At 37.8% G+C, this 1,153,433-nt stretch overlaps 1 protein-coding gene, 1 non-coding gene and 1 pseudogene across 2 annotated transcripts; all 3 read left to right on the top strand.

Moving 5' to 3' along the window:
* Positions 1-86,538: 86,538 nt before the first annotated feature.
* LOC117026394 (U6 spliceosomal RNA) lies at positions 86,539-86,641 on the top strand. Its single transcript, XR_004423747.1, has one exon. It is a non-coding gene; the product is annotated as a U6 spliceosomal RNA (small nuclear RNA).
* Positions 86,642-201,197: 114,556 nt separating this feature from the next.
* Positions 201,198-1,140,407, top strand: PARD3B (par-3 family cell polarity regulator beta). Its single transcript, XM_033112382.1, has 23 exons — positions 201,198-201,459; positions 338,175-338,276; positions 570,217-570,388; positions 638,436-638,545; positions 702,530-702,618; positions 710,774-710,860; positions 716,490-716,615; positions 718,922-719,280; positions 721,713-721,852; positions 722,955-723,083; positions 754,692-754,877; positions 768,132-768,302; positions 772,803-772,935; positions 780,065-780,164; positions 787,513-787,628; positions 818,492-818,536; positions 869,713-869,919; positions 870,661-870,898; positions 961,051-961,161; positions 993,696-993,998; positions 1,042,481-1,042,616; positions 1,087,000-1,087,079; positions 1,137,081-1,140,407. Exons 1-23 carry the CDS (start codon positions 201,340-201,342, stop codon positions 1,137,436-1,137,438), a joined length of 3,618 nt encoding a protein of 1,205 aa, XP_032968273.1. The 5' UTR covers positions 201,198-201,339; the 3' UTR covers positions 1,137,439-1,140,407.
* Positions 614,792-615,170, top strand: LOC117025902 (phosphatidylinositol N-acetylglucosaminyltransferase subunit Y-like; annotated as a pseudogene).
* Positions 1,140,408-1,153,433: the final 13,026 nt, after the last annotated feature.

The following is a 1,153,433-nucleotide window of genomic DNA, read 5'->3' as shown; positions in this document are numbered from 1 at the left end:
ATTGATGAAATGGTTAGACAGTGATTAATATGCACCATAACTCATTGCGATATCCCTGGTTCAGCATTCTCCTCTTCCCAGAGTGATGTCCAATTACTCACTATTGATCAGCAATTGCATTGCGCGGAGTAGAATGGCAACATCAATTCATTTCATCCTATTGAGTTTCAGCCAATAACAATTGATATTTGGCACATGTTTTCCAGAGACATTTGTCTGCCATCAGGGAGTTGATTAACAGGTTGGCAGTTTGTTTGTGAAAAAGGGAGGAAAAGTGTAAAATCTGCTTATGAATTTGTTCTCATCCACGACGCGGAGAAAAAGGCAGTGTTCTCTCCTCCTTCTCTAAATTTAGCCTCTGTGGTTGGCTGTTTGCCCCTGCCAACCTGTTCACATTCAACACTGTTCTGGCCTTATTTTTTATTGATAATCATGTGAATAATTAAAGTCCAAGTACATGAAACCCACACAAATTATCGTCAATGGGCACATAATAGACCTGGGCTCAGCCATTGCTCAGGACATAAATTAAGGCCAAAATATTCATGATGTAAACTAGGCATATCATTGTCTCCTGCAGAATTCATAGTAACCTGCTCATCACTCAAAACCTGCCATTTTCAAAGGAAACAGCAAGCAAAAGACCCTTCTCTCCCCAAGCATCATGGGGACCCCTGACTACTTTTTGCCTTCCATTGATGTTACATAAGCAGAAGACATTCTATTTGTTTTGAAAGTCCCACTTGCTTCATTCGGCCATTCCTGCTGAGACCTTAGCATTTGTTCCATGCTTACTTTTTAAAAAACACAGTCCAGAACTATTAACCTCTCGCTAATGTCGTCAATTATGCGCTTGGCACATGGGCTTTGCTAGACAAACCTGACAACATCTGTCACGCATTCTGCAACTTCCTTTTGATTCTTCACACTTTATTTTCACTTTCATCTCTGCTTGCTCGTGAGATTTGTGCCTGATCCCGCTCACATGCCAGGGAGCTGGGAGCATGCCATTCCTCCACAGGGCGGCATGTCTTGCGAGATATTGGGGGGACCACTAGTTCGCGGGTGGCAGGTGTTGCTGGTGTCAACATCCAATGGCCATGGCAGCACTTTACCAGAGAACCTGCTTGATTCCGAGGACACTGTGCCTGAGAAACCATTCATGTGTGGCACATATACGTAGGTGGCACATTATGGGCATCTTTGGAAAAAAAGAATTTTATTAGGAAAACAGGTTACACATGTCCTGCCCAGACCTAGGAAGCGTCCAAGAACAAGTGTTGGCTGAAGCCCTCCTGTTTGTTCTTCTGAACCCCCTCTTTTGCCACCCTTATACAGAAACCCCATTCTCTTTTTGTGTCATCATCATTCTCAAGACAAGCAGTTGCCCGGCATCGCAGGGCCATACCTGCAGCCCTGGGTGTGGCTTTCAAACACTTGAGACGACAGCAAGCCATTTGATCTGACTGAAATGTCCAGGAGCCCAAAGATCAATTGCTGTGGCTCCTGCTGGAGGTGTTAAGGACCCCGCATCTATTTCCTTCCGGGCAGACATATCCTCTGGCTAATGTCCTTAGGAGTTCTAGATCAACAATCTTAAGACAAAAATCCAAGGTCCTGAAATATCCATCAGGCCTATTATTTTATTAGTCACCTTGTGAAAACTTTTCCTCAGCCTTTTGTGATAGAAGATGAAAAGCGTGCAGGAGAGATAGATGGACTGTTAAATAAAAAATATCCACTTCATGAAAATGTCATTAGTTATGAATGCATTTGAAAGTTCTCTACAAGGCATCCAGGGCTATTTAAATGATTAAGGAAAATGAGCACTCATACCTCAAAGATTTCTGTCTTTTCTTTCTTTCTTTCTTTCTTTCTTTCTTTCTTTCTTTCTTTCTTTCTTTCTTTCTTTCTTTCTTTCTTTCTTTCTTTCTTTCTTTCTTTCTTTCTTTCTTTCTTTCTTCCTTCCTTCCTTCCTTCCTTCCTTCCTTCCTTCCTTCCTTCCTTCCTTCCTTCCTTTCTTTCTTTCTTTCTTTTTCTTTTCTTTTCTTTTTTTAACATTCAGTAACTTCACTCTTGGCTTACTAAGCCTAATATTTATCTTTTTCAATGAGTGTCATAAATTGTGAAATTTTTAAAGAAAAATACATGTTTATGTAGTTTACAAGCCCACTTATCTTCACTACATAAAATTTATTTTTTATGATAAGGCCATAAAGTAAGGGGTCATATTTTAAGGTCTTCCTCATCTTAAAGAATTTTTGAATTGCCAATGTTTGGGTGAAAGAGAAAAATGTGACAACTGATTCAGTCAACGTTGATACAATTGTATCCTAATTCTAAAGAACTCTCAAATATTTAATAAAAAAAGAATTCCATAATAGGCTTAAGTGAAGTGGGCAGCAAGACATGCATCACATGATGCTTGTGATAAAAAGACCTATAATTGAGGTGGTGTGAAAGAGCAAGCACTGCCCTCAAATACATTGATACTACATTTTTTCCACTTGGATGCCCTCCCACTCACACTAATCCATGTATCTGAGGGGGAATAATCCACTGACATCCAATTTTCTGGGAGAATTTTTTTTTTTTCCTTTCTGAATGAGGCAGTTTGTTCGTGAAGTAATGCAAGTATTAACTCTTTCTCAGCAAAGGGTCCTCACAAAAGAAAGATTAATTCTGGCATTGGAGATTAAAGTCACTAAATCAAAAAACCTAGTCAGATGCCCTCAATTTCTAGCCACATCCCCTCTTGTCTAAAAAAGTAACAAGATAAACTGATTTTTCTAGTAAAGCAGAAACAAGAAAAGTTCAATATTAGACCTGAAAAAATACACACACACACACACACACACACACACACACACACACACACTCCAGTTGGTGATTTGACAAATATTTATATGGTGCTCAGTTCAGGGAAAATAAAATATGAGCACAAGTTGTTCAGGGTGTAGGGGGAGACACATGTAAGCAAATTACAGAAAGCATGGTAAGCATTAAGAATAGGATTATGCAAAAGATGTTATGGGAATATCGAGAGCAAGCTTGACTTTGCCTAGCAGACATCAGGGGAGACTTTCTTACATGGAGGGGAGTAGAGGGTTTAGAAGGAGAACGTGGCTGTGGAAGGCAGGGCAAGAGAGAAACAGGCATGGTACCACCAGCAGCCTAGGCGAGTACATTCAAAACATGGTTTCACCTGCTATGATAGGTCATTTATGACAGTAACTTATTCTGCAAGATCTTGTCCCCAACTGCCAGTGCAGGACCTCAGGTCCCTCCATATTCCCCCGCCCCCATCCAATTTTTCATGGAGTCTCCTGGAGGTATCTCACATGTGCTCAGGAGAGAAGTCCAGTCCATTATCATATGGCATCCCCTGATTTTTCTCCTCTCACTTTGGCCCCTTCTGCCAGCTGGCCTTGGGTCTGCCGGGTACTGCTTTGTCTGTGTGCACCACTGCCAATTCTGTTGAGTTCTGCTGCACCAGCCAGACCCAACCTATCAACTGAGCACCTCCTGATTCCCCCAAAATAGTATTGTTTCCACAAGATCCCTTCTCCACTGCTGCTACTTTCTCTTTCTGCTTCAACTACTCTAGTGTTCTCAAACCTTGGAAGCAATAGGACTGGTCCCTATAACTGTGTCATACATAGGCTATAGAGGACACCAAGCATACTGTGGGTGGGGTCTCACAGAATTTGTAGTGAAGAATTCTTTCACATACAGTTCTCTTTCTCTGAAGACACCAACAGGGGGAACTAGGGCCAACTCCATGCTAATTCCAGAATCACCCCACAACCCCAAGCAGGCCAAGCTTGTATACCTGGCATCCTCATCCCTCAGGTGGACTTTTTTCCCACAGTGCAACTTGGCCCTGTGCAAATATACATATGGCAGTTCACTGGTGTGCCTGGATTATCTCAGTCCCTGTGATGAATGTGGCTTAAGTTTAAGCTGAGATACTCTCCACCCCAAGTATGATTACTGGGGACATATCAAGGAGAATCCTTAAAAAGCCCCATTAAGTCACTACAGCTGAGAAAGTTGAGAAACATATAATTTCACTGATATGTGGGATATAAAACGGAAAGCAACAAAGGAACAAGACAAACAAATAAAAAAAAAAAACTCATAGACACAGACAATAGTTTAAGTTACTAAAGGGTAAGCGGGTAAAAGGGTGGTAGATGAGGGTAAAGGGGATCAAATATATGGTGATGGCGAACTGACTCAGGGTGGTGAATACACAATGTGATATATAGATGATGTAATGCAGAATTGTACACTTGAAACCCATGTAATTTTACTAACCATTGTCACCCCAATAAATTTTAATTAAAAAAAAGTCACTAGAGCTGAGAAGTCTTATGTATTAGAACTTTTAGTTACAAGAGGTGGGGAAACTAATCTAAAATGGCTTTTTTTAAAAAGAGAAATTTGCTGGTTCATGCAATAAAGTAGTTGAAAGGATCCACTTGATCCAGCACTCAAGCAAGGGGATCAAGACCCAGATTCTCACCTTCCATTTCTTGACTCGACTTCTTTGGCTCTGTGATAAGGCTGGTTGGTACCAGGGTAGCTGACAGCATATCCCAATACTATATGATTCTCTGTGTACAACCAGCAGGAAAAATAGAAGGTAAAAATTTCTCTTTCCCAGAAGCCCTGGCAAAATATACTTTTATGTCTCATTGGCTGTGATGGGGGTACTTTTTTTTTTAAACTTTTATTTATTTTAAGTGTATTTTTCCAGAACCCATCAGCTCCAAGTCAAGTAGGTGTTTCAATCTAGTTGTGAAGGGTGCAGCTCACACTGTCCCATGCGGGGATCGGACAGGCAACCCTGGTGTTATAAGCATCGTGCTCTAACCAACTGAGCAAACCGGCCGTCCCTGGGGTACTTTCTTGAGCCATCATGATGGCTAGAGTAACACAAGGTACTAAATGGCTTAGGAAAGTGACCCTTGTTCCATCCCTTTATCTGGAAATGGGAGTCAACTCTTCTTGGAAGTGCATGACGGAGAGTGGCTAAAGGAGCTAGTTCTCAGAGGAAAATCGGAATACTGTTAAGAAAAAAAAAAATAGCAGAGAGAGATAGAAACTAAGTGGCCAAAATTCAAAAATCAATATTACACCACAATTTGTGTTCCTAAAATATTGTGTTCATGTTGGTACAAAGTGATCTAACAACCTGGAATAGAGTTATTTGAACTGTTGAGAGAGCTTGATGGATGTTAGCCTTTGGGTTTTATACTCAATGAAAGGTGTGTAGCCGTGGTCAAGAGGAAGGAGGACGCTCAAGCAGAGAGACTCACCTGGGGCTCTGCATACCTGGGAAGACATCTAACCCCTTTTCCCAGCAAATGGGGGAGGTCTAACACTTTTGGATCAATCAGCTCAATCAGATCAGACAGCAGAGAAGAATCACCTATGGGCCAAACTACAGAAGATAAAAATGGACTTTAATGTAAAAAATAAAACAAAAAATATTTCAAGAAAATATAGGATACTACATATACAATCTATGGGTTGAGAAGTTCCTAACCAAGACTAGGAGTTCAGAATCTAGATGAAAAAGGATAGGCATATTTAAATATATAAAAAAACAAGAGTATTTGTAATGTAGAAATTGAATAAATAAAATTATAGGCAAATATCAGAGCTGGAAAAAATGTTTCAGATTTAAAAGAGCTGGTATCTGTAATACACAAAATCCTCTTAAAATTGTCGAGAATCAGTCAAACAATCTCATAGAGAAGTAGGTAAAAGATACAAATAGACAAATAACTGAAGAATATGTCTAAATGACCAACTGTATTTTTTAAAATGCTCAAATTCACTGTAGTCAGGGAAATGTAAATTAAAGTAACAATGAGATGCCATTTTATAACCATAAGATGGACAAATTAGTAAGAATTATCACACCAAGAGATGATGGGCTAGGGGGGATGCAATGAAAAGGGTATTCTTATATATGATGGCAGAAATGTGATGTTTTATAGCTGTTTAGGAAAGCAATTTAGCAACGATTATATAAATTGAAATTACATTTACTATTTAACTCAGCAATTCCACTCTTGAAAATTTGTCTCGTAGAAATAAAAGCACCAATACATGAAGATGCGTGTGTGTGTGTGTGTGTGTGTGTGTGTGTGTGATCATTGTTCAAAGTGGAAAAAAAACACATAGGAAACAAAGTAAATGTCCATCAGTAAGTGAACAGCGAAAATATTATGGAATATTCACAACATAGATAAGTATTAAGGAGAATGAAGCAGAGCTACACCACTTGACTTGATTTGTTTTTAGAAAGTTTTGTTAGTGGGCAAGTCAGGATGATTAAAAGTGTATAATACGGTATAATAATATGTAATACAACAAAATATAGAATATAAACTCATTTTTTAAAACAATAGTGACAATTATAAGACCTGAATTATATTAACACAGAAAAACATGGAAGAACACACATGAGATTTTTTTAGTTGACTACTTAGGGAAGAAACACAGGAGTATGGAAAGGGAGGATAACTAACCACTCAGGTTTGCCGGAGAGTAAGGAATTTTCCAGGATGTAGGGCTTTCAGTGTCAAAATTGGGACAGTCTCAAGTAAACTGGGAAGGCTGGTCACCCCAGAGGTACCACTATATACAGTGGAAGGGAGAAGAGAAAGCAAGCAAAAAAAGGGAGGGGAAAATATGACTAAAATTATGTAATCATAATACACTCACATAAAATTATTTTTCTTGGTTGATATTGTAAAAGTAAGTTCTAAAAATACTTATTTTCACAAGTTTCTATAAGAGTTGAGGAAAGATTTAAGTCTTACTCACAGACTTCTGGGATTTAGAGAAAGGTACTCTAGAGATACAAGAGCTAAAGGCAGCTTAATTCAGCAAAGAAATATCATTTATTCATTCATTAAATAAATGTCCATTAAACATCTATTCTGTGTATTAATTTACCTACTACTGACACCACACATAGAAGGTAGTCCATAAATGTGTTGAATGAATAAGTAAATGTCTGACCATAATTATGATACATATAATTATAATAACCATGATATACTATATATATGTGTGTGTATACACACACACACACACACACACACACACACACACCGTGATATGTTATGATAACAAATGCTTTAATAGAGTAAAAACAGAGGCCTATGAGAACACAGAAGCGGGGACACTAATTTTGCCAAGTGGAATCATGGAACCATGAAAGAGGAACATTGAGGGTTTGAAAAAACAACTGAGAGTATGCAGAATGGAGAAAGGTAAAAAGGAAAACCTAGAAAGTAAGAACAGCTTGTGGAAGGCTAAGAGTCATGCAAAAGCAAAATGTATTTGGGAAAAAGTGGGAAGTGGCCTGGGACCTGTGCAGAGGGGCCCGGGGAAGTTGGTGGAGGGGATGTCAGCAGATACAGTTACACAGTTAGGGAGAGGTGAGACTGAAAGGCCCTGTGCATCCTGCCAAGGAGTTTGAATTCATTTTGAAGGCACTGGGGAGACAGAAGAAGTTTCACATCAGGGTAGAGACACAATTGGATTTAGTTTTTAGGAATGTCACACGAGCACCAAGATGGCCAATTGAGTTTATGTCAAATGCCAGTTCCAAGTAATTGGTCATGAAAGCTTGAAGGACGATGTTAAGAAAGACCGTGTGGTCCCCTATATCCTGGCTTAGCAGTTAAAGTGCCATGGCCAATTAGCAATGTCTACCATAGACAAGAGAGAAGGGGAATAGTGACAAAGCTGCTAGGTGTTTTCCAATGCTACGCTGATGAGAAATGTGGAGGAGGAAAAACATGGAAGCGACTGGTCAGGAAGAGCAGGTGATTTTATTGATCCATACAAGAGCTGAGAGACGTCACTGACATCACAGAAGTGGAGGGCAGGAACCAGATTCAGAAGAGATTTCAGAGGTGAAATTGGTAGGACCTGCCCAAGGAATTTAGGAGTGGACAAGATCCAGACACTAAGGGCATCTCTGGCTAACAAGCAAGTTTCAGATGAAGAACGCTTTATACTATTGGAACCAAACCCACTTGGCTTCCATATACACCTCAGAAAGGGCATGATGACTCAGCAGTTCCGGGAGCTGCCCGGGGCGCATCCAACAATTCTTGCCACCAAATCACTTTCCTGTATCTGTGGCCCTGGCTGCTTACCCCAGCAATCCTTGTAATTTATTCTCCAGAGCAGCTCTCAGAAGTTGAAAGTTCCTCCTAGAGCCGAAAACAGGAAGCCTCCCCCACTCACCTGGCCAAAAGGCCAGGAAGGAATATGTGTTCACTGACACATCAGCAGTGTAAGTTCCCATTATGTCAGCAGTGTTTACCATCACCAGGGACTTCCTGTGACATAGAGCACAGCTAAATCTCTTCACCAGCAGAGAGGAAATGACTAACTTCAGGAAATCATCCCTTCTCCCTCCAACCTATCCCTAAAATGGAGATGCTGTTGAACTTTCACTAAAAATATCAAAACCATCTAAAAATAACGTGCATCACCTTTGCCCTTGCCCAGGAAATCCTGACCAAAGCTCGTCTTACATCGTCTTACATCACCACTAGCCCTTGTCAAAGTAGCTTCTCAGAGCCACGCCCTATCTGTCCTCTTAGCTTAAGTTCATTTCAAAATCAATCCCCACCTGCCTTTCACACCAATGAAACAGTGAAGAATTGCTGGCCACAATTGTATCAAACAAACAAGTGTCTTCCCAAGGGACGAATGGGCTTCCAAAACTTCCACAAGCACACGCATCCAAGTGGGTTTATTTCCTGTCTAGTTGACTTCCTCCAGGCTTGTTACAGTTTCAGTGTCATTTTCCAGAACAGGAAAGAGTGCAGGAGTATAGCCTGTAATAGCCTCGAGTGGACATGCAGAGGCTGACCTGGAGGAGACAGTCAATGAAGCCATTTGTTAGGAAAACATCGACAGGCATTTGAAGTATTTGGTAGTGGTGCTGTTCCTGCTGCTGGTTCCTGGGGCACCCGTTTGCTGCAGAGTTTATATTCTGTCATGCTCTAAGAAGTAACTGACGAAAGCTGGCATTTGCCTTTTTGGGGAGGGGAGAGGAGGCTCCTGGAGGGCTGTACTGATCTAAAGGCAGACTTGGGAAGAAATGCCTGAACCCCAAGCCAAGAGGGAAGGAAGGGAGAAATGAGAAACAATTCTTGATTCAGCCCGTAACTCCTGCATTACTGAAAGATTCCCAAACAGGGAGGCAAGAGGGTCTCAAAGAGGGGCCCTCACTCAAAGAGGAAATAGCATAGCACGGTGGATAGAGACTTTGAAGTTAGACTCTTGGGCTTAAATTCTGTTGTCACTAAGTGCAGCTGTGTGACATTGAGCAAGTCACTTAGGTCCTGTAAGCCTCATGTTTCTCAGTTGTAAAACAGGAGTTGTTATGAAGATGAATTAAAATGAGAAATGAACAGTGCTCCATGCATGGTCAGTGTGCTATCCATGTACCCGTTCGTTTTCTTTACTGAGTGTCTTACCATGTGATGGGTACTCATCGATGGCTGGAGATTCCATAGAGAAGAGGACAAGCAAAGCCCGACACACAGCAGGATACGGTGTGCAATGAATGGATCAGGAGTTCTGGACTGATGGGAAGCGTGTGTACACTCAATATGTGAAACCAAACTGAGACCTGTGCCATGGGAGGTATTCTTTTACTGCAAGTACTTAGTCCTGGTGCCAGAGAGCCCTGGAGGAGGGAGAAGGAAACTGTGACATGCAGGAGCACCGGGGGGTGTGCACCAGTGAGGCCCAGGTGGGCTGGATGATGTCCCCTCAGACCACACTGTCTGCTTGAGCTCTATCTCTGGAAGGGCCCCGGGGAAGTGTTCGGTGGTCACAGCGAGCCTGGCCTCCAGCGACTTTGCGGGCAAAGGGACTCCAGCCATCCTTACGGCACACCAACAGCAAAGGGGGCTTGGCTAGTAGCAATGGGGAGGGAATTATGAATTATCAGAAGACAGCTTTGGAGGCCAGGAAGTGAGGACAGAATGAGAACATGATAATAATTTAAGAGGAAAAAACTCACTAAGCTTGTGAGCTCAAATGGAGCCTTTGAACTGAAGCCATTTTTGACTTTGGGGCGGGGGGGGGGGGTGGGTGGCTCATGTAACTGGAAGTCAGTGTGATATTCCTGGGGGTAAAAGCTTCCTTGCTCTATGGAACCTCACAGTTCTCTCTCACCCACTGCAGGTCAAAGACATGGATTAGATACCATGATGTGTTGCAGCACCTTCCTCAAAATCTTTCTCTCTCTCAAAATAAACAAACAACAACAAAACCTTGCAATGAACAAGAAGAAAACAAAAAAGGAAAGAAAGAAAGAAAAAAAAAAAACCCTAGAGGTCATATAAAAGAGACAGGATTGTCCATGAGCAGCCTTTGGAGGGACCAGGGCACGCTGAACCTGTCTTCCTTTCCGAGGAAAGTCGGTGCCTCCCTGGGACCAAGGAAAGCTCAGCAAAGCTGAAGGAGACAGCAGGGAGAGGAGAGTGGTTATTTGCCAATAGTAATTAGAATCTCAGCTCCATGAAAACAGATACCTTTGTCTGTTTTGTTTCGTGAGGACCATGAATGCCTGGAACACTGCCTGGTGTATGATAACTTCTCAGGAATTATTTGTTGAGTTCGTTTTATAACATGTTAACTTTACCCTATCATTCTCCCAACACCTTCTGTTTTGGGTACACTGTATGGGGTATAAATGCATCATTTTCATATCAGTAAGTACAGTGTTGTTAAGGTTTCATTTCAAATGTTGATCGTCATTCCAGACTCACATTGTAGTCAACAAATTTTATTCCTAACATTTGAGAGATTCAAATCCAGGCCATATGTATCCAATTCTGCTTTAAAAATTCTGGTGAGGCCCCACACTGGTGCAGATTATTATTACTTGACATTCAGAGTGGCCCAGGAGTAATTTCAAAGCTGTACAAACTGTCACAATCAAGCAAGCATTCAGCCCCTTTCCTGTGAGCTAACTACACACCTACCAAGGGATTTGGTTTTCTTGGCTGTGAGAGTCATGACGGAGTAGATCCCCTAGGGGGCAGTGTGTGCACATGTTTCAGCTAAGAAGGAGCGCATTTTATGGCCTCTGAGGTAATCGCCGCTGCAACAGATTTGGGGGTCTGAGAAACAAAATACACACTATAAAGTTGTTCTTTAGGTGGAGCAGAATAAAGACAGCTTCAAAGAATTGCGCAGTAGAGGAAAACCTGGTGAGAAAGCAGAAAATTGGGGGATGGTAATTTTAAAGGCTCCATCCACCAAATTGCTTAAGGTTCAGCAGGAATGATTTAACATTCTCCTTAACTTTTGCTAAAGGGTTGTTAAGATTTTTATTTATTATCTTTTACATTTCATGTTTCTGAAACCCATGCAGAAAGGTGTTTCATTTTCTTATCTCTTCTGGGTGGTAGTTCAAATTCAATTAAAGTTAACCAATTTTACTTGAGTGGTAATAATTCGTACTGTATTATTGAGGGCTTGTAATGTTCTGAGTGTTTCACTGACATGACTTTACTTAACTGTTTACATTACATTATTTAACGTTCTCACTTCTCTATGAGATGAAGACTGTTCTCATTTTATAGATGGGGAAACTATGGTGTAGGAAGTTTACATAACTCATCAAGATCTGAAGCCTAAAAGTTGAGTCCAAAATCTTAATGATTTTATATTTTCCCTTCTATAACAGTGCCTCTCAAACTTTCATGTGTATACATATTATCTGGGTTTCTAGATTGAATGCAGATCGAATGCGGATTCTAATTCAGTAGCTCTGGGTGGGACCTGAGAGTGTGCATTTTAAAGGAGCATCGGGTGATGCCAGTGGTACTGGTCTGTGGACCACATTCCGAGTAGCAAAAACTTAGAGGAGCGTGTGTGTTTGCGCATGTGTGTGTGTGCATGCGCGTGGGTGAATGGGGTCAGGGATATAATGATGCCCGTGGTACTTTCCCTCCTCTCAAGAAGGTTATACGTAGTAGGAAAGGTTAAGACAAGTACACAAATAATAATGTTGTGAGAGAATGTGTATGTCAAGGGCTGCAAAGGTACAAACGCAGAACAACTTAATAGAAACTAAGTGAGGGATTTCTAGGGTAGGATAGAGCACCCCAAAGCTTTGGAGGGGATAAGCAGGATGAACAAGATACACCTCCTACCCTCAAGGCACTTAGAAGCTGGTGAGGGAACGCCACCAGCCACACAGATAACCCTCGTGGGGCACAAGTTTACAAAAGAGGCTCCAGGACAGCTGTGGGAACAGGAAGGAGGGACAAGGTGAGATTGGTGAGCATCTCAATTGTGACTGGAATTAGAAAGCAGTCTATTTAAGATGTTTGAGAAATGATTACTTGCAGGTGGCCTGGGCCTAGAGGAAGGTTTCGTGAAAGAGACGGTATTCCAGATAAACCATGAAAGACAGGTGGAGTTTTGACAGTGGATATAAAAAGTTATTTCAGGGAGGAAAACCAACTCAAGCCAACGTTCTGAAATATAATAGTACAAAGCTAATTTGGGGATGAGCGCATAGTCTTATTCTCCTATCTGGACAATGTATGGAAAGTTATGCTGGAAGCCATGTTTTAGAGCAGAGATTCTTAATTCATATTAAAAATCACTTAAGGAGTTGAAAATTTTTCGATGCTGGGGCCCTATTCCCAGAGATTCTGATTTCCCTTGTCTGCGGGTAGGGCTGGGAATTGGTATGTTTTAACATCTTCATATTTTAATTAGATGATGTGTATGTGCCGTCAGGTTTGAGAACCACTACCCTAGAGCAGTGGTTCTCAAAGTGTGGCCCTTGGACCAGCAGCATCAACATCACCTGGGAACTGGTGAGAAATGGCAATTCTTAGCCCCGACTCCCCCAGACCTACTGAATCAGAAACTCGGGGGGTGGGGACCAGAATCTGTTTTAACAAACCCTTCTGGTGATTCTAATGCAAGTCAGTGTTTGAGAACCAATATTCTAGACTTGGAACTCCAAGGATAGTCTGTAGCCTACCTGCATGGATATTACCTGGAAGCTTATTATAAATGCCGAATCCCAGGTCTCACCCCATGGCTAATGAATTAATCAGGACTGCAGGTTAACAAGATCCTCAGGTGATGGGTGTGTAAAGTTTGGGAAGCACTGTGAATTTCAGGATGAGAAAACTAAACTTTTAAAAATTGTAATGGGGAGCAGCTGAAGGTTATCGAGTGGTGACATAACCCTTTAGGGTGCTAGGAAGAACCATTTGATAATTATACGTAAGATGGATTAGGGAAAACAGATCCTCCACAATGTGCCTTATTTGATCCTGCAAGATAATCATAGAAAATTCGCTTGTCACTTATACATGCCCAGACTTTCTTCCCCCTCTTCGTTTCTTCTTCTAGGCTCCAGCAGAGACCAGTGCAATGGGACCTGGGGTACATGCCTGCCTCGCTGCTCCGAGCTCCTTTAATGGTGGAATCCTGCCAGCCATTGATCCAACAGTGAGAGTTATCTCAGCAGTACTACTGCACTCAGGCCCAAATTCCAGCTTGTATAATATTTCTGATAATAAGAGAGCCTAAATGAAGCATCCTTTAAAAGGCCTTCACTGTTAATTTGGCACAGGGAAGAAAGCCAGCACATTATACTAGGTTTTCCAGTCATTCTGCTTGTGCTATATAGACTCTTTGAATAGATGTCCATAATGAGATTACTCAAAATGGAATTCATTACCTGACTTCAGATTTATTGCTTTTTAACTAGAAATATACGGCAATGCACACTCTGCTCCCAGAGTTGGCTGTGTGACCGCTTGGCTTCTCCGTTCCAGGGCAGGTACGGGAAACCAGAGCAAAGGAAATGCTAAGCGCGTGCAGGGTCGGGAACTAAGAGGAGTGAACAACGTGGCTTCATTAGGACAGGTGCACGGGAACCCCAGAACTCTGTTGCTAAGTTCTGCTTCCACAGTCTCACCATGGGCGCCGTGGATGGGCCAGTCACCTCCCCACTAGTATAATTGGAAAGACTCGAAGGGGCCCTGAAATGCTGAAGTGCTATAAATTAGCAGTGTTCAATTCTGATGAACATTAAAGGGAGTGTGTAGTTAATTCCTCCACACACGCTGATCGCAAAGCCTTCCCACTGCGGGCTTTTGGCTTGGAGCATTACAGGCCCATTTGTTCTGCCTGGCTTCTCCATCAGGGCACGGACCTCAAGGTGAGTTAATAGGCTTGGCTTCTCAGCACTGTATTTTAATCTGTATTTACCATCATCCTATATATTTTAACAAACCTCTGGTGCATGGCACATCAATGAACACTACATAAAACAGATAAGAGAGACAGGGCCCCGGCCTCCCTGGCAGAGGGCAGCGACTACGCTCAAGGGAATATTGAGGATGTCCTGCCTTATACACCGGTTTACGGTGCCCCTTGGTCCCCACATGCTCTACCATCTACCACATGTCTTCCTAGGTCTTCACTTCTTTACGCTGAGGCCACCTCCACTGGACTGGCAGGAACAAAGGGAGGTCATTTCTATGCAGTCTCCTCTTGCAACCACTGTAACCACTGCCACTCTATTCCTCCTGTCTACTCCCCCTTCCTTCCTCCAGCTCTCTCTCCCTCTGGCATGCAATGTAAAAATATTGCTGATGGTGGCTCTATACGAGATAATAATCTTAAATAGATGATACTTACATGGATAATAGGATAAAGTAAAACAGGATGGGAAAATTGATAATTGCAGATTAGGAGGAAATATAATTAGCAAACCAAACAAAAGCCAAATTTAGGGGGTAATAAGCATTATGTGTTAGAATTGTGAAGAGTGAGATGTTTTCGTATACAAGTCTTTATCCCTGAGGTAAAAGCCTAAGCAGCTTCATTATATGTTCTGGAAGTGTATCTGAAATGGCATGTTCTATTTGTTTGTTTAAAGATTTTACATTTTAAAAGCAAGAGGAACTATTATTACAGATATTTTTCTCACCATAGCTTTCAGAACTAACAAGAGGGAAAATGTCACCATAGGTTATACTATTGCCCTGGACAACTGCAGGACAAGCCACTAGCCTGAACTCTGGTTATTATTTTAATTTGTATATAAATTTTGTATAGAAACCTAAAATATGTCAGATAACCAGACATATTTTTAAAAATGCAAACTAATAGCCATTATCATCTGATGTCCCTGAGACAAACATGACAATGGCAATGTGCTGTGAAAGGCCATGTTTGCGCTATCAGAATAATGAGTCTGTGGCCTAGTCTGCCTGATAATTCCAGCTATCTTTTAGTCAATTTAGATTGTCACTTGAGCAACACTATAGACAGATCTGGGATCAGATGTTTATAGAGCTAGAAAACATTGAATTTTCCTCTGTTCAGTGAATGCAAAATGGTACCCGCTTCTTTGTGTCCCGTGCTCTTCCAATCTATTACCGAGTGCACCTCTAACACCAGCCCTCCGTGCTGACTGGGATGCTGGGACTAGACCGCATGGTACATTTACCCCGGCTTGAAGGCAGAAGTGTCAGGTAACTCTCTCCCAGCATCCCGGACGCCCATCAATATCAATTCCATGAGTGCCCAGGGCAGTGTATTCTAGGCCATGGTATTCCTTCTGGACAAGCCGTTCTGTCTTCTACCTCCTCTTTCAGTTTGAGGCTCTTCGAAGATCAGGTGGATACTTTTAGGACCTCTAGCGAATTTCCAGTACTTTCACACTGAAGTCTCAAAGCATAGATTAATGAGTCCCCACTTGCTCTTGGCTGGACCGGGGACAACTAGAGTCATCATTATGACGTTCCCAGTGGCACATTTAGTTTGTGGAATTATCGAACAGAGGACTTACACTTGCTGATTTTTATTGGTTTGTTGATGTTTTTATTCCTACATTGTAACTCGTCACAGAGCAAAATCAAGTCTCTTATCTGAAATAATAATGAATTATCCATTGTTGGAATATACTTAAATTGCAGAAATTGGGGGAGGGGTGGTTGAAAGGGTTTAACAAACAGAATCCTAAAAGAGAAAATATAATATACTAACATATCTTAAAAGTTTATGAAAACACAAACACATTTCTGCCAGATGCCTATATTGTTAAAATGTCCACGCTTTTTCTTTTTTATTACATACGTCAATAGTGAGTCCTTTCTCACTATAAAAGATTCAAACATTTATATAAATTTATAGAGCAAAAATTGAAAGTCGCTCCTCATTCTCCTTCCATTCTTATTCTTTCTAAACTTTCATATTCCTTTCAGAAAAGCAGATGCTTCCTTCCAGTTCTTTTCCTATGATTTTATCATATACATGTACATATGTACATGTCTTTTTTCTTAAAAAAAGGATCATACCATACATACTGTTCTGTAATACGGTTTTACCATTAAATATGACTGGGAGATTTTTTCTACATCAGTACACAGAGCGCTAACTGATACTCTTTAACAGCTACTTAATGATCCATATTAAAAATGAATCAGTTTCTATACAAATTATTCTATTAAATATATATTTAGTTATTTATTTTATTATTTTTTTTCTGATTTCAATCTCTGTTTGAACCTTTTGGAGCCCATGTATAAATATATCTTTAGGTTCCATTTCTAGAGTAGAATTGCCTTTACAGTTTTAAAAAATAGAGCCACTTGTCTTCCAAACAATCTCCCCAGTTATATTGGAATTTTTGCAGATTCGTAGAATACTCTCCAAATATATTCTCTTAGAGATAGTAGGCTTACTCCTTTGGAAATAAACAGACCTGAGTTTACATCTCAGTCAGTTCTGACACTTAGCTCCCTGGGCAAGTTACTTAAACCCACTAAGCTATGGTTTCCTTGCACATGAAATGAGGATAATATTACTGTCCTTGAGGGTTATTGGGAGGTTAAATGTGGTAGCATCTAAAAAGCACTTGGTACATTGTAGGTGCCTGATAAGCCATAGTTATTACTAATGAGTTCAGACATGACCTGAATTCCACTTGAGAGAAGTACAATAACCGGAGGTTTCCAGAAACAGAAACAATATCCTGAGAACAAAAAAATTCAGAAGAATATACACATAGAAGCTACATTTTGTTGGTTTTGAATTTTATCACTCTTTCTATCTCCTTCTTATGACAGCCACGGAAAGCTACTAATTGTGTTTGCTTCTTCCACCTTTGATCTGCATCTACAATTCAGTCTCAAGAAATGAGCTCAGCACAGACAGCATTCCTAGTTTACTTCTGAACCTTTTATATGACGTGGAGGTGTACGCAAGAAGGTATGTTTTGTTAAATATATGTTCCCAGGTTAATACGAAGATTAACTGGCATTCCATGAGCTCATACTTATGTACATGTCCAACCTAATTTATCATTCTGGCTTAACTAAGAAAGTTGTCTTTCCCTGTCCTGCTTCCCACTGCTTCCATGGCCAAGTTCATGTATACAGTTGTCTTGCTCAGCCTCATGGCTTTGAATTATGGTATGATTGCTGGCACCATCTCCCCTTCATATTTTGGGGAGAGCCTTCTAAAAGAACACTTATTTTTAAATTAATGTGCCTCATTTGATTCCTAGCTTTCAGCTGTTGTAGCAAACCTGTTCATGCACCTGATCACCCAGATTTAGATGGAAATATCTGCCATATCAACCTAAGTAATAGCTAAGGCAGGAACACTCATTTATTGCCAAGAAATCATTTGGGGATTATAAATGAGGAATGGTTTCCAAATCTCCATGTTCAGTAATATTCCCATTACCCTAAACCTTATCTCACCTATTTAATTCTTTCTCTTAGCTGCCAGCTGCCATCTAAAAGAAAAGCAGTGGCAAATATAAAGGGATATTTACGGGAAGACCCTTTATTTTTTACAAAAATGGCTTTTCATGGTTTTAAAAAGAAAAATATAATTCAAAACCGACTAAATGCAGCTCTAGCAGACCCTTGGCAGAGGTGTTTTGAAGCCTTGCTACATGCTTGAAATGGATGGTAGAGAGAGGAGAAGAGCATTGCAGTTAAAATACAGTCTCTGGCCCCACTCCGTCTTACCATTCACCAGAGGGGTGACCTTGGGCATGTTCCATGGCCTCTGGGTACTTCCTTCATTTCATCAATAAAAATGAGGTTAATTTTAGTACCTACCTGAGAAAGATTAAGTGACTCAAAAATGTGAAGTGCCCCACAAAAAGTTTTATATAAATGCTGGCTACTGGCATTTGTATTTATTGAGCCCAGGGTCTGGAAGAGGCTGCCTGAATTCAAATCCTGAATTCAAATCCTGCCACTTATTACCTGGGTGACATTGAGTAGGTTACTCACCCTTTCTGCTTGTGCTTCCTCATTTGTTAAATGGGAATGATAATGGTATCTTGGAATTCTTTTGAGAAACAATGGATAATATACAGTGTTTGGTATATAGAAAGTGCTCATAATATCATTTCAAATTATTTTTGGTGAACTATGTCACAAGATATTTGTACCAAGTTTGTAACAAATTGTTGCAGGATGAGTGACCATGGATTCCACAACTCTCTCTTTCAGTTTCATACAGAGTCTGGTTTTAAAATATACCTAGGTCCACAGAAAACTATCTGGAGACATGGAATGCCACTCCTTATTAATACATTGCAATTTTATAGACGAGGCAATATGCAACTGGTGGACCTTGGACCTCAGCCAAAGCAATCATTTCTGAAGTAATAAATGGACCTAACTATAAGGTAGTTTTACCTAACAGGTCAGTCTATGCCTTGTAACTGGAGGCTGGCATTGTAGGAAGCTTCTAGTGTATCATATTGCATGTCAATATTAACACATGTTTTATTACTGCTATGTGAGGACTTAGGTTTCTATTCTGTGTAGACAATCATGCATGCACATGCACACACACACAAACACACACACACTCACACACACATGATGTGGCTTTAGCTGGGACCACTAGTCATCGCAGGTCCCATGATTCTGAAAGCTAAGTTTGTTCCTTAGGGACTCCTATCTCTCAGGCTAGTTGCACTGCTGAAATGAGTCCTTGCTGCTTGTAAGTCTTGTTCCATAATTTCATTTGGCTGAGGCAGGAGACAAGTACCTCATTTTAATTAGAATTTCAAGCAAACTGTGTTATGTTATTGTGTGTTATTCCAAAAGGATATACCACATAAAGGACAGCTGTTGATGGAGTAAAGCATCCTGTTGATTCTGCCTAAGAAATAAAAATCCTTTCATTCACTTCACAAGCTCTCTCACCGTGCTGCTCCTAATACATCCCATGAAAGAAAAAGATGTGCCCCGAGGCTCTCCAAGACAGTAAATGTGTTAAACAAAATGCCAGGTAGTAACCATGGGGCCCATGAAAATGTGGCATTACCATATCATTAGAGGGCAAATCACAGGTCCTCTCCTGCTCTCTGTGTCTCTGCTGCAAATCACAGCACCCTCCGAGGTATCCACTTTCCACCTGTTGCCCTGAGAAAGGTCCTTGCTTGTGTGAAAGAAAACTGGGGCCTGTGCTGCGTTAGACCTGCAATTAAGTCCCTGCTGCTCACCAAACCAATGAGTCTTTCCAAGTAGAATCTAATTTATTTTTCCCATTTTCTAAGTAATGCCAGGGTAGGCGCATTCATCATTTTAGACTCACTGATTCTAATTCCTAATTCAGACTTGTTTGTTCAGTAGAAGGTAAACAACCCCCTAGCTATCACCTACCCCCATTTATTTGGAAAGAGAGTTTCAGTGGGAGAAGATAAATAGCATGTCAAACATGGTTTGGAGGGGCTGAAACTGAATAATTTCTAGTTTCCTATATCTGTCTCCAGCTGTTGTGGCCCAGTGTGACTCTGGCAGCTGTGTGCTGGCTTGGCTGAGCTATTTAGCCAAATTAGATCAATACTTCTCAGCATTTGTTTGATATAATAATCTCAGGCTAGTCCAGGAATTCACACATTGAACCACATGGATGGGGTAACTTGTTTCTAGTTGTCTGTCCATGAATGCAGGATCAGATGGTTGATACCTGTAATCCTGAACTCCTTCAGAAAATCAAAAGGCAGGTCACATTTAGAGGACTGGTGGGCTCAAATGGCCCTGGGGCTGCATCAATTAAATTCCACAAACATTTACTGGGTGCTACTATATACAAGGGAACATAGGAGATATAAAGATGTAGTCCCAATTCTCAAGTATAATTTAACACCAGGCTCTAAAAACATCAGTCGTTAATTAGTGATGATTATTTAGATTTGGCCTTGTTCCGAAAGGATCTAAGATGGGAGAAAACTTGCAAAAATGTACACATTAGGTCAATATGAAATAAAATGGGATTATGTAAGAAGGAATTGGGGAAAATTAAGGCTTGGGGAAGTAAAATAAGTTCAGAGAATATAGACCATGAGAAATAATGCTTACCAATAGTGAGCTATAAATTTGTCTTGGAGCTTCCTGGAAGCCAGCACAAACCCAGAAACAAAATTGGTTTGTTGTATCATTAGCAATGGCTATGTTGATCCTGCTCAGGAGAAGAACTATACCTGATATAGAAACTACAACTATTTTTCTCACATAAAGAGGACTTTGATTTGTGCTAGTCAGTATCCAAGATTTACTTATAGAGAATACAATTATTATTTTTAATGGCTGGGAGCAAGCACTGCTTATTGTTGTTTCCCAGCCATTCCTTGTCACCTTCTTTCTTGCTGTATCCCTCACCCTCAACTATCACACATACATACACCAAGGGATGAAAATGCTGGATGTCAGCTCTCTCAGACTCCCTTGAACATATGAGTATGACCCAATTGTGACCAATGTAACACAAAGAGTAGGATGCTGGGATGCTCCCTGTCTATTAATAAACACTAAGTCTGGATATTTTTGTCCTTGTTCTAGAATTGGTAAAGATATTATAAACACAATAGCATGAAACTCATGAAAAAATATTACCAGAGTAAAGAAATGGAAACATTTTGACTCAAAGAAGGAGCTCATCTCTGCAAATGATCTACTACAAAATTCAGAAGATAACATCAGGAAACCACTGGGAATCTTTGAAAGGCTACAAGAAGACAGGCCACTATAAATCAAGAGCTTATGGAATCAGAAAGCTGAGATTAAAGTGAGATTAAAGTTCAGATCAATGGAATTAACAAGGGTCCCAAAAGATCAAGAACATTCGTGAGATTTCTAGGTAAAGATGGAGCTTTGAACTAACACCTCATTTTGCTCCCTCCCAAAACCCTTATTAAAACTTATATATAGTAAAACATGGATAGAGAAACAGAAGAAAGGAAAATAATGGCAAAAGTTTGAAGCTGAAAAATAGACAGACGTATGGATAGTGACCTAAATCTGAGAGAGACAAATTCTAAACTGTAGGTGAAAAAAGCTAAGAACAAACTCAATTTATACCACAGACCCCCTCAGGAGACTCAGGAGACTCAGTACTTGTCGAAGACAGGATGAAGGAGGGAAAGACAAAAATTTAGGAGGATTGAGAAAGTTAAGGAAAAACGACGTGTCCAGTTTATCCTCCTCCCCTACATGCTGCTGCTGAGTTCTATCTCTTCTCTCTAGCAGAAGCCTGGGGTTTATGTGATAGACAGGATAAAATGGAGAATCTCTAGGCTTGGGGACACAAATGGAGACCCCTCAGATTCTGTATCAAAAACAGGAGGGTTAAATTCATGTTTGCATATTGAACACTGAGCTCTAGTTCCTCCTTCTATTAGCTTCCAGAATGCAGGACTTTATTTTTCGGGAAAGAGATGAATGAGTCTTCTCTAGGGATTGTGACCATCCCGTGGATCTGAAAAACAAAAAAAGAAGGGAAAAAAAAGAAAACCCAAATACTGACAATGGGAACACTAAATGCTCTTCAGTGATTCACAGAGGATAAGAAATGGGGAGAGATCCCTATCAGTCCATTAGCACCCCTAGTACTCTTAAATATGAAAAAACAATAAAAAGTTTTCATAAATCCAAAAAGCAAACACCTAGTATAAAAGACAAAGGAGAAGCAAGAGCAAAAAAGGAAACTAGAAGAAAAAGACTGTGCAGGGAGAAGAGAACATTAAAAATTATACTGTAATTAATGTCACCTGAAAGATGAAAGACTTGCATACATAAAATAAAAGCAGGATGCTTTAAAAATGAAACACAGAAACAGAAAACAAAAGATCCTTTGGATTAATGCAATGGAAAACTGGAATTCACATGAGTAGTAGTAAAAATATGAATCATGTTGTAAAACTTTGAATCAGTCTTATAAAAGATGAACTTGAAAAGTTTTCCTGGATTCCAGAAGCAAAATACGAGATAGTAAAACAATAGGTATAAGATACATATGGCAAGTATATAATGAAGAACAAATACATATCACTGGTGTTCTTAATGGGGAGATTAGTTTAAATAGAAGAAAAAAATAACCAAAGCTGAGAAGAAAAATGCCTTCCTGAGCTGAAAAAGTATCTGTACTTGCATGTGGAAAACACCCACTGCATTCAAGCAAAATAAAATTTAAAAGACCAAATCTAGGCATATTCTGGCCAATTTTGGAATTGAAAGAACAAAGGGAAAATTTTTCAAGGCCATTCACCAAAAAAAATAAAAAATAAAAAATAAAAAGATTAACTACAAAGGAATAAAAATAGAATCTGGCCTCAAGTCTTCCCTCAATCATCTTTTCTATATAATCTGACATACCAGAAGACAATAGATTAATGTCTACAGAATTTTAAAGAGAAACAATGCATCTACGAATTTTGTACCTAGCCAAATTTTGTGTGTGAAGGCAACAGAAGAAAGGATTCTCAACTATGCAATGTATCATTCATGTGCACGTCTTGAAAAAATTATCTGAAGATGTACTGAGAGAGGAAGCAAAATTTTAAGAGTTTCAAAATGTGAAGGTAATTGTATAAAAGGACAGGTTACAAATACTAAACCATTTAGAATTGAAAGATATCCAAAAGTCTGATTATGAAAGTGGATGCCAGTTTCAAAACATTTCAAATCAGAAGATAATGCAATGGTTGGAATGAAGAAAGAAAGGGAAACAGGAAAGGGAAGAAGAGAGGGAGAAGAGACAGAGAGTTTTAATTACATTAATAATGACCAAGAAATGGGAAGAGAAAAAAGGTGGCAAGAGAAAAAGGGTGTGCTGAAACTCAGTAGTTGTCAAATTTTTCTGTGCATTGAGTTCCACTGGGGATCTTTATAAAACATTGATGCCTGATTTCCATAGTCAGACATTTTCATTTTATTGGTAAGAGGTGCAGCAAAAAGCTCCTCAGCTACTTCCAATGTGCAACAATGTTTGGGAACTACTGACTTAACTTATTATATGGGAAAAAGCAAGGATGGGAAAAAGATTCAGCTTATGTTCCAACTCTTTTAATTGGCAATGGCCTCCTGAGGGCTTTGTTGAAGTCCTATCCAGGCTCAGTGGGAAACTGCTCCGATGCACTTATACTATTAATATCTTCACTGGAAGAGAAGAGAATGACATCACACATTTGTCATCCCTAGATTGAATTAGATTTCAAAACTAAAGTAACTATCCATAGCTTATAAAACAGCATAGATCTCTTCCAAAATATGAGAGATAATGAAAGCAAAGAAAAAAATAATATAGCAAAAGGCAGTAAGCAAAAACAAGGACAAGGGGAAGGAGCAAGAGGAAGAGAAAAGAGGAAAATGAATAAAGAGGAGAGGAGGGGAGGAGGAAAGGAAATGTAATAGCAGAAATTACAAAGATGGTAAAATATGATTAAATATCTTTATTAAGCCTATAAATGCAATAGGGAAAATGTCCTTCATTAGAAAAGTATATCTTTAGATTGTATAAGAAGAGAAGAGAAATTCATCTATGTGGCATTTTATAAAGACCCACTTGATACAAAATTACTAAATAAAAACATTAAATAATTAGAAAGTAGGCAAATATATTAGGCAAATATAGTTAAAAAAAGAATCACAATATCAATAACAAAAATGATAGAAACTAAAGGGGAAATAATAAATTGGATGAAAATGTCCAATAAGAAAGTGTATTTCACAATGAATAGAAAATTGTCATGGAATTTTATGTATCATATAACATTATATGAAAATACAAAAAAGTGAAATCTGCTATAAATTAGGAGACATGGACATAAGTACAATACTAATAGGAAGCTTTAATAATAACTTTCTCTTTTTTGATGGCCGATGAAAAACATAAATTTAACTATACCACACAAGCATAGAATATAGCTATATTGCCAATACTAATAAATCATCTATCAAAATAAATAAATAAATAAAAATATTATGCATCAACAAAATTACAAAAAGCCAAAAATATACAGTTCACATTTTGATTAGAAAGTAAGAAGCCATCATTGAGTCAATAAGAAAACTAATGATGCAGAAAATTTGAAATTAACAATAATAAGGGGAGAGTGATCCAAGATGGTGGCGTAGATAAACATTGTGCCTGCATCCTTCCATGAAGACATAAAATTACAACTAAATTATAGAACAATCAACCTGGAAAAACATCTGAAGTCTAGGTGAATAGAAGTGCTATAACTAAAAAATATAAAGAAGCCACATCAAGACTGGTGGAAGGGGTGGAGACACAGAATGGGCCCCAAACCTCCCTGTGGTGGTTGAGAATAGGAGGGATATCTAGGCTGCAGAGGTTCCCTTGAGAGGGCGAGGGTCCTCAGCCCAGGTCCCACAGCAGGCTCCCCAGCACAGAGTACTGGTGCAAGGAAGAAGAGGTCCTACAACATCTGGCTGTGAAAAACAGTGGAGATTCCAACCATTAGGGCAAGATGGAAAACTGCAGGACACCACACATCCTCTTAAACGGCCTGCACACAGACTCACTGGCTGGCAGGCACTCTCTTTGGGCTCCAGCGGAGAGATGGTGACTCAGGGGGCCTCTGAGATATATGTGGGGCAGACTGAGGTGTGTGACTGCATGGGAAGGACTGGAGGACAGTTGGCATTTTCCCAATGAGTGCTTCTTCTCCCGTGCAGCAGGCATGCTGGCACCATCTTTCTTATGTTGAGCCCGCCCCCACAGGCCAAATCTGAATCTGATTGGCCTGGTGAGCTCTGCTGTTCCATCCTGCTGACTTAGCTGGGACCCCAACCCACCCAACTCGAGCACCACTGGAGGCACTTTCTTTGCAAGCACACAGGCCCTCCTGCATTGCACTCTTTCTTAGAAAATTATCGGAGTCCATAGGCCTCAGATGAGGAGCAACTGGCCTCGGTGTGCTCTGAAACTTTTCCTGAGTCACTCCAGGCTCATCACTGGCACCAAACCAGAGTCTACATTAACCTGGTAAGCACAATTCTTCCTACTCTAGTGACTCCGAGACTCTGCCTTACCCAACTCGCATACCACACGAGGCTTTACCAGTGGCTGAACAGTAAGGGAGCCAGCAGGTGGCAGCAGGCCTCCAGGAGTCCTGGCTTTTTGTAGTGTTACCCCAGATCTCTTACTGATGGCGGCCAACCTCGGTTCCCAGCATGGCCTCTCCCACACGCCTCCAGGTTTAGTACAGGCAGTGAACAACTGAGGTTCACTTTGTAGCTCCTACCATGTAGACCCCAGTCAGTCACAGGCAGTGGCTGACCTACGCCTTCACCAAGCCCCTCCCAAGAGGCCCCAGAACCAATATACTCAGAGGTTAGCTTCAGACCACAGCAGAGCACCACACAATTAGCCCACACACAAAGGATGGTCTCAACAAGCACCAGAGCCCACTGGGGTGAACCCCACTCAGTGGGGTATGCCTTCTGCACAATAGCCCATAAGCTCTTGACGTGGCCAAACCCCACAACCACTCAGCCTGAAGGTCAATCCCACACACTAACGTACCAATAGCCATCAAGGCTCAACTATAACAGGAGAGAAAACTCCTGGAGCACCCAGTTCAGGTGGCAAAGAAGGCTGTGTCACAGGGCCCCACAGGAAACCTATTACATAAAGCCACCCGGCCAAGACTGGAAGACATAGAAGATCTACCTAATACATAGAAACAAACACAGAGAGGCAGCCAAAATGAGGAAACAAAGAAATACGTCCCAAATGAAAGAACAGGAGAAAACTCCAGAAAATGAACTATACAAAATGGAGGCAAACAACTGACCCGAGAAAGAGTTCAAAATAATGATTATTAGGACGCACATAGAACTTAGTGAGAACTTCAACAAAGAGACAGTAGGATATAAAGAACAGAGAAACCATAAAAAAGATCCAGCCAGAAGTAAAGAATACAAAAACTGAAAGGAAGTATGCACTAGAAGGAATCACCAGCAGAATAGATGAAGCAGAAATTCAAATCAGTGATTTGGAAGACAAAGTAGCAGAAAATACCCAATCAGAAGAGCAAAAAGAAAAAAGAACCCCCAAAATGAGGACAGTTTAAGAGACCTCTGGGACAACCTCAAGCATAACAACATTCTCATCATAGGGGTACAAGAAGAGAGAAAGCAAGGGATTGAGAACCTATCTGAAGAACGAAAACTTTCCTAACCTGGTGAAGGAAATAGACATACAAGTCCAGGAAGTTCAGAGAGTCCCAAACAAGATGAACCCAAACATGTCCACACCTCGACACATTGTAATTAAAATGGAAAAGGTTAAAGACAAAGAATCCTAAAAGCAGCAAGATAAATGCAACTAGTTATCTTACAAGGGAGCTCCCATGAGACTGTCAGATGATTTTCCAACAGAAACTTTGCAGACCAGAAGGGATTGGCACAAAATATTCAACATGATGAAAAGCAAGGACCTATGACAAAGACTACTCTATTCAGCAAGGCTATGATTTAAAATGAAAGGACAGATAAAAAGCTTCCCAGACGAAAAAGCTAAAAGAGTTCATCACCATCAAACCAGTATTACAAAGAATCTTAAAGGGACTTCTTTAAGATGGAAAAAAAGAGACCAAAATTTCAAAATTATGAATAATAAAATGGCAATAGCTACATATCTATCAACAATTACTTTCAATGTAAATGAGTTAAATGCTCCACTCAAAAGACACAGGAGGGCTGAATGGATAGGAAAACAAAACGCTTACATCTGCTACATGTAAGACACTCACTTAAGATTGAAAGACATACAGACAGAAAGTAAAGAGAGGGAAAATACATATTTCATGAAAATGGAAATGGAAAAAAAAAAAAGGCTGGGGAAGCAATATTTATACCAGAGAAAGTAGACTTTATAGCAAAAGCTATAAGAAGAGACAAAGAAAGACCCAGTAAACCCACTTCAGGGTATTTATCTGAAGAAACCCAAAATACTATTTCAAGAAAACATGTACATCCATATGTTCATTGCAGCATTGTTTACAATAGCTGAGATGTGGAAGCAGCTTGGGTGTCTGTCGATAGAAGAATGGATAAAGAGGAGGTGGTACATACATAGAATGAAATATTACTTGACCATGGAAGGGAATGGGTTCTTGCCATCTGTGGCCGCATGGATGGACCTGGAAGGTACTGTGCTGAGTGGAGTGTCAAACAGAGAAAGACAGATGCAATGTGATTTCACTTATATGTGGAATCTAAGACCAAAATTAACAAACAAAACAGAAACAAACTCATAGATACAGAGAATATTTTGATGGTTGCCAGGTGGTAGGGGGTGAAAGAAGGGGAAAGGATTAAGAAGTGCAAATTGGTTGTTACGAAGTAGTTATGGGGATGTAGGGTATAACATAAAGGATATAGTCAGTAATGTTGTAATAATTATGTATAGTGTCAAACAGGTACTAGATTTATTGGTTTGATAAATGGGAGGGGGTTGAGGGCAGTGTAAAAAAGGTGAAGGGATTAAGAAGTACAAATTGGTAGTTACAAAATAGTCATGAGGATGTAAAGTAAGGAGTATAGTCAATGATATGGTAATAACTATGTATAGTGCTAGGTAGCTACTAGACTAGTCAGAGAGATCGCTTCTTCAATTATATAAATGTCTAACCACTATGCTGTACACCTGAAATTAATATAAAATAATATGGAATGTCAACTGTAACTGATAAATTTGAAAAGGGGGGAAGGGTAAGAGAAACAAGAGGTCCACATTTCCAGGTATAAAACAAATAAGTCATGGGGATGTAATGTACAGCATGGGAAATATCGTCAATAATATTGTGATAGCATGGTACAGTGTCAGATGGTGGCTGGACTTACCATGGTGATCACTTCCTTAGGTATATAAATGTTGAATAATGATGGTGTACGCCTGAAACTAATGTAATATTGTATGTTAGCTGTATTTTTAATAAAAATCTTTAAAAAAATTAACCATAAAAATACTACATAACAAAATTTATGAGATGTTCCAAAGCAGTATTCAGAAGAAAATTCATAGATTTAAATGACTTTTTACAAAGGCGGAAAGAGGTAAATGAACACCCTCCAACTGATATGATGGTGACAGGAATGCCCTCATCAGAGTTAAGTTTAGGTTGATGTTGAGGGACATGATAATTTAATTATATGGAATCTGCCCCTGCCTCTTTTGATCCTTCTACCAAAGAAAATGTTTTCGGTTCAAATTCTAACCCTAGAGCTAGAATGATATTTCTCTCTATTCTTCTGTCAATCCTGGCATAGGTGAAAAGTTTAGAATTTATACATGGGCTTTTTATTTTTTAAATCAAGCTTACTTAGTATATAATACAAGAATTCGTGAGATGTTACTGTCACACCATTTCTAAATCCATAATAGAAAGAGCTTCTTTCTGAACTCATGTCTTCATATTGCACTAATCATTTCTTCTATGCGCTGCTCCATTTTTGGTGGGGAAAAAACAGTACAGAAAGAAAAAGTATGCTTTATCAAATAAATTACCATTTCCCACAAGCCCAACTACCTAAAAAAGTCATATCCTAACCTATTGAAACTTTAATAAGACTAAATAAAAATATAAAACTATACAACTTTTAGAAGAAAACAGGATAAAATGTACATGACCTTGGGTTTGGTGATAAGTTTTAAAAGATAATATCAAAACCGTGATCTGTGAAAAAGAACAAAAACAGCTGTGTACTATATTAAAATTGGACTTTTAAAAAATTTTGGATTTTATTAAATTTCAAAATTCTGATCTGTGAAAGACACTATTAACAGAATATTTAAAAAGCCACTGATTTGGAGAAAATGTTTGCAAAACACATATCTGATATAGACATGTATCCAAAATATACCCCCAAAGGACAAAAAACTTCTTAAAATTCAACAATAAGAAAACAATTCAATTAAAAAATTGACAAAAGATCTGAACAGACACCTCATCACAGAAGATACATTGATGACCAATAAGCATGTAAAAGGATGCCCAATATTATTTGCCATTAGGAAAATTTAAATTAAAACAAGAAAGTAATACCAGAACATTCCTATTGGCTAAATGGCAAAAATTGAAAAAAATTAATAATGTTAATTGCTGACAAAGATGTTTAGCAACAAGAACCCTCATCCATCGCTGATGGGAATGAAAAATGTACAACCACTTTGGAAGACAGTTAGCTGTTACCCCAAAGCTAAACATATTATGTTGGTGCAAAAATAATTACAGTTTAAAAGGTTAAAAATAAATGCAAAAAGCGCAATTACTTTTGCACCAACCTAATAGTATAATTATACAGTACAGCAATCATGCTCCTAGATATTTACCCAACTGATATGAAAACATGTCCACACAAAAATCTGCATGAAATGTTTATAGCAGCTTTATGCACAATCACCAAAAACTAGAAGCAACCAAGATATTTTTCAGTAGGTCAATTGATAAACAGATTGTGGTACATCCATACAATGAAATACTACTATTCAGGAATAAGCTATCAAATCATGCAAAGATATGGATGAACCTTAAATGCATGTTCTAAGTGAAAGAAGACAGTCTGAAAAAGCTATACACTTTTGTAAGATTTTATTTATATGACAGTCTGGAAAAGGCAAAACTATAGAAAGATAAACACATCAGTGGTTGTTAGAGTTGTTAGGCTGAGGGTGATAGGGGAAGGTTGAATAGGTAAAGCATAAGGGATTTTTTAACTTGGTGAGACTATTTTGTATGATACTGTAATGATAGTATATGACATGATGTCTTATCAAAACCAATAGAACTTTACAGTAGAAAGTGAAACTTAATGTATGAGATTTTTTTTAAAAGGTGGGGCAATCCAGGATGTAATAACAAATGAATCTAACTGTATGATAGAAGAATCTAACTATATTACAAATGTGTCAAACAATCTCACTCAAGAGGGTAGGGGAAGAAGATGCTGACCTAAATAATTCTGGAAATTAGTGAAATCTGTAAGACAAAATGGAACTGCACAAAAACACTGCATTCTAGTTGATAAAGTTGTTTCCCAAAGAAATGAGACAATACAACATGTATACTGGAACCCAACAATTAAGTAAATGGATGGCAGATGGTGAGAGCTGAGTTTCCCACTTTTTGAGTGGGAGGTTACAGATGAGTAAAGGGAGAAGGTTAGAATTATCCATGTAGAGATGGATTAAAGTTTGAGACATCAGTAGGAACTTATGCTTAACTTGTGGGGTGGGGGGGTGGGAGGCGAAGAGAGGGAAAAAATATTTATATATATATGTATATACAGGAGTTAGTAAACACACATATATTTCCTTGCTCTGTCAACTGAGAAGGCCTAGAAACAATGATACTCCAGTGGCAAGAAGCATACCCAGATTTGGTTCTAATACCATTCTCCAATAAAAAGAACCTGGACTCCTTTGAGAAATGGCTTATTCTAGGCCTGAGGGAGGAAATATACAAGATGGGCCTGGAGTGGATCCCCCTTATAATATCAGAAGGTAAGGAAGTGTTCAAAAACATAACGATGGTAGAATGTCAAAGAGATGCAGGAGCCAATTAAAGAAATTCTCAATGGCCAAAGCTGTACCAATTTTGGAGCAACAAAATAAATAAAGTAGTAGTGGATTATAATTAATTAAAGAAAAGACAATGCTCCCAAGAGAATTCCGAGCAATTTACATATATAACTGTCCCCAAGGAGGTAAAGCACAACTCCCACTCCTTACGTGTGGACTGTGCACAGTGACTTCCTGACAAAGAGTACATTAGGGAAAAGCCAGGGTGGAGTGGCAGTATCTTTAGAGTGCAGAAACCTGACAAATCTTACCTCAGCCAGATCATTAGGGTCAACAACAAATGCAACAAGTCATGTTCACAGGATATACTCTTCATATGATGTGATGAGACTGGCATTTGACCTCTGTGGTCTTCCTCCCTCTAACCCATAACCCCAGTGTTACCAGGAAAAAAACATCAGAAAATCCTACCTCAGGGATATTGTATGAAATACCTGACCAGCCATTCCTCAAAACTGTCAAAGTCATCAAAAACAAAGAAAGTCTGGGAAACTGTCACAGCCAAGAGGAGCCTAAGGAGACATGATAGACTAACTTGAATGTGATATCCCGAATCCTGAAACAAGAAAAAAAAACAAAAACATTTGGTAAAAACTATCAAAATTTAAATAAAGTTTAGGCTTTATTTAGTAATAAAGTATCAGTATTGGTTCATTAATCACGACAATACTAATGTAAAATGTTAATAACAGGGCAAACTTGGTGTGGGGTATATGGGAACTTATCTTCAAAACTTTTCTGTAAATCTATGTCTATTTAAAAATCTTTTCAAAAAGAAAAATATTATTTAAAAATTTTAATAAAAACAGCAATGTAAACCTCTGTAGTGCAAAATTCTCTAGATTCCATTACACGAATATTACGTTGCTAGTACCTGCCTTCTCTCCTAGCTACTGGCCAGAAAGAACCAATCCAAAGCCCAGGCCAACAAGTGCGAGGCTCTAAGCCTGAGTCAAGTGGACTGAGAGCTTTACTCCACATCTGTTTAATGTTTTCAATGTCCCTTGCATCATGTGTGCTAAATCTCCATAAACTCAAGCTAAAACTGAGAATGCCTGCTGTCCCGAAGTGCCTACAACTGTTCCCACCCCACTCCCTCCAATCAGACCCTTCAAACATAGACAACAGCATGAATCAGACTCAATGGGTCATGATAATCAGTTAATTTCCCTCATCTCTAACTCCCTCCTTCTTCCCTGCTGGGAGCTTGCAGCATGCTTTGTAGCCAGGGCCAGGCTACTTAGGATAGAGCTGATTAACTAAATTAACCAAGTGCTTTGCTTGTGCACATTTACCTCCCACTGTTTACTCTTTGGCCATTTTAGTGCTTGTAAACATATATTAAAGGCAGCAACAGCAACCAGACCTGAGCCTTTGATATGGTACCACACATACATCAAGGGACATAAATATATGTATATACTTGTATATGCGTCAAAAAAAGGCCTGCAAGAAATCACTTGAAATCACATGAAACTTTGGATAGTGGCTACTTTCTACCTCTGGGAGGAAAATGAAGAAGAGTGACAAGAGAAGTTTTGCTTTATACTTATTATTTGCTTTTTATTTCTATCTGTAAGGATTTCTTTTTATTTGTGATCTTTATTTTTTTATCTTTATTAAATTTGTTGGGGTGATGTTGATTAGTAAAATTTTATAGGTTTCAAGTGTACAATTCTGTAATACATCATCTATATATCGCATTGTGTGTTCACCACCCAGAGTCAGTTCTCCTTCCATCACCATATATTTGATCCTCTTTACCTTCTACCACCTCCTCCCCCCTTACCGTCTGGTACCCACTAAACTGTTGTCTGTGTCTATGAGTTTTTGTTTGCTTGTTTGTTTGTCTTGTTTGTTTGTTGCTTTCAGTTTTATATGTCACATATGAATGTAGTTATATGGTTCTCAATTTTTTCTGTCTGACTTATTTCACTTAGCATAATAATCTCAAGGTTCATCCATGTTGTCGCAAATCGCAGTATTTCATCTTTCCTTATGGCAGAGTAGTATTCCATTATGTATATATACTACATCTTCCTTATGCAATCATCTATTGAAGGACACTTTGGTTGTTTCCATGTCTTGGCCACTGTGAATAATGCTGCAATGAACATTGGAGTACATATATCTTTATGGATAAATGTTTTCAGATTTTTGGGATAAATACCCAGGAGAGGGATTACTGGGTCATATGGTAATTCCATTCTTAATTTTTTGAGGAACCTCCATACTGTTTCCCATAGTGGCTGTACCAATTTACATTCCCACCAGCAGTGTATGAGGGTTCTGTAAGGATTGTTTTGACACAGTTCTACAGTGTTTGAATTTTTTTCCAATAAGTAGGTATGTAGTAGTTTTGTAATTAAAAATAATATTTAACATACTGTTAGTTGAAATTATTGATACTGCATCTTAAGAAAAATGTTTCTAATATACAGTGAAGATGGAATTTGAGGATTTTTATTGGAGGTATTTTGTATTATCATGCTCAAGGGTAAAGGTCAATGGAAAACTACAGATAGGGTCTCTCAGGGCTCAGAAGTATGCCAAGGAAAGAAAATAGGCAGATAACATTTTGACTAAAGGTAAGAAAATGATGGAGCAGGTAGGAGAGAAGGGAGATCACTAATTGTATCAGTAGCATCAAGAACTATAGTTTCTGCTTCTATGTCCTTGTTGCTAGCGTCCAACAATTTAACTATTCTACCCACTTTCTTTTTTCTCTTTCCTCTTTTGATAGGAGTTACAATTGTTCTTTGTATGCTTTTTCTTCCTTCCTTCCATACTTTGTATATCAAGTATGTTTATATAATTATTGAATTCATTCACTGTTGAAGAAAATAGTGAAGGAATGACAAAAAATACATAGAAAAGCACATCTCAGGGAAATCATGGTTTTTGAAGGCAGTGGCAGGTTGACATGTCCTGTATAAATATTGCTCTCAGTAGGACCTTGGTTTACTTCTTGTTGCTGTGTTTATGACTGTCTGGAGGGGCATCTCTAGAATTGTGTGTGGTGACAGCAGCATGTATGCTCTGGGCAATCAGGGGTGAAATAGCAGAAAATGGGGCGTTTCTTTCCAGCTATGTATAAAATTTCTAAAAGTCATATCAAAAGTCAAAAGGAGTTGTAGATCTCCCTTAAGGGAACTCCTTCAATCTGTGGTGGTGGGATTCCTCAGTGGTCATAGTTCTACTTTGTGGACCTGTCCTTTGGCAACAACTGATTGAAAAGTCCTAAGTCAGGCTGATTAGATATAGTCAAGAGGGTAGAGTCGTGTGATACAAACATGGCTGCTGAGGGCTCACCCCTTTAAGGATAGGACAAAATATTGCTAACAGACTGGTAAGGCCTCTCCTACATGGTCTTATTACAGTTGTTCATCGGTACCCAGGGGGATTGGTTCCATGTCCCTGTTGATAATCCAAATCCGAGATTGCTCAAGTCCCTTAAATATAATGGTGTAGTATTTGCATATAACCTATATTTGCATAGGCTACGCTAGGGTATGCTATACATTATCTCATTGTTGTGGATTCAGCGAAGTGCTTGGAGCATGGGAAATTCAAGTTTTGTTTTTTGGCACTGTCTGGGATTTTAAAAAAATATATTTTCAATCCATGGTTAACTGAATCCATGGATGCAGAACTCACATATACCAAGGGCCATCTGAAATTTTAATAAAAGTTATTCAATTTGGCCACCGTAAATAAAGCTGCAATGAACATTGGAGCACACGTGTCTTTATGGATAAAAATTTTCAGATTTTTTGGGTAGATACCAGGAGAGGGATTGCTGGGTCATACGGTAATTCTATTTTTAATTTTTTGAGGAACCTCCACACTGCCTTCCATAGTGGCTGTACCAGTTTGCATTCCCACCAACAGGGTTCCTTTTTCTCTACAGTCTCTCCAACTATTTGTTACTATTTGTCTTGTTGATGATAACCATTCTAACTGGGGTGAGGTGATATCTCATTGTGGTTTTTATTTGCATTTCTCTGATGATTAGTGATGTTGAGCATTTTTTCATATGTCTATTTGCCATTTGTATGTCGTCTTTGGAGAAATGTCTCTTCAGGTCCTCTGTCCATTTTTCAATTGGGTTGTTTGTTTGTCTTTTGTTGAGTTGCATGAGTTCCTTGTATATTTTGGATATTAGCCCCTTATCGGAGGCACTGTTTGCAAAAATCTTCTCCCATTCAGTTGGTTGCCTCTTTATTTTGTCGATGGTTTCTTTTGCTGTGCAGAAGCTTGTAAGTTTGATATAGTCTCATTCATTTATTTTAGCTTTTACTTCCCTTGCCTTTGGAGTCAAATTCATAAAATGCTCTTTGAACCCAAGGTCCATAAGTTTAGTACTTATGTTTTCTTCCATGCAGTTTATTGTTTCAGGTCTTATGCTTAAGTCTTTGATCCATTTTGAATTAATTTTGGTACATGGTGACAGATAGTAGTCCAGTTTCATTCTTTTGCACGTGGCTTTCCAATTCTCCCAGCACCATTTATTGAAGAGGCTGTCTTTTCTCCATTGCATGTTTTTTGCTTCTTTGTCAAAAATTATCTGTCCATATTTATGTAGTTTTATTTCTGAGTTCTCAATTCTATTCCATTGGTCTACATGTCTGCTTTTCTGCCAAGACATGGAAACAACCAAAATGTCCTTTGATAGATAAATGGATAAAGAAGTTGTGGTATATATACACAATGGAATACTATTCGGCGGTAAGAAAAGATGATATAGGAACATTTGTGACAACATGGATGGATCTTGAGAGTATAATGCTCAGCGAAATAAGTCAGACAGAAAAAGCAGAGAACCATATGATTTCACTGATATGTGGTATATAAACCAAAAACAACAAAAGAACAAGACAAACAAATGAGAAAGAAAAACTCATAGACACAGACAATAGTTTAGAGGTTACCAGAGGGTAAGAGGGGTGGGGGGTGGGAGATGAGGGTAAAGGGGATCAAATACATGGTGATGGAAGGAGAACTGACTCTGGGTGGTGAACACACAATGGGATTTATAAATGATGTAATACAGAACTGTACACCTGAAATCTATGTAACTTTACTAACAATTGTCACCCCAATAAACTTTAATTAAAAAAAAGAAAGTCTTAAAAAAAAAAGTTATTCAATTTTATATGGCAAGACCAATACAGGATTTTCCTTTATAAAATGAAAGAAAATGCAACAGTACAGAAGATAATGACTTAAAGTTCTCCCAAAAGATATGTCTATAAATAATGTATAGGCATGTAAAATGTATATTATCTAATGTATATGACTTATATTAGGTTGATGCAAAAGTAATTGCAGTTTTTGCAATTATTTTTAACCTTTTAAACCGCAATTACTTTTGCACCAAACTAATATAATGTGTATATATATAATGCATATAACAATGTTCATAGCTCAAACAGATATATTAACTATATATGAAATAATTGATTTCATACAAAAATCAAAGCAGAAAAGAAATGAGTTTGGGCGGGTAACAGGACAAGAATATTTTCGTTTTTGTTAAATCAACTTTAGTGAGAAATAATTTACATACAACCAAATGTACCTATTTTAAATACATATTAACAAATACATACATCCATTTAACAACCAATACTATCAAGACAAAACATTTCCATCACTCCTAAAATGTATTTGTGTCCCACACTCCACCATGGCCCTAGGCCCACTGATTTGTTTTCTGTCTCTGTAAGTTAGTTTTGACTTTTCCAAAATTTCATTCAAATGCAATCATATGTTATATACTACCTTGTGTCTGGATTCTTTCTCTCAGTATAAAACTTACAAAATTTGACCAGGTTTTTGTATGTACCAGTCGTTAGTTTCTTTTTATTGTTGAGTACTATGCCACGGGACGGCCACACCTCAATTTGTTATCCTCTCTTCTTAATGTGCATTTGGCCTATTTCAGTAGTTTGTATACACACACATACACAGACACACACACACACACATATATTTACAAGTCTACATATGGACATATGTGTTTATTTATTGTAAATTCCTAGAAGTAGAATTTCTGGGCTGTATGGTAAATGCATAGAAACTGCCAAACTGTGCACCATTTTCCATTCGCACCAGATTGGTATGGGAGTTTCAGTTGCTCCACATCTTTGCCAACATTGTGTCAATCTTTTCAATTTTTGGCATTTTAGTGAGTTATAGTAGCACCTTATTGTGCTTTTAATTTACGTTTCCCTGATCACCAATGAAATAGAGATTTTTTTCATGTGCTTATTGTCCATTCATATGTGTTCTTTCATATGTACCCTTTTGTAAAATGTTGGTTCACATCTCTTCTCATTATTTATTGTATTATTTTCTAATTATTGAACTGTAAGTGTTCTTTAGCATATTGTGGTTACAAGTCCTTTGTCAGATATATGTGTTATGAAATATTATCTACCAGTGTATGGCTTGCCCTTTTATTTTGATGATGCTACCTTAAAAAAAAGCAGATTTTAGTATTGATAAATACAAATTTATTATTTTTTTAATGTTCAGTGCTTTTCTTGTTATATTTAAGAAATCTTTTCCAATACCAAGTAAACAAAATTTTTTGTCTTTATTTTCTTCTAAAGTTTATAAGTTTAAACTTTTGTGTTTAAAAATATGAGCCATTTAGAATCCAAATGTCAAGTTGTGAGAGAGGGAACAAAGATCATTTCTTTTATGAATACCCAGTTTCCAGTATTCAATTATTGGTTGAAAAGACTTTCCTTTTCCCACTGAATTACCTAGAGATCTTTGTTGGAAATCGTAGGTCTCCAATAAAGTGGGTCCATGTCTGTACTCTCTATTCTGTTTTATTGATCTAAATATAGGTATATTTATTCTTACAACAATACCACTGTGGCTTGATTACTGTACCTTTGTAGTAAGCCTTGAAATCAAGTAATATAAAGCCCTCCAAATTTGCTCTTCTTCAAAGTTGTTTTAGCTATTCTAGATCTTTGCATCTCAATATAAATTTAAGAATTAATTTGTCAATTCTATAAAAATCTTGCTGGGATTTTGACTACAATTGCATGAGGGGTGAAGATCAATTTGGGGATGAATTTTATTTGATCCAGGGTGTACTTTTCTACATTATTAATGTCTTCTTTAATTTTTTTTCAGAAATGTTTTGTAGTTTTTCTTGTATAGATCTTGCACATAACTTACTAAAATTATGTATAAGTATTTCATGTTCTTTGATATGTTTAATAGTGCATATAAAAAATTTTTCAGTTGTTTGTTGCTAGTATATAGAAATATGATTGTTTTAAAAAATATTTATCTTTATACTTGATAAATTGACCTTCTAATTCTAGTTGCTTTTTCCCCAGCTACTTTAGAAAATTTTCTATATACATGATCTGAAAATAGAGTGTTTTCTTCTTCCACTCTGTATGCCTTTTTATTTCTTTTTATTGTCTAATTGCATTGTCTAGGTCTTCTAGTACAATCTTAAATAGAAGTGATGATAACAGAAAACCTTGCCTTATAACTGATAGAAGGAACATTTTGTTTGTCATCACTAAGAATGATATTTGCTCTATTTGTTTTTGTTAGATGCCCTTTGTCAGACTGAACAAATTCTCCTCTATTCCCAATTTGCTGAGAAATTTTGTCATAAAGTAGTATTGAATTTATCAAAATATTTTTTTCTGCTTCTATTGAGAAGCTCATGTGAGTTTATTCTCCCTCCCTTTTATTCTGTTAATGGTGGATTGCATGAATAAATTTTGAAATGTTAAACCATACTTGCATCTTCGGGTAATCCCTTCTCGGTCATATTATAATTTGTATATATGATGCATATTGTAAATCTCAAAATAACCACAAAACAAACAAACAAGCAAGCAAGCAAACAAACATGGAGGCTTAGAGAATGAGACAGTAGTTAAAATGCAATTGATTTGGGGGGCTGTTTCTCTTCATATCTTTCTCTTTTCCAGTACTCTTTTTTTATAAATCCCATATGCCTTAGCTTGTTCAAACCCTGACCTCTATCTTTTTAACTTAGCAAGAACTCTTGCTTGGGTGCTTTGCTTGGGTTTCCTTTCCCTGAACCACAGTCCTGAAAGTGCTTTCAGATAGAAGGCCAGTGTGATGCCTTTTTAAGAAATAAGAAGGCAGTTTGCCTTCCATCATGGATTACAGTCCTGTGCTGCCTGTTATCCAATGTCTGAAAGTAACTGAAAACACGTCTTGCTTTCTAGTTGTTTACAGTGGGAGGGCAACTACAATATTGCCAAAAATGAAAATCACAAGATACTTTTAAAAACATAGTCATTCTACAGGTGTGAATACATAAGTAGTCAATCTTAATACATAAGCAGCCGATGTTACTGTTCCAGGAAGAACTATATAACATTAATACTTCAGGCTCCTTTATAACAAAAATAACAAAAACAGCATAAAAATTAACTACCTTTGCCTAGATATTTGAGGCCTCATTATTAAAGTAGTGTAGGTGAAATGATGGCTCGACGAGAAAAATTCAACTCAAGGTTGGGTAGCCAGCCTTTAAAAATCACTGAAAAGAAAAATGCAATTGAGAGAGGAAACATGAGTAAGCCAATTAAAAACATATATGCTAGAGGCAGACGGGTGGCTCAGTTGGTTAGAGCGTGAGCTCTGGGCAACGGGGCTACCAGTTCAATTCCCACGTGGGCCAATGAGCTGCGCCTTCCGCAACTAGAATGAAGTCAATGAGCTGCCGCTGAGCTCCGGGGTGGCCAGATGGCTCAATTGGTTGGAGTGCGGAATCTCAACCACAAGGTTGCCGGTTTGACTTCTCAACTCCCACAAGGGATGGTGGGCTGCGCCCCCTGCAACTAACAATGGCAACTGGACCTGGAGATGAGCTGCGCCCTCCACAACTAAGATTGAAGGGACAAGAACTTGTCTTGGATAAATCCTGGAAGTACACACTGTTCCCCAATAAAGTCCTGTTCCCCTTCCCCAATAAAATCTTAAAAAGCAAAAAACAAAACAAAACCAAAAAACCCCATATATGCTAATTATAGAGAAATAGTGTTAAATTGGGTGGTTTTTTTAAAGATAAAAGTAAAACAAAAATTGACTACTTTGAAGCAAGTCATGGAGGAGAAAAAGTGGTGATCATTAGTCTGAAAACATTTAAGTGCAGAGGGTGGAACCTCAGACCCACTGGAAATTTTTCTGGTTTAAGAATTCTATGATTAAAAACAAAAACTTTAAAAGCCATTACATTAATCAGCCTCATTTATAAACCATCAACTAAAGTATCATCTATAGACATCCTGTTTCTACTTTTTAAGAAAAGGCAGTCTTTCCTTCATATTGAGGTGCATTTATGTATTGGGACATGTACAAATCAAGGGATATAAATGCAGATTGGACTGGAGATACTGTATGCAAAATATTATACAAATCACATCATTATTACAAATACTACTTCACTTATTTCCCATCTTATTAATTCTTCTCTACTTTCCTGTATTTGAAGAAAAACAAGTAACTTTCTCCAGAATTTTCCATGCCTTTAACTCTTATTTATTTATTTACTTATTTATTCATTCATTCTTATTATATTAGTTTCAGGTGTACAAAACAACATAATGATTAGACATTTACACACCTCACAAAGTGATAACCCCCCCCAAGTCTACTACCCCTCTGATATCATATATAGCTGTTGATTATATGTCCTATGCTGTGCTTTACATCCTGTGACCATATATATATATTTAATTATATATATTATTCAATATTATTCTACTTCAGCTTCAGGTGTACAACACAGTGGTCAGGCATCTCACAATCTATGAAGTGACCCCCCTGATAAGTCCAGTATCCACCTGGAAGCCTACAATCTTACTTTGTCTTACTTCTAAAAATCCAACACAGCTATGAGCAGAAGGCTAAGGGAAATGTGCTTATCCTTAAAAGACTGAAGAGTGTAACTAAAGGTTGTTTTACATTTGTACATTAATTTATTCTTCCAACTAACTTTTTTTCCAGCTAGGTCAGATTTTATATTTAATGCCATCTTCTATTGACTAGCAGTAGCTGTTTGGAGCTCTCTATTGAGAAGGAAGATGCTTTTCTGGCTCAACCAGATTGATTTTCAATTAAATTCTGCCCTGGACAAAGAAGGAGGAAGCAGCACAAAGGTGCATTGCATTCTCTGCACAAGTCACCATACTTGGCTCAAGGAATGTTGTAGTGTAGAGACAAGATTCTGTTTCTAAGACTATTGGGGAATATTTCCAGCAATAAAGATATCTATAATAATAATAGTATATCAATCAGGGCTCAGACAAAAAAACAGAATCAATTCCAGGTATTTCATTAGGAAGGGATTTAATGCAGGAGACTGGGTAATCATAAAATTGTTGCAAAGAATGAAGAAAAGAAGAAAGCCACAGGGAAAGCCACTACCAGATTTCAGCTTTGCTACTACCTTTCAAAGTGAAGAATTTGCAAGAACTTTTGACAACTGTCGGTATTGAACATAGGTGGTTTGACAATTAAGTTTGCGAACTTGTTGCAACGATGTTGCTAAACTTTTTTGGTATCTGAGGGATTGATTACTCATTATGAATTATTCATTATGAATTATGAATAAACACTAGCTCATACGTCACTGTCTGTGAGGGAGCTTTTAGCCAGTCAACTAATAACTGTATTGGAACACCCTCCCTACTCACCTGATCTGGCCCCCAATGACTTCTTTCTTTAGCTGAAGAAAAAGGAAATATTTCAAGGAAGTTATTTTGATGACATTCAGGACATCAAGGGTAATATGATGACAGCTCTGATGGCCATTCCAGAAAAAGAGTTCCAAAATTGCTTTGAAGGGTGGACTAGGCACTGACGTTGGTGCATAGCTTCCCAAGGGGAGTACTTCGAAGGTAACCGTAGTGATATTCAGCAATGAGGTAGGTAGCACTTTGTCTAGGATGAGTTTGCGAACTTAATTGGCAGATCTCATAGCTGCCTATAGCACTGAAGCCTGTGAAACTGAGATTCAGGTAATCGAGCCAGGAATAGAACTCAGTCTTACTGTGTGGGTTTACCAATCTTTCAATACAACATACCCTTGTTTCTCCTTATTAAATGTGTGCTGTCATTGTTCTGATGTACATACTCATGTCTTTATCATTATTTTGCTAGTTGTTTCCTCTTTTTTTTTTTAAGTCCTAGGCATGCTTTTCACACAAAAAAGAAATGCTTATTCTATTAAAAACTTTATGGGCCCTTGGAACTCTTACTTCTGGAGCTTCCATTCTATACCATATCAATTACATTAACATACACTTACTTTTGTGGTTAAAAAATGTAATTTTGCTTATGAAATGATTTGGCTATAGATCATTAATTTAATTTGAGATTGGCTAGGATTTCTTGGCAATCACTTTGCATAGTTGGAAATTCTTGCAAAGTGAGAAAAATTTAACCTTAAAATTTTAAGTGCAATGAAATATTTAGGAGTAGTAAATACGCCAATTAGTTAAGTTGGCCCAATGTTGCATTTTGTACATGTTTAAACTCTTATTAAATTTTGCAGTTTTCTTTTTGAGCTAATACATTTTTTTCCCAAGTCGCAAACACTATGTTCTGTGCCTCTCTGGTGCTGGATGGCAAAAATGACCCAGAGTCCTGTATATTCTAGGCTTAGTTCCTGCTGCCTCTCTCGTGACATCACCAAACATAGTTATTGGAACAGATATGAGCCTTCATACATACTGCTCCCAATGAATGAAATGGCCTCCATTACCCTCAAACCTTCCTAGGCCTGATACACGGTCTTCAGAGTTTACCTCCTCATCAGCTCTTTGCTAAATTCACTCACACCATCCACTTTCCTTGGAGTTGACCTATCCCTCTACTCTCTTGGAAACTGAAGCTTGATTGAGAGCATTTGTTTCCATGTCTGCTTCACTTCTCAAGACGGGTAATTGGAATGTTGTAAGAGTTTATTTCGGCACCGGTCCTCATGCATGTAGAATCCACTACTAAAACATTGTGTATTAATATAAATTCATTAAGTAGATTTCAAGTACCTCCTATGTGCAAGATACTATAGGAGATATCGATGAAGCAGTTATTGCCGTCCTTATCTTCCAGACAACTCCAATTTTTCTTTGAGAGTTTTGACCATTTCTCATATGAATGATAAATGTCATTCCTTAATTTGTCACTGGACTCAAAATTCTGTATTCAGTGTTATAAGTGTAAGCATTTCTAGTTTATTTTCATACGGTTTCTTTTCTTAATTCAATATACAAAAAATGTGTGGACAAAAGAATATGGTTTAATAATGTATTTCATTATAGTAGGTTCTCAAATATCAAAACATGTTCGTGTACATAATTTCATTTGATCCATACAAGTACTGTGGCCAAAGCAGAGCTGGTAACGTTCCCACTTTACAGATAAAGAAACAAAGGTTTTAGGAGGCTAACAAAAGGCAGAGTTAGATCTTAGGTCGATATCCAAATCTAGATATTCACACTCACTACATACTTTGCCCTAGGTTCCGAATGTTAAATAGAAGGCAGAATGGTTATAAATTAGCAAGTTGGATTATTCAGCAGTGAATGTAAATGAGAGTTATAAGATAAATGACATTTAGTGACATTAATTAACTGATTAAATTAAACCTGATATTTTAATCAGAATTTGTTTGTGTAAAGTGCTAGATAAAATGAAGTGTAGTTTAACCTAGTTACTTTTAAAATTCCAGTTACCATAACAACTTCTTGTGATTTCAATTAAAGGTGGTCTTTCCTTTATATTATTTTTAGAACTTTGGTTACCATAACAACCAGATGCTGTGTATTTGATCAGTTAAATTATTCTCAAAGAGTTAAAATGTGGTGTTCTCTTGGAAATAATCAAAATATGATAAGTGGCATGTCAGGATTTAATGCCCAAATGGTGACGCAGACTCAATTTTTCAAGGAGCTCACATGTGAAATAAATGACCAATGAATCTTCCTTTGTATGTTGGGCTTATGATGTTTCTCAGTTACAGAAATCAAAAAGAGATTATTTATCAATTGGAGGAAAGTGGAGATGTCAGGTTCTGGGGTAATATGAATTGTCAGAGCTACAAAGAGAAATGATGTAAATGATAAATTCGTTTCCACCGGGTTTGGGGGCTTTGCAGGAAACAATATTACCAGGGCTTTGCCCAGGCAGGGGGTGGGGAGAGGACTTTGGCTTTACACAATAGCTTATATCTGAAAAGAGCCCTGCCCTGCTGTATTCATTTCCTCCCCCACCCCTCTCCCTATGTAGAATAATTTTTAAAGGCGTCTGTTCCTGTCTTAAGAAACTGATTTTTTTTTTATCTTAATGAGAAGAGCCACCACATACTAATAGGCTCTGAAATTAAAAATTGGGAGCAAAAGAGTTAAGAAACAGGAGACTGGCAAACCAAGAAGCCGGAGGAGAGAGCTGGGCAGGGGTCAGGTACAGGATGAGGTGGACCCAGTGAAGAGGGCAGACAGAATGAGGGGCAGGATAGGAAAAACAACTTCATCTGGAGCCATATGCCCCCAGTAAGACATAAATAGGTCTAAGTTAAAAATGCTGATAGCTATCCATTTCCAATTATGTGGAAATATTCCTGACATGTTGGGCCCAAATGCACAGCAAAGTAACGTCAGGAAAATTCCCTTGCTCTCAGAATCAAAGTCCTCACCTGTCTGAGGTAAATTGGCCCTTCCAGGCAGACGTCTTGCTTTATTTGATGGGCACCCATCCACAGTGGAGGTGGTTAAGGACAAAAGGCACATCTGGTTGCCCTCAAGGAAGGCCAAGTTGCCCATTAAGTGACAGATAAAGATGGCCTCTCTCTGCTATTCTCCCTCTGCCGATAAAAATGCAGAAGGGAGAGCTGTCTTTTTGCCCACAGCTAGTGCAGAAGCCATAGACTGATGGTAGGGGTGTCAACGGTGGATTCCGGGTTTAATTATAGTCCTCCTGCTTAATGAGGTTTCATGAGGAGGAGGAGGTGGGAGAGTGGTGTGTGCTTGTGTGGCTGGGGGTTATTTAATTAAAAAACAATAAAGCTGCCAACTGCCGCTGGTTAACAATCTGGAACCCTCCTTGTCCTCTACGCAGACAAGAGCACTCTCTAACCTGCCGCGTGCTGAGGTTCTGGTGACACCCCACATCCAACCATCCTCATTTTCTTCCCTAGATCTTTTTGGTTGCCAAAAACCGTGCTATCAGGTAGATCTGCAGAGGCCATACTACGGGAAAAAAAATCCTATCCACCCTCTTTCTTACGTATTTAGGGGAAGTAGATTTTGCCACCCCCAAATATGCCTTTTTGGGGATATTGATTACTTTAAGCTAGTTATTTTTAAGAAATAAAAGACTCAGGAGAAAAACCCTTGACCTTCCCCCAACTGCCTAAAAATATTTAGATAGAGGACCTGCTCCCTGATGGGAGCTATTATCATAGATAACTATAGTTTAATATGAACTAAGTGTGGTAGCGAGGAACCTAGCAAGGCCCATTTGTTCAAGGTCCTCTCTGTGTCCCATTGTTAAAGATGGCCCAGCAAAGTTTGTTTACCAAATACTATACCATAACTACACTGTGTGTTTCTAGCGGGTAAAACCTATGTACTGATTAGGTGTGGTATCTGACAACATTCTTATTTCCACCAGAAGTTAAAGGATTCCTGTGACAAATAATTGACTCACTAGTGTGACACTTAAACCAGGAGGCCCCATTTACTAATTAATCAGGCTCACGGCAGACTTCCGGTTTCACTCCCTAGTAGACGGCAGCCACCCCTTTTTGCCCAGGACTGTGTAGGTTTTTGTACTAAAAATCCCATTCTGGGCAACCCCTCAGTTCCAGGTAAACCAGGGCATTGGTTACTCTACCTGTAGTAATCTAGTAGCCGGCTCACACTCAGTGCCTCTCTTGGGTTTAGTCAGTTTGTTTCCTTGCTAGCCCAAGTGCACCAACAATCTCAGGCTGTCATCATTCTGGGAATACTCAGCCTCACAGGTGCTCTCTATGGACCCCACTTAGCACCCTGTACTTGGTTTTCTCTTCTTCACCACCTATCATTTGGCCAAAGAGCCAGTTTATTCTCTTAGCTTCTAATTATCCAATTCTTTTGTCCAGGAGTCTCACATGTCTGAAAGCCCTATATTCTACAAATCAAAATTCTCCTGTGACTTTTGAATGTTCTTTTAAGTCCACCAAGTAGGCTGGCCTGGGATTAAATCATTTCTGTAATTACATTTTATTTGCATTTCTAATGGACAATTTGCATGACGATTGCTTATGCCTCAGTCACATTAGCTCTGATCTAATCCATATTTATTTGGGGGATGGGGAATTATAATAGCAAAATACTGTGGGCTCCTGATCAGAAAACCTTACCCCAAATCCTTGCTTTGACATTTACATGCTCAGCTACCCCAAATCAATCAGTTTTGTAATGTGAAAAATGGATATTTTGTTATGAGTTGAATTGTGTCTCCTCCAAATTCATATGTTGAAGACCTAACCCCCAGGACTTTAGGATTTGACCTTCTTTGGAAACAGGGTCACTGCAGATAAAATTAGTTAAGATGAGGTCATACTGGAGAAGGGTGGGCCCCTAATCCAACTATGACAATGGGGATTGGGGGCCTATTTCACTGGTGTGATTACAAAAAGGGGAAATTTGGAGACAGACAGACACATAAGGAGAATGCCAAGTGAAGATTGGGGATTATGCTACCACAGTCGAGAAACTACCAGAATGTTGTACAAGTAGGTAGTAGGTGAGAAGCCTGGAACAGATCTTTCCTTAGTGCCTTCAGAGGAATCTGGATCTGCCAGCACCTTGATCTAGGATGTCTAGCTTTCAGAATCGTAAGACAATACATTTCCATTGTTTAAGCCACTCTGTTTGTGGTACTTTGTTATGATGGCTTCAGCAGAAGGTAAATTTTATTTTAGAGAAATTTTCTGAGGATTAAATATATACAATGATTATTTATGTGAAAGGGCTAGGTACAGGGGAGTCATTAATGAATAATAGGAAACATAATACAAAATGGTGAGGTACCAGAAAAGTACACACTTGGAGGTGCAGAGTCAGGTTTCTAACTCCATTTCCTGCTCTGTTACACTTACATGACCACTGAAAATCATTTCAGCCTCTAATCTCTTTGATCCTCATTTCCTGATCTGTAAAATGGATGTAAATGTAGAAACTACATAGGGTAGTGATGCTTAAATAAGAGAATGTTTGAAAATGCATTAACTGGTGTTATAACCAAGAGCCATACGGCTTTTGCCCTTGCAATGCAGAAGGCACAAAATTTTAAGTTTCTTCTCTCAGCAATTGTCCTCCACCTGTGTCCCCGTACCCTCTAGCCTGAGGCCAAGAGCTTGAGATCCTGCCAACCCTTTGTGTGTTGGGGAAGACAAAACCATAAAGACTGCCCTTTTCCTTTCTTCCTCCCTGCCCACCCTCCCATTTGAGGACAAGTTTTTTGCTTCTTTTCCTGAGGATCAAAAGAACTATGACTCTGAAAGTTAATGTTTTAAACCCCCTTTCTTTTCTTTTTTGGAAGAAACAATTTGATAGCTATAATTATTCCTACAGACCCAATTATTTTCACAGAAATGAAATACGTCTGTGATAGTACTTCAATAGATCGATGTGTTTGTTACACTTATCAAAACGATTTTTTTCTCTCTGCTATTTTGAAGAAATGAACAATTGAGTGCCAGATTGCAGAACTGAGGTTTTGTTTAATATTTACTACTAGCAGGCACATTTGCTCTTCAAAAAGCACAGAGTTGGAGTATTTACATCCAATAAAACTCATGATTGCAATTCACGTACAATCCCTCCCCCAGGATTAAACATATAGTATTTCTAACGACATATTAGCTCCAAAATGAGTACTAAGCCTTAAACTATGAATACTCTTTGACCCAGTAAGTCTACTTGTAGAAATTTATCTGAAGGAAATAAATGTTCAAGTGTTCAGTGATGCCAAGATTTGTATATCAAGAGTATTCAGTTGAGATTATTTATAATATATTTTTAAGAGAAACCCTAAATTTTAATTATAGAAAATTGGTCCAATAAAGCATGGCTCATCTTCTTAATTACATATTAATTAACCGTTAATAATGGAAAAAATAGATTTCTATCTATTGACATGGGAAAACTTTTACTATAAATGGTTAAATGAAATGTTATAAAACAGTTTGTAAAATATTATTACAGTTTTGGGCTAAAAGTTTAGACGTATAGGGAAAGAGAGTGAGAGAGAAGAGATGAGAACAGAGGAGAAAGGACATACACCAAAATATTAACAGTGGTTATTTCTGGCAGAAATATTATTACTGATTTCATATTGCTCTTCATGCTTTCTTTTTTTCCCTGCTGCTATTATTAACATTTATTTATTTATTTTTTAAAAATTTATTGGGGTGACATTGGTTAGTAAAATTATATAGGTTACAAGTGTACATTTCAATAATACATCATCTATATATTGCATTGTGTGTTCACCACCCAGAGTCATATTTTTAAGTGAGTATGCTTTATCATAATCAGAAGAGATTATTAAAGTATTATTAACCTAGAAACCTTAAAGGGAATTATATTAAATCAAAGGAAGCAACAGGGTGCAGCATTTCTCAAACCATGTTTTGAAATATGTAGTAGGAATTATTTGAAGCAAGGGTTACATGGAGAAATAAGTTTAGAAAACACCTTTTTTGTTCTATTTCTCTCTCAGGTTCACAATGGAAATTAGTATCAGCAGCAAATGATTACCTAAACTCAGTTCTATCATAAAACATTTTTTTACCCATTTCACCTCTTAATACTATTCCTTGAGAATTTACTGCCCTGAGAAACACAGTTCTACTGGGAAATACTGTTCAAAACAAGGTTCCTTTCCTGCCTCTGTACCAATTTGGAGGGACAGAGGAGACATTTATTGTTGCCCTACCCAGCATGCATTCTCCATTTTCCCCATTTCTTTTCCCCAGATTTGTCTTTGTGAAACCAATCCTCCCCACTGTCTAATGCTTGTGTCAATTGGGGTTGGGGAGCAAAAGTCAGTCAACATAGCATCGTTCCTCTAACCACTGAGGATTAGGAAAGAGTAGTAACCCCAGCCTAATCTAACTGGAATATAGCATTTCCCTAACTATAGTGAGTGGTACAGGTTAGTCCAACTGGATCTGAAATTAAGACATGCGTTGAATGATTATGATAAATGTTGTGCTCGCAATCCCAGGATATAAAAGAGAAAATATGTAGCACCAGTTGCTGATAACAGCCATCTTGTAATCATGGGGAAGGAAGCCAGTTTTAGGAAAAAAATCACCAAGAAGTAGAGTTGAAGCTTTGATCAAATTGTATCTGAAGTCTGTTTACCTATAGCCAATAAATCTTCTTTCAGTTTGGATTTATTTTTTATTACTTCTCAGTGAGTGTTCTAAAACAGTAGACTCAAGAAGAACCTCAAGCAGATAACTACAGGAATAAAAAGGAAGCTAATCCAAAGCCTTAAAAAATACAACTCAATGATCCAACAATTCCATTTCTGGGCATTTATCTGAAGAAAATGAAAACAGTAAACAGTAACTCAAAAAAATATACACACCCTAATGTTCATTGCAGCACTATTTACTGTAACCTAGTTATGGAAACAACCTAAGTGTCCATCAATGGATGAATGGATAAAGAAGATTATATAGATATAGATATAGGTATAGATATAGGTATATACCAGGGGTGCCAAAAAAATGTATACAAGTGGACACTTTGGTCAATGTTGCTCAAGCAGTAGTTCGCCATAATCAGAAGTGTCTGGACGCTGATGGTAACCACTTTGAGAACCTCTTGAAATTGCAGAAGTCCAACGTGACTTGTATTCATCTTTTGTTATCGGTATATATTGAGTATTACAATTTTAATACAGTTTTCCTTTCTTAAAATGTGTATACATTTTTTTTGGCAACACACACACACACCAGAATACTATTCAGCCACAAAAGAAGAATGAAATCTTGCCATTGACAACAACATGGATGGAACTTGAGGGCATTATGCTAAGTGAAATTAGTCAGTGAAAGACAAACAACATATGATCTCACTTACACGTGGAATTAAAAAGCAAGCAAGCAAACAAAAAACCAAGCTCATAGATACAGAGAACAGACTGGTGGTTGCCAGAGGCAGGGAGATAGTGGGAAAAATGGGTGAAGGGGTCAAAAAATGCAAACTTCTAGCCATAAAATAAGTAAATCATGGAGATGTAATGTATGTCATGGTGACTATAGTTAATAATGCTGTACTGCCTATTTCAAAGTTGTTAAGAGTCATACTTAAAAGTACTTATCACAAGAAAAAAATTTCTTTGTAAGTATGTATGGTGTCAGAGGTTAACTAGACTTATTGTGGTGATCATTTGCAACATATATAAATATCAGATCATTATGTTGTGTACCTAAAACGAATATAATGTTATGTCAATTATACCACAATAAAAAATATAACTCACATAGACACAGCAATCAATGTGTCACTCTCCTGTGCAAATCCACATGCATTCTTAATATTATGCATATATTTTTATATTTTCTTAGTTTTAGAATGTTCTAGAATGGATACCTGCATTTCACTTGGAGGTTGAGAAGGCAGGAGATATATCAAAGTTTTCTCAGTGGTTCTCTTCCTTACAGCCCCCAAAGGCTGGCCAGAACCCCAAATACTTAGGATGAAACCAGCAACAGTGGCAGTCCAGGGCCGGTAGTGATCATTTAGCTGATAATGTCCTGCTACATTATGAAAGTGCCAGTGAGTTACAGCATCAGATCTAAAGCAACTTGCCACCCATCAGTGTCTCTTCCCATTTTTTTCTAATTCTTCCTGGGCTGGTAGAAAATCCTTACCACAGAATTCCCTGGAACTATTCACAATCCAATAGAAAATGGAAGGTTTGAAGGGAAACACTACTTTCCTTGGTTTACATTTCTCTCCAACAACTTTTATCTCATCAGTCAAGTGACATCTGCCACAAATGCTGCCATTAAACCATCAGGAAGAGCTTTCCTGAAGTATTTAATTGGAAATAATCAATGCAGGTACACCAACCCCCTTACCAACATGAATAAAATTCCTCCTAAATAAAGCATCTATGTTGTACCTAAACCATGTCCCAACAGGCAAGAGAGCCCACTGCTAATGCAGAATATAATTTCTATCTACAAATACATCTTGTGTATATGAGTACATAAGTATAGTTGGATGTAAAGTGTTGGTTGAGCACAGATACTCTAGCAAAATCAGTCAAGAAACAACAGATATCAACCTGGATACAAGTCACTATAGGTGAGGGGGAGAGGTCTAACAGACAAAAGGAATGACCTGTATTCTTTATAGATTTGCAACCAAGTTGGAGATAAAGGCTTTGCTGCTCGTTTGCTGTTTTTTAAGTAAGGACCTTTTAAAAATAGCTACGTGTAACAGGTACGAAATATCTTGGGCATGCGCTATATTCTCAAATGTGGGCACATGCACCACTAAATAAGTTTAAGCAGTGGCTTCTCCCTGCTCTGATCTTGAAATAGACACAGAATTTGAACATGACTTGTTTACAATTGGTGGTCACCCCAGATCTGGGGTTTTCAACCTTGGCACTACTGACATTTTGCACCAGATAATTCTTGGTTGTGATGAGGCTGCCCTGTGCATTGTAGGATATTTACCCGTATCTCTGGTTTCTACCCACTAGATGCCAGTAGCTTCCTCCCAGTTGTGGTGACCAAAATATGCCTCCAGACAATGCCAAATGGGAGGCAAAATTACCCCTTGGAGGCAAAATAACCCCTGATCGAGAATCATTGCAGTCGATTATTGTGTTTGCTTTGTGCTATCAGGCTGGAGTTATCTCCCTCCAGAACTTCCTCCTTTGTATGGTTCCAGCTTAGTGACTACAAGAGACATTTTGCATGAGATTTGGAAGGTAGAGTGAAGTGTCAGCTGTTTGGTAATGCTCTGAAGCTTGGTGCAGAACACCAGGCAGCGTGGCAGCCCATGCACATTGTCACTGGTCTGCTGGCTCATCTTGTTGGCACAGGTGGCGCCCAGACCTGCAGTTCCTCCAGCAGCTGCCAGATCTCCTTTAGCTTCCCTGAGTCCTATATCGAAGCTTCTCTTCCCAATTGCTAGTCTAGTTAACCTATAATGACTTCAGGCTCAACACTAGACACAGAGGCAGCAGCCTGCCCAGACTGTTCACTAGCTCCCACAATTGAATAAGATCTAATCTCTATAATAATTCCTTATTCTGTGCCATTCGGAGCAGTTTGCTTCTCTGATTGAACTCTGACTGATACGTTTATAAGTGGGGATTTCAGGTTATAGTGACATTTTGGAGAAGAACTGGAAGACTTCCTGACATTCATTCTACCCCAGATAATTAGTCTGAGCCAAACCAGGTGGTCCCATCCCTCTTGCCAGGGCTGGTTGAGAGATGGGCAGAACTAAGTCAATTGAAGCCAACGAGATGCTAGAAGATTGCTTAAGGTTTTTGGAAATGAAAAGCCAGTCTATCTCATCCAACTAGAAATAAATACTAAAGCATGCTGCACCAGTTGCTGCTGGCAGCCACCATGCAACCATGTGGGGAACCAGCTTTAGGATAAAGCTGATACCACGGATAGCAAAGAGAAAAGGCAAAAGAATCTAGGTCTGAAAATATCTTTGAGCTGTGGAATCAATAAACCCTGAAGCTTTCCCTACTTCTGAAATTCCTTTTGCACGAGAACAATTTTCCCTATTGTTTAAGCCAGTCTGCCTGGAATTGGTATATTCTTAAAATAGCTTTGGAGTCTGGTTTCGACCTTGGATACAAATTATTTTCACTTCTTAAAGATGATTTAACTTTGTCATCCTGGGGTGAAGACTCTGCTTCTTTTTCAAATGTACTATACTGCTGCTGTTCCACTCAGAACTGCAAGTCTGAATTGTCTTTGATGCTTCTCCCAATTTCAGCTGAGTCCTCACTGCCTACTTTTCTCAGCCCCAAACTTCACCTAACAATTTTGAGTTAAAAGGAAAGGACAAACAGAATTCTGCAAAAACATTCTCCAGGAAAGTCAGCCATGTGTGATCTTGCTTCCATCAGGACCAGGATTTCCCTGCAAGATTTGGGCCTTCTCCAACTATGGTCACCCACTAGCAGTCTGGGTCACCCACATCTAGCAGGAGACAAGCAATAATACAGGGAGCTAGTTAAAACCCTCCCAGGAGTATCAGTGTATTTTCTTATTTATCTGGGCCTACCCTTGCCGACTGGAAACGTTTGGATCATGGTTCCCCATTCTGGATACTCAGCCCACAGGGATAGTGAGATGAAATGGAAGTCATGTAGGGATTTCTGCTGGCAAAATGTGTCCTTGTCTCCAGAAGGATACTGTAATAAGGAGGGTTCTGGCTGGATTTCATCTCCTGTTCTCTTCCTCTGCACTAGGACCCAACTGGCATAGACCTAAGCGATGCCCTGGTCAAAAACATTGGAATTAGACAAACTGAGGTTCAGAGCCTTTGTTGCTTTAACCAGAAAGTGGGCCTGCCACGCAAGCTCCCAAATCCTCCCCGTCTCATTAGTAAAATGAGAGTAAAAACCTCTATCATTATGCACGGCACGTAGTAGAACCTCAGCAAACACTGTTTTCTTCATCTTCTCCTCCTCTACCTCCCCACTGCTTTGGTGACCTTCCTGACCACTGCCTCCTCCTCCTGGGTCTTCATCAGCTCCCACAGCTCAGCTGCGTGGCCTGTCCTACTTGTAGTTGCCCATACTCTGGCAGCTGGAGGGACTCATATTAGGAAAAGCCTGCTAGCCAGGTTCAAGGCAAGCCATGAATACTTTTTGGCTCTGTGAATAGAGGGAATCATATAGCCCACAGGGCCTGAGTGTCACACTTCTACAGGAAGAATTGGAGTAGGCAGGAGAGCTCACTGCCGTGTACTAATGGTACCTTCGCCATACACTGTCATGCCTGATTCAAGGCACCTAAGCCTAATGTTTCAACTCTGGTCACACCAATGATTGTCAAGTTTACTCACGCACTGATGGCTGGAAAGAAGTATCATATGCATATGGCTGTGATCCAGCAACCCTGAGCTTAATCCTGTTCTACTGTTGATTAACTGTGTGACTCCAGATAAGCCATTTCAGCTCAGTTTCCTCTGAAACCTAATTGGGGGATTATCTCACACCATCCCAGATCCTGTACCATTTGGGGGTGGGGGTGGAATAAATACATTATGAAAAGTGCCCTCCTTTGACCCGTTTTAAGGATTCAAAGTCTTTTAGACTGGCTAATCCCAAGAAAGTGCTGGTTTCCTCAAGAGTCACACAGTGTTTGTACTAACACACACCACTGACGTGCTGCCCATATTTGGTTAATTGGATATCATTATGATTTGAAACTGACCTTGCATTTCAAAAAGTCTGTTTCTTATTAAGAAGCATATACCGTGTTTCCTCGAAAATAAGACCTAGCTGGACAACCAGCTATAATGCGTCTTTTGGAGCAAAAATTAACATAAGACCTGGCCTTATATTATATTATGCCATATAAGACCCAGTCTTATTTACTATAATTTTTGTTCCAAAAGACGCATTAGAGCTGATTGTCCAGCTAGGTCTTATTTGTGGGGTAATACGATATATATATTATGTGCATGTGTATATGTGTATGTATATAAACAGAGGGTGCCAAAAAATGTATGCACATTTTAAGAAAGGAAAAATCTGTATTAAAATTCTAATACTCAATATATACCCATAACAAAAGGTGAATACAAGTCACGTTTGACTTCTGCAATTACAAGAGGTGTTCAAAGTGGTTAGCATCAGCGTAATTTTAATACAGTTTTTTCTATTCTTAAAATGTGTATACATTTTTATGGCACCCTCTGTATATATACCTGTATACACACACACAAAATCATTCAAAAATGTGTTATAAGAAAGCAGCTGCCTTAAAAATATTTCTGGGGAAAAGCCAGTTGTTTGGGAATTCGGATGCATTCTGCCACTTTTAAAAAGCAAAAAAAAAAAATTTTTAAAAATGAGAAAAAGGGGAAAGAGAGAGATGAGAGGCAGAAATATATTGACACATGAGAAGAATAAATGTTTTTGTTGCGTGCATCGTGCAGAGGTGTCGCACACACCAAATTATGACATAACGGCTGGAGTAATGGCTGCAGCTGTTGCCTTTGTAAAGTGATCCACAATCCCTCACTCTAATAAACACAGCAATGTGTCCAAAGTCACTTCACACAATGAGGACAGCCTAATCCCATGCCACGTGAGCTCGGCACCAAGCGTGGCCATATCACAGCAGCAGGATCAGGCCAGGAATAATCGCATCCTTAAGGAAAAAATCCCCTGTGTTACACACTGAATTCCTTCTTAAACAAAGCAAGCATGTGAATGTGCTAGTGAACAGAAAAATTCCTTGATGAATTAGCAAGTAAAAGTACACGGTAAAAATTCCATATGCTGCCCCCATTTCCATGGGGGTAATAACTTCTAGAGAGAGAAAAAAAAAGGCTTTGGTGAAGATAAGAAGATGCTGCTGGGCTATAGTCCTTCCCTCATTTATTTGCTCATTTGTTCAACAAATATGTCTTGAGCATGTGTGCCAGGGACCAGGCTGTGTACCAGAAATGCAGTGAGCTCAGAGAGGTCAGGTAAACATTGAACAACAGATAGCAACAACCAAATACTAATTCACTGCAATTGTGATAACTGCTTTAAGGAAGAAGAGCTGGGTGCTGTGAGTATGAATGACAGACTGTGTTTTTCTCTTTGAGAGCAGGCTAAAATGTACAAGCTTGCGATCACTATCAACCTACTTTGAATAACAAGAGACTTGGGAGTCAGTACCCAGAGAACTAGACGTTCTGTTGAGGATTTTTAAAAATCATCTTTTGACATTTTATTTGATGACATGTTCCTGTCATTGAGTATTCAAAATTTGGCAGTGAATGTGTCAGAACCGTCTTCGCAACTCAGCAAGTCATAAGCACTAAAGGTAATTGTAGATATGGGGGGAAACCCCTTGATGAAAAATACACTTCCATAGATCTTAGTTGTTTCATGTGACATCCCAGATCATGGGCTCTGGAACCAGCCTGCCTGGGTTCAAGTCTGTCTCCACTGCTCGCTAGCTACAGAAGTCAATTTACTTAAACTCTCTGGGCCACAGTTGCCTCATCTGTAAAATGGAAATAACTCTATTACTTCCCTCATAGGATCATTGTTAGGATTAGGGAATTAAATACACTTAAAGCACTTCAAATAGCACCTGGGTCATGCTAAATGCTATGCTAGTGTGCTATTATTACTGTTACTTGACCCTAAATCTAGGACACCACACTGCAACAAAATGGTTATGGCCTCTCTAATTATTTTATTTATTTTTATCCAGAATCACTTAGATTTGCGTGGTTCCTTAAACTCAACCCTGGATCTTTGCTTCTTCCAGATGTGAAAATCTCTTGACCCTTGTACCACCCTCAATTGTTTTCATTCTACCTGTCAAAATATGCAGCCAGATGTATAATCCATTTCCATTCATAGGTAATCATTTTGCCATTTCTCAGATTTTGTCAGGAATGATTTTTCTAGACGTACTGTCTTCTGCACGGGCCAGAAGTCACACAGCAGAGGTGCCACAGGATACCTCCATAACTGCCATTTCATTGTTTAAGAATTAAGTGGAAGACTATCACACCTGACTCCACGAAACCACCCATTCCCTAACCACACAGCCACCTTCAAGGAATATAAACAATTAGGAAGAACCATGGAGAGGTCAAGTATGAAAATATATATCCTTTGTCCTTGACGATCACAGCAAGATACATTAAGTCTGAAATGAAAGGAAATGTCTTAGTAAGTCAGATGGATAATCAGTGATTTGGCCTTTGACTTTCATTGTTCCAGGAGGGGCAAGGACAGCTTTGACAGCTTGGAAGCAGATTGGATTTCTTGAGTAGATGATAGAGCAATTCTTACTGAGTCTTGATCATTTGTGTATTCCCAAGTTCCTCCACACAAGCAGACTGTGAATGAAAACAACTCTAAGGACGTGTAAGCACGATGGTTAATTGTGTATACAGTAAATACAATTTGCTCCTGAAGAAACAGTTTGCTGTTTATTCATTGGGGGAAAAAACCCAGCTTGATAACACTGAAAAAACAGGAATATTGTGGGGTAGGTTGATGGAAACTCCTATTGAAAACGTTTTTGAAAAGACAAATAAAAGCAACCTGGTTTTTCCTTCCTTTTGTAAATCTTCACCCTATTTCCTCATCTGTTCTTTCCTTTAGCTTATCCATCTGTAGTGTTGCAGGAGACTCCCAAAGAGAGCTTTCTGAGGCATGTCAGCTAATTAATTATTTTTCAACATTGTTTCCATACCTGACCTCTGATCTCCTGACAGTCCTACAAGATATCTTGTTGCATTCTTCATTCACCCAAGAAAGATTCTGGGAAGAGGCGATTAATTGAAAAACGGGGGGAAACTATATAGTCTTGAGAGACACAGAGCATATCAAAATCATTCAGACCCAAGTTCTTGATCCCACTGCTGTTTCCCTTCCATGTACAAAAGCTCCGTGGGAACGTGGTACATTCTGGCTCATCAGGACGCCTCATGTGGGCAAAGGCAGCAAGCAAAGACTGCATGTTGAAATCCACCTCTTTCTCATTACTTTTACTCTTGGGTTTCCCAAAACAAGGCTTGGTCCTGCCTGAGAGCCATCACATCTCTTTGGGCAGCAAATGACTGTACCCATTGCTGACGATATAAATAAGCTGTAGCTGGTGTTCTGAGGATGCTGTTGTGCCCTTGTTGCCTTCATTTGGGGATCAGGGACTTGTCTTCCCAAAGATGCTGCCTTCCCTCTTATCCTTCATCTGCCTGAGAAACACACATTCCTTTGATTTCTGAGGGTCTCTCTGATGCAGTGTGTTGTTGGGTATTTTGCTATCCTGGTTTTCCATTTGATCATATAATTGAAGTGACATAGATACTAACTAGGCATGAGGGAGGGTGAGTGATTTCCTGACAGGGGTGAAAAGTACACCCTCTAACTCACTGCAAGTCATAGGAAGTGATGTCTTTTTCACTGAAGTGCAGTTCTGCCCACAGTGGGCATAATTTTCAGAATTCAGTAAATAAGGAAGCTAGGGCCAACTTTATGTGCACCTTCTAAGGCGCCACGCTATAATAATAACAGGTTCCCTTTCTGTGATGGGCCTGAGAGCATGGCCAAAACTCATCACATGGAGAAGAAACTGGGCTTTTGCTTGGTGTGGACTAAATTCCACCATGACTATGTCTCTGGCACCTTCAATGCGTACTGACTCTCTACACGTGCCCAATTAGCCCAAATTACTTTGCCCATACATAATATTTGGTGTTGCAACAAACTGAGCCCATCGGTTGAAGCCATAAGGGGTCCAGCCATCCAAAATTTTGCTTTTCTTGTCTACCCAGATCAGGATTTTTCTCGTTACGGAGTTATGAAATGGGAATCTTTTCTTTCTTATGAATAATAAATAGAAGCATGAAAACTGAAAAGGAATATGATGAGCTCCTGCAATTGGCGCTGCCATTTAGTCAGCAGAAGAAAAAAATTTTCAAAAATAAATCAATATGCTTTGTGAAATTTCCCATATTTTTAATTCACTTGCAACAGATAATTAACTCACATATTTAAATTAGCCTGCTGAATTTTATTCAGCAATTTTTAAAGGAGATCCTAGGCTATTTTATTCTTACAGTAGTTCAACCATCAATACAGTACACAGAGATAGTTCACCCGGCCCCCCTTAAATGGCTGTTCAGGGCTCCATTCCAGGCAAATGATCTGGATAGCTTTCTCTCAATGCCATGTATCACTTTGCCAGTGAATCTTTAACCTATGCAAGGGAGGGAACAGAAGATGGGAGAAGGAGGAGGCAGAAAGACAAGAGACCAAGACGAGAAACATTCATTTGGCTGCACGATGATTGACTGCCGGTGACTTCTGGTGAGTATGCATGGGCTTGTTTCTTACTTGTCAAATGGGACTACCACCTATGATGGGAAAGCTTTGCCAGGAAAGAATTCTTTCAGGAACAGAGGCATTAGCAGGGTGGGGGTTTAGGGGACACAGCATGTTCCCCTTAAGAACTAAGTTTAAGCCCAATGTATCATTTAAATAAAAATATACTACCTTTTGGGGGGAGAAGGAGGGCAGGGTAAATTTTCTTTTTCTCGTTTAATTTCTTTTTTTCTCAGATCGTCCCAAGTAGGAAAGGGTCCTTCTTACTGAGGCGTTGGCCTTGCCTTCCAGTCTTGCATTTGGTTGTAAGTTGCAGAGACACTAATTATGGGTAGTTATAAATATTATGAAACATGTAATTCACACTTAAAGGGGTCTTCTTTCTTTTCAGTGTTTTTCTTTTTCTTTTATCACTAATGAATTTCAGATCCTTCTCTCTTCTTACCACCATTCTTGCCTTCGTTTCCATTGTTTGCCTGTTCCCCAGCAGAGTTTGCTTTCTTTCCTTTTCTGGGTCTGGTCAGTCTTTCAGGAATCATCCCCCAACCACAGCCCATCTCACACAAAAAACGATCTTGCCAGTCACATTTTCAGCAGGCAGGGCACATCATGACCGTGTCTATATTAAGGGGGGAGGACAAGATTGTTTACTCTCTCAGAAGGCTAAACATCTCGGCTGGGAGTCCTTGGCTACGTGCTTAAGGACACAGACAGACAGGACAAAGGGCAGCAGAAAGTGCCCTGCCACTGCAATTTGCATCTGAGTTCAATTCAGCTCTGCTTTAAAGAGTCTCATTTGAATACACAGTACATTAGCTCCACTCCTGCTTCAGATCCAATATGGGAAATACATTCATAGCTCAGTAACCTCTCCCGACATAGTCCAGACAGTTAGGGGAGAGGGTGGGGAGGGGGGCCCAACAACTGCAGAGAAATTGTATTAGAAACGAATGTCTTTTCATCAACTGCCTATGTATCCCTCAGCTGCCCTCCCACAGGAGATTTGCATATTTTTTCTTACTAATGGAAATAAATATGGGATAAAGATTTTGTTTTGTCCATTTAAAAACAGTGCTTTGCCCCACATGCTTGAGGGTTTCTAAATAAGCAATGGGAAAAATGGATTGTTAGACTACTAGAAATCAGAAGCATTTTAGATGCCATGTCTACCATTCTCATCTATGTGAAGAACTCGGGCTAGAAATCGCCTCCAGAATACTTTCTGACAAAAAATTAATAAGTAGATTTATAATATAAAAATACGTGAATGTAGTCATGTAAAGGACCACGGATCTAAACTAAATCAGCCTGCAGAGAGCCCTAAATTATGCACAAGGTTGAAATGGCATTAATGCACATTGTCTATTCCCTTTCTTTTCCATTTTCATGGGAATTCATATGTACACTTGGGTCTTTGTATGTTTTCTTAACCCTTTGTCTTCTTTTAGTCTGGGAAAGCAAGAAAGTAACTAAAGAATGAGAATGTAAGTGTAAGAAGGGTGCATTGATGAATGTTTGAACCCTGGAACAGCTCTTTATCTACATGTATCTGGTTAATTCCTATATGTTTAAAGTGTAATAATAATAAGGTAATGATATTGACTTTTTATAAAACAAATATGCCAATAGTTGTATATAGTCGAGGCTTTTACACATCAATGTCTTAAAAGCAGTCACCTTCGGAGGCTGAGTTTTGGAGGCTGAGTTTTCGTCATTTTAGCCTTTAGTTTTTAATAGTGGTTTTTGTTTTGTTTTAACACCACAGTGGGAATTGCTACCATGGTAATTTTTACTAAAGACCACAGCATTTTCTACTAATTATTGCCAATGGAGAAAACTCTTTGTCATTTCACAGTGGGTTTGATTTTTTTTTGCATACATTCAAATATGATCTGCATCAGGGTAACTAATGAATGAGGAGGAAAGGGTTAGTTTAAGTAAGATCTTCCATAAGGGTAGCTGTGGCAATGCAAAATGTCTTTGGAGTTTAGTTAAGTGCCTGCTAGAAAATGCAAGACATGTGGAAATTCACACTCACTGTGCATGATGGTCCCCCATGCCTTTAATCAAAGAATGTAGCATCAGAAGAAATGTTAAAGGTTACAAAAGTCAAGTCCTTAGTTTATGGAAATAAAAAGGCCATAATGGTCAAATTTTACTTAAAACAATGTTTTTTTTTTCTTAACTGTAGAAGTTTATGTAATTACAATTTTGTTTAACTAGTTCTTCAGTACTGCAAACATTTGGATGCTCTGTGTGTGTGTGTGTGTCTGTGTGTGTGTGTGTGTGTGTGTGTGTGTAGGGGGAGGTCAGTGTGATTGTGTTTGTATTTGTAGGACATACTTTTGGGATGTCTGCCCAGTTCTCGAGTAATTCCCTTCCTTTGGGACCGTCCTCCTCTACTCCACATCTAATTCTTGAAACCGCAGTTATGGGGCCATGTGAGTCATGTTGGGAGGGTGATCCCTGCCCTAGGAGGTGGGTGGTTGGACCAGTGATAAGACCTGACTCAAGGCAGGCCAATCAAATCTTCTCTTCTGGGAATTTGGAATTGGCACTTAGGCACTTTTTCAATATGGCTGAATCTAGAAAATATACAGTCGGGAACTAAAGTTATTCATATGGACTGGAGAGCCAAGAAAGCTGGTCTATAGAGAAAGAAAAACTAATACAGAAGACAAAAAAAAAAAGACATAAAAATGGGATTAAGGGAGAGAGCACTGCCCAGAGCCTTCTTTGAAGGCTGATTGTATCGTATCACTGCCCTCACTTCTTGAGCTACCACTGCATTTTTAAATGATGTCTTTTAAATGTTTCTTTTTATTTAAGTTACATTGTTACTTGCAACCTCCGCAGGTCATACCTAACAGATTATGGGTGTTTATCAACCCCCAAGAGGAAACTGAATCAGCCAACCTCTCTTAGGAACCAAAGTATTTTTCATGAGGGCCTGATGGGTTCTTTCATGAGAGAAATGGGAATAAGACAAAAAAAATCAGGTCTTGAACATGAGACTTGAGTCATCTGCCAACTGCAGCTTTCCAGAGAATACCAGGGGTGAGAAGGACAACTTCTAAGGTACAGGAGAGTTGAGGCATCAGGACCATGGCACGATGATTGATGATTATGAGAAAGTGACAATTTTTAGTGTGGCTTCAAGGTCCTGTGAAAGGTTCTAATCCAACACAGTCCCAAGGAATCCAGGAGAAGCAAGTATAACATTGTTATTCTGCATTCAGCTCATCCAACAGCCTCTTCCTCATTGTCTAAAAGCTCTTGTAACGCCCAAGGACCAGCCCCTTACTTCCATCTTCACCACCATTGTCTGGCTCATCTATCCTCATGCTGTAAGACCCAGAAACACAGATCTACGAATGGGGGAGGGGGACACTCAGGTATGTGTTTTCTTCCCACCTAAGCTGTGAGTAATGTGAAGGTAGGAACCATGTCTCATTCACTTTTGAATGCCCAGCCACTAACAGTTTATAGGTGCTCAACTAATAATCGATAGCAGATGCTGTGGTAGCTAACATCTTTTCTATGTGTTCAATAAATGCGGAAAGAAATAAACTAAAATTGTGTAAAGTCATCTTCTGAGGAGGCTATAAAGTATTTGTTTTAGAGTCAACTCTTACCTTAGTGAAAGTGACTTTTGAAACTTGCATTTTTAACCATGTTGCCTGCTGCTTCCCCAGGAGGTTAAGCAGAAATTCCATACATAAGAGCTATAAGGGGCTATGTTGCTTAACAGAGATACTTCTGTCTAAGGAATTCCTGCCAGTCCTGGGAACCGTGATAGTGAATGCAAATGTCAATTATTTCCCCCTGGTTCATATAACCCTCCCTAATATGACTGAAAGAGGACTTACACTGGTACAAAAGCCCAAAAATTCTGTGAAGCAGGAATGACATCTGCTTTTTGTTTGACATTGCATGCAAAGCATCTGAATACAAACAAGATAACCAATAAATGTGTATTAAGAAATAAAGGATGTGAGGCAGGGAGGGGGAGATGGAAGGAAGAGGAAGAGTAGAAGAAAGGAAGGACTTGATACGGAAAAATTACTTGAGAAAAACTAAATTTAAGTATAAATGTATATTGTAAATGATAAACATTGGAAAGGATGATTCCATTGTTTAGTATGCACTGTCCCTTATTAAGGTGTTGGAAAGGTCGTAGTTTAAATGGTGGTGTAAGGCTGTGATCAAGATCGTTGTGTGCTTCTCTATCTCAAAACCAACTTTCTTCCTTGAAGATTCCACCCTGGCACCTGTGCTTTCGTGTTTATTTCCCAAACCTCTCAGTTACTCTGAATAACTGAACAGTCTGTCCAGAAGCTTCAGCTCTCCTCCTCACAGGTACAGAGTTCAGGGTTTTACTGAGGTTAACTCATGCAATGGCTGATTTGTTCATAGCTGTTCTTACCCCAAACCACATCACACTGAAGCAGTGGGAGTTCAACCAAGCTCTATATTTATGAGGCACGCTCTTCTCTGAAAATATCTCCTATAACAGGAGTGGTATAGACCTCCTTAGCTTGTGGAGCACACGTGCCTATAAAGAATATCTTTGAGGCTGAGTGTTTCTCCTTCACTGAAATTCTCTTTCTTCTGTAATTATTTCCTGGCTCACTTTTAAATCTTGCCTTGGCTTTAGAGCGATGGTTTAAAGCAGTAACTTTTCAATAAAATGTGGCTATAAGTCTTTTCCAATTAAGTGTTTTGTGTCAGCTACAGATGCATTAGGTCATGAAATGGAATCATGGACGTTTCGAGCTAAACAGGTGATATGAAATAAAATCTCATATATAAACTTTATTTTGTAATTGACTTAACTCAGCCTTCAAGAAACAAAGGACTTGCCTAAAATTATAAATGAAGCCAGTGGCACAGCAAAGAGAAGAATTTCAATTACGTATATTCCAGGCCAGAAATCCTTTCTATCATATTATGTAGGAAGGAGGCAAGTAAGATTACACGGTACAGGGCATGACAGTGAATGAGGTAAAGGTGAAGTTCTTCTGATACCTTAGACGGAAGAGCCCTGAAGGCAAAGGTTGACAATGGTGTAGAGTGGTGAAAAGAAAGATCTTTGAATTCCTATTTGGATTCTTAGTTCTAAGGTTCAATAGTTATGTGACTTTGGGAAAAGTGTACCTTTCTGATCCTCAGTGTTCTTACCTATAAAAGGAGCGTATCAAGGGTGCCTACATCAGACAGCTGTTGTGAAAATGAAATAATACTAGTACAATGTCTGCACATAATAAAGAGTTGAGGTAACAGAATCGTTATCTTACATTTAACTTGGACTGATTTACCTTGGTGTATGTTCTCAACAGATCAAGAAAAAGAGAAAATATCTATTTAATTTGTGTGGCCACTAAATGAGTGAGTGATCTGGAGCGAGCGTGAGAAGGGAGGTATGCGTCTATGGGTCCCGCAGTCATTCTCAGCTCCTGCATGTCTCTCATCCCATAAGCCTCCGCCTGCCCCTCACGAGATCTGTAAGTATGTATTTGTTATACACCATGTCCTTTAAATGTACACCAGCTACTTCATCTGGTGCACATATGGAGGAACACCAATCTGCTCTGATATTGGAAGAACAACTAGATGGGTTATTCAGGGTTGTAGTGTACTTGGTCTCCAGCATCACTCTCTAGATAGCAAGGAACATTTTGATGGAATGTCATTTTTGCATTAAATTTGATGTGATGTTCTCTTTCCTTCATTAGATACACTGGCACTTTAAATATCATCATGGTAGTCGTCGTCATCATTACAAATCCCTAGTGTCAGGCTGGAAATACCCTTTGTCAACATTGGGCTCAGAGTTCCCCTCAAAAGATTACACTTAGAATTTCTCTGTTCTTCAAACACCGTATGATCAGAACCATCCTAGAACATCATGGGGAGGGAGGCAAAGGGTCTCCCAGGCCCTCTCGGTCAGTCGACCAGCACATGGTACTTAGTGATTAATTCCAGGGTCCTGTGTACCCCATTCAGGTCCAGGACTGGTGGGAGGCCAGTGAATCACTTGCCTCGGGAGCAAAATTGAAGGGCAGGGGGCAAGAAAAACTCAGTGGTCAGATAAATAATATCTTAATACAATATTTAAAAAAATTAAAATTATGCACACAAAAAAAACTATGGTGAACAAAATTTCAAAATGTTAAATAAAGACAGGATTGGTATCACTGATTTTTCCTTTTGCCTGAGACCCAAAATGGCTTGGCCTGGCACTGCCCTGGCCTTCCTGGATCCCTCACTCCTTAGCATACACACTAGAGATGTATGCTAAGGCCCCTTGTGTGATTGTAGAATAACAAACTCAGCTCGGTTCAGTCACTTATTCCACAAATTGTTTTATTATATGCCAGGTACTAGTCTAGGTGCGGGAGATATCACAGTGAATAATCAGACAAAACACTTGCCTCCATGGGCTTTACATCTAAGTGGGGGAAACACAAACTAAAGAAAGAAATGAAAAAAATACATAGTATGTCACATGCATCAGAGAAGAGGATCAGGGATTCTATTGGTAGAGTTAGGAAAGAAAATTTTAAAGAGGTTGATTAGGGAAGGCTTCACTGACAAATTGACAAATTGAGCAAAAACCTGAAAGAGTAAGGAAGCAAGCAAATCATCTCATGCAAGTGCAAGAGGCTTGAAGATAGTTATTACTGGGTGGGGCTATAAAAATCAGCAGCTTCCCTGCCAGAGCAGAGGACTTCCTGTAGGTGAAGGGTAAAAATCCATGCCTGGCAGCATTGGCAATAAAGACAGCAAGCTTGATAACAAAAGGGAAAACCCTGTTTTGGATGGATGGGTGGTTACCTGAAAAAAATGAACATTCTGAAAGGAAGAAGGGAGGTTTGGGGGGCAGCCAATGTGTCTGCATTAGGAACTCATTTCTTAGGCAGAATGTGATATGTGGTAGATTCCTAGAAGAGGAGGTTCACATGAGGTGATAGTACTGACAGAAGAAGCAGGAAGGAATATAAAACAAGCACCTGAATTTAAGGAACATAAGCACCTCTTCTCACTTTTTTGTTTCTCCTGGTGATTAGAAAGATGGCGTCAAGCCAATAGCTGGAACTGCAGCAAATAATTTCTGATCTGCACTTCAATCTCACAACAAGAAAGCCAATAATTATTCAATGGCTAACAGACTTCTTCCTTATCCATGCAACGTGGTCTATAAAATCGTAGAATGGAGAAATGGGCATGGAGTCCAATTTGAATATCTCAAGGCTTGTATCAGCAAACTGCTTAACACAGACAAAGCTATGACTTTCATTCAAGCTTGATTTAGCTGGCAAATGCCAAATTCCAAACATGTGGGTGATATGGATTGCAACAATGGGTATGACAATCATTGTTCCAGCTATCTTCGTAGGGCAAGGACAGTAGTCCCCTTATGATGGCTAGTCTTTCTTCTAGTTTTCAATTAAGACATGCCCAAAAGGTTGATAAAGAAACTAATATCTAAAATAGTACTGTTGTGTCCAGATGCTTGGTTTTGGATTTTGCCATGGTATAGTGGCTTTCCATCATTGAATAATGAAATGTCCAGGATTCCAGGTAGGAGTGTCAATCTACAGCACTGTCAAAGCTTTTGAAAATGTTTACAGTTTACAGAACTCGACATTTGTTCATTCTGTTCAGAACAATGTTGTAATGCCTCTTGAGGCACTGACCCAGAAAATGAAAAAACACAGCTAAGGTTTTTGTGTTGGGCAAACTCATGGATTTGTGCTCAGAAGAAGGAAGACTCTAAGCACGAAGACAAACCTTATATTGAGGAGACAAGAGCGATCTAATAGCGTTGCTGAACCAATACCTTTAGCAACGGCAGAGTGCAACCTTTTTCAAAACTGATTTTCTCCAAAAATTGTTTGGAAATACTTAGATATTTGAATTTAACTTTCAGGTTATATAAAATGTCATCTCATGAAATCCTGAAATCTTATTTCATCTCATACATAATTTCTACTATATATAAAAAAAGAACTCTGCCTGCCTTCATTCCAAATTTGCTTAGAGCAACGTTTCAAAGCTATCCTTTCCATAGACTGAAGAGCTACCTCCAAATTCCTCATATTAATAATATTCTTTGATAAAATAGGAAAGGATATTAGTCAGGATACACTAAGTTATAATATAGTTACAAATCCAGCCTAAAATCTCAGTGGCTTATTTCTGTACATGTTTATTTTTAGCTCACACAAAATCCAGTGTGTGTGAAGCAGTTCTCCTTCATCTTGTCAACACACCATCAGGAAGACAAGGCCCCTATGGTCACCATGGCAGAGGAAGAGAGAGCTGGAAAATCACATGGAGTGATTCTACCTACATCCATTGGCTAGAACCCAGTCACGTGACCCAACTGCTAGGGAAGCTGGAAAGGAAACACACAGGAGCTTATGCATGGCATAGGGAGTACCTACAGCTCTGCTTCAATCTGCTTTAGGGTTCCGAATATCCCTCTGCTCCTTTCTTTCACACATAGAAACCAGTCATCCCCCCCACCAAAAGTCAACCCCAAATCTACTGCATGTAGCTTCGAGTCCAAGAGCTCTGGGTGATATACAATGGTCTCTATTGTCTGGATGTGGTGGTCCCTGGGCCAGAGACCAGTGAACTTAAAAAATATTAACCATCTGTCCTGTTCAACGTGAAATAGTGGAATGTGGAATGAGGACGGAATCACCACAATAAATGCTCCTATTCAGAAAGGGGGAGAAAGAGAAGCGTGAAGCAAGTACACATCGGGAGTTCTGAAATCCTGCTGGGTACATTTTAGAGATCACTATCCCAGGAGAGGGAGTTTCCTTGTTCAGCCCTGATTCTGTCCTCTGGGAGGGACTTTTCTTGTTTATCACCTTCTCTAACCACACCTGAAATGGGTGTGAGGAACCATCGCCTTCTCCAGGCTATAGCCTTCAATATTGGCTTCTGCTCATGGAAGGTTGGGGACCAAAGGTTGCTGTACAGCTCAAAGCCTTTTTATATTCCAGGCTCATGGTATTTTTGGGGGGAATACCATTCCTTCAAAAAGTCAGTAGACTTTTGATCTATTTGATTCTAATCAGCTCCATGTGGTAATAAATACATCCAAAGTTATCTTTTAGACATAAGTCTACTCTGTTTCTGTGTTCTTACCACTGTTCTTATCTCTTTCAACTTAATGGGGGCTACTTTTCAAGTCATTTTACATTTTATTGGTGGTTTGCTGCTCAAAACCTTTTTAAAACTCTACCTATCAGAATCTATAAGCAGTAGCTATCCTAATCCCACAATGCCTAAGATTCAGGGACTTGATTTCTGTTTATAAACTGACCGGTTCTCCTCTGGACACATCTCTTTTTTATGATATCTTCCCAAACATAGCCAATAGTAGCCAACACATAATAGCAACATACTGTTTTCCAACCTTTTTCCTTACATGGTCTGTCTCCCATATTATCACAGGTGGAAATTTTCCCAATGTTTTGCTTCAGCCCTGACATGAATCACGATTTTTCCAGCCTCCAACATTAGTTTCTTCGCCACTAGTGGCCATCCGCTTATCCAATACCACATACAGATACCTTGAGTTCCAGGGGTATAATTGAAAACAAAAGCTAACTTTCAGTGACTTAACAAAATAAACATTATTTCCAGCATATATAATGTTTAATACATGACATGTGCCCCTCCCCCATCGTATAGCTGTATCATCTTGAATATCCGGTCTCCAAGGTTGCTAAATTTGGGGGATAAAAGGGCTGGATAACCACACTGGAAACCTTTAAGGGACGGTCCAGAAGTGGCTTATATTATTTCAACTCATCATTCATTGGCCACAATCCCATTAAAAAGCTCCAACCTAACTGCAGGGTAAGTTAGGAAACATCCTTGAGCATATGGACTTGGGGATGGAACATTCTGTCTTTTGTCACATATCTTCCCAAAATACCTAATCCAAAAATACCCACTAAAAAAAAAAAAAAAAACTAAAGTTTGGGCAAGTAACTTTACCATTAATTCTTTGTTTTCATTATAAAACAAGCTTAATTTTATTTAATCATAATATAATGATTGTGAGGATTTGATACCATGACATATAAAGTCCTAGCATACTACCTGATGTAGCATTGCCTCTCCTAAAAAGATCTGTAAAAACTCAGTAAGAGTATATCTTGTTTGTTCTAGGTTTTACACATAGGGATGTCATGTTCTAATGTAGGATTTAGTATTATTTGTAAAAGAAGCACAGGAAGCAATTTTGACCATTGACAGCCATGCAAGTTCCCTTTCAGAAGTCTGTTGATTGCATCTTTAAAATTAAGATTTTATATTTTGTACTGGGGTCTTGGCATTCCTTATGGTGTTGCTTTCATCAGCCCTAGTTCAAGTGCAGGTTGGATAACTGCTGAAGGATATGATAGGAGGGACACATGTGTGAGCTAGAGGAGATGATATTGTTTTCCCCCTAAAGAAGTACTTGGGGCAAGCATAGCTTATTTGGGAGGTGAACCCAGGAAGCACGGCAAAAGAGAGGGGAACAGAGACAGGAAGGAATAAAGGTAATACGGGGTATGATAATGACAGGGTTACCACAGTGGGCAGCTGGAAGTTTTCTGGGGCCTTCCAGGATATTCTGTAGACTACCCTTTGTAATTGCCCCTTGAAGGCTTGAAGAACATGATTTACTCATTGGCTCCTATCTCTCAGTGTTTGAGGTTTGTTCCTGTGATGTTTCTCTCCAGTATTTCTTGCACAAATGAACATGCTCCCCCAGCCAGAGAATTCCCACAGGCAGAAAGAGGCAAGATACCCTTGGCATATTTGAAAACTATCTGCAGGTAACCTCTGGAGTTGGCCTGGGGATATAGGTAGGACACCAACAGCATGGAGCCCATCTTTAAAATCATTCTCCTTGGAATTTCTGAATTGCTGAGCCATGTATTAGGTTGGTGCAAAAGTAATTGCGGTTTAAAAGGTTAAAAATACTGCAAAAACCACAATTACTTTTGCACCAACCTAATAGCTACAATTCCTTACTAGAATCTCTTTGTTTGAATTGTTGCTAATTTTTGAATGTATCTTAAAATTTGCAAAGTGTGATTTCTGACAAGGCGTGCAAGGTCACACATTGGAAAATCTGCTGATTTCCCAGGCCATTGCTGTCCTATCTCCCTGCACTAGATTTTGTCGCTCTTCTCCTCCTTCTTCTATCTTTTATAGTTGCCAACTTCCCTTTTTTTTGGCAGGAGGGTGGTGAAGTGTTCAAGCCAGACCCGCTGGTAGGATTCTTAAGTGGAGGGGCTATTTTACTGAAGCTAAAGAGGGGGCTAGTATCAAGGTAGCAAGCCAAGCTGAAAGCAGAGTCCTAACAAAGCCCAATAAACAGAAAGGGGGATGGGGATCAATGAGTCATAAAGCTAGAGTGGGCCGAAGCAAGCATCACTATGAGGCTGAGTCCAGATTTCTAAACATCAGGTGAGCAAGCGTTGGCTGAGTATAAAAGGGAAGATACAATTGCATGGAAATGCTTGCTGTCTTCAGTTTCATTGTAGGAGTCCATATAATCACTGTGCATGGTAAGCCCCCAAAGTCGTAGGTCAGCAAAAGGCAGATAGTAAGAACCTCTAGACTTTTATACATTTCCTAGACTTTGGTGCCTTAATCCCCCAATTTCAATCACTTCCTTTTATCATTTTTGTTATATTTGGAACTCATTTTTGTTCTGTGCATTGTTTTTCAGCTTAAAATGCATTTCTGGGTTAGAGATTCCGCTTTATTCTGGATTAAAGAGTTATACTCTTCATGTCTCAAACATTTTGGCAGGAAGTTAGCAGAAACATATGGGCCTCAGCATTTTGATGCCCAGACTGGCTTCTGCCAAAACATTTCTTTGCTGTCATATAGATAGCAACAATGTTTGGAACTGTTGGGGAATCATCCCACACAGCTTCAGCTAGGGAAAGCTACTGCCTAACAGCCTTTGTGCATAGCTGAGGGACTTCCCATCCCTAAGTCTGAGAATTTTCAGAAGTGGGAGGGAGGTGGAGTCAGCCAGACTTCACTTCTTAAAGCTGCAAGACCTCCAGACAGTGATCGGATAACTGAGATGGGAACACGGAGGATATTAGTCAGAATCCAAACCAGAAACCATTCTTATTTGTAAAAAGAGGGAATTGAATAGAAGTGATTGGTTGCACAGGTAGTGGATGAACTAAATATCAAACAAGAAATGGTAGGGTGACCCAGAGATGAGTTAGAATAGGAAGCCACTAGCACCTTAAAGTGGAGGGCAGCAGGGAAGACAGTTACCGGAGCTCAGTGGAAATAGGAACTATGATAGGCTTGTCCAGTGGGATCTGGAGCCAGAAATGAAACTCAGCAACTGCCAGTGACACCCCCTAAGGCTGACAGGGAGCTGGGAAACACCCTGGCTTCCCTTCCTTCCAACCTTCAATCTTCTTCTAGTGCCTTCTACTAAATGAAACAGACGTGGGACCCTACCTAGCAGAAGTGGGACCCTGGGACACCAGGCTCAAGCATTGGGCTCCTTGCACTATAGACGGATCCGAGAGCAAATAGGCCAGGGCTGACTTGCACAGGGAGGGAGGAATTAGTAGCTGAGATGGAATAAATCAACCTACTGTGTGATCTGAAGTAGGTACATCAGAATCCCCATTAATTTTCCTTGAGCCAACTCAGTGCTTGGAATGTTGGCACGAGAAGGAAAATGATCCTCAACCCTTGGTATAATGATCTTGGAGTTGTTTTATTTCTAAGCACCTGGGACTCAAAGGGTTCTTTGCTGTTAAGGTGGCGAGAAGCTGCCTAATATTTTCAGTTTTCAGCTAAGGGAATTCCAAGCTGAAAAACAAAACAAGCAAACACACCTGGAGATTACAGGAGATGGAATGCTGTCTATGAACAGGTACAGTCTACAGGCCAATGCTGAGGTCTTCAAGGACAAGAGGTCTGACGTCAGGGAATGGAGCGATGGTAGACTATTATGCAGGAACCATAGCAAGAATGTTTATACGATGAAACTAGGCCACTGAGGATTGGGAAGGAGCTGGAGCACCATGCTGAAGCATAAAAATTCCCAAACAAAACCAGAATAGGTAGTCACAATCATCAGGGCACAGACTTCAGCTGTGAAGGGGGGATTTCATTCACTTACCCATTAATTAAGTGCCAACCAAACTATTTAAGGATGAAGATGCTAAAGCCAACCGATTCGAAGATGTCTACAGTGTAACAGGAAAGGACAGAAGTAAACACATATAATCAAAGTAAAATACAATAAATAACATAAAGGAGAAGCATCCTAATTCCCAGGAAGGAAAGATAGCACACTAGAAATTTCTTAGGTAAGAGAGAGTTTGGCTTGCTAAGGAAAATGTAAATGGGAGTCATGAGAAGTGATTGAAGAGAGAAGAATTGGGGACTATCTAACCGAATAGGTTTAGAAATCATGTACAAACACTTCTTCCGAAAGTAAGTGAGGTGCTGTTGAAGGTTTTTAAGCAGGGGAGGCTCATGAACAAATGTAGTTTTAGAAAGATCCTGATGACAATATAACAGATGATGGATGGGAGAGGAATCAGGCTAGAGGCAAAAGAGAAGTTCAGGGACTTTTTTCAATAAATAGGCAAGAAGTGAGAAGAATATGGAATAAGATATTAACAGTGAGAATGGATAGAAGCGGGGGATATAAGAGATTACTTAAGAATGTGGATATAACAGATTAAGATTATTAGTGACTATTTGAAAGCAGGAGTGGGAGAGATAAGGATTATGTTCAACTTTCAGGCTTGGCAACTTTTCAGGTAGTTGCATTCTCGAAAAGAGACAACATAAAAGATGGCATCAGTTTTGGACAGGATGGGTTTGAAGTGCTGTGGGATAATTCAGGTAGAGATCCTGCTAGGCAATTAGGAGAAACCTCTGAATTGCTAGCAAATATTTGGGGAACCATTACCATTGGTTTGGGCCAGTGGAGTAGAGAAATGTCATCACCTAACAAAGATATTGGTGAGAAAATTGTTGTGGATGGACTTCTGGAGAATACCAACAACTAAGGAGATGGAAAAAGAGAACTGAGAAGAAAGGGCCAGAGTGAAAGAAGGAAACATTTCATGTCACAGGCATCAATGGGGTGAATTTCAAGATTATAGTCAACGTTGCCAAAATACGGCCAGTGAGATAAGGGCTAAAGTGTTTCTATTGGTTTTGGCAAATAGGTCACTGGTGATTTTTAAATTTTCTCTGGACTAGTAGGAATTGAGCTGTGTGACCTTGAGCAAGTAGTTTAATAGTAATCCCTACTCACAGAATTGTAAAAAAAAAAAAAGAAAGAAAGAAATTTGTACACACCTAGGAAAGGTTATGTGTCTCTCTGGAATTTACTTCTTTTAGATTTATTTGCATTCACAGTGCTCCAATGTTTTAAAAATATATGACCTTGAAGAAAAGACAGTCTTTTCAACAAATAATACTAATGCTAGAAGAACTGGAAATTCCAATGCAAAAAAAAAAAAAAATGAATCTAGACACAGACCTTGCACCCTTCGCAAAAATGAACCCCAAGTAAATCACGGGTCGAAATGTAAAACTAGAAATGACGAAACTCCTAGAGGATAGCATAGGAGAAAATCTAGATGACCTTGGGTATGGAAATAACGTTTTAGATACAACACCAAAGGCATGATCCATGAAAGAAATAATTGATAAGCTGGACTTCATTAAAATTTAAAACATCTGCTCTGCAAAAGACACTGTCAAGAGGATGAGAAGACAAGCCACAGACCGGGAGAAAATATTTGTAAAAGACACATCTGAAAAAGGACTGTTATACAAAATATACAAAGAACACTTAAAACTCAACAATAAGAAAACAAAAACCCGATTTAAAAAATGGGTCAAAGACCTTGACACCTCACCAAAGAAGACAGTCAGACGGGAAATAAGCATATGAAAAGATACTCAACATCATATATCATCAGGAAAATGCAAATTAAAACAACGAGATCCACTATACACCTATTACAATGGTCAAAATCTAAAACACTAACAACAGAAGTCCTGTCAGAATGTTAAATCCTGCCAGCACTAGAGGAATACACTCCTTCATATTGAACGTTATATTCATCTCTGAGCTACTTCAAGTGAGATTTCCAGGCGTGTTGTCCCGAAACACGTTGGTATACATAAGCTCTTTTTCAGTGGGAATAATTCTCCTTCTATCCATAGCATGGACCCTGCTTCCTCCTTGCACCACGCTGAGACCAGACCCTAGTGTTGTAGACAAGGGTTAGCAAACCAGGACCCACGGGCTGGACCCTTACAATGGTTGTAAAATTATGGAACACAGCCACACCCGTTTATTTATGTGTTGTTTATGGCTGCTTTCATACTATAGAGGCAGAGTTGAGTAGTAGAAACAGGAATCACATGACCTGCAAAGCCTGGAATATTTATTTACTAACTGACCCTTTAAAAGGAGCTTGTCAAACCCTGCTGTAAATCAGCTCTGTCCAACAGACCTTTCTGCGATGATGGAAATGTATAAATAACATGCACTGTACAACATGGCAGCCACTAGCCACGTGATTATTGAGTACTTGAAATATCGCTAGTGTGACTGAGAAAGAGAAATCTGGATTTAATTTCATTTTAATTTGTTTATAGTTTCGTGTGGCTATTGTGTTGGACAACACAGGTGTAGAAACAATGAAGGGAGTTGGGAAGGGGTAGTGGTTTTTGGAAGAAAAAACACAGCTTGAAGTCATTCATCTCAGTAAGGATTTTACATAATCTGCAGAAAATGGAAGGTTGCTTCTTCTAGCCAAGGGGAGAAGCCCACCCCAGCTGGTCCAGGGATCAGAGGAATTGGGGGGTTGGCTTTGCACAAGCACGTCCACCCAGAAGTCCTCATTCTAGCTGTCAGCGTCCTGAATTTAGTGTAGGAGACACTGGAGCAGTGAATTCAGCCTCTTTGAAGTACCACGACTCTCACATTTGTTTTTTATTCTTTTAAGGAGGGCGCAGTTCACAGTGGCCCATGCAGGGATCGAACTGGCAACCCCGGTGCCACCAGCACCACACTCCAACCAACTGAGCTAACCAGCCACTCCCACCACTCTCACATTTAAATCTTGGGTCTGATTATTAGCATAGCCTTCTGAATACAGGAGATGAGGATCTCTTTAAACACTGCCACTGAGGCATCCTGGTTTTCATACCATGCCCTAAGTTGGTGGATTTTTATCTTGAGTCTTTTTTCTTCCTTCCTGTGGATGCTAACAAGAGCCAACTAATTCTCCATCCCTCATAACTCCCTGTGCCCCATGTCTTTCAAGCACTGGACTGTTGCATAAGCCAATGCATTCCCTTCCACATGTCCCCACTCTCAGTCCACCACAGGTGAAACCTAAGGAACTGTGATGCTGGGCCATGTCAGAGGTGATCACTGCCTCACTTACCAGTAATGAGGGCTATCCCATCTATCCCACTGGTATCCCAACCTGAGTATCTGCTTTCTGTAACTATTCTTGCTGTCAACTTTCTTAGTCTGGGTTCCCCCAGAAGCAGACCCTGAGGCAAGAATTTGAATGCCTGTGGTTTATGGGGAATGATTCCAGGGGAGAGAGTTCAGGGAGTAGGAAAGAAAGACAGGAAAGAGTAGAAAGACAATATAAGATATATTACTAGGCAGGTTGTGTGGATGCCAACTGGGGCTAAATCCTGCTGGGACCCCTGGGAAAGTGTGGAACACAGCTTGGACTTGTCCTCCTACAGCATTCACTGGTTATTACTCCCAACATGTCAATTTCCTGGTACTTCTCGCCTGCCCTGTGCCTAAACTGAGAAAAACTCTCAGGTAGTGAGAGAGTTGCAGGCGCTTACCATCTTCATGTTCAGGAATGGTGGGTATTGGGGTGGTGTGGGCAGGGTACCCACAACGTCTTCAACAACACTGAATACAGTTAAAAAGCCATGAGTCCATAATGATACTCAAACAAAGAGGTCTGGCCAAACCAATAAAAGCAAAATCAACACACACACACACACACACACACACACACACACACACAAGCACACACACACCCTCCTTGGTCACCATTGGAGGTAACCAGTATACAATACTTCACTCTGACAATTGGCAATTGAAGGGGAAAATAAGCCTCAAACCAAACTTTCCTATATAAACTGTATGTCAGAGTAATCAGCTAGCCCTGGTCATTGAGGGAAAAGTCTTCTTTAAGGAAAAATGATCATTTTTCATCATTGTTTTGTAGGGCTGAAATAACACAAAATCACTAATTTGCTTTAGTATATTTCAGACTAAAAACGGGGACAGATGACACGAGTGATGGAAAATCTTGATAAATGTTGACTCTATGTTGAATCAGCTACATGGAGATTCACTATACTATTCTTTTTTTTTTTTTAATTAAAAGAGAAAGTCTTTTCTTACCTCCTCCAGCACTATCATTAGCCTTGTGTTGCATACATTCTTATAATCCTGATTTCCCATTATTAAAATAAACAAAGCACTAAATAAGGCAGTTGAACTGCAAACGACAGCTTTTTTTCCTAAGATGCAATTCCAAACGACAAAGCTCGTTTCCGCTTTGACCTCATTATAACAGTAACATTTTCCTAATCAGTAGATCCACTTATAGATAGCCAATGCTTGCTATGAAATCTTGTGGACACACCTCATACGCTTGTTGTGTGGATTTTAAAAACATCGTATATGGAGCTACCATCTGAGTCTGGCACATTGGTAAGTCATTCTTTTTTTCACCCTCTCCTCCCCTTCCCAAACCTAAGTAGGAAAAGTGTCTTTTAGTTCCTTTCAATGCAAATATATTACCTGAGAAGGGTACTAAGTTAACTCATTCTCACCTCCTAACACAAGAGCAGAGTTTACTTTGTCAGCGGTAACTACAGAAAACAAGGCCCTGATGCAATGGGATGTCAATTGCATAAATGTTGACACAAACTAGTATGGAAAGTAAATAACAATGTTCCATCTTATATTTGTTTGTGGATGAGCACTTTCTGGGGTTTTTTTGTTATCAAGCTTAGTTAATCCTCAGAGACCTCAAGTTAAAAGAGGAGGCTCAATACGCTTTAAAGCACGGACCCAGCTTCAAGCAGCTCGTAAACAGCAGAGCTAGAATTGCAACTCCAATCTTCTGACTTGGAAGTCCAAAGGAGGCCTGAATGTCTGGAGGCCAGAATGAGAACACTGAAGAAGGGAACAGCAGGGTGAGGACCTCTTAAAGAGTGGGTGAGAGATGGGGTGCTTGCCCCCCTTCACAAAGAGGTCCCCTTCGTGCCCCCACCTGTGTGTCTAGGATTTCTGTTTCTGCATTTTTCCCTATCTTATTTACACTAAATCATGCATCGGAATAGCCTAATGTTCAATTCTCAAGCAAGGATCCCAGAATATTCATAATTGTGCTGTATTTACACTCAGCTAAAAGGAAAATAAGATCTCATTTCAAATTTTCTAAAAAATTAATCTTCAAATGATACCTACAGAATATGTTACAATTCTGAAAAACTGAGTTTTGTTTTTCTTATTCTTTACCACATGTACAATATTCAGTTTTTTTCTTGAAAAGCTATTGATAATAACCACTGGTGTAGTCGGTTGAAATCCAGAGTACAGTGTTTTAATGGAAAAAAAAATTGCCTATCTTTACGTCCTTTCCTATGGCAAACACTTAAAAAAAGAGTCTTATACAATTTTGCTGATTTTATAAGTCACACATATTTGTAGCTTTAAAAATTCAAACGTTAGAGAAGTGTATAAACGATACAGTGAAGTTTCCGCCACAATCCCATTCTTTAGCCTGAACCATAGTTAATAGCTTTGCAGCTCTTCTTAAGACTTTTTATTTTACAGAGTTTACGAAGCACTTCCGCATACTTCATCTCATAGGAGCGGTATTCAATTATAAACGTGAGATTGGGAAAATTGTTTTCCAGTGAACTTTAATAACCTTCTCACAAAAGGGAGCTACCATGACTGACTACCTTCTCTTCACATTTTTGCAAACCCAGGACCAGACTGATTCGCTGTGACCTTTGGTGCTCAATTCATATAGCAAAGAGCATACTGGGCTGTGGAGCAGAATCAATTCAGAATCTGCTAAGCATTTTGGTTCTATCAGCTACAGCCTTAGCTAAATGCAAAACATTTGCATGGTTAATAGAGAAAGATGGAGCAGTCTTCCAAAATATTCTAAAGGATGCATCTTCAAGATCACTAACACAGAAAAATATAGGACTAGCCCGTCTAAATTATGGTATAAAATTGAGTTCAAATTAGAGTAAATTGTGGTATCTCCTCCCATATAAGAGGATAGAGATATACTTCACACACCAATTAGCACTGGAGATAAAGTAACAGCTCTCAAATTAATGGAATAAAACAAGTCCCCCCAGGCTAACAGCACAGTCTCGGGGTTAGCTGCTTAATTAGTGGGGTCTTTGTTCTAATAGATCTTTCAGATAAGATCTTGAAATCAAGTCTGGGTAGGGGGAGGAGGAAGTTGGAGAGAGCTTGGAGGCTTAGATGAGTCCAGTTACCATATTTTTAAACTACACTAATGGAAACATAAGGACCTTGATTCCAAAAAGCCAAATCAACTTCATCTCTTAGATTAGTTTGTGTATAATGAACTGTTTATTTTGGCCTCAGAAGTTGCTTCAATGAACCCATTATGATGGCCAAGGCCGAACCTTGATTAAATTTCCCCCCAAGGACAAACTGAAGGATAGTGCATACTTTTTAGTCTTCATCCATTTTGTACATTATGAGCAAAAATGTTTACTAGGTAAATTGGTCATATTTACTATTGTGGTTTTAACGTTTTGATACTTTGATTCTTAAATTTTTTGGTCTTTATCTGAAGCAGGTAACTGAAGTAGGTTTGATTTCCACTGAAACAAAAAGGCAGTAACAAGCCTCTGAGCTCCCTGGACTCTGAGCAAAATGCAGAGCGACTTGGAGTACTGTGACCTAGCTTGAAATGTTGTAATGACTGTGATAGTGATTCATGTCCTCACAAAACAAAGGGCTATCTCTCTAACCCTTCACAGCTTAGGCAATGCCTCCTCCACTGAGCTGCCTTTGATGATGAGACTCTGGCAGCCAGTCTAAGACAGAAAAGAACATTCAGGGAATTTTAAGTGGTTTGGATCAGCAGTTGTCATATGCAATTGATGTTCATTTATATTTCACTAGCCAAAATCTAATGCTGCCGAAAATTGGGGAAAAAATATTTCAAACACTAATCAGGCCCAATCCTGCTTTAATGTAAAAAATGAGCTGTCTTACCTTTTTTCAGTCCTAGCCTCAGAGGGAGATTTAATATTTCCTGACAGTGCTTTAAATACTTTGCTGTTCAGACTTCAATGAATCCACAATAATTATATCAGTTAAACCAGCTTGGTTTTTCCAAAGCTGTTTTGAGCTTAGGGTACTTTTGAACTTCTGATCATGGCATTCATCCTTTGACAATCAGGTTTAATTGAAAAAGGGCCAATCCTTAGGTGGATTGCCACTTAATTGTTTAACCCATTTTACCTATTAGTTGTTTATGTATTAATCTATTGACTCAGTGGTCTACAATTTCCCAGCCTCCTCCTTTCCAGGAAGTTTAATTGCACAGAATCTAGGAGCCATATACTATTCCCAGTGGAGAGGTTCAAGGAAGACCCAGTGATTTTTAATTCCCAGAAGATCAAGCAATAAAGACTTCAATAGAATATCATTAAGAACTGACTTAACATTTAATGTGTAACTAAGCCTTTTATAGGAGCTTTTAGTTTGTCATTTCTATGAAGAAGGCTAAAAATTACTTTTGTTTCACAGGTGGAGAAAGTATGAGGTATCAATACAGCATCATTTTGAGGGGGAAAAAGTACCATTTCTTTAGGTGGAAATGAATTCTACACATCCCTCATTACTCCCTCAAGAAATCCAACAATTTCATCCTAGTTTTAGCTTCAGTCAGTGTGCTCATTCTTCCTGAACCACATTCTCCAGTAAAATGCGATCTTCTCAATATGCTGTATGGACAATCACAGCCTTCACCTCTACAACAATTGAACAAAAAAGCACATATTTTCCCTCAGAAGAATAACTAAAGAGTACGAAACACATTTATATAAAGCCATAAAGCAAGTGGAAGAATCATAAGGCCTCACTCACCCTCTGTGTGAGTAGGTGGCGCGCTTCGCCTTCCTAAGAAACACAGGGATGGGAGGTGTAGACCCTTTGTATTTCTTCAGTTGAGCACTGAATCCCCACAGCAGGATCTGTGTTAGCTTCTTTGAAAGTATAAACAATATCACTACAAACTAGTGACCATATATAGGAACTCTTTTGTTTTCCCATAATTTATTGTGTAAAAACAAATTAGAAGTCATAGAGTAGATGCTTATTAATAAAAAAAGAAATTATCACAGAGATGAACATAAATGGTTATGAAATCAGAGCAGGCCTCCAAAATACAGGCATTGCAGAGTCCAAATAGAGAAGAGATGATAACAAAACAAAGTTTGCTTTGCACTTCTCAGTCAATATTTATCATGTTTTCTCTTCATGGCACAGGTACTCTGGGTTGGGGAGCCTGGTGTGAGGCTGGGGTTCCTTGTTCCTCCATGTGGTGGTTGAGAATCAGGAAGGATATCTTGGCCATGGATTTTTCCCCCCAGAAAAGTGAGGGATCCCAGCCTCCCACATCAGGCTCCCCAGCCCCGAGTACTGGTACCAGGGTAGATGAGCCCCCAACATATGGCTGTGAAAATCAGACTCCGACCATTCAGGTGTGACGGAAGGCTTCAGGAAACCCAGACATCCTCGTAAAAGGTCCGTGTACAGACTCACTTGCTCACAGGCACTCACCTTGGGCTCCAGCAGAGGGATGGTGACTCTGGAGGCATCAGAGACATACGGAGTGGGGGAAGACTGAGGTGTGTCTCTTCTGGGGGAGGACTGGAGGACAGTCGGCATTTTCCCCATGTGAGGTCTTCCTCTTGTGCAACTGGCAGGCAGGCGCCATCTTTCCTGTGTTGAGCCCACCCCCACCATTGCCAAATCTGAATCTGATTGGCCTGGGAAGCTCTGCTGCTCTACCCTGCTGACTCACTGGGACCCCGCCCCACCCACTTCCCCAATGCTGGGGGCACTTTCTCCAAGAGCAGCCAGCCCTGCCTGCATTTCACTCTTTCTTAGAAAACTATCAGAACCTGGCAGGCCCCTGGCAGGCAGTGACTGGCTTTGGTGTGCTCTGAGACTTTTGCTGAAGAGCTTCAGGCTCAGCACTGGCACCAAACCAGAATTTACATTAACCTGGTGAGCACAGCTGTTCCCACTCTAGTGACTCCCTGAGACACTGCCTCATACAACTTATATACCGCATGAGGCTCTATCAGCTGCTGAACCTGAAGGGAGCCAGCAGGTGGCAGCAGGCCTCCAAGTGCCCTGTCCTTTTGTGGCATTACCCCAGGCCCGGTACTGGTGGTAGACATCCTCGATTTATAATTTGGCCTATGCCACATGCCTCCAGATTTAGCATAGGCAGCAAACAACTGTGGATCACTTTGTAGCTCCTATCAGCTAGTCCCTAAACAGTCATAGGCAGTGGATGACCTGTGCCTGCACCAGAGCCCCTCCTGAGAGGTCCCAGAACCAACATACTGGGAGGTTGGATTCAGACCACAGCAAGCACTGCCGAATTAGCCCCACAAGTGGCACACACAAAGGGTGGTCTCAACAGGCACCAGAGCCAACTGGGGTGAATCCTACTCAGTCGGGTAAGCTCCCCTTCCCCCACAGCAGCCTGTAAGCTGTGGACATGGCCAACCACACAGCTAGTCAGCCTAATGGTCAATTCCACCAACTGATGTGCCTATAGCAACCAAGGTTTAACTATAACAGGAGGACACAAACAACTCATACAAGGGACACTCCTGGAGCACCCAGCTCGGGTGACAAGGGAGACTGTGCCACTGGACCCCACAGGACTAGATGAAGCAGAGGATTGAATCAGCCATTTGGAACACAAGGTAGCAGAAAACACCCAATTGCAACAGCAAAAGGAAAAAATAATTTAAAAAATGAGGATAATGTAAGAGACCTCTGGGACAACTTCAAGCATAACAACATTTGCATCCAAAGGGTACAAGAAGGACAAGAGAGAAAGAAAGAGATTGAGAACCTATTTGAAGAAATAATGACTGAAAACTTTTCTAACCTGATGAAGGAAATAGACATATAAGTCCAGGAAGTGCAGAGTCCCAAACAGGATGAACCCAAGCAGGACCACACCTAGACACATTATAATTAAAAGGGCAAAGGTTAAAGACAAAGAGAGAATCCTAAAAGCAGGAAAAGAAAGGCAACTAGTAACTTATAAGGAAGATCCAAAAAAACTGTCAACTGATTTCTCAATAGAAACTTTGCAGACCAGAAGGGATTGGCAGGAAATATTCACAGTAATGGAAAGCAAGGACTTACAACCAAGACTACTCTACCCAGCAAGGCTATGATTTAAAATGAAAGGACAGATAAAAAACTTCCCAGACAAGAAAAAGCTAAAGGAGTTCATCACCACCAAACCAGTATCATAAGGAATGTTAGAGGGACTTCTTTAAAATGAAAAAAAAGAATTATGAATAATAAAATGGCAATAGCTACATATCTATCAACAATTACTTTCAATGTAAATGAATTAAATGTTCCACTCAAAAGATATAGGAGGGCTGAATGGATAAGAAAACAAACCCTTATGTATGCTGCCTACCAGAGACTCACTTCAGATTGAAAGACACACACAGATGGAAAATAAAGGGATGGAAAAAGATAGTTCGTGAAAATGGAAATGAGAAAAACAAAAAAGAGTTGGAGTAGCTATACTTATACCAGACAAAATAGACTTTAAAAGAAAGGCTATAAGAAGAGACAATGAAGGACCCCAGTAATCCCACTTCAGCATATTCATCTGAAGATACCCAAAATGCTACTTCTAGGAGACCTGTGCATCCATATGTTCATTGCAGCATTGTTTACAACGGCTAAGATATGGAGGCAGCCTGGGTGCCCATCAATGGATGAATGGATAAAGAGGAGGTGGTACATATATACAATGAAATGTTGCTTGGCTATGAAAGGGAATGGGTTTTTGCCATCTACAGCAGCATGGATGGACCTTTAGGGTGTTGTACTGAGAGAAGTATATCAAACAGAGAAAGACAGATGGAATGTGATTTATATGTGGAATCTAAGAACAAAATTAACAAACAAATCAGAGACAAACTCATAGGTACAGAGAACATTTCGATGATTGCCAGATGGGAAGGGTGTATGGCTGAAAAAAGGAGACGGGATTAAGAAGTACAAATTGGTTGTTACAAAGTAGTTATAGGGATGTAGGGTATAGCATAAGGGATATAGTCAACAATATTGTAATAACTGTGTATGGTGTCAAATGGGTACTAGATTTGTGAGGGTTACAGATGGGAGGGGATTGGAGGGCAGGGTGAAAAAGATGAAGGGATTAAAAAGTACAAATTGGTAGTTACAAAATAGTCATGGGAAGGTAAAGTAAAGCATAGAAAATATAGTCAATGATATGGTAATAACTATGTATAGTGCTAGGTGAGAACTAGACTAGTCAGGGGTATCAGTTCTTAAGTTATATAAATGTCTAATCACTATGCTGTACACCTGAAATTAATATAAAATAATATCGAATGTCAACTATAATTGAAAAATTATAAAGGGAGGGAAGGTGAAGGAGAATAAGAGGTTTAAATTTCCAGGTATAAAATAAATAAATCATGGGGATGTAATGCATCGCATGAGGAATAGTGTCAATAATATTCTGATAGCATAGTACGATGTCAGATGGTTGCTGGACTTATGGTGATCTCTTCTTTAGGCATGTAAATGTTGAATAACTATGGTGTACCCCTGAAATTAACATAATATTGTGTGTTAGCTATATTTTTAATAAAAATCTTAGAAGAAAAAAAAGGAAAAAAGACACGGATTAGATGAAATATTCTAGGGATTACCTGTCTTCTTGCATAAAAACAATAGGAATCTAGAAAACCTTGTGTCCTATACCCTTAGGGATATTGTTTTCTAGATTGTCTGTTGTCTGGCTATTTACTCAGTCCTTAGTCCTCTGGTGGCCTGATATCTACTATCAGATTAATTGAGCCCTGTCTCTAGAATATGGTCATATCTCCTTCAAGTGAACATTGCACACACTGGTGTAGTTAGAATACCTAAAAGCTAAAATGGAATTTCATCAAACATATAGAATAGGTTACTTGAGCTGTTTTGTGTTTGCTTGCTAACAAATGTTTAATATACATATTTATGCGTAGTTAAATTTGGTCAGATATTGCCTTTCAATATAAACTTGTTACTAGGTGGTGGGGAAGACAGTTATTCCTCATCCATTGCTAATTATTGGTAGTTAGCATTATCCACAACATAATCTTTGCAACATTACCTTCAACTCAGCGTTGATCTCTCTTTAGTCCCATCCCAGGTAGTCTTAATGTCACCTGTAGGCAATTAGGTGCCTGTAGGCAATTAGGGGGCAATAAACTTGTAGATCTCCAGACTACAGATTCAGAGGAATGCAGTAGGATTAGAATTCAATGCACGCACAGGGCTCTCCTGGGTTGGTCGTCTCCTCAGGCCTCTGTGGTTTGGTCTGACTATTGCCTGGTCTTTGCTGCCCAGTTCCAGAGGCAGTTAGGATTTCTCCTGGTCCATCCAGGAAACTGAAGACCCTAGGAGAGTCCCAATCAATACTTCCTACAGAGTAAGTTTCTTCCATAGGGCTATAGTCAAACCCTGTGGTAACTGCCCATAAGAACAGAATATGGACAGATATGGACATCCTGGGAGCCATGTCACAGATAGAGATGATGATGGTGATGATGATGGTGATGATGATGGTGATGATGATGATGGTGATGACATAAAATATAACTCAAGGAATATTGGCTGAAACCTCTAAGAGTTTTTTTCTCTCTCATATATCTAGAGCTGGGCAACCTAAAGTTGGTGCAGGGTCTCAATTATGCTATCAGGGACCCAAAGTCTCTTTCGTCTCTGTCATTATTAGTCTGTGGATCTTGTCAAAATGGCTGCAGCACCTGTAGGCATATAACAGGGAAGGAAAGAGTGCAAAGGGATTTCAAAAATATAAGATTTTGTTTTTTTATACAGGAAAGAAAGCTCTCTCCAGGGAATTTCACTTACGTTACATTGATCAGAACTTCCCCAACCCCTAGCTGCAAGGGGTTGGGGAAGAGTAATTTTCGCAACCATCCTAAACAAAATGAAATCCTGATAGTAAGGAAGAAAAGGAATGGATATTAACAAGCAGCTACTAATGGTTACCACTCCTACTATTTACCAATCACTTTATCAGGTACTTTACATACCTACCAGGTCTAACATTGCATTAGAGTAATCATTTTCCACATGGTGACACTGAGGATCAAAGTCTTAGTAACTTACTTGCCCAAGAAAATGGCAGAGCCATGATTTGAATTCAGGCGAACTTGATTAATAACAATAATAATAGTTAACATTGATCAAATGCTTGTCATGTGTCAGATATTCCCCTAGGTGCTTTTTGGGCATCGACTCATATCTTCCTCATAGAAACCCTTTGAAGAAGGTGTTTTTATTGTCATCATTTACCAGATGAGAAAAACAAGGCTTAGAGAACTTAGAATCACACAGGTTATAAGAAGTGATGCTAAACGCTGAACCCCGTTCTGTGTGACTCTTTAGCTCTTGACTACTCTATCACACAACTTCTGCAAATACCGCTTGCTCAAACTCTATACACAGCCCCCAACTTACAAGGGTTGTGGAGACAACAAGCTAACAAGCCAATGGTTAAATACCAATAAGGCAGATTTGGGATTAAATAGAAGAGGAGCCTGAGAATGAAAACTGAAGATACAAGAAATAGCAAGAAAATGAGTAAGGTCTAAGTTGGTGTTGAACCATGTGCTAGAATGTGCCCTTAATATTTTTCCTTGATGCAAACAGCATCTTTCTCTACACTGATGTGTATTCTTGATGAAGTCACAAGGAAATATCTACCACGAAATATGTCAATTTCTCATTGCCTACCCAATAATGGCTTCCCATTCTTTTCTAACAGAACCCCCATTTTACTAGGGGAAACATTAGGCCCAGTTAAAATCGGTTCCACAGACTTACTTGCCTCTATAGGGTGCCATATGACACAACACGTGCCATATGACACTAGACTGACCAATGACATTTAAGTAAGCAGTCTCTTGGTGAGGGCTTCCTGAAAAGTGATTGTTTATCACTGAAAAGAGACAAGCTCACGCTCGCTTCAGCAGCACATATACTAAAATTGGAACAATACAGAGAAGATTAGCACGGCCCTTGCACAAGGGTGACACACATGCTTGTGAAACGTTCTGTATTTTGCAGCTCCCAGAGGTCATATGACACTTTGCTTGTTAATACCAAGGAAACGATATGCATCAAGGCACAATGTATGTGACATTTAATATTTACTGAGTTGTTATTGTTGTTACATGAAGCTGAAAATAATACCTATTGATAATAGTGGCTATGCTATTCTCCCCTTCCACCAGTTTTATTTTTAGTTTACTACCAAAGTCATCTCCAGCGTAAGGCGTATCACAGTCATTGCCCCAGCTTTAGTCTGGAAGGAGTGGGCTTATGGCTCTGGTACCTTGTACTGAAGAAGGCTTTCAGGGGAGTAAGGTGACTTTGTACTAAGCCATAGGCTTCGGCAAATTGAACCTTCATGACAGTTTTTCCTCACCTATCCTGAGCCTCAGCTTCCTTATATCTAAAATGAAGATCATAATGTTTACTTAAATATTTACTGAGAGGTGTGTGAAATGCCTAACTCTGGTGGTACAGATTGTATGTGTTTTTCTTCATTATGAATTCCCCTCTCACTAACACAAATGGAACAAATTATCTCACCATTTACCACTTCTTTCTCAGTGCAATACTTCAGTCTTCTTGCTATAATGTCCTTTGGAAAAACATCTCCCCCTGGAGTTGGGCCTGGATTTTCCTTTTATGTAGGTTTTGTGTGATTAAAAAAGTTGGTAGGGAAGCGAGTAGGAAGAAGGAAAAGTTCCATAGAGCACGACCCTAGGCATGGATGGCTCTGCTCTCAGGCAGAAGAGAACTCACAAGAAGCGAGAAGGCAAACATCTCTCTCTTCCTCAGAGCTTCCATGTTTTCCCCCCATGTGAAAAAGGGAACCATGTTTGTGACCATATCTTTTGGCTCACAAAGTATATCTGCACTTTTAATTAAGGTTTCCTTGAAAGCTAAGTCTTCTGAGATGTGCTGTTGGAATGAAGTCATAATCACCTATGGTACATATTTATAATACATACATATATACATACCACATACATATTTATATATAACATTAGAGTCTGTTACCATGGAAACTATTACAGTACTAACAAATTAAGCATTGTGACACCACTGTAATAAGAAAAAGGAAATTCAAATGAAAAACCAAGCATTTGTTTAAGCACAAATAGCTTTAGTAATTAAATACACAGAAACAATACAGAAAACCACAAATTAATATTTAGAAGCCTTTTCCAGTATGAAAATCAGATTTGATGTTGTTTTTTGTTTTCCACTGCATTGCATTATACATCTTTATAAATTAAGTTTGGCATTGGGTTAACAAGAATAGATCTGCAGAATTGGAGCCCTCACACACCTAAAAGCCCAGCTCTCATTCTAAATAGTTACACCTGCCATAGTCAGTGAGAAAGAATTTATGGCTCTTTTTATTCATCAAAAAGAGGTCTTTTAAAAAGAAGGCTCAAATGTGAAGTTGGTCCTACATTCCTTGTTTCATTCAGACAACATGTAGCACTACCCCTGGGGTTTTGAATATATTAACATCCTTTCACAATTAACCCTAATGGGACAAGTGTAGGATTCTTCCAAGCAGATATATTCAAAGCTGAAAAATACATATGTTTAAATAGATCTCATTATATCAGCTACACCAAATCTCTCCTCTTTATATACAGAGGATTGTACCTTCTCACTGTCATGCAACATTAAAATAGAAAGGCATACACAAGGATGACATGGATTTGACAAAAAATTAATGATTTGTACATCACTTTAATGCTTCAAATCTGCAATTCATGTATGCTAATTAGTTCATAATGGGCTGTTGAAGAACAGAACTGTCATCCTGCTGCTTCGCAGGTTTCTGGAAGCTCCGATTCAGCACAGACTTGCTGGTTGGCTGCTGGATTCTGGGCTGTAACACGGCAGATCTATGATAGCATTTTTCTCTCCACACAATTGTTTCCTGGATGTGGTGCTTTAATCTATCAGAGTTACGATGGCATATCTCAAATAAGTGGTTCCTGGGTGCCGCAATACATACCAGGAGCAATAAGCATAGCATCACTATATCTAAATGATTGATTTCTGGATTTTAGGCTGTCAGGCTATACCTCAGAGGGCAGCTGTCAGCTTTCTAAATGTATGAAGTTGTATTATGCAGCACATTTTGAAAATGTATGTACAACTTTTTTTATTTACAGATAAAAAGGGCTGTAAAACTTGGAGAGAGAAAACAAAGGGGGCTAAAAAGATCAGATATTTTTTCTTACTGTGAAATCACATATATCTCCCCAGTACAAGAAAAGCCGCTACCAGTCCTTTTTTGGGGGGTCTTTGTGCTGCCAGGGCACAGACAAAGATTGTCATAACAGCTGAGAGTATAAGGCTGAGCTGCTTCACAAACCAAATGAAAACACCAGGGCTTGCTGGAAGCTGAGAGATTTTAAAACAACTTGCTCTGTTTTTACTGGAGAGAAAAACTGATTTTCCCTATCTCATGATAGAGACTTGACCCAATGTGTTTCTCATATTACATCAGCTGATCTGTAAACCCAGCTGCCACGCATGTCCAAAGAGAAGATGACACAAAGAAAGAAGCATCAAATTTGTCTTCAGGTTTGAAATATCAATTGGGTTCCCGATTGCTGAAATTTTATCTTTAAGACTCCAAAATGATGATGTATTTAATTAAAACATTTTTTTCCACTGGAAAATATGAACTAGAGACCACAATGGAGGAACTGAGCCACGCCAGGGGAAAAATACCTCAAATGTACTTGAGCCTTAAGGGGTTTTAGATAATTAGAAATAGACACTTTATAACATGCGAAGTAGTGGTACATTAAATGGGAGTTTAAAAGTGATCAAGTTAATAAGAATTATTTTGTCTGTTAGAGATTTACTTAAGGCCTTTATGCAAGCATGGAGGGGGAAAATATACTAATAAGAATAGGTGTTTAATAAATGTTGAATGAATGAAGGATGTTCTTCAAATAATGTTGTGAAAGACATAAAATTATATTCCCACCTAGAGGCTGCACACGGTTCTCCAGTCAGCAACAGGAAAACTCATGTCAACAGTAACAATGACATTTTATTTTCATTAGACATCTGAAAAACACTTTCTTATGAAGGAAACCAAACCACAAATTTGAAGCTCCCTCTGATGGTTGGGTTATGCAAATTTGCAGTTTTATTTTTATGTATTTATTTATGTTTAATTTATTAAATTTATTGGGGTGATATTGGTTAGTAAAATTATGTAGTTTTCAAGTGTACATCTCTATGATATATCATCTACATATTGCATTGCGTGTTCACCACCCAGACAGCTTTCCTTCCATTACCATACAAATATGTCATTTTAAAGCTGTGTTGTAAATATTTAGGAGAGGGATGGCTGGGTCATTTAGGAGATATATGCTTAGCTTTTTGAGTAACTGTGAAACCATTTTCCAAAGTGGTTGTACCATTTACATTCTTACCAGCTGTTTAGAGGGTCCCTGTTCTTCCACATCCTCACCAACACTTGATGTAGCCAAGCTTTTTAACTTTATGCATAGTAGTAGTTACGTAATTATATCTTGCTGTGGTCTCAATTTGCATTTCCCTCATGACGACTGATGTTCAGTATCTTTTCATGTTCTTATCTGCCATCTGTATACCTTCTTTGATCAAGTGACTATTCAAATCTTCAGCTCGTGTTTCAATTGGGTTGTTTTGTTTTTTTACTATCAAGTTTTGAGAATTTTTTGTATACTCTGGATACAGTTGTTTTTAATCAGATATATAATTTGCAAATATTCTCTCGTGGTCTGAGTCTTCTCTTTTTATTCTCTCAGCACTATTTTTTAAAGAGCAGATGTTCTTCATTTTGATGAAAGCATATATATATATATATATATATATATATATGTATATGTGTGTGTGTGTGTATATATATATATATATATATATAGTCTTTTTGTGTCTTCCTGATCAGTCTGCTAGAAATTTATTTGTTTTATTATCTTCTTGAAAAATGGATTTTGTTTTCATTAATTTTTACACATTGTTTTTCTGTTTCATTAATGTCTGCCTGGACTTTATTATCTCTTTTTGTCTACTTATACATTTCACTTGAGCTTTTTTTCTACCTCTCAAGGTTGAATCTTGAGTTTATTGATTTCAAATCAAAGAGAAATGAAACCATATGTGCATGCAAAGATTGTTACACAAATATTCATAGAAGCTTTATTTTTAATAGTCAAAACCTGGAAACTACTCAAATGCTCATCAACAGGTGAATAAATACATAAATCGTGCTACATGTATATATTGGGCTACTATTCAGCAATAAAAAGAGAAGTATTGTTACACAGACTATGTGGCTATATCTGAAAATAATTATGGTAATGAAAGAAGCCATAAAAAGACAGGAAACACTATATGATTTCATGTATGTAAAATTTTTTAAAATGTAAAGCAATCTATAGTGACATAAGCAGATTGATGGTTGCCTGAGGATGGGCATGGAAGAGTAGTAAAGAGGTATTCAAAAGGGGCACCAGGAAACTTTTGACAGTGATGGAAATGCTCATTAACTTGATTGTAATGTGTTCCATGGGTGTACACATACATTAAAGCTGATCAAACTATATACAGCAAGTCCTCACTTAACATCATCGATAGGTTCTTTGAACTTCAGTGAAACAACATGTAACAACAAAACCAATTTTATCAGAGGCTAATTGATATAAACAAGAGTTAAGTACCCACAGTATCTCATCAATGTTATCATGAAATGACATTGAACAAAATGGCGCTATTTGAGTACCTCTTATATTTCAAATATGTGTAGTTTATTGTATTTCAACAAAGCTCTTAAAAAATACCATTATTCACACCTGTCAGAACGGCTATCATCAATAAATCAACAGATAACAAGTGCTGGTGGAGATTTGGAGAAAAAGGGAAGCCTTGTACACTGTTGGTGGGATTGTAAATTAGTGAAGCCGCTATGGAAAGCAGTATAGAGATTCCTCAACAAATTTAAAATACAGCTGCCATACTATTCAGCAATTCCACTTCTGGGTATTTATCTGAAGAAACGAAAACACAAATTGAAAAGGTATATGCATCCCTATGTTTACTACTGCATTACTAGCAATAGCCAAGATATAGAAGTAGCCGAGATGTCCATCAATATATGAATGGATAAAGAAGATGTGAGATATATATGTATCTCAATACATATATATATGAATGTTATTCACATATATATATATATATAAATATATATACATATATATGAATGTTATTCAGCAATTTAAAAAAATGAAATCTTGCCATTTGCAACAACATGGATAGACCTGGAGGTTATTATGCTATATGAGATAAGTAAGAGAAGAGAAAGTCAAATACCATATGGTTTTAATTACTTGTGGAATCTAAAAAACAAAATAAATGGATAAACAAAACAAAACAGAAGCAGACTCATAAATATAGAGAACAAACTGTTGGTTGCCAAAGGGGAGAAGATGGAGGATGGGAATAAAAAAAATAAATAAATTTGGTAAATGTAAATGAAAAGAGAGTTATAGCTGCTGAAATGAGATGACATCCAAAATCTGGAATAAAATTATGAATTTTGAAAAAGAAACAATACTGTTATGAAAATGGTAAAGGCCACAAAAGAGGAGAAAATATTTATTTGCAATAATTGTATTTGACTTGTATCCAGAATATATACAGAACTCTTACAACTTGATAACAAGGAGAGAAATAACCCAATAAAACAATGGACAAAAGACTTCAACTGACATTTCATAAAGAAATATATATGAATGGCCAATAAGCCTATGAAAAGATGTTCAACAATATTGTCACCAGGGAAATACAATTTAAAACCACAATGAGATATAACGATTCCCCCATTTGGATGATTAAAATCAAAAAGAGTGATAAGGTAAAACACTGGCAATATACATATTCAATGCAATTCCTATCAAACTGCCAACGTCGTTTTTCACAGAAATAGAACATATAATCCTAAAATTTATATGGGACCATAAAAGACCCCGAATAGCAAAGGCAATCTTGAGAAATAAGAACAAAGTGGGAGGTATAACAATACCTGACTTCAAATTATACTACAAGGCTACAGTAATCAAAACAGCATGGTACTGGCATAAAAACAGACACATAGATCAATGGAACAGAATAGAGAGTCCAGAAATAAATCCACGCCTATATGGCCATTTAATCTACGACAATGGAAGCAAGAATGTACGATGGAATAATGACAGTCTATTCAATAAATGGTGCTGGGAAACCTGGACAGACACATGCAAAAAAATGAAGCTGGACCACCTCCTTATACCATATACAAAAATAAATTCAAAATGGCTTAAAGACTTAAATGTAAGATCTGAAACCATAAAATACCTAGAAGAAAATATAGGAAGAAACTTCTCAGACATTACCCGGAGTAAGATTTTTACTGATATATACCCTCGCTCGAGAGAAGTAAGAGAAAAAATAAACATGTGGGATTATATCAAACTAAAAAGTTTTTTCACAGCAAAGGAAACCATCAATAAAACAAGAAGGGATCCTACTGAATGGGAAAAGATATTTGCCAATGATATATATGATAAGGGATTAATATCACAAATCTATGAAAAACTCACTCAACTCAACTCCAAAAAAACAAACGATCCAATTAAAAAATGGGCAGAGGACTTGAAGAGACATTTTTCTAAAAAGGATATACAGATGGCAAACAGACATATGAAGAAATGCTCAACCTCACTAACCATCAGAGAAATGCAAATAAAAACCACAATGAGATACCACCTCACCCCAGTCAAAATGGCTATCATCAATAAATCAACAAACAAGTGCTGGCGCGGATGTGGAGAAAAGGGAACGCTTGTGCGCTGTTGGTGGGATTGCAGATTGGTGCAGCCACTATGGAAAACAGTATGGAGGTATCTCAAAAATCTGAAAATGGAACTACCCTATGATCCAGTAATTCCACTCCTAGGTATCTATCCGGAGAAACCCAAAACTTCAATTCAAAAATCTTTATGCACTCCTATGTTTATTGCAGCACTATACACAATAGCTAAGACATGGAAACAACCAAAATGCCCATCGGTAGATGACTGGATTAAGAAACTGTGGTACATTTATACAATGGAGCCATAAACGCAGCCATAAAGAAGAAAGAAATCTTACCATTTGCAACAACATGGATGGACCTAGAGAACATTATGTTAAGCGAAATAAGTCAGACAGAGAAAGATAAGTACCATATGATCTCACTTATTTGCGGATTCTAAAGAAAAGAATAAGTGAATGAACTAATCAGAAACAGTTTTGGAGACAAAGAGGAAAAACTGAGGGTTGCTAGATGGGCGGGAAAGGTGGGGGGTGGGGGGGAGGATGAGGGGATTGGAGGGCAGTTGGTGACCACAGGATGGACACGGGTTTGAAAATTAATCTGGGGAACGTAATTTGGTGGTTACCAGAGGGTAAGGGGGGTTGGGGGGTGGGGGATGAGGATGAGGGGGATTAAATGTATGGTGATGGAAGGGGAGCTGACTCCGGGTGGTGAACACACAGTGTGATTTATGGATGATGTGATACAGAATTGCACACCTGAAATCTATGTAATTTTACTAACAATTGTCACCCCAATAAATTAAAAAGAAAAATAAAATTAAAAGAAAAAAACAAACAAAAAAAAACAACAAAAAAAAACCACTGGCCAAAATGTGAAGGAGCTAGATTATTATTATTATTATTTTTTTTTTTTTATGGGGTGGGACAGGACTTCGGGAAGAGAAGAGGAGTCTTCATGGTGCTTTTGATTCTAGAATTATAAAACAAACTATATGCTCTTTAATATAATGCATCTTTTTGGTTTCCTTTTTTTTTTAATTTATTTTTAATTTATTGGGGTGACAATTGTTAGTATAATTACATAGATTTCAGGTGTGCAATTCTGTATCACATCATCCATAAGTCACACTGTGTGTTCACCACCCAGAGTCATGAAGGAGCTAGATTTTTAATACCTTCCTGGAGTAAGTATAAACTTATAAAACCAGTTTCTTTAAAAGTTGAACGTAGATGGTACCTCTGAGGTACCAGACACATAAATAAAGAATCCAACCCCAGCTGACTTCATGTGAATCGGAGACAAACTATCCAGACAATTCCTTTCTGAATGCCTGACCCACAAAATTGTGAGCAAAATGACATGGTTATTTTAAGCCATCTAAAATAATGCATATATACATATATATATACATACATACATGAATTTAATTTAATTAAAATACAGTTAAACATATGTGACCCCTATGACCCAGTAGTTTCTCTCCTGGGTAAGTCTCCAAGAGAATGGAAAGCTTACATCCACATAATATAAGAATATTCATAGCAGCTTTATTCAAAATAGATCAGAACTAGGAACAATCCCTACCCTGCTTTTGGGACTCCAATTTACATGTATATTTGGTCTTTAAAATTGTCCCCCAGCTTACTGATGTTCTGCTCATTTCAGTTTTCAATTTAAAAAATTTGTTTCTGGGTTTTATTTTGTATAGCTTCTATTGCTATGTCTTCTAGCTCACTAATCTTTTTTTTTTCTCCAACGTTTAATCTGCTGTAGCTTCCATCTCAGATATTGTAATTTTCAATCTTTAGAAGGTCAATTTGAGTCTTTGTATGTATTCTATGTCTGTAGTCTTCATGTGCAATCTTTCCTCTAGCCTCTTGAATTTATGGTATACTGTTATAATAATTCTTTAAATGCCTTGTCTACTAATTCTATTATCTGTATAATTCTTATATCAGTTTCAGCTGATTGATTTTTGACCTCATTATGGGTCATACTTTCCTGCTTCCAATGTTAATTGGAAATGTTAACTCTGTTAACTTCTCAATGGATGTCAGACATTGTGAATTTTATCTTTTTGGATACTGGATATTTTTGTATTCCTGTAAATATTCTTGAGCTTTTTTCTGTGATGCAGTACATCTACTTACAGTCTGATACTTCAGAACTTGCTGTTGAGCTTTGTAATGTGGTACTAGGGCAGACTTTATTTTAGGGTATCTTTGTCTCAATATTGAATCTAAAATTCCTGAGAACTCTACTCAATGCCCCATGAATTATGAGGTTTTTCACTCTTCCTAGTAGGAACAGAAACTATTTCTGGCTTTGTGTGAGTTCCTGTTACTGTCCCTCTAATGTTTTCAAAGATATCTTTCCCCAGACCTGGACACTGCCCTCACATACCTGCACTGATCAGCTGAAGATGCAAGCAGGACTCTCTATAGATTTCCGTTCTCTCCTCTGATTTCTACACTGCAAACTCTAGCCATACAGACTCCCATCTCTCTCCAACACCAGGAGACCACTGTAGCACACCTGGGTTTCCTCTCTTTGTGTCTCCGCCAGAAGTTCTCTCTAGGCTGCAAATTAGGGCAAGTGTAGGGCAACTTCTGGAAAATAGAAAAGGTGAGGGAACTGATTTTCCCCTAGATTCTCCAGAAAGAACATAAGTAAACTAATTTTAACCTTTTTTTTTTTTTTTTTTTTTTTAAAGAGGGCGCAGCTCACAGTGGTCAATGCAGGGATCAAACCGGCAACCTTTGTACTACCAGCACCGTGCTCTAACCAACTGAGCTAACCGGCCACCTTGCAAAACTTTAATTTTAGTCCAGTGAGACCCATTTCGGACTTCCGAAATCCAGAACTGTAAGATGATATGTTTGTGTTGTTTTAAAACCACTAAATTTGTGGTAATTTGTCACAGAGGTAATAGAAAAGTAATACAGATTTTGAATAGAAAGGCTGCTTTTTGCTCCAGTCCCAACAGTGAGGTTGCTAGGGAGCTAAACTTCCCATATGGAGGCCTCCTCTCTGAGCAGTGATTATCGATTACCTGCTGGTGCATGAAGAACTAAATTCAAAGTACCCAAGACTTTCTGTCAGCTTCTTTTGTGGAATAAGTATTTGGACACACAATGACGGGTAATTCTTAAGCAGGTGCTTATAACAACACTGGTTTCCTGTAAATCGGGAGCTCCCCATCCTCTGCCCCCCCTTCCACAGGGGACCCACATTACACAAGGGCTGAAGGCAAGAAATGGTTTTATAAGCCATGAATCGCAGAATTTTATAATATTTTTATCACTCTAAATGGAATACTCTCCTCCGTTTTATAAAATACTCACGCCTGTGTTTCTACTTATGACCAGAAATACAGGCTTGAGTATCCTGAAAAAGAGGACTGCTTCTATATGACGCACTTGGCCATATTTCTCTTCAGTTTGAGTTCCCTTTTCTTGAAGGAATTTTCTAGTATTTATCCAGTGAAGTTCTTATCATGATACCTGGATCCTTTTGTGTCCACCTGAGGTTAAATCAAAATGCTTTTTTTATTGATGAAAATTCCTTAATAAACAGCATAAGTTATCTCTATAAAGACTCCAAGCAAATTCAAGTCCTTTGCCCAGATAATTTTATTAAAAAGTCAGAAGCCAAGGCAATAAAATGCCTTTCCTGTCCCTGGTAGGAATAGAGCCACAGGACACATGGTTGTCACTTTGGGCTATAAAAGTCCTCTCTGCATGTGGGGATGTACACAGACAAGCAATGAATCGAACATACACAGCCTTGTGTTGGATGAGAACCTTGTCCCTGGATGAATAGCAAGCAGCAGGGTGCACTGGGGAGGCTAAGCCCTACTCACTTGGCCTCTCCATGGGAAACGAATAGTGTTCCACAGCCTCAGAAGTCCAGGCATCATGCTGACAGTCCAGGCAAGGCTAGGGGGAGACAGTGGCTTTAATGGTCAGACTGCTCCCCTTCTTTTGGGGGGGAGAGGAAGGGCTTTGTAAGGTCCCTTTGAAGCAAGCCAAGACAAGATCTCAAGGCAGACCAGGTGAGACAAGAAGATGTTCATGAGTGGATTAGGTTTACGGTGTCGGTGTCCTAAATCTGTTTGGTTAATCATTTCATTTACCACCTGAGTAATGCTTTTACATTTAGACTATGTCTATGGAGGATCAAGACAATTGTAAAAATAAAGAAAAAAATTCAGATGACCAGCTTTTTGTTTTTTCACCACATGATATCAAGGAATTGGTTTGACTGACCTAATTTTCTTTATTTTTTATTTTGGTTGATTGAGAGAATTCACTTGTCACTTACCTAAGAAAGTTTCCATTTTAAAATGGGTTCACTGTGTAGTTGTAGTGAGTCCCCGATTTTAACACACACACAAACACACCCTTCTTTCATCTCTTTTTTCCATCTCTTTTCCTAGGAAATTCTCAAAATGGTAGAGGCTAGAACAATATTAGTATAATTGAGTTGTGATTCGAACTTTTTGTTTAATCACCTGGCTCTCAGAATACTGATATCAGGTTCTTCATTTGTGAAGTTGCCAATGAAATGGTGAGTACAGATTAGGAATAGTGATTGAAGAGATCTGGCTTGGAGAAATGGTGCAGGGGCATAAGTTTCTTAGAAGCCTGTCGGACTGGAGGATGAATGCTGATACATGTGAATTATGGCATTCATAAGGTAGGTGAGAATACTTTTAAAATAGAAGGAATTCAAGGAAGTTTAGTCCTAAGTATTAGATGATTAAAAGAAAATTTAATGCAGGAAATTTAATGCAGCAAAGAAAACTTAATGCAGGAAAACTCTATGAACAAAATTAATGAATAACTGAGTCATGGTTCAGGAAGTTGTTGTTTTTTTTGTTTTTTTTCAGGACAATTTTGACCTGAGACTAGGAGGTCCAGGGAGAATGGGACATCTTTCCTTAATGGCTACAGAGCTACCGTATTTCCCCCAAAATAAGACCAGGTCTTATATTAATTTTTGCTCCAAAAGACACATTAGGGTGTATTTAGGGGATGTCTTATTTTTTTCATGTACAACAATCTACATTTATTCAAATGCAGTCGTGTCTTCTTCTTCTGGAACATCATCATAATGTACTAAATGCGTCTGTCTGGCTGACGATCTTAACTGGGGCTTATTTTCGGGGTAGGCCTTATTTTTTGGGAAACATGGTACAAAAGATGTTCCAGTTAGAAATGGAACTGAAATATGAAATTATAAAATCTAAGCCATTTGCATACAAGTGGCCTCACTGCTATTATTTTATGCAGCAAATGAATTATTTAACACCTATTATGCGCAAGGCACTTGTTAGGCAGTCAGAGTTCAGCAGTGGACAAGACAGACACGGTTTTTAATCTTTCATGGAGGTTAAAACTTTGGGAGAAGACAAATATGGTAGGCTGAAGAATGTCACCCCACCAAAAAAAACAACAACAACGTCCATGTCCTAAGTACTGGAACTTGTAAATATGTTACCTTGCACAGTAAAAGGGACTTTACAAATATGGTTACATTAAAGTTCTTACAATGAAGAGATTACCCTGGATTATCCAGGTGGGTCCAATGTAATCATAAAGCTCTTTATGAGGGAGGCATCAGAGTCAAAGGGAGGTGTGAGAACAAAGCGGAAAAGAGAGACCATGCTATGCTGCTAGCTGTGAAGGTGGAGAAAGGGGCCATGAACCAAGAAAGTGACCTTCAGCAGCAGAAAAAGGCAAGATAACTGGTTTTCCCCAAAAGCCTTCAGAGGGAGCTCAGCCCTGCTAACACCTTGATTTCACCCCACTGAAATCCATTTCAGATTCCTGACCTCCAGAACTCTAAGATAATACATTTATTTTCAGCTGTGCAATTTGTGGTCATTTGTTACAGCAGCAATAGGAAAATAATACCAAAAATGAGCAAGTAATCATGCTAAACCTTGTTTCACGATCATTGTGAGGGTGCCATGAAGGGAATACACAGAACGCCACTAGAAAGCATAACAGAGCCCTAATCTAAAATGGGGTCAGAACTGACCTCCCTCAACTTCTCCTCTTCTGGAGGAGACAGAGGAGTAAGTTGTCCAGGAGAAGATGGGGAGTGATGTGCTGCAGGTGGAATGACGTTGGCAAGGCCCCAGTGCTTGAAGGAGTTTGACCCACTGGAAGCAGGAGGAGAAAGGGTGGTGGCTACATTACAGAGAGCAAGGGGACCTGAGCAGCAGTAGCAACAGGAAGGGAGCCAATTCTGTCCAGGCCTGGTAGATAGACTACAGCAATTTTCAGCTTTGTCCAGAAGAAAGAGGGCAGCCCCTGAAGGGTCACAGTAAGTGAATGCCAAGATCAGAGTCATGTTTTCAGAGGATTATTTTGGCTGCTGCATGGGGAATGGGTGTGAGGAAGGAAGAGCAGAAGGGGAGATGCCACGTGAAGACTTGCGTTTGTCAGAGGGACGGATGATTAATGAACTTAGTCCGGCATATGATGATAATGACAGGAGGGTAGCAGATATATTTTGGAAGTAGAATCCACAGGATTTGGTGAGTGGTTGATTTAATCAATATATTTTTTAAATTGCTAATTAGTATTCCATTAGATAATTATATCACAGTATGTTTATCAATTCTCCTGTAGATGAACACTTGGGCTTTTTCCAGTTTCTATTCTGAATAACACTGCTATCACTATTCCTGTATACCTCTTGTTATGATTTTATATAATTTTATTTCTCTTGGGTAAATGCCTAAGAGTGAAACTGCTGGGTCTTAAGGAAGGTACATATGTAACTTTTTAAGAAACTGCCACATTGTTTTTGAGTGTGATTACACCATGTCATACTCCCTTTGGTGATTTATTGGATTATGAGAACGGTGCAAAAAAGTCAAGTGTGTTTCCTCAAACTAAAGAACAATATGCTGAGTTCTTTAAACAGCTCCCTGTGTTGTGAGTGTTGAAAGAGACAAAAAGGTGAAGATAAGACCATTGTCCTGTGAGCACATTCCCTGAGAGACAGTCCCTTGGTTCCTTGGGTAGAGGAGGAAAAAAAAAAAAAAAGACAAAAAAGTTGCTTAAATTATCACCAAATCATTCTGGGGAGTGTTCTGCTTGTAAACTTCCAGAGACCATATTTCAGAAAACCAAATAATAAGATTGGATCAGAGACTCAAACTTCAGAATCTAATTTCTCTTGCACCATTTCCGATAGGGAAACTGAGGCCCCAAACTGTTCGGCGATGCTCATTTTCCCCTTCATCCGTGGAACAGGCATCTGGTTTTAATCTACACTCTTCCCTTTTCTTATGCCAATTCTCTTCTTCAGATCTCCCCCACCGCCATTTTAGCCTCCAAATTTGCAAGTTCAGATAAAAACCTCACCCTCCTCATCACTCATCACTCACTAAACAGAATCCTTTCTGTCAGTTGTCCCTCAAGATCTCCCTCCAGAAAGGGAAATGTTCTTGGCGAGGGATATCACCAAAATCAGGATTTGAGAGTTAAAAGTGTGCCAGCCAGAAAGGACACTAAGGTGAACAGGCTTAAACCAGGTAAACCAGAATGTACAGTCTCCGGTTTGGAAAGCTAAACTGCTCTACATAGCAGAGTAATGAAAGAAGGATTATCTATGGAAGGTATACCTACTAGAATGAGAGCTGAACGAATATACAGAGTCCTAAGACCAAGTAGACTATGAGTTTCAAGTGAGAGTTGACAAGAGAATGATGATCTTAAATAGCTTTGGTTTATAAGAAAATTTGAGAAGGAAAGCATATGTTTAAAAATGCCTTGGTGGATTATTATAAATGGATTATTTTTTGATTGATTAGTCTCTTACCTTGGGAGTAATAAATCCTTCGATTTAGGAAAAGGGTTCAATGGTGGCTCTCCTCCAAAGGATATATCCACCCAAAACCTCTGGTTGTGACTTTATTTTGAAAGTGGGGGGAGGTTTGCAGGTGTAATTAAATCGAGGATCTTGAGATGAGATCATCCTGGATTATCTGGGTGGGTCCTAAATCCTACAACAAGTGTTCTTATAAGACAAAGGCAGAGGGAGAAAAGAAGGGCAGGTGAAAACAGAGGCAGAGAATGGGGTTCTGCAGCCACATATCAAGGAACACCCGAAGCCAGGAGGCACCTGTAGCCAGAGAGGCAAAGAAGGAAGTGTCCATGAGACACTTCAGAAGGAGTTCGGTCCTACCAACACCTCGGTGTCAGACTTCTGGCTTTCAGAACAGTGGGAGAAGATTTTTCTTTTGCTTTTCAGCCACCTGATCTGGGGTAATTGGTTACACAGACACAGGAGATTAATACAGGGTGGAAGGGAGATTCTTGTTAAGCAGGCCTGAGGGTGGGGTAGAGAGAGGCAATGAATACACAGTGCGGAAGATGGAACTGGGATGAATGGGTGTGAAATTCCAGATAAGTTCAGGCAGAGTGGCATCGAAGGGCAGCGGAAATAAAAAAGCAGACATTGTCTCTGTGGCCAGCTCCGCTTATTGGGCCCCCAGCACAGCTTTCTCATGATGCTTTTTCATTAGCCACAGAGTCTGATAACGAAATCCAGTTAAAGTTTGGAAGAAAACTACTCCGCCCCATCTCTCGTGCAGGTTCCATAAATACACGCAACTTCTTCATTTAGTTCAGGCTCATTACCAGTAGAGCAAGTCACACAATTCAGTTCTTTTAATCATTTTTCTCATTACTTTTTGTTCTCTGTTTTAGTTGTCTCATATTTCTTCACTTCTGTCAACCAGTCCCTTGGTTATACATTTTTCTTGTCATTCGCCTTGGAAAAACAAAACTAAACAGCATAATTAGTGTTGCTTCTATGAAAGATGTGACTTTTTAGGAGAAGAATAGTTGCTGCTAATTGCTGATTCATATTGTAAACATCTTCGACTCTGAGTGTACTGCACTTCTAGTCTCCACAGGGCCCTTCAAGAGGTCCACAGAGCTCTGGCAGTCAGAAACCGTGACTCAGGCATGACTGTAGCAGAGCAATCTCGACTCAGGGTGCATGGCTAAGACTAGACTCCCATCGCATCAGAATTGCTGTTGGGGAGAGAAGCCCATCCTCCACCAAATCAGCGAATACTCCACCAAACTGGGTGTTTAGATTTAAAATTGTAAACCCAGCACGGGCGGTGGAGTATAGCATAAGGAAGATAGTCAATGGTATTGTAACAGGCATATACCATGTCAGAGGGGTAGTAGCTTGGGGGGAAGGGAGTTATCACTTTGTGAGGGGTGTAAATGTCTAACTAGCATGTGGCTTTGTGCACGTGAAACTAACTTAAAAAATAAAATTTTAAACCCAGGATTTTAAAAAGCAGGGCAATTTAATCCTGAAAAAAATAACAACTCTACTTGAAATGTAATCTCTTTCATCCAGCAGCACTTAATGTTTGCAGATGATTTTCCTCTGCAGAGCCTGAGGAGAAAAACCTTCCGAAATCTGGTTCTTCACCTCCCAGCATAGGGGATTACATTGCTACATTTGATTCAAATTTAAAATTGGGTTCAGAATTGGGAGAGGTGAAGTCATGGAGTGACGAAGGGCCTGAGCTTCAGGTTGAGAGAGACCCGTGGTTTTGGGTTTTTTTCCCCTCATTTAATTTTATTTTATTATTATTTTTTACTTAGTTTCAGGTGCACAAAACAATGTAATAGTTAGACATTTACACCCCTCACAAAGTGATAGCCCCCTCCCCTAATGTACTACCCCTCTGATATCGTATATAGTTGTCACAGTTCCATGGACGCTATTCCCTATGCCGTACTCCACATCCTGTGACTATATATATATTAAATTATAGTTGACATTCATTGTTTTCAGCTTCAGCTTCAGGTGTACACTGCTGTGGTCAGGTACCTACACCATCTCTGAAGTGGTCTCCCTAATAAGACAAGTGTCCATCGGATACCCTACAAAATCTTTACATTATTGATTATATTCCCCAAACTGTCTTTCGTATGAATTTGTGGCTATGAATTTGTGGTTACCAATTTGTGCTTTCTAATCCCCTCACCTTCTGCCGCCTCCCCATTCCCCTCCCATCTAGCAACCCTCAGTTTTTCTGTGTTTTGAAGTGCAGACATGTTCAGCTCTATGACCTGGCTTATGTGATAAGAGGGCTACTGTGAGTGTCAAATATAAAACATGTGCAAATGCCAGGCACACAGTAACTGCTCATTAAATATATTAATTTTAACAATACTGGGATGGCTTTACCCCACCTCACAATGTGAAATGGAGATCTACTTCTTTTCTCCTTTTGAAGTTATTCATGAATTCTATAGTTTAAGCAGTTTAGAAAAATTGGGTGAGGGGTGGATGCCAACAGCCCTTCCTGGGCTCTCCACTGCAGCCCTCACCATCCACTGGGAGGCGCGTACCATGTTTCCCCCAAAATAAGACCTAGTAGGACAATCAGCTCTAAAGGGTCTTTTGGAGCAAAAAAAAAAATTAATATAAGACCTGGTATAATATGATATGATATGATATGATATGATATGATATGATATAATATAATGTAATACCGGGTATAATATAATATAATAATATAATGTAATATAACATAATACCAGGGATAATATAATAATATAATATAAAATAAAATAAAATAAAATACCGAGTCTTATATTAATTTTTGCTCCAAAAGACGCATGAGAGCTGAGTGTACGGCTAGGTCTTATATTCTGGGAAACATGGTACTCTCTTTCCTTCGTGTCAGCAGCTGGGCTGTCTGTCTCTTGGCCGAGATTCCAAGTGTGGCATGCAATGTCACAGCCCTGTTGGAGTCCCTCCTACTCTGGTGCAGGTCCTTGACACTCTCTGGACCTGAAACAGCGCAGCCTCCCACCTTTGCATGCCTTTGGCTTAAACCCCCTCATTCCTGAGAAACACATTGAGCCAATCCAGCCCCATGGCCTCCGGGGCCTGGACTTTGGAAATGAAAGCTTCTCAATTCTCTCCCCTATCCAGGAGGTGGAAGCCACTATGTGCAAACCCTGGGCCATCCGTCCAAGAGGGAGGAAGAGAAAATGCCTCAAATTCTTTCTCAGATGGTCAACAACAGAGAAAACACAGCTTGATTAGTGTTTTGTCTTGCTACATTAGCAGTCAGTCTTCAGTGGAGATTCACTATTGCCAGGTACTTACAAGCCTGGACTAGAGTGCCACACAGTCTGGGTTCAAATACTACTCTACCATTTATTGGAAGTATGTTCTTAGAGCTCAGTTGCTAGATAAAATACTGGATGCCCAGTCAATCTGAATGTCCAATAAACAACAGATAATTTTTTTAGTGTAAGTCCCAAATACCACATGCAATATTTGGTTTGTTAGTAAAAATTTGTGAGCATGTGTTGTATGGGACATACTTTTACTAAAAGATTATCATTCATTATTTTGAAATTCAAGTTTATGTGGGCATCTTATATTTTTATTTGCTAAATGTGGCAACTCTAACTTGGACAAGGCCCTTAATCCTTTTGAGCCTCAGTTTCCTGATCTGCAAAATGGGGATAAAATAATATTATCTTCTGAGTATCTCACCAAGTCATTATGAGGATTCAATGAATTAATATTTATAAAGTGCTTAGGATTTGGCAGACAATAAGCACAAATAAACAATTGCTCAGTAAATAAACAATCTAACCAACATTTTCCCAAGACATCTATATATGTTTTACATACACAACTATACCTTGTTCTACAAAAACACAATATTCACAGTTTCTGAGCAAAGCTAGAGAATAGGGGTCTGGATTCTCTCTCCGGTACAGTAATTTCAATTATCTTCCCAGAGTCCTTTTTCCTTTCCCACAGTAGCCCCCACAACTGATTCAGACAATTGCTTACACCATCCCCATTCCTATTCCTCCCAGTCCCCCAATGTCAGTCCAGACTAGAGTTTATAATGATAGGTGGTAGAGGAAAGTAGAAGAGTGAGGTAGAGCCCTGCTGCATTCTCCCTCTCCCTTGTCACCACTGCCACTCCTCTCACTTGTCCCTCTCACTAATCTCAGGTCCTATCCTGCCCCTCTCTTATCGCACCTCCTCCCCAAACCAACACATTAGTACAAGAAGCTCATGCTGGACAAATGCCCATAGGATCAATGCCTTTGTTTTCTCGCACAAGGTCTTAGAAAGGGGTGAAAAAGAAGAGCTGTGAAATGGGAAGAGTGCCTTTTCCATTCTGAAGACCTTCGCAAGCCACATTGCTTCCAGCGCCACGATTACATTTAGTCTCTCTCTTATGTCTAGCACGCAAGCCTGTGGTGAATCCTGTGGTGAATCTTCTGCAAATTCTCCAAGCTGAGATACAGATACCTTAAAAGAATGTATTTTTAGGCAATGGAGGTCACTTGACTTCAGGGTTGGAATTCATTTTACTCTGTATTTCTTGTTTTTCTCTCACAGTGAAGAACTAGAACCTGAAAAGTGGCTTGGATCAAGGGCCAGAAGTCAACACAGAAGCCAAAAGACTGCGAAACAAGAAAAAGAAAAAACAAGCCAGAAGGACAAGGTGAAACCACTGGAAAAGGGGAAAGGAAAGCATGAGTTAGTCACAAAGTTCTCAAAGGCAGAAACCAAGAGGACATCCAGATTCAAGGTATAAGGAATTCAAGCCAGCATGAGGTTCCTCCAGCAAGGCCTTCATCAACCATTGAATGAAGACCACATTCAGCCTTTTCTTCTTGCAGCCTTGCAGTCTCCGACCTACAAGGAGACTCTGCTCCAAGCTGTAGCAGCCTCCTTTAATGACCTGAAGGTAGAGTCTCAGAATCTCTGCTTCCTTGACGCAGAATCTATGATCCCATCAATAGTTCTTCAATAGGAAGAAGACAGAGTATGGTGTCCCTGTGCTCGAGAAATAAGGCTGTCCTGGTATTTTCATGATCCTTTGCTGCATAACAAACCACATCAAAATGCTGAGGCTCAAAAACAGCAATTTGTTCACCTACAAATCTACAGGTTGTCTGGGCAATTTCCTGTGGTGCTGGCTGGAGCACAGTGATGGCTGCTGTCATCTGGAGACTATATTGGAACTCAGTCAGGGTTGTCAGTAGGAAATTTAGTCTCCTTCCATTTGGGCCTCTCCACATGGCTGCTTGGCTATCTCAAAGCATGGTGGTTGGGTTCCAAAAGGAACATTCCAAAAGGGAGAGTTCTAAGAGGGAGGAAATGGAAACTTCCAGGCCAACCAAGGGCTGGTTCCAGAAGAGACACAGCATCATTTTCATCATATTTAACTAGTTAAAGTAGCTATAGACTCAGCCCAGAATCAGATGAGAGGAAACTACACGAGCCATGAATATTAGAAGGCATGGTTCATTGAGGGTCATCAAAGTAACACTTACCACATCCATTTTGTAGGTTCTTCATTACTTCCAAAACAATACCCCGCCTCATGTATACTATTCAACTGGACCCATATTTATTGAATACTTTCAGCATTCAAGTCACTTATATTAAGTGGGTTGTTTTTTGTTGGTTTGTTTTGTTTTGTTTTGTTTTGTGGAGGTGCTTGTTTATACCTTTACTTAAAGTTCTCACAGTTGAACAGATAGAACAAATACACAGGTACACAACTTCCAATGAAAGACATACTTGCTATTTAAATAAATAAAACAAAGAGGATTTAGTGAAGGGAAAATTATTCTGAGCTACAGGATTATGGGACAGTTTCATGGAAAATTGCTAAAAATGTGCTTTACAAATTGAAAACAACAATAAAGAAATATGGGATACTACCATGGTTGTTATAAAATTATTGCCTCTTCAAAACCTACATTTAGGAGCTCCTGTTTCCTCTAAGTCTAGTGGGCCAACCTGTTCACTTCTCAAGAGCATACTGGTGAAGAGTTTGGGCTCTGGAGTCAGCCAACTTGGTTTGAAATCCTAGCTGTGTGACCTTGGGCAAGTTACCTAACCTCTCTGCGCCTCAGTGGAATGATCTCGAAGTGGAGAGAATGATAATATCCTCCTCATAATATTCTTACGTCTTAATGTATTTGAGGTGCATTGAATGGTGTTTGGCACATAAAATAAATTCAATAAATGTTAACTGTCATTGATGAGTATGATGGGCTGAATAATGCCCCTCCTTCAAAGATGTCTGCCTCCACAGAAACCTGTGAATATGTTACGTTACGTGGCAAAAGGGATATGGCTAGGTGATTACGGATCTTGAGATGGGGATAAAATATCCCGGATTATCCAGATACGTAGGTCAATCATAAGGATCCTTGTGAGAGGAAGGCAGGAGGGTCAAAGTCATAGGAGGTGATGTGATAATGGAAGCAGAGGTCAGAGAGATGTAGGGTCACGGACCAAGGAAGGCTGGCAACCCCTAGAAGCTAGAAAAGGCAAGGAACAGATTCTCCCCTACAGCATCTGCAAGGAACACATTGCTGCTGATCTTAGATTTCTGATCTGTACAACTATCAAATAATAAATGTGCTTGTTGTTTTCATCCACCAAGTTTTTGGTAACTTGTCATGGTAGCAATGGGAAATTAATGCAGTGATGATGATGATAAACTGGAAGGCAGCACCTCCGACACACAATAAGAAACAATCTAACCAATCAGAGAAGTGTATACTCTCCAACCCTAGGGAAAGATACCAGGTAGGGGGCTTGATAAAAAATGAAGTCATTCTGTACCTTTGATTTAATCAAGATGTCACACTTGTGGTTTGGTGTTTTTTTTGTTTTTGTTTTTTAGATTTCTAAGCCACTGATTCAAACATCACAACAATGCTACCAACTTTGCATTTATATTTTATGACTGGTTTTTGAGCTTTTTCATCAATATTTTCTTGTGAAGTCATAAGTTTAACTTTAATTATATATTTTGTAAAGGTTTTCAGCATGCTTAAATATGATTTTCTCCTATATTGGGGTTGTTTGGTTTTGTTTTTTTTTTTACCACTCTTTGGGTTATATATCCCCAAGCATATAATATAGCAAGCAAAGAGGAAACATGTTCAACATTCCAATATTACTAACAATTCACATTTTGCAGAGCGCTTTACAGTTTACATAATTCTTTTGTCAACGTCATCGCACTTTATCCTGACAACATTCCTGTGAGAGGCAAACTAAGACTTAGGGAGGTTGAGAACGGGTTATGGAAGTGGCAGAGACAGGAAGTAGGAGAGCCGGGTTGTAAAACAGGCCTCTCGACTCTAAGATCACTGCCCCTCAGAGATATTTTCAAATATTTGCAGGTAAATTTTCATAGACCTATCTATTTGGAAAATGAGGCTTCCCGTCTCTCTCTAATTCTCCTCCACTGCTCATTTACGTTGGAAGGGCCTAAAATGTTCCAGATGTGAGGATACCTGCTTGACACGCAACACAGCTGTCACAGTAAGTCCAAGTTTGAACACTGGTCCGTTAACGTAGGCGTATTCCCATGATCAAAAACAAGACATTGGGGTTGAGTGCTAAATATATTTTTAACATTATCTATAGCAGACACATTTCTTAGGGAATTGGAGATATAAGTGAGGGTTGCGGAGTGAGAGAAGATAATATGACTTCTTGGCGAGAAGTCTTTCTTTCAGAACCATTCTAAGTCCAATTGCAATCTAGTAAGCCAAAACTCTAAAATGTTTAATAAAAAACTTGGCTGTGGCCTTTCAATATATTTCCTAGTAAAGGGAATCTGAATTTAGGTCTTAGGTCTTTAATTTGAGGAAGAAAGGAGATTTTGATTACCAGTAAGGCTACTATGAGCAATGCTGGAGATGTTTGGGAATTTTCTGCTGCAATTTTCACCTGACCTACCATGTTATATCACCTTTGAAAGTAATTGTGCAGGTAGGGATTCAACAATAATAAAATGCAGAAGAGCCTGAAGGAGCCTTAAGTAGCTTGTCACTAAAAATAAACGTTCCCACCAGAAGAATGAGACAGCCTTAAACAATGGTGTCAATGAAATCTCACCCCTTCCACAAAGCTTTTCCTTTGACCTGGACCAAGTATAACTTCTTCCAATTATAAAGTTCTACAACACCCAAGTGCTAGCACTTTTGGAGCTGAAATGGGATCCTAGAAATCATCTAAGTGACATAATCTAGCCAACTGCCTGAATACAAAATCAAGATTAATAAAAAAAAAATACTTTTACTATAAATGAGCAAAAATCCATTTGAAAATACAGTGGGAAAATAATCCCATTTACAATAGGAACCAAATATACAATACCTAGCAATAAATCTAAAAAGAATGTGCAAGACCTAGGTAAGTAAAACTAAAAATCTATTGACGGATACAAGTAGGATCTGAATAAATGGAGAGTTATGCTATGTTCCTGATGGAAGTACTGAAAATTTTAAAGATTTCAATTCTTCCTGAATGCATCCATAAATTCAATGTAATCTCAATCAAAAATCCACTGAATTTTCACAGAACTTGACGAGCTCGCTTTAAAATTCATATGGAAGTGAATACGGACAAAATTAAATAAGACCTTTAAAAAAGAAAGAACAAAGAAGCATTCCTCTAACAGATTGCAAAAGATACTATAAATCTATAGTTGTTAAAAGAGTGTGATTTTAGCATAGAAATGTATTTTAATATTCCGTGGGACTATTTAGTAGTACAGAAAGAACATCATATATCTATGGGAATTTAGTACAAGATAAAGGTGGTATTTAAAATTAATGGGTAGAAGTTAGGATTGCATTCTGCAGCAAGTAGCAGACACCTGAAAAATAGTGGCTTAATCAAACAGGGATTTATTTACCTCACATAAGAAGTAGAGCCTTGGGAGATCCATGTTTCCTTCAGCATTCTGGCCCAGCCTCCTAACCAGATGTTCCTACCTTCATGCTCATTGCCTCAAGAGCGACTGGCTGCCCATCCCCCACTCTCATACCCCACTTTAAGCAGGAATAAAAGGAAGAAACAAGGAATAATGAATGTGTCTTCAAATCAGTACTTTTCCAGAGGTCCCAGTAGGCTTGTGCGTCTATCTCATTGTTCAGAATTCTGTCACCATCACTCTAGTTTCAAGGAAGTCCAGGATATATAGATGCTTAGCTGAGCATATTGACAGCATGAACAAAAGTAATCTATTTTCCTTTTCCATTAAGAAGAAACAGAGACTGACTAGGTAGGAATTTAGATGTGTCTGCCCCTCTAAAGGGTCAGCCTCATTTTGCATACAGTATTCATGGTGTCCCATAAGCAAAATTTCTGATGGACCCATGATACATGGAAGCTCAGTGAGACACAAAGCAAGTACAAAGTAAGCACACATGTGCTGCTAGGAGCGATTGTGCCAAGGCTCTGTGGAGCTGTGAAACAATGGTTATTATTCTCCGTGATCTCTGAGTGTCAGGCTGCTACAAAATATAGCTCTGGGAAGACCCTGCACATTTGCTTTCAGAGGTCACTCTGTCTCTTGATGCTTGATGGATCTCTTTCCTGAGCAAAAAGAAAAGCTCTGTTACTGACAAGCTCAGTTACAAAGGATAAAAGCTGGAAAAGCTGGAGAAGAGTTCCTAGGTGACAAGTGGTATCAGAAAAAGGATCCAGAATCACTGAGTCATGGAGACATTAAGTCATAAAGAAGCATTTTCATTACTTTTAAATTGAGAATGGCCTTAGTTAATAAATTCAGACTTTTAAAAATCTTAACTTAGAACTTGTTAATGGATATTTTGCAACTGTGTTAGTCAGGATATGATAGGTTTTGCAGCAAAAAAATAACCCCAAATGTCTTACTGCGTTATAATAACAGCTTTATTTCTTGTTCGTGTAACACGTCTATCACGTTGGAGGTTGGAGGAAGCCTCTGCCCATTGTAGTCATTCAGAGCTCCAGGGTAAGGAAGCTTCCACCATCTTGTCATCATCTCAGAGGAAAGATGGCTCTAGATGATCTTGTTCTGGCAATTACTTGATCTGGACCAAAGTGACACATACCACCTCTATTCACAGTTCATTGGGCAGAACTAGTCACATGATCCCACCCAATCTCAGGGGGCAGGAAGTGCAGTCCTACCATGTGCCTGAAGTGTGAAAGCCAGAAACTTTTGGTGAATAGCATCAGTGACCTTCACAGTGATGACCGTGATCATCAAGGCAGACCAGAAATTCCAGAAGCTTTAGTAAACCTCTGCCTATATGCCATCAAACTTTCATCAGTAAACATCCTGTTTCCCTGAAAATAAGACCTAGCTGGACCATCAGCTATAATGCATCTTTTGGAGCAAAAGTTAATATAAGAGCCGGTCTTATATTATATAATAGGACCGGGTCTTATATTATAGTAAAATAAGACCGGATCTTATATTAATTTTTGCTCCAAAAGACACATTAGAGCTGCTTGTCTGGCTAGGTCTTATTTTCTGGGACACACGATATTTAAGCTCCTACTATGTGCCAGACTGCATTACTATACTCCAGACATTTATCCAATTATTTTATGATCTGCCCTGTCCTGTCATTTTTGGCTCATCATTTATCTACCATCAGGCAATTTGGAGTCATAACTTCTATGTCTCCATTGATTGCAAAACCTACCATGTGATAAGCTGTGACTAACTACTCAGTTCAATTGAAAATTGCAGGTGGAATAATTTCAGAACATGTTCTGCTACAATGGATATGGGACTTAACATGATTTGGAGTTTAATATCTGTAAAGATAGGGTTGCAAACTCAAATGCCCACAGGGGATAAACAGGTAACATAAATGCACGATGGGGCTAGGGGCAGGAAGCCAGGCGTGGTGAGGGCTGAACTGACCTGGAGAGAACATGGCCTATCTAAAAAGAAGCAAAGGTTCTCATCTGGATTCTTATGTGAAATTTTGGTTTTGGATTTTGGCCCAAAAAACATCTGTTTTTTTAAATTACACTCTATGAACAAAATAAAGCATATCATAAGCAAGATTTCACCTGCAGGCTACCAATTTGCACCCTCTGCTGAAAAGGTTTAGGTTGTTAAGCACGTCCTGTGAGGCTGATTATTCCGTTAGGTGCCACTTCCTGATAGGGATGTAGGTCCGTGCTTTAGGTGCCTGCCCCAGGGTTAATGATGGAAGGGACATCAGAACTCACAGGCTGTGAGGATGCAGTGTTAGGTCCGGGTTACTGAAAGAAAGGCTGAAAGGCATGAGGCTTACTTTGATGAATTAACTAGCAATCCTTCGATAGAAATATCACTCTAACACATTTAAGGGACAATTTTTAGTAATAGCTAATATTTCCTTTTAAACACAGGAAGTATTGAAGTAAATGATAGCATCCAGTTACAGGTTATATGTGGCTTATCATTAAATTTCAGTATTATCAAATTGTATTGTGATGAATTTTTTTTTTTCTCATCTAATGAACTTCTTCAAATGTTAGCGTCAGCTCCAAGCTCTTCCTCAGAATACAGGTATAATATTTCTTAGTGGTTTCAGAACATAGAATATAGAGTCAAATCCACCTTCATCAGCTGTGCAACCTTACATAAGTGGCTTAACCTCTCTGTGCCTCGATCTTCTTATCAAAAAATGGGAATAATAATAATAGTATCTTCCTCCAGTGAGGATCAGATGAGTCAATAATACACGTAAATTGCTTAGACTGTTGACTGGCACAAAGTAATCCTTCAGTAAAATTATTTTAGCTTAGTTTCTTAATATTTTCATATTAACTCTGAGAAACTCCTGTATTGTCATTCTTTGCTAGAGAAAAACACGATTTCCCCCCCCCCCACAAACTCTGTTCTTGAGAGCTATTCTTTGAGTATTATGCAAAGACTTTCAAAATAGAAGAATGTCTATACAGCTACAGTAAAATCTCATCATGATGGTCTTTCTTTAGTTGGGGCTCTCATTAACAATTCACAACATGGTTCTTGTCGGTACTTCTGAGAGAGCCCAAAACTTGCTCCCTTGTCTCAGCTGGAGACTCCCATCCTACACCTTGCTTCTCAGCAACACTTTAAAATGCACTTGAACGCCATAGACCAATCGTTGCACAAAGTAAACAATAATTTCTTCACAGGGGACTGCTAAGGGATCTGTGGTGTTTTGATGATCTGCAGCCATGGAAACAGCAAATGAAGTGTTTGGGTCATTGGAATGCTTTTAACTCATGCTTCTTGTGGCAGAGACTACTAATTGCGTCTCAGTAGCTTTTCTCCTCTTCTTTCTTAGAAATTTTTAGCTGAGCACATTGCTGCCCTACTAAAACATTTCTCTTGCAGCTTAATGTTGCCATGTGAATGTTTTGGTAAAAGAAATGTAAGCAGGGATGCTGTGAATCTTCCAAGAATTCTTAAAGGGAGACTACCAATCCTTCCTTCAACCTTTCTCTGTCGTGATACCTTGAATGTGGATATAATGGCTGGAGCTCCAGCAGCTATTTTAGACTATGAGGTTTAGGACAGCAATTCCCAAAGTGTAGAGTGAGGACACATAGGGTCTCCAAAATCCCTGTTCAGGAGGTCCACAGGTTTCAGTTCCCTTTTCTAATCACATATCTATGTGGAACCTAGAATTTTCTTCATAGACTTCAACCAAAACAATAGATTGAGACAGATTGCATGTAGTAGCAGATATTTGATTCAAGTTGTCTTCTATTAAGCCAGATAGGGATTTATAAATATATAAAACGATGTTACTCTTCATGCTAATTTGTTTTGTTTTAGAAAATATAACTATTTTTCAAAAATCTGTGTTATTAATATTAATGTTTACATGCAGTGGGTTCATTATTATTATTTTTAGATGAATTAAAAGTACAAAATTTTTTTTAGTTTTAGTTTCTAATATGGTAACCCACACAAAGAAAAGGTCTTTGGGGGCTTTAATAATTTTTAAGTGTGTACAGGGGTCCTGAAATCAAAAGCTTGAAAACTGGTCTAATCCCACACTCTATGCATGGCAGGGAAATGAGCTACAAAAGAGCCTGAGTTAATGTCAACTTCCTTTTATGTGAGCAAAAATTAAACTTCTGTTATGTGTAAGCCACTGTCATTGAAGGTATATCTGTTATATATATAGCCAAACTAATGATACAGTCATACCTTCTGTTATTTCATATGAGACCGTAGCCAAGAACAAGACAAGGCAATTAAAAGCTGAAGCTGTTTTGTGAAACTGCCTTGGTTGAGAACACGAGAACGAGACAGTGTAAAGCAGGCAATCCTGACCCCTTTTTACACCTGCAATGTCACAAATGTCTAATTGTAGATTTTGCAGAAGCTCTGCATCCAGTGAGTCCTTCCTGACTCCACACCTAGTTTTAAGGGAACAGAACAGTAGCGTAGTGCTGGTGTAGCCAGGATGGAGCAGGGAGATCCTTGTGTAGCTGAGGACCAGGTCCAGCAACACAGCTGCCCCAGTGCCCTTGGTAGAGGGCCAGGTGGGGTGGAACAGAGGTTGTGCCACTGGGAAAGCTGCCCTCAGTCTCCAAGGCACCTCCTCCGCGTTTCCTGTCTTCACAAAAGAGGCACAGAAAACCCAGCAGCTAGTCACTGCCAGGAAGTAAAGGACACAGATTCTAGGGCCGTGGGAAAGGGGGACAGGGAGGATGGGGAGAGCTTTTATTCTGATCACATGCCTAAGGAGAATTGGGAGGAAAGAATAGCAAAATATTCCTGTAATGTGAAACCCACCTTCCACACCAAAGGAAGAGGTGCTGGTCTGCTATAAAAAATACATAACAGTTTCCCTTGATAACAGAAGACACAACAAACGGGTTGGACTTCCTGCAATTAATGGGGCTAAAACCCATCATTTCTAAAATTCAATTTGCCACTTGAATTTAAACCTGGTTTATGTTGAACACTCAGTAGAGGTGAAGCAGAATTTTTGTCCATATATTTGCAAGCCTGTTTTAAGCAATAAATATTAGATTATAACTCTCTTGAAAATAATACGTCAAATTTGCTTTCTTTGAAGGCCTATCTTAACTTAAAAAACTTAAAATCACTGCATTTTTCTCCAGTCTAGATTTTCTTCTCTTTCTTTAAGTCTCTGTGAATTCTTATCTGTTCTGTTCACCACTGTACCTCCAACACCTATAATAATATTTAAGCAGGGACAATGCTGGTTGGTTTGCCATCAGCAAAAGGAGTCATCATACTTCTGCAAGAGGCATTATGTGACACCTTGCAGTAAGTCTAATGGCCATAAGCAACTTGTTTGGAAAAGATTATTTAAATTGTACATTGGCAGGAATCAAATATTCAAATGTAGTAAGTTTATTGATTAAGAGATTTTTTTTCAGATGATGTGGTAACTAAAAAAGCCTATCAGTGAGAGTGTACTTTAAAAAATACGTTTAAGTGGTTGATTTCCTCTATAGCTCCCCCCCATAAAGAAGCTGCTTCTTTCCACCTGCAATGGAGCCATTACTTAAGGGATGCGAAACGCATCATGGAAGTACCTGTGAAGAACTCAGCCAGAGAGATTTGTCCTTGTCTATGTTGGATGCGATCTCAGTAGAGTTTGCAGAGCCAAAGCTAGGGGGCCCACCCCCTCATTGTTCTCCAGCTCGTGGGCTGACTATCAGATGGTGATGGGTTGCTTACCATGCATCCTCCCCAATAAGTTCCTGGTTTGTCTAGGACTTAGAAATGGTGGGTAGCAGTGACAAAATGTGTGTGTGTGTGTGTGTGTGTGTGTGTGTGCGTGTGTGCCTGTGTGCACGTGTATGTGTCTATATTGCACTGTGTTGTGCAATGAATTGGAGAAGTGAGACTACTGGGTTAAATAGGGGTGAGTTATGCCTCAGTCATGCTCTTTGGAAAGAACTTTAAAATAAGTGCCAATGGGCTCTCAGAATTGTTAAATGAGGGATTGAAAAGGTCATAGTAAGAATGTTTGCAATCCGAAAAAAAATTCAGATGTTACCTCTTATAAATGAGAAAATGAGGGCCTAGAGAAATTCAAGGACTTGCCCAATGCCACACAACTAGTAAGTGGTGACAGAGCCAGCCTAGAGTCTAATTCTCATGGGTTTTAGCTATCGCTCATTTCCCTATGCCACACCACCAAAGTTAGCCAGTAAACAAGAAAAAAAAACAGTGAAGGCATTTTGAATGTACTTTTTGTGTCCTCATAGCATTTATCATCATTTGTTAAAAGTATCTGTTGGTCTATTTCCTCCACTAATGTGTGAGCTTCTTAACGTAGGAACTTTGTTTTCTTTCCCTGTGCCTAGTCCCAGTGTCTTCCACATAGTGGGCACTTAATAACCTAGAAAGAAAATTCATATTTAGTTTGAAATTGTCCTGACCATTCTTATATCAAGCTATGAACTGGCTATACTGTAGAGATGTATTAGTCAGGGTCCGCTCAGCCAAGGAAACAGAAACTCCCCTACATGTTTACAGGAGACATATAATATAGGAAATTAGCTACATGGTATGGAAGAGCTGTGAAGGTGCTCAGAGGATGGTGAGGTTATCATTAGAGATGATGAATGGCAAAAAGCTGGAAGAACATTGGGAGGGGGTGATGTTATCAGAAATGTTTGATGAGAACTAGTACCCTGGAGGGAATGGTTGTCCTGTAGGAGCTGGGGTCTTTGTGGAGCTAGACCCAAAGTTGGAGGCCACAAGAAGCAGAGAGAGGGGAAGAAATACTCTAGCTTTTCACCTTTGGCCACTATACTGTTATCAGTAAAGAGAAGAGAAGAGGAGATGGCCTCTGGAAGACTTGCCCACTCCGAAAATGAGTTCTTGGCTTATCATTTGCCCCTTACGTAAGGAAATTCTTTTAAGACCATCCACTTTCTTTTGTGCTAATTCAACATTCACAAATTAGCCCTCAAACCTCAAACCTAATTCCATTTGTCATGTTGTTGTTTCAACCAAAAGGTGAAGAAGTTTTTATTTAAAAAATAGCTGTTAATTGATACACAAGAGGGGGAAAAATCAATCAAAATGACTGCATTTTGTTAGTGCAGGGGCTTTGCTTGCTTTTTTGTAAATTAAGAATGAGAGACCTAAAATGTTTTGATGGATAAAAACAAATAAAGCATATATTTCAGCATGACCATGTAGAATGTAGGTGTCAGTGAGAGGGTAGACGAGGACGGCATCCCACTAGGGGATGCTTGGATTATTTTGCAAGTTCCACATGAGGATCTTCTTTTACCATGTTTCCCCAAAAATAAGACCTAGCTGGACAATCAGCTCTAATGCATCTTTTGGAGCAAAAAGTAATGTAAGATCCGGTCTTATTTTACTAAATAAGTAAATATAATATAATATAATGTAACATAATATAATATATAATACAATATAATACTGGGTCTTATTTTACTATAAGACCGGGTCTTATATTATAATACAATATAATATAATACCGGGTCTTATATTAATTTTTGCTCCAAAAGATGCAGTAGAGCTGATTGTCTGGCTAGGTGTTATTTTCGGGGAAACACAGTATATGAATGTGTTTCTCTGCCCTTTCTCTTAGAAAAAGTTAGAGATAAATTCAGCCCAGAGAAAGAAAGTAAAATATCCCAGACTAAGATTAGGGAAAAGATAGAAAAATAAAAAGAAAGTTCTAAAACCCCTTTTTGCTATATTACAGAAGAGGAGATCCAAGATGCTAGAGTAGTTAAAACACTGCTTGCTTCCTTCCATAAACACATTAAAATTACAAGAAAATTAAGGAACAGTCAACCTGGAGAACCATCTGAAGTCTAGCTGAAAGTTTTATAACTAAGAATATAAAGGAAAAAGCATGTTGAGACAGGTAGGAATGGCAGAGACATGGAACAGACCGGCCCCAAATCTCCATGTGGCAGTTGAGAATACGGAAGGATATCTGGACCACGGAGGTCTCCCCCAGAGGAGCAAGGGACCCTAGCTTCACACCGTCTTCCCCATCCTGGAGTACCTGTGCCATGAAGAGGAGCCCCAACAATATCTGCTGTGAAAAACAGTGGGAATTCTGACCATCTGGGTGGAACAGAAGGCTACAGGAAACCAGATGACCTCTTAAAGGCCTGCACACACATTGACTCACTCTCAGGCACTCACCTTGGGCTCCAGCAGAGGGACATTGACTCAGGGGGCATTGGAGATTTACAGGAAGAAACTGTGTGTCTTCCAAGTGAGGACTGGAGAGATAGTCATCATTTTCCCTGTGTGTGGTCCTCCTCTCATGCACCTGGCAGGAGGGTGCCATCTTTCCTGTGTTAAACGTGCCCCCCGCTCTACTCCAGGGTCAAAAATAAACCTGATTGGTCTGGTAGGATCCACTGGCTCCACCCTGCTGACGCTTTGGGACCCTGTCCTACCCAACTCCCCCAGCACCAGATGTACTTTCTCAGAGAAGAGCCAGCCCTGCCTGTATTGCTCTCTTTCTTGGAAAACTCTTGCATCCATGGGCCCCAGGCCTCAGCATGCTCTGAGACTTTTTCTGAGTAGCTCCAGGCTCAGCAGTGGCACAAAACCAGAATCTACATCAGCCTGGTGAATACAACTATTCCCATTCTAGTGACTCCCTGAGGCCCTGCCTCACCAAACTCACGAACAGAATAAGCCTTTATCACTGGCTTAGTCTTACAAGAACCAGCAGGTGGCACCAAGCCTCAGGGTGTCCTGGGTTTTTGCAAAGCTATCCCAGGCCTGGTACTGGGGGAAACTGTCCTTGGTTCGCAGTGTGGCCTCTCTTGATGCACTTCCAGGTTTAGCACAGGCAGAGAATAACGGAAGATCACTTTGTAGCTCCTACCAGGTAGTCCTTGGCAGCGGATGGCCTGAGCCTGAACTGGAGCCCCATCCAAGAGGCTCCAGAATCAACATACTTGGAAGTTGTCTTCAGACCACAGCAGAGCACGGCCCCATTAGTGTCACAATTGGCACACCTAAAGGCAAGGTAATTCCTGCCCCATGGGGTATGCTTCCCCCTACCCCACCGTAGCCTGTAAGCTGTGGACATGGCCAAACCCCACAGCCAGTCAGCCTTAGGGTCAATCCCACCCACTGACATACCAATAGCAATCAAGGCTCAAATATAACAGGAAGGCACACACAACCTACACAAGGGACACTCTTGGAGCACCCGACTCAGGTGACCAGAGAGACTGTGCCAGGGCCTACTACATAAGACCACGTGGCCAAGACTGGGAGACATATAGCAGATCTACCTAATACACAGTAACAAACACAAAGAGGCAGTCAAAATGAGGAAACAAAGAAATATTCTCAAATGAAAGAACAGGAGAAATCTTCAGAAAAGAACTAAAAAAAATGGAAACAAACAACATACCAGATGTAGAGTTCAAAACAGTGGTTATAAGGATGCTCAAGGAACTTGGTGAGAACTTCAACAAAGAGATAACAAGCATTAAAAAAAGACATAGAAACCCTAAAAAAGAACCAATCAGAAGTGAAGAATCCTGTAACTGAAATGAAGAATGTACTAGAAGGAATCACCAGCAGACTAGATGAAGCAGAGGATCTAATCAGAGATTTGGACGACAAGGTAGCAGAAAACACCCAGTCAGAACAGCAAAAAAAATTTTTTTTAAATGAGGATAATTTAAGAGACCTCAGGATAACATCAAGTGTAATAACATTCACATCATAGGGGTACCAGAAGGAGAAGAGAGAAAGCAAGGGATTGAGAACTTTTTTGAAGAAATAACGACTGAAATCTTTCCTAACCTGGTGAAGTAAACAGATATACAAGTCCAGGAAGCACAGAGAATCCCAAACAAGATGACTCTAAACAGGCCCACACCTAGACACATTATAATTAAAATGGAAAAGGTTAATGACAAAGAGAATACGAAAGGCAGCAAGACAAAGGCAACTAGTAACTTCTAAGGGAGCTCCCATAAGACTGTCAGCTGATTTCCCAACAGATTTGCAGGCCAGAAGGGATTGGCACAAAATATTCAATATAATGAAAAACAAGGACCTACAACAAAGAGGACCCTATCCAGCAAGGCTAGAATTTAAAATTGAAAGACAGATAAAGAGCTTCCAAGACAGAAAACGCTAAAGGAACTTATCACCACCAAACCAATATTACAAGGAATATTAGAGGGACTTCTTTAAGATTAAAAAAAAATAAAAAATATATGAATAATAAAGTGGCAACAGCTAGATGTCTATCAACAATTTCTTTCAATGTAAATGGATAAATGCTCTAATCAAAAGACATAGTGTGGCTGAATGATTAAGAAAACAAGACCTTTACATATGCTGTCAACAAGAGACTAACTTCAGATCAAAAGACACACACAGACTGAAAATAAAGGGATGGAAAAAGATATTTCATGAAAATGGAAATGTGAAAAAAAAGAAAAAGCTGATGCAGCATATTTATACCAGACAAAATAGACTTTAAAACAAAAGCTGTAACAAGAAACAACGAAGGACCCAGTAATCCCAATTCTGGGTATTTATTCAAAGAAACCAAAAATGGTACTTTGAGGGGATGTGTATATCCATATATTCATTGCAGTATTGTTTACCATGGCCAAGATGTAGAGGCAGCCTGGGTGTCTGTCGATGGGTGAATGGATAAAGAGTAGGTGGTACATATATATAATAGAATATTACTTGGCCATGGAAAGGAATGGGTTCTCGCCATCTGCAGCAGCATGGATGGACCTGGAAGGTATTTTGCTCAGTGGAGTATGTCAGACAGAGAAAGACAGATGCAATGTGATTTTGCTTATATGTTGAATCTAAGAATAAAACAAACAAAACAGAAACAAATCCATAGATACAGAGAACATTTTGATAGTTGCCAGAGAGGAGGGAGGTTGGGGAGTGGGTGAAAAAGGGTAAGGGATTAAGAAGTACAAATTGGTAGTTACAGAATAGTCATGGGGATGTAAATAAAGCATAGGAAATATAGTCAATAATATTGTAATAACTATGTAGGTGGGTACTAGACTAGTCACGGTGATTAGTTCTTAAATTATATAAATGTCTAACCACTATACTGTACACCTGAAATTAATATAAATTAATATTGAATGTGAACAGTAATTGATAAATTTCAAAAGGGGGGAAAGTGGAAGGGGAATAAGAAGTTTAAATTTTCAGGTATAAAACAAACAAGTCATGGGGATATAATGTACAGCATGGGGAATACAGTCAATAATATTGTGATATCACGTTATAGTGTCAGATGGTTGCTGGACTTACCATGGTGATCACTTCTTTAGGTATATAAATGTTGAGTAACTATGGTGTATACCTGAAACTAATATAATATTGTTTGTTAGCTATATTTTAATATAAATCTTGAAAGGAAGGAAGGAAGGAAGGAAGGAAGCAAGGAAGGAAGGAAGGAAGGAAGGAAGGAAGGAAGGAAGGAAGGAAGGAAGAAAGAAAGAAAGAAAGAAAGAAAGAAAGAAAGAAAGAAAGAAAGAAAGAAAGAAAGAAAGAAAGAAAGAAAGAAAGAAAGAAAGAAAGAAAAAGAGAGAAAGAAAGCTCCTTCTTGCTACTAATCTCCCTTCTTCTGTCTCAGGCAGTCCTGGCCTCTTTCCTAAGAACGAGCTTCCAGAGAAGCCCAGAAAGAACTCCTCTTACTGCTTGGCTGTCAGATAGGCACACAGTTAAATTTGTTGATCTCAATGGCTGCAGCAGAAGCTGACAGATATCGACATCTTGAAAAAAATGCTGCAGGCCAGATAAAATTGAGATTAAAACAGAGCAACTCCCAGGGCCAAAGGTGCTCCTGTTCGCTGAGTCTGGATGGCAAACACACCGCATTGATGTGTAGTAGAGGCTACCAAGGAATTACTGCTAGTGTTCTTAGGTATGAAATTGGCAGCTTGGTTAGAAGGCAGTTAGGCATAGTTTTAGGAGACACCCGCAGAAGTACGTAGGGGTAAACTGTTAATGACGTTTGCAATTTATTTTCAATTGATTCAGCAAAAATACATTTTAGATGAATATATGTATATACACATACAGACATAGATAGTTAAATGATACAACTATGGAAAATCTTAACAGTTATTAAATCTAGGTGGTGGATATAAGGATGTTCTGTTTTGTCAAAGTTTTTATGTTGAAAATTTTAATAACAAAACTCACAAAAATTACTACTGTCCATTTAGCAATTATAGTTTTTATCATCAACTATTAACATGAAATTATTTTACTATAAAAATCTTTATCTCAGGCCAGCCCGGTGGATCAGGCAGTTGGAGCTCCGTGCTCTTAACTCCAAAGGCTGCCAGTTCGATTCTGACATGGGCCAGTGGGCTCTCAGCCACAATGTTGCCGGCTCAACAACTCGAGTCCCGCAAGGGATGGTGGGCTCCACCCCCTGCAACTAAGATTGAACACGGCACCTTGAGCTGAGCTGCCTCCTAGATGGCCCAGTTGGTTGGAGTGCATCCTCTCAACCACAAGGTTGCCAGTTCGACTCCCGCAAGGGATGGTGGGCTGTGCTCCCTGCAACCAGCAACGGCAACTGGACCTGGAGCTGAGCTGCGCCCTCCACAACTAAGACTGAAAGGACAACAACTTGACTTGGAAAAAAAAGTCCTGGAAGTACACACTGTTTCCCCAATAAAGTCCGGTCCCCTTTCCCCAATAAAATCTTTAAAAAAAAAAAAAAGTCTTTATCTCTAGAGTTTGGCAAATATAAACCAATTAACTAGAATCTAAGTGAAATAAAGAAGTAAGTTTCTAAACTTGGCAAGCTTGAGTGATCAAACTGTTGACTAGAGTTCACAGCTATGAAGCAAGTATTAAGAACCTCCAAAATACTGTGACTTTCCCACTACTCTAATATGAATGCCTGTTATAGTGACTTTCATATAGATTGGGAGTCTCAGCTGTGTATTCATTCAACCAGTCTTTTAGCACATGGTATGGGCTCTAGGATTGGGAAAGAGGCACAGTCTACTCTTCAGGAACTTCCCGACCACAGAGGGGATGAACAAATGTGGGCAGTCAAGTATGACTAGTGCACCAATTCAAGGACAAGAGGGGAAACAACAAATGCCGTGGTCACTTCATTGGGGGTCAGTGAAAGACCAGCAAGACAGGATTCAAAACGAGAGCGTGTCATCCAAGAGGTTACGGAAGTGATGATTTATAAAAGTACGGCAGGGTTAGGGGAAATCAACAATGGATGGGTAAGCTACCAACTGTGGGGATCCATTACCACTCCTCGACCTAAAAGGGGCAAGAGGAAGGGGCCTATCCAAACTCAGAGAAAATACTTGTGGCTTTTCATTGAAGTGAATAACATTACAACCACTCAAAATAAACTTCCACGTCTACAGTTATCTGTTGATATTCGCTGAGCACAAGAAGCTGTTTTCTGCCTTGGCTCAGCGAGTCCCTCTGCCGAGCACATCTTTTGCATTCCCACAGTGGACATCTCTCTTCCTGAGTTCTCCTACTCCAATTTCATTACGCATTGTGCTTAATAATATCGTTGGCCCTAACCTTCTTTACCCTGCCTCTACCTCTGGAGGCTGAACTTTAAGGGACTGCATCTACCAACGTTCTGATCCCCTGGCTTCCTTCTGGGCTCAGCCAGTGGTGGCACCTGTGGGAGATGCGAGGTGGGTGAGAAGCAGGGACCAGGTCTTTTCTCCACTGGCTCGCTCCCTTTTGGGTCACTCATTGCATCCTTCAACCAAAACCCACAACCACTTTTTGCAATTCTCAATCTGTTATAATATAAAATATTGAGAAATATTATTTTTAGCCTTGAATAATTATATTGTACCTTTATCACAGTAATGAGAAGGGTTGTTTCTCACAAATATGAGTTACGTATTTTGTTCGTAAGTATGAGTTGCAGTATTTGAATTTTAATGTCTTAATAAATTGTTTTGAACTTGTAGGAAAGACGAGACTCTGTTGACCTTTTCAATATGCTGCTTTCTCATTGGCTACCTATCCTAAACTTTTCTTCCTTATTAGTAGGAATTGTTACAGGAAGAGGAGTGGCAATGTGAGCCAGTCAGAAACCAGAATATTAAAAAGGTCAATATTGTGTAGTTTTCTGCTGCTATCATTCATAAAAACATTAAACATCCAATATTTCACCTCAGGACCAAGATTGTAATAAGAACAGAAAATGGCACAACATTAATTTATCTTTGTGCCAAATACTGTAATGGGCAAGGAAGTATACAAGCTATAAACATTTGGTTACCATTTAAAAAATGTCTTATATTCTTTATAATGTAATGAGAGTAAATTTATACTTTCTAAAATTGAGTCCTCTCACTAAACACCTACTGTCTTTTAAATTAATAGGATTCCTTTGGGGCAATACTAAAATTAGGCTTACTTCCCAAGCTACTGGTATCACTAGGTTACAATAAATAAATATAAAAGACATTCATAAAAATGTAAATGAGCAGACATTTTATTTTGGTTAGTATTTCACTTTCACTGGCATTAAAGTATTTGAATGTGACTAATTATAATTTTCTCACCATTTTAAATGGTTACTCTGTTACAACCTTTATATCAACATAATCCCCAAATAAAGTAGTATTCCTTCATGATTAATTCTACCATATGACAGAAGTTGCAGTGTATGACTAATAATAACAGAAATAAGGGTTTGTATATTCAGTCTGAGAGAACTCCGGCAGTAAATCAATTCAAATCAGGTAATGAGCCCCATATGCATTCAACAAAGTTTTATATCTTTATTTTTGTTTCCATTTTTGTGTATCTGAGGTGAGAGGGAGGAGGACCGGAGTCCTTGCAGGATTCAAAATCCAGCTCAAAATGTTTTACTGAAAGGACTGATTGCTGAGTTGTGAGTAGGAGTAAGGGAATCAGCCAGGTGATGGCAGCCAGAGACTCTCAACAGCAGAAATTCATTATTGCCTCTAGAAAGAAGGGCAAGGAGAGGAAATATTATTACCCAAATCCTGTAAGTACTGGAGCTCTGGATAAGGAGCTGGGAATAGGAGTTGTAGTCATGGAGGGACAAGGCCACTGCCAAAATAATGACCCAATAGGGAAAAATGTGGGAAGAAATACCGCTACCTCTCTCTTCCCATATCTCATGGACCAAACCCAACCTAACTTCAGCTATCAAAGAAGCCTGGGTAAGGGAGGCACCAAGGCCAGGGTTTCTGGTTCAGAACAGGAAAAAGGATGAGCAGAGCATAAATGGACAATAAGCAACAGAAATGTTAGGGGGTGAGGGGCATTCTCAGGAAGCTTTACTGAAGGCAGTGTCTAAATGAATGAGTGAATGAATCAATGAATGACTATATAAATAAATAAATAAATACATAAATAAATAAAATAAATGGAGTCACTTTTAAATGGAGCCAGAGCTGCCATGCCAGAGAAACTGCCTTGTACATGTAATGCCTCAAATTTTTGAAATGTTCAAATAGGACACAATAACCTTTGGACTGGGTCTAAAGCAACCTGTGCCCCAAAGAACTATTTACAAAAATAACAAGAAAACAATTATGACTACTGGACACAATATTTAAAATATTATTTAGAATTAACGTTACTATGTTATGTTATTTGCACTAATAAAAATACCTTCCTCCATTGATGTAATTGTTCCCCTTTCCTGTCTCATAAATACCCATTGCCTGTGTTTCCTAATTGCGATACTATCTGGACATCTGCCTGAATTGGTGTGTCCCGAATAGCTATTCTTTAATCTCAAATAAATCCTTGTTGACTCTCACTTTGAAAGGTCTTTTCATTTTTAGATTAATAGCAATATTTGAAGACTCTTAACATTGTGAAAAGGAGCACAGTAGAAGGAGGTGAGAATGGCTGGAAGAGAAAATGGAGATGGAAATGAAGTGAAGGAAGGAAAACAGAATCAAATATAGCTCTCTGGGTCTGAAGTAAACGTTGGTGAAGTTGTTTCTTTTAGAATATTATTTGGAAAGCTGCCTTAAATAAAGTTAAAAATAAATAAATCTGCCAAACAACTGTATAGAATATCTCCCGGCACATTAATTTTGAAATGGGAGATGATGCTGACAGATTATGAACTTCCACCTTTGGTATTTTTTTTTTCTCTTATCAGGTCTTTGGACATGGAAAAAAAAGAAAAATCCCCTATGTAATCTGCCACTCTAAATTCTTTGATGTTCAACCAGCTCTTGGTAGAGTAGTGAATGTTGAATGACTTGTGAACAAGGTACTACAATCATTGCCTGCTTTTTTCCCATAGCTTATTTACTACTAACAAATATCACCTTGTGATGCTAAAGTGTGTCTTTGCCCACTGGATCCTGGAGTGCTTTATGGACTAGGAATGCAGGAGTAGCTAAGATAGAGCTCTCTCTGGGGTGGAAAAAACAGCTGTTAGCCTTGCAGAAATGAAGCACAACAGCCTGAGTGGAAACCAGGGAAGTGTTCTCAATCTAAGAAACTGCAAGAAGAATTTAAGTTGATGGACTAATCGCTGAGGCTGGCATTTATTCAAAATTCAGAGCTTAGTCTTCTCTGATAGTGAGAGGCAGAGCCATTTCATTCCATTTAGTTGGTCCTGTTGCTTCCATTTAATAGATGAGAAAACTGAAGTTCATAGCACAGACTCTGCTTGAGAGAATTGGATTGAAATGCATGCACTTTGAGTTTCTGGTTGCTAGTTATCTTTTCAGTCACATGACAAACAGAACCATCACCTGCGAAGTAATGACTTAGTACCAACCCGAGAGAAAGAGTACACACCACTCTGTACACATTTTTGCAGAAATTGGGCTATTCTGGGAAGGTCACCATGTGATTCTGACTCAACTTGACCTCACATAGTTTAAGAACTCAGTCAAGTTCCAAAAGCCGGAGGTCTTATAAGTGCAAAACACTCATGTACCTTTAAGAAACAGCAGATTGTGAGTCAATGAAACTTTACCCTGATTAGTTTGCAGCGGATTCCTCTTGCCTGGCACTTCTTTTATGCTAGAATGTCACATTAATTGGTTCTTAATTGAACAATGTGGTTCCAATTTTCAAAACCCAGTAGAGTATAAAACGGAAAAAGTCAGACTCTTGCTGTTTGGAATAGAAAGTTATACAGGGAAAGATACAGTTCATGAGGATTAAACTCTCACAGAGGTTGGAAGCTGTCACACAAAGACTTCCCTACTCAACACTGTAAGGTACAGCTCTTCAAGTTGTCAATATTTACATGAAAAGCAGTTTAGTGCTACTCATTTGGAGGAGAACATGATTCTGAATGATAAGATGAGAATTGAAACTTGGGGCCGGCCCGGTGGCTCAGGCGGTTAGAGCTCCATGCTCCTAACTCCCGAAGGCTGCCGGTTCGATTCCCACATGGGCCGGTGGGCTCTCAACCGCAAAGGTGCCAGTTCGATTCCTCTACTCCCACAAGGGATGGTGGGCTGTGTCCCCTGAAACTAAGATTGAACACAGCACCTTGAGCTGAGCTGCCGCTGAGCTCCCGGATGGCTCAGTTGGTTAGAGCGCATCCTCTCAACCACAAGGTTGCCGGTTCCACTACTGCAAGGGATGGTGGCCTGTGCCCCCTGCAACTAGCAACGGGCAACTGGACCTGGAGCTGAGCTGTGCCCTCCACAACTAAGACTGAAAGGACAACAACTTGACTTGGAAAAAGTCCTGGAAGTACAGTACACACTGTTCCCCAGTAAAGTTCCCCTTCCCCAATAAAAAAAAAAAGAAAAACTTACTTACTTGATTTCTGGAAAACTGAGACCTCTAACTGTAGCTGTGTGTTGCGTATGGTTAATTATCCATTTCCTCTATAAAGAAATAACTTGTTTTCAATGTGCATATTTAAAGTAAGCCATCGTTGGGGATAGCTAGTTAAATACCAGACGTGTGAGTTTCTTATCTGCCAATAACATTGGACCAAAAGGTGTACTTTCCACCTGAAATTAAAAACCTGTTTGTTCATGTTCTCTCTTTGGAAATGTTCCATGTATCGGCAAGTTTATTTTTCTATTCTGAAGGAATATTATTTTTAAACAGGGGCTGTGTTCTGAATTCATATGGTGTGAGAGTCAGAGATAGAAAGAAAGTTGGTTTCTTCCAATAAATAAACCTTTTAAAAAAACTTGTCAAGTTTCTGAGTTATTTATTTATTTATTTTTCCCAGTACTGCTGTGCCTGGGGGTAGAAAATCAAGCAGAGTTTCTTAGATCAGAATACTGAAGAGTTAGGTATTCATTTTCTTTCAGTCACATCTGTATCCCACTTGTTCATTTTAGGGAGAGAAGGGTTTTTCTAATTCCATGCTCAAACATGGATCATTCATCAAAATTGGGTTATTTCTGCTTCTTGCATCAGAAGTAGAAATTACATTCTTTCTCCCCCTTGCATCATAAAATATAGTCTCATGCAGCACTTAGTTAACCATTGGTAATACACTTGGTAGAGACTTTGCTTCTTCTTTTAGAGATGCCCTGGTCCCATGGTTATTGTAAAAGTAGATAGAAAAGGGAAGAAACAATCTGTGGGACAATGCCATTTTAACCACAATCTCTGATTATATTGTGTGTGTTATGATGGTATGAATATATTTTGATTTAAAATGCAGTGAGATTGTGATTTAAAAAAACCACAACAAACTCTGAGTATCACCAATAAATCAAATACAGCTATTGCTTGTCATTGATAAAGAATCCTTGAGGAATTGTCTCCTTGAAACACAGAGTCTAGAATAAAGATCAACCAGGGGCGTGTCTAAGAAACACTAGTGAACTCGAGTGAGCTTATTCTGAGTATCTCCAGCTGTGGAAGGCATCTGACTCTCCTATCTTGTGGCAATTTACTCTGCTGACACCCTGATCACACATCTTCAAGCTAATGACTCTAGTTCACTCAATACCCATCCCTTCTGCTCTAACAAGACCTCTTTCAACTTTACGGGGACTGAATCTGGTATCAGAGATGCAAGCATGGCAGGAATGCTGCCACAAGAGATAAATGTTTCCCTGGGTACAAACTCAATAATAAGTGCAACATTTGACAAAGAAGAACGCCTTTGGCAGCCCTGCACAATCTCTCTAAGAAATTGACACTGTAGAGTACAGGAGAAAAGCCCAGATAATGACAGCTACAAAAAGCTTTTGTAAGCAAAGTAATCAGGCCCATGTCAGCCACTCTCTCCTTTCATGATCTCTTGCCTGCACAGTTGGTAAAACCTGATCAATGAGATATTTTTCAACATCTATGACAAATCATCAGTCAGTGCACGGGGATGCTCAACAGCAATGACCTAAACAACAACGACCAAAAAAGTTAGAAAATGGGCCCTGGACAGAGTTGCATTTGGTAGATTACAACTTTTAGGATCCTTTTGTCACCAAATGCTCATCCAGCAGAATCTAGCCACTATTTTATGCCAGCAGTTGAACTTACCTAATTTCTGTGTGATGTAGGTGCTTCTGGAATCTGTATCTTGAGGCTGCTTCTGGGTGTGCGGAGAGTCCTAAGAGTCTTCTTTGGGTGACTTCTCCCTACTCCAATTGCTTCACCTGTAAAACAGAAGTAAATGGTTACAGGTAGAAATTATTGTTATTTAATCCAATGATCCCCTCAATCCATCCACTCATTTAGAAACCTTTCGTTTTTAGCACAAATAATGACCAGGCCCTATGTTGGCCATAGTGAAGGACTACCATTATGAGGGTCCCTGAAGAACATAAGGAGTTTGCTGCTCCTTATGTTAGGGGGGATACATCACACACGTGTCCCTGGTATAGAGGGCGATGAGTTCCATAAAATTAGTATGAAGTTTGAAGGTGTTCCAAGGAGGGATAAAACATATGTGGCAGAAATTAAGAGGAATTAAAAGGGAGGACTCCTTGGAGGTGGTGGTATTTGAGCTAGGCCTCAAAGAATGTGTAGAATTTCAACCTATAGGGATGGAAAATGAATAATGCAAATGGAAAATATCTCGACAGAGAGGCTCCCTGCTAAGATGCTTAAGGTGTTTTAGCCCAAGGGAGAATGGTCTGGGCATTCACAGGAAGGTTATTAACAATAGATTTCTTGCTTTAACATTTACACAGTGCTATGTACACTCACTCTTAGGGGGACTGCATGATGTGGAGGTAGAGAGAACGATTCAAAAACCACAGTGCCTGGGTTCTGTCAATATTCCACCTCTGCCACTTACCAGCTGTATGACCTTAGGCAAAATACCTCAGTTCCCTTCACTGTAAAATGGGGTGATTGTAGTACCTACCCCATAGATGGTTATGAAAATTAAATGAATTGATTCATTTAAAGCACCTAGAAAGCGGCCTAGAACATAATAAATGCTCAATAAATATTATTTCTCTATTCTAATTCTCACACCACCGTGTGGGGGTAAGTGCTACCTGACAGATGAGGAAATAGTCTTGTTCAGAAACCATACAAGGGTATAGTTAGCAGTCACATCAAGCCCTCTGCTTCTCAAACATGTCTGAATACACCCCAACGAGCCTGAAGTAAGAGAACACTTAAACATATCTTACGACAACTCCATATTTCATACATAGTACTGTTGTTCTCACTCAGGAGTGGTTTTGCACGCAAACCCTCAGAGGACATTTGGCAATGTCTGCAGACACTTTTGGTTGTCACAATTGGGGGGCTGCTACTGGCATCTAGTGTGTAGAGGCCAATTATGCTGCTGAACATCTTGCAGTGTGCAGGAAAGCCCCGCAACAAAGAATTATCCAGCCTCAAATTTCCACAGTGCTGAGGTTGAGAAACCTTGACATACAGTTATTTCTTGAAGAGCGGTTCATATTTAAATATTTAAACAAGAGTCCCTTTTGCATAAAATACTTTATCGAAAACCACTAAAACAAAGGGCATGTTGTGAAGCCAGTGGAAAAATCTAAGTGTTGATGGAATTGTTAGCGGTTTGCCTTGTGCATGGAATGCCTATGTTCAGAAAAAAATAAGAGGTTACGTAGCAGTATGGGGGACGAAGAGAGAATCGCCTGATACCATGATTTACTCAAGAAAATTCTAGAATCAGTTCAGCTGCTGTCAGAAGTAAACAGTACAGACATACCTCAGAAATATTGCGGGTTTTGTTCCAGACCACTGCAGTAAAGTGAATGTGCCAATAAAATGAGTCACATAGATGTTTTGGATTTCCCAGTGCATATAAAAGTTACGCTTACACTGTACTATATAGTCTATTGAGTATGTTATAGCATTATATCTAAAATAAATCAATGTATATACCTTATTAAAAATACTTCATTCCTAAAAAATGCTCACCATCATCTGAGCCTTCAGCACTTCATAATCTTTTTGCCGTTGGAGGGCCTTGCCTCAGTGTTGATGGCCAGTGACTGATCAGCGTTGCGGTTGCTGAACGTTGGGTTGGCTGTGGCAATTTCTTAAAATAAGACAATGAAGTTTGCCATGTGGATTGACTCTTCCTTTCACAAATGAATTCTCTGTAGCGTGTGATGCTGTTTGATAGCATTTTACCGACAGCAGAACTTTCAAAATCGGACAATCCTCTCAAATGCTGTGAGTGCTTTATCAGCTAAGTTCATATAATATTCTAAATCTTTTGTTGTCTTTTCAACAATCATCATGGCATCTTCACAAGGAAAAGTTTCCATCTCAAGAAACCACTTCCTTTGCTCATCCATAAGAAGCCACTCCTCATCTGTTAAAGTTTTATCATGAGATTGTAGCAATTCAGTCCCATCTTCAGGCTCCATTTCTAATTCTAGTTCTCTTGCTATTTCTACCACAATCTGCAGTTACTTCTTCCACTGAAGTCTTGAACCCCTCAAAGTCATTGATGAGACTGACTTGGAATCAACTTCTTCCAATCTCCTGTTAATATTGATATTTTGACCTCTTTCCATGAATCACGAATCTTGTTGATGGCATCTAGAATGGTGGATCCTTTCCAGAAGGTTTGCAATTTACCCTGCCTAGATCCACCAGAGGAATCACTATCTATGGAACTGATAGTCTTACAAAATATATTTCTTAAATAATAAAACTTTAAAGTCAAAATTATTCCTTGATCCAAGGGCTGCAGAATGGATGTTGTGTTAGCAGGCATGAAAACAACATTCATCTCATTGTACGTCTCCATCAGAGCTCTTGGATAACTAGGTACGTTGTAAGTGAAAGGAATCTTTTCTTTCTGAGCAGTAGGTCTCAATAGTAAGCTTAAAATATTCAGTACACCATGTTGTAAACAGATGTGCTGTCATCTAGGCTTTGCTGTGCCATTTATAGATCACAGGTAGCATAGATTTAACATCATTCTTAAGTGCCCAGGAACATTTGGAATGATAAATGAGTGTTGGCTTCAACTTAAAGTCACCAGTTGCATTAGCCCCTAACAAGAGAGTCAGCCTATCATTTGAGGCTTTGAAGCCAGCCATTGAAGTCTCCTCTCTAGCTATGAAAGTCCTAGATGGCATCTTCATCCAATATAAGGCTGTTTTGTCTACATTTAAAATCTGTTGTTTAGTGCAGCCACTCTCGTGAACTATCTTAGCTAGATCTTCTGGATAATTTGCTGCAGCTTCTACATCAGCACTTGCAGCTTCACCTTGCACTTTTAGGTTATAGAGACGCTTTTTTTCCTTAAAGCTCATGAACCAATTTTTGCTAGCTTCAAACTTTTCTTCTACCATTTCGTCACCTCACTCAGCCTTCATAAAATTGAAGTGTTAGGGCTTTGCTCTAGATTAGACTTTGGCTTAAGGGAATGTTGTGGCTGGTTTGATCTTCTATCCAGACCTCTAAACCTTTCTCCATGTCAGTAATAAGGCCGGTTTGCTTTCTTATCTTTGGTGTGTTCTTTGGAGTAACATTTTTAATTTCCTTCAAGAACTTTTCCTTCGCATTCACAACTTGGTGCAAGAGGCCTAGGTTTTGGTCTATCTGGGCTTTCTACATGCCTTCCTCACTCAGCTTAATCATTTCTAGCTTTTGACTTAACGTGAGAGATGCGTGACTCTTCATTTGAACATTTAGAGGCTATTGCAGGGTTATTAATTGGTCTACCTGCAAAATTGTTGTGTCTCAGGAAATAAGGAGGCTGGAAAATAGGAAGAAAGTTGAGAGAAGGACTGGTCAATGGAACAAGAACATGACAACATTTATGATTACATTTACCATCTTATATGGGGATGGTTCATGGTGTCGCCAAATCATTACAATAGTAACATCAAAGATGTGAACAATGATCACAGATCACCACCACAAATACAGTTATAATGAAAAAGTTTGAAATATTACGAGCGTTACCAAAATGTGACACCGAGTCACAAAGTGAGGAAATGTTATTGGAAAAATGACACCAATTGACTTGCTTGATTCAGGGTTGCCACAAACTTTCAATTTGTAAAAGACGCAATATCTGCAAAGTACAATAAAGTGAAACAATACAATGAGGTATGACTACATACCTCTGCTGCCTGCAGTGTTTAAAGCATCCAGCTTTACACACACACACACACACACACACACACACACACAAATAAATAAATAATAATAATAATAAGCTATTTATTTTCAACCATAGCTCAAGTGTACCTCATCTGTCAAAAGTCTAGAGAAAAATTGGTCTCCTTCTTCCTATAGTTAATCATCATTCAACCTGTAAATATCACTCATTTAGTTGATTGTGCTGTGATTATACTTTTCCTCTTTAAAAGGCCATTAAATCAGGTATAAAAGACCCATTAATTTTCTACTATAAATAGTCTCACATAAACTAAATACTTTATTGTTTGAATTAGTCACTGTAGTTTATGCAGATGAAATTCTCTGTAAAGCTGTGGTTTTATGCCTTCTGTCGACCACTTTCATCTTCCCCCAGTCCTGGGAACAATAACTCAGTTTCCAAACCCATTAAATGTGTTGTAAATAGCACAGACCTCCACAGCGCCACCTCGATGGACTGATCAACCTTTTTGCGGTCATAAATTTGAAGGCATCTGATAAAATCTGCCACATGCAGCCAGACATGTTTGTCCTGAGACTTACCAGACAGATTAGCAAAGAACCATGTCTTGCTCATGCATCCTCCACCATTTTGTTCCTGGAGGACCATTTTGTTCACACCAGTATTGAATCTTAAAAATCAGAAGAGCTACAAAAACAGCATTTGTGTAACACTTTCCAATGAAGCAGATTTATGAACATTACCTTATTTGATCATCATAATAATACTTTGGGCTTGGAGTAGCAGCTCTTATAATATGTTCCCAATGTTGTAGATAAGAGAACATGGTACTACTTATTCAGTTATATAAATATCTCCTCCAAAGTCTGAGGTCAGCTAAAACAAGCAACACTAAGAAACGTTTTCATGGTAGTGCAGTGTCTTAGATTGGGTTCCCCTAGAAGCTGTTTAAATGGTACTGGGGAAGGAGCTGGGAAATAAGACAGGAAGACAGTAAAGGGTGCTTTATCAAGAAGGTTACCACTGTGGACATTTGAGGCTCAGTCCTAAGGGGGAACTCTGTAGACGGTGGGGAAACAGGAGTATTAGTGCTCCAACTTTCATCCATTACTGCCTGAAGGCTGTTCTTTGAGAGGCACACTGGATTAACTCTCTGGCACTCTGTCCAGGCCGAGAGGAAACCCTCAGAGTTTCAGGTGCTTGCTGTAGGACACCAAGACAAGCCAATGGAAGCCTGAGTGCACTGTGTAATGCAACTCGCTTCGAAATCACTGATGTCATTGGTGCCACTACAGTGCCAAACCTACTGAATAAGAAAATAAAGATGGACCTTAGCTCTCTTTTTTATGCAGTTGAGTCCCCAACATCCCTGTGGCTGCGTCTTTTAATTGTAATAGGCCCTTTCCTCTGACCTCTGAGACTTAGTACTTTCAGACACACTCTTCCCCCACTTACTGGTAGGACACCTTCTCCCTCTTCAGATTCTTCTCAGATTTTGGATTTATTCCAAGACATATCCAATTGATAACATAAAACATCTCTCTTGGGAGGTGAAGCCGGTCAAAGTCTTAACAATGGTCCTCAAAGGTGGCTCTTGACATATATATGGTTTGGTTTGGCCCACTCATGGCTTTTAAAATTTTAATTAGCTGCTCCATTTTTTAAAAAATATGAAAAGATGTCACCTAAATCTTTGAATTTTCTGGAATGCTTCTCCAGAAGTATCAGATGATCTGGCAGCCCCGATCCTTGTGAAGGTAAGATGAGGGTCTGCTGGAATAGGGTGGAGACTACCCGTCTAGACAGGGCATGCATTCTCCAGTTAACAGCACCCCTTCCACCTCTACACCCAGCCATCCTCACCTATTCCAGTCACCTGACTGCTTCTCCAGGCTTTTGAATTTACGACGCCTGACCTACAGCCCACTTGAGAAGAGAGAGATGGTTCTTAGAGGTTGTGGCTTTTATTTGTCATCCTCTGCCAGTGCCCTTGAAATTGCACTAGTTAGTGTGTAATTATCCTTAGCACTTCCCTAACATCCTAGCTCTATAAGAAAGTAAGGGTTTTTTGAGATCTTTGTATGAGGAATCACATAGACCATTATATAAATCTACATTTAATTTTCATTGGAGTTGTACTTGAACTTTAAATTCTATAAAGTAGAAGCAAATCTGTGTTTGAAATAGAAATTGCCAGGAGAGAGAACAAGGAAGACATTTAGATAATTTCATCTGGACGTGTGAAGTCATAGTGAGATCCATCTTTTCATTATCTGTTAGTTGGGAGCCACCTGTTTGTTCTTCATGACTGTCTGACGGTCGGAACAAGAAGCTCTGAGTTTAATTAAGTTACACGTGTGGGAGGAACATGCTTTGCAGCAGCAGCAGCAGCAGTTAGATTATTAATGGACTCCTATATGGAAGTGTTCACATTTTTGAAAGGCTAATTACAATATAATTTTAGTTTAAAAATATTGCTTTGCCAAGAGTGGGAGTTGTGTCATGTATTAATAAGTGGTACCTTTTTTTTTTTCAATCTTGGGGGAAATATTGGTTTGGTTATGGTAATCCTTAATATCCAGTTATTTCCCTTGTTTCCGTACTTGATGCATGTAACTCTTGGAATAGAAAAATATGCTCTATGGCTGTTAAATACCAAAATGCTACACTGGAATTTCTTTGGATTTTTCTGGTTTTTCTTATGAAGAAAGTCAAATTGCTTATAGCATAAACTAAATTCCATGTTTTTCTTTGCTACCTGAGACCCATAATCTTATCAGCTGTACAATTTCAATCTTTCCAGTATTGGGAAAGGGGGGATTGAAGTAGCTGTCTAATGAGCTAATTCTGAAATCCATGCTACCATTACCTGGTTATAGATGCACAAGTAGGGCTCCAGCTGATTGCAGTGGGAATCACGTGATTTTTAGATTCAAAGACCTAATTTAGCGTCCTTGTGTTGGAAGCTCTGTTTACTGCATATTCCAAACTGAACACAACACACATACCTTCTACCCACATATCCTCCCAGTGAAAATCATGGTCACTCAATGACATTTCAAGTTTACCAAATCAGAGAGAATGAACCTACAGAAAACATGAACAGTGAGTAAGTAGGATTTTTATGTGCACTGAGAAGAGGCTCAGGGAGAAGAGGTGTTTTTCAAGCAGTACCTATCCAAGAGCAGTCTTCCACTAGGCCAGGGCTAATCTGGCAGCTGTGATCAGCAAGAGTTGTCATGGCTGTTAAAGCTGCCGAGCAGCCCAGACTCTCCAAGAGCCCGCCCAGACAAGCCTTGCAGTAGCTGGCTGAGTACTTGCAATGATATAAAGCTAAATTTCTTCCCAATAAATTTTGTTGTACTTTATTTTTAAAACAACATTCTGCTTAAAGAAAGTGTTGGAACTGAGGAGAAAAACCTCATGTGTCCTGGAAAATGACTGATTAGGGCAGTCACATCACTATCTTGCATAGAATTATACTTTCGCTTGCTCCATGGGTGGGAAAATGAACATGACCAAACCCTAGCAATGAGCTGGGATTCTGCCATCCAATCCTTGGTTTAGGCAGTTGTACCAAGTCCTATTATTGTGGAACTAGAGTGGTCCCCATGGAAACCAAAACAACATGAAGTATCCCCTTGTCTGAGTATCCCAAGGCCAAGGGTGTTCCTGCATTTTTTTGTTGTTGTTTGTTTTGAACCTGTGGCAGAAATCCAGTCCTGCATTGTCTCTTCTCACCTCATCCCCAGTGTGTTTGGACTGATATTAGCTGACTTTTTCCTACATCATCAGGAGCTAGTGTGATACCAATTCGTGGCAAATCTACTCTACAGCCTTACTCCAACCAAAGCATCCTTTAGTAATTGCTTACATACATTTTCAGTTCTAACTTGTGGCTATGAGTCAGCACCTCACCCCTGATTTGATCTTACATTTTATATTTAATTGTTATAGTAAATCCAATTCGCTGACTCATCCAGCTTCAGCTATTTAATTGCTGGGAGACGAAGGGAAGAAAATGTCTACCACTTCTGCATATCCTGTTAGCAATACTAAGAAGGTCAAAAAAGAATAGGAAATTCAATATGTTGATATTAGTTTCAGGTGTACAGCATAATGGTTAGACATTTATATGATTTAGGAAGTGATCCTCCAATAAGTCAACTACCTATGTGACACTACACATAGCTTTGAAAATGCTATTGACTATGTTCCCTATGCTGTACTTTTCATCCCTGTGGCTCTCCTGTAACTGTAAATTTGCGCTTATTAATCCTTTCACCTTTCTCACCTAGCCCCCCGACCCCCCTCCCATCTAGTACTATTAGTTTGTTCTCTGTATCTATGAGTCTATTTCTGTTGTTCATGTATTTTGTTTCTTTAGATTCCACATATAAGTGAGATCCTATGGTATTTGTCTTTCTCAGTCTGACTTATTTCACTTAGCATAATACCCTCCAGGTCCATTCATGTTGTCACAAATGGTAATATTTAATTCTTTTTGATGGCAGACTAATATTCCATTGTATATATATGTACCACAATTTCTTTATCCAATTGTCTATTGATGGGCATTTTGGTTGTTTCCGTATCTTGTCTGTACACCTGAAACTAATATAAAATAATATTGAACGTCAACTATAATTTAAAACAAAAAATAGTCACAAGGATGTGTAGTCCAGCATGGGAAATATTGTCAATAATGTTCTGATAACTGTACAGTGTCGAGTGTTGGGGTTATTACTTTGTGAGTTATGTAAATGTCTGATCATTATGTTATTCTGTATGCCTAAAATTAATTAAAAAATGAAAAAGAAAGAAAGAAAGAAAAAAAGAAAGGAAGAAAGAAAGAAAATGGCAAGACTATGTGCTCATAAGAATGCCCCAAGACTGGTAAGCGTATGATAATGGAAGAAGGTAAACAGCCCTTGTTGATCACCATGATCTAAACTCTCTGCCCTGGTCCTACTTGGGCTTAAAGTTGTCTAGAGTTGACCACAGTTAAAGATGAATCTGTAACCTTGAAAGAGAATTTCTTCCAGATGATCTAGAAAGAAATTGAACTCAGGAACTTGTATACTAGAAGTTATAGCTTGTACTATCGCTAGAAATTCTGGGGGGATGAACAAAGTCGTTTGATTTATTCAGGTTGAAGATATATGCAAGTAAGTGATGGAGTGATAAAGTAAGTAATGGCTTGGTATTAATATCTCTTTCAGATGTATTAGAGTTGTAGAATTTTGGGGTGCAGGAAGAAGAGAGAGAGGTTTAAGTTTTTAAATGGTTCCCTAATTCTCACTTCCCCAAGCAGAAAGTGTTAGCTATCAGGACTGCCAAGTTTGTGAGGAATTGAGCCCTCACCATTTCTAAAATACAATTTTCCAATGGGAGGAAACCTGAGGCTTGTCAGATAACTTTCTTCAGTGCTTCTGGCTCTTAGGATATGTGTACAAAAGACCCTGGGCATTCCATAATAACCTCCTCAGGCCCTGGAAGCCTTACAAAATATGGATCCACCACTACAGGAAATGAAGGATGGGATCTTCTTGTTTCCTCTTCCTGGTTTTAGAATTGGAGAACAATTGTTTAACATAATTTCTTTTTTCTCATCATCATTTCTAATTCCATTTGCATCCTAGTTGCAGTCTACACCACCAGTGACAACTCAACCTAAGGTACGAAATGCATTATATGTCTGAGCAAGGGCAGCAGCCTCGATTTCCATTGTGCAAAAGTCTAGGTGCACAGAGGAAGCTTTCTGTACCTGTTTGCATGTGGGAACAATGATATGTTCAACTCTGGGCTACGATTTGTCAATATAATCCTTGCCTTATGTGGCTAGCAAGGAATCTCTTTTCCCTCGGGCTGTACTCTGTCACCACCCAGAAAACTCTGAGTTGCTAGGTGATGTCCTCCAACCCACAGAAACCAAGAGGGAGCCATGGCTGGCCTCCACCTGGCACCCCTGTGAATTTGTAGTGAGCCAGGGGATCCAGGTCAAAAGATAAGAGCCTTAGCTCCAGGTGTAAAGGTGTGGATGTTTGGCTGGGTGAGAAAGAAATGAGGTCAAAGGAGGTAAGAGATACATATCAATTGCACATCACTGTGCCCTCTGGAACACCCGCCTGCTCAGGAGATGCTAGGTATTCTCCAAGTCTTCTCTCAGTGCTCCAGTGACTGCTTTGTCCCCTGAGGACAGTGCAGCCCCTACAGTCTTCTCAGGGGAGGCTCATTCCGTCTTTCCTCTATTCCTGCTTCCCTACCATTGTGGCTTCCAAAGTATTTCTCTTTCCTCCTTTAAAAACCCCAGATCAGATGAAACTCATGACTTTCATTACATCTCTTCAACTGTTCGGCAGTCACCAGCCCTCTCCCCCACCTTCATTAAGTCCATCAGCGCTCAGCTCAGTCCTTTTCTCCAACTCCTTCCATGCCATTGTTTCATCCCAAGGTCTCATTCAACAACTCAATCTATTTGTGCTTATGCCTCTTTGTCTCCACCTTTGTCTTCTGTCTGCCTCAGTCATTTCTTCTTCCTCCTCCCCAAGCCTGTTTCTCCAACAGACTTCTCACCCCAGTACATAGTACCATTATCCACCATTACTATGTCCAAAAACGTAGGAGTCATTCTTGATTCTTTTAGTTGTTCAGTCCACATGTCAGTCCTGTTAGTTTTACCTGCAAACATGCCCAAACATATCTACTTCTCTCCATCTTCGTATCACCCACTAAATCAAACTACCATCCCCTCTCCCTTGAACTGCCCCCAATAACTTCCGGGAGTTTCTCTTTTCCAGATTTGTCCCCTCCAGACCATTTTTCTCAAGGAGCCAAAGTAATCTCTTAAAAATGTAAATGCGATCTTGAAGATCAGATCAGATCACCTTCTTGGTCAAACCTTCCAATAGCTTTTTTTTTTTTTTTTTTTGCACTTAGAACAAAATCCAAATTCCTTGTGATGGCCAAAAAGATCCCAAAAGAGCAGGCCAGGGTCTCCCGAAGTGCCCCTATTCCTCTAATTCCAGTCTCAAGCACAATGGCCTCTTTCCACTACCTGATTTACTGTTCCCTCTGCCTGTAGTGTTACTGGCATTATTGGCTTATTTGTATCTTTTAAATTATGGCCCCAATGTCACTTCCAAAGAGAGGTCCTCCCTGACCACCTCCTCTGTCTACCCCTGAGCTCTCTTGAAACACCCTGTTTATTGCCTTCATATGAAGTTTTACACTCTATCACTACCTTATGTATTTGTTTACTTTTTATTTCTGTATCCCCCGGTAAGACATAAGCTCAAGGAGGCCAGGACCTATTGGTCTTCTTTAATGTCTAGCCCCTGGCACAGTACCAGGAATTTCCTGGAATGTCAATAATTCTTTGAAGACAAATTTGTTTTCTAAACTGTGAAGTTACTAAAAGAATTCTGTCAAGTATTCTGATTTTACAAAAAGTCTCATAAATATTATAGATTTCCATCCTACTTAATTTTTTTTTTTTTGTCTTTTTTAAGGTACCACAGTATTTAAATTTAGGAAAAAAATATATTTGGTAGGTTTTCAAAATCTATGGATTTTGCTTTATTTAAAGGCCTTTTTTTTTTTTTGGAAATCCTAAGTTTTACTTATGCTACAATTTCATACAGAAATTGTAATTTTTAAAGTTCTTCATTTTTTTTTAGTTTAATTCATTTGGCATGCTTTGATGAAAGAAGCGTTAAAATTCAATTACATCATAGGCACACTGTTTCTCTGAAAAAGCTCAGAATTTACAGGAAAAAGATCCCTTTGGGGGGGTTGTACAGCTGACAGTGTCAAAAGTAAAATTGGTAGAAGTGACACATATGTAGCTGCATTTTTGTCTTCAAATATGTATCTATTGTGTTCATGCATAAATATCTTTAACTTTATTTTAAGGAATCTATTGCTCTTCTGTGATAACAATTGGCCAAATCACCACTTCGAACATTTTCTTCTTCACCCTTTGTCTGTTCTCAGAAAATGTGGTGCACTTTCCCCAGAGCTTTCTCAATGCAAAGTCATGCATACATGTTAGAGTTCAAATAAATAAATCCTTGCCGATTCACTGTTTATATCACAAAGCTCCCGCTGACCAGCTGGCACACATGTAGCCTTTAAGGGTTCTGGGCCTTGATTTATTTGACAGTCTCTTAATTCATATATATGATGCCACTGTTGTATATTATAAGGGCAGGGCCATCTCTCCTATAAATCAGGAAATCAGTTGGAAAGCCTGATTGCCTGTTAGTGAATGTGTGCTCTCTGAACATCAATCTATACACAGGGCTGCACTCAACCATGTTCTGGCGTCAGGCCAACCCACCAGCACTGGAGCGCTTTGGATTGCAAGTCAGGTTACCAAGCTGGACAAGTGTGGAAGATGGATCCCAGAGCAACCCACACGGCTCTGGGAGGATGCAAAGGGCGGTAGGGACTTTAGACTGAAGAAACTCGAGAGAGACTCAGCAGAATATCTTCAGGTAAACCATGACAACTGAGAGGCAGCAAAGGCCAGATCTTTCTGGCATAGAGGAATCAGAGATAAGAGTGGCAGAGACATCATGCAAGGGGGTGCAAGAGGCAAAACAGCTCCAGGCCCACAAAGAGTAAGGCTCTGGGAGACAGAATCTAGTTGATTAAGAACATGTATGCCGTGCACATCAGACCTAGACGTGTGTGTGTGTGTGTGTGTGTGTGTGTGTGTGTGTGCACGGACCATGAATGAGGCCCTCATCCTTCCACAGTTACTCCATTTATCAGTGGTGTCATTATTTTTAAAGTCTTTCATAAATCTTAGGATTACATTTTTAAATTTTCAATAAAAATAAAACATGGTCTTTGCAAAAGAGCATCACACACACACACACACACACACACACACACACACACACACATTTGTCTTGACGTGTATAAAAAAACGCAATATTAAATGTCAAGTTCCCCATTACCACTTTCTTCCCAGCCCTAGTTCCCCTATTTCCTAGGTGTAGCCACCAGGAAGACCTTCCATCAAGTTCTCTCTTACCTTCTTTGACTCTTTTCTCAAACTTCTCCTTTATTCATTTTTCCAAGAAAAAAGCCTGCGTCGAAGTCACAGCCACATGAATGAGGAGAGCAGCTCTCTGGCCTCCATGTCTGCACTCACCCATCCCCCAGCCACTGCTAGACAATTCTTCCTAGAGCAGCACCGTTTCCTCTTAGGAAAGCTCCAGTGTCTCTCCCCAGTGCCTATGACACGGCCTCCAGACCTCTGTCATCCGTCCTCAGCCCTGCTTACGCGCATGTAACCACATTCCCTACCCAGCATTCACCTTGTTCATTCTTTCCTTGGGTTTCTGCCCAGGCTGTTCCTCCGCGTGGTACACCATCACTGCACACACCTTCCTCTCATGCCTTGCTTGCTCATCTCTTCCCTTTTTATTCTTCAGTGCCCGACTTTCACTCTACTTTCTCTATAAAACATAACCTGCTTCTCCAGCCCAGGGGTTCTCTGCTTTCCCTAAATGCCTAGTGTGTCAACTGGTTTAGCATTTATTGTTTTCTAATTATTTCAGGGATATTAATTCTATCTCTCTCAATTAAAAAAAGGTATCTCTTGAGGTTAAGAAACTTGCCTTAATCCTGTTGACGCCACAAAATCTGGCATCATGTTGGATGATTTGGAAAACAGTGTCCAACAGATGCATAGAAAATGGCCAGATGATTGACAAAGTTTACTTTTCACTTAATACTTATCTCCTCATTATTTTGTATAGAGGGCTCATTTATGGCCCTATAATCGTTCCCTTTTATTTGGTCATTAAAATAGAAGTGGAATTACCTTCAGGGCAAGGTAACTAGTAGGCCTGGTAGGTTATCTGAACCTTTTCTTTCAGGGATAAGAATTTTTCTTGTGTGTGTCCTAGAAATTTGGATACTCTTGCTTTTAAAAAACCACCCCTTAGAGGTACAGCAGGTAGTTAAGCCCTACCTAAGGTTTGAGACCTCCTTGATTTTAACCTTAAACGTTTAGTCCATATGCCCTTTTAACAAATCATGAAATGCTTTCTACCCCCCTTCTTCCATTTTAGTGTAGAAGAAAATTTTAAAGAAAAGGTTAAATTTACTGGTGTATGACATATGGAGGTCAAGATCTTACATAGATTTTCAGCATTAAGGCAGAACAAATGAACTGCAAGATTACCAAGAAAACAAATTCAGAGCAGTAACCTTTTGAGAACTGCCAAATCGTTGGCAAGATGAAAATGGGGTTGCATTTGAAAAATTATGCAGTGTTGTGCTTCTTGGAGAAATGTACAATACAGAGGAGTATATGTGTTTTCGTTTGAAACTTTATTTTTAATATTCATAATGACATCAAGGGAAGCAAATCTGACTATATGTAAAATATCCAGTAAATGATAAATGGTGTTAACGGTAGGGAGGTGAGGGTAAGGAGGGGGTTCTGGGGGAGTTAAATGGAAATGGAGTCTCTGGTGAGCCAAGTATATTTTAGAAATATCAAACAGACACATTCAGCCTAGATGCTGAAGATCACTATGCAGGGTGAGAAAGAAGTTGAAAATTGGCCCAGAGAAAAGTTTGAAAGCACAGCAAACAGAGGGCTGGATTCTCAGCAGTGCGAAGGAAGGGAATATGTGAGAGAAAATGTCTCTCTGAATATCATAAAAACAGCAACATTTCCGGCATATGCTGCTATTTTACTTTTTTTATTTTAACAGGCTACTTGTGACTAGTTATGGGTGGGGTTGTTCTCGCATGCATGTTTCAGCCAAGTATGATAAATGCTCAGACTATTTTTCCTGACCTTACAGGCATTTACTTCTTGTTTTTTCTTCCTCGTGTGCCTTCTCCTACTGTTTCCTATCAGATGGGGTTCCCAGGCTGCTCCGTATGGGATTACAGCAGAGAAGTATGGAGTAATTCCATTTAGATATAAAGTTGACCCATTTCTGAAATGTGTTCCCTTATTTCCTTCATTTGTTTTGACATACACAAGAGAGAAAGCCAATGAAAATACAAGTAGCGTAAGATTAACAAAGAAGTGAACACATACTAATAAAGATTTATCTCCTACATTTATCATTTTTTTTCCAGGCGTAAAACAAATTGCACTTATAGGTTTTTTTCCCTAGTTCAATCAGTGTATCATATCTTTGGGTCTATTTTATTTTCAGATTCATTTTTCCACTCACATATTTCTACATACTATAAAGCTCACACATTTCTTATTTCTAATACGTATTTGATGTTGTGTGTTCTTAACATACCATAGCTTGTTTAGCTGTTTCTTTTCTGTAGTGCATTTGAGTTATTATCAAATTTTTACCATTATATACATCAATGATGCAAATATCTGTGTAAAATATCACTTATTTATTTCTTCTTTAGGTTATTTTTAGGGCATTTCTCCAAAACTGGAATTCCTGCATGAAAAACAAACAAGCTGTGGTTTAGAAACTCCCATAAACTAACAAATTGTCCTCCAGAAAGCATCAGTCCATTTGTCGTGCCCACAGCCATTGAAAGTGTGTCTGCTCTCTCATATCCCTTATAAAATTGAACTTTCTCTCATTTACTCACTTTGCTAATTTGAGAAATTTACTGAATGGTTTTTCATTAATACTTCTCTAATTTCAAAAAAGGCTGTGATTCTTAGTGTAATTATTTATAGAATTTATTTCTTCATACACTAACTCTCTATTCATCTCTTTTGAACATTTATTAACATACATGTTTATATGAGTTTATACATATTTTTGTAATAGAAACAGTAGAGAATAGGGGTTGAATGCATGATTCTAGAGCTAAATTCCTGGATTTGAATTCAATCTCTGCCACTTAATATGTAGTAAATTTGAGCAAGTTATTCAATCCCTCTGTTCGTCAATTTTCTCCTGTGTAGAATGGTGATAATAATAGTACCTACCTCACAGAGTTGCTGTGAAGATTAAATGGGTTATTATATGTAAAGTGCTTGAAACAGTGGCTGGCACATAGTAAATCTACGTAAATGCTTGTTTACTATTATCAATAAGCTTTTCATTTTAAGTTTGAAACGTATTTTTTTCATTCTGTTACTTTCTTTTTGGTATTTATTCTATGACACTTAAATAAATAAATATATCTAAGTATGCCCTTTTGTTGCTAAGAAAAGTGTTGTTTTATAACAAGTTTCTGAGAATTTGGATTTTGTTGACTATATGTTATTAGAGTATGGCTTCAAGTGGAGGTAATAAGCAAAATATTTAACAGTTGCTTCAGAAGCCAATCAAAATATTTAACAATTGATAGGAATCAATCAACCTGAACAAATCAGAACAGAGCCCAACAAATCAGAAGCTGGCATCAACCAATAAGAATATACTTGCTAAATATCACTCTTGTACACCAGTTAACTCTTGTCTGTAGTTTTAGCCAATTGTTCTATTGACATGTATTTAATAGCAAATTATTCCCAAAGCATATTACTTCTGAATTGCCATAGAGTCATTTCTCCTCCCAATAGGGATATTTAGGTGGTTTAAATGTGTTCCAAATAGCTGTCTTTTACCTTTTACTTCTAGTTACTTAGAATGTCTAGCTATAGCTACTCTTATTAGTACCATACTAATTGCAAAATAATGCCAGGAATTAGCAAAGTTCAGCCTGTTATGGAGTCCTCAAATGGAATATTTAATGTATTCCATTTAATGTAAAAGCCATTTAAGCTACACAATATAGATTCAGAGATTATTGTCACAATGCTAAAACTTTCTGATAAAATGTGAGAAAGACACTAAAAAATCCTTATTTTTCACACATTATGATAAACATTGAGATGTATGGAAGCCCCTGGCTATTTGAAATGAGCTTTTTATTTACCAATGTACAGGCACAGCTATCGCCTCTGGGTATCAAAAAAGTGCATTGACAAGCAAATGGAATCCACTCCACCAATTAGTATTGACAGAATTCTGTCAGTGCAAGTGCCTGCCTACTCCACTGATATTTGCTATTTTTTTCCTCTGAGAAATGAAAGAATAAGTACAAGCTTTCTCTTTGGCTTATATATGGCTTTTTCTTTTTCCACCTCTTAGATAGTTCTCAAATTTCAATAACTGCTTCTTACTAGCTGTTGTGCTGCTGGGATTGATGCTCTGAAAAAGTTCAATAAAAAGAGAGCTGCATTTACCAATCTATCAGCAAAGATTCCAGGACTACATATTATGAGGAATATAATGACTTTGTTCATCACATTTTTTTCAATTGTCTCTTCCCTTTTGAACTTTAATTCATGTGTTTCATTGTATGCCCATTTTCCTAATACTTTTGAATATATCCATAGGCAATATCCAGTGGGCCCCAGTTTTAGAGGGACAGCCTCAGCACTCTGAAAAGCAGACAAAGTCAGCACATGATGGGTGAGATCAGATACATGCAAAAGTCACCTTAAAAAGTACGGTCCAGGCTGGAAGCAGCACTATCAGACCTTAATGATGGCTAATCAATTGAGTTAATATATTCTAAGAAAACGTGTCAACATTGTGGAGTCAGAAACTTGCAAATCCTGAAGATGAGCGTAAGGGGTAACTTTTCAGAGTCCATGTTGTCATCTGGAAGGAGGGGCCCACGGAGCAGAGGCTACAGGTGTATTAGATGCATCCAAGGAGCAGAAGAGTGTATTGTGTAAAAATAGGGCGGAACCTGTGTTCCAATCCTAATTCTGCCTCTTAGTAGTGACTTTAAGCAAGTTATTTAACCCCTTCTGGGCTCATTTTTCTCATCTGTAAAAAGGAGATGATGATAATACTTACCTTATGGGTAGTGAAATAAGTTAATATGTGAAAGCATTTAGAATGCTGTCTAACACATAAGGACTACAGAAGCTGATCATAAGTAAAGCCTTCAGAATGTGCCTAATATGTAGTAAGCGCTTTGTAAATGTTAAGCTATTATAGTTTGATGCTATTAATCGCAAATTATCATTGTGCTTTGATGACATAGTCACAAAAGTGACTCTCTGATTATCAGGTGCCTTCCCATGTAGATATGCCTAGTGGGACAGGATTTGCTGACCTAAGAAAGTGGCTATCCAGTCCAAAGAGGTGGTTTGAGCTTTCATGGAAATTAATCTTCTGATGCATACATGATTTTGTTATGAGTTTGATTAATATTACTCTTTCTGAGGAAATAACAGGATCTGCTTTTTGGACCTGCAGCTCTGAAAGCCAGACTTTAAATAGAGATGAATCCATTATGTTACTCTCCCTTTGCAAGTTTCTGCCTGAGTGACAAGGAGACTACAGCAAGTCACAATCATATCTTCCAGGAAACTACCCATAAAATGAAGCCTGTTGAGCTTGCATGAGAAACTTCTAATATAGACACAAGGTTAGATGATTTGAGGGCATACACACCCCTCAAGCCAACACTTGCAGACCGTGAAAGTATCAGGCTGCACAATAACGTTGACCCTGAGAATCAGATAAACATACAAGATGAGGTGCAGCCAAAGTGCTTTTCTGTTAGCATCAGTTGTTACTCAAGGAAATGCTTATTCCAGCAAAGATGTGGCATCTACAAAAATGTACAGTGCTTTTTGTTCTATTAATAGTATTTAAATAATATATTTTGTGGCCTCATTTGTTACATTTACTGAGTGGAAATAATTTGACAAGTCTGGCAGTACAAATATCTACCAAGCACCCCACAGGTTGCAAGGAGTCCTACAAAAGGTCACCAAATCTGCTGGAGACTTGCTGGAACAGCGAGGCAGGCCTTTACTGAAACTTTTGCTGGAAAACCCCATGGGGCAGATATGTTTTCCATGGTCTTATTAGTTTAAAATTTAATAATTTTTCAGCATTTATTGCTTTGACAACAAGCTCCCATTAGAAAAGAAGTAAAAATGTTTCCTCTTGCTTTAGCTATAATACTTCCACAGAATGCTATTGTTTGAAACCAAATGCCTAGACAATGATGCTGAAGCTGTGTGAAAGCTGCTGGCTGAACTCCAGGGAAAGGGCTGAATGGCAAACTTGCTCCTCAGTCCCGTAGACCAGGCCCATTTATTAGTAATTAAAATTAGCTCCTGATGCTGACAATGCTATTATGATCCACAGACCCAGGGTGCTGTCCTCATCATATGTACAGTAAGCCCTGGCATTCTTCCTAACCCTGGAAGATAAATAATAGGTCCCCCACTGAACCTCTTTTCTCTCTAGTTAAATATCCATAATTCATTCATCATTCCTATTAAGAGATGGTTTGGGTTCCATCATCATCTTGATAAGATTCACCTAGAAGATCTTAGAAGAGGGCTAGATCCTCTGTAGGTTTTAATCCTAAAATATGACTAGATAACCTACCGTTACATCTCAATTTTTAAGCTATCTTGGGCCTAGCCAGGAGCAAGTAAAATGCTGTTATGGATTCTCACACCAAGACCAAACCCCCAGACCTAAAATATATGGTATCTTGATTCAGGATCCAAAGAGAGAGAACCATATCACTTACATTCACCCATCACAGTTGTCAGGTAACTACCTTTCTATTTCAGCTCCAGGAGGTCCTCAGAAAGGAAGCCATGTGCTGTGTGACCCAGCTATGACAAAACAGTCAAAATTCGCCATAAACTTGTCATTCTTGGGACAGAGCAGTCTTGAGAGCATGTTTTGGAAACTTTGGAAAATACAGTTGTTAAATTTAGATGATAATAAAAATAAGAAAGGAGTAATAAAACTGCCAACTTCTCTTTTGTCTCCAAGCTGTATTTTGGCAAAATTCTATTTGTTCTTTTACAGAAAGAGAAGACTGTCAGATTTAAGGGCCCAAGCAAACAAGAAACAGTCCATGTTAATTGGAAGAATTATTGTAATCAAAGTTTGAGTGCAAAATTACATCCTTCATAATTTTACACTTAAGTGAAGTGCATGTCTGTCCATGCTTATGAAGACTGAATTTTTCTCATGTTTGACAAGTCAAATACCAATAACCTTGCCATGCAGTAACCATGGTAGAAAGTTGGATGAGTTTGAAAGCTTTTTTATTATAGCGAACATGAAGATGTGAAAAATGCATTGTCACTCCATTATGTAGGCATCTAGGTGTGGAATAATTGATCAACACCCCTGAAAGTGTGACTGAAGACAACAAAGCATATAAAAAGAAATGTTTTAGCTCTAAAAAAGTTATATATATATATATATATATATATATATATATATATATATATATATATAATTGCAGTGTTTGCAATTATTTTTAACCTTTGAACCACAATTACTTTTGTACCAACCTAATATATATATAAGAATTAAAGTACTACGATCTAAAATATTACCTTATAAAATAAACATCAGCTAAATGAATCCAGGGAAAACTTGAAAGTCACTATACTATATGCATTTGAGACACAAACACAAAATGGGGATAAAAAATATGACATTAATGTTTAATCATATTTAACACCTTTTATTTTTTTTAAAGTCACTAGTTAATGCAATCTAACTACAAAATCCTTCAACTATCAGGACTGATTAATACAGCAAGGGACAGAACTCACAAATGAGCCAAGTGGGAGAGGAGTGTCAGGATCCTTAACTCAGCTCTGTTCTACTGACGGGTGCATTACTTTTACATCAGGCATGGTATAGCTGATGTTCTGATTGGTTCTGAATTACTTCTCTGTAACAGTGAATAGCCTTTTCTGAGCCTTTGCTATGCTTCCCCTCAGTTTCTCTTATGACGTGTGACTTCTTGCAATTAAAGATGCATAGATGGTATGGTACTCAGACTGTAACAAGAATGCAGTTTCTCTAGGTCAAGCTAAATAGTCTTGAAGTCAGTATGCCTCAAAATGGGGTTCCAGACCACCTAAGTTAGAATCCCCTGAAGAGTATCTTGTTTACAAGTAGGATTCCTAAATCCTATGCAAGACCTAACGAATCAGACTCCCCTGGACTGTGGTCTGAAATTAAGTCTTTTCAACAAGCCCTCCAGGTGATGCTCCTACACACTGAGTCGTACACACTAAATCTTGAGAAACAACTCTTAAAGGAACTACACCCAGGACTTAATCTTATATACAGCCATACCTCAGGGATATTGAAGGTTTGGTTCTAGACCACTGCAATAAAGGAAATACCACAATAAAGCGAGTCATAATCTTTTTGCTGGTGGAGGCTCTTGCCTTCAATTTGTGAGAAAAAGGAGACAACAAAGATGGCGCAGTAGGTAAACGCTCTGTTTACCTTCTCTCATAACCACATCAAAATTACAACTAATCCACAAAACAACCATTATTGAGAATCGCCTAAAATCAAGCTGCACTGAAGCCTTTCAACTAAGGACTTGCAGAAGAAGCCACCTCCAGACTGGTAGGAAGGTCAGAGAAGTGGAACGGGCTGGAGTGTGACCATTAAAGACCAGAAGGGGTATTTCAGCTGTGGGGGTCCCTCCCCACCCTCTAGAAGGGCGAGAGATCCCAGACCCACTCCAGCCCAGGGTTCCAGTGCAGGGGAGAGAAGTCCCCATAATTTTTGGTTGCGAAAATCAGTGGGGATTGTGACTAAGACAGTGCAGCTGCACTCATAGGCACTTCTCTTAAAGTGACTAGGCGTGGACTTACCCACCAATGGAATCACTTGCTCTGAACTTCAGTGTTGGGGCAGCAGCTGAAAAGTCAGCAGGGAAAAATGGTGGGGAATTGAGTTATCTGGCTCGGGACGGGAGCTGGAGAAGCGGCTTTCTCCTGGACAGAAGTGGTGTGAGGTCACTGTTTCTTTGTTGAGACCTCCCCCTTCCCAGTGCAGGAAGACAGGTGGCTGCCATTAGTTCGCCATGCCCTAGGGATTAATGACCTGGCCCCGCCCAACTTTCGGGCACACTCAGGTTGCTTTCAGTGGCTTCTTCGTGCAGATGTCCTGCCTTGGCTCAAGCTGCAGACTTTCCTAGACTCTCAAAGGTTCACAGAACCCAGACAAGCAGCATCTGGCTTGAGTGTGTCCTATGTCTGGGCCGAGCAACCCTAAGCTGGCACTAGCAGCAGCTGGCCTTGGTTCGAGGCGTGGCCTCTCAAGGTGCTTCCAAGCACAGGGCAGGTGGCAACCATCTGCGGATTTCTTTCTGGCTCCCACTGGGTGCTCCCATGTAGGGCACAGTCTGTGGCTGAACTTGACTTGTAGCAGATGTTCTCCAAGGTAGTCCTGGGGCTGGCACCCCCAGTGGCCAGTTTCAAAACAAACTGGAGCATCATCTAGCTGCCTCAAAGTACCACACACCTAAGAGGCAGATTGGGCAGGTGCCAGAGCACTGGTGAGGCAGATCCTGCTCTGTAGGGTCAGCTCCTGTACCACAACTCCACTATAGTCACAGCCAGTCCTCAGAATGAGTGAGTCCAAGAGTCAGTCCCTCACATTGATGTGCAATTATCAACCAAGGTTCAACTACAAAAGGAGAGCACACAGAACCCACACAAGGGACACACCTGGAACGTGTGGCTCAGGTGACCATAAAGACTATGCCACTGAACCCCAGAGCACACCTACTACATAAGGCCACTTTATTAAGACTGAAAGACATGAAAGCTCTATCTAATACATAGAAACAAACACAGGGAGGCAGCCAAAATGGGAAGACAAAGAAACATGTCCCAAATAAAAGAACAGAACAAAGCTCCAGAAAAAGAACTAAGTGAAACAGAGATAAGAAATCTATCAGATGCAGAGTCCCAAACACTTGTTATAAGAATTCTCAATGATCTCAGGGAGAACTTCAACAGAGAGATAGGAAGCATAAAAAATGGCGATGAAAACCATAAAAAAGAACCAGTCGGAAATAAAGGATACAATAACGGAAGTGAAGAATACATTACAAGGAATCACCAGTAGATTAGATGAAACAGAGGATCCAACCAGCAATGTAGAAGATAAGGTAGTAGAAAACATCCAATCAGAACAGCAAAAAGAAAAAAGAATCCAAAAAATTGAGGAGGGTTTAAGGGGCCTCTGGAACAATATCAAGCATACCAACATTTTCATTAAAGGGGTACCAGAAGGAGAAGAGAGAAAGCAAAGAATTCAAAATCTATTTGAAGAAATAATGACAGAAAACTTCCCTAGCCTAGTGAAGGAAATAGACATTTAAGCCCAGGAAGCATATAGGGTCCCAAACAAGATGAACCCAAAGAGGCCCACACCGAGACACATCATAATTAAAATGCCAAAGATTAAATACAAAGAGAGAATCTTAAAAAACAGCAAGAGAAAAGCAGTTAGTTACCTACAAGGGAGCCTCCCCCCGCATATGACTGTCAGCTGATTTTTCAACAGGCAAGAAGGGAGTGGCAGGAAATATTCCAAGTGATGAAAAGCAATAACATACAACCAAGATTGCTCTACCCAGCAAGTCTGTCATTTAGAATTTAAGGACAGATAAGGAGCTTCCCAGACAAGAAAAAGCTGAAGGAGTTCCTCACCACCAAACAAGTATTACAAGGAATCTTAGAGGGACTTCTTTAAGATAGGAGGAGTGTTAAGCATGGGTGAAAGGGGAAGGAATTCAAAGTGCAAATTGGTTGTTATACAGTAGTTATGGGGATGTAGGGTATAGCATGAGAAATATACTCAATAATATTGCAATAACTAGGTATGGTGCCAGATAGGTACTAGATCTATCAGGGTAATAGATAGGAAATGGGGTCAGGGTCAGGGTGAAAAAGGTGAAGGCACTAAGAAATACAAATTTATAGTTAATATAGTATGGGGAATATAATCAACAATGTTGTAAAGATCATGTAAGGTGCCAGATGAGCACTGGACTTATCAGAGGGCTTATCAAAGGACTTATCATAAACAGTATAGATTGTACTATGTACTATACACCTGAAGCTGAAGTCGAATAATACTGAATGTCAACTATAACTAAATATATAAGTATATATAGTTACGGGATGTGGTGTACAACATAGAGAAGATAGTCGATGGTATTGTAACAGCTATATAAGATGTCTGAAGGGTGGTAGCTTGAGGGATGGCTTATCATTTTATGAGGGGTTTAAATGTCTATAATGTTGCTTTGTACACCTAAAACTAATAAAAAAAATTTGTGAGAAACAAAATATCAATGAAGCACAATAAAGTGGAGTGCAATAAAATGAGGTATGCCTATAAATCAGTGGTTCACAGCCCTGGCTATGCAATAGCATTACTTGGAGAGATAAAAAGACACATAACCATGACTACACCTCATTTCCAGGATGTCTAATTTCATTGGCTTGAGGTGAGACCCGAGCAACAGTATTTTTTTTAATTATATGTGTTATTTTGATATATAGCTAGGATTGAATGTTTGTAGTAGTATTATTCACAATAGTCAAAAGTAGATAATATGGTTATCAACTTTTTCTGTCTGACTTATTTCGCTTAGCGTAATAATCTCAAGATCCACTCATGTTGTTGCAAATGGTACTATTGGATCTTTTCTTATGGCAGAGTGGTATTTCATTGTGTCCATATACCACATCTTCTTTATGATTTCACTGATATGTGGTATATAAAACTGAAAACAGCAAAGGAACAAGACAAACAAAGAAAGAAACAAAAACTCATAGACACAGACAATAGTTTAATGGTTACCAGAGGGTGGGGGTGGAGAGGGGGATTGTAGATGAGGGTAAAAGGGAAAAAATACATGGTGATGAAAGGAGAACTGACTCTGGGTGGTGAACACACAATGTGATATATAGATGATGTATTACAGAATTGTATACCTGAAGCATATATAACTTTACTAACAATTGTCACCCCAATAAACTTTAATTTAAAAAAAACGTAGACAATAGCTCAAGTGTCTATCGACAGGTGAATGGTAAACCAAATGTGGTATAGACATACAATGGAATACTATTCAGCCATAAAAAGGAAGGAAATTCTGATACATGGTGCAATATGGATGAACCTTGAAAGCATTATGCTAAGTAAAATAAACCAGAAGGAAAATATTGTATGATTCCACATATTAGAATAGAATATTTACATAGAATAGGTAAATACATAGAGACAGAAAATAGAATAGAGGTTCCCAGGGGCTGGGAGACAAGGGAATGGGAAGGTAGTGCTTACTGGTTACAGAATTTCTGCTTGAGTGATAGAAAAGTTTCAGAAATATATAATAGTGATGGCTATACAGAATATTGATTTGTGAATATCTTTCATGCCATTGAGTTGTATACTTACAAATGATAACCATTATAAACTTCTGGTTATATGTATTTTACCACAATAAAAAAGTTTTAAAAGGAAAAAACATGTATATGATATAACTAGGACTGAGAACCTTTGCAAATAACAGATACAAGTGAAGCAAACCTCCTGTGAAAGGAAAAATTGAGTTTGTCTATTAGCTAAGGCGGTCGACCAACTCCTCATTGGAGAAATCCTTAGTAAAATCCTTAGGAGAAATCCTTAGTAAAGCCTAAAAGGCCTTCCCTGATTTGGTTCTGGCCTACCCACCAATCTCATTTCTCATCACCACTCTCCCTCCTTTGTTCCAACCATAACTTCAAACTGAATGACACGTAATTGCATGAATGCACCATTTGGATCCACACACTTATATTTTTCCCATACATTGTTCTTTCTTTCTACAAAGCAATCTCCTTGCCAAAGACTCTGGGTCCACCTCATCATTCAAGGCCCTGGCGTCAACTGCAGCTGCACATCAGAATCACGTAGGGAGCCTTTTAAAACTAAGCATGACTGGGCCACTCCCTAGACCAATGAAATCCGTCTGTTTCCGAAGTGGGAACTGGGCATCAGAAAAATGTTTAAATGCTCCCCAGGTGATTTGAATGTGCTGGTGTGACTGAGAGGCTGGTGTTACTTAACGTGTGGTCTGCTGACCTGCCACCTTGACGTCATCTTGGAGCTTGTTAGACATACAGAATCTCAGAACTCATCTTAGACGTACTGATTCAAAACTCACATTGTAAAAAGATCCGTAGGTGATTTGTGTGCCTATTACAACTGAGAAGCACTCTTAAAACTCATCTCAGGGCTTTAAGAAGCCTTCCCCAAACCTTGTTGACCACTTGTCCCTGAAACATACTTCTATTTGTGCACTTCTCTCATTGTACTAGGATTTTAAGACGTTGAGGTTAGGGAGAACACTTTTACTTTATTTCTCTAGTACCTAGCAGGATATCTAGCATCCATAAATAACTACTTGAATTAAATTCAATTTTAAAAGTAATAGTCAATTTTATAATATCACTTCAAAGATAATAACAACACTCGAAAAGGAAAGAATAAAGCATGACAGTAATAAAAACAATTCACTTATTGAACGACTATCATGTCCGAAGACCTTGAAACATGGCATAACCAACCTTCACAACAGCCCCACAGGGTAAGCTCTACCATCTCCATTTTACAGATGGAGAAATTGAAGCTCAGAGAAGAGAAGAAAGTTGGTCACAGAGCTGATGCATGGGACCGGGATTAGAATCTAGCTCTTTCTTGTTTCACAGCCAGTTTTGCTGAGCTTTCAGCAATTTGAAAAGCCAACTCTCATTTTAGAACATCCTGAGTGTATGTATCTTTATCCTCTTTTCTGTTCCTCTCTTCACCCGCCCCTTATCAGCTCTTCCTTTCTACAAGTGAGTATAACCTCACTTTGTCCAAAATACCCTTTCTCCTGTATCCTTTCTCTCAGTTTCTATTTTCCTCCTCTTCAATCACTTACTTTGTCCCTCAGCAACTGAAGTACTTATTAGACTCTTATTTTAATTATCAAATGTATTTCCTCTTTCTAAAATTCAATATCTGGTCTATTACATTTCTCGGTAGATATTTTAGATTTCTGATAAGTTCTCTTCTAAACAAACTTGAAGTGGGTTATAGATTAAAATACAATATGAAGGTAATTTTAATTAAAAGTAAGAAAATTCTATTGTTACTTCTCTTTGGTTTGATTTTATGCAAAAGGTAGACATTATAAACCTAACTTAGGCTGTTTTTTGTTTTTTGTTGAACTAAATGTTTCATTGTTTATTTTTTACTAAATTCTTTAGTTTTTACCTTGTTTTCACATTACCTAGATCTCATGTATGAATATCCATCTTCACTGAAAACGATATCAAGTTATGCAATCCAGTTCACAAATATAGAGGGTGCCAAAAAAAGTATATACATTTTAAGAAAAGAAAAAAACTGTATTAAAATTGTAATACTCACTATATACCTATAACAAAAGATGAATACATATCACGTGTATACATTTTTTGGCAACCCCGGTATTTTTCTTTGAAATAATTTTTAGAAGAGAACATTTCAAAAACTTCGTAAGAAAAAATAATGGTAACATTAACTTAAGCAAAATGTCAAGACTGAAAAAACCCAAATTTAATATAGAACAATAATTCCTTTGCTGGAATAGAATTTGAACAGAAAAGAAATAGCACTGTGATATATAGTCTGGTATATCCAAATAAAGATTGCCACGATATTTTATGATAGAATTGTAAGACCAAATGGAATAAAATTACTGCTGGCTTGAGCCACCAAATGTCAGAATAAAAAACTAGCTATGGTAATTCAACTCCAAGTAGTAATGCATATAATGTACAATGTACCCTCTTTGGATGACGTCTCCCCTACACTTCTTGGTGAGAACTGAACCCACTGTGAAGAGTTAGTCCTCATGGTATGGTGACCACCTTGTCCTGGTTTGTCTAGAACTTCCCCAGTGTTAGCTCTTCTCCCTGTCCTGAAAACTCCTCAGGCCCAGGCAAACAGTAACGGTTGGTCACCCTACCTGGCAGCCATGTTTGTACCTGGCACACCCCCCACTCTCTATTTTCAGGGATAGAGTGATAGTCTGACTCAGACTGAGTCAATCACATGCTGTCTCCTGGTTAATCTTCCTTTTCTGCTGCCAGTTTGAACAGAGGAGATGTAAGCCAGGTTTAGGGCAACCAGGGCACTGCGCTGTAGAGCTGGTTGTGCACTCTACCAGGGCATCACATCTCAGGTGGCACTGTGCACATTATAGATGTCAGAATTCTATGTGTTCATTTGACATTTGTTTCAGCAGTAAAGAGTCTTGTTACTACAAAAATCAACATATTATGACAATTTTCTGACTGACGGAATTAAAAGTGTATTGAGGGAAGAAGCCTAATTTCTAATTGACCCTCAAGTGCCATGTGGGCTGGTGGCAGCCCTGGAGGCAGCCACGTTTGGTGATATGCATTGGGGGAATCGGAGAAAGCTCCTCTGCAGATAGAAGGGAGGAGGAAGAAGCCATGCAGCCTGAGCAAAGAGCTGAGCATGTGTATAAATGCCTCAGTTCCTCATTCCAGTCTTCCACTCCTAAGCCTGACTGTTTTCTTAGGAAGTTACTCAGAGACCTTACAACAAAATCCTCCTTCTTGTTTAAATCAAATGAGTGGATTCTATAACTCAGACTCAATAGAGCTCATTCTGTAATTTGCATGCAAAAAAGTTGAAGAGATAAAATATAACAAACATATTATCTGACAAAATTTTTCATTTTATATATTTCCTGAAATGACTAGAAATTTCAATAAAAATAGTCAATTCTTAGCACATTACTCCATGTAGACATAACTTCTGCAAAAAAAAAAAGTTTAAAGAAATCATGACTGGGAAGAACATTTTGAGTGTACATTGCCAACCACATTTAGCAAATTATAATAAAGACATCTGGGAGTGCAGTATTAATAGTAAAGTACCCTTTGGATCTCTGTAAATAGATATTATTAAATCTTCGTAATCTAACAAATTCCATATAAGAACTTAGCTTGATGAGTAAGGATGTTGTTACCAGCAAAGAGATTAAAAATGAGCATCAAATTTGTTTATCTCTCTTCTTTTAGTGCTAGGCATATAATACCATCCTTGGGATAGCGAAATGAAGGAAGTCTTCAATTAAACCCTTGATAAGAAACTACAATATATCCATGCCACTTCAAATTATTTTTATAATTACAAGTCTTGATATTTTCCAAAGCATATTGTTAGTGTTCAATCACATGTAATATCTTGAGTCTGTCATGTGAGATTTAATTTAGTTGCGGGATTGCAAGGTTTCTGTTCTATAGTATCACAGTATCACCAAGAATGGTGATACTGTGTATTTCTAGAGGGCTTTTCTTTAAAAGTAGTTTAGAGAATTGTCTCGTTGATATGCGCCTGTGAGATACATGCAGCACCAATGTTGGGTATAGGAAAAAGAAATATTTCTAATGTGTTCTGAAGAAAGCCACTTTCTTCAAACCTTTACTTACTAATATTACACACTCTGTGGTAAAACAAAATGAGTTCGTAGTATCACCAATAATGGTGAAATTGTGTGTTTCTGGCATAACTGAAAAGCTTATTTTTAAATGCTGTATGTTGCTATGATTCATGCTGTGTTTTTAATGATTATTGCACATGCAAGCAAAATGCTGTATTAGTTTTATATTCATGTAACTCCTGATTATCACAAATACACATAATGAAAGACAGAAACAATATTAGGATGCCAGAGATACAAAGAATCTCAAAAAGTTCTCTAATCTAGCATCTCATCTTTATAGATCATTGAAATTAAGTCAGCCAAGACAAATGGTAACATTTCCTTTTCAATTTAATAAGTGTTTTATGGAAATACACCATGTTATACTATGGAGAATAAAAGTTGAAGAGCTCTATTTTGTCCCATTGTTAAGGAATATACAATATTTTTTCAAAGATATGTAAAATAATTAGAAAATAAGTAATAGTATATTAATGTTGTATATATCTTAGAGTGGCATACAGTAAAAGTTATCAAATTTTACCATGCCTCAGAATCCCAGTTTGTTAAAATAAAGCTTGCTGGGCCCCCACATCCCATTTCTGATTCAGTAGGTCTGGAGTGGGATCCAAGAACTTGCTTTTTCAACAAGCTCCCAAGTTATGCTGATGTTGCTGGTCTCAGACCACACCCTGGGAACCCCTGCAGTAAAATAGAGGGATTGAAAAGGTAGGCTACGGAGTTCAAATGCAGAGTTTGAATCCTGGCTGCATGATCTTGAATAAACTACTTATTCTCATATTTTATTCACCTATAAAATGGAAACAGTAACAGTGCTTACCTCAAGTGTTGTGGGAATTAAATGAGGTAATGCTTGTAAAGCAATAGCACAGTGCCTGGCATATAATAAATGTTGATTATTGATGTTATTTCATATTAGTACTTCCTAAATACCAGTTCTCAGATCAGTACTGGTGTGTGAAAAAAATATATACAGAGGATGTCAAAAAAGGGTATACACATTTTAAGAAAGGAAAAAAACTATTAAAATTGTAATTCTCAATATATACCCATAACAAAAGATGAATACAAGTCACGTTTGACTCCTGCAATGACAAGAGGTGCTCAAAGTGGTTACCATCAGCATCCAGACACTTCTGATTATGGTGAACTGTGGCTTGAGCAACGCTGACCAAAATGTCTACTTGTACATATTTTTTTTGGTACCACCGGTGTACATAAATGATAGCATAAAGTTACAAAATGTCTTTTCTTGAGAACAATTTTCTTTTACCCTAAGATAACATTCTTCCCAATTTTTAGTGTTGAAATATGTTTTTGTCTATGGAAATAATGGTAATTGGCATTTATTTATTTAAATAATACAACAATAAGACCTTGGCAATATCATAAGTGTTACCCTCCCTATTTCAAACCCATATTACTTGGGGTTGAAATAGAAAAAATAGAGGTGAGTTAGGATTGGAGTCTTCCCAAGAGGACCATGATGGTGTCATACAGATTAGAATACCACAAATCTCAAAAAGGGGATGGAGAGCTCCTATAGGAATGATATTCAATTGTGGTAAGAGTAGCTGTCGTGGGAAGGGGGCAGGAGGGCAGTGCACAAGAATGCAGTGCACAAAATTTGGTGCTGGCTCTGTTTGATTCAGGCTATGTAACAGAAATAACAAGGAGCTGAGATATATCTGGGTGCTTTCCTGTGGCCTCCCCTAGTAGGTCAGTGTACAGTGCAGCACACTTATCCATGTTGCCATAGCAACTTTAAGGCAAACCTGTCTCAGGACCTAACCTGAGAAGTCAGGGACTAGAGCCCTTTCCTAACCACTTGACTGATTATTTTTCCAATAGAGGATTCAGTAAGGCAGGACTCAAACTCAAAATCCATTTTATTCTGCCAGAGTGGAAATGCAGGTTATCCTCTGGGTTTAGGGGATAGGCCTGGTGTGAGAGTCAAATAATTCTTTCCTTGCTACCCTGGTCCACATTCAATCATCAGGCAAAACACACTGAAGCCATATGAAGCTCTCAAAGTTAAAATACAGTATTTCTGTATACAGTTTGGCTTAATTGCTTTGACCCTAATTAACCACATGCTCGTGCTATTAGATTAGAAAGAACAATTCTAAGCAAAGATTTTGAAGAAACATTTTGTGACAGTCCATCCAAATCTCTTTAGGTGGAGGTCAGGAATTGGAATCAGCGAGATGTCAGGATTCAGGAGAGGGGTAAGAGTTAGTGATATCTTTAAGGCCCACTAATAGGAAATAACTACCTGTTTTGATGATTCAAGGATTTCATTTTCAGTATAAAAATGGCTACCCAAATCAGCCATATCAAAAGGACCTATTTCAAAGGAGACAGAGTCTCAGTAACTAAAGGTCATTGAGAAACACTGTCTTAGGGGATGAGAGAAAATATCTGCAAATCATATTTCTGATATATTCAAAATATATGTCTTACAATTCAATAGCAATAAAAACAAATAACCCAATTAAATAATGGGCAAAAGTCTTGAAAAGACATTTCTCCAATATGTAATGGCCAACATGTATATGAAAAGGTACTCAACATCGCTAACCATCAGGAAAATGCAACTCAAAACCGCAATGAAATATAACCTCATACTTGTCACGATCGCTATTACTAAAAAATGAAAGATGACAAGTGTTGGAGGGGATGTGGAGAAAAGGGAACCCTGTTGGTGGAAATGTAAATTGATACAGATATTATTGAAAACAGTGTGGAGGTTCCTAAAGCTGTTAAAAATAAAACTACCATATGATCCAGCAATCCTACTTTTGTGTATTTATTCCAAGGAATTGAAACTAGAATCTGGAAGAGACACTTGCACTCCATGTTCATTGCAGCACGATTGAAAATAGCAGAGATACAGAAACAACCTAAATGCCCATTTACAGACGAATGGGTAAGGAAAATGTGGTACATATACAATGAAATATTATTCAGCTTTGAAAAATAAGGAGATGCTGCCATTTGTGACAACGTGGATGAACCTGGAGGACATTATGCTGAGAGAAACAAACCAGTCACAGAAGGACAAATACTAAATGATCTCACACGTAAAATCTAAAACAGTCACACTCATAGAAGCAGAGAGTAGAATGAAGGTTGTCGGAGGCTTAGGGGAGAGAAAAATGAGTAGGTGACAATCAAAGGGTACAAGGTTTCAATTTTACAAGATAAATAAGTTCTGGAGGTCTACTATATAGCATAGCGCCTATAGCTAGCAATACCATGTTGTATACTCAATATTTGCTAAGAGGGCAGCTCTTACGGTAAGTGTTCTTACCACAGAAAAGGAAATAGTAATATTAAAGGGAGGGAAGGGAGTAAACTTTGAGAAGTAATGGGCATGACTACGGCCTTGATGGTAATAACGGTTTCATGAGTGTATGCTTATTCCCAAATTCAGGAGTTGTATAGATTAAATACGTACAACTGTTTACATGTCAGTCATACCTCAATCAAGTTTTTTGTTTATTTGTTTTTGTTTTAAAAGAATGAATGAAAAACATTGTCTTAGTTTGGGCTTCTCCAAAAGCCAACCCTGAGACAAAGATCTGAGTGCAAGTAGTTTATTTGGGACGTGACCCCAGGAAGCACGGTGAGAGAGTGGAGAAGTGACACAAGGAAGAGAGGAGAACCAATAACAGTGGGTTACTGCAAAGGGCAAATGGGGCTCAGTCCTGCTGCACACTCACTGAGGAACTAACTGTGGGAAACACACCTCAGAACCGCCCCCTCACAGAGCTGATGTTTTAGCCATTGGGGCAGCCAGGAGAATGCACCTGACAGATCAGCTACTCAGGGAACTCACTGGCTGAGGTCGCTCCTCTCCCAGGCTGCTGCCTCCAAAGACCTGGTATGGCAGGGATATTAAGGCAGACAATTTCCTGAGAGATGTGGGTCTCCTATGTTGGCAAATTCAGCTCAAGGACTTCCTTGCTCCAGCCACGTAGGATGCATTAACCCAACTTTCTGGTCATCACTTCCCCCAGGGTCAGACTTGCATCCTGGTCTTGCAGTTCTCCCTGCCTTTCCTGACCCCCTCCCTGTTTTCTTTTCTACAGCATTTCCCTTTTTAATCCCCTTTTTGCATCTGTTTCTCCAATGACCCAACATAATATATCCCCACAGCCCATCGCGCTTTGGTTGAGAGTCGCTCCTGGGGGCATTAACTGTCCAACATTTCCAGTCTCCCGTGCTCTGGCTCTACCACTTCCAAGAGCAGCAGATACCCTCTTGCTGGAAGGGAGGGAATCTGCTGGGAGATGCAGGAAGCCTCCCTTGAGGGAACTGTCAGTTAGTGGCCCCTGGGTGGGCATATGGGCAAGGCATTCACAGTGACAATGTTTGCTACAAGCATTATGGTTTGGTTATCAGCGGAGCATACAAATAGATTATTGTGCTCTATGAATAGGATCAAGAGAAAAAGAGGGCTTTAAGCAAGAACATCCCAGGCATCTGTTAGGAAAAACAAATATTCTCCACAATTAGGGTTACTTTGGTTTTCACTTTTCCCAACATGTCTGGAGTTTTATTTCATTTTCTTCCTGCTACTTTTCTCATGACTTCCCAATTTGATTGGTGGTTATTGATTAAAATGGGAAATGCTTCATGTCCAAAGCATTTACATCTTCTGGTAACAAAAAGATGTAAAAAGACTCTGAAGAGGTGCTCTTAACAATGAGTCTTATAGGAGACATTTAATAGTGTTGGTTTTCTTCTACTTAGCCCCCTGGGGATAAAGGGCCACATGTATAATACAAGGTACCGAGAGTCATATTCCTTGTGCTCCTATAAATAGGATCAAAATAATATAATTATATGAAAGCACTATTGTAAAGTACAAAGGGCAAAGATAAGTTAATTTGAGATCTTTGCAACTCATTATTACACTGGTTCAAGTGGGTCAAGGAAACCCTCAGAAGCAGGACACCTGCAAAGAGGACAATTTTCCCAGAACACAGTTAGTATATAATATAATATGTCCTTTCCAATGTGTTCCACTCTACTGGCTTACTTTAAACACAACTTAAAGCTCCTTTATGATATTCAGACAATAAAAGCAATTTTTAGCTATTGAGAAAACATTCTGTTCCATATGTTAGACAACATACCATTTGTTGTAATTCCAGCATCCCTGAATGTTCTACATTTATTTGTAATTTCATAGAATCACTCTTCTGCCTTTGGGATATTATAGTGCAATTTCATGTGTACTGTTAAAAATTTAGTTGATATAGTCTATAGCCTGACTTAGCTGCAAATGTGGAGAAATTATGGACACTGCATAATAAAAATGAAGAAACATGAAACCTTAAGGAAAACGAAGAATCTAATTTAAAAGAATGGAAAAGGCAGAGATAAAATCAGGACAGTGACTGATCCAGCACCATGCACTAATATATCTTTTATACTTTTTCTTCTTAAACTGAATAATAGAGGTAGGTCAGAATTTGCATTGGTGTGAATCACTCAGATCAAGAGATAGGGAGAAGGAGATACATATATTATGTGGTCAGTTTTACCAGGTACAGTTCAATTGCTCAATGGTTCATCTGTCTTTTCTGAGCCATATTTGAACAAAGGTGACCCTCAGAACTCATTACAAGATCTTGTTATTTGAAAAACATTTTATTTTTGTATTTTCTTGAGACAGTCTCAAAGATTAATGTCTAAAATAAACTCAGCTGTTGAAAAAAAATTAAAGATACAATCAGAAAAGTAATTCAACACGTCCCCAATGCTTTTAACTCCAGTGATGAAATTGTAATCTATAAAAAACTTGGAAAAACAATACTCTCGAGTTTTTATACCTCCTTATGTATGTCTTGCAGCTAACAAATTTAGCTTAAATTTCATCTAAGGTGAATTAAATTAAACTTCACTAGAATTCTGTAGGCATCCTCTTTTTCCCCTAATCATCCCAAGGGATATAGTTACCCATATTAAAATATTGAAGATGTCTCAGACTTATCAGAGCAATACACTACTATTTAAGCAAAAAACAAAAAAGTGGGTGAGGGATGTTTAACTAAGAGTTAGTTCTATTCCTGGCTCTATTATTCATTTTTATCAGTGACTTTGACCTTTCCTAGCCTTAACTTACTCAGTTGTAAAACAAGAGGGTTTAACTGCCCTTGAATTCTAAATAACATGTTCACATACATTCACCCTTTCTTACAACTGCTTATTTGTAAGAGTCCCATCACTGGACTCTTGTTCTTACATCAGCACATAGTAGGGACTCAATAAATATTTGTTGAGTGAATGAATAATCACATGTAAATAAATCTCTCTCTCTGTTTCTCTCTGTGTGTGTGTCTCTCTCTCTTAGTTTCTCTCTTCATACGGATACGTTCATGAAGGATATATGTTCACTGGCAAAAGGTGATAACTTGTCTAACTGATGATGCTAACAGATGCCCAGCATGCCTGGGACCTCAGGAAACATCAGGACAATATGAAATAAAAAGCATGTCTGCATGTTTAGGTATTAGATCCATTCCTGGCAGAAGCAAATTTAAGGGACAGATGGTGAAATAACATAAGAATTGCATGCTTCCATTTTTCTGGGGCAGAAACTCTTCCTACTGAGTGTAAATCCACAATTCTTTAACACTTGAAGAACGAAATCACTCCATTGAATTCATTACATATTTAGAAGAGTACAATGCTCTGTAGGAAAGGACTGTTTAGGTGTTTTGTCTTGAATATTTAATCTGACATCTTGTAACATCAGAGTGTTGCGCTAAGCCATGTGCTCTTTTGGAGTAATAAATTGATAATGGGATTGAGCACTCTAGACAAATTTGCAACTTTTATTAATGTCTATGGAAAATGACAATGAAGTCCCACAAAAATATGTAGTCTAAGCTAGAAAGTATCAGTTATATGCTAAATTAAAATATTTGGCCATATTTTGAAGCCACTAGTGCATTGTATAATTTTTGGCTTTGAACATGAATGAGGTAGCCTCACATAAGGTATGAAAAAGTGATAAATATACTATTGGAGTTATCCCACCTAAGGCCAGGGCAGTGAAACTCTTCTGTGTGATACTGTCATGGTACATACATGACATTACGTGTTGAGCAAAACCCATAGGTCGAACCCTAATGTAAACACAAAAGGTGAACCATAGTGTAAAATATGGACGTTAGTTAATAATAACCAATAGTGGATCATCAATTGTAACAAATGTACCAACACAATATGTTAATAAAGGAAACTGAGTGAGGGATAGAGGAAGTATATGGGAACTTTGTACTATCTGCTCAATTTTATGTACACGTAAAATTGCTCTAAAAATAAAATCTAATAATTAAAAAAAAAAAACTATTGAAGCGATTCCACTTCAAGCCATCAACTCAGCAAATTGCTATATCAACAATGAGCAAGATGGTTCATATATAACACGAGTGGTGACTATGCCCACAGATAATGATGATTAAAGATATAGTGTTTTGATATGAAAAGTTCTTTACTGGCTCCAGGCCCTGGATATAGAATACAAAAAGTCTTTACGAAGACCTACATTAATCTTTAAGGACAGTTCTTCTCATTTTGTACATTACACTTAGCTCTGCCATCCGCTACATAACTAAGTAATAGGATCAGAAGAATAGGTCCACAGTTCATGCCTGATCAGATGCTATAAAACAAACAAAACAGTTATCATAATAATGAAGCAAAATGTCAGAGCACAAAAAAGCTAGAAGGAACCAAGGAAATGAGCCAGGTCAGCCCCTTCTTCTTAGGTAAGAAAAAATGAGCCACAAATACATGTCCATTATGACATGAAAAGCCCTATGGGGGGAGAAAAAAGCTCTGGTCAAATTATAGGGATACTTGAGCTATTTCCTGAGCAACAGATTAATGTTTAACTTGTGATCACTGTGAAGTTTATAGGCAATTGCATTTCCATTTTCATTTGGCTGTAAGAAAGCTCAGCACCAGATTTGTGGCCTGTTTCCAGCAAGTTTATAGCTTAAAACTTACTCCTGCCTAATCTTACTTTCTGACTCATCCATGTAGTTTTTTGACTTATTGCTACCTTGCTGTGGTGAATGTGAGGCAGATGACCTTAAACAGTCCCTCTTCCAGCTCACCCTCTCATTCCCTTCACTTCAATCAGGGAAAAATATGTAGATTAGGAGAAAACATTTCAAAATATGGTGATAAAAGAGAAATTATTTTAGAATGGTGCTACTCATCTTACCTGACCCAGATGGACACCCACGTGGTCCTCCATCAAGGAGTTAGATCTTGCAAGGAGTGTTATTATCTTGCAAGGATTAAGATCAGAGTGATGCTAATTGTGGAATATTCATTCCTCTTGAAATTAAACAAGTGTGCACATACGCCCCCAGGTAGTTCACAGATGATTTATTGGCATATAGAACAAAAACACTATAATTTTTATCGAGCTTTACTGTACCAAAAGGAAAAATCAAAATGTACGTACCCTATTACTTGTTTTTTCACTTCCATACAGTGATTTGCATTTTTCAAAGTTCTTTTTGAACCTAAACTAACCCTTACCACACCCCAGGACACAGAAACTATTATCTCCATTTTACGTACAGAGAAGCTGAGACACCCAAGATCAAACACATCTCATTTCCTCATGAAATTAGAATTGGGACCCCGTCAGAAATTTGGCTCTTGTACTGCCATGTTGTCTGGGAAGTTTTATAATACCAAGCATTCTAAAATAATTTTGTGTTTTCCCAGGCACTTGACAAATGGAAATTAAAGTAATAGCTCCTGCATCCTTTGCAATATCCAAACTTAGCAGGCCATTAACTAGCAGTTAAAAAAAAAAAAAAAAAAAAAGGTTTACGAAAGCCTTCTTGAATCTATGACAAAATAGTTTGTACTCCAACCCAGGTGAAAGTGCTATTGACTTTCTTCTATGCAAGACCAATTTTAAGGAGGTCCACGGTTAGGTGTTTGACAGAGCCTACCAGCCCTCCTGGTTTTCATACATTGTCTCATTCATTTATGGCTCAGCATTTATGTGGTAACAGATCATCAGGCACTCATGACACTATTTGGCAGTTCACAGTTCACAGAGGCAATGTGCTCTGAGTGATGGGGTTTACAATATATACATGGCTATGATTATAAAATTGTGTATGGGCCAGGGAAAGAAAATAACCCAGCAGATTATATTTCAATGAACCCGTTAGAGGATCAGCATGAGACACCATCAGTAGTGGAGGAATTCATCAACTTCATAGGCATCCAAGCAGTGTTAAAAGCTTTAACTTTACAAGAAATATAACAAGTAATAAAAACAGACAAGACCTGAAATGGTCTAATGGACCTAGCACAAATGTTGCAGAAGATTAACAGCACTAAATTCTCAGGCATGGAAACTTTCCCCAACATTCCGTAAGCAGTTTCTTGAAATTCAAGACCTTTAGAACAAATCTTTGTGTCAGCAGAAATGGGTTCCTAGATGGACAAACCATCTTTGCGCTACATAGTTACACTGAGTTCATATTTTGAAAAACTATGTGCAAGTTCTTACGCTAATGCATGTTACCTTAATGCACTGCTGTAAATTCTTTTCAATCTATTTGTCACTGTTCTATCTACTATTGATGAAAATATTTTCTTTCATACACATCACACTTGGATCTAGGGGCATTTACCAGGTCCTTTCAGAGCATTTATTTTTCTATTTTATTACAACATATTTGAGACATATAGAAAGCTATAAAAACAATATGATAAATTTCCATCTGACTCACCATCCAACTAAAGAATTATATTGTCGGTATATTTGAAGCCCTCTATAAACTCTTCCCAAATACACCTACCGTTTACCCTCAGCAATAACCCCTCTGCTGAATTAGGGTTTTATCATTTCTAATGCCCAGTTAATGTATAGATAGTAAACAGCTAGTGTATAGATAGACTATATCTCTATATTATATGTGTATCTCTAAGCAATATTTACAATTTTGCATGTTTTTAAGCTTTATAGAAATGGAATCCTGTAAATGTACTATAGGTATACTTTTGCAACTTGCTTTTTGTTCAACATCATCTGTGTTCCTACCTGTGAATCGAGTTCATTCATTTTAATTACTACATAGTGTTGCCTTGTATGGCGATATCACAATTTGTTCATCCGTTTCCCTAAATCTCTCAAACAGCTTGTGATTATTATATAAACTACATGCAAATGTTTGTAATTTTCAGCGTACACTGAAGTTACGGAAGAAAGCAAGCACATGACTATTGGTGGGATGTGTTCTATGGTGGCAGACCCTGAAACACTATGCACTGCCTGCCTTTGGATGTTTGTGGCTACACCATTTTTTTGGCCAATCATGATTCCTGCAGTGACCAGATTTATTTATTTTTGTTATTATTCCTTTTCAGAAACAGCTAGCCCATGTGTCTAAGTTCAGTGGCATTGCCTTGTTCTTCTACATATCCTTAACACCTATTTCAGTGCCTTCTTATACCCACAAACATTCATGAGTGGTCTGCATTTGAGAATAGCACGAATGCTTTGTGGACACATTTCTATTGACCAAAGAGAACTATGGAGAAGGAAGTTTCATCTCCAAAGTATGAACCTTAAGAAGTAAAACAGCATGAAATTTAAGAGTAGATCAAAGACTGAGAGTCACATATGTAGTCTGAGTCTAGTTTTCTTCTAAATTGTCAAGCATTCATAATTATATTATTTTTTAATACTATTGTGTTACAAAAACTCACAATGCTACGGCAATCTGGCTTCTCTTAGGTATTTCAAAGTTAAAACATAGGTTTTTGCAAGTAGTAAGGGAATACAAATATAAAACACGTTAGGCAGACACCGAGGATGGCCATAATTATAATTCACAATAAACAACTTAAACAAGAATGGTACAAGTGGCTATGCATAGCTACATAGCCATAAATGATTCCTGTTCAACAAGTTACTCATTTGAAATAAAATGCACTTTCAATCAATAGGTGAAGTGCACATTATCTTACAATGCCTCCGGGAGGAAAAATAAAAATATTGAAAGCAAGAATCAGCAATCCATGGCATATGTGATTGCTGCTACCATCCTTCTTTCTTACATTTTTAAAAAGATAATTTACCTTATTCTATTTTACGTAAAACAATTTTCTATTACAAAAGTAAGACATGGTCATTTTGGAAAATTTAAACTATCCAAAAAAAATACAAGTAAAATAAAAATTCAATAATAATCTTATCTTTAAAATATAACCACTGTTAATGTATTAACATATGTGTATTGTCTTGTCTATGCATACATATATTTTTTTAAGAAAACATGAATATATTATAGAAACTATTTCATAAACTTTTTCACTAAGCAATATGTCATTCATATTTTTTGTCAGCATTATTCTTCTTTAGCCTCAGTTTTAATGGCTCCATATTATGTCTTCTTGTGTGGATGAGCTATAATTTACTTAACGTGCCTCCATTTTTGAACCTTTGTTTGTAGGTTTTTTTACCCTTATCAGCAATGTTGTAGTAAGCATTCTTATTGGTAAATCTTTGTATATATCCATGATTCAACTAGGATAAATGTTTAGAAATGTGATAGCTGAATCAAAAGCCATATACCTGCATAATATTTTTCTTATGCATTGCCAAATAGTGGTCCAAAGAAGTTGTAGCAATTTTTACTCTCGCCATCGCAAGTTGGGAATACTCATTTCTTCAAACAATAAGAACATTGTCTTAGTGACCTCAAGTCTTCGCCAGTCCCTGTAGCTGCACCTTTTGCCATGTGACTTTGCAGTCACCTCCTGCTATGCTTGGGGCATAATTCTGTGCTCGGGACCTTGACCATGTGAGCTTTCTCTGACCAATGGGACATTCGCAGCAATCATGCATGGAGAAAGCTCAGAATTGCACATCTGAGTGGGCTTGCTCTCTTGCACCTCTGCCATCACCATGAGAAGACATGAGGATGAGACACAAGCACAGCAAATCTCCCCTCCCATCAGCCACAAAGCACGTGACTGAATCCAGTAGAGACCAGAAAATCCATTCAGTTGAGCCCAGTCAAGAATAGCCAATACCTACCTGACTTAAACACTTGTGAAAAGTAAAATTACTGTTATGTTTAGCCACTGAGTTTTTGGGATAGCTTGTTATGCCTCAATAGCTAATGTAGTTGCCAATGCTTCATGCCCCCCGAACAGCTAAAATTTAGATAAAAGTTTACAGTATGAAGCATTTTTATTATATGCCCTCATTCACTATTAACATAGTTTTATAGGTCAGGAAACCAGAGTTCAGAAAGATTATGATTTGTCTACGTACTCCCAGTTATTAACAGCCAGAGTCAGGGTTAAGCAGAGGTCTTATAACCATGCCCAGTTCTCTCTTTCAAACTTTTTATGTAAAGGACCAGATAGTTATTTTAGGTTCTGCAGAACATGTGATCTCTTATCGCAACTACTCAGCTCTGCCATTGTAGCGCAAAAGCAGCCAATACATAAATGACAATATATAAATGAATGGGTGTGGCTGAGTTCCAATAAAAGTTTATTTATAAAAATCATCTTGGCCACACCACAGGGAATGTCTGGGGCTGGCACTTCCATCCCTCAAGTAAATGGCTACAACTTCCCCCATCAGTGCTAATGGAGGTGTTGAAAGTTTGGCGCCTTGTCATCCAAATTGTACAGACCACCTATCTAGATAGAGATAGAGATAGAGATAGAAATAGAGATAGAGATAGAGACAGAGATAGAGATAGAGATAGATAGGGATAGAGATAGAGATATACATGCAGCTATGTATATGCCTAAATCCTAGTATATATCTAAATCCTATATCTATATTTATATTTATAGCTATACATATATATCTCAAGATTTCATAGATTCAGGAGTGACACAGATTCATCTTGTTCAATTTCATTTGAAAACTGAAGCTACCAGTCAAAAAAAACAACAACTACTGGTAATATACCTCCTTGAAAGCAATCATGGGTCGAAGGCCCACTGCTGCAAAGGAGATGATGGTTGGAAAAATGTATAAACGGGTGCTGGTCAATCATGAAAATAGAAAATAACCGAGCAGAATCCATCAAAATAGGTGATGTGTGAAAATGAGAATTTCCCAACTTGGTTCACAAAGGAGCAATTTGAAATGAAAACCCATGAATGCATGAATGAATGAATGAGTGATTGAAGAGGTGCTTAGGGAGCTAATGTCAACCCAACTCGATCTCAGTAAAGGTTAATTGAGACAAGGCAGCTGTCTCATCTGCTGGGGGGTGGCAGCTCATATTGAGAGGCTTGGCAGCGGCGATATTTTGCACAGTTTTAAAGTGATCAGAACCATTTTCAGTGATCTCTGAGTTTAGAAGAGCAAAGCTATAGGGTCACGCAGGGTAGAAAGGAACAAGAGGTCATGCTGAATTTTAGGATTGAATCCCATCTCTTTCATTTACTAGCTGTGGATCTTCGGGGAGTTGTTTAGTGCCCTCCACCTGAGCCTCTTTTAACGAATATGTAAAATGAACACGAGAATAGATGTTGCCTCATAGACTTGTTTTGCAGATTAAATGAGGCAATGCACTCAATATGCTTAGCACAGTCCCTGGCCATATGGAAGAAATTGATAAATTATTAGCTATTTGCTAGACCAGTACTGGGTGCTGAGGATAGATAAAATGGGATCCCTGCCCTTGAAAATCTCAGAGTCTAGTAGGGCCATAGATCCATCAACAGACAACTACAATAAAGTGGAAAATGTCACATAACAAGAGCATTTATGAGGAATCTTGGGGGAAAAGAGAAGGAAATGACAAATTCTCTGTATTGACAGAGGTTGTGTGTATGTGTGTGAGAGAACGTGAGAGAGAAAGAGAGAGAGAGAGAGAGAGAGAGAAGATAGAAAGAGAATTATTACGAACGTTGTTGAGTTAATACAATAATAAATTGTAATCACTGTACTGTAATTTCCTTGAGGGTAGGAATTAACTACTCCCCTACCCAGCACAGCTCTTGAACCTCAATCATAGTTTGATGAACATTTGTTGAATTATAGATTATAATAAGGAAAATCTCTACTTTAGTAAAAATTAAAAATTATAATTCAGCGTTTGAAGGAAGTAATCCAGACTCTGCTGTCCGTATGGTCAAGTTCCACATTTTTGAGGCTCCACTGAGTGTTATTATCAAGAATGTAGCAATGAGTGTTATTATCATGGTGTTATTATCAAGAATGTAGCAATGAGTCAAACGTGAGTTTGCATTTCCACTTCAGCCCTAACTTACTGACTGTGAGACTGTAAGTAAGTGATTTCACCCCTCTAGGGAAGTTTCTTTGTGTGTAAATTGATGTTTGGTTTAGGCACTGAAAGCATCAGCTCTGCAGGGGCTGCCTCCATCCAAATCCTCCTTTGTCACCAGTTAGCTGCATGATGGTGGACAATTTGGTTTGAGTTCCCCACAAAGCAGACCCTTAAACAAAGACTTGGTGCAGGTCATTTATTTGAGAGGTTGTCTCAAGAAGTACAAGTGAGTGAGTGGGAGGTGAGGGACAGGAAAGGGGGAAAAGTCCCCCAAAGTGTGCTAATGAGCAGGTGACGGCTGGGGGAACTCAGCAGGCCTTAAGGTGCTCAGTTTCCAGAAGGCAGCATGAGGAACAGGCCTGACAGTTGTTCCACCACAAGAAGCGGGGTGAAATTTTTTAATTTACTTTTTTAAAACTGAACTATATTTGACATATAGCATTGTGTAAATTTAAGGTGACAACACGTTGGTTTGATGCATTTATACATTGTCATATGATTGTCCGTGTAGTGGTAATTAGTACTTCTATCACATAATTAACATTTCCTTTTTGCTATGGGAATCATTAAGATCTAGTCTCTTAGCAAGTTTGATAATGATAAGGCTGCAATAAATGTAGGGCTACACATATCTTTTTATTTATTATTTTTTTATTTTTTATTTATTTATTTTTTTTTTTAAAGATTTTACTGGGGAAGGGGAACAGGACTTTATTGGGGAACAGTGTGTACTTCCAGGCCTGTTTTCCAAGTCAAGTTGTTGTCCTTTCAATCTTAGTTGTGTAGGGTGCCGTTCAGCTTCAAGTTGTTGTCCTTTCAGTCTTAGTTGTGTCGGGCGCAGCTCAGCTCCAGGTCCAGTTGCCGTTGCTAGTTGCAGGGGGCACAGCCCACCATCCCTTGCGGGAGTTGAACCGGCAACCTTGTGGTTGAGAGGAAGCACTCCAACCAACTGAGCCATCCGGGAGCTCAGCGGCAGCTCAGTTCAAGGTGCCGTGTTCAATCTTAGTTGCAGGGGGTGGAGCCCACCATTCCTTGAGGGAGTCGAGGAATCAAACTGGCAACCTTGTGGTTGAGAGCCCACTGGCCCATGTGGGAATCGAACCGGCAGCGTTCGGAGTTAGGAGCATGGAGCTCTAACCGGCTGAGCCACCGGGCCGGTCCCTACACATATCTTTTTAAAAGAGTGTTTTGGATTTCTTTAAAGAAATACCCAGAAGTGGGATTGCTATGTCATAAGGTCATTCTATTTTTAATTTTTTGAGGAATCTCCATATGGTTTTCCATCCTGGCTGTACCAATTTACAATCCCACCAACAGTGCATGAGGGTTCCCTTTTCTCCACATCTTGTACAACCCTTGTTGTTTGTTGATTTATTGATGGTAGACTTTCTGACAGGTGTGAGATGATGTATCATTTTGGTTTTAATTTGCATTTCTCTGATGATTAGTGATGTTGAGCATCTTTTCGTATGCCTATTGGTCATCTGTATGTCCTTTTTTGGAGAAATGTCTACTCAGGTCTTCACTTATATGTGGAATCTAAAAAACAAAATAAATGAACAAACAAAAGAGAAAACAGAGTCATAGATACAGAGAACAAACTGATGGTTGCCAGATGGAAGGCATTTGGGAGTTGGATGAAAAAGAGGAAGGGATTAAGAAGTACAAATTGGTAGTTACAAAATAGTCATAGAGATGTAAAAGACAGCATAGGGAATATAGTCAATAATATTGTAATAATTATGTATGGTGCCAGGTGAGTACTAGACTTACTGGGGGGTCACCTCAGAAGTTATATAAATGTCTACCACTGTGCTGTACACCAGAAACTAATATAATATTGAGTATCAACTGTAATTCAAAAATAGAGAAAAGCATTTTTTTACATGAAACATCAATTCCCAATCTCTAACCCTGTAGAGACGGAGTGGTTAAGAGCACAGACTCCAGAATCAGAGCTGGTTTCACTCTGCAACGTGATAATGGACAAAAAAACTCAACCCCTATACGTTTCGATTTCTTCACCTGTTACATGGGCAAAATAAATCATACTTATATGTTAGGGATTTTTGTCAAAATTAAAAGAGGTAAAGCATCAACAAACTGCCTATGACAGAGAAGGACAATTTATAATACTTAGAATTAGATTCAGCTGCAAATAACTTCAATACCCCCAAATAGCAGTAACTTACAAGACAGAAGGTTATTTCTCTCCAATGTTCAAGAAGTCCACAATGTGTCAGGCTAGGGGTTGTATGTCATTCCACTGTGTTGGGGACTCAGGGACTTTCCATCTTGTTCCTCTTTGCTTTGTGGTTGCCTTTCCCAAGGTTACCCAAAGGTCCTAGATGGATGCTGGGATTCCTTATCTTCATTCTGGGCAACCATCAGTTGAAAACCAGGAGATTTATTACTATGGAAAGAAAAGAGAAATAGATCTTGAGGACAAATAGCAGTCTCTGTCACAAACCTCAATAAGTGTTAACTGCTATTTGCAGCATTACTATAGTATTGTTTGCACTGTACTATAGTATTTTGTATTATGTTTATTAGTGTCCCGATAATTCTACATACAAGAATTAAATGTCTCCAGAAGCTCAAAAGGAAGGGATTAAAGAAAACTATCAAGGAGATTTTGATAAGAACGGATTTTCATTAAAGGTTTTCTTTCGTTCCAAACACTGGGGAGTTTCAGGACAGAGAAATAAATGTCACTCTGGCATCTGATTTCATATTCATAACAATGTGCAAAAAATGGATTATGTCCTAAAATGATTGAGAAACTATGGTTTGGTTGATGAACTAAAGATGATATAAAAGAGAAATCAAGCAACCATAAGGCCCTTAAATGTCTGGGAATAGTGCATTTATTTTAATAGCACAAAATGGAAATCAATTCCAATTCCAAATAAAGAATATATATGTACTGGAATTAAATGCTCTTAAAATGTTTACACTACATTTTGGATCTAAAAGGAAGAAAAACATCAAGAAGAAAATGTGCTGTAAGAATAGCTATATTAAAAAATAGGAATCCGTCCTTCAATGTGGATTTTTTAAATTGGCGTCATACAAATCAGTAAGACATGCACCATAATAAACTAGACGTAAGAAAACTGAGAATTAAACAACAAAAATACACCACTCTAAAGATAAATGTTTTAAAAAGTGGCAAAATATGGAAAGTACAAAATCAGATTCCCTTCTCTCAAGCTATGTTTAATGTTATTTGAAAATTTTCACTTGCTAACACGTACATGGAAACCTAAACACAAGATTAAAACGCTGATAGCAACAGTCTCCAGAGATACAGCAGATGGCTCAACTTTTTACCTTTTTAATTCATAATCTTTAATCATCCTCACGTAATTTTTAGTGTGTTTAATAATTTCTCGTCAATCGTCTGTTCGGCCTGGTCTGACTGAATACAATAAGAATGTTTGCAAGAAACCACACCCTTCTGTAGGGTCACCATCCCTCCTACACATCCACCTGGCAGGGTATTAGCACGCCAGTCAGGGAACACCAGGAACATGGGGAAAGTTCAGCATAATTAAGTAGTGCCATCAGCCTCTGAAGTGTACTCCCAACTGTGCTGCTCCACAGGAAGGCACTTTTAAATATTGATCACCTAGGGGTCTCATGTGCAAATCTAACTTTTCTTCCTTGCACCCCATCAGAAACGCTAAAATAGGATGCAGTATTTGGGAGGTAGAAACGCCAGCTGCTTCCTCTATTTCAATCATTTTAAGCTCATTTCACAACAAATAGTCAGCTACCATTTATGTCTCCATGATGTTAATATCTGTTTGGGAAGCGGAAAATTCATATAAATTAAGTTGAGTAGTGAGTCGAACCACTTCCTAGGAATCAAATGTTTACTGTCTGCCTTGAGTGAATAGAGTGCATTTTCTTGCCTAACCCCACGCTCCTATAATGGCCCAATTCAACCCAATCTTTCCTTGCCCAGCTTCCTTTATTTGTCAGTTCAACACTCTGCACCTGCACTTCCAGCAAACTAGTATCTCAGCTGCTTTTTGTAGGGATCTACCTTTTAATCTCAGATTTCCTTTGGTTTTTTTTTTTAATGGCTTATATTTTAAGGTCAATGGATGGCCTTGCTGCCTTCTCCACTGATTTCTTTTCCTTTTACTGATATTTTCCTCCTTCTTTTTCACCCTTTGGTTATGTCCTCACTTCTCTCTCTCTGCACTTAGCCCTCTCTTATGTTGTCCACTTCCTTGGTGGTGACACAAATTACTACAGTATTGTTTGCACTGTGCTATTCTCGCTTGCACTGTTTTCCTAATTTGGGGGTAAGCTGCTGAAGCTTGTGCCTGGTGACCTGACTCTTCTCAGCTGGGGAAAGTACATGAGGTTTACAGCCAGATCAGTTATGAGACCTGGATCTGCCAGACTAACTCTTGGATGTCAAACAAGTCCTTTGTTTTTTCTGAGCCTCCATTTCTCCACATATATAATTGGAGTAGTAATTTTAAAAGAGCAAGATTGTTACATAGATTAGATGAGATAATGTGTATATAACTTTTTGTTCAAAGTATAGACTTACTCAAACCTTAGTTATCATAAGACTTGGCTGGTGAGTTCACTGGAACTTTCAAGTAGTTGGCTGTCAAACATTTGGATATTGAGGAAGATTCACTTAATTTCATTTTTCACCTAGATGTTTGGAATCAAGCAGGCATAACCACAAGTACTTCTATAAAATTTCTGTGCACAAATATTTCCCTGCAAATGAAGTGAATTCTGTATATAAAAGGATTATTTCTCAGTAACTTTGTCTGAACGGAATTACTTTATCAATTCAGCTACAATTTCAGCCACAGGCTTCCCCTGTCTGAACTGTGCCCCTTTTTTACTGTTAGCTCAGAGGATTTTGGCATGTGCCTATCCTATCAACCTGCTTTCCTACAGAATCTTCCAGAGGCTGTGGTATCAGACTAATCTAAGTGTGAATGTGTGAATCCTGGCCCCACCACTTTCTACATAACTATGTGAACTTGGGAAGGTACTTAACCTCTTTGAGCCTCAATTTCCTCATCTGTAAAATGGAGGAGAGTGTTGGTTATTCTCTATTTGGCCTTCACCCACAAACAAAGCCCATAATCCTTTCTTCTTGGGCCTGGGAGTCCAACCTCCTACGGATAGCATCCGTGAGACTCACTTGGGTCCAGCCAAGGGCATATCACTATGCTGAGGGGAGGGAGGGTGGAAGTTTTGTTTCGTTTTCTTTCTTTCTTTTTTTTAAATTAAAGTTTATTGGGGTGACAATGGTTAGTAAAGTTACATAGGTTTCAGGTGTACAATTCTGTAATACGTCATCTATATATCACATTGTGTATTCACCACCCAGAGTCAGTCTCCTTCCATCACCATATGTTTGACCCCATTTACCCTCATCTTGCCTCTCAGCACTGCAGATATGACAGGGTCCATAAGACTCCAAGACCAGCTGTGGCAGTGGCTCCTCCTCCTTGGTGCAAGCAATAATGGCTCCTGTAACACTCTTCCTTCCCTTTCCCCTGCAGTCCTAGAGTAGTCCATCCTTTCACTAGTCGCTGCTACATGGCCATCCCTATTGGTTTCTGTAACTCTGCCCACACCTGTAAATAGTCTTTTTACTAAACTCTCTTCATGATCATATCTTCCCATGATTTCTGTATCCTGCTGAGACGCTGACTGATATAGGGGCTTAGTAACAATGGGTACTTCCTAGGTTTGTGGATTGAGGATTAAGCAAAAAATTTTATAAAAATTTAGAACAGGGGCTGAGATGTGAAAGCACAATAAGCATCAGCTGTTATCACCTTGCTCTCCACCCATCCACCCATCTGACTTGCTTTCCACCTTAGTCTAAAAATCAGCCTTCAGCTCCCTTTCCTTTCATCCCATGCCTACCCCACCTCCAAACCCCTCCCTGGCCCAGCTTCTCAGATCTCAGTTTTCTAGATTGTCCAGTAGGGAGATTGGACAAGATCAAACATTCCCAAAAGTAATTTACTCACACTGTTAAACAAAATCAATTGAAATATTACCCACACAATTAGAAAATACATTGAGTGACCACATCATTAACTCTCATTCATGAGTTATAGCATGTTTACGCAGCAGAGTAATTTGTGGAGAAATAGATGAAAAACTAATTGTTAACCTCTTAATAGGAGATCCATCCTCAGTAAATCATAAAGGGAGGAACAGGCTGGATAATAACACAGACTAGTAGTGGTAATAGTCGTAAATTTCAGTTTGTCATATTAATTGAAGAGGCTCATAAAATACCAATAAAGTCCAGTTTTAAAAATAGTTATTAGATGTTTGAGGTTTTTCAGAAATGGATAAACAAATATAAAACTCTCATATTGACAAGGTATAAAATCTGCCTTTAAAAATTCGTAAAGAAGTTTGGAACATTCTAGAAATATAGAACAAAAATAACTCTTTTTAAAAAAGCAAAGAGTGAATGTTTCAGTGAGAGTATTTCCAAACATAAATTGTATAAGTTTAGGGATTACTTTCATAGAGACATTTTGGTACTATACCAGGCTAGGATGGGTCAATAAAACAGAATTACCTCAAGCTGTGAGGAAAAAGGGAGCCGGAAGCCTACAACTGAAGGACTCAAGAGATAGTCACAAACAACTTTTCTGAAGCACTAGCATGGGTGTCATAATCAGAACTCTAAGAACAGTCTAGAAGTCATAGCATTCGAGCAAAGTGAAACCATGAACTGCAATGTAGATCTTAAAGGAGTCTGCAAAAGGGCACACAGAAGACATTGTCATGTCTAATTCTCAATGACAAACTGTATGCAAGAACCACACTGGGGTGGGAGTCCTGGGAAATGTAGTTCCCAGACTTTGAAGAGAGGGGTGATGGTGGTGATGAGTCAACAGTAGGCAATCCACCTTCAGAAGTACCACCAGGCACTATCCTAGGTACTGTGTTTCCCCGAAAATAAGAGGGGGTCTTATATTAATTTTTGCTCTGAAAGATGCATGAGGGCTTATGTTCGGGGGATGTCATACTGAAAAATCAGGTTAGGGCTTATATTCAGGTTAGGTCTTATTATCGGGAAACACTGTACCTTGGAATACATGTTCATCCTAACAAGAATCACATGCAGTAGGTAGACGTATCCCCATTTTACAGATAAGTAAACAGAAATTCAGAGAGATGTAGTAACTTTTACATGGTCACACAAAGAAACAAGATTTATATACTTACACTTGTCTAACTCTCCATAACATCTTCCTTCCCTTATAAATTATGAAAACTCATACTTCTTTTATTTTAAGAATCCTCCAAATTGCCATCAATATAGGCACTAACATTTTCTATCATACAGAATAAAGTATATGAGAATGATAAATTGGGTTAGGTTGAGTGACTTTTGCTAATCAATATCAGTTTACCAAGTTCCCTTTTCTTCAGATCACCACTGTGATCTGTTACCCTGTAGTGCTTCAGAGTGCAAAATAAATCACACTCCCTTGAGTTGACTTAGTACTGAGTCCCAGTGAAATAACACCTTGCTGTCGTGCGGGGCGGCCTGCGAGGTCTCTGCTCCGCTCCCCACACAAGAACACAGGATATGGCTAGGCCTAAAAGGAACACCCATGGAGCCATAGGTAGGGAAGTCATACCACTGTGGTCTCACTGGAGGCTGGGTTCACACGACGTGCGACCTGCTGTCCGCTTTGCTGCCAACCGACCGACTCTCCTCCACTGTCCTCCACTGTCCTCCACTGTCCTCCACTCTTCTCCACTCTCCTCCATGCTCCTCCGTAGCCGCGACAGTTATATTAGTGCCCAATGGCTCAATGGTTACAGCTGACAGCTAACCAGCCACAGCTGACGGCCATCTACTACCTGAGCCAGCACCTTTCCACATGAGGCCGAGAGCCTGGAAACTGCTCTCTGGGGCTCTGTCCCCACACTTGCTTTTCAGCTGCTAGAAGGTGATTTGGTTTTCCCAGTGGAAAAGAGTAATGAATAAAAATTGAATAAGCAGAAGCCAACCTTCAGGAAGCCTAAGGCTGGGCATGGGAAGGGCGTGTGCTCTTAATCAGAACCCGCATTTTATTTCCACCTGCTCACCCCAAGGCCCAAGATGGGGGACAGATTCAAACTTTGGGAATTGCCTCAAAATTCAACTTGTCTTCCAGGATCAGAATTATTTCAAATAGTATGAACCTCCCCAAATAGCTGCAATGAAGACACTCTTTTCCAAACTGTGTGTTTTCTGTATAAAGGAGATGTGGGGAAGAAAAACGATCCCAATTTCTCCTTAGTACTCATAGAAATATGAGAGTAGAAATATAAAAAGGCTGAATATAAAGTATTAGCTGGCCAGGAAAGTATATTAATCCAAAGACAAGAAGGGAGGTTGAGAGACTGATGGTCAAGGCAAAAGCAAAAAGGAAATTGAATGGAAAGGAGTAAGAGAGGTGAAAAGTGTATGAATCATGGTTAGAAGGGAATCTCAGAAACAAAGAGCTTTGAGCAGGAGCAGTTTACAATGACGTGAAGGTCTAGTTTAGGGATGAGTAGATAGGTGTCTGAGGTCTAGTTAAGTTGAGGCTACTAACAATTAGGAAATTCAGTAATGGTGTGAGTGGCCAATGAACGTCGCGGGTGAAGTAACTAGATCTTATTGTTAATCATGTTAACCATTGTGGGGACAGAGCCCCAAAAAGCAGTTTCCAGGCTCTCGGCCTCACATAGAAAGGTGCTGGCTCAGGTAGTAAATGGCCGTCGACTGTGATCAAATGGCCAGCAGCTGTGGCTAGTTGGCCGTCAGCTGTAACCAGTGAGCCATTGGGCACTAATATAACTGCCGTGGCTATGCTAGCAAAAAAAAGGGGGAGCTAGCAAGAAGATGGTGGCTGAGCCTGCAAGCGGCGCAGTGAGGGTTGAGAATTGTGTGGCTCCTGGTTCCTGTGTCTCCAACCCAGCCGCCAGCGAGAGTATAGTGGTGTGACTCCCCTACCTATGGCTCCGTGGGTGTTCCTTTTTGGCTTAGCCATACCCTGCGTTCTTGTGTGGGGAGTGGGAGCAGAGACCCCACAGACCCCGCGGGACACCCTGCATGACACTTGGCGTAGTCCGCAGGATCCCCTGCACGACAACCATATTCTTACCAAGATCCTTTATTTTCTAGTCCCCCTAACTCCCTCTGCCACCCACCTTGTTAATCCTCATATTGCTGTTAGGAGAGAACTGTACACCATGCTGATGGACGCCATTGGAAACGTATGGTTTTTGAACTCCATTGAGTCCCTAGTCATGCTTAGCAATCTCCAGGTAATCCTAGTTAGTTCACGTTTTTATTCATAATAGTAGCTCTTTCAAACTCAAAGCCATCTACCTTTCCTACTGGCACCCTCATTCTTAATTGACAAACGTACCTCCAATCTCACAGAAAAAAATAGAAGCAATCAGGCAAGAACTTTCTTAAAATCCTCCCCTTTTATATTCAGACTTTTCCATCACTTTATCTATCCTTACCTGCCCACTGTTTGCTTAATCTAACCTTCACCCAACTCCTCTTAAGAATTTGCTCCATGGATTATCACCCCAAAGCTTGTATCAACAATACCTGCTTTCCTGTTGGCTCCTTTACCAGGGCCTATAAATACAGGTAAGTCTTCTTTACCTTAAAACAAATATTTCCTTGCCCAGGACTCCGTAAGCTGCCACCACATCTTTTTACTTTCATTAACTGGCACGTTTTATGAAGCCTCACTCTCTCTATTCCTCACCATCCAGCAATTCACTGAAACATGAAACAAATATATGTGACAACCAAAATTTGGTTTATGTATTTACCACTCAACTAAAACTCTGCCTCTTAGAAAGACTACTACTAACTTGCCAAGTTCAGTTCTCATCTTTCCAGTCCCTGTTAAGATTTGTTATCACAAGTTTCCTCTTGGAATCCTATCCTACGTTGGCCTTAGAGGCACTCCCCTCTTGAACTTCATGTACCTCTCTATCCATTTGTTCACAGTTTCCTTGGAGACTCCTCTTCCTCTTCCTTCTCTTTAAATATTGATTCTCCCCAGAATCCATCTTCAATTTTTCTCTCTTCTTTTTCATATACTGTCTCTCATCTGTTACATCAAATTCTGTAAATTCAACTATACCTATGATTCAGAAATCTATATCCAGCCCCAATATCTCCCCTGGGCCAATATTCCCAGTTGTCTGCTGAATATTTCCATATTTGCCCTGCAAGCATTTCAAACTCAACACACTCGAAACAGAACTCATTAATTCCCCCATACCACACTCTTCTCTTTTGTTTGTAAAATTCTTCCCCAGAAAGGAGGAGAAGGAAGAAGTTTGGTTAAAGTGAACAAATTAAGAGAGTCTGTGGCATGAGAAATAGGAAGGGAGAAGGAGAAGAAGGTTAAAAATTATAGCCAAGATTTATTGCCTGTCTCTTATATGTCTGGCGTTGTGTTAGGCGATTTCCATAGATAACATTTATTTATCCTCTTTTGTGATTTCACAGCAACCTTATGAGGTGGTTAGATAGGCAAAATAATGGCTCCCTAAAGATACCCGTGCCCAAATCCCCAGAACCTGTGTATATTACTTTCCAATGCAAAATGGACTTTACAAATACGATTAAGTTAAGGATCTTGAGATGGGAGGATCACCCTGGACTATTCAAGTGGGCCCAATGTATTCAGAATGTCCTTAGAAGAGGGAAGTAGAAGACTCAAAGTCCTAAAAAGGGATACAAAGATGGAAGCAGAGGTTGGAGTGATGCAGCAATGAGCCAGGGAATATGGCCAGCCTCTAGACGATGTGAAAGTCTATAAAGGGATTTTCCCCTATTATCTCCAGAAGGAATGCAGCCCTGCCAAACACCGTGATTTGGGCCCTGTAAGAACCATTTCAGACTTCTGACTTCCAGACTGTAAAATATCAAATTTGTGTTGCGTTAAGCCATTACATTTGCAACAATTTATTATGGCATAATGGGTACTTTGATTAACTCATCTATACATGAAGAAATTGAAGCCCAAGGCATTTAAATAGCTGGTCTAAGGTCACACTAGTAAGTGATAGAGGTAGGATTCAAACTCCAGTAGTTTTGGCGAACCCATGCTCTTAACTGCAAGAGTTGGGGCCGGATATAGAATTTGGGGTTTATCCAAAGGGATGGTCTAAACTGATGACCCAAACATGGTGGACGTCTAAATGCAGACGCCAAGAGCTAAAGAATGAGAGATTGGGGAGCAAGGGAAATAAAAGCAGGGTGCAGTGGTTCAAGAGGGTCCCTGAGCAAATATCCATAACCAGCAAGGTGGCCCAGGAGTGGCTGATGTCTACTCAATGCTTGCAGTTCTAGGGAGGGCTGGCTTTGTTTATAAGATAGGGCCAGGCTGGATTTTTGTTTGTCTCTCAACTTAGAGCACTTTCCACCAGTCAGCATGCAAGCTAGAAACTGGTTTCCTTTGTTCATAATCTCAGTGGGCACTTTTCTTTGTGCTACACAGTGTACCAGGTCCTAGACATAGGAAATGAAATTTTATATGCTCTCGCCTCCTTCTTTACTCCTTCCTCTGTAATCAACATTTCTTCTTCTGGCTTGCTGCCACCTTATTTATATCTCTACCATTGTACAGTTTATTACCATTATTCTACATGACTAGAGCAAGCAAAGTTAAGTGTTAGACTCACTCTTTTCAGGAGCCACGAGCTTGAGGAGAGGGACATTCCTGTATACTGTTAGCAAGAGTAGAATGTGGCAATATGCATAAAAAGCTCTGAAATGTTCATGAAATTTATACTCAATAATTCCACTCCTAAGACTTTCTTCTATGAAAATAATCAGATTGACATATGAGGGTAGTCATTTCAGTATTAAGTATGATAGTAAAAAGTTAAAAATAATCTAAATGTTAACATTAATGGAATGGGTAAATAAATCTTAGTGAATTCCAAAGATGGAAATCTATGCAGCCACTAAAAAAAATAATATTTTCAAATAATATTTAGTGACATAGGGAAATGTTCATGATATCTGGTTAAACATAAAAAGTAGAACTCACAACTATACAGATAGTATGTAAACAGTAGTTAGCTGTGGGTTACTCTTATTTTTGTACATATACTTCTCCGTATTTTTAAATTTTTCTACATGAACATATATTACTTTTATAATCAAGGTAAAGACAACCAATAAATGTTATTTTAAAAGAACAGTAGTTGAGTATGTTTATGCTGATTATTTTCTGCTTGCCTTGCTGGGTCCTTTGCCAGCCCTACGCTCTGCCTCAGGAGAAGCTAACTTTTATGGACTGCATCACTAAGTCTTCCTTACACATGGTTGCAACTTGGGTTTGACCAATAAGAGGCTCTGACACGAAAAACAAAATGGAGAATAGGAGAAAAGAGAAGTTGGGCTGACTGGTCTCCTGGCTGCCTGGCATATTTTGTTTCTTTAGATCCAGGCACATTGGGCAGTGGCTCTGCTTATTTACCTGTGGCCACAGATCCTACCAGGCAGCTTCTTCCCTCAGCTTTGTTTCTCTCTAATATCTGGTAGCCACCCTGTCCTCTTGCATCTTTAGGCTTCTTGCTTGGTAATCTCACAACACTGTCCCTTATGGGTTGCCATCACCCTGCCCATATCTACAAATTGTCCCTACATTAAATTCTTTTCAATTAACCTTATGTGTGCACCGTCTGTCTCCTGCCAGGCCCCTGACTGGTGGGATGTCTAAGAGAAGTATACAACAGTTGCAGGAATGTAAAGAGGGTGGAATAAGCAGATGGCCAGTGTTCAAAGAGCAGAAGTAGTTGCACAATGATGGGATCATTGTCTGAGAAAAGCAGTGGAGAGCTGAGTCTGGGTAAAGAATGAGTTGGTTGGAGACGTTTTCAAGAAAAGTGATGATGTTACCCAAAAGTCAGGTTCAGGTGGGATAAATAAAGCATGGTGGCAGGAGTTGAGCTTATAGCATCCCGAGTATAAACTTTGTTGGTAGTTTTGCAACTTCTCGCGGGAAATTTGGAGAGAGTGGGCTGATGGCTTCAGTTCACAGGACTTCATTCATAAGACTTATAGATGGGGAGATGCATTCATGCATGCAGTGCCTTTTTAAAGTCCTTGCATGAATTTGTTTGGACTCCACAACACTGCAAAGAGTGTCTTGTCACCTCTAGTGCTAGGTGACTTTGCTTTAGGAGTAGCTCAGCCTCTGCGGCTTGCTCCTGCTCCAATTGGGTACCTCCTGTGGTATTGACCGGATAGGTAACCCTTGTTTTTAGCCAATATCACTTTTACTTTCTGACCCAGACTTTGATGTCCTGCCCTGCTTTTTGGCTGCCCTCCTCCCCCCCTCAGATTGGCAGCCTATATAGACTCCTTCCTGCCTCTAGGCAGATAAGGCCAGAGGGCAGACACACCTCTTCATGTGGACTTCCTCAAACCCTGGGCTTTGGCCTTGGAACCCAAGCCGGAAGGCAAAGTGATTTGAGCAATAAAACCTTACCTATGCACAATGCACTTTTTCCAAGGACTTTCAGCGCTGTCTCATTTCAATGTGGATTTTTCCTACCAGGATGAAGGTCAGGGAGAAAAGGTAAGTAAAGAGATTGAGAAACTGCCCCACAGCCAGATTCAATTCCCTTGCACCAGACTTGCCATCATAAAGTTGTAGGAATGTGCGTTAGGTAAGCAACTACCTTTCTGTCTGTCCCTTTCTTCCCCCACAGACAACAGAAAGGTAATATTGCCCAGCAGTGACTTTCAGGGATTCTATCATTTAGGTAGTCACAGAGGCTGGTTCTTAGCCTGTGTCTAGATATAAAGCCTCTTCAGTGCCCCCAAATAATACAGTCTTGAGGAACTAATTTAAACCAATTGAATTCACAAAAATTGAAGTATATATCAAAAAGCACAGCTCGGTATTGTTTTATATCATGTCACTTATCATAACAATCCTAAAAGGTTCTACTATGAATTTCCTTTAAAAAGGACAAAGAAACTAGAACACAGAAAAGTTGAGGAACTTGCCCAAGATCCCATAGGTTGGGACCCAGGCATCCAGCATCCCTTAAGGGATGCGTTGAGCTTCAAGGTGGCAGTTAGACTAGACATTCATAAAGTGGTGTTTAGATCTCACATTTTTCTCCCTGAGGCAAACAGATGGAAATGTAACCTACAGTCAAGATTGCTTGGTGAATATTAAGTACAAACAAATGGGAATTAGATTTTCTTAATGAAGAGTTCTTCAGCTAAGAGTGCTTGAAATATATTCTTCCCCCACTGAGGGAAGCACCAGCCAAAGAAATGACTGGATTATCTGGTGAGGGCTTGTCTTTACTGGTCAGTGTTAGGGACTGACTGGCCAAGTTCTTGGTCCCCTTCAATTTTTCCTCATTCTATCACTGAGAGAGTTTTCCCTTAACACATTTTTCTCTTAGATATGTTAATGTCGTTGTCCCACATCTTTAAACATGCTAATTGCCAGGCTTTGACTGCAGCCACTCTCTAATCTCTTAACTTAATCTGGATGCTCATTAGTCAGCCCTTCATGTGTCCTGATCCTGGGTTTGTTTTACTGACTCTGGCCTCATCCTTTTTGAGTTGATTTGCTTAGTTTGACTGAGTTCTGAGGTGCTTTGAGTCATTCTTTTGTATCTTCAAAATTCCTTCCTTTCTAAAGCTGATTTTTTAAAAATCTTTTTTCTAATGTTGGAGGACATTTTCTAAGTCAAAAGTCAGCACAAATGTCCCCCATGTGGAAACGGAGGAAACATCTAGACTTTTGATGCATTATTTCATTCTGATGTTTTCTTCAAAGCTCCCTGATACCAACTGCATGGAGAAGAAAGAAGTTTTCTAAGGTATGCTAGGGAGATGATATTGAAAACTCTGGGCACTTCTGTACTGGATAAAAACATAGGAAGAAGCAGCATGATTTGTCCTCCTGAGTAATTTTTAAAAGAGGCACATTTAAAAATGGTAAATATGTTTATGCGACTACTAAAACTGTTGAAAAGATCTTAGGAAAAGAAATCTGACAGCAAGACTTGATTTTCCATATATTTTCTCCAACGTTACCCACCACCAGTTTGGACCTGAGAACACAAACTTGGGAGACCAACTCTCCATATACCTGCTTCGTAAACATATATGAGTTAGTAAGTCTATAAGTTTTACAACTACCTCATAAACTATGTCATTCATAAGTTGTTCGTAAGTCTGAGACTGTATATTCTATTCTGTGACATGAGTCTAGCACCTGACTTTAGTCCAAGCTTTTGAGTATCTATATAATATATATAAAAAAATACGTATGACAGCAATACTTAGGAAAAACAACTAAAGAAATGCCACCTGGAATAAAAATAGTCCTTTCAAGTCAGTGTTCTTATTCTAATAATGATACCCAGAGATGTTTTACATGAAAGCTTGGTTACTCTGCACAACAGAAACTGACATCAAGAGAATCGGTAAAACATTGCAAACTTCCCTAGCAATTCTTAATAGTCTAGTAAAAGTCTATTTGCTTCCTCGGTAATAAAGGGCTTTCTTATCTAGTGAAAGCTAGGTGTTTTGAGAGATCAAGTCACAGCAAAAAGACTTTGGAAATCTTTGTGCCTCAAGCAAGCTTAGTGGATAGGGCCAAATCTAGAATGGGTAAAACGTCAAGAGGGGGAAGTTCACTTCCCACACCATTGCACGCCTTGAAAGTGCATTATTCACTCTCCACTCTTTTTCACCCTACTCAGCTCCACGGCCTTCCACTGGACTTGACCTTTGAAATGCTCCTATGGGCGAATGTATGTTTGGTGAATTTATTTCCCCAAGCTCCCTTTCTGTTACATCCCTACATAGGCTAATATGCAGTCAGGTGGCCCTTTCTCTATCCCTCTGCATAGGGGTGATAACATATCCCCATTTTGTTAACTCTGAAGCACAGTACTTTCTACTATTGGTTTGCCAAAAGCTGCCCACACATGTGGGCGGTTCCTTTATGAAAGTCTCATCACTTAACCCAGTTCAAATGGGCTGTCTGGTTCTTTCTAGAACCCTGCCTGATATAAACATTAAAACTGAAAATACCCAAATCAAGCGGTTTTAGGTGAGGTCATTTGTAATAAAATGAAAAGTAATTTTGAAGACTTTGCCAACTACCAGATGCACATTGATTAGCTAGGGAAAGGTACAGGACAGACTTCCTCAAGACTGAATTTCTGTTTTACTTTAGAAAATAGATAGATTGTAGATAGATGATAGATAGATTGATAGATAGATACATTAGATAGAGAATAATATTGGGATTAGAGGTAAAAATCTTGGAAGAGGAGAATGAATTCATTGTTCACCTTAACTATAAGTTAGGGATGGCTAAAAATTTTGGTTAGGTGAGAAGATTTTTTTTTTTTTTGAGAGTTCTTACAATTAGTACTTTCAAGGCAAAACTGTGAGAACTCTCATTGCACATGACAAAATGGTTCTAACAAAAACAAAGTTTGAGAGTGGGTGATTTTGTGGATCACCACTCTTAGTTCTTACATTTGATGAAAATTATAGATTTAGAAATAAATAACTCTCTTATCAGCCATATTTTATCACTTAAAATGTCCTTTGAGTATTTCTTTAAGGCACACATAAAACTGATGAGTGGATGGAAAACACTTATCAGCTACCATATGTCAAAAGTGACACAACCTCACAGAAGAAAGATTTATTGACATTTTCACCAACAGTAGTATGAATATTTGCACTAATTCCCCTCTTGGCCCCATTATGCTATTTTCAGTCTTCTTTCAATAAAATGTAACCTCCAGAAGAAGAGAGTTATTATATTTCTTGTTTACCACTGTATCTTTGTTTAGGTTGTTAAAACAGACTACCATTGACTAGGTGGCTTATAAATAACAGAAATTTATTTTTTATAGGTCTGGAGGCTGGGAAGTCCAAAATCAAGATGCCAGCACATTTGCTTTCTGGTGAGAGTAGAGGGCTATCTTCTCTCTGTGTCCTCACATGGCAGGGGGCTGACGGAGCTCTCTGGGATTTCTTTTATAAGGGCACTAATGCCATTCATGAGGACTCTACCCTTGTGACTTAATCACCTCCCAAGGCCCCACTTCCAAATACCATCACGTTTGCGATTACAATTTCATCACAGGGAGGACCCAAACATTCAGTCTATATAGTGTATTGTACATCCTAAAACAGAATGGAACCTAGTCCTTTGATAAATATTTGCTAAACAAATGAGTTAGTGCTTCTTTAGTGATTACTCTGGTCTAGCTCCTAAAGTTATAAAGAATCTATTGTCATTTTTATACACATATTTAGATTATTGACTTGACAAAATATTGTAAACCTAGAGCAGAGATAAGAAATTACCTAGATGAAGTTGAAAGACTAATTGGATTAGCATCTTATCCTTTAGCCAAAGAGATGGGGAGAAAACATGTTTTCCTGATAGAAAGTAACCTAAAACATTTTTTAATTAAAATTATGTGGATGTACTATGAGGTCTAATGCAAAATTCAAATGACATCTTTAGTTAGAATAGGAGACATTAGAGGTGTGTTGTTCTTGAAACGACTACCTTCGCAAGATACTGGAAGTTCAGGCTGACTCTTTTATGCCTTGAGCAGCCCTGCTCAAATGCACTCAGGTAATAGAAGATTTTGCCATTATATCTAGGCCAATGTAAGCCACCATTACTGCATTATTATCAACTAAGTCTCTTTGGCTCCATTTTCTGCTAGTCTGCCCTTTGAGGTACTTTTTCTTTTCTTTCTTTTTTTTTTCTTTTCTTTTTTTTTTTTTAACCACTGGAGGCACTTACAATAGTATTTCACTTATTTATCCATTCATTTTTTTTATCTTTAAGTTGGCTGAGCAGTTATTTACATGCAAAGTATTGTATCTGTGAATTTGTAACGGAGCTCTTTTATTACTTCATGTCTTAGGTGGGTTATCTGGAGAACAGACTATGAAATGGAGATTCATATGTAGAAATTTATTGGAAAATATGCTCAAAATCAATTCTTCTGTGGAAGTGAAGAAAGGAGGATGGCACAGAGAAAGGAATTGCAGGAGGATGCCATTTCAGCAAAGGTCTCCTGTAATTGGGATGACCGTTCAGATTTGACCAATCTTAAGACAAGGGATCTGGGCCTTTACTTCCTGTCTCCCTGTGCACCCATCACCACCACCACACACACAACATAGATCACTCAGTGGATGTGAGCGTGTGGATGTGAGCACTGCCCTGTGAATGAGGCACGATTTCAGGCAGGGCGCTCTATTCCATTGAGGGCAATTCCTGGACAGGAGTTCAGCTGTGAGCCTCAGCTGCCAACAATCCCAGCACCAAAAGAAAGAGTGCTCAGCCCTAAAGGGAAGCTATCTGTGATGCATCACAGCATATACTATTCCTACAGTAGTGTTCAGAAGCTCTTCCAAGGAGTTCCTCCTAAAGCATTGTTTCTCAAGAATGCAGTTTGATTGCCTCTGGGTGTGTTGGCCACATTTGCAGCCTTCAAATGCAGTTATCTGGGACTTCAAAGGGAAACATACATCTCTCTATTTCTGCAGAAAATTCACAAAGTTTGACTGTTCTTAGACTGGGTTTTCCCACTCATACGCTTACCAACTCCTGAAAACCAGTGTTCAACTTTCTTTCCTCAAGAAAATGTATTCAAGTATCCATGGACTGCCAAGTTATTCCAATTATCATTCAGTTCATTGCTAGTAGGCCCTGGATTCATACTGGCAATAATATATTTAAAAACCCTTGGGTCTACGACTTATTGTTCATGAACTTATTTTGTGTGAACTTTTTTCTTCTTGTTTTTATTAAAATTTGTGTTCTTTGCTAGAGATAGTTGTTTTAGGTTTAAGGACTGGCCTCATTCAGGATAATAGAATGAAAAATAATTGGGTAAAGAGTGGTTGTTATTATGACGGTGCCTGTAGATTGGTACTAGGAGGTCAATGAAGAGCTGAGGCAGCTCCAAGGGCTTTCTTCTTTCTCATGGACCACTGGAGTCTCAAAACTTGAATTGGTCTTTCAATTCTCTCACCAACAAGTAGCCAATCTTCTCTATTCTCCAGCTTATGTACTAGAAGGAGCCAGTTTGATTGGCTTAGCTAATCACCAGTTTATCAGGTATTGTTCTTAATATCAGGTCATGCCCTGAGTCATCAGCCAGTATGGATAGCTGTCCTTGAATCAGGGGCCACTGCTGGTTTATTCAGTAGCTATTCTAGTCCTTCAAAGAGCCTGGCACTGTTGTTTTGAGTAGGGAGGCTCTACAGTAAGGGAACGTGCAGCCACAAAACGGTCATGGGCTTTGGTAGAGGTCATCAGCAACATACGAGAGTCATCCTTCAGATGGCCATTTGGGGGTATCAAGTATCAAAAGTTTATTGTGCACTCAGCAAATTGATAGCTCTTTTTATTTGCTTTGAAGTTACTCTCCTTCAAGTCTTGTGGGATATATTGAAGTCCACATGTTGTTTATTTATATTCTTTATCATATTTATATTCTCATCATCTAAAAAGGAGTTTGAAGATAATTACAAAAAGTTGTAAGAAACATGTACTAACACGAGTGCACACTCTTGAAGGAGAAATACTAATTAAATCAAGTTTTCCTGATAGTATTGAAATAAAAATTGCACTTATTATTATTCATGTACATATATGGTAAAGTACTAATGGGTTTCTGAAGTAATTTTATACAAAGGAATCACAACTTTAAACTTAAATAGTCTTCAAAGCTTCCATCATGAATCCATGGATTAGTGTCTAAAATGATAGCATACAAAATAAAAGAAACTTTATTAGATCGCATTGTAGTTAGACATCTTCAGCATTCAATATTAATAGGATTTTTGGATTTGCTGCTTATAGTCTTGTGTAATCATAGCTAAACAAAACTATTAATATGAGTTTGATGACTAAGCAAGAGTAGGAATTTTTTTATTTCTTAAATGATGGAAATTAATAGTTATTTAGGCAATCAGGGCAAAGCTTATATTTCACTGTTAAAGTGTAGAAGTAGGTTCTCTTGAGAAAAGCATGAATTTAGTCTAGGCTGGGAAAAAAATTATTTTTATAAATATACCAAATTGCATTGGAAATATTTTTGGTGCTTTTTCTAAATCCACAATGTTAGTGAGAATTAAAATATCTGTTTATGAATTACTGTAGAATCCCATCAGGGATGACCTGGGCCAGTCATTACGTTTGCTCCCCAATACTACCCTGCCCTTCTCCTTGCTAACTGGTTTCTAGCTACTTCAGTTAGTGTGAATGCTGGTGGAAGCATGGAGGGTGGGAGAAAGGAATACAGGGGTCTCTCTCTCTTTCTCCCCACTCTGGTTGTGTTTTCATGACTGCAACTCTTTACAGTCCCAGGTCTCCCCTGGACAGCCCCTCTCTCTGTGCTCCCATCTTCTGCCAGGCAGTCCTTAGGATGGTTTTAGCTGATACCAGGCTGCCCAGCTTCTAGGTTATGCTAACACTATTTCCTTCCTGCATCCAGACAACCCTAGAGAAAGAAGCAGCTTCCTGCTGTGGCTAATCTCCGAGTTGCCTTGCCATTTCCTGTTTGGCTTTTCAGCTCCTCCATCACAGTGTAATTCATTTCTTGTATTTCATTCCTTCTGTTTGAGATAAAGTGAGTTTCCAGTTTGCTTGACTGGACCCTGAGTGATATGGCACTCCCCATGCCCCATGAGTGGAATAGAATAGTAGGACTGGACATCACACAATCATATAGTCCACTAGTTTGGGTAAACTCATGAACAACTATATGCATATATGAGGTTTCACTTAAATTTAGTTTTATGTTATTTACTCCATATCTTTCTTTTGGATCCTCCCCAACTTTGAGTCACTTCCTACTCTAATTCTTTTTACATGAAGATGTCAGAATAATGACTATCAAATGCTATTTCATGCACATTACTCCTTTGTTCAAGCACCTACAGGATATTTCTTTGGTGAAACACATCCATACACCTTAATCTGGTTCTTACAGCTCTCTCAATAATTTCCCTCCATCATTTCCTTCTTCCCATATCTTTATAACCTTATATCCTATGCTATGCTCCAATGAAGCCTATCTATTCCAGTCAAACTATCTTGCTTTCCATTCTTAGTATTCAATTTCCTGTTCTCTACCATTGTGTCTTCACTAAAGCAGCAGCACCCTTTCTTATCATATCTTTGACATTCATAATACCTTATACAGAATAAGAGAAATAACTTCTAATTAATAATGCATCATCACACACGTGTGACTTCTCTGGATCTCTCTCTTCTTAAATGTTGACATTCTCCAGGATTCTAGTCTAAGATTTCTCATTCTACGTTCCTTTTTTGGGGGGGCAGGAGGGATGATCTCCATTCTGATGAGTTTTGGCTCTAAATCTGTGATCCCTAAATTATATATTTCCTCTATGGACTGTCTCCTGAGGTTCAAATCACCTCACTAAACACTTGTATTTACAGCTAACTAAACCCTTCTACCTGGTTGCTTGCAGGCATATCAAACTTAAAATGTTCCAAATTGAACTTATTCGTCTTCCCTCACCATCCTCAGCCCTGCCCCCTTTCTAAGATTCTTTAGTTTTAATTAATGTCACCTCTTAACTAGAAAACTGAGCCTTGCTTGACACCTCCTAAAAGCTTGCCATCTTCGATCTGTCACAAATTCTGAAAGATCTCTTGCTTCTGCCCTTCGTCATGATCTACATTGCCTGTGTCATTTAGGAGGCTACTGTTAGAGACAATCTTTTCACCTTTATCCCTGGTCTCCTGGCTCATTAGTACTCCAACCAAACTCACTTTCTCTTAATTCCTAAGACACACCAGGCTTACTCTTGTCTCAGAAATATTTGCATTTACTGTTCCTTTTCTCTGGGTTCTTCACAAAGTAATTTCCCTCCTTTTGTTTATTCAATCTAAACAGGTTCTTTCTTACCCCAATATTCCCTATCATACAGCCTGTTGTTTATACCCTTCATTATACCTTATCACAATTGGTTAATATTTTGTTCATTTGGTGGGTCATTTATCATCTGTCTTCATTACCTGAGTTTAAGCTTTGTGATCATTTTGCACTCAGCAGATTATAGGTATTGAGTAAATACTGTTGCATAAAGAAATGAATGATGGAATGAGTGAATGGAGCAGGGACTTTTGTCTCTCTTCCAGGTCCTCAGCATTCCACCATGCACAAATCTGATGATGTCACTGTCCTGCTAAAAATCCTTTGATGGTTTTGTTTTCTGTAATAGTCATTTTAATAGTTAGCAAATCTTCTTGAGATTTATAATTGTGGCAAGAACAAGAGTTGAGAATCTTAAGTTTAAATTGAAACTGCAGAAACAGGCAGATAGAGGAATGAGCTCCTTACCATCACTTCCTGGCCCAATGAAAGATCAACGCTTTGAGTCAATGTTGGTCAAGTGCCTATTGTTTTAAATTTCATTACTAGGCAGACAAGGAAGTGAAGAAAGCACTGGGCTATAAACCGGAGGATCTGGGTCCTAATTTTTGCCAGTCACCTGACCTTTCCAGTTCTTAGTTTCTTCAGATATGAAATGAGGAGATTGTACAAGTAATCTCCAAGACATCTTTCAGCTCAGTAATTCTATGATTCCCAGGTACTAGATGTACTAGACTATTATGTCCCAGAATTATGTTTTGAGCATTAAATCATATACATATATATGTAGATATATATATATCTATATATCTACATATATAGATATATACATACACACACACACACACAAACACACACAAATTGTATTATTTTTGCTATGAGTGTGGCACCTTCGTTACAGAGCAAGTTGTACTTGGGCTTCAGAAATTGTTGATGGCCATGATGCTGCGTAGCTTCCAAGTATCATTTGTTTCTTTTTGCAAGTAGTTTCAGGCCCAGTGAAAATAAGTGGCATTTCGAATGATAGTAAATGGAATAAAAAGTGAAGGAGGACAATACATTTTGTCTACCATGTTAGGTGCTTCATGTGTGTTGTACTTCAAAATAGGCTTATCATCCCATTTCATAAAGGAATACTTGTCCAACACTCTGCAGCTGTAAGTGGTACAGTACTTTGGAACATACCAGTCTGTCCAGCTCCCATCTACTAATTTTGCCTGCAATCCTTTCATACACTGAAGCATCTGGTGCCAAATCTCAGCTCTCTCTTTACCTCTTGTGTGTGACCTGAACACTAACTCACTTCTCAAGTAAAGGGATATACATGAGCAGCAGAAGGCGGCCTTAGAAAAAGTGAGTAGGATTGAAAAGAGAATCCTGACTGCAACCTCACCTCAGTTCAGGAGCTCTCCGTGGATAACTGAAACTGCTTGAGAGTATCCCTGATCGTTGCCGCTGGCCTCCTTCTTAACAGTCTGTCAGTGAAGCCGGGGGATAAGAGGACCTGTTGCTACTCTGAGTAGGACTTACTCTTAGTGGTCAGTTCTCATGGGCCCTAATCTGCTTCAGGAAAGGAGATCACACAGTGAGGATAAAGCACCTGACTCTTAATGCAACATCATTGGAACAGTTTCTATGCTTTGGGTTGGATTATTTATTTTAATTTGTGTTTCTTTTTAAAAAGAGGCACGAATTTCATGACTCAGGTTCTTTTCAAGAAAACATAAATCAAGGTAGGACATTAGAATTCATGGAGTAGAATTCAGTATAGGAGGGGTGGTCTAGTTGAATCACTGTGCAGACTTCTGAGTCTTACTTACAGAGCAGGTATAAATAAGGACATTTCAAAAGGCTGAGAGACCTCAGTACTCTCTTCAGGGTGTAAAACATTGTTACTTGTGCCATAGGAAAGTTACAGGAACAGTCAACCAACGAAAACCATCAGGCAAATATCTCTCAAGAAAAATACATTCTTGCCATGTTAAACAATGAACCAATCCCTTTGTTTTTAAATATGAAAGGGAAGAATGAAAAATCATACCCATTTTTTTTTCTTCTCTTATGATATCACTCTGGCACCTACTTTCATAAGGAAGCTAAGAACGTAATCTATTGCATTACTTGCTCCAAGGGTCTTAGAAAGATTATCTCCAATTCAATTAATTTTTTGTGATAAATAATGCTTGTTATAAATCATTCATTGAAGGGTAAAAATATTTTCTGTTTTAATAGTGCAAAACATCAGAATGAATGACTGCTCAACAATATATTAAAAATTATCATACCTTATTCAGTATACACCTAATGGCACCTGACATTTTTGTTACACATTTTTAAGGCAGAGCAGTTTAATAATATTGGTCGGGATTATTGTTCTCTGTATAACATGTTTTCACTGGCTACTCCCAAGCTTGCTAAGCTGTTTGGATAACAAATGCGAAAATATCACACCACAGGCAATATTTACCCATACAACAGGCAAAACAAGAAAATGGAATACAGGCCTAGAATCCTCTAGTGTTACTCAATCAAGGCAAATTATTTATTGTCTTCTGCCCAGTAGATCCCCTGAGGCATGAAATATTGATTTAGGAATTTGCTGGGCATGAATGTCAGTGTGTTGCAACTATGTTCTTTTTCATAACTTCGTAATATATGATAAATTGTTTCAATCTATGCCTTGATAAGGCTAAGAAATTAAATGATTATTTAATAAACATAAAAGACAAATCCTAAACTTTTTCTAATTACTAATTTGAGGTCATTAAAATTCACTCCATGATTGCAAGCTTGCACGATGCAGTGTTTATACTCATGCCTAGCTTCATCTCTTCCTTCATCTCACAACCGTACAACCTCTGCTGCATCTCACAGGACCTGATTCCAATCTCCCTGGGAATGGAATTTGGAGTGACTGGTTATTCTTCATGGTTCACCTAGGGCTTCTGAAAGCCAGGATATTCTCAAAGTCAGGGCTGTTGGTATGGAGGAGGAGCTAAAGCTGGGCCAAGAGGAAGTTTACAGTGTGAAGAAGAGCAGGAGCTATTCATAATCTGAGCAGAAGAAGAAGACTCTGAAACAATTGGGAAAAAAAATTGGGAAAAAAAAAAGCAAGCTGTGAAGCATAAGGAATGGCTACTTGCAAAGTTATTTTATGAGCTAAAATTTTGCTCTGTACAATTCTACATAGCCACATAATATTTAATATTAAAAGTAAGGTCACATGTTAATGCACAGCATGAGTATGCATTTATTTGTTTGTTTGCTCTATTCACTTGGTACTTTTCATGGAAGATCAGCATAGCAGTTGCTGAAGGAAAACTCTGGAGTCAGACTGCCTGGGTACTAACCCAGCCTCTGCTACTTTCTGAGCATGTGGTCTTAATCACCCTTGCTCTCGGTTTCCTCATCTCTCAAACGAGGATTACAAAATTACCTCTATTGTAAAATTATTGTAAAGGAAAAAATATAGATATATAGGATGCATTTGTTTATATATATGTACATATGTAATACGCATGTCATATATTTGTATATATATATTTTATATGCACCTGAAACAGTGCCGGGCATATGTGTAAATCAATAATGTTCAGTGGAATTATCAACTTCACTGTTGTTTTATAGTTTCTATCTAACTTCTACATCTGTAGGCCTTGTTTTCCCTACTCTCTATAAGCTCCATGAGGGTTGGGAAGCAATCTTATATTTTGTGGTGGCTACATTTTTTTTTCTTATCCCATCTGCTGAGGATTCACCTCTCCCCTGCTCTCAGTGCATATGATTTAGTGGCAGGTGAACCAGGTCTGGCCAAATACTGTTGCATTCATCTTACCAGAGGGAGGATGTATGACTCAAGCTTGGATATGCAAGTCCTCACCAGAAAAAGGTTTGCTGATGCCTGAGATGGCTGGCATTAGCCTGTGTAAACCCGGAACACTGGGAGTGGCCATCTTTGTCTCCTTTGGAGAGATCCTGCCTGAAAATCAAGACAACATCGAGGAACATAGAGCCAATAGGTAGAGAGAGGTGGTCCCTGAAGACACTGTTTGAGTTTCAGGATTATCTTGCCTCAAAAGAGTGCTCTTTGGATCATCTGATTTTATGAGAAAATAGATTTTGTCTTTATTTAAATTTGTATTACATCTGCTACCAAATTATACTAATATAGTTTTTCAAATCAACTTGGTCTGCATGATCCTCTTTGATGCCACTGACCTTAAATAAGGCCCTGTACATAGAAGACAACCAATATGTATTTATTGCATGTATGGATGAGTTAAAAATTTTAAAACTCGCAAAGTCCATGAGCCCATTAATTTAATCTCCTGTGCATTATCATAGTGTTCTATGCAATTCAAATTCAATGTAAGTGTCTCGACATAGGAACAAATTCTTTTGTAGAGAAACACATGATGTAGCCCTGAGGATCACGTTGGATGAAGGAGACAGCGGAGAAAACTGCTTGAGGAGGCCAGACATTTAGCCTGGGAAGAACGGATTTCCTTTCGGCAAAACTAATTCCATGGTCAGTTCAGTCCCCAACCTCGCTGAGCACCTTCTTCATTCACAAAATGGGAGAGTAACATTTCATTTTCAGGGTTGATGTTAAGCTCAAAGGAGCTCCTTGATGTGTGAGCTAAGAACGATACAGGTGTTACTTGTTGATTTTCTTTTCTCCCCAGATATGCCCATTGCAACTGGTTATACACACCTGCCAAATCATGAACCTAAATGTGTTTAAAATTGTTTTTCCTGTCAAATGCACAACATTTCAGAAGAATGTACGTAAACATACGCGATCCTATCTGGGTCTGGGATGTGACTTTTGGGGGCATACTCAGTGTCCCGCCTCTGTAACAGGAATGGTTCCACTGCCAGGCTATCACCTAGAATCCCTTCCGATTTGCGATTTCAGGGCTCCAGAGGGCAGATGTGATGCTGTGCGTAAGGTAAGTTCCTAACAGGCCCTCTAGCCATCCCTGCAGTTCAGTACCTGTGAGCAGCCACTCCTTGGGGTGTTTTGGGTGGGCGTGGCGAGAAGCACCTGCTCCGGGGCTCTCCTTGAATCTTGCTCCAATCCCTTCATTTTAAGGGTGTAACTCTGCAGTCTCCTAGCTATTCCCTCAAGTGTGCTTTATGAGATCCGGTTTCAATCCCCCGGTGGGTAGCTCTCAGGTCCCGTTACAATTCCCCAGAGCTTCGCGTGTGTGCAGCAGGGACACAGCTAGGGAGAGACCAAGTGAGGGGACTAGGCTCCCGGGATCCAGTTACCGCCCGGCGCGGCCCCCGCCCCGCGCCGCCGAGTGAGCGGCCGGACCGGGGAGCGCCGCGGCCCCTTTAAGAGCCGGGCCCAGGCCGGCCCGGGGCCGCGGGAGCCCAGAGCGCGGCGCGCAGCGGAGGAGTTGGGACCAGCGCAAAAGTTTCCTCCCAACTCTGGCCCCGCGCGCCGCCGCAGCCGCCCACTCCAGCCCGGGGCCTGGGGCCGACCCCGCCGCCGCCAGGGCCAGGGCCAGGGCCAAGACCAGGACAGGGCCAGGCCGGCAGTTTCGCTTTGGCGCGCTCTGATCAGCCACCTCAACCGGGCCCTGGCAGAAGCTGGAGCAGGAGCTGGAGGAGGAGCCCGCCTTGCCGCCGCGTCCTGGCCCCCCTGCCACCTGGGAGGTAGATTAGATCTTCCCCCTGCCTCTCTCTCCCCGATTCCCGCCCCCTGGAGACCGCCTGCCCGGGGCGAAGGGGCGCTGCAGCGAGCCCCGGGTCCAGAGGGGGTGCCGGGAGAGGCGCCCCAGGTTTCCGGGCCCGCCTGTGCTGGGAGTCCCCCGAGAGTGGAGGCTGCACCCGCGGGGCCAGACACCTGTTCGGCCAGGCCTGGCGTGATCGCCAGGGGCCAGGATGAAAGTGACCGTATGCTTCGGCAGGACCTGCATAGTGGTGCCTTGCAAGGAGGGCCAGCTGTGCGTCCGGGAGCTCACGCAGCAGGCGTTGCAGCGGTACCTGAAGACGCGAGAGAAGGTGAGCGCGGCGCGGCGGGGGGCGCACGCGCGGGGCGGGAGGAGGAGGGCGCAGCTGTGGCGTGGGATACCCGCGAGCACACGGAGGCCAAGGCACCTGCCAGGTGTCCCGATGACTGGGTGGCGACACTCAGGGTACGTAGAGCACCCAGGCGACTTGATTTGTCACACTACCTGGGCCACAACTTTTGAATGTTGCTAATATAAGTGACCTGGGAGTCTTTGGCCATTGGTGGGCCTTGCTTCTCAAAGGGCGTTGGGAGCAACCACAGCATGGGAATCCCTTGGGGGTCGTTAGAAACGCACAATCTGGTGCCCTGATCCAAGCCCTCTGCCTCAGAATTTGTTTTTAAACAAGTTCCCAGGTGATTGCAATGACCACTGGAGTTTGAGGGGCATTCCTTTAGAAGGGGTTTGAGAGAACTGCTCGTAAAGGCCTCGAAGGTGCTGCTAATCTCAGGTGTGATTTTTGACCCGCTAAGGCCCACTCCACTTTGGCTCCTTGGACTTAGACAGTTAATTGGTGCAAGTGATAGATACTAGGCAGTTGTAACTGACCGTGCCTTTGGAATTTCAACCTCATGAGCTGTCCTCCTTAAGTGACTTTGGACAGGAACTTGGGTGGAAGGATGCTGTTTGCTTACACCAACCAGTCTACATTTCTCGTGTTTATAGTTTAATGTCACACATTCTATGAGCATTTAGTACGTGTGTGGGCTGTGGCAGGTCCTGGATAACTACTGAAATGACTACCAAGACTATCCGCAGCTCTGTCCCTGAAGTCAGAAACAAGTACAAATTAAGTGAAGTTCAGGAGGAGTGTTTTTAATTGTCGAATGCAGGTTCAGAAGACTTAGCTGGATGCTAGAACTCATCAGGTGTTTGGGTAACTACCTGGACTCTATATCTTCTTCAGTGAAACTGTTAAATGAAGGCATTAAAGAGCCCTTTTTTTTTTTTAAATCCTCAAATGGATCATTTTGTGTGCCTAAACCCTCCTGAAACAGGACAAGTCATAAACTCTTGCTTTAGAGGCCAGTGGTTCTTTTACTATTTGTTCTCATGCTGTGAGAACTGTAGAAATAGTGTGTTGGCCAATTTAGTGATGGGAAGATGTAATCTTTTTAAATGTCTTATAGGTTATCCAAGGCATAAAAATGATTTTGTTTCTTCCACATATATAGTTTAGGCATTTAAGAAAAAAATCTCCGCAACTTCTGTGCCTCCACTGAGAATTATTACACAGAAACATAAAAATTCTGCTCTGGATAAATACGTGTTTATGTTGCCTTCAATCAAGGGTTTGAGAATTGTATAGTGAAAGGTCTGTAAATATATTAAATATAATACCCAAAGCGGAAATCTTTACTAATGGAATTGAGCTAGAGGAGGGAAAACTGAAGTGGGCTATATTCTATATGAGTACCTGCCCTGTTTCATTTTTTTGCTTACGATAGTATGTGCTGTGTATATTGTGTAATTCAGTTAAACTGAGATTTACACAAGTAACCAATTGTCTTTGAAGTCATATTTCACTAACTTCTGAAAGTAAGCTAAGGTTAATGGTAACAACATTATTCTAGACTAATTATTAAAGTAGATCTTGTCGAAGGATTGTCTGAGTGATAAATTATTTTTATTTTTAGCTCATTAAAAATAATTTATGCCCTAAAATCTTGTATATTTAGAAGTTTAGTACCCATGTAACAGAAGTAACAGAAGTAAGCTGTACATGTATAAATAACATACAGGGAACTAACTAGACAATATTTAATGCATTGTAATTTGATCTTAAAAGGTGTTAAAAAGCTGTTGATATTCTGGACTGAAAACATAATTTATACAATCACAGAACCCATAATGTAATTGTATTGATCCAGTTTACTATTATTACCAGACATTACATTTTTCTGTTTACATTTATATATTAGTGAATGTGACATTTAAAGGTCACCTGCAGCTTATAAATCCTCCCTCCCTTCTTTGGCTTTTAAAATTTCAACTTAATAAGTGGCAAATGATATTTTTCCCCTCCCAAAATATTCCTCTCCCATAGTTTCAGTTTAAATAATATTGTAATCATCACAAGGCTTAACTAATATTAAATGGTATTTCCTAATGGAACTAAAATGTCAAGAAGTACTCTGACAAATTCTGTGCTTTTATCCATTGAATTTAGAAAATAACGGGAAAAGACCAGAAATGTCAAAATTCAATTTGAAAAACAATCTGTCACAAATTCACTTTCTTTAAATCAGTGAAAACAATTTAAGAGGCTCGTTTCCCTGGACAACAAGGTTTTCAACACTGCATGCAATAATGACAACTGACGTGAGTCATGCTTACTCTGTGCAGGCACTGTTCTAGGAGCTTTACTTGTATTAAGTGACTTACTCCATGAGGACAGGCACTATTATTCCCATTTTACAGATGGGGTGAAAAGAGACACAGTAACATGACTAGGATGTGCTGGAATTGGGATTTGAACCAAAGAACTGTGTCTTCAGGTCATTACTACATAACCTGGTAGGTTATTATGCATTGGCATTACCCACCTTGTTCATTTTTAACAGTTTGTTAAAGACCATTCCATCTACAAACTGCTACAAGAATATAACCTAAAGATAGAGTTTTGTTTCTTGCAGAGAGGTGGGACATCCACAAGTTCCTCTTGATTATCTTTGATAGTACAGATGTACATGTTATAAGGGAGAAGCCGAATTTCTGAGGCAAATATTACAAGATTCGTAAACCAAGCATGAAAAATATTCCTGTCCAATTACAAATGGAAAAATGGGCAATAGCTCTTAGATATGCAGGTTGAGACTACTGTACAGACAAATTTGGCGGGAACATGAATGTAAATTAAGTCGGTTTCTTCCAGAGCCCTGAATAATTTAGATGGGAGAAAGGCAGATTTCAAGATTGAGGATAGACTTGAGGCTTCTAAAGTTTGGAGGTTAAGTGAAGGCCAAGGAAGCCATTCTGGATTTTGTGGGCAGCATCAGAGAAGTATCCACTTCCTGCTGAGAAGAAACAAAGAAAATGGGAATGTGGGGAACTAGAAGTAGGTAGGATGCTGAAGAAACTGAAGGAAGGCTTTATTATGTTCTGAAATCTGGGACTCTGAGGTTTCTGCCCTCTCCCCACGCCCTCCCATTTGATGAACTTTATTGGGGAGGTGAATTGACTAATAGGCAAGAATTATAGGATCACTTGTCTGTGGATTCTGGTACTTTATCAGTGTCCTGGGCTCTAAATCCAATTTAGTTAAGTAGTTAGTGGAAAGGAGATTGTCTTCTTAAGTAGTCAAGATGGAGATCCTGAGTAATTAGTTAAATTTATCATCAAAATTACGTGTCACAGGTGAGGAGTAATCGAGCCATATCCTGCGGGGGCTCTCAACCCTGGCTGATTATTAGTCACCTCTAATTTTAACATTTAATATTTTAAACAATACAAATGCCTGAGTTTCTTTCTCCAAGATTCTCATTCACGGGGTTTGGAGTGGAGCCTGCATATAGCTATTTTACAAAGTACTCTAGGTGGTTCTAATACCCAGCCAGGTTGAGAACCACCTATCTATGACCACTAATCTTGGTATCACCGAACTCATTTGATTTGAAACTCTTTTTATGGCACATAACTATGTTTTAGGCATCTATAGACCAATCTGTCATTAGGAACTGTCCCTTTTCTCCTATCTTGAATGAATTCTCTCAGCAGGTGCTCAAATAATTTATTAAATTGAATATATATATATATATATATGTTGAAGTGGATAAGGAATGACTTGTTTGGTAATGAGTGTTAGTGTATGCAGAAGTTGAAATGAATGAGATAGTATGAACATTGAGTTCATGGGATGATATGTGCTGGAATTTTTCAGAAGGTTCTTTGTGGATCTGACTGCATGAGAAACCTTTCTTTCTCGTAAGGAAACATTTGATAGACTTTTCAAAATGAATCTCTTCTGTGTTCAGATATTTTGAATTATTCGCTTTACAAGTGGAGACCAGCTTTCAAGGTCTAAACAAGAGTAACAACTCTATTCCTTGATTAATTGTGGCATCAGAACCTAAGAGAATTTGCGCAGTAATACGAATCTGGTACGATATTGTATTGGGCTAGCCTGGAAGAACAGGTTAGCACTCTTGAATTCCTGAACTGTTCCGCTTTGATGTCTTGTTTCTACATTTTAAGGTTTCTGTATACATAAACTAGGACCTGCCTGGATTCTCAAAAAGCTTCTCAATTTATTGGGCCCTGACTTACTTGAGTGCTTTATTTCCTAATCAGTTCTCTCCTCTCCTAATGTGTGTACTCGATGTTCTTCCCAGCACATGGACAGGACTGATTCACCATCAGCGTGGCTCTTGTTTCTAACTTTGCTTTGGTTCTGCTACTTGACATGCACGTAGCAGCCTCTAAGTTTACAAACACAGGCTCGTGGGGCCTGCTATGACCCACAGATTTTAATTTTAATTTTATTTTTTTTAAGTTCTGCTCAGTGTTATATTTTGACTTAGTTTACATGTTTCAATATTTTGAGATTTCATGCAAAACTCCCGATTTCTGCCTTCTTTTGGGGAAAAAGTAAAAGCCAAAGTAAGTGGCTTTTACTTTCCTACTTAGCAACCAGCATTGGAGCTGAGATACTTCTTTTGTCCTTAGACGGAATTATGAATGCTCCAGTCTCTTATTGCCGCCCCAAAGTGAATAAGTTATTCTTCTCATACTTTTTACTCGGTTCTTATTTTCTTACTTATGACCCACATAATCCACTGCTGCTATCTGACTGGCCTGCTAATAGGCATTTGAGTCTGTGGTCCCTGGACCGTCCCCTCCAGTGTCTAATCCAGTGACCTACATGTAGGGTTTGCTGAGCTGGGTTTGGGCTGCAGTTTAGTTCATCTGAGCTAAGTTATTGCCCGATGTGGGGTTGGGAGTCACAGCCCTGAAAGGTATTTGGAGTGCTGTGCTCAGATGGCTTAGTTAACCAGGTATTCATTTCCAGGACATTTGTGCCATCGAGCCTCTTTGAGGAAGTTGGGCAAATGATAATGGCAGATTTTTATGAGACTATATTTTCTGAGGCAACTGATTATTAAAATCACCTGAGGAGTATATTTAAATAAATGCAGAGCTTTGGGCCTCGCCTGGAAAGTCTAAAGCATGCAGCCCAGTAGAACTTTCTGTGATGATGGAAATGTTTTATATCTGTGTTTTCCAGTAGCATAGCCTCTAGCCATGCATGGCTGTTAAATACTTGAAATGCGGCTTGTGCAACTAAGGAACCAAACTTTAAATTTTAATTTAGTCACAAGTGGCTTACCTTAGTGGACAGTTCAGGTCCAAAGCTCCTCCGATGATTTCTCTCAGCTGCTTTTGGAATGGTGTAAAAAGCTCAGGGCCCAGGCACTCCTTAACCTGACATTCTTACGGTCATTGCTGTCTGTTCTGTTGAGAACTTTGCCATCCTAAAGGGATCTTCATTTACTCTGGTATCCACAGGCAGTAGAGAAAGCCTTCAAAATCTTAAGTCTTCCACCTAGATCCGAGCCAAAACCAGGTGAATTACAGAACAAGTTGAGGTCTGCACCTCTGGTGCAACAACCTGAGGTATACACCCTCCATTTTTGGTATTGGTGGATGGTGGACCAACGAAGAGCGGTGAATGAAAATCTAGACGTTGTCAGTGAGATGTAGATGCTTGGGATGAGCTCATTCAGCATGATGGCTCCAAGTATTAACTCTTTAGCGCCAGTGCAGATCTCTCCCCTGAACTCCAAACTCCACATGTAGCGGACTTCTTGACACCTTTGCTTGGATGTCAGGGAGGTAGGTGTCTTATAGTTAGTGTGCCTGAAACTGAACTCCGGATCCCCTACTCCAAATCCACTCCTCCTAGGGTCTTCCCATATCATTAATTGACAGTGCCATCCTATTAGTTGCTCAGGCCAGAAACCCTTGTAATAACCCTTGACTGCCCTTTTCTTCTTAGGATCTACATGCGATTAATCTGCACATCAGATTGACTGTGCTCTCACAGTAGATCCAGAATCTGACCACTTCTCTCTAGCTTTTCTGTTAGCATTCTGGGGCTTTTTTTGGCAGTGGACTTTAGTTTTCCTGTTTCTGCCCCTGCTATAGTCTCTTCTCAACACCAAAGCTAGAGTGATCATTTAAAATTCTAGTTAGTCGTTATGCTATTCGTTATTCTATTTAAGATCGTCTGATGGCTTCTGTCTCTTTCAGATGGCCTATAAGGTGCTCCCTGATCTGACTGTCTGTGCAGGAAAACACTAATGTAGCTGGGCTGAAACTGCTATCCTTAGGTCTACTTGCAAGACTGGCCCTTGACTGGCATCCGGGGACTTAGATTTGCCGAGGCTTTCCACTCTTTCCTGAAGAGAATGGCTCACTGTGCCACAACGGTTTATGCAAACAATATGGTTTATGCTGAATACCTGCTCTTCTATTGGAGGTCGTAAACAGAGAGTTATATGTCACCAACCAGCCTCCAGTGAAAACCTTGGATGCTGAGTCTCTAATGAGCTTTCCTGGTAGACAGCATTTCATGTGTTGTCAGTACGCATTGTTGGGGGCTCCAATGGGAGAGGCCCCTTGGAAGCTTGTACCTCGTTTCCTCCAGACTTCACCAGTGTGCCTTTCCCTGATTTTGTGTTGTATCCTTTTGCTGTAATAAATCGGAACTGTAAGAATGACTGTATGCTGAGTCCTGTGCAGCCTCCTTGTGAATCACTGAGCCTGGGTGGTCGTGGGGACGACGAGACACTGCCTCTTAACCATTCAGACCTCACTCCCACCCCTCTCTCACTCTTCCCCCAGCCACATTGATGTGTTAGCTGTTACTCAGACGTGCCAGACAGGCTTTCCTTCATGTGGTCTTTGCTCTTTTTGAAATATTCTCCCACAGTTATGCACCTGTCTGGTTCCCTTATCTTTTCCATCTAAAAAGATGATTTTCTTCTCCACGAAACCATCCTAACCACACTATTTATAATTATAACCCCTCCAGCCACCCTCTAGATTACTCTTTCCTGCTTTATTTTTCTTCACAAAACTCATCCCTCCCCACCATGCTGCTTATTTTAACTGTATTTATTGTCTCTCTCCCCCACTAGAAAGCTGGTTTAATACAGGTAGAGATCTTTGTCCAGTTTGTTCATTGTTCCGAGCTCCTACAAGAATGTCTGGTACACAGTAGGCTATTGATAAATTCCTTGTTGAATAAAGAATTCTTTACCATGTATCTGTCATCTGTTGCAGTTATCTCTTGCTCCATTAAAAACTACCCCAACATGTAGTAGCTTACAATAATACTCAACAATACATGGAAAAGGCTTAGTGTGATGTTTTCTAGGTCTGGAATATTCAAGATTGGCATCTTCATTCACCTGTCTGGTGCCTCAGGTAGGGGCTGGCTGTAATGGCCTGCCTGGGGGGCATATATCTGGAGCCTTGGTGTTGATGTCAGCTAGGTTCCTGGGTTCTCTTGCATGTCGTCTCAGCATGTGATCATCTTCATATGGCCTCTTCCCGTGGCCTCTACAGCAGGGTATTAGCGTTTCTTACATGGCAGCTCAGGCCTCCAAAGAGTGCAAGAGTGGAAGCTGCCAGGGTCCCGTAAGGCTTAGACTTGCAAGTGGCATGCAGTGGTGTCATGTTTTATTAGTTAAAGCAAGCAACAGGTTCAGCCCAGATTCAAGGAAAGGGATTACACAAGGAGCTGCATAACAGTAGGTATAGTTAGGGTGGCCACCAATATAACTGGTCACATCGCCCTCCTAGGTGACAGGAATGTGAAGATAAAAACCAGTCACTGGCTCTGGTTTTGATGTTGCACAGCCTTCTGGGGGATGAGGCACCCATGTGAATGAGCCAGCGGTACGTTTGCTGAGATACCATGCAGAGAAGAAATGCTCTTAGAAGACATTGAAGCTGTGGTGAAGCATGAGGAGGAATTTGCCAGGTAGAAAAGTGGGGTGAGGCATTCTGGGTGGAGGGAATAAAGTGATCAGGCATCAGCTGGTTGAGGGAGTTGTGAAAAGTTAAGCATAGCCCAGGGAGGAGTGGTGGTACACAGACTACCTTGGGCCAGATTGTGAAAGCCCTTGGGTGTTTTCATGCTTTCTTAATGTAGTTTTGGTTTTACAAGTATTACAAATGCATTCACGTTTTACTCAATTTACATGAGTGTCATGCAGGGTGTCAGGCGGGGTCTCCTGTCCCGCTCCCCACATTAAGAATGCAGGATGTGATGAGGCCAAAAAGGAACACTCATGGAGCCATAGATAGGGGAGTCATACCGCTATATTCTCCCTGGCAGCTGGGTTGGAGACACAGGAAGCAGGAGCCACACTATCCGCAGTCTGCCATCTGCTTTTCTGCCAACTAACCAACCCCACTTGCTAACTGCAATCCGCTCTTGCTAGCTCAGCCACCGTCTCCTTGCTAGCCCCCATTTTCTGCTAACGTAGCCACAGCAGTTATATTAGTGGCCAATGGCTCACTGCTTACAGCTGACGGCCAACTAGCCACAGCTGATGGCCATCCAGTCACAGTTGATGGCCATTTAATACCTGAGCCAGCACCTTTCCACGTGAGGCCGAGAGCCTGGAAACTGCACTCCTGGCTCTGTCCCCACAATGAGTCTAAAGGTATTTGTATGAACTTACAAAATGGAGAGGATTCTGGAAAATTGGATTTTAAGGCCTCATCGCCCCCTTGGTTACCCTGATTCTCACACCTTCTCCAGCTAAAATGCTCTTGTGGGGACAGAGCCCCAGAGAGCAGTTTCCAGGCTCTCGGCCTCACGTAGGGGGATGCTGACTCGGGTAGTAGTTGGCCATCAGTTGTGGCTAGTTGGCCGTCCGCTGTAGCCAGTTAGACAATTGGCCCCTGATATAGCTGCCGCGGCTGTGCTGGTTGGTGAGTCGAGGGGAGTCGAGGAGAGAATCGGGTCTGTTGGCAGCAAAGCGGACAGCAGGTTGCACGTCGTGTGAATCCAGCCTCCAGTGAGACCATAGTGGTATGACTCCCCTACCTATGGCTCCATGGGTGTTCCTTTTTGGCCTAGCCATATCCTGTGTTCTTATATGGGGAGCGGGAGCAGAGACCCCGCAGGCCACCCTGCATGACAAATGGCGTAGCGAGCAGGGTCTCCCACACGACAACTCTCAACACATTTATCAAGATGTAGTAGCTAAAACTCATGATGACTTTTCAGCCCTAATTTTTAAAATAATCTTTTAAAATTATCTCTACCCATGAACTTGCCAGGATTTTTAAACATGTCTCAGTCTTTGCAGGTTCACCCTACATTATTTCCTCGTGTGCTGGTGCATCAGGGTTCTTTCTGGCCTTGCTCTCAGTGGGATCTCATCTATTCTATGGGTTCAGCTGCCCTCAAGTACACACTTACTGTAGACCCCAGTATCCATCTGCCACTGGACTCCACCACCTTGATGTTCCACATTCAGTTCAAGCCCGGTGTGTTCTCTGTAAATCTGTTTGTCCCCATTCTCCATTTCTGGTGTCGTCATTCACCTGGTTGTCACATCCAGAAACCTGGAAGTCCTTTATTCCTCGATGGCCTCTCCTCCCTTATATTCCACCATCTGTCTAGTTGGTCAGCAGTTCCTTTGGCTTCAAGGGATATCTCTTGGATCTGCTTCCAACCCCAAGCCAAGCCATTTCTCATTTCTATCGTGTGGAATTGCAGTAGACCCTTCACAGGCCTCTCCGCCTCTACTAGCTCCCAACTCTTCCAAACCATTTTCCATTGAGGATCTTACAGCTGCACATCTGATCACGTCTGGAGTACTGCTGGGAAAATTTAAGTGGTTCCTCATTGCTTTCAAGTGAAAAATCTAAACATTGCTTACCTGTCCAGTATCTTCTCTATCCTTTTCACACCTTCAAATTCCTATGTGCAATTCATTGTTCTTTTATGCTTTCCCCCGCCCCAGGTAAATCCTGCCCGTCTTGCAGGATGAGGCTCCGGCTTTCTCTTCCTTAAGAATCTCCTCTTTCCCCCTCATTCATGTGTTTCCAGAGCTCTCCATGCTTGTGCTTCCATTTTGGAAACTACATCTTCCACTATATTTATTAGTCAGGCTCTACTAACTTAACAGACAACCCCAATGACAGTGGCTTATCATAGCAAAGGGTTCTCTTTCTGGGCAGGAGGTAGGGCTCTGACCCACACAATCCCCGACCCGCTGTTCCCTTTGTCCTTGGGGTTTACTGTAAATCTCCTGCACTGTACTGACTGGTGAATAAAGACAGTGAGAAGGATGCCTCAGGAGATTTGGGGCCTGGTCTGGACGTGGCACATATCTCTTCTACTACATTCCAGTGGTGAGGCTAGCCACGTCCCCCATCCCATCTAGAGGCAGTTAGCTTGGAAAAGTAGTCTACTTAGATACAGGTGAGCAAGTAGCCAGTCTCTGCCACATACTGTAATCATTCTGTCTTCCCTGCTATTCTGCAAACTATGCAATAACAAAACAGGGGTCTCTTTTATTTTCCTATCATGTTTTTAGCACAGTACCTAATATAGAGTACGTATACCATAAATGCTTGTTAAATTATATTAAATTTCACATTGTTTTCCTTCATAAATATGAGAATGACTTTGCATTTAACACAAGTTTGGAATCTTTGTCTGTGGTTTTCCTTTTTTAACAAAAGTCCAATGCCACTTTTCTCTTGATTGCCTTCAAATACCTCATCATGTTCACATGTGCAGCAGGCAGTAGTTTAGCGGTCCATTGTATCTGCCACGCTGATTGTCTTCAATTACAGCTTCGAATTCTCATGGGTTGACTCACTTCTCAGAGTTTTGGGACTGAGTGCTCTGTGGTTCTTCACTTTCAGGGAAGGAGCATCATGTTTCTGCTTCAGGAAGATTTGCGCCATGCCGTCTCTTACATTTGAACCGTGTTTGATTTTTCAGTATTCTATTCATGCATTTCATGTTGATTTTAAAAATGATTCTGGATTTTCTCAATGTGGATGAATTCATTTTTTTTTTTTTTTAAAGACACCGTATCTGTGTCTGAGGGGTTGCCAAATTAGGTTTGCTCCTGTCTCTAGGCTCAACCATCCTTCCGATTGCTCGCTTTTTGGATTGCAATGAGATGGAATTGTGGATACCAAGGGATGGCTGGTTAGAAAGGTTTCACTGAATTTAGTCTCTCTCAGATGCAGGGCCAAGGATCATCCAGATGAATACACCCTATACTGCTCCTGTCCTCTACCTTAAACTCACTGTGTGGTCCTGAGCCCTGGAGGAGGAGCCGGTGGGGTCCATTTGGTGATGGAAGCAGATAACAGAAGAGATGCCACTGGCTAAGCCATGGCCGGCAAGACCAGAGAACCACATGGCAAATCATCAGATTCATTTTGTTGGTTCATGTGAGGCAGAAATTAAGGGTTTATGGGGAGTTCTATTCATACACTTCTCATATATTTTTAGGGGGGTTTAGGGTAAGTTTTGCCACTATTGTTTCTTAGAGACATGAACCCTAGAAAGAGTGACCTCTAAGCAAAACAGGGTTTTGACAAGGGATATATATATATATAGATATAATTTGTACTCCTTCCTCTTTATAGATAGGTGGCCTGTTTTAGGGAAGGGATGCAGAGATAATGGGGTACCTGATTTAAGAACTACAGTCCCTTACCCCTATCTGCAGCACATTAAAAAGTGTGTCGTGTATTCAGTCCGGCCTTAGTCACACCTCCAAGGAGTGGCCGCTTTGCTATGGTTGTCTATAAGGATCTAACAATTAACAACGGAAATGTCACTTCAGTCACTTGAGAAGATTCAGAAAGTGACTTTGGGTCAAGCATTGTGTTTCGTGCTGGGGATATAGAATCAAATAAGGCATAGTTTCTGCCTCCATCAGATTTATAGACTAAAAGGGCAGAGAGAACAATGTAAATAAACAACACAGTGTGGTAGAGGGACCCTAGAGTGGAGGACAAGGGCAGTGATTGACTTTGCTCTGAGCGGGGAAGAGACAGGGAAGTTGTGCAGATTTCGCTGAGAGAGGTCTACTTAGGCAGGATGAGTGGACATTTGCCAATTCCATAAGGGTGGAGAAGAACATTAGGTTTGGGGATGGGAAGAAAGAGGGAGAGGGAGAGAGAGAGAAAGGAGAGAGAGAGAGAGAAGCAGCCTGCCTTCAACTGAGGTAAACAAGTGGTTATTTTGGGTGAAGGAAGAGGAGAATATTATGGAACATTTCCCAAGGCTGGTTGTGGGAGGGAGTGGTAGGGAATGAGGCTGGTGAGGGGAAGTTAGGGTCAAAGCCAGGAGGCCTCTGTGATGACCAGCTAACGAGCTTGAGGAGTCTGGGCAGGGTGCTGATAGTGTGTGATTTACTTTTTTGTATCACTTGCTTTGGAAGATGGAGATAGAGGGAGCTGAAACTGGAGGTGGAGAAACTGGTCACCGTCCCTGCTGTGGTTTGCCATATTGAAGCAGAAGAAGAAATGGGCCTGGAGATTTTGGGGCAAAGTAATCAGACTTGGGAGTTCACTTTCCATGTGTGGAAATGGGAAGAGGGAGCTGTAGTCACTAGGCAAGAGCCATTTCAATGAGTATACCTGGGTTCTAGTGTCCGAGGCCTGGGGATACAGAGACAAGTAAGACATGGTCTGTGCCCTCAAGGAGACCTCTAGATAAGGATAGAAGAGGTGAGACACTAAGGACAGATGAAAGGGTTGTGGGAAGTGTTGAGCTCCTGGCTAAGGTCATAAATCATGAGTTCATTAAGATGTTAATCTTTTGCATCATTTGTTTGGCATTGGATTAGAGCCTTGATTCAAGATTGAGATTTGAAGGCAGATGTGGAAAAATGTGGTATCCAGAAATAAAAATGTTCAGGCTAAGTTGATAAATTCATGAACTATATCGGTGGCTTTTTTCAGACTTTTGTCGTAGAGCTTCACAGTGTCTGGAAGTACTCTGATGTGCTCTTGACCTTTTCTCCAGCCCCCCTCTGTGGCCCAAAAGGCTGAGAAGTATGGGCTTTCTCGCTGTCTGGCTTCTAGTTGGGATCAGCCATGAGGGGAGGCTCCAGCAGGAAAACGGAGGGTGGGCAGCTCCCTCCCTGCCAGGTCACGGTGGGTTGGCTGCCCATCTTTACTAAAGGCCGTAGCTCCCATCAGGTCCCCTCCCCATACTCCTCTGTCCACTGTGTGGGCATCTGCTCCTTTCCCTGACCCCTTGGGTCCTAGATGATGGCAAGGACTCTGCACTGTTAGGAGCACTGTCTCTTAATGTTTTCCCTTAACCCTGTGTAAACCTTTATAAGTACAAGAGTACTTTCTTTATTACTCTGTTTCCCAGTAAATAAGACCTAGCCGGACAGTCAGCTCTAATGCGTCTTTTGGACCAAAAATTAATATAAGACCCCATCTTATATAACATGGGGTCTTATAGTAAAATAAATAAACTCTTAAGTAAACTCCTAAGTGCCTGATTTGAGTGAACCATCTGTTTCCTGCCAGGGTTTGGACTGATAAATACAGTAATAATAGGTTTTCTTTCATGACCCAGTACCCGCAATACGTATACGCAGCTGAAATGAAAGATGCATGAGAGTTCTTACCGTCACTGTGAATGATGCCCTCTGATATTTTTATTAATTACAAAAAAGTAGTTGGGATGTACTAAGTTGATTCCACTAATGGGTTAGGGTCACAGTTAGAAAACCAGTGGGGCTACCTGATGTTTAGGGGACATTGGATGGGTCATGAAAAGTTCCCCTAGTGTTAAGATCCCATTGTTTAATGGACTGAGGTAAAGTGCGAGACTGAAAGTAAATTCCTAAAATCAGGGATGCGTTATATGTTTAAATTTTTCTATGGATTATAATGCCAAGTACTTATATATATGTAGTAAGACTTGGACCTTGAGACTTATGAATGCCCGGCACATGAACTACTGTGCTTCCCCGAAAATAAGACCTAACCGGAAAATAAGCCCTAGCATGATTTTTCGGGATGACATCCTCTGAACGTAAGCCCTAATGCATGTTTTGGAGCAAAAATTAATATAAGACTTGATCTTATTTTCGGGGAGGCATGGTAAGAGTCATCTTGGCCTAGAAGTTTGGGTGGCTTGATAAAATTTTGGAGAACTTGAAAAGAGTTTTACTTGTCATCCCATATTTCTTTTGTCATGGCATAATAATAGTACTGGTAACGTTAAATATTAGGTTTTGGATTACTTCCTTTTGTAGCAAAGAGTTGAGGAAATGAAACATGGGTAAATAATCCTTGTCTCTGTATTTAAAGGCACATTTATAGAGATTCAGTGGGCTTGAGTTTTGACAGCAGTGTTTGATCAAACACATTTTCCCAGAACCTTGTAAAAATCTAACTGCACTTCAGAAATTTCTAGTTAAAGGAATTTTTTTGTTTTTTTTTTTTGTTGCTGCAACTAGATTTGCATTTCTGATCTTTCTTTGTTCCACTTTTGTCTGTGGGTGAGGAAGGGCTAGTTGGAAAAGTGACTATGGATAGCGAGAGAGTCCCTCACTTTATTGCTTTATTAGTTTCCTAGGGTTGCCATGACAAAGTACCGGAAACTGGGTGGCTTAAAACAACAGAAATTTATTCTCTCACAGTTCTGAAAACTAGAGGTTCAAAATCCAGGGTCATATTGACAGGTTCATGCTCCTTTTGCAGCCTCTGGGTGAGGAGCCTTCCTTGCCTCTTCTAGGGAAGGTCCAGACATTCCCTTGCTTGTGGCAGCATAACTCTAATCTCTACCTCCATCATTACAGGGCCATCTTCCCTCTGTCTCTCTACATCGGTACCTCTGATAAGGGCACTAATCGTATCAGATTTGGGCCTATCCTAATGACCTTACTTAACTTGGTTACACCTGTAAAGACCCTATTTCTAAATAAGGTCCCATTCACAAGTACCAGGGGTTAGGACTTCAACCTTGCTTTTGTGTGCGTGGATGGGGGAAGACAATTCAACTCATAACCAGTTCCTATTCAGTTTAACGCATTTTTCCTGCTTTTACAATAAGAGACATTAGGGGAATTCTATACATTCCCCACAACATTACTCTTTATTCCTCATTTTTTTTGGGGGGGGGGTGGGGTAGGGCTTCCAAAATGGTCCAGGGATAATTTGCTTTCTGTTTTGTTGAGAAATAAATGGCTTATGGTCTGATACTACTCACTACTACCTTTTCCACTTAACTGTTTTGGTATCCGTACCCTTGTTCTTATCTGCCTATTCAGGTGAGTTTTGTGAGACTCATGTTTGCCCTAAATTCCATCTCAGCCCACGACCTTTATGGTCTGGCTTCATCAAGCATTGATTGAAGCCCAGTGGCTTGTCTGAATTGCATTCCTATTCAGTCTATAATTAAGTTAGTCTGGAGAAGGCAGGGTGGTGTTTTTGAGCACCTGTCCTGTGCTATACAGCACAGTCTCTTTCCTTCAGGGCTTTGTAATCCAGGAAAGACACATATACCTATTGAAAATGAAAAAAGCGACATCCAGGTGTCAGGTGAGTTATCTGGGCATCTAGAAGGGAGAGAGCTCACAGTAGACTGGCATGGCCAAGTGTAAAAAATGGATAGAATTTAGGTAAACGGAGGAAAGATGGAGGAGTGTGTCATGGGGTAGAGACAAAGGAAATACAATGGTTGCAATAGTTCTCAAACTTATTGGTCCCAAAACGCCTTTCTGACTAAATTTTAGAGGACTTGAGAGAGCTTTTTATGTAGATTATACCTGTTTCTATTTAGGTATAGAAATTAAAATTGAGAAATTAAAAAATGTATATTTAATTGATTTAATGTAGCAATGAGCCCACAACTGTTAAGATCACTTATTGTCATGTAAAAATAACTATATTTTTCAGAACAAAAGAAAAATTGAGTGGGAAGAGTGGCACAGTGTAATGTTCTTTTGTAAATCTCTTTGATGTTTGCTTATTAGATAGCTGGATTCTTAAATCTACTTTCTCATTAAATCTGTTGTAATATGTTTTTTTGGTTGAAATTTATGAAGAAAATCCTGCCTCACACAGATACGTAGTTGGAAGAGGGGAAAGCATTCTAATAGGTTTTCCAGATAATTGTAGATACGCTCTCTGTATACTACATGCAAATACAATAAGCAATAGTTTGTTTCTATCTTTCTTTCTATCTCATACATTTATTATATGACAGTTTCTGTGGGTCAGGAAACTGGGTACAGCTTAGCTGAATCCTGGTCTTAGGCTATCACCAGCTACGATCAAGATGGCAACGAGGCTGCATTCTCAGGTGGCTTGACTGGAAAGAATCTGCTTCTAAGCTCACTCAGGCTTCTTGACAGAATTTATTTCTCGCAGCTGTAGGACTGAGGGTCCTGGCTTTTATTGACTACTAAGTGGAGTCCATTCTCAGCTCCTAGAGGTCATTTACCTTTCCTAGAGGTCACAGGCAGTGCCGTATCATGTGGACTTTCCCCGCCTGACTGATGTACTTCATCGAGAAAAGAGAACTTCTAAAGCACATTGGCTAGCAAGACAGAATCTTGTGTAACATCATATAATCATGGGACTGACATTACAGTAAATGATGGTTTCTTAAAGGTTAGTTGCAGTGTGGAATCTGAAATCATACCAATGAAATTTTCAAACTCTGTTACATTACAATGCATTGGTTTGTGTTGATATTAAGATCAATTAATATCAATTGATATTACCATCAATTTCATCAGAAAGGTGTAAGTATTGGGAAGTATTGGGAAGCTATCAAGCTCACAGTGGTGGATACAAGTTTTCTAAAATTTTAATTTTTGCTTTATCATTGGCAACAAATACTATCATTTGTTTTCCGTGAAATGCCCATGTTCCCATCATTTATTTTTGAGAAATATCTGCCAAAAGCTCAAGTGTCTGTCACTATAGTTTGCCAGTTAGTCTTTCAAGTGAAAATGGTGCTCCAGGAAAATGCTAGTTAGTTCAGCTCAACTCAATCCATCATATGAGTGCTTTCACTGAGGTGAACATGTCAGTACGTGGACATGGTTTTTTGTGTATTTTGTAATTCTTCACATACAGTGTCAAAAAGATGTGAAATTAAGGGTTAAAGTTGATAAAATCATTGTTGCTTCACCAAGGGCAGTCTTAAGTTAAATTACTGCTCCCCGTTTTTCAAGTGCAAATGAGTGGCAGTGAAAAATACAGTGACTGCTAGTACAGTTTACTGCCTTGATTCAAGGGAAGGCACCAGCAGTTTTATCTAACATTGCCTTTGCAGGCAGTGCAAGTGTCAATATGCTGTAGGTATTCCAAGGATAAACCATGAGATTCCCAAAAGTTATTCAATATGTTGGCTATTTCAGCACCAGTGTTTGTTGTCAGGCATTCACATAGAAAGGAAAAAAAAGTTCTTCCATCAGTATCCGTACCAAGTTCAGTGATACATATCTATAGATTAATCCATTTGTAAGACAACGGTTTAATTCTGTAGATGGGATATTAACTCAGTCTTCACATTTGCAGCCAGATCTTTCATTTGAGGAGTTACTGTATCATTGGGAAGTGGCACTGTCATACCTTTTTAAAACGAACTTATCGTGTACGAGGCATTCAGCAGTGTCCATTGTACAAAGCTTTCTTAGTGTCTCAGTTATTGTCTGCACTTCTCAAGCTAATGCAATACAATAGCTTACCCTGTAAGGTGCTTCAGTGGCTTTTTCATTTCAAGTTTTGAAAAGATGAAATGATTTTTGGCTTTTGAAGTGCTCATCATGTCTGCATTCAAAAACATTCACTTTCTTTACTTTTAAATTTTTAGTGATTAATTTCACAGCGATACTACAACTTAACTATTCAAAAATGTTCTGCTGCATAAGACACAATAATGTAAATTATTAATATCAATTAAGGTCAAGGAAAAAAAATAACTTTCCTATCTTTGCCTACTTTTAGTTTTACCCAGTTTTTTTTTTTTTTTATTGAGTTGATTCTTCCCTTGATGAGTCAGAGATCAGAGATCTCTGGTGTGTTAATTTCATCTTTTTTTTTTCAGTATCTTTAGATGTAGATAGTAGAGATGTGTGGTGGAAAAAGCAGGTTTTCTAATCCCCCTTTTTTATATGTTGGACTTTTTTATTATGGTAAAATATATGTAAAAAAATTTACCATTTTTACTGTTCTTAAATTTACAGTTCCATGGCATTAGGTATGTTCGTTGTATAACCATCACCACCATCATCTCCGGAACTTTTTCATCCCCCCCGATTGAAACTCTATATCCATTAAATAATAACTTCCCATTTTCCCCTTCCCAGCCCCTGGTAATCACTATTCTACTTTCTGTCTCTATGAATTTGACTATTGTAGGTACTTCATGTAAATGAAATAATACAATATTTGTGACTGGCTTATTTCACTTAGCATAATGCCTTCAAGTTTCATCCATGTTATAGCATGTATCAGAATTTCTTTCCTTTTTAGGTTTGAGTGACATTCCATTATATGTATATACCACATTTTATTTATCTATTTATCCATGATGGACATGTGGATTCCCCACCCCCCCTTTTGGCTATTGTGACTAATGCTCTAATAAACATAAGTGTACAAATATCTGTTCAGAACCCTGATTTCACTTCCTTTGAGTGTGTACTCAGACATGGAATTGCTCGATTACGTAATTCAATGTTTATTATTTTTTTAAGGAACTGCCATACTATTTTTCACACTGGCTGTACCATTTTACATTTCCACCAGCAATGCATAACTGTTCCAGTTTATCCACTTCCCTGCCAACATTTTTAAATATTCTTTCTTTTTTAAAAAAATATTATCTCTCCTAATGGGTGTAACATAACTAATCTCCCCTTTTAAGCCAACAATCCATCCTTAAATATAAAAAAGTTATAAATTTCTTTTATTTTTGAACAAAATCTTAAATTCTAAATTATAGTTTCGTATATTTGAACACTTAAAAGTATTTTTGAAAAGATAAAACCTATCGTAAATTTGTGAAGGGGCAAATAAAATGTGTAAATAACCTTTTATATTCCTTGGGGAAACGTTTTGGCCTTGTGGACCTCCTTGAAAAGTCTTGAGATCCCCAGAGGCTCACAGACCTCACTATGAGAACAGTTTGCTGAATGTAGTGTTGGAAACATGTTCACTGTGAGTTCAGGCACTGTTTCCTTAGGTGCTTAAAAGCTATTTCTCTTGGTCTGTAAATCTATTTATGATGAACTTCAAAAAATTTTATTTTATTTTATTTTAAACTTATTGGGGTGACAATGGTTAATAAAGTTATATAGGTTTCAAGTGTACATTTCTGTAATACGTCATCTCTATATCACATTGTGTGCTCATCACCCAGAGTCTGGAAGGAGAGCTGACTCTGGGTATTTTATTTTTTAAAAAAGAAATAACAGATTAGTTACCACAGAATTAAGGTTGGGACAAAAGAATGTTTTGTCATTGACTGGGAACCTACTTAGGATCTGGCAACAACAGGTAGGAACAAATTATACTTTTCTGACAACAAATATTTTAAGTCTGTTCCTAGTCTTTAATATTTTTTGAAGATAATTTAAGGAGGATATACATATAAGTCTTGAAGTTAAAAGATTTCTCTGAAGCAGCAGTGACGAAACTTATTTAAAACATTTAAGATATATTGTTAGAACACCAGCTCACATTTGGGGGCACTCTGCTATTAGCATGATGAGAGCAGGAAAACAGCAAAACAATCTCCATTGGAGGAGATGATCACAAGAAATGATTAAAATTTGATTAACATAAAAAAAGTACAATAAAAGTTAGAGACCTCATTTTGTATTTTACAACGCAAATATATCACTATTTAAAAATGACATATCCAGACTACCAACATTTAAATGAGAGTGTTTATTTTTTTATTTTTTTTTCCATCAGCCATCCACTGAGCCTTGGAAATGGTGATGCTGAATCAGTGTTTTACTTAAGGTCAGGGCAGCCTGCCCTGTTTTGCTTTTTTTGCTTTCATTTCACAGTTTCATATTTTAAGTTCTCTTGAAAAGAGCTTCTCTAAATGTCACAAATTGTCTCCATTTGTATAGTTCATATCTTTTATTTTTAAAAAATCCAAGGGTGGTGATCACTCATCTTTATAGTAGGACATCTTTTTTCTACGATTTAGATACTATTTAAAATCACAATTCCTCTCTTTAAATTCTGATTCATGGAGAGTACATTTGTATAGTATAAATGCTTAAATAATATTGTATATAAATTAGCAGCATATAGGTTGAAATTACAAGACAAGATGTGTAATAGAGCAGTAATTATCAAATGACAGAGATCCATGTGACTTTATTGGAGAATGTGGACTGTGTACCATTGTGCAAATTGAACGTCCTATTATACATTCCCGTAGCGGACAATCCCAGGTGGCGTGCCTGGAATTCTTGGCTATGGCCATGCTGTTTAGGTTGATACTTGCATAATAAGATATTTAGGATATACTTTTGTAACTAAAATTTGTTTCAGAGAAATTTTAGTTTTTTCCCCTTTTGGCTTTAACATTATGAGACACACAATTTTGAACATCAAATTGCCCCATGTACTGATGATGAAAACTAATTGGGAAGGATGGGTGAGGACACTATAAGAAAAGTACATGGTTGATCAAAAGTAGGGAGATGCTGGTTAACGTGGAAATGCTTCTGTACCTCGTGGGCCACTTGCTGCTGCAGCCTCAAAGATGAGGATATTAAGCATTGCCAAGGTGGAGTAAAAACAAAACCTTTTTCCTGCATGTTTGTCATACTTTTCTATGTTTAGGCTTTTCTATGTTTAGGCTTGGAATTTTACAGTATGTTCTCAAGTTTACAGGTAGTGGTTCGGGTGATCATTGGGCTGGAGGCACTTGTGTGGTCATTGGTGCTGATGGAGTCAAACTTTTGGGGCACTTCTGAGAAGGGAAACTGATGAGATTTTTATAGATGAAGACTATAGAGGCGCAAAGCATGTACCATACAACAAAGAGCTCAAATCCCAGTGGGAAGGAAAGCTTTCTGTACTCTGAATATGGCAAACCTTGCCTCCAAAGAGTTGTGTGGTGAACATAATGAATTCATTACTTTCAAGAGGTGGCATGAGTGGGAAGTATGAAGGATTTGGCTGTGTTTGAGGTATGGCCAGACCAGACCTCACTGTTACAGCTGATGTTGGGAAGACAATGCACTGCTTTGTGCCTCCTTCTGTGATTAGCCTGGCAAAGAACAGTGGGTAGTATGGAGCCTGACAACTTCTTTGTCATCCTGAACAGGATTACATCCATCTGGCTGGGATAGAGGGCTCAATTTCTGAGGACAGGTAGTTGAGAGGTTGTGGTTTTGGAACCTCTCTCAAGATTATCAGGAGTCTTGATTACCTGAATAGGAGCTTTATTCCAAAGGCAAGGGAAAGCAGTAATAATGACATATTAAAAGCGTTTTTTTTTTAGGTAGGTTGTCCAGGGCACCGTGTATAGGATGAACTGGAAGTGGGAAAAACCGAAGATCAAACAGGAAGCTGTTATAACTGAGACGTGTAAATCCTGTTGGTATTAGCTCTGATTTCCGTATACTTTATTTCTAGTACTTTAGGGCAATATTTAGAGTAGAAAACCTACTGTCTTTGACTGGTTGGCACAGAAAGTCAAATGGATCCATGGGGTGTTGGGAAAAGCACTGGACTTGACGTCTGGGGCCTGGGCACAGCGGTTCTGTGAAGACGATGAATTAGCTCTGAAACCACGGGCAAGGCCCTTGAACTCTCAAGACCTCAGACAGAGTAGCTTACTTCTAAGGCTCTTCACTAGCTATAAAAATGTTTTCCAGTGTTTGATTTATTACTTTCAAATACTCATTTCTAAGATCTAACTTCTGCATGCTGCCAAGGAGTGGTCTTTTAGGGGCCTATTATGATGACGTATGATGAAGAGATGACTCATTTACAATTAACAGGGTATACTTCCATACAAACAGTTTCTGCGCTCTGAGTCCCCATAACAGACGCCCCACCCCCTCCGTAAGTAGGGTTAAGCCCTTGGAATTCTGTTTGCATCTTTCATTTATTTGGGAAATGAATTTGTCTGAGATATGCGTCACTCATCTTCCTAATTAGATTGTAACCTCCTTGAAAGCAGAATGCTTCATTTTGGTCTGTTCGCTTATTTGTTTTAATCCATCAGGATGCCTTAAATAGCACTATGTATACATAAAGCACTTAATAAAGCATATCAGTGAATGAGTAGCTGGAACATAAACTTTCCTTCAGATCAAATTATTTTGATCTCTGAAATACTTAAACATGAATTAATGAAAGTTTAGGCCTAAGATATGTTATTACTGTCCCGAATGAAATAATGTGTTTGCAGTTAGTATTGCTGTGGCTACATGTATGTATGGCTGAAAGACCAGGGAAAGTCTTCAGTACACTGCTGTAGGAAACACTGGTAGGAGTTGGTTCGTAATCATGTAACTTTTATTCTTTACACCGAAAGGAATTATCCATTTCCAGAGATCAGTCTTTGAGTGACCTCACGCATCCCCCCTACAACTGAGAAGGGAGGAAACCAAAATGGAAGTGAGGAGTTCAGAAGCAACAGTGGTTGGTTACGTAGAGATCAAAGCACTTTGTCAGTTTTCTGGCCAGAAGGAAAAGAACACTTTTCTTGAGTAGAAATGATTTTTGAAATGAAAGTTTTTCCAAAAGATGGGTGCATGGCTTATGCATTTCGTTTCTTTAGGAACCAGAGACAAGAGAAGATAAAAAGAGAAGCTTGAAGGAGGGTGAGGAGGCAGGTGCATGCCCTGGTGATGAAGGGAGAGTAGCAGACATTGTAGGTAAAAGGTGGGGAGGAAAGAACCCAGTTAGAAGGCATCTCATTGTGGGAAGAAGCTGACTTTTCTCCACAGCAATAGCTCCCTAGATGTTCCTTATATTTTAACCTGGAACATTCACTGATATTCATTCTGGTACGTCTGACCTCTGGTGAAAGTGAATGAGGATGTTTGACCTATGATTTCAGACATTGCAGCAGAAGCCAGTTAAAGCAGACATTTAATTTCTTTATCAGAGACATTTCTATAAGTACAGTAAGTATTTTTTTCTTCATGTCTCAGAGGTGACCACTCTGCTTGGGCAGTTGGAATTGTAGATGCCCTCCTAGAAGGGATGAAACTTGAGATTTCTCTGCTGCCTTAAATTGTTGACTCAAAAATGATCTTTGGGTGAAGCCACAGAGACCGTGTGTTGGTCTAGATGACATAGAGGGCAGCCCAATTGGCTGGTTGCTGTACCATTCCATCCTGTCTGCTTTTCCATCCCCAGACTTGGGTCAGTTTTTACTTCATATATGATGCTGGAGTGAGATGTAGGAGACCCTCTAAAATTGGCCCACGTCTCCACACTCTGCAGTAGCTATACTTTCCTTATCTACACTGATTTTCACTCTTGATGTCTTTCCCACTGGATTGTACGCTCTTTCGTGGTCATGATAACAATAGTGATGTTGTTATAGGCCGTAGTGATGTGTGTACCTAACATCCTTTGAGCATTACTCAACCCCAGACAGTGCGTATGCATTATCTCATCGGATGCTTACAGCCTCTGAGATGCGGGCTGTCATTCTTCCCTATCTTAACCAAAGATGCCACTGAGACTTGGAAAGGTTAGGTGACTCTCCCATATCAGTATCTGTCATCAGCATAGTAGAATAGGTGGTCACTTGTCTGTTCTTGTCTGTGTGTGTCTCCGTATCAATTATATCCTTCCTCCCCGTCCCATGCTCAGCCAGTATAGGTTTTTGTTTGTGGTAAGTACTTTATAAGTGACAGATTCTGCTCTGGAAAGGGATTATGCTACCTGGTTTCTTGTTGTTCTGGTTGGTATGCCTTCAGAGGTCTCCAGATGCCGTCAGGTGCTAAGGCTCTGAGACCCTGGTCCCTGTTTGTCCTTCAGCCTTGATCCTTTGCCTCTCATTTTGCCATCACTGGCTCTTCTCACTCATCAGCCTGTAGCTCAGCACTGTCACTTGGCTTCTGCTCTTGGACGTGACTGCTTGCGTGCCTGTTCTGTCACTGTTGCTCAGCCCCTGCTGCTTTCTGCCACTGCTGACCCCCGCTGAGACCAGGACTGACCATTGTCTCTACTCCTCTTTCCACTCTCTTTCTTTTCCTGTAGAGTCTCCGGTGTGTCTCAGCATCAGTGCCAAGAGACTGGCCAACGGGGCGCTCGCTGTGCTTACGAAATGTCAGTCCTTTTGTGTCAGAACATTCTCGACCTTTCTTCTGACCTTTATCCCTGGGTGGTTGTGTGGGCCTAGGGCTGGCACTGGGTCCGCACGGGTTGTTGCTTGTGTGGTTGTTGTGTACAGCTTCCAAGTTGGTGCTGTTTAAGGATCATTGTCCCAGACATGGTGCTGTACTGAATTAATAACTGTCCATTAGGAACAAGCTATCGGTCTCCTAAAGCTTTATTTCCACTTCTGTGCTGTCTCTTTTTAAAAGGAATTATGACGGACTTCTTTATGAAACTCACCTAACAGCCACCTCATGTTTTTTCATAATAAATTTTGCTTGAATACGTGTATTTTGTATTTTAACTCCTGACTTTGAATTATTTGTCCCTCCAATGGGCACTTTGAGTGTACCTTTATTACACGGGTACTTAACACTCATAAAAGGTTAAGATTCCTGGTTTTTACACAGTGGTCTAAGGTTCAACCCCTGGTTTGGAGACACCTCAATTTGGAGAGAAAACCTGACAGAATTGTCATTTGTGTAGACTCTTGATATGAGATTACCTAGATTCAAATAGAAGCCGTACTATTCATTAGTTGTATGACGTTGGGCAACTCACTGTGCCTCAGTTTCCTCATCTGTGAGATGGGGTCATAGCACTGCTATGGAGGACTAAGTGAGTTCACATTTCTAAAGTGCTTACAGACTTCTGGACACACACTAACAGTCTCAGTGTGTCTTCAATGTGATCTCCATCTTTCTCAAGTAGACTTTAAGCAGGTTCAGTTGTGGGAACTATTTCCCGTAACCAGCGTAGAGCTGGACACGTAGTCTTCACTCAGAGGTGTGTTGCCTAAATACACGAATGTATAAATAAATGGCAAACTCTTTCCCAAATCTCATTAGTCCTTTAAAGTATATTTCTAATTGATTACACTGTTTTGAGTTTAAGTACTCTTTGAGCGACTGCTTTAGTTACTGGATATTTATTGATTTCATTATGATTTGTTTGTTGATGTTCCTTCTGGCTGTCGTAGGAACTATCATTAGCTACATGAAGACTAACTTAACATTTTTACAAGAACTGGCTTTTGGTTCTGAGTTGTCCACCAAATATGACCTATCTAGAATAATAAGGTGTGTAGCTTCATTATAATCAGTATGTTGTTAAACATGCATAGTTTCTGAAATTGTGAAAATGGTCATTCATTACTATATGTCTCCTAATGTTGTATTTCCAACAAATTGGTTCTTGGTTAACAGTCAACAGTTGTGGTGAGCCCTTAAAATATTTATTGCATTTTGCTTTTTTGAAAGTTTAGACATTTAAAACCTAACTTGTATCATAAAGGACTTAAAACTATTTAAATAGCCTGCAATATGTGATGTAGAGGTTTCTTTTTTTGTTCTAGGGAAAATGTAGATTATTGACCCTCTAAACCCACGGATGTTGAGAAAGCAGGTCCAGTTTTAATCTTCCACTTGACACTTTATATAGATGAATAGGCATTTCCCCCTCCCTTTTGTGTGGGATGGACTTAAGCTGGAAATGCTCCTGAATGATGTGGTACTTCAGTCTGGTGTCATCTCTGTAGGGAAGGCAGGGCCCTGCCTGCTCTCCTCCCTGTTCTCTTTGACCATGACATTCATCAGGGCTTCTGAGAGCCACTTCAGTGCAATGTCAGAGACAGAGCGTAGGTATGCGTATTGAACACCTTACTCATCTGGTTAAGTCCGCTGTGGTCGTGGACAGTTCCTGTTGTTTCTTTAGTAGAATCAGTCTTTGCTGGCCCCTTAGCTAACTGGAGATCAGAGTCTGTCATTTCTATGCTGTGATTTCTCAGGCAGTCCCTCCTTTGTACTGGGAAGCCTTCCGACGTGGCTCTTAGCCCTCTGCTATTCAAATATAGTGTCCCCCATTTTATCCAGTTCCCAGGTTATAGCCTCTTTTCTTCTCCTTCGGGGCACTCCTTTACCCCTAACCTCTCTTAGGGTCCTGCAGTAGCGACTAGAATGTTGCAGTTAATAGCTCTGCCCTGACACCCTCTAGGCTTTGGTCTGATTTTGAATATTTGACCTGAAGATTTGATTCTTTTTAAAGTTACATAGTAGCTTGAGGCACCCTAAAAACAATGATTAGTAGGGACTTGCCTCCTTCTAGCAGCTGGGATCTGCTAGCTTTAAAGACAGGCCTACCTAAATCCGCACAGGCCTACCTAAATCCGTGCTACACCAAAAGTTCCACGCAGGTCCCCTGGGGCTTGACGTCCTGTTGAATGTGTCTCTGTGTGATTTCAGTAACAGAGGAGAGGTGAGGGGAATGGGGATCAGAATCTGAATGTATTTTTCATGTAGCAATAGCTGTTTTGTAAAATAAGGATACCTGTGCATTGTTACAGCCCACTTCTTTTTAAATTAAAAATAAAGTGTTAGTTCTGCATGCCTGAAGCTGATGCTGTTGGCCAGTGTTTGGAACATGGCAGCAGCACGTGTGTTCACCAGCGATGCTTTCCCACAGTCTACATGGTGAGTTTCTTCCCCCACTCACCCATTAAGTTGCCCAGAGGTTGTGGCGGTGTTTATGACTCGTCTGCAAACTCTATCTGCTTTCCATCATGGGTGGGTCTCAGTCATTGGTCATGGACCATAATAACAAGAAGTCATGTAACTAATATATACTGAGCAGTTATTCTGTGCCAGGAACTTTTTCTTAATGGATATTTTTCTCTTGTGCTGAATTAAGGCAACTGCTTAAGAATTATAAAGTAGTAACATTAGAATTGAAGTAAAAGTTGACTACATTTGTACATATTCATATATATCCATGTTGCCCCGAAAATAAGACCTAGCCAGACCATCAGCTATAATGCGTCTTTTGGAGCAAAAATTAATATAAGACCCGGTCTTATTTTACTATAATATGTGACCGGGTCTTATATAAGACTGGGTCTTATATTAATTTTTGCTCCAAAAGACGCATTAGAGCTGATGGTCTGGCTAGGTCTTATTTTCGGGGAAACACGGTGTGTGTGTGTGTGTGTGTGTGTGTGTGTGTGTGTATTCAGGTCATGAATCATCCTTTTTTGTGGGGTGTGGTGGGGTAAGTGGGCTTTGTAAGTTAATGCTTATGATGTGCCAGACGCCATGCCACGTGCTTTCATGGTATCATTTCATTTAATTCTTGCAAAAGCAAAGTACTTCTGATTTTACCTTTCTAATCTACAGATGAGGAAACTGAGCCATAGAGGATTTAGGGATGTGATGATAGTAAACGCTAGCATTTAATGAGTGCTGACTACCTGCCAGACAAGTGCTAACCACTTCCCATTGTTAACCTATTTAATCCTCACCGCAATTTCATGAAGCATTTACTGGGATCATCATCTCGATTTTATAGGTGTGGGGACCGAAACCTAGAGGTTAGGTGCCTGCTCCGTGGTCCCCTGGTGGCAAAGTGGCAGAGCCAGCTTCAAGCCCAGGCTGCCTGACTCATAGTTCTGGAGATTTGGACCTTGGTCTTCGGCCCCAACATCCCTGTACTCAGAACTACATTGCCTGCAGTGCTTACAGGGAATTGACAATGTGGGTAGCAACGAGTGGCAGTTGGTTTAGATCAGTGGCTCTCAACGGGGATGATTTTTCCCTCAGGGGCATTGTGCAATATCTGGAGACATTTTTGGTTGTGATAACTCGTGAGAGGATGCTATTGGCGTCTTCTAGATGGAGGCGAGGGATGCTGCAGCCTGTCTGACGGCACAGAGGATAGCGCCTCCTCAGCAGAGCTGTCAGCCTCAAACATCAGTGGTGCTGAGACTGAGAAATCCTAGTTCATAGTGTGTGAGTAGTGCCCCTTCTCTCTCAGAGGAGTCAATACGCTTACTTTACAATTATGCAGAAGGTGGTTTTTGTTTGTTTGTTTCTTTAGGCTAGGGAGTTAAAAAAAAGGGGTGGTGGTGGAGCTGATACTAAACTTACAGTAGGGAGAGGCTTGGCTTAGAGGGCCGCATCTATGGGCTACTTTCGTTCTCATTTTAAAAGCTGGCTTGAGTGGACTCAGGATTACGCATTCCAGGTTAAAGGACCTTTTACCTGCTGGGATGTAGGAGGATGGCATTTTTAGGACCATCCATATAGCTGAGTGTTGTCTGGAGTGTGTGTCTCTGGGTGTCTGTTTGGTGAACACTTCTTTGTTCATAATTTATGTGTGTGTGTGTGGGGGGGGTATAGTGTATAAGAGTGACTTCATAAAAGATGGCTTCTGCCAGAATTCAGAACACAGCAGGTAATGTACTTACTTAGGAGGTAAGAGCATGAGTAATTCTTGTCTCATGAGAAAGATGTAAACTAGTTTATTATAATGATGTAATATTTGGGTGCTTGATTTATCATCCCCATTTCCAACGATGCAAAACCTTAAGGACTAAACAGGTTATAAAAATTCAAAGTGTATCTTTGAAGTCTGGCATTTTTTTCCCCTAAGCAATTAAAGTGTCACGTTTGTCCTGATAGTTTGCTATTTGTGGATATTTCCACAGATCATGGTAAAGAACTCAACATCTGCAGCCACGTAGGGGAAGTTTTTGATGTTGATTTCCTGAGCGAGGTCATAATCCATGAAGATGGGATTCAGTCCCATAACAAGGCAGAAAGCATCCTAGGAATGCTGCGGACTCAGCACTTAGCAGCGCTGAGAAGATGCTGACTCATCTGTGTGCTGAGAAGTGGGGACCCAGGCAGGAAGGCTTTTGAGGGAGGAGGTGGCCTTTCCACCAGTTCTTGTTTTAAGAGAAACTTAGAAGTCCAGGTTGAATACCATCTAGGTGCAAGTGTGGCGATTTTTGGGCATACTGGGGCAGGAGAGAGAGAAGGAAGTCATCATCATTATCGTCGTCATGACCACAACGAGTCCTGGCTACCATATATTGAATCCTTACTATCTTAAGGCACGAGTCTAGAGGTTGCATGATGAACTCAGTTACTCCTCAGAGTAATCTCATGGGATTGGTATTATTATAACTTGTACAGATAGGACAATCGGTACCTAGCCAGGCCCAGTGCCCTGCCCATGGTTATAGGGCTTTGGTTGGCCCCACACAGTCCCTGGGCAGCAACCCAGGGGCATTTTCCAGTGTGACCAGGGGGTGATGGCAGCAGAGCAGCACTGTAGCAAGCTGCACATGATTCTGGAGGAAATGCCCTTGACACAGCTTTCTATGCTGTTGAAGAAGAGTAACTTTGGACTTCATTTAAGGAAATTGGCTCTGTTACATTTAGTCTCACAGGGATTCTTGGAAATGTTGTAACTTGAAAAATTGGAGAAATATGATTTGAGTTGAACTGGCCAAAGTGATTAATTTGGGCAATTAAGTATGAAAGTGTAACTACAGACTAAACAAATGGAAATTATTACCACAAAGCTTTCCTCCAACAGAGTCAGGGTCAAGCCAATCTGGAATCTGTGGCTCTTTAGATTAGCTGTGAGAATGTAACAACAGCTCATTCTTCTTCTCTACCCACAGCAGGCCCCAGTATGGGGGGTGAGGGAGTAGAGAGAGAAGAGGTATTTTTCCTTGCTTGACTGTAATAGCTAAGATTACTGTACACTCATCTCTTTCTTAGATTTTATACTTTCTCCTCCCCCCCGACTCCATCCTCATGACAGATGAATTGAAAGCTAGGGTTTGGTTATAAAAGTAACAAGTTCCTAGTGTATCAAACAGTTCTTGATATTTATTTGTGTTTCCTTGAGTGACTCTTCTCTGATGTTACTTTGTTATAAGCGATGGATCTAATTTGACCTACAGACGCAAAGAAAATTCAATTCCATTCCTTCCTTGTTCATTCATTCATCAAGCGTTTATAGAAAGCCAGTCCTTGACCTGGAGAAGCTCATAGTCTAGACTCTGGAGGAAAAAAACAGACGTGGGAACCAATAAGTACAGTCGTGGGTGTGAAAAGTGAAGACAGAAGGAAGAGCAAAATGTGTATAAGCATCCAGAAGGCGGGGCTCCTGCTGCAGGGAGAGAGACAGAGATAGGAGGCAACCCTTAATTCTGGGGAGCGTTTTCTCTGTTTTGTTTCATCCTCTGTCCTGGACTGACACCCTCCCTGCCTTTCAGATGCCCTGTTTTTTCTTTCATCTGAAGTGAGTCTCCTGGGTAACTCAGCAAGATGGCTGCCACCCCTTTGTATCCTCCGTGAGGGCTGTTCTCTGTTCTTCCTTGTAACTCACACCCAGAGCCATACCCAAGGCTCTACTACCTTCTTCTTCTGATACTGGTGAGCAGCTGCAGCTTTGCATCCTTCATTTTTTTTCTGTCGTCTGCTCCTAGCCAACCTGTCACTTGTCACAGAGGTGGCCAGAAGCATATGGGTTATTAAAAGTTCTGTATTGGAAAACACATAACAAACATATCCAAGTAACTCCACTCAGGTGAGGAAGCATTTTATCATGTTAGGAACCACCTCAGGTTTGAAGAGCAGGTAAATACATACATTTCTGGTTTTGAAGTACCTGTTTTCTTAAAAATATACTCTAAGTATTGTTCACACCTGACCCTATTAATTTACAGAATATGGCAGGATTATGGCCCCGAGGGGAGTGAATGGGGCTCTGTAAGAGAAGCGGTGATCTTGTCAAACCCTGTAATAACAATTTGTGTGGCACAGAACGAATCCCTTCCATGAGAAGGAGTTGGGGAATAGAAATAATAAATTTGCAAGCAAAAATGTCTTTTGTTAAAGTGTGTTTTTTTTTTTTAACGTTGCAGTACTCTTATGGAAAACAGATGACATTTCTATCAGAAGAATTTCAAATTTAAGCAGGCTAGTTATTCTGCTTTGAAAAGCCTTTTTTCCTTTGCTGAATATCAGATTGCATGTTATAGTCATGAATCCCTAATTCTAACAAAATGCAAGCCATTGGATGTCCTAGTACATTTTGTCAAACCATGGACCATTAAGGACTCCAGACACAAGAAGTCTGACCTATTTTAAACCAATTAGTTTAATTAGGAAACAGGTTTGGAGGGAGTGAAAATTGCCTCCTGTTAGTTCTCTAAGCTCTGTGGTTGTAGGATTAGTGCTGTGCTCTAATACCTCCTTGTTTTTTCTGAAGTCATCGAATCTCCTAGAAGGGATTTTTGGATATTGAGTTGCATTTATAGGTAAATCATGACCTGTTCTTCTGCCTTCTTTACTTTGTGGTCCACAGTCATAAAGCTTTGCTATGTTTGTTATGTCTTGATAAATGCTTTGTAATTACTGTACGAGTAAAATGTTGAACTTGAATGGTTACATGGATTTTTTAAAATCTAAAAATCCCACCTTTCTCACTAGAGAAAGGCAAAGTGGTAGGGCAATATGAACTCTGGCAGAGAAGTGTAGAAAACAGGAACTAGGTATGGTGGCGGGAGGATGGTAGGAGGGGCTCTAGGTCCAACAGCCCATGTCTTGAGTGCTTACTATCTGCCAGGTACGGTGTAAGGGCTTTATATGGATTCGTCCACTCACTCACCATAAGAACTCTGTGAGTTTTGTACCATTACTGTTCCCATTTTAAGGATGCAAAAACTGAGGTACCAAAAGGTTGGTCACCTTGCTGCCCAAGGTTACCCAGCTAGTAACTTGGAGACTGAGTTTAAATCTGGAGGGTCTGGTTGCAGCCTACAAAGGTCTAGATGGGAGAACTAACTAGGAATTGCATCTTCCCAAGTTCCCAGCCTACTTGCTGCTTCCCTACTCTGTGATGGTGAGTAAAGTTCTATAACCCACGTGAGTCTGTTTCCCCACTTGTAAGTGGGTGTAATAATACATGCAGTATAGAGTTGTTGAGAGTTTTAAATAAGGTGATACGTGTAAATGGTTTGGCATGTAGAAGTTGCTGAGTAAACATTGCCTTTTTTTCCTTTTGGTTTTCTGTCCTGGGGAAGTGGTGGTGGTAGCTTGCAGACTCACCCCAATGTCCTAGAGATAGGAGGCACCTCCCAGCAGGCTTAGAGCTCTGCGCAGGTTGTGTAAACACATGCTGGCCCAACTAGAACCTTTCTACTCTTGATGATTCCAAAGAGAAGTTTTATCGTTACATTTTCTAAGTGTAGGGCTGCTCTTGCAGTGGTCTGCCAGCTGGAACACAGCTGGACAAGCACACTTTCCTGGGGGAGTGAGGGAATTTTCCCTAGTCCCCTTGACTTCTTTTTCCTAAGGGAAGGTAAATATTTACTTTTTTTATCCTTGACTTTTTTCTTTGGATTCCTTTTTTCCTTAACTATTAAGAAAGTGGGGAAAACAAGTATAGGGGACAAAATTTTTTTTCTCTACCTTCTCAGGATCTTTGGCTGGGCCTAAGAATTAAACTGACATAAGTCAGATGAATGGGAGAAAAGCATACATGTTTTTATTAAATTTTTGCATGTACATGGGAGCCCTCACTAGAGAGGGAAGACCCAAAGAGGTGAACCAGAGCAGAAAGTTTTTATATATTTTAGATGAAGAAACAATACATTTGTAAAGAACAGATAAGACAAAGGGGTTTGGACTAGGGGCAGTAATTGTGGGGAAGTGATCAGGAAGATAAGGGTTGGTTGAATAAGGTTTGTGGCACTGGCACTCCCTTGGTCCTGCTTCCTCATCTCTGGTGACAGTCTTCCTTTACCCTGGTCTAGGGAGGGCACCTTTCACATGGGAGTATTATCTCCTGCTTTCAGAAATAAGAATGAGGGTCAGAGTTCCCTTCATGCACCTGCGGTTTCTCAAGTGTCTTTAACTCAAAATAATATGCCAAGGCGGTATATGTTGGGATGACATACTCAGAATGCTTCACAAGTTTGACTGAATATAATATGTGGTGCCTTTTTTTGATTTTTCACTTATTATTCTTGGATCCCTCAGGGGTCCTAAGAGTAACAGCTGATACCTAACCTCAAGGTATCCCTTCTACGGGGTGGGATGCAGATTAGTTTATGGACTTGATAGCTTGAAGCAAGCTTGGATTAGGGGGAAGCTCCTCCCCACCCCCGTACCCCACGCCCCCTGCTCTCCAATCCCTTGGCCAGCCCTGCAGGTACTTAGTTGTGAAAGGAAGGGTTTTACACAGCTGGAAAGAAGCATTTGACAGGAATATGTGTGTCCACATAGATGCCATTTGCTTCCTTTAAGGCAACAGAATGTATCCCTATGACATGATGCCTGCGGCATGGTCCAGGGACCACCTGCATGAGGATCCCTTGGTATTTATTAAGTAAAGAGATGCCTGGCCCACCCCACATCCACTGACTCAGAATCACAGTGTCATCATTTGTGGTTTTCAAATGTTCTTTTTCACGGGTTGATGAAATTTCTCTTTGATGAAAAGTAGCATTGCAGACTTATTACATCTTTCAACCTTGCTCAGAACTTGGCACACACATTTTCAGGGCAAATTTTCTCTCTCTGTGTCTTGTCACTACCCGTGAGGGCCTGTTTGTTAGAGTTCCCTGGGAGCTCGTTGGTGAGCAGTGCTGGGAGTGGTTGGTGAGGGTGCCAGGGAGACCAGAAGTTTGGGGAGGGGAGGCCTGTGGAGCGAGGCGAGGCAGGAGCCAGGAATATACAGTTCATGGAATTAGATTCAGTGCAGAGGTGGTCTGTGCCAGGGGAGTTGAATTCAAGTATCTTATGGAGCAGAGGAGGGAAATGAGATTCAAATAAGTAGAAGATGGAAGCAGCAGGTGGCTCCAACAGGAACAGGGTGGAGGTGGGGCTGTAGGGCTGACCTTGGCCAAGGGACCTTTGGAATTAATTAATCTCAGGCCTTTTCCTCAAGGTGTTTATGATATGGCTTGCCAGTCTAGCTACTGGGAATTTGTTTGGTAATTGAATATTTAGGTATTGACTGTAATGCATGACATGGACTGAGCATACATATTGCTTACAAGTAAAGGGCAAAAATCAAAGCTAGCTGGTTAGGAGCTCAGTGGACGTACTAAGAACAAGCCAAGTTAATTTCTGAAAATGTGCTATTCTTACTCTAAATCCATTATCTTAAATATTCTAGAATACATAAACACACATTCTGTCTTTCTAGTGCACTTGTTCCTAAATTTCTCTGTACATTGGAACCACCTGGGGAATGTTTTAAAAAAATGTTGTCTGGTTCCCTCTCAGACATTCTGATTGAACTGTATGGGATTTTAAAAGCTTTCCAATGTCTCGTTTTTATTTTATTTCCTTTTTTTTGCCTTAAAATATCTATCTTTTTTAAAATTAAAAATTAAAATTTCTTTTTCAATTACACTTGACATGCAATATTATATTAGTTTCAAGTGCACAGCATAATGGTTAGACATTTGTATAACTTACGAAGTGATCCCCCCAATTAGTCTGGTACCCGCCTGGCACCATACATAGTTATTACAATATTATTGACTTTATTCCCTATGCTGTACTTTGCACCCCATTCTCTATTTTGTAACTGCTAATTTGTACTTCTTAATCTCTTCACCTTTTTTCCCCAGCCCCGCCCACCCCAAGCACCCTCCCATCTGGCAACCATCAGTTTCAATCCCTCATTTTCAGATGAGGAAATTCAGGTCTAGAAAGATTGTGAATTTTTCCCAGGTCACATGGTTTTAAGAACAGAGACAGGATTAAATAAACAAAAGTCTTCTGACACATGCATGTCCAGAAACCACTTCTGGCCTTACAAACAAAGGGAATTTAAAACAGGGCACTGTCGACATAATGATGCAAGATTTAAGGAGGCAATCTGGAGATGGTGAGGCAAGTCAGAGAACAGCAACAGCAGGAAGCAGCTACATCACCCTCGGGCTGGAGAGAAGATGGGAGCAGACGGTGTTTCTGGATCCCAGATGCCAGAGCAATCTTGGAGGAAGCTAGAACCACAGTGGGGGTGTGGGAACCACCTGTCAGGAGCAGAGACTAATACAGGCAGCTGGAGATGTCACCTGAAGCAGAGAGGGAGAAGGAGAAATATCCTCCCCTTTCTCCTCTTTGTCCATGCTCTCTAGTCCTGCACTGCCACTTCCTATTAGCCAAGCCAGTTGGGAAATGTGGTTCCCTACAGAACAAAAGAGGGAATGGACCTGAGAGAAAATCAGCTGGTCATCAGCACTGTGGTCTTTCTGAGGTGCTGAGGTTCTGTATTTAGAGCAGATCTGTGTGTGGATGCTCGTCTCTTAAAGGGGAGTTTCTCAATAAATTGTAGGTGGAGGAGGGAACCAATGTTTTTGGGGGGAGGAATAACCATATCAAAGCAGATAATTTCTTATCTCCATTTACATAAGTGGGGTGATCAAACGGCTTACTATACGTGTGCACCTTTTCATTAATACCGTCTTTCGGTTTCAGTTCAGGTCCATATCTCTTTCCCATTCAACATGTTTACGTTTTTACAGCCTTTGTATTTCAAATACATATATAGGTTGAGAAAGACCCATTGGTAATCTTAACTGTGCTAAATAGCACTTGTTACTCTGAGGATTAGTTAAGTACTTTCTAGATATATCACTTAAGCCTGATGATTCCATGTACGTAGACGAGATGATAGACTTTGCTCTACAGTATCACTTAAAGGCATTTTTAAAGAAAAATGGAATTATAATACATTGCATTTTATTTGTTCTGCCTGATGGGCCTCGTACTTTGCACCCAGCAGAGCTAAGTCATGCTGTCCTGCTGTTGTAACTGTAGCTCCCCTGTAGAGCACAGCATTCTTTAGACTTGGGTAATGAGTCTGATGTCATAAAGCGAGCTTTATTAAAATAAATGCAATACCATATTTCCTTTCTAATGACATTCTGATTAATTCCATCATAAATCTATACCTGACACTCTTTTAATCAGTAGAGGCTGACCAGGTGTCAGGGGTGTTTACAACAGCGTATCCCTGACGTCAATATCAACGTTTGGTATTTCTGTAGGTCTTGATCTGAAGACCTGCGTCTATTTGAACCTATCTCACTGAACTGCTGTGAGAGTAATTAGATACTAAGGCTTGCCCCTGTTTTGAGCATACTGCTTAAATACTAAGATAGTACATGCTTCCCAGAGGCTACCAGCAGAGGCAGGGCTTAGAATTGGTTCCTAATTTCTAGCCTTTTGCTTGAATTGCCAACTACAGATCCCAGTAATGTGTTCTGACTTTATTTTCCCTCAGAATTAATCGGTGGTTAATGATAGCTTTCACAATCAAAAAGAACATGCAGGACTGGACTTTATGACTTCCATTAAGCTACTTTTTCCCGACATATTCACAAGCAAGGTTTACCAGGGAGGCAGCTCTTGGTTTGTCTCTTATCCTTTAGTTAATTGAACTGTTTTTAGTGTTTGGGGAATGTCCTATTTTAATATAGCACATGAATTATTAATAGTAAATATTAAATATAATCTCAAAATTTAAACATTGTGTACCATTACCTAATTTTAAAAATACCTGTGACAAAACTGATGTGTATGGGATGGTCTTCTAATTCTTTTTATTTCTCGTGTCTACTCCTAACAGAGAAATGGGGTCTGGAATGTGTAACAGTTTCTTCCTGAGGTATACAGGGGTGCTGGATAATGGCACAAGACCAAATCCTCCAGACTGTATTATATAAGTGCAATATATAGTAAAAGTGGAATGGAAACAGTTAATTTAGGAAGCTGCGGACTCTTCATGTCCTATTAAATTGTGTGTGTGTGTGTGTGTGTGTGTGTGTGTATGTAATTTTTTGAACGCTGGGATGTATGCCAATGGTACAGTAGAGGATATGCCAGTAGATAGAGAAGATATAACTTACATGAAAAAAAGCCAGAAAGCTTATTAGAAGAGAGATGCTTATAGAATAAATCTTATCTTTTACTGGACATAAAGAAGATAAAAAGCTCTTTTATGATGGTTAATTCTGCTCAGATTACTGCATTATTTAAAACTGAGAGAATCTTTAAAAAAATTGAATTTTCTATTTTCCATCTACCTTAATTACTATTACAGGGCTTTTATCCATTGTAGGCAGTGAATTGTCCACAGATAAATGGAATCGTGATAGATACTTTCACTTTGGAGCTCTTCTATAATCAAAATGTGAAGATATTTGGGCTACTTTATGAGGACATTTAAATCCAAGAAGTAGCCTTTTGTGTTTTGGATTGAAAGGGAAAAAAAGCCACTTCATTGATTCTAAATTCAGTTTTTAAAGCCCCGAATTACTAAAAAATAAGTTCATTCAGCTCCAACACAATCATTTTCTGTTTTGCTCTGAAGGAGAAGAGCAGGCCCTGGGTCATCTTGTTGTTTTTTTTGTTTTGTTTTGTTTTGTTTTCTCATATACCTTTCATAATACTCTGAGTGAAGGTGTACATTAGAATTATTGTGGTATTGATTGAAGTAGAAAACACACACTGTAACAAGACATGGTATCTGACTTTAGAACCCCAAACCTATTTTCTCACGTTGCTGTGTAGACTTTAGTGAATTGGACCTAGGTAGGCTCTCTTGGTCATGTCAGATTTAGAATTCTTTCATGCAGAACAAGCTAAACAATATGTGGGAGTTACAGGAACTCATTTATCATACACATGAGATAAAGCTGGCCTATAATAACACCATTTTTTTTTTTTTTTAATATTGAGGATGCTGCAACTTCTGGAGTAAGTAGGTGCCCTGTGTGTTTAATTCAAGGACTGAATCATAAGAAGTAATCTCAATGAAGGCCCTTGCCATTATTTAGTGTTAGATTTTTCACTTTGGTTCTTGCAGAAACTTTCATCCCCCAGTTATTTGAAATGCAAATATTTCCACTGGGCTTTTGGTTTCTTTTATGGTTTTCAAAGGCACTGCATCACTGTAATTTCATTTACTTTGTATAATAGTTCTTAATATTTATTTTCAAATTAAATCTTATTCTGGAATACTTTAGTGAAAAGTGCTTTTCTTTTTATATTTGGAATATATCACTTAAAATGGATTCCCAAGTTTACTTTAAAAATAAATAAATTTAAAGAAAAATTCTATTCCCCCTGCCCCCGAATGAAGAAAAGGTCTTTGGAGAAAGCTTTTCTGTTTTTTAATTTTTTTACTAGAAGCATAACATTTAAAATTGGAAATTATATCAGTTCCCCTTCATTGCAGAAGTCTTTAAGCTCTGGTTTCCAGAGGCCTCAGAAAAGGCTGGGACATCTCTACTACAATCTAAAAATCCCCCGTTCTGTCAACATCTCCCCTAAAATGTAGTATACAGATGGCTCGTGGCCTTGGATTTCTCTCTCTCTCAAGGTCTTTTGGATGCCACATTAAAAACACACACACACGCACAAAACGTAGAAGATATGGTTAAAATTTTACTAGAAGACCAGCTAAGGATTTACGAAGTCTCACTAGAGTGCTTAGGGAAGACCCATGCCCATGGGAGCAGTGGAGACTTCGGACAGACCGACTCTGCCTTCCAGGCATGTAGCTGGGATGACAGCACATGTTCTTATGATATAATTAGGACAGAATATAAGAAATTAAGTGGCAAAACACATGTTAAACTATACGTGCTAGAATCAGAGTGATTGGGAAACGTTCATAGGAAAGGCGGGGGCGGAGCTGAACCTTGACAGACAGATGGGGAGCCGAGGCATCGATGCGGGAATAGATATTGGAGCAGATTTGCAAGGAAACTGATCTGATTGAACAGTATGCATGTTGGAGGCTAGTAGTAATAAGATGGGATAAATAGAATAGGACTAAGTACCAAGCGGCCTCAGAGGCTACGGTGCTGACTTTGAACTTGGCATTGATGTCACTGGGAGCCAGTGTAAGCTTTCTAACCCTGGTGTGACTAAATGAAGGCTGTGCTTTTCTCAGTATTGACATATCTGGGTTATTTAGAATGCCCTGCAATGGGAAGAGAATAGAATCTAAAAGACCTGAGATTTTTGGTAGGAGTATGAGACGGCCAGGGAAGAAATGCGGGGTGTGAGGGGAGGACAGTGTTTCAGTGGGTGTAGTTCATCTTCTTTGAGTCCTGTCACCCAGTTACTGTTCCACAGAAAACTGTAGCCATGCTTAGTTACCCGTGGCCATTTCTCAAATGTGGGGAAAGGACAGTGAGGGAGGGGAAATGGTCCTGGACCATGGCGGGGGTGGAGGGGGGAGGGAAGACTATAACCAGGACTCCTCTAGATAGATACACATAGAGCAACTATAGACTTTATTATTCAGACTGAGGCTCTTTGGGGAGTAAAAGGGGGTGTTGTTAATAATTGTGCCTCAACCACAGGTGTAAATGGGACTGACCCAGGCATATCAGAAGTTTTGTTTGCCCGAGGCAGGGAAATCCCTTCTGCTGGCCTGTGAGCTGTCTCTGCACTACCCGCCCGCCCATGGGGCTGCTCTTTGGAATGGGCCCAAGACCCAGGTCGGCAGAACACCCTCCTTCGTGAGAAGAATGAGAGGTGCGTGGACTGGTGTGGAGCTAAGTACCCTCCCCTGATGCCCACCAGGAGTGGCAGCAAGATTCTGGCTGGGTGGGTGGTGGGATGGGAGGCCTGATGGGCAGCGAACCCAACACCGACCCTAGTTTCAACCAGAAAGATGGGGTCCTGGGGGCTGATGGGGGGTGGGAGGGGGGTACTTGTTTCTTGAGCATCTGAGGCCCGGTTTCTAGTATGCTGTTGATCAACTGCTACCCTGAGCGGTCTCTTCCCTGTCTCATTGTGACTACGGAAAATGCATGAGAAAATGTGGGTCGGATTGCTCTTCACACGGACAGCTTCCTTTACGGATGCTTTAGTTTATTCTTGTTGACATGGATATTGATGCACACAATTAGTAAGGTATCTTTCCTTACCCTCTCCTGGGTGTGTAGGTGGTAAGATTCTGACTTTCGTGCCTAGGATAGGGAGAAAGGACCTGAGAGCATGCCATGAGGGACTTCTCTCGTGGGCCTCTTCCAGCAGCAAGAGAGAATTCCTTGTGTGTGGCCAGAAGCAACTACGGATATCTCCAGGGAAATGCAGCTTACAGTTACCAGAACTTCCTGTTAGAAGGACCGCGACTCAGCCTTTCTCATAAACTGTCCAAGTGGTACTTTCTCACAAACTATCACCGTCTGTTGAAATACCTCTCATTAAGGTAGAATCGATCAAACTATCACCCTTTTAGTATTTTGGAAGGACTGAGTCACCATTCTTTTGCCCCCCTAAAACTGAGGATTGAGTGACAATTACAAAGAGTAAAAGGCGTTTGCAAATTATATGTACAACAAAAAATAGGGTGTTACAGATAGGCAGTGAGATTTTTTTCTGTATTATGATTTTCTGCAGCATTTTATAATAAATTCAATATCTTCGGTTGGGGTTCAGTAGTTTAAATGGGGAAAAATTGTAATTTTAATAAGAAGCACAGGCTGATTACCTACTTTGTCTTTTGTATTAAAATGAATGTTGCAATTACTAGGCATTAATACCCTGTAAACTATGTTCCTTTTTTCATTTGGAACTAACAAAGTATTACTTCTAAGCAGGCACACACAATTTATCCTGGTAAATAAAATAATTCTAAGTGTGCATGTATATGTTTATTATGAAGCCATCTTTCAGAAACGCCGAATGGAAAGAGAGGGAAGCTGATTGTCTTTTATTGTGGAGCTGACAGAATGTTTATTAATGGCCATGGATTTGAAATGAGCATCTTACTAAATGGAAGTCTTGGGCCAACCTCTGACCCTTTTGTCTTAAAGGTTTGAGAACAGATAATATGAAAGAATACCAGCTTTTTTCCAGATGGCTGCATGCCTGATGTTCCTTTATGTTTAGCTGTCATTCAAATATGAATGCCCAGTGATTATAAGTGTCTCTTTCTCTTTTCTGGACTGAAATGAAACCTTTTATGCATTGTGTGTAAAAACAGATTAACTGTTTGGCTCATCAGCAGGGAAATTAGAACAATAGCTGCCAACTCAATGGTATAGTAAAAGAATGTCCATTGGGGCTTAGGGGCTAAGGTTCACAAGCAAATGGTGTGCCAAGTGTCAGACTTGGGAAAGATGGGCTAGTAACACAAATAATTTTGAATTTTAATTTTATAACTGCTTCTGGATGAGAGTAGTAGTATCTTTTAGAAGCATGCAGCATTTGGACAAAATTTCCCAGATTTTTACATACTTTTTAGTTGGTCCATTATTATTTTCTTGGAGTACTGCTGTGCAAGATGAATTAAAAATGATTTGTTCATATGTAATTATGTTTTTTATCGTGAAGGCATAATACAAAATTGTGATACAATGTTTTCCTACCTTTCAATGTGCTAAAATTATCTTAAAAATATATATGTATGTGTGTGTGTATGTGTGTGTGTGTGTATTTATTTATTTGATAAGATACCTATAACGGAGAATTTGTATATTGTTTTTTTCTACTAATACTGGCAGTTTGGTGATCTGAAAAGCGAGTAAAGGTGGACAGTCATCATTTAGGTATGGTTGAAATGCAGGCCTGCCTGGAGGGCAAGGGATAAACTGGTGACCCCTTAGTGACCTCTGCAGTTGAGGCTGTGTGGGAGATAGCTGGAGGCCACGGGTCTGAGGGGACCAACAGAATCCATTTTTGGAAGCTAGAGTACTTTGTAAAATGCTGGGCTGATTCACATTCTCAGTAATGGGAAGGAGGGTAGCTCTCATTTTCCCTGAAAATCCATAAAATGAATTAAGTACAGTATTTTTACGACCTAGTAGAAGAAAGAGAGCATGTCTGATCCATTTATCTCACTCATATTTAAAATGATTATTTTTGTAATAAAAGGTGTGTGTGTGTGTGTGTGTGTGTGTTGTTGTTGTTGTTGTTGTTAATGGAAAAGCACACAGGGAAGCCTGCCATGAAAATCTGTTGTTTTAATAAAATGTTATGTTTGCTAAAACACCCAAAGATGAAAATAAGCTTAAAAAATAAAATAGGGGCCGGCCCGGTGGCTCAGACGGTTAGAGCTCCATGCTCCTAACTCCGAAGGCTGCCGGTTCGATTCCCACATGGGCCAGTGGGCTCTCAACCATAAGGTTGCCGGTTCAACTCCTCGAGTCGGGATGCAACTAGTCTGCAACTAAGATTGAACACGGCACCTTGAGCTGAGCTGCCGCTGAGCTCCCAGATGGCTCAGTTGGTTGGAGTGCGTCCTCTCAACCACAAGGTTGCCGGTTCGACTCCTGCAAGGGATGGTGGGCTGCGCCCCCTGCAACTAGAAAACAACAACTGGACCTGGAGCTGAGCTGTGCCCTCCACAACTAAGACTGAAAGGACAACAACTTGAAGCTGAACGGCACCCTCCACAACTAAGATTGAAAGGACAACAACTTGACTTGGAAAAAAGACCTGGAAGTACACACTGTTCCCCAATAAAGTCCTGTTCCCCTTCCCCAATAAAATCTTTAAAAAAAAAAATAAATAAATAAAATAAAATAATCAGCGATTCCACTATTGTTAACTTGTCCTCATAAAATATTTTTGATGTTTTAAAATTTTGTTTTATGCATACTCTTTACAATTTTTGCCCAGTTTGTATTTTTAACAGCTATATTGAGATATAATTCACATATTGTACAACTCACCAATTTAAAATGTTCAATTCAGTGATTCTTAGTATGTTCTCAGAGTTGTGCATCTATTGCCACAATCAATTTTTGAATATTTTCTTTACTCTCCAAAGAAACTCCATTTCTCGTAGCTCTCATTCTCTAATCCCTTCAGCCACTGGCAACCCCTAGTCTACTTTCTGTCCCTATGGATTTGCCTATTCTGGACATTTCTTATGAATGGAATCATAGAACCGATATGTGGTCCTTTGTGGTTGGCTTATTTCAGTTGGCATGTTTTCAAGATTCATCTATGTTGTAGCAGTATCAGTACTCATTCCAAAATGGTTGAATAATAGTCTGTTGTAAAGATTTTGTTTATCCAGTCATCTACTGAGGGACATTTTTTGGCTTCATTTAACTTTTCTAGGTAAATACTGAGTGCAGCATGGTGTCAGCTTATTTGACAGAAAACTCAGGATTCAGAAATGACTTGGACTCACTTCTAATCAGCGGGTCAAACTTGACTCCAGGTTTTAAAAATGCAGAACTTGTGCTTGTTCTCAAATGTCCTGCTTACACACCTCTGCCTTCTGCCTTTGTGTCCCTCATCTCCTTTTGCTAGCCATAACCAGCACACTCTAAAACTTTGGTGGTGGCGCATCTAAGGGTTTTAGTGTGAAAATGACTTGACTGAAAACGTGCACCGAGGAATTCAACGATAGGGTCTTCTTGACTGCTCTTTTGAATCTAAAACTCTGTCATGAGTACCGATGTTAATAGTGATGATGGCACTCGAAGTTGTCCCAAAGAGGTCCCATCACACTTGCCCCCAAAACAAATGTACAGAACTGAATAAATGCAAAGGACGCTGAGATTAGTTAATTAAAATAAAGCAGATATTGGGTAAAAAGGACTCTGTGAGGTTATCTTCATTAGTACGTAGGGGTGAGGTCCAATGCTAGTGCCAGAAGATTCATGACTGTTCAGGTCTGCACGCCTTACTCAATCATTGTTTTGCTGTGTCACTCATTACCACGTCTTCTTGTGCATGTAGGTTAATATAACATCTGTTTATAATAGAATCTATCTAGCATGGTGAGAAATAGACAACGCATAGTCCTCTGTAGAGTTTCTCATAGTAATAGCCAAGAATGAAGCTGGGCATCATTATAAGTAGGATGTGAAAGGAATTCAGAGAAGGTGACAATAGTGACAATGTGTGGAGAATTTGCTGTGTTCAGGATTGTGCTAAGGCCCAATTTAATCCTTAGAACCATCCTTTGAGTGGGAACTCTTATCTCCATCTTGCAGGTGTACAAGCAAGGGGTAAGTTATTTTGCCCAACTTCAAGCATATGGCCAGTGGTGGAGCCGGGCTGTACCCAGGCCGTGGAACTCCAGAGCACAGGCTTTGGATTCCAGTGCTGAGCTGCCACACACTCCACTTGAATTCCTAATCACCCTGTCCTGTCAGCACTGAGTTCTGTGAATGTGCTTTCAAAGTGAACGTAATATTTTTCTTTCTTTCTTTTAGGTAGCTCTATTGGTGGTCCTTTTATTCCCTGATCTATAAAAGTAATGCTTACTCACTGGAGGAAAATGTCAGAAAATACAGTATCGAGAGGAAAATAAAAAAATACTTGAAATCCTGCAATGTAAATGGCATAGAATCAAAGAAAGATAGAGGCCTCAGCTATGATGGTGCATAAGGTGGTTTGATCAGGCCCCTTCCTGAATTTTCTTTCACTATCACTGTCTTTAAGCGTAGAAATCTGAACATCGCCTGCAGTGAGCTGCCTAGAGAAATGCCTGTTCCTTAGGGTCATGAGTCTACGGCTTGCTCTAAGAATTTCCCGGAGGTGTTTGCATGTTTGCCCTTTGTTTCACAGGGTGCTCAGACATTGCATCAGTTCGGAAAGTCCTGTTTGACCCTTGGTGTAACTAAATTATACCTTAGTGACATGGAAGTTTCTTTGCTTCTGTGAGAAAATGCACTCAGAATGCCTGTATGAGATGCCAGGAAGATATCACCTCCCACCACAGTCTCCAAAGGACAGCAAAGTGGAGTCTGTCCCACCCCTCCTCTGCCCCTCCCATGCCTCTGCCCCCCCGCCCCCCCCCCCCCCCCGCCCCCTCGCTGAGAGTGCTTATTCTCCTTTTAGATTATTGATGGTGGATCCCATAACGAGGCCAAGCCTGGAACTGATGAAAAACTGAGACGGAGTCTGAGGGTTTTGGCGAGGATAGGTTCCACGACGGATAGTGTTCGTGAGACCACGGCTGATGGTGGTTGGGCTGTTCCCTCTCACCCCCACTTCCTCAGTGCCTGTGGGATTACTGTCTGTTTTGGTACAATATTGGCAGTGGGGCATAGGGGGGACAAGGCAGGAAGAAGTTGGGTAGGAAGAAAGAAATACTGTACAGAACAATATCAAGCATTCTTGGTGCTTATTAAGAGGTGGAACATTTATATATTTTATCCAATTGAAAACAGCCATTTCATCATTTGGGGGCTGAGGAAACGGTTGCAAGAGAGTCAAGTATCTCGGTGTAAAGCCACAGGAATAAAATGAGTGTATATCTCACGTGTTTCATTTGTTCCTGCTTTATCTTATGTTTTGTGGTAATTAGAGCACTGGTCAAAATTGAGACTTAGAATTTCTTTTTTAAGGGAAATGAGAGAATGCTGTGCTATCAGGCTCAATTTGAATTCTCCAGTGAAACAGAAATAGGATTTTATTCATTCAGCAAACTTTTTCTTTTCTTTCTTTTTTTTTTTTTTTTTTGAGCAACTGATCACTTGCAGGTGCTCTGCTAAATACTGTAAACAAGACATGTGCTCTGCTGTCATGGAGCTCGGACTACTGGGTATAAAGACAATTCAGTAAGAACAACACAACACTGTAATGAGTCTTCTGATGGGTTTTCTTTGATAGTGAAGGAATTTCATAAATAATTACATTTAGAATTATGAAATAATGAGATAAAGGAATATAATGTCCCCAGCTTTTATTGTCTAATGACCACTATTTCCTCCTTTTTTTCACTTTGAAAAACTTTGCTGTGAAAAATGTCAAACTTATACATAGAATAGATTATGAATCCCTCATCCCCATGTAGCCATCACTCAGCCCCCAAAATGATCAACCATTGGGCCCATCAGGCCCCATCTGTGGTTCTTTTTCTATTTTGTTCCTACTTGGTTTTCCTTTTTTAGAATTGCTGAGTCGTGGAGCAGGGCTTCCTGTGTGATAATGGAGCCTTATTGAACATTATCTTCCAAGTAACTTCTTGTATCCTTCTTATTTTGCTGGGAATAAAGAAGGCATGCCAGTCACATAGCTATTTTTTTTTTTTTAGTTGTTTACCAAAAACACAATAAAATGGTTATTTGACTTCCAGGTTCAAGGATGAGTCAAGCTGCCCCTAGAGGAGACTGCATTTTGCTGGCTTTAGAGGTTTGTTTGCCTCCTGGCAAAGTATGTGGAGTGTTGGTTGCAAAAACAAACAAACAAACAAAAAACCCTTACCAGGTACCAAAACATAGAGCGCCCTCCAAATAATCTTTCAAGTAAGCTAAGTTGAGCAAGAAAAATAATTGCAGAGAGCATTTGTGTTTGTGGTCTAGATAGTGTATAAAGGCACACATTTCAGTTTTTAGGAATTAAGCTGGCTAGGGAATTGGGTGTGGGGAATTAACCTAATTCATTGGTTTGATTTTTGTGTTGCTCATGATCTGTGATGAGGACCCCATTTCACAGTACTGTGTACTGAATGCTTCCACAACCCGTTTCTGAGGATTTTTCACGTGGCAGGGGCTGAGGCAGGTTTTTGTTCTGGTAGAGATCTGAACCCGCGATGCCGATAGGGTAAGTACGGGGTTCCCATGAATAAATCCTGAGTATTAAATACGGCCCCTTAGCAAAGGTCTCCAGGGCTGGATGCGTATTTGCTGCTCAGAGTCCCCTGAAAATGCTCTTTTTTTGTTTTTTTAGCTCATCTCTCTAGGCACGGTGATGGGAACTGTGAGAAACACGTGCAAGTGATGTCAACTTAGCCCTGAGTGTGGAGAGAAGGCAGTTGTTTGCATAGGATTATACTGCTAACATGTGTGACTGTGCTTTGTAAACTCATTTTGTTCTTAAACATCTCAGTTAGAGAAGCAGGGGAACAGATAATATTGACCTTTTCTCTTCTTGAGTAAATAGTCTTAGGTAGGCCAGGGAGTCGTGAGCTGGGACTAGAACTCATGTCTTCTCTGTTGTTAGCATGTGTTGCTGTCCCAAGGAGAGCCTGGTACATGGCAGGCCGTTGGACATTGAATGAAAGAATGAGTGGAAATGTTACATGTCAGCTTTTTCCAGAGTGTGCTTTATGGAGCTTTGGTATTATGAGGAAGTCTCTGGAAGAATTCATGGACAAATAAATGTTAGCCTCTGGCAGTGTCACTAAGGGTTTGTTTTGCAGCAGAGAAATCGCGTTACCTTTGTTTAATCTAGTGTATAAAACCATATGATTGTAGTGCTTTCCTATCATAGCACATCTGTTAGTGTCCCACAGAATTACTGCTATGAATAAGAGCCTTTGGAAATATAGCCCCGATGAATAGCTGTCTAGAGTACTTGACGTTTACCAATTAAGATCACCAAATTAAAAATAGGCACAGATCTTGGCCTTCAGCTTTTGTCCTCTATTCATTCCTTCAGTCCCCATTTTGAAGCCTCCACTCGCATTTCTCTCTGTCTTGATGATTCGGATTTTACATTTCCTATCCCTACCTATTTCCTGGGTTATTCTTTTATTCGTGCATCAAAACAAACTTTCTCTTACAAGAATAATACATGTTAAAGTTGGAAAATTAAAAAAATATAGGTAGGTAAAACATATAATCCTACTTAGAATCCCACTATCAGAGATAACTTATTTATATGTTGTATATATCCTTTAGAGCCTTTAGGGCTCAGAGTATGGAGTCAGATTGCCTGGGTTCAAATCTAAGCTCTTCCACTTGCTGGCTGTGTAGCTTTGGGTAAGTTATTTAGCCTTCTGCCTCAGATTCCTCATTTCTAATATGGAGATAATAGACAGTGCCCACATAATGGTGCGTTATGAGGAATAAAGGAATTAATATTTGTAAAAATGTTTAGAATAGTTCCTGGCACATAGGATTTATATAGGAACTAAATTAAAGAAATATGTGTATATATACAGAAATGTGTAAATATGTATGTGTGTACAATACTACATTGTATGCATACATCAGAAATTATTGAAACAGTACACCATTGTTGGATATTTATAATAGGTTTGTACAGATTTTTCACGACAGTTGTGAAAACCTGTTCCTCAAATTTTTTGAGTATTCATCATTATTTCCTTAGGTTAATTTCTTAAATTGGAACTACTGGGTCAATGGATGTGTATGTTTTTAAAACTTTGTTACAGTCTTTAACTTAGTAAGAGATCCAGTCAGTCCTGCACATAGCTGTGATTGAGACTGTCTTTTATCATATTTGTCAATATGTGAAGCATTTTCCCATTTAAAAAAATTACTAATGAAGTTAATTTCTGCTGTATGGATCGATTGGCCACTTGTGTTTCCCCTTTGGTTGTTGCTGTTTAGAGTTTGAAAGAAAAAAAATACGGAAAAAGGACAATTTTTTCCTTTTTCCTTTTTGTGAGAACCTTTTTTATATTAAGGGTTTTAATCCCTGTCATTTTTTGTAAAATTCCCTGCATCCTTTTCCCCCTTTCTCCTCATTCTCCCATTTGCTTTACTCTATTGCCTCAATCTACGCTTTTCTTTTTTGTTTTTCAAGTCTATCCTCAAGTATAAGTGAACATTTATAAAATACCACCACTAACACTCTATTCATAATATATATTAAAAGCAAGTCTGCAGAGATGATATATCAGTTGTTGAAGGACATAGGACAGTTTTTAAATGAAATTTGTCTAGAGAAGACATGTCTTTGGATGTTTTTTTTTTTTTCTTGTCCTAGAACAGAAGTGAGAAGGTTTCAGTTTTTAAAAGTAACATCTCATTTATATTTCATGCTTTTGTTATGTTGACCGGTACTTTATAAGCCTCTCTCTACCTTTTAATTTGCAAAAGGAGTTATGTGGAATGCTTGTTTTATGTAGACTTACTGAACTAGATGGATTTTTTTTTTGTCCAATTGTTTAAAGATTTTTTTTTTTCCTGTGTAAATATGTTAATGATGAACTTGAAATTTTGTTTGTCATTTCATTGGATAAGAATGGAATGGAGAGATTTCTTTCAAGGGCTGATCTTTAAGCACATTTCCTGGGTATAGACCTTAAGACCTTTATTTTATAATAATGGAACTAAAATATTTGATGCATTGAATCTTCTCATGCATATAACCTCGTTTTCTACTCCATTTATTTGATAATTGTTTCATCCTTTCAAATTCAATTTGTAATAGCAATGAATACTCTTTAATATTTTTCTAATAAGGATTAGTTGGAAAGGTTAATGTGGTCAGAAATTTAAAGAAGCCCAGAGTCATCTTAATGAGTGTCAGGTAATTAACCTACATGAATAGATTAAAGAAATCAAGCAGACACGCTGATGGGTTTTCCTTTCAAGTTCAAATTTAGAACATCATCTGTGCAGTGGTTAGATCTTACACATTAGATGGTGATTGCTATATTGTTTTCTAATATATAAAAATCTTAATTGTAAAATCTTAGAAGTCCTCATCAAATTTGATTAATTGAAGAATGATTATGATATGTGATACAAATTTTGAATTCTTATATGTAAATGATTTTTTTTCCCCCTACTAAATAGGCTCCTCCAAATGAATTCCTTCATGAATCAGGAACCAGTACTTTAATATATAGATCTCCTGTTACAAGAAGAAAAAAATATAATGTAAAATTTAAGTAGTTCATGAACTGCTTAATTTAGGTCTAAGAAACTTAATGAAAGTGATTGTCACTATTATCCTATGAATGCTATTGTTCAAATTTACAAGAAAATTTATTCTCACGGTCAATGTCAGATTAAAAGACAAATTCTGGAAGTAATCCTGAGTGGTTCAAAGGTAAAGTTTATTTTCTAAATTATTCAAACAGATGATATTCATTTTCTTCTTAAGGAACTCTAGAAATTGATGGAAATTTCTCCTTTGTTTAGCTAATTACAATGAGGTTGATATAAGCTATCTGTTTTTCCGGGCCTACTGAACGTGGTGTGCAGTTAGTTGCTGTCCTTGTATAATCATGACCATTTTAGACCAGGAAGAGACTAAAACCACAGATCACTGGTTTTGATCCCCTCACTGAGGAGAGTTATGGCTGGTGTAGGGTAAGTAGCACCACCTTGTAGAAAGAAACAAAATCTGGTTTGTACCTCAGCTCTGCACTTGCCATTCAGTTCTTCAGCCTCAGCATCTTGTTTTGTACAATAGGGACACAAACTCCATCATGTGGATGGAATAAATGAAATCTTCCTTGTGCAAATACTTTGTAAATCTGATAGGTAATACAAATATGAGATGTTTCATTGTTTGCCTTCTAAGTGAAGCTTTTCCTGTCACTCTTAGGTATATCTCCTCTAAGCTAAATATACTCCTTTCATTCGACTTAGTTTTCAGTCTTTTAATTCTTTTTTCTATGAGCCTTGGACCAAGAATTTTCTTAAATAATAACAAAAAAAAAATAGTGAAAACCTAACTGGTATTGAGTTCAAAAGAAGGTAGACTGTTATAATTAGTTCTATGCAACCATTCCTAATCCGGGATTAGTAAAATATCCAGATATCCATTTACGTCAGTATGTTGGGTTCTAATCTGTATTTTGGCCTGTTTTTGTTTTTTTTTGTCACAGACTGTTTGACCAACTCTCACCAAACATCTCATTAGTGAGAGTCTCTTTTTAAAAGGGAGAGCAAATCAAATGGACCCATACTATATGAACAGCTCTGTGCTGATGGTTGGTGTGGGTGGGTGAGATAAAAAAAGATAACATACAGAAACCTTCAAACTTCTTAGTCTGGTTAGAAGGTGACATATTACATACAAGTCAGAAGCTGATGCTAAGTGTCTCTTAACCACTCATTTGATCATTTGGATTTTATAAAATATATTCTATTTCCCCAGCTATATTGGGGATGGACAAGAAGCTATCTCTGTACCACTTTGTGTTGCCATACTGACTAACACAATTGTTTTCTCTTAGCAGACACTCAATACATATTTTGAATCAAGCTGTAGAACTGGAATAATTATAAATCCCTCTTTACTTCTAGAAAGACAGTTCACAGGTATTACTGATGCTAGGTTAATAGCACCCTCTGAAATACTAAGGAGAACAAATTTAGGTCTCCAAATTATATAGCCATGTACTCACTTATCTTTTAAAGTGGTCAATAAAAGAGCCTTCTTGCTCAGCACAGGAATGAGGAAGTATAGATGAAATAGTCTTTTAAATCAGAAAAATTGAAAATACCGAATCTTTATCACATAACCTGAGGCATGAGGAAGTAAAGATGGAATAGTCTGTTAAGTCAGAAAAGTTGAAAATACTGAAGCCTTATCACATTACCCGAGGCATCTAAGTTAATTTTCTTTTATGCCTTTATAATTCCTATTTTATTAAATTTGCTGTCTGTCAACCTCTTTGAGAGTTTTCTTTATTTGTCTGGATCTGACTTTCTAATACCACATTTTGTATTAGAAAGACAGTATTTTAGCTGTGGTTGAAATAATTTGTAAGTCTTGATTAACTCACCAGTATTACTTCAGGAATCCTCATAAAAAGTGTTTCGGTGGTTATTGTTTGTTAATTTCTCTACTGGGGCAAATTAAGTGCTGAGAAGTAAAGTAGTCCACGAAGTCAGTGTGAGCAGTTCTGGATCCCTGAGGACTATGAGGGAAAGGTAGTGAAAACATTGAAAATTAACTCCCGCCCCCAACTTCAATATTATTTTTCTGCAGATCAGACCGCAGGACGTTTTTCACTGTCCTAATAATCATGTGTTACAAAAGTGTAGACCCTTAGTGCCTGTTAACTACATCCTAATAAAAACTGCCTTATAGACTACACTTAATTCAGTCGAGCCACAAGTGCATTTGGCTAATTCCAAAAGGGACTCTGCGCAGACAGAGCAAACCCAACAGGAGTACTGCCAAAACACTTCAAAGTTCCAGTAGCACTGCACATTGGTGTGAGAGCTCTTTGTTCACGTTCTGGCTTGGCTCCCATTTTAGGAGACAACCTCACACCTTTTTAGAATAATCCCACCTGGGCATAAACTGTAGTTAGTGATTTCATCTGGTTCATTCAAGCCTTCTCTTGGGAAATCCTTTGGCGGATTTCCTTTCACCTGATCCACTCCTACCTGGAACATAGTAGGTACTATTTGTTAGGTGAGTAATAAATATTTATTGAAGTATTTGGTCATTTCCCTTCAAACTTACCATGTTTCCCCGAAAATAAGACCTGGTCTTACTTTAATATAAGACCGGGTATAATATAATACAACATAATATAATATATAATATAATATAATATAATATAATATAATATAATATAGGGTCTTATATAAGACCGGATTTTATATTAATTTTTGCTTATATTAATTAAGACCCGGTCTTATTTTAATATATGACCCGGTCTTATATTATTTTTTGCTCCAAAAGACGCATTAGAGCTGATGGTCCAGCTAGGACTTATTTTCGGTTAAACATGGTAAATAGCATTTGATAATGAGGCTGAGAAGACAGCTGCTGAGACAATTATATTTACCATTAATGACCTCATTTTCTAATCTCTGAATTTTAAGTGTTCAGAGAAGATATTTGTTTTATAGGAAATGGCCTACTGTCTTGTGACTTTGACGTCCTGAATGCTTTTCCTCACTATTGCTGATTGGACAAGGGCAATGCTTTGTTACAAAAGGGATGGAGGTTATTTTGACTTTTAAAAATACAAATTCTAAGTATTCATATTCTTTTGATTCCATTGTGGAATTCTTAATGTTAGGAAAAAAAGTTTTGATATGAGCTCAGTAAGAGAATACAGTCCATGTGGTGGGCAGCTGCTTTGTGCGTAAGCATTTTTAAAAATGATTTTCCTTTAAAAGCTCTTTAACTGCCAGTCTTTCCAATAGATATTTGTAAAACAGAAATATAAAGTCATATGCTTTAAACAGCTTCCTGAAACATGCTCAGAGACTTAAAAGAATTTACTTGATGTATTTAAAACAATATTTAACCAAAATGATGTGCGTATGCAAGTGATTTTAGATTTTTTGGGGAGGGAAGACATTGTAATTCTTTCTGATCTCTTTTATTAAGTGGTGTCTGGAGATCATCCCTGCAGCTTTGAGCTGGGGCTCAAACCTTTCTCTTTGAGTGACTCTTTTTCTAGCAAGGCTTTTTTTAACACCTTCGTTGTTCATGAAACAATAAAATATTAGTGGTTAATTGTGAACCAATGGCTCTCAATCCTGGCTGCCTGTTAGAGTCACCTGGATACTCCTCACAGTGATTGGTTTGGGGCGGTGCTTAAAATTTGGCAACCTTGCAAGCTTCCCAGTGATTCTTAGGGCAGCCATGGTGGAGAACGACTGTGGAGGGAGCAGAGGGTGAGTAACAGTGGACGTGTTCGTGTATCGCTCATTTTGTGGTGAACCAGCCCTTTTGGTTCCATTTTTTATTGTGTAGATGGTTTTGATTCTAATCTTCTCAAACTTTAATGTAAGAAGCACCTCTGATGGTGGGATTGGTAAATGCCGGTCCTTGGGGCCACATGCACAAATTCTGACTCATTCAGAGGGAAGTGAGGGGCTGAGCACCCCGAGAGATTTTGAAACAGTTGATTGAACTTCAGGGTCCCTTTAATAAACGCTGTGTTCCAGTTATCCATTCCAGCATAACAAACCATTCCAAAACATATTGTCTTAACATACTTACTTTATTATGTCGCATGGGCTTGTGGGTCAGGAATTTGGATGCTTCTGTTCCACACAGTGTCAACGGGAATCACTTAGTGACATTAAGGTGGTGGCTGATGTGAAGGGTCCAAGACGGCTTAATTCACATGATTGGCACCTAGGGATGGGTAGCTGGAAGGCTGGGCTCAGCTGGGCCCTCTCCCTGTACTTACTGTTGAGGCTTTTGACAAAACCTCTTGGCAAGTTGTATGTGCTTCTCTCAAGGTGACTCAGGGCTTCTGCAGGGTTTTGTCAGGCAATATGCTTCAAAGGTGCCAGGCAGGAGCTGCAGGGCTTCTGGGGACCTAGTGTCAGGAGTCCCAGAGCATTGTTTCTGTCACAGTCTATGGGTGGAACAAGTCTGAGAAAACCTGGATTTAAGGAGAGGGAGATTAGACTCTCCCTCTGAATTAGAGGAGTAGTGAAGAACTTGCGCCAGCTTTAAACTCCCACGTGCTAATAGGCAGAAGGCATAATATGGCTAGGACCCTGTCTCAAGTTTCCAAATTGATTCATAGCTACTAGTTATTTTAATACAGAGGCTTATTGTGGGGACAGAGTCCCAGAGAGCAGTTTTCAAGCTCTCGGCCTCACGTGGAAAGGTGCAGGCGCGGGTAGTAGATGGCCATCAGCTGTGATTAGTTGGCCAATGGTTACCGGTTAGCCATTGGTCACTGAGATAACTACAGTTATCTGAGATAAAAGCAAGGATTGCAGTTAGCAAGGGGTTGGTTGGTTGGCAGAGAAGCTGATGGTGGATTGCAGATCGTGTTGATCCTACTTTCTGTGTCTCGCCCCGCCGCCAGCGAGATGGGGATGCGGGAAGATCCCTCATTGGGGTACTGGCAGATGTTTGCTTTTGTGTCTCGACCAGCTGCCATGAGAATATAGTGGTATGACTCCCCTATCCATGGCTCCATTGTTGTTCCTTTTTGTTCTCATCATATCCTGCGTTCTTGTGCAGGGAGCGGGACCAGAGACCTGCATGACACTTATTATCTTTCACCTGGTTAGTTTCACTGATTTCTGAAAGGTCTGTTTACCTACACACCTACCTTCTTTCTTTGATTCATATTATAAACATGTTTTTGAAACATGATACTAATTGTGGAACTCCTTTCTCAAAAGAGTAAATGGGTCTTACTGCTTACATAGAAGTCTAAGTGCTGTGGCTGGAAATACAGTGTGGTGGTTAATTATCACTGGTCCTGGGGTGAGGCTGTCTGGGTTCAAGTCCTGGGTTTCCTGCAGGCATACTTTGTAGATATTGAGGGTTCAGTTCCAAACCACTGCCATAAAGTGAGCATCATGATCAAGCACGGCATAGTATTTTTGCTGGTGGAGGGCTTTGCCTTCAATTTGTTAAAAAAAGGAAAAAAAAATACCCCAAATCTGTGAAGCACAATATGGTGAACCGAGGCATGCCTGTGCTAACTCCCACGTGTCCGAGGGCAGAGCCCTCCCTCCACCTGCGCCTCACTATTACCATTTCTGTTTATAGATGAAAGAAGTATCTACCTCAGTGGGCTGTTGTGACAATTAAATGAGTAATATATGTAGTGCTCTAAAGTGTGTTAGGACACAGTGGTTGCTTTTATTATTGTTGCCATTCATGTTTTATGGTGAGGCATTCAAAGCCTGTGTTGCTCATTGCGCCTTATATTTCCAGCGACTCATCTTGTAATCCATGCTGCAACCGCACGCAGCTACCGCCTGTATTGTGTTCACGTTTTCCCATGTTTTCTGTTTTTCCCTTTACTCATGTGTTTCCTGTTAATGGAAAGCTGACTTCTGTCCCCGTCTCCTTTAGAAAGTGATTTTACCATGAGGCTCTAGAGGGCTTTCAATACACAGAAACTGAAACCTCATTTCCCGACCAGAACATGGTTATGTTGGGTCCCTCTTGTTCTGATACTTCTTGAGGGCAGTGCTACCTACTTGCCTGACTTTTTTGTCTTTGAGTTCCCCACAGGGATAGCACAGCACTGTGCCTTATGTATCTGTGTTTAAAATTAGTTGTAGTCTCAGGGGAGGTTAGGTTGTGCTGCCGTAACAGACAATCTGAAAACCTCAGTGGCTTAAAATAACCAGTTTATTCCTTGGTCCTGGTAGGGACCCCTGGTAGGTCATAAGGAGATCTGTTTATTATACCGTTGGGGCCTTGGCTGCTGGAGGCTGTGTCTTAAAACATGCTTCTGTGATTATAGACAATTAGGGAAAAGAGAAGTGTAGCTCCATGCCTTGGCTTTTAAAGCTTCTGCACAGAGAGGCCCATGTTACTTAGGTTCATATTGCTTTGGACAGTACATGGTCAAGCCCAAGTTCAAGTGGGTGGTAAAATGTGATTTTTACCATGGTGTCAGAATGAGAATCAACAGTTTATGAACAAGCTCCAGTGGCCACCAAAGATGACTCCCTGGTCTTATTACCTATTCCTGTAAGATGCTGCTAGGTTAATAGGACCAAACTGCTGTAAGAGCTTCACCTGTGTGCACCTCATTAGGTTATAGCAGTCAATTCAGGTGAGTCTGTAGTGACACTTTCTTTAGATCTCACTTGGATGCTCTTCTACCCAAGGAAAAACAAAACCATGCAGTAGCAGTTATATTGTGTGGATGGTCTTTCTTAGAAAACGTTACAGCCTCAAGCATTTTCTCACCTTTAAAGAAAGACTTGTCTTCCCCCTACCCTCCACTTTGATTCGTGATTTAAAGTAAAAACTTGTTAGCAAGGCGCTAGATACAATACTCGAGCATCCTCGAACTGCCATCAGTGGGCAAAATAGAATCCTGGGCATAGTCGCTAGGTTTCTGGGGTTTGCCAAATTGAGCATGTTTAATAATTTAAAGTGATAATGATCTTAGCAAGTTGGAGAGGTAGCCCATAAAGAGATGATATTCAGTTGCTTAAAGTTTTAGATAGTAACCGAAAGGAAATTATAGAAGAATACCTTATCTATGAAAAGGTTTATTCAATACAAACAATTGGGAAGGTTTTTGTTTTTTATAGTGTAATCCTTCTGAAGGCTTACCATAGAACTTCACTTTAAGGAATGCTAAGAAACAGGGAAGCCCAGTAGAATTAGGGAATAACGCATTAGCGATAAGAACGGCAAATAAAGGAACGAGGGTCACGACTGGCTGGTTGACCGTATCAGCAGAGCAGGGCTTCTGTGAAACGTGTTAGGTTGGCAACATAATGTGTTGGAAGGACCGGACAGCGGTGTTTGTGTATGTACTTGTCATTTTGTGAAATGGTTTGGAAAATATATAGAGGTTGAGAAAGGACGTAAAATTACAAAATGCATATTACAGTGGGGGCAAAGGACTCGGGCACAAAGGGAATGAAGGGTGTGGGAGTGGCTGCCCCTATGAAGGTGTTCAGCGGTTCTAAATTCTGAACCGAAGGCGTGTCGTCCCACGTTCCTCTGAGAGACCTGGATCAGAGGACTCCCTGAGGGGCAGTAACTGAAAGGTCGCCTGTAGTGCCTTTCCTTAGGAGTTCCAGGGTGGCTGAACTACATGATGCGGAGAATCTACTAATGTGCATTGTGACCTCAATGTGAAGTGTAACCCCCTTAAAGCCATGGCATTTTTGAAAGACTTGGACTCGTTTAGCAATTGAAATGATTACTAACCCTCTGTCCAGAAAGATGCACTTGTGTGTGCACTATTGTGCTTAATTTCGGGGGTTTGATGGAACCCTCAGTTTAGAATCTGGCAGAACAGGCAAGAGGAAGTTTGCTAAATTGTATCCCCAGCAGCCAGCTCTTTCATAAATATCTGTGGTAATAAAGAGTAGATGTGTTGGTGGTTTTAGACAAGCAATAAGTGGGGATTTGTTTGTTTTTAATTTTAGGCATTTTAAATAGCACATGCTTGTGGATTTTAAAAAATATTTGCTTTAACACAACACTAAATATTGTAAGGGGCAAAGAAAGTTTACAGCAAAGCACATTTGCTTGGGGAGAAGGTTTCCATGGCTCTCCACTAGCTGTTACATGTTTATATCCTCCAAAACTTTCACTCTGGCTTATTTCCCAGGAAAGAAATATCTGCCCTTTCCCATTCTCCTACCCTTAGTGTGTGTGGGCGGCTGCGCATCTCCAGGGGGAGGGCACTGGGAGAAAGCTGTGCAGAAGGCTCCTCCACGCCCAGAATCTCAAGCCAAATGGAATTGTTCTGAATTGGCCGGGTCTTATTTTCTCAGGGTTATGTCTGGAAGGAGACAGGATTAGGGTATAAGGTTTCCTGAAAGCATAAACTCTTTACTAGCACAAATAAATCAATGGGTTGGCTCAGATTTGGGGAATGCTAGTGACGTTCGTAGATCATTGCATAGGGACGCCAGTTGTCTGGGAAATACTCAGATTATGGTACCCTGACTTTGACATCATTTGCTCAGTGGTCATCATATTCCCTTATACATACACAACACACGTATGTTTATGTGCTGGTGATGATATTGGGGAAGGTGAAAGGATTTCAGTCTTTGTATTTCTGAGATTAACAGAAGAATGATTATAATATGTTGTGGGGCGAGAGAGAGGTTTGAAACTCTGATGTAAAGTGGAGGTATGAGACTAACTGTATTTCAATAATCTGACTTTGTCTCCCTGTATTATAAATAATTCCAACTATGATGGCATTAGGGCTGTTCAGTTAACTCCTTGCTGTGGAGTTATAACTTTTAGCCCAACATATCTTTAAAAAGTCTAAGTTTACTCATACTTTTGTTTCTAAAGTTGAATTTGCTCTTTCTAAGGTATTTTCTTCCCCAGTAGGATTTGGATCTATTTTGAAAGTTTTGCTTTTAAAAACTAAATCTTTGAAAGTATTAAGGTAAAGTATGATGTAGCATCAATTTTTTAATAACCCCCCAAATATTTCGCTAAGTGTTTTGCAATTGGAAAGTGGTATCTAGAAAGAATTAACATTGCATAGATTACCAAGTCTGTTTTTATCTTTTATTTTTTAATGTGGCAAATATTAATCATTTAAGTAGTTTGTCAGAATAATCTGGCTTCTTGTCCCTTTGTCCTTTATAGACTCACTTTGATACATTAGTCTACAACAGGCTCTTCTCTTTCTGGATAGAAAGAGAAAGTTCATCTCCCCCACCTCTGAGCATTCGGAGAATAATACGTGGCCAGTCCAAACTGTGTTACTGCTTTCCAACAATTATGTCATTTGCATGGCAGTATTTCTATCATATATAATTCAGTTGATACATACTCGAAAATCTGCTCTAAGATTTTTGAAGATCTCAGCGATATTTCACCACTTACACTGAAAATCATTGTTCCAGCATTGCATTTTCTGCTTTCCGAACCATTTTCCTGATGGCTTCCCTCAGCAGTCAGAGGGTAGAGGAGCACCTTGCTGGCAGAGTGATTCTGTAACCTGGCCTTCAGCAAGGGCTTTCTTGTTCATACTTTGATGTTTTGTAAACACAAAACAAAATTCTTATTCTGGCTTCTATCCTGCTAGGGGAGTGGTTAGCTCAGCAGGAGCCCACATGCATCTGAGATTAGAGGAAATGGGTTGGAGAGACTTCCTTTACTCCTGGGGCCAGGTAAGGACTAGCTAGTGTCATTTTGAAAGTGCTACCGAAGAAGAAATCTTGTAACCCTCTTAGGGCACCCATTTAGAAACATCCTATTAAAATTTGCTACATAGTTAAAGCTGACATTTTGAACCCTGTCTAAGAAAGGGAGAAACCCTTGTCATGAATAATGCTATGTAGAGTAGCAGATTAAGACTTCTACCTTTTATCTTGCTTTCAATTCTAATGTGGCATTCCATTCTCTGTCACTTTAGTTAAAATGTTACTTAGGAAGGCAGAGGTCATTTGGAGATTGTGTTGTGGCATGTAAATAAAACTGATATAAAGTCTTTGTTTTAAAGTTACGCTGCCTCTCCCCTTCTTCCTCACCCTCCTTCAAAGTAGGAGACCTTGCAGATTTTTCGCAAGAACAGTATTATAGTATGTATCATATAAATCAAAAGTCAAATGAAGAAAACAATGAAGCGGTCTCATTTTTCAATGCTCTTAATATATATAGTTACAGGTTAAATTGGAGTAAGTCTGCAGTTATTTAAAAATATGGTGATCTGCTTATTTTAACTTCATCTATATGTACAACATATATAAAGCTTTGCAGTACATAAGAAAAATAAATATATGCTTGCAAGACGTAGCAAAAATGAATTGAATGAGTTTTCCCTTCAAGCCTATCAATTTTTAAATTAGGATTCTCAGACTAGGATCACTGCAGGGATTGGACAAGTAACTAGAGAAATAAACATCTGTTGCATTTTAGACAATGAAAATTTTCTCTATTTCTGCAAAAACGTGCTATTTCTGATTCTTGAAAGATGAGATCTTGGTCTATCTTTGTTCTCTTTTTTATGGGGTGTGTGCAGAGAAATATATACTAATTGGCAGTGGACTTTGTGATGCTGAATATTGGGGAGACACTGGGCTGCCCCTGCTCAACTTTGGGTGGTTGGTGCCTAGATGGAGTGCAGGCTGGCTGTGGCCTGATGTCTCCCCTGTTTTTAAACAGAAACAACAACAAACTGTATGGCCCCAATAGCACAAGTCAGCAGGTTGGGTCAGTCTGTCTAATGATTCACCAGGGTCGCTGTCTTTTTTTTCCAGTTATGTCTAATTTAAAGTAAAAATTGGGCAGCAAATTTATTCACACAATTTACAAATACATTGATTTGATTGTCTTAGTTTTCATAGGCTAGATTCCTTTGTCAACAAAAGTTAATGAACTCCAAATTTCTTTACAAATGTCTCTCTTCGATAAATGTGTTTCAAGTTCTATATTCCCTTTGTTATTTGACCTCAACTTACATATTTTACATTTTACACTAATTGAATTTAAGGCATTTGACACTATATATAGAGCTATTATAAGGTTTTGAACAAATATCAGCAATTTCATACCCCACCCTGTCCTTCCTACTCCTTAGTGGCAACCACTTTCAATTTCCTTAAGTGTTTCTTCTCATTTCTTAGCAATACACTTACGTGACTAGATCTTGATTGTAAAAGCTGAGATGTTTTCAGTTGATGCTGTTATATATTGTGATTTAATTCTTTTTCATTCCTTCCTCCAGTGAACATCCCTTAGACCACCTCCCCATTTTCTCTGCTTCATTATTTAAGATCAATATTCAGTTTTTTACATTATTCAACTTTTTTTACAAATCAATATTCAGTTTTCACATTTGTACGACTGTAAAATATAGTTGAAAGCTGAGCCACATAGTGTACTATAATTAAAATTTTTTTACTTGCGCAAATATTTTGTTTTCCTGGTTTTAATAATGGTTTCATTGTCTTTAGTGATATTCCTTTAAATGTATTTCAAACACATCTGGTAGATTTTTGGGAAAGAATTCTTGGGAGTACTTTTCTTTGACGTTCATGCCTGTAAATACCTTTATTCATCACTCACACTTGATTATCAAGGTCAGAAATTTTAGGTTGAAGTGATTTTTCTTCAGAATTTTGAAAGCATGTTTTACTTTCAGTTTTCCATGTTATTGTTGAGAATGCCTCCTTTTACCTGCTTTGTGCCTCCAAACCTTCCAAGTTTTCCCCTTCTAGTTGTTTGCAATTTCACAATGTGTGTGATTTTGATGTAGGATATTTTCTTTGTGGCGGGATTGTGTCTTGTGAAACCGAAGAATGGAAGCACGGACCAAGGAGAGGCGAGGAGTTGTAAAAGAGGATAGTTTATTAAAAATAAAGAGTAAAGAGGTGCAGCTCTCGGAACGAGAGGGGTCCCAAACGGGTTGCCCAGTGACTGAGGCAAAAGTTCTTACTTTTATAACTTCCCTTGCCTGCTTGGGGAAAGGGGCTGGCACCTTCTAATAGAATTCGTCTATCAGGTTTGTCCTGTTTGCCCACCCTAAAGAGATTAAGGAACCCATTCTTATCTATCAGATCTGCTCCTTTGTCCAGCCAAAAGGGATTTATGAGATAATTTATTAACCTCAAGGCCCGTTCTCATATCTTTGTCCTGGAGTGAAGGAAACATTCCGGAACCTGGAGTTTCAGGATATGGCTGCCTTTTGTTTATTCCACCAGGGACCTCCCTGTTTACCTAACAACATGCTGACTAACCTGTCTCAGTTTCTGTCATCATTTATTGTGCCAGACACTTTGAGCATTTGCTAGAGCTTTCAGGTCTGTAGACTAGACTTTCAGTTTTGGGAAACTTTGGTTCTTGAACCACCTTCCCCCAAACGAGCACACACAATTTTTTGGTTCTTTCTGTTCTTCTATTTTGCATTTTGTAATTTCTGCAGTGCTCCTAAATTTCCTGTCCTTTTTCACTTATTTTCCCTCTTTGTCTTTTTGTTCTACTCTGGAGGTTTTCTGAAGTTTATCTTTCTATTGGTATTTTAAATTTCTATCATCAAAATTTCAATTTCTAAGTAGCTTTATGAACGTTCATTTTTAAGCATAGTTGTTTCATGGATGACAATATTTATTAAGCCTTCTGTGAAGTTTTCTTGTGTTATTTACATTGTTTTCTCACAGGTGTATTTTTCATTTTTATTTGTGTTGGTCTCTGACCTTAACGTTAGAGAATTTCCACAAATGTCTAGTCAGCCTTACCATCTTTTCATATTTGAGTAAATCACTGTGTTCTGGTCTATCGACTGGTGGTGGTATTCACTGTAGGGTCATCCTGTGGCTCGATGGAACCCCTGAATGTCAGAGTTGATAGGTTTGTTTGTTTTCTTTCTTCAACTAGACCATTTCCCTATAGAGTAGCAGTTCACAAAACTTTGATCTTCTGACCCCTTTACACACATAAAAATTGAGGACCTTGTAGACCAGTGCTCTCCAATAGAAATGTAATACAAATTAAAGATACAAGGTACCATGTTTCCCCAAAAATAAGACCTAGCCAGACAATCAGCTCTAATACATCTTTTGGAGCAAAAATTAATATAAGACCTGTTCTTATATAAGACCCGGTATTATATTATATTATATTATATTATATTATATTATACTACATTATATATTATATTATATTATGTTATATTATATTATATTATATATTATATATTATATTTATTGTATTATAAGACCGGGTCTTATATTAATTTTTGCTCCAAAAGATTCATTAGAGCTGATTGTCCAGGTAGGTCTTATTTTCGGGGAAACATGGTATGTAATTTTAAATTTTCTAACAGCCACAGGTTGAAATTAATATATTTATTTCACCCAATAAAAGCAAAATATTCCAACATTTGACCAATATAAGAAGTGGAGAAATTTTACATTCTTTTAAATGTGAAGTCTTTGAAATTCAGTGTACATTTTACACTTACAGCATATCTCAGTTTACACTGGTCATATTTCAAAAACTTGATCAGCAGCCAGTATATCTCTTGTTACCATATTGGATTGTGCAGTGATAGATCTTTTTTTGTTTATGTGGGTTACATCATTCCATATGTATTAGAAAGTAAAACTGAAAAGTTATAAAAATAGTTACTTCATTTATTTAAAAATAGCAGTAGTAAACCCATTACATGTTAACACAAATAACTTTCTTTTATGTAAAATAACTATTTTCAAGACAAAATTTATTAAGGGTGACATTGTTTTACAGTTTTATACATCTCTAACGCATAGACAACTGCATCCTCATATCTGCCATTGCTTTCAGTCTGTTACAATTTGTTGTTTTCAAGTATAGGAAGAAAATCATTCCCACACAGACATGTAGTTGGAAAAGGGTAGAATAAATCTTACAATATTTATTTTTTAGATAGCTATGGATATTCTTATTTGATACTACAGCAAAACTTGACAGTGGTCAAATTCTTAAAGGTTAGTGATATGTGGACTCTGAAATCCTATCAATGAACTTTTCAAATCCATTGGTCTGTCTTGTCCTTTGAATGGATCTTTTATGCATGCATGGGTTTGTAACATTTTTAACATGCATTGGTCATTTGGAAAACACTGGGTGACTGAGTTGTGCCAGTCTTGCAAATATTGACACATCTCATACAATATCAAAATACCACACATGCTTATGCAACCATCAGTCTCATCAGAGAAATCTTCAGGAATGGGAAACTAGCAAGCTCATGGTGGTGGATATAACTTATTCAAAACCCTAATTTTTGCTTGAAAGTTCAAATTTTATTATTGACGATAAGTACAGTTTTAATTCTTGAAGTGACAGGCTCATTGTGTTTGTTTTTTAGGAAATGTCTGCCAAATACCCAAGTCTGAATAACTATGGTTTCTCTTTCAGTCATTTTTTGAAGTAAAAATGGTGTTCCATGAAAAGAAGCCATTGATTCAGCTTGCAAGCCAAACAATAGCATGCACCCTTTCCCTGGAGTTACTGCTCATCCTTCGGTGTGCGGCAGAAGTGCTTTATATACCATGTTTCCCTGAAAATAAGACCTAGCTGGACCGTCAGCTCTGATGCATCTTTTGGAGCAAAATTAATAAAAGACTGGATCTTATATAATTAAGACCAGGTCTTAATATAAGAAAATATTAATATAAAACCCAGTCTTATATAAGACCCAATATTTTATATTATACCCAGTCTTATATTAATTTTTGCTCCAAAAGACTCATTAGAGCTGATGGTCTGGCTAGGTCTATTTTCGGGGAAACATGGTACGCCTCTCGTTTTGTCATGTACAGTATTGAAAAGATACGAAATCAAGGGTTGAGATTAATAAAATTGTATTCCTTCAAGATCTTGAAGTGAACCCAGCTTTTTAAAATCAGCGAGTATATAATAATGAAGAATATAGTGAATACAGTTTGCGTCATTGCCTTGATTTTTGCAGTTTATTTCACCACTGCTTTTGCACCTTGCAAATTTCAAGAATAAAAACACAAATAACATCAAAGTATTAGGTTGGTGCAAAAGTAATTGCGGTGTTTGCAATCGTTTGTAACCTTTTAAACCACAATTACTATTGCACCACCCTAATATGAAAATAGTTTAAGGTTTGTAATCCTTTCTGTTCCTTCCCATCCGGGAGCTCAGCTACAGCTCAGCTCAAGGTGCTGTGTTCAATCTTAGTTACAGGGGGCGGAGCCCACCATCTCTTGTGGGAGTCGAGGAATCAAACCGGCAACTTGTGGTTGAGAGCCCACTGGCCTATGTGGGAATCGAACCGGCATCCTTCGGAGGAGCTCCAACCGCCTGAGCCACCGGGCTGGCCCGCCTTATACATTTTTAATGCAGACTTACACCTAATTTCTCAGTGGTTATTCTTGCTGAACTGTATTCAATGTACAGTTGATATCCTAAATTCATAGTCTCCGTTATCCATAGACCAAACCTCCGATTTTCCATTTGGATTGGGGTAGATGATTGTGCAGATATTTTCAGCCCTTGCCTCCAGCTTCAGGGCCCCTGGTGCCTCCAGGTCCTAAATCTTTGGTTTGCTCCTTAGTGGCTTCTTTCTATATTGGCTCAGTTATCTGCTGTCTCTGCTTTAAGTCAGGTCATACCTGCTTTCAACCTTCTAAATTGTATTGCCATCTCTCATCTGTGGTGATTGCCACTTCTATTCTCTTTGTGTGGTTTGAAATATTTTAAAATCATTATTTTCATAAGCTTGGCAGTGTTAGGTCAGCTACGGGCATGGTCAAAGCGTCCGGGAGCCAAGTCATGCCCCTCTGCCAAGTCAGACCTCTCCTCGCATGACAGAGACTGAGGCCCCTGGCGTTTCCCAGAAAAGGCAGCAGACCGCTGGTGCCATAAGCAACTCCAGACACAGTCGCTCACGCCAGATCTGCGCTAGGGGGGCCTGCTCATCTGCCACCTCACTCAGCCAACCCCCACCCCAAAAATCGCATATATGCCTCCGTCCCTCTACCCTGGGCGCGACTTCGCTGGGCCCGTCTGTGGACCGGTGAACCTCGCCCAGGAGCACTTACTTTTCTCAACCCCCCTGACTCTCATAGCTTCATTATCTCGCCACAAGTCTTACAGGCAGGACGGGGGGAGGGATGTTTAGGAAAGTTGCCAAGAGAAATGCCTGTGTTCAACTCACCAGAATGATCTAGAAATCATCTCCGTTTGGAATTTGTCTTAGTCTGTTCAGGCTGCAATAACAATACCCTAAACTGGGTGGCTTACAAACCATAAATGCTTTCCGTAGTTCCATAGGCTGGGAAGTCCAAGGTCATGACGCTGGCAGAGTCAGAGTCTGGTGAGCGCGTGCTTCCTCACTGATGGCCTTCTCTCTATGTCCTGACATGGTGGAAGGGGCGAGGGAGCTCCATGGGGTCTCTTACAAAAATGCTAATCTCATTCGTGAGGCCTCTACCCTCATGGCCCAGGCACCTCCCAAAGGCTTCACCTCTAAGGCCATCACACTGAGCATTAAGGTTCGACATGGGAATTTGGGGAGGGTACAAAAACATTTAGTCAGTAGCAGAGTTCAACCGAATAAAATTTTGTTGACTCATCTTTGGTTTTATACAATTCAAATGCCTCTTCTTCCCTGTGTATATCCCCAATACAATCTGTAGCTCTCTACTTTATTATTTTTGACATTTCCTTTATATCTTTCATTTTTTATATAGTTTTACAGTACCATAATGTTCATTGTTTCTCAAATGTAAAAATCTCTTGGTAATACAGTAGGTGGTCAAATTTCTGATTTGTCATGCTATACCCCACCCCCCTTTTTTATTGTGGAATATTGGGGAACAGTATGTTTTTCCAGGGCCCATCAGCTCCAAGTTGTCCTTCAATCTAGTAGTGGAGGGTGCAGCTTGGCTGCAAGTCCAGTTGTTTTCAATCTTAGTTGTAGGGGGCGCAGCCCACCATCCCATGGGGGATTTGAACTGGCAACCTTATTAAGAGCTGGTGCTCTAACCAACTGAGCCATCCAGCCGCCCCACTGTACCCTTTTTTGAGTTCACTGTTTCCCATTCCCTTTCAGTTGTATGTAGCTGTCATGTTGAATGAGAAGGACTTGAGAGGGATAATCAGACAACTTTACTTTTGTTTCTCACTGTCCCTTTAAATTTATTCCACGTGGGTAGTTCCTCACTGTCCTTGGATGAAATGTAGAGCAAATCCCAAATTGAACTTGTTTGTTCAACTTGAAGTAATAACATGACCTCCTGTTGGTAATGGATATAATCCAGTGTAATAGGCCAAACATCAGACTTCATTCCAAGGTAATGGTTATGCCCTTCACCCAGCTCAGGTCTGTCCTGAGGATGCTGCTAGCAAAGGGAAAAGGAATATCACTGGCCTCTTACACTTCTGTTAGTAACCTCAAGGTCTCACACTCTCATTGCTGGAGCATGGAGAGGGAGGGCTACTACCGTGTTTCCCTGAAAATAAGACCTAGCCGGAAAATAAGCCCTAGCATGAGTTTTCAGGAGGACATCCCCTGAACAGAAGCCCTAATGCGTCTTTTGGAGCAAAAATTAATATGAGACCTGGTCTTATTTTCGAGGAAACACAGTACATAGACAGTGTGTTGTTTCTTACTGCTGCTGCAACAAATTAATGCAAACTTATTATTTGACAGTGCTGATCTCGGAAGACAAACACCGTCTCCCTGGCTAAAATCAAGGTGTCACCAGGGCTGCTTTCCTTTCTGGAGGTTCTAGGGTAGATTCAGTTTCCATGTCTTTTCCAGCTTTTATACTGCCTGCCTTTCTGGGCTGGTGGTGGCCTCCATCCCTCATGTGCAAAGTCCTTCTCATAGCACACCTCTCTGACTCTCCTCTGATTTCATCTTCCACTTTTAAGAACTTTTGTGATTAAATTAAGTCCACCTGGAGAATCCAGGCTAATCTTTCATTTTAAAATCAGCTATAAGCGATCTTAATTCTATCTGCAACCTTAATTCATCTTTGACATATGAAATTTACACGTTTGGGGGTTAGGAATTTTTTGGGGGGTCCTTTTATAACCAGTAAAATTCTTAACTAATAGTACTGTATATGTGCTGTCTCAGATTGGCTGCTGTTTAATCTGACTCTCTCAGGCTTCTTGAGTTCTTTATAGACCATCCATTCCCAACTCTCATTGCTGAGAATCTCACCTGCAGTTCTACTCTTGTTGGTCAAGCATAGCTTTTTCCTCAGCTGCTGAGAATCCAGTAGTTAATTCTCACTCCCTCCAGGGTTTCCTTCTCAGGATAGTAACACTGCTCTGCAAAGATGTCCAACCACGAAATCTTTATTTATTTATTTTAATTGGTGTGGCTAAAAGAGTAGTTAAGAGCCATTAAACTGGGTTTTCCATGAGCTCATGTGGTAAGCCCTGCGTGGTGTAGTCTGAACCTCGCTTTGGGTGGTGTCATCTGTAGAGTTGTGGGGCCTCTGCTGAAACTGACAGGAACATATCATTTGAGCATGAGGTCTGGCTGATATATCAGTTTGCAATATGTGCTCAGTTCTTTCTTTTCTTAAACTTTGTAATTTCCAAACTATTTTTGTTTTTATCTTATGTTTTTGTTTCTAAACCTTTTATATTTCTAAACCTTAAAAAGCTTGACATATTTTCCTGTCAGAAGTTATTCAGATTTCTCAAATGTTCCCTCCTTCTTCCCAAGATTACTTATTTGTAGTTGCAGTGCTATCTTAACATTCCTTCTGGAAAGCTTACAAGGTTAGGGGTTGCTGTAAGGCTGGAGTAAATTCATGCAGATAAATAAATGGTGCCACTTGGAGCCTCCTGTGGAAACCTGCTGTCTGCTCTTGCTAATACTTTGATTCTTTCAAGCCTTCTTCAGCCTGTAAGTGTAGATGGATTCAAATCACAGAAGCCACCATGAGCCTTTTCTCTGCCTGGCAACTCTTCTTTCTTCAAGGCACTGCTCAAATGCCTCCTGTTTTCTGATGCCTTCTGAGGCAAAATTTGATCACTCCCTCCTGGAGGGCACAGACTGGGTTTATTTGTGAAGATGGACAAGACTCAGTCTGCATACTAATGCGAACCAAGAAGAAGGCAACCAGCACAAATGAATATACTTTTGAGATACTCTCCAACATTTTAAACCACATATCCTCACTTTCCCCAAAGTTATTTCTTCCAGTAACCATGAAAGGAGGAAAGTGCTTTCTCATCCATTATCTTTATCTGTTAAATTATTTCTTTTCCGAATTACAGTTCTCCTTACTGGGCCATATTCCTTACTCTAAATTTTCACTTGGGATCACAAACTAGCAGTGTGTCTTGATGGATGCTGAGGCATGGAATGTGTGCTGTGGAAAGAGCATGCACTCAGAGATCACAGCATCCTGCCACTTATTGTTGGACAGACCTCTGACAAGTAATTTTTGTGTCTGTTTCCACATCTATAAAATGATACTTTACTGGGTTGTGGTGAAGATTAAAGTAAATGAATTAATATGAGTAAAATGCTGTGTAGAGCGCTTGGAACACTGTGATCATACCTTTAGTGGACATGACCACAACTGGGACAGTGATGATGGTTCTCCCTGAAAGTTTGGGTCAGAAACTCATCTCCTAGGGAAATTCCTTTGGGTTAAGGAGTCCTTTCTAATCAGCTTCTTTTACAATACTGATGCTTAAGAGTAAGATTTCCTAGTGTGCCTTCTTAGAGTAATTTTTTTTTTTTAATTTATTTTTAATTTATTGGGGTGACAATTGTTAGTAGAATTACATAGATTTCAGTTGTGCAATTCTGTATCACATCATCCATAAATCACACTGTGTGTTCACCACCCAGAGTCAGCTCCCCTTCCATCACCATACATTTGATCCCCCTCACCCTCATCCCCCACCCCCCAACACCCTTACGCTCTGGTAACCACCAAATTACGTTCCCCAGATTAATTTTCAAACCCCGTGGCCATCCTGTGGTCACCGACTGCCCTCCAATCCCCTCACCCTCCCCCCCACCCCCCACCCCCCCCGCCCATCTAGCAACCCTCAGTTTTTCCTCATTGTCTCCCAAACTGTTTCTGATTAGTTCATTCACTTATTCTTTTCTTTAGAATCCGCAAATAAGTGAGATCATATGGTACTTATCTTTCTCTGTCTGACTTATTTCACTTAACATAATGTTCTCTAGATCCATCCATGTTGTTGCAAATGGTAAGATTTCTTTCTTCTTTATGGCTGCATAATACTCCATTGTATAAATGTACCACAGTTTCTTAATCCAGTCATCTACCGATGGGCATTTTGGTTGTTTCCATGTCTTAGCTATTGTGTATAGTGCTGCAATAAACATAGGAGTGCATAGAGATTTTTGAATTGAAGTTCTGGATTTCTCCGGATAGATACCTAGGAGTGGAATTACTGGATCATAGGGTAGTTCCATTTTCAGAATTTTGAGATACCTCCATACTGTTTTCCATAGCGGCTGCACCAGTCTGCAATCCCACCAACAGTGCACAAGCGTTCCCTTTTCTCCACATCCGCGCCAGCACTTGTTGTTTGTTGATTTATTGATGATAGCCATTCTGACTGGGGTGAGGTGGTATCTCATTGTGGTTTTTATTTGCATTTCTCTGATGGTTAGTGAGGTTGAGCATTTCTTCATATGTCTGTTTGCCATCTGTATGTCCTTTTCAGAAAAATGTCTCTTCAAGTCCTCTGCCCATTTTTTAATTGGATCGTTTGTTTTTTTGGAGTTGGGTTGAGTAAGTTTTCCATAGATTTGTGATATTAATCCCTTATCAGATATATCATTGGCAAATATCTTTTCCCATTCAGTAGGATCCCTTCTTGTTTTATTGATGGTTTCCTTTGCTGTGAAAAAACTTTTTAGTTTGATATAATCCCACATGTTTATTTTTTCTCTTAGTTCCCTCGCGCGAGGGTGTATATCAGTAAAAATCTTACTCCGGGTAATGTCTGAGAAGTTTCTTCCTATATTTTCTTCTAGGTATTTTATGGTTTCAGATCTTACATTTAAGTCTTTAAGCCATTTTTGAATTTATTTTTGTATATGGTGTAAGGAGGTGGTCCAACTTCATTTTTTTGCATGTGTCTGTCCAGGTTTCCCAGCACCATTTATTGAATAGACTGTCATTACTCCATCGTACATTCTTGCTTCCATTGTCGTAGATTAAATGGCCATATAGGTGTGGATTTATTTCTGGACTCTTCTTAGAGTAATTTTTACATTTAAGGCAGCCAGAGTTACTAGACTCTTAACATGCAAGGACCTTTGAAATGAATAATAGGAAAGAGAAGGTGAGACTGAACCCATTTAGTTTTGTCTAGAAGTGTCTTACGCATAAGTTGCCATCTTGAGGTTTGTATGTGTTGAACATGTATTGCTTAGTATTCTCAGGGAATACATTTTCCTTCTTTTAATTCTTTAATTTTGTGTTCATTTGGAAGTTAGTGCACTAAATATTTCCCTGAACAAATGATTTTCTTTTCTCTTTTTCTAATTGCCTCTACATTAGCTTGTTGGTTTACCTTGCTCAGTACTTTCTTGCTTAGATGTTTCTGGCCCTAAATCACCTAAACTTCACATCTGGCTGTGCCCTCTTTGTTTTTAAAGAAGCCTTTGCCCTCACTTCCTCCTGTTCGCTTTTAGCCAAGGAGTGACGATTGGCTGTTCAGGAGGGTGGCAATGCTGAGACAAGAAGGTCACCATTTGGACATGACTCTGCATTCTAAACGTGTACTGTCCAGTAGCCTCACTGTATGACAGCTGCTGAGCTCATGTCTTCAAGTTTTCAATGTAAGCTGAGGGTGGTCACCGCAGAATTAATTGACAGGCATTTCGTCATTGGCTCTTGGTGGCTGAATTCAGAGCTGTCCTTTTCTGGTTCACTCATTTCTTCTTTTACAAAAGTACAAAATGTCTTCAGCCTATCTCAAAAATGGCAGTTGTCACTATTATCAAACAGTTATGTTTATAATCTTTCCCCACGGGGTGAGTTGACATGACAAAAATGAGAGCTAAAGGTTATTTACATGGGAACCAGTGTGCTCTAAGTTGACACATTGGTAGGGGAGAATAATCCAAAATTCTTGATTGTAGTAGTGTTGCTTTATTTCTAAGTTAAGTGCAAGCTACCATCAGAATGACTAGTGGGCATTCATTTTTAAAGCCACGTGAACTAATCTTATTACCATATCAGGCGCTTTACTAAAGAAATCTGGTTTCCTCCCAAAATGTACATATCTTTTGAAGACCCTAAATTTCTGAAACAATAAAAATTTTAAAAACAATAAAAACCAATCACATATGATACAGTGGTCCAATTTTGTGGCCTTAAGATGAGCAAACCTACCTGTAGGTCACTAAAAGCCTGAGACTTAACTACAACCTAGCAGGGAAAACACCACTACAGACCTACTGTTTTTAACTTAAAAAGTGTCTTCCTCATGAAGCCCAAGGGTTTAAGAATCATTTAGAAATCTCCATGTGTGGCTTGGATTCTATCAGTAAATACTTCATGATGTGGTGTAGCCAGCGATATTGCTTAAGCATTACGGTTCTGGCCTGTGGTGGAAACATAGATCAACTGCTTATGAGTATACTCCTAAAATTAATGTGTAAGACAATGTGTCTTGTTTTTTTTCCCATTGGATTAATTTAGTATAGGGGTTTTATGTGAGAATTAGCTTAGTGTATTTATAAATTGATTATTCCTGAGATATATTAGGATAATTTAATGGCAAATTTTGTTTTTAGGCCCACTTTTGTCTTTCCTTAGAGAAAATATTTTTGACACTGTGTCAGTAGAAAAAGTGAGGCTTGATAAACCAAGCCTTACATCATTGAAGCCACCAAAAAAAAATGTTATATCATGTTTTAGTAGTACTTTATTCTCTTGGGTTTTAAGAAAGTTTACATATGTCAGGAGGGCCATGAGGACAAATTTAAAACTGAAAATCTAAAAACCAAATGCATTTGATTCATCTTTCTGAAGTAAAACTCTTACACTGTTAATTAAGCACTTACTAAGCACCTGCTCTTTTGTACTGGTTGGGTGCTGGGGGAGGGCACATAGTGGAATATAATAAAATATTTAAGACTGAAGCTTCTGGAGGCTGTTTTACCTCTAATTTTACAGTTTAGTCATATGCTATGCTTAAAATTTTGTCCATTCATTCATACTTTGTTTCCAAGAAATGGTATTCTTTGACAGATTCTATATATCATATTGCAGATCTTTTCATTTGGCGCATCGCAGCACATTTTCCAAATTGTCAGACCTCATTCTTGGTATTGACATCTTTCTTGCTTGCTTGCTTGTTTAATTCCAAATTGTAAGTAGAGTCTCCACATTTTTTATACCTATGTGACCCATGAATATTTTATAAGCCCTGTCTTTACTTGTCAGTATTATCTCTACCCTTTCATCCAGTCTCCATTTCGTTCTCATATCCTCTTCCCCTTAAATTAGCTAAAAGACTATAAGCATTTCTGGAAGCAGACACCTTGGATAATTCCTTACAAATAGACTTGCATGAGTGAAAAGACAACATGAGGGAAAAAAAAAAATCAGTGAACTCTGGTTTTATTGGAGCCTAATGCCAGATTTGCTTTAAGCCCCTGGGCATACCTGCAAAAGTATCTGCATGGTTGATTGAACTTTATTTTCCTTTTAAAGGTCTCTAACATTTATTACTTTACAGTGCGAGAGTGCTTACTATTGTGCAGAAGCCTTCTAGAATCTTTTAGTTTCTTTAATCTCTTTGAACCTGTAAACAGGTGTACTTCTCTCTTTATCCCTCCCACCTGCAACTGCTATTTTTCCCCCTTCATTCTCTTCTCCCCCTCTTTTCATTCCCTGTCTCTGAATACATAGCTTAAAAACAGCCAGCTATAACAGTTTGGCTTAGAGTCATAAAAGAGTATAAGTTGTGCCCATCAATTCTGACGAGTCAAGTATTTGAAGAAGAGACAGTCCTCTAATTGGTTAATACTGATAAAGGGCCAACTTTTTTTATACAAAAGTTGGGAGGGGCAGGAGGCAAAGACGTCTAAAAACTTGCACAGAAAAGAATGCCAGCGGTAGGTAACAGTTTGGAAATAACGGAGTGTTGTATTGGGATAGTCTTAGTTTTGGATCATGACCCTGAATGATTTGTCACAACCGAGTTGTATTTCTTGGCTCCTCGAGGTATTCATTGTGAGTCGGGAGGGGGGCTGTACGCAATGTGGGCACTCAGGGACCCAGGGAGCTCCATCTTGACACAGCCTTTCCAAACACTGAGGCAGGGAAAATACTATATTGAGTCATGTACGGGCTCTTAAAGGTCAGAACCCAGAAGTGCCATGCGTCCTCTTTGTCCATGATTCATTGGCCACAGCCATTCACGACACCATCCTAGTTTTCAGAGGTGACGGGGAAGCGTGAGGCTCTCATGTGCTGGGAAGGACTAGAGCTGGCGTATTTGTGAACAGTGCCAATCTCTGCCATGGGTGAGATGCTGAAATAATGCTGATGGTGTAGAAGACCTGAGAAGGTATGAAAGCCAGGTCTGAACTCATGGGACACCTGCAGGGGCGGTCAAGCTACGGACTCCCGACAGTAATGGTGATTTTGCTGTGGCAAGGAAACTGCATTCTGGTGTGTCTGAAACTGCTTTGTGGAGTGGGGCAAGGAAGAGAGGCCTTTGAGGAAGTTCTGTAGATTATTCTGAATGTCCTTCCCTTATCGTGATAAACGTTGGTCTGCATTTTAGCACCTTACACATTTGGCACAGCTATAATGTCGTACACGTGTGAGCCCCTGGGGCGTATGGCAGCTGAGAGAGGAGCCCACTGAGATGTCCAGATCCAGCCCTGCAGCGCTGTGTTAACGCCCGGCTGTCATGCCGGTGCAGCTCGGTCATGGCAGCGCATGCTAGGTCTCCCTCATCAGACCGTAGCCACCTCGAAAGTAGGGACGAAATTCTGTTCTTTGGGGGCCCCTTAGTGGAGTTAGTATGGTCTAATGTATAATTGTTAATCAAATTATTTAGACTGAGTTTTAGAAACTTGTTAAAAAGTAGGCTGGATCAGTTAGGGTAATCTGCATTACGCTGTGGTAACTGACAACCCCAATACTCTGAGAAATAAACCCCTGTGGAGTTAAGACTCTGTCACATAGTCTTCCCGGGGGTCAAAGTGATCCTCTTGAGTAGTTGTCTTCTGACTGTTGGCATAGCAGTCCGTGGGTCTCCGTGTCAACACAGGCTTTCATGAGCTTTACGGCAAGGTAAGAAAAGCCTGCAGGGTCGGACTCCAGAGATTAAATGCTCTTGGCCCAGAAGTGACACCCATGAATTGCCTATCTTCATAGTTGGGTTATTTAGAGTGGTGTTCATTTATTTATGGTATGTTTTTTCCTACAATTCCTGGAAGTAGAGGAATTTGGGGAGTGCAAAGCAGGAATGGTGTCTCCTAGGCAGGCTTGTAAAGGTCACTGGGAGCCCCTCTGTTCAGGACTTATTCAGGAAGTGAAGGCACACCTCCCTACTCACCCCTCTTTCCTTTCACAAGCTTGACTCCTTAATCCTTTATTATTTCTGGTGGTGCATCCATCTACCCTCTTATCTCCTGACTCGACCACCCAGCTTGTGTGATACCTCCTAGGATGGCTGGACACTGGCTCAGGTTTCCCTTTAAGAAGCCAGGCTCTTATTTGAAACTGTGATACCAAGAGAAATGGTCCTATGACCTATGTGAGCCATCAAGAATGTTTTCCTCACCCACAGGGGCGTTCTCTCACGCCCCTTCCCAACTCTTCTTCCCAACCTCAGAAGGAACCACTGATCTGATTCTGTCACCAGGGGTTTGTGTTGCTATCTTAGAATTTCACTCAGTGTGTTTTTGAGATTCATTCTTGTTGTTCTGTGTTTTAGCAGGCCATTTCTTTTTATTGTGAAGTAGCATTCCGTTGTATGATTATGCCACAGTGTATTTATATATTCTGTCAAATATCCAGGCTGTTTCCAGTTTTCCGCTGTTAAGACTCAACCTCCATGAACATTCTTGTGCAAGGCTTTTTGTGGACATAAGTTTTCGTTTTTGTTTGATAAATATCTACAAGTAAATTTACAGAGTTAGATGTTGAACTTTTAAAGAAACTACGAAGTGCTTTTGCAAAGTGGCCGTCCCATCTAACAAACCCAGCAGCCGTGAATGAGGGTTCTGGATGCTTCACACCCTCTCTATCATTGGGGCTGTCAGTCTTTTTAGAAATTCCAGTAGATGTATTGTGAAATGTCACTGAAGAGTGATAACTTTTTGTAACACTTCTGTTTTTGTTTCTATTAGTGCTTGCAATTAATAAATCTTAACCTTAAAAAGGGGATTCGCTGGGATATTCTTACCTAATAGCAAGGTAAGGAAGAAGTTCTTTGATTGATTTCTTCCTCAATAGACAAGGAAAGGATAGAGAGCAAGTTTGGAGCCTCAGGCTTGTGGTATTGAGAATCCAAATAGTTCAGCATTCGGGCAACACAGACCGAGACAGTGCGGGATGCTTTAGTATTGTTCGTACCCTTCTATGTGGTGCTGGTTCTAAAACCTCCTCTCAGCAGCTGTAGGCCCTCGTCCCTCCAACCCTGATTTGCTTTGCAGAATTATGGCAAACTTTACTGACCTTATCAGGCACATTGGCATGTTGGAGAAGGTAATGCCTCCTTGTGAGATTTTAAAGCCTCCCCCCTTCTCTTGTACAAGGTGACAGGTTCAGCCCCTTTCACACTGATATCTCTGCCAGTCACCTTTCAGTTTATCTCCATTCTACTAACACCCTGCCCAATTTCCTTAAAAAATTCTGTGTCCCACAACTAGTAATGGTGGCTATTATTTGAAAGAGAAAAGAAACCTTTTAGCTTTGGTGGTTGGCCTTGGAGTTTTCTTCCAGAAAGTCATAATTTTTTTTTTTTCTTGAGCTTCCAACAAACCAGGATGTGCAACCCCAACCAATCAACTCTTTAAAGCACGCATCTAGATAAAGCTACTCCTGGTATTTCAGCCCCAAGGATACTGCTCAAAGTGCCATTCCCAGCATCTTATATCTGCACATCAAAATAAGAGGAGTGCCAAACTTATGTATTCCTGTTTGTTAGTTTATGATTTGAAATGAATTCCAATTCCAGTAGCACATAGTAGGTATTCACTAAGTAATTATTTAGTGAATGTATTGCAAAAGACTTAAATGCCCTAATATAAAAGGATGTAGCATGTCAGATAATTCAAACAGTAGCTAAAAAAATACTCAAAGCTGTGGGGGAGACTAATATAAAAAGATTCGGGTTAGGAGAACAAACCTTCTAAAAAAAATGAAGGACATAATAAGGTACACACACACACACACACTTTTTTTTCCTTTGCACTAAGCCAGGTACTAAGCAACTTACTCAGTTTCATATATGTATTTGCTCCTACCTACCATTTCAAACCTCTTGAGCACTATGCTTTAATAAATTCTAGAAACTGATCTCTTGCTTAATGATATTTCTGCTAAATAATGCAGTCTTGTCCCAAATACCCAATTTATAATCTCCATGAATTAATTTTGTCTGTGTTAAACATATCTTGGGAATGGAGAACTAGAATAAAATATTATCTCTAACTTATCAACCTGACTTTTCTCCATTTTCAATCTATAATATTGACTCCTTTTGAAATTTCTTGTAAACAGAGCCACATATTTCATTTTCTAGTTTTATTCTGAAATATGGTAAAACATTCCTAGAAATTTTTTATCTAGTTTTTCCTAAATAGCTTTATGTGGTCTGTTCCCTTTATCTCTAAGGCTTTCTTTGACTCAGGGGAAAGAAGATAGAATATTATTCAGAATTCAACCTAAATTAGCAATTATTTAACATATCTGCATAGATACAGCTTTTATTTATAAACAGTGATCGGTGAGATTTTGTGTTGGTAAGGTGTGTCTTACATCTGCGTGGGTAACTATCAAATACTTTGGTGTTTGAACGTGTCCTTTTGTATAATCATTGTTCTAATATCAGTCCATCTCTTCCTACTTCATCAGGGAGAACTGGTTATTTCAACTCTGACATCTGTCCTAGCAATAGAGGGTAAAAGTACACGTAAGCCTCAAACATACAGTGACACTTGGGGTAGCACAGGAAATATTTGTTGAGGGCCCACTCTGGGACCCTGTGAAATTTGAGCAGGAATCCTTCAGTCTGGGTTCCACCTTTGCAATTTGCCAGACTGGACAGCTTAAGCACAGCTCTCATTTTCCCGTCTTCCCAGTACCATGTATATGATGCGTACTGATGTGAAATACCTGACCCAGCATGTACATCCTTCAGTTCTTTCACAAAGCCCACGTCACTCTGTTGTATCTGAAATGATCTCTCTGTCCTCTAAACTTCCCTGACATTTGTGAAGTCCCTATATGGCATTCTCTATTGAGTCCATACAGCTCCTTAATTGTACAGTCTTACTCCCTGGATTCATCAGAAGTTTTTTGAGTTTAAAAATAGCTCGTATTTTTTCAGCCTTTTTATGTTCTGGTTTTTAGGCGAAACATGTCACGTGGATTACCTCATTTAATGATAGCATCACATTTGACTAATTTAATATTTTATCATTTAATTATGTTCTATTATATGATATACTATATTATATATAATACATATTATATTTATTGCATTACTATTATCATTTTTACAGATGGTGAAATAGTCAAAAGGAGGTTAAATAACTGATCCAAGATGGCATAGCAGTGGCTGGGCCAGTTACTGAAGTCAGACCCTCCACCTTTTTAACCTTAAATGCTATCCTAGGCTTCGTCCTTACATTCTATGAAGTCTATTGCATATAGTAGATTGTCCTTGAATGTTTCAATTAGTGCTGTAAGGTATAAAGAGCCAGTGGGTAGAAAATGTGTAGCTTAAGACTGAAATGCACATACATTCTATTAAGTATGCAAGTAGTCTGTTTGATATTTCCCATTGCATCATACGCATCTTTCATTTGCTTTGCCAATCCTCTCTGAGAAGGTAGACTATAAATTTCATCTTGAGTTCTGAATTTCTAGACTTCAAATTAGTATTTAATATTGTATACTAGCACTTTGTTGCTGTATTCTTAGATGGTAGTTTTGTTTACTTTTTCAACAAAAAGTTCTCTTTATTTAAACATAATTAAAGTAGCACAGAGAGGTCCTTTATACCATTCATTCACTCAGTTTCTTGCATTGGTTGAATCTTGAATAATAGCTGTAGTATGATATCAAAACCAGGAAATAGGCATTGGTACAAAGTTTAGGTCTGTGTCGTTTTGTTACATGCGTATATTCACGTAGTAGTCATTACTGCAATTAAGATACAGAACTAGGGGTAGCCTGTGAGCTCAGTTGGTTAGAATATGATGCTTATTAACACCAAGGTTGCCGGTTTGATCCCTGCATGGGCCACTATGAGCTGCGCCCTCCTTAAAAAAAAAAAAAAGATACGGAACTATTCCATTACCAGGAAAATTTTGCACATGCTACCCTTTTACAGTCACATCCATACCCTCTGCCACCTCCGCCTTTTCCCTTGCAATCAGTAATCTTTTCTCCACCTCTGTAATTTCGTCTTTTCAAGAACGTTGCCTAAATGGGTTCATACCTTTTGTGAATCCTTAAAAGGTATGTGACCTTTTCAGATTGGCTCTTCTTTTCTCTCAGCATAATGCCTTTGCGATCTATCCAAGTTGTTTTATGTATCAATAGTTCATTCCTTTTTATTCCTGTGTAGTGTTCCATGATATGAATACACTACAGTTTGCTTAACATTCACTTACAGCATAGTTTGGTTGTTTCCAGCTTTTAGTTATTACAAAAAACGCTGGTGTGAACAACCATGTACAGGTGTTTTTGTGGACAAATGACAGAGTTTTCATTCCTATGGCACAAATGTCGAGACGTGTCATTGCTGGGCCATGTGAAGTGTATGTTCAGTTTGTACACTGTCAAACTGTTTTCTAGAGCAGGTGTACAATTTTACCCTCCCACCAGCAATATATAGGAAATCCAGTTTCTCTACATCCAGCATTTGATGTTGTCACCATTGTTTTTCTTTTAGCAATTCTAGTAAGTGTGTAGCGTTATCTCATTGTGGTCTTAATTTACATTTCACTAATGACTAGTGATTTGACCATCTTTTCTTGTGCTCATTTGCCTTCAGTGACATGTCTCTTCATGTGTTTTTCCCATTCTCTAATTGGATTATTTGCTTTTTACCATTGAGTTCTGAGAGTTCTTTGTATATTTTAGATTGGAGACCTCTGACAGATATATTCGTACAATTTGCGAATACTTTCTCCTTGTCTCTCTGTAACTTGCCTTTTCTGTCCTCATTTTGGTTTAAGATAGAGATGAATCCTTTGTCATAGTCATGGTTTCAAAAAATGAAACTATGAAATGATGGCAGATATGCTTGCCCTCTACTCTGTCAAACTCATGGACAGCTGGGTGAGAGGAAAGAGTGCCATCTACTGAAGCATGGGCATCACTTCTCCAGCACAGTAACTAAAACAGGGAGGGGCAAGGAACACGCTCCTTTAGCGTGTAGCTGGAGAGGCCACGTACTGTTCATAGGGAGAACATTACTATTGCTACTTAGTAGAAAACCACCACTGATCCTTGCCAGGATGGAAGATTCACATGTCTTAGTACACTGAGTCTCTTGACAAAGAATCAGCAACAAAAGCAATAAATAAAAGAGATGACATTGGTACCAGCTGATTTCAGACATCTCTCCCCTGTCTCGGCTTTGTTCATTCCAAGTAATTAAATCCCTCTGTCTAATTAAAGCAATGCATTGCTGTTAGCTCTAGGTGTATTTATAACACATGCCTTAACTGACATTTGCAATGAAGACTGAGCTAACCTTTGTTTTTGAATAAATTATTAATAGATTTTAGCTTTTATTAAATTTGAATACTCATTTTGTATAGGTATTTTTTCTGCCATAATATACCATAATAGAATGAAAATTAATTTTTTAGAAGTATGTGAAAATTTACTGATGTATCATTTATACCTGTATTATCTTTTCATACATTTTTAATGTTGCAGAGACTATAAATATGCTTGAAATTATAACATTTAGGTTGAAATTGGTTCAGTTAGATATTTTGAATTATTACAGAGTGGAAAATTCCAGTTTTCTGCATGAGATAAATGGGCAGCTTTAATATTTCTAGAATAAAGACTCGATAGTCAATTTCTGAAAAAAAAGTTTGAAAAAATTTTTTGGATTTAGTTTTATAGAACTACTTATAATTTTGTAAGTGAACAATTAAAAGTTGTGATTCCTGGCATAGATGGACAATTTGGGTGAATTTTCATAAAAGGGTAATAGATTTTGAGGAGTCCTCACATAACTAGGGTTCAAAATGGCACCATATTACGTGTTTGGCAAATCAGCTTGTTAAGTATAGTTAGGCATGAATTCCTTGCCATTCTCTTTACTCTTGATTCTTTCCATGAGTCTGTTTACTGAGAAATAGACTTTGTTTCACATTCAAGTGCTACTACTCTGGCAGTTGTTTCCAGCAAAAATATTTGATATTGCTCAGGGAGTGGACATAATTATGTTATTTGGATACAGGTGGAAAATAAATGATTTACAAATGCCTCTTTATGTATTAGAAAAACAAACCGAGGTGGAAAACAAACCTGTTAGAAATACGAAGCTCCAAAAGAAAATATAAAAATCTAGAGTAAATGTCTTTATTTTTTTCCTTCTGTGTTTTTGGATTCTTTTGTAAAAAAAACCTCATTCTCTCAAACTTTTGATAAATCCAACGAACTTTTCTCTAATAATGAAGTAAACATTTACATGTCCATATTTCACTATCTAGCTTTCCCCCCTCCGAGTTTAGGAAAATTAGATTTCCCCCAAGATTTTCTGATGAAATTTCTCAAAAGTACAGCAAAGTTAAAAGAATTTTACATATACCCAACATCTAGATTCTGTCTGTTAATCCATCATCTGTTGATGGTTTTCAAAGTAAAATTGCAGATATTTAGTATGCAAATTGAGTTCAACACATTTATATTTTTCTTTAAATTTTACATAATAGAATTTGCAAATTTTAAGTGTACCTAAGATGACATTTAACAATGATGTACCTCTTTGTTACTAAAACTTCTACCAAGATCTAGAACATTATTGTCACTGCTGAAAGTTTCCTCGTGCCCCTTGACAATCAGTACCCATCTCCCCGAGATGAGTTTCCCAGTTCTAGAATGTCATACAAAAGGAATCATACTATATATACTGTTTTGTGGCTGGCTTCGTTCACTTGACATAATGTTTTTGAAATCCATCCTTAATGTCACATGTGCCAGTAGTCTGTTCCTTTTTATTAATAAATACCATATTTCTTGTATGAATATACTATAGGTTGTTTATAGTATATCCTTTTATTAGTGAGTACTTCAGATTCCGGGCTTTTGATACCAGGAACTGAATTTTGAAGATTGTGCAGTAGAATTTCATTTAAAACCGTACTGTCTCATAGAGTTCACAAGTGAAATTTTGAAAACTTTAATATTTATATGTAACTTGGCTGACTTAAACAAAAGTATTGGACTTCATTAACTCTTCTTCTGAAAACCAAAGGACATTGCTACCTGCTTCCCCTCTCCTCACCACCTTAGGATCATTGTAGGAAATGCCACAGCAAAGTTTATAGTTTTTATAGACTTGGACTTAAATTCTGGTCATTTATTTTTGTTTATAGAAAAAATGTAAAGTTAGTTTTTAGTCTGTGGCACAGGTTCTATTGGAACTCTTGCTACTAATGTCGGTGAACAAATAGGATTAGCAAATACTTTTGCACAAATTTCATATATGCCATAAGGATGAGATATACACGCAAAAACTTAAAAATAGGGAGAACAGGACACTAGCTTTTTAAAAAATGGTTATGAAGTTTTTCTGCTGATTCTCCTGCAACATCATGAAGTCAGATAACTGCATATAAGTATACTGTATAAGCGACTAGTCATATGCTGCCTCATGATGTTTCAGCCAACCACAGACCACATACACCACAGACCACACATACCACAGGGTTCCATAAGATTATAACGGAGCTGAAAATTTCCTGTCACCTAGGATGACATTGTAGCTGTCATAACCTCATAGCACAGTGCATTACTCATGTGTTTGTGGTGATGCTGGTGTAAACAAACCTGTGCTGCCAGTCATATTATATGAAAGTATAGCATATACAGTTATGTAAAGTACATGCTACTTGATAATAAATGACTTACTGGTTTATGTATTTATAATACTTTTTATTATTTTAGAGTGTACTCTTTCTGCTTATATAAAAGAAGTTTGCTTTAAAACAGCATGCCATGTTGCATGCACCAGCATCATACATCGCATGTTTACCTTGTCTCTTGATTGTGTCATTTTCCCTCGTGCTGATTTAATCTCAGGTTGCTATCCAGGCTTGTAGCCTAGGAACAATAGGCTGTATAATGGAGCCTAGCTGTGTAGTAGGCTGTACCACTAGATTTGTGTAAGTGTCCTCTATGGTGTTCACACAACGACAACAAAAAATCGTGTAACAAGCATTTCTCAGAATGTATTCCATTAAGTGGAGCCTGACTATATATTCAAAACTGATCAATGACTTCATTTTTGACCAGGACATTCGAGGTTAAGGAAAGTTGAACTTACTCATAATGGTATCATATTTTTAACACATTTTTATATAACGGAAACCTTCTTTCCAGTACGCATTTTCAGGCTGCCACGATCATCTTTTTCCTCAGGAGCTTGCCTTTGAACACTGTTCTTTAAAAGTTTAAATGCACATCGGTAATGTTAGATGGGAAATCATGAAGGACAATATCTTGACATCCTGACGGGGCAAATTAGTGTGGAGAAAGGAAAATTTTGTGGTTCTTTTAAAACCATGTTTCTTTATTATAATGGGGTGGGGGAAGAAGGCATCATGTAGAGTACTAGAGCAGTGATAAAATAGATACGATAAGGATGGTTATGTCTTTGCCTGACTAACAGTACACTTACTTGGAAGAGCTTGGGGGAGATAATGATTGGTAAATATTCATATACGATTCCAACAGACTGTGCATCCCATTGCCTAAACTTGCTTCAAAACTTGGACAGCCTCCAACGCTTTTACAGAAGAACAAAAGAGACGATCAAACTTGTAGCTGCTCAAACAGAAGCAAGAAGAAAAGAATAGAATAATGACTTTGAAATCCCATGGAGAACTACAAGTGGAGAGATGATGTTCTTTGAAAATCTGTGAATAAGAGCAACAACAAAATTAGCTTTCGAAGAATTAGAAATTTGCCCCCTGCGTACTCCATTTTACATTTTTACATCTGATGTTCCTTGCTTTTCTGTTTGTGTGAACTCGTATCCTTCTGTTCTTTGCTTGTGTGGTTTTTTTTTTTTTTCTCTGATTGGAAATAGCTCGAGAATTCTGTCATCTTTCAAAACCTAGTGCAGGCCTCACATCTACAGTCAAACCACACGATCACTCCTTTCCTTCATTAACAATGGATGCATTTTTCTGCCTCTTCTGTATTAGTTCTGTATCCTTTTCATACTCTTGTGCTTGTTAATCACTGGTCTCCTGGTAGTTTATTGCAGGTGGAGTAACTGGAGTACTGCTAGCAGTAGTGGCAGCAGCAGTAGTAGTTGTAACAAGAACTGACACCTTTATGGTGTCACTCCGGCGCAGACATGGATCTGAGCATTTACCATGAAGTATCTCGTTAAATATCACTGCATCTCTATAAAGTAAATACTATTATAATGTCTACTAATGTGTTATTGCCTCAACAGTGGTAATTTTGAATTATGTTCCATTTTAGAGTAAAAATTTTACTCAAAGAAGAACAAATTGATCTGTCCAATATATCGTATAACATATACCAAACACCATAGATCTTTTCCTGGTCAGGCCAAGAAATATTTAATAAATATGCCAAAAATTATCTTGATGTTCATCTAGCATTACATAGAGTAAGATATCTCCAAAGGGGAGAATGAAGTTAGATCTAGAGTACATTTGTTCCTAGTCTCTGCGTACCTGAAATAAGGAATGTTGTGCCTCTGTTTTACCTTTCAATGCTTTGAAATGAGAACTGAAGTTCTTGAGCTCATGATGAGCATAGACAATATAAACTGGACCCCATCTAGTCTTCTCTGCCCTTTATGTTCATCGTGTTGTAGTCAGTCTGATCCAGGCTGGTTTTTAGTACCCATCTTAGGCAATATTAGCAGCTGTGCTCGTGAAGAAATGCAGTAACAGGGCAAAGATAATGGGTTTTGTGTATGGGGTAACTATAGTATAGGGGTGTTATAGGGGGTTTGTGAAGGACCGGCGTTACAAAATGTGTTGACCTGCATACTTAGGAAACTTTGAAAAATTAGGGAAAGACATGAATGATCTGGGATGAAAAGTTTTCATAGAAAAGGGAATAGACAAATATTTGTGGAGATTTGTGTTTTTCTAACATCTTTATCAATCTCATCTTGTATATAGATATCTTGGTTTCGGTAAAAAATTAAATATGTTGCTTTATAATAATTTATTCCTGACGTAGTGTATATTTCCTCAAGTTTTATGTAATTCCATGTATACATTTTTCAGCATGTAGTTACAATTTTTTTGTTGTTGAGGGAAGGATCATTAATTTTTTTTGAGCATAATAGGAGTTATGTGATACGAAGTTTCCTATTCATTAATGTTCATGCTTACATTAATATTTTAATGTTATTTTTTGTTCAGGAAAATGTATGAAGTTTTTCCTTTTGGAGATAAAATTGACAATCACATTAAAAATAAAAGCTATTAGTACAAGAGGGTTTATTTATTTCCACTGAATTGAAAATAAAACATAACTGGGTAGTTATAGGATTTGGAGCAATTTTCTAATAAAGTATATGTTATAATTATGGTAAATTTTAAACTTACAAGTAAGTATATAAGAGGACAACATATCCCCTGCTGCATCCTCTTCCTACGTTCATAGTCATTTCCTGGCTTTGCTTGTTTGAATACTAAACCTGGACCGCAACATGCTGGGCTTAGTTCGAAGCAACTCTCAGACATCATACTTCCTGTATAAATATTTTTGTATCTCTAAAAGGTGGGGGTTCTTTTAAGGTATCGCCATATCATTATCTAACATAAAAACAATTTAATGTCATTAGTTGACAGATCAAGGTTAAAATTTCACTCATTGTATCATATTTTCATAGTCAGTTTTCTTGAATCAGGATTCAAACAAGGCCCACACATTGCATTTGATTCATGTCTCTTAAGTCTCTTTTACATATGGATCTTCCCTCCTCCTCCTTTTTGTTCTTGTAATTTATTTAAGACACAGGATCATTTGTCCTCTATTGTTCTCCATAGTCTCTTTTGCTGGTGGCATTCCATTGTCTTGTTTAACATGTTTTTATGGTGTCTCTATTTCTTTAAATTGATATGATCTGGAAGCTCAACCAAGTTTTTTTGGGGGGAGGGGTAGGAATATTTCATAGCTGTTTTGTATACCCCAGAAATCACATAATAAGTTATTTCTCTTTGATGTCAGTGGCTATAGATGATCATTGCCTAGAACCCATCTTTCATTACTGGTTTGCAAACTGGCAATATTTCATTATTCTTTATTTAGTGGTTGGTTTAGTACTCAAGAGAGAGATTTCCGTCACCTGTTTGCCTACCCTGAGGGGCATGTAGAGAGAGGACTTGATAATTTCGCCTTTCCACCGGTTTTCAGAAAATGGGTTGGTACCCTAGCCTCTTCAGAGGTGACTAGGCACCTTATAAAAATATGTATTTTATTACGAACACATGGGTATAAACCTACTTGGTCGGTTTAACCATTACTATTTGCTCAAGCTTTCACATCTTTTAGCCGTTGAGCCTCTGCAGGTTAGTAGTCTTTGAAGGCTTCCTTGCTTTCTGCTATGACATCATCTTCCAGCCTCATAGTGGACTTTTTCTCCCCCAGACCAGGGTCAGCTGTTCTCCATGGAGCCCTGGTTTCTTTCAGTGTGAAATGGTACTTTGAGAACCATGCTTTAGATGCTATGAGAAATTATTGTTATTGGGTTGGTCATTGTGTCAAGGTTTCTTTCAGTGCTTAGAGCTTTAAAACAAACAAACCCTTGAGTTTATGCTGGTATTTCCAACCAAAATTTAGAATTGTTATATTTCATGAACTTGATTTTATATTCGCATCTCTTTTCTTGAACATATCTTGGTTTCTAAAGAATTCACATGGCTGGTTTGGAAATGTTACCTGTATTTCCTTAGAAGAGCTAGAGTGCCGATTTACAAGTGCTGAGGCTACCTATGTGGAGAAGGCATTTCGAGGTCAGCCTGAATGAGGGGCAGACGTCTAGGCAGAGTTCCATGTGCCACATCACTATAGGGAGGTCTGAAAGACAGATTGCTTCAGAGAGTGATAGGAGGAATCCCGGATTGAGGCCTGAAGTCTGACTCTGCCAAGTTCCCCCTCGCTCGTTTCCTGTCTTGTCAAATTGTGGTGGTAATAATCTACCTCCGAAGCCTTTTATGGAAGATAATATATGTGAAAATGCTTTGTAAATTATTGAGCTAACCGGCCAGCTGCAAGAACTTGCCTTGTAAATTATTAATGGAATGTAATAGAAATCATTTTCCCATCTTATTAAAAAATAATGAGAGAGTCTTTGAACCGCTGGACTTTTGGTTAGTTTTTTGGTCAAGATTTGTTTATTCTTACAGGGTACATTTTTCTTTTTGTTAGGTTGCTAGGATAGCGTTCCTAATTATCTCCTTTAACTGATCTTCTCTATAGTTTTGTGTATATATTTGTAGGCTTCTCTTGAGGTGAATCCTCAATGGAGTAAATATTTGTTTGGCTTAAATATTACATTTTGTTTTAATTAATTTATAATACAAAGTGAGTGTAGAAAGGATCAAAGTGAGTGTAGAAAGGGGACTTTTTCATCAAAGGTTGTTGCTTGTTTTTGATAATGTCTCATTTTTTTTTTTTTTTTAATTCAGTGTTATGGATACTGTAGATGCCAGAGGTCTACCTCTGTGGGTATACGAAACTAATCTTGTCCTTTGGGTGGGACCGAACTTCAGAGAGCTGACTTAATAACATGGAAACAAATGGCACGTACAGGTCAAGTATATCAACTGGACACAGATGTTATGTGCTTGGCGTTGCTAGGTTTGTTATCGTCATTTGGCTCATAGGCTTTCTTAGCCAAGATGACACATCCAGTTGTTTCTTTTTTTCAATTCTCTTTGAATTCTTAAACAGATTTTTTTTTTTCCTATCTCAGTGCTGTGTTTATCCACTTGAGATCTGATAGGAAGGCACGCTGACCACTTTTCCAACTTTTCTTCCTTGGCCCTGTCTTCAGGGTTTTTATTCCCCTTCTGCCTTTTTTTTGTGCTCTTCAAGACCTGAATTTATGCTTTCCTCTGGTCTTACAGCCTTAAATTAGTCTAGTCTAGATTTCTTGTCCAGAGCTTTCTTTCTAACTTTTCTTACCATGGATCAATGCTCATTTTCTAAAACTCATACTTTATTGTTTTATAACGACGTTCTAGCCCTTCCAGCATTTTCAGCCAACTTATGCAATTGGCAGTGGCTCTGTCTTTGCAGTGGCTCTCTCTCTGCAGCATGGGCTTCTAAAACACCATTACAGTATTTCCATATAGAAATTCATGGTACTGATTTGCAATTTACCAACAGTTATGTCTCAATAAGAAGCTAAAAATTGTTGCTATTCTTAAATATTTCTAGTATGATATAAAAGAACCATATTACAAAACTTTGGGAAATAAAGGAAATAGGTAATCCCATTACTCTTTCGTACTTACTGTTAGTGTTTTTTTCAGTTTTTCCCCTTGTGGTGCTATCCCCATTAATTTTTGTCCACAGGTGTTCTAGAGTACATTTTTTTTTCTTAACCCTCATGCCCAATAAACTCAAGATACATGGAAAGATTTGTAAGTCCTTTCATAGGATTTATAATTAATACCAAAAGACAAATTTTAATAAGTTGATTGTCCTCATTGTAAAATGTAATAATTTTTAAAGAGACGTTAATCAAAATTTTACAGTCTTCAAGTATTGTACTCCTGCCCCATTGTTAATAGTTCATTATATTTCTTTCCAGATTTAATATACCTCTAGATTTAATAATAACCATCAGTTTAAAGAATGCATAGCATTTGGGATATATGCATAACCTATTTAACTGCTATTAGACATTTATTAACATTTACTAATTATTTGACATTAATTATATTACTATTGTAAACACAGGATTAAAATTTGTGTGCACATAATCTTTTCATATTTTGGATTGTTTCTTTAGATTAGAATCCCAGAAGTGAAACAACGAGGTTAAAGTGATACTGTCTTTATTCCTCTTGATTTGTATTCCTAAATAGCCTTCTATGAGGTTGTAACAGTTTGTGATATCTTTAACAAATTGGGTTCAGTTTTCTCTTTTGTGTAGTTTCTCCCCTCTCACCTGCCCCCTCCCCCATGCACATTGCTTGTTTTTCTGGTGGTTGTTGTTGGAGGCTTAATATTTGATTTAAGCTATAAAATACTCTGCTTTGGGAGGCCCTTTGAATTTTGGAAAGGAGAGTGAACATTTTACTGCAGTGCAGCATAGGAGAGAGATGCAGAAGAAATGTGAGGTGGCGGAAGACCCTGACAGACATGGTGGTTGTGAGGGTCGCAAAGTAAAACTGAAGTTGTTTTTCCAGTTTTTCTGGCATTAGTCCTGATAAGGAGCTGTTTCTAAGCTGTAAAAGTGTCCATATCCTATGTTAAGGAATAAACCTGTGACTGGGTTTTAAAAATGAAAAAGTTCGATGCTTAGCAATCACACTGTGCATTTGCTCATAGAAAAAATTTAAAAGCAACATGCCATGATCTCTTCAGTTGATAAAGAAATGATTATGACTTACATACTTTACTGAAGATGTTGTAACCAGGTTTCATAGTTCGGAACCGTCATGTCAGACACATACAAAAGCAGAAGTTTGCCACTCCCCAGCAAATCACTAAAGAGCCTGCATTGCTTAGCCATCGTGAAAGTTTATTAAAGTGATTTCATAGACATCATCTACTATTTTGCGTGATGGTCATTAGGCACGCCAGTGTTTGTCTGAATGAATGTGGTCATGTGCAGATAAAGAACTGGAGAGCTGTGATCTAGCACCGCAACATGGTGAATTGATTTTCACACCTTGAGTATTATTGCTTACTGTATATTTAAACTGGTTTTAGCTAAATGTAATTTTGTTATCTAGAGCAAACGAGGCTTTGGAAGTGTACTTTTTCAGCCATTCAAGACTCTAGTAACATTTTACACACTGCTAATGAAAATAGACATGTTGAATGTAACATTGAACCATTTCATTATTCTATTGGTTACGCCATGAGAAGCTATGCTAAGATTTTTTTTTTCTTTTTGGCCTTCAAATGACTATGCATTATACCTTGTGCTTAGTATATGTTCAGTGTAAATGCTTTATTATATGATACTCTGCCTATAGCCTGATGGGAATAACATACAATTCATAGCAGTCTGTTTTGCAGAATTTTAGACTCCATTAAAGATGACAGTGTCGTCGCATAATTCTCAGACCCAGTCTGCTCCTCTTTGTTTGTAGGGCCTTGAGTTCCTCTCTGGCCAGCTACCTAGCCCTGACTTGGGTGCCCATCAGCTAGCTATATGTCCTTGGGCAAGTGTCTTTTTAACTCTTCTGAGGCTGGATTTATGATCCACAAATCGTAAATCCCAATAAAATTGCAGCCTGTTTTTTCTGACAGATTAGTGCCCACAGCACTCTTGGAACTCTGCTAGAATGGACAGGGAGCAGTCAGGGACCAACACTTAGAGTCCAGAGAGTGGGGAAACTGAACAGCAAAAATCTGTTCTCTGTGGGGTGGACGTTGGAGGCCAACATTCCAAATAGAGTCTTAAAATCCAAGTCTGATTCATGTAGCCATTGATGATGGAAGATGGGGCAGAACATAAAAGTCAGATATTCTAGGTGCTCTGGTGAGTTGAAGACCACAATTTCCAGAGCAGACTTTCTGGGCAAGTTTGATTTTTAAGGATGAAAGTAACTATTACTATTATTAATAACATTTGTTTGGTGCTTACTCTATATCAGGCACTGTGGCAAGCACTTTTACACATATAATCAAGTTAATTCTGTCATTGATGCTTTTTTAAAGATAGATATTCTTGTTATCTTTATCAGATGAGGAAACCAATACCAGAAGCTTCGGTGATGTACTGTCCAAGTAGTGGGGGTGTGAGGTCAGAAGGAAAACTGTCTGAATACAGTGCCTGCAGTTTAACTGCTGTTCTCACACTGTCTGAGGGTCTATCTTCCATTTGTCCTTCCAAATACTCTCTTTACTCACCATTCTCCTCACGACCCATGTTTAGGAAGATGGTGACCCTTCTGGAATGCATTAACAGATACTCTTATCCCTGGCTTCCAGAACTGGTAAGCCAATGGAAGGTGCCCTGAGGAGAAAAGCAGCAGGCCAGAGGAGAGAATGATTAGAGTGTCAGTGTCCTGGTCCCCTGCCTGCCAGGTTGGCAGTGTGTCTTTATGCCTGGATCCATCTCTTGGCAGGGAACCGTCTCCAGCATACTGGTAACTGCTCCCTCTCCTTTTCCTTTTAGGGAGTGGTCAGTTCTTGCCACTAGACCTGACATAATGCACCGTCCTCTTTTGGTTACAATAAACCCTGCCCATACGTTCTATAAATAGGCCCGTATTATAGTCTCCGGAATCACCTAGTTGGAGTGTACCTTCTCTTTTTGCCAGAACCTGACTGATACATCGGCTCGCCCGTTTCAAGCAAATGAACCACATTAAGATGAATGTTTGAATTTTTGGCAGTCGGCAAATATTAAGTATCTCCAACGTGTGAGGTGCTGTGCTAGGTGTAGTTGTAGGGTAATTGAAGAACCAGCAGCCATGGGCCCTGTCCATTGAAAAAAAAGACAAAAGGTTATCTAGGAAGACAGTGTATTTAAAATGATAACGCAAGTCAACTTGGACTAAGTGCAGCATGAATTCAGAGACTAGAGAGCTCTTTATGGTCGGCAGTCGAAGGCATGAGCAGGTACTCAGTTGGAACTTTTAAGGACGGGTAATATTTAGTCAAGTTGAAAGAAGGAAATTGCAAAACCGTGTTTTAGGGATAATGAGTAGGTGAGTCCAGGTGGAGCTAAAGGCTCCTAAGAGGGAATAGTGGAAGATAAGGTGAGATGCCCACTGAATGTTGAAATGCTCCCTTTTTTGTTTATCTTGATTTTTGAAAAACTATTTTGTGCCCAAATTAGTGTTATATTTATGGTTGTTCATGCCTGTGGTAAAAAAAAACACACAAAGAAAACAAACAAAAAAAACACCTGGTTTGATATAAGTAATAATGCCTAGCTAAGCCCTTTTTTTGGAGAGGAAGCTGAGTTTCTTTGAGTCTCTGTTTACTCTGTATGTCAGGCCTGCAGTTGTGTTTGGACACACCACAGTTGTAATTCATACTCTTGGTTTAACAACACTTTCATATATAATTATCATTACTTTGTAATTACAGCAATAAAATCCATTCTTTGGGAACTATTCCAGTATTTAGAACACTGAAAATAGTATGCTTAGTACCAGTTGTCACAGTGATTTTTCCAATGCTTGAATTTCTAAGAGATCAGCTTCTATTGTACTTCAAAACAAAACTGATGTCTAATAAAATTCTCCTTTTAGAGATCAGCTCTTTGTAGAACCTGAAAAGGAAAACTTTAAATCAAAAAGAATATTCACAAAAAGACTTACGTTCTTCTACTTAGAAATATTGAGAGGGAAGAAGAAATCATAAAACTATCTCAGAGAAAAAAACACCTGGAGGCTAACATTATCTTGAAATTAAGTTGCTTCAAACATAAACGTAAGGATGGGGTGGAACTTGAGGTGAGAACTCGTGTGTGTGGGCTTGTGGTCGGCCCATTTGATCCTCTTGATTCCTCCTGGTTCCTAGTATTCCTTGGAAGGCTGTATGGAATTCCCCCTGAGCTCATCTCCATGTAAGTATCTACTGGTGCACTGGTCTCTGCTACACTGAGGCCCTGGCTCGGTGGCCCAGACGGAAGCCATTCGACCAAAGGAGAGGGGAGCAGTGGAACAAGGATGTGAGCGCTGCAGGCAACACCCTGCTTGGGTAGGCTTTTCCCAGGCCATTGCATGAACTGAAAATTGGTTACAGTGTTGCTTTTTATTAACTATCCATAGCAATTTAATAGACGTAAGTTGGATGTAAATTTTTCCAAGTGATTAAATGGATACCATCACAGGGAAGCTTGCCAATTCAGAACCCAAATTACATGGAAAATGCTTTATAATTGGTATGTCATGATGCTAGGGAAATTTCTGATTCCTGCCAATGGTGGTAGTTGCATAAGGACGTCTATATGAGGCCATAGCTATCAAAACATGCATTTTTTTAACCTTAAATTTATAGTTTACGGAGATTTCCCTAGTTTTTACCTGATGTCCCAAAATCCCATCTAAGATACCACATGCTATTTAGTTGTCATGTCTCCTTAGGCAACTCGTGGCTATGACATTTTTTCAGATGTCCCTTGTTTTTGATGACTTTAACTGTTATTTTAATGTTGGGTAGAGAAAGATAATAAGAAAAATAGGATAGATAAATGCTTAGAGAATAAAGGGGGCTGTTACTTCAGATAGCATGGCTAGGCAAGTCAACATTTTTTAAAATTTTTTATTTTTCTATTACAGTTGACATACAACATTAGTTTTAGGTGTACAACAGCGATGAGAAATTTATATAACCTACAAAGTGATCACTCTGATAAATCTAGTACCCATCTGACACCATACATAGTTATTATAAGATTGCTGACTACATTTCTTACGCTGTACCTTACATCCCCTTGACTATTTTTAAATTACCAATTTGTACTTCTTAATCCCTTCCCCTTTTGCGCCTGTCTTCCCAACACCCACCCCACTCATCTGGCAACCATCAAAATGTTCTTTGTATCTATGAGTTTGTTTTGTTTGTTCATTTATTTTGTTCGTTAGATTCCACATATGAGTGAAATCATAGGGGATTTATCTTGCTCTGTCTGACTTACTACACTCAGCATAAGACCCTCCAGGTCCATTCATGTTGCAGGTGGCAAGATTTCATTCTTTTTTATTGCTGAGTAATATTCCATGTCTATGTGTCCATTCATCCATTCAGGGACATCCAGGTTGCCTCCATATCTTGGCTATTATAAACAATGCTGCAATAAACATATGGATACACATGTCCCCTCGAAGTAATGTTTTGGGTTTCTTCGGGTAAATAACTCAGAAGTGGGATAACTGGGTCCTTCTTTGTCTCTTGTTATAGCTTTTGTTTTAAAGCCTATTCTATCTGGTATAAATATTATTGAATATTAATATTAATTAATTAACATTAATTATTAATTAATCAATATTAATCAATATTAATCAGTATTACCCCAGCGTTTTTTTGGGTTTTGTTCCTATTTTGATGAAATATCTTTTCCCCATCCCTTTACTTTCAATCTGTGTGTCATTCAATCTGAAGTGGGTCTCTTGTAGGCAGCATATATAAAGGTCTTGTTTTCTTATTCATTCAGATACCCTGTGTCTTTTGATTGGAGCATTTAACTCTTTTACATTTACAGTAGTTATTGATAGCTGTGTAGTTATTGACATTATATTATTGATAGTTTTTATTTTTTTCTTCTTAAAGAAGTCCCTCTAACATTCCTTGTAATAGTGGTTTGGTGCTAAGAAACTCTTTCAGCTTTTTCTTGCCTGGGAAACTCTTTATCTGTCCTTCGATTCTAAATAATAGCTTTGTTGGGTAGATTAATCTTGGTTGTAGGTCCTTGCTTTTCATCACTTTCAATATTTTGTGCCAACCCCTTCTAGACTGTTTCTGTTGAGAAATCAGCTGACAGTCCTATGGAAGCTTCCTTGTAGGTAACTAATTCCTTTTCTCTTGCTGCTTTTAAGATTCTGTCTTTGTCTTTAAACTTTGACATTTTAATTATGATGTGTCTTGATGTGGGTCTCTTTGGGTTCATCTTGTTTGGGACTCTCGTTGCTTCCTAGGCTTGTATGTCTATTTCTCTCACCAGGTTAGGGAAGTTTTTCATCAGTATTTCTTCAAATAAGTTTTTAATTCTTGCTCTCTCTCCTCTCCTTTTGGTACTGCCCCATCATTTGAAAGTTGGTATGCTTGATATTGTCCCAGAGGCCTCTTAAACTGTCTTCATCTTTTGGATTCCTTCTTTTTGATGTTCTTATTGGGTGTTTTTTTGCTACGTTATCTTCTAAATTGCTGATTTGATCCTTTGCTTCATGTAATCTGTTCATTCCCTGTAATGTACTCTTCATTTCTGTTATTGTATTGTTTATTTCTGAGTGGTTCTTTTTTATGTTTTCTATCTCCGTTTTTATGTTGCCTATCTCTTTGTTGAAGCTCTCCCTGAGATCATTGAGCATCCCAATAACCTCTGCCTCTGATAGATTTCTTGTCTCCATTTTGTTTACTTATTTTTCTGGAGCTTTGTTCTGTTTTTTCATTTGGGACATATTTCTTTGTCTTCTCATTCTGGTTGCCTCCCTCTGTTTCTATGTATTAGGTAGAGTTGCTGTGTCTCCTGACCTTAGTAGAGTGGCCTTATGTAGTTGGTGTCCTATTGGGCTCAGTGGTGCAGTCTCCCTGGTCACCTGAGCTGGGTGCTCCAGGTGTGTCTCTTGTGTGGGTTGTGTGTGCCCTCCTATTGTTGTTGAGCCTTAGTTGGTGTTTGCACATTAAAGAGAGGAATTGACCCTCAGGCTGATTGTTTGTGAGGACTGGCCGTGACTACAGTGTAAGAACTGTTGTGCAGGGGCTGACTCTACAGAGCATGATGTGCTTTAGCAGGGCTCTGGTGCCAAATATACATCTGTTTATCAGGAGGCTGAGAAATAGATTCTCAATTGAGACCATCCTAGTATTCAAGAGAATTTATGATTTCATTGTATCTGCTTATTTACTTCCAGGGTTTCAGCTCTTCCCTCCCTATAATGAATACTCTAGTCCTGTTCTGGACTTTATTCCGCATCACTAAATATTTGCTGGACATCACTGCTTGACTGTCTCACTACCAGTTCAAATATGGCAAGTCTAAAATAGAACTGACTAATTTCTTGCAAATTTTACTCCTTATATCACTTAAAAGAAGTTATAAAACAAAATACCAATCATCCATTTTTCAGATTAGGATCTACAAATTCTTCTGGACCTCTTCCCCAACCAAAAGTTCATATATGCAATGCTTTGCATGAAATTCAAGGTTGATTAGTAGCTCCACCTAGAGCCAACCCAAGGATGCAATATTAAACACAAAAATGGCCTTGACTGAAAGGATAAAGTCAAAGGCCCACTGTCTGACATTTCATGTGTGGGTGCTGGTAGAATACAACTGTTTAGGCATCTTCCTCATCTCAAATACCTTTTAAAAATCCTTCAGTAACACCAATTTACTTGTATGTCCTCTGAAAGGGGTTTGTCCACTTCTATACTCCTTTGTTTACATAGCCCAGCCCATTTAGAATGCTTTGATTTTTTTTTTTTCCCCGGTGAACTTTGTCTGCTCTTCAAAACCCAGCCAAGTCATACTTCCCCTAAATTCGGTCCCTAGGATGCCTGTTTTTCAAATGTGTTATATTTCCATGGGGACACATGTCTCTACTTAAGGGCTGAAGGTTCCTTGAAGACAGGGGCAGTCATTTCTTTTTCTCTATCCTGAATGCATGATTCACAGACCTAGCGAATACTTTTGATCTTTTTTTGACATCTCAACCTTGCTCATCACTTTGCCTTCATGTGTGGGCTTGAAAATTTTTACATACCAAAATAGACTATTTTATTAATACTCATTACTGCCATGTTAACTGAAAGTAAAAAATAATTCCAGTGATTATTTAATAAATAAATGCAAAATATGTCATCTTTTCAAAATTAGAAACTTCCCCTAGCTAGGTGGTTTGAACAATTTTAGATTTAAAAATATTTTTAAATTGGACATTAAGAAAAACAAAATTATAAAGGAAACATTGTGGAGGGTTTCTCATAGGATTATTCCGACGGTAGACAGTTTTTTTTTTTTTTTAAAGAACATTCATTTTAAAATCATTAGAATACATTGACTCCCAACTGAAGTTTACTGTACATGAAATCATAACTTATGTTAAGAGTTGGATCTTCATGTATTTGCCATATATTCTTATGTTACTGTTATAAAACAAAATACTCCTGCACAAAGAATAGGGTATAAACATAAAATGGCAGATAGGAACTCCTTTTTCAAAGACTGGGAACTAGTAAAATTATGTTTCTGCTCTTTATTTCCATTTCCCTAAGATATTGATACTCAGTGAAAGTGGTTGACCAACCATCACTTTAATTCTTGGGTGGTTTATGCAGGATTTATGCTGAGGCGCCGGAGCCTTTATATTCATAAGAGGGTCGTGGAGAATTTTTATTTGATGTTAAAGCCAGGAGAATGTAAACGAAGAAAAGTCATTTTGTGTGTATTTGACAACCACCTGTACTCAGTCACTGACGTTTACAAGCAAATAGTTATGTCACTGACTTTGCAGTATTTGCTTATCTATATTACATAAACATCAGGAAAACCTCAGGCCATCTGATATAAAATATGCAATTCTTCAAGCACAATAATTTAGTAGAAAAAGAAAATACTAAAATGTGTCTATTGGGAGTTCTATGCAGAACTTAGTCAATGACTTAAAGTATTTTTCTCTTTTCATAACTGAGATTATTCAAGAGAAATATTAATGCCTTTCTGTTTTTTTCCTCAGTCTGTTTACTAATTATATGATGGAAAAACATTTTTGGCTTCATGATTTTCTTAAGCAACAACCTGTGTTTGGCTTAACATGATATATCTTACACGGAATTTTCCTATGATTTCCAACTTTGGACCTTTTAAACTTTTGCTTGTAAATAGCCTATAAGTTAGCAGTCAAATTTTGGTGTTAACTCTCTCACACTCACCTAAATAGTCAATTCTTGTGAAAGTACATTACTATCTAAGTATTAAATTATGACTTTATGAGATGCAAAAACACAGAGTGATCATGTAAGTTCTTCTGGCTAACTAGAGCCATATACATCTCACTAAACATCAAAAGTGGACAATTTCAAATTCCAAAAGCATCTGAAGAAAATATTTCTGTCATTTTTTGTTTGCTTTCTTGATGTGGCAGCATAATACGTTTAAGATATGTTTTATGGATCATCAGTGTCTTTTCATGGCTTTTTCCAATGACTTTTATGATTAGGTGTCACTACAATAACATTTCTGTTTTTCCTCTAAGGGTGCTTTCTATTTCTAGTCAAAGCACTGATTTGATTTTAAATAGTGATTAAACTTATTTGATTTCAACTTATTTTTATCTGTTGGTTTATTTGGTTTTCATATGAGACCCTTTAACATATTTTAAAATGTTGAATATATACATACATTCACAAACTATGTACAGTTTGAAGACAAACTATAAATTATAGAATGTATACCTATATAACCTACAGCTGGAAATCCTTGTGTCCCTGCTAAAATCCTTTTCCCCTACTCTAGAGGAAAGCACTATCGTGAATTTGTGACAGTTGTTCTTTGTTTTTCTTTACCACCTAAATGTAGAGCTCTGATTATTTCAGTTTGTTACCTGTTTTTTGAACTTTATATGAATGTACTCACATAATTTTGTGTTTGCATTCCACTGTTCAACAATATTTGTGAGATTTATCCCTTTATTGCATGACAGTGTAGTTTAATTTTCATAGTTGTATTAATTTCCTTCATGGCAAATTTTAATCATCGGTTCTCTTTGACCGTTTGTGTTTCCAGTTTGGGGCTATAATGAGGAAGATTGCAATAGACATTTTTACACGTGTATCCCAGTGTATAAGTGGACTACTTTCCTTAATATATAGATAAGTGGATCATCGGGTTATGCTCATTTTCAACTTCACCAGATAATGAAAATAGTTTTACAAATTAGTTATGCCAGTTGACATTTCTGTCATCAGAGTTTGGTTCGTCCACATCCTAGTCTATACTTACTTTTATTAGAGTTCCTGCTTTTGCTATTTGGATGAGTGTGTAGTGGTATCTCGTTGTAGTTTTAGTTTTTGTTTCCTTGATAACCAATATAGTTAAGTACTTTGCACATACTTATTGGCATTTATTTATTTTCTGTGAAGTTTTTTATTCAAGACCTTTTTTTCTGGGGGGGGGGCGGTTTCTAAGGCATTCATTATGTATTGTACATATCCGTCCCTTACTGGATATTGTTTGTTACCAATATATTCTCCCACTTTGTGGCCTTAGGATCAGAAGTTTAAATTTATCAACCTTTTTTGAATGTGGTTCATACCTTTTGTGCGTTATTTGGAGATTGTATTTTTAATCCTTGTGATTTCTAATTCACTGAAAAAGTTTGGATTCATATTAAAGTCATATGAAATAGGACTGGAAGAAAAATTGACATTGCACTGTCTCTAAATTAACCCAGTGTGCTACAGTATCATCATATGCAATACCCAATTGTAATTTGAAGACATATTTCAAAAGCATAATTTAAGTGATTTTTATTAAAGGCTGCAGTTTTTAGAACTTTAAGAGGAGTGTGGATAGAATATGCAATGAGTAATGAAATACAATATGTACATAGGCCTAATTTTTCATTTTTTGGAGGGGATAGAGTGCCAGAATGATTGATAAAGTGTAAAACTTTAAAAGCTACAAATAATGTTACTGATAAGAAGGCAGAAGATCTATTAGTTAAGGGAGATACTAAATTGAATTTTGGTGCTGAGGCCTAGTGCATGTGCAGAAATCTGGAGTCTGTGTTCGCATTCTTTTGCCTTATTGTTATTGTTATTTGTGTTAAGTGTACATAATTATACTTTTACAGAGATTTTTAATTTTTGTGTGTACTTGGATAAGGTGACAACACAGTAATGAGACTGATTTTATTAAATGTGCCAAAAAGTATACATCATTAAGCTTCAGAAAGGTGATTTTTGACGCTATGCAGGTATTTAGAAAGTGCTGCTTCTCAAATTTTGAATCTTTTGGAATTGCATTCAAAACCATACAAATTATATGTACTTAATGCATTAGTTTTTTAAAAAAGATTATTTAAGTGTACTTTAGTGTTTTGAAAGATGGATATATTCCCATATTGGATATACACCTGTGGCATTCCATTGTTAAATTTTCAGTTTTTCAGTTTTTTACTATTATGAATAAAGGTGTTATGAACGTTGATGTACCAGTTTATTTCTAAACACGTGCTTCCTTTCTCTTGGTGATGTAACTACGTACATAGTGAAAATTATGGAACATATGGCAAGCATATATTTAACTTCGTAAGACAATAGTAATCATTTTGCAAAGTGGTAGTACCATTTTACATTTCTACCAGCGAAGTCTGAGCATTCTAGTTGTATCACATCCCCGTCTGTACTTGTGATCTCAAGTGATGTTGAACATGTTCTTTCAAGTGTCTATGCAAATCTTTTGCCCATTGTTTTCTTGAATTTTGAGAGTAGTTTTTAAAAGATGTATTTTGAGTACAAGTCCTTTGTCACAGTCTTCCAAGGAGAGTTGTTGTAGTGATAGTGTCATTTGAAGTGTTTGTCTACTTTGTGGTCTGTTTTGGATGTATGAGTCCTAAATGATCCTTTCCCACAAAAGGGTCTCCTGACATTTTTACCCTGTGTATGTGGGTGTGTGTGGGAGGATGAGAAGGAAAGAAAGATGGCTATTATGGCAAGAAAAGAGGTCATGTTAACACTGAGTTATATCAGCTTTTTAAATGATGAATGCAGCTTGTCGGTTGTAAATACACTGTGATTTTGAAGAACATCTGTTACAGCAATGTTTTACTTTATGTGACACCCAAACTCTTAGCATAACCTCTCGTGGTCTATGTCAGCTTTAGGCCATTCTTTTGGGGACGTGGGGGAAAGAATCTCTCACTATGGGCTGACCAGAGAGGCTTTGCAAATAGAGAGGACAAATACCTGACCCTGATGTACCAATTCTCATCATGTTTAGCATTTATAAGCTTTAAGTGATTTAGTTGGTAGTGGCTCCTATGTCATCTCACTCTGGCATCTGTGCCTTTTATGTTTTAGGCACAGTTCTGAAGTTCTGAGGTCATTGTTATTGTTATTGTTATTTGTGTTAACAAATACACAAATACATTGAGGGTAAGAGTGAGTGCCCTAGTCATATGAATACATTTAGAACTGCTTCTTGGAGACCAAGGTCAAGTGATTGTCACAGACTTTTAGTGAATTCTAGACAATACTGTTTGACCCACATATCACATTCCAGTCTTCTGTCACCTGCTTCTCTTGCTAAGAATATAGCGATCTGGAGGAGAAAGACAGGAAACTACTCCCGGTGTGTTCCTTATCATTTCACACTTATTCACACTTAAACTTTGTTTCCCACTTATTAAAAATTATGATTCATAATTTAATTTCTGCTAGACAAACCAAGGCATGTTGAAGAGAATTGGAACTGGTGTCATAGCTTAGTGAAGACTGTGTGCTTAATTTTTTTTTAAAGCCTGGTTTATATAGGCCATGTTTTTTTCAAAAAATTACATGAAACAAATGGAAGCATGATCACTCACAAATGAATATTTGTCTGAAGGTTATATTTAGAGAACATAGCAAAATGAATTGAAACACTTCTTTTTTTTTTCTCTTTTTAAAGATTTTGTTGGGGAAGGGGAACAGGACTTTATTGGGGACCAGTGTGTACTTCCAGGACTTTTTTTTTTCCCCAGTCAAGTTTGTCCTTTCAATCTTAGTTGTGGAGGGTGCCGTTCAGCTTCAAGTTGTCCTTTCAGTCTTAGTTATGGAGGGCGCAGCTCAGCTCCAGGTCCAGTTGCCGTTGCTAGTTGCAGGGGATGCAGCCCACCATCCCTTGAGGGAGTCGAACCCGGCAACCTTGTGGTTGAGAGGACGCGCTCCAACCAACTGAGCCATCCGGGAGCTCAGCGGCAGCTCAGCTCAAGATTCTGTGTTCAATCTTAGTTGCAGGGGGCGCTGCCCACCATCCCTTGTGGGACTCAAGGAGTTGAACTGGCAACCTTGTGTTTGAAAGCCCACTGTCCCATGTGGGAATCGAACCGGCAGTCTTTGGAGTTAGGAGCATGGAGCTCTAACCTCCTGAGCCACCAGGCCGGCCCGAAACACTTCTTCACTGTACTTAATTTTAAGTAGTGCGTGTGATCATAATTTTTCTTCATTACATTATTTTCATGATGTACTTTGCTAAATTATGGTGCATGCTACTAAAACTCAAGGAACTTTACAAAATACAATTTTTAAAAAAATTGAAATAACAGATTTCTGATAAATTATATGCACATTTGATTTTCATAGTTTCTATAATTTGGGGTTTTTCAAGTATTTACTGACACCTCTAAATGCAAAGCCCTGTGCTAGAAGCTGTGAATGATTCAGTGATGACTCAGACATGATCCAAACCTATTGGGCAAAGGAAGACAAATGTGTAACTATTACAAAGTACTCTACTGTGACAGGTCATTTTTCTGATTGCTAGATGACATTAATTTTCTGTTTTGCATTTAGGATATGCTGGAATTTAATATGTTGACCTTTATTCAGACACTTTGAGGACTAAAAGTTTAAAAAGACTACCCTGTTAAACTTCTTTATGACAAAATATTGCAGAAGAGAACAGGCTAACTAGAATTTCTTTAAATAATAAGTGTAGGATTCAGTACAAGGTTTGGAGTTTATCCATTTTCTTTCACATTCCCATAGATAACAAATTTTCTTCTTTGTGGAATTCTGCAGCTTACAGAACATAAAAAGGATTATTAATTATTGCCCCTAAGATTTTAAAACATCTTTTTGTCTTAGAAAATAAACAGCCCGAAAAAAAATTCTAGGAAAGAGTATCTTTCTTCATTGTTTGTAGCCACTTTGCAAGCCACAGCTTCTTGTGAATATTAGTGAGTTTTTTTTTTTTTTTTTTTTTTTTGCCAATTACTTCAAAGTTGAAGGATGGTAAAAGGAAAGATGTAGAACCTCCAGAACATGCATTTGACAACTTTTTTCTTTCCCTTTTAAATCTTGGAGAACATAACACAAGTACTTAACAAATTGATGCCATTTTCATCATTAAATAGATTTTTAGAAATTGTGGGTAAAGCTCACATTAGTTTCAAATAATTTTTATTTGTTTCCGTTATGTGAGTTGCGACTGTTAAAAACAATTTGGCTCCAGGATCCAACGAGTCATCATACTGAAGGATTCCAACTTTTATTTCCAGGGTGCAGTCTGGTATTATCAGTGTGTCTATGACTATTTTATTCCTACCTACCTCGTTTCCCTGAAAATAAGACCTAGCTGGAAAATCAGCTTTAATGCATCTTTTGGAACAAAAATTAAGACCTGGTATTATATATTATATTACGTTATGTTATGTTATATTTATTATATTATACCAGATCTTATAGTAAAATAAGACCGGGTCTTATATAAATTTTGCTCTAAAAGATGCATTAGAGCTGATTGTCTGCCTAGGTCTTACTTTTGGGAAACACCGTAATAACTCACGTGAAGAAATAGTCAAGTGCCCAATCAATCTTCAAGATCTTTGCAGACCTTTAAAAGCTTATAGATATTAAAATGTACCACCTAGTTTCCATTTCTTTCAGGGTATGGAGAGCAAATGGCTTCGTCCATGAAAGTTTAAGTAGCCAGGCCAACTATCATGTTATTTGAGGTGTTTTAGCATCTCAGGCTATAATAGCAGTGTAGATATGCTGATGTCAGAAAATGCTAAGTCCTCAATTTGCATTCTTAGATGTGTTACTGCTTTGGGTGTTATCAAATGCTCTTGACCTGCAGGGTAATCAATAGCAGAGATTTTAGCTTTCTATTATTGGGTTTATTATTAGGTAGGTTGGTGCAAAAGTAATTGTGCTTTTTGCAATTACTTTTAACCTTTTAAACCGCAATTACTTATGCACCAACCTAATCCTTCCTGTGTTTCCCTGAAAATGAGACCTAACCGGAAAATAACCCTAGCATGATTTTTTCAGGATGACATCCCCTGAATGTAAGCCTTAATGTGTCTTTTGGAGCAAACCGTAATGTAAGACTGGGTCTTATTTTCAGGGAACACGGTAGTTGAAAGAATCCTAGTAATTTTGATGAAATTGGACAAAAGTGGTACTTTCCATTACATTATAGGATTTTTTTTACTTTCTTTCTGTATTCACAACCTGAACTTTCAGTGACTGGCATTGGTGAGTTTGAGGTCCTTTCAGATATTCTGTATGAAACAGTTGGCCAGGCCCTGGGGTTTTAACTCAACCACCAGTGGAGCTGGACAGGGAAGGCAAGTGAATGAAGTGGGCTGAGTGAAGGTAATAGGAGTGGTGGAGACTGGCCAAGTGGAGGATATGCAATGTATGTTCTATGTGTGTGTGTGTAGTATCATGGGTCATATCCAGCTGATTATTTCACACTGGAATGCAGGTCCACCTTTTGACAGATTTCATGATTTTCTTTCTCCAAGAGCAGCTGGTAAAACAGATTTCTATGTAAAATTTTCTACTTTTAAAATACTGAGCAAATCAAACAAAACATATCTGTGGGTCAGGATGTGGTTTGTACCATGATCTAGACTCTACATGTGGATGGTAGCATTGAGACCATTTATCATCATCTTAAGTAATTCCGTACATTATTTAATAGCGGTGTTGAAGTAAGATTAATCTGTCTTTATAAACAGTGGGCACTATGTATGTAAAAGATTACAATACAACTAACTAGGTCCAAGCCATAGTTCTTTTCACACTAAGCGTAAACTGGCAAGTGTAGCTGTTTAATATAATTCGGGCCATAATGCCATTCTCTTCTCAGATTGGAAGACTCTGAGCTAAACCTATTTCCTGTCCATGTGGGAGCGGGCCTCAGAACACTGTGGTTCTATAAAAAAGCCCCTCCAGACAACTCACCTCCAACCTGAAATGTCTTTGCATGAGGAAGAGGTGTGAAGTGCTTGCTGATTCCTCAGTGAGATCTCTAAATAATATACTTCCTTTTCATTTGTTATCCTTAGGGAAGAAGATGCCAGTCAACAAATATTTATTGAGTATCTGGCCTTGTAAATTATAAATGACCACCCCCTGTGTTGTCTCCCTTGGTCTGAAAGTTTTTTCCTTCAGTCAGTAATTTCCATTTCAACTACGTTTATCATTGCAGTTAACCATCTCCTTCCAATTGGTCTTTGCATTTTTTTTTTCCTGAAACGCAATAACCGGATATTTCCAAGTCTCCTAATGATAAATATTTTCCTCTCCCATTCCCAGCCATTAAACATTTAAGACAAATAAAGTTATTGTATTGACTGCCTATAGTTTGCCAGGTAATATGCAAAGTTGGAGAGGAGTATGAGAATAAGTAAGACATAGAAATGTATGCCTTTAAAAAGATGCTAATACACTGTTATGTCAATACTGTATCTGGCAGGAGATTGGATGAAGAATAATAAGTCATTAGTAGATCAAACCAGCATCTAGTTAAGTGCTGATCTGGGCTCCATAAAGTTACCAAAGTGTGTTTCTGAAGTGACTATTGTACTAAATTATGGTTCCTTGAATAAGTTACTTGTTTTTGCATTTGGTGACCCCCACCCCTGCCCTGCCCCTGTGAAGTTTTTTTGTTCTTTCTTTTAGGAACATAACTCATTAATTTCTGTTAATAGCAATTGTGTGATGTTTCATAATTCCTAAAGAAAAGTGCTACCAAAATCTGTAAGGGTGACGGATACTTCTAAGGATTTAGCAATCTAGTGTGGTTTACTAAATTATAGTTTGATTTACTTTATTTTGTAGTTTAGTATTATTTTTTCCCTCTTCTTTGTTTCTCGTCCTCTCTGCTTGATTTAATTGCTTTCCCAAGGCTGCATGCATACCTCATTAATCTAGTTAATCAGCTGAACACTAACTTGCAAGAAATTGAGTCAGGCCGCAGGTATTTGGACACTGGCAACCAGGTTGCAATTCTGGACTGTGATTTTCTGTCAGATGACATGTGAATGAATCACCCATAAGACCAGGTTCAAGATAACTATTGCAGAACAGGTTGGACCCCAGGAGTTGTTGTCCTGGACAAGTTGCATGACGAACTCCCCCTTTCCTTTGTTCTGCCTCTTGTGTACCTATAAAACCTTCTGACCATTCCAGGAATGGGAGATGGCCTTTGGACAGGAGTCTGCCATCCTCCCAGAATTCTGGCATTCTGAATACACCTGCTTTTCTTTGCACCAAACTGGTCTCTCGATTATTGGTTTACAAGTGGCAAGCAGCAGGACCTTAACCCGGTAACAAATATAGCTTGATCTTAACGCAGTATAACTTGAATTTTAAAGTATTAATGAGTGAATTTACAAAACATGCAATGTTGCTTTGTGGGACATGGCAAAAGTGAAGCCATTAATTCTCAAATTGGCCTAGAACTTGGGGAGCAGTCCAGTAGGAGTTGAAACCCTCATTTCCTTCCCTCCCAGAGCTTGGATACTTCCTTATGACTGAGTAGTTGAGTGTTGATGCTTTGGCCAGGGAGCACTTCCTGCCAGTTAATTGCCTCATTGTTTCTGCAGGTCAGGGCTCCTTTTAAGTCAGGCCAATGTTTAGTTAGCTGTTACTCCTTTTAGGAGTAAAAACTGGTAGTTCCAAGTACCTTCTGTAGGCGCGCAGTTCCTTTCCAGTCAGACCTTTTGTTGAGTTGTTTCTTAGGAATGAGTAGTAATCCTTCCTCTTCCCTCATCTCACCCCTAAAAGCAAGTCCTAGGACTGCTTATCCAGTGACATAATTCACACTAGATGGGAGTGCTTAGCTTTTCTACCAGCCGGTATCTTCCCGCTGATGACTTTTCACTTGCCCTTGCTGTTTCTCACCCGCTGAACAAGAAGACCTGCAACAAGGAGCAAGAAGCTGCTGCTGCAGAAGGCCCTGGCATTGCCTCAGTCCACAGGAGGGCACCCAGCTACAGTTTGCTTTCCCTTTAAAAAAATCTACACCATGTTTTTGATATTCCACCAAGTACATCATGACTAGAGGCAGAATAAGCCCTGGTGATCAGACACCCTTTCTTATGTCCACTTGGAATGTAGTGCTCTGCTAAAGGGGTGTTCAAAACAGTTGGTGTCAGAACCTCTTTCTTCTCAAATTCTTGAGGACCTCAATGAGCTTAAGGTTCTATGACTTGTGTTTATCAACATTTTAGATGAGATATTAGAACGGAGACATCTAAAATATTTCTAAAAATTATTCAAAAATGAGAGCCATGGTAACAAAAGTAACTTTTTCTTTCTGAGAAGTAACATTTAAAAAAAAAATTAGGAAAGTATTTCACATTTTTCCATATGTTTTTCATGTCTAACTTACTGGGAAGATGGCTGGACTATTAGATCTCTTTCTGCATTCAGTCTATTTTGATATGGTCTTTTGGTTGATATTTATGAAGAAATTTGGACCTCACACAGATACATTGTTGGAAAATTGTGTATATTGTTTTTTGATCTCATACCAAAACTTGACGTGGTAACTGAAGGCTGTTTTTTTTTTTTGTTTGTTTGTTTTGTTTTTTGTAGGGAAACAAACCATATCAATGAACTTTTAATATTCTGTAAAATTAAAATCCATTCGTCTATATTGCGCTTTGAATGGATGGATGGTTTTACTCAGTCATGATTTCGTAACATCATACATTTGTCCGTTGGAAAACATTGGAAACTATTATACAGATTTTCCAAATATTAACAGATTTCATTGTGTACAATCAGAATTACAACGTTTATATCTTTACCAGTCTTACCATAAAGTCTTTGAGTATTGGGAAGCTGTCAAGCTCATGGTGATGGATACAAGTTATCCAAAATTCTAATTTTCATCTAAAAGCTGGAGTTTTATTATTGACAACACATGCTGTCAATTTTCCTTGAAATGACAGGGTTTATTAATTTTCAAGAAATGTCAATTACCAATGTCTGAAAACAATAGTTTGTCTATCAGTCATTCTTTCAAGTAAAAATAATATTCCATGAAAACAGCTAGTTCAGCTTGCAACTTAATTACACAAGTTCTTTTTCTTTAGAGAATCATCATATATCAGAAGTGCTTTATGCATATTTTCTGTTTTGTCACACAGACTATTACATGTACATTCAAGAGTTGAGATTTAATAAAATTTATAATGCTTATTGTATTATCAAAGAACCTTGAGTGAAACTTTTTTTTTTCTTTTTGAACTAGGAATGAGTAGTGGTGAAAATAAAATGACTATTCATACAGTCTAGTGCCTCTGACATTATTCAAGCTAAGGCACTAGCATGAACGTTTTACTCACCATTAGTCCCAAGGACAACACAGTGGATAAGACAGATAACATCATAGAGTGATTATGGAAGTACTTATGGCCTTCTTGACCCCGTGAAAAGGTCTGGGGGACTCCCACGAGTCTGTTGACCAGTGTTTAGAACTGCTGCTCTAGTACATATGTTCTAAATCCCTAGGTTGCATTATCAGATTTACACTCACCCTTTTTTTTAAAAAAAAACAACAAAAAAAAACATCCCTCTTTTATCCAAGCACCAAAGCTAAGCAAATACTTACCTTTACATTTGCCGCATTTTAGTAATTCCTAGTCTCAATTTGCCATTTTGAGTAGGTGCCATGAGCTTGATCTGAGCTGTTTCAGTACCTTTACCCCCAGCCTGGTCCTACTGTTGGCTCACACATGCCCTCTTGCCCATCTTTCCCTTTATGCCATCTGGCAGTGAGTTGCCTTCATCTTTCTGAGATTCCTCATAGCTTATCCTGAGCTCTGCATTGAGCCATCCTTCTACTGAATTTTAATACTGTTTGGTGAAAATATTACCCTGTCCTTGGTTACAGTGTCAGTACTTAAAAGGTATTTGCTGAACTTACACTCATATTGTGGAATATAAATGTTAAGGTTACACACACTTTTGGAAGCTAAAGCCATCTCTGTTTTCTGGTAGACTACTGATTTTACCAAATGAAGGAAATTATTTCACTAATAAGTGTGTTTTTATTTTAAACCATGAACATGAGATTGAAGGCAGATGGGTAGGGTGTGAAGTACTTGAAATGTGGGGTTGGACATGGGCTTGAAAACTTGAGGTGTGGTTCCTCCACTTATCAGCTCATGGACCTTATGTAAGCTGGGCTGCTGCTTTGAACCTTATTTTCCTTGTGTGTATAAAAGTGTCAGTGATCTCGTTTGGCATTCTCTATGCTTCTTGGGGTTGTATATCTATTTTCTTCGCCAGGTTAGGAAACTTTTTTGTCGTTATTTCTTCAAATAGGTTCTCAATCGTTGCTTTCTCTCTTTTCCTTCTGGTACCCCTATGATGTGAATGTCATTACGCTTGATGTTGTCCCAGAGGTCTCTTAAACTATCCTCATTTTAAAAAATTTAAAAAATTTTTTTTCCTTTTGCTGTTCTGACTGGGTGTGTTCTGCTACCCTGTCTTCCAAATTGCTGATTCAGTCCTCTGCTTCATCTAGTCTGCTGGTGATTCCTTCTAGTGCATTCTTCATTTCAGTTATTGTATTCTTCACTTCTGACTGTTTCTTATTCATGGTTTCTATGTCCTTTTTTATGCTTGCTATCTCTTTGTTGAAGTTCTCATTAAGTTCCTTGAGTATCCTCATAACTATTGTTTTGAATTCTGTATCTGGTAGCTTCCTTGCCTCCATTTAGTTTAGTTCTTTTTCTGGAGTTCTCTCCTGTTCTCTCATTTGGAATGTATTTCTTTGATTCCTCATTTTGGCTGCCTCTCTGTGTTTCTTTCTTGTGTTAGGTAGTTCTGCTACGTCTCCCAGTCTTGCTGGGTGGCTGTATGTAGTAGGTGCTTGCCATCTGCAGTGGCATGGATGGACATGGAGGGTATTGTTCTGAGTGGAGTAAGTCAGACAGCGAAAGACAGATGCAATGTGATTTCACTTATATATGTGGAGTCTACAGAACAAACTAAACAAACAAATAAAACAGAAATACACTCATAGATACAGAAATCATTTTGATGGTTGCCAGATAGGAGTGGGGTTGAGGGCCTGGGTGAAAAATGGGAAGGAATTAAGTACAAATTGGTTGTTGCAAAGTAGTCATGGGGATGTAGGGTATAGCACAGGAATGTAGTCAATAATATTGTGATAGCTATGTATGATATCAGATGGATACTAAATTTGTCAGGGTGATAAATGGGAGGGGGTTGGGGGACAGTGAAAAAGGGATTAAGAAGTATAAATTGGTTGTTACAAAATAGTCATGGGGATATCAAGTAAAGCACAGGGAATATAGTCAATATGGTAATAGTTACGTATAGTGAGTGTCAGGTGAGTACTAGACTAGTCAGGGGGATCATGTCTTAAATTATACAAATGTCTAACCACTGTGCTGTACACTTGAAATTAAAATAATATTAAATGTTAACTGTAATTGAAAAGGTAAAAAGGGGGAAAGATGAAGGGAAATAAGAGATTCAGATTTCCAGGTATAAAACAGATAAGTCATGGGGATACAACGTACAGCATGGGGAATATAGTCAATAATATTGTGATAGCGTTGTATGGGGTCAGATGGTTGCTGGACATACGGTGGTCACTTCTTTAGGTGTGTAAATGTTGAACAACTATGGTGTACACCTGAAACTGATATAATGTATGTTACCTATATTTTTAAAAATATTAAAAAAAGTATTAGTGATATTTATATGTAAAAGTTGTAGTGAAGATTAATCTCATTATGTATTAAGTAGGTACCACAATGTGTCACAAACAGTAGGCAGCAACTATTTTTAAAATTATACTTTATTAATTTGGTATTTAGACATTCACCAGGTCTAGTTTTAGCTGTCATATACAGTTATATTATTCTAGAATGAAGTGGTGTCCATAGAAAAGTGGTAGTTCGTCATGTGTGCATTAGCTAAAGTTGTAAAACAGATTTTTTACATGTACAAGTAATAAACAGCAGGTGAGAAAGAAAATGCAATAAATCTTTTTTTCAGCATTTGAACATGACAGCAAATAAACTCATGTTCAAATAATAGGGCCCTTAATTGGATGGGTTTTTGATTTGATTCATATATAATCTGAGGCAAATATTGTTGCTTTGATATAGTCTTACCTCACAACTGTCTAATAACTTACTTGCTCTTTGATTAATCATACCAATGGATATGTTTTATTGTGAGAATCTCCATTTTTTTTTATCACTGAGACATAATTGACATGTTTTAGGTGTACAACATAATGATTCAATATTTGTATGTATTGTGAAAGGATCACCACACTAAGTGTGGTTAATATCCATCTTCATAGTTACAAATTTTTTTTCTTGTGATGAGAATATTTAAGATCTAGTGTCTTAGCAACTTTCAAATGTGCAATACAGTCTTATTACCTATAGTCACCATGCTGTGCATGACATCCCTGAAGCTCCATTCTTTAGTCAAATCTCAAAAGTAAGTGAAAAGAAACATAGAGAACCCAAAGGATTCTACCGAAAAACTATTAAAACTTATAAATGAATTCAGAAAAGTGGCAGAATAAAAAATATTCAGAAATAGGTTGCATTTTAAATAACAAACTATCAGAGAAATTAAGAGAATAATTCTATTTATAATTGCATCAAAAATACGTAAAATTTAATAAGCAGGTAAAAGACCTGTGCTTGGAAAATTATAAGACACTGAAGAAAGAAATTGAAGAAAATACAAATAAATGGAAGTATATACCATGCTCCTGGATAGGAAGAATTAAAATCATTAAAATGAACATACTACCCAAAGCAAGCTATAGATTCAACGCAATTTCTATCAAAATACTAATGGCATTTTTCACAGATCTAGGACAAGTAATCCTAAAATGTATGTGGAACCATGAAAGACCCCAAATAGCTACAGCAGTCTTGAGAGAGAAGAACAAAATTGGAGGTATCATGCTACCTGGTATCAAACTATGCTACAAGGCTGTAGTAATCAAAACAGTATGACTGGCATAAAAACAGACATCAATCAATGTAACAGAATGAGAGCCCACATATAAACCCACACCTAGATGGTCACTTGATATATGACAGAGGAGGCAGGAAGATACAGTGGGGTAAAGACTGTCTGTTCAATAAATGGTGTTGGGAAAACGAGAGATACATGCAAAGAAAATAAAACTAGGCCACCTGCTTGCACCATATGCAAGAATAAACTCAAAATGGATTAAAGATTTAAATGTATGATCAGAAACCATAAAACTCTTGGAAGTAAGCATAGGCAGTAGATTCTCTGACATTGCTCTTAGTAATATTTTTTTCTAATATGTCTCCTTGGGCAAGGAAAACAAACAAAAAAAATAAAACAAATGGGACTACATCAAACTAAGAAGCAAAGGAAACCAAAAACAGAGACAGTCTACCAAGTGGGAGAAGATATTTGCCAATGGTACATCTGATGAGGGGTTAATGCTGTGTTTCCCCGAAAATAAGACCCAGCCGGACAATCAGCTCTAATGCGTCTTTTGGAGCAGAAATGATAAGACCGATCCGGTCTATTTTACTAATTTTTGCTCCACAAGATGCATCAGAGCTGATTGTCCGGCTAGGTCTTATTTTTGGGGAAACATGGTATTCAGAATTTATAAAGACCTCATATAACTCAGCGCACGCGCACACACACACACACACACACACACACACACACACACACACACACAGACACACACCAATCCATTTAAAAAATGGACAGATGACCTGAACAGACATTTCTCTAAAGAGGACATACAGATGGCCAATACACATACGAAAAGATGCTCAGTGTCACCAATCATCAGAGGAATGCAAAATAAAACCACAATGAGATATCATCTCACTCCTGTCAGAATGGCCATCACCCATAAATCAACAAACAACAAGTGCTGGCGAGGATGTCGAGAAAAGGGAGCTCTTGTGCACTGTTGGTGGGATTGCAGATTGGTGCAGCTGCTATGGAAAATAGTATGGAGATTCCTTAAAAATTAAAAAAAATAGAACTACTTTATGACCCAGTAATTCCACTTCTAGGTATTTATCTGAAGAAATCCAAAACACTAATTTGAAAAGATATAGGTAGCCTTCTGTTCATTGCAGCATTATTGACGATATCCAAGATATGGAAGCAACCTAAGTGCCCATTGATAGCTGAGTGGATAAAGAAGTGGTACATATATACAATGGAATGTTACGTGGCTATAAAAAAGAATGAAATCTTATGATTTGCAACAACATAGGTGGACCTAGAAGGTATTACAGTTAGTGAAATAAGTCAGAGAAAGACAAATACCATATGTTCTCATCTAGATGTGGAATCTAAACAGCAAAATAAACAACAGAAACCAACTCAGATAAAGAGAACAAACTTATGGTTGCCAGATGGGAGGAAGGTTGCAGTGCTGGGTGAAAAATTTGAAGAGATTAAGAAGTACAAATTGGTAGTTACAAAATAGTCACAGGGATGTAATTTACAGCGTAGGGAATATAGTCAATAACATTGTAATAACTATGGTGCCAGGTGGGTACTAGACTAATGGTGGGGGGATCACTTCATAAGTTATGTAAAGGTCTAACCACTATGCAGTGCACCTGAAACTAATAAAAAATAAAGTTGAATGACAACTGTAATTGGAAAAAAAAAAGTAGATGAAAAGGCAGAAAATGTCTGGAATGATAAAACTGAATATGAAATAAAATCAATTGCTTGTTCTCAGATGTTAGACATTTTTGTTTTTATTGTTTTTATATGGGAGTTGTCTATTGTATTTGTATATACCAAATGAAGTGCAGAAATTGTGGCCTGCAGATATACAAAGCAAACAAAATTCTTGCCAGCTGGGGCGTAAATGCTTGCCACTGTCCCTGCAAGTTAGTCATTCAAGGCGAACTTTTGACCATTGGTCTTATGTATTAAAGAATGCTGCTTTTCCTGTTTGACACGAGAGTGAATGGGAATGCATTGTATAAAAGGACTTACGAAAGGATATTTTTATTTCCACATTTAAAAACTGATTCTGGTTTTTAGGGAACTTATAAACACATACTGGCTCTGGTGAAATCCATTCTGAAGAACTAAAGGCAAACAGCTTCTGAGACTTTGAATTCATTAGCAGGGCTTATTCTTTTGGCTATACTTCCTGATAATAGTTCTCTGTTAGAAATGTGAATGTCAGATTGCAGAAGTCGTGAGAATTTGGCTCCTCTGTTCATTAGTGAAGACATGCTGGATGATGTCGAATGAGGCAGTCTGAGGACTAACCAGCATCTTCCAGCTTCCAGCTCTTTCCCTTTCTTTTACCTCATTCTTTATTATGTTCATTAGACATTAGTTTTATTTTAAAGCCTTGCGTTTAATAGAAACATTGCCGTGTGTAAATATTTGATGTAAGTATTTGCTGGGTTCAGTTTTAGCAAATTTTACCATAGCTCTCAGGAAGACTACAGAGACCATGTTTGTACTGATTTAGAAATGTTAAGAATTTTTTTGGGAGTGGCTGCTCAGAATCCTGTAGTATGTTAATCGTGTTGATGGCTGGGATTCTTTTTTTTTTTTTTTGATAATTTTTAACTTTGTTCTCTAATCCAGGCTTTTAAAATTCTTTAAAAAATACAAAATGTCCCCACTTTAGAGTCTTAAGCATGATTTACTACATTATATATATAGACATTTATGAACCGTGTTGGCATAGCCTTGAAGAATAGGCTGTGGCTATTGACTCCAAAGGTGGAGCCCTGCCCAGGAATGCCCCACCCTACAGCTGTTTGGCTCCTGTTGAAAGGGCTGCAAGTGCGCTCTCTGCCAGAGAAACAAGTGGACTCTTCTGGCATGACTCTTGTGTGCCATCTGGTTCAGGGCTGTGGCCCCACACCCAATGGCAGATTTCTTTATTTTGGAGGGAGTGAGCCACATTCCTCAACCAGTGAATATAGAATTCCAACCATTCCAATTATCCATGCCTATGATCCCTTTTATTTTACACAGACCAAGGGCCAACTTACTAGACCAAGACTCAGGAAAACTGTGTGATGATCTTGGCTCGGCCAGCGGTCAATTTTGTGACCTCAGGGCCTACGTTTCACTCATATAGACCTCAGCTTCCTCATCGGCACAATGAAATAAAAGTCCCATTTTGATGATTCAGTCTGTGACCTCTAACTGGTAACTTTTGTGTAAATTCCCATAATAAAGCTCTATTGCAAATAAATAGAAATTACTGGGATAAATGAGGTTTATCATTGATGGTAGTATTTTCTTACCAATTGTGGGAACATCTTGGGTAACATATGAAAGGTTGTGAACTCAAAGAATTTTGCGACTGTGACTTGGTCCTTGGATAGAGCTGCTCAGTGACTACTTACTGAATGATGACGGATCTTTTCTTGTTGCCTACTAGTGCAGATTTTCTTTCTTGAACTTACTGTGGTCCTCACCATTCTTCTTATGTCTAAAATGATATTATCCATATGGCGATCAGCAGCAATTGACCTTGTTGCTTGTTGAGCTTACGCTAGATTTATGATGCTAGGCTGGGCTCTTGGCTGGGGAAGCAAAGGGAGTTTATTAGGATGATGAAGACATTGCAGATACACTTGAGAATGAAACATACAACTGATCATAGAGGCAAAATGATAGAGGTATAAGCAAAGTGTGAACCAGGTGATGTATGGGCATGGTAGAAGAAGACATTAATTTTGATTGGAAAATTGGGGAAGGATTCACATGAGAGATGAGAAGCTCTCTGAGTTGGTGATACCAACTAGAGAGGTGATAGCTAAAATTAAAATAGGGAGAGAAAGATTTCAGGCAAGGAAGAAGAAGGGCTCTTTGGATTGAAGCAGTTGTAGTACTCCCAAGGATGTGACTCTGGGAAGGGCAGGGAGTATTTGAAGAAAAGAGAGTAGGTGTAGATGGATTAGGTGACTGTTGCTGTAGTGTAAGCAAGAGGCCATAGTTTACCAGGGAAGTAGTTGTGGAAGTGAAGAAAAGCAGACTGATTTAATATAGATTTAGAAGATAGATTTGACAGAATTTGTGGATGGATTTCATATAGGGATGAAGAGGGTGTAAATGAATCTGAGACTCTTGGCTCACAAACTGGAAAAGTACTTCTATTCACTGAGAAAAATGCCTAGTGTGTGAAAGGTCATGCACTCAGTTTTGGGCAGGTGGTTTTAAAGCACCTATAAGGCCTCTGCGAGTATTTTGAGATGTTGGGCTGAGGCTCAGTAAAAAGTCTTGGTAGACATATATTTGGGAGCCATATACTTAAAAAAAAATTATTAGGACTTTATTTTTTACAGCAGTTTGAGGTTCACAGAAAAATTGAGCAAAAGTTACAGAGATTTCCCATACACCTCCTGCCGTGACACATGCATAGCCGCTCCACATCCCTCGCCAGAGTGATAACACTTTTGTTACAATTGATGAACCTACACTGACACATCATTGGCACCCAGAGTCCCAAGTTTACATTATGGTTCATTCTTGGTGTTATACATTCTGCACATTTGGACAAAAGTATAGTGACATGTATCTGAAATTATGGTATCATAATTTTAGGGACTTTTTAATGCCCTAAAATCCTCTGTTCTCTGCCTATTCATCCCTCCCCTACCCCAACCCTTGAAAATCACTATTTACTGAACGATAAGTTTTTCATTTGTTGGGTGCTAATGTGAAAAGCGTAGTGCTTTTAATTTCAAATTTCATTTGTTCGTTGCTGGTATATAGGAAAATGATTAAAATAATTTTGACATTCAATATTTTATATTAGTTTCAGGTGTACATCATAGTGGTTAGACAGTTACATAATTTAGGAAGTGATCCCTCTGACTAGTACCCACTTGGTACTATATATAGTTGTTGCCATATTATTGATTATATTCCTTATACTTTACATCCCTGTGTAACTACAAATTTGTATTTCTTAATCCCTTCACCTTTTTTACCTTGTCCCCAATCCCCCTCTCATCTGGCAACCATCAAAATGTTCTCTGTATCTATGAGTTTGTTTCTGTTTCATTTATTTTGTTCTTTAGATTCCACATATAAGTGAAATCATATGACATTTGTATTTCACTGACTTACTATACTCAGCACAATACCCTGTAGGTCCATTCATGTTGTTGCAGATGGCAAAATTTCGTTCTTTTTTTATGGCTGAGTAATTTTCCATTGTATATACCCTGTTTCCCCGAAAATAAGACCTACCTAGCCAGACAATCAGCTCTAATGCGTCTTTTGGAGCAAAAATTAATATAAGACCTGGTGTTATATTATGCTATGTTATGTTATATTAATTGTATAAGACCCGGTGTTATATTACAGTAAAATAAGGTTGGGAAAACATGGTATGTACCTTCTTTATCCATTCATTCATCCAGGGACACCCAGGTTGCCTTCATATCTTGGCTTACGTAAATAATGCTGCAATGAACATATGAATAAGCACGTTCCCTCGAAGTAGCATTTTGTATATTAACCTTGTGTTCTGCAAACTTGCAGTAATCACTTATTAGTTTCAGAGGGGTGTGTGTGTGTGTGTGTGTAGAAAATCTGAAAGAACTGACAATTGTGTAATCTGTAAACAAAAACAGTCTTATTTTTTTCCTTCCCAATTTGTATATGTTTTATTTCCTTTTCTTTTTATTGCATTAAGTAAAACTACCAGTATAGTGTTAAAACGGGGTAGTAAGAGGACATGTTTGTATACTTGATCTTAGTGGGAAAGCTTTGAGTTTCTCACCAGTAAGTATGATATTAGCTGCAGATTTTTTATAGATATTCTTTTTATGAAGTTGAGAAAGTTCCCCTCTAATCCTAATATACCGAGAGTTTTTATCATAAATGAGTGTTCGATTTTGTCAAAGCTTTTTTGTGTTTATTGATATGATGTTTTTTGTTTTTAACCTATTGATAAGATGGATTACATCAGTGATTATTGAATGTTAAACCAGCTTTGTGTACCTAGGATAAGTCTTACTTGGTGCTTATAGTGTATAATTCTTTTTGTACGTTGTTGGATTCAATTTGCTAGTATTTTGTGGATTTTTACATGTATGTTCACAAGAGAGTTTTCTTTTAATGTCTTTGTCTGGTTTTAGTGTAGGGTTATGCCAGCCTCATAGAATGAGTTGGGAAGTATTTCCTCTGCTTCTATCCTGACAGAGATTATAGAGAATTGATATAATTTCTTCCTTAAATGTTTGTTAGAATTCATCAAGTAAACCCATCTGGTCTTGGTGCTTTCTGTTTTGGAAGGTTATTAATTATTGAATCAACTTAATATCTATAGGCCTATTCAGATAGTCTGTTTCGTCTTGCATAAGTTTTGGCAGATTGTGTCTTTCAAGGATTTGGTCCATTTTATCTAGGTTATAAAATTTGTGGGCATAGTGTTGTTCATGGTAGTCCTTTATTATTTTGTTAATGACCATAGGAGCTATAGTAATGTCCTTTTCTTTAATTTCTGATATTAGTAATTTGAGACTTTTCCTTTTTCTTAGTTAGCATGTCGGAAGGCCTATTAATTTTATTGATCTTTCCAAAGAACCAGCTTGTTTTAATTGTTCTTTATTGATTTCTCATCAATTTCGTTGATTTTTGCTCTAATTTTTATTGTTTTCTTGCTTGCTTTGGATTTAATACTTTTTCTAGTTTCCTAAAGTGTAAACTTAGATTATTGATTTTTTTTCAGACCTTTATTCTTTTCCAATCTGTGCATTCAAAGCTGTAAATTTCCTTCTAAGCCCTGCCTTTGATTCATCCCACAAAATTTTACTGTCTCCAGGTATTTTATATTTTACTTAACTCTTAACAAGTATTACATTTGTACATTTGACTTACCAATGTGTATGTCCTAGTTCTGACCTGTCTTCTGAGATCCATTATCATATTTTAATCTGCTTATTAGCCATCTTAACGTGGATCACCCAGAGGCATCTCAAATTAAACACATGGAGAAAGTAAGTTTGCTTTTTTCACTTTCCTGTTGCTTCCTCTATGTTTTCATCTTTGTTACAGAATTTATAATGGACTCCCTTATAGTATTGAATTTTAGTAGGAGTTTTTTTTTTTTTTGAGGTAGGGGGTCACCTCCTTTCATACGTGGGGACTCACAAATAGTGACAAGGTATTGCTTCAGTAGTAGAATCTTTATATTCCCACTGTGCTTTACATCATATAAACAGAGTCAGAACTTTGGTTATTCTTGTATAGGAAAAAGAAAGGATGCTTTGATAATAATGTCCATTGTGGAAGGAGGTGTAAATAATAGTAATAAGAAAGCCTTCTTCCAAGTCATGAAGTGTTATTCACTATGGATGCAATCTAATCATTTCCTCAATCTGAAAGGAACAAATAAGCAGAATAGAGGAGAGAAAGTTTGGTTGGAAATACTTTCCCATTGGTAAATGGGGCTCTGAAAGTCAAATGGGTGGGCTGGTGTAGTCAGCTGGTGGCATCTGATTTGCTTTATGTACTGGCATCTCTTGTGATTAGTTAGGGCCTATGTGCTTTAGATAAATAACTTTTTGGCTTACTTTGAATTGCTATTTATTGAATTTTAAATTTCATTTCATTCCTACAATTTCTATCTCTATTTCATTATTTCTGTTGTTTCTTGAACTGTTTAAAAACTAATGCTATTCTTGGGTAAAATTCTCTGGAATATCAGGCCAAAAGTTGAATGTGACCCAACATTTCATGAAGGCTGGGCTTCCAAATTGACACTGAAAATTTCTGAAGATACATTTTTTAGTTCATTAGCCTAATTTATAATAATTTTCATTCAAAGCATGTCTCTGAGATGGGTCTTTTAATATACTAATTTTCATTTGTATTTAATTTGATATAATTATTTGAGCTGTTATGAGACTTAAAAAAATAAAAGACAATATATTATTTGACCCTTGTGTTAGGCAAAATAAGCACCCCCACCCCCAAGATATCTACTTCATAGTCTTCAGAACCTCTGTATATGGTACATAGCTAATGAGAATTGAGGTAGCATATTGAAATAAATTGCTAATCAGTTACTTTTAAGATAGGGAGATTATCCTGCATTATTCTGGTAGCCAAATGTTAAGCCCAAGGGTCTTTATATGTGGAAGACGAAGCAGAAGAGCAGGTCCGAACGGCACGACCATTCCTAGCTTTGAGATGGATGGAAGCCTTGAGCCAAAGAATGTGGGTGGCCTGTAGAATCTAGAAAAGGCTAAGGAAAGGATTCTTTCCTAGAGCCTCCAGACAGGAATTCAGCTCTGCTGACACCTTGATTTTAGCCCGGTGGGGCCTTCATCAAACTTTGGGCCCAAAGAGCTATAATGTAATCAATTTGTGTTCTTTTAAGCCATTAAGTTTGTGGTAATTTGTTATAGGAGCAATAGGAAACTAATAGTATCCATTTTTATGGCTATTTGTCTATATGAAAGGCTTGCTTTTCATATTCTAGATACCAGGTGATTATAATTTTCCTAGAAACATTAGCCTATTTTTACTTTATATCAAAGACAACTATGATCATTATCATAAACAGAGTGATATTTCTTGCCTGTACAAAATTGGGCACAATTTGTTTTGCTATTGAATGTGATTATATCTACCTGCATGTTTTTGACCATGTACACATATATATAGTGTTTGTGTATATACTATGTATGTAATATGTTTATATGCTATATACAAATCAAAAAATATAAAATATTTTCTAAATATAACATATTTTCTATATTTTTAAAAATATAGAAAAATATAAGAGATATTTTAGGATAATTCATATTTTTACTATTGAGGTCAGCTATTATAGCTTACTTATCAAAATAATCAAACATAATTTGGGACAAAAGGGAAAACAGTAAAAAGGAGAACATATTTGAACATTCTTGTGTGAATGACTAAGAGGTCATGACATAAGCATATGACTAAGTCATCTCTTATTTGGTTTGTCAGGGAACACTATTTCCTTGGTTGACATAAATGTCAATATTGTCTATTGGCTTTCAACTTTTGCAATCAAATTATAGCCAAAGTATGGTTATCATTACAGAAGAGAATGTAAATGTTTTCAACTTTGATCATGTAAAGGTAGAGCTGACTGACAGCAATGGAAAGTGAAAGGGCAGAAAGGAGTATGAGTTAAGAACTGTGATACCATATTTACTCTGAATGAGGAGAATTAAAAATAGAAATTTAAGTTATTCATCAAAGATAAAAGTAACCATTAAAGAAAATAAACATATTTGAATAACAATAGTAGGAGAAAGAAGGATAGGCAAGTTGGGGGACTCTAAATACACTTAATTGTCATCAATAATATCAGAATGTCAAAAGATGATTTCTGAGGTCTTAAGTACAGACCAATAGAAATGCTTATTATTTAGAGAGAAGAATTAACATTCAAACAGACTAAAACAAATGTCTAAAAGAGTTGCCTCTGGTGAATACATTTGAGCCACCCATCTGCACCATTTAATTTTTAGTATCCAAGTAATTCTTACACATAGCTTAAAGCAAGAGTTGGGAAACTTTTTTTGAAAAGCGTCAGGTAGTAAATATTTTAGACTTTGCAAATTATATGCTCTCTGTTGCAGCTACTCAATTCTGCTATTGTAGTGCAAAATCAGTCTTACATTATATTTAGATGAGTGAGTGTGCCTGTGTTCCAGCGAACTTTATTTACAAAAATAGATGATAGCCATAGTTTGCTGATTTCTAGTTGAAAGAGTCAAATAGTGCTAAAAGGCCGTTAAAAAAAAAAAAAATACGGGTCTGTTGAGACCATCCTCTCATTCTGCTTCCAAGAAGCAGCTACTCTAAACCCTTTAGCTGTTTTTTTTTTTCCTTTGGGGGGGAGGGGATTTATTTCCATAATTCTAAATAATTTATGAATCAAGGTGTAGCAGTGTGCTTTTGTTTCTAAATATGAGTGTATTGCTATCTCTTGATTCATCAATTTGAGACATTATCTGTTTATATCCCATTAGGGTATTTAAAATTATAACTTTCTTATAGCTTCTTCATTTTTTCTCCCTCCTGGTCCCCTAAATATGTTGTTAGAATTTTTGGTTAAATCTTATTTAGTATTTTCACTACTACAACCATGCAGATATTGTTCCCTCTTGAACCAGTAACTATGGCTGCTTCCTGTCTTGTGTAAATTTCTAGAGTTAATTTAAATAGAGTTAATCTATTTGTTTCGTTTTATTTGAATCTCATGCTCTTTTCTTTTTCTTATAATTGTATAAAATGATCCTCAGTACCATTTCCCATGAAGTTAAAACAGTTCTAAAATCTATCAATTTTGTGTTTTTCTGTGATAGCATCACTCTTAAAGCCCTCCATTGTGCTGATCTGATCTGGGACCATTGCTCCTCAAACTCCTGCTCATATTAATTGCTGTTGCAATTTTGGGGGGCATTCATTTCCCATCTCTTCTGTGTTGGACCTTCAGTTTCCTGGGCCCCTCATTTTGGTGGTACACATTCTTCTAATTGCCTACAGGGAGTGGCTGCGGAGGAAGGTTGGTTGTAAGCCTGGTTGCTAGTTTTCTGGGGTTGGATGGGATTACAAAGTTGGAATGTGTAGCATTAATTATGCGGACCCCTGTTTGCACTAAGTAGTCTATTCAGTTCTTTTCTGTGCATCTGATGTCTTAGAGCCTGGACCCTACTAAGGGTCAGTTTCTTCAGATATTCTGTCTCTTGCCTCTAGACAGGGAAAGGTAGTAGTGGGCACCTGTGAGTTTCATCATTCTTTAAACATATTTTCAGACATTTTTTTTCCCCACCATTTTCAGTCCCCGCCTTCTTCTAATTTTCATGGATCCCGGTGTCTTCAGACTCTGTCCCAGGTGGATTGGCTTGTTTTCCATACTAAGTGTCTTCCTTAAGACACTTGGGTTTGACCTTCCTCTCCCTGAGAAGTCATTACTTCTTTTTCTCTCCATTTTCTGTCTTTTGTATTGTACTTTGGATTGCAGATATCACATGGTTTCATGAAGATAGAATTTATGGTTCTCTTTTTAGATGGATTTGTTTGGGGATGATTTCCAGGGAAGAAAGGATGGGATAGTCTTAACAACTATAATCATAGGTATGTGTTAGCTGGTAATTTTTTTCAATTAAAATATTTGTATATCTACAACTTTTTAAAAAATAAGGATGAATTTATTGCACAAAGTAAAATGCAGACCTACAATCATGTCAGCTTTTGTATTCATATATTTTTGTAAGTGAATATATATAAATATATGGAAATGTATATAACTGATATTGTAATACAAATATCAGAAAACTTTTCTTCAACATTTTGATTATTTTTCTACAGTTTGAAATCTTTCTTTATAAGGTGAACTTTGAGTCCTTTTTGTTGTTGTTGTTGTTTGCCTGCTTTACAAGTGGCATTTCTGCTTGGGGATTTTTCTTCCATTATATTAACAATGTACTAGTATAATAATGGTATACTGGTACATAATTTTAGACAAAAATACATAGTTTTAAGTGTCATCTGCATTTTCATTTGCTCTCATAAAGTAGGTAAGGTGTGACCAAGGGAAGTCAGATACTAATTTATTAAAAGTTTATAAAAGTTCTAGCTAATTGTTTTTGAAGTTTGGCCTACATTTTCCTATGTAAATAATAGTTAAATGAAAGTTTTTCTTGTCTGTAGAAGCCTACTTTTCATAAGTCAGCATTTTGATTAATGTCAACGAACTATGTAAGTTAATTATGAATCTTAGTTAAGGCCCTGGGTGTCGGGCATAAGGCCAGTGTATTCAGGACTATACATACTATTTGTGGTGGAAGACCAGATCATTTTGTTTGTTCATGTACAGCAAATGGATACTTTTATAAATCACAAAATTATGTGCTTGCATCTTCCAGCAGTAAAACATGCTATAAAAATTTTAATGGTTACTCTTGACTCTGTTGTATTTTGATGAAAAACAAGCAGTTCATGGACTGCATTGGTCTATAGACCACATTTTGAATACAAGTATAGAGGAAACCTGGGGAAGAGTGTTTCCTCCTGGCCAAAATCTTGACATATGAAAAACTCGGCTCACATTCTGATACTTCTCTTTCTGGACCTTTTGCTCACTTTTGTTGACTTTCCTATTTCTCAAGCCTAGGAGGTCTCTTTGCCCTCTAAACTTGCAGTAACTCTCAGTTTTGAAGAATTGCACAGGGCACTAGTAAAACGAGCACTGCTTATTGTCCATCTGTTGTGAAGAGAATGTGTACCAGATGCTGGGATTACAGTAGTATATAAGTTAGAAATGGCTCTGCCTTTGTAGAATTTAAAAGTATGGTACCATAAAAGTATGGTACCAAGAAAGAAAATATATGTACTTATCTATGAGTACATGTGTGTCTGTGTATGTGCATTGTGTGAATATGTAATGAATTTCTCACAATCTGGTAAAGGTTGATGGCATGGTTTGCATATTATATGAGTAGAGTTTGGATTTCAACCTAGTCTCACTGACTGCAAGGCTTATACTTTTCCCACTAAATAACTGCATTTTGAGGGGGTAGAGTTGATTATCTTTTATATGTGGTCCATTCATAGTCACACCTGGAAATGCCTTACCTCAGTAGTTTGGAAAAGAACAACTAAGATGCAAATAAAATATAGATCCCTTCTTCTTTCTTTCTGGAAAATATTTTCATTTAAAAAGTACTTTCCAACATGTTTGATGATGATGTGAAACTACCGTGTTTCCCCGAAAATAAGTCCTAGCCGGACCATCAGCTCTAATGTGTCTTTTGGAGCAAAAATTAATACAAGACCTGGTCTTATTTTACTATAATATAAGACCGGTCTTATATAATTTAATATAATATGGTATAGTATAAAATAATATAATATATTATACCAGGTCTTATATTATTTAATATAATATAGGATAATATAAAATAATATAAGACCGGGTCTTATATTAATTTTTGCTCCAAAAGATGCATGAGAGCTGATGGTCCGTCTAGGTCTTATTTTCGGGGAAACACGGTAGTAGAATTTTAGCTAGCGTTGTAGAGTGGAGTAAAATTTTTACTTGGTGGGGACAAGGTATTTGTGGAGAGACGGAGCAGGCAGTTACTCCCATTTGGTATTTTCACATATCTGCCATGCTTATTCACCTGGACTAGTGAACTGGTTCTCCACTTCTGGCCCCCATGGGACTCCTGTAAGGGTCCTTTTCTGAGCTTTGATTTCTTTTACAAATGACTGCACATGGACTTGCTTGGGGCACAGCCATTTGTTAGGAGACCTGACTGATACTGACTGGTCTCCTCACCTCTTTACTCAAGCGGCATCATATCAATAAGGCGTGACCTGACCCCCTATTTAAAAATACAAGCCTTCTGTACTCCCCATCCTCCTCACCCTACTCCGTCTTTCTCTCCCAAATAACTCACCACTTTCTAACATCCCATTTCATGTAATTATTTATTATGTTTGTTAATTACTGCCTGTCTTCTCTGCTCACTGAAATGTAAGTTTCATTCTTCCAAGGATCGGATTTTTCTCCCCTATTTCGTTCATGGATATTACAAGAACTCAGCACGTGTTTGTTGTACAAACAGTTGTCATTGACATACAATCCAGTATTTCTAGTTCTCTCATGCTGCCCTTGGCTTTGTTGAAAGGTCTAGGTCACATGATTAAACCTTTTGTTTTAGTTTAAATAAAATAATTTTCTCTATTATAACATGAGGTCTTTTTTCCCTCCTCCTTTTTTTCTCCTTGTCTTTATTCATATGACCCATTTATAGTGGATGCCAAAGTGGTTTTAGATACTGGGGATATAGAAGTGAAGAAGTTTCTGTCTTATGGAACTTATGTTCTAGTTGGAGAAGACTAAATAATACAAATTAACAAATAATTGAAAAAAGTAGTGATAACATTTGACACTGGCAGTAGGATGCGGAGAATCAGCTTTAGATTGACAGTCAGGAAGGTCATGTCTGAGACAGGGTCCTTGAGCTCAGCTTTTTCCTTTCTTTCCTGTGCTGACTGTGCTCTCTGTAGCTACACCCGTGATCCATCTATAGACCCTGGTGGAGAAACAAAACTAACAGTAGTGGACTATAGTGTCGCAATACTATCCAAACTCAGGGACAGATCATTTCTTACCATCCTAGTCTTGCCATACTCAAAAGAAGCTTTATAAACAGTGAGCGGGAATAATGTTGATGAGGTTTGTATGTTTATCTTAGCATTAACTCATGTTTATACACAGTGCCACCAGTACCTCTTCTGATGTAAATTAAAATTCTTTTCTATGTCTTAATTTCTTCAGTGATGGAGCATAAAACTTGGTGGTTGAGTAAAGAGTTAGAGGTCACGGCAGTTAATCTGTAGAATGCTTTAAACCTTTTTCATTCATTCATAAACACAAAGTTACAAACACAATTGATAGTATCTGTGAAAGGCAGTCTTTGGAGTTACTGTACAAAGATGCCTGCATCATAGCAAGAAAATTTGGATTTAATTGGCTACATTAAGTAAGTTTTGAGTTGCATGAATTTATGATCTCGAATTCTAATAAAAATCCTTTATGTAGAAAAATACTTTTTAGGGTTTTATAATGAATAAATTATTTTAAGAATTCTAGCTTGTGTCTCTCTTTGGCATTATGGCTGCTTCCATTCTTTGGCTGTAGGCTTTGCATTCCTTTCGACCACACAAGCTTCTAAGACAGTGGCATCGAGGTCTGGGACTGTAAAATTTCACTGAAAACAGTTAATGGAAAACAGGATTTAAAAAAAATCAACTGTTTTGTTTAAAATTAATTTGAAATGTTGTATTTCAGTATTATGAAGTTAGTAGTGGTTTAATGTTTTAAAAGTCTTATATATTGGAAATCTTTTGAAATAGATGTATCAATTAAATACGTGTGTAATCTCTCTTAATTTTAGTATGTAACATTTGATTTTTCTGATAGAACTTTGGTTTTAAGATGATAATATATTTAACCCTGAAGATTTATATAAAGCTTTCTGCACTTAAATCACTCGTACATCTATAGGAAAAGGAAATTTTCATACTCTTGTGAAGAGTTAGAGTGTGCTGTGATAATGTAGGCAGTAGATTTGAAAATAATTAAAATTCGTCCTTTATTTAAAAGAAAAGCTCTGTCTGGATATCTGGACCTTTTTTCCTCAAATAAGTTTTTGTTAATACCAGGATGAAAAATGAATGTTTAAAGTTCTTTATATAAAGAAAACTGAGACTATAGTGGTTACTTCATAAAGCTGGATGAAAAATGACTTGGGGTGATTAGCATTCTGTTTAATATTTAGTTGATATATGAACTAGACAGTGAAATGTATGCTTTAATGCTTAAGTATATTTCTTGCTGCTTGAAAAGGAGAGTAAGTAATATCAAAATTTGGATTATGAGATAAAATTGAAAAATTCCCCTGGAATTTTTGGTGCCCTTATTGAGAATACTTTTGTTAAGGATTGTATATCAGAAGCCTACAACTGTCTTCCTGTGGCTTAATCTTTGTATATTCTGGTTCTCTGCAGTAACGAGAAGGCTGTTCTAGATGGTCTGTGAACCAATGAATTCCTACCAGTTTTTGAACTTAGGAAATTATCAAGGCTTGAGAACACCAAATTTGGGGGTGGTGGGGGGATAGGGGGTGGGGAAGAGTTGTTTTAGAGTGAGAAATTAGCCTATTTATAAATAATCTAAGTAATGTAAAAGTCTCAGTTTTTTTCTCTACCAGTTATTCTTTTACTTTGGAGATGGAAGACCTTTTTCTTAAAATTGTGTATAAATGAGTGAACTTTTAGGTTACACAGCAAGACAGTAGAATAATCGATAGATTGGGAAATTGAAAATATGGTGGTTTGCTTATAGACTTTCTACATGGAGATGCACAATAATTGTGGAATCATGCTGAACTGCTGAAAACATCGTTCTAATGATATAGCAGAGATTTCTTCCTTCAAGAATCTTCTCTAACCATAGGTTCAAAGCTCTAAGGAGCGTTAAGGTTTCAAATGCTGTAGGTTTGAGAGGTGGAAGAGGTCTTCAGGAACACACAATTCCCACTTCTTATCCTTATAGCATCCTGGAGATATGACATTCTAACCTTTGTTTTGACTCCTTACAGGAATGGAGAACGATTTCATCATACAACTCACTCACTCTTTCTGAAAGATCTTTCTTATACTGAGCTTCAATCTACCTCTCTATTGAGGATATGCCTTTTCTTGAGAACAAACCAAATCTTTCTTGTGCATGGCAGCTTTTTAATTTGATGGGACTCTCATGTGGTCATTTAAAACTTTTACAGATTCACGTAGTATAAAAGCTCAGCCAAAAAAAAAGAGCAGGGTAAGGATTTGAATAGCTAATTTAACGTGTATTAACAATGAGTGTTTATCCCAGAGGAAGCAAGAAATGAGAGACTCGGCTACTACCTCTGTTGTCTCAATTACCACGTACTTACGGTAGATGTGTGACCGTCTCTGTCCAGAGTATGATTCTAACTGTCTAAGATAAGCAGTTTTCACAGAACGTGGTCTAACATAATCCAGATACTTTATCTGGTACTTAACTGAAAAGACAATAATATGCTCCGGTCCTGGATGAAAAGAAAGCAGTGTTGGATTTATTGAAAGGAGATACGTTCGTCTCCAGTATGGTGTTTCCCTGAGAGATTTCCAGGGATCATTTTAAGAATAAGAAAATTTTGCCATACCAGATAACTTTAAGAGCTCAGTGCCCTATAAAACTGTGGTTCTACTATGTTTGAAATAGCAAAAAAAACAAACAAAACAAAACAAAACAAAAAAAACCAAAAAACTTCCGTTTGTAGACTCCAATTTGAACAAACCTAAATGACATCTTTTGATGAGGGAGCTGACCTATTCCTGTCTCCCATATGGGTGCTATCCAGTTTAATAATCATCTCTTACATTTGGAATAAACACTCTAAGTGTGATATGACCACTTGCGCATGGAATAAGATTATTACTTGCTCTGTTCTAGACCCAGTGCTTCTATGATTATAGCCTGAAATGGTGGTAACACATTTTGGAGACTCGTCACACTGTTGACTCATTTAAGCCTGTGGCCCACTGAGCCTCTGCTATGGCTCTTAGGGCGTTTAGAGTAACTGGTGGTCAGTGAGCTACATATTCTGTTGGTAGGATAATCTGGCTTCTCTGCCTTTTGGGACTTCTGCATTCCTTTTCTTTGATTTATGTTAAGATTTGTTCTTATACTTCTAAGGAAAATTGTTCTAAATAGCTTTTTATTGGTCTTTATTTATCTGTAGACATGTCATGTGTGAAGGGTACCATTATGCATTTCAGTGTGAAAAAACGAAATCACCTTTTTTTTTGAAGCAAAAAAGTTCTTTTCATTTTTATGTAAACACTTTCTAAGTATAACACACATACAGAAAAGTGCACAAATAAGTGTAGCCAGCACACACATCAAGAAATAGAACCTTACTCTAGAAGCCTCTGTGCCCCTTTTTACTCAAATGGTCCTTGCCCTCTCAAGAGGTAACCAGTATCCTGACTTCTGACCTTGTGAATTAATTCTGCCTGCTTTTGAGTTTATTTGCAGGGGATTACATGCAGTATGTACGTTTTTTCTGTTTTTGGCTCTTTGGGATCACTGTTATGCTGTGAGATTCACCCATATTATTGAATAAAGTTGTAGTTTGTTCATTCTTGTTGATGTTTAGTATTCCGTTGCAGTGATATGTTATCTGTTCTACTGGTGATGAATATTTATTTCTGGATTTTTAGGTATTAGGAATAATATTGTTATGAATATTCTATTATATGTCTTTTGGTAATTCTATATATTCGTTTCTGTTGGATATATACTTGAGAGTGGAATTGCTGAGCTTTATGGGATGTTTATGTTCACATACTGCCAGCTTTCCAAAATTGTTGTACAAATTTACACTCCCACTAACAGTGTCTGAGAATTCTAGTTGCTTCACATCCTTACATCCTAATATTTTGTAAGTTTAACATAAAAGTTTCACATATGTTGTTAGACTTATTCCTAAGCGTTTGATTTTTTGATACTGTTATGTTATTTTTTTAAAATTTCATTTTTCTCTGTTACTGGTTTGCCTTGTTTGCTAAGATACATTTTACTGTGAATTGGTTGTGAATATTCTCAAGTGCTTGTGTTGCATCTGCTGTGATGATCATCTAATATTTATCCTTCACTCCCCCACCCCCATTAGGTGGTGAATAGCCTTGGTTACCTTTGAATTTGAAACCATTCTTGCATTATTGAAATAAATTCCACTTGGTCATAATGTATTATCCTTTATATACATCACTGAATTGGATTTACAAATGTTTTAAGCTTTTGACAAATGTATCCAGATGCAAATTTTTATAATTTTCCTTTCTTGTAATATCTTTGTAAGGTGTTACCAACATGATGCTGTCCTCAAAAAAAAGAGTTGGCAAATTTTTCTTTCTTTTTTTTGTTTTTTTTGTTTCTAGAAGTGTTTGTATAAGATTGACACTATTTCTTCCTTAAACATTAGGAAGATTTTAACTGAAATAATCTGAGCCTGGTGTTTCCTTTATGGACAAGTTTCTAAATAATAGATTGTTTTTTACACTGTTGTTTTTGTACTATTTATATTTTCTATTTTTATTGTTAGTTTTGGAGAGTTGTATTTTTCAAAGAGTTTATTTTATATAAATTATTAAATTCGTAGCTCTAAATTTTTTACAATACCTTCTTTTTAATATCTATAAGATCTATGATGGTATTGCTTGCTGTTTTCCTTCTTGATACTGAAAATTAATTTTTTTCCTTGATCAGGCATTTATCAACTAGGCATTTATCAACTTTATCAAGCCTTTTATAGAACGAACTTTGATTTATATTTGTTTTACATTTGGATATTTCATTGACTTGTGCACTTTATTTCCTTCTGTCTGCAATGACTAGCTGTTCTATTTCTAGTAGCTTCTTGATTTTAGCTCTTTTTTCCTAATATATGCATTAAACACCATAAATGTCCCATTAATCACTGCGTTAGCTGCATCCCACAATTTTTATGTTTTAATTATTTTTCACTTCAAAGCTGTTTTCTAAGTTCCATTATTTTTAATCTATGGATTATTCAGAACTATAATTCCTAATTTCCAAACAGCCGGGCATTTTCTGGATATCATTTTTGTAACTGATTCCCCTGTGACCAGAGAACATATTCTGAATGATTCTAGACTTTTGAAATTTGGTATATATTCCATGTGTACATGTAAAGAATGTATTTTCTAATCTTTTTGAGTGTGGTGTTTTGTTTATATGTATGTAATATAGATAATTTAAGTCACTTCGTTAATTGTGTTCAGATGATTTATATCTCACTGACTTTTTTTTTCTGTTCTATCAAAAGTCTCGTACTGTGATTATGAATTTTCTTAATCTATTTATTTTGGCAGTATATATATTGAAGTGATATTATTGTGCACATATAGTTTTAGAATTGTTAATTTTTTTTTCTGTTGGATCCTTTTATCATCATGGAATGACCCCCTTTACCTTGAGTGATATTTCTTGAAGTTTCCTTTATCTGATGTTAGTATGGCTATGTCAAGTTTCTTTTAGTAGAATCATAGATTTTTTTAAAAGCCGGAAGTAAATATACAGATGCACTGATTCACCTTCATTTTATACATAAATTGAGATTATAATTTTGTTGTTGAATTTGCTAGGTATTACTTTCAACCCAGTCTAAACATCCTTGGTCCCATTTTAGCTCTCCTGAATTCTTTGGAAACATACATGATTTAAAGTGACACCAGGTCATGTTTCTCTCTAGTCTTTTCTCAAGTTTGCACTTGGTTGATCTATTTCAGGAAGGTGGAGACATATTCTAAAGTCAGTTACGACCATCTCATAATGAGCTCTATATTCATTAGTAGCTTTTCTGGCTTACCTCTTTCCTTTCAGGTGTCAGTGCTGCTCTGCTAGACTGCTCAGGCATCATTTTCTGGAACTCTCGTGTTTGCATACACTGTCTACTTGGTTATTTAGAGACTTTTGCACTCGGCTTGCCTCCGTTTTCAGACCTGTTCTAATCACTATGTCTTTCCTGGGTGCCTTCTGGAGCATCTGATTCTCCTCTGGTCTTGCATAGAGGGTAGAATAACCCCAGAGGATTATGACAGAAGTAGTTCAAATGCGCATGCATATAAAACTTTATAATTGTCCATCCAACTTCTAATGCCACAAGCTCCCTCACTAGCCTTAGCAGGAAGATCTTTTTTCATTGATTCCCAAATCTTTAATTCATGCTTATGAGGAAGCTTCTCTCACTTGTGCAACACTGGACACATTTACTTGAAGACTTTGTATCCTTCCATTATTGCTGTCTTGTGTCCTCTACACTTCGACCTCTATGGGGTACATTGTACAGAGGCCGCAAAGCCTTCAGCTTTACTAGTGATGAAGCAACTGAGGCCCAGGGTAATGATGACTTGCCTGGATCCATATACTTAAGTAGCAAGTATACTTAAGGATCTGATTCCCTGCCTTGTTCTTAGATAATTGTCCTTTTAAATTCCTTAATCTTAAAAAAAAAAAATTCTGTTAAAATATGCACCTTGGCTCTGCTGTTTAGTAAGCGTCTGACTTTGGGTAAGTTAATTCACATGCCTTGCTTTCCTCATCTGTAAAATGGATTGATAACCACTTCGTGAGTCCGACGATAAATGAATTAATCAGATAAAACATAACAGTGCCTACAGTCCCTGGTCTATAGAAAGCACTAAAACAAACTATCTGCTGTTATGATTATGATGATGAAGATGATGATGAAAACAGTGAAATCTCATTTAATAGACACATTCCACCAAATTCACGAAGTTAAATTCTACAAGGAAAAATTCTAATTTTCCATTAACTTCCATTGTACAGTTCTTATTTTCCAGTGGGTAAGATTCTTGTGAAAACATCAAGCCACAAAAAACCAGGTGCATTGAATTGCCACCATTGACAAACACAGGATTTCTCCAGCCATTGGCTTTTTCTTAGCAGCGCTCTCCTCTCTTTGGGACCTTGTCACTATTGCAGGGTATTGTTTTCTCTTCCTGGATCAGAGGCATTTTGGTTAGAAACCTCCAAGTTTTTTTTTTTTGTTTTTTTTTGATTATTGACGTCATCTCAGTGCTTGGTAGTCATGCGTTATAGTATCTGGCTTGCCAATCCACTTACTCTTCTGGGTGTTGCAGATGGAAAATTATTGTTCTTCCAAACTTTGGCTAATATACATTTTCTAAGGTAATGGGACAATTTCATATCATCTACCTACAGTGAAGATTATTTGTTGCTATTGATAGCAGTACCTGTTTGGAGCAATTTTTACATTGATCATAAAAGTATCCTGTAATTGTCTTCTTCCTGTAATGCGTATGTTTTTATTTCCTTTCCCAATTTATCTTTGTAGACTATTTTTAGTTTTGAAATTCTAGTAGGGTTTTAGTTAATTGTGCATTATTTAATGCAGAGAGGATACTATCAAAAGTGTAGGAAACATAATGTGTATGTTATTTTTCAATACTTTAATGATCCTAGCAGTGTAGTAATAAGATTTATTGCATAGCCCATATACTAGAGACATTTTCAAAATAATTTAAAAGTTACATGTATTAGAGAGATTTGTGCAATATAAAGGTAGATTAAATGTCACGATCATGAATATTGCAGTAAATTTTTCCAAGTGATTAATTGTGTGAACCATGACACATATGTGAACATCTTTTCATGTTTGATCAATTTTATTCCTGATGGTAATAAAAGCAAGCAAACGAAATGCAAAGTGTTGACTGCAAGGTAATGGTTGAAATTTTTACATGCATAAAGGAGTCAGGGCGAATTTATAGTCTTAGATGGCTGTCGGCTGCTAATATTGTATGTATATTCTTCAAGTGATCTATAGAACCATGGCCAAATACCTTGGGGACAAACTCACAGTTGGTATGTGCTGTGTTCGTTGATTTACCTTTCTTGGGTATGTAACTTGGATAGGAGACTGCTTGCATATAGCTTGTTTGCTTTTGTTCAGGATTAGATGTGTGCTCGTCATCAGCCTGCTCTTCCATTCTTTGGAGAGTATAAAATGCAGTATCAGTGTAGAATGGGAACAGTTAAAATTGCAAATAGTCTTTATATTCTGGTACCATGTATTTCACTTAAATTTTTTTTTTTGGCGGAATATATGATTCCAAAATGTAATAAATTACTTTTTTTAAACTTGATTTAGTTCAGTAAAACTTTTAAGTTCTGTACTCTTTTGAATCAAAATTAAAGATTAGCATCTTAGTTTTTCAACCCTTGTGCCATAGTTTCCAAAACATCTTAGATCCCACAAATGTGTGTGAGGGAGGAATGTTCTGTGACTTAACAACCCGATCTTGCTGCCACTTGTCTGCTGCTCTCTTTGCTACTGATCAGATCCTATCCCTTGCTATTTCCCGAGTTTCACCATGTTAAATCAGTCTTTGGTTTTCTTCTCTCTGTTCCTATGTCTAGGCAGGAAGAGAGGTATACTTGAACTTGTACTGCAGTTGCTGGGGGTAGTTGTTTACCTCCATCTGAGTTGATAAAATCTGCTTTTACAAACGGAACACACGAAGAAAGCAGACAACTTAATACATGTCTGCTTTTAAGTATTTGAATATAAAAACAAACTCTTTAGGATACGTCAGTTTTTATAAACATGTTTAAAATCAACAGATTTTATCTACTGTTCTATAAGATATCAAAAACCAACTCAGTGGAAGTTAATAGAAATTCATTAAATTGAACTCCTTTTTTAAGAAGGCTAGTTTTACAAGGCAAATAATTCTCTCTAGATTCCAGTCAGAAGTCTTGAATAGTTTTGGAGAAAGATGTTGCTTGTGGCATGGCTATAGAAAAAGATTCAATTCCCAAAGATTACTAGGGGATTTCTTTCTTGCTCTCTTTATTGTATAGTCTAGTGGCCATTACACAGTGTTTTGTCTACCTCAGTATTATCTAGTTTGTTGTACCTGGCTTATCCTTTATAGCACAGATGCCTTGAGTTGGCAGAGACCTCTGATTAAAGACTCTGATTGATAGGTGTCGCAGACTTTTCTTACCTGGTTATATTAGGTTGGTGCAAAAGTAATTGCAGTTTTTGCAATTTTTAACCTTTTAAACTGCAATTACTTTTGCACCAACCTAATATAATCACTATTTTTGTCTTTGTGATCTCTCTCTGGGCAGTAAAATCAGGCAAAGTTCCCTAATAAATCATTAGTGTTTCTACCCGTAAGACTAGCACTAGAAGCCAAAGGAATTCCTTTCATTTTGCTTGGAATAGCTCTTTAAATACTCTACAGAAAACTTAATTTTGAAATGTTGAGAGCCTAGTTAAGGAGAATTGCTTTGAATTTTTTAAGCCTATTACTTTATCAAGTCAAATTACTGAAAAGCTATGTACTCGGTCCACATTTCAGTAGCCTTTTGAACAGATACTTCAAAAGAATTACTATTTAATGGTATGAAACCTTTAAAGAAGAGGATGTATGACACTGTTTCTATTAGTTTTTGTAAAATTGCACTTGCATTCTGTGAATTATGTTCTTAATACTTTATAAAGATTCATGTGGTAAAGTCTTAGGAGAATTTCCATCTCTTCTCACAAATTGGTATCTGTTCTTTTATTGGAAACTGATTTAGAGCTCAAAAATTTCCCAGTTTGAGAGGCTTTCTAAGAATCACAGAACCAAATTGATTATAGCTTGAGCATTCTGGGTAAAAACCTTACTAGTGTTCTTCTTCATTCATTGGTTCATGTTCTTGTTTCATTATTATAATGTTTCATTCTCATATCTTGAAATAGGCAGTACATGCATAACTGAATGAGCTATATCATGTAATTCTAAGCTGTACTATTAGTGTATCTAGCCATATATCAAGTGGGGACATTAATTTTTTTCCCTTAAGCTTTATACTCCTAAGCAGTTTTTAAAAAACAATACTGGGAGATCTCCTAAATCAGTATCCAAATTGAGTGAACCTCCTCTTCAACTCTGAACAGAGCCCGAGTTGCTGTCGTGCTACAGCAAATGGAAACCAATGCTGCAGCTTGCTCCAGAGATCACTGCAAATCTTAGAATTGAGGGCATACACATAGCATGGCGATTTAAACAGGTGAAGTGGTTGAGAATCACCTCATTTCATTCACGTATTCCAAAGTGAAAGCTGTTGCCAACACAGATTTCTTTTTGCCTCTTGATTTTTTTCCTTACAGATTTGGGATCTCTGTTTGAACTTTCAATCCCAAGTTTCAGAAAGTACCCTCAATAAGATCTTTCTTTTCCAAAGTATTCTTGTAATTGCCTAAATTGTAGGTTATAAAAAATTCCTTGATTATGCTTTTCAAATAGCTGAGCAGTTTATTTTTGCATTGCAATTTATCTTCCAGGAAAATTGATGAAATATGTGTACTTTGATTTACTGATTTATGTTAAACAGGATAAAAATGCCAAATATTTATCCAAATAAATAGATAACATTTGTTTTTGGTGTTTAAAAATTGTATTATTACTAGAACATATTTTTCAGTGTGCCAATTATTTTCTTTTAAAATTAAAGTTTATGTTACCTATTTGAAAAGTTTGATTCATGAAACTTGTTGGTGGTTCTGCTACAGGATCCTGGCTACTGGGTGAAGATTCATCACTTAGAATACACAGATGGAGGGATCCTGGATCCAGATGACGTCTTGGCAGATGTCGTTGAAGACAAAGATAAGGTAGGTGACTCCAAAATTTGTTCTCTCTGTTTTCCTCTGTAGAGCTGTGTGTTTTCCAGAGATTGAGATCCTAAACAAACTCAGGTGTCAGGTATTGTTAGAAGGTGCCATCTGTTGAGGTTTCACCTGGACAGCCCATAAATCAAAGTTCTCCATCAGATGTTTTGGAAAAACTTTGTCAAGGTTTGCGAGTCTATTCATGGTGGCCTAATTAGCAAACACTTCATTCCCAAGAGTTCCTGATGTGTCTCAGTAACTTAGTGTTCGGCTCTGAGGCTGCTGGAATTCTCATTGCCGTTGTCTCTGGAGTTTTTTCTTGGTCCTTGTTAAATATGCGACTTCATGCCTGAGATTTGAACATGTTTCAAAGGAGAAAATACAATGGGGAGGAAAGTCTTATGAACTGTGGTGAAGATTTTCCTACAGTAGCTGGCGAGCAACTATCGTTCATGATAATTTTTGTTTTCATTGCTAAAATAAACACGGAATTGAATATTCCAGACATTGCTGCCAGCTTGGGAGTAATTCCATTGCATGTATCTTGCTTTCACGGGATTTTTCTTCTGATGCCGAACTGAAAAAGGTGTAAGTCAAACTGTTCATTTGCAGTATGCTGGATAATTGCTGTTGAGACACATAGTTTATTACTACTTTTGTGTTAGGCTCCTCTTATCAATCATTAATGCGCCCTTCAGAATTGAACTACAGCTCTCTCGGAGAGATCCCTGCTTCAAAGTTTCTTCTAGTGTGTATCCTTAGTGTTCTTTTCACTAGACTAATTTATATATATGAACATATTTCTCTGTATTGTTTTGTTTGTAGTCTCAGGGGTGTGTGTGTGTATACACCAACTGGACAGGAATACAAACAAGTGATTTATTGAACTCAGGTAAACTTTACATTTTTCCTTTTCCATAAGATCTTTCAGGACTGTTCAAATTTACATTAGTCTTTGTAGACAGTCTACCCACTTATTTTCTCTCTTTTCTGTTGGGACTCAATCTTGGTTTGTCTTGCATTATAATTTGCTGTTTCATAAGGGACTTATCTCTCTAAATAGATTGAAAGCTCCTAGAGGACATGGATCTGGAGATTTTTTATTTCTTTTGTGTTCCTCATATTAATAATATCTGGTACAACATCTTACCCAAACCAGATTGTCAAAGAACACTTATTGAATTAATGAGTGGAAAAGAAAGCGTCCCTCTCTGCAGTGAATTCCTGCTGTACGTGATTTTGATGCATTGCGATTTTGTTTGGTTTCACTTTTATAACTTTAAAAGTGAAACCACTTCAGTATTTCCCTGTTTTACTTTCTGCTGCTTCTCTAGTCATCTTCTTTCTTTGAAATAGTCAAGACATTTGGGTTGTTAATGAAGAAGGTCTTCCTGTCTCAATTTCACCGACATCCAGTGTATTAAAATGAAAAGCAGAAAAGTGGCAAGTTTAAGAAGGGCCAGAAGAAAATGTCTCACCCCAGCCTCATCCAAGACCTCATTAGAGGAAGGATGAGTCCATGAACAGTGCCCAGGGAAATAATTTGTCGTATAGAACTTTTTAGACAATTATTTTTAACTATCTTGGCAGTGAGCTTTTTAACTATAATCCATTTACTAGACACATGAACAGCATTCTCAGATATAATCTCCGTTTTTTTTGGACTTCACCACCACTACAAAATAAGGTAAAAAAGTGAGATATTCAGTTAAAATCCTAGCAAAGGATTAGTGCTGTTTGGGTTCAGGTTTACCCATTCCCGTGATGTAACTTGAACTCTTCTATGTTGAAGCTTAATAGGTATTGTTCTACAGAGTTGATGCGAATAACCGTTTTGATATGGCCAGAAAAAAATCGTACTCCCATTTTGTTCTTTTAAAAAACAATGTAAAAGGCAAAGAGTGCATCACTTAGGTTTTTCTAACACTCTGTGGTTTTAAGATTTCTTCATTGTCCATTGGACTAGTATGAAAAGAGGTTCCGCCAGACTGCATTTTACCTTACTTTTTGGCAGGTTAGATTAAGATGTAATTCTAAATGATGCTTCTGGATGTTTAGTGACACATGAAATTCACCCAAGATCCTTTGAGGCAATATGGAGCTTCAATAAAATTACAACTCGCCTATTTTGAAATTGGCTATCTAATACTTTCTTACATTTAGAATATAGATAGAAAGCAAGCCCGAAGTGGCATGGATGGATGTAAGTAATCCTGGTGCCAAAGTCTACAGTCCCCAACTCCTAGGAGGGACTCTCACAATAGGTGAGAAAAAACAACTAGGGACCTTTGACAGTTTAGCTGGAAAGGATGAGGCAGGAAAAACAGACACTTAGAACCAAAAAGCAGTATAGACTGAGACCATTTATTTAGTATATGGAAAAGCCACTTCTATAAAGACTGAAACTAGACGTTAGATTGTTTTCTACTTAAAATCAGACAACTGACTAACATGGTATAGGCAGTTTTCTAAAGAAATGACTTTTTAAACTTCTGGTTCCAGCAGTAGTTTGCGTTTTGTCTCACCTCTATTATTCCTTTGGCCAACACAGTACACTTTGCATACATGGCGTCTCTTTGGGCTTTTTTTTTTTTTTAAACTTGCTTTGCCTTAGAGCCCCTTTACAAGGTGAGCCAAATTTTTACTGTGATGCACTATTTCTGTCCTATAGTTTGTCAACATGTGATTGGAGCAGCTTTGGAATTTTGCATCTTATAAATAATATTTGTGTAAAATTTGTGCTGAAACTTAGTAATTATCTAGTGTGACCGTCGTTCTAAAAATTCTTCAATCTTATGTATCAGTCTGATGATTCAAGTTCTTTAGGATAAATATTTAAGAATTTACATCTTTACACTAATGTCTCTTCCTTGACTGCCCAAGGCTACTGACTTTAGTTCACCTAATAACAACTACTTAATATTTTATTGAACACTAATAGCGACCCAGAATGTCTTTGGCACTTACATATTTTATTTTAGAGCAACCCTGCAGGCAAGAGCTATTTAATATCCCTATTTTTAATTTCTGAGAACAGCCACAGAAATTGCGACTTGCCGAAGACCACACAAATAGTAAGTGGTAGAATCAGACTCTAGATAGAACCTAGAATTTAAATTTCCGCACTCTGTTTTGTTCTTTTACAATGTGCCAAGTGGTGTGTTGGGTGTTTGTATCTAAAATTTCTAATTATGAAAATTCATCAATCATAAATAAGCATAAGTTTGTTTATTGCCATCATTGTTAAAAGTTAATAGGACTGTGGCGTATAACAAAATCAATTCAGAATTACTATGTCATGCATATCTAGTTAATTTCAACTCCTTGCCTGCTGGCTGCATCTAATTTGTTGTAAAGGCCTGCCAGTTTTACCTCTGTTTCTTTCTCTCACATCCCCTTTTCCAGGTCCCAGATTACTCAGTTCAGGTACAGTGTAATTCCGAGTTGGACTTTGTAGACTACACTTGTTGTCTAATCACTGTGTATAGTTTCATAGGTAACTACATTCTGTATTCCACTAACTACTTTTCAGGTGGATTGCAGAATGTGCCCAAGTTATATGTTGTGCTTGCTGTCTGCAGTAGGCACCGTACTGGCCCCCAAAGATACCTACATCCCAATGCCCAGAACTGTAATGATGTAGGTTACATGGCAAAAGCGTCTCTGCAAATAGGATTAAAGACCTTAAAATGCGAGATTGGTCAGGATTATTTGGTGGGCCCAGTGTAATCAAAAGGGTCCTTATCAATGAAAGAAGAAGGCAGGAGAGTCAGTATTAGAAAGAGATGATGTGAGAGAGTTGACTGTCCAATGTTGGCTTTGAAAATGGAGCCAAAGAATGCAGTCACCTTCTAGAAACTGGAAAAGGCAAGGGGATGGAGTCTCCTATTGAGCCACCAGAAGGAACACAGCCTTGCTGATACCTTGATTTTAGCCCTTTCAGACTTCTCACCTCCAGAATTGTAAGATAATTCGTGTTGCTTGAAGCCCCTATATTTGTGGTAATTTGTTATAATATCAATAGGAAAGTCATACACTCTCTTATTCAATTTTAAACTTTTAGAGTCATGATGATCTTCTCCAGTTTCATACTAATGGGGCTTTTAAGGTCTTGTAGGACAAGGAAAATACCTTATACTTCAGGTTAGTTGATTGCTCGGTGCATTCCTTCCAAAGTCCATCACAAATTGATTCTCAATTCATTGGGTGAGCCTTTACTCTTTGGGACTTGCATGTTATGCAGTTGTATTGTGTAGAAATTATTTCAGTGCCACACCCAAGAGCTATATAATATTCACTTACCAGTTTCTCATTGCAGTTTCTTTATATAATAAAAGCCCTAAGAAGTCTAAAGGTTGAAGCTTAGTAAGCCACTGCGGAGCTTATTGTTCACTAATTGCTACTTTTGAATTTGAGAACCTCTAGGTAGTGAACATTTTAAATGATTGTTTTCTTGTTAATTATCATTATTATATCTTGATTTGGTTGTAGAGGACAACTGCAATATAATACTGAAATACGGCAATGTGTAACTTCTATTATGTAAATTGGATTATTGCCATGGTTTTACTAAATATAAAAAAGTGAAACTACATTATGTGATAAAGTACAATGGGACAATGTCTCCATCTTTGACAAAACTTTGACTGTTATTGGAGTGCAGTTTGGGGAGAGGTCAAAATCTGGGCTACAGTGAGGGTGGGTTGGCTCCCTGGATCACATGTGGTATCTGGTGCTCAGATAGTAAAGTTTCAGTTCAGCTTTATTCCTTCTTAATTATGTGTCCTTGGGCCAGTTTTCTTTATTTCTCTATTAGCATTGACTTCCCCATTTGTAAAATGGATATAATGTTATTTTTTTATCTTAATAGGGTTAGTATAGGAAAACTGTATTAAGTTTTAAGTACAGTATGGTATATAGTAAGTACTCAAATGTTAGCTGTTAATATTATTATGGTAGTGTCATTAGTGTGTTTTTTACCTGTGTGTTTCGATTTAGCCATTAAATGTTTTAAATTTATGTATTAAAACATCAAATAAACTATTTTGCAGTATATTCTGTTTCTAAAAACCCTTATTAAATTTGTTTAAAAGTTATTAAATCGTTTAATTCGTTTTACAGGAAGATTTTTTGGATTTATATATGATTGAGAAATCAAAATGCCAGTGTGACTAACTTTAACATTAAAATAAGAATCTTTTTACCAGAATATAGCGTTTGGTAATATAAGAAGCATTCAGGGATCGAATGTAGTTTTTGAAATGGAGACTGGTTTGCACACTGAATGAACTGGTGCCCTAAAACCAGACTCTGTCCTTAAGCCAAGCTGCTTTCTGAGCACCCTCTGTTGCCCTCTAGTGGAGTCCATAGCTACCTAGAAACCAGTTCACAGGAGATGATACTCCCTGAGTGTATTGGCTCTACTTCATTCCAAGTTAATTTTTATTGTATTTTACAGTACTACCCACAGACTCATTTGTGGATAGTAAAACCAGAACTTATATTTCAACCAGTAGTTGTCATTTCTTCCTGGCCACCAACCATACCGATATTTATTTACGCTTCTGTGAGTTTTCTTAGAAGGGCTAATGCAAAATCTTTGCATTTATAAAATTCTTTGTGTTGGTTTAGGCTTCTTCCAGTCTTCCTATTCACTAGTTGAAAGGTCAATGGCTGGTTGTGATGAAGGATGTAAGTTTTCAGTGTGTAGTTAAACAACTTATGAGCTACATTGTGTTTTTCTGGGGATAGAGGATGCTAAATTAAGTTAGACTTCTTAAAAAAAAGGTTCTGAATTAATTACTTCATTTCCCTCCCTCCCCCAATTACTTCATTTTTGAGTCTTACTTTTGTCAGTATGACTCCCATTTCGAGGGGAAACACCTATTTTAAACCCTTGATTTTTTTTTTTTTTTTTTTTTTTTAACAAGTCAGAATCTGGTGTTTTGGGTTTTTTCTGCAAAAATTTTTCTTTGGTTCATGGGTATTCAAGTTTTGAAACCACATTTGAGAAGAAGTTTGCAGAATATTTCAGAAATAAATGCAGAAACCACTAAAGAACAAAGGATAAACTTGGCCAAGTAATTCCATATCAAACTTTTAAAGAATAATCGCTGCTTATAGAATTACAAAATTATGGAATCAGAACCAGAAGAGATCTCAGCAATCATGTGGCCTAACCCCATCATCTTTCAAAAAAACAATGTCTGAACCAGGAAGAGCTTAAAGGGTTCCATATTTCCAGCTGATGTCTTTCCTGAGTCCATTTCTGCATCTCCTCTCTAGAATCCTGATAACATCTGCTGTAGATCAAAACTACCCAATTTCTTTCCTCCAAGTTGGCTTTTTCCATTCGACTTCCTTATTTTTGTTGATAGGAACATCTAGCTTTCCAGCTTTGAATATGCAGTTGTATGTATGTATGTATGTGTGTGTGTGTGTATATATATATATATATATATATATATATATATATATATATATATATTTATTATTTTAAAAAAGCTTTACTGAGGTATAATTAACATACTATACAATTCACCCATTTAAAGTGTACAGTTCTTTGTGACCTTGAGGACATTAAGCTAAGTGATAACTCTGAGAAAGACAAATACTGTATGATCTCACTTATATGTGGAATCTAAAAAACAAAACAAAACACCGAGAGCTTATGGATATAGAGAACTGATTGTGGTGGTTGCCAGAGGCAGGGGGTAGGAAAAACGGGTGAGGGAGTAGAAAGGCACAAACTTTCAGTTATAAAGTAATTAAGTCATGGGGATGTAATGTCCAGCATGGTGACTATAGTTAATAATACTGTATTACATATTTGAAAGTTGCTTGTTTAAAAAATGTAGTTATTTAATAAATCTAATTCATTCTTTACCCTATCTCCTATGTCTGTTCACCTCTTTGTATTTCCATAGCTACCAAAGTGAAATCTATGAAATCTCAGGCAGGGTTACTTATCTGATAAGGAATTGGTGGTCTTGCTTTTAGCTTCTTCTTAACGCCTCAACTGTTCTACGCACGCGTGCAAGCTGAGAGGCTAAGAGCTTGGATTTTGGACGGCAAAGGCAGTTCATTTCTTGTCTTCGCTGTTGTGAGTGGCTTTGGGCAAGTTGCTTAACTTCTTTGTCCTTAGTTTCCTCATGGGCAATTGGAGCAGCAAATAGTACCAGTTTTACAAGTTCATATATGTAAAGTGTTGAGGAGAGTACCTGTCCTGTAGTAAGTCAGCGGTACGTGTTAGGTTTCATTACAAAGAGCATAAGTACGGTTGTCAATGTAGATTACATTATTCCTAAAGTACTGCTTAGGTACTACCGTTCCTTCCAGTGTAGACTGAATCAAGTCCAAACCTCATGTCCATACATTATATTCCAAGGTCTCAGTGCCCCCAAACGATTTTTCTCAAACTTGACCTTCTCTAACCACAGTAGTAATGAAACTACTCTACTGACTTGCTCTTTTGTGCCACGTGCTTTGTTGCTCCATAGCGTTCTCAGTGTTTCACGTGCCTAGTGGTCCTTCCCCTACTTCCTGCCTATCCAGGGTTCGTTCTGTATATTATAGAATGTAAGCTCCATGAGGACAGGGTCTTTGTTTGCTTCACTGCTGCAATCCCAGGGTCTGCAGCAGTGCCTGGCGCTTCACAGCTGTTCACATAGTTGTAGCGTGGAGGAGAATGGATATATTTGTGTATGTTTTCAGGTTTTGAGTAAGCTAGTTAGCCACCCTAACCTCCAGTTTTTTCCCTTGATAAGTAAGAGTGATAAATGATACCTTTCTCACAGTGTCATTGAGAAAGTTGAGAAGTTGTATGTGAAAATACAGTGGAAATTATAAAGTACTATATACGTAAAACGTATTTATTCCTGCTGCTCAATTCTTATCGATCTTTCAAGATCCAGGTCAAATTGTATTTTTTTCCGGTCAATGTTTGCCAACCACCCCAATCCTAAGTGAATTCTCTGTGCTCTGTAATTTTATAGAAATCATTAAGTATTCTTAAAAAAAAATACTATGGCCTACTAATATTTATCAATTGCCATTTTGAAATTCTTAAGAATCTTATTATGGTTTAACTTAAGTCTTAATTTTGTATCCCCAAATGTCTTATATGCTCCTTTATGACTAGGATGGTCTTTTAAAATAGTTTTTAACACCTGGACCTCTTACCTATGGCTTAGTGTTTAATAAACATGTTTGATTTTAGTCAGTGATAGAGTTGAAACTACAATTGAAGATTTCCAATAGTTCTTTTTTTCTTTCACCAATCTGTGTTGTGTCTTTTAAATATTTCATTAGGAGGCAGTTTGTGGGCACGTTTCACTCCCAGAGGAGCACTTTGGAATCAATGCCTTTGTGACCTTACTGTGGCACAGACAAATGTGTTGGGAGACAGTAACTTACACCAAAGTAATCCAGATGACGGCCATGTCAGATATGTTCTCCCTGGTGTCTTTTGCAATTTAGTAGGTTAACAACAAGTGTGTGTGTGTGTGTGTGTGTGTGTGTGTGTGTGTGTGTCTGAGTGTCTGAGAGAGAGAGAGGGAGAGAGAGAGGGAGGGGGAGAGAGAGAGAGAGAGAGAGAATATCTGCACAGAGGTATGTGTGTGTGGCGTATACTCGTATGTATACCTGTTGTGAACATCTGAGACTCAAAGTTTTTCACCAGAGGTTGGAAAGAAAACACCACGTTTGATGGTGCTGTTAATTTAGCTAGGCTTTTGAGTACAGTGGAGATTAAAATATAAGGAAATGTTTAATATATGTGTAAAACTTCAAGTTGGGTTGGAGGGGAAAAGACAATAAAATCTGAGACTAAAATAGTGCTTTACTCAGAGCTAAAAATGTAATTCTTAAAAAAAAAGAAAAAAAATCAATGAATATTTTTACCATTACAGGATGCCTATAGCATTATGCTATGTTATTGGACCAAGTTCTACCAGTATTCTCTCCCACAGTAATGTCTTTCTAAGCGATTTGTACAGGCATATCTATGCTCAAGAGGTACAAAACCATTATTTTTTTAATACGTCTATTTTTGACTTATTTAACTTGGAAATGGCAGTTTCAAATAACTGAAATTACACCAAATGGAAAGTTATAGAAGTTATAAAGCATCCTCTTAGTAAAAGGCACACATCTCTGGTGCTAATTGGGTTTTGCATCATTAATACCTAGGTGTATATTGTTTTAATAAGATTTAATGCATCTCCCTAATGTCTAGCTAAAATCAGTTTGACTAAAGGAATATTGTAGAGTGTTATATGGCAGAGCACTGGGCTTTGGCAGTTTGAATCTAGTTTTTCCTTACTATTATTCTAACTTCTCTCAACCTCAGTTTTCTTGTAGTAAAATCAGCTACCTCTGTCCCACAGACCACACTGGGTTAGAGGAGGATCAAATGAAATTAAGTGTGTGGTGATGCTTTGAACTATGATGTACCAAATATAGTTGTTCTTATCCCTTGGCAGCAGGGATCCTGAGGTATTTAAGCAAATATTTACTTGTTTGTCCAGGAGGGACTTGCTGTGGTGTAAGAACACTGATCCAGGGCCGAGGAATGTGAGAAAGGCTTGGGAAGTAGGAGATGGTTAGGCGAAAAGAACAGTCATCATCCAGTTCAGGAGAAAAGGGACCTCCTTAACCAGGAAGGAAGACAGGGGTAAGAATCATAGGAAGAGTCAGATTACTGAAAGGAGGATTGAATTTGCCTTTACAATTTAAGGGGTGGGAAGAAAATATATCAGAGTTTCCACGTTCACATAAACAAGGAAGGATACTTTCCTGGAGCTTCCCAAGATTCTGGAACCTGATAATATTTGTGTATATGTGTTCACTACCTGGTTCTTCTTAATGAGTGGCGGTAGGTTTCTTAAAATGGAAACGGACTGGTTGCTTCTTTGAAACGGTTGTGTGTGTGTGTGTCAGGATAAGAGAGATCGCAAGAATATGACATAAAATGTTATAGAAAGAAAAGCACCTGAATATGTGAGATCCCATTATTTAAGGGAAGAAAAACCAGAAAAAAGAAAAGGACAACAATAGGGATACTGCACAACACCGACAAGTGACCCCCGAAACTTAAGCAACTGTTTAGTTCCTTGGTATTTTCACCAAGATATATTAACTATTGAACAATTTCATGAGACTAGCCTTATACCACTCCTACTATACACTCCTACTTAATCTTTGCCAGTTCTTCTATTTCCACTAGCTGAAACTCTGTTATTAATTAGCTACAGTGTGAAGTAATTGACTTTTGGGGAGCTGCTCTTGGAATCAAATTAATGTTTAGACCACTTTCATTGAAGTACTTTTTCCACATTCCATTTACATGTATGGATGCCTTAACATTTATAGATAAATTTTTAGTAAATATGAATATTTAATTTCCTTAAACTTGGCTTTTTTAAATTGTAGCTTTTAAAAGTCCTATTAGTATGTAATTTTCTGTTTAAAAATAAAGTGTATTTCCCCATCATGATTACAGAAACTTCACTTAGAGACTTTTGGCAGGGTTACTGAACTTTATATATACTGCTTTAACTTAAGTTCTCTTTTTAGCTTCCCTTCTTTTGATGTTATGAATCAATTTTGAAGGATCAAGTGACATTTCCTTAGCAATAAAGAAGAAAGCCTCCTTGTGCAGACTTTCATCAGAAGAGGAAAGAGCATAGAAGTGCATTCATATATTATATATTAATCTCAATTCAAAATGTGTTACAAGTGAAACACATATTTACACAATACTTAACCATAAATAGACCAGAAAGACTACAAACTAATATGATTTGAGATGATTCTTATAGTCCGACAATCTGAAATGTGCAATTAAAGATATGACCCAAAACTTGAAGACTCTCATAGCTTTTAATAACAGGGTTGGAACCTGATTTTCTAGACTGCTAACACTTAAGAAGAGAGAGTTCAACGGAACCTGCCATAACTGTCTTCAAATATTTGGGTGATCATAGAAAAGAAGGAATAAATTCATCACTGTGCTCCCAAGAAGTTGGGCCAGTGACATTTTAAGGAAGTACATGTCAGCTTAATAAAATGAAGAACTCTTCAGTGAAGCACATGTTGCTTTGTTAAAAACAGGCTCTCAGCTGTTGAAAGTATATTAGCAAGATTTAAGCAAAGATTTGCCAGGAATTCCTCTTTTAGGCTTGGAGTTTGATTAGACCCTTTACAGGACAACTATGAGTATATGAAGCATGCATTTCAATCTAGAAATTTAGGGTTGGCCTGTATAGGTGATTATAGCATAGCTCTACTTTTGTTTGCTTACCTAGCATCCATTCTCCGCTTTCTCCTTCCTAGGAGAACTCCAAATTTGTTCCGGTATCTCTCTCGCTTCAACATGCAGCCGATATGGTTTGGTCTGGATGACCATCTGCCTCCAAGGCTGAGTCTGGGTGGTCCTTCATCTGGGATTCTGTTCCTTGTGCCAGTGATGACTTTGAGAAGGGTCATGTGATTTAGTTTGTGCCAAAGATGCTCAAAGAGAGGTGTGCTCAGGCCTTCTGATTAAGCCGTTTTCTTTGTCTGTGGGAAAGGATTTTCTCGAATTGTGTTCTTTTAGAGGCTTAGAACGCCTGCAGCCATCTAGCTTCTAACATGAGGTGGAACCCATCTTGGGAGGAGATCCAGAATCCTGGACATCTCAGGGACGTGGCCTCTGAGCCAGTGGATTCAGTCAACGCTGAAGTCCATGCTAACTTGGAACCTCTAATTCTGTGAGCCACATGTTACCTTGTATTGAAGTCTGTTTCAGCTGCATTTTTCTGTGACTCACAGATTGAAGTTTCCCAATTATGACCCATGGTTATAGAGGAGTTTGAGCTCCATTTTCTCACTCCTGTTTCATTCCCACTTAATTAGTGCATGCTTTTTTCCCCTATACATCTTTTATTTGTTTAGTTTTATACTTCTTTAATTTGAAAATTTTTTTGAATTTTATTCATGGTTCTTCCAAGTGACTTAGCTTTTTGCTTTCAGAAATTTTTGAATTGTCAGTGAGAGAATTTAGATCCTTCAGGTTAAAATATGTATTTCAGTTGTTTGGTTTGCACGATTTTTATTTAATAGGAAAGATTGATTTGGAATTTTTTTCATTTGGTGAGAAGTATCTTTTTTATTTTAAATCTTTATTATCTATGATTGCTAATTTTTTTCTAGAAGAAACAATTCATGATATTAAACTATTAGATTTCTGCTTGTCCTCATTTCATTTATTCTTTCAAAAATTTATATTGACAGCCAATATTATAAGGTCTAGAGAATCAGAAAGTTTTGTTTTTGGCCTTTTTAGATAGTTAAAACATAAATAATTAGGTCGTGTGTGTCTTACAGAGGAACATAGAGGTGATTTTTCCCAAGGAGCTTTTCTTGATCTCGTCTTCCTAATTTTTGTTTTAACAACATAGAAAAAACATTTGCTGTTAATCTTGAAATGTTGTCTTTAACTAGATATAATCTTATTTACATCAAGAAGCTAGAGACTAAGTTTAGAGTGAACAAATTGAAGAAAGAAAAGAAAGAAAGAAAAAGAAAGAAAACTCAGGCAGTTTAAGAAGCTTGCCAGAACTTAGAATGAAGTATAGTAATTTTTTTAATAATTCTGCAATGTCAGGAGATGTAACATGGTTAACACTGCAGTTTCCTTAAGGACTGAAGAAAAGTTGTAATTATCAGAGTTTTCCCGAATCATCTAGTAGGAACGAAATGGAGCCCTTGACCTGACATAGGGTGTTTCCCCTAACCTTTATTTTACCTAAGTTAAAAAGAGGTGTCTAGGTGTCCCAGGTATTGCAAGGACAGTCCAGGGAGCCCTGAACCCCGGGATGGGGCGGAATGGGGATGTTTTACCTGTCACCAAGGCAGTGGCAGTGGTCACAACATGGCCATTAGGAATATTTTTGTGATAGACTCATTGAATTTTATATCCAAGTAAAGACAGCAGTTCTTTACATTGTGACACTTCAATCATGATCATTCTTTTCTAAAGTAGCTACATGGTAGTTAAAATCAGAGTTCTTTGAGCTAGCTGCAGCCCTTGCCCTGCCTCCCCTCACACTACAGGGGATATTTTGGTGTATTTAGGAAGATTAGAGGTTAAGTGAGAAGTTTTGGGGTTGGAGGCATGAATGTAACTGGTTAGAAAAATAATTTGCAGATTCAGTGCGCTGGAAAAAGGAAGTGCCTTGATAAATGTCAAAATAAAACAAGCAACAAAGAATAGTATGAATAAGAACGTGGTAGAAAAATGATAAAATGACGTTGACATTTCCTTAGGGAGAGCTAATGTCAAAAGCGTAAACTAAACACTCAAGCTATTTCGATGTCTTGCCCAAATGGAAACTTCTATTTAAGGAAGTTCAGTATTTAACTGCAATGATTGTACATAATGGATGAAATATTTTATACTTGACAGTGGCTTTAATCTGAGATGAATCTTGTACTCATATATATGTATATAATGCATTAAAATATGGACTGCAACTTCTGGTTGGCCAAGTTTTAATTTTAAATTTTAGCATCCTCTGTGTACATAAATACAAACAGAAAATTTATCAAGTTGTCGTGTTCCAAAGAAACTTAGATTGAGAACTTAGATTGTACTTCTTGCTACGTTGCTATTTGGAATGAGTATTCAAATAAAAGTAGCATATTAAACATCAGAAGGTACTGTTCTTTACATCTTTGCTGTTCATTGGAAGTCAGAAGCTGAAAATGAATATCAGATTTATTGAAATGAATATTTATGGAAGTCTGTTTCCTGGTAATTTAATTCAGCATATTGCTTAGATTTTCCCCAAATTAAATATTTTCTCTTTAATGGAAAAATGTTTGTTTTATTGAACTCTAGTATCTGATGGCCTAATGTCACCAAAAGTAAACATGATAATTTGGGATTTATAATTTTTTTTTAAATTTTAGTTATAACTTTATTTGTAAGTTTAATTTTTAAACAGTGAAAATAATCATGGCCGGAATATTCAGAGCACTGTTTTGACGGTAGTATACTTTGTATGAAATAAATAACAGATTTAAAAAAAATTGGTCATGTGTCCATATAAGGAGAGGAATACAGCCCTGGATTGAATTTTTGACAGTCTTTTATTGTGACATCTAGTTGATTAATACTTCACCCAAATCATTGTTTTAAAATATTTCCTTTCACTGTCAGTTAGATCTGGTGCTGCAAACATGCATAAAACCTGGCATCCATTTTTGAACTCCTCCTCATTCTCTTTGGGACAAAGCCAGTGTCTTGACTGTACTGTTTTAAAGTACTGTCTGAATACTTAAAGAATTCATCCAAGGTGGGACAATTTTTATATGTAACTTTCTTATTGCGTTTGAGTTTGACATACAGATAGTGTCAAAAGAAACAATATTTTAAGAGTAAAAGGTGGTAGAACAGGAGTTTTGAACAGAAGACCCCTTTGCAGGTTTTTTTCCTTTGGTTTAAAATTACATAAAACTATTTCACTACTTAAACTGTTAATACCTGTTGAATGTCAAAATTTAAAATATAGTGAAAAGAAGAATACCAAAATCATCTGTAATCAGATTAAGGAGAGGTAATCCTTATTAAAAGCTGGGCATATACATTTCTTTCATAAACATTCAAACATCAATATTACATATGTACTTTTCATACAAAGTTAGTACATTTACATGCTTTTCTTTGACTATGTTTATTCTTTCAAAAGTGATTTTTAATGTCGGCATTGTGTTCTATTCTTGTTTAAGTGGGGATTTTTAGCATTTTTCTTGCTTTCTGTTTGAATTTTCTGCTATAAATCTAGTTAATTATTCTAGTAACTGTGGGTTAATTTTAAAAGCAAGAAGTATTTCCAGTATAAAAATCTTGGGATATTTTAGGAAAATAACTCCCAGCACTTTAAGTACAGCCTAGAGTTCCTATCTAGAAAACTGTAAGTAAATGACTCTGGTTATAGAGCTTATTGAGCTGGTTGCTTACCTAGGGCAGCTATGTATTGGTTCTTATCTCTGTTATGCTGTTTGGAAGAAAATTTTCCATTTGTTTTACAAGAGATTCGTGGTAAATTATTAGCTATGATTTGCTTTAAAAACGTTTCTTCCTTGAAATACGTATACGAAGAATTTAGGGGAAGTCTAACTTGTAGATATGGTTAAAACATCTATTTTCTGTTGAGTGTTATTTTGTTGTGGATTTAACCATTATCTAGCATTTTATTAATGCCATAGAATACTTTTTTTCCCCACCAACTGAAAAGAAGCATATTTGTGGATACCTTCTACTGAGGAAGGCTTTCTAAACATGAAAATAGTTATTGCAGAATTACAAGATTGGAATTATAATACCATCTATGATTCTAATTAAAATTTACTTTATTGAGAGTTTACCAAGTATGAAGCGCACTGCAAACTAACATTTTTACTTAGATGATCTCATTGAATCTTTAGGATAATCCAGTGAGGTAGACCTATTGTCCCTATGTTACAGATGAAGAAATTACTGCTTAGAGCAGAATTAAGTGGTTTGCCCACTGTCACAGAGCCAGTTTGTGGCTGTGCCAGGAATCAAACTCAGATATCTAAAGCCAGCGTTCTTAACCATTATGCTTAGAAACCGAGCTTGCTTTTTCATGCTTGTGGTATTTGCAACTCTGTTGAATTGTCTCTGCACTAGCTCCTGTATAAAGTCTTTGTACCCTGAATCTATACCCATTAGGTAGTTTATGTAAAAAGCAATAAGATGGCCTCTTGTTAAAGAGATAGGGTGTGTAGGGAGAGGCGTTGGGCTGGAGGTTTGAAGGAAGTGACAATTAATTTATTTCTGTTGCTTTATATTCTTGTAAAAGTAAAAAAAAATAGGTTGTGAATTTCTTTACTTGTATGAAATATTTTAATTTCTCTAGAGTTGCCATGCATTATTCAAGATTATAAGATGATTTGAATTTCAGGAGCAGACAGATTTTCTGATGAGGATTTCAAGCTGTGTAATTATGAAACCCATATAGGTTAAAAGTTCAGCACTCGTTAGCTTAATCATTAAAAAATAACCAACTTATAAGCCTGGCATTTCGTTTTAGAGGGGTATGGTTACAGTATCACTTATTGAAGTAGTCCTGGGTTCTGCCTCGTGTCCTACCACATCCTGAGAGTGTTCATGACTACCTACCATGTAGCTTATCCTATATTACTGCATAATTTATAAAGAAAATTCATATTTTATGGTGGCAAATTTGATGCTGTAAAGGAAAGCACATTTCTAGTAATTTCTTTAACACTTTTCTTGGCTCCTTAAAAATATAAGGAGGTTAATGAATGAGTGCCAAATATCAAAGAGGTTCATTGGAACCTGTTACATAGTGTCAGGGCATATCTTTAGGAAATTAATAGTAGAATTCCTTCAGAAAAAGCATAAATGTTTCAGAATAAAATATAAGGAAATTAATGTCCAAGTAAAAGGAGTATTTTTATTGTGGTAAAACATACATAACAAAATTTACCATTTTAACCATTTCTAAGTGTACAGTTTACTGGAATTAAGTATGTTCATGTTGTTTTACAACCATAACCAGTATCCGTCTGCAGAACTTTTCATCTTATGAGTATTTTTTATTTTGAATAAAATAATGCAGATATCATTGAAAATATGTTTGGATTCATTGAGATGCTTAGAAATCTTAAAGCTTTTGACTTTTTGATTTATGTAAAAATGAACTTTGAAGTTGTAGCTTTTGTTAATTCAGGTAAAACACCTGGCTTCTAATGACACAAAGGAACTCTTTGCCCAGCTTTTGAGATACTGTCAGGGTCATGCTTATTTGCTTTGGGATGCAAGGATATTGAGGGGAAAACTATATTAACATAAAAACAATCTTATAAGAAGCACTTGAGATGATTAAAGAGACTGTGATCATCAAACAGTTAAAGATGGAAAATAAAATATGGTATTTAGGAGATTTTTGACTGGCATGAAGATTTTAATACATATTATCTTGCTTTGCTAATCAAAGTGATTGAGATGCACTTGCCTGTTAAATAGAAGTTGCTTTCCGCTTACAGTTATCAGAGATTTTACATTTATCTTCTCTTCATTTGAATGCTACATAAACACTCCCCTTTGAATCTGAGGGGGTCACTATGTTTTTTTTGTTTGTTTTTTTCTTAGAGCACTCCTGTTATATGTTGAGAATATATATTTTTAATGCCTGGAGAATAACAAAAAAGAATTATTTATTGGTTCATTTCATGCTTGGTATGATTCCAACTGTCAAAACATTATAAAATTTTGAACCTAGAGGCACATTTCATCACCAGAGTACTAATTACTGCAGAGAACTGGAGCAAGTCATTGTGTAGTAGTATTTATTAGAGCTGCCCAATTTTAATGTATTTTGGACCAGAGACGCTTAAATAAAAGGTTTATTTTGGCACAAAAGTGGGAAGAAAAACTGCATAGTGCATGAAACACTGTCAGATATAATACAGGAAGGGCGGAATTAATTGAAAATTAGTCACCTACTTGCACTGAGACTCAATGTCTTATTTTCAGGGATGCCCTGAGCATTGCCGATATTATTTTGGGTTTATTTTCATTTTGTTTAGTGTGGGGCACCCGCTATGTGCTAGGCACTGGTGGTATGAGGGAAACGTGACAGACAAGTATCTCCCTTCATGGAGCCACTGTTCTTGAGGGGGAAAAAAGACAAGCAAAGCAGCGGCCACTATATAGCAAGTAATGCACGGTGAGTGCTATAAAGACCAAGATAGCAGAGTAAAAGAATAGATAGTGAGTAATTGGGGGTGGCAGTGGGGGAAAGGGCATTTTAAACAAAGTAGTTAAAGGAAGCTCTTCTGAGGACATGACATTTGAGAATAGTCATGAATGAAGTTCATTTTGAAATATTAGTAGCATAAAATTTTCACAGTGAGCACACAGATACCTCTCCTGTACTATACATAGAATAAGATAGAAAGAACTATAAAATAAAATACGTACATATAATAATACTGCTAAATAAGCAAATATAATAATACTCTACTTAATGGATGTTTTTATTAGATAGCTTTCATGTTCAAAGTACTGACTAGATACTAGAGTAGGGAGGAGAAACGATAAAGAATGTATCTTCACAGTCAGGAAAATTCAGTGTCAGTAGTTGTGTTTTCCTAAGAGAGGAGGAACTAGCAGTTCATACCAACAAAGTGTGTGAAGTATAGTAGGTTTTCTGTTTTGCCAAACACTAGCAAAGTACGTTATATGGTAATTATTTACAGTTTTGTCTCTTCATCTATACCCCTCTCTGCTCCCCAAGCAACACTCTGAGGTATCTGAGTGATGATTATATATTCATTGCAAGTATTCAGTGCATCATAGGTGCTCAGCAAATGCTCTTTAATTGGGTGGGTGGTTGAGGGAATGGAGACAGAAGACAGACCTTAAGTCTTTTTAAAGGTTTTGAAGTAAAGGAGGGAATGAGGGATGAAGAGAGAGAGAGAGAGAGAGAGAGAGAGGATAGCTTGCATATATTTGTAAGGATGAAATTTATTTAAGAGTAGGAAAAAAATCCACCAAATTTGAGAAAGAAACAGGGACAGTGGAGAGGAAGAAGTCAAGAGGAAGAAGGAGGAGATGAGTGATAGGAATGCGACTCCAGAAAATTGGATGGAGTGTGGTCACCAGCCCAAGTAGGGATTGATCTTGAAACATTTGGAGTGACATTTTTCCTTCAAAGGTAGAAGAAAAAATAAGACGGATTGAATAGATGAATGATTTTTGAGATGTAGAGGAAGAAGTGTAGGGTCACATATTTAGTAAAGGAAAAACTGGACACCATCTGCAGTAGATTAGGAGCTCGTAAAGACAGGTGGGTTTCAGAATTTGAAAATTTTCAGATTTTAGAAAGGTAGCAGATGGATGTACCATATACTAAGTACCACTTCCTCCAGTAGATCTGGGGCAGTACCCCATATGATACACATTAATATTTCTCTAGCAAAACATGTTAATATTTACACTTAGTGGGGTAAAGATAAGTGGTGTCCAGTCAGCATAGTTTGTACCAAATTTATAAAAAGACAAAGAAAAAACCCAACTGGGTTTTCAGCATACTTTGGATGTTGGAGTCATGGATAAGGCATTGTGGACCTGTGCAACTTGCATTGTTTGTTTTTGTTTGCAGGGATAATTGAGAGGATTCAGATATTTAAGATTTGAAAAGCAGAGCAGGATTTTTGAACAGCGGAGTATTTAGGGTAGCTGCTATGATGTCTGATGTCTGAGATGGCAGAGTGGTTGCTTATAGAACGATATCACCACGTTCCTGTGCCTTTCTATACATCCTCTCTCTACATACTCCCCAAATGATATGTTGTAATGTTAACTTTTAAATGTTTTAGGACTCTATGTATATTGTTATTGTATATATCCTGTTGTGACTTGCTTTTTTGCAAGATTTTGAGATTCAACCACATTCGTGCATGTACGTTTGGCTCATTCATTTTCACTGCTTCCTATTGAAGCACATTTGGACTGTATACATTTTTTTTTGTTCTGTTTTGTTTTATTATTGAGCATTCATGTTTTGTCTTTTGAAGAACCTGGGCAGGAATATGTCTAAGGTATACGCAGAGGAGTAAATTCACTAGAAAATATGTATTGAGATAAATATTTTCATCATTTACAAGATGATGCCAAATTGTTTTCCCAGTTGGGTGTGCCAGTTCTCATTGCCTATATATTTATTTCCTTATGTTTTATTGTGGTAAAATATACATAACATGCAATTCACCATTTTAACCATACCATTCAGTGGCATTAAGTATATTCACATTGTTGTGCAACCATCCCCACCATCTGTCTCTAGAACTTTTTCGTTTCCCCAGCTGAAACTCTGTACCCTTTAAACATGAACTCCCTACTCCTCCTTCTCCCCTCCTACCAGCCCCCTACAATCACCGTTTTGCTTTCTGTCTCTCTGGATTTGACTGTTCTTAGGTACCTCATACAAGCAGAATCATACAGTATTTGAATTTTTGAGACTGGCTTATTTCACTTAGGATAACGTCTTCAAGGTTTATCCCTGTTATAACTTGTGTTATAATTTCTTTCTCCCTTTCAGGCTAAATAGTATTCCAAAATATGTACATACCACATTTGTTTATCCATTCATCCATCCGTGTCGTTTGAGGATCATCGTGTGTTTTTCCTGTCTAGCCCAGGAGTCAATAATTTCCCCAAGAAGTTCTCATCCCTTTTATTGGAGAACGGAATTTGGAACTATCTGGGTGCTAGTTGTACTCATTACTAGTGATGTGTTGTTGCTAGACTCTCTCAGTATACAGAGCTCGGAAGTGCATGTTTAGTAACACATGTATACATGCACATTTATTTTTATACTTACCCACTTGTGTTAGCATCTCTGAGGTCATACTTATACCTCTGATTCCAATCCACTACTGCAGGCTTCATTCTAACCTCTCTCTTCTTACCTATAGCTCCTTTCTCCGAGAATGAGAAATCTGGCTGTCATTAACCATCATATATACTTCTTTGCTCAGTTTTATTTTATATACAGTACAGTTTCAGATTTGCTAGCCCATACCCCTGTATAAAGCAAATTTACTGGCTCAAATACAGTATTTGTATACTTCAATGTTCTTTTTGAGCATAACCATAATACCCTTATTAGACCAGAAAGAAAAAAAAAAACCCTCTCAAAATCATCAACCAGTAAGTGCTCAGATTTCCCCATTTTTCTTATAATTTTTCTAACAGTTTTTTAGTTTGTGTCAAACTCAAAGTCCCTGATCTTTCTGAGATTAAGTTATATGAGCCAAGAAATTCTTCATTTCGCCTATATTAGTTTGGGTGTCTGTCACTCATCACCAAACTGCCCTGACAAAAGGAGGGTGATTGATCAGTCAACTCTGTCATTCCACAAAGAATAATAGGAGAAAACTCTTCTGACTTAAAGAAATTATTTTAGGAGAAGAAACCAGATACAGTGAGAATATGCACATAAGCACTCCAAATTATTTGAGAACACCTCATTATACTATCTATTTATCTCTATGATGTCAAAGTATATTAAATGAAAGCTCTGATCACTTCTTCACTGTAATTTAGGAAAAAAAAATTCCTAACCAATAAAACAAAAAACTCAGCATGAACTCCTGGCAAGTCATCAGTATCTAATACCTAATCACTTTGCTTGTGGATTCACCATTCACTTTCCAATTTGACAATACGTTATAGTGATGTGCTGTAATTTTCATTTTAAGCTATACAACAGAAATGATATTACATTTAATGGCTGAATAGCTTCCATGTTACAATTAGAGGTATCCTAAGCAATGAGAGGTGGCAAATTATCCTTTAAAAACAAAATTACAGGACACTCACAAAGAACCAGCTTTTAAAAGGCTTACCAACAAGGCGTCCTTGAAGTGAATATGCAGTATGCTTTGCTAATCTCTACTAACCTGTTTCAATAGCGGTTATAGTTGCTTTTGAAAGGAAAGCTCTTTAGAAATCTTAATGTTTAAAGATCAAGAGTGAAGAACTGTTTGAGATAATAAAATAATTAAGATAGATTAGTAGTTATTAACCAATCATTTAAAATTTTTAATTTAATCTGTGATCCCTGTCTTTACTGATGACTTTATCTTTAATCCTAGTGAAATTTAATTCCCTGTGACACTGACATTTTAAGAACAATTTTTTCTTAAATGTGTTTTTTGAAAATCAGTCATTTTTTTAGTGGGTGGATTCTTTTTCCTTTAGATTTCGTTAGACAAGAATTTTGGTTGTCATTTTAAAAAAATGCTTTTTAAGCTGTTTTAGTTTATTCAAGTTTTTAAAAAGCAGATGCTGTTTTTCTTTCCATTTCTACTGCTGTTGACCACAAAACTGAGTATTTCTGGCACTTGATCAATTAAAACTTAAGTTGTAGCCCAGACTACTTTGTTTTGTAACCAGACTGTGCAAAGCATATGCGAAGTCACAGTTTGAAATTTGCAAGACTTTTTAGAAAAGCTGATGGTCTTCTATGAAAGAGAAAAGACTTTGGCAATGCCCAGTTCCTGTAGCCTAATTGAGGCATCCTCATGTCCCTTTTTGTCCCTCTGAAAAAGCTTCCCAAGACCTAAAGGATGAAGTCCAGAGTCATGGGTCTTTGTGAGATGGCCTCAAACAGTCTTTGCAACTAATTTTCTACACGCACACCGTCACTCCACTCCCGCATCCCACAGCTTTCTCCAGATCGGGCTTTCACTTTTTCCTCGACTTGAAAGCCCGCTGTGATTCTCACTGCTGACCTTTATATATGCTCCTCTCTGCCTTCACTGGCAGCCACATTCCTATATGTCCTCTGTGGATCTGCCCCCATCCGCGTCCCATCCTCTGAGATCCCATTTCACATTGCATTGACTCAAATTCAGCCTGTCATACAATTTGGTAATTATCTGCCTGCTCCATTAAAGCAACATTTCTTAATGTGGACCATCAGACTTGCCTGGCAAGCACACTCATGGGACTCGGCTCTGACGTACTGAAGCTCTGTGTCAGGGAGTGAGGCCATAGACTGACATGTTTAACAAGCGCTCCAGGAAATTCCTGCGTATACTCTCACTGGAACGTTACTGCATCGCAGTGCATTTGAAGGTAGGGCCCGGTTCTTCACTGTAGTATATGTATCTCAGGGCCCCACCTTCATTAGATGATCTATAAGTGCTTGACAAATAACTATGAAGATGTGGAGCCCTACACTGTCTCTAAGAGGTTATCATTATCTCCAGTCTGGTTGGTGTTGGCCCCCTTATGTGTGGTGTCTGTGCTTCGGTATTAGGATGTAGTACTTTGTGACTCAGTGTGTGGCCCACAGTCCAGTAACATCTTCATCATCCAGAAATGCAGAATCTTGGACCCCACTCTTTGACTTACAAAGTCAAAACCTGCACTGTAACAAAAACCCACAGTGATGTGTCTGTACACTAACGTTTGTGAAACTCTCTCTTAGAGGGCCAGAATTACAATGCATTCTTGGAATATAATGGGCAGAATTTTAACCCATTAGACAAGGAGTGACTTTTAATGAGACCATGGGATTTGAATCATTAAAAGATGTGTTTTGAGAGATTGGGAGCTTTGAGGAGAAGGTAATGGGAATAAACTGTTATGATCTGCGAAAGAAGCATGTAAGGTAAGATTGCCTAATGTCTTTATATTGATGTAGGTTGGGGGAAATGTCGTTTTTCCATGTTTCTGCCAGGATTTTCCACAATGTACTGTGCATGTCATTCCTTTAATTACTGAAGAGTGAGGAGGTTAATGATGATTGTAGGTTTAATACGGTGATCTGAGATTTGGAAGTGAGTACCTTTGTGGAAAACCCAAACATTTTTTTTTAACTATAGGGAATAGATTCAGTGGAAACTTGAGACTTGGGTAAACAGGTCTGAGACATTTCGGTTTAATATTAAAATATTTCTAACTTCTTTAGGTCGAGTCAATATGCCTACATGAGTAAATGATTAAAAATTGCTAATTACTTCCATAGGGTTTTCCTCTTAATTGAGTCCACATACTTGTAAATGCCCTAAGTATGAAAATGTTACTTAAGTCTTTCCATTTTCTCTCCTCTTTAAAGTGTCCCTCCCACTTTCCCCCAACTTACGCCTGCAGTGCAAACAGCTGAAAGTCTCTTTCCTCTTTTTCAGAGTTGAATTCATCCAGTTTGGGGGTGTGGGGAGTTCATTGGTGGCATGGATTGAAGGGAGGAATGGCTAGGGAACAAGCAATTCAACAGACAGCCCAAGTAATGCTGAATGATTTAAATAAGTATGTTATTATAGAGTGAGCAGAAAGAATTGCAGTAATCCCCATGTCTGCTGAAGGTGGGAAGGTAGCCAGAGAGCCAAACTGGGAAACAAAGAACTTGAGGGTAGCAAAAGTATAGAGACATGGCTGCAGTGTTGACGTTTTCCGGATGGAGCAGCCATAGCCCAGGTGTGGCTGCTTGTGTGTCTTTCAGCCATGGACCAAAAGGAAGGTACAGCTTCACTTAGTAAATCCTCAGTTTCTGTGCTCCATGGCACCGTGATTGACATTTGGGATGGTAGTTCTGCTGAGTCACCTCAGACCAAATTTGCATGCATTGCATGTCTTTTAATATTAGGTGAATGTTGTAATTATGGCACTTTTGGTTTCAAGGGGCTAAATCTAACTTAAACTAAAGTGTGTTATTGTAATGGAACATGCACATTTCAGGAAACCCTAGGGTAGAAAGGCAAGCCTCGTGAGAAATGAAAGTAGGGACAGAGCGTTTGCAGGACCTGAAGCAATTACTCTCTCAGGATAAATCCTGAGATACATGGTTTTTATTCATCTGTATATTTCTTTGGGGGATCTAGTCTCTCCGTCTCTTCTTCTGTTTCTTTTCCCTTTTCCCCTTGATTAGTTCTTACTGCTTCCTGACCTTACTTATGCCCTCCATCCCAGTATTGTCATGACTTATTAGGTTCAATATCCATTGTTGACTGGCAATAGTCTCTTGTGTCTTGGATCAAATTCAAAAGGGAGTGAGAGTAGCAGACCGCTTTAGTTTATCCCTATAAGCCAAACCAAACAACTGTTTGGCTGCCTTTGAGAGATGTGCATCCCCAGCCAATCAGCTATGTTGAGTTTGGAGTAGGTCATATGACATGTAAACCTGCTTCCCTCAGAGACTGCAGAAGCATCAGGCAAATGTGTGTATGTGTGTATATATAAAATTGCATTTTAATTATGATTACCAATGACATGTTTAGTTAACCAACAATCGTACAGCTCTAATTCCTTTCAAGACACATTTGGTAGAATTTACAACCGTGAATAGAATACACTGTGAGGGAATCTGTAATCTAGTGGAGAGACAACAACCGATTAACCAAACCAGTTTATTCTCTAACAGTTTTGAAAATAGAATATATTTATAGTTGTGTTTTATGATGCTGTTGAAATCCCTACTTACTCTGTTATCTCATTTTGTAAAGACACGCTTTTAATGAAACTTTTCAAAAGTGCATCTTGTGGATTGCTTTAGTTGAAAGTAATTTGTTATAATAATTATAGTGGAGTAATGATTTCATGGCAAGCAAGGGTTATGTGGAATATATAGATTGAGGTATGTTTTCAAAGCCTGGTGGATTAGCCGAGAGTTGAGGGATTAGTAGGGCCAAGTGCCTATAAATGCTTGTCTCTTTATTTTTGAAATTATAGATGATATTTGAATAGGCAAAAAATATGAGTGAACATCTCTGATCATCTTAATAGTAGGTATCTTTAAAGTGTAAATTAACTGCTAATTTAATTCACTGTAATGCTATGTGAAGTGATGTGTTTTTACTTAAAAACTTGTAATTTGGATGAAAATATGCAAATTTTTAACCACATGTGTAATGTTCTGGTTATTTCATTTTGCCTTTTCACACAGTTCTTTCTTAATACCAAACTATTTTTATTAAAACACTTTTATTCATTGTTTTCAATTGCATTAAAGTAATAAAGAGAAACCAGAAGTATCATTGCTTATATAGTTATCTTTTTTATAACTATGAATTTCAGGATAAGCTATATAATAATTTTTAATATACTTCTGAATTAGGTTACTATTTCACCTCTTCATAGAAGTTAAATTGTAGAAAGTAATAACCACCTGAAACTTTGTGAATATATAACAACATGTAACCCAATCTTTTAAATGCTCTATTTTCCTGTGACTCAATCTAGGAAAAATGTGTCTATTCATATCCTACTTCTCTGTTTCTTTTTTATGTTAGAGTAAAAATTCAAAGTATTTTCCTTTTGAAGTTACTTCCTTTTTTAAGGTTTCTTTGTCAATATCTGCAAGAGGCATGTAACAGTGCTGCCTTTGTAGGATTTTTATAAAGGTCAAATGAGAATACAGTTAACTCTGCTATTTAGCAATAGATTAATTGGCGTTTGGATTAAGGACGCCAAAGTGATAATGGAAATTTCATTATAAAGTTTTAAATTATTGCGAGCCAACAAAAGTATCCATGTATGAGATAGCATGTCTTATCTGTAGGCAGATGTAACAGACAGAAGCCACGTTAGGTTCATTGCCACGTGAGAATCCCTGCGGCTCCTGGCGGTCCACCACGCAGCTTTCACAGTCGTGGCCATACTGTGTTTCTGTGTGCGGTCTGCCCAAATTTGAATGGAAGGATGGTATCGAGCCTTTTAAAAATTTAAATGTGATAAAATAACTCAAACTAAAATGTGGGAATCAAGGTGAAAACTGCATATTGCTTAACATTCAAACAATAATTAAGAAATTATCATTTGGCAAAGGGATACCATTAAACAACTTGCTATGTAATACAGGCGAGGAATTGAATGGATCATGATTGGAAAAAGAAAACGGAACATATTGGTATCTCTTGTATTGTTAGTGAGTTCCTTAAACAAAAGGGAAAACAGTTAAACTTTGAAAAACATTCACTTTTCCAAGAACCTTGATCAGACGATGCAGGTTAGGTTCTGTCAGCAAGCAATAGACACTTGACCTTCAGTCCTCATCCCGATGATTCAGAGCTGACCAGGAGGGGTATCAGTGATGCCAGTTGTATTAGTTAGCTTATGAGTCCCACTGCTTGGACAGCGACCAGATGACAGTGGCTTGATAAACGTGATAAGTCTATTTCTGTCTCATGGGGAAGTCTGAGCTGAAGGTGATTTGGGGAGTGGAAGCCAAACATCTTGTCTTATCACTCTACCTTGTTTTAGCAGTGGTTCTTAACCTTGTCTGTGCATTACATTCATCTAGGGAACTAAAAAAAGAAGGAAAAGAAGACTACTGGGCTCTATATCAGATTATAATGTAATCTCTGAGAATTAGTGCCACCCAGACCTACAGCGTCAGAATCTGTGGTCAGAACTTATTCATTAGACTTTACCTCACTCTAAGAGGCTACGAAAGATAGTCTCTAGCTGTGGGCAACTGTGCAGCTAAAAGTTGGTTAATTTTAATACGGGAAAGAAGACGGATGCTAGGTAACCTCCCAGTTAGAGTTTGAGACACTCAACAATAATAATGACTTAAGGTCAATTGGTAGAGAAGGAAAGACAGTGATGGAGTGTGAGGCTTGTCTACATGAGTAAAATTGGAGTGTTGCTCCACTGAATATCTCCAACAGGTACAAACTCAGACCTGTAAGAGTCAAGCAGGTGAAAAGGACCAGGTCTTCCCGAGAGTGGAAGGGCTCCTTTAAAGGGGCAGCTGTACCAGTTTCCATTATAGGAAAGTGGCTTAGATTTTCACAGATCCATATAGTAAGCTAGCTCTTTGGTGAAATACCAGCCAAATTCAACATCTTTAAGTTGGTATGGATTAAGAGCCACTTATAAATCCTGACATCAATTTTATGGCATAATATTTAGAAGACAAGGAACATTTTTCTCAGTGACAAATTAATGTTCCTCAAAATTCGTTCTAATAGTTAAAAATATAAAAAGAAATTTGCCAGACGTGACCATAGTAAAATGTGTATGAATAGATAGTAGCCTTTTGGCCATTTAAACTATGTGTGATACTTTGGTATTCCTAAATTATTGTACTCAAATTAATTTAAAAATTTTCAGTGATGCTTCTAGAACTCTCATTGTAGAGAAACTTTAAATGAAATAAGCTTACAGATTTTGGCTACTTTTATCAGCAATCCTGTGACATTTTTGACTGTCATCTTTGTCTCCAGTTCTGTATGCCCAGGCACTTTGTAAACTTTGAGACATTGTACTGATGATTTTAGTGCTTTGCCCTGTGTCTGGCACAAAAGTACTCAATGAATGTATGCTGAATCAATGATACTTTTGTTAGATGACCAGGAACATTTCCATCCCTAAGACAAGACATTTCCTGATTTCAATTAAACTAATATCGATAGGAAATAACAAATAAGACATATTTCTGACGTATTATTCTTTCTGTTTTTATTAACGAGGTAGATTGAAATAAGCTTTTTATCCATTGCCGAACATTGGGTCTCACAGATTGAGTTAATTACTTGGTAGAAAGTTAATTCTTTGGCTTAGTTGGTCAAGACATTATTCTATAAAGTGGAATTTGTCATGACTTTATAATGACATATAAAATATATTTCTAAAAATGTCTAACTTGTATCTTGGGACACGTTTGTTTATCAGGTAAGGCTGATTGTCAAATGCATTGGCAGTGGCAGCTTCTTGGATGACAGTGCTATTGGATTTGATGAGCTTAGTTTGGATAATTTCAATTAAAACCAGGCCCCTTAGATGCTTCTCAGAATAATCGTGTTTGGTTATTGTTCCCATTGCACAAGTGGGAATGTATTCCTTTTGTCGAATACTGTGCTATTGGGATCTAGTCTCAAAAATGCTTGATTAGTGAGAAAAGAGATGAGGCTTGTGGGCTGATATGTGCTCTCAGAGTTTGGGCAGGTATTGCAATCTTGTACTTTTATTGATCCCAGGTAGTGTTGTTTTTGGTTCTTGTTAATCTGGATGGGGAAATACCAAGACTCTCTTGAGTGCTTAAATTTCTCAAATTACCATGTCTATAATACACTCATTGTGTGGAGCTCTGTGCAGACATCCTCTGAATATGGGCAGGATGCTCTCCTGCTGCCCCTTGGTTATTTGAAGAGGGACAGAGACTGTAGTAGCTGTATTCCACTCTCACCCTTTACCTCCTGAGGTTTACTTTGGCTGAAAATGGTGGGTCAAGGAGAGCGGCCGAGAATTAGCGTAGAAAGGGTGATTGTTTAATGAAAATTTAGTAATAGAGATATAATTTGTATAAATGTCACTATTTTGACATTTTACCTATCTCTGGAAAATTAGTAGGTGATGTCCCATATATAAACCATTTGGCCACTTCTAAATATGGAGGAAAATATTTCCTGAATCAGCTATCATCATTATTGTTGTTGTTGTTGTTGTTGTTGTTGTTATTTATTTATTTTTAGAAAAATTAGCTACAGTTGTTATAATTTCATCTTTTCACCACAACACATGCTGTGTTGATGCTGTTGAGTAAATTTTTAACAAAGTACCGTATACTGGTTTTAGGGTGACTGAGCTCCTGAAAATGATTCAGTTCATTTCATGTTTATTTAAGAAATATATAGAAAATGAAAATGGTACATTTATGGGATTAGTTAACATTTCTTTTAGGCAGGTTATATATATTTTGCAATTTGTGAAAAAAAATTTAGCTTGATTTTGCTTCTCGGTAAACCAAAGACATTCATCTGTATTCCTTCAGATTGGTGAAAGGACAGAAAAGGAAGATTTTGTCATTTGGTTTATTGGATTTTTCGCTATTCTCTACAACATCAGTCAGAAGACAATAATTTTTAACACATTGCTACGTGTTCTGAAGAGAGTTCCTCTGTTTCATGTTTAGCTGACAGAACCTCAGGATTGAGAGCCACCTTTCTCTTTGAAGGGGAATCAGAAGTAGTTTTGTAACTTCTTATAATTGCAAATGGGCCTGAAATCAGGAATGGGCAAAGAGGGTAGTAAGATACATCACTCACTAGAAAAGAGCTGAGAACACAGGGAGAGGGCAAGATAGTGGAGCGATAAAGGTCATGATAATTTGTAGTAGAAAATGGACATGAAGGCAGTAAATTAAAGGTTGACCAGGTAAGATTTTTGAGGCAGCGTGTTGTGACTGACATGTTAGTTTAACCTAATTACTTTTATGACCTGAGAGTAAACTTCAAGTTTCTTCTGGCAAGAAATAGTGATTTTGTTTTGCCTATGCAAGTAATATATTTGCCGATTTTGAGTTCTTATGTATGCCTTCTAGACACAAAACAAGAGCGTGAAAATTGTTATTATAATTACTAACGTTATGGCTAATGCCTTTGCTTATACTGGTCTCATTATATTCTCTTCTTATGTACTACTGTACATAAGAAGAACCCCCTTATGTACTACTGTACTGGAAGCCTCCATGTTACCTTTGACATTCCAAAGCACTTTTCATTACAGTTTGTCTCCATTCACCTTAAAAGGGCAGTGCTGTAGCTACTTTCATTAAGGAAAGTTTGACAGGGAATCATTTATTTTTCTCAGGCATTGTTTGTTGCTAATCAAAATCTTAATTTTCAGCTTCTGTTTTCTTTTGCATTTTAACTTATCTTTTTCTTGGAAGTCGGGCAAATAAGTCATACAATGTTTTAAAAAATATAATGTCCTTCAATCTTATGGTGATGATTCAGAGTGAAATCTATAGATTTCATGCCCCACCTGGAGCAATACTTAGTAATGTATTCACAGTGAGAATGCACTTTAGATTTAATTATTGGTGTCATTCACCCAGGTATTCCCTCAATATTAAATTATTGCTTTCGTATTCAGTATAACTTTGCTTTTCACTATTTTAGCTGTGACCTCTGTCATCAGTGGATAGTTAAAAATTCCCTTCCAGGAATTCCCTCTGATTATCTACAACATTTTGGTTTGAATAATAGGCATACTGCATAACTCGGAGAGGTGGCCCTTTGATATTCAGTTTATTATTTATGGAGGGACTATTGGAAGGGGGAGTAGTAGTAGGAGATACAAATTGGTGGAAAATATTTTCCTTGCTTTCAAGGAGTTCATGATCTTATGGTGGAGACAGGGCGTACTTGATTTTGTGCCTCAAGAAGTAATATAGGCCGTATGTGCTATAGAATGGGTGTGAGTGAGCAGGACAGAAGGTACAGAGAGGAGAGACTGGTCCAGTCTATTTTATAATCATTAGAATCTGATGGGGCCACCAGGCAGGGCAAGAGGGAGTGAGAATTAGGGAAGGGACATGGTGTCATGAATAAGTACAGTGTGATGGAAATCTCTACACTGAAGTATAGTGGTGAACACATTTAAAAATACAGGAGATTGAATATGAGAAAATTGAGTATGAAGAAAGACAAATCTAGGTTTTCTTCCTTCCTGGAGATTTCCCTCTTTTGTTTAAACTATGGCTATTTGAAGAATCCATTTCAAAATTCCACGTAATCATACAGGAGAAGGAACTCTTTGTATAACATAAAGAGGTAGTTTGGCAGACACAAGGGTATTACTTAAAGAATAAGGAATCATCTTTGAAAAAGGTGTGATCTTTTGGTACCTGGGAAAAGCAAGAGAGAAAGTGCCATAAACATATATATGGAAGTGTATTTCAATGTTTTTAATTTAATAAGCATTATAGAAAATATGGTTAATATGAGTATAAAGTAAGAACTAAAGTGAGCACACTGATTTTACTTATTTCATGTGCTATAATTTGTTAAATTTGCTGTATTTTTTTTCTTTTCTAATCATTTGAATTCATATTTTGCAACATCTTAAAATTTAAAAAAATACTTTGAAACTATGATCAAGTCTGAAGAACCTCTTTTCCTTAATGGTACTATTTGGTTTAACATCCACTGGCCATTTTCAGCATGTTAGTTTAGAGTCTGTGAAATCCACTTTACATATTTTATATATTCGAACAATTAGGTATAAAGCATGCATGAGTTTGAGGCTCTGGAATGTGTTTATCCACTATTTAGTAAACTATTGCCTTCCTTTATTAGAGTATCCCAGTGAGACTTTCAAAGAAAATGACAGAAAGCAAAAGAAACGCCCCTGTGGCCACCTTTGTACACTTGTGGGAGGTGACAATAAGTGTTTCAAGGACAGTTCTGACATAATCCCCACCAGTGTCACGTAGCCACTGACATCTGGGAAATGACAGTAGCTGACAGACCATGTTGGCACAGCAGAAATCAGAAATGGACTAGCTCAGTTGGGTGAAAAATATCATGCTGACTAGGAGGCTCAGAAGCAGAACACAGCAGTGGCAGCCTGCAAACAACGGCTATTAACATTAATAGACAGATTGAGTACAGTGAGGGCTGTAGGCCACCCATCAGTTGCTTGGCCATATTTGTATATACAGGAAGTTCTTTACTGTCAGCAGTAGCTTCTCTCAGTAAAAGGGAAGAGCTGTTTATGTTCATTCCCATTCTGGACAGTGACAGGTAAGATAATGCACCTTTTGTTATGAAGAGTACTGCAGTTTTAATGTGAATTTGACCTTGAAAGCAAAGAATTGCTCAGGCATCACTTATAGCATCACTTACAATGCATCCCCAGTTTAGCTGCCGGCTCATTCTCATTCGTCTCTGATCTCACACTTTTTCAAGATGGCAGCCCAGGGGTTGAAGTATGTTTTAAGGCAATGGAGTCAAAGGCCTATTGCCTGTGAAAATAAAATCATGGAATATCATCTGCTTTTGCTATTTCATCATCTACACCTTGGCTACTGAGTACTCCTGGAGAAAAATATTCAAATCGGGTGTTTTTACTTGGCTTGCTTCTTCTATTATATATTCCTTCCATGCTTGTCCTAAAACCTCACTGCCCTCATTAAGTTCAAACCCATCCCTGGCCTCTTAACTGATAGTTGATGATCTTCCTTACAGAAAAAAATCAAAGACCTTGAGGCTTGAAAAAACTGTCTGAGTTCCTCACCTTACAGTCTAAAAAAATTAATTTCTGCCCTCTGCACTTGGAATTGCTTCTCCTACCCAAGATTAATTCTTCCACTTGCCCTTTCAGTCTCATTTCCTTCCTTCTACCCCTAGAACTTTTAACAGCCTTTTCTCTCTCCTATCTTCAATGTCTCTACTGTACTGACTCAGCTCTGTGTTCTTAAAACCAAGCAGGGAACACAAACAAACAAACCTGTATTTCCTCCTTACGTTCAAACCAAGCAGGGAACACAAACAAACAAACCTGTATTTCCTCCTTAAGTTCATTTCTCTACAATTCTCTAATCTCCCTTTCTCCCTTTCTCCTTTCTTAGGCAAGTTTCTTAAATTAGTTGTTTAAAGGAGAACATGGTGTCATTTCACCTCCTAGTCCTATAATTCTGGTTTCTTTCCTTAAAGTTCACTGAAGCTCCTTTGAAAATTTAAGAAGTTCACTAAAGACTATAGTAACAATAATGTTCTAAAGACTATGTAGGGTGTCAGATGGATACTAGACTTATCGGGGGGAATCACTACATAAATTACATAAATGCCTAACAACTACGCTGTACATCTGAAACTAATACAGAATAATGTTGAATGTCAACTATAATTAAAAAACATATATAGCACATATAGTGTGTGTGTGTATATATATATATATACACACACTATATATATTATATATTTATATATTCACAGGAGGTAGAATACAGCATAGGGAATATAATCAATGCTGTTATAATAGCTATGTACCGTGTCAGATGGGTGGTAGAGTTGTTGGGGTTATCACTTTGTGAAGGGTGTAGGTGTCTGATCATTATGTTGTTTTGTACACCTGAAACTAATATAATAATAATAATAATAATAATAATAATAATAAAAGACTATAGTAAGGAGAATTATTGTATGGCAAATAAGGTCATTAGGCCAAAATGGGAGACTGTGTCAGAGCTGATGGGTCTGAACTAGCCAGATGGGTAAGGCAGCCCTTATTGTTAAGTATTTTTCCTGGCCCTGTTTGTTTTTTGGTGTGTGTATGTTTCATTCCATTTGAATGATCACAGCTATGTAGTCAATCAGGGTCTAGATTATATTTTTAGTGGACTTACATTACAGTCTCTCAGGAATACTTTAAACTCAATAAACTAAAACTATTTTCTGAAATTCCTGAGTCAGTCATGTAGGAAACTACATGTAGATGGCTAGTTCGTAAACACAGGTATGTAAAATATTTTCAGTTATGCTTTTTGTATAATTTCATCATAGCAAATAAACATGCGAATTACCTGTAGGATATCCTTATCCATTTATGTATGGTTTGTTCTCAACCTAGTTCCAGAAAATTCTTGAATAAGTGACTATAGCACAACTTTACTACCACAGTGATCAAGGAAAAGGAAATTCAGAGGAGGTTAAAGAACACAAGGGCTTCAGGATGGCAGGACATGAGCAGTGATGCAGGATGTAGGAAGAAGAAAACCTACACTGTTTCTTGTGGGGGAGGCCTGCTGGGCTGTGTTAAATGGAGTGGCGAAATCCTCAGAGCTTGCTTTAGCAAAGTGTAAAAGGTGTTGAGGTTGAGTCAGCAAGTATATACAGCTTAATTAGGAAGTTGAGCTGTGAAATGTAAGGGAGAACTTGTATATTTGTTGGAATGAGCTTGGTCCTATAAACGATTTATTCCATGTTACTTATTTGCACTCTACAACTTAGAAAGCATGCTTACTTGCGTTTTTTCCTCCTGAAGATCCTATTACCATGTTTTCCCTGAAAATGAAACCAAGCCAGACAATCAGCTCTAATGTGTCTTTTGTAGCAAAAATTAATATAAGATCTGGTCTTATTTTACTATAATATAAGACTGGGTCATATAATATAATATAAGACCAGGTATAATATAATATAATATAATATAATATAATATAATATAATATAATATATAATATAATATAATATAATATAAGACCGGGTATAATATAATATAATATATAATACTGGGTCTTATATAATGTAATATAAGACCCGGTCTTATATTAATTTTTGCTCCAAAAGACGCATCAGAGCTGATAGTCCGGCTAGGTCCTATTTTTGGGAAAACAGTAGGTATGACAGTAAAATTGTTATCCCCATTTCATAGATGAGACAATCATTTCATGGTGTGCATTTGATAGACCACATAAATAGAGACTAGCTGAGCTGGGATCTGAATGGAGGTAATCTTAATCCACTCCTGTGATATTGCTGCTTTTTGAGTTCTCTTTCCTTTTAATTGAAGACTGTTTGATAACAAAGTTAGAAAGAAGGGAACTTTTGAAGATAATGAGGGAGAAAATGTTGGGAAAAAAAGGGCTGATTTTTGCAGACAATGTCTCTCCGTACTTAGAAGGAATGGGTTCTAGAATGTGGTGAGTGGGAGCTGCCATTACCCTGTTATTTCAGGAACAGTTGGCAGGTTGAATATAGAGTTTGGAATTTAGAACGTGCCGAGAGTATTGGTGGGTATGAGGTGGGGGCCCCATTCCATTCAGTCCCTGGGTAAAGCCTGACACAAAGTATTTGGTGAACATTCTCTGGTGATGATACAAAATAATACATTTGGCTGAGTGTTTTAATTGGGTCTTACATAGTCATGCAACTGTGTATTCGTGACTACAGTTCGCCAATCTTCACGGATCATTGCAGTATAAAAACCAAGCACTTGGCTCCTTCGGTTGCCAGTTTTTTTCCTGCATTGATCCCAATGTTTCGTTGAGAACCAGCTTTTGCAGGATAAAGAACTTAGAGATTTGTAAATTCTCACCATGTTTCTTGGATTCTTGCCTACCTCCTCGATGCGAAGAGGAAAATTGTGCTTCTGGAGGCATTAACTGGCTCATTCCCCAGGCTCTCATTTCTGTAATGCTAAATCTCTCATACTGATAAATCTACAAATGATTGTCCATCTCACAGAAGCTTAAGGTATGATTTTTATGACATAATCTTGAAATGTGATACCTAGTAGATATCTCCTATGTCTAAAAATGTTAATATATCAATAACATAGGTATTACAACTTTATTTCTTAAATTATCCTCTTTAGATAATTACATTATGAGCCCTCAGAGGATGAAAGGTACATTGATGTATAATGTAGCAGAACACCATTTAAGCATTTGGTAAATGCTTAGGTCTTATTTTGAAAAGTCACTAGAATACCCTATTAAATGACTTACTATTTTTATAATCTATGACCCACCTTTTTCATTATGTACTTGCTTTGGACAATTAAACCCCTTTGGTTAACCATTAATTTTTGTGTTTATGTATTCTATTATTTTCTACTCTGAAGGAGTAAATAAATTGAAAAACCAAATTTGTATTAATATGACTCTGACTACTGTGATCATTTATTCTTCCTTTTTTGTTTTTCTTCTTATAGAAATTGTAATTTTTATTTCCCTCTCTAGTTACTGACTGTTTAAGATATCTATATCTTAGATATAAATATTTATGTATATAGAGATATATGTATATAGATATCTCTATGTAAATGGTACTACGCCTTTGGTTTTAGATGGTCAATTTCTAATTTATACTGCTTTGTAAGCCGGTTTCCAGTATCATAGCATTTTGTCATATATAGCAAAATTAGAATGTAGTTTTGCAACGCCTCAAATTGATGTTAAAAGTAAGGAGGAAGAGTACGTAAGCTTTCTTTCTTAAACTTATGCCATTCTCCTAAAAGCAATCTTGCAGACAGATGCAGGGGGAAAAATAATGGGAAGGCCGTTTGTCTTTCAGAAGAAAGAAAATTGCATAGTGATATTCTGAAAGGCTCTCATCGGAGAATAAAGGATGCAATCTCTGTATTAAACACAGATGGAATACTTCAGTCTCAGCTGTCATTGAAGAATCGCCACATCAGTTTGGATTGCGCACCTTTGGGGCATGTAAAAATGACAGTGATAAAACTACCTCTTTGCTGAGCTGGAGTGCACAACATCCCTTTATCTGTGCCATCTGGTGCTACAGAGGATGGCAAACTCTCTCTGCCGTGATTTGTCTTTCTTTGGGATTTGTACACTTCTTGAGCATACAATGTGTTTGACCAAAATCAGTCTTTCAGTGGCCAGATTTCAATAGCAACAGCTTTAGAAAAGAAATCTAAGAGATTGGAAGTGTAGGAGGAGTGAGAGAAGTTAGTTGACACACTTAGATATTTTGGAGGGTGGTAGTTAACTGCAAATGGGGTGCCTTGTAAGCCCTGACCGTATCTCTGTTCCTTGTGATGGAAAGCTGTTCCTAGTTTTGTTTTTGCCATTTTTTGCTATTGTTTATAGTATAATAATAATAATTCACAATTGATGCCCTGGTTTTCACCTATTGAATCAATGAATAGTTGTTAATTCTGCCTTAGAGTTCTTTATCGTGTCTTCTAAAAATTGGTTTACAATGCTTTATCACCATTTGCTCTATTTATCTATGTTAAAACCAATCAACAGATTTATTGGCTGCTGATTCTTACAATAACTTGTGTTCCTTTATTGTCCTCCATTTTCTGTGATTAAAATCAAAATAAAGTTACATTACATTTTACTAACAAAAGAACATTCCTTGTATGAATTATGAATTGTGATAGGTTTATAAATGATTAAGTTTTAATATTTTACCTCCAAATTGGTCTTAGATTATTTAAAAGTAATGTAGACCCACTTAGGAGTTTGTCTGTTGTCATAAAATACCAATGCAAGAGATAACTTTTCTCCGGAATAGTTCAGTAGAGAACTGTATTGGTCAGAACTTTTTAGAGAGCTCGTTAATAGAATCACCTTTGAATTGACTGAATCTGGGATATAGTCATGAGAAACGTGAATGAAAAATTTAACCAAAATAAAACTTGGATCTCTTTGAGCTAAAGCTGAATAACATTAAATGGTTTAAATTTAACTTAAATACACAATCATGTGTTGTCTAGCTGAAAGTCACACTTGTTATGGATTTCTTAGATAGCATAACCTGGTTTGAACCTGTTCTGACCAGCTTCCTTTGCAGCTTTGCTCCAATGTTTTCTTAGCTCTGAGCACTTAAGGTGACTTAGCTGAACTCTCTGATACCCTTTTCATTTCCCTGAAGATACATACCTTCCCCTTTCCTGAGGGGACAATAGGGTGAACGAGCAAGTTCTTTGCAATCTTCACTTGCAGTGAGGTTGTGTGTTTCCTGTAAGCGTACTAATTTACCGTTAATGCAGCATCCTCTTTCATCAGAAAAAAATACTTGTATTGTTTGGGGGTTGGTGTGTGTGTGAGATTTTCAGATTAAAAATAAGTGATTTCTAGCAATAACTTGGTAAAAAGCTAGGAGAACACTGCCTTTCTTATTAAACATATATTAATCCATTACCACCCCAAGCAGTTGTGCAAAGGAGAAAGGCTGGGTTTCAGAAACCTGAATGAGTCTTAGATACAGTGTCAATTCTGGGCCCTACTGGGCAGAGTTGGCAAAAATACTGGGTCTGGAGGGTGTAGTGGGGGAGGAAATATCACAGTTTTACTCTAGTCCTGGTTTTCTCTGGACATTATCAGAGCCCTGATATTCTGGTGGTGGGTAGGAAACCACTGATAGGAGACCATTAATTTATTACCTAGCTGTGTTGTCTAGCATTGCAATATATCTGTTCACAAAGAAGAAAGTAAGGATTTCTTGTTTGTTGGTGGTGGTGGTGGTGGTTTTTTTTTTTTCTCTCTCTTTGAAGACTCTTCCAAATTTAAACAATTCAAATAGTAACAGCTTGAAGACAAATTTGGTTTAGGTAAAATCCTCTTTTTGTCTAATTCTAGTGACATGTCTACCTTAATTATGGATATTTGAACTAGGTGGATATTAGTATTTGGATGCTTACCGATACAAGCTTGAGTGAGATTTATTGTAAGGGTAGACTATTGGAAAAAATAATTGATTTAATACAAATATTTTCCAACGTAGGAATGCCTACCTTCTTCCTTTCCAGCCCAACAATGAGCGGACAAATGGCATCCTAACTACAAGCCTCACTCAAGTTTCCATCTCACTCCTAGCATGGTGCCTATAATTTTGGTGATTTTCACAATTTTTTTAAAAGGAGTGTTTGTTAAATATTCATTTAAGGTGTCAAAGGAATTCACACAGGGAAGATAGAAGGTGAGTTTGGAGAATCCCTACTCTAGAAAGACAGTCTAATGAAGTCACCTCAAAAGGCATCAGAAGCCAGATGGACAGAGCTTGCACTGGTAGAAATTTGGAATGTTGCACATTAAAAAAGAATAAAGACTTAATAGATTGTACCACACTGAATTAAAAAATTGAGAAAGTAGCAATATACATAGTTATATAGAATAATATCATTTGCAGTAGCATCATAAAACATAAAATGCTTAGGGAGAAATGTGACACTTTATGTGCAAGATCTGCACATTGCAAACTACACAACATTGCTGAGAGAAATGAAAAGAGACTGACCTTAATAAATGAAGAGAAGTTTTTATGGATCAGACTACTCTGTTATTAAAATGCTAATCTTTCTCAAATTGATTGTATATATGTAGATTCAGTGTAATCCCAACAAAACACAGAAAGCTTTTTACAGTTTTTTTTGGTATGAATTGGTAATCCGTTTCTAAAATTTGTATGGAAATATAAACAACTTAGAACAGCGAAAACAATTGTGGGGGAAAAAAGTGAAGAGAACTTACAGCACCTGATTTCAAGGTCTCCTATAAAGCTAGTTAAGTAAAACAGTGTGACATTGACATTAGGATAGAAAAGTAGATCAATAACTTGAATAAAATTCAGAAATAGACCATATTTGCATGTCTATTAATTTTTGGGAAAGATACCCACCCAAATAATTAGATGGGGGACAGGATAGTCTGGTCATCAAATGGTATTAGTAAAACTGGATATTTATATGCAAAAAAATCGCTACCCGTGAGCACGAAGTTATTTCAAATAGACACTGTATTCAATTCCTAGAATAAAGCATTGGAGAAAATATTTTCAATTTTAGATTAGGCAAATATTTCTTACATATAACATATCTGAACCATAAAAGAAAAAAATTGTAAATTGAACTATCAATATTGAAAACTTTTATTCTCCAAAAGATACTAATAAGAAAGTAAAAAGGCAAGCCATAGCCTGGGAGAAAATATTCGCAAAACATATATTTGATAAAAGACTAGTATCTGGCATATATTATTACAAATAACTCTTGCAATTTAATACAAGAAGTCTTCCTGATTAAAGAATGGGCAAAAGATTTGAACAGACCTATCACCAAAGAAGATATACAGATAGCCAATAAACACATGAAAAGGTGTACCATATCATATCTCTAGTCATTAGAGAAATGCAAATTCAAACTACAGTGATACCACTATACCCACTGAAAGCCAAAATTAAAAAAATGAAAATAGCAAGTATTGGCAAGAGTGCAGAACAACTGAAATTCTCATACATAGCCGGTGGGAATTCAGAACAGTGCGATCATTTTGAAAAACATTCTGACATTTTCTTAAGTTAAACCTATGCTTGCTTAGCAATTCCATCTTTAAGTATCTACCCAAAAGAAATGAAACATATGTTCACACAAATACTTGTATATGAATGTTCAGAGCAACTTTATTTATAATAGCCCCAGACTGGAAACAACCCAAATGTCCATCAACTGGTAAATAGAAGAACACATTGTGCTCTATCTATACAATGAAATTCTACTCAATAAAATGGAACAACTATTTTTACATGCAGAAGCATGGATGTATCTCAAAAGCATTTTGCAAAGTGAAAGAAGCCAGACACCAAAGACTGCATACTATAATATGATTCCATTAAATGAAATTCTAAAAGGGCAAAACTATAATCATGCAAATTAGATCAGTGGTTTCTGGGGGGTGAAGTGAGTGAATTAACTGCAAAGGAGCAGAAGGGAATTGGAATGATAGAAATGTTCTGCATCTTGCCTGTGGTGATGGTTGCACAACGGTATACGTTTGTCAAAACTCTACCATTGATATGGGTGAATTTTGTTGTATGTAAATTATTCCTCAATAAAGCTGTCTAAAAGTAAGACCATAGTAGTAGTTGAAAAAAAATCATTTCAGCAGTCTGCCAACTAATAAATTTAGGAGGAATTATAGGATTTATAAGATCACCATTTTGAAAATCCTAAAGTTGTAATTGATTCAATCAAGAATCATCAGTGACTGGTAAAACTCTTTGGGGAAGTTGCAGGAAAACAAGACATTTACGTGTTACTCTACATATTGACTACTTTTAATGGGTATAGTGTGTCTTTCCTATGGTAATGTGTGACGCTTGGCTGGATTCTGATTGGGAAAAAAAAGTTATGAAAGACATTTGAGGCCAAGTGGGAAAATTTGCAAATATAGGTAGGCCATTAAGCAGAATAGAATTTTGTTAAATCTTTCGTGTGACAACAGAGCTGTGGCTATGATGAGAAAGTTATTATTCTTAGGAGTAGCATGGTGTAGTATTATGTTGTCTGCAACTTTGGTTTAAAATAAAAGGAATGATACATAGCCACACATAATTAAAGCAAGTGTGGCAGAACATTGATTGTTAAATCCAAGCGGAGGGTATGTGAGCATTAATTGTACGCTTCGTTTCTATGTGCTTAAAAATTTTAATGATAACAAGTTGAAAAATAAGATCTGTACTCTCTTTTTGGGAAAGATAGTTCTGAAAAGTAGTACACTTCAGAAACTCTGAAATGTGGCGTTCTTAGGAGATATGGTTACTTGAGAAGGTACATCCCTCTTTTACTCTCTGTTCCAAATTTTACAGTTTTACTAAAAATGTATGTTTCTGCATAGAGTAGGGAAATCTTCTTGCGTAATATAATTCAAATTATTTCATGTGTTTGAAAAACTAAAGATTAACTGATTTTTATGGTAGTTTAGGTTAACTAAAAAGGAAAATGCAGCTACTTAAAACTTCATAAAGTCTTAAAACTTTAATTTTCTGTATGGAACTGATGAGATTTGAGTTCAAACCTAGTGTATTAGATTTACATTGCTGTGTAACAAATTACTACCAACTTTGCTGCTTAAAACGAGACTAGTTTGATAAGCTCAGTTCTGTAGCTCAGCAGTCAGGCAGACTGAGCTGGGACTCACAAAGCCAAAATCATGGTGTCAGTCCGGGAGGCTTTGATCTGAAGGCTCTGGAAAGTTCTGCTGGCAGCACTTAGTTCACCAGGGTGGTAGTTCTGAGGCCTCATGTCCTCGCTGGCTGTCAACTGGGGGGAGCGTTCGGCTTCTAGAGGCCACCTGCGTTCTCTCTCACATATTCTTCTTCATCTGCAGACCAATATCGTCATTATTGTTTTCATACATTATCTCTCCTGGCTTCCTCTTCTACTACCATCAGGAAAAAAACATCTCCGTTTTTTAAAGGGATGGCGTGATTGGATTGGGTCTATCAGAACAATCTCTGTCTTAAGGTCAATGGTGCTATAAACACAAAATGGCTATGGGGATGCCATGTCATCCCATGTTCAGGTTCCACCTATACTCGAAGATGGGGAGGTTTTACAGGAGTGAGCATCATTGTGCTTATTCTCGTAATTCTGCTTAAGGATTTCTACTTTAATTTCTAGGAGACAAAATACTTTTTTGTAATGATGAATGAATTATATCTAACCTATTTTTAAAATAAGACATATTTTGATTAGGAAAAAATTTTTGGTTTTAATATCGTGAAAGATAGGCATTTGCTTTAAGAAAAAAAAACACCAGAAAACAACAACCAAAAAACCCCCCCAGAAAACTTCCCAGCTTTATTTTGTAATCATTAACACTTATAGAAATACAAACATTTTTAAAGGAAATATATAATGCTCTTTCTATAGTTCTTTGTATTGTAATTTCAAACTTATTCCCTGAATTTTATTTCTCTTTATATGTTTACCACATTTCTTTTCAAATTGCTTTATATCAAATCCAATCCAGCCATGCATAACTTTATTGCTAGCATGCTCCAGATACCTGATCTGGCTAATAAGGCAGCCCAGCCGTAATAGCGTAAAACAAAAACCATTTCATTATGCTCATGGATTCGGGTGGTTCAGGAATTCAGGCTAAGATGCTTTGTCTCTGCTTCTTGATGTCTGGGGCCTCAGCAGTGCAGGTTTCTACAGCAAGAGGGGGCTGGAAAGGCTGAGTCCTAAGATCACCTGGAGGCCTCTTCACTCTTCTGTCTGTACTAGGCCCTGGGAGGACTCCGAGGCTGGGCTCAGCTGGGACTGTCCCCAGAGTGCCTTCAAATGCCTGTCCCATGCTCTTGAGCTTCCTCACAGCAGGGCGACCTCAGGCGAGGCAAGTTTTGTACATTACAATTCATGGCGCCCAGCACAACTGAATGTTCACCTGAAAATCTTGTTTCACGTCTTAAATGAGATATGTCCCAAGATTATTTTCCAGGTTTCATAGTTGGCATTATATATAAAACTTTCTTAAAGTGTGTTCAGATAGTCTTAGTCATGGCTTTGTCTCCAGAGGAAAAGCAACTATGACTTCATAAAATTGAGAATCTTGGATAGATGGAAATATATATATATATATGTGTGTATGTATATACATACATACACACATATATACACATATGTACACATATATAATTCATATATACATATATAAAATTCAAGCTAAGTAACAGTTTCATTCCATTTCAAAGTAATTTGTATCAATTTGCATAAGGTATAGTTATGTTTTTTTACTTTGAGAAGATTGCAGCATAATTAAATATGGCAGATTTTGCTATAGGTCTGTGTCATCACTAATGAACTGTTAGAATTTTGTGGTGAAGCTAGCTATCAACTTTTGGAAATAAGAGGGTGGAAAGCATTAAGAGATAGTGATATAAAAGAAAAGAGAAAAACATAAAATAGTTTTTATAAAATCAAATTATATTTGTCCTCTTCTTGGGTTTCTCACAGAAAAGCGAGCAGAACTTCTGTTACCTAAAATGGGATCTGATGATACTGAGTTCTATCTTTACTCCTGTGACAGACTTCAGAAAATTAGGACTCCATCCACCTAAATCTCCCTGGGTCTTGAACAGGAATGTGTTATAGCAGCCACCTGCAATACTGTCCTTAAAAAAAGCCCTGCTGATACACTTTTAGTTCATTTTTTAGTATTTTTGACATTTCTAGTGCTTTATTTAAACGTCCAGCCCCATATTTATTCTCTCGATAGTCTTTACATTATTAAGAGCCTGTTTATTCTTACTAATTTGAGTGTAAATGTCTTGAAAAATCTCCTGGGTTGATCTTCCATTTCCATCACCTTATTAAAAACAACAAAAAAAATAACCTCTTGTTATTTGGTTTCTAATCTGTTAGCGTTTAATACCGTAGCTTTTTCATTATGCTTTCTGACATTTAGAAGCTATAACAATGTAAAGTCAATTTAGGTGGTTGCCCCAGTAGGAACACACTGGCTGCAAAGGAATCCTATCCTTCATCATTGTTCTTTCTGCTCATTACCTACATATTGGTCTTCTCTGAAAATCATCTTTCTTAAGGATTCAGTGAACCTTGAGTAAGAGCGTTAGGATTAAGTGATACTGACACTCAAAGTCCAGAGATTCTCAAAGTCCAGAGTGTGGTCCCTAGGCTCCAAGACATCAATATTACCTGGGAACTTGGTACAGATGCATGTTCTTAGGACTCACCATAGACCTACTTACTCAAAAATCTGGGCTTGGGATCCAGCAGTCGGTGTTTTAACAAGTCATGCTGGGATATGTACCACTGTCTAAGATTTCTACTATATTGCAAGGTAGATACTGTCATTAGTGTTAGCATTTAGCATAAACTTCACCTTCTTATCCTTCTGTATAAATATTATTTATTAATGTAAGACAGTTTGTGTGTGTGTGTATTCGTTATCCACTATGACACATGATAGGTATATGTACATGTCATCCTATTTTTCTTGATTTTGTGTATTAATTTAAAAAACACAAAAGAACTCTCTCTGCCATTTTCCCTTCAGGATTTCGAGATAGAAACAAAATCACATAATAATGTAGACAGAAGTAGACCAGGGTGGGACTCAGGAGTGGAGATTGACAATAAGGGGTGGGAAGAAGGTGCGGAGGGAAGGGTGAAATAAGAGGGCATGACTAGGTGTATGACTTGTGTTAGGCGCTCAGCTGAAAGCATCATCAGGGTGGGCAGCTGGGTGGGAATTCAGTGATAGCTGCTCTGCCATTGGCTTTTAGTCAGGGCTCATCCCTTCCAGGGATAAGTGGGGAGGTTGAATCAACATCCTTTCCTCGGTTGATTCAGTCTCCTGAGGGTCAAGAACTGCCTTTGCCTTTAGCCAGTATGAAGTCACTCCCCCAGTAACATTAATGATTGCACAATTGTCACTAACATGGCCTGCATTGTTACTAACTTGATTATAGAACTGTTTTCTACCTATTATAGTCCTATAATGTATAATGTGGTGTAGTATGTAGAATATGTTGTAGACTGTAATATATAGATTATGGTTGTGCTAGATTAAATATGGAGGTGGTGCCCAGTTGCAAAGAGGCATTAATTGCTTTCTTCGAGAACATACTATCATTGTTTCATCAAGTAAAAGATTTCACTTACATTGTTTCCTCTTACAAGGCTTTTTCTCTGATTTTGTCTCCTTGGAAGACCACACTTCCTATTTTGGGAAGCAACATGGCTTTGATTAAGTTAACCCTGTTTTTAATTTAGTTCTTTATCGATTGTTTTGGAATGATAATTGAGTTATTCATAATTTCAATATAGCCTTTAAAGATGTTATCTATTAGTTTTGGTATATGTACCCAAAGTAGGTGTCCACTAAATAAATACTGGTTAAAATAATGAATGTTGGCTTTGTTAATTTAGTTCACTATTTTTTTGCTTCTGTGTTAGAAAGAGGCCTAGAAAGATTATTTTTGCTACTCCTCTGGGTTGTTCTTTTATTATATTTTTTGTAGTTAAATATTGATCTCTTTTTGAAATTTTTAATTGCTTATGGATTTTTAAAGTTGATCTTTACTTTATGGTTCTTTGTTTTAAGTGTTCCACTTAATTTCAAATCGGAAGAATTGAAAACCAGCTCTAAACTAGAATAGATTTTATGGATATGTCTTGAAAAATGTGCTGCTAAAAAAAAAAAAGAAAAAGAAAAAAAAAAGAAAAAAAAAAAAAAACAAAAACCCTGCTGTTACAAAGCTGTATACTATGGCATTTACTGGTAAGGTTTCTCATCATGTGCATATGGGGAAAAAAAAAAAAAAGCAAAACGTACCTGTTATATTGTTTTAATGATGTAACAAATGGCAAGAACTTCACCAGATGTTATTACTAGCAGACTCATTTGGGTTTCTGACTTTCAGCCTATTGTGCCCGTCTCCGCAAAGCTTCCTAAGTGGCCAAGTTTTTCCCCTTATATAGCTTCACATTTTCACTTTTAACACTACTCTCATTATTAATTACCTTGATGAGCCTCCCTCTACTCAGTTTTCCCCTATAAGGTAATCTCAGACCATTCCCAGATTGTTCCCCTCCCTTTAACCCTACTCAGTTGGTGGACATTGACATTTCAGAAGGGATAGGGTGGGCAGGGCAACAGAGAAAGAAATCCTAGTTTCTTTCACTGAGAAGTGTTTTGACTCTTTGGTTGGTAGTAATCACAATCAACCAGGACTATGTAAGCAAAACCTGATTTCCGAATATCTAATGGAATCCGTGGGTAAGCAATTGTGGGGACAGAGCCAGGAGTGCAGTTTCCAGGCTTTCGGCCTCACATGGAAAGGTGTTGGCTCGGGTAGTAAATGGCCATCAACTGTAATCGGATGGCCATCAGCTGTGGCTAGTTGGCCGTCAGCTGTAACCAGTGAACCATTGGCCACTAATATAACTGCTGTGGCTACGCTAGCAGCGAATGGTGGCTGGCAAGTGCAGATTGCAGTTAGCATGGCAGATTGCAGTTGGCAAGTGAGGTTGGTTAGCAGAGCAGTGGACGGCGGGTTGCGGATCCTGTGGCTCCTGCTTCCTGTGTCTCCAACCCAGGTGCCAGCGAGAATATAGTGGTATGACTCCCCTATCTATTGGCTCCGTGGGTGTTCCTTTTTGGCTTCACCATATCCTGCGTTCATGTGCGGGGAGCGGGAGCTGAGACCCTGCATGACACATGGGGCAGCGAACAGGGTATGGTCAGAATTTCCAAAGGGGTAATGGAGCAGTTTACACTTGTGAAAGCTCAGTTTCAGGAGGCCGTGAAGAGTGGCGCCCGGAATGGGAGGCACGGTCTGCCTTTGAGATTCTAGCCTCTGGATGGCACACTACCCTCTAGGCCATAGAAGGCGTCGCCTTCCTTTTGGTGGTCCGCTGTTGCCGTGGGCTCCTAGAGTTGTGGACATCTTACATCAGGGCCACCACCCACTCGGACACCTGGCATGTCAACCAAGTTTCCGACCAGCACAGGAAAAGCCGTGCAGCTGCCAGAGTTGGACCCCCGTGGAGGTGTGGGAAGATGTGGACGGTTCTCCAACCAGCATAGGCCGGCGAAAGCGAAGGTTGTTGCCGCCCTGTGGGCTGGAAAGTGCTTGCTGCGGCCCTCACCCACAGGTTGGGGAGGACTGTCGAGAGGGCACACATTGTGAGGCCAACGCACAGCCCTGGTGAATGACTGTGGACTATGGGGAATTGGCTCCATCCCTAATTTGATGGATCGCTTGACTGCTTGGGAATATGCCACCATGTAGTGGAACTGGTGGCTGTTTGCTTCCTGTGTCTCTCCTGGCCGCCGGCGAGGTTGATGCAGGAAGACCCCTTGTTGGGGTGTAGGAGGATATTTTCTTTTGTGTCTCAACGGGGGCCTCCATTGAGAATATGTAAGCACCTTGGCTGTGAGCCACTGTTCCAGCACGGTGCCCTGAGAAATGCTGGCTGTGCCCAGGAAGTCTGGCTGTGCCCAGAAAGAGTGGCGGTACCTTGAGAAATCCTTGATGGTTCCGGATGGCACACCACCCTCTAGGCCATAGAAGGCGTCGCCTTTCTTTTGGTGGTTCGCTGCTGCCGTGGGCTCCTAGAGTTGTGAACATCTTACACCGGGGCCACCACCCACTTGGACACCTAGTGTGTCAACCAAGTTTCCGACCAGCACAGGAAAACCTGTGCAAATGCCAGAGAGCTGGACCCCATTGGAGGTGTGGGAAGATGTGTATGGTTCTCCAGCCAGCATAGGCTGGCGAAAGCAAAGGCCATTGCAGCTTTGTGGGCTGGGAAGTGCTTGCTGAGGCCCTCACCCCCAGGTTGGGGAGGACTTAGAGCCCTCAAACTGCGGAGAGGGCACACATTATGAGGCTGGTGGACAGCCCTGGCGAATGACTCTGGCCTATGGGGAATTGACTCCATCCCTAATTTGATGAACTACTTGACTGTTTGCTTGGGAACGTACCACCATGTAGTGGAACTGGCGGATGTTTGCTTCCTGTGTCTTGCCCGGCTGGCAGCGATGCTGGTGCAAGAAGACCCCTGTGGGGAAACAGCCAGGAGTGCAGTTTCCAGACTCTCAGCCTCACGTGGAAATGTAGTAAATGGCCATCAACTGTGATTGGATGGCCATCAGCTGTGGCTATTTGGCCTTCAGCAGTAACCAGTGAGCCAGTGGTCATCCCTCACTGCCGTGGCTACACTAGCAGTGGACTGTGGCTGGCAAGGGCAGATTGAAGTTAGCACAGCGGATTGCAACTAGTAAGTGAGGTGGTTTGGCAGAGAAGCGGAAGGCAGGCTGTGGATCGTGTGGCTCCTGCTTCCTGTGTCTCCAACCCAGCCGCCAGCAAGAATATAGTGGTGTGACTCCCCTATGTATGGCTCCGTGGGTATGCCTTTTTGGTTCACCATATCCTGTGTTCTTGTGTGGGGAGCAGGACTAGAGACCCCATATGACACCCTGCATGACATCTAATGCAGCGAGCAGAGTACGGTGCTGGCCAAAGCTCTCCGAAGGGTGGTGGAGCAGTTTGCGCTCATGAACACTCAGTCTCAGGAAGACCTGGAGGAGCACCTGCCAGAGAGCTGGACCCCCGTGGAGGATTGGGAAGACGTGGATGGTCCTCCGACCAGCAGAGGCCAGAGAAAGCAAAGGTCATTGTGGCCCTGTGGGCTTGGAAGTGCTTGCTGAGGCAGCCCGGATGCAGGACTTGTAGTCCCAGGAGGAAACGCTTGCTGAGTCCTCAGTGGAGGATGCAGGTGAGGTCAAGGTCATCCCTCACCCCCAGGTTGGGGAGGACTTGGAGCCCTTGCCCTGCACAGAGGGCACACGTTGTGGGGCCGGTGCACAGCCATCGCAAATGACTGTGGACTACGGGGAATTGCCTTCAAACCCTGATTTGATGGACCACTTGACTGTTTTGGGGAACGTACCACCATGTAGTGGAACCGGTGGACATTTGCTTCCTGTGTCTCGACCGGCCACCATCGAGGAAATGTAAGCATCTTGGCTGTGAGCCAATATTGTTCCAGCATGGTGCCCTGAGATCCCTGGCTGTGCCCAGGAAGTCCAGCTGTGCCCAGAAAGAGTGGCGGTGCCCTGAGAGCCCTGACTGTGCCTGGGGAGACTGGTGGTACCCTAAGAAATCCAGGAAGTCTGGCTGTGCCCAGAAGGACTGGTGGTACCCTGAGAAACTCTGCCCGTGCCCAGGAAGTCTGTCTGTGCCCAGAAAGAGTGGCGGTGCCCTGAGAGCTCTGGCTGTGCCTGGAGAAACTGGTGGTACCCTAAGAAACCCAGGAAGTCTGGCTGTGCCCAGAAGGACTGGTGGTACCCTGAGAAACTCTGCCCATGCCCAGGAAGTCTGTCTGTGCCCAGAAAGAGTGGCGGTGCCCTGAGAGCTCTGGCTGTGCCTGGAGAGACTGGTGGTACCCTAAGAAACCCAGGAAGTCTGGCTGTGCCCAGAAGGACTGGTGGTACCCTGAGAAACTCTGCCCGTGCCCAGGAAGTCTGTCTGTGCCCAGAAAGAGTGGCGGTGCCCTGAGAGCTCTGGCTGTGCCTGGAGAGACTGGTGGTACCCTAAGAAACCCAGGAAGTCTGGCTGTGCCCAGAAGGACTGGTGGTACCCTGAGAAACTCTGCCCGTGCCCAGGAAGTCCGGCTGTGCCCAGAAAGAGTGGCGGTGCCCTGAGAGCTCTGGCTGTGCCTGGAGAGACTGGTGGTACCCTAAGAAACCCAGGAAGTCTGGCTGTGCCCAGAAGGACTGGTGGTACCCTGAGAAACTCTGCCCGTGCCCAGGAAGTCTGTCTGTGCCCAGAAAGAGTGGCGGTGCCCTGAGAGCTCTGGCTGTGCCTGGAGAGACTGGTGGTACCCTAAGAAACCCAGGAAGTCTGGCTGTGCCCAGAAGGACTGGTGGTACCCTGAGAAACTCTGCCCGTGCCCAGGAAGTCTGTCTGTGCCCAGAAAGAGTGGCGGTGCCCTGAGAGCTCTGGCTGTGCCTGGAGAAACTGGTGGTACCCTAAGAAACCCAGGAAGTCTGGCTGTGCCCAGAAGGACTGGTGGTACCCTGAGAAACTCTGCCCATGCCCAGGAAGTCTGTCTGTGCCCAGAAAGAGTGGCGGTGCCCTGAGAGCTCTGGCTGTGCCTGGAGAGACTGGTGGTACCCTAAGAAACCCAGGAAGTCTGGCTGTGCCCAGAAGGACTGGTGGTACCCTGAGAAACTCTGCCCGTGCCCAGGAAGTCTGTCTGTGCCCAGAAAGAGTGGCGGTGCCCTGAGAGCTCTGGCTGTGCCTGGAGAGACTGGTGGTACCCTAAGAAACCCAGGAAGTCTGGCTGTGCCCAGAAGGACTGGTGGTACCCTGAGAAACTCTGCCCGTGCCCAGGAAGTCTGTCTGTGCCCAGAAAGAGTGGCGGTGCCCTGAGAGCTCTGGCTGTGCCTGGAGAGACTGGTGGTACCCTAAGAAACCCAGGAAGTCTGGCTGTGCCCAGAAGGACTGGTGGTACCCTGAGAAACTCTGCCCGTGCCCAGGAAGTCTGTCTGTGCCCAGAAAGAGTGGCGGTGCCCTGAGAGCTCTGGCTGTGCCTGGAGAGACTGGTGGTACCCTAAGAAACCCAGGAAGTCTGGCTGTGCCCAGAAGGACTGGTGGTACCCTGAGAAACTCTGCCCGTGCCCAGGAAGTCTGTCTGTGCCCAGAAAGAGTGGCGGTGCCCTGAGAGCTCTGGCTGTGCCTGGAGAGACTGGTGGTACCCTAAGAAACCCAGGAAGTCTGGCTGTGCCCAGAAGGACTGGTGGTACCCTGAGAAACTCTGCCCGTGCCCAGGAAGTCTGTCTGTGCCCAGAAAGAGTGGCGGTGCCCTGAGAGCTCTGGCTGTGCCTGGAGAGACTGGTGGTACCCTAAGAAACCCAGGAAGTCTGGCTGTGCCCAGAAGGACTGGTGGTACCCTGAGAAACTCTGCCCGTGCCCAGGAAGTCTGTCTGTGCCCAGAAAGAGTGGCGGTGCCCTGAGAGCTCTGGCTGTGCCTGGAGAGACTGGTGGTACCCTAAGAAACCCAGGAAGTCTGGCTGTGCCCAGAAGGACTGGTGGTACCCTGAGAAACTCTGCCCGTGCCCAGGAAGTCTGTCTGTGCCCAGAAAGAGTGGCGGTGCCCTGAGAGCTCTGGCTGTGCCTGGAGAGACTGGTGGTACCCTAAGAAACCCAGGAAGTCTGGCTGTGCCCAGAAGGACTGGTGGTACCCTGAGAAACTCTGCCCGTGCCCAGGAAGTCTGTCTGTGCCCAGAAAGAGTGGCGGTGCCCTGAGAGCTCTGGCTGTGCCTGGAGAGACTGGTGGTACCCTAAGAAACTCAGGAAGTCTGGCTGTGCCCAGAAGGACTGGTGGTACCCTGAGAAACTCTGCCCGTGCCCAGGAAGTCTGTCTGTGCCCAGAAAGAGTGACAGTGCCCTGAGAGCTCTGGCTGTGCCTGGAGAGACTGGTGGTACCCTAAGAAACCCAGGAAGTCTGGCTGTGCCCAGAAGGACTGGTGGTACCCTGAGAAAAACTGGCTGTGCCCGGAGAGAGTGGCAGTGCCCTGAGAGGCCCTGGCTGTGCCCGGGGAGATGTGGTACCCTAAGAAGCCCAGGAAGTCTGACTGTGCCCAGAAGGACTGGTGGTGCCTTGAGAAACCCTGGCTATGTTCAGAGAGGGTGGCTGTGTCCCGGATATTGCATTCACCTCCAGGCTCCTCGCACAGGGCCCTTTGCGGAAGACGCGCGTGTAGATTGTGAGGCGAGACCCTGGAGGGGTGGAGTGTGGGGACAGAGCCAGGAGTGCAGTTTCCAGGCTCTCGGCCTAATGTGGAAAAGTGCTGGCTTGGGTAGTAAATGGCCATCAACTGTGATAGGATGGCCATCAGCTGTTGCTAGTTGGCCGTCAGCTGTAACTAGTCAGACGTTGACACTAATATAACTGCTGTCGCTATGCTAGCAGAAAATGGGGGCTAGCAAGAAGATGGTGGCTGGCAAGCATGGATTGCAGTTAGCACGGCAGAGTGTAGTTAGCAAGGGGTTGGTTGGTGGCAGAGTAGCGGACAGCAGGTTGCAGATCGTGTGGCTCCTGCTTCCTGTGTCTCTAACCCACCCGCCAGCTAGATTATAGTGGTATGACTCCCCTATCTATGGCTCCGTGGGTGTTCCTTTGTGGCCTCACCATATCCTGCCTTGTGAGGGGAGTGAGACTAGAGACCTCCCAAGACACCCTGCATGACAACACCTTGTTGGGGTGCAGAGGGATATTTGCTTTTGTGTCTCGACCAGCCTCTGTCGAGAATATGTAAGCACCTTGGCTGTGAGCCACTGTTGTTCCAGCACGGTACCCTGAGAAACCCTGGCTGTGCCCAGAAAGTCTGGCTGTGCCCAGAAAGAGTGGCAGTGCCCTGAGAGGCCCTGGCTGTGCCCAGGGAGACTGGTGGTACCCTAAGAAGCCCAGGAAGTCTGGCTGTGCTCAGGACTGTGGTGCCCTGAGAAACCCTGGCTGTGCCCATTTTACTGCATTCACCTCCAGGCTCCTCGCACAGGGCCCCTCGCGGAAGATGCTTGTCGCGTAGATTGTGAGGCGAGACCCTGGAGGGGTGGAGAATGGGGCCAGAGCCAGGAGTGCAGTTTCCAGGCTTTTGGCCTCACGTGGAAAGGTGCTGGCTCGGGTAGTAAATGGCCATCAACTGTGATTGGATGGCCATCAGCTGTGGCTAGTTGGCTGTCAGCTGTAACCATTGAGCCACTGGCCACTAATATAACTGCCGTGACTCCGCTAGCAGATGATGGTGGCTGGCAAGTGCAGATTGCAGTTAGCAAGTGAGGTTGGTTGGCAGACAACTGGACAGCAGATTGTGGATCGTGTGGGCTCCTGCTTCCTGTGTCTCCAACCTAGCCACCAGCAAGAATATAGTGGTATGACTCCTATCTATGGCTCTGTGGATGTTCCTTTTTGGCCTCACCATATTCTGTTCTTGTGCAGGAAGCGGGAGCTGAGACACTATACGACAGCAGTGATAAGCATAGACCTTATAAAGGGAAGTGAAAAGCTATCAGAAAGCCAGATTTGTTCCCTGCCTCACTCCATGTATCTGTTCCATTCTTTTCTCCAACTTGCAGTTGATTTAGTAAAGATGGATAAATCAGAGACACTGAATTGTAAATTTATCTCCTTTCTCAAAACTAGGCCTGACTGACTTATAAGCTCTTTCAGATTGGCCCAACTTGGAGCGCATACTCCTTTATCCTTAGATCCAACACTGGATAGGAGATGAAATTGACGATAAACACAGGGTGGGCCCTTAGTAGCCTTATTCCACTGTGGTCATATCTGCTCTGACTCTAGCTGGGCCAAAAAAAAGAAAAGAGAAACCTGAGGTTTGTGGTTTTAATTGCTGCAAACCTTTTTGAATTTCACATCACATTTTCTTAATTATGAATTGCCCGTTTCAAACTGCGGGTTCTTGTTTTTCAGGATGGGAGAGACAAGTGAATGCTTTTAATTAGGAATGAGAAACTGGGGAGGAAGCAGCTGAAAGAAAGTGAATGAGAGAAGGGGTTTCATGGCTAAAACCAGGTCCAGGAGGATTCAGGAAGACAAGTCCAGGGCCAGTCAGATGTAGCTGTTGTCCTTGGAAAAGATCCATAGTTCTCTGAGACCAGGAAGTATCATGTGACTGTGTGGCAGAGTTTGAGAGCTGACAAACGTAATTCCTGAAGACAGGCAAAGGTGCCAGCTGAGAGAGAGATGTCTGGGTTTGTGGTAACTGCATTGTGGAATAGAACCATGAGTAAACTAAAGGATTTCTGAGGGTGAGATTTAAGCTGAAAATCCAATATTTGAACCAATAGGTACCCCTGCTCCATTCTCACTCAGAACTTAAGCACTCTTTCTTCAGGAGCAGGAAAAGTAAATGATGAATTCCTCTCGGGTAGGACTGTTCAGTGAGATGCAATGGAAGGACTGAGGGAAAAGAGGTGAAAAAATACAGTTGGCAAGTAAAAAAGCAGAAGTGCTTAGTTGTGGGGTCCAGTCTGAGTGGGGAAGGAAATGAAAACAGGAAAGGTCAGAAACTCTGAGGCCCGGACAGCTTTTCAAGAGCTTGAACATCTCCATGGTTCACACCGACACTTAGTGATAGACAAATGGAAGATAGGAGATGGGATTCCAGAATTGATGTTGGAAGTAAACCCATCTTGGTTAATGCCAGGGTCCACATTATGGCCAATGACTTTTACGGTGATGGTCACTCTCTTGGAAGAGGCAAAGGAAGTTGGATGTCGGGCTCTTAAATGAGCTGTCTTGTCATTACATGTATTGTTATCACATGGCAGTAATAACTGTAGTTATCATTTCATGACCACCTAGTTTGTGCTGGGCAGAGTTAACAGTTTTAGATATGTTATTTCTAATGATTATAATACCCTGCAAGGTAGATGCTGTCATTTTTATTTTTATTTTATTGAAGAAAGTTGAGACAGTATAAGTAATATGTCCAGGATTGTACAGTTGGTAAATCCTGGAGATGGAAGTTAAACTCAGATATTTCCGACTATTAAACCAAGCACAGTTTAACTTGCTAAATCTCCCCAGTAGACTGTTACGCCCCATTCCTGCTTTCGTCCTCTGTTCCTTTATTGATGCTTTCTTTCATTCAAAAACAAACAAACAAAGAATAATTTACAACTAACAAAAGTATAATAAGTCAGGATTAAAAAAATAAGTGAGAAATAAGGGTAAAAATTACAAAAAATAAACATGTAATCAAGAGTAAGTTAGTATACAAATTTGTATTAATTTCAGCACATTTACTTGGCTTAGGCTGCAAAATTGGTTCTATCATTTTAACATGAAATATGAAGGAAAAAACCCGAACTACCCAACACTGAGGGTTGATACGATAAAAATAACCTAGTCCCTCAGAAGATTACTCACAGTACTGAGACGTGAGTAATGCAATAAACAACATCTTCAACCCTACTCTTTGGAAAAAAAGAGCGCTGCATTTGATTGAGTTCTTATACTATCTGTCAATCTAGACAAAGTAAAATTAGTTCTGTGAAGGTTAAAACAATGTGGTTGAATACAGTGCTCAATTCAAGAAGGGTCAAAAATGTAGCTATACCTTGCCACATGCCAAACTTTTTAAAGATTGGTAGAGGACTAGATGACAGCTGACGATGAGCAGAAAATATCACCACAGAAGAGCAAGAACTTCAGCCTAGAAACAGCAGCAATGTAGCTTTGAGTAGAACGATCTGAGCTTTGGAAACAGCTGCTGCTGTTTCTTGACTAAGAGTTCAATTCTTCCTTAAGCTTGGCCTAGGGCCACGGACAACCAATATATGCTCATACAGCGAAGTAGGATATGAAGTCTAGGGTGATGAGAATGGATTCTGTGTTTGTTTGTTTTTTCTTTATTTGAGCACTTTTTGCATGAGACATAGAGATATTGTATCATCTCACAATGTTTAAGGCAATGGTTCTCCAAAGTTAGCTTGCATTTGAATCCCTCGGACGCCTTGTTAAAACGCAGATTGCTGGGCCCCACTTCTAGAGCGTCTGATTCAGTAGGTCTGGAGTGGGGCCCGAGAATAGCATTTCTAACAAGGTTTTAAGTAATGCTTATACTTAATATATGCTGGTCAGAGCCAACATTTGAGAACCATTGCTGTACAGAGAGGAAATAAAATGATAGTAGATGACAGTTAAAAATGTTAATGCTAGCAGTCTAAATTAGGGGGACATCTTAGGTTGTGTTTTTAGAAACTTCCTTGTTTTTCATTTCTCATGTCTATATTAACAAACTCATGAATGAGAGTGGGTTCAAAGGTAAATATGATAGGACTTTTTTCAATTTGATGGGAAGGATTATTTGTTTCTCTCAGCCTCGATCATTTGCATGCTTAAAATTTTGTGTACTTGAGCCAACCCCTCTTTCACTGATAATTTCAAAGGTAATTTTTTAATAACCGGTGTCAAATTGACAATTGAAGTTCTACAAATTCACAGAGAATTTTCCGGCCAAACTGGTCTGGTTATTATCTAAAGTAAGAAAACTACAAGTATTCTGGCTTCTCTTTAGAATGGTAATACCACCGAGGGCCACTTGAATATACAGTGAATAATTTCTTGATTAGTTCAGTGTTCTAAGGGTATTGAAATACAGCTTGTTTTAATGACTTTTTCTCCCAAGTAGCAGTGGGCCTTCTTTATCAATTTTTGATTTCAGAGAATAATTTTGGTATATTATAACAGCACTCTTATTATATAGCATTAAGCTCTAAGAAATGCTTTATGGATTTTTTTTTCATTTTTACAATATCTCAGTATCAATAAGAGACCTTTTAAATGTGCTGAATAAGTTGCATCTAGGGAAGTATACTAATTTCATGGAGAACATGAGTGGTAAAACAGGTGGTTCAGAGTTGTGGTTTACCTGTTTCCTTCAATTGGGGATCCCACCAATTCAAGTTTGATCTAATGAGACTACAAAGTAGGGTCCATCTCTTTTTTATCCAAAAATAAAGCCACTCTGGAAAACATGTTATAAATAAATTTAAAAAAAAGGGATCTGAATAATATTTTTCTGTGGCTCTTGATATGGTATAGAAGATAACCAGAACATCTGTAAGAACTTCATGTGTTTACCTAGTAAAGCCTGTGGGTTAACTATGCTTGAGAAGGTTTTAATATAATACTCTTTACACAGATACCTGATCGTTGATAGAGGAAGTTTCTGAGCACAAATTTTAATTTGTGTCTAGTTGATCACCTCATAGAATGCTGATGGCTCTGATTTTTCCTTTTTAGATGCTGTTTTAATGTCTAATAAGATACAGTTCTACATGTAGAAAATATTAAAGTAATTAAAAACATTTGGCTTTTTTGCATATATTTTCTAAAATTAACTGTCTTGTTAACACTCATCTCTCTTGTCTCTAATTGAGTTGAAATGTGTGAAAGAAAAATAGCTTTGATAGGGAACTATTTTTCAAAGGATGGCTTGACTATGACACATAGAGAGGAGCTAATAGATGTGGCTTTGAAAGAGTTTCTGATGTCAGCGTTTTTACTTAGGTGGCAAAATAATTCAGTAGGAATTTGTTACATCTCAGTAACTAAAGTTTTTCATGTATTATTTGGAAATCTAAACATTATTACTTTAGAGCTTAGAGTTGAAAGATGGTGCTCCAAAATCTGATTCTGAAAAAATTATCTAACTTCTTTAAAATAGTCATAATACTATCTACCTTTTAATAAAGAAGGGGACTATATTTAGTAATTTGCTTTTTTAAAAGCAAATAAATATTATTTCCGTATTTCAAGTGCTCTACATCTGGGCTGTTTTGCTTGACTGACTTTCTTTAAAATTGTGAAAAAGAATTGAGAAGAAATTTACTTAATATATGAATCAGATTAAAATACTGTGGGTAATTTGCGTAACGTTTACAAAGGCTTTACATTTAAAAAACAATTACAGACCATGCTTATTCTACAATTTCACCATAGGTAAACACAGTATATTGAGACAGTTCTTAGCATTTTTGAAGGTTGAATTTTACATAAACAAGGCTATATTATATGCCTGTGGAAAAGTTAATATTCATTTTTTTCTTAACATCCCGTGAGTTTTATTAAAACTGCTACCGCCTGTCAGTAATAGGTAGAAGAAAATCACAATGAAAGGAATTGATAATGAAGTAACCGAAGAAAAATAACTTTTTTTTTTCTTTATGGTGATATGTACCTTTGGGGTCCTAGCTAATCAGTACTGCAAAAATTTGAGAGGGCTCAAAATTGTAAGGGACTCAGGCAGGGCCTCATCCAGGTGCGATGGGCTCTGAGGAAAAAAAAAATCATTTGGGCATTTATAAAAACCTCCAAATGAAAGCATTGGATTCCTCCTTATCCCCAATGCCGTGAAAGAGTCTCTGGCACGAGGGGGCCTTAAATTGAAGCTTCACAAGACCTTTAAGGTGCATAAAGGAGGTCTATAGATTCTGCCGATTGGCATGAGGTGGCCCCCAAAGTTCTTTCCAAATCTGGCCACGTTTTTCCACCCTCCACACCCAATTGAAAAGAAGTTTTTCTTCTACAACAGAATTTCCACCTCAACCTGAGTCCTGGTTTACAAAGCATGTGCCTATAACCTGAAATCTTCAGATGAAACTTGCTGAGTAAATATTTTTCAATTGGTTGATTATGAGTTAACCAAAATCTATATATGGCCAAAGTTGTTGAAAATTGAGAGCAACAGTGTGTCATGGCTGTGGGTGGCAATTGATTGGATTTTTAAGTTAGCACAGCAGCAAGCACAGTATCTGAATCGCATTATTTCTAGAAAAATATAATCCCTGACTTATAATTCAATGTTATGTGTTACATAGAGGCTCAGTGGGAGCACCATCTGTTGGAACTGTATTTTCGTATCATATATTAGTACATAATATATGTTGTTTGTCAGAGTTGTGATGTCAGGACTACGTGTCCATCTTGCTGATCTCAATGTCTGGTGTCTTACTAGGTATTTGCTTGGTCGGACAGAAACATGTTGTGTTAAAAGATACAGGCTTTAGAACTTAAAATATTTAAGCATAATCACCACACCTCAGGGTCACTTTCTTAGAGCCATTGTAAAACATTTAGAAAATATGCTAATTTTATATATTCAGAAAGAAAGATTGTCTTTCAAAGTGTGAATTTTGGAACTAGGCCCGATGGCTTTGAGCATATCACTTACTCTGTGCCATTGGGCATTCTTTATGTCTTTGTGCTCCCATTTCCTCATCTATAAATAGAGGTATCCTAAGGTTCTTGTAACAATTAAAGAATATATATAGTAAATGGTATAGTAAATGTGGGCTGCTTGGTAAAGTGTCTGGAAGACAGTGATCGCTTCCAAGTATTTACCTATTGCTGTAGCTGCTGGTTTCGCCATTGATTCAGCATTATACAACTATACATCAGATAAATTCCTACTTTTAGTAAATGAATAAAAATTGGTGTCTTATAAACTTGAATGTATTTTCTTATCAGAAAATTAGAACTGTGTAACCCAACCTATTTTCATTCTTGCCTTAGATGTCGGTAAGCTTAGAGCTGAATTCATTATTCTGATGGCACAATTTGTTCAAGTCTGAGAACAACTACTTTGCTTTCTTCAGTTGATCCCTATTCTCTTTGATCCTTTAATTTCTAATTTTATACCATCTTAATCCATAAATCACTGCCAAGCCTTTTGGAATGGGAATAATTTGTACAAAATGGTCTGTCTCCCGTTCCTCATTAACGTCCTAATCATGTTCGGTTGCATGCAGTTCTCATCTGTGAGGTTTCAGGTATTCTAGGGATTCTTTCTAGACTTTCTTGGAGAAGTAGTCAGCCCTGCACACCATCTAAGACCTCCGGTCATGCACCACACAGACTAATTTTCCATGAATATCACGTTTTCTGACCCAGGTTTGAAGAGCAAAATGCAAGGGATCATCTGCTTGCTAAATGCATAGCCTTTGAAAACAATGTACTTTTGAAACTGGGTGAAATGTGTGGGCAACTTTTAGGTAAAACCAGAAGTTGTATTCAGTATTTTAGAGAGAAAACCTGTATAGGAGGTGTACGTAATACACAGTTTTGTCAAAATACTCAGGCCTTTGGCTTGTTTATTTGCTTGTAATTTATATTAAAAACTAAATCATTCACCATTAAATGAGATTTTAGGTCTTTTTCAAAGTGAGAAATTTCCATTGAAAGATGTAGTTACTCACATTTTTATTACCTGAGATTTTGTAAGCTGGGAATACTGCATTTTCTCTCTTCAGCTTTTCTTCCACGTTATAGCTAGGTACTCCCAAATGTTGTTGAAAAATTTCTACTACTAAATGGTATTATGAATGATTCATTATTAAGGAAATTTGTCTATTTGTCAGAAACAAGCCATCATAGATAGAAATAAAAATTTGGAGTCACAAAGTTATGTAAATTTACAGCTGAGAATACTACATGTAGTAAGTAAAAAAATTCCAACTCAGTTTGAGAAATTTTTAGCTCACCTATTATTTAGAAAAATGTTGAGCACCTACTGCTTACTTAGAAGTTTTAAAAAGGTATTGTAGTTAAACACAAAACCCAAAATCTGATAATGATACTTGAATAGAAGATCCATGGCTTTCAGTTCCAGCTATGTCACTCAACAGTTATGTGATTTTGAACAAATACATTAATCTCTCTGTGCCTTGATTTTTCTGATTCTTCAAATCCAGAAGGTTGTGTTAAATGTATTTCTGATTTCCCTTCCAGCTCTTACAGCCTTTGACTCTGTTGTCACAAAGCAGCATATAAAATGCTTTATTCAAAATAAGATGGGGCAAAATGATTAAGCATTGGTCCCTGGAATATATCCCGTGGTCAGAAATGAGGTTCACAATTAAGTACAGTCTAAATTATTCATTGGACATTTGCAGGCAGTGACCAGTGTTCACGTTCTTGTAGAACTTCTATCTCATATTTGATGGTCAAGTCAGTTCTATGAATGTGCCAAAAGCCAGCCTCAGCAGGCAGTTGGGGCCATCTGATGCAGGCATTTGTAAAATGGCTCTGGCTTTCTGCTTGCCTGCTAGGATCCCAGCAGTGAGGAGAGACTCTGGGAAACAGTGCCACTTGCAACAATTTTAGTTCCATTGAGGAAAACCGCGAAGTGGTTTCCTGAGAACCATCTGAGAACCTTGAAGTGGGGTCCGTGGACTTCTGTGAGGCACTAGTCCCCAGCAAACACTTCCCAGGTGGTTTGGCATCTGAGGTGGTAAAGAACAATGAGACAACTTGGTTCACAAACATTCCACAGATTTTAAATGTTAATAATTAACTATGACAAGCAGAATAGCATAGTTAATTATGAGTAATTCTCAGAGGCAGTAGAGCCACAGTGGTCAAGAAACGGGACTTGGAAACCAGTCTTCCTGATTTCAAATTCGAGTACGGCAGCCTCTCCATGGCTGTATGACTTTTAAGCAAGTTGCTTAACCTCTTTTGCCTCAATTTCCTCATATATAAAATAAGTACCTACCTTACAAGGTTGTTGTGAGCTTTAATGCATTACTAATGTACGGCATTTAGAATAAGGTCTGGCACCAAATAAATATGTATGTGATCTAGTATTGTTGCAATTATTATCATTATTTTCACAGAAAATTTGTAATAATTTCAGTATTCATTAATAATAGATTTGGGCACAAGTAGCTGAAAATGCTAAGATAGTACTGACTTAAGCTAGCAGGTTATTTCTCTCAAATATTAAAAAAAAAAAAAATCCGTAGGTAGCCAATGTCCTCTGGTATTAGGAACCAGGAATCTCTGTTTTGTTTTGACTAGTCTCAGTGGGTTTCCATCTCATAGTTCAAGACAACTTGTTTGAATTCCAACCAGGTCAAAAGAATGATAAAAGGGTATGTCCCTTTACCTTTAAGCACATGTTTTAGAGATCATACACAAACATTTGGTTTACATTTTGTTGACCAGAACTTAGTTTGGCCTTGTAATTAAGCTTCAAAGGAGAATATAATATGTGGTTTTTAATCTGGGGAGCTATGTGATGAGTCCAAAGTGATGGTTTTTTGAGAATGAAAGAGTACATTCAGAAACAACGAGCATTTATCCATAAATCTTACTACATTTTGAAGACTAGATTCCTCAGTTTTTTTCAGTAAAGGTGCACGTTCTTTGCTAAAACATTTTATATCTGTGTGTGATTTACGTGTTTAAATATTTCATTTCTGTCCTTACTTTGTGTTATTTTAATTTTCCTGTATACAAAAATGGATTGATAAAAGTGATAATTCAAAAGTAATACTTAAATGATAAAATAGAATTAAAATAGAAGAGGGTCCAACATGGTGAAGTAGGTAAATGCTATGCCTGCTGCCTCCCAGAATCACACAAAATTACAACTAAATTATAGAACAATCAACCTTGAGAATCATCTGAAGACATCTTGAGAATCATCTGAAGACATCTGAATGTATGAACAGAGCCCTTAAAACTAAGAATGTAAAGAAGAGGACACATCAGTAGAGCTACCTTATGAGTCAGTAATTCCACCCCTGGGTATTTATCCAAAGAAATCCAAAACACTAATTCAAAAAGATATATGCACCACTATGTTCACTGCAGGACTGTTTACAATAGCTAAGATATGGAAACTGAAATGCACATCAGTAGACAATTAGATAAAGAAGATGTGGTACGTATATACAATGGAATGTTACTCCGCCATTAAAAAGAATGAAATCTCACCATTTGTGGCAACATGGATGGACCTCTAGGGTATTATGCTAAGTGAAATAAGTCAGACTGAGAAAGGCAAATACCATATGATCTCACATGTGGAATCTAAAGAACAGAATAAATTAACAAACAAAACAGAAACAGACTCATAGATACAGAGAACAAACTGATGGTTACTAGATGGATGTGAGGGGTCTGGGTGAGAAAGGTGAAGGGATTAAGAAGTACAAATTGATAGTTACAGAAGAGTCATGGGGATGTAAAGTAAGTATGGGGAATATGGTCAATAATAATGTAAACATGATGTATAGTGTCAGGTGGGTAGTAGACACTATTGGGGGATCACTTCATAAATTATATAAATGTCTACTGTGTGTACACCTGAAACTAATATAATATTGAATGTCAACTATAATTTAAAAAAAAAAAAGTCATGGGGATGTGTATGTAGTGCAGCCTGGGGAATGTAGTCAGTAATGTTCTGATCACTGTGTACAATATCAGACTTGTTGGGTTATCATTTTGTGAGTTATGTGAATGCCTGATCACTATGTTGTTCTATACGCCTGAAACTAAGAGGAAAAAAAAGAATTAAAATATTAGCATCAGACTCCAGTTCACATACTGGATTTAAACCTATATAAGTAGGCAAAAGGGACTCTTAATGTCATAATTTACCAGAGGCTTCTGAATAAGGAGACGTGAATAGTAAGTATGGCGATGACTATCTAGCATTCAGATTTTATTGACTTGTCATCCATTGACCCTCTAGTCACCTGTTATGAAACTGCCAAATAAGTCTTTTCAATGTAAAATTGATCATTTTTCCCCCTGAAGACAGACACTAAAACCCTAGAGACATCATCTAGAATGTCTATCCTTTGTGTGACGTAAGTCACACGACTACCTGGAAGCCTGTCAACTAGCTCAAACTTTAATGACACTGCATGTAGAGAGGGGAAACAGATTAATTATTGGTAACACCCCTTTGTTAAATGACATGTCCCATATCAGTGACCATCAGTGTATAAAAGAACATTCACTATTTTGTATACTAACATTTTCTTACAGTGAGGCAAAAGAACTGAGGTATAGAGACTAAATAATAGTTTGGAATGTATGAAATGCGCATATTCATTCACTCAACAAATACTGTTTTCAGAGCCTACTCGCTGTTGAGAATTATTCCACACACTGGAAATATGACATCGAACAAAAGAAACAAAGCTCTTGCCCTCATAGAACTTACAGTCTAATGAGAGGAATGTTTGATGACACTATTTGAGTCCAATGAGACTCATATACAGTCTAATGAGAGGATTGCTAGCATTTATCCCTTCAGATCCTGTACTGCAGGTAAAGGGAGATTGTTTTGAGAGTTATGATGTAGACTGAACAATGTGGCTTAGGGTCTACTGAGATCTACTGAGAGAGTAAAACACACTTTGGGGGGTGCAATGTGGCGTTTGCTTTGTAAATAAGAGTTTTATCTGAATACCTGTCCTTGTTTTTTCTCCAAGAGCAGTTGCTGATCAATAATCTGCCTTCTAATTATGAATCAGGGATGAAGGAAGTAGTGGAAATTGTGACTAGGATGGAATAGCGGTCACCAAGTGTATACCGTGTTTCCCTGAAAATAAGATCTGGTCTTACATGAATTTTTGCTCCAAAAGATGCATTAGGGCTATGTTCAGGGGGTGTCCTCCTGAAAAATCATGCTAGGGTTTATTTTCCGGTTAGGTCTTATTTTCAGGGAAACATGGTATCTTAGTGTGCTGGGCAAAGAAATGTAAGATTGCCTTTTTCCCTACGCAAGAATGCTGGCTGACTGCCCTTGGCAAAGAGCTCAAACAAGTTTATCTGAAAGATGGAATAAAAACATTTCTTCTTGGCAGTGGATTCATTTATTTATATTATTTTAAGTGTCTTCCTTGGTTGGTGTTTCCCTATGGTAATTCAGTTTCTTGAATAGCTTGGCCCTACCTTTTTACAGCTGTATTACCATAGTATTAAACATGGAGTGTAGGTTATTGGGGATTTTGAAGAAGACTGACTACAAATGGTTCCTACCAAGAATTTCATTTTTTTCTCCATAACTTGATTATTTTCTTTATTTAGATGAATAAATTGAATAGCATATTTAAATATCTATAGAAATGCTGCAATGGAATGTAAAGATTTACTTCTTTATGTTGAAAGAAATGGTCAGCCTCACTTTGCGTATGGTAGGTGTTTCATCTATCTGAAAGCAGATAAAAATGAGAAATCTCTCCATAATTTCTAGATCTACATTTGCTCCAAATATCCTGAACTATCTGAGAAAGTCACCAAATACTTTCTATCATTCCTAATATCTGATAATGATGTAAAGAAGGAGTTTCTAATTTATATGAAATAATGAGTAAGAAAATAAACTGAATAGATATGAAATCTGACCTGCAGCTCATGTCCAGATAAAGACACCTTAGTGAAAGATTGAAAACATTGAGTCATCTATCACTGATATGAAGTTATTATTAATTTTAAAACTTACTAATGTTTAAAAATTCTGTTCAAGGACTACTTGTAAAGGTTACAAGTAGTAAATAATTTAATTATCCATTTGTTAAGAAACCACTTAGTGACTTAAAACAATGACTTTCATTACCTCACAAATCTATGGGTTGACTGGCTGGTTTTTTGTTCCCATGATTGTGGTTGGGCCTAGCAGTATTGAGTTGGGCTTAGGTGGGGCCTCTTGGTTTTCTTGCATGTGGTCTCTCTCTCTCCAGCTGGTTTACTTAACACATGGCAAATGGGTACTAAGATGGGGTTTTCAAGAGAATAAGCCGCATAACTTAAGTGTTTGCCTGTCTCTTGGCCTAAACAAGTCATGTGGTTGAGCCCAGAATTAACATGAGAGAGGTTCTACACAAAAGAATGAATCCTTCAGATGGTTACTCTAGGATCCACCTATGAAGTAGTCTACCACAAGCAGGAAAAGAGGCTTCTCATTGAAAGACATGGTATCTTGACAGTTGGGACCGCTTAAACTATGAATGTGAGAAGCAGAATGTTTTAGGGCAATGATTCTTAACTTGGGCTGCACAGTAAAATTACTTGGAGAACTTGGCAAATTCCAGTTGCTCAGATAGCATCCAGGCCAATTATATATTTCTAGGAGTTGATGCAGAGACAAGTATATTTGCAGGCTCTTTGGCAGGATTCTAAAGTGTAGTCAAGGTTGAGAATCATGGTTTTAAGGCTGTGCTTTTATTGAACTTGACTTGGAGGACAATCTCTTTTCTTGGCATCACTGATAGAGAGATATAGTGCTTGTCAAATGTGCAGTGAGTAAAGGATCAAGCCTGGCTTTTTTATGATTTTTGTTGAGCTTCCAGGTTATGCCTTCTTTTGCTTATTCCAAAACATCTTTTTCCTGAGGTAGCTTCTCTTTTATTTGTCCTTTTCTCAGAATGCTAAAATGCTTCAGTATTTTCCCTGACGTGACGTTACAGTACCTCATATGGATGTATCTGATTTGAGTTCCTCGGTTTTTTTTCTCTGATATTCATATTCCCTGCTTATGTCTCTTGTAGACTTGTTATGATCCTTTTGTGTCTGTCTTATCACTCCAAATTCGCCGATTCTTAACCCTCCTTCCACTTCCAGAGCAGATGCCTTTCTAATGTCTAAGCGGTGTGGCGCTCTTACTGGCCTTCTTTCTCCTTTCACGTTTTTCAGAATAATTCTTCATGACTGCAATTATTCAAATGATTTCTGTAATCTAACACTTTTTTTCTTTTTTTGGTTTTCTTTCTATACAGAATTAAATTTAAATGCATAGGTTTGTATATCTATGGTTGGCTATACCTTTATCTTTGAATGATGTTAATTTATTTCAAAATGAAATATATATCTGGTAAATTAAAACTTTTCAGACAAATATTAAATATAAAGGATATCTCTATTCATGACCATCCACAGTTTAATTCTTTAGAGGGAACTATTAGTGCTTTATTGTGCTTCCAGAAAAGTTTTAGGTATATACCAAAAATATATATATTTTGAAATATATAGCAACGGGATTAGCATAATATATTTTTATTAACTTGTAGAAGTTTGATATATCAGAGATTTTGTCACTTTTGGGCTTTTTTTAGTTCATGATATTTCACTTTCTGGCTATAGCTTAAATTATATAAATTACCTTGTCTTGGTACTATTTACATTCTTTCTGATTAACTGCTATTTCCAAAAATTTTCATATATCTTCATGTAAATATATATATCATATACATATTATATATGTATATATGTAAATATATATAAATGTAAATATTATATACATATATACATATTATATACATTATATGTATAAAATATGTATATCTTAAGGGAATTGCTGGATCAAATAGTTTGTGTACTTAAATTTTGATAGCTATTGCCAAAGTGCCTTCCCAAGAGATGTCACTAATTATGTATCCTTTTAATAGTTCATAAAAATACCTATTTTCTCACATCCCTATCTACACTGGATTTTAACCAATTTTTCATGTTTCGCTTTAGTTTCAGCTCTTACTATCTCATTTGAAGTGGTGCATTAATCTGTTTTCTCTACAAAGACAAGCAGAGTCTGGTACACATGGAAGGTTTCCTATTAATATTAGAGTGATAGACTTTACTGGATCAAAGAGCAGATTAGAAAACTACAACTTTTGTTAAGAAAAGTGTAATATAGGAAACTCCCTGGCGCTACTTTGAAACCATACCCTATGCTGAAATAAAAGTAGCCAAATAGTCTGTACCGGGTATATATATATATTTAAAAATAAACAAAGTACTAGAAATCTATAGACATATATGATGCTGGCATGGTACTTTTCACCTAGTGGGTTGTAGCATCCTATACACGTGTAATTAATGTTTCCTTCTTCAACTGTGAGATCAAAGTGTCTTTTTTAGGTTTTGTGAGAATTTCTTCTTGTTTACAAACAGTAGAATAAATGACTATTGAAAAGGTAATCTAAAACATGTAGTGGAATATTTAGGGGTTAGAAAAAATTATACCTTCTATAATAAAATACTGGCATTGAGCAGTATTTTATTGTGATTAAAAAATCATGACTTGATGAATTCCATTTCATATCTGGCCTCTAGTTTTTCTTTTAATATATTGAAACTGTTTTATTAATAAGGATATTAAAAAAAATTTAACCTCTTTGAGTCACATACATTTTTCCTGGTTCATAATTAAACTTATTTCTCAAATATCTTGTCACTTTTTGAAAGTGATAGAAAATATGGAAAGGTATATGTTCTTTAGGATATTAAGAAATACTTATTGTGTTATGGTATATTAATAGGATATTATTTACTTTTAATGAGTGAAAGAGTATATCTCTCTTTTAAAATGTCTTTTGTCTATCATTGATGTGAGTAAAATGTCATGGTTAGCATCTATTCACGAAACTGAAGGTGTCCACATCACTCAGTACTTAGAAATACTTAATTCTCTTTATGGACATTTGTTTCTACCTGTCAAAGGAAAGCCTCTAAATAGCTACCAAAATTATTGACTACCTTTTACATTTGTATTTGTACTAGTATTTTACAGATGTTCTTTTATTTAATCTCTACAAGAGATTCTTGAAGTAAGCATTATTATCACATTTTGTGACTGACAAAAGTATATCTCCAGTAGGTTAATTTGGCCATTGATGACAGAATTTATTAGGAACAGAGCTGGTATGCAAACTTGACTCCAAACCCACAACCACTGTATACCCAAGAATGAATTTTGGCCAACAAGTCACGATTCCAAAGAGTTCATTTTTGTCTTCCATTATCTTCTGTGACCTTTGTGTGCCACTTGAGCTTCATGATGTTCTAGAAGCTAAAAATGGGAATGACCACATTTTATGGTTCTTATTAGAATGTAGAATTGCTCTAAGGCACAACACCACTCAGTCTTTTGCTGAAAGAGTAGCCCCCAAGATAAAGCCACCTGAGTGAAGAGCTGGAGTAACTAATGTCATGCCACTGAATCAGTCCTTCTTGTTGTCTGACTTGTAAGGAATTAGGTTCAGGAGACAGAATTCTATTGTGTGGTCAGTGCTGGACTGGCTTTTTTTTTTTTCCGTTTATCAAATTCTCCCCTGGTTTTGTTTGATAAGGCGAGCTAGTATTTCTACATGAGAACTACAAAAACTAGATTTTATAGTTTCCTTAAAGAGTAACTTCATAGTATGATGCCTTCAATTATTTTATCATAGTTTATATGTATTAAAATATTTTTTAAAAACTTTGTGTATAAGACTTAAGAATGAGTGCTTATCTAGTTTTCATATTTAAAACAAGAAATTTTCTTATTTCAGTTTTAATGAAAACTGTGTCAAATATATATCAGACAAGTAAGTAGTTATAAGCTTTGTTTTAAATTTTGAGATGCTTTGAAACAAATAGAACGTATGGTGTAGTTATAACATCATGTGTGATGCCTTAGTGTCATGATGGCCACATGTAAAAATGTCCTGTTTACACACTCTTATGCTTCTGGAATGGATATTGTCACTGCTTTTAATATCTGAGCAAAATGCCTCATCTTGCTAGTGAACCCACAATCTTTATTTTAAATAAATAAGCATTGTCTAGTAATAACGATTTCTAAAGCTAAATCAAATAAATTTCCAGAAACACAACAGGCAAGATTTATATTACGATATAAGTAAACTTAAAATTGAGACTTGATACGTCTGTAGATATCTATTATTTGCCTTGAATTAGGAAGAAGCTGTACATTGATTTTTTTTGTTTTTTAAAGATGTCAGTTACAGCAGTATGGGCATTGGAGTTTTATTTCTTCTGGAGTTTTGAGTCACACAATGACTTTTTCCCATTTCTTATTATTTTTAATAGTATATACTTCTGCTAGTACAGTAAGTCCTCACTTAACAACTGCATAGGTTCTCTGACTTGACCCAAAATGATATATAACAAAACCAATTTTACCACAGACTAATGGATATAAACAGGAGTTAGGTTCCAATGCCGTATCATCCAAGTTATAATGAAACGACTTGGAATGAAATGAGGGAGGAGGCCTGCTGCTGATTAGGGGACTTAGCTGTCAGTTGCTCCTCTTGCTTTGGTTGACAGTTAGGTTCCTTACACTGCCCCTTGCCTCTCATACTGTGCAACCCTATAGCGTAGCTGTATGATTTCTTCCTAGATACACATTTCTTGGCTCTACCTACCAGGAGCATAATGCATTGTAAACTACATTTCACTGTTGACAACACCTGCTGTTCTATCCAGCTAAATCTGATCCAGCTAAAACAAAGCCAGAGTACCCCCTATGTAAAGTTACTATATACAGATTAAGTTAGTTTGTTCTTTTCATTTAATTTTACCGATTAAAGATTTAACTCTATCAGAATATTTCGTGTAACTGCATTTTTCAGGTGTGACACATAGCCATCTTTTCCTGGATAAATTGGTCTCCTGACTAGATTAGCAAAAGACTCAAAACTCTTCAAAATAGAGTAGTTATTTTTATCCCACCCAAAAAGATGCTAGAATAGTTTCTAGTGAACCGAAGAGGATGGATCTTACAGGAAGTAAAATTGATTTTAAAAGGATTGTAGGTTTTCATGAAGTTATTTTTTTAAGGAGATAAATGGTACATTTTTACTGTCAATAGTAGAAATTACTGATTGACATATATTCTGAGTTTTTTCTTAAAAGACATTTCATGTGTACATAATGCCAGACAGTGAGCTCTGAAGAATATTTGGAGCAATATCAAGGATAATACCCCTGTTTGAATAGTGAGTGTCATGGACTTAGTGAAAATACATAATAATATACACCAGGCCATTCATTCTTGTTCAACATATATTTTTAATATGAAAAGGTAATGTGTATTGGTCATTGATTAGACCAATTTTCTACCATGATTATGGAATCGAATGATTTATCAGTTTACATAATATGCAGGAAATGAATGTTTGGTCTATACTTAGATATTTACTTTTCTAGAAACCAAGTTTCTTTTCTGTGGGAAGATTCATAATTTTCACAGGTTTACTGTGAATTGTTCCGAACCTTGAATAAATGGAGGAACATACCTGCTACATACCTGGATGTTAATACTGAATGTTATAATGACTGCAATCTGGCGAATTGACTGCCTGACCTGCAGGCTGAAATTGGCATGCAGATTGTGTGTGTGTGTGTGTGTGTGGTGATTTTTTTTATTTATTTAAATTTGAAATAATGTTTGGATAAGACAGACATTCTACAGCAGCAATTGTTAACTCCATCTTCTCTCATATGACACTGACTTGCTTCATTTATATTAAACCTGAATCATTTGTGTTTTTGACAATTTTTTGAATCATTTGTGTTTTTGACAATTTTTTGTTGTTGTTTTAATCAAGTTAGGGAGAATTGATGCATTTTATGTAATTTCAGTTAATATTCCAGTTGGATTCGGAGAGGACGAGGAATGGATTTAAAGGTCACCTGGACCATTTTCTGGGTTATAAAGAGAAAGTTAAATGGAGATTTACCACCAACCAGCTTATTTATTTATTTTTTTTAATCAGCAAATGGTTTTCAATACCTGGGGAAATGACCTACTTCCTAGTATTTGACGGGTTTGCCTCTAGGGTAGAACAGAGGTAAGTAAAGCTGTTCTTTCGGGTGGATGGTGCTTTGCAGCAGGTTCTTACAATGTAGTTGCCGGAGCATCGTCGGCATTACCTGAGACTGTGTGTGGGGGAAAGCTCATCCCCACGGAAGACCTACGGAATCAAACTCTAGGGCAGGGAGCTCTGCACTGTGAGTTTTCATAAGCCTTGCAGGGTATTCTGATGCTCTCTAAAATGGGAAAACCATTGGTCTATGGACTGTTATTGCAGTAAGGTTTGTAGAACGAGGTGTTCCTTGCATTGAAGATACCTGAGTTCTGGTCTTAACTTAGGCTCTTCGTACCTTTGTGACCATGGCCCCTCTGTATTCATGTTCCCTGATTATAAAATGAGGGAATTGTGTTCTATGACTGTCTTCCAAGTGGTCCAACGCATTAATGATTTCAAAAGTATTTCAACTGTATTATTTTTTTCTGCTATGCAATTAAAAGTACAAAGCCGGATTAAAAAGCATCATTCAGTCTTCCTTAGTTTAAGGAAATGTAGGAAAAGGAAGTAGAACATTTGTCAGTTGCCCTTAGGCTACAAACTAATAATGGAAGAAATGGCCCTGAGTCTTTGTAACACCTGTAGGCCTTGCCTTAGAATAAAGTTGACAAGAACAGTTGAAATATTTAGTGGTACTTGATGTAATGGAGTATGAAACAAAGTGTAATTTAAGCAATTTAGAGCCCATTGAGCTTGTCTAGCTAGTGCAATTGGTGTAGCCAACAAATGGTTATGAAGGAAGCAGTTAATATTGATGGTTTCCTGTATACTTGGCATGTTTTAAAAATGGATGAATTATAAAATTCTACTCTCAGTACTAGTTTGTTGTGGTCTTCTTTCCTCACAAACTTGACATTTGTATTGTGCTTTAACTTCTAACATAATTCTATATATTTTATATAATGAGCAGAAAAATCTATCAAATAATATGAGTAGTTTATTAGAAGAGTAAAAAAATGTAAAAGTTTTTATCTGACAATTCTTAGAAACTGTCTTCTGAATTTCACTGACTTCTGTGTTTTAAATAGTACATACGTTTAAAATATTAATATTCTAATTATAAAGCATAACTACTCATTATAGAAAATTCAAATATTACAGAAGATAATATAAAAAGTAAAAGTCCCTTAGAATCTACTTTCCCTACTTCGGCCATTACACAGAGTAACCATGTTATACATTCATTCAGATTTTTTTTTTTAATTGCACTATTAAAAATATTAGTGCACTGTTGCTACACTTTTTTTTCCATGTTATATGCACAGTTCAAATTTCAATTCCTTTGACAAGACTAGGGCAGAATTCTAGTATAGTAGTCAACTCTTTATTTTATATTCATCCTCATACAAGTGAAATGCAGATACGGATGCCATTAAAAATAAAGGCCAAGAGGAAGTAAAATAAAACATTTGAGGAAATAACCAGCAAACTAATGTGCCTCTAAAGCTTATGAAGTAGAAAGGTGCCCTTTTGTAAAATGGTATATTATGAGATTATAATAAGAGATTGATTGAAGTAAATGGTTTTGCCGAGTTGCTTTAGAAATTAACTTAATGCTAGTATTCCTGTAGGAAAGTCTGGACTCGAGTACTCTGCTCTCTGTTGTTGCTTGTATTTTCAAAATAATATGACAATGTCCTTTGGAAATATATCAGGTTAAATTTCAGAAATGATCATTATTCATTAAGTCAGACAACAAATATGTTTGCAAACCCGCTGTGCATCGGGTATGAAATGTTTTGAGAGGTTTATGCAAGATTTTTATTTCTCTGTCCCTTTGAAGGAACCAATCTATTCATACCTACACACACAGCCGGCACAGCCAATGAAAAGCTTACACCCCACCCGCTACCCACCCCTCCCACTTTCTACTTGCTTTCGCACCTGACAGGCATGTATTTGACTGTCAAGGGTCTCTGTAGCTGTTTTGTCATTGACCAAGATACGTTTAGAAAAATTTTAATCTCTTGTGTAATTTTGGCAAACAGCAGCCTGAGCTCTGTTTTTCCTAACAAATAACTTGCAGAATTGTCATGTTTGTGTCGGGAGCAGGAACAACGTCCAATCAGAACGGAATTGAAATGATATAAATGAGGCTCATTGTTAGCAAATGGCTGGTGTTAGGTAAGCATTGGAGACAAGAATAGCCTGGGCCCTCTTAAGGATCGGAACAGGCATGTGCGCGTGCACGCGTGAAGAAACCGGGCCTTTGTTAGCATCCTTTCTGAAATGGCTATTAAAGTAATTACAGTAATTTATAGACTTTTTTCGCCTTCCATTTCAAAATGGATCCCATTTTTGTCTTTTGTCTTGAGTTCTTCAGTTCGAGTATGTATGTGTGTAAGCGTGGACTGGGTAGCTCTCCTATAGTCTCTACTGTGTTTCCCCGAAAATAAGACTTAGCCGGACAATCAGCTCTAATGCGTCTTTTGGAGCAAAAATTAATATAAGACCCGGTCTTATGTTACATAAGACCGGGTCTTACATTATAGTAAAATAAGACCGGGTCTTATATTAATTTTTCTTCTAAAAGACGCATTAGAGCTGATTTTCCAGCTAGGTCTTATTTTCAGAGAAACATGGTATGAATTAATGTTCACCCAGGCTGATGAGGTGTGGTGCTCACAGACACCCAGAGATGTGGAGAAGCCCTGGCCCTTTGAGTATCTAATAAGAGAGTTGTACTGTATAATACCGTGTCTTAGTGGCTAATTATAGTTTGCCATGGAACCATTTAAAATTGCTGTTTGATTTAAAGAGACATTTTTTTTTTCCTGAATGTCTTTAAAAATACATTCATTCACAGCTATGGGTTTTACGATTATACTTTGTTGAATTTTTTATGTCACTAAGGCTTGTGTATAAAAACTGCAGTACTTTCTGTGTATGACTTCTGGAGGGAGACTTTAAAAATCTATTGACACATAATATAGTACGTGCTCATTGTTCAAGACTTGTAATTTTAGCATGATAGACAAAAAGAATTTTATGTATTAGTCTTTCTGTGCTTTATTTTTTTTAATGAAGTAGCTTTAATAGTTTCAAATTCTAGGAATTCCTTATAACAATTTATGCTTATTTTAGTTTGTCTTTGCCTGAACAAAACAAATTGGTGAGAGTGACTTTCTTCTTAACAAGTCCATATTGAATATGTAGATCAGGCTATGTCAAAATAAGCCTTGGCATCATTACTGTTTGCCATAGAAGTTAGTATTGTTTATATATATAACTTCTTGAATTTCGGCAAATGAGATGTTTACCCTTATAACGACATTTCACATGGCAAGAAGACATAGCGTATGTTATTTACCTTCTTGATAGAGTCAGAACTCAAAGAGTTAAGATTTTTCTCGTCTGTAGATAAAGCATTGTAACCACAGTAACCGATTTACTGTTATTTGCCTACTCCTAGCAGAGATAGGAAGTCAGTGGTGGAAAAAGTCTAATTCATAGATAAGCACAACTGTAGTTGATCCCAATGGGTGACGTTTCCGAGGCATAATTAACCATGTGTAGTTTGAAGACCTGTTCTTTTAATGGGACTATATTGCATTTTATTTTTCAGGTGGTTTGATTCCCCAGCAGCCCCTCAAGTTTAACATAAAGGACGTTTATACATTTTATAGTTTCTATTTTTATAAGTGAACAGTTGACAAGCACATTTTTAAGAAAGCAGAGACAGAGACAGAATTTAGAGTAAATGATAAAAAATTAAATGTAAATTATGGCAACTTCAATTTCTCCATAAAATTACAGTAATACTGAGTTTTGTAAAAGATGTGAATGGTGAATTCTGAGTATTCCTATTGAAATGCAACAAATGGAAAATTGTTGTATTCTGTGTGATTTGCATAAAACAACATGTGCTATAGCTGTCTCTAAAGGTTGTTGTGAAAAATAAATGGATGTATGCAAGCTAAAGTAGTTTGGGCTACTGGCAAGAAATACATCTTCAAATTTAATATGTTCCTTCTCAACTTTCTGCCTCGCCTTGGGTGCTTCATGAAAGAAGGGGATTTTATTATTTTGACTTTACCTGTATTTTACCTCATGTTTTACCTGTATTTTACCTCATGTTAATGATGTGAAGAGCATTTCCCTGTTATCTCTGGGAGAACTGGGTATAATTGATATAGCTAGATTTATCAATGATATATTCTTAAATAATGCTGAAGGTCTTAACTTTCACAAATTGGTAAGAGATGCCCTTCTCTTTAACAAGGTCATATCGAGTATTTTGCCTTTGCCTCTGAACTATAAAGTTGGCTTTACCTTTGGCATCCAGAAGCCAAATATTTCTCGTAATCTCCACTATCGCCTTGCGTAGTAATACAAGCTGTCATCATCTTGCTCTTGGAACCCAGCACTCGCCTCAAAGCCTCTCTCCCTGCTTCTCCTTTTATCCCGACTTTCTTTTTCTCTCCACGCCCCCACATGCCTGCCAGAATGACCTTGTACAATTATAAATCAGATTATGCAACATCATGCTCAGAAACATTTAATGGTTTTCCATCTCACTTAGAGTAAAATCTGAAGTGTTTATCATGGTGTGGATCCTGCTTGCGGCCCTGGCCTCATTTTCACTCCCTCACTGAACTCCAGCCCCACGAGCTTCAGGGCTGTAGTTTTGAACTTGTAGTTTCACAAATAAGAGCTTTTGTTCCTTCTATTTTCTAGGCCTGGAAGATTCTTTTTTTCAGATATTTAATAGCTGCCTGATCTCATTCTGATTTGTACTTAGATTTTAGGTCTGTTTGGGCCGCAGTAGCAAAAATACCATGGACTAGATGGCTTATATAAACAACAGAAATTTATTTCTCAGTTTTGGAGGCTGGGGAGTCCAAGATCAAGGTGCTTTCTGGTTCTCTCTGTACCTCAGATGGTGCAAGGCACAAGGGAGCTCTGCGGAGCCTCTTTTATGAGGGCACCATCCCATCCTACTCCAAAAGGCCCCACCTCCTCATACCATCACATTGAACATTAATAGTTTCAATGGAGAAATTTGGGGGAGAGGGGCATACGCATTCAGTCTATGGCAGATGCCATGTCTTCAGATGAGCCTTCTGTCACTACCATGTCCCCAATTGCACCTCCATCTTTATTATCTTAGTTTATTTTTCTTCATTGTATTTCCTGCTCCCTGGCATTATATATTTGTTTGTCTTCTTTCCTCCATTAGAATCCCAAGTTCTGTGGGGTTGGGGAGTTCATATCGTGTCCTGCGGTGAATTATCAGTACCTACTTCTGACACACAATAGTTGACACAGTTGTTTAAAAAATGAATATTCCAAAGAACTAAGCTCGAGTAGGTAGAGACATCACTTTTTCAAATAGATGGTCAGGAGCAAATTTGGAATATCAGTGCGGATGCAGTTCGGGCTCAGCAAACGGTGGTTGTTTTAAAGCCCTTTAGATCCATCACCCGCTCAAACACTTGTCCCTAGTGTTTCCTTTCCCACTTAAACCTTGTTCCTCCTCCTCTTTGAACGCTTACTTCTTGCACTCATATTTTAGAATAAGGTGTTTTGATTTATAGCCTGAAAAATAGTAATCATATCTTTACATAAGCCCTACGATGAAAATGTTACCCTTTTGTCATGTTGTACCTTTCTAAAATCCACCCATAGAATTTGCCAGTACACCTTTCAGCTGACTGTGTCTCCTTCAGTATTACTCTTCACTCATTTTTACTTGGGAAGAAGGGGAAAAAAGTGTGCCTAACTCTTCCAATAAGAAATCATGGCATTTCCCTCCACTTACAGAAATGAGTAACTCTTTCCATTTACATATTTTAGGAAGAAATATTTTACTGAATGCTCTCTAAAGACCAAAAAATGCCAACGTAATCCTCAAGATGTGGAATTTTCTGTTATTGTCAACAGATGCCTATTACCTGAATTTCTGGATTACAATAACCTTGAGGTTCTCCATCTTCTTTAATTATGTTTAATGAAAGTGATATTGTTGGATAACTTAAAAATCCAGTGGTTAAAGTAATTTAGTTGGTAAACACTCATAAGAAAAGCCTCATATGTGAGGTATCAGGAAATGAGGTGTACCGTGTTAAAAGCGTTTTTTGGCTATGAGAAGTTTAAGCACTAAACTTGGGCATTTTGACAAAGTGTTCCTCCTTAATGAAGTCTGTTATATTAAATATACGTTACAGACACAGCTAATCATGATAGTAATAGTAATTGAATGCTTATGTAGCAGAAACTGCCCTAGAATTTCACATGCTGTCATTTATAACCAAAACATTTATAAAGTGCCTCTTATTATCCTTATTTTGAGTTGAGGAAGTGAATTAATTTGTCCTTGGTTATGCAGATGAAGGTGGTGTGTCAGAATTTGAGATCTAGGAACTCTTACTCTCAAACCCAGGATCTCAACCCAGGGAAACCTCACCACTTGGCTGAGGTTCATGATGATGCCCCTATTTTCTCCATCATAATAGAGTGACTCCCTCAGAGTGTGGAAGCCTCTTTGTTCACCACCCCATCTAAAGCCCCACATAGTCAGTATTCTGCTGACTCAGCTGTCTCTTGGTTGTTTCTTAGGGCTTTGGTTTCCCTTCCATCTGAGGAGAGAAATCAAATAAACAACAGGGTTAAGTCAGTAAGACTAAAATCCATGCCATTTAAAATATTTTTGGCTTGCACGTACCTCCTTCCACTTGTCTTGGAGGAGGTTTTGTAATAGCATATTTCCCATAAGCCTGAATGCTGGAATAAGAAGGAGATTGCCATATTTAACTCTTACAGTAGAAATTTAGTTTTCTTTCACTTGTTTTGTCAGCAGAAACTGGAATTACTGTGGCTTTGCTAGCTAGAAGAAGCTGCCAGTAACCAAATATGTGGTCTGATGATCTTCTAACAGAAAATTTTGTTATTATTTGACATTTTCTGTAAGAATATTATTGAATGACACAATCTCCTGAGAAATTTTGCTGAAATGATGAAAAATACTCTTCAAATAGCAATTATAGTTGTTGGTATGTTGTCTAGCTTTGGGACTAAAATGAAGGAGTAGAGGGGAGTTGAAAGCTTTGAGAGTTTGCAAGAGTGGTTTGATAGGATGAGCAGTATTAATTGAATATGATCTTTAATGTGAAGGTGATTTATTAAAAATTGATTCTAGATGAAATTGTTAGCCTCAGAGGTGAGGTAATAGAATAGTTTCCTCTTTAGGTTACCTGTGTGAGCACAGAATAGATTATTAGCGATAGACTATTTTTATCATTTTGTCGTAGTCTGGCTGCCAGTAGTAATATTTTATTATGTTAGTTAGGTCTTAAGTAGGCAAGTGGCCATTTCTCAAAAGCAGAATTGTATGCAATATTCATGACTCCCTTTTCCAAGCCTATTTCTTTCTCCCTCCCCAGACAGAATGTAATTGTGAAACTTTGCGTCTTCTGCAATGAAACGTTGCAACTGTTAGACTTAGAGAAGTGGGGAGTTTGCTAACCATTGCTTTGGCCCTGAGCAGCCAAACCACAGAGCCACCATGGTAGGAATCTAAGTTGAACCAATAGCACCAGAGAGAGGGTTTGAGAAATTTCAGGTGCACAGGCAAGGAAAGTGATGCCTCTTCTCTCTCCTTCCACTAAGGAGGGACATTCTAAGCCCAGGAGAGGAGGGATATGTTAATATTTAATTATGCCTAGGTTGTGGTCCAGAGATCTCAAGGAAATGGCTGACATAGTGCGGGTGAGTGAGTAGGGGTTTGCATGTCACATGGGAATGAGAAACAAGTAGAAGAGGATGCCCCCATGAGAACAAGAAGGAAGCCAAAGGTTTACATCTGAACATTGCATGATGTACCCTTGGCAGCAGCTTTGCCAAGTGGCGATGATAAATAAACCCAATGATATATTCATTCCGGTTGTGGAGAAAGTTGGCTTTCAAATTAGTGAAGACTAAGAAGAATCAATGTGTGGAAAGACAACTGTAAACAAGTTGCACAGAACATTATCAGTTTATCCAGTAGTGATTGAATAACTTTGATGGTTAGAAATCATTTAAAATAAGGACAGACAACTAATCGTTTCTTCTTTGGAGCTAGAACTCATCTGAACATTTAAAGGCATTGTACCATTTGGTTAACACCCAGGCCTCCTGATTTCAGGCCAGTACTCTTTCTGGTATACTACTTTGATGTGTGCATAGGAGGGGAAGGGTTGCAGAAAGGAGAGTGATGGAAGGAAACACGAAGGTTTATATGAATTTAAAAGTAGGTGGCTGAAATCATGTCTTAATGTATACCCTTGAGATTGTCATCCTATATATTCTGCTTCTTGTGGTTTTATTAAAACACTTTGCAAAATATTTCCTGCTGAATTGGAGGTTATTGTGTGTAATTTATTCTCTTGATAATTGAGAGCCTTTGAACATTTTGAAGCAGTGAAATTACATGGTCACCTCTGTGTTTCAGAAAAAAATAGCACTGGCTGGAAGGTGGAGATTGTGTTGGACCTGAGAGAGATTGTAGAGATACAGAATTTGTAGGACAAATTTGTTGAATGAAGGCAATGACAGTGAAGATGGAGAGGGTTGGTAAACCTGAGACATAATTTTGGGTAGAATGTGTACATTTTGCCACTTGGTTGAACTTGGATGTGCAGTGCTAGTGTCTGAAATTCCAAGTGTGGTTGAGAATATAGTGACTCTATAAAACTGGAAATATCTATAGCATCTCCTCTCTCACGACCCCCAAGCAACTCGTTGCAAAGTCCTGTTGATTAAAGTTCTAAAATATATAGTGAATTCTGCTTACTGACTTCACTTCCATACTGTAATGCAAGCCGCCATCTTTTGCCTGGACTTCTGCAATATCCTCTCAATTGGGTCACAGGGTCTGCGATTTCCTCCTTTGCATCTGTTTTCCCATTACAGCGACAGCGATCCTCTGAACACACACTCTCATCGTGATACTTTCCCTGCTTAACATTCTTTAACATGGCCTGCAAAGCTCTAGAATATGGGCCCTGTCTGTCGTATCAGCCTCGTCTGAAACCATTTTACTGTGTTTGTGTGTCTCCAGCTGTTCTCTCTTTCAAGGTGTCAGGCTCTCCTCAGACTCACTTCTTTTGCACATGCACTGTCCATGCTTGAGATGCTTTAGCCTGTCCTTGCCACCGGCCAACTCCTCTCCCCTTTGATCTCTGATTAATTTTTTTCCTCATCAGTGCCTTCCTTGATAGCCTTGACTAGGCTTGTCCACTTCCTTCCACACTTCATCTTCCTTATACAATTATTCGTTTAGTGAATTAGGCTCCGTGAGAGCAGGGATTGTTTCCAGCTTTTTAAAATTACTAAATCCTCAATGCAATGCCTGGTACCTAGCTGTTCAATAAATATATTCTAGGTAAGGGAATAATGGCTTTAACAGAACTGATACAAATTGGTTGTACGGGACATTAGGAATATTTAGTTAGCTTTCTAGTAACTTGCTATTTCTTATATCTCTCAGTTAAATAGAGGATATAATGTAGGTCATGTTTTAGTTGACAGTTTTTTTAAGGCCAGAATAATATAGTCAAACATGGAACATTCTGATGATCTGATGGGCAAGTATAGGTCAGAAATTGAGAGAACTGAAGACTTAACATGTATGGTAGCCTTTTCTCTTATTCCTACCAACTACTGTATTTATCAACCAAGGTCAAATCATGATAGAAATACCCTGTTAAGCAGTCCCAAGGTCCCATGGTTAGTAAGTGATAGAGTGGTTGGAGTTCTACGCCAAATTGATCTCACTCCCAAACCTGGGCTCAGCCGCTTAATTGAAATCGAATTATTATAAAGTGTGCAAAAATGTTTTGTAAGCTGTAAAATGCTAAACAAAGTAAGGTCTAGCATGCAGATGATGTATCCAGTTTGCTCTTTGAAATAACTACAAACTGTATTTCATTGAATAGTAGAGAGAAGAGTGCTGAGTTGTGTATATAAGGAAGCATTGAACAAATCAAGTTGAGATGTTTTGAAAAGGCTTCATTGTGATTGTATGGCTGTATTTGGTAAGCAGAGAATTCCTAATTTCTTCTGCTGTGAGACTCCCAAGGAGACATTTATATTAGTAATACTGAATTTGCAAACCTGAATTTTAAAATTTAGCTCTATTTGTATTCTGTGTCTCTCTGGGAGGTAGTCAGTCCATTATGAAATTCTGTGCTTTTACCTCCTGCTAAGGGTTTGAGTTCTTAGCCTAATTAATCATTAAGTGTTGTCAGTCTATCATGATGCGGTTAATTATCAGAGAGAGTGTATGTGTTTCAGATAGTCATGACCCTTTCCTGGGTAACTATAGAAACCTTAGCAGTACTAGTTATTATCTAAAATTATAGAATTTGTTTTTGAAAGCATTTTAGCCTTTGATAGGTGAGAACAAATAATTAAATAATTGATCATCATCTAAAAAGAAAGGAAAGCTTGACTGAAATTAAGATCGTAAAATAATTTATACATAATAGAAATGTGTTCTATAGAATATTTCTGATTACAACTTAAAAAGCTTTTTTAAAATATCAATTCTGTTTATTTATTACAGAGCTTTTTCACCCCCAAGAATGTTTAGAACTATCCTAATACAAGTCTCCTGTATTCCTGTTTTCCATTGGGTGCAGTGATTTTAAACTGCATAGAAGCTGCAAATTGGGGAGGAAAACAGATGAATATATATATGTCTCATATATATATATATATATATATATATATATATATATATATATTTGTACATATACAGACAATATTGTCATTGCAAAATGTCATTGGTGTATTCTTGAAGTCATAGCTCTTCATAGATGAGAGTAGAAAAAACAATTTTTCTTTCCTATTCTGAGAAATTTCATCTGATTCAGAAAGAAAAAAATACATGTCATTGTACTTCTTAATATGAAGCTCATCAAGGATTACAATCTGAACATAGGTGAATATTAACATGGAAAGTGGAAATCTGCCATATTTATGCTGTCCTTTGTTCAGAGAACAGGTAACATCTCCTTTGGAGGAGGCAGTGCTTAATATGTGTTCTCCGCTTTCATTGGTAGAGTGGATTTTAGTGATATGTAACAATAGTGATTTGTTTCATATTATAATTCACGAACAGCTTATTTTCTTTTAGCTTAGTATAGATTCTTGGGAACTTATTAGAGCAGATTATTGAATTTTATGTACATTGTAGGTAATATTAACAAAGTATCATAATACTGGAAATGAAAACTTAAGGCCCCTTTTAATTTTATTAAATTTTTAACAATAAAAGTATACATGTAAGCATTTGTACTTGAGACTTAAATCATTTTGTCTATTCATTTCTACTACACATTCTTAATTCTTAAAATATTTTTATGAAAATATAGCTAGACATACAATATTAAATTAGTTTCAGGTATACACCATAGTTATTCAACATTTATATACCTAAAGAAGTGATCACCATGATAATTCCAGCAACCATCTGACACTGTACTGTGCAATCACTGTATTATTGACTATATTCCCTATGCTGTACAGTACATCCCCATGACTTTTTCAAAATAGGAAGAGCTGTTTGGTCAAACAGGTAAGGGGCCTTGATGTTCAGAGCAAATAATGCACACTATGGAGAGAATTTTTAAAGACATATAAAAGACATATAATCAGTGTTTTGAACATTGCATCTAGTAGTTTGTTGATCACCATTTTGTTTATTTTTCTGGAGCTTTGTTCTGTTCATTCATTTGGGACATGTTTTTTGGTCTCTCCATGTTGGCTGCCTCCCTGTGTTTGTGTCTAAGTATTAAGTAGGGCTGCTATTCTTCCTGGTCTCAGTAGAGTGGCCTTATGTAGTAGTTGTCCTGTGAGTCCCAGTGTCCCATTCTCCCTAGTCACCTGAGCTGGATGCACCTTGTGTGTCCCTTGTATGTGTTGTATGTTCCCTTCTGTTGTTGAACCCTGGTTGGTCTTTGAATGTCAGTGGAAGGGAATGCCCGTTGGGCTGATTGGTTGTGAGAACTGTCTGTGACTAGAGTGGAGGAGCTGTTGTGCAGGGGCTGACCCTACAGAGTAGGATTTGCTTTAGCAGGGCTCTGGTGCCTGGCCAGTGTTCCCTTTTGGTGTGTCATCCTTGGAGGGGGCCGGGTGATGCTCCAGCTTGGTCTGAAGCTGGCCACCAGGTATGCCAGCCCCGGGATGTCCTGATGGGGCCCTGCCGCAGGCCAAGTTCAGCCACAGCCCGTGCCATGCCCAGGGCCACCTGGCATTAGCCAGAAAGCAATCCACAGATTGCCGCCACCCTTTGTGCTTGGAGTTGCCTAGGGAGGCCCATCTGTGAACTGAGGTCAGCTATCATAAGTGCTGCTGGACTTCGGGTTGCTCAGCCAGAGGTACGGGGCATGCCAAAGCCAGATGCTGTTTGTTTGTGTTTTGTGAACCTTTGAGAGGTTTTAGGCAAGTCTGCTGCATGAACCAAGACAGGCGGTTTGTATGGGAAAGCCACTGGAAGTGGCTTGGGTGGGCCTGAAAGTTGGGTGGGACATGATCCAAGGGAATCAACAGGGTGGGGTGAATGAATGGTGTTAGCCAGGATGAGGGAGACTCAGATGTGGCTGCCACCATTATTGGCTTCTGTCAGCATTTCTGTCTGGATGAAAGCTGCCCTTGTAGCAGTTACTCTGAATCCAGACAACTCAGCTCCTCCCTATATGTCCCTGGTGCCTTTTGAGTTGCTGCCCCAGTGCTGGAGCTCAGAGCACGTGAGTTAATCGGGGAATAAGTCAACGCAAAAGCCCTAAATTTAAAAGGAGCTCCTGACTCCAGCTGCCCTTGTCCCACTCAGCCACAATCTCCACTGGTTATCACAGCCAGAAGTTATCAGGACTTCTCTCCCTGATAGTGGAACCCCTGGCTGGGGAGCTTTCTGTGGGGTTGGGGCCCTTTGTTCCTCCAGGGCGGGGGGTTGGGGGGGAGAGGACAAACCTCTGCAGCTGATATATCCCTCCCAATTTTTAATAGTTACATGAGGCTGTGGGACCAGACTATTCCATGTCTCCGCCCCTCCTACCACTTTCCATGTGGCTTCTTCTGTATGTCCTTAGTTGTAGGGCTTTGGTTCAGCTAGACTTCAGTTGGCTCTCCATGATGGTTGTTCTGTAGTGGTAATTTTGATGTGGTTGTGAGAGGAGGCAATCACAGTGTGTATGTACTCTGCCTTCGTAAGCAGAAATTGATAATCTACACAGTTTTAATTCTTAAATTTAGTTTATTTCCAAAATTGTTTGCATCACAGAACAAAGCTAGCTTTAAAATTGATTATTTACTTTTAAGATTAAAATATAAAGATTTTTTGGCAGTAGGATTTAGCTGTCAGCGTAGTCAATGTATAACAGTGCAAAAATTGCAACAATTGCTTTCCATTGTCGAGTTTCTACTAAAAAATTAAGTATAATTTGTTTTTATCAGAAATGTGAGTCACTACAGGTATTAATGCTTTATTGATTTGAAAAATAGATGCTTTTTTAAAGTTTCCTAACCTCGTGGTAAGTTCAATAGGAATGTATAATGGATACACCTAACCTGAACCTAGTATTTGTTCTTTTTTGTTAATGTTTTTTTTTAGTAGTATTCTACTTCTGTCAGTCACAGTGTTTAATATGCTGTTTTTGTTGTAATTGTGGCATCATAAATCATGCCATTTCAAATCTCTTACTATCTGCTAATAGCTTTTTCAGCTTTGATTATCAGATACAGCTCTTAATATTTATCCGTTTTCTCATTCTATGTGTTTCCAGGCTAAAAATGCTGTTAAAATTTCACTTGATGAGAAACAATGAAAATTAAATCTATTTAAAACAACTGAAATCACAAATTTTGTGTGAGAGTGTGTTAGACTCTGGTATGGAGAGTGTAATGTCACTGGTTTTGTTATGCTAGAATGTTGATCAGCCTAATTATCTAAGAATCTTCTGGTTTTCTGGCATGCTACAGCTGTGACTTTCTCTTTGTCTCTGAAATAACTATCTTCCACACTGCATATGCATGAGTGAATGTTTTTTCATATTAGTAATTCACTTATGAGTTTCATTCCTTTTTAAAATGATACTGTTTGCTAAATATATATTAAGACACTCCTGATTATTTATCTCCTTGAATAAAGCCACACAAGTTATCCATTTGTAAAACACTTTAAATCAGCCATATGAAAAGGAAATTCAGTGCAACTGAAGCTATTGTTAATAAGTCTGAAAAAAAAATGTATTTTTCCATCATGTCCTTTAAATTAAGAAATGAATTATTTATCTCTTTTTACAATTTTCTTATCCTCCTGGTTGAAGTATGAATATTTTTAATATAATGATTTTATTTGTTTTCATGCTATTGGCTACTACTAATAATTGGACTGACATTAAATGCTGGTTATTTGAAGTTACATCTGAAAAGAGGAAGGGGTGGTATTCCAGATTTTTTTTTTTTTTTTTTAACTTTCAAAAGAGTGGTTGTGCCTTGAAAATTTCTGTTCCATGTACCTGTTGTGGCATTTTTCTTTGGATTCAATGAGAAAATATCTGTGTTGTAAACTTGGGTTTTTATGCTGAATTGGGCTGGCAGTGAAAGCATTTTAACTGAGATGGCAATCTGATTTGTCTCACAGTGGCTTCATATCTGAGCTCTGCATTCAAGAGAGAGTTAAGTCTAGAACTTGTTTGTTCTAGACTTAGACTTATTTCCTTATGGAATGATGAAAACTGACTTGAATGGAGAAAACCTGGTATAGTCATAATCAATATATATTAGTCTGGGCTGGTTTTTGGTAAGGGCTCTCTTCCTGGCTTGTAGAGGACCACCTTCTTGGGTTCTCACATGGCCTCTTCTCTGTGCACACTTGGAGAGAGGAAGAGAGATCTCTGGTGTTTCTTCTTATAAGGAAACTAGTACTTTTCGATTAGAACCCCTCTCTTATAATCTCATTTAAGCTTAATTATCTCCCTAAAGGCTCCATCTCCAAATATAGTTGTGCTGGGTCGTTGGTTTTTCAACACGCGAATTTTGGGGACACAGTTCAGTTCATAAAACATTGTTAATACATATAAAACATTTACTGCGTGCCAGACACTCATTTACAGACAACCCACTTTATAGATGAGGAAACTAAGATCCTAAGAGTTTAAGTATCTCATCCAAAGTAACAGATAATAAGGGGCAGAGTTGGGATTCAAACCCATGCAGTCTGGCTTAAGAACCTGTGTCCTTACCTGCTCATTATTCTGTCATTAAAAATAGTAGTAACGTATTTACAGCTTTTCCTAGCTAAATATACTTCAGATCTAATATTAGATGAGATTTATTTATTATTAGTTTTTGTATTGAATATAAAAATCAGTTTTCATCTTGTTTTTTTTTTTTTTTCCCACCTGTTGTAACAGTGAACAGGGTAGACTCTAGATACAAAATTTCATGGTTCAACGGTGTCTTTTTCTGGAAAATAGGGAATAGGAATCCACTACTTTGTTGAGATGTGATAAATAAATGAGGGAACACATAAGAGGCTGGGAAGCCAGCCTGGTACACAGTACATACGTAAGTGTGAGTGAGCATTAAGACAGGGCAGTAAACAGAGGATGATCTCAGACAAAAGGCTTATTTTCCCTACCTGTCTTAGGGAAGGCTTACCTTATGGGAAGTACTTTGTTATAAAATTTTACATGCCTGTTAACTTGTGGCAGCACAGGCTTTCTTCGCAGAATTTATATGCTCTGGTAAACTTACCAGATAGGCAAGTCTTTACAAAGTGAATGTTGTTTTCCTTTTTTTTTTTTTTTCTAAATGACTGAAGATACAAAGGGAGTATTTTGATTTCTTTGTTTTGACCAGTAGGTTATTGAATTCCTATTAAGCCAGAAGATCTTTACAAGTTGCATGCTGAAAGGACAACCTATGCCATTCTGGTATAACAATAGTACCCAGAATATCTAAACTATAGATGTCCTCAACTTTCACTGGGCTCTGAGATGGTTATCCATTGGGGCACTCCTTCTGTCGCTGGACACTTCTTCTGTTTCCTTTCACTACCACAGATTCTATGGCTGCAGCAGCACCCTCACTACTCCTCAACTATTTTCGTTGTGAGCTTACCCCCAGTTGTTTGGATTTCACTCTGCCACTGTTCAGTTTCTGAGGGCCAGGCCTGAAGCAATGGGAGGAGAATAGGTAGGGGAAGGGAAGTCTGTAAGAAGAGGGGAAACCCAAGGCAGACCAGACCCTTCCTTCTTTCTCCCTGTGTTCTCCTGAGTTGGTAGGCAGCAAGAAAGCAGGAGATACTTCGTGATTATTTGTGAGCACCCCCAGTAGAAATGTAAATGTGTAAGCCTTTATTGTTTTCTGTGTTAGGATTCAGGCTTAGTGCTTGGTTCCTAGCCCAGTGGGGGGAAATGACATGCAAATATTCATGGACAGGGTATTAAATGCGGGGGATGGAGGGAAGGAGCTAATTCTGCTTTGGGGTGTTGGAAACCATCAACGAGGAGAGAAATAATTTCTTTTGGGTCCTTAATGTTGGTTGCCAAGTTCAGTGGTTGCTAGAGACAATAGAACTCATCCTTAATTGTCTTTTGTGGCAAATAGTCATTTGTGGGCTAATCAAGGAACCAAACTACTAAGGATAACATTGCCTCTGGGGGAAATTGTTTCTATGTTAAGCGACTGATTTACAAATGTAACTTTGGTATACAACCCATTTTTTAGTTGATATAATACGTGTATTTTTATAACTACTCATATTATCAGTACTTCATTGACAGAGATGAAATTTCTGGTCAAGTCCATATCGAGGTTTTTCAGCACTGATCATGGAGTTATACTGAGCCATTAGCATTCTTGCTCAGTGTCCATATTGACTGATGATGTGTATTTGCAGGACTTGGGTTAAGCATTCAGTCTGTGGCCATGGAAAAGATCCAAGCTATGGCGACCACATAAACATCAAACCTATCACTTTGCTGTAACAAATTAAATAATTAGTTAAATACAGTAACCATCAAACTCTTGAGAATCAATAGTGACAGGTACTATATGAAAATACACCACAAAACAAATATTGAGAGATACGTACCCCGACTCCGAAATAGATTGTATTTTACCTATTGCTCATACCATAAGAAATTATATTTCTTAAAGCTTAATCCATTTTTACTAATAAATTTCTATTAATCTATGATGGGTCCTTTATATCTTGTGATATTTCTCTCATCATTTGAACTTCTCTAATCAACCCCTTTTCCTAAGAATTGTATAAATGCTTCTGTTTCTAGTGTGACCTGGCCCACCTCTGCCATAAATTCTGGATTTCTATCATGTTGAATTAGTGCCCGCAGTTCCTTAGGTGAGCCAGGCTTTCTTATCTCTGCTCTTTGCTGTGTCCGGCTCCTGCTGCCAAATGTAGCAGCTTCTCCCTTTTTTGAACTCAGTTTAGAAGTCAGGGCTTCTTGGCTAGCCTTCCTTGATGTGACACTTCAAGGCTAGATAGATTGTCCTGCCATGCCCAACAAACCTATGCAAATCCTTAGGTGCCCTTTTCCTCATCTTTATCACAAAGAGTTACTTATATTAGTCTCCTCCTCTAGACCATTATGTGGCTTTTTATCCATTGTTTCATCCCAAACACTTTAGGACACTGACATTTAGGACGCACTCAGTAAATATGTATATGTTGAATAAATTTGTAGTTTTTTTTTTATTTTTACCTGTTCTTTCTCTGAGCGGTTTAATTAACTGATAACCAGTGTCTTCACTGGGTACCACTAATGCATCAAAATGTATAGATGTGTGGAACCGAAAAATTGCTACTTTCTTAATTTTGGACATCGCATAAATCATATGTGGAGCAGGTTATTCAAGTGACATTAGAAACTAATATGTGGTGATAGGCATAGCCTGGTTCTGTGGGATCATACAAGCAGGAAATTCAAGGTGTATAAGTTTTACATGGACTTAATTTACTACTTGAATTCCTTTATTTTGGATTCTGTAAAATGAGTCCCAAACACAGAATGCCTGTCCTGTGCTAAGGTACTTCCTGGTTGCCTTTTGTTTGCTTGTTGGTTTTGCTCCTTTCTGAGAATTGCTGGAACTCAGAGCTCTAGTGACCTGCTTGCACTTCAGACTCCACACAGTGGCCTGAATTTACTGCCGTCTCCTTGGATGGCTATAAGCTAAACATTTGAAAAATCACTGCATCTCAGGGTACCAAAGGAGGTCACTGGAACTCAGTCTTGCTAATAAGTTTTTTGTCCTATTTATTTTCCCTTGTCAGTGTTGCTCTGGGCTCCTTAGGAATTTATGAAGAGTATGGCTCTTTTTTTTAATTAAAAAATATAATCTACATTGATTTTTCTTTAAGGAGCAAATAACAAAATAGCACATCTAAAACAAGTTATTGTAGAGATGGCACATGATGGTCCCACCAATGCAATGAAAAACTATATTCATCATACTGTAGATACTCTAAGCATCAAACACTGTGAAAATTGCAAGCATTTTGCTCCCATTCTCAATGTAATAAAGAGAAAAATATCGATAAGACTAAACACCGTTTTCCAACCATGTTCTCTGAAATGATTTTGACTTAAAGGACTGCTTAGAACTCGGGGCACGTAGGATGTCAGTGTTTTGTTTCTTTAGTGTCCAGATCAGCTAAACAGACTTAGGTTCTTTGTTTGCACAGCTTTTTGCATCATTTCACCATATTTGAAAGGAGAATTTTTTTTTTTTTTTTTTTATGGCAGCCTAGGAGTTACTCAGCATATCTTTGGAAACCCTACTATGTGCTGTTTAGGAACACTGCTCAACTCAGAGTGCTGTTGTTTCTCAATGGTTAAGACAAGGGATCCCTTCTTTGGGGCATGTTGAACTTCCTGCACTGGAATACACCCATGAAAGTACCTGATATTATATTTCAGTTTTTATTCTACCCTTGCTTCTCTTAGAGACTTCGCAACTTTTGTCAATGTCTTACGTGTGTGAGAGAAAATCTGCTCCCTAATTATCATCAGGTGTTGAGGCAGGAACATTAAGAGAAAGTGTAGTCCCAGTCCTATTGTGAAATTTTGTGAGATATATAGTCTCAGCACCATTGCCACTGGAGGTGGCAATTCTGGAAAGCCACGCGTAACTCAGTACTGAGTTTTCTCTGGTTAAACTTGATCCCCTCTTAGTAAATAGAGTTTCTGGAGATTAGATGTGATTAGCGAGCATAGGCCTTGTTTTCCCTTGACCACACGAGTTAGGGAGTTTTGTCGTTTTCTCATTTCACTGTAGCCATTTCATGTTCAGGTATCAGGATTTTAGATCCTTAATATACTCTTAATTATCTTCTACCACTTGTCAAGGAGAAAACATTTTTAAATTATCAGTTGCCTTTAAAGGAAAATAACTTTGGGGAGAACGTTCAACACCAACTCGATGGAGAGGGTTGAATATATGGACTGTGACATTCTGTGTTTTCTCCCTCTCCCGCTCCTCAAGTTCTCTGTCTTTGCAGAGTGTGGCAATTGAACTGGATTTGTCCACTGATCCTGCTGGACTGAGTTCCTTTGGCATCGTAACTATCATTTCTGTACTTCCATATAGTACCTTGTCTGGAGTAGATGTTTAATACATGTTCTATGACTAAATGTGCTTTTGTAATGACTTCGGAATGATTTGTGTATCAAGTCAGGGATCAGTCTTCTTTCCTAATGGTTATGCCTAGGATAGTCTCAAGTATCCATCTGAGTACCCTCTTGCATTTCAGGTAGATTGGGGCAGTAGAATGCACATACATTAAAGGAAACTGTTACATAAGAAAGGCAAACACCCTGATAGAGGGGAAGGCTGAGATATGCTGATACTGATGAAAGCAATTAGCCACCCCCTCTATCTGACACTCTACTTGAGTAGAATCTATAGGACACATTCTTCTGTAACAGGAAGAACACTTCATAGGGACTGTTGAATTCCCCTGCTATGGACAGAGGAATAGAGCCTAGAAGGTATAAAAATAGCGAACCACAAACTACCTGTTACCACAAAACCTGGATGGTTTTGAGATGCTCACAGTGGATTTCTTAATCTGACTCAGGTTTTTCTGAAGATTGCATAAGCCATCTGTTTGCAGATGATCTTTTCTCATATCAAATATTTCAGGTCCAATAAGTTGAACAGCCTTTGAATGCCCCATCCTTTCCGATAGCAAGTTTTCTTTAGAGAGAAAACTGTGTGAAATCCCGGTAGGGAATCTTAGATTTCAGCTCTAGATCTCCCTCTAGTTATCTCAGATCCAGCACCCACAACATACAGGCTCTGGGCACTGGATTCCTCATCTGAAAAAGATTGAGGTGAGATGCACATAAAAATAGGTAGGAGAGCACAAGTTACGTAAATTATGATACAGATTAATATAATAGCAAAATGTTTGTGGATATAGTTTCCAAACACAGAGATCATATTGTATTTGAGAGCATTTTCTACAGTATTGTTTATGTATATGCTATTACATGTACTATATAATGTGATGTAGAACATAGAGCTCAATTCATAAAACTATAGCTGTTTCATGAATTAAGATATAAATTTTTAGAACTCTACGTAAGTTTGTCATCCATTCACTTACATTTATATTCGTTTTGTTAGAGTTGCCACGTTCTATTGTTAAATGGAATATATTATTTAAGTAGGGGAAATGGTTTTTATTTTATGACAAAGTATTACTATTTGAAACTTTTAAATATTATATATTATAATTATTATGGCTACACAATGTTGTAAAAATTAGAAGATATTTTATATTTATTTTAAATCCCTTAGAAGAAGTAAGACTTACGCGGCACATACATAAAACAACTATACAACTCAGGAAAGTGATAGTGTGAAGGCTGGTTTTAATTCTGTAATGAAGCAGGAACTACCAGGAGAGCTATCAAATAATTCCTCAGTCAGTTAATGACAATTAAATATTTAAACTTTACATCAAATATCTCCCTAAAGCTAATCTAGTTATTTTGAGAAATTTTAAGTCAATCACATTATTGTCAATAGTAGTTTTAATGCTCCATTTCCAAGAACTCTGTAGCCTCCTACAGTCTTTTATATATATTCTGTAACTTGGTGAAGGTTAATTTTGAGCTTATTAATATTTTTGAAAATCAGACTTCATGGTACAATTTAAGGTCTGATTAAGTTCGCGAATTCATCCTAGAAAAAGTGCTACATACCTCACTGCTGAATATCACTATGGACACCTTCGAAGTACTCCCCTTGGGAAGCTATGCACCGACGCCAGTTTTGGAACTCTTTTTTCTGGAATGGTCATCAGAGCTGTTGTCCTATTACCCTTGATGTCCTGAATGTCATCAAAATGTCTTCCTTTCAATATTTCCTTTATCTTTGGGTAAAGAAAGAAGTCATCAGGTGAGTAGGGAGGGTGTTTCAATACAGTTATTTGTTTACTGGCTAAAAACTCCCTCACAGACGGTGCCGTGTGAGAGGGTGCATTGTCATGATGCAAGAGCCATGAATTGTTGGTGAAAAGTTCAGGTTGTTTTCATCTGACTTCTTCACGCAGCCTTTTTCAGCACTTCCCATATAGTAAACTTGGTTGACTGTCCAGTTGGTACAAACTCATAATGAATAATACCTCTGATATCAAAAAAGGTTAGGAACATTGTTGCAACAAGTTCCCAAACTTAATTGTCAGAACTTGTAGACCTCTTGAGTTGCATTTTTCTGCTAGCTCTGTCTCTGGTTGGTTATTCTACAGTTATCAAGGTGGGAATGGCACTATTCCCAAAACTTTCTTCGTAGTTTTGGGAGCCCAGAACTTTGGGAACCTTATATATCTTTCATCACAAAGGTTTATTTTAGTGTGTCTTCAATGAAGTTTTAAAATCACTGTCCTGTTTTTGACAATCAGCTAAATCTTTGAGTTGTTAAATATATCCAAGCTTTGGGAATTATTCCATTGGCAGTAAGGTTCAGAGAAGTGATAAGGACATGTTATGTTATAGGAAGTCCCTAGGTCCTGCTGTTTACATTCTAGTATCAGTGACTGTTTGAATGAATTTTTAACATGGAGTTGACTTCACCTCATTACCAAAGCACCACATAAGAATCTGCCACTTTAGAGTCTCTATAGATGAAGCAACCTCTGAGTTAATATAGGAGAGAATGAGAGAATGAGGCTTTCCTAAAGCCATGACTTCTAGGTTGTTTTTATTTTTTTAATTTTTATTTAGTGTTTGTCAGTGTCCTGAAGGGTCCAAAAATGGAAGATTGTCCTTAATTTTTATGGCTTAGGTTTCTAGTATAAGAGAGAATGCTCATCCAAAAGAAAATAGAAAGTAAAAAACCCTCTTTATCTCACAATTGGGACAAGCTCAGAGTATTTTTTTTTTTAGTCATGTGACAGCTGTGTGGAATTGTGAACTCTTGGATACAACAGCCAAACTTACAACTTGCTCCCTGGTCAGAATGAAAATGATAGCAATTCACTCCAGATTTAAATTTACGCCTTGTTTTCTACAGTATTATTTAATAATATCATTTTCTATAGCATTGTTTCCCTTTGTCAGTGTCTTACCCATGTTATATCATTCTCCTCTTATTTATACACATAAAAGAATTGCCATTCATAGGAATCTTGAAATTCATTCATAACATTCATAATAATTATAATTCATTCATAATAATCTTATTATCACAGCAGTAAAAAAAAAGATTGGCTATTTATTGAATGAGTTTCTCAAATAATTCTCACTTTCCATTTTGCTTTCTGAAAGAAGAATTTTGGGGAATCGGGATTTTCGGAGTGGAATGGATCTTGGAAGCCGTTTTGGATAATCAGGCTCAATTTGCAATTGGAGAAAGTGAGACTCAGGTTCATGGGCTCACTTGAGGATAGTAAATTTATGGCAGTGGTAACTATAGATCCCAGTTTTCTGGTTACTTTTCATTGCATTGCTCTTTTTGAGTATATCAGATTGCCTCACTCTTTTAAACCAATGATTGTACCAGTAATGAAATTTTTGCGAGCGTGAGAGCCATTATATAATTGACCTTGTCTATATATAGTTGTTATTATTACACCCACATTATTAGAGTATAGAAAATGGAAGTACCTAATTATTGTTTTCCTGTGCCTATGACTATTTATTAATCCACGTTGCTTCTGCCCTTCAGATCTGAGAACTAGAAACTTTGTACTTGGATGCTTTTAAAAGTTCTTTCATGTTAATAATCCTTTGCCTTATAGTGCCTGAAACTTATTTTTATCACATTTACTAAAATGTGTACAAGGATATTTTTCAGAAAGAATGCTAGACTGTATCTTTTTACATTTAACAAGTAGTTCTTTGAAGCTAGTGCCCTTGGGATGCCCGATAATGAAAGTCAGAAGGGTGTTAAAATCTAATTTAGAAAGAATTCACCAATTTGGTAAATAGAAAAATTCTGAATAGTGAATCTGGTAGCAAATATACATTTATTAGACTTTTGATTGGTTATGGATATGTGCTGAACTTTTTGGGTAAAAGCACAAATATCAGAACATATTATATTCTATCTTACATTTTTTTCTTAGAGTACTTAAAATATTATCCCTTTGAAACTGCTTCACTATTTTTGCTTATTAAAGAATACAGCAATAATGGCTTTAGACTTGAAATCTTAAAATAAATCATTGGGACCAGAGCTTTTGTATTTTTTATCACGTTTTATATTGACCAAAGACCAATAATAATAGGTACCCTTTGTTTTCATAGTGTTACATTGTAAAGAAAACCAGTCAAAGCCCTGAGTTCCTTTTTGAAATAAGGTTGATAGTTTTTTCAATAGTTAGAAAGCTGAAGAAAAATAAAAAACCTTGCACTTTAGGATTTTCCCACATATAATCACATAGTCTATGTGTGCCACGTTCATCCTTCTGTCCCCAACACCACCACTTATACCCAACACCCCTCTGCAACAGTATATGTGCTTCCAATATCATATCTAAAATACAAATCCAGTCCTAGAATAAAGTGCTAGATATTCTTAAGTAGTCTGTTAGAAAGACATGATTTCTAATGCTGAGAGTTTCCAACCTCGTGTGTTTCAGCTAATTTTAATTCTTTCAGATGTCTTGTACACAAATTACTTGATTACCTCCTACATCTCTCTTAGTGTGGGTTACTGAACATAATAATAAGGTTTGCTTTTTTTCCCCCCCATAGACACATTCACCACCAGGATCTTTTAACACTTCACAAACAGCTGGTGGCAAGCAGTATCACTGACATTCTTTTAGAGCTCTTTGGCTGCCCTTTTTTTTTTTTTTTTTTTTTCCAAATCACCCTTGATTGTCATGAGCATGAATAAGGAAGGAAAAAGGAACACCAGTTTTTGTTTAATTGCTGGTAATCAGAGGAAGTCCGCAATAATAGTATTATTTTGACAGTGACTTGTATTTGCAAAATATATGAGGCCTGCTTTACTCCAACACTCCCCCATCCCATCTTTGATGGAAACAAAGTTTTAGTTTTAGCCAGAATATTTCATTCATGTTGTAGAGGCCTAGTCTCTAGTTCTTTGGCCTTCATCATCATGGGGACTGCATATCAATTCTTATCTACCTCATTGGATTTGTAAAGGATTACTAATTTTTCCTGAAAATGACAGACTGCTTAATTAGCCATAAATATATTTGGGTTTTGTTTCAGCGCTAATAAAATACATATATAATTTTAGAATTATAGCTCTGTAAGGTCATTCTTTAAAGGAGAGTATACTTCAAGTATTTCTAATAAGTCCGGTTGTCTTTTTAGATTCTCACTTATCATTGACCTCTTTTATACAAATCTCTCCCTTCTTTCCTTTTCATCATTACATACTTCTCAAAATGACCTCCTGAGACTGCAATTTTTTACTGTCACAGAATACACTCATATGTTTGCATGTGTGCATGCAATGTTACTGTTTGTAACTATTTTTTTCTGGCACTTTATGCCTGGAGACCACCCTGCATTTGTATAATCTCAATAGGAATATGTTTAAAGGTGATGAAATACGTTTGAAATGAAGGGAGATTGAAAGCTAAAACTACTTCAGTTACAGGTGGTTAGTAGACTTGGATAAAAACAAGGAGAGTACTTTGGGGTTTCGTATATGTTATTGGTAATATTCAAAGCAGCACTGCTGTTCTTCTCTGAAGGTCAGAGCTCTTACAGTTTTAGTCAGTCTTATATTAAGACTCAAATCTCTGTAAATTCCATGTAACCAAGGAGATGTATTGTTACTTCAACACAAAAGATGAATAACAATATCGCAAAATCATTTCCTTAAATATGGCATTAGTACACTTTCACAAATGTACCTTGCATTCTTTACACCATGGTGCACTGATGTGGTGCTCAACTCATTTGGGTTAAACATCTGCAATGTTTATCACCCAGCGCTCAGGGCCAGACTGAAGTGGGGTGGGACTGAATGTAGCATGTGGCAATTGCCATGCTGAAAGCAGTCGCAGTAGGTTGGACAATCCAACCTACCAATATGATGTTACTAAGTGGAGGGGGTCTCGTAATCTTTTCACTGCGTTAATTCATTTCAAGTTTGTTCTCCAAAATGTGTCAAAAATCCACAGGAAGTAATTACAGTATTTATATTTTTAAGTAAATACAGGTAAGGTGCTACATTTTATTAAAATAAATTATTACTTTAAAGTGTAAAAATTTCCTATTGTTATTCATTCTTGAGAAACACAAAAATACAGAAAAATGTACGTCTGCTTTCCTAAATGTCCTTTCTGGAACACTGAGCTCGTGGGGTAAAGTCAAATGCCGCAGTCAGTGGCATGGAAATATCATTGACTATAGACGAACGGTGCAGCACAAATGTTAAAAAAGCACAGTAGTACACCGTTATGAATCTTCCTACCATGCCAATAACAATAGGTGTAAATAGCCTCAGAAGCACAGGTAACGGTAAAATATAGTCATTGTTTTTAGGAAGTGATGAGTTTTGAGATTTTATTCCATTTGTTTTTAACGTCATTGATTTAATGGTAATTTTATGTAATTACATATTTAATAATGGTTAGAGTTGAACAGCTGGCTCACAACATGCCTGAAATTTCAGTCTGCTCCCTGAGTTGGAATGAGCCAGGCTTAGTCCACCCATGTATTGTGGCACTGAGTCCTGTTACACGTGTGATTTGTCTTTTTTTCATTATGGTCCTTGCCTTTGAAATGCCACTGCTTAATCTTGCTAGATAATTTTTCTCATTTTCTAATTAGCATAAACTATTTTAATAAGCTGCTTAGGTTTGGTAATATGCTTGTTTCCACAGAAGTAAGTTAGTTATAGATGGCCACTGACCCTCAGAAACTTAAAACCCAAGATAAGCAGATAGTACTAGTCATGGAAAGAATAGAAGTATTCAAAATGTAAACATTAAACAGTAATCGAGTTAAAATTTTGTATTTGCCCACACTTAGGTAAGGAAAAGATGTTCCCTTCCATTCTGATTAGTCCAGTAATGCCTTGGGTAGATTAAAATATTTTCTTGAGCCCCACCCCTTTCTCTTTCATTTTTTTTTTTTTTGTACAGATAGATTTTGGAGGTATTCCTCTGCATTCCAAACAGGAAAACAGTATTAGTCATTATACTGTTATATGCCAGATGCGCTTCAAAGAGCAAGGGAAACCTTCAGTCTGCCCAAGGATGGACTTCTGAGACGACTGGGCAGATACGAGGCGTGCTTGGGGCTTGTTAGCAAATAACGAAAGGGGCAGGGAAAATGCCCACAGGCAGCAGAATTGACAGTTGCCACTCTTACCACTTGACACCACAGCATCTGAACTTCTCTTCTGTTACCGACAAAGAGTACTTGGTAACAGCCCAACCGACAAAGAGTACTTAGTAACAGCCCAACCTCTCTCCCAAGAGAGGCATTGTACAGAAATGTCTAAACTTTTATGATTAGATCGTTAGAGAACTTATTAGCTAAGCCTGCCCAGAAATGCATTTCCAGAACTCTATTTTAATATTTTTGCTCTTACTGAGAACAATTATAAGCAACAGTTAAATAAATAATAGTTTTCCTACTTTATATTTCATATTCTTGTACTATAACCAATGTGATAAATTATTTTTAGAGTTCACTAATGGAAGGTTATTTTTGTGTTCCCTTACAGCACACATTTTTCCTTTTTCGTAAGATAAGGACCCTATATAACATATTAATCCTCCCATTTTTGTCCTGGTGACCGGGAATTGAAAGTTAAATTTAACAAGTCTATGTTAACAGGTGTGATTCAGACTTGCTTCCTAGTCATTCTCCATGTTTGATCGATCTCTTTTGTATCTGTGTCATTATTTATAAGCGACTTTAAATCTTCTAACAGAAGGTATGGCATACATGATAAATACTTTAATTCAGAGAGGTGTTAATGGAAAAAGCAATAGTGATATTTGTGACATAATCTGTGCCACGCTGGTAAGTATTGTTGGTTGTAATCCCAATTACTGCTCCCAGTCACCATTCTCTTCTCCATCACTTCCTCTACTAGTGCGATCCCATGATTTGGGCCCAGCATGACATAATTGACCCACTGTGTTCAGAAACACATGACGTGATTGAGTGGTTATGTTCAGAAATACCGTTACCTGGGATTTCACAGGGAGTACTATGGTACCGCACAAACAGGGCAAGTATGAACAGTGCCTCAGGTGACCACAGTGGGAAGAACACAGCTCCAACCTGGAGAATGGCACCGGCACGCAGCACACAGGTCAGAGAAAGCAATTTCACCACCTCCGTGAATGAGGCGCTGTTTCAAAGATGAATCTCAATGTCCACTTCTTCCTCTGGGTATCTCCTCATTCACTATCTATGTGAAATTGGGGCACCTGGCACATAGTGAACTGTTAGGATCCTTTATTGTCATTGTCAGAATTCAGAAATGCAGAATGAAACTAACCAGGGAAGCAGCACCCCAACATAACTAACATCCATTGCATTCCGTATCATCCAAATCCTTGAGAAGCCCAGCAGGTGTGCTATCTCCTATGCTGTGCATTCCTGGATGACATCTTGGGTCAGCATGCAAATATATGCGTAGTTGGTAAAGTAATTTCCAGTTTCTGTTCTCCTGAATTCAAATCCAGGTACTATGTTTTGAACAGCCAAATGCCTCTGGCTAGACTGCATTTAGATATATGTACATGAGCATTCTCATTTTAAACTATTCATTAGGTTACAAAATTATAATATGGTTGTGCTTTCACAGGAAAAGAAGCTTATCGTTAATAATAAGTATATCATTAATAATTTAATAACTTACAAAGAATTATAGCACATGAGAGAAAAATTTCAACTAAAATAGTTACTTTATAGGAGTCAAGGTATAACATTCTGTTCTATTTTATGTTTAAATAGACTACTGAAATAAACTCACATTTCATTGATGAATAAGTTTATTATCTGAAAGAAAATCTAATCAGTTCAAAAAACATTTTGCACCATGAGGAGCTAAATGTGTCTCATTTTACATGGTTGTTTTGTTACTGTATTATGTTATTCTCATAAAGGAAAGTTATTAAAATAAATATTGTACCAGGAAAGTACACCTGTAAATAATACTGACTTACTGGAAAAGTACATTAAATGTGGATACAAAGACGAGAGCTTGGACAAATACATTAAAATATATTAACTTATAAACAGACATAGTTATTTCACTGCTCTTGGTAGCTTATTTGACTTCCCTTATTTGCGGAATAAGAGTATTTCATATTAGCATATGAGACATCTTAAATTTCTGAATTTTTAAAAATGAAATTTATTGTTATATCAGGGTTTCCACAACAGAAGAGTTTTTTTGGAAGAATGCCATTGGCCCCATGAGATAGGAGAAATGCTCTGTATAATTTCAAAACACATTTCTTTAGGTGACTTAAAAGGCTAAGGAGGCCATTTTAAAACTAATATAATTCTCTTGGGAGATACCGTCACATTCAAAGATACCGATACTATCTCTGATATGTTCTATAAGAAATTTATTAAGTTTTGGCTCATAAAAACTCCATGTTGGGTTGCATTTCTATTTGTATTTGTCTTTGTTAACTAGTAGTTTCATTTACATCAAAAGAGGTTTCCATATTTTTCTCCATTGTAGTACTTGAAAGTGAAATCACCTGTTTGTTCTCTCATTTTGCAGATTTGTGTATCCCTTGCTTGAATCTCTTTGTGATTTGCATTTGTATTCATGGAGTCCTGCCCAGGTCTCTCATTTCCCCTGGGGGGATAAGAGTGGGATGGAATCTTTTTGTCTTTTGTTGTAACAGAATATTTTAAATTACTTATCGCAAATTGCCCATTTTATTCTTTATTTACGTATTACATCATACTCTCTTGGTTTTTGAAGCCTGTACGATATTTGAAATCTTTATTTCATCTCTCACAGAGCCTAGCACAGTGTTTGGGACAATAGACAGAACGAGAAGTTGACTTGACTTGGAGATTGCTAAGTGCAATTGGACTCATCAGTGCTGTGGAGTTTAATGCAGGGTAAGATAGAGCCTTGGGGGCTTTCTAGTTTCCTGATCGGCTGGATTGAAGTACTGAGATGGAGGTGGTGGGTGAGATGGGGTAAGAGTCTGGTCTCTGGATAATTGTCTGCATAGAATCTATGCAAATAAAGAAGGTATTTTGTCCACAGACTTCAAAATTTACTGTTAGTGACCCCTGAATTCTTTTTCTCTTACTGTGAGTTTTCTTCATATTTTCCTCTCTTAAGCAGTTGATAAAATTAATTTCAATAATGAAAGCTATTAATTATTTGAGTATACATGTTATTTCTGGTTTTTTCTTTGTATGTTGTCCTATCTGAACTGATGTGGTTCTAAATATGCTTATACCTTTTGTCTTTACCTTATTCCTTTTGTCTTTTACATTTTCCTTCATTCTATCTAGGTAGTAAATTAAAATCCTCTAATTCTGCTTCATGTTGTTGCCCTTTCTTTTCTTTTGTTTTCCTTGGTGTTTTCTTATATCTTTGGCACTGTACTTGATTGTATGTGTGAAATTAATGCCGTGGAATTTTACACCCAAAATTGGTTAAAATGGCAATTTTATGGTGTGCATGTTTTACCATAACACACACAAAAAGTATTATCTTTCAGATTATACACTAAAACACATTCTTTAGATTAATGGCTCCCAATGTAGCGTGTAGATCTTTTGAAAGAAAACAAAGTACAGTCCTGAGTACAGTGATTGCTAGTCTCACGCGTCCTCACACACTGAGTTGTCAGCAGAGCTGTCACTCCTTAAAGCTTTACCAGTTGGGGAAGTCTTTCTCCAGCCTCACTCTTTTCACCTACATTACAAACTGTTTCTATAAGTCTTTTTCACTTTTGTGCTATTTCTATTACGGTTCCTCTTTTGGAGACATTTTGCCTGGCAATATTTTGTTGGATATTGGTTTCTTTCTTCCTTTTTTGATAATATGTATATACTCATGAAACTATTACCACGATCAAGATAGTGAAAATGTTCATTTTCTCAACTGTTTCCATGAGCTGTTTTATAATCCTTCCCTCATGCACCTCCATATCCCACCCATGAAATGCATTTTATCACTATATATTAGTTTGCATGTTCTAGATTTTTATATAAATGGGAGCGTGCAGCATGTATTCTTTTGTGTCTGGCTTCTTTCACTTGACATAATTGCTTTGAGATTCAATGATATTGCAATTTGAATAAGTACTTCATTTCTTTTTATTGCTGAGTAGTATTCCTTATATGGATATACCACAATTTGTTTGTTTACCTGTTGATGGACATTTGGGTTGTTGTCAGTTTTTGACTATTACAGATAGAGCTCCTAGAGGTATTTGTATATAAATTAACATGTACTTTTATTTCTCTTGGGTAACTATCTAACGGTAGAGTGGCTGGATTATATAACTAGATATTTATACTAACAAACTGTTTCTGGAAGTGGTTGTACAATTTTCCATTCCTACCTGTGTTGTGTTAGAGTTCTAGTTGCCCTGCATCTTCATCAACGCTTAGTATGGTTAAGCTTTTTCATTTTAACCTTTTTAATTGGTGTAGATTATCATTTCTCATATTAGTAAGGGTGTTGAACATATTTTCGTGTATTTGTGATTTGTATATCTTCTTTGGTGAAGATTCTGTTCAAAAGTTTTCCTCATTTATTTCATTGGGTTGACTTCTCACTGAGTTTTGATTTTTCTGTATATATTCTGGGTACAAGTCCAATATCTGATACATGATTTGATAATACTCCCTTCAGTCTATGGCTTGTCTTTTCATTCTCTTAAAAAATACAGGAAGAATAGAAGTTTTGATTTTCAGGAAATTTAATTCATCAGTTTATTCTTCTATGGGTCATGCTTTGGTGTCATAACTAAGAAAACTTTGCCTAACTCCAGGTTGCAAATATTTTCTTCCAGAAGTTTTATAGTTTTAGGTATTACAATAAGGTCTGTAGTCCATGTTGAGTTAATTTTTCTATAATGGGTGAGACATGGGTCCAAGTTAACTTTTTTGTACATGGATATTCAATTGTTTCAGTACCATTTTCTAAAGAGACTACCGTTTCTACACTGTATTGCCTTTGCACTTTAAAAAAAATCTGATGTCCATATAATGTGGGTTTCTTTCTGGACTCATAACTGTCTCAATTACTGTAGCTTTATAATATTAGTATTGAAATTAGTGTTAGTCCTCTAACTTTATTCCCTTTTTCAAAATTGTTTCAGCTATTCTAGATCCTTTGCATTCGTATATAATCAGCTTGTCAATTTCTACAAAAGACTGCTGGGAATTTGATGGAGTTATGTTGAATATATAGTCCAGTTTAGGGAGAATTTGCATCCTAACAATGTTTAGTCTTCCAACCCATGCAGACGGTACAATTTCTCCATTTAATTTTTCTTCGATTTTTCTCAGAAATCTCTTGTGATTTTAGTGTATAGATAATTCACATCACTTACCTGATTTATACCTATTTTTTGTAATTTTTAATTCTATTGTAAATCACATTGCTCAATTCCAATTTTTAATTTTTTTGTTGCTAGTGTATAGAGATACAATTAATTTTTATATTGCTCTTTTATCCTGCAACCTTGCTAAAGTCACTGATTTGTTATAGGTAAATATTTTTTTTTCTGTTGGATTTTCTAGATTACCTTGTTTTCCGTGAGTAAAGAATTGTATTCCTTCCTTTCTACTCTTGAATGACTTTTATTTCTTTTGCTTGTTTTATTTCACTGACTAGAACCTCTGTTCAATATTGAAGAGAAGTGCTAACAGTGAATATCCTTGTCTTGTTTCTGATCTTAGGGGAAAGCATTCAATCTTTCACCATTAAGTAAAATATTAACTGTAGGCTTATTCATAGATGCTCTTTTTCTAGTTGAGGAAATTTTCTTCTATTTCAAGTTTGCTGAGAAGTGTTTTCGGTTTTTGTTATTTTCAAGAGCAGAAATGGATGTTGGATGTGTCAAACGCTTTTTCTGCTCTTATCAAGGTAGTTGTATGGTTTTTGTTAATATGGTGAATTACATTGATTAATTTTTGAATGTTAAACCATCCTCAAATACAAGTAGAAATGTAAAAGTTCCACTTGGTCATGCTGTATTATCTTTCTTACATATTATTTGATTTGCTAAAATTTTGCTCAGAATTGTTCATATTTCCATAGTTTTCTCTTCGTGTGATATCTCCGTATGGTTGTCAGGATAAAGCTGGCCTCATAAAATGAGTTGTGAAATATTCTCTCCTCTCATCAAACTTGATGGATGACTTGATGTATAATTAATATTATTTCTTCCTTAAGTGTTTTGGCTTACAGTTGTCTTTATGGGAATATCTTAAAATAAAAATTCAATTTCCATGCTAGATATGGAATTATTCAAGTTGTCTATTTCTTCTTGAGTGAGCTTTGGTAGTTTGTGTGTTTCAAGAAAGTTTTGCACTTACGTTGTTATATTTATTGGCATGAAAATTTTCATAATATACCTTTACTATTTTTGTATTATCTGTAGACTTTTTAATGATATTACCTGTGTCATTCCTGTTACTGATATTTTTGTCTTAATTTGTCTTTTTTCTTTTTTATTCATGATCAGTTTGCTAAGAGATTTATCTTTTTTTAATATATGAAAAAACCAGCTTTTTGTTTAATTAATTATCTCTTTTATTTTTGTTTTCTAGTTAATAGATTTCCACTTTTTATTATTTCTATTTTGATACTTAATTTGCAATTTTCTCTTTTTCTGTTTTTTTTCTTTAAGTTTGAAACTGAGGTCATTGATTTTTGAGACCTTGACTCTTTTCTAATATATACATTTATTTAGTGGTGTTAATTTCCTGTACTGCTTTACCAGCACCCTGCATTATGCTAAACCTACTGTGGTAATCATTTCATTTCACAATGTATGTAAATCAAACCACCGTTCTGTACATCTTAAACTTACACAGTGATGCATGTCAATTATTTCTCAATAAAACTGGAAAAAGTCAAATAGGTTTCTTGTAGACAACATGAAATATTTGTTAGGTGGGACCGAGCAGTGCTTAGTCTAGGTCTAACTATTCCCCACTACTGACCCTTGAATCTTCTGTGCACTCTGCCCAGTCCTCTGTGACTTTTGAGGTATTTCAGTCTGCCAGCTGGGAAGAAGAAGTACTCTTGGCCTTGTGTGTGGCTTGGCACAGTTATTTCTAACCCTTTGAGGTCATTTCCTAATAGACATGTGCTGATCATTACTCAGCTGAATATTTGAGGAGGCCTTCTGCAGATCTCTGGAGTCATTTCCTTGTGCAGGAAGGAAATGCACAAGGAATCTCTCCTCTTTCCTAAAAAGTCTACCTGCCTTGGACGCCTCAGACTCTCAGCTCCATCTCCTGCACACAGGAAGTCTTCTGGGCTTCATGTTGGCTGTATCTCCTTGATCTGTATGTGGCCTGGAAAGTCTATCAGGGCAGTAAACGGAAACAGTTGTTGGGTTCACCATGTTTGTTTCTTGTGTCTGAAGTATCCCTTGTTGCTTGATGACTATCTTGAAAACTGTTTTTGTTTGTTTGTTTGTTTGTTATTTGGTTTGTTTTTTGGTATTTTGTCTGTTTTTAAAAATTGCTTCAGGCAAGCAGATTTAAATATCTAGTCCCTGTACTTCATCTCAGTGGAGCGAAAGTCTACTTGGATTATTTTTTTTAAAGAGTGAATTTAACTTATATAGGTATACTCCACAACTGTCTCTATTAACTGGTCAGTGCAGATGTATACTAAGGGCATAGCTGCTTCCTGCTGAGAATAATTTCTCCAGGCAGATACGCACCTGCTTTAACATTCATCAGCCTCTTGGAAAGATTGTGGAATGACTTATTTGGCAGAGGTTTCAAGTGGTTATGAATCCAAAAGTATAGTAACAAGAATAAGCTAGGAGTTCTTGCCTCAGTGAGAGAGCATGGAGTAAAAGGAATTGGATTTATGGCCTGATTTGCATTTAAGAAATGCATGACCTTGGGAATATTATGTATCATCAGTTCTCTCAGGACTAAGTGAAAATGTTGGTTTAATCAGCTTATGAGTACAAATGAAAGTAGGTATTAATTATTCACACTGATATCTCATTTTGAAGATATAAGATGTTAATGCAAACTATTTGTTTCTTTTTAAAATAACATTTATAGAAACATTGAGTTTGTGAATATCTAGACACAGTTAAGTATTGTTTTTATATTTATCTGAATGTGCTTGTGTAGTTTCAATGATTCCTGTGGGATGATCATACAGTAATTACAATTTTAAGTAGTTCATATGTCTCCAAATGTTATCATTGTGTATGTTAATGCTATTCTGAATGCAGTTGTAAAAAGAAATATGAGGAAAATTATTAAATAATTATCAAAATGAAGTTGAGTTAATAGGTGCAACATCCAATTATCACTTGTCCCGAGAGAAATATTGAGTAAAGTTTGAATATTTCAGCTGTAGCTAAGATACTTGCATGTGCTAACTTAGACTAGGTAGGATTCATAATGAGAAAGGAAACCTGAGAAAGGAAATGAGAAAGGTATTATCTCTTGTTATGAGTTTTAAAATTAAATAAGCTAGAGTGAGAGGTTATAGATAAGCAAAGGGGTAGGTTAGAATGATGCATGTGGTAACGACTTAGAGTTGGAGACATCAGTATGAATGCGTATTTAGTTTAATCTAGATACAAATGGAGGTCGTATTCATATGTATACACAAACACACACACACACATATACATATATAGTATATATACAGACATGCATATATATTTACATATGTATATAATTGGTTAGTATACACACGTTTCCCTGCTCTGGAAGTTGAGCATGCCTAGAGACATCATACCAGTAGCAACAAGCACTCCTAACACCCCCATTTTGGTTTCTGATACCCTATTGAAATATTAGGTTGGTGCAAAAATAACTGTGGTTTTTTTAAACCGCAATTACTTTTGCACCAACCTAATAAAAGGAAGCACAAGTTCTTAGAGAAATGATTGATTTTAAGCCTGGAAATGGTAATATGCAAGAGTCTTGAGCATCTTGTAGTGCCAGAAAGGAAGTAAAGTTATTTTAGTGCTCAAAAATGCCATATTGATAAAGAGTATATCAACTGGATATAGGGGTCAGATCAGACTGCCAAAGGCCAAAGGTGGAACAATTTGAGCAACAAAATAAAAATACGTTTTGGGAATATAACTGACAGTGAACAATAAATTTCCATGAGTCTATACTGATATAAATGAATTAGTGAATCAATCAATACGTGGGTAGAAGTACAGTCTTCTATGCAGAATTCCAAATAATTTGTGTAGATACTCTGCCCTCAAGGGGGTGAAGCATAAATCCTTACTTGTGGGCTGTGCATAGTGACTTGCTTCTAAAGAGTACAGTGTGGAAATGGGAGAAAAAAGAGTCAACTTACAGTGGAGAAAACTGATAAACGTTACTTTAGGCAGGTGGTTCGAGATGAGCAGTGTAAGTCATGCTACTAATACATGCCCTTGATATGATGTGATGAGAATATCAGTTTACCTCTATGGTCTTCTTTCCAAAAACCCATAAGCCAGTCTACTCATAAGCAACACTTCAGATGAATCCAAAATAAGGGGCATTCTGTGAAACACCTGACCAGTACTCCTCAAAACTGTCAAGATCATCAAAACAAGGGACGTCTGAGAAATTGTCATAGCCAAGAAGAGCCTAGGGAAACATGAAAACTAACTGTAATCCTGGATGGGATCCTACAAGAGAAATAAAACATTAGGTGAAAATTCAGGAAATAGGAATAAACTATGCACTTCAGTTAATAATGATGTGTCAATATGGTTCATTGATTGTAACAAATACACCATACAAATGCAAGATGTTAATACCAAGGAAACTGGGTGTGGGGTATATGGGAGCTCTCCGTGCTGTCTTCATAATGCTTGTGTAAATCTAAATCTGTTCTCAATTTTTAAAAAGTATTTAAACATTTTTAGCTTATTTTTGACCTTATTTTAGCAGTTAATGAGTTTATGGTGAAATGAAATATAAACAGTCTGCAAATAGACTTTAAAATTCACATCAAATAATAAATTTATTTTGATGGGTTTTTTGTATCTATATAATAAACATCTTTCTTACGTTGTTGCACTTGTTTCCAGTTATATTGGGTTGAATGCAACACCCCCCCACCTTTATTTATTGACGGTACTGAGTAAATACTGAGAGAAGAAATGAAGAAAACATATTTGGCCCATTAAAAGTTGACTCATGGTGTGTAATATGGAACATATTTTTCCTACTAACTTCCTAGATTGAAAACAAAATATTTAAGTCCTTGGGTTGCCTTTAGAGAAGCATTCTGCCACAGTGGAGCAACCATTTGAAATAGCCTTTGCAAATGCCAACTTGCTTCATTTTTTAAGGCAAAAGTATTAATTAGCCACATATTGATAAACTCCTCCCTTCAGATTCATCCACTCTCTATTAACATTGCTCATCTTCTTGTGAGGAATAGCAGTTGCCAGATTTTGAAGTTTCAAACATATTTCAGGTTGTTTCTATTTTCCCACAGTCAGCTTTTCCTGTGGTTTTTATCTTTAGCTTTATTCTTGTGCTACAGAATGGTATGTCCTTTTTGAGATTTGTTACAGGAAAATCAGTCATCTTGTGCTCTTGTTTCATCCAACTGAGTATTACTGTAATGATTTCTGGTGTCTGAGAAAAATAAGAACAAAGAAAAGATATGTATTATCGTGAAATGCTTAGGAACTATTGTGCAATGTCTCTTACTGTTTTATTCAAAAAAAGTTGGAGTATCATTTATCTGTAACATGGACCACGTTAGATACAAGATAAGAGATAAGAATTCTGCCTTCGTGGAACTTACAGTCTAGTAGCTGCCTACATCACTGTAATTACAACAGGAAAATCAACAGTACAAGCCAGGACATACTGCTTATTGAGAAGCTGTGGATGCTTCCTGAGAACTTGCATTCTTATTGTCACTGATACGTATTTCCTTATTAATGTCAGCAATAAAAATACTATAAAACTTGGGTGGGAGTAGCAAAAATTAAAAAGGAGAAACAAGAAAATGAAAAAAGATAAAAAGGAGGAAAGAAGTTAGGGATGGAGATTCTGATGATAAACAGATGTCTATACAAATCTGAGCTCCAAACGAAAGCATGCAAGCTGAAGCAATACAATTTCCTTTTCCTCCCCAGACCCACTCTCCATCCTTTTCCACTCTGCTCTTTGTACAAGGGGGCCAACTTGTTTAGATCCCTTGTTACCCGGCTTCCACTTGCATCTAGGTAATGGCGAGCCCCAAAAGAAAGGAGAGTGAAGTTAGGCTATTTTCTCCCTTTCTGCTTTCTGCAGGGTTCCCTCAAGCTAGCTGTGTCATTCCACCAAAGATCACGCTCATATTCAGGTCACTCTTTCCCCAGCATTCTCATTCCTAGTTCTGGGAAGTCTTTCCTCTTCCTTTTCTTGCTTAGGCATGCTGCTAGCCTAGGCGGCATTGCTATCCCCTGGAGGACTGCCTGTTATCTTGTGGTTTCCCTACATCCGCCCTTACCTTTGTTCATAGCCCCTCTATTAAACGCTTCTTGAATTGTCCTTATTTGAGCGAATCATAGGGTTCCTGACTGGCACATTCAGAAAATCAAGACTACAAGAAGCTCATCATCATTTCATCTTCTCCCCATCTCATTTTACAAATAATGGAAATGAGGCCAGAGACAGTCCTGCTTTTCATAAATATCTAAGTTCATGGTAATGACTTGTCTAGAATCAAGACATGCCCATTTCTATTCTTCTTAGTTCTCACTTCCCATTTGCCTTGGAATTATGCAAATACTTTTTTTAGTTTCCAAATCCAAGGCTTCTGAAGCTAAGACAATGAACATTCCAGCATTCAGCTTTTGAGCATGTGGGAATACACAAAGACCACCCAAATGGGAACAGAGGGTTTTTATTCATGGCTTGCTGTAGCAAGGGAGTCAGCCATTATGACTTGTGTCTGGCAGAGACTCCAAGGCAGGCAGGGAAGTGGGAAAGCTTTATAGCGAGGAAAAAAATTCTACATATGCTCTGATTGGAGGTTGTTGGCATGGTGCAGCTGGAGGCGGGCTCAGCAGCAATGAGAGATCTAATTTGATTGGCTTGGAAGCACATTTGATTTTCTCTGGTTGGTCCCAAGTTGGACATAGGGCAAAAAAATAAGGAAGCTGGTTTTCACTGTCCAAGTCCTGGCTGTTCTGAGGTGATAGCTTCAGTTTGTGGATCAGAGTTGTATTGTCATGTATGGTCCAGCTATTGATTTTTTGGAGAGTCAGTCTCTTGAGCATGAAAGGAATTGATTTGCTTTTAAACGTTTATTCATCATCTGAAGGAAGTCTGGCCACTGAGTAGCAGATTAACTATAGATTGTTCCAGGGACTGTTCAGCAAGCCCAGAAGGAGAAAGTACTACCCTCTAGAGCAGGGGTGTCCAAAGTTTTTTCAACGTTTTTCACCAAGGGCCATATGCGGTAAAATACACAAACAGCCGGGCCACTCACTCGAGGTGAAGTACGTATTGCCTCACCTGGTTTATTTAAGTAAACTAAATGTATTTTTGGAATTTTCTGAGGGCCAATTAACAATGGATTGTGGGCCGCAGTTGGCCCGCGGGCCGCAGTTTGGACACCCCTGCTCTAGAAGTAGTGATGGTGGAAAAGGGAGACAAATGAGCCTTACCTTGGAGCAGTTGGAGGACAGTCTGCTAGACTGAGGCAGATAGGAACTATGCTTGCAGTATTTGGTGTCACACATATTTATGCCTTAGGGGTGTGCTTTTGGCATAGCTGACTTTTTGCATAGGAGCTTTGTCAATCATTAATGTGACTAGGACACAGCTTTGCCTAGTGTCTTTTGTTGTGTGGGTGGCCGCAAAGTTTCTGGTGAGAGCCAAGCAGAAAAAAACTGTTTTCATCTTGAGAATCTGGCGTTAGGGAGTGGCAGCCATGTGTGAGTCAAGTATCAAGTGTAGACGAAACCATAAATTCCATACTCTAGTTTCCTGACAGTTATCCACTGAAGCTGGAATGAACTTCAGCCGTACACTTGAAAAAGACCTTGACTCCATTTCATCCTCATCCAGATGAGAATTCTGGAATGCAACTCTCAATAATGTGTTAGTTGGTGGCTACCATTCTCATGCATTCTTGATTCCTGCTCTACCTAGTTTTCTTGTTGTTTTTGCTGTTGAATCACTTCCTTCTTTTAAAACATCTTGTGTACCTTCGCATGCGATTGACTGCTCAGTGAAGCTGTAGGGTTACCTTTCTTCTTAAACCCACGCCTGCAACACTGAAGTCCCCAAAATGACTCCACTTCCAGTGTTTCTGCTACTTTTAAAGAAATTCCAGGCATCTCAAGTTAAATGAGAAATTTAATTTTGGCGAGAAGAAGAGGAGCCTCTGAAATTACATTCCATAATCTGACTATAACCTTGAAGGATATTATACGGGGGGGGATATTACACAGGGAAGGATATTATACAGGTAAGGATCTGACCCTTACCTCTCCTGACATGTATTGGGCCTTCCGTCTGAAATTGCTGTACCTCCATAACTAGTGTCACTTGCTTTGGAACTTAATACTCCATGTGAACTATTGATTTGGTATGGGTTCAACTGCACCCCGGCCCCCCCCAATTCTTCTCCAGCAGTTGGTAGAGGCAGAGATTCTAAGCTGTCAAATTGGAGTAAGCTGGGTTTTAATTCCATTCCATTCGATAAATGAATTCCATCCATTGGCCCTAAGAGCAAAAATTGAGTCTTATCTTTACATATCTAGGACGACCACAGCAATTTACATATAAAACATATTCAGATGTTTATTGTAAAGAGTTACTTGTTATAGCTGCGATATTATAAAAATTTTAAAATATTGATAAATAGTATCATCTTTCCCTTGGAAATAGATTTTTCTTTATTTCTCAACCTATTTCCGCATATAATGTATGAGAAAAACTTCTTTATATAAAAATTAACATAATGTCTATCATTTTGCCATTGTTTCCTTGAAAGTTCTAGTCTCATATCTTTTGGTTGTTATCCTATAATGTGGGGCTCACATTGAGTTCTCTAGTAACTGATCTCTTGTGGAAATAAAAAAAAATGTAAGAGTTATTATTTGTGTAAAACTTGAATTAAGCAGTGAGCCATATTTATAGTTGTTGAAATATTGTGTATTGAACTGATATTAGCAATCCAGCATTGGCAACATTATGCCTTTTTACTTACAGGTGTTTGAAAATCAGTACAGTGGTAGAAATGCATGAAATTGCAATACATAGAGAACATTTTATATGGAGAAAAAAATTAGTGACAGAGGTGAGGATCTATTCATGTATTTCATGGAAATATTAATTTAATTGGTTTCCTTTAAGACTTGTAAAAATGGCAGTGATAGTTAATAGAAGTCAGAAGATAGTTCATGCTTAGTTGGAGATCTGGCCTTCTCTTTTGTTAATGAATGACTTCAAAGCTGAAATTTGCATTAAGAACATTAATGTGATAATTTTAAAAGTACCCATTAGCCTGACATTTTGAGGATAACAAAACTAAATTCTAGTGAAGTGGAGACATGTGGAAGAACAGTGGTAGATATTAGGCACAAAATACTCGGATCACAATAAAAATATGCTTTTGCTTGAAAATCTGTCAAGAGGAATTCCAAGTATTTAAAAAAATGCATGTTAAATGTGCTTTACTACAGTTTTGAAATAGATTAAAATTATATGCAAATTAATGCAAATCATGTGGCTTGAAGATTAAGTTTTGAAGTGCTATCTTCATTCCCTGGAGTAAATGGCTGTTGAAAAATGGAAGTATAAATGTCTGACTGGCTGGCTAGTGGGATGGATGAATGAATGAATGAATGAATGAATGATTGAATCTGTTTTTCACTTTAAAAACTATTAAATTATCTTCTTTGCCAGACGATCGTTTTTTGATCATATTCAAAGTAGGGTCTAGAAAGTGGGAGGTTGTAACCCCAAGCTTAGCCTAATCAATCCAGTTCAACCCAGTGAGGAACTTTTGTGCCATAATGATCCTGGTTTGGTATAGAGTTCCTAAGTTGTAGTGCATCTGAACCCCACAGGGAGGAGGCCATTTCCTTAGCACTCATCCATTCAGTACGTATCTAATGAACACCTACTAGGAGCCAGACATTGTTGTAGATGCATCGTTAAATTGACCTGTAAATAGCACTTGTTACTGTTTCTGCCCCCTTTTCTATCTGGAAATTTCTTCTTCCCTTGGATTCTGCCACGTCTCATTTTCCTGCTTTCCTTCTACTTCTGCAAAATTTGCTTCATTTTCTATTTCCTTTTCCAGCCTTGCCTTGGGAGTTCCCTGAGGCTCAGTTTTTGCCCTCAGTTATTTCTCTGCTCTGGTGATTCTTAACCCTGGCTATGATCACAACCTCTAGGGTGAGGCCCCAAGCACGGACACATTTTAAAAGCTCCATACGTGACTCTGATGCACAGCTAGAGTTGAGAGCTACATTTTATCCTGTAATCCAGGGAATTGCTTTTGTCTCAGGGCTTCCCTTTTGTCTCCCCTGATTAGTGTCATACCAATATCTGCTTTCACTTACGTGCTTGTTCTGTGCCCCTGGCTAGCCAAGGAGATATTTCCATTTAGAAATGTCATTTTTCTGCCTTACCTTCAAAATATCTTTACCTCCTGATTTCTTTTTATTTTTTAATTCCAATTCTAAAATTTTAATCTTTGACTTTCCACCCTCCTTCTTCTAGTCAATATACCTATTTAGCTTACTATGGTCAAATTAACTCTGATGAGGCCAGTATCAGCTACTAATTTATTCCAAATGCTCTGTTGACTACAGGAAAAAATTAAGAATTTTTTTATCATGGAGTATATGGCTTCAAATATCTAGACCCACAGGTTAGCTTCATCACAGAACATCTGTGTTAGCCTTTTGCATTCCCACATTCTGCACAAAACCTTCTGTGATTTCTTCAAGCCATGGCTGCCTTTTCTTCCCAAGTCTTACTGCACTGAATCCTGTAACTCGTTTATTAATGTTTGGCTATCACCTAGAAGACAAGATCCTGGCTGATCTTGTCCTGGAAACTAACTATGAATATGTACTCCCTTTTGGTTATCAGAGACATTTTTTAATGAATCAGAAAAGGTGATCAGACATGGGTTGTATATTATAGCAGCGATGTGTAAGGAGTGGGAATGTGGATAGCAGAAAAAGCCTATTATAAAATATTTTTCTTTTAGCTCATAGTCGAGCAACATTTACTAGATGGCTATTATAGGCTAGGGTATTATTTATTCTTACTATCTCATTGTATCCTTATGTAAAATAAAGCAGTATTATCTGAATTTTAAGATGAGAAACGGAGGCCCCGCAACATTATTAATCCACTGTCTTCATGTTACAGGCATGACTAGGATTGCGGTTTGGGTCTTCAGAGAACAAATCCGGTGCTCTCTCTAACCCCGTTAGTAAGTTCTTGGAGGCGCGGTGGCCCAAAGATTGCACATTTTTATTTTATTAACATTTTCCTTTCCTGAAACTCAGTGAACATTATAGGTAGTTATTATGGCGTTAGTAAATGAATGAAGTGAGAAGAATGATAGGATAAGCTGGATTTCTCCAGTCACCTTCTAAATGCCCTCTCAATTCAGTCCCAAGCAGAAGGGCTGCCACTGGCAGCGCAGCAGCCTTCCACATTTGTTGTTTAAATGATGCCTTGTGTTATAGGGGTGATGCTAAACACGTTCTAAAATGATACAGCACGTGAATTTTCGAAGAAATGATTTTAATGAACGTGGGTTGGAATTCTGCCATTTTTATTTGAGGATTTAGATGAGTGAACATTTCAAGACTATATAGACCAAGTTTATTTCCTTTAAAGGGGGGGATCAGCTTTCCCACCACTGTCTCTTTGAAATGGGAAATGAGGCTAGTGTCCCATGACGACTGTTGTTCAGCTGACAATGACTTCCTGTGCCAGTTTCCAGGGCATAGGAGACCAGGGATTCCTTCCGTCTTCTGTAGCTAGAGAGAAGGGAGGAGGGCATTTCCGTGGGACAGCTGTTGTCTCATTGCGTCTCTATTATATGTGTAAAATGTATCTCTTCATCAGGATTTGGTGAGCAAATGGGGTTTAAAATAAAGAATTGTAGCTATCTTTGCTGGAATATACTGATTATCCTCTAAAAAGGATAACTGCTTTAATTATCTAAATAACTGAGTAAAGTAAATTCTTATACTTATCATTTAAATTATTAATTGAATAAATTACAGGCTTTAGATACCCAGGTAACTAAATGCTGTTGTCTGAACTCTCCTTCGTTTTCTAAATTTAGCCCAATAGCTTTGTTTTCTTAAATGCTGTGTAATTTAAAATTTTTACTTGAACTTTGAGATGAATAGAAAAATTAGGAGTAGGAAACTACTTCAAAAGGAAATGTAATTTTACTCTTCAAGCTACAGAGCTGAGATCAAAAGCATTTGAGAGGTGACCTGGGTGGCCATTACAAGTAATTGGAAAAGAAGTACAATTTCTTATTATTGCATCTAAAAATGAGGACAACATTCTTTAAATATCATTTATATAACAACTTACACAAACTCTATCCACATGCTTAATTGGAAGCTGCTATACAGACATTTCATTGTTTTTTATAACTTGTGTTCAGAAATAAAACTGCTCGTATTTAAGCATCACAGAGCAGAAATATTAAAATCAAGTCTAGAATAGAGGAATATTAGAAAATGGTGATGTGCCAACGATACATGAGAGCAGAGTTTGATTACAATTGGAAACAATTTTTTTCTGCACCTAAATTAAATCTACTGAATTGACTTGGCTTATTTTTGTACACATTTGCCAGCTAAAGAATGGGTTGCCTTTCAGACAAAACCCTTCTCACTGTAGTGGCTCATTTTGTAGTTCCTACTTTGTAGCAATGGAACTTTCCTGTTTGAGAGAAACTATTCCAGTCAACAGGGATGTATGGAATTTGTGAAAGAAACTTGCAGAATTTTTTTTTTTTGGTATAATGTAAATAAATTGTATTGAATAGGATTTGTCACACTAGTTCTGTGAACTCCTGAGCATAAGGTGTTTCCCCAAAAATAAGACCTAGCCAGATAATCAGCTCTAATGCGTCTTTTGGAGCAAAAATTAATGTGAGACCTGGTCTTATATTACTATAAGACCAGGTATAATATAATATAATATAATATAATATAATATAATATAATATAATATAATATAATATAATATGTATAATATAATACCAGGTCTTATATTAATTTTTGCTCCAAAAGATGCGTTAGAGCTGATTGTCTGGCTACGTCTTATTTTCGGGGAAACATGGTATATGTAGGTGCTACAAGAGAGACAAGTGGAATGTCCCATTATTTTAATGGTCTAAAAAATTATAAATTATATTCTGGACTATCTGGATGATTTTTTAAAAGTATACTTCCACAAGACTTTTGTGTCTGTGCTTGCTTTTATGTTTAGAATCGATTCTGTGGTAGTTGGTTTTAATATATGGACAACAACTAAACAACCAAATATAGAAAGTGAGGGAATGTTGAAGCATCTCATGGCACACACGTTGTCAGCGTATACTGTATTCACGTTGAAAGTAGTTGACTTCCACAGGAAGGGAAGCATGGACGTACCACACTAAAAGAACAGCCAGAACAAAAGCATTAGGGGTGTGGCATTTCATCCCATACTTAGTAACAGCTGTGTGTAGTTGCAGTAGAGGTAAGAGAAGACTGGTGAGGGAGATGAGGTGAGAGTAAGTGGATTCTGTTAGGTTGGTGCAAAAGTAATTATGGCTTTGCCAGTTTTTTTTTTTAACCTTTGAAACCACAATTACTTTTGCACCAACCTAATAGGTTGTGGAGAGTGCATGTGGCGTGAGCAGTGAGGAACCACTCAAGGGCTCAGGCAGGGCTATGGGACAGCATAGCTATAGTCTAGAAGGCTTCCCCACAGCCCCCATCCTACCCCGACCCCAAATGTAATGCATTTCCTTTTCAATGACATTTCCCACTGATAGTTATTAGTTGTCTTTAAAACAAAAGCAAGTCATTCTTATATAGCAAAATATTCTGGGCACTAGAAAGAGAAAATGGAAAATGAATTCCTGGTTCTGTCATTAAAGAACTAATATGCTTTGAAACTGAAGTGCTATACAGATGTAAGTTAGCATTATTACTGTAGTAAAAGAAAAAGCATTGTTCTAAGCGGGCAATTATACTTACAAAAGAAGATTTAGAGCACTGAAAATACCTTCAAACTCTAGCTTGTTACCTAACAATGCTCATTTATCATGAAAAATGGTAAACGTATAGTGTATGTCCTATTATGGTTTGATCATCAGGAATTTCTTAGTGACATAAATGGACACCATGTTATAGATAAATCTTGGAGAATCCAAGTATTCAGCATTAAAAGCACTTGATGTTCTCTGGCATCTTTGAATGCCACAGCTCTGGAAGATTTGAGATAACTTGCCTTTTTCTCCCACACCTGGGGGAAAGGACAAAAGCATTTGAGTAGCCCCATGTTATTTGGCTGCTTTAACAGAACTAGAGCCCTAAATACTATTTCCCCGATCAATATTGGTAGTGGTTTAATTTAACCAAAGACATACATCGGCTCATATCCTCTCTGTGCTGAAACACTTTCAATGTCTTACATTTACCTGGAATAAAATCCAGGGTCTTTAACATGATCCTCAGCTCTGTGTGTCCTGGCTACTCTACCTCTCCAAATTCATCACCATCTCTCTTCCCCTGTTCCCTTGCCCCAACCATAAAAGCTGTCTTTCCCTTCTTCCAGCCTAACGAACTCCCACATCAGGCATGTTCAACATCACTTACTTCAACCCAATCCCACTCTTCACCTGGTGATGACAATCTTTCTGCTATCATATGAAGTATTTCCTGAGGAAAGACTTCTGCCTTTGTTGATCTTTGAAACTAAATCAAGAATCTCTGTACTCATAACTCAGCATTTTTTTCTCCCCTTCATGGACCTTTTACCATTGATGTATTTATTTGTAATTGCTTTACCTGTTTCCTCATCTGGTCTGTTGTCTTCATGAGCAAATATGTCAGTTTTGTGCTCTACACCGGTGCCCAGCACAGAATAGAGACTAAATAAATACATTTTTACTGGTGTTTGGACAGAGAGAGGGGGTGTTAAGGGTAAGATTCAAAATAGCAATTGGAAATAGAGGTCTTCAACTCTGAGTAATAAGGCAAATGTCTGCTGAGACAAGTTCGAATCCTGTAAAGGAGCTACATTACAATGGTACTGGACAAAATATCTTTATGTGAAGGTAATATTATATGTATCTGGCCATTACTAAAGCATGAATAGAAACGTTAAAAATAATCTTAACATTTTTTTGAATAGCATGTATTTATTATCCTCGGGATCAAAACAATCAATTAAGAGGAATGCATTTCTACCATGGAGAGGCATTTTGATAATTAATAGACTGGAACTGGAAAAAGGAAAATAAAAGTGAAAGCTTAAAACACAAGGAGAGGAAATTTCTCCTACCACCATTCTCCTCCCACAGTTCAGCAGCAGAGTGTTTATTAAACCAAAAGTGATCAAATCTCTTTTCCTGTGTCAGCGTGGGCTGAAAAAGACACCTGCATTTCATGAATTGATGAGTAATTGTTTTTAGTTCTGATTCTAAGTACCCTGTTGATTGCACTAGTGTGATGAAGTTGAAAAAGCACTAGGTTTAGAACTAGACCACCTGCATTTAAGTCCTTGTGTCACCACTTACCTTATACATTAAACCTGGGACAAGTCACTTAACCTCACCCAGGATGATTTCATTTGTGAAATGGTCCCCTGCAGGATCCTTGCATGCATCAAATAAGGTAATTACAGGAAAGCTCTTGGAGAACTATATGCAATACTAAAAGGAGCTCTTTGGAGGTAGCTATACATTTGTCTCTAAGTAACACGCTTTGTGCAGATGAGGGACCTACACCCCGTACCCTGCTCTGGACAAACTTTATATTGCACTTGGTATATGATATGCATCCCCAAAAATGTATTTTGTTTGATGCTGCAAGTGGCATGATACGAGTGTGAAACAGCATATATTTGCCCCTCTTTTTTCTTTTCCCTTCCTCGTACTTGTGTTGGGAAAGCAGTGTGATGATTGGAAAAGGGAGATTGATTGATCTAAGGAATGAACAAGAAGTTCAATTTTGGAATACAATACTCAATTTATACACCCACTAATTTAAAAAAAATATTTTAATCATTATCAAAACATCTGAGAATGAAGTAAAATAATCACATGTATTTCCTAATATATTTTGGAATTAGCTTTTAATATGAATGAAGCTTTTAGTTTCATTTAAATTTTTTTCTTTTTTTTCATTGACCAATTAAAGTAGTCTCGGGTTTGTGTGGGATAATCAAGTATATAGATACTATTGCATTTATCAAGGGAGATACAGTGGATAGTATTATTCTGTTATGTTTTAGAGATGATTATTTTGCTTCTCAAAATTAGAATTTTGTGTCTCTGAAATTATAAAGCAAGGTAATCAGAAATATTGAAGATACAAATTTTATGTATAATCTCAAAACCGTATATGATAGGTAAAATGATTATATGTATTTTAAAAATACCTTTAAATTATACTAGAGAGCAAAAATATGGTGTGTGTGTGTGTGTGTGTGTTTCTATGAAGACACATATAAAGAAAACAGTGCTGGCACTGGTTATTTCTCGGAGATGGGATTATGAAAAAAATTTTTCCAATGGTTTTTAGTTTAGAGATTTTCTACAAAAATCATATACTTGGTTGGTCACAAAAATGTTATAAAAGTGAATTTTTGCATGTTATATAAAACAGAAAGACAAAGAAAAAAATTCCCTGTGAAATCAAAGGTCTCTACACCAATAGCATCCCTCTCCTGCTTTTAAATATCACACTTTTGGTGCCCAGTTAGATGTTTCACCCTGAATAACAGGCGTTTAATTAACATCTGGTGGTTTATTATTGGACCCCCAATTTGGCATTCTTTCTCATGAATTATTATAATGTAACATACATTCTAGTAATAACAATAAAGTCATCCAGTAAATTTCCATAATTAAGTAAGACTGTATAAGAATCTAAGCTTTTCTTTTAATATATTTGTACGATAGTAAATAAATTGTTCAAAATATACTTTTACAAGATGCCTCATCTTTTTAAAATCTAGATATGCGTTAGAGGTTACTATGTTTCATTTAACGTCTTTTAATAACTAAATTCGGTTTTATTGATTTCAAGGGTCTAGGAATTTTAAATGTTCTTCTAATAAAAATATAAAAACTGTGCTCTTTTCCAAAAGGGAGCTTGACCTGAACGTGTAACATTCGGTGTTTTACTTTGAGGAAATTATGTTTGTGAGGAGGCCTTGCTGATTCCTCTCCAGTGACGAGCTCACTGCTCTGTAGAAAAGGCCATTCTATTCATTTAGACATTTTCATCTGATTTATTTCCTTTTAATTTTTACTCTCTAGCAATTTTGACTTTTTTTGCTTTTATCAGATAACCCGTCACATATTAAAAGACCACCATTTGTCCTAACTTTTTTTCCTAAGGCTTATTCCCAACACCCCACTTCTAGTTTGGTTCATTCAAGAAAATTATCTTGAGCACAGTGCTTGAGGCATTGAGGCTACCAAGCTGGCAATGATATCATCGAGGCTCATGTAATAAAAGAGAGACAGATATGTTCATACAGGTAAATAAAAGAAGAATAAGTGCTATTGAAGAGTGATTGACACAGGTCTATGAAAACAATATGAGCCTAAGAATTAACTTAGTGCTAAGCAAGAGAAGGCTTTCAATAGAAGGCCATAATCAGGTTTTGAGTCAAATGGGAATCTGTCCCTAAGAAGCAAAGGGTAGGGCATGCTGTGCAGGGACAATATTACTGACAGCAAATTAAGTTGCAAGACATGGAACGACCTGAGCTGGCCTACTGAGAAAAATCTTTGTGAGATGGTTCTAGAGTACCTTCTCTATAATTATGTGTGGATCATAATTTGTAAATAGAATGTTTTAACCGTAAAGTTCATGTTATATGGTACTTAACCATTAGGTGCTCCACCATAGCAAAATGTTGATTTTTAGTTAATTTTTTTGCGAGGCTCCACTTAGTCTTTAATTTTAAGAAAGGAGTTGCTTTTCATAACTTTATAAGTTCAGCTCTGTTTTGTGTTACTACACTTTAGTGAATTTGGTGCTTTGGGGTATCATAATAATGGTGACACCTTACATTTATTTCATTACTGCTTTACAGAGCACCAAGGCCGTGCTCTTACAGGAATGTAACTTTCCATGGTGAAGGTCAGTTGGGATAAAACATGAAATATCATCATGTCAATTATGCTTTTTCTATGACAGTAGATATTTTGTTGAAATAGTAAAAATATTATTTTTCGTAAGTTAGTTTCAGGAAAACTCCCAGGTATTAGATGTGTAACTCAGTAAACTCAAACTTCCCACTGATTAACTCATATTTTCCATTTTGCTTTTAGAAATATTTTATCTTAAGCCTGTCCACAGCTTTGTGGTGACTTCTAGCACTTACTCCGTGCTTTAATCAGATTTGAATATGCCATCCAAATCCTTAATTCTCTTTTAGAGAGAAAGAGAGCTATGGTTTGTTTTCATCTTTTCTCCACACCCTGGCAATTCCTTATATCTTTCACTCTATTTCTGTGTGTGTTTGTGCGTGTGTGTGTGTGTGTGTGTCTGTCTGTGTGTCTATGTGTCTATGTGTCTGTCTATCTGGCAATTCAACATTCTTACACTCAAGGTTAAGGAGAAAGGGAGGAAAATAAAATTAGTACTATTAACAGAAAGAAAGAGCATCTTAAGAACTGGTAACCAAATTCTTCATAGGAAACAAATCTTTAGTTCAAGATTATACTTTGAAAAGAGATTGGCGTAGAAGTTGAAAATGAATAAAAGCTCTCATTTTGTGCAATGCTGGGTTTCTGGTGGTTTTAATGTGTGAAGAGACCTGTCTTATTTAACAATAAATATCGTGTTTCCCCGAAAATAAGACGTAGCTGGACAATCAGCTCTAATGCGTTTTTTGGAGCAAAAATTGACCCGGTCTTATAGTAAAGTAAGACCAGGTCTTATATAATAATTATTATATTAATTATTGCATTAATTTTTGCTCCAAAAGATACATTAGAGCTGATTGTCCGGCTAGGTCTTATTTTCGGGGAAACACGGTATTTCAGTGCCACTTATAAAATATATTAATATGTTTCTCTTAAAAAAGGTGTTCCTTTCCCCTGTGACTGTGTAGTACTCTTCCCCCACTCTCAAACACACACATTCAGATGTATTTCCTTTTCTCCATCAGAACATTTAATTAATACAATTTAATAATATTAATAATTAAAATAACAGCTTATATTAAGTTACTCAGTAGTAGTACTTTAAGTCACATATGAAAATATAGTTGAACAACAATTTAAGGCTCATAAATGAAAGAGTCAAGAAGGTTTTAAAGATGCTGAAGCGTTTCCAAATTCACGTTATCTGTGATGTTCTGGAGGAGTAATTTAGTGACCGTCATGATTCTACGGGAAAACTTTCTCCAATGAAAAAGTCCTATTCCAAAGCCATTTTTGTTTTCTTCATAAAATACAGGTTTTCCCTGCAATCCAAAAGTAGAGGCTTCCTATGAAACCTTGTGTAAGCCTAAATGGCGTAAAGTGAAGACCCCAAAATTAACCTACCAAATCATACTAAATAACACAGAAAACCTAAAATAATACGGAAATATAGTAAAAGCAAGAATGATATAATGAATACACAGCCTATATAAAATAGAAATATTGTATGAACATTGTAGTTTCATTGACCACTGCAGGCTGCCTCTATTACGGCTCGCTGAAAAACAAACACTGAACACTATTTTCACTTCCCCGCATCTTTTTTTGTCAAAGTGAAAATCCTCTGGATTTTTTTCAGTTAGCAAAAACAGGTACTAATGTAGTAGGTCTTTCGTGAAAGTGAAGCTGTGTAAAGAGAACTTTTGAAAAGCAGCGGATACGCGTCTATGAAAAATGAGAAATGTCTCTACACCCAATTTTCACTCTTACGAATGAAAGTAGCTTGCTAGGCACGGCAGCTCTGTTTCCTTGATTAAAGTTGCAGTTTTCTGTTGCTTATTTTCCATTTGCACCTGGCAGTGCTTCTTTTGTCTTATGTGATAGGATGAATCTAGTGGGGAGGGTGCTTGAGAGCTCCCAGACAGGGTAGAATGGAAATCATCACTTCACGGGTATCCTTGAGGAGGGAGCCCAACAACTAGTGTCTGCTCACGTTGGGAAAACTGGCGCTAAAGCATACCAGGTATTAGAAAACATAGAGTAGGCGTACATGAAGGCAAAGCGGAGAACTCGGGGCCTTCTAACATGTACCTTGTTTTCTTTTAAATTTTATTTGTAAAGTGGAAAAATGCCACTATTTTGTCTTGTTTAGCTACAAACGCAGCAAGTAGCGTGCTAGAATACTGTCTTACTAGTATCAGTGTCTGCTCAGTAATACCATGACTGGGATATGTTCCCTGATTTAAATCATTTTGTCTCAGAAGATACAAATCTTTAAATATATATAGATTTTTATATGACAAATGGAATACGGACTCTGCTTGTTTCGTGATGAGGGCAAATTTCCCGTGGTTTATTTTTCCCTATTTCAAATAAAAACAATGTTTTCTCTCCCTCTTCTATTGGAAATATGGCAGTTTCCTCTGTTGTACTTAAGATGTTTGTGCCCTTTAAATAGGCCATTGTATCAAATACAAATTGTCATCACTGGATCATAGTAATAATCAGCTAAATTTTTGCAAAAGTCAGTTTTTTGGTGTTAATACAATTTAAGAAATGAAATCTAAAATAATGAGAAAAGACTTTTAACATTGCAGGAAGTGAGAAAAAATAACAAACTGAATTTAGATTAGTTTAAATGAGTAACAGTTCAGGTTGGTAGTATTCCAGAAGGTTCAAGTGCATCATAGAAATTGAATATATGAACAATTCCTAGAGTAAAATGTATTTGAAAAAAAGTTTGAATTTCTATTTAGGTTTCTTAGGACTGATCTGATAGCAGGATACTGTGTGTGTGTGTGTGTGTGTGTGTGTGTGTGTGTGTGTGTATACTTAATAGTAGTTATTTTTCAAAGTAATAATCTTTCAAGCCAACTTCTAATCTCTCTAGCATGAAAAATGAGGTGATATAAAACTCCCAGGTGGCTACTAAATATGCGATGTGTTGACACCAGCATGGGTGTTTGGGTGGTAGTGGGAGGTAGAAAAATGATTATACAGAATTTATATGCTGCAGAATTAAAGTGGTCTTGGATATTTCATTTCCTTTAAAGAGTAATGTTTTCTCAAATGAGGATTAAATGAGAGCCTTAAAAAAAAAGTGATATGTTGACAACATCTGGTATGAAGAGTTATTATAAATGATGAGGGATCAATGTCAGAAAAGAATAAAATGTGTTCCCAAAGAATGGAGGGGGAGAATCTAATTATATTTTTTGAAAGGCGCCTGAAAAGTTAGAGGGATTTTTTTTCCATTTAAATTTATCTTTTAAAAACTCCCTGGAGTAGGAGAATGGTTCCTGTTATAGCTGGTTAGGATTTCTGATCAAATGTGCTGGAGAAAAATGATTTTGAAACAATGTATTTTTAAACTTTAAAACATTTTAAATCCTTGTTTAAACCCAGCTCCTGATAGAGAAAATTCACCTGTAGGGGAGGCGAACACTGTGTGCTGCTTCACTGACAACTGCTGTCTAACGCCTGGAAACTTGAGGTCCTTGAAGGGGAAGCTGAGTCATTAGCGACCCTCGTACTAGAGGAAAGGAAAGCAGGTCATCTTACTGGGCTTGGCAACGTTTCCATGAGCTTCAGATCCACGATAGCAGTGGCTTTCAAGCTGAAGCGTGCATCACAGTCCCCTGGGATCCTTATTTAATAAGACGGGTTTCTAGGCTCCATCTGCAGTTTTCTGATTCAGCCTGTCTGAACTGGGGCCTGCTCATTCACATTTCTAACACGTTCCCAGGTGATGCTGATGCTGCTAGTCTTGGGCCCACACTAGGAGAAATCTCTGCTCTGGTGGAAGCTTGGAAGGGGGAAAAGAAAAAACAAATGAGGCAAGCCTTGGCCAAAAGTTTGGCAGTCAGCCTCCTAGTTGGGCAGATAAGGGAACTTCCATTTACGAATTTTAGATACTGTCCTAGGTCTTGACATTAGATCCAACCATGTGAGGTAGGTAGTGCGATATCCATGTTACAAAATCAGCTGTGCAGAACTGTTTCCTTCATAAACTTACCCAAAGTTTAAAGGCAGGGATGCAATTGCACCTGAGTGTCAGCTTTTCTTTGGCTCTGAAGTCTCACCTCTTTGCATCAAAACATACTTTTGTGCTTGTTCGCGACACATGATTATTTCTTTTTTGTTCACACTTGTGATTCAGAAGCTCTCAAGCTTGCTTGTGTTTTTATACCATTGATTTCTAAAATTATATTCTAACCAAATAGTGCCCACTGTCAGGCAACACTAATAACAACGTAGTGGAGAGGATATAGAAAATACTATTTAGCGTGAGAGAATTAGGTGGCCATGAACTATGCTAAGAAGGATCCAGATGTTATTTCATGTAATCTGAAATGTGCCCGTCCCAAAAAATGTTGTCACCTTTGGAATGTGTACACTCATTGTGTTTGTTTTTATTTAAACTGATGTCAGGGAATTATGTAATATTTCTGTACAAGAGTTACTGATCATTCCTAAGTTACTCATCTATCCATCTTTAAGACAGTAAATAATTTTGGTAATACAACAAGTAAAAAGTCACAAGTAGGGTGAAAACAACAAGGGATTCATTCTGAGCCATGGATTACAGCGAGTTAAAGCTGTTTGATTTGAAATATTAGTTTAAAAGTGCTACATTTAATTTTTAAAAATAGTTTATGTGGAAATTCAACTTCATGAGATATGAAAAACGTTCTGACTGAGATGCCATTTTAGTCCTAAAATGAGTTGTAAACTGAGGTATAAACTTCTTTTTATCTCAAATCATCCTGTTAATTTTTGTGAGAAAAAATTGTGTAAGATACTAGTTTCAAATAAGAACTTGAACAAGTATGTTGTATGTTCCATTTTATTTCAAACTTCATTGATAACCTACATTATTAACGTACCCTTCTAGGTATATTTTTAAATATGACAAGGTTATTTTATTTTTGTGTTATTTTATTACCGTTTGACCTCTGACTTCAACCCATCTTATTTCATCTTCTCCCCCCTGGGCCACATTTCTAGGTCAAATTATTGAGAAGAAAGATGCAAGATTTTTGAGATACAAACTCTCAGAGTACACATCTTTATATAGGAAAATGTATCATGCTTGCTAAGGATTTCCTATAGCTAAATGAGAGTTGCAAATAGAAGCATGTGTTGAGTTGAAAGCCAATTTGGGAGAATGTAATAGAGTATAATCAGGCAGGTATTAATATCACCCTCAGAGAGAGTAAACTAGAAGCCATAAAAAGTATATATAGCCACCACTGAGTATGTTTTATGATCTTCCTTCCAACTTAAAGGGAAGTATGAAAATGAAAATAACTAGTTTATGTAAATCTGCATAGTCAGATAATTCACAATTTAACTTTCTGTCTGGAACAACTTTTTCATGTGGAAAATCTTTAAATGGACATAATTTGTTATTTTGCATTAATGCTTACAAAAATTTTTTTAATAGTAAGCTTTATTATAGAAATCATAAAATACCAATTGGAAATATATTTAATATTGTCCAGATTGTGCTCAGAGACTAAAAATTACTTTGATAGGTATGTAAGGAATAGAAGTAAAGTATATTTTTACAGTCTTGATGGTGATATGAGTTGTGATAAAAAAATTACCGTGAATTTTTAAATAAAAAAATTTATTACAGTAAAAAACACATTGCCATTAATTCTCTTCAAAATACTCCCCCTCGCTTTGAACACACTTATCCTGTCATTCTTGCCACTTTCTGAAGCAGCTCTGGAAGTCCTCTTTCGTCAGTGTCTTTAGTTGCACTGTTGTGACTGCATTGATGTCCTGCATCGATTCAAAATGTTTTCCTTTCGTGGTCATTTTGACTTTGGGGTAGAGCCAGAAGTCATGTGGTGCCAGATCTGGTGAATAAGGTGGATGAGGACACACCATAATACTTTTATTTGACAGAAATTGCTGTACTAGAAGCAATGTATAACACAGAGCGTTGTCATGATGGAGGATGAAGTAAAGATACTCATGAAAGAGGACTTTCAGGTCTGTTTCAGCAAGTGGCATGAATGATGGGCTAAGTGTGTTCGAAGCAAGGGAGAAGATTTTGAAAGCATTAATGGCAATGTGTCTTTTACTGTAATAATTTTATTTAAACATTCACTGTATCTTTTGATCACAGCTCGTATATGAAAAATGGATTCTAAAGATTGCACACATGCATCAAATCTGATTTACTCTTTTGAGGTATATAAGAGTATGGTTGATTTCTTTCAATTCTGAGAACTGTGCATAGACACCCTTGCCTTTATATAGGTTAAGAAATGAAGAGATTCTGATTTCAGCTGATTTTATTTCACATAAATGGGTAACCTTCCCAAGTACACATCAATCTCAGACCAATTAGATTTACTATAAAAAAGAACAAAACATTTTTTCGCCTAATTATTTGTGTAGATAATAATCTGAAAACTATTTTTGAGATTTTATCATCCTTCTCACTTATAGAAACATTTGACATTTAATTCTATATAAAAATGGAAAATGTGTATGATAAAATACCATACATAATTTAAAGATGAGATAGAATGGGGAAGAATATCTGCAACATATTTAACAGTCAAAGGGTTACTATCTAGAATATGAAAGATGTCCCTAAAATCAAAATGGAAAATAGTGAAAAAAAAAAAAAAGAATAGGCAAGAAGTAGGAAGATTTTGAAAAGTAAATTTATAGAAGAAAAAAATGACAAACTTTAAAAAAATGCTCATTTTCACTATGTGGGATTTGGAAAGTAAAGTGCTCTGAAGATTGGAAAAATTAATAAGGATTGGTAACATCCACTGTTGGCTTTCTCACACTGTTGTGGGAAAGCAGTCTCACATACCAGTGGTAGGAATGAAAAATGATCAAGTCTCTTTGGCAGGGCAGTTAGGGAGTAGCTTTGAAAACCAAAAGTATACATAACTTTTGAGCCAGCATTTAAACATTAAGCATTATCCTAGAAAATTACACAGGTATGTACACTGCAGAATTGTAATGACTAAAAAACAAACAACAAAACAAAACAAAAACCCTAATGGGTGTTAATGAGAAATGGTTAAATCTATTATGACTATCATATTGTAGAGTATTCGACAATAGTTAAAAATAGTGTTCAAGCTTCATGTGCCTGAGTATATTTCTGATTCCATTGCCTTCTCTGTTTCTTTGGATGAATGTTCTATTTCCTTGTTGAGAAGAAATAATTCTTATACCAAAGTATTCTGACTGCCTGAATTGTGTTCGAATTCCGGAACCACAGAGAATGTCCGTGTCCACCCTCCTCCCAGTTATCTCCCGTGCCTGGAGATGAAAGCAGGGACTTACACAGCCATGCACGGTGGGACCATTGTCTGCTGATAAGTGCATTGCATGTTTTAAAATACTCATATCTTAAGTTTGTTAGTGTTTTTGAAAAACTCGTGTAACCAAGACGACATTTATTAAAAATTTATGCCCCATTTCAATAGTAAAATAAACAGTCCCATGTAGTTACTACACAGATTAAGGGATAGACAATTACCATATATTCCTATGTCCCTAAACAATATATTGTTTATGTAGATATGTTTGTTTCTTGGTGGAATTTTGTAATACCTGTTTTTCTGTAACTTGCCTTGCTTCCTTACATTGTTTTTAATTCCTCCCTGCTGATAAGAGAAGCTGCTGATTATCCGTTGTCACTACTAAGAGCTGTGGTTTTCAATTAGTTTTGACTGTCAACCACCACAAGAAATACGTTTTAATGGCAAATCAGTACACATATACATACATACAGAAGTGAAACTGAAGTTTCTCAAAACAATACTTATGAATCAAGCACAGTTGTATTTTTAGTTCATCTTATCTAAAAAAAAATTGATTGCAACCCAGAAATTGATTTCATCTCAGCTGCTACATAATGTTAATTGAAGGAATACATCCAAATTGATTTCTTCATCTGTTTTACTGTTTATGGACATTTTGGTTGTTTTCTAAAAGATACGGTTACATTATTCTTTCAAAAGTATTAAGTAAACTCTTTAATCCATCTGTGATTGATTGAATGTTATATGAAGTTGTGATCTATTTTTATTTTTTTTTCCATTTGGATAACTAGTTAACCCAGGACCATTTAATGAAAATCCACCCTTTTCCCAGTGATCAAAAATGTAATAAATGGCATGGGTCTGTTTCTGAGCTGTTTTGTTCATTGGCCAGTTTGTCTATACCTTTATAATTCTCATTTTATCCATTTATTCAACACATATTGAGTGCCTGTTATGTGGCAGACACTTTTCTAGATGTTTGAGATAAGTCAGTGAACAAAATAAAGATCCTCGCCCTGTAGAGAGCTTCTATTCTAATATAGCTATATGGACTCATAAACAATAAATGTTAAATAGTATGTTAAAAGATGATAAATCCTATTCTTCCCTCTCAGAATAAGAGGAAAACTAAAGCAAAGGAATGAGAAGGATAATATTGGGGGGAGGGTTGCAGTAGTTAATAGGGTAGACTCATTTGTAGGGCAGGTCTCCTCATCTTGTTTTTTTCAGGGGTATATTGTTTACTATTGGCCATATGATTCCACATACAAAACTCAGAGATAGCTTGTCTGGATTCACAGAAAATTAGATAATTTAACATGCATAATTAATACTGTCTTAAATAGAAAATTTATTCTTTTTTAAGTCTCTTTGATTTCTGCTTTTAGAAATTAGTTTCAGTTTGTATAGAAGAAAATTGACAATTACTTTCAGCACATAGAAAAGAATCATTCCACTTTTTTTGGCTTCCGTTGTTGCTGCCAAGATATCAGCTGTTAGTGTATTTACAGTTCCTTTGTAGTTGATCTATTTTCCTTTCACTATTTTAAAATTCTTTTCTTTTTTCTTCTGAAGTTTCACTATGACTTATACAGATGATTTTTTTTTTAATAAACTTAATGTGTTTGAGATTTGTTCGATATACAGTTTGATAACTTTTGATAACTCTGGAAAACTTACAGCAGTTATCACTTTATATATTTTGTCTTCACTATTATCTTTCTAAAACTTTGACTGGATACGTGTTAGACCATTTCCCTCCATCTTCACTACCTTTCAATCATGTATTCTTGTATTTTGCACCTCTTAAATTCTGTGGCCTGCATCTGGATTATTTCTTCAAATCTTATTTCCATTTCATGAATTTTTTCTCTAGCAATGTCTAATATGCTATTTTACATATACTGTTTTTTATTTCAATTATTGTATTTTGTTTGCCCTTTGTTCAATTTAAGACCAGCTTTATCATGTTTATGATTTCTGTTTTTGTTTGTTTTTAAAGCTGCCTGTCTTATTTCTTTAACACGTGAAACAGTTATTTTATGTTCTCAGTTTTAACATTCTAATAGGTGATGTCTTTTAGACTTGATTCTATTGTTTCTACAGCCTCACGGTCTCAGTCATAGTGCCTTGAGTTGCTTTCTTTCTTTCTTTTTTAAAGCTATGTTATTTAAAATTCTGTGGGAATTATTTGAGAATATTTGTGTGTCTTTTCCAGCCAGCCATTTGGGAGCACTGCTTCCCAGAATCACTTTAAATTAAATTCTTAGCTTCTGTTTTTTGGAATTCAGGACAGATGTTTTTAGATGTGATTTCCGGCACCCCCTTTTCACCTATTGCCAGTGTCAAGATAGTCAAGTTAACTTGCTGATCTCTTCCATGTGGTGAATTTATTTTTTAACACTGCTGCGCTTCTGGAATAGATCTTGTATGTCCTAGCTTTTTTTGCGTATCTACTATAAAGTCTGCTATAAACTCTTTACCTTCTCAGTTCTTTGGGGATTGTTTTCTTTCTCCCATACCCTGTGCACATGAATACTGTCAAGAATACTAAAGTTTGTCTTACACTCTGGAGTAAAATCAGGCTTTAGTGCTTACTGATTCTCTGTGTCTATCTTTCGCTTTGATTTTAGCCTTCATGGATTCTTTATTGTCTTTGATTCGTAAGTTTCAGTTTTAATTGAAATAAGTTATCTGGCTTTGTTGTAGTCCTCATTTAGAGTTTTATTCATCTTACTAGAAGTTGAAATTTCAAGCTCATTAACTATTTTTAAAATCCATGTTTAAGATTCTTTTAAAAGCACTTGTTAAGATTTTTAAGGTTGTTTTCTAATTTACTTCATGACTGTACCACTCTAGTTCTTTGATTTAGAGGTTACTTGGGTATATAAATTGACTTTATGAAAATTATCGCAATGCATAATTTTAAGGAGGAAAAAATGTCACAAATGAGAAGTAGTGGCTATTGGAGAAAGACATCCACTGAAATTTAAGAGTCAAATTTGGGGTCTATTAATCTTGATGGAATAATTAGAATGCTGTCATTTTTCAAGCAGATAAACAAACGAATACTCTGTAGGATATACGAGACACCCAGTCTCCTGAGAATTATGATTATTGCTAATTCATAAATTATTGTGTATATGTTCTTTAAAAATAGAAACTCTTTTGGTTAATATACCTGTTATTAGACTTCTAAACTCAGCCACTCTGATGCGCTGTTTCAGCAAATGACTAGGCTGCATACTGACCTTCTTGCAGCCTTTTAAATGAGTGGAGTTTGAGGTCTTGAATTCTAACTAATTTGAGAGGCATGTTGGCATTTAGGGAATAGTGAAGTGCTGACATCTTTGCAATCTAACTTCTGAACCTTTTGATGAAATTTAAATGTTAGTGCAATGCTATCATCCCCAAACACTAAAGAATATTTAAAAGGCTATATTTCCACACATTAGAGCTCCATGAGCATCTAATTAATGAGTGATTAGTGACACCTTATTTAGCATTTATAAGAATGGGACAAACCTCAAATGTAAAAATAGTTTTCCAAAACACTAGTTTTCCTAAACCCTGATAGTATATTCTTACTTATGGCTAGAACCTATATTTAAATTAGCTTTTCTTTTCTTTTCTTTTTTCTTTTCTTTCTTTTCCAGCTGGCCAAAGTAATCCTTTAAAACTACAGTTAAATGAGTATAGTATTTTATAGAAAAATAAGTAAATTGTCACTTAGTGTTTCTGGAAGTAGTGGTGGTTTCTGGTAATGGAGAGATTGAGAATTGGTGCACAGAGAATGAAATGAATTGGGATTTCTAATAACTGAATGGTCAGCATATGTTATATGTGCACATACTTGTATATCTATGCATACCCACACATATATATAACTCCTTTTGAGCTGGCGCATGTTAGTCCAGGTCTCAAATGGTAATCAGTCACGTTGAACAACTTGGATGGTTTGCTTTGGCAAAGCTCCAGTATTTAGTGCTTGCAGATTTGCTGCTTAACACTTAGTTTACGTTTTGTTTCTGTGCTGTGTCATTAAAAGCACTATTTGATGTGAGATTTGGTGATGTGATGTTCCTGTTTTGTTACGTTTACTCTTCTGGTTTTCCTACTAAGTAAATATAAATGAGAAAGAAACCATCCTAGTATTGAATTCATCCTTCCAGTCAAAAGGAAAAAAAGCCACTGTAACCCCTTGTTATTTTACAGAAAGTAAGCTTTTCTGGTACAGCTGAAGTTTTCCATTTATTGTGTTGGGGACTCATAAACTTTTGAGAAGTGAACCTGGGTGCACTGCCTTAATCAGTCAAAGTATGCACATACATAGATGATTAATGGGGTGAATGTGATGCAAGCATGTAAAACACTGATGAAGTTGCTGCATTTGGTGATCCTGGCTCAGCATGAAGTTACTGGTCTAAGTGTAGATCACAAGCTCATTGTATCTGCTTAATTCTAGCAGGCAGCGCTGGGTGGTTTTCCCAGAGTCACGGACTCCTATTTTGGTGCATTACTCTTTATCTTCATCACCTAAGCAACCACTGACCAAATGCTGAAATACACGACTCCACCTGTGAGTCTGCATGCTTGGTGAGCTAGGGCAAGGGCTGTGCTTACTGTATCTTTTATGGTTTTGCATAATGTCTTACAGAGCTCCACACATGGTATATGCTGTCTTTGTATTGGTAGCTTGATCACGATGACTGTCTGGCAAATTGCACTCAGTGCTGTTCAGAGAATCATATTGTGACCATCTGGTGAAGTAAGAGAAACAAGTACAGAAGTACTGTTGGTCTCCTCAATTCTATGCTAAAGGGTTTAGGCTTGCATTTGGTTACTAGATGGTGCTTATTTTTCTGCTAGGAGTTTTCCTTAGAGCTGGAAAAATGCTCCTAAAGGTCAGAAAAAAATAGGGAATTGCAAAGTTCCTAAATGGAATATCAGTGATCTGAGCCATTAGGAAATAAGCGTACTGACTTACGCTTGTTTATACCAGTGTACTCCCTTATTTCCCATTTATTCTTCTTGGTGAAACTTATAACTTCCCTGCCTGCTTCTCCTCATCAGTCACCAGCAAAGATCAGTGAACAAGAACAGGAAATATTTCAGGTCTGCCTGCCAGTGTGATTTTGCTATTTATAAGCTCTGGACGAGTGTGGTTAAGAAGTAACTATTGTCCCTCCATCCCCATGCTAATCCAAGTGACTTTTCCCCAAGGCTTTGGAAATAATAGAGTATCAGGAGAATATTAGAGCATTAAAAGATAGAATTTAACTTCTTGTTAGCATGACTGGTAAATAAGCATTGTACCAAGCTAGATTCTGAGTTTTAAAAATATTATACAGGTTTTTATTCTAAAATCAACTTCAACACAAGGTTCCTTGATAGTTACCATTTTCTCTATCAAACTGTATTTGACTTTGCCATTAAATATTTTACACAGGTTAAATAGATTAGCAAGCTTAGCTGTATGTCATTATTAATAAATGGACACATTGCAATAAAATGATCACTATCAACTAGCCAACATAATGATCTCAACAAAAAGAACAAAAACACATGGACCAAGCATTTGAACTATCTCTTTTTTTAATAGGTGGTTTTGATTGATGAAAGTTTCAGTATGAAATGGTTACAACTCCCACAGTGTGATGTAAGGAGAAGTATTAGAAAGTAAAATGACAGTACTGTTTTAAAGTGACTACCCTTTAACACATTCGGGAGATGTTTTATTTTTTTAGGTTCTTGTAACAAGTTTTGCTTGGTAAAAACTGTTGGCCATTTGGGGGGTTGTTTTCTTTAGTAGTGTTCTTGGTGATTTCTCTGCTTTTAAATTTCAGTAGCGTGCAGTGCTCTTTAATCTTCGTAATTGCAATTATACAAAATGCTATATATAATGTGTGTATATAGGTAAGGATAATTAAGGCTTGTTACAACTTCCTACAATAACATATAAAGGTAATTTTATAGTAAAGCATGTGATGATTGTGTGTTGCCTTTTTTGCAATATTTTAAATGTCCACGTTGAGAAAGAGAATAGTCATCCTTTTTCCAGATACAAATTGGAATAGTGTGATAAACATTAAACACAATTTTTATCAGAGTTGATATTTAAATACTGAAAAAAATCAATATACATAACAAGCTGCTTTAAGCAGTGGATTTCTAGGGATTAGTGTATTTCCCTAGAGACAAGGCTCCGTGCCTCTGTCCCGGTCTTCATGTGATTCAGACATGCAGTAATTCTGCAGACATGCAGTGCTCCAGAGTGTCTTGTTTCTTAATTATAAAAACTGTTCTAATTATTCCATTTTCAGTGCTGACTTAAGTTTTAAAGGCCCAAGTAACTCAGCTAAAACTGTTTAAAATGAAATGGAATGGTGACTGTTGAATATTACTGTCATGAATAAAGTATATAATAAAGAGGAACCCACCACAATCTGATTTGATGCATTAGTAAAAAAGTTAGCATGTGGAAGTTCTTTCAGGCCGTACGTTCTATGGTATTTCTCAATTGTTTGTCTTCATTCTTACCAAATTTTGATGTCTTGGAGTGCTACGGATTGTTTGCTTATCAAAATACACAAGAATTTGCTGGAAAAAGTTGACAACTTTCTGCTGTTTCACATTACTTTTGGTGTTCTAGTCTCTTACTCCTGAGAATGAAGGCTATTTGTATCCGTCTCTCACACTATTGGTGTCTTTAGGAGTGGTCCTATTTGGAAGAGAGTTCACCCCAAGAGAGGAGAAGTGAGGCAAACATATCCCCCAACAGATCCTTAATCATATGAGAAAGTTGGTTCTGAACACTTGCTATCTTGGAGTTGTCTTTCAGTCCAGCTCTCAATGGAATCGATCTGTGTTCATAACTGCTGACTTTATTTATATTAACTTGTAAATGATTCCAATAGTATTATTAATAACTTGAAACTTATGGAAACTACTTAATCATTTTACCAAGTAATTTATTAAGACCATCATATTAACCTCTTAGTTTTCATCATTTGATAAAATCTCTTTCAATTTCAAGAACCAGAGAGAATCACCATGATTTAAAACACATTCCTTTATGACCTCAAATAGAATTTTTAAGAATAATCTTGTTTCAGAAAATTTATGGCGTTTAACCATCACAAAATCGTGTATCATTCCCGTGTTTCTGATACTTTACATGGCTTTGTCTAACTGAAAGTCTTTAAGAACTTTTCTATTCCCAAATTTTAGTTAAATTAGAATGTATAATCTTAAACAGTGAATTAAATACTGTTCTTTCTAATTTTATTTAAAGCTATATCTTTCAAGGAGAAAAGTATTTGTGACATTTCAGAGCAAAATTTAATAGCTGTTTTTTATTTTTTGAATGAACAGAATATGGATAATGATAGCTATTGTGAAAATTTACTTAGTGATATTCATAAGTATTCAACTATAACAAAAAATACGTACGCTTCCATTGCAGATAGAAGTTTGGTAAATTAAAACTAGAAACGTTTTACTGCACACATTTTTGGCATATTTTTAGAAATTGATGAGAATAGCCGTATGCCCTATCATGAAGATCTGTGGTTTACGAAACTAAAAGATTTAAAAGAAATGTGAAAGCTAATACAATAAGAGCAGCCTCCACCATTTATAAAGATCAGACAGGCCTACCAAGAACATTACCATCTGTTTGTAAAGATTGGGGAACCTCAGATGTGTGGTTTAAAATATGTGTATTTTCTGATATTTGGGTAGAATGATACCATTTCTTATAAGTGAGCTTGATTCCTGACATTCACTTAAACGCTAATTTAATTTTCGTGCTGGGATAACAAGGGCTTCCATATTTCTTGGTTGAGTTGAGTTATCCTGGGATTCTGATGAATAGATTAGGAATATAAAAGGGCCTCCCTCTGAAGCCCTGGGCAGTGATGGAGACATTAGATAAATTCCCAGCAGTCAGTCACAAATCTAGAAAGAAAATCTCTTGAGTATAATCCACAGCAAAGCCTGAAACCCTCTTGCTTTAAGGAATTTCCTGGTGGCTTTAGGAAGGATATTAATGGAACTTTTTAGGCTTAACCTCGTTAAGAGACTGTTCTGCTGCCCTTTTTGTTTCTACTTTAAAGTCAGGAATTTTAAGTAGATTAGAATGAAGAACAGTGCAGCATAAAGTTAACATTATACTGTTAATAACATTCAACTGAATTATTAATTTCTACCAGAAGTTGCTTTTAAACAATCAGGATTAACTGTAGGAATAAGGATTGTTTTCCCGTCTTTGCTTCTTTATCCAAAGAATAATTCATTATAATTAAGAATACCTTATAAAAAAGAAAATGGGAACATAGCCATAAAAACTTATTTATTAATGACTGATTATATTCCTGGACTATAGCGATCTAATTCTTTAGTCCTTCAAGGGAAGAAAAAAAATTAAAGAAAATTGTTACCATCCAAATTATTGAGTCTTTTGTGCTCTTGAGAACCAGCGGTTTAGTGAACAATGTTTGGGATGATTACCAAGAGTGGTTCAAATCCAGAGGTGCTGGTTTGCGAGCGTGCGCGCGCGCGCTCTCTCTCTCTCTCTCTCTCTCTCTCTCTCTTTCTCTCTCTCTCTCTCCCTCCCTCCCTCCTCCCTCCCTCCCTCCCCTCTCCTCTCCTCCCTCCCTCCCTCTCTCCCTCCCTCCCTCCCTCTCTCTTTCTTTCTCTCTCTCTCTCTTTCCTGGTGATAGAGCCATTTGAAACAATCTACAGGCAACATGGCCTGGACTCAGAAGCAGAGAGGCTGGCAGATGGTACTGCAGGATGGAGAAACTGCTGGCAGATGGCGTGGACTATTTGAGCAACAAAGACACTTTTGGCTGTCAATGCTAAGAGTTGGAAAGAAAGAAGAAGACAACTTCTCCAGTGTTGCCAGCTTGTATACAGAATGCGTTTTGGCAGAATGGAGACTGATAAAAGATATTCAATTGTTAACTGCAAGGAAAAGGAAGAATTGTTGTTATTAAATTTCATAAAGTGTGTTCCCTCTGGTATGATGTGAACATAGTTTCATATGGAAGAGCCCTAGAGAAAGCATCTAAACCAACTCTGCTGACTGAATATTTGGATCCTCTTATTCTGTTTTTATTACTGAAAAGATACCTCTTCAAAACTTTATTTATAAAAAGTATAATCCACTTTTCCTTTTTATAAGGCCTTTAAAAAATCTTTATTGATGACACCTTTTCCCTGCAATCATATGTTGCAATAAAATTGTAGTTTTACATTGGAGAGATTAGGAATGGTTCTTAAAGTGTCCTTCAGCCTTGTTCAGCATCCTGAAGTAATGTGTGGTGAAATCAGGTTGGGCTAACATGACATATAGACTTAAGAGTTTTATTAGCAAAGGGTATGTACACTTGGGTCACTGAATTACTTTGGGGGTTATAGTTAGTACCACGTGTATCACATTTGTTTTCCAGAACCTCTGAAGCCACCTGTAACAAATAGGCATTGAATTCCTAACGATTCATTGGGGCTGCTGCAATTTTTCATGTGTAGCTTTTCCACCTATTGCTACCTAATACCGTGTTTCCCCGAAAATAACACTGGGTCTTTTATTAAGTTTTGCTCCTAAAGACACATTAGGGCTTATTTATGTTCAGGGGATGTCATCCTGAAAAATGCTAGGGTTTATTTTCTGGTTAGGTCTTGTTTTTGGGGAACCATGGTATTTCTCCTTCCTAGGCTTCTTGTTAGATACTGTATTTCTAAAATTAATTAATTTAGATGGCTTTTACCTAATAACTTTTATCCAAAAGCAGCACTTTCAACTGAAATATATAACTTGGTTGTTCTAAAATAATTATTTTCATATATTAAGAACAATATTAAGAAAAAATATTTAACATTGTTTAAAATCAAATTTAAAATGGAAACATTTTGCTAGCAATAGAAAAATCAATTCCATATATATTCCTAATAGTTATTTCAGCCTAGCTTACTGAAGTTTAAACTTTTAGTATCTCAGTTATTTAGAAAACTGCTTCTGGACATAATTGAAAGTGCTACTGAACTGAGATCAAAAGAGATAAGTAAGATATATTCAGAATGATGTCACCTGAGATGCCTCTGAGCCACCAAAATTGCCATCATTAATGATTATTTCACTTTGATAAGCCCACTCTTAGAGCTTTTGGACTCTTATCCTACACAATATTCTGGCAGTCTTTGTGATCTGATTTCTCAGTCTATAAAAGACTAGAAGCATCTGATTGGAATTAAAGGGCTGTAAGAGGGGAGCATGGGGAAATTAAGGCCCAGCAATAGCTTAACCTAACGGAAAACCCATAAATCCACTCAACTACTTAAGAAGTAAAATGGCTTAAAGAAGTCAAAGGAAAAAAAAAAAAACCTTAATAGGCTGTAATTAAGATATTTAAAATAAATTTCTCCAAAATATGGTCTCCAAAATATGGCATGTGAAGGGCAAACAATTTTCTGGAAAATTTGCTGATTTAGAAACTTGCCTTCCATACTTAAAGAGAGTATAAATCATGTATGATTTTTTTAACCTATAGTTTCCATAAGTTGGAAATTATCTTAAAAACATCTTTGCTTAGAGGAGTATGCCTTTGTAGTTTACATATAATATCTACTCCTAGAGGAATTGTTTCTTCCTCCTCATCCTCATTTTGACCATGATGGTGGCGCTGGTGGTGTATAATGGAAACTGCTAAGTCACACAAGCCAGGCAGCCCTCATTCTGCCACATCACTTTATCTCCCTGGCCTCTGTTTTCTCACCTATAAAATAAAGGAGTTGGCTTTTAATGTCCTTTCTTCTTTTATTAATCACGGAGGCTTTTCCTGCCACTCTGGAGTCCAACTTGTAGACAACAGGAAGAATTGGTATTGATTATTTTGAAACCATGGAAAAGGAAAGTAAGATCCAGAAAGCATACGCTTATAGGTGCTTGATTATCAAGAATTTTGGATCTTACTCCAGATTTATAGCTAGATTTCTTTGTATTTCCGTGTCGGTTTTTTTCTCTGTGAAATGAGAGAGTTGATTCAGCAGGATGAAATCTGTAAGGTTTTTACTGTTTCAAAGACTGAATGATTTTTAGTTAAATTCATGATTTCTGCCCTTTTCCTTCTAGAAAAGGAACCTCTCATTAGGACACTCTCGTCTTCTTTTGTACCAAAGCCCCCCCCCCCCATCATCCCGTTTCTCCCCTCTACCACATGCTTCCTCTACCACTGTGATAAATTTTAACTGTTTACGTTCTGGGATGAACGGCATGGAGCCTGTTTTATTCATCACTGCGTCTCCAACTTCTAGCCAGATACTTGTTGAACAAATTAATATAAGCATCTTAGCCATACTTGCCTCCCAGTGCTGCATTTACCACTTGTGTCCCCATCCTTCCATCCCTACTTTCCCACTGGTAAAGATTCTTTTTATTTATTTTTTTTTTTTTAAGATTGGGTGCCTGGAGTTTTAATTTAAATTTGATTTTGACATTCAAATCTGTTTTTTGGTTTTTTTTTAAATGGGGAATATTGGGGAACCGTTTTCAATCTTTAGTTGCAGGGGGCACAGCCCACCATCCCATGTGGGAATTGAACCGGCAACCTTGTTGTTGAGAGCTCGCGCTCTAACCAACTGAGCCATTCAGCCGCCCCTCTGGAAGCTCAGTGACTGCTCATTGTCTTCGATCTTAGTTGCAAGGGGTGCGGCTCACTGGCCCACGTGGGAATCAAACCGGCAACCTTGTTGTTCAGAGCTCGTATTCTAACCAACTGAGCCACCTAGCTGCCCCCTACTGGTAAAGATTCTTACCCCTCCTCCCTATGGCTCAAGACCAACACAGCCCTGCTTCATATCAAGGCTGGTGTCAGGGTGTAGAGAACACCTCATTCCCCTCATTCTCATTGTCAGTAAGGCATTAAGAATTGAAATTTCCAATCTGTTTCCCCATAGAAGTAATGTTGAAAAGTGTTGTTAGTTTCGGTATTTTAACATAGATACAGTGTGAGTTGAACAGATTTTTATTTCCTGGCTGAGGACTCTAACCATTATTTACAACAGTATTGTTTCTCTGGGAATATATATTCTGGGTTCCAAGTAATTGATTTGCAGATGAACTTTTGTAAGTCAACCCATTTGTAAGTTGAGGGTGGCCTTTTGGCAATAGGTAGAGAAAGGTACATTGGCATGAGTATGGTGTTGACATACATGAAATTTGTAGCGCTCCATAGAAAACTTTTTAGCTTGTGAAGAAAGAAGAGAATATTCCCAAATCAGTCATTGGCTTTCCCCACTTATACAGATTTTCACATTAAGCAAAACCTTTCCAGAACACATCTACTACCAGAGCAAAGTAACATTGAATCTTGTAAAATATTGAATTTGAATAAAGGCTTCATTATTACAAACTTTTCCAATCCCCGCTGTTTACAGTTCAAATGAAGTTTTAAGTGGATTATTTGCATTTAAGTTGTCATCTGTGGTTTGATGTTCCATGGGGTGCTCCTTTCATTTTGATAGTGCCTCACTGGAGAAATCCTTTGATAGCAAATAGATTGTTTCCTGTTCTATTTTTATATGTCTGTACTCTCCTGTATCTTGAAATCACCATGATCTTTTCCCTGACTACTCCAAGTCACCCTGTGCTTCCACTGTGGCCCATCCCTAAGGCCTGTCTCCCACTTTTGAATGCAAACTCACAGACAGGGGGCATGGTCTGATTTGCTTATCCCCATATCCCTCATGCCTAGAACAGTGTCTGGCACATAATAACACTCAAGTATATAAGTGACAGAATCAAATGGGTGCTTTTGATATTGATTCTGTAGGTCAAGATTTCTGTAGGTCAATCTTACCATTATTGACATTTTGGGCCAGATAATTCTTCCTGGTGGGGGAGCTATCCTGTGCATTGTATGATGTTTGGCAGATTCGTGACCTCTGTCAGCTAGATGCCCATAGCACTCTCCCAAAGTCACAAAAAAAAAAAAATGTTAACAGACATTGCCACTGATGGAGAACCTCTGATCTAGGTGGAAGAAGAGTAAATCCCAGTAATAGTATGCTCGAGTGGTGAGAGTCTAAAAGATACAGGGAATTCCACTCCACCACTACGAGCCGTATAACCTCGTGCTCTGGCTGCTTTATCTTTGAGTCTTGGTTATCGTGAGAATTAAAGGCTTCAGCTATCTTGACCAGCATGAAACCATTGCTTTCAGGACAGGTCCTGCCTGTGGTCAGAGAAAGCTGCCCAATCCACAAGGTCTCCCCATTTAGCCTCATCACTGTCTCGAGTGAGGGTTTGTACCGGTTCATCATGATGTCCACTATACCATACAGGTTCTTCCAGATGCCCACTACTTTGCTTTGTTATTTGATTGTGCTTTTCACTGATCATTACTTGTAGCCATGGGAAGAAGAGTGAATCCAATGATGTAGCATGTTGGAGTACTAACAGTCAAATAGATCCAGGGAGTTCAAAGTTTATTTCCACCACTTATTAACTGTATGACTCTGATTGCATATTCTCCATGAGCTTTGGTTGTGAGTTATTGTGAGAGTTAAGTGAAACTATGTATGTGACACACTAACATAGAGCTAGGCACATAGTTGGTGCTTAAAACACGTGAGTTCTCTTCCCTCACTTTTCTTAAATTCCCCAAACCATTTGTGTGTGTGTGTGTGTGTGTGTGTGTGTGTGTGTTTTTACATATTCGTATAGTCGTACCTCCATCCATAAATATATATGTGTAATCATTCAGTAATTAATATATTCATTGAAAAAATGTATCGATCACCTATTAGGTATGTTCTCCACTAAGTTTTGTGTATAGAGTAAAAAGAAAAATTAAAAAGCGCTCAGAACCGTCAATTCAGGAGTACAATCATGTAACTATTATATCATAAAATAAGTTCTTCCTTGTCAAACCATTGTTGTCGCCCATCGTGTGGTGAAGGACATGTTTCTTTTTCAGAAACAATAAGTGCAAAGTATTGAAAGCCTGAATCTTTGACCTAATTAATTTTAAGCTATTGACCCTGACAAATCGGAGTGATTTCAGCATTAAAACGAACTTTACAGTCTGATCCTCCTTTCTGGTTTATTGTACTTCCGCATACCCTTAAAACTCAAATGAGTGTTTGCGGTCTGCTTTGATGGTGTCTTAAGAGCATCTCTGTGTTATTTGGAAATACTTGTGTATCTTCTTTCTGAGGATGTTCGGATTATCTTGAATTTCCTCTCAGGGACATGGGTGAAAATAACTTTGCAAAACATGACTGCATCATCCCTAAGTGCCATTACAACATGCTTAATGGACTGTAAGCATTTTTATTGTCTTATAACTTTGGCTCCCTTAACGTGTTTGAAGGTACTTAAGATGTACCTTTGAGCATTGTTCCATGTGCTTTGTGTCCCTTGAATAAATATTATACCCCTATTGACTTTTTAATTTTGAGATTTGATAACAGTAATGAAAGAGAAATCCCTGACCATTTCATACATTTTGCTGCTTCATTTCACATAGCTTCTTTCTGTTTCCAGGGATGTATTTAGCAGACATTTGTCTGTTTTGAATGGGTGTTATTTGCGAGTTTTTTTGTTTTTTGTTTTGTTTTGTTTTAAGAAAGAAAAGGGAAAGAAGGAAAATAAAATCCTACTACTGCTCTATTGGTCTTCACCTGGTGCTATTAGTTAAACTGGAAGTTGGAGGTGTAGAAACAGACTAACACTCAACCATGAAAAGCATATGGGAGTAAGGGCCACCGTGGACTGGCTGTGCATTCTTATGTAAAATGTCTTAGAGAGATGAAGTTGGGCCTGAAGGGATGAGTACGACCAGAGAAAAACATTTTAGGTGCCATCTGCTTAAAGCATGAACATTGTGGAAGACATCTCCACATGTCACTCACTTCTGGCTTGGTGATGGGCTCATGTGTGACTTCACATGGGTCTCCATCTAGGTGAGTTATTAGCTCTTGCCATGGCCTTGGCACACCTGGGCTCCATAAATGTGAAGGAACTGTGCTTAACTGCTGGTGAATCTGACATATTTTGCTGAGAAAAGTTTAAATCAGACTATACATAAATAATATTATTTATTGAGAATTTAAGCCAAAGAGAGTGCTCAATGTTTTAAGAGCTTTATTTCATTTAATCTTCACAATAGTCCCACTAGGATAATATTTAGTGCCATTATTATCTTCATTTTATAAATGGCAGGACTGAGGTTGATAGTGATTAAGTAACTTACACATGATCTCAGTGCCCGTAAAGGATTGGTGGCATTGTGGTACAAGGATACAGAATGTGATATAAAAGGTTTCAGAATTATCTATGCTTATGCTGCAGTCATAGAATTTGAAATCTAGAGAAACCTTAGAAATCATCCAAGCTTCCACGTGCCCCCCCCGCCCTGACCACCAATATTTCAGATGAGGAAGACGCTGAAGTCCTCAGAATTTCTGAATTTTCCTTCAAGATATCCTGATCAAGCTCTGTTACTTTAACAAATTCCTGGGATGGTTTTTGCTTTTATGAATTTTACATTACTATTACTTTAGTACAAGTACTTTGGATTTAGACAGATTGTGGGTAGAGTCTATTAACTTGGTAATTTCGAGTTTCTTTACCTGTTGAGTTGGGATGGGTTGCATGGCACAGGTGTTGAGTTGGGGCGGGTAGAGTTGAAGTGATCTGTCCAGACCCTGCATTTATGGTGGAGACCCCATGCACTGATGATTAGATGGAAGATGATTGCTGGTTGCCAGTTAGTGTTTGCAAGCCAACGATAGGGAAGCAAACAATATCCATCCACCTATTTATAAAATATGAAAATCACCACTAGAAAGGTACGGTGCGATAGTGTCTGTATCTGACCACTGTGACACAGACTTTTTAGGCTGGTGGTATTGATGTACTTTATTTCCCTCCGAAAGACTTGTTGCTACTAATTATCTGCTTGTTACATAGATCAAATATTATTTGTGAAAGCACGGTGGCGTGAGATGATACGTAAGGGACATCGTTAGAGATTAATCTTTTTGGTCTCTTCCATTGTTTTTCTGTTCTAAAAAGTTTTTTTAAAAAAGATTTTTATTACAATATAGCTAACGTACAATATTATGTTAGTCTCAGGCGTACACGAGTTGTTCAACCTTTAGATACCTAAAGACGTGATCACCATGGTAAGTCCAGCTACCATATGACACCGGACTACGCTATTGCAATCTTACTGACTATATTCCCCATGCCGTACATTACATCTCCATGACTTATTTGTTTCATAGCTGGAAATTTGGACCTCTTATTCCCTTTCACCTTTTTCCCCCTTTTTAAAATGTTTCAATTACAGTTGGCATTCAATATTATTCTATATTAGTTTAGGTGTCCATCATAGTGGTTAGCCACCTATACAATTCATGAAATGATGCCCCTGACTAGTCAGTCTACTTGTGGATGGAAATCCACTGGGGAACATGCTAAAAGATTCTCATTTTAAAATTCTAGGGTGGAGCCCGGGAGAGTTCCTTGCTCCCTGCCCGCCGCGTCCCCAGGAGATTTTGATGTAAGTGGTTCATAACCAAACTTTGACAAGTGAATTACTGGGAGGATTGTGCTTTTGATCTTTCTAAGATCCTCTAAACACCCATCATGTAAAAAGAAATATTTAGCTTATTAGGCTGTAGGTAATTCCTTTTTTTTTTCCAAATATAAAATTAGAAACTTAGGACTGAATTTATCTTTATAGACTATATTTAGCAATACCTAGAAACCTAAGGAAATAATAATAAAAAAAGACTTATTTGATGCAGTATGAGGTTTACTTTTTAATGTAGACAGTATTTATTGTCTGTGAATCTTTTTATTCAGTCTTATAACATTGGACTGAGACATAGAGACGGTTTACATTTTTCTTTTCCAGAATCAAAGTCTACTAAGAATGGTAAAAGAAAACAAATGACATGGGTATTTAGTCTTATTTCTATGTTTAATTTTGTTGTGTTCCCTCCTCTTGCTCCTCAAGTGTTTGGGAATATGTTTTAAAGTTATATGTGTGGTATTTCTAATGTTTAGTTCATACTTAAATATCAAAATGCCCCTTTCTCCATAGTGGCTATAGATAAATAATACCTAGTCGGTTCCCTGTTTTCTGTTCTTTTAGCCAGTGGTTAACGTTGTAGCCTGTTATGGCTACAACTGGTATGAGAGTGGGATGCAGACTCCACTGCTTCACCTTTCCAGCAGTTTCCACACTTACCTAGGTGCAGTGGTAAACAAGGGTTTTGTTTTCTGAGGATCGCTCCTCTCTCTCTTTCTCTGGCTGTCAACCTGAGCACTTTTACCAGGGTAAGTCCCCTTAGATTGAGAAGCAAGTAAGCTTAACTATGTTGTTAGGCTCTAAGCCAAATAAAGGGCTAAGCTTGATAATTAATTGGATGACTACCAAAATACCTCTCACTGTAACTGTAATTCCGAATACCCCTAGCTGAAGTAAAATTAAAAAAAAAGGGTATTAAGTAATTAATTTGAATGTTTCTAAGGGTCCTCACCAAATGTCTGCACTGTTTTGAATGCTAGATTTTGGCATTGCCGGCAAGGGGAGGGACTGATATATACTGAGGCTCTAGCTTGTGCTGCAGATTTAATCCTCACAACAAGCAAGGAGGTGCCCTGTCTCCACATCATAGTTGAGGAAAATCAAGGTCACAGAAACAATCTGCCTATATCCAAAACCTATGGCTTTCTCATTACTTAGCAATACCTCTGAGTGAGTCAGGGTGATGATGTCACTAATAATAGAGCTCTGATTTCTATCTTGAAAGGTTTGTATTCCAGCAATAGAGAGAAGCCACACACGCAAATCATGGGGCTTGTACATTTGTATTAAGGAGCAAGCAAGCAACATAGCTAAATGTTGTGGGGATTTGAGGGAATGAGACCATATGCTTGGCTGGCCCATCATGAAAAATGTCATTGTAGAAGTAAGAAGCGAAATGAGTTTGAAGAACAGGGAGCGTATTGATTAGCAACCGAAATGAAGAGGCCATGTCAGGTGTGGAGTGTCCTTCAGCCATGGCTGAGACAGAGAGGTGATGGTCAAGGCTGAGGACAGGCCCATGACTGAAGCTCAGAAGAGACTCTGGGAGAACTGTGGGTACCCTGGCAATTCCCGCTGGGCCCAGTTGGAGCGTTACATGGTGGCGATGGGAACATTTTTATGCTGAACAAGTGTCAGTCATGAGGAATATCAGGATTAACTCTGAGGACGTGTGCTAGTTGGAACTGAGAGAGAGAATACTGGAGGGTTGGTGAGGCCCATTTGGAGACAATTGCAATAATCTAGCTTTGAGATGACAAAAGTGTCACCTTGGGTGGTAGCACAGAAAATAGACTAAAAGAGATAGATTCGAAAGATGAATGACAGAGTTAGTCGCGAACCAAAACCAGAAAGACTGGTCAAGTATAACAGAAGCTACCACACAGAAGTGAAATGAAATACATATGTACATGCGTGCAAAAAAATTAGTTTTTACCCAGTGCTTATCTGCCAAGGGTAACAGACACATCAGTGGAATTATAGCTAAGAGTAGGGTGGAAAATATTTGGCTGGAAATCCTAAATATGCCCATTTTATTATATGCATAGGTGTTTACATGGTCCTCCTAATAGCTCCAGTAGGAACTTACCTGGAAGCACTTGGTATGGGGATTGGAGGCCACAGCTGTCCTAGCTCATTAGGGTCATCTCATCATTTGCTAAATAAAATTGCAAGATGTACACTCATGTTGAGGACTTTTCAAGAATAACAAAGAATTAAATATACTCTTTTATATAGTGCTGTATAAAATTATTTTAAACAACTTTTCACTTCAGTTGAATGAAAATAGACCAAAAAATAAGTTAGGTTTTAAAGTGAAGAAAGAAGTGTACAGAATGTTTCCTGGTGTCATTTAAATATTTTATTTGGAATCTAGTCAAATTAGGTTAAATACCAGTTTGTTTTGGTTTCAGGGATTTTTATGTTTGTTTAGAGCTCCTCAGCAGTAAATGATATTCAGAAAAATGTGAAGTTGCCTGTCCATTATGAAAACATTTAAAAATGTTTGAAAACATTTTTAGAAGCATTGTAGTTACAGAATGGCGCTGCTGTTCCATTTTATAATATCAAATGAAAATTTGGACTTCATATGTTTTGATGTAGTATGATTTAAATTTGCTTGGATCAATTCCTTTTCAAGTACAGGTTCTTCATGTTGTTTCTTTACTTTTAGGCCCAAAGTTATTTTCCTAGCTGGATTTTTCATTACTTGTTTAGTATGTGCTGCTTATTTGTGTGTTTTCCTATTAAAGATATAATTGTAGATTATTCGTGAATTGTAATTATGATTTTACATAACCCCCTTTTTGGAGGCTTTGTGTAAATTTCCTTTTGATTTATTGTAGACTATAAACAACTCAAAACAGATTCTATTGTTTGGATTTCTTAAAAAAACACTAATCAGGTCATATTTCTGCATCATATCCTGTTATATCCTTCGGTTTTAACTTTAGAAGTGGATTCCTCTTTGTTTTCCTGATCTCAAGGCAGAATTCAGAACCCTCAAAACAATGTGTGAGACAGAAGGACATTTTCAATGGAAAGAAAAAAGGTTTAGTTCTAACCCTCTCATATATCTGCTCTATTTATTAAAAAAATGAAGTACTACAAAAGTAAATAAACATGATGTGAATTATTTATTTATTTAGAAAATCAACTGTCAGTTAACTAATGAATATTCTTTTTAATCAGTGTTAATTGACACATTTCCTGCACTTATAAACTCAGTGTTTGCATAATGGGTTCGTTTTGCCTGTTCCTGATTTCCCATTTATACTTTGGTTGTCCTGTTGGGTAAAGTTCCTTATTATTCCCTGAATTCCCTAGTCTGGAGCTAGGTGGAGCTGCGAGATCTTCTGTACACGCCACAGCGGCTCTTCTTCAGGTCTGCTTGTGACAAGCATTGCCTGATGCCCACTCTAAAGCTTCCTTGCTCCTTTATTGTTAAAGAGAATGTGGAAGAGGAAGTCGAGCCTTTGAAAACATCGTCATTAAAATGAACAGATAATCCCAGAATTCTCTCATTTTCATTTTGTGCTGAGCAGTGAAACAAATATAAAAACTCCCCAAACCAGAACTAAAAGAAAAACACACAGAAAAGCTCCAGATGTAACTACCCTTCACATTTATACCAGATTACATGTTTTGTCATTAAAACTACATGTATTTGTTTTTTTTTGTAAAAGAGTATAATTCTCTGAAACATCTACGAAGTATGGAAAGCGATGGAAAAAGAAACATAAGACAGTCATTTCAGGACTCATGCCAAATTTTATACACACACAGATTTGATAGATGTAATTATATGCATAATATATATGTTATAATGCTACATATGTGTGTGTGTGTGTGTGTAAGAATGTAGAAAATATTTCACAAAGAAGGATTAAAAACCTTGCCTACAGGTGTTAGTTAGAATTCAGAAATAAGTGACTTTCACAGTTTCCCTGTGCACAGGGTAGTTTAAAAAGTCTCATCATTGAATCTTGCCTATTATTTTTTTGTGTGGTTTTGTTTTCTGTCAGCTTTTACTGAGCCAGCTGTGCAGTTGTCTTGACTTGTTATTCAGTGTGTTTAGGTCTTGAGAAATATGCCCACACTGCTGTCTTACTGCTTAATATCTATTAGAACAGAAGTTGTTAAAGGTCATCAGCTTACTTTGAGAAACTAATTGTAATAAATTCTTCTGTGTGATTCTCTAATTGGATTAGCTTTAGCTCTATGCATTTCAGCTATTTGAATAATTGTGTGGATGATTTTCATTTACCTAATTTGGCAAATACTACTGAAATCAAATACTTATTTGAACTCTACACTTTCTTTGTCTTATTTTTTAAGTCACTTGTAGACTTTAACCTAATTCTTTTATTGGGAATTGTATCTACTTCAATTAAACTTCATTCTCCCTCTGTAGTCTGCCCTTATTTCCTTTTCAAATTTAGAGGAGTGAATAATATTTTAAACAGTTTCTAAGGGCTGTAAGGGGTGGATAGATGGTTCTTGGTTTGCCTTTAATAAGTACTTCACTCTAAGAGTATATGATCTATCTAGCTATTAAGTACAGTATAAATAGATATATTGTAACAATGCTAAATTATTATAAAATAATAAATAATAAAAATTAATAGATTGGTAGAGGTCTTACATCTGAAATACCCATGCAGTTAAAATATGCATAAGAAAGGTTGCACTAATGATATCCCTTTCAGGCAGAATCTTATTCAAGACCTACTTGTTTGTTCTTTACAAACAATTTGGGCTACATTATCGACCTCCTTCCCTTAAGAAGCCTTGAAGGCCATTCAATCCTCACAGCAGTGATATATGCTCCATACGGCATAGTACCATTTTAACAGAACTGTAGCTCAGAGGACCCATTCCCTTGGTCTGAAATCATTCCGCTTAGTGACGTGGGAGATTTATACTGAGCTGTCTGAGTCTCATGTCAGTGTTTTCCCCAGCCATTCATTATTTGTCCAGCCAGATACCCCCCCGGCCCTCGCATCCACAGCACTTTCGTAAGTACATGTTTTATGCCAGACACTCTAAGTTGCTGAGCATTTAATAGTAAATGACGCCAATGAAGTCTGCTTGTAAAGAGAGACAGACAGTAAACAAGTTGGAAAAATAAAACAGAATAAAAGTACGATGCAGTAACAAAGGACAAGAACAGGATATTGTATGAGAGAATGATTAGAAACAACGTTGGGTAGGTTGATCGCTGAATCTCTCTCTGTAGACGTCACACCTGAGTCCCCATTATGATTCTAGAGGCAGACAGGAGAAAGAAAAGATAGTAGGCAGCTGGCAGCGAGAGAGGAGGCAGGCTAATAACAAACAAGTAAAACGGATAGGAATAAAACAAAATACAGCTGGGAGTGCAGGATCTTCCATTCCCGAGACCACAAATAGCCCCCTCTAACACAGATACCTCTAAAGATAACCCTGTATTATAGCATTTTAATTGATGCTCATGATTATTAAAATTACAGAAAAAGATGAAATATGTACATGCATTTTCAGAAAGTAAGCACTTGCGAATAATTTTAGAGAAAAAATAATAAATTAGAATAAATAATTTGTGGTGCTTAACAAGAATAAAAAACCGTTAGTAGAAAGTTCACCTCAAGAGAACGCTACAATACCAAGAAGGGAGACCTACCGGCAACATTTATGTTTCCCAGTTTTTAAAGGGCATACTGTAGGTATGGATATATGGAATGGAGTAAGATTTTTTTGTTAATGTTATTAAATTGAAGTATGATTAACATACAATAAACATTTCAGTAAGTTTCACCAATTATAATCACTGGCGTAACCAGCCCTCAAGCAAAGAATGGAGAACTTTTCCATCACTCCAGTAAGTTGCCATGTGCCTCTTTCCAGTCAATTCTCCCCACCCCGAGAGGCAACAGCTGCTCTGACTTCTGTCACCCTAGCTTAATCCTAGAAATTCAGATCAATGAAATCACAGTTTGTATTCTCTGGAGCTTGGCTTCTGTCATTACGCATGATTGTGAAGTTTATGCATATAGATGTGTGTATCAGTGGTTTCTTCCTTTTTCATTGCAGAATACTATTCCATTGTATAAATACACTACAAGTTATTCATTCTCCTCCTTAGCAGTTTTAGTTGTCATGAAGTGATAATACCCTGTGGTGTTTTAAATTTAAATTTCCCTTATAATTAATGATATTTGATTTTTTTTATGATTCTAAGTTTATTTAGTCTATGTTTTTAACAGTTTTACTGTTACCGTCCATAAAATTCTCCCCCATAAAGTGTGTAATTTATTAGTTTTTCATGTATTTAGAACTGTGCGACTGCCAATGTAATCTAATTTTAGAACATTTTCATCACCTCAAAAGAAACCTTGCACCCATAAGCAATCACTCCCCATCGTCCTTCTATGGATTTTAAAATGTGTTTTATAATTTTATATATTTTTAATCAAAGTCCTAAAGAGCTCTGTTGGCTTTATGTCTGTCCCATTGAGCATGAAGATGGCATATTTCCTAATAGTTTTATCTTTTCAAATTCCTTTGTAGATCATGAAAAAATCTTTAGATGAAGTGCTCTCAAACTTGAATGTGCATTCAGATCACCTAAGGGTCTTTTCAGAATGCAGACTCTGATTAGGTAGGTCTGGGGTGGGGTTGAGATGCTGGATTTCTAGTAAGTTCTTACATGATGCCCATGCTGCAGGTCCATGGGACCACTTTGAGCTACATGGTAAGAGATGTCGGTGGGCATGTCTTGAAAGAGGGACAGTATGAGAGAGACTGTATTTGTGTTGTAATGTTTTTAATCGCATAATTTGTAAGCAGATGACATTTGTATTTTCAGAGCAGTTCTTAATCCATTTTGAGTTTTTAAAATGTTTATCACATCTCTTTGTAATTATGTAAAAAGGAAGTGGACTTTAAAAATGTTAAAGGTAGGATTAAGAAGAAGGCCCCCAAAATCGCTTCCAAAGGACCCTACTGAAGAATGAATGGAAACAACTATACAGGGAGAATTCTTTAGGGTCCTTCTGGGGCTTAGTTCTCTAAGAGCAGGATTTCTTCAAAGCCTTGTCAGGGCCTGTGCTCAATTTCTGGAACTACTCCTTCACTGGACTCTCCCAGATCTTTTTGAGAATGTGGGGTAAAGAGGGAATTGTATGTAGAGTTGGAGCCAGTTGAGACACGTTGGCTTGGCCCTTTGGGAACTAAGCAGTATCCATCCTGGTGCCTGTCAGTCAGTGCGTTATTTGAATAGTGAACAAAAGGACAATACTAGATTCAGTTATGGCATCAAAAGTATTAAGTTTGGCTTACACACTTTGTCTCATAAAGTGAAATAATCCAGGGGCTCACTTGGACCAAGCTCTTTGTAAATACAGTAGCCTTGACTAAATCAATGCTTAGTAAAAGCTATGTATTGGTATCTCTAGTTTACACATATTTCCTTAAAGGTGGCTGTAAAGCACACTTTTATAAAGCACCCTTTTTCTATCATTCTTCATCAGGCAATTGGAGATATGTTTGTATAGACAAAGTGATTGCTGGATTGAATGAAAGGAGTTTTATTTTCTATTAAAAACATCGAAGTGGCAGACAGATAGACCTAACGATAAAATGCAAGGAAGGTTATATACCTTCATTTTTTTGTTTTGTTTGTTTCTTTTGTTTGTTTTTTTCAAGCTTGAGCTCTTCCTCTACTGTGGAAGTTGTTCTATCATGTTCACATGAATCCCTCTTTCCAGGCCTGGTGACCTCACTAAGAATCTTGCTTCCTTGGAGTGGTTTCCATCATGTCTGATTCTTATTCACTTTTAAATTGTATTAAGGTATCACGTTTTACCAGTAGGGGCCACTGCCTTACGTTGTCTGAAGTCTTGACTGAAAAGCTTTTAATTTGAAGATAGGGGTTATGTAAATGAAAGTGTCCCAGTATAGAAATTTTGCATAGTGATTTTATTTAAAATGGAGTATATAATACTGTCAGTCTACCAAAGAATATCACCAAAGATGCCAGCGTTATATGAGGGCTCAATATGCACTGACTTTCTAAAAAAAATACCACTAATTTTTTCAAATACTGAGGGGTGGCAAATTAAGGTTTATTTAGTACTGATAATAATGGCAGTACATTTGCAGACCGGAGAATGTGTTTCTCCCCAGTTCTAGCCAAATACCATGTGTCCATTTGGAAACTTCAGTGGGGTGCCTTACATGGTTGTTTTGTTCATTTCAGAAACAATAATTCCGGCTACAGCATTTTAACTGTGACTGTGTGTTCTTAGAACTGAGAAACTTCCTCAGACTGAACATATTAAATTAGTTTCAATTTCCTGCCAAAATTTATAGACAGGTTGTAAATGAAAAAGCTGCCTCTGCTCTTCATTATCACTATGTATTATAGTTTTTTAAATAAAAATGTTATTTAGTTGCACCTACTGTCAGATATTAAACTACAGAGGCATCCATCAACAGTTCTGTTGGCACTGTAAAGGAAAAATCGTGTAACAGCACACCTGGCTTTAGTGTTAGAGAATGGAGTTAGTGTTGCAAGGTGACTTTGATATGTCAGAAAAGCTAATTATGTCCCATCAAAGGACTGAAGAAATTGCCTTTTTTAATGAAAAGTATTTTATAGAAGGTGACAATGATCTTAGGCAAAGCAGTAAAACTAGGTATATAATTATATAAATTCCTTAAATTCTTATTAGACTTAGCTAATTGACATGTTACTGCCTAATCATGTAGAAAAAGATTGGTTAAACATAAAAACCAGAATAATGCTTTTGGACTGTAGAGATATAGTCTAATCTAAAAATCTGTCTCCATTTTTCCAAGTACAGTCTCTTTTTTCTGACATTTATTTTTATAGCTATGCATGTTTTTATTTTATGTTGAAATAAGCACATAGCAGATTTTTATAAGAATAAAGTATTAGTCAACAAAATGAAAAGGCAGCCAATAAAATAGGAGAAAATATTTACAAACCATATATCTAATAAGGGCTTGATATCCAAAATATATAAGGAACTCATACAACTCGAAAGCAGCAAAAAAAAAACAAAAACAAGCAAATGACCCAATTAAACATTGGCAAAGAACCTGAATAGATAGTTTTCAAGGAAGACATACAATTGGCCAACAGGTACCTGAAAAGATGTTCAACGTCACCTGTTAAAATTACTATAATCAAAAAGACAAGAGATAAATATTGGCAAAGGTGAAGAGAAAAGAGAAACTTTGTACACTGAGGGTGGGAATGTAACTTGGTGCAGCCACTATGGAAAACAGTTCCTCAAAGTACTAAAGGTTCCTCAAAGTACTAAAAATAGAACTACCGTATGATCCAGCAATTCCACTTCTGGGTATCTATCCTAAGGAAATGAAATCAATATCTTGAAGAAATATCTGTACTCCGATGTTCTTTTCAGCATTATTTGTAATAGCCAAGATATGGAACCAGCCTAGTGTCTATTGATGGATAAAAGGATAAAGAAAACATGGTGTGTGTATGTGTATATGTATATATGTACATTATATGTGTGCGTATATATGTATTTGTCTGTATATGTGTATGTATTATACACAATGGGATAATTTTCTTCCATTAAACAAAAGATGAAAATCTTGCCATTTGTAGATGAACCAGGAGGACATTACGCTAAGTGAAATAAGCCAGACACAGAAAGACAAATACTACATGATCTCATATGTGAAATTAAATGAATCAAAGAGAAGCAGGGAGTAAAATGGTGGTTACCAGGTGCTGGGGGGTGAGGGAAATGGGGAGATGTTGGTCAAAGGGTATAAAGTTTCAGTTTTAGGATGAATAAGTTGTGGGGATCTAATGTACAGCATAGTGATTACAGTTAATGATGCTATACTATACTGTATACTGGAAATTTGCTAAGCGAGTAGAACTTGCACCTCTTACCACCACTGCCCCCCCCCCAGAAGGGTAACTGTATGAGGTGAGATGATGGATGGGTTAATTAGCTTGATTGTGGTAATCAATTTACAATGTACAGGTATATCAAATCATCATGTCGTACACCTTACATATATACTATTTTATTTGTCAATTATATCTCAAAGTTGGAATAAAAAAATGTGATATTAGTAAAATAAAAACACAATTTTCTTAGCTAAGAGTAATAAATTGCCCAAGTATCTTTTTACCTTTGATACATGTATGATACATGTATATGTGTGTTTCCCACACACGCACACACACACACACACACACACACGATTTAATTTTTATTTTTTTTGAAGAGCCATATCAAGGGTGAATATGAAGTGAGTCCTGCTGTTCTGTATATAAAGATTAAGAGCAGAACTCTTTATTGTTAGCTCTGACAGAATGTATGTGATTATTAGTGATGTCTTTTTTTAGGAAATTGTAAATTATAGGAAAGCTGCACAGGAAGAAAGAAATGAAGCATACAGTAGTTATTTAGGTTTACAAGATTGACAACGATTTTTTTTTTTTTCCTTTACAGAGGGTTCAGTACTTAAAGCAGAAAGCTGTAATTGTGGGTTGCTTTAGATGCCCTTAGCTATTTGGGATGTGGAAAGATGTATGCTATAAATGTTTTACTCCTGTAATTGTCATCACTTCAGAATGGTTCAATTATAGCTGTTTGGTAGGAAAGGTGCATGAAGAAATGATTTTTGGCTGTATTTTATAGTGACGATGAGCATTACTTTTTAAAAATTGAAAATGTGAAAGAAATGAACCCATTTTTGTTCCCAGCCACTAACATGGTACCTGAAGCTCCCTGTTTCTTCATCTCAGATAGCAGTCCAAGCAGGGGCAGTGACAGGACAACCAACAAAGAGTAGCTGTTTTAATGCTCGGGGTGAGAACTTCTCAGGACATGCTTACGCCATTTGGGTTCATGATTTTGAAATCACAAAGTAAGATGAAGATATTAACTAATCCAGAGCATAGAGCTCATATATGTGAGTACAGGTAATCAGGGTAGGTTGTTTATCCTCATCCTAACGTGTTCTGTGGCACAGGCAAATCTCCTCCCTCTCTGAGTATTTCGTAACGCCATAATCAGCTCTACGTTTGCTTAGATTCTGTGGCAGTGTGACATTAATGGAGGAAACCACTGTAAAATAATTTATAGGAATCTAGGCCAGACATTATCTTGGGAACCAAATGCCTTACTAGGTTGTGAGGGTTGTGCAAGATTCTAAAATAACTCTTGATTGCTCACACTGGATGTCCATTGTAAAGCTACCAAAGATTGTCTTTTATCAGCATTAAAAGATAGGGGAATGGAATACTTGGTTGGAGGTGGTTTGGCTAGTATACTTACTCTGGTGCCTGATCAATTTTTATACTCACAATTCATAGCTTGAAACTGGTTTGCAGATCTTGGATATCATTGGGCTTATTCTTTTTGCCAATGCTGGGTTGACTGGCCAACAAAAGCCAGGTACCAGACTCCAGTCAGATTTAAATGGACTCTGATGATTAGTAGAATTTCAGTGGGAAAGAAAGGCAAGGTTCTTTTCACTTTGATTGTTTTATTACATGTGAAATAGCTAAGCATATTGATCAGACATAATGTGACTGTTCTAAGGGATTTATTTCTTTGATGTACCTGGATTATGTTTCTCAAAAGGAATAGATTGGATCTACAACGTCCTTTTCCAGAGTGCCAATTTCTGATATATGGAGATTGCTCTATAAAATGACCCCCTTCTCCGAAAGATTCTTCTCTCTGTTTTCAAAGGGCCTGTCAAAGGCCAAGAAAAGAAAAGTTGTGCTGTCAATGTTCTTTCAGAAAGCTTGGAAGAGTTTGTTCTCTAACATGGTTTAGCATGTTGGAGTTATCAGCTGTTCTCCAATCTCTAGCTTTGGCTGGTTGCCTACAAGTTCCATATAGCACATGACAGTTTGGAGTACAGCAGAATATGTGAAATCCTTGTTATGTCCCAGAAACGAACAGCTGATGTGGGGCTGCACACAAATGACTTTCCCATGGACAGGATATCTGGTCTAACTACTTAAAAAAATTGCATAATCCTATAGGGAACCCTAGCTAACTAATGCAATAATTATCTAGGAGTGGAGCCAACATCCTGTGATTATATTAGAACAAACGTGCTGCAGTGTTTCTGTTCATGTATATCTCTTGGCATCTTGAATTAATATTTTATCATATTTCATTAAGGAAAAAAAATAAGCCAGAGAAGTCTTGGAAGTAAGATCATTGGAATTACCTGTTGTGTAAGGTCAGGAAATTTCTTTGAAACTTCTTTCATCTTGACGAAATAATTTCATACTACGGCAAACAATTCATGTTTACATCCTAGTTATGTAAAGGCAAGCATTTTCTTGAGGACTGTGCTTTAGAAAACCATGATCGTATTAGATGTTATCTTTAGCTACTTCATTTTTTTCTTTTCATATTTTTTTTCATCTGTGTCTATGTAACCTACCATTTTCAAAACTAAAATGAGTTTAAAATTTTTGGGGGAGCTGAATACAAAGCAGATTAACCAGGCTCAATATCTACAAGTTGGTAAACCTTGATTGGAAGCTGTTTCCTTATCAGCATGCTGTATATTTTATGCATAACTTTTGTTATACATTGACAATGTAACCTTTGGAATTTTGCCTAATAGAATTAGAAAACAACTAGGAAGATTTAAGCTATTCTTTTTCCTTTCTTTTAGTCACAAATGACTCACCATTGTTATTTTGGGTGGCTGGGGAAATTCGTTGTTTTAACTTGTGTTTCTTGATCTAAAACATGAGAAAAACTCTTGGATTGAGGAGATGATCCCCGAACAGTGGAAGGCTGATGCTAACTGTGAATCGGTCTCTTTCAAAGGCAAATTACTGGTAGATTCCAGGCTGCCTAGTCCTGAAAGAAGATCTGAGGCTCTATGCATTGCTATACAGGAGCCTTGTGTTGGGACAGTGCAGAAGGAGGAGTGGATTTTTCCAAGGGAGAACAAGTTTGTGGCAAGGAGTCAAGAGTACAGCTGTCACGGGCAGGCATCAGTTACAGTCTAGGTGACAGTGTTCCACTCCCAGAGCTTATGCTGTGTCCCTGAATCTTGAGCGTGTTGGGAGGGGCAAGGCCAAATCCAGGTCCCAAGCATTGGTGTTACCATGTGCTTGTCATTCTTTGAGGGTCCAGTAGATAGCTGACAGCTTGGAAACGGAGCATCTCTGAGACACATTTTGGTATTAGGCAGCACAAACACTTTCTCAGATATACATGCGCTCTTCCTTTTTAGTTTAGCTAGGGAGAGAGCAAGGTCTCAGTTGCACTGAAGCTTGAAGCTGTGAGGTAACTTTCACTGCCTTTAAAATACAATGGCTGGGGTTGATTTAAGTTCCAGAACGTCGCATTTTCCGAAAAGCAATTTTGCAAATTCTCCATGTTTAAAAATCTGTACCATTCTTTCTCTGCTTCCTGGAATTAGGACTCCAGTGAGAAATCTTTGTTACCTGCCAACACTTTAATCCTACTGCATGCACAATTATCATTACATTTGGTGCTATATTGCTGTAAATATTTTTTCTAGAGCGCATCTTCCATGAGGACAATAATCAGATAATATTTTTTGTAGATTACATCTTCCATGAGGACAATAATCAGATAATCCTTTTATAATCCTTCTAAAATTTAGCATAATATTGGGTAATCTAAAAATGTCAATAGACCACTTTACCACTGGATTGATTTGTTTTCCGGTAAATGGCTGATTACAAAATCTTTGTCTGTAGGTTTCTGTTTTATTTACCTTTCTTCCTTCATTCCTCACAAAGGATGGCTTAGTGTATTGGCAGGCAGACTCCATGACAAAACATCCATGTGGAAGGTTACAGTGTGAGTCTTTGGGCTACAAACTAAGGATCCTGCTAACAGGATCATTTCAATGTTATGCCCTTGTTTTATTCAAAATGTGGTGTGTGGACAGCCTGGCATCATCTGGGAGCTTATTAAAAATGCAAAATTGTGCCCTGCTTTTCAGTCGCTGACTTAGAAGACTTTTGAGGAGGTCAGGAGATTGAGAATCTCCAAAGATTCAAAACTGCTACAATAGAACCTTGGAGTTAACCTTCAGGACCATAAATACTATTCAGGATGAGTTTGGGAGGCCCGGTGGAATTTGGGGGATTATTCCAACCCCATTCCTTGTATGCCTTTACTGGGAACAACAGATGAGACTTTTCTGTGAACAGACGAGCTTCCATTGCTCTTGTAAAGCCACCTTGTAGTCCATGACTGGGAAGCATTCTTTCATTTTCTCCAATACATTTGGAATATCATGTAAATTAAGAATTTATATATTTTCTCAGTATCTCTGGAAATGATAGTAAAAATACGTTTCCAACTGGTTGTTGAATCCCCTTTTTTGTCCTCAGGAACTATTTATTATGTTGGTATTGTGAAGTAGTGGGGGAGAGGATGGCCGTTTGAATCAGTGGGAAACTGGGTTTCAGTTCTGGAGTTACCACTTATTAGAACCTGAACAATTTTATCTGTCCGAATCTCAGTATCCTCAACTGTAAAATGGCACTGTGACACCAACTGTTTACAATGTCTTCACTTCACAAGGCAGGGTCTGAGAAGATCCATAAACCTCACCCGGAGCGTGTACTCAAGCAGTGGCAGAAATCATCACCATCATTATCATCGTTGCCCCCTGGCTCTCATCATCATCCTCACCAGCACTCAGAGTCTCCAATGATAATTATGTTAATTCTCTAATTTCCAAAATACTGTTTAGACCTAAATCATTGTTCAGTGTTTCCTTTCTAATCATTGCTGTGTTTTCTGTATTCAGATGCGCGAACCATATTTTCTTTGTGGGAATAAATACAAGGTAGTAGCTAAGTTTTCCATTTCTTCCAGGGCTGAAAGTTAGGCTTCTCAACCTTGGGTCGTGGCAGATAGAAAGTATCCGAGAGCCCACTGGTCCTAGAGGACCACTGCAAAGGAGGTTGTTGCTAGACAAAGTCCAATGGGGGCAAAATAGGAATAGATTATGTTGGCAGATTTGAAATGCAACTGTTGAAATAAATGAAACAGGCCTACCTTACTAAAGGTAAATAAAGGAACAGTTCTGTAATTTGAATGCTATGTAAATAGAGTTGTGGCTTTGTAACCAATAGAGGGAGTCTTTTTTAACCTTCTTTCTTTTTTTTCCCCAAGAGATAATGAAACTGTAAACAGAATAGAAAATATCCTACTGGCAATAGCAAAATGTTCTTTGTAAATTTAAAGCAATTGTATTTGTAAGTGTGTGTATAAATTTTTCTTCAGCGAGAACTAATATTTATTGAACACCGTTTATCCTAGCCATGGTACATGTTTAGTTTCATCTTTATGAAAGTCCTGTGAGATAAATTGTTATTCATATTTCAAAGATAAGAAAATAGTCTCAGAGAGTAGTAAACTGGAACTTCATTTAAGATTGATGCTTGTTCCACTTAGAGATCGTTCCACTTAGAGACTGATATATTAAAAAGCATTTTGAGATTGGAGACAGAGTTTATTGAACCTGATTATTAATTGTGGAGAACATATTATAATGTGTTTCAGGTGTATTGTTGGTTGCATGTGTATCTGATTTCAAAGTTGAATTGTGAAAAACTTTAAGATTCAAGGACTCTAGTTTTATATCTCAAGCAGAGCCTGGCATAGTTTGCAGTTACTCAAGGAAGGTTGGGGGAAAACATGCTGCAGGAGCCACATCTAGCCCCTCTGAACTGGGGGCTCCCCGTAGACAGAGCTTCCCAGCGTCACCAGAACAGATTCACTTTGCCCACATTTTATTTTCTAAGTGATATCAATGTGCCCTTGGACAGCTGCAGAGAAGAGTTGAATCACAGACTCACTTTTCCATAGTTTTCTTCCGTCCACAATTTTGAGGCTTAATCAAATAATTCTTCAAACTATTCAAAAGCCTTCAGTTTTGTTTGCAAAACCTACAAAGCATTTGCCAATCTGAGCCAACTGTTGAAGATGAGACTCAGTCATCTAATGATCCTTGCTTGGGTGTGTTGGTTACATCTTCACACAGGGACATGAGAAGACCAACCTTGTCCTTGTGGTTTTCCATAAACTAAAGAAAGAAAACCAATTAAGGTGTGTGTTCTCAATCTGTTTTTATGAGTTGCCGTCATAAATCATGCCATCGTAACATAAGTATTTGACCCTCATTATGAGACATCAAGAGACCTGTCACCATTGCTCTAGCACCAGGGACTCCAGTAAAAATTGGAAACGCTCTAAGATCTCACTTGGCAAATTCCAGGATGTTGCCTGTCAGTGCTTTGGGTCTTGATGTTTTATGAATTTTTCTTCAGTCTGTGTATTTCTATCACACTTGACAGTTCTGATTAATGGTCCTTAGGCTGAATAGTAGTTTTTAACAAAGGAAAATACTTGATATTATTAAGTAGGGCCTGCTTAGATTTGCTTTGGGGATGCAGGATACAGAAATTAAAAATATTTGAGATTGGTATCTAGGCAACATATGAAATCACACGAACAAATATAATCAATAATATCTCTTCCATGCCAGGCAAGCCTCATGACAACTATTTGGTTCACTTGGAGCTGACTGGAGCTGCTGAAGAATAAATGTTTCCTGTGGACTGAGAATGATCGAGAGATGAGGATACTTGGGGATTCTTGTCCTTTGAGGGATAGTCAGACCAGTTGATCTGTTTAATATCAGGGTGTCATACAAGGGCCCATTTTTTTTAGATGGGGCTTTAGCCTAATGACTGTGACTGCCTCACAGTCACTGCTGGTGTCTGGCAGGCAGTTGAGGCGTTTCAGAGGCCTGCAGGGCATGTATCATTACACTGAGCATTTATGCAGCAAGCGCATTGAGGCATTTTGGCATTATTTTCAAAAATCAGTTTTCAGTTTCATCTGTTCAAAAATAGGTAAACTGGGTCCCTTTGGTTCCTTTGTTGTTTTGTTTGGGGAAAGTTATCTCAATTGAGATGAATAGTAATTGGATTATATTACTGTAATTCATTTATTAACAGAGCAATAGAATCCACAGTAGTATGTTTCCATGTTAGAACCCACAAATTACCAATTAAACACAATCTTCTGTTCTAAAACAATGTGATTATTTTTATTTAAGCCTATTTTGGAAGCTGAGTCACTCGCCGCCTGCATATATCTTTGTTTAAAAAGCATTAGTGGAATATTACTGAAGCTGAAGCCATTACTTGTTTGTGTGTGATTTACAGAGGTAACTGGTAATAGATTTTCATCCAGACAAAGCCTGACCACGTTCGGGATGTCCCTTCTGCATGTTGTCTGGTTACAGCAAGTTTGGAAAGTAACACACCCAGGAAATTATACCACTTTAAAAATAAAATTAATTTATTTGAGAGTAGTGGTAAACTGCTCTATAAATCAAAAGGAGGCTAAATTACTATAGATGAGAATGCTGTTTCCTTTGATTTAGTAATATTGATTGAGTGCTATTCTTTACTTGGCTCCATTTTATTCCCTTTGGGAGTTTCAGCAAATTTAAAATCACATCCCTGCCCTCCAACTGAAGATAGTATAACTGTAGACATAACATGAACACACGTGAAAAGCTAAATGGCAATACAGGGCAACTCTGCGAGAGGCATAAGATAAGATAGCATGTGTTTCAGTACCAAAGGTTGGCACAGGCTTTGTATGTCCTGAGTTTATGACAAAGAGCTCACTGTTGATTTGAGTAGCCTGAAAAGTCATCAGAGAGATGGTGCAATGTGAGCTGACCGCACAGAATATGTGGGAGCTTAAGGCCCCAGCCATCCCGCTGGGAGGGATGGGATGAGAAGGGCAGGGCTGTCCATGGCATGGTCGCTAGAGAGTTGAAGAGCAGGAAAAGAATGAGGAGGCTGGGATCCAAAGGGCAAAAGCCAAATGTTAGATAGTAGTGAGCACTGGTTTTGCAGGGAAAAGAGAAGTTTAGAAGGGTTGATAATCCATGCTTTTGTAGACATCCATGTAGACATATCCACTAAACATTGGTGGATATGTTATGAGATTCATCAGCAATAAGACTGAGGGAGAGGATATTAGACTTGAAATCATCCCAGCAGAGGGAATTGGGTTGCTGGGGCAAAGACATCTTTCCAGATGAGAAGAGAAGATAGAAGTCAGATCGTAGACAAAGCATTGAGAAGACTATTATGTCTCACAGCTGGAAGGAAAAGCTAAGGCCTTGAAGTCAGGGGACATAAATATGTTACAAGGTGTGGAGGTGCCAAGATCAAGAAGTCTGAGAAAGGCCATTGGTCATGACAGTGTGGAAATGGCTGAGAATCCAGTAAAAAAAAAAGGCAGTAGATTCTATAAGTTAAAGAATTATAGATGATACATTTTTTATTTTAATTTTCTTCAATTATAGTTGATACACAATATTATATTAGTTGCAGGTATTACAGCATAGTGGTTAGAAATTTATATAACTTACGAAGTGATTTCCCACATAAGTCTAGTACCCACCTGGCACCATACATAGTTATTACAATTGACTACATTTCCTATACTGTTCTTTACATCACCATGACTGTGTATTGTTTTTTTTAAAACTGGCAATTTGCACATCTTAATCCTTTCACACTTTTCACCCAGCCCCAACCCCCTCCCATCTGTCAATCGTCAGTTTGTTTTCTGTATCTGTGAGTCTGTTTTTGTTTTGTTTGTTCATTTATTTTGTTCTTTATATTCCTCATATAAATTAGATTATATGGCATTAGTCTTTCTCTGTCTGACTTATTTCATTTAGCATAATACCCTCTAGGTCCATCCATCTTGTAGCAAATGGAAACATTTCGTTCTTTTTTATGGATGAGTCCATTGTATATATGTACAACTTCTTTATCCAGTCATCTATTGATGGGCACTTGTGTTGTTTTCATATCTTGGCTATTGTAAATAGTGCTTCAATAAACAGAGGGGTGCATATTTATATGTATATATAGAATTTTTTTTTAATTAGTATTTTCAATTTCTTCAGATAAGTACCCAGAAGTGATATTTGCTGCGTCATAAGGTAGTTCTATTTATAATTTTGAGGAATTTCCATACTGTTTTCCATAGTGGTTGCACCAATTTGCAATCCCACCAATGGTGTACAAGGGTTTTCTTTTCTCCACATCCTCACCAACAGTTGTTTGTTGATTTATTGATGATGGCCATTCTAACAGATGTGCAGTGATATCACATTGTGATTTTAATTTGCATTTCTCTGATGATTAGTGACATTGAGCATCTTTTCATATGTCTGTTGATCATCTGTATGTCCTCTTTGGAGAAATGTGTATTCAGGTTCCCTGCCCATTTTTAAATTGGATTTTTTGTTTGTTTGTTTTTGGTGTTAAGTTGTATGAGTTCTTTATACATTTTGGATATTAACGCCTTATTGGGTGTATCATTGGTGAATGATATCTTTTCCCATTCAGTAGCTTGACTTTTCATCTTGTTAATGGTTTCCTTTGCTGTACAAAAACTTTTTAGTTTGATGTAGTCCCATTTGTTTATTTTTTCTTTTGTTTCTCTTGACTGAGGAGATACATCAAATCTTTGTACATTCTTAAAAATTAAAGGCAGAAAAGGGTTTTTTGGTGAATGCCTTTTGGTGAAAGAGGCAGTTTGCTGCCTTTCTACCATATATAAATGGGATGCTAATATTTGCCACCTTCCTCAAGGGGCAATACCCACTACATAATTTGCAGGGCCCAGTGCAAAAGGAAAATGGAAGTGCATTGTTCGGAACTTACAAAGACACTAAGAAATTCAGGATACCAACAACAGCATTAAATGCTGAGCATTAAACCCAGCAAAGCATATGGCCCTGACTGCATAGTTTGCACAACCATGAGGCCGGCCGTGTTTTGGGGGACTTTTCAAAGCCAGCGAGATAGCAGTAAACATTCTGTCATCTTAAGAAAAAACATGATGCAAAGTAGTGTATGAATATTTGAACCAAAAAGTGACTATTGTTGACAAAAGTTCACTTGTGATAGCAAATGATTTCCACAAGCCAGAAGATTTGGCCTGGTATATATACCTCAGTCATTCGTTGTGTCAAAATAGTCTTACGTTTTCTTTTACTTCATCACTGATCCAACAAAACAGGCCGGGAAGGTGAAGAGAAAACTGAAACTATTAGGACTCTTTCAGAGGAACTCAACTGAAAGTCTCTTTCCCCTAAACTAAGGACACTGGTTTTTTCAGTAGTTATGCTCCTTCTAAATGGGAAACATTCTAACAGTTACCCAAAATTGCTGATTCTAAAACCACTTGAGCTATGTGATCTCATCTTTTCTTCTTCTGGAACAAGGTGTGAACTGTTGTTTTTTTCAGAAGTTTAATTTTACTTTTGGTATGTATCCTCTAGGGCTACCAGTTTTATTGCAGCTGAATGCAGAATTTACTGTGTTTGCTCTGCCTTTTCCACGTGCTGTTGGGTAGCACTCACCACACCTTCAACCCATATGGCTCCCAGCTGGCTGTCTAGATGCTGCAGTTCAATGGCCCAAGTATGTGCAGGAAGGTATGCTTTGGTTCAGCATTGCACGCATAGTGGTCATTTCACAAATCTTTCTTGAATACATAAATGAAGAAACTTTGATTTTTTTTCATCAATGTCTTTTTAGCAAAAGATGACAGCATAGAATAATAGCCTGGTGGTAATTGGGAACTCCTCTGCTTGCTAATAGTAGAAGACATTAATTTTCAGTCACTAGTCAAGAAGTTTCATTTGCCTCCCCATGCAACAGTAGGGCTAGATATATGTTGATGAAATACAAGCTTTTGGCCAAAATGTGTGTACATTAGACACATTTTAAATTCTCGGGGTAATTATTTAAAGGATCACTATGTTAATGGATTTTCCATGTTTTGGGTACAATCATTGATTTTCTCTCCCTCATTGTCTTTATCTGAGGATTTTGCTATAAATGAAATTAGTTGAAGAGAAGCCAGGAGACATTTTCAACCCAGTGTCACAAAGTGACAACTGAGATAGATATACACATAGCCTAAGGCCGGCTTGCGACTGTGAGGCAGGGATGTCCCTGCCTGCCCCACCTCCTGTCCCATCCTCCCGTGCTCATTTTTATTGTGATAGCACGTTTTACTGCAGCTACTACAGCATCTTAGCTCTCTGGGGGATTAAAATGTTTGATGTGGTTGTTGTTTTGGATCTAAAACAACTGTGACATTGATCCTTTTCAACGGGCAAGAGATATTATCTCCTGCCATCATCCAGTGCTTCCACTAAGATATGCTAGGAAGCTGGATCTAATTACCTGTGCAGCTAATTACCTCTGCCATGTTAAGCAGTAGCCGCAGTCTCGTTTCCCTTTCAAGTCCATTTTATGGCATCAGACTGTATTATATTCCCCTTTTAATGGCTGCTGACAAAATTACAGCAGCACCCTCCAGGACCTGACAAGGAATCCGCCGGCCCATGACACAGCTGCACCTCGTATGTGTTCTGGTGGTTCCTTTTCTTTTCCAGCAGTGTGTTGTCAGATACCTGTATGTCCCATTCATCTCCCCACCTCTCCATTTGTTTGATTAGCATTACGATACTGTGACAAGACACTGTATCAGTAGTAATTGATCTGATTAGCATGAAGATGCTATGAACACAGATTGTATTGATGTTTAATAGCGCAGGCATCCAGGTGCTGTAAACACTATAGTTGTTTTTGTATGCTGCATGCAAGGTCTCTGTAATGAAGACAGCAACCGCAGCAGGTTTTAGAGCTCGATGATTTATTTTCTGCCAAGTGCCACCGTGGGTCTTGCATAGTATATGGCACTCCTATGCTGGATCCACACAAAATGTTTTAATCAGTGTACAAAGGAACACAAATATTTTCACTGGATAGATTCTAATCTTGCTTTATTAAGAGATGCTTGCCACACTGCAGTAAAAAGCTCACTGCAGTCTCATGGTAAACCAGCTTCGTTCTTCCCTGAACGATATCCTCAGGTTACTTTATTATTATAATGCATCCTGTTTTTTAAAAAGGGCTGCCAGAGTTTTACACAACACAGCCTCTTTCCATTCACACCTTAATCAAGCTTAAAATTTAGCTATCGTATCTGTTCTTACTTTGATTAATTTTTGTGCTAATGATCACTTATTGATCCGGATTCTGCGGTGAAGGAAAAATCAGTGGGCCACCATTTGGGAGCTGGCTCTTGGCAGCCTGTGATGCACGGAAGGGAGTCTCTGCCAAGGAACATTTTGTGTAAGTTGATGAACCTCTTACTGGGATATAGTAGAGAGAGGACATTCCTAGAAAAAGATCTTACTTTGACATCGGATATTAATCCTGCTATTTACATATTTTTCTATAAACTCTTTTTGTAAACTAATAGAAGTGGAGGTCAGGAGATTGCTTTTTTGGTTGTTTGAGAAAAGAACCTAATGGAGTTGAGAGATTTTTCTCATTTTATGTTTATGTCATCTTTGGACTTCTAAACTTTCTATTAAGATCATAATGTATAGCAATAGAAAAATAGAAGGTATGAGTAGAAATCCTACATATGTTCCTAAGAGTTCTGTCAACCTCGTGTGTGTGCGTACATATGTATACATATATACACACATATAGAATTTACATATACATGTGCAATTGATACATACCTGTGCACATACAGATATATCTTCACGCATATATGTGCATTTGTGTGCACTGTATTTATTTATTTATAGTTTTCCTGGCATGCATAGATCTTTTTGCCTCTCCTTCCCTTTCCCCTCTCCTTTACTTCCACCTCTCTTTTCTACATGGACACGTAGACCAGAGCCAAAATCAATTGCTTATTTCTAAAACTGACTATTCTCATTCGTTCTTCTGGACCCATAAATATGTTCTTTTCCTTGGAATGTCCTCCCTCACTCTTGTTACCACCATACTGAAAAGCTACCATTTGCCAACCAATGCTCGGCTCTAAATCTCCCCCTTTGGACAGTTTTCCTGAATTTGCCCATCCTCTAGCATTCAGTAGTTAGTAATGCCTTCTTCTGAACAATCCTAGAGCCTTGTACATGGCTTCGGGTACAGCACTCCTGACCCTGTATTTATATGTACATGCTGTCTTGGAACGAGGAGTCCTTGAAGGCAGTCATTAATATTACATATCTGTGTATATGGCAAATAGTGGAATTCTTAGCATTTATTTTTTATTTTACACATATGTATTGAGTTCCTCTTGAAGCTGAAATTCTGGTGTGAGAGAGAAATAGTTAAAAAGTAGTATATAACAGTGTTAAGTAGATAGGTGAGCCAGAGGGGCCAAGGTAAGATGGAAACTACTATATTATATGGGGTGAAGAGGAAGACCTCACTGAAGAGGTGCAGTCAAGGTGCAATCAAGAACAAGGAGTGCAAAGGCCCTGAGAGTGGAGCGTGCTTGGACTCTTGCAGAAGTAGCAATGGGGCATCTGTGGCTGGAGTGGACTGTGAAGAGGGAGGGTGGTAGCAGGAGAGGTCAGGTGAGTGTGGTGGGAAAGGGAGGATCATTTAGAGCATTGTAGCCACAGTTAAGGACTTGGGCTTTTACTTGGAGTAATTTGGAGACTCATTAGATTGGATGAGAGGATTCTGAGCAGGAAAGTGAAATCCTCTGATATGTCATGGCAGTTATAGGATTACGTTGGCTGCAACACTGAGAATCAATGATGGGGGGAGATTAGTTAGGAGGTAAGAATCGGGGTGGGAGGCGTCAGTGGCTGAGACCAGGATGACATCAGGAGAGATGAAAAGACAGGATCACATTCTGAGTATCCTTTGAAAATGGCCTCCACGGGATTTCATGATGATTTAGATAAGGGGAAATGAGAAGGTCAAACAAAGGCCATTCTGAGAGTTTGTAAGTACAAGGAAGGAGTATCTGTTTGTTGAGATGAGGAAGACTAGTTGATGGGATCTGGGTTTGGGGGAGGGAGAGTCAACAAGGCCTTACTGTATGTGTTTAGTACCAAAGCTCATGTGACAGCTGCAAAAGACTGGAGTTTATGCAAAAGGTCCACATAGAGAAATACACGTGGGTATCTCGGCATAGAAAAGGTTTTTAAATCATGAAACTGGATGACCCGACTTAGGGATGACCCGACTTAGTATGTCTGTGACTTGGCCCAGGGACCAATTAATTCCAATATTAAATATCAGAAAAAGGTTGAGAAAATGGAGGAACTGGCACAGGAGGAAAATCAGAACAGAGTATGGTGTCCTGGCAGCCAAGTGTGACAAGACATTTCAAGAAGGAGAAAACGATCCACTGTGTAAGAGAAGGGCTGAGATTTGGGAACTTGGAGGTCGTGGGTCACCTTTAGGGGAGCTGTTTCAGGGAAATGGTGAGGATGAAAATGGAGGCATTTAATAGAACCAGGTGTTTCAAAGGGTTACGCTCTGAAGTTGAGTAGAGAAATGGGAACACACCTGGAGGGAATTATAGGATCAAAGGAGGGATTTTTATAAGATGGTACTAAGTAAGTAACTAAGTGACATTTGTATGGTGGATCAATAAGTTAGCAAATAAACATACTTAAAGATTCCACAACTGCACTGTCCAAAAGAAATAGCATGTGACCCATATTTGTAGTTTTAAATTTTTAAGTAGCCACTTTAAAATGTAAAAAAAAATAGGCCAAATTAATTTTAACAATCTTTTATTCATCTCAATATGTACAAATTTTCAAGATATAAGCAATATAAAAATTATTGAGATAATTTATGCTGTTCTTATACTAAATCTTCGAAATATAGGTGTATTTTGCATATATATATACGTATATATATCCATATACGTATATATATATGTATATATGTATATATATGTATATACATATATACATATATATATATACACATATATATACATATATATATATATACAGCATTTCTGAACTCAGGGTGACTACGTGTGGCTGATAGGCACCATATTGGATAGCACAGTTCTTGAGACTGTCCTCACAAATGAGAAAGAACTGTTGTTAAAAGTAATGCAGGATGATTTTTGTTAAATCATATTATTTATTGAAAGTAGATCATTTATATCAATTGATACAAAATGAGCGAGAAATTCAGTAATGAGTTTATTGCATTTACATTACATAAGCAAAAAACCATTTTAAATAAAAAATGTGACCATGTCCCTACTTTACCTTAAACTTTTCATTTTAGTAAAAAAGTTAAAAAAAAAAACAAAAAGTTGATTGCCTTTTCAACCATGTTATTGCAGTAAGATTTGAAATGGATTTAATGTTATTTATAACATTTATAAAATTTGGGTGGTTTAAAGGGCAAAGAAGGGTATTTTGATGAATTATACATGTTGGTACTCAGATTAATGGTGTCCTTTGCAAAGAATGGGTGTATTCTATGTGAATCTGTTGAAATTGTAGTGGTGGAACTGGCATTTTTTGCAAGGTTGTATTATGTTATACAGACATTTTCTTTAAACAAATAGTTTGAGATGAGGAAAAACAGAAATGACTGCAAACCAGGGTTGGAATAAGTTGAAACTCATTTTTTAAGAAATACTAGAGAAAATATGGTTAGATTAATGTTATAGTCACAAGCATTTTTATTTTTTACTCATTAAAAGGAGGAAATGGACTAAATGCTTTTTAGGATACATAATTCTGTGATTCTCTGAAATGGAGGTGGTTACAGTAAATTACAAATTGATAGTAAATTATAACTGCTTGATACAAATGGTTTACAGTGAATGATGAAAGTATGAAATAAATAAATAAACATTATAAAACACTGCTTGGAGGCGACCCTGGGTTGCATTATTGGTGTGTCAGAGATGGACATTTAGAGTGAATTTCATGAAAATAAATTCCTCAGGTTTATTTTTTTAGATTTTACGCATATTACGTACACTACCAAGATGAAATAAGATATTGGAGATAGTATCTTTCACACAGCAATAAAAAACAATGCCTTTGATTCACAAAAGGACAGATTATCAAAAAGAATAAACTTCACTTGGAGAAATAAAACTAAATTTGTCATAAAGGTTATATGGGCTTTGTGTCTTTAAGGTAGAGACATACTGACTTAAAAATATTTGGACAAAATTAATGTATTTTTTGAAAAGTAGAGGGTTAAGGAGAAAGATTTAATATATATATATATATATATTTCAAGTGTACACGGAGCAGTGTGAAGGGATGATGTGCAAATGTTCATTTGTGTTAAATAATGATGTTGTAGCCCGGCCAGTTAGTCACTTTCACTCTATCTTGTATTTAAATGTTATCTCTCAATGAGGTTACGTAAGTTTACATTTGTTTATTCTACAAGCATTCATACTTTCACATGGTATTTTTGCAATAAAACCTGAGAAAACGTATTATTCTTGAATTAAATTCTTTACCAAAAATTTACTGTTTTACTCAAGTAAATGTATTTAAACTTAGTGAATTGCAAAACAAGAGAACTAATATTAACTTTGATTCATTGTGTTTTATCTCCAGGGTATTTTATTTTCTTTAATCAGATTCTATGTAGATTTCATCTGTATTTCTTTATCTCTTTTTAAATTCACTTCTTCTGACAGCTTTTTGACTGTAGGAATTGAAAGAATATGAACATGAGAGCAAGCAGTAGGAAAGGAGTTAGAAATACTTAAGTTAAAGGGAATGTTTCTTTTTAAGCTACATAGGGGGTCCAACTGAAAGGAGTACCATTTATCTCTTTTTTTTTTTCCTAAAAAGTATCTGAAAAGGTAGACAGGACACAAAGAAAGAACAGTACTACTAATTTACCCATATAGTATACAGTCCTCTTAAATGAAATTGGAGCAAAATAATTTCCTTACGACTTTTCTTCAACTATGAGCGTTTATGTTTTGGAATGTACAGGCTCTCTACTCAGATTGTGCTTGAACCAAACTTTCTCTTTGTGTGACCTTTGACATTGTTCTCTGTGCTTGTTTATTCTGTGAAATGGGATTCTGTGAATGCTAGCTGCTATTATTATTTGTAGCTCTACTTTGGGATGATTAGTAAATGAGTAAACTAGAGGTTAGGTTTTGAAAAGGAGGATGGATAGGATGTCAGTAAAGTTTGGGATTTTGGGGTTAATGCAATAGTGAAAGTAAATAAAGGTATTAAATTAAAGGTGGCTTTGGCCTCTATGTTGTGCTTCATCTCTGTCTCTGGAGATTAACTAAGGGTGGTTTACTGCCTATTGATGATTAAGCTCAAGGGCTCTAGAGTTAAGCTACCTGGGCACCTCTCTCAGTGGTGACAACTGGGACACTTTCATCCAGTCCATCTAAAATGTAGTTATCATATATATGAAATGGAGAGAACTTCTAAAACTTATCCCAGAGAGATCTGAAAGGACTAATTGGGAAAAAAAAAAAATATATATATATATATATATCACTTTATACAGTCCCTGACACAATGTAAGAGCTTAATAAATGTTAGCAATTAAAGTCATCATTAACATTGTTTTTGTTATTATTACCTGTACTATTTGTAAGAGAGACTAATGACAGTGCAATTTAGAAGGTAGTTATACAGGCATATATAAAATTCTACAGTCTTGTTAATTAGGGAATTGAGAAATTCTCTATTCCGCCAGGTCTAGTACATTAAATAAAGTTATCTAAAACTTTAACCATTGTGAACATTCTTGTTACTCCAAGTCTCTGAGACTGAGGCTGAGCCTAATTGTTTGGAGGTCATAAAATAAGAAAGGCTTTGAACTTTTATCTAAAAGCAAAAATTACTGCCTGGTATGCATATGATCTCCAACACATCAAAATGAGTGTATTAGTAGTTAATTGTGTCTGTAGGGAAGGGTGAGGTTGAAAAGATTTTAACAAGTGTAGAATGATAAAAGGAAATTAATGTACATTACGCAGTATTAACATGTGTTCAATGTCATACACATTCTTTTTTAGTGTTTTATTTTAATAGATATTTTCAAGATATAAATTTATGAGGTTTTTTTTTTTTCAACAGGTTTACTAAAACTTTTAGTTCTCCAAGCATTGTTTTTGCTTTAAGTGTTTAGACATATCAGGAGAATTTGTGGATTTAGGAGGGACTATATTTGTCTTTCTTTATTAGAAGTTTCTCATTTAGAGTTTAATAAGATTGCCTTCAATCAAAATTTTGGAGTACAAAGGGCTAGTAAATTGTTGCATAAATACACTTCATGTATTTTAGTCTGTAGGCAATGATAAATATAGAGCTATTAGACCTTCAGGTACTGTAGGAGAAATGGACAATAACCAAAAGAGAGAAGGAGTCAGTAGGCTGTATCCTACACTTCTGATTAGTTCTTGTAATTAAACTTTTTCTGAGATAATTACAGATTCACATAGGTTCTAAGCAATAATGCAGAAGGACCCTGTGCATACTTGCCAGAATTTCCCCCAGACGCGATACCGTGCAAGGCTATAGTACATAATCACAACCAGCATGTTGACCCTGATACAATCAGGATACAGAACAGTCCATCACAAGAATGATTTTTTACAACTCTGATTTGTAATGGCTAACCCACCTACAGAGACAAAAGACTATTTCTACTATCCCTTCAAAGTAAACAAACAAACAAACAAACAAACAAACAAAAGCCTAATATATCTGATGGAGTTTGATTGAGTCAACAAACAATTAAAAGGTTTCTGTTGATAATAGAAGGACCTAAGGAGAAGCCTAAAAACCACTGGTGGATAGGGAATGCTAAAGCGATCTGGAAATGAATAGTAATGCTGGCTACACAACATTATAAATGTACAATGGCCACAGATTTGTACACTGGCAAATGGTTGACATGGTAAATTTTATGTTATGGATAAGTTACCATAATAAAACCCACTAAGCGAGCAAACAACAAAAAAAGACATTGGCCATATCTTGTCTTCCAACTACAATTCAGAAGCTCTGTTTTGCAGAATAACTTTCTTTTCAAAACGTGAAGCTTTTTTTAGGCAGAAAGAGTTATTTTTTTTAAAGAGCTATTGGAAATGTAAGGCATACTTTAAGTGGTTCTAGACATTTATGGACCAGTATTCTTTACTCATGATCTTAGGTTTAAATTCTAGGGTTGGGATATAAATATGAGCTTATAAAAGAATCTAGAGATACTTTCTGAGTAGCTAGATGTTTGTAAGCCGAATAAACAATACTTTGCTATTTGTTCCTAAGTATTTTCCTAAATGAAATGCCCTGCTTTTTTACGGACTTGATAAGTTTATCTTGTTTTTACTGTATTTGGACCAAATGAAATAATATACGCAGCAGCAGCTCCTGGATTCCCTGCGAACTTTCCCAGTGCTCTAGTTCCATGGTAGGCCACTGGTCACTTGAATGCTGATCACTGTTTAAAACTCCTAGAAATGGTAAGTGGTGATGACACAAAGAGCATTACATGTCATCCTCTGGCTGGAGCAAGGGTTTGAGATAGAGAACTCATGGGGAATAGAGGTGAATAGTTGAGGTCCTTGAATGAGAGAGTAATATGTACACATTTATCATTGTCTTAGTCTGTTCAGGCTGCTGTAACAACAACAAAACAACAAAAAACAGAAAACAAAACAAAACAAAAACCTGTACTGATGGCTTAAAAACGTGTCACAGTTTTGGAGGCTGGGAAGTCCAAGATCAAGGTGTTGGCAGGTTGGGTGTCTGGTGAGAGCCTACTTCCTGGTTCACAGACGTATCTTCCCATTGCAACTAAACATCGAAGAGAGAGGGAGCCCTGTGGGGCCTCTCTTATAAAGGCGCTCATCCCATTCATGAGGATTCCCTTCTTACGCTAGCACCTCTCAAAGGTTTCATCTCGAAATACCATCACGTTGGGTATTAGGACTTCACATAAGAATTGTGGAGGGACACAAACATTCAGTCTATAGCAATTATATAAACAAGAAAACCATTCTCCTTTATGCGTTGGTGCTACTTCTAGTTTTAAGTGAGTACCTATATTTAAAAATGAGAAAAGTTGTGTTTCTCTTAGCTTACCTTGTAGAGCTGAAAAAACACTTGGGTGTAAGAGATAAAAGAGAAGTTTGAGTTTGAAACCAATTAGCAACAACTTGAATAAAGTATGCCTTTCCTATTACCCAAGTGTGATGTAAGTATAAATATTGCTTTCCGATTTATAATAAGACCAATGGCTAACATTTGGTATTGGAGCAACCAGCTTCTAGACACACTGTGTAATGGACATGAATTTCGATCCCTATGCGGGTGCTTGGCATTTTGTTTTCCATAGTCACACATTGTCTAAAACCACCATAATGTGCTAAAACTTATCCATCTCTTTGAAACCTAACAATTTTGTTTATATTGATAATTTCTTGATGCTGTGAATCCCGCAAACCAAAGATACTGTAACTTTTGTAGGAGAAGCCTTCCTAATAGGTTCACAAATTTTCTGTTCTTTAATTTCCTGAAAATTTTCATTTTCTTCTTATTGGTCTGAAATAAAATGAAGAATAAATATAATTCTGATTATCTTCATCTCTTCCTCTGTACCTTTGCATTAAAAAAGGCAATCATTGCCGTGGCCTTTTATATGTAAATCTTATTTTGCCTCTAACCATTATTAAGCTTCATAGAAGCTAAAACTTTAAAAACCTGTGGCAAATAGAGAAGATTTACAGAGCTATATTTGCAGTCTCAATAGAACCTTCTTTAAAATTAGGTGACCAAGCTTGATTCCACGCTGAGAATATTCATTATGCTATCAGTGTATAATTATCAGTCTACTATTTGTAATTTCTCTGTGCTAAAGTATCCCGTTACTACTGAATGCTACTTGAAAGAACAGCATTGATCTATACCACACATAGGTAAGAGTTTTGAAATCTTCCCATCAGAGGATATTGCACCCTTACAATAAAAGAGGCTCTGGTTTCTTTCTTTTTTTCTTTGGGTTTTTGTGTTTTGCAAACTACTGGTTTATAGTTCTTTAAGTTCAATTTAGTACACCCTTTATTAAACTTTAACAAAAGAAAGCAGTACTTTTTAAAAATGGTTTCTGCATTCTTCCACTGTCTAGGATGGTTTTCCTAACTAAAATAATTTAACTTTACCTCGGCCCAACCAATTGATATTAAAATACCTATAATCATTATTAAGCATGTTAATTCAAATGTTGACCCTTACCATTATTAACTGTTATGATAGAGGCCTGGCCAAGGACCTTAATTTAGCTATTTATTCATTTATCTTGCTTTAATTTGTTAATAATATACCTCAGGTATTCTGTGCTAACCTAGAGGTTATTTTCATTTGTAGCCTCTTCCAAGAAACTTTATTAAGTACCTTTGGACATTTTGTATAATTCAAATACTCTGGGTAACTATTACTTCTATTTTATTTACATTAATTTTAATTATCTCTTAGTTGAGAGGCAAATTTTCTATCATTAGATTATACTTATCTATGAATTATAGTTACAACAGTTTCTTTAATTTCTACTCATTTTCCCGGAAGTCCTGAAATATCCCCGTGTTCCTATTAAAAAAAAAAATTAAGATTGCGATGTTAATTGGATATTACCTATTTTTATATTTTTATCTTTTATTTATTTATTTTTATTTTTATCTGTATTTTACTTCTAAAAAGTACAGAATTGATTCTGGGTGTACCCATTTGATAGTGTTAATAATCATCTTTGAAGATTTTAAAAATGTATTATATGTAGAGTGTGGGTATATCACTGTTATACTGAATTAGGCAGCCTGTTGGCTTTATTAAAATTAAAGGCATGGAGAGACAGCGTAGTAAAGTGGAAAGGACATAGACTTTGGAATAAGATAAACTTGGGACTGAATCGTAGCTTCAAATGGTACTGGAGAATGGATGTATTTGTTGCCCTTAGGGCCTGGGATGGTGGGAAAGGAGGTGAAAGAGACAAGGGGCATCATGGAGTAGGGTTTCTAGTCCTTCTCTCTGGTCTCCACTCATTTTTCTTTAAATCTGTTTAATAAATTGTGGTCAGTCTAAGATTTCTATTGAAAGAAAAAATGTCTTCACCATTTAAAAGTAAGATGTTTGAGTACCCAAATATAAATATACTCTAAATCACTTACTACAACTTTTTAAAATTTTGTACAGGGTGCACTATACTTAAAAGGGGGAAGGGAGCTATTTTCCCTCTTGAATGAAAGAGTGCATCCTCGATCTCTGAGAGGCTTACGAGCGTCGAATCGGTGCTATTGGTGAGGGGCTCGAGCGTGTGGTCGGCACACTGGGAAAACGCCAGTAGCACAGTAAGTCGAAATAGAGTGGAGGTTTGAAAGGTAGATTTTACTGGGCAGCTGTTCCCCACTTAGAGTGTTGAAGATGGATGAACTAAGCCTACAATTTAAATGAGTTAGAAGGAAAAAAATACAGTGATTCTTGAGGAACAGTAGCAGCCAGACTGCAATTTTTAACAGCTTAATACAGTCCTGGAAATGAAAAGCTCCTACGTCGGGTGGAACAGAAATAAAGGAAGATAACATGTGAAACACGATGCCATTTTAGGGGTTAACCTAAGAAAATAAAAATTCACATGTGTTTCTGAATGAGGTGGGAAGCAAACGGAACAAGACTCTGCTGGCAGGTGTGGCCATGACTACTTCCGGTGAAAGGGATTTGCTGAATGTTGGTATTTTGAAAGAATTCCTGATTGCAGGCTGTGATTCCCACAGCACCACCTTTCCTTCCTCCCCGGGCCTGGCCTGGGTTACTGCTTACGTACTTTTTCTATGACTAAACTTAGAGGGGACAATGTATTATTTGGAAGTCACAGTAACCATTTGTTCAAAAGTAAAATGAATGGTTCCTATCTTTATAGGACTCAGAAGTATCCCTGTCAGAATGCAACTGAGACACAGGCTTCTATACTTTGATACGCCATAATAACTCTATCATCTCAGAGAAAAGTGAAAATTGTAGTTAGATTGCCAAAGCCCTTCTCTGTCCTTTGTTTTCTCCTTTCATTGGTGTGTGTCTGCGTGTGTGTGCGTGTGCGTGTGTGTGTGTATGTATGTATGTGTGTAAATGAAAATCAGGGAGAGAATTCTCCTATGCCAGTTGTATGTATGAGCAGTAGACCTTATTGTTGAGAACACATAGTGTTTGGACTGTTATTGTTTCTTTTGCTTAGTGGGGAATTCAGGCTGTAATTTCAGTGCCTTCTCTTACATTGGTACTTTAGCAACTATTGATCTGTTTAATAACAACAGCTTGAAAGATATGTTAACTGCCTAACTAATACTTGTAATTAGTTGTCATATTCAGCTGGCCTTCCAGCCATGGGAGGAGGCTTTCTTTATAATGGGGTCACTAAGGTGTGTTTTTCCAAGGCTTGCTTTTATGTTAAACATTTCATGTGGGATTATTTAATCTGCATGGTTTCCTAAACCATTTGAGTTGTGGTGCCCAGGATGATATCCTGGAGTTGATGCTATGTACAGATAATGAATATTCTTTGGAAATTTCAACATATCTCTAGAGAACTAGGTACGCTGAAAAAAAAGTGAAGCAAAGATATTTTCTTTTGAAAAGTGAAAAGCGTGTAAGCTTTTTTAACAATTAGGAAAATATCTATGGAAGACTTTGACTAGATCTATGATATTAGGTTGATGCAAAATTCATTGTGGTTTAAAAGGTTAAAAATAATTGCAAAAACCGCAGTTACTTTTGCACCAGCTTAATAGATGATCTGAATCCATGGGGCCCTCCATGCTTCTTGGTCTTGTCTGTAAAAGCAAGCATAAATTTCAGCATGTTGTCTATTTTTTTCATTTGAACATAAATTATATCATGTAATAATATCATCTGGAGGAATATTCCCAATGCAGCTAATTTCTCTAGAGCACCCTGCTGACAATACAGAAAAATGTATTTTTTTCAGAGAATTTTCCTCTGTAGCTCTTGATATTAATGTAAGGGATGTCTTAGGCTCAGCCAAGACCTTATTTCCATGGGATTCAGAGTTCAATCAGTGTATTGTCATAAAATTGTGTCTTTTTATTGATATTGTAAGACTGTCTTGGCTTACATTATTTCCCAGAGTTGTTTCTGTAAAGATTTTTTTAAGTTTTCTTTTTGAAACCCACTGGATTCACTACAAATTATATTGCTACTAGCCTGTCTACATAATAATTTAAAGCATTTTCTAAGCCCCTTGGCACTATTTTATACTAAATGAGTTAAACAGAATTTTTTCCTTGTTTGAGCTTTTAATGAACAGAATAATGATAACAAAGGAAACAGTAAGGGCATTCAGAAATATGAACACGTGCTAAGACTTCTTAATCAATGTATGATAAACATTTTGAGTTAAAAATAAATTTAAATATGTGTAAGTATAATTATCAGATATTGAAAATGAATCCTTTATAAATTAGTTGCCCAAGTTCATACAGAAAGTAAGTGGAAGAAATTGAACTTAAATACCAGATCTCTTCCTTGATCACTGTTCTTGTATATCAGACTTCTAGGATAGTAAAATGTTAGCAATATCTTTATTCTACCAAGAAAAAAAAATATTTGGAGTTGCACATTGTGGAAAATCACTTTTTTCCCTATAAAAATAATTACCATTTGTGTAATGCTCTATAAAGAATAAAAGTCTAGGAGAGACAAAAGACTACAAGATGCTGACTTAAGTACCACAGTCAAGAGAGGAAAATGTTGTTGTACTGGAGCCTGTTGTACTGATGCCATCCTTGTATAATTCTGGAATTCTCGGTGAACCGCACGAATGAACATCATCTAAAAGAATAATCAGTGCTACCAAAGATCCAAAAAGATTGTCTAGTCAGAAGAGTTGTTTCTTTTTTATGTTGGTCTACATGATTATTGGATCAAAGAGTTTCCATAAAAATAGTGTATTTATCTTGGGTAAGATGGATTTAAAAAAACACACGACTTTCGTGAACCCTCATGGCCTAGATAAGGGCATGAATCTGACAAAACAGTTAAGTAGATCCATACTATCAGTTATAGTCTTCTGCGGAACTGGTTTCTGTTGCTTGTTACCAATTTAAGCCAAAGGGAATTTATTACCAGGAGTTTCCGCATCGCAAGGGTCTGCAGGAGAGCTCAGGCAGATGCAGTTAGGGACCATGCCGTGCACGCAGCCACCCCCTAAAACAAGGAAGGATAGATACTATGTTTGTTTTTTTCTTTCAAGAGTGTAAATTGGTACACTATTTGGGAAAGTAATTTGTCTACATCTATTAGAATTGAAAATGCACATACTTATTCACATAGAAATTACATGAGTAGGAATCCATTCTACTGAATAAAAGAAAAAAAAATTAAAGATAGGTATACGAGGATATTTATTACAGCATTGTTAGTAATGTGTTTAAAAAAAACCCATAAATGCCCATTCAGTATCACTCAGAATGTTTGCAAGCATATACGTGCTATTAATTCTTACCCCCAAAACAAGGTACTCTTGGAACATGTGCATCCTAAATAGAGAGTGAGGTGCTGACAGGCACGGATGACGGAGCCGGATTGTGTGGATTTGATGAGAGGGTTTCCACTTCTTAGCTTTGTGAAGCCGAGGGCATGTCACTTCACTTGAATGTCCCTCAGTGTCCTCACCTGTTGTATTAGTCAACGTTCTCCCCAGAAGTAGAACCAACAGGTGTGTATGTGTATGTGTACAAAGATATTTATTATAAAGAATTCGTTTATGCAACTATGAGGTCTGGCAAATCCGCAAATCTGTAGGGTGAGTCAGCAAACTGGAGATCCAGGAGAGCTGTTGGTTTACTTTCAGTTTGGGTCCAAAGGCCTGAGAACTAGGAGGAGCCAATGCTTCATCTTGAATTTAAAGGCAGGAAAAACACTAATGTCCCAATTCTACAGAAGTCAGGCAGAAGAATTCTCTCTTATTTGGGGCAAAGTCAACCTTTTGTTCTACTCCGTCCTTCAACTGATTAGATGAGGCTGGCCTGCATTAGGCAGAATAATCTGCTTTACTCAGTCTACTGATAGAAATGTTAATCTCATCCAGAAACAGCCTCACAGAAACACTCAGAATAATGTTTGATCTGAGAACTCTGTGGCTCAAACTGGCACTTAAAATTAACCATCATACCTATAAAATGAAGATAATAAGAGAACCAACAAAAAAGCTTACACAATCAATGACTAATAGTGGTTACCCTGAGTGTTGGCGTGTTGGTGAGTGGAGTTCACAGTTTTGGAAGGGACTTTCACTTAGTTTATATAATTGTAAAAAGTGGTAGGAATTTGAATGATTTTACTTTTGGAATCAAAAATAAATTTATAGCACAATATTCCAGGGCAGGAATCTGCCATAATGAATGCCGTATTTCCTTTGTTGCTAGACATTTAGATTTTCTTAAACCATTTTTCTTTCCCTCTTATGACAGAAAGTAAGGCATTCTAAATAGAAGAAGCAGCATAAACAGAAGTGTACAGGCAGGAATGCTCATGATCTAGCTCATTGCTGGAAATGACGTGTAAGGAGATTGAGCATTATGAGCTGATTGACTGATGACAAGGGATGAGTATTGGTGCATACACATTAAAAATACATCCCAAGCAAAATGTTCTTGGGAAGAGAACATGGAGAATTGAAAGCTGGAGAAGTTCTTCAACTTTTAGTAATGTTGACCTGGAATGAAGTGAAAGCAGACGGAGAAATACGTAAGAGATTGTAAACAGAAGCAAGGTTTCCCAGGATTTGAAGGTTTTTTAAAATTGGTTGAAAATTTTGATTATTTTCCTTAGTGCAATGGATAGCTGAGTGAAGGCCTTAAGAAACTGGCTTTGGTGAACTTTTTTTTTTTAAGTATGTAATTTATTTTATTTTATTTATTTTATTTTTTTAAAGGGAAGAGAATTATCTAAGGAAGGGAAGTTAGAGAAGCAGCAAGTTGGGTGGGAAGCAATATGGAGTAACCATGGAAAAACATGTATGGATTCTTCACCTTCTGGCTAAGGGAGGTAGAAATTCAGGTGAAGAGAAAGCACATATAAGAGGGTTTTGAATGAAAATCTGAAAAAGAGATTTAAATTTGTGATGAGTCAGAAATGACCCCGAGATATTTGGCTTCTGAGGGAGAAATTAATGCCGACACCTATGAATAAGATCAGTTTAAAAATAGGATCTTTATTCAGCTGAATTAAGTGGTCCATAAAGGGGTACAACACTAGTTATTTAAGATTAAGTGAAGATGATGATTTTAATGACATTACTACATTGTTCATCAGTTATCACTTCATTTTATACCATTGTATTAGCATTTTGTTTTCTTTGTGTCTGTGAGCATTTCAAGCACCAAACACATAGACATACTGTGTAAATAAATGAACTAACAAACAAACAAATACACAGACAAGGCAGTGTGTGGGAGATAATTGATTCCAGTTGTGCAGGACAGGGAGATGGAGTAGATACTCAGGTGATTCCAGGTTAGGAAGGAAGTTTAAATGATTCCATATGCTCCTGTATCTTAGGTCCTCAGCACAATGCCGGCTACACTGTAAGTTCAGTGCTTTGGAGCTGCTATTAGCAGCAGCAGCAGCACCCTTGGACTCCTCATCATCAGAGGTGTTCACCTGATAACAACAAAGTCTAGAGAACACCAGTGGCCAGAGACCACGATTATTGCTTATATTTCCTAGTTTCTATACCATTTTGAGACCGAAGAGCTCATCAATACATCTTAAATAATTCAGAAAAATTTCACTTTTAAATTTCCAAAGTTTTCTCCATTTCATAAAGGCAGAATGTAAATCACAAATGTGCTTCTGGGCTCGGAAACCTTCACTTCAGTCTGCAGCAGTGCTTTTCCATGATGCACTAAATGTGAATTTCAGCCTTTGATATTTGTACTGCAGGGTATATGTGGCTCTTTGTCGGCATCAACAGAAAGTTAAAATTAAGCACAAGATACCTGCCCATAGCGACAATTCATTTAAAGGTTTAGAGAAGCAAAACATATCTAAACAAACTAGCATATCATTGGATACAATGAAATATTTGTGTGAATTTGTTGATTAAAATACCAAAATTCAAGGATAATTTGGGATCACAAAAGGCCATTTTAGAAATGCTCCCAGTTTCTAGACTATAGTATTCTTTAGGGTTATTCGTTTAGCTTTCTCTCTGGAAGGGGCACATGGGGCACTTTGGTTTAAATGTTTTAGAAACAGTATATGATAAATTGGAAGCAAATTCAGTAGATTAACGTGCGACATAAAAAAAATCACGAAACTTTAGAAGTGATGCTATTTCTTGGCTTATATACTGAGGTGTAAAATTATTGTAGCCTTTTAATCACATATTTTTATACTTTTGGATCTTCCTTACATTGCTTTAAAGGAATAACTCAAAAGAATAAAGTATGCAGTTGATCTTAAATTTGCATTTGTTATCATATCATATTAAGTATTTTATGGATCATTTGTATTCTTGTCTTGATTTTCATAGTGATTTTATGTGTTAAAAGAAGATATCTCTTTTAGATATATACTTTAGTAACAGTTCTATCAAATTTTAAAAATAAAGTATACATATTTTAAATGCGTTTCAAGCAATAAGTTTATTTTAGAGACATAATCATTAAAAACCGTTAAGAATTGATCTTACAGCATGCCCAAAGTGTGTTTGCCTTTTGATATTGACTATAGGCAAGTCTGTCAAATTATTGAGCAGTGAGAGAAAAACCTAGAAAGTTTAATTTGGAAATAGCTAAATATAAAACTATATGAAAAACCAAGAGGGAAAAGTGAGCAGTGTTGAATTTCTCTTTCATGTATCTATTCAGTATTATTATAGATCCTATTTTATTTTAGCTCTTGTTTGTTCCCTTCTTCCTGCGTTTGCAGAATTTTCCCATATTCACCTGGCTAATCTGAATACTAACCATAATAAATAGATGTTTGGAAGCGTTAAAGTGATGACTTTCAAAGGGGCTATTATCATTTATCATGGAAATGGATTCAGCCCACTGATGATAATTTAACTTACAGATAAAACAAGCATCCTGTGTTTATCAAATGAATTTTTCAAATGTTTAACTTTCTCAAAATAATGTTTTCTAAGGATGCAATATTGCATTTAAAATTATGTTCGCAGGAAATACTTTATCTCAAACCCACAGATTTAGGCTTAACCGTCATAGAGATGGTCGTTGAAAGATTGGTTCCCCAAAACGTTCAATGGACGTGTCATAACTTTTTATGGAAATATTCTATTGTATCCCTCAGTGGTGGTCGTTCTCTGCGTTATAGGTTGGGAACAACCCTGGGCTCCAGAATCAGACATGCTGGAATTGCATCCAACCCCACATGTAAGAGTTGCATGACATTGCTTGAGTTTCTTCTTCTGAGGACAATACTGACCTTAAAAGGCAATGGCAGGATTATGAGATCATGCAGAAGTGCTTAGAACCAGTTCTCATGGTACCCAAACTATGAGCCGAGGTACCCAGGGGCCACTACAGAAAGCTCACAGGGGCACTGCACAATATTTTAAACTTCTGGGAAGCACCCTACGGACTACTAGCCTGGGGTAGTTCACTTTTCATAGCGATCATACTCTATTTCTTTTGATGATGTCATATCTTTGTGAAACTGGGTTTTTGTCAGTTGCTACCATAAAAAGCAAATACCGCGTGCATATCATCGTGGACTAGAAAACGAGGATGTGGGTGTCAGATTGAGAAGTTGTGCAATACGAATTAAATAACAATGTACTTGTTCACGTTATGTGTATTATTTTCTCAAATGGCTACTGAGGGGTTGTAGGACAGAAACAATTAAATTCTTTGGACCTAACTACTTAATGACTAGAACTGTTAGGTATTTCATTTGGCCTAAAGGCACCATGAAAAAAAGTTACTGAGTGACTAAGGGCTCTGTGAACCAAGAAAGTTTGGAAACCTCTGGCTTAGCATTATCTCCTGTGTGTCGTAAGCCCTCAGGAAGGTTTGAGTAGGTTGTTATTTTGGGTGGTGGTGACAATTAAAAAGTCAGAAGCGATTTCCTTAAATTTCACTGAAATTCCTCCAATCCTCATTCTCACTCTTTTCTTCTTGTGTAATGACAGCTAGAGGGGAGAGAGAGGAAGAGAAAAAAGAGTAGAAGGAGGGAAGGAAATAAAATAAGTAAATCTGATGATGGAAATTGAGATGGCCGACTAGGGGTATGGGAATGAAAGCAACAGCCATTAAGGAGCAGTAGGTGGGGAGCTGCCTCCTGCAAAAGGAGAGGGAGTGGTTTATCATGTATGAATTGCTCCACAGCCAGAAAACAAACAAACAAACAAACAAAAAAAACAACCTCCCTATGGGATCAAGCCCCCATCAAGCCTAGAAGTCAGGAAACATGACATTGGTGACGTCAAGGCTGGGGGCAGCTCTGCAAACAGCAGGACAGAAACCAAGGGAGGTTTAAGGGGTACAGGGTGGGACAGGGAATAGGCCTCCAGGGGGTCTGTGAAGGGCTGGTGTGTGGTGCCCAGGGGTAGAGGAACCAAACTTTCAGCATGGAAAAACCTGAGGAGAGGCTCCAGAACTTCTGATCCAAGGCTGCCCAGCTGCTTGTGGCTCCGGCCCACAACTCAGGAGGTCTGTTCTGGGAGTCACTGGGCTGTGTTCTCATTCTCAGAAGCCATGCCAGGCCCTCAGCCAGGGAGAGGCACAAAGTCATGAAAACAGAGGAGGGAGAGGCAGCAATGAGAACCCCTCCCCTTCCCTCACTTTCTTCACCTGCTTAGGACCCCTAGATGGATTGGAGGGGCTGAGGTACTGAGCAAATTGTTCAGCTGTTAATCTATACCCTTACTGTACCTCTCAGTGAATGGCCAGGGGGAAACGCTTGTCACATCTGGAAAACATTTCCTTAATGGAAATAGGGAACATGGTTAGCTAATTCCTTTTAAATATCCCTATATGAACATATATTGTTTTAGTTCCTTTCTCTCAAACACTTTTTTTCTCCAAGTTAAATTCTATTACTTTCTTTTCATTTCATCATTGGGTCCATTCTACACTTAATAAACTATGTAATTAATACAGTTTAATTTTAGTTTTAGAAAAGGCCCATCCCTGGAGAACCCTTCACCCAAAATGAAGATGTATTTCATTTTAAGTTTGTGAGTCATTTCCATTGTTCCTTTGGTAATAATTGTACTGCTGAAAGTTGTTATGCATTGTTTAAGGAAAATTTTGAATTAAGGATATTTAATAGTTATTGTTTTGTCATATAATTTTAGTTATTAATTTGTAAAATATAAATATTTAATAAAATGTATAACACTTGCAGGATTGTATGTGGAAAAATGCTGCTAAAGTTTAGTTAAAGAAATTAAAACTTTCAGCATGGAAAAAACTATAAGAAAACCTGAGATATTTTAAAGAGCTTAACTTCATCAGAAATCAAATGCCGTCATAGTCTGAAATAGTGACAACAATACTGGGGGCTTCCACAAAATCTACAGTGATTTTTGGAGCGTTTTTAACTAATTAATACTCAAGATACCCCAGCCATTAGGTGTTTCTGTGGTTTCATTGTCACTGATGCATATTAATGACATCAGACAAATAAAGTGCCTTTTGTAATTGCTTGTCTCAAAGCATTGTAAAAATCAAATATGGAATAATTAAAAATTCATTTGCGGTTTGTGGCTGTGAATTTGACTGCTGGAAGGTTGAGTGGTGGGCACATAAGTGTTCCTGATAGGTTTGCATGGATGAGTTCAGTAGCTGAACCCAGTTCAGTAGCTGCCCTGGTCGTATTTTATAGATGGCTTCAGTGAAAGGAGAGTAGGATGCTTTATAAAGTACAGTGTGATGACGGTGCACAAAGACACACAGAGCTATTGGAAATAATGGTTAAAATAACTGTTGAAGGTAAAGAAAGTTTATTTTCCACGATAAAAAATTAAGCTCAGATGGCATATACCTACTCACTTTTCACTATTCATGCAAAACACTTTCATTCAGATGTAAGAATCTTTTATGCATTTGTGAAACAGAAAACATTATTTCACTGACTATGTCACTTTTGTTAAAATATATATAATATACATATGGTTATTTTGAACTTTATAGCTCATCTTTAGGTTCAATTCCTTATTAATTCATAATCACATGCATCGTTTCTATTGCATTCAGAGAATAGTTTAAGAGGTTCTCTGAAGACATGTAATATTTTTAAATTTCCTTGAGTTAACCCAAAGGATGGATGAAGTAATGTAAGAATAGTCTAATTTATATGGTAGCATATTAAATTTAAAATGCTGTGGGGATTTATTAAAATTCACATTATTTTTCCATCAGTGCAATTGCATTTTAAGTGATAAATAATCCAGAAGAGTTCATTTGTAAGAAAACCTAAATTAGAAAATATTTTCAGTGTCTAAAGATGTAGATTTTTTTATAATAAAAATGATTCTGTGTGAGGAAACTGTAATTAGAACTAATTTATCCATTTGTTCATGGAATTCTCTTAAGGAGCAAGTATATTCCATATTCTTAATTATGTGTAGTTTTTTTTGACCATTTACATAAAAAATCCTTTTTTTATGAGTAGCACTCAGTAGCACTCAGGATACTAAGTTAGTCTTCGGAACTTTTAGATAAATTTAATTCTATCCCTTTATTGAACAAATACTTACTGGGTGCCAATAGGTTTTAGGTGTTTTTTTCTAGGGATATGTAGAACAATGAGCAAAATGGATAAAAATCCCTGTATTCTTAGTTTTAGCATTTTAGTGAAGGGAGCCCTGTCTAAAGTCAAGGAATTAAGGAAATATATAACATGTCATAGGATGATCGTGTTCTAGAGAAATATAAAGTGGACAGGGAGCATAGAGAGAATCAAACAAAGTCGGACAATTTAGAGTAGGGTCATCGTGGTAGTTCTCATAAGAAAGTGGTATTTGAAGCCTGGGAGCTAATGAGGGCTTCATGCATGGGTAGATCAAATAGGGTCTTGTAGGTTATCCTAAGAACTTTGACATTTATTGTGCAGTCTGCGAAGCCAGCCAGCCAGAGATTTTTAGCTGAGGAGTGATAGGATCTGACTGCTTTGTGGGCAGTGGAGGTTGTGCAGGGCGGAAGGTAGAAGCCCGTCTACAAGCTGGGGGCTTCCATTCCGGATATTCTGGATTGGTTGACTTACTAGATGTGGAGAGTGGGAGAAAGAAAAGCTGATGCTGGACCAAGATTTTTGTCCTGTGTGGTTGGAAGGATGAGATGATCTACCGAGCTGGGGAGACCGTGGAAATTGCCAATTTGGTGAGTGCTATCAGGAGTCAGAAGTTTGAAAATGATCTGGGCTGTGATGTAAATCTGGGAGTTACATTTATTCATAATCTAGGGATAGAATACTAATATTTTATAATTTTTGTTTCTAGTTTGGATCAGAAAGTATTAACCAACAGTGTGACCGTTAGAGATATTTTCCATTATTCAGGGCATTTCATTTGTTGTTCAAAGAGAAGCTAATTGTTTTAGATTCTAAAAGCCTATTATGGATGATTTTTATGATTTGTGGATACTGTCTAAAATAAGGTATTATTTTTTTCTTTAATGGTGAACGCTAGCAATAGGTAATACTAAAAATGATTGTATTTTCATTATTTTAATCCAATTAAATATTAGAATTTGCAGTTTTGAATAATGATAGCATTTTTCTTAGATTAGCTAACAATAACTTGCATTCTTGGTTAAAGCAATTAAAATAAAGCTTACAAAGTTAAGAAAATCTTATAGCACCACATGTATAACCACATGTATAACCTGGTACATTTTATTAAGATTCAATACTCATCTGACATCAGGAGCGAGTGTTTGTGGAATCACAAGTTAAACCAAGAAGGGTAAAAGAAAATGTAAAATTTGCACCTTCATATTTCTCCTTTGAGAACATTCTTAATGTATGATGAAAGCTATTGGATTTTAAACATTACAAACAGACAACTTATTTTTTAAACATCATAATGCTTGATAATGTTCTCTCCTAAGGGGGAAATTTCTTTGCTAGACTTGCTTTGAAATGTCACAAAGAAAAGATTCTTTTACTAGCTTTTTGCAGAGGTGTAAAACTTGCAGAAGTATGGGAAAACACTGTGGTTTGTAAAGATCTGACATGTCATTTATTCTTTCTGATGGATTCTGTGATTTTCTTTGTTTTACCTGGCTCAGTCATTTGTCCCACTCGCCGGCATCCAGCCATTACCCATGTTCTACTCAGCACCAATCACATCATAGTAGCTCCAAGGCTCTCCTCACTTTTTTCTTGCTCTATCATCTGAGACCAACCTTCTTTGGCTCCACTATTCCCCATCTTCATTTAAAACTAGTACTCATTACCTCTCCAATCCCTCCACATCTTTTTTCCAACATTTTATTACAAAAAAGTCACATATACAGAGAAGTTGAAAGAATTACACAGTGAAGACCCATATACTCAACACCCAGATTTTACAATTAACATTTCACTATATTTGCTTGATCGCATATCTGTTCCTCTAACCAGTCTTCAATCCATCCTACTTTTGATGCAGGCATCAGTGCACTTCACCCCTAAACTTTAGCATTCATATCGTTAACTAGAGTTCAATATTGTTTATGGATCTTTTTAAAGTAAAATTTACATATGATGTAATGCTCAAATCCTAAATGTATCATTTGATGACTTTTGACATATATCTGTGTAATGCAAAAATATCCCTACTGAGATATAAAACATTACCATTCCTTCAGAAAGTAGCCTTTTTTCCCAATCTCAACCCTGAAAACCCCAACAGCAGCCACTGTTTGATAGTTTTCTAACAGTTTTACCTGGTTTAGAACACCACATAAATGGAATTATACAGTATGCATTTTGTGTAAGGCCTTTTCAGTCAACATAATGCTTTTGAGGTTTGCCCCTTGTTGAGTGTGTAGTAGTTAGCTCCTTTTTAATGGTGAGTAATATTCCATTGTATGGATGTTCTACAGGTTATTTACGTGCTATCCTGTTACGAGCACCTGGAATATTGCCATTTTGGAGTTGTTATTAATGATATCAGTGTGCCCTTCCTCTTTTTCCATCTTTCATCTAATAATCCCCTCCCCCACCAAATAACTATTATTATTATTAGTAGTAGTAGTATTATCATTATCATTATGTAGTCTTGTTTGAAGAGATCCGTACATACGAGAAGAGGCTTTTCTTGGAGACCTGAAGTGAATGGCTTTAGGGATATTTCTGTGCCCCCAAATTGCTTCCTTTTAGCTGCCTTTTCCAGACAGTCACATATTTCCTATAGGTCTTCCATTTAGACTAGCACATTGGTTTTGTCCTGTGGATTATATTCCTTAGCTGTTATTTATCCCTATAGTCGTGTTCATTTGGGACCACAGAAGAGCTTTTCCTCTTGCCATATGTAATAGTAAGAAAGCACTTTTCGGAAGTATGTTTGAAGAACAATTAGAGGGTCCTGGGTAATTATGTATCTAATGTCCCCCTTCAGTTTGAAGCATGGCAAAAACAAAAAGGCTTAAGTTTCATCCAAGCCCTCATCCTGAGATTGTGAACCGTCAGGATATGCCAATCTCTATTAAGTTGACAAATAAAAGCAATTTTGAATGTGAGCTTGATATTACCTCTGGCAATCACTTTTCCTGGAGTGAGACTGTAATACTCGTGTATAACCACTTGATATCAGAAGAGTCTAGTTGAATTTTTATGCTTTCTCCACTCAGAGTCTAAGAGAATAGCACGGAGGCCATTTTGGTGCGTCCTTTTGTCTAAATACCTTTTCTGATTAAACTAGCACAAAGCCTAGCACACCGTGATGTACTTAGGCCTCGGAGTTTTACAGCTCTAACTCTGAGTCCAGGAAAGGACCTATATAGAAGGGGATGGAATGTATCCTCCGAAGAAAAATTCCTTTCAAACATCGATGTGGCTTATATCAAAGAATTATTGTATTTGATTAAAAGTGAGGCCAAGAATCCAATTTTTGCATTTTCTCTCTCTTGCTAGTGTTTTCAACTAATATTGTAGAGCCTTTTTATTTACTCAACCAGATTGACAAGATTATAAATGAGAGCTGTGTGTGGAAGCCTCTAATTTTTCATAAGTAAATGAATTAATTTATCATCGCTGTTGTGTTTTATTGCTGTCTCCATGCCAGACTGCCCTGCTCCTTTATTCCCCCCTTTGCCTTCTAAACATTGGATCCATGTCATCGTGTTTGACAGGTTTCTGATTCCCCTGTCAGATGCAATTTGGTGCTAATCACATTTCCTTTGCTCAATGTCAATGATACAAGCCATGCATAATATTCCTATATGTCCACTCACTCACTGGCAGCGCAGCTGGAATATCTGGGGCATTAATATGATAGAATGCCACATTGAAATGCAAAAATGATGCTTAAGCACTGAGATAATGTGGTCAGGCAGATGTGCAATAGATAAGTGAAGCTAAACTGGAGATCTTTCCTAAGGTTTGATGAATTTTATTTCATTTCTGAATATTTCTTTACAAACCTGAGACTATGTAATCAGTGCTGGTTCATTAGACCTTCAGCATTTTTAATAGAATTCATTCATTGTCGATGTATGAGGGAATGAGGATTATTTTTCCCATTAAAAAGCAAGTTATAGGTAGTTATTTTTAATGTTGAAGAGTATTCCTGTCTAAGATCATGCGTTTTATCGAACGTGTGAAAGTAGCTAACAGTCTAGCAAAAATCTATTTACAGAATAATACACCAGTTTTTAGCCTAGAGGAGGTCCCAAACAATAGAACTTCCATTAGATCATCTTAGACAAATAAAAATAGAATAAGAAGGGAGGATTTTGGCACATTTGGGAAGGAGGTGATTGTTTATTTTTGAATTTTAGTAACATGTTTCCACAATCAGAGAAGCAGAGGGAAAGCATTCAAGAAAGAAGGAACAACATGAGAAAAATCAGAGACTTGAGACAACATTTTTTATTCAGTGAAATAGTTTTCTATTGTGGTAAATAAAACTAGAAAAGCAATTTAGGAGCGTGTGGGAATGGTCTTGATGTATAGACAAGAGGGAGACGTCGTTTTATTTAAGAACAGGTCTGCATCATGATTAAATTTGAATTTTTAGAAATAAAAATGTGATGGTAGTATGAGAGGAGGATTAGAGAAGAAACAAAAAGGGACATTAAATAGGGGATTCTTGTAATAGACCAGAGATAAGGAACTAAACTAGGACCATGACATTAGAAGTAGAAAATATATGACACATGTTGAAAACATTACTAACTAAAATTTGTAGTTATACAGTTGGGTTGGATATGATGAGATGGGGGCGGTGGCATGGAGAAGGAGAGAAGATGGAACACAAATATTTCTCAGTCTCTAAGTGAAACAGGGTGCTATAGATTGTGATGCCTTTTAGTGAGAAGACCTACCTAAGTATGGGTAGGGTGAAATAATGAATTCAGTTTGGGTTATGCTGAATTTGAGGTCCCTATGGGACGTTCATATAGTGATGGGCAGTGGTCAGAGGTGGAGATATTTGATGGTCATTTTTATATATACAATAAATAATTGAATTCATAGGAATGGAGAGCATATAAGCAAGAAGAGAAGCAGTCAACACTCTCAAATACAGTAGAATCCTATCAAATACAGCAAGAGGACTGAGGAGGTACTGTTGAATTAATAAATGGAAGAGGTCTTTTTCTATTTGGAGAATATTTACTAAGAGTTTATGAAGAACCAAGGTAGCTTCGGTAGCGGGGTAGATCTAGAAATCACATTTTATTTGGCTGAGGAGTGAATGAATGGCACGGTACTGAAGACAGCTCTTTAAAAGAAATTGGTGGTAAAGGTAAAAAGGGAAGAGCATTGGGCTGGCAGGGCACAAGCATACAGAAAATGGTTAAAAAAAATAGGCCATATGTTATCACGGGTGATACCGCCTCAAAGGGAATGAAAATTAGTTCTTGAGGGTGGCGGCAAAAATATATTAAATATTACAGTGCGTTGTGTCCCAGCAAAGTTCAATCTACTTGACAAAATCTTATTCCTTAGCATTTTTGTAGGGTTTTCTTAGGTATCATATGAGCAGTATCAGCTGAGTTCACGGAAGGTGCACAAACTGCCTATAAGATCAGGGCCGTAAAACTGTGCAGCTGTGACAGGCGGATTTGTAGTCCATTGCTACATCTCAAAGTTGTAATCTGAGTGGTGGCCTGTGTCTGCCAAATAGCTGCCATTGGCTGCCCTATGGATGTTGTTTATTTTGTTCCTCAGTGCTTTTGTGCGTGATTTGGGCTTTGACAATAAATAAAATAGTTTATTAATTTTATAAAAGTTATTCAACCCATTATGTTGATAACATCTGAATGATTATCTCACAGCCAGTTAAGTTAAAAATTATTTTCTAACGTTAAGTAAAACTCAGAAGTTCAATTCATTTAAATATATATTTTAGCAATTACTTAAAATTTCCAATTGCTTTGCTTTTACTAAAATATAACAATTTTTAATATATTTTAGAAATTTGATTACATCACTATTATGTATCTATATAAATTAGTTTCATATGAAATTTGGTAATTGCAATTTATGGAACTAAATAAGTTTCATTAAAAGTTGTTCAGCAAATAGAATTATAAAGCTAAATTAAATTTTAATTGCTTTCTTAAAAATTACTTATTCTTAACTCTGCATTGAATAAAAGTTGTAAGCCTTATACTTATTCTTTTTATATATAAAGTATAGATACATATGTGGTACATAAACAGATATACAGTATATTAAAATTTTATATGAAATGACAATTAGGGAAAAAGTGTTTTAAAAGCTCCTTAGGGAGAAAATTGTGACAATAAAAAGGTTGAGAATACTAGGGTGAAGAATCTTGATATTTCCTAAATTTTTGTTCTTCAATTGAACAATGACTTATCTGTGAGGTTTACTAAACAATGGATACCACTGATACTGCCTTGACTAAAAACACCTACTGCTTTGGAGACACATACCTGTAGAGGGTATACATTTAATGATAATGCTTATACCCAGAGATAATTTTGATTTACACGAAATGATAGCCACAGTTTTAGAGATTGAAATCTCTAAAATTGAAGAGTCAAATTTTAATTATCTTACTTGAATTTCAGTATTACCCAGAACTTTTAAGACACTAAGGATATGCTATCGATGTGTTGTTTGCCTTAGTGATGTAGTACTCAATGGAATGAAATTGCAGGAAAAAGGCTTATTAAACTCAGAGGAACTCTGTGGAAGCCATAACACAAAGGACTAAAGCCATTGTGAGTTAAGGAAAACCTTACGCAATCAGATCCCATGAGTCTTTCTTGAAACAGTCAAAGGATGGAAAATGTGTGATTTGACTATGCAACCAAAACAGCAATCCTGTTGAACACAAGTCTTCAGGGAATTCTCAAAGGGGAGAAAGACTAGCTAGGGACAACCTGAAACAAAATCACTTCAGCTTTCATTGGCGGAAGATGCTTCCTTTTTCAAGCTGTTCCAAGTATTAAGTGAGTGAAAAACTCCCATGCAATTCGTAATGCAACATTTATACACAAGGCTGGTAGCTGCTGGTAGTTTGTTTTGGTCTAAGTCATTGTAAATTTCCAACTGGCATTCTCAAATAAGTGGGCATTCATTTCACAGATCATTTTTTTTCTTTTAAAAAGTTAACAGACAAAAGGAAAAGTTAAAAGCATATACATCACAGCAATTCCATGTATTAAAAATCTATTAGATATCAATTAGTTACTATTACCTAAAGTCATTCAACTTACCTTTTGTAAGATCAGCCTCCCTCTTAAATAACTTCTGAAAATCTTTGTGAAAATTCAACAGTATCAGTCCCCACTTTGTGTAGAATTCTATAATAGAAACATTGAGGATTAAAAAAAACAAACAAAACAAAACAAAAAAACTTTGTTCCAGCTTTTAGGGAACTTGAAATTTAATGGAAAAGTGAAAACATACACATATCTGAAACTATTCACAAATTGAAATAAGTGAAAATGCACTGCAAATGACATATGTAAGTGTCAAATTGAATTCACGGTTATGGAATGATCAGTCAATGAGGTTAATAAAAGACAACTTCCCAGAAACTGAATACTAAGCAAGGTTTTCAATGAAGAGAACAGTGTAAATTGGAATCAATGGAGGAAGAAATTCTGTCATGTGTAAAATATATAACAGGTAAAGGTACAAGAAAGCCAATAACTGACGCAGATATAGGAATGGTAATCAGTTTCCCTCTAGTAGAAAGGAAGACTATCCCGGGAAGAAATAAGAATGACAAAGTATAGTTACTCACTACATCTATACCTTGGCAGCTGGAAATCTTGAGACTGAATGGGCTATTTTATCTCTTCCTATGACAATGGTAAGTATGAGGGGAAAAGAAATTGATTATTTTATTGAGTATACACTTGACTTCGTAGCTGGAATTGAAATAAATCCCCCACCTCCACCTTACCTCACCCCATTTGATGTGTAGTATTCATGTGTTTTGACCATTAGAACTCCTTAATTCCAAGCAACAAAAAAACCAATGCTGGCTACCTCAAATAAGAGGAAATATATTTGAAAAACATGAGGGCTCATAAAATCAAAGGGAGGATAAGAATTGAGAATTTATAAATGGGCAGGAATCAAGGCACGGTGGGAGTTAAAACGGCTTTTTAGGGGGAATGATCTATCCAGTCAAGATACAATCCTGCAATGAGCAAGCATCAATCTTTTCTCATCCTGTGTCATTTCAGTGAGATTTCAAGTTGCAAAATAGTGTTGGCTGCATTTAGGTCTCATTCCCACCCTTACAATGTACCAGGGCAGAGAACAAGGAACTTTTAGAAACTTTAGTTTTCGTAGTGAATGCCAGGCATCTGGATTTGTCATCTAAACAAGACCACACACCAGATAAGTGTCCTAGAAAAAAATCAGGGCCCTGTTAGCAATAGGGAATGGATGTTGGTTACCCAAATATTGATAAATATCTACTCCATTATCTTTAGAATTTGAGTGGGAAAAATAGGAACAGTTTATCCTAGAGTCTTTGACATATAAAGCAGCTATTTATCAGTTTATTCAATATGAATTATATAGATCTATATAGATATATAGATATAGATAGATATATGGATATATCTATATCCATCTATCTATATCTATATATCTATATTTATATATCTATAGCTATCTATCTATCAAGTAACTTATTTTTCTCTAAAGAAATTCCTAGGTGAAATGGTTCTCCAAGGAAAATAGTATACCCTTCATCACTAAGAATAGAACCTGAGTGGTACTAATTAATCCCAGTTCCAATTATGCTAATGGAACTGCTAGGGAACTAAACACTAGAAGTCCCAAAACAGCGCAATACCGTGCGGTGCTCCAACAGAATCTCTTAACAGCATGTGAGCTCTGTCTGTGAAAGCATTTTGTTATTTCTCTTTGAAGTAAACCAGGTCTCCACAGTCGGTTTTTTTAAGTTCCTTCAGTTAATAATCTGTCTCATTTGGACCACTGGACCCCTAACTTCCAGTGTAGTATCTCAGAACCCAATGATAGACCTTAACAACAATTTCTTAATAGTCAATTGTATAGCATACCATCCAGGCTAGTTTTTTTTCCCCATTACATGAAGACTGACAAATGCAAATACATTGGCCAATCTTTTGATATTAAATATTATTCTATATACTAAATTTTCTAAACTGTGACATCTAAACGTAAGTGACAAAAGATTTATCTCTCTCACCTGGAAGCCGGGCTAACACTGCAATGGTTTTTGTCACTGGAAGGGGAATAATTAATTCCAGGAGTATGTTGGGATCTTTCTTTGATAGATCATTGTATAATGCAGCCAGAATTATTATTAGTGATCCAAAGAAAGTCCAAAAATGAGAGGAAAAAGAGTTTAGCTTTCACCAGTATTTTAGCAGAGGATCTTTTAGTGGTGGCCGAGTTCTAAAGGAGCAAGCAGAAATGTGTGAGGAGTCTAACAGCCTTGAGACAGCACAATATCAATTCTGCCAAATTCTATTGGGCAAAGTAACTCACAAGACCACCTGGATTCAGGGAGTGGGGAAATAGACTGCATCTTTGATGACAGGAGCTTTTGAGTTACATCGCAAAGGGAAATAATCCAAGGAGGGGAATAATTGTGGCCTTTTGAAAAAAATCAATTTACCACCAAACATGTAGATATAGATATAGATATAGTTACAGATATAGGTAAAACATGTACCTAAAACGCTGTTTTCCACAACATGATTTGGTGTTTAAGAAAAGTAGGGTCCTAAATCATTTGCAGGCCAATAAAGAAAACATTGCTTTTGGACAGGAAATTCATCAGACATCTTGGTCAATCTCATCATTCAAGCGCCATAGTTGGGTGAGAATCCCAACCCAAACAGGGAGAAAAGAACACTGCTTTACCTCACTGTTGGTGAGCTTTGGGCATATCAATTTCGTCTTCCCTTCTGTTTCTTTCTTACCTCTTTCCGATTACCTACCTGCCTTTCACTTTCGAATTCTCTCCTGTTTCAAGAATACCAATGGTTAGAGTAGAGCGGCTGAGAATGTAACTGAGCAAGAGATAAACCGGAGCACGTAAGGGTGGTCATGCAGTGTTTCTCAGGCGAAAATGGTCCTTCTTGAAACTGGGAGTTGACCTGCGTGGTCTCTGTCCTGGCTACCCTTTTCACAATGGAGACACTTGATTTTTGTTTTTAATATCTGCGCCTGACCCCAGCTCACGAAGCTCTCGTCCTTTGGTCAGTGGTAGTTCCACAGAGTTGGTTTCCTTCATCAGAATACTTTTTAGCAATCCTGAACTTAACCAAAAATATTTTACACAAAATTACATGGACTTCTTTTCAATATGCTTCTGAAAAGGGTTGGCTGTTAATAAAATGTCACTGTGTGTATCATCGGGAGATGCCTTTTTTTTTTTTTTTTGTGGAGGTATCTACAGTAGCAGCAAAAACAAAAAAAAACAAAGGTTATTTTGTTGGATCTGCTTGTGGACATAATAGCACTTAATTGATACTGATATTAAACATCCCTGGTAACATAAGCTTCACATGTGCCAATGTTCATGGCTTGAAGAATGAATTAAGACAGGCCATTTGTTGTTATTTTATGTTAAGAAAATAATATTAGTATCTTACAGGAGGGTAAATTAAATTTATAAAGTTAAAAATTTATAAAATGAGCTAGAAATGACTGATGAAAAATTGTTTTTAAGTAGTAAAATGAAACAGATATTCTTCCGTGATTAAATTTTTATAGGAAATTTACTTTTCAGCACGGGTGAGATTAGGCCAGAATCTTTGAAGAAGATTAAATAAATGTGAATTGAATAAAAATTACTTCCTTTTGGTTTTATAGATTTTTCAGAAGATCAACGAAATAAGAAGTTTATATAAACGAGTGTTGATTCTTTGCTAGGACGTAGGCATTTGGGAGAAAGCGCTTTTCCCAAGAATGCTGGCAAAACAGAAAATGAAAACAAATGTTGAGCCTCAACTCATAAGGCATAATTATTTTTCTTATTCACTCTTTTGATTACTCCAGACAGTTTAATTCTTCCCAAATCCAACTCTATCCCTACTCCCATTACAGTTAGGAGGATGACATTAACTTTTAATTTGCTGAGGATACTGAGGCTACCCAAGTTTAGCTCCCATAAAACCCCCCTTTCCCTCAACATGAAAATCTTGGTATGTTTTCATTTGCTTCTATTTACTGTGCCTGAGGAACAAATAGTCCTCCTCTTTGCCGAGCCCAACCCTTTCATTTATGTTTTTAATCATAATTCCCCATCTTCTTGAATCTCTGGGTCTTTTGCTCAATTACATTTTTCCTAAAGTTTCCTAAAGAAAGGTAAACAATTACATTTTCCTAAAAAGAGTTTGAAAAACTCTTTTGCATTTTCAATTCCTCTCTGTATACGGTCTGTTCTCGCTATAGTAAAAAAAAAAAAAAGAAAAAAAAGTCTCAATTTTTCTTTATTCTTAGGAAAAAAAAAAAAACTGTATTCTTTTAAATACATGTTATTTTTATTCTCTTCATTTCCTGTCTAAAGTTCTGGAGTATTTTGTGCTCACCAATTTGACTTCATTACCTCCCACTCCTTAATCCAATAATCCAGGCCTTCAGTTTCTCTGGTTGTCCTATTCCCTTACCATTTTAGGAGAACTTCTTTCTTAAAATAGTACATCACCATCGGTGGTCAAATCCTGTGACTTGTCTTTAAGTCATTATAACCCTCAACCCATTTAGCATGTTTTCTTTCTGAAGCTTCATCCTCAAATTACTTCTGAGTTCAAGAACTCTCCAGTGCTCCCAATTGCTTGTTCAGTTTTCTTTTTATTAGATACCTAGATAGAGTTCCCCTTTTTCCTCTCCCAGATCAATAGCTGGTCTTCCTTCCTCTGCTTTCCTTTTTACTATGAAACTTGTCTGAAAACCAAGTTTAACACTTGTGTGTACATTTTATCTCCTCAACTACATTGTAAAGGTCTTTAGGGAGACAGATGATATCTTATATGTTTTCGTCTTCTTGTTTTGCCAAACTCTAAAAAGAGAGCAAGCAAATTCTCTCGGCTGATATCCTGGTCTGAGAGTAGTTCCATTTATTGGCTGAATGCTGATGGGAGGAATGGCTTAGCTTTAATGTAGAACCAAAGCAAAAAAATGGTAGATCTTCAAGGACATTTATGGTATCAAATTAAGAAAAAATTAGTCACAGGGATGTAAAGTACAGCATAGGGAATATAGTCAATAATATTGTAATAACTATGTATGGTACCAGGTGGGTACGAGACTTATTGGGGTCATCACTTTGAGAAGTGCATAAATGTCTAAGCAGTATGTCGTTTTGTACACCTGAAACTAATGTAATATTGTAGGTCAATGCTAATTGAAAAATAAAATTTTAAAAATTAAAAAAAAAAAAAAGAATTGTGTAGAGTTAGCACTCTGGAGTCAAACTGCTTTACTTCAGATCCAACCTCCAGCACACTAGTTGTATGATGTTGGTCAAATGTCTTTACTATTTTAAGTCGCAGTTACTTTGTTAGTAAAATAGAGATAATTGTAGCATGTATCATTGGTATTGAGATTATTCATTCAAAGCTCTTAGCACAGTGCCTGGCATATGAAAAGTGCTTAATAAATGTTAGTTGTTCAGTAGATAAATTTTTTTTTATCAACTTACTTGTATTCATTTTGGTGTTAGGGGAAGGCCTATTTAATTATAATTTATTTAAAGATATGCTAATATGAGGTTTTGCTATAGGTTGACTTTGAAAAACTTCAGGATTTTTCAAACTCATAAGGCATCAAAAGGTGGAAAGCTTGTTAATATTGTTTTTCCATAGAGAAAAAAATAAATTTACAAAGATTATTATTTTTTTTTCCTAAGGAAAAATAATATTGGCACGCTTTCCAGCTTTTGATACCTTTTGAAGACCTCTTAGATGCCGTAGGTCTGATCCGGGTCCCTGATCTGTTACTTAATAGCTCACTGACTTTGGTTAATTTACTTAAAGCTTCTTTGAACTGTAAGTTCTTATTAAAACACATTAAAACAAACTAAGGAAGGAAAAAAGAGAATACAGTGCAGTTGCTAAATTTTCAAAACAAGAGAGTGAATTTCCACCTCAGTTTGTTTGGCATCTCTAAGCATATGAATTTGTCTCAGATACTCAAAAATCATCACTTGAAAAAAATGTTTGATTATGAGCAGTATTTAACACAGCTGCAAAAATCTTATGGTGTTTGATGTTGAAGAGAGATGCCCTAAGAGATATATATTTTTATCCCTTTATCTGGATTCTCCAAATTCTAGTTGTGTATTCATTTAGGTCAGGAGGCAAACTACACATGTGGTATTATGTTGGAAATCTTTTAATCATTCATGCATTCAATGGATTACAATGTAACGTGGTATAATATTTCAGTAGAGAGGATGATATATAAATTGTTTAAACAGTTTTTATGGCCCTTTAAAAGTCATAGCTCAAAGTGTTTTTCAAGCTTGGGCAGAAGATTTTCTTGTCATAGTCTAGATTTTAATTTCAGGATGTATAGTCCTTTATACTTGATTATGTTTCATCTCTTTAATGAGCTTGAAATTCTAATTTTTGTTTCCTTTATTTTCCTTTACTGAAAGAAATAGTTCGACTGAATTTTCCCTCCAGGAAAAAAAAAAATCAACATCTGCCTTTAATGGTATCTGTTTAATTTTCATCCTAAAAGTTTATTTTGCTTATGAACAACTACCATTCCTCTCTAAATAGGTGAAATATAATTTCTTCCTTGAAAGTATTATATCCTTTCTGCATATGATAGGTACTTGGTGTTTGTTGAGTGTATTTGTTGATTGTGAATGAAAGAAAAACCATTAAGTGGCAGAGGAGGCTAGAAACCTGAAAAAACTGGGTCAAGAAAGAATGCATTTCTGATTAAGTTACCAAACATTCTTTAACTGGAGGTAAATGTACATGGGAGTTGAACAGTGATATAATAATTTACGATGACAAATATGAGGATCAAGTGAATGAGAAGATGAGCCACAGAGGAGAGAAAATATTTGCAAAGGATACATCTGATAAAGGACTGTTGACCACAACCTACAAAGACCTCTTAAACCACTACAATTAAGAAGTAGCCCAAAGATCTTAACAGACACCTCATCAAAGAAGACACAGTTAGCAAATAAACATGAATAGACGCTCCATATCATATATCATTAGGGAAATGCAAATTAAAACGAGATACCACTATATACCTACCATGTTTCCCCGAAAATAAGACCTACCCTGAAAATAAGCCCTAGCATGAATTTTCAGGATGACATGCCCTGAACATAAGCCCTAATGCGTCCTTTGGAGCAAACCTTAATATAAGACCCAGTCTTATTTTCGGGGAAACATGGTGTTAGACTGGCCAAAATCCAAAACACTAACACCAAATGCTGGCAAGGATGTGGCGCAAACAGGAACTCTTGTTCATTGCTGGTGGGAATACAAAATGGTACAGCCACTTTGGAAGACAGTTTGGCAGTTTCTTACAAAAGTAAACATACTCTCACCATACAATCCAGCAGTCACACTCCTTGGTATTTATCCAAAGGAATTGAAAACTTATATCCACACAAAAACCCACATACAGATGTTTACTGCAGCATTCATAATTGCCAAAACTCGGAAGCAACCAGATGTCTTTCATAGGTGAATGGATAAACTATGCTACCGTCTTTTCCCGAAAATAATACCTAGCTGGACAATCAGCTCTAATGAGTGTTTTGGAGCAAAAATTAATATAAAATAAGACTGGGTCTATATAATATAATGTAATATAATATAATATAATATAATATAATATAATATAATATAATATAATAATAAAATATAATACTAGGTCTTATATTAATTTTAGCTTCAAAAGACGCATTAGAGCTGATTGTCTAGCTAGGTCTTCTTTTCGGGGAAACAGGGTACATGTAGACGATGGAAAAGTATTCAGCATTGAAAAGAGCTATCAAATCGTGAAAAGCTATAGGGGAAAACTTAAATGTATACCACTAAGTGAAAGAAGCCAATCTGAAAAGGCTACATACTATATAATTCCAGCTATATCCCATTCTTGAAAAGGCAAAACAATGGAGACAGTTAAAAGATCAGCAGTTGCCAGGGGTGGGGCACGTGGGATGGGGGGTGGATGTATGAATAGACGGAGCACAGATGATTTTTAATGTGAAAATACTCTGTATAATGCCATAATAATAATGGCTACATGCCATGCATTTCTCCAAACCCACAGAATGTATGACACTAAGAGTGAGTGAACCATAATGTAAACTATGGGCGTTGAGTCATTATGATGTGTCAACATAGGTTCATCAATTACAACAAATGTACCGCTCTGATGAGCAACGCTAATAATGGGGGAAGCTATGCATGCGTCTGGGTCAGGGAGATAGGAGAAATGTCTGAACCTTCCCCTCCGTTTTGCTATGAACCTTAATTGCCGTAAAACTTTTTGTCTTAATTTGAAAAAGGATGTATGTTTATCAAAGGGAAGATAGATTAAACACACAAATAATAACCATCTGGTCTTAACCTTAACAAACTGTGGTTAAACCATGCTTCTCATTTTTACATTTAGCCAATTTTACATATAGCTTACATTTCTTGTTTGTCAGGCTGTTGGTACTGGGTGATACACCTATCCTTGTGCCTAGCTTGTTTGGCTTGTGAAGGGCTAATTGTAGAGGATTGTGTATTATTCGATGACCCAAAGTCTTAAATCCTATGTGGCCGAGTTCGTGACTCCCCAGGCTGTAAGCGACCTCAGTTTCAAACCTCTTAGAATACTTTGAGTGTTAAGAACTGATTAAGATGTCTGTTAGGACAGTAGTTGCAATAGTTTAACTGGGTAACTGTTTTCATCATTAGAATTAATAGAATTTGTATGGCTATATGCACGTCCTGCATATCTGCCTGCAGTAAGATTATTAATACTTCCCAAGCAACAGATAGATGAAACCTACTCAGAAACTCTCAAGAAAGAGTAGAATTTTGGCTGATGAAAATTGTGTATGGGTTTAAGGATCTAGAGCCACAGTTAATTTACATTTGATTTTAATTGATGACACCCTGATATATCAGAGGTTCTTTAATTAAGAAATAAAAACATAGGCAGATTGGAATATTGGTAATTGGAAATAATGGAGATTTAACTAATGAAGTGTGGCTTTATTAAATGGTTTGTTCATTTTGTAGAAAATGCTTTGTAGAACTTATTAACAATTATCTTTCACTTAAAAGAAATACTAATATTTGGAGGATTTAGATTCTTTATTTAAAAATATGTGCTGTGTTAGAAATAATGGTTGTGGCCATAAAGCCCCAAATTGCTTTCAGTGTTGTGCATGGACTAGTAAATCACCGTGCTGTATTATAACCTATCAGAGTTCATTTTTTAGTGACTTTTGGTCCAAAGCTACATTTGGTAAATGGCTCTGCATCGTAAGTTTTCCAGCTTAGCTAATCATATCTCTTGCCTCGGTTCAGCATCTCACTTGGAGTTATTTCTCTCTTTTGTTATGTCTCTAATATCATTGCCTAGAATGATAAGTGTTTGCAAAATGACATAGATTGTAATTTGCTGTATTACCTTAGCTGTTGAGGATTACTCTCCCTTATAATTACAGCTTACACCAAAGTCTGCTTGATACTTCCTTGTAATCAGAGTAATAATACCTTGTACTTAGGCAGTCTTTTTTTGTGTGAGCTCAAAGCACTTTTACAGTCACTCTTGTTAATTGTCACAGCATTCTTATGAGCAAAGCAGATGGTCGCAGAAAGGGAGGCTGAAGTATGACCAAGTTAAATGACTTACCTAGGGTAAAGCTATAATCAGTGGCATTGATGGGAAGGAAGCCAGTCTCTTGATTCTGGACCAATTTTCTATCTTCTGCATCACTTGGCTTCCAAATTTTTTACTTGTAACATGCTTCCATTGTTATCATGCTGTTAATTACTTATAATCATTTTACTACACGATTAGCTAAAGGGAACAGATACACTCTGTTTAGAAATATGTCTAATGCAGCATAAGAGAAACAGTGACACTTCATGGGGAGGACAGGCAGACTAGTTTTATTGGGTTTTAGTTGCTTGATGAATGTCACTAGTTCTGAGGACACTAGGGGTTCATGTTTTGCCTAAATGGTGCTTTTTGAATGATGCAACGGCCTAGAAATTACTGGTCTAGTTTTCCTAGTGCATCAACTGAAGCAAAACATGATCAATTAGTTGATTAGTGAATTATACTCAGTGAAGTGTCCACTAAATTAGCAGATGTGTCTTTTCATGCTCAATTATCCAAATGTATAGTAAGGGTTTTAGGATTCAGTTAATATATATTTAAAACTTGCTTATTAAAACTGCAACCTATTAGCCATATCTTCTTTATTATTATTAAAATGTTCTTCCCTTTATACATTGAAATTGTAACTCTTGTCTGGACATTCCACATCCCTGTTCCTCTGAATGAAGGATATGGTTTGGAAGCAAAGTGGGGTCTGGAGTGGGTATTTATTAGTTTGTTAGTTTATTCAGGGGTACTTAGTAGAAGGGCAAAAAACTTGAAGGGTATATCCATCAAAGCTTTCCCATAATGTTTGGGGCTAATATATATGACTCATTGATTTAATAATGGAAAGAACTGATTTAATTGTTCTGACCACAGATTTATCGACAATGAAGTGTAATTTAGTGACCAGTAGATCTTACTATATTTGCCCTCTTGCCCTCATTTAGAAAGACTCATTTGTTACATGATGTTTGATTTTAACTTGATAATTAGACTTAAGTTAGTCTGTGTTATCCCATAGTTTCACTGACTTTTCCTTTTTGTCTGCGTTCACTGTTTTTCATTTTGTTTCTCCCATGTTTTCTTTTTATCTGCCTTTGTCCTGCACACAGAAGATCGCCTTGTCTCATATGTTAGAGATTTCTGAGAATGTGTTAAAAGAAATACAGACCAAGTCTTATCTTTCTCTTCTTTTAAGAAGTAGGTTTTTGTTTTGTTTTTGTCAAGTTTATCATTTGTAACTTCTGTATATTCTTTAGAAATGCGCTGCTTTCCCAGTCACAGGACATATCATTTCAACCAGTGTCTCTAATATCTTGAGACGTAATCTGAATGGAGACTCTAGTTTCTCTGGTTTAAGACATCCCTGTTTTAAGTAACAGCATTGTTATAGTTTTTGATAATGCCGTGACTACAGATTGTAATGTAATAGCTAATTATAGACTATTATGAGGCTTTAAAAAATTCACAGAATTTTTAAAATTAAAATGCAATTAAAAATGAATTTTAAAATATTTCATATTAATAGAGTATACACTGTGTACTAGATACTGAGAAGGCCCAAAGTGTATGCGTAGCTTTTACCTTCCAAACAGAAAGTAGAATTTTGCTCAAATTATTCTTTGAGAATGATTGTAGATACTCTGTTTCACCGGTCTTTTCCCCAAGGGCTTCAGGACAAATGGACTGCCTGCTTGTGGGCTGCAGCCTAAAGTTCAGGTCACAGCTTCACTTCAGGCCCGTAAGAGATGTGTGTTAGGTGCTTCGTGCTCGAAGGTTCATCACTTAATGCTCTTCCTGGGCCATGGGCCATATAGCCAGAGAGTCATCAGTGGGGACAGCTGGTGACTTCTATGCTTATTAGCAGCAATAGTATTTGAATAAGATGCATTCTTCAGTTTTCTCTTCATCCGTGGTTTCAAAATAATGCATTACTTACAAATAGACAAGGTAAAACTTAGTAGGTCATCGAAAAATACCAGGTCGTCGTCTTTCTTCCTTCTCATGTGCTTTGGACTGTCTGCCATGGCATTTTATTTTTCTCTTTTGCTTTTTAAAATATCACCTTTACTAAGAATTCACAATATGACAAATACTGCCCACCTTATTTAATCCTAATTACAATACCACTGAAAAACGATATTATTGTCCTAATGTTACAGATGAGGGAGCAGAGCTTTAGACAGCTCAGAAATGTGCCAACCTGTAAAAGCTAGTAGGACATAGAACTAGGATTTGAGCTGAGATTCTCTGGTTTCACAGCCCAGACTGTTAACTGCCAACATAAACTGCTTACTCTTTGCTTTGGTATGAGTTTAGTGAATACAAATATGTCTAGTATTAATCATGTTTAAATAGGGACATGATGAGGCTTTATCAGAGAGGTAAGTGAATGACAATGGTGAATCTTTAAAACTGTCATATGGGCATACACATATTTTGATAGATCAAAGAAAAAACATGAAAAGTGCAGAAACTGATGGAAAAACACAGGACTTTAGTATTTGAGAAAAATAGACTGTCAGTAAAAATAATAGCTAACATGTATTATGTATTTACGAGGTGATAGGCACTGTAATTACATAACATTTAATTGTGAAAATAGTCAAAGGAATTAGGTAACATTATCCCCATTTTACAAACAAGGAAGTGAGGACATATAGTGTGGATATAACTTGTAGAAGGTTACAGGAACTGAACTCTTCGGTGTTCCGAATAAATTTTCCTTCTGTAAAGGGAGCCACTGATTTTGGATAATGCCAGGACCACGGTAGAGAGAATGACAGTGACCTGCTTGCTCACCTCCTCACTGAATGTACTTGAACTTTATAGTGTGCTATTTTTTCTCCCTTTTGATTGCTCCTGCATGCTGACTCTTTCCCCATTCTTATTTTATAAACAGATATATTTTCAGCGCTGTTGCCCTTCCCCATCCATTCAGCTTGCCTGGGGAACCTTGGTTGGTACTTGACTGTAGTCCCATGGATCTCTTTTCTACAAAAACTATAAATGTGCACTTACATTTTCTTACGTTTCAATTTAATGATTATTGAGCTCTTGGTTGTGGTTGCTGGTGTGTGCTTATGTCATGTGTTCAGGTATCTCAGGGTGATTAGCTTCAAAGATAGTATAAGCTTTTCAGTGGCATCGCCTGGATGTTACTACTTAAAACTTACGTGTGAATGTTTCTAGACCTTGATTCTTAAAATTACCATCATTCTGACTTCTTGACTATGCATTACTGATCAGGATGTGTTAGTGTGATTGATGAACTGCTGTGGAACCAACAGATTCTTCCTTCTTAGTTAGTTTGTACACATATCTCCTCTCTAGCTGTTACCAGCTGTAATGGTCTCCTATCCTGTTCATTGTCCTTTTTTTTTTTTTTTTATAGTCTTTGTTTCCATGGTATTGAGAGCATATAGGCTATTTCATAAACTTTAAATCCTGGGCCCCAAAGTAAATATTTAATAATTCTAGTTCTACTTTATAATTACAAAATAGAACAGTTTCACTTCTAAGAGATTTCTCTTTGGAGAATCTGCCCCATTGCAAAGGGAACTTGGTTAGAAAACACAATATTGTCAAAATTGGAAAGAGTGGAGGAATTCTTGTCCATGTTTTGGGCATGCCCTCAGGTTTTATAACTTCTATCATCATTACCATTTGCCAGAGCAAGAGGAAAACATTGACTTATACCTCTTGGAGTCTTGTTGATTTTGTCTCTCTAGCTGGCTATCTAGAGTTTTTAAATAAAGTTTTAAATTTAAAAATTAAACAAATGAGAAAAAAATCATTTTGCTTTTTCTTAATCTGAATGTCGCTTTTTGGCAAAACAATAATGCATCAGTATCTTTCCCCTGCACTTCACGATGAAATCCACAATCCTTCACCCCACCTCCTGTGGGCCACTAAGGTCTGGCCCATGCCTCCCTCTCCAGCCACTTTCTGTACTATTCTCTTGCTGATTGCATCCCAGCCACACTGTTTTTTTCACTCTTCCATCTGTGTGCAAAAGCCTTTCTTGTCCAAAAGCCTATGCACATACTATTTCCTTTGCCTGGAATTGCCCACAGAACGTTCTCACTTTTCCAACCCTCTGTCATCTTCTAACTGTTTTAGGTATTAGTTGAAGTATCACTGATTCAGGGAGTAATAGTACATTATCATTTAAAGACCCTTGTATGTACATTGCGTAATGTGGTGCTCACAATATCTTTAGGCAATGAAAAGAAGTATTATAAAACCGGAATTCTCTATATCTACAATTTAAGTGAGTTTTATAAACAGAGCCTTATAGCTTATTACCAATCATTGATAAAGTAGCATTCAGGAAAAGTCTACCACTTACCAGAAACTTATAATCAAAAGCTGTTTCCTATTTATTATCATGTCATTATTTCTCATTTGGCATGCTTTTTCCCAGGTCTTTGTCCCTAAATGTACATAAATTATTATTATTCCTGTGGTTTTCTGGTATATCCTGATATAGCACAGCTGCTATATTACCTTAAAACAAATTTGTAAGTTGAAATATTATACTTCCCCCTCCCCGAATTAGGAAAGACAAGTATTGCTTTTTATAATGAACCTTTTAGAAAAATATTCATTTTTGTAAGCTCTTTGGAGAGCTTACTAGGCACTGGGGGTGTTTTTAATTCCTATTATAATACTTTTATAATGTAATGTAGAAATACTTATGCATTTGGAGAAGAGTTCAAAAGTGTTTAATGACTTGTCCAGTTTAATTACCAGGCAAATTGTAGGACAAAGAACACTGACTCCTCTTTCAGACATGTTTCATGTTAATCTAAATACAGTCCCTTCTTTTCTCCTGAAGTGATAATATCCTAATGGCAGAATTTTGATCTGAAAGTTAAAGGGTCAAATCAAAAAGTTGTGACAGATCGGTAGGACATACTGGGATCTCCAGCTTGCAGAATGACAGTTAAGTCACTTCAGAAATACCAGTTGTTTATGTCAATTAAGTAACTTAAGTAAATACATATACACACACATACACACACACACACACACGTATGTATATATAAATAAAACTCAGTTGTTTCCTCTGTACGTTTTGCATCTAGAATTGATTCCATCATTCATATACGTGAATATTATTAGAATACAATTATGCTGAAGCAATTCTAAGATGTACAGAAACAGTGACTAGTACTGCTATTAATAGAAGGTACTACTTGGGAGCTTTGGGAACAATTCAATGGCTGTGGACGTAAGTGGGCAGGACAGTTAGAAAGCTGGGTCTGTTGTCACAGTGCTTTTGAACACAGCATGGAAATTGGCATTAGGTCTGTGTTGATGAGAACAGCCAGTGGATGCTCCATTAACAACAATGCATGCTCTTGGAGTTCCTACGGCATTCAAGGCGTGGGGCTCACTGTCACAAGACCACTAGTATCACAGGAGAATGTACTTGGCCTCATGTTGATTATAATTTATTAGAAGCAAAGATAAAAATAACTGTAGTGCAAGGAAAAATAACGGCAGTGCAGTTTATAAAAGTTGTGCTGCAAACCAATTAATCATCTCAAAGTTAGTTGATTGAGTAGCAGATGTTCAACGTCATGTTCTATTCAATTAACATGGGGGAGTTTAAAACTAACGCCTTAGTAGTGATAAACCTTGGGGTTTGTTATGTATTTCCATATGTTAGCTTTAGCTATGACATTTTTGTTTTATATCATAACCTTGAGAGCTATCTACAATGTTCTATTTTATGGGCATTAACATTAAAATTCAAGATTCATGAATGAAAAAGACTTCAAGATCATACATTTCAAAGAACGCAAAAATATTTTTAAAGCTTTGTTCCATTGCTAACCATAGATTAAATTGCTCTGCGTTGGAAAGTTCTAACATGTTACTCTATTAGGATGATAATTAATGCCCTGAAAACATTTTTAACAACATGGCTGTCAGTGACATGAAAACGTTAATGCACAAATAGCTGGTGAAATTTTGTTTTGTTTTCCTCTCTTAGCCTTCCTAGTGGGGCAAGATTTATTACTGCTGCACCTTTCCTATGAAATCAGGTTTTCTAAATGGGTAAATTAAAGCTCATTGTAAATTGCTCAGGGTAATATTGGAGTCCTTTATATGGCAGGGTTTCCAATGTGGGTCTTTTAACCTTTGGTTCCATTTAAAGGAAATTTTCCTGAAAGATTTATTCTCCCTTCGAAGGCATTTTTAGATGCTGCACATGATGAGCAGAGACAGTGAGTGTTGAGGAAATAATCTGTTTCTTCAAAAAACTGAATTTCATTTATTTTTCTAGAGCTCTCATTATTGCAACATTGTGGGGAGAAAATATATATATATATATATATATATATATATATATTATTTAAAAATATACCCTTGTATAAGTTCTAAATATCAAACTTAACTTTTGTAATATTTAGTCTAAAAAGAAGTACAGAACTTGAATTTAGCCATTCCCAAATGCATATCTTTAAGTTAGTCTTCTATAATTTTGATTCAAGGGATGTTTAGCTACTGTGTTTCCCTGAAAATAAGACCAGGTCTTATATTAAGTGTTGCTCTAAAAGACCCGTTAGGGCTTATGTTCAGGGGATGTCCTCCTGAAAAATCATGCTAGGGCTTATTTTCAGGGTAGGTCTTATTTTCGGGGAAACACGGTATTTAGATTTTTTGATGTTCACTTCAGGTAACTACAATAAAATATGTGAAAAAGTCTGATTTGTAGTTAATTCAGTAATTACTACTTTGTACAATTGAACTACTTTGGATTTTTTTCAACATGTAAAGCAATCTTCTTTAGGATATAATAAGCAAAGCAGGCTAAGTGTTACAAACCAACTGCTAAAATGAATAATTGAGACTAAAGGACTTTTTTGTGCTGGTTGCAGTTAAAATTGACTATCTCTGGAAATGTAAGTCTTACTTTCCCTGTTTTTATAGTAACGCTGCATTAAGATGTCAGGTCAAAATATTTTTTTCTTTCTTTTCTCTGTTTTGATATTTCATTTGAGAACCAATAGTTCAAAAAAAAAAAATGTAGTGATTTAGTACAAATTCCTTAGTTCCAGTCAGATAAATAAACCTTACCAGATTCTGGGAACTGATGTATTGATAGGACGCAGAGGGCGCACAGCCTTTTTGAGAACATTTGAAACATTTCTGAATTCTGAATTTTATTGACGTTGTTCCCAAGAGTAAAGGAGAGTAGGAGAAAAATCCTCTACTCTTTCCACAGACTCGGACTTCTTAACAGAGCTTTAATTTTCTTTTTAAAAAGATCAATATTTTTAAAAAATTAAAAAATAGGAGTAGGGGTAATACAAACATTGTGTTGGTCACTAGTCACTGCTAATAAGACCAATCTTCTGTGTGGCCAATTTCCTATGATCTATGGGAATGAAATTCAAGACTGGCCCAATTATTTGAAACACATAGAAAACTCCAAAACTTCTTTTTATACAGTGATTTTTACTTCTTTGCAATCTATGTTTATACCTCTTTTTTAAAAGGAAATATTAGGGAATATTTTGTGCAAAACACACCTCTTTAAAATTATTCTTGGTTTTTTTTTTGTTTTTTTTTTTTTGAGTAAACACGTTTGTTTCGAAGTGATCACAGATCCCAACAGCTTTTCTCGCTGCCTTTCTCAAACCCAAACGTCTTCTCTCCTAAAAGGAAGGTAACTCGAAAGACTCCCACATGCCAAGTGGATCTTTCTGTGTCTTGTGATGAGAAACTGACCGTTCAGAGGCAGGCTAGCTGCTACGGGAGAGAATCCAGGGTCCCATCTTGAACCCTTAATTGTGCTTTTCCCATGGAACTCTCAGTGGTACCCAAGTTCACCTGGCTAGTTGATTTAGTGTCCTTTCCTTAGGGGGACCCTCTAGTCTAATATTACCACTAGCCCAGTGGTTGTATGTGCCAAGGTTTTAGATCCTCCTGTCTCCTCACAGTGGAGGTAAATGGTTTGTACCATGAGAAAGCAAGCAGTAAGGTGTTTCAAATTACCCAATTTGGAATTGATTTTATTTCTTTGAACTCCATATTAATATGTGTGTTTGAGGGACCAAATATGCAGAGTAATGGCAAGAAGGGAGAAAGCACATTTTGTCCTATTGGAGAGAACGAGCCCCTCCCTGCTGACATGCCTACGTTGTTCTCCCTCGCTGCCTTTGGCAAAACCAAGACTACCAATGTGGCCAAGTTAACTCTAACACCGGAAATTAGGTTTTCAGAGGGCAAACATAAAAACAACTTAAAGCCTAAAGGTAAAATATTAAAGAAAACTTTAAAAAGAATGCTAGCAAAACGTTAGTAAAAATATAAAAGGTTAGACATTCAACCTTATATCACCTAAAGGAAACTAAGCTAAGAGCAATGTAAATGCTTTATAAACCACGATTAAAAAAAGAAAGAAAAGAAAAAGTGAGACAAAGAAGATAACCTGAACACAACAGAAAGAATGAAAGAAACAACTGACACAGATTCAAAATGAAGTAAATTAAAGAAGCAACAACAGAAATAGCAAAACCAAATGACTTTTTAAAAAGTTCGTCTTGTAAGGAAATATAGGTGGAAAAAAGGAGAAGCAGGATGTCTTTTTGAAGTGGTCCCCTGAAATTAGGCAGCTCCAGTGGCTGGGGGCTCTACAGAGATGTTTAAGGGCAGAGAGAGAGCTGCACTGAGGAGGGTAAGACGAGACTTTGGGGGGCCTCCTGTCATTGGCTCCTGTCCCCCAGCTCCCTCTATGATACCTGAGAGGCCGAGGAGATGTGCCCTTCAGTAAATAGCAATCCATCAAGCTGCCAGCTGCCAGCTTCCCCCCGCTGGCTTTGCATGGGCGTGAGAGCAGCCACGGCCATCTCCAGCCCTGTGTGAGACCCGCTTTTTGAAGGAAGGACTCGCATTTAGCTCCGAGTTTTTCGGGCGGGTAGTCGAGGCAGCATGCCTGGCTCACACTCTGTCATATGATCCACTATTTTATAATTTTATATTTTTATGATCCAACTGCTTAATCCAATGTTGATATTTCACAATCAGTTGTTCTTCAAGTAAAAATAATAGTGAGCTCTCTCAATTTAGAAGAGCGTGATTTTGGAAAGGTCTGCTTTTTCAGCTGCTGATAGAGTGATTTGTTGTAATTGTATCATACATCACCTAATGAAGACTACGTACCCGTCATTACCCCTCCTTCCTTATCTCTCTGTCTCTGTCTATCTCTGTCTCTTGTGCGCGCGCGCACACACACACACACACACACACACACCCCATCTAACTCATGCGCACACTTTACGTGGAGTAACTCTTCAATTGCATTAGTCAGATAACTCGAATTCCCAGTGCCCAAACTGTATTTTAATCTTTCGATGGAGGTTTGCTGAGATGAGGGCAGTGAGGTAGATGTGCGCACAGCGTGCCTCTTTTACAGAGTAGACCTGTTTTCGTCTACTAGTCCTCCCCCCAATGTAACGGGGCCTTCTTCATAGGGTCGCTGTGAGAATGAGAGTCCAACATATTTTAAGTCATATAACCTAGTACAAATTTTAGGAAATATATTCGTGAGCAAGACACTCAAAGTCTTTCGTTTTCTGTCTCTAACCTTTCAGTCAGTCCAGCCTGATAGTAGTTCTTCTATTTCTTTTCCTCTCAACCTCCAGGGACCTGCACTCCAAATACATCAAACTAGTTGGTTGACATTTCGCAAATAGTGAATTTGCAATTTCCTCCTCCCGTGCTTTTGTGCGTGTGGTTCCTTCTGCCTTGCGGGGCTTCCCAACCCTGCTGTCCTGTGAAATCACGCTAATTAAGGCCCAACTGAAATGTCACCTTCCCCTCCCTACCTTCTTTACAGCTTCCCTGCAAACCAACAGAATGAATCTTCCCTTCTCTTCCTTTCATGGCGTTTTGCTAATTCAGTTATTTCATCACATGTCACAGTGTTTATATTGACTTTGATATTCATCTGCCCTTCCTACTTTTAAACTGATAGGTTCTTGCGGTGGGGGCAGTTTCCGCTCCTCTTAACAGTGTTTGGCGTGTTATAAGCACTCAGAAAATGGTCCTTGGAGGTAGGAGTTGAAGCACTTCACAGAGCTCTTATTCGGGGCTGCTGAACCTAACTTAACCTTCCCGCGCTCACTGAGGTACAGTTAAGGCTGGATGGACACTTTACCCCGACATCTGCTTCTGTGTGTTGCTCGATTTCCTTTTAGCACAGCTTTCCCTGTTTTGAATTCAGGAAATCTTTCATGTCTTTCATTTTTTTCTGTTAAGCACCTCTAGCCTGGAGAGTCCCTAATTGACCAACTTAAAAGCTGTACATAATTGTAAGGAACGCTGAGAAGACTTCTTTGCTTTTGGGTCTGAGACTTTGATCTAAGCATTGATTTTGCCAGTTGCTTGACCTCTGGGTGGGAAGGCTTTATTAGTCAGTGTTTTCCAGAGAAACAGAACCAGTCGAATGTAGGTAATGGGATATAGGGGTGTGTGTGTGTGTGTGTGTGTGTGTGTGTGTGTATGTATTATAAGGAATGGGTTCACGTAATTATAGAGGCTAAATCCCAAGATTTGTAGTCGGCAAGCTGGAGATCTGTAGGAACCAATGTGTAGTTCCAGTGTGAGTTTGAAGGTCTAAGAACCGGAACCAGTGATATAAATTTCAGTCTGAAAGCTGACAATCTTGAGACCCAAAGAGAGCCAGTGCTTTAGTCCAGGCCTGAAGGCTGGGAAAGACCAATGTCCCAGAGCCAACAGTTAGGCAGGAAATCTTTGTAAGAAGTTTGAAGTCTAGTCTCATTTGACAATTGTATTTTAATCATGGGAAAAGTATAGAATGGAAAGAACCCTGCTTATATATACTAGTTATACATAGGGCAAGAGTCTCAAATGATTTTAGGAACTAGGAAAATTAGGAAATTAGTGAAGTACGTTGAGGATATGCCAAGCCAGAATGATGAGAAGTGTGATTGGTGCGAACTCAAGACCTGAGTTAAAGTGTGCAAATTTTAAATTTTAAGCTGTCACTTAAAATTAGCCTTTGGCTAAATTCTATCCCTTGTTTAGCTATTAACTAGCTACAGGACTTAAGAAATTTATTTAATTTTTTTTAGAACTCAGTTATTTTGTTAGAACAGATGGCTCATCTCTACGCTCAAGATTCTTGCCGTGCATTTTACCTGCCAGTTAAATTTGAGAGCTTATGAAATAGCACCTTTGCTGATTTAAAGACGTCTAACAAGAATTCTAAAGAAAAGTGACATGTCATCTTTGGAAGCAGCATAATCTTGCAGTGACATTATAGTGAATTGGTCTATTGTTTTGAGAAATATCAAGAGCAGAAATATCCTAATCATATTTTTGTATCAAAGAACTGTGTACATCGATGTGCTTCATAGTGTATATGACCAAATCTTTTGATAATTAGGCAGCAAGTCTCTACAGGTGTTGCCAAGTCTATACCTTCCTATATGTGTGCACGCTTTCTAAAGCCTGAGGAACACTTCCTGTTGTAAAATAGGATAAGTTTCAATACATATGTGCTGGTGTGTGCTGATTTTTCTTGTTCAAAGTCTTTTCAGAGAGTCCTGAAGCCTTCACACTATAATTTAAAGCGAGACAGCCTCTGTGGATTTATGGAGTCATTTTCCCTTTGGCTAAAGCCCTCTATGGTCACAGACCACTAGATTTAAAAAGGCAGCCGAACCTGTCCAAAGACCAACATAAATTTTCAGAGGTAGGGAAAATGGTGCTTGCTTATTAAATTAGTGAGAATATAGTATTTGGCAGCTACAAATAAATGATGTTTTTCCCACTTAAGTTAGAAACAAGCCTGTTAGAGATGTGTGATATTTGACGCACATTTGTCAAGTTTAGTTGCATTAATTGAATAATTTGCATGTTGCATCAGACACTTACTTTAGACTTTCGTTTGGATTTGACTAGATAAATGGGTTCACCTTTGCCAAAAGCTTCCAGTTATGAACACATTTAAAACAATTTTTCCCCACCACACAGAGACTGAACATGAGCACTAAAAAGAAAAAAATAAGGATGTTGTTGTCTCAGACTCTTCTTGGTACTCCAGTATTTATGTTTTGGGGTTTTCTAAGTGCAGTGTTGGGTCTTTTCCGTTGGTTGCCTGTATCCACTTTCCATTTGTCCTCTTGTTTCATAGACATTATTAATATTAGTCCAATAAAAATAGGGCTCTCTCTTTTGGTGATTTATTATTGGAAGCCATTTTCACTGACTTCAAGGGCTTGGGGAAGAAACATGTTTATCTTTGACAGATCTTGGTATTTTTCCATGTCTCACAGGCACCTTTCCAAGTCTTTTTTTTTTCCCCCTATAAAAACAAAATGAATTATAAGAATGGAGACTTTCTAAACTAAAGTTGATTAACTGGATGAGCTTTCTAAAGTACTTTCTGAGAAAATGCTGCACAGCATTTCCAAACAGGAAGCTTGTGTGAAAGGATACTACCAAATGGCCAGCATCGTCACTCTCATGTAATCCAAAGATGCTATTATGAAATACAGCTTTTGAAAACAGGTTATATTTGGAGCTATGTGTTATTAACAGACTATGTTGTGTGTATGTGGAAGTGGGAATTATTTCTTTTAATTCTAATATCAATACGCCATGAGTGGAAACTAGGTACAAAATGGGGAATGTATATTATGTTCTAATCAGTTTCCCCTCTCCCCATCAGCATCTTTTTTGTTTAATTTTTCATTTGATGCCTATCACTTAACATGGTGATGATATACCTCCTAATAGCACTATATATCTTTTTTATTTAATAAATATATATGCATTCTAGTGAAGCAAATGTCTACATTTTTGGATATCAATCTGTGTTTTATAAATTAAGACTACCTTATTAGTCAAATATTCAGTCAAATGTTGCTCTGGGCTGGGAGTTACTTGGTCTCTTTAGATTGACTTTGTATATTTCTAATTAGACAATGGCAGGCTAAATTCTTAAATGTACACTTAAGCGCTCTCCAGAAACCAGATATTATCCAGGATACAAATTGGGTCTTCCAGGATGAATAGGACTTTTGATCAATAATAAAAAAAATATTATAGTGAAACCTAGGAGCTAGCATTAAAGGAGCACTTTTTGTCTAGACACTGCTAAGTCATAGGTCATGAAATGTAACAACGTGGAAGGTAAACCCAGAGCAGTGAGGAGGTACTGAAGTAGTTCAAGCCCGCATTCGAACTCAGACAATCTGGCTCCAGAGTTTAGGATTCCAACCACTAAGGATTATAGGATTGGAAAGAGTAACAACGGATGCAAAGCTTGATCGTGTATATGTGTGTGACAGTAAAGAGCATAGATGAGTGAATACAGGGACATAGGCCACTTGTGGAAGGCCTTAGAATGCCTTGGAAAGAAACTGAGATGTTGTCCTGGAGGCATCCTGGAATCAATGGAAAAGTAACCTATTCTGCAATTCTTTTGCAGTTTAATTTAAAAAAAAAAAAGTCCTCGCATTTCTTTTTGATTTAAGGTATCTTCTAAACCAGTAACGCATTTTCAGTCACTAAATAGGAGTTAGAAGTTCAAATGGGAAACTCCTTGAAGACTAGGGAATGTATAGACGAGATCTCACTAGGTACTACTATATGCTTGAGCCTTTTTTTAAAAATTAAATCACAGCCCAGGGTCCAGGCATTGTAGTTCCATACACTCTGCCTCCTCACTGCTCTGCGTTGATTTAACTCAAGGGTTCTGACTCCAACTAGCATAGTTCACCAGGAGTATAAGCAGATGCAGAACACCTGCCAAGGGGGCTAGACATTGCATATCCACTAGCTGCGTATCTTTCCCTATGGAGAGATTGATGACGTCAAATTACAATCAGACATTACATGGGGAACATGACACCGGAATAAAAAGTTAGAAAGTCACATGATTCAAGCGCGGCCAGCTTCATGGGCACGTTACCTGTGCATTTGCTGAGGGTCCCTTGCTCATCAGGGCACCACACTTGGTTTAATGCTCTGCTAGCACTATCTTGAAATTCTTTAAATATTTTGAATAAGGGCTTCACATTTTCATTTTTCACTCAGCCCAGAAGTCGTGTACTTGGTCCTCGATTGATGAACTTAATGATACCACACTGTAATCCCAGGTGTCACCCATTTTATGGTAAGGATATTCCTGTTAGTAGGATTGCAGTTTGTTCCTTAATCCAGTGGATCCTTTCAACTGGATGATGCTTAAAATGACGTTGTCAACACATTCACCCTGTACACCATTTTCCTGACTGTTTTACTATCTCTTATCTCTTTGACATACCACTTTTTTAGCTTGTTTATGTAGTTAGTTAATTGTGTATATCTTTAAGTTGACTTTGTACATCTATAAACAGATCATTACATATTGATTTAATAGATTAACTCTGAGAAAATTTATTTCCTTATTCTTTAAGAAGTGTCCTATATGTTACTTACATGTTGTAGGTGGAATTAATGCATTAAGCTTAAAATTTATATGACAGTGGGATTAACTGGGAGAGCAGATTGGATAATGGAATATAACCAAAAGCTTTTAGGTAAGAAAGAGAAATGTGGCTAGAAACCCAGTAGTCATCAGGGCAGCTGGTCGGCTGACCCAGGACAGGTATTCTGTTAAATAAACAATGAAAAGAACTGTTGGGTGAATAAAGGACACATATACATTTTTTACTCATCACTGTCAATAGTCAGGTTCTTTCTAGAGTATTTAATCCTTGGCAATATGAGGAACAGGGAGACAGTTTACAGGAAAGCAATAAACATGATTGATGACTGGATAGTAGGGGATATAGAAGAAACTTTAAAAGATAACATAGAAAGTTTCTCTTGTCTGGAAAACAAAAAAAAAAAAAGAAATTTTAGAGTCTTTAAGCACATAAAAGGTTTTCTTTTGAACAAGTTTTGTGAATAGGTTGTTTCCATTTTAATAATAAATTGAATATGTGGAATTTCAGCGTAAAGAATTTGCAGAAAATAATGACAGCCACATGGATTATAAAGTCTTATTTTTGAAATAGTAGAATTTTAATTGTGATTTCTTTTTTGTCACAGCTTTTATCCATCTGTATTTGTTTAGAATATGAATGTATGATATAAAAAACAAAGGCCTATCAATCAAAACATTTCCCACCTGCTCTTTCTTAAGGGGCTATCAATGTAGTAAATTTAATGAAACCAACGTGGTTTTACTACTTGTCCATCATAAAGTGTTACTGGTTCCAGGTGAGTAAGTATTTACAAGAGACCTTTGAAGATTTAATAGAGGGTTTTAAGTGAGTGGAATACCATGTAATGAAAATTTTATATCATAAAATTGAAAGGTAAAGTGGCAAAAAATAAATTTGCAAAGATAAAAAAGACAAAGTTAATATACTTAAAATAAAAAGAGCTTATATGCATTAATAAGAAACACTCAAAGAGGAATGGAAAAGAATGGCAAAGGGTATTAACAGACAATCTATTGAAGAAATAAAAATGGCTTATAAAATTATTTCTAGTATCACTAGTAATCAAATAATAAACCTTTAAATAGGAGGATATAATTTTGTCTGCAAAATTAGCAATGATTGAAAATACTGTACTATTATGCAAGGATGATCTCTACTTTCATGTGTCCAGAATGGCAAAATTATTTATGATATGCATAATTATGTTATGAAATATTATTCAATCACGAATTTTCTTTACTTTTTGCATATTAAAATTAGAGAAAAATGCTCAGAAGGAAATCCTAAGTGAAAAAAATTGTGCATTGTGCATATGTATAAAATAACATTTAGATAGATAGAGATACATAGAATACAATAGAAATTATCTGGGATTTTAGGTGTCTTGTATATCTTCTTCACTACTGTGTGTTTTCCGAAGTTACTGTAATGACATCCTTTTGAAGTTTTGTTCTTCCCCCACCTACTCTTCCTTCCCCTCTCTATCATATAAACACACACCACAAACACGATTTGCTGGAGGGAACCGGAGGAGTTTATGAACTCCACATCTCCTTAACCCCAACACTTTTCTTTTTGCCTAGACAACATAAAGGCCTATTGCAACAAAGTGCAAAAGTAGCCCTTGCTGGGTTGGGGAATATTAGAGTGAAGACAGGCTGTCGGAACCCAATGTTGCCCAAGGTCATAGCCACCTGGATTTTGAAGTTCAGTCATAATTTTAAAACTTGTGTTCCATTTTTTTGGCACAAGTATATTCAGTGTGTTTCAGTCTTTGGTTTAAAAATCAATCATAGTTGTTTATACCTACAAACTATATCTTAAATGCTTTAGGAAGACCTTCTGCTCTAAACTTACAAATTTGTAACTGACTTACAAAGACCATCTTTCTGTGGTTAGAGACAAGACCTAAAATGCAGCTATCCTGTTTCCCTGAAAATAAGACCTCGCTGGGCAATCAGCTCTAAGGCATCTTTTGGAGCAAAAATTAATATAAGACCCGTTCTTATATTATATTACTATAAGACTTGGTCTTATAGTAAGATAAGACTAGGTCTTGTATTAATTTTTGCTCCAAAAGATGCCTTAGAGCTGATTGCCCAGCTAGGTCTTATTTTCGGGGAAACACAGTACTCCTAGGAGAGGTGACATAGTTCCTGTGACTGAGAGCAAGGAGCAAGGACTCCAGGCTTCTTGTCTTCAGGCCCCAATTAGCAAGACATCATCCTTTGTGAGTTTAAGACACCCACAATCGTAATTACAAATCTTGACATTTAGATGCTCCCAAATCCAACACCCATCCCAGCAGGGTTAGCCACATTATCACTAGTTAAGAAGATGTACAGCAATTAGAAGCTGAAGGAAAAGGTTAGCTCTACCACTTAGATGGAAGGAGCTCAGCGCTAAACCCACCTGCAATTGCAGTGTTGACTTTTATTATTTTTTTTATTTAATACCGGCTTCGAAGCCTGTCACTTGCAACAAGGAAGATCTGAGTCTAAATGGAATGTTTAAAAGAAGTGCTTCCTCATCCCTCCGTCAGGCTGTCCGCTGACCTTTCTATGGTCTCCACCCGTGGCTCGACTGTCATGAAATGCTGGGGAAGGTCGAACATCATTGGACCTGTCATGAGGTCAATCAGCCGGTGCTCAGGCCAATTTGCTAAATGTGTCCGTGCTAAAGAGTCTCACCAGTGTGATGAAATGTACTACCGATTAATCACCAGCTCATTTGCAGGGAGTTGTGACCTCCCTTATATTTGTAGTCCACTCACCACTTCACCTGCCCTTGGAGGATCTTAGGCCTGGACTACGGGGCCGCCTCAGGGACATGTAAAGCTGCTGAAACTCAAGTTTTAGGCTCCCAGGGTGACAGGCTAGGGGACGACTGCCTCAGGACAGCACTGACCTATTTTGCTTAGAATGTTCTGTGTGTTTGCAACCCCTAAAGATATTGCATGTCGCTCAAGTTCATGGAAAAGATATTCTCTCTCAGAAAATGTTAATGATACAGTAAGATCTCATTGTTTTTTTCTATCAACCTATCAATTCTTTATCTGTCTCTAGAAGGTGATAGCTTTGCCATTATTCTCTGTAGAGGTTTATTATCTGAGAGGTGTTGTCTTAAAAGCACAAGGTTTTCTTTTTTTTTTTCTTTTACGAAATAGACTGCTCTATTTGTAGCCAAGTCTCATAAATTAAAATACTTGTCAAAATAAATGAATAGTATGTTTGTTATATTCATGACTTAAAATCACATTTGATTGCTTACTCATTAATCCACAAAATTAAGCAATCCACCCTGGATTGCAGTCATTAGTACAAATAAGCAGGGTTCCTTCTGACAGTCAGAAGTAATGGAGAACACTGTACAGTGGTGTTTGTTTCAAAACTAGGTATGTTAATGTGCAAATTAGTTTTACAATTTCAAAAGGTTTCCTCTGGAAGACAATCAGATACATTAATGCAGTCCACCAGGAAACGGGGTAGGGCTCATAATGTTCTAAAGTGGATTTTAGATGGAGGAATTGTAAAATGCAATTTTGCATCAAACCTCGAGGATGGGCAGAAGCTATCTTGCCCTGTATAGGAGCATACAGGGTTACCTTTATTCCTAATTGTGTGGTAACTCAGGACGCAGGGAGATGGTGTCCACATAAAGGTTCAGACATCCGTATAAAAGAGGCCTTGTTCTCCCTCTTGGGTATAGTAGAAACCTAAATCGCTCATTTACCTGACCCTCTTCTATCTGCCAACTACCATACTAGGAGCTTGGAACATAAAGTCAGTTGTATTTCCGTTCCGTCATCTGTAAAATGAGGATAAGAGGGCTTTTCTCCTAGAGTTTCTTATGAGTATGAAATACAGTAATAGATGTGAGCACCTTAAGCAGCGCCTAGCACATGATGAGGGCTATGTAAGTGTTCCTGAAATACAGTATTTTAACCGTGATGTGATTATGGTTTCAAGTAGCTTACAGTTTACTTATCAATAGAGGCAAGAAAATCAAGGATCTCCGTGTCCTGCGATCAGTGATGATAGAGACAGAGAGACAGTGTTCTAGAAACACCACAGAGCCTTGTCAAGGGCCTCCTATGGAAGACTTGAACTTCATTTTGAAAGCGAGGAGAATACGTAATGAAGAATTTTAAGCTGGAGCAAGCCCAGGCCAGATCCACGTGATGGAAAGACCACTTTGGCGATTGAGTTGTAGATAAAAGTCAGGGGGCTGGACTGGAACCCAGAAACGACTTGAGGCGCTTGGAATAGATGTGTGAGGGCCTGGCCAGGGGCGTTGTGCCACTTCACTGTAAAGGGACGATATCCCTGCAGAGAGAGATCATGCTTAGATTCTAGTAAGTTATTCAAGGATCTATTGACATACCTCTGGATGGCTGTGGTAGTGAGTCCTGAGCCGTGGCTAAGAGATTACCAAATGGTATATTTGAGACAGTTCCTGCTTTGGTTTGGTTCAAGGACAGAAAGTGTAGGGAAGTAAGGAAAATAAAACTGAGCCAGTGAAATAATATTCATCCCGGATGTTACAACATGGTAAATGTATGTATGCTTTATAATTTACAAAATATTTTCCCACATGCTGATTTATATTTTCTAGTTTCAGATATACTTCAAATAAAATATTCTTTCAAAAATTCAGGTTAGATGTATATGATTTAGATAAGAATAACTTGAAGAAAAAGCCAATTGTGCGTCTGTAGGTGTCCGTGCCTTTTAAAACATCCCAACTTTTATCTTCATCTCCAGTAATGTACACTCTCCTGAGACATTCAAGAGACAGTGGAAATATTATTACTGACAAGGCAGGTATGTTGAGTTTTTAAAGTTTCTGACATTTGTGTTATTCCAACAATGCTGGAAACTTCTTCTGGCTTCTGTACCTGTTTGCTTTTCCTACAGCTGATCCTTGTGTCCACTAGAACTGGGGCTTGGTGGCTGACACCTGACCTCAAGGACCCTTTGCCCGACCACTGCCATGGATGATGATGGGCACAGAGGAGGGGGTTCCTCAGGCCTGCCCAGTGTATGATAGATATGAGTCGTGAATGTTGTTTCATAAATGGTGAGCCGTTATTACTAAGGAAAGTAAAGAATGCAGCAAAAACGAGCTCAAGATTCTCTCAGACTTGTCAAATGACAACACATCATCTTTGAAATTTTAAATCAGAAGAAAAATACAATTCAACATAAAATGTGTTTAATGTATAACTGACTTCTAAGTTACTTACTACAGAATTAAAGGAGGTAAGTGCAATTTTAGCTGAAATATAGGTGGTTTTTAAATAGGCATATCTCTTGTTATTATGGGGCAATTTAGGCAGCTGCCTTTTTAAAAAGTGGTAAGGATAAACATGGTTCTTAGTACAGTTGACTAAATCATGTTATTTTCTTTAGAATGACACGTAAAGCTGTAAAGTTTGTAAAGGCCGTTAGGGATTTTCAGTTTGGAGAGGAAGTGAAAATTTGGTTTCATCTGATTTATTGAATGTCGATTGAACTTTCTGAGAATCATAGCTGTTACATAGTACTTGCTCTGAGGATGCTAGATCTGATGGCTAGCATCTGATGAAGATGCTAATGGAGCCTGCTAATTTTAAAAGTTCAGATTAAATGCTTTGAGCTAGCTGTCAAAATCCTTGGAAGGCAAAGAATCTATTTCCAAACCTTTGTTTGAAGTGGCATAAAATTAGCTCACATAGCCAATTGTTATTTAGTTACAAGCAGATGCAAACATTTAAATGAAGTTCTGCGGTATTTCACTCTCTCCCCAAAGGTGATAATGTGTTTTCCTCTGTTTGTGAAATTGTCGTAATTTCACAGTCTTAACTTAGATTTAATTGTGTTTATTAAGATTTGAGACAAATTAATCCAATTTTATTTTGTAGGCTACTTTTTTTCTGTCTTTTAAATTTTCTTGATAGTTATTGGTAACATGGAATATGTATGAAACAATACAAAATAGCACAATGCTGTTAAATTCAGTAATTTAATCCAAAGAACTCAGTATGGCAAATACTAAGCATTTCTTAGTAGTACATTAGTTCACTTGACATGTAATTAAAATAGAACCACACATTTCTCAGTGTAATTACTAATAAAAAATATGTTTATAAATACAGTTTATTATGTTCTATGGGCATTTCGATCATTCTTTTTTATTTTCTACGTAGGCTAAAGATAATAGCATCAGATTATAAAAACTGAGGCTATAAAATTGACTGAATGCTATAGGCTGACAATAGAGAAAAACCACACCATGGATATTGAAGGACTCTGTATTAAAGGCACTTCATGGCATTTTTATTAAAATATTTACCTCTCAGTGTAAAAACGAAAGGTATTGGTAAATTGCTTCGAGTTATGGTAGAAATAGAACAGACAGCACAAACCATATATCACTGCTAGATGGAAGAGCAGTACTACATGTCTAAAGGTTGTGTGTTCTTGTGTGATGAAGAGCAAGAAAAAAAAAGAAAAAAAAATTACCTATGTGATGTGTTTGATCTTGGTACTTTCTCTGTTCTTCTGTCAATCCTGTGATGAAGAGATTAAAGAGAAACAACAATGTGAAAGCAGCACAGGGATAAACAAGTCAAGTGGGACTCAGTCTGGAAACCAGGGAGTGTTTGTTAGCTATGGTAAGACGAAGAATTAACAATTAACCTTGCACGTGTACCAGGCTCTGTGCTAAGCATTTAGGCGTTAGGAGTATTATCAAGAAAATTAATATCCTACCCCCACCCCACTCACCCCTCAACATGCACATATTCATGCGTAGATACACATTTACTAGTGATGTTGATCGTCATAGCCTTATTCTTTGAGTATAGAAACAAGTCTGAGTCCTTCAAGAGATATTGATGGTGTGAAATTGCAAAGAAAACATGGCTCTTTTGATCAAGCCTATTTTCAGGGTCATAGATGCTGTAAATTATCCAAAGGTCTTCTCTTTCTTTTTGATCTTTGAGTTGTTGTTATTGTTGTTGACTTTCCATTATCTTACCCTTTACAAGTAAGTATTTAAAAAAAGATGAAAATATTCTCTAAAATAGAGTTTATGGATATTATTTTTTTCTAGGCAGATCCTTGTTTTTGTTGTTCCTTCTAGATGCTTGCTGGGGAGGGGAGAGCCAGAGGATGCTCGTAGATACCACAACTAGGGCCTAATCTTCGCATTGGGAGCCGCATCAGCAGTGGCGGTTGAGACACAGTTACTGAAAATAATTCCGACCTACCTCGTTAATGTATATATTTTCATGTGCTTTTTCTAAGTCCACTTTATAAGGTAGGTGTGTTCCTAAAGACACCACTCTACCCTGACCTCTCACACAGAGGTACAAAACACATAAGATTAAACACTGTACATTTCCCTGCTGCCTTAAATTAAGTGGCAATTAAAGAGAAAATATTTTCATATTAAAACGAGCACAGGAATCCGATAGAGTGTAAAATGTAAAATTTACATGAATTTGTAAAATAAAGCTGAGCGCTTTGATTTTGAGCTCATGCTTGGTTGGCAATGCAGGTTGTGTCTCCACTGCCCTGGAGGTTTATTCACATTTGTTTTTAAACTACTTTGGAGGACACATCTAAAAGCTTCCCACCAGATACATCAAAGTGACATATTGGAAGGAAAGCAGGCAAGGCAGTGTCTGGGACCCCCCTCTCCATCCTTACCCACTTATAGTCCAATACTTTGACTTCTTCTCAGCACAAATAGCAGATTCTCCTTTTTGAAAATGAGCCTGAAAAAGAAAGAGAAGACACATAATCTGCATTTTAGGGGCATCATGTGGCAGAAACAACTTCCCCAGGTTTTGAAAAGAAAATGAGGAATTTTCCCCGCATAATTACAAAACCAGAAACAACAATGATGATAACACTTTGGCATCTTATGGATCGTTTATACTCATTCATTTTTGTTTAATTCAATTTGAACATTTATTTTAAAAACCCATAAAGAATCTACTAGGTATGTTTTATTTTGTTGCTATGTTAAGTTTCAGCATATGCTTTTATCTCATTTCACTCATTTTCTTCCAACAAATATATGTTGGGTGCCTGTCATATCGTATTCACCATTTTGGTGATACATATATAGCAAACAATAAACGAAAATCACTGTCTTCTCTGAGCTTACATTCTAGGACAGTGGGGAAACAGGCAAAAAAGAAAAGATACAGCATTGAGAAGGTGATGAATTCTATGAAGGAAAATAAAGGAAGAGAGAATATAGGAAGTAGTGGCGATGCTGCCATTTAGACAGTGTGACTAGTGAAAGCCTGGCATTAAAGATCTAAAGGCCATGTGGGTATCTGGCAATAGACTGCTTGAAGCAGAGAGAAGAACAAATGCAAAGACAGTGCGCCAGGGCCAAAGAAGATAGCACACCTGGGTAGAATCCTGAGAACAAAGGAGACAAGAGTGAGAACTGAGGTCGAAAATGTAACTGGAGCCCATTATCATATAGGCCATTGCAAGGACTTGGGCTTTCCCCTAAGTGACATGGGAAGGTGATACCAGACGAGGGGGGGGCGGGGGTTCTCAGAGATGGGAAGGGTTCTTACCAGACGACAGGCGTGAGTAATATCACACTGGCTGCCATGCTGACAATGGATTGAAAAGGGGCAGGGGTGGAAAGGAGACCAGTCAGGAACCTGTTGCAGCGATCCATGGGAGAGAAGATGGTAGCTGGGTCCAATACAGTGACTGTGCAGATGGTGAGAAGTGGTCAAACCGTGGCTATATTTTGAGATTTATTGACAAATTGGTTGTGTGTGGGAAGTGTATGTGAGACAGAGGGAGGAAGCAAGGGAATGATGAAGGGAAGAGTGATCAAGGATTAAGGCAAGGATTTTGTCCTGAGGCACTGAAAGGACGGACTGCCAGTAAATGGGATGTAAAAAGACTATGGGGAGAGCTTTTGAAGAGCAGCTTTTCAGTTTTTGACGTGTTGGGATAGGCAGTTGGATATATATGCCTGGAGTTCAGGGAGAAGCTCTGGATTGGAGGTTTAAAGTTTGGATTTATCAGCATATACTACTATTGATGCCATGAGACAATGAGGCTGCCAAACAAGTTTAGACAGATTCTCTTCAACATTTTTAGAGATGAGGAGGAATAAGTAAAAGGAAACTTAATGGAGGGCCCAGAAAGTTGAAGATATATACAATAGGCTATTACTCAGACATAAAAAAAGAATGAAATCTTGCATTCGTGATGACACGGATGGACCCAGAGGGTATTATGCTAAGTGAAATAAGTAAGACAGAGAAAGACAAATACCATATGATTTCACTTACACGTGAAATCTAAAAACAATAATAATAATAAAATAATTGAACAAACAAAATAGAAACAAACTCATAGATACAGAGACATTTTGATGGTTGCCAGATGGGGGAGTTGGGGGATGGGTGAGAAAGGGGGAAGGATTAATATGTACAAATTGCCAGTTATAGAAACAATCATGAGATTGTAAAGGACAGCATAGAGAATATGGTCAATAATATTGTAATAACTTTGTATGGTGTCAGATGAGTGTCACAGCGGTTACTTCTTAAGTTATATAAATGTCAAATCACTATGTTCTACACCTAAAACTAAATATTGTATGTCAACTATGATTGAAACAGTTAAAAAATATGTATTTAAATTAAAAGAGAGAGAGAGAGAATTGTCCTGGAAGGCAAGTGAAGAAAATTTAAAGAGGAGGCAATGTTCTACTGTGTCCTAAAATCAAGCCACAGGAGTGGCTTTGGATTTAGCAATCTGAGAATTGTTTTTGACCTTGATAAGAGCAGTTTCAGTGACATAAAGGGGTGAGAGCCTGACTGGCATGCCTCAGTAAAGAAAGAGAGGAGAGATATTAGAAACTGATCTGTGCAGAGTTCTTTTTAATTTTACTGTAGAGGAAACACAAGAAATGGTGTGGTACCTACAGGGGTAAGTGAATCCTAGGAAGGTTGTTTTGTTTTTCTTTGGCGTAGGAGAATGAATAGCATATTTGTAGACTGATCTTCCTGGACGTATCTGGAGATTAGATACCTAATTATTGACAGAGACCTGTGGGGACAAGAGTTTTGACTGGAAGTAAAGGCTGTGAGCACAGATCATTTTGTATCATGGGGTCTTTGGGAAATGTCGGTGCTGCACTGAGTGACGTGAGAATACCGACATCACAGAAGGAGAACAGAAGGGGTACCAGAAGATGGATAGGTCAACAGATGTGGAAAGCATCCAAACCAAATATTGCCAGTTTGCATTTTGCAGAGTTTACGTTACCCCCAGTCCATGAGGGATCAGTGAAAAATCTTCCACATGCCACAGAAGTTTAGTCTAGATGAAACCTTAACAAACAAAACAAAACCAAACAAAAAAAATAGTAGAATTTCTTTATGTGCAACTCATCTCTGTGGGAGAGGTAATTTTGAATGGGTTTAAAGGCAGAGAGGGAAGGCCATTTTCATACCCTAGACACGTTGGAAATCAGCATGCCTTCTGCTGAGGGACCAAAGCAGTGGTTTATGTTAATTAATATATCTCTGTAACACTGTCTGCTAGGGACTCTGTTACACAGTGATGTAGGTGTTCTGATGAATCAAGGTATCTAGCTAACAAGTACCTACAACATATGGTTTAGATTAATTATCAGTGTCGAAGCAAGTGTAAGTCTGTGTGTGCTGTCGATGTGGAGATGTAGGCTGTGGAGGGTCTCATCAGCCGGTGACTGGGCACCACAGATTCAGGAACTGGTCCTGTTCCTTGATTTCATCCATTCAACTCTTCAGCCATGCATTCAGAGTGGGCTCTGCAGAGATAATTCCTGTCAATCATGGCTTTGGGAGACAGATTAAGCTATTAACTAATCAAATAGATTATGAGATTTGGAGAGCCTCTGGATTTCACTATTATCATCTTTGAGAAGAGTCATGTATGTATGGCCTGTATCTAAAAAAGAGTAGAATTCACATTCTTTAGGGCATAACATCTTCATGGACATCTACAAATTCCACAATGTCACCTCTCTTTATATAGTTTTCTTTTTGGAAAATGGATACCATGAGGTCTGAAACCCTAGACTGGAAATTGAAAAGACTAGATTATAGCACTAATTACTCCTTAGTTGTCACTTTGGGAAAAACAGTCTCCAAACTACTCTGTTCTCCCATTTAATAAATCAGTATAACATTGTTACTATACACTTTATAAACTTGTGTGGATATAATAGTATGGAAAACAGTGAAGTATCTTAAAAGAAAATGTTACATAACAGCCATACGCAATGATTTATCTTATGTGTTATCAATTTTAAGCTTTTGTATTATTCTTTGGATTCGTATTTTATGTCTCTTTCCCCATATTTAAGGTACATAGCATATGTTAAGAGTTAAGGGTGTAATAAGAGGAAAAAGTAAGGTATAATCTCCTTTACATGAAACTGTTCATAATATCAATAAAAGAAGCCATTTTGTTTAGCTGATTGTTGCATTAAAGTAAATGTTACTAATAAATGTAACTAAAAATGTTAGAACTCACCAATACGTAAAGTTCAAATTGTAATGATGTCATACAAATAGTGATGAAAATGACACTTCTACCACATTTTAAAAATTGATTTGATTGTCCTTTACAGGATTTAAAGTATTAAACTCTTTACTTTGAGAGTAATGATTAGATTGATAGATGATTAGACAAATTATTTTTATACTAGAATAATCTTTATTATTAATTCTTGTAAGTCTTCTCTCAAATCAATTCATCAGTGCTACCAACTGAAAATAGAAAATGTATGTGCTCAATTTTAAGAATTAAAAATAATTCTTAAATTATTGGGAGTAACATTTTTTCCTTTGGTGAGAGGATTATTGGATTTTCCAGTTAAACAAGTCTCCATACTGGACGTGAGTAGCCAATTATGAACATTAGTTTTGAATAGACAATTTGCCTATCCCTGATTGTACTCATTTCTTTGAACTTGGAATTTATGATGTTTTGATTGGTTATCCCTGTGCTTGTGTCAATCCTGCTGCTAACAAGTTTCCCCTATAAAGGCGGCTTTGAATGCCTTTCCTGAATACATGTTTGAATCACAAGTAGGTTTATTTAATGAATGAAAAATATAGAGACTTATTAGCAGTTTTCAAGTTTGCATACATTCCACTTTACTGGGTTGACAGTAGCATCCCTGAGCTGTCTGTTGCACTTAAACTTGGACTTTTCCACATCAGTGCTAAGAAGCATTTGAGGTTCCTCAATGGTGGCGCTGTCCACTGGCCAAAAATGCAGTTTCAGCCAGGCTACCCTCACTGTTTATATAGCAACCTTTGCCCAATTAATGGAATATTTTTTGATATTTTGTCCTCATTTTGTGAAAAGTGACTTGGAAATGGACAAACATTTTTATATTAACGACAAGAAGCATAGTGCTCATATGAAATACAGTGGAGATGAAGATGGAATAATTTGGTTAAAAGTGCTGATGTTTATTCTCATTGGACTTGGCCTTCACTGGACTTAAACCAGTCAACAGAGTCAGTCATGAAGGAAAAGAACAAAATTAAAGGCATATATGAAAATGGGTTGTCTATATGTACAAGATAAACACAAGTTTTGTGTCTGTGTATATACACACTTTATCAATTTATAATGATCGTATATAAAAGGAAATATATAATTATGGGTTTCATAATGTCTATTGTTCCACTTCTGCATATTCAACTTTCATTTGGGGGAATGCTCTTGAAAGAGATACTGAAGTCCTTTCAGATATATTAGAAAAGATGGTGGGGGAAGAGGCAGCCATTTCATTCCCGCAAGAAAGTTAACCGAAATTGTTTTTTTTATTTCAAGAATAAACAAATAAACCATTAATTGGTTCTTGGCCTTTTCAGACATAATATTGTATTAAGAGTTATGGGTACAGTAAATAACATTAAAGTTTTAAGTTTTCAGAGACCATTTTCTTTAGAACCAAATAAAGATCCCAATCTACCAGATACAGTATCCGGATAATATATGTGCCCCACGAAGTAATGAGTGTTGTTGGATTTTTGTAGCTGATTGCTGTGTTTGAAGAACAAGAACCACTCCACAAGCTCGAGAGCCCCAGTGGAAACCATGCAGGTGGGCAGAGCCCCGATGCTTTTGAGACAGAAGTGGCTGCCCAGCTGGCTGCATTTAAACCAATTGGCGGGGAAATTGAAGTAACTCCTTCTGCTCTGAAATTAGGTATGTGCATTTTTTTGTGGTATATTTTTCACTTGGTTGATATACATCACCTTGTTGACTACAGGTTGCTTCTACTTTGTGATTTATCTTGTGAGTAGCTTTCTTAAAAAAAAAAAATCTGGTTTTTCTTTTCTGTAAATAATTTTTTTTTTACACAGTTCTTTGCAGTTGCTATTGCTCAGGTAATTAGATGCATTTTTGTTCTTGTATTTCACATGAATCTGAATCTGAATTGTGTGTCCTTGAAATATCATTGGGGAAGAGTTGGACTGTAAATGATGAGGTTCATCTGTAGTCCCTAAGAATCACTTAAAAAAGAAAAAAGAAGAATAAAAAGTCCCTGAAAAATGTCATTTGGAAAAAGCTAAGGGCGATCAAGGAATCAAGACCACAAATAAAGGTCGCCTTTTGTTTTAGCCACCTTTTATTTCTCCCCTAACTATATACCTTTGAGTTTGGGGAAAACATTTTAGTTTCTAAATCTGTCCTAATGATGTATTCAAACAAGAACAACTCACCCAATGATTTTGCTCAGAATTCTTTTTTTGTTATGTTTGTTTTGAAAGTGTGGGTAGAAAGAGAAAATAAACATTCTTCTAAAGTTTCAGTGAATTTACAATTCTAAGAGACATGATATGTCAGTTTTTGGTGATATCTTTTAAAGATTAATTTAGGTCAGTTCAACAGCATGAATCTTTTGAAAATCCACTGATATTTTGGTACCTAAAGCATTTTTTAAAAAAATTCCTGTTGAATGTATACATACATTTTGAGACAGCTCTAAAAGCACCTGTTGTAGGTTAAGTCTCAAGCCAGAAGAACAGAGGCTTTTTCCACTTTACAAAGAGAAGCTAATTCTTTTTAAAGCAAAGCATATGCTTGAAATTATAAAAAACTTTACATAGTATAGCTTTTTTCCCCATTTGAAACAAAATATATACTGTGGAGTTTATTTTACATACCTTAATACTGAATATTCCTAGTTTGCACTCATTTTCTGGAAAGCATCTATAATAGTGCCCCTTTTAAAATAAGCCACGTGGAAATTAATGACCTACAGTCTTTATGATTTTCCTCTATCTTGTGGAAAGCAGCTAGTGAAGCAGTCTGCTGGAACGCAGGCACTGGGGGGCTTTGTGGCAGCTTCTCTTCGTCTGGAGTGAGGTTTGTGGCTTCAACAACCTCACCACCCTACCATTCATTTGCATAATGGATGCCTTTTTATCCATTATGCAAATGGATGGGAGGGAAACTAGGCAATAAGGGAAGACGACGGGAGAAAATTGCTCTTGCTTGTTTTAATATTCTATTTATAAGCAAGCGCTGTGGTCTTCAAAAGACTGAACCTCAGAGTATCCCTGAGCCTGGGAATTTATTTTTACTTTTCTCTGATGAGCATTCCCAGGGAGAAAAAAAAGTTTGATTTTCTTCAGCTTTTTGATAGCTTCTTTTGTTGAACTGTCTGAGCAATACGATGTTGAATGTAGGAAGAAAAGTAAGCTAAGGTTTCTGTTCTTTGAAAGTGGACTTTGTACCTCTTCCATACTGATTTTTTGGTAAGACAGAGGTACCAAACAATTTTTATTAAATGGTGACTACATGCCAGACACTGAGCTCATGGCAGGGCACCAGACATTCTAAGTCATTTCTTCATAACCCATTCAGGCCTCATAATACTTAGTTGGGTCCTATTATCCCCTCATTTAAGAGACAAGGAGACAGGCACAGAGCAGTTAAGTAACTAATCCCAAATCACATAGGGAGTAGGTGGTAAGACCAGGATTGGAACCCTTGATGGCTCCAGTGTCAAGAACAATTTGCTGTGCACCTTTCATATGGTATTTGTAACAGCATAAATAAAATTAAAAAAATAAATTACTTCGATTTACTTTGTGAAGATATATATCAAGACCCTGCGAATGCTTACCTCTATGGTTTCCAGTCCCGTTTCCCCTCGTACTATACATGACAGGGTGAGCTTCATAAGCCTTCACTATCAGCTGCTCAGTGTTGCCCTCCCGTTACGTGGTGTGAAACCGTGGCATCATCTGTAGTTCCTCCTCTTTCTTCCCCTTTCCCCACTTCAGGCTAGAGCTTTATCACCAGTCAAGCTCTTGCAGGGGCCTCAGGCTGACCTCTTTCTTTATGGTGCTGCTTTCTCCAATCTCTGCTTTTGCCAGAGTTGCCATTCTCCATCACAAATCTGATTACATAACCCCCCTGCTTAACAACTTCCGGTGGCTTTCTGTCAGGTGCGCACGCACAGAGAACCATGTCCAAACTCATTAGTAAGCTGGTGCAGGTTGTTCCTCAGAATTAGCTGGAGGACTTTGGGCAGGGATGAATGATGACAGAATCATCCCTGTCTGCCCTCAGAGTTCCATCAGGTCAAGTAGTTTTCATATCTGGAACTTTGAAGGCAACAAAAACAACATATTTATCAAGTTTCTCTGAGAAATTAAAGAAGGAAGCAATACTACCAGCTTTGGATTCTGCCCTTTCTGTTTTGTTTTTGCTCCCTTCGGGGGTGGGGGTAGTCAAAGGCTGGGCATGAGTCATCTCAGGATGGAGGGAAATGATGGGCAGCAGACGCAAAGTGTGTGGCTCTTCCAAGAGTGGAAGCCAGTTGTGCCGTCAGGCCCACCCCGAGATCCTGTTTAGATGAAGAGTGGGAAGAGGTGGTTAGAGGAGTAGCATTGTGTTCAGTGATCGGTCGTAACAGTGTGCGTACAAAATGCCAACGCGGAGCCCCAGCCCTCAATCTCCGCTCCCCACTCAAGCTGTCTGAGGCCATCGGAACTGGTCATACTTCTCATGGGGCTCATTCACTCAGGCTGGTGCAGCAGAAACAAGGGCTTATTCCATTTTTGTTGTTCTTGTTGTTCTTGAGATCCATGGGGAATTCAATCTTTTATCAGTCCTCATGCTTATCTTACTTAAGGAGACACAATTTAACAAATATTACAAATCAAGTACCTTTTATGATTAGGTCATTTTAATCACCAAAAATGTGTTTTACTGATTGATAGCTGAGATAAAAATATACTCAAAGTTCAGTATAATTTTTATATCTTTTTTCCAATGCAAGATATTTGTCAATAATGTTCTGTTGAAAACCAACAACCTTCCCTACATACATACAGACACAGGTTGGCCCCTCCTGTTGCTTTTTTATCTTCCAAGATGAAATCCATATGCACGTAATATGCAGAACGTTTATATTCACAGGTTCTTCAGGATCTAGCTGCTTCCTCTCTGTCCACTTTTATTACTGGCCACTCACCACGGTCACCTTAGCATGAAGCCACCATGAACCATGTGCCATTCTCCCCAAATGGTCACTTTCTTTCAAATCTCTGGGACTTTGTAGGTACTATTCCCTTTACCTGGCTCACCCTTTTGCCTCTTGTCTACTTGGTGAACATGTATGTATGTTCAAACATGACCTTGAGCTCAAACTCAAATATGACCTTGTTTGTGATGCGTTGTCCAAATCTTTTAGCTAGTACAGTAGGCATACAATAAATATATATATATGTAAATATAAATAAATAAATATATGTCTTATTTCTTTATTCAGCAATGAAGGGTTACAAAGATGCATTGAAGAAATCTCCTGACCTAAGAGTGTTTATAGTCTTGTACCATATCAACTAAGGGGGTAAATATATTTTTAATTTGTAAGAGCAGTTTTAAATCAAATGGGCAACCATGTAATTTCAACTTCATTCATCTAAATTATTTGCTACCACTTATTTTCTAATGGATTTTGTAATGTAATGCAAAATGCTAAATCCTGACCCAGCCCTAACTACCAAATGATTCTAACACTTTAAGAATCTATGTTTCTGAAATCAGTAGATGCTTTTTACTATGTAGTTTAGACATTGTTAATAAGTCTATTTCAAAGAAGAGACACCACGTTAGAACAAACACCAGGTGTAATAGCAAACAATCATATTCACAGTGTCCATTTGGACTTTAAAATCACCTGGTTCAGGAATTTTCCAAGTTTCCTTTGTGGAACCCTATGGTACTTCTTAAGGTGTTTCAGGATTGCAGCATGTATTTTACTCTAGTTACTTAACAAATAGCATTTATTGAACACTTACATTCTAGAAGCTATTCTGTTTCATTCATGTTCACTTGTACAAACACAATTGGTTATGCTAACAGGGAAGAAAGGGGTGAGAAGGCTGTTGAGTAGGCAACAGAGAATCCCAATGCTTTTTAGAATTCGTACAGCAAAGAAACCCACCTCCACCACAAGAATCGTTAGCACTCCTTAGAACAAGTTTGTGAAATGCTGGTCTAGAAATAGACTGTTCCATAAAATTTCATAATTGTCTAGACAATTGACGTTATTTTATTAATTTTTAAATGTTTATTAAATTTATTGGGGTGATATTGGTTAGTAAATTATATAGGTTTCAAGTGTACAGTTAGGTAATACATCATCTATGTATTGCATTGTATGTTCACCACCCAGAGTCAGTTCTCCTTCCACCACCATATATTTGACCCCCTTTACCCTTTTCTACCAATTGATGTTATTTTACAAATGAGCAAATAAAAGCTTAGAGAGTGTGCTCTAATGTCAAATAAGTAGTTGGTGAAAGAATTGGAATTGGAACCTGCACCTCTGGGCTTCTAGTACAGTGCTCTTTCAACTACGTGACGTTTTTTGATTAATTATAGATTTCAATTATCCATGTCTTTTAATACTATATGTGATAAAATAGCACCTCATATCCTTTGGAATTGAGATAGAGTGTAAATTAATAAATAGATACTATGAATAGCTGTAAATCAAAAGCTAGTAAGGGAATAAAGACCAGAAAATGAAAATGGAGAAAATTCCTCTTAAATCCTTTAAATTTCAGAAATGAATGTGCTCCTGTCTCCTCATTCTGCGTGTGTACACACGTGTATGTATGCATGCATGAGTGTGTGTTTGAGGGTGGGGGGAAGGATTGCACCAAAACCGTTCTGCTAATGGCATTGCTAGCTGTGTTTTCTCGCCTATATTGTGGATATTGTTGTACTGTTTTAACATTTCAGGTAACTGCATGCCTTCCGTAAAGAAGACAAATTAATGAGGACAATTTTTTTGAAGTTCAGAAGAATGAGTCCTTGAACCTTTCCCCCACTAGTTCCAATGCTGCCTGTATGATTAGTGGTACCTGACCTTCTACTGTTCTCTAAAAGACTTCATGAGGCCATAGTCCAAGATTGGCCCAATCCTGTCCCTTAAATCAATGATATGGATCTGATCCCAGACCCTACAGTATTTGATCTAGCTGTGTTTCCAGACAAGTCATTTAACCTATATCAGGACCACATTTTGCCAAACAAACAAACAAAAAATAAAGTGGGACACAGTTGGCATTCCATAGAAGTGAATATTCGTAACTGAGACCATCCAGGTCACTTCCTGATGTGTCACCACCCTACCTCCCTGGGCCATGGTTTCTCATCTATAAAATAAGACTTTCTTGATCTTATGAGCTATTATTGTCCCGGGAGAATTTCATTAATACCAAGCTAAATTTGAATCTGACTCCATGCCCATGTCAGTTTTCCTCCCATGGCCCCAATTAATTAGTAGTTTTATTTTAGACATTTTGATAATTTTTTTCAGTACTTCTTGACTGGAATTTGCTATTTTGGGTTTATGCTTCCATGAGAAAATATTTCTTTAGTTATAATTATTTTAGCAATTTAATTCAAGCAGCATGTCAGCACAGTACTTTAACGTGGTTGTTGCCACCACACTTGTGATCTATATTACCCAGATATAAAGCAATCTGATTCAAGTTTGGATCTGAAATGGTATTAGCTGTAGTCTCCTCTTATGTGTTAACTTTGAAGATGAGCTACTCTTTATTTGAAAGTGATTCTTGTTTTTGAGACTTGAAAGCTGAAAGGTGCCTTAGATGCTTTATTGTTTCCATGTGTGTTTGTGCTTCTTCCAAACTAAAATGGAAATTATGATTGTATGTTTGTTATAATTATTTTCAAAACACTGAGTTCTTTGCTCTTTATTTTCAGTAGTTCTCAGAAAATATTGTATAGCCATAGATTAGTGTTGGAAATTGTGACTGTTTTTCTTCTGATTTTGAGTAATTTACTGCATAAGGGAAACATATGGGAACATTTGTCTGAATTTTTTAACGAAACCAAATCCCTTTATGGCACTGATATTCAGGAAAAAACTAAAGACGGGGGAAGTTTATTCCTTTAATTAGGCTGCAGTGTGTAAGTAGCTGCTGTGCCCATAATGTGAGTGTAAGTATTGGCATCCGATCCTAGACAAACACGCTCCCACCACACACAGAGCAGAACTAAACCTCAGGGCTGGGTTGTGCTCCTGCCGAAGCCTTTGAATTCTGACTACAAAGGGCACAAGCATGTGAGGGCTCCTTGTTGCTGGAAGCTCTCTGCTGTGGGCTGTGAAACGCAGTTGAAATTACCAGGGAACTGAGGTCATTTGCTTGGATGAATCAATAAGTCATAATTTGGTCATTGAGTTTCATCCTATTTGTTTCCTGTTGGGGCTGATTATTCAAAAGTTAACAGCTATAGTATAGCTTTGCCGTTCTTTTCTTTTTCTTCCCCGGGAGCCCAGTATTTCTTTTTCCCATGCAGGCTTAGATGAATGATGTTGTAATTAGCTATGGTAACCTTGCCAGGCTATCATCAATCAGTCATCGCATATAGTCAACAAAGTGTGTGCATGCTTTCTGGTATGACAGGAACTACAACAGGACTAGGGAGGTCACAGCAGCACTAACCCATTTCTGGCACCATTCTTCTTTTGCTATTGTGGTTTCGGGTTTTATTTTTGTTTGTTTTCAGAGTAGGTGAAAAGTTGCTTGGGGGGAAAAGTCAGGTTATACGTTGAATATTTTTAAAAAAAATTTTAATGCTCTGGAAAAGGGCCTGAGGTACTTGGTTAAATGAAAGCATAAAATCAATACCTCCTAACAAATTTCAAAAGGTAATTACCGCACAGAAGTGATTTTTGATTGTGTTCACGAAATACTAATGTGAGTGGTAGTCAAATATGAAGTTTTCTATGTACCTGGAATTGGGATCAATGGTCAATATATGCATACTTCCTAGACAGGCCACCAGGCCATAACTTTGTGAAAATAACATGATGAGTTTTGCTTGAGAATATTCTATATTCTTATAAGTGTCTTTTAAATGAAATACTAAATTATAGAATGTTAAGCAAGAAAAATAAAAAAAATGATCGTCCTCAGAGAATTACACTTTCATTTTTCTGTTTCCTATCCAGGTCATCTTTGTAGTTTAGTCTTAATTCAATTTTTCTTTTCAACTGCCTGCTTCAGTTCTCCTTTTGTCTCTGTAGTTTTGTGTACTTATATCTAATGGCTAAATTTAGTACCCAAGTTGTTACTGTTGGTTATACTCTAATAAAAAAAGTATTAAAGGGACTTGGCATTTATCCATTTACCTAAAAATATATGATCGTGTATAAAAACCAAGCTTTCATTCTTGTTCTTTTCCAGTTGTATTTTCTAAGTTGATTATATGACCTCAAAAAAAAAAAAAATATGCCAGCAAGTTCACCATCTCCCCTTTGGCCTCTTGCTGATGCTGAACCCACACTGAGACAGAGTCTGCAGATCCTCTCATAAACAAACGGAATGAAAGGTCACCTTCCAACTGCTTACTTGATATTAGACCCCTGGGTTTTCAAGCCTCTTTTGCAGATTGCTTTTAATAGTAGGTCCAGTGAAGCTGTGTTTGCAGAGGCCTAGTCCCTGCGTAGTGAAAATATTTTCAGCCATGCTGTCATATTCAGCGCATTGTAGTTCCCTGGACCACACTGATAAAATGATATGCAGTTTGCCTTTTTAATTAAAGAAAGGGAAGGAGACCTCCTCACCCCCACACACACCATAGTCTCTTCTTCCCTTCCCCGCCCCACTGTGACAACACCCATTTTCCTCTTTCCTAAACATTCCCAACTCTCTCTCCTCTTCTTGTGTTCCTGTACTCTGAGACAGCCAAGCAGCATGGCCCTTCATTCCCTAAATATAAGTGCTGCCTTCTAGAGCCTAGTAGGGTTTCAAATGTCTATTACAAAAAGCTTTCAAATTACTTATCTGTATTAAAACCCTCTTAACGATATGACTCATATTTGTATACATATAAATCTTTGTGGCCATAAAATAGATTACATTTCTCATGAATTTCTAATCACACCTAAACAAATTATTTATAATAACCATGCTGCTTTTCTTTTGCAGTTTGAAATTCAAGAATCTTGCTAATAATTCAATATATGGTAAAGCCTCTTTGCACTAACAACTTAAATATAAGGTTTAGCCTTTGGGATTTTTTTTTTCCTCCATATGTGTATGCATGGTTTTTTTTTTTCCTTTCTGCCCAGATGGGCAGGGGGAAAATAATCCACTAATTTAATTATTTACAGAAGATCCATCTTAAGGACAAGTCACTCAGAGTTGGACACGCTTTTATGACTGGCTCAGGATTTTCTCATTTGCTTTATCTGATAAAGCCATATGATGAATTATGCCCCAATATACACACGTGTGGTTATTTCCTTGCTCTCTACACAATTTGAAATTTTACTAAGATCTTGATTTGGCCCAATGAAAGTAAGAAATACTGAAACAGCTTGATGATCTGTTCATTCTCACATCCCAAGGTGATAAGGAAAGGTGACAGCCTTTGCTAGCAATTGCCACGAGAAAAGCTATCTCTCTTGTGTTTGCCCTTTTTTTAAATGTTTACCAGATAAAAGAAGACAATCTCCCAGATATCATCACCACACCCTGTCAATTTATCATTGAAACAATGCATCCATCATATGTTACACAGAAAATGGTTCTCTTGTTTATTCGTGGGCTTAATGAGAAAATCTCGATAGCTATCAGAAAATACAGGTCACTCTTTAAAAATACCAGAAAAAGTTCTGATTGCTCTTCTGTATAAATACAAGAATCTGACAAAACTCCTCAAACTTTTACAGATGGAAGAAATTTGGGGTTTTATGTTTTTTGTTTTTTCTCTGTGTAAAATTAAAGGAAATTATGTGATACATCTTGCTTATTTTCTTTTTGTTTTTATGTGGAAAACTTGGCTCTGATTACTTAATGTATATATGTGGAATATGTCATGATTAAGGAAAATAAGTGAGTTGGCTTTTTGCCTTACCACAGCCTATTTAAAATCATAACACTTGTATTTAGTGCTTTAAGATAATATTGACTAAAAGAAGCCAGTACTTCAGTGTCCATATTTCTTGAAACTCTTAATAAGAATGGCATTTCCATATTCTTTTGCACTATTTGTTCTGAAAAATGCCATGGATAAGAGCAAGCTAAATGGCTTTGTGTCATCTGGTTCTACATAATTGTGATGATCAATTCAACTCTTTTGTGTTTTTCAAACAAATAGACTTTCTACCCCCAGAGATCTGAAAGCATGAGGCAAACTTCTTATTTTAGTCACAGTTCAGAAATAATGTTCTTTGACCTCGCGACGTTAGTTTGGTGTTACAGTTAACTGCCCTTATGGCAAAGTTCAGCATTTGTGCAACTAACATCTGCTCTTTTTAGATGATTGGGCTTAAGAATGTAGCTATGGAAATCAGTATATCTGATGTCAGTGCTACAGAAGATGGTGGTGTGCTTGTCACTGACTTCAGTTAATCAGTAATTATTCATTGCTGGCCCAATAGATGAAAAGTATTATGCTAGGCTAACAGAGGAATATAAAATAAGACAAGGCATGAGCTCATTCCCAAGCAGCTTGCAATCCAGTTGACTTAAAATAAATTACTGAGTGAGTCTCTTAACTTGGTTAGGTTTCCATTTTTATAATTTACAACTATTATAATAATACAGAGCACACAATTACAAAGCCATATAGTTGAAAAGAGCTTAAGGACATTTAGATGTACACAGAAGCTTTATGTATCTTCTATTAGACATGTACAGGGGCCATAGCTTGGTTAATCCTTTTTTATTCCAGTCTTTGGTTGATGGAGAGGTTTGTGGAAATAATAAAGCTTCAAATTTGTAGTCTGTCTGTAATTCTACAGTTTTCATTGACTGTTGACATTTTGGGACAGAGTTAGTTTCAGCTCCTATTAGGTAACAAAGAAGTAAGTGAATCCCAAGTCCTTCCACTACCACCAGCATGCCCTGTGCTGCCCAAGACGGGTCTCCAAGGACCTAATGGGTTGATGGGTGAATATTTATCTGTCCGTTCATCTGTCCCTCCCTTTCCTCAAAGACACTCCAATCAAATGTACTAGGTAGTGCAGTTGGAGACCAGACTTGGATGCTGGTAAGTTTAGTAAAGGCGCCGTTCCGAAGAATTAGTCATGCTCTCAGTAGAGGGCAGACGTCAGCGACCTACTACTCCTTGCTTCTTTTTCACTGCATACCGTGTGAATTACTGATTGCACCCCCAAGGGTGATCTTTTCTTTTCCAAATCTATAGGCTATACCTCCACCTAATTTATTTACATGATACATAATGTTTAAGAAAGTTCTGTTTTCAGTCCCTCTATTTTTCTGATTCAAAACACCGTTCTCCGGGTGAGTGCCCTAACATATCCAAATAGGATTATTCTGTAAGTGAATTCCTTTACTACTTTGTGGGCTCTGTTGCGAAGGAGCATCTTGACCCTCTTGGAAGATTTCCTTAGAGAAGTTAAAGAATGAGTTGTGTGTGTTTCCTCCTTTTCAGACCAATCACCACTTTGTTCCAAAACTTACTCAAAAATTAATTTTCTTTAAAAGAGCTTTCTTGATTGCCTTATTGCCCTATTTTTTTTAAGTAATATTTATCACTTGTTTAGTAGTTGTCATACACTTGATATGATTATGTTCTGTCTTTACCAGCTGAAAAATTACAAGAGGTCAGGCAAAATTCTTGTCTATAGTTCATATTCCTAAAAATTGGTTATTTGCTCAGTACCCAAAATGTGACCTGAATATATTTGACATCATTTTTTCTCTAATATCTTAGTGAAGCAAGGAGGGGATGCGTTATTTCTAAAAGGAACAAGGGATGAAGAAGGCGAGAGACTATATTATATACAACATACTCACTTTACAGCACTATAGTATTGAAATTATGAGCACAAACCAGGGAGCAATACTGCATAGGTCAAATATGGCTCTGCCCTTTGCAAGCAGGGTGATCTTAGGCAAGTTGTTTAGCCTCCCTATGTCTTAGTTTTCTCATCTGTATAATGGCTAATGTTAGTAATGCCCTGATGGAATTGTGAGCATCAAAAGCATTCATATGTATGTAAATATAAAACTCTTAAAACAGTGCCTGCCATATAATAAGTGGTAAATAACTACTAGTTGCACTTATTATTTTCACCATTATATTTATTATCTGAAAAAAAATATAAAATTTCCTTGTTTCTTTAATTGATGTTTTGATCTGGTTCTTTAGTCTCCCTTTTCCCCATTTTCAGCTCTCAACCCATGACACCATGTTCTCTCTTTTTCATAATGGAGATTTTTTTTCTTAATGGAGATGCTGGTCATCTTATGCCTTCTCTTAAGCCAAAAAATAAATTTGTTTTTCCTCTCTTCAGCTTGCAAGATAAATAGTAAAATGGTTATTGAAGCCAAAACAATTCCCAGGAACATTAATCAGAATAGTATAATTGCTGCACAGTTTTCAAATAATACCTTTGTTCTTGTTTCTAGACATTCGTAGAAGGGTAATTGCTTTGATTCTTTTTATCTTTACTTAAGTATTTACTTTCATGTACTCACTGATTCAGCATATTGTTCATAAGTGCATGCTGTTCATGTTTGATAATACCTTTACACAAGGGAATAACCATTTATTTTTAATGTTGTTCCACTCACCCAACTGACCTAGAATTCTCTATCAGTCAGGGTGCCGACAGGAAACAGATGGCATGCTCAAAGGTGTAATTGAAGATAATTTAATAATGGGATTATTTATGAAAGTGAGGCACTCAAGTTCTAAAAAGATTGGAGAGCCCTTACCAGCCCAGGCCTGAAAGGGGCAAGAGGAGAAAATTCTTACCAATCTGGTGAGAGCTGCCAATGTGCGACAGAGGCTCTTAGAACCTGTGGCCTAAGGTTGTTCAGTGCTGCCACTTTCAAAAGTGAAACTGGCAGAGAGGAAGCACAGAGGGGAATAAACATCCTAATATCCCTCTCTTCCTACCCTCTGATGTCCTGTTGGTTCTTCCTAATGGCCAACCCTAAGAGGTAGCCAGAGGGAAACTGACCTGTGTGAGGCATTGAGTTACTGAATGGAAGTCAGCCTCCTGGGGGCAGAATGGGGCTTGGAAGACTGGGCAGTGGCTCTAGGAAGCAACCTGGAGGTCACCCAGAAAAAATATCTGTGTGTCTCTCTGGTGACTTTTTTTGGGGTTTTTGTAAGATGCTGTTGTAGATCAAATAATGCTTTAAAATTAGCAAACACTTGATTATAGGTTTGGCTTGGAACTTATCTATTGGAATATAGAAATCATTAAAATATACTTTTTCCCTCAAGGTATTCACAATTCAGTGCAATAGTTCTCATTCTTTTTTTTTTTTTTAATTGAGACATTGCATAGGTGATATGAAACTGAGTACTTCATTCAGAAATCTATGAATGGGCAACCACCACTCACCAGACATTTAAAGGAACAACAACTCAAAAGATGATGCTAGGATAGAATTGACAAGATGACCTTGGAAAAGAACAAAAAAGCTCTAGTAGCTACCTTACCAGATGTATAAAGTTAATGGTAATTGATTCAGTGTGGTTTTGGCACAAGGACAAATGAATGGCATTGAATAGAAATTTCCAGCAATAGACCCTCGCAGTTTTATGTCAGATGTTACACTACTGTGCAGTGGGGAAAGGATGATGTTGAATCAATTCTCTCTCTCTACATATATATATATATATATATGTATATATCACATTTAATATATATATGTGTGTGTGTGCGTATATATATATACACACACACATTTGTAATTCAACAAAGTAGATAATGCAGTATTGATTTATAACTCAAAATATGAAGTAAATATGCATGAGTCCATATATATGTATCTTTTTTTTTCTTTTTAATTACAGTTTATTGGGGTGACAGTGGTTGGTAAAGTTATATAGGTTTCAAATGTATAATTCTGTAATACATCATATATATATATCAGATATATATATATATATATATATATATATATATATATATCCCTACCTTATACCTTCTGTAAAAATCAATGCTACATAGATTATAGATCTAAATATAAAGGAAGAGAACAAAACTTTGAAAGACAACATATGGAAATATTTGCATAACTTTGGAGTTAAGTTTATATTTAAAACAAGACATGAAAAGTGCTACCCATATGAAAATTTTTGGTAAATTTGATTATGGTAAATAAAGAACTTCTGTCCATTAAAAGATAACCTTAAAAGACTGAAAAAGAAAAGGTGACCAGAGGGTAAGGGGGATGGGGGTGGGAGATGAGGGTAAGCGGGATCAAATATATGATGATAGAAGGATAACTGACTCTGGGTGGTGAACACACAATGGGATTTATAGATGATGTAATACAGAATTGTATACCCGAAATCTATGTAATTTTACTAACAATTGTCACCCCAATAAATTTAAAAAAAAAAAAGGAAAGAAAAGCTGTAGACTCTGAGAAGATACTTGTAATACATACGTCTGACAAAGGACCGTGTGCAGAGTATATAGAGAACTGACAAGAGAAAAGACAACTAAAAAAGTCTGAAAAAGACAACTAAATAGAAAAATAGGAAGAACTCTAACAGGCACTTCATAGTCACTTCACAATCACCAGTAAGTATATGAAAAGGTGTTCAACTTTATTGATCTTCATGGAAAAGCACAGTAAAACCACATTTCAAATTTGACGACAAAGTAGATAATGCAGAGTTGGTTTATAACTCAAAATATGAAGTAAATATGCATGAGTCCACACTGCTATTTAAAAAAAAAATGACTGATTAAATAAATAAAGGTGGCAGTGGTAGGGAGGAAAAAATCTTTCTTACAAAAGAGTTCCAAATAATACATGTAGCTATTCCTTGACACTTGAGTATGGATTGGACTTGGTGACTCACTTCCAAAGAATAGGAAATGCAAAAAGAAAAGTAATGTATGGTGGTGAAACCTGGCCAACACTACCTGAACCAACTGATCAAGTTTACTGTCACCAGGGAAAAGTGAGTTGATGTGATGTTCCCTGAGATGATGTGATGAGCAGAACATTTCACTTCAGTGGTATTCCTTCCTGGGCATACCACTTTGGCCCAATGAAAGTTCCAAAACCCCAGGCTAATCTGGAGCCAGACATTAGATAAATCCAAATTGAGGACATTCTACAAAATGCCTGACCAGTCTTCTTCACAACTGTTAAAGTCATGGGCGATAAGGAAAGACTAAGAAACTGACTCAGGTCAGAGGAACCTTGATGACTGAATACGATGTGGTATCCTAAATTGGTGTCCTGAATTGATTCTGGAACAGATTTGGATAGTAATGGTGAAGTCTGTAGCTTAGGTTATAGTCATGTATCAATGTTCACGTATTAGTTTTGACATACGAGTATGTACCATACTTATGTAAGATGGTAACATAGGAGTAACTGGATACTTGCTGTACTATCTTTGCAACTTTTTATGCATTTAAAGTCCAAAATCAAAAGTTGGTTTTAAAAAATCTTATTTAATGAAAGACCATTACTACTTCACCAGAAATTACTAAAATGAAAAAAAAAAAAAAGACAATACCAAGTATTGATGAGGCTGCGGAGTAACTAGAACTCTCATACACTGTTAGTGCAAGCTTAAACTGGTTCAACATTTGGTGAAAACAGGTTAGCAGTATCTGCTAGAATAGGACCTCCACATCCCCTATGACTGTCATTCTAGTCCTAGTGAAACTAGGTAATTCTCAGCAGAAAAGAGCATATGTGTAGTACTCACTAAAAGCCATCATAGCATCCGTATTTCTATTAGTTTTGTATTGTAAACAACTTACATGCCCATTAATGACAAAACAGTCATTTTTTTGTATTCATAGGTGTATTCATACAATAGAACACACCAATGAGATTTAACTGACTGTTGCAACAACAGCAACAACAACAAAACACCTTAGAAGAAACTCACTAGAAAGAATGTACCGTGACGTTTACATCGTTGTTTTCCATGGTGGGGTGATGAGAGACATCGGGTCGGAACAACCATCTGCCTCAAGCAAGGGTAGATATTAAAAAGTTCAAATGGCAATTAATCTGAAATTCATTCATTACGCAAATATTTATTGAACATTTAACTACCTGCCAGGCTTTTTCGTAGGTGCTGGGACTCTAACAGTAAACAATAACAAGAAAATACCAAAACTTCCTGCTCTCTTGTAGTTTACTTACTACTGAAAGAAGACAAACAACACATGTAATAATAAATGAGGTATTTATGTAGTATGTTAGAAAGTGCTAAGAGTTTTGGGAGAACGCTACAGTAAGGAGAATGGGGGTCTGGTGGTGAGAATGGGAGTCCAGCATTAAACAGAGTGGTATTTAAACAAAAACTTGAAGTAAGGGAGTAAAAGTAGTACAGATTGGTTAGAGGAGAAAGGGAAGCAAATATAAATGAGGAAAGTTCCTTATCCTTCATAGCAAGGAATCCGCTGATGCTATTTAAAGTTGGAAAAATCAAGAAATTATTATATTTTATATATTAAATATTATACATAGCATATATGCAATTGGCCACCAAAATAGTCAAGAATAGAAATGCTATAAAAGAGTAACTTCTGGGCATTTGAACCTGATAATAGTGCAACGGAAAAGAGAATTTTATTTGTTTTCTTTCTTCATGGTTTGAATTATTACGATGGTATGAATTGTTTTTAAAATATCATTTTAAATGAGTGGCATATTACGACACAAGTGGTAGGCAAGGAATGTCAGGGATGTTATTAGAGAACCTTAAAACCACTATAATTACATTTTTAAATGATAAATCATTTGCAATACTTGGTACTAATCATTTTTAAGGAACTGCTCATTGATAAGGACACACTTGTTAGCTGCTTGGAAGAACGGCTCGCTCTCTTTTCTCCAACTCACAGACCAAGCTGGGAGGCCCAGGAATGAGTGTGACCATAGCCAGCTGTGAGCACAGCGGCAAAGGCCCCCCACAACCCCCCTGAGTTAAGCGTATTAGTGCAGGGACCTGGTAACATGTTTCAGCTGCCACCCAAACTGTTTTCCTGTATCATGAGAGTGTATCATATTTTACACCAAAACCAACTCACTTCAACTCACAGTGTTTAAGGTTAAACTTGAAGATTTTAATTAGGTGTCATGGCAAAAACCAAAAATAAATTTTTTAATTAAACCTTTTGAAATGGGTAAAGAACTATATTATGGCCCATACATAATATATAACAATTCAGTATTAAATTGACTGTGTATTTAATTAAGGGCTTAAATCATTATAGACCTAAAAAGGAATTGGGCATTGAAGTTAATGAAAATTAATCTGTCTTACAAATTGTAATATACTCTGTAGGGCTTGTCTTTTTGTTTGTTTGATTTTACCTGGGAGAATTTCAAATTGTACATGTCTAAAATGATAGTGGATGTAATTATCTAAATCTAGAACAACTATAATACTGCACCTAAAGTATACAAACAATTGGGGCACCTTTTGTCATGTTTTGTTTGGATCATCTGGATAATTGCCTCCATTTTCCACCTGGGTTCATGTAAGCAGACAAAGCTTCTTTTCCAGGAGGCTCTTACTTGGGTTTTCCTGGCGCAATGACTTGAAGCTGAAAGAGTTGATGTTGAGAAATGCAGGTGGGGCAATGCAGTTTTGGTTGTCTGGTTGTGTGTGATGATCTTTACACATTACGTAAGAATGTCCTTGTTTTATAGTTCGATTCTGAAACAATACTGGTGTTGTTAAATCTTGAGCAAATATATTTGCTAACTCTATACGGTGGTTCTGAATGTATATTGTGCATTAAAGTTACACAGTTTAAGGATGAGGCTTTGTTAAAGAACGCATCCAAAAATGTGGCATGCATGTGTGTTGTACAGATAGAGAGGAAAAGGAAGATGGAGGAGAAGAGAGTTCTTTTTAAGGAAAATCAAAACAAAAGACATCTGATATTATTAAATTCAACTAATGAATGTAGTTGGCAACTTAGAGGAGATAATACAGCATGTGTGGAAAAAATATTCAAGTGTTTTATTACCTGAAAAGCTATCTAAATCAAAATTATTAAATATTTTTGAGATCTGAGAAAATTTTCATTGTTTTTACAATGTAATGGCCAATTAAGGGAATTAATAAAAGGTACGTTTCTTTTTAAAAGATCTTGACTTGCATGATTTGGCAAAGTATTAATAGATCTTTGTTAAAATATATTAATACCAGTCAAGATTTTTCAGTCTTCCCCATTAGTCAGTTGAGAATAATTGTAACAATTTTCACATATGTTTGGATGTTTAAATGCTGTTACTTTATCACTGAAATTGTTGGAGTTTCATGTTGAGAGATGGAATGGAATTAAAATTGGATAACACTCAAGGGAAGATTTGACAAAATGATTGCATGGAGTTTCAAATTTAGATCAGTTATAGCCAGGGCCCCTGTGAAGTAGAAGTTTCCTTTCTGTATTTAATATGAATAACGTTAATATTAAAGATAAATATGTGTAACAGATAGGCCAAAAAGTGATGTTATTGCATGTGTGAGTTGTCAGTTTTTGCTGAGGAATGTTTAATTCAATAGCAGGAAATGGAGTGGCCCTGGAATTTGGAGGAGGGGCTTTCTCTTCTTTGAGGGCTCATGTGGTTAGAAAGAGAAGGGTTATTTCTGTATCGCAACTATGAGACTCTAATCGCCCCTTTCCACCCATGTATTCACTTAGCTATGGGTTTCGTGGTGTAGACCCATAAACTGACAGCTGTGAGCAACTACTGAGCTTAAAACAGGTAAAGGAGGCGTGGACTAATCACTGGAGAAAAAAATTACTTCCCTTTTTACTCCACTCCCATTGCAGAGGACTTGTCGGTGTCTTAATTTACCAAGTGTCCAAGCAAACTGTCCTACACAACTCCAACACAAAATCTTCTCTACCACATTTGGTGTATCTAATCATGGCTCTAGAGATTACCCCAAAATCAGCGGTAATATTGTGCACTATCAGATTAAGAACTCTCTGGCTTAGTCTCCCTCCCTCTCTCCTCTCCTTTTCTCCTCCATCTCTTTAAGCCGTCCTTTTTTTCCACCCTCACCTTTTTTTTTTTTTTCCATCCTCCTCCATTCCCTCCTCTCCTTTTTCCCCTTTTTCTGACAATCTCTCTTGGCTTTCCTTTCTTTGACAATTATGTACTAAATCCCCTTGTGTAGCGAAATTAGCTAACTCCTAAGGTTCATCTTTCTGAGGAGTGATAATCTATATGAACTTGGATACCAAGACTAAATGCCTAAGTGGTTGAGAAGACATTGTTGATATCAAGAGAGAATTTATTGGAAAGAAAGGTTTCATTCTTGGTTAATTGAAATGGAATATGTAGTCATTGAGCTCAAGGGAGCATGTACAATTTAGTAAGATTTTGCAGAAAAACAAACAGGAGGAAATGTCACCAGGTTTGCATTGCTGCCATACATCACAGCTGTGACTATGGCTGCAGTTTGGCTGAATGGACAGGTGGTCTTGCTGAAACTGAACTGAGCATCCACCACCTTGCGTTGCATCAGTAACAGAGAGCCTTTCTCCTGCCAGTGTAGTTACATAAAAAAGCCACTGGAAGGAAGGAGTAACCAGTGATGGAGCCCTGTGTCCGTACCAAGCTGGCTTCATTTGGAGGGAGGACCTCGAAAGAGTTTGGGAGGTGTACATATAAGAAGCAAAGGATACGAGGAAGAGAAGCAGGTAAATTGTATTGAAAAGGCATAAGTGAAGCCATGTGCTAGAAACCTCCATGGATATGGCAGATTTGTTGCATCTTTTGCTGACTTTGATCATGGCTCCTGTTGGCAAATCCAATGTTACTGGATTCCTTTATTTCACAAAGGCCAGGCAGGTGCCATTGCTGATTGAAAAGAAACTTCAGAGGTTGCAGGTGTATAAGTCAGCAAAAGTGCACAGGGAATAATGGTCTCAAAATAAGCTTCTGAATCATCGTTCTTTAAAATACATCTATGGAACTATGAAGTGTCATGGATAGCACAAACCAGCCCTAAACTGATTTATTTCAGCATTGGCAATTGCTAATTTGTAATAATCATCGCTTTTCTAGTATAACTCATGATAACCTTTCTTTGAGCTCTTAAATCTAGTTTTGTAATACATCAAAATAAATGTAGACTACTATGACACCTCCTTGAATGGTGCCATTCTTTTTTTGTGGGTCTCTAATAGCTATTTCTAAGTAAGAGGAAATCATCCAGCAATTAGTTATTTAACAAGTTTTTATTTCTAAAGTATGCAATTAATAGTATTGTATATTCTTATTGGCATTCTGAAGTGATTTTTAGATTTCATAGGTAAGGACTGTTGAAAGTTTGTCAGTCTGTACTATAGAGTTTGAAAAATCTCTGGCAAAAATCCCTAATACGATAGCAACTGGAAGAATAATTGTCATTGGAATGACCTTTTTGGTGGATAATTTGACAGGCACTTGATGGACAGCATTCTCCCATCTCTCTGCCAACCTTTTCCTTCCTGTCATAAAATGCAGGAGCGAAATTTTAACTCAAGTGATACGATTCTCAAAAGTCATTTGTTGCATATCTCTCTCAGTGCAGTTCCTCAAAATTCGAAAGCTCTCTTTTCAAGGTATTTTTCATTACCTGGAGAAAATGTGTCCTTTGGGGAGGAATTCTAAAACAATAGTATAGGTACTGAATCAAATTTCCCAGGTGTGTAAGGGACTCTGTTGTAAGGTTGCTAAATAGTCCTGGCTTGGTGAATTAAATGACACTCTAGTGTCCTGTTATAAGAGTGAACACAACTGCCAAAGGTGCCTTTCCTTACAACAAGAGAATAGCTTTGACTTTGAAGAAATAAGGACTATGAAATATCCAAAAAGGAAAAAAAAAACATAAAAGCACCTACTAGTATAATGAAGGCAATTAATTTGCAAATAAATGTGTTTTTAAAATGTGGCCCCGGGGTGACATACAGATTCCAAAGTCTATTTTCTTTAGGAATAAAATCATTTTGGAAGATGTTTTCTCTTGAATTCTGAGAGTATCACCAGAATGAAAGGCTTTGTTGATTGATCAAATATGTACCTTCATCAGTAATATTTCTTATGGTATTACCTTGTCAAAGTTTTTCTGAAGTTTTGGGGCACCAGTTATAAAGGTGACACATACTTGTTCATGCATTTGTCTTCCTCTCCATCTAGACGATACGTTACATGAACTCGGGGACATTGTATATTTTGTTGTGTCTTTAACCCCTGGAGCAATGCCTTGTGTGTAGCATTCAGTCAACAAATATTCACTGAATGAATGGATGAACTAATTGAATAAGCAAATTAACCTCTAAATATATTTTCATCAGTCCCAAGACTGAGGCCTTTTCATTGTCTTTTCTAATTGGAAATCTTAATCCTATTTTGCTGCTTTTCATTCAACAAGAATGATGAACATGTTCCAGAAAAAGTTAGAAACATTATCTATGATCCCCGTACAGGCAGGAAGTTTCATTCTGTTGGCTTCTTTCTGGGGAATTCACGGATTTGTCTCCGTGTTAATCCAGCAGACAAACAGAATCCAAAAAGTTACATTTAAAAGGCTGGAAAGAAGAGGGATTGTTGACGTGGAAAGGAAAAATAGGGTCCAGAGAAAGAGGTGGTTAGGAGAAAATCTGGCAAAATAGAATGAGAGAGAACGTGAGGGGAAGGGGGTGGGGGAGGAGAGAGAGAGAAACACCTAGAGTCCAGTGAGTGTTGTCCCTTCACAGAAGGATGAAGAGAACATGAAGGGTATGTGGGGGTGGGTGTCTCTCTGGAGAAATTCTAGAGAGAGAAATAGACTGAGCAGGAGCTACAGAGCAGACAAAAGACTAGCAGTGGTCAAGCAAAAGAAGACGTTGGATTAGCACTTCCTGCACGATAAACGATGCCACATTAGTTGTAAAGACTAGTATGCTGAAGCTTGTTAGTTGAAGTTTGGCAGTTTGGGTATATTAGAATCCTCCATGAAGAATAAATAGTGCCTTCATATTTTCAAGAAATAAATGTATGAAGTCAATAACTATACATGACAGAAAAAGGGAAGAACTTTGTTCAACAAATTCAGATTTAGAGATTTTCTCTTATCACACTCCTGAACTTACTGAGTTCTCACTCATTTTAGAATAAGTAAAGATAAAAGAGAAACCAGAGAAATGTATAGGAAATGGTGTGATCCCGTTATAGGATGATAGTTAAAAGGAATGGTGTCCACTCCTGACACACCAAAAGTTTCGTTTTAAAACAAAATTACCTGATAATTGTTTTTAACTGCTGAATGAATGTCTATGCATGTGTGAGCTTTTGATGATGCTGTGAGGTAAACAACATGAAATGCGTCATTTCATTTTACTGCATGTAAAGAAGTTATGTCCAGAAGAGGTCATGAAAGTAGAATTTCCTGTACCAGAAGGTGGGCCTCTTGACTCTTCGTCTGGGGCCAGTCTCCGATCAACTTTAATCACCTGTCATGTACCTTGCTCTGTGGATGTAGTTCAAACATAAGTGGGACTAATGGACGGAGTGGCAGAGAGACAGAGGCAGATTCAATATAAGAAATATATATATTTTAACTGTTAGGTAAGCCTATTCAGTAGTGGGAAGGACACACTTCTACAAAAAGGAATTGATTCCTCTCTTTGTTCATTTGCATTAGGGAATATTTATCAGGTGCCCTCTATGGTCCAGGTACTGGGTTACATGGTAGGCTTCTAACAGTATAACTGTCACCACACATATAGCCTATTACAAGAAGACAGACAAGCAAGTAATAGCCATAAAGGGTTTAAGTGCAATGACCAGGTGAATATAGGCTACTGTGGGAGCTTGGCACAGGTTCCCTTAACCTAAGACAAGAGCTGGGTATAGAAGATTCCCAGACAGCTTCTCAGAGGAAGTGAGGCATTGAGCAAGCAAATGCAAGTGGAAAGAATATTTTAGACAAAGTGAATATCATTGTATGTGTAAAGAAATGAAAAATGTTGAATGTGACTGACATAAGGAATGTCAGATGGTAGGAGAAGTATGGAGAGAGATGGCTGGAAACCAGGGGGAGGTGAGGTCTTGATGGGCACAGATGGCCAAAGTAAGGAGCCCAGAAATTTTTCTAGCAGCCATTGAAAGGTATTTTTAAAATCAAATCTCAAGTTGATAAAAGAGACTTCTAAGTTTTGTGTTGGATCTGAAGAGCAACAATACACCTAATACCTGGTTTGAAAAAAATGGGCATTACCATTGTTTTTAAAGTCCCCTGTGTCCCCTTGCCAATCCCATTTCACTTTTTTCTAGAATAATCATTGCTTCTCTTTATAATTTAGCCACATATTTTATAATATCCCTAAGGATTAGATTGTTTAGTTCTATAAGATTTTGAAATTTATAAATTGAATTCAACTGTAAAAATTCATGTGTACCTTGCCATTCATTTCTGAAAACCATCCGTTTTGTTACATGTACCTATCATCCATTCACTTTTACTGTTGTACAGTTTCCAGTTTTGTTTTAATGGACATTTCCAGGTTTTTGTATGCAACAAATATAATTCTTTCTCCATAATTCTGACTATAATCCTTTCTCCATAATTCTGATTAACATATGTAAGAGTTTCATCTAGGAAATATACATACCTAGGAATAAAACTGTTTATTCATAGGGTATGGCACTTTTCAAATATATTAGATAATGGCAAATTATTTCACATAGCAGTTATACCAATTGTTTTCTCTACCACTAAGTGTAAAATAATTTTAGTTGTTCCACATGGTCAGCAAAACTTCATATTGCCAAATTTTAAATATTTCCCAATTTTATGGGTATGAAATTTTTCACTGTGGTTGAGCTTGAGCATATTTTACTATAATTATTAACCATTCAGATTTATTCTTCTGTGATGTTCCTGTTCAAGACTTTTGCTCATTTTCCTCCTGGATTTTTTTCTTATTGATTTATAGCAATCTTTACATATTCAGAGTAGATAATATATGTTACAAATGTCTTCTCCCACTTAGTGATTTGTCTTTTTATTCTTGTATGTCTTTTGATGCACATGTATTCTTGATCTTAATAGAATCAAATTTAGCAACCTTTTTTTCTATGTTTTGATAATTTATATATTAATTTTACAAATCTGTTTCTACTCAGTGGTCATAGAGGTTTTTTTTTACTTTGTTATGTAAAAGGTTTATAATTTTGTCTGCTTAAAATTTTAATTTACCTGGCATAGATTTTTTTGTTTTGCAGATGACTTGCGACAGGGGTATGATTTCCCCCTGTACAGATGATCAATTGTCAGACATCATTTATTATAAAGTCTGTCATATCCAATGGTCTGCACAACTAGTTATGTCAAAATTCAGATTTCTTCATATTTCTGTGTCCATTTCTGAATTCTCTAAACTATTTCATTTTTCTATCTGTTCCTATGCTAATACTATGCATGCTTAATAATTATACCTTTGTATTGTTCTATATCTGTCAGGCCAGGTCTCCCATGTTGCTCATGTTTTTTAGGAATGGCTGGACTGTTCTTGACCCTGTGTCTTAGCACTTAAATTTTAGAATCGGCCTGTTGAGTTTCAAAAATGAAAACCTATTGTATTTTGTTTGAGATTGAATTGAAGCCATAGATCAATTTTTGGAGAAATGACATCCTAACGATATTGAGTATTTCATGTAATTTATATTATTTGTGTATATAAACATATCCACATAATTACAACATATTTGTAATATAATATATACTTATTTATATGTTATTAGTATTTTAAGTTTTCTGTATATATGTATATGTGTGTATATGTACATATACATACATATTTTACTGTATGCACACAAGTATATATATATATCATAATCAAGGGTGAAAAGTGGAGTGAATTCTTATTTTGTCATAATGATTATGAATAAAATCACCCACTACCATCACTTCTGTTTGACACTGTACTGGAGGTCTTGACACAGTGAGGCAAAAGAGATAGTGTGAAAATTAGAGAATAAAGAAAGTATTTTTTTTTTTAGGTTAATGAAATTTCTTTCGATTTCTAGTTCACTAAAAGTTTTTGGTATGAATGAATGTTAAATATTACTAAACATTTTTATTTACATATTCACTACAGTAATTAAATATTTTTCTCCTTTACTTATTAATAGGGTGAATTATATTAATTGATTTTTCAAATTTAAATCAAACTCATTCCTGGGGTAATTCCAGATTGGGAATAAAATGTTGATTTTGTTCGTTTTTAACATTACTGGGTTCAGTTTATTAATATTTTCTTTGGTACTTGTATGTCAGTGTCTTGAGTGAAATTGTCCTATAATTTCTGTTCTTGAACTGTGACTAGTTTGGTTGAAAATTTTTGATCAGGGTAAAGATTGGCTTAGTTTTCAGGTTTAGTTCTGATATGGAGCATAACAGAAAGTGTAAAAGAGTATAGCCATCTTTCTTATGTAGACAAGTATCTCATTCATAGATTGAATGTGATGCAGAGAATTCTTGGTTACCAAACAAGATTCCAAGCCTAAAATGTGATGGTTTTATAATTCATTATCTTTGCCATCGTCATTTAGCCCATTGCTAAAAAATGTAGTAAGGAAGGATTGGGAATGAAAAGAAAGGCTGATGCCCTTTTAAGTGGAAGTGTATTTCAAAATATGACAGTCATAAGAATGATCTTTTAAAACATTTTCTTAGAATTTTCATAGTTCCATACATTCTGAAATGAATTCATGAAACATTTCTTACTGGTCTCAGTAACTTGCTATGTAGAATGTACAGAGAACTATTTAAAATTGAGTTTTGAAATTTAAACATGTTCCTTTTCAATTTCACCTGATAATAATGCCAAGTTGTGCCAAATCCCTTTTATTCATTGGAGATGAGAACATTTTCCCTGTGATGTTGAAACTTAATTCCAGAGTTCCAATCCCACTGATAATCATTCTCCCTTTCCCTATATATTAAAATGGTCTCCTTAATTGCTGTAATATTCACAAGGAGCCCACTGGAACTGGAGTGCTCTCAGTTGAAGAATAGTATTATAGGTGATAAAGTAGTATCGAGAACTACCCAATTTACTTCAGTGAATTCAATCTTTCTTGGGAGGCAAGCGGTACATGATACATTTACCTGAACTTTTAAGAGTGATAAGGAAAATGTTTGGCGTGCATTCAAGACCATGGAAACTTTAAAGGTTTATCTCAATGAAACGGTGTTTCGAAAAATAATCTGTTTACCTGTAGGATACAAGGGCAGTATACATTTCAAGTTCTTTCAGCCTGGGAGTTTGCAGAATTCTTATCAATGAGAAATATAAGCAGCATTAAAGTTTACTTTTCTCTTGCTTCTTTTGCCTTTGTAGAAAATCGGTTCCTCTGTGGGGTAGATTGGGAAGGCAGCTCTGCTCTAGTACTGAAACTTCTGAAACATTTTCATATAAATCACTGACTGGCTGGAGCAGATGCCACATGCTGGAGAAGTTCTGGACAGGGCAACATTACCAATAAGCCCTTTCCTATCCTAACGGGACCACTGCTGCACAGCTTGATTTGCTGCGTTAGGCTTGTTAAATTATGTTTTCAGTGCGGCCATGGCCTTGTGTTTTATGCGGAGCGAGCCTGCTCAGGTGTCACATATAAAACCTGTTGCTGATATTTATTGAGTGCCTTTGGTGTTTCGGGGACTAGATACGGTTTCTGCTGGTAGCTCATGTTAGCAAAGTAACTTTCACTTCTTTGTTCTGGTTTTTATTAGACTTCCCTAAAAATTCCATGTTTGTTATATTGTGTATCATATATGCCCTGAATATAAGGCACAGTCAAATCTAAGGTGACTCCCCACTTTCCCAATGAGGATATGAAAACTTTCAAGGAAATAGGTAAAATAGCCAAATGTCTACTTACGTTTAATAACTTAATTAAATATACATTTATATAGTTGCATGTGTAAATTTTATTTGAGAAATGCTTTTTCCAGTCTCACATTTTATAGAATTGTGTTATTCCAACTTAGTACATTTATTAGTGATATTCATGCCTTGCTATTATAGGAGCTTATTCTTTTTCACACTGGTTTCCTGAACTTCTCATTCTCACTTCCATCCAAATTGTTTGAGATACTGAACTTCTTTAATATATACATGATAATGACACTAGAAATTTCCATTGTAGGTACTTTGGCTACAAACATTTTCACTGCGTAACTAATTGGCCATAAGGAAGTTTTGCCGTAAAACAAGATAAAATCACAACAAATAAAAGAAGGATATTAAAAAGAGTATACTGAAACATCAAGAAATGAATAACAAAATTAAAAAGACTGTATTTAAAATGAGTGTAGATTCATGACAATACTACGCAAATAACTGGTTTTATTTTCTGGGTTGTACCTAAGCACTTGTCTTCGATCTATGGGAAACATGGGTTCAACTAACACTGGGTCCTCCAAGAGGGCCCTGAGCCTCTCTCCTCCGATGTAGTGTGTATCAAAATAAGAAACTAACTCTTAGGACAAATCGTCATCACCTGGAAGAAATGCTAACTATTTGAAGACCGTCACTCCCACCATGTCTACTTACCATTGTATTGATTGTTCTGAGGGCTAACTATGATTTATATGTAATATAAAAATGGAGTAACTTCAGGAACTTCATTAATGGAGAAAGGAAACCAAACTGACAACTAGCTTAAATACATTAAGTCTGCTGAAGGTGGTTGTTTGGTTTCATTTGTCCATTGATAAATCAAACAACAACAAAAAACTGTTAACCACTTATTTTATCTTTTTTATGGCAAAATTGCCTTATGGCCAGTTAGTTATGCGGCAAAGATGCTATGGCAAAAATGCTAATGCCAGAAATTTCATCCTAAGTCATCTTTTGCACACTAGGAATGTTAGGGATTTTTGTTTTGCTTTGTTTTTTGGTCCTATGTGTACAAGTGTGTGATTTCCACTTTATTGCTTTTGATAGTGATAGTTAATTGTCTCCTTGCAAAAGTATCCAATATTTACAACTGTGAGATCAAACCCCAAGAATACAGACTTAGTGTTAATTTTTTTCTTTTATTACTTATTTATAGTTGTGTTCGAATAGCCTAAATCCCCCCATATCTTAGTGGCTGAATACAACAGAGCTCATTTTTTTTTTTTTAATATAAAGTCCACTGCAGGTTTGAATGGCTCTCCAGAGCAAGTCTCCATGTGGTGAGTCAGTGATCCAGGGTGACAGGCTCTGTGACCTGTCGCTGTACCACCTAGAATCCTTGGCCTTCCTGATTAGCACATCGAGGGTGATAACTCTGGATGGTCTCACACAGACATTAAAAAACTTTAGCTTGGAAGTTGTACCTACTGCTTCTGCTATCCACCCATTGACCAGAACTCATGAATGCGAATGTCCGTGGGGCAGCATAATGTGTCTGTCCCGTGTGCTTGGAAGGAGAGAACTGACTTTAGGGCAAGCACTGCAAGGCCATACAACAAAACCCAGAACTTGCATTTCCAACTGATTCAACCCTTGTTAAATAAAAGTAATTGAGAGGGACCCCAAGATGTGAGAAGCTTGTTAGTCTTGAGGACTAAATTGTGGAAGATGCTCTTACCTACTATATCTCATATACAGTATTAATTAAGAAAGAGCAAAACGGAAATACCCAGTATATTAAAGTTTAATTGGGCTCCTTTATGGATTAAATTGCACAAGTAATATCAGGAAAGTCTCCCCAAAATACATTGACTCCCTTCCCTAGTATAAGCAGCTACTCGTAACATTCATATTACTCACGTGAGTAGTTTAAAACCCCAACCTTCCATCAATTCCCTTAAAGCTTGTCAATAGTCATGTGGTAGAGAGCATTTATAAGGTGACAGTGTATATTCCTGGCCTACCAGCCAAACAAATCATAAATAAATACTGGCCTTCTCTCAAGGAGTCCTGTTCCTCCCTTCTTGCAGGCAGTAAACTATATTTAAAGAATAAAATCTAAACCCTTAAACAAATCATAGTCTGGCTCTGACATTTTAGACAGACCACATCATTGAATGGTCCCCAGCTGAACTTTCCAGCTCTGTGCCCTTAATATTCTTTCTTCATATGAAATATTTCCTATGCTCACCCCCACCCAGCTACCTCCCCCACTGACATTTTTATGTGGAGGGAAGCATTTGGTCTTTCCAGGTCCAAATCAACGATTTCCTTTGTTCCAGGAGTTGTCTTTGAGTCCTTTCTCTCCTATCCCATGGCAATGTCTTTTCCCCATCCTAATCATTCAACCACTTCTTATCTCCAACTGCCTCTTATCTCAACAACTCTTGTCCAAGCCTCCATCCTCTCTCCCTCTGAAACCGTTCTCCCTGCTCTCCTGCCTCCACCCCTGCTGCTTCACGGTCTATTCTGAAAACAAGAGTAGATTTTAAAAATATAGTTCAAATCATGTCTTCCCTCTGCTTCAGATCATCCAGTGGCTCCTCATTTCATTCAAAGTAAAGGTCAAAGTCAAATACCTTACAGTAGGTAGACTATTTTTCTATTGATACTGTAAGAAATCACCACAAACTTGGTGGCGTGAAACAGTACAAACTTACCATCTTATAATTCCAGAATTTTACTGGACTAATATCAAGGGGTGGACAGGACTGAGCTCCTTTCCGGAGGCTCTAGGGAGAATCTGTTTGCTTGCCTTTTCAGCTTGTAGAGGCCCCCTGCGTTCCTGGGCTCTTGTCCCCTTTTGTCTTTGATAATGGCCCCTAAGGTCTGTCTCGTGCTGTGTCACTCTGATATTGCCTCCTCTTCCTCCTCCTTCCCCATTCAAAGGGCCCTTAGGATTACACTGGACCCACCTAGGTAACCCAGGACCATCATCTCTTGAGGTCAGCTGATTAACAATGTCAGTTCCATTTGCAACCTTAATTTCCTCTTTCCACCTGACATAACATATTCACGGGTGCCAGGGATTAGGACATGGACCTCTTGGTGGCAGCAGTGGTGGTGGCGGGGGTGGTCATTATTCTGCCTACCACAGTAGAGGATTACAAGGCCTGTGTGATCTAACCTGTTACTTCTCTGACTTTATGGCCTACCATTTTCCCATATGCTCCCATGTGCTGGTCTCCCTGGTCTCCTTGCTGTTATGTACAAATGGCTAGTACATATCCTCTTTCATGCTTTGCCCTGATGGTGTCACTCCTACAAAGATGCACATAGCTAACTATCTCACCGTCTTCAATCATTTCCTTAAGAATCACCTTCTCAGTGCCATCTATGCTGACCGTTGTTGTAAAAATTACAGCTCACCCCAGCTTGCACTATGCTCTGTTTTTCCATAGCACTTATCCACATCTAATGCAGTCAACTTCCTTTTATGTTTGTGGTCTATAAAGCAAGCTCCTAGAGAACTCGGATCTCTGTCTGTTTTTCCTTCTGTTATATCCCCAGCCCCTAGAATGGTGCCTGGCACATAGTTCCCAAGTGATGAATATTTGTTGAATGGATTATTCTTTTTTGTTGTTGTTTGTTTGATTTTTTTCAGCTTTCTTGAGGTATACGTGGTATGCAAAAATAGCACATATTTACTGTGTACATTTTGATGAGTTTGGACATATGTGGACACGATGATACCCTCCCACAGCCAAGGTGAGGATATCCTCATCCTCATCATCTCCATGAGATTCACTGTCTCCTTCCTTTTTTTCCTTTATGTGGTAAGAACACTTAACATGAGATCTACTCTGTTCACAAGTGTTTAAGTACACAATACAATCTGTTAACTGTAGGTGCTATGTTGTACCAGAGTTCTGTGGCACTTATTCATTTCTGAAACCAAATTTATACCGATTTTGAACAAAAAACTCCCCATTTGTCCCACCCTATCCCCTGGCAACCGTCATTCTATTCTCTGCTTCTATGACTTAGACCATTTTATGGTTTTATTTTTGATCTTTTAATAACTAATTTGCATTCATCAGGTCTTCTCAGTAGCCTCCATAAAAGGACCACGATATGACTTGCTGTAGAGTCTCCCATGGTGTCTAGCTTGGGAATTGGCGTATTGTAGACACTTGGTACATGTCAAAGTGAATCACCAAAACCGGAACCTGGGGGGAGGCATGATGCCCTTTTCATTTTATCAGGCTAGACTGGATTTCAGAAACAGAGTGAAGGAGTTTCAGGCAATTTCATAGTCAGTGTAATTCGGGAGATGGGCTAGGTTAGCAAGGTACTGGGAGAGTGCCCGGATTCTTATTAAAACTTGGGGTTTCACTATATTGCTTCTTGAAATTACCCCCTCTAAGTCTTCAGCCCTGAGGGCGCTTTTGTTCTTGTCTCATGGAGGGAGCTGTGGAAGAGAATAGTTAATCATTCAGTGCATTGTCAGTGTGGATGATTAGAAATAGCCTGTGTATTCTAGCCTCTTCTCCTGCTTCTGAAAGAGTTCTTCTCCCTCTGAGTAAATGAATTGAGGAGTGAGGATTTGGAAGCCCAGGTGTTATTTATTTATTTTTTTAAAATAAGTTTTTGTTATAAAAATAAATGAAATCTATATTTTATCATTTCAATTCAGGCCCTAAGCATGCACAGTAGTTACCTTTCATGAAATGTCCTTACAATAATGGCATTTCACTGGGCTTTGTAATGAAGCTTTGATTTGCATCACTATCCTGAGAACTTTCTGACAATGCTAAGGTAATATTATGAAGGCAGAAGGAAATGAAATGAAATGATGGTAATGCATGTCCATTGTGGAAAATGTTAAGTTGCCAAGGCAATGTCATATCGATAATATTTTCATAAATTAAATTAAGATACATATGGCAAATAAATATTGCATTTCTCTTTATTATCACTTCAAATACGTGAGGATAACTATTAGGATTAAAACCAGAAATTAGGCATAAAGCATCTCAGCCAAAATCAGAAATGTGCTATTCATCGTTCAGTCTGATACGCGCTCAAGATTCCTGTCACGTGTATATCTGGCTTTCAATCTCTCCCCCTCGGTATACTCTAGCAGCCTCTCTGCTACACTCCTCGGCTTCCTGAAGCCGAATTTCTGTGGAGAATTAGTGGGATGGTCAGTATAATTCTATTAAGCCTTATTTTCACAAGGCACAACGAACCTTCTGGTTTAAATTCTGTTCGTTTAACAGTGAAGTTGGTTTTACTCTTCCTTCCCTTCCTCTCTTCCTCTTTTCCTTCCTTTCTTTTTTTTGGGGGGGCGGGAGGGGTGAGGAGTATTTATTTTCATATTGTTAATGGTATTATTGGTTCAAATTGGCTGCTTAGAAAAATGTTACTATATTGGCTCACTAAAATTAAATTTTCAAAGATGAGAGTGAGCACCTCAGTTTTCTCAGTTTCCCTGTGAAATGGGAACAAATAATACTTACCTTACAGATCATCGTGAATAACAAGTGTAATTCTGCATAGAAAGAGCCCAGCACAGTACCTAGTGCCAATAATGAAAATTAGGATTTAACTTGGACCTGAGGATCTAGGTTCAAATTCTATACCTTTAATCCACTTGTTAAGAAATTAATAGGTAAGATTGAAGTAATATGTTTTCATTGTAGGAGAATTTAAAAATATTGGTAAACAAAAGGAAGAAAATAGAAGTTACTGTAATCTCAACACCCACAAGTAATCATAAGCACAACATATTCATATTTTGGTATATAGAGTTCTATATACCATGTACTTTCTTGGTAATATACTCCTCCACCCCAAGTAAATTTATTCTAAGATTCTTTCAATATCAATTTATATATTCTAAAATTTTTTGGGAACAGCTAGCACAGAGTACTTCACTCTTAGTCATATCACAGTATTAAATATTTAGATGGTACCAATGTTATTTTCATTACAATGACTACCCCAAATGCTTCCATTTCCTTAAAAAGAAAAGTTACATAAAAGTAGAACTAATCACACAATTTAAAAATAAGGCATCATATAAACCTGTTTAATTTGCTTTATATAAATTCACTCAGCAAATATCTGTACCCTTACTGTATGTCAGGCACAGTTTTTTATTTCAAAGAATGTTTTTATAGATTATATATTTTTTTCTGGTTTCCTATCTTATCATTATTAGTCATAATGTAATTTGAATGGTAATATTCATTTCTGAGACTTTGCTCATGTACTTGATTCTTGATTGTAATAATATCTTTGCGACAGCTTACTTAGAAGCTGTGTCATCTTGGAAAAATCACTTAACCTCTCTGATACAAAAAACTGTCATCTCTAAATCAGGGACTAACTTGTACATGCATCACAGAAATTCTGTGTGGTATATAAGAAATTCTAACTTATCTTCTGACTTGTATCATTTCCAGCAAGTCTTAAATTGATTTGAGGAAGACTTTTTTGCCCTATGCTATACTTAAAGGATTGTTACCTTTTGTATATCTCTTTTATCTCTCAGTTTATTTAGCGATGTGTAAAGCTGATTTCCATTTATTGTTCAGAATTGGAAAATGCAATCGTAGAGCAATCAAGTGAAAGACAAAAGGGAGGAAATGGGCTTTTCAAAAATATATCTCTAAAAATATTAATAATAAGTCAAAGTTCAGGGGAGTTGATAACAGAGAAAGGTACATTTCCGTAGTTTAAAGAAAAAAATAAAAAGCAAATTTATTTTGAAGGTAAGGAGGGAAATTCATCACTTTTATCAAGTACTTATATCATAGGAAGCCTAGAAATATTCTCCTTAGAAGAGCTGGTTTCCATGTGAATGGTCTGCTGTCTTCAATAAAAAGTAAAAATACAAATAAATTTTAAAAAAGGACTCTTTGTGCCTCTAAAACAGTTGTAGCATTCCTTTATGCATTATTTAATAGTTTACATATCAGAACACGTGGAACAAAATGAAAGATTTTGCTTGACACTATGATATGCTCCCAAGTTTGAAGCCAGATCTCATCCCTTAAAAAATCTAGGATCATCAGTAGCATGAGAATTCCCTACTGCATCTTCTGCTTTCCTGTATTTTTCGTTGTTTATTTATTTGTATGTTAACAAATAAATGACTGTGTTTCTTGGTAATACAAGTTCAAGATCAGTGTATCTCTGTGTGTTTCTTTGGGGGAGTATACCTTTTATTATTTCTCAGTATATCCTACTTTATCATATTTAGTACTTTTAAACTCATATTCACCTTCACGCATGTGAATATCATCTTATCTGCTTTCTTTTTGTTTGTGTTGTATCTCACAATTCAGTCCTTCTTATATTATGTTTTAAAAAAATTTTCCAGTAAAAATGTACAAATCTTACAAAGTCCAGCATTGTCCTAAAAGTTAATGAAAAAGAGTAGCCCGGCCCTAATTTCTACTCTCTAGATACCTATTCACAATTCTTTTGGGAGTTTCTTCTAGTGCTGATCAATTTCTAAATAGAAAGCTTGTGCCCTTTTTGATACTAATTTTTCAACGTGGTACTTTATCTTTTGTGTTCCTATTTGTAGAAGATGGAGATTTAAACTCTTTTGTACCAACCACCCTCAACCCTCCCCGCCCCCATTTTTCCAAAATTGTTAAAATAAAATTTGGGTCCAATCTGTACTTGTACTTATTTCCTCAGTGTACATGTGTGTGTAAAGATGTGTATGTGTGTGTATATAGTACAGAGCACGTTGTACATTATGATCACATTTCCTTCACTGGGCTATTTTTCTAAAGTCAAGTAATACATATTAACATTAATAAAACATTTTCACTAAAAAATTTTCCAACAGAAATGTAAAATTGCCCACAGTGTGTTCAAGCATGTCAGTCTATCAGTTGTGTTTTTTTGTTGAAGTCATTCCTTGGATCCTCTTCCCTCAGTCTGTACTGGTTTCTCTCGAGTTCTCTGCACACTGTAATATGGATTCCCTTTACCTTCATTCAGGTTGAATCCGCTCTTTATCAGGATTTCTTGTTTTTGGTTTATTCCCTCATTTTTATAAAACACACCTTTCAGTAACTTTCTAAGAAGATTGCATGAGAGCAAACATTTTTTGAGATCTTATATTTCTTTAAAAAAGGAAAAAAATCCTTCATTCTACCATCACACTTGACTAAGTTAGGCTGCATATCTAACCCTATTCTGGAAATTGTCTTAGTTCTGACTTTTGAAGCTATTGCTTTTTTATCTTCCAGCCTCCGATGTCACTTTAGAGAAGTACGGTACCAACCTCATTGTAGATCTTGTGCATCTGTAGATCTTTCCCTCTGAAACTTTTAGGATCTTCTTTTTACCTCTAGTGTTCTGGAAATTCAGTGATACACATTATTCACTGTATGTATTTTCAGTGAGCTGGGCCCTCCATAGGACGTTTTAATGTAAAAACTCACATACCTTAATTCTGGAAACCTGTCTTGTATTATCTATTTGATAATTAATGCCCCTTTATATTTTCTCTGTATTTTTCTTTCTGGGCTTCTATATTGGTTGTAGGTGAAAAATCTTGGATTGATTCTCCAACTTTTTGTATTTTCTCATTTTCCATTTCTGTGCCTCTCTGCACTATTTCTTGGGAGATTTCCTCACATTCGTCTTTCAACACTTTCATATTTATTTATTTTTTATTTCCACCATTGCACTCTTAATTTCTAAGAGCTCTTTCTTGTTTTCTGAATGCTCCTTTTTATATAATGCTATTTTTATGTTATGAATGCAGTATCTTTCTTTTGTCTTCAATATCCAATATCTCACATTGTTACTTCTGAGTTCCTTCTGGTTGTTTTGGTCATTTGTTTTGGAGGTCTTCTTTCCAGTTTTCTGTTATTCTCAACTGTTTGTTTCCTATTTAAGAAGGATCCCCAAAAAAAGCCGATTGCAGGCTTTCGGTGTATAGATCCCAGGGTAGTGAGAGCATCCCTTAGGCTGGTAACAACCTTAAGCTGACAGGACAGACATCCTGCATTTTCACTGCGGTTCCTGAATGTGTTTATCCGCAGGTCTTGTGTTAGTTATCAACAAATTACCCAAAACTTAGCAGCTTAAAACAACAAACATTTATTACCTTGTACATATTCTCAGTATCAAGAATGCAGCAGCAGCTTAGCGGGGTGATTCTACTTCCGGGTCCCAAGAAGTTGTAGTCAAGCTGTCAGCTGGGACAGCAGTCATCTCAAGGCTTGACTAGGTCAGCGAATTCATTCTTAAATGCCCTTACGTGATTGTTGGCCCTGTTTCACCACTTGGGTGTGTCCATAAGGTTGCTTAGGGCATGGCAGCCTAATTCCCCCAGAATGAATGATTCAAAAGAGAAAGGACGTGAGCATGCCTCCAACAGAGAAGTGCAGTGTTATGAGCTAATCTCAGAAATGACATACCGATACTTCTTCCGTACTTGCCTTATCACATAGACTAATTCTGGTACAGTGTGGGAAAAGGAGTGTGAATCCAGGAAGTGGGGACCGTTGGCCATCTTGGAGACAGGCTACTGTGGATCTCTTCTAGTAGGATGAGGGACGGGGGGGATAGTCTCTGGAGCACCCCGGATGATGGAAGAAAATGGCGCAGACCCTAACTGGGCATTTTCTAGGTTTTCTCTCAATCCTCCTGCCATCAGCCCCACCCTGACCTTTAGAGTTACCCGGTTCGCTCAATGCTAGAGCTTTGCTAGGTTTCTGCAGCCTCAATGGGCTTCCCCACCCATGCGGTACTTGGGCTTCAGCTTTTTGCCATCTGGTAAGATAATCATTGTGTCTCCACTTGCCATCTTCCAACATTTTGTTGGTATCACTCACCTGCTGTCATTCTACCTCCAGTTTTCTTTGTGTTTGTGGCCTTATATTGTCTTTACTACTTCAGTGTCTTTGTGATAAGGTTTTAGGATGGATGCATTTCTATATTTAGCCTATCATTAGAATGTATTTTATTTTTTCTGCTTGTATAATTCCAATATATACCTTGATAAGCAGTGTTACCTACACAGTTTACGAGTAGAGGAAGAATTCAAGACGTTAATATACTAATCAGCTTATCTTGTACAACGCTTTTGAAGTGAGAAAGGAATGGATTTTGTTTTCCGTTGACATCCTTGATTTTGAGCTGCTTTAGGATGTAGGTTTACAAGGAAATAAGAGTAGACGGAAATGATCAGTAGTATAATATCTAGAAGATCAGCTTAGAAATCCAAGGATTTTGATTTACCTTAGATTGTTCTTTAAAGTGCCAATCACAACAAATGCTTGATAGCTTAACACATGCCACTTCATTAAAGATAATGTTTTAACTGCACATGTAACGTAAGTATATCTGTATTTATCTTCAGTTTTCAGTGTTTAAGCCTGCCTGTTCCTTTTAGTGTTAGGATCATGCAAAGAAAGCTATAAACAAGTTGGAAATATTTATTACAATACCTCAAGGTGAAACCACTAAAGTCCTTACATGGGTAATTTATCATACTACTAGATAAGCAGACACATGAGGAACTGTCCTGAACTCCCCGATGAAAGTACTTCCAAAATACAGCATTTCTAAAATTAGTAACGTTTACTTGTCTAGCATAAACAGGAGAATAAGATATATTTAAGGTTTTACATTTTTTGCTGATGGACCTAAAATCTAGGTAGTATTTCTATATCTGACTTTTGCGCATATAGTGTCCCTACCCAGGCATGCTAGTCTGTCACTTCTTGATTCCAATATAAGTTTAGAACCAAATGTGCTTTCCCTGGGTTAGGTGACAGCTTCCCATCCAAGACCTCCCCATGCAGGCGCAAAGCTGTATCCCAAGTTGTATTGTCTGTACTTCAAATGCCAATTCTTATTTACTTTCTATGGCCTTCTTTTGTTCATCTGTCTTCTTCTAGTATTCATAATTTATAGCTGTAGTTTAATTATTCAAAATAGTTACTTTTATATGTTTGAAACTGGTTTTTTTCCCCGTGCACTGTCTTGTGTATAACTGTCATTACCCCATTGAGATTGTTTCATTTTCGGGAATAGGGAAGGTATTCTCTTGCTCCTTTGTGTATCCTGCGGTGTACTGCAGGGTTTCTCAGCCTGGGCACAATTGGTATTTTGTACTGGATACTTCTTCGTTGTGGAGAGGCTGTCCTGTGCACTGTGCATTGTAGGTTGTTTAACATATCCTTGGCCTCTACCCACTAATCCCCGTGGCACCCCCTATGCCTGCCACCACATCAGTGACATCAGAAACATCTCTAGTCATTGTCAAATGTCCCTTGGAGGGCGGGCAGTTCCACTGGTGGTGTGGGACTTACCTTGGGAAAGGACCTGAGATCAGTTGCCTAATAGTGGAGGTGGGGACAGGATAGGTTGCGATTATCCAGAAATCTAATCTTGTTGCAAGACTCAGGAATGCATAGAAACTGATGGGGCAAAAGAAAAATGTTCCCCGCTGCTTCTTCAGAGGTGATGGACAGTGCTGTGCATCAGCATCCGCAGGTCCGTGGTCAGCATCAGAGGTGGGAAACCATCTTAAATGAGCAACTGCCGAGGTACCACACGGGACCAAGGGGCAGAGTTCTCACTGGGGTGTGTGAAGAGATATGACCTGTACTGTCCATGGTTCTACAGTCGGTGGAAGTAAGCAGTGGAACAGTTTAGTTTGGGAACCAAGGTGTCACCCTGCTGCGAAATCTGTAGACAGAGGGCATCTCATCTGTCTTTTTATCTTTCCATCCTTGTCTCTGTGTCTCTAGATTCACTTTGTCAACAGCACAGCTGCAGACGTAGCTGTCTAACTTGTCCAGCTAACCAACTTCACTCCTGAAATTTGGAGAATTCTCAGGCAGGGCATCCTATCTTCATATTTGCATGCTGCTACTTTAAATTAAAGTACAAGTTGAGCTGTACACTACATAAAACTAGCTTCATTTGCATGCTGTCACTAATATCAACAGACTCCTTATGTCCTTTTCAAGTAAGTCTGTAAAAGCCAGAAATTTCCTGACAGCTGGACTTCCACCACAGCTGTTTTAACCTCTCTGCAGGTGCAAGTAGATTTCTGTCATTCTGCATTTGTGATTCTAATGTCTGACTGTCACACATACACTTATTGAAGTCTGCAGGGTAGAACTACCTTCTTATCTATAGTTCTCAGGTACAGAGCATGAAGGGATAGTTGCAACGAAGGGAGTGATATCTAATTCACAACTGGGATGCCCCAGTTTGCAGACTGAGGAGAAGGTGCCTAAGTAATGTTATGCATCAACATTTACTTGTAGGGTGGATAAATAGTTTTTCCTGTAAGGATACTTAGCATACTTTAACCAAATGTGCCCACACTTATCTTGGAATTAAAAACATCACTTATTCAGCCAGTATTTACTGAGCATCTCCTCTGTGCCAAGCACCATGCTAGCTGTGGAGGATACAGCAGAGACCAGGGCAGACACAGGCCCTGCTCTCACACTGCTTATTGTCAAGTGAAAGAGGCAGACATTTAACAAGTATGTAACTACAAATACTAAGAAGTGCTACAAAGGCCAGAGTATTCAGGGAATGCACTTTAATTAAAGAGTCAGAGAATACCTTTGTAAAGAGCTAGAATTTAAGCTGAGTACGTTTTAGGCAGAAGGAATGTTCTGTCTCAGGGCTTTTATGTATTTACTGTAGGCTGCAGAGGTCACGTTCTCTACATCCCATGGACAGTTACTTGTGTACATTTTAGCACCTCACATGATACTGACATGTTTCCATGTCTTTCTCCTCAGCAAGATGCAAACCGAGTTCCTGGCAGAGATGGACTGTGTCTTACTCATCTTGGTATGACCCAGCCTTGACTTTCAGAACTCAATAATGTTGAATACTGAATTGAATAATATTGAGGAAGTGAAGGCATGAAATGAATGAATGAATGAATGAATGAATGAACAGATGGGAGGTGCAGGAAAGGATGCTTTTGTTCTCTGCTTTGTCCTCTGCATCCAGGGTTTCTCATTCCGGCTATTGCCAACCTCTTATTATGTGGTGGGTTTCTTACCTCGTCTGGAACAATTGGCCCTGTTTGACTTGTGAGCCCAGAATACCACTCAGTAAGCGAGAGGTACATGAATGAAAGGATGGGTTTATTCTCCTGATTGCGAGCCATATAAGCTAACCCTGCTTGCTGACTTCTGAAACCCATAGTCTTGCCTGTTTGCCCAAAGCATTTTTATACTCATTTTTACCCTCCCCTTCCCACAATTACACTTAAGTTAATTTATCTGGAAATGAAAAATTGGTTTTATCTCTAAAATATGTCTCAAAACTGTGTCTTTGCCTAAACCAAGCCACCACCATCTCTCTCTAGCACAACTACAATAATCTCCTTTTTCTCTACAATCCATTTTCCACAAAACAGCTTGAATTATAACTTAAAATATGAAATGTAAATATAAATGTAGAATTTAAACTATTTTATAAATCAGGTTATGGTACTGAGAACTGTAATGGCTGAGAACTGTTTTGGCCTATTCTGATACAGAGAATGAAATTCAAACCCTGCCTACCTACTAGACCTACCTGTATTGACCCCTGCCTACCTCTGTGGGCTCATTTGATGCCCTTTTCCCTCTTGTTCTTCATGCTACAGCCACACTGGCCTCCACATGTGTTGTACATGTACCCAAATCTCATTCTCCAGATGAGAATCTTGCCCAGAGCAGGCACTCAGCAACTATTGGAGACACGAATGATTAATTTAGTGCCCTGATTTTCAGACACTATTTAACCTATGGAATTATTCTTTTCCAAGGAAATTGTATGTATAACTTTAATATATAAAGGAAATGAAAGTGGTGTTGCTCTGATTCCCATGGGAACAGGGAGTCCAGGAACCACCTCTGGCTGCCATCACTCCTTGTATGGGTTGTGGTTTGCAGCTATTGATCTCGTCCCATGGTGCCTACTTGTCTTCTGTGTGTATTGTCTCTGGCTTCTCTGAGTTTGGACCATGGTTCTCTTACGTGTGTAGAATGTGTTTTTGTGTAGCTGAACTCCTGACTCTCTCTCTTCTTAGCTTACCTTCTTACATGGCCAAACACTCTACTCTTGAAAACTTAAGACAGTTCAGGTGAGGAAATGAGATGGACGTATGAAAGTTAAAACATATATATGAGTAACTTCCAAATGGTTCCCATAAGCATCATAACAGTCCAGAAAAGCAAGAATTTACTGGGGGTTAGAGAGGTAGAGGAATAACTCATGGAGTGGTGGGACTTAAGATGGTGATAAGAAAATAGTTAGGAATAGAAATAAATAATCCAGATGGTCTCCTGTACATTATAGTCTGAACAAAAGCTCAAAGGGGGTGAAAAAGTTGTGATAATTGAGGGAGAGTCGGCATCAACCTCACTTATATTATGTAATAGACTTGAAAGTACAGATGCCCCCAGTTGAGTGTGGTTTCAGTTACGATTTTTCCACTTTACTATGGTGGAAAAATGATATACATTCAGTAGAAATGTAGTTTGAATTTTGATCTTTTCTCAGGTTAGCGATATGCGGTATGATACTCTCTCATGATGTTGGGCAGTGCCCACGAGCTACAGCTCCAGTCAGGCATGAGACCATGAGGGTAAACAACTGATACTAGTGTCCTGTGTTGCCAGTGGGGTTTTTTGTTTTGTTTTTGTTTTGTTTTGTTTTTTTGATACTATGTTCTGAGCATGTTTAACGTAGGCTAGGCTAAGCTATGATGTTCAGTAGATTAGGTATATTAAATGTATTTTTGACTTATGATGTTTTCAACTTACCATAGGTTTATCAGGATGTAACTCCCTTTCTAGGTCAAGGAGCATAACTATTTTATATCACATTGTAAATGCATTGGATGCCACACTATGGAGCTAGATTCAAAGGTATAAATGAATGAGGGCCATAAAGGTATGCAAGATAGTTGAAGGAATAGTAACTTTATATCTAAATGCATTCAGGAAACACCGTGTTTTAGGCAATATTCTAAGCACTTGGTAGGAATTCCTTATCTTCACAATTCTTACAGATAAATGCCGTCATTATTTCATTTACAGAGGAGGAAACTGAGGTATAAAAAAATTAAACTACTTGTTCAAAGTTACACAAATTTCATAAGTGTGGCAGGCAGGATTTGAGTCTATGTCTGTTTGTTAATGTTCGTGATAAAAGAAACCAGAGCAGGAAAAACAACTGGGCATTATATTATGTAATCAAAGTCAAGGAATGAGGAGGATCTAAACCTGGATTTATTACTTTTGGCTAATCACAAAACAATATACTGTCTGGAAATCCCTGCTCTAAAAATAGTTAAAAAATAGAGGGGTATCAGTGGAAATGGAAAAAGGATATATTCAAAAGACATTAACCTCATTGTGGCGTGAGTAAATGTGAAAGTCCTTTGATCACTGTAATGTTCTATATAAATGGACCTCTGCTTTTAGGACATGTGTAAATTTATTAATTTTTTCAAAGATGTACAGACTCTAAGATCCAAAACTCATGAGAGATGGATCTGTGAATTTTACAACACTTGATCACTTCACTGTAGGGCAAATATCCGTCTGAAGACCTGGGGTTGTTAGCCTGCTCAGGGAAGTCTACTCAGGAGACCAAGTCATAGGGCAGAAGACTACTCAGTGCGATAAGAATTAAAACAAAGGGAATTGATTATTCATAAGGCGTATTTCCACTAAGCATGGGCAGTCTGATGAATTAATGACCCTTCCCTACCGGAAGATTTTTCTATCTAAATATCCGCGATTATATGTCTAGAAGCAGAGCATCCTGTTCTCCTCAGAGCTGTGTAAATATTCTGTGAATTCTTCCTCTCCAACCCCTAAGCCCCATTTTCCAATGGAGGGAAGTTGTATCTGGAAACCATCGTAGTATGGAGGAAGGAGCACAGGCTTGGGAGTTAGACAGACCTGGGTTCTAACTCCAGCTCTGCCACATTTGGGATGTTTGCCAGATTACGTATCTTCTCTGGGTTCCACCTCTGTCAAACAGGGTAATCACATCTACCTTTGCAGTGTTCGTCACTGGGACGTAAAGCGTGTAATAGAGTGCCTGACCTACACGTATGCAGTATAAGGTTATAAATGCTTACAGTAGCTGGGTCAGTTCAGTAGCACAGACAGAACGTTACACACGCACGAACACATGAAATATCATAGTCTTACCATGAATATTATGTCCTGCCAGGAAAAAATATTATTGAATAAACTAACATTTTCTCTTTTTTAATTTTAGTCATATTCTAGTTCTTGCTTCGGAAGATATATCTTGGTTATCCTACCATCACTTTCTTGGCCAAGGACATTTTGGCTCATCTGAGTTGTTCTTTATGATTTACAGAGTGACCATTCCCTGACCTCAGATTCCAACATCATCTTACCAGTGCCCCATATGCACTCATTGTTTTCCACGTAGGTGAACAGCTGCCCTAGCCCAGATCGCTGTCTTGAGTAATACCTCATCGTCTTTGTCTGGCTTTGCTTACTGGTCTCACCAGGGACTCTCGTGCTTGCTTAACCCGTCCACCCTATCATAACCCTGTCAGTGATTTGTTTAATGACCTCATTTCTTCTTTACCTCAGTTGCCTAAATGAAGTGCTCCTAGACTGAATGATCCTATGTAGGTACTCTGTAAATCCTGGCCATGTCACCAGGTGACTAACAGAAAGATGGGACCATTGACAGAAACAGTGAGGTCAAAGGGCGCGCTGACCAGCGGACAAAGATAAGTATAATTTATAATATAATTATTAATAGTTTAAGCAGAGGTGATATTTAGGTGGTTCGAGATAAGTGACCAGAAATCTAGTTTGGAAATCTGTTTTTTTCAGTAATAATGGAAGATAAGTTCATTCTTCGGGTATTAATCCTTTCAATGTTTAATGGGCATATGCTGTTGCTAAGTACCATGGTAAGCACTGGGAGTGCAAAAATGCGCGACTTGGAATCCTTTAAGGCATTCACTCTCTGTAGTAATAAACAGGTGTGATACATCTTCGTGCATATATTTACTTATCCGTAGCCTAATTGCTTCAATTTAATATCCAGAATATGAAATGTTATTAAGTCTGGAAAGAAGGACAGAAGTTAAGAGGACCAATGTTCTGAAACTTACTAGCCCTATGACTAAAGCACCTATGCTGAGCCCATTTTCTCATTTATAAACTAGAAGCAATGGAAAAGATTAAGTGTTTTCAACTGATCTCTTGGAGCAGCAAATGGTTATGCGAAGATTCCAGAACATTTGACTTTACATGCATTTGCAAGGTATAATAAAAATAACATGGGTACTTATAAAAATGCACTAAATGCCTAGAATTTGCCTCATCAAGAGAACTGCATGGAAATACTAAGTTAGTAATTAAATATTACAAAATTGGTCAAAAGGTTACCAATTTGAGCTGTATAACTAAAACATGCACTTGCAGATTAATGAAATACTGCTTTTCGTCTGTTTTACTTATAGTGTTTCAGGCAATATTTTGCTTGGGAAATAAATTCTCCTATTAAAGAAGTTTCTTTCCATCACTAGCCCACACCTGCAACACTCACCTCAGTTCTAAGAAGCTAGGACTTCTAGGAATCATATAATAAAAGTGATTTTCACCTAAAATCATCAGAATGGACGGTTCTTTTTGATTTAGCAGCTTACTGAGATGTAATTCATAACATACAACTCATCCATTTAAAGTGTACAATTCAGGTAGGGCCTGGTCTGCTGGCTGGGCTAGAACAGCCAAAGATGGCAGCTGGGGAGGGCTGCCAGCCCATGCTGAGTGGAATGTGCCACAGGCGGCCTCAGCGCTGTGGAGGACACACACGTCGCCGTCCATGGTTGCCCATAGGTGCCTGCGTGGTGTTGGGATCATGGCTGTTGGAGGACAAGAGAGAGAGGACTGGAGCACTGACCTAGGCCTAGACTGGGCACTGCTGGAGTTCTTGGTGTGCCCCCTCTCCAAGAAGCCATTCAGGTATGAAGCATCCACAAATGAATTGAAATGAAGAGTTGGGAATAGCCCATCGCGTTATTGATGGGATTTCTCATATGATACCACGGGCAGCTAGGATGACACATCAAAATAACAAGACAATATGGAGCACCAGTAGGTCATAATTAAAAACAACAACAGACCCAACTAAATATTCTTAAACCATCTACCTTTTTAAAAGTCAACATGGCAGGTAATAAATGGGGGAGAATAATCTTTCTGTCTCTTCCTACATTGACTGTCCTTATTCCATTGGTCTCTGTAGCAGGACTGTTCTACTCTGTCTCTGTGGAAGAAAACTTCCCACAGGGCCACACCAGCACAACCAGCCTGTGCTATTACAGTCTACTTTTACCCATTACCATACCAGTTCATGTGTTCTTCTAACTTTGGGATTTGGATGAGTCTTAAACTCTTCAGACATAATGCACCCAGAGCCAAGATGGTGTATACATTAATGATATGTCTTGAGCATCTATCTCTGAAAGCTCAACTGCGTGGAAATACTAGACACCCACTTAATTTGCAGGAAGTATGCTTTACCTTGCTTCTGTCAGAGGCTTAGGACTATGGGAGGCTTAGGTTGCAGAAGCTTCTCTTATTGTACTTTGGTTCTGCCCTTCTTTTTGGAAGGTTCAAATTTATCACTGCTGTTATCAGAAGAAACTAGTCAACAAAGTATGTTGTTGGGAATTAATAACCCCAGCCATCACCTGGTGACTTTACTTCTTACCCCATTCATCTAAACGTTAATAATTTGAAATCTTATGTTTGTTTTAAAATCAAAGTCTTTGGTAAAGTCACATGTTACTGATGACTGAAATAATTCCAAAGGAGCTATGTTGGAGTAGTTATAGAGAAATGCTTTTGAGATATAACTAATGAGATATAAAACTGTACAATAAAATGGAAATTTCATGGATTTGTAGAAAAGTGTACAATTCAGTGGTTTTTAGCGTAATCCCCAAAATTGTGCAACTATCATCACAGTCAATTTTAGAATATTTTCACCACATCAAAATGAAACCCTGTACCCCTTAGCAGCATGTCCTAATCCCCACACTCCCCAGGCCAGCCTCAGCCTTAGGCAACCACTTATCTACTTTGTTTTTATAGATTTGGCTATTCTGGACACTTCATGTATTAATAAATGGACATAAAGAGTAAGTGACTCTTGGTGACTTTTTTCACTGAGCGTAATAGTTGTAGCAAGTATCAGTTCATCATTTATTCTTTAATAACATTCCAAATAATCCATTTTGTATTTATCCATTCACCAGTTTGTGGACATTTGTATTGTTCCACTCTGACTATTCTGAATAGCACTGTTATAAACATTTATGTACAAGTTTTTGTTTGGACACATGTTTTTATTTCTTTGGGATTTATACCTAGGAGTAGAATTGCTGGGTCACATGTTAACTCTGTAGTTAACCATCTAAGGTCCTGTCATGTTCTTTTCCATAGCTGCCATACCGCTTTGCATTTCCGCTAGCAATGTACAGAGTTCTAGTTTCTCCGCATCATCACGAACGCTTGGTACCGTCTGCCTTTTTGATGATAGTCATCCCGATGAGAGTGAAATGGTACCGTGTTTCCCTGAAGTTAGAATTTTTCTTAATGTTTATTGGGGTGACAATGGTTAGTAAAATTATATAGGTTTCAAGTGTACAATTCTGTGATGTATCATCTATATATCACATTGTGTGTTTACCACCCAGAGTCAGTTCTCCTTCCATCACCATATATTTGATCCTGTTTACCCTCATCTACCACCACCACCCCCACACCCCTTACCCTCTGGTAACCAGTAAACTATTGTCTGTGTCTATGAGGTTTTGTTTCTTTCTTTGTTTGTCTTGTTCCTTTGTTGCTTTCAGTTTTATATCCCACGTATCAATGAAATCATATGGTTCTCGACTTTTTCTGTCTGACTTATTTTGCTTAGTGTAATAATCTCAAGATCCATCCATGTTGTCACAAATGGCACTATTTTATCTCTTAAACAACATACTTTTAAAGAATGACTGGGTCAAAGAAGAAATAAGAGGAGCAATCAAAAGATACGTAGAAACAAATAAGAATGAAAATACATCCTACCAAAATTATCGGGTTGCAGCAAGAGCAGCAATAAGAGGGAAATTTATATCATTACAGGCCTATCTCAAGAAAGAAGAACAATCCCAGATAAACAACCTCATGTTACACCTTAAAGAACTAGAAAAAGAAGAACAAATGATACCCAAAGTCAGCAGAAGGAAGGAAATAATAAAAATCAGAGCAGAACTAAATGAAATAGAAAAGAAAAAGACAATAGAAAAAAATTAATGCAACAAAGAGCTGGTTCTTTGAAAAGATTAATAAAATTGACAAACCCTTGACTAGACTTACTAAGATAAAAAGAGAGAAGACACACATAAACAAAATCAAAAATCAAAGGAGGAAGTTACCATGGATGCCACAGAAATACCAAGGACCATCCAAGAATACTATGAAGGACTATATGCCACCAAATTCAATAACCTAGAAGAAGTTCTTAGAAACTGATAGGATGGCTCTTGAAAGACAAATGTCAGAGTGACAAAGACAAAAACAGAGAAAGTAGAGAAAGAAAAGGATTATCAGGAGTGGAAATGTAGCAGTCAGAGTTGCTTAGAGAACTGGCCAAGAGATAGGGTGGGGTAGCAGGACAGTGCTCCACGGAGCCTATTTTTCTGGATTACGGCCATGGCACAAGCCTCAATGGTGGTAAAGTTACAATCCTTCATGGAAAGATAGAATGTGTAGCTCATTGTCACACACTCAGTATTGCCATCATAAAGTTGCTGCTTCAGTTTAATCAGAACGGTTGGGTCTGCTCAGTCCTCCTACCCACCCCCTTCCCAACTCTAGATGCTGTGGCCATTCCTCCCACTCTGGCATTGATTTTGCATTTCCCTTCACTTGGGATGACTTCCCCTATTTTCTCCATCTCTTCTAATCTCATTCTTAATACTGGGTGAAACCCAGCCCACCTGCTCACTACAAACTTTTCTTACTGCTTGGGCAGCATTGACAGCACTTAGAACGTTTGTACCACTCTGTTTCATACTTAGTGATAAAATCGTCTTGCATCATTCCATTATTGTGTGTGTGACTTCAAGTATCCCAGTGTGTTCCTTAAGGGGAAGGAATGGGATTATACTACTTGATATTGCCTATAAAACCAGAAACATAATAGGTGCTTAGTGCACATTCATTGAATTAAAATATTGTTCTTCTGTTTTCATTTAAACTCTTTGTAGAACTTTATAAATACAGACAGATTCTCACTGGCCTTAGGAAAATAATATCCTTCTTATAAATTCATTAATAACAAGCAAGAAGAAGAGTATAAATTTTCAGATAAGATTACAATTATAAGATTTCTTTAGGGAGCTGATAATTTATGAAGAATGTAGGGAATGCATCTATGCTTGTTATGTTCTGTATATGAAATTATTTTTGAAACCTATGTCGGTGTGTGTCATAACAAGTAAGTAATATGACTTAACGTGGAATTTCCCTCCAAGTTTTAAAACCCTAGACCATGGGGGTGAGGCACTTCATTTAGGGATTCTATTGTTGAGTTGTCCTCAAGGTTACTCTTTGGAACATTGTACTCCGCTTCTGTCCTGAGCTCTCACTTCGAAATTAGAGATGGGCAAAGTCAAGCAAACAAGGCAAAGGTTAATACCGGCAGGCTAATAGGAAACAGATGGGAGTCGTCAGCTTGAAGCGAGGTCCTGCTTAGAGGCTTTCCCTTCAGAGACCAAGACTACCTGAACTGGAAATTTGACCAGGAAGGGACTCCGTAAGTGACCTTGCCTCAGAGCGCCTCAGCTGAAAGGGTGACAGAGTTCAGTGAAAGGTGATGGGTGATAAAAAGGCAGAGAAAACACAATTACCTATGGGTTGCCTCAAAACTGCAAATTTCTAATATAACAAAGAAAGCAAATGTGAATGATTTCATGAATCCATGAAGATAGGTCTGCAACTGGAAAGGTATCCTGAAAAGACTGACAATAGGTCAATAGAAATGCATCCACACTGGCTGAATCCCAGTTTTAAACTCTCCTGAGGAGTAGGAAACAGATCATGAGTAGCTGGAATGTAGGATAAATAATTACACTTTGTTATAAAACAGTAAAATGTATTGTAAATGGTAAGCAAATTATATATTGTGGATTTTCCTGATTCTGGGCAAACATTGGGGCCACAAGTTACTGTGCCTCACATTTTTGGGTTAACTCTTCAGCAGCTTCTTTAACTGCCTCTGGAAGTGGTAACTTTGGAAGGACTGACTACAAGTTGAATCAAAGTACATGGAATTGCTATGCAGCAAGTGGGAGGCGACATTTATTGAGCAACTGTTGTGTTGTAGGCATTTTGCTGGACACATACATTTACTTGCTCAGTCTCTTCAATGGCCCTGTGCTTTTTCTTTTAATTCTAACTTTTAAATATGAGGAAGCTGAGACTCAAAGAAGTAAGGAACTTGACCTACTCATACGTGGAGTAAATGGTAGGAACGCAGGCAATTCGGGTCCTTTTGATTCTGTAGCACTGTAATGTATTTTTCCTACACTTTATTATAGTTCAGGTGCATTGTTAGGATGTCAGATTCTTCATACCAATCAAATGCCTATTGCTTTTAGTTAGAGAAAATAAAATAAAAAAAGAAAATACATTACATCAGAAGTTACTTTTTTCAAATAAATTCAATTTATAATGTTCTGTTTTAGAAATTACCTACTTTTTATTGTTTAGATTTAATAATATAAATAGATAATAATGTTAAAACTAATGATTATATTCAGTTACATTTTAAGTGATGTTAGTGTGTCACAAAAAGTGGATATGTATTATATAGCCTGTCTAATATTACCTGCTCATATTGCTTTCAATATATAATTCTATTACTTTATTAAATAATCATGCCCGTATCTTCTCAAACCAATCCATGTTTAAATACAATATTTATGACTGAATTCTAACAGAGATCAGAATTTGCCAGCCAGCATTGAATGAGAAAATGCCTTCATTAAAAATTTCCTACAAATGGTCTTTAGAAATGTGTTTTAAATTTCATTCTAGTGAAACCAACTTAGAGTAAATCTTAATGGGCTAGAATGAAATAGATTTGGGATTGATTTTTCCCATAAAATATGCAAAGACCTATTTTTAAATAGATTTTTTTTCCTCTGCGAGATTGCTCCTTTTCTCTGTTTAACAATGAATTTGTCTAAAACATTTCTCTTTTTTTCAGGTTTTACTTAGTTTACAGTAGAATTGATGCCTTACAATTGCCAAGGTGGATGGGAAAATACAGAGAAAGTTTAGGTTCTAGACCATGTTAACTTTAAGCCAGTGCTTTGTCCATAGCTGTTCTCAAAAATTATGTGCAAGTTTTACTACGTTTAAAACTGTTTGAGGCTCAGTTCATTAGAATATTGTCATTTGTGAAGTGAGACAACATGCTCAATTGTAGCAAGCTAGAACACCTCGTGTTCCCCATTGTTACTTCCACGTGCACCAGTCAGACTGTATACACCAGACAACATCTCCACAAGGCAACCCTCTCCAGTTTTCTCTTCTGCTTGCTTCTTGTTAGTTACAAAGATACATACTGTGCCAGGCACTAAGCTGGTTTCAACAGCTATTTATTTAGATTGTGTGAACTGGAGCTGAACTTGAACCCAATTAATAGCAACTGAACTTGAACAAACTGATACGAAATCATTACAGGCTCAGTTCCCTGGTCCATTATCCCTGAAGAGATCATCCGACAGCACTGCAGGTGCCTTTCTATGCCAAACCTTGGTGCAGTGCCCAATCAGAAAGTGTCGGGGGGATTAGAAGTTCGGTTGCATCGGAGTTAGCTCATTACCACATTTGTGATAGCTTTCACAGTGAGGAGAGGTGGTGATCCCACTGGGCGGGATTGCAGAGAAGGCTTTGTTTCTGACACCATCTGGCACATGGTTGGCACTCATTAACACAGCACAGTGTCGATTAAAATAATAATTGTCCATGGCAGCAATGCTGCTTAGGACAGGTCCCCACCTTCGGCCTTCCCGCAAAGGAAGTGGTAGAAAGGGAAAGCTGAGGAGTTGCCTCCGGTAACTACTATCACTGGGTTTTTCATCTTTCTTGATGCCTACCCCTTACCCAAATCATCTATTTTTATTTTCATGTATTTATTTTTAGCAGCAATGTTTTGTTTGTTTATTATTACTATTTTTTGGACTGGGATTACAATGAACCTGATCCTGTTCTCATTTCCGAGGACCCTAATTATGGCACTCCAACTATACAGCTAGATGCCCTGTGCTGGACTGCAGCCAGGACAATTTTGCTAAAGGGCAAAAGTCTATGCAGTGATATTTCTTCCACAGCTTTAATTAAATATAAGATAGGGTTTACAGCTTTCCAACTTTAAAGGATCCATTAGTGGATTCAACCGTCGAGGTACTTAGTAAGACTGCACTGTCCTTAAGAGAATAAATACGGATCGACATTAGCGTATCCAGGACTTTGGCAGCATCTGCTTTGATTTGTTCACAGGAGTCTCCTTGGAAGGCTGCACTGTGCATGGGGACAGAGGTGCAGGTTTTCCAAGACAATGCTGGAGTTTGAATCCGACTTTGACTATATACTAGGTAAATGTGTGGCCAGGAGCAATCACTTCACATTCTCTTGGTCTCCACTTCCGTAGCTATGTAATGGGGTAATAGTCATCCTCAAGCGTTGCAATTGCTATGAAGATTAGCAAGCACACAAAACACTTAGAATTGTGCTTGGCACTTGAGGAGCTCTTGATGAGGTTAGCTATGATCTTGTATGTATCACCATCATTTTCTGCAGGGATTCAGGCTTCCTTGAGAATGTACTTCATCTCTATTTAATTTCCCCCCCAAATGATAGGACTTACTAGCTGTGGTAATGGAGGTGGTGGTGAAGGGGTCATTTATCCTGCTATGTTGATCAACTCTTTCTGATAAGACTCTATGATTTAATTCCTTGTCATGCTGGACCAAGGTGAGAGGAGACGATTTCGTATGGGTAATTTCCCTATAGACATGTAATACATTCACACCATGATAGTTAATGAAGCATATCATCTGTTTCTAGAGCAGATTATACATATCTCATACTACAGAAATTGTGTATTTTCAGTGCTGTAGGTCGGTGTTATCGCTCATGATCACGTGGTTTTCTCTAGGTGTGGATCCATGAACACCATATCCTCCAGCAACCTAATGATTTGTGTCCTGTGATGCTAAATGTAACCAGGGTTTTTTATTTTGTTTGCCATTTGACCTGTGGGAAAAGCCTTCAAGACACTGGCTTTCTACAGGAGTGTTAAAATATCATTCATTCCACCAAGAGAAGATGACAGACATTTGAGATTCAGGAGAAAGATGAAATGCATGAAGTTTAACCAGCAGCACAAAAAAGGGCTGCATCTTTCTTTGTATTGCTGCTGTTTATCTTCTTCCCAGCAGTGAGATGTTGAGCTTCCCCAGGCTATGATTCAGGTATTAATGCGGAGTTGAGGTCGGGCAGGAGTGTGTTCAGCCTGTGACACTTAGATAGCAAAGGCAAAGTGCTCACAGCTATTAGTCAGGAGTCTGTCTGCCCGTGATTGCATGCCTGTGGCGCATCATCAGGGTGGTTCACAGCACCCGTTAGATGGGCTCGCCGTGGCTGTGCGTTCCTTTTGACAAAAATGCCAGCATTTCTCCTATAGACCTGCCCATACGATGCATGCCCAGTGTCCTTTAGTTGTGCTAAATAGCTGGCTGCTAACATCATGGCTAACGTTTATTATCTTGGAGGAGTTGTCTCCTCCTAGTCCCTTGAAGAATATATTAGAATAAATAAATGTTTGTTTTCTTAATTGATACTTGGGACTGTTAACAGAATTCGTGCCACAGTGTTCTCTCGGGTTGTCTGGTTTCCCGATTCTCTGCCTGGGTTTAAGTGTGCACACTTCGGAATCAGCAATGAGATGGCTTGTTTTTCTGTATCCATGGAGCTGGATCAGTGGCCTGGGTTTCTGTTGAGCAGACACGTAGAAAGCCAGGTCTCTTTGGGTTTAATACGAGCCTGGCTCTGAGGCACAAGGGGGGCCGCTACTCCATGTCCCTAACCCCCCGACCACCTACCCTGACCCCACAGCACATGTATACTTTGTATCTGAACTTAGTAGTTGATTCAGCACCCCCTATTGCTGATCTGTCATTTAACTTTGTGCATCCTGATTTAGTCCCACCTGTACTGTGTTTCCCGAAAATAAGACCTAGCTGGACCATCAGCTCTAATGCATTTTTTGGAGCACAAATTAATATAAGACCCGGTCTTATGTACTATAAGGCCGGATCTTAATATAATATAATTATATTATATTTTTGCTATATTAATTTTTCCTATATTAATTTTTGCTCCAAAAGATGCATTAGAGCTGATGGTCTGACTAGGTCTTATTTTCGGGGATACATGGTATCCCTGCATGATTGCTCAACCTATGCCTGTCCCAATTTCTCAATTCTTTCCTTAATTTGAAAAACACCTTACGCAGTGCTCACTGTATGCCAGAGTCTGAACATACAGCAAGAAAAAGATCAATAAGATCTCTGCCCTCAAGAAGCTTTCATTCTGGCTGAGTCAAAAATTATACATGTAAACAGATGCACAGAGTATTTTTGATAGTAACATTGCAATGAAGAAAATTAAACAGGTTAAAGCAACAGAGACTAGCTCTGAGAAAATTAGAGGCGATGGAAGGGCAAGCATTCAGAGCTGAGGGATCAGCGGTGCAAAGGCACTAGGGCAGTCTGGGTTCATTTAGGATGATGCAGAGCCACAAAGGAAGCCAGGTGGCTGGAGGGTTGTGAGCAAGGGGTAGGGGAGTCAGGTAACAGAGAAGGACAACACCAGATAATAGTCTTGTAGTTCTTGCTAAAGAGTTGATTTCATTCTCATGGAAATGGTCCAAAATGAGGATTTGAAGCAACAAAGTACTAAATCGGATGCATTATGTCTCTGTTTCTGCCTCTTTGATTTAATCCTGGTCTCCAGTGCCAGAGTCCTAGCCACTATCTCAGCTTCTGCCTTATGTTTTTGGCATTTCATTTTTAAGATGTTCACAAATGTGTGTGCACTTGGTTGTCATTATTTTTCTGCATCTACACACCAGCTTTGCTTCCAGCATCAGCCTTCCTCCGCTATCCACCGTCATCCACCGTCACTCACAGCCCCCTTCTCCTGCAGGAGGCCCTCTGTGCCTCAGACAGACAGAGGTAAGCCCTCCTGCTCTGTGGGCCTCTGTGCTTGGTCCCTGCCACTTGTTGCTTTTCCTATCTTGTCCTGTAAGGCTTTTTCTCCTATAGGCTGAGAGCTCTTCTAAGGTGTCTCCCTTGTCTTATTCATCTGAGTTTCCCCAAACTTCTACCTCGGTGCCTTGAAGAGAGTAGGTGGGTGGGTGGGTAGATGGATGGATGAATATGTGAAGACCCACTAAGATGTCAAATCTCCTGTGAAACGCTCTCCAACAGTTGCAATTACACTTCACCCTCTTGCTCCTACAGCACTTTGCAGTGACTGTGTGAATATCTTTAGTGACATTGTCTTATGCATTATTGTGTCAGTCTCTTCAAAGTTCTTTGAGGGTCAAGGACTGTGTCATATTCATCTTTGTTTCCAAGATTTAGCACCGTTCCTAGCATTTAACAAGTTTCCAGTAAATGCCCTGAGCAAAATAAATGTTAAACAGGACATAAAGCTCCAAAAACAGAAGGGCTCTGGAAGTACATTATCAGAGTTGCCCCTTGGCTAGATGTGTTTCCTTAAGGGACTTTGTAATCCCTCGGAGACTTCCCAAAGCCAGTCGGAGTTGCAACCTGCTATGTAGCATCCTCTATTGAGGCAGATTTAGAGGGTTTTTTTGTTTCATTTTCTTTTTTGTTTTCCCCAAACACTTTTGACCATGGACTCAAAGCAAGAAAATGCATTTTATATTGCAACCTCGCCCACATATATATATATATATGTGTAACTGTCTATAAACAAAGTGTTTCTTTACCATGTGAACACAGCTTGATATTTCCTATACCATTTATGGTACAGAATGCTGATCACAACCCCTTAATTGATTTCAAGACTCATAAATGGATGGCAGAATGAGAACCCACAGAATGAGAAAATCCTGCATTCAAGGATTAAGAAGATTCTCCTAAGGTGAACTTCAGAGGAAGCAGCATGAACTCTACCTGGCACCAAAGGGGCCTGACAAACACGGGCTATTTGTTGAATATTTGCACAAAACTAGCAGTGACCATGGGGCAATCAAATAAAATAAGCCGTCACTGACAAACACTTGGGTTGTATACTGGGGGGAGGGGTCGGGGGTTCAGGAGGCGTCTTGTTAAGTTAGAATTAAATTGTGTGCTAAAAAGTTGTTGGCAGTAGGTCTCCTCATCATTCAGTCCATGTTCACATACAACATTGCAAATGTTTTAGGTAAATGTGTTTCTTCTAATATGAAACCGGGGGCCCACACATAGATACAGGGAATTTAACATTTCCTCTGCCATGTGTTTATATAAATATCGCCGTCGTCAAACATGCTCGAATAGCAGAACTATTTCTGTCTTTTTATCTCTTAAGGACTAATTTAAATCTGAGCATTAAAGACTGTTTGATACCATATGTTTGTTTTAGATAGGAAAACAAAATCCATTCTAAACATAAGCGTTTATGAATTCTGTATTTTTTAAACATAAGGGCTTATGAAATTAGTATATAGGAGTGGAAGCTGAGCTGTGGTAGGTTGTTTCATGGCCACAGATTCATCTCGTCTTCATTTGTCTGACCCTTTCTAATGTGATTTTGCTGCTCCTCTCATCCAAAGTGAGAGTGTGTTTTCTCACTCTGCTAAAAAGTGTTCTTATATGCTTTGCTAAGAATTCAACATTTATTGGGTAATAAGTCTTTATTGTGGCATGTAATTCTAGGCTGTTTTTTTTTCTTCTAAGGCTATTTAAAAGCCAGTTTTGAAAATGACCAGGGCTCTGGACAAGGAATATCACGAGTCTTTTGTGAAAATATTGGATGGACTTGAAGAACACAATCAAAGTCTGACACAAACTAGAAAGATACCCATCACACATCCAAGGTAGCTGTGTGTACATGGAAGGAACATATTAAATGACTAAATGTCACTACATATCTGAGCATTCAACCTATTTCATTTTGAGGCCCAAATATGTCATCTGTAGAAGCAACTGTGTGTGTGTGTGCTGGTGTATTTTCCAATCTAGATAGATAACATAGTATGAAATGGCCTAGATAAGCTTAGTACAAAGACAGTTGTGATAGCATCTGAACTTTCATTTATAACTTATAAGGGCAATTCCTCCTTCTTCTGTCAGTCTTTCTAAAAACAGCCCTGTATGTTGGTTTGCTTGCCCTGAGAAGACCTGAAGATGAGATTAAGATCCTTCATCTCAAATTAAAAAAGGCTTGCCTCAGGAACCATTTGACAAGTTCAAATACTGGCTGATTTAGATACTGGCCTCTTTTAGCCCCTGCAAGTTGGGATTTTTCATAGGTGGTTGGTCTTAAATTGTGTTATCAGATTCCCTCTAATTTTGGTAGATTTTGATTTAATTTGCTATTCTGTCACTTCTTATCAATATGTCTATTCATGGTGTTCAGTTATAATAAAAAACTAACCTAGTATAATACAGCACTTCTGGGTATAATGGCTTGTGATATAAGCTAGATAAAACAGGTATCACTTTCAATTTAATAAACATCTCTTTCTGGCATAATTTTGTTTATTCCTAGGACCATAGGGAAAATAGTGATATAAATTTATTCTTTCCCTTAAAATTGTCATGGATTTCCAGTTGTTGGCTTATTTTATTTAAATTGAGTGAAACTCAGTCTTTCTTGTGACTCTCAAAAATCCATTTGTTGAAATTATTTTAAATTTAAGTTGAACTCTATATCCCCCATACGTAGCATGAGCAGGCCCTCTCTGTCCAAATGTCTTTTCCTTTGAAAGCCAGAGCTTTAACGCGTTAGCAAGAGCAGTTTGCCTCTTCTGTTGAAAATCATAGAAACCCAATCTAGTGTTGTACCTGTGGCCTTTGGATTTTGATGCACATGGATCTGCCACGAGGAGTTACACAGAAAAGTCAGTAATGATCTGTGGCTCATGCCTAACGATGCCACCAGGTGAATTAGTGGCTGGTGTAATGTGCTCCAGCTTGTGTAATGGACCTATTTAGTAGCAAGACAGCAGCCATATGAAACACCCGGGTGGTCTTCAGGATACTTTCAGGTGGATTAGATTTTCAGTTATCTAATGAGGTCACAAAGGCTTGGACAGCTGGAGCCAGTTCCACATCATGGATAGAATATGACTCCTGCCTACCAGATGCGTAAGATAAGGTGCCCGAGGTCAATGCTGATCCCTGGACTCCAGGACTAGCTATGGGTCAACAAATGAGGTCTCAAGGCACAGTTACAAATGTTGGAAAAATCTGACAGGACAGAGTCAGATTTTCCTCTGGCACTTTCATTAGACATGTTTCCTGCCAGGGAAACCCAGTTTCTGTGTTTTCTGGCTTGAGCCTCAGTTGATTGACTCTAGTTTAGAATTTTAAGTACTGTTAAGTGGAAACTATCTTTTCCACATCAGAAGTGATGGCCTGAGAGGCACTAGGATCCTTTGCTACTACACAGAAGACAACATTTGGGACACACAGGCATTGGCATAAACCATCTTTTTAGTGTTCCTACGAGATAACAGTGGCTGCATAATGCATCACTTCTTCCAGTCCTGCCAGGGACTTTGAACGGTCCAATAAATGTAATGATCAAAGGTTTCAAATGCAGCTGATAAATCATACAGATTTGTGCCCAGGATGCCTTAAATTGACTTGTGGATGTTTCTCATCTATCATGAAGGACTTGGTGATTTGAATTAGTTACTTTGATGTTGTCAGTAATTGTTTGCAACTGTAGCTGAAGGGCCTGAAGGCATTGGTGATTTCTCCCTTTCTCATCTTGCAACAAGCTAGTGAAGTATTCTTTCAGAGACTGTTCTCAATGCAATGGTAGCCGTGGCCAAAATCTAGGACAAAACCAAGGTTTCATAAATCCTTAGTACAGACCAAAATCACTGCCCAGTGAACCATCCCATATAAGCTCCATGCTGAATCAAACAATCCTCCCAAGTCCAAACCCCTTAAACTGGACACATATAGAATTCACTTTATGGTTTTTATAAGGGGATTACTAAAGAAACCATTGGGATATCTCCACTTATTCTTTTAGTCAACATTTTTCTTACATTCTTAAGTTACAAATGTCTTTGCAAAATGTATTTTAACCAGTGCCTCAATACTTGAAAAAAACATGCTATAGATTGTCCCTCTTTGGTGACTTTACTGCTATTTGAATTAGATTATATTAAAACTCTCCCATTTCAATACCTTCTAGTAATGTTCTTCTAACCAGATTTCCTTAGTCTCCTCAATCACTTTCTCCTCAGTTGGTTCATGCCTAATTCATGCGAATCAGTTGGTTCATGCCTAATTTCTGGCTGAGTAAATCTCACCAGTATCCATGCATGGATATCTATCTCTAGTCTCTAAAACCATGTGCCCGTCTGCCTACTATAAAATAGCTTAGTCATCATTTGTACCAATTTGTCAATTCTTATATCTTCTGCATTTCAAAATTCTGTTTATAAGTCAGCTCTCCTGAAGAATCTTTTCAAGTAAATTCAGCTATTATCCATCTAGTTATTTCCATGGGTTGCCATAAATCTTATGAATATAGATTAACCTCATAAATATCTAGGTTGTTAAGACTGTAAACTATAGAAAACTGAAAGATCAACTGACCAGGCAATGGATTCCTTCATAATTGACAAGACTGTAGTCACTATTTCAGAGCTTCTACTGGAATTGTTTAACACTGATGTTGATGTCACTTTTATGCTCATTTATCATTAAGTCTCAAGGGTGATAAACATATGCTGCATTAGTGTGAATAGTGTTTGTTTTAAATAAATGTTGATGCTGAAGAAAGTGTTAGGTGAAGGGAAACAAACCTGACATTAGCAATTCATTACATATTGGGGCATAGATGTCTTTCCTGAAAAAAAAAATGTCCTTGTCTCGGTCCACTTCAGATTCTAAAGATTTCTGAACTTAGATGTTGATCTTGTTTCTCTAGCTCTGCTTAGTTCAATTCAGCATGCGTCTGTTAAATATCCCTCTGCTAGGGATCCTAAGTGATTGGCTAAGATGAGTTGCTCGCTGTCGCAGAGCTTACAATGTAATGTCGCCCACCTTACTGCTTTCCCACAGCTCTTTCTCACTCTTATCCCTGTTTAAGAACTTGCCCTATCCCTATCTTAAATGCCCACGTTTGTTTGTGTACTTGTTTATTATCTCTCTCCTCAGCTGTCTGCAAGCTCTACAAGATCCGGACCTTGTGTGGTCTGTGCTGATGTATCCATAGTACCTAGAAGACCGCCAGTATAGTGTTAAATGAGCAAATTCAGAGGCTACAAGAAAAAGATGTGACATACCCTAGAAAAGGTAGAGAAGCAGATCCACATTTTATGGGGCTCTCAATGTATGAAATCTGGGGAGATTGGAAAAGGAGTATATATTTTAAATTAAAAAAAACAACAACATAAAAATCAATGCTTATTTAGAATGAGAAAAACACACAATAATTTATAAATTTAATAAGCTCATATGCCAGAGATGTCAGAAAATATGGAAAACAATATTTTATTAATGAACTATTAATTGGTTACATGTTATTAATACTTGAAAATAACAATTACCTTTTTTCCTACAATTTTTGACTGCATGTTCTTTAATAACCTCTTCATATGTAATATCAGTATTTGTACATTGAATAAATGGATAATTCAATCTTTGCTTTAGCATGGTTAATCAAAATGTTTTTGTTGTTTAAATAATAATCTGGGATGTATAAACATGGCACGTCACACATACATACCTGTAATCTGTGAAAATGCTACAGGTTTGTGTCTTTCTAGCATAGGAATTTTAATTCTATGTTGCATTTTCAATTACATTTGATGTAGGAGAGCACTTCCCAGTTCTCAAGGTATTAGTCAGAACTGAATTATCTGAATAATGAATTGCATAGTTTTATACATTGGGTGAGTAAAAGAATTTTCTATAGACAGATTTGGGCTTTATTTCAAATCTTGTTTATTTTTCAGTAACCATAGCCTTCTATTTCTGGGTGCAAAAAGAGCACCGTCATTTTATTATGTCACCTGGCTCTGTAACTGTATCATGCAGCTGGGTGAACCAACACAGTGGATAATAGGGATATATCCATATTCTTCGCTAGGACCACTGGCATTAACTATGCATAGCAGTGTCTGTGAACCACACAGAGACAGTCCACTATATTCAAAGGAAATAGATCTGAACTCAGTTTCCCTTAACTGGATCCCAGAAATGCTCTTGGCCACTCTCAGTTCACCCAACAGGAAGGAGCGAGTGATTAGAGGGACGTTAGATTTGAAAGAGATAGTATTAATCTATTGCAGTTAAACTATTTTACTTTAAAGTTTACAAAATCAGACAAGCCTGAGATCACGTTGCTCAGGTTCTTCCTGGGACCTTGTAAGGGCCTGTGAAAATGAGGCGCCCTTGCATTATTCTTCATTAGCTCTATAGCAAATCTGTATGTGGTTATTCTGAGAAGTAGAGATTGGTTTATGACTTAAAGAATTACAACTGATTGCAGTGTGAGAGAATAACAACGGAGAGGACAGCACTAGCATGCACAGTGAGGTCAGAGTCTGCAGGCATTTTTAGGCATTGGCAGGTGGTCCTGTTTGGCAGGTACAGAGAATACAGTACAAAATATAATGTAAGAGGTAGATTGGAGGAAACCAGGCAGGTCCTCGGATACCAGAACAAGAAATTGGACATTGATATGCACATGCCAGATTCTTTCCTCCAGGATTCAGGAGCCTTTATCTGGCTTTATTAATTCAGGTGTCTTTATATCTGTTTGTTAATGTTTTGTTCCTTTTTCAGAATGCATGCCTTCCAAAGACCAGTAACTTCACTGCGCTGAACGTCCTCTACAGTTTGTTGGGTTCTTTTTCTGTGTTGTTTTGTTTTTAAATCTTTTGAATTTTACTCTAACCTAAAATGACCACTTCTGAATTTCTTTCATCAGCATTTCTGAAACACGTACAGGAATAAAACTTTTTGCGCTTTTCCAGTTGATATGTCCACATGTAGAATTTTCATAGTGTTTAAACTATTTCATGATACAGTTTACTCATGCTATTTAAAGTCAGTTTACACCATGTCCTGGACATGAATTAGGTCCCCAGTGGGAAGTTCCGTGGAAGAAAAAACATGTACCCTCAGGAATGTGGCAACGATATACTTCAAGTTGAAGGCATAACCATCTTTAGAGAAAAGTACAATTCCTCATAAAAGTCAGTTAAACCCCCCCTCACTTGTATAGCAGTAGCACTCCACTTTAAGCAGCTTCACAACTACTAAAATATATTGTATTATGTATGTGCTTATTCATATCTATTGTGTAGCTAATGAGTGTTCTCTGAATTACTTGCATTTGTCCCATCGTGTTTAGAACAGGCATGATTTTTGCCATACAATATGCAAGAAAAATAATACTGTTAGTCAGCTTTGAACTTCTTTGCTCCTTTTATGGCAATACTGGGGGTCACTTTCCTAATGGAGTGATATTTAAGACTAAAGTATTTGGACAGATAAAATTCTGCTAAAATTTGACTTGGTCTCTCTCATGTGGTTTCTTCATCATGGTGTTGAAAGCATGTCACAGCTGTTGCATTCATCACCGCCAGCCACCAACCTGGCCAGGCACTCCTGTAGTGAAAGCGATCTCTTCTCCGTGCTTTGTCATAAATTGTGCCACTATTGATATCATTACCATTTTTTATGAGGCTCCAGATTCAGTGCAGTGGAGTTTGTTAGGCATCATTTGAAAGGCCCTATCTGATACCCATACAATCCACACACAAAAAAGAAAATCTAGTTGTATCCAAAAACAAATGATGTACCCGTTTCACTCTTCCTTTTATTTTGGTATTGATGGGATTAATAGAAAGAGGATCCTGTCACAACATTTACATCATCCCTAAGTGAGACCATGCTCTCCAGGGAGAGGCCTTGACTCCGGAGGGAAGTATCTTGCCAGCTATGTCCATGTGACTCTGGGTTAATGTTTGCTTTTTAACTACTCAGTTTCCACCCTTAGTTTTATCTATATCCTTCTATCCAAATCCTCGTTTCTGCTGACCTCTTTAGATGAAAAGAATTGCTACTGCCGTAAAGAGATACCATTCCTTTCCTTCCATGCACCTACCCACATAGAGAGTGCAACCCCGCAGTAGAAAAGTGTCAAATGAATACAACTGGAATACAAATCAATCCACAAGACTTAAGGACTTAATTTCTCTGGACTTCAATTTCCTTATTGGCTGTATCAATCGTAGAACTATCTCCTTATAGATCTGGAAGGGGACTTTGGTGTAGCTTACCCAACATGCTTACATAGCTGAGGTGGGGAGCTTGGGCTCAGAGGCAGCAGCTTCCTGGAGGTCACACGCTACCAAAGCTGCCTGAAAGAAGGCAGATTTCCTGACCCCCAGTGTCTGTGCACCATAACTCTGGAAGACATATCTCTATTTTAATGTCATATTCTTCAATTAATGTCAAATTCCTTCAACAAGTGTTAAGTACGAGACAATTAAAAAGCTTTCTTCTTGGTGCTGACTAGTTACAGAGTCTATTAAGGAAATGTACTATATGAACCAAGATGCAGCCTTATTCATACTATTAATATTACTGATATACTATGAATATTGATTATCTGGTAACATATATCTTTTTCCTATTCATCTTTTCTAAGTTATAAATTTTTAACCATTGCAATTCATTTTCATCATCAGAGTAAATAGTTACAAATGTAGGTGTATTTCAATCACATGTTTTCCCCTGTTCATATTTATCTTGTTATCCTAAGCAGCAGTAGTTGTCAGTAGCATTGGAAGGAGAATGTGTTTTCTTTCTTCAATCTGTTTAGTGATTTGATAATCAGCAGCACAGAAGTAATTCCTCAGAGCAAAGGAAAAATGAAAGTCTAAAAAGACCAGGTTTTACTCCTCTTTGTTTATAAACAGTTTATCATGTTAACTCCACTTCCTTTCTCCATTCCTGCCACCCCACCTTTTCTCTAGGCTCACTTCTGTGGCTTTGTTAACCACTTGTCATCCTACATACCCTTCTTTCCCGTGAAGATTCTGTGAGAGTATAGAATCCTGGTTTCCTCATTATTTTGCATGTGATGCTGTTGATAGACCTCTACTGATTCTTCTCTTTTCTTTTACTTGTTTACCTCATGTTTATCTCTTGCTCACTCATTCTGGAAGCCACTATGATTTCCAGTATGAACTTCATTCTCATCTTTATAAACTGCCCAGTTGAAAACCTAGTGTCTGATTTCTCATGTGTATCAAAGCATCTTAGATTAAAGCAAAATGTTCTACCCTCGGTGGGCTAAAGCCAAGATTTGTGTTTTCTTTTTCTTTCTTCTTTTTTCTTTCGTGAAACAAATCATAGCAGTTGCTAAAACTTATTTGTTGGTCACTTTTCCTCAAGCCAGAAATATAAGAATGGTTTTAGGTTTTTGTTTCATGCCGCTTCTCATTTGCTTTGTATGTATAATCATTGCTAAATGTTCCCATGTCATTCTTTGGCTTATTATTGCATTTCTGCCTGTGACTGCTGGGTCTCTATTCACTCCCTTCCTGTTTGTTTTCTGTGCTTGAGGCCTCTTACAGCTGACAGAATGCTCTGTCAGCAGGTTAACAGGGACCTCCTAGAGCTCTCCAGGTATTAGTCACCCTAGAATGAATAGTCCCAATATTGATGAAAAGTTGGCCTTCTGATTTTGCTCTGGATAATCATTAACCATCTTTAAGTAAATCCCTGCTCTTACTCACCAGGCAACTTAGAACATATGCCTTTCTGATGTATATATGGGAGTCATGTTTAAAGCCATTGTGTGTTTCCTCTGCCCACTGCAGCGTCATATCGATGATTCTTCTGGACTTTGGGTTCAGATGTCTATAACTGTCTATCTTTCTGAGACATCTTGTAAAACCACAAAACTGAACTTTATGTATAACACATCACCTGTCATTTAAGACAACTCTATCCCGAGCACATCCGCTAAATGTAGAAATCATCCGTCCATGGGTGTGAGTGTGTGTGTGTGTGTGTGTGTGTGTGTGTGTGTGAGAGAGAGAGAGAGAGAGAGAGAGAGAGAGAGAGAGAGAGAGAGAATGAGAATGAGAGGAAGGGAAGGAGGGAGGGAGGGACGGAGGGACGGAGGGAGGGAGAGAGAGAAGAGAGAGATTGATTTTGTAGCAAAGAGACAAAAAAACCTTGTATCTATATAGATAACTTAAATTTGCGTTGGCCTTTATATTTATGTGATTCATTGATACACCAATTTGAACCTATAACTATTATGGTTGCTGCCTCTTCGAAATTATTTTTTCCAAATAGATTAGGGACCATCCTCTGGGCTCCCACAGTTACGCTTGTACGGGACACTGGGCAAATAACTGTACCCCTATTAATTCTAGTTTTACTGTCATTAAAATGATGATTGCTTGAGAACTGGAAGATGTGCCATCGTTCGTAGACATCTGGGCACTGAGTCCAGTGCTAGTTGGCTCAAAGCCTGGAAAACCTGAGGAGCCTCGTCACCTCTTTAGAGGGAAAAAACAGTGAGAGTGTGAGTACATTTTTCCTGAGTGTCACATGAGCACAGAATATACATGAGCAGTGTTCCTGAAAGAACCTGGCTTTCCTGATATGGCAAGACCATATCTTGCAAGGACAGAGTCACCAGCAGCTGCATACCTGATCGTGAGCTCTTCTGCTTAGAGGGACACTGCTTCTTTGTGGCAGTCTCTTGGCTTCCATTGTTTCTAGGCATCTGGATAAATTAATGGGACTTGATTCACTCCACAGTGTGTGTTCACTGGTATGGACTCGTTAATCCATACATCCCCCCCTGGGCACACTGTACGCGGACCGACCTTCCTGTGTACTAAAATGTTCTGTGTCCCCACATCTCCTTTAAAAGATAACCTAGAGTAAGCACCATGAGTAGTCATCTTAATATCATGGACCCCTTGTGTAATTCCTGATGTATCATGAGGCCTCAAATATTTAACTGCGTGGAAAATTTAATGCAGTTGTTTGTATAAGACTTTATGTTTTAAAATGCATAATATTTCTTATTTTATTTGGACTTTACAGCCAGTTGCTTTTAAACTGTTTCCAAGGAATACTGCTATTCTCTTGAGCTGAACTAAGGGCTCTTGCCTCTGAAGTCTAATAATAAGAGTCTTTTCTCAATTAGTTGAAAAATATCAATGAATAGCCTGGTTTTTTTTGTTTGGTTTTTTTTTTTTTTGCTGTTGTTGTTGTTGTTCCTTTTTTGAACTCCCTTCCCTCACCATTATTTCTTTTTTTTCTTAAAAGCTTTGATTTCCATGGTAGTCTGCACCTGGTTAAGCACAGAATCGTGTTCTACTATTTTAATTTACATTATTATTCCGTGAAATTAACTTAACTTTCAGAAGTTCAGCTTTTTGAGCAGATGAGACAACACTGTTCACAGTAGCAAGTCCCGGTACCTCCTCTTATTGGAATACGGGAGATTTCCTGTGTGAAAATTGCATACGAGGATGGCGCCATGTCCCATGCATGCCTTGTTTTATTTGTCTCCCATCGATTCTGTGGTATATTGTTATCACCAGGGTTTATACGGTAAGACTGTGTCAGTGAGCAGTTCAATGTCACAGAACCAGGAAAGGTGAAGCTTGGTCTGTTTGACCCCCAAACCCATGGTCCTCGCCACTGTACTGACACATGACAGTCCTGAGTGTTACTGGCCTGAGCTTACTGTTTAGGTTATGAGCTCCTTCAGGCCAGAGGTTGTTTTGTTTACTTCCCCCGCCCCTCAGGGAGGTTCTATGAAACCAGTTAGTTATTGCCCTCTCTTTGAGTGAAGCTTCCTTGTGAGGTGTGCCTTTTGTCTATTACACACAGCCAAGGATTTGCCCGAATCACCTTCAGTACTGCTAATACTTGCCTTCTGTTATGTACTAAAACATAGGGGTATCTTTCTTTGTCTTTAAGATTGTCTTTAAATCAGGAACTCAGTCTGTTCCTGACAGTCACATTCAATGGGGTTTTCACAATTTAAAAATTATTTTTTTTCTAATTAAAGTTTGTTGGGTTGACAATGGTTAGTAAAGTTACATAGGTTTCAGTTGTACAATTCTGTTAAATACATTTCAAATTGCCAAAGGAAGGGTGTTTTAAACTCTCCTGAGATAGCAGTTCATATTTAAAGATGCTCATTGTTAATCCAATATGAAATGACTTGTATGTGTTATTAACACATTAAGACAGCCAAAGGAAAATTAGGAGGTGACTCAACAGGAGACACTGGAGGTGTGGAACACAGACAAAGGAGAGAAGAACAAAACTTATTCCTGAGGAGTTGAGAGTGTTTAAGAAAGATCGGGCCATCTTGCAGATTGTCTTTTGTTAATGTTTCAAATAGTTGGTACACTGGTACAAAACTGAACTGTCTTCTTCGGGGAGATGCACTATAATACTATGGCATATTGATTTGAATACAGAGGCCCAAATACATGTTGTTATAAAGCTATGTCTTAAATAATTGAACACTTTATTATTAAAACAGCAGATATTGACAGTAAGTGACGACTAATAGTCATGTCCTCTTTAAAGTTCAAGGAAAAACTATCTAGCATGGATTCTTTAAGGAAAATATGTTGATTACCCAAGAAAAATAACAGGGTCTTACACTGCATTCACGTGTGCACATACACATATTCTGTATATATCCGTATATATGTATATGACTCATCTGAAAAACAGTATAACTGCAATTGTCATTCACTCAAATTTATGTTTCTGTGCCTCTAAATCACTTTATTTTTTGACATTGGTGTACCATGCTGGCTTTACTTGCTTTTTTTGTTGGTTTGTCTTATTTATTTGTTTTCTCCAATTTGAGATTTTTGGTCTGCAGTGTACCTGTCAGTGTTAAATGCTTGGAAACAAACCAGAGTTTTATGGAGTTTGCCCCATTTTATTTTAATTTTAAAGGACTGTAGATTGTTTCTGAGGATATCACATTTCGACTCACTTATTTACTTCATGTACATGGTAATTCACAAGCTTCACCTGAGAAACAATCTTAGATCACCCAAAGGAGGGAAAAATCAGGTTGTGTAGGGCATGGACTCTATTGTCTTAAAAACTTATGGTCCTCTGTATTGCTTCTACTCGTCTTGTTTTTAAATGTTTCATTTGGAACAGTTGCCAACAATACAGTTGCTATGTCACTTGCTTGAGAAATTTTGTTAGATGGAAATGAAGGAGGGAAACAATGTAGTGAAATATCTATTAATAAAAAATAAATAATTGAATGTGAACTTGGAATTTATAATACCTTTTGACATAGTGTTTCATCCTAAGTAGCATGTTAATTTCTTCTCATAAAATAAATTATTTTTTTAAAAATCTTCTATCTGAACAAGGATGAAAGTATTAGCAATTCTGTTTTATACAGAGAATAAGAATGTTGGAACACATAGAAAAATCAGATTTGTAAATACCTTCAAATGGATTACTTTTTATAACTGCACTGTATAAAACGAGGTATGGAAAATATTCTTTTAAACTGCAATAGCTTGAAAGAGTTGGGGAATTAGTTTTTAGAATATTGATTAATGGGGGAGTTGCATTTCTATTATTTCTATTCTCCCCCCCAAAAAAGCACACAAATAAAAAGTTAATTTTTATAGGAGACCAATTTTTACGCCACAAACAGATTTTTTGAGAGTTTTCTCTAGAGTGCCAATTTTGTATGAAACAAATTATTTTAGGCCTAATTGCAGGAACAGTAGTTAGGCTGCTAGCTCTGCTAAGGTTGAATTTCATTTGAACTTTCTAATAGTATGATCTTTTTTTCAGAATTTAATAACTGACTCAAATATTTAATAGTGGAAGCTTTCATTAAATTAAAAGAAATCAGGATATATTTTTAGAAGAACTAACTTATTTTCTTTATCAGTTTATCTACTTTAGGAGTAAAGGAAAAGAATAGAACCAATCTCTTTGTGTACATTAAAGCTATAACCCCAGCAAATAATTTATTTCAGTATATATCATTATTCAAAGTTTGGAAAGAGCCAAATAGCAGTAATAACTATACTTCTAGTTCTACTGAATAGCAAATTGCACCGACTGGGTGAATCTCTTCACTTGTCTGCGGATAATCATTCTTTTTAACACTCAAATATATTCTCTAGATCAATTTTAGATTTGCACACTGTCAACGTCGGCATTACCTAACAGATTTTGGTTAAGTAAAATGACTTGTTTTGAAATGCAAGTGGAGAAAGATGAGAGTTGAAAGATTTTGTTTCCATGTGTCATACTATAAATAGATGACAAAAGGTCATTAAATGGATTAATTTACAAGCATCCTTGAGAAATAGAATGTTTTTACATAAAAGCACATTGTAAACCTTTTTAATTAAATTGCATTGTACCTATGCACTCTCTTCCCCCCAGGGTTCTCTTGACCTCTCACCTCTTGTTTTGTCCGACAGGCACTCCACTACTGGTGAGGAGAAGCAGTGACCCAGCACCAGGCCCACCTGCTGATGCCCAGCCAAGCGCTTCACACCCCGGTGGGCAGAGTCTGAAACCTGTTATTCCAGTATGTATCCTGCCGTTTGCATTTCTAATGAAAGATCAAAGTGCCTTACCCATAGTCTAACTGGGACTTTGCAGTCTTAAGTAAGTTGATAATTGGAGATCTTTCAATAGGATATATATATACACACATATATATATAGATGCACACACACATATATATATATACGTATATATATATGATATAGTTATAATAGCTGGTATGAGCTATTACTAGTATACAGTTATAATGATAGCTTTTATTGATATAGCACTGATGATGTGTCTAGCACTGTTTTGAGTGCTTTACTAAACTTCCACATGAAAGGAAGAACACATTTTTGTCTCCATTTTACTGATAATGAAATTGAGGCACAGGAAGTTTCAGTAATTTGTCTAAGGTCACAACTAGTAAGTGGCAAAGCCAAGAATGTAATCCAGATGGTTGGTCTCCAAAGTCTGTGCTCTTAGCCGGTGCTCTGTACTGTTGCATCCCTTCATCCTCCTGCTTCATAATGCCTAAGGATATAATTTCTATATTTAATACAGATTTATGTGTTTTTCAGTGTGTCAATGAGGTGCTTAGTGAAGTCATAACATGGTGAATGGTGACACAAACTCAAGATACCGATATCATGGCTGCTGATGCCAGGATTGGGTTTCTAACTCAACATCGAAATTAAATAAAAATAAGATTACATACCAAAAGGCTTATAAACAGCTATAAGTATCACTGCTGTACTTATAATGGATAGGTGAAATGGAGAATGGTTTCCTAAGGAGACACTGTCTTTCCATATGGAACTGTGGGATCTTTCTACTAAATCCTGAGTTGCTCTGCAGAGTTGTAGTTGCGGGTTCGTCCTTGAAAGGGCCTGAGAGTTAAATTTTGTGTAATGACTGTACCATTGCAATAGGTCATCTTCAATAATGTAACCATTCGGAAGTTTCCTAAAAGAGGGTTCTTCCCCATTCTGTCTGTCTATAGCACCTTAAGAAAAAGGCAGTGTTTTATAGGCACGTAAGGTTGCTGAATGAGCTAAATGGATTTTACCAGTTTGGTATACAATATTCTTATCAAGAACCAGTGCCAATGTATATGAGGTAGGAGCCACTATATCAAATCATTGGGTAATTACTAATAGGTTTGTGGCAATATTTTTGGCTTTTTCTGTAAACAAGGAAGCAAATATCCTGCAAATATTTTATATGTAGTATTTCTGACTCAACATCCTTTAAGGAAACACATTTAATGGAAATTACTTTGATAAAAATCGTGTGTGTGTGTTCTACTGTAATTAGTATAAACAGAACCAGTATGTTGTATGGGTGTGTGTGTGTGTGTGTGTGTGTGTGTGAGTGTGTGTGTTACAGCTCTATTCATTTATCCCTGCATATCTAAACTTAGGGACTATTTAGAACTGCATTGTCCAATATCACAGTCGTTGGCTACATGTGGCTATTGAGCACTAAGAATGTATTCTAAGTATACTATGCACACTAGAATTCAAAGATTAAAATACGGAAAAAAAGTAAAGTGAAATAGCTCATTAATAATTTTCATATTCACTATATGTTGAAATGATACTAGTTTGGTATATGGGGTTGAATAAATACATTATTAAACTTATTTTCACCTGCTTCTTTTTATGCTTTTTTGAAGCTGTTTCTACTAGAAAATTCCAAATTACATCTGTGGATCACGTTCTGTTTCTATTGGCAGAGCAGCTCTAGACAGAACTAAAATTGGATATAGCATTAATGAATGGTTTGAGACCCTAGGGAGAAGTTCTCTGAGTCGCAACATCATCTCTGGGGTAGCAGTATGATTAGGTTTGCCTGGGGCAGTCCTCGTTCAGGCCTGTTGTTTGGCCATAATTATTAATAGTGTCCCCACCAACTCTCAGAGATGTCCATGTGTGGATGATAAATTATGTGGCACCCTACATATAGCTCTATCGTCACTTTTACTTTTTGCTCTGTGATAAGAGGAGCAACCTTCAAGAAGCCTTCAGAACCTAACCACAATTCCTACGTTGGAGCACACTGCAGTGGAGGTTCTTTGTGGAAAGGGCCTGTGCCCAGGGAGTACAGAATTAGAGACTGCAGATTCTTTTCCACCATTGATGCTTGATACTTCCTCCACCACTTCATCTGTACCATGTTTGATTCCCATGATTTAATAAGTGATGATGAATATGGGTGTGTGTGTGATAATGTAGCCATATAGCAACTAATATGAAAAATAATCGCTAAAAAGCTCTCTTCAATTGCATTTCATTTCAATATCCAAGGAAAAAAAAAACAATCAAAATTTCCATCTCTTAAACAGAGTGTTCACATGTAAGTAATTCACAGATGGCATAGCCCCAAGTGGGTTATGTTCAATCATTCCCAAGAATGAAACTTACTTATAACTCACAGTGTAAGAAGCTGTAAGGATGAATATTTGACACATTTGATTATGTTGAAATATTGCCTTTAAAAACCACAGTTGATGACTGTTATTTTTAGTTGCACTTCATTAGACTTACTACAGAGGGAAGAGTTCTCTTTGAAGCCAGAGATATGTGTTTTTGAAAAGTTGCAGTTGTTTTCTGGCTGGCTAAGTTATTACAAATTGGTTATTTAAGATGTACACCCTCAGACAAGTTAGAGTTTTAAAAAGGATTTGAATTAGAAAAATCAGATTCTCTGCAAGCCTCAAATTCTGTGTATAATGAAAGCCACCATCTCATTGTTACTTAGAGTATCACCAGATAAACAGCATGAAATGTGTTTCCTTTCTTCCCCTTTTCATAAACCTATCCAGTTAATCAGAATAACATAGTTATTAATGTGCAAATAGTAATGACTCTTTTTCTTGCAAAGCAGTAGAAATCTAATTCTACTGACTGCTTTTGAATTAAAGAAAGACATCCTAGGGGCAAGATATTGTAGTGAGAGTCAGCTTATGGGACGTCTTACCTTCCTTGCCTTGATTGTAACCTGGTGTTCTTGGCTTAAGGGCATGCCATAAAACCAGGTTCTTGAAATTGATGTTCCTGAATTTGCGGATGGAAGAGAACTCTAAAACAGATGTGATATTTTTTTTCTTAATATCCGGTTAACTACCATGGTGTTTTGTGTTTTAATGACTGTTTATAGTTTCACATTTAACCCCTAAAGCAAAAAAGATCCTGCAGGGTGAGTAAATTAAAAAGTGGATTCCTGAAATTTATAATGCTGTGGTTGTTCTCAGATAGTAAACGGCTTTGTTTGTTCTAAAACCTTTACTGGTCTTGCATCACCAATATAAATTGAGAAAATCCTGGTTGGTCTTTTAAAGTCCAAGTCTATATTATATGTGTTTTATTTCTAAATAAATAAATAACATGGCAGCCTTTGAGGTTGCTAGATTGGAAATCCATGGATGGGCTTCACTGGGTCTGTTAAATCTGAAGTTTTTATGCCATAGCATGGAGTGTGTGTGTGTGTGTGGTGTGTGTTTCATGAAGGAGACTATCACTGTTATCAAGTTTTAAAAGGAAAATAAAAGATCAAGAACTACTTGTTTTGAGGTTTTTTGAATGAAATAATGTGGGGAAGCAACCGATTCTCAGAATATGATAAATGATAGAGATTAAGAAGTACTGTGAAAATTGCCACCCCCCAAATATGTATTAAATAATGAAGAAGATGTGGTGCATACATACAGTGGAATATTACGCAGCCATAAAAAAGAGTACAATCTTACCATTTGTAAAAACATGGATGGACCTACAGGATGTTATGCTGAGTGAAATAAGTCAGGCAGAGAAAGACAAATACCATATGTTTTCACTTACATGTGGATCTAAAGAACAAAATAAACAAACAAAACAGAAACAGACTTGTAGAAAACAGAGAACAAACTGATGGTCAGCAGATGGAAGCGGGTGAGGGGACTGGATGAAAAAGATGAGAGAATTAAGAAGTACAAAATGGCAGTTACAAAATAGTCACAGGGATGTGAAGTACAGCATAAGGAATATAATCAACAATATTGTAATAACTATTAATGCCAGGTAGGTACTAAACTCTTTTGGGTAGGGGTGGGATCACTTCATTAATTATGCAATTGTCTAACCATTATGATGTACACCTGAAAGTCATATAAACAATATTGAACGTCAACAGTAATCGGAAAAAAAATTAAAACATAAAGCCCCTATAAAAAAATAAAAATAAATAATTAGTTATTTCATTACATCATCTTTCCTATCCAACACATAACATAGAATATAAATTCAGGATGTTAAATGAGTAGAAGTTTTTGAATTGCTGCATTGAGAGGCCAAAAAGAACACTTTAGTCAGTAGCAACATAATTCTTGGCAATAGTAAGATGGGGTAAAAGGCACAGACTGGTTGTGGTAAGCCATGGGGAGACATATTCGTATGTGTTTTCAGTCGTCCTGTTCGATGGAGATGGAGAGTCAAAACACAATGTTGGTTCTTTGGAGTTTTTGGTATTTTATCAGCAAAGTGTGGTAGATAGCTTCGAGTGACAGAAAATATTTCCAGTGAATAGAAGCATTCTCTTTGTGCCTTGCATATAATTGATTTGAGAAATTTTCCCTTTTGTATGTCACATATATTGAAATTACGGTCGATGTTGCTCCTGGTTAAGCATTTTTAAATCTATAAAAGAAATCATCAAGCTATTACAGGGAAATTTAAATCGGTTGGCTTTTAGGATTAAAATCATCGCATTGCTACTGAGCTGTCAGAGGGCTTTTGGTTGTGGGTTGCTGACTGTTAAAATCCAACATAGAAACTTCACAAAAATTCTGAATAGCCAAATCGTATATTTCTATCCATTAGATACGCAATTAAGTAGCTGTAGAAACACTGGAACAAACAGTCATTGTAGACACTGATGTAAATTGGAAGGGAGGCTCTATCCGTTGTCTTCCATCACGGAGAGAAGGGTACTGAAGAGCAAAGGGTGGGGGGAATAGCATGTATAATTGCATTATTTAGAGATACTGATGCCTACAAAAGCTTTTTCTGTTTTTTCTCCCCCTTCCTGACACAGTGATTTAATAATAGTCCTGGTGTTTGTAACTCCAGCTGTTCACGCTGTGTGCTGATAAGACCAGAGCTTGGAGACACATTGCAACGATGGTTTTCATATGGCTTTGTTTTTAAGAGATAAAGCTACCATCCAGTATTTCATGGGGCTACATGTTTACTTAGTTTGGCAATTTTAGGCAGCTTGATTTCTGAAGCAGTTATATTTCTAAGATGTGAGCTTAGATGGGGAAAGTCCAGAAGCCCAATTTATTCTGCAACAGAGATTTTCACCAAACCTTACAGAAGTCAGTGAATCAAATTCAGCTTGTCTGAATATCTGTACCATGACTAATCAAGGAACCTTGGAAACGTGACCCCTGCTTACGCGTGTGCTCCCCCATCATTCTTAAGTCTAGTGCAGAACTGAAACTCTAAAACAAAGTTCACTATGCAGAGGTCAGTTTCAGACATGAAAAAGGTAACCATGACATGTCGTCTTTTGCTGTTTAAATCGATCTGCACGTGAAGAAAATTGAATGGGGTTTGCTTTTATGTCAAAATAAATTGATCTCTTCGATGTCCGAGACTTCTGCTTTGTGCGATCTGGGAAGCATAAGACATGGCCCCTGTCCTCAAGAAACTTACAACCTAGTTATGAAGACCAGATCTAAAGCAGTTAAACAACCCTAGCAATCTGCAGGCGACTATCAAACGATCAAATAATACATTTGTAACAAGCAAAATGAGTGCCTGTAGTCTGCACTCTGCTCAAACTCATAAACTCCTAAAAGGAATTGCCGTGTGCAGTATCTTTATGAGTTCTTGCCTCACTCAAATATAACCACCTGTTTGCTTGTCCTCAGAGGTGTGAGCCAGTGTATTCATTTTTTTGTATTCAAGCCCCCAAGCACCGTGCCTGACACATAAGTGCATGACTAGACGATTAAAACTTTTACTTCTGGGATAGGTAAAATAAATTTAATTCAACAACTTTTAACTCATTTGGTGAAGGCATATATATTTGTATGTATGTGTATTATATGTGTGTGTATGAATTAGAAGGTAAAAATTGTGAAATGACCTGTTTAGCATACTGTTTTGCTCCCTAAGTAGCTTTAGTTTAGAATTCTCTGCTTTAGGACAATATTACCTGTGTTGTCAAAGGGAGAGGAATGTTGAAACACAAATTCTCCAGTTGGAATTAAAATGCTGGTTGGTGGCTGAGGTCAGCAATGTCAATTGTGAGATCCATTTCATCTTCTTACAGTTCTATCAATGACCATCATAGAAATTGATTCTGAGAAAGAATAAAAAATATAGTAGGAGAACAAACCATGATAATTCTAGTAATAAACCACTATAAGACTTAATTTTGTTAGTGCCCCTGACATACGAACACAGAGTAGAAATTAATATACATACAGTGGAGTCAATTAGCTGAGTTCTACTTGGTCAACAAAACTATGAGTTCTAGATTCAAAAGGCTAGTATGGTAATGTTGGTAGTTACAGCTTTGTAATTTTCTAATAACTGTGTTCAGAGAATTTTAAAACTCCTTGAATAGGCTAGGAGTTTGTGGACCGGATACCTCTCTTATACCTATCACATCTAAAGGTTTTCCCCTTCTAAATTTTCCTCTAAAATAGAAAATATTCTATTTTCTTTTAAAAAATTTGTCAAGTGATGTGGAAGAAAATAAAAGTAAAAATCCTGGTATGTTTACAAGGAGTTTTTTAGCAGAACACTCATAAATGTATCATGTTAGCAGTATGGACAGATGTAATTTGGCAGTGCTGTTTGAAATTTGGTAAAGATGATGTTTATAGTAGCTGTATTCTGAAGGTCAAGATCCTGTATCCTGATTGCATCAATATCTCCGTGACCCTGAGAAAATTATTTAAATTGTGGATGATTTCCTCAGAAATTTTGTGTAACTAAAAAGAATAACAGATAGAAATCTTAATGAACCCCTGTTTTTGTTAGGGACTCAAACATCCAAGGTAGCAGCTTCAGGGTTCCAGATGTGAATTATTAACTTGGTTGTGTGAATTAAACTTCTTTTTATATATCAGAGCTGAATTTAAAAAAAAAATGTGCTTTATCATTACAGCTGACATTCAATATTATATTAGTTTCAGGTGTACAGCATAGTGATTTGACATTTATATAACTTATGAAGTGATCCCCCTGATTAGCCTAGTACCCATGTGACCCCATACATAGTCATTACTTTGTTACTGACTACATTCCTTATGCTTTACTTTGCATCCCCATGACTATTTTGTAACTACCAATTTGTACTTCTTAATCCCTTCCTCATTTTCACCCAGCCAAACTGGCAACCATCAAAATGTTCTCTGTATCTGTGAATTTGTTTCCATTCCATTTGTTTATTTTGTTCTTTAGATTCCACATATAAGTGAAATCATATGGTGTTTGTCTTTCTCTGTCTGATTTACTTGTGCTCAGCACAATACCCTCAAGGTCTGTCCGTGTTGTTGCAGATAGCAAGATTTCATTCTTATTTATGGCTGAGTAATATCCCATTACATATATGTACCACTTCTTCTTTATCCATTTTTCTACTAATGGATAGTTAGGTTGCTTCCAAACTTTGGCTGTTGTGAATAATGCCACAATGAATATATGTATGCATATGTCTTTTGAGTTAGTGTTTTGGGTTTCTTCGGATAAATACCCAAAAGTGAAATTGCTGGGTCCTTCTTTGTCTCTTGTTGTTACCTTTGTTTCAGAGTTTATTTTGTCAAGTATGGGTATTTATTGCTACCATGGTTTTTTTGTTTGTTTCCATTTTCATGAAATATCCTTTGCTATCCCTTTACCTTCAGACTGTGTGCATCTTTCGACCTGAAGGGAGTCTCTTGTAGGCAACATACGTAAAGGTCTTGTTTCCTTATCTATTCAGCAGCCCTGTGTTTTTTGTTTGGAGCGTTTAATTCATTTCCATTTCAAGTGTTGATAGATATGTAATTGTTACCATTTGATTCATATTTTTTATCTTTTTTTTTAAAAGAGTCCCTCAAGATTCCTTATGCTACCGGTTTGGTGGTGATGAACTCCTTTAGCTTTTTCTTGTCTGGGAAACTCTTTATCTGTCCTTTGATTCTAAATGATAGCTTGGCTACGAAGAGTAATCTGGCTGTAGGTCCTTGCTTTGCTTTTCATCACTTTGAATATTTTGTGCCAATCCCTTCTGGCCCTGCAAAGTTTCCGTTGAGAAATCAGCTGGCAGTCTTATGGGAGCTCCCTTGTAAGTAACTAACTGCTTTTCTCTTGCTGCTTTAAGATTCTTTTTTTGTCCTTAATCTTTGGCATTTTCAGTATGGTGTGTCTTGTCATGGGTCGCTTTGGATTCATCTTATTTGGGACTCTTTGCACTTCCTGGGTTGTATGTCTATTTCCTTCACCAGGTTAGGGAAGGTTTCCATCATTATTTCTTCAAATAGGTTTTAAATTCCTTGCTGTCTCTCTTTTCCTTCTGGTACCCTGATGATGTGAACGTTGATACACTTGATTATGTCCCAGCGGCCCCTTCAACTATTTTCATTTTTTTGGATACTTTTTTTCTTTTTGCTCTTATCTTCTAAATCACCGAGTTCATCCTCTGCTTCATCTAGTCTACTCTTGATTCCCTCTAATGTATTCATTTCAGTTATTATATTCTTCATTTCTGACTGGTTCTTATTTATGTTTTCTGTCTCCATTTTTATGTTTTCTATCTCTTTGTTGAAGTTCTCTCTGAGATCATTGAGCATCCTTATAATCAGTGTTTTGAATTCTGCATTTGGTAGATTGCTTTTCTCCATTTTGTTTAGTTCTTTTTCTGGAGCTTTGTTCTGTTCATCCATTTTGGAAATGTTTGTTTGTCTCTTCATTGTGGCTGTCTCCCTGTGTTTGTTTCTATGTAGTAGGTAGGGTTGCTATGTCTCCAGGTCTTGGTAGAGTGGCCATATGTAGTAGGTGCCCTGTGGGCCCAGCAGCGCCATCTCCCTGGTCACCTGAGCCAGGTGTTCCAGATGTGTCCCTTGTGTGGGTTCTGTGTATCCTTCTATTGTATTTAAGCCTTGATTGCTGTTAGTTTGGCAGTGGGAGGGATTGGTTGACTGGTGACTGGTTGTAAGGACTGGCCGTGACTACAATGTAGGAGCTGTTGTATAGGGGTTGACCCCGTGGTGCAGGATTCACTTTGGTGTGGCTCTGATGCCTGCTGAGTCTGCCCTTTGGGTGTGTTGTTTATGGAGGTGATTGGGTGATCCTCTTGTATGGTCCAAAGCTGGCCACCATGTATGTTGGTTCAGGGATCTCTTGGGAGGAGCTTGTTGCAGGCCAAGCTCAGCCGCTGCTTGTGCCCTGCCCAAGCTACTTGGTATGAGCTACAAAATGATTTCCAGATGGCTGCCACTTTTGCTGGTCTTGGACGTGCCTGGGAGAGGCTAAGCTCCAAACTTAGGCCAGCTGCCACTAATGCTAGGCTTGGAGCTATGTAGCAAAAGGTACATGCTGAGGCCAGCTTCTTCTTGCTTGGGTTTGTGAACCTTTGAGAGATTTTAGGAAACTTCGCAACATGAGCAAGATAGGCTACTTGTATGGAAAAGCCACTGGAAGCAGCTTGGATGGGCCAACAAATTAGGTGGAGCAAGGTCTCAGAGAATCACCACGGCAGGATGCATGTTGTTAGCCAGGTTGATAGACACTCAGATATGGAGCCTGCTTGTGCATGCAGACTGGGTGAGGGGCGGGCTCAACAGAGGAACAATGGCTTCTTCTGGCACTTCTGTCTGGGATAAAGCTTCCTCTCCAGCTATTGTCCTGAAGCCAGATATTTCAGTTTCTCTTTGTATGTCTCTGGCACGTTTTGAGCTGCTGCCCCAGAGCTAGAGTTCAGAGCAAGGGAGTCCATCAGTGAGTAAGTCTTTGTGCGGGCCCTTTAAGAGGAGTGCCTGGGACTCCAGCAGTCCTCCATTTCACTCAGCCACAGTCTCCACTGGTTTTCACAACAAGAACTTATGGCGACTTTTCTCCCTGCCAGTGGAACCCTTGGCTGGGGATCCTCGTGTGGGGCTGGGACCCCTCACGACTCATAATGGACTTTCTGATTTTTAACCACCACATGTGGGTATGGGACCTGCCAGTTTCGTGTCTCTGCCCCTACTACCAGTCTTGCGGTGGCTTCTTCTATATGTCCTTAGTTACAGGATTTCGGTTCAACTAGATTTCAGGCAGTTCTCAATGATGGTTGTTCTGTAGTTCAGTTCTAATTTTGATGTAGTCTGGTAAGTGAGTATATCATTTACCTACACTGCCAACTTGACTGGCAGCCTAAATTCAACTTTAAATTTTATTGTAATGTCTCCATATTTATGTGTTCATTGAATGAGGTTATAGTTATATTCAAAACACCCAAGTTTATTTTTATTGCTCAAAGTAACTATATGTATATAGTTCAGTTATATTGAACTATACTTGGATATATATATCCAAATATGCAGACGCATAAAGGCAGCAACATAAAAATATACATACTTATGCACACTCATCCTCTTTAGAGGAGAGCACTACTGAAATTTGAAGATTAACCTTCAAGTAGATCATATTACTTTAATGTGAAGTTCAAGGATATGGACCTTGTCTTCTGTGTTCTGATCTTTTATATGTAACTTTCTTCCATGTTATGGACATTTACTAAATATTGCTGACATGGAAGGAAAGGATTCATGAGCGTACACCTTGAGAAGAAGCAGGACAATCCGTACTGAAAGGAAACTTTTCCTTTCCTTTGAGCATGGTGTGATTCTTAGAAATATCCTTTGATGGGGGATTTCTTTTTTCCCTCACACCATACACTCTTCTGAAGTGTAAGTTTCATTTTGGTTTTTCCTTTCAAAATGTAGTCATAGAACAACACTGTACAAACATTTAAAAAACTTTTCCTCTTTCTCAGGAGGGGTGATTGCTTTCCTAATAGTTCTTTACTATAAACTAGAAATCTGATTTAGATGAGACCCAATTTAAAAGTAGCTACTGTGTGCGTTTTACGCTGTGGAAACATAGAGCGTCCTGGTAAGCAGCGTGTGAGCTTGTCACTATACAGCTTTTGATGTCTGATTAGATAATCATAGGGACATCTGGAGTGAGTTAGGTTTGAAGTTGCTGGTGTGAAGCACTGGAGAATCCACAGCCTTTTGACAGACTTCAAACAGTAAAAACACCGCTACTTTTAGAAAACCTCTTTTAACTTGCATCTGACTGTCGGTTTTCAGACTCACATAGCCCTGATATTTACCAACTGACTTTTCAACCTATTTTCACTACAAAACTGCCTACCTTTCAAGCAGAGAATGGGTAAGTGACATTTGTAGCAAAAATCATAAAGCAGTTCTTCACACCCCCGCCTTTAAAGGATGTCACAGATTCTTTGTTTGTTTGTTTGTTTCAGGTGTACAAAACAATGTAATAGTTAGACATACCCCTCAAAAAGTGATAATCCCCCTCCCCCAATCTACTACCCCTCTGATATTATATATATCTGTTACAATTCCATTGACTCTATTCCCTATGCTGTACTCCACATCCTGTGACTATATATATATATATATATTTATTTGACATTCAATATTATTCAGCTTCAGTGCAGTGGTCAGACATCTACACAGTCCATGAAGTGGTCTCTCTAATAAGATAAGTGCCCATCTGACACTCTACAAAATCTTTACAACATTATTAGTTCTATTTCCCAAACTGTATTTCATATCCCCGTGGCTATATTGTGATTACTAATTTGTACTTTCTAAACCCTTTCCCTTCTCCCCCATCACCACCCTCTCCCACTTAGCAACCCTCCGTTTTTGTTTTTCCCCCTTATATCTCTGAGTCTATTTCTGTTTTGATTGTTCATTTATTCTGTTTTTTAGATTCCACATATAAGTGATATCATATGGTATTTGTCTTTCTCCGTCTGACTTATTTCACTTAGCATAATATTCTCTAGGTCCATCCATGTTGTTGCAATTGGTAATATTTCGTTCTTCTTTATGGCCAAGTAATACTCTTTGTATAATATCAATATACCACAGTTTCTTTTTCCAGTCATCTGTCGATGGCCATTTTGGTTGTTTCCATATCTTGGCTATTGTGAATAGCGCTGCCATAAACAGGGGTACAAATATTTTTTCGAATTAGTATTTTGGATTTCTTTGGATAGATACCCAGGGGTGGATGTCGTAGATTCTTAAGCATCAGAAGTCAGAATTGGTGGACTTGCTTAAAGAAATTGTATCGGTCCATTTTTTTCTACTTCTAATATCAATTACTGTGTCAATCACCCATGCTTTCTTAATTTTAATTTTTAAATAAGCATATTTTACACTCAGTTCTTTGAAAATCCAAAGATAAACAAAGAGGCATAAAATAACGTTTTTATTAGTATATGATAATTCTTTATTGTTTCATGAATAAAATGATTATATACCTATAAATATTATATCTGAATATATTTATAAAATTTGACCATGTCACTCTCCTGTTTTGAAATGTCCGACCATTTCCCATGCATCCAGAATATATTTTAAATTTCTTGGTATGGCTTTTTCTTCTCTTTTTTTTAATTGTGGTATAATATAATATTTACCATCTTAACCATTTTCAAGTACACAGTTCAGTGGCACTAAGCATATTCATATTATTGTGCAGCCATCACAGCATCCATCTGTTGGACTCTTTTCATCTTGCAAAGCTAAAACTTTGCACCTATTAAACAATATCTCCATACCCCCCTTCTCCCAGCCCCTGGCAACTACCATTTTACTTTCTGTCTCTATGATTTTTGACTCCTCTAGGTATCTCGTACAAGAATCTTTTTATTACTGGCTTATTTCACTAAGAATAATATCTTCAAGGTCCATCCATGTTGTATCACTCCCTTTCTTTTATTACTGAATAATATTCCATTGTATGTGTATACCAAATTTTACTAACCCATTCATCTGTTGACAGACACTTGCATTGCCTTCAATTTTTAGCTATTGTGAGTCATGCTGCTGTGGATATAGATGTACAAATGCCTTTTTCAGACCCTGCTTTCTATTTGGGGATTATATACCCAGAAGTGGAATTGCTGGATCATATGGTTATTATATTTTAAAATTTCTGAGACCTCACTATACGGTTTTCCACAGTGGCTGTACCATTTTACATTCCCACCAGCAGTACACAGGGTTTCAATCTCTCTATTTTCTCTCCAACAGTTGTTATTTTCTGATTTTTTGATAGTAGCCATCCTTATGGGTAGGAGGTAGCAACTTGTGGTCTTGATTTGCATTTCCCTAGTGGTTAGTGATGTTGAGCATCTTTTCATGTCCCTAGTAGCCATTCATATATCTTCCTTCGAGAAATATCTGTTCAACTTTTTGCCCATTTTGATGTGGGTTGTTAGTTTTGTTGCTGTGGACTTTTAGGATTTCACTATATATTCTGGATATAGGTTTCTTATCAGATAGATGATTTGCAAATATTTTCTCTCTCTCTATAGGTTGCCTTTTCACGTTATTGATGGTGTCCTGTGATGCACAAAAGTTTTTAATTTTTGTGAAGTCCAGTTTGCCTACTTTCTTGTTGTTTGTGTCTTTCGTGTCATCCAAGAAATCACTGCCATCTCCAATGCTGTGAAGCTTTTGGCTTGTGCTTTCTTCTAAGAGTTCTAGAGTTTCAGCTATTATGTTTAGGTCTTTGATTCATTTTCACTTAATTTTTGTATATGGTATTAGGTAAAGGTCAAACTTTATATTTTCTGACTATCTAGGTTTTCCAGAACCATTTGTTGAATAGTCTGTCGTATCCACATGAAATGGTCTTGGTACCCTTGTCAAAAACCATTTGACCATGTAAGCAAGGGTTTGTTTTGAGGTTGTTGGCATGACTTCACAACCGAACCCCATCCTATATGCTTTGCTTCACCTCTAGCTGTATCACTTTAGGTACCCCAAGAATGCAATTTCTCACATGTGCAAAGAATGCTTCTGTCTGTATGTTTTTGCCCACCTGTTTATTCTGTCAGGCAAATAACAAGTGTCATTATCCCCCTTTTCCCTAGTGAATGTCTAATTTTCTTTTAAAACCCAGTACAATGGTCTCTACAGTCTCTTTCTTTACTACTCTTTCCCTAACCCCTCTCTGTTACAGACAGAGTTAACCATTTCCTACTCATGGGACACTGACATATCTTTATTATAATTCTTTCTACCTCCTGTTATCATTTGCCACAATTCATATCGTCCTTACTAGAGTCTGAGCTTCTGGTGGATGGATTGAATTTTCATCCATGTACCCAGAACATAGCATTGTGCCTAAAGAACAGGGGGTACTTATAAAATATTTATGTAAGAAACGGAGTACATTTTCTGACCACATAATAACCTATTTAAACCATGAAGCAATTTAATTATAGTTTTAATAGCATTAATCTGTGGGCTAGGTGGGCCAAAAAAATGACCAGGTAATACTACCCAGGGTGTCGTGGAGGGAGGGACTTTCCAAGTTCATATCAGATGTGGACACTTTATTATATATATTCAAATATTTTATTTTATCCCATAAAATAATTTGCAAGTTCAGCTCTGTTGGCTGTTTAGTAGATGAAAAAGCTAAGGCTCAAACAAATTAACTCATTTGCCCCAGATCATGTAGCCAGTAAGTAGCAGTGCTAGGATATTGCTTCCAATAAGGCTTTATCCACAGTATAACCTCTTTTAATTCTAATACTCAAATCAAATGTCACCCTTGAAAGCACCATGCTAGCATCTATACTTTGTCCTATTGATGCTGCCATTGCTCAAATGCTTTGGGCAATCCTCATTTAAAACTGCCTTCTAAGCCAGTTCATGAGTTTCCTCCTAAAAAAAAAAAAATCATTTCATCATTTTATACTCACACTTTATTTTTTTTAACTAAAAATGGTAATTGTTCTATACAATATCCAAATTTATGTACTAAAGTTTGTCTCAAATGACTTGACTGTGTATACAGTTTAGATATCCCTATGAAGCAGAAAGATTTGCCACCACAAAAATCTAATGCAGGCATTAAAAATCTTTCTGGAAGAATAGATTCAGATGTGCTTGAAGTGGCAGATTTTTATAGCCATGCTTTGTTTATCCAGTTGTCTAGTGGTTAAGACAGCTAGGTTTTATCCCTGACTCATCCGTTGGCTCTTTGTCAAGTTAGGCAAGTGTAATGTTGTTCCCTGTCTGAAAGAAGATTGTCTTCTATCTTGCTCACAGTGGAATTGAAAGGTTAATGCCTTTTATCTCGAGTATAGCATTTAGCAGACTGAGGGTACTTAACATATGTTAATAATAGTGATAATAATGAATGTTGATAATTAAAGGTCTTTTCTAATTACCAAATTTCTAATGTGTGTAGCATAATGAAAGGGAAATGACTTAAATTAATATGCATGCACACAAAAACTAGAGCTAGCCACAGCTTTTATTTTTTGCTTCTTAACATCATGAATGTGAACCCAGTGTTAAGAAATCCAGTTCTGATGATAGTTCCACTAGGGTCATGTAGGGAGAACCCATGCAGGGTCTAGAAACTAGAAAGGCATCTGTTTGAGTTGAGAAACATGGTTATGGATGGAATACCACAAGGGGCTTTTGTGATTGGAGCATAACCACATGAAATTGTGCATTGGACATTTTAATTACCATTTATCCCAATAATACTCTGTGAGTTCTAGGAGAGAAGTGTACTGTTTCTGCAGGCTGGTTACCATCCCAGGAACGGGTAACTAACAGATCTGCCCAGAAGGTCTCTAAAAGTCTTAGGTGGAATGGAGAAAACAATCATCAAAAATAATTTCCCATGAAATTCAGATTGGAAAGTCATCCTCTGAACTCAAATTATTATGACTTCATAAAGTGCTAGAGTGGGAGGAAGGACTGGAGAACCGTAAGAGGCAGAAGGTTAGAGTGGTTAAGAACATGGACTCAAGCTTGACTTCCTGGTTCAAATCTAGGTCTATCACGGACTAGCTGACTGATTTTTGTCAACTATTTCTCTTCTTTTGGTCTTACTTTTCTAATCTACAAAATGGTGATAGCAAAAGTACTTAACCTCATAGGGTTGCATTGAGAAACAAATAAGTGGTTATTTGTAAATATTCTTACAACACGTGGTAAGTACTACATATGTTTGTTAAAAATATGTGTTTGATTTGTGCCACACGTGAAGAAGAAAAAGGTGGTAGGATAAGTTAGACTTTAGAAGTAATTCTCAGAGTAACCTTTTCTTAAAAGCTGAACTGGATGGATCAGGTTTAGTTTTAATTTAAGAAAGACAGTTAGCACACAGGAAAAAAATACTGTTTCTAAAATTGAACATTAAATGCATGTTGAGCATCTTTTGCTTATAGAGACACTTGCAAGTTCTTTTAATCTGAACACAAAACAAAACCAAAAAAAAAAAAAAATCTCTAAAGACCAATTCCTAAGGCAATATTGGAACGGCATCAACAAATTCAGCCCTGGCTTTCCTCCCTTGATGTGAAATGGTTCTCTTCCTTGTAAACACTTTGTTTAAATTGAAAACCTAGAAGGAAACAGGAAAGGAGGGGTTATTAAGGAACAGGGCAATTTCAAATGGCTCAAACATGTCATCCGTCTCCTGCAGTTTCCCTGGTTTCCTCTTTCTATCCCCTCTATCTTGAATCACCTTTCTCATTTGTCTGTATGGCCGATGACTTCCCATTTGTTAAGACTAAACACCTCCTTTTAAAATACTTTCTAGAAGCCCTACTCCCTGGCATAAGTTCGTTGCCATTTCAACAATAGTTTTTAAAGTAATGAATGATATGGCATTTGTTGAGATCATGATGAAATTATTATTGGCAGAATCGGTGTTTACTATAGGACCAAAATATCAAAGGTCAGACACAAGACACCCAGGGAGGATTGTATTGGTGCTTCTCGCCTCTCATGCTGGTTTCCTGACTCAGGCAAGCTCTTGCTGTGCTCAGAGTTTGAGCCAGCTTTTCCCTCCTCAAGTCCTACTGGTCCCCTTGTCCCTCAGTGAGAAAGGTTCATGCTTCTGTGAGGAACACTTATCATTTATATATGTTTGTATGCCTCCCTCCGTCCTCTAGAGTGGCAATGTACTGAAAGCAGAGAATGTCCTTTTTTTTTTATCCTTGTAGCCTAACCCTTAGCATATCGTAGGTAATAACTGACTGACTGACTGAATAAATGAATAAATGAATAAAAGAGCACATATGGAAAGAAAGAAAAAATATGAACAGATTTTCAGTTTCTAACAGGTTAACATTCTATTTAGAGAAAATATTTTAAAGGCAGTCGTTAAGTGAAGCATCAAGTGTTTTTAAAGGTAATGTGTAGTATGTTCTTGTGTTTTTTGCATTCACTGTTCCAATGATGAACAAATGGACTTTACTGAGCATAAAATTTATTTATCTGTATTTTATATCTATTATCACAGAATAAAACAGAGCAGACAGACGTAGACCTCTGAGGGTATTATGCCATTTCTGCATTTTTAAAATAGTTCAAACTCAATCCCTCTAAGTCACTTTCCAGCTTCTTCATTTTAAACATAATGACAATGGTGGGGGAGGGAATTTGTTTGGAAATGATTATAGTCGTTCAAATTCAGCCTCTGATCATGCTTTCTTAACAATTGGAAAATATGTAATTGAATTTAATTATCTGTGTGCATTTGGAGGAGTAATTATAGAACCTACAAAAATGACCATATAATGTCAAAATATGAGTTTCTCTAGATTTCTAAACCTCTTTTGATAAGTATATAAACTAGAAACGAGAGATTTTGTGCAAGCATGATCTATTAAACATATGACTAACAGGGAAATGTTGATCTGGGACCAGATATGCATTTACTGAATGTCCATAAATATCCTTCCCAGTGCTCCTGCTTCTATTTTTTTTTCTTTAGTTACTTTTAGTACTTACACAGATAGACTGTGGATGCATATTACAGTCATTTCTTATATGACTGATCCCATGCTATAGAACCCTCTGGTTGAAATGTTTTGTTTTCCTTCTACCACATAGTTAGATTGATGTATTGCATCATGTAACCTAAAACAATTTACCTTAGAAACTGTCAAGATAATTTTTGGTTTTAAAATTCTTGCTCTTTTTCAAATTGGTGAGCCAAGATAAGATGCAAATGTAAATATTTTAAAGCCATGAATTTAAGCATCAATTTTAGGATAAAACTCTTCCTGTCCTATTTCGGAGGAACATTTTATATACTTTTAGCTCAGTGCAGGACTCCCAACCCATATGATACCTAGAGACCACTGTGGAAAGTTAATGCTGTGTCCCGCTCTCATAATATTTTCCCACCTTTGGTCATGTGCGTTTTCTGAGCTCTTTTATCCATCATGTTGGACTGACTCTGCAAAATGGTTCCTAATGTCTTCCTTCATTTAACAAACATTGTGCCCAGTACCATGGGTTTTGTAGGAGATTAAAAGATGAATAAAACATGGGCCTTCCCCTAGGAGCTCTCATTTATGTGTCTTTCTCCCTCATCCATTGAGGAGTGCAGACATATAAATGGAAATTATGACATAATATGGCAGGGGCAGTGATTTTCCTATGTACAAGGAAAATATGGAAAACTAACGGGGGAATTTGAAAGTAATTCTTGAGGGGAGGAAATTGTATGGAAATGCTCAGTCTTAAAGGATGAAAAGAGGCAACCAGGCCAAATCATGGGAAAATACATTTTAACCAAAGGGTTACAAAAACAAGAGAGATCCAATAAATGGTCTTTGTGAGGTTTTTCCCAAAGATTTACCAACATTTTGGCCTTTCTGAGGGAGTGCTCAGATATGAGGGGCAAAATCATGAAGGACCATATATGTCATACACAGGAGCTTGACTTTTATATGTTATGCAAGACCACTGAAGAGTTTTAAGAAGAGACGTCACAGGTTTACCTTCACAAAGAGATGAGAAAATACGTAAGAGTTAGTTATAGTATGACTCAGGGCACAGGTGACAAAGACCTCTTTATGGATATGAGTATAAACTCAGTGATTTATTCAGTAATAATATCCAAATACCCACAACCACACCTACGTGTACTTTGTACCAGTCATTATTCCAAGTGCTTCAAATATATTATTCTATGTAATCTTCATACCAGTCCTATGATGTAGTTACTATTATATCCCCATTTTATTGATAAGGAAACGGGGGACATAGAGATTAAGGTCAAAAAGCTCAGTCATAAAGCTATTAAATGGCAGAAATATTTAGGAAATAAAATCCACAGAGCTTGCATAAGGTGATAGAACATACAAGAGATGTCAAGAATAACTCCCAGGTTATTCTATTCACTTTGGTGTAGTGAGGCAGATGAGTGTTCTACCCACTAACACACGGAACTTAGAATCAGTTTGTAGGCAAAGACACAAGTAGAGTTGCTTGGAAAACAAAGAAATAGGAGTTTAAACTTTGAAGTAATCGATACCCTTATTAAGAGCAGTTTCAGTAGAAGAAAGTGGAGTAGAAACTGTTGGATGAGAAGGAGATTGGAGGCAAAGCGATGGAAACAGCTCAGAAGGAACTTACAATCACATTAGAGAGCAAATAGTTAAATTTTATATACTACTAACAGTTTAAGAACTCTTTCAATTTAGAGTGACAAAAGTATAATTTAAAAAGGTCTCAGTCAAAAAATGCGGGGCATTTTTCCCCCCGAGAATGTTGCACTTAATCTGTAAGTATGTCGACCATCCTCATCTTGGGAAGTGAGCGATGCAGCTGGGCTTCAGGAAACCCTGGAACCACAAGTAATGATCTCTGCTTTATTCCTTCACAGATTTCATCATGTTTATCTGTAGACCAGCCTCTTCAACATAGGGGAAAGATGGCTGCTACCAGTTCCAGGTTTTCACTCTCTGAGGAGGCACTAATTATTTTTCTAGGCTCCAGGAAAGAAGTCATGGCTACTCTAAATGAGCCATGGCAGTGAGGGATGGAAGGAGCAGTCTGTAGCCATGCAACATTTGGTACTTGGTTCCATTGAGGGAAGAGTAGGTTCCAGCCTGGGAGGACTGAGCAGACATTTCCGTAGATGTAGACCCAGAGCCAAGTCCAGCTGAATACAATCGAAACGGCAGTGAGTGCTGTCATTTCAAGGAGAGCGCTGTGCCAGAGTGGTCAAGGAGGCTTCGAAGAGAAAGATGGGCATTAGGTAGACATTAGGATGAGCATTAGATAGACATGCAGAATTTAGTGATTAAATTCACATCAACAAGGATGTGCAAGTAGCGTTTGGACAGAGGCAGACCTTACTGGATAGCAGAGAATTATTCTGAATGCACTGTTTCTCGACTAGTCATGTAAAGACGACTTGCCTCAGACACACCTGAGGAGTTTGCAGAAATGCCAGTTCCTGGGCTGGAGCCTGGTATGTTGAATCAGAATCTTTGAGAGTGGGGTCCAGAGAATCTGCATCTCAAATGAGTACCCTTTGCAGTCTCCAATGCAGTGGAATAATGGTGTGAAATTAAATGATGGGAGAGACTGGATCTGGCCTGTAGAGGAAAAAGCTGCTGGAGCACCAGACGTGGTCAGCTGTTTCAGCACTGGTGCACAGGTAGAAGAAACCCTTACAAGCATAGCCTCCATGAATTTATTCAAAGATGCAGTGAGTGGGTAAAGTGTGAAGATCACAATATATTTGACAAATTAGTAAACACACTGAAGTTGTGAAAAATAAATTAACTGTAACATTTTGCATGAAATTGTCAAGTTTAAAAAAAAATGGGAGGAAGAACAAGGCAGATAGACATTCTGTTGAAGGGGGAAGGAGTGGTAAAACCCAAAAGACTTATTAAAAATGGGATAATTTGACATGACCGTAAAGACACCTTGACATGATACATTATTTAAGATACAAGCATGTATTTTTTATTTATTCCCATTTAATAAATCACATTTAGTGTCATCAACCTCATTGAATAAGTAGACAAGGGAAAAAACAACCACTACCTACCCATCTCCCTAGAAAAAGGAGTTTTCTTTCAGGCCACAGAAGCAATAATTTAGGACACAGACCTTCTGGGGTCTGGAAAGTTAATGTATCTCCAGTAACTAACTGACATTCATCAAATATAAAAACAGATAAAGTTTTCCCCAAAGATACTGTACATATTATTCTGCTGTCTATTTGGCTGAGGCACTAATCTTAATCTGATTGTGTTGAACAGGATAACCTACCCTTTCAGCATTTCTTTATCTGGCAGGAGTTCTGACATTGGGTTGCATGGCTAACATCAAGTACAAAGAGAAATTTGTTTCTGGTAAAGCAGTTAAGATAGATATTCTGACTCTCATGGAAGGCTGTACTGATGGAGGAATAGGCCAAGTAGAAAACGCAGAACAGAAGATAATTTAGGCTGTTTCCACCTGAGTTAAGAATGCAATATGTTCAAGTTAAACAATAACAACACATTTTCTGTAGGCTAGGAATTGGGACCCACCAAACATGGGAAGGGTCCCAGTGTAAGCTTAGAGATTGAATTGTGTTGCCTTGGAGACGGTTACTTAACTTCCCAAGAACGTTTTATTAATCTGTAAAATGAGAAAGATTGGACATGATTAAATTGGGAGTTTTTATTTTCACTGGTAGGGCCATAAAATTGATAAAATGCTTTTGGAAATTATCAATGATATTAATTCTCAGTTTAAGAATTTGTCATAAGGAAACCTGTTTTTCTACCTTTATTTTCCCACTTTTATTGATTTTCTTTAGTTCTAAATCATCTGATTTCAAAGAGTGTGTCTAACTTTTATTTTCAGTTTTTCATTATCTTTCCCAAGTGGCCAAGAGGACAATGAAAGAGTTGGGGCTGGCTTCCTCTAAATCCCATACAGTGCATAAAAGGTGGGGAAGTTGTGTACCTGAACCTACTGGCGGTTCTGACAGGAGGGGAAATAAGATGAAATCATCTTAAAAAACCAGCACTCTTCTCTCTTCACCAAATCTTCTTGGATCTATTTTTTTCTATTGTGTTTTTTAGTTCTTATTTTGTACACTAAGCATTTTTTTTTTGTTGTTATAAGAATTGGAAATATCTGCCCTAGTCTATTTTCACTTGTCTTTTTTCACTTAATGTTTTTTTTATTACAGACAGGTTTTCAATTTATATTTGTGTCTATTAGTTTTATTAATGTGCTGAATGTGTGTTTAAAGAAATAATTTTCTACTCTAAGTCACAACGATATTTCCCAGTATTAGTTTTCCTGAAATTATTTCATTTTTCGTACTTAAGCATTTAATTCACTGTAAATTTTTTAAGGGTCATGTGATGGGATCAATTTTTATTTTATTTTTTTGGTATTGGAGTGCCATTTAAAATAATGAATATTATTTATCAGATGTTATTTCTGCATTTATTTACACAGTAATTTTTCATCTTTAATCATTGAAAGTAATGTATTACATCAGTACATTTTGTGATATCTAACCTTCCTTGCATTCCCATGATAAAGCTTCCTTGGCCATGATATATTCTGTTTCATTGCATAATTCAACTTGCTAATATTTTATTTAGGATGTTATCTATATAACTGAAATAGTTCTATATTTTTATTTCTTGCATTTTCTTTCTTTGCTTTGGGCATGATGCCTTACATATGCCTACGTCAGCTTCACTAAATAGGTAGGGAATTTTTACTCTGTTTTTCCCCTATTTGAAGCAATTTGTGTTTGGAGTTAAGATTGTATTTCTTTTAAACTCATCTGCTCAGTCTGAGACTGTTTTTTTTTTTGTTGTTTGTTTGTTTGTTTTTGTGTGTGTTGTTTGTTTGTTTGTCAGTAGAGTGGGTCATAGAAAGAGGTGGTTCATTCAGATTTTGTGTTTTGTCTACGTAATTTTTATGTTGCCAATTCAAAAAATTTCCAGAAATGTATCTATATTGTCTTAAATTTTCAAATTTTTTGGTATAAATAATCTTTGAATTTTAAAATAATCTCTGGTGTATCTATGATTATGTTCTCCCCCCATCCCTAATGTTGTTAATTTGTACATTTTCTGTATTTTTTTTTATCCCCTCTATCTGTCGTAATGGAGATTTGTCTATATGCTTAGTTTTTTTTTAGAATTGTTTTTAAAGATAAAGCTTTTGATTTTTTTATGCCTTTTATTCTTTTCTATTTTATTAACTTCTCTTATATTCTTTATTTTACATTAGTTTTAAGTAAAGTAAGAGTAGAGAAAGAAATGTTTATGATCTTTTGTACTTTTCTGGCTTGTTAACATAGTTATTTATTTTCACTTTCTTTAAATAAATGTACTTAAAATATGTTTGCTTCTCATTAAAACACAACTGCTGTAGCTGCATCCATTAATATTTGTTTCACAGGACCTTCATTTGTAATTCATTTCACAGTACTTTGATTTCAATTGCGATTTTCTCTTTATCCTTTGAAATACTTAGCAATACATTTTAAAGTTTATGAACATATCACTTTAGACCCATTGCTAATTTAATCACAACATCCACAAAGGGATTTATGTGATACTGATTTCTTGAAATTTGTGGTGCTGTTTTATGATCTAGTGTATGGTTAATTTTGTAAATGTTTAATGTTTAATTAAAATAAATGCATATCTCCTATTTGTTTCTCTGTTACCTCAAGATTGTTCATTTTATTTGTTCATTTTATTTTTCAAGTACTCTATATACCTACCTTTTTTTTTTTTTTTTTAATTTGCCCCATCTTCCTGTTTCTGATCAAAGTGTGCTGAAATCTCCAAGGATGATTATATATTTGTCAAACTCTGCTTCTAAATTTTGATAATTTGTCCTATGTAAGCTGAGACTATATGATTAATAGTTTACAGTGCATGATTATTACATCATTTTGGTGCTTTCTTTTATTTAAGGTTTCTCTCTTTAGTGATTTTTCATTAAATTCTATTTTGTCTGATATATTTGCACGTGCCAATTTGTTTTGGTTATAATTTTCCTCGTGTATTTTTCTATTCCTTTATTTCCAACCTCTCAGTGTAATTTTACTGTAGGCATGTAGATAGGCTCATGAGGGGCATGCAGATAGAGTGTATTTTAAAATCAGTGGTTATGTATTTAAATAGATTAGTCCAACTTGTTTAAAATTATTGTGATTATTGATATGTTTGGTCTTATTTCTGATTACCATTGGACCAATAGCCCCCATTTGTTTGTTTGTTTGTTTCAAATTTATAAATTTTATTTGTAATTTTTTACTAGTTACTCATGAATTTGAGCATTGTAAATTTTATTATTTTGAAGTAGCTTTTAAACACTTTGCTACAGCAGGCAGAATTGGCTGAAGCGACCATGTGGGTTCAAACTGGGTTGCCTAAAAAGTAAGCTGGCTAGGACCAGAGCCCTCACACTCACCATGAGAGGGTGGAGCTGCACTTGAACTCATTTTCCGTGAGACAAGTGGCTCCCTGGCATCATCAGCAGACACAGCAAAATTCCAGAGTCCCAAGATCTGCAGGTAAAAAGAAGCTGGCCTTTGCACAGCACCACAATAAAGAGCTGGTATCCACACTCTGCTCTGCCTGGTGCCAAGCTTCTTTATTCCTGCCACTGACAAGGCTATGCTCACACTTGTCCTATACATAGTAAAAGTAGTAGGGTGTACAGGCCCAGTCCTGTGATGCCTACTCATGGTATATTCAGCTGAATACCCTGGCCACTCTCTACTTTCCTTGGGATAAATGGAATGATCAAGGAACCTGTGTTACCTGTGTTCTCTCCCTTCTTCCTGCCCTCCTGGCTTAAATTTCCCCAACCCTGTTCCTTAACCCATTTTATGTGAGGTTGTAAAATCATCCTGAGCTCTGTTACCCAGTAAGTGGTGGCCAGTAGAGGATCTACCTTGTAAGACAGAAACCATGACATATGACCCACAAAAACTTACGTGTCTCTCTCAAAAAAATAGAAATATTTTCTACATTGTAAATATAACATTAGAAAACCACAGGAAATTCATAATTTTAATATGATCTGATACCTAATCTGTATTAAAATTTCCCCAGTTGTCCTCCAAATATTGTTTTAAATTAAGATTTAAACTAAGACCACACATTTAGTCCAAGGCCACACATCTGATTGCTATGCCTTTTACATCTCTGTGATCCAGAATAGGCTCTTTATTTATTATACTGACCTGCAGAAAAGCCAACCACTTTGTCCTTCAGTAGGTCATTTTTTATGGATTTGATTGCTTCCTTGTGATAATTTGACTTGTTCCTCTAATCCCTGTAGGTTCCGTTAACTGGAAGTTATAGCTAAAGGCTTGATTAAATTTAAGTTAAATGTTTTTAGCAAGATTACATCATAGGTGATACATACTTCCAATGTATCAGATCAAAAGGCACATAATATCTGTTTTGTTTTGTTTTTCACCATTAGTGACCTAAATTTGATTATTGGATTAAGGTCATAGCCTCATCCCGCCATTGCAAATGTAAATCTGTTCTACTTGCAACCAGAAATAATTATTTATGAACTAACGTTGGTACTACATCCAGTTACTGTCATTAGTTTTTATAACATTTGATAATTTTATCCTGATACAATAATTTCTTTAAGTATTACAATATGATGCTTTTAAAATTCTTTCATTTGTTCTATACTTCCTAGCATTCTTTTATAGTAATAGTGCTTTGTTCCCAGCTTTTAGCAGGAGCCATTTGATTACTCTGAAATATAGTTCATACTAGTAATGTAGGAAAAAATACTTAATGTTTTTGCTTTTAATGACTGAATGATTTTCAAAGTAAATAATTTGTTTCATAGAAATGCCAAACAGTAGTGTGAGTTTTGTCTTTTTCTTTCTTGAGTATCACTGTGGATTCAGACTTTCAGAGATGTAGTATGTTTCAATCAATTGCTCATTCTTTCTGATGCCTCAGCTTTGGTGCATGGGAAGCCCTGTTAGACTAACTTCTAGGTTCTTGACATGACTCTTAATTTTGATAAGCTTCCTTGCTTTTTGGAACAAATTTCCCAATATCACATTATACTTCACTTGCCCCAGACATGGCATCAGTTTTCTCTCCAAAGATCTATGGAGAATGATTTGGACCTGAATCATAATCAAAGTCCTGGGTGTACACCTTTTCCTGAGAGTACATTACTTCTACATCAGTTTCTGGCCAAAGTTAGAAAATACATGAACATATGCATGTAAAATCTTGAGTTCAAATCAATATCTCTAATTCAGTTTTAGCATTCAGTTTAATTTCTATGATTTTCTGATTGCTTCTCGTCACCATGGAGATCTTCATTGCTGTTAACTTTAACATAATTATGCATTTGATTTACGCTACAATTTTAAAAGTTTCAAAATAATATCATTGATAAGTACTACAAACAACAGAAGATATATCATCAAAGTGTCTTGACCTTACGTCATTTGAAGTAAGTCTTTTTTTCATTGTAGTTTAACATGTATTTGTGTACCTGTGTGTGTATGTGTGTGTGTGTGTGTGTGTGTGTGTGTGTAGAGGAATCCACACATACATGCACATAGTAATTTTTAAAATAATTTTTTTGTTACTCAGAATTTCTTTCTAAACATGACTGTCACTTTTATACTCTCCATTTACTGATTAGTACCTTCATGCCTTTTTTTACTGTTGTCATAGATTTAAGTTTTATCTTTTCCTTAAGTTCAAAACACAGGTAATTACCTTTAAAAATCATTAGTTAATTAGACTTAGCAACCTGTTTGATAATTTTTGTACTTGCATGAATCATACCTTCCCATGAATTGACTTTGGGGAAAAAATAATGCTGAAGTACTTTCTTAACTATTTCTATGAGTGTGGATAAGTGAAACAAATTCATTGTGAAACATGATTTCCAAAGATGCCTTTAATTTGCCCTAACTCTTTGATGATAGCTTAGTTGGGTATGAAATTCTAGGCTGAAAGTTATTTTTCTTTAAATCTTTAAAGGTATTATTTTCTTTGTCTGCTGGCAATCTATTGTTGATGAAATTCTGTTGTCATTCTTTGATGGAAGGTATGCATTCTCTTTATTCTTGATATTGTTCATTTCATACACACACACACACACACACACACACACACACACACCAGAGGGTGCCAAAAAAAAATGTATACACATTTTAGGAAAGGAAAACTGTGTTGAAATTGTAATACTCAATATATACCAATAACAAAATATGAATACAAGTCATGTTTGACTTCTGCAATTAATAGAGGTGCTCAAAATGGTTACCGTCAGCATCCAGACACTTCTGATTACGGTGAACTACTGCTTGAACAATGTTGACCAAAGTGTCCACTTGTATACATTTTTTGGCACCCCCAGTGTGTGTCTGTGTGTGTATGTGTATGTGTTTGTGTGTGTATAATATATATATTTGGGTTTGTTATTTGAGATAGAATTTCAAACTGAAGACATGTCTTCCCTCTGTTCTGAAACTTTATCAGCTATTATTTCTACAGTGATTCCTCACCATATTCTCTTTCTTCTTCTGAAATGTTTTATACATTCATTGGGATCTCTCAACCTATTCTTTCATAGTCCAATAGGTCTATTTAGTTTCTGGTATACTATGGATTTGTCTTGTTGTTGAGTAAAGCATTCCTTTTAGGGATTCTTCTTTTTCTTTTTCTTGTATCTTTTTTCCTCCTGTATTCTTTAACTAGAAGTGATATCAAACCCTGACTATCTCTTTGCTGGAAGTCACTAATGATATTTTTTAAATAAAATAAGTGCAAAACAGTTCCAGTTTCTTCTTTATTAGGGGATGAATACTATGCATTATTAATGAGATACAGTATCATAAAGCAAATCCTTTTTCATTGTATGGGGCATCCATACTTTTGATCTTCATTAGCATTTTAGATGTAAATTAAGTGAATTCTTATATTTCTTCTTATGAATCTATGTAATCTCACACATAAAAATAAACTGCACTTTTGTCCTCAAAGGAAATAAGAAGATATAGTTTGAAGACTGTATTTCTGTCATTAGTAAATCATAGGTTTTAAGTAATATGTTCAAGAATCCTATATTAAGCATTGCTCACATTTTTGTAAACTTGTACTCGTAAACACTTTGATGGTATATATATTTTTGTTGTTTGTAGTAATTATCAATGCTATTTTGTTGAAACCTGTAAATTTAATAAGTAAAGTAATTAAGAATATTTATTAAAAGGTAAGATGAGATATCCAAATTATATTTCATATCACTGGCTAACTATAATAGAGTTGATAGTTCTGCTATTTAAGGTCTGTATTTTCTCATTTTAGTAAAAAATTATTTTAAGTAGGATAATTGAATATAATAAAGAAGAAAATAATATCCTTCTCTGTAACTGCAGTCTTTTACTGTTTTTAAAAACTTGTATTACTTGCTATGGCCATATTTCTTAGTTTAATTATAGTCTATCGGTAAGAGTAATAATACAGTTTTTGAAAAACAATATCTGTCAGATTTTTAAAATTAAAATATCATGTATGAGATTCAAACTTAGTTCACTGAGGATAGAAATGTCCTGTTGCTTTTGATTTGCCTAGTATAGTAACTGCTTAGTAAATATTGAATTGCAAATACTATCTCCAAGGGATTAAATGATTTTACCAAGTCCTGACTACTGTTATAAATTAGGATGTATGTTTTGAATTATTAAAACTCTGCCCTTGAAATTTAACATGAATATTATTGGCAAAAGTTAATTAGTGGATTTTTTAAATAAAATTAAGATTTAGTTCTATTGGTTACTATTTCAATTATGTTTCCATTGCCCCAGAGTTGAATAAACAGTTATTTTTATACATGAAAATTGGCTACTTTTAAAAACAATTTTAAAGTGTAAAATAAAACTACTATTTCATTCCCCTCCTGCATACACAGCATCTTTCAAATAAATCAAAGTTTGTTCTCTTAAAATTCATCATCCTATTACATAATGTTGTGTTACATATAAAATTGCTTTTTGCATTGTCCTGCTGTGGTAAATTTTGAAAAGATGTTAAAAAAAAAAAAAGGGAAAGAAAAACTTATCTTATTCGCTTTGAAGTAAGAAACCAAGATAAAACTAAAATAAAATTAAAAGGAGCTTAGACAACATTTCATCTCATGCTATTTTTGAAAAAAAAAAAAAGTCCAAATATATATAGTAAACTTGTGTCTTGGTAGTAAGTCTTTAGACATTATCAGATCAATCTAAATTGAGTTAGTGTATATGTGGTAGGCAGAAACTGGTGGAAATTAGTTTATCTTCCCCAGACTCTGTTTTCTTTGTACAAAATAGGATAAACTCATTTTTAGACCTGATTAGGTTTCTTTGTTGCTTTTCCCCTCTTTCCCTAAAAGGGCAAGGATAGTCCATACTTTGTTAGATTCATACCAACTATTAGAACAGGAAACTGTTAAAAAGCCCTAGGCACATGTATGACCTCTGCAGCTACTACTGGAAAGATGTGTATAAAACCTGAAACATTTCCAAGTAAGGAATATGAACAGTTATCCCTAATGCTTTTTAATGTCATTGGTTATAAACAAAGTATTTAAGCTATAGGTATTATTCTCATGAAAGCCATATATGTGAGTGACCTAACCTGCAAATATTCCTCTTTATTTTATTAACATCATCTATAGAAAATGCATTGCAATCCCATCAAATAGAAAGGCTGTTCCATAGCCAATCTGAGTGGACATTTTAGGAGCTTGTTTGTTTTAAATAACCATTGTTTATTTTATTTAAATGTGGATTTTTTTTTCTTCAGTGGATACACTTATTCATGGGGCTTCTCATTTGTAGGCTTAGATTATATTCAGAATATTCAAATAAAAATGCTTGACTTATATAATGGTTTCTGAAATAATTTTACTAATCTGCAAATTGTCTATTTGAATAAAAACATATTAATTACAAAGAAATATTTTGGAAAGTACTTTAATCAAATGTTATGTTAAGAATTAAATATATTTTGTAACACATTTGCATGTATCAAGGGTTTCCTACTTATTTGAACTCTTAAAAGTTGCTAATATGTGAGGGAATTACTATATCATTCTATCTTGAGAAATTTGAAAGAAGAGCTTTGTATTGGTTTATGTAACTATTTAAGAACTATCATATGGAGTCTATTGCCTATTCTACCCAAGATGAACAGTGACTTATCTTCATAGAAAATGGTGCTGATTTAGTTGTTCTGCCCTCTATATAATTTCTGGTGAAAATACTGTGATCAGGTGAGCTCTTAGTAATTATGGCTGTCCGGTGTTAGCAGTTAGCAGCAGCCGTTACATAGGGTCATTACAAAACATACATATGTTGAGAGACTGGCTTCTCTCTAAGCTGTAAATGGTGGCACCCAAAGACTCAACACTGCCCTTTTGTTTCAGATAGACTTCAAACAAACAAACAAACAAACAAAAATCCAGCTCTCCAATTTATTTCTTAATAAAAACAATCTTCCAAGACTCCATATTTTCCTAGGTCATTTAGACAAATGTTTCTCTACCTCAAAATATAATTAAATGATACATTATCAGTTTAAATTGAATTTTTGTTGTATTGTTTTGGAGTAATTGCGATTTATGGTGCTGCAGACTGCTTTTATAATTGTTAAGTGCTCTCTGTAGCTCACTGAATGTTTTTAACTTTATTCTAATGCCCAAAGGCGAAAAATTGCAATGGGTATAATTTTATAAATCAAACTCATTAATAAATAATTTTTTCATTATGACTCTGAAATAAAGAGGACTATATGGGATGGCCTTTTAAAAACATTACTACTAATAATTTGATGTGGCTTTAAATGGGGCATTGTACATAATATAATGAGACAATCTCTTCTAGCCATATAAGTATTTTTTACTGAATTTCACAGTACAGAAATATTGCAGAGCTTCAAAGAAGTCAGACAATGAATTTTATGTTATGTTGTTTTTTCTGTTAAATTTAGAAGTTCTGTACTAGTAAACTTGGTTACATATGTGTAAAGATTTTTTTTCCCAGTGATTATGATGGAAAGATGATTTTTTGATTAAAATCACTGAACCCTCCTAAATTAAAAAACAAACAAAACACAACTGTTTAAAATTTATAGACAGAAAATCCAAATTAGCTCCATAAAATTTTAATTCACCCCCCCAAAAAAGGAAAGGAAATATCCCAAAACATACATTAAGTGACATTTATATGTCTATGAGAGTTTCAAGTTTAACCTGTCTTCAAGAAAATGAGAAAATTTGCCTAATTCTTAGGTTGCAAAATTATTTCTATATTTGCTATTTTCTTATAAGAAATTAATTGATGTTTGGCACAACTGCCTTACCTATATGAGAGTTCTGGATAGACAATTTTTCTGATATAATGTTGAAATATTCAGGACAGAGAGAATGTTTTTAAACCTTCAGTTTTACCTAATATCATGACACTGGTTCTACCTGTAATTGCCTCATAAAGTTTTTAAAAGGGCAATGAAGAAACTAAAATCTAAAAATGTGCCCTTCAAAATAGATAAATAGCTTAAAATACCTGAGATGTTGAATACCCTGACATTCAGTGTAGATGTAAAGCTGTCTGGTTAACTAAGATCTTAGCTGGCTGAGTCTTGCAGTATAAAACTAGATTCATGCAACTAGCAAAATAAAGGAAGTAAATCAAAAGCATTGGTCACCAGTGCATTAAACAACCCCAGTTAATGGGCTGTTGGGACCTCAGGATCATCTAAAACTATCGGCTAATAAATTGTATCTTGTTATGTTAATTACCCTTTACAAATAGGACCATAGCTAAGAGAACTACAGATCGGATTCCATATCATTTTCAGTTCAATAATTAACATCCTTCAAAGTCACTGTAGGTAGTTCTTCTCAAAGTGTGTTCTGCAGATTTCCAGTGCTCTAGATGACCCCAGTTCAAATAAGACTGCATATTATGTTCCCTCCATGGAGGCTCACAATATAGCAAATTGAAAATTCTGAAGTATTATATAAAAACTTTTGTTTAATTTAAGCTTGTTTCACAAGTTTATTTGAACCGTAAGACCCTTTCTGCAAGTGCCATCTACTAATCACCCACAGATGACATTGTGAGAAATACTAGAAATACCGATCTTATTACATCTCATTAATAGCAACAAAAATGAACCTTAAATCTAGCCTACCAGTTTCACATGGTTTAATTAATTATCAAGTTGTTGTTTTTTCTTAATCTCTAGATTTAGTTGACAGGTGAGTAGGAAGAAAGGGAAGAAGTATTGTTATGAGAAATGTCTAAAATCATTGTGCTTGAAAGGGCCTTAGAGTCTGGGGATTGACTTCCTTTGGGGCCTTGAGCAAAACATAGTCCTTTTTTGGTATTGTTTGCTTGTTTATAAATTAAGGATGTCAGGGAACCTTCTTTGTGTCCTGAAATTCTATACCTCAAGACTGAGTTTTTGTTTGTTTTTTATTTGTTTTTTGTGTTCCTTTTTTAAGAACCATGGTGTAGAAATTAAAAAAAAAAAAAAGTAGTTAACAATTGTGTCAGTACCTTCTTTCATACTTTCTCAATATTTTGGTGTTTGGTTTGATACATACAGAACTTAACATTAGAGGCAGCCAGCAGAGTTCATTCATTTTCCATTCTCTAGTTCTGTGAGTGATCTGTCTTAAAGAAGCCAAGAATGAGGAGTCATTCCTTTTACCCCCTAAATCTTGTTCTTAATGGAATGTTAAATGGTTTCCAGATAAATTGAAACCAGCTCAAAGATCTCTTAGAGAATGATTGAAAGGTGACTGAGAGATAACAGCAATAGAGTAGTTGAGGTGATGTAGACTTGGAGATTGGTTCCAGGAAACAGGAACACTAAGGAATAACACTTATTTAAAAGAGATTGTTTTGTTGAATACCCACATTGTTACTACCCACCTTCACAGCTCTTTATTTTCTTACTTAAACAATAAAAGACGGTTAGCCATAGGAATTTTAATGTTGGGGGTGGGTCATGTGCAACACATAATTTGCTCCAGTGTCCTAATGAAAAGTAGTTATTTGCATTTGTCATAAATTAACCTCACCTAATCATTAAAATTGTACCCTCTGATTCTTGATTTAGCAATTAGGAATTACTTCATTGAGTGTCTTTTTTTTAATTAAAGTTTATTGGGGTGACAATTGTTAGTAAAAGTTACATAGATTTCAGGTGTACAATTCTGTATTACATCATCTACATGTCACATTGTGTGTTCACCACCCAGAGTCAGTTCTTCTATCACCATATATTTGATCCCTTTACACTTATCTACCACCCTCCTCCCCCTTAACCTCTGGTAACCACTAAACTATTGTCTGTGTCTATGAGTTTTTTGTTTCTTCATTTGTTTGTCTTGTTCTTTTGTTTTCAGTTTTATATACCACATATCAGTGAAATCATATGGTTCTCTGCTTTTCCTGTCTGACTTATTTTGCTCAGCATAATAATCTCAAGATCCATCCATGTTGTCACAAATGGTACTATTTCATATTTTCTTATGGCAAAATAGTATTCCATTGTGTGTATATACCACAACTTCTTTATCCAATCATCTATTGAAGGACATTTTTGTTGTTTCCATGTCTTGGCCACTGTAAACAAAGCTGCAGTGAACATTGGAGCACACTTGTCTTTATGGATAAATGTTTTCAGATTTTTTTTGGTAGATACCCAGGAGAGGGATTACTGGGTCATATGGTAATTCTATTCGTAATTTTTTGAGGAACCTCTACACTGTTTTCCATAGCGACTAGACCAGTCTGCATTCCCACCAACAGTGTATGAGGGTTCCTTTTTCTCCACAGCTTCTCCAACACTTGTTATTATTTGTCTTCTTGATGATAGCCATTCTAACTGGGGTGAGGTGATATCTCATTGTGGGTTTTATTTGCATTTCTCTGATGATTAGTGATGTTGAGCATTTTTTCATATGTCTATTGGCCATTCATATGTCCTCTTTGGACAAATGTCTCTTCAGGTCCTCTGCCCATTTTTTAATTGGATTGTTTGTTTTTTTGTTGTTGTTGAGCTGTATGAGTTCCTTATATATTTTGGATATTAGCCCCTTGTTAGAGGCGTTGTTTGCAAAAATCTTCTCCCATTTGGTTGGTTGCCTCTTTATTTTGTCAATGGTTTCCTTTGCTGTGCAGAAACTTTAAGTTTGATATAGTCCCATTCATTTATTTTAGCTTTTACCTCCCTTGCCTTTGGGGTCAAATTCATAAAATGCTCTTTGAACCCAAGGTCCATAAGTTTAGTACCTGTGTTTTCTACTATGCATTTTATTGTTTCAGGTCTTATGTTTAGGTCTTTGATCCATTTTGAGTTAACTTTGGTACATGGTGATAGATACAGATGCAAAAATCCTAAACAAAATTTTAGCAAATCGAATACAACAGTGCATTAAAAAGATTATATATCACAACCAAGTGGGTTTTATACCAGGGGCACAAGGATGGTTCAACATACGCAAACCGACCAATGTGATACACTACATAAACAAAATAAAGGCAAAAATCATATGATTATATCATTGAGATTTTTGATCCCAGAGAATTAGTTAATATATGTATAACATGCATGGCTTTCCAAAACGGAATTTTATGTAATTAATAGTGAAGTGTAGTTTATTTAGGAAAAGGTACTTTGTCTATGGTAAAATGTTTAACCTGAACTAATTAGGAGCCATGTGGAGTTTAGTTAATAAGTTAAGGCATTTCAAACTCTGCCTGGAAGTTTATAATTTAGTTTTTCTTCTTTTATTCAATGTAACAGAACAATTTTTTATTTAAGCTTTACTCAGTGGCTATTGCTGCATCATTCTCCATAATTTTTTATTAATGGTACAGTTTTCCTTTTGTTTTCAGGTGAGTATTTCTTTTCTAAAAATGGGCCAAAGATTTGCTTCTTCTTCTTCTTCATTTTTTTTTTTTTTTTTTTTTTTTTTTACTAATTCCCCTTCTCCACCCTGTGAATGTTATTTAATCCATTATGGTTCACTAAAGTATTCTACTAAGGTAGAAATTCAAAATAAATGTGACTTCGTTAATTTAAAATTATTGTATTTTGCTTAAATTCACTTTATTTTTTTACCATAGAGTAATGTGGTGATTGTAAAATGTGTTTATAAAAGTTTTTTACACTTCTTTCAACAAGAGTGAGGTTCTGTAGTCCCTCTCCATGAATCTGTAGTTTCTATTAGTTAATATTTGTAACTCATTTGTAACTAATAGCACGCCCCAGACATTGTGTGACACTCTGCTTCCAACTGATTCCCTTGGGAAACTCATTCTAGAGTGAGCCATTTATTACTCTTGAGTCCATCTAGCTGGAAAGGCCATGTCTAGGCACTCTGGTAGAGAGCCATGGCAGAGAATCCAGTGCCCCAGCTCACATCAACTACCAGCCAATTGAGTATGCCACCTTGGATGCCCAGACCTGTGCAGCCTTGACTACAGCCCCAGCCTACATCTGACTGCAACCTTATAAGAGATTCCCAGTGACAGCTGCCTAGTTTAACCCTACAGAATTCCTGACCCACAAATCTGGGAAATATAAATATGCAAACAAATGTACATATTGTTTTATACCATTTGGTTTGGGGACAATTTGTTATGCAATAATAGTAACCAGGACAGGTGGGTTCATTAAATTGTATAGATCTGTTCTTACATGATATATTCTAAAAATTAATCATGATTTTTAAAAATTATTTTGCCTCAAAGAGCTAAACCCATTATATTATTACCTTCTGAGTCAATCTTGAGGAATTAGTAATACTTTCTTCTAATTATACATAGATTAGTATGTGTTGAAAATGTAAATCATAACCTCATATTTGAAAACGAAAACATTTAATAGAATTATACTAAAGTGAAAATTAACTGGGTATAGATTTTAATTTTCATTGAATTATAAAATCACAGGCAATTGCCTTAGCTTATATTCCAGGATTCTAAGAGATTTTATATGCTCATATCATACTACAACCATTTGCCAATAAGCTCAACTTGCTGAGCTATGGTAGAGACCAGAACTCTTCAGACTTCCACTCAGAGCCTTTTACTTATTTCATGTACATTTTCGACCATTTATATTATAGAAATAATATAGTCACATGCTTAACAGTTGATACAAAACAACAAAAAAAAAGAATAAAATGAGTATTAGCCTCCCTGCCTCCTATTTAGCCCCAATCCCAAAGGCGAATACTGCTTATAGTTGCTGTTTTTACATTTTTTGTGGCTATCATATACCTTTAATTATTATCACATACCTTGATTTGTCAACTTTATATAATGTCTGTTCTTGACTACCTGCAATCATAGATGAAGGGTACGTAAACTTACATTACCTCTGACCTCCTACTCACCTTCTCTACTTTCTGATACGTATAATCTTCAGGTTAATGGCTATCTTTAGACTAACGGTTGCCTTTACAGCTTTAAAATGTATACTTAAACATCTATTTCTTAATTCACCTACCACAGGCAATATTTTTTAAACTTTGCTATGAGAAAAGGAGGAGTGAGAATCCTTTTTCCTTATTTAAATTTTCCTTGATTCATTACTCTATTTATGTGAGTCCATTATTTTTATTTCAAAACTCCTTATTCTACTGTTGGTGGGATTTGGGTTATTTCCATTTCAAGACTATCATTAACAATACAGCCATAAACATTCTTGTAGTTTTGCTGCACAGATGGACACATTTTGTTGAGTCTGTACACTTAGAAGTTAAAGGTTGTGTGCATATTACCGATTTTTTACACGGTCATTCTAAATTACAATGACATTTGCAGTATAACAGAGTAGGAATTCCATAGCCTTACCAATAGTTTATATTGTTTGGCTTTTTCATTTTAGCCTTTCCGAGGGGTGTGTAGTGGTATCACATGAGGGTTTAATTTGTACTTCCTTGATGATGAATGAGATCGAGCACCTTTTTATATGTTTGTCGGCCATATTTTTATCTTTTTCTACAAAGTACTCATCTAGGCCTCTTGCCCATGTTTCTATTGAATTTTCTCTATTTCCCAACTCTCTTCCATTGATTGGTAAGTATTCTTTATATATTTTCTTTAAGAACCCTTTTATCAAAAATGTATGTTGCAAGTATCTGTGGCTTGCTTTTTTCACTCTCTGCATGGTGTCTTTTGATGAATAGTTATTTTTTATGTAATTCAACTTATCAATTTTTTTTACTTTATGGATAGTGCTTTTGTGTCTTAATATATCTTTAACATGTCTTTCCCATCCCACAATCATGAACATATTCTTTGTTGTTTTTGAGAAGCTTTATTATTGTGCCATTCATCTATAATCAACCTGAAATTTATTTTTTTCTATGGTGTAAACGAGAGGTCAGTTTTCATTTTTTTCATGTGTTTATACACATTTGACCCAGCGTCATTTATTTTTTTAAAGAAAAACGATAGTTTTACTTACTCCTTCCCAGTTTTTGTGTCTTTATTCCCTTCTCCTACCTGACTACACGCTACAATATTAAATAGAAATGGCGAGAACAGGTATTCCAGCCATCCTTCCAATCTTAGGTAAAAAGCATTCAGTCTTTTGTGTTTAAATATGATGTCACATCTAAGTTTTTCAAAGATTCTGCTTGTTAGGTTGAGGAAGGCAGTTTCTATTCCTAATGTTCCAAGAGTTTTAAAATCGTAAAATTCTTTTATCTCTCTCTTTTTTGTTCTGTTAACTCTGAACTACGTTAATGGATTTTTTTAATGTGAAATCAAGCTTGCATTCCCAGATAACCTCATTTGATCAAGAAACATTATTATTTGTAAATACTGCTGTATTTAATTTGCTATTATTTTAGTAAAGATTGTTGCATCTCTGTTTATTAGGGATATTGGTCTCTGGTTTTCTTTTTTAGGTAATGTCTTTATATGATCTTGGTTTTAGAATAATGCTGGTCTCTTAAAGTGAGTTAGTAACTGTTCCCTGCTTCTCTATTTCTAAAAGAGATTTTGTAGGATTGGTATTTCTTTCTGAAATACTTTTGATGTAGTCATTCAGTCCTGTAGTTACCTTTGTAGGAAGGTCTATAATTATAGATTGAAATTCGTTATATGATATAGAGCCCTTTAAGTTTCATTTTTCTTACTGAGTCAGTATTGGTGATGTATGTCATTTAAGGAACTTATTCATTTCATCAAAGTAAACAGATATACTGTAATAATAATAATTGTTAATAATAAGTATAATAATAATTATAGTAATAATTATTATTAATAATAAGTAATATTGTTTATTTTTCTTTAACTGTCTATGGACTCTGTAGTGGTGTTCCCTCTTTCATTCCAGACATTGATAATATGTGTCTTCTCACTTATTTTGCTAGATTATTCTAGCTAGAGACTTCTTCATTTTATTCATCTTTTCAAAGGATCTGCTTTTGATTTAATTGATTTTTCTTTATTATATGTATATTTTCTATTTCATTGGTTTCCATTATTATTTATACTCTTTTCTTTCTTCTTTTGGCTTTGCTCCTCTTTAGCTTTTTAAAGTAGAACCTGAGACAATTTATTTTAGAAGAGATTACTATAAAGAACTTTTGACCAATAATTTGAAACCTTTGCTTAAATGGACAACATATTACTAAACTTCTTTCAAGAAAAATTAAAACTCCAAATTAGACATATAGGTGTAAAGGAAATTGAACCCCAAAAAAATAACATACACCCATTTAAAAAAAGAGGGGAAGGAAGTCCCAGGCTGTTGGCTAGGAATATTCTCCCAGATCCTAAAAGGGCAGATAACTCAGTAGTATAAATATGATTCCAAAGAATAGAAAAAAGAAATGGAAGTACCTTCCAGCTTATTCTAATAGTGTATCTTCAGAAGAGTCTTAATACCAAAACGAAGTAAAAATTGTATGAAAACGTCAGATTATAGACTGACTTCACTTATGAAAATTGATACCATGATATGAAAAGGGCAATTATGGTTTTAAAAACTTTGACAGATTTGTTATTATACCCCTTTTTTGTTCTTATTATTGTCTATTTGTGCCTCTTCTCTTCCATTTCTTTCTCTTGCTTGCTCGCAGTCTTATTGTTGACTTTTCTGTTTCCTTTCCTTTTTTTTTTTTTTCCTTAGGAACCAATTTTTGGCTTTGATGCTTTTATCTGTGGCTTCATTTTCTGTTTTATTTATTTTTATGATTTGTTTTTATATATTTGTAATGCCTCTTTTTTCTTTAGCTTATTCTTTAATTGTCAGCCTCCATTTTCTTTTACTGTTTAAAGACATTAGCCTCTTTATTATTGAGCTTTTTAAACATACACAAAAATAGATTGGTATAATGAACCCCCTATACCTATCAACTAGTTTCCATAATCAGCAGTATATTCTTGTTTTGTTTAATCTATTCTCCCTCGTTTTAATTTTACTTTAATACTGCAAAGCAACTTCCAGACATCGTGCCTTTCATATATAATGTTTCAGTGTGCATCTCTGACACATAGGAACTCTTGAACATAATCACCATTTTATCCCACACCTAACAGAATTAATAAATACTTATTTAAACATCACTTGATACCCTATCATTTTAAGTTTCAGTAAATCAATATTAAAACTTTCTCAAATCTCTCAAAAAAGAATTAGGAGTCAATTTGTTTGCAATTAGGATCTAAACTGCCCGCACACTGCACACGCTTATTGTGATCTTAGGATTCTTATTTTATAACTGCTCTTCCTCCTATTTCTTTCTTTAAGTCCTTTGCATTTGGGGGAGAAACCAGGTTATTTTCTACGGTACGGAATCCTACATTTTGGGATTAGCAGATTGCTGCCTTGTGATATCATTTGTTTCTTCTTTCCCTGAGTTTTCTGTAGTTAAATATAGAGACTTGATCAGATTCAGGATCAGTTCTTATAGCAAAAATATTTTAGAGGTAGTGTTATGAACTTAATACCTTTTTGAATTGCATTGTGGGAAACATGATGCATGGTTTTCAGGTGACAGCCAACTATTCCACTCCTTTATAAAACAGAGTGCCTTTCATTTGATATATTATCTGTTTCAGGCTTTCTTTTTTAATGTAAATATTCAAGTTTTAAAATGTTATGAAAATTTTTTAAATTATGTTATTATTATATGCATTTTTAAATTTCCATTGTGATTTGTTCTTTGATATAAGGTATTTAGATACATGCTTTAAAAAATTTTTTCCAAATGATTGGGTGTGGGATTTTTGTCTTCACTTTTCTTTTTGTTATTGACTTTAACTTATCAATTGTACTGTGGTCAGAGAACAAGGTGTGTATTTATCTTTCTAAGGTTTATTCAGATTGTTTTATGTCATAGTATATTGTCACATTTTTTTCTTTGGTGTTTTTCTTATATGTTATTTATATGTCCTTGTTGGCTTAAAAAAATGTCAGATGACAGTTTATGTCCATTTGAACATTATACCAAACTTTCAAGTTGTGATATTTAAATACCCTTATCATTTAGTCTGCAATAGCTGTTAGCTATTGAGAAAGGTGTACTAAAATCTTCCATTGTGATGGTGGATTTGTCCATCTCTCTTTGTAACCATATCTTTTTCTTATATTCAGAGTCTGTGTTATTAAGTACACAGGTTGATAATTACTATATCTTTCTCCTGTTTTTTCTTTTTGTTATTATGTAATTAATGACCTTTTAATTCCCTAATAATCCTTTTTTTTTTAATTTATTGGGGTGACAATTGTTAGTAAAATTACATAGATTTCAGGTGTGCAATTCTGTATCACATCATCCATAAATCACACTGTGTGTTCACCACCCAGAGTCAGCTCCCCTTCCATCACCATACATTTGATCCCCCTCACCCTCATCCCCCACCCCCCAACCCCCTTACCCTCTGGTAACCACCAAATTACGTTCCCCAGATTAATTTTCAAACCCGTGGCCATCCTGTGGTCACCGACTGCCCTCCAATCCCCTCACCCTCCCCCCCACCCCCCCACCCCTCCCGCCCATCTAGCAACCCTCAGTTTTTCCTCTTTGTCTCCAAAACTGTTTCTGATTAGTTCATTCACTTATTCTTTTCTTTAGAATCCGCAAATAAGTGAGATCATATGGTACTTATCTTTCTCTGTCTGACTTATTTCGCTTAACATAATGTTCTCTAGGTCCATCCATGTTGTTGCAAATTTAGTCTATTTTGTGTATAACATAGTTGTACAAAATTTTTAAAAAAAATTTACTAGGTATCTACTAATATATCTTTCTGCTTTTTTCTTTTAAATCTTTCAGTGTGTTCATGTTTTGTCTCTTATAAAAAGTTATAGTTGGATTTTTTTTTAATTTAGAATCTCTGCTTTTGATTTTTTCATTTAAAAAATGGGAAATTTTTAGAACCTTTTTCTAAAAAAGAATATATCTGTATTCAAGCAAAATACTTCAACCACAAATTAAGTAGTTATTTTTATAGAAAATTAATTATCGACATTACAAAGGATTATCCCATAGTATATTGTTAATCATCCATGACATGATCATTTTTGCTTTAAATAATAAGTGTCTGCATTTATCATTCACGTCTACCCCTTGGCTTTTACATATTTTAAACAATAATCATTGGTGTTTTCACCTTCTTTGAACTTTTTGTTTTAAACTTTATGTTTATGTCACTTAAATATTTGAGATATTTTCTATCAAATTATTCATTCTTTAAAGTAACATTCAACCTTTAATGTTATTTTGATATTTAGTATATATTTACACTTTACATATGAATTATGTTTGAAGGTGTTTCATTTCTTATATTCATCCTAGAAATGAAATATCAAAATATATCTTTCCACTGTTTTCTCACATTGATAAAAAACTTTGTTGAATTGATAGAAATTATTATCAGACATTCTTATATATTATGGAATACGATATATTCTAAAGTAAATGCTAAATGTGGTCAAAATTGTTCATTGCAGAAAGGAATATGGAGTGCTGAGAAATAATGAAAGGTCAAGTTTAATACCTTGTACAACTTGTGGTGATGCTGTTATTAACGCAGAAGCTATTGTTTTATTGGCTGTGTAGCTTTATTAGTAAGTGCAGAGTACTGTCATTAAGGATAGATTCTGGCTCCTCCAGTGAAGAAGAGCTGGTCTAATTAATTATGGCATTTCTAATCTTAATTAATTTGCTATTTTAGTGAAAACTTCAACTAGACCTACTGGAATTTGTTCCCCCAGGTGACAGTAAATACTATAGAAATAATATACTATAAAAACAAGTATTGACGTACGGCTCTTTGGAAAGACATATAGTGCAGACATATTTACATGACAGGAGCATTTTAAGTGGGCTCTCTTGTGGCGTCTTTACTTTCCAGGAAAATGCACACACAGTATGAGAGACAGGGAGTAAACACATGGTTTATGTGGGAGCAATCACAGAGGCCTCGTTTTGTGTTTCCTCAGAGACCAAGATTTCCATTTGCACCTAGTTCTATGCATGGTTTGAGTTGCGTCTATATCCATTTTCTTCCCGGTTTGAAAATTTTAGTTACCATATTTTGGTTATTAAATACTTTTGTCATGTTTTAAAAGTAATTAAATCCTTGCTACTTTATATATTTCACTACACTGGAGGGGATCTTTGGGGGCACTCCTGATATATGGAGAGAGAAAATAGTCTTCCTCAAAATGGGGTCTGGTGCAATTATAAAAGAGAAGGGAAGATTTAGGAGCAGCTGATTATTCCACCACCAGTGTAAAAGGCCCTGGATGAATAAACCCACAAGTGTTGGTGTGACTTGTCTGCGTATCCAGGCCCTACAAAGATTAAGGGATGAATTAAATTGTGCAACTCAAGAAATAGAGCAATTCAAAACCAGATGCTGAGACCACTAAGCCATCCCTCTGGCACACTGTAAAGCATGAAGTTGTAAATATAGCAGATAATTGAAATTTAGATTTTAGATATGGGCATTGTTAGCAGCCCTCCTCTAGCTTTCATTGCTTAGAGTCGTAGAAGTATATTTAACAGTTCATAGTAATGCAATTCCTGTCAAAATTAATTAAGCCATTTTTTTTTCTTTTTCTTATTTTTTAACTCTTCTTTGATGAGGAGAGTATTAATAATAAAAACAAAGGAAAAGCGTCTGAACTTAAAAGTGCATCCAAACTAAAGATGAAAAATTTTTTATGGATTGGGAAACAAAGTTTTATGCTCTCCTTTTGATTCATTTAAGTTTCAGCTTAAAAAAAAAAAAAAAAAACATATGTATTTATTCCCCCGTTGATTAAAACTGCCATTCTTCTTTGTCATACGTATAATGTACTTTTCATGAACTAGCTGCTTCATTTCTTTTTCTTTTATGCTAATAAATTTATAGTCATCCTTAGGCTGAAGTGGGGCATGGAGCTTGGCTTTTTGTAATCCTGTCAGCCCCTTAGCTATCTTTTAAAAAAATCATCAACCACACCATTTGATCAGTAAATGTTCTCCTATTTTTTATTGCTATTTTCAGTATTATGGACAAGAAAGGTCATATTTTAGCAGGTTCTCTATATATCATAAAACATTTTTTTGTAATGAAGAATCACAAAGGAACTCAAGTTAAGAATTTGTTGAAATTACATGTCTCTATCCAAAAGTAGGTAGAGAAAAGTAAAAATCTATGAAAGATGGTGAGTTGAATGGAATATCAATCTGGAAAGCATGTCACCATTTTATCCATGTTAATAGAAGTTTCAGGTGGCACAATAATACTACCAATAATATTAAGAAAAAAAAAATCCTACCAGATCCAAGATGGCGGAGTAGATAAACACTGCACCTGCTTTATCCAATGAATACTTTAAAATTCCAACTACGTCATAGAGCAATCAACCTCAAGAAACATCTGAAGTCGGGCTGAACAAAAGTTTTGTAACTAAGGATATAAAGAAGAAGCCACGTCAAGACTGGTAGAAGAAGCAAAGATGCGAAATAGGCTGGCCCCAAACTTCCATGGGATGGTTGAGAATCAGAAAGGATATTTTGGCTGCAGAGGTTCCTCCTGAAGGAGCAAGGAACCCCAGACCCACAGCAGGTTCCCCAGCCTGGTGTACTGGTGCTGGGAAGAGAAGCCACCACAACATCTGGTGGTGAAAAACAGTGGGGATTCTCACCATCTGGATAGGAAGGAAGGCTTTAGAAAACCCAGACGTCCTCTTAAAGGGCCCACATACAGACTCACTCACTCGCAGGCACTAACCCTTGGCTCTGACCAAGGGTCGGTGACTTGGGGGAGCATCATAGGCATATTGTGGGCAGATTGAAGGGTGTGGCTTTGGACCTAGAGCTAGGGGACAGTCGCCATTTTCCCTATGTAGGATCCTCTTCCTGTGCAGCCAGCAGGTGTGCACCATCTTTCATGTTTTAAGTCTTCTGCCAATGCCCATGGCCAAATCTGAATCTGAATTGGTCTGGTGAGCTGTGCTGCAACTCCACTCCACCCAACTTTCTTAATGCTGGAGGCAATTTCTTTAGGAGCAGCCAACCCCACCTGATTGAACTCTTTCTTCAAAAACTATCAGAATCCGTGGGCCCCTGGTGGGTGGTGACTGGCCTCGGTGTGCTCTGAGACTTTTGCTGAGTAGCTGCAGGCTCCCCACTGGCACCAAACCAGACTCAACATTAACTTGGTGATCACAATTCTTCCCACTGAGTGACTCACTGAGACCCTGCCTCACCCACGTTGTATACCACATGGGGCTTTATCAATGGCTGACCCTTAAGGGAGCCAGCAGGTGGCAGCAGGCCTTGGGGTGTCCTCGCATTTTACAGAGCTACTCCACGCCTGGTACTGGATGGCATACATCCTCGATTCACATCGTGGCCTGTCCCACACACCTCCAGGTTTAACACACACAGCAAACAACCACAACCACTTTGTAGCTCTTACCAGGTAGTCCCTGAACAGTCACAGGCAGTAGGTGACTTGGGCCAGCACCAGAGCCCCTGCCAAGAAGCCCCAGAACCAACATACTTGGAGGTTGGCTTCAGATCACAGCAGAGTATCACCCAATTAGCCACATAAGCAGCACACACAAAGGGCTGTCTCAACAGGCACCTGAGCCCATTGCGGCAAATCCCACTCAGTAACGTAAGCCTCCCACACAACAGCCCATAATCTCTGGACATCGCCAAACCCTACAGCCAGTTAGCTTGAGGGTGAATCCCACCCACTGATATGCCAACAGCAATCAAGGCTCAACTATAACAGGAGGGAACACACAATCCACACAAGGGACACTCCTGGCACACCCACAATAGGTGACCAGGGAGACTGTGACACTGGGTCCCACAGGGCATCTACTATATAAGGCCAGCCAGCCAAGACTGGAAAACATAGCAGATCTACATAATGCATAGAATCAAACACAGAGAGGCAGCCAAAACGAGGAAACAAAGAAATATGTCTTAAATGAAAGGACAAGAGAACACTTCAGAAAAAGAATTAAACAAAATGGAGGCAAGCAAACTACCGGCTGCAGAGTTCAAAACACTTGTTATAAGGATGCTCAAGGAACTTAGTGAGAACTTCAACAAAGAAACAGCATAAAAAAGGACATAGAAACCATAAAAAAGTACCAGTCAGAGGTGAAGAATATAATAACTGAAATGAAGAATACACTAGAAGGAATCACCAGTATACTAGATGAAGCAGAGGATTAATTTAGCAATTTGGAGTAGCAGAAAACAATCAATTAGAATACCAAAAAGAAAAAAAGAATCCAAAAAATGATAGTTTAAGAGACTTCTAGGACAACATCAAGCATTGACAATATGTGCATCATAGGGGTGTCAGAAGAAGAACAGAAAAAGCAAGGGATTGAGAAGCTGTTTGAAGAAATAATGACTGAAAACTTTCCTAACTTGGCGAAGGAAATAGACATACAAGTCCAGGAAGCGCAGAAAATTTCAAAGATGAGCACAAACAGGCCCACACCAAGACACATATTATATTTATAATGAAATCCTAAAAGCATCAGGAGAAAAGCAGTTAGTTACCTACAAGGGAGCTCCCATAAGACTGTCATCAGATTTCTCAACAGAAACTTTGCAGGCCAGATGGGATTAAAATGAAATATTCAACGTGATCAAAAGCGAGGACCTACAACCAAGAGTACTCTACCCAGCAAGGCTATCATTTAAAATTGAAGGACAGATAAAGAACTTTCCAGACAAGGAAAAGCTGAAGGAGTTCATCATCACCAAACCAGTTTTATAAGGAATCTTAGAGGGACTTATTTATGACAGAAAAAAAAAAAGATAAAAATTAAAAATAATAAAATGGAAATTGCTACATATCTATCAACAATTACTTTCAATGTAAATGAATTAAATGGTCCAATCAAAAGACATAGGAGGGCTGAGTGGATAAGAAAACAAAACCTTATGTATGCTGCCTACAAGAGACTCAGTTCAGAGTGAAAGGCACACATAGACAGAAAGTAAAGGGATGAAAAATATGTTTCATGAAAATGGAAACAAAAAAGTTGGGGTAGCAATATTTATATCGACAAAATAGACTTTAAAATAAAGGCTATAACAAGAGACAAAAAAGGACCCAGTAATCCCACTTGTGAGTGTTTATCCAAAGAAACCCAAAACACTACTTTGAGGGTACGTGTGCATCCATATTATTCATTGCAGCATTGTTTGCAATGGCTAAGATGTGGAGGCAGTCTGTGTGTCCATCACTGGAAGAATGGGTAAAGAGGAGGTGATGCACATATACCATGGAATATTGCTCAGCCTTGAAAGGGAATGAGTTCTTGCCATCTGTGGCAACATGGATGGATGTGGAGGGTTTTTTGCTGAGTGGCGTGTCAGACAGGAAAAGAAACAAGCTCTATTATGTCGCTTGTATATGGATTCTAAAGAACAAAATAAACAAGGCAGAAACAAACTCATAGATACAGAGAACATTGTGATGTTTACCAGATGGGAGGCGTGTTAGGAGTGTGGATGAAAAAAGGGGAAGGGATTAAGAAGTACATTGGTTGTTTCACAGTAATCAAGGGGATGTACGGTACAGCATAAGGAGTATAGACAGTAATATTGTAACAATTATGTTTGGTGTCAGATGGGTACTAAATTTGTTCGGTTGATAGATGGGAGGGGTTTGGGGGGCAGGGTGAAAAAGATAAAGGGATTCAGAAGTACAAATTGGTAGTTACAAAATAGTCATAGGAATGAAAATTAAAGCACAGGGAATATAGTCAATGATATGGTAAATACTATATATAATGCCAGGGGGGGACTAGACTAGTCAGGGGTGTCACTTTTTATATAAATGTCCAACCACAATGCTGTACACCTGAAATTAACATAAAATAATATCAAATGTCAACTGTAATTGAAAAATTTTAAAAGAGGAGAAAATGTGAAAGGGAGTAAGAGGTCCATATTTCCAGTTATAAAATGTATAAGTCGTGGGGATGTGACATACAGCAGGGGGAATACAGTCAGTATTGTAATAGCGTAGTACAGTGTGATATGGTTGCTGGATTTAGCATGCTGATCTCTTCTTTATGTATATAAGTGTTGAGTAACTGCGGTGTACCCCTGAAACTAATATAATATTGTATGTTAGCTCTATCTTTAATAAAAATCTTTAAGAGAAACATCAGTTTTAATTATACATATTTGTTTGCACCCTGGGAGTTCACAAAGAAAAATGTTGCTCACGAAGGTGGCTGGCCAGATGATTGAAGTGTACATACCACCTTAAGCTAAATAAAAGCAAATGGGCTTGGGGCTCCTGGGCTTGGGAAGCAAGTTATGGGACTGTATGGAGAAGAAATCTATGGTAAATAAGAGTTGTCTTATTCTGTGGATAAAAAATTTCAGGTGATAAGACTTGTCTGCTGAAGTAGGAAGACATCTTTACAAATAGAAATTACCTTTACAAAAGGGAAAATTTATACTTTATTTTTAGGCAGTTAGGGTGAAATAAAGAGCCATTTCTGTGACTCTTGGTTCTCAGTTGCCTTTAACTCAAAATAATCCTGCTGCCGAAGTGTCACACTTTGGAGTGACATATTCTGGTACCCTTCAGTGTCTGTAATTCAGATTTCTATGAATGACTGCTGACTTCAGAGTGACAAGTACATAGGATGGTGCAAAACTTATGACCTTTCTTTTCTACAAGCTCCGAATCTTTGTGCCAAGCCATGAAATCATGCACCATCTTGGTGAGGGCACCTGACCACCTGACTGGGGAGGGCAAGGGGAGCACAAATTGCACGCCCTGTATTTTGTAGAGACACATCACCTAACTGAGTGCCTTCCACCAAGGTAGAAATATTTCCCTTGTAATAAGAAGAGATGAACGGGGTTTACATCACCATTCCGTTGAAAAACCCTCATCTGTCAGGAAGAGTGCACTTTCCTATGCAACCCAGGGAGTTCAATAAAAATGTGAGGTTGCGTCACTGATTAGACATAGCTGTAGGCTGGGGTGGTGGTGTAGGGGCAGAAACCTTACCAAAAATTGAATAAAACTCTGTTTGTTCAGCCAAGGGAAGCTTTGATTAGAAAGATTTCTTATTTTTTTTGTATTTGGGACTCTCTTGTTATGTCATCCAGCATTGAGTAAGTGATCTGTTACAGATTTGAAAGATACCTGTTTTATTTTTTTTAAACCATTCCTTTCTATTATGCTCATCACTTATTAAAAATATTGTTCAGGGAGCATTCAAATATTTATAAGTACTAATAAATCGAGATTTTGCTGAGTGACTACAAAGATACAGTTTCTCTTTGGCTTGTCATTTCTGCATGCAATTATGAAAAGATGCACTGGCCCACATTTCTTGGGGTGGGGAGTCTGAAGTCTAGTTTACAATCACACAACAGGGTAAGTGGGTTGGCTTATTCACTGATTCATTCAGTCAGTCAGTAAATATGATTCTCCACTATAAAGTAGGCTGATAAACTCAAGCAGAGACTAAGGTGGTTTGACATGTCTTGCTTTCTTACAACTTTGTAAGCTCGAAGCCATGTCAGTCTTCACGAGGATTTCAGATGATATTTGTCAGACAGCATTTATTGAGTGTAGGTACTGCATTCTTGAAACCTATTGAAAGTGGAGGTGCAAGAGAAATGGCAATGACCTACATGCTATGGGGAAAAGATTGGGCCAGTGATTTTGGGAAGTTCTTTATAAAGCTGGTTTGTAGCTCTTAAGTAAGAGGAATCAGAACTTGTGAACATACTGCCAATTTCATCTTATAGTGGGTTTCATTGCTTAAGTTTCTCGTCGCATAGAGGTGATCCACCGACTATGTCCATTCTGTGGATATGGATGGGATTCCAAGATTAATCCAGAGATGGCATTTGAATTAAACCATCACTGTCTAATAGAATCTGTTCTAAAAGTGTGAATTACGAAATCCGATTAGAGTCTACTTTTGCCACATACTTCTAGCGATTACCTAGGGCAAGGGTTGGAGGAAGAGATTTAAGCATAGGAGGGTAAAATTTATCAAACCCAGAATAGCCAACAAATGGACTCGTAGTTGAGAACATCAGACCTTTGGCACTCACAGATTTAACATTTGAAATTTCATATAGCATGTCAGCCAAAGGTCCAGAGCATGCAATAATGTGTAATTTTGCCACAGCATGTGAATTCCTCATACTGGGGTGTCGTGTTGGAGGAGTGACTTAGCTCATCAAGGAGGCTTCAGAAAAGATCAGTGTTTGCTGACGTATTTTGAAGGGGTATTTGTACTGTACCTCTCACCTCTCTGGGGGTTTCAGGAAAATTGATGGGCAGTGTGGTCAGTGGGATACCCTACCCACATCCACTCAGGCTTTTTACCTGTAGCAGCCACCACCTGTCCTATTCAGACATTGTTTTATGTAGCAAATCAGTATTTAAGGATATGTCTGTGCAAATACTATCATTTCTGTAATGCAAATCTCTTATGATTCTGTCAAAGATACGGGCTTGGATTAGCAGCTAGACATCAAGGATTAACCTTGAGATAACAGTCAAGATTGGGGAGTTTGAAAAGCCCTGAAATTTTATGCATAATTTTCTCTCTCTCTCTCTCTCTCTCTCTCTCTCTCTCTCTCTCTCTCTCTCTCTCTCTCTCTCTCTCTCTCTCTCTCTCTGGGTGTGTGCATGCACGTGTTTGTGTCTTTATTGGGAGAGAAACTGTTCCAGTCATCAGTTTTGCAGATGAGACTCATTCCCCCGCCCACCCCACAAAGTTAAAACATTGCTTTAGGTAGAGAATGGTTAATGTCTGTTAGACTATTTGCACACAGAAATGGGTTGAGGCTGGTGAAAGAATAACAGTGTAGTTGGGATCTGGCTGGTGCTCAGATGAGCTGAATGATGGAGCACACAGAGGGGAGCAGTGGAGAGGCCAGTCACTACCATCTTCTCTCCAGCCTCTTGGCTCCTCCCTCCCCAGAATGAGCGTGTTAAGGTGAAGAGTGAGTAGTATGTGTCTGTCTATCTATCTATCTATCTATCCATATCATCTATAACGCTTAGCATGTAACCACATATGTGGCACAGAGAGGAGTCCTCAATAAGTGTGAACTGAATGAATCCTATTTTTGCTCCTGGATTTGCTGGCCCTGAGCTGGCATATCCTGTGCCATGTTTTGATTTTCAAGAACGTCTCCTCGATGAGTAATGAGGACTAGCCTAGAACCTCTTGCTTAGCTTCCTATGTTTGATTTCCTTTTGGTTACAGTTCCTGAAACAGAAGGAAGAAGAAGATAGTGAGTGAAATCGAGGAATTAGAGCGCTATGGGAGTGAAGTCCCTAGGATGATAGTGAGAGAGAAGGCATGGGGGCGGGTGGTGGAGAAAGATACATAAATTAACATCATGGGACAGGAGGCAATGCAGGGGACCAACTCCGAGACTGGTAGCTGAAGACAATGAGAAGGATGCTGCAGGTCCTACAGCAGGAAACAGGGACTCTCAGCCTAGAAGCAGCTCCTGGATGGGAGTTGGCAGCATAAAGAAAATAAGCATGTCCTACTTCAGAGCGTTGGTGAGGAAGTGGTTTCCTTGGAGAAAGTCAGTTTTCATTTAAATCAAGGTGGTAGAGGGGATACTTGAAGACAATTTTGAGCTTGTGAAAGAGTTTCAGAGCATTCTTGGAAATAATGGGGGAGGAGGGTTTGGAAGCATTTGGGAAGTGATGTCCCATTGAAGGATAAGGAGGTGCCCAAAGAGGGAGAAACAATGACAGAAGACAATTGACCCAAGAGGTTTTTTCACCCTGACCCGTGTTTGGCTCTAAAGAGATGGGATGCCAGTAGGAAGAGAGGGATGTTGAACAAAAGTTTCAAAACAGCTTGGCTGCAATGGTGGGGTTTTGCTCACAGTCCTGCCTCAGGTGGAAGGTCTCCACCACGATCAGTAATCTCCAGTCTGGGCGTTCAGGATCTGGAGGTTTCAGCATGACGGGGTTCCTTTCCCAGCTGGCAAGAGCCTGAGGAACTCAAGCTTCCAGTGCCTGTGGAACTTAGATGGTTTAAAGTATTGGTTTACATACCGTTTATAAATAATGGAAGTCATTTTAAATTACATTACAATAAATAAAATATAAAAGTATATATAAAGAAGCATAACCAGCCAGGTACGAATAGGTGCAGTCTTTTTTACTTCAATTATTTCAATCCATAAATAAAGATTAGCTTTCAGTTCTACTTTAAACTCTCTTGCCTCTGGCGGTGGTTCCAGCTAGCTTGCAGCTTTGAATGCAAAGATAGTGTCATATTCATCTTTGAATTTCTGCCATAGAGTCCAGCATAATACTCTGCACGTTGTTGAGGGTTCATAAATGTTGGGATATATTTTCTCCAATTGAAACAGTTACCTAAGAGCCTTTAAGTGAAAGGATTTCTAGGTAAAGGATTTCTTTATGAAATGAACATCTTTGAAGTGGAATACTTACCATTTTCAGGCCTGTGCTAGGTGATAGGTATACAAAAATGGAAAAGACACATCCCCTACCTCAAGGATATCAAACTAAGCAGGGGAGACAGACCTGTAGAAGAATCATTGCCTACCCTGAGGTAAATGCCTTTGTAGAGCTTTTGCATGGCACAGAAAGTGGCCCTGAAGAGCCAGATTGAGTCTGCAGAGGGCTCAAGGAACATGTGCTCATACCGTTAAAGGAAGGATGGATGTTTGCCAGATGAGCAAAGGTGTTCTAGATAACTGGTGTGCCCAGGTATTTGTTGAGTGCCTACTCTATGCCAAGCATTGTTCTAGGTTTGGGGGCTATATCAGTGAACAAATCCACTGCCTTCATGTTTATATTTTAGCTACTGATAGGTTAACCAATGAGAGCTGCTTCTTTTTTTTCTTTTATTAGTTTCAGGTGTACAAAACAATGTAACAGACGTTTATCATTTATATCCCTCACACAGTGATAACCCCCAATCTACTGCCCCTCTGACATAGCATACAGCGGTTACATTTCCACTGTCTCTATTCCTAATGCTGCTTCTTAAAGGGCCAGTGCTTCCATGAAACATTGTAACTCTTTTAAGTAAAAGGCGTTTGTACTTGAATAGAAACTCATGGTGGTTTCTTAGAGTGATTTGAATACATTCTGGTCTCCCAATAGCTATTTTGGCAGAATATCTTCCAACTCTCTGTGTGTCTCTATAACCAAAAAAAGCACACACACACACAAAAACGAAACAAACAAACAAAAAAGAAAACAAACTTTTCCTGACTGCTGCCTACCCACATGACTACAGCTGTTCTCAGCCCTTCAGATTTCTGCACCTTATTTAAAGCTGTTTCCACATGCTGTTAAAACACGAGATGCCACCAGCTCTGGATCACCCACTTCTTTTCTCCATACAGTACTTTTCCTCTCCTGCTGTTCTTCATTCTTCACATATGTCATCTTAAGGATTGCTTCAAGTGCATCTTAGGTTGTCTGACAAAATCCTCCCCAGATTGTTTATTTTCAGTAGACCTTGTAACATAAACTAGTGAGAAGATATTTAAAACCAGAGGCTTCCAATAAAGGTGTCACAGAGTGAAATGCAAGAACGACAGAGTGAATGGCAAAATGCTGGTGTGGGAAGATATATGGAGGTCATAGGAGAGAAACAAATGCACATGGCAGGATGAGGGGAGTTTGGAGCTGGATAAGATGTACCTCTCTGGGTAAGCAATAAGAAAGACTTTTTTAAAAAAGTTCTTGAGCATGTCTTCTTCATGAATGAAAATGGGTTGCAAACTTTGTTCTCCATCTGATAATTATAAAGGAATTTTCAACGTATAACTTTGCCTTCCTAAATTCTGAAATTTTGTTTTGAAACACAACTAAATGAAGCATGCACATAAATCCTTGTGCTTTTTTTATTTTTCCTTCCTGAAACAGCTATGGACTTGGTCTTTTGATTCAAAATTTGCTACAGTCCATTTTCACAGTGAAGATTTTCATAGTGAAAACCAGCAGAGAAGTGTGCCTGTGCTGACATAAGTAAAATGCATGTGCAAATGAAAGTATTCATTTAATAACATGTCCTTTTATCTTTACATCCTCCTATCCAAACCTGGAATTTATATAGCTTTACTGAAAAGCATATGGTACATTTGCTGGAGTCAAACCTGATTGAAGTATATTTCAGCCAGCAAAATGAAAGTGATTCAGCTAGAAATGTTTTGTAATTGCTGCATTATCCCTACTTCCTCAAGTCTTTATATATTTACCATCTTTAGGTGATGGTTCGTAGTTATACATGAAGCCCTAGTGCCATCAAACTGCCCATTCTGACAGACCTGTATTCTAAATATTTGAGAAGATGGTGTGGTTTAAATAGAGATTAAATGGAAGGGAAGCAGATGTTTACAATACCTTTGATCACATGTTTTATGATGGGAGCATGATATGAAGCAGACCCTACGGGAGAGCGTGCTGTGTTGCTCAATATCTTCACCCTTTCAGTAATAAACAGCATTTTTTTTTGTACTTAAGTGTCAAGCTCAAGTGGTTTTCAAGTATTTAATAAAAAAGAACACTAGGGAAAATTAGCTATAACTGGGTGAAGAGAATAATCCAATTATAAATCAAAGTGGTCATTTTAGCATGTTTTTGTCAGTCTTGTATTTGGAAAAAAAATACATCTGTTCTCCACTTTTGTTTTTAGCATTTTAAAAATGTGTTATTTGAGGGTAAGAAACAGCAGACATTATTAATAAAGGGGCTACAGAATTGTCTTGTTGAGCTTCTGAACTTCCACAGCTCTAAGGATTATAAAGCAGCTTTTCATTGAATATATTTGTGTGGGAAGCAACACACCCATGATGTTGGCCTTATGTTGAAAAGATCAACAGAGCAGATGAGATGCTGATAATGACAGCAGTAGTGATTTTCATTTTTGATACCTAGATGAGATTGGTCAATGTGTCTAGTCCACTCACGTCTCACAAATAGATTTGCCCTCTCTTCCCCATCTTGTTTTAAGCTCACAGCTGTGTTTTGACTGCCTCTTATCAGGTTTAGTCAAAGCCAGTTTATAAATTTCTACCAAAACAAACAACAGCAACAAAAAAATCCAGCAGTTAAAATGTGTAAAGGGAATTCCTTTTTGTAAATTTATTTTGAAAATTTGACTTCTCAAATCTAAATCAGAATAGTAGGAAATCTTAATCATGAACTCTGGGCTAATTATTAACAATAATAAGGGAAGGCGTTCTCCAAGAAAAGATCATAGACAAAAAGAAAGATAATGAGGTATAAAGGGAAGTTTTTAGTTTTATTTCAATTACACATTACCTCATGCCATAGATTTGTTCCTCAAAAGTTATATAGAGTGAGTACGTTAAAAACATACAAAATTATATATCTCTGTGAGAGTTTGCTTCTGAAGGGACGCTTTCCAAAAAAAAAAAAAAAAGTGTTTAAATGAATAATCACTCCTAAATTTATCTGTTGGAGAATTTTATTGTTTCTTCAGCTGGGTCTTACTTGCCTTAACTATTTGATGTCTCTTCACTATGTTCTGGGACGTTTTAGACCTGGAATGGCTCGTCTTGTCCCCATTTTACAGATAGTGAAAGTGAAGGCCAGGAAATTAATTGTATGGTCACCAAAGCAATGAGAGAACTGCCGTTGGAACCTCTGTCTCCTTTGTCTTAGACCAGAGCTTAATTTTACTATTATGCCTTGGTCTTTCTGCTTTCAAATTTATTCTTATTAAATACATTAAAACATTTTAGCATCTTTTGGACACACACCAGATGAAGAGAAAGTGTGACCTACTTTGAGTGTGTGGAGAGTCAGTTGGATTTAACCTGTGCAGCACGTCACGCACGACTGCAGGCTCTCTGTAGGCAGGCAGCTGGAAGAGTATTGACTTGTAGTGTATTTTACAAAGTCCGGAATTGTTTAAACTCAATTAACAATGAGTTAACATTGTTAACTCATTGTAGTCTAATTGTAGTCTAATTTTACGCCACATGCATTCAGGTAACTTATTCCATGGCTTAGCAGTGAGTGTGTGTATGTGTGCACACACACACACCCTACACACAAGCCAATGGTTTTTACCTACTTCCAAGATTAGCAAGGGACTAGGTAAGATTATTTATAATCTAATTGATTGTGTTCCCCAAAAATAACTTTTCACTTAAAACTGCAATTATTAGAGCTCAATCTCTAAAATAATGAAGCACTTGGTAGTTTTTCATGTAACTCATTTGTTTGAAGGTTTCATGATATCATTTTCTTACCCCATTTGCCTAAAATTAGTAGCTAGGAGAAATTACAAAGTAAAGATATTTAACACGCTTGCATGCAAACCTAAGTCTTATGTGACACGGGTCCCAAGGAATCTTGGTTCTTTGACTCTTACTTTCCTCTTGGACGAGATATTAATCTTTTGGTCCGTGTATAAAATTGGAGTAAGAATGCCAAAAAATTATTTAAGATTGTTATTGAATATGCATCTAGTTACATGTGAAATAGTTTGAACTCTTTGAAAGAAAGGTAAAGTATATCCAAGACATTATTAGAGTTTTTGTTAATGTTTTTGAAAGAAAAAAAGGATCCAAAAAATGAATAAGGTCAATATTCATGAACTCAGTGACTATTTGCCATGTGACTATATACCCAGAAAGGGCACTACACTGAGAATCAAGAATCCTGGATTGTGGCTTTGTCACGATCACATGAGTAAAAAGGGATAGTCACCTCACCTTCTTGGGTCTCAGTTCCGTAGCTATGAACTGAGTTGACTAGACTAGCTCAGCAGCACGTTTTTTCAGGGCTTCATTTACGTTGTTTGGGACTTCTGAGAATCTGCACTGGTTATTATAAGGCAGCATTTTTCAAAGCATGGTCGCTTGATTAGCCGCCTCAGGAACTTGTTAGAAATGCAAACTCACAGCCCTCCCTGTACACCTACTGCTTCAGCACCTCCGGTGGGCCCCAGCAATCTGTATTTTCACAAGGCCCCCAGTCATTCCGATCCATGCTCTAGTTTGAACCTGTTAAAAGTAGAAAACTTGCAGTTGAGTACTTTTCAAATCTTTAATTGTCTTGCCAATTTCTAGGTATGTGGATAGATAATCTAATATGCATTGTATATGATTACATCATTGTCATGCAGGGATTCATTCAGGGTCTCAGCTCCCGCTCCCCACATAAGAACGTAGGATATGGTGAGGCCAAAAAGGAACACCCACAGAGCCATAGATAGGGGAGTCATACTACTATAGTCTCTCTGGCGACTGAGCTGGAGACACAAGAAACAGGATTCACACGATCTGCAACCTGCGATCCGCTTCTCTGCCAACCAACCAATCTGCTGCAATCCCCCATGCTTACCGCAATCTGTGCTTGCTAGCTCAGCCACCATCTTCTTGCTAGCCCCCTTTTTCTGCTAACGTAGCCACAGCAGTTATATTAGTGGCCAATGGCTCACTGGTTATAGCTGATGGCCAACTAGCCACAGCTGATGGCCATCCAATCATAGTTGATGGCCATTTACTACCCAAGTAAGCACCTTTCCCCATGAGGGCGAGAGCCTGCAAACTGCACTCCTGGCTCTGTCCCCACAATCATGTAATGTCCAATTTACTATATAATGCAAGGTATATTACATAACATTTATATTATATGTAGTTACTTACTGTGATGTGTTTAAAATAAATTATGGACATGATAAATTACCAGGACTGAAGCATTTTGGGGCGAGTATCTATGAAGCCAACTGAGAGAGTTTTCCATGTCAAGGCATTGCCCCAGGCATGAAGAATACATATTAGGTCATGCTTGAATAAGAGTACTCAACTATCAAAATGCATGTTCATTTCATATGTGTGCTTATCAAATACAGCTTGTTTTTCCTGTAGCACAGATATTCTTGTTCTAAAAAGTAAAACAAATATTCTGAAATTATGCCCCGAATTTTAATTTTAAAATTTGCATTATGTTTATGTATGAGCACCAGGCACATAAACTGGCACTCACATCTTCCCTGTATAATTTTTCTATTACTCTCATTCTAACATTCACGTGCAATTTCCGAAGACTCTTGCAGTTGACTTTTCAGAATGCAACTCTTGTTTTAAAATGCACCTGAACTTTTGAAACATAGCTCAGTTGCAGTGAACATTTTGTGTGCAAGTGATTTCAAATGTGGCTAAAATGCGTTTGGGGGATGGTGGGGGGATTGATCAAGTCTATAGATTTATACCGAGTCTAAATCAAAGGGACATCTATTTTAGCTCTCATCTGAGTGGTGAAAAATTGAGCTGTCAAACTGTTTATAATATTGTTTTATAGCTGTGGTCAACGAGGCAAAAGCAATGGTAATTTGGGGAGCATTTTCTTCCAGAAGTCTTTATCAAGAGTGCTAAGTTGGAAAAAAAAAAAAAAAAGAGTGCTAAGTTTGTTTGGAGATGTATAACTTCATAATGCTACCTAATGAATGCACTTTCCTGTGTGAAATCAGTGACTTACACCAACCATGAGGTAGGAAATGCTAGCCGGGTGCCAATTCCTTGATCACCCTGGAGAGAGGGATGCCCCCCTGGTACCTGGCCCCTTTCAGGCTACCGGTGAGCACTTGCAGTTGTTAGCACCGCTAACTAAATGTAAACACCTTTCCTTTCCAGCTGCTGCTAATTGGTTTGGGAATATTTATGTAAGTGTTGATTTTAAAGCTAAAAATAGTGCAGGGATGTTTAAATCTAACTCAATTCTGGCTGTCAGGAATGCTCCTGTGATCCTGAAATTGTTGCTAAAAATGTTCACTTTTTTAAAATTGTGGTAATTAAACTTGTCTGTTGTGAGAACCATAGATGATAGGTTCCCTGTTTTGATAAAAAAGAGGTAAAGGATACACTTCCTAAAGGTCTCTGCCTGGTTGGCAACACACGACCTTCTGCTGAAATGTATCAGAGAGCAAAGGATTGTAATGTGAGCAGAAGGAAGAGACAAAATAAATTTTGAAATCGCTTTATGCCCCTATTCAACGCAGCTGATCATATCATTCTATTTTAAGTTAATATTAAAAATGGGATTGTAATCTTTTTCTTAATAAAATTAAGTATAGAGTTTCCCACACCATTGCATTTTCTAGACGCAAGTTTGAGCATTTGAAATTACGTAAATAAAATTTCTCGAGTCTAAAGTTCAAGAAAGATAGTGGTCGTTCCGCAGCAGTTGTTTATACCTCTAGTTCGTCATAATTATATAGTTTGCCCCTTTATTTCTAAGTGTAAAAGTCATGGATTTACAGATTTTTTTCAAAGTTATTTAAATAGCTATGAGAGAAAAAAAATATCTTTAGATATTTGTTGTTTTCTGAGTCTTTATTCCACCATGTAATTTATTTAGTAAGGGGGAAATTGTAAGTGCTCTGAAATTTTGCTGTCAGTTATTTTGTAATATTTGGAAAAAGTGGTTTTATGGACGTGGTTAGGAAATAAGCTGCCTTTGCCTGTAAGTCTTGAAGCACTGCACTGGTACAGTGTCATTGAAATAAATTTGGAATTGGCTTTGTGTCCTTGTATGATGGCCTAAGCATCTGTCTGCCTGCCCCATCTCTAGAGAATATCAAAGAATTCTGTTACTGCAATATATAGAAATGATTTTGCCAAATGACAAACACTGCCCATTAGTTGAGATGATAAACTATGGTTACTGCCCTTTTTGATAGCTGTGGCAAGGTAGAGTTTTTGATGCTACGTTTAAAATAGTACAACTCTTGTCTTAGACATATAAGTCTGTGAATGTGTGTGTTCTTTTTAATTCTGTAGTTATTGACATGACTGCTTTAAAACTAGTCAGCTCAGAATTACCCTTGAGCAGATTATTACATCGCAATTGGCCCAATATTGCTTTCAAATTCAAATTGACATTTCCATATACTTGGAACATTAAGTATATTGTTGACATAAATAGAATCTTTACTTACCATCTAACTAGAACAGGAAAAAAAGTCCTTTTAACCTTGCAGAATATTGATTTGAACAAGAAAGCATGGTACTTTTTGACTTGGCAAGGGATCAACATGAAAGTTCCCCTTGGAGTAGGGAGCAAAGAGGCAAAAATAGATGGTTAAAACTCTGTAGCAAATATCCCATTTTTTCTAAGTCATCCTGGTTATATATATATATATATATATATATATATATATATATATATATATACATATATATATATGCATAATTAGAAAGCCAAAAAGAATATTTATTTCCCTTAAGTGCCACTGTTAAATGGTCATGAATTAGAAGATTTTATATTGTTAAGATGCTTAAACGTCTCTAAGTCAATCTATACATTCAGTGTAATCCTTATCAAAAACCCAGCAGGCTTTTTTGCAAAAATTGATGCGCTGATTCTAAAATTTATATGGAAGTGCAAGGGGCCCAGAATAGCCAAAACAAAAAAGAAAAAGAACAAATTTGTAGAACTTAAACTTCCTGGTTTCAAAACTTACTACACAGCTATGACAATCAAGACTGTGTAGTACTGGCATGAGGCTACACAATTAGATCAATTAATAGCATTAAGAGTCATTAATAGCATTAAGAGTCAGAAATAAGCCCTTACAGTTTTGGTCAGTTGAGTTTTGAAAAGCGTTTCAAGACAATTCCATTGGGAAAGAATAGTCTTTTCAACAAATGGTGCTGGCATCGCTAGATATTCACATGCCAATTATGAAGTTGGAACCCTCCCTCACACCATACACAACAATTAACTCAAAATAGCAATACACCTAAATGTAAGAGCTAACACTATAAAACTCTTGGAAGAAAATACAGGAGTAAATCTTTGTGACCTGTATTAGGCAGTGTTGTTTAGATACAACACCAAAAACACAAGCAACAAAGAAAATATAGGTAAGTTGATCTTCATTAAAATTAAAAACTTTTATGCTTCAAAAGATACATCAAGAAAGTGAAAAGACAACCCACAGAATAGGAGAAAATATTTGCGCATCATCTAGGATAAGAAACTTGTATATAGAGTATTTAAAGAACTTTTATAACTCGGTAATAAAAAGTCAAATAATTAGACATTTCTCTAAAGATATACAGATGTCGAATAATCACGTGAAAGGATGCTCAACATCATTAGTCATTAGGGAAATGCAAATAACAAACCACTTCACATCCAAAAGGATGGCTAAAGTTATTTTGAAAATAAAGGAAAATAATAAGTGTTGGCAAGGATGACGAGAAATTGGAACCCTCAGATATTGCCAATGGGGGTGTAAAATTGTGCAGACGCTTGAGAAATAGTATAGCAGTTTCTCAAATTGTTAAACACAGAGTTACCGTATGATCCAAGAATTCCACTCCTAGGTATATACCCAAGAGAACTGAAACCATACGTCTACACAAGAACTTCTTTTCTTAGCAACATTATTTTATAATTGACCATTATTTCAAATATTCATAGCAACATATTAATAATCAGCAAAAATGCAAACAAATGCCCATCAAGTGGTGAATGGGTAAACAAAATGTGGTATAGCTATGCAATGGATTATCATTTGGCCATAAAATTGAATGAAATAGTGATACATGCTGCAATATGGATGAACCTTAAGAACACTGTACTACGTGATAGAAGCCATATATCTTGTGATTCTGTTTATATGAAATGTTCATAATTGGCAGATAGTTAAAAACAGAAAGCAGATTGATTGCCGGAGGCTGTGTTTATGTGTGTGTATGGAGGGGGGTAAGAGGGTGGGCAGGGAACATGGGGGGTGACTGCTAATAGGTATGGGATTTCTTTTGGGGGGTTTTAAATTGTTCTAAAATTAGTGGCGATGGTTGCAAAACTCTGTGAATAAGCTGAAAAAAAAACACACACCTGAATTGTACTTTTTTTTTTTATTAATTTATTTTTAATTTATTGGGGTGACAATTGTTAGTAAAATTACATAGATTTCAGGTGTGCAATTCTGTATCACATCATCCATAAGTCACACTGTGTGTTCACCACCCAGAGTCAGCTCCCCTTCCATCACCATACATTTGATCCCCCTCACCCTCATCCCCCACCCCCCAACCCCCTTACGCTCTGGTAACCACCAAATTACGTTCCCCAGATTAATTTTCAAACCCCGTGGCCATCCTGTGGTCACCGACTGCCCTCCAATCCCCTCACCCTCCCCCCCACCCCCACCCCTCCCGCCCATCTAGCAACCCTCAGTTTTTCCTCATTGTCTCCCAAACTGTTTCTGATTAGTTCATTCACTTATTCTTTTCTTTAGAATCCGCAAATAAGTGAGATCATATGGTACTTTTTAAAGGGAGGCATTTAATGCTCCATGAATTATATCCTAAAGCTTTTATAAGAGAAAAGAATAGGTCTTAAAGCCCCAGTCAGTCCTTTAGATGAGTGCAGCTGCAGCCCTGCTCCCTGACTGCCACCTGATCAGAGAGTCCACCCTAGAACTGCCCAGACAAGCTGCTTCTAAATCTCTGACTCTCCAAAATTGAGAAGTAATGTTTATATTTTTTAATCCATTAAATTTTGGGGTAATTTATTAGAGTATTGGAAACGAATACACTATCACTCGACTCATTAAACATTTAACATTCATTAAATGAACATTGTGTGTTACTGTAGGTGCTTAATATATAGAGGACTAGATACACCCTCACCCTTCACAGTACTCCTGCTTGTGTAAGAGAGGCATTGAAGAAAGTTGGTAATTTTGACATAAACACAGTCATCAAATGTTCTGACATGTGCGATAGTCACAAGTGCAAATGTTTTGTTAAATTTCATTTTTTTGGTTATGTATTTTTGTAACCTGCCCAACCCTTTGTCTTTTCTCTGTGAACATATATCTAGCCCTTCATAATATAGTAGCACCTCGGTTTTCAAACATCTCTGTTGACAAACATTTCGGTTTACAAACGCCATAAATTTTATGGATCTATGGTATCATTAAATAGTAAAATTCATGCTAAATTTGCAGTTTTAGGGGTTGATTTGAAAAGTCTGGAACGGATTGATCCATTTTGCATTACTTTCTATGGGGAAGCCATGCCTCGGTTTTCGAACGTTTAAAAAGTTGAACGGTCTTCCAGAATGGATTAAGTTTGAAAACCCAGGTACCACTGTAATGTGAATGTTCGAAAGCTTTCGAAGACACTCATCTTTTAAGATTCGGTGCCTTAAACTAAAAAGTATTCTTTAACCTTATGGGTTTTCTTCCCTTTCTTTATCCCTATGGAGAGGAGAAAAAAAATACTAAGAAAAAAATATAGAGAGACTGTCCCTCACAAAGCTACCAAACCCTACGTGAAATGTTGCTACTCAGACTAAAAGTAAAATACGTTTGGTATTTCACTCAATTCACTATGATAAACGTCTTGAGTGATGGCTGGTGTCTATTGTATCTTTCAAGATATTAACCTAATTCTGTTATGGCCAAATCTTAACTCATATATTGTCCTTTTTTGTTGTTGAAATGGTGCATTCAGATCCACGAATGCTCTGTTTACAGGTGTGATTGTTGGTAATGGGTCTTTCTCTGTGTGATTTGTTGTTTCATTGAAACCTGAGTCCATAACTAATACTATTTATTTGTGACTCTGTTTCTGAAGAGTAGTCTATCTGCAGAATTACTTATTAAAGTACAGTTCCAAAGCCAACCAGAATGAATGCCTTACATAAATGGGAATCTATAGCAGGCATGCTTTCGAGAATCCATTCTCTTCTCTATGTAACATCCAACTCAATTTGCCAGTGTTCCGGGGTGAAGGACCTCTCTGACTCTCCCACCTCTCTGTAATAGAAGAGTATTTACCATTTTAGAAATTAAATAGTTAATGTTAGTTTCTCTGCGAAGATCATCCTCAGAATCAAAGTCTCATAACAAACCAAGAGCTCCAGTTTTTTTTTTTTCTCTTTTGCAATATTTTTATTACACTTTTAACAGAAGTGACCTTGCCAGGCAACATTTTTTCCCATGGATTTTGCTTCCTTTTATATTTTTAGTGTCACTGGGGGTGGGTGGTGCGAATAAGTACAGTACATTAAAACTAATACATCACCACCTGTCTATGGCACCTTCCCTTTGGTACATCTTTTCCTTGATGATTGAAAACAGCCCGTCCCAAAAAAATATGGGTGAGTAGCAGGAAGCTAAATGATGTATCTCAAAGCTCTTAACATACTGCCTCATGTAAATGGCCCATTTGGGTATTTCAGAGGCCAAACGGGAGAGAACTTTGAAAGCACTGAAAAGATTAACACCTGTTTCCAGTCTTCAGAAAAATTGGAGCATACTCTATATATCCAGAGTGAAACCATTTACTCTCTGATGTTGAGACATTTTATTCATATTTTCAATTCTGTATGCATAGTATCCACATGTTTATGGGTTTGTTTCACTACAGGATTCCACCCAGAACTTAGAAGATGGAGAAGTTATGAATGGTGTACAGACAGAATTATTGACATCGCCAAGAACTAAGGATGTATTGAGGTATTCTCTTTATTTGAATAGAATATTTTATTTCTATTCGATGTTTGTTTCTTTAATAGTTTATAGTTATTTTTATTTTATAGGAAAGATCAAAGTCAGTAGAATAGTGGAGTGAAAACTGTCCCTATTCTGAAATTACTTACTTACTCTTTTCTCTTGTTTTCTTCATATGAGAACTTCCTGACAAACATGTATCTACAAATGTGCCTCAATCTTTCCAACTCTTCTGCAACTTGGATTTTGAAATTGCTTTAAAGTGAACATGTCAGGGTTCATTGTGGTTGAGCGTTTCACTTTGATGTCTGCTCTTTGAATACTGCTTTGCTTTGTGTTTTAACAATCTTGCAATATTTTACTCTACGTACATAAAATGTAACCAGCCTATCTACCATGACTTTTCATATTTCTAATGTAAGTAACTCATTATATGAAGTCTGTTGCTCTCATGTTCACCAGTGCTTCCTTTGTTCTGCATTCAGGTCCAGTTCTGCCCTAGCTGGTTCGCATCCCAGCTCAGCTGCTTATTAGTTCTAGCACTTAGGCAAGTTACGCATCTCTGTTTGCCTTCATCTCTGGTCTATAAAACAAATAATATTAAAATCTTCTTCAGAGGATTGATACGAAGATTAAATGAGTTAAGATATGGAAAGCACTTTGAACAGTGCCCAGGTCAGAGCAAGTCCTATAGGAGTTTCTGCTGCTGTTGCTACCACCACTCTTGTTAGTGTCACCATCTATCTCATCATCATCATCATCATCATTACTATTTTTTCTTCGAATTTTTCATAAGGAAAGTAATTCCATAATTAATCGATTGTTGGCTTCAGCACTAGAAGGTGATGCTTCTGAAGTTTGTCATTCATGTATTCAGTTAGTCAACATATCTCTTTAATTCAGCCCAATTACTAATAGGTGCCCAGCATTTTGCATGGAATCAGCTTTAAACAATATATGTGCTCAGTCTCTATCACTCTGCTTTACTTTGTGGATTTTCCTTAAGCTTACAATTTATAGCCGTATGACACAGGTACTCTTTATACAGATTGTTTCTTTGATTAATGAACTGCACAAGATTAAAAATTTGGTACAGAAAATCTCCAGGACATTGTCTTTTTAGAAGCTTGATAGGATAGTTTTTTGAGGCTGGCATAATGAGTGTAATACTCTAATTCTATTTGACTTTAATTTCATTGGTTTTTGTTAGTTTTTTGAAAAGTTTGCTAACATCGTGGCTAAATGTTACATGGATAGCTGTCATACAGTGAACAATTATTTGGTTTATGGCTGCATAAACAATTAGCTAAGCTTTCTCCAGGTACAAGGAATTGAGAAAATGGAGGATAGGAGTTTTAAAAAGTACTATTCTTTAATTAAAGTATAAGTATATATATAATTTGATTATCAAAACAGAATTTTCACATGAGTTATCATCTTTATTATCACCTTTAGTAGGCTAAGGAATTGCAAAATTCCGAGCAATTAAGTAACTTCTAGAGCCCCAACCATCACTCTTGTCCCCACATTTTTCAACTCCAGTGTTACCTGCTTTGTGTACCTTCCTTGGTGTTTTAGTTCATAACCAGGCTAGGAAACTTCGTGTGGTTAGCACCAGTAAAGGGAAATTAGCTGAAATTCGTTTGAGTGCAAGTTCAGAAAGTAAAATGAGTACAAACTCCCAGCATTTTTAGATTTTAGGGTTGGGGGAGAATGAGAAGGATCTTAACAGCATGGAATGCATAGCTAGCGGGGAAAGGCTTGGAGATCACCATTCTAGGAGAGGACACTGGTTCTATCTGGTATGGGATGATAAAGAAGCAAAGAGAGATGTTGAAGCCACCTACAGCTGAGTTCCATGGTCAGTGTTCTCCTAGTGTAGCCCACAGAGCTTGCCCCAAGCAAAGGACTTTGGGTTCACTTCCACGCAGGTGGCGTAGAATACAAGTATAGTCCATCTCCAAATGTCTTGAACATGTTCTTATGTTTTAATTCTCATAATCATCGCTCAAGCTTTTGTTACCTCTCAGCTAGACTATTGTAATAACCTACTCACTCTTCTCTTGAGTTTCAATCTCTGCTTATTCTAATTGAACGCACGTATCACCACTGGATCAAATGTGAGCTTTATTTGGGAGACAGTACTATTTGCATTCTGGGCATTATAACATGTACTCATGTCAAATGTATAAATACTTACATCACTTCTATTTTACAGATAGATACACTGATGTACTTTTCAAACCACTCCTTAGTTTCAAAACCTTTAGATTTAATTGAGTTTGAATATGTTTAACCTATGTAACCTCTTTAAAATGTTTTTTTTTTAATATGGAAAATGGGGATCTTGGTCACATAGATTACTATGAAGATTAAATGAGATATATTACAGGCAATTTCACTTAGCGTGATGCGGAATGAAAGGCTGGATAAACATCAATTGCTACTGCAGTTATCATTATCACACATACTGCAGTTTATCGTAACTGTTTGTCATTCTTCCAAACAAGACTATGGATCTGCCAAGGGGTTCCTAACATCTAATGCTGGTCTTGGGACATATTTGTTGAGTGAATGACAATGGATGACACACATTGCTCCATAAATCATAAACATAACTATTAACTGTTTACCCATTATTTAGAAACATCTTTATTTACAGAAAAATAACACGTAGAGGGTATTCTCCAAATAATAGTACAATAGGTATCTCTGATGAAGCACTACTCGATTTACTTTGATCTAAGAAGTCAATGAGGCAAGAGGCTTCTCTTGGGTGGGTTTGTTTTTGTTTTTTTTTTTTTTAATATAAGATTACTCTTTAAACTTCTCTTTAAATAGCAAGTGATAGGTGCAAAAGACATCCACCTCATCTCTAACTCTCTCTCATTCCTGACTTCGCTGTATTTCTTGACACTTCCCCAAATTCACCTCCTCCAGACTGGCCTTTTTCCAGGCCTAAAACTTTTTCCAGGCCTAAAAATTCCAGTCACATTTGATCCCATCTTCTTTACCTCTGATAACCATTCATTTGGCAAATTATTGGCATAGACTATCTCAAAATATCTTGACCCATGTTTTCTTGCTGTATTTCAATGATCACTGCTCAAGCCCTATTGCCTGTCAGATAAATGATTGCAATAATTTACTCATTCTTAGCTCAAGTACCAACCTCTCCCTGTCTTTCCGTTTTCTAATTGACCGCACATATCACTGCCAGGTATATAGTTCTAACTCACAGCATTTATCACACTGCTCCTTAGTTCTAAAACCTTTCATGACTCCATTTTCTACAAAATTAAGTATGAATTTTTCAGCGTAGAATTTGACATATTACTTTGAAATTTGATCTCAAACTAATTGTTCAACCTCATCTCCTACCCACCTCAATCAATCAATTTCTTTCCCCTCCCCCTTCCCTCCCTATCTTTCCCCTTCTCTGTCCATCTTCCACTCCGTTCCTCCCTTTTCCCCCCTTTAATATTACAGCCAGTTTGGAAACCCACACACAGCATGCTGGCTCACGATCTCAGTGCAGACTGCTTCCTCTTGTGTGAATGCCCTCTCTGCCCCTTTGCCTACCTTTTTTTGATTGAAGATCCATTTGCCTGTCTCCATTCCATTTCACATGCAACCTCCTCCAGGAAGATTTCCTAATTGCAACTTTCCTTCCCGATCCTGCACCCTCTTCCTCTGGAATGCATCAGAGAGTACATCTGCTTTGAAACACATATCTAAGTTTAAAACAACTGCTCTGGAGTGCAATAAGTTTAAGTTAAGACCTGCCTCTACCTTATATGCACGGTGTGATGTTGGACAAATTATTTAACCTCTCTCAACATCAGTTTACTTATCCATAAAATGGAAGTGATGTAATAAGCATTTATACATTTGAAATGAGTACACGTTGTAATACCCATAATGCAATTAGCACACTGCCTCCCAAATAATAGCTTACTTTCATTGAGAATATACTACTGCTAACTATTACTTCTATTGCTTTATATTATTTCTTATTACCTGTCTTAACCTGTCCTCTCGATTGTGAATTCCCCAGGCACTACCCTTTGTTTTTTCCTTGCAGAACTCCCCCATTGGAACTACTCAATATTTGAGTTAGGTGAATTAAGTGAATCCCACCACTGTCAACAACAAATTCTGTGTTAGATTTTTTTATTCAGTTATTCGCATCAACAAAACATTTCACCATCAAGTAGACTTGAAAATCATATGCAAACGCTTCCTGGGTGTTTACCTCCGTAGTCTATCTCTCACACTGTTACATATCACAGACTTGCGCAACAGCCCCTAAAGAACACCAATTAATTTCTTCTATCCTTTTATTACAACCCTTTGTCTCTCTCTCATGATCAGTGGACTAATCATGAAGAGGTTATGTTCCTCAGTCCTATAGTATTTTTTAAAAAATTTTTAAATCTTACTGAGGAAATCAGTTGAGAAAAATTGTAAAGCTAGAAATAGATTATTCCCCTTTAATTCATAAGCTTATTTGTTCCCTCATTTTAACGAATGTTACTTAAAAAGATACGAATTGAAAAGCTAGCGGCTCTTAATCACACTACTAATAGCTGATAGTTATTGAACTTCCTTGTATATAACAAATAGTGTCTGTATGTTGTATATGTTATGGTCTCTTTTTTTTTTTCTTTAAAACCAACAGCTCTGTTAGGGATTTATCCTAGTTTCCTCATTGTACAAATAAGGGAACTGATAAACTTGATCTTGGTTTCAATGGCTTACTCAGACACCCGATTCAAAGCCACCACTAAGTCCTGTCTAATTTCATAAGCGAATCATGATTTCCTCCTGGAGAAGAATCTCCCCGTCATTGCTGTCAGTCCTGTCCCCTCCGTGCCTTACGCGAGTGGCCTATCACTGCGTTGAGTAATCATAATGTTAAAAATGCTGTCTACTCACCTCCTGTGAAGAAATTACAAGCATCGACAGCTCCTGTGGTATTCTCTCCCTCAGGCTTCATGTTTTCTGGGTCGAACCAAATGAAGCGCTTTCCATGAAGTTCTTGCAGCGTAGTCATTCAGGACTGGCTCATTTTTTTAAACCACTGATTCTGTGCCTTCATCCATTGTTTTATCCTAAACTCTTAGGTAACATCTGGCCAGTGGTTATTTCAATCAGTTTTGTCGATTGGATCGTAGAATGTTAGCTTGCTTAATACTATCAGACTTAATGCTTTGTGACTATCTGCTTTTGTTTTAGTAAGTCATAGAAAGTTGTATAAAGTTAGGTATTTTTGACCTTAATGAAAGCTGACTTTTCTTTCTATAACTGAAATATTTTCCTTTACCCCACAGTTCATTTTTTGTCAATTTTTCACAAGTAGCTGCCAATCGTTTTTTTCCTTTCTTCTATTAGAATATCCTTTTCACCTCACTTTCTATGTTATCCGTTTTCACCCACCTCCAATACGTGAATAAATGGATGCATATCCTGCTCACTTTTCCTGGAACTCTATTCTGTAGCTTACCTAAACAAACACCATTAATATCATATTTTCACATCTTAGTAAAAATCTCACTTTATGAGATATTGTGTCCAGCCCTACTTGCTGTGTTTGTCTTCCATGAGCGGTATATGTACAGAGATTTCTACCGAATTCTATCAAGTATATATAATGCTGAGGGTGTTATCTTTTTTCATTTTAAAATAAATAAAAATACATGGATTGGTCTCTGGGGCTTCCTCTTTTAAAACACTTGTCTTTTCTTCTTGAAACAAACAATGGATAACAATTTAAAGAACATAGTGAAACATGGTCTGTATAAAACTTGTAAGGTTTGTCTATATTACTAAGATCTAATTCTCTGTAAGTGCCTACATATTACAATCAACAAAATTGAAAGTCTTTTATGCTTTTTTTTCTGGGATATTTTCATGATAGTAATTTAACATTAGTTGTCAAATATTCTTTTAGCCAAAGAATTGTGCTGTCATATATAAACATAGCATGAAAGTTATTCTGAAATACTGAAAAAGGAAATCTTATAAACTAGAAATGAAACTTAAAAATGCATCCCCCCCAAAAAAAAGTTTTAGTATTTTGAAACAACATTGATAACTTTAACAGATTATAAAATTTACTTTATTAAGTGAATTTAAAAATACAGGACTGATAATTACTAAAGAATAGATATCAGTATGATACATAGAACTTATGTTTTACATAAGGGGTTTTGCGTGGGGTAGAGAACTATTTGCAATATAGAAAAAAAAAATGAGAATCCCTAAAGCCATACCCAAAATTCTTAAGCTGAAATCTTGGAAGTCTATACTAGACTAAACATTTATATTCCAAAAGCCTCTTATAATACATGTGAGTGCTATTTATCAGCATGTGGATACTCAATACATTTATTAGGAAAGATAAGTGTTATGATCTAAGTGCAGAACTATAAAAATACATCATAAAGGTGGAGATAATAAAGTTTCAATACTACAGATTTCAGTCTCTGTTTTTAAAAGTCTTTCAAATAGTACTGTAACCCTAGAATGTGAATGTTTTGGGTTTAGTCTTCCTCAAATACTTTCAAATGCACTGTAAATCTGTTACATAAAAATGATTGCTTTGTGTTCCATTAAAAGCTATATAACATTCTCTGCCTGCCAAACATTTTATATTCGAGACTTATAATGCATACCAATATATAGTATTTCTTATACATATATTCATATAATATCTATATTCTCACACAGAAAGTATAAAGAAGAACCTATTTTATCCCATAGCATTATCACTGTCAGATTAGTTTTGTTTCTAACTTTTATTCTAGGCATCGGATATAACCTGCTTGACTGAACAAGTTTTAAATATATCAGCAATATATGAGCAAAACTCATTTGCAATTTATTAACAGATTTGAAATTCCATCATATTCCACAAATGTTGGAAAGTGACATGCTCTTTTTTCCATGTCTTAATGATAATAGGTTTACAATGAAAACACATTAAAAGTAAGCCTAATCCATTGATGAGAATATATTTGATATATTTATTTTAGATTGCTGATAATTTAGAGAATACTTCATGCAGAGTGAATTCATCAGGCATTTTGCTTTCTTAATGCTGTTCTCAACTTTCCAGCAAGGAGCCAAATTTCACCATTTTCAATTTGGAGCAGAAAAGCATTTGTAGCAGCTGTAGCTCTTAATTTGACATCTAGTTTCAGGTCATTTTCGTGTAAATAGGAAACAAAAGAAACCTCTTTACAATTTCCATAACAGGGATGTTTGCTTCAATTTTATCATTTTTCCTCTGGCAATTTTATTTTTTCTCTCTGGGATTAAAGGAGCCAATAATTGTTCATGGTTATTATTTTTCATCTTTATAAATATATGTTAGTTCCAGTTTTTGTTACTCAAAATCTCCCAATGTTTTGTATATTTCAGTCATACACACTATCCATTAATGTTTCTACCTCATCCTTGCCTTAATCTGGAGTAGGTTAGGCGGGTCAGGCTTTCTATTTCTTTCTGTAATACATTTTCTCCAGGCTTCACAATTTCTTTTTCTAGCTCTGAAAAAATATACAAGGTGAAAATTTGGCATTGTTCCATTGAATACAACTGATGCCTTATTGAGAAGCAACTTTAAATTTTGATTTATAATGCTTTGAACATACCCATGTATACTACCAACTGTGGCTTCACAGTTGTAGAATGCAATTTTGTGCTTTTTCTAATAAATACATAGTTTATTTCATTTTTCCTCTGTTTTGGGGGAAAAAGCCTATTTTATGATTAAGGGTAGATGTTCTTAGTTCCATGTATTTTATCATCTGTACAGTAATTTTCAAGTGCGTCTCAATGGGAAGAAATTTTATTTTTGTGTACATCCTGTTAAATATGTTGATTTATGTAGATTAAGTTAAATAGGAAGTTATTTTTGTAGGTTGTCATTTCCATTTGTTCCTCTTCTAGGGGGAAAAAATAAGAAAGTAGATAGTCTTTGAAACATTTTATTTCCTGAATCTTAAACATATCAGCAAATAGGTACTCCTTTGATTTCATCTCTGCTGTTAAATTTACAGTAGTTGATATAATCCTAAGATTTATTTTTTAATGTGCTTCATCTGTTTTTTTCGAGCAGAGACTCATCTATGCTCTTATTTCTTTTCTGCCCCAGTGATATGACAAGAACAGTGGAGATTTCTGGGGAGGAAGGCCCGTTGGGAATACATGTCGTGCCCTTCTTTTCATCTCTGAGTGGAAGGTAAGATGTTTTTCTTATATCAAAAACTCATGCTAATGAAAAACTTGACTGGAACTCATTTTCCCAAACATTTTTCAAAAGAAGATTAAATGTGTACCTTTGTTATTCAGATGGACACCTCAAGATAATACTTATATTGGCCACCATGTGTTAAAAACAAAATAATATTATTTATTTCTAGCAAGCGAAGGAAAAGAAAAAAAATCAATCACAGTTTCTGCATTTGCAATTAATTATGAAATACTTTCTTAAAGTATTCTTGTCAGTAATACACAGTAAACAGAATCCTTGGAGAAGATTTTAATATATTGTTAAATGAATATTGCAACTGAATTTTTTAATGTTCTGAAATACACTTCAACAAGTGAATATAGTAATTCCAAAGTGATATTCCCTCATATTCCTCAGGTATATAGAATTTAGAATAATAAATAATCTAACATTATTAAAAGCTGTATCTGAATCTCTATACGTTTTGATGATTTTAGCTATCGTAGCAAGATGCCATCATGCTATTTATTTTTTTCCAAAATAAAATATGATCAGTTAAAAATAATTTACCATGTCCTTTTGAAATGTTAGACATTCAATTGCTAACTTCACTTTGGCAAATAGTAATTTAGATTATGTCAGAATTTCTTGAAATTCATATCTACCTACCTGGATACTGATGGAAATTACACTGTGTGCCTGATAGTTAATATTACCACTGTTATAAGAACCATATAAAACCAGTATGAGATATTATGTCACTTTTCAATAAGATAACTGCCTTTAGCACTAGCTTGATACTGACAAAGACTATCAGAAACTTAAAAGAAAATTAGTTTCTCACTCAGATGGCATGATTTTAATTAGTTTGCTAAACTTGTTTCCTTAAATTAAATGCATCATTGAAAAGGCAGAACATCTTTTCGTTTAGGAAATGAAAGACCAGAAAAGTCAGTTGATTTTCTCATGGTCACACAAAATCCACATCTCCTGACTTGTTCTCACTCCATTGCTCTTTCTAAAACAAAATTTTTCCCAAAGGTTATATAGTAGCAATTTACTGGTTCTGAATATTTATTCAGTTCAGTCTGCCATATAGCAGGAAGAGCAGATTTAGTCATGATATTTTGGTTGGCATCATTTTCAGCAGGTAGCCATCTGCTACCTGTAATTGCAAAGTCATCACCCTTTTCTGCAAATAACATCTGATGCCAAGCTGTTGCTGGAATGCATGTTCCTTAAAAAGAAATGAACTGAAAAGCTAGTGGCTCTTACTGTCTCATTTCCTGTATGTGTTAATAAGCGTATTTATAAATGTCATGGGTGATGGCACAGGACAAGTTAAGGTTGTTTTTGATAGACAGGGACAGTATTTACCCAGTTGTCATGAGAAATTCTCATGGCTTTTGGCAGACGTGGACTGATAGAGCTTTGTGAAATACCAGAGCGGCTACATTACCAGGCCCTTTAGCTTAATGAATCTGGAATTGAACACAAGATCATCCCAATTTGCAAAACATGAAGAAATATACAATGTGACAGTCACCATACTTCATTTTCAATAGTTGGAAAAACGAGGTGATCCTATAGACCTGAAATCACCTTCTCTCACTTCAAATGAGGGAAACACTAGAATGTATTGATTTCCTCTCTTCTTCCTGGTTTGGATTTCTAGCATAACCCTTGTAGCATAGTAGAAAGACTATTGGACTTCAGAACAATTGGATTTGAATCTCAGTGTTCTCTTTTTTATAACCTTGTGCAAGTTCCCAAAATTTGCCTCCTGTGAATACCTATTTCACATCAAGGTTGCGGGGATTAAATGACATTAAAAATGTGAAAGCTCCTTGTAAAACTCACACCGTATGAATGTGTGAATTATTATTATTTTGGCTAAAAGAGAAAAGCTCATTTCAACAATGAACTTTTATAAGTTCATGGTCAACTGTTCAGTAACTTGGTGAAATAGTTGTATAATTTTTTTTTCTATCCCCTAGTATTATTGAAAGGAAATTTAATTAAAAAACATAAAAAAATAATATGGAAGTGGAGACATGCGCCAATAAAAGTTAAGAAGTAATGAATACAGGCTGAAACAGCACACTTAACTCAACCCATGTGTCTAGATGCAACTGCGCATAGAGCGTGTCAGACAAGTGTCTGACTTCATAATACCATATGGTTTCACTGTGTGAGCGGGGGCTGGGGGAGGTGGGGGGAATTAAGGTCATAATGGCATACTTAGTTCTTAATTTCCTTCCATTTATTGGTTTTTGTCATTATTTTAAATTAGAATTTACATTTAATTATTTACTAGGACTACTGTAATTGGCATTGCCCCCGATTTTTTTTTCTTTTAGAAAAATACTGCCACACCTGTTGTTGAATTAGAAACCTAATCTAAGTTAGAACACCCTGAGTACAGTATAGGGGCTGCTGTATTAGATAAAGCCTCAGTGGATTCATTAGATATCACAGCTCAGGGTGCTAAATGCCACCGCTTGCATGGAGGGCCATTGGCTTGCACAGTAAGAACAAAACAAATATACAAAAAGCCGAGTCCCTGCAAGTGAAAAGCAACTTAATTTTATTTAAAAAAAAAAAAATTCAATGTGGTTTCAGAATTAAAAGCATGGAATCTAATTGTTTTTTCAGTAAATAAAAATAGCATACCTCAGTTTCATAGAAAAGACAGCTAAATATGAGAGAGAAGAAGGAAGGGGTGGGTGCAGAGTGACACATACTCGTAGTGTGAGAAGAGCAGATATTTAGATAAAAATGCTATAAGCTAGAGAGGTTGAGTCCATGGGATGCAGTGGGAGAATATAAGGGGGCCAGGAAGAGGGTGGGTTCGTGCCAAAATGATTATCAGAAGAGCAGTGGTTGCCCCTCTTATTGGGCGGGGCAGTAGCTTTCAGCCTCCTTTATCACTGCTCATTCATGTAAATTCATTGGTTTATTTCAGTTTATAACTTCTTGACATCATTAATGGTTAAATCCTGAGAAACTTGGCCTCACATGAGACAGCTACTGCAGCCCACCAGTGTGGGGCGAAGTGGATAATGAGAGATTCTTTTGTGAGCCTTCGCATACTGGTCTGGATGACATCAAACTGGGGGGAATCCATTCCTTCCCTGGGATAGAGAAGGCAAAAGTGGTTTGCTAAGGACCAAACTAATAAAATCAGTCAGTTTCACATTTTACCAAAATTACCTCTGACACATGGCTTTTACAGTTGGGCTTATTCTGTCAATAAATTTTTCATGGAAAGTTAGGTTATTTAGATCAGTGAGGTTCACATAGCATACTCCAGCTGTATTATGCCAGCTAAATTGCAACCCAGTGGCCTGAAAGAATTAATTCATCTCCCAAAATGTGAAATTAAATCCTAGGGAGTAACATTACATGACTGATGATGTACTGAATTAAATTAAAAGAAGACGTGAATGCTTGTTAAAAAAATATCGCTTACATAAACTAGTTTATAACCACATGTGAGTCTCCTAATGGATCATGTTATTGTGAATCCATCATAACAAAAAATTCCAAAATGCCAACTATTAGAGAGTTGTTTAATTTAGGAAAGCCACACAACTTTGTTCTTTTTCTTCTTCTTCTTCTTCTTTTTTTTTTTTTGGCATGACAAATAGTTCAATTTTTAATATTATGCTAAGAGATTAAGGTAGGATTCGTATCTTAAAAACATTCATTTGAATCTCAGATCCTTTATCAAATAGCAGCTTTGGCCTCTTTTCTCTTCCACACAGCATATGATTAATTTACTAACCTACTAGAACTAGGAAACAAAGCGTAACACCTGAGCACACATCGGTGCGCATGACCCTGAGCCATCACTGCAGGAGGTGGTGGTATGCTCTTCTCTCTGCATCCGCGCACTGTACTCATTTACGTTTTTGAAGCCGAGATCTAAACATCAGTGCATGTGCCTCTCCTTTTGTCATCTAGACATGGCTGGATGACATGAGCTCATTAAGCAAACGGAGGCCCTGGAGGCAGAAGTTGTACCTTGTGGACACTCAAGAGGAAGATGGTTTCCTCCTTCATTTTTATGAGAGACCGCCCTTTTTCCATGGCTGACCCTATTACTCATACATAAAATGTGCTCATATTTTATTTAGATTTGAGATTTAACACAAAGGGGCTGTGGCCCCTATAGAAGAGAGAATGACAAAGTGAAACAAGAGGATGAGGGAAGAGAAGATGGCCGTTTTTCCACACTCCACAAATTCCTCTTGGAGAAGATACCTACCTTTCTTACTCAGGGACACAGCTAGGATCTCAACATACCACAAGGAGAAGGGAAATCCCTCAGATGAGAAACAGCTAAAACATGCACATTTAATGTCTTTGTTTTCAGTTTAGATACTATTGAAATCTAACAGATCTCTCTCTCTCTCTCTCTCTCTCTCTCTCTCTCTCTCTCTCTCTCTCTCTCTCTCTTTCACACACACACACACACACACACACACACACACACACACACACACAATTTAATTCTTTATTTTTATTGCTGTAGTTTTCTTTGTCCATCTTTTTCCAGCTCCCTCTCCTCCTGACTTAAGCCACAATCACAAAGCACCAGGAGACTCTTGTATCCTCTCTGAACCCAGACTTTTCCTGGTTGAAATTTCAGATGATTCTTCCCAAGACCTGCCTTCATCATGTCACTGTCTTGCTCAGAAACAGTTGTCACATAGCACTCCAACCTCCCAGATAAAGCTCAGCATCTGGCGGTCGAAGCCCTTCTGTGCGGCACTGGCCTCCCCATCCAGTGTTAGTTCCCCATCCTGCTCTTCACACACACCTGGCGTACACAGGGGCCAGGGGCCATCCTGCCTCCTTGTGGATCCTCGCTCTTCCTAGCTAACTCCTTCTCATTCGTCTGAGCCACTTTACATCTCACTTTCTCCCCATGTACTTCTACGAAAAATCTCAGCTTATTGATACATCCAGTGTTTTCATTTCTACTTCTTTACTCCAGGTCTATACGGACTAGTTGTCCTGGGCCTACAACCTATCACATACCCTTCCATCCTGAGCACAGAGAAAACGCTCAACGCATACGTGATTCAGTGGCACTGACAAATGGGACCGAACTTCCTTCTGAAGCGAGTAATAAGATCTGTGCCTAAATGTTTGCTTCTTAAAATGCAAATTATCAGAGCAGGTAATAAGACTGCAAAAAGTTACAGTGAACACCTAATCCTCTCTCATTACTAAACATCTGGTTGCCCCCTTGGCACTAACTCAGATTACTTCTTGCAGCCAGCTGTGATGCCCTTCTCCAAACCAGTCCTTGGAGTTCTCAAGTCCACTGAGCTAAACTAACCTTTTCTAAGGTTACTGCAAGCATTAGAAATGAGATCATAGATTAACGTTCCCTGGGTTGGTGTTTATGTATGTTTGTCTTGAAGAGGTTTTTCTCTTTTAATGAGTTGTGGTTTTTTTGTCTTTTTTTTTTTTAACTAAGGATTTAAATAACAAACAGTTGCCTGAATATAAAGCATAATTTCTTTCATAAATAAAATCACTGCTTATTTCTGAACAGTTGCAAGTGGAGAAATAATTAGCATATTATTATACAGTAATTCTATTTCAACCAAAATTTTGCATTTAGGATTCTAGGACTCTTCATCCGTGGCATTGAAGAAAACAGCAGATCCAAGCGGGAAGGACTATTTCATGAAAATGAATGTATTGTAAAAATCAACAATGTGGACCTTGTAGACAAAACATTTGCTCAGTAAGCATTTTTTCATTGTGTTGTTTACTTTATTAGAGCCTTAGAATGCTGATAATCATTACTGAGCTCATTATGATCCAAATTCTAGGCAGAATTTCTCTCAGTTCCCTTTGAATGACCCCAGAACATGCATTTTCAAATGCATCTTATGATTTAGCATCCTCAGAGGTGGCCTGCACATGTCCCTGATAGTCCCAGGAATGGTTAACTGCAGAATATAGCACGCCTTCCTGCCTGGTTGTCCTTCTGGGGCATCAATAGATGGGTTTGTTTTTCTTGGGATATGGGTCAGTTAGACTGGTATTTAATGACTCTTTTCACAGACTGTTAGTTCCACTTATTAATTAACTTACTTGGTGTCAGCAGTCTTTCTTAAACTAAGTATCTGTGAGAGATGTCTGTGAGGACTCACTGACTAATAAAAAAAAGAGAAAAAATTAAAATACTCTGCCACAAAACAATCATGTCTCTCTTTTAAAATGTTATGGACTAGCTTCATATACCAAAGAATTAGAGACTGTAGCAGTTTGCATGTGCTTTCAAATGTATGTTGGCTTTGCAGTGGGATTCTGGAACAAGAGTATAAATATGAATACTTCTTAGTAATGATCATCAACCTCTCAGTTCTGATCAAGACAACTCATAATATGTCTTCTCTGGGGCCATTAATTGTCAACACACTGTGTGTGTGTGGGAAGGGGTCAGTGGTTGTGGGAGGAAGCCAGTGGGTACTGGCTGCTTAACTGTCAAAGGAATGAAGCTTTAGTAGCCTATCTCTGAAAATAACGATAGGTAAAATTGTAATCATTATTAATAGTGATATTTTTATATAGTCCTGTGCTTTTTTATAAGGACTTGATAAGTATGCAAGGCACACATTAATATCCCTATTTTATGGAGATGGAAATTGGGGTTCATGAAAGCTCAGTACGGAGTTAGTAGGGAGGAGAAACTGACACCTCGTCAAGTAACTGACCAGAGGAGCTGGACTGTCGATGTGAAGTCTTCTCCCTCCTCCACTAACAATGTCGGCAAGTTAGCATTTCAGTAAGGTAGGGGGAGCTCAGATGGCAGTTGGAATTATAATTCTTTATTATTTGTTGTGGCTGCTAGTTACGGAGTCCTGAAAGAAAAGTAGTTCAAACAAAATTAGAATTTATGTTTTCTAAGGACGAAATGTACGGAGGTGGCAGTCCAGAGCTGGGATGGCGGTTCTACCATCATCAGCATTATCTGGCATCTTTCATCTTTCTGCTTTACCATCCTTATTATGTGGCTACTATCTTTAAGTTGTGTCATGGCCACACAGTAGCTGCTGTAGCTCCCTCCATCATTTCTGAGTTTCAAGAAATAGGAAAGAGAAACCAAGAGCAAAAAGGTTTCCGACTCCCAGATAATCCAGTTTTTTGCTACCCCTTCACTTACACCACATTGGTAAGAAAGGCTGGGAAAGGTAATTGTTTTACCTAGTCATAAGGCATAATGAGGCATAAGGTAGAAAGAGAGAAAAAGGAATAGGAAATTTGAGGAAAAACACAAAGTGCTAAAACATAAAAGTAAAAATATACAGGTACTCAATAATAGAATAACCGGAAGGTGCATATGGGATTAACTGTCCATTATGACATTCCGCACAGCTGACACACCTTTCCAATATCTCTGTGAGGAAACGTTTGTGTCAAAATTAAACTTTGGGAACACAACCCATGTTAGAGAACACCTGAAGTACTTTAGAATGAAATCCTAGAAGGAAATTAATTGATAATCCGATCAGTAATACAAAATGATTGTTTTCCATGTAAAGTTAAAGCTTGCTTTTATATTTAATTCAGTAATCACTTCTGGATAGATTTCAAAATACTTGAAAGCTGTGGTTCGTTGGATAAGTTACTTAATTTCCCTGAGCCTGGATTTCTTCATTTTGTAAAATGACAGCTAATTATACTAATCTAACACGGTTGTTAAGAAGACTGAGAGAATAATGCATGGGTAGCCTAGTATGGGGGCGCCTCCTGGGCAGATCATGAGGGGCAAATACAGAGGGTGCCAAAAAACTGTATACACATTTTAAGAAAAATTGTAATACTCAATATCTACTGATACCAAAAGATGAATACAAGTCATGCGTATGCATTATTTTGATACCTCTAGTATATTTAGGTAACAAAGTCAAGCTGGTAGTGATAGCAGAAGTATCTCCTATGCTTATGCTACTCTGCTGCTCTCCTTGCCATGATGCTGGAGAGCTTCAGAAGACGGCATGCTATAATATGGTATTGCTATCAGTCTACTAACTCTCTTTCAAGGGCTCAAGATGTCTTCCGTCAGGCAATGAAAGCTCCCGGTGTGGTCCTCCATGTCCTTCCACCTCAAAACCGTGAACAGTACGAGAAGTCAGTCATTGGGCCTCTTCACATTTTTGGTAACAGTGACGGTGTTGTGAGAACAAAGCCATCACCTTCTAGCCATGGACAATCTGGAATAAAGACAGTAAATCTCACAGGAACAAGCAGTCCTGAAGAAGATGCATCAGCTTCCCTTCAACAAAGCAAGAGCCCCCGAGTACCAAGACTAGGTAGAAAATCATCCTCTCCCTCACTCTCCCCTCTCATGGGGTTTGGCAGCAAGAAAAATGCAAAGAAAATTAAGATTGACCTTAAGAAAGGTAATTATTAAATTATGCTTAATAACATTCTATTGTTGTAGCATGCAAAATTGGTTAAGAGAAATGCATTAAGGCTAATTTTGTTAATTTTCCCTGCGTTTAATTGTATTAAAGAATAGATTTAAGTGTATACTTAGGCAATTTAAATTTCTTGAAATTGGAGTACATTACTTAATCTTTTCTGCTGGAAAGTGTATTTAACACAAATAATAAAGACATGTTGGGGACTGGAAGGAATCATTGCAAACTTGATAGAAACAGAGCAATACTGTATCACAACTTAATACTAAACAGGCACTAAGGTTCAGTTGTCCCTGTTTTTATCAAGATTAGAGATTTTTAAAGCATCCTAGGCCAAGCTTCAAAAGCATATTGTTTCTGGTTCTCCTAGATCTTTTTGGACTATCAAAAAATTAACTCTTTAGAAACTACGTATGTGATAAGTAGTAATTTCACTAATTCACCATTGCAGACATAGTTTTTTAAATACCGCATTTCAAAAGCATTTTCTTTCTTCTTCTTTTTCAACTTTTTTATCCATTTCAAGCACAGATCAATGAGACTAGATAATGTGTGTACATGCATATTTACGCAATATTATCATATACATATAAGCATTCATGTACTTCTGTGCCTTTGTTTGTTTTGTAACTTCTGATAATTCCTTACCCCACTGCAAACTTCTGCGATCCTATGTGATTTTCAAGACTCAGTTCAAAAGAAACTAAGATCTCACAGATTCTTGTCAGAATTCATAATGTAATAATGACAAAGTAGTTTAGAAACCTTATTAACAGATATTAAAAGCAAATAACATATACCTTTAATAGAGATTCTTCTGAAATACCCTCTCATCAAAATTTCGCCCCCTATAAGAATTCTATACTGAGAAGATGTATTGACTAGAAGGCACAAATACTCCGGTGTGCTTAGGAATTATTAGGCTTTCTGTGTAAATGTATCAGTTGTATCTTTTGTACAAATTATCCAGCTATGTATAGACATGGGTTGAGTACTTTGAAGACAGATGAATCAGACCCAGAATGTGACCTTAAAAATCCATCAGAAAACCTTGAATGCAAAAAGATAGAATATGACATAACAGCTGTACTTGGGGAAGATTAATCTGACAGCAAAGAGATATACGGAAGAAGAAACCAAACAACAAAGGACCAGTAGAGGATGCATTGTATCTGTCTAAATATAATATGTATATCTCAGTAGCTGACTGGATATAGAAGGGAAGCAAGATAGGAATTACAGTTATGGCTGAGGATTTCAGTCAGAGTGGCTTGTACAATGGAGATGCCATTGTTAGAAATTAGAATTTTAAGTAGATGAGTATATTTGTAAAGGTCAGGATCTGGATTGGAGAAAGGGTTCATAGTAAAGTTTGGAAAGCTGGTGAAAGTAGGTGCATGATGATTTCTAGGAAGCTGACACCAGTGAGATTAGAGCCAAACAATGACTTTTAGGTGTCCTCCATAGGGAGCTGGTAGTTGCAGCCAGGAGCTGGCCAAAGCGGACTCTAAAGGACAAGTTGTTCCAGGACAGCTCCTTGGGGAACATCTATGTTAATGTGGGAGGACAGTGGGGAAGAGAATGACAGATATGCTATGATCAGAGAGGTAGGAAAATAATCAGAAGATAAAGATTAAATAACCACAGGGGTGGCGTTATGTCCAGAAAATGATTGATGCGCAGTGTCAAAACTAGAGAAGAGGAAAGCTGAAAAGTAGGCAGATTTACTGGATATGGTCGTAGGTAGGTCGTTGGTGATGGGAAATTGAAGAAGCAGTAAGATTAAAGTAAGGGTTCTTTAGGGTAGAGAAACTGAGCATACCTTTAGATAGAATTAATATACACACACACACACATGCACACACAGAGCTTAGAGATGCAAGAGAACAGGACAGGAGCAGCAAGAGGGAGTGAAGAGACAGTGGGATGCAGAATACAAGGAATCAAGACACAAGTAGAGAGGAAAGTCACAGATTAGCTAGCTGATTGAGAGCCTGACAAAACTCTTGTCATATGACCTTTTGTTTCTTATTGTTTACTGCGAAATCAGTCTCCTGGGTATATAAATAGCACGTGGCATTTCTTCTAGGACATTAATAAACAAAAGCGTTATGCATCTGCATTGGGCTCTAAATTCACTTTGATACCATCATGGCTTGTCAGGAATTATCATCTGTATTTGAAACCAAAATAACTGAAGGATATTTATTAGGTTGGTGCAAAAGTTATTGCGATTTTTGCAATTATTTTTAACCTTTTAAACTGCAATTATTTTTGTACCAACGTAATATGTGCTGGAATGTAAATATTTCATTTACTCTACATTAGTCTAAATTAGGTAGCTTTTACTGTAAGATTGAATATTATTCCTACTTAAAGTGACTGTGGTTTCTCCTGGTCTTTTACACTAGGCCCTGAAGGACTTGGTTTTACTGTGGTTACCAGAGACTCTTCCATACATGGTCCTGGTCCCATTTTTGTAAAAAACATTTTACCAAAAGGAGCAGCAATAAAAGATGGCCGCCTACAATCAGGGGACAGAATTTTGGAGGTAAGAATTAGAATTAATATCTTCAATAAAATAGTTTTTGGTGTATAAATAAATAAGTATACAAACATAGATATTAATTTTTATGTTTTAAATATAATATATTGAAAATTATTACTTAAAAACAAGATAAGGAATTTATAAAACTAGTTAATGGCAGCCTAACTTTGTATGTCCGTAATAAGGGCAGTAATACAGGGACAAATAACACTGAAAACTTTTTCCTATCTTCTCTTTCTTACTTCTACCTCTTAGGGTCCCTGGGGAATTTGAATGAAATCAATGAGTTCATTTAATTAGGGATAAGAATTTCAAAGTTACACCCAAGCCCTGGTAGCAATTTATTTAAACTTCTGTCAAAAATAGGCCAGCCTGTCTCAGGTTGATCTATGTCTATAGAGAAGTATTGGGAATTACCCAAAGCAAGAGGCTTTTTTTATTCCCCCTCATTTGTTTTTGTTTGATGGCATCATCTTCTTGGCTAAATGTATATTGTCGTCAACTTAGATTTCAAGAAACCAACTTCCTTGAAACTGCCTGGTTCCATTTAACTTTCTCATGGCATGAAAGCAATACTAGATAGCTTTTTATGCAGTTCTAGATCATGAAAGAAGATGTACCAAATGACTGTAGCTCCAAATGATAATTTCCAATAATCTATGAAAACCTGGACAGCATTGTAGAATTACAAAAAAAAAGACTTATTTCCAGAGAAATTGTTATGTGATGATGCTCCACTCCTGCTTCTTGTATTAGGCAGAAAATGGTGCCAGTTAAGCATTTGAAATCCACTTCCTTCCTATTTGAAGAATCATTTTCTGATGTCGTTCAGTTTGATTTTCTCCCCATAAAAAAGTGATGTCTTGGGAGGAACTCCATACATAAAGTTTTGACTGTCTGAGACTGCCTGGCACCATAATGATGATGGTCGGTGTAGTACTGGTATTTTCAACATGGGTGGTTTGGCCCATGTGTTCAGTGGTCATCTTGTCAGATCTTCATCGATTGTGGGATGCCCATGTCTGCTTACTTGCAAAAACCATCTAGGGTAGAAGGAGAAGGGAAGTGTTGTCATCATGTCTGTTTGTGTGGTTTCGTTCATTAGGTCAATGGCAGAGATGTCACTGGACGAACTCAGGAAGAGCTCGTGGCCATGCTGAGGAGCACCAGGCAGGGCGAGACAGCATCACTGGTCATTGCCCGCCAAGAAGGAACTTTTCTACCCCGAGAGCTGGTAATGTGCAGATCACACTCTCACTGCGTGTTTAGTGCAGAGTTTAATACACTCAGGGAATTCATGCTAGCTGAATGATGAGTTTTCTAAATCACAGGCTTCGTTTATGAATCATATAAGAGTATTTTGTCCTGCTTTGGGTATCACAGTTTTAGGATGTCAATGCAGTGAGTTGGATATATGCAAACAGTGCTTCTGGTGTACAAATTCAGATATCCTTTTAAGGAGGCAATTTTACAATATTCAACTAAATAAAATGTATATCGAGTATGTGTTATGTGGTAGGCCCTATGCAACACACAGCAAAAATGTTCATGGTCCTATATTAATACAATTTGCCAGTCTAAAAGGAAATTAAAATATAAGTGTTCAAAATCGTGATGAAGATTATGAAAGGGAACTGCAAAGTGCTGTAGTCACTTATAACCAGGGTCTTTAACCTAGCCTTGAAGCTTGGGAACGGCATCTTGAGGAGGAGAATTTCAAAAGTCTTATTAAAAAGGTATACCCTTTGACCTAGTAACTACACTTCTAATAATCTACACTGATCATCAAAGAAGTGGAAAACATTCATGTACATTGATTTTTACTATTTATTTTACTATTTATTGATTTTTACTATTTATTGTAGTTGTACAACCTTCAGGTATTGGTGAAGTAAATACCTGGATATCTCTCTAATTAAATATAAGTACTTTAAATTGTCTCTTGTGAAGAATTGATAAGAACATGAGAAAATGTTCATATCATTGTTAAGTAAAAAAGTAGGGTATAAAATTACATATGCAGTATGATTAAATTACCTTTTAAAATCTTAAAAAAAAAAAAAAAAACTGAACTGAAAAGAGATGTACCTGGATAGTTGAGAGAAATGCATTGTCTCATTTTTTTTACAATGAATATATATTATTTATTTTATTGAAACATATAAGAAAGCTATAGAAAATTCAAAGGACTTTTATAACTAATAACAAAGAGGAGTAGATGTGATAAAAGAATATTTTTATTAACCCTTTTTTAATAAAATTGTATTTCCTTTAAGTCTATATAAGAAATTACAAAGGCACATGTAGTTACATGATACGTTCCCAGAGTTAGATTGCCAGAAGAGTGAGGGTTAGTTAAGAAAAATGAGGATCGTTAGCTTGAGAAAGAGAAAGTTTAAGACACATGATGGTTGTTATATGATATGTAAATAGTTATTGTATGGATAAGAAAGTAGACTTAATCTGTCTCTTCAGATAGTTTATATCCCTTATTTACTTGTGCATTAATCTAACAAACAGTTTACTGAGTATCTGCTGTGCACTAAATCGGAGCTTCTGAGGATGCAAAAATAAAGACTTGTTTTCTGCCCTTACTGAGCTTGTACCAAAACAGAGAGTTGGAAGTGATAATAATGTTCCAAGAACTTTCTAACTATTGGAGTTGTCCAAGAAGGAAGTGGGATATTTAGAATATTGAAACAGAGCCTGCCTTACCATCTGTCAAAGATGCTCTAAAAATAATAAAAATAAAAATAAAAAATTATTGCATTATTAAGGTGATAAGACTAGATAACCTCTAAGAAATCTACTCTGAGCCTAATATTCTGTTACATGTGTTTATATTCATGTGTGAATGTACAGCCTTACTGAATCACCTCTCATATATTGATGCTCATCGGTTCTGGCCAAAGGACCCCTTTCTCCCATGCATCTGTGGCATGGAATTTCATTTCAGTTATTCCTTCTCTTTTCCATCATCTTACCCAATTTTTCCTTTGTCCTAATTGTATGCTTTAGAAAAATCTATGGTAAAATAGGGAAGGGAAGAAGAATGAGTGGTACACAATATAAAAACTGTTCTCCCCACCTCCTTTCCTCCACTGGACTCCTCCATATCCCGGCATTTTTGAAGGTGGGATCTTGAATTTCTATCTCAATACTTCACTGACGCTCCTTATTCTTCCTAAAGAGAAATGCTGCAGAAACCTGGAATCTAGATTTTTTTTTTCTAAAATTCAGATAGATCCTTCCTTCAATTCTTTATTTATCCAAACACCTTAGTCTTTTTCTACCAAAGTGAAAGTGAAACAGAACAGCATGTGTATATAGCAGGAAGCCCTTTCACCTTTTCGGTTACTGGAGATAAAAACTCTCAGTGAGTTTATATATTATTTGTTTCATGGATAGGAGAACAAGGAAAGATGTTTTAACTGTGTATTTTGTTGAATTATGGTCCTGGAAGGAGTAAAACCTTGCATAGAAACATTCCAGCCAGTCCCTACACATGCGAAAGAACCTAATGACAGCTCCAGTGGGGACCTCAAAGGCTCATGAGCCCTTAGTTCCCCATCTATCAGTTCCATATACCCTCCCCGTATGTCCTCTAGCATTCCCAACGCCACAACCAATTCCTTCTTCCTAGAAGCTCTACCCCTCCCCCAGGTAAGGGGGAAAGGGTTGTTGATTTTACTTCATTTTGAAACTCTGAATGTATTTTCAATCGAAGACAGTTCCACACATGGAAGTTAGTGAATGGAATAATAGGATTTGGGGGCCAAAGGGAGCTGAAAGAATCAGTGAGTCCAACTCTAATTTTACAGTTGAGGAAACAGAGGTCCCTTGTGGTTGAGTAACCTGACCATTGTCCCACAAGGAGCAGGAACTAGAGGCCTAGGGTTTTCAACACTTCTTATCGTCAACTCCCAGTACTCAACTTCTGTATTCACCACTTACTGTGTGATCTAGAGCAGGTCACAGTATCATTCTGAGGCTGTTTCCTCATCTGTATCAAAAGATTCTTGTGAGGATTAAAAGAGATAATGTATGCGATGCTTTTAGCATAGTTTCTAGCCAATTGTAAGTTCTCAGTATGTGTTAGCTATGATTATTTCTTCTAGTACGTTATCACTTCTGTGGTGCTATAAACATAATGCCGTACTTTAGGTTCATTATGGAATAAATAAATTTATGCTGTTTGGCCTGGGATTAACCACTATTTTGAACATTGATTTTTTTTTTTTTAAGTGTATTCTGGTATCCAAAATACTAAATTGCAATAATTTTTATGACCAACCAAGTCCATAATTCAGGACAGCCTGTATATATTATTTCACTTTCATTCAATAGAATTTAGCAAAATTTGATTTCTATCCCAGAAAGTGACGTCATAGGCTGAGCCCACCAGAGAGCATATTAAATTAATTGTGCAATGATGAGATGGAGTGCAAATAAATTATTTATTGTCAGTGTTTTCAGTTTTATACAAAATTTGGAGGGCATATGTTTAGTATCCATTCACTTAGAATATCCTAGCAAATAGTCTCGACTTTTAAAAAAATATTTGACTTCTAACTATCCAAGTATGTGGAATGTTCTTTGTAACCACAGCAAAGCAAGGAACTTTGAGGCTTAGATGCACGTAAGTAATGTGGACCCAGAATCTTTGTTTTGAAAAAATATGAAAATAGTATTCTCTTTCCAGCCCCAATGCCGGCCTTGAGTGCTAAGTAGCATGAACCATACAGGAAGTTGAAAGAGTGGTCATGCTTGGTTGGCATGAACGGGACTGTTTTAGTGGGAATTACTTCTGGTGTGGCATGCCCTGGACTATTTGAAAGAGTAAAACGAAGAACAGTGTGCTATGTAATAATACACCTTTGTATTTTTCTTTCAAAAAAATCTAAAGTGGTATCATTTTTGGTCTTTTCTCCCTCATTGTGATTGATGCACACATTTGACTTTCCATTGAAAATCTGGCAGGATGAAGGAAGGACAACACTTCCTGCTTTTGTCTTTTTCTATCTCCTTTGAAGAAAACAAACTGCGTTTATTGTTTTTCTGTTCTGAGAAACTGTCTTCTCCCTTTTATTAAGCCTTGCTATTGTATAAGCTTTCTATCCTCTTAACAACACTGCTCTGCCTATGTTCTCACAGTTAAATCTTCCTTACTTCATTGGTATCATCCGCTTCTTGTAAAGTCTTAACACTTACAGCCAAGGGAGCATGTGGTCAGCAGTTATACAGGAAGTCCCGATATAGAATGGTCTCTCGGATGTGACCCTCTGTCATTCCAAAGGCCTTAGCATCCATTTCCTGGTCATTTCTCCTGCCACATAAGAAAACTGTACTGAATTCTTATATTTGCTGGGCCATGTCCTCCTTCCTGAACAATTGGTTAGTGTCACAAATTTAGCAGGACACTTAGTCGACCTTCTTTCCATTTCTGGCAAGCTGGGTTGAAAATCAAATGAGAGGAATTTATGTAATAACATTACAACTATTTAGCTGTTTTTAGTATCCTTACCAAAAGAATTGTGCTTCAAAGGTAATCTCTCCAGAATCCCAGTCTGGAAGATCCTTTGATCTCCTCACCCCTGACTGACTGAGAGTTTATTAAAGAGGTGTTCACATAAGGAACATTTTTTCAGAAGGAACTTTGAGATTAGTGTTGGTAATAGAATCGGAAGGTGAAACTGCTGTGTCTGCGTCTGCACTTGAAATGAAAACTATGCTACTTAATGGGTGGTTTGTTTGGTCTGTTCTGTGAGAGACTGGTTTACACATTCTTTTCCATCCCTGATACTTGAAATGTTTTTTTCTTATACAAAGTGTCAAATGAAGCTATGTTTCCATTTAAGAAAGATCCTGAAAAACTAAAGGTTTTCTGTTTATTCCAAGCCTTTATTTTTTAAGAGCTTCAGAAAGAGACACTGTATTATTTGTCGTATATGTATATGTATATGTGTGTCTTCTTTGATTTACTGGGGAGAAAGGAATGTTCTGCCATGTCTTTGTTAACCTCTTTAACATTTCATGTCCTGACCTGCTGCCTTATCTTTACGTTAGCCTAAAAATCACAGCAACCCCTGGTGGGTAAAACGAGCTGAGAAAATTTCAAACGTATTTATAATTTCTACCTGCCAAGTTTGCCTGTTATTAAATGCTGGCCTCTGCAAGTGGGATTAACTATATTTCAAAAAAGCAAGTTGCTCCTACCTGGCATGATTGAGATCCAAAAGTTAGCCATGTTTGTCATGCTGATTCGACCTTCACTTAGGAATATTGCTTTTGCTGAGGAAAACAAAAAACAAAAAAACAAAAAATGATGCACACATCTGTGGAGACTCCCTGAATAGTTGCTATGCTTAGTGTATTCCAACGCTGTGACTCTCTTAACCAGTGACATGTGGTTCCAAACCATTCATGGTTTACTCTCTTTGTAAGTGAAAAATTAACACCGTCAAATGTCAAATTATTTAACACCGTAAATCATGCAAAATTTTTCATTTGAAATTTTAAATGAACTTCACTTAACTGATATATTATGTTATTCCCTTTGGCTATTTGATTCAAATGATTCCATGCTTAATTAACCAAGGTACTTAAGAAAGAATGAATATTACAGCAGTTATTGTGGATAAGTGGCAAAAATTGATGAATGATTTCAGAATGAATTTTCTATGTAAACCAAAGTGCCAGTTATGTTTTAGAATTTAAATAATTATGCAAAACCCAAAATGCATTGCTATATTTTATGGACTCTCCATGTAAAACAGTTCTAGTTACTTAAGATGGAGTCCATGCTAAAATATAGTCTCCATTTCTGCCTCTCCCTACAATAATTTCCATTTCTTTTGTACTGCATTTCCATTCAACCAATTTGTATTTAATCCTAGTCAAGGCTCTGCAACCTGAACTCCACAGAGATGAATAAAATGTGTTTCTGTCCTCAGGGAGCTGCTAGCCCATAAAGAAACCAAGAGTGATAAATTGACGAAATTATGCAAATAAAGCATTATGGAGAGTCAAGGTTGTGTACCAAGAAAAGCTTCAAGAACACAACAACAACAACAACAACAACAAAAACAACACAACAAAATTTGAGAAGGGTCTTGATTGAGTAGGATTTTAAAATGCAAAGCTGTGGGGGACGGAGTGGATGGAGGAAGAAGCATCCTCAAATACTTAGAGAATGGAAAATACAAAATACATCAAGGAGATAGTGAGTAGCCCAACCTGACAAATTACTGAGCAAGGGGCTAACGTGTGAAGTAGTGTTATTTGGAATAAATTGGACGGGGTGAAAGGACATTAGGATGCCTGCTAAGAGCTTATTGTAATTCACTGGAATGTAATGGTTAGGTGCTTGAGATCAGTCAGACATGAGTTGAATCCTAGCTCGACCTGTGATTGGCTGAATGGCCTTGATTAAGTTACCTCCCTGAGCCCCCATCCCTCATCCCTAACACGGGCATTGGATTATTGTCTACCTATGAGATGGTTCCCATTCAATGAGATGCGTGTCAAGTACTTAGAATAGGGCACATAAAATGGGATTCAGCAAATGTTACCGTTATTGTTATCATTGCTCATCTGAATAAGGATATTAAGTGTGCAGTTACTGTTTCCTACCCATCGGTAATTTAGAGAAATCTGAAGGTAGAAAACTTTAGTTTGGGCATCTGATAGATGTCAGGGTGGTGGAGTGAGAAATATCAATAATGCTAAAGTTTTGAGTTTGGATATCTAGGGATGACATTAAAAGATGTATAGGTTGGTTTGAAGGAGAAAACAGTTATTTTGTTCTAGAATTGTATTCCTTTCATGGATCCCAGGCTGGTTTAGGGGCCAGTGATCATCACATTTTGTTCTTCCTTCTCCCCACTCTCTAGCCATTCCAAACTTTCCATCTGTTTAGAATGTTACCAGGGCTCTCTCCTTGCCAGACATTTGCTGCGAGCCTTCCCACTGCCTTCCCTTCCACCTCACTACTCCTTAAGATATCTACTTACAAGTCCCTTCCTTGGGCAAAACTTCCTGGAACCTCTAGGGGTTGGTTGTGGAGACCCACTTAGTTTTCCGTGCATATTCAGGACTCCCCTTACCATGACCTTGACTCACTAAAATTTATCCACTAGACCTTAAGAACTATAGAGAAATAGCAATGAAGAACCCAGGTTTGGGTGTCGTCTTAAGGCCTGAATTTGAATCCCTGCTTTCCTATCATACTCAGCCTTGCAATGCCTCAATTCCCTCATTTCTCAAATGAGGATAATAACAGCATGTAATTTTGAGAATTAGCTAAAATTAGCTAGCACATGGTATCAAATAATATTAACTCCTGATGTTTCCTAAGCCAAGTGCTCACTATATGCTCAGTAAACATTCGTTGACTAAATAAATGAAAGCTATGCATTATTAAGTCAGATGATATAGAAGGCTGGAAAAGGTACTCTAAAGGAGCTATTACTCTTAATCTATACCTAATCTTTAATGCATTATCCATTCTGGTAAATTTATGTTAAACCAAATAAAAAATATGCAGAGATTTCCTCAGATTTCAGAGCATTAGCAATCTCTAGTTACAACTACGCAAGCAGAGAGGGTAGAGATAGTTGTCACTGAATGTGAATGACAATTTAGGTAGTTTAAGACATTTGCATGATCTAGTACAGTTTACTTGTAAAGGCATAGAAAAGTGTCATTACCTTATGTTTTTAAAATACTAAAGGTATTTTTAAAGTATTACAAGTATTTTCAAGTGTCTTTTACATGCTTCAATAAGTAGCTACAATAAATAGAGCAGTGGTTCTCAAAGTGTGGTCTTAGACCAGAAGTTATAGCAGGGGTGTCCAAACTTTTTTCAACGGTTTTCACCAAGGGCCATATGCAGTAAAATACACAAACAGCCGGGCCACTCACTCGAGGTGAAGTACGTATTGCCTCACCTGGTTTATTTAAGTAAACTAAATATATTTTTGGAATTTGTTGCGGGCCAATTAACAATGGATTGCGGACCGCAGTTGGCCCACGGGCCGCAGTTTGGACACCCCTGAGTTATAGCATTCCCTGGGAACTTGTTACACACGTAAATTCTCAGATGCCCTCCAGACCTAAGAAATCAGAAACTTGAGAGGTGGGGCTCAAAGATGTGTTTTAACGAGCCCTCCAGACAGTTCTGATGCTCACTCAACATTGAAAACCATTGGAATAGTGGTTTCATTATAAACGGCACAAGGACTATAGGATAACTTAGTGACTATAATGGACTAGCGTCAGTAATCAAATTTTCAACTTTATCTTTCTATTCTGCATACAGTTTCTTGTTCTGTGAAAAATATTCTGTGAAAATTTGAAGCCCCATTGTGTCTCTTTGGCCACGTACCCTTCATTTTGGCCAAGGGCCAGTGCTGACTGCAATCCAGTTACTCAGCTCAATTACACCTGATTCATTTAGGCAAACTCAATTGTACTTGACTTTTTCAGGCCCAACTCAATTGTGCTTTAAAATTTCCACGCTCAATTTGATTGTGTTCACAATTCGTTACGTGCCACCTTGTAACTTGTAGATTTAGATACCTACAAAGGGAAGGTGTTTATAAGAAAGCTTAAAAGATTGGGCTGTTGTATTTGTTTGCAGTACACCAATTTTCCTTCTCCCTTCCCCTTTATCTCCAACACGGGATGCTATAGGGTAAGGAGCGTTTCACTGAACCCTGATATGGACCATGCCCTACCATCCCCCAATCTGCTATAGTTGAACTCACCGCAAAGATTTCAAAGCTCCTAAGACAGTGGTCCCCATTTACTGTCACAAAACAACTATGCTTAGTTGTTCCCATTCATCTCATTTTTCATTTTTTTTTTTAATATGGGAAAAAATGGGGCATGGAGATATTGGCCCTTTTCAAAATTTACAGTGTTTGTCAAAATCAGAAATATTTTTTTAAGTCAGACTTCCACCTCACTGAGATAAGCAGCATACCTTCTCTCACTTGTGCTGTGTGCTGAGAGCCTGGGAACTCAGTGTCTGCCAGTTTTTTGAATGCGTTCAATAACCACAAGGCTGAGGGATTAATAGTCATTTGCTACTCCCTGGGAAGTACTTATACCTGAAAGAATTTTACTGAACCCTTGTCAGCAAAATCTAGTCTTGGTAAAATAAATGATGATAAATGCTCTGGTTCAGCATTATTAAAACAGATGGAGGAAGTGCTGGCCGTTTTGCCTGGTTGTATGGCTGCCAGGTGTCAGAATGAAAATACTTAATGGCTTTTATCACAAGACTGGTTTTGTTGGAGAGTGTGGAAGGTGGTGGAAGAAGGAGTGTTCTATGCTGAAGAGAAGCTCTCATGACATTTTAGAGGACTGGGGCCTAATTACATTCTCTTGCAAAGTTTTAAAGATGAAGAGCTATGAGATGCAGCCGTGCTCTCATGACATAAGAAATATGTCTTATTAGTGGCCACTGTGGCCATGATTAGGCTTCTGAAGGATAGAAAACACCAGAAGTTTCTGAATATACACGTTTAAATAACTCAGAAAAAGTAATATTGTGACCAACCACAAACTGTATCTTTCTCATTATCCAGTTAGCCAAATGTTACCAATAATTCATGCCAGCTGTTGCCATGGAGCAGCTGGATGAGAGAAGGTGGTTACAAAACTCGGGGGAAGACCTCGATTTACTTAATTACCTCTATGCCTGTGATCTGTACATTTGTTAAGGTACATTTGGTGTAAGATAAGGCAATGCATTCATTTTGTAAAGGATATTTAAAGATTAAGGGGGGAAAAGTACGGTAATTGATTGTGGTTGACTTTTCCAGCTGTTATCAAACTAAATACCACACATGTGAAACTGCCACTACAGTCCATTTGATTTTGAAAGTATACTTAGCGATTTGAACGTGTTTCATCTGCCTCTTTTTCAAGAAAATGTGTGATCTTTATCATTAAAGAATATCTGCTTGAGATTGCTACTTTTTTTTTTTTCCTAAGAGCTGATAAAACAGATAGACACTTAAATAACAATCTGTTGCCACTTACCTCTTCCCATGCTCCGTCCCCAAAGATTCTCTGGGCAATGACTTTTAAATATGTTCTCATTATTTTTAATGAGTGTGCAGAACATATGACGCATAATGCACCAGTAAATAGGTGCCCTTTTACTGAACTTGTCAGATATAATAAAACATTGAAGGAGCTAAGATTCATTTTTCTTTAAGATATTATAATTATTTAAATTAAGATGCCCAAGTACAAATCACATACTATTCATTCCCCTTGCTGCCTAAATGAAGCCCCACCACAATCCTAGTTCTCTTTTTAAAAAAGAATGTTTTATCACAATGTTAAAAAGACAAAAGAACATTTAATATTGTTATGTCTCTTTAAGTTTCCCCTTCTTTAAATCTGCCTTGATGGCATGATATTCAATTACAAACGAGTTCAATTATATTTCCTGACCTCTTATTGAGTTACATGAAGGACTTTTATCACCTAGTCTTTCGGTAATTAATTCTTTGCATTTCTTAGAGGTTTGGGATCTAAGGAAGGATTGTTCAACAGCTTGAAATATTTCCATTTTCTTATTTTTCCTCTTTCTCTCCTTTTCCTTCCATACTTATTTCCTTCCTTTCTTCTGACCTACCTATCATCCTGCCTTTCTGGGAGGGAATAACTCTTAATATGGTATCTCTCAAATATTTATTTCTATATTACATTAAGGTGTCAGGTGGTGATGAAGAGGAAGGTAATAAATAGTTACATTAAATTACATTAAAATACTACTGGAGGTGGAAGTAGACTAGACAAAATATCATCCCCAAGAACAACAGTGCCTCTCTTTGCTGGTCATTGTTGAGTAAATGTTGGAACCCATGGTTCCTGGTTTATGGAACTGTCGGCCTGTCACCCTGCAGGTGAGTTACAGACTTTCAGTCTGACTCAAAAGAGCTCACCCTCTCGTTTCTCTCCTCCCCAGCAGCTACATATTTCCTCTATAGACCTTGACTCCCCATTGGAGGGGAAAAACACAGAAACAAACAAACGAACAAAACCCAAAATGGCAAAACACGGAAACACCCAATCAAAACATCGGACCCGTGACTCGCTTGCCCTCCACCTCCCAGATGCCAAATGCTCCTCTTCTATGCTACTCAGGTTGCTGTTCAGGAAAATTGTCTTCTTGGGCCTCCATTTCCCTGTATTTCTGGGTCCACATTACTGATAACAGGATGTGATGACTCAACAAGTATTTACTGACCATCTGTTTCCAGTTTAGCTGATCAAATGCTTACTAGATACTTATTTGTGCTCTGCACTGGGTATTCTAAGATGTACTAAAATAGGACTCCTGCAATCCAGGAGCTTATAGATGATGCTAAGTGCCGTTGGAGAAAAAAGGTAAGAATATGGCATAGCACCTATTATCTGCAGGGAAAACTAATAGGAGGGAAATAGTTGCTCAAATTTAAGGAAGAAGCTAAGAGGTTAATAGTGAACTAGAAGTTATGAAAAAGGAAGAAATCCATAAGGGCCTTCAAATCATGAAAATTTTCATTTATGAGGTGGAACTGTGGTTGGGTTGTGAATGGATTCAAAGAAGCAAAGAGAGAAAACACTCCTAGGGATATGGAGAAGCATGAGCCAAGGCAGCAAGGAAAACTAGTCTATAACAAGGCCATTTCCAGGGATAATATAGAAATATAGATAATATAGAAATTCCATCAAATATGAATTGGAGATCTATATGTTTCCCTCTTTTATAAGGTCTGTGTTTCTAAGTTCTCTGTTTATAAGTTCTATGTTTGGGCTTCTTCATGCAGCTTGTTTTCAGGTGGAGCATCTGCTGGGCTGCAAGGTCCACGATGACCTCCCTTACTTAGCTGTCAGTTGGCGCTAGCTGTTGGGTGGGGCACCTTGGTTCTCCTTCCTGTGTCTTCTCATTTTGTGGGGGCTAGTCCAGCTTCCTTACATGACATTCTCAGGACAGCAAAAGCATGAGATGCAGGGACTCCTAAGGCCTAGCCTTGCAGGTTGCACAGTGTCAATCCTGCCTCATTCTCTTGGTCAAAACAAGTCACAAGACCAATCAAGATCCAAGGGAGAGGCAGATAGATTTCATGATTAGATGGAAAGAGCAGCAAAGTCACATATTAAGGAGGCATAATTCACTTGAGCCAAAGTTGTTATAATCTCTTGCCTTAGGTTAAGCAAATTAGAGAGCTCCCTGTTCCATAGCAGAATAAGTATAGGTCAGGCATGTAAGATTCAGGGTATTGGCCCAGGACTGCCACTTGATGTTTGAGATTTAGAAAGATCATTGAACTTCTTAGGTCTTATCTTTCTTAATGACATTCACAGAAATTTTATTGAGTTCTGTCTTGGTACAAATGCAGTGCGAGGGACATAAAGTAGACAGGTCATGCCCGTTTTACTACGTTGTTGTTCAGTAACATTTTTAGCCATAACATTATTGCTAAACATAAATTCCTATTCCTATTCTAGACACATCTCTCCCTTGATGAGGGATATGATTTTCCCTTTCTTCTCCCATCCCGTGCATAGACTTACTCTTCTGCAGTAGGCACTGTAGACAAAACAAGGGGCCACATACTAAACCTGACACACTCAAGGCAGGCCTGCATGGCAGGCCTTACAAATACAGACTGAAAGTAAGCTCATAGGATGGTCTGAACATAAAAATTCCTAACTGAACATGAGTCATGGCCAGTAGTCACATCCCCGGCCTGTAGCTCCCTTGACAAACATCAATCTTTACCTTAAGTGAGCCTGTCTGTTGTCTTTTTGCATCTAAGATAACATACCTTTGAAATGTCCGAGTCATCTCCTTCTCCAGACCCCTCAGGGCACAGGCATCTCACCGGAGCAGGAGACAAAACCCCTCATTGTTATGTTGTTCCCCATACACCATCTCTATGTGCTGTGAATGTGAATTATTAGTTATGCTGTACCCACCAATGTAAAAGAAGTCTGTGTCTCTTTGTTTTACTTTTTATCCAATCCCAGAGATTTCCCGCTTTGCTTTCTCCCGCCCCCTTAATCTACCGTCAATGAATTTCATGTAGTCTTCCTTATGTCTCCTCCATTTATCCTACTGTATAAAAGACGCAAAACTGCCATTCTCCAGAGCCTTTTCTCAATCCATTGAGATTTTGCTTCCTGGCAATTGCCATCAGTTTTGGCTCAGGTAAACTCGTAAAAATTCTCTACAGGTTTGGGCGTTTCTTACATCGACAGCACCCACAACCTAGATTGAGGACTGGGAGTAGAAGTTAGATCATGTAGATAGTGATAAACTAATAAATAGTAAAATTAAATTAGCAAAAGAAAAAGTAATTTGACAATAAATATGGCGAAGAGTTTCCTTATCTATACAATGAGGGAATTGAACTAAATGGACTCTTAGATCTCACCCTAATGCAAAATACTCTTCTCTGAATTTCTGTGCATCATGACACTCAGTACAGCTAGTGCCTGAATTATGAATGACCTGTGTATATGAGTGGGCAGCAGGAGTCTGCCTGTGAGTGTTTGTTTGTTTCACAGTTCAGAATGCCTTGAGAGCATTTGACCTAAGGAGTGCCTCTCCTAAGTAAATGTAGAGCTAACAAATTGCCAACATATATCTTTGTTATGCCCATCTTTTTGATCTCCAGCCATTGTGGTACTTGTTGCCATAATAGTTCATAGGCACAGATGGAGCCCTCCCTCCAATCCTCTGCTGACACCTCCACAGCTGTGGGTACCGTAAGAGATTCACTTCCATAGCCAGCTGGAAAGGCAACATGTTCCTTCTTTCCTAAATTGGAAGTTTAGGTGTATTTTCTCATAAAACATTCTTAAATAATATATTCCATCTACTGGAGTGTAGATTCTTATCTACTGTTAGATTTGGAGATACTGTGGTTTAAACAAACCCATTGGCTAATTGAAACCTAGGCATAATTTACCAGTATTTCTTTGAGAGAGAGAGAAAGAAAAAAGTTCAAATTGCAAGAACCAGGTTTACAAAGAAATTTACAGCATACAACCTGTTTTCTAATTAGAAATCGTCTTTATCCACAGTTTAAAGTTTATTTGCATTAAACACAAAGAAAGTGAATAAATTCATTGAGATTTTGGCTATCCTTCATGCAATAAAAAACCTCTGGGTTCTGGATTCTTCTACTGGAAAAATATGACTGTGTCAACATTAGCAACTTGTTGAAAACTTGGCAGATATTTTCAATGTAATTATTAATATAAGCCACTTCAATTCCTCTTTGGTACTAAACAGGTTGTAAATAAGTTAAATAAATAAATATTATGCAATTTTTAACTTGATAATTTTATGTGTTATGTAGGCATGCAAGGAAATTAAAGATGAAGTCTGCCGAACTTGTTCATGTTTGAGGATATACGTAACAGTGACTTACTTCCTGTATCATAAAGAGAGAAACACACTAGTTTTCAGCTTTATAACTGAGTAGGATTGTAAATATGTGTGTGTGTGTATATATATGTATATATAAACACATATGTATATATGTAATTTTTATGGTGGTTAGGTTAATAACATGCCGCTATAATCTGGGTACTACTGAAATAGAAACCAAATCACGTGCATCCTACTTGGAAAGAAAGTGAAGGCAACATAGCTACAAACAAGCTAATGCCTTACTTTTTAAAAAACCCAGCCTTTGCTGCCAGATAGCAGTTCCAAGGTTCCTCTTTAACCTGCAGGGTTTCTTGCAGAAGAGAATAGCAATAGCATGTAAATGTCTTACTTCCTTCACAGACCTTTGAAATGTAACCCAAAGGTTGCTTTGCCTCTCACCCTCAGCTCTCAATAACTCCCAAGGGAGCTGGCATGTCTTATCGGACGTGAGCAGCCCGGCCAGGGCAGCCAGCACATTGAGAGGCCAGGGCAGTGTTATGGTCAAGGCCACTGCGCAGGTAGAGAAAGGCCTCTTGCTGCGTTAAACAAATGCAGTTTCCTTCCTGTCTTCCGCAGGAGCTAATTTTGTTTTTCACTTCTCTGCTGGTAGGAGAACAATAAGAATTTATAAGGCCATTCTGCCTGTGAGGAGGTGTGCATTCGATTATCATAAATCCAGAGATAGAAAGTGCAGTGGTCAATGAGAACAGGCATTCTTGGATGAAATAAAAGGTTTAATTGAAAACACTGTCCTAGGAGAGACAGCTGACTGAGTGTGGTATTGAGTAGACATTAATTACTATAGAACAGAGAGTGTGGAAAGTAAAAGGAATACCATTCTATTTTTTTTTTTAAGTTCCCAAATCTGTTTTCTTTAATGTGGGAGATTGTCCTATAGAATACTAGGGGGGGGAAATTGAGCTTTTGGTTTCTTAGGAAGTTGGAGCTGAGTTTCCTTTTCGTATACAGATAGTTTTGTTAGAAATAGAGATCTAGACCGAGTACAAAGTGTACTGATATGCTGAATAATGGTTAAAATTGATGTATTTCTGTTGTGTTGAATTATACCATTAGTAAATGATTTACACTTATTCATAATTCTAGATTTTTTTTTGACTCTGATTATATCTCTCAGCTTACTCTTTCATTTAATTTATTGGGTTATCAGTCAGTGTAAAAGAAAAAAAATAAGTTAAAGAGGCATCTGCACATACGGTCCCCATTAAACACTGGACAGCTTGCTTTGTATCACTGAAATATGGCTGTCTTTATAAATCACACATCTTTGTTTAGCCAATGCCCTACTTTTGATGTGGCTAAAATAATAGGATGAACTCTATATCCACAGACACAAAGGCTGGGATCAAGGTCTGCCTTAACAAGAACATAATTGGTCAGGTGTCCCTTTTACCAGTCATTAACATATTTGAGTTATGACTTTGATTCTTCTTTCAGGTCAAATAGAGTACAAAAAATATTCTGGGTTGTCTGTGGCTAACGTGCAGTACATTTGAGAGGACGGAGGTAGGGAAATACCAGATATATTGAGTGTTTTATTTGGTGTTTGTGCCCAAGTAGGACCCAGTTTAGTTTTTTTAAAAAAAAATACTGTCAAATAAACTTTTATTTAACGTACTTTTCAGTTTTATTTAGAATAAATGAACTCTCTCAGTAAATCGTTTTAAACTTTTCGACCAATTGTTTAGGAGTTGTTATAGACAGTGTTAGTTTTAAATGTGAAAAATTGTGGCTTTTTAGGGTTAATTTGTGCAGGGTAGTTGTCAAATAGTGCCAGCTGTCATAATAAAGCAGAAGTGAATGACAGATTTACCCCACCCCATATCAAAACTCAGGAGTGGATATGGTGATCAGATGAGCCAAAATAAATGTGAGTTCGTAGAAACATTTGCAAGCTATTTTCTTGCATAGCTCAGCCCTTCATAGGCATCAAACTGCAAACAGGTCCTGATTAGGCTTAGCACTGTTACAGAAATGAGAAAGGGGAATCACTCTGTTGCTGTAGATATCCAAAGTGCACTACCTAATACTCCAAAAGTCCATTTGATGATGGTGATAGTGGTGATAGTGGTCTATATTACAAAGTATTGGAATTTAATGATCAGGTTTTAAATAATTTTTTAATATTAATGAAAAATGGCCCACATTGAGCTACAAAGGAAGAACTGATGTCATGCTTATCAGCCATGCTCTTTAAAAAGTAGTTATCTTACACTTGTTCTCAGCATGCATTAGGGTAGGTGCTAGTGGTATAAATATAAGGTCAGACAACTGAGATCACGAACTCATCCTCGAAAAAGTGCTACTTGCCTCGTTGCTGAATATCACTACGGTCACGTTCAAAGTACTCCCTTTGGGAAGCTATGCACCGATGCCAGCACTTAGTCCACCCTTCAAAGCAATTTTGGAACTCTTTTTCTGGAATGGCAATCAGAGCTGTCGTCGTATTACACTTGATGCCCTGAATGTCATCAAAATGTCTTCCTTTCAATATTTCCTTTATCTTCAGGTAAAGAAAGAAGTCATTGGGGCCCAGATCAGGTGAGTAGGGAGAGTATTCCAATACAGTGAATTGTTCACTGGCTAAAAACTCCCTCACAGACAGTGTCGTGTGAGTTGATGCATTGTCGTGATGCAAGAGCCATGAATTGTTGGCGAAAAGTTCAGGTCGTCTAACTTTTTCACGCAGTCTTTTCAGCACTTCCAAATAGTAGATTTGGTCAACTATTTGTCCAGTTGGTACAAAGTCATAATGAATAAATCCTTCTGATATCAAAAAAAGTTAGAAACATCATTGCAACAAGTTTGCAAATTTAGTTGGTCAGACCTCCTGTAAGTGGAATGGTCCTTGTTGCCCTTGAAGTTCTTGAAGATTTACATAATAACAAATAACCATAATATAATGTGATTAGTGATAAATTATTCATAGAGTGCTAAGGAGACCCGGATGAGGACGCAGCCACAGAAAGCAGGTGACAATTAAGATGGGTTTTGATGGGTAAGTAAGAGTTTGCCAGTTGGTGTCAACATGAGAGAGTAATTCTCAGGTAGAGAGAATCCCATCTAAAATGTAAGAGAAGCTCTTTGTAACATTTAATTAATTAAGTTCAGTTCCATCTATTAAACATGCAACAAAGTTTATGCCAGAAGTGTTAAAACTATGATTTTATGATAAGATGCAAGGCATAGCCTCACTTTTTTTTCTTTTTTCTTTTTTTGGTCTTTTAATGCTATTATTGCAAGAAGGGCATTGTAGCAGAGAAGTGTCAACAAAATAATTTATGAAGTCGTCCTATAACAAATGTTTATTGTAAATATGCATCCTACTGGATGCTAAACTGGATTCAAAGTTGAATTAAACATAATTCTTGCCTTTGATGAGGTCACAGTGGTATAGTAAAGACAGACACACCAACAAATAATTATAAAAATAGAAAGTGATGAGAATCATAAGAATGGGGAAAAGAAACTGGAATGGGAACTCAGAAGAATGCAAATTGTTTTCCCACTGATAAAATCAGGGAAGGCAGAGGTGGCTTGTTTGCTGAGACACAAAGTCAGGGTGTTTGGAAATATTAAGTAAAGAGTCTTTATACCTTCACTGTAAAATTTCTTTTAAGGTGAAAATAATTTCTACACTTGATATATGCACACATGCATATGAAGTAAAGATTTTTCCTTACGTGTGATTTCACCGTGTATCATAAAATTGTAGGTTTGTACCATCAGGAAAATGCTTGACTAAAAAGATTCATTCACTCCCTGTGCTTAGATGAGTCGTTCCTTTTTCATGTGTCCGCAAGTAAAAATGGAGTGGTGTTGGATTAAATTTTTTAAATTTTTTAAAAATTGAATACCTTACGCATGAACTGAGTTGAGATAGTCCTTGTTTAGTCTTTGTAGCTTACTTGACTTTGTTGGAAAATTAAGATCCATTACTTCAGGGAAGAAAGAAGTCCTGCTCAACCTACATCTAGGGAAATATTGATCGGAAGTGTGCTGAACTTTTAAACTTCTTGTAATTACACACTGATTTTACAGGAATTAAGGCCATAGAAATTGCTCCCTTACCGTTGTCCTGCTTCTCTCTCTCTCTCTCTCTCTCTCTCTCTCTCTAGATATATATATATATATATATATATATAAATATATATATATATATATATATATATATATATATATATATCGGCAAGGTAGAAGAGCATTTGGAAGGTGAATACTGAAGAAGAAGAATGTAAAGGGAAAGGCAAAATTCAGTAATTCCAGCCACTTGTTTAGCACTCTGGGGCCTCCTGAGCAGTCCCTTTCCAGCCCTTGGTAGGAACAATGCAGGGATGTGGGAGGGGGATCTTCCTAGATCTGGATTACCTGCATTGGGAAAAAAATCTCACAGATTCAGAAGCGACTGTGAAGTTCAGACTATAAGATGGTGTCTCAGTCTGTTTGGGCTGCCGTAACTGGGTGGCTTCTAAACAACAGAAACATATGTCTCACTGTTCTGGAGGCTGGAAGTGCAACTACAACGAGGGTGCCAGCAAGGTCAGGTGAGGGCCCTTTTCTGAGTCAGACTTCTCCTTGCATCCTTGTATGGTGGAAGGCCTAGGGAGCTCTGTGGGGTCTTTTTCATAAGGTCCCTCATCCCATTCGTGAGGACTCCGTCCTTATGACCTAATCACTTCTCACAGGCTTCACTCATAATACTATCACACCAGGGATCAGGATTTCAACATATGAATTGGAGGTCGCTCAAACATTCAGAGGAAAGCAGATGGATATATGTATCAAAAGGAAAATGTGTTATCAAAAGAAGAGAAAGACATGATTAAAAGAAATACAAACCCTACAATATATCATTGACCCTTAATATTTCCCATGTGTCCAAAAAAAAAAAAAAAATTACCCACCTGGTGAATAGAATTATTGGTCTCAATTCTTCATTTCCAATAGTAGCGTTGTATATCTGCACTCTTGTCATGGCCTCAGAGTGTGTGGAGAGTACGTTCCCAACCATAGCCTGTGGACTTGGCCTTGTGAATTCATTTGGCCAATGAGAGTTATCAGATGTTTCGTGTGCAAAGGGTTTAAAGTTACTTCTGTTTTTGCATTCCTGTAAAGACAGGAATCATGTGAGAAACATGAACAGATATCCAGTGATCTAAGGCAGATGAGAAATATGTATGGCAGACATGCACCTCATCCACAGCTTGGAGGCAAGCCTACCTGAGCCCAGTCTAGATCAGCCAAACCCCAGTCCACCTGCAGATATGTGAGCCATAAATAAATGCCGTACTGTTCGTATGACAATTTTGGGATGGTCTGTTAGGCAACATTTTTGTGGCAACAGCCAAATGATACATTCATTCACATTCCCCTTTAATTAACTCTGGGTAGATTTCCCCTCTCCCCTAAATGTGTTTGTAGCAGTGAAGTTAGGGAGATACATCACGTTTTAATTTTAATGCATTTTCATAATCTGTAGAACCGAAATGACATTTTAGAATCAGTTTTGTCTGACAATTAACTTTACCAGAGTAATTGATTTAATTATTAAAAGGCAAATTATGGTGACTTTATATATATCTATATATATATATATAGATATATATATGGAGAACATTCTCATTACACTAGTAAACATGTACTGTGAATTTACAATGGTTGTTACCACGGAGATTTCTAAATCTCTATTTGGAATTTTAGGGTTATTTATCATTAATAGTATACTAAAGGAGATTGGTTTCTACCTAGAGTCTCATTAAATGCAACTCGAACATCAGAGAGAAGGGTAGGGTTAAAATGGTTATATTTTTTATCATTTGATTTTCTTATAAACCTTAACCAATAAATAGAAACCCCCCCTCTTGCCCCTACCTCCACAAAAATATTACTTTCAGGAGGCTGTGGTAGTACTGTTTTACATTGTAGCATCATTTAATAAATGTGACTCTGTTCTTTAAAGTGACAGAACATTTACCTGGTACTCTAGGGAAAATGTAGGTAACTGAAATTTACCTTTAGAATTCTTGAGTTGGGAAGAAAGCTGTATCGTCTTTACTAAAATAGTTATTGTGTCCTAAATAATGATGCATATGCTTAGAATGGAGGTATTATGTTAAACGTTTCTATACTTTGAATATAATGGTTTAAGATTTTATTCTGTGACTGTATACTTCCTAAAATCCCAGTGAAAACAACCTGCAATTCATTGTCTTTAGACTACCTACAGAAATAAACCAATCCAAAAGTTAAAAAAAAAAAAAAGTTTCTCACACGGAAACCAAATGTCATTTATTTCCCTTTGTGGAAGAAGGACGCTCTCATTCTAAAAGCTTCAGAATGTGCTTATTATTCTGCATCTTTTGAAGGCTGGCATGACTTCCATTACACTTTCTTGTTGCCCCTGCCAATTGTGACACGTGTACACAAAAGTGTGATGCAGAAAAAATGGAACTGGAAGGTTTAACCATGAAGTTATATCTCTAGGACCTTGCTCGTGACCTACAAGATTTCTCTCTCAAGCCTTCCGTGTTCACTGCACCATTTCTTTCTAGCCTAACCTTCTTTCTCTGTATTCTCTAACGTAACAGCGCTTTAAGTGTACGGTAAGGAACACTTTTTCTATAATATGCTTCCTACAAAAATGTGTTCCATGATCAACATTAGGGAATATGTATGAACCTTTTAAAAGCCCTGAGAAGTCCTAAAGAAACCTTTACTCTAGAATTTTTCAGTACGGGAACCCTCATTTTTTCCTTATATTCAATGACTGTGACACTGTGCATTAGACCTTAGATTGATCCAAGTGTTAGAGGGAACCCCTCTGGTTGGCTTTAGCTGGTTTCTGAAGCCCGCTGCAAATGGGCATGGCCTCAGGCCAGACTTCGTCAGGAAACATTAGCAGCCTGAAGACTGACTGCCGTGGGGTTCAGAGGGCACCTCCAATTCTGTCAGTGCCACCCCCTTTCTGAGCAGTATGCTGGGCTGTAGGTGGAGCAGACAACAAAACCCGTGTGTTCCCTTCCATGAGGCGCAGCGTATTTTCATTTATGTTTAGCTTTTGTCCTCCATAGGTGTGTTGTATTTTAAAGGTATTAAGTGCAGGTAGCCTGCATACAAAGTATTTCACCTAAGAACTCAGCCTCTCAACAGGTCTGTTCCTCATAGAATCAGGCCTATCGTGCTTCCTTTTTACATCAGTAAATTCTTACAAACATATCGTTTGTTCTTGGGTCTTATATTCATATAAAAGTATGTATTCTTGTATTTTAACCACTGAATTTTTGCCTGTAACATAGTTAAGACCTTTTCAATCAGGTTTCTCTAAACCACTTTTAGCAGGAAGAGGAAACGCAGAACAAAAAGACCTATTGTTTCTCAATAGCAGGTTCTAGTTTTATGAAAATCCATGTTATCTGAATTATAAAGTATTCATTTGTGTTACTTTTAATGACACAAAATGTTATGTTCATTTCTTTAATCTTTTCTCTGAAAAGGAAAAAAGTTGCCAGTGTCACTAAACTGGTGAATTTGGCAGATCTTTCAAGTACATATGCTGTAAGTAGGAGGGACAAATGGTTAAAATAGGAATCTTAACTCTGACTTAGTTTACTTTTGTTAGTTTTAATCTCTGACTTTGTATTAAATTAGGGTTCTTTTATATTGAACAGGCAGTAAAGAATGGCCATTTTTTTGACATTTGTTTCCTGGTATTAGATTAATCCTTTACTTAAAGAAAATTGTTTTTTGATAAGTTCAGTCAGAGATCAGCTCTTGCTTTCCTCCTCCTGCTCCCTTTCTGGGGAATGGATTTCAACAACGATGAAGAAAGTTAAGTGTCTCAATTACAGACATTTTATAGGATTTTCTTCATTCAGGTCGTTGGTTAAAAAAATATTTTAAAATAAATGAATGTGCACTTAAGGAGATCACACATGGACATATATTTAAAATATTGATTATTGAGCTTGCTATAAGAAATCTCCATCACACATTTTTATCCATTAAAAGGAAATAACCAGTATTGCTTACTTTTAGCTCTATGAAACTTGCCTGCTACACATTGCAACATTAACTTGCATTTTCTTTTCTGTATGATTGATGTATAACATTGAGCTTTGGGTTAATTCTCAATAATTTATAGTGTAAGTCAGAAGATTTTTTTTTTAATTATCTGCACTGTGATCTCTGATTCTTTTTGGTAATTTGTCTATATTGTTCAGTGGGCGAACGACTTTAGAAGATAATCAGTCTACTTGTAAATCACCAAGAGTTCTTCTGATTTCATTTTTATATTAGGAGCCTTTTACCATGTGTTACAGTGGTTATCCTTAGGTCACCATTTTCCTTTGCATACACATGCTCATCTCATCTTCTTCTTTTCTTTGCTCTCTGAAAAATATAACTAAAATGAAATACCTCCCAGTTGTTGAAAAAAACCTGTGATTCTCTACTCTAGGGTGATATCCACATTTTGAATTTTATATAATCTAGTTGGCCAAAAAACTTTCATGTTTATAATAGCCACCCATGCTTTTTCAGAAGATTTAAAAATTTCAAAAATTAGGTGTCTTATTCTTTCATTGCTGTGAAAATTTATTTAGCTACGGTGTTTCCTCGAAAATAATACCGGGTCTTATATTAATTTTTGCTCCAAAAGACACATTAGGGCTTATGTTCAGGGGATGTCATCCTGAAAAATCATGCTAGGGCTTATTTTCTGGTTAGGTCTTATTTTTGGGGAAACACAGTCTAACAAAAGTTTTATCACCTTAAATTCCCTAGAATTTACTTAGGCAAAAGTTAACAATGGTTAAGCTTATTATAAAATATTCTGCAGAATTGCCAGGTAAAGCTTTTGCTTTATGTAAAATATTCAGTTATAAATATATATATATATACACACACACACACACATTCATTTTTTTTTCTTAAAGCCCTTCTGTTTGAGTTTTGGTAATTGACAAAATGATTATATGTGAAACATAACTCTTGCATAAAGTAAGCTGCTCACAACACAGACTAATCACACATTGGGGAGGCAAAGCAAAGACATCCAGAGCTTACTCGTGCTGAGCCAAGAACACAGCATTTAATGAAATGAAGGCCATAAAAGGTTCAGCAGGGATGCTTTCAGGTCTGACCTGGGCTTCTTGGAAATTGAACACTGGCCCTGCAGACGGGTGGATTCCCCCGGGCTTTCAAAAGCTGGGTTATTACCACTTGCATGCATGACTCAAGCACTGCTTTGCAATACAAGGACAATTGTGATTCCAGAAATGGCCCCATTTGGAACACTCTTAAGCTAATAATATGGATGCCTCCCTAGTCATCCATCTTCCTACCCCTCTTCCTCTCATGCCAAGGAGTTACTTTCCCTATTTGTTTGATAAAAATGGTTAGGATATCTGGCAAGGTCCTACTCTGTTTCCCTGAAAATAAGACTGGGTCTTATATTAATTTTTGCTCCAAAAGACACATTAGGGCTTATGTTCAGGGGATGTCCCCCTGAAAAATCATGCTAGGCCTTATTTTCCAGTTAGGTCTTATTTTCGGGGAAACACAGTACTATGTAGATTCCTCTGTTTCCTCTCCCTTATTCTTAAATTCTGTTTCTTACCTGCGGATAATACTGTGAACGAAGTGGAAAGGCCTTCCCATGTTGTTCAGTAAACTTTTTACCAATTACATTCTGTGTAGATGGGCCATTGCACATTGCAGTGCTTGTTAATAGTGCATAGGAGATACTTGGTAGAAATTTGTTGAATGACTATGGTTTGCAAAGAGTGACTCTTGTTACTCAAGCCAGAATGAACCTGTCTCATTTCTGAATTCCAACTATGACAGGTTATTCATTATGCTTAGATAAAGAAATAGTCTTACAGGGAACAAAAGAAGAGAATGGAAAAATAGGAAAAGAAATAACTGAATAGGAGGGAAAAGGGAAAATATAGGTAATTAGGATGGTAACAGAACAAACCGCTACACAAACTTGAAGAAAGTTTGCATAAAAGAGAATAAAAGGTTAGTTAAGGCTAGGGATGGATAGGATAAAGCATTAAAATGGCTTATAAAAATTAGGGAAAAAAAGGCAGTTTAATATTTTACTCACCATTTGGTTTGGCATTCCATTTCACTTTTTTTTTTAATAAATATAATACCTATATATACATCATTGCAGTGTTTTCCAAATTGAAAATTATGATCTTAAAAAAAGAAAAAAAAAGAAAATTATGATCTATTATTTCAATGTAGTGGGTTGTGACCAAATTTTTTAAAAAATAAAACAACATGGAAAATACTAGAATGCATTGCACTCTGCGTAAGTATTGTCTTGTGAAACTTTTGTTTATATGTTTGTGTGCACATATACTCGTATATGTATATGCATGGATGGAGGGACAGAAAGACAGATAGGTAGATACATAATGTAGCTCAGGTACTTGTTCACAGTGCTTCCCAAACTTGATGAAATGTACTGTGAATGTTCCTGTTTGCAATGTAACTTACGATTTCAGGTACATGATGCAGTTTAAAACCATGAACAGCCTAATGTATATCACAGCCTGGTAGCTATGACACATCTTGGTGCTTTCTTTCATTGAGGGTTTGATCTTGAAGCTGAGCTGGGATATTATCTCTCCTCGGAACAGGAAATATGGTATGAAAGAGAAAGTGAAGTATGTTACTTTTAAGTTTCCTTATAACTGTGATACTTTATGCATTTTATAATTATTTCAGTGTAAAATCTAATTTGTATAAACATTTAAATTAATGAAATCTGGAATGGTAGGAGTCAAATGTGGTACAGCAATTTATTTGTTTGTACACACACACACAGATTCACAGATACACATATATACACACAAGCACATACTGTTGGACACTTACTTATATATATTCGTTCATTCATTCAACAAATATTTATCCAGTGCCTATTTTTGAGTCTGGCACTGTTTTAAGCACTCTTGATACACTGGTGCGGGGAAAAACATGAAAGTTCCTGCATTTAAGAGACATTGAAAACTAAGCAAGCAGATATACACTGTGTGATAAATGCTATGGAGAAAACAAAGACTAATGGGCATGTGTAAGGTGGTGTTGGGAGGCTTCTAAAGCGATTTTAAACAGAATGGTCTGGTAAGACTTCACTGATAAATTGGCATCTCAACAGAGAATTGAAGGAAGTGAGGGAAGGAGGTCTGTAGAAATCTAGGGGAGGAGCATACAAAGCAGAGGAAATAGGTGATGCAAAAGACTTGGGGCAGAAGCAGGCTGGTGGTACTGAAGAAAAGTAAGAAGACCAACGTGGCAGGCACAGAGTACGTAGTATGAGATGTCAGAGAGGTGAATCAGGGCGCTCAGCCTGTGTAGAGTTTGAAGGACATTGTTGAGGACTTTGGGTTTTCCTCTGAATGAGGTGGGAAGTCATTAGAAGGTTCTGAGTATTTGTTTTAATAGGACCACGCTGGCTGTTGTGTTGAGCAATAGTCTGAGAAAGAGAAAAATGGAAGCAGGCAGGCAGAGAGGAAGCACGATCACAGAGAGGATCAGGTGGGAAGCAGCGGCGGAGATGGGTGGAGAGGGCGGATTCTGTGTGTGTTCTTACGGTACAGCTGAAAGGGGTTGTTGATGCCTAGTGTGAGATACTCGTACAAAGGGCGTCAACGATGACATTGAGGTCTCTTGCTTGAATGTCTGGCAGAATACAATTGCCATTAAATGTTCAGGAGGAACAAGTTTAAGGGATGGTCTATTTGGATAGTTTCAAGGTGAAAACCCCAATGGAGTTGATCAGTAGAAAATTGGTTATATGCATCTATAGTTTAGGGAAGAGGAGTGCAGATACAAATTTATGGCTCATGAGTGTGTAAATGATATTTAGAACCGTGAAATTAGATTAGGTAACTTCGAAAGTGAGGATGGGAGAAAAAAATCTAAGCTCAGGTGATTGATTCCTAACACTCTAGTATTTAAGGATTGGTAAAATGAGAAAGAATCTACCAAGGGGATTGGAAAGAAGTAGACAGTGAAGTAGAAGGTGAACTATGAAAGAATGATGTCCTGGAACCAAGAGAAGACAGGATGAGGTACAGTGAAGTATGTGATACAGTGAATGTTTAAATTAAAAACAAATTATTACAGTAATAGACATGCCGTTAATCCCCTCACAATACTCCCCCTCGCTTCAAACATACGTTTCCCACCGTCCTTGCCACTTTCTGAAGCAGTTCTGGAAGTCCTCTGTTGTGAGTGTCTTTAGTTGTGCTGTTGTGGCTGCCTCGCTGTCCTGAATTGATTCAAAATGTTTACTTTTCATAGTCATCTTGACTTTGGGGAAGAGCCAGAAGTCACACGGTGCCAGAGCCGGTGAATAAGGTGGATGAGGACACACCATAATGTTTTTATTTGACAGAAGTTGCCATTCCAGAAGCAATGTGTGACACGGAGCCTTTCAGTTGTGATCACAAAATATGGTGAATGCTGCTGCCGCGTGCCATCCAATGGAAAGGCAGGGATCTTCAATACGGGAAGCTGAGCATGAAACCTTAGCAACAGTTTGTGACAAGTTTCAACTTGTTTGGTGCAGTCAGTCAGGTGTGAGCTACAATTGAGAGAAGGTGTGTTTTAAAGTGTGCTGTAAATCATTTTCCATCATGACAACACTCCGTGTCACACATCACTGTGGTGTAAGGCAATTTCTGTCAAATAAACAAATTATGATGTATCCTCCTCCACCTTATTCACTATATCTGGCATCATGCAACTTCTGGCTGTTCCCCAAAGTCAACAGGATTCAGGACATTGAAGCAGCCACAACATCAAACCTAAAGACACTCACGAAAGAGGACTTCCAGAATTGCTTCAGAAAGTGGCAAGAATGATGGAATAAGTGTGTTTGAAGCAAGGGGGAGTGTTTTGAGAGGGATTAATAGCAATATGATTTTTACTATAATTTTATTTTTTTATTTAAACATTCACCATATTTTTTATCATTTCTCGTATTTCAAGAAGTAGGGTTTTGAGCAATTACGTCTAACGCTACTGCAAAACAGGAAAAATGAAAGGTGAGAATTGACCATTGTAACATGTAACAGCAACATGGAAGTTGCTGGTGATTCTACAAGGAGCTATAAGTGTACTACATACACACACACACACATGTATATGTTTATAGAATATATATACATATTTATTACATGAAGTTTTAAAGAAGACATATATAGTGTATATACTACTATAGGGTATATATATATATATATATATACACACACATATATATGCATATTATACATAGTATTAGAATGTATGTGTAAAAATGTGTGTGTGCCATTATACAGATGTATTTCTCATCTCTCTAGTTAGCAGTACAATTATATAGCAAATGGTTCTTAAACCTTCCTAAGTTTCTTTTATACTATTTTTTATAATAATTGAGAAATGTTTGGAAAACACAGAAAAATTATAAAAAAGAAAGCAAGGGTTTGTATTCCAGTGCCAGTAGGTAACCAAGTTATTTTTCCTATAGAAATAGATGACGTGGGGTGGGTGGCAGGTAAGTAAGAGGTAGATGGGTAGGTGTCTGAGTGTGTGTATAGAGTGCATATGTTACATAACTGAAGTATACTGCACAGAGAGGCTTTTGTGCTTAATTTCATATCACATTCTCACATGATTAAAAGTCTTTGCATCAGTACTATTTATACAATTCTGTGATTCTTAATAAATGAGAGTATAAAGCCAGCGTACATGTAAGCATTACTAACCTATCAAACACCCCTTTGTAGGCTGCATTATTCTTCTGGATTCTGATATAAGTAAAAGGTAGCATTTTGCCTATGTACCAGTAAATTAAATATTTATCTCTTTTCCTACTCTGTTCATGCCACAGAGATCACATTTCTGCCTCTGGAAAATGAACTGCCATATAACCAGAGATATAATGAAGTGCCGAATTCCCTGGTAGTTCATTCTGACCTACTAAGTGGTCAGTCGTGAACCTGTGAGCCTGAGGCTTAGTGAGGTGCAGGGACTTTTACTGCTACCCCTTCCTGGGACTCGAGAACATATCAACAGGTAGTGTTTCAGTCCCAAATGCTTCTCTGGACCCTCGTTGCCTTAATCTTGACTGCATTTGGCAATTGTTGATTCAGGGCTGTTGTTCTCAACTGGAGGCGATTTGGACCCCAGGAAACATTTGAAAATGCCTGAAGGCCTTTTTGGTTGTCACAACTGAAGAAGGAGGTACTATTGGCATCTAGTTGGTAGTAGCCAGAGATTCTGCTAAACATCCTATAGTGCATAGGACAGTCCCTCACAGCAAAGAATTATCAGGCCCCAAATATCAGTCATACAGAGGTTGAGAAAACCTGAATTGAGGATCTTGTATGCTGAGGCATATGCTAGGGTGTTAGGCCGAAGCGCGTGAAGTTGGGGCATCTGAGCATCCATCCTGGGCCCAGCTCTAGGACGCTCAAGGACTTCAAATCTAGAGACATGGCCTGTAGTGGCAAAGTATAAGAGATAATGAAAAGACACAAAATAAATAAATGAAATTCACAAGATTTTCCTTACTGTTCCAGGCTTGCCTCTTTGGATTCCCCCTCCCTTCCGCCGAACTGGATGTCTTGCATGGAAAAAGCAAGGGATACTTTTGATACTGTGGGGAACTCTCTTGTCAAAAAGACAGGAAGCCAGGGAGGGTCCAGGGTCTGGATGTGCCACTGCCTTTGGGCTCATCCTGTCACTAAGGCTCTGTATTTGGGACACTTGCAAGGACTTAATACCTCTTTCCATCCTGCTGCAAAATGTTGTCTGGCAAGATGTGAGTTTAATTTTCAGAGTTACTAGTTAAGCCAAGATTATTGGAAGAAGGCATTCAGCATATTGATTTTCTTATACATTAGGGTAAAGGGACATTTATTTCTAACAGAGGAAATGGCTATGTTAACTACTGTAATGGCTTCCTTTGCCACTGGGAAGTTTGCTATTATTGGAGACCACTAATTATGGCTTCAGCCTGGTAGAGCTGAAAAAAGATATAAAACATAACTGTAATTGGGTGGAGAATGTGAAATCGCATGGAGTCTTACAGTCATTATAGGAATCTGTCTTGGAATTTCTTGTGACCAGACCAAGTCATGCGGTTCACAGTAGAGACTTAGTATCGCCGCTAAGAGTCTGGCACAGGAACCACACTGCCTGGGCCCCACTAAAGGCCAGCACCGACAAGTCTTAGGAGCGGTACTCATACACACGCACACACGGTACCTACAAACTGCTGTGCACCTCAGTTTCCTCATCTGTAAATAGGCATGGTAATAATCCTCAAAGGGTAGTTGTATACCAATTAGTTGAAGAGTAAGTATATCGATATGTGTAAAGCACTTAGAACAGAAACAATCATGGTAGCCACTAGTTTATTTTTGGTGGTATTTAGCTCTCAGATATCAGGAACTTAAAAAATAAATTTGAAGTTTAAAATGAACAGATAGCCATAACGTCATCTGATTTCTATTTTGTTTTTGCCACTTATATAATAAATGAAAGGTATTAGTACAAACAGTGGTTTTCGGTCTTATTAAGAATTAAATGGAGTTGCCAAGAGAAAACTGATTTGATTACAGAATCAAGTGGTTTAAAAGTATTATTCAAGCAAAACCTGTCCTTGTGTCATTTTGTCTCTAATAGATAAAAAGCCAAGGAAGCTTTCTAGTCTTTCTCTAAACTGGTCAAACTTCTAGTAAGAACAACTGTTCTTTAATTTATTCTTTAATTCAGTAGAGTTTTATTAGGCTGAAATTAACCAAATCCTAGAGAGGCCTGGAAACATAAATGATTATGAAATGGTATGGATTGTAAAGAGGGCATTTTGGAAAACAAAGATGAATGCTAATAATTTATCTTTAGTATTTAACTCTGGCATTCCAATGGGAAAAAGACAGCTAGTTTGAATCAAATAAAGGGACTTTTTCTTAGGTAATTATATAATGAGTTAGGTAAAAGAGCTAACCTGGAATGCGTTTATTAAATCAAGCAATAAAGTTTCGTTTCTTTGAAACTACCTATTGTCAGAATCTTTACAGCTAATTCCATTTACAAATAAATTAAATGAAAGAACTATTTCTTTAAAGTTAGACATGGCTTTTCTCTATTTTGGTAAAAGTAGAAAATGACACATCATTGGATCTGGCTAAGATCAGACCTCCTAATCATGTTTTAATTATGGGTTCTCTGCTACTCTTGATTTTATAGTTGTTATTTTGTGACTGACATTCAGACACTAACAGTAATTCTTAAAATACATAATTTTACATAAGAGTTCCTCAAAGTGACCTTAAGATGAGAACCTCTAGACATAATTATAGAGAGCAAGGAACTACCAACCTAGAATGGATTGATGGTTTCCAGAGCTATCTCATTTTCAAATTTTTCAGTTAAAACTGTGGCAGAGTTTCACATTTCTGCAAACTTGAGACAGATGCAGAAGTGGCCCATACAAAGTTTATCACGTGGACCACACTAAACACTAGGGACCAGATGTGATTCACCACAGGCTTCTCCTTGGGTACTTGAACCCGAAATGTATCTTTGGCTGCCATACTTTGTGTTTTTTAAGTTCAGCTCTTCTTGTAGCCAGGTGTCATTTGTCAAAGAGGACATGAGTCTTTGTTGTGTATTATCATTTTTTTTGTTTAGGTTCAAAAACTGACTGCCGGTTATATTACCCCAAGAAGCATGCTTAAGGCCTGAGTTTCGACGAAGTGAAATTTAATTCAGTGATATCTATTATAAAGCACATTTCTCTAACTTCAACATAACATTGTATTGTTTTCAATGCTCTGTATCCTATTGGCAATCTTTATCAATAGCGTTGCTTTCATGGTTAACGATGAATTTTAAATTATAGAAGCCAATTTTAAACGTTTTAAATTATAGAAGCCAAATATTTCCTCAAAATTTTAGTGTGTTTCTACCGTAAGCTCTATTTCTTCATCTATAAAATGGTGTTACCACCATACTACCTCTAAAGTCTTTTCAGGTAGCGATGATTCCCTAAGTCTAACGTCTAGCCTCTTTAATGATTGAGAATATTCTGCTGAATTTCTTATGTGATGTTTCAAATGGCGTGACTGCCTCGCCAAAGGATCCTCTCTGTTGACCATCACCAAATATCATTCCCCAAAACTCTTCCGTCAGTCATGGAGATGGTGTTAGCCCCTCACAGAGAGAGACCAGCCTTAGCCTGCCGGGAACAAGGTCACACCTTTCAGAGCTGCAGTCAGCCTGTCTTGCCAAATGCATCTGTGTTTGGCCAGCTGAGTGGGTAACTATTAATCGGCTTTTTTCCCTTTCCTTTTTGTCATGTGCACTTCCCAACAGAAAGGAGAACCTGACTGCTATGCGCTCTCCCTGGAAACAAGTGAGCAACTCACCTTCGAAATCCCCCTGAATGATTCTGGTTCTGCTGGTCTTGGGGTGAGCTTGAAGGGGAACAAATCTCGAGAAACTGGAACAGACTTGGGAATTTTTATCAAGTCCATCATCCATGGAGGTGCTGCATTTAAGGTAAGTGGGAGTGATGTCTGCACGTCGGTCTGAAGGTCGTTACGTTAGGAAGCTTGAGGACTGGATGGCGAAGAGTGCGTCGAGGCTTCAGGCCCCTGAAGCGTTCCTGCCCGATGCTGGAAATGCATGTGTGGACACATCTGTGCAACAGTTGTCTGTTTTCACACTTTAACTGCTTAATTTCATTTCCAAGAGACAGTTCTGAAAACCCATCATGATTAATATTCTTTCTTGCATTCTTTGTGTTACTCTATTACTTTGAATTTGTAACATGACAGAGTTGAGCCTAAAAATACACAATCAGAAAAAAAAAAAAAGAAACCTTAAAATAAGTCAATGTAAAGGCAGCAAATAAGAAAATTGTGCTTGCAGGATGGACAGCCTAGTGGAGCCTGAGAATGAGTGTAGTATAAACTAAAGGTCATTTATCACATTTTATACACTTGAAGATAGCTGTGGTGCTCGGAATGCATGTTTGCCTTGTAACTTGGAGAAGCTGATAAATTAAAAAAAAAAAGAAAGAAAAAGAAAGAAAGAACATGATTCTACCTTTTATACTGGGTTGGGAGTGTGATCCTAGCTGTTAACATAGGGTAATATACTGGTTTCCTAGACTGCCTGGGTTCAAATCCAACTCGGCCACTTGCTAGCTGGGTGCCAATGTGGGCAAGGAACTTGACCTGCTCTGCTCCCATTACCTCAGCTGTAGAGTGGAGATAATGAACAGCCTAATTGATAGGATTCTACGGATTCAATACACTAATACATCCTGTGTGCTTAAAGCAGCCAAGTGATGATAGGCGGGAAACAGTCTGTGCCCGTAGCAGTTGTCCTCACCATTACTCCCACGTGCCGTACAAGAACCCTTCTGAGTTTGAATCCTGCCCTCACTACTCTTACCCTCTGTGAATGTAGGCAGGTTATGTGTCCTCAGTGTGCCTCAGTTTCCTCATTTGTGAACAGAGTAAAATTAGTAGCACCTACCTCCTGGTGCTCTTACGAGGATAAAAAGAGACGGCATGCATAAAGTGCCGAGCCCCGTGCTATGGTACACTTCCAGTAAATGTTAGCCATTTTCAAGAATGTTGATACTAAGAATGTGTGCCCATGTCCCCTACAAAAGCCAAGAAGGCCTCGTTAGGGTTACAGGAGCGCGCCTGGTGCTCGCATCTGGCTTTGTTTAGGTGTTTTTCTTCTTGCACTTACCATTTCACTTTCGTTTCAGACCTAGACACCGAACTAATGTCTTTTTCCTTGGGAGATAAGAAATGCAGGGTGCATAGACAGTTCTTTAAGGCACTCCTTGGATCAGTTAGCATTTGTTGCATAGTAAATAATGCCAGAATTGTAGTAACATACATCAGGAAGCCTTTATTTCCCTCATGACTCTAGGGCTAGAAGGGTTCAGCTTCAGGCTGGTGTTCCTCCCTCAGACTGGAGGTCCACAAGTCTGAGTGCCTGCCCGTATCTCACCTGTGCCTGGGAGCAATGTGCTCGCTGCAGCATGTTCTTTTTAGGAAGTGTCAGAGGGCCAGCAGCAAAGGTGAAGCCTTGTAAACTCTGGGTGTCAAACTGACTCATTGTGATCACACACACACACACACACACACACACACACACACACACACACCACTGGCCGAAACGAGCCATATGGTTCCATCCAATGTCAATACAAGGTGTAGGGAAACATAATCTACCCACAGTGAAGCTGTTGCAAAGGTGTGGGTGCCGAGCACGGTGAAGAATTGAAACCCATCACCAATCTGTCAGACTCTCCAATCTGTCTCAGAAATGCATAAGCAGGAGCAGGAAGAAAATAACGGTAATTATAACAACAGCAACAAATAACATTCATTGTTCTTAGTGCAAATGCATGCCGGGCAGCGTGCAAAGTATCTGAGCTGGCTGCTCTAATTTTACTCTTCACATTCATGCTGGATTATCGTGCCACTTCATCATAGGGCAATTGCAGGTTCTGGCGGCCAGTGCCTCTCCACAGGGTACCTATGTGCCTATGGTCACATAGCCAGAAATGGCTTAAACGACGATTTGAATCCAAGCAGTCTGACTTCAACCAGGTGCTTTGCTGCCCTGCGATGAAGGCTCCATCGTCTGATCCATTTATATTCCCGGAGATCAAGCACTCTTGCCCTGGAATTATCTTGTATCATGCTTGTCATTCTTCAACAAGCCACCTAAGCATGTGCTGTGTTTGAGGATGAGGCGGGGTGATTGTGGCCACCAGCTTGATATTATTCTTATTCCTAATGACAGTTCTGTTTGCAGAATTTATTCCAAGTAAAATTGAAACTGAAATGAGTTTTTGGAAATTAAAAGCAAACATCTTAGCTCTTTTATGGGCAATAACTTAAGCTCAAGCAGACGTTGGAGAGCTGGCTTAATATGTATATCCATGTGTGTGAAACTAAGCATCTCCTTACGTAAGCAGTTTCTAACCGTATTGTTTCTTGCAGAAAGATTTCTCTTTCCATTTATGTAAATTCCTTTCCTGACACTGGTCTGCTGAGTCAGACAATCACACCATTAAAAACCACTGGACAGCATATTTATAGCTGATCTTACACAGTAAGAGGCATCAGTCATGAATTGAACCTTATTGGGAATGTTTAGTATCCATTTGTCTTGTTTACTTTTTACAGTATATAGAGGCCAAAGTGCTGCTCACAAGAAATGTGATTAACTAGGAATAAAAGAAAGAACGAATTATTCTGTTCTCCTTCTCTTGTTCCAATCATCCACTGTCACTCCTCAGAAAATTGCCACCTGTTCTGTGATTCAGGCTTATGTTTTACAAAAATTGTTTTGAGACTTTGTTCCTGTCCCTGTTCAGAAAATACAAATGTAACAGACTGCATGTCCCTGGGGCAAAAGGGAGATCAGCATGGGAAACATTCGCTTTAGCATCTGGCCCTGGTTTTTACCTGAAATCAACAGAATCATCTTTCTGCCAGAGCACAATCTTTTTCTCCTGGCTCTTCATACGACTAATTGGTTCTCGAGGTGTTTTTCCCTTTAGGGAAGGTGGATTTTTGAAATCTAAACTACTTTGAAAAGTATGACCACATTCTTCCTGTGGACTCTGTGTGCTATATTCTCCTGGGGGCTTCCGTTGGTGTAAACAAAGATAGGCTACTTCTTGCCAGATGTAAAATCCCCCGAATGACTGTGACTGCATTTGAGGGCCTGTTCCCCTCCCCCGCTTCCCTTTCAGGCTACTACCGTCTATCATTTCATCTCGTATTTGAGTCATTTCTAATAGAGATGTAAATCTCTTTTTTGAAAATAAGAGCATCCAGCTACCCTGGAATTCCATTTTAGAAGTGAATTACTCACTCAACAAACAAAACAATATTCTCACTCTATTCAGAATTATCCAAATGCTTAAATATTTAAATTCCAGTCTGCCTGTTAAGAAGTAAAGCCCAGAAACTCTTCCCTGCTAGTGTCAAGATACAACATTTGCCATTTCAGCCCACTTTACATATAGAGTTCTCTGTGGTTCTCTCTGAAGCAGCCCCCTGAGCTTGCTTTGCAATGTACAAAGTAACCATTGCCCATAACAGCCAAAGACAACTTAGAGTATTAATACTAATATGCTTAAACAATAACATGCGTTACTGGATGTCTCTAGTTTCTGTCTTTCTTCCTGGGCATTTCCCCCTGAAGTACAGTGTAATTGCTTCCAGAACCAAAATATGCTAGATAGAAGTATGTATGTTAACTTCTCATGACCTAAAGACTATGACTAGAATGAAATTAGAATGTTCATGAGGAAGCTTTTCAAAAATTTCACTTCTGTGTTTGGAATTTAAAGCGAATGTGGCATTGTTACTATTAAGTGAAAAGAAACATTGTCTTTATTGCTGATAGAAAAAAAATACCTCCAGAAAAAAAAATTCTCCTTTTCCAAAATCCACTTGAAAATTAGCTTTTCCTTTTCTCTGGCGAAGCACACACAAAGTCTTAATGATCAGTTTGAAGACCTTAGGTATCTTCATCCATATTTGCTAAACATTTTGAATTCTAAGATCAGTGGCTTTCTTTGCTTTGCTTTTGATGTACTGTATTAACTGAATTTTTGGGGGGAGAAAATGCATTTTTACATCTATTGATTAGACTAACTTAAATGGTTATTTTTTTAGACTTAAACATGCATCACTTTTAGAAAAAAACTATATAACCAGACTAGTGATAGTTTTAAAAATTGAGATAGACTATTAACATGCTGTTGTAAGGCTAGAAATCTCCTGGAGTCTGTTTTACTAATTCTACAAGATGTCTTTTTTATTATTATTATTTGAATATACTGACATTGGGACTGGAATGTGTCCTATGGAAATCTTGAAATAATAAGGTAAAAAGTAAAATTTAAAGACAATTTTTGCTAAGGGAAAAAAATGTCACGTATCAGGTGGATTATTTAAGGGCTCTTAAATAGAATTTAAGAATACCTGTTATTCTCTAGAAAATTAATTAATCAGGTTTGTGCTTAATAAATACTACTTGATGATGAAATTAAATGGAAAAAAAATACCTGACATAGCTAATGGCATGCATTCAGAATATGAAATAGACGTAATTTAAGTGATTTGATTCCTGTGTTCTTAGGAAATTTGGAATACTTCCTCCTGAAAGATGCAGAATTTCATAATCTACACTATTCAGTAATTGGTAAAAGAAAAAGTTTTATCTGACACAAGGAATCCCCCTATGTTTAAAATGACTAAAATATAAATATTTGGAGAGACTATATACACAGTTCTAGAATTTCTGGGAACATGGTGCTTGATTCTGAATCTCTATGTCTCTTTGTAATAAGGAACATTTAACACATAGAATCCGAGCTCTTACCAGGAGTTCAGTAGGAGTTCCCAGCATGAGTAATTGCCACCTCCATCTCTGCTGGTATCTATAAATCATGTGACAGATGTATAATTAATGAATTCAAAGGAAGATAAAAGGGATAGCTTTTTAAGGAAAACTAATGTTAAATTATTTCTTCAACTATTCATTTTCCTTAAAATTGATAATGTTTTCTATTGGTGGAGAACCATAGAGGTCATTACCAGTAGTCATGTCTTGCAGGTTTTTACCTTTGACAAAAGGACCATAGAGTCTGACTGTGTAAATAGCTCAATTGCAAATCCTCAACTGTTAGAAGGCAAACTCTAACATTTCATCCAAATCACACAAAAAATACATTTTATGGACAACTAAAAGCAGGAATTTTGCCTGAAAAAATGCAACAATCACTATTTACCCTTTAAGAATTTTACCTTAAAACAATGAAATTACTAACTTAAACATGAGAAAAATATTTATCAATTATGTTATACAAATTGTTTTTAACCAATTTCCTTTTGTAAAAAAGCCAAAAATGTTAGTGTATATTAATCCATAAATGAGAATCCTGACTATATGAATTTTCTGCAATGGTAAATATTTTATAAAGATATCACATTATTTTTCAAATCCCACAACACCAGCATCAATCTTTACTTTTCTTGCCAATATTTATCACTTTTACATTGTTATTTCATGCACGGAAATGCAAATAAGAAATAAATTTATACCATGCTGAATGAAATTTTGGGACTCTACATCAATTTTGATGTATATTTTGGATTCCATGATTGTCCAAGTAGGTTTGGAAAAAATATAAGAGTTGGTAGACCTAATCAAGAAGGATATTATAATCTGCAAAGGTTGATATTCCATGATGATGATACTTTGAAAACTATATTCACCTTCGTTTCACCTTCACGTGAAAAGCTATATTCACCTTCATTATAGGTATTTATAGGAGTCTATAATGTGCTCAGAGTTTTGTTGTAGACACGCTGCTTTGGGCCCATTTTTTTCTACTGACCAGACTTTTAGCAAGCGTAGTATAAACAAGAGCAAGGTGTATTTTTTAAAAGTAAATACGATAATTTTCAATAGTTTGAGGAGGCCTCTGAAATGCTAATCCAGTTAGGCATTCTTGCAGAATCTTCTTTATTCATATGTAACACATATGCCTTAGTAAGCTTTTTATTATCCAGTTTTTTAGGCCAAAGTAAACAAAAAACAGAAAACCAGGAAGGAGATAGGAAGGGATGAAGAGGAAACTGAAATGACAGAAGACAGAAAAAGTGTAAAACAAGTACAGAATGCTGTTACTGCATAATAGGCCAATGAATATTTGTGATGACACTAAATCAGTGCTTCAGAAACTTACTTGCTGAGGAAATTAGAAGAGTTAGTAGTGACTGTAATAAAGGCTATAAGTTACCATGTATTTATTTATGCCCATTATTTTTCCAGGAGGTGTGTAAAATGGAAATTATAATACATTTTGAAAACATTGTATCAGAACGGTTTTATGTATATTCCAGTGCTATAAAAATTGCTCTTCAGTGATCCCTTAAAAAATGTCTCATATGCCACAGGTGCTGAGAAAATGATAATGATGCTGGAACTTCACTGGTTTGCTACATACACATGGAATGAGGCTCTTAAGACAATAACTGAATTTGATAAATAAATTTAAAATTTTACAATAGCTGAAAAACAGGACATTGGGCCAGTTCACAGAAAGCCATTAAGCTTCGCTTGTAGAATTCTACAGGTTCTCTGAACATGCGCTGGTGCATCCAGCCTGCCCAGATCCACCATCTCTGATAGTGACAGTTTGTAAATTAAACAGTTTGATGATTGTAGGTGAACCTCACACCAGGCCCAGGGTACCTAAATGAAGTGTTTTTCAAGTTGCTCAATTGAGCAAACGTTTTTGAACAGCTGCGGTGAGTTACGTAATATATAATGGAATAGAGATAAAAAACATGATATGACTGATTCCATAATCTAGGGAGGTAGTCGGATGATAAGGGTTACGGTAGACACATACACAAGTATCATGGGTGTTGAGATGTTGGAGCAATTAATTCTGCCTGTAGAGAAAACTATGAATGAAAGGCAGTTTCTGAGCCTTAATATGAAGGATAAATAGATATTCAACGGGTGAGTAGGAATATAAAGGATATTTTGGACAGAAGGAAGAGAAGGAGCAAAGCACCATGGTGTATACATCAGCATGCACTTCATTGTGCCTAGAAAATGGAGCTCTGATTGGGGAACAATACCCCATTCGTACTGGTTGGAATTGTGTTAGCACAAATGATGTAAAACATTGACTAACACAGGTAGATCCTCTTCAAGACAAAAATGTACATGTTTCCAGTCTTACTAAGTTTCTTTACCCCCCTTCTTTGTTTTAAAATCTATACTTTAAAATCTTGATTTGTTCTGTTCCTTTCATTGTGGCTGTTTTTTAATGAAGTTAAATGATTTCAATCTGGAATGCAAGGTTCTTCTCTAGGTTGGAATTTATTTTTCTTTCTTTTTTTTTTCTCAAAAATACAGTAGGCAGATGTTGTCCTGGGGTGATTTTAGGGCCTTGAGGAGGCTTTGTTCAGAACAGTCTGCTCCCTCAATCAAGTGCCATCATATCTGGAGTCCGGCCCCACTCTAGAGAAATCCCGTTCTGCAGCCTGAAGTCAGGCTTGGGGTTTGGGCTCTGGGTGTTGATAATAACCCAGAAGCCTTTACCAAGGGCCCCTTTAGAAACATGCGGAGGCAGGAGCTGACATCTGGTCAAGATTAATCCTCTCAACACCATGGCCTAATGCGGACTGGCTTTGGGCCCCAGCCAGCTGCCCCTGGGAAAGCCAGCCCGCTCTCTCATGCTTGTCTCATGTTTTGCAGAGCGCAGTTCTTCACCATGGCTTTCTTATTCTCCCCTCTGTGTTTATGAGAACTTTAGAGGTAAAGGGGCCTCGCAAGAAATTGGCCCAAAGAGCTGGAGTAAGACCTGCAGTTTCACCAGTAATCATGGCAGAGGTAGCACTCAGGCACCACTGAATACAGTGGGGGCTGAACTACAAGGTCACTGGACCCCCTCGAAACCACAGAAGTGCTTCCAGTGGGCACATGAAACATCCTCCTGACTGCCACCCACTACAAAGACGTATCAGGTCCAAATGTGCAGCTCTGGGGAAAAGATTGTGTAAATATTTACGTTTAAGAAGTGAGAATCTGTATCTTTTATTAGAGTCTCAAAGGAGTCTAAGGAGCCCATCCAGGACAAGAATCACTAGCAAAGTGGGTGAAAACATGGACTTCAGAGTGACCCAGACCTAGTTCAAAACTGCTTTTAGAAGTGAGACCTTTAGTAATGCACTGAACTGGCCCAATCCTTGGTTCTGTCTTTTATAAAAGGGAACGATCGTCCCAAATGTACAGGATTTTTTGGAAGGACTAAATTGTCCAGTGCGTGTAAAGTGTTTAGCACAATGACTAAACGAAGTAGAAGCTCCTTAATAATTGTAGTACCTTTAGTCATCTCTATAACTCTGATTTAGAAGCAGCATGGCATAACAGGTACACACCTGGCTCAGAGACACGAAGACCTGGTCCTGTCAGTACCCTTTGACAAGTCACTAATTTTCTCCAAGCCTCCTGTTTTACTTCTCTTCAATAGCGGAGGGTAGTATGTATATCACAGAGTTGTGAGAAACGACTTAGAGAACATTTTCACAATGACTGGCCTATATTAGGTGTTCAGTAAAAGGGAGATGTAATACTCAAGCATCTTGTCTCCTGGTCCACTCTTCCTCCTGCATTAGAACCCGTTCCGGGCTGATGAGATTTGAAACCATCCCAGGACATGGAGAAGACCTAAATCTCACACAAGTCTTTATTTATCCTAAAGTGCCCTGAGGAAGTTACTTCTTACCTTTACTTTGCTCCCTTTCCTCTGTTTTTCTTCCTCTCTGAGAACTTCCTTTACTCCCTCCTAGCTTCAGGATGGGTAGAGTTGGTTATGGGGTTGCCAGAGGTGAGGCATGTAGTTGTTGTCTTTTTGATTAGGGGTCTGACGGCAGTAAAATAGGAAGGAAAGTGGCTTAAAGTGTTCAGGCTGCTATAACAAAATACCCTAGACTGGATGGCTTAGAAACAACGGAAATTTACTTCTCACAGTTCTGGAGGCTGAGGTGTAAACTCAAGGCATCAGCAGATTTACTACCTGGTAAGAGCCCCCTTTGGGTTGATAGACTGAGAAGACAGGCATCTTCTTGCTATACCTCACCTGGCAGAGGGAGTCAGGGGCCTCTCTCTCAGGCCGCTTTCGTAAGTGCACTGATCTCAATCACGAGGGATCCATCCTCATGACCTAATCACCTCCCAAAGGCCCCACCTCCTAATCACCTCCTGTTGGACATGAGGATTTCAACATCATGAATTTGGGGGTGAGAGGAGATACACACATTCAGTCTATGGCAGAAAGGGATTTTTTTTCTTTAGCAAAGGTAAGCATGGCCCATATTATAATGAAATAAATATCCTAAGATGACTGAGTAATCGCCCTGGATAGTCAAAATCACGTATATAAAATCAGTTGATGAGAGTTAGCATTCTCATGCCTAAGTATTTACTCGAACATAATATTAATAGGAAAACTAAAACTGTAAAACAACTGCTTTTCTTGTTAAAATTATTCCAAAGCGGAATAGACATACACAATTTTGAGGGCTGTTTGATGATTTTGAGTAATGAGCTCTGCATTGAATCAACTTCATTTTAGATCAAGACTAGACCTGGATATGCATATACAGAGGGTGCCCAAACACTGTGTACACATTTTAAGAGAGGAAAAAATTGTACTCTTGAAACCTATGTAACTTGACTAACCATTGTCACCCCAATAAACTTTAAAAAAAAAATTATAATACTCAATATATACCAATAATGAAAGATGAATACAAGTCATATGTATACATTTTTTTAGCACCCCCCAGTATATATGTAGCTAGATAGGTAGACGGTTTTTTCCTCCATCTTCTAGTTTGTTTCCTGGCTCTTGCCATCCCTTAGCACAATCTCTAATCTTACATCTTTTGCCATCTGACTGGCTTTTGTACAGGGTTCTTTTCCAGGAAATACCTGGTAACATACTGTCCTCTCTGTTTTTGCAAGGCCTTTTTCTTGAAGCATTACTCCTTTAGAGACTAGTCATTGCCTTCTATATAGAAGACAGAATGGTCTGTGAATCGGGAATGCTGAGAAGTCAGGACTTGGGTTATTCTGATCCAGCTCTGACCTTAACTGAGCAAGTCCTAATGGATGTGGAAGTGGCTTCTCTTAAGAAGAGTTCAATAAATGGTTTCCCATCCTCTTTGGGGATCACATTATTTATCTATACACACAAGAGGTTGGACAAGATGACCTCTAAGGACCCTTCCAGCTCTAAATTCTGTGATTATATTCTAAATGTTAGGACAGCATGGCATCACCATTATTGGAATTACCCGTCATTTATCTTACAAAGAAAGAAGCATACACCTATAGCAACAGACCAGCCAAGCCTTACAATGAGTGTGTGTGGATTTTTATCGCGCCCACAGCTCTTTGGTGATGCTTGTAATGAATGTGAATGTCTCCTAATAAAAATAAAATAAAATCCCAGCTGCCCTGTGGTGGCCTGACCTGCCTTTTTGTTTGGGACGTGGACAGAGCAAACATTTTCTATTTCAGGGTAGCTCTGCATGCTTGAGACTCGGAATGGAGCTGAAAATAAGAGTGTGTGCTTAATACCTGTTAATAAGAGATTATTTTACCAAAAGAAATGTTCTTACATCTATGTATCTCTTAGTTTTATCTTCACACAGACCTTGTCCCATACATCATAGAGGAGGTTCACAGGAGGTTACCAGGTGGGATCTCACTCAGATTTCATTCCCTCCATTGTAGAGATATTCATAACATTTCAATCTTTATCTTCTTCCTGTTACAGAGGACAAGACTAGGCCTCTGCAGATCCAGCATTAGACCTCATTTCCTGGGAACAGAGCTAGGATCTCGATCCAACTCTTCTGCTTCCTCCTCCACTTTAAAAACCACACATCTGCCTCCTGTCGTCCTAAAAAGATTTTTCATGACCCTTCTAACCTCCTTCTCAAGATTCAGCCCAATAGTCCTCATTCCATTAAATGCCAAAATGCACGTAGAATAATTTCTCAAGTTGAATCTCACTGCATGGGACTAAACCACTAAAATTGTTTTTGTTTTACTCCCATTTCCAGTAAACTTAATCTTATTTTTTTATGTGCCTCACTCAAAATTAGATAACAGAAATAAAGAGATTTCTTTCTCTTTTTCTTAGTGTTATTTTTTTTCCAATTACAATTGACAATCAGTATTTTATATTTTCAGATGTACAGCATAGGGGTCAGACATTTATATAATTTACAAAGTGATCCCTGATAAGCCTACTACCCACCTGGCACTCTACATAGCTATTACAATAATGTAAAGTACAGCATGGGGAATATAGTCAATAATATTGTAAGAGATTTCTTTCTTTCTTTGGCTTTTCCTGTAAATCTCATTTCCAAATTTGCTCCAAATTAGGATAAAGGTTAAGTGGAGTGGGTAAACAAGAAGAAGGGAGAGGAGGACATTATGGTCCGTTGAAGTAGTCGACTCAGACATTGCACAGCTCTGATTTTACACCCTTCTCTATCGATCCCATTGCCTTGCCATCTCAGAGTCTTCATCTGGTGGGCGTGTGCTCCTTTGGGTGGCCTCCGCACTCCTATGTGGCCACCACCCTGTCCAGCAGGCGGCATGCGCACTGCGTCTGCATGAGGGCATTAACCATCCAGAGTAGCTTTCACCGCTCACCCTTTCTCCGCTGTCAGCAGAGGAACTTCCTCTGACCATCTGCTACTGCATTAGTCAAAGCTTATCAACTTGTCCACATGATTTCTCTCCCAGAGCTATCGGGTTGGTCCTATTGCGCATTGTATGTCTGGTTTTCTCCTTTCTTGAGGAAGTTTTTCTTTTGCATTTCATTCCGTTGACTTGAGCATGGATCCCAGATACTTGTAACCACAGACTGTTTAATATTTCCCTTTCCCTAGTTTAGTGTTGCACAATTGTAGTCTAGAGAGGACTAACAGGGAGCTGTAGCAGAAAGACTGAAGAGACAAGAAACCTGAACTTGAGTCGGTTTGTCTCTGACTTGCTTTTGTGACCTAGGGCAAGTTACATTACTTCCCTGCCTCAGTTTCCTTATCTGTAAATATGTCAATAAAAACATTAATCTACTTCTTGAGTTTTGTAAAAATCACTTGAGATAATTAAGGGGAAAAAAATCTCTGGGAAGGTAAGTTGTTATACATTCCTACTGTTATTTTTCTTAAATTTATTAGCAGCAGCTGTATCATAATATTTCTAAAAGTGCCTCGGTGTGTCATAGCAAGAACTTTCTATCCTAGAGTGAAACAGGTATTAGACATAACGTCCCTAATATAAGTGTCTACATTTTAAGCATTTTTTCCTCCAGGCTGCCTGTTGGGGAGATACACCATGATCCCCTTAATTTCTTTTGTCGGCAGAGCTGATATCCCAATTTGTTAGCTACTGCTCACATGTGAGAGACTTCTGGCTGAAAATGACTGGTGTCTAGAATTGAGTTAGACCAGAGTCTGGGCTGCCTATCTACATTCTGAGGTTCTGTTCCCTCCTGGAGATGCTGGGTAAAAGGACTCATCAGTCAGAACCTTCTTGCAAAAAGCTTGACAATCCCCTTTCTCAAGCTTTTCTGCCAGAAGACATCATAGCAAATTGGTCCTTCACTACCCACCTCTGTATTCTTTTGCAGACTAGCAGACTAACAACTTTTTGGTTGTGTTAGAGAAAATTACATGAGAATTTTTTTTTTCAGCACTGTTCAGTAGAGCTAGCAACGATATCAGGAGACATGCTACTGTCAAGCACACAATATTTAAGCATGATGTCTCTGTGAGCCTGAAAATGCAAAGCCTTGTTTCAAGCGATATGACCACTTCCTTTTGTTTCCTAACCCTCTTTCCTTAAGTCAACAACATGGCCCCTGTCAGAACAAATGGCAGAATTAGACCAGGGTAGCATACTTGCCAAAGATTTAGGTAAGAGATGTTTGCAAATGTCTAAATTATTGCATCTCAGGGCTTTAAGATGTCTAAAAAACACTTTCACAAAATTCATTATTGTTCATATTTGTGACTATTTGATAAGCTCCAGAACCTTTCTCTTCCATAGAAAATAAATCATTCCTAATAGCTGAAATTTTTTTTTCATATTTAAAAAGCCAGCTGTCATCATCATTCATTTCTTTACTTAATACTGTTTTTCTTTCCTCTGCCCTAGGATGGTCGTCTGCGGATGAATGACCAGCTGATTGCAGTTAATGGGGAATCTCTTTTGGGAAAGTCCAACCACGAAGCTATGGAAACACTTAGGCGATCGATGTCCATGGAAGGAAACATACGAGGGATGATCCAGTTGGTGATTCTGAGGAGGCCAGAGAGACCGATGGAGGTGATGCAAATCTTTATTTCCCTCAGCAAATTCCCCAAATGGCCACCTGAATATGCAAACTTCCATCGCTAGTATGGTAGCTAGACTCATACTGATTCTAAAATTGGAAAAATATGCCTCAGAAGGGCTCTGATGGATTTATGTGGTGAACAGGTGGTTGTATATTTTAGGCATAACTAGAAGGTGTAAAAATGTGCATATAAAGTAAGTAATTTATCAAATGTAACAGGTCCGTATTTTCTAGTTTTTTTCTGCCAGAAATTCCTAAAGCTCTGGACTATGAATAAGGCTTTATTCACATAATAAATTATTAAAGTATGTAATATTTTTCTATACTTTTTGAGTGACGTGCTAGCAGTATCTCTACCTTAGAAAATTCTTCATCAGATATGTACAATTCTCAATGTGAAGATTGTTATAATGTAGTCAGATGTCTAGATTCCCCCCATAATATACACATGGATAGTATAGAACTGAGGCTTAACTAATTTAAAATTTGATCTATTAAGCAAGCTGCTTAAAACAATAAAAGTTTTAAGTTAAATATTCTTGAAATCTTTTATCATGATTTCTTTATGGATATTTTTAATGTAAGGAATATTTTTACTTACACATGAGGTATAAGCATAAAATATTCTTGAATACTAATATCTATAAACATTTCCCTTACAATTATTATATTTATATTATATAATCATATTATTATACTACACAATTACATAATTATACTATACAGTTACATTAACATTATTTTCTCTTATACATGAAGAATAATTATTAAACACTCCTAAAAATTGTTTTAAGAAAAGACAAGAAGAAAAAATTTGGTAGTAGTTAAGAGTTAATAAAAATATCAACAAATCACACATATATTTTCTAAGGACAAATGTTTGTGTAATACAATACTATGCAAAGTTAAAATAGAATACTATTAAAAAGACTCTAATATAAAATATTGACTTTAATAAGTTCAACTTAAAACTTAAAAGAATATAAGTATTTTCAAATTATCAAGAGTAGAAAGTAGTTAAGGAAAGCAAAAAATGAGCAAGACAAACAAAAAATCATACACACAGACAACAGTTTCGTGGTTATTAGAGGGTAAGGGGGGAGGGAGAAAGGTAGAGAAGGTGAAGAGGGTCAAATATGTGGTGACGGAAGGAGATTTGACTTTGCGTAGTGAACACACAATGCAATATATAAATGATATATTATAGAAATGTACACTGGAAACCTATATAATTTTACTAAGCAATGTCACCCCAATATATTTAATAAAAAAACAAATTTAAAAAGAAGGTGGTCAGGGCTCATAGTTGTTAAAGCAGGGGCTCTAGAATTTTGGATTACTTGAGTTAAAATCCCAGGCTGGTCATTTTTTTGGCTATGTGAAGACATACATTGTTGAGTACTGGGTACTTGTAGAGGACAGATACTGTTATCTGTTTCTTCCCTTAATATATCCTCATTTCCCAGCAAATCATACACACTTCATAAATATTGTTGAATGAATGAATAAAAGTTGCATCTGAGACCTACTTCATCGGAGGGGGTAAGCTACAATAGTAAATACAAACTGCATCTTACTTTGTTACATTATCAGCTATTGGAAAGGAGTAACTGCACCTTTTTACTCTTCTATACATAACCTTGTAAATGTTAAATAAATGTAAATTGGCCAATTACTGGAGACTATATATAATGAGCCAACTCTATTTCAACATTTGTGTCTGCTTAAGTGACAGAGAGGCTTCCATGAATATTTAACGGATTTTACTTATGTACATAGTAGTTATAAAACCTTTATTTATTGCTGCCGTCCATGAGGGAATTGGCTCCTTTCTAGTTTAATTTGGTTCTTACTCCAGAGCCCTAGGACTTCATGGAACCCAGTCATTGGAGCTGGGTGTGGAGGAGGGCCAGTCTGTGCATCTGTGTATTCAGTGTCACTTAGATGTACGGGAGCAAAGATACCTCAACTAAGAGAGAAGTCTGGAGGACACTGCTGTAGAGTACCATACCTGTGCAGTAAAAAAAAAAAAAAAATGAATATGGTTGTTAAGAGTTGGTTAGCCCCCTACCTCTCATCTTCCCTAATTTCCTGTCTTTCTCTAAAACATATAAATGCTTAGTGGATAAGAGTTCTCTATTTTGGCTCATCTAGTTGAGACATTTTATCATTTTCATTCTCCTTTATTACAGATTTTTTCATTTTAATTCTCATACTCTGAAGTGGGTTGACAGTTATACCATCAGAAGAAAGTACTAAAGTTTCAGTTTGTTGCGCATCCTCAGAAATGTCTTGTTAATATAGTTCACTAGGGGATCAACTGGGAATAAGAAATGGGACAATAAGCAGTCTTTATGAGGACATTTAAACAAGATCCATTTTTAGTTTTCTTAATATTTACATGCTTTCCAGGGGGTATAAGCAGGCATTTGACTCTCTCAGCTATTGAGAATCTCGGTGGTACCCATGAAGATTAAAGAGCATTTTTTCTTATAAAGACAGCAGCTTAATGTATAGCTAATCCTTATTAAATTGCAGGAAAAAAATCTGCAGCTATTTGATCTCCCAAATCTGTGTTTTACTCTGTCAATGCGTATATTGTGTGCTCATGTTTTTGGTATATTCTCCTGTGAAACAGCAGTCACCGTCAGGTACAATAAAAAAGCATCTGTAACCTAGAAAAAGGTCTCAGCAGTGCTCATACATTCAGGCAAATCAATTAGTTAGACTTGGCAAGAATACCAAAACAGTTACTTGAACCTTATATTGATATAAAAAAAAAAATTGAAGAAGCTACTTAAGAAAAGTCAAAATATATAGTTGTTGGGGTATTTTCCCACATTACCCAGATGTACAAGCTACGTAAACAGTTTTGATGAGGACCTCCTGAAGAATACATAATGAGCCCTTGATTGAATCAAAATCATTTTAAACAGAAACATGTTTTTCAAAGGATGAGCTTGGTGTTCAATTGTAATTCTATTTGAGCCTGGAGACTTGGTATTAAAAAATGGGTTATGACCTGTTTTTTTTTTTCCCCTTCCCCAAAACATTTCCCTTCCTGCTGCAAGTTCATCTTGGTAGAAGCAGAATATGTTTTAAAATCCATTATATTTTTTATTGGTTGGGACACTAATGGAGGGGTCCACGACAGCTCTATTTTACAGGCTGAATACTTTAATTAGGCTGCTTACTGATCACTTGTTGGGATATCGATTGTGTCATTTATCAAAGAGCTGGGAAAGCAGGGGGAAAAAAATGTTTTGTTCTTGTTGTTAAGTCAAAGCACGAGACCATGCAAGGTAAGTCCTGCCTCGCCTGCTACCAGGACCCCAGCTTTAATTTTAAAATAGTTTGCCTGAGTACTCGTCTTGGTTCAACTAGCAGTACAGAAGCAAAAGGTATGGAAACACTGGGTGTGGAAAAAGTGTTACAAGCCTTGACAAAAAGCTAACGGACCTTCAGCAGCTGAAAACATTTTAATTATTAAGAATGCATAAGTGGAATGTTTTCAATATTTTGTTTAACTAGCAGGGTGCGGAGGTTTTGTAACTAAAGAGGAAAGTATAAATCAAATACATTGTTTGAGCCAAATGCTTTTTGAAGAAGGAAAAAGCTTTGGGGATCAGATCAGTTGTTTGTTTGTGGCATGATCGTCTCACAAATAAAGGGCACAGCCATGAGATGGCTTCCAAATGCCTTCCTTGAAATCTGTTAGAAAGACACATAATACGAGCAATAGTAAAACCCAGTTCTCTGTGCCCCAATCCTCTTGAACAAATAGCTCTCTATAATCAGCCCCCTCCTATTCCCTCTCCTGCACCTGTGGAACATGGCCCGTGGGAGTGTTATTCTGGTTTTAAGGAAACTGAATTTGTTTACAGACTGTCAAAATCAAAATAAGAGGGGGAATATGGAAAAAAAAAATGACAAAAATATCTCAGGAGAACCACTGCCTGGCATTGTCACAGCAGTTTGTTTTAGCTCCTGGCCAAAAAGACCTAGTGTCTGCAGTGGGACATACTCATGGCATTTCAGTGGCGAGCGGCTTGGGTTCTGACTTGTCCTAGAGCATATGCACTTAGTCGCCAAGGGAGAGAGAGAGAGGAACCAGCTGGTTGGCAGAGAAACACCCTTGGCATAAACTGTATACTCGTGTTGACACTGCCACAAGCTGTACTCCCAAATGGAGGAAAATTTGAAAGAAGCCAGTTGTAAGTGGGGGGAAAGAATAATAAAGTTAATCCTCTTTTGTGTTGGCTATCAGCACTCCTAATCCTTAGCACCACATTGTCAGTATTTTTTTTATTTATTTCATACTCGAAGACATTTTAACTGAGAGGGCCATTTTGATTTCCCACAATTGAAGATTTATGTGTGATAGACTCTTGAAAGATTATTTATAAATCGATCATTCTTTCGCTTTGCTTCCAGTGATCAAGTTGGAACATATTAAAAAAGCAAATACAATTTTTATTTTTATCCGTTAGGAGCCTGCAGAATGCGGGGCATTTTCTAAGCCATGCTTTGAGAACTGTCAAAACGCTGTGACCACCTCCAGGAGAAATGAAAATAGTACATTGCATCCGTTTGGCACTTACGGTCCACAAGACAAACAGAGAGGTAAGGGTCTGTCCATTTTCATCCACTGCAAATGGTGTGAGAAAACACACTATGTTTTTGTTGAAAAGAAAGAAAGGGGAAAAAAAAGGAACAAAGGGGAGTTAATTAAACAAAGTACAGACTTTGTTATTCTGAGTCATGAACACTGAGAACGAACGGAGTGGGAGAGCTGACTCAGAAGTTGTGAAGCAGATTCCTGGCGTTGCTTCCAGTTGAACTGACAGTTCTATGCTTGATGCCCGAAACATGGAGGGTTATGTATAAAACAAACCATGCCTGGAGAAACAAACGGGCAAACTGTTATTATATGTATTTGTACAATCGTTTAATATTGGAAGTTAAGAAGTATAAATAAGTACTAAACTTAAAAAATGTGCAGACTAGTGTGAGCCCATAAAACGGTCATAACATGACTCACAGATTTATGCTAGATTCTAAGATGAGTGTGGTAAGGACCATGAACTGTGTGACAGTTGGAATGTCCTTTTATGGTCTCTCTGAACTCTTTCCCTTATTATCTGCTACATAGGGATCACATTTCTAGTAGAGCTCTAGATGTATAAAACTTGGATTTTCTTTTCTTTTTTCCAAACATTGGTATTTCAGGTTACCAAGAAAATTCTTTTCTTCCCCCTGCATCTCCTTTCTTTAATAATTTTAATTTTTGTACTGTAAAAACAGTACGTATTCATTACAAAACAATTTAGAGAAAAGCAATAAAAAAGTTTAATATTAGCCATACTTCTATCAAAGATACTAATCAATAACATTTTTATGTATATATTTCAAGTCTTTCCTCCATGCGAATATGTGTATGTAAAGTGAAATGAAAATGAAATATATTAGACATAATGTTTGAGAAATTGCGTTTTAAATTAATAATACATTATGAACACCTTAGTATGTCACTGAATATGCTACAGCATCACATCCAGTGGCCTATTGAAGAGAGGTAGTGTCAATGTAACCAGTCCCTTATTTACACTTAAGATACTATCAAAATTTAACTATGTGGGAACAATTTCTAAGCTCTGAAATTACTCCATCAGAACAGACTTGTGAACCTGAGGTTCCTCTAGATTAAATTGTTTCATCAGAATGCGATGTTTTTTCCCTCTGAATTCCTCCATTTTAGTGACAGTAGTAGCAACAGCTGTGACCATTTATTTATTAAGTGTTTACTGTCTGTTAGATACTGTGTTAAGCAATTTACATGCACACTTGAAGTGGGTAATATTATTAGTCTCATTTTACAGATGAAGAAATAGAAAGTCAGAGAAAGTAAATTAACCAAAGACCGCATACTTGACCCATGCAGAGATGAGATTCAAGTCCTGTCTCTCTCACTCAAGTTCATTGCCTGAACCACAGCATGGTTCTTACACTGGTTCCTTGAAACTGTTAAATCCTTTCACCTCTTACTAAGAGTGTCCACTAGAAGCTGACTTTACTTTGTATCAGATAAAGAAATGCCTCTTCTTTTCTTCTAAAAAAAAGAAAAAGAAAAAAATTAAAAATTTTGTTAACAAAGCAAGATCTCCTTCTGAGACTTTAAATCTCAATAGCAGGAGAATCTGGGGTGGGAACAGCAAGTTTTCCACAGACTAGAACAGCCTTCTCTCTACCATGAACATATAATGATCAAAACATTGGCATCTGTATTGAAATATCTAGCCTTTATGTAATTTGATTGGCATTTATTTCTCAAGCAACATGTGGTCTGGTGACAATCCAAGTTCAGGGTTTCATTCCAAATTACACCAGTGACATCCAAAGGAGCGCTGGGCATGTTACTTCCTACCATGTTTCGTTTTCTTTACCTATAAAATATCAATGCTGAAATGATAATTACACAGCATATTTTTAGAGAACATTGAGATACTCAAGGAAATTGATAATATCTCTAGAAAGGATAACAAAGGCTAAACTAATGAAACTATAGAACTATATCAAGTATAAGAGTACATCCAGAAAAGTATTTAAATAATGAAGTCCACTCAAAACACATGCTAAAAACAAAATGTAACAATACTTTGGGACTTCAGTAGAATTGTTCATAGTTTGTATTGCCACTGAACAGCTAGAGTATTTTAGACACAAGTGACTACAGACAACCACTGAGAGATGTCTATCCTCTTCCTCCTGAGACACAGACAGGTAGAAAAACTTTTACACCAGTGAAAAAAAAACATGCAAATCAGCTACCTACTACCCTCCCTCCCCTGACCTCAGTTTTCTAAGGTAAACATAAAAAATCCAGTTCTTTCAAGAAGTGACTTCAATAAACTTTATTTCTTAAAAAACAGAGAAAATCTACTGTTATTATTTCCTTGTGGATATGCTAAAATACTCAGTTACAAGAATTGGACCTATCAAAGTATTGACTCATTAAATTTTAATTGTAAGAGGCCAGTAGGTAAAATTCTCTTCTCATATAAGCTGATTGACTTAGAGACAAAAATGTATATAAACAACAGAATTTATAAACATGATACTGGAGAAGAATATCATGATCATCATCTCTTTGTAATATTAATAACATTTTAAATTCTGAGAACTGTTGAGAGTTCCTAAGTCTCAGATAAATGTGAGGTGGCGATAGGCCACTAAGAGACTCATGAAACCTGAGTGAGTGTTGACTCGCCACCACCAAATATTTTAAGGAGTGTCTTTAGAAAAACAAAATTGACTTGACAAAATGTAATGTCTAGTGAAGAGTGGAACTGGTACAGCCAAAACATTAACTTTTTTTTCCTTCCCTTTTTCCTTTCCTTTGTATATTTAAAAATCCAATGTTGATATGCTGTGTTCCATCTATTTTTGTAATAATAGTACATACCACCCACGATTCCACGGTTATTTTTTTTTATGCATACATATTCCTGTCAAGCTGTTACACAGAAAAGACATTTTTAGAACTAATGTTTGTAGAAATTGTAACACCATAAAATTGACATTTGTGGTGTAGAATTGCTAGCAATGCCCTCCGTGGAGTAAGTGTTACTCCGAGATGGAAATAAGAAAGGAGCTTGTGTCCCAGGGGGTTACTGTAAAATCCTATTAAGCATTTGAATGGTAATGAAGTCCACCAGCACTGTACTTTCTGAAGAAGCTTGCTGGCAGACCTCACCCCAGGCCAACTAATAGCCTAGGCGCAGTTTGCCTCTGGTTTGTTATTATCTCTCCTTTCATGGCTCTCATCTCCCCTTTTGTGCCCAACTCCTGCTTCCCCTCTCTTTCAGGTCCACGGCACCCCAACCCCTTCCTCATTCACCCATTGCCCCCCAAGTCTGCCTAGGAGACCCACTGAGGTCTCCTTTAAGATTTTCATCCCTACCCCAAATCAAATGGTTTGATCCTACGGTCTGTCCCACTGGATCTGTGTTCCCTGGGGTCCTTTGAGGAGATATCTAATAGTATAATTACTCCTAAAGCGTCTCCTCCTGGGAAGCAGCATGTGTGCACCCCTCCATAGCATGTAAGGCACTACCTCTGTAGTGGTGATCAGAAATTGAATTATACTTTTCAATTTGACTGATGTTTATTGGATACCGCCATTGTGCAGAATACACGATCAGGGATGTAAAGATGAATGCAGGCTATTAGTGTCCACCAGACTAGTCCAAAGCAGGGGTCAGCACACATTGCATGTGAAGGGCTGGACAGGAAATATGTTAGGCTTCATAGGCCATAGAATTTCTGTTACCACACCTTAACTCTGCCGGTGTGGCGCAAAAGCAGCCATAGACAGTGCGGAAATGAATGGGCATTCAATGAAACTTTAGGTCCAAAACCAGACGGTGGGCCAGTTTGGATCAGGGCCATAACTTGCTGAGCCCTTGTCCAAAGTCACCATCTCCTTTACCTCCCCCGCCCCTTTTTTTCTCCGGATCTGGTCCTGGAAGGATGGATTCTGTAAATCAAGTAACAACAATAAAAGATGTTGATAAAAATAAGAGTCATTTAGTCATCAATGGAGTAATGACTACAGTGTGTACTATTCAGCATTCATATATATATATATATATTACATATATATATAATGAAGTGGGAATATATATATATATATATATATATATATATATATATATACCATCAAGACTTACACTCAATGAAATTCACAGGAATTCCAGATTTTCACAGTGATATTGGGCTTAATAAAGGTATATATAATATATATATTATCTGAATATATTGTTTTAAATGCATCTGAATATATTGTTTTAAAATGTACCTAAGGGTATTGTCAACAAAGAAGATATTTACTTTGTGTTCCTATCACTACTTTAGAAACACATAGATTGTTCGTGAATGAAATAAAAGTTAAAGTTAATGATTGTAATAAAACGTGAAGTAGCCAGAGAAGATGCTAAAGAGGCTGGAGAGGAGAAAGGGGAAGACAAGAAGGAAGTTACCTACAGTCCAGTAAGAGAAATAAACATAGATGCCAGGTCAATATGTAACTCCTTGCAAAAGAAGCATGTGATAAATGTTATCCAGGAGTTACTTTCCATAATATCAATAGATAAACCCAAAACGTCAGTGGATAAAATCAGTGAAAGTGTATTTTTTTACTGATACCACCGCCCAGTGAGGCTTGGCAGCAGGAGGGTTGTGCTCCATGCAATGATTGAGGACCTGGGCTCCTTCCAGTAGTAGCTGGGCCATCTTTTAGCACCTCCTCCACCTGTGCCTGTAGCTGATAGAAGGGAAAGGGGGAGAAGGGGGAGAAGGTAGGCACTCCCTTTGTTACTCACTGAGACTGGGAATCACATTCACCATAATAATTCACATTCTATGGCCAGAGCTGCTCTAGGTCAAAGAGGGCTGGGAATGGGATCGCGGGTAGGTCCATGTGCCCAGGAAGAAAGGAAGAGCGCAAATAGAGTGAGTACCAGCATCCTCTGCCACTGTTATGAGAGTACTGACAGATCCCAGAGCAACCGTGCAGGTTTCATACAGAAGGTGATATGTAAGGTGGATGTTGGGAAAAGGGTGGAACTTTGGCGGGTGGTGTGGGTTTTGCAATTATATAAGCAGAGACATTGAGGCAGGAGAACCCAGACTTGTGGTTGGGCAACAGTAAGTAAGGAGTCCTGGGTGGCTAATGTATAACAGGAGATGAAGTTGGCTGCCAGGGATGCAGACCTTTATTCTGTAGATAATTGTGCGCAACTGAAATGTGTCTGAGTGGGCAAGTTACATGATCACAGCTACGATTACCCCCAGTGTGGAAGATGGACTGAGAAGTTGAGGGCAGAGAAATTAGAGCCAGCAGAAAAGATGTCCCAGTGTGTCCCTGGTCCCCAGTTGACATTGCCGTCTTTCTGCTCTGTTTCTCTCAGCAGGTCTCTGGCTGCCTGACAGCTACCATATTACCAAATGACTAGGGGAGGGAGTAAGTGCAGGGGGACAACGCTGGCTGCCTTTGTTCTTCATGCCTCTGTACCCTGGTCATCTTGTCAGATTGCTGCTTAAAGCCTCATTCTCAGGGACATGTAGCACTGTTACAGAACCACCTCCATTTTATACTAGTCCCTGGGGCAGAGCTTGAATCGAGTTCTTGCCTAGTGTATTCATCAAGGTTTCCAGAGAAATAGAACCAATGGAGAGTGAGGTGGCAAGCTGCAGTCTTAGGAGAGCTGATGATGTAGTTCCAGTCTTCAGGCCAGGACCCAGCAAGAGCTGATATTTAAGTTTGAGTTCAAGAGCAGGAAAAAGCTGATGTCCCAGTTTGAAGGCAGTCAGGCAAGAAGAATTCTTTTCTACTCAGAGGAAGGTCAGCCTTTTTGTTCTGTTCAGGCCTTCAACTGATTGGATGAGGGCCACCCACATTAGGGAGTACAATCTGCTTTACTCTGTCTACTGATTTAAATGTTAAACTCATCCCCCCAAAAAAAAATCTCAAAAAAAAACCCAGAATAATATGTGACCAAATATCTATGTACCCCATGCTCCAGGCAGGTTGACACATGAAAGTTCACCATCAAACCTGGCTTGTGGGCAAGTCAACAAAGCACGTTCTGTTACCAGCAGCATTTTTCAAGGACAGAGACTTTTTTCTTGTTCCAGAAATCAGGGAAATAATGGGTCCACTTTTTACCAAATATCTCACTATAATAAATACATGGTAGAATTTATGATGTATAGAATAATAATTCTGTACTTATTAGCACTTTGCATTTATAAATCACTGCTTGAATATGCGCCATCTTATGTAATCTTTATACTTCTCCAATAAAAGTATTCTTATCCACACTTTATAGATTTAAAAACCAAGACTTACAGAAGTTGAGCAATTTTCCCAAGTTTACACAGTCTTAGGAGCCATAATTGAAAGCATTCAGCATTTCTCAACAAACCGTACTCTTAACCAGGATGCTCCATAATGTTTTTTACATATTAGGTAACATCCTCATTAATGATGAGCATTCAATGACATAACATACATAATGCTTAACACAATGTGTGATGCACGAAAAGTTCTCAACAAACCTTATTTGTTAAAAGTTGTAGTAATATTTAGGATACATGACTATATTTTTATGTACAATAGATTGAAAATGTATACATTTTTAGTGGGTGGAAAAACCAGGTTTCAGACCTAATCTTTTGCTCTCAAGGGTTTCCATTATGAAACAGATACAAAAAGTGTATTTTCTCCCTCTACTGTGTATAAATGGTGAGTAGATATACTGTAGCTCATGATTTTTTAAATAATTTTGTCACTAAGGCAAATGTTTAAATCACCGTGTAATCCAGAGCATTCATTATAGAGTCTTGTTTACAAAAAAGGGTGTCATAAAAGAAATAGCTTTGTTAATCTTCCACAAATCACAAGTAATGAATATGTTTCAGCCTGTCCTAGGTTGGAAAAGGTAGTCAAGATGCATGGACTTGCCAGGGGTTGCCAGCAGGTCAGCAGCATAAAAACATATTAGCAGGCTTAGTTCGTACAGGCTGCATTAGCTCTCATACAAATCCTTCAATTCCATATGAGGATGTATTTATTTCAAGGTTTGCTTATGTGTTGGTGAAAATTGAGTCTGAGAGATGGACTGAAACCAAGCCAGGCACTGAACAGTTCTGCCTCCAGTTTACGACAGCTGCATTTGTTCTTTGTTTATAGAGCCATTGCCTCCCAGTGACGGATGGGGCGAGACTGAAGTCCCACCTTCTCCACCACCACATCCCGTTCTGGAATTGGGCCTTGAAGATTACAGCCACAGGTATCGATAAAATGGTACATCATAAATGTTCCTTGTTATGGTTTTCTGGGAAAACCCAGAAACCTTATTTTATATCTATTTGTTTCCAGAATGGAAAGCTCATATAATTCCTTTCCAGTGAAAGCTTCTCATAGCTAATAACTTAGGTTGTTCGTATGTTGCTTCCTGGAATTTGTTAAGATTCATCATATATTATAAAACAGTTAAGAAAATTATTGATTTTTTTTTTTTTTGGAGTGAAAAACTAGAACAGTGGGACTCAAAGAAAGTTATATGGAAAGGTATAAAACAAAACTGAGAAGACATAAAGCTTAGGTTTTTTTTTTTTCTTCATTTGTAATTGGCAAGCCCTAAAGGTATTTTAAAAATAGCTGTTCCAAGAAAGTTAATGGAATCTCAAAAGTTAAAGCAACACCATATATAATCTAAAATATTGAAAAGAATGCCCAATATTATATCCATTCTGTAATACAAACCAAAAAAAAAAAATCAATATTTTTTTAGAATCACACAAGCATGAGTGAGAGAGAGATTTACTAAGCATACACACTATTTGACTAGTGGAATTCATAGATTTTGTTCTTCTGATGACTTGTAAAAATCATTAAATTGCCCCTTTGCTATTTTCTATATTTATTATGGCTGTTAAAAAACTGTGCATTTTATTCCATTCTATGTCCCATGATAATCCTGTGAATTTTTTAATTTTTCTTGCAGCAATGCTTTTGTTATTCCTGTTATACTTTTCATTACAATCTGCTAAAAAATAAAGCAACACAACAAGAATATAGTTAACTTTATTAGCTAGAAGCTTACCTCTAGTTATCCCTGGTTTCTACATTTTTTAAGTCAGCTATCTTACACAAACATAGTTTCACAAACTAAAGTCATAATCATAATAATGTTCTCTGTCAGTCTCTCTGGGTGCTTCTTGAAAGAAAATCTGGACATATTTAATTTTGTACATTCATTTCCATTGCCTGCCTCAATCCTGAATCAAAAATCACAGATTGGTGGCATTTAAAAATCCATTTCAAAAATAATTTTATGTATTCCACTTTAGTGTTTATCCTGTGTACATGTGCAAAACTGTTGCGATAGCGCAAAGATGAATCAGATGTAAACCCTACCCTCAAGAAGATGGTAGGCTAGTCGGTAAAAGTGACAACTAGAACACAAGGTGCAAAGTAATCTTTTCTAGAAGGTATAGATAAAATTCTCTGGTCATCCGAGGCAGAGGAGAATGCTTCCAGATAAAGGAGCAGGGGAAACATTATGGGAAAAGTAGCATTTGAACTGAACCTGAAAATATGAATAGGAGAGGGACATGAGGTAAGCCCAGGAAGGAAGGGGATTTCAAAGAGAGGGAAGGGTAGAAGGAATAGCATAGAGCTGGGGAAGTAAGTTGATTTGTGCAATTTGTAGCATGGCTGATTGGCCAGATGATAAGCCAGGAGTGCAAGGATAAGGAATACAGAGTTTATTAATTAGGTAGTAAAATCTTATTGTAGGGTTTCAGCAGACTAGTAAGATACGACCCAGATTTCAGTTGGTGTGTCACATGGATTAGGTCATCTCCTTGGATGCCAAAGGCTCTTTGGATCCCTTCTGAGGCATTTACAGTAAAAGGTCCTAGGACTTGTGCTGCGGAGGATGGGGACAGGCTTTCAGGTGAGAGAGGTAGTTCAGAGAAGTCACAGAGATAAAATTACTGAGAATCAGCAACTGCCTTTTTGGCAGTTTCTATGTCTCCACAGATTTTCTTTCCTCCTTCCCTTTTCAGGAAAGCTCTTTCCACCATGATCTGGAAAAACAGATTATGTTGGCCCTCACTGTTGTAAATCTTCATTACATGATTTGAAACAATAATTTCTTCCTTGCCCCCCTCTTCTTCCCTAAATCCATGTGTTTAGGTTTCTGTTCTTACTGCTTTACTGGAACTGCTCTCTTCAGCATCAACAGTAATCTTTCAATCAAAAGTATGTCATTTCCTGAGACTTTATTCTTCTTTTCTGTTCCACACTATGTGATTATTAAGTCATTCATTCACTTACTCACCCGTTCAGAAGTATTTACGGAACTCTGAGCTAGGCACTGCAGAAGGTACTCAAACGGATTGGAAAGCGTCCCTGCCCACAAGGAATGCAGTCTCCTCTTGGAGACACAGACACACAGATAATTAGGAAGCAGCCTGCTGAGCATTAGATACAGAATGCTATTGGAGCCCAGAGGAATGGGCCACTAACTCTGCCTGCAGGTATGATGGAAGGTTTTACAGGAGTAGTGTTTAAATGGTTGCTTGAAGAATAGAGAGGAGCTCACGAGGCAGAGAAGGGGTGGGAAGGGCATTTAGGTTAGGAAAACCAAGGGATGGGCGAGGGAAATGCGGTGTGTGCAGTGTGGCTGAAGCATGTGGTGTCTGGGGGAAGACTCAATGGGAAGGACATTGTCTGTCATGCTCCGTGAGTGCAAGCTTCTCCGGAGAGCAGTGGAGAAGCACTGAAGGGTTTCAAACCTGGGTGACAATAGCAAGTTGAGCAAGTTCCGTTGTGGAGGATGAGTGGATGGAAGAAGCCATAGACGAAGTCCCGTCTGGGGACTGGCAAGAGAAGAGAAGGCCTTGAATGGAGGGAGGAGTAGCATGGCTGGAGACGAAGGCACAGGGCCAAAAACATTTTTGAGATGGAAGGAACAAATCTAAAGCTCTGAAACTCTCTCCCTCCTGGGATCCTGTGACCTGCTCCATCCTGCAAGCTGCTGCGTTGCCTAGGTGACCAGCAGCAGTGGGGTTTGGATGTGTGAAACTTGGGGTGGAGGAAGGATTGGAAAGGATCCAAAATGGCTGAGCAAAGGATGCTGGGAGGCTCGCCTATCTTTAAAAAAAACACAAAAAAACAAAACCCCCCCAAAAAAATAGTTTAAAGCCCTCTAAAAAGGAAAAGTGGTGCTTTAGGATAGAGCCAGTCTGTGAAGGAGAAAACTGTATTGTATGAGGAATGAAAACCAAATTTCATCAAACTTGATGCCTATGCTTTGAACCAAAATGAAATCAGGAATTTACTGAACTTATTTGTACTATTATGTCAGTAATTATTAGACAAAAGTTTAGAAAATGTGTGTCTAAATAAAAAGTAAATAAATATAAAGGAAATATATTTTCTACTGTGATATCGCAGGGACAGTTTTAGGCAAATTAACAGCAGGCAGAATATTATGAATTTTATATACAGTTTAGGTAATAATTTGTTATTCTTTACGGTTCATATTTCCCTGTCTCTTGGTTCTCTCTTGTTTCTCATATTTCTGTCTCTCGTTTCTCTCTCTCTCTCTCTCTCTCTCTCTCTCTCTCTCTCTCTCTCTCTCTCACACACACACACACACACACACAAAACCTATATCTACTCTCACTCGTAGTAGCCAATTGTGGAAGCCTATTCACCAACACCTGAGACTTGAGACATAATATTTTTGGCATACCCCTTAAAACCTTCCTCCCCTGCTTTTATTTCAGAGAGTTCTTGAACATTCATGGCTGGGTCTTATATGTCTTTCACATTCCTGATTTGTCACCACATTCAGGATACTGGTATATGTTTCCTGCTACCCTTATTTATTCATTATGCAGCATCATTTGACATCGAGTATCATTTCAGTTTGATAGATTCCCTGGTTGTTCATGCTGAAAACACAGCCTTTATCTAAGACGTGTCTTTGGCCTGCTGTCAACTTCCAGCTTCCCACAGTATCCAACCACTGCAGCCCACTCAGCCATGAGCACAAGCTAAGTCCCTTCAAAATTAGAATATGTCATATTTTATAGTTAATCATTGTGTCACTCTCTCACTTCAAAAACTTTCCATATGTAGCATAAAATTGCAAACTGTTTTACTAGTCTAACTTACTTGTCTAAAATATTTTCACGTTAACGACTTCAATAATATGCTCATTATTTAAGTGCATTATATGCTCGCATTGGTTTTAATCCCATGTCTCATATTACACTCGCTGCCCTTCTTAAATATCTCCCAATCTGGTATCAGCCGTTTATGGCTTATTTCCATTTTGTACCCTTGCAAGAGGGATCCTTCTATTAAAGGTTTTCAAAGTGTACCCTGGGTCATATTCAAAGTAATGGTAGCAGATGTATGTATCACTGTGATTAACTTAATGAACATATTCAGGTAGACAGATGGAGAAAGAGATATAGAGATGATAGATATACATATCCATATGTATATGAATATTTGTTACATGTATATGTACAAAGCAGCTTTTTATGTCTTTGATCATCCTTGATTATATCTTAACAGCTCTGCAAAAAAATTCACTTTGCTCAGGCAGATTCTTACTTGGTGTTATTGCATTAAGTGGCATTGCCACCTTGGGATTTATTTATTTATGTGTTTATTTGTTTGTTTATTTAAATGGAAATTGGGATGATTGTCTCCCAGCTGTCTGAGGAAACTTGAGTTCTTATTCTTAACTTGCCAGTTAATACCTAGTTTGGTAAAGTAATCTAAAACAATGAAGTGGATTAACAAGCACGTTACTCAGTAGGGTAGATTCCCATAGTCTGCCTTGAGCCGGGGACTTTAAATGCAGTGTGACCTAAGCTTTAATGAGGAATATACATGTTGGTCCTAAACCTCCTCCCTAAAGGCTTTCATGATGACATATGGAATCTGTTTTCATTAACTCTTTGGTTTTCCTTTATTTCATGGTACACGCCATGCTATTGAAACAAAAAGCTAACCTAGGATGTCAGCAGCATAAGCAAGTGAGCAAATCTGCACCAATAGGGAAAGTTTTGATTTCTGTGGAGTCAGGGTCAGCAATAAAATGGCTAGTCACAATTTTAGCCAAAGTTCTTGTGGCTCTGGGGAAAGTTCAAGAAGCCACAGTTCTTGTCCTGGCTTTGCCACAGGCCAGCTGCGTGTGTGACCTTGGAACATCAGCCTTCTCTTATCAGGCCCCAGCGTCTCATGTCTAAGATGAAGAGCTGGATGAGGTGACCTTTCATGCCTCTGGCTCTTAAAGTCTCTGATGCTGTGGAGGCCATGAGTCTTTGAGACACTACAACCACATCATCACAAGAGATCAAAGGATGAAAAAGTAGGTGCAAAAAAAAGGTCAGATAACACCTTTAAAGGCAAGTGCTTCTAAACAGCAAGGCTCGGGGAGGCTCGTAGTCATAGTAGCATCTCAGAATTCATCTTTAAAATGGGCTGAAACAATCAGAGCATTGCTGTCATGCTAGGCCAGTGTGAACAGCACTAGTGGGTCATGGATTTTTGTTCACCGTGGGCATATTTTGCCATCACTACATACCACATTTAATCCACTTCATCTGTCAGTGGCTTTATCTATTGAGAATGTAGCCAGACAGCATGAAAGAAGTCCCTCCTGACCCCCAAAAAACCTTCATAATTCTAAAGAGTACTTTCAACTTCTTGAGAAATTGTCATGCAAACATGTATAATTTTTTTTCCTGGAGAGAGCCTCAGGCCCTTATTCAAAGACCACTCCAAACCTACAATAATAAAGAAAAGGATTAATAGCTCACTTCTTGAGCTCTTGTGCACCAGGCACTATTGTCAGTATTTAACACATGTTAATGTAGTTAATTCTTACAGCAGCTTTATAAACTAAGTTTTATTACTGTGCACCCTGGCGTCTCGCTGTCAAGGCCAAGGCCCTAACCATCACCTCAGCATTATCCTTCCCCATAGGAGGAGAGAAGGGCCCCTAGTGACAGGCCTACGGAGAGGCTGAAAAACTAGAGAAAGCAAAGAAACTGGTCAAAGCCTAGGTAACTCCAACATCAGAAACTTATGGTTGTTTGGGAAGGAAAAGCAGGTCTACTTGTTCCCTAAATGCTTCTGCAGAACCTACCCTGTGCCGCACACTATTCTCCTTACGTTACAAATCGTAACTCATTTTATCTCTTAACAGCCCTGTGAGGCAGGGAGCATAATTATACCCATTTTATACATAAGGAATTTGAAGCACATAGAGGTTCAGTAATTTGCTCAGGCCCCACAGCTACCTAGTAAGTAGCAGAGCCAGGATTTAGAACTGTTCAGACCTGCTCTGGCATCTGTGCTCTTGAGCGCTGTGCTATGCTCTCTACCACAGATATGGCTTTAATCTACCTACTATATTACAAAAACAGAGGTTCATTCATTCATTTAGCAATATTATTATAGCTACATATTAATTTTAATATTTCCACAAGGCAATATTAAATATGCACGACTAATGAGTTTCAAGAAAAGATTACACCTATTTTGGTATATTTGGTAAAGAAACCAAGATCCCCTGTACATTTTAGAAGGGCTCTCATTCATAATTGTTTTTTTTCTTGGGGGGTGGGGCATTGTTGTATTATTTATAGTGTCAAATCCCAATTGTTTGAAAAACTCAGCATCAGTACTTTCAAATTGACCAAGGGTACTTGATTTGAGTTTTCACTGCATTTAAGATTCGGATAAAGTTATGTTGAAACGAGCCATCAGATTTACTTTCTAAACATACAAGAGTACCAAGGGAGAAGGTGGCTGTAATTTAATTTATTAAAAACACCTAAATATAATTTATTTCCAGAACAAGAAATAAGGCATCGTCCGTAATTCCCTTATATAATCCCCTCCATCTTCAAGCAAAAGAAATACAATATTCAGCAGAGATAGCATTCTTTGAGATTGACTACAAGTACGAGGAAGCCTGTAATGGACATTTGATGTATCTAGTGTCTAAATTGTCAACTGTGCTTTTCCTGTTATTCCCTTTTGGTATTATTGATGAGCAGACTATTTGCTCAGCATTAACATTCGTTTTAGAAAATAGACCCCCCAAAAAAGTAGAAAATCAAACCACTGCAGTCATCAGTCATTCAACAAGATGGTTTTCTCTAAAGGATACACCCTTTCACTTGTTTTGAAAGGAAGGGCATGCTTAGCTCACTGGACTCTCTTGACCTGCTTTTAGGCTCTGCTAATGTCTGGTGACATCCTTTGACGGGCCAGAGTGTCCCAGGCTCGCCTTACACGCTTCAAGTTATACATTGTACAGCAGGATCCCAATTAGTGGAAATCAGTGAAGAAGAAAACACAATATTAGCCAGAGAATATTTTATTTAAATCGTAGAATCTGAGTAAAATATATAAAAATAGAGTGGCTACGTCTCAAACCAGAATCCTGAGAGTCAGGAATTGGTTGGAAATGCACGGTCGCGAGCTGCAAAGAGTGATAAGGGGCTTTGTTCATAAGGAGAACTGCTTCGTTTCAACCAAAGAGAGAGAGAGTTTACATTCTAAACCCAAATACAGCATATGGTTTCTTTCCACAGCTCTGGGGTGGATTCGGCAGTATATTTTCCAGATCAGCACATCAACTTTGGATCTGTGACACCAGCCAGGCAGCCCGAAGCAATGAATCTGAAAGCCTCAAAGAGCATGGACCTTGGTAAGTGAGGGTGAGGTGACATCCAGGTCAGCTGTCCAGCCCCAGCCCATCTATCTTCCCCAATGTCCTGCCTTTGTTTCTTCAACGGCAACCTTAGGGGGCAAGGTCTGCTGAAGAACTCATCCTATCTTCCTGTCGCCTCTCACACACTTAGTTGTAATTACCCCTTTTGAAAAGAGAGATAAAGGACTTATGTTTATAAAGTGATCCATATAGGTCCGCAAAATAGGGTTATTCCTTCCAGAGGATCTGAATGCCGTAAGCATCCTTAACTCACCTGCCTTTGTGTGTGTGCTCTCACTTCTACCAGTGCCGTTCCATTTCTTAGGTCCATACGTGTTGCAGGGCCTGGGAAGGTAATGTGGTTCAGTGGATCTATGGGGCTTCCCATGTCTATGTGCCATGGATAGGGAGGGTACAAAGGATCCAACTCTTTAAATGCCCATCTCAAACTCCTGTCACACTGGAGGGAAGAAGAGTTCCTGGGTGTGCCAGATTGAGAGAGTCAAGGTACCCCAAGTCTGTATGTCACTGAGGTTCTGAGCCCCACAGGGAATTTCTGGGTAACTGTTGCCTTCCAGGGCACACCAAAAGCCTCGCAAATGCTCTTCTCCAGGCCCTGGAACTGAGTCCCTAGAAAACATTTCAGGTACCCGAAGACATTGCTGCCCTCCCCTGGGCTCTTGGAGAGAGAACTATTAGAGAAGAGTGTGGGTGCAAAATAAATTCTCAGAGAAATAGTCATTGCTTCCTGAATGCTCAGAGGCTAAGCTTTGCAAGTGTTTTTTCTTGAGGCATATTACATATTTCATTAGTAGCAACAAGAAAATAGAATAATCAAAACTGCGTGTTCCACAAAACAATCTGATAAATAGCGCTTATCTGTAACTCATTTACAGGAGTTCAGAAAAATGTTCAATCATGATGAAACAAGAGAAATTGATTCTCTTTTCTATAAATTAAACAGATCACTGGAACACATTTGCTCTAATCACGTACAGTGAAAGTCAGATAGAAAACCTTAACGAGGAAGCTGTCTTAAGCACTGATCGAAAGGGGTGTTTTCCCTAGTGTGAACCTTTGGCAAAACAAAGGAATAATGTGTGACAATGATTAGGTTATTCCTAATAATTTAAGGGGCAATTTATTTTCATAGAGTGCTTAATAAACATTTCCTGTTCTGTCTTCCCAATTTCTCTATGAAGAAGATGAATGGATAAAAATCTGCTTAATTCGAGGGAAAAATATATTACTATTTTACTCATTTAATTAAAAGAAAGTGGCCAGCAGTATGGTTCTAAAAAAGAAAAAAATAGCATCCATTTTAAGGAAGAAAAAAATACCAAATCTGTGAAAAATAAAACCTGAGGCAGGTCCAGAAACAGTATTTCTTTTTATATTTTTGGTTACTGAAAACTTTGTTTTTGAGAAGTTTTCTCTTTTACATTGAAATAGCTCTTGCAAAATATGTATGTTCAGCAGTCACCCATTACATTTTATTGTACTTATACCATAAAGGGCAACAACAATAATAATGTTTGTTCAGCTTATGTAATTGGGAAGCAGTCATGAGCTGTTTCCTTCAGAACAGAAGTGCCAAACTAAAAGCGTTGGCTAGAATGCACCATACAGCAGAAACTATAAAATATGCTGTAAAAACATTTTTAAAGTAACCATCAAAGTTTGATCCTTTCCAGAAAGTGTCAATTTAAAGCTCACAGTCTGGCAGAGGGCTCTTGACGGTCAATATTTTAGGACCATTCTGAACCCCTGTCTCCAGAACAGTTGAGTGAACTCAATAAATGTGTTGATTATCTCAGTGAATAAACTCAGATGATACCAGAATGGTAAGCGTTGGAAGTGTCTTTCCTCTTTGATTAGGTGAAAATAATATTGTAAGTCATTTACTTTTCTAGTGCATAGTACTAGGCCAACGTAAGGAATTTGCTACAAAGGTCGATAACTATGCTTATAGGAATAATCGCAACAGGCTCAAAGTCCATTTTTCAAAAATTAAAACAAAAAATAACAACAGAAAAAAAACCTCTCTTGTTTATTGTGTAGTTAATTTATGTTGGATATTCCTCCTTTATAAAGTTTGTAGGAATCTTCAAAGGCTAACAGGATGCATCAGTACCTTCTTTGTTTTTGTTTGTTTCATTTTTGCTAGTGAGTCTAAGCTAGTATTCTAACTTGCATATTAATGAGTCATTGTTATATGTTCAAATTATTTTAAAGGTGAGTGGCCAGCAGCAGTATGGTGGGTTCCATTTACTTATTTTGGACACCTAGGTTTCGAAATACAGATACTTCTTGTTAAAAAAAAAATAATAAAGCCTTCTCATTCCCATCTCCTTCCCTTATTCCCCAAACACCAACATAATTTTAAAATAGTTTGCTGTATTAAGTCCTTCTAGAAAGCACTCTACCTATTTGCTTCCCCACTTATGTATATACGGCTATATCGCATGTTGTGTTTCTTCATAAAAGTTGTATGGTGTTATTTGAATGAATCTTGATTTACAATTTACTTTCACCCTTTTGATTGAATTTGGGCTTAAATGAGAGTTTTAGAGTTTTTTTTGTTTTGGGGGCTTTAGGGGTCCATTTGTGTTTCTTATTCTATGATTTGCTTATGCTTATGTATATTATTTGCCAATGTTTCCATTTGTTAATTCTTTTTCTATTTCGTCTTGAGAATATTATGTATGTTGCAAATAACTTCTTGCAATCTATTATTTGTCTTTTTAGTTTTGAGCATGATATTCTTTACTATAAAAAAGATTTTTGTCTTATAGTCAGATATTTCCATCTTTTCCTTCATGATTTTTGAGTTTTGTTCTTACCCCCTTTATTTTCTTCTAGTACTTCTGAAGGCTTGTTTTTTGTTTTTAATGTGTAGCAATCTATAACACACACACACACACACACACACACACACACACACACACACATTATAGATTGCCACACATTATTTTATGACCATGGCTGATATGCTTTTTTTTTTTTAAGATTTTTTTTATTGGGGAAGGGGAACAGGACTTTATTGGGAAACAGTGTGTACTTCCAGGACTTTTTCCAAGTCAAGTTGTTGTCCTTTCAATTTTAGTTGTGGAGGGCGCAGCTCAGCTCCAGTTCCCATTGTTAGTTGCAGGGGGCGGAGCCCACCATCCCTTGCAGGAGCTGAACCATTAACCTTGTGGTTGAGAGGACACTGGCCCATGTGGGAATCGAACCAGCAGCCTTTGGCATTAGGAGCACAGAGTTCCAACTGCCTGAGCCACCGGGCCAGCCCATATAATATATTTTTATTCATGGCTTATGAAGTGGAGAAATTTTTCTCCATGTAAGTAGGCAAATTATTAATAACATTTGTTGACTTTTTCATACTTTCCCCATGAATTCAGAATGCAGTCATATTAAATACTAAATTCCCTTACATACATGGGTTGGTTTCTAGCCATGCTGTTCTACTGATATATTAGTCTGTCCTATGCCAGCATCACCCTTTTCAAATTATCGTGCTATCATATTGTATTTTGATAACTTGTAGGAACATCCTCCTCTGATTTTTCATCTTTTGTAAAATTACTTTGATTCTTCATATGCATTTGTTCTCACACATGACTTTACATTGGTTCATCAAAATAAATTTAAAATTTAAACAGGAATGCTTCTACTCTGTGTGTGTGCACGTGTGTGTCAATATTAGAAATGTTTTTATCAAGTTAAATAGGTTTCTTTGTATTCCAAGCTTCTTAAAAGTTTTTTATTTCCTTATTTTGTTTAATCAGGAATTTTATTAAGTGACTTTAATGACCTATACAGAATGATTATATGCATTTTTTTATTTATTCTATTGAGTAAGTTATATTAATAGATTTCCCAATATTAAATCTTTGATTCTTTCTGAATGACTCTAAATTTTTCTCTGCACTCGACAAAGGTAGAAATGAGTAACATTATTGGTGTGCTCTAAAACATATACATAAAAGTATGATTATAATTTTACTCAGTGTCATTAATTCCTATATATCCATCATAGATTTGTTTTTGAGGCTATTCTGTCTCAATATTTTGTCGATACTTTCTCTGGCATGCATGTGGCCACATTTAAGTCAGATCAGGGATGATTAAAATGATGAATAAAAGGAAATTTATTTTTAAATAATTGGCTGTAACTATGCTTATTCAAAGGGGTTAGAGTGTCATTTTCTGGGTTTTCCAGAAAATCAATCTTTTCCTACTAATTGTAGACTTTCCTCTATTTATTTAAATTACCAGAATTACTGTGTTCAGTCTGGATCCCTTTAATTTGTTCATAATTGAGCTTGTGTGGGTGTTGAGTTGGAAGCTCTCAGGAGCTAAATACCACAGCTGCCTCTTTGGCCTTTGGCATAGGGTTTTCCCCCAAAGAGCTGCCCTTGTTGGCAGTATGCCAAAGAGTTACATTCAAAGACCTTTTGATGGGGAATAAACATCTTTAATTTCCAGGCCTGGTGTTTTATGACCCAGTAATACTGTTTAAGTATTAGTCTGAATTATTCTAGGGACGGCACTTCAGTATTTTGGCCCATTCGTTGACCTAATATAGCCCCATTCAAAGTTTAAGTTTAAAATGTTGTTTCCCTCAAGATTATTTATTATTTTTTATTATTATTTTTTGAGACACTTTTCTCTCCTGTTTCAAATTGACCTCCTACTCCCATTTCAGAAGGGAATTCTGTCACACAGTTAGCAGACTGAGGGCAGTACAGATGGAAGATGCTGGCCAGCTGTCCTGCCTCTGTTCAATGAGAGGAAATGAGCTTAAAGTGACGCATGAGGCATCCAGGCAGAATTTTAGGAAGTTTCTCAACAATGATGATTATTAACATTCCATGTTTCACAGTCTCAAAAAAAGCACGTGTCATTTGTCCCTAAAATCAAGACAATAAAAACATTGACTGATTTTCTTTCAAAATCTGTAATTCATCAATTTTATTTTCTGTTAGTTGGTGATTCAAAATTTGTCTTAGGACAGAAAATACTTTTAGACACCCACAGTTGAAGTAAATTGAAACTCAGCTGATTCCTCATCTCAACCAAAATAAATATTTGGGTCACATTTTGAGTATAACCCTTTCATAGACGTCAGACATTCTTCTCCAAGAGTAGTTAAGCATCTCCAGTACCAGATCAAAAAGGAGCATGAAAAAGTTCATTAAACCCACTCTACTTTTATAATAGTTTCTTTTAAAACTATTTCTTGTATAGTGAGGTACTTTTTTGTGTGTGTGTGAGTTACTTCTGTATGCATCTTAGTAATAAGACAAAAATACTAACGGCTGAATACAAAGGAGAATTAAAACTGTATTTTAATAACTGATGCTGGTTTATCAATTAATATATATGATTTGTATAATAAATATTAATATAAATGTTTATTTATATCCATGAATCTTCTTTATTGTTCATCAATAAGTAATATCTCTGAAGATGGTGAAAACTAAATCAAGTACTGATATTTAAGATATAACTTTGACTTATTTTTAAAAATATAATAATAAAGACCTGGTTGGTAAAGAAGAATTAATGGTAACACTAAAAGAAAGTGTTCACCATCTTTAATACGTAAGAAACCTGTACGAGAACATAGGTGTATGCCGTAAGCTTTAGGAAGTCAAAATTAAGGAATTACAGAGAATGTTTATTTTTTCATTAAACAAATGTTTACTTAGAACCTACTGTGTTCCAGGAAGTAGATTAAACACTGAGAATTCAGTAGTATATGAAAGAAATGGTGTTTGCTGCATGTATGTTGACTAAAACCCTAACAGGAAAGGAAAACTCAAGAGTTACGATTTCCAAAAGGAAATACTGACATTATGATAACTTATCTCAGAGAGAAAGAGAGAGGCATCTGAAAATAGTAGTGTGGCTGTTTCAAGAACTAACTGATAACCTTGGCTGTACAGAAAATGGGGAAACGGTGAGAGGGAGGGAGGGAGGGAGGGTGAGAGAGAGAGAAGAGAGAGAGAGGAGGGGAGAAGAAAGGAGGGGAGGGGAAGGGAAGGGAAGAGAAGGAAAGGGAAGGGAAGAGAAAATGCCCGAAGAGCTAAATAGCTGCTTGAAATGAGGCTTGCAAAACTATAAGAATTAGGAAGTCAAGCTATTTTTAGAGCATGAAATGGAAAGTGTGGTGGCCCATTGTTTAAAGTACCTAACAGCTGTCAGGTGGAAAGCACAGCCAGCACCCAGTTTCTCTGTTAATTTTATCTTCATCCACATAAGAAAAAGATGTTCGAATTAGAAAACCATGGCTGCCAGCAAATGGAAGTCTAGACAATTTATATCCCTATACACTAAAAGGATTGTGATTATAAAGTGGCTGTCCCTCATCATTAGAAATTACGAAGCATAGGCCTCACACTGGAAGACAGGAAGCAAATTAACAATTTTCAGAAAGATGATGAATTCCAGAAACAACTGGTGAAACTAGTGATCTAAAAGCTGATCATCAGAGGATTTTCATATTTGTACAATGAAAAAGAAACAAAAACCAAAACAGAAAACGTGGTGTTTTTGTTTTATTTTAACAAAAAACAAATATTTTAATAAAGACAAAAACATTATAGAATGCATCCAGATATTGGTGAGAGGCTTAGAAACCATGTCTAATGAAAAACAGTTGAAAGAAATTAAGATATCTTGCTTAAAAGAAGGATGACTTGAGGCATACAAGAGCTCTCCTTGAATATTTTCATGGCTAATGTGAAAAAATTCAAATCTGTTTAAAATTGAATATGCACCCCAAATATATCAAGGGTGATAGCCACATGTATCATCAGAAGATACATGAAGTTTATAAGCTTTGAAATTTAGGAATTTAATAGTGATGGAAAACCAAATTCTGGTTTTTTTGGCAAGGAAAACAAATAGATACATAAAGTAAAACAACTCATCAAGACTCAGAAGAGAAACGAAATTCATCAGAATTATAGGAAAGGAATCATTGTATATTTTTCAGTATTAGATAAAGGATACAGATTTTTGTCATTTTTTTGTTAGTGTATTGTAATATGTTTATATAGTTAATAGGACTATACCAACACAGGTTATAACTGAAGAGTGATAACTTGATGAAAACAAGTTGTCAGGACTCAGGCAGAAATCTTAGAGAGACATCTCTGGTGAGAAAAGAGAAAACAGTAAGGAAAACAGAATAACTCACTTCACACACAGTTCACAGCACAGCCGTCCAAAGCAGGCCTCTTTCAAAACATTGAGAAATCCAACATTTTGGATAACTAAAACTTAGCATATAATTAAATTTTAGACAATTGTACATTTACAAGTAAAAATTTATGAACTAGTAATATTAACTGAATTATAGAGATGCAGATCACTTCTCCATATCTGTAATATAACTGGAATTTTAGCTACAGCAGGATAGTGCATATTTTGTTTGAAATTAATTAGAAGAACGATTCGGGTTGGAAGCACAGACATAAAAATGCCTCTTTATATAAAGGAAGGACATGATTCTCTCCCTATAAGTCTATATCTATCCTGTTCCCTGATTTTTTTTTTTTTTACATTCCCTAAGGAACACGTTTTCAAGAATAATTTCACTTTGTGTTCATTATTACCATTAATTGGAAAACAATGCCTTTTGTGTAGAAATTGTGCTTTTATACTATTTTATATGTTTTAGACTTGTCCAAAAGTTGTGGCACATTCTGTCCCACCACTCTCATATCATCTGCAATGCATAAATGCTGACAAATACCTTAAACACAGTTGCTCTCATTTGCCATTTGTTGAATAAATGGCTAAGAGGCACAACTCCCTCATACGCATCCATCAGGAAAAAAGTAATCTTTGAATCAAGGACCATCCCTCTTATATAAAAACATGTCACATGATGCTTAGAACATTCAAGAGTCAATGTTGTTAGTATGCATAATAGCAGCCATGGAGAGGGTAATAGTAGTAGTAGTAGAGGGGCGCCGGTGCATCTCCTACACTTTCTCTTGCAGTTGGTGTTTGATTTGAATTGTCAATGTCTGTAAATTCTCTTGAAGTTAAGTATTGTGAAATAGTCAGGGAAAGATTACTGCGGATGTCGTATGTAAATTTTTGATCAATCATGGGGTCCCAAATGGTCCCAAATGTTGCCATGTAGTTTTTTCACTAAGATTACATTTTCTGGAGCTGGGCATTGTTCAGGGGAATACATAGATAATTTAAGAATTCAGTGTCTGGAAGAGAAACTCTAGGCTCTGTTTTCCCACAGGAGATATAAAGAACACTATAACATTTGGAAATGTTTGTAATTGAACCTTAACCAATGATATATACCAGTGAGAAACCCATGCGGATCTTTATTAAATGAGCCTCTGTATATTGAGAGCATTATTTGTGCTCTGGTGGGAAATTGTAATCAATGGAAAGACTGCCTTATCCTTTAGAACTGAAATATTCTGGGCTCCTCGTGAAGCTTGGATTAGTACATGAAGCACTTTCTTCTTTTATTGTGGACCTCAATTGAGGCTCTACCTCTTATACTAAGTTACACTTTACATAAAGCCAAATATGAACCTTTCTTTCTCACTTGCCTGTGTTTTGTAAACCATTATTCATATTTAAATGAAATTCTGTGTTCCTTCTTAAAGAACTTTTGTGCTAATATAAGAACATTTTCATAAAAATATGAAGCTAAGGAAGCTATTCAAAGAATGGAACAGAATACTTAAATTCTCTTTGCAACTATGAACCAAATTCATTGTAGTTGTTCTAAAGTGAGTGTTCCATTAGCTGAAAATATTATATATGAAAATATACTTAAATATAGTATAATAATAAAAATTATATAAAATGTATAATAATATAATATAATATAATATAATATAATATAATATAATATAATATAATATGTTAAATGAAGTTGGACAGTTTCACAGTTATCTCTCCTGAATGGTATTTGGAATGATGCATATTTGTTATTGGTGCTTTATGTGGAAATTAAAACTACTGTAGGGAGGTACAACTATTTCATTTTAGGTGCAGTAGTTGTAGTTCTTAATAAAGCAAAACATATTAATCTTATATATGGATTCTCCTGTATACCTATTTGTATTTTTATATTCTAATTTTTCCCCAAAGTGATTATACTGAACATACGCTTTTCAATTTGTGCCCTTTGTGAACACTCTAGCTTAATTATTATTCTCTATGTCTTTCCTTTTACATTATCTTTTTTTTTAATTTTTCTCATAATGACAATCTTAGTAATTTTTTAAAATTATGAGGTGTGATTTGCATACAGTGAAATGCACCCATTTTCAGTGTACATTTTGATGAGTTTTGACAAACTCATACAGCAATGTAAACATCAGTACAATCAAGATATAGAAATTTATATTTCCCCAGAAATTTCCTTCAACGTCCCTTTACAGTCAATCTCCCACCATTCTCTGCCTCAAGTAATCAATAATCTCTTTTCCATCATTATAGATGAGATTTGCATTTTCCTGAGTTTCATATAAATGGAATAATGTAGTATGTACTATTTTGCCTCTGGCTCATTCTGCTCAGCATAATGTTTCTGAGATTTCATCCATGTTGTTTCAAGGATCAATAGTTTGTTCTTTTTTATTGTTGAGCAGTATTCCATTGTGTAAATATATAAAAACTTATTTTCCCTTTTGCATGTTGATGAACATTTGTTTTTTCCCCTCCAGTTTTAGGCTATTATGAAAAAAGCTGCTATGGTGGTTGGGAGCTGGTCTTTGTGTGGACATGTGGTTTCAGTTCTCTCGGTTGAATATAAGTATCTAGGAGTAGAATTGCTGGGTTGCATGGTTAGTGGATGTTTAACTTTATAAGAAACTGCTAACATGTTTTCCAAAGTGGTTGTATCATTATATGCTCCCGCTAGCAATGTCTGAGAGTTCCCACATTCTTGCTAACACTTGATATTGCCATCCTTTCTAATTTAGCCATGCTAGTCAGTGTGTTGTGGTATCTTATTGTGCTTTTTTTTTTATTAGTTTCAGGTGCACAAAACAAAGTAATACTTAGACGTTTATCATTTATATCCCTCACACTGTGTCAACCCCTCCCCCCATCCACTACCCCTCTGACATCGCACAGAGCCATTACATTTCCACTGTCTCTGTTCCTAATGCTGTACTCCGCTTCTTGTAAGCATATATATATATATATGTGTGTGTGTGTGTGTGTATATATATATATATATATATATATATATAAACTTGTAGTTGACATTCATTATTGTTCAGCTTCAGATTCAGGTGTACAGTGCAGTGATCAGGCATCTACATCATCCCTGAGGTGGTCTCCCTAACGAGACAAGTGTCCATCGGATACCCTACAAAATCTTTACAACATTATTGATTACATTCCCCAAATTGACTTTTGTAACCCCGTGACCATCTTGTGGTTACTGACTGTGCTCTCTAATCCCCTCACCTTCCCCTTATCCCCACCCCTTTTATATTCTCTTTTAATTGTAAAGCTTATTCTTGAGTAAATTTAGCCTGATTTATTTGGCTAACATTATGTTATTTGGCCATAAGAATGTTTCTAATTCTTTGCTCTTAGAAACAGCAATGCATAGTGCAGAAATCTTTGTAAACAATCATGATTATTTTATCATTATAAATTTCTCAAAGTATAATTCCTTAGCCAAGTGTTGTAAAAAGATTGAAGGCTTTTGACATATATGACCAGTTGCCCTCCAAAAAGGAAATTTTGCTCTTATCAGTAGTGTCTGAAAGAATCTTGGTTTGTTTATTTATTTATTTATTTATTGCCAATTTTACAGGGTTAAAAGGGGTATTTTTATTTCTCTTTTAAAGTATTTCTGAGGCTAAACATTTTTCATACATATACTGATTGTTTTCTATTGTGATTCATCTGAGCAGTTCCTCTGTAAACCTGAAAATTTCTAAATTAAATACCACCTTTCTGGAAATATAATGTTATTCTATATTAAAGGTCAAATCTCAACTCTTGCTCATGGTGTGAAATAGATATTTTGCTTTTATTTTTCTAAAGCAAAGTATGTTACCTGCTCCAAAGTATTAATTAATACAGCTGTGTCTTTCATTACATAGTTAGAAAATGTCTAGCTAAATATGAATCAGATAAAAATGAGAACTTGGACTTGTTTATGATAAAAATCGGCTTAGTCTAGGGTAAGTTAATTCTTCAAAAATAATTTCTTTTTAGGTCTCCCTTGGAACACTAAAACTACTTTATACCAGCAGCTCTGGCTGCTTTAGAGCATTAGTACAAGCTGGCATCACCAGAAACATCTCTTCTGCTTTGATAAGATAAGACTGAAAAGTTGTCCAACACTGGAAAATATAATGTCAGTCCCATGTAAAATTCACCCATTCATCTATTCCTTTCTGCCTACCTGCCTCTGTTCCTTCCACATATATTCATTGAGTACTTCCTCTATGGCAGGTACTATTCGAAATAATTGAGAGTTATCAATGATAACACACAATAGTATCTTATTTCTGTAGGTTACCTTCAGTGGAAATAGTCCCATGATCAGAGCTTGAGAGATTAGGGATATGAACGGTAATAATAAAATAAGTGAATAAAGACACCAGAAAGATATTCAGTATAACAAACATAAACTTCTACAGATTGTGGAGAGAGGAAACCTGACTGGAAAGGCTGATGTTTCCACACACACTTGTTTTCTGGTGTTCATAAGAAAAGGTTACTAGGAACTCTATCCTATGAAGGTATTAAAATTAAAGTGAAAACTAAAATAGGGATCAAACTGGAAATTGACTAATCAAGAGTGATGGTTGCAAGTGAGCTCGGAAAAGCCGATCTTCTCTCTGCTGATCCAGGAACTAACTGGTGTCATCCCCAAGTACTTCAGGATTGTTTTGAAAGAATTGTGAGAGCCTGCAAAGGTTTCCGCCAAAATTCCTTAAAGGTAAAACAAGGGTATACCAAGGAATTGGAAAACATTTACGCAATTTCTAAATCTGGCAAAAGTTATTGTAGCACCCAAAATGAGTGAGAAATGAGTTACATCAGAGGTAGCCCATTTCTAGCCTTAATACATCAGTAGATGCCAGGTAAATTATCTCAGTGCTTTCTCCAAAAGGCTGGGGGACAAGTGGCCAAGTCCTCTAGCCATAGGCTAGTAATAAATGGTCAAGTAAGTTTGGAAAATTCTGAATTAAAGTTCAACCATCTTCTTAAATAGATCATTCACAACCTGCAAGGTGCTTTATATACATTGTGGGCTTTTAAGAGTCTTCAAAATATAATACGTGCAGCGTTTCCCGACTCATCTGCTCCTAAAAACCTTGAGTGCAGCCCATCACATAGGATGGCTGCTGTGAGGGATGTTCCTGGCAAAGAGAAGAGGTGTTTGGGGGGGTTAAAGGTGATGTGCTGCGGTCCAAGTGGGGTGAAGAAAAGGTTGCCAACAAGCTAGGACATGCAGAACAACGCTTTGAAGCAGGATGCAACCTGAGAGAGAATCTCCAGAAGTACAGAATTGTCCACAGGCACTAAATAAGGAGGAATTAACTGCAGAGCACCATGAAAGAGTAAGGCATGAATGAACCATGGATTATGATGACAGAATGTGGCTCACTGCGTGCAGTAGGCCTCACAAAAAATAGCACATGTCTGATAAAATAACTTGCAAGTCAGTGGCTAGAAAGAGCTGCCTTTCATTCACACATGGTTAAAAAAAATCAAACGCCTCAGCCCAATATTCAAGGCAGTGATGATGCCTGTTAATCTAGACTAGGAAGAGCAAAAAGAGGAAAAGCCATCGTCATTGTAATGGTAGGAGTAGTGGCTAATATTTTTTGAGCATTTGTGATATGCCAGGCATGGTTTTTTGTACAGCAATTCTATTGCCATTTTACAGATGATGTAATAAGACTTCAAGAGACTGACTACATAAGGTGGCATAGCTAGTAAGTGGTGGAGCCAGGTTTTGAACTCAGGAACATTTCACTTTGATGCCTGGGCTCCAAACCATTATGGCTTTCTGTTTCAAGGGAGGCTTGTTAATTTCTCATTCTCTAAAAACAGAAGACCCATTCTCTCTTTTCTCCTATTTAAATTTTACCTTTCATTCAGGACCCACTCAAGTCTTGCCTGCTCCAGGGAACTGTCATTTTTTTCCAGCTCTTTGTCTCAATTCCTAAAGCAGTTACCATCGGTGTCACTAATTTTAGCACAGAATTGCATACTCTTTGGGGTACCTACTGTGTGAAAATGTTTTCACAGCCCTCAGATGAGAAGCCCCTACAGGGTCATACCTTATATGTGTGACCTTCCTCACCATTTAGAATGCATACGTGCTGAGTAATCCAAGATGGTTGTTATGGATGGATAGTGTTAGAGCAATCTGGGCGCAATCTCAGAAACCCATAGATCTCAGTAACTGATTTGACTGATCTTACTAAGTAAGCAGGTTCCTCTTTCCTATATCAAAAGATTGAATAGATAAGTAGAAGTGCAGACAAATATTTAAAGGATAAATGAATAAGCGTGCAAATAAATGTTTAGTTTGGGTAGCAAAATAGAATAGGGATAAAGATATTTTAAGAAGGTGTAGAATATAGCACACTGCACTCACATTCACTTACCCAAGCTAGTTTTATTCATTTGAAAATGGAGAAGGTTCATAATAATGAATAGATTTAAGGAAAGAGTCAAACCCAGGAAATATACAAGGCCAAAGGCCTTAATTTCATTACAGACAAAAGAGTGAAAGCAGTTGTTTAAAACTTGAAGAAAAGGGCTGTGTACTTTATTTCCTAATTCGAGGAATCTATGAATAAATTAGGCAATCACTTGACATAATTGATTGAGATCATGTGAATTCACTTGTACTGCCAGAGTGGGTTAATTAGATCAGGTTGTTTTGTGGCCCTTCCTACTCTTCTATCACTGACATTCTTTTTCCCTTTGTATTCCTCTATATCTTCCTTTTATTTGTTTTTTTAATCTCAAGAAGTATATTTTTATTTATATTTTTAATTTTAATTTATAAGAAGATTTTTCTTTGTAGAATTAGAGAAAGTTGAAGATATAAACATTTCTCTAACAAAAATACTGTGTGCCTCTTATTTATGAATCCCATTTTCATTTTCTATAAATCTGTTTTCAGAAGAATAGGGTAGTCTGTGCATGAACCTAGTGCCATGGGAATTATATTTAAAATATGCTTGAATCTCTTGCTTTTACCTGCAGCAACATGAAATTGAATTACATTAGTACAGAGCAATTTGATTGCATGTGAATTTGTCACAAATATTAGGTAAACTGAATATGCAGAGATTTTTGCCCACCTTGGGTCATATAGTATTAGTCGTCATGACAAACATCCTAACATGATACCAAAAAAGTCCTAATCAAAGAACATGATTAACTCAAAATAGATTGAAAATATTCTACATGGCTTAAATACTTGGTACAGACTCACCCATTACAGCTTCAAAATTCACGCACATTTTTATCCATGAACCAATGTTGATATTTAGGTTGAATCAAAGAATGTATTAATACAAGTACAATCTACTATAGCTTCATATGGTAAGACAGCTGAGGAACTTGAAACTGTTCCTTGTTCATGTAACCTGATTTATACAGTGCCCAGCATAGCTACTTGATATTGATAGATGTATAAGTTAACTCTTAAATCATGTAAATTAACTAACCCCTTAGAAATCTAAATCTGTGTCCCTGTAAAAAAAATAGTACTCAAAGGGCGTATCCAGGACCAAGCCATAATTTAGAGATGTTATTATATTGAAAATGTGGTCACAAAGTCGTTAAGGGCAAGAATTTCTAAAGACAGCTCAGTCTAATTGTCCACCGCACTGGAAGAAAAATCTGATGATATACTTCATCATTAATGGATTAGGAATATTATATTTGTAAAAGAAGGCAGTAGTCTTATATAGGTGTTTAATATATCATTACCATGTACTTTCCCAAGCATGTTTTAGAAGGTTGAGTTTGAAAATAAAATACTAGTATATTAGAGCAGTATTAGAGAAGCTTGAGTGAAAAATGACTAATTTTTTTTTTCAACTGAGGAAGAGATTTACTATGGATAATATATGTACAACTAAGAAATGATCCTAAGGGTACACTTTGGATTACATTGTTCCTTTTTTAATCCAGCAACAACCTAAAAAGTTAATTAATTTGGAAACTCCAGCATTCTTAAAATAGGATTAAGAGACCCTGCTTAAAAGATTCTTAATTACCCTTATACCAAAATCTGGTAAGGACAACACAAAAAAAGAAAACTATGGACCAATATCTCTGATGAATACAGATGCAAAAATCCTAAACAAAATCCTAGCAAATCGAATACAACAATGCGTTAACAAGATTATTCATCACGACCAAGTGGGGTTCATCCCCAGGGCACAAGGATGGTTCAACATCCGCAAATCCATCAATGTAATATATCACATAAACAAAATAAAAGACAAAAACCATATGATTATATCAATTGATGCAGAAAAAGTATTTGACAAGATACAATATCCATTTATGTTTAAAACACTTAATAAAATAGGTATAGAAGGAAAATACCTAAACATAATAAAGGCCATATATGACAAATTCTCAGCTAATCTCATAATTAATGGTGAAAAACTGAAGCACTTTGCTTTATGTTCAGGAACACGACAGGGCTGTCCCCTATCACCTCTGCTTTTCAACATAGTGTTGGAAGTCCTTGCCAGAGAAATCAGGCAAGAGAAAGAAATAAAAGGCATCCAAATTGGGAATGAAGAAGTTAAATTGTCACTTTGCAGATGACATGATACTACATATAGAAAACCCTAAAGACTCCACCGAAAAGCTATTAGAAACAATCAACGAATACAATAAAGTTGCCAGCTACAAAATCAATGTACAAAAGTCCATTGCATTCCTATATACTAACAATGAAATCTCAGAAAAAGAAATACAAAAAGCAATTCCTTTTGCAATTGCAGCAAAAAGAATAAAATACCTAGGAATAAACTTAACCAAGGATGTGAAAGACCTATATGCTAAAAATGTGAAAACACGTTTTTAAAAGAAACTGAAGAAGACACAAAGAAATGGAAAGACATTCTGTGCTCATGGATTGGAAGAATCAACATAGTTGAAATGGCCATATTACCCAAAGCAATATACAGATTTAATGCAATCCCCATCAAAATCCCAATGGCATTTTTTAAACAAGTGGAACAAAAAAATCATCAGATTTGTTTGGAACCACAAAAGACCCCAAATAGCCAAAGCAATCTTAAGAAAAAAGAACAATACTGGAGGTATCACACTCCCTGACTTTAGGTTGTACTACAGGGCTACAATAATCAAAACAGCATAGTATTGGCAGAAAAACAGACACATAGACCAATGGAATAGAATTGAGAACCCAGAAATAAAACCACATAAATATGGACAGATAATTTTTGACAAAGAAGCAAAAAAATACTTTGGAAAAAAGACAGCCTCTTCAATAAATGGTGCTGGGAAAATTGGAAAGCCACGTGAAAAAGAATGAAACTGGGCTGCTATCTGTCACCATGTACCAAAATTAATTCAAAATGGATCAAAGACTTAAGCATAAGACCTGAGACAATAAACTGCATAGAAGAAAACATAGGTACTAAACTTATGGACCTTGGGTTCAAAGAGCATTTTATGAATTTGACTCCAAAGGCAAGGGAAGTAAAAGCTAAAATAAACGAATGGGACCATATGAAACTTACAAGCTTCTGCACAGCAAAAGAAACCATCGACAAAATAAAGAGGCAACCAACTGAATGGGAGAAGATTTTTGCAAACAGTGCCTCCAATAAGGGGCTAATATCCAAAATATTAGGAACTCATGCAACTCAACAACAAAAAAACAAACAACCCAATTGAAAAATGGGCCAACAACCTGAAGAGACATTTCTCCAGAGGACATACAAACGGCAAATAGACATATGAAAAAATGCTCAACATCACTAATCATCAGAGAAATGCAAATAAAAACCACAATGAGATATCACCTCACCCCAGTCAGAATGGCTATCATCAACAAGACAAATAGTGACAAGTGTTGGAGAGGCTGTGGAGAAAAAGGAACCCTCATACACTGTTGGTGGGAATGCAGATTGGTGCAGCTGTTATGGAAGGCAATGTGGAGGTTCCTCAAAAAATTACAAATGGAATTACCATAAGATTCAGCAATCCCTCTCCTGGGTATCTACCCATAAATCTGAAAACATTTATCCATAAAGACACATGTGCTCCAATGTTCATTGCAGCTTTGTTTACGGTGGCCAAGACATGGAAACAACCAAAATGTCCTTCGATAGATGAATGGATAAAGAATTTGTGCTATATATATACATAATGGAATACTATTGGGTGCTAAGAAAAGATGATATAGGAACATTTGTGACAACATGGATGGATCTTGAGAGTATAATGCTAAGCGAAATAAGTCAGACAGAAAAAGCAGAGAACCATATGATTTCACTGATGTGTGGTATATAAACCAAAAACAACAAAAGAGCAAGACAAACAAATGAGAAACAAAAACTCATAGACACAGACAATAGTTTAGTGGTTACCAGAAGGTAAGGGGGGTGAGGGGTGGGAGATAAGGGTAAGGGGGATCAAATATATGGTGATGGAAGGAGAACTGACTCTGGGTGGTGAACACACAATGGGATTTATAGATGATGTAATACAGAATTGTTCACCTGAAATCTATGTAATTTTACTAACAATTGTCACCACAATAAACTTTAAAAAAAAAGATTCTTAATCATTACTCCATATTTTCCACATATTCAAGAGAATAAGGAATAATTGTGAAATACATGACAAAGGAGTAACATCTTTTATATATGAAGAGCTATTATTGGAAAATTAATATTTCAATACAAAATTGGAAAAATATATGATCAGATAATTTACAAAAGAAAAAGGAAATTCAGTTGGCCAATATAAATGAAATACGTTCAACCTCACAAGTAATTAAAGAAATTAAGATATTATATTGGAAAACATTGGCACATGTTGAAATATACATGTGCTGGTGTCACAATATGTGTTTGTTGGGTATTTAAGTTACAGTCTCTTTACTACAAGGCAATGTGGTCATTATTTAAGATACCTCAGCACTCTTTTGCTCTTTTATCCAGTAATTCCATTTCAAGGAGTTATCATACAAAAAAAAAAAATCAAATATTTGACCAAGATTTAAGTTTAAGGATTTTTTACTACAGTGAACTTAATTTTCCAGCAATTAGAGAGTTACTGAAGTTACAGGTTGGTAATCTAACAGCTATAATAGACTATTATGCAACAAATACAAATCTCCAGATTTTTTAATGGCGTACAAATGTTAATGAGAAAACATCATTTGAAGATAACAGAGTATACAATAATACCAGTGTATGTACGGATATATAGATGTGTGTGTATGCATATGGAAGGAAATTCAGCAAAATGTTTACACTGATTTTTCTCTTAGTGTAAGTTACAAGGATAGTTTTTTCTTCTTCTTTATACATTCCTGCATATTTCAAATCTTTTAATACAAATAAGTATTATATTTACAATTAAAATAAAATAAATTGGCAGCTTTAAAATAGAATGGAAAAGAAAAAAGCAAAACCTGGTAATGCCATCCATGGTAGAAAGAAATAAGGATATTTAACTAACAAAAGGAGGAAGGAGGTGCAGGGTCTATTGGCTGACTTCATATCACTGAGGACCGTCACCTGAAAGAGAGGATAAGAATATTTATGGACAGAATGATGAGATGTTTGTTAACAGATTTCAGGTTGGCACAGAAAGTTACTCCTTACCAATTAAAACGGCATTAAATAGGAGTGCATTCCACTGCAGTACTCACAGAACTCTGCCAACAGTGTTGTAATAAACAGAAGTCTATTTGTCACACATAACATGAAGTTCAAATACAGCCAATTCAGTGTCTCAGCGAAGCCATCAGAGACCTAGGCTCCTTCTCTTTTTCTACTCTGTCATTCTTGATTTTTGGCTTTTGTCCTCATATTTGTTACTTCAGTATCCAGATGGCTGCTGTATCTTCAAAAATCATATCTGTGTTCCAGACCAAACAAGAGGGGGAGGGGATGGGGCAGTTAGCAGAAGGCAAGAGGGTATGCCAACGTTCTTCACTTTGTGACAGGAAACCCAGTGTCGCCTAAGGAGTTCTGCCCATCAAACTTCTACTTTTATCTCAATGGCCAGGACTATGACATGTCACATACCTTCTAGCCAGAAAGTAGCTGGGGAGAATGGGATTGGTGGTGACATCGGGTCAGCCAGCCTACAGTGTCTGCCATAGCTGTCCTGTCAGGTTGTGGGCTTCTGGTCGCTGCTTGTGTGCAGATGTGCAAAGAGAGCCTCATGTGAGTTGGGCAGAATTTCTGAGTTCTTTTAGATCGTAGTCTTTAGAGACTATTATTCCAATCCTATTTTGATTCAATTATAGACTCAGTAGAAAAGTGATAAAAGTGCAACGATATGGTTCCCTCTTCTTGGTCAAAATCAACCTTGATATTTAGGCTGGAACAGTGGACGAGGGTCAGAGTTTCTTGGGACAATGGTGGTGCCATTTTCAAACTGTAGGGAATCTAGTGAGGGCACAACATATAGGAAGGCTACACCCAGATGGAACAACAAATTATTATATTTTTTTTCATTTTTAATGACCCTAAAACAATGGTTTCAACTTTATATTTTCGTGTCCTGAATTGTTGAAACAATTCCTCTGGTTGAAGCAGGCAAGGATTTTTTTTTTTCATGATAGTCTTTATAGGCACAAGGCTTAGAATGTATGAGCTTTACAAGGACCTACCAAAGTATCTGAAACATGAAACAAATTATTGGCTCTAAAGTATGGAAATAAAGCCAAAAATTTGAAATTAATAAATGTTTGATTTTCCCTGAATGTAAACCTATGCCAATTTTATTAATTGTTACATTTAGGATTCATTTTAAAATATCATTACATTTGGACACAGTGTGTATTTGCGGATTTTTTCCAGTTGACAAGAATTTCTGGGTACGCACAGATTGCTATCGGTCAAGATTTTTAATGAGTGTCTCATACCCAAATAATTTTAAATCAATTTTCCTAAATCTCTTTCAGATTTTTACAGCAATAAACTTTATGTAATGTAATAATTGGGGGCTGGGGGAAGAGGCAGGATGGTAGGAAGGGATGATAAAGCATAGCTACAGCCCATTCTTGTTGTTTTTTTCCCCTCCCACAGCAGTTTTGGGGGCCTCCAAAGAAATCCCTAGTCTATGGAAAAGTGATTTAAAAATTGCGCCTCTGAAATCCCACTGGGCTCTGGGGCTAGCAACTTTCTATTCTTATTAATGTTTCCTATTAGCTCTACCTCATTCAAGATGCTTAGTATACCTCAATAACTTCCAAAAAGATAGCACATATATAGTATGGATGTATAATCGCCTGTTCTGTAAAAAGGGAGCCTGATGTAAATCAGCTCATCTAATCCATCAGTATAAAATACCAGATCAGTTCACTCGAGTGTGTGCAGAACTTTGTGCATCCCATGTAAGTGGAGGGTTGTGCTCTGAATTGGAGAGACAGCACCTAAACCTCCAAAGATAACATCCTCGAAAAAACAGTAAGTCTGGAGGACAACTTTTCAAAATCGCTTACATACTACGTAGTAGGCCTGGTTTTGTACCATTTGTATATTGAACAGATGATAATAGATTCTGGGCAGCAATATAGACAGTATTATATGCTTGAGTTCATGCCAGAAGAGAAATCTCTTGATAGCACTTATTGTAGGCAAGAACAGAAGCAGCTATACAACCCCTAGCCAGAAATCCGGTGCCAAAATTAATTTATGCAAGAATAAACTGGGTTGCCATGTAAGTGTAAAGTCCACAAGCTCTAGGGGAGATGCACATGAAGATCCTGGGTAACTTGGGGTACTAGAGCTTGAGGGTTATACTTCAATTCTGGGCTTGGCAGTTAACTTTACGAGAAGAAATGTTATTGAGCAGTGGGAGAGTATGTTTTTACCCAGCCAGCCAGCTCACAAGCACATGTACAAGTGCCATGGAGAGAGCAGGAAGGTGTTCAGGAATGTAAGCTCTCCATGTGACTTGGATATAGCAGGCTTACTTGTCAAATATGTAGGCGACCCGCAGTTTGGTGGGTTATCTAATGTATTGGATGACAGAATCAGGATTCAAAAAGATCTGAACAGGGAGAACTGATGAGCTGCAATTCAGAAGATTAAATCTAATAGGGACAAATGTAAATTCCTGTACGTGGGTTCAAAAAAAGAGGCAAGTGTCTCCTTCCTGTCTTACTCCTATCCAATTCATTTACCATGCTGCAGCCTGGGTGATGTTTTTAAAACACAAATCTGATCATGTCACTTTCTTGCTGAAAATCCCTTAACAGAGTTCTATTGCCCTCAGGATAAAGACAAAACTCATTATGTGGTTTTTGAGATCTTCCTACGGCCCCTTCTTTTCTCCTCCAGTCTCTCACCAGTCTCCCTCTCATGCTGAGCGCTCCAGCTCTATAGGAGACCTTTGGGTTCCAGGTGTGCGACTGTTCTGGGGCTTTCACGTTTCCTGTATCCAAACACTACCTTCACGCTTCCCTGTATGGCTCCAGGTCTCAAAGACATCAGGAAGACAATCCACAAAGAAGGTTTAGTGTTCGTTACCTATCTTAAAGGTTTTCTGATCATCCTTCTTTCATTCAACAAATAGTTATTGAGTGCCTACTGTATACCAGGCACTAGTCTGGACCCTGGGAACAAATTGGTGAACAGAACAAAGCCCATGTTCACATGGAGCTTATGGTCTAGTGAGGAAGATGGCAGGCAGTGATGAGTGCTTTGTAGAAAGATGAAGCAGAATGAGGAGACCATGACAGGTAGTCAGGGTTGGAAGTCCCTGTCTTAGGTAAAGTGGCCTGAGAAGACCTCTCTGGGGCTGTGATGGCTGTGGAGATGTGAAACGGGGACATTGAGTGCTGTGGCTGTCTGGGAGAATACCACTGCAGTCAGGGGAAAGAATATGTCGTAAAGCCCTGAGGAGGAACACGCTTGGGGTGTTTGGGGAACTGCAGTGAGGCCAGACGGGTAAAGGAAGGATGCTGAGCCAGGGGAGAGCTGTGCAGAACAAGGTTGGAAAGGCCCCAAGGGGCCAGCCCAGATGGGCTTGGAGGCCGTAGTAAGTTTTCAGATTTTCTTCTCAATGTGTTTGGGTGCTATGAGGAGGCTTTGAGCAAGGCACTGTCATAATTAAAATGTTTGTCTTGCTTTTGTTTTCAGAGGATTATACTAACTTCTGTGTTAAAAATAGACTATGGTGAGTAAGTACAGAATCCCAAAGTTCAGTCAGGGGTTATTACATCTGTCAAGGTGAAAACTGGAAGAAGCTTTGTTTGGGAAGCATTGCTCACACTTCTCATACTGTTTGTGATTAGTTGTGTGATTAAAGACGCCTCTGGTACAGGGCTCAAGGCTGTCTTGTTCTCTTCCACAATCCTGGTACCTACCATGATGCCTGGCACCCCATTGGCTCTCCACAGATGTTTGGTCGATAAAGAGCTGGCTTAATAGGAGTTAATTTCAAAGGACTCAGGATTTTAGTTGACTATACACTCGATGAGCCAACAATAGTGCAGTTTGGCTGCCAAAAAAAACTAATGCTGTCTTTTTCCTTTTCCACTGCTCTGATGTCATCTGAACAATAGTCCATTCCTCTCCTTGGTCACACTTTCCAGATATAGGAGGCTCAAAACAAGTTATTACTTACTTCTGAGAGTATCAAGAACCATTTTTAAGAGACATCATATGCTCTTTCACGTAGTTTGTTAGGAAATTCTACATTTAGTAGGTCGTGATGACTAGTGAAATATATATTTCTTGATGGTAAAGCCATTAGCTGAATCATTCCTCTCAGACTCACATCATAGAAGGAATTTGTGCTTTGAGATCAGGAACCCTTCATATCCCAGCTGTCCCACTTGCTAACTTTATGACATAACCCCACTCAGCCTCAGTTACGTCCTTTGTAAAGTGAAGATAGGAACTCGCAGAGCCTTTGTAAGGATTAAACAAGATCGCATCTGTTAAAATGCTTAGCACGGTTTCTGACACATATAAACTGGCCACAAGTCTTAGTTTCCTTCCTCCTTTTCCCTGTTCAAGACAGACTCACTCTGTGGAAATATACATTATAAATAGTGGAATTTAGGGGTGTGTTGTTTCACTGGCTAAAAGTGAATAATGGTTGTTTGTTGTGTGACGTACAGGATAACCTGTGCCCCCCTCCCCCCGTATGGTTTAATCCTATCGATTTATTGCTAATAGCAGAAGTATTTATCAAGGATCTAGGATACCTGGGTGTATTCAAAGTCTAAGTAGTAGAAATAGTCCAACCCTGGTAGATCCTAAGAATTTAGAGAAAGAAATCTCCTGGGAGGTATCTCACACAAGTATTCTCTTCCCTGTCATAAAAAAAAAAAAAAAAAGACTCTATACAACTAATCTTTGAGGACCTTTGTAATCTGTAACTGTTTGCCACATAAAGATGAACAAAATACTATCTTTGCCTTCATTGATGTTGCACACAAATCAGCATAATACAGAGTAGAAGGTGGTGCATTTGCTTGGAGGGAAAGCTGAAGTGTTCTGAGAGAGAGATGAAGAGAATGTTCTACAAAGAAGAGGTTACAGTGGGGAGCTGGGCCCAGGGGAAGTAGGAGTATTTATACACATGAGGTTTGAGGCATTTCTACCTAAGGATAAAGGCAACTGGGAAGAAACCAGAAATCGCTCTATATGACTTCAGTAAAAAGTCAACAGAGGAAACTATAATGAGAAAGGTAAAAACGGTTGAAACCTGAGCATAAGGCTACGGAAACTGTGTTACTTTCTCAGCAGGTGAATTTCGTGAATTTGGATGGGTTAGAAGGATGATGACGGTGATGTTAACATCGTTAATCTGGGTAGAGTAGATGAGATGCATAGTAGAGTTGGGGAGATGGAGCGAAGTCAAGAGCAAGTTGAAAGCAATTGTCAAATTCAGCCTCAGCATAGGAAAAGCCTTGGGTTCAGTTATGAGGACTCTTGGAAGGAAGATTTGTGGCCATTGCTCCTGAAGACAGCGTGTGTACTGTCAGGACAGGGGCTAGCCCTGAGCTAGCCATGGCTCCCTTTCAGTTTACCAGCTCAACTGTAATCGCTACGTGGTACTATATGCAAACATTTAAAAAAAAAAAGTAAAAAAAATATTGCCTATTTTCAGCATTGATTTCATGATATGCTTATGTAGGACAGAAGCAGGTAACAAGACTTTCAAAGAATATTGTGCTCAGTCACTTATCACATTCTTAGGTCAGTGTTCCCCTGTTACACTTCGGGTAATAGTTACTCAAGGAGTCTGAGGACCATTATTTCTGTCGTTTAGGAAGCTGTGGTTATAACAGCAAAGATGTGTCAGTGTATTAAAATGTGTAATTATTTTGCAACTTATTCCAGAGAAATTAAATAATACCATATCATGAAACTTGTTAAAAGGTTCCTATCACATTTTCCACTACCTGAGTTGAAGAGATGGAACTGTGAGTCTAGGGGAAAGCAAGGTGGTTAGAGTATCAGAGAAGAGAAATCTGCATACAGAGTGAACTCCAGAAATTCCTAAAGAATGTCTCTTGAGTATTACAGAGTACTGATCAGAGCACACAGGATAGGAAACTACCCAGGCTAGGAAAATCACTTCCGAAAGGATCCAGGAAGCAATACTCAGACCTCACACACTATCTGATTCTTTTGGGAAAGACAATGTTTATTGAATGGAGTCAAAACAAATGAATTAATGAATGTATAAAGGAATGATTTCATTTTCCCAGTACTTTTTACTGAGATAAAGACAATAGTATAAGAACATATGATAAGTTTTGGATTTTCCTTAACTTTAGATTTAAGCTCTCCAAAGAGTCACGTAAAAAGGGAATTTTAAAGAGATCGCTGAAAAGTTGTGAACATAGGAATGGTTGGATAACGATGAGGGAACCGGCCCTGAGTTTTGTCCTGTGGCACACTGGCTAGGAGATGCACTACAATTATAGAAGAAAACCTTCAGCTGCTGAGTTCTGATTAGCTTACTGTCAGAGCAGCAACACAGCCAGGGAGAAGCATAATGCTTTGGAGGAAGCTTGCTAAGAGAGATGGCAAGATAAAAATCTGCATCATTTTCTGATACTAATTCTCTAACCCCTTTTTCAGCAAAAGCCTTGTTTTTTTTGTTTTCAAGAGATGGAAGAATTTTTCAACACATAAAAATTCATAGTGCTGATACTCAGAAAGTCTCCCCAAAGAGAAACAGTATACCAAATAGTCATTGACATAGAAAACACTATAAATTAATGCAGTAATAGTTCATGGTTGCTGAGGAGAGAACTTAATTTACAACTTGAAACAAGTTTTGCTTCCTTAGAAATTCTGGAAATTAATCAAGGACACAGAAATTGATCTGCTAAAAGAGAAGAAAATAGATTCTTAATATTGGCAACTGCATCATTTTTTTTTTTTTTTTTGAAGTTCTGAAGGAACAACTCTCAGAAACAACTTTATTAACCATTAAGGGATTACTTGATATTTAGTTTCCTAGCAAAGTATTCAAACAGAAATATTTATGGCCTCATTAGAAGATAGATTTTTGTTGTGCCAAACATCACCTTCAAAACTGCAGTCTCTATTATGTCAAAGGTATGGAAATAAAAAATTAAATGAAATAGACCTGTCCATGTAAAAGGCAAGCATTGCATCATATTTTAGAGTGCTGCTTTGCATCCAAGTATCTCAATATGAAGTAGTGGGAATCTGAACACATTTGCATGTTTCCCATCCGTGACATAGGATTGGCATTCTCAACAAGAGTATCTGTAGCTGATGGCAATCTTTATCTGAAGAGATTTGTGCATGTTAGCAATACACCATCTTCTGTCAGCATCAGAAGAGCATATGGGGCCCATTAACTCACCGAATCTGTCACTGTTCTGCAAATTTTTATTAAGCAAGTGCAATCCCTAATAGTCACTTACGCTATCAAATGCGTATCAAATGCTATCAGTAAGCAAGGGGATTATTTTCCCCCAGTGAGAATGCATTTGAAATGTATAAGAAGGCTTGACAAAGGAATAAAACACTTGAAGTGATCACTATATTAATACAAGTGTACCCTACTGGGAAGCCAATATGTTTAAGTATTATGTGCACTTTAATGTCTGCCACTAATAAGTTCTCAGAGTGCCATCTTTTTCACAGATTTCCCCCCGATATTTTCTTTATTTATGGTTTTTCTCTTCCTTAAAATGAACCTTGTTGAAATTAAAAGACAATATGTGTGGTATCCATGCTTTTTAAAAAAAATGTTGAGCAGTTCGAATTAGCTCAAAGGTCTACAACCAAGATAAGTAGCAACATAGGTGGTGAGGCTGCTGTGTTACCTGAGCAAGTCTTCCTGAAGCAGAGGACAGACCATGAAATTAATAAGCATCCAAACCAAAGAGTGTCCTCCTTATGAAGTTCCTTACAATAATTAAATCAAGTTGTGTCCATCGATCTTGAGTTGCACACCAGGAAACATGAGTTAGTATATAAATCCCCTTATCCAAATAAATCCAGAGAAGTCTCAAGAGGGGCAAAATCCACAGTGCCCTGTAAGTATTCAATAACAGTTAAAATAAAACTATCTATGAATTTCATCTTCAGAAGGACTTAACATTTCACTGGTATCTCCTCAAATACTGTTACATCCCTTTAAGGTAACCAAGAGCCAGTAGTACCAGCACTTGGATGAAACCGAAGGATAAGAAAGGGAATATAATAGGCTCTGGAAATTTAAAAAGGAAAAAAAGAAAAAAGAAATCTGCCGTCAGAACTAGAACAACTAACTGGCTCTTGCTCTATCAACGTTCTCTTACTTGATGCCTTTGGTACCTTACCATTTTGGAATGAAAGACCTTTCCCACACCTTGCCCATTCATTTTTCAATCTCTTATAAATAAGGTCTTTGTTTGAAATCACACACCTATCCTAATCATATTGCTACCGTTCCAATGGCTGTGCTATCTAAATATTATGCAGTGAAATGACTAGACTTAAACTCCAGCCCCAAGGGATAACTTTATAGTAGCTCTAAGGTACTGTGAGTTATAAAGGAAGTTGAGTATTAATTATAACACTTGTCACTTACAAAAAATAGTGGTGATGGTGTGTATAATTTTACCTCATTTTCTCATTTGCCACTGTTATTTAAATTGCTTCCCTGCACTAAGCATGTGCATAAAAGATGATTGTTCCCAATTTAACCTTTTAAATAAAATGTATTCTATTAATTAAATCATTACAGTTCCCTCTCTTTTCTATTACATGTATTCACGGATGTTCTGCCCTAAAGATAGACATCTATGTCAGTGAATATTTTGGAGAGAGACCCCTAATTTTTATGCCTATCACCCATTTAGATTTTCTGCACTGTTTTTTGAAATAGTTTGTTAGTGTTCGAAAGAACTTCGAATTGTCAATTAAAATAAAAAATATCCCTACTAAGAATAATACAGTATGCAGCCAAAAAGTTAAAAAAAAAGAAAGTACCATGTTTAACCTAATATGGTTGGGAAATTTGCAGTATTTAAATTGTCTTAGATTTAATGAGATAACTTATGTCTGTCAAAACACACACACACAGAAACAAAACCTTACCTGTATATGAATCCCTTTTTCAGAATAACTACATAATAAAACCATATAATCTGAGTACATATTTCCTTTGCCTTTCTTCTACTACAATATGAACTGCAAACCAGGGAAACTGGGAAATGAAACCTGCTGTGGGTGTTGGATTATCCATGAGATAACAATTAAAAATATCTAGTGCCCTCCCTGAGGCAAGACACGCTTTTAATTATTTTCAATCCCTTTATTCCTTTATAATCCCAGGCAAATTAAATCATAGAGACCGCCACCATCATCAAATTTACAACCTTTACCACTCTCACAGTTTCTACTTATCGAAAGTTTTAATTTATTGAGAAATATGTAGCTGGCACTGTGCTAAGTGCTTTTGTATGATTTTTGTTGTTGTTGTTCCCACAGCTCCCTATGTAGTGTTTTTATTTATTTTTGCACGTAGCAAAACTAAGTTTAAAAAGAGTTTCATAACTTGCTTGGTAAAGCTGGGATTCAACCCACATCTATCTCATTACTATCATGTTTTTCTGCTTTTCTCATTAAGAATGATGACAATAGCTAATATTAAGTACTTAGTGTATGATTTTCTAAGTACTTTGTGTAAACTTCCATGTAATTTTCACAGCAAACCTATGGAGAAAACAATATTATCCGCATTTTGTATATGATGAAATTGAGTCACTGAAAGTTAAAATAAACTGCATACAACTAGTAAATTTCCAAGTCAGGATTTTAACTCAGACCAATGATTTCTCATCTGTGAAAATGGGAATGAATATTTTAGCTTGAACCCATTAGAACTGTAGATTTCCAAACATGTTAAGTAAAATTGTAGCTGACACTTGTTAATATTGGTCACCACAGAAAGATTTCTGTTAATAACATGTATTCAAATACAGTATAATAGCTTTCTAACTAATAGGTGTTTATCAAGTATTTAATTTATGTTACTGATGATTCAAAAAATATAACAACTCTCCTGCAACTCATCACAGTCATAGTAGAATGGTTAACAGTGCCATGTTTACGTTCCGGATCCTATCTGCCACTTAAGAGATAAGCCTCAGTTTCTTTGTCTATAAATTAAGGATAATGATAAGGATAATAATACCTGTATTTACAGATCATTGTAAGAATTAAATGAATTATTAGATATAAACTGCATAGGACAGAACCTGCATATTGCAACTACTCAATAAGAATTAGCAACAATTATCTTTTTGTAATTACAATTGTTTCCCAATATTTTTCTATTTATACTGTAGATTCCACTGTAAGTTTTTTTAGACTCGGGAAAGACAGAATTTGGCCCACAAATGGAGCCTAATAAGCATAAACTGCTATTTCCAACTGAAGTACCAAGAAAACTCTCAAGATTTTTCAGCAGTTTATACCAGGAAAATTAGAGACATGTAATTCTTTTACTAGAAAATAAAGAAATAGCTCAGGAAAGGAGGGCTAAGTGGGAGTGGGAAGATCTATACATAGTACCCGGGTCAATAAAACATAACTGAATATGGTAGGCAAAGGAAAGAGGGGCATATGACTCTGACACTAATCTAATGTTAGGAAAAATGGAGGAGGTCCTTTTTGTTAGCAAAGTTCCCCTCACCTTGTTTCAATCCTTGAGCACCAGGATTTTATAGACTAACATAAACAGTGGCGCATGGCGAATAATTAACAGCCGGTTTTGAATACTGAAGTTATAATCCATGCAGAGATGCTTCAGGGTTAAGAACTCGCACCTGCATTCATGAGAGATATTGGTTCATAGCTTTCATATATTTTTGCCTGATATTAGTATTAGTGTAATATCAGCCTCATAGAATGAGTTGGGAAATATTCCTCCCTCTGAATTTTCTGAAAGAATTTCTGTGGGATTGGCGTTATTTCTTCCGTAAATGTTTGGTAGAATCAACCAGTGAAGACATCTTGGTCTAAAGTTTTCTTCGTAGGAAAGTTTTAACTATAAATTCATTTAACAAACAAACAAACAATAGGGCTATTCACATTATCTATTTCTTCCTGTATATGCTTTGATAATTTGTGTCTTTCAAAAATTTATCCATTTCATCAGAGCTGAATCAGGGTTAAGCTAGAGTTATTTTTTTCTTTCCCACTTCTAAAGCAAGGTTCTTCTTTGTATTATAACCGATGCCCCTGAATTTTGAAGCTTTTCACTCTGGCTGTTGGGAATAGTGACCATTCCCAACCCTCTATGAACTTTGGGCACTGTTTCCTTTCCACTTTGGGGCGGTACTTTGTCAGGCCTTGGGAGTCTCCTCACATACCACGTGATCATCAGTATTCAACCAAATACACAAGGGGCTCTGCAGATCTCAGAAAGAATTCTGTCTAGTTCTCTCCCTGATTCTCTGCCCTGCAAACACCTTTCACCTTGACTTCCCTGGACATCAGCTGCATGTCTTCAAGCTGGGATATCCCTGGGCTCCGCCTATGTTCCTCTCCCTGTACCACAGCCTGGAACTCTCTAGACAGTGAACTGGAGCAATTGTAGGATTCATCTCACTTGTTTTCCAACTCTCAGGAGTCACTCGCCTCTCTTGCCTGATGTTTAATCTCTTGAATGCCATTGTTTTCTATTTTGTCTCTTTTAAATTTTTTTCAGGGGGATTATAAATCTGTTCTGTTTTACTACATGCTTTCTAGATACAGAAGCTCAGTCCTTGAATACTGAATGTATATATTGCTATTATGCTCTAAGAGTTTTATTATATATTACACATCTTTAGGCCCATGAGTTTGGTTTTTCCCTTTGCAGATGTAGAAATAATAACCCAGTTAAAAGAATTGAAAGTTTTGAAAATTAAAAGAAAATGAAATTATATTTAAAGAAATCTAATACATACATATTTCTTCATAGCAGTCTTTAAAATATCTACCAATAGAAATGAGTGCCCCAGGTAGGCTGTGGGGGAAATGTTTTCTCAAATCTTTGCCGGTAAAGGATTTAATTTATTATGAATCTATATTAATTTATTGTTCAAAAATGGCTGATTTACAGGGAAGCTGATCCTTGTCTCTTTTATTTCTTCTCAGTGCCAGATGAAAGCAAAGTCCATTCATTGACTGGACACAAATCGGGTAAGAAATTCCTTGAAACTGACTTTATATTCTTCTTCCTGGAAATCACTGGCTGTATTTGAATAGCAGTTGGAACCTATTTCTATCCACTAGTACTGAAAGGCTTGCTAATTAATACATGAGACGTCTCTGACTTCCACAAAGATGAATTATTGCTTGGCTGTGTGTATAGTGGCATAATATATGCTGACTCAAAATGTTTGAGAGGAAAGAATAAAGGTTTCCCCAAAAATAATTATGAAACCAAAAATCACAAACCTGTATGCCAGCTGAACCCTTAGGACAACAAAAAAATTATTTTAAAAAACCTAAGGAAGTTTTAAATTCTTTTCCATAATGACTTTCACATTAAAATGCTTGGACAAAAAGTTCCAAAATTTTAAAAAAAAATTTAAAAAAGAAGGTCATTTCTTTCTCCTTGAAAAAAGAATAATCTTTTTGCCTGTCATCAAAGACATTGTACCCAACATGACTATTTTCTTTCTTTAGACTCATAAATGAGCTCCTCAGAGGTTCTCTAGAAGTTCACAAGGATCTCTGAGTGTCTCCTGGGTCTTTATCATGTGTGAGATACCTTCAGATCTAAAATCCACGCTCTCCTTCATTGTCAAGTGGCCTGCTTGCTATTCCTTTGCCCTTCCTTCATCATCTGCCCTTCCTTCATCATTTATTCACATTAGCTGAAAACACTTAAAGCTACTAGGCTAGTAAACACTGCAGTAATCCCTTTCCTCTAGGGGTGCATTATTTTAGGGGAAAATATCCATTTTTGCTCTTAGAATTCCCACTCCAAACAGCAGAAGGATTATAATTTGTTGACATCCCTATGTTTCGGAAGCAAAGAAGTCTTTCCCATCACCAAGCGTCTCCTGTGTGTATATGCCAATTATGTTTTCAGCGGTAAGTGGCCGTGATGCCTCATTACTTCCATCATGTTCCAGGGCAAGATTACGATTTTTTTTCCTTCTTTCTCTAGCTACTCTAGTGATAACAGCAGGCAAGGGCTGGTTCACAACGCTTAGATATTTTTTTTCTTCTTTTTTGCTCCTCTACTGAAGAGTCTAAGAGGTTAGATCCCTGTAAAAGAAAAGATTCCTGTGAGAGTGATAAATTGCTACATGCTGCTCGTTCCCATCATGCTCTTCCATTAAATTCTCTACTACTGGAAATATTTTTAGGAGTCTGAGAAGGAAGTTCTCATGAACAAGGAACTCCAAGGATAGTCTTAAATGCATGGTACTGCTTGTACTAGTTCTCTTACCCATCAAATCCTTGAAGATGTAAGCCTTTTTAGATACTGGGATAGGTTTCAAGGCAAAAAGTGGCAGCAGTTTTTTAAGAAAGTTTATCAGTTTGGTTTTTGAAAAGGAGCCAGTGATAAACTTTCTGGCTTTTTCCAAGAAATCAAATTTATTCTAATCTTACTTAATTTCCAAACAAATTGCTCTTAGCCATAATTAAACGTTATTGTCACTCTTTTTAAATGAGAACATTGTTACCTTAGTATATTGCTGTAATATTTTAAGTAAATTTGAATAGCGTGTTTTATATAGTGTGATATTAAAAATATTAATAAAGAATTCCTCTAAGTACAAAACAAAGTAAGTCTTCCAAAATTAAAAAAAAAAGTATCAAAAATGACATAACTTTAAAGCTGTCAGGTGGGTTAATTGTAAGTTCCACATGGCGGCTTTATTTCAACTTGTTGCTAGAAATAGTACCAACAGTCTGTATATCACATGCACCATACTGTTTTACTACATCATGTGTTTTAAAGAAGATTTTTGGTTATAATCAACTGTCATCAAAATACTCTCTATCCTTATATTTTTAAGTACTTTCATATCCTATCACAACATCATTGAGTTTTTCATTGGCAGTCTGTGGAACCAGTGCAAATGCTGAACAACAAGCTGAAACTTGTTAACTTAGAAGCAAAAGTGGCATACAATAAAACACAATGAAGAGGATTAAGCAATCATCTGAAATAATGCACTCTAGAGTTAAATTAAGAGCACTTTGTAAAACAGTAGAGATAGTTCTGAGAAAATACAAAGCAGCATTAAAGAAAAATATGCTAGTAAGGTTATAAATGTATATATTCAAGAATATACCATCTCCCATGTTTTATATTTATTTCTTTTGGAAAATTAAGCTTGAATTATAATGATATTTAAGAACTCATCCTTCACATAAAAGGCAACTGACTGTTCGTTCTGCATTTTTGTAGAGCAGTTTCTCGTTCAGCTTTGGTGGTGGTGATGAAAGAGGATTAAGAGTCCATTTAATTCTAGCAAACTCTTTGAGTTACAAAATCATTTTTAGAAGGCATCTAATATATAACTATAGTCTCAATCTGCTGTAGTCTGTGTCTGAGTTGTAATCTATAATGTTCCCTGATCCTATTTGTCTTACTAATGTCAAAAGGAATCATTCAACTTCTTTTTGTTTCACCTTTCCCTTCCCCAATTCCTTTCTCCAGAATATGTAGGTAAAAAAGAAAAAAAAAAGATATATCTTTTACTAAGAAAAAAGAGTATCTTCTTCTGTCTATTTTTAATTACAGAAATATGGACAGTTTTCATACTATCCAAGACCATTAGGAAGTTAAATTTAATTCTACATGCTGACCTAAATCTATCATCCATCCTCTAATTCAAGATGATATTCAACATTTTCATAAGTTCCTCTAAGTTAAAATTTCTTCTGAGTCAGCTAGTGTGTAGAGAGCCATTTTGTGCCAAGTTCCATCTGTTGGTCTGGCTTGGGTACCTCCCAACTTTGTGACAATATTTTTGGCACCTTTTCCTTGGCTTAATCTTTAAATGGTTTATTTCTCCGAGCTCAGATCAAATCAAAGTCTCAGGTAAGATCATCTTTCTAACATTTTTGGCCCAAAATGTAGTGTTCCCTCACCCCTTCTGAAATCAATCCAGTATTCTTGAGATTCCTCTAACAACCTGCCTGCAGTGCATTGCATCTCATACCTTGGCAAGGAAGATGGCAGGATGATTTTCCTGTTCAGAGTCATGTAGGCTCCTCCTCCACGAATAAGAGATATTAATGTCTGTGGAATGGTGAGACCCACCAAGAGAAATTTGGAGCAAAATTTTGTCTTTCGTGTGGTTCCTTTAAGAAAAATCATAAGTTTCAGAGAGCCTTGAAAAACCAGGAATATGTCTTTCACCTCTTTTCCTAGCTGTCGCACTCATTGAATTCTTACAAAATTCAAAATTTAGCAATGCAGGGGAAATACTTTAGGAAAATATGTATTTTAAACAATAAAACCAATAAATAGAGATTTTTATTAATATTCTAAGGGAGCTTTAGAATCCTGAGAAAGTGACACAAAATGTGACATAGCTTTAAAAAAAAAATGCTTTAATTTGGGCTCTACAGACTCATAAACTGTTTGAAAAGAAACCCTTTCTCCCTGCCTCCCTCCTTCCTTCCCTCCCTCCCTCCTCCCTTCTCTCCTCCTTCCTTCATTTCCTCCCTCCCCCCCTCTGTTCTTTCCTCTTTCTGTCCTTCCCTCTCTCCCTCCTTCTTTCTTTCTTTCCTTCCTTCCTTCGTTCCTTCCCACGTACTAAATTGACACCTAAACCAAAACTGTCATGCTCCTCAGCATTCAGACAGAAAGTAGTTATAAATTTTACTTTTTTTTTTTACTGTATCTTCATTTTTTTTGTTGTTTTGATTTACTGCTTGGAGCTGTTTTAATATGTGCTGACTGTCTGCAGAGATCTTCGCTGACCCAGCTCTTGAAGATGATGCAGTGCTGAAGAAAGCCGATGAGTTCTTCTTTATGAGCTCTGACATATTAATTAGCAAAATGGACTAAAAGGCTTTCCTATTTCTATTTTAATTTCTTATATCCTCAAACACCTGTCTATAGAGCTGTAAAACAGGCAAGTCTGTAGAAGTAATGGTTGGCAGGAAGTCCAGACCTTTTCTGAGACAAGTTTATCAATTAATGAGCAAGTTCTCATTAACAACCCAGGGGGATATCTCTATATAAAGGTACCTTGGAGACACAAAGTATGTTGATATTTTTAAATATTTTACTGATGAAGAAGCTCAAGATCGGGACATTTAAGGACTCGCTCTCTCAGCTGGTAACTATTGGGTTAAGATATGAACCCAGATACTATATGGTAGAGCCCATGCTTTGGACATTTTCTTTTTCACCAGCATGCACCTAACACCTCACAGTCACAGGAATTGAGAAGAATAGAGGAGTCCTAGTTGGAAGATACGATACACACATCAAGATATTTCATAAATCATTTACCTTTTGTAACCTCAGCCAACCAAACCAGGGACACAATAAGTATAATTTCTCTAGGAAACTACTGTAATTCAAGTGAGCAGGAGAGGGACATTTGGTCATTCTTGCCTTTGTTTTCCTGCATGTGTGTATGTGTGTGTGTGTGTACATGAATGTGTGGACCAACTTAAGAGATGTAGGAGAAAGAAAATATGCATGCGATGTGCGTGTATTATGTATAAATTATAGCAAATATGCATGTGATGTGTTTCCTTATGGCAACACAAGGAGTGTAGTATACAAGTTGCTAACTTGGCAGACCTTACATTCTGTTCTAAGTGCCCTGTATGTACAGTTCAAATCTAGACTGTTTAAAATGTGGCAGAAGAATCTCTGGGTCATTGCAAAAGAATAGAGCTCTTGAAAGTATACGGTGATTGGATAGTCACTTTAACACACGAGCAGTGCTTTACTAAATGACATTTCGTAAATTTTGTTGAGTCTTAGTATTCCATATGTTCATAGAATATCTAAATTAAATATGCATTTAAATTTTGAACTATCAACCATGGTCATTTTTCATATTTGTGTCTTCTAATTGGATTGCTGTTTTCATTATATTTTTATTGTTGTTGTTGAGAGGAAGTAAAACCTTGTCGTTAGTGGAGTTAGTTCAAGTCAGTGGACTTGAACTGTTTCTTTCCTCATCAGTTGGTAAAGGTAATACTGCACAGTTATCTATTGGGACAAACATCTTTATTGGGTACTTTGAAAGCTTTTGTTGTCTGTTATGTTGGATAAATATAGGTTTAGACAGAAAAAATGTATACATTTCACATACGTTCCAGCTTTCATTTACATTTCCATAGGATTTAGGAAGTTATAAAAAAAATAGTAATATGTCTAGGATTCTTCCTGTATAAACTTGATTATGAAACAACTCTGGTATTTCCTATGTTGTAAAAGGTATACTGAATACTCTGGTCTCTAAAATTCAATGAATCAAATTGAATTAGGAAAAATGTGTTAGTCTTTTTAGAAGTGACATAAAGTTCTTCACTACTTAAATATGTGCATCTCTGAATTTCAGAGTAAATAGAGACTACATTTTTTTACAAATTAAATTGCAAAATTAATTATTTCAATTCCACACATATTTATTAAATTTCCACTTTGTGACAGATACCATATTAAGTGCTGGTATACAAGTGACATAAGACATGGCCTCTGCTTTAGGAAAAAATGTTTATAAAGTGGTAGAGGAGAAAGACATATACATGCCTAATTAAACATTTGGTACCTTCATGTTAGAGAGTACAGTGCAGAAATCTTATAGGAGAAATATTGCTTGATTCTATTTGGGGATTGTCTATCATGTGTCAGAAAGGAAGTGCTTCCATAGCAAGACCTGAAAGATGAATAAAAGTTTGAGAAATAGGAAAGGTAAATTTGCTAACACATTTCAGGCACATGGAAAGCTATGAAAACATGAAACATCTTACCATGGTATGTTCAAGAAACTATATACAATTCATTGTGTCAGGAAAAGGAAATGGGAGAATGATAAAATACCCTATTGAGCAAGTAGGCAGCGGTTAGACTATGGGGAGCTCTTACCAAATGAAAGAATGTGAATTTTATCCTACAGGCTCAGAAAATCTAAACAGCCTAAAGAAGGGGAGTGGTCAGTTTTATAATCTAATAAATGTCACTCTGGTGGTTGTAGAGATTTGAAGGGACCAAAAAACAAACCAAAAAAGCAAGGAAAATAGTTAAAAGACCGTATCAGTGGTCCAGATAAGAGATTATGTAGGCATAAATTTAATGGATTAGCAATGGAAATGGAAAGAAAAATAAGTAATATTTAGGAAATAAAGCCTTGACTTTTGTTTTTTAAATTAAACTTAGTGGGTGACTGAGGAAGAAGATCCAATTTGATTCTCAGTGTATCAGTTAACTATTGTTACAGCTATGCTGTATAATAAAACTAACCGTAAAGATTTATTTCTTGATCATGTATCTTCAGTAAAGCTGGGATTTGCTAATCTCAGAAGTGTTTGTTTGAGATTAGCTCCAACCTATACTTTAGGTGCAGATTTTCAGCGTGTGTCTCTTATCTTCATTGGACCAATGGTTCCCTGAGGCACGTAATTTTAATAATGAGGATGATAAGATGGAAATGGGATTGGTAGAGAGCAAATGCATAAACTACATGCCAGAGTCTTCACGTATTAAGTGGCATGAAGGCACAGGTAGTAGAGGGGAGTGTGGCAGGATGGCATGAGCTGTGAAGGAGTAGGGATTTTATATGAGGGTAGAGGAGCGGTGTGCTTGAAAGTGGGGAGGACAATAAGGGAGAAGGTTGAGCCCCCTCCCAAAACTGACGTGTGAGAAGGAACAGCTTCAAAGGAGAGGGCTGCAGGAGAAGCAGAAGTCTTAGTGGAGAGCTGGATTTCAATTAAAGCTAAAAGGAAGGATGATTTTCAGAGAAGAGGTTGAAAGTAAACAGCATTGAATCAACCATGGAAGGATAGTGAGGACTCGAGAAGGCAAGGTGGAAGGGTCTGGAATGGAGGGAAAATGAGGCAGTGAGTCACACAGGAAGATGGACAGAGTGGGGTAAGGTGGACAGCACAGGAAAGAATGGATGACCAGGGGTCTCACATCTTGGGAACTACTGAGGATGTCAGGAGTGATGAGCTTGGTTTGTTCAGATTGCTCCATGGTTGCCAAGAAAATTCATCCTCACTCTTCCGTGAATGGAGAAAAGGCTTGGGCCAGTGTAGACTCAATGTGATCCGGATGGATTTACAAGAAGTAATCTTCTTGTAAAGAGCTCCTGTTTCTGAAGAATGAGGAAATGAAGAGTTTCAGGAGGAAATGATCCCAAGGTTACAGAAGATTTGAAAAGATACCTAATTTTCACTAGGTTTGGATTGAAAGCTGTCCATTAGTAATCACTTCACCTGTAGTGAATTTCAGTTCACAGGAGAACAGAAACAAAATGAAGTGGCTTGAGGAGGAACCGGAGGTGAAAACAAGCGTAGATCTTTCCAGAAGCTTAATTTTAAGAGAAAGAAGAAAGATGTATCTAGAGATGAGAAATTGTTTTTATTTTTCTAGTTTGTTATTCATGAGAAACACGGAACCATGTTTATAGACTGAGAGGAAAGAGACATTTGGGAGAGAAGGAAGGTATAAGAAAGAGGACATTGTTAGAAGGGATAGGATTAAGAGTACATAGTTTTATAGTAGTTGGCCTTGAAGAGGATGGGCCAAAATTGTAGGGAAAGTGGCAGGATGCATGTGATATAGATAAATTTGTAGGTAGAGGGGGTGGAAAATTAAAGACATTAATGGTCTCCGTTTTCTTGATGATGTTGAAGTCTGTACATAATGGGATTACAGGGTTGGCAAAGAAAAAAAAGAAACACTGTAGATAATAGGTTTAAATCAAAGCATAAATTGGGTGGAAAACTATAAAAATATACATTTACACCTACATGCACACATGAACACTACATTCAAGCATCGGGTTACAGAGGAGCTAGAGTTTTTTCCTGAACTGAATTTTTTTAATCTCTTGCAGTTATATTTTCAATTCTTTATTTATGGTGGAATTATAGAATGTTAGGACTAAATGGAGTGTTATATATCTCTAGTACAACCAACTTATTTTAAAGAGTAGATGGAGGTTTAGAGAGGAAGTCACCCCCAACCAAAGGTCCAGCTAGTCAGTGACAGAACTGAGGCTCAGATCTGTTGACTTCTATTTCAACAACCTCTTGCTTTTGGAACTCAAGCATCATTGCTACCAGTTTTGCCTGAGTTGATAGCCTAAACTATCATTAAAACTTCAAAATTTCTCCCAAAGTAGCATGGATATTAAAATGATAGAGTAATTTGACACAGCCCTAGTCATTTTTTCTTTAAACTTTTCCCATTAAAACCCTCCAGAATTGAATAACCCGCCTAGAGGCAAAAAGTCCATATTTTGTTTGAAGTTTATACTACAGACTTTCTAACAAACTCTGTATTTATTTATTTATTTATTTATTTATTTATTTATTTATTTATAGTTGCTATTAATTATACTTTTTAACTTCTATTATGGTGTTCTATTTCTTTTTTCCCGAAACATAAATGCACAGGACAAATTATTTCATTCTGAGCTTCAGTGGACATTTGTTGATGTGGTATATTTTGGTACATATTTTTTTCCTTATACCCTTACATATTGATACTGATGTTGCAAAACTCTCAATATCAAAATCCTGTATTATTCCCTCTGTCATTATTCAGAATTTGACCATTTTTCTTAGGAAATAAAATTTAGTAGGCTTAAGTATGCATTGATTTAGAAAATTCATAGTTTCTAAAATTTTTTGAATTGTTTGAACAAGTGAAAAATAATTTTATAAAGAGAAGAGCATATTTCTATATATGTCAATTTCTTCAAATGTGGCTGACCCTCAAACTTTGCCATCCATGGGAAATATGTGTCTTGCACTTTTGGAAAACAGTGGTTTGGAATGGACAATTCTAGTAGTGTTTCTCAATGCCAGAGTGAACATCTGCAATGAAAAATATTGTTAAATGATTACATGATTACATGATGGTTGATGATAGAAAGTGAATGTTTGACATCAAAACTTTTCTGTAAGCTGAGTTATCTGTACCCAACTTTGAATTTGCCCTGAAGCTGAAAAGAAAGAGTAGGAGCCACAGAAAACAGCAAGTGACTTAAAACTCACCTAAAATGCCATCATCTGTCAGAATATTATTGTATGAATTTGAATGTGTCATGGGTAAAAACAAATCACGATCCTGAAAGCATAGTAACAGTAAATATTAACCTCCAGTACAAGCATCATTTCTGTCCTCTTTCCTTTATATTTAGCTTCAGGATGTCTTCAATAAACTTTTTGCAATGAGAATATTTCAACAAAATCACTAGACTCTAACCTACTAGCTTTAAATAATTGCAGCCCTTATCAAGAGTAAAAACTTGGGAAGAGCTAGAAAGCTTTTTAGTTCCTAATTATTTTCGAAAGGTTTACATTCAGACCTAGAATTTAAAATCACTCTTCTAGGAAAGGTATCTTATGTGTAAATTTATTGTGGAGAAAAAAAAAAATGGAGACACTTGATTACAATGACCCAGAGATATAATAAGCTACCTGCTTACAAGACCTTTTATTTCAAACTTCTGTGGGAAATCTAGTTGCCAGTGTTAACTGAATGACTGTTTACCCATTCCAGCAGGGGGTTTCGTTATAAAGTTTTCTCAGCTAAAAATTAGCCAACACAGCATATTGGAACAACAAGTTTAAAATCCAACCTGAGAACTCTGAAGATGAGCTCTTACATAATAGATGCCCCATTACGTTATAAAATATGTCAAAGCCTAAATGTTTTTAGTATCTGACAAGGGTATAATGTTGCCAATTAATGGTGAGAAATATTTTAGAATATATTTGCTTTGATAATTTCGGTATTACTTTGTTAGATGTTATGTGTATGTGTGTGTTTCATAAATGAATACTGTTTGCGGGGCGGGGAGGGAATGCAGGAGAAGGAAAGCACTAAAAGACATGTGTATTTCAAGAAAGGTGTTGCCTACTTAAAAAACTCATTTATTCCTGTATTTAGGCTCTATCCACAGGGATAAATTTCAATATCTTTAACGAGTCAGACCATGCCCTCCATCACGCCCTCCATCACTTTGTCATGACCTGCCCTTCCAGCTTTCTCTGTTGCCACCATCACTCTCCACCCTACCCCATCACCCTCATGCCACGTGTTTCCCATCTCAGAGCTATTTGCCCTTTGCTGTCTCACCATATCTTGCTCTTTCAAGCTCAGAGTCCCAGCTGAACTCTTTGAATTCCTACCTCCCTGAGAAACCTTCCCCAGCTCCCTTAGGCAAGGATCTCTATTGGTATCCAGCTTTGTTTAACTTCAGGTATCTCTAGGCTCAGGTTTTTTGTTTGTTTCTTTCTTTCTTTGTCCTTCCACTTACTTGTGTTTTGTTTTGTTTTTTATTAGTTTCAGGTGGTAGGCTCCATTTTGTCTACTTTTTAACTTATCTTACCTTTTCTTGCCCAAGCTCCCACCTCTGCTTCAGAGCCAGTCAGCGCCCCCAAATTCCCCTTAGGCTGTTTTCCAGTCTCCTTTGATCAGTAGTCAGGCTCCCTTACACTGTTAATAACCCCAAGGTCCACCTTTTCCTCAAACCAGCAGAAGAACTCTGTTATCTCCTACATAAAAGAGGAGGAACCAATGATAACTATTTTGTTAAACCCGTATTTATTGAACACCTACCATGTGCCAGATACTGTTCCAGGTACTACAAATATAAAGTTGTATAGGGTACAGATTCTGACCCTGAGATGCTCACAGGTTAGTAGCAGCAATAGTAATACACACTGTGAAAACACCAGGTGATTATAGACAAATGCAGATACATAGGAAAAGGAACAGTGGTTACCTTTACAGAAAGAAGAAGGCCAAGGTTGAAGGTCAAGGGGGACTTTTGCTTTTTCTATCATATTTGAATTTTTGCAGTGAGACTATATTTATGTACCTGCTGGGTAATGAAAAATGTATGGATTTTTATAGATGAAAGCATTTTTAAACATTGTAAAACTTCACATGCAGAATCTACTAATAGAAATGGTATACAAGTGGGAGGATTTAGCACAGGGACCAGCACAGAGTATGTACAGAAGAACCACAGGAAAAGATATAGTTTCTGGAAAGAAGATGAGCTGCTGAATCCCTGAGTCATACTACGAACCTATTTGGGGCCTAAAAGTATTTCAGGAAGGAGGAAATGGAAAGGGGATTAACCATGAGATACCTCATTTGTGGATTGCTATAAAGAAGTGCCAATGAAAAAGGTATTCAGGAAATTTTAAAACCCCCTGTCAATTTTTGGTGTCCTAGACTCAGAAACTTAGTCTTTGTGATTTATTCAGTAAGGCACCCACATCATGCTATGTATAAATAGGTTCCTTTTTAGATGTTCATGATGCCCACCTGTGTCCAATAAAAGCAGATTTATAATAGGACTAATGATGAATATGTAAAAATTAAAGAGAAAGCTTAAAGCAACCTAGATTGCTTCTCCTTACTAAAATGCAAATTCATTCCCACTCTATTGATAATTAGAAACCACACACCACACAAAACAACTTATGAATTCTACCCCTTCAAAATAAAACAAAGCTGTTCAAAGTTAGCTTTTGAACAAAAACCTTTTTATTTACCAATCAGTAAAAAAAAAAAAAAAAAAAAAAAAAAATTGCAGGCCTTTATAAACCAGGCAAACTACAACTGCAAAAACAGAGGGGGGAAAAAAGCAGATAGTTTTGTAAAATATCATGATATGCCATCCATGAGTTGTTAGAGATATTTAGAAACAATGGTGTCAAACTTGTGATGGAGACTTTTTGCTTGCTGTACTGACAGACCTCAGAGAAAATTCAACTATTGCTTAGGTTAGAGATCTGGTGGTCCTTGAACTATTTTAAGTGTATATAAACAAACACTTTTCATTTTTAAAAACTATCTATATTAATGTGTACTAGTAAAAATACTGGTTTTCAATTTATAGTAGTGCTACATGATTTTTATTAAAATTTTATGTTTAACTATGAGATTTTGAAGAATATTGGTAAGGAAATAACAGCATAAAATGATGTGAAAAAAATGATATGTGAACATGACAATTTTATGAAGTTGTAACAGATTGCTAAAGTTTGGAAAACACTGAATTTTATAAGTTTCCATTATATTTCGATAGTTTCCATCATCAGGCTTCTTTGCAAAGCTCAGAGAATCTTAGTTTGAGAAAAGGGTCTCCATTCTGAGCCCTTTGGGCTATGTAATACTCACACTCTGGGTCCCATTTCCTGTCTCTGGGCAAATGCCTTCAATTCTGGTTGAACACTGGCTTTTTCAGCAAAAGAAATGTCCGAATCGTCAACTATTTCTCACTATGAACTTCTTTCAAGCACATTTAGCTTGAGTTATGTTTTCAAATACATTCCTCCAACAGGCCATCGTCACCTGAGAAGGAAACATAACAGATACAATGGTGCCCTTCCAAGTAAGCCTGAAAAGTCTTAACCAAAGGCAGAATCAGCCTTGACTTTTCAATTTACTTTATGGCGTTAATCTGGCAGGAAATCAGGTTGGTCCCGTGGGAATGCATTCCAAAGCATTACTTCCCACCTTCGCCCAAGTCTCCCCACCTCATGCCTTCTGTAGCCTCCTAACTGACCCATCTTCTTCTATACTCTCTACAGTTCATTCTCCTCCCAGGAGCCTAACAGATGTTTGGGAAACACGAATCGAATCAAGTCCCTTAAATGCTCAATCTCCTCCAATGGCTTTTTATCCTTCATAGAAAATAATCCAGACTTCGTACCATGAACCCCAAGGCCTTGCCTACCTCGCCGACCTCATCCCCACTGCTTCCTCCTCCTCCGTTAGGACACTTGGCCCATGTTGCCTGCATGCTTCTTCTTGAACAGGCCAACGTGTTCTCTCTTCAGACCCTTTGTACGTGCTTCCCCTCTGCTCAAACAGATGTCCTCCACTTCACGTGCTTGATTCCTTCCGATTCAGTTCTCTGGTCAAATATTCTTTCTTCAAAGATACTTTCCCTGACCGCTCCATCTAAAATAGACGAGATAGGTCAGTTTCCATTGCTTACACTGTTTATATCCTGATCGCACTTATCACAGTCTGTAGTGTATGTGTGGGTCTAACCTACTGTTTCCTCCTCATATAGAATGTGGGCTCCACAGGGCAGAGACTTCACACCCCAGTTCAAGAGCCATGGTTGGCACAGAACAGGTGCCTTTTGTTCAGTATTTCTTAAGTCTTTCTTTTTGCATATTTTTACTATAGAACTTTCCATGTATTCATGCTTTATGTATATGTCTTTTCCTAACATTTCATTTTTTGTTTCTATGTTCAGTCTAACAATTTGAATTGTAACTGGGAGTTTAACACATTTACATTGATTGAGATTACTGGCATATTTAGATTTATGTTTATTATCTTATTGTATGTTTGAGCCACTTCTTAATGTCTTTTTCTTCTTTCTTGTCCTCTTAGGATGAATTCCTGTTTTGTTTTATTTTTGTGTTTAATCCCACTTTTTTCTTATATTGATTTTAAAATGATATACTCCGTTGTTATCATGCATACTTAACATAATCTAAAATTAGTCCATACTTAATATTTTCCCCAACAATACAAGGAACTTAGAACACTTTTGCTCTCCTTACCTCTCCCAATTTCTGTACTATTTTCCTTTTTTTCCTTATGTTTTGATCCCACTAATTTTAATGTTTTATGCATTTAATATTTGTTTAAACTTATCTATGTATTTACCAATTTATTTTCTTACCATTCTTCTTTATGTTGCAGACTTTCCTTCTGAGGTCTTTTTCTTTCTTTCTGAAGTATGCCTTTCAGACATTCCTTTAGTTATAGTCTACTGATCATATTTGTGTCGTTTATCAGAAATGTCTTGTTCTTCACAACTAGTTTTTTTGAGTATACAGTATTAGGCTGGCAGCACATTAAAGATGTTGTCTTACTATCTTCTGGTTTCGACTGAAAAGTCAGCCTTTCGACTGTGAAAAGTCAGCCATTGGTCTAACAGGCGTCTCTTTACCTGGTGATCAGGCTTTTCTCTCTGGATACTTTTAAAATCTCTTTGTCTTTGATGTTCACTTTCACTAGAATCTAGATCTTGGTGTAGATTTCTTTATATTAGTATTCTTGGTATATTATATGTCTCCTATATCTTGATAGTAATGTTTTCCATCATTCCTGAGAAATTATATATGTAAATGTGCCGCTTCCCCATTCTGTCTTCTCTTTGTGGAACTCTTACTAGATGTATGTTAGACCTAATTCTTCAGCCATGTCTTTTAAACACTTTTTCATATTTTTCTATCTCCTTGATTCTGTGTTCCATCCTGACTAATTTCTTTAGATCTATCTTCTAATTCCAATTTGGTGTCTAAATTTCTTTCATGTCTCTGCTGACTCTTATTCATGGTGACATTTTTATGAATTCGGTCTTGGAGAGGATCTTGGAGAGCCTGATTTGCATATACTTTCCTCCCAAGAAGGTTTAGCTTTGCATATTTTAGGGTACTAGCAGAGCACTGCTCACCTAGGACCACTTTCATATAATTTCTTAGCTGACAGCTTATTTAATTGGGAGAAAATAAATTCGATTTAATTACCTCTAGAAGGACAGTCAGTCCTGTGGTTGAGAATTCTTAAAAGGTAATGGTGATTTTTCAAAAATTATTATTGTTGTTTTCCCTATCTAGAACCAGAGTAAAGACAGATTTTCTTGGACTTCCTTTGCTGAGGAAAGTATATTCAGGGGATGAGGTTTTTGAGCCTACTCTTCTACCAAGTGTGCAGGTGCTTTTGAGGGTTACTGTTTAAACTCTTCTACTTTCGAGTTTGTCGCCCAGATCCTCCAAGATGCCACCATCACACCCCTCCTCAAGCTCCAGATTCCTAACATCAGCACTTATCTGAAGAGCAAACTCAGCCTGCAAGTTTGGTTACTTAGCATCATTCACTCTTGGTTTTTTTATTTGTTTATTTTTTGTTTATCAAAGGGCTTTGCTTAAGGATTACCCTTAATTTTCTATGAACTAAGCAATGTGTTTAAATGTGTATGTGTTTTAATTTATCCAGGATCTATTTGTTTTTTTATCATCAGGATTTTGAAAATTGATACATTACTAGAAGCAGAAGTCTGGAATCCAGTAATTGTTTGCTGAATGAGTGAATGAATGAATGAATGAATGAATGGTTGTTCTTTGTAAATGGCTAAATTTACATAAACCATTAGGCCCAATAAAGATTAGAGCAGATATTAAGCCACATTTTATCTCCTGGGGTCTGGATTACTTTTGACAAGACAAACCAATTTAAAATATTCCTTAGAAATATATGGAAAGCCACGTGACATAGGAACAAAGTGGGGGATGATATCCATACTATGCTGAGAAAGTTTGAAATGGAAAATTCTCTTTAATAAGAAGCCACATAATAAAAAATTCTGGTTATATTTGTAGTTACAAGCTATGGTTTATTACTCTGTCTAGAGATTCTTATAATGATTCATTGTTATAGGAAGAAATAAAATAGGGTTCACAAAGGAGCTTTTATCAGATTATAATGTGCCCTGTCATAAAGTGGGAAAGAAGAGGCTCATGTGGCTATTTGTTGTCACTGCCTGTGTGCGCCTTGGATCAGATCCTAAGGAGAATTCTTTCTGAACCTCTAGAATGCCCTTCAGAGCGAATTCCTAGTCATGACCACACCCAAAGAATAGTACATGAGAAGGCTGTTTGATAGATCCTGTAGGTACTAAAACAAATCAAAACCAGTCCTGTTCATTCTATCAAAAGCTGGTCTTCCATATGTTCTTCTTTTTGCACGAAATACTCTGGTTTTTCATCTTTCTGTCAACCAGAGAATCTGATATTTTACAGAATTTTTGTGTAATTTATCAGTTATATAAGACTCATGTTACCATAGAGTAGGTGATGAGATTGCCCAAGGGAATGGCATGAGAATTTGGATGAAGTTTCAGCTTGTAGTCACATTACTGAAGAGATCCCTTTGCTATTGGAGCCTACAAGAGTGAAGAAAACCCCATTAGTTCTCTGGGATGAAAATTTTACAGATGATGTGCTAGCTGCCTATTGTGTCTGAAGAAATTGGTAAGCTTTTATTTTTCTTCCTTCTCTGTCCCTTTTTATCCTTTGTTTCTATGAATTAGAATTTCTGGGCCAGGCATCCAGGGCTGGCATTGCACACACAATACACTTAGCTGCAAAAAAGTCAGAGATTTGGATCATTTCCCAGATTATACATCTGCCCCTCGAGGTTCCATTTCAGAGCATATGGCTGTGGCAGAGGGGGCAGATTAGAAATTGTCTCTACAATGTTTTTAAAGTATAAGAGAGAGGAAACTCCTTTTCATCTGGTCGTGAAGCTGTTACTTGAGTGTCAAAAGAGTATGGGTAAAACTGTTTTCTTGTGAATCGTCTTTGGTAAGTAAAAATGCATTCAATGTGTTGTGGTCATGGAAGCTATACAAAGTGCTACACAACAGAAATGTACAACATGAAAACCACTGACCTCTTTTGTTAAGGAACTCCCATGTCATTTGAAATGACCACCACAGCACCCGTAAGGAGGGACAATTTGAAGCAGTCAAATTGCTTTCCAGTGTATTGATTTCTCAAGTGCGGACACATCATTTCCCTTAAAATTTTCAATTTTATATGCTAATACTTATTGGAGTAATTAATTCACTTTAGAGAATATCAGCCATTAGAGCTTCTCTTAAACTTGTAAAAATGTAAGATCCTGGAAACTAGGTATGGATTTTACCAAAGGGCAACATATGAGTAGGCTGATACCCAAGGTTATGGTCTAGCTCCTGAGAGGGTAGTGCTTTATACACATGGAGAAATATCAAGAGTAAGAACAGATAAAGGCAATGAGATGCATGTTAGAGAAGAAGGTGTATCATTCCATACCTAAACTAATCTATCACTTGTATTCTGAATCCATCCTCAGCTGTTTCTCCCAGGGCCTTCTTCAATCAATCAATAGCTCTTTCTCTTCCATCTTCATGTTCTTCCTCATCATTGGCTCTTTCCTTTAATCCAAGGAGGAATATTCAAGATGAAAAAGAAATGGTGAGGTGGAAACAGTGGGAATGTATGGATGCAGGGAGTAATAGAATGAAGGGAGATATAGACAAAAGCTCTGGATAGTAGAAAGAGCAGATAAAAACTATGTCCTAGAAGCTTTGTTTTCCTTGCTAATGAATCTTACTTTATCCTTGAAATAGTGGACCAATCTTAAACAGTGACCATCTTAAAATGAAAATCATACCATGTCATTTCCCTCCTTTGAAGACTTCAGTGTAGAACTAGTAGATAACCACGTGCAAAAACAAAAAGGAACCTCCACATGAGAAATTAATTCAGAATGGTTCACAGACCTAAATGTAGGAGCTAAAGCTATAAAATTAAAAAAAAAAAAAAATAGAAGAAATTTTAGGGATAGTGGACTAAGCAGAACAAATTTTTAGGACACAGATGCCATCAAGTATTAAAAAAAAAATCAATAAATTAGATAGACTTTATCAAAATTAGAAATGCTTTCTCTTCAAAAGATACTGTTGATAAATAAAAATGCAAGCCACACTGGGAAAATGTTTAAAAACCATATACCCAGAAAAGGATCTGTATGCAGAATATATGCAATTTCTGAACCTCAGAAAACACCAGTGGTTAAGGACAACCAAGGGACCAGCTAAGACTACTATTTTAGAATAAGCAGTAATGAGAGGTTGAAGAAGATTGTTAGAATATGATAGAACTGCTGCTGTAGTGTATTTCAGAGATAGGGTGTATAGGACTTGACAGTTTCGTATATTTGGGAACAAGAGATGGGGGACCCAAAGCTGACCTGAGTCTTCTAGGCTGGAAGATCAGCAAAAAGGTTGTGCCTTTAACAGGGGGAAAAAAAAAAAAAGGAACCATGAAGAAAAGCCATTTTATGAGGAAGAAGCATTTGAAAATATGAGTCTGGAACTCAAGAGACAAGTCAAGGTTAGCAATATTGATTTAGAAGTCATCTGCATAGAGCTGATAGTTGAATCTTGGGTTTGTGCACAAGATTGAACAGATTAAATTAAATAATAATTCTTTAAAAGAGTTAGCAGCCATTAATTCGTTCTGTTAACTAGAAGCCTAAGATGAAGGCAAAGGCAGTTACTAGAGTTAATGATCAATCTCATTTTTGCTATTATCATGTTCAATGGCTTGAAATGACTAGGATTTTTCTCTGAAAATTAGGAGCTGTATAGAAATGCAAAATTTCCAGCAGTTACAAATTTAATACCAAGTTAAACCAATTTATATCTTTGTATCATTAAGGTATCTTAAACACACAAATGAGATCTTTGTTCAAGTTTTTAAATATTAGTGGGCTATGAATATAGAAGTCATTATGCAGTGAAATTGGCACTGATTTTGCAAATGTCATTATATGTTTTCTTTTAAGATGCAATTGTATGCTTGTTTATTGTATTAGTTGTCTCTTTTGATCAACTGACAGAAGTCAGCTTATACACGTATTTCCACTTAGTAAGAACAAATGTGAATAAATGATGATAGGTTCTTCCTAACGTAGTTAGTAATATAAATATGCTGCTTCCTTTCCAGTTTTCATCTTCAAATATTAATAGAAAAAATTTATTATTATTTGAAAATAACTTTTTTACACACATAAAAGGAATAGGCTTGCAAAAAGGGACTTCTTTATATCTATTGTAAATTGGTAATTTATATTACACACATATAAACTCATATTTTAGTATTCATACTCTTTATTCTGTGTTTGCTGGTATCAATGCTGAACTTCTAACAAAAATTGTTCTAAGCTTTGCTGTCCTGGGGACAATCAGGAAAAACGTGTCAACATTGAAACTGGTAGTACCAATGCGCACTCCAAGATAAATTCCTATTTCATTTTTTAGGCTTAAAGAAAGAAAAACTTCCAAGAATAAGCAAAAAAATTTTAAAAAAGTGTATTTATGCATGGCCTTTGGGGAAGATTGGGGTGGTATACAGTATACATGCACTTTCTAAAGTGAATATCTGATTATCTCTAAATGTTAGTAACAATCTGGAATATTTACTTTTGAAATTAACGTAAAAGGTTCTGCAGCTTCTTTTTCTTCATTGAGTTTTGACATGCTGATGTAATTACAACATTGTTTATCTACCTACAAATGAGATCATTTCTGATATGTGTGGATTAGGGTGAAATCTTTTTAATATGCCACTTTCGATATTGCTACTGACATATTGAGACTTCACTGAAGAGATTCAATGCAACGTAGTTATGTAAATGTCACTTTTCATTGTTTAATTCTCAAAAAGGAGGGAAAAAAGTCTCTCTTAGGGAAACCCTGGTAACAAGGGAGATATTTTTATTTTTAAAACTAATATTCAGTCCTCTTTTTTAACATTTGATACTTACTCATTACATTAGTTGCAAGTCACATGCTAGTATAGAAAATTAAGAGATATTCAAATCTTTGGATTTTTCCAGAAGTGAATTTTACCAGATGCGTGCTTATTACATTAAATAGACTATCAGCTAGAGCATAGAAATCCTCTGTTCATATAGATTTTATCATCTTGGGACTTTGCCGGTGATATAAAGCATAAATCTTGAGAGAAGGGCTTTTGATTTTTTTTTGCACATCCTGTAAGATATCAATCAGAAGACTCATTAGGGACATCATACTAAAAAATTAAAATGCCTCTTATACTAAGACTGTACCCACTCTATCCTTGAAAATGCACAGCTTCTTATCTGAATATGCTTTGCCTTTTAGACTTCCATTTCAAGGAAGCAAAAGTAATTTTTGATTAAATGCCTATTGATTTACTGTCTCCCAGGCCTACCAAATAGAGTTTATCTAAGACTAAAATGCAGTTACCTCTAGAACAAATTTTGGCAGCTGAAATGGAATTTGGCAACTGTTTAACTGGACACAGAAAATTCACAGAATTTAGATCAAGTGAAGCGAATGCGATTTTATCTCATTCAGGATGCAGTCATATGTTAAAGAGGGATAATAATGAGATGGTAACCCAATATAATAAATAAATGAAAATGAATTTAGTTTCGTAGTTTATAGCTCCATGTAACATTGCAGATCAAAACACAATGATTGGAGTCTTTCTTGGCATCACAAGCAACTGGTTGCTTAGTAATTTCCCTGCATGCACATGTGCTAACATCCAGCCCTGAGTTAATACATGGGAATTACGTAGCATAGCACCTACAAAACAGTTAGCAATTACTGTACTTTTTGTTACTATTTTCTATCCCATTCTGTGTCGCTGTTCACTTTTCTCCCTCTGACTAATTTCAAGAAGCATGGTTTTGGCTCACCTAGATTTTGATCTCCTGCTTCTGTTCTTCTGGCAATAAGAGGATTATTTTCAGTACCTTGCCCTGTGTCGTTATCACTGAAGACAGAGGAAACATGGGCAATGGCGGTGGTCTCCTTGCAGACTTACCTTGCACATGTGGTTCTTAGAGTCCGGGTGAAGGAATGTAAGTGATTTTTCAATAAGGCATGCCACTTTTCAGGCTTGTGTTTGAATTGACCTTACAGTCAGGACTATTAAAAGCATTTTCAACAAACAGAATCCCATCTTCAATCTTAATGACACCCACGAAGAAGAGAAAAACGGCATTTCTCCCACAAGATTGAGTATCTGCAGTTATTTTTCCAAATTTTTTTTTGTTTTGTGTTGTGTTTAGTTTTGTTTTACTAAAAGCTAAGGTAACTGAACTCATTTTGACATTTTACTAATGCATACCTTGGATGTCATAGGTGATCACTTATTCTAAGTTCTCCTTTTCTTATTTTTCTTTCATAGTTCCAATAATATTTCTCCATTTCAGTCAACACTGATAACAGACCTCCTTTAACATTTATACACTCATGCAAATTATGACACCACGTAGTAATTCTTGATTTCTTGCTGTGTCCTGATGCCACATAAGATTCCGTGAGGATCTCAGAAAAGTAAAAGGCATGGGGAGGAAATAAGTTTTCAGAGAAGGTAAAACTTACACATATGAAACAATTAAGGACGTGATTTATAAATACTGAACTCTGAAATAGAAATTGCCAGATTGTGTGACAAAGACGTTAGGACAGCGGGGGCTTAGAAATGGGCAAGATCTGCCTGGGCTGTATTCATCAAGAAAGGATTTGGCCTGAGCTCTGAAGGATTGGTTGGATTTGCATCACTATGGAAGCAAAGGGAAGGCAGTCCAGGCAGCAGGGAGAGCAAAAGCAAGCTGGGAAGCAGAAATGTCATGCAAATGTCATAGTATGCCCTAATTTTAATGATTCTGCTCTCCTATGAGGTGATGTTGATCTCATTGTAGTCTGTATCAGCAGCAAAAGTTTCTAGTTTAGTAATTGTCTTCATTTAGAGAGAAGGAAGATTGAAGAGTGAATACTGAATAAACACATTTACCAAATAATAATAGTAAATAGAACTATGAAAAGGCTATAGATTTCATGCTATACTAGGCATGTTCTTTGGGACTTGGTTTTAAGAAGACAGAATTCTTAGGGCATCATAAAGGAACTCAAACATTCAAGATAACTAATCTCTAAAGTAGAGGAAAGTTGTTTTTCTTAATACTGTAGTAAAAGAGGCTGCCGCCATATTTTATGTGGCACCAAATCTGTGGGTTATTAATCACACTCTTTTAAGGCTAAACTGCAAACTTGCTCTCATCCCAGGGCCTTTAGCCAGTGAGCCCTAGTGAACATAACCATTATTCAACTCCTTGCCTTCTCCAGTGAGAAAGGTTGCTGACAACGAAATGTTTTAGAGTCAACTGCAAGAACTCATTAATACTGTGCCCAAGTAGGAACTGCTGATCATGAGGGATTTGATCACAAAGTAAATTAGAGGTTGTGCATCACCATGTCTTGTGACAAACACGCATTAGTAAGAGTAAATAAGCATGAAGACAGACCGATTAAGTTCTGCTTATATAATTGGTTCTTGAAAACACTATATTCCAACATATGAGGAGAAAAATGAGCATCAACTTGCAAATCACACTGACTCTGTTATAACACTGAACAAAAGAATTGTGAGAGGTTTGTGGTGAAAGATCGTGGCAGAAGCCAGTATTGATTCAAATCACTGGTCAGCACTCTTAAGATGCGGTACTTCTCTGGGTGTTAAAAATCCACTAGGAATACGAGAAGAAGAAAATTGAGTTTCAAGTACATAGAAACATTTGATTTGAAATGATGTGGAAAGAACCTTGTGCTCTAATGTCACTAGTGTTACGAGACAGTAATTTGTGGATAAAAAGTAAAAATATAGGTCTGCAAGTAGCATTTTCAAATTTTACTTATGAAATATCTGACCAGTTCAAAATACGTTCAAAAAATAAAACGAAGCATAGTTTTGAGGAAAATAGCAGAGGCTTGACAAAAGACTAGACCTGTAAGTCTTGGGGGAAATTTTTGAAACAAGTGAAGACCGTCATGTGACCATGACTAGAACAGAAGTGGAAGCAGAATAAGAAATCACATCATTTTAACAACCTCTTTAATGAGATAAGAAACCATCTTAGAAATTACTTCACTTGTGGACTGGAATTTCTCAAAAGGAAGAAAATGTAATGTTCTCATGTAAAAGATGCACTGAAGTATGATTTTCCAAGCAAGTGGTTCACCCTATTAATAAAATTAGTATAAATCATCCCGTTTCTGAAAACCTGTGAGGCTGGAAGAGTGGATATTATTTCATTTTATAGTTGAGGAAGCTGAAATGTTGACACACATAATAAGAGACGGAGTCTAGATTTGAACCAGAGTTATTTTAAACCTTTTTAAAGACATAAATCATTTAAAACTCTTAGAATTTTTCATTTGACTTCAGATAAATAGGATAGATGAATTATTACCTAAATAGAAACTTATTTTATTATAATTTTCTAATTCGTCTGAGTCAAGTTTTCAACAATTAAAGGTCTCTTGAGTGTTTTTAGATATGCTCCTTTAGATTTTTGTACTGAAAACTTTTCGGTACTTAATCCTATTGAAATAATGACACATTCTTATAACCAAATAGGCTGCTTTCAAATTGTTTTCAACTTTTTTTTCCAGTAGTAGTAGTAGTAGTAGTAGTAGTAGTAGTAGTAGTAGTAAAATTCAGACATAATAAAGGAAGCAAGGAGGCTTTTTCAGGTGATGCTTCATGAGTAAGGAGAAAGAAAGCAATGTTGACACTTTGTTAGACTTTCCAAGAACTTTTATGTTCAGAAATTTATATTCAGGAATTTCATTGATTTTTGTTTTTAAGTTCCCCCAGGGGCAATTGAACTACTGGGCTGCTGATTCTCAATAACCAAACTCATACCTGACAAACAAAAATGCATTACTGTGTGACAAGGTATAATTAGTAATTTCCCTCTGAACTGGAATAGTTATTTTAGCTGTCAGAAATATCTTTTTCTTAGTAAGAAAATTTACTTGCAAAAACAATTAAGATCTGAAGGATACTTACCAAGATGAGCAACCAAGGAGAATTGGATTACCTGAAAAGAAGCTTTATGCTTCTCCACTACTGGAATGTACCACAGACTAAATGTTTTCTAGGGATTCCTCTTGATATTTTCACCAATCTCCTAATTCGCAAATATCAATATAATATGTAATTTTCTCCCTGACATAGAGCAAATAATAATTGACAGTTTTAAGGGACATCTTCAGACCCTTCAGATAATAATGTTCTGAGTACAGGACTAAATTAATTCATAATACTATTTGTGTCAGTTAGGAATGCTCGAGGCTACAAATAATAGAAAGTTCAACTATTGGTAACATATAGAAGTACGGACTATGTTTCTGATGCAACGACTAGTCTGGACATAGGACCCTGCTGGCAGCGAACAGCAGGAGGGAGAGGTCAATGGATATTGGGTTTGTTGTATCCCTAATTGTCCTTGGCTTCTCCCTCTTGACCATCTGGTGGCAGTTTGGGGCATAACGCTCATGGTGAAAACAGGAAAAGTTAAAAGGAAGGAAAGGATAGTGCCAGACTTATCTATCTTACCAGTATAAACTAATGCCTTCCTGCAGAAGGCTCTAACTCTTTCCACACATATCTCATTGCCCAGAACTGGCTCACTGCCAACCCTAGCAGCAAAGGCTAGGAAGTGAGCATTTGATTTTTCTAACTTCTGCTGTGGAGACAGGGAAGGAAGAATGTGGTTGGGAATGGGGGTGGGGTAAGCAACCAACAGTGACTGTCATGCCTCAAAAAAATAAATCCTGCGACTAAAATAAACCATACCGTCCATTGCATTACTCCCTCACAGTTGCAGCATTCACCTTGAGCTTACCTGGATCTAGAAAAGAATCACTTAAGGAGAATTACTATATATCCAAAGACAAGCAGAGAAAAATTATCCCCCCAAAGATTTCAGAAGCTGGACTTTATGCCAGATTCACTTTCTACAAAGTGATTCAGATTCATGCCTCAGCAAAATATCAGATGTATTCCAGACAAGGACTTTCAGAGTCACTTAAGAATATATGAAACTCCAGTGTCAAGCATTTGCTGCAGAGGGTAATGGAAGGAAACTCTCCTAGTGCCCATGTTTGAAGGATATCATTCATAAAAAAAAATGGCACTGATAAGTAACAGTGATTGATTGTTTAACTTTTGATTATTGACGTATAAATAAATGTGCCAATAACTATGTGTGTATGGATAGTTATATATATCGTTAAATACATACACATGCATATACGGACATATGAATTTCCCCTTGAGATATCCAGTGTTACAATAGTTGACATCATTTCACCCCAAAAAAGAAATATTTGCTCTTTTAGAAAGTGTGTGAGCTTATTAAAAGGCACAGTTGCTAATCATCATTTAGAAGTAACTCACAAATCCTCACTATTGTTTCCTACTATTTTCTTAAGGAGACCCAAATGTAGACCAGGAACTCCAGGTTGCAAACCATTATCTTTAACTTTCCACTGATGCTCTCACATTGCATTTGAAAGAAAACATTGAGGAGATGTTAGCAAGACTTATTGTGGTGATCATGCAATATATACAAATACCAAATCATTATTTTGTACACCTGAAACTAATATATATGTCAATTTAAAAAAGAAAACATTGTATCAGACATAAAAGTTATTTTATCTTAGATTAGCCATATTTTAACAGAATACTAGCCTTCCTGTAAACTTAAGAAAAGATGCTCTATTTTGTCTTATTCTCTGAATGAAAGGTAAAATGTCTGATCCCTGAAAAATTTTGCTTACTTTGACTTCTCAGAATTCAGTAATGCAATATATATTTTACCACCTTGTCATACATTTTCTTAGATAGCCCTATTTCAGATAATCCGTCTTTTCATTCCCACAATTATTTACCCCATAATTATATTTGTATTTGATAGACCATACTTGCCATAATTAAATAGTACCAATAGCTGGTGTTAAAATGTGTGGACTTCAGTATATTATAGATTAGGAGCATTAAATATTTGTGATTGGTTTTTATCAATTAGTATGTTTGGCTGCAAGTAACAGATAATCGATGACAGTGGTTTTACCGGGAAAGGGTTTATTTTTCTCAGGCATCAGGAAGGGCAGGCAGGCCAAGGTTAGGCTAGCTCCTCAAACAAGTCATGAAAGTACCAGCCTCCTTCTGGCTTCCTGCTCCTCTATCCATACCACGTGGCTTTCAATTCAGAGGTGCAAGGTTCCTGTGCCAGAAAATACAAGAGCAAGGAAGAGAGAGGAAAAGCAAAAGCCAGCTGATTCTGCTCCATTTATCCAGCAAACAATTGCTTTCTAGAGACTTGACCTCAGACACTTTGTTTACATCTTATTATTCAAAACCATTACATAGTAACCCAGAATTACATGAATATAGGGGGAGATGAGTATGTTTAACTAGTAACATTGCTTCTCCAAACAAATTCAGGTATTTGAAGGAAGAAGGTGAAAAAGGATTTTAGATAGCCCACAAGTAATTGTACATACTTGTAAGATAGTTAACCAAATAAAACTTGTCCCATTTATTATATATTAGGTTTTTTCCTCCCAAATTCAACTTAAAAGGCTGAAGTAATTGAAAATAAAGCAGTTTTGCAATGTAGACATTGAAAATTATCTATAAACCAGTTCAGTGTTCCCTGAACAGCAACTAACACATACATTGCAGGAATTTACAGAATATTAAATTGTGTTGATTGTTTCAATGATTTTCCTTAACCTAAATTTTTACTTTAAGAGTTGCAATTAACTATTCGTATATATAAGCAATTCTCAATTACCGAAGTGTGAATTCTCTGAATTCCCATTATTGTTGGAAAATCTGGCTATCCATTTCTTCTGTGCATTGTCACCTCGTGGAAAGCTTTCACCCCTTTGTTAATCTTAGGGTGAACTCTGCCCCTCACTGTAGCAAAGCCAGGACTGAGTGGAAGCATATGTTAGTTCCCCCTCAACACTCAGGTCATCTTCCTTAAAGGGTCTTTCCCTCCTATGACCTCCCCCTCCTTCAGCAAAAATATAAACACACAAGCAGTTATCTAAAGACGCACCTACTTTGGGGCCAGTCTTGTTGATCTGAACTATGAATCCAGGTGAGAAATATTGAGTAAGAATATAAAATGCGTTTGCTTAAGAATTTACCGATATCCTCCTGAATCAGTTACTCGTTTCTTGTTTGAAATGTGAGTTTTCCATGTGGAAAATATTCAGTTCAGTGATTCAATCAGTCATGTATTCATTTGACAAACACTGGTTCAATTCCTGCTACTTGCTATAGATCATGCTGAGCTCACAGTGTGTATACCCACACTGTATTCTGCAGCCAAATTGAATAATAATTGTAAATGTGGTGTGAAAAAACTTTTATTCTTGTAAGTTACCTACGTTGTTTTATTTTTGTTGCTAATAAGTCCACCAGGTCGTACAGCCCTGTGGTAAGGGCGAGAGGGAGTTAGCCATGTAGACTACATGTGAGTCTTGTGAATGGTACCCCAGGGGTCACGTGGCACATGATCCGCATGAGTATATGTAGTTACTCTCGTTACTCTACTGCATGTTTCAGTATTGGTTCCTGATTTGCATTATCATGTTATTAGCTTAGATCATCTAGATTTGAACAAATACGGAGGGGCTTTTGTGTTTGTTTTTTTAGTCAGTTTCCCTCACATGTATCTGGATTTCAGATAAATTACTATTGCCTTTAATTTCCATCAGTACTAAAATCTCTTAAGACAATTTAGTACCTGTGTTCTTTGTTTTCTTTATCCTTTTGTCAATAGACAGCGTGTCCACATGCTTTTGTTACAGCGCATTGGGATCAGGATATTCAATGAACTTCAAACTTAGAAAATTTACAGGAGGATTGGCCAACTGATTTCCTTCCCTGATGTACAGTGGAAAATACTTACTTCATCCTTCAAATCCTCTAAGAAACTTATATAGCAATTCCTTTTAATATTACTGAGAGAAACAACAACAAAAAACTAGCCATATTATTCACTCCGGTGAGAAATTTTTTCAGTATTTATTATTAAATGTGTATCACATTTATTTTTGTTAACACCTCCTTTTCCTATATTCCTTAGTTTACATAATTTACTTTTTTACATTGGTGATTTTTTTTAAATCATCATTTCTACTTAATTTCTATGTGAAATTATTTAGGTATCTATGTCAGTAGGTCTTTGACTTTTTCATTATATCTTTTATTATGTGCAACATTCGTCTTCAGTTAGTGACAAATGCAAAATTTGTCATGACAACTTTTACGTCCTCTTCAGAAATCATTATATGACTTTACACATGATCCATAGTATTTTCTCTTCTTGGCTTTCCAGCAAGTTGTATATAATATGTATGTCTTACTATTACTTTTGTAATTTAAACTATTAAAAATATGGTGGTAAAATGTAGAAATATCACTTTAAATAGTCTTTTAATATTTTAATATCAATTTTCATCCTTATCATTTCCTTAATTTTTATTGTCCATCATTACAGAGTTGCATGTTGTTTCAAAGGGCTTTTAGTTTTAGTCTCCACTTGCTTCTAGATTTCTAACCGCTTGTGTATCTTTTGAATACACGTTTAAACGTAAGAAGAGAAAAAAAATGTGAGTGATGCTTGCTAACTGTGGGATGATTGCAGACTGTTTGAGGAGGAAGTGAATAAAGAGGTAATATATAATCACAAATCAACCCCAAAACCCAGTGTTAGGCTTCTCTCAGTGCCCTCTTGGAAAGGAAAAACCTCTTGAGTTTCACAGATTAGCAAAAACTTCCTTGTATTTACTATGTACTGAAAATACAATTAACAGTGTGTATGGGGAGAAGAACGATAATGAAAAGAGAAATTAGTTTCTGAAAAGCACATTCTAATGAGGCCATGAAATACAAGTTCATGTGTCTTATCTCAAAATATTTATTTAAGAGATCCAGCAATAAAAATCAGGAGCCTCCTGTCTCTGCAGATTACCCAAAAGAGATAATTGTGGTTTCATTATAGTATAAGAAAATCTGGAGTTGTCATTCTTGTTTTTAATCTTGAATTCTATATTTTGTCAATTGAAAAGAGAGAGCTATAGACAAAAAGTTCAATTAAATGTTCTTATGAGAGAAGAGAAGCTTAATGAGGATTTTTTTTTTCATATCAATACAATTGTTTAAATACTAATACAGATTGCTCTTAATGGATACGAGGGTGGTGTTTGTATTAATGGTGTTGAAAAACAAAATTTAACCAAGTAAATTTGAAGACCTAATTGGCTTTATTGAACAATTTCTGAATCAGGCAGCATCCCGTCTAGCAAGTAAAAAGGAGCTGTAAGGAGCTGGACAAAATGAAAGGCTTATACAGGCAGAAAGTGGGGGTGGGGAGGAGGATAGGACAGAGTGGATTACTTCTTCTTCTTTTGGGGGGGTAGAAAGAGTCTATGTGACAGATGACCTCATTGGTGCTGGCCAGAAAATTCCAGACTGACTGGTTAAGACAACATTCCTGGGGAAGGTTAAAACTGCAATTAGGTTAAGTTTTAAGTCTTGATTTGCTGACCTGGAACTTAGCATAAGTGACTCCATTTGAGGCCTGTTGTTTCTTTTTAACAATGGAAAACAGAACCTGTTATCTCAGGTGTGTTCATGATATTGTGATTATTTAGTCTGAGAAATCTATTGGGAGACACCATGTGTCCCCCGAAAATAAGACCTACCCCGAATATATGCCACAGTTAAGATCGTCAGCCAGATTGATGCATGTAGTATATTATGACGATGTTCCAGAGGAAGATGACATGACTGTATGTGAACAAATGTAGATTATTATACATGAAAAATAAGACATCCCTTGAAAATACGCCCTAATGTGTCTTTTGGAGCAAAAATTAATATGAGACCCGGTCTTATTTTCAGGGAAATACGATATAAGACCTGACCTTATTTTCGGGGAAACACGGTAGTCTTGATACAAGTAACTGAAGCTGTTGGTCTCACTGAGGTGTGTATGTATATGTATAATGTACACAATAAACTATCCATTAATAGCTGACGCAAGGATGTCATATTTGGAAGAAAGCAGTGGAAACGTAGGTGAGAAAGCATTCAGCAGCCTCATCCTCCTTGCCATTGCTCCCTTTTGTGGAGAGCCAGCAGGATGTCTGGTGCTGGAAGAGCTTTGGAAAACAACCTAGAGAGAAAATACACCTCTGAAAAGGTGATTAAATCTCAAAGACCTCCAGTTCTTTAGTATTTATATGGTATTTGTGTTATTTTTCTTTTTTTTTTCCTTATTCGTCCTTGTTAGCAGAAACAGTTAGCTCTATAAAGAATAGGCTTTTCGAAATAATTTAAAAGAAGACAAAGTTGTAGAGCAAAGTACTGGGATAGAGGAGTTGAAGGAAGAAGAGGGTTACCAGTAAGGTAAAGGGTGGGGCATTAGGTAGTGGGAGAGGGAGGCAGCCCCCACAAACAAGCAGTGGCCCCTGTTGGAAATGTTGGAGTGTTTCTCCTGGGGAAATAAGAGGAATTTCAAACTGTGGCTTGTAGCAGTTATCAGCCAGCATCTACGCAGAAATTTCTGCCTCTGAGCTGCATATGAAATGTCAGAGAGGAGAAGCCCCAAGGACTCTGATTGGTAGAGAATTTGCCATCCTGGTAGGGAGACCCCTCCGGGGGTTAGTAGTTGGTCGTTAGCTGCCTGACCATCACTGTCAGACAGCCCTGGGTTTGAATCTTGGTTCCATAGCTGGCTCACGGTGTGACCCTTCACCATTCTGAGACTCAGCTTCTTTAGCTTTAAAATATGGATAACAATATCAACCTCATAGATGCAGATGAATTTAGACGATTTATGTAGAACAACTAGCACAGTTTCTGGCCCTTAGGACAACCTCTAAACGTGTTAATTGTCATCATACTGTGTTTCCCCAAAAATAAGATCTAGTCAGACAATCAGCTCTACTGCGTCTTTTGGAGCAAAAGTTAATATAAGACCCGGTCTAATGTGATATAATATAATATAATATAATGTAACATAATATATAATAGAATGTAATAGAATATAATACCGGGTCTTATTTTACTATAAGACCCAGTCTTATGGTATATTATATAAGACCGGGTCTTATATTAATTTTTGCTCCAAAAGATGCATTAGAGCTGATTGTCCAGCTAGGTCTTATTTTCGGGGAAACACGGTAGCTCCATTGTTTACTAGCTGTGCCACCTTGGACAAGGTACTTACCCTCTCTGTGCCCAAGTTTTCCCCAATATAAGTGACAGTAATAATAGCACTTGCATCCAAGGGTTGTGGTGAGGATTAATCCTGTAAATGTTGTACAGTGCTTAAAACAATGCTTGACACTCAATAAATGCTAGTTGTCATTACATTGTGGTAACAAAAATGAGGAAGCTAACCACTGCTGTCTCCCTTCTTTCTTTTTTGACATAATGGTGGTTAGGAAAGGCTTCCTGGTGGAAGTGGTATCTAAGAAAATAAGGTTGAGGAAGAGCTGGCCAGAGAGGAGAGGAGAGAAGAGAATCCTGGAGAGAGACGTGGTATGTGCAAAGACACAGAAGAGGGAGCTAGCATCTTTGAAAAATAGCAATTAGTTCGAGACAACCAGAATTTGGACTATGTGGGAAAGAGCAAAGGAAGGAGAGAAGAGGTGAGGTAAGATGGGTGAAAGAGGCCAGATCATGAAGGACTGTGTAAACCATCCTAAGGAGTTTGGATTTTCTCCTTAAAGCAGTGGGGAGTCTGGAGGAGTAATTCAATCATATGATCAAAAATCCTGGAAACAAATGCTCAGAGGGAGAAGGTGAATAGAGACAGCATTGAGCTAAGGGTTAAATCTTGGAGAAGGCCCACATGTGGGGAGAGGGGAAAGAAAGGGCACCAGTAAAGGAGACTGAGAAGGACCAGCCATGTTATGAGAAGAACCAGGTAGCAATGGGCTGGGACGCAGGGGGAGGATAGGATTTCAAGCAGAAGGGTTAAGCAAAGGCTCCAGTGCTGCAAAGAGATCAAACAAAATAAGGAGTGAGAGAAGTTTATTGGTTCTGGCAATTAGGAGGTAATTGGTGACCTTGGAGCATTGAGGAAGCACTGAAGCTGGAAGCCATATGGCAAAGGATGCAAAGACCAAGGAGAAAATAGACATCCTGGATAAGTCCTCAGGGTGCCCCCAACCTGGCATTAAAAGAAGGAAAAAGATAGAAGTTAGAAGACCTGCAGTGTCTTTTGAATAGGAGAGACCGAAGAGGTGATTTCAGTGAAGAGAAAGAAAGACTCTGAGGGATGGAGAAAACCAGGACAGCTGGTGGGCTCAGAAGGGAAAGAGGATTCTTCCTTCATCAGTCCTGGGGCTCATGAGAAAGAATGGATGCAGGAACAGAGACCACTTATGAAGCTGAGAAAGGAGAAAGTTGAAGGGTTTTTGTTTGTTTTGTTTTTTTCTTAAGTTCTGAGAATGGGGAAAATATATAGAAATAGGGGACTTGCTGTTACAGAAGGTTTTGAGTCAGCTGCTGTGGGAGAGGCTTCAGGAACTTAATGAGAGATGAGTAAAACAATCGCTAGGCACCCATGAGGCTAAGTGCGAGTCTTTCACAATAAATTAATAACTGTAATTTTTCTGTAAGCCTCCTATAATTGAGAGACTGAAAAATGGCATCCACTTCATTCCTTAAGAAACTTGAATTTCATTCAAAGTCAGAACTTCAAGAAGCTGCTAAACTTTATAATACAGCGTTCATGCTCCAATTCTCTTAGTTATACTAAGTTTTCCCCCAAATTCAGCATTGCTTTTCAAAAGACTGCCAAAATAAGTGGTAGTGTTGCCAGTGCAACTTTTCCTTCCACTTTCGATGTTGGTTACCTTTCAGAACTTTTTACTTCTTAAAATGTTTCCTTCAGTTTCCTCAAACCGTTAGACACTGTGGCTTCTGTAACGTTCATGTGCTGTGACTGTACCTTACTTTTGCATCTGCCATTCTCACTGCCTATAACGTTAACTGGCCCCGTTGAAGGACTCGTCCTCTTCATACATTTCATCTATTACGAGCTTTCCTCATTATAGCCTTTCCGATTTTCAGGATTTTGCTTTGTTAATCATGTACATTTGCCATAATTTCACAATGGCATTATTAAAATGTCAGATTGTCCAAAGGGCAAGCTAAGTAGATGTCTTATCATTTGGAACAGAATTTCTCCTCAAATGACTGCTTTTATATGTTTTTGAAGGTTAGACCTTCGAACTACCTCAGTCTAGTTTTAGAGTCTTCCGCTAAAATTCTGACAAAGTTCATCTGAGTCCCTTCATGATATGCAGGTCCCCTCAAAGGAGGACGGCTGCTTTCAGTGCTCAGCCTGTCCCATTTCAGTGAAAGGACATCACTTCTCTAAAATGAACCCCACTTAGAGAACATTTCTCATTTTCCAGTAGAGTCAAGCAAGACTGAAGAGAAGTGCATTCTGGGAAGTAGGTTTGCCAATGTTTCTGACCATAAAGCTAGGTTTCTGAAATTCAAGATTATTCCCAGCAGGGTGCCCAAATGCAGCCTGAAACTGCAAGCAAAAAAAAAAAAAAAAAAGGAGTATCCCTTTTTTACCTGCGACATCTATAAATTTTGATCACTTATTTTCATTCCAGAGCCATACTTTGTGCTGAACCATGAAAAGCAAAAATACATTTAAAATATTAAACCATAAGCTATTAGAGAAGGGTAAAAGAGTCTCTTTGTGTCAGGATTTCTTCTGTCTGAAGGAATGAATAGCAGTTGCCTTTCTCTGACATAAATAGCTTTCATAGAATACCTTCCAGAGGGGAGAAAAAATGGCTTTAGGACTAAATACAGTCACTACTCCTTTTCCCTATGCATGAACTTTTGAAAGGGTAAATAACATTAATAGATGATTAAACTATTTGTCACCAGAAAAAAATAGATGGTATTTTTGTGTCTGGGATAATTTGTAGCAAAAAAAAAAAATAAATAACCAAAGAGATAGCTTTACTTGCTCTGCTTTCAAAATTCACTAATTTTTCTCTTTGCAATGTAATTCACAATTGTCCTTGGTTTACAGACGTGATTTTGTTCATTATGGCAAAAGGTTTAATTTTCATTCTAAAGCCTAGATTAAGTTTCTGAGTTTAGCACGAGAGAAAGGAACTATTGAAAAACACTTTTTCCTTCCTTTTTTTCTTTTTCCTAGGGGAAGGCTTTAGTTCTCGAGAGGATATCAAATTCCAGTGTCAGTTTTGTAAATAAGTGTCAGCAAGTCCGTTGTCTTCCCAGACCAGGCTGTTTGTCTTTTTTGTGTTTGTGGTAAACTAATCTACAAGTGCTTCCCCGATAAAGTTAACACTTAGTTAATTACCCAGAGCCTTGACATCTCCTATAATTGCCATTTGGCAAACAAACATTTGATACTTGTCTTGGGTAGAATTTGTTGAGACCGAGAGGAGCAAGCTCTTGATGGATGGGGAACAAACCAAATAAATACAGTATTTTATGTTCTTTTAATTCAGGGCCAAGTGGATTTGGATGAAGTGTTTATTTAGTTTGCTGGCTGTTTCAAGATGCTGTGGTGTATTGATTCCTTTTATTACTAGCAGCCGTTTAACCTGACCTCTTCCAGATCCAGTATTTTAAAAGCCATAAATTTTAACTTTACTTATGAGCAAAGGCTGAAATGCTGTGAAAGCCTTTTTATTAGTTGAGCTCCACCATTCTGGATGCTCTCATGTCACCCATGGCAACAATATTTAGGGCTTCTTCAATGAGAATGGCTGCTCCACTGCTGGGGGGGGCAAAGACAGATATAAAACGAAGTCATAAACATTTCAGAGGTATAGGATTCCATGATGCGAGAGCCGACAGGTGCGGGGAAGAAAGAGTAGGCCCAACAACACAGCAATTTGGGTTGATCGTGTGAAATAAACATTTACTTTGGTATCTCAGATAATGGACACGATTTGGAAGCAAGAAACAGAGGACCAGGTAACCACAGAGCAAGGTGGAACCAGAGAGAGCTTGGAAGACCCATTTTATACAACTCGCCTGGTCCTCATGTCCCAGGGTCCCAAGCACAACTTTAATCTCCGGAATTCTACCGTGTTTCCCTGAAAAATAAGACCCAACCAGAAAATAAGCCCTTGCATGATTTTTCAGGATGACATTCCCCCGAACATAAGCCCTCACATGCATCTTTTGGAGCAAAAATTTACGTAAGACTTGGTCTTATTTTCGGGGAAATATGGTAACAAAGCAACAAATCTACTTTTTTTTCCCCAAGCTATGGAAATGTATGCTTCCTCTCATAGATTGGTTTGAAGAAGATCTAGGAGAGACACTTGCTTGAATGTCAGTGCTTAACTTTTTGACGATTCCGTGACCTGTCCTCTGAGGACAGAGAAATGTTCTGTATCAGACAGCAAATCAGAACCATTTCATCTTGAAGCAGCCCAGTAATTAGCCTCCTGGCCAAGTTGTATACACGTTAAAGGACCTAATTTTTCATAAAAAGAAGAGAAAGAAACATTATACGTGAGTTTACCCCTAAAAAGCATCCGTAGTTGAGAATGCCTTTTATTTGGGGTTGAGGACAGAAAGGAACGAATTCTACTTGTGTGGCTTCCTGGTTTTTACTTATGCACATCATTAGCTTTGGTCTGCTTTGTAGAAAATGTCCCATCAGTTTTCTAATTATCAAAGATGTTTGTTTAAACAAATTTTCTTTTCTCAACCCCTAGACCTCTTTTTATTTGATCATGCAGCAAAACTCTAATACAGCATTAGCGAGGTTATATAAGCAAAGAATTATCATTTCACCATAGGAAAAAAAAGTCCAAGCTACAGAGAGAAAAAGTCATACTGAAATAATTTAAATGAAACCACCTACAACAAAATACCGAATGAGATTTCCACCTCTTCCCCCACATCTTCACGGTATGTTTCTTTGCAGAGGATTTAATTCAAAATGATATGTATTTGGACTTAGTTTGCTATTTCGCCTTACTGATCTTTCTCTTTTTTCCCTTATTGATAGTCTACGTAAGCGTATTTACACTACCTATTGTGAGAGACTTCTGTCCTAGCATTTTAAAGAGCCAGGCATTTTTAATAATTCAAGTGATACTTACAAGGTAACCCTTAATATTTGTCTCTTCTTTGGATATTTCAGTGACTTAAATAAGAAAAGCGAAACATATTTAAATTTTTTGCTGTTAAAATTAAGTTGCTTCCCCACATCGCGTTATTTAAATTGCAAAAATTGGAGAAGCTTTCTTCATAACTTAAAAAAAATAAACAAATCAGGGTTAAAACAACATCAGAATGTTATTGCCTTTCAGTTTAAAAAAATGCCTAAGCTCTACACTGTGTGAATCATTGTTTGGTCTTCATATAAAACCAAAGCCTTCAGAGGGTGTGAATCCTTATGCTGTTACATCCAAAGGCTTCTATCCTAGCCCTTTAAGGCGCCAGGTAGTCCTATTCATTGAGTTCCCTAAGTGCAATTCATTAAACAGCAGAAAAATGTGTATAGAGTTTTCTTCTTCTATAACCTTATCTGAATCAAAGGGGACCTAAACACTTTCATTACCCGAACTATCATCTGATCAATGTTCTCTATATAATACCCCTTATTAATAACCATGACTCCAACTTAAAAATGTTTTAATTGTAGTAAAATATGCATAACATTAAATTTACTGTCTTACTAACATCTCTAAGTGTGCAGTTAGCAGTGTTAAGTACACTTGCCTTACTGTGCATCTGACTTTTAACATACCAGATATCCTGATAAATTCCCCTCTTCCCAGCAGTAAGCAGCCTGTCTCTACAGCCAGAGCAGACCCATGTTTGATGAGCTGGGAAGGAATGTCCCCTCTAACCCACAAAAGGGAAAGCAGTTGTTACCTTGGGGAAGTTACTCAGATTTCTAGACAAACTTTCGGTCGGGTTGGCTGTCATGGTGTGAATTAAAAGGTTATGTCAGAGGTTAAACTATGCAATTAAATCAAAAAAGCAGATTATTCTAGTAGCTGACATTAACTTTTGAAAAGAGACAGGATTAGCTGTACTTAGTCACATATAAAACTGCACAAGGGAACAACAGGGGAAAAAAATTATTTCTCCAAGTACTTCCCTTGAAAGAAAATTGTTCCGTCTTGCACCTCTAATTTTTCATCTTAATTCTGTTACTTCATGAGGCTCATTATCCTTTTCCAGATTTGCACACAGTGACTGATGCATTGTGATGGGTTGTTGTTGTTTTTCTGCTGTAAAAAAAAAAATATTCCCTCCTTCCCTAAATAATTATCTGCAAATTAACCTTTTTTCTTACTGGAATAGTTGTTGGGACAGAATACAGAAAGTAGAAATGTGTAAGCGAGACTCATTAGACAGGAGATAAATTCTTGGAGACCACGAGAGTATCATTTATTAAATGACTCTGCTGCAGTCCCCTAAATGGGCCCCTTTTGACCTGAAAGAGTTAATGCTATACTGAAAGTGACTGGGTAGTCCCCAGCTTTTCTGCCTTGGAAGGTTCTGACCCATTAATGGCAGTAATAATAATAATAGAAAACAATCCCACTTTGCCTCCATTACTCTGAAACTGTTAATGGTATCCTAATGTTTTTTATTCTTTAAGTGTAACTGAAAACTGACATTCAGCTCAGCTAAAATTTCAAATGTAGTGTTTTTTTTTTTCATTGCCATTTCAACATGCCTTGCAGGATGCTGAGTAAGGAATGAGGCAAAGGCTTATAATTGGCCTTTTAAATCATTATAAACATTTATTTTTACCCCCATGACTATATCTAGTGCCAATAATTCAGTCATAAGATGATGGAAAAACCTATTTAATGAAGCATCACAAGCTCCTTCCTAAATTCTTACCCAGAACAAGACAGGGAAAACTGAAATATGTTACTTTGCTCAAAAGTTGATTTTAAAATAAAAACAAAAGTAGCTCTTTTTTGTGTGGGAGTCTTAGCAGTGAACCAAATTGGGCTTTTTATTTTTTTAATGTAAATGCTTTTTAGAAAAGCTGTGTGTGTTTGTGTTTGTATTATAATTAATTGTTAAAAGTACAGTAGGGCTCTGCGGTGTTTGGGGCAGAAGTGGGTTCCGTTCTGGGAAGCTGACTTCTATAAACGGCGAATAATGATATTCCAGGGGGTGATAGTCCAGAGGATGAAAAGCATTTGGCACAGAGTCTGTCACAGAGTCAGTTCTAAATCAAGATTAGCTATTGTTGTTATTGTTTTTGAACCAAAACATTCTTCTCAATTTTAGGTCCTTAGGTCATACACCGACGGCAAATGAGTTCACTTGGTACAGGGTACAATTAGAAATCTGCTGCCTTGTTTATTGGCCACAGAAATACACAAGTGTATTTGAGTGACTGTGTTGGCACACAGGGTCACAGACTTCAGAGGCCTCATTAGCCAGTGGGGTCAAACATATACCTGGTCATCTAGCTGCTAGGGTCCTCTTCACTCTTTTCTCCATTCTCTCTGTCCATCCTCATCTCTACGCATCCCCAGCCCCACCTGACTGCTCTGTAGTTCACCAATGGTTAGGCTTGCCGCCCCTCAGCAGGCCTTTGCTCTCACCTCTACCCTCACCTCTTTCTCTAGGGTTGTCTCTCAGTCTGTCTTATGTTTCCCATTTTTCAGGGCTTCATTTCAGCCCAGAGTCTTTCTCACCTGACTCCCGCCACTCACTCCATGTCTGCTGTATCCCACCTTGTTTTAGGGTGCTTTCAAATTCTGCATTTTGACTCTCCATGTAGATTGTTTGTTTCTTACGGGCAGGTGTTCACAAAGAGATACCCTTCTGTGTCTTCTTTTGATCAGCTGAGTCCAGCATCTATGACAGATGTCATAGGAGGAAAACACCTCTTTTTTTCCCTATTAATAACAACATATGACGCGTGTATGTAGGACATTGCAGCTTTACGCTTTTCTTGTGCATGTGTAATTTCGTCTGATCACAACCAAAACCCATGAAATTGGCATTCTGTTAACTTAGACAAGTTACTTCACCTCTCTGTGCTTCGATTTCCCCAAATATAAAATGGGGATAACAATAGTATACACCTCATATAGTTAAATGATTTAATATTCAGAACACGCCTAGCACAGGGAGTTGCTGCTATTTTCACCGTCATCATCATCAATGTTATATTTTTCATTTTTCACTTTGACTGATGAAGAAACTGAAGCCCAGAGAAGTTAAACAACTTCCCTAGGCCCTAGGTCTCCGAGTCCCAAGTACACCAAAGTGGCCTCCTACATCTGATTTTACTGTTAGCCACCTTAGATTGCTTTTAGGCCATCACTTCCTTAGTCCATTTGCGGATAAGTTCCTAAGTCACAGTTTAGAAAGTCTATAAAACAGAAGCTTGAAATGAACATATCTGTAGAACGCAAACCCTCCTCCAGAAACAGACACCTCCTCCCTGTGAGGCAGCTCTGTCACCTCCCAAATGTGAGTAGCCTTGGTAATACAATGCGGGGATCAGGTCCTTAAAAGTAATGTCAGGTTTACTCTTCTATCTTTAAAATCCAGAATAACATTTAATTAGTGTAATTGTAGATAGGTTGTTTGAACCCTTGGTCAGCCAGAGCCAGAATTGATTTTATTCCTCTTTTGAAAGCCATTCTATTTTGTTTTAAGTGTATAACAATTAGTAGTATGTCTATAGTTATTAGTAATGATCTGGAGAATGGCCCCCTCTTCACAGAGAAGTCAGGGGCCAAGCTGAGCAGATCAATTTAATACAACTCTTCTCGATGCTGGGGAATTTGTCTCTCATAGTACCTACCCGGTAATAAACTAAAATGTGCCCGGCCGTAGGCTGGTGTCAGGCACACTTCTCATTGCTGTGGTCAGCTTATATATATGGTCAGCTCTGTACTTATGATCCTTTAGCCAACTACACATTATAGGTGAGGAACAATCTTCCCTTCTCCTCAAGTGTCTGTCTAAACTGAGTTGAAACAACCGGTGAGTTGTTACATGGATGAGAGATTGGAAAATACGGTATTAAGTCAAGACTCTTTAGATTACAATCAAAAGAAAGCAACTTCAAACTGGCTTTTTTGCAAAGAAGATAATTTGTTGACTCCTGCAACTGAAAAGTTCAGAAGAGCATCTACATGAAAACTTGCCTGGATCTAGAGTCTGGCAGTAATATTCTCTCACAGTTCTAGTTCTGCTCTTTGAACTTCCTTCTTATGGAAAAGCAAGATTGCAGCTCCAGGCTAATCTTCCCCGTAATCCCAGCACTAAAGAAGATGACTTTTTCCAGGTCATTCCACTAGCACTAGTTCCAATTAGCCCTATGTAGGTCAGCAACCTATACCTGAACCAACCAGGAGGATGAAATACACTGACTAGTCCCGCCTGGGACATAGGCACTCTTCTGGGTGAGAGTGGGAGAAACACAGCAAGGCAAGCAAAAATAGGAGGCTCACTCCGGATGGAATAGTGGCTACTGGATGGAATAAAAACCATGGATGTCAATGCCAGGGGAAGGTATAAAAGGCTGATCAGAATAACTGAAGAGTTGTGATTCTCTTCTTATTTCTCTACAAGTTTCCCTGAGATGGAATAAAGCAGTGTTTCCATGTACCCTGATGTTTCATTGCAGTCCAGCAAGAATTTCAGTTTAAGAAAGATTGATCATAGACTTCCCCGAGGGGGAGTTATTAATGGAAATACCACCTTCTTGTAACCTTGTTCCCCGCTGGCAAGGGCTCCTCTGGCTGAGTTATAGGGAAACTCCAGCGTGTTGTCAGATTTCACAACAACATTAAGTGGGACTTCCTTTTCATATTTGCCACCTCATTTATTTTGTGTGTCTCCATGTTATTAGTTTTACTACCCATTAATCATTATATATTACAAAATATAGTAAAGTGTCCTTAGAGGAGATAGCCCAGGGTCTGGCCATGACAGTCACAGCTTAGCCACGTCTGGAAGAAGCTTAGGAGTAGCAGGCAGTGACCCTATCTTACCCGTTAACAGAGACATAGCCGTGAGTACCTCTTGCTTCCCAAGTGGATGAGAATACATTTCTTCAGCCTTTCCCACCTGATGAAAGAAAGATCTGAGGAAAGCAGCTCTGTTCACTGTGAGGACAGATGACTAACTAAAAATGTTTTTGAAGAAATTGCTTCACAGGAGCCTGAAGTTGAAATTGGAAAAGGAAGAAAGTAAAGAAGAAACTCGGCAGCGAGTTCCATTGCTGTATAAGTCTTTTTCTCTTCAGTTTATCCTACATATGTCTTCCATATTATCTTCAAATACCAATACTATCAAGCCACTCCCCTGAAGGAAAGCTTTTAAAGGCTTCCAATTGCCCCCTGCTTTGGATCTCTCTTTCTTCGCCAGATTTCGAGTGCCTTCATCTCTCGCTTTATCCTCTAGACCCACACTTATTTCCCCCCAATTCCCAGCACAGTTGTTTTCCCTGCCTCATCACTCCACCCGTCCTATGTCCCCACTAACCAGTAGATGTGTCAGAACTTTTCCTCATGCTTTTCCCCATTTGTGAGTGGCTATCCACCTGCCACTTCTCCTGCCTACGTTCAGTCCATCTTTAAGGACAAGTCCTACTTCATTCACGAAGCCTTATCCAGGGACTCAGGATCTCAGAGTGCTTTCTTTTCTCTGGATTTCCACAAGTCAAAACTTCTCCACCCCAGAACTGTGCTGTATGTCAGCATTCTTAGCTCTGTCATTCACAGAAATGCCTATTGACCAGTGACCCCAAAAGTCTATGACCTTGTCTGATTTGTCCTTTTGTTGCTGGTATCCTGGACTGGTCTGAGGGAAAAGAGTCCCTTGGCTATGGAAGAAACTAACCAGCTCTTATTGTCCCAGACATGGTTATTTTCATCAAGTGATTTTAACCCTTGGTTTCTTTATGGAAAATGCCTCTGTAAGAAGTAAGTCTTTGGGGCTATTAGAAGTGAAAGACATAAAAGGTCATTTGAAAAGTGATGAAGAGTGTTAAACAAAACCAAAAACAAGTAGAAGTTTTGAATAAAGAGTGAAAATCCAAAGCTAATGATGACTCAGGCCCACAATGTATGGATATAGAAACAAATCCTCCTGGCATTCTGTTGGTTGTAGAGCATCCTCCTAATCAGGATAAACATTGTTCACCAAAGAAGACATAGGGTACAAACCAATGTTTACTGAATATTTACTGTGTCCCAGCCAGCACGTGTAAGTCCTGTATCACATCATTTTCTAACTACCCTGTGAGGGATGTGCTGTCATTATATAGATGAGAAAACTGAGACACCGAGAGCGAAGAGCCTCACCCATAATTTATGCAATGATTCCTCCCCCGCCATTAGTCTACTACCCACCTGACACTAGACATGGTTTTTGCAACATTATTGACTATATTCTCTATGCTGTACTCTACATCCTAGTGATGATTTTGTACATACCAATTTGTACTTCTTAATCCCTTCGCCTTTTTCACCCAGCCCACCCAAACGGCCTCCCCTCTGGCAACCATTAGTTTGTTCTCTGTATTTATGAGTCTGTTTCTGTTTTGTTTATTTTGTTTTTCAGATTCCACATATAAGTGAAATCATATGGTATTTGTCTTTCTCAGTTTGACGTATTTCTCTTAGCATAATGCCTTCTAGATCCATCCAGTGTTGTTGCAAGTGGCAAAATTTCATTCTTTTTTGTGGCCAAGTAATATTCCATTGTATATATGTACCACATCTTCTTTATCTAATCATCTATTGATGGATTCCTGGCTTGTTTCCGTATCTTGGCTATTGTAAATAGTGCTGCAGTGATCAGAGTTGCACATATCTTTCCGAATTAGTGTTTTGGATTTCTTCAGGTAAATACGCAGAAGTGGAATTGCTGGATCATAAGGCAGTTCTATTTTCAATTTTTTTGGAACCTCCAAATCTTTTTCCATGGTGGCTGTACCAATTTGTAATCCCACCAACATTTTTCAAGCGTTCCCTTTTTTTCATGTCCTCACCAATACTTGTTGTTTATGGATATATTGATGATAGCCATCCTGACACGTAGGGGTTATATCTCATTGTGGTTTTAATTTGTATTTCTCTGTTGATTAGTGACGTTGAGCGTCTTTTCGTAAGTCTATTGGCCATCTGTATGTCCTCTTTGGAGAAATGTCTATTCAGATCCTCTGCCCATTTTTTAATTGGATTGTGTGTTGTTTTGTTGTTGAGTTGTATGAGATTTTTGTTTTTGTTTTCTTATATAAATTTTGGATATTAACCCTTTATCAGCTGTAGTATTGGCAAATATCTTCTCCCATTCAGTAGGCTGTCTTTTCATTTTGTTGATGGTTTCCTTTGTTGTGCAAAAACTTTTTAGTTTGATGTAGTCCCATTTGTTTATTTTTCAAGAGTAAATCACAGATTTTTCTCGCCACACATACAGACACACACACAAAAAACGGTAGTCATTTGAGGTTATAGGGGTGACAACTAACCTTATTACAGTAATCATCTCACAATATATATATCTATCACATCATCACATTTATACACCTTAAACTTACACGGTATTGTGTGTCATATCTCAATAATAAATAATAAAATGTAACTCAGGGATTAAAAAAAAAAAAAGGCAGTGACTCAGAAAACAGTTTATTTCTCCAAACTCCTCCTCTCTCCTAGACACACACTCAGCCTAGGTCACGCTCTCATTGAGTGGGACGGTGAGTGAAATTGCTTCATTACTTATTTTATCCTGCCCATTCCCCTTCTTTGTAGGTCTCTCTGGAGGTGAATGTACAGATGAATTTGGAGATCAATTATGTATTATGTGATCTCATTTTGTACAGGAAAGAATTTTGTAAATTATAAACCAGCAAGGGAATGTTAGCTACTGTTACACTTGTCTTCTATTCCTCTTAAAACCAAATATAGTTCTGGGCAACAGAAATACTCAGTGATAGCTGACTTGATTTTTGGCTTGGCATCCATTAGATTGAAATCTTGCTTAAAGTATATCTATAAAGAGATTATTATTCATAGTAACATGAAACCGAAAAACCTCACTATCTAAATAACTCAGCGATTGAGAATTTGAAGTTGCTTTTTAGTACAGTAAGCTATAAAAAGGGGAGAAAATAGTAAAGCGAGAAGTGTAAAAATAATGCTTGATCCTAAAAAATACAGGTACTCAGTTTACACCTTCATGTAAATACCGTCCAAGAAATCAGTGTGACCTTTTAGTTATGCTAACGGGTTTTTAAGAAACTTGTTAGAATCCTTTGTATTATACTTTATTTTGAGAGTACTGTAAAATACAACCCACATAACCCAAAAGCGGAAGAAAGATGTGCTATGAAAGCAAACAGTACAAAGAGTAAATGGTAGAAGGTAACGGGGAGGGCGAGTATTACTGAAACAGTTTGTGTTCAGAGTGAAAAGCCTGTTACCAACATACACAAAGAGGCGTGGAAAGACAGATAAAGGTGTTCTCGTCAGTGGGTAAAAATAAGAGTATTTAAAGACATAACGAGGTGGAAATGGAAGAAAAGTTTAATTTTATAAACAGAAGTTAAGCAAAAGGAATGACTAGTATAAAAAGAAAGACAAAACATAGAGAAAATAAATGAAAGTTATGGGTGGGGGGAGCAGAAATTATTAAATCCTTGAAAGTGGCCCAAAAGAACATGAGGTATTAACAAAGAACAGGAAGCGATGTGTGGGGCTTTGCGGAAGCGAAGCAATTATGGGGTGTGTTTCTCCAGGTCAAACTTTGTTCACCCTCACAGCACTGGAGAAAAAGAGCATCCAAGTAATATAACGACCCTTTAGTTTCAGTTATTCCTACAATAAATGTTTATTTAGTACTCCTCTGTGTTGATACGAAGACCAGCAGACTAAGAACATGGTAGTCGGCATTTATCAATCCTATTGATCCTATTCTACAGGTAGAAAAGCTTGATACTTCAGTCAGTTTGTTTGACTGTCAAATGAGTCTGAGTCTGTTTTTTCCAGTTAGTAATAAGAGTAGTATTTTTTGTTTTTTTTCTTTAAGTAGCCACATTTCCCTTTGAAGACCAATGCTATTTATCTAATTTTTTAATTCATTTTTGTCTTCAGTACCAATTTTGGGTGTTTTTTTGTTTGCTTGCTTGCATCTTTGCTTGCTTATTTGTTTTTAATCTAGTAGAGTTTTCCTGATAAGGCAGATAGAAGGAAAACAAAAGATTAAAACAAATCAGTCCACTGGGAATGGATTTGTCTGAGCTGTTCAGTTGTCTTAAAAGAATGTACCCAGAGATATGGTTGCATAGTTTTTAAAAAATAGTTTACCCATGAAATTGAACCACACAGTCCATTTTCTTATCCACAAAACAGAGAATAAAATAGAGAATAAAAGAAAAAGAAAGGAAAGTGCCATGCAAATATTTTCAGTGTAATAAATTCATTATTCATTAAATGTGTTGCAATAATTGGAGTCCAGGAAAGAAATTAAAATATGGCATAAGATTTTCACTTTCAGTTTATAAAAGAAGGAATTTTTAGTAAAGAAAATTTAAGTTCATAACAACTCTTGGCAAAGATTTGAAGCCTCTTAGAGTGCCATGCCCATACTCACAATCAAAGCATTAGTTGTGTTTGTTCACCTAATCTTCCCATATTTTCTCTAGATATTTTTCACTTTAAAATAAATAATGTTTGGAGACAGAGTAGGAGAGATTATGCAAATATATGAATCTTAATCAGAAGTTCATTATTGAACATTTTGTCATGAATTTCATGAAATGATAAAAGACCCTGGGATTTACTAGACTTAAAAGAAAAAAGAAAAAACTCTGCTCCTGGAGAACTTGGAAATTGCCAATAAAAAAGAACTGAAACCCAAATGACAGCAGATAATGTATAAGCCAGATTACATTATGCCCTATGGTAATGAATAGGAAATGGGGCACTGTGATAAGCTTGGAATGATGATCAATATTTGGAATACTGAGATAGGCCAGAAAGTAATTAGGCCCATTATGGACACAGTTAGCACAGATAACACAATTTGGGATATTATACGTTTGGATATTATAGGGAATTTTTTTTCTAGGCTAATGGATTTGCAATGATATCTATTAAAGCACATTAGACATTTTGCCTCTAGGGAATCTACTAAAAAAATCCAATACACAAAATTTTCAGTAAGTGTAATCTAAAATAAAAAGACAAAGTGGGGTATATTGAAGAATAAGATGGTGTTGTGACTTCCTACTTGGAATTTATACTAATTTTTCATTCAAAGAGTTCTAAGGCTATTAATTTCACATCACAACTCCTCATGAAGCAAGTAAAGCATTTCTATTGTATTTGCCCAAGTTCATTGCTCATAATACAGAGAGGCCAAATTGATAGTGAACGCAAGCTTTCTTGATGAAACCCTGGCCTTTTCAAATTTCACGCTGTGACCCCTGGATAGCATTGCAATCATTTTGGTCCCCAAATTACTACTGGGCACAATTCCTTTGTTTTCCAGGGAGGTGCTCTAACTTAATTAATTTCCACTAAGTGCTTTTAGGATCATTGATGTTTTTGAAATGTGCAGATTAGTACATTATTTATTGTTAATTTATCCTAAGTATTTATTAATTATAAAGCTCTACCTGAGAGAAAAACTTGCCATGTATCTGAAAGTCACTACCTTCCCCAAAATAATTCCTTGTGTTTTAATAAGAATGTATTGGAAGCAATTTCATCAATAATGGAAGATCCAATTACTGGTTTTCTGGATAAAGGCATTCTTTTATTGTGAGATTTTAATGCTCGAATGGGAAGTTTAAATATTGCCAGTGAAATCTCCGACTAATTAAATGATTATAGCCTAAAGGGAAGAGCTCCACCATTAATCTTCCCAAGAATAGCCTCTATATGTGATAAACAGGTGGATCTATATGTATGTATCACTTATTTCAAAAGAAAACATATAAGCAGTTGTTTGAAAAAAAAAAATCACTTCAGTTTTTAAATAAAAGAAAGATAGTGTTTCTTTATGAAGCCCGGTGCAGCTTTTTGCAGAAGTAATGGTTGTTTTTAAGAGCGTGGTGTTAGGTTGAACCAAATGAATGGTGCTGAGCCTTCACTTATTCAAATATTTAGAGGTAACAGGGATAAAAAATTATCACCACTGCTTTATGAGCATGTATTATGTGCCAGACACTCTTCCATCCTTGTCTTATCCTCATTTTACAGATTAAGAAACTGAGACACCGAGGGCTTAGTAACTCAAAAAATAAGTGGCAGAGTGGGGCGTGTTGGGATTTTCCATATCCTCTCCTCATAACCACTCATTTTATTAACCACTGCTTTCTAGACTGTTGTAGTCTCTGTTGTCCTAATCACCTGCCTTGTAGGGAACTTCCAGCCATTCTCAGCCTGAGGGCAGGTACAAGAATCCAAGATTGATTCAGAGAAATTGTTGTCCACATCCAAACAGTCCTCCAGGAAGGACTTTCTGTTTCACAGTATGTTGAAATGGGACTTTCTAGCTAGAAGGCCAGGGCAGTAGTTTTGTGTTTTAAGAATCTGTTTTGTAGTGGCACCTCTCCACCTATACAGTAGCTCTCTACGACCCTCTCCTCACCTTTTTCATGCCTGTGGGACTTCTTTAAATTTTTAATCTTGGTGTGGGTTGTCTTAATCTTGGTGTGAGATTTTTAATCTCGTTGTCTTCATAACACTGTGTTTTCCTGGATTGCAGAAGGTAGTAGATGTGTCTGAGGATTGGTGAGCCCGGAACACATGACATTGAAATTTCCCTCTACTCTGTATGAGGAAGGCTTCTCGGACCAAGTCAGGCCAATCCCCTTCAGTTGAGAACAGAGAAGTCTACAAAACTGCTAAAACATCTTCAAATTGATGATTTCAGTTGCATTTCTTTATGAGGCCTTTATTTTAAGGGAATACTTGGCACATGGAACTTGAAGAATATTTTTATACCACCTTCAGAATAATTTTTGTCATGTAAGATCCTTCTTTTAGCACCCTTGAGAACCTTTGTATCATTTATTTTGAGAAATGTGTGTACGTCAAGTTCATATTTCTGACAGCAAGGTAAGTTTATATGGATCTTAGAGAACATGGCCACAGACATAGAAATCTAAGTTACAAAATAAAGGCTTGTTACTAAAATTTGGAAGAAGATTCATTCCTTGGCATTTGTGACTAACCTAAGCTGCCCTGGAAATCACTGAACAGTCATTTCCAGATTCGTTCTGTAGATGCTGAAAGTGGGACAAGTAAAGGCTCAAATTTGGATGAAGTCCACCCTATGACGGATAACATGCGGTATTCATAGGTCACTCTCTCCGACAATAGCTTGATGTCAGCCACAGCCAATATCCTACCAGCTACAGACGACAACATAAGGAGTGATCATGTTTTAGGATGACTTCAATGAGCGTAGAATGACTGAGGTTTTGATTTTGATTCATTGCTCATTTTTCATTATCCCTTCAGAGAGACCTCTATTTTTAGTGGGAGACTAGGAAAAAAAAATGATTTGTGAACATGGTTAGGCTAAAAATAGACAGGGAATCTTTCATTCTAAAAGCTACAGGATTTCCAGTGCAATGTGAGTCTGGAATTGGTGAGGGTAGGAGTAGAGGAGACGGATTGGATGTGACAATTTATTGGACATCATAAAATTTTTACGTGGTAGAGTACTTCATTCCAAGCATTTTGTTGGGATTCAGTGCTGATCCCCATTAATTGACATAATAACCCCTCCCACAACCAGTGAGCTTGACCTTCCATCAGAAGCCTTCGGACACAGAAAGGAAATGTGAGCCCTGGTCCAGGTCCATGTCAAAATCCCCTTTCACTTGAAGATTCAGTTCTGTCAGGTCAGTGCACCTGGAAGTCCTCATAAAGACTTTCCTGATTTTGCATTTTCCTCTCTACCATCAGTCTCTCTTCCACTGCTACACCCTGTTTACTCCCTAGGAATAAATAGGAACATTTTTTCCCAGCCTGAAAACCCCTGAATCCACATTTACAACTCAGCACTCAACCACCCTTTTTGCTTTTAGTTTTACTATGTACTGCATCCAATAGCATGAGGCTGTAATTTTGGCCAACATCAGTTGACACTTCTAATTTGTGACTTCTGTTTATATAAAGTGAATTAATTGCTGGCTCTATTAATCCTGCAAAATCCATGAATCCTTAATGTTCATTTCGCTTAGAATGACTAACGCTGTATTTGTTCCTTCTCAAATATGACTTCTTATCAAGCTTTGGATGAGCTCCTTTTAGATAACATGCCTTATATCTGGGATGATTTATTGACTTTCATGTTCCATGGAATTTATTGTTAAAGGTTGATGCGAATCCTTGTAGTTTGGGCTCTAATATAATCGCCTGGATGGCAATTAATAAATAAAAGATGGTTACTATTGTTGACAGAAGAATAAGGCTTTCTCCGATTGTTTTCATCTTGGAGTTTTCACCAAACTTCGTGTCAGACATCTCTGGGGGGCTTGCTAATATAAAATATCCTCTGTAAGCTCCAAAGCTTTTACTGTTGCTTCAATACCCCAAGCCTCTGTGTTGCTTTTTGTCTTCTTGTCAGAAATGATCTTATTCAATTTATGTTTCTTCAACTTACCTTCCTTCCTGGGAATATAAGAAATACGCCCCTTTCTAGATTTAGTAGTAATGTATTCTCTGGTATTTATGACTTGCAAGTAGCACCTGAAACTTTTCCCTGAAATTTCTTGTAATTTTCCCTTTTGCTTAATCTCATCTCCGCTGTACTTATGTAAGATACACTGTCGCCTATAAAATGCAATGTTTGTTGCCATCATGTATATTGTTCAAAGTGCCAAATTGCCTCCTATACGTTAATGATGAAACTGTAAAACAAACAATCCCAAAAAAGCAAAAACAAACCAAAACAAAACCAATTTTTGCAGTTTTCCTGCTTAACTAGCCTCAGGATAATCCAAGCTGACACTTGTTTGAGAGGTGAGGGATCTATAGGCCTGTTTACGTAGTTTGACTATCATCAAATAGAGGGCAGAGGCTGAGGACTGTGGTAGGCAGTAAGGAGCAGAAAAGGTAGAATTAGGTGACCTCGGGACAGGACTGTTCCCAGTTCTGACACGTCCTGCACGCGTAACTTCAGAGCGGGTATTTCACAGCTCTGTGCTTCCGTTTCCTCATCTCTCAAATGGGACTGACAATCGTGCAGTAGCACAACTGTGAGGACCGTGGTAAGTGAATATAGAGAAAGCACTTAGGACAGGACCAAGCTTTCTGTGCACTGTTAGCTATCAGCACATTCGTCATTATTTTGACTATTTTCAAGAAACTGAGAACATGTGGAAGGGTGTACATTGTTAACTTCATGTGTGTTTATGTAGGCATTTCACTTGTGTTGGCCTTCTTTTGTATCCCTTGTGTTACCTAGTGCGATGTTAAACAATGAGTTTAACATCATTGTTAGTGTTTGTGGTGGGGTCAGCAGCAGAAGCAGAAATAGTGATCAGAGTCAGCAGAGACAGTGCTGTTTAGTGAGCCGTACTATACAGTTGGCATTGAAGAGTAGGCACTTGATGTACATACCCCTTAATATGTGCTCAGTTTGTATCTGAAAAATTACAAAGTAGTTGATTTCCAATAATGCAAATGTAGCCTCTTCATGATAATAGTCTCCTTCATAACTGGAAAGGACCGTGAGCTTTGGCCTCGGTGGGAAAGATTCCTAATAGAATTCCTTCCACCTTTAACATAAACCTGTGCTGCTGGTATTCGTTATGTATAACATAATCCTGTCATAGACGACTGGGAGCCTGGCTGTGGGTGGGAATGCAGGCCCAGACATGGGTGAAGGGCGGCAGATGCAGAGCAAGACAAACAGTGTAAAGGAAAAATATTATATATCAGAACACAAATTATTAAAATTTACTTAGGTTTTTTTTTTTTCTTTTGGAATATTATATCATATTAAAAAATGTTGCCCCTCTTGTAAATGCCCAAATACAAATAATTTGGAACAGTAAGCATTAAGATTACTTTGCTTTATTGACTAAGTAAATTGCCTTCCCCATACTTTATTACCCACTAGCGTAAGATAAAGTGTTTAATCACAAAAATTAGAGTCACTTCAATGCTCCTTGATTTCCGTGCATAGTATGTTACTTAATAAGCATCAAAACAATGATGGAATGAATAATGAAAGCTACGGTGTATGGGAGTGCGTGGGATGTTACTGGGAGAGGAGTAGTCATACTGAGTGCTCTGGGTTAGGTGCTCTGTGTACGTGGATATACACACAGTCAGATACACGCTCTCATACATACAATCTCTGTAGACTGCCGTAAACTTTCAAATTCATATATATCTGTCCATGTGCATATACACACACGTATCTATTTCTATATACGGTATATATTATCATTTTAAATCTTACCACAACTTTATACAAAAGGAAACTAAGGCTCAGAGAAGTCAAACCACTTGCTCAAAGTCACAAAAAGTGGCAAAGCTGGGCTTTGTCCTCATGTCCCACCCACTTAACACCCCTTTTTCTTAAGTTGCCCAAACGGAAATATTTTTGGGACAAAAAAACCTTTCCATAACATCACTCTGTCTTGTTAGGGGGAAGGTGACCTTTCACACTTTCTTTTCCAGAATCTCCAAGCAAAGATTTTGGCCCAACCCTGGGTTTGAAAAAGTCCAGTTCCTTGGAGAGCCTGCAGACGGCGGTGGCCGAGGTCAGGAAGAATGAGCTCCCCTTCCACAGGCCCCGGCCGCACATGGTTCGAGGACGTGGCTGTAACGAGAGCTTCAGAGCAGCCATTGACAAATCTTATGACGGACCTGAAGAATTAGAAGCTGGTAGGGCAACGTGCTTCCTTAAATGGTCTCTTCATCTCGTTATTATCCACGAATCATAAGCTAGAATATGTGTTTAACTATGGAGAAAAATGATTTCAGGATCCCAATTATATTTTTGATATTAAAAGTAATTCATTTTCCTGCTATGTTTTGCCCTTTGGCTTAACGAACATGGAATTGGATAAGGCAATATGCAATTTATTTTACAGCACGAACACTAAAGAAATGTTCTCCTTCACTTTCCTACAAGGACCAACTGTCATTTACCCTTAGGGCGGGAGCACTAAGTATGCATTTCTTGACATTCTTATTGAAGTCATTAGAAGCCGCATCAACCAAGGGACTGGCTGCATTAATTGGGTAGAAGTGGTTGGGTTATTTTTGTGCTCAAAAACCTCTCCTGGAAATAACTCACCCTGTTTGTTTTCCAGCATCTGAGCTTTCTGAACTGATCAAGGTTAATAAGCTGGCTTTCAGAGAGCGCAGTGTTTTACCACATAGCAAACCTTTCATACTAGTGACTAAGCAACCAGTCTTTCCCCACTCCCAACATCAAACTTTGCTTGAAGTCACCAGATTTAAGCAGTTGTCTCTTCAAAGGGTACAAGTAGCCATGTGGAAGGGTAGAACTCCAGAGTGCTTTTATTCATTCTTCTGTGTTTTACATTTTAACTTTTCTTGATATACTAACAGTAAGTGCCCCTGACCATATGTATTGATTTTTTTTCTCTCTCTGTACAGACGGTCTGTCTGATAAGAGCTCTCACTCTGGTCAAGGAGCCCCGAATTCTGAATCTGCCCCTCAAGGGAACGCTGAGCTTGAGGACGTAGAAAATAAAGCCAGGAAAGTCAAAAAAACGAAAGAGAAAGAGAAGAAGAAGGAGAAGGGCAAAGTGAAAGTCAAGGAGAAAAAGCAAAAAGAAGAAAATGAAGATCCGGAAAGAAAAATAAAGAGGAAGGGATTTGGTGCCATGCTGAGGTATGGACTTGCTTTGAAGGCAAAGTTGGTTTTATTTTGTTTTCGTGTGTTTCTCCTGGTGAAATCATTCATTTGTGTGCACTCAGGAAAAAAAACCGCAAGCTGTCCCTCCTTTGGGGCTAACTGCATAAAAATGTAAACTGCGAATGTGCTCGTTCCTTTTCTGCAGAGGCAGAAGGAGCCTTCTTGGGTGGTTCCCGAAACTCATGGTGATGACAGGAAGCTGGTAGAAATCCGTTGTCAAAGGAAGATGGAGGCGGTAGAGGCATGGGCAATGCCTGCAGCCCTTAGTACCAAAGTGTCATGTGGGTAAATGAAATGTCAGTCCTAAATTGTGAGCTCTAGGACACCCCCTTTGAATTCGAGAAGACAGAGTAGATGAACCTCACCCGCCACCCCACCCCCATGATTCTAGGCGTGTGAATGACCTGGCACACGACCACAGTAGCTGTCACTTAGAGAGGCTCTGTGATCCCGTGGAGATGTCACTGGGTCGGGAGTCAGATGGCCCTGGTCGGAATTTGTGACCCTCCACACAGCAGCTACTGGGTTTCACACAAGTTACTTAACTTCTCTGAGCCTTATTTTCCCCCACTTTCAACGTGAAGCTGGCATATCTCCTCTCCTGACACAGTGGCATTGTGACAGGATTTCATGTCCAGTCAGTCCATTGACTAGGCATGACTCAGCAGGGCCCAGTCAGAAAACAACTCTATTTCTTCTCATAAGGTACTTTCAGATATGCTCTGTTGTTGCTGTCACGATGTCCACAATTTGATGACATCTCAGTTCTCTAGCTGATGGCTTTCTGGTCACTTTGGGAATTAAAACAACCTCTTTTGTCAGGGTCTAAACATGGAATCTATTGTTAATCAAAACGTTCTCCCTCCTGCCCTTTGGGCCTCACAGATGGTGGCAGGACCCTTCTGCCTCACAGGGTCTGGAATCGGGGGAGGAAGGGCAAGGACAGACTTTTATTTAACTGGTGTATCTGGTAGAATCCGGCCCCTTTGGTCATTTTCTGAGGGGACTCCCTACTGCACCAATCACTAATGTAGGAGTTTCATTTTTCTCACTGACTTCCTGAGACCCTGTGACCTATAGCCTCCACCTCAGACAATATAGCCCAGGAGTCTCTTTAACCCGGCTGGTAGACTTCTTGGATGGTGCCAATTCGACCTGGCTTTAGTTTAATTTCCTTCTTAGCTCATTAGAATGACGGTCTCTTATACCTTCAAATGACAGAAGTACAGCCTGTTCCCACTGCTCCCCTTCCTCCTCACCCTGTCATAGAGATGTCCTCACCAGCCTGGCATCTTCAGACTTCTCCAGGGCAGAGTCACGCATGACTTTGTGTCTCCCCAGCTCTAAAGCCCGACTTTCCTAAGAATGCTCTTCTGCGTGGGGAAGGCCCGTAAATATTTACGAGTCACCAAGCAAACAGGTAGGAAGTGGGATGACAGTCTGCTTGTATACAGTTGCCTTCAAAGTCTCTGAGTGGTTTTCTCGTAGCCTCCTCATGTATTTTGTTGGGGCTGAGAGATGGAAGCACCCCTTTCCATTACTTTCTTTACTCCTGTAATTCCTCATCACATACAATCTCTCAGTCTCTACCTTCCTCTTCCATGGGCTGAGGTGAGCGATGGGAGGTGATAATTGATGGACCAGTGTGACCACTTCATATTAAATCCTTAGGAGATGTCTCTCTTAAGGATATTGGGGGGTATTTGTCCTCAGATGTTCTCAGTTGCGATTTTTGGCAGGAACAGGAAGTTCTATTTTATATGTTATTCACTTACTCATGTGATGTGGGAGTGTGTGTGTGTGTGGTGTATATACATATATTTATATATGTATATATATATATATACGTACACATATATAACCTACAAAGTGACATAATTTAGGAGACCCAAATACCAGTGATACCAGTGGACAAATCTCTCAAAAGACATCGGTTTGTTTTTCTAATAGACACCGGTTTGTTTTTCTTTGTGGTCTCCGTGGACTCTTTCTTTTTGAAATCTTGAATTTTCTTTTTTTTTTTAATTTTATTGGGGAATATTGGGGAACAGTGTGTTTCTCCAGGGCCAATCAGCTCCAAGTCATTGTCCTTCAATGTAGTTACGGAAGGCACAGCTCAGCTCCAAGTCCAGTAGCCGTTTTCAATCTTTAGTTGCAGGGGGTGCAGCCCACCATCCCATGCAGGAATTGAACCAGCAACCTTGTTGTTGAGAGCTCGCACTCTAACCAACTGAGCCATTCGGCCACCCCTTCGGAAGCTCAGTGGCAGCTCATTGTCTTCAATCTAGTTGTGGAGGGCGCAGCTCACTGGCCCTCCCATATGGGAATCGAACCGGCAACCTGTTGTTCAGAGCTCATGCTCTAACAAACTGAGCCATCTGGCCGCCCCGACATCTTGAATTTTAAACTTGCCCTTTTCCCAGGTAATGATTATAATTGCCAGAATTTATGAGCTTTGGAGTTCAGAGGTTACAAGTGCAGGCTCTGCCTGTGGACTTCTAAGTTCAATCCTGGCTCTTCTTCTTTCTATCTAGGTAGCATTGAGTAAGTTATTTAATCTCTTTATACCTCAGTTTCCTCATCTGAATAATGGAAATAATAATAGAATCTATCATTATTATAAAAATTATATTTGTTTAATTACATGTAATATGCTTACAACAGCACCTGGTCAGTAGGGAACACTCAATCAGTGTTAATCATTGTGGTCGGCAGAATAATGGCCACACACAAAGATGTAACTGTTTGAATCCCTGGTGCCTGTGAGTATGTTATATTGCATGGCAAAGGAGAATTAAGGTTGCTGATCATCCGATCTTAAGGTGAGGTGAGGATCCTGGATTTTCCCCAGGGGGCCCAATGTAATCACAAGAGGCCGAGAGTGTGGAAATGGAAGATGTGACTATGGAAGAAAGGTACAGAGCAACACAGTATGTTGCTGGCTTTGAGATGGTTGGAGGTCATGAGCCACGGGATATGGGCGGCCGCTAGGAGATGCGAAAGTCAGGCAAACGGATTCCCTGGTGGAGAGCCACCAGAAAGGAACACAGCCCGCCAGCCCCTTAATTTCAGCCCGTTTTTGTTGTTTAAGCCACTAAGATGTGGGAATTTTTTAGAGCATCAATAGAAAACTAATATAATTATTATCATAATTATTACTACTTTTATAATATAGTAATTTATAAGGGAAAATGTCCTCTTTAATCTAACGTGTTAAAGACAAAACTTATAAAGATTTAACTAGAGTAATCTATAAATATGAAAACTGTTAGAGCTTCCCATTCTTTTAGGATGTTACTAAATTAAGCCTTAACTTTATATTTTATTTCAGATGATTTGATTCAGCAGGTTCATACTCCATTGCCCGTAATACAAAGCTGGCTCTTCCTTTTGGCGTCCATTACACACTGTATGTTCCTCTGGTAGAAATCACAGGTCCTTCTACATCCTTTAGACATCTAGCAACTTGGGTTTTGTTTCCTTCTACTCTTTGAACAAAATTAAGATCTGAAAGGTGGTGTTTGATTTTATCTCTGGTGTAAAAATAGCAACTGTTTTCCATAGCCTTTTGCATGTGAGTTTGTGAGCATATTGGAGTTGCTGCTACGTGCACATTTTCAACAACAAAGAACACAAAAGCTGTTATCCTTAGACACCAGCTTTTGCTTTAATTCTCATCTGTTGCTCAGATGCTATTGACTTAGTTTCTTTCTTATTTAAAAAAGATTGATTGCTTTAAGGTTCTCTAGGAGTTAGATGTGTGGTTTAAATACATGTTACTTTTTTCCATTATCTGTGTCTCACAGACACTTTCCTGAACGTAGGACTTTAATGTAGGTTGTGTGGTTGTACCGTGCATAGTGACGCCTGGCCAAGTGCGGGAGTGGAATTCTGCCTCCTCCTCCTCGCCAAGCCATGCATCATGGATGTGTGAACGTGTTAACAGTGGCTATCCTCTTGCTTGTAAAAAGCTAAGTGTTGTGTGCTTTTCTGACATTGACTGGTCCATTCATGTTGATGATATGCAGTAGTACACTTCAGCTCATTAGTTAACCTACTCTTGATCCTTTTGAAAAAATTATGGGGGATCTCCTCATTTGTATCTTTATATGTATTATCTGGTTCCTGTACGCTTATGCTTTGCTGATTTCAGCATTATCTCCTTGCGGATTCAGCTATGGCTCTTACACAGGCCTTCATGGTGTGGAAAAATGTGTGGCTCAAGAACTTTGGCAGTTTCCCTGTATCCTCTGTTTGCCCAATATTGACAGAGAAATTTAGGGGGTCAGGGTGCTTAAAGTTTTCCACTGTTGTGTTTGGATTCCTTAAGGCAGTGTGCTCGTCATGGCTACCCTGCCGGAAGACCGCCTGTGGCTCCTTGTAGCCCAAGGATGAAGCTCAAAGTCCCTCAACAGACAAATCCATTGCTGTCGTATCAGTCTTTGGCTGCCTTCCTGGGGTCTAGCAAATACTTCCTAAGCCTGAAGAGAAATATCCTTTGGCTAACAAAATCTTGCCCTGTCTAGAGTGAAAAACCCAGAACTCAGGCCCTGATTTCTTAACGATTTAATACCTTGTTGATCCTTATATTCTTTAAACTGAATTCTGTCATAGATTTGTGTTTAAAATCCATTCTTTTATGTGATAGCGGTTGTTGCCTCCTCTTAAATTTATAGGCCACTCACTTCAATTGTCAACTTTTTCTGGAGCATGAATGGAAAAACCTTGATCTTGTTGATCAAGTACCTTTTTTCTAAATATTCCTGTGTGATTTGGAACCCAAAGAAATTGTGCCTAATAAACTTTTTTTTAATGGATTAACAAAGAACAAAGTGTAAAACCTGCCAACAGAAACTTCATCTCTGTTTTAATATTTGTTCACCCATATTTATTTGATTAGTAACATATCCTGAATGCCTACCCTTTGTCAAGCACACTCATGATTATTCTTCATTTATTCAACTCTACTTAGTGAAGGACTGCTTTGCCTCAGGCACTGTTCTAGGCATTAGGCATACAGCAATGAAGTCCATGCTTTTACGGGACTTCTTTTTTTTTTTTTTTTTTGTCTGAGTACAGGAAGGAAAAATCAAAGACTTTTGAATTTCTTTTGGTGAGTTTAAAACAAAAACAAGCAAAATATACCATAAACATGTAAACAACTTGTAACAATGACTTTCCGAGGGAATGGTGGGACATTTGCCTAGGATACCTCTGGGCCAAAGCATTACCTTCAACTCAAGGAAATCAACAGTCAGTTTATTCTGTGCCAAACAAGCCATCCAGGCTATGGCCCTGGAGAGAATAAACAACTAACTCGAAATAATTGAGATTATTTCAGACTGTGATAGGCGCCACGAAAAAGGTAAGAATCAGAAGGGATGGTGTCGTCTCACCCTCGGTAAGTGTCTATCAGCCTAATAGAGTGTGCATCTGCCCAGCCTACACTGAATTTTCAGCAGATATGTTATCAGAACTTAGCACACTGTGGTTCTAATGCCAAATCACTTTACGCCTGCCCTTATTTTTATTTATTTTTTTTGCAGCATATGAATATGGGAAGGTTATTTTAGAACTAATTTCACATGAAGCTTTAACAAAAAGCTAAACCAAATTGTGTCTATTTTCGTATACAAAGCCCTATTATACTTAAAGTAAACATTCTAAAGAAAGGTGGTCTCTAAGCTAAATGATGAACTTGGTTTGCAGCTGTTTGTATCAACTCTATTCCTCCTAGCCTATCAATTGTATATTTTTTATTGTTTCTTCTTAACTCAACTGATGTAGGTATACCTCAAGGATACACTGGTTCAGTGTCTACATAGAAAAACCTAAACCATGAACCCAAATGACAAAAGTATTTTTAAAAGTCTGGAGGCATCTACTTTTTATATCTAAGCTTTGCAAATCTAAAGCATCTGTGTTCATTTGCTTTATACTAAAACATGCTATATATCATATTGAAACTAGGGCAACTCTATATAATGGCATCCTGTGAATTGTTTTTAAAAGGACACTTCTACACAGACACACACACGCACCCTCCACCACCATCACCACAAACAACACAGACATCACCACTACCAAATTAATACATAACTTAGTTAAAAATGTGTCCCTTACAAGCTCTGAATACGTTAATCTCCAGGACTTTTTCATTAATCCCTTTGAGTCTCAGTCTACTCATCAGTAAATTGGGGATAATAACACCAATTGTTGTGTAAGCACCAATTTATGTAAGCAAAGCTATCAAAGCTATCAGCATAGCGCCTGACTTGGTAGGCTTTACTTCCTGTTTTCCCCCATTGCCCCCACCCCCAACAGCCAATCACATATTGCCTTTGACTTGGAGCCTATTAAATTTCTGTTTTGATTTTTTTTGTTTTTTCATCTCACTATTTTGTATTTCAGGTGGCATGCTATTTTTTCTTTAGCCTGGGCAATTTTGCATAATAAACTACAATAAGTAATGTCATAGCTAAAATCATTCAATCATTGATATTTTATAAGCTTTGGCTCTCCCCTTTCTAAATGTAATTGTGAACTATTTTCAAAGGTTATCTAATCTCTTGGTGGTGCTGAATACAGATAGAAAATGGACTCAAATGAAGAAACATTTTTTTTTCTTTTTTTTTATGTGTTTTAGACCAGAGTGTATGGATGGGTTTTGGACTTGACATTCTTAATGCATGGCTCATAGTTATGTTGTCTTATAATACATTACCCATAAAGATACATTTTGACTTGAGTTTTAAATTAAGTTCTATAGAGACTGAATACTTAAATCTCCAGGGAGCATGACATCTGTCATACATTTCTCCTCTTTACCTTGATCCCATAACGGCTGTTATAGGTCTCATGTACAATAAATGTAATGCAGCCGTGCCTGTCATTACCTCTTTCTAGATAGTGGTTGTAAAATGTCTGGGTATCCCTTCAACTTTATGGGTATGAAGGGTAACCTAGCTAATGTAGCCAGGCCAATGAAATTTTAACAGTCATTTCCCCTAAGGCAAAAGGCCAATAACAGGCTAGAGTTAAGGGGCTTTGCTTCATGAAGTAGAGGTCAGTTTGACACATGAAATTTCAGATGAAAAATGAAAGCCAAAGTAAGTCAAAGTTCTTAATTCAGCTTCAAGTTGGATATAGAAACACATTGAATACGGAGAGCCTTACAAATCAGGGCAAAATGGCTGCAGAGATTGAGCCTGAGAGAAATATATGACTGTGGCAAAAAAATAATTTGCATGTGAAAGGCTACTACGGGTGCAGCCATCCATCCTTCTCCATGACGCTCTCTGATTGCAGAGGAAAAGAAATAGAAGCTGAAAAAAATGTTGGAATTTTGTTACGTTCATTTTTTGTCTTTGGTAACTGAATTTTCTCACCTCACAGTTCATCTTAAATTATTTACTTTCTCTTTCACAATATGCACCATGAATATCTTGTTTCTTCATTTTGTTAATTGCCAATTTTCCTTTGAGCTAAGTGCCCTAGCAATTTTAATTTTTCATTTGAGTTGGGAAGAGTAATGCCCCCCCCCCTTTTTTTATTAGTATTCATTATTATCACAGGCCTGGGCACAGAATGCTACTTTTTATAACCAGCAGTGTTGAGCCCATAATGGAATTGCAAAGTAGAGAGTGTAATATACCAATATTGACTTCCGGTAAACTCAGTGGTGCGATAGCTGATAATATTTATATATTTATGTAATACACGTCGCAGCTTTTGTTCATTTTGCAAATAAGCACCAGAGAGGACAGTTAGCACTACAACATAAGTAGATTGTGAACAGGAGAGTGTAAAGAAGTGAGAGAGAATGCCTATGTGAATAAGGCAAGTGATGTAAAATGATGGAGATAGATGTAAAGTATAGGTTACATTTGGATCCAACCAATTTAGGCTTGTTTGGTCGGCATTTATTTCCTAAGTAGAAGAAGACCCAGAGCCATGTCGGCTACTCCTCTGATGGCCTAAGTGGCCAGCATGCTGACATTGTTTGGTATCTGACTACCATGTTTACCCGAAAATAAGACCTAGCTGGACAATCAGCTCTAATGCGTCTTTTGGAGCAAAAATTAATATAAGACCCAATATTTATATTATATTATATTATATTATATTATATTATATTATATTATATTATATTATACCAGGTCTTATAGTAAAATAAGACCGGTCCTATAGTAAAATGAGACCGGTCCTATATTAATTTTTGCTCCAAAAGACTCATTAGAGCTGATTGTCCAGCTAGGTCTTATTTTTGGGGAAACACAGTTTATTAATGTTTTTGTTTTATGTTTTGCAAATCTCTTTAATGACTACCTTAGTAGAAAATAAGTTAATGACTGTTAAATTCTCATATCTACTTTTTAAAATAACAGCTTTATTGAAAAAAAATTCACATACCACCCCATTCACCTACCATCCCATTCACTCATTTGTAGTATACAATTCAAAGGTTTTTAGTATATTCACAAGAGTTGTACAACCATCACCATAATTAATTTAGAACATTTTTATTACCCCCTAAAGAAACATTGTACCCATTAGCATTCAATCCATATTTCCACTTACTCTCTACTCCCATGGACCTTTCCTAGATAACCACCAAACTACATTCTGTCTCTGTGGATTTGTTGAAAGGCTTGTTTGTTTAAGGTTTTCTTCTTCTTATACATGCACAACTCTCATTAACATTCTGGACATTTCATTTCAATGGAATTCTACAATATGTGGTCCTTTGTGACTGGTTTCTTTCACCTAGCACAATGTTTTCAAGGTCTACCTATTTTATAGTGTATTTCAGTAATTATTTTTATTGCTGAATAATATTCCATTGTATGCATATATCACATTTTTTTATCCATTCATCAGTTGATGGACATTTAGCCGTATCTCCACTTTTTTGACATTTAGTAATGCATATATGAACATTCTTTTACAAGTTTTTGTATAGATATATATTTTCATTTCTCTTTGGCATATGTCTTGGGACAATGGGGCATATGTCTTAGGGAATTGCTAGGTCATATGATAACTCTGTGTTTAACATTTTTTTTTAATTTTTCAATTATAGATGGCATACAATATTATAATAGTTTCGAGTGTAAAACTTAATGATTGGACATTTATATACCTTACAAAGTGCTCACCCCGATAAATCTAGTACCCATCTGACACCATACATAGTTATTACCATATTATTGACTATATTTTCTATGCTGTTGTTTATATCCCCATGACTATTTTTATAACTAGCAATTTTTACTTCTTAATAATTTTTTTCAGCTGTCAGGCATATCTGCAAGTTTGTTTATTCTGTTTTTTGAATAAGTGTTCATAGAGGAACTAGGGGTGTGGATAGAATTAATTAGTATAAAAATGGATGGATAGCTTGTTTTCAAAATCATTTTAAAATCTGATTGCTCTCCATCGCCTTCCCTTCCAACCCTATGTCATCTTGATTACTCAGTAGTTCGGTTTATGACTGTCCAAAGCAAGATGATTTTCTCATACTTATCACAATAAAATGATCACATAGAGTATCAACTGAAAGCCTTATTTGTTTAATTAAGCTTCTCTTCTCCTCTTAATATGCATGCACTACTCTCATTAACATTAATGTGAATTATGAAAGAGCACTGAAGAAGAATAGACCCCTTTATCTTATTACTTTTCTTGGATAATAAGGTTTAGATTTGGTAGCAGATCAGAACAAAAGTCCAGTGGAAAAAAAAATTGGCTTAACTTTTAGAGAAATTGATGTGTTAAAAAGAACTTTCACAGGTAAGAAAGTGGAAGATACAGATTAATAAATAAGCTTCATTAACATTTAACATGAAATCTTTTAAGATGCTGGATTAATAAAATGCAAAAGATTTCCTAATGGACCTATTTGCATGCTCATATTAAATAGCTAATAAAATATTATTAATAACAGGTTTATTCATATATATATATATATATATATATATATATAAATACTTATAAGTTTCTAGTTGGGATTTATTTGCCTAATTTGCTTTATACGATGTCCAACACAATGTCATGTCCTTGTAGCATGTTTACTTAATACTGTTAGATAATGACATATATAGATTTAATAATTTGCTTGAGGGAAAAAAGGGATTAGTTCTTTGTTTAGCACCTTTTATCTAAGAACTTCAATGTAATTTACTAACATCCATATTCAAGGTGCATGGGAGATGAATGTGGCCAATAATAGCTTTACTTTGCAGAGAATGAAGAATGAGACATTTAGAAGTGAAACAGACTGTGTAGAGCCAGGCTTGGAACGAATATAATACCAAGACCCATCTTGATCAATGCTACTATCATATTAGCATCTAATAATGCATTGACACCAGCCATAATTTTGTGTATACTTTCATACACCCATAGTAGAACCCATACTCCTTTATTTTTGCTATTCATTGGATTTCTGTGTCTTAAATCAACACACAAAACAGTGATTTAATAACATGAAATGGTCACAATTAAGGGAAAAGACTTGAATCTTTGTCATAAGAACTGTAGCTGTTTTCCTCATAGAATAAGATAGAGGCTTCCCAGAACAATTATAGAGAGATACAGGAGATACACAAATTGAAAAATGGATAAGAGATATACAAATATTATTGGATTGCACATCTAGGACTATTATCTCAGCCATGCTAAATAATATCCACCAGGATTTTGGAGACAATCCAACTTTGCTTTTCCAGCTAGCTGCTGATCATTTCTGCATGGTGGCCCTGCCTCAACCTCAGCTTCAACATGTCTAAAATCTAATTCATCATCCACCCATCTAAGTCACCAGCTCATCCTGACTTTCCTAATTCTGTTTGAGGCACTGCCAGGAATCCTATGACATCCGGATGCCTCCCTCTTCCCATTCCCACCTTCCATCAGCCAGTAATCCTGTTGATACTTTCAAAACGTTCTCTCTTGCATCTGGCCTTTTTTTTGCTTTTCCACTACCAGACTCTAATCACGGTCATTGTTATTTATAAGTAGATTGTTTCAACAGACTCCTAACTGATTTGCCTGCTTTCTTCCTGTCTTCATCCTAGGCATAGCTATCAATCATTCCTTCATTCAGTTATCAGACATTTAGTGAACACCTGCACCGAAATGCACAGTACAGTGGCAAAAAGCAGACTCCCTGGAGTCATTCCCCTCAAGTTCAAATCCTAGCTCTATTTCTTTCTAGCTGTCGATTCTTTAGCAACTGCTTAACCATTCTGTGCTTCAATTTCCTCTTGTCTGAAATTGGAATAATAATAGCATCTACCTAATAGAGTTACTTCGAGAGTAAATGAGATTATATATAAAAAGTGCCTGGCACATAGCATGTTCTTAAAATATAACCTATTAATAGTATGCTGCTCCCGGAGCTAAGATGATTCCCAGTTACCTAGCTAGTCGTTCTCAAAAATCCCACTGTGCTTGAGATTCATCTACAGAGCTTGTTAAAATTAGAAACCAAAGGATCAGAGATTCTAATTCATGAGGTTTAGGGGAGAGCCTGGGAATCTCTGATGATTCTGATGCAGCCAGTCACAGGAATCTCTATTTGGAAACTAATAATGAGTAACATTCAAACTGTTTAGTTTGGTATTTAATACCTTCTGTTTTCTTATCCCAATTCATGTTTCTACCATTGCTTTTACCGTTCCTGTCTGCAAACTCACTGCTCTAACCAGTTTACTCAGTATTACCCAAAACTATCGTTGTGAAGCCCTAAGATTGCACCCTCTCTAGGATGACTTCCCTCTCTCTCTTCCCCTTCTTTCCCCTCTCCTCCCCTCTCCTCCACGCCTCTTCTCTCTTCACCTCCCACCTTCCCTCTCTCTTAGTTTTGCCAGACTGCTGAAACCCATCTTAAGCCCCATCTCCTTTATGAATGTTTTGACTTCCATTACTCTTTCTCATCAAAACTCTCCTACTCCATGCCTTCTTGTGTAGGGCTTCCTATAGGCCAGCATGGTTTTTGCTGTAGGTTTTATATGTCTAGCTCATGTCCTTAATGGGATTGTGAATTCCTTTAAGCAAAGGGACCTCCTCACATTGCTTTTCACCGTTTTGGCCCTTAATAAGCTCTGCTGATTGACTGGCTTATATGGTGTGCTAATTGGAGTAGACTTATTTGGATATTAAAGTGTTGTGCCATTTAGTCATTCTAGATCATAGTATTAAAAGTAATGAAAACGGGAAACGTTTCAAAAATAAGAAAGAGGGTGCACTGCATTGGGAGTTAATTATTATTATTATTTTTTAATTTCTGCTTGAAGAAAAACTTGAAGGATGAATTAACTGGTAATAGTAACCAGCTGTTATCCATCTCCACTGAGGTCAGTGCTAGAGAAAATGGGCCAAAATCACTATCAGAAAAAAATGAGGTTAGATATAAAAAGAAGATGGTTGTTAAGCAGTGGAATGAGGTTTCTGAACAGGTTGCAGAATTGACCTCCCCAAAGTACTTTAAAAGTAAGGAGGATAAATATCCACCTGAAATAAAATGAAAAACTGTGCCAATCAATTCATTACTTGAATATCTATTAAATATTACTCTGGGGAAACCAAGAAAAAAATTACAACATGAACCCTTCATTTAAAGTCATCTAATTAAGATGACCCATAAATATGAAATTATTAGCAATGAAAGTAGGATTTACAGTTAAGAGCTAGATTGTGAGGCTATGACCATAATTGTGGTTGTAGTTCAGATGAATCCCCTCCAATCCTTCGCTATCTATCCACCCGTAAAAAACTTACCCCAGGCCTTTCTTAAATGAATGGATTTTCAGTATCTCTTTCCAAGCTGCTTTTCTAGGTTGAGTGGAGCATCCCCAAGCTTTTCTGAAATAATTTATTTAATACTATCAAGCGAGCAACTGCTAATTATCCAACAAGCATGTTATGATAAGTGTACAACCAATCTTTTATTATTTTTTTTCCTGACATCTTGTTTCATTCGTGCAACAAATATTGATTGATTGCCTAATAAGTGGCAGTCCCACTGCTCCGTTTGGAACTACCCAGAAGGAGCAAGTCAGATGTGTTCTCATGGTTCCCGTAACCTTTCCTCAAAATGTGGGGCACAGATGTTCTAATATTAAAGTGACGTAAAATTTACTAAGCTCCTGTTAAATAACCAGAGCATCCCTGAATCCCATAAAGCTATGGTTAAACCTTAGGTAGTGTAGTTGCCAAAATACTGAATAATGAGGTGTCTTGATACCTCACTCGACTGTGTAAGTGCCTTCTTGAATGGAAGTGTTTCTTTGAGTGGGAAATGCATACTTTTTATACACTTGCAATATGTGCACAAATTATCATTATGGTGATCACCTAGCTGGCCATTGGCTGGAAATGGTCATAGGGTGGATCTGTCTATGGACAAAAATAGATAAGCGTTCGTTATCTGAAAAGTCAGTTTCACAAGGTGAAATGACACTGAATTGAGGGAAATCGCCCAGATTATTAACCTTTCACTTACCAAAATAGAAAATTTAGAGGCAAAGTGAAAAATTTTGGCCTTTAAACATACTGATACTCAGCATGTTCTTTGGTCAGCATTAGAGTAACCAGTTTATCCCAGTCTGAGAACTGAAAATCCCATGCCCAGTGAAACTCCTCAATGTTAAGCAAATCAGGACAGTTGATCAACCTAGTCTGCATTCCCAGGGTGATCAACTGTCCCAAAGGATCGTTGTCTGCTTCTTCCCTTCCTCCCCTCCCCACCCTTTGTTTATGTGGTGCTGTGTAGTAATAAAAATTTTTTGAAAACTAAAACACATTTAAAAAGTAATGATTTTAATACCACAAATTTTTAAAAATCAGTACTACACATTTAAAATATATATAAAAGAGTGGACGCTATAAAAGAAAACTTGAGTGAGCTCTTCTGTTGTCTTACTTTTTTGTGCTGGCTTTAACCTGAGCTGCTATCTATTCTCCTAAGGCTTTTTAAGTATCTGAAAAAGCCACATAGCTCCAAAAATCAAAGTAGAAATGTCTCGGCAGAGAATGACTAAAAGTAGCACCCCACTTGCCAACAAAAGAATCCTTAAAAATATTCTATAATTTAAAACTCAAGAAACAGAGAGCTGGAGGCAAATCTGCCAGAAATAACAGTTGTGACTCTGATTCCAGACAAAAATCACCAGTGAAGAGTAAAAACCCTAATTCTGAGGCTTTTGGTATTAGCTCCTCCCATTGATAGGTTTCTTCTCCCCCAGGGGCTATAATTTTCCACTTTAAATTTGAACTCTAGTCAATGCATAGTAGAAAATCAATATCATGGATTTGTTCTGCTTTCCTTTTGCCTCCTGAAATTTTCAAAGTATGTGAAGGAACAGCTTTTATGATGAAGATGGACTGTGAAAAGAAAGGGGTGGCTTTGACCAATTTCCTGGAACTTTGACCCAGACACTCTTCATCGGATTACTGATGCCGTTTCCATGTCTCTGTCATGCCTTCATATCCCTACTCTACTAGGGCATTTAATGTCTAGAGTGAGATGATTGCTAACACACTTTTGTAAAGACCCTTTGGCAAGTTAATTGGCACTTACCAGAATATTTTTTTCCTATTTATCCTACTTTCGCCCTTTAATTTTGTTTTGCTATTTCTGTTTACAACTTCTTTCCCTATATTATGACTTGAGGAAAAGGAAGTAGAAGAAGAAATTACACACACACACACACACACACACACACACACACACACACACACAGTAATCCTAAAACCTCAGCATTTACCATTATACAGATGATAGTTCTTGCATTGTGAAAAATAGGCAAAGGTGCCAAGGAATTGTTGCAACAAATTCAGACATAGGGACATGGTAGGTCATCCTGATTCCCTCAGGTGATTGAACTCCCACCCCCTATAGTTTGAATCCTTTAATCAGCCTTCTAACTCCAGCTCACCCAGCATCTTCTCAGCACGCTCAGGCACCTTCATGGAAAAGCCACTGTCCTGGTCTGATTACTCTCAACTTGCATTAGAGCTGGTCTGGATCATCTAGGTGTTTTCCACTGGTTTTGTAACCACCTGGAGTACAAGAACCGTATATGTAGTTTTGCGTTCTCTCCAGTACTTCAGCCTTTGCTTCATTTTCCCTCCCTCGGCCTTCCCCTCAGATCTTCTCATAATTGTAACGCAATTTTCAGGTTCCTCCTGATCCCAGTTTCTTGAATAAACACAGAGATAGAGTGATTATCAGCAGTCTCTCCCGTGATCCTGGGCAGCTTGGTATACATGATCTCCACACCCTGGCACCTGGTAGCCCAAACACAGAACTCAATGAACCTGTGGAGCTCTGAGCACTCATGACTCTTAACCAAATACTCCCTCCCTACCATGTTGGCTTCCACCCTGGAGTCTGCCCAGTAGCACTGCCTACCACCTATAGTCCTATGTAGGCCCCACTTTAAACCCTGTTGTCTCAGACTAGAGCACTGGTATAGTAGAACTTCCTTCTGACAGGTCACACCCAGTACACTGGCTCTTGGCTCCATCCCCAGCGCCATAAGGCCAGCTACAGGACATTTTTTCTTGAACCTCATGTATCTTATCTGCCTTTCAAGTATTGTCATTTGCTCTCCTTACTACCAGGGACTGTGCTACTGATGGAAAAAAGCCTGAATGGACCACTTGTAGACTAGCTAGCTGGTTGACCTCTATAAGTCGATTCTACGCCTTTGTGTGATTTCGCCAACCATTGTTTATCCTGGTTAGTGGGACTCTAGCTAATTCCCATACCCAATGATCCTAGAGTGTTAGGAATATCTGACTCCAAATTTGCTATTGTATACTGACTTGGCCATAGTACGCATTCAGCAATGGATTGCCGAGCTAATTCTTGATTCCAAGAAATCCATTCCAGAAATATAACTAACAATCAGTTACTATTTGAAATTGCTTCCATAGGTTGATGTGACTTTTAAATCACAATTGATAATTTTTCTTCTTCTTTTTTTTAATCCAAAGTATTCATTTTGAAAAACTTAAGTATTGATTCCAAAAGAGAGAGAAATGAGTCCTTTGAACAATGGAAACTCTGACAGAAAGAACTTTCTTAATTTTGGAAACACGACTATAGGTTAAAACTTACTGATAAGCTCTGCTCTTTAGTTTCGCATTTTCAGTGTTAAACTTTAAATCTAGCTATCATGTTTTATTCCATAAGAAATGTATCAGCATAAAGAGAAACAGTGGTATGTTATAGGATGTAATAGAAATTCTAATAAGCTGTTTAACAATAATATGGCAGGCAGATAACATTTTAGTCAGTATTGTCATTAACAACTATCAATAGAGAAGATAAGATATTCTTGTCTTTGTGAATTATGATTTATGGCTGGCACAGCAGTCACACTGCTATATATTTATTTTACAATGTAGATACATTGATTAAATGCACACGGCATCTCAAATACAGTTTGTCAAAAAAATTTAAGTCAAAAAGTCAATAATTTTGACATTTTAAGTCAAAATTATTACAGACATGTAGCCATTCATTTAAGCCATTGCTTTAAAAATGTGTCTCCACTGATTGTTAATGGAAGAAAGTCTAGCTGGGCCAATATTTCAATAAGTTTATCCTTTATTTTGCTGGCATGCATAGCCTGGGGGAAAGTTGCCTCCCCTGTTAGGCAGTCTTATAATTTTGCTATATCTGGTGAATAAGCCACCAGCTGAAAATAGTCCTTATGTATATACACATTGCTCAGAAAGCATCCTCATATTAGGATAAAATTATTTTTGGTTCTCTTCCATAATACTCTCTTCCTCCTCTGCAAATCTTGCCTTCTAGCCTATCAACCTGCTTAGGAAATAGATCTTAAATAATTAATGACAGCTGTAGCTGAAACATTAATATTGTTTAGGGATGATGGTTTTTGTAATGTATATTACTGCATCTTGCCAATAGACCAGTGACTTTAAACAACTTAAGTGTCTGAGTATTGATTATTGATTTACAAGATTGAGGCAAATAGTAATTGTATCTGAGAGCATACTTATGTAACATGTCTATAAATTCTTTGATCTGTTTTCTCATTTATGTCTTTTTAACCTCAGAACTTACTTAGATTTTTAAATCTTGTTATTACGAAATAATTTTAGACTTGCAGAAAAGTTACAAAAAACAGTACAAGGAATTCTTATATACCTTTCATCCAGATTCCTCAGATGTTAACATTTTACCACATTAGCTCTAGCATTTTTTTCTCTTTTTTTTTCTTTCCTTCCATATGGATGTGGTTTTTTTTGCCAAATTATGAGAGTATTTGCAAACCTGATGCCCTTTTACCCCTAACCTGACTTTGAAGCTAAAACTATATCACCGTACCATTTTTATCCTATATTTGAGACAAGTAAAGAGCTAGCCTCATTTCAACATTAAATCAGTGAAGTTAGAAATTATAAAGCGAGGAAGATAGTGATTTCAAATATGATTATAAGTCGAGAAAACCAGTATGTGTCATCCTTTTATTTTTCTGGGCTATGTTATCACCGTCTAATCTAAAAACCTAAATTAAGTCAGTGTTGTCTTCTGAGAAATGAGTATGCATTTCCAAGAGTGAGGTGTATGTCTTTGATGCTTAATGAAACTTCAAAAGTAAGACCTCTGCAAAAAGGTGCAAATATCTCATCCTTGTGATGAGGCCTCATTAACCATTGAAGTTAGCACAATGTGCTTCAATGAGATGGTAAATAGGAAAATATCCTGCTGGTTATTATTAAAATTGCTGCCGAAAGATTCTTAGAAATCTAGTACTATCTTTTTCTCACCCTTTTTATTTTCCTGCAAATGATTTATTGATAAGACTGGAGGGGGGTGCTGGGGAAGGACTACCAGTGTTTGATCACATTAGGGCATTTCTTATCTGTGCATTTGAAAACAAAAATGTACAAAGAGAAATGTAATATGATAATAATAGTGGAATTAAGTTCATGTACAAAATTTATAATTTACCTCGTCAGGAAGGGGGATCTGGAGAAATAGGGTGTATTCGGCCAGTTATTTTTATTACATTTGTGAGGTGTTCAGGATACTTTATATTGGACAAGATACTCTAAGTGCATCTGACTTTAGTCATGCTCTGTGTCTTGAGACAGAAGAGGAGATACAGGAATCTAGGTATGATATATAATATTATAATACAGAGGTGTGGCTGGTCGAGGGTGTGGGAATACACATCTGTTGAGTATCAGTACTTAAATAAGAAAATTCCCAATTCCCTAAGCATCCATGCCAGCTTTTACAGAAAATAAAGCAGCTGTATCTAAGAGTGTCGCACATCATAGGTCTGTCCCTAAATTACGTGAATATAGAGATAACAGCCCTACTGGGCACATGACCACAAATTGCTGAGTTTTTCCGTATTGTTAACTAACCATAGTTTGATTCTGGATAAAACAAAAAAGTGCAAAATGGTATAAACACTCTACAGAATCCGTGTCTTCTTCTTGAATGTCAGGATTTAGTCACAGCAACTGAAATCTACTCTGTTCTTCTTATAAGTTGAATATGTCTGTGCCCCAAATGTCCTCCATATAAAAGACTATACAACTTAATGAAGCACTTTGAAACTCTTAGCCAAAAAGATAGTACGTGTGTGGTTGTATCATTATTAGTCTCTCTTTTTAACCTAGTTAAAATTAAATGGGTAGATAGTATTCTAAGTATTTTGTGAATGCTAATATGTCATCATGCCTTACCCTACAAGTTAACTATATTCTATCAAGGTTTATGGTAAAGACTTTCTAGAAAACAAACTGTCAACATAAGAAATACCCAAACATGTAGAGAACTTTAATGAGTTTATTTGAGCCAAACTGACAACAATTGCCAGGGAGCAAAATCTCAATAGATTGAGAAAATGCTCTGGAAAATGGCAGTTATGCAGCTTATTTGATACATTGGAATCAAAGGAGGAGACATAAAGAGGGTTACATGAAATCCACTGGTGGGAGATTAAGGGAGTGGGAGAAAGCAAAGCGGGGAAATCTCTGGGATTGGATAAAAAGTAAAATGGAGAGACACATACTTCTTTTACATCGGTGGGTACAGGACAGTTAATAATAAACATTTACAGCACATAGAGATGGTGTGCAGGGAACAAGATAACAATGAGGGGTTCTGTAGTCTTGCACCTTGGTGCAGTGAGTGTGCCCAGAAGTGTCCAGAAAAAGGGATTACTCTAACATTCCAAGGGTATGTTATCTTAGATGCAAAAAAGACAATAGACAGGCTTACTTAAGGTAAAGATTGACCTTTGTCAGGGAAGGATATGACTACTGGCCAGGACCTGTTTTTTAGTTAAGAATTTTACGTTCAGACCATCCTATGTGATTACTTTCAATCTCTGAGTTTGTAAAGCCCATCATGCCGGCCTCCCTTGAACTTGTCAGGTTTAGTATTTGGCCCCTTTTCCATCCACAAAACCTTATTTTTCCATTCTTACGGAGAATCCGCATGCAATGTCACAATATTTATAAAACACATGTTGAGTTAAACTTCCAAGGCACAGTCCTGGGACTGTCTAAAAACTGTGTGTACAAGTTTGTCTATAAATGAGTATGTATATTTTTTTGGAAAAGGTCCATAATTTCCATGTAATTCTCAAAGCGGTCTGTTACTTAAAAGAAGTTAAGAACCATTTCATCATGGAATCCAGCTTCTGCAGGGCCATCTGTGTTCTCTGCCTGACAAGTGTCTGATGTTCTGATTTCTTCTCTCTGACTCCTTTCACTAATATACTCAGCATTTAGTTCTGAAGGATACAATCTCTATCACTGGGGTAGGAGTATAACCTTCTGTACAAAGAACAGTGAGGTACAGAATTGCTCTCTCAACACTTCTCACAACTCACAGACCTCCTTAAGGGACACCCTGGTTTGGAGACAACCACTAAAGTAGAGTCTCATGAGAAGCAACATTGGCCATCATGGAAGGGTGTTTATCAAACATTGTCTCCTTTCTAGTGCCCTCTAGTTAGGTTTCATCAAGTGCAAACCAAACATAGCTCTCTTCGACCTAATTAAGAATTATGCATCTTTTCAGTGGAGATGGTCTACGTTTCCCTGTACTTTTCAGGGTAACCTCACTGCTGATACTTCCTCGCTGCTGTTACAACTCAGAACAAAAAAATTTCGAATATGTTTATGTGGCTCCTTGTGTTTCATATCCCTAGACCTGTATTGTACACCTTCTTTTTTGTCATGTGTTTACAGTGTTTAATAGAACTAGGCTGTGAGGTCCTTCTTCGTTGTTAGGTGTTCCTGCATTGCAGGCTAAACTCCAAACTGAAAAATGATCTTTTTGGGACTTGGGAATCTATAAAATAAATTCTTCTATTAATTTATTAGTTCTCTACATTTAAAATCTTGAACATGAATGTTCTTAAAATAAAAGTGGCTCTAATAAAATATATAGATAAGGTTTACCCATATCATTTTCATGTTATAGTCAAATAATTTATGCTTAACCTTGTAGAGCAATGCTAGTTTTATTAAAATTTTTTAAAAAAAATGATACTTCTTCAAAAAACAAGAATATTCTATTTGACACAAATTACCATTCAAGAAAGTCACAACAATTTCCCTACTTTAAATGGCAGGCAATTAAAGATACAGGAAGAGTTGTAGTTTTAATGTATCAACCTTCTCTTGAAAATTAGTAATATTTAAAATGAATTCTTCCCACCAAGATCACTCCTTCCTTCTCTTCACACTATTCCTGCTTTATATTCTGTGATACTGCCCTCTCACAGTATTCTTTTAGCTTTCTGGCTGCTACTGCTAGCGCCTCATCTTAGCCTCTCATTAAAAGTTGACATTCCTGGACCTCTGTATTCAGCCCTCTCTTCTTACCGCTTTTTTCTCTCCCTCTTTCCTCTCCCTCCAATCTCAGCTTGTACTTTGTGGAATTAACTTCGTCTGCCTGCCCTTACTAAGGCTGTCCAGGAGGTCAAAAGAGTGAGGCATCCTTTCCCCTCACTCCTCGACTCTAATCCATTACCAGGCCCCATGAATTCTACTTTCTAAGTATCTAAATTATTTCTCTTCATTTACACTGAACTTTTTTGGTTTAGATTCTCCTTATTTCACCCCAGTTGAAAGCAGTGGCCTTCTGAGCAATCTCGACTTTCTTTTCCAACCCACCCTCTACAGTGTTGCTCATAGGCGCTTCCTAAACGGAAAGCTGTTCTCCTGCCAAAACTACAGTGGCTTTACGGTGCCTTGAGATGCTTAGATTTCTGAGCTGTCATGTGATTCCTCTCTTCTTTCTTGCATCGACAGGTTGTACATGCAATTATCAGAATGTACCATGGGAGCATTAAGCCAGTCAATGTTTGGGGCCCTTTCTATTCCCTGTGAATAAAATGTCGTTTCCCAGTCATCAACCTCTACTATCCCCCTGGTCAACTCTTAGTCATGCTTAAATGCTGAGTTCCAGGATCACATCTTAGAGAGTCCTTGCGGAAAGCCACTCTCTCCTCATTCGATGCTGGCCAGATAGGTTACTCATGTCATACCACTATTTTGAACAGTTAGACATCCTGCATTGAGACAAGAAATTTTACTGATTCCACTTTGGAGGTATTTGGTTACAGAGAAGGTTGTTGTATTTCATAGTCCATTATTATAATTCACCTGTAATTATGAGGGCAAATAAACACAAACACGTAACATCATCTTAGACTTCATTGCTTGTGTATCTTAATGTGAAAATCGTGGTATTTTATGAAGCCTTAAATCGAAGGAAACAGGATCTGTAAAAACTGCCTAATTTGCTGATTTGCATGTGAAGAAAGCTATTGCCAGTGGGAGGGGGAAACTGATTTGGCATGTAGCTTACTAGCTCTGCGTGGATAACTGGTGTTAGTTCCTGCTGCTGTAACAAAAGGATTTGGCCTTTCTTATAGCTCTTATTTGAAAATTACTATTAAAAACTGTATGCTGGAGATATGAGAGGGCTTTGCAAAGATGGATGTTTTTTATGTAACAAAGCAGGAAGCAGTGACACCATGTCTTAATGATACTTTACATTCTGTCACTGTACTTAGCCACAACTTCCTCAAGTGTGTAATCTAAAGTAAACAAAAATCATATTCCATTAGAGACACAATTCGACAATTGAATTTTTTTGGTGAACTTTTGGCATCCATTGAAAGAATTGGCTCCAACCCCAGAGAGGGGGTTAATCTTTTTAGGGCGACATTGCCTGGAAAGTGGAAGAAAGAGATGACCAACTCAGGAAATAGGAGTAAAAGCATTATCTCTAAGAGCTGGAGTCAGGGAGCTATTCAACAGTTATCATTTCTGTGACCACATGTTATTCAATCATAAAGAAACAGAAAGGATATTATTTTACAGAAGAAAATTGGGGGAGGGGGCATGGTAAACAATCCCAGTAGGCTGAGACTTGTATAATTAAATGATGTAAAATTTCACCTTTGTATTTGAATAATTTCTTAAGCTCTCAGGCTGAATCTATACAGAACAATGTTGAATACCACGATGCAGAGCATATTTACTGTAGCATCCACCTGTATGGAAATGGGCTCTTCATTATGGGAAATAACTGGTATATTCTTGTATAATAGTAAATACTCAGTAATCTAACTGTCATATAGCAAGACAGAAAAAAAAATCAATATTAATCAGAGCAGACAAATGCTTCTAGTAATAGCTGAAAACCCTCAAGCCCTAGTTCTCTTCAGTGTATTGTGTTGTTGGTGATGTTGTTGTTACAACCGTCTGCTTCCGATACCAAATATTTCTCTAATGTAAGATATTTAACTTTTGATATCTTAGTCTGATCATCAGAACATCCAGCTCTGTCTCTGTGTGTCTTACAAAGAGTATGAAACTTCTCTTTAAAGATCTTCAACAGATACATGGCTGCTATTTTCTTATCTGGGTATCCCAAGATTAGGCTGATGGAAGAGGTTAATATTGCTCTGATCTTGCCCATCTCTTTCTGAAACCTTGACTATTCAGCCCATAATTTGTACCTATCCACTCCACTGCCCCACTTTTATAAATATATAGCTATAAATTGCATCTTCCCATTTTTGTAGAAAACAGTGACACCCCTCCCCACTCCCAATACTAACTAAGGTTGTACCGTTGCCTGGTATATTACAGCAATAATAACAGCTAACCTTTATAGTAGAGTGCTTATTGCTGTATGAGCACTGATACTGTTCTGCTTTCTTTGAGTTCATTAATTCATTTAATCTTCACAATGACGCTATGAAGTAGACCCTATTATTACTAGAAACTGAGACACAGGATAGGATGACTTGCCCATGGACAAATAAATCCTAAATGGACAGAACTTGTTGGATTTGACCCCAGCAATCTGGCTCCATACTCTTCCTCTTCATACTGCTTGACTCCTTGCTACTTGGGCCATGTCGGGTACCTTAAAGTTATTCAGTCGTTCCGTTTCCTTGTCCAAAGGGAGAAAGAGGATAACAATAAGTTCCATCTGATAGGATTGTGGTTGGAGTTAAATGAGACAACGTAGGTAACGTGCTTAACTCAGTTACTGATACATACTAAGTATCCATGTTATCATTATTATTATTGCTCTCACAGGATCAATAAATATCAGCTGAAGGAATGAACTGATATAGAGGCATAGCTCAGAATCACTATGTTGCTTCTTCCCAGTTCCATTATTGCTGTCAAGAAACTCATTTAGAAAGAGTAGATTCAGTAATCTAGCTTGGGCTCTTTTCTGAAAGTATTGCATGTAGGGATCAAACGCCCTCACGCCTTCTTCATTAGGTTCAAGAACAAGCTATTATAACAAGAAAAGGTTGTTTTTTTATTATAGCAAATATACCACTAAATTAGAAACTTAAAAATGCATAGGATAATCCATGGAATGTTATAAGCTGTGAAAAGCCCCATTATTTCCAAAGCATAGACTATAAGAAGAGTGGAAGAGAAACCTAGTTTATTATCTTTTCAGTGCTCCTGCCCTGCTTTTCTCTTTATCGCATGACGAGATTGACATTTTACCATTATTTCTCATTGTCACCTTAGCCTTGTAAGCTATAGAGGCTACTAATGACATGGTAATGATTGCTGCAATTTGCAATTTTGGGTTGTATCAGACCTTGATTCATTTTTTTTAACTAACTTATATAATCATCACTGACTTGTCTTACAGATAATAAGCAACTTAATGGCTTTTATAAATTAATACTGGTATGAAATTATCAGAACAGGAAAATCAATATTAGAAAATTTTCATTATGAACAATAACAAAAACAGAGTAATATTAAAGTAATTGTAAATATTCAAACATCAAATGAATTCATTATTTTGAAGTTAGTGTTAGAAATTTTATAGTTTGAAACCTTCCATTCACTATACTTTTTAGGTTTCACTGTGCTTTTTTAAATCGTAGCCCCCTCTTTTTTAAAAGTAAAAATAACACATCTGGGAATCGCTGCAGGGCTAGTGTGTCAGAATGCTTGCCTGTATTTAACACCATCCCTTTCCCAGTAATTGGAATTTATCTAAAATCAGGTTCTCGAAGGGAATCCATCACATGTCTCCTGAAAGGTCAGTATATTAAATTGCTGTTTGTTTGTTTCGGTTAAGTGGGCCCTAGAGACTCATCAGCCAGTAGGAATGTAAAATAGCACCACAGACCGTGAAATGGCGTATCTTTCCTCAAACATTTTCCTCAATGTATTCCCACTACCACCGTCCTGCCGTCTCACCTCCTGTAGGATATTTCCTCCTTCCTAAACAACCCTCATGGCACAGCGCCTCTCCTTCTCTTTCCACCATCCCTTCTCTGGCACGCCATTCATTTACTTGATAACTATTTGTTAAGCACCACGTATGCGCAGGCGCGGCATACAGTGGTGAGTGAAATGCAGCCCTACCCTCAGAGAACTTAGACTATAGGAGCTTGTCCCTGACTACTTTATATCACTAGTTATTTTTCATGTGTCTATGTCTTACATCGGGCAAAGATTACAATTTAACGTTATTTTGTTTTCTGTACACCTTTCACTTAGCAAGTACTCAAGGCATATTGAGTTGAATGAGTGAAGTGACTCACCATCCAGGGAAGAAGAACAACGTTTGGGCTGTGTTATCCCCGCTCCTAAACCAGAATTAGCACAGACAGAGCCTGGGTATGTTAGCGTCTAGGCATCACATGCCACCATTATCATCTACCGCCAGGCCAGGTTCTTAGTTCAGACAGTGGATGACCTTGACATATGATGGACTTTGTTATTTAATTGCACACCATGAAGAGTTGGATGCTAATTTCTAAACTACAGTTAGGTTCCTTAGTCTTTTTTCCCCCAAAACAGACATAGTCGTATCCAGGGCTGCTGATGGACAAACCTAGACCACAACCAGTGACTTCTCCCACATAGTATTTCATTATTTCTTCCTCTCTCCTCCTCTGTGGAGAAGGAAAAAGGAGAGAGAGAAAGCGGTGGGAAGGGAAAAGCAGGCAATCTTTCCCCTGGTACTGCTTCAGCGTTGGCAAAAAACAGCTTCCCTCCACCCCCATTCTACATACACATACATATACAGACGTGTGTGTGCATACATATACATACATGCAAGGAAATATAGGGCCGTAACATATACAGACCGGCACACAGATACGTGCATGGACATATGTGCACACATACATTCATGTGCACAAGCACGCATGCACATATATTTTACACACACAATAGCTGACAAGTCAGGTCTCTGTTCCTAGTCTCAAACCCATTAGCAGGCAGTAGGAGTTTTCATGGACACCCAGGCTAGAAGCTCTCCGGGAAGCAGCCTTATCTGGGCTAATAGGGGAGAGTGCTGTCTTCCCACGGGCCCTCTCCACCCATCTTTTCTGCACTCTGAAAGCCCGATGTTGATATTGTCCTAATGTTTTCCTTGGGCCCTCTCTCAGCCTCCAACGATTGCTTACCTTTTTAGCTAACACCTTTATGTCATCTTAGCTGCTTTATAGATGTGAACTTACACTGTGTGTGTGTATCCTATGATGAATTTCCTCATTTATAATTTGCAATTACGAGTATAACAATCTGTAACCAACCATACACTGTATTTCTACAGAATTCCTAAAGTGGTGTTAGAGTCCTAACAAGAGGTGCTAGAGACGGGCATCTCTAACTAGCAGAAGATTTGCCTCAAACAGATTGCATGGGAAAAAGAGAGAAAACATGCGGGAGGGAGGGAGGGAGGGAAGAAGGGAGGGAGAGAGGGGGATCATGGAAAGGGGCTCTGGAGAGGGAGGAAAGAGGAACAAAAGGAGAAATGAGGAAAAATATAGAAAAATGGAAGAAAAAAGAAAAGGAAATGTCTGTAGTCCCCTAGTCTTTACCATTCTCTCCCCTTCTCCTCCCCACACTTATTCGAAGCCAAGGCATTAAGCAGAACTCCTGGAGGGTTTGGGAGGGGAGGGGAGGAAGCTAGGCACGTTCAGGACTGCTTGCCACCCCTCCCCTCCCTCTGGACGAAAGGCAGCGAGGATAATGCTGAGAACCCAGGGAACTGTCCTGTACCCGCCTGTACTAAACAGCAGTGTCCACTCGCGCTGAAACCTCGCAGTATGGAACATGCCTAGTTCGGTCATTGATATGATTTCTCTCCAATCTTCCCCAGAGCCCTGTACAAGAAAGATATTATTATTTGCATTTTATGTATGAAGAAGGTGGCTTGGAGAAAGTCAGTGATTTAGTCCTTACTTGGTGAGGAGCATAGCTGGTTTTCTGTTTTATGCTTTTATTTAAAAAGGTTCTATTTATCAAGTAGTAAGAAAGTTAGTAGAATTGAATAGTACTTAACTCATAAATATGGTTTAAATTTGCAAAACAAACAAACAAACAAAAAAAGGTTTTATTTAGTAAAGGACTTTTGCAAAAGCCCACAATGTCCCAGATAAAGAGATAAAAGCAGAGGTACTGAATCCGTTGGGCAGATGAGAAGAAAGTGGAAAAAGCCAGGGGTGGGGGGTGTGCTGCACGTACGCTTTCCAGTATGGTAGCCCCACACCCCATGTGGCTTTTGAGCTCTTGAAATGTGAGAGGTCTGAATTGAGGTATGCTGACATGTAAAATACACACCTGCTTTCAAAATCTTAGTATTAAAAAAAGAATGTAAAATATCTCAACAATTTTTATATTGATTATATGCTGAAATTGTAATATTTCAGGTATGTTGGGTTAAATAAAACATATTAAATTAATTTCACCTGTTTTTTTAAATCGTTTCAATGTGGCCAATAGAAAATTGAAATTACATGTGTACCTCACATTGTAGTTTTATTGGACAGCACTATTCTAGACCGTAGGTTTTCAAATTGGGTTCCTAATGACCCTGAACTTTTCCCTAGTGTGGCCGCCAGAGACCAAGAAGGATGGCCTCAGTCAGTTCCATCAGAGAAACTTCTTCTTTGTTTATCAAATTAGGTGTTTGAATCTGAACTTCTTTGAAGAAATGAATCGGCAACCAAAATGTTTGACAACTGTATAGTCTTGGAGTATTCTCCATCCACTCTAAAGATGTAGAATGATGAGATGAACAAACTCAAATACCTTTCTTCATCCCCTGCCACTGCACCCATGCCTTAAAAAGGAGCTACTAGAGCTTTCTATAATTCTCAATAAGATAGTAGCAGGCCTCTTTTTTTCCTTTGTCATTTTGAGAGTTCATCAGAGGTTTATTTGTTAGTGAAATTGTACCCCTTTTCTGCAAGTCATAGAAATTTATTTGCAATGGAATATTTTCTAAGTATTCCTAATTGATTGCATGGAGGGCCAAGTTACAGATGGTCTTTATTAGGAATTCTTTTTCTTCTGGAAAATGTAGACGTCTTCCCCCTTACCTCTTAGCAACAGCGATTGGAGAATGATTGAGTGGTCTCTTGTGGAAATATGTATTTACCTATGTAAAGATCAGTTTCAACTCAGCACATTCTTCTTTAACCAGTGAACTAACCTGTAACCTCTAAGGGGTGTTGACGTCTCTTCAGCTCATAGCTTTGTGTGCGTGCATGTGTGAGTGTTTGTGAGTGTGCATGTGTGCACACACATGTATTGTTTTAACTGTGAACCTAGCTGCTAACTTAGAGAGTTTTAGCTACATTTAAATTTTGTCTTCTTAAGAATGAATAATCCTGACCATTTTAATCACCCTTCCCCAAAATAGTTAACACACGGTCACATACCTGAATGTACACTGTGAATTAAATTTGAGAGTGATAGAAGTAAATGAAGCAAAGGGAAAAACAAATGGCATATTGTGAAAAAACCATTGGTTTCCCTGACACTAATTGCAACCAAAAATAGAGTAGAACCTTCAGGGGTATTTGTATGTGTTTGTTGTCAGAGATTAGATAGAGGAACCCAAGATAAAGAACAGACGGTTTCCTGGTTAGAATATCATCTGTGCTTTTGGAAGTCCTATAGTTTTTCTTCTTCTCTGATCTTTCCACTTGATCCTCCAAGAAGCCTGTTAATTTCTCTCTGATGATTTTTACACATTTTATGGAAAGGAGACATTCTGATGTGAGAAAGTTTATCATTAGCTGAATTCATTTTTCTGCAAAATGTTAATCCATATATCACACCATGTTGAAGGTTGGAGAATAAGTGAGAACAAACTAAATCAAGTAATTTTTTCCTCATGTGTCTTTTTTACCTCAGGCAGATGTTCATACTTGGTGATATAACATAATTGACACATGCCTCCCTCAAATGTGGATTTTATACATTTCTCCAGGATCAAAAAGGAGAGACTTCTATCTTGAAGTTGCACATGAACCATTCATTTTGCCATCCCTTTAAAAAAGGCAAGAGTATCTGAAATTTTAGACAGGGAACAAGCCCAGAGTTTATGCACTGCTTTCCTTCCTTCCTATCTTCTTCCTTTCCTCCCTCACTTCCTCCCTCCCATCCTCCCGCATTCCCTCCTTTTCTTTCTTCCTTCTGTCCTTTCCAAAGCACCATTAGTGATCAGTGTTGTGGGAATTACAGATATAAATAAGACCCTCTTATGGAACTTATGTTCTGTGTAGTTTCAATCCAATCTGAACATAAGCATCAGTAGCCATGCCACTAAATAAGTCATTTCCAAATTGTGATGCCTGCCCCACCTTTCGGACATGGTGGGAAGTTGTAGAATCAGATAGCAGATGTCCACCGTGTCCACTGGCTCTTATTTACCTTCAAGAATTTCCATCATGCTCTCTGAAAGTCCCCGCTCTCAAGGATTGATTATGCTAGTTGTGGAATTGTCAGACATGTTAATAGTCTCTTTGTTGAGGGTGTGTGTTTAGCACATAGCATGACCCTAAGACCTACACATATTCCTGTGTGTCCTACAGAGGGGTAGTGAGCTGCAGTAGGAAGCGCATTGGCACATAGACACAGGAGATTTGGGTACTAACCTGGGCAATTCCACTGACACATGGGGTCATCTTGTCGGAGTCACGTAACTTCTCCAGTTTAGAGGTGTCATATTTAAAACTAGCTTCAATTTGGTTATTATAATTCTTCTTCCAAACCCTAAATACCTACAGTTCTATGAAAGATGGTGAAATAGATTTCACTCTGAGACTATATAGCTAGATGGAGACCCCTAAACTCCATCCTGCCTCTGAGACTGGGCTCAGAGCCTTTCTCTTTGGTTAAGAATATTTCTTTAAGAACCAGCATACGTAATGAGTAGAAAATTTCACATGAATGAGAATATATGTGAATGTGACCATCATACCATTTGACGTGAGTTCACTTTAAATCTGTATCAGCCCAGATTCTCCAGAGAAACACAACCAGTAGAATATATGAGGTCTGACAATTATGTTTGTGAACTTGTTGCAAGGCTATCAGAGGGATTATTGACATCAAAAGGATTATTCATTATGAATTTGTACCAACTACACACACCGTTAACCAAGTTTACTATTTGGAAGTGCTGAAAGGCTGCGTGAAAAAGTTAGACGACCTGAACTTTTCGCCAACCATTCATGGCTCTTACATCACGACAATGCACCAGGTTACACAGAACTGTCTGTGAGGGAGTTTTTAGCCAGTAAACAAATAACTGTATTGGAACACCCTCTGTACTGATCTGGCCCTCAATGACTACTTTCTTTACTGGAAGATAAAGGAAATATTGAAAGGAAGACATTTTGATGACATTCAGGACATCAAGGGTAATACGACAACAGCTCTGATGGTCATTCCAGAAAAAGAGTTCCAACATTGCTTTGAAGGGTGGACTTGGCGGTGGCGTGGGTGCATAGCTTCCCAAGGGAAGTACTTCGAAGGTGACCGTAGTGATATTCAGCAATGAGGTATGCAACACTTTTTCTAGTATGAGTTCGCGAACTTAATTGTCTGACCTCATATGTAAAACAGATTAATTGTAGGAATTGGTTCATGTGGTTATGGAGGCTGAGAAATCCCACAGTCTGCAAACTGGAGAGTCAGGAAAGTTGTGGTATAATTCAGTCTGAGTCCAAAGGCCTGAGAACCAGAAGACGGGTATCCCAGCTCAAGTCAAGAAACCCAACCAAATCCATGATTCTCAGTGCAAACACCAGTAACACCTTTCAACAACATAACCTGGTAAAAACCTATCTGTTTGAAAGTGTCTGTGTGACTTAAAGTTTATTTAAGCTAATGAGCAATAATAATTTGCTAACTGTGAACATGATTTTCAATTTTGGCATATTTACATCCTTTGAATCCTTCTATATATTTTAAGTTCCTGAGTGAATATTCACAGATATATTGGGAGCATATTTTCTAGATATTGTCACAATTCCAGTATGACGTTTATATCAGTTAGAAAGCAAGTGCATTTGGAAAAAATTGTTTTGGCATCAGGTAATGTTTTCATTGATTGTAAATCGTTTATTAGGTAGAGTTTTTTAAAGTTAGAATGCTATACAGTTTATCTATCCTATCCTTCTTAATTCTGATTATTGGAGATAGTAAAGGTTTACTCTGATGAGAGTATGAATACTACTTCAATATTTTTTTTGGTTTACATAATAAATATTTCATTCACTCTCTCCCAGTTTTTATAGTGTGGCCACTTGGAAATGCCCTACTATCACTTCAAGTTAAGTTATTTTCAAGTAATTTTCTGTATTGGTGGTTAAGTGATAAGCATTAATAACTCTTCCTTTTTGTAAATGAGGTTAATGAGTGCCTATGTCAAGAAAAGCTGGTTTATGATATTCTAGTTCATTTATTTTGGATGTAATTATCAAGTTAGTGTTCTTCTTTTTAATAACAAAAGGCTTTGTAAAGGAGTTTGGGGCATATTATTCACAATGGAGAACAATTATAGATTTCCCCTTTACACATTACAGCATTTACCCAGAGATATAAAAAAGACTCTGTGTGGAGTTATCATGGTCTTACATCAAAACGTTCCTCCCAATATGTGCTTATAGATGTTTTAACTCATTTTTTAATGTTTTTCCCACTTTGTCATCTGCTCTTCTTCTTTTATATTATTTTCATTTCCAGTTAAATTGCTAAACTCCAGTTGCATGGAGAATATTACCCTGGGAAAACATAAGTTGATTTATATCACATGTAGTTCTGGCAATAACAGTGATACATAATGGAGTTTCTCAGTGCTTCTGGTGTCCTAATTTAACTAGCTTTGGCTTGTGCTGAGATCCAGCAACCTACTCTGGATAATCCATTTCACTGTTTTGTATCTCAGTATGATCATGTAGCAAATCAGTTAATGATAATTACTCCTTAATTCACAAGAATTCTGAAAGGATGGATAATAGGATGTTTTGCCATGGAATTTGCTTCTGATAAGGAAGAAGCCATGAACAAGCCTATTCAAGTGAGAATAGAATTCTACAGACCTAACTTGTAAGTAACTGATCTTTGTTGATTTGTAGTGAGTTGCCAAATACCTTTATGACCCAGAGGACGTGGACTGAAGCGCTGAGCCAGCGTTAGACTTCTCAGTTCCTTATTTTGCATATTGTACAAGGAAGAAGACCATAACAAATTAAACAGGTGCTCCTGGAAAAATAAATCTGGAAGGAATCCAGAGACTTGAGGGTGAAGGGACGAAATGTAACTCATGGTCCCATGAAATATACACTATCCTAAGCAGTCATATATCTCTGGTAGCTTCTACCAATATGTAAAATTTATAAAATTTAATTTATTGAACACCATTTTGTTTCAAGTTGATGCACTGAAATAATCAAACTTGAAGCATTTCTTGACACAGTAATAATAATTTATATTTATGTAGAACATGCTTTATTTTGAATGCTAGTTCATCATCTTAGAGGTACCTGAAGGCAAATAGTAATCCATTTACCACTGAGGAAAATAAGGGTGTTTTTGTGTGTATGGTAGTAGAGTCACCAAGCACAGAACTAGGAACAATAGATCATATGCAGAATTATTGAATCAAGGTTCAAAAATAGGAACATATGGATTAATTCTTAAAAGGAGAGTGTCAGTGTCTTGGCCTTAGACGGTTTAGTTCTTTGCTATTGACAGTGTGGTCTCTGCACCAGCAGCTGAGGGGAAAACCTGAGAGTTGTTAGAAATGATCTCAGAACTTACCTCATGCTCATTGAATTGGAATTGGAATTGGAACCAGCTCTCCAGGTGATTCACATGCAACTAAAGTTTTGGGAGATATTGGTTTGGTAAAATATAAAGTTAATTTCAGTTAATGGTGTGTTATTTCTGCCAAGAAAAATTAGGTGAGCACAGACCATGTTGATAAGTACGTACATGGTATTAAGAGGAAGAGGATAATGAGACTTGTCCTGGTCACCTTGTTTGGTTATGGGTGCTATACTTTAAGAATACGTGTCAAGGACGCTGACCAGGATGGTGAAGCACCTCAAACCAATTTCATATTAAGGAATAATTGAAGAAACTAGAAACATTTAACCTGGAGAAGAGAAAACAGGGGAGCTATAAAACTTGTGTTCATGTGTTCGAGGGGCAGTCCCTTGGAACAGGGGTGAGGAGTCAGAAATAAAGCAATTAATAGAAACAATAAACAGGGAGTTATATCTCTGCTAAATATAAAGATGAACTTTGGAATAACTATTGTGTTCTAAAATGGGTCTTCCTTTTTCTGGAAGTAAAGTTACGTTGTTGGACGTTTTCAAGGAGAGACTAGAAAACCACTGACTGTAGTAAGTCCTCTTGCTGAGTACTCTTCAAGCACCTTGGACTTCACTTTTGTGACGCTTGTCACATTATTTCTGTAATTTAAAAATAATCATTAAAATTATTCTCTGTTTGTTCCATGGGGCAAGGGATTATCTGCCGACTATTCTATCCCAGCCTCTGGCACAATGTCTGACAGAAAATGTTTTTTGTATGATTAGAGGAAGAAAGAAATAGAGAGGAGGGAGGATTGAAAAATGTATTCATTAGTATATGTAATTAATATTTACTGATTGCCTTTGATATGCCAGGCACTCATGTAGGCATTACGGAGACGTAAGTGAACAAACCAGATTAGTACTCCAGCTCTAAAAGTTCATTTTCCCATGAGATGACACAGCCCTAAGAATCCGTAAGTAGCTCTTGCAGAAAGAAAATAAAGACCATGAATCAGATGTCTTTACTAGAGTAGCACATCTTTGAAGAAGTTAACACCTTCAAAATATCTCAAAGATCCACCAGACCAACATGAATCATTTAGAAGTTGAGATGAAATAGAGATTTCACTTCCTTATTTTACAATCACCTTGGATATGAAGTTAAAACTCTTAGGTGCTATAAGGCTGGTGAAAAGCTTGGACAAATTACTAAAACTCTGGAGATTGCAAGACTCCAAATGGAAACAATATGAGACAGGGCAGTATGTACATCTGTATTATTACCAGAGAATTTTCGGGACTATGCTCTGATTTCATTGCCAGTGTTTTAGTTTGCAATTTGTTTGATTACAGCATGGTATTGTAAGTAATATGTTCATATTTAGTATTAGAACTATTTTTGACCTAAAACTTTTACTTAAAATACATGACTTTATGTGAGTTACCATACTCTTTGAGCCTTATTCCATCCAGGTGCCAACTCTTTTTTCTCATCACCACGCATCTTTGATTTTATAATGCAAGTCAGTAGGAAAACAGGATTCATTTAACAGAAAATTGCTTTTCACAATCTTTTCTGGAATCTCTTTTGTCTGTTACCCAGGCGATATCTGTATTATTACTTTGTCCTCAAAAGCTTTTACCCATTTGGCAACACAGAATGACTAAATCTCTTTTCTTTCATCTGGCTTTTCATTAGGAGGGAAACTCCCAAAATTCATTTCTATCACAGCCTTTTCCTCCGTGCTAAATCTCGTGGTCTCAAGTCTATTTATAATAAATATCCTCATTGTGAGGAAGGTCATTTCTGTTCTCTCTTTTACTTCAGTTTCTAATGAAAGCAATGTCAAACGACCATTCCCCACCCCCACCCCGCCTGTACCCCTCCCTCCCAGGAAAGCTTTCCTGTCAAATATCTTCTAATTGCCCTCAATGAATCAGCTTCATGCTCAGTCTTATTCCTGGCACCTTCCCTAGCTTTCTGCTGATAGCCAATGACATGCGCTCTAAGCATGAAGGGGATAAAAATGGTGTGACTCTTAGAAAGCCAGCCTTAGCGTAGAGTTAGAGGGCTGTTTAGAGTCCTTCCTTTCATGGTTCTGACATGATTTATCTTAACCAATTTGCCTTCAGACATGGTTTGCTCTCATTGCTGCAAACATTTAACTGTAGATCCTACAGGGACACGTGGACTCCTTCAGTTGTCTCTTCGGCCTTACTCATAGGTCCTGTGTGAGGACATCTTGTATTAATCACCCTTCGGTGGTAACTTTAGGCAAGTAATATAATCACTTTCTCTGACCATCTGTAAAATTAAGAAGTAACTACAAAGCCTCTGACACATTCCTAATAAAAGCATAGTCCAGCCACTCGGGCCTGGCTCGCAGCTGTGGAGAACAGCATGCTTGTGTGTGAGCCTCTTGAGGTCTGTTTTCTTTTCTGTCCCTCAGCCCCCTGCCTTCTTGATCACCCTGATATCTTCTCTTTCTTTCCTTAAATAGTCTCCCTCCACCCTAGCCCCCAGGCCTGACCCTACCCCTCACACCTGCTCTGGCCCCCTATGATATAGGATGTTTTAATATGCTATGTACATGGACGAAGGAGGAAATTGAAGTTGCCAGCCATGAACTTCCTTTCCTTCTCTTTTAAAAGGGGAAGAATAGCGCCAACAGTGAGGAGGGTGTTTTCTTTGTGGCTGTGCAAAGTGGGAGGGGGTTTAGGAAAGAACGCTTAAGAAATCAGAGCTTTCAGCGGATACGCAGTGTTTGATCTTTTAATGGTGTTGCCACTGGGCCTAATATTTTTCTAACATGAGAGATGGTGAGAAATCAGAGCTTTGGAGGTGGGAAATGTGTTAGTTGGTTTTTGTTTTGTGTGGTAACACAGGGGACCAATAGCTGTGCAACTGGCAAAAGAAAGAAATAGGGGCATGTTAACGCAGAGTCAGTGAGACACACAGAAACTTATTAAATGAAGACTTACCAGTGATGCTCTGAAGAGAAGGGAGAGACAAACAGGCACGACACTGAGCGAGAGTGACAGTGGATCGGGGAAACGATGTGTATGCTGCCTTCTGGTTCTGCACAGGCTAGGGGCAGCTCACACACTGTCAACTCCAGGACACCTCCTTTTTGGCATGACTATGGACAGAGAACTCACAAATCCCACCTATTTCAGGTGCCCCTGGATTTTGTATGTCTGACTTCCAACTTTATTCCTAAGAAACAATGAACACAGTCTTCAGTACCTCACCTGACGCATGAGCCTATCTGGTTCTCACCCAGTAGTGCATCTTGGGAGCTACCAGTTCTGTTTCTGCAGCATTGCCACAGTGGTCTTTCCCAGAAGCATTTGGGTATTTATTTTGAAAATTTTAGGGCGTTTTGCACTCACTTAAGCTACTTGGTCTCTCGGTGAAATTATATAGGTGTGTAGGAGAGAATGCCCAAGAACCAAAATGAAGAAAATGTTCTAAATTCTGGAAATATATCTCAAAAGTTCTCATCCCAAAGTTGAGTATCCAGGAATTTTATTTTTTTAACTCTTCCTCCCCCATATAGCATTTAATAATTGTTTGGCTTTTCATATTCAAAAAGAACATGTTTTACTACCTTTTTCAAAACCTTAGCACTGAAAGGTATTCACTACCGATGAAAGCCAGCATCAACGTAGAGCTGAAAACAGAGGGTTAGAGTGAATGCTTCTGTATGAAGTTAGACAGGCCCTCCCCCAATTCCATACTCCCAAGTGGCACGCCTCCCTCCACCTCCGTAGGGACCTGAAGAATTTGAACTAGGTTCCATGTTCAAAGAAACTGAGCACAACAGAAAGTGGGGTGGGAGTGAAACCAGGGAATCAAATGAAAATTTGGAATATCTAGTCCCAGTATACTGAATAGTCATAGAGAAAAGAGTTACAGATACTAATAGAGAGAGATGATCTGACAACAAATCTGGTTTACCACCGAATTATGCTACAGTGAACCTCACTAATTGATGAAATCCAGCCATGTCCACAGAAAGTCTGCTTAGCAGTTTTGTGATACATTAACATATTAAAGAACAACCACGGATCACCAGATAGTTGAGGAAGGCCTTTCACAGAAAAAAACAAACAAGCACTGAAATAAAAAATAAACAGATACATGAATTAAAAGGAAAAAGAGACAGTGCACAAGGCCAAGAAGTCATCAGATAATTATAATGTTATTAGAAAGAAAAGACAAGAGCGGGATGCATAAAGAATAATCATAAATTATTAAGAAAATTTAATAGTAGGATTGGAAAATAAAGCTGAGAAGCTCTCCTAGAAAATAAAACAAAAGGGAAAATCATGGATAATAGTAAAGTGAAGGTTACTAGAAGGTTATAACAAAATGTCCTACCTCTTGGTAGGATTAGAAATTTCAAAAAGAAAGTAAAAAGGGAGTGAAAAAGAGAGGGTGTCCAGCACAATTAAGGCATAACCTCGTACAATTTCAGAACACTTGGAATAAAGAAAAGATTTCTAAAATTTCTAGAGAGGAAAAAAACAAAAAAGGGGTTTCCTAAGAAAGATCCTAAGAAGGATTCCTAAGAATAAAAATGGGATCAGACTTCTCATCAGCAATACTGGAAACTAGAAACCAGTGGTGAAATGCCTTCAAAATTCTGCTTAAGCGATTTTCAGCTTAGAATGCTGTGTTTGGCCAACTATCACTCAAATGTAGGGGTAGGCAAAAAGCATTATCAGATACGAGGAATGGAGCAGTTTCTCTCTCATGCATCCATTCTCGGGATTTACTGGAGGATGTGCTTCACCAGATAAAGGAGTGTAAATCTAGAAAGTGGAAGATGTCAGGTTCCAGGAAGCAAGGATTCAATCCAGAAAAGAACGAAGGGAAACCTTAGAAATTCAGGAACAGGAAGCCCACCTGACAGCAGCCACCATCCCTGGGGTGACAGCTAGATGAGGGAGACAGTGAGACAGTGAGACCAAGGCTCCAGGAGTGATAGCTCTAGAGAAAGAAAGAAGCAGAACTGCCAAATTTCGGGACTCAGTGACAGTGTTGGAGTGACCAGGAAGAATTAGTAACACTATATAAAAGTATGCAAATTTTTAAAAGAGGCAATGATTAATTCCTGGGGAAAACTGAACAAGAAAGAAGAAATGATCATTAGTACACTACTTGGTTCAGCACTTAGCAATGTTTACAGGGTTATAATAATATTAGTATTAAATTGAGTACTTTTTTTTTAAAGTCAAATTGTGGTATAACTGTATTAGGAGTATTTAGGAGGGTGAGGAATATAGATTTCTAAATCTTTGTTTATCATCTTAGGAGGACACCAAATAGTGACTTAAGTTTACTAATCATGAAATAACTTTGGGGCGGCTGGTTATCTCAGTTGGTTAGAGCTTGGTGCTCTTAACAACAAGGTTGCCGGTTTGATCCCCACATGGGCCACTCTGTGAGCTGCGCCCTCCACAACTAGATTGAAACAACTACTTGATTTGGAGTTGATGGATCCTGAAAAAGCACACTTAAAATGAATAAAAGTTTGGAAAAAAAAAAAAAGAAAAGAAAAAATAACTTTATAAATGCATTTTCTAGAAGTGTGGATATCAACTAAAAGATTTCAAGAGGATTGCCTCAGGAAAGCCAGCCTCAGAGGACAAGGGAGATATTGCTTCTAGTACATTTTAACTTTTAAAATTGTGAATTATGTGTTTGATGAAACATTTTTCAAAATTAAAAATTTCTTACATTAAAAACCTAACATAAGTGCAGATTCCTGGCTTCCCCTAGAAAATTAAACCACGTGGCCCCCGGAGCCATGTTCCATCTGACAATTTGGGACATATTTAGTTGAAACACATGCTCTCCAACTTGTCACAGTTCTCTACCTTGCTTCATTGAGTCCCTGAAGCTCTGGCTAAGTGTCAGGTATTATTTTGCATTGTGATTAGGCAATCATTTTACTTGTTGCAGAGCTAAAAAGAAAGGGAAATAATGGTGCGCTCAGGCCTCCATTAAAAGTGGGGCAATGAAAGAGTTTTCCAAAAAGACATTGGGTTTCCCCTGGTTTACTGTGTTAGACTATCTGCCTGGCTTCCAAGGCATTTAAGTTTGCTGCCTAATATCCCCCATGATACAGCACAAGCTTCTGTAGCTCTGTTACGAGCACATCCACCATCTTTCATATGGTCACCTTTTTCTAAGAAGTTTTATAAACTTTGTCACCCTGCAGCTACATATTCTCCAGATTATTGTCTCCAATGTCCTTGTTTTTCATTTCTCTGATTATACTCACACACACTTGATCTTCTCCATATTTTCTCTCTCCACACAGTGAAGATCAATGAAGGACTATCTGTTGATTACTTCACAGCTCTCACCCACTTTACTTCAGTTCATGCATCCCAGTGTCCTGCTTCCTTTTTAAATAGCACCATTATCCTGCTGTCTAATGCTCAATGGGTGGCCTTCTGTGACTCCTGTGTATTTTTCTACCTTGGTTGAACACAGTGCATTTATTTCCATCTTATATTTATGCACTTGGGTTTTCTTCCTTAAGTGCATTGCCCTCCACTTATTTCCATTACGTTTCATATCTCTTATTCAAAACACTTTTCCAAATTGCTCAAAGTAGGTTTTAGTTTTTCTACTGCTGTCAAAGGTGCTGGTTACCTTCCTTTGAATTGTTGTAGTTATCACACTTTATAATGATGCTATTTTGTCATTTAAATCATTGGTTAAAATATGAATTATTTTTCATATTTTGTGGCCAATCTCTACAGAATTTTAAGAAGTGTCCAACTCAAGATTACCAGTGACTCACTTAAAATGGTGTTTAAAAAAAAACTTTGAATTAACCGACTAAAGTAGTTAACTAGCCCAAATTAAGTATAATCTGTAATTTATTGTTAAGTAAACATGGTTAAGCCAACCTGTATAACAACACTCAGGATGTAAAAATCTATACTATTTTTAGTCTCAGATATACAAATGCCAAATAATCGGGAATGAAAAGCCATAATAGGAGAGGGACAGGTAGATCAGAAAAAATCTTAAGGGTATTATATTTGTACAAAAAGCCCTTTATACAAACAGCATGAAAGTAGTAAGATTAATGAGAAATACACTTGTCAAATTCAGGATAATCTGAGAAACACACGGTAAATTTTCCATTTTATTTGATATCCTGGCAAACATCACTATATTACCAAGTCTGTTGCCAGGTGATTTAGGAATCGTTTGGGAGTTTTGTCTAAGCAAAAGAAGCTTTCCAGAGTCGGGTAATGGTAGTCAGAGTTTACTCTTTGCCCAAGCAGTAGCTTAAACAAAGTAGGAGCACAAGAGGTTAATTTAGGGGGTGACACCTGTGAAAAGTAGAAAAAGGAGGATTCGGGTTGAGCAAGAACTTTTACCACAGTACAAATCTGACAAAGTTTTGCCCATCCCAATGTGAGCTCCCAAGCAAAACTTGCCTTGTGGAAGAATTGTACACTAGGCGGAAATAGCCAGACTGTAGGACCCTACTGTGCTCAGTCATGGACTGGTGGCTACCTCCAAAGAGTGTGGCCTTTAGTAAGAAGCTGAGGAGGGCCCTAAAAACATGAGTAGCTACAGGCTGTCAGCTGCCTCTGCGCTCCATGCAGCTGAATGACGAGTTATTTCTTAAAGGGAGATACGAGCAGTGCATTTCCATCACTGTGCGTAGAACATTCCCCTTAGTGCTGAACAACTATCAGAGATGGGTTTTGCCATTCTTGCCCTCTCATTGTCAATGCTTCACCAACACATGAAAATTCTACTCCTCTGTACCAAAGTGACATAGTTACAGGAGGCATGAAGTTACCAGTACCTGAAGTGGCTCCCAAGTGCTGGGTGGAAGAGTGAGACCAAAATGTGCAAGACAGGGATGGGCACTAGCACAGAGCTGGGTAATAAAGAGAGTCACTGAGCATTGATCCTACCTGAAGATGAAAAGGACTTGACAGGTAGGTGACCAAGCAGTCAGATGTGGGCCGGGGTCACCTAAAATATCAGTTTCCCATGCATTATGCAAAATGGTGGCATTAGCCTCTTTGAGAACAGTTAGATCTGAAACAGCCAGAACAGTTAGAACAGTACTCTGAAAATCATGGAGAGGGTAGACTGGGAATTTTAATCTTCCCTATGTTTGAGAGGGACTTCCATTTGTTCTCATAACACTGATTCTTGCTTTCGACTGTTGTCATTTAATTGATAGACTAAAGAAGTTAGGTGAGGGAGATTTTCATTTTAGAGTAGAATAGATACAAAGTAGTGAAAAGCAAAGGATAATAATAATAACAATCCTTAGATGATGTGACTTGGTGAATTCTGGGAAATACTAACAAATAGAAAAGGGAAGATCAGGTAAAATAAGAAAAAAATGCATGCAGAGATAGAGAATAACCTTAGCGTTGATGTTGTGTATACACTGCTTCATTGCCCACTGCATCAAAGATCATAATGTGTTTATTATACTGTCTACCAAATGATAGCTATTTCCTGAATGACTGGCCTTCCCTGCACGTCCTTATATTCTGTCCTTTGTTAATAATGATGCCGGCACTTTGGGGCAGAAAGATAGAAAAAGATACCTGGAAAAGATCTGCAGGAAATAAGAGAGGAATCCGTAATCTCTTTAGCTTTGCTCTTTTACCCTGTTACTTTGGCTGCTTGGGGAGTCTGAAACGTATCATGGGCACTACAACTGAATCTTTAAGGTAAAATCCAGGAAACATGAGAAGGAACTACCAAAAACAGTTATTTCATATGTAATATCTCTTGGTCCTTACCTAACCTGCCTCTCCACGTTCTATTGGCAAGTGAGAGGTCTGTCAGGCAGGTAGTGAATAACAACCAGCTTGTTGTTCCTTGTTGCGTTAACATTTTTTTCCCAAGCAGATAGAGGGTGAAGAGAAACCTACTTCCCTGCATGACTCTACCATCACTACAACGCAGGGTTTCTAAAACTAAATTAAACAATTTAAAAAAAGAAATCCGTGGGTGTTAATTACTCATTTGTATTTAAGAATTTCTTCCATTAGCATTTTACAGAGATAAGAATTGAAGATATAATTAAACTTTGAAATGAAAACCGAGGTTTAATTAGTGAGTAAGTAGCACTCGGATCCGTGACATCTTCCCAATCATACAATACAATGTTATGAAAGAACTATTTTAGCCAAAAAGGAGGGAACTGTATTTCTTTTTCTCTCTTTTTTTTTTAATATAAGGGAGAAAAGAGGGAAATGCGATATGGTGTTCCACAGTATTTTACTGAATTATGTCATCGCATGGCAGGCAGACATGTTAGAGCTTTTACCCAGAGTGTCAACACACAGTGGACATATACTAAAATGTGCCCAACTAACACCAACAGCCATGGTCTGTACTGCTGCAGCTGGCTTCTCTTCAGCTCTGTCCCAACATCTGAGTGTTTCTCCAGTTAGGTCAGTAGTTTTTGTACACCGCTGTTTTATCAGAAAGTCCTGGGTTTCTGGATTGGCTTATGAAGATTTGGGTTTGGGTTAAAAGCACATCACAGGCAACATGTGTTGAACATTATTCTGTGTGTGTAGACTTTGAAGCGCCTCCCAGGTATATGTAGGCTTTCATATGATGAGGAGATGAATTCAATTCCAGGTACTCAATCTTACTGCCAATCTTTTTCAATAAGAAACCATCTCTCGCATCCTTAGCTTTGCACATCTGTGTTTGATAACATGGGAGAATGTCTTTGATTAGACTTTCAGAGTAATCATTCAAAGGCAACTTTCTCCTCTGCTTTGCTGCATCTCGTAAAGTTAGATTTTGCACATTAGTGATACAGTTGATTGCACTGAAATAATGTTGACTTTATGAGAGAGTGTAATCTTGTTCAAAATATGACTCCCCCCCCACCCGCCAAAGTGCTGCTATTTTTGTGTCAGGTTCCCTTCCATCACCACTTTTATAAACACATCCCAAAATACTATTTTCTTTTTTTCTTTTATTGTATTTTTATAACTTTTAATCATATTTTTATGGTACCTTAATAGCCTAAGGCAAAGTCACACGTGGCCCTTTCTCTTCTGTAAATCATGTTTTACTTTTCAGTAATCCTAATGGAATTGAAAGAAAAAGAGTCTCTGGATTGTCCCCAAAATACTCGTTTATATTTTCCCACAATATTTTTAATATTTCTGAAAATAAAAATTTCTGACCTTGTGTTAAAACATGTATACTATATACTTTTCTTCATGTCTGTGATGATTTGTCTCCAGTAATTACATTAGTATATTTCTGTCCTTTCTTTTTTAAATTATTTATCCAGTTAATGATTTTAACATTTTTTTTTAAAACTAATACTTTTTGGTAATTATCATTGACTAAATTTTACTAACTGTATATCAAATTAATGCTAAGAACAACTTTTTTTTTAATCTATATTCTTGGTTCACCTTCCTGGTTTTCTCTTCAAACTAAGTGAAATTTTTTGTTATTTTTCAAAAGGTGGATATTATTTTCTGGAATGAAATATAGAATTAAGTTGGAAACAGGGCTATTGGTGTGTGGACAATGATAAGTTATTATACCATTATTGTCTCTTACGTCACTTTGTTCTCCCCCACTCACCCAACCCCCATTCGTACTACTATGAAATTAAATATATCTTTGAAACCAGTTTTTTGATGAGACCTTTCCTTGGAGAAATTGTATCAGTGACTAATCTCTTAATCCTAGTTGGCCACAGTCTTTTTTGTTTTCCTTCTCTATTAATCTCGATAGAGCAAGCCCAGATCATTGATTTGGGCAAGGTGTTGTGGGTTCAGAAACCTGAAAGGATGCCCTCAGGCTAGGTGCTGGGAGGGCAGGTGTTTGCCAACTATGTCTGTAATGAGTGAAGAAAGGAGGGAAAAAAAGAGGTGGGAGAGAGGAGGGAGGGAGGAGAGAGAAAGGAGGAGAGAGGAAACTACAGAAGAAACTTAATCAGTTTTAAGAAAATGGGAATCCAGCTAACCAAATACGACAGTGCCTTGGCCAGAGATTTCCTACCAGAAGCTCTAAGGTAGGAGCAATTGTCTTGGAAATTGGAGCCAATTATTCCATTTCCAATGGTATTTTCCAATTCTTTATATGGTTTTAATTCTAGAATAGCTCAGTGCAGTTCTAGGAGTAAGTTTGGTCGCTAGTCTGTCTCAGAAATATTAAAATAGGGGAAACATAGGGCAGAAACAAGAGAAAACATTGATTTCCAGAAACCAGAGACAAGAGGTGTATGAGTTTCCGCTGGATCTATTTATATATGAAGCACCAAGTGTCTTTCTGTCAAGCTTCTGCCTCCCAGGTGTATGCATATTGCTGAGGAAACACAATCAACTGTTTAAAAGAAAACCTTTTTTCTTTTTGTTTCTTTCTTTTCTTTTTTTTTTTTTTTTTATGGAGCAGTAAGCTCTTTTATAAGACTAAAATAGATGTGGAGAATTTTGACATGAATAGTCTTATAGCTGCTAAATTCTAACCGAACCTGGGATTGTGTGTGTGTGTGTGTGTGTGTGTAGAGATGAGAGAGAGAGAGAGAGAGAGAGAGAGAGAGAGAGAGAGAGAGAGAGAGAGAGAGAGAGAGAGAGAGAGAGAGATTGTAATTGAGCTTAGTATTCTTTATAGGGTTGGCATATTATAGGTTTCCCTCATAACGATAACAGAATCTTACATCAAGTGAACATGGAGGAGTGAATATTTAAACCATGTGTGAAGGAAAAAAAGAAACATAGTGGAGCTTTTCTTTGCGCTGTACAGTTATGGATTATCTTTACTGGCTGGATATTTATTTCAGATTTTTGTGGTTTCTCATGTCCTGGATTATAGGGAGTGTTGTAAATGGGTTTCATATGGTAGCTGGTGACCCTGAAGAACTCTATTTTTAAGATAATTAACTTCACAGTTTCAAGTCAGATCTATGCCACTCACAGAATGAAGTCATGTTTATTTCATTCTGTAGGATTTTATTAGGTTGGTTAATACCTTTAAGAAAACAGAATGTTCGCTTTGATTTACCTCTGTATCACCTTCACTTAATCGTTTCACAACAATAACAAAAACGACTCAAGAGTAAACATTCTGGCTCAGATACACAGGCAGCATTTGGTCTCTGTTGTGGACCAAATGGCACTTGAAGTTCTTTGATATGAGACATTAGACATACACAAGCAGTACCAGACTTCCACAGCCTCGGATTTCACTTCATCCCCTCATCCTTCATCCCCTAAAGTGTGCTCATAACTTTGCAGCCGTGAGCCATTCCTTTGTCATGCCCCTGACTTGTGACTGCTGATTCGTCCACTTTCCTTGTTCTCCTGAAAACCAGTCTGCATTTTATCGTATAATTCAGCAGTGCCCTGTTATGGTAGAAAAGAGTAAATCCCCCACCAGTGGCCCTATCATACAGAAAAAAATAAATAAGTTCAATTTTTCAAGTCTCCGAACAATGCATTGAGGCAAGAATCAGAGCAGAATCTGCTAACCTTCAAAGCAATGGGTTTTCCGGTTTTCGTGATAAGGATTTGTGTAGATTACCTTCTTCTGATCCTGCAGATTCCTTTAAACCAGGGGTTTCCAAACTGCGGCCCACGGGCCAACTGCGGCCCGCAATCCATTTTTTATTGGCCCGCAACAAATTCCAAAAATACATTTAGTTTACTTAAATATACCAGGTGAGGCAATACGTACTTCACCTCGAGTGCGTGGTCCGGCTGTTTGTGTATTTTACCGCATATGGCCGTTGGTGAAAAACGTTGAAAAAAGTTTGGACACCCCTGCTTTAAACTGTTATTATGTCCAGCCTGTGCCACCACTTGGGAGTGATGTGTTCTACAGATTAACTGTAAACGAAAGAAATTTAAGAGGGCCACAAGGAACATAAGCAGAAGAAATACAGATGTGCTCCTAGACAAGAGCAACACTTGTTACAGTTTATCCAGAAAGTCTTGCTTGAACACATCTCCCCGCCCAGGCCTGCACTGAGGCAAGCCACGCTCCTTTCTGCTCTTACAGCATATGAGTAAGCCTCTACGGAACAAACTGTCGCCGAATATTGTGATTTCCGTATGTCGGTTATCACCCTGTTGAGCAACTTGGGCACTTAGACCCGATCTTATTCATCTTTGTTCCATTGACATGAAGCACAATTTTTGGAACATGCTGTGTATTTAGTAATCTCCTTGAAGAAATGGCTTAGCTTTATATCCCAACGAGTCTAGGTTATCACTTGGTCCATAGAAAGAACCCAAGAAATGTTTTGTCAAAGAAGTAAATTGAATAAAATTATTTTAGAATTGTTAAGAATCTTGGTGATATGATTGAAACCCTTTGTTTCATGGATGCGAGGAAGACTGGGGCCTGGGGAGATGCAATCACTTACCCATCATCCCGCGGCTTATCCCTAGCAGCTGAAATTAAAGCCAAATGCACTATTTACAGCTCCGTGTTCTTTTTACTCCAAACTGGTAGCTGCCTATCATTGCAGCTGGCATTGCAGAAAGAAACACATAATGAAAATCACCAAAACAATATCAGATGTGTGCAAGGCCCTTTAGAGGGTACAAAGCATTTTAATAAGCGCTTTCTCACTTGCTTCTTGTGTTATTTCAATGAGGTCAATAAGGAAGATTGTGTTCTGTTTAATAAATGAGGAACCTGAGATTTAGTAAAGCTAGTGACCTGCCCAGAGTTTAGAACTCAGATCCTTATGTTCTGATGAGGATTCTTTTTTTCACATGGCTGGCTATCTTCTGATGCTGAGAGAATGAACTGCTATTTCCAAGGAGAGTTTACCCAAGAGATGACAAAGATTTTACCATCCAAAAAGTATTAGAATTGGACAAGTGGCTTTCCAGAACACTCTAGAAATGAAGCTTATTCTGGATTGGATTGGCTGTGAATTTGGAATGGGAAGAAAGATAGGCTACAGATTGTGACGGGATGTTAATCTCCTGGGATAGAGTGGGGTGAGTAAGATGAGAACTTTTAAATGGAAAAATAAAATACAGAGAATACGCACATGGCTAAGAAATGATAGATTTGTGTGATCAGTGTCCAAAAGAGAGGAGACATCTTTGATATAAAATAACATAGGTCTTTGTTTAACATTCTTGGAAAGATACTTACGTCTCCGCTTGGTGTGCCTCATCCTTCCCATTGGCCAAGAGTTTTACTTCCGTTACAGCTCAGAAGCAGGGCTGGCTGTGTGGACGTGCAAGCTGTGCAACTGTGCAGGGCCCTGCACGTGAGAAGGTTCTGCACTTGGATTAATGCTCTGCTGTTGCTCTCTTGAAAGTATGTAAGTTTGGAACAACATGCTCTCTATTTTCCTTTTAGACTAGGCCCCCAAAATGATGTAGCCAGTTCTGGTTAAGAGGCTGGGGTTTTGCCAATTTTTTTCTAATTATGTGGGATGTTTTTCCTCCTTTGCAGGTAATTAATTCTTCAAAACAGAGAAATCTTTGAACCATAATGCATGCATTCTATAAAACATCAAAAACAAACAAACAAACCAAAAAAAAAAAATAGAGATGATTGCCAAGGGAGTAGCAGACATGAAAACTAAGCAAAAACTAAGCCTAAAGCGATTCTGTTACATCTCTTCTTTATGATACATTTCTTAATCATCAACAAATGATCATATGCTAAGAATTCGAATTTTTGAAATGATCAATTAAATCCTTTATCCTGAATCTTTGCACGCTGTTTCAACTATGTAGGATAAGTGATCGCACTTTTCAGATGGAGAAAATGGTTGTGACTGAACAATCCTGAGAGCTTGATGTGAGGGAAGCTCATAGTTTTCTTCTAAGTAACTTGCTTACTTATCCATAAATTTCAAAGAGCCAGTATCAAATCAGTAAGAGGCCTCGAGCTTGCACAGCTGCCCCTGTTGCCCAATGCCTGAAAGTCCCTTCTCCTATTCCTCCTGCTGTTCCTTGATAGTGGGTTCTTTGTTAAACTTTAGATTACTTCTTAGTTCTATCTTGGGATGGTTTGCCATAAAATTTGAAGAAAATTGAAATGCTGTTTATATATCTGTGTCTTTTAATCATCTTATACGAGAGATGCCAAAAAAAATGTATACGCATGACTTGCATTCATCTTTTGTGATCAATATATATTAAGTATTACAATTTTAAGACAGTTAAACTGTCTTAAAATGGGTATACATGTTTTTTGGCACCCTCTGTATATTAAGACGATAATAGGGTACGTGTTTGTTGGGATTATTTCTAAAATTGAGATATTATCCTTCATTGGGAAGCTCTGCTGAGTGTACACATAAAAGAATATAACTCCATTAACAATAGCTCAAGAAACTTCTGGGGAAAACGTTTCTCTTCCACTCCAAACTATAAATACTGCATTTCTTAGTCGAGTAATAATCCTATGGCTGCTTTCCACCTCTGCTCCACTGTGACCTTTTCTCTTCTAACCTCTTCTAGCACTGAATTTGGACCAACGTACATTTATCTATTCACTCATTAATTAATAAAACAAACAAAAGCATTGAGTACCTGCTAAATCTTAGGCATGATATGGGGGGAGGAGGAGAAAAGGGTATATTTTGCTGCTTAATCATAATGAATCTGGATATTTCTCTAGGAGTTTTCGGAGTGTGTGTTTGGGTTTCTTTGGTGATGTTGAAGCATTTGAAGACAAATGTATCATATGCACTTTAGATTGGGCGTTGGGAACAAAATACACTCTATGAACACTTTATGAGTTAAATTCAGTTTGAAAGAAAAGCAGAATCCCTTCTGGTTTATAAACATTAAGAACTCAAAGGATGTGAGTTAGGGTAGAAAAAGGTGTGACACAAGCATGGATGTGTGCTCAATAATAGGTAGAAAAACTTGCTGGGGTGAGTGAAACCGGAGGATTATTTTAGAAGAGCCCAAAATGCCAGAGAAAAAGAAAGAAAAATACCAGTAAAGAGTAGAACATGTTGAGTATGTGAAGTAAAAGAGTCTGAAGTTTTACAGGAAAGTTTTACCTGGGGAAATGAAAGAACATTTCAGAGTTTTATGAAAAAATTAATTATACGTTGTAATTATGCAGATTGTTCTAAAGTCAAACAGAGAAGTGAGACGATGGTATCTCCAGTAGTTGTTAAAGATTAAGTAAAATACTCTAGGGCTTAACATTCCTCTTTTGTCAAAGATGTTAGAAAGTCCTAAGGAACATTAAAGCATAAGACATACAAATAAAACAAGAAGCTGTAGATGCAATGAAGTCATTGGGGAAAAAAATCACACTGTAATTGGACCTATGGTATTAGACGAGTCTTAATGACTATTTAGCAATGTTGCCACACCTAACTGAACTGCAGAATCACCTGCTGAGGTTTTGAATAGATAGAGATTCCAGCATCTGTCACCTCTCATATGGTGAATCTTTCAGAGATGGAAAGGAGGTGAGTTTGGCATAAGCTGCTAGTAGTGAGCTATTATTAGTCCCTAGCCATTACCCCATTTTCATTCTTTTTCTCTTGAGATTCTGTAAACCATCAAGTTAATTGTTTATCCAGCAACTTAAAATTCACTATTCTGGTGTGTTCAAAATGCCTGTCCTCCTCCCCGCACCCCTCCACGCTCCCCACTCCCACCACCTCTTCAAAAATCACAGTTTCCTTAGGCTCACTCTCCTGCACCTCCCACTTTTCCAGGCTTGCTCAGAGATCATCACAGAAGTTCTACAGTGATATCTGTGAGTTTCTTCAGTGAACTTGGATAAGAGTCGTTTGAGCCTGGAGATACAAACTCACGTAAAGCAGCTAGATGCTCCCTTTTAGTTTTATCACCTCTCTCAGACTTCGGTTACCATTGATCTGTTGTTTTGTGGCTTAGTTTGAAGATCATTCTCATTGATAGGGAAGGTGGGAGCCAACAGAATGCTAACAGTTTCTGTTCTCTCTTACTGTCATCTGCTAATACTATAATATCTGCCCCAAGGGGGATGTGAATCATTCCTTGCATTCACTCTAAACATACGTTAATAATTCCTTTTATTGTCCTCTGCATTTTTCTTAAGCTTGAGCTCATTCTCAGATTTAACCCCTCCTGACACTGTTCTTATCTGATCCTCTTTGTATTGGTTTTTGATTATGTGCATTGTTTCCTTTTGTATCATTCCTATGTCATCAGCCACATGCCATTCTTTACATTCCCACTTCCTCCATGCCATTTCGACTCATCTATACAATTTTCTGTATTGTTGTCAACATTTTTTTTGTCGAATGCCTCACTTCCCCTAAGTCATCTTTTTTTTCTTAGATTCTGGTCATGGGACAGTATCATTGTTTCCAATGAACTTTTAGAAATGTGTGTGCCCCCAAATCTTGGGACATGTGGTCTGTGGCACAGGTAGCTTTAAAACAGTTTGATGACATTTTCCCAGCACCAGCCACTAAAGACTTACTCATTTTCCTGAGGATTTCAGTGCCCTCGGAGGGCATGCAGTACAGTGGTCAGGTGCAGGGACTCTAGGGCCCAATGCCTAGCTGTTGGTTCCCAGCTCTGTTATATACCAGTTTAGTGATATAGGCCTCACAGTTCCCCAAGTCTCAATGAGGAAGAAATGAGACGTTCTGGGCACACTGAAAGCACTCAGTTTTTGTTCTTACTTATCAAGTTCTTCTCTATACAGTCACGTGCTGAATAACAATCTTTCAGTCAACAACAGACTGCATATGCAACAATGGTTCTATAAGATTATAAAGGAGCTGAAAAATTCCCATCACCCATCCCATTATTATTCCTATCGTAGCCTTCTTAACTTGGTAGTGCAACGTATAGCTCATGTTTGTAGTGATACTGGTGTAAACATGCCTTTACTGCCACTTGTATAAAAGTATAACATATACAATTGTGTGTAGTACATAATATTTGATCATGATAATAAACAACTGTGCTACCAGCTTATGTATTTACCATACTATACATTTTGGTATTTTAGAGTGCACTCTTTCTACTTATAAAAAAAAAGTTTGCTGTAAAACAGTATGTCGTGTTACGCTGGCAGCAGCCTTATACATCTCATGTTTACCGTGTCTCTTGATTGCATAATTTTCTCTTGTGTTTGATTTAATCTCATGTTGTATAAATTTAGTGTAGCCTCAGTGTACAGTGTTTATAAATCTACATTAGTGTACAGTAGTCCTAGGCCTTCACATTCACTCACCACTCACTCACTGACTCACCCACAGCCACTTCTGCTCCTGCAGGTTGCATTTGTGGTAAGTGTCCTATACAGGTGTACCATTTTTTATCTTTTATGCTGTATTTTTACTGTACCTTTTGTATGTTTAGATACACAAATACTTACCATTGTGTTACAATTGCCTACAATATTCAGTACAGTAACATGCATACAGGCTTGAAGCCTAGGAGTAAATAGGCTCTACCACACATCATATAAGTGTAGTAGGCTGCACCCTAGGTTGGTGTAAGCTATGGTGTTCGCACAATGATGAAATCGCCTAACGACACGCATCTCAGAACATACTCCATTGTTAAGTGACGCATGGCTGTACAGGGGTCCATCACAGTTCCATTGTCTGCTACTTAGTTGCATTAGCATCTTTTTTTTTTCTTGTACCAGTTGTAGACTTAAGAAATGTCCATACCTGTAGAGAATTTTTATGAGAGTTTATTTGAGCCAAACTGACGACACATTCTGGGGAGTATGATCTCAAATGCTCTTGGAAATAACAGTTTTGCAGCTTCTTTTATGCATTGGAAATTAAGGAGGGAACATAAGGAAGATTACTTGGAGGTGGGAGAAAGTGAGGCAGGGATTAGATTACAAAACAGTAACGAGATTATGTGCTCCCTTGAGAGTGGGTACTTCAAAGGTATGTTAACCTAGAGGCACAGAAACAATGAACAGGGCTTGCTTATGGCAAAGGTAAACCTTTACTAAAAAGTTACATGCCTGGTGTGACTACCCACCATGACCTGCCCAGTTAGGAATTTAAGATCAGATCACCCTGTGAGGTTACTTTCCATAGCACCCCTTTTTTTGTGTCCACAAGTGTATGTGATAACTATGCCTTTTTTTTTTAATTGAAGTTTATTAGGGTGACAATTGTTAGCAAAGTTACATAGATTTCAGGTATACAATTCTGTAATACATCATCTATATATCACATTGTGTGTTCATCGCCCAGAGTCAGTTCTCTTTCCGTCACCATATATTTGATCCCCTTTACCCTCATCTCCCACCTCCCCGCTCTTACCCTCTGGTAACCACTAAACTATTGTCTGTGTCTATGAGTTTTGTTTCTTCATTTGTTTTTCTTGTTCTTTTGTTGTTTGCAGTTTTCTATACCACATATCAGTGAAATCATATGGTTCTATGCCTTTCTAATAGGTCTTATATACCCTCCTCATTCCTTTCTTCTTTTTCTTCACTTCTTTTTTTTTTTTTTTTTTACTATCCCAACCGAGAATTACCTCCTCAGTTTTGCAGACTGAGAAAATTGATTTTGTCCATGTTTCCTTAATTGGGCATAACTTGGACAATTAGTATAAAGGGGGAAAAGTCATGGAAGAAACTCAAAGCAGATTGCCAATGCAATTTACTAATTTATAATGAGATATATAACGGTTCAACAAACCCAGGTACATGGTTTTCTTGATTACCTGCACATTCTTCTCTGCAGGAAAGAATATTTGGAAAGATTTTTGAGTCAGTGTTAAACACGGCCGGAGGAATGAATCGCGGGAGAACAAGATTGGTCTATTAGAATTTATTTGGCATGTTTGAGCTGTGGAAGTTCAGGCTAGAGCAGAGGGAAAAAATCATAACCTCCCCAAGCAAAGAGGGGTATGGAGTTTTATAGGAAGGTGTAAACGAAGCTGTTCCTTCTTCAATGTTTCAGGGGGTTTCATTGACAAAAGGTTTCAGGGCCTGACCAAGCCCTCCAGCTCTACATCCTGGCCCCTGGTCGCCGTCTAGACCACCCAGGCCCCCCAAGCCCACTGATCACAGGCCCCTAGGAGATAAAGCAAGACAGGATCAAGACAAGATGGCTTTTAAGATAAGGTTTCTGCTTCTGGCCTAAATATGGCTTAAGAGTCAGGAGCTCATGGAACCAGAGAAAGTGATAGAAGGAAGATCCAATGTCATACCAAGTAGCCAGAGACATATACATACTATAAAATATGATATCCCATAGTGGACATACACTTACCTGCCAAGCAGGGCAAAAAGGTGTAGAGTTATCCAGACCACTCCTTCCTCTGGACAGTGCTGAGGACACACTGACAGATTATTCTTTTCTCACTCCCTCTCTGCCCCCACCCTTGAATAGGTTTCAGCAGAAACTTTATTTCTCACATGTTCTTTCTTCAGGTTTGTCAATACCATTGATTAAGCCTTGACCATCTTCCTGCATTCTAGCCACAAATACCTTGATTAGATTTGTAGACCCTGGATTTTATCCTGCCCCTTAAGGTAACATCTTCAGACAGTTACCTAATCTCATCCAATGGAGATGGGTTTTGCTAGTTTAACTGAGAAGACAAGACTTTTGTTTCCAAATACAGGAGATATCTCATTGCCCCATTTTGCTTCTCTCCAGGTCAGACAACATACTACATGGCCACATAGAATTGGATTTGGTTTTATCTGGCTCCTTTTTACTCTCCTCTTTCAAGTCTTCTCTGGCCAGCACATCTCCTTCCAAACACATTCTTTCTAGTCCCAGCTAATGGTCTCCATTCTATTCATCTTCCTCACGTGTGTCTACCTCTGCTTCCTTTCCATGTCTGGAGCCAATCTTCCTCTATCTTAAATTAGCGCCTATCTATTGGCGCTTTTGTGTCTGAGTGGGAAGGACAAAAAGTTGTGAGCTTTAGAATTATACATTTTTTAGGATGAGACAGCAAGACCTTTTGTGAATCCATTTAAGTCCATTTGCTATGGGCAACCATTGTCTAACCTCTGGCCTTGGGTATATTTGCAGCATCAAAATTTATTTCCAAAGATTCTTGCTGGAAGGAGCTAGTGACAATGAAAAGTAGTCACTGCTGATTCAGACATTTTATATCAATTGTTTTCCTGACTTGACACACAAAATTGAGTCACAGCATTAAATATAGGTATTATTATACAATTAATGTCAGAACAAAATAATAGCCTGCTTTGTTTTGATTTTCACGTTGCCATTGTACTTATAGCTATTTATTTCTCTTGTTCAATCATAACTTATTTTGACTTCGTGTTCAATAGGTTGTGCAACAAATTTATAGTTAAATAACATTATATGTCTCGTCTCAATCAGTCATACTGCTGTAATTCAGGTACACAGACAATAATGAAGTAGGCAGGGCACCGAATGTGTGTTCTGTTTCTCAGAGAGCATCTTGAGAGGCCTGGGTCATAAATGAAAATGCCCCCACCTCCTTTTGTGATTTTTCTATACCATCTGAATTTTGAAATTGAAAATCTCTTAGATAGTCTATTAGACATAACCAGGGTCTGTAATTTCACACTTATATACGTTTAACTTGTCAAAGTGGTCACTTTTATAAGCTCTCGCTAGCGAGTTTATGCAACGTAAATTCAAGAATATTCTTACTGTGTTTTGACAAGGGGAAAATGGAGGGCATTGGGGGATAAACGGCACACCTAAGGTTAGAGTGCTGAAATTAGAAGCCTGCTCTCCTGACTTCGGCCCTTCCACTGTACCGCTACACTAGATTCCTGATGATGGAGCTCTTCTCCCAAGGAAGGCTATTATTCCCAAGCACTGCAGGGCCACATTCATGACAGCATTAGAAAGGTCTAGAACCTCCCTGATAGACACATGTGGGCAAAGTAGGCTTCCACCAAGTACTGACGTTGAGGGAGTCAAGAAGTCTCTTTAGCCCTTCCTTGCCAAAGTGCTACTTCATATTCCCACAGGGCCCTTTCCCTTGCAGCAGGGCACTCAAGGGTGCTGTGAAAGTGCTGTGTTCACTGCCAGTTTAAATACAGGAGCCAGCAGCAGCAGCTAACAACGTCATTCTTGATATGCCGTGAAATTACCTCCAGCCCAGCTGGGACCTCAGGGATTGGGAACCAGGAAAGATTTAACAGCATTCGGGTCATCACAATCCTTCCAGAACAGAGAACTGTTCCCAGAAGGGCCACCACAGCAGTGGGGTGCCTTGATAGGATGCCCAAATAATAGGAGGGTGAGCATTGGAGAGGAGAGGGACCTTATCAGCTGATTTCATGGTTTTCCAAGACTGGTCCCTTTTTATACCAGGATCTACCAAAGTAAAAAGAGTAAGATAAGGGTCAAGTTAAATGAGGTGAGACATGAAGCATTTGTGTCATCTCTGCTCATTATCACTTTGCAAATAAGAAAGCAAAGCAAAAGAATATAATTGCATCGAAAGTAGAGTGTACCCTGGGGAAAAACACTCATGGAAAGGCCAAGAAGCAAAATGTGTCTCTCTTCTGGAGCCTCTTCTGCTCTTATTTCCCAGCCCATGTTGGGAGAGAGAGAGAGTCGAATGCATCTCCCTTCCTGAGAGTCGAATGCATCTGTCAGTTCTAAAATGGAGTCGAAATACGGAATTCTTAGAGATCTTCAAATAAATCAACCGTGCCAAAACAACAGAACAGGGAAGAGAATTTTGTATCTATCCATTGACTTTATTCCAGGAGGTAAGACACTCAAGCATCCAAAGCTAAATAAACTGAACTTCAGACCAAGTCCCCCAGGTTAGTGATTTCCTGTATGAACTTCCTAGAGATCCATTCATTTTCAGGACCTCCTCCTCTTACATCTCTTTTCTGTTAGTCATGACGTAAATAAGAGACCTGGCATTCCCCAGTGTACTGTTTTCTTTGTCCCCTATCATTCAAGCCTAGAAATTACATCTGAGTGCTCCTTGTTCCAGGTGACAAACAGCATTTGTTTTGCATTTCGATGCAGTCAGGTTCCCAGGTTCGAGCTTGTCAGTGTGACCGGGCTGATCATCTCCCAGACTAGAATCCTCTCCGGCTTTTATTTGTGTGGTGGAAGCTCAAGACATCAGCCCTCTCACAACTGCAAACACTCATTTTGTTTCCAACTCTTGAATATTGTATTTCAAGGCAGAATGTGATTTTTATTGTTACCTGGAGTATGCTTAAATGAAATGTAGAGATGCTTCACGAGGGGCCATAGCTTCCCTCAACACTTAACATGGACTCTGGTAATGAAGACACTTAGCAGCTAGGTAAGAGCGTCAAGTGGCGGTGGCCACACTGATGAAGGCCTACAATTAGTTTAATTATAATACCTCCTCGAATGTAATCATTTCTCAAGAAACAAGGAAGGTTGCTCACTCTATTGGTAGTTTTTAGGTCTTTTTTGCTCTAAGACCTCTCTTTGTAAGTCTGCTGTGACCTGGCATGTTGTGACATTCTTTTTTTGCCACAAAGCATCCTGCTAATTTGCAGATACGGTCCCACTTTATTTCCGTTCTCTCTGCCCTGCAAGTATCACATCAGGTCTATATCTGCCCAAAGAACTTTCTTTCTTTTTTTTAATCTACAGCAAAGGTAACATGAGTATCCTTTAGGAAAAAAAAGTATCTTAAAGATAGTTTGCTGTCATTACATGTATCTTCTTTGGGGACTTAATCTTTGTGCTCAGGTATGGAAGAGAGAACTGGCATTTACCTTTATGGAAGCATAGGCATTGCAAGCACAATGTGTTGTTACTTGTGTAGTTTATTGTTTCCCTTTTATTGTTCACATTGATGCATTTAAGACAGTCTTTGGGTGAATAAATTATGTAACTCCATTGAAGAAAAATGACACCCCGCTATATTACCACACATGTAGATCACAGGGTGCTAATTCAGTAGTGTTTCAAATAGCATTTTCCTAGTCCCTTTGGGAAAGGGTAGCGGTAAAATGAACACATAGAATGGTTAACTGTTGTACTGAGTGGAAGGAAGAGAGTGATGAAATCAGCCAAAGAAAACAAAGCAAGAGATTATCTACCCATCTATCTTTATCTATCTTTATCATCTATCTATCTATCTATCTATCTATCTATCTATCTATCTATCTATCTATCTATCTATCTATCTATTTTTCTGCCTATCTACCTACCTACCTATCCATTCATCCATCCATGCATCCATCCATGCATCCATCCATGCATCCATCCATCCATCCATCCATCCATCCATCCATCCATCTATCCATCTGTATTTATTTGGCTGGAATTCTGTGAAATTCCTTTAAACTGTTTTTTTTTTCTTTCCTAATTATATTCAAGTTAGGAAACATTAAAGTTAGTTGTATATAACATAAGCACTCAAATGCTGATGGAAAGGAGAGATAGCCTACAGGTTTTTTGTTTGTTTGTTTGGTGGAGTTCAAATTTTACATTTTTCCTGAATATCCCCAAAGGCTAATAATCAAATGTTGACTCAACTCCTAAATTTGTTGTGCAGTGCTTAAACGCACAGAGGTGAAGAATTCCCTACTTACATATGATGACAACCTAATGTTTTGTTCTATCAGTACTCATTCCAGCAGCTAATATTTATGAGGTGTCTTTTTCTGAAGAGTTTAAAAGATGCTGTAATTTGCTGCATTTTATGTGTGGGGTTCCAGGGGAATAGAACTGTCACCTCGTGACTGAGGGTCAGAGTTAATGCCGGAACACAGCTCTCTGAATTTCCAGGTTATTGCTTGATCTTATCATGCTGCCTGTCAGCGTACAGATGACACTCAACTCGGTCTCCTCTCAATGCTAAATTCACAGGTTTTGGTTTTGGTTTTTGTTTTTCACCCGTGACTGAACCTCAGGGGACGGAAGCAACCAGGATATCTAGCATTCAGTCACCAACTATCTGGATTCTACATCCTTCGAAGTTTTGTCTGTGCATCTGGGGGCATTTGAGGTGACCCTCAAGCCACGTGGGTTCCCACTAATAACTAACGGGTTGATGCTGTGCCAGCAAAGGTGTCAGCAGCAGTAACAGGATCTAGCTTTTAGTTGCTGCCACAAATCCCCTAAGAGTGCAGAAGCTGAACCGTCACTTAGGTCTGGGAAGCTACAAAGATGAAAACCTATGGTTCCACAGAGCCTACCCTCTTCTGTACTGTGAATCCCCAGTGTCTTTTGTCTACCAAGAATTCTGAACTCTCTAAAGTTCCTCCTCCATGAAAGCAGTGGCTTCTAGAAAGATGCTCTCTGTCTCTAAAAACTTTCCTGATCTCTACATTTAGAGCCTTATGTCTTCATGAATGATTGCAGCTGTGCCAAATTTGTAAAATTTGGAGACATTTAAGAGTGCCATAAGGATGATTAAATGATTCGTAAATGAACCATTTAGGACTAGTAGTCCCCAAAGTTGATGGCGTCAGGGTTACATAGTTGAAAGAAGAAAAAACTAAGAAGAGATGTAATAATCCTCTAATAATGGTGTTTATATGATGAATTACTCAATAAAGGTGGTGATCAGATGGTCTCCATCCTCCTCTGAAAGAGGGGAGTGGAAAGAAATAGGTTGAAACTAAAGCATGGGGGATTTAAGTTAGATAAGAGAAAGAATTTTCTGACAATAAGATTCTTAAACCCCAGAATGGTTTGTCAAGAGAGGTTATGAAATCTTCTTATCTAGAGACCTTTAAAAACAATGTAAATTCCTATGTGTCTGGAATGGTTTAGAACAGACCTCCCTAAAAGCCTCTCAATGGATTAGATTATCTTTTAAGGTTCTTTCTAGCCTTATGATAAACAAGGGGAGTTGGGAATATTGGCCATTGGCCAATCAATAAGCACTGCAGTGGCTAAAACCATCTTGACCCTCCAGATAACCAACTTCGCGATTACCAGTTTAAGTGAGCTTGTCCTGAGACTTGCCTAAAAGTTCCTTAATAAACCCAGCATTTCTCCCAGTTTGTGGTTTTTCTATTTTTTATGAGGTATATTTTTTTTATGTGCAGAGTGTTGGAGTTAATAAAGTTAAAGCAGTTGATCCTTTCTTTTAAAATTCCTTTTATTGCTCTAATGCTAAAATTTTCACGATTAAATTATTTTAGTTTTATAAAATGATTTACAAACAAATTGATGGTCACTGCGGTATTTACTTACATTTGCTAAAAGTTGGAAACAACTTAAATATCCAACATGAGGGGATGCACCACAGTAATTGTGGTATATCCACATAATAAATTATAGTGGAGTCATTAAAATTAAAAAATTTCAAGAACATTTAATTACCTGGATAAATGCTTTATACAGGAAAAATAGCATACAAAACTCTCGCATGGCATGATTTAGAAAGTCTTTACACAAGAAAATAAAAATCTAGGTACAAAATATATCAATATTGTCAGGATTTGGGGGATAGAATAACCAATATTGTAGTTTCACTTGAAATTTTTTTTTTTGAGTCAAGTTTTCTGTGGCATATATGAATATCTCTGATGATCAGGTTTTAAAAGTTATAAAATAAAACAAATTCAAAGCTAAGCTCATAGAAACAGAGAACAGATTGGTGGTTGCCAGAGTGGGGGGAAGGGTGGGCAAAATGGGTAAAGAAGGTCAGAAGGTACAAAATTCCAGTTATAAAGCAAATAAGTCATGGGGATCTAATGTACAACATGGTAACCATAGTTAATAATATTGTAGTACACATTTGAGAATTGGTAAGAGAGTAGATCTTAACAGTTCTCGTCACAAGTAAACAAAATTTTGTGACTATGTGTGGTAACGGATGTTAACTAGACTTATTGTGGTGATTATTTCACCGTATATTCAAATATCAAATCATTATGTTGTATATCTGAAGTTAATATAATGTTGTGTGTCAATAATACCTCAATAAAAAATAAATTCAAATGTAAAAATTATGGGCCGGCTGGTGGCTCAGGCAGTTGGAGCTCCATGCCCTAACTCCGAAGGCTGCTGGTTTGATCCCCACATGGGCCAATGGGCTCTCAACCACAAGTTCGATTCCTCGAGTTCCGCAAGGGATAGTGGGCTGCACCCCCTGCAGCTAGCAACTGCAACTGGACCTGGAGCTGAGCCGTGCCCTCCACACGTGAAGCTGAACGGCACCCTCCACAACTAAGATTGAAAGGACAACAACTTGACTTGGGAAAAAAGTCCTGGAAGTACACACTTTATTGGGGAAATCCTGTTCCCTTTCACCAATAAAATCTTTTTAAAAAAAATGTAAAAAATAATCACATACTTCAAATACAAAACTAACATCATAATTGTGGTCTTTCCCTCTCTAATATTTCCAACGTATTTATAGAACATTTGACTATTAGGCTTGTCATTGTCTTTGGGCACCGTGTCTACTTTGTAATGCAAGTTATGTACTTATTCTCAGTTCAGGGAGTTTGGGGTGGGGGAAGGAAAGCAACCATAATGTTGAAGAGCTCTCATAATTTTCCTTTATTACTTGTCTTCCTCTGGACTCAGGGAATGAATCAGAAGTTAGTGTGCTTCATAGCCCATACTTTAGTTCTTTCTCTTGGCAAAACACTCTAAAATGTAAGTTCCTGTGTTGTTAAATTTGATGGGACTCTGTTGCATATTTCAAGTGTAGCTATAGCTTTACCTACTCAAACACTTGCCCTCTCTTCTGTGGCTGCAAGAGAAATTAGGTGGTTTAAAGGTACTATTAGAGAGTGTGCAGCTAGCTATCGACTGACAGGGTTGTGTGAAATACATTAGTATTAATGTGCACAGCCTGTGATGAAATTTATTATGGACCAATTGTCAGTTTGGGTTTTGCTCAATATCCAGTTCTTACCATTATAGGTGCCTGATATCCAGCCGCTATTCACCACCATTATTCTCCTATTTCAGACATTTATTATCTCTCAGCGGGTCTTGTGGCGTGGGCCCCTGACGTGTCTACCAACACCCAACATCTTTCCTCTGTGCTCCATCTTCCCACTGACAGCAAGAATGAGCTTTCTTACATTCCAGTATAATGTCACCATCCTTCAGTCGCTTGCCTTCATATAAAGGATGAAATGTAAAGTCTTTAGACAGGCTATGAGCCTTTTCATGTTCCGATTCTGTCTATTTGTCTCACCACATCTTCAGTTTATTCTCTAGTTATAAATTCTGTTTCTTCAATCTGGAACTACCTCTTCAAAATGGGGTTGAAGAACAAATCATTCTCACTTTTTAAGACCCACGTCAGGTCCTTCATTCCAGGCTATGAAGCCTTCTTTGACTTACTCAGTGAGACCTAAATACTCCTACCTCCCCCATTATGGACAATCACAGTGTAATTATTTGTTTACATAACTGTGGGACACTGAGCTGTTGAAGGGCTTCACTTTTATGTCTTTAGCACCTTGGACAGAGCCTGGAACACAGAAGAGAAGTAAATTTTTTTGGTCGTTCAAGTGATACGTTAACAAACTGGCCTAGAACTAAATAGAAATTAGACGCTTTTAAAGTAAACAGGCGATATGTGCGCTCTAGTCATTAGCTAGCAGCAAGTCACACAACAGACTTAACTTCTCTTGGCTCCTGGAAACTCCTAGAGACTTTGTCCCCTGAGCCCTGCTTGTTGGACTGCTCCCAAGAACATCTTTTTTCCCAGTACCCCAAGGATGTGCCTTTAGAGTGACATGGGGACCCTTGCAAACAACAGAGAGGTCCTTAGGGAGACAAAGGCGGAAGACAGTCATTTTTCATTTTGCTCACTAGTTGTCTTAATGATGTTGTGACATTAGAGTTATATGTTGTTTTTCTAGAAGAGCAGCTCCCAGACTTTTCATGGGCTAAACAACTTTTTAAAAATGGGAGGTCACCATAAGACAACCAAGTTTTTGTTTCTTTAATTAAAAGCACAAATAAATAAAACTCCACAACTACTATAACCATTGTTTCATGAAAGAAAAGCACATCTAAATATTAACAAATTAGGAAGGATGTAATTACAGAATGCGGGAGAATTCTTTAAATGAAACAATATAGTGAGATTTTCAAGAAGTAAAGTTGTACTTTCTTTACTCATTGTGTTGCTATTTGGTGGAAACGTTTTCAGGACAGCATGAGATAACATGCGGTTTGTACTGTTCTTGAGGAAGGAAAGGATGGCTTGAAAACAGCAGGGCAGCCAAAGGGCACGAGGAGTAGCAAGGAGTTTCTTCCTGCTGCTCATAACTGACCTTATGGAACCAGTAGTTGCCAGGAGGGAGACACAGTTCATCCTGTCCTTTTCCTGACACTTCCATGCTAGGAATTCCTCTAGGGTTGAGTAGGGGGGGACCTATATTTTGAAAGCTAAATTCAAGCCATTACTTAAGAATCTCTGAAAGTACCAACGGATGACAGTAGCACTTTCAACTTTAAGGAAAAGAGCACTTTAAGTGCATTCTGTCATCTTCGTTACTTATTGAAATTTGATGATGGTGAAGTGGGTGGTAAGGTAATATTTGCATTGGCATGGCAACTGTCAATTTAAATATAATTATATTCATATATGCTTTGCCGTGTGTTGCTTTTAGCTTGTGGGTGGTCTGCAGCCTATATTTCTTATACATGTCATTTCAACCACAAGTACCCTTAGAGGAGTAGCTGTGGGCGCCTTGATATTGCCAGAGTCCCCCCAACCAACTTTTGTGGTGTTGCTTAGCTTTTCTGTTGGCATCCTATCCTACCAGGATCGAATGCTTGACCTGCTTAGTCATAGATCGATGTTCTGGTGACTTTTATTCTCATAATTGAAAATCATCTTGGTAACATGGGAATCTGTTCCATCACCCTGTTAGCTAAGTATTGTGTTGTGAGAGAAAGGAATATTCAGTTTTAGTAATCTCTAACATGAAGTGAAGTTACAAATAGTTCAACCTTCAACTTGGCGTTGTAAATTGTAACATCTCAGTATAATGAAGTATAAATAGCCACACACAATGAAACTTGCTCTGTATAGGGCTAACTTTATTTCATGATTGGACTTACTAATTGTGCTAGATGGATAGACTCTTCCAAGTTTTGAGCTATGGCCTGGAGAATCCAAATGTAGCTTGCGATTGTGATACAGTCTTTCGTGTTTCTGTTTATTGATTGGTCACTGTGCCGACATGAAGTTAGATAATCAACGTCAGAGACTAGAGAGTTTTCTGACTTGTGTATATATTTATATATTCCAGGATTCTCCTCTGGAGAAAATAACCTATAGTCAAAGCGTCAGCATTTGGAGATTTTCCCTTTGAAGATCTTAGACATCATCCTTTCAAAAGCTTAAACTTCACTGTAACCCAGTCATTTAATTTTGGAAGGAACAGCTTTCTTAAGATATAATCACAGGTTATATAATTTACATATATAAAGTGTACAATTCAGTGGTTCTTAGTGTATTTACAGAATTGTGTAGCCATCCCCACAGCCAGGTTTAGAATATCGTATCCCCTTCGAAAGAGACCCTGTACCTGTTAGCAGTCAGTCCCCATCCCCCTAACCTCCCACCCCTCGCTAGCACTAGACAACCACTAATCTGTTTCCTGTCTGTATATATTTGCCTATTTTGGATATTTCATATAAATGGAATCATCCACTACATGGTCTTTTGTAACTCTAGTGTAATGCTTTCAAGGTTCATCCATGTTATAACATGTATCAGAACTTCATGCCTTTTTATTGTGGAATAATATTTCATTGTATGGATAAATACCACATTTTATTCATTCATTCATTCATGGGCATTTGGGTTATTTCCACTTTGGAGCTATTATAAATAATGCTGCTATGAATATGCGTGTACAAATTTTTGTATAAATATATTTTCCTTTGAGGGGGTTATATACCTAGGAGAGGAATTGCTAGGTCATATGTTAGCTCTGGGTATAACTTCTTGAAGAACAGACTATTTTTCAAAGTGACTGCACCTTTTTACATCCCTACCAGCAGTACATTAAGGTTCCAATTTCTCCACATCCTCACCAACACTTGTTATTTTCTGTCTTTTTTATTATAGCCATTCTAGTACCATGTTTCCCCAAACATAAGACGTAGCCGGACAATCAGCTGTAATGCATGTTTTGGAGCAAAAATTAATAAAAGACCTGGTCTTATAGTATAGTATAAAGTATAGTATAGTATAGTATAGTATGTTATGTTATGTTATACCCAGTATTTATGATATGATATGATATTGAAGACCCATTCTTATATTATAGTAAAATAAGGCCGGGTCTTATATTAATTCTTGCTCCAAAAGACGCATTAGAGCTGATTGTCCAGCTGGGTCTTATTTTCAGGGAAACACGGTAGGTGTGAAGTGCTATCTCCTTAGGGTTTTGATTTGCATTTTCTTGATGACTAATGATCTTGAATATTGCTTCCTTGCACTTATGGGAAAGTTTTATATCTATTTTGAAGAAATGTCTATTCACATCCAAGTCATTTAATTTTAACACCTATTTCCAAATATGAATATATCTAAAGGGTAAGGAACTAGAAAATGAGGAATGTGGGGATAAAAGAGGAAAGAATTGGCCTCCTATAGTTTCCTCCCTTTCTTATTGCATTTCCTATTCAATGACTCTTAAACTTTATTTCTTACCCACAATGAATAAAATTTAAAAGCCTTTTTTAAAAACATGATTTTCTCTGCTTTCAACTTAAACTTTTAATATTGGAAATTTAGAATCATAGCTTTTATTTATTTATATATACATATACATATATGTGTGTGTGTGTGTGTGTGTGTGTGTGTGTGTGTGTGTGTGTATATATATATATATATATATATTTGGTGTTTTTTTTCTCTGAGTGAAATTCTCTGTTAGAAAGACCCAGAAGTGATAAGCAAGGAAAGATGGCCAATTCTAGATTCTAGAGTATAGTCCGAGACACTGAATTATTCTCTCACTCTCCCAGAGGAATCAAAAGATGAAAACAAAATTTCAGTCTTACCATTTCAGAAGCAAGAAAAGATCTGGTCAGAACACTCGTTCTCTGCATTGCTCCGATCCTAGCTATACTCAGTAGACACCTGTCATCGTGGAGCAGAAGGATGACTCCTAAAGCTGTGAAATATTTCATAGAGAAGATAGCATCTATTAGACCTCTTTCCACAACAATGGATTATGACGTACTTTTTTGCTGTGTTTATACTAGGGCCTCCTCCCTGCCTTACACCAGAAGCAAGAGAGATACTATTAGAATTCAAACAGGTTCTGCACAATCTTCAAACCGTTCCAAGTGGAAGGGGGAAAAACTCAAGAGGAGTTAAACAATCGAAGCTCTTGTTGAAATTTTATTACTAGAAAGTAAATGTATATCAAAAAGGAATAAAGTCGGAAGTCTTAATTCCATGTCAATATTTCTCACCCTTCGTTATACTTGATACTTGTATGCTACAAGAAGAATTAATACTTAATACTTGAATACACTGATGATTATTCTGAGTTGATAATTGTGATCTTGTTTAAACCTAGTGACTGTCCAGTAACGGTTGCCCTGTGTCAGTGTGATAACTGGGATCCCTTCCTCTTTGCTCCGTCCGCATAGAATCATATAATGAGATGATCATTTCTGAGTGTTAAAAAAATGTAATGTTTAACCATTTCAAAATCTTCTAGTGGTAAGTTCTATTTTTAGCTCTATTTTTGAGGCCTATTTTCAGAACCCTGGTTTCTTAATCTGTCTTCTATAGACTTCTTTCTTAATATTTACTGAGCATGTGCAAATGAGAGGACAGAATAACCAGCAATAGTGATCTTAATGAAAGTCTTTTATTATTTTAATAATGTTCTATTTAACTAAATATATCCAAAATATTATCATTTTGACCTGTGTTATGGGCTGAATTGTGTTCACTCAAAATTTGCTGAAGCCCTAACAAACTAATACCATGTGTAATTAATACAAATATTATTCATCAGCTAGTTTACATTCCTTTTTTGGGGGACCAGGTCTTTGAAATCCAGTATGTATTTTACACTTACAGTGTATCTCAATTTGGGCTAACCCCATTTCAAGTGCTCAGTAACCACAGACAACTAGGGGTTACTGCACTGAACAGTGTAGGTACAAAAATATATCCTATGAATCTTCATGATGGAGGAAAAGTAAGATGAGAAGGCTAGGAGGCTACATAGAGGCTTAATGACCAAAGAGATAGAGGACAGTATCTGGGATTTTATTTTTTCCCGTCTAAAATTAATATATCCACATTTCAGAAAACTTGGGACAAATTAAAACAGAAAAGGTGCCCTCTTCCCCATAATCCCATTACTCTAACACAAGCACTTTAATATTTTCCGTCAGCCTTTTTTCTATATATTTTGCCTCATTTTGCATACAATCTTGTTTCCTGCTTTTATGTAATCAGATGTCATAGCCAGTTTTCCACAATGCTGCCATTTTCACATCCATCATTTTTAATGGTTATATAGTACTCCATCCAGTGGAGGCAACAGAACTTAATTAGTGTCCCTTAGTATAACAGCGTTTAGTGTGTGCAAAGGAAGATAATAAATTAAAAGTGTAACAAAAATAACTGAACCAAGAACATTAAGGGAAAGATTTTAGAAGAGAATTTCTTCTAATTTGTCGAATGTTGTGCAGATCACCAGGCATGAGCAGAAAGCACAGTGAAGACTGAGCATAGATGATAAATAGACTATTTTATAATCTAATAAAATTTAAATTAATGTGGTACATTTAATTATATGCAAAATTGTAATGGCCCTTTATGGTAATTAGGTATAAATAGTAAGTGTTGACGTAGGCAATCCCATAATATAATTAGGGAAACCTTTACATGGCCAAACAGAATTTTCAATTTTCCTCCTCTCTTACTTTTCCTGTACTTATAATTAGTTTCAATGTCAAGTATCACCTTCATACTTGTCTTATCCAACTGTACTGAATTATATTTTTCCCCAAATGAAACTTCTTGTATTTCCTTATTAGAAATTACTATTTAATGCTCACAGAAGGCAAAGTACTGTGAAATACAATATGAAGGACACAGATCATTTCGCTCTAGTTCCTGATTTCAGGTGACCTTGGAGTTGAGTGCCTCATTCATTCATTCAGTCAGAGAGTAATACAAAATAAGTCTGAAGAGGTGAGCTGGGGAAAGGTTGGGAAGAGCCTTGCATACCAGGGTACAGAGTTTGAACTTGATTTCCGAGTCAGTAGGGAGCCAACAGAGACCTTTGAGCAAGGTGTAAATACTCATACACATTTATAAATATTTTTAGAATGAGCATGCGGAGGACTGTGTGGAGAATGGACTGGAACAGGAGAGATTCGAGGCATCCAGATAGCAAGAGACTGATGGAAGAGCCTGGAGGAAAGAAGACAAGGGCCAGATAGAAGGCACTGGCATGGGGATGGAATTGAGATAGAAGGAGAGAACTCCTACATTTGTATCTTGCTGTGTTCCCACGAAAATAAGACCTAGCTGGACCATCAGCTCTAATACGACCTTTGGAGCAAAAATTAATATAAGACCCGGTATTATATTGTATTATAGTATAGTAAAATAAGACTGGGTCTTATATTAATTTTGCTCCAAAAGACACATGACAACTGGTGGTCCGGCTAGGTCTTATTCTCGGGGAAACACGGTAGGAGACGGGCTACGTGCTATGGTAAGCTGCAGAGGACTAGGAAGACGAAGAGGAAGCAACTTAGAAAAAGAGATAATAAATTCCGCTTTTCCTTGAATTTGAGGAGTGTCTGGACACACTGTTGGAGAGGTCTTGTTTTTAGAGAGTAGACTGAAAGAGAGACAGGGAGAAAGAAGCCCTTCTAAACATTAAGAAGGAAAAGGCAGAAACGAAGGCATGTCAAGAAAGCTTGCTCTGTCAGCAGTGAGAGTTTCACAAAGTTGAGTGCTTGACAGTGCTTGACTGCAGCGATTTATAAAGAATAAGGTCTGAAAATGTACCACAGAAGTCATCAGTGACCTTAGCAAGGGGAGTTTAATAAAGTTCATTGAGATAAAACCCAGCCATTCAGAACAAATGCTTACCTGAGTGTTTTTGTCTATGTGCTGGGCACTGTCCCAAGCACTTTAGCATTTATTATCTCATGTAACTCTTTCCACAATCCTATGATGTATTTTCTATAATTATCTCTACTTTATGCATGAGAAAACAGGTTTGGAGGGCTGAGTACCACGGAAGGCCACCAGGTAACTGGAGAGGGCTGGGGTTCCAAGCAGGCAGAGACCACAGTCCATGCATGTTCTCACCTCACTGAGTAATGAGTCCGAGAACACGTGGAAATTGAGGAAGCAGGGAAGGCAAGATCTGGTGGAGTTAGGCGACAGAGGCTGGGGGAGCAATCAGTCAATTACAAACCCTGGGAAACATGGAAGACACTTGGGTGGCGTCTTGATTTCTGAGAACTGGGGGATTCCAGGCTAACCAAGAGTAGAGAGAACTATGACATGAGGTACTAGGACAGGGTGGGGAGGGATGGAGGGTTAGCTTTGGTGGTCTACTGATTGGTATAGCTAAATCTAAGAGCGATGGTGGAGACTTCAAGGGAAATCATGGCTGATGCATTCATGAATCGTATCCAGTCAACAGGGCAGTGGTGTGCATGCAGTTTGATGGCAGCATAAAATCTGGAATCACTGCCATGGGGAATGTAAATGAGAGCTGAGGAGGAGTAAGTAAAATCACTGCTGAGCAGTTCTGAATTGGAGGTTGGATATAAGTGTCTGTAGAATATGGATGTGCTGGAGGGCCTGAGAGAGCAGGCATGAATTCATGGGAGTCCTGGAGGGAAGTAGATGTGTGCAGTGAGAATAAAGCCAAGGTCTGTTTTCTCATTTGTTTTATTTTTTAATAAGTCTGGAAGAACAAGCTCTTTAGGTAGTCAAGTAGAGGCAGGAAAATGCTGGAACAACCTCCAAGCCCAAAGATGAAAATAATAGCTAATATTAATTGAACACTTAGGATATATATATATATATATATATATATATATATATATATGAACTTTTCTACACTCTTTACAACAAGTCTATGAAATAAGAACTGTGTAAGAGTTAACGGAAAATACACAGCTTCCATTTGTGAGGACCACAAACAAAGCCAAGTGAAAAAGTTGTAGGAAAGGTTTTAGTGAAGAGATAGGAAATTGCAATTTTAGAATTGGAAGAAAAAGTAGAATGGGTTTTTCATAGATCTGTGATTCCCAGACTTGCTGGAACTAAGTATCACCTGGGCTTCCTGGTAAAATACAGATTCTGATTCTGGAAATTCAGATTCAAATTTGGATGGACACTAAAATCATTTTTTAATAAGCTCTTCATGATTGTAGAAGTTTGGGGAACACTATCATGAGGTGTGATCACCAGGATTAGGCAGCTTGAACAAAGAGATCGGCACCTATTGGTGGCCTAGGTACTGGGTACCTGGAAAGTGCATCTTCCTTCGGGAAGAGAGGTGGAAGGGCAAAAGGAGGAAGGTTTCAAACCTAGGTTTCATATTTCTTTGTTTTACCTATGAAGACCCAAGGTTGACTGTGTACTTTCAGGTAGAAAAACCATGTGGGAGTTCCTTCCTGGGGTGTTTTTCCGAGTATGTTGCCAAAGCTCACCCAGCTGCAGCTGCTCAGGAGTATAGCTTGAGAGGCCTGGGAGGGCTGGAAGTTACCAGAAAAGAGACATAATTTTAAAAAATAATACTCTTACAATCTCTGGGTGTTCTAAGGCAGCTGCGGATAGGCCCTAGTTAAGAATTATCAATAGGTCCCTTCGAAGCCTTGAAGCAGGAAGCCATGAAAAAGCATCCTGGAAAAAAATACGGAGGGAAGTTTGAGAGGCTAAGTACTGATTCTCATAGATTTTGATTGAAAAATTGTAGGGAGTTTGAAATGTATGAGCAATGTTGTTCTTCAGGCTTCATAATTCAGCTAGTTCACTACCAATTCATTGAACTGCCTCTAGTTTTGCTTCAAATCCCTGCCACAATCAAAACTGTTAGAGGCAATCAAATGCACAGTTATAATTTATAGCCTCAATGTTGATGGGCAGACAGATCCTTCCTCCCAGAGCTTCATGCTACTGGCCTCCAGTGAACCTGAGCCTTTGGAAAACGTTATTGAGTGAAATCTATGTGTGCGTGCTGAATCCGTAGGGATGATTTTAGAATGTTCCCAAACTCTAGGATGATGGTGATGTATAATGCTGGTTTTGGATTTTTTTAAAAACAAACACAGTCTGATTTTAACAGGTACAAAAGAGAAGATACCAGCTATTATCCCATCTTGCTATTTAAAAACATAATTTCCCAAAAGCCTCCTGCGTCACTCTATACCCTGAGTACTTCCTGTGTGAAATCCTAGTAATTGACAAAGAAAAAAAAGTAGACTGAGGAATCATATTTGAATCCTTTTACTTAATATATACACATATATATATATATATATATATATATACACATATGTGTGTGTATATATATATATATATATATATATGTATATATGGACATTTATTTGCCTGTGGCATATTATACGCAAAAAAATTGAAAATTAAATTTTTTTTCAGAATGACAGCTGCTCTCCTTAACAGTCAGTCAATTTATCACTAATCTGCTAATTACAAATGGCTTAAATAGTAACTTCTTCAAAGGATAGTGCTCAGAGTAGATAGTGCCAAAGCTTTGGAAGGTTGGAAGGTACCACATATTTATGACTTGCATATAATTCATAATTGATTTCCTTCCATTTTACCCATTTCTCCTTCTTATCATCATCATATTTTTGTAGAGTTTTAAGTTAATCCTTCCATTTAGCATTATTAATGCCAGTGTCTCCACCTCCATCGCTTATGCTTCAGCTTCCCTTCCTTTTCCTTTGAATCTAGTGAACTCCTAGCAAAAAAAAAAAAAAAAAAAAAAAAAAAGCCAAGGGAGAGTGGTATGTAGTGGGAAGGCAGTTACATAAAAGGGCCTTGTTTCTGGAAGTGTCCGAAACACATAGAGAATGTATCTATTCCTGTTTGGGGGAGCTCTGCCCTTATTGGGATGAAAGGGTATCAGTAAGAGATCCAACGTACTGGTAAATAGTAATAGGGATTAACAAAGCAGAATAAAAGTAACTATATGTTTCCTTCTTCAGTCTTTCCTAATCATCCTTATACTTTTACTTCTTTTTGTTTTACAACTTTTTATTTTGAAGTAATGTTAGACGTACAGAAAAATCTTTTAAAAAATAGTATAAAATAAAATAAATAAAATTAAATAAAATTAAAATTAAAAATTAAAATTTAAAAAAATTTTAAAAATAGTGCAGCTCCCCATGCCTTTCCCCAGTATTGCCTCTCCCTAATATTAAGATAGTGCATAACGACAATACAAAGAACAAAATTAAGAAATTGTCACTGGTACAAAACTATTAACTAAATTACAAACCTTATTTGTAGTTCACTCATTTTCCATTTTCCATTTTCTATTTCAAGATCCAGCCCAGGATTCCACATTATTATGTCTCCTTGGTCTCCTATGCTCTGTGACAGTTTCTTAGTCTTTTCTTGTCTTTCATGACTTTGACACCTTGAAGAATATTGCCCAGTTATTTTGTAGGACATCCCTCCATTTGAGCTTATCTGATGACTTATCGTGATTAGATTGAGGTGAGGTTCTTTGGGCCAGAATCCTACAGAAGCGATGTGCCCTTCTCAGGGGGCACGTGATGTTGAAATGTCTTAGAACTGCGGATGTTAATTATGACCATATCATTAAAGTGTTGCTACTGGGTTTCTTCAGTGCAAAGTTACTATTTTTTCCCTTTGTAATTAACACATATCTTGGGGAGATATTTAAAGATTATGCAAATACCCTGTTTCTCCTCACACTTTTTACCCACTAATTTTAGCATCCATCAGTGTATCTTGTCAGCAGCAATTATTACTGTTGTATTCCAATAATCACTTTTATTTTATTCATTCCTTCTACATTCACTAATTGGAATTTTTCTCTAACAAAGAGCTATCCTGTCTCCCTCAACCATTAATTTATTTATTCAATTGTTTATATCATTATAGACTCACGGATATTTATTTTGTCCCATGGATTATAATCCAGTTCTATCATTTTGTTGTTGCTCAAAGTATTCTATCTTGGGCTATTAGGTGCTCTTTCAAGACAGCGCCTATTCCCTTTTGATTTGTCCAGGCTTTTTTGAGCACTGTCTTACTTTTTGGCACCATGAGATGTTCCAGGATCATCTCATATTTTCCTTGCCACAGCCCAGGAATCAACCACTTTTCCAACGCTACCTGATCCTTCGATTACAGAATCCTATTCGGAAACCAAGATCTGGGCTGTAGGAGTACTCACTGCTGGAGTCATTACTTCTAGACCCTCTCAGCAAACAGAAATTTATATATATATAAATATACATATTTATACTGTATACTAGCCTATGCATACACACACATCTATATTTATTTCTGAATCTGTGTATACATTAAAAAACTATGAGTTTATGCTGATACTTCCAATTCTAATCTAACACTACAGTATTCATTGTAGCTTTCCCCCTTTTCTTATTTGTCATTTCCTTTTCATACTGTGACAAATCTGGCTGTCATGGTTTACAATATAATTACTTCCTTGTTCAACCCTTGTGTACACCTAAAGTTGTTTCAGAATTACTAACTCATACCTTTGTACTAATGAAAGTATAGTATTTGTGTACAAATACTCTTACCATATATTTTATTTCCAAGTCCTTCAGTGTGATTATGTTAGTTATTTGTAATATAATTAGGTTCATTTGTTGTAGCTGTATTCCTGTTTGGGGTTCCCCCCACAACTTGGTTGATCGTTTTTAACATACACACAGTAAAATCCATTCTTTGTTGTATACAATCTTAGAGGTTTTGACAAGTACAAAGAGTCATGTCTCCACAGTTAGCACAGAGTTTACATCACTTCATCTTATTTACTGTGATTATTTCCTACAACCATCAATCATCTTAACATTCCAACGCGGGTTAGAGCCAGTCCTTAATTATTTTTGGTAAGATTGACAAGGAGAGTGTGGATAATTGAAATCTTCACATAAAACGCAAGCATTGCAATAGCTACTTCTTTTCCCCAACTACTTAAAGGTAGCAGAATTGACTGATTTTAAGTTTTATATCCTTTCCCTTCCTCTAGTCATCCTCTGGTGGAAACACTAATGAGTCCTCAGGTGACCATAAAAATGGAAAGACAGAGAAAAAGAGGAAGCACAGGCTGTGGGTGATCTACATAGTAGATAAAAAGCCTCTGTGTCACTGAGAATTAATTGCACTGTAGTAAAATAGATCTGAGTAGGGATTATGTATCTTTGACTTATTTTAGATTTCCATTTAAGGCTTGGCACTTGTTGATTCAGTGATAGACTTATGGTCTGTCTTAAAAGTCTAACTAAAAGAATGTTGGGGTGGCCGGATGGCTCAGTTGGTTACAGCGTGAGCTCTGAACAATAGGGTTGCCGATTCAGTTCCCACATGGGCCAGTGAACTGCGTCCTCTGCAACTACATTGAAGAACTATGACTTGGAGCTGATGGGCCCTGGACAAACACACTGTTCAAAAATATATAGATTTAAAAAAAAAATTATATATATATATATCTGCATAGATATATATATTCCTACTCAGAAAATATCAACCTCCTAGTTCAATTGCCTTTTGCACCTACCTACGTACTCTTCACTACAAAGCATGGCATTAATTTGTGGCACTGGGAGAATCTTAATTGCACTAAAGCAGATACTTGTAACTTACATCCATGGGTAAGCACATGGATAGTCTTTTGGGAATCTGTGAATTTCTAGAAACTATATATACTAGTGTATGCACATTTCCTGGGAGGAAGGAGCCTAGTTTGAATCAGATTTTCAAAACTGCAAAATAAACACCGTTAACCATCTATCCAACTCCTCTAATAATGACGTGGTAATTCTGAGTGCCCTCATATCCTGTCTCTTTAAGTCTGAGAGATCTTCTTACCGTATTTAGTCAAAATAGTTTTTCAATGTTACTTAGGTTAGTTCTTTTATTTCCAAGGCTCAAAAAGCATTCACTACATTATAAATTTTTTAAGAGAAAGTATTGAATCTTTTTTTTTTTCCTTTATCTCCAGCACCTAGGACAGAGCCTTGTATATAATGGGTGTTTTATAAATTCTATCTGAATGAGTGCCATAGTTTTAGGCTACTAATAGGACTTTTTAGTCTATTGACATACAAAATCTGATTAGCCTACTCGTATGTGGTTTGTGAGGTATATAATTTGATTAGTTTGCAGGAATCCATAAAGCTTTGTCACATACCAGTTAATCAACTAGCAAATCACTAGTGCTGGTAAGCATATGCAGTACTTTTCTCTAGTACTTTTTGTATTTGTATCATGTGCCTTCCTAAATTGTGGTGGCCTGCAGTGGTGAGAAATGAGAATGTATTTCCCTCCTTCCTATGTTACTACCTAAGGGAGGACAGGTTTGACTGATTTTGAAAAGATCACTCTGTACTGTGAAATCTTGAAAAAAAAATTTTTTATTTTCATTTTTTTAACTTTAGATTCATGCTCTAAACTGCAAAACTGTGTTACTATGCAGAATTTACTGTTCCAGCTCTGTTAATTTATAAATTCCTATTGAGGGTTTTCTGAAGAAAGCATTGATAAATCATAGGCTGTGGTATTCAAAAATATATACTTGGGCTGAGTTTTGGAAGCTTGGGTGATCCTCCTTCATCTGCAAATTCGTCACCAACAATTCCAGTCCACGATAATCTCTCTGTTCAGTCAAATAATGGTACTATTGAAAAGTAGCACATCCTTGTATGTCAGTTCTGACTCCCATGCTTCAATGTTAGCTAATTAACATTGAACAGACATCAGTCAGTGAAAATCTCAATGAATTATGCGTATTTAAGGTCATTAATGTATACATACATATATAGATATAAATGCATGGGTACTTAGATATGCAAATGTTTGCAAATTGGGATACTGCAACTTGAATCTGGCTCACAGCTGCTTCATGTTTGGTCCACAGCCTTTTTGTTTGTTTGTTTTTGGGGTATTTTTAATGAGTCAAAACTTTAAAATCAAGGTATTTCAGAAAGATGGACCAAATGCGCGATTTTTTTTTTTTTTTAAATAGTAGAAATCACTGGCTCATGTTTAAACCTTTCCCTCTAAATCTCAAATGCTTGCTTGAATTCAAGTTTCCACATAGGCTTTCCTGTTTTTTGAAAATTCCTTTTAAGATATTAGGTTTTCAGTTCTGTGGTATTATAAAATCTGGAGCCATAGTCTGTCTTTCACCTGTGAAAATGTTACTATTAACCCAGATCTGTTCAACAAAACTGGCACTGTGCTGTTTTTCTGGGAGAATTGATGGATTTGAGCTGCTCCGTCCACACATTCTTGGCGAGTGCCCTTTTGACCACTGGCACATATTTGTAAGACCGTCTGCGTTGGTGGTAGAGCCTGTGGTTATGGACTAGGTCCAAGTTAACTGGCCCACACAGGGGAGCCAACCCATGACCTTGACCCCATTACCACAGTGCTCTAGCCAATTGAGCTAAATAATAAGTAATTGTTTTGTAGCAATCTGATCAAATCAGCTGGCATATATTAAGAGTCTGTCTGTGGACAAGGGTGAGGATGTCAGTGAACAAGGGAGCTTAAGATAATGGGAAAGTTATCAAGTCCTCACATTGGTTGGCATGTTATATTTGGCCAAGTAGTTACTAAATTGGACTTTGTCATTACAACTAATTGCATTTCTGGGCAATTGGAACTTACAAAAAAAAACCCCTAAATTTTATTGAATAGAGTTCCTTTTTAAGGACTCAGAATTTTTGGTGAATAATTTGTAACATATGTACAAACAATTGGGGAATATCAGAAGATGGAAAGAACTTGGTGCTGAATTGAAGCCTCAAGTCCCTGTTTGGTCCCAACTGTTTGGTACCAGTGTGGCTTCAGGCAATTCACTTGACTTTCGGAGCTTTGAGAAGGATTAGATGAATATAATGACAAAGATCCTACCACTCCTAAGAGACCTTCTGTAACTCTACAATTTTTGAACCAATAAGAACATTTCACATACAAATATCTTTTTAAGTAGAAATCTGAATGGAGTATTTTCCACAGATAGATAATTAAATACACAATATTTCAATAGTATTTATTGAACAAACTTATTTTTGAAATATGTTAATACTTGCCAAAGAGTCAATATATAATATGCATATTTTACGCAGAAAAATCCAACGTAAATGTAATAAATAAATAAATACATAAACCATGGTTTTATAAATTACATGATAGGTTCTTAATAGCATTTTATTTTATATTTCAAAGCACTCATGAATCACCTTGAAAATTTTGCCTTATCAAATAATCATTATTTTAGATGCAACATTTTAGTAACTTTCTTTAGGATTATTATTCATAACTCTCTTGATTTTGGGTCCATCAATGTGACCCTAGTGGAACTACCTCTCCTCACCCTACCTGGCCAAACTTAGGTTAAACATATTAAGCTCTGGTTTTCCTTATGAAATCGTACGTTTTTCTAGTTCTTCTTTATTTTCTTTGTTACTAAGGCACTCAAATATTACTTTTATAGAACTGAGATAATGGTTGGATTTATTGTTCTTCTATCCAAACTGATTCTTGCATCGCTGGATTGACTGGATCAGTGAGCCCTCGGAGCTTAGTAAGATGGGTCCTAGAGAGTGTTAGGGTTGGTGCAAAATGAATAACAATGGCTTAGTCACACTTGAAATAATATATTGGCTTGGGTTTCCAAATAACCTTCTGAAATGAAAAACGCAAATACCGTGTGTTTCTACAGAATCAAATATGACTAATGTTTGTAAAAAGGATGAGTTATTGGAAGTTGCTTCAATATAAGGTGGTGAAGTTTAGAAGTACTAAACGGGGGGAGACCAGAAGCATTAAATCCAAAGCCAAATACAAGTTGCAGATATGCTGTGTGATGATTGCCAACCCAAGCATCGTCTGAGTGATGCTGCCAGTGTGCCCTGCGTCCAAAAGCTCTTCTGAAACACAGGCTGCCCATGTATTGTGGCAGATTGTGAGAGAGACACCTCTGTCCTCTGAATAAACACTAGCTGGGCAAAAGTAGTTTCCACTATCATTCCTTTCATGTAATGTGATTCATAACTAATCTAGCATTTAAAAATAGCCCCAGATATAAGGAAACACCCTTAGGCTAATTCACTTAGTTGAATCGTGTATATATATATTTGAAGATATGCTCAACGAAAACCCCATCTGGAATGTTCTACGCAGAGGCTTAAAACTCTGATTTATTTATTTATGTAGTTTATAGGATTGTGCATTTAATTACATATACACAAAAATTCCTAGCATTGGTTTCTTTTATTGTTCTATGAGAATGATGGTAGTTATTTTGAACTGTAAAATAGTAGGAATCTGTAGGATTTATTCATCTGTGGTACTGAAGAAAAGAAAAAAAATTACCGTTGGTATAAGAAAGAGAGGAACAAGGGAATATACTTACATAGCAGAATAGTAGTTTCACAGTCTAGTGGACAAGCAAATAAGAGCCTGATGCTTTGGACAGACTATAAATCAATTTCTGATTTCTTTGGTCAAATTGTAAATCATCAATGTGCTAAGCTATTATATATTTCCAGGTGAAAGAATACTTTTATATTGTGTGTTACTAGTAATAGCTCTTTCTGAATTGCAGGAGATTAGAAAACCTTGTCAGAAATCAAATTGTTGTTGTTGTTGTTGTTGTTGTTTAATCTTGGATATAGTTTCTTTAGTGATGTTATATTGCTGGAGAATAGATTATTTTTCTAAACCAATATTAAAAACCTATTCCTATGAAAAAGATTACTGTCTTTTGTCCAGGCCCCTCTAGACAAACGAAAACATTGTTGATTGCCTGATGGCCCTTGAGTGACTGTCACTTAGACGGAGCTCCTTTGGTATAAGGTGTTCTGGGACCTGGAGGATACCTACAGTGTTTCTTGTGTGATTCAATGAATAAACAGCAATTGTATTTAAAATAGTAAGTTACACCTCATTTTGTATTTGGCAACCCTATGTAATTCATGGGTCGCAAATTTTTAAACTCAAGAGAAGTTAAGGAAAGGGAGTTTCTAGACTTTTAAAAACCGGGTGGAGACTCATGCAAGCAACACAGATTTTGAAAAATTTCATGAGACTTGTGACTTTTGGGCTCTAGAAAAGTCAAAGGGTTATTACAATTTCACTTGAGACATTCAGGGTAGTTTTTTTTTTTTTTTCCTCTCAGCCCATTCATAGTTGAGAATCAATTCAGTTTTATGGCCAACTCTTAAGGGACTTATAGAATTAAAAGGGGTATGAGTTAACTTTACTCTAAATCGAACATAAAAATATTGAAATCTGATCCTTTTCTTTCTAAACTAAATTAGGGCTCAGATTTTTTAAGTTATCTCTCTTTCCTAAAACAACTCTTCTATGAAGGAATACAGATGGAGGTATTATTATTTGGAATTTTGTTAGGGAGAGGTGAACTAAAGACAAAGATGAGTAGTATCAAAACTCTAGAGAACCTCACACCTATCTTTAGTTTCGAACCTAAGATTAAAGAGGCCATAATTTCTGAAACTCTGAAATTAAAAGTCTATGTACGCGGTAGACATCATGTTTTTTAGAGATGTTATCTACATGTCATTATGAATGACATCTTTAATGATGGCTTTGGGTTTATATCTCATTCTAGAATTTGGCCTGGTGTTTTTAAACAGGGTGTTTGTACAACATGAAAGTGGATATCATGAGATAGAAACTGAGGTGACTCAGTGCCCGCGTGACACTCAGGTAGCCAGGTTTTTATTACCTTTAGTAGGTGAGTAACTATCCCCTGTTTGATCTTGCTTTAGCTATAGACATCCAGGCCTGTGAGTACCTTCTAGTTCTCACAACTAAATCAAGCTAGTATGGTGATTTTTGTTTTCATAGGGAAAATACCTTCCTGCTTGGAAGCTTTCTGGAGGTCGGACAACATGCTGAGTTATGAGGGACCATGGGGTTCTTCTTCTAGGATAGAGGCTATGAAGAAAGGAGACACATGATCTATTCCCTGAAATCCACACCTCATCTTTAATACAGCTCAAGAATAGTTGCTAAATTTTTACTATGCATCAGGCACTAAAAATGAAAGTAAAGACCATATTTGACTAATATAGCCTTTGCATCTATTAAAGGATCTGGCACAAAGTAGGTGCTCAGCAAGTATCTGTTGAATGAATGCATGAATGCATATATGCATAAACAACAGAAACATAAAGATCCAGGAGCTCACGCTTAAGCAATGGTTTAGAATGCCCTACCTGAAATATACTGCTACCATCAGAACAAGCCCTCCTCCTGTCTACTCCCTCCCCGAGTCCACTCTCCATCCCATCTTAACTAAAAATAAACATGCCCACCCAAGTTTGTTTTGTTTAGTAAACCTGTTATGCACATCAAAAATAAGAAATTAAAAAAATCCATTAAATGTGAGTTCTAGTGAATTGATACATCTCAGAAATTAACCCACCCTCAATAATTCTCCCTTATTCAAAATTGTTTTTTCTTCTACAGAAAAGGGAGAGAAAAGTTGAGAGCTTCCACCTTTTAAGAACAGTTTCAAACTTAGTATTACTTATTAAGAATCAATATAATAACTCTTTTCTATTGTTTAAGTTTCTCTAACCAGCTCTATCGTGCATTAATTATTTTACTTCTTTTGTATTTGTACAATAAATGCTTGACAAAAAAAAAACATAATTTAAGATTCTTATGGCACAATGGAAAAGTTTCCCACACCCAGGAAAAAAAATTCTGTGATGTTCTTATTGTCTTCTTGGGGAAGATTTTATATATTAAAAAAAAAAAAAAAGAAGAAGAAGAAGAATGTATTTTTTTAAGTATTTTTTTATACTTTATATGACATGCAGAAGCTTTAGAGTATATAGAACATAAAAGATCATTATATGAGCTATAGAGGGTTAATGCTGTGTGTGTATGTGTCTTAATTTTAAATTTCAGATAAATATGATTTCAACTTTGATCCTACATGGACTAATTCTTTTGTCACTCAACTAATTAATTCAGTATGCTAGAGAAAAGATGCTAATTTAGGGATCAAAGAAGTGATAATTTTTTTTTGTTTAATCAGAGTTATAAAGATAAGTTTTAGTCCCATTAGACTGGGACTGGAGCTCAATCATTTTATTCTTATTCAGTGCAGAGGAATTCCACAGAAAGTGTGCCCTGTTTCTCGTAACTTCTGAAGCTAGAGCAGTAACATCCAGGATTCTCTTTAAAATGGTCCTTTGAGTAGTCACTGTACTGCTCAAAAAAATGAGTCATTTCTCAGTATTGCCCTTTGGTACTTTACACATCACAAGTTAGGCACCATCATCTTTTTTTTTTTTTTTGATAATGGATTTTATACAAATTATACATGTTAATTTCTGCTACTGGCATCTGAGTTGTATTTAACATTATTTACACAGCATAGATGAGGCCTCCAGTTTCCACAAAACTTTCAGTTAGCCCTCCCTCCTGGATTTCATTTTGTTGCCATGAGTCAGTTTTTCTCTTCCCAGGCAATTTGCTGAAATGACCCCACCTGCCAGTGAATGAACCTCAGAGCTGTTTCCTGCAGGGGGTACATTTCCTTCTGCAGGATGAATCTGTGGTCAGTGTGGAGACAGCCCCAGCAGGCTGAGCAATACATAGGAAGGCCATGGCAGTTGGGAATCTCCCGCAGTTGGTAGGAAAAACGTTTAGACATGAGGTGGGAGTTGGTCTCAAAACACTCTTTCCTCTCCTAGTTTTTGGGTTTCCCGGGGCATAAAAGGTAGAGAAAAAGGCAGGAAAGAGGAAGAAGGGGAGGCTGTGGGAGGACGAGGAGAAGGGAATATGTGGCTATTGGCCAAAGTCTGAATTCCAGCCATGTAATCTGTTCAACTCGGTTAGGGTTTTATGTGCAGGACTTCAGCTCTGCCTATGCTCTCAAGCAGGCTTCAGAGATGCTCCAAGATCCACTTAAAAGTAATAAAAATAAAAAGGAAGAAGCCACATATTCCGCTGCCTTGAAATACGTAAACATTCAGCAAAAGAAAAGCCTTTCTAACTATTAAGAAAACATAAAAATGCAAAAAGATCTATTTCTTTAATGCTCCTGTTAAATATATTTCCCAGAAATCATAAGCATTTCATGTGACTCACTAAGGCTCTTGCCTACAATGCGTCAAAGCCGGTGAGAGTGTCTGAAAGCAATTAATCCAAGTTCACTGTGCTTCTGAAGAGTGTGTCTTCTTCTGGAAAGCAGAGGGATAGAATAACTTAAAGCCCAGTGTGGTAGTGACAGTTAATAAGCTTTTTATAGCCCCTGTGTGTATCTGAATATCATACCTTATTCGTATCTTTATCTTTCTTGCTCACTCAATCACGCTTCTTTTCATTTAATTTTCATTTCTGGCCTCATTTTCATGTTGTTTTCCTCTTTTTCCTAACAGAGTGCTGCTTTAATAATCTCAGAGTAGAATTTTCATTTGCCACAAAAAAAGCTCAGCAAAAGTAATGGTCCAGTGGCTGACAAATCTCTTAACTGATTCTCACAAGTCAGTCTTCCAGAGGTCTTTTTTGCCTGTTTGTTTATTTTTCAGTAAGATGGATCATGAGTGATGTGCGTGTTGCTTTACTTTCTGGACCCTCCAGAATTCTTTTTAATGTATCCGGCATTTCCAAATTCATTGTTTCCTAACTTCTCAGTCGTGTAAAGCAAATTAACTCTAGGATTCCCAGCCGCTGAATTGAGCCAGAGAGCTGCCAAAGACTCAACCCAGCAGGTGTTTTATCCTCTTAGGCAGAAATCTTAGAATGCTGTAGGACCTCCCTGCTTTGCAATCCTATAAACAAACAGCAACAAGTTTGAGATCTGAAGATTCCCTGCTTCGGAATGAAGAGTCGCCATGACCACCAACTTAGGAGTCACATCCTGGAATGAACAACAGCCCAGGGGAAAGGAGCTCTTTAAGGGTGGGTGGGAAGGGTGGCCTCAAGGAAGCAGTGGATCAAGATATCAGAGGGATGAAACATGTTTGTTGTTTACATACAGCTTGTCTTCATCTTGGAAACATAGACACACACCCCAAATAAATGTCAGAACAATTTGCTAGAAATCAGCGTTTTAATTAGAAACCTTATTTTTAAGTCTTCAACTGCTTGACCCAGTTAGCATAAATAAGGAAGATTTTTAAGATTGAGTTTTCCTTCAGTTACTGAAAAGCATCAGCTCACTCAGTTTCCGCTTGTGAACACATCCTAAAAAGCAAATCCCTATCTTCTTTTGCATGCCATGGTGTAGACTTCGAGTTTAAAATATAATACTTCTGTTATGGAAAGCATACTGAGTTTCACAGCATTCTACCTCCTTCCTGAAAAACCACAGGCATTAGCCCCAGCAATCATACGAATTGTGGAAGGCTAAAAGTAAAATAGAATCTTTTTCTATCTTAATCAAGATTGATGTACAACGAACACAAATCTGTTCATTATTCTACCAATAATATTTACATAAAAGTAGGCAATGTCCTTAGGTACCCCCCAGAAAGGGGAGAAATAATTGGTCAATTTTCACTGAATTTTTATCAGATTCATTAACTCTGAAGTACAGTGAGAACTATCTGAGGTAAATAAGTAAAGACTTTTGTGACATACATTTTAGGCAGAAACAATAGCCGAAGTGAACAAAACCATATGAGATTACAATACATGAAAGTTAATGCTTTCAGCATATGCATATGCTAATTCAGAACCCTATTTAGAATACATCAGACAGCAGAAACCTTTTATGGGTGTATTTCAGAATAAACTATGAAAATGTAGTCAAAGGTCTGTGAACTTCTCTGCCCCCATATTTTGCTTGAGCTATATCAAACTGTATAATTTATAAAATGATAAGACAATATCATGTGTAGTTTGTAAATCAGCTAGTTACAGAGAGAATGAACCACCATCCAAGTCCAAAAAATATGATGACTGTGAGATTTGTGCATTTTCATATCTGACATCATTCCATAGATTTCCAAGTTTAATATTAGTGTGACTGGATCTTATAGCCCTTTCCAAATGCATCATTGATACCTAAAGATATTTCCTGATTGGAGAAAGAGAAATACATTCTGTTTCAAACTTTCAGCTCTCCTTGGATTCACAGCTCACCACTAATTTGAAGTAAGAGTGTCTGAATGTTTTCCTTGCTCAACTTTTTAGGCCTCAAGCCATTGCTCAGGATTTCTTTTATGCAGTGTGTATACTAAGTGGAAGAAGAGTGGATGCTAATAGCTGTATAAACTGCCCAATGGGATTTAGGAGGAAAATTGTAGACAGACAGTACTTAGCAGAATTAAGAAGTGAATTAAATGAGAGACTGGATGTAGGAAAAAGCCAGAGATAGAGCTGTACATATTGTGAATTTGGATCATTTGTCAGGATGCATGGGAACCTGTGAAGGATTTGAAAGTCAGTATACCTAGAAAACTCAAGGAAAGAAATAGAAGCAGAAGTAAATATTTGCTGAGAAATTAGGGGATAACTACTAAGAATTTTACTAAAATCTTTATCATGTGGAAAACAATAGGATGGTGAGGGCTTATTTAGTTAGTTGGATTGAAGTTAGATAGTTACCTGACATTTGATGTTGTTAATGGTTAAATTCTATGTACATAATCCATGTGAGGCATAATGGCTGTTCAGTAAATGATTGAGTGAATGAATAAACATTATTGAATTCTACTTCCCCAGATGGCTGTTTAGGGCTTCCCGTCCTAGGTAGAATCGTAACATATGTAAGGTCAGTTTGGGGTATTTTTCTACAACCCTTTCTGAGGTTGTCTTCTACATTGTGTATTATATTTCTTTTGATTTCTTAATTTATACCAAGAAATTTTATTTTATGGATAGAAGCCGTTTCTCTTATACATGTTGTATCATTTTATCGGAGAAACTAATTACCTGGGATCTCCTTCACTCCCCTTCATCACCTCGATAAACAAACTATTTTCCTCTCCTAGCTTCTGCTTTCTCTGAGTCTCTGGCCTATCTTAAGGCTAATCTCTCCAGAGGTTCTGTATATTTCTGTCCTCTTCCCTTATCAAGAGTTTTGTTCTCCTATACCAGTGTACATAATAGCATTATTCACAACAGCCAAAAAGGTGGACACAACCCAAATGTCTATCAATAGCTGAATGGATAAATAAATGTGGTACGTACATACAATGGAGTGTTGTCCAGCCTCTAAAAAGAAGGAAATTCTGATAGGAGCTACAACATACATGAACCTTGAAGACATTACGTTAAATGAAATAAGCCAGCCACCAAAGGACAAATATTGGATGATTCCACTTCTATGAAGTACCTAGACTAGTCAAACTCAGACAGAAAGTAGAATAGTGATTTTTACAAGGAGCTAAAAGAAGGGGAAATGGGGTGTTCCTGTTTAGTGGGTATGGAATTTATTTGGGATGATGAAAATATTCTGGAGACGGTTGGTGGTTCATGGTTACACAACACTGTGAATGCACCTAATGCCACTGAATTATATACTTAAAAATGCTTAAAATGGTAAATCTTATGTATATTTTACCACACTAAAAAAAATAATAATAATAATTTTATTCTTTTCTCTTTCCCATCTCTAACCTCTCATACTCTGTGGCATCTCTTCTCAGCAAACAAAAGTCCTCCGGTGTCAGCCAAATTGAAAACCTTCTTCCATGTTCCACCATGCCTCTAGCTACCACCCTGCCAGCCAAATGTCTTGAACTGGCTGGACACACACACAGACACACACGTTCGCACTTACCTGCCATTCCCTTTTGAGTTCACTCCCACCTGATTTCTGCTCGTACCACTCCCCTGAACCTGGCCAAGGCGATGAATGGCTTCAAATTGCCAATCTAATGGACGCTCTCCAGTCCTCACCTCACTGGACTTCTCCACAGTATTCCCATCTGTTGACCACGCCCTCCTCCTGCAGCCCTCTTTTGGGATGTCCTGCACTGCCCTGCACTCTCTTGAGCTCCTTCCTCCCTCCACCCACTCCTACCAAAAACCTTTAAATGTTACAGTTCCTCAGGACTTTGTCCTGCTTCTTGTCCCATCCATTGGGATTTCCCAGAGGCGTAGTAAAATAACCATGTTTAAAAGTTCACTTTTGGTTCCTCTCCTTGACCCACCGCTTCCAAATCATTATCATCTCTTTTCAACAGCCACTGCTTTCGTCTAAGCCACCATCCTTTTTCACCCACACCCGTGTAGCAGTTACCGATCAGCTGTAGTGTTTTTACTTGTTCATTTTTACTTCAACAACCAGAATGGTCTTTTGGAATGTACATCACATTGCAGCACTTCTGCCTAAAATGACTTGGTTTCTCCGCTAACAACTCTGTAAATCTCCCAATTTCCTTACCTACCTTCTCTGTTCCTTGAATTACTAAGAAATGACCTCTTCTCATGCTTTGACTAAGCCCTCAAGGCCTTCACTCCATGGTCCTTGCCCTCTTTTCCATGTAAATCGTGTGCCAGTATTCCCTCTGCGCTCCCTGCTTCGGCTGCCCTGACCTTCTCTCGCTTCTTGGAATACACCCAGCCTTTCCTATCTCGTTTCCTCTGCCTGTGCTGATCTCTCCACCCACAAGGCTGATCTCCCATCTTTGCTTGTCTGAACCTCTCACCCTGAGAGTCTCAGTTTAAATGTCATTACTTCATTGAGCACTTCTCTAAACAACCAATTGTCCTAGCATTGTCTCTCCTAAAACCCTTCATAGCACTTCTCACAACTTACACACACACACACACACATATATATATATATATATATATATATATATATATATATACATACTTGTTTGGCTCCTCTATCAGAATGAAAGTTCCATGAGAGTAATGTCTGGTTTTGTATCCCAATATAATATCAACGTGCACCGAGGGCTTATGACAATGTCTGATGCAGAAGAGATGCCTAATAAATATTGTTAAAACAAATGTATGAACAAAAGAAGAAAGCTAGTTCTCCATGAAGCTGTTCCATACAACCTCTCTATAGAAATGAACAGGGACAGGTGTTTTAAGCAAAGTTATAATTCATGAAAATCTAAATTTACATAAAGGGTATGTTGAGAGGTGATTTTTTTCACTTTACAAAAAGATCCATCATAAAATTCTTTAAACTGGCTTTCCAGGTACATAGAACATAAGATTTTATTGATTGAAACCATATGTTTGCACAGAATTCTTCAAGAAAATATCTTTCATATAAAGCAAGGTTGACCTATAAGCAATTTCCTTAAGGCACCTAGCCCAGAATGGCCCACTCTCAAATTTACTCGGTAATAGATAATGGGAGGCCTGGAATGCAGTGGATATTTGAAACCCTAGAATGCAAAGCAGTAATTTCAGCCTTTTAGGGCCCTCATGACTTTTCTCACAAAAATAGCTAATGAGGAGATGAATCAATGTATTTGAACCTCCCCAACTCCTCTTTCTGTATATGAGTGAAAGTAAGAATAGCTGTGAAATCACCTCCAAAGAGGCTGCAATGGAAAGAAGAACAAAGGCTTGTAAAATTCACCAAATTGATGCTTTTCTCCCAACTCCCCCGACCACCACTGATAATTAAGTTGTCTGGTTGAAAAACTGGAAAAAAGAATTCAGTGTGTTAATAAATAAAATACAGTTAACTTCTCTGGGTCTTAATTTTCTCCTTAACAATGTGGGAGTCCTTTTAAAGATTATTGTTTTAGAATTCTGTTCTTGAACCTACCCAAACTTTACAAAATAAGGTAATTTGTGACTGTTCTCTCTGATTAGTGAAATAAATTTCTCAGCTATTTCTGCCCTCCTCATTGGAAACCTTAGTAAATGATCATGAACTTTAAATTGAAACATTTATATTATTTGTGGAATTGGTTGATTTGACTGATGATTCGTGCTAAGAAAAAAAATGCTTTCCAGAATTTCTTTACGACTAACCGTTTCTTTATCAAACATACTCCACTATGACTGAAGTACAGTAAGCTATTCTTGAATTGCAGTACAAGTGAAATATAACCGTAGGAAGGAAAAACACTTTATTGTTGTGATAATAAATATCAAGGTAGACTTGGGTATAAGTTAATTTTACCCTTCAAAAACAAAACCACATTATCTCAGAAAATACAAACCTCCCAATTTAGAAAATATTTGGAACATGGGGAAAAAACAAGCCTGATGTCTGTAGAGTTCTTGGCAACATTTTTGCCCTAGACAACTTCCGGAAGCATTAGTCTGCCCTCCCACAATTTTTATTGTTTTGCCCAAATTATATTGGATGATATTTTGAGGGAAAATTATTTCTCTAAGTGATGTACTAAAGTATTAACTTTTTACATAAAGTGTTTTAGAGTAATAATCTTTATCCTTAAGACTCTTTTGCATGGGTCTGAAAAGCTAAAGAATGTATTCATGAAAATGCGCATTATTTAGCTACCCCCTGCCTTGTAAGTTAAAGAGAGATCTTAAATATATCAACAAATATCAACTTTCTGTTTGAAAGTTAATGTTCTTATATTTTGTCTGTGTTTTTTCTCTCTTCCCTATTTACTTCTGCAAATGACATCAGGTCATTTTTCATTGAGAAAGAGTAACAGATTAAGAAAGGGAGTCAGGAAAGAGAAAAAAAAGGAAGCCTGGGGAAGATGGAGTTAAAGCTGATACTTGATCAGCCAAAACCCCCAAACTAGACTAGATACAACAAAATAAATAAATAAGTAAAATAAAATTGCAGTACAAGCGGAGGCCAATGGACAGATGGCAATGAGAAGAGAGAAGGTTCATGAAAGAGGATTTGTTCATTGGAATTATAAATTGAAGAAGAGTCAAGACTGGGTGGGAGAGGCTTCTGAGGAAAGCAGGATGCAGTCTGTATTCTGATAACAATAAGAATATGGATAGTAGCAGTGACATCTTCCGTGTGTGATACTCAGAACTGCCACTTGACTAAAAACAACCTCTGCTTTGAATTGAAACACAATCCAGAAAGAAACAAATATTTACCCATTTTTATGGAATGCTGAGAAAGACAAGAGTATCTTGCAAGTTTATAAGTCAGGTCCTCATAGGAGATTTTCAGTCATTGTGCATTTGTCAGGAGGTTGAGGGACAGGGATGGGGTGTAGTTGGGGAGGGGTGGCAGTCAGCCCAATAATGTGCAATTTAAAAAATGTCCTTAGGTTGGATAGATGAATGGATGGATGGATGGATGGATGGATACATACTCATAGATACATGGGTGAGCAAGTTATAGATACACACACACATACACACACACAGACACACAGAGTTAAAATTTGCAACTATTTAATAAAAAACAAGGGATAAATGGGATTGCCTTAGATTTAAGAAGACTCTTTACCTTAACTGGAGAATATGTGTAATTGAGTGATCTTTTTTGCCAGTTATCAACAGAGCGTCGAGTCATTTTCTTTTTTCACGTGTGTTGATACCAAAACCATGGGAGAGTGCCTCTGAAGAAAATATCTGTTGGGAAAAATACCTCTGGTTTAAGAATGTGTCCTACTAGTAATTTAATTGCAGCTTTTTTTTCCCAAATGTAAAGTTTTATTTTCATAAAAATGCTAAGGAAACACAGTGTTCTTTTCAAGTATCATAATTGCAGAGAACCCTAGTGCACTGTGAATGGGAATGTAAATTGATGCAGTCACTGTTGAAAACAATTCAGAGGTTCCTCAGAAAATTAAAACTGGAGCCATAATATCTAGCAATCCAGAATGCAATACATTCTGGGCATGGCCAAAAGAATTGAAATCAGGATCTTGCCGAGATTTCTGCACCCTCATGTTCATTGCAGCATTATTCACAATAGCCAAGATATGGAAACAATCTAAGTATCCCCCAACAGATGAAGGACTAAAGAAGAGGTGGTACATGCACGCATGGAATACTGTTTGGCCATGTGAAAGAGAAATCCTGCCATTTGTGACAACAGTGATGGACCTTGAGGTCATTATGCTTAGTGAAGTAATTCAGACAGAAAAAGATAAATACTGTATGATATCACTTACAGGTGGAATCTAAAAAAGACAAAGTCTGAGAAACAGAATAAAGCAGTGGTTAGCAAAGGTTCAGGGGTGGGGAAAATGAGGAGACATTTGTCAAAGGGTATAAACTTCCAGATATAAGATTTATAAGTTTGGGGATCTAATAGATAGCATGGTGATTATAGCCAACAATACTATATCATATCCTTAAATGCTGCCAAGAGAGCAGATCGTAACTGTTCTCACCACAACAAGGAAATGGTAAGTAACTATGTGATGGGATGGAGGTGGTAGCTAGTACTATGGTGGTAATCATTTTGCAACTTATAAATGATCGAATCAACATGTTGTACAAATTAAATTTAGACAATGTTCTGTGTCCATTATATCGCAATAAAGGTGGAGAAATTTTTTTTTTTTAAAAAAAGATCATATTTGGCCCTGTGCCCAGTTAACTACAAATATGCAAGGCGCCGAGGAGTGCTCAGAGCACATTAACCCTGGTCTGGTTTAGGAAGCCTGTGGCTACTTACGAGAGTGAGTGTGCCGTGAAGGAGAGCACAGGGTACGAGGCCACCCAGGTTCTAATCCCGGCCCTGCCCTGAACTTGTTGGGTGGTCTTGGTCAAGGTCCAAGACCTCTCCGAGCTCTCAGTTCTCCATTTACAAAGTGAGAGTATTAAACTAGGTGTTCTGTAAGGTCCCTTGCAGCACCATCATTATATAATCCCACGAGTTTAACTTGAAATGTCAATGCCACTTGGAACTCTGGAGGTCTGCTTCGGAGATCGGTCAGTTCTTAGTTATATACCAGAGTGGCAAAAAATGTACAAAAGGGGACACGTTGGTCAGCATTGCTCAAGCAGTGGTTTGCTGTATCCAGAAGTGTCTGGACACTGATGGTAACCACTTGGAGTACCTCTTGTAATTGCAGACGTCAAACGTGACTTGTATTCATCTTTTGTTATTGGTATATATTGAGTATTACACTTTTTATATAGTTTTTCTTTCTTAAAATGTGGATACTTTTTTTTGGCACCTTCTGTTAATTATAACCTGTCAGTTCTTTAATCTCTAGGAAAGTAATGGTTTGTAATTTTTAGTCTTGAATCATGATTTTGTGCATGCTGCACAATCCATGAGTGGAAAGACAGAAGGATAGAAGGAAGAGAATCCAGTAACTATATTATTTTTCTGCTTTCAATGTCTTAATTTACTTCCATTTTATGCAAAATCTTGTATTACTTAGAATAAAGAATTATGGTTTCATGAGTTCCTCTCATAAATATCTTAAGTTTACCACAGAAAGAACAGGATTACTGTTAACAACCATCTTCATGTTTCACTAGATTTGGAAAGAAGAAAGACGATAAGGGTGGGAAGACGGAGCGGAAAGGTCCCCTGAAGCATGGTGGCCTGAGAGAAGAGGAGCTGGAAAAAATGAAAGAAGAGCGTGAAAGGTGAGTAGAAACACTGAGTCCCTATTTTATTTGAGCCTATTGTTTGTTTTTAATTTGGTTATTGCATCAATCAACTGGAGAAATTTTATTTTAAGAAGCATAGAGGTTGATACAAAAGGAAAGGTACCTCATATAAAAGGAGACTTGCCTGTCTTGGGGGATTTTTATTATATTTTGAGAAGAAATTAACTTCATGTTTTTATTGTATCAGTACTTATAATTTCATAATATGGTACCCCTGGTTTTGACTATACCAATGCATGTTTTCCCTGTGGTTTAAACAATCAGATTTTTTTAATATAAAAAGGTCATTTTAATATTGATGTTTAGAACTATCAAATTTCCATAGTCTGTTCCTAATTTTTGTCAAGCTGTTGTATGCCTTCTTAATTTTATTCTGCTAAATCCATTTGGGTCCTGTTATTTGAGAAGTACATGTCCTTCATTTTTAAAAAGCCAGTGTCTTTTATTAGGCTATCAGCAACTTGCAAAGTATGTCGCCCATCTGTTAAAGGACTGGTTCCATTTACTGAAATAATGACAGTTTGCAAGGGCTGAATTCTCCTGTTTGAGGAGCTTAATGTTCCCATTTGGACAAGAGGTCCTTTATGTATCTGTGATGTTAACTCTGGCACTTATCCCAAGTAGATGTGTAAATATATGATTTGGAAACATGTAGTTGAATATTCATATTTCTGCCAAAAATTCCAAACCTTTACAACTAAATGAAGCTTGGAGAGAAACTGAGATTACAATAAAACTGGCGTATAATTTTAAGTATTTAATTCTGACCTCATGTATGAAATCAGATTTGTCCAACATGAGTATTAGTAAATAACAATAGTTCTTTTAGTTTTTAAAGAGTGTCTCATACATATATTAATACTCTAGTATGTGTACAAAGAAAATTATACTTATCATTGTGTTTTCTAGCACCGAGCAGGCTAAGAGTATCTACTGTTAACCTTTGACCCTTACCTTGTAGTCCATTCCCGTTGAGAAGGCTGACTTGATCAATAGCTAGGAAAAAGATAACCCTATTTAGACCGTTCTCATTTTTGAGAGGTTGATAAGCTCAAGCCCAGGGTCAGTGGAGCCATTAAAAGAAAATCAAGTGCTTTGCATTGTTGTTGACTATTCATTCCTCTGACAGAGCTGCCCCAAAGATGAATTCTCCATTATAGCCCAAGATTCGCTAATCCTGTATTGTAAAATGTAATTCAGGCTACGACTTCGATGCACATATTGGCAAAGACCTCTGTGTGGTGAGTCCACATCACAGATCTTCGCTGCTCCCCTGACGTCACTTACTGAGGCACCAACCTCCTATGCCTCATCTTCAGGAATCTGAGCTGTTTGCTGGGATGCAGACTTCACATTTTTTTGTGGCGCAGTACTTGCTTGGGATTGGGGGGCGGGGGCGGTGGTTACTCCTAGTAGCTAGAGACCTGTGTGCCAGCTAGAAAATTGATAACCCATAAAATATGGTGGGTTGTCTTTAAGTAAGGGTTCATTTCCTTTCTGGTTTTGCCTTTAGGAAGCAGGTGTCTGAGGGAGTCTTGTGCCTAAAGCAGGGCTGTAAATTCACTCAGCTGGCTATAGAGGATTCAGGTCTAATTTTTAAAAATTATGTCTGGTCAAAATATTGAAAGAACTATGCGATTAGCTTCCATTTAGGCCACTTCCCACACGTGAACACATAAAACATCGGATAGGGGTTTCCTAGAGACAACAGTGTCTCAATCATGTCTAAGGGGAAGAAGATGGAGGAGTTGATTTTATGGTTGGGCGCTATAGAATTAATGACCAAGGGCATGTCAACAGCTCAGAGGCCGAGGGCCATAAAGGGTGGAGGTGGAAGCTGAACACTTGGCATTGTTCCCAAACCCTGCGTCCCATTTCTTGGCTCTCCATCATCCATAGGAAACCAATTCACAAGTCTTAAAGAACTCAGTGAGTGTATCACTCTTCATGACATGGCCATGGAAGTAAAATAGAATAAAATAAGAACTAGCACATAAAAGTTGACAAAGTTGTCTTTTTTCCTAATACATTTGGAATCTATTACCTTAGGATGATTCAAGCCATCCTATTGCTTACTTATTTCATCCTAGCTACCATAGATGTAATAGTCTTTCACCATTAACATATCCCTTTTTCAGAGGGTTTAAAGCACTTAAATGAAATATATACATACTGTACAGTGCTGAAGCCAGCCTGCACTAGCTTGCGAGAGACAATTATTACGCTTTCAATACATTTGTGAGCTGATGGTTAAACCATTGGTAGCTTGAAGTTGGTTATGGTGAGAGTAGTTACTCCACAGAAATTGGCAAGTGAGATAAGTTGGGGGGGTTTTTGTTTGTTTTTTCAAAGAGCCAGTTTACCAACACACCATTGAGGGTCTATTCCTACCCTTTTTAACTCATGACCAGGAAGAAATTATCAAAAATACAGACAAAAAAAATTACTCATCCAAATCAAACCACGTGACTTCTTATAGCTGTGTTTCTCAAAGTGTGGTTCATGGACCTCTTGCATCAGAATGAATCACTTGGGGAGCTTATTAAAAGTGAATATCCCTGAATCCCACACCGGACTTTCAGGATGAGAATATTGGCAGTTAGAGCCAAAGGAATCTATGTTTAATAGGTAAGCCCAATGTGATCCTTCAGCTTTCTAAAGTCTGAAACCCACTAACTTGGAGAAACAGGATTTGGCTGGAACATTAGATTAAACTATTCCTATTCGATGATAAATAATACACAGATTTTTTTTTTCCCAAGAGGATTGAATAACTCAGTCTGAAAATATTGTCATCTTTTTCATATACCTTCTCTGAAGCATCCTACTTACTGGCACACTATTTTGTAAATGCAAAAGGAACCCTTGTCAGTGCTTGCTCACCTAAGGAAATATGGATCACTTTCTCCCAGCATTCCCCATGCACAAGAAAACTTACAAAAACAGTAAATTCTATAAGAAAAATTTGGAAACATAAAGTATAAATAAGTTGATTAAAATCATGCATAATTCCATCATAATTCCATAACCACTATTCATATTTTTATAATCTTTTTACCATGTATATATTTTCTTTGAAAACTTGATATCCATACTGAATATATAATATCTTACTTTTTCACATTATATTGTGAGCATTTCTTCATGTCATTAATGTTTTGAAAATGTCATTTCGATGACTGCCTAATATTCTCTGAGATCGATATACCATAACTTATTTATTTCACATTGTCAAACATATAGTTCGTTTTCATTTTTCACTGGTCCAGACTGTCATATCTTGATGAGCATCCAGGTACAAAAATCTTTATAGTTTACCTCTTAAATCATGTAATTCTAGTTTGAAGATTCAGTTTTTTTGTAACTGTTTTATTTAAGGGTTAATCTAATTTCAACTCTAAATTTTAGGATTATATCATCCCTCTCCATTCATCCAATTATTTTTATTATGAGTTCCATAGCTCAGTTTTATCTACATAGCTAATTTCTGATATGGAACTGTTCAGGTGCTATAGATGAATATCCTATTCACAATGAAAGCTATGAAAAGGTCAAAAAACTATAATTGGCTCATTGAGTTACTAGGTTAGATTAGAGAATTGCAGAGTCCAGAACAGTGGTTCTCAGTTTGGGGAGAGGGGTCAATTTTGCCCATGAAGAAACATTTGACTTTATCTGGGGACATTTTTGATTGTCACAGCTTTGTGTGGTTGGGGGACAGGGAGGGAATTAGGACTGCCATATACTGTATAAAGGCCAGGGAGGTGGTAAACATCCTATAGTCACCATCCCCCAACATTGAGTTATCTAACTCAAACCATCCATAGTGTGGAGGTTGAAAGCCCTGTTCTAACCTCTGAACTTCACAAAGTAAGGTTACTCTTCTGGACGTTAGAATGACATTGTGTTATGATATCCTATGGATAACACAGAGAAATATACTCCAGATGATATAACCCTAGAGGGATTATTAGCTATTTGAGACTGTACCCCAAGATTACTAATGAATGTTCCGTCAATATAAGTTTACAAGAAAAATGTTTTTCTCAAAAATTTATTTTTAATGCTGGCCTGCTGAATGTTGGCATTAATGATCGTGCCTGTTGATCATATTTTGAATGCCAAGAAGCTGCAGGGGTAGGTAATGTGTCCAATGACAGAATAATCTGGAACAATGGATTGAATCGGAATAAATGTAAAGTCTTGCTTTTCATTCCAAAAATGAACTGTACAAACACAGGATGTGGATGGTTTGACTTAATACCAAATATATGAAAAAATTGCCTGATGGTTTTAGTTGAGGGTAAGTTTAGCATGAGTCAATATGAGGATGTGCCTGCCAAAAACTTAATCCAGTCCTAGGCTACATTACTGGAAATTCATATACAAAACGAAGGAAGAAACAATAATTCCAATTTTACACTGCTCAAATCACACCTGGGATATCCGATGCCTGCCTCACACAAAAAGAATGGCAGCACTAAATCCCGGTCTTTTGAAAATGTTGGGGGACCTGTGAGTGCATAGTGTGCAAAGTTAAGACTTAGTCGATTTCACATGATTGAAGAACTTTCACATGCAAGAGGAATTTGACGTATTTATACCACCCATTCTATTCTGTTCTCTCTCTCCATTCATCTATGTATTTATTTTCTTGAAGGTACTAATGAGGAATTTTTTTTATTAATTTTTTTTTTTGGCAGGGCATATTGGGGAACAGTGTGTTTCTCCAGGGCCCATTAGCTCCAAGCCATTGTCCTTCAATCTAGTTGTGGAGGGCGCAGCTCAGCTCCAACTCAGTCGCCGTTTTCAGTCTTTAGTTGCAGGGAGCGCAGCCCACTATCCCATGTGTGGGAATCGAACCAGCAACCCTGTTGTTCAGGGATCGCTCTCTAACCAGCTGAGCCATCCGGCCGCCCAGATGAGGAATTATTTAAGAGAGGTAGCCTTTAGCTTAATAGGAGAGAAAACATTCTGATAATCAGAATGCCTCATGAGGCGGTGAGTTTGTTGACACTGGAAATGTCTCATAAGCTGATTGAGAAAGGATTAGTGCATCAGAAAAGTATTGGACTAAATCAGAGTTTCATAAACTTCAGTCATTGATGTATTACCTTGTCTTACTTATATTTGTGTATATACAAACAAATAAATAAAATATGTCAATGCAAAATCCTGTAAGTCCATGCAATTCAATGCGTTAAGCTGCATACCATCAGAAATCATTTTGTGTATCATCAGTGCTGCATTTGTCCTTAGAGGGTCTCTCTGGTCTTTCCTGGATCTTAATTAAGGTTTGAGACATATACACATATCTAAGTGTAGAGGCATTTACTTTGAATTTCCTCAAGTGGCCTTTCCATGGCATTGGTTCATGGTAGTATATGTGGACTCTTATAGACTCTTATCTGAGTCTAGAAGCCCAAGTTTCTTGCTCAGAATTGTGCATTAGGAGTTTCTTTGTCTCATATTTGATGTCCTGAGCTGATCATGTGTCCCCTCCTGATCATGTGTCCCCTCCTGACACAAGTCAAACAGTCCATTGTACTGAAGCCCTGTTTTAAATAAACTCGTTTTGTTCATGCTTCCGTGACATTGGCCATAATAAAACATCAGTTCCAAATGCCTATATCCATTGCTAGAAAGATATATTCAATATGATAGTCAAAGATTGTTTCTGCCAGAATGTTTTAGCAAGTTAAATTAAATTAGCACTTTCCAACATTCAGATTATGTAAATAAGTATGGTGAGCTGAGAGCAACAGGTTGTCTTAACCAGTCAATAAACATATTTTTTTGTTTGTTTAATTCTAAGACTACCTTAAATTTGTAACTTTCTGCAAGGCGTGAAATTAAGGATTATTGTACTGAGGGGGGAAATCTCCATTGACATCAAAGGCTGTCTTTCATTGAAGTCCCATATTGCTGACCCTGAAACAAGATTTCACTAAATAAAATGTCTTACTGACATTGGGTGTTAATAACATATGAGTTTGCACTCCAGGATCTCCTTATACCACGGCACAGTTTATTTTGCAAGGGAGCTCGTTTACTGTGTTAACGAAATGTTGTTTTTGTAGGTCTTATTAGAATCTTAGTAGGATAAATGAGGAGATGCGGGGGAAAGAGGCAACCTCTCTAGCTCCAGGACTGAGAAGTATGAAAACATATGGCTCTTGTTTTCAACAACCCGCCTGAACAGAATGCTTAAGTGAGAGAGAAGCTAAGATTTAGGAAAGTTAATCAGTTTCAGTGTCTGAATTCAAGGTTCTTGGTTTTCTTTCCGTTTAGGAAGCCTTCCAAGAACGGCAGAGGCTTCTCCCTTGCCTTATCAGCTGAGCTGCTTGTGGCCTGTTCCCTTAGTTTAAATCAATACATGTGTTTTTGATATTTGGCAAACCAAGATTTAATTATGCAGCTGCAAGTTCCCCCACATAAACGAAATGCATCTTCGAGAAATAAAAACATTCAGAAACCATTTATAGTTTGAGAATACAAGTGGGTGAAAATCTATTCCCAACCTCTCAGCATTTTATTTAATTATGGGAGATTTTTATGTTACTGGAAATTGAAGTGAAAACCAAAATAAGGCTAGAGTTTATCCAACATTTGTTCACACTGAAAAATGAAGATGCTTATTGTATTCTGAGAAAAGGAATGGAAGTATTATTTTCTGAATTAATATTTTAATTGTAACCTACATAACTATTACCCTTCTAAACTCATAGAACAACAAATGAATTGATAGGATTTTGTCATTATCGTATCCCAAAAAGAGTTCATATTTTATTAAAGAAACCAGAAGGTTGATTTCTTTAATATGCCAAGAGGCTCACTATAATTATGTACTGAACTTAAACTTTGGCATTATTTAAACTGTTGAAAACACCCATGTTTTGGCATGATTACATTCAAATGATTAATTCAGCATGGTTTTTACTCCTCACTGAATATCCCTGTCTTTTGCCGCAGAATTTGCTGGGTCCCGTGGTGTGGGCAAAATAAAATGTTGGAAAGCTTCCCAGTTTTAATAGTCCCAATTTATTATTACCACTGAACCCTGATCAGATCACGGACTGGATTAGATCCCAGTTTTTCAAAAGGCCCCAATTTATGACTCCTTTCGAATCGTGGTAAAAATGTGTATTTGAATAAGGCTTTGGTTGCCTAAAAGAGATCCAGTTAATTACTTTTAGATTCTTATTAGGTCATCACTGCACGGAGTTATGAAAAATATCATTAGATGATGTTTCTCAGGCCAAGGTCATGTTCTCATTTATGCTGACAGAAAGAAGCTATCAGATTTCTGTTTTTCATAGTATTAACCGTCTCAGTGAATGAAAAGAGATTTGCCATATCCCAGTAATTACTATTGATGCTTGTGTTAGGGTAAGGATAGCCTCCTTTCCCAGAATAAGAATTAAAAACGAGAGAGAGAGAGAGAGAGAGAGAGAGAGAGAGAGAGAGAGAGAGAGAGAACACACACAGCATAGAGAGAACACACCCACCACCCCTCATTCAGGGACCATCTTACAAGATTTACCTGTACTTTAGAGGGATGAAGGGGTGAGACACAGAAGGATGCTGGTGGCTGTAATATCTGTACATTTATTTGACCTTCGTAACACCTATCTTCTCAGAAATGCTTATGATCACCAAAAAATTTGGCACATTACTATATTCCTATAGACAAGAGATGGGAACACCTACATCCCAAGGCCATGCCAGCATTTTTTATGAGCCAAAATCCTTTTATGGAACTTGAATCGATGTTAGAAGTGCTGTATTAGCAACGACTTGTCAGCCGAGCTGGATTAATATATAAAATGAACCACTTGATTGGCATTCTTTCCAATAGTCATTTAGACAAACTTCTAAGAGGAAAGTACGCCAGCTCTTTAAAAAGTGTTTTAAGAGGACACTCTTATATTCAAATACCCTGGAGTGACATAGTATGTTATTGTATTCAATTAGAGTGCAGTTGAAATACGTTCTGAAAAGGAATTATACTAATCTGCCCAGGATGATCCCACAGAAATATATAGAATACCTAATATGATTTAAAAAATGAAACTTGGAAAGAAGTTCTAAATTCCATTGATCTGAATATTTCGTTTTAATATACACCTAAAAATATATTCAACATAATCAATAAACTTTGGTCATTCGCTGGACTTTATGCTAATCAGAGTTGCAGATATATCTGGTTCAGAGGAAGTTGCCTGCAGCAGTGGCAGAATTTGAAAGGAGCATTTTCTGTGAAAGCTTTGGGTAACTATAACTAGGTTATAGTTACCTAGCTGTAGAAGAAAGACCTTCTGGTGACTAGAATTTAGTAAAGAGACACCAATTCTCATGTTATCAGTTGTTTACATTGCCTTTGGATAAACCGCTTTTGAGGATGTATTATTTTTAAAGTCCCTCTTTTTATTACCATGAAGTGAAATGGTAATAATAATAGTACTTGAAGACCTCCATTTTATACATTTTGTTTGGCTAAAATGCTTTTTGACTGCTAAGGTCCTTCAGAGAAAAAAAAAATTGAGTAAATAAAAGTTAAGTGAATCCAGAATATTTACTGTGGACTAGTTTGGGGCTGGACTGTGTGCAAGCAAAGTTAATTTGCTAAAAAACACTGTCCTGAAAACCATGGACAAATCAAACTTTTATAAGTCAAATGGAATTTTCTAAAATTTCTAAAGTACCTCACCTTCATTTCTTATTTGGACATATGTTGTATCCTGCTTTGGAATGCTTCCATGACAACACATCCACTCTGGAGACCAGGAGTAGTTATTGTTCACATAGGTTGGCAAATTCTGCAACTTGAACGGTATGCAACCTATTGTCTTCCAGAATCTGCTGTTTTCCCCCATCACATTCTTTATATAGAAATCCTAACCTGGGCCTGTGATTTACAATCACCAAACTCTGAATATGCGTTTTTTCCAAATTTCCTGGGCACTTTTTTATAAGGGTAGTTTTCAAATGAGAGTGATGTTTTCCCCCAGGGGGCACTTGACAATGTCTGAAGATATTTTTAGTTGTCACACTGGGAGGGAGGTACTACTGGAATCTAGTAGTTAAAAAACAAGAATTTTCTCACCATTTTACAATGCATGGGACAGCCCCCTACAAGAAAGAATTACCCAGCCCTAAGTGTCAGTTGTGCGAAGGTTAAGAAACCCTATTTTAGATAAATAATTAGATAATATAGATATATGTGTACAGATATAGATGGAAATATGCTATAGCAATTCAGTACTTCTATGTTTGTACCCGAGGATGTGTATTTTTAAAACCATTTCTGAAGTGGTTGTTGTTTATATTATGATTGGGATCAGCTGGCCTAGGGTGGTGGCCGAGGGCAGGCATGTGGCCAAGTGGAAAGATTACAGGACCCAGGAGTGGCTCACACCTGGGCTGAAGACCTGACTTTGCATGAATTCACTGTCAAGCTACTTACCTGCTTCAAGCCGCTGTATTCTAAACTGTTACCTGAGAAGTCTGTCTTTTAGATTGTTGTGAAAAGTAATATTTATGAAGCAAGCACCTGGTTCACTCTAGGTGTTCAGTGTTATTTTCTGACTCGTTCTGGGGATTAAAAACCCCAGATAATCCAGTCACTAACCTGTGGGAGCCCAGAATGCTCTGAGACACAGCATCCGTGAAAATTGCTGAATTGGATACTGTCATGATGAAGAAGGCCAACTTGAAAACAGACTTTGCCCAGCTGGGAGTCATGCCAGATACTTCCATTCAAGAAGCTTCTCCTCATTTCTTATTGATCACCGTTTGGAAGTTGCTCCTCACGGTGAGCTTGGCATGAGATGGCAGCACAGTAGGGGGAGAGCTGGCTGCAACCAGGGCTGGGCAGCCATGGAAACAAATTCAGGGAGGAGGAGAATAAATGGCATGGGTGACCGCTAGCCTCTCAGTCCACAGGGTGTGCGGCCGCAGAAAACACTTGTGACCGCAGTCATTAAATTCACAAAGTCCTCACCTTACCTTTTTGTTATATGTACTTACATTCAGGGCAGGGGAACTAACTCAGGCCTGCTCATATTTCAAATCCAGTCTTTGGTGGGAATGGAACAAACTGTTCATTCACTCTCTCCCATCTACCTGTTCTTGCTCTGGACTTTAATTAATGACTTTACGTGCATCTAAATTGACTTCAGATTGATGTCCAAAGGAACCTGACCCCTTTCCCAGGCTCAAACTCCTGTCTCCCTCTGCTTTGTGTCCTTTGTTTGATTTCAGTGTTGAGAGTTAAAGAGGTTGAAGTGGTTTGGACTATGGCACAAAAGTCTGCTTTTCCAAGAGGTCACTTAAAAGAGCCCTTTTTTTTTTTTTTTAACAGTAATAACAGTTGACGTTTAGATGGAAGATACACGTATTCGTGTTCTTGGAAGATATTAACAAATAAATAATAATTTGTGAAGTCATGATTCTTGAAGTAGAGATTGCTAAATATAACAGGTTGGTGAAAAGTGGATCAGTAAATAATAGCTTTGATCAGCAATTCCTCTCTCCAGAACTTTTAATCACCTTCTGTTGCCTACTGTATACAGTTTAAATTCCTTGGCCTAATGTCTGACAATACTCAGCTTTCTAATTATAATTTCCATTTGGAGCCAAGATGTCCTATATACTCCGGAATGTTCACTCTTTTTCAGATTGCCGTAGCACTTTCCAATCTCTGTGTCATTCCTAATACTATTCTCCTCGCCTAGAATACTCTCCTTCTGCCTACAGTGGCCCAAATCAATGAGAATTCAGTAAAATCTCACTTCTTCTATTACACTTTCCCAAATGACCCAAGTTAGAAGAAAATTCTTCCACTAAATAATTTGGGTCAAGTCACTTAATTTTTATTATCTAAAGCTTGTTTCATTGCAAAATGGGTACATAACCACTTTAGCATAACAATATTATTGTGAGGGTTAAATGAGATTCCAAGCTGAAGGATGCAGAATAGTGCCAGGCATAGAGATGGTCAATAAATGGTGATCTTACCATTTTTCTTAGAGACAGTGTTTATTTAAAAGCGAATGAGCATTAAAATCAAAAAGAGTTGAATCTAACGTCTGCGTCCTCTGCATTGCCCGTGCAGCCGTGCATGTTTTGCTGAAACCTTCTGAGACCTGGCTAGCTCATCTGGAAAATTTTTTCCAAAAGGAGAACTAATATCTAGCCTTCTGAGTTCCTGTAAAATTCACGTAAGATGAAGCAATTAAAGCATGTAGAGCAGTTCTTGGCACATGTAAACGCACATTGTTATTATTACTGTTGTTATTTTGCTGCACTAAATTTTAGATGTTTGTGATTACAGACATGGCTTCTCTCCTTTCTGAGCTTGTCATTTCCTGGAGGCCAGGAGGACATTATAATCTTTTCTCTATTTCTCTCAGTATCTACTACATTCCATTTCACAGAGTAGGCCATTGATAAGCAGTTGTTGAGTCATGGATGAATGAATTAATGAACAAATACAAAACTGCACTAATTTTATTTTTCAAGTGAATAATCAGTAGAATGGCACCAAGAGACAGAATAAGCAAAATCAATGGTCGACAAAGCCATATAATTTAGAAAAATAAGACTTCCCCTTAGGCTATGTCATGGTGTCAAGAAGCATGAGGTCATTTGTAACTGAGGCAGTAGAACGTGGAAATGGATCGTTGAAGCACCGAGGCCACCTTGTCAGGACGATCAACACTTGTTTTCCTATCACTGAACCAGATCCTGAGAGACGGGACTTTAAAGTGAAGGCAATTTGTCCACTTCTCAAAACAAATGGAAGGGCTGTGGGCCTTTCCTAGAGAGTGATTTTGTTTGTTTGTTTGTTTGTTTGTTTGTTTAAATTGGGCTTTTGCCTCCATTCTTTTCCAGTGGCTTAAATTTAACCAGTTGAAATTAGTTTTAGTACCATTCATTCCAACCTCTTAAACTGAAATATTTGCCTTTACAGGGAAAACTGAATTTGATTGTACAGATGAGACACACTATCCTTGGCTTATTCCCCATCAGCGGAGGATCTTTTCTGTGCTGCATGTTGAGCCGATTCAATCAGAATTCACGGTGCAGATTATATTTCAGGGGCAAGCATAAAAACTGTAATGGAAATAGAAGATCATGAAAAATGGCAACAGCCATTTGCAGTAGACCAGATGCCATAGAGTTGTTCTCTCAGGGAGGCAATATTACTAAAATCCTGGTCCATAATTAGGAGTCCACATGACCATTAAATTACAGTTTTTATCTTATAATTTCTTATACTCTCTCCTGCAAATTCATATCTTTCCTTCTTGTCTAGATCCTCATTCTCTTGAGGCATAGATTGTGACTTCTACTTGTTTCATTTCCTTACATCTCAGTAGAGAGAAGATATTTAGTAAAGTCCTGGTTGATTTAAAAGTATAAAATAATGTCAGATTTCAAATAAGTTACTTATGTAATTTAAAAAATTGAGAAATTCCTGATAATTAGTGGAAAATAATTAATAACTATGTATTAAAATAGAGTGCCTAAAATTTTTGCCTGTTTTTGAAAGTACAGTGTTCTGCTTAAAAATTGCCCTGATTGTAATAGTAAGCAGCAGGTCTAAAAAGTAAAAAAAATAAAGAAAGTAGAGAAGGAGTTGCTTAGACAAATCACTTTTAAAAAATAACAGTGAACTCCATTATTGACAGTATCAACAGCTAATTAAAAATTCTATTAGTGAAGATGTAAAAGATGGCACGTTGCCAATTCAGATTGACACTGAGGAGGCAGAGATAATTGGTTATTTGTTCAATAATCCTAAAATGTTTCACAGTCTCTAATAGAAGCTATGATAGCCAGAGAAAATTTCAAGTGCTAAAAAATATATATTCCAGGCACTTAAAGATATTTTCAGATCAAATAATGTGTCTTTGCAAAAGACTATAATGTTTTAGCTGAATGAGCATCAAAGGATATTTTAGTGGGTTAGCTTTGTTTAAGGAACAAAATCACTGAGTCAAGAAAATACATAGTGTAATTCGTGTGTTTTTAATCTGGTTACAGAGGATGTAATAAGAAAGTCAAAAAAGGATAATTTACAAGTTGGACTTTTACATTTCAGAGCTGCATTTTGTAATAATCATATTAATGAATACATATTGAAAAACATTCCGCAGTGACCATTAAATGTTCCACTTTGGAAAAACAAGATCACAGCATTAACAAAATGCTCTTGTATTATAGTTGGCTGCTTTTGGCATTATTAACACAAAATTAAATATGTTGCCATATTTTTTTATATAGTAGATTAAAAACTTGGTGTAGTTAATTTATCTAATTTTTAACAATTTTTAACAATTTATCCTGTCAATTTCAAAAGATGGACAAGTAAGGCCTAACAGAGAAAGGCATTAACTGAAACCAGACATTTTACAAAATGTTAAGAAATGGGCAGTCAGTTCTTGAGGAAGCCTAATCCTTCCTTTCACCAGCAAACAAAAATTCAATGCCAAGAAAACTGATATTATGCTAAAATATTCCCTACCTCAAATATGTATATAACTTAAGATAAAAAAATGGATGCCTAATGTCAGTGACCAATTCATATTATCAAATGAGAAATATTCAAAGGAAATAAATACACTCTATTGGTGTTAGTCATGTAACCCTCATTGATCAATCTGAAATTACCACCTGCAGATATAAATTACCATAGTTCACAAGACTGTAGTTCACATAAGCTTGGCTCTGCCTAAGTCCAAAGAATTTTTTTTTTTAAATGTGACACAATAAACCAATATGGGGTGTGAACCAAAGTATATCTAGTTATCAAAGATATAGTTAGAAATTTTGCTTCTAAACAGGAGAGGAGGAATACATTCTGCTAAAAAGCATGCCAATTAAGAAGGGAAAATTGAAAAAGATCTCCAAATATCACAAATTAAAAATAAAATATGTAGTATGTTTTTACAACTTTTCTGAAGCATTTGAAAACATGAAACTATGTAGACATGTTTATGATTCTATTTACACATTCATTTTTACATTGCCTTATAAGCAGATGACATACGAAAGGAATTTTTTCATTTAACAGAATATGAGAAGCAGTTTCAGGCATAGACAAGCTGAGGAGTGCTTAAGTTTTATTATTTTGTGGCATCAAAGAACATCTTTCTAGTATGAAGAGAACTGGCTAAAGGTTTTACTCTTTTGGGGAATATCCATAATGTTATAACCCTACACAAGGTCGTGTGTGTGTGTGTGTGTGTGTGTGTGTGTGTGTGTGTGTATCTGTCTGTCTTTGTGAGATTGATAGATTCATAGACAGAAAATATGCATATAGTTTTAATATGCCCAGTACTATAATATACTTCTTAGTCCCCTCTGGAGCATTTAATAACCTTTCCTTGACGGATTGGAAAAGTAGCAGTTTTCAAGTCTAAATCAATTACTGCACAGCATCAGTTTACATACTGTATAAAAGGATACCCATGAAGAGAACTGGGCATTTGGAGAAAGAGGGAGGTAATGGAAAGAAGAGAGAAATGGCAGTGTGTGTGGGTGCGAGAGTGGAACCCTGTGGGGAAGCCAACATTCCCTCTTCCTTCCACACTTCCAGCCCTGAAATGGGGCTGAAGGCCTGTGCCCGCAGGTAAGTGGAAATAGATTTATTACTTTTATTCAATGAATACAGCTGGTTGGCTCACATAGTTAGGGTAACATGCTAGTAAACTTGATACTATATAAACTACACCCCTTTATGGACCATTGATACATTAAAAAAATCAGTTCATACCTACAGTGCTCCAAGTAGTGTAACAGATGATAAGGACTCAGAGATTAGTGTTCTTAAAAGCAGGAAAAGGGGTCTTGTCATCAAGCAATTTGCAATTCTTAGATGTAGCCCAAAACTGTACCTGCAACCCTAAGTGAACATCTAAAACGTGTTCTCTTGGACAAAGGCCTTCAAGCTAAGGGAACAAGTAAACCCCTATTTTCAGGGAGAAAACCTGAGAGGACACTGGAGCCCATATAAAAGGTGGCATGTTCCATCCCATACATAGTGTATTGAGAGCATTTCTTTGCACTCTTTCCTCATAGCCTCCAGCCTAATCCTCACCTGCTGGAGCCTTCCTTGAAGGATCAATCCAACCCCCTTAGCCTTTCATCAAAGTCCTGAATCTGCTCTATTTAACAGTCCTAGGTACCGTTCAGACAGGAAGTATGCTAGAGGCCGGCCTTCTGGAGGGGCCCTTAACTGAGATCTTTATTGAGTCCCACCTACTTCCTGTGCATTTTATGATCTAGCAAACATGGTTCTTTCTAACAGGCAGTACTCATTTGGATAAACTGTTGCTAACCTTTACCATCTTGTATTTGCTTTCTTTTTCCCTTTTTCATTTTTCACATTATTTTTATAATTTTTTATTTTTCATTTTTTTTAGCCAGGCCTTAATTATTTGGCTTCCCTAGGTCAACAGACCACATAAGTAATAAGACCTCACAGGTACATGCTGGATAAGCATGGCGCTCCAACCAGCTGAGCCACCGGGCCGGCCCCATTTTTCACATTTCTCATGTGAAAGGGTCACTTCAGTTGAATAGTTCCCAAATTCAGTGAATTGGTGAATACTAATATTTTTGATCACCTGAGGATTTAACAATCTATTTTACATCCCTGGATCTTTTTCCTCAGGATGCAGCATCATGCCTTTGAATCTGAAGTTAAATTACAGTTATATGAAATTTTTCTACTTACAGGACTAGGATAGATACTTTCTGCTGTGATTCACTTTTGACTTTTTAATTATTTTTGGCCTGAACTCTTCAATAATTCAGCAAACATTAATTGAGGAGCTAGGCACTTAGGGGGAATAGCAAGATGAATAAAACACAACCTAGGTCCTACCCTCAAAAAGTTCATGATTAAGAGAGGAGAGAGAACAATACACAACTAATTATAATAAAGTTTAAACTGTGATAAAAACTGTAATGGGATATAAAAATGCGGCGTGATCTCAGCGAAGGCAGTCATGAATAAATAGTGTTATAGCTGGGACAATAGAGCAGACCTTCTTTATCTTCCGGTATTTCTAGACACTTGCAATGAAATCATTAAAATCAATTATAAAGTACAACTTAACTTGGCAGCAAATTGAAAGAGACTTTTAAAAATTTTGATTCTTAATCCCATCAATAATATATGATATTTTTGTTACTAACTAGAGAGGAATTTAAGACTCAGGAAAATTTTTCATTTGAAATCTAAGGGATTTTCAAAGCAATAAGGGTGTTTTCTGTTATAGTTTCTTTCTCTAAAGCTGACAGAGGAGACAGTTGAAAAGTTTAGGGCAAAACTTTCTGGGAAAGCAGTAATTAGCTGAGTCAGGCAGATAACTTCAGTTTCCAGTTGGCTGGTGAAAGTTTTGCCAAAATATTTCTGTTGATTTTTTTTGTATATGGGTCTATGAGCTACGTGTATATGATAATATAGCACCATATTAAAAAAAGGTAGCGCAAATTCGACTTTTGTTACACTTTCAAAAAACTGAAAAAAGTAAGGTAACAAAAGGCTATTTTTCTCCCCTTTTGTCCCATAGATTGGCACCGGCATGACAGACCCAGGCTGCCTAAAAATTCACTTACCCTTTAAATTTTTGTAAGTTAGTAATTATAACCAAAACTTCATTAATCCAAACTCAACTACCAGATTCTTTTATAGTTCTTTTGAACAATTCACTCATAGGAGGTAAAAACGGGAGGGAGAATCAGGAGAAAATAAGTCACCCTCCCCAGTACCAGGCACAAAGTAGGCACTAGGCAAGTGTGCGTTAAATGGATCAAGTGCGCTTACAGCTAATATTTAGTCACTCCATCGTGACTCTAAAATACCTCAGGTGTTACAGGATGAATATTAGAGCTGAGAAGGATGGCCCTCAAGTGATGCCTTTCCTCGATCTTCTAAAAAAAAAATTCCATTCGGCATGTCCAGTTAGGGCAATTTAAAGGATTAGTATGTTTTAGAAAGATTTGCAGTCAACAGATTCAAACCAGAAGCATTTGCTGCTTTGCTGTCAATCAATCTGAAAATTTAATTAACCACGACACCCCCACCCCCTGAGCCTTTGGCCAATCCAGGTTATACAGCATTTATTCAAAGTATCTGCTCTGTCTGGGGGTCCCAGTAGAACTGGGAAGGAAGCAGGGAACTGTGTACATGCTTTTCAAACACTACTCGTATCTGTGTGTGAAGATTACCTAAGGATCTGTTCTCTCTGCTACTTCCCCCTCACTATATCAGACATGGAGGATGATTATTATTATTATTATTATTATTATTATTATTATTATTATTGCTAACAATCATTATTTATGTGCCAACTGCACTCTTCTAATAGCTTTAGTTGTAGGATTAAGTCATTTAGCCTTCTGCTTTGAGGTAGGTACTATTATATTTCTCATTTTACAGGTAACAGAAGTTAAATAATTTGCCCATGGTCACAAAATTAGAACGTGACAGAGCTCGGTTCCAGACCCAGGCTGTCTGGCTCCTTGTAGCATCCCGCTTCTGCACTTCTGAAATAGCAGCGAGTTAGCACATCCACCAGCAGCTGCTGGCCTACTTGGAAACAGGCCTTGCTTCAGGGGTGCCGTGCGGGGGAGGAGGCCGCTCCTGTGAAGATCTTAAAGCAGAAATATAAATGTAAATTTCACTCATTAAAACCATAATTAATTTATTGAAAGTGAATTGTTATTATTTCAGGGACAAATGCATATTGGAATATGCTGATTATTTTAATGAACCAAGAGCCTCTTCTGGGATACTTCCACTGTGTATTTGCAGGCAGGTCACTGTAGACTTTCTAAGAAAGGGCCTAGAAAGATCGCTGCTTATTTTCAAGTTTTGCTTTATTAAAAATGCGAAAGAAAATGTGTACTCTGTAATGTATTTTGGGGAGATGATCAGATACCTTTGTTTAGGAAAGGCCTGACGTCATCCGTTTCACATCCACAGTTCTCCCTCTGGAGTGTCGTCTCTTGTGTTACAGATGTCAGCTGCCAGGACCAGTTTGTGTAGGTGTTGTACCCACAGCAATGTCTCCAGTGTAATTGTTATGTTTGACGTTTAGATCCATTCGTGTAGGTTTCTTCTTCTATGTTCCACAGTAAACGTATTTTTGTTTTTAATCTCTTCATGACACACATGAAAGCTTCCAGAATTTGCCTTTCTTTTTAGGTGCTATAGGGTGTGAGGTTGGTTTCATTGCTTGTGTTTCTACATTGCAGAAAAGATTAATATTGACACATCATCCTAGGCTCTGAAAGAAAATAGACCATGCCTATACTTTTTTTTTTTTTTTTTTTTTTACCAATTCTGTTCATTTATAATCGGTGTTAGTTTCCTACTGCTCTGTAACAAATTATCACAAACTTTGTGGCTTAAAACAACACAAATTTATTCTCTTACAGTTCTGGAGGCCACAATTCAGAAATCAATTTCATAGGAATAAAGTCAAGGTGTAAGCCAGGCTGATTCTTTCTGCAGGCTCTAGTGAAGAATCCATTTCCTTGCCTTTTATTTTGGCTGCCTGCATTCCTGGCTCATGGCTCCTTCCTCTGTCTTCAGCGTACATCTCGCTAATCTTTGCTTGCATTGTCACATGGCCTTCTCTCTCAGACACTGCTTCCCTCTGCTTCCATCATCACACTGTAGAGTGCTGACCATGTGCCAAGCACGGTGCTACATATTGTGGTTATATCAATAGACAGGCCAACAAGTTTTTGGTCTTGGGAAGTTTACATCCTTACCAACAGATGAAAAAGATAAAATCGGGTAGTGGTAGAACTATAAAAAAAATAAAATAGAATAATAGAGTAGGCAGATGGGACTGGGAAGGGTGTCTGAGATGCTGAGACTCAAATCACAGTGATGTGCCAGCCATCAGAAGCCCTGGGGGCAGAGGGTTTCAGGCAGAAAGAACAGCAATTGCTCATCAAGCCTGAAGCAGATGAAGCACCATGGTTGGAGTTTGAAAACTAAGGTAGAGAGTGGCTGGCATAAGCCAAAGTCATGGAGGATTTGTGTCGAATGTTATAGCCTCATACATCATGGTAAGGCGATTTGGATTTTATCTAAGTGTCAAAGGAAGACTCGGAAGTGTTTTAAACAGAGAAGCAGTTAGACTTTTATTCTTTAAGAGTCATCCAGAAAAAAAAAAGAAAAAAGAGATCCTGTAGACTGCTATCTAGAGAATGGATTTTCCCTGCAGGGAGATATCTAGCCACACCCTTCCTCCTTTAAAATGTCTGTTCTTTACTGCTATCAGATGGAACCTGAATAAGATCTATCTCAGGTAGTAAGACAGGAAGTTAAGGATGTTTCCTTACATCTTAAAACTCAGACCATTGCAGCACCCTGCTACCCACAATTTTAAAAAGAAAATGCCATTTGCCCTTATTTCCAACACTTTACAATCACTTTGGCCATTTATGGTTCCAATAAGAGGTAAACCAAACCTCTTTTCAAATGTTAAGAGATATTATATACTAATTAAGGGCAAAGCCTAGAGCAAAGGGCCACTAGGTAGACTAAGGAATAGAGAGCCAGTGGAATAATGGAATGCCGTGGTCAGACCTGAGAATGACTACTCAAAGGAGTATGTCGGACATAATGTCTGATGGTCTTTGTGGAGGGACAAATGAAGCTAGATCAGACGTTAGATGCCCATGTGCAAATACCTATTGCCTCTCATAGCAAATCAAAAATCCTCACTCTAATTCTTAGGACCATTTGCATATAGCATATGCTCCTTTCAAAAGCCTCCCTCAAACTACACCCAGGTTGTCACCCATGGTTGTGGCTGAACATTTCTCCTCAGCATCCACTGAGGCAAGAATGGTGTCATTCCTCACAGTTGTCTTCTTAACTAATTGCCCAACAACTCATTGGCTGAATCCCCGTAGACACAATAGGCACCACCTGGATTAGCTTGTTGGAATTTCTCTGATGGCTACATGGTGGTGATCATCTAAGGTGGTTGTTGGCTTTTTCCCACGTTACATCCTCAGCATGTTTGTGGAAAAGGGCCAGATGACATGGATGCTCCTGGTGCCAGTTCCTCTTAGAGCTAGATTCCCTATTAAGGAGACCCTGTCACAACCCTTTTGGAATTAGGAGGGGACCTTAGTTTGCAGACATGATGGACAAGCTTGTGGTTCTTCCACCTGTCACTCCCATGTTTCTTGTCCTTTAATCTAGCCGAGCACAGTTTGGGGTACATAGTAAACATTCAATAAATGTCGGAACCAAAGAAACCAAATTGACTGACAGGTTCCATTTTTTTATCATGTGTTTGGACTTGTGGAAATATTCTATATGGTTTCTCTAGGACAAAGTCATATCTTAAAAAGGCAAAAATGACCATCCTAATAAGCATTGCAGAAAATACAGTTGTTTAATAAAAGATTTTTGCTGAGCTGTTTAAAGTCTCATATGAATAGGATGGGGTGGGGGGGGAGAACTGTACTTTCTGCTTCTTTTAAAACTTCATCATGCAGGGAACACGACGTGTCAGGATAAAAGTGTCCCTCATTTGTTGGCTGGATGGAGATGTTAAGTATAAAGTGTGTTTATCCTTGTCTCAGATACAGACATGTTTCCATACCTAACATAGATTATCCAGGAAGTATGAATTTCAGCAGTACTTCTAGAACTCTTCATAAACCCAAAGTGGTTTCAAAGAAGATTCTGTGTGACGGTGGCCTTGAGACCTCTGGCATTTATGGCTAAGAAAACAAAGGAAATAAAGTCCCCTATGCTGTGTAGACGTCCATGTTTCCCATGCATCAGCACATTTTTATGTGAATAAGCTTTTAGAGACAAAGATCAAGGACATGTCCTGGAGAGCACTGGCCAGGTGTGAAATTCCAGGTGACAAAATGGAAGGAAAAGAAGAGCTTGAAGGGAAAGCACAGGAAATGTAGCCAGTTTCCTTTTATTCTCTGTATTCTTCCTGTTTCCTCCACCAGGAAGTTTATGTAGATGTACAGTACCTCAAACAGTCAGCATTAGGGAGTTATCCTCATTTTTTTCCATATGGTGGCAACCACCACTATGTCAAAAGCCAGTCATTTATTTTTGCAGATATCACCAGAGACAGTTCCTAGGATTAAAAAGTTCTGTATTCCAGATAATTGTAATATAGGAAACATACTTTCCACAGTGTTACATATAAATAGTGGAAACATATAAACTGAGGGAAACATAAACAATAAATAAGGCTATTTCTTGCTACGTACAAATGTCATAACGATAAGTATAAAGAATAAGAATAAAGCGCATCAGTAACTTATGAACTTTATCCAACCAGCAGAGCCATCTCAAGTTCAGGTTCTTACAGCTGTTTCTTCAGTGTTAGTCTGGCCGACAACCTGGGGTATCTTTTAATGTCTTCACTGCCTAATGACACCATTTGTAGGGGCACTGTCTGGGATTGCTATAAGGGAACCGTGCATTATCAGAGCAGATAGTTAGCACTCTGTCATTTGTTTCCCTCACCCTCTCTTTGGGGTTAATTTCCCAATGAAAGCTAAAGATGTTTACTAAGCATTTCTGAGAAATTTGTCCACATTATGAGAGTACAAATTACAGGAACTCAGTACATTAGCAATGGAGGAAGTTTAATGGGTCTGGGAAAGGTATAAATTTAGGGAAAATGTAAACTGCAGTAATAAGAGAGGCTTTGCTGAATGGTAATTCTCTTGAAATGGTAGTGTTTAGTAGCAGTGGGAAAATACTGGAGAATCTGGCTATTTGACATCGTACAAAAACGCAACTAATAGGTAGGAATTGAAAATGTCATGATTTTAGAATATGAAATATACACAGGTGCAAGTGAGTAAAAACCATTTGATATGAGAAATTCAGTAGGTTCTGGAGCATGTGGGATATGGAAATCTTTTCTGTGGTCATCAAACCTACGCAAAGAGCCAGTTAACCTGCCAGGGATCTCTGGAATTAGAACGTCCTGAGACCCTACCTGACTCTCCTAGGCTTTCCAGACTTCATTGTCTTGACAGGCTTTAATGAGCATCAGCATGCATGCCCTTTGCCCGATGACATTTAGCAAACTATGGGTACAAGGTCATGCACAATATTCATATTCGTGTACAGTATCCACAAGGCATAGCATTATGTGATTCTGCAAATCATGAAGCACTCAACATGTTGTATGTGTGTATGGAAAGAGACGAAACATGAAGAAGGGCAGCCAGATAGCTCAGTCGGTTGGAGCATGGGCTCTGAGCGGCAGGGTTGCCGGTACAATTCCCACGTGGGCCAGTGGTCTGCACCCTCCACAACTAGATGGAAGACAACCAGCTGCCGCTGAGCTTCCAGAGGGGCAGCCGGATACCTCGGTTGGTTGGAGCGCGAGCTCTCAGCTGCCGGGTTGCCGGTTCGGTTCCCACATGGGATGGTGGGCTGCTCCCCCTGCAACTAGGATTGAAAATGGTGACTGCACTTGAAGGTGGGCTGTGCCCTGCATGGCTAGATTGAAGGACAACAACTTGGAGCTGATGGGCCCTGGAAAAACATACTGTTTCCCCCCAAAGAATGAAGAAAAAGTCTATGTAAAAGATTCAATTAACAGCATTAAAGAATTTGCATGTCAGTATCATAGAATATAAAATTTACAGAAAATATATCTATTTATTACAAGAGAAGTGATAAATTATCCCATCAATCTAGTTCCCTTACCACGTCAGGTCTCATTTAGGCTGACAAGAAAAATGCACAGGGCAGAAGGAGATCATCTAGAAAATGTTATAGACACCCAGGCCAGGAATGAGAAAATGGTGAAAAATATTAATACAGTTAAAATAGCTTTGTTCAAAACATGAAACATTGATCACAAAAATTGCAATTCTGCATTGGTTGGTCAGGATAATAATAATAAAGCAGCTGTGATTGTTCTTGGACAGGTATATTGCAGCTTTGAAATGGCATTCATAAGGAAAAGCTGAAGAAACTGGCCTGTTCACTGGAACAAAGGATAATTGTAGTGACCTAATTGCAGTTTCTATTATAAAAGCAGAAATGATAGCAGGACAAATTATCTTCACTGTGAAAAAAGAAAGCTTTACAGCAGGTAGTTTGTAATCTCTTTTAATGATACTACTTTTTTTATACCATACATCTCCCCTGAAAAACGTTTTCTGACCTCAACTACGATCACCACTCCAGGTAGCAAATCTCTTCTTCTACTATCTATTCATCTCTGTCTGTGTTGTTTGGGCTCACACAGTAGCAACAAAGAGAATTCCAGTGGCTACATTTTCCTAACACTAGTCAAGTCAATCAGAACTATACTGTTGACACATTCTGCGTGAGACAAATCAATCAAGAAGTAGTATGCAAAAGTAACAACATTTTATAAAGTGTTTGAGGGTAAAGTACAAAGTATGAAATACTAATCAATAATTTTAAGTGAAATCCTAAAAAGCTAATGACACACACAAAAAATATATGCAACTTATATCACAGATAAAGTGCTAATATCACAACTACACAAAGGTCTTTGAAAAACGGAGGGGAAAAATGACAATCTGATAGAAGAATCATCAAATGATATGGCCAGCTCACAGAAGAGGAAATGAAAATGGCCCTTAAACATATGAAAAGATACTCAGTATCACATAATAAGAGACAGGCTAATTAAAACTTCACTGAAACATCACTTCTCACCTATGTTTATCAAATATCTCAGGGTGCGACAACATATTCTGTTGGTGAAACTGTACAGAAATAGGCATCCTCCTACATTGAAGGCGGTAATGCAAAAGAGAACAATTATGGAAGGAAATTTGTTATAATCTAGGAATATTATATGTGAGTTTCTCTTTGACCCAGCAACCCTATTTCTATGAATTCTTCTGAAAGCTGCATTGGCAAAAATATGGACTGAATTTTGCATAAGATTTGTCATGAAGGCATTATTTGTAATAGTAGAAGATTGGAAATACCCAAATGTCCAATAATATGTGACTCAATGGATAAACAGAAGCATGTTCACACAGTAGACTACTATGAAACTTAAAAAAAAAAAATGAGAAACCTTTCTGTTCATTAAATGGAGTCTTCTTCTGGATAGTGCTATGTGAAAAAGCAAAGTATGTGGGAAGTGTACAGTATTCTACCTTTCGTGTGAGAAAGAAGCAATATAAATATATAACCATGTTTGCTTTCATTTGAAAAATAAACAAGTATAGTTATATGGCTTAGGATAGTGAAGACTGATGAAAGCAATATACCCGTAAGTTGTATTTAGTTGAATTTGGAAATATAAATGTTTTAAATACTTAACAAGCGAAATTAAATCCAAAGGCAAAAAGCAATCCCTAAATATTGAAAACAAACCAAAACGAATAACCTAACTAAATCAAATTGGTTGCATAGCAACTCAGGAAAAGTGACATTAGAAAAGTGACATTACTACAAGTGACATTAGAACACAGCATTTTGACTCTACATATATAGTGAGATATAGTCTAACAACAACAACAACAACAAAAATAGAGTTATAAATACCTTAAATTTCGTTCAGTAGTCTGTTAGCAATATTGGTATTATTTTGAAACTATAATGTAATATCATATAGAATACAAATAATGTCATTGGTATCAAGATTTTTCATTTAAAGAAAATAAACAAATGTGAAGTTTTTAAAAGTAAAGTCAAAATTCTGTAATGTTATATTTGAATCAAAGATATCAGTATAGACTTGTGATTTTTTTCAAAAAAGACATATATATCCCAGTCCTGTCCATAGGAAAGGTGTAGACACAATGACAGAACGCAATGGCAGTGAGCTCTTCTAGAGCCCAGCTTGTGTTCTCTAGGTGTAATTTCCATTAAAAAGAAAGAATTCCTTGGAGAAATGGCTGCTTTCAGGATAAGGACGCAAGGTACTCAACAGGAAGCTGGGACAGCTTATTTGTCAGATAGCAAGAAAACTATCAGTGACAACTGGGTCAATCAAAAGAACAAAAGAACAAAGGAATACATTAGTCCACATTGACTAAATCTTGGACAAGTTGGGCAACAAAAAGGGAAAGGATGCAATTGATTGAAAATTCTAAATATGTGTTTTTTAAAAACCTAAGTTCACAATGATATTCACAACCTCCACCTCCCTCAGAAAAGTAGCTAACAACTCATTGGTCACCATTGTAAATATCTCGGGAACTAACTCCTTACTCTGAAAATCAGCAATTAAAACATTAATTGTGTCTTCCCTATACTATGTATAATTCAGGATAACCAAAATACCCAAAATTTTAAGGAAAAGAATTTAGGGTTTTTTTTGGTTTTTGTTTTTTACAGAAGAATCCCAACTAATAAATGTAAAAGGAATAATGACATTTTAAAATTATTGTTTAGCAATCCCTAATGAAATAATTAATTCAGGTAAAAATCATTGATGACAGAAATGATTCAGCGAACAATTGATAGAGGACCTTTGCAATAGACATATCAGTTTGTTGCCTTTGCATCACTAAAGTAAGATAACCTGAGATTGTATGCCTCTTTTTTTCCCCCCTGGTTTTATTTTATTTTATTTTTGATGTGACATAATTTAAAACACATACACTATTTTTACGATATTTGTATGTTTCCTAGGGTTGCTGTAACAAATTACCACAAACTTGGTAGCTTACACCAGAAATTTATTCTCTCCTAGCTCTCTCACAGACCAGAAGTCTGAAATCAAACTTGTTTCCTTCAAGGCTCTGAGGGAGAATCTATTCCGTATCTGTCTCCTAGTTTCCAGTGGCTGCCAGCAATCCTTGATATTTCTTGGCATTTAGACGTATGTTCCAATCTCTGCCTCCATTTTCACATCGTCTTCTGATTCTTTATATCTTTTCCTCTTTATAAGGAGGACACTTTTATTTGGACAATCTAGCATGATCTCATCTCAAGATCTTTAACTTAATTACATCTACATAAACTCTTTATTCAAATAAGGTCACATCAACAGGCTCCAGGTGGGCATATCTTTTGGGCGAACAACATTCAACCCACTACAGTACTCTTCCCCCATCAAAAAAGTTGAACCTGAGTCTAACTAAGCCTCTAGCTGCACTGATACAGTAGCCACTGGTCACGTGGAACTATTTAAATATAAATTAATTAAAATTTAAAATCTGTAACTTAGTCACACTAGCCACATTTCCAGTGTTCAGTAGCCACATGTGGCTACTATTAATGTATCAAACAGCCCATATACAGAACATTTCCATCAGTGCAGAAAGACCTGTTGGGCAGTGCTACTCTAGAATTACCTTCCATAAACAGGAAATATGGGGATAGAGGAAGAAATTACATCAAATCCAGCATGTGGGACCACCTACAGGACAATCTGCCTGGTTTCTGCAACAATCCAACAGCATGGAAAAATTAAAATGCAAAAGGAAAATGAGGACAGTCCTATATAGGAAATGAGACTGAAAAGACAGACACAAACTTAATGTGTGGGTAGTTTTTGGAGCCTGATCCAAATGAATGCACTGGGGAAGAGAATGTTTTTTAGGCACCTGTGGAAATTTGTTTATAAATTAGGTATTAGTTGACATTAAAGAACATTGTTAATTTTTAAGTGTGATAAATGCATTGTTGGAATATACTAAAATGTGTACATTTTTTGACATGCCTTCTGAAGTATATAGGGGATCAATGAGTAGGATTTGCTTTCAAAATACTTGGCAAAAAAATTTTAAAAGGAAAAGTAGATGAACAGTGTGGCAATATCTTTACTGAATACTGAACAAGGTGATAGTTATATGCGGGGTCATTGTACTATTATATCTAGGGTATCTGAAAGCTTTCATTATGTAAATTTTCTCATCCGTGGTAAGTAGAGATTTCAACACCTTGTGAGAATTGAGTTATATGACATGGGAAAATGCATCACAAACAGTTTAAGTGTCTGTTCTTCCTGCTGGATAGATGAAATACTAGTAGTTAGACTGGGCTCTTGTGTATAGTATTACCTCCCTAATTTGGAGTGATGGGAGGACAGTCCTAATTATAGTTATATGGGGGAGGGTCGTAGGATTTTTTTAAAATTTAGTTTTATTTTTAGCTCTTGGATCCAACTACTGCTTACCACTTCCACTGCTACACCTTCATCGAAGCCACCAATATCTCTCACCTGGATTCTTGTAATAGCCACCTAACGGGTCTCCATGGCTCTTTGGTACTCCCATAGCATTCTTAATATAGCGGTCAAAGAGCTCTCTTTAACATGTAAGTCAAGTCATATCACTCCATTGCTTGAAACCTCCCTCTGGCTTCCTACCTCACTGAGGGTAAAAGCCAAAATCTTTAGCAGGACCTTAGGGCGTTGCATGATCTAAGACCCCATTTTCATTCTGTCCCTCTGTTTCCTCCCTCCCTCACACTGGCTTCCTTGCTGTTTGGGGCACTTGCCTGCCTCAGGGCCTTTGTACTTGCTGTCTCTTCTGCCTGAAGTACTCTTTCCTAGTTATCTGTACAGTTTCACCCTCCTCTTCTTCGAGCCTTTAATGTAATGTTCTCAGTGGTGCCTTTTCTTTCCTCATATTTAAAAGTGTGTCCTTCCCACCCCATCCCCCAACCCTCCTACCACCTTTCCCAGCTTCATTTTCCACGGTAGCCCTTTACTGCCATTTAATGCTATTTTTCATTTTATTTCATTATTCTGTTGTCTGTTTCTGCCTCCCCTAAGGAGAATATGAATTCTACAAGAGCAAGGATTTGTATGCACTGCTGGAATCTCCAGCATCAAAAACAAAACTAAAAGCTGTAGATGCTCAATAAATATTTGTTGAACAATAACTGCAGAAACTTGTAATTGACTTAAAACAAGTTGTCTTGTCTTTAGAGGAAGTGTTTATGGATCAATAAGACTGACATGTATATATTGAAATCAATATCTGGTTTGTAAATTAGTATGTTGGAAGTGTTTAAATTGCTTGAAAAGGGGTGTGTTTCCTTAAACAGTTTAAATATTTTTCCTAGCAGTTACACTCATTCTGATAATTTGTTATGGCAATTATTTTTAGATAATGTATTTAAAAGGAAAAAAATTACATATCAGTAAATTTAGAATTAATGTTTTCCAACTTTATTCTTATTTTTCAAAAGTGTTTTGGCTATTTTTTTTTCTCTTTGACTTTCTAAATAAATTTTAAAATCACTTTGTTAATTTTTGGAAAATAAACCTGCTAGAAGTTTAATTAGGATGACAATTTAGATGAATTGACATCTTAACAATAATGACTTTTTTGATCCATGAATAAGGTATGATTCTCCATTTATTAGATCTTATTTAATTTCTCTTAGCAGTATTTTATTGCTTTTAGTGTAGATGACTTAGACGTCTTTTGTTAAATGTATCCTTGAGTTTGCAGTATTCTTTAATCCTATTTTAAATGGTATGGTTTTCTTGATTTTATTGTCTGATGGTTCACTACTAGTATGTAGTGAAGTACAATTGACATTTTTATTTTAAACTTCTATCCTTCAACATTAACAATAAAATCTATAATTCCAGAAAACTTCCCAGATAGAAAAAATATACTTAGAAGTACATATTGAAAGAGTTATCAGCCCATAATAACTTTTCTAGTAAGATTAGTGGACTTTAAAGAAAAGAATTTGACCAGATAAACAGAAAGAACAAGTTATTTATAAGTAATTTATAAGAGAAATAAAATTATTAGCCAACTTTTCAATGAGCCCCACTTTGTCGTAAGAAAATGGAGTCACGTATGTAAAATACACAAGGAGAAAAGGTGAGCTGTTGTGAGTTAAAACTGATGGACAGAGATATGATGGAAATGCACTTTGAGGAAGATTATTCTGGTAACCTTTTAAGGTATAGATTAAAGTGGAATGTCACATCGTAACGTATATAAATATCAAATCACTATGTTATGCACCTGAAAAGAATACAATATTGTATGTCAGCTATACTTTATTAAAATATTAATTAGCTAGTTAATTAATTAAAAAGTGAGATGTGATGACGTACCAAAACATCTCAGGAAAATCTAGGCCAGCATAGTCTAATAGAACTTTCTGCAATGATGGAATTAGTTTTTATCAACATTATCCAATGCATTCATCACTAGCTCATGTGGTGACTGAGCACTTGCAATGTGCTCGGTTTGTGAAACCAAAAAACTGAGTTAAATTTTTTAATTAATTTCAATTTAAAAGTATGTAGCACTATATGGTTAATGACCACCATATTGGACAATGGAGATATAGGCAATATAAAGCCTGAACAGCAGACTGTGGCTAAAGAAATGGAATTAAAAGAGGATATCCAAAAGATGTAATGGGGAAAAAAAAGAAAGAAACAATGTTTTCATAGGGGAAAAGAGAACAAGGAGATTTAAAGAATTCAAAGGCATTGTGCTTGGGAAACTGGGGAAACTGCTGGTACCATCCAATAAAAAGTGTATCTTCTCTGGGGCTATTTAAAAAAATAGATATTTTAACATGGATGGACCTGGAGGATATTATGCTAAGTGAAATAAGTCAGACTGAGAAAGACAAATACCATATGATCTCACTTATATGTGGAATCTAAAGAACAGAATAAACAAACAAAACAAAAATACCTAGACTCATAGATACAGATAAACAAACTGATGGTTGCTAGATGGAAGAGGGTTGAGGGGCTGGTTGAGAAAAGTGAAGGGATTAGGAAGTTGGTAGTCACAGAACAGTCATGGGGATGTAAAATACAGTATGGGGAATATAGGCAATAATGTAAAAACTATGTATGGTGTCAGATGGCTACTAGATTTCTCAGGGGGATCGTGGCATAAATTATATAAATGCCTAAAAAAATAGAAAAAAAATTAAAAATAGATATTTTAACAGGTTGAGTTCCCAGTGGTAAGGAGACCCCCAAGTGGAAATGACTATAAACATTTAGAATTCTCACACTGAACTGGGGCAGAAGGAGGTCAGAGAGAAAAAAAAAACAACCTTTTTTTGTTTGTTTGTTTTTGTTGTTTTGACATTTCACTCTTGAAAGAGTTTCTTCTGCCTCCATCCACCCCTTTTCAGAGGTTGCTTTGTCCTCCCCCTCACAGCGAGACCCTAATATATGGCATAATAATGATGGTTCAGAGAAATTACTATTTCACCTACTGAGTGATTAATATGAAATTAATTACTGAAACACTCAGTGGTGTGGAGAGGATCAAGGAGAAATAAGGTTTTGTTTTAGGAAGAAAAAAATGCAAAACAAATACTGCTTTGCATACATGGGGTACTTTTCGTCCAAGAATCTCTACATACTCAGCAAGCTTAAGTAATGAGAAAACCTCAAAGAAAGGGAAGTAATGAAATAAGGAACACAGATACTAGTGTTCTATTTCTGTGATTTGTAAAAACCAAGCTTGGTGTTTTCCTCTTTTCATTGATGCACAAGGATAGCTCCGTGTGGCAGCCATTAGATGTTCATCTTTCTGCTGAATGATTTTTCTTGAAGGTCTCCCACTCAAGAGGGATAGTAACCGCACCCTAACTTTATTGATGGCCTGTGCTCTATTTGCAATGGAAATCCATCGCTACCGTCATAGCGCAGCAAGCATCCTCTGATACCCAGTCTGCTGTCCCCATAAAGATTGTTTTGTTGCAGTGGAGCAGATTACTTCTTTATCAAAAACTATTCAAAATAAACATCCATGAATCTAGGACTAACATGCATTGAAAAGAGGATAGGCAGGGCCTCTTAATGGCTACCCTACAGTGTAATCTTCTTTCATCTTCATTCAAAATCCCTTGAAGATTCAATCTCCTCTTTGCAAAAATATGAATTATTCTAATGACTTATATGTGGTGTAGGGTACATGATTTGACCTAGTCAAAAGAGACATGCAATAATGTATCCTGGCATTTATTTTCATCTATTGTGACTTGAGGATTGATGCTGGGTTTTTGTTTTATACCTTCTTCATCTTTTTTTTTCCTCCTCCCTCCTCTGCACTTAAAAAAAAAAAAAAAAGCCTTTCTGCCAAAAGAGAAAATACCTTGAAAGATCATGGCTCTTAAGATTTTTACAAAGAGTTTGATGTTCTGTAATATAAAACTAGCTGCCTTGTGCAAAAACAGCTGTTTTTGTTTGAAGAGACGAAGATACTGAGAGAGTTCAGTTTTGTTTTTTCCCCACTCATCTAGGCCTTCGATATATGTCTCTAGGCATATACAGATCTTTCCTTTCTAGCCCACAGCCCTCTCGTATTCTCTTAGCCCAGGACTTCAGATTTGTCCCCATCCTTTCTTAAGAGTCTTTCTTTCACCATCAAGCCAACATTCTCTTCCTTTTCTCATCCTGTACACAATGCACCTTGTTTGCCTGGTGATGTAAGGTTACATTCTTTCCTCATTAGTGCTGAACACCTGAAGCACCGTCAGATCACCATTGTCCAGTAAGGTACCACAGTGACCTTTCCATTTTAACACGTAACTGGGAATTTAGGAGAGCCGATCTAACACTTTCCAGATTAAATGTCAAATTCTTAAAATTCAGATGAATTTGGAATCCACCTAAGTATATTTTTCTGCTCCCATTCCAGTAGTCTCTACAGTACACTGATTAGCAGTAACATTTTGTAATATCACTTAAGGCTTTAGCAGCGTGGAGTTCTGCCAGTAATGGTGTTTAATTCACTTATGGGTGCCAATTCATCTCTGTCAGGAGCCTATTAATTTCTTCACAATTTTATTCTGTCCCTGGTCCCTATATAATGAGATACAATGATCCTCATTTATGTAACCAAAAAACTTAGAGTCTCTTATAAATTACAACCGATCCCACTGCTTTTAGTGACAAGAAAGCCTCTGCATTTCTTTTTCAAATTTAAATTAATTTGTGCAAGCTCTTTTCTTTGGAAGAAAGCACTGGAACTCTAGAGCACCATATAGTAAAATCAAAGACAAAATATAAGATTCTGATGGGCTCTTTAACATGCAGGCTTCCCAGGCAGGCTTCCATAATATCGCACCAACGATACACTGTTCCCACAAGCACGTCTCTCTTATAGGGAAGGAATGGTGATGAAAATCAGCACCTGAGTCTGCAATCAGCCCAGTCGTCAGTGGGCAAGACGTTAAAATACCTATTGCATTGCTATAAAAGCAAAGAGCCGGTAAAACTCATCCAATTTACACATTAAATGGGTTGTTTATTGTAAATTATATTTCAGTAAAGTTGTTTTTTAAAGTGGAAAAAAAAAGGAAACAAAGTAAAGACCCTATAATAAAGAAAGGCCAGAGATATAAAATTAATCCCATGGAATATGCTGTTGGCATTTCAGCATGGTGTGATCTTGAGTAAACACCCAGGAAAGTAACAACTAAGTGACTAATTAGGAACAATTAACATGGATTCAGAAGAGTAAGTATATCATTGTATTAGCATGTAAACTCACATCTATCTCTGTCATTGTTCATTTTTCAGGATTGGAGCAAAACATCAGGAACTAAGGGAAAAGCAGTTAAGAGGTCTTGTCGATTATGCGACTGGTACGATTGGCTCACTGCATGACATGGACGATGACGAAATGGACCCCAATTACGCCAGAGTGAACCACTTCCGGGAACCATGTGCATCAGCAAATGTCTATAGGTCTCCATCTCCCCCTCGGGCTGGACCACTGGGTTTTCCTCGAGATGGCCGTCCACTGTCTCCAGAGAGAGACCTCTTAGAGGGTCTGTATGCCAAGGTCAACAAGCCCTACCATCCACCAGTGCCAGTTGACAGGTAATATAACTTATTGAAAAATGAATGTAGTTTTAATTCAGTACATTTCAAATCATCTCTACTGCTGAAGCAGATAAAAATATATCCTTCAATGTGTTAAAATGGAAATGACACAGTACCCTTGACAAGTTTTATGCTTTGACCTACCTGTAAGGTATGAGCTATCAAAAATAAAATAATAGCCAGTTATAAGGTGGCATGAATGAGTAGTAGAAGTTGAGTTCATGGTACAACAGGGAGCAATTTTTGAAGGAATGTTGTGAAAGAGAACTAATGGTGAAAACTTTGAAGGGATATTGTCCTTTCTCCTAAAAGCCCTACTGTGAAAGTCTTATTTAAGAAGATGGCGTGACGTTTGGAGGTGAGGAGTCAGAGGATAGAATGATGATTTCTAAGTGGGCATAATTGAAGTGGGATTATAGATAGCTGCAGAGGTACAGAGGACTTTGAAAAGTAAGACTGGGATTTTATACTCAAGGAAAATTGTGATCCTGTACAGATATTCATGGATGATCTGTGGTAGAAAAGGAGATAATCTGCACAATAGGAGTTTGATGAAGTAGAAAAAAGATAAGAGGTGACAAAGCCAAGGAACTTTAGGTGTAGCTGCTAAGGAAAAAGATGATAGGACCATCTGTCAGTACAACTGAAATAGGTAGGAACAAGATGACTCCGACCCCACACCCTGCCAAAGGTAAAATGCCTCACCTCTTGAAAGGCTGATACAAGAGAGTGTTAGTCAATATACATTGTTAGGGGACCCTTGGAATGACACAGGCAAGGAATGAGTTGACTGACCTTGATTTAATCTGGCTATAGCTTGAAGTCTGGAGGAAGAAGGTGAGGGAAGAAGGGTGGCAGGCACAAAGAGCTCTCATTCTAGATGGAAAGAAAGACTTGTTTTCCAGATTCCTTTTGGTCCTGACAACCACCAAGTTCCTATTAGTAACCAGCTTTTGTGTGATAGCATGATATATTGCATATGTTTACCGTTTACATTTCCCCAGCTGGGTGATATTATGCACTTTCAATTAGGTTGGGGAAAGGAAGGGAAATCATGGCATTTTTATGCAGACTGTAAAGTGTAGCTTCACAAGACTGATTACCTTTCAGAGCCTTTCCAATAACCAAGAGGGAAGGAAGGAGCAATTTTTAATCCTTACTGTCAAGCTTCCAGGTTGATAGTATTAAAGAAAGATGGTCAAGTTTTTCTTTGGGATAAAATGAAAGTATAAATTTCTATGACTGTGTGAGACAGCCGTAATTACTAAATTCTTAATTCAAACAAGTGATTAAGAGTTGGCCCTTTTCTTCCAAGCCTTTATATAGGGTTGAATTTTTATAACGTAAATGATAATACCAAGCATGAGTCTCTTCTGGCTCAGACCCTAGCAAATCTTACTTTCTCTAAACCAGATAGGTCTTCATAGCAATCCCCTTTGCATGTGCCCGCTGTTAGAATCCAGTGTGGAACTGTTTCTAGGAACTTCCAAAGCCAATATTTCTCAATTCTAATTCCAAGAAAATAAATATGAAGCATTCTATTAAAAAAATGTTCACTGGTCAAATACGCCATGGAGGATTCTGGGTTAATCCACACTGAACAGTTTTCCTTACCGTGGTTTTCTTATCCCCAGGATGCTAATATGCACTGTGCATCTCTAAGAGGAACACACAACAATCAGCACTTATCACTCCCCAAAGTTTTGTCACCTAACGCTTATTTTCTTTCCAGATCTTATGGTCATTCTCTGGAACACTAGGAGACGCTATCCGGAAGCTAATTTTCACCCATGTAGATTTAACCAGGAAAGAAATTTCTTAGGATAATCTTAACTGGAGCCACTATGGAATGATATCAGGAAAAAAATATGTAGTTTACAGCCCAGCACAGACATGTGTATAAGCAATAGTCTTTCCTTTGGCTCTGACCTCTTTGTATTAATAAGTGATCTAAAGCTCTTCCAGTGGAGTTTTAGACAGGTGTCATACTTTTGGATAACAGATCAAAGTGTGACTCTTTATACTCAGAATTATATTTATTTTGCTTTTATCTTTGATCATATTTAAAGATTGTTCTGCTCTTTGTTTTCTAAGTCTTACAGCCAGCAGTTTTTGTCTGGACCCATGATGAGCATTCAGTAATGTTATCTATTATAACCATCATGGTTGTTACGATTACTCTCCTTCATCAGTGAAATTCTGAACTTTCCTGATATGCCTGGGACCAGTGAGTCTAAGAAGAGAATTGCTGTCAGAGTGTCCCTAACATATATAACATATATAGCAATGTGTTATAGGACACCGTGAGTTCTAAACTTACTACTATATGTACAACTATATGTACAATTAGATGCATGTCATTCATTTTTGTCATCTGTTCAGTCTCTCTTTCAGTGTGTTCTAGTTAAGCTCTAGGGATGATACAAAGATGATTAGGAGATGGTCCCAGTCCAGAGGAAATCATGTTCTAGTTAGAAGAGGGCCAACTCATGTGGAAATAGATCATCGCAATATACTGTAAATAGAAGAAAAAGAAGCTTTGCATTTCTAACTCTGCTGTTCAGAAAAGGTCTTCAAAAGGAAACAATATTTGAACTGGCTCTGGAAGGATTAGCAAGAACTGACCAGAGCCAATAGGAAAATTGTTTTCCTTATGGAGTGATTAGCATGTACAAGGGTGAAGTGGCCTGAAAGAGCATTACATATTAAGGAAGCTCGGAAGCATCTAAAACATAGTGTGGATGGGAAAGAAAGTGATAGGAAATGAGGCTGGAAAGCAGGTTAGAGCCAGATTGTGAACGAATAGGTTCTGTCTTATTTTCACATGTATTGATTTGTAGTAGCTGTCCAGAAACCTATGTTAAGAAGGGTTCTGACTGTTATATGATCCAGCAACTTCACTTCTGGGTATTTATCTGCAGAACACAAAAATACTAATTTGAAAAGACCTATGCACTCCTATTTTCATTGCAGCATGAAAATGTGATATATATAGATATTATATATAGATATGTATATATATAGAATGGCATCCAGTTGGGCTCCCAACATGCTAATAGCACGTTAAATCATGAGCTTTGGAATGAGGCTGAGCTGGGTCCAGTTCTCCTCCAGATACTACTGCATGACCTTTAGTAAATTAACTTTTCCAAGATGCCATTTCTCATTGTCATACATATAATTCAACAAATATTTATTGAGTGTCATACTAAGTGCCAAGACCTGAATTCAGTATGGAGGTCATAAGGAAACAAGGAAGAAGATGGGTATCTTCCCAAGCTTACAGTCCAATGGAGGCTACGAAATGTAAACACACAATGAGAGCACAGTATGAAAAGTAATCCTGTGTGGGGAGCACGGCGTCACTGGAGGCACAGAGAGCAGCGTGGAGGTGAGAGGAAACATGGTGAGAGAGCAACTACAAGAAGCTCAATAAAAGAGAAAGCTGACTGAGAGGAGTAAATGGCAAGAGAGAAAATGGAAGGGTCAGAGAGCTGAGCAAAAGACAGATGGCAGACTCGATCAGGAGGTTGGACTCCATCCTGAGAGGTGGGGCTGGGGTGAGGGAGGGAAGGGATCATTGAGGATTTTAATGTGAGACATAAATCCTGGAATTCAACTGCCTGCTAAATGGCCTAGGAAGTCTATCCTCACCTCCTTATCTGCAAAAAGTGGATTATAATAACAGCTTCATATGTTAGGATAGTTGAATACAATTTTACATTTTGCATTTTTTTGGTATCACTGCATAAAACAAATCTCTAGTTTTCCACCTATCTCTATCACAGGAACGTATCGTATATGTATCGTCCACAGTGATTTCCTAGTAGAGGCAACTTCTGCCTCTTATCTCCCTGCTTCTCAAGGGTTGGCCCTAAGCCTTCAGCCTTTCTAAGAAAAACTGGCTTATAAAGGATTCATCTGTTAATGATGGTAGTTTGAAAAATCCCTACCACTCTCACAGAATCATAGGACTGGATTCTCACAGTGCCGGTTTTTCCAGGATATGAGCATAACATGGATTAAGTCCTGTCCCCAAAGACTGACAACTGCTTAGGGTTTACAATTGTGTTAGTCTCCCACTGCAACCCCAGCATTTAAAGCGCTCCCACAGTATATGAACATTAAAGCCTTATGTTTGGATGAGTTTAGAATAGTCCCAAGTAGGGGGAATAGAAGATGTGGCATTTGATGCAGTTGCAGTTTTCATTAGTTCACATGATTATTTGACATTCTTTACTACAGATTGTTTGATCACACCTCATATCCGTAAAACAGTGTTTTGGGGTGTTAACTCCCCAAAGTATATATATTCGATTTCAAGTAATATACACTTACTTACCTTACTAAGATATTATATACATTATCTAGTGTGCATTCTTCAGTCATCCGTGAACACTATGTCAAATATATTACTGATATTAAGGTACATTCTGTTTGCGAGAATCCCAATTTACCAGTCTAGTAACCCCAACAAGAAAGGGAATTACTTGCTCTTGGTCCTAGAGATGACTTTTTCCTCTTCTCAGAATTCATAAACAATGTGTCCACTTAGACTTATTTATGCAAAATAACACTTTCTGTGGTCCAGTATCATTCTAGGCCCTTAATATCTGCTTACTATATGCTTACTTATTGACCGATTCACCACAGCTATGAAATTAAAGTGGCAAATGGCACAGCTCAATACCTCAGTTAAGCAGCCTTGATTCCCCAGCAGATAGTCACCAAAATTTTAAGAAACTTTTATTGAGTATCTATTATATTTCATAGGTTATACAAAGAAATTTGAAAACTATGCTTACCCTCAAGGAACTCAGTCTAAGAGTTAACACTGTCACATAAACAAATAATTATACGATAATGTATTCCATTAGAATATAAATATTTATATATATTTATATTGTATATATAAATATATATAATATAAATATATTTTATATAATATATATATTATTTATATAATATAAATATAATATAAATTTATATAATATAAATATATATTATATATAAATATATATGTAAATGTTTATATATATACATATTTATATATATAAATATTTATAAAGATCATGAATATGCATTCAATTTGGGAAAAACCTGAGGCTAATTCTTTCTAGAATTTTGGTTCAAGTGTATTAATTTGTCCAAGCCTCAGTTTTCTCACTGCAAAATGGGGACAAAAGTATACCCTATTTCTTATGGGTTGCTCAAGGATTAAATAAAATTATCTCAGTACCTGATTCAATAAATGTTGACTATAAGTATTTAGGAAGGTTATTCCACTAAACATTGTTGGACTGTATTATATATTATTGGGCTATGTATTAATAAGGTTACTGAACTAAATATAACTATTTAGAAAAGTTATTGATTATATCTAGCTGTTGACCCTTAAAGTCATGGGTTTAGGGACCTGCTAGTTTCCATCTGTTCCATGGATACATGGTTAATGGTTAATTCTTAATTCTAGCCCAAACTCCTGCTGGTATATTTCAATCATCAGAAACAAAATGTAGAAACAGAAGAGAAAGGAAAGGAATAAAAAGGCAAGAAAACTAGCTCAGATTCTTTTAGATCAGTCATATAATGTGCCTAAGTGAAGAGCAGAGTTATTATATTCTTATCTACTTTGTCAATTCTTGTTAGAAACCATAACTTATAAGATGTCCCTAAGCTTGTCATCAGAACTAACACTTTCTTCCTGTCATGTCATGTGAATGTCCATTTGATTTGGAGTTGGGCTCCACAGTGGTTCATAGAATGGACCAGCTGAATTTCTATGGGACCCAGAAGAGTTGTCAGTAACAACAATGTGTCAAGTCAGATCCTGTTTCACTATAAACAATGGAACACCCAACTGATGTATTTATCTCACGCTTTAAGGAATTTAGATGGCCTTCACTTCATAAAATGGCCTCTTTCCATTTTTCTCCTTTGCTTTCCCCAGTGGTGAGGCCTCTTCCTCATGTTGCATCATGATTCTAAGTGGCTATTGCAGCTCTTGGCTTCATGTCCATTTTCCAAGTACAAAGGGGCAACTGGCCAATGGAATGTGTCAGTCAGGTTTATCCCTTCGAAAAGATTTCCCAGAAGATCTCAACAACTTCCAACTGGCAAACACCATATTTAAAAGTCTTTGCCAGATGTAAGAGGGTATTGAGAAATATTATTTCATCTTTCTAGTACATAAAGACAAGAGAGAAAGGAATTGCAAGTGGCTTTTTGAGAGCCACTCTATGGATTCCACCATAGATTACTTCTAGGTAATTTCTCTCCCTTTTTTTTTTAACTTCCCTTTAATAATGCACAAGTTATAGATTAATGCTACATAGCACTCTGTCCAAATATATTCTTGTTAACTCCCTGTGGGAGGCTGTCATTATGTTGAGCCTCTTTTATAGCTGAGACAGAAATATTTCAGTCTGATGAACTTCTAATGTCACTTAAGTAAAACAAGTGGGGGGACATACATTCTTAGTTTTCATGACCACTGAAAAAGTATGTTTTGGGAAATCCAAAGTTAAGAGTGATGAAAGATAGAAAAAGTGTTAACAGGAAAGCTTCATAGTCAGGTGTGAACAGCTGGGTGCGAACATATCTTGTGCTATCGGGCAATGCAGGATAATCAATATCTCATTTTTTTGATTTCCGAGATTTGGCATTTCTTTGAGCCACGGCTTTGTCATGCACAACTCATACCTCTATTGGGGTTTGTCCCCAGTTTCTTTCTCTAGTGATTTTTCCTGTTAGTTTTACTTCAGTTTTGTTTAGTTTTTTTCTTTTTTTAGTTCTGCTCTCACATCTGACTCACAGGCTGTGTGTAGGAACTTGAACAGTGAATCCAATAGGTAACTTAGAGATGTGTTTTTTAGTTTCTACAAACAGAACCAAAGTGATCTCATTTCAATTTGGGAATCCCAGTGATAAATGCCATTTCCATAGAGAGTTTGAATTCATCAGTTGAACAAAGCAATCAGATTTTTTTTTCCTTAGAACATATATTACCATCGATTTTAAGTGACTTTTAAACAATAATGAGAAATCTCTTAATGAAAGAATCTCTATGACCAGATAAGTGCTAATAGTAACTGATATACCATTAACTCTACTTTCCTCCATCCCCTGTCTTTAAAACTTGATGTTCTCATTAATTTTTTTTTTTTTCATCGTCTGAGAGCCCTACTCTGGGGACTATGATAGACTTATGTCTGCCTAAGTTGTCAGCTTCCAGGGGTGACAAATGTAGACAACCTTCTCTTTTATTGTACATGAGCTAGGCGAGGAGGGTTGGTACTCAGTGACCATCCATTTCCAAGACCTCCACCTGCTGCCATCCTCAGTCACTGGTAATAAGTGAGCATGTGTGAGGAATGCTTGCCAAAGGGTTTCTCTGATTTCTTAAAGCTGTCATTTAAGCATTGACTTGACTGTTTTTCAAACAATTGACCTGATCCTTAGGCTATATTCATCTAACTTATCCCATTTACTAAGATGATGGGAGGGAGGGTACAGATTTTTTTTTAGACATATTAATAACAGAGAGAATAGGACAGAGTATAGGGTTTTCTGCCGCCTGGAGGGATGCAGCTAATATGTTGGAATAGCAATGGTGATATGCTATGATAAGGGTAAGCCAAAGATGTTCTAGGAGCACAAGAGAGGAGAACTGAATGCAGCTCTGATGATGATGGTGGTGGACAGGGAGTCAAAGCAGGCTCCTTGAGGGAATCTATGTTATGGCCTAAAGCACAAGTAGAAATTAATCAAGTGGGAAGAAGAGCATGCACAAAGGCCCAAAGAGAAAACATGGTGCGTTTCGGGAACTGCAGAAGAGCTGGAATGTGGTATGTAAATTAGAGCCCCTGGAGGAAAAAGATGAAGGTCAGCACAGGCCATATTGTTAAAGGTCATATAATCAAAGATAAAGCGCAAGAGCAACGGGAAACCTTCGAAATGGAGATGGCATGTTGAGATTTATGCTTTAGAAAGATAACAAAAATCCTATAAAGTAGATATGTGTTTCACAAATAAGAAACTGGTGGCTCAGAAATTAAGAAACACGCCTATGGTAACACAGGTAGTAAGTTGGCAGAGCCAGGATTCCAACCCAGGTCTCACTCCAAAACCCATGCGTGAGCTTCCAGTTTCTCAGACTGTAGGTTGTAGTGTGTAAGTATAACTTGAACTCAATCTGGTAGAATCAACCAGCATTTTTTTTTTTTTAAAGAAACTAGGGTAGAAAAGATCATTGGATAGATTATAGTAAGTGTAAAAATTATTTCATAGTTTCTTTATGTATGTAAAGTTATGTACGTATGTAAAATGTACATGTCCATATTTTACAGGTATGTAGGCAGCTGAGTACTGGGTTATAAAGCGAAATGCATTTCTCACTGCAGATTGTAGTAAAAAATGTTGACAACCAATAAGCATGTGCAAAGACCATGAAATTGTTCCTCACCCGCCTGGCACCTCTCCCTTCCTCTCTCCCACATTCACTCATTCATTCATTCATTCGTTCTATTAAAATGTATTAGATGCCTATTATGTGCAAAGCACCCTACTCAAGGCGATAGAGATACAAACATTGGCTTTGACCTACTTCTGTGTAGTAGTTCTAGATTTGTGTTGATCTACCACACTTATGCCAAGCCTCTTGTGAGCTGTGGTTTCCATTAATCTATTAGGCTAAGCCACACACCTTTTCATTACACAATCTTTGCCAATGTTAAAGACAGATTCCAAAGTGCCCTCTTTGTAATTTCTTTATTTAATGCAATGTGTAATCAAGAATAGGCCATGGATAGCTCAGTTGCTTTCCTGTATTTATCTTTTCAAACAATAAATAATCAGTGGAATGAGAAGGAGCAATAAAATATAGCTTTAATGTTAGTCCTCATACATATCCAATGACTTAAAGATGTGTGTTAATATTTGTATGCTGTGCACTACCCAGCCCCCTGAAGAGCCGACTGAGGATTGATAAGAACCCATACAGAAATAGAATTCAATAGCCACTGCTTTGCACAGACTTTCCATCAATCCTGAGCAAGTACTCTGGATTCTCTCAAACTTGGCCATTACTCAGCCTCTGACTTTTCAAATTACCAAGACCTCTGAGCACAAGACGAGGAGGGATATTCTCTTCAATGCAGACACAGTGGATTTTGTATGTCAAGGTCAGGAGGTGGCCTGGGCCCATGCCATGCCCATCCTCAGAGCAAAGCCTTACTGGCTACCCTTATACCACTCCGTCTACTGATTAAAACTACCTTGTCTCTGGCTTAGTCCCCTCATCTGTAAAATGAGCAGAATCATAGTATCCACAAGACGGTTATTACAATAATTTAATTGAGTGTATACATGTAAGCAAAAGCAACAACAAAAAAACACAGCATCTGGCAGTTAAAAAGCACCATGTAAGTTTAATATTATATATGCTGATATCTAGGCATTTGCACCATTCTGCCATTAATATTACTACTGATCCCCTAGGAGTCAATTGAAATTGGGTGGAGAATTCCAAAATGTTATGTCTTCGTTTAGATTTTTTTTTTTTCAGTTTGGATGGACAGTTCTCACCAACATGACCTCATGTATTTGTTTTTCATAGCCAGATGCTTATATTAATAGTTATATATATCCACATTTATACTGGGGATGCCAAAAAAAGGTATACAAGTGAGCACTCTGGTCAATGTTGCTCAAGCAGTAGTTCGCCATAATCAGAAATGTCTGGACGCCTGTGAGCACCTCTTGTAATTGCAGAAGTCAAACATGACTTGTATTCATCTTTTCTTATAGGTATATAATGAGTATTACAATTTTAATAGTTTTTTTTCCTTTCTTAAAATGTATATACATTTTTTGACACCCTCTGTATGTATTTATAATCATTTTTTAACTATTTTGAAATTTTTGTAAAGTCAAAGGAAGTTGCAATTACAGTACAGAAATAACCCTTGTATTCATCACCCAGTTTTTTCCAGTGGTTACATCTCACATAATTATAATACAATATGAAAACCAGGAATTTGGCATTGGTACAATGTATGTGTATAGTTCTATCCATTGTAGCACATGTGTAATGACTGCTGCAATCAAGATACAGAACTAGTCTTCACCACCAAGATATCCCTCCTGACTCTTTATAGTTACCCTTCCTTCTACTATCCCCTGCCCCTGGCAATCATTTATCTGTTTCCCATTTCTATAATTCTGTTCTTTCTAGAATGCTACATAAATGGATTCACTTAAATGGGCACATATGTGACCTTTTCCACACAATATAATGCCCTTGCCATTCAGCCAATTTGTTGTGGGTATCAATAGTTCATTCCTTTTTATGACTGAGTAGTATTCCACGATATTGACGCACCGCAATTCGTTTAATCGTTTACTTATTGAGGGACATGTTGGTTGTTTCCAGGATGGGGCTATTAGAAATAGAGCTGCTCTGAATAGTCATCTACAGATTTCTGTGCAAACACAATTTTTCTTTCTTTCCTCTCCGCAAGTTCCTATCTTTATTTTTTTTCCTTGTCTTACTTCACTGCCAAGAACTTCCAGTACTTTGTTGAACAGCAATGATGAACATGGACATTCTTGACTTGTTCCTAATCCTACCTAGGGGAGAGAATTCCATCTTTCACCATGGAGTACAATGTTACCTGTAGGTTTTCTGTAGACATCTTTACCAAGTTGAGGAAATTCTCCTTAATTCCTCATTTTCTGAGGGTTTGTATCATAAGTGGGTGTTGAAATTTGTCAAATGCTTTTTCTGCTTCAATTGATATGATCTGGTGATTTTTCTTCTCTGGGCTGTTGAGTTATGTTTACTGATTTTCAAATATTGAACAAGTCTCGCATCCTGAAATAAAATCCATTTGATCATGTTATATCATTCTTTTCGTATATTACTTAATGTTATGTGCTGGTATTTTTGATAAGAACTTTTGCATCTATGTTCATGGCGGATGGCGGATATCTGTCTGTAGTTTTGGAAGTTGTTTTGTTTTGTTTTGTTGTACTCTCCTTGAGTTTGGTATCAGGATAATACTGGCTTCATTGAATGGGTAGAGAAGTATTACCTCCTCTTCTTTTTCTGGAAGGAATTGTATAGAAATGATGTAATTTTAAATATTTGGTAGAATTCTCCATCAAAACCATTTGGGCCTAGAGATTTCTTTTGGGGCGAGGTTTTAATTATGAATTTAATGTCCTTAATAATATAAGGCTATTCAAATTATGTCATATTATATGAGCTGTGGTAGTTTTTAGTTTTCTAGGAGTTGATCCTTTTCATCTAAGTTGTCAAATTTATGTGAGTGGAATTGTTTGTTGTAGTCCCTTATTATTCTATTGATAGATTATTCCCTTACTGAACTACAGAATCTATAGTAATATCCTCTGTTTCATTCCTGACACATGCAATTTGTGTCTTCCCACTTTTTTCTTTGTCAATCTTATTGAAGGATTGTTAATTTCATTGATCTTTTCAAAGGACCAGCTTTTTTTTTTGTTTTTTTTAAATCAAATTTATTGGGGTGACAATGGTTAGTAAAATTACATAGGTTTCAAGTGTATAATTCTATGTCATCTATATATCTATCCCCAGCTATTTTGTTTTATTAATTTACTCTGTTTTCCTGTTTCAAATTTTATTGATTTCTGCTGTTTATTATTACTTTCTTCCTTCTGTTTACTTTGTTGTTTTCTTTTGTTCCCTCTCTTTTTTCTAGTTTCTTCAAGTAGGAATTTAGATTTTTTATTTGAGATTCTCTTCTAATGTAACCATTTAATGCTATAAGTTTCCCTGTCAGCACTGCTTTAGTTGTGTTTCACAAATTCTAATAGGCTGCATTTTCATTCTCATTCAGTTCACTGTATTTCTTTATTTACATTGAAACTTCCTTTTTGACTCATGGAGTATTTGAAAGTGTGTTGTTTAATTTACAGCTGTTGAGATATTTTCCTATTATCTTTTTGTTGTTGTTTTCTAGTTATATTCCACTGTGGTTGGAGAACATACTCTGTAGGGTTTTTTGTTTGTTTGTTTGTTTGTTTTTTTGTTTGTTTTATTAGTTTCAGGTGCCCAAGACAAAGTAATACTTATGTTTTTGTTTTTGTTTTTTTACTTTTAAAGTTAATATAGCCTTCTATAATTGTGGATTTATCTATTTCTCCTTTTAGTCTTGTCAATTTTTGCTTTATGCATTTTGAAGCTTGTTATTAGGTTCGTACAAATTTTGGATTGTCGTGTATTCCTGAAGGACTGATCCTATTATCATTATGACTCACTGCACTTATTTCTCGTAATGACTACTGCCTTAAAGCCTATGCTATAGCTGTACCATCTTTCTTTTCTTAATTTTTCTTAGTACATATTTTTTATCCTCTTACTTTCAATATTTCTGGACCCTTATGTTTAAAATGTATCTTTTGTGATAGGCAGATAGTTAGGTTTTGTTTTGTTTTCATGTCCACTCAGACAATGTCTGTATTTTCATTGTAAGAGTATGTTTATACTTACTGATACTGCAGATATAAGTTGATTCAGATTTCTGTGTTACTCTCCATTTCTACTTATTCTACCTATTCTATATTTTTCCTTCTTTTTTCTTGCCTTTTTAAAGGTTATTAATCGAGCATTTTGGCTTCATTTTTTGCCCTCTCTATACGTTTGTTATACATTCTTTTACTCATTTAGTACCTTTAGTACTCAGGTAATATCATACATTCTTGATTTATTGTAGTCCAGGATAAATTAGTACTTTTATCATTTCCTGAACAATGCATGGAACTTGAAACACTTTAACTACATTTAACCCCTACTATGTTTAGGCTATTTTTTCATTTTAAATCTGTATGTTTTGAACCCTACAATACACTGTAATTGTTCTATATGGTAACTACTCATTTATTTTAAGAATTTTTATTTTCTTTATTTCTTTGTGACTATCTTCGATTCCATCTGGGATATTATTCCTTTTTCTATTTATAACTTCCTATGGTATTTCTTGTAATGTGGCAAATCCTCTCAGTTTTAATTTGTTTAAAATTTTTTTTATTTCATCTTTGTTTTCTAAGTATATTTTCTTTGGGTATGTAGTTACCAGGTTTTTTTTTCTTTTTAACATTTTAAAGATATCATTCCACTATTAATATTTTCTAGATTTCAGTGTTTTCAACAAAATCTGTTGTAAGACTGCTGTTACTCCTTTCAAAATAATATTTCTTTTTTTCTTTGACTACTCTAAAAATTTTTTCTCTTTGGTTTTTACAGTTTTACTATGGTGTGTGTGTGTGTGTGTGTGTGTGTGTGTGTGTGTGTGTTGTGCTTAAATTATGCTAGTATTTGTAGAGCTTATTAAATCTGTGGTTTAATGTCCATCAATTTTAGAAAATTCTCAGCTGATGTCTCTTCAAATATTTTTCTGTCCCATTTTCATTCTCTCTTTTCCTTCCGAGACTCCAACAACACAAAAATATTAGACCCTTTTGTACATGTTCCTTGCCCTCTGTTCTGTGCTTCTGTGTTTTTTCTCTGTGTTTCAGTTTGGTTATTTTTGAATGCCCTTTTAGTTTCATAATCTTGCCTTCTGCTCTGTCCAACCTTCTAATAAACCCCTCTGTTTAGCTCTTAATTTCAGTTACTGTAATTTTGAGTGTCCATTTGTTTGTTTTACCCAGAGATTCTACTTCTCTGATGAAATTCTTCATCGTATCATCTTTCTTCTTGACTATATTAATTACAGCTATTTTAAGAAGTAATCTAATAATGTGAATATCTGTATTAACTACGGGTCGATTTGTATTGTTTAATTTCCCGCTTGGTTTCCAAGCATTTGTTCCTATCTCCCAGTATGAGTTGAACAACTGCTAGACATACTGCTTGGAAACTTGTAGAAACAATCTCAGGCTGATGTTATCTTTCTCCAGAGAGGATTTGTTTTTGCTTTCTGACAGGCAATTAGGTAGGTCCGCATTGCCTTAATCCAGTCTTGGATTCAGATGTCTGGAAGCTGGGTTTTAGTGCTTTAGGTCTTTCTTGTTGAGGCCCATAGAGCAGCAGTCATTCTCATGCTCTTGAGTGTTGGTCTCATGAACTTTACATCAGTAACATTTCTAAAGGCTACTTCTCTCTACTGTGCTCTTACTGAGAAACCCTATAGGCCATCATCACCATTTCAGTGATCATCTTCAGCAGGTGGGAAGACAGGATTGTTTCCTTCTCTCATACCTCACGTCTCAGTGTTCTTCCATCATGAATAACCAATCTGGTGGTGCTCAACTTCAGTCTTTTCTCTCATTGTCTGTTTTCTGCCATAGTTTCCATCACTGCAGCTTTGTTCCAGTCTTTTTCTCTTGGCAGGGAGGCTAGTGTTGGTGAAAGCTGGCAAGTATCTTATGAATTGGTTTATCTGGGCACTTATGAGAGTGAAGACTAAGAAATGCCAAGAAAGAGAGGCAAAACTAGATCTAAGCATTATAGAAATTCAGCATATTATAGTACCAAAAGGCTTTGGCATGCTTAATTTCAGTTTAAAAGTCTCAAGAACAAAGAACAGAAGCTTAGTGATTGCCTCTGTTAATCAGTCTGCAAAGTATCTTCCATTGGACCAAAAGTTATGCCGTACCACAGATTGCAATATAGTGAAGGTTCCCTATTTTCTTCAGCATCACATCTCAAAGTACTCATTATTCTCAACCTATCCAGGGACATCTACCTCCTAGCTTCCAGAGATCTCACCTAATTCCAATCCCTTCACTCATTCTCAGGGCTCTGAGATTCCTTATTAATCTGATAAGTGTATGATTCTGCAGCTAAAAGCCAACCTTTAATGGTCTAAGGTAATGTTTCTCAAACTTGAACTTGCTTCAGAATTATCTGGAGGGCTTGTTAAATTACAGATCTGGACTCCATCCACAGAGTTTCAGACTTAGTAGTTCTGGGATAGGGCCCTAAATTTTGCATGTTTAACAAGCTGCCAGGTGATGGTGGTGCCGCTGTCCTGGATTCCGTACTGGGTGAGTCATTAATTTAGGGTGTCTTTCTTCTTTCAGCACCTTAACAATCACCATTAATTCCTGAACTCAAAGAAAAATGCTCAGGGAGCATTTCCCAAAGGGAAAATACAAAAATCAAAACTAAACTTTGTGGGTAACTGCCACATTTGCTTAATGAAACTGTACCTTTTTGTAGGCAAGACTTACCTTGGATATCTACATTGCAGTACTTAGCACATAGTAGGTACCCAATGCATTTTTGTTAAATGAATTGAATCAGTGAAGAAATCACACAATGGATTTATCAGTGGCTTTTATACATTATTCTTTGGAAAGCTCTCATGATTCCTTTCAGTCTGAAAGGCCTTCAAGGAGAATAAATTATTGTCGTTCTCTTGGACTAGAGTTTCAGAAATTGCAGAGTCATGATATGCTTGTATTTTAAGTACTTACTTGGATTAAAAACTGAATTGCTAACAGGATTACAAAATGTCAAGTTTGCTGAGACTCAAATTATTTATGTGCATGTTTGATTATAAGTTCTTTTGTCAATCACGACATTTCTGTTTCTAATTACAGTCTTACTGTTTTAGTGTTTTTTTGTTAACACGTGCATATGAATTCTCAGTCAAAACCAGCTTCAGTAATTTTCACAGGTATTATATAACTAAAACAAGGCTCATCACTACCGATGTATCACCTACGCTATGTGTGTAATGAATTCAGAGGTGCTGTACCTCAATTCACATTATGCTTTAGAAAATGGTCTGCTATTTTTCCCATTTTTCACTCCCACAGTATTGAAAAACATTTTTAATGAACACTAACAATTTCTCATTCCAAGAGCATGGAGTTTTAGTAGATAATGCATTGTAATTTTTATTTGTGATTTTTTCATTAACGTTTGTCATTGGAATCTCTGTATTTAGATAAAAGAAATATGCCCAAGATTACCATAATTCTCTAAAATATAATGTGTATAATCTGGAAGTATATTACTGCCACCATCAAATCAATCATAGACGCATAGTCTAGTCCCTGCAGTTTGGAGCTTATTTTGATGTGAGCCATCCATCCAGTCTCAGGTGTGACCCCGGCACTAGCTCATAGGTCAAAGCCTCCCACGTACTGTCATGAACCAACTTGAACAATTCTATGCTCAGTTTTTAGCTTAAACTTTGACCCTAACTGACACCTGTAAAACTGCAAGTGACTTCCTTACAGTCTCTAATCAGAATTCTAGTTAGAGAAGAAGTCATTTCAGCATCAGCTGACAATTATTCTTTTTGCCCTGAATATTCTTCCCTGTCCCTTTATTTGGTTTGAACTGATTCACCTAATTGGGGTCAACCACAAAAAAAAAATGTGCTTCTAGATTTGCCATTTCTGAATGCCCAGTGTTAAAGACTATCTTGGGGATGACATTTCTTATTCTTCTTTAAACATTAAAGTTGGATAATTTGAACAGTGGATCCAAACTATCATTGTAAGTGTACACTCCTTTAGGGGAACTCAACTGAGTTGAGTTCATCTTTGGGTACCCAGAGTAGCTGTGTCCTGGCCAGACACTGCCTTCGGGCCCTTCAAAAGGCAGCAGATGATGTCAGTGTTAACATTTCACTGCGCATTAATTTTTTTTTAAACTTTCATTTAATTTTAAATGCTAATATGCATACGGTTAATTAAGAAGCCAAAATTGGCTATAAGCTCCGTGAGCTCTATGAACAGGGAGAGAGCGATCATTACGCTTCTGCTCATGGTTAGCTATTTGTGAACCAGCTGATAATGTGCAAAATTAAGATTTCGTAAGTGGCATTTTAAATGAATGGTTAATGGCTGAAGATTAATTAAACAGTCAGAGTTGCTAAAGAAAAGCTGTTAAAAATTATGTTTCTAGGCCAGTCACTGGAATGCTGAACTGAAATCCTGATAGACTGTGGCCTTTCTGTTAACCAAGAGAGCATTTTAACGAAGCAAGCCTCCTGGAGGAGGAAAACCCACCCTTCTCACACACCATGTAGCCGGGTATGGCAGTAGCCTCAGGGAACTTCCTGTGGAGCAAAAGCTGCCACATAGCAAATGTACTAAAAAGTGTCTTGTTGAAGGCATGTTCACTAAAGCCTTCATCCCAGGTAACCAGGCATATTTTATCCTTCCTGCCTGCTGCAGAGTTCCGAGTTAGAATAGGCAGAACCCGTGGGGTTCTTAAGAAGCTACTCTGTAATTCCGTAAGAGAGACAAGGAATTGCACTGTGTTGTTTTCAACCTGTATGGATGCTTCCTTAAGTCTGAAACTGCTAGCCCTCTTCGTGGTGGAAACACGATTTTGTGCTTCTGACTCACACAGGTTCCTTGGGGAAAGGTTTGCCTTGTGCATGGGAGGTGCTATAAAAATATTTTTTTGAGTTCATTTGTTATAGCTCAACTCAGTCAATATTGAGTAAATAATTGAATGAATGAGCTACCTAAAAGTTGGGTAGTAGAATATCAGTGGCTCTTTGAAATGCCTTTCCATCCATCCAACTAAACGGCTCCTCTGCAACTCTCCTGCACCGGGTACTAATGTGTGGCTATGCAATGACTGTGTCCCAGCCTCAGGGACCACAGAGGCAGGTGCAGGAGACTCAGGCATGTCAACAAGTAAATCACTGTCATGCTGAGTATAGTTAGAGAGGCCAAGGAGGGGCGTTAGGAACCTCAGGGTAAGGGTGGGGGACACTTAGGAATGTATTTTCCTATAAATTGCAAGGAAATGAACTCTACCAATAGAAAAAAATTAGCATTAAATATATTTTTTTTCTTTTTGAGTTCATTCAGTTCAGGCTCCTGCTTCCAGGCAGAGGATCCAAATCACACAGGCCAGACAGTTGTGTCTCTTGTTTAAATGTTCCCTAGAAATGGAAAGCCTGCAGCCTCCCTCAGCATCCTGTTTCAGTGTTTAATCACCCTTCTAATCAAGAAGTTAATCCTCTTTCCTCTTCTCTAGCCTTCTTTGGGGTGGTGGAACCTGTAAAATACCCATGAGACAACCCCTTAGCAACCGTGAGAAGTTAATTAGCCAACACTGGGCTGCTCTAGGTTCCACAAAGTGCCTTGTAATGGTGAGGCTCTGTACCTGCACTGTAGTAATAGCATGATTTTGTTACATCTCTAATAAGTCAAAATAGTTTTCCTCCTGGTCCAAAGAGAAGAAGAGCAATTTGATATTTTAGCATGTTTTAAAGACGTTATTTTATTACATTTTAATTTACATATTTAGTTAAATACAAATGAAGTTTGCCCTAATGTCATAGAACTCGGAAACCAGATTGCTTTAATAAGAAATAAAACTCAGGATTGTCAATAATAATAGCCAACGCTAAATATGATTGAGAATTTGCAATAGCTAGGCATTGTGCTAATTGCTTTGCATGTATCATTTAATCCTCCTGACCACCTGACCAGGTAGTGCTACTACTATTCCCAAGGTATAAATGAGGAATCTGAGTTGTAGAGAGGGGAAGGAACTGACTCAGTGTAATCAGGGATGCCTCCGGGTTTCTACCTAGTTAGCCTGAATCCACAGCCAACATACTTAAACTGTGCTATGTTGACTGTTGTATTCTTTTTTTAATTATTTTTCTTTCTCTAAAATTCTATTTCATTATCTGGACGCTTTTTCCCTTTGATGTGTATGAAGTCCAAATCTATAAACTTGCTTTGTGGAAAGTAATAGCACTCTGCTGAATAATAGTCCCCAGGTCAACGGCAGCTCTTGCTGCAATTACAGGCAGTTGAGTGGCAAGTGCATTCTACTTTAAGAAAGGCAGTAGCGGCTCACTTTAGAAAAAAATGATAATTCAGAGCTTTTCCATTGTGGTGAAAATCGAATGATGCAAAAGAAAAGAAAATAGGCACTTCTGGGACAAAACCTGCCACCATTGGAGGAATGGGTTAAAAACTTGTGTGCAGATGCCAGAAACATCTGGGGAGCAGTGATGTCCGATAATTGCAGCTAAAAGCTGCATTAATTGACCAGTGATGGGTTGAAAGCTGCCTCCAACCAGGATCCCTAACACTCAGGTGCTCTTTTCATAAGAAGAGTGAGAGGCAGGAGGTCACCTTCCGTGGGGTTCTCCACACAGGAAGTAAGCAGCTGTGACAGAGGTATATTTCTACAAAGGAAAAGCATAGCTTTTCAAACCCCTGCATGCAGATCACCTGGGGAATCTTGTTAAAATGCATATTTTGATTCCTGAGGGCCAAGGTGGGTCCTGAGGTTCTGCTTTTCTGACCAGCTCCCTGGTGACACTCAACACTGCTGGTCCAGAAAACACACTGTGATTAGCACGGGTGTAGACTTAGAGTAAGGCAGTGCTTGATTGTTGCTAATTACAAAAATCATTTCAAAGAAATATGCAGCAAGTCTTCTATGCAGAAGTTAGAAACCTTCTGAAGTTTCATCTGTCATTTCTTCCTGTCATCAGTGAGACGTGTGAGAAAGCTCATTCCTGTACAGGCCAGAATATTCTTGGAGATGCTCTGATTCTGTTTCCTGGAAGGGAGCGTGAGGCTTTCCTTTTGTCTTTTCTTTTTTGTAAATGTTGCTGGCTGCATCAGTGTCCCTGCTTTGACCTCTGGCTGCACTCGGAGAAATCTCTTGCACCTGAGCAACATGCTCTGTCTCCACAGTTGAATAGGCATACATTTAAATTTCTTTTCTCAGGCGCTATTACAAACCTGCCAAGAGAAGTTTTAGCAATACAAATAAGTAATCCATTTTTCCAGCACATCCCATTCAATTAAAAGTCTGATTGGCTCTGTGTATTCCATCATTTCATTCAAAGCCAATTATACTAAACTTACCTAATATTTGTGGGTTGGTATCATTTTGACTAAATACTGTCTATCTTAAATAAATACTAACGTCTGTGATAAAGGATATTATCCTCATTGATCTGCATCCTAAACAAGCACAAAGGTCCAAGAGTATGTCTTTTCTTGATATTTTTGTTTGAATACCAATATTTTAGATTAAAATTTTTGTTCCTCTTCTTGAATAACAATAAAAAAGGTTGAAAACACTAGAACCATTTGTAACTTCGGGAAAACAAGAACTTCTGTGGGGCTTAGGCTGCATAACAGTATATTTATCAATTATGTGAAATGCCACTGAATAACAAACAAATAGATGGAAAGATTTTTCTCAATTAATGAGACTTTCTTCTCTACGTGGGAAACAGTGAAAATCAAGAACAAAACCATTAGACCCAGTGTGTTGTCAGGACTGTTTGACTTTAGTTTAGAACAGCTCTGTCCAAAAGAAATACTATGTGAACCACATATGGAATTTTTAATTTTTTAGTAGCCTCATTTAAAACCATACAATTCATTTTATATTTTATTTAACTTAATATATGCAAAATATAATTTCAACATGCATCCAAACAGCTACTGCAGACCTATTTTACTTTTTTTTTTTCACACTAAGTCTTCACAATCTGGTGTGTATTTTACACCTTTCAGCATGTCTCAGCTTGGACTGGCTGCATTTCAAGTGCTCAGTGGCCACATGTGGCTGGTGGCCGCCATGTTGGACAGAACCATAATCCATTCAGCATCCAGAGAATGGTGGCTGATGCTTCAGTTTGAAGTTTTTCAGATACTAGAGTCCACGGTAAAGGAGGACACTCTCATTTTAGGGTATCTACCATGGCAGAAAACGTTTCCTTAGGTTAAACCCCAAACTGCTGCTAGACAAGCATTACTGTTCCTTCTCTCACAGAGTTTACAAGCTAGGGTAAGAAAAAGACATGTAAACAGCCCACTCCCACTCCCAGGGAACAGACATGTCAGCTCTATGTTTTCCTTCTCTAGAGAGATGCACCCCACCCTAGGTGCCACCAGCTGCACGGTGAGGTAACCTCAGCAGGGGCTGAGCTAGACAAAGTTCAGGTTGAATTGCATGGCAGATCTGTCCTTGCTTTGCCTGAAAGGAAGACAAAACCAATGACCTTGCTTGCCTTAAAAGGCTTCTACCTTTGACAGGAGAATGAAGCCTGGTCTTCAGGTAGGGAGTGCGTGTAGTCCCCCCATGTAAAGTTTTGTCAACAACTAACTCAGGCATATGTGTGACTAATTACGGAAGTATAACACCAATGTGATTCTCACTTAACTACAAATCCTTCCTTCCTTACCAGTAGGTATTCATTCTACATGGGAATAGTGAGTGAAAGGCAGTGACTTAGAGCAAAACCTTCTCTTTCCCTGGGTTACACTCTTATTCTCAGTAAACTGATCGTCCTCTCAAGATGTCATGTCTCTAGAAGTTTCTGTAACAACAGACTTGGTCCTCACCTTATTAATACCCATTTATGATTACGAGCCTTTCTTGCCTACCATTGCTGTTATTTTGTGCCTGTGGCACCTCAGTGTAGAGACCCATTATCCACCTGGCTGCTCAAGCCAGAAATCTGGGAGTCCCTCTCGAGGCTTCCAGCTCCCTTAGCCACACACCCAGACGCCTTCCCAGGAAGATCCAGGAGAAAGGGTAGCTTTGGTTTTCATGTCTGTGCACTGCATTTCCCCAACGAGGAAATGTTGGGTCTAACATTTGTCGAGCACTTCTTTTGGTCCATTGTGCTTTCCCTTTGGTGTGTTGCATTAATCTGGATGAGGTTTACTTCGGGGTGCTGCAGTAACTCTATTAGGGAACATTGCCCTGTGTTCCCTATATGCATTGTCTTTTACAAATGCCTCTCAAAATCAAGCTCTCCACTCAGCTCTCTTCTTGCAAAAGTTCTCCCCATCGTCCCAGTTTTCTAACGACCCCAACCCTAGCTGCATCGCCCAAGACCATTGCTCCAGCTGGCCAGGGTACCATTTTTCCCTGTGACTGTTTTTTTTTGTTTTTTGTTTTTCTGGGTTAAGCTCCATGTATTATTCAGGGATTTTTATCCCAGACCTTCCACCCCTCAGTGATCGTCCTAAGGCTTCCTTGTAGTCCTGTACCACAGAACGATCACATACTGAAATTAACTGGTACGTCTTTGTTTCCGCTGTGAGATCTTGACATAGGTATATATTATATTTTATTTCCAGTCTCAACACAATTCCTACGGCATCTAGTGCTCAATTACTATGTAGTAAATGAATGAATGAATGAATGAATGAGTGAATGAATGAATCCAAGTGGCTCCACTCTTAGCTGCATGACTTCAAGATCATACAGCTTTCTGGTCACACTCTTGGACGGACCGGCCTCCCAGAGTAATTGACTCGTCTGGCCTCCGGGTTGCGTCCCTCTGGTTGTGTCCTCCATGTGATCTGCTCTGATTCTTGGGTTTCAGTGACCCTGCTGGTTTCTCCTGGTCCTTGGCTCTCACCATTTGGGTGACATATCCTATTCCTGTTCTGTCAAGAAATGCCTCCTAGCCAAGTACAGCTAGATGACAGACTTCCCCAGATACAATAGATCCCTGTTTCCTCCATCTAGTCTCTGCTTCAAAAGCTTTCTAAGGGCACCTGGTAGTATTTACTATTCAGAAGCTACCGTCAGCTTGATCTGGCTGCTACACCAAGAGAAAAGGCTCTTCTTGGCAATTACATTTTGTAAATCTCTTTCCCATAGCTAATATTTGTCACTGACTCCTGTTGATAACCTCTAGTCACCTCTGTTACATTCCAGAGAATTTTGCTTGAAATGAGCATTGAATTTATTGCCTTCTAGTTTTTCTAGCATTTGCTTTGGCTATTAAAAAACATTGACTCTTATTTGCACACCTCCAGTATCTGGACACATCCATCTCCCATTGTGAATAATTTCTCAACAATACCACCTATGCTTCCAGGGGCACACCTTTCAGCTTTTGCGAAACCCTGGATGTAATTTGTAAGTACCAGCAACCAGAATGCCTTTAAAGCATAAAGTGTTTTTTCTCTCTCCCTCCCATGGTCCTTTCTTTTCTGCCTCTGTTCTGCCTTCCATTGATGGAGATGTTAGATGCGTCACTTAATGTCTCTGTGCATCTTTCCTCATTTGTAAAGATGGGAGGGTGGGACTAAATGACCTCAGCATTTCTCTCCAGCTCCAAAATCATGTGGTCCTGCAATTCTTTAATGCAAGCAAAATAGGAGTTCAGGTTGCTCTGCCTCTTCTCTGGTGCTGTTATCATGTCAAAGCGCATCCTCCCAGCAGGGGCCTATCCCTTCTGATTCCTCTTCAAAGTAGCTTTAAACGATTAAATAAAAAATAAATCTTTAATGTCATTATCATTTGTTCCACAAGGCCCCTTAGCTTTGAGATTCACGTCTCCCTGTCTCATAACTCTTTGTTCCCTCTTAACCACAGTGCCCATGGAGCCACTCTCGAGCTCCCTCTGCTCACTCCTGCAGGAATGCTTCACCCGGACGCCGGGTTTCAGGAATTAGAACATTAGTCTTACTTCCCTAAACTCTCACATTGGAAATCTCTTTCATCTGTCATCCAGGTGGGCCTCTCCTTGGATAGTGAGAACTTGAGTTATGAGATTTGTAAAGAGCTTTTGGCACTAAAATTTTACACACACACACACTCACACACACACACACACACACACACACAAAACTACATATTACATAGTTTGTGATTATTTCCCCTTACGCCAATTAAATATCAAAATTTGTAATTATGCTATTACAAACTTTGTTTTTACAGAAATATTCCTTTAAAAAGATAAAAGTGAATCTCTCTCATTCGATAACGATATCAAACCTTTATAGGAAGGGCAAGGACTCAGGAATAAAGGAATACAGGTGAGCCATTTAATATTTTCAGGATAATCCTCCCTCCCAGTTCAGTCCTCTGACCCAGAATCTATGGAAGGCCTACCTATAAAGCTGATGAAGTTTCCAATAGATGTAGCCCGGCTTCTAGGCGTTTATAGGATCCTTTGTGGGACAAGGCAGGGGAGGTGATATTTGGGTCTATATTAAATAGCACGAAAAATTGTATGGAGTTTAAAATAGAATCATGGGAATTCTCTTAAATTTCTTAGCACCCTGACCTACGATAGACAGGTAGGCATGAAAGTAGTCTTTAAAACAAAGTCTGTTGTGATTTTTCAAGCCCCAAAATGATGTGTATCAGACATCAGAAGGGAGAAAATTGACCCTTGTAGTCTGACATTTGACAAATTGCAAGTTTGAGTCCTTGCTCCGACCCTTTAATTCAGAGACTGGACGTGTTGTTCAGTTTTGTCTTTGTAGGTGCATCCATGTTGATGTTTGCTGTTAAGGTGAGTTCCAAATATTAGGAGTGACCTGAAAAGTTTCGGGGTAAAGTTGCCCAGATATATCTGTGGATCCATCAATAGAAACATAGTTTATCATTTTACGTTCAGTTTTATGTAACCAGAGCTAGGTTTTCGAAGTGATATATCCATAACTCTTTTCCTACATACATGTTTTTCTTAAAGGCATTGGCTTAAAAAATAAAATGACATTATCAGTGAAAGCCTACTTTTATTTTCTAAGTTTAAAAATAGTAACATATGGACTTACTAGAAAATACCTTAATCATTAATTGAACAACACGATAACATTCAAGGTAACCCACTGTATCGTCCATTTATGTTCCAACTGAAATGAAACTCTATTTTGATCGAGACTGTCACAGATAATTTCTGCACATAAAATACATCTAGGGACAGCTTTCAAATGGAGTTGTCACTTTTTGTTTAGCCGGCAGGAGACTCTCCATTGTTGTCAAACCCTCTTTACAAAAGCATCACTAACCCAGTGATACACAGTCCTAGAGAAGAGGGGGTCGTCACTCCGCCTACTTGGAACAAAAAGAGTAAGTTTGGTCTCTGTCAGCACTTGGTGCCTCTGAGGGCTCTTTTGTTCAGCTGGGCTTCCCTCTAGCCAGCAATGCTTTTATAGTCTTGGAATTAGATTTCTTTCTCCTGTGCTGGTTTTAGAAAGGTGTAAATAGATTAATGCATATTGCTATTCACTGAAGGTAACACAGGATGTATAAACTGTATAATTTGAGTTGTCTACTCAACTTATGAATTCATGGAAAGTGAAGAAGAAACACTCAGCCTCTGGATTTACACACACACACACAAAAACACACACTCACTTTCTCTTTAGTTCTTCTCAAAATTGATCTGGTTTTCTTAAGATTATAGCCAAGAAGTTCACATTTTCAAGAATCAGTAAAATAATATAAGATAAATTTTGTCCATTGTTAAAATAATGAAGTTTCATTTTTAGAGTACTTAGGAGCCATTATATTGAGTTTATAATAATATTTTATATCCTATATGATATGTGATGATATAAAATATATATCATAATTTATACCATAAAAGAGGACTCAAAAATTCTGTTGATGTCTGTGTTTGTCTCTCTTGAGACCTATTACATTCCCAAAGAATAATAATTCTCTATTCTTAAAACTTATTCCCAGAAGCAGATGCCAATTAGGGCAAAGCAAGATGCTGAAAATTGGTCTTCACAGCTCCCAGGTTCTGTAAAACACCATTTCAAACCTTGGGTAGTCATCAACCTTGAATATTTATAGTCAGTCAAATAAAAAGAAGAATGAGCTCTAGACACGGCTTCCAGATCTAGGATTCTGTGATTCTCAGAAGAAAGAAGGGAGACAAATGAGAGTGTGGGAAGTTGCATACAGGAAAAGGATGGACAGAAATGTGTAGAGAAATGGGCAGTGATCTGGATTAGAGGGGATGGCAACTGATGACCAAAAAAATAAAGAGAATGACCAAAAATGAAAGTGGAAATGGCCATCACAGCCAGAACTTTGGCATTTTACAAATTTCAGCAACTCCTTAAGAAGCTCATAAACTAGAACTATGGGTTAGGAAATCTCCCATGATAGTTTTCCCACCATGTAATCTCCATATTCTCTCACTGTAAGCATCTCCCATGATAATTTTCAACTGCCAGACCTCTCAAAACGCTCTTTTACCCATTAATAAAAAGAGAACGGTTTCCATAAATTTAGCATATTATGTATTGTAATATTCTACCTTTCAAATCACAGGTTAATTTTTCATGAATCAGTTATGAAAAATACAAACAAACTTAAATTCTATTTATGATTCTGACGATCAGCAAAGTAATGCAATTCCGTGTGATGGTAGCTGTCACATCTTGTCTCAGCCCTGTAGTGTCTAAATGTTGGCTCTCTTAGTAAGCTCCATTAGAGTATTTTACAATACCAAATTGTTCATACACTGTGGGTTTTCTGCTGCCTGACAGTCACACACACTTCACTCATTAATGTTTTTGATATCTTGCATTGTTAGGAAGAGCCAAAATGAAATTCAGCAGTGGTGGCATGCACTAACTGAAATGCTTCTTTCTTCTACATTTCCCAATATACCATTCTGCATATATATTTTTAAATTTGCTATCCAGTCTGTCATCTTATGAGTGGGGAAGTATCCATTTCTTTGTTCAATTTAAATGATCCTTCCACTACCAAATTATATTTTCGTAAACTGAATCTTCAATCTCTTATGTCCCCTGTGAAATGCTATTTTGCTCTTTCTTTGTTAAATTTAAAGGAACTAATATTTATAGCTTTCCTTATGGGTTACTAAGCAATTTCACATACACATTCTCATTTCATCTTGACCACAACCTTTCTTCCCAATAAGGAAGAGAAAGAAGCTAAATCGGATAGAATAGAACTCTTTCCTAAACTACCCAATTAACAAATACCAAATTTCTACCCTAGTCTAGTTAGTGCTGGCTCCAATGCTATATATCTCCTTTTTACATTTTTGTTACTTAAAAATAGACTTTTCTAAGTTTGCTATAAATACTTTACATTGAATTGAGTGATGAAAAAGCTCAAGCAGAAAACAAAATCATATCACCAATTATCCCATAATCCAGAGCTGACCATCTTTAACATTTAAGAGTATTTCTTCCAGTATTTTTTCTGTGTCTATCACTGTATATAAAATTTGTGTGTTGTGTAGTGCTCACACATTTATATACATATGTAATGTTTTTATGCATATATGAATTTTGATATCTTGCCTTTTTACCATTGTATTGTGGCCTTTTTCTGTGCCAAGTAATCTTTCCAAAACCACCACTTCCAATGGTTATGTAAAGTATCATTGTATAACTGTACATTAATATATGTAACCTTTTCCTTAATGCTACACATTGAGGGTGTTTCAAAGTGTTCAGTGTTATAAATTACTCTGATGAGAACCTTTGTGCATACATCTGGCTGTACAGCTTGAATAATTTTAAGATTTCTAGAAGGGAAATGATGCTTCAAGGGATTAAAACATATTGCCAACAATTTTCCAGAAAAAATTGAAGCAAATACTAATGCTTCCACCAGCAATGTGGGAGAGAACTCATTTCACCCCATACCTGACAACATTGAATATTATCTGTTTTTCTCCCTTTAATCTTTGTTGTTTTGATTAGTGAAAAATAGGACTTTACCACTGTACTTTGAACTTCTTAGTTCACCCGGAAGGTTAAACATTTTTATGGAAGCTCATGCCTGTTCCAAATTACCATTAGAAGTTTTCATTTTGCCTCAGCCCTGTTCCGTTACCAGGAGGAATAGTTATTTGAATCAACCTCCATTTCCTCCCTCAAAAAATCTACTTGGATTTATCAAGATGTGTTTGGATGCAGGTTTTTATACCCCTCTGGACAAAAATGAATGATTATACACCTGTCTCTTGCCTGTACTGAACTAAGCCACATCTGTTTGGATCTTGTTTTAATCGATTCACCCTTACCCCTAACAGAACAGCATCCCCTCGAATAGGCAGCATTAGAAAAATAAGACCCTCACAGTAGACAGGGAAAGAAATGTCACATCAGGGTCCGGACATTGCTATGACAACCCAGGCTCTATCTATCACCACTCCCATCAGCATGTGTGGCAAAGGAAACCCCTTTGCAATGTTTAATCTGAGAATTTTAATATTAAACATGTATTTGACATTGAAAGCTCCCACCTTATTTGCTATTGTCAGGCTTAGTTGATCGACAGCTAAGTCAGTCTCTTTTTATAGTCCATTTCTGAGATGAAACTATAAATTTTGAAGCTGGGCTTCATCATTGCAGAGAGAAAAGCTTTTCCAGCCTATTGTTGAAATATCACATTTTATAGGATTTATGAGGTCCAGATTCAGGAAGATCATTTGCCAAGCACTTAAGGCTGGTTTTGCTGCCCTTTGCTTTTCTTCCCCCCTGCAAACATATATGGGGGAAGATCCATTAGAAAAGAAAAATTATAAAGAACTTACTTGATTTGATACAAATGTCAGCCTAAGAAAGAAAAAGTCCTAAGGATTTACTGTGAGAAGCCTTCGATCACACAAGGCTGCTCCTTGGTGATAGGCATACTGTTTGCTTCTGCAAATGAAGTGGCATCATGTTTGTTTTGATATTAAATGAATGCCTCTGATTCAGAGCTGCGTTTTGAATTTATGCGTATAATATGAATCCTCTCCAATATGCTTCCAAGATTCATTTTGAAATTCCATGATACGATGAGCTCTGTGGCTTGGTCATATTCCATTTAGCTTGTTTTATTGCTGTTAATTTTACACAGGAAAATAGATTCTCTGAAACTTGTGATCACAGTAGCTGTCGAGTGGTCTAAAAGGAAGAAAACCACCAGACAGTGTTCGATTTATTAAGCGCTCTAGAAGTACAAAATTAATGCAGTTCTTTGTCTTTGAAAGATTCAGTGTCCACAAGCTGGATTTATCCTAATGGACAGCGGTAGGAGGAACAATCGTCAATTAGCTATCTCTTTAGCCAGACGACACGTTGTTGGAATGCATGTAGGGTGAGCCACCAGTGCACCTAGGCAGACCTCCAATTTGTTCATTTTGACTGCAAATGACTTAATTTAACATTTTTCTAACAAATGCATTAGGTAGAATGGTGTTTCCTTTTTTACTTTTTTTTTTTTTAAGAATCACCCGCAAAAAACCATGTTAAGTAGTCTTCTCACTCCATTTGTTTTCAATCACTACCCTTAATGCATGAATTTCCGAGTAGCCTGTAACTCTTCCAAGCACTAAACTACAGAATTGCATGTGAAATGGAAAGTTCTCATGCTACATCTATCAGACCTCTGTTTGGTTTGAAAATATTTTATATGCACAGCAGTTTATTCCTGGGCAGGATCATCAGCCTGTGGTCTTTTATTTTTTTCTTTGGCGTGAATGAGTTTTATATTATCCTCTCATTAGAATTACAGAGAGCAAAAGACTTTGAAAGTAAAGTTTTGGTTTGGGGTGCCACATGAACCATTTTTATCTTCCTATCAGACTTAGTAATCATTTATCAAACTTATTAGCTGAAAAATGCATCTCCTAATCATGCCGTCTGTTTCATGTTATTTCATGGTTACAGCATTAACATTTTTCCCTGAAAAATATTAGTAACCTTCACCTATGTATTCCGGTGGTATAATCAAAATCTGTTGCTTGTTCATGGCAATAGTGTTTTCACATTTCTTTTTATTTGTGGATGGATTCCAGGTTAGTTCTATGTGAAGATTCCCGTCAAACAAGATTTAGTAACTATATGCCTGGACTTTTTTTTTTTTTTAATTGCAGGGTTTCAAGCCTTAACATGAAGCCCTAAGGTAGGAATTAGTCCTGAACTCTGCAAACATTTGCTTTTATACTTTTATTCCATTTCCCCCTTTATACGGCAAGGAATACGCTTCAGGTTATTACGTAATTAGTTATCTAAAATATTTTATGAGCGGATAAGCACCCCGACTCTGAGTCTGGCTTGTATATTTTTACAGCTACTCTGTGAATATTTTGTTTGGTGCAGAGTAGAGGAGGTGTATGGAAACATTACTGCTGAATTTTTTATAGATTCACTCCTTTTGCCATTCGAGCTGCTGTTTCCCACAAAATTTGAGTCATACCTCAACTGTATGAATCCTCTTTTAATGTTCAGTTGCCCTGAAGTGTTCAGTTGTAGAATGTGTCTGAACGTCTCCAGTGAAGAAATTGAAGGCATTGGCTTTAACAAAAGCAATAAAATGGCTAGAGCTGAAAAGCATTCCAGAGGTAAACAGACATCTTCCCTTGATGTCCGACTCATGCTCAGTAAAAACACTTTTAAAAGCACAAGATTTTTGACTCTTTTGCTTTTGTGTCTAGGGAGATCAGAGGAAGGAATTCAATTTTTATGTTCCCTAAGATTTCAGGATAGAACACTACAGTATAGGAAACAATATCCACCTTATCACCCTGAGTTACCACTGTTGACTTATGAGTGTGTTTGCAAGGAGGTGAGTGTTCATGAAACAGGTGGAAAGGGAAATCATATGCACGGGAAAGCTTTTTTAGTTTCTTTAAGAGATGTTTCATAATTTTCTTCCTGAACCTTCACACAAAGGCCAGCACTTCATATGAGTGGACACACAGTAAATTCCTTTTGGCCATCCATGACTGGTCTTCAGTACATAAATATCCCCACCCAGGACTAGACTTGGAGAGGGATGTAGAGCAAGGGGAGGATTTGTTTGCGAAGCCCCAATCCACCATACCCTCCCCACCCCCCGCCACCCCCTAGGTCACCACGGCCCTCAGGTTCTGCCACTTTCCCTTCTGGCATCAAAACGTGTCCAAAAAGCAGTAACACACCTATAGATGAATGATGTCTTACAGAGATAGACACCCAGCACCATCTGTTTTTACTGGAGGTCAAAGCCTTGGACTAAATTAAGGTTGAATATTTGGCATCAGCCTAGAGGAAATGGGCAGGCACTAAAGGCTTCTCCGTTACCCTGAAATCACCTGCCTATGTTTCCTTCTTCCCTAGTCCCTAAGTCCCTTTGCTAGGTCCGACCAGTTTCTCCTGAAAATATTAATTGGAGCACTTCAGAAAGGAGGTTGTCGGATTGCAAATTAACCTAGAGCATTGGGTTGAGGGGGTTTCCATGGTGTTCTAAGTCTCCTGCTGGACTGACTTCAGAGGCAGTGACTATCCCATTTCTAACATCATAGACCGTTGTCTTTTCCTCAGAGCTGGACTTGACTTAACAACAAGGAGAATGCTTTTGATTTTATCGGATATGGAATGTAATATTTCCATTTGGCAGTTCTCCCTTTAGCCCTGCTCAAGATTTCAGCTACCTCGGCAGAGTGCTAGAAAGTGATATGCTTATTAGAAAACTTTATTAATCAGAGTAGAGTGCTATTTGGCAGTTAGATTCTAATGAGGATGAGGAGCTAAATTTAATTCAAAGCTAAAGGTCAGCAAATGGTGCCAGCCTACCTTCTCTAAAGTGTTAGCTCAGTTTCCGGATAGTTTCACCTGGAAGTGTACATGCTATATTTAGTATGAAATAGCAGAGAAGAGGTTTCCAATAACACCGTTTCAGCACACACATATTGCATGAGCAGTAATAAGGCAAGTGCATTGCTGCTTGGCTAGACAATTCTTACAGGAATGGATGGCACCAAGATGATATAGCAACTGCTGGCTGAAAACAGAAGGCCATGAAAACACGATACAATGGAGAGAACTTCAAAAATGTACAGAAATGTTTTTAAATAGTGAGCTACCTGTACAGTACCTAGGAACGGCAGAGTAGCTTGGACAAAAGCATTAGGGATGTACCGGTAGTGTTCAGCTTATGAGCATAGGAAAGAGAAATACAAAAAGGACAGCCTTGTCCAGGTGGCGGCCGCTAAAGGTGTTAACCGAGTGGTTTAGCCCGACACCTTCTCCCACGCCCATGCTCTACCCTTCCTCACCCTTACCTAACACCACTGTTTTCTCCCTCCCCCTTCCCACTTCTCATTGCACACTTTCTTAAATCACTTGTTTTCAACTCCCACAAAAATGTGTTTATTGAATATATCCTAGCTGAGGGCACTGTACCCAGTTCTCCAGAAGACACAAGAATGATTGAACTCCTCATATTGCTTAGCCACTCGTGGTTCAGGATTAAACCGAGGTTTGAACTGTATAAAACATATGAATGATTGAAGAGGAAGGTAATAAAAATACAAAGTACAGTGGGGATTCCAAGGCAGAAAAGACTGCTTTCTGCCAGAAAAGTTTCATGGGATACCCTGCGCTTGGAATAAAATGCTTCTGAATTCATCTGTTTCTTTCCATCTTCATGACCGCCACTGAGGCCAGTCTACCGTCGTTTTTCACTTGCACTTCTGCAGTAACCGCTATTCTGTCTTCCGCCAAAAAGTTGGCGTTGTCTTCTAAATATTTAAATTAGATCATGTTTCTTCCTGGTTTGAAATCTTCTAACATGGTCCCATTTCATCTGGAGTAAAATCCAGAGATCGTACCAGGTCCGGTAAAGCACGTGTAATCTCAGTCTTGCCTATCTATGTGGTCTCATCATTTACCACTTTATCCATCAGCATTAAGCTGCAGCCACAAGCACTTTCTTTCTTTTCATTTAATTCATTACACTCATTCCTTTCTTAGGCTTTGGCTTTAACTGTTTTTTCTCTCTAGAATTCTCTTCATAGAAGATAATGGTTCTGGATGTTTCCTTCTTATAGTTCAGATGGTTCCTTCGTAAGCGAGAGAGACATTTCGTGATTATTCAATCTAAAGTAGCCACTGAGTCACTATCTTGTTATCATATGTTTTAAGAATCTGGTGGCACTTACCACTGCTTGATACCTTCTTCCACTGGTGTTGTGGATTGTCTCACCCCCCTACCACTCCCACCACTAGAACATAAGGCCTTGAGGTTGTGTGTCTTGTACTCCCCCTATATGCTCAGGGCCTAGAACAGTTCTAGTGAATAGTAGATGCTCTATATTTTTTGCTAAATGAATGTAAGAATCTTGAAGGATTTCACGGGTAGAGAGTCATTCCTTTAGTTAATGGGCCAGACCTGACACTGGAAAGACAGCTATGAACAGGACATACAAGGCCCCTGCTCTCACACATCTTTTATTCTTGGGGAGGCAGGCAGACAGAGATAAGGGAACAAATAAATAATAAAGATATGTTCATAGAATGATCAATACTACAAAGGAAACAAGCAGGCTGACTGGGTAGGGAGTGACGTGGCCAGAGAAGGCTCCCTGACGAGGGACAGCATGCCTTCAAACGCGTGATCCAGAGTGCGTCAGGCAGCATGAACGGCAACTACAGACTCCTGAGGCTGTGACACGCGTGGGCTGTCTGAGGAATGGAGGTAAAATAAGGAAGAAGCGGCTGAGCCCAGTAGAGAATAGTCAGTGATGAGGCGAGCGGAAAGCAAGGCCCAGTTCAGTGAACAGAGACCACGTGGACTGTGGGGAGTAATGTGAGAATTCATCTGCATGTGATGACAAGGCAGTGGATGTCTCTACAGTAAAGATTGATATCATCTTAATTACATTGTTTAAAAACGAGGGGAAAGAATTACCGCTTGAAGAGGTTGCGTGGACAAGGGCATGGCGGGGGTGAATGAAAGCTGCGGGTAAGTTTAGGGAACAATAGAAGTATCACTGCAGACTAGACTGTCAGTGGGGTTGGAGGGGTAGGCAATGGAAAGAGAGCAAAGAGGTTTCTAGAGCAGGAAAATTACGTGAGCGGAGCTTTGGCTAATCCAGCAACAGATTAGAATGGAGTCAGGGTGGAAAGGCAAGTTGCCAAACTGTTACCATGGTCCAAGCAATGAGTGTATGAACGAGGCTTGTGGAAGAAGGAACACACGGGAGGGCCCAGTGCCAGAGGCAATTGATTACAACCGACTGGATGTAGAAGATATGGAGAAAAAGAAGCCAACAATAAAATAAGATAATATTGACAGCAACGGTAGCAGCTTGTTTATTAAATCCTTAATTATGTGTCAGACTCTATTCTACTTTAAATGTAATAGCTCATTTAATCCTCAAAACAACCCGCTGAGGTTTTACTATCATTATCGTCATGTCACAGATATAAAAATTACCTAACTTCCCCAAAGGGAGAACCAGAGTTGACCCTCAGCAGTGTGGCTCCAGAGCCTGTGCTCTGAATGAGCGTGGAGAAGGAATTAAACAGCCAGGAAGATAGGAGGGAAAGTAGATTTTAGGGGAGAGGGGCAGAGATTGTTTCTGGACAAGCTGAGTAGATGTTGGTACATTTCAGGTGCAAATGAGGAGCAAGTCCTGAGTGTGGTCCTTGGAGCTCCATCCACTCTCACAGGTAGAGATGGATGTCTTCATGTAGGTAGGCGGTGGTGAGGACTTGCCCCATAGGAGGTTCTCCAGGGATCATCTGTGGAATGGATGGATAAGTAAAGAAGTGAACGTGAGAAGGAATATGATAACCAAGGTCCTCAGAGTAAACAGTATCCACAAGAGTGAAAACATAGCAGAAAAGCAAAAAAGCTGTTAGAGAATCTTAGAGAAGGCCTGTGTTTAGAGAACAGTGGGAGGGGCATTGAAGAAAGAGACAATGTGATTGAAGAAGGAGGAAGGAAACAAAGGAGAGAGATTTGCAAGGAGGTTCCTGTCCAATATCCAGTCCTGCAGAGAGGCGAGAGTTTGGGTGAGCCTTGCTGGAGCAGTCTCAGCAGGGGTGAAGGTACAAACCAGATTGTCAGCAGCCCCAAAGAGAGGATGGCAGGTGACAAAAGGAAACAATGGACGATGCTTTTTGAAAGTTTGATGAAAAGGGAGAAAGAGAGAGAGAGGAGGCAACAGCTTGAGGGAGGAGTCAGGGCTGCTGGACAGTAACACAGTTCACAGAGGTCCTTGCATTGCTCCAGAGGGAAGAGGATGAAACAGTGTTAGGGGCCTCTGCAGGTGTGTGTGAGTCTGTACCTGCACTGACAGGAGCAGTGCGGTCTGATCTGCATAATAGCAGGGTTACATCAAGCCTTAGCACTAGTTGATTCAGGGCCGTGCCCTGGCAGAAAACCCCCAGGCTGGGTACTGGTATAATAGCTATTTGGATTAATTTGGTCACACCCTCATTTAGAGGAGGGTCGAAAGTACTGACGTCATCGTGCTGCTGATTTTATGGAGAAGCCCGATTTATTTCCCCACTGACAAGAGATCGTGGCACTGGGCAGCTTTGTAAAAAAAAAGGGGGGGAAGGGAGTTACCTCCACCTCCTTCTTCAGACTTCCCTGCACTTACATCTGTCTTCCCAGCTGTGAACTGCTGAATTCCAGGGTACAAAACCAAGGGAGACAAATGGGAGGGGCGCATACAAATAATGATTACATGCCACTTAAATATAAATCGCGGTTTATTGTGTGTGCGTGTGCACATGCCTTCAAATTCAAGTGGGTGCCTCTCTCTCCCTTTCAATATCTGTAAACCTTGATGTTCTTAAGCATATGTTTTAATAAATATTGTGTTTGCTGTATTCCCATTAATATTCATAGGGAATGGAGCACTTTGGGTTTTGTGATTTCTAATAAACATTGATGGTGTTACTAGTTTATACTGAGCATTCAGTATGCTCCATCAAAATGGCAGCTCTAATTAGGTTCCTTGAATTAGCTAATGGATTTTGAGAAAGATCGCTTAGAAAGCTCTTACAGCTGTCCAAGATATCCCTGCCATGGCAGAAAGACAAAAGGCCCCTGGAAGCTACAGACTTCAGAGCTTTAGAAATGCAGCTGACAGTTAAAAAGATAAATTACATTCATATTTTTCCAGTGAAAGTCCTAATACTGAATTAATGTTATTCCTGTAGTGAGCATCCATTAAGGAGCTCATTTTATTATAAGGATGCATTTTGACCATTAGCTCTTTTCTTTGGCTCCTCCTCCCTTCCCAGTCTACTTTTCCTCCCTCCAATTCCCCAGATATTTTGGATACAGTATCAAAAAGCTTCTTTGAAGAAGAGGAAATAATTCCCTCCCCGCCCCCGCCCTTTTTTGGTAGGTTATAAATTTAGAAGCTTTCTTAAATATACAGTAAGCATTCGGTTTAAAAATGTAAAAGCAACATATAAAGAAATAATGCAGTGATGCAAAGTAAGCTTTGTGGCTTATATTCTACGTAGCACTTGAGAGGGGAAAAGGCTTCTAACTAGTGGGCCTGTTTACACTTGGATAAAAAATGATTTTGTAGAATAGAAACTATTTCGAAGAAAACGTAATACCGCCGTTTTTCATCTTAATATGGAATGCCATTTGACATGCTCTTCCCTTTCCTTCCTAAACACCAGTTTCCTTAGCAAATGATGAACTGACGACATCTGAATGACTATATTTAATATATCTGTAAATAGGGAGAAAAAAAGAGTTGTTAGTGGGATGAATAGTAATTAAGTTCATGACAAAGCAGAATTCAGGAAACAAATATTGTCATCCATAAGCTCCGTTTAGCTGGATATGTTAGTACTCATTAATCCTCTGTGTTCCACATAACACTTTGCTTTGCTTTATCCACTGAAAAAACTAATACCTGTTACTTTTTACTATGAAAAGTTACGTTTATCTAGGAATAAGGTATATCCTTGAGGGGAATGTTTCCTGGGTCGTTAACTCTCAACCATCTAAATTCTGTTTTTCCCCGTTTGAGTCTTTAGCTCCTGTGTTTTTCTAAGTCCAGCCTGCCTTTTGGCCATTTTTCTGCTCATTAGTATTTTAACCAAACAAGGGGCTGGACAGGGAAAAGAATGTGAAACTTAAATCAATTAATTGAGGGATTGTTTACAGCTCTGGGAAAACACTTGTTGGGAAAGAAAGTACAGTTGTTGGTTTAAATGAGAGTTTTCAAAATCATCTATAGCAACTATTTTTCATGCTCTTCCAAACCTTCTATTTCTACAGATAATGGAGAGCTGACTAAAAAATGTCGTTGCTAATAAAGCTGTTGGAACTAGGGAAGAAATAAGAAAGAAGAGTGTTGATGCCACGTGTAGATTACAGGCCAGATAGCTGCTTTGCCTCAGTGTGATATAAATAAAACAGAAAAGCATTGTTACATGAAGGGCCAAAAAAAAAAATAAGATACTCAATTTTCTCAATTATTCCCCTCACGTGACTTCACCCTGATAGATCAAAGGCATAATTGACATCATGTTTATTGAAAAAACTAGCAACTGTCACGCTGTTGAGGGGCTACTAAAACTGAAGGAAGGCATGTTTTTTATTCATTTTCACTGTGGGTTATTTATAGAGTTCAATTGTCGATAGGCTAGTGCCTAATTTTCCTTCTTTTTTGATAGTCGGGGACTCATTCACTTTTCAGAGCACGAAGACAGCCACAAATTGTTCCATGGCAGATACGCAGGCCCTACCATTACCTCGCCTGAATGGAGCAATGGCTATTTATTAATTAAGATTCCGTGACTACTTTCCCTTAAAGTGCCAGTGAAAATAAAAGTCTTTGTCAGCCCATAATGGGTTGGTTTCATTTGCTTTGTTTTGTTTTTTTAACTTTTTGCCCCCTGATTTGAAAGCCAGTGCCCTGTTCATAATGGGGAATTTATCACTATATTAACAATACGTCATGCTTCATCACCGGTTAATGTTGGTGAAACAAGAGCTCTGGTTATAGAAAATATTCAGTTTTCAAACTGAGGGAAACCCTCAATGTCCCATATCTTTGAACCTGAAGAGGGCCCACCAGGCACAGTATCTACCAAGTGGGGAAATGGAAATAGGTGACTTTTGCCAGGGATCTGATCAGCCATGTCGATTGAACTCGATACACACCTAAGAAATCATTGAATTTACGTGCATTTAAGTCCGTAGAGGTCAATTGGTTCATTTCATAGGTTATGATATGTGGGGTCACCAAAAATAAGGTTCTCCCAGGGCTATCCTCGTGTAAAGAATAACTCTGATGATGGCGCCACCTCTTGGAAATCCTCCAGTGATTCCACATCATCGTTCCTCTGGGAAAGATTGGCATCTGGAGCTGTTTTAGTCCTACCGGCTTCGTTTCCCAGGACTCCTCCACCCACTCCCACACTTCCACAGGCCTGACCGTGTTGCCACCCGTTTTCATTGTGCTCCTCCCACATGGGCATGTCCAGTCATCCACTCCTTATCCTTGCTCTTCTTTCCTCCTCAAGGCCTTTCCTGCCCTCCCCATGCACAGCTAATCACCCTCTCTGAGCTAGTTCAGGACTTCATTACCCTTCATGGTACTTCTTCATAAGAATTGCCACGTTACACTGTAACTCTTTATTTATACCTCCGTCTCCCCCCACAAGACTGAAATCCCTGAGGGTCGGGTCCTGGGTCTTAATCACCTTTATATCACTAGACCGGGGACGCAGTACTGATTAATCATAAATACGTAAAAGTTTAAATAAATGTACAAATCTGAAAATATTCACAGGGTTATTGGAAAACTTTATAAAAGCAGTTGATCTAGGTGTAATATCAATTTATTACTTTTTTTTCTATTCTGAAAAGAGCATCGGTCACCAAGCTCCTAGAAAGGAGTTGTAGGCATCTGAACATCTTTTAAAAACAACTGAAACAATCCATAGGGGATGATAATATAAATTGTCTCTATCCTGTGAATCCCTGGTGTCAGAGGGTCAGCATGAGGTTACAGGGTTACCGGAGCTCACTTTACACCCAGGTAAACGAGAGCTGTGGGATAGTCTTGGATTTGACACCATTTGGGACCTGAGTATATGTTCACTTTTTATGTGGCTCTTTAGAATTGAGAAGCTGTTCGGATTGGGTAATTATTAAAACCTTATGTAAAATGACTAGAGCTCAGCATTCATGCATATAGGGTGTAAAAGGAATGAAAGGAATTGGGTAACATCAAAACATGTTCTTAAATTCTCTGACTTAATTGCTTTTATGCTAATCCTATCAGAATATTGCATATAGAATTCAGCTAGCATGATTTAGCACCATATATATATATGATAATTAAGATCTGCCCCACAATCACATACCTCTATGACCCATGCATCCCTTCTGGATGTTTGGACAATTTATTATATGTCCCTTTGATAGATGGGTAAAGACTAGTTTACATAGTGTATGTATTTGGAAGGCTTTGTCTCCTAACATGCAATGTTGAGACCCTAATCAGAATTTTAGCTTCTTTCAATTGAAAACCTTGTTTTTTCAAATATTTTTGTTGTTGTCGCTTTTGTTGTTTTCCCAGCGTTTTCCATTGGAAGGAAAAAAAAGAGAAAAACGCCTTGTTAGATGAGTAAGAAATTGCTGTTTTAATCTACTGACAGTTACCACAGCATATAGTAGCCCATCCTACCTGATATGCCGTGTTTCCCCAAAAATAAGCCTGCGTCTCATATTAATTTTTGCTCCAAGAGACGCATTAGAGCTTGTGTTCAGGGGATGTCATCCTGAAAAATCATGTTAGGGCTTATTTTCCGGTTAGGTCTTATTTTTGGGGAAACACGGTAATCCTCTAAAATAAAAAAAAAAACACCGTACATGCACTAAATCATTTAGAATCTCCTTATTTTCCCTTAACATTTTGTAGTTAATTAGGCCTTATTTGCTTACTGTCTAAAAGGAAAGGTCTAGGTGTCCAGTTTTGGGAAACAGTGGCCTTTGATGACATTTTGGGATCCCTTGGGAGCAAACCAACTTCTGTGATCTTTCCTCTGAGGAAGAGGGAAGTGTATGGAGGCCTAGGATATTCCCAAGGTTTTATGGCCCGCAGCCCACAAAGACAGGTTTTTTCCCAGAATTGACCCTGAAAGTTTAATCCACGTCTAAATGTCAGATATGTATTTCTAAAACTCAAGCTGTGTTTGATTTAAGCCTAGAAAATAATAATTTCATCTTACAAGTCCTGTAGTTGTTGATGAGAATTTCTTTGGAAGGGTGTGTGCATGTGTGTCGTGTGTAATACCAGTAATTTGCTCAAGTGACTGTTTAAAAAAGAAAAGTTTATTTCTCCTTAAACCACTTTTTGTTCAGCTCAACAATGTGGATAAGAGTTAAAATAATACAAGTTCTGTAGGTTTCTTCCATTTACCTTTTCATCAATATTTTGCTAATTTTATTTTAAACCATAAAACTCTTCGAGAAAACTTGTAACGTTTCATGTGGAATTGTGTCTTAAGCCATTACATGAGACGAAAATTGTGTATAGTCAGAATAAACCTTGAAAAACACTTTAGTAGCAGAGTGCTGTTTTGGACCCTACCTGGGCTCTCTCACTAAACCCACCCAACACTCTCTTTTAGCCCTGCATCAGATGGCTGTTTGCTAGTTGAGCACCAGCTGAAGTAGCTTGCTTGCATATAAGGAGCCGTGTTGTACAAATAATGCGTATCTTGAAGCCCTGGAATTATGTTCAGGATGATGTAAAGCTTACCTTATGAGAGGTGCTTAAGACCTGACACCAACCAAGGGAAAACATCACAGCGGATGTCCAAGGCCATATGCTTATCACATGGAATGGCCAGTGGGAAGACTATCACCACTTAAAATGCTATTTTTCCCCAGATCCCCGTTTTTGTCTAAGTTCAAATATGTAGTTGGTGCATCAGTTAAATGCCGTTGTGATTCAGTGTCACTACAGCCATGTAAGAATAGCTATAACTACATGAATTATCATAGAAAGCACAGTTTGTTTATAACTTTTAATAAAAGACTCAGTGGTTGCACAGTTCCAAATTGATCCAAATCTATTTTTCTTTACGTCTATGTATGCTTGTTTGACAAAGATGTAAAATAGAAATGAAGGGCTAATTTTGCAGCCATCTAAGGTGAACTTTTCAACTATATTTTAAAACCTTTCTTAAACAACAAAAATTACCATATGAAACACTTGATAAATTCCTTCTGTGACCTCCACATACTTTATATTGTTAATAAAATTGGCAAAATGTCTCAAGACAATATGTATCATATGCTTTTACATAACTTTAAATGTATCCAGTATTTGTGTAAATTACTTAAGGCTCTAAAACACTGCACAGTGTTGGAGGAAATATATTAGGATACTATTCTAAATATAAATAACTGAAATAGATATTTTATGACTAATGGCAAAACTGGCTTCTGAAATTTGAACACAGCCAGGAGGTCATTGTACAGTATCAGAACAATACAATTATGTGTTGCAGGCTTACAATGAGTTGAAGCTAGGAATAACAACTTGTGTGTTGTTGAATTGTGAATAACACTGTCACTTTCACTCCTAAGAATTTTCACCTTTGCTAAAAATGGAGATAGAGAAGCAGAATGTTCTGATTAAAGATGCTCTGCCTAGAAATTGGCCTTGCATTGTCTCAAATAATAAAGAGCAAAGGTAGAGCAATACCTTTTATCAGAAGAGGAGATGACATTGATCCAGTGAGATTCGTAGTCACAACGATCAATCACTTGGGAGAAAGTTGTCTTTCATTCATCAGTGAGATTACTTTCAACAATAAATGGTAGCCATGGCTCATGGTGTGAGAAGAAATAGAAATGCTTACTGTTATGTAATCAAATGTGCCCAGGGAATGGAGCCTATATTTCCTCCAAGGCTTAATTCACTGGGGATCAAGGTCTAGTCCAGGATTAAGATTTCCAGGACAAATCTTCAGCTATAGGAGTCAGAGGTCAGTTCACCAAGCTAGGGAGGGGAAAACCAAGACAAGGATCTCAAAAAGAACAGATGCTGGAAGCAGGAAACATATTGAGAAAGACAGTGGGTCAGACACAGGTTGCCATGGCAAAGTCTGGAGCCCAGGTAAACCAAATCACATTGTCAGATTGTTGCTTCTAGGTCAGAATACCATGGGCAACATCAGGATGGTGGGTGGATGGACCGCATTCAGGATTACAGGCTGAGCTAATACATCACTGTGCTTTGTGGGTTTTCTTCTTTATGACCCTACTTGCAAAGCAACCTCCCTGCACCAGTTTTTCAGCTCCCCCACAGGATCCTGTCATAAGGAGTAATTTCGTTGAACCCTTTAAAATCTATACAAATAAATACTTTTCAAAGTTATATATTAGCATAGAGCACAGTTTTTTCCTCATATTCTGACAACAGTTTTCTATGTGGCATTAAATATTCTCTTAAACTAAGCAATTTTTTTCATCTACCAAGTAGTATAATGTCAGAGATAATTGAAAAAGGCAGTCCTAGAAATAAAGGGAGATTCTAAATGTGGAAAATTTGTTTTGTCTGTTAATATCGTTCACCCTTTCTCTAAACTTATTACTCTTAATATAGGTAGTCATAGTAAGCAAAGGATTCTTAGCGTAATTGTGAATTTGGGAAGATATTAAAAAGAATTCCCAAAAAAGAATTCTTTATCTGTAGTCACCTATAAGTCACCAAATTTCACTAGAGTAAACTGAAAAATCTTACTTGTCAGTGGACCTTTGGGAAAAAAAATAAGTATTCTTTATAAGGAATTGTGAGCAGGGGGAAGATAGAGAATTTACATAATTATAATTTTTACTGAATATTTTTACACTGGATAGTTTTCAGAGCTTTTCAAGACTAAAATATCATTTGAAGAATTCTGTAGCATTAAGCTCCATTAGAAGCCAAATTTTATTATTTAATCTCCTTTAGTATATATGGACACGCTATGTAAATATATTTTTATTGTGGAATGTTAAATCTGTAGAGTATTAATATAAGTGCTGTTGGGCTGTAGTTTCCGTAAATCCCCAAAAGGCTTTTGAATTAATGACCCTGAGTGCATTTATAAGAATCTCTCCAAGTTTTTATTTGACAGAAATCTGTATCCAACAGAAAATAAGTAACAGTTGTGTCCATGACTGTCTTCAGTTAGGTATTCTTTTCCAGAACCTAATTTGGAATTTAAAGTAAAATTAGTAAAGTAAGATTGTATACAGATTTTACTATATTTTCGATTTTATTTTACCTATGTGATCAAAAGTGTGAATGCCACAGAATCTCAGGTTCTTTGAAAAAAAAATGCCCTTTTTTCTAAGGCAGAACAATGGTACTATGAAATTTGAAGTTTAAAACTATGATGGTGTTTAGGTCCTTGAATGCAAAAGAACAAACAACCCTTCCCATGGGGTGGGGCGGGAGAGGAGAACAGGAGAAGAATAGCATCTTGGCATTCTTAAAGGGTACAAAGTGTTTTTCTTCCCTCCATGTCTTTCAAGAGGCTAACCCTTTTTGAGAAAACCTTTAAAATTCCACTCCTTTGTAAGTACAGAAAGATTAAACCATACCTCTATAATTAAAAATTTTTATAGCAAACATAAACATGACGTTTTTATAGTAACTTCATAAAAAAATTAAAGAATCTATCAAACACCAAACTCGAAAACACTCCCTATTCTGCTGATTATTGTTGACATGCATTCACCTAACTTAACTGGTTTTATTCAGTGAGTTTGTAAGTGTTGTCACATCCAGGTCGGAATATTCCCGTTAAGATTCCATTTTATAAAGACGGTTTCTTCACCCTATCTGCAATTCTGTACCCCATACTGGTACCTCTCCATGAGGGCTGTACTCACCAGAGGCTACCACTTCTCCTTCAAAATGAAGAGGCTGTCTGGAAATCACACAGTGCTGTGGAACTGACTACATACAATGTAATCATAGTTTGGTGCATGTAGGTACTACGTGCCCACGGAGGCATGCACACGCAAAATTAATGTGTCATGCAAAATTAATCACAAGTCCAACAATGGTCCCTTGGCAGTGACCAAATCCCTCTCATTCCTTCAGTGGTGAACTTGACCAGAAGCAGCCCCAGCTGCCACTCAGTCCTGGTCGTGGTCCAGTGTTTTTTTCTCTTTCGTGTGGGATCTTCGTCTTATGTTGATTCTCTTCTGCACCCCATTCAGTTTTATAACAGTTTCCTACATAAGCCTGTTAGAGATGTAATATTAATTACCCAGAAATCTCTGTCTGCAATTGCTCCAACATCATTCTTTAATGAATACAGACTTCACTGCATGTATTTATATTACTTCAGCTACTTTTATTTCTATTTTTATTGCACAGATCTGTGCAAATAAAAATGTATCAAAAGGTATGGCTATAAATGTGCTCTGCTAAATTCCCTCTGCCTTGACATGCCTGTGAACTGTTTCTACAAAATGCCTGCTGCATTTTAATGCCTTTCTCCAAAGGCAACATGTTATGGTAGAAATAACACTGGCTTTGGAGTCACAGAACTGCTGGTCTACCATTCAACAATTGTGCTACTTAATCTCTCTGAACCTTGGTGTACTCATCTTGAATTATCAATAACAATGTCATCCTACAAATTTGATTGAGGATTAAATGTGATGAAGTATGTAAAGCATAAATATTATACTTCCGGTATTATAGGAGCTTAATACATATTAGTTTCTTTCTTCCAGCCTGCAGCAATCATGGGAGGAGACTACAGCATGCACAAATCAACATTCATTTAAAACTGTACTTCATATGAGTTAATTATGAACTATGAAGAATAAGTTTAGATTTCAAAGGAGCAGATAATGCCTTACTGTGATATTGATTACATATGGACATATATTCCTGTAGGTGGCTATGAAGAAAACGACATGGTTTCTGAACTCCATTACAACCTTAAGCTCTGTCCAGCTCTAAAGTGTAAGAAGAAGAGACTGTTTAACTACACATCTGTCTTTAAAGGCATAGGCCATGTAATGTACAAGCAATCACTATAATATAAATCTCTTTTGTAATACTGCTTAAATGCATTTAAAGTAACATTTCAACACATTGAAAGTATAGCAGTGGCATCGATCACCTGCATATGGATACAGCTGTAATAGGAACTTATAAGAATGGCTAACTCTATCCAGTGCACAACTGATACAGAAAACCTAATTTTCTAACTAGCAACTTGGATATGGGGTTATTGATGTTCTGCCTGATTTTATATGGTTGCAAGAGTATTTGAGTTACATCATAATCTGATGTCACGACTGAAGCCATTAGGCAAAAGATTCCTTAGAATCATGACGGATAAGTTTTATAAAGCCAGAAAGTAGAACCGATAACATGTAATAGAGGAGGGAAAACAGGAGTCCTCAGAAAGTAAGTCCTGAATGCTACCTTTAGCTTTCATTCTGGTCCAGTATGTTGCTAGAGGACCAACTCTCTAATACATAAACAAGATGGAGGAGACACAGGTTGGAAGGCAGTACACAATGGTGGATAGACTATATTTGAAGTCAGACAGACTTTGTCCTTCTGTTAGCCACGATCCTAGATTCCTCATCTCTATGGAGCAGAACAATAAAACCTATATTTCAGTATGCATTTGATATTTTGAGATGTTTGCAGCATCTGTTACACAGGAATTAAAAATAAACTCAAGTGCCAGATCCGGAGGATTGATAGTAGCTTTCTGAAATTCTCAGTTGAGAATGATTCTAAGTCCATATGTAGGCTCATTGGGAAAGAATGCTGTAATTGATTAGTGATGTCTGCTTTGGGCAGAAAGTGGAGTCAATAAAAGTCTGTATCAATATATTTGCGATATAACTGTTCTATAAATCATAACTATTATGATTATTGCTGCTATTATGACAAAGGTATTTTTATGTTCCTCTTCAAATTTCTACATCCTCAACACAAAATGGAATGCATTAATTGCTTCAGTTACAATAGCTGTGCATATCATTTTTATTGATGTGATGATAAACTTGTGTGAGTTATCTGCAGAAAAGAGCTAAAATAAAAATGAAACCATAATTTTATATTCCTAATGTTGTTGTATAAAACACCTCCTTGGGAAAAGAATTGATACAGGTATTAAAAGTAGAATGGAGGTTGGAGAGAGAAAAAAAAGATAATGTTGGGATGTAGTCCCAGGTTATCATGACAGGTTTGCATGGTGTCCCATATCTTCTTTAAAATAGTCACACAAGGAAGATGATACAGCATGTTTTGCACTTAGATGGTCCATGACTTTCTAGACTTTTTTCTTGTTTTTTTTTTCCTCTGAGGCCAGATTTCTTTTCTGGGTAAATAGTCATGTTTCCTGTCAGCCATAGGAGGTTTTCTGAATCATAAACAGCTGATTTTGTATTCTTGCCCCATTCTCTCTGAGAATTGAAATCTGATCAAACCCATATTTTTAAATTTATGTATTTGTAGGCCTATGGAAGAATAGTTTACAGTCTATGATTTTTTTTCCCCTACCACAAATGTAGGGAAATAATGGGTTTTTTAAAAAAAAAAAACAAAAACAGTGCCTTATCAATTTATTTTTTTCTTTATTACTGATGACTTCATTCTGCTTAAATTCAATACTTCAGTTTCTTTGGGTAAACTAATAGATGATGTATGTGATGTTTGCACTGTGTTGATTAAACTCATCTGGGGAGTTTGAGCGCGGCACATGCATTGGCATAGTTGTCAGAAGCCGGCGTGGTGGACACACAGGCAGCATAGTCAACTCAGTGCTCAAGGGCAGGGACGCTGTGCAAAATGGAGCTGTGCTGTTGTCCTCCCCATCATTCCAAAAAGCCTATCAGACCTTCCATTGTTTTCTTATTGTTATCTTTGTCAAGTGCTCGAGGAAAACGTTTATTTTTTTAAAAAGCATAGTAAAAAAAACAAAAAAAATACAGAATTAGAACTTTTTTGAGAGTTTTAAAATACATTTTGAAAAAAAATAAAGGTATGCGTTCAGTAAGGGTTTGTGTTTTGTTAATCAAAGGCATCAGCTCTTTATGGTCTGTAGGGCATGGAGGAAGCCCAGAACCCGAACCCTGTACTAATTTTGTAGAGAGGTTATAAGACATTGGCATGTCATCCTGCTTCCAATTAACTTACAATCTAGCTTGGGAAGAATGTTTTTCCTCCAAAACATGATTACTCACCATTTTTTATTTTTATCGTTTACAAGTATAATATTTAAATGTTTGAACAAAACAAGAGGTGACCTCTTTCTATTGCTTTCAGAGATCTAATTTTATCAGGTATCTCATGTGAACTTAAAATTCAGTTGTAATATTTGGGGATTTTGGGGGCATGTAAAGCTCCTCGCACTGGGGCCCCTACCTGCCTTTCTCAGTTGCACCTGTCTCTTCCCTTCTCCCTCCTGTATACCCGTGTACCACAGCAGTAATTCTCGCATACTCGTGAACATGAGTGTTGTTATAGTTAATCAGTTGTTACAAATTGAGTTAAAGTACCAAAATTTACAAGTGATACACTTTTTGTCATTTACTAAAGTAAATTCAAAATATCTCTAAAGTCACCAGCACTCACTTTTACTCTAATTTACTTCCTAAATGAGAGAGGAGAGAGAGCATACAAGTATATCGTTTGATACATGTACGTGTGTAAAGCAAGGCAGAAGAAGTTGAGGACCACTGCTTGCACCAAATGACTTATTTGCATCCCCTCAAAGCAGCATGTTTTATCATTTCTGTTCTTTGCATTGCCTTTCCCTCCACCTGGAATTCCCTCATCTCACTTGTCCAGCTGTTGAGTATCTGTGCATCATTCAAGACTCACCTAAAGGGTCACCTCCTCTATGGAGGTATCGGGGATCTTCCATGGCCCTGCTCTCACCTTGTCAAAGTTTAAGCAGTCCGTGTTCCCACAACGCCTGTGCAGACCTCTGTTGTAGCCCCTGTCACAATGAATTGTAGTCTTCTGCATCCCTTTCAGTCCTCCACTTCCCAGACTGTGTGCTTCTGGCAGGCAAGGACTGTGAACTGTTCATTTTTACTTTCTCAGATCCTAAGGTCTGACACAATAGGGTACTTAGTTAGGCTTAGTTACGTACTTAGTTAGGCATAGATGAACCAAAGAAGTCGAACAACTGTTGAGATCTGCCTATCATTCCCCTCTTGTTTCCTAGCCTTGAATTATGTCACGTGATGTTGGTTTTATTGAAATGATCAGGACAAATATACACTAAAAGGGAGCCACTGGCTGACCAGTTTGGTGTTGGGTGGATGAGTCACTGGAGAAACTATAATTCCTGAGAGGAAGTGGCTAAAGTAGAGAGAGGAAAACCTTGGATGAATAACCAAGATGGCACATTCTACTATCACCACCAGCTTTTTATTTTTCTCTACTTCTTGGCATGGCTTCCACCTTCTTTTCTTTCCCTATGCCCAGTCTTTTCCCATATATTGGCATGTACCTCATCCCCCAACCCCCAAAATTCATGAGTCTCATTGAATGAACACTGGCACATGCCAGCTCTGTGTCACATCCAACCTTCAGGTCAAGCAACTGGTTTCAAATAGGCAACAGAAAATGAGATACCCCCATTAAAATGTAATCAAACTCTGTGGGTATAATTATAAGAAAAATGAGATGTCCCTCTCAATTGCTGTAAAGGTCAGGATTGTATCTTACCTCCTCCCTCAAAAGGCATTTATTAATCCCAAGTCAGATGTCCTGATCCATGGAGTTAACAGTATGCATGTAAACACTGTTTTCATGTTTTTTGTTTGTTTGTTTTTGTTTGTTTGTTTTACTGATTTTACAGTTTTCCTAGCATATCTGAAGAACATTATTGAATCTTCTAAATATAGATCTCAGCTCCTTTAATACGAAGATCAAAAAGCAAGTTTCCGGGATAACATACACTGTGTGACTGTGTTTGTTTATGTCCTGTAGTGGCCGTCCCATGAGTGGAAGTGCTGACCGCATCCAGAAGCTGCGGAAGGAGTATTATCAAGCTCGGAGGGAAGGTTTTGCATTATATGAGGATGACGAAGGAAGAGCAAGGCCATCTGATTACGATCTTCACTGGGTAAGCCCAGGCCTGATGCCAATCATTGAATTCATCTTTACTGAGATAGCTTAGAGCAGAGAACATGGCTAAGAATGGTCTATACCTATTAAGTTATATTTAGGTTACTTGGATTTTATAGCTATGTGAACATACCCTAACCACAGCCGTCTTCTCCCACAGAAGTTGTTTATATAAACCACACTCATGCACAGTAGTTCGTTTTAATTGCCCTCATATTTACTCCCTGTTGGACTTGTATACCATCTGGAGTTGGAGCAGATGTTCACTATTTTAAAGACAAGGAATCTTTGTCATCATCTACTGAGCCTTAGTCCTTGCCCTCCATCTCTTGGGTCTCAGACATCTGGACAGTCATTAATAGAACATGCAACATAAGTCATCTCGCCTGTGAAAAATGGTTACTAGAAGTAAATTTCAGAACGGTTGTCTTCAGAGGTATCAATTGTATATCGCATCTCAACAATTCACATTTTGCTGCTCTTACCAGTAACTGAGATCATTTTAGTATGAGATAAGGACCATTTTTGTGTGAGAAGGTTCTCTTTGCCAGATCTTTCAACATTCGGGAACAGTAACGAATATTGTACCCTCTCAAGAGATAATCTTGGCTTTTCTTTCAGAATAGCATGATTCATTCTCCTGTCTTTTTCAAGACAGCAAGGCTGTACTTACAAAGTACACTTGACTCTGGAGTATCCACAAAAATGCCCCAGAAGAGGGTGCTTAGAGTTTGATTAAAAGTACATGTCACCTACGTAGGCTAGTGCCTGACACTGAGTTTTGGTGTTCAATACATGTTAGCTCTCCTTGCTAACATGGCTATTGGAGCAGAGCTGTATGTGGTAATAATAACATCCTCGCTGTGAGTCAGCTCTCACCCTCTTTGATGATTACTGCCTTCTACCACCGTGTTTAATGCTTTTTTTGAGAACCACATAAGGAACTCTCTTATCCCTGGTGGCCACTAAAGACACCAGCTCTTTTGAAGGACAAATCTATTAAAGGAAAGTTTCCTTTTCTGATGTTCACACTCCTATTTGTGCTCACGAGGTCAAGGTTGGGAGAGCAGAGTCCAGTGACTGAGCTGATTCCCTCTCGTTTTCACGTCAGTGCTGTGGCATCTCATGTGTGCCACTCAGCACTTTTCCACGGGGGGTTAAAAGGCCGTTTCAACACCCACGGCTGTTTTGCAGAGCAACTGAAACTCTTGGCCAAGTAGATTATTCCATGTAGGACAGAGTTTAAAAAACTAATCCGAAATGCCCAGTAAGGATTGGCAATCTCCAACCAAATGGCTTCAGCCTCTTCCAGAGATAGGCATTCTGTGACTGCAGATCAGAACAAACAGCTATTTATTGGCTTTATTACAGATGTTAGGATTAAACAGAATGACATTTACATTGATGAGACAGCTGGCCGCTTAGATTCTCAGTAACAGAAGAGAAAGGTTTCCCCAGAATAACAATGTAGATCCATAACGATTCACTTTATTTCAAACTTAATTGAGATCGACTTACTGACTTTGATGAGAGACTCTGCTCCCTCCATCAAGCAAACAAGCAATAAAATAAAGTTGTTTCCACCATAACCAAAACAGAACACCATGCCCAATGCATTGAAAGGTATTCCACCTCAAAACCACTGAGCAAAATAAGACAAATAATTTCAGATTAAGCAGTTCTGGCTTTTTGATATTATTTTATATGATCTCCTCATAGCAAACCTTTAAAAATACTTAACCTTCATGAGACTAAAACTTTTGATCTTCACCAAACCTCAGGTAGATAACTACACACTTGGGTCCTTCCTACTTTAATGATTCTATTTTTTACGCCAAGCAAAAGGGTAACTAGACAAACAATCTAGTGAGGAAAGAAGTGTCTCTATTTTAATTTGTGTTTCCCATGATCGGATTTGTTGAGTGTTGCCAAAAGTGACTGATTTTACGTTTCCCAGACAATTGGGAACTAAGGCTTCCCAAAGGGATACTTGGGAAATGTGTTGTCATAAAAGACGAGTGCTCTTTGTCATTGCCTGAGATACTCCAAACCAGGGATTAGAATCTCAGCATTCTTTCCTGTCCTTTCCCCAAGCCAAGGAAAAACACTAGTATCATTTGTCCAGCATAGGCCTTAGAAATTGCACCGTTGTCTTGCTACTTTTGTAGAGATCTAGGAAAGCAAGTTTAGAAAGTTAACATTTCATTCCTGTTAGTCAGCCAGACCCAACAAGGCAGCTTTTATGAGACTGTGGTTCCTAGATCAGGCTGGCCTTCAGCATCACTTATTAAAATCTGATCAACAGTCCATGAGGCAGGTGAGTGGAGCCCAAGAGAGGACCCCTAGGTGCTTCTCCAGCTGATTATCAAGGTTTCTGGTCCACAATTATAAAAACAGGGCATTGATTCCAATTGCTTCAGTAAAACACCATAGTTCAACTTCTCTAACAAGATCATTACATGGACCAGCATCATCAAAAAATGCTTTCATGGACTCAGAAATCCCCAAGTCCAGTGCCTCAGCTTGAGAGGCCTGACAAATGTTCCCCAGAGTCACATCATACTGGGGAATTTCTGAATTATCGAGAAGGAAATTAGGAAGACAAGTTACCTAATAACTACTTTTAAACTAGTTTTTAAATAGGCTAGGAAGAATGTAAGTATGCTCACAAAAGTCTTCAAAGCCAAAATGATGAAAGCATTCACTTGATTATATGATCTCTGATTATTTTTTAAAAGAAAATAAATTTTTGTCGATGAGACTAATATTCTTTCTTTGGCTGGCCTTGGGCTGTCTGGATCTTCCCAGGCCATCTTGTTGGTAGTTGTCTCCAGAATCTCACCTGCCCAGTGGCCCAGAACTGAAGTCTTCTCCCACTATTCTCTTGGAGTTTCACTTGCTCTCATATCATTCTCTTTTCCTTCTCTTTTCTCTACATCTCCTATTCAATTTTAACTAATATTCGCTCAAACTTAGTGTAGGTCAGGTGCCGGTAACAAGAATGTAATATTATCTCTACCTTGAGGAACTCACAATCTAGCCACGAATACAGACATGTAAGCCAGAACAGAAAAGGACAATAGAGGTGAGAAATGCTATAGTATAGAGTGATATTAGCTTCTAAGTGAGCTCAGAGAGATAGCAATTAATTCTGTTGGCGACAGAGTATGCAGTTAGGGGTGCTGGGAAAGCTACAGAGACCATTTGAGAGTTGTCTCAGCAGACACACTTTGTTCTTTTTCTTTCAAACTTGGTGTTTTTCTTTTCCCCAAAGGAGCTCCTGATTTATTCACCTCATTTGTGTTAAAATAAATGAATACACACAGATTGCAAGATTTGTAAATATGGACATGAGACCTTAAAAATCTTTTCAGCCAGTCTGTTTTGTAGCTGTTTTCCCATCTAGGCTCTGAAAAGCTGTAAAAAAACAAGTTGAGAGAATTTCAATGGCTGCAAGTGAAAAGGCCTGGAGAGTTTTTATAGGCCCAATTAAGTAAGCACCGTATGCTAGCTGTGAAGTGTTAATATTTGCCAAAAGAAAACACAATACCTGTTATCTACTGGTATTTTATTTTCTGTAAAACTTGTTAACATTGTCACAGTACTCTGGCAATAAGCTGGGTGTTTTGTTTTGTTTTGTTTTGTTATTAACAGATAAAGATTATCTTCTTATTTAACAGCAACGTGAATATCCTGTAATTTCAGAAATGAGATGGCTCTGGAGTTTTCTAAACATATTAGTACCTTTATTATTGTCTTTTTCAAGAGCTGCATAGAATATATCATCCCTGCCCTCCCCGCTTTTTATTTTTCAGCTCTTTGACTAAACTAAGAACAATGTTTATCTATAGAAGGGGTTTGTAGACACATGGATGGGATGGACGTATGCTAGTTTCCTCTGTCATAAAAGACATGGTGATTTATCTTTCTGGCAAAGGGGATTGGCTCAGGAAGGTAATAGTTGGGTGAGTAAATGAAAACATTCTGAAAGATTTGTTCACCCTGTTATGAAGATGGTGTAGGAACCAACTTGAGGGAACGTTCTTGGCAGCTGTCTAGACGATGAAAGACGTATCCGGTGAATTCTGTAGTCAGAGGAAAGGGAGAACAAGACGCTGAGATCATGCTAACCATCTTGAGAAGGGGATTTAGGATGGAATGTGTAATAGCCACACAAGTATTAAAACCATCAGAAGGTTATTTTTCTAAACATGAGAAATAAGAGAAATGAGCTCCTGCTGTCAATAGGCCAGTACAAGTGTAGAGACTGGCCTGCATTTTCCTTCTCTGCTCTTTAAAGGCATCTGATAAAAACTAAGGACATTGATAAACAATTTGAGTCAGTAGCTCTTAAATTGCAAAGAACAGAAACCTGATTCAAACTGGCCTAAGGAAATGTTGGCTTGTATGACTTTGAAGTCCATAGACATACCTGACTTTAGGCAGAGCTGGATCCAGCTCCTCCAAACAGGCCCTTAGGAGTCTTTCTCCATCTCTTAGCTTTGTTAGTCTTTCTATGGACACCATGCTCAAGGGGCTCCCCTACATGGTGGCAAGACAACCAGCAGCAGATTCAACCCTACAACTCTATCAAGATTGTCTCATCTCTAGTACATCTAGGAAGTCCTAGAACTGATGTTCCAAGCAATACCCAGTAGCTTATTGTCTCAGCCTGGGTCCCATGTCTACTTCTGAAATGCTCTAACCAGAAAGAAGCAATGCTCTTATTGACCAGAAGTAGGTCAAAAGGCCACCCCTGGAACCAGGAAGTAGAATCAGACCTACATGAATTCCATGAACGAGTATAGTGAAGAGGTGATTCCCCAAAGAAAAATCAAGGTGCTATTAATAGAGGAAGGAAAATGGATGTCAAGCACAATTAGGACTTGTTTACTATAATGTCCAGTTCTGATAACAATATAAACTTTCTTCATCTCCTTAGATTTTCAAGGAAAGAAAGAAAAGTCCTTTTCCTTCATATATTTTCCTGTTTGTCGTTAGAAAGAACGGATCTATTATCAGTTTTAAACTTGCTGCCATTTTTGGCTAGGTAAAGAAAAAAGAAATATTTTTGTCGACTGGCTGAGTATATTTGAGCTATCCCAGGAACCCAGATGGTTTCACTGAATTATTTAAAAGAAATTAGCAGACCTCTTACTACCTTATTCAGATAAGCAAGTGACATTTTGATTCACCCCAGAGCTAGGAATTTGCCCCAGGGGGAAGCAATAGAATGCTTTGAAAGGACTAAAAGTGACTTTCTTTGGGTAGAATTGTTCTATCTATATCCTCTTGGATTATTGTTTGTGACAATCATTTCTATATACATACATCAAATCATTATGTTGTACACCTAAAACTAATGCAATGTTTTATGTCTGTATATCGCAATTTAAAAAAACCAAACATACTCTATTATTAAAATCTTCAAAAGATGGAATGAGGTAGAGAATCAGAGCCATCAAGTATACGCATCCAGAAACTGTTGTTTGATTCCTACCACGCAATAACCAACCCTTCTCAGCTAATGAGCCCTCTTGAGCTCCACAAACAGTTCCTTCCCAGTGTGATTCTCCCTCAACCAATCCATGTTGCCCCTGATTTTCTAAAACAGCTGAACTGAGGAGCAGAAGCAGTTCCAAGGCAGGAAAGAAAAAAAGAAAAGAAAAAGAAAACCCACTATATCTATGAATTAGGTGGATTTTGAGGTTTGATTGAATTTGGTATTGGTAAAGTATCAGATGCCACTTAAAGAGTTGGGACTCACTGACCTAGACTTCAGGATGTAGTGAAAAGTTACGGAAAGAGGGAGAGCAAAACAAATTGAAGATTTTTTTGGTGGGGGGTGTTGATAGTTTTATTTTGCTTATATTTATTTCAGTGTGGCTGTCACAGGAACATGTTGACATATTAGCTATATAATAATGTGAGTGAATTTCGAGCTTTTAAAGGCAGCATAAGTCACTTTGAAAGGAGGCAACATATTTATAGGCAATCCCCAACATAGAAATAAACTGTGTTTCAGAAATTCATTTAGAAATGGGCAATTTGGAACTGGGAATGGTTTCCCATAGGACAAAAAATTATTGGTTGTAGAGTCCCAGACCAGCCTAGAAAAGCTCCCTAAAATACAATAACCTTGTGCTAATGCTAGAACAATAGCCTAGAAGCAGGAGGAAGAGCAGGGAGTCATCTGAGCCAGGGGAGGAGAAGGAAATTCCCTTCTGACCTCTTTCCCAGACATACTTGTGAGGTGTTCTCTAGCTGCCTCCCATCTCCCAGTCTTCATTTTTATATACACCAGGGTGCCAAAAAAAATGTCTGCAAGTGGACGCTTTGGTCAACGCTGTTCAAGCAGTAGTTCACATAATCAGAAGTGTCTGGACGCTGATGGTAACCATTTTGAGCACCTCTTGTCATTGCAGAAGTCAAATATGTCTTGTATTAATCTTTTGTTATTGGTATATATTAATACAGTTTTTTCCTTTCTTAAAATGTGTATACATTTTTTGGAACCCTCTGTGTGTGTGTGTGTGTGTGTGTGTGTGTGTGTGTGTGTGTGTGTATTGCATTTTTTTAACATTAAATTAAATTTACTGGGGTGATATTGGGTAATAAAATTATATAGGTTTCAAGTGTACAATTCTGTAATTCGTCATCTGTATATTACATTACGTGTTCACCACCCAAAGTGAAATCTCTTTCCGTCACCATATATTTGACCCCCTTTACTCTCTTCTACATTCCTCTCTCCCCCCCTTACACTCTGGCCACAGTCTTTAAGAGTGTCTCCCAAGGTTTTCTGACTCTTCGTTGCCCCTACCTCCCCATCATGGCACCCCACTTAAGCCCACCCTTTCCCCCAAATTGCTCAGGAGTCCAAAGTTACCTCTGCCCCATCCTCCATCAAAATTACTTTTTCAGTACAGTTCATCTCAGCTACACTTTGGGGAGCAAATAATCTGACCCATAAAGATCCTTAACAGTCCCTGAGAGACTTCTCTGTTTAAAAAAAATACTCGATTAACCCTGATTAAGTGCAAAATTAGGCACTATAGGGGAAGAGTAGGAGGAGGAAGCAGGAGAGAAGCGAATGAGATCTACCCCTGGGAACTGTCCCTTTATGAAACAGAAGGGGAAGGGCCCATGGCTGGTAGGTCGAATCCCTCTTGTCTTGTTGTTGCTCCATAGCCTGAAGTTTCCCCAGCACTTCTCTTTTATCTGTGGGGCCCACGTCCCCAGATCCCCCAATCTGATCAGCTTCCCCTGCGCAGTGACCTGATCCTAAGAGTAGTACTGATTTCTCCTGCGAACTGGTCCTCACTTCTCCCAAAGAAAGCCTTTCGTTTCTAAGTCTGTCCTCTGTGGCCCAATTGGTGAAACTGACGTGGCCCATCACCCCTCAGCGCTGTGCAAAAACCTGCCCTGTAGACAGATACTCTGAATGACTCCTATCTTCGTATCTGGTCTTTCTAAACGCACAGTTGTCCTGAGTTTTCAGTATGATAACATAGTAGATATGGGAAGCATTTCAGTGTAATGAGTGAGAACATGGATTCTGTCTGAAGCTAGACTGCCTACATTCACCTCCAAGCTGTACCACTTACTAACTGGGTGAATTGGGGCCATTTGTTTAATCTCTCAGTCTCCTTCAAAACTGGGATAATAGTATTATCTCAAATAAGTATTGTGACAGTTAAATGATTATTACCTGTACAGCACTTAGAATAGTGTCGGTATGTAACAAGTATTCAATAAATGAGGAGTTTAAATGGGACACATACTGAGGTGTTTAGAAATAATCCGTTCCGTTAGCCAGATACCCATTCTCCCTAAGTCGTTATTGGAGCTTAATTATAACGTCCTGGGACATTATCCAGCATGCAAAGCATTTGGGAGACCTTCCAATTGCCCTCACTCTGGTTACCACTGAGGCGGCCACAGTCCTCTCAGGTGGTGGCTGTCAGGCCCTGGTTGTAAAGCCCTTTTGGCAAAGTCCCTTGGTCAAAAGGTCAATATCTATTTCCCTCTGTCCCACACACAAGCTTTTCCTTCAAAAGTGTACTCCTTTCATCCCTGACCCTGGGGGCACACCTAATCTCTTTAACGAGCTTAGGCTAAAATCAAAGACCAAAGACCAGAAGAAAGTTAGAAGCTTCAGCTTTCAGCTCTGCAAAAACCCTACACCAGAGAAATACCAAGGTCCAGTTAAGGACTTAAAATAGGAGGGGGAGACGTATACAGAGAATATTTACAAATTATTTACTCAATAAATTATACTATGGCCAGATGACAACAATGGCATCATTTACTCCATGCTGACTCTACCAGGTAGTGTGGGAATACCTGGAAACACCTTATATCATTTACTCCAGACAACTCCATAAGGTAGTATTAGCTTTAATCCTATTTTACAGATGAGAAAACTAAGGTGCTAAGACTTTATACCGTAGTGACACAATCATTAGCAAAACTGATTTCCTAATCTGTGCTGATCCTGTTGGAAATAGAAGGAAACGAGGACTGCTATGGCAGCCTTTTAGATGCTTTTTTTTTTTTATGAGAAGTTTGAAAGAAACGGAATCTCTGAGTGTTGCTTTATAAGCGCTATTAAAACTGTTTTCTACCTCTGCTGAACTACTCTATCACTCTTAAATTTTTTAACCCACTAGTACTGAACCCAAACCAGATTTTGGTATCATTTCATCAGTTCTCTGTAAAAGTCAAAATGAAATCATTCTTTTTATGCTATAATCAAATAAGTTAGGCTGTCTCTGGCTCAAACCCAAACCTAAATACCAAAAAGCAGAAAAAGAAAGTTTAGAACCACATTATTTTTCCATAATATGTCAAAAAAAACTTACACTAGAGTGAAAAATGTACTTACAGTAGAGTGAAAAAAGAACTCTTTCTGCCTCTAATGAGCAATTAATTCCGGCTCAGGATGTTGGGTTTAGAATAGGTTAAGTTCCCCCAAACCACAACCGTTTGTGTTGGATCATGGTTAAAACTCAAAATTCCAACTTCTACAATAATCACATTCTTTTCTTCTACTGCAATGGGAGAAATGACCATTTTATATAATACAGGAAAACCATAGCAGAAACTCCTATGAATTCCAGATTCTCAAAGCTGTTTAAAATCAGTTGGATACGTTTTATTTTAGCAGAGCTCAAAAGTCCTGAAATAAACTTTGGGTACTAAATGTTTAAAATGAAGATATTTGGAGTAGAAGATATGAAATTCCACGTAACTGACATTTATAACATATGTATCACTTAAGCATGATGACAATTAAAACTATGTGTGAGCCATATGTGTGTTCAGATCCCCTAGCCCAGAACATCCCCTTGCACAGCTTCCTCACTGTAATTAACCAATCAGGTCGCAGCAGTGGCCATCTTGTTCTTTCAGTTTAAGGAAATGTTTGACTCAGAGTCATTCTAAAACATAACATTTTTGGTCCTTATTAATTAGTCTGTTGTTATGCTGGGAAAAAGAAAACTCACAGAAAGCTCTCCTCTAAACAGGAAGAGTACTAGAATCAAAGAAAACCCCCAAAATAATAATAATCACTACAGCAGTACTGGAATTGCCATTCCATATAAGAAGAATGACCATTTTTGAATACAGTTGTAATGACACATTCTAGAGTCTGTGACTTTACAGTCCTCCTATGAATCTCATTAATTTCTCTGTTTCATTCTGAACCTTGAAATCACAGTGCTAATTTACAGAGCATTTATGAGAAAGTGCAAAAGGTGATACCACTAATTTCAGTAAGGCTGACAGGAAAACTTTCCATTTATTAAAGTAAATGATCTAAGAAAAAAGGGTATAACATTGTTATTATAAATAACTGAGAAATTGTTTCTTTTCTATTTTCAAGATAAGATTTTCATAAAGTAATGGGTTCTTGGGTTTTATCTTTATGAAGCTTTCGTCAAATGATTTAGCTCATTTTATGTCATCTTTCACTCAGCCTATTCCCAGACATAGCTCCATTCCCTAGATGGTAAAGCCAAAGCAGCACATGAGGGAAATAGATTTTCCTCAATCATTCATTCCTTTGTTGGTTTATTCATTCACTCAATACTTGGCAATTTATACAGAAGTGTATATCGAGCCCAACAATTGCGTCACCACTTACCAACAAGAAGGAAAACCATTGGGGGGTGCATGTGTGTGTGTGTGTGTGTGTGTGTGTGTGTGTGTGTAGATATTAATGTTTTGAAGTTTCTCCTTTAGAGAAACAGTAGGAAATGTTGTGTGAGAAAGACATTCCCCGTTACGATCTGATGCCTTTTCTCTAATGAACCTTCTGGTTCACTGTATGATAATGGATACCCCCAAACCATGTAGAGATACCTCCATTTTTCAGTTTTATTTTTCTGTCATCACTAATTGTCAGAATCCCAGATTGTTGCTGAATAAGAAGTCTATTTTAATTGTAATGTTTCTTTCTCTTTTGTGTGTGTGTGTGTGTGTGTGTGTGTGTGTGTGTGTGTTTGTCAGCGTCAGCTATTTTTCCTTTCTTCATCTATGTAGTATGAACCAGGTTTCCTGTTTTCCATGCAATTCCCTTTACGGTAATTTCCCAGGTTTAGATCGTCCGGCAGCACTTCGGCAGCCATGTGTTCTCTGTATATGTGGTTATAAGGGAATCAGAGTGTCACATTCCAGAAGAGGGAATCATGGTCTCACAATTAATGTGAATGATGGCAGGAAGAAATCTTTTAACATTGTACTTAAATTGGTGATTTGGGGGGAAAAATGCTATAGGATTTATGAGATTGTGGTTTACGTGTGGTAGTTCTAGAACTATTGAAAAAATTTTCAATTTCAGAAAGTGGTTAACTTTCTCCTTTCTCTACATATATGTAAGGTTAAAAAAATCTATTCTTTATATACATGATGATGGGAGATCAAAAGTTGACAAGCAAATAGGAAAAAACTGACATTTTGTTTCAAGCATTCAGTATTTCTACCTCATTGATTCCTAAATTTAATTTATCAGAAATTTGAATACCTTCCCAATTAGAAGCTCTTACTACTTTCCTAACTTTCTTGAAGATTTTTATCTCCAAAATAAGGAAAACTCTTAGTATCCTATCATCAATACAGGAGAAGAATAAACCCATTTTCACTTATGTTGTGTTATTTTGTCTCCAGAATTGAAGAATAAAATTTCAAAGCATATGGTTTATCCATTTATTAATTAATTCCTTAGACTTTTATCTGATGGCAAGTTTGTGCCAGAAATTTACTTGACTCTGAGAATTCAAAAGTAAGAAGTTCATGTCTGATGGGAAAGGCAGACAGGAAACATAATTTAAAATATAATGAGATATTTAGAAATAATTGTCCAGAAAAATATTGATAAGCAAATGCATAGGAAAAAGAGACTAACCAAGAATTAATAAGACAGATTTGCTTTTATCCCTGTAAACTTCCCCTTATGTGTTCAGCCTTTCCTTTTGTCTGTATTTAGAGCACTCTGTCTCCAAATAAGCTACTCCAATTGTCCTTTGTAATTTCTAAGCAAATATATAATGGCTTTTATCATATATTTCATAATGATATTTTTCTTTAGGTTCAACCTCTCCTTTTGAGGTTTTGAGCATTTCTGCATCATGTCTGTCTCAGTTACTGAGATCTGCCCTAGAGGTTAGTTTTTCACTGTATGTGTCATAACTTATTAGATGATCACAAAATCAGTTAGTTGCTTACAAATGACATTTGTAAAGATTTTGAATAGAATATATTAGAGGATATGGCAGGTAGTGAATATGACTACTGGTTGGTGAAATTTTTGTTTCATAGCCAGTGCATGCATACAAATATGTGCTGAGTTATATATAAACTATTTCGTCCTATGGGTTATGATTTTAAGGCTGAAAAACTCTAGTCTAGACTTTAAGTTTCGTATCTGGTTGGTTTACCGTTTCATTTATAAGAACTCACATGGTATTTGTTTCTGGAGGCTCAAAATGTTTTATGAATAAATGTTGCTGAATACATAGTATCTGAAACACATAATGACTGGAACAGAGTTTGCTTTTCTTTATTATATCCATATATCAATCTGTATTAATATACAGATAAAGATAGATATGTACACAATTTGCATGTGTTTTAATTAATTTTAGTTTAGCAGTCAGTAGTTTAGGTAACTGTTAAATAAACATATTAAAAGAGATTACAATTATATAGCCAGAAGTATTTTAAACACCATGTGGATATAGTTAGCAAACTCTAGTCTTTCTTGTTTCCCTTAAATTAATATTTTTCCTTTTAAATTTAATTTTTTTATTATAACTGTAATACATGGCCACTTTAAAAAGTATTTAGATAATTGGTAAAAGTGTTAAAACAAAAATTTAAATCATATGTGGTCAGCCACACAATAAATGAATACTGTATATGTTTTGGAATATATTCTTTTATAAAAATACACACACACAGACACACACACACGTGCACACACGTATCACATGTAGTAATTAAATTGAGGTCTTACTGGATATGCTGTTACTTAAGCTACTTTTTTCACTTTGTATTATACTGTCAGCATTTCTTATGCCATTAAATAATTTTCAAAAATGTGGATTTAATATTTAATGCACAGTATTTTCTAGGAATGATATTTAATAATCGATTAATCACTTATTGTTGGATGTTTAAGTTGTTTTCATCATTTCTTATCATAAATAATGATGTAATAATTAGTGTTATAAATCTTTGTATTATTATGTTGTTTCTTTATTATAAATCAACATGCGATACTATTTAATGTAAGGCTATGAAAAAAAATTTTAATTAATACAAATACCCAGCTTGCCTCTAGAAAAGTTGGTAAGTTTATATTCTCCCCAGCAGCATATTCATTAGTACATTCAAGAACATTAATGGTCTCTTTTAAATAGGTTTCATAGCAGCCCTATTAAAGTTGGTATGGTTTTATTTTTCTCAGTTTATATCAATTTAATAGCAAATATCAATTATTGTGTTTTCATTAAATTGCAACTGAGATTGACCATTTCGTGTGTTTATTGGTCATATGCATACATATTTCTTCTTTTTATGAATTTCCCTTTTTTTCTATTACAATGCTTGTCTTTTTTTTTTCCCAAGGGGTAAGTGTTCTTGATAGAGAAGAAATATTAAGCCTCTACAGTCAAATATCATTCAGAATTCTTTCCAACTTTGTCAATACTCTCTTTTTTATTTTTTTAAAGTTTATTGGGGTGACAATTGTTAGTAAAGTTACATAGGTTTCAGGTGTACAATTCTATAATACATCATCTCTGTACCACATTGTGTGTTCACCACCCAGAGTCAGTTCTCTTTCCATCACCATATATTTGATCCCTTTTACCTTCATCTACCACCCACCCCTTCCCCATTACCCTCTGGTAACCACTAACTATTGTCTGTGTCTATAAGTTTTTGTTTCTTCATTTGTCTTGTTCTTTTGTTGTTTTCAGTTTTGTATACCCCATATCAGTGAAATCATATGGTTCTCATCTTTTTATGTCTGACTTATTTCGCTTCGCATAATAATCTCAAGATCCATCCATGTTGTCACAAATGGCACTATTTCATCTTTTCTTATGGCAGAATAGTATTCTATTGTGTATATATACCACATCTTCTTTATCCAATCATCTATCAAAGGACACTTTGGTTGTTTCCATGTCTTGGCCACCGTACATAAGGTTGCAATGAACATAGAAGCACATTAACTTTATGATACTTTAGAGAAAAAGAAGCTTTTATTTTTGTGTAAACAAACCAAGGATTTGTATTCGTTTTTTCAAATGTGATTTAAACTTATACCAAGATGACCATATTATTCTTTTTCTTTTTCTATTAAAGTGATGATTTATATTAATATATTTTCTAATACTGAGTAGTTCTTGCATTTCTGAAAAAATAAATCTACGGTCATATACTGTCTGTTTTTTGTTTTTGTTTTTTTAAGATAGAGCTGGGGCATGGATTGCTAGTATTCCATTTGTGATTTTTGTATCCATATTTGTAAGTTCAATTTATATCTAAGCTTTTTAACTTTAGTAGTTTTATATAAAAGGGTTATATTACCTTTGCAAAATGATTTGAGTAGCTTTTCATCGGTTTCTATGCTTTGTAACAATTTCTATAGTCTATGAATTGGCTTTTTGTCAAGATTTAAAATAACTAATCCATAAAAACATCTTAGCTTAATGCTTTTTTGTGGGTAATTCTTTGATATCATTTTTAACTTTTCCTATAAATAGAGATCCTTGGAAAAGGAGAGGTTTCCTCCTTTACTGAATTTTGGAAATTTGCTACCTTTTTCTATAAAATGACTTACTTCATTTAGGTTTTACAACCTTTCAGTATATTTTGGTTTTTTTTACCACTTAATATATTTAATAATTCTGTTTTTCTGATCTAATACATTTATTTTTACTTCATTAATTTATTATTTCACTTTCCTTAAGAAGGGATAAAGCAAATTTTTAGAACTAGTGTTTCCCCGAAAATAAGACCGGGTCTTATATAAATTTTTGCTCCAAAAGACACATTAGGGCTTATGTTCAGGGGACGTCATCCTGAAAAATCATGCTAGGGCTTATTTTCCGGTTAGGTCTTATTTTCCAGGAAACATGGTATTTTGTTTATTTAACTATTTAGCTTATTTATTTCAATTACTTTTTAAACCTGTTTAATAATAATATAATGTAAGGCAATAAGTTTGCTTTTGAATTTAGTTTGGTTTACTTTCAGAAGTGGTACTATTTTAATGTTCTTAATTTATTTTGGCAATCTGAAATTAAAGGTTTTATTGCGTCTTTGACCTAGAGTGATCATTATTTTAATTTTTAGAGATTTAGGTTTTCTTCATTTAAAATTTTATTAATATATAATTGTGTGCTTTGTAGTTACGGACAGTGACTTTTGCAATTTGGGGCATACATTAAAATTTGACATAATATAATGTAATGTTCTGTCATTTAAATATTTAGATTAATTAAATTAAAACTAATGATTTTTTCCCTGTAAATGTTTATTCAGTAAATATTTATTGAGTGCCTATTATATTCCAAGCACTGTTAAGGTGCTGGGGATATAGCACAGAGCAAAACAGACACAAATCTCTGCCTTGTGGTACTTGCATTGTAGTGTATAACATACATCACTATATTTCCTTAAATGTAAATCTGCATAGTTCTTATATACATAATAAATTTAACAATAGTTTTTCAGGAAAAGAATAAAATAAGAGAATACCATCATGTTAAATGTGAACTTTTATAGTAAGAGCCATCCCCATTTCACATATGTTTAAGTTTGATCAAAGTGTGTCCTACAACTGATAAAGTGTAGTAAAATAATCTTATTATGTTGTTTTTGACATGTGTATATTTATGTATTATCTTGATCTGTCAAAGACAGATAAACATTAAGGTCAAGTCCCCATGTACTCTTGTTTCTGAGACCTTTCAGCATCATTTTTTTTTTAGGTCTGTGTCTTGTAAAAGGCTGAATTGTGATGTTTGATTCATTCAGAGGCTTTTTCTTTTCCAAAGGAATGTGTAGCTCATTTACACTTGTTATCATAACGGGCATTCTTATTCTTTCTGTCACTTTTTTTAGGCTTCCTCTTTTGTACACCTTTTCCTATTTTCTGCTTTTTTTACCCCACGTGCTATATTTTTCTCTGATTATTTTATTTAGTAACTTTAATCATACTGACTTTATGAAAACATTATCTTATTTTCTCTATCAACATCAAAAATGAGATAATCTCTGTTGTTCCTGCCATGTGAAAGGAACAAAGTAAGATGACTATATGTTATCATAACTTTCCCTCACACTTTTAACTTGTGGTATTGTAGATCCAGTCATGTTTTTAAGGAAGAATATATATCCTCTCTCTTCATATTCTTTATGTGGCATGTTTCCTATCTTGCGAGAATTACATTCTGTGTCTCATGTCAGTTCTGTGCTACATCTCCATCCGTGAGTTCTTTATCTTGATCCCTCTCTAGTTAATCTCCTTATCTTTTTGAGTAATTTTACTTCAGGAAAGATATACAGATAGTGTGTTTCCAAATCCTTGAAATCTGATAATATATTTTATATATAAATCTCTACATTTATAACAATGCCTGGTGCTTTGAGGTGTAAAATAAATATTTGTTGAATGGATGACATACCTGCTTCCCAAAGTTTTCCTTTTTCCCTAGAAATTCCATGGTGTTTTGGTTTTTAACATTGGCGAAGAAGAAATTTGAAGTTGACCTGATTTTTCTTCTTTCTAAGTAACCTGTTTTCCCTTTCCAGATCTACTGGGATTCTTTCTTTATTCATGATATTCAAATTTTACACCCTAATTAGTCTGGATGTTGGTCTCTTTTCATTCATTTTGCCAGGATTTTATTGAGTTCTTTCTATTAATGGCTTCATGTTGATTTCTTTCTGTTTTCTTACTTGAAAGCATGGATGTTGTTCCTTAAATAAGATGGTTGAAGTTCCCTTGGTACTCATCACCTTGCTCCTGGCTGTAGAAGAGTCTTCTCATACCTAAGTGGCCGGGTGGTGGGACCAGATGATATAAATTCACACCTCCTGTTTAGAGATTCAGCAGCTTGAGAAGACAGGATGGGAACCAAAATCCTGATCAATGCTTGGAGGCCTTTTCTTCTGCTCAGTTTCTCAGGTCATTTCTCTGAAATCCACGGACAAGGGATCCGCTTTCTGAGTCCTGATTTCTGTTTGTCCCAGTCCTCATGCTGTATTACCTATGGCTGTGTCCACCCTTCATCCTCATACTATTGGCCAGCAAGTCAGGAGAGAGCACTTTCTCTCTCTTAGATTTTTTTTAGCCCTGCTGTAGCCAACTTGAGAACCCTCTGCTCTCCAGATGTGCTGTTTAGAATAGCTGCCAGCCAAGAGATGAGAGAAAACCCTTGTTAGCTCCTCATCAGCCCCATAACCTCTCCTCTAGCCTCACCCCTCAAATGGAACAGTTTTATCCTCCTCCGCCAACTCCCCAGGAACATTGGTTGTAAGCTGGCAGCATGTCTTCCTTTTAGCTTGGTCCTTGGCACCACTTCTAGCAGGTACTCCTTAGTGCCTAACACTGGTTCAAGTTCCACCTACTGTATATGTTAGTCGTTTCAGCTAGAATCGGGGAGGTCAGTAGTAAAGTGCCTGTGCTCCTATTGCTGTTGAATCCAGAATTTGATACCCATTATATCGCTTAAACTTCCTTTATGAATGGCTTTCTTAATGATGAATCCTAGCAAGATCCAGGACAGTTCTATTGCATCACAAAGGCCATTTTTCTAGCTGCAGCATATTCTTATTCACTCACAGTAAAACAAGGCACATCTAGTGGTGTGACTGGAAACTATGACGGATTTTTCCCCTCTCCTACATTGTTAATTCCTAATTTTTTTAAAAAAATGGTTGTGCGAATGTGAGACGTGGTGTAAAACTTCCAAATTGGTTTCCTGGCCATTTCAAGAAAAGGGCCTCTGCAAAATGTAGTTGCAAAGCTGGTCTTCTGATTGCACATCAACATAACTCCAGTAGGGCTAAGCTGAAAAAGCCAAAGAAATTCAGAGGGTTGCATTGTTGTGGGTTTGCTTGTTTACATTGGAGATGTGAAAAATAATTAGATTGTAATGCTAGGTGTTGCATATATGCAATTACCTATGAATATACAAAAGTTTTATTTTCTCTGCCAAGTTACACTGTTATAATTGTTTAAAATTAAAAGTAAAGTTCCTGCCACAGACATAGAGATACTGGTTGCATGACATTATGAATTCCTAGACTGAAGTCTGTAGTGCAGAGGCTAATCTAATAACAGAATCATATTTATAACACAGTAGACAATGCTCACTATGTGTTTAGAACAGTGCACATAAGACCCAGAATTATTGAAGGCTATCGTTTCTCACGCTGAACTAATATTCACCCTTCATTTCTGACAACTCTATCTCAATGAGAATTTCACAAGGGGCCAGGCTAACTCCTTGCCCCCCAGCCCCTTCACCCCTGCAGATGTGATTGCTTGGGTTCCTATAGGTTCATGATCTGTGCCCAGTCCTGGGAAAGTGAAGGGACGTCTACAGGATCCCGTTTCACAAGTCCTCTTAGAATCAAGCGAGTCCTACTCTGAGTTGTATAACCTCCTGTCTCTAAGGGTCTGGGGCTCTGCCTCCTCATGAGTATCAGAATTCTATTGAGGCTGATGTCTCTGGTACCCCCAGAACTCTAGGGTTACAGTTGCTGTTGGAATGACCTGACCTGGATTGGTCACCCATTTGAACTTGACTTCAACTACTTGCCAACCTGCCATGGACAATGTTGAACATAGATTCTGTTCACAGTTTAATCGAATGTCTCCTTTTCTCTCAGACCCATCTTCTTATCTCTATCCCAAGGTGTAGCTGTAAAAGGTGTACCTGGGTATTGGGTGTGGGATTGTGGATGCGTGCTTCTACCCACCCTGTGCAGCTATCACCAGTCTGGCCCATTCAGTTGTTGCCTTTATATCTGGTAGTGACAAAATTTTGACTTCAAACCTGGGACGGTTGGTGGATACAAAGCTCATTCCAATATTGCAAGGTAGATTTCTATAAAAAGTGGTTGAGTTTTATGGCCTGTTTTCCTAAAATACTGGTAAGTGTGAGCAATATGCCAGTCAGAAAGTCTGCAAGAGCTCATGAGCTTCAGTACCATAAGTGTGATTCTCCAACTTGATAGCAAGCTCAACTTTGATGTCAAATTGCTCATCTTCTGTTTACAGCACTTACTGCCTAGCCATATTTCCATTTTTTATCTCAGAAACAAACATGACAGATGCCACATTCTATATTACTACCTTTTTTAGTTCTAGTGAGGAAAATAATGTCAGATGCTCAATTGACATGGAAAGTTTTATTTTAACTTATAAAATTACCACTGAACTTCTGCCTAGTGCTTTGTCTTTAATGATTATTGCATTTGTGTTGAATTTAAAATTCCTAAGGTATGCAATACCCAAAATGCCACTCTACTGTCTTTATTTCTTAATGTTTAGAAATGGCCTCAGGGGGTAGCGTGGAGTGAGGAAGACCAATCTTCATCAATAATGAGTAGAGATTTAAAAATACTTTTAAATTATTTTTGTGCTTATATGTCTACAACCCCTTTCCAAGTAAATTCTGTTTGGGGACATAAGTGACCACTGAGACTCCATTTGACTTTCAAAATGGTAAAGAAGTCAAATGAAAGGTTTACAGCTATAAATTAAACAGCATGAGCTTAGAACCATTATCAGACATGCAAGTGTAACTAGAATGAAAGTTACCTTGAACAAATCAGTTCCCAGGATGGCATTCATTTCTTATTGATAAATATGTTTGATACAATGAAATACGGCTTCCAGAAAGATAATGGAGCAGATAATTAAACAACCTATTTGGAAACACACACACACACACACACACACACACACACACACATTCATACTCCCACTCATATACACACACTGCAGGGAAACAAGGAATACTGGTTAGCACAAATCTTGTCAGAACAACCTAATGTCCTTCTGTAGAAGAGAATTTGGCCTCTGACAAGGGAAAAACATAGAAAAGTGGCTTTTAATTGCAGTCAAGCTTTTGATTCTATGGTATGTGACCAACATCAGTAAAGGGGAAAAGAACAGAGCTCTTATTTCTTTTGTAAAGGTAGGTGATGGTTGGGGGACACTGGTAAAACAAGTCATTAATGTTTCAGTTTCAGTTGGCTACAGCATACCAAGTAGTCTTCTCTGTAGCAATAACTGACCAGAGCAGTTAAGGATGAGGCTACTCAGGACTCTTCTGCCACACAAAACTTTCTGGAGGTCAGCCATGAGACCCCTCCTATTTCTCTTTCAGTGTTTAAGGGCAGGTGCAAGACATACTCTTTATCACAGTCTGTCTCAACCTCCACCTCTACCTTCTTTCCACTTGTAGCATCTCATAATCCTGTTCTTGTGGAGAGTGCATAATTAATAGATGCCTGTTGAATGGTGCACCATTTTCTCTAGGTCTCTTTTGCGAAAAGGAGGAAGATCAAGACACTTGCATAACCATCTTAAGAGTAACAGTTGGGAAGTTATGAAGTTCCTCCTACTATAATGCATAGGCCTCATCTCACTACCTTTTCTCAGGTAACTGATGACTGCATGATGCAGTCAGAGATGGGTTGGTTGCTCTTGAAGAGAATTCCTCAGAGTCCCTGGTCACAGTGATTCTTACTTGGTCAGCGTCCCTCACAAGCATCCAGTTACTACAATTACCAGCCAATGGTCTATACAAGTGATCCAGAGGATAGGTTAGATAGCGGTCCCATTAGCCATCCTAGTAGGAGTTCATGCCCACATTTTGTATGTCTACACTGTCACAACAATCTCCTTTGTAAAGCCTTCCCCTTTCACCTTTCCCTGTCAGTGTTTCTCTACTACTTCCTGTCTGCACCAGGAAGTGAAACTTAGTCACATCCTGTCCAATTCCATCACACTACGTAGTCAAGAGCTTGTGTACACATTGTGCCCAGCTTCGTGCTGACTGCTTTGCTATCCCTAGACAAATGCTTGCCAAATTAAATTCTTGATATTCCCAATTGGAAAACTGAACCAGCGTCATCTAGTAATCTCGCAATACAACATGCATACTTTTTGATACCTGCCCTGTATTCTCATCTCCAGCCTCTTCTCTCCATGTCAGAGATGACACAAACTTAAGTATTCAACAACTTAGAATAATGAGGAATGCCAGCTAGTGGGTCACTGTTAACTTTTTTTTGGCAACAAAAGTTCCTTTGGTTAGTGTCTTTTACGATGTTCCAAGTAGCTACCTGTCACGCAAGCAATTACAGCTATAGGGTGAGCACCTCATATAACTTTTTACAGATTAAATTCAGTGTATGTTCATGGATATTTGAAATAATAAATATGGATATGGTGGCATGACCCTGCTTGAATACTAAAAAAATTAACTTGCAACATATTTTAATGCAAATGTTACCTTTGTAAGCGAATGACCAGAAAAGAGTTTCCATGGTAACCTAAGGGAACACATAACCTGTTTATGATAACTTCTCTATGAAGAGAGCCAGGCATGGATTAGGGATATGTTTTGATGTCTGCTGGGGGGAGTGGGGGGGAAGCTGACAGCTTCATTGTTACAGTGAATGGTTAAAAGATTTCACTTCATTTGTAGTTAACTTATAAAATAAACTTTCATAATGAACTGCTGAAACACACACTTGAAATAACCAGATGATCCATCAGGATATTTTTTTAAATGTAATTTGTCTGTCATATGTGACAACCAAGGCATCAGTTTAAGAGAAACAGATTAGGGCTGAGTTCCTACAACAGGACTTTCCCATTTTGCTTGTTTCTTTTTATCTACTCTATGTTCTTTCCTAGGAATCACTGAGGACTTTCAAAGCTCTTAGATTTCTCTTTTTTTCTGTCTCTCTCTCATTTTTTACCTCAGAAAATGTTATGTAGAAGCTGCCCTTCTGGAATTGAGAGCCTATACTGTGAGGATATCACTAAAAAGGAATATATTGATTATATTTCACTTCTTCTACTGACATAGCTGTTTGAATTGGTGGCTTTTTAGAGGAGCCATTAGCTAGAAATGTTTGACATCCACAAGCTACTATATGGTTATTTTCCCCTCTTCTTGCAGATGTAACATTTAGTTAAAGAAAAGCTTGTCCCTAAGAGGTTTCTTTTTTCTTTTTCCATTTTTTTTTTAAGGGTCATTAGAGTAAGGAACAGATGCATACAGTTTTAAAGAGTATTTCTTTGAAGCGCCATTTTAGAGTCAGCTCCCTGACAGGCCCATGCCCATGGGCTCTGGTGTAGACTTAGGGCAGAGACACTGGCTACAATTACCCATCTGGTATCCATCTGGTAGCACGAATGAAAGATAATACCAGATCACAGAGAAACCATACCAACTGCCAACTTGGTATAAGAAGGCAAAGAAAGGTGCCACCCAACTGTGAAGTACTATGAGGAATAAGAAATGTTGTCCGTAGGGTATGCACATTTCCACCGCAAGATGCAAAAGAATGGCATGCGCATATGGAAAGGAAATGCCGCGCACATCTAACCTTACAGCTGCAACTTGTTAAATATTAAACCAAGTTCTCTCGGCCACATTTAAGTTGCTAGTGGAGTTTGCGGCAAAGGTATTACCTAATATGCTTGAGACCTTTTGCTACCACACCCACCCACAGCCAGTTAACAGGACTTGAGGCCTTTCAAAGGAGGAGTAGGTACAAGCATCATAAGGGCATTGATTTAATGTCCGTGTAATGCCACTTTGCAGTAGTCAGTACAATTGTAGGAAAAATAAGGATTTTGTGGTTGCTGTAAAATGGTTTAGACATTTATCGATTCATTAATTTCTCCTTATTTTTAATATCCCCCTTTTCTGATTTCTTAATTCCCGAATGGTGTATGCTCTGGTTAGGACAATAGCTAGTGGTTGAGAATCTATTAATATACCTACCAAAGACTTGCCATCTTCAGAGCGCACCCTCATCTCCTGAGCAGCTCCACTGGAAACGCTGGTTCAAGATGGCGAGGGCCAGCTTGCCAAGGAGCCTGCCTGTCATGGGAGCCTTGCCTGTTTATTGCCTCTACTTGTTCTGCAGTACTGCCTTGCTTTTTCTCTACAAGAATGCCAGATATGGCCAAATAAAGTGAGATATTAGAGTGAGAATTTAGTGACATTACAATCACCTAAGCAACAAGAACACACTCTCATGTGGTCTCATTGCTTGTATGGGTTGTCTTTAAAATAACCTCTCATGTATATGTACATATGGTAATTTATATTCTGTCATATATTTTGAAAGACATTATTATGCTCATTACCTCTAAGCAATTCAGTGAAGACAGGAACCCATTTTTACAGAAGAGAAAACTGTGGCTCAGAAATGTTACCTGATAGCTGACAATCACACCATTATCTTTGAACCCATGTCACATGAACCAAAGTCTGAAACTCTTCCACCACATTTTGGTAATGCTTGTTATGTCTCTGCACTCCTGTTCCCTACTTAAAAGAGGACATATTTAACTACTTAAGGGTCTTCCCAGTTTCCCATAGAATGCGACAGAGTCAGAGTAAGATTCATAGTGGAAGAAGATGTCCCGGCCCTGTGAATGGTTGGAGGGATGAAAGCTAAATTGAATTCCTCTCTCTCATAATCTCCTACAAATGTTTCACATACTTCTACTGAGAGACAAAGCAAAGAAAATATCTTCCCGCTTTGGCCACACAGAGACCCATGCTGAATGATTCAAGAAGACGCAGTGGGCAAGAAAGGTAGTAATTTAGAGGCATGAACCACCCAGACAAGAATTACAATGTAGATTGTGCAGGATCACTAGAAAAGTTCCAGGATGAAGGAGAGTGAAGGATGAGATGTCAAAAGAGAGGGGTTAGGATCCAAAAGGTGATCTTTCAATATCCATGTTGACTGTGACCTGCACAAAAGAATCAATGGAAAAGCCAAAATGAACTTAAACCCAATTCCACACAGAGGAACTGAATCCCATGCTCTGTGCGAGAAAACATAATATTATAAATCCACTAGCTTTTCTTCTTCCAACTTGTGGGACTCAAGTTCTTTTACCATAATTTAGACTAATTAGTCTTTCCACTTAAATCAAGAGGGGATCTGCAAAATGTAGCCATCCCTAGTCTGTTCCTCATTAGAGACAATTAAGAGTCAGAAGAACAAAAACACATCATAGGATTAATGGTAAAAAGCCACCCAGAGAGACAAACATGAAGCAGGAAGTGGTCTTATTGAGCTGGACAGAAGAAACAGATAGCATTTAAGATCAACCAGTCTCCCAGCGAAGGTCTGAAGAGGATCTAAAGTAGAATCTCCTGGTCATGCTCACCTCCCCTGTTGTATTTTCATCTGTGTTTGTCCTATCTCCTATCATATTGCATTTATTAAGAAATGTTCTCCCTCTCTAAATTCAATTCATTAGTTTCCCTCCAAGAATAAGAGGTATGGTATTACTGACAAGAGAAAAATAAGCAGTAAGCTAATCAGCCTTGGTAAATTCCAGTCTTGTACATTATTGTCATGGAAGCTTTATGCTGGCATTCAGGCAGGGCACAAAGACAGGAGAGGGACCGGGTATGAGATGCCCTAACAGCTCGCTCGGAGCCCTGCTGCTTATATCATTTTTACTTCCCCAAAGGGGGAAGGAGGAGATTAGGGAGCATCTAATTGCCTTATAAACTGACTGACATCTTGGTGATCTGATGCATATGGATGATCTGTTTAGTGAAATGGCTCAGAAGCCGCTAACAGAGATCGTCAGGAGCCATGATTTGCACACCCTCCACAGGGTTATTACAGGGAAGCGGAAGGATGGGTTGATGATTATCTTTCTTTTCTTTCTTTTTTTTCCCCCATGAATGTTTTCTTTACCTCCAGGGAAATGCATTCTAGCAGCATGAACACCACTATTAATCAACACTTGTAGCAATAATCAGTAAGTGAAAAATGGCCGCCGGAATCTGCGAATGCGCTGGCATCACTGTCTGAGGTTTTCTCTGTGATCATGCCTAGGCATTCTAACATGGATAATTTATATACAATTAATGTTGGCACCTTCTGAGGTTCAAAGATTTATAGAAGCAGTGTTTACTTCTTCATCCATTAAAAAAGAGAGAGAAATCATTTCTGGTCATGATGAGTAATATTTTAGAGCCTTTAAAAATATACTTGCTATCTTCATGTCTCTTTGTGTTATGTTTAGCCAGCGAGTCCCTTCACTTTTGAACATGGGTGTCGTGAAAGGCAAACCTGTTGTAAGTTCTCGTTTTCCAGTTTTCCCAGAACTCTCACCAGGAAGGGGTATGAAAAATAATCAAGAATTCAAAAATGCCTCAGCTCCCAGCATCCTTCTGAGAGCTGTGTGGTGTTACTGGCAATGCAGGGGGAAAAGATGCTGAGTTACTGGAGTGAAAATAATACCACTAGCTACACCTGAGAGAGTGTAGTTGTCAAAATGAATTGACTTAGGGCTGGTGATAACATTATACACAAGTGAAGCCATTTTAAAATTTGGTTGCCACTTTCATTCCACCAAGCTACCTTTCAATTCATACCATCCTGTGATTAGTAGGATAAATTCTGAGATTTCAACACTGAGATGTTCTCTGAAACTTTGCTAAGTTGGTATGGGCTTTCTTGGAGCCTAAAGAAGGTCACTAAGGCACAGAACCACATCTTAAAGAGTGATTGATAGACCAGGACTCATAGGAGCATATGACACCAGTCCATTGTCTGAGGATAGCTCCTGTCATTAAAATCAATGCAACTTAATTAAAGCAAATTACAGATAGATACATCTATAAATAAGATATTAAAGTGTGCTGCTGAATATGATAATTGCTGCATATTTAGCAATCAGTGTGTGTGTTCTGCTTTTGCCAGGAGGAATTCCTTTCAGTGGAATCAATGGAGCTTTATTAAAAACCATCCAAATTAGAAGGAGAAATGATGAGTGTTATAATAACACAAAATCACTGTTTCAACTTTCATTGCAAAGAAACGAAAGCAAAATATGTCCATCCCTTTTTTTTTCACTCAAGGAAAATATTGGACAAATTCTCTTTAAGATGTGACTACTCTGAATTTATAAATTTTAATTTTCACATTTTCTTCTTCCAAAGGAAGGCGGAGGAAAATTAATGATCATAAATAAAACACTTCAGCAATGGGACTGAAGTGTGAGGAACACCCCCGTGCCTGGATTTGTCGATCCCTGTCTATCCTTTGCCTATATCTTAGGGATCTGAGGAGTTATTAGGCTAAAATTTGTCAATCACCTCACCATTCTACAGTGTTGACACCTCAGAATGTATTCTACTGATCACAGCATGGTATGAATTGAAAGGTAGGTTGGCGGAATGAAAGTGGCAACCAAATTTTAAAATGGCTTCACTTGTATATAATGTCATCACCATATACCTTGATGACAGAAGACAAATAAATGAAGTTCATGTTCAAAACAGAGCTTTAAGTGGCTTATTTTACTCTCTAGCCACTAGATTTTGTGTGTGTGAAAATTAATTCAAAATAATAAATGTTGGAAATAAAAACTCATTTTCATCACATTTCTTACTTCTCTCACTACCTAACCCCTGTCACCTTTCATCATAAATAAGAATTAAGCTTGTGGCCAAGAGACATCTCTTTTTTAAGGTTAATTTTTAAACAAACTTTTTTTCTTTTTTAATCTTGCATCACCCAATTTAAAAATCAACAACAGAAAGCATAAGGGTTAATCATGTCACACCCATGTGACCAGAATCATTCTCAAATTTCAGAAACTAAATACTAAAATTATAAAAAGACAAAGATCTCAATGTAACTGTTCTAAGAGATGAAAAAAGAAATCACTATACAACCAACCAGCTCCTTCTAGTAGAGTCTAGTAAACTCATTTAAGAAGACTCCTTACGTTGGGCCACAGTGTGTGCTTATTGTTGGTCTCTGGAAAGAGGAGAAAGAAAATAAAGAAAAAGGAAAAGCAAAGAAAGGAAAGAAAAGGAAAGGTAACAAGAGGAGAAATGGATGTTTAATAAAGTCACTTATAACCATTTCCCTTAAATGTTAATTCATTGAATGTCTCACTTGTGTAGGTGAGGGGAAGAGGGAACAGAGTCCCTGCTTTCGGGAAGCTTACATGTGTGAAAAGACTTAGACAGTAAGCAACTGAAGAGTAACTATCATCCATGGTCGTGCTCATGAAGAAACAAGAAGCTGGGCTAAGGGGCTAGCGCATGATGTTGGGCAGGGTGTGCTGTTTCATATAGTAAGGTGGGCAGAGAAGGCTTCTCTGGAGAGGAGACTTTTAAGCAGGGACTTTTAAGCAAAGCGAGGAGGGAACGCATGCGGACATCTGGAAGAATAGGCATTCCAGGGAAGAGGGAAATGTCAGTCCGAAAGCCCTGAGGTAGCAACTTGTTTGGCAAGTCAGAGGAGTAGTGAAGACAGCAGTGTGGCTGGAGCAAATGGAGCAAGTGGGACAGTGTGGGGAACAAACCAGAGACGTAACTGGGTGAAAACTGCTTTCCTGTAACTCCCCAAGCAATAGCCAAACACCCTCATTTTATGGATCCCTGATCTCCATGACTTGTAGAAATGAACAATTAGAAACATGTTGCAGTGCTCGGTCATTGTTCTTGCGGGGACGCCTCACTAGTAGAGAATTATACTCCACATGACATTTCCTGGTGTGTTGTCCTTTCTGATAGTAAACCTGCCAAAGGGTGCTGCATTGTGTTAACCCACAAGGAGAGGTTGAGGAATAATCAAGATGACTCTAAGACAAGCTTGGCAGTGGACCTAATGACAATTGGAGTAGACCGAAAAACTTTTAATAAGCTCTTTCTCTTTCTATAGGTTCTTGCAGGTTGGTTTTCATGAATATCTGGGCCATTTGGGGACCTTTAAAGGTATTTATTATGGGCAGGTATTTGAATTCTCATTGAGTAAGAAGGACAGGGCAGAGCAAGTGTGTGGCAGCTGTTGACTGAGTTCAGTGTCCTTGGAAATGTATGCTGAATTGAATTTTGATTTCCTTAAAAATGACCTCGTTAATTTATGAACCACATGCTCCTATGTTCCCGGGAATGGAGCAAAAGGACCTCTGTGACTGTTCTTTCCAAAATATTGTTTTCTCCAGCTCCCACTCCCTTGAGTTTTGCTGCTCTCTAAATTCTTGTGTTTAATCTCTCTTCCTAAGGACAGATGAGTCTACCCATTCTTTGTTTAGATCAGTTGCTCCCAGTGGATGACCCTCAAATTAAAAATGGTTCCCCTGTGAACCTCCTCAGTTTAAATTCACTCTTCTTCACATGGTCACTTGCAGAGTACTAGTATAATTTATGTAGTTTTGCTGTCTGCAAAGTGAAAGTACGTTTCTCATGGCCCTTGGGAAAGATGCTCAGATAGACCCATCCCTAGACGGCCGGGAACCAATCGACGGAATCAGGAGATGGAGCTCTCTCTACTCCCTTCCAAGTGCCTTGGATTAATACTGGTGTTATTTTCCACACCAAAAAGCCCAATTACATGATGGAGTATTTTTAGTAATTGGGCCCTTTGGATTTTAAATCCTTTCAGGTCAGTGCCCATGAGGCGAGCCTTCAGTGGGAAGGACCCTGGGGCTTCGCACAGAAGGTACATCTGATTTATCGATGGACGTGGTATTGCGTCTGTCACAAATACATTATGAATGGGTGTTATACATTTTCTAACATACAGATCAACTCCCCTGGTGAAGTTATCCCTCATTCTAATGGATTACACCAGAGGAAGTTCTTTGCAATATTCATCCTAAAATTTCACTTTTCTTAATTTCATTACATTGATGAGTCGAGATCCCTGTCTATCTTTGCCTACATCTTAGGGATCTTAAGAGTTATTAGGGTAAAGTTTGTAAATCACCTCACAATTCTACAACTGAGCCCACTAAAACAGTAAAAAGCAGTAGTAGATAATAAATAGGTGCTGATTTCTGCTCAACATTCATACTATACTGGGGCATAATGAACACAAGCTTAAATAAGTAGATAAGTATTTATCTTCCAAATATGCAAGATCATCATCTAATGGCACGCAACCTGCATTTCATTTGCTTAGCTGCCGCAGTGGGGATTTTAGTTTCTTTGCTTAGAGAGAGTCATGTTGAATGTTGGTTTCTTTTTTTCTTTTTGTTCCTCCTTCTGCTGACCTCTTTTTACATATGCTTCCCTTCAGACTCTGAATCTTTGCTATTCTTGAAGAGCTGAACCTGGATGGGCTTCTCCCTGGACACAGTAGCCAGGGACACTCTCAGACTTGAAAAAACACAATGATGGGCCCTGTCACCACCATGCAGTACTAAATCTGGGGTTGCACTCACTTAGAGAAACTCACCAATGGACGGTGGTAGGACCACTAACAGAATGGCTGGGGGCAGCGGTTGCAGGTGGACCCAGTCCCTGCCTGTGCACAGAGCCCATTCTGCCCTGGTATGGGACCCAGCTTTCATCTTCTCCACACCCAATCAGGAGTACTGGTATTTATGTTTGATCCCAAACGGCTCAGTAATGTTGTCATAAAATACACACTTCACAACTGTACTGTTAAATGCCTAAATCACAAAGAATACTGTTTCTTGACTTCACTTTATGCCGTGGAGTTAATGTTCCCACATGAATTGCAGCATTATATTCAGTTGTTAGCAGCCTCTTGAGGTAGGCCGGTTAGGTTAATCCAAGTCTGTTTTCTATGAGAAGTTTAGGATTATGTGTTTCTCTCCTTGCCTGTGTTACATCTCACCTTCAATATTACCTCTTTATTTAAATGGTTCATTCTTTTAACCATCCAGCATTGACTAAGTGTGAAATGGATGCCGGACAACAAATGTTAGCAAAGATCATTTTAAAATTCTCGGTAACAATTTTAAATGATATACTCTAGGCTCTCAGAAAATAGGAAGTAAATAGTTTTGTCTGAAGAGCTTCCCAAAGAACCTGGTGGTGGGAGAGAAAGGCAGAGGAAAAAGCTGAGGCAAGGTAAGGAAGTATGAGAGTGCGTGGGGGTCATACACATGTATAGGTTATGTAAGGATCGAGTGGCAGGAAATGGAGCTGCAAAGATATGACGATGACGACGATGGCGATAGCAGCAGTAGACTGAAAGATCTGGATGTCATGTTTAGACATTGAAACTTTATCCTAGGTATTGAGTAGTTTCTGTGTAGTAGTCAGATGACTGTGTGTGTGTGTGTGTGTGTGTGTGTGTGTGAATCTGTGTAGATATACTTACCTGTATGTATACATCCGTATATCTTTCAAATGCCATAATTTCTCATCATTTATGTATATACATGTACATAGATAGATACATGTCGCAGAAAAGACTCTTACACGAGAAATTAAAAGATTCCACACCCCCACCCCATCACCACCACCACCATTCTCTCTGTTTCTGGCTTCTTTTTCTCCCTCCTCACTCTTTCCTGGGTCTATTTTTGTAATGATATCATTGAAGAAGCTTCCATTAGCTTCGCCAGGGCTGGTCAGAGTTTCATGGAAATGAATTCTACAGGGCAAGAAAAAAATTCTCTGCAGGTGTTTTCCATATCAAAAGGAAGATCAGGTTCAATGTAACTGCAGCACAATTAGGAACAACTAAAATTTATTGAACACATAAGTATACTCCATACATATGATACATGCTTTGTGTGTTTTACATGCATCGCCCCGCTACTGAATCTTCATAACTATCCGAGGTAGGTACTATTATTAACCCCATTTTATAGATGTGAAAACTGAGGCTCAGAAGGTAACTTGCTCAAGGATACACAATCATTAAGTGACAGAATTCAAGCCCAGCCATCCTGTTCTGGAGTCAGTGCTCCTAACCACCTTGCCACATGTGTGCAGACCAGAGACCATGGCTCTCCGTGTCCAATCAGAAACTCTTCATGCTGATCCATTTGCAGTTGGAATGGAGGGGCATGGTGCTTTCTAATGATGGTGCTCTTTTGGATTGTCTTATTGTTCAGTGCCTCTGTCTTTGAGCAAAATGACCTTACAAATGATTTACACCTGTCTTTCTCCTAGTCAAGGTAGCAGCACAGATCAATCAGATGGTGTCTGAGAATATACTTTGATCATAGCAAAATTCTTTATGAATATAATATATGGTGATATATAATCCATTCTATATGTATGTAAGAACTAGACAGTAAGCACATTTTACAAAGATATTTTGAAAATTGGTATTGACCGCATAAGGGTCAGCCAGTAAAGTAAGTGGGTGCACAGCCCTGCCAGCCTATTGTATGCTCAGATGCCCACCAGAATCCAAGCCTTGCAGCCAGCCCTTGCTGGTCTCTCTGTCCTCCCCTAAGGACCCGCCAGGTGTTTCACCAAGTGGAAGGACAGTTTTCACAATTGATGGCCAGCTGTTTTTACATTTTAGCAATGGCTTGGCTATAAAAACCCATATACAAGTATTGTTTCTGTACTGTTTCTTCAGTGACTTAGGTAACTGGTGCTCAGGCTTTAACCGGGTCACCAAACGCAGTCTCCAGGCCTGAACCCCACCCTCTCCCCCAGGTCACTGCACAGAGCAAGTGCTTCCTGCTCAAGTGGCATTGGCAGATCTCCAGTGGCTGGACTTCACAGAGAAGGTCAAGGAAGGTTATTTGTGACTCAGGTGACTAGGCAAAGAGGAATGAGGCTTTGAGGTAGACTTTCACTATTTCCAAAGCAACTAGGCAAGAGAAGGGAAAAAACTCTCAGCACTGGTTTCCTTGTATCCAAACTTACCACATTTTAGTATCAGCATTCAGCTTATATCGGAAGTCCAGGAGAGGGTTCCCAGTTGACCACGGACTCAGTGCCTCCTTCCCAGAATGGGATACTGCTGCATCATCTACTATATACATTTCTTGGCTCCTGTAAGAAACTTGAGCTGATTGTTGTTGTTGCTGCTGCTTTCTGTATATTTGCATAATTTTATATCCTGAGCAGATTTCTTGATTTTGCAACAACGTAACAAAAAACACAGTGTCCATTGGCAAGTTTGGTGGGGGTATGATTTGCAGCTGGTCTAGCACGTCCTCTTACTGGAAGCTTTGGTTTAAAGTATTATACAATTATCATATTTTACAGGTCCGGAGCTTCTATGTGCATCTGCTCATCTTTTATTGTGGCTTTTTAATAAAATACTGCCTTTTTACATTTATATTTTTGTAGATGAATTGCCCAAAACACTCATTTTATACACTGTTCTCTTCTTGGTATAAATTCACATCAGTTCAGTGCTATTGAACTCAAACCACCAAGGTCTAATTGAAATAATAACAGTCAACATGATGAGCCCTTTGGACAGTTTTTGGAGATTGAAAACAATGACAAAAGGAAATGCAACCCAGGTTTATAGTAATATCTCTAACCATCCCCCTTTCACTAATTGTCATTATTTTGATTAAAAGGTCTATAGAAGCCACGGTGGTTTCTCAGGATGCAAAAATTATTGCAGAAACTTCCTCTATTAATGGAAATTATTAGAGGATGGAAATGGTACTCGAACAGCAAGAACGACATTAATTATGCGAAAAGCCATCCTATCTGGCAGTTGGCAAGCGTGCATTATTCTTCAACACTCTTGCATGGGTTGTGTCCAGCCAGTGTTAGAAATCTAAAAGCTTTTTATTTTGGCAAAGTTTTCATAGCACTTAGACTTCCAGCATCTAGATAAAAGATAATTTGGAAAGAAATTATGTTGGTGAAATTGAAGAATTCAGTAATGAGTTCTGTATAGATGAATCAATGCCCAATTAAATGATTATATCAAATTCAATTTAAATGTTGACTTAAAATAATCACATTTTAAAGACTTTGAAAGTAAGAATATACATATTCAGAAGAACAAAGTCATATTACCCAGCTTTGTAGAGGAATGGAGTGAGTGTTCTGATTCATCCCAGAATTTGATTAATGGAGAGAAACTTAGGAATTACCTGTATGCTAAGAATTAGATTGCAATAACCTATCTTATTTTAATTCCACAATTCCCTTTCTGTTTTGCAACTTTTCTCTGTTTCTCAGGTTTGTTTCCCTTCCCACATCTGCACCCCTTTTTCAAGGCTCCTTTCTTTGTTTAGCACTGTTTTAATGTTCTCACAACCTTCTACAGAATCTGTTTCTCTTATCCACTACTACTTTCACCTGTTCTTGTCCCTTCACAAAGCAGTGAATACAACCAATCACAGCAGCATTTATTTTTTATTCATTCACATCATAAGCATTTATTGAGCCCTTGCCATGTTTAAGGCACTAAACAAACCACAGGAAGTTACCAAGACTACAGAAGTGGGCATCCATCCAGAAGCACCAAAGTGCATGTTGGGGATCCACAAAATACTCAGCGGGATTAAATCATTGATCATATATAAGAGGGACGAGATAAAGCTGGGAAAGTTAGGCCGTTACAGGTTACCGAGAACGTTTATTTGCAAGTTAATAGAGAAACCGTTGAATGGGCATGTGTGTGTTTCATTTGGTTTTTCAAACCAGGTTTTGACACAAGAACATCAATTTTCAGAATGTCATATTTAGTTCTTCCTTTCTCCTCCTCTTGTCTTTGTTCATCTTTCCAGAACTTGAACTCTGCTGACACAGTAGTTTGTTGCACAGTAATTTGGTTAATATATAAATTTAGGACTAATGTGTGTCTGATACCAGCATTAATGGTACCATGGCTCTGGTGACATTGTGAATTAAATAGGTCCTACAAACCAAATAGTAACATTGTGAATCAAACAGCCGTTCCGATCAGCAGTAGTTATGCCCTATCCTAAGATAAGGTCCCCCTTCTACTATCAGATAATTTATCCTATCAGATAAGGTCCCCGTCCTACTCTACTATTATTTTAAGCTTATGGGATCTTCCCTCACTCTAAGCAATTACATAATTAAGGTTCCTGCCAGGTTTGATTTATACTCCAGATCCAAGTTAATATCTAGAAGAATGCTTGTAGGTTTTTTTTGTTGTTGTTGTTGTTTTGTGTTTTTTTTAAGGCAAATGAAAAAGTCAGTACTACATAAACAAAAAGCTTGGAAGTGGCAGTCTTAATATGACTTAATCATAAGACAGACGTCGTAAAACTTCCTTAAAAACTTTAAACTTTTTGATGACATATGTTGTACAATCACATATAGAAAAGGAACTAGAAAATGAAAATAAGCTGATTCTTTCTGTTAACTGCCACTGAGTAGATATTTGAGATTTCTGTTTCATTGGCTCAGTAAATACTAATGAATGATATGATACGCCAGGCATTGAGAATGCAATAGCTCAAAAAAGAGGCATTGTCCCAAGTCTAATGAAGCTTAAAATCTGATGTCTTGAGTAAACCAAATTAATAGACTGACATCATGCATGAATAGTGGGGGGGAAATGTACATAATACAGGCTATTTTTATAAAACATAACTTTATTAAAAATTACGTTTGCTATACCAAACATTAACATAGAGACATATATTAATACCTCTAGCTATATGCAGTAACTATCGCTGGGCAATTTCAGTTCAGTGGTGTGGCTACAATGAACATAGACACATTCAGAATGCTTGTAGACAGTCGTAATTTTATATATCCCTTACCATCGCCACCGTGGGGTCACTTGAACTTTCAGATCTTACATCGCAGTTCCTTGTTGAGGAAATAGAGCATTGCAATGATCACTGCCCACATATGAGGCAGCACTGAGAGTGAGAGAAGCACTACTTTGGGGTCACACAGATATCAGTTCAGATCTTTGCATTGCCACTGTGGGACCCTTTGGCAGGTTGCTTTAACTTTCTCTGAACTCTAGTTTCCTCGTGTAAAATGAGGCAGAGATGGAAATGGTAGTGTTGATTATATAACTCATGATAGTGATTTTAGAATGTTCCAGAAAGACATTTATTTCTAGTAATTAGAAATGGGAGTGACTGGAACTTGCCCACGGAGTAAACTAGAAGAAAACATTCTGAAAAGCTTAAACTTTTACCTATATTTACGTTGTATATTCCTTATAATGCAAGTATATATTTAAGTATACTAGAGAGCTTTAGTCAATGAATAACCTTCATAAGGCTTATTAGTTAAAAGGGATGCTATGAACTCAATAAGAAAGAATATGAACGGACTATTATATCATTTTAAGATTTAGACATATTTTGAGGATTAACTTTGTTTCTTTTAGGATAAGTAAACAACACTGTCACAGAGTCAATAAAGTAACACAGCAGAGGAATAAACAAATCACATTCTATATCCAAGAAACAATTAGAAACCAAATTTAATAAGTACTAGATATTAGTATCTAGTGATGAACATAACTACCCAAATTCCTATTTACTCTTTTCCTGGAAAATACAAGACAGGTAAACAGATTTCATAGGAAAGGCTGTTCCTAATACCTTTTATTCATCTTTTTATCATACCTTTGTCTTATGTCAAATAAGAGTATGTATCTCAGCCAGCATTGCAATATCTCTATTTGTAGGTAGACAGATTGGGGAAAGGAAATAAGGAATGGTGTCTGGCTCTTTAATTAAAGATGTAGAGCCAGTTTGCTCTTCAAGCTTATTGGCAAGACACATATGCAATGTGTGTGTGCACGCACACACACACGCGCGCACACACACACACAAAGTACATCTGATAGATGAAGCCAAATTTGTAAAGTTGTATCCACAATCATAGTTTCTATGGTAACTGTATCGTAGGCCCAAACACAAACAGAGCTGGGCAGGAGATGTCTGATTTTATTTTCTCCAAAGACAATCAGAAGAAAGATAGTTCAGGTTATCACAATGTGCCGTGGCCCAGTGTACATATGCCTAGTACTTGGTCTAGCCTAATATTTTATGCTTAAATTCCAATAAATACTTTATAATTTTATAATGTTGCAGATTACTTTGCTACCTTTGTCGTTCAGTTTTAAAATAATTGTTGTGTGCCTACATATAGTTACTATATTAATGAGGTGTGAGTACTTAACATATGGGCAAACTATATACAAGATAACTTATAAATGTGTGTAAATTAGAAGAGACTTCAAGGATTTATTTCAACTCCAGTGTTTTAAGTCCAACATTCTACAAGGGAGGAAAATTTAGGCACAGAATGGTTAAAAGGCTTACTCGAGTTATTTTTAAAATATTTTTATTTACTGTATTTTCTAAACTAGCAGATGTTCTAAGCTAGTCTGTAAGCTGAATACCCAGTTATCTGATAAAATTACTGTGACTAAATTAGAGAAAATAAACACTTCAGAAATAATGGTTTGAACAAGTATGTGTACTTTTGCTTCTCTACATAGAATATTTGTAAATACATATCTCAGGAATAATACTTCACATTACCAAAGAGAAATAGTTAAACAACCTATTTTGCTTGGTTTCTTTCTGTTTAAATGGAATATGTTTAGTTTCCTTCCAAATATGTACATAGGATTTTAACAGAATATCTTAATATTAGAAGATGCTCAAAGCAAAGATTGTAACTTTTTAGACATTTTCATCATGTTGATTCCTTTAAAAATCTTCCAGCCAGACCTATAACTAGGTAAGAGCAATGTAATTAAAAGAAAGCCTCTGGAAACTGCTCAAAAATATCTGTCAGGATACCAACTTGAAATGAAAGGCATTTTTCTTAAAATGGCATCTAAATTTTTATACTTTGCATCTTAATCTTATGATGTTCTGGCAGCATGAAACTCATATTTTTGTAATGGATCTGAGTAAGACATATTTGTAAATGAGGATGTTATATATAGGTGAATAAGCTGTAATCCAACTTTGCACAGCCTTTCCATCACAGCAGCTTTTAAATTTCCTCAGGAAAATTGATTTAGGGGACATAAATTACAGCAATGGCAAAAATGTGTCCTAACCTGTAGGAACTGGAAAACATGTTAATTTTGAATTGTTTCCACTTTTTATCATCAGACATTTGCAGAAAGTTTTGTGTGATTTATTCTTTTATTTTTAATGAATTGTTAAAAAAAAATGTTTGAAAGGGTATTAAATCTTCCCCTGTACCATTAATCTGAAAATGGGGGAAATCAGAGGGTTAAACGGCCTCTTTCGTATATTGCTTTATGAAACTGCTGATTCTAGCAATGCCAGGCAAGAAATACATGCTAATATAAGGAACCCTGAATGTAAGCAACATGCTCCTTGCTTTTATAGAGAAAAGACTAATAGCTTTATTTTAACAAGGCTCTTAACATCCCAACCGGCAGAATGAAATTAGGAGAACTCCCATGGACTAAAAGCATCTTAGTCCAACATTCCTCCCAAACACCAAACCCACGTCGCAGGCTGTCATAATCCAGCCGAAGAAGATAGCCATGTGCAAGGCGCACCACCGTATGAGCTTTTCAAGTTGTTTTTAATACGCTCTCTGAAGTTTCACTTCTTGAGATTTATTAGTAGAGAAAGATAAATATGCCACAAATCCAAGCATAAGTTCTAACATTACAGTGTTGTGGAAAAGGCTAGGTTTCTGTTATGGCTTAAGCTAAGACTATTTCTATCAAAAGTATATTTAGGTCATTACATTAAAAAAAAAAAAGCTGCACAATACCAAGTAAGATAAAGAGCTTCTTAAAAAAAAAAAATTAATTGGATCAAAGCCACTGACCTTATTTTTTTGTGATGAGGGAAATCACCTAATAAGGAGTTCTTCAACCAGGAACGTTTCTGAGTCTAGTTGCTCACAGAGCAAAATGAGAAAGGAGCTTATAAATGCCAGTGTTCTCTCTCCTCACTCCCTCCTAGAGGGGCCTAACTTCCTAAGGACCTAAATACAACTTATAATTAGCTTCTCTTTGGCAGCCTTCTAGCTACAATTCCCTACCCTCAATTCACAGCTATTTGCCAGAGTCTTTGTACCCAACACAATAATCTTTATTGCCACCATTGCTGATTGGGATATTAAAAGTGTATCAGATTACTGCAGGAGATGAGATAAATTATGATTTCTTCACCAATGGGATGTTATAGAGCCATGATTATTCATGTTTGTGAAATATCTCTAACAGCACAGGAAAACACCAATACTAGTTGAGGAAAAACTCTCTATACCGTGAAAATATGGATATATTTATAAATGTTAACCGAGGTCATCTTTGGGTGGTTGTCCACAATAATCATTTAGGGAGAAAAGCAATTATATTTGTTTTTTAAATAAAATGTGTCGCAAATGTATTCCCATTATCTCCATTACTCACAGCATGTCCCTGAGGGAAAGAAAGGACTTCCTCTCATCTCTGTCTTAGCATGTGACTCTCCTTAGGAGACGCTAGCAAATGTTTATTTACTTGTAAGTATTAATCTCATTTTCTGAGCATGAGAGCATAATGCAGTACAACCAGTGGTTGTTTATTTATTAGAAAACTATAAAGATTTTCGACACCTTAGAGTCTGGCTTTCTCTCCCCATCAATACACTGAAATCACTCTTAGTAAAGCACCAATCACCATCTCATTGCCAATTGCAACATACGCTGTTGCAGACATTAGTCACCGTTCAGTTGCAAAGAACAAAATTCACTCTAGCTAGTTTAAGCAGGAACAAATTTATTACACCATATTAATGGGCTTACAGAACCATAAGGAAGGCTAACGAAACAAATTCTTGGGTGAGCTTTCAGGAATAACTTCCCAAGCCACATTGCAGAACAAGACTGCCAAGGGAGTTGCTGCTGCTTCTATATAGGAAGCCTTGGGCTCCATAGACATACAGCAGTGCCTATATCAGGAGCCACCATAATGAGGAAGGTGCCACAATCAAGAAGCCACCTCTAGTGCCAGCAACTCCAAAGCAAGCAATAAACGCTACGTTCCACCCCAGAAACTAGCAATGTTTGGTACATCTACCAAAACTGTTCCAGGAAAACCAAGCACACCTTTACTCATTCTTGACAAAATAAATAGTGGCACTGTATATAGCTACTGCCTCAATTCCATTTCTCAAAAGGTATGGCCTAACTCAAATCATACCCAGTACATTGACTGCAGGGTAATTCTGGGAAAGGTATCTTGTTTTAGCTTACTAGGCTCTGTAGTTCAGATAACACTCTGTAAGGACGGAAGATGGGGTACAGCACGCCAATGCACCCTCTACACCACAGCCGTGTTTTACTGAAGCTCTGGACTCCTTTGGCACCACTGACCACTCCATCCTTCACGAAATCTTTTCTCTTGATTTCTATGATAACACTCTTTCCTAGTTCTCTTCTAGACCAGTTACTTTTACTCAACCTCCCTCCTGGGTTCAGGGCTTTGTTGTCCTTTTTGCCTGCCCCTTAAATTTCTAAGAGAGTTATTGGTATTCTCTATTTTCATTGCATATAGTTTCTGTCTCCTCGTATGTCTCTACAGACTCTCTCTGGACATTTTAATTATTTTCCAAGGTTTCAGGTACCATCTATAGGCTGAATGTATATAGGCTATACTTCTACATCTCTAGTATAGACTTCTCTTCCAAGTTGTAAACTTTGTACTCAATTATCTTTCAGACATCTTCATCTGATGTCCCAACTCAAGCTGTTCCCACTCATACCCCTAAATTTATTCTTTCTTTATTCCATCTTGGTAACAGTTACCAAAGCCACCTAGTTGCTAAGCTCAGAAATTTGGGTATCATTACAGATATGTCCTTCCCATTAATCTTCAGTCAATCCTATTGAACTTACCTCTGTTAACATCCTTATATCATTCCCTTTTCTCCATCCTTTTGAATATCCCCTTGTTTAGGCCTTTATTATCTCTGGCTCAGACTGGATTGGAGCTCCACATTGTGGCAAGAATAATCTCTCTTACCTGTACATCTCTCTAACCTATAAATATGTCTCTAACCTGTAAATATGTCCTATCAAGTTGCACTTCTCAGTGGCTTCACCATCACTTAAAGGTAAAATCAAGTCCCTTGTCATGGCATATGAACTACTTCAATATCTGGTCCATGTCTGTATCTCCAGAGGTTGGATTCTGAAAACAGAAAGACCTGATCCTTATCTCAGATAGGCCATGTGCTAGCTGTATGACTAGCCAATTACTCAGTTTTCTCATCTGCAAAATAAGGACAACCATTGGGCTTATTGGGAGGATTGAATGGGCTAATGCAAACAAAACATTTAGGCTTGTAATTGATACTGAGTAAGCATCAAATATATGTTAAATTGTAGTAATCAAAGACAAACGAAATAAATGGACAGATAGTCCATTTTCTTGGATAGGAAGACTCATCATTGTCAAGATGTCAGTTCTTCCCAACTTGATCTACAGATTTGATGCAATCCCAGTCAAAGTCCCAGCAAGTTATTTTGTGGATCTCGACAAACTAATTTTAAAGCTTACGTGGAGAGGCAAAAGACCCAGAGTAGCCAACACAATATTGAAGAAGAACAAAGTTGGAGGAATGACACTACCCAACTTCAAGACTTACTCTGAAGCTACAGTAATCAAGATAGTGTGGTATTGGTGAAAACATAGACAAATAGATCAGTGGAACAGAACAGAGAGCTCAGAAATAGACCCACATAAATATAATCAACTGATCTTTGATAAAGGTGTAAAAGCAATACAATAGAGCAAAGACAGTCTTCAACAAGTGGTGCTGGAACAACTGGACATCCATATGCAAAACAAAAATGAATGTACACACAGACTTTACACCCCCCACAAAAACTAACACAAAATGGATTACAGACCTAAATGTAAACTGCAAAACTATAAAACTCCTAAAATGTAACATAGATAACAAAATCTAGATGGCCTTGGGTTGGCAATGACTGGATACGACACCAAAGGTATGATCCATGAAAGGAAGAATTGGTCAGCTGGCCTTCATTAAAATGAAATGTTGTGCTCTGCAAAAGACACTGTCAAGAGAATAAAAAAGACAAGCCACAAACTGGGAAAAACTAATTTCAAAAGACAAATCTGATTAGAACTGTTATCCAAAGAACTCTTAAAATCCCACAATAAGAAAACGAACAACCCAATTAAAATATGGGCCAAAGACCTTAATGGACACCTCACCAAAGAAGATATTTGGATGGAAAATAAGTATATGAAAAGACACTCTACATCATATGTTATCAGGAAAATGCAAATTAAGACAACAATAAGGTACCACAACACACCCATTAGAAGGGCCAAAGTCTGGAACACTGACCACACCAATATTTGTGAGGACAAGGAGCCCTAAGTATTCTCATTCATTGCTGGTGGGAATGCAAAATGGTACAGCCACTTCGGAAGATAATTTGGCGGTTTCTTACCAGGCTAAGCATACTCTTACCATATGACACAGCAATCATGTTCTTTGGTATTTACCCACAGGAGTTGAAAACTTATGGTCACACAAAAACTTGTGCGTGGATGTTTACAGCAGCTTTCTTCGTTATTGCCCAAACTTGGAAGCCACCAAGATGTCCTTCAGGAAGTGAATGGATAAACTGTGGTATATCCAGACAACAGAATATTATTCAGCACTAAAAAGAAATGAGCTATCAAGCTATGTAAAGACATGGAGGAAACTTGAATGCATATTAGTCGGTAAAAGAAGCCAATATAAAAAGGCAACACACTATATGATTCTAACTACATGACACTCTGAAAAAGTCAAAACTATGGAGACAATGAAAAGATCAGTAGTTGCCAGGGATTGGGGTGGGAGGAGAGGGAGGAATAAATAGGACGCAGAGCTCAGAGAATTTTTAGGGCAGTGAAAACACTGTCTGATACCATAATGATGGATACATGTCATACATGTGTCCAAATCCATAAAATGTACACCACCAAGAGTGAACTCTAAACTCTGGACTCTGGGTGATTATGATATGTCAGTGTGGATTCATCAGCTGTAACAACCGGCCCACCCTGTTGGGGGCGTGTTGATAATGGGGGAGGCTGTGCATGAGTGGAGACAGGTGTCACGTGGAAAAATCTCTGTACCTTCCTCTCAATTTTGCTGTGAACCTAAAACTGCTCTAAAAAATAAAGTCAATAAAAAAACAAAAACCTTGCAGTAGCAGGAATAATGGTTGTAATCATAGTAGTAGCACCAGTGATACTCCGGCTACTGGTACTACTATCCTTTTCCTCCTAGCCTCTGTTTCTTCCTCAACCAAAATCTTGACATTCCCAGGAAACACAGTGCTTTTTTTAATGCTTCCATGTTGTCTCACTTTTGTTCTCGCCACTTTGAATGCCTTCTCCTGCTACATCTGTACCCTTCCTCCCCTACAAATCTCCTCCTCATCCATATTCAAGTTTTAGATGAGGCTTCAACACGCATATGAAGCTGTCTTCAGCTCTCCCAGGTGGACTTTGGTATCTGTTCCTTCAGACTCCCACTGCCTCCTTCCTCAGACTGACACTCTAGCAGTGATCTCATTGTAGCATAATTATTTGCAGGCCTGTCTCCTCTACATTTAGAGCAGTGCAGAGATCCAGCCCCCGTTCTTTGCTTTGAACGCATGCCTAGTACGGCCTTAGGATGCAGTGGGAACTCAGTAATCATTGACTGAATGATTGCATTAGAGATGTTGTCGTATGAATAGAGAAGCACAGAAATATGTACACAACTGGTGAAGGACAGAGTAATTTGTGTTCTAGAATGCTATCCATTGTTTGAAGCCTGGCCTATGTTCTGCCACTTCCATGAAGTTTTTCCCAACACCATCAGGTGTCTTCTGTACTGTTGTTAGTCACATCCTGACTGACATTGGATTGTGCATTGTACTATAGCATTCTTTAATTATTTCATTTCTGAAGCTTGTTTTCCCAACAAGACTGCAAGCTCCTTAAGGATCACCCTACATTTCGTAGAATCTAGTATGCTGGTAGCTCCCCAAAAGAACAACAGGCATCTGGGTGCTGCCTCCTTAGACACCAGAATGTTGACTGCCATCATCAGGCCAGGCCAGTTCTAGATATCAGTGCTGAAAGTATCAACTTGGAGTTTTGTGGCCACAAGAAGACGATGAGCTGTAAATGCCTACGGGCATACTAGGGATACATAAGCACAATGTTTTCCAATAACCACAATTAACAATCTTCAACATAGTTATTGTGTATTCATGTTAATTCTTTCTCCATAAAAAAATAGGTTAAAAACCTTAGGCGTGGTTGACGACTACTCTTTTATCCCTCACTTCTTTTCCTGCACCATTTATTTATCCCGTTGTCTGTCTGACACCATCCTTGCCTCTGGTCTGGTAGAAAGGTCAGTGTTAAACCCTCTCTCTGTTAGTTGCTTCATCCTACCTAAGTAGCTCACTGGGCTGTTGCCCTCTCAGGTAACTCCAGCCACTCCTGTTCCAAGTATTGGTGAAATATGAAGAGGTTTTGTAGGACACACTCTGAAGGACCTCCTATAACAAATCAACACCAGGAATAGTCTCTCTTATTCTAAATGAGTGTGTATACTTGTTTTGCAACCCCTCCCATAACAATCCACCACACACACACGCACACACATATACTGCCCAAGCTGGGATGGCGGTTTTATAGAGAGCTGGGGCTTGGGGTAGGAAGAAAATAACTTCCAGGTTGAGAACTACCTAGAAAAATTTCCTCTACCGACCTTGACTTTGTTACTTCCTGTGTTTCCTAACAAACTCTCCCTTACCCCCGTGATAACAGTCCAGGTTTTCTATATCCCCCTTCCATGCCCATTATATGAGGGCTAACCCAGCACAAGAGTAAGCACATGAGGGAACCACAAAGCCACATGTGTTGATGTGAACAGATGAGGAATTGTTCAGTCAACAGGTACTTTAAATACTGTGGGGGTTACTCCTGTTTTCAGTTGGTATGATAGCTACAGAAGGACTCTATAGAAAGTCTTTAGATTCATGGAACTAACATACTTTATTGAAAAGCTCCTGGGGCAGTCACTGCCCTTCAGAATCTCAGAGGCTGATGGACGAGAACCAAAGAGAGGAGAACACAGGAATTATATAGGGAAGGGGGGAAAAACTAATAAAGACCAACAGTAGATAGAAAATAGTTCATCACTTCTCTTTAGTCATTCATAAGTGAGGGAACTACATGAGGTTTGGTTGAGGAAGGCCTTTATGAAAGCTGTGAAGTAGATAGTTTGTCGCCAACCCCCGTTAGAAAAGAAAGGTTTCATAGAAAAGGTGCTTTTGAAAATACAGTCCTTGTCACAGTCAAGAAGAGTCTAAGGAGACATGATGACTAAGTGTACTGTGGGTCCTAGAACAGGAAAAGACATTAGGTAAAAAACTGAATAAACTATGGGCTATCGTTAACAATCACATATCAACATTGATTCATAATTGTAAGAAACATACCATATTAATTGTGAGATGTTAGCATTACTAGGAAAACTGGGTTAGAGTATATGGGAACTCTCTGTGCTACTCCATTTTTCTGTAAGTCTAAAGCTATTATAAAAACTAAAGCCTATTCAAAAATAAAAAGCAGTCTCACAGCCTACAGATTATCCCTGGCATGGTGACAGGAAGGAGTCAGTTTGACAATGACCCTTTTTTCAAAGAAGTGACTTTGTTGTTGAATGCCGTGTTTGTGGCTTGATCATCAATTCCTATAGTGATACTGAGTTCTTGCTTGCTTTCCCATGGTTGATTTTTGGCAGGCGACAGCAGCATTTGTGCACTGATTATAATTTTGAGATGTATTGTCAGTAACCAGGGTGTATAATGGATCTTCATCTCTAATTACTTTTCCCTCCACAGGTGTCTGGAAAGGGTCCAGATGGGAACGCGCACAACCTCCGCTTTGAGGGGATGGAGAGACAGTATGCATCCTTACCCAGGTAAGTCACTGAGGAGTCTCCCATCACCTGCTCACCCGCAAATAAAGTCTTTAGAGAAATCTACATGAGATAGGAATCCGGCTTTCAAATAGGGAATATGTTGTAATTTTGCCTTACTGCCGTCTGCTGCCACCGTAGTGCCATCTTCACAACTGTGCTAATAATTGAAACACTTGTGGGTTATTTTTTAAGGGAAGAAAATACTATATCATTGCAATTGAACATGTCAGCAGGAATATTGGATACTGAATGGAAATTCTAAGCCATTGCTATAGAAATGGTATTGAACATCCTGCACTGAGCTTAGAGACAATAAAACAGTAAATCCTCTGTCCTAGGAGGTACCCACGAGCAAGTGCAAGACAACCTTAACCTTGGAGCTTCATGTGGGTGTGAAAAAGCAGGAGAGAAATGTGAATCTGGGAAGGGCTTCTTTCCTTCATTTAGAATCTGACCGTATTCTTTTGGAAATAAGCAAATATTTCTGAGAGGCACAGACACAGTAAGGGAAAGAAACAATTGCGTGGGAAAAGTTCGCTGGGTGATTCTGGGCTAACATGATCCACTTACGCTGTAACTGGACACCCCTGAAAATGAGATACAATTCTCAAAGGTTTGTGCCTTATCTGTGAGATGAAGAATAATTTTAGTCTACTATCCCTACTGCGTGACAAAGAGGAAACCTTTCCAAGCTTACATACAGTGCAGCTACTATGGGAGGTAAATGAGTTGCGTGTGAGAATTAGTGAGTTTAGGGGGACAAAAACAAAGAAAGGTTAATGCCAGCCAGAAAACGGAAATGTTACGAAATAATCTCCTTCAAAAAAGGAGGGGAGGATCCTAAGTAGAGCTTCTAGATCATCAAAGCTGAGTTGTGGAAGTGCTAACTCAGAGCTGGGGTTACCATTTTGTTGCATGTTGGTTACACTTCTGTGTGTGAATTTACAAAGCTTACATCCTGAGTATTATAATAGGCATAGCCTAAGTGACCATCTGCTCTTACAAATAGTACGTTTACAAAAAGTAATTAAATCTCCAATCTAGCAGAGAACCAGTTTTTAACACAGATTGGGCAGGATACTCAAAATATAATATTTTAAAAGCTTCTATACCACTGTATTTTATTTACTGCCCGTTTTCTTTTTTTATATGTTGTTGTCTCATAGTTTCCTTCCATCCTTGATTTCCTTCCTCTCCTGGTTTTTCCCTGGCCTAGTATTTTGTTTTCATTTTGAAAAGATGGGAGTAGTCTCCAAAATTTGTTTTAAATATAAAATTTCTGGCTTTCAATGTTGACGTGTATGGAAATTGCGGTTAAGGCAGATGGAAAGTAGTATGTTCTTATGTGAGGGAAGAAAAAAAAGAAAACTGGAAATAGTTTAATGTCTTCCTGGCAAACCTGAGTTCAGACTGAGGAAATGGATTTTCTTTCTTTTTTTTTTTTTTTGTGCAAATCAACAGCACAGAAATAACATTGAAAATTCTATCAATTTCAGTCATTCATTTATTCCCTGTATATCGATTGATTATCTAAGTATATCAGGCCCTAAGAATATGGAGATTGGAGATACAGTCCAGGTCATTCTCAGGACCCTACCGTTTAGGACAGGAGGCAATAGATCACCTTTTATGACAACAACACGTACTTCGATTAATCATTAGTAACAGGAAGTCCTCTGAATTGCCAACGCCTATTTATTTTTACTAATAAGCACTGAAATACTCATTCATGGCTGAATCTAAACAAGTCTATTTTAGGATTAAATATTGCGGGAGGATTTTTCTGACAAAGGCAATATATTTATGCTGTTTGTGGCTCTGGAGCTATCATCACAATGTATGAATTGATAAAATCCTGCCAGCCCCGAGAATATAACTGTAGCTGAATGGAAGCATCTTAGACAGAAAACAAATTTGACAAACAGTCCACTCACACACATACGCAAGGGTAGGAGTGATTAGCTGCACTTGTAAACAGATCTTTGTAGCTACCGGGCAACTAAAGTAGCCATGATAGAGAATGAATAGAGCTCAGACAAATGCGTGAGACATCCCTGGCCCTGGTTTTTAAATGGGGGTGTTGGAGTGGGGGGTCTCAAATTCAAGTTTCCATCTCAGTATCTAAAAGGAAGATGCAAAGCACCCTGAACAATGTGTTCCAATCCATGGAGGGTGGGGGCTCATATTTACCCAAAAGGCTGCTGCGTGCAGAGGCGGGCCGTACTGCCGGTTTCTGGGAAGGCATGCACACTCTGCGCTGCACGCCCATGACCTTTACCCTCGTATTCTGGTCTTGCAGACCCTGGGGGTTTTACTGTCCACTTAATCGAATCACACCAGCTCCACTTTGCTGGGCGCGTTGGGAGAGCCCATCTTCGTCAGAGAGGCAGGGAACTTTAAAATATGTATGCAGTTACATTTTTAACTAAAAACAGGAACACTGCTAGCTATAGGGAGTCAGTGGCCAGTCTTACAGGGGCCATAATATGCTACTGATTTGGTTCCTATGTTGTTTGTGGAGAGCTTCACAGGAGTTTTTACGATACACTCACTAATGTTGATTTATATGCCAACTTTGGAGCCATTGACACAGAGAGAAGATGCTTCCCAGTGGGCATGGAGTTGGTGAGTAGCCCGGTCAAAGGGCACCCTGCTATGCTTTCATGGAACTCTGTCATCTTTAAAGTAGGCCCAGGCAGTCTGCTGCCAGGCTAAATGACACTTCACAAAATAAAGCCAGAGCCCTAGCCAGCCCAGCCCAGGAAAAAGACAATTCCTAGCACTTAGTAGTTATGAGGTTGCCTGAGGCTAAGGGCTAAGCGATGTTAAGTGTTATTGTTAAGCAATGTTAAATCTTCTGCCTCTGAAGAAAAATGGCTTTATTTCTTTTCTCCTGAGGGTGCTGTTTTGGAAAGCAGAGCATAGTTGTAATACAACCTCGTTAGCAAACATCAGGCTGTTACCAGGGCCAGTGTTTTACCATGCTGTCCAGGCCCGGATTGTCTTTGGTAGTAAACACAATGCAATCAGCATTCCCTTACCCTTGCCTGACACAAATTATTACTCACTCTGGGTGAGTAGGGAAAGGCTGTGTCGTAGGTTGCTATAATGTGCGAACATTGATGTATGTATTCTTGCAAAGAGCTTCTTTTTCACTTCAGCCCTTTTCAGTTCTCCCCAGCCCCACTCTGATTTCACAGGCTTCCTCAAGGTGGTCAGTCTCTTCGGCAGTGACCTCTCTGCTCTCCCATCTCGAGCCTCCATCATTGCCACCTGGGCCATCCCCAGCCCCACGGGATCCCATTATCCATTCTCTACAGATGGCTTTTCCAGACTTGCGATCAAGTGTTGAGTCCTAAGGAGTGAGCAAAAAGGCTCCCCATCTCTTCTGTGGTCCTGCATATGTGGGCGGCAAAAGATTGCTGGAGAAACTCATAAAACGGCATTTGTTGGTTTCACTACAAAATTCACATTATCCAGCCCCAGCTGGGCCCCTGCTGCTGTCCAGAACCTTTTCCTCATGCTGTCGACTCCCCTGACTATCCCACAGTGGCTGTTCCAACCTTTTTCTACTTGCATTAAGTTCTGTGAAGATGATTAGGCCCCCCAAGTCCCATCTCTAGAGGTGACCTCACTTCCTTTTCTTTATGACCTTGAGACATTCAACATTAGCTCCTCACCTTCTGCTCCTTACAGTTCAGACTCTCTATGTCTTCATTAACGCACACTTCCTGAGGGGAGATGGTGAGGGCAGGACTTGTAGTCAGGCCATAATTATAGTCCCATCCATCACTTCTCTCCTGTGTGACCTTGAACCGGTGACCTAATTGCTCCAGGCTCAGTGTTTTCACCTGCAAATCGGGGCTGATATTAGGGTTTCTGTATAGTGCTGGTATGAGTATTAAATACAGTAACACAGCAAAACCCTTAGTTAAGAGCCTGCCTGATATATTTTAAGGATTTTTTTAAAATATTGTTAGCTCTTTTTAATTTTATCCCCGGGGAAGACATGTTCGTTTAGTGAGTCAAACCCGTACAACAGAGCTCATTCTCACTGGTTTCTCAGGGACCCCGCACCATCAGCTACCCCTCTCTCTACTCCCATCTTAAGCCCCTTGGCAATTGCTTTCCTCCCCCTGCCCACTACTGTAAATGCAGAGGCTCAGCCGCACAGTTTGCTGAGAACCCCAGAGTGTGGAGCAGGGGAGAGCTAACAGCTGCATGGAGGTATGCTGGGGGTGTAACAGAGGCCGAAGGCTTAGCCCCCTCTGGGAAAGGACCAGTAGTCCAGAAAGTCAAGGGCAAGAGGACATAGCAAGCTGAGATGACCTGAATGATAAGCTGTGCTATGGACATGCTAGGAGACACAGTTCTTATAGATGGGAGTTCATATAAAGGATACAGGATGCTGACTTGGCTCTAGGCAAGAGCCCTGACCCCCATCCAACAAGACTTAGGTTCAGGCCTAGCATCTCCCCGATGGAGGAGACCATATCCAGTGTGAGTTAGCCAGGGACGCTGATACTCAGGAAGCATGATACTCTTGCTCCCAGGACAGAGGTGGTTTGGGAGCAGCACTCTACCTACTGGTGGGAGGAAATCCTGAGCTACTGTGAAGACGCTCCTATTGGCTCAGGACTCGGCAGTGCTGAGCAAGTAGCTCTAAGGGCTCATAGCCACGCAGGGTTCAGGTGGCAGGACTTACCCCATGAACTTGACTCTAGTCCATCTGAGGAAACAGAGACCTTCCCTCTACCTTCCTTCTTTCCTTCAATTCCCACGTTTCCCACTTTAGGAAGAAGTGGCCTAGGACTTCTGGCTCTGTTTCCATACCACCCACTGACACTAGCCTCTTGCTCCAGGCTTCTGGCCACTGATGCTTCCAGCTGGTTCTGCCTCGCACCCTTTTCTCTATGTAGATTCTCTCTGAGCAGCCGCCTCCATTCTACAGACTCAGTTCTCCTCACTCTGATGATGATTCCAAAATGAACCTGGCTGCCCCTCCTATTGTGACCCCAGTTATAACTGCCTGCCTCTCACACAGCCATCCTTCTACCTCCAAGGGATCTCAGAGTCCCCAATCAATACCCAGGCCCTCTGTCATCTTTCCTCAGTTATTCTTCCTTTTCACTTCAATAACATTTGTTTGGTACCTTTCCAGTGCCTCTGAAAACACCGTGAATTTGATCATGATTCTTTCTGTCCCTTTCCACTTCCACTGGATCATAAATCCTTTGAAATAAGGATATTTTTTTCTACCCATCATTTTTTACACCCATCACCAGGACCTAACAGAGGACCACGGATATAGTAGGTTTTTAATACATTGGTATACAGATGAGAACAGATTTGTTTTTATATAAGTTAGGGGAAAGAATTTCTCCCAAGCTTTGTTGACTATTTCAGGGTACTGTTTTCCAATATAAGCACTGGTTTTTCATGAGAATGTCTCTTTTCCCTAGAATCAGTAAAAGTCCAGACTTGGAAATAGTTGTCTCCTACTGAGCACTTACCATGTGCCAGGCACTAAATGTTTTTCATTTATGACTTAACATTTACAGCAGCTCTATGACTCAACACCCACCCTATTACTATTCCCATTTCACAGGCAAGGATACAGGCATAGGGAGAGTAAGTAAAATTGCCCAAGTTCAATAGCTAGAAGTAGCAGAGCTGGGATTTGAACCTAAGCTGTCTGGCTGCAGGTTTGTACATTTAATTTTGGGGACTAAGGTTATTCAGTTCAGAGTCAGATCCAAACTCTGCAATTGTCACACTCCCTTGTATTATTTACTCCCCGTTTTATCTTTCTCACTAAACTGTAAGTGCTTTTGAGGACAGCAACTGTGTCTTATTCATCTTTGTATATGACACAGAACATTACTAATATACAGGTTAGGTAATGCCTTTCAACCGTCTCTATAATGCTGTCATAAAATCAATTCTGTTCCCGTTCCCTCGAGTCCTTCCTATGAAATATGAACAGTTTAATGCGTAATTGCTAGATGAACATTAACCAATATACTTTGCCTACCAAAAAGAGAATCCTGTTTTGTTAGAACACTCCTGAGAGTTGAAAAAGCAGTATCTGCAAATTGGTACTTTGGTTCTTTAAGATTAAGAGTAATATCTACCCAGAAGCACAAAAAATGATGATAAATTTGCTGGTGGAAAGCTTCATGAGCACTCCAGGAGAGAGAGGCTCTCTTTCCCGACACTGATGTGAGACAAAGGCCGGCTCAGGCTGCGTGTTGTAGCTTCCAGTCCTGCTGTCGCTCTAACCCATATTACATAAGTTTCTTGAACGGGGGAAAAAAACATCTCTCTGAACCTCTCAAGCAGCTTTAATTTGGCTGTGTAATGAGAAGCAACATACTAGAACTGAGTTTGGGTAGAAAGAGCAACTTTAGAAGGAGCGAACAGCTTATGCTGGCTGCGTGGGAACCCAAAATAAACTTGCTTTCCAAGTGTGTTCCCAGTGTTTTGGTATTGGGTAGGATTGTGTTCAGATCAGAAGAACACACCATAAGAATATACTTCTGCTCTAACATTTCAGTTGGTCCATTTTGTCCGTTCCAGCCTTCTTTTCTACATATGCTTTTGCCCATCCCCACAAAGACTTCAATCCCAAGTGCATGGCTAACTTTGAAGCTTGCAACATGCTGGGGGCACCTACTGCATTATATTATCCCCCAGAGCATTTTGGGTATCTTCTGCATTCTTCATTGTTGTTTATCTCGCTGCTCAGAAACAGTCACCCTCTCTGATTTCTCTTGTTCTCCTCTCCATTTGGCTTCTGCTCTGCTCACAGCTACTGAATTTTCCATTGCCAGCCTTGTATTGTTTTATGGCACTTGCTAAGCAGGTGGTAGTGACATTTGAGTTCTGGAAAAATTTCCACCAACGCTACACTACTCGTCTTTGCTGAAACTTATCTGGATAGGGATGAAATGAGTTCAATGAAAACCTGAGCAATTAGCACATTAGGTGTATAGTGTGTGAACATGTGTCTGGTGTGGGTGGGTGTTTGACCATCTGGGTGTGTATGAGTTGACAAAGTCTCCACACTGCATAATTGAGTACTTTTCTCTCCCACAAGGCCCGTGTCTCAAATAAGATGCTTCAGGAGATTACATGTACTGCTCCCTGCCGTCATGACAGCCAGTAGAATGTTCAACGGGGTTTGAGGTCATTTCAGCTCGATAAGTAGTACTTGTCCACAAGTCTTTAGACAGGGCCTGGGCCTGTCACACTTCATCTAGATGCAGCGAATCATGGCCAGTCTCTCCAACACCATCCTGGCAGCACAACTTTATCTGAACTGCCCTTTTTTGCCATGTAAAGCCACCTTTCAGTGCTCGTGGCTGTGGTTGCTGCTCAGACATTGCAAGAATACTAAGATGAGCTTGTCTAGATTGTATCTTCTGCATATCCGCATTTGACAGTTTAATGCCTTTTGAAAATCAATGAAGCTCTTTCCCCCTCCCAGATTCAACTTTTCATCCTTTCTCCTCAGGCTCCCTACATTGGAAATCCAGTCTCTACGTCCCCTGCCCCGTAGAGTCAGCTGCCTGTTTGACTGGCCTCTCTGACACCACCTCACTCTTAATGCAGAGGACAAAATGATGAATTAGCAGCGATTTAATTCTTTGTGAGATTAAGATGTCTCTACTGTCAACTCAAACTTCCTGAAAAATGCAAAAAGCCCTAGCATGTAACACCACCTTAAGATGCCAAACAGCTGAGATCAGGGGGTTAATGCTACTGCCATGTCATTTTTATGTCACTTAGTTCCTCTGATAAAAGTCCATTTTAATAAACCTTTTTATCATTTCCTCATAGCCAATATATCCTTGATGCCAGTTAGAATATTTGATATTAATTATTCAATCGAAGGCCTCCATTATGAGTTTAGTTAGAATATTAGTGATTTAAACATGTTAAGACCCATTACAGTACTGAGGTCCCCAAAGACACTCTAACTGAATCATGATGGGCCACATATATTAAATTCTATCAATTTTTACTCTTTTCCTTAGAAAATTCTGAACTATCATACATTTGTTTGTTAAATACTCTTTTTAGAAGAAGAGTATGCATCTGTATTTCAACAGCGCCAAGTCTGATATTACCTTGAACTTGAAACATGTTGAACTTGGTAAGCTGACTTCCGTGTTTTCCCTGAATATATTTAAAGAGCTTTAGCATTTATTTCCCACTTCTCCAGCCAAAAGAAAAGGTTACTTTGTGCCTAGGCAACTGCTCAATTTTGAGTGTTGTTCTATCTCTAATTTCTCATATTTGGTTTTTCTTTATGTTTTCCTATTTCATTGTCATTCCACCACCTACCTCCAAAAGCTCATGCACCAGGATTATTGTGGTGAGGTTCTTGACCATGCTGAACTGTTTTGCATGACGCAACCCTTACTATGCATCCGCTTCCCTCTGTCCACTACATCTCTCCAGCTATTTGCTACTGTCCTTGGCCCAAGTTCCTGGTTTGCTGTACACAGGTTTTGTCCTGGTCTCATCCTACTGCAGTCACAGAAACTTTGAATCAACCAAGTGTATTAATTCATTATAATGTCTGGTTTGTATGTGTCTCTAAGGCCTGTGCTCTATGATTATTCAAAATGACATTACATCACTAAAACATGCAGGCATCTTGAACGAAAAGTGTCTCCCCAAATGCATGGGCACATGATATTATTCAACAAAAATAATTAAGAGGAAAATCGCTAGGTTTAGTTTCCGTTTTTATATACCAAAATCTGCATGTAGATTTTTTCAAAGATGTGACGTTTACTCCTAAACTAGCCAAGTATATTTGAAAAGAAAATCACACTAAGAACAATTAAGCCAAAGGAAGTAAGAGAAGTATTGTAAATGTATTGAGTACCTACCAGGGGCTAAGTATTTTACATGCATCACCTCATTGTATCCTCACCACCCAACCAGGTAGTAGTCATTATGATGCTCATTGAGTAAAAGAAAAAAAATCCATCCTCGAAGTGGCAAAATCAGAGTCAGAATTCAAACGTAGTTCTCTCTGGTTTCCAAGATATTTTTATTTCACTTTGCCATACCACAAACACTGACAGGTTAGGGAGAAGTTGTTAGAAGACATCAACGTTTTTCTTGAGTACTATGAGTTCCTGGGAAGGAAGATATCTTAGACCATATTAAAAACACATCCGTGTTCATTGTTTTTCAGGGCTCTAAAGAATATGGAAAATGTTGAAACCTGCCGGTGGTGAAAAAGGAATAAAATACAATGAGACAAATAGTAGGGAATTTATGAGGGGAAAAAAAATACTTTTGAAGCATGCCATTTTATTCCTATATTGCTGTGTTGTTCCCCCTAAGTAAAAACAAGATGGCCACATTTTCCTTACAACAATTATTCTGTTCCTAGTGGAGGAATAAATTAAGATGTAAATGGCTCTGCCTAGGGCTGCACAGACACAACAGCTACTTACCTCAAGTGCATGGACCAGATTCCCAGCCCCCAGATTGCCCTCTGCACTGCCCTTCCACAGAAACACCTGTGAAGGGTGGGGGCGGGGAGGGTTTGGCAGGAGGAACCAACACTTGTTGAATATTTATTGTGCTCTAAGAACTCTGGTGGGTACTTTAAATATATCACCTTATTTATTTCTAGTAACAATTCTGAAATAAATATTATCCCTATTTTATGGATGAAGAAACTGAGGCTCAGATGCAAAGGGTATGGCCAATATTGCACACAGAATAAGTGGCAGGTTTTGAATTCAGTCGTCTGCTCTTTCTACCTCTGAATCCTCTAGAATCTCCATGAATCAAGCAAGACTTCTGCAAAGCTGGCTATAAATAGGTAGGAGAGAAGCATTCAATGACCATCCTATACCAATGCAGCCCTCGTGGTATTGCCCCTCTCACCCCCACCCCACCCAAATCACTGCAATATATAACGGCAGGAAATTAAAATGGAAAAACCTCTCAGAAGCATTCAAATTTACTAAGAACAGCAACCGTGAGCCACAGAGCTCCCCTTAGCATGTATAAACACCCGCTTCCTTCCAGCTGAAATATCTTTTAAACAGTGCTCTTTTTCAAAGACTGCCTTTTTGTTATGCTAGTGTTTTAAAAATATATACCAGTTGGTTCCACTTCAGCAATTTTCATAGCCAGGAAAGTATTGTTGCTTCTTTCAGGGTATAGTCCTGGCAAATCCTCAGGGGACATGGCTGAGATGTAAATGCCAGATAACTGTGGAGGGATGGCTTCTATTGACTGTCGCTTCAAGTCCAGAGAATAGATCTTTGGCAGTCAATTACCATGGAGGTGCCACAGAGCCCATCTGTGCCCTGGATTTCATGTGACATGGGCCCCATGACCTCAGTCATTGTGCCAGGAAGCACCTTGGTCCAGCTCCATTATTTCTAGCAAAGGCAAACATTTGTGGTACAAATGTGGGAAGGGTTGGTACAAAAAAGAACAGCATCCAGAGTATGTTCTTGCTTATATTCCAAGTGTTCAATTAAGCCTAGATAAAAGTGGTTGGGGCTTGTCCCAATAAAGGTTTTGTCCCACTTGACAATCAGCAACACTGACCCTTATGGTTGAACATGGAATGAAATGTTCAAATAGGCAGGACCCTGGCAATTCTCATTGGCCACTCTCCACCAACAATACGCTCTGGGGCGTCATTAGTAGCCTTTAAACTTGGCCATTGCTTGAAAGTGAAGACAGGGTGGTGACTGTTCAAATAAGGTTTCTGCCCACTAATTACTTGCATGTAGCTGAAGCAAATGCAGACCCATTTCCAGAAATGATAGTGTCTGACGGCCTGGTTTTTGCAGGGTACTGGAAAGAGCTGTAATTGTAGCAGCAACGGCTTAAGATGGAAAATAAGCACGTTGAGCTATTTTGAGAAGCAGTTTGCCACAGTGGAGTTTTTCTCCTGGAAACAGCCCTATAAAACCAGGATTGGAATTTGTGCTTGGTCACTTTCTATGCTGGTGCCTTTAACAATTTATGCCAAGTGGTCTAGACTGTGCAGTACCCTTATACAGCTTTCTCCAACATCAAAATCGGGTCCATACATAAGACAGAGCTTCTAGCCAATGTTTTAGATGAGTAATTTCCAGATGCACTGCATGTAATGTCGCCAAGAGGGTGTGATGACTGCCTTCTGTGGGTGGGTTATGGACAAGTCACTTATGTTACTACTTTGTCAACAGCTTGAATTCTTCAGTTTGTCCTTCTTCTGGTCACTCCATCCATATCTGATTTTTTAAAAACACAGATCAGTCCTGAATGGTTCAGAGTAAACCGGGCAACTTCATTAGCCTCAACAGATGAGCTAGAGAAGTCATCTACCCTCACTTCTTCCTTCACCCAACAACTATTTACTGACCACCTCCCAAGTTCAAAGCACGCTGTAGGCCTTGAGGATACACCAATAAGCCCACAAGACACAGTCCCTGTACTATTGGCTGGTGGAGGACATAGTAGTTGGACGATCACAAAGTAAACATAAAATTGCAACTCTGCCCATTATGAAACAGAAGAAAGAAAACAGAATGGAAAATTGGAACAGTTCAAGGGAAGGAGGGAGACTGGCGCTATGATCTAAAGGAGGCTAGAGAGAAGAAATAAAGCATATTCCAAGTAGAGAGACCATCATATGCAGAGACCCTATGGTGGAGAGAACATGGTGAACAGAGAGACTGAAATCAAAAGGCTGTGTGGCTGGAACAGAGTCCCTAAGGGTAGAGTAGGAGAGGTCAGACCAATGGGTGGTTAAGTTAAGGATGTTTGTATTTATTCAAACACTAATTGGAAACCATTTATGGGTTTAAGCAGGAGAATAATGTGGTTAGATTTATGTTTCAATTTTTTTTTTCCTAGCAGCAGAGTGGAGAATAGATTGTAGGGAGGCTAGAGTGGATGCACTCCAGTTCAGAAACTGTTACTGTAGATCAGTCGAGAGACGTCGGTAGTGTATACAAGGGTGGTAGTAATGCTAGTAGAGATTGAGAAAGATGATGGAAAACACTGGCAGGACTGGATGATGGATTGCATGCAGAAGCATGAGGGTAAGTGAAACCAGGTGTCAACAATGAATACACACATGATGGCATGGGTGGTGGTTCCATCCCCCAAGAGAGGAAATGCTGGGAGAGGACTAGGTTTGGAGGGAAGATCGTGAGTCTGGATTGGGACATGCTAGATTTGAGGTGCCTTGCATTCTTCCAGAAGGAGACCCTGAAATGTGCAGTAGAGATGTCTTAACATGGATAGAAACTGCAGTGGCTGGTCTAGGATGGTAGACAAACATGTATTCATGGACACTGAACAGAAGACCCCAGGGCACATCAGGGTGATGATGTAATAAACCACAGAGTCTCATACTCAGAAAGTACAAAAAGAGGCAGACGATCAGTGCCAATTGCACAGGCCTGGCTGCCAGTCTGTGGTTGTAGCATGTCTTCACTGCTGATATGGATAGCAAAGTCTTATCTATCACAGTCTGTGTAATTTCATCCTGGAAGTTATATTTTTCTTATAGAGGCAGAATTGGTGCCTTAATGCCATCTGGCATTCTGTGACTAAACATAGCTCTGATCCCATAAGCGTAAGCATGAGGGTAAGAAGAAACAGTGGAAATTGTTTGGGTAACTGTGCTGTGCTGATAAAGCAGAATAGAATATCCTTGTTCTTCAGAAACATGCACCGAAATATTTAGGGGCAAAGAGGCACAAGTCTGCAATTTATTCTCAAATGATTCAGGAAATAATAATACAGATGTATGTTGCATATGGAGACAAAGAAAGGTAGGGGAAGGGAAGAGAATGGAAAAAAGACAATGAATGATAAAATAAATGGGACAAAATGTAAATATTTGTTGAATCTGGATAAAGGATTATAGGGAGTTCCTTGTACCATTGTGGCAAGAGCAATAGCAATAGCAAGGAACAGTGGAAGTTCTCATCATTTTCTAGCACAAACGCAAAAGGAAAAAATGTCCTCATTCTGGAGTCTTAAGGCTGTGTTTGCCCCAACAGTGGACCCTGAGACAAAGATTTTAGAGCACCTGGTTTTATTTGGGACGCAATCAAAGGAAGCATAGGGAGTGTTGAAGGGCAGGGAAGAAGGCTGGCACGGGGTGCCTTGGTGAGCAGGTTACTGCTGCAGGAGTGGGGATCAGCCAGCCCTGCTAGGGCCCTCTGGCAGTAGCAGGGAATGCACTCACATCTTGCCCCAGCTCAGGGGCAAGGACTGTATCTCGATTCCTATTCACTGTTGGCTAAGAGTTGCTCCTGCAGGAGCCAACTCCCCGGTCCTTGTGCCTGAGAGGAAGCCTCAAGCCAAGCAGCACAAATACTTGAGTAAGCCCTGCAGTGGACAGGAAGCTGAGGAGCTGTGGGTGGGCATGTAGCACGGATACAACTAGTGAGTGTCAAGTCCCAGGGTCAAAGTGGATCAGTCCTGGTTGCCTGTTAGGGGAGAAAAATAAATAATGATTAAGTAGCCCCAGACAGTCATGAGGCCTTCGTTTTATTTTTGAACTAAGTGTTATGTGAATTGGTGACGTCTTATGTGGAACAGAAAGAACAACTACTATAGCATTGACGTAGGAGCCCAAGAACGTAACCCCAGAAAAATGTATTTCTGGTTTCTCTTTGTTTCCCTCAAATATACAGTTCATCAAAATGATGGAAAGTTTTTGACAAGTTCATTTTCTGTCGAGCCCATGCTCACGACATCACTGAAATATAGCAGCACCTCTGGCAATCCCCTGGGATTATGGAGAGCCTCAGGAAAATGAAAACTGAGTACTAGGGTACCTAACTCATGCGTGCAATGAATGATGGTAGTTTGAGTGTCTGCAGGGACTCGACTTATGATCATGCCTGTAACTGCATACCAGGTCAAGTTTTGCATGGATTTCAACATGCCACCTTTGCTCAAATTAAGAAGAGCAGGAACTTGGGCAAATGCACAGACTGGTCTATAACCCAGGTCATGTTGCACCTGTCTCCACAATCTCACCTTAGCATTAGACTTTATGCTAAGATACCAGTGTCATATCTAAGAAACCTGTAAAACTGGATCAATCACATCCAGTTCAATTAAGGTGCTTATGCTCATAATCCTGAGAACAGAAAGTACATGTTATAAGCTACGCAGGCAATAGGACTTATTCCTAACATGAAATTATTAAGTCAAAGAGTGTGAATATTTTTAAAGTTCTGGATATATATTACCAGACTGGCCTCTAAAAAGGCTGTACTAATTTATACCCTCACCAGCAGAGAATATAAAATAAGTTTTAAAACTTGTGTCAATTTAATAGATTAAAAAATAATAACTGTGGTCATAAACTATTTAATTTGTAATTAGTTTACTCTTAGTAAGGTTGAATTTTTCTCATGTTTATTGGAATCTTTTTTCAGTCTGTTGTAGTTTATCCTGTTGTAGATTATCTGTTTCCTTTTTTTTTTTTTAAGTTCTTGATTTTTTTTTTTTAATTTTATTGGGGAATATTGGGGAACAATGTGTTTCTCCAGGGCCCAGCAGCTCCAAGTTGTTGTCCTTCAATGTAGTTACGGAGGGCGCAGCTCAACTCCAAGTCCAGTCACCGTTTTCAATCTTTAGTTGCGGGGGGCACAGCCCACCATCCCATGCGGGAATTGAACTGGCAACCTTGTTGTTGAGAGCTCGCGCTCTAACCAACTGAGCTATTTGGCCGCTCCTCCGGCAGCTCAGCAGTACCTCGTTGTCTTCAATCTAGTTGTGGAGGGCGCAGCTCACTGACTCCTGGGAATTGAATGGGCAATCCTGTTGTTCAGAGCTCACGCTCTAACCAGCTGAGCCATCTGGCTGCCCTTTTGCATACTATTTTTGTTTATCTTTTTCTTCTTGATTTACTACAGCACTTAATAGAGTATTAAGGACATTACTAACACTTTGTCATATGTTGATATTATTTTAATTTAACTTTAAGTTATATTTATGGTAAATAGGAATTAATCATTTTTGTAAGTTTAATCTTTCATCTTTTTATTTATGACTATTCTTTTGCTTTTATATGCAAAAAGTTGTTCTCCCATCATGAGACCAGATAGTTGCCCATATTTTCTTCTAGTTATTTATTATCTTACTTATTTTTCATTTATTCTACTGCAGGAAATCTTTGAACACACGTGTCATCGTAAGCAGTAGTATACTTTCATAACATAGTTTCAAGCAGTAGCCACTGTGATATGGTTGTAATCATAAAATATACATGGTAGTTTAGACACGTGTGTTAAATGGCTTGGTACAAACATTGTGGAAGATATCTGTGCAGCTTATTGACACACATCAATGAGAGTCAATATATGTCTTGCTCTCATGGCAATTAGACCCTGTGGCAGGATGTGTGAGTGTCCCGGACCATTCGATTCTGGATCCTCGGAACGTGATACAACACCAGGTCTTCAGTGTCCTGGAAGTAGTCAGAATCACCGGAAGGGGCTTCCTTCTTAGGTGGTACCTCCTCTTACACAATATGCACTCCTGTCCTTGACCTTCTGCCAGGTGTTATGACCGTTGACAGCGAGAGCCCTGTGCACCTGTTGACCTGACATATATGCCTCCTAGAACCTGCATCCCTGCGTCCCTCACACCTGCTTGACGTGAGTTCTAAGTGTGCTCCTCAAAACCAGGATATCATTGGAAGTTGCTCTTCTAGTTTCTATGACAAAGAGATGCAGTTTTCCTGGAGGGAGACTTACCTTGAGATAGATGTGTACATTTGGCTACCGTGCTTCCCCAAAAATAAGACCTAGCTGGACCATCAGCTCTAATGCATCTTTTAGAGCAAAAATTAATATATTTTAATATATAAAATATAAGACCAGGTGTTATGTAATATTATATTATACCCGGTCTCATATTAAAATAAGACTGGTTCTTATATTAATTTTTGCTCCAAAAGATGCATTAGAGCTGATGGTCTTGCTAGGTCTTATTTTCGGGGAAACACGGTAACCCCAGAGGAACCATGAGAGAGAGAGAGAGGGGTTCCTAATCTGAGGTCTTTATCTGGCATACCTAAATTGTCCACTGGATGGTTTTAGCAAATCCTCAAAATCTCCGAAATTACATAGCCAGTTTTCTGTGAATAATATTTTGTACCTATTTCTGAGGAAAGGAGTGAGTGAGAGAGTTTTGTGACTCAGTAAGGTTTACTGAATTAAAGGGATTTGCTGTAAACTGTTTTAAAGGCATCGTTCTTAACAATCCTCACATCGTGGTTTCTACGTGGCTAGCAATTCTTTTTTCAATAAAACGATAACGCCTTCCCAGAGAAGATTTCATTTGTAAAATTTATGAGAACAAAATACCCCAAAACTCACTGTGTTGAAGAGTATCTTCAATGTCAGAGTAAATGTAATAGTTTTAGCAAGACATTTTATTGGGGCCTACCTTTCAGGCCCACACAGCATAGTGTGCCTATGTACTTCTATTCCACACCCTGCCTTTTTGTCTCCTTTTAGAGAGAACCAAACCTTCCTGGCATATAAATCCCAGAAAGCAGGCTGGATGGCGTCAGACTCTTGACTCTGTTCCCTCATTCCCCTCCCCTCATCAAGCCCACCAGCACCGTGAAATACGGGGCCTGCTTACGAGTCAGAGGCCACATTTGTGTGTTCACTAGTGCTACCTTGAGGGAGGATTTATACGTTCTTCTATCTTCCCAGCATTTGGGAAATAACATTCTGTTCTCATCCCGGAAAGTCGAGCGGGAGAGGAAGCACTCAGGAGGAGTAGGCAGCAATCTTCTTTGGAACAAAAAGTCCTCTGTCTATCCCACTTTAAATTATAGCAGCACAAAACCACAGGAATCACAAAGAAAGTAAAATGTTAACATTAAACCATAGTCACCCCTGCCATATATAATTTACATATATAATCCATTTAATGTATGAGGATATGATGATATAGTTGTTCGTGTGCCGCTGGCAACAGTTTATAGTTAGAGAGCATAGCGACATTAGCTGCTGGTAGATGGCAAATGTGTTTTACTCATTCTTGTTCTTAAAAGCCAAATGTCCTCAAATAAAATACTGATCAACGGCTAAAATTTAAAGGCCGCTATATCTTTGTCTCATAATATGGATTTGTGGCTTCATCTAGCCTTTTCTTGACCTTTTTGCCTAATGGCAGGATATTAATAAGAGAAAGATGGTTACATAAAACATCCTCTGCATGTGAATGTTTTTTTTATGTACGAGTAATTTCAGGTGGCTAAAGATGGAACGAGCTAACCTGAGACTAACAAGCCGCTCACGGTCTCAGCCAAATTAGGCCAAATGCTGAAAGGCATTCCTTAAGAAGTCAGGAGGGCCAGAGGTCAAGCCATCAGGCCACGCAGTGCAGCTGTCAGACCGCCTTTTGTAGTCTCTAAGGGAGCAACCAAAGAAAATTCAGCAAAGAAAATATCTCAAAGAATCAACAGGGAGAGTAAAGCAAAAATAACCAGATATCCCAGATGACTCTATTGATACTATGAAGAAAGCTAGCATAGGACTAACAGGGTTTGGATTTTATCAACTTTACTAATAAAAGTCACTTGGCTCTTCATTGAGAAGCGCAGTTGGTACAATATGGAAAGGTTTTAAAGACCATTAATTTCTTGAAATGAAACAGCTGGCCTTATTGGCGATTAAATAATGAGCCAGATTCTCCCCGGTGCCTAAGTCACTCTCTAGTAGCAAATTAGTCATTTAAGGAAGCACATTAACTCTTTAAGGAGATTAGAGTTCGATTTAGTGTACTTTATGTGTAGGGGGAAAGTTGTAGGGAATCTGGCTGAAGCTGAACAAGAAAAAGATGGAGATAAGGTAGAATCCAGTGGAAGAAAGGAAACCTATGTTTTGTGTTAACGTGACAGCTGAGATGAGCACAGGAAATTTGAGGAGTTGTTGAGGCACATTTAATCTAGTGTCCTATAGTTGGATGAGATCGTGATGGAAGAGCGAGTTGACACTTCATTGATTGATTATTCATTCATTCACTCATTCGGTAAACTTTATTTGGATAGGACTGTATAGCTGGCACTGAACTAGGCACTGAGAAAATATTCTTCAGTGAGACACAATCTTTGCCTCCTGGGCTTTGCAGTCTAGTCTCTGGTGGCTTGGGTAAGGCGTGGAAGAGAGACAAATAGAGATTGCAATACAGTATGTTAAGTGCTAAAATTTTATGTGTACTCATTGAATTTGAGATGAGGAAGTGACAAGACCTGTAGTCATGAAACACCTGGAACAGCACGCTAAGAAGTTTGACTCTGCTCAGAAGCCCTCAGGACATTGAAGGCTTTTAAACAAGGCAATGGCTTGATCAGATTTGCATTTAGAAAAAAACCCTTGGAGAATAAATTGGAGGGGCAAGACTGGAATCAGGAAAGACAATGTGCAGCTATTGATATAATCCCTGTGAAAAATGCTGACGGTCTGAGATGAGGCTGTAACAGAGGGGGATGCCAGGAAGAGAAGAAAGGCATGTACTGTTAAGAAGGTGAATCGACTTCATGGCTGATTAGATCTGGGGTCATTGAAGCAAAGGGTGGTGACACAGAAAGCTCGAGTCCAGGTCTTGGGCAACTGGGTGCATGGAGGTGCCCTTCTCCTCGGTAAATGATGAAGGATGGGATGCAAGGTTCGGTGGAAAGGAAATGTTGTGACAATTCTGGACCTGAGAAGGATGAGGAGAGGGCACATAGAGAAGTAGTAGCCATCCACGTAAATCACCTAATGGCAGTTGGAAAGTATATGCCGAAAGAAAACTGAGGTTTATAAAGCCGCATAATTCCACTAGTATAAATCGAATCCCTGAACTGTATTTTGTTTTGCTTGGTTTTTCTGCCAGAGGAAGGGATTTCAAAGATACAGATGTCTCAGAAGATTCAGAGGCTATATTATTGTTCACTGTTAAGAGTATTCAGGCGATGGGAAAGTAACAAATAGGAAATAATGATCTGTAGAAAAGCCACCTTTTTTTTAAAAACCCAGCAGATCAATAGTTAATAAAATATCAATATGAATATCAGGAAATTTATACTCTGTAAGAAGTAGAAAATTGCACAGGTTGCAGACTAGGCAAATTAACAGTTCTTTCTCTGTCAGCATTTAAAATCTACACGATGGTTTCTTTCTATAGTATGGGGTGAAATGTGCCAACGAATTGGCTTAGATGATGTAAGTATCTGAAAATATGGAAGAAATTATATATTGGGGGGAAAGGAGAAATTCTTATATATTAAAAGGTGTTGACAACTTCACCACAGAATAGCAAACATGTCCTTAAAGATAAAACACTTATTATCTCAGAATTTCAGAAACCACAGTTACAGTGTTATACACTATATGTACAAAAGTCATTTTTCAAAAGAAAATTGACATCAAAGTTTACTAAACCAATAACCCTTGTGGCAACTTCATGATGAGAACCACATTCTTTACGAATGTGAAAAGCATAAAATTAAAAGGGTGGAGAGTTCATGGATTTCCTAGAGAATTTAGCAAAGGCAGACAACAAACAGGACTGAACGTGTCATTCAATGTTTTCTGCAAGTCAAGATATCCTTCTGGTGCCAATTGTATCATGGTTCCAGGGAGAGAGGTTCCCAGGTAGATGGCCGTGAACTATCCCAATCCAAGTCCCACGTGAGCTTTGTTTTTCATTCTATTCACCTGCTCCACCTATAGTGGACAATTGTTCCTCTCCAATAATTCCAAAAAGATCTATTCCAACAGCGTTTGTTTGTGTCACCTGTTCTTCTCAGAGATATCCTCTAGTCATTCCTGGTAGTGAAGACCTCCATTTTCTAGCATATGAGGTCTGTCAATTAAGTTCACAAACTCGTCCTAGAAAAAGTGCTATATACCCCATTGCTGAATATCACCATGCTCACCTTTGAAGTACTCCCCTTGGGAAGCTATGTACCGACGCCAGCACTTAGTCCACCCTTCAAAGCAATTTTGGAACTCTTTTTCTGGAGTGGCCATCAGAGATGTCTTCATATTCCCCTTGGTGTCCTGAACGTCATCAAAATATTTTCCTTTCAGTGTTTCCCCTTGTCTTTGGATAAAGAAAGAAGTCACTGGGGGCCAGATCAGGTGAGTAGGGAGGGTGTTCCAATACAGTTAGTTGTGTACTGGCTAAAAACTCCCTCATAGACAGTGCTGTGTGAGCTGGTGCATTGTCATGATGCAAGAGCCATGAATTGTTAGCAAAAAGTTCAGTCATTTTTGTCTAACTTTTTCACGCAGCCAATTAGTAAACTTGGGTAACTGTTTGTCCAGTGGGTACAAATTCATAATGAACAATCCCTCTGACATCAAAAAAGGGTAGCAACACCGTTGCAACAAGTTTGCAAACTTAATTGTCAGACCTTTTTTGCTGCAGTTGCTAAGTATCAGTAGATTAAAACGGTAATTTCTTACTCATATAACAAGGCTTTTCCCCCCTTCCACTAGAAAAGGTTGGGAAAATAACAAAAGTGACAACAACAAAAATATTTGAAAAAAACAGGGTTTTCAGTTGAAAGAAGCCGAAAGAAGCACTGAGACCTGTTGGAGCTATAAGGGGAGAGAAACCACTGCGGAGTGAAATACAGAGATGGTCTACCAAAGTCAGCATTTACAGGCTTAAAAATAGAGTCTGTGGCTTCATCTGTCTTACAGAGGTTCATCGTGTCTTTTGTCAGTGGCCCATCTCACAAGCAACCTCATGGGAAAGGGGGAAAAGCCCTCGGTTACCTCTCTTTTGTTGTTGTTGTTTTGTTGTTTTGTTTTTGTTTTTATTAGTTTCAGGTGTACAAAACAATGTAGTAGTTAGTCATTTGCACCCCTCACAAAGTGATAACTCTTTAACTATTTGCTGGCTCTAGCAAGTACGAGGCATGTGCTACGTCAGGATATATTTTGGAGTATCCTGTTTGCTGTTTCAAAAACCAAACAAAACAAATGTCAAAGGCAAGAAAAGCGAATGCTGGAGGAAAATCGTTTCCTCGATTTTTAGGCTTGAGATGTAGCAGGGAAATGGGAAAAGATTATGTAAGTAGGTACTAAATCAGAGGATTTGACACACAGTGAGTGATAGGTAAATTTTTTAAGGAGAAAGCAAATGTGTGTGGATATTATATTTAAATCCCATCTGGGCCAAATTGAAAAAAGTATATATGAGGGAGAACAAAGAATGAAAGTAGGTAACATATATTTGAATGTTTCACAAGAAGAGCTTGAAGATAATGTTTACAAAGTAGTTTTGTCCCCCTGAGATCAGAAACACAGTGGAAATAAATATTTCCTTTAATAGGATTTTTAATATGTTAACAGTGTCTCCAACAGTGCTTCAAGTTTCCCTACTCTGGGGAGATGGTTTAATGCAGTTGGTTTTTAAAGGTACCCGGGGAACTTCCTGGGTATTTGGCCTAGCTTGTGGATTGCTTCAGAACCACCCATTGCTTTCCACAGAAAGATGGTTCTTTATTTTGTGGGCTCTTCTTTAACATTTATTCCTGAACATTGATTAGAATAATGCTGATAGAAAGCAGCTCAGGCTGCAGGCAGATAGCCAACCCATGAGCTTTGGTGGTGCACGTGCCGGGCCACCTCACTGGATTGTTTCATGCATCCATGACTATCCATCCACTCCTTAGCAATTTCTAGCCAGTTTCTCACCAGGGATATTCACAGAAGCCTGCACCATTGGAGAATGTTTCCTCTAGATTCTATTTCTCTCCTTTTCCTCTCCTTACCTTGATAGGTGTTCCCAGTGCATTAGATGAAATGAACTTCTGTATGTCTATTGACTGTAGATAAATGCCAAATAATATGTCAGATAGAGTTTCTTTAATAGCATGTCATTCAAAGCAGGCGTTTCAAATCCCTTGTCTATACCCTAGGCATTCAAAGAACAAGAGCCTCGCCCCCTACCCCCTCCCCGAAAAGACAAGACCAGTCTCTTGCATTGGTTTGTGACATTTAAAAAGTTAGGACAGGCACGTCTATAACCCTTACAATTACTTTGGCACCTGTGTAGAAAACTACAGTTAAATTATTGGCAAAATAGATAAGCAGATAAAGGTATGTCTCCTATAAAACATAAAGCATATGCTCTTAAAAGATAGACTGAATAATATGTGCCAGAATCGTATGAATGAATGTTAAAAGTGGAATCATAAGAAAAAATAGTATTGACATGGTGGTGTCAAATGGAGTGACCTAGAGTCCACCTTTCAAGCTGACCATGTTAATGTCCAGATTTTACTGTTATATAACAATTAAAAGTGATTTGATGTTGTAGTGAGTCCAAATCTATGTCATTCTTACATAGATTCTTGCATTGACATAGCCTGTCAAATTACCTTTTTTTGGAGGGGGGGGCATTTTTAGCTCATCTCCCTCACTAGAAAGTATAAGCTTTTTGAAGGTAAGGACTGTATCTTAAACTTTTCTGTATCCTCTGCGTTACCAAGCTAGATCATAGGTGCTTGGTAAATACTTGTGTTTTTAAATTGATTATAATGAGCTATGTTAAAATGATGTCTATCTGCTGTAAGAGCACAAGGAATATAATGAACAACTAACTAAACTAGTAAAACTGTAAATCTTTTCACACACACAAAAAAAATCGATTTTTGTAGTTGTAAGCAAATACTTTTCCCTTCCTAACATTCTAGTTGTTTATTTTTTCAGTCCCTGAATTCTCTTTTCAAAATGGAAATGAAGTTGTTATTCTTATACCTAGTTGTTCAGAACCTACATTTTGGGGAGCGGGGGAAAGGGTAGAAATGTGGTGGGGTCCTGGGGAGATGGATAAAAATGTTGAAGTCAAGGAATTAGAAAAATCTGAGTGACTCATCTAAGGAAGAAAACAGCCACTGTGGCTAGTCAGTTTTTCCTGGCCTCTCTTATCCTCCTCTTCTGAGATGAAGTCTCCCTTGTGACCCCGAGGTACTTGCCATTATCAGTTGGAGAATTCTAATAAACAAGCAGAAGGGACAGAGTCTCCAAAGGGGTGTCTTTGTGCCAATAGAGAAGGCAGCTGTGGTTAAGAACCAGCACACACCAGAGGCTGCCAAGCTGTTGAGGACTTTGTGTGACAGTTTGGACTTCGGATGACAGTTTGAATTTCACTCCCCAGCAGAGGTGGTATCTAGCCAGCATTACTTCAAACCAATTTTGCAAATAATTTTGTGGCTGAAAATTGGTTTACTGCGCCTGTCCCACTTTGGAGTCCAAACTTGCCTAGTGTAGGTTGGTGCCTCTTCTAAGATGGGACAGCTGAAGAATGATTCTTTCTCCTTTAATTGAACTGACAGCATATTCTTTCACCAATTAATTTTAAATTACCTATGTTTACATCCTTTAATGAAAGATGATAAAAACAGCACAGATAATTTTCTGCACCATTCTTTCAATTTTTTTTTTTTTTTTTGAGACTAATAAGAGCTGATTGGCTCTTGACATTTGTTGCCTCACATAGCGGTGTTACTCAAAGCATGGACTGTTTATCGTTGTATTCCTAATTATTCTTCATCTTAATTTTGTCTCATATTGAAATAGGTGAGGAATAAGGTTCAAATCATAGATTCCATTGAGATTCCTTCTGTGAACATAAAGATGATGCTTTCACAAAGAGATTTGTCCCCTAGATTATACCTCACACTAAAATAAGGGCCTTCTTACTGGAAGAAATATTTCTTACAAATGAATACTTGCAAGAAATGTTCATCTGTGAACTTTTACCAATTAGAAATGGCTCCACACTTAAGACTCTTTAGTAATGTCTGTTAAGCAGCATTTTAGCTCATTTTTATAACACAGCCAGGTTTGGTGATTTATATTAAACATTAAACGTAATAAATTCAGATCTTTTTTCAAGTATGAGGCGCAGCATCTCTGAATCACCCATTTTATCAGAGTGCCCCCTGGAAAGTTCAGTCTCTCACTATCATTCATGGCCATAATAAAACAGGCTTCTCCTGTCTTTTTCTTGACATCTGTAATAATGGGAATGACATGTGTGTGGTGACACTGTAACAAGAGGGTGTGTTGATATTTGTTCATGGCAGGGACTTAAGGTCCATGACCAGAGGGTGAGCTGAGAACATGCATCAATGATTTCTGTCGCAGATTTGGTACCCAAAGCTATGCGAATGCCTGGTTTTTAATTATATAAAAAATCAAGGGATAAATTTCAGTGTCTCAAAAAAAGGGACTTTAAATGTCTCACTCTACCGAAGTCTGTAAAAGAATTAATCACAAAGAATGGAACTTTGAAACACAAATGGATCTACTAATGATAGTCATATAAGAGAGATTTTTTAAACCTTCCTATTTTTCAACCATTCCACAGATAGCTGTTTCATTCTTCATTTGTTGAATCATAGGAAGGCATAAGACAGTAAAATTTCTTGGAAAAAAAGCTAGTCTCTTTGATGCAACAATAACTATACTAACCTTCTTTAGAATTATCGTGACTTTAGAATTATCATTAATTTAGAGTTTAACTCTAAATTATTTTAGTTCATACTGAAAGTTACTTGTAAGTTCTGATTGCAATCTGAGTAGAAACTACCTCGATACATTTGGAAATATGTATCTTAAATTAAGAAAATGCTTACATTTTAAGCATTTGAATAAGGTCGACAATTAACTAATACTGTCAATTCAAGATACCAGAACAGTCTAAAATATTTAATTTGATTTTCTTAGAATAAAAAGATGGTGGAAGAAGTCATAGCTCCAGTTTCCAGGCACATAAAAGCTATCTTCTCTGAGGCAGCTCTTGTGGCTTGGGTTTAAAGCTTGTCCACAGAGCCTGGCTCTGTCCCAGATGTGGATCCTGGTTCTGCTGTCTTCATTGCTGGTTGCCACTTGGAAATAACTAGAGGAGAAGACACGGGTGAACTAGCCCAAATGCATCCCTCATGCAGTCAATCCTCAGTCTCAAACGGGCTGTGTTTCTACAGCCTGTGTGGATACCGAGTGTCCTGGAACTTAGAGTGCATTCTCATAAAAATGTGGACGCTGCTCCGTCCACTGAGCAGGTTGCCAGGATAGCAGCCACACAAACCTACTTATCCCATTACATAATTGAAGTGCGGTCCACATGAAAATCGGTTTTAAAATATTGTTGCTGTGGGACATTGACACACCTGCCCCAGAGTGGACATGCTCTACAGATGATAACACACACCCACTGGGCGTCTGGACCAGCACATGGAGTCTGAACACGAAAATGAGAAGTAATGAAAGGAAACAGAATGAAGAAACATTACTTTGAAGAATACCATTAAAATGCTGGTAATTAAAGCAGAAGATATAAAATTGAATAAGAAGTCATGTTTTATCTATTTTAATAATTGTGCTTGAGAAAAAGCAGGTTCAATCAGAGAAGGATGAGGAAGTAGCTAGAAGCTATTGTTGAGGTTCTGAAGGAGGCAGCTGGCCACTTTCCAGGTTGATGGCTTTGCTTCCTTTGGGATGTTTTGGGTTTTTTTCCCTAAACAATTCTATAGGCTAGTCTAGATTATCGCCTTTTTCTCAAATATTTTTTTGGCAATGGAACAAAGAGCAAATGAAACTAAGAGAAACAAGGAGCATTTTTCTTGAGGGAGGAGTGGTGGGAAGGAGGAGAAGGTAGGGATCTATTAAAGAAAATGGTATTGCGTCTGATGGAATTAACCGGGGTGTTTATTAGTAACACTCAGAGGAGGACTGAGCATGCTCGGTTCTCTTGCTGACTGATGCAGGGGAGGGGGAAAAAAGAAGGAATGAGCAAGAAACATCCTAGCCAGCAGTTTTTTGTGACAACTGATGCTAAAGACACAGAACCCAGGATGGCTGGGTTGTTGAGCTGGCTATTCTCAGGGTCTTCAGGAAAGGAATAAAGAATAGGTCACTGGTTGAGGGGTGGGGAGGGAAGGGGACTGTGGGTGTAGATGTGTAAATATGTAACCTAATTGTAGAAAAATATACTTAATTGTTACATAAGTGTGTGAGATTGGCTGTTCTTGCTTTAGAGAGTATTTACACTGGAAAGAGCACTTTACATGCTCTCCATGGATTCTTTCTGTGAAACGAAAATTAGACCATTACAAGTGGCTTTGAGCCTTCTTTTCACCATTTTTCGGGTACTGCCTGTGTCGTGGTTTGAAGTCTCCTAGGAATGATGAGAGAATCAGAGATGTTCACATGTGATCTCTGCATTCAGACAAGTTCTCTGAGCGCACAGCAATGATGACTGAAGGAATTAGGAGGCATGGAAACCATATGCAAAGAACTTAGTCATCTGCCTCTTCCAGAGCACTATGTGTAGAGTGAGTGTATGTATATATGTACATATGTATATACATATGTATGTGTGTATATGATAGATGCATACTGGAGTGACTTGAAAATAAATTATTATGATGATAAATATTATGATGATGGTAGTGGTGAAGAGAAGGACGACAGCAACCCTATTCGTTGACTGCTTATTATGTGCTAGGCATCGTTCTAAGTGTTTTACATGTATTAACCATTTAATCCTCACCACATGTGTATCAAGTAGGTAACTTCTTGAGTATCTGACCAAATTGTAATTCAATGATTCCCATATACAACCAAGATGAATCATGCTTTCTGTTAAAATGATCTTAAAGCCATATTCCAATCTGGATAAACTGGAACACATGCAGAGGTCGGCCACAATCTTGGGTCCATTCCCTTTTCCTGTCCTCGGTGCCCTACTTCCACCTCTGTTCTAATTCTGGCTACCCCTCTTCTAACTCGGTCTACACCGCGTGTGCCTCTCACTTCCAAACCTAGTCTAGCATGGCCCTCATAAACCGTAACACAAAGTGGTAGGGGTTGAGTTTCAACATTCTAGTTTATTTTACTGGCAATTCATATTCTGAAGAGCCATGTGAACCAGTGACAACCCTAAGACACTAAACGGCATTTTCAGATATTCTTTCACTGAAATCTGATTTTGCAAATATTCAGGAAAGTGCCTAAAATTAAAAATCCCAAGCATTTAATCATAATTGAAAACAATTCTTTGTAGACTTACACTTTCCAATATGGTAGCCACTACCACATGGGATTATCAAGCACTTAAAATGTTAACTAGCCTGAATCGCAGTATGTTTTAAGGGTAAAACACACACTGAGCTTCAAAGATTCAGTACAACCGCCTCCAAAAAATATAAACTATCTCATTAATTATTTTTATATTGATTAGATATTGAAATGATAACATTTTAGATATATTGGGTTAAATTAAATAAATTATTAAAATTAATTTCATATCCATTTTACCTTTAATGTAGCTACTACAAAATTTTAAATTACATAGGTGGCTTGCATTATTTTCTAAAATAAATGCGGCTCCACATATACAGAGTGATGGTAGCTTGTGTTGAACCACACCGGTTAAAGTCTGAAGAGCATGTGCTGAACCTGTGCCTTCTTTTTTGGAAACCACTTTCTTTTTTGCCCCTTAAATTGTGTATAATACCGGGCACACCTGGATTTCTGGATAATTGCACCCACAAGTGGCTACATGCAGACGCAATTAGGTGCTTGCAACTTCTTTGAAGGCACAGGTGTCTAATTGCACCCACAAATAGCCATTTGGCAGGCACCACTCATTGTGCACACAGCTGATTATAGGCAGAAATGGCAACAACCAAAAAGGAGGCCTGGGGAACAGAGACATGAAAATAGACCCTGCATAACGCTACCACCGCCTTGGTGCGATCACTCCTTCCTGGTTTGGTCTTTTTTGTGGAATACCCACTGAAGTGTTTATGGCAAGAGGCATAGGTGGAATGCATCAGCTAGGAGATGAAAACGTGTGTGCCCCATCGCACAAACTCAGTGCTGTCTTGAGCTTTTAAGTAAATTGGGGCTAACAAAACCCACATTGTCAACCTGAGTAGCCTTAAAGTGGATTCCACCCTGCTGGGACTGGCTGTTTATAATGGCTAAAAATGATTGAGTGTGTGAGAATCCCCAGGGACCCTTTGGCAAATAGTAGTGTTTAAAGGGTTAATCCAACCTAATGAATCATTTAGTGGGGATGAGAAGGCCAGAGTGGTAGCCTCAGGAAGACGCTGGCAGGCATTTATTGAAATGTGGAACAGTGAGGGAAGGGGGAGGCCAGCCTGGAAGCCTGGAGCTGTTGTGCAGGTCAGCGTCTCCAGGCAGGGAGTAATTGATATCCCCAGCTCTCATAACAGCTGAAACAACAAAGCTGGACATGGAAACACGTTCACTTACACAGATTTCAATGTCCAAAGGAAATGTGGGGAGACACTTACTCCCTGCCTCTTCAACTTTTAGGGCAAGTACAGGGAATAAGGAGTCTGCTGTCTTGCTCCCCTCGTGTTTCAGGAAGGCCTTTGTACTAGATTTCAGTAGCTTTGTGGTCTGTTGCAGAAAGCAAGCCTAATCAGCACTGTTGATCCCAAGTATCAAGCCTCAGACCACAGTAGATTCGGTGTTCAAGGAAATCCACACCTTTCCTTCATCAGAGGGGCCTATGTGCACCGTAAAACAGAGGGACCAGGCATTGGTTTCAGAGCTCTAGGAAGACCCGTGATTCCTTGGACAAGGTGGGGAAATTCAAACCACGGAAGCTTGAGTCGGGTTTTCCAGGGCAGAAAAAAAGGTTTTCTACTAATGAGTGATTGCTTTAGTAGTGTATATTTATTTGCAATATAAGCAAGTTCATGATTTACCCACCTTGACAAATTCCCTCTGTCTTGGATCTCCACATCCCTTTGTGTGTACTCTTTATTTATGATGATAGCCGCCTGTTCTTGAATGGCAATGCTATTGTCATAAATCTCCATAAAAAACCAATTCTCAGTTCAAGTTACTGCAAGCTGAATATGAGGAAGACAGTTTAAAAACACACATTGATTGTCCTCTTTTAGAAACCCCATGACAGGCTCAGCTCAGAACTTCTTTCATTTTGACTGGACTGCAGCTCAACCTAATGTCAACTTGCCATAATTCTTTATGTGGAAGGCTATTATTCCACTATGATTTCTCTCTTGTCACCTAATAGCCAAGGAGGGTTGGTGAGAGATTACTGAGGATATTTTTTCACCTGTGATATCTCATCCCATATGACTCTTCTTTCTTTCTTTTCTTTAAAGACACAGTGGATAATATTGTTTCTTATTATTGTCCTTCCTTATATAGAGACTTGATTTACACATGAAAATATATCATTCCTTTAGGAATTTGGTGTAAGGATAAAAAATAATTTGGATTTTACCATGTTATAAACTTGAAGTCAAAATGTTCCTCTACTTGTCTCATTGCCCTTTATTTGCTGCCTGGTTATTGGAGACCGTTTAGAACTGGAGGGGACTAACATGGGATGGTCGTTTTCTGTTGTACAAAGGGATTTGCAAGTTTTTAATCTGGGCCAAGTATCCCTGTACTTTATTATTATTTTTTTTTAATCTTTTCCACCAGTTGTAAACTTTGACACCAAGTACATGGTGGAGACTTCCGGTTTCCCATTCTGCATGTAAGGAACTTGCAAGTCACCACTCCATCCTAACAAATGAAAAACTAAACAGACTGAAAATCAATAACTCTTCTTAGATCCGTAAGAGAGGTAAGGACACAGGGCAAACCACTGTTTCCAAGACGGAGAGATAGGCAAATACAGGGAACCCCAGCTTAGCAGAGCAGAGACACAAGCAGAACCTCTGTGGGAACCAGTGACAAGGTAGGAAAACCTGACCTTCGCTGACCGATGGCTGGAGGCTCAGTGGGGACAACTCTGAGAGCTAAATAGTCCAGGTAGACACAGTTTTTGGGGCCCCCACAGTATTGTGAGATTTATCTCCAAGAGCTCAACCAGATTTTCACAATTCATATTGGAGAAAAGTGCCCTCGTGCTTCCAGCAGGGGAAGGAGGAAAGGAACCATTCTGAAATATGCCAGAGCACTCTGTTCATAACAAGGCCTGCTCTCAGGGGAAACTAGTTAACCTGCTGGGGGTATTAACAGAGCCTCATTAACCTGTGGGAAGGGACCTTTCCCATAGGAGAAGGGAAGTAGCCAACTCTAGCCAGCTTTGTCCATCCTGTCCCACCTCAGGGGAGAGGAAAAAACTGAGAAATACTTGTGAAGTTCATAGTTCAAAGGCACAGGCTCACTAAGAGAGTGAGATCTAACCATAGGACTATGGAATGTTACCCCCCTACCACCTTACCACCACATTACTAAAGGCCTATCCATAGCAGTTCCTTTTACATTATGTCCAGCTATCAAGAAAAAACAGCAAGGTATACTAAAAGGCAAAAAACAAACAAACAAACAAAAAACCAACAACAAAGAAACCCACCCAATTTGGAAAGATAGTGCAAACATTAGAACCAAACTAGATAGGGATGTTGCAATTATCAGACCAGGAATTTAAAACAACTATGATCACATGCTAAGAGTTTTAGTGGATAAAGTAGAAAGCACACAAGAACAGATGGGCAATGTAAGCAGAGACATGGAAATGTTAGGAAACTACAAAGTACATGGTGACAGTTGTAAGGTTGTGCCCTTCATCTATTTCAAATTTCTGATAGCAATCTACACTGTAAACTTCTTGAGCCTTTTTTCCAAGAAGTCAAGAGCAGTGAGTTTCTATGCCAACACATCTCCTTCCTTCCTTTGGTCTCAAGAAGGAGATCTCACACTGGTGTGTCTCCAGAGCTGCATTCACAACACAGTTGGCCAGAAGACCCACAAATACTGTGAGGTGCCCTGTGACATCTAGTCTAAGATGCTGAAATAGAAAACAAAGGTCTCAAAGTGTCAGTGGTATTTGAGTGAGTCATTGCATCGTGCAAAATCACAGAAGTCATTGTCCAGAAGTACATGTCTATTCTTATGAATTGGTTTGATGTCTTTAGAAACTACAATTATATGTGTGGTATAGATTCAGTTTTATTTGGTGTTTTCACGAAGAAGGGTAAATGAAAAGGATTCATAGTCAGCACTAGACTATATCAGGTTTCGATTTGGTAGTTGACTATCATGCTGTCTATGTTGAGTTAACCACTCTTCCAGTGATGTACATACCACCACCATGGCCATCAGAAATAATTTATCCTCTTCTCCAAGTTTCTGACATGTAAGAAATGCTTTAATTTTTGGAAGCTTCTGGCATCTCCTTGTATTGGCATTGACTTTCATTTCTTTCTGTGGCTTCTCGTTTCCTAACCTAGTCATATGTCCCTTTACAACAAGGATACGTTCTAAGACTTGTCATTAGGCGATTTTGTCATTGTGGGAAGATCATAGAGTGTACTTACACAAAGTGAGATGGTATAGCCTACTATGCAGCGAGGCTGTATGGCACAGCCTATTGTTCCTCGGCTACAAGTCTGTACAGCATGTGACTGTATAAAACAACAGGAGATTAAATCAAGCACAGGAGAAAATGATCCAATCAAGAGACGCAGTAAACAGGAGATATCTGAGGCTGCTGCCAGCGTAACAGCATACTGTTTTACAGCAACTTTTTTTTTTTAATAAGTAAAAAGAGAACGCTCTACAATAACAATAAAAAGAATAATATAGTACATACCAAAACCAGTAGCACAGTTATTTATATCATTATCAAGTATTGTGTACTCTAGATAGTTGTATGTGCTACACTTTTATACGACTGGCAGCTCAGTAGCTGTGTTTACACCAGCATCGCCACAAACACATGAGGAATGTGTTCTGCTCTAATGTTATGACGGCTACAGTAGCACTAGGCAGTAGGAATTTTTCAGCTCCATTATAATCTTATGGGACCACTGTAGTGGCTGCAGTCCATGGTTGACTGAAACATCGCTATGTGGCACGTGACTGTAGCTAGAGCCGAGGGAGAGTGCTGTGTTTCAGGTGAGCCCTCAGGTACTGGGCTATTCTTGTTGTTTTCTTGTTTTTCATTGATTTGGATTTTTAGAATCTTTTTCTACCATGAACCCTAGCCATGACAAATGGTGAGGAAATAAATAGAATTGCTGGTCTTTATCAAATGGAAAATATTTACCGAGGTACTTTTCTTTTCCCTTTTTCTGTTCCCTCCTTTCTTCCCAGTTTCCCACTTACAGCTGTGCTTTTCAAAGAGCGACAGACGCACTAGAGGGATGAGAATGGGAGTGGATTTATGAGATAAAAAGCAAAGGCCATAGGCTTCTTAATGGCAAGGCCTTGCCCTGTCACCACTGTATCCACAGCTTTACATAGTGCCTGGCACATAGTAGGCATTCAAGTAAATTTTAAGACAGAAAAAGGAAGGCCAAGACACAGGAAGGAGTAGGCAACTGAGGGAAAGAAAAATCCAGACATTTCACTGCACAGGCATCAGAAAGGACGGTTTTTTACTTTCAATCATATTGAGTGTAATTGGAAATTCTGTTTGTATTAAATTTTGTGGGCTTTCTAATTGAGTCATGAGAATTCTTTCATCGAAAGCAAATTCTTTTTGGGTTCTATTCTCTTTAAGTTGTATTTCTGTCATTTTTTAAAAAAAAAGGTTTCTGCTAACTGAAATGTATAAAGCATTTCTCAATGCATAATCATTGAGATGACTTGGCATGTTTTTCCAAGTTTCAATTTTGAATAGTTTGTATATCTATCCCAGAGATTTCCAAAACTCAGATTTCTCATTTTTGTTATCCATCCAGACCTTAATTTTTTTTAATGCATTCAGCAATTTTTATCAAACATGAGTGATTGGAGTTTTTCCAGGCAAGTAATGAATTTTTCAAGTGTGGGATTTTCTTTGTGTCCTCTGTGGAGATGGGGAATGCTCAGTTTAAGAGTTGGTAACGAAAAGGGAGCAGTTGGACAAAGTATTAATAAAAAGAAAAGTCATCCATATTCTTGACTCTGGTGGTAACTCAGATATGTACTTTTGTGAAACTTCATGGCACTGACCACTTCCAACGGACACATTTCTTGTATGTAAATTATACCTCAGTAAAAAATTTTTTAAAAGAAGAGGGGAGGAAGTGGAAGAGGAGAAGGAGAAGGAGGCGAAAAGAAACACCCATTTTTATCTGGGCTTTTACTTCCAGATCATGTCATGGCAGAGCTTGAGCTCTCAGGAAATCTGCAATTATGGCCTTTTCTGGGCGCTGGCAAACTCCAGCTGAGTCCCCTAGGATTCCCTGGCTCATGCTTACCACACTTTCAGAAGCACAGAACAGGCTACCTTGTGCTGCTCCTGAAAAATAAGTTTCCATGTTCTTAGGCAGTGCAATAGGCTGTTTGCCATTCACAGAAACACCATGAGCCTTATTATTCTTTTTATAAAATCAGCAGGCCATAGGGTAAGATTATAGTCTCATAAAAGTCAGGGTCTTCAGATGTCCTTTCCCAAAGCAACTTCAGATCAAGTCCCATCTCCGGTGGTGTGTGTGAACAGAGACACAGACAGAGATGAGAAGCAACAAAGTCTGCATGTGTTCTCCTGGCTGGGAGGAAGAGGAGCAGGCCCAAAGAGATGGGGAAAGTCATTTCAGTATCTTCTTTTCTATCTCCTCTCTTGGGTCTGAGCAGGCAGGACTTTTCCTGGCATGTTCTGTATTTATGCAACGAAGTGCTAATTAGTTGCACACTCTCATTGGCGTCCCCTATTGTATAATTGCTGGAGGGCAAGGGTTTGGAATTATTCACTTGTGCAGCAATAGACTAACATAATTGCATATGTAGTTATGAAAGTTAGTTATAGGCCCAGGCATCTAAACCTAAAGGAAGTTGGTCAAGAACAAAAATCCATCAGGTACCCTCTCATACTCCATGCCTCTTCTCTTTCCCCACCCAACACGCTCTTTATCACAGTTTAAAGAGAGAATTATTCTATGTCTTTTGCTTTTCACCTTCTCTGCCCTGGAGATGTTGGGAACTATGCCAAGCTGAGACAACATGAGCTACCGTGAGGCTTTTCTCTCCCCAGGTAGTTTCTAAAATGAATGGCCATCTGCCCTGTCTAAGAATGTTGTCCTACAGAACTTGTTTTTATACCACTCGGTACCCTCCTCCACACACAAACAATAGGTATGCATTATTGGTGTCCCTCTATATTATTCAGATATTTTACTATATCCAATACAGAAAAAAAAAAATCTCACAAATATAACTGAAAAAAGTCCAAGGGTAGACTTATCTTCAGGTTCCGCTACCCAGGAGCTCAGGGAAGGCCATCACGAGTTGGCGTCCTACTCCCCATCTCTTGACTCTGCTTGCTTCTTATTGGCTCCGTTCTCAGGCAAACTCTTCCACCCTGGAGTTGACATGGCTGCCCGCAGCACCAGGCATATCTCCTATCTTCTCAGCAAAAGAGGGATTCTCTCATTTCAACATGTCCAACAAAAGCCCTAGAATTGTCTCAGGTTGCTGTGATTGGATTATGTACTTAACCATAAACTATCACTGTTGTCCATGGGGTTGGAATTTTCTGATGGCCAGATCCAGGTCACATGCTACCTCTGGAGTCACAGGTATAGTCACTCCATCTGAAACACCTGGAATGAGAGTGGGAATGGAATCAATTCCCAAAGAACAGAATACTACCACCAGGATAAGATGGGACAGATGCTAGACAGAAAAAAGCAGCAATTTTCCCCTATCCCAACTCTGATGACAAGGGTAGAAAGAAACATAGAATCAAGGATGAAAAAGTAGATGTTCTTGTCACCCAGTCATAAAAAGTAGAATGAGTGTCAAACCCCTAAAAAGTGATCCAACTAACAGATGCACTAGACTGTTTTCTACTTCTGAGTCTGATTGTCATCTGACCCACAGGCTTCAAGAATGCTTCCTCAAGTAAATACAATCCAGTGTTTCATTCATCCAGATAGTCTGATATAAAAGGAGACAAGAGAGATAGGGGATAATATGCCTCTTTTGATATCATGCTTCAAGGTCTTTTGGCTGCAGCCCAACTTCCTTTGGGTTTGGATGCATGCTTCTACAACTTCCTGTATAGCTACACATGCGATTGTGTTTGTCTTTCTCTGAGAATGTGACCAACCCTCCAGCAAGTTTTCCTCCAGCCATTCACCAAGAGGTGACATCCATGTGAACACACTAATAAGTAGCAATCAGTCATAAAGAATATAACCAGGACTACACAAAAAGAACAACTGTTTAGAGACAGTGTACATTTTAGTGTATTTTGTACAATTTCTTTTGAAGAACATTGTCCATAAATTTTGAAAAAGTGGTGATAACGTGCCTCATTTCCATCTGGAGAAAGCAGATGTTTAAGAAGAAAAAGGTCTCTGGACATATTTGAATATCTGTAAGACTTCAAACAGCATGTAAGACATTATGGAATCAGGAATAAGCAATAAAAAGTTGGAGCAGGAAGAAAAATAATAACAATAGCCAACCTTTATCAATCACTTTCCAGGCCCAGGCACGTGGTAAGTGCATTACAGACATTCTAGTGTAACCCTCTTAACTGCTTAGTGAGGCAGGTCACCATTACTATTCCAATTTTACAGATGAGGAAACTGAGATTGTATTATAGAGCATAGCAACTTTCCAACGTCACAGGTCCGTTAAGTGGAAACCAAGCACTATTTGCTCCTAATTCCCCCACTATTTCATCTCCTGATGATCATAGCAGGGTCTGTGTTGATGGTCAGGATCACTCAGCTCAAAGTTGGCTGAGACTTGAACACAGACATACCTGGAGGTAGAAAAAGGGATCAGGAGAAGGAGATAGGAGAGGAGTTCTGGTGAGTAAGGCCATCAGAGACAAAGAAGTCCATTCCAGTTTCAACAAAAATCCAAGGTCCCAACAGGCAGAGAGGAGCACAGCCTGAGAGGGAATCTTATGAAAGACCAAAGAAAGGCAAGAGGTTCAGTTGGCATCAGGAAGATCCAGTAGCAGATGAAAGCAACCAGCCTGAGACATGAAGATTCAGGGCTAGGACCTCATTCCTTGAAGGATTTTAATGGGTACGGCAGAACCTCAGGAGAAAGTGGAGGGGTAATGCTGATACTATCTTATAATTGAGTAGGACTTTGTCCTTTCCACAGTGCTTTTCTATAGGTCTCTAATTTGATCTTCTCCCAACAACCCTATGAGCTTTGGCATTATAATCCTCGCTTTTGAGTGAAGAAAATGAACATGGAAATTTCTCACTCATATTCAGTGGCAGAGTCAGAACTTGATCCCAGGAGTTTTGACACCAAACCCAAGGCTCTTATTTACCATAGAGCTTCTGAGCTGACCATCATAACAGAAACTCATTTCCTGGAGCTGGTGTCCGAGATGGGAACTTGGTCACTAGATAAGAAGAAAGATGCCAGTTACCAGGAGGGACAGGTACTGTGGCTGAAATGCAAATGAACACTTTTTTTTCTCAGTAGGCAAATGTAAGTCCTACCGAATTTAAAGAAAAGAGGACCCTTTTTCTACCAGGAATGGATGACTTTCATTTAATGAGTATCGTACCTAGTACCTACCATATGCCAGGCACCGGGACGTGAACAGTGAACTGGGTAATAGTCCTTACCGTTACTAAGCTCATAGTTGATCGGGGGACACATAAGAAAACAGGTCATTAAATACGGTGGTTAGCAATTACACAGAGGTAGAACTTTTCCTCTGCAAGCATAAAGTCTGTATTATATTAAAGATTTTCCATGGTCTTATATAATCTTACCATATAGATTTAAACCAATCATGACTTAATTTTCAAACATTACTGACATTGCTCAATAAGTTCATAACAGGGGCATCTGATCCAGAAATAAGGGACCAGGAAGAAATGATATCTGGGACAAGTAAGTTTTGACACTGGGACAAGAGTACTTGCTTGGCCTCTGAGCTTTTCTACCCAGTATCCTGCAGTTTTTCAGCTGCCTCATTTGTGGAGTGACCATCTCTCACCATCCCTTCTCTCTGCTTGCCAGATCCAACTCTTCCTTCAAGATTCCCTTAAAGCAACCCCTCATTAGGCCCCTCGCCTGTACCAGGAATCCCATGGCACTTAGTCAGCATTGAGCATATGTGCTCAATGCTGTCTTTCTTTGTCTCCCCCAGCGACGTGGTTAAGATCTTTGCGATAGACGTTGGCGCTCATACATTTTTGTAGATGCTTGAAATTTGGGGTTTCATTTAGCACTGTCACCAACAAAGGAATAAGATGGGCCTCTGAGCTAAGTTAACATTAGGAGTTTCATCCATCCAGATTTAGAACTACAGTACAGAGGAAAAATACGGAAATTATTTTTTAAATAAGCATTTTGGCTTCTAAAAGCAATTCTGATTGCGTGTCCCTGATAAATGAAATGTTCCCTGAAGCCATTTCTTCCGACCAGAAACAGTACCCAGAGAAGAACAAGTGGATTTAAATTTAGTTATTTTTCCCATCTTGATTTTCCGTGTTGTTATTTTTTAAGTGGTGGTGATTAATTAACAATTTAATCCTTTGTGTTGTTGATACTGTTTTTTTTTTTTAACCGCAACTGAGTGGGTTCCACATTTACAAAGGACTATAAGATTGCTAAAATTCCAAAGGGTGTTTTTCAGCTTCTGGTTTTACCAAATTATAGTTCACTAAACCTCACTTAATCAACTAAGTAGAGAATTCCCCAATGAGATGTTAGGGAAGGATAAGTAAGTTGTAAATAAAACAATTAAAGGACTAGTTCACACCTCATCAAAGTGCTTAACTACCTGATAACAGTTAACTACATACATTCCTCATAAAATGCATGGGGCAAGGAGGTAAATTAGAATCCAGTTTTTCTGAAGTAGAACACACCTACCCTTGAACTGAGGTCTGGTATTACGCTGCTGAGGGCTGGGGTAAAACTTGCACAGTATCACTTTGTTGGCCAGGAAAATATCTACATCATTCCTCTCAATGAGGAGTTCAAAGTCTGATCCAGAAATCCCATTAGGCAGGACAGGTTCCCTTCATAATTGCAACCTTTGAGCCACAGAGTAATATAAGATCTTAGATTCTTTTTATCCCAATTTTCCTCTAATACAATTTCACCCATATCATTGCATTCTCTCTTATGAGAAGAAAAGCACATATTACTTTACAGATGGAGAAACCAAGGCACAGATAAGTAAAGAAGTCCAGCCAGGGTCACCCTTGCAGAGGTCAGGCTGAAATGCAGCAGTGTGACCTGAGGTCAATTTGGACTGGAGCCTGTGTGGTTTCTTGGATGGGTCATGAAATCATAACCCCTGATGACTCATTGGGGCCACCTATTCATTTTACAGAGTTGAAGATAAGGCCAGAGAAAAGTAAAATGACTTGTCTTAACTCCCCTGAGGCATTATCCAGTCTTTGTAGTTCCATTCTGGGTCCCCTTCTCCATACTGCAGCTTTCTCTAGCACAGAGCTATTGATGGAGGCTTTATTTTTAAAGATGTAAAAGTGGACCAGGTATGGTGATAGAAATTTTAGTCTACTTCCCAGGGCACTTTCCCAATTTAAAGTGGGCAATTTGGATAACATACACCTATAAGTGGCGGATGCAAATTGAATGCAATGATGCAGAAAACTAGCGGGTGAGATTTATTCCCATGGGGCAGGGGCTGCAAACCTAAATAGCTCTAGGGGCAGGTGGGAATGTCAAGGAGAGAAGCAGGCAAGAGTAGAGTCTAAGGAGGACTATGTGCCTGCTTCCAGGGGGCGCAGCTCCAGCTGCTTGCAGCCTTAAAGGAAGGTAAGGCCTGAGTTTAAAGAAACACAGAAAAGCTGAAGTTTTATGGAAATTCAGGAAAGCCCTCAATGTTTAAATATCAGCAACTAGCTGAAATTTTCTTTAAATACCTTATAAGTCTGTGTGGTGGGTGAGTGTGTGTGCGCGCGCGCGCACGCGCGCTCCATTCTGTGGGCCTACAAGTTGTAATACCTATGGATCGTGGGACGCGTAGGGTCCATAGCACTCAGTCATAAATTTTTTGTTTACGAATTTGTTTACTTGCTCATTCTAGTTGGGCAGTCACCTTAAATCCACATAGAAGATCCTGTTTTATTTCTTTTAAAAATGATTGAGTGTGACTTCAAATTGAACAAGTCTTGAGGACCTCAGTGTAACTGGTCTTTTTGTTTGCTCTTTCTCATTCAGTTTCCGTTACAACCCTACTAGGGGAAGAAAGGCAGGTGTAATATCCCCATTTTACATATGAGGTCATTGAGGCTCAGAAAATGTTACATCACCTGGATCATATTTCTACAAAGTACGTTGCTCGATCCAAACCCAATCTATTGCCTCTGAGTCCCACAGTCTCCCCACTATGCTGAGGTGCACCCTGGGACCCCACCTAACTGCAAACTCAAGAGCACTGCCACCCGAATGGGCACACGAGCTCTAGTTTGGGAACAGCTTGCAGGTTAGGAAGCTTGAGGTCCATAAAAACAAAAGGAGAGCCTAGAATCACCTCTCTCCTGATGTTCAAAAACGAGCTGGCGTGGAGCAAATGGTAAATAACTTTTTGTTCGGTAATGGCTCTTTCGTTTGAAATCACTTCAGCATTTACTTTTAATTAATTTCTTTAAATTAGATGCCTCCTACTTATAAATATTTGCTTTTCTATGATAAGCTTTTATTTAAATTATTAAAGCTTCAGCTTCGTGACTGATTTTAAGAGTCGAGATTGCCGCCAGGCTGATAAAAGAATGCATGTGATAAAACAGGGGTACATCTTCTCATATTGGTGCATGTGCCAGCTCCAAATATGACTGAAAGCAAGGCCGCACTCAAAGAAAGAGAAACAGAGGTGAATTTTCAGTTTCCTTTGAATTGTTCAAGGAATAAATCAGGTAGTTAGAGAACAAATGTAGGATGAAATAACATCTGAAGGAACTCACAATAAAAGCTTGTCTGGCTCTTTTTTTAAAAAGCACTTGTCAATGGCTCTGGACCCACTTATTAGTTTGCTAAAGGGAGTGGAGGTGGGCGCATGGGTGGGGGTTGTGGAAAGACTCAGGACAATAACTGTACAAGAACATTGGAGACAAAAAAAAAAAAAGAAGAAGAGAAAAAGTAACGATGAGAGCAATTTCATAGCCCCAACCAGTTTGAGCTATTATAATCCTTGATTTGATAGCTGCTCAATTTTACCAGCATCAAAGGCAAGGATGGAACACGAAGACACTGGGCTTACAGTCAGGCTGTATTACAGCAGAAAGAGAAAGGACAAAGAATGCTCTAATTTCAATAAAAGGAGATTTGAAAGTAAAAGATTTGTAATGACATTAATAGCCAGTCTTTTCCAGCCGTGTAATGATCAGCCAGAGGATGAAGAGACCAAGGCAGGACAGGGGAGCTCAGTGTGAGTCATCAGCACCTCAGACTCTCTTAATAACTTCTATTGTTTGTTGAAAATCATTTGGACAATATAGTTCAGTAACCTTTGTGCTCTAAATCCATTTCATCTGCAAAAAATGAAAGCTGAACAGAATGTGATATTGTATAGACTCTGTCGTGCTGACACGATCTCCAAAGTGGTCTGCCAAATAATGAGTTGGATTCTGGATGGAAGGGCCGAGTGGGGCCAACAGTTGAGCCTTGTGTGTGCCCACTGGGGCCAGCCTGGGGCTTTGGAACCTGCTTAGCACAGATGAAGGCCTGGAATTACCCTCCCCACCTTGGTGAAAATTATCATGCTTCAATTCCACATCGAAAGTAATACAAAGAGGCCAAAAGTGCTTCCATTTATTATATGGTGGGAACTGGAGAATGGAACCATCGCCCTTGGTGCTGGCCACCAAAGAGATGGTTAGAATAGAAATATCCAAACTACACTGAAGCATGATGGTGGCTGAATTAGTTGTCAAAATCCAAACTAACCCCGCATGGAGCTCTGAGGCCAAGCTGTACCTCCTTCAATGCACGCTCTCCAATTGAGGGCGAGACCAAGGAGTTTGTGTCCCTATTGAGAGAAGGATGAGGAGGAAATCTGCATGGAGATGAAATCAAGTCAGTATTTGGAGGTGCTGATGTCAAATACTTCCTACCTGAAAGTGAACCCGCTGCTTCTCATTTTCACACATTCGTCCTTGGTCCATTTGTCTTTTAACCACCTTATAAGTTAAAATACTAATATTAATTTGCTCATTTCTTAAGGCGGAAAGTGAGCCCAGAGGTTTATGAATTATATTACTATATAAACCTCACTTAGTCTTATACATTTGGGGGAAAAGATTACCTGATGTTTAAAAAAAAAAAAAAAAGTCTTGCTGCAGATCTCATGTTTGGGCACAAGCAAAAACTTACCAGTTGTCAGGATGTAAATTTGAGAGTATCACTTCCAGAAACTGTAAATGCTCATACAGTTTCCAAAAGAAAACTGAACTCCCCTACAAATTGTGCCATGTTTTCATTTGAGATTTAAGTGTGATGTGCTCAAAATTGCTTCAAAGTTGGTGGCAACTGGCTTGACAGGTACAAAATTCAACTGTCCTTCAGATTCGTGTGCGCCTGGCTCTCGGCTGTTGAATTGCTCTCCTGTGAAACTCACCCACAACTCGGCCTGCCTGCCTGCTGGCCCTAATATTTCCAGTCCAGTTGAAAAGGGATTTAAATAAAGTAAGGCCATGACAGTGAGGACAGACAGCCAAGAATATTTAAGAGAGCATTTTCTAGAACCCACTGTCTGGCTGGAGTGAGGCTGACAGAGGGAGTATCGGTTTCTGGGATGGCTGACTGTATAAATGATGTCACTCTCCAAAGAGACCCCTGGAGGAGCAGCAGATTTGGGGAGAGGTAATGGTTTAATTTTGTACCTATGAAGTTTGAGGTACCTTAAGAACCTCCAAGTAGAGCCGTCCCCACAGATAATTCATGTCACTCTCCTGCTCCAAATCCTACTGAATAAAAATCACACTCTTCAATCCTCCCACCCCTCCCTAGTATGGTCCCCGGTAACCAAGATCCAAACCACCTCTCCAGACTGAAGTGTATCTCACTCACCTCACCCACTCCTCACTAGCCAGCATCAGAAGAATGTCTCTGATTCCCCTCACTTGCTGGCAATAGGCACAACTTGAGCAGGCGACCAGCAAGAGAGATCCGAGGCTACATGCTCTAGCTTCGTGGTCATGCATGTGGCCTCTAGGTCAGTCTGCCTGGGCTTGACTCTGGGCCCTGCTACTTCCTGTGTGACCTTGGTCAAGTTACTTAAACTCTCTGTTCTTCAGTTTTCTCATCTCCAAAAACCAGGGCTGATAATGGTACCTATCTTGTAGCACTGTTATGAGGAATAAGCACATTAATGTGGAGAAAATGCTCAGGATGGAGCCTGGCCTGCTGCAGGCATTCGGGAAAGAGCTGCTGTGCTTGGCAGCCTTCGAATCTTGGCGATTCTAAATCCAGCTTGAAGTCATAGCGCTCTTCCCAGCACTTCCATTTCTGCTTCTGAATTTCAGAGTAAGAGATCTGCAGTGGCAAGATTCACTGGAATCTTAATTACATTATGGTACTGATGCCCTTCACACACACACACACACACACACACGCACACACGCACACGCACACGCACGCACGCACGCACGAATGAAGGGAGATGTATTTAAGGCTCGTTCACTGTGGTCCTTGCCCTAAGTGAAGAGCGAGTCTGACGATCTAAGGCTGTAGGTAGTTTACATCAAAATCCTCCTATTGCCCAGGCTTTAGAAATCAATAGCAGAGGAATGGTGGCAGGTAAAGATGTGACAGCAATATGAATATCTGAGTGTCTTTGGGTAAGATGTAAGAATATCTTCTCTGAAAATTGAATGTATTACTCTAAAAATAAATATAATCTAAATTGATCAGGGGAAAGCCACCCTCATGAACAGTGTGTTTTTCTCCTAGAATGTTCTGTCTCCAGGCAGTGACCTTCGGCAAGAAACTGTGCAGTGCTTCCCCTAAGGGGCAGGCAAAACCATCTTTACAATTCAGGACCCTACTCTCCTGATGTTGTTGGCCGTCTAAGTCTGACCTTCAAATTGAACTATTGTCCCTTACATGATGATTGGATAACATCCTCAGTGTTTAGCTATTGAAATTCCAGGACTACTGTTATAATTACCAGAACTTTTTCTATTTGAGAGAGAGAGAGAGAGAGAGAGAGAGAGTTTTCATGGCCTAACAAGTTATGATGATTTGTTCCTTTGGTTGTCGTTCTCTTTAAATAAAACCTCTTCTGTCGTTAGAAAGACCATAGGATAATTATATACAGGTATTGCATAATGGATTTAATGACCTTTTTGTGGCCACTCACAGTAGTTTTGGCTTTCCACGAGATTTCTTCTCTACATATGGTTTTATATTACCGTATTTAATTGTCCTCAGCACCCACTTTAAAAATCTCGCTCCCCCTCCTGAAGAAAATTATTTTAGCACGACCATATTTAGGGACTACCTCCCACCATCTGATAGGATGGAACATTCTTAAAGGCCATTTTGCAGATAACATCTGCTAAAGGGTTATGTAGGGTCCCCTCCTCATTGCACATGAAGTCTCTTAGTAACTGCATTCTTGTTTGTGGTCATTGTTGTAAAACAATGAAGAAATTAAATGTGGGTGATCAAAGTTCTAAAACCGTCTTAAACTGAAATGTCTTTTGAGCACTCAGTCATTATCATTCCTCTTTCATTTTCTTTGCAAACATTTCCTTGGCGTTAACAAGGGCCAAAACCATCTGTTGATAAATCTCTTCCCACTGTAGTTAACAAAGAGCAAGGGTCTTTTCTTCAGAATGCCTCGGGAAATGTGAGGGGTGAAAGTAGGATTTCTTTCTGAAATCATTTTGTAACATAGGCCATCAAATGATCGTTCTATTTTACAATCCTGTAAAATCTGCAGAAATCATAGCTATGTAGGATACATTGTGAAGGACTCTGCTAATCCTGGCCAACCACATTCATGCCTGGATGAAGGCTGGAGGCCTGGTAATTGGAAACCTGACACTGAAGGAATTCCAAACAGACTAAAAGCATCTCTGTCCGCATAGCACAGGAGTCTCAAGTGCCTATAAGTATATTAGTTTCTGCTACTCTTTTTGAGCTTTGCCGTATTTGTGGAAGAAGCAGAAAAGAAAGCACCAACATCAGCTCACCACTAAATAATCTCTGCATAGCATGCTTGTGAGTAGTATGGCTTTGCCAGATGTCGACTTTCTGCCAAGAGGTACAAGCACCTCTCTTAGCACCAGCAGTTTTACATCACGTTACCGCCTCCCATTTGAACCCCAAATTTGGTCACAGTCAATTATTACCACAAAAGGAAACCCATAAAGGCTGCCTTGGAAGTTAAGAAATTGTCTTTCTTTTGACAGCTAATAGCACACATAATACTTTATAGATATTAACAGGAACAAGATTCTGCCTTTTGGAAGCTTTTCCTTAAGTAAGAAACCCAATGCTCAAGCCTAAGATGGACGTCTCACCTGTGCTCATAAATTCTTTATGGCTTTCACACTTTTTACTGCATGCCTTCGTTTTACACCTGCTAAACTCATCCCCTCTCAAAACCAATTCTCTTCTAGTCACTAATGTGGCCCAAACCTAGTTGTTTTTCCCGTTATTCTTTAAATCCATCTGTCCTTCCTCCTAAAGGGAGCTCATTGTATGAGGTAGTGGTTGTTAATCTCAGCCTTGATACACAAAGGTGAGTCCTGACCAGCTATTTATTGCAATGATTTGTCACTAATCCTTGAAAATCGGAAGGTTGCAAATAATTTCTTTTAATAAATAATAGCAGATTCAAATTTTCTCCCTTAATAATGTTACCCCCACTCACTTGAATCTCCTTGTTCTTTTTTGAGAAAGAGGGAAGGGCGTTGAGTTACAGCAAGAGGTAAAGAAGTTTGCGTAATCCTAACCTCTGCCTGTCTTGGTCACGTGTGGTTTATATGAAAGTCATCCATCATGTATATTCTGATGGAGAAAAGGTTGGGAAGCTCTGTGACGGAGGGGAGCTGGACATCACCTCTACCTCTGGTTGGTGTTCATCAATCCTCAAGTCCAGGTACTGAAACCATGGTGACTGCACCTAGTTTTCACCTTGGAAATTATCTCCCTAAGAACTTTTCTTTGAGACCGTGGGTACTGTATTTTTAAATGCATACATTAAAATGTTCCTAGATTGTTATGACAAAAACGAAGAAAATTTCTTTGCTGGACCATAATAGAAACAATCCTTAAATGATTCTTGAATAAATATACTTAACCTGTACCAGTTAGTCCCGTTGACCTCACTGAAAAATCATGCAATTGAATTCTAGCCCAAGATTTATTAAGCACCTACCATGTTTCAAGTAGTATGCAAGACAACAGAGATAAGACAGTATTCTTTGTTCCTGGCAAACAAGACAAATATAAGAATCTGTGCCCTGATAAAGTTTAGTCATTCTGTGTTGGACTCAATCCCACTCTTTTTTTTTTCCGCCCACACCACCCGCCTTCTTCCCTCCTTCTTTAAAAATTAGAGACCAGTCTTACCTCAACCATTGTCAGTCTCTGGCTCTCAATGAAAGTCCACTTTCTTCTTTTATTGCTCTGCCCACCTACCTCTTTCCAGCCCCTACACACATATGGCCTTCTATGGGTATTGAGTATGTTTGTGGGTTTTCTCTTTACTTTAAATGCCCTTGAACAAACGCAACATACGTTTATGGAACACTTATGATGTACAAAGCCCTGAGCAGAGCTCTGAGGAAGAGCATTCGATACATGAGGCTCAGCTCCTTCCTTCAAAGATGCTCGTGCTCCAGTGCAGCAGGTAACTAGCCACGAGGCAGGGTGAAAGACAGATGAGGTGAGAATGACTGACTGTAGTGAGTGCAGAGGGAAGCGAGTTTCTTTGCAATTGAAGAGGGAAGGGAGGAGAAATGCAGGGGGAGATGGGAAGATTCAAAATTGCTTATGCCTCTTCATCTGTTCCAGGGGCTTGTGCCCCTTCATCTGCTCCAGTAAATATAGCCACCTCATTCCTAGCTAAAAGGTTTTTCCAGTGACTCAGTTTTTCCAATACTAAACCATTCCCCATATAGGATTGCTTTATTGAAAGCACAAGATCCAAACCCAGGACGTTAGAGAAGTGAAATTTCAGGATACTAGCTACACACCAGGCATAGAGGACAACCAAGTTAGATTGAGGCAGGTCAGAGGATTCTGGGAGAGAATTCTTCAAGAAGATGTACTTAGTAGAACATCTGATGATATTTGGACATTTTGAGAGAATATATAAGCAATTGGTTAAAGGCTTTGAGGTGGATTGCTTTAAAAAATAGAAAACTAAGTCAATAAGACATAAAGCAATCACTAACCTCTTTCTGGAGTGAGAACATAAGATTGTTTAGAAAAATAAAAATAATCATCAGCTTACCACATTGCTCAGCTAGGATCATAATCAACAGCATAATGTAAACTCAGAAAATGAGCTAAAGAAAATGTAGAAGCATACCTTCCATCCTTCCATAAAATGAAAACTGTTGGTACCCAGGGGCTGGCTATCTGACCTGTTTAGCCTCTAATTTTCAGCCCTGTTTTTGTTTAATGAAAAATAGCAACATACTGAGATGGCAAAAAAGAGAAAAACTTGTGGAATGAAAGTGATCCTTACTGTTTTTTTCACATGTCAGTACCATATAGCTTTGTCATGTTTAGGCCTAAAGGTTAACATTCATTATTGAATGTATCTATGTGATTGGAAACTGTATGTCTGAGCTAGTTCCTGTGAGTTTTCCAAGCAAAACCTGAATCCTTTTGGCCTCCAGAAATGAGCCTAAAGAAATGAGCCAAAAATAAAACAAAAGAGTAAATACTGAAAACCAGTAAAAAAAAAAAAATTTTAAATAGATATTTTCATGACAGTTTCCTCAAAGAGTTGTATTATAAAGGTAGCAAATGTAGGCTTGTTTCTCTTTCCTTAAATAAATACGGTTTCTGGGTGAGATCTTCAAGGGAAAGGGGTTTTTGTAGAAAATGATAACACATACAAATAAAAATCATGAGGTCACATGAAAAATAAGGGGTCTTGATGTTATGATACATTTACTGTTTGGATCCTTGTTTGCATCAGAATCTCCACAGAATCTTGGAGATTCTGTCCCGGGATCTCAGGGTTGACTCAAAACTTGCAGTATCGTCACTGTGATCAGCATTTCTTGGGTCCGAGAAAGGACTGGTTTTTGTGCTTTCCTACAAATATGAAATTTCACCCAAATAAAGAAACTCAAGATTAACAAAGCTAAAATTCCAGCTCCCTCTTCTTTTTTCCTACCAAATTCTGTAGTTAAAGAGGAAGGCTTTTTTTTTTCCCATTTAAAAATTGTTTTTTTTAAGTGTGTGTGTGTGTGTACACAGTATTCACAAGCACTTAGAGTTGTTCTGGCAAAAATCTGTAGGAAATGCTCAATTTTGAGCAAAAAGTTATTATAAACAACAGCAACTCCCGCTCATCAAAGAAAGAAAAATTCTTCTAGCACTCTTTGAACCTTAACCAGTGTTTTTATAGGCCAGCTCATTGTTTTTCTTCTCTCCAAAAAATTAAAAACAATAGCTGTTTTGATGAGTTCTACAGAGAAAGACAATTTGCATGATTTCATTTCTTGACAAAGAACAGCTACCTTACTTATTTGCTGCCACATATATGCAAACTCCCAGACATAAAATCTCCCCTCAGAGGGAAGCAATATGGAACCACAAAATGATCTTGAATTCTGCCCCATCTGCCCAGGGGGAAACTCCCTGCCCCTCACCATGGGAGGTGGAGGAGTCACAGAGATGAGGTGTGGGAGAAGAGATAGTAATGGTCCCCTCCACACACAATGTGTTGTCCTGGTGGCTCTGAGGGTGGCTTCTGCCCCGTCACCACTTGATCTGGGTTTTGTCTAAAAAAAAAAAAAAAAAACCAAAGCATGCCTGTCTTTTATAATGTTCTGTTTTAAAAGAGAGAAACCTCCAGGGAGAGAACAGGACCCTAAAAGTCCAAGGCCTGGAATTTCTCCTTTCTCTCTTTCCATTTGAAACAGGAAACATCCAGGCTAAGAGGGTCCGGAGGGAGCACTGGTTCTGTGTTCATTTTAAGGCAGATAATGTTTGTGTGTTGCAAATGTCAGTGATTTATCCCAAGAGCTTCGAATGAGTGCAGAAAAACCACATGTTTCACTTCATGCAGAGAAATATCTTCAGTAGATTTTGAAAGAAAGCACAGATTAAGGATTTTTTTAAAAGCATTTAGGAAATCTCTAACATGAACCAAAGGAAACAGAAATGAGTGCAGGGGTGGGGGGGGGCTTAAAATATTTTATGATAAAAGATATGATGAATGCTGGAAGTTTCCTATGTCAAAAATAAAATTCGAAAGGAAAGGGAAAATGAAATCTCGATCCTTAATTTCCCAGGGCTGGAGTGACAGATTATGCATTTGCTCTATTTGTCATGGGTAATTTAAAATAGAGCAAAGCAGACTGCACTGAATAATAGCAGTTGATGTTATAATAACTTGTACGTAAACAATTTAATTTTTTTTTTATCTGAAAACTCTCACTAAGTAAATTACCCCAAATTCAAGGACCTATCTTTCATTATTATACATAGCCAAATTAAGACATAAAAAAGTGCAGAGAGAATTCTATTGTTCATCCTTATAAATGTGCTCACATGCTGCTTTCCACATGCTCAGGGCTTGGAGCTTGTCAAACTTGCATTGATTTGGGGAACTTACAGCGCTGTATTAACATCAAACTCCGCAGATTACAGGGTGATTTTGACCCTCACTGACGGTGCTTGATTAACCACAGACACTCTATCCTTACAGCCCTGTCATTTCTTTCAAATGTTCCACCAGTTTGTTCTGACATTGGAGAGCTTTTCGTTCATTAAGATTGTTGTTGTTTTTCTTCTAAAAAAAAAAATAATAATAAAATGGCGTGGGGGGGGGGGGCGGGAACGTGGGAAGTGTGTGGGGGTTGGGGAGGTGAAGATGTGCACAGAAGGTTTATGGGACTTTAAGAGCTGCAAACAGAACTCATCTGTTGAACCCCAGGCTAGATAAGATGCAGTCATCTGTACAGTGTTTAGAGATGGATTGCTTCTGTTATGGCAAACGGATCAGAAGAGGCTGTTGTCTTAGCAGGGTCGTTTCTGTTACTGTTTATTCTTGCCCTGGACCTTTCTGTGTGCCTACTCATGACACTGTGTAACATACAGCTGGGTTGGCTTTTCCTTCTTTGCTACTAGCCTGGTGGTGCCTCTTGACTTTGTGGGAGAATTGCTTTATACCAGCGTTCTAGGTGGATAATTCCCAGCTCTGGGTAAGGACTTTTTCTAGGAACTATAGACAGAGGAGGGCACCCTCATCTACACAGGGATGTGATAGAAGCCAACCAGAGGTGGACCAAGGCCATAGCCCATGTAAAGGGCACCCGCAGACCTGGGAGAGAAGTAAGTGTAATCCGTGGGAACTTTATGGCTCCAAAATACCTGTACATTTCTACCATCATACGTGTGTGTAGGACCAGCTTGAGGGAGGCAGAGAAGGGGAGTTGTTGAGTGATCCCAACTTTAAAAGAGTCAGATTCTGCCTTGTTTAGGAAACTGGTTTAACTACTATAAGAAAGGCCAACATAAGGGTATAAACAAGATAGAAGTGTATTTCTCTCTGATGTAGCAATCCGAGTGTAAGCAGTCCTGCCTGACGTGGCTCCATGGTATGGAGGACCCAGGCTCTTACCTTCTGTTGCTCTGCCTTCCTCAGCATGTGGCCTTCTCCTTGTGGTCTCAATTGGCCACTCCAATGGCCAACAGGAAAGAAGAAGGTTCCTTCTCTTCTTCTTAAAGGCATACATCCCTTCTCACAACCGATTGGCCAGACCTAGTCGGTGGCCCCACCAAACTACATGGGAGGCTGAGGAATGTGGTCTTCGGCTGGGCAGCCAGCTGAGCAGCTGTTGATATGTGTCTGTTCTTCTCTTTCCAGGGCTGGCACAGCCGATCCTGTAGACTATCTGACAGCAGCACCTCGAGGACTCTACAAGGAGAGGGAGCTTCCCTATTATCCAGGGGCTCATCCAGGGCATCCTCCTAAAGCGAGCTATGCCCGCCCCCCAGATCTGAGGGTCGCAGATCTCCGATATCCCCAGTACTACCCACCCCCACCAGCACCCCAGCACAAAGGACCCTTCCGACAAGATGTTCCGCCTTCACCCCCTCAGCACCACCGAGTGCCAGCCTATCAGGAAATGGTCAGACCAGGGCACCGAGGGGGGAGCCCAGACCAGTACCCCTACCGAACCCAGGACCCCCGGCAGAAGAACCCCATGACTGCAGCCGTGTAGCTGAATGCCACCGAGCTCAGCACAGCCCAGAAAGGAAGATGTATAATATCACCTTGGCCCTTCCTTAAGGCCTTCGTCCTGTTAAGAATTCTCCATGGTACAGATTAGGTTTTTCTCACTGAGGTTGTAGCATCTGACTGCTAACCAGAGGGAAAAGGAGGGATAAGAGTTTGAAGGGGGAAAATGAGGAGGAAGGCGAAGGAGGGAGCCATGAAAACAATACTGCCTGATATTTGAAATACTTTTAGAATGGTTCAATTCAATGAGAGTGGCATTTGAATAGGCAAATAACAAAGGAGATATATTATGTGATGTCTCCCTGGCCAGATAACCTGTGCACACACAACCCCTGGAATTGGCAGCGTGGAGACAGTCTCTGCCTGGGATTGTCATCCATTCAGAAGCTAAGCTTCAACCACCTTGTTAGAGTTAAGTCTAAAGAGTGACTGCAAATATGGGCATCTTAAGTGAGTAATATTTTCAGTGAGAAAAAAACAAAAGAACAGCAAACGTAACTTGTGATCTCCTTGAAATATTTTATACCCAGAGTAAGACTGCATTTCTTTATTTGTAGAATTTCTCAGGTTCCTGGTACCATTCATTTGGTATAAGCATTTCACGTTTCCTCACTTTTTATATAAGAGATGCGAATGCAGTATTAGTGTCCTGGGAGAAAGTGCGTACCTAGTCGGAACATATTCCAAGGACCACGCTGATCAGGGTAAGAGGGCTGACACTCCCAAGGCCCTCGCCTCTCTTCCTCCCACGTCCCAGGCACAATAGCATGGAGAGATCTGGTTTCAGAGTCATCCCAAAATCTCCTCCCTGTAATTATTGTAACTGGGGCCTCTACTTGAAGGTACTCACCTGAGGGCTAAAATGCACTTGAGCAAAAAGGACCACTGATTAGGTCACACAGGAAGCAATGCCCTGGAGATGCCAATTCCAAACTCAGTGCCAAACAGTGCAATCTGCACCTGGGGACAGGGAGGGACCGACTGTGGCCTTTGGGTATTGATAACCAGCAGGTAGTAGATGGTGGTGACTGACCGTGTGTGTGTTATGTGTGTGTGGCTATGAAAGTGTGTGGTTCCCAGTATGGAGAATGGAAGATTAAAAATACTTTCTGGAAAGCTTGATGAGTAAGGAAATAATGAAAAAAAAAAAACAAAAACGAAAAACAGGAAGTTAGGGAGTAGAGGCATAAAACTAAATCATTCTGTGTCTGCTATATTTCATTCACCAAAGTTAGGGCAAGACCAAGGCCAAGGTTTCCAACTGGGGAATGAAAGTCTTACAACTTTGAAAAGCTGAAACCCCATCCTCCAAAACCCATCACAATTTCTTTTGAGCTTTACAGCTATTTTCTACTTATTTCAACAGAACATCTAACACTTACAACCTGACCCAAATGAGAGTTCAAACAAAAGACCAAGAAACAGTAAAACCTGGGAGTAGCAGTTTGAATTGTTCAGTAACTCTTGAAATGCTTTGAGCCTTTTCACATTCCTTCTTCATTCCACAGCCCCAAAATAAAAATGTTCTTGAGTTCAATTTAGACATCTTTTGGCCGAGATTAGAATATCTATGACTGATAGGATTTAATAAATTATAGTATTATTGAATATGCAGGGTGCCCATCTAGCTGAGTTTAGTCTTATTATTTTTTAATTTAAAATAGAGTTCCATTACCAAGAGTGATGCAGCTGCCGGTTTTAGACTTAAATAGTGTTATTTACTGGACTTTGAGTTTGCTAAACTACAATTTACTTATGGTCCTCTTGAAAATAGACTGTCAAGTTGTTTTCTGCCCTCTGTCATCTCTTTTAAGCCAGGCCCCATGAGCTGGTTTGCAATGTGTGCAGAGCTTGAGGCTCTCCAGCCCTGCTCAGGTGGAGGTACAGTACAGGTGAGCTGTAGGGTTTCCCTGCCAACACGCTGAATCCTCAATCTAAATAGACCTTCACGAAGAAAATGATAAGGTGAGGAAAATTTAATTTGTTTTGAAGCATTAAAAATCTGCTTTCTAGTATGTCCCATAGTTTAACCAAAATTCTGTGGACTACTGGACGTAACCAAGCCAAAAGCCTCCTTCTGGATTAAAGCCAGGACCACACAAACAGTGACCAGGACCAGCAGTGTAAAGGGAGGTGTTCTCTGTGTATTGAAGGAGTGGCTCTTCTCGTAAGAATGCCACATTGCCACCTTGAGAAAACAATGCTTCCTGCAGACGGGCTCCGGGTCAGCTGCTCCAAGCATGGTTTTGCTTTGTATGCACAGACAGTAAAACAGTTGCTAATCCTGAGGGGCAGCCAATGACATGAGGGTACTATTCAAGTGGACCACAAAAAGATGATAGTCATTCTCTTTTCTTGCTTGAAGTACAACACGTGACCCTGCGCAAAAGAAGGTAACATTATGTGTGCGCAAGAGTTTCCGTCAAGCCAAGCAACAATTATGAACAGCTTGCATGTAAGCTTTACAAATGCCTGTGTACCAGCCCTCCAGTTGTCACCACCCAGAGGTTACAAACTTTCCCAGTATTTAGAACAGGTTGTTTAGAGTATTTAGAAGACCAGGCTATAATCAGTAGGTACCTAGTAGCAGGAAATAGTTCTCAGTTTATTTATGGTCTTGGGAAAACTCAGGCAGGTGTCTTCTGGTAGCTCAGAACACCAGTACCACCCCAGGAACAGGTGGCACAGAAAGATGCAAACCCGTTGACATATACCCACCTGCGTCCTGATCTGACCACTGGGTCATTTAAGCCTTAAAATGATGTTTTGTCCTCAAGTCACTAGGTATTTTAAAGAGCTCTGTTTTTGTCCGTTTTGCAGGCATAGAGACAAAAGGGTGCAAACCACCGAAAAATTTTAGATGCAGGAGAATTTAGTCCTCTGTAAGAGAGAGAAACATAACTCCTCATTAACCTATTGAGTCACTGAGCTGGGGCCGTCTCAGTCTTGGTACAAAAAAAAAGTCTTGGGTAATTGCTTCCCCACAATATCAAATCAGTGGATGAAAGACAAGGTCAAAGATAAGAGCATTTACTTAAATCACGATTAACAAACAAAAATTGGAAATAACTACCGTGAAGCTCACCATTCATAGATTTTTAAGTCTATATGCATTGGCCCCCATAGAACAGCACAGAGCAAAGATTTTATAATCAAGAGCGTGGAGAGATCCACAGACCCACGGTCACCCTATGGAGGAAACTATTCGTACTGCCTGATAGAGGAGATTTGAGACTTCACTGTAGATTTGTTTTTCCCACCAACTAAATAAAATTAAAACATGATTCATTATTCCTTCCAAAGATCCGTGAACTTGAATTCAGGCTATCTTCTGAAGGAAATCCAGCTGATGCATATTAGGGAGTTGTGATGCATAGAGTTGGTATGCATAGAAATCAAGCCTTTAAGAGGGTTTATTCTCCTAACCTGTAACCACCGCATTTATTTTCTTTGGAGGAACGTCTCAGCATTTCAGAGAGATAGAGAGATCTGGAGAGTTTGGTGTGAAGAGGAATGTGTGTCTGTAAAACTCCCGTTGGCATTAAACTCTGAAATCCACAGTGAAGGGCCTTCAAATTGGTGCTAAATTGGGTAGACACCCTGCTGCTTTCTGAGTCCACGAGCAACAGAAAGTCCACATTTAGTGCAATTAGGCAGGAAGGAGTTGGCTTCAGAAACAGCCCACAGTGGTATTTCTCTGCACTCCCAGTTCGCGCCGACTTAGGTGGAAATGATGCCACAATGAGACCACAAAGAGGATTCTCCATAAGATAGTATCCCTACAAAGTCACCTTTTCGATAAAAAGGAGAATAAAGTTAGATATCTAAAATAAGCCTCGAATCTCACATGCAGCTACGACTTCTAAGTGAAGCTCTTCGTCCCCCCGTCCTTAAATAGTCGTAGAATCACACACAGCCTGACTTTTAAAGATGGGCCTAACTTCCAAGCCGACTGGAGAGTGAACTAGCCCCAGACTGTCTCCTGACTCAGCCCTTTCAGAGAGTGATCTCTCCCATCTATGCTGACTGCAGTGCTGTTTACTACTGGAATGTAAAAACAAAACCTGCTGTTTATACAGTCACTTTTTCTAGTATTTTCCTGTGCTTATACGATACCAAGTCTGTTCCTAAGTTCTGAAGATAAATTATGTGAATCATATTTTGGCGTATGGGGGTGGAGAATGAATTCTTTACAGACTTTTTAGGATGATTCCATTTGTACCACAGAAAACATTTTGGATGTTGTTATATTTGAATATACAAATTTTTCTTGTTTTATTTTGCATTAAAATAAAGCTTTATTCAGTCAGTAAGACGTCAGCATCTTGGTTTTTACCCGCCATCAGTTTGTTTTAGGATTTGATGAATGAATAGGTTGGTTTGGCTCTGCTCGCCTTTGAACAACGTCAGAGGGCAAAGGACACAAGGAATGAGTATCTGTCACATGCTGGGCTCCCCAAGAAACAGCAAAGATGAGCAAGCAGGAGTGCCCATGGGTTCAATACCTACAGAGGGGAGGGGAAGGAAGCTGGAAGGGGTCGGGGGAGAAGCTGGGCGGCCATGTGCTACCCACTTAGGCCTCAGCCAACTCCACAGGGAAATGTGGAGCTACAGTGGCCCTGCAGAGTTGTCCCAAGTTGGGACAAGGGAGCTAGGCTTTTATCCCAGTACGCTGGTCAGTGGATATGGGCTAGCCCTGGAAGGAAGTGAGACTTAGGACCAGGCAGTTTTCTTCAGGTGAGGCAATCCCCAAAGAGGACCAATAGCTGGAGGTCATCTTTGGAAGGTATTCACAGCGGCTGGTTACAATAGTTGTTTGGTTCTAAGTGGGACCTGGGCAGCCCATCACAGCATGCACTGCAGTCTCCAGCACTGTTGATCCCTCTCTCATTCTGGAAACTCCTACCTTGTCTAGAGAAACGTGATTCTGAGTGGGTTTTCCTTGAGACCATCCCTAAGGTTTCCTTTAGAGACCATCCCTAAACAAGGTTCAACCGCTAATTAGTTGCATAAACTTGGGTAAAATACTTTCCTAAGCAACTTTGTTGCCTTATTCTCTGATGTCCTCACACTCTCTCACAAGTTTATCTACAGCCAAGGTTTTGGCTGACATCTCTGGACTGATGTGCTCACCAGTGCCAACTCAGATCTGTCTCTTGGCACATGGGTTCCTACTTCTCTGCCGGACATCCCCACTCGGGCTTTCCACAGGCCCTTTGAACTCAACATGCCCAAACTGAAAAGAAAACCTAAAGAAACGGCTTCTTCAGACTCTGTCCTGGCCAATGGCACCGTCAGGTTCACAATGACAAACCAGAGACCTGGAAATTATCGTTGACTTCCCGTTCATAAGTCGGCCCCTGCCGCCTAACCCACGCCCCTCTGATGTGATGGAAGTCCAACAAGTCCATCCTACAACTCGGTCCAGTGTGTCCATGCTTCCTGACGTCCTACCATACCTCGGCTCGGCCTCGTCACTTGTCACTTAGCCTCCTCAGTAACTTGTGTGATCTCCTACCTCTGACCGTGCTTCCTTCCAACCCATCTCTGCACTATACACTATATCCCGCCTGCTTTGGTGAATACAACTTATTGGAATACATACACACCCATTCAGTTATGTGTTGTCAAGAATTCTGTCATGCTACAATCCCAACCTCTGCTCTGCGCTGCCAGAGGAACTTTTCTGAAATGGAGATCTGACCGTATTCCTCTTTCGGAGGGAGTATAGTCTTGTTGAAAGAAACACTGGCTTTTGAGAACAGGCAGACCTGGATCTAAAACAAAGTTCAACCGCTAATGAGTTGCATAAACTTGGGTAAAACACTTAACCTCTCTAGGCCTCAGTTTCACCATTTGTAAAATGGAACTATATTATACGTCTTTTGGGATTGTTCTGAGAATTTACTCACACCACAAATGTGGGAGTTCTGGAGCCAGTCGACATCTCTTCCCAACTCCATATTCAATGTGATGTCTTGCTGGAAGTTTGAAATGGGCCCCGTTGGAAATATTTACTGCACAGAACTCAGCATACCCTAGCAATCAGGACACTTTCTGCCCTCTGGAGAGCCCAGTTGTTAGACATTTGGCAGCACAGCCCTGTATATATCACACACAGTGGCAAGGCGAGCTGTGCTCGTCACAGCTCCGTACCATGGCACCACACAGTACACACTCAGGAGACCCTTCATCCTGTGGGTCCTCACTCATCCTTCAGGTCCCAGATCAACATCTTTCTCCATGAAGACTCAAAGGCAGAAATTGGAGACTGGTGGCCTCACATCCGTGTCCCCCTTTTGTAGCAGGACTTACTGCAGGCCAGAGGCACGAAAGCTGGAGACCACATTTTCCAGATTCCTCACAGCTTGAGTTCCACACGGGGCCCAGCTTCTACCCATCAGACCAAACACTCTGGAAGACAGAACTGAGACCCAGGCATCCTGCTGGCAATACACAGTAGCAGGGGTTTGGGTTTGACTGCAGAAGTGTCTGGTCTAGCTTCCTGGGGGGCCAAGAGCTGTGGGAGGGTCATCCGTTGTGTTAGCATGGATTGCAGCTGAGGTGACATGATTCTGTTGCGGACAGTTTGGCATCGGCTTTCTGAGGCCCTGACTTTCTGATCTTCGAAGGGTATCAACTCCCTCAGTGGGTCAGTTCTTCAATGTTGTTGTTCTGAGATTTATCCCTAGAAGCCCTGCCTAGAGCCTGCTCCTCCAGCCCTTCCAACAATTTTGCAAACACCTAACTCTCCACATTAAATCCCTTTTCTTTAAACTAGCTAGAAGGGACTTCGTTATCTGCAACTAAACCCACCAAGACACCTTCCACAGCCCTCCTCCCGAGGCAGAGTTGGTAATTCCAGCCTGTATGTTACCAAGATACTTTTTGCAGATCCTCAATAAAACTTTTATTACCGCGATTACAGTGATTAGTTTCCACGTCTGTGTGGCCTTCTGAGGAGTATTGTATTTGTAACACATTGCCTGGCTCTGGCTCTGCGCTCAAGAAATATTTGTTGAATTTATTTGAATGAAGAAATGAGGTGTGAGGATTCTTTTTCTGAATCGCTGCGCTGCTGACGTTCTTCCACCTCACAGCTCAAACCATAAATCTCAAAATCCTGTTGTTAAAGATCACCTGGCATTATTCTCGAGGTGAATGGTGTTAGCTCACGTGGGCAGGCCAGATTCCAATTTAAAATATGAAACAGGCAAGGAGATTGTAAATGCAATGGGTAGTGCATTATTTAGAGAGTAAAGAGAGACTTAAGTAAAGAGAAAATGTATTACTTACAACCTACTAAGATGGAAATACTTGTAGTGACAGATGATTACTATTATTATTGTATAATTCTTGGATTTTAGGCAAGTGCTTTGCAATCACTTGCATTACTTGTTCCTTTCAACAGCTATAGTGGTGAGTTGGATGGCTCCCTGACTTCCCGTAAGGAAACTGAGTCCTGCATGCATGGTACTAAAATAAAGATTTAATGAATGCTACTTAGGCATATTCAAAGCAACTAGAGATTGCTTTGTAACTGTCTTGACAATTGATATTTCTTTTTCAGCAGCCATGTTTATTCTGTTATTGCAAATTACTTTTGTTTATTCTCACTAATTATTGTTTACAATACATGCTGAATGTGTCAGGATCACAGTAATTTTTGATTCTCGTGCAGTCAAAGAACATCAGGTGCATATTTATTTTATAGCTGAAGAAACTGAGGCATGAAGAAGCCAACCAGGTATTTCAGGGCCCCATAGGAAAGAAAAGGCTTAACTTCCTTTATTAGTTAAGTATTTTTTGAGAACCTACTATGTTCCTGACACACTGTGCTAGTTCCTGAGTGGGCTCTCTGCAATGTGGGTGTGTATCATCTCTGTACCTTCCTGATCACTGGACTCTCAGAGGTCATCTGTCATGGTTAAAGATGCCCATGTCCTCTGGAAGAGAAGGAGAGATGCTTCAGCTGTCAACCTTTAACTAGCATCCTTTTGACTTGAACCTTTATTTGGTTGGTTTGTACTGACCCTCCCCGCACAATCCCAAATACCTAAGTCTGCTGCATAATACGAAATATGCGACACCATGAAAAGTAGCTCACCTGAACCCTAACAACCCCTAACTTTGTACTTCTTCTGCCTGGTCCATCTAATAAGAAGTACAAAAGTAAAATGAGATTCAATTGTAGCCCAACAGATACTTCATGTCAGACACTGTTAAATGCTACAAAGGATCTCAAACATGGAAGAGCCTTGGATTCTGCCTTCAAACACCTGAGAGTCAAGCAGGAAAGACAAACAAGTGTAAAAAGAACGAAAACTCAATGCTGACTGTGGTGAGAGGGCTTGAGGGAGGAGGACACTGCCAGGGAAACCTGACTTCTGACTTTGGGGATAGAGAGGATCAGGGTAGGTCTGTGGAAGATGTGACATCTGAAATAGCCTTAAAGAATGAGAAGAATGTAAACAGGCCAAGCAGAAAAGGGTGTTGGCTTTCCAGATAAGGACTAGAACACAAGCATCTGTACAGAAAGCCTGCAAATACGAATGATCTGGGGGCTGCAGGGAGACCAGGTTGTGTGATGGAGCAGAGAGAGTTGTAGCTTAATAAGCTAATATTATTCAGTGCTTGGCAAGTGCTAGACACTGGCCTAAATGTTTTTCATGATTTATCCCATTTAATCCTTAAACTCTATGAGAAAACAGAGCCTTAAATGAATTAAGTAACTTGCCCTTGAAATTTCACACCCAACAAAAATAAATTATTTCGGGGCTCCCAGGACTTAGGTACATGGGAGAACCACTCACACAAATGGGTGTTTAAAAAAATAAAACTGGCCCAGATGAAAACACTATGTGAATTGAACTAGAAAAATTCATCAAATCATCAGGCCTTACATAGAGAAGGGAGGACTAGTATTTATTGAGTGTACAGGAGCAATGCTACTTACTTTCCCTACCTTTATCTCATTTTCTCATCACCCAATTAAACTGAGCGTTATCCCCATTTTACAGATGAGAAAACTGAGGCTCTAAGACAATAAGAACCAGTTATGGCTAGTAAAGTGGCAGCTGTGATCTTTACGCCAGCTCTAAGTCCACAATGCTCCTTTCTACACCAATGAATAGTGGAGAAGTAAAGCTCAGTGCAATTTCTTTTCATCCTTCATACCTTACATTGCGATTACTATTTAAAGGGAGGGCACTGTTGAAGAAAATTTAGAAGGTGGAAATGCAGATTTTGACATTTGAGACTCAAGAAACAGGCAACCTTGTGTTAGTGCCACTATATATTACATTATAATCGATGTAGACAGTAGTTTTGAAAGGTATCCAGGCGAATAACTTGTCCTTCTGGCTGAAGTCAGACAGGTAGATGAAACTTTGATGACTTAATTTGCCCAAATATTAAAGGTAGAAGGAGACCAGAACCCTGAGTTGGAAAGAGGCTGCCAGAAAATTTATTAAGAGCAGTAAAGTGCAGGGTCATAATTTCAACAGGTTATCTCGCTTCTCTGGCTAATTGTTTTCCAAGGTTTCTCGACTCAGAACCATGCAGCATTCTTATCACCGGGGAAACGTGCACCCTCCTCAGGATATCTTCCAGCGTGCAGCCACCTCTGTCCTCCAGTCACAGCTGTGTTTGTGTTCAAAGAGCTGTCCATTAGATTTAAGAGCCGCCCCCGCCCCACAATGCGCTGTCTTGCTGATCTTCAGAGAGAATGGTGGTGTCGCCCTTTGATTTATGGAGAGTGCAGCTTAAACTCAGCCCTGTGCTTTATTAAAGCAGCTTTTAGTCATATTATACCTTCCCAGTTGTGAGCGCCCAATAGCTCCACCACCCAGGAGTCAAAAATCCCTTTGATAAGCAGCATTCGGGCGATTGGAGAGCGGGGCCTTTGCCTTGCGCCCTCCCACCATCCTGCCTCCCGACCCCCCAGGTGAGATGCCCTGGAAGGGTTGATGGAGACTCGGGCACAGCCCCCTCTCCAGGTGGCCTTTCAATATCCGTTTTTCTCCTGACCCTCTCTTGACCTTCTCAGTGTGACAGGGTTTGGCCCGGGGCTGTGCCTCTTCGAGGTGATTTGTTTTTCCATCCAGGCTTTAAAGGGGAAGGCTCATGGAGGTGGGGCCACACTGCTCCGCTACCCGCGTTCAAAGGCTCCTGCTCTCTGGGCTGTGTTCTGCAAAATGACATGACAGGATGCAGGCTCCCAGCGGAGGAAACAGCAGCATAATGGGCATATCGGGATCTACAGGTACACCGACAATCTTATAGGTGTCATGTGAGTGAAAACCCCGCTTTGTCCCAGAACGTGGAACTTCACTTCTACTGATGTATCACACCAGACCTCTGCCATGTAAGCCTGGGGCTGGGGAAACGTGGGTATTCTCGTTGCAAGTGCCAGAATGGCCTGTTGAGAAGCAATGAGGTCCTTCCCAGAGATCGGACATGAGGACATCTCCATCTTTCCCTAGCAATGTCCCCTGGGGCTTTAACTAAGACTTGACTCTCTCTGCCACTGGGGTTCTGCACCATAACCCTGCCCCAGCAAACTCAATGGAGTAGGGTTGACAAACAGAGTCATGTTGGGCCAAGGTTGTGGTGGGATACCAGGCAGATGTACCCTCCTCCTTCCCCCAGTTCTCTATGAGAGAATAAGCCATCCCAGCATCGGGCATGGCGCTGGATGGGTCACCCGTGGCTCTTGCACTGACAGCTGGGCGACCTGGTTAGTAACTGACAACCTCTTAGCCTCAGCTACCCGTCCGTAAAGTGTTACTGATCATGCTGCCCTCACAGGGCGATGTGAAGATCACATGAAACGATGTACGTGAAGCATGTCTTATATCACCAATGGAAGCTCCATGGTATTGATCATTATTAACCCTGCTTTTCACAAAAAATCTGACTTTGGGTGTTACTCAAAGTAGCACACAATCACCATGAGGAAGCATTTCCTTTCTGATTCTCTATTTCCTACAAGAAGAAAGATTTGCTCAGGTGCTAGTATATCTTCAAGACCTCTCTACGATTTGCAAATCTCTTTATTAACAGAGAGCCGGCCTCAGACTTCTGAAGGCTCTAGCGTGAATTTAAAAACTTTGTTTTGCTTTCATTGTATTAACTATATAATTGTCTTCTGTTTAGTACAAAATGATCTTGGCTTTTTTTCACTTATAGTAGTGAAGTAAGTTTACATTAAAAATAAAATTATTTGGGTAAATATTAAGTAAATAATGGTACAAATAAATATAACGACCACAGCATGGTAACAAAACAACAAAAAAATGAAGTTTAGAAACACTGTGCTGAGCCAGTGGAGAGGTGCCCCAGGGCCCTCTGAGGCTTCCAGAAGGTAGGGCAACTTCTGGTGGATACAGCCTGTTTCGCTGAACCCTAGGACTCCAGGGTAAGCTACAGAGGAATGAAATGAAGTCAGAATGTTCTGAGATAGAGAGTGTGCTGACCAGGTTGGTTTCCCCCAAGGGGGATTTTGCCTACCCCCAACCCCTCCTTACTCCTGCCTGGAGTTCCACCACCTGCTCATGGGTCCTTGCTCTCATGCTCCCCGCAAGCAGTGGTGACTGCAGGGGCATTTGGCTGATTCTCCTGCTAGAGCCAGAGACAAACCAGACTGTACCCATGAATGAAAAGCATCTAATAGAAGCTTTTCTTTCCCCCAAACTTAGAAATTACATCACCATTAAAGCAGGCCTCAATCTCTGCTTCTGTGGTCACATGGCATCCTACCTGTGTGTCTTTGTGTCCAAATTTCCCTATTCCTATAAGGATGCTAAGCATTGGATTAGGACCCATCCTAATTCAGCATGACCTCCTTTTCACTTGAATATATCAACAAAGACCTTATTTCCAAATAAGGTCCCATACACAGATAGTGGGATTTAGGACTTGGACATATTTTGAGGGGAGGTACTATTCAACCCACACCACTATCCAACATCCAGAGGCTCTCCCCTATCTCTGTACCCGCCTTCCATCAAAATCTTTGCGCAGTGTGCACGTAGGACTCATGCACACTCAAGTACTAAGGACTGCTGTGCAGACCCTGCTAGCACCTTCCTATCTTCCTTTTTTTCCCCTTCTTTGCTGAAAAGATCACCATTTTCTTGGGAGTGGGGAAATGTCAGCAAGAGATGGGTGCAATGTACGACTGCCCATCCAATGTCCTCATTGTTCAACAAACAAACAAACAAATACTTGTTTTCCCAGACAGTCCTTCAAAATAGGGAAGGACATAAGCCAATGAGAAGTGAGCAGAAGTGGCTGGGGATTTCTGGGAAGTGTTTGATTTCCTGATACTAATAACATACCTGCCTCCTTCCCCCTTACTTTTTGCCCTTTCGCTTCCCTGCCTGAGGCCTAGATGTAATATCAGATAGAATATCAAGAAGCCATTCTGTAACCATAAGATGATAAGCATGAAGATATGAGGTAGAAACCCAACATGCTACGCATGGTGATGAGTAATGCAGAAATAACATTTAAAGTAGGCAACAGTTGTTGAGCATTTAATATGCATGTGGTTCGGAGCACATTAAATGTATTGACTCATTCCGTCAACCCCATTCGCTAAGTACATTATTATCCCTATCTGCAGAGGATGAAAGTTGTGCAAATCCACACAACAGGCTGCAGGGTCCATGCTATTAACTACTATAGTATTCTCCCTCTCAGAAAAGAGAGAAAAAGTCTGGGAGTCTTGATGGCATCATCGAGTGGCTATATAGCTCCTTTTATTTTAAAATCATAAACCAGCATTGGTCGGGGTTTATGTTACTTGTAGCTGGGTGCATTCTTGGTTGAACTGATATTACCTCATAGGGTCATTGAAAGGATTAAAGGAGAAAATATGTGTCTGTGGACGGAGAAAAACAAAAACAATGACCGTCAGTTAAGGCTGTCTAAAACACAATTCTCAATGAGGCTTCTCGATAAATAATTTGTTTTAATGTGTAAACACGCAAAGAGGCAAAAATAATTGAATCAATAATGTAATTAGCAGAAGATGGCCTCCTTAAGATGTCCTCATCCTAATCTGAGGAACCTGTGAATATATTACGTTACTTGGCAAAAGGGACTTTGCAGATGTGGGTAAGGTTAAGCACCTTCAGATGGGGAGATTAGTTTTGCGTGATCCAGGTGGGTCCCACCCAATCACAGGAGTCCTCACAGCACAGAACCTTTCTCAGCTGAGGTGAGAGAGAGATGCAATGGCGGAAGGCCAGAGAGTAAGCAGTGTGAGAAGGGTTCAATGCTTCGTGGCTGCTCTGAAGTGTAAGAGTTTACCTGCCAGGACCAGATAGGGGCCTCTAGGAGGGATCAGCCAGCGAAGAAACAGAGATCTCAGTCCTATGCCAGCACAGAACTGAGTTCTGCCAATACCTGCGTGAGCAAGAAAAAGCATTCTCCCCCAGAGCTGACAGGAAGGAACCCAGCGGCCAGCACCTAGAGCTTCACATGGTAAGACTCACACTAGATTTGTGACTTATAGGACTGTACGATAAATTTGTGTGAAGCCCTTAAGTTGGTGATCATTTGTTTTAGCAGCAATAGGAAACCAATACAAAAAAATAATGGAATTTCCGGCAACATCCAGAGGGGTAGCTTAGGAACTTTAGAGAAGAAGCTGAGGAACTGCTTATCCAGGTCCGTGAGAATCCCACCATGGTACAAAATCACAAAGATTTGGGGTATGAAATCTTCTTGCCTGATGGTGTGACACACCTTGTTTTAACTCAGCATGCAGGGCTAGCCTGATATACAACGCGGGGACACCCCTCCCACAGCTCCAGGGGTGCCCTGCCTACAGTTGTGCAGTGCAATGGCCCTGCTAGGAGAGGGGTCGTGTGGGATCACGGTGGCAATCGGGGCCAGAGCTTGGCAGGCCAGGGAGAACTGGTGCCATATCTGCAGGGATTGTACAGCCAGCCTCTTTGAAAAGCACCTGCTTGCAGTCCAGTGATTTCGGTATTTGATAATGAGTGCAAAATGCCACGTTGTAATGTCAAAAACTCTATTTAAAAGGAGAACAAAAAGGATCACTTCGGAATTTCCTCCTCTGCAGTCAGGTGAGCTGGGTCAAAGCGGGCCTTGTGTGGCCCAGTCGTTCCCTGTCATGGCTAATGAGCACACCTTGTTAGGAAGCCAGTCAGATTGAAACCTGAAGGTTAAGTTGGGGACAAAGTTGACTCTTAGGTGACAGGGGCCTGTCTTTTGAATAACAATTCGGTGAATTAACTATTTAAGATCTTGAGAAACACTGGTCTATTTTCACCTTCTTCCTGGGAAAGGTATATCCTCCTAGAGATTTGGGAATTCACTAAACCCCACTCCCTGCAGGAATACAGATTAGAAGGCTGGCTTGTCAAACAGTTACATCTGCTGACAAGAAACCAGCTATGTAAAGATGTGAGAAATGGAAATGCTGCACCAATTTTTCCAGAACAAAATCTGCCTCTAAAAAGGTGTAACTTCATGCAAAATATACTTCATCATTTGAATAACAAAATAAGATACGTGTATGCAAAAAAAAATAAGACTGCTCAAAGAGAGTCTGCATTCAGGTTACAGAGAGTACAAGCAATATGATGAATATTTCTTGTGCTATATTTAAAATGTTTTGTGAGAAAATAATGTGTTTTAGAAAAGGAGCTGAGATAATGCCAGAGATTTTGCTTTAGTGACTATCAAATACATTTCCAGGCAGGTTTTTCTGTTTCTTATGGATTCCTGGAGGTAATGGTGAAAGCTGCCATTAAAATTCATTAGATGAAAAGTAAACTTATATTACAATTGATGACATTCTTCTCTAAATTGTTAGCCCTATTAGTCAGAAACCTCTTGTCTGCCAAACTCTATCTATGGTTTCTGCTTCTCTCTAAACAGTTGTCTTGCATTTTAATCTAAGAAATGCTCCTTCAATGTTAAATTTCTTTCATGCACCACGTATCACACAGGGCATTCCGTGAACTATCCTGAGATGCTTCTCAACTTTTAGAAACAGGACGCTGAGGTTGTAAGGAAATTCTTCTATTCCAGGCATCGAGGTTGGAAAAATTACGTAAGGATGACAGGAAAAGATTTTATGTGCCCAGTTACTAAAGCCTGAAACCACAATTCATTCAGCTGAAAAATATCCCTGCGAGGGTCCCTGAGAGCCCACTGAACAGCCCGTATTCCGCCAGGCCTCACTGGGGCCAGAGCAACTCAAGGGCAACAGACGTAGAGGGCAGCTCTGCCCGTGCCCGCTTGATCCTCAGACGCTGTTCCTTTGCGGTCAGACCCTTCCCTGCCATGCCGCCCAAAACTTAGACCACAAGGAGAACAGAAAGTGGTCGGAGCTCATCTCAATGACACGGTGACCCCTGTTATAGACTGAATGTGGTGTCTTCCCCACCCCGAAATTCGTATGTGACACCCAACATGATGGCAGTTAACTCCTAACACCTTTACGAGTTAATTAGGTTTAGATGAAGTCGTGTCCTTCTAAGAAAGGGAACAAAGATCAGAACTTCCTTGTTCTCACTTGCTCTCTGTCATGTGAGGACACAGTGAGAAGGCAGCCGTCTGCAGGCTGCAGGAAAAGGGACCTCATCCGGAGCCTAATCTGCCGGCACCTTGACCTTAGATCCAGCCTCCAGAACTGTGAGAATAAATGTCTGTGGTTTAAACCATCAGTCTGTGGCATTTTGTTATGGCAGCCCAAGCTGGCCAAGACACCCCTGCATCCACAAAATGTAGCATGATCATTTCTCCTTGGTGAACTTCCCCACCTATGGTAATTTCTTTTGAACACTGGTGCTATGACCATCTACAGAGGGATTATCAAATCTAGAGTGCAGTTTGGCAAGAAAAAAAATTCCACGGGTCAGAATTTTTCTGCAAAGCACAGAGAGGGCTCACAAGAGGCATCAACTAGCAGGCGAACTCTATACTAACCTGCTTTCC

Source organism: Rhinolophus ferrumequinum, chromosome 8 (genome assembly GCF_004115265.2).
Source record: "Rhinolophus ferrumequinum isolate MPI-CBG mRhiFer1 chromosome 8, mRhiFer1_v1.p, whole genome shotgun sequence".
NCBI lineage: Eukaryota > Metazoa > Chordata > Mammalia > Chiroptera > Rhinolophidae > Rhinolophus > Rhinolophus ferrumequinum.
Note: the sequence above shows the minus strand (reverse complement) of the source record. Positions and strands in the feature narration are given on the sequence as shown.

Coding starts and splice junctions, on each gene's coding strand:
- PARD3B (XM_033112382.1), top strand. CDS start 201,340: ATGAAAGTGACCGTATGCTTCGGCAGGACCTGCATAGTGGTGCCTTGC. Junction 710,861..716,489: donor TTTTCATCTCTGAGTGGAAG/GTAAGATGTTTT, acceptor TTTTGCATTTAG/GATTCTAGGACTCTTCATCC. Junction 787,629..818,491: donor CTCAAAGAGCATGGACCTTG/GTAAGTGAGGGT, acceptor ATTTCTTCTCAG/TGCCAGATGAAAGCAAAGTC.